At 43.3% G+C, this 1153433-nt stretch overlaps 1 non-coding gene and 1 pseudogene across 1 annotated transcript; both read right to left on the bottom strand.

Annotated features, from left to right (window-relative positions):
* Window positions 1–594514: 594514 nt before the first annotated feature.
* On the bottom strand, window positions 594515–594632 carry LOC124796785 (annotated as a pseudogene).
* Window positions 594633–612264: 17632 nt separating this feature from the next.
* On the bottom strand, window positions 612265–612339 carry Trnat-ugu. The gene has a single exon. It is a non-coding gene; the product is annotated as a tRNA-Thr (tRNA).
* Between the last annotated feature and the right edge of the window lie 541094 nt (window positions 612340–1153433).

The raw sequence follows: 1153433 nt of genomic DNA, 5'->3' as shown, positions 1-1153433 counted from the left end.
GAGAAATCAGAGCTCGAACAGAAAGGTTTAGGTGTTCGTTTTACCCGCGCGCTGTTCGGGAGTGGAATGGTAGGGAGATAGTATGATTATGGTTCGATGAACCCTCTGCCAAGCACTTAAATGTGAATTGCAGAGTAATCATGTAGATGTAGATGTAGATGCTGCTGTCGTGAGTGTCTACGGAAAGAGGTAGGAGGACAGTGAAACGACCACTAGGCGCTAAGTGGCTGGACATCCAAGATTCTTCACAGAACGTGGGGTTCGAAGGCTTGTCTGCCCTGTGAAGTAGGGTAGATGGTGATCTGTGGTATCTCTGCCGAAAGAGCACAATGCTGGTGGACGTACATGTGTTTCGTAGCACACCGTTCATCGTACTTTGTTGAACATGGAGCTCGGAAGCAGACCACACTTACTTTTTACACGTTGTCTCAACGACATTGTCTATTACGATTGTAGTCGGCAAGGGAACATCAGGATTCGACCGTCGATCAATGGAAACGTAACCACTCTCTGTGTGAATCACATTTTTGCTACACTAGGTCGATGGTCGTCTCCACAAACGGTGTCATCGAGGTGAACGGGAGCTTGAAACGTGCAGCGCGCCAAGGACACTGGCTGGCGGGAGTAGTATTATGCTGTGTGAGACATTCTTCTGCGCTTGAAGACCCGCTGACAGCAGCGGAACATCTGCAATCCTACATGCTTGATGTCTTCCCCGAAGGCGATGTCGTCTTTTCAGCAGTATAACCGTCCGTGTCTTAGAACCAATACCGTGCCCACTCAGATTCAGTGGTAAGAGGGCACAGTGGACAGCCCGTCAAAAACTCAACACAGATCAAGCATGAAAACAGGAAGAAAGTATACTGAATTGTGAAAAAAAGCAAAATTGAAACCGTAAACTATCCAAGATCAAGACGTGCCATATAAAGCAATCGACAAGACAAATGGCGCCGTGGCTAAGTAGTTACGGTGTTGGACGGCCAAGCAAGGGAGCTGTGTTCAAACCTTCTACGTGCGAACTTCATATTATTCAAATTTAAGTATGTTTCTTGGTGTAACGTCCCTTTGCAACAGCGGGGTGTAAAGTAGGGACCTATAATGACAGATGATTCTGCACGACTGCTCCAATAGCAGCCGAAAGGAAATGGATTTCGAATGGGAACGGTAAACGTTTGATGCCAAGGCGACAAGTCAACCGAATTTCTCACCGGAAAACACGGCTGGCCTCGTGCGTCATACACGGCATTAGTGACGGTAGGCGTGTCACGTGGTACGAATCTCTTATCGACGCAGCTAATTTGCACTACAGGTAAGTGAATGAGATATGCCTCCTTGCCTGATATACACTGAAACGCCAAAGAAACTGGTATAGGCATGCGTTTTCAAATACAGAGATCTGTAAAGAGGCAGAACACGGCGCTATGGTCGGCGACGCCTATAGAAGACAACAAGTGTCTGGCGCATTTGTTAGATCGGTCACTGCTGCTACAACGGCAGCTTATCAAGATTTAAGTGAGTTTGAACGAAGTGTTGTACTCGGCCTAAGAGCGATGGCACACAGCATACCCGAGGTAGCGATGAAGTGGGGATTTTCCCGCACGACTATTTCACGAGTGTACCATGAAAATTAGTAACCCGGTAAAACATCAAATGTTCGACATCGCTGCGGCCAGGAAAAGATCCTCGTGTACTCTTGATGACCGAACTACACAAAGCTTTACTCCTGGCCTGGGCCCGCCAACACCGACATTGGACTGTTGATGACTGGAAAGATGTTGCCTGGTAGAACAAGTCTCGCTTCAAATTCTATCGAGCAGATAGACGTGTAGGCGTATGGAGACAATCTCATGAATTCGTGAACCCAGCTTATGAGCAGGGGACTGTTCAGGCTAGTGGAGAGTGGTGTGGGGCGTGTGATGTTGGAATGATTGGGACCCCTGACATGTAAAACGTACGTAAGCATCTTGTCTGACCACCTGCATCCCTTCTTGTCCATTGTGCATTTCGACGAACTTGGGAAATTCCACCATGACAATACGACATCCCACACGTCCAGAATTGCTACAGAGTGGCTCCAGGAACACTCTTCTGAGTTTAAACACTGCTGATGGCCACCAAACTCCCGAGACCTGGACACTATTGATCATATTTGGGATGCCTTTCACCGTGCTGTGCTGTTGAGAAGGGATCTCCACCCCCCCCGTACTCTTATGGATTTATGGACAGCCCTCCAGGATGCATGGCGTCAGTTGCCTCCAGCACTACTTCAGACATTAGTGAAGTCCATGCAACGTCGTGTTGTGGGACTTCTGCGTGCTCGCGGGGGCCTTACACGATATTAGGCTTGAGTACCAAATTCTTTGACTTTTCGGTGTATGAGTTTGTATGAATCTGAATGTGATCAATCCCAATGAAATGATGAAAGCATAACTGTTTGTCACATAAGCTGCAACAAATGAACGCTACAGTTTCACAATCACAGACTCTGTCTGTGCTATGTGAAAACATATATCTTAATGTTTTTGAAGCTGTGTTCCGTTTTGGAAGTCTTCACCCTTGAATTCCTTTTTCTGACACAGTTGTTTCCGTTTGTATGAGAAGTGCATGTAGTATCTCGCCTGCTCTCACTATTCAACGCATTTACTTGCGACGGCAACGTATTCCCCTCCACGTGACTCATATTCTACAAACAATGCATTGTATGACAACTGCTATGCCTTCAGAAAGGGGAAAAAAATATTTCGATGACCGGACGGACAGTTCATAATGTTATGAAAAAAATAAATAAAAAAAATAAACGGGTCGAAGAAGTTGCGAACACGGCACGCCCACTTGCAAATCCTACACAACGACGACTCACTTAAGACACAGTTACGGATTTAGCCTGCTATTTATTGCACTTCTTGTTCTTGGACCATTCACTGTGTCTATTTTCCCTTTTTTATAGTGTAGTACACCTTTCACTTGTTTTCAAGCGTGATCTGTGTTTAATTTTTGACTGGCTATCCACTGAGACATCTTACCACCGAATCTGAAGGGGGTGCGATAGGGAGTTTCCCATGTGAGGAACGCATTCCCTTGCTTCTTCAGCTGACGTCTTCAAGCGAATATAGTTGTGTACGCAATCGAAAAGTCAGGCCCATGATGATAAAGATGTATGAAAATAGAGGTCGATAGCATGTGTCCGACCGACCACCGCAAGATAGCGTCACAGACAATACCGACAACCAGCTAAGACGCCAATGTCACGAGAACAAGTTACATGACGACCGTAAATATTGCGCAGTTCATTGCGTGGTAAACATGTCGTTTTCACAAGAGCAACGAGTTTCGATTGTTCAGCATCATTTTACCCGAATGAGATATTCACTCTCCAGCGGAGTGTGCGCTGATATGAAACTCCCTGGCAGATTAAAACTGTGTGCCGGACCGAGACTCGAACTCGTGACCATTGCCTTTCGCTGGCAAGTGCTCTACCATCTGACCTACCCCCATCCTCACAGCCTTACTTCTGCCAGTACCTCGTCTCCTACCTTCCAAACTAACAGCTTTCTTTCAGAAGTGCTAGTTCTGCTAGGTCCACTGGAGAGCTTCTGTAAAGTTTGGAAGGTAGGAGACGAGGTACTGGAAGAAGTAAGGCTGTGAGAACGGGACGTGAGTCGTGCTTGGGTAGCTCAGATGGTAGAGCACTTGCCGGCGAAAGGCAAGGGTCCCGAGTTCGAATCTCGGTCCGGCACACAGTTTTAATCTGCCAGGAGGCATCGGATAAAGAAAGGGGTCTAGTGTATTGTGCGTGGTTTCTGTCATTTGTTGACATTCATGAAATCGCAGAACTTGACCGTGCTCTAGTCACTGGTCAGATGTGGTGTCTCCTTACTGGTTATGTGAATACTCAAAGGTTTTGGTCCACCGGAAAAAACCATCTCTTTAACGAAAACGCGTTGCTACGTCAGAAAATTGGAGTGTGGTCTGCCGCATTGCGTCGGCGAATAGTGAGCCTTAAATTCTTTGCTAATAGGGTTGTGTACCAATATTCCATTGCACATTTAATTTCACACTTTGAAGCTGATGAGTGCGACTCTTCGAACACACTGGTTGAGTTTCCTTGTCCAGAAATGGTTCAAATGGCTCTGAGCACTATGGGACTTAACATCTGAGGTCATCAGTCCCCCAGACTTAGAATTACTTAAAACTAACTAACCTAAGGACATCACACACATCCATGCCCGGGGCAGGATTTGAACCGTAGCGGCAGCGCGGTTCCAAACTGAATCGGCTAGAACAGCTCGGTCACAACGGCCGGCGATTTTTCCTTGTTCTTTATTACTTTCGTTTTCCTTTCTTTTCAAACAAATTCTGTGATGATGACTTGCTAAGTAACCATCACACACCATTTTGAAACAATAATACGCTCTAAGACAAAATAAACTAAAATAAGATAAAAAATTTAAAAATAAAAAATAAGAAAAATGAATGAACATGACACCAAAAAGGTATGGGACGGCAATCGTTAAATGTCATGTACATGTACAGACAAACGAGTCATTACAGTGTCGGAAAAATCTGTTGATTTATTCGGGAAGAAAATCATCCACCTCTAACCTTTATGCTTCGGCTTGGCACTGATTTACAGAGTTGTTTGATGTCCTGGGGAATATTGTGCCATATTCGAGCGACTGGCACGTTAGGTCGTCATAATACCGAACTTACTGGAGGTCCCTGCCCATAATGCTCCAAACGTTCTCACTTGGTGAGAGATCCGGCAACCTTGATCGTCAGCGTATAGATTTCACAAGCACTAAGACAAACATTAGAAAATCTGTGCGGTCGGGCATTATCTTGCTGAAACATAAGCTCAGGATGACTTGCCATGAAGAGCAACAAAACGGGTTGCAGATCACAAAACTTTTGCACCGTTACAGAGGAAGGCTGTAGGCACCTTTCGGCGAAATTTCAAACTTATACATCGCAATGGGAGAAAATTACGTGGTTTCGCTGTCGCCCTTCTTTTCCTCGAAATTCGCCGTGGCCTTTCCTTTGATTTAACATCGCCTTATGTTCTTTAATTCTATTGCTCTATGTAGTATCTCTCTCTCTCTCTCTCTCTCTCTCTCTCTCTCTCTCTCTCTCTCTTTGTCTCTCCTCTCCGCATACAGTGGTTTCTTTGATGGAATTTTGTAATACTTGTAATTGGTACCTGATCACATATGAATCCTGGATAGTCGAGCACTCTTTACTACCGATTTTAGTACTTTATATTCGTTTCCCTTCTTGTATGTATATCTTAAATGCGGAACACATGTCAATTAATGAGCCAAATTTGAGCAGCTCCCATTGTTGTGACTGTGCCACGGACCTTACTGTTCACCTACCAAATACATCACTTTGATAAGCTCTGATTAACTGATGTTCCAGTTAACTCCTCGACTAATGACTCTAAAGAGGATCGAGGCGGACGATCCCAAGACCACAAGGTAGGGCATCACATTATGTGGGTTACATTTACAAGTGGAAATGGTGTGCAGGTGAAGTGTACCACCACAACCTCTTGCTTACATTCACAAGAATGGCCACCAATGATGCTTTGTGAATGAGCTGACAGACAAGAAAGCTTACAACTGAAACGGATACAATGTATATTGGCTAGAAGTCGAATTGTGCTGAAATTATCGACATTTCCTTCAGCCTTAGTAAGAGACCATTATACGAAGAATAATATACGTTAAATCAAAGGAAAGGCCTTGGTGAATTTTGCGGAAAAGTGATACACCCTCTGCATGATACTTTGCCAGTGAGACGTATGCTATATTTCAAGTGTTAAGACCAAATCTGATCCAGAGCGCAAGTAATCGCTGATAGGTTTGAGAAAATGTCAGTAAAGGTCATCCTTGCTACCTTCGTTACAGTAGTCTCCACGTGGAAGACAGACTCGCCTCTGTTTTACAGCGAAATATCATTGTCCATGCCTGTGCCCCGTTTATCTCGAAGCCGACGCTGAGAAGATATACTTTACGTAATATCGTCTTCTTTTTAATCCTACTGTATGATGGACAGGTGGTAAAAGTTTCAGAAAAAAAGTTTTGCAGGCAGTCTTACACTACTGGCCATTAATATTGCTATAGAAAAAAGAAATGCAGATGATAAACGGGTAGTCATTGGACAACATATTATACTACAAATCACATGTGATTACATTTTCACGCAATTTGGGTGCATAGATCCTGAGAAATCAGTACCGAGAACAACCACCTCTGCCCATAATAACGGCCTTGAAACGCCTGTGCATTGACTCAAACAGAGCTTGGATGGCGGTACAGCTGCCAATGCAGCGTCAACACGATACTACAGTTCATCAAGAGTAGTGACTGGCGTATTGTGACGAGTCAGTTGCTCGGTCACCATTGACCAGACGTTTTCAATTGGTGAGAGATCTGGAGAATTTGCTGGCCAGGGCAGCAGTCTAACACTTTCTGTATCCAGAAAGGCCCGTACAGGACCTGCAACATGTAGTCGTGCATTATCCTGCTGAAGTGTAGGGTTTCGCAGGGATCGAATGAAGGGTAGAGCCACGGGTCGTAACACATCTGAAATATAACGTCCACTGTATAAAGTGTCGTCAATGCGAACGAGAGGTGACCGAGATGTGTAACCAATGGCACCCTCATACCATCACGCCAGGTGATACGCCAGTATGGCGAAGACGAATACACGCTTCCAATGTGCTTTCACCGCGATGTCGCCAAACACGCATGCGACCATCATGATGCTGTAAACAGATCCTGGATTCATACGAAAAAATGACGTTTAGCCATTCGTGCACCCAGGTACATCGTTGAGTACACCATCTCAGGCGCCACTGTCTGTGATCCAGCGTCAAGGGTAACCGCAGCCACGGTCTCCGTGCTGATAGTCCATACTGCTGCAAACGTCGTCGAACTGTTCTGCAGATGTTGTTGTCTTGCAAACGTCCCCATCTGTTGACTCAGGGATCGAGACGTGTTGCACGATCCATTACAACCATGCTGATAAGATGCCTGTCATCTCGACTGCTAGTGATACGAGGCCGTTGGGATCCAGCACGGCGTTCCGTATTACCCTCCTGATCCCCACGGATTCCATATTCTGCTAACAGTCATTGGATCTCGACCAACGCGGCAGCAATTTCGCCATACTATAAACCGCAATCGCCATAGGCTACAATCCGACCTTTATCAAAGTCGGAAACGTGATGGTACGCATTTATCCTCCTTACACAAAGCATCAGAACAACGTTCCACCAGGCTACGCCGGTCAACTGTTTGTGTATGAGAAATCTGTTGGAAACTTTCCTCACGTCAGCACGTTGTAGGTGTCGCCATAGTCGCTAACCTTGTGTGAATGCTCTGAAAAGCTAGTCATTTGCGTATCACAGCATCTTCTTCCTGTTGGTTAAATTTCGCGTCTGTAGCTCGTTATCTTCGTGGTGTAGCAATTTTAATGGCCAGTAGGGTATGAAAATGAAAGCAATTTTAAGGCACGTCTAATAAATTTCTGAAAATGCTGCATCTACTTATTCTATATGTTACTGATTGCAGATGCAGTAACCAAATACTGTTCTACAGTTATTACAGGTGTGTTAAAACGGGTAGAAAAATAAATCCATCATGGAGCTAGCAAAAGCAGAATGGGAAAATTCCGTGTGTTTCTTTATTGTTTACGATTGCAGAAATCTTCGACCCTTTCTTCCAATGTAGAATCGACTCACAAACCCGCAAATTTCATGGGATGTCAGCAGACATGTCACCATACAAGAGAATAAAAAGCAGCATTCATCTCTGAGCGATCAAATCCGCTTATTGAGAGGACGAAGCGTTCAACCCATTTTTCTGTAGCGGCACTGCGTCGGACGTTGGTCAATACACGCGCCGTCCGGGTGCACACAGATTACAACAAATGTCGTTCAGACGTTCCGGTATTGTGATCAACGGGAATGGATGAGGTATTGTTCATCTCGCTTTGCGACGCGTTCATTACGAGTCTCTTGGCGCAACATAATCACACTCGCGTAATTCTGTGGACGTCGATACAACAGTGCGCAGTTTCTTTGTTACTCGTTTTTAAAAATGGAGGAGAAAGACGTTCTTAAAACAACTTTGTTTATGTTCTTTTGTGCAACATGGCTTAACTATCCAGAATTCTAATTACCCTAGATGTACTTCAAAACTCCTAAAGAACTTTTAATCCAGCAATCCTTTCAATATTATCATGTTCAGTTTTTCCGAGGTGTGAGACGGTCACCATTCTTTCTGTTTCTCGTGGTTGTTCGTTTTCTTCATCAGCTTGTATTTACTTGACTTCTTTTCTCCTCCACACATCATTCTAAAGCATTTCTTCAAATACCGCTTACTCCCTCCCAATACATTCTTTATTTAATTTCTTTTTCTACACTAAGTAACACCCAATACTTGTTTCTGTTCCCCCATCATTGACAATACCTCTTCTTTACCATTCTGCCAATCCGTTTCTTCCTGGATTCCCACTATGCCCGTATTTCAAAAGCCCATTGCATCAAGGTTAAAATTTTTCTGCCATATAACAGGACAAACCAGACAAAATACATTATCAAACTTCTTCCTAAGCTGCTTTCCGTACCACTCTCCTCTTAGAGAATGCTCATTTTTCTATTGATGTTTTAGATTTAAGATGCATACTGCACTTGCCGTTTTCTATTCTACGTGCTAGCTACTTCACCTCGCTGCTTTACTGCCTACTGCGCCATCGACGAAGTGCTGGAAAGCGCCAAAATGTGCCCTCTATGAGTGGTAAGTACAGGGAGTATAAATTACTGTTGCACACCAGTGATTGCTAATACTAGGGGCTCACCTATCGTACACATGCAATGCAAAATGTACTACATAGTTCGTTAAGTAAGTGAAATGTAGACATATATCTGTACGGAAAACTCGTAGATAGTGTTCGTAAGTTCTGTAAATGAGAGAATCACAAAAGTGCTTACTAGAAACATCCCCGAAGCTGCATTAAAGTAGTTCTTGTAGAAGGCGTGACAAGGTGTGAGCACATTTTACAATATCGGTATCATGGAGTTTTAAAGAAACAAAAAATGTAAATCGTTTTCCGCCAGTTAGGGCATGAAAGAAGTGACAAGCAAAGTGACCGGAACACGGACGTTGTCACAACTTGGATGAAACATGTGCCGCCATGGGAGTAGAGTCTGCTGGTACAGCTGACGTAACCATAATGAAAGGACATAAAATACACAGCTGAATTTATCATTACACCAAGTCCGCAATGAGAAGCATTACTACATTATTGGTAAGTGATACACTTGTTTTTACGATATACAAGCATTCATATTTTACGCCAGCGTCTTTAACGTTACAAAACGAAGTGTACTAATTGTCCCCACCTCCTTCTCCAACACTGTAATTTATATGACAATGAAGACTAGCGTTTTCACTGAGTAGTGCCACAGTTATGCCGGTTGAGTAATTCAGGCGAAAAGTAGCCTAACACCAAGTAAAAATATACGAAGGCACCAAAGTACTAGTGAAAATCGCCGACACATCTGCGAATTGATCCCTATCATTAGTACCTGAGTAACATCTAGTCTGTTAGTTTCCGATAGCTTTTACCTGTTGATTTATTTGATACACTGAGTTGGGTGTCGAGTGCTCCAACCATGATCATACTGGGACAAAAAATGAAAAAACACACATTCAAATGTGCTCTATTCCTTGGCTAATTTATGAGTATTTGACACCGTCATCCACGCAACAGTTCGACAAATGGAGACGTTGTCTGTAGTGTCTGTCATTGTACTTCTGAATTAGAGCTTTTTAATTGTACAGAAATTTTATAATAATTAATAATTTCACAGTGTTATAGGTTTTGTTTATTTTAGTCATTATCAGATCCATACATACATAAAGAGTGTATATGTGTACGTCTGGGATATGCTCCAAAGCCCTGTGTCGATTTCAACCAAATTTGACACCGAAACAGCAGACCTCACAAATATCGGCACTGTTTACAAGCTCATATCTTCAACAGTAGAGGACAGATGGGCAAAATCGTATTTTTTACAGTCTCTGGCACACAGGCTGTACTGCATGAAAGGCATGGTATTGACAACATTAGTGGCATACCAAAACAACCTGCTTTGCTGGTTTAAGCACACCAACAGATACTGCCATAGCAGCACAGCGTAGTATTACGCTTACAAAAGTGTAGACGCGCTATCGGCTGTGCACAGCCTAATAAACCCAAACATGACTTGGAAGGAAAAGAAAGCTTGACGGACGAAGGAAAGAGGGTGCAAGAAGGAGACTGGGATACTGGACGTGGGCATTCCTCGCTGAGAGAAGCCTTCTACGATCAAACATAGGCTTCAATTTGTAAAATAAGTGTCTGACATTGCACGTCAGGAAATAAATCATGCATTGTGGAAAACGGGAAACGAATAAAATCAAAATGTTTGAACTTGAATGTTGCGAAAGGATGCTGAAAAATTTGTGAAGAGGTAAGATAAGAAATCTGCTTGAGGAAGAAGGCCATCATCTGTACAGAATCACAGAAAGCTTTGAAAATAATGAAAGGACGGGAGTTATTTAAATGCGGATGTGATCAAAGTAATGGAAGATAGTGGCAGCACCGAAGGTGACATGATGTGAAAATGGGGTACCCTGTAATCGGAAAAGGTTCAAAAATGGTTCAAATGGCTCTGAGCACTATGGGACTTAACATCTGATGTCATCAGTCCCCTAGAACATAGAACTACTTAAACCTAACTAACCTAAGGACATCACACACCGCCATGCCCGAGGCAGGATTCGAAACTGCGACCGTAGCGGCCAATCGGGAAAGGGGAAATACGTACTATTTAATACCTTACTGCCTAACGACCTTTAAAAAAATTGTCTTCTGCGCATACGTCACTGCGACCCTCAATATTATATTCCAAACGCTGCTGTAGCACTTATTCAAGCGGAACACCGTCACAACCCCGCAGCCAGTGGTTTTTTATTCCTGATGATGATAGTGGAGACAACTGTTGAAAGCCAGAGCGTTTTATTGTAAGAGACGGAGTTTAAAAATCGAGATCGTCATATTCAGACATGCCAACGCGAATGAATGGAAGATAGATAAAAAGTTCTTAACCCAAACCAATGCCTGTAGACGGGAGCGTAATTTTCCGACATAGTGCCAGCTCCTTGCGCCTTTTGTCGTCACCCAGTTATGTGGCGGGCCAGAGCTGCTGCGAGCTGTCCAACTCTCCTTCCCGCACATACACCACTGTGGCCCTCTCTGTAATATTCCAGACGCGCCTATTTAAACGGGACACTGCAGTCAGTGGCTTTTTACTGGCGCGCACACAGCCGTCAAATACTCGAATGTTTTATTCAAAGTGACACGGCTAGAAAACCGAGAAGGTTATTGCTGTGACTACACTAACAGCAGCCGCCAACAGCTAGTAGCGAGCAGGTGGACTCAACGAGGCGCACGGGTAGATATGACTGCCGCGTGCAGGTCGAACTATTTTCTACTTCCGTGGGAATCTAGTAGAGACAATATCACGTGGGATATGACTCGACGAAACCATTATTTACGCTCGCGTTTCGGTTCCAGAAAAGCGAGCAGCCCCGGAAAGACTTTGTGAGAACATCACTGGCAACAACCTCGGGGCCGGCCGGAGTGGCCGTGCGGTTCTAGGCGCTGCAGTCTGGAACAGAGCGACCGCTACGGTCGCAGGTTCGAATCCTGCCTCGGGCGTGGATGTGTGTGATGTCCTTAGGTTAGTTAGGTTTAATTAGTTCTGAGTTCTAGGCGACTGATGACCTCACAAGTTAAGTTGCATAGTGCTCAGAGCCATTTGAACCATTAACAAACTCGGATTCCTCTCCACTCTGCATGTCATCGAGAGACCAGTCTTTGTCTATATAACAGTGCCTGCCGGGAGATTTTGGTTTGCTCTGCTTCGCTATTTCTTCATCACTTTGTTAGTGTCGGACTTACTACTGGTAGCACGAGGGCCTATTTTTTTTTTTTTCTCAACTTTCGATCCCTCAGTATAGAAGCAACACGAGCGGCAGAAAGCGGACATGCGCTGTGGGCTACTGCGCAATTCTCGCACTACACACTCCGCCATTGCCGACCTCAAGGCATCAGCCTGCGTTGCATTACAGCCACGTAAACATGGCTGCCGTCATTGTTGCTCCTGCCAAGTGTGAATGACGAAGTTTAATTCGGTTTCTGCAAGCAGAAGGGAATAGTGCAGCAGAAATTCATGACGAATGGTGGTGTGTGTGAATGGTGCCGAAAGTTTAAAAATGGACGTAATGACGTGCATGATGAAGGGGCCAAGGACGCAAGTCTGTCGTCTGAACCGACCTTCTTGAACGAGTTGAAAGAATGGTTAGAGAAAATCGTAGGGTCACCATAACTCCTTTGCCTATGGAAATTACAGAAGTTTCAAGATCTGTCGTACACTATCGTTAGTGAACATTTAGGCTACAAAAAAACTTTGTGCTGTTGGATCCCCAAAATGTTGACGAACGCCCACAAAAGTCACCGAATGGCTTCAGCTTTGAATTTCTTTGACCGTTATCATGATGAAGGAGAGACCGTTTTGAAATCAATTGTTACTGGAGATGAATCTTGGATCCAGTACGACACACCGGAAACAAAACGACAATCACAATGGATGCATCCAAAATCACCAAACAAACCAAAAAAATTCAAACAAACCAGAAAATTCAAACAAATATTCAACAACAGACAGGTTATCGCCACAGTGTTTTGGGACCAAAAAAGTATGTTGCTTCTAGAGTTTATGCAGCCAAGAACCACTATCAATGCAGATGCTTGTTGAGAAACTTTGCAACGTTTGTGGAGAGCCATTCAAAACAAACAAAGAGGAATGCTGACTTAAGGAATTATGCTGATCCATGACAACGCTCGTCCACACACTGCTGCCACAACGCAACAGCTCCTTGAACAACTGCAATGGGACATTTTCGATCATCTACCATACAGTCCTGACCTGGCACCCAACGACCTTCACCTTTTCACTGACCTGAAGAAAGGGCTAGGAGGGCAGCACTTTGAAACCAACGAAGGTCTTCAAAGCAACGTCAGCACTCATTTGAAATCATCGGCGGCAAAATTTTTTGAAGAGGGTATTTCCAAGCTTGTCCACTGGTACGATAAATGTCTCAATCTTTTTGGTGATTATGTTGAAAAGTAACCATAAGTGTGCAAACTTCTGGTAATAAAATAATTGTTTTCTGTGAATTCCTCTTTTGTTTATAGCCTATCGTATTTGCACAAACTTAGACAGTTTCTCTGGTTCTCTCGTTGGGACCTCGTCAACAAAGTAAGCCCCCAAGAAAATCAACTTGTTGCGATTTCGTTACAACGTTTGTATTTTAACGTCTACCTAAGACTCTGCACTTTATCTTTTGGTTCCCATTTCAGAACTTAACTTCGTTCAAGTAACTGGGGAACCTTACATTTCGGACTATAATTTGGTCAAACATACAGGGTGACAATATTGAACTATTTGAAATAAAATAGTCAAAACCTCTGAACGGTTTGCGTTAGGACGTTAAAACTGCACAGTTGACTGTGGGGCATGATGGGAATTATTATATGATGTATGTTTGGTTTAGGCATGAAGTCCACTTTCATTTGGATGGATTCGTCAATAAGTAAAATTGGCGCATTTGGGGGGACTGAGAACTCCCATTTCCCGATCGAAAAGTCTCTTCACCCACAATGTGTCACTGTGTGGTGTGCAATGTCCAGTCACGGAATAATCAGTGCGACATTTCTCCGACAAAATGTGGTCATGCAAGACGGAGCTCGACCCCATCGAAGCAGAAGAGTGTTTGCTATCCTGGGGGAGCACTTTGGGTACCAAGTGGTCCTGGGGTACCAAGAGGCCACTGGCATGAGCCTCGATTGGCCGCCATAATCTCCGGATCTGAACACATATGCGAGTCCTTTTCGTGGTCTAGGGGTAGCGTCTTTGATTCATATTCAAAACGTCTTCGGTCCCGGGTTCGATCCCCGCCACTGTCTAAATTTTGATAAATAATCAGCATTGGCGGCCGAAGACTTCCGGCATAAGAAGTCAGCCTCTTTCTGCCAACGGCCTTGTCAAAGAGGGCGGAGGAGCGGATAGAGGTTCAGGGCACTCTCTTGTCCTAGGGGTGGGAAATTGCCCCTAAAGGCGGAAGAATCAGCAATGATCAACGACATGAGGATGCAGAAGGCAATGGAAACCACTGCATTAAAGACACGTAACGTGTATCAACTGGACATGTCGCCTGTAATTGTAGAAGTGTCATGATGATCTCTCCATTGGCAAAAGATTCCGGAATAGTCCCCCATTCGGATCTCCGGGAGGGGACTGCCAAAGGGGAGGTTACCGTGAGAAAAAGATAACGTTCTACGAGTCGGGGCGTGGAATTTCAGAAGCTTGAACGTGGTAGGGAAACTAGAAAATCTGAAATGGGAAATGCAAAGGCTCAATCTAGATATAATAGGGGTCAGTGAAGTGAAGTGGAAGGAAGACAAGGATTTCTGGTCAGATCAGTATCGAGTAATATCAACAGCAGCACAAAATGGTATAACAGGTGTAGGGTTCGTTATGAATAGGAATTCAGGGCAGAGGGTGTGTTACTGTGAACAGTTCTGTGACCAGGTTGTTCTAATCAGAATCAACAGCAGACCAACACCGACAACAATAGTTCAGGTATACATGCCGACGTCGCAAGCTGAAGATGAACAGGTAGAGAAAGTGTATGAGGATACTGAAAGGGTAATGCAGTATCTAAAGGGGGACGAAAATCTAATAGTCATGGACGACTGGAGTGCAGTTGTAGGGGAAGGAGTAGAAGAAAAGGTTACAGGAGAATATGGGCTTGGGACTAGGAATGGAAGAGGAGAAAGACTAATTGAGTTCTGTAACAAGTTTCAGCTAGTTATAACGAATGCCCTGTTCAAGAATCACAAGAGGAGGAGGTATACTTGGAAAAGGCCGGGAGATACGGGAAGATTCCAATTAGATTACATCATGGTCAGACAGAGATTCCGAAATCAGATACTGGATTGTAAGGCGTACCCAGGAGCAGATATAGACTCAGATCACAATATAGTAGTGATGAAGAGTAGGCTGAAGTTCAAGACATTAGTCAGGAAGAATCAATACGCAAAGAAGTGGGATACGGAAGTACTAAGGAATGACGAGATACGTTTGAAGTTCTCTAACGCTATAGATACAGCAATAAGGAGTAGCGCAGTAGGCAGTACAGTTGAAGAGGAATGGACATCTCTAAAAAGGGCCATCACAGAAGCTGGGAAGGAAAACATAGGTACAAAGAAGGTAGCTGCGAAGAAACCATGGGTAACAGAAGAAATATTTCAGTTGATTGATGAAAGTAGGAAGTACAAACACGTTCCGGAAAAATCAGGAATATAGAAAAACAAGTCGCTGAGGAATGAAATAAATAGGAAGTGCAGGGAAGCTAAGACGAATTGGCTGCAGGAAAAATGTGAAGACATCGAAAAAGGTATGATTGTCGGAAGGACAGAATCAGCATACAGGAAAGTCAAAACAACCTTTGGTCACATTAAAAGCATCGGTGGTAACATTAAGAGTGCAACGGGAATGCCACTGTTAAATGCAGAGGAGAGAGCAGATAGGTGGAAAGAATATATTGAAAGCCTCTATGAGGGTGAAGATTTAGAAGACATAGGGGATCCAGTAATAGAATCGGAATTTAAAAGAGCTTTGGAGGACTTACGGTCAAATAAGGCAGAAGGGATAGATAACATTCCATCAGAATTTCTAAAATCATTGGTGGAAGTGGTAACAAAACGACTATTCACGTTGGTGTGTAGAGTATATGAGTCTGGCGATATACCATCTGACTTTCGGAAAAGCATCATCCACACATTTCCGAAGACGGCAAGAGCTGACAAGTGCGAGAATTATCGCACAATCAGCTTAACAGCTCATGCATCGAAGCTGCTTACAAGAAGAATATACAGAAGAACGGAAAAGAAAATTGAGAATGCGCTAGGTGACGATCAGTTTGGCTTTAGGAAAAGTAAAGGGACGAGAGAGGCAATTCTGACGTTACGGCTAATTATGGAAGCAAGGCTAAAGAAAAATCAAGACACTTTCATAGGATTTGTCGACCTGGAAAAAGCTTTCGACAATATAAAATGGTGCAAGCTGTTCGAGATTCTGAAAAAAGTAGGGGTAAGCTATAGGGAGAGACGGGTCATATACAATATGTACAACAACCAAGAGGGAATAATAAGAGTGGAAGATGAAGAACGAAGTGCTCGTATTAAGAAGGGTGTAAGAGAAGGCTTTAGCCTTTCGCCCCTACTCTTCAATCTGTACATCGAGGATGCAATGATGGAAATAAAAGAAAGGTTCAGGAGTGGAATTAAAATACAAGGTGAAAGTATATCAATGATACGATTCGCTGATGACATTGCTATCCTGAGTGAAAGTGAAGAAGAATTAAATGAAATGCTGAACGGAATGAACAGTCTAATGAGTACACAGTATGGTTTGAGAGTAAATCGGAGAAAGACGAAGGTAATGAGAAGTAGTAGAAATGAGAACAGCGAGAAACTTAACATCAGGATTGATGGTCACGAAGTTAATGAAGTTAAGGAATTCTGCTACCTAGGCAGTAAAATAACCAATGACGGACGGAGCAAAGAGGTCATCAAAAGCAGACTCGCTATGGCAAAAAAGGCATTTCTGGCCAAGAGAAGTCTACTAATATCAAATACCGGCCTTCATTTGAGGAACAAATTTCTGAGGATGTACGTCTGGAGTACAGCATTGTATGGTAGTGAAATATGGACTGTGGGAAAACCGGAACAGAAGAGAATCGAAGCATTTGAGATGTGGTGCTATAGACGAATGTTAAAAATTAGGTGGACTGATATGGTAAAGAATGAGGAGGTACTATGCAGAATCGGAGAGGAAAGGAATATGTGGAAAACACTGATAAGGAGAAGGGGGCAGGATGATAGGACATCTGCTAAGACATGAGGGAATGACTTCCATGGTACTAGAGGGAGCTGTAGAGGGCAAAAACTGTAGAGGAAGTCAGAGATTGGAATACCTCAAGCAAATAATTGAGGACGTAGGTTGCAAGTGCTACTCTGAGATGAAGAGGTTAGCACAGGAAAGGAATTCGTGGCGGGCCACATCAGACCAGTCAGTAGACTGATGAACAAAAAAAAAAAAAATTAAAGACAAGCTGTACAGCAATAACCCCAAAACCATTTCTGAGCTGAAAACAGTCAGTCGGGGGGTCATCGACAGCATCGATGTTTCGAGACTTCAGCGGATCACGCAGAATTTCACTATTCGTCTACGCCACTTCATCGCCATTGATGGCAGGCACATTGAACATGTCGTAAACTACACTCCTGGAAATTGAAATAAGAACACCGTGAATTCATTGTCCCAGGAAGGGGAAACTTTATTGACATATTCCTGGGGTCAGATACATCACATGATCACACTGACAGAACCACAGGCACATAGACACAGGCAACAGAGCATGCACAATGTCGGCACTAGTACAGTGTATATCCACCTTTCGCAGCAATGCAGGCTGATATTCTCCCATGGAGACGATCGTAGGGATGCTGGATGTAGTCCTGTGGAACGGCTTGCCATGCCATTTCCACCTGGCGCCTCAGTTGGACCAGCGTTCGTGCTGGACGAGCAAACCGCGTGAGACGACGCTTCATCCAGTCCCAAACATGCTCAATGGGGGACAGATCCGGAGATCTTGCTGGCCAGGGTAGTTGACTTACACCTTCTAGAGCACGTTGGGTGGCACGGGATACATGCGGACGTGCATTGTCCTGGTGGAACAGCAAGTTCCCTTGCCGGTCTAGGAATGGTAGAACGATGGGTTCGATGACGGTTTGGATGTACCGTGCACTATTCAGTGTCCCCTCGACGATCACCAGTGGTGTACGGCCAGTGTAGGAGATCGCTCCCCACACCATGATGCGGGGTGTTGGCCCTGTGTGCCTCGGTCGTATGCAGTCCTGATTGTGGCGCTCACCTGCACGGCGCCAAACACGCATACGACCATCATTGGCACCAAGGCAGAAGCGACTCTCATCGCTGAAGACGACACGTCTCCATTCGTCCCTCCATTCACGCCTGTCGCGACACCACTGGAGGCGGGCTGCACGATGTTGGGGCGTGAGCAGAAGACGGCCTAACGGTGTGCGGGACCGTAGCCCAGCTTCATGGAGACGGTTGCGAATGGTCCTCACCGATACCCCAGGAGCAACAGTGTCCCTAATTTGCTGGGAAGTGGCGGTGCGGTCCCCTACGGCACTGCGTAGGATCCTACGGTCTTGGCGTGCATCCGTGCGTCGCTGCGGTCCGGTCCCAGGTCGACGGGCACGCGCACCTTCCGCCGACCACTGGCGACAACATCGATGTACTGTTGAGACCTCACGCCCCACGTGTTGAGCAATTCGGCGGTACGTCCACCCGGCCTCCCGCATGCCCACTATACGCCCTCGCTCAAAGTCCGTCAACTGCACATACGGTTCACGTCCACGCTGTCGCGGCATGCTACCAGTGTTAAAGACTGCGATGGAGCTCCGTATGCCACGGCAAACTGGCTGACACTGACGGCGGCGGTGCACAAATGCTGCGCAGCTAGCGCCATTCGACGGCCAACACCGCGGTTCCTGGTGTGTCCGCTGTGCCGTGCGTGTGATCATTGCTTGTACAGCCCTCTCGCAGTGTCCGGAGCGAGTATGGTGGGTCTGACACACCGGTGTCAATGTGTTCTTTTTTCCATTTCCAGGAGTGTATATTCGAATATCTGTAGTGACGTTTACATGCTGAATAAAGTGTGTGCACGCCGTAGTTTGTAACTAATTTAGGTTTGTTTCATGTAGTTCAATAATTGTCATCCTGAATAAACTTTAACGTTGTGGGACTCCGATAATGTTGTTGTTCACTCACTTCAATAAGATTCAAGTTTGTGTGTTTCGAAGTAACTGGCTGTCTTACGATAAACAACATTACATGTGTGACACACACTTCGTTCACAATAAAACTTTTTATGGCGAATACAATGTATTTTCGTGTGATACTGGGTAGGGACATGTTAATTATCACTGCTTAAGGTCTGAATCAATGTATCATTAAACTTCAGCGAAGGCTGCTCTTGGCTCACTTTTGTGTCTTTGTTATAGAAGAATACTTCTCTATCTTGATCTTTAACCTCGGGTTAATTTTGAGGTGTAAGCCCTATACACCCCCTAGGTGTCCTTAACAATCAGGGAGTCCTTGGAACTATGTAGAAAGCAGTGCCTTCCATGGTTGGGACTGAATAGAAAGTTAACTTAAATCACACTAACGTGTTAATTTGACGTCTTCTGTAGAGTACAGCAAGCTCTTCATAAACTCCACCTGGAATTGGTCGCTAACTCTTTGAGAGTAATACAAAATCGAATGCTGTGAAGAGGGAACAATCTGCCACAACAGAAGCAGATGGATGCAAATCGAAAACATTCTACCCAGCGTGGCGGAAGGATTCCCTGATAATAGTGATTTCCCTAAATCACTCCAGGCAAATGCCGGGATGGTTCCTCTGAAAGGGCACGGCCGACTTCCTTCCCCATCCTTCCCTAATCCGATGAGACCGATGACCACGCTGTCTTTTCTCCTTCCCCAAAAACAACCAACCAACCCTGATAATAGTGTACGATCGCTAGTCTGCAGTGCTTGCCGAGAAAAGCAACGAAGTGCCTTAAGAATAATTCGACGCCCTCGCATGTGTACGCTCTTTCGAATGCTGTGCTGGCTTCCCGCACCGGATACGTAACCTCGTCGATCACGAAGGATCACTAACTGCAGAGTAGTCACTTTCGAACACGGACTCTTTCACAGAGGATCTGCAACGTGCCACATCAAGGGCTGCTGGCTGGATCCTCGATTTCATGAGCTCCGGCCTGCTCCACGAAATTACATATCCTTTAGGCACTCCAGCTAATTAGATTCAAGAGCGGAATGTAGGTCTTGTGATCATTTCCATCTCCTGCTTACAGGGTTTGTGTGCGGTGCTTTCTCCACACAGGACTTCAAGAAATTTTTCTGTATCAGGTGTTAGAAACTCCGGCCATTATGGGGAAACATCTAGTCCTTAAGCAATCCCTATAAGTTCCGACCACAACCGATTTCGGAGGACTGAGGGAAGGTCGTCTCCTCAGCTCTAGGCTCCAGAAAGCCTCCTTCACCCAGAAATTGTCCCCTTTTGAGTTTCCCCGTATTTTTAACATCATATATTGGATATTCTTGACACTGCATTGAAATACTGCAGTTACGGTGAATAGCTTCCTGTCTACAACAGTGATGTAAATCGTTGTAGCAACGAGCATGGTGGTTCACCGAATGGAACGCAGGCAGACAGTAAGTTTGGCAAAGCTATGTAGTGCTTCAAAATAAAGTCGGATGAGGAGCCTGAGCAAGTCGTAAGAGTATATATCACATGCGATCTTAAAGTAAGGGAAAGCACCGACACTGAGGCAAGATCTAAGACTTTTTCATACGAGCTGTTACTTGTTAGGGTCCAGTTTTCACATTCTAAATACTAGGGGCAGCCTAGGTGTTAATAAAGCTTTGTTATCGTAATTCCACTATAGAGTAAACTCTTTATATTAAGAAACAAATGGCATTAAAATTCTGGAGACAAGGTAAAAATCATTGGAGTGTAATTCGAAGTGTGCCAGAGACTTCTATTGTGCCCTAAACATTTCAGTCGGCACTGGGATGCATTGAGTTTTCTGTGTGGGACACGTTCTCGATTTTTTGCAGACTTTGAGATTAATTGTATGAAAATGAATAGTTATGAATTATTTTACTATGTTTGCTAATAAATACGCTGTAATGGCATCCCGGAATATCTGAAAACTGTCATATTATAGCCTTGAGACTTGCAGGCCACTGCGTCCTGAAAATATCACGGTATATTATTTAAAGTTGACCAGCTACCTCGCTATCGAAGCACACCAGCATAGACTGATTGCAGCTCCGAGCGATTCGCATATCCTACGAGATAGGCTATGAGGGACAATGTCGGAAGAGTATGGCAGTGGACATGTTGAGTTAATTGCAATGCCCGATTCACAAATGTATTAGGAATAGCCAAATAATGTGAGCAGTGGTAGTAATGGGATGATTATGTTTGATGGCCAACAACACAGATAAGGCACGTGTCGCATTGGACTGTGCGTGTTCAGTACGGACTAAGCATCAGTGCAGGTTGTTTACGAGCAGTGCACACTTGATATTGGCATTCAGAGGTCGATGTCGACTTGCAATGAAAGACCCAACAGTGTTCCCAAAACGGCAGATTGTGGGGGCCCGATTAGCCGGAACATCGGTAACCACTGAATGTTTCAAGAGCAACTGTATCGACAGTCATGACAGCCTACACAAAACACGGAAAGACATCGCCGTGTAAACGTAATTGTGGGCGCAAGTCAAAAGTAAATGACTCAGATCGTCGTATGCTAACACGAATTTTATCAAAACAATACAAAACTGCGCCAGCTAAAGTGATTACAGAGCTCAATAGACCCCTTATCTATCGATACTGTTCGCCGAGAACTCCATAAAGTGAATAGTCGTGGACGAACTGCTTTACCGAAACTATTAGTGATGACAACCAAAGGAAAGAAGCGTAAAACATCGTGTAAAGAGCATAAATCCAGGTCGGCTGATCAATGGAAACAAGTCATATGATCCGACGAGTAAGCATCGGGCCAGCCTTACGTCTGGATAATACCAAAAGAAGCCTACAATCCTGATTGCTTGATTCCTACGGTTAAGCATGGAGGTGGAAGTGTGATGATGTGGGCAGCCATATCATGGTATTCTGCTGGTCCCATCGTTACTCTCAAAGGCCGTGTTACAGCAAACAAGTATGCGAACATTTTGGGTGATCAGGTGCATCCCACGATTCAAACGTTGTTCCCCAACAATGATGCCGTATTTCAGGACGGTAATGTACCCCTCCACCAGTCAGGACAGTAGAATCGTCATATGAGGATTATGCAGCTGAACTGCAGCGTCTTTCATGACCAGCACGGTCCCCGGACTTTAACATTATCGAACCGTTTTGTGCGGTACTTGAGCGCAGACTCCGGAGCAGATTTCCGCCTCCCTCGTCTCTACAGGAGTTAGAAGAGGTTCTGATCGAAGAGTGGCATAACATTCCACTGGAGACTATCATCGCAGCCGTATTACGGGCAAATGGAAGTCCAACCCCTTGTTAATAATTCATTCCCAAGTAAGTACAGGTGTTCACATTATCTTGGTTTTCCCCTATAATTCACGGCACTGTTAACCATATCTTTGCAGTCTCGAGTGGGCAGTAATGACCAGTTTTACTGTTGTCGATAATGGTGATAGCATTTCTACATCTACATCTACATTTATACTCCGCAAGCCACCCAACGGTGTGTGGTGAAGGGCACTTTACGTGCCACTGTCATTACCTCCCTTTCCTGTTCCAATCACGTATGGTTCGCGGGAAGAACGGCTGCCGGAAAGCCTCCGTGCGCGCTCGAATCTCTCTAATTTTACATTCGTGATCTCCTCGGGAGGTATAAGTAGGGGGAAGCAATACATTCGATACCTCATCCAGAAGCACACCCTCTCGAAACCTGGACAGCAAGCTACACGGCGATGCAGAGCTCCTCTCTTGCAGAGTCTGCCACTTGAGTTTGCTAAACATCTCCGTAACGCCATCACGCTTACCAAATAACCCTGTGACGAAATGCGCCGCTCTTCTTTCGATCTTCTCTGTCTCCTCCGTCTACCCGATCTGGTACGGGTCCCACATTGTTGAGCAATACTCAAGTATAGGTCGAACGAGTGTTTTGTAAGCCACCTCCTTTGTTGGTGGACTACATTTTCTAAGGACTCTCCCAATGAATCTCAACCTGGTACCCGCCTTACCAACAATTAATTTTATATGATCATTCCACTTCAAATCGTTCCGCACGCATACTCCCAGATATTTTACAGAAGTAACTGCTACCAGTGTTTGTTCCGCTATCATATAATCATACAATAAAGGATCCTTCTTTCTATGTATTCGCAATACATTACATTTGTCTATGTTAAGGGTCAGTTGCCACTCCCTGCATCAAGTGCCTATCCGCTGCAGATCTTCCAGCATTTCGCTACAATTTTCTAATGCTGCAACTTCTCTGTATATTACAGCATCACCCGTGAAAAGCCGCATGGAACTTCCGACACTGTCTACTAGGTCATTTATATATATTGTGAAAAGCAATGGTCCCATAACACTCCCATGTGGCACGCCAGAAGTTACTTTAACGTCTGTAGACGTCTCTCCATTGAGAACAGCATGCTGTGTTCTGTTTGCTAAAAACTCTTCAATCCAGCCACACAGCTGGTCTGATATTCCGTAGGCTCTTACTTCGTTTATCAGGCGACAGTGCGGAAGTGTATCGAACGCCTTCCGGAAGTCAAGGAAAATGGCATCTACCTGGGAGCCTGTATCTAATATTTTCTAGGTCTCAAGAACACACAAAGCGAGTTGGGTCTCACACGATCGCTGTATCCGGAATACATGTTGATTCCTACAGAGTAGATTCTGGGTTTCCAAAAACGACATGATACTCGAGCAAAAAACATGTTCTGAACTTCTACAACAGATAGATGTCAGCTATATAGGTCTATAGTTTTGCGCATCTGCTCGACGACCCTTCTTGAAGACTGGGACTTTTCCGATTATTTGGAACCTTCCGTTCCCCTAGAGACTTGCGGTACACGGCTGTTAGAAGGGGGGCAAGTTCTTTCGCGTACAGGAGCATGTAAAGGAACAGGATGTTACAATGGTAGTGTAGAGAGCTGTTGAGGGTAAAAATGTAAGACAGGAATAGATACAGCAATTAATCCAGCACATAGGGTGTAAGCTCTATTGCTTTCACCGGTCCAGAAGCGTACTTACCGGCGCGGACCTGGACGTCCCTGCTGATGAGCCTGCCGACGCTGTTGGAGGCGACGCAGCGGTAGACGGTGGAGTGTATGTCCTGGCGGTAGGCGGCGGGCGGGAAGGGCATGAGCACGAGCGTGCCGTTGCGCAGCACGCGCCGCACGCCGGGCACGTCGGCAGCGGGCGCGCCGTCCACAGCCAGCCAGTCCACCGTGGGCGGCGGGCTGCCGCTCGCCGAGCAGTCCAGCCAGCCGCCCGACGAGTTGGAGAACTCCAGCCGCGCCGGCGGCTCCAGCAGGAAGCTGGGACCGCGCAGGTGCGAGTCGAACGCGCGCACCTCCACCGTGCCTCCTGCAACACCGCGCCGACACCGACACCGGTCAGACACACCTGTCGCCGTCTCCATATACACTACTAAACGTCTAAAACCGCCACCGAGATCTGCCATTGCTGGTTGCCTATCTAACGCCTTCAGCCAACGACCTTGCCGCAATGGTAACATGGTTACCATCAGAAGTTAAGCACTGTCGGACTTGACTAGCACTTGCAAGGGTCGCCGGCCGGGGTGGTCGAGCGGTTCTAGGCGCTACTGTCTGGAGCCGCGCGACCGCTACAGTCGCAGGTTCGAATCCTGCCTCGGGCATGGATGTGTGTGATGTCCTTAGATTAGTTAGGTTTAAGTAGTTCTAAGTTCTAGGGGACTGATGACCTCCGAAGTTAAGTCCCATAGTGCTCAGAGCCATTTTGAACTTGCATAGGTCACCAACCGGGTCTGCCAAGTGCTGTTGGCCAGCGGGGTGCACTCAGCCCCTACGAGGCCAGTCGAGGAGCTACTTGACTGAGAAGTGGTGACGCTGGTCACTAAAACTGACAACGTCCAGGACAGCAGTGTCCTGACCACATGCCCCTCTATATATCGATCTTGTGACGTGTAAGAACTGAGGTTGATACGGCGGCCGATCGGTACCGTTGGGATTTTTGGACGTGGTCAGACAGTGTTTTCTTTTTTTTTGTTTTTTTTTTAATCTAATGTGAGCCGTGGTAAAAATTTGCTGTTTTGAAGAGCGTGCAGCAGCGCGTAGTGTGAAGAAGTCGCCCTCCGTTTCTGGCGGTGGCGCCGCTGTGGCTATCGCAGCTTTGGTGTCTCCATCTGGTGGGAAAGGGGAAAGGTTGCCTGTTCACGTGCATTTAAGGGGCGCTATGAGCTCGCCAGAGTACGAGCTCGTTCTGTTCCCCCACCTCCTCCTTTTCCTTGATCGGATACGGATCCTGTACACCTCCAGAAAACTCGATCCTCCTCACCCGCTTGTCTCCCCCATCCTCTCCCACCCCCGCCCACTGCCGCGCCTGTATTCCCACGTTACACCCAGTCTCCATCTCTCCACCCTCCTTATCCTCTCCCAAGGTGGCTTCGGCCAGCTCCCTCTTCCTGATGATGCCCTCCTCCCCTCCATCTACCCCTCCTACCAACTTTGATCCTCCCTCCCTCTTCCTGTGCTTGCTCCTTTGTGCACACTCCCTCCCTTCTCTCCCTCCTTCCCTCCCTCCTCCATTTCTCCCCACTCCTCTCCCAGGCTTCCCCTCCCCTGTCCTTCTACTCCTCCTCCCATCTCCTCAGCCATTGGCATCTTTGTTCTCCCCTCTCCCCCCCTCACCCTTCTTCCACACTTGTCAAGTCCCCGGACTCGCACACGCTATGTGGACATTCGCGCGCCGGAGATCATAGCCATTAGTGTCTCGTGTGTGTCGTCGTGTTTAGTGTTCAGTGTTCACCGTCACACTCCATCGTTCACCAGTGCCATCGACATCTTCAGTGTTTGTGCTTCATGTCAACAGTTTGTAGTGTGGATTGTCATCGAGTGTGAATGGCTTCATGTTTCTTCGTGTGTCTACTGTTTTTTCCCCGCTGTTTTGTTCCAACTCGTGTGTCTTCTCTGTTTTATCATTGCACTGTCTTTGGCTCAAGGGCGGCGTATTGTGCTGCTGCCAGCCTACCTGTTATACGGGTATTAAAATCACAATAAAGAAAAAAAAAAAATCTCGGCAGAGTCAGTGTGGGTCAGTCTCTCGTCCCCAGCTTGCTAGTCTGTCTCTCGTCTGCATTTGTTAGGCTGTTAATGTCTGTCTGTCGTTCGGAGCTGCCTCTGTCATGTTTGTCGGATTTGGTGTGTTAACGAATTTATTGATTGGAGTGTAACGGCCTAAATCCTGAAATATTTTTTGATCTTGCCTATCATCTTGAGAAGCGCTATCTGTGTACTATAGAGCATCTTAACTTGTTTGGCCAACCTTGTAGAATTTTATATAAGACTGCATTTTATGGGCTTTTATTTAAATGATCATTTTAGTATATAAAGTTGCCACCCTTTCACCGTAAGACTTGTTGTACCTTCGGTGGCAATGTTAATATCGTAATTCTTAATGTTTTGTACCATTTCCATCCCTCCTACGGGGGTGCATAGTTTGTGTGCATGTGTAAATTGTTAAAACTTTAGTTTAAAGTAACGTGGTGTGTTGCAGATTTGCACTAGTGTAGTCTTTCAGAGGCTGCTGTGAGCGGTCGTAACTACAGCAGTGTCAAAAGGGAGCAGCAAGCTTCTCTGCCCGAAAGCTCATACAGTCAAAACTTTTTTCTTTGTGCCTTTGAATAAATTGTAACTTGATCTTTACAGGGTGCTTTGCGATTATAATATTAAATCTGTTTCTTTTAAAAAATGCTGTTAGGCACTATTAAAGTGAATATAATTCCCATTTGTTAAAAGGAATCTGGTTATGATTTCATCAGTTACTCCCTGGCAACTACTTCCACGCTTTCATAGTGTGATTAATATTCTTGATGATTCGCTAGTAAATAAAATAAGTTCTTAAGAATATTCTTTGAAAGTAAAACCATGGTTCACAATGCCTTCAACCAGAGGTTGAAAATACCGCTTCAGTCAACAAGAAGCTCTCCCAAGGCCATCAGTAGTTCTTTCATCTCTTAGCCCCAATCTATATTCACCTACTATGTTTCCTTCTCTCCCTTTTCCTACTCTCGAATTCCAGTGACCTATGACTGTTAAATTTTCGTCTCCCTTCACTAACTGAATAATTTCTTTTATCTCATCATACATTTCTTCAACTTCTTCATCATCTGCAGAGCAAGTTGGCATATAAACTTGTACTACTGTAGTAGGCGTGGGCTTCGTGTCTATCGTGGCCACAATAATGCGTTCACTATGCTGTTTGTAGTAGCATACCCGCACTCCTATTTTTTTATTCATTATTAAACCTACTCCTGCATTACCCCTATTTGATTTTGTGTTTATAACCCTGTATTCACCTGACCAAAAGTCCTTGTTCCTCCTGCCACCGAACTTCACTAATTCCTACTATATCTAACTTCAACCTATCCATTTCCCTTTTTAAATTTTCTAATCTACCTGCCCCGTTAAGGGATCTGACGTTCCACGCTCCGATCCGTAGAATGCCAGTTTTCTTTTTCCTGATAACGACGTCCTCCAGAGTAGTCCCCGCCTGGAAATCCAAATTGGGTACTATTTTACCTCCGGAATATTTTACCCAAGAGGACGCCATCATCATTTATCCATACAGTAAAGCTGCATGCCCTCGGGAAAAATTACGACCGTAGTTTCCCCTTGCTTTCAGCCGTTCTCAGTACCAGCACAGCAAAGCCGTTTTGGTTAATGTTGCAAGGCCAGGTCAGGCAATCATCCAGACCGTTGCCCCTGCAACTACTGAAAAGGCTGCTGCCCCTCTTCAGGAACCACACGTTTGTCTGGCCTCTCAACAGATACCCCTCCGTTGTGGTTGAACCTACGGTACCGCCATGTGTATCGCTGATGCACGCAAGCCTCCCCACCAACGGCAAGGTCCAAGGTTCATGGAAATTCATAAAAATGCAATACCTAGGTTCTTGGATTTGATCGTAATCTTGTACATTCGATGTACCATTGTTCGACATCCACTTACAAAAATATAGGAAATTAGGTACAAATACATATATTTCTGTAAGTTAAAGGCCTTTTGGTTTAAACATAAGACGAGCTATATTGATGTGATCTGATTAATTAGAGTTACATTACATCTTATTCCTTAAATTGTTATTATAACGAGAAAATTTTATGTAATTTATATACCCAGCTACTAAAGTCTTCGCCTCAAGCAACATGTGAAAACATAGTGGCCGTCAGTCCCCGTTTCACCACAGTACCAGCCACTCATGTGTATACACTCAAGTGACGAAAGTCCTAGGACAGCGATATGCACATACACAGATGGCGGTAGTAACGCGTACTCAACGTATAAAAGAGCGGGCCGTTGGGGAAGGAGTCATTCGTACTACCGTGGTTGATGTGAAAATAGGAAAAAAAGTTGCGACACGATGTTAGTAGGTATGCAATGACTTATGTCATATCAGTATATGTCGAATTCTGCATTTCTTGAACGTTGTGATTAGCATCAGCTGCCATACTATTGACATGTACCGGGTCATAGCAACATCCATACGATGGTATCTCTTACGAAAGATGTAAATATTGATGTGTCAGTTGCTTACATGTAAGGGGATAACGTCTTTGGTAACACTATATCTAATACATTTAGTCTTTATGTAAATGCCTCTTATCTGTATTAATGTAAATTTTGAGTTTTATGACCATCGTTCAATTACACTGGCCACGAACGGTGGAAAGCTGTTTGTAGGTATATCATGTATAGCTGTTGTTAATTTAAGAAAGATTTTAACGATGTGTGAAGCCGTGATGGCACCAATACCAATCAAGAACGTTTTGCGGTATATGTATTCGGTAATTAATTCGCGTATGAACGCTTAATATACGCTATTATATTTTAACTGTTTTGTTTAGGAGCTGCAGCTGATAACAATATGCACTTGATGCCAAGGAACGTTCTGTTCTTCGGCAATTGTATTCACGATTGCCGTTTTGAAGAGTGCCTGCTAGCTTTGTTGATGTTCTAGTGGCTGTTAGGAAGGAATATCATGTACCTTGCCGTCATCATAACAATGTAGAAATCATCTGATCCTGCAGTGTCGACCAAGTAGAAACGCTCACAATTAATGCTGAACGCAATGTGAGAATTATAACACAGTCATTTTTGCAACAAATCGACACCAGGGTAGAGGAGACTTCATTGAGGATAATATTATATACGTTTAGCTGTGTACGCGTTTCCACAACCTGTGCTGTGGGCGCTGATATCCTTACAGAGCAGTACACTGATTATCGACGGGACAACATGCAATCCTGCCCCCAGTTATCTTGCTTCTCTGGGAGCAATATCTCGACTTCAGCAAAATGAATAGGACGTAATTTAATTCATACTACTACTTCACAATGTGATCAAAAGTATCCGGACACCCCCCAAAACATACGTTTTTCATGTTAGGGGCATTGTGCTGCCATCTGTTGACAGGTAATCCGTATCAGCGACTTCAGTAGTCATTAGACATCGTGAGAGGGCAGAATGGGGCGCTCCGCGGAACTCACGGGCTTCGAAGGTGGTCAGGCGACTGGATGTCTCTTGTGTCATATGCCTGTACGCGAGATTTCCACACTCCTAAACATTCCGAGATCCACTGTTTCCGATGTGATAGTGAAGTAGAAAAGTGAAGGGGCACGTGCAGCACAAAAGCGTACAGGCCGATCTCTTGCGTTGACTGACAGAGACCTCCGACTGTTGAAGAGGGTCGAAATGTGTAATAGGCAGACACCTATCCAGACCATCACACAGGAATTCCAAATTGCATCAGGATCCACTGCAAGTACTATGATAGTTACGCGGGAGGCGACAAAACTGAATTCATGGTCGAGCGGCTGCTCATAAGCCTCACATCACGCCAGTAAATGCTAAACTACACCTCGATTAGTATAAGGGGAGCAAACAGTGGACGATTAAACAGTCGAAAAACGTTGTGTAGAGCGACGAATCACGATACACAATGTAGCGATCCGATGGCAGGGCGTGGGTGAGGAGAAAGCCCAGTGAACGTCATCTGCCAGCGTGTGTTGTGCCAACAGTAAAATTCGGAGGCCGTGGTTTTATGGTGTGGTCGTGTTTTTCATGGAGGGGGCTTGCACCCCTTGTTGTTTTGCGTGTTACTATCACAGCACAGGCCTACATGGATGTTTTAAGCACCTTCTTGCTTCCCATTGTAGAATAGCAATTAGCGATTGCATCTCTCAACACGGTCGAACACCTGTTCATAACTGATGACTAGTGGTGGAGTGATTACACGACAATAATATCCCTGTAATGGACTGGCCTGCACAGAGTCCTCACCAGAATCCTATAGAACACCTTAGGGATGTTCTGGACCGCCAACATCGATACCTCTCCTCAGTGCAGCAATCCGTGAAGAATGGGCTGCCGTTGCCCATGAAACCCTTCTGCCACCTGATTGAACGTATGCCGGTGAGAGTGGAAGCAGTCATCAAGGCTAAGGGTGGGCCAACGCCGTATTTAATTCCAGCATTACCGATGGAGGGCGCCACGAACGTGTAAGTCATTTTCAGCCAGGTGTCCGGATACTCTCTATCATATAGTGTATTTGCGACCTTGCGGTAGTAGAATTTATCTGCACTTCCTAAAGCGTAACTTCTTTCTGTGGCAGAATACCAACATCTCGATTTGCGGCTGGTCAGTACTACCAGTTAATGGGGTATCTTCTAAAGCTGATATGTCTATCGTGTTTATATCACATTTCGTGAATATGAACTGCTGACATGCAGGATAATTATAAATGAAGTTTCGCTACTTGAGACGGTATGGATGGAGAACTATTTACCGATTAAGTACTCAACTTTATAGGGATGAGTTTAGACTCGCTGTTGCAGGATTTGTGTCGTTAGTATCATGATTTGCCGTTAGGCGCCGGTACTGGTGGGCTATCTTCATTGGATACAAAATGGAAAATGCGAAGCAGTAGAGTGGAAATGTTTATCAAAATGTTACTGTTATACCGCAGAGGTGACTTCCTGCTCATGGTTTGTATTCCTCGCGGAGCGTGGCCACATATTTACTTCCTTGATGATGGGAAACCACGAAGCTTGAAGGCTGTACACATTCGTTCTTGGAACACTCATGCGCTTCTCCAACTACTCTCCTACAGATGTTGGTTTCCTTGGCTAGCAAACATATGTTATTGAAATCTATGTCTTAATCGCAGTTCTTCTGACATTCCACTGCGTACCATTTCACACTCTGTTTTAACTGTGTGCGGCGTTCGTGTTCTCTAATCCGTTATTTTAGTGGCCTTCCTGTATCGCCTACTAACTCTTTGCCGCAACCTCACGTCACTTCAAAGATACTTGCAGTGTGAAGGTAATAATGTACGTCCGTTTTACGTCGGAAACATCTTTATTTTATTCTGACTGAAAAATGTGTAGAATTCTGCTGATGGGGACAGTAACTATAATGAAAATGGTAACCTAAGTAAGTGAGTGAGTAGGCGGTTACTCATCCTTCTTCTTGTAATTAATAACGTATCGTGTGAAAGTCATGTCTATGAATAAACCTTTAGGTTTTGGCCTTCATTGTGTTCTTCAGTGCAGCTCCAGTTCCAAGTTGTTGCTGTTGCTGATAAGGAAGGCACGTGAAGAAAAATTCTTGAGCTCTGCTTGCTTGGTGCTGGGCGGTGGTGCGAAGTTGCAGGTAAGTACCTTTTTGTGCTTTTAGAGTTTCTCTACAGTGTTCGAGTATAATGACTTTTATGGAGACTAGAAATCTACTCTGTAGGAATCAGCATGGGTTTCGAAAAAGACGGTCATGTGAAACCCAGCTCGCGCTATTCGTCCACGAGACGTGTCCATAGACACGGGTTCACAGGTAGATGCCGTGTTTCTTGACTTCCGCAAGGCGTTCGATACAGTTCCCCACAGTCGTTTAATGAACAATGTAAGAGCATATGGACTATCAGACCAATTGTGTTATTGGATTGAGGAGTTCCTAGATAACAGAACGCAGCATGTTATTCTCGATGGAGAGAAGTTTTCCGAAGTAAGTGTGATTTCAGGTGTGCCGCAGGGGAGTGTCATAGGACAGTTGCTATTCACAATATACATAAATGACCTGGTGGATGACATCGGAAGTTCACTGAGGCTTTTTGCAGATGATGCTGTAGTATATCGAGAGGTTGTAACAATGGAAAATTGTACTGAAATGCAGGAGGATCTGCAACGAATTGACGCATGGTGCAGGGAATGGCAATTGAATCTCAATGTAGACAAGTGTAATGTGCTGCGAATACATAGAAAGAAATGTCCTTTATCATTCAGCTACAAAAATGGTTCAAATGGCTCTGAGTACTATGGGACTTAACATCTATGGTCATCAGTCCCCTAGAACTTAGAATTACTTAAACCCGACTAGCCTTAGCCTAAGGACATCACACAACACCTAGTCATCACCTAGGCAGAGAAAATCCCTGACCCCGTCGGGAATCGAACCCGGGAACCCGGGCGTGGGAAGCGAGAACGCTACCGCACGACCACGAGCTGCAGACATTTAGCTACAATATAGCAGGTCAGCAAGTGGAAGCAGTTAATTCCATAAATTATCTGGGAGTAGGCATTAGGAGTGATTTAAAATGGAATGATCATATAAAGTTGATCGTCGGTAAGGCAGGTGCCAAACTGAGATTCATTGGAAGAATCCTAAGGAAATGCAATTCGAAAACAAAGGAAGTAGGTTACAATACACTTGTTCGCTCACTGCTTGAATACTGTTCACCGGTGTGGGATCCGTACCAGATAGGGTTGATAGAAGAGGTAGAGAAGACATAACGGAGAGCAGCGCGCTTCTTTACAGGATCATTCAGTAATGGCGAAAGCGTTACGGAGATGATAGATAAACTCCGATGGAAGACTCTGTAGGAAGGACGCTCAGTAGCTCGGTACGGGCTTTTGTTGAAGTTCCGAGAACATACCTTCACCGAGGAGTCAAGCAGTATATTGCTCCCTCCTACGTATATCTCGCGAAGAGACCACGAGGATAAAATGAGAGAGATTAGAGACCATACAGAGGCATACCGACAAACTTTCTTTCCACGAACAATACGAGACTGGAGTAGAAGGGAGAACCGTTAGAGGTACTCAAAGTACCCTCCGCCACACACTGTCAGGTGGCTTGCGGAGTATGGATGTAGCTGTAGATACTGTAACCAGGCAGCACGCGCACATTTTACAGACTTAGCCGTCTCGAAGATTTTTCCACTTTTGGCCCAGAAGCCACTGATCATGCCCCTCTTCCAGCCTTGGTGCCCACGAGGTTCTAGGTGCTTCAGTCCGGAACCGCGTGACTGATACGGTCGCAGGTTCGAATCCTGCTTCGGGCATGGGTGTGTGTGATGTCCTTAGGTTAGTTAGGTTTAAGTAGTTCTAAGTTCTAGGGAACTGATGACCTCAGATGTTAAGTCCCATAGTACTCAGAGTCATTTGAGCCATTTTGAACCATGCCCCTCTGGATATAAGACAAATCACTCCATTTCTGCAGAAATGGCCGCTATCGACAGGGGATCTCAGGTTGATTCTTTATTTATGGATTTCCGGAAAGCTTTTGACCCCATTCCTCACAAGCGACTTCTAGTCAAACTGCGGGCCCATGGGGTGTCGCCTCAGTTGTGCGACTGGATTCGTGATTTCCTGCCAGGAAGGTCGCAGTTCGTAGTAATAGACGGCAAATCATCGGGTAAAACTGAAGTGATGTCAGGTGTTCCCCAGGGAAGCGTCCTGGGATCTCTGCTGTTCCTGGTGTATATAAATGACATGGATGACAATCTGAGCAGCTCTCTTAGGTTGTTCGCAGATGATACTGTAATTTACCGTCTAGTGAGGTCATCCGAAGACCAGTATCAGTTGCAAAGCGATTTAGATAAGATTTCTGTATGGTGTGGCAGGTGGCAGTTGACGCTAAATAACGAAAAGTGTGAGGTGATCCACATGAGTTCCAAAAGATATCCGTTGGAATTCGATTACTTGATAAATAGTACAATTCTCAAGGCTGTCAATTAAATTACGAACAACTTCAATTGGAAAGATCACATAGACAATATTGTGGAGAAGGCGAGCCAAAGGTTGCGTTTCATTGGCAGGACACTTAGAAGATGCAACAAGTCCACTAAATAGACAGCTTACACTACACTCGTTCGTCCTTTGTTACAATATTGCTACGCGGTGTGGGATCCTTACCAGGTGGGATTGACGCAGGACATCGAAAGGGTGCTAAAAAGGGTAGCTCGTTTTGTATTATCACGTAATACGGGAGAGAGTGTGGCAGATATGATGCGCGAGTTGGGATAGAAGTCATTAAAGCAAAGACGTTTTTCGGCGCGGCGAGATCCATTTACGAAATTTCAGTCACCAACTTTCTCTTCCGAATGCGAAAATATTTTGTTGAGCTCAGCCTACATAGGTATGAACGATCATCAAAATAAAATAAGAGAAATCAGAGCTCGAACAGAAAGGTTTAGGTGTTCGTTTTCCCCGCGCGCTGTTCGGGAGTGGAATGGTAGAGAGATAGTATGATTGTTGTTCGATGAACCCTCTGCCAAGCACTTAAAGGTGAATTGCAGAGTAGTCATGTAGATGTAGATGTAGAGACCACAGTTACTGTACCGTTTTCCGCGTCTCCCCGGCAAGCTTTATTTACCCTCCACTGCTAGTGTTGCCACCCGCAGTGCGTGAGTGGTTATCTCACGTCGATGTGGAACATAGGAGGTGGTCATTGTAATGTTACTGGACCGTATATTGCACCATATATGCACAATAAATAGGGCTGAGTCGAGGGGTTAGGCGACCACTGTGTGCGATGTGGGAGACGCCCATTCAGCGCTCTGGCGCCGTACTACGCTGCGCGGCGTGGCTCTGCGTTGTGTTGTGTTGTGTCGCTGCCCCCACGGCACCGCCCTCGACCGTGGAGCGGCTGCCACTCGACGCCCTCGCAGCCAGAGGAGAGGTCCGCGTGACGTCACGCGCTCATTAGAGCGGCCGCGAGGGCCCCTGCAGCGCCAGCAGCCGGCGCGGCCCGCGCCTTTGTGCCGTTTCTCGGCGACAGCTCAAAGGTAGCGCCGACACTTTGCGATCTGCTCTGCCCGCGGCAACCTTCTGATACCGCCAAGTTCCTCTTTTAACGCCAACACCGGCCCAGTACTGGACAAAGCTACAGAGTGAACGAGCTCTATACCGCATTTTACTGGAAAAGGTAAACACTGTCAGGGGAAAAAGTCAAAGAGAATGAGTACATAGTTACTGGATAGCAGCGCAATCGTGTGGAAGAGCTAGAAAGTCCGTTTTCCTGCTAAAATGGTTCTGAGCACTATGGGACTTAACATCTGAGGTCATTAGTTCCCTGGACTTAGAACCACTTAAACCTAACTAACCCGCGCCCGGGTTCCCGGGTTCGATTCCCGGCGGGGTCAGGGATTTTCTCTGCCTCGTAATGACTGGGTGTTGGGTGATGTCCTTAGGTTAGTTAGGTTTAAGTAGTTCTAAGTTCTAGGGGACTGATGACCATAGCTGTTAAGTCCCATAGTGCTCAGAGCCTAACTAACCTAAGGACATCACACACATCCATGCCCGAGGCAGGATTCGAACATGCGACCGTAGCGGTCGCGCGGTTCCAGACTGAAGCGCCTAGAACCGCTCGACCACACCGGTCGGCTGCGAAAGGCTAACTTAAGCTGCTAGTATCCCATTTTTCCATGTAAGCAACGCCTTTTAAACGACATGTTGCGTATACAGAGTACACTTTGCCACATAACGAGGGTTTTTTTGACACTTGGTCTTTGTGAAGCACAAAGCTCGTTCCCACGCTAATGATCGGTTTGTAAGGGGCATATATGGGTGGTAGTAACATAAGAAAGGAAAAAATATTATGCGGGTTATGTTTCTCCAACCCCCGATACGTCGCGAAATTAAAACCACAGTAAAAATCCGATGAAGTTTTGCGCAGATCCGTTGCACAGTGTGTCTGGTACAGGGGTCCCAAACTTTTCCTCTGGCGGATCCTCTTCAGAATCCTGGTACTTCGATGGAACAAAATGGTTCAAATGGCTCTGAGCACTATGGGACTCAACTGCTGTGGTCATCAGTCCCCTAGAACTTAGAGCTACTTAAACTTAACTAACCTAAGGACATCACACATATCCATGCCCGAGGCAAGTTTCGAACCTGCGACCGTAGCAGTCGCACGGTTCCGGACTGCGCGCCTAGAACCGCGAGACCACCGCGGCCGGCTTTCGATGGAACACCTCGTCCGTTTTGAAGGGTAACAAAATTTAAAAAAAAATTTAAAGAATGACATAAATTTGTTTCATTCAATGATTACTTTAAATCATAACTAATCACTCAAATATCACAATAAAATTTTAAAAAGCAAGAAAGACTCTCAGATAAAAGGACTCCATGTTATAGCTTTTCGCGGAACTCTCATTCACTTCACACGGAAAACAAATGTTCTGCGGAATACAGTTTGGGAACCCCTGGTTTAGTATCTCCATCTGTTGTGTCACATCGGACTTTTCAGTTCTTTGAGCAATGTGAGAAGTAGAGATGCTTATAAAATAATGCCTCCCACCAAGTCTGAAGTCTTGGTGAGGGCTTCCGCCTTATTTCATGCAGCCCACATAACGTAACTGTCATGTGTCGTCTCCTCCTTGACAATTCTCGGCCGAACTCTGCAGGGGCAACGAACACGCTTTGCAGTGTTTTCGTTAGGAAAACCTACTATACAACCTGTATTTGGAAAAAGTGAAACACCATGACCGAGAGATGTGATCACAACGAAATTTATTCCACTGATTAGAGACATGACACTACACACATGATTAGCATTACAGACCGGTACATGCACTGTGACAGTGGGAATTCACTACACTGGAGCGCCACTACGTGCTGCAGTTAGAACTGCTAGACATCATGCTACTGAATCAAAGAGTGCACGAATATGCTGCTGGGGAATACTCTCCCACGCAGTTTGTAGGCGCGTTTACAAAGTATCAACTGTGGCTGGAGGAGGACCTGAATTGTCAAGTTGTCAACTGACTATAACCCAGACATGCTCCACGGACGACATGTCAGGTGAAGGGGCTCGCCAGGGAAGCAGTGGTACCCGTCGTTCTTCGAGGAAGGCTTGCACATTCCTCGCCAAATGCGGCCGAGCGTTGTCTTGCTGAAATATGGCATGGGAAACAGCATGCAATAGGGACAGTGTCTAAGGCAGTGACACCTCCCTGATGAAGCGTAGCTGTTTAGATTGCCCTCAAGACGTAGGAGGCGAAATCGCGTTTACAGGCAGTTGTCCGCTAAGACGCTCAACAATACTATCTGCCGGTCTGCGTTCACCTCAGCGGCGTCAAACGCGTATGACGCCATCACTGTAGGACAAGATCAAGTGAAACTCGTCCGGAACACTACTTTTCCTACTCAGCATGCCAGTGTCGAAGTTCACTTGATGCTGTCTGTGGTGTTTGTGGGTTCTGGTCAGTGGAAGTAGACAAAATAGCAAGCGTGTGACCAGTCTGGCCCACAGAAGACGGCGTCGGTCGACTCAGAAGTGTCCACATCCGTTGCAGTGCTCCAACGTCGCGCCATCTCTGTTATGGCAAGGCGAAAAGATGACGGTTATCTTGCATTTTAGTCACATTATGTTTTCCAGTACCCTGTCGGGACTACGTATTGCCCTCTTCTCTCTACTGGTTCCATGTACGCCTCACTTTTGAAATAGCGTGCCCTGTAGAAGCCGCAATGTTACGGAACGACTGACGCCCTCCCGGATGCCAATCGTTCTGTCCCGTTCGAACGCACTCACTTGCCGATCTTTTATCCTATGGTGACCTTTGGTTACACGTTTCCACTTCGTATGACGGCTTCAGATTATTTGAGCATTGCGTATCACTGACCTGTTCCGTGACACAAAAGAGGGCGTTGTTGGGCCTACGTGCACGCTACCTATCTGCCATTTCAATCACATATTATGGTCCCACTGTTCTACATGTACTCGTTTCGTGGCGTGTTGGAGACCACTGTTTTCATTGTGTCACTTTTTACAAATACTAGTGCAGCTGGAAGATGTAGTTACTTGGTTCAAACGAAACTTGTATGATTTTCGCTTTGATTTCCATTTTGCGACTTGTGGAACATTTTTGTGAGAAAATGTCTATCTAATTAATTTGTGATTCCCCGTGGGGTAACGTTACAAAAATAGGCCAGGCGTAATATTAAGTGCAAAATTATGTTTAGCACTTACATAGTTACCCTACAGTAAATTATCGTTCATTTCCTGAAGTGCCGGCCGGGGTGGCCGAGCGGTTCTAGGCGCTTCAGTCTGGAACCGCGCGACCGCTACGGTCGCAGATTCGAATCCTGCCTTGGGCATGGATGTGTGTGATGACCTTAGGTTAGTTAGGTTACAGTAGTTTTAAGTTCTAGGGGACTGATGACCTCAGATGTTAAAGTCCCGTGGTGCTCAGAGTCATTTGAACCATTTTGAACCACAAACTCGTTTTGTAAACCGATTAACTAACAGTGAAAGTAAAATTTTACAGATTACGGTCATTATTTTAGAGAATGGCATTATATCAGAGGTATATACTGAAGAACCAAAGAAACTGGTGCACCTGCTTACCGTGTAGGGCGCCCGCGAACATGAAGAAGTGGCATGGACTCGACTAATGTCTGAAGTAGTGCTGCAGGGAAGTGACACCATCAATCCTGCAGAACTCTCCATAACTCCCGAAGAGTACGAGGTGGTGGAGATCCCGACCGAACAGCACGTTGTGGGGCATGCCACATATGCTCAATAATGTTCGTGTCTGCGGAGTTTGGTGGCCAGCGGAAGTGTTTCAACTCAGGAGAGTGTTGCTTGAGCCTCTCTATACCAATTCTGGGTGTGTGGAGTGTCCCAATGGTCCTGCTGGAATCGCCCAAATCCGTCAGAAACCACAATGGACATGAATGGATGCAGGTTATCTGACAGGATGCTGATGTACGTGTCACCTGTCAGAGTCGTATCTAGAGGTATCGGGGAACGATTATCACTGCAACCGCACACCCCCCCACACTATTACAGACCATCCACGAGCTTGAACTGTCCCTTGCTGACAGCCAGGGTTCATGGGTTGACTCCATGCCCGATACATCCATCCAATCGATAGAATTTGAAATTAGACCCGTCCGACCAGGCATTATGTTTCCGTCATCAACAGTCCATCGTCGGCGTCGATGGGCCCAGCAGAGGCGTAAAGCTTTCTGTTGTACAGTCATTAGGAGTATAAGAGTGGGCCTTCGGCTCTGAAAGCCAAAATCGATGGTGTTAGGTTGAATGGCTCGCAACGTTACACTTGTTGATGGCCTAGAATTGAAATGTACAACAATGTGCTGAATGGTTGCACTTCTGTCACGTTGAATGATTCTCTTCAATCGTCATTATTCCTGTTCTTGCAGGATCTTTTTCCGACCGCAGCGATATCGGAGATTTAATGTTTTACCAGATTCCTGATATTCACGGTACACTCGTAAAATGGTCGTACGGGAAAATCCCGACTTCATCACTAGCTCGGAGATGCTGTATCTCATCGCTCGTGTACCGACTATAGCACTCACTTAAATCTTGATAATCTGCCATTGTAGCAGCAGCAACAGGTCTAACAACTTCGCCAGACACTTGTTGCCTTATATAGTCGTTGCCGCCCGCAGCACCTTATTCTGCCTGTTTACATGTCTCTGTATTTGAAAACGCATGCGTGAACCAGTTTGTTTGGCTCTTCAGAGTATATGACGTATTATTATTTCATTGTATCCATTGCAAATCACGGAATACTATCAACTTTGCAACGATAGTGCAATAAGTAAAAGAATTCTATCTAGGAAGCCAGTCGATGTGGCCGAGAGGTTCTAGGCACTTCAGTCCGGAACCGCGTTGCTGCTACGGTCGCAGGTTGGAATCCTGCCTCGGACATGGATGTGTTAATTAGGTTTAAGTAGTTCTAAGTCTATGGGACTGATGACCTCCGATGTTAGGTCCCATAGTGCTTAGAGCCATTTGAACTACACTCCTGGAAATTGAAATAAGAACACCGTGAATTCATTGTCCCAGGAAGGGGAAACATTATTGACACATTCCTGGGGTCAGATACATCACATGAACACACTGACAGAACCACAGGCACATAGATACAGGCAACAGAGCATGCACAATGTCGGCACTAGTACAGTGTATATCCACCTTTCGCAGCAATGCAGGCTGATATTCTCCCATGGAGACGATCGTAGAGATGCTGGATGTAGTCCTGTGGAACGGCTTGCCATGCCATTTCAACCTGGCGCCTCAGTTGGACCAGCGTTCGTGCTGGACGTGCAGACCGCGTGAGACGACGCTTCATACAGTCCCAAACATGCGCAATGGGGGACAGATCCGGAGATCTTGCTGTGGCCAGGGTAGTTGACTTACACCTTCTAGAGCACGTTGGGTGGCACGGGATACATGCGGACGTGCATTGTCCTGTTGGAACAGCAAGTTCCCTTGCCGGTCTAGGAATGGTAGAACGATGGGTTCGATGACGGTTTGGATGTACCGTGCACTATTCAGTGTCCCCTCGACGATCACCAGTGGTGTACGGCCAGTGTAGGAGATCGCTCCCCACACCATGATGCCGAGTGTTGGCCCTGTGTGCCTCGGTCGTATGCAGTCCTGATTGTGGCGCTCACCTGCACGGCGCCAAACACGCATACGACCATCATTGGCACCAAGGCAGAAGCGACTCTCATCGCTGAAGACGACACGTCTCCATTCGTCCCTCCATTCACGCCTGTCGCGACACCACTGGAGGCGGGCTGCACGATGTTGGGGCGTGAGCGGAAGACGGCCTAACGGTGTGCGGGACCGTAGCCCAGCTTCATGGAGACGGTTGCGAATGGTCCTCGTCGATACCCCAGGAGCAACAGTGTCCCTAATTTGCTGGGAAGTGGCGGTGCGGTCCCCTACGGCACTGCGTAGGATCCTACGGTCTTGGCGTGCATCCGTGCGTCGCTGCGGTCCGGTCCCAGGTCGACGGGCACGTGCACCTTCCGCCGACCACTGGCGACAACATCGATGTACTGTGGAGACCTCACGCCCCACGTGTTGAGCAATTCGGCGGTACGTCCACCCGGCCTCCCGCATGCCCACTATACGCCCTCGCTCAAAGTCCGTCAACTGCACATACGGTTCACGTCCACGCTGTCGCGGCATGCTACCAGTGTTAAAGACTGCGATGGAGATCCGTATGCCACGGCAAACTGGCTGACACTGACGGCGGCGGTGCACAAATGCTGCGCAGCTAGCGCCATTCGACGGCCAACACCGCGGTTCCTGGTGTGTCCGCTGTGCCGTGCGTGTGATCATTGCTTTTACAGCCCTCTCGCAGTGTCCGGAGCAAGTATGGTGGGTCTGACACACCGGTGTCAATGTGTTCTTTTTTCCATTTCCAGGAGAGTATTTCTATCCAGGAAATAACATTATACAGAATGTCTGACGGAGGTGTTTCGTTAATTGTCTGTTATCTTAAACCGACATCACCAAGCACAGTGAATGGTTCTACGTTATTGCTTCCATAAGCTTTCATATGTCGCTGCACACAGGACACAGTACTGACGGGTTGTACGCAACTAGAAGTAATCTGAAACTAGGTCTTAGCACATTGAATACACCGATTCTTCTCCTATCACTGAAATTAAGACAGCGTATGCCGCTGGTTCAGGAGCAAGCATGCCGCCGAAGCAGCGTCCAATTGGAAGACTTGCTCCAAGACGTTGGACTAATGACATCACTATCCTGAAGATGTTGGAAATTTAAGCGATATAGGCGATCATTATTAACTTAAATGCAACGACTGTGTAATAAAATATTTTGCAATAACAATGAAACAATAGGTTGTCGGGGTCCCAGATATAAACTCAAACGCTGGCCTCTGTGGCCGAGCAATTCTAGGCGCTTCAGTGCGGATCCGCGCTGCTGCTACGGTCGAAGGTTCGAATCCTGCATCGGGTATGGATGTGTGTGATGTCCTCAGGTTAGTTAGGTTCAACTAGTTCTAAGTCTAGCGGACTGAAGACCTCAGATGTTAAGTCCCATAGTGCTCAGAGCCATTTTTGAACGTAAACTCAAGAAGAAAAATAGTTACAAATTAATACTCATAGAGGTATTGGCAAAATACAAAATACAGCATTGTTAATTTTTATGGGCGATAGATGTTGTGGGGCGCTCAACATCGAGGTCGTCAGTGCCAGTAAAAGTCCGAATCTTTACAGTTCCAATCTCGCCACTTCCCCAATGACAATGAGATAATGAGGACAACACAAATACCCAGTCCCCGCAAGCAAGTAGCAAGGATAGTAAACAGGGGACATGCCGATACCGGGGCTTAAAGTCCTTGCGAATTTCATTCCGTGTACTCAGACAAAAACTATGTCTCGCAGGAGGCGCATGGTCACTGATAGCAGATGTCAGCATTTGAGAGAGGACCTGTAGTAGGGCTCAGAGACGCCGGATGGAGTAATAGGCGAGACAGTGGAAATATGAATAGGAGCGATGCCGCTATTCGACAATGCTGACAGGAATTGCTGAGCCATGGCCTAACACAGCGTCAAGAAGGAAGCGCTACACCTAGGGAGACGATAGAACTGGAGGACCGAGCAATCGTCAGAGAGGCACTCAGAGATCCGGATACGTTATAATCACCCATCCGACGTGCAACTGGTGCTTCAGTGACGCGCAAGGACCATTCATACGCGGCTCAGAGAAAGGGGACTGGGCTATCGGCGTCCCTTGCTGCAAATAATAGTGACCTCTGTTCACCAACTAGCCCCTTTCAAGTGGTGTCGGGCACTTTCTGCCTGCAATCAGATTGACTGGAGCAATTCTGTCTTAGGTGATGGGTCCCGCTTAGAAATGATCCACAATGACCAGCGAAGATGTGTCTGGCGACTCATCGGACAGCTGTGGAATATCCCTCAGGACGACAACCAACAACATTATCAATCAATGCCAAACCGAATAATCTCTTCCATAACGACCAAAATGGACCAACGCATTATTGACTTACCAAATTTTTGAATCTCTATCTTTTGAATAAATGATCCAAATTTTCTGACATTGTAACAGCTGATTTGTCTGTACATGCACATCACTTCTACCAATCTCAATCCCATTCCGATAATTCCTTCGTGGTGCGTCGTCTTTTTTTCCTTTCTTTCTTCGAGTGCATATCTCCACTTTCCAAACATAGTGAAAGTACTCTCCCTATTCTGTTAATGCTAGTGCTAGTAGTATTTAATTTGTACCGGATCACGACGTTACGAAAATTTTTGTAAACACAAGGGGGAGCAACTGTGTGCCCATGAGGGCCAAGAAACGTGGCTCCTCTGACAGTTCCTGATACATTCAAGGAATATGTGTGGACACGCATACTGATATGGGATTCCTAAACATTAAAAAATAGATCTATGATTGACTTGAATTTATTAACATTTATGAGCTGCACATATAATTAGCCTTGACTTTTGACGTGCTAATCACTGTATGATACAGAGTGAGGTTAAATTCGCTCTGCGGCGCTACTAAGTTTAAATAACGCAGGAAAATTTTGTAAAGAATTTCATTGGCATCGACTATTAAGACGCAATTCGATATACCGAACTCTGGGGATCACAGAATAACGTAATTTCATGATTACACGAGGACACTAGAGTACTCCTTCTCTCGAGAGCATACCTTCAATAATACTGTGGGAGGAAATGTTATAAAGACTGGGGGAGGAATAGCAGCACGTGATTAGGCAGTCGGTGCCGTGAGTACAGATAAACTGCATGCAAGGAGAAAAATTGCTAAAAGTAACACGTAACTAGGGACCTACTACAAATTGGTAACAGATGAACGAAGGCACGTCTTATTCAACATTATGTGGTGATCGTTACAGCTTGCAAAAAAGGAATCAAAGCTGCAGTTCCTGTCCAGGTACGCCGCTGAACTACAGACAAGGGATAAAATCCCAAAATAAGTAATTTTACTGTCACAAGATGCCTACACCTCACTTTGTTCTGCAGATGCCGGGCGACTTACCGTCCGTTAAATGTGTCGCACCTACAATTACACCCTTAGTGGCGAGAGACCACGCAAAATACCAGATTTCGTTTTGGACAGTAGTTGAATTTAATCTACACACGCTATGGAAATCTCCCTACCTTTATACTGCATCATTTAATATTTTACTCACCATCATTGTGTGCTAGGGAGACCCGTTCTTATCATCTACACACGTTACGGACGATCGAAGTGATGACCAGATAACGAATAGTGATCCCAACAGAATTTCACTTGATTTCGCACACGGCGGATGCATTTCAACATTCTGTAGACAACTGCAAACGACGCAATAGGTGTACTCGATTCTTGCAGACTATACTCGTCATGAAACTTCCTGGCAGATTAAAACTGTGTGCCCGACCGAGACTCGAACTCGGGACCTTTGCCTTTCGCGGGCAAGTGCTCTACCATCTGAGCTAGCGAAGCACGACTCACGCCCGGTCCTCACAGCTTTACTTCTGCCAGTATCTCGTCTCCTACCTTCCAAACTTTACAGAAGCTCTCCTGCGAACCTTGCAGAACTAGCACTCCTGATAGAAAGGATACTGCGGAGACATGGCTTAGCCACAGCCTGGGGGATGTTTCCAGAATGAGATTTTCACTCTGCAGCGGAGTGTGCGCTGATATGAAACTTCCTGGCAGATTAAAACTGTGATGTAAGTATACCTTCGATATGAAAATTCCATGTCAGGTTATCTTTATGAAAATATCCCATAAATTAACAGATATTTTCCTAACATACTAATTGAAACTTAAAGATAAGAAAGAGAACGTTAGGAATTAACTCTAAAGTAAGATCGGACCGCAGGTGCATCGACAATCAGGTCAGAACGAAGTAAGTGCATAAGGCCTTCTGAAATTTTACTTAGACTAATTCAGCGAACGAAATTCAACATGATTACGCGAATTAAATCACCAAGTCCAGCACTAGCGATAGTCTAGGTACTAATGACGCCTTTGAGAGAAGTGAATGCTCACACGTCGAGCACAGCGCCAACCATACATCTCTCGACTACGAGATTCTGGAGCAGCACGTCCCCGGTTGCTTTACACCCTCCCCCTTTTAAACGTTCCCCCCTGCCACGCTTCCCTAACGGCAGCTGTGGAAATTCATACCTGTTACCAACCATGAACAGTACCACCTGTTTCTGCATTGTCGCAGATCCCTCCTGCAGTAGTTAAGCTATTAAGTTGGTTGCACAACCCACTCCCTTTCTGTCTCTGCCTAAAGAGAAATCAGTCATACTTCCAAAACTACTCAAGACCCTCAACAGGAGGCAGAACGATAAGGATCGGGGACCGATATCCATCATAATTAAATAAATAACACGACTTTTGCGTTCTCCCTTACCCGAGGCTATTAAAAGCGTCCAATTAAATGAAAGGCTTTATGCTACGTACATCATTCCTCTATCCTTAGCTCTTTTCTCTCTTATTCGGATGGCAACATAATTCTATTATTCTTAATTATTAATAAGAACCACCTCATCTGAATTATTACACACTTATTGTGTTAGACCAGTTCCGTTCTTTGAACATTTTCTGGTTGCCGAGTTGTGCTAGAATCATGACATAAATTGTGTGGTTGTCGTTGGTAATATTGCAGGCGAAATCCATAAAGCTGCTTATAAACGTAATGCCGACCGCCTAGCGGAAGTATGGCGAGGTGTCACTGTACGCTGCGTACAGTGGTTTACAACCTCAGTTGCGAGTAAAAAAATAACCTGTCACACCATTTTATCTTATTTAAAATGACAAGTACTCTAATGAAACTACGTTTTTATTTACATCAAATGTTTAAAGGTCTCTATGTACATATTAAACCGGGGACCTAGAAACGACGGAGAGGCTTTGCCCCACAGTAGCCCTCAGTGGTTTACAACCCCACAACAGGCCACAGGAGTGCACTCATCCCACCAGGGTTATTGTGCGGTTCGGTCTCCAGTGGTCGGATGTGGGAAACCGCCTAAAAACCACATCAATGCTGGCCGGCATACTGGTCTTCGTTGTTAAGGGAAGGTAATGGTCGAGAGCGCTGAAAAAACTATTGTACATAATTTGCATTCCTGAAACGTATAGATTATTCCTGAAAAAGAATTTTTTTATTATGAATATGTTTTAGAAGTTAGAACGTGTTGAATGAAACCATGCGTCGACATAACTATAGGCTGCTGTAGGTGCTTGATGAATTAGATCTTCAACAGATGCATCTGGCAACTGGTACCGAAATTTCTTAATCGTGTTTCAAAGACTGTTGAAATAGCAGCGTATATAGCTGGAGACATATTCAACGAAGGTTATTAATCTAACCATGAACATGTTAGGAAAGCCGGCTGGGTCGGCCGGTGTGGCCGTGCGGTTCTAGGCGCTACAGTCTGGAACCGCGTGACCGCTACGGTCGCAGGTTCGAATCCTGCCTCGGGCATGGATGTGTGTGATGTCCTTAGGTTAGTTAGGTTTAAGTAGTTCTAAGTTCTAGGGGACTGATGACCTCAACAGTTAAGTTCCATAGTGCTCAGAGTCATTTGAACCATTTGTTAGGAAATGTCATATGGACAAAGAGCAAAAACTTCGCGGAGTTACCTAACAGGAAACGCGTAGTAGCTGCGGAGCGAGGAATTTCTTAATTTGTTAAAGAAGCTCGGATTGAAAAAAATTCAGATCCAGAGCAAGTTCGAGGAAGAGGAAGATGCCTCCATGGTCGTATGGTCCTGGGATCGAAGATTAAAAGTAAGTTTTGAAAGAACATTTTCTTTGTTACTCCATACTTTAAACGCATTTTTCTCGAAAAAACACTTTTCATCACGCGAAGTGCTCTGGGCCTCAAATGATTAAACAATTCTTTTGATTACCAAAGAAAAAGAAACTTGTTCAGGAAACATTAGCGAGAGCTTTTTTATTCGAATTTAGAATGTTTTTTTAAAACATTCGAACTTAGAGCTATACATAAATAAATTCAAATGTTTTTCTATTAGCTGCCATTTTCATTTTTCGAGTTAGTTTTCTAAACCCCATCATGTGCCTCCAAATTCATTTTAACTTAAGAATTTCCTATTTTTATAGGTTCCAGCAACAGCCAAACAGGTAAAATCCTTATTTAAATAAAAACATTTATTGTGCGAAAAATTTCTAAATACCAGCCATTTTTCGTGTGTCTCGACAAGAACCTTCCCTTAATCCGCCAGGTGGATTCGATTCGGGGTCGGTGCACCTCCCCGAATCCAGGAATCGGCACCCTAACGCACATGGCGATTCTGGCGGGTTATTGAAAACAACGAATGAATAGTAATCATCTTCCCCGTAAATTGGTAGTACCACAGGATCTAATTATCAGTGGGTGAATACCTTCTGAATATGGAATTCATGAATAAACTTGTTGACGTATTACAGGATACTCTAGGATATGTCGAATTATTATTCCAGTGTGCGTAGATCTTCTCGCTAATCTGGAAATTATAACACAAAAATACTTTGAACTACTTTTTATCGGTGTCGTAGCGCTACTTTCTCAAGCAAATTAAAATTATTTCATGTTTCGGAGCATGAAGGATGGCAGAAGGTTATACTATAGGCAGGCACACAGCCAATTTCCATTAAATTGCCTTAAGAAAGCCTTACTCCATGAGATACCGTAGAGAAAAAGTGGATTTCATATTAATACAAGGTCTTTTGATATGTGCCTTATAATGCCTCTACGTCCGCAGTGCGTGAAATTGGGTTGGTTAAAATCTTTACTGAACTGCCAGGATATACGAACCGTATGCATCCGTCTGGAGTGTCGCGGCAAAAGTGTGTGTTGTAATCTCTAAGAGTCGTGGGAGAGCTGTCCTGATAACATGGTAATACTGATAAAATAGTAATAATTAGCAGCACGTTATAACTGTAGTTGTATGTCAACCAATTAGTAAATGCCGGACTAACGAGGCAGAGCTAATTAAAACGCATGTTCCTGTAGAGGTTAGCATGTCCTGTCGGCAAATAGCGGATACGGAGCTGGTTACGAAACAAGGCAGTAATTAGACGAAACTGACAAATCCCGTCTGTTTACGTTGTTAATTAGCGACGCAAAAGAGTCTGCGTCCATGTTTTGCAGGCTAACGAACTGTAGCTGCCGGCGCTCTGATTCCATACCACTTATTTTGCCATTTAAGGTTGAAAATTATTTTGAATAATCGTTGGATAAAACTATCAATTTTTTCTCCTAAATAATAATCAATGTCTGCTTCACATAAAGTTTATTAAGTTCTGTTGACCGGTTTCAACAGATTAATCTGTCATATTATGCAGTTCTGACAGAGGCTTAAATCATACGTAAGCCGACTTCAGATAGGAGATGGACTATGAAGGTATTCTACAAAGATGAGTAAAAAATTAAGAAGTTTATTAAAACAAATGTAGAATTGTTGAGAAGCATAAAAGTGTAACGGTGTTCAGTTCTCACAGGCTAACTATCTAAAATATCTACATTACGAGATTATAACGGTATACTATGAAACGTCTCGGTATGAACCGTTCCATTGATCTTGGAAAGCAACCTTCGGGTTTGCTACAATTCTTAACGACTTAAATGTTCGGTATGACTACGACTGGAGAGAAAGGTGAACGAGAGTACGTGATATTACAGTGGCATATCAACGTCAAAGGAGAATGTGTTTTTCAATTTCAAACTCATTACTATGTTCTGTATGTATCTGCGTAATCAATTATCATGTATTCGTGTCATGTCTGTCCTGTCCCTGCGGTCGTCTGCTGGTATGAATGTGTGGTTTGTCTGTAGCTGCACTTCGGCTTTTCTTAGTTACCAGGCGGTTTCCTTGAATGTTAAGGGCAGTTTAACCAACCTCTGTGTAGAGCGTTTACTACCGTTTCGTTGGGTTAGAGAGGCAATAGTGACTACTGGTCAGCACCCATTGTGAGGTTGGTAGAGGTAGAAACCGCTTACTCTCTCTGGGCCCTTCCGGGCTGCTGTATAGACCTCGTCGACGGGGAAGGTTAGCTTTACTCTTCCCTAGGATGCCGGTGAGTGAGTATGCTCTTAGTAGTATCACTCGTTGCTAAGATGAAGTGTGTAAGACTTAGCTTTGTTTGAGTTTACGGTAGTCACTGTGGTGTGTGGCATTGATAATCATGTCGCACCAGTTATTTAAGTCAGGGAAAGGTTTTAATTTCATCAGTGTTCAGTATATTCGATGATACCTTTTGTGAAACTGCAATTTGACGCGGACGAGCGGTGCGGCCACGTGTTGTACACGTTTAGTTAGTTTAGTGTATCATGTGTGAATGTATGGTGTGCTTTGTGTAATGAAACTTCCAGGCAGATTAAAACTGTGTGCCGGACCGGGACTCGAACTCGGGACCTCTGCCTTTCGCGGGCAAGTTCTCTACCAACTGAGCTACCCAAGCACGATACACGCCCCGTCCTCACAGCTTTACTTCTGCCAGTACCTCGTCTCCTACCTTCCAAACTTTACAGAATCTCTCCTGCGAACCTCTGCCAGGAAGTTTCATATCAGCGCACACTCGGCTGCAGAGTGAAAATCTCATTCTGCTTTGTGTAATGTTTGTCCCATGGTTTCTTAGTAAACCGTGAGCCTCCAATTCGACGTGAACACCTCTGGCGTTCGAACTGAAGCATTAGTTTCATCGCAGAGTATATGTGCTCGTCTTTTTTTAAATTAATTTACAAAATTACCGAGTTGTATGGAATTTAAGGACTGGGCTTTGTTCTCTGAAACTGACCGCTAAAGTCAGTAAGTGAGCTTACATTTGGAGCAGAGAAGATTTCTTCTAAATTCTAACTTTTGTTATGTGAGTAATCAGTATGGTTCAAAAATGGCTCTGAGCACTATGGGACTTAACATCTGAGGTCATCAGTCACCTAGAACTTAGAACTACTTAATCCTAACCAACCTAAGGACATCACACACATCCATCCCCGAGGCAGGATTCGAACCCTCAACCGTAGCGGTCGAGCGGTTCCTGACTGAAGCGCATAGAACCTATCGGCCGCACCGGCCGGCAATCAGTATGAACTTGGCGTGTGTGATCGTGATAAATTGTAACCAGTAATTTAGCTGACTTGCTCCTACAAGTATTGGTTCAGTTATTACGTTGTATAATGCACCATGTGTGAAGATTCACGAGCCAGCATTCAAAATAATTGTGTTTTAATATCTGTGTATGTGCGTGATATTTTAATGAGAAAATAAATGTTAATTATTGCTAAATTCGTTGCTATTACATCTCTCAGCGCTACTCGACTCCCTTGCACCTTAAAATAGTCATTTTGCACCTCCCCTTTAATAATGTTTCAATGAAATTTATCTTGATTATTGTATATCCAATATATGCATTGATATTGTATTAAATCATCAAATGATCTGCGAGGTGGCGCCTTTTCATTAGTTTATTTAGTTAATATTTAAATAAATTTGGCCCACTAATATGTAATGTTGTGCTTTTACTTGCTCGAGGCAAGCGAAAATAGGCTCTACTTCCATAGTCATTCTTGGGATTAGGAAATCAGAAAAGAGTTATTTTACGAAGCTGATCCTACCAGTACCTTGCATTAGTAAAAGATGACACGTATCATTCAACTAACTTTCAAATATTTGTCGTACTGCTTTAATCATCCTTTACATGAGGTAAAGACACGAGTTCCGCACAGAAAGTCAACTTGTAAACATGGTCTGGAATGCGTTGCACTTTTCCGGGTCGGCGGTCTCGACTCACCGGCATCGCAGCCTGAGTGCAGCTCAGTTAACTTGCATTTCCGCTAACTCGCATCCGGCTCCCGGCCTCGTCTACAGGCTACTGAAAATTTCACTGGTCTGCCACTACTCCATCTGCCCATGGCGCCACCATCATTTGTTAATGAAACAGAATCCTTTACCCGCCTTATACTAGCTTCTTCTACATGTATTTTATTTTTTTTACTTGATTGGTCGTTCAGTATTCGATCCAATGTTTGTCTTTTTATGTGCTTACATAACACTTTTTATGTGGTTTTATACAGTTCAGTGGATGCTAGTAATCCGATTTTGTACACTTTTATTAAGGTTATGTATATGTTGGTGCTTCTACTTTACATATAAGGGTGATAGTTCACTTCAGTTTATAAGTCTGTTGGTCGCATGTGTTATGTATTATTTGCTATGTGACAGTTGTTGGTTGCTACTCATCGCATATACATTATGGCTTTTTGTTATTTGACGCTATTCATTGTTCCTTTAACGGTGGTATGTGGTTTTTATGATGCTCAGCTATTGCTTTAACATACGTGTTACACTTTTCTTTCACTAAATTATTGGTTTTAACAACCTATGCCTGAAGTCTCTATCCAACTTCTTAAGATGACTGGTTAATCTGCTGAAGCCGGCAAGGTGAATTCAACAAATTTTTGAGCAGATGACGACTAAATTTTATTTTTGATGGTAAGAATACGCATCGCAGTTATGAACAAAGTCATGTATCTGTAATGTGATTAATATTGTTTTAGTTATGTACTATGTGTATATGCTCCTTTATTGATATATGCAGCCAAATAATAAACACTGAACGAGGATATTTCGTTTCAGCAAAGAAGATATATCGGAGAACTAATTCTGATATTGATCTTGGTGATGAAAGGCAGACTGACAAAAGAATCAATATACGAACTACCACTTCTGAACCTAAAGTAAGCCCTTCATAATGTAAAATGTAATGAAAGGTTCTCATTCCTTAGACTGGGACTACACTACAGACAGGTGACTAATCTCTATCACAAAAAAAAAAAAAAAAAAAAAAAAAAAAAAAAAAAAAAAAAAAAAAAAAAACGAAGTTGTGTAAGACTTTTGCCGGCCGGAGTGGCCGAGCGGTTCTAGGCGCTACAATCTGGAACCGCGTTACCGCTACTGTCGCAGGTTCGAATCCTGGCTCGGACATGGATGTGTGTGATGTCCTTAGGTTAGTAAGGTTTAAGTAGTTCTAAGTTCTAGGGGACTGATTACTTCAGAAGTTAAGGCCCATAGTGCTCAGAGCCATTTGAACCATTTCTTTGTAACACTTTTATTCAGTAGGTCATGTATTTTATAATATTTTTGCCATTTGGGGTAATATAACTATGGTATGCAAAGACTATATGGAAAGTGTGACATATGTGATGTTATTAGAATGCTTTGTAATGTTTGTTTGCAACTTAGGTAAAGTAATATGTGAAATGATTAAATTAGTAAACAATAATTTGTCATGTATTAACGAAATGAAAATGTTCGTGTATGTAATTTTATATGTTTGTGTACATTGTTATCTGTATAAAAGGGTACACGCTTATGGGCAATGTGTAGGTTGTGTGTTACGTAAAAGATGTACTTTTGTACTGTACGGAAGTTACAGTGGGAAGCGTGAAATGTGCCTTGGGTTTTTGGAGCGCTACCTGTTAGCGGGAACCAGGGGACACAGTCGGTAGGCAGCAGTGAAAGAGGCAGACGATGCCTTGCTTGGAAGTCGTTGCACAGTAGTCTCGGATGAGGACTGCTGAATTATTACGGCCTTGGTACAAGTTGTTGGGCTGTGTTACGGACGTTAAAAAGACGCCAAAAAGAATTAATTAGTCCGTACTTCAAGGAACTTGTACATCGTACCATTGGTAATGTAGCCGCCATTACTATCCGTCACACCCAAAGACTACAGCTAACAGATTACGAACCGCATAATAATTGTAGAAGCGTGAACCGTTAATCCAAAATTAAAGTTTTCTGAATAATTATTGTTTTAAACATAAATTTTTATCATCCTGTTATTTTATTTCTAATCTTTCGCCTATATAAGGTCTTTAATGGTGTCTGATTATTCTGAGTACATTTGTTACAAAAGCATTTGAAGCGTGTTATTCAGTACCTACAAGCGCTGAGTTTCGTCTCTGAATAACTGTCTGAAAATAACAGTTGTGGAATAACTTTTAAGGAGAAGGTAAATGTATTGTATGATTTACGTAGTAGAAGTGCTGAAGTACATGTTTTCAGACAAATCTAAGGACTTCAATGTTCTAAATCTGTTTGTGGTAAGTAATGTGAAATGAGTAAATACGTTTTGGAAAAAGGACGAACTTGCATTGCATAAATACCAAAGTTTTGTAAGCCCAATTTTTGAGTAAAGTAAAGATAAAATTCTTTTACTTATAAATGAAATTCAGTAAATTGCAAAGACCTATAAAAAGAAAATTGCTTATGTAGCTCAGTAACACTGAAGCACACCTTACTTTGATTTTTGACAGATCATTTGTTAAGATAAAGGTATAAACAAAGAGTCTTAACAAATTTAAATACGTGTATTACGCTGCAAGAATATTTAGCTATTTAATTTGTTGGTTATACAAAATGCAAACATAATAGTATCCCCTGGCGAAATTTTCTTAGCGCATAGTGATGATTAAAACTTCGTAGCCTTTCTAGATCGAAACTATGTACCTATGTGAGTGTAGCAGCTAAAACATTCCTGTTTCTCTCTCTGAACCATATCCTGAAATGTTACACAGGGTGAGTCATAAATGAGGAATAATATGTCGAAGACCGCCTGCTGCTATGCGTAACACGTGACGCACCGTTGTTAATTTCGTTCTCCTCGGTGTACTGTGTACGTAAAACAAATGGTTCAAATGGCTCTGAGCACTATAGCACTTAACATCTGAGGTCATTAGTCCCCTAAAACTCAGAACTACTTAAACCTAACTAACCTAAGGACATCACCCACATCCATGCCCGAGGCAGGATCCGAACCTGCGACCGTTGCGGTCTCGCGGTTCCAGGCTGAAGCGCCTAGAACCGCTCGGCCACATCGGCCGACTACCTAAAACAAAAACACCTGTTAACCATTGAACGAGATACCGACGAGCCTCACTATCACGACACGTCATTCACCAATAGATACAACACACGACACACCAATGAGCTGATCTGTATCCGACTGCGTTTGAAAGATACGAGAAAAACCAATCCTATCGTAATGTATGTGAAATTGTATCAGAACTTGTGAATCACTCGTTGCCGGCGGTAACGGAGTATACAGTCCCTTGTTAGGGAGTGTGTGTCCCTTAAGCGGGAAGAGTGGTCAACGGCGGAAGTAAAACCGCGGCGTGAATGACGTGTTTACGACACCTCTGCGCTGCTCACTCCGCCATATACTCGCCGTGTCGACAGCTAATAACGGTCGCGTCACAGTGTTAATACAGTACCAGGGCAAGTTTCACAAACGAGGAATACGCCGACATCCACCTCACCTATTGACTTGCAGATGGAAGAGCTGACGTTGCAAGGCAACTGTATCACGAGAAGTTTCCTATCCGGCGCCTTCCATCCTAAAAAACGTTTTACTCTGTGGACAGGCGCTGAAGGGAGTATGGTGCGTGTGTAGCGCCTCCAGGATTTAATGGTCGTGGCCGACCGTCGAGGTACAGTGGGGATGACGAAGAAAAAGTGTTAAATACTGTTGCGGAGGACCGAACAATAAGCGTCAGGCACTCGCCACTGCGATCGGAATGTCAGAATCTAATGTTATGTGAGTTCTCCATAGAAACCATTTTCATCCATTTCGCATGCAGAAGGTACAGGCATTATTGCCGGAAGACTACCAGAAGAGGCTGGACTTCTGCAACTTTATTCTATAGCGTCAGACACACGACCAGCATTTTTCACGAACAATACTGTTCACCGACGAAGCCAATTTCACTAAGGAGGGTATAGTGAATTCGCATAATTGGCACGAGTGGGCGGAAGACACACTGCACAGCGCAGTGATACGAGGGTCCCAACAACAATGCGGTGTCAATATCTGGTGTGGTATTATTGATCACCATCTCATAGGGCCACATGTGCTACCACAAATGCTTACAGGAGAGCGGTATCTGCCTTTCCTGGATGCTACGTTGTTGGAGGACGTTAGTTTGGCCTCTCCTATGAACCTGTGGTACATGCACGATGGTGCCTCCGCTCAGTTAAGCGGTACAGTGCGACGACACCTGTACAATGCCTTCCCTTCGAAATGGATCGGTCGTGGAGGCCCTGTAGCATGGCCAGCAAGATCGCCAGACCTGAATGCACTGGATTTCTTTTTGTGGGGCCATCTGAAATCTGTGATTTATGAAGGAGAGGTTGTTGATGTCAACACCCTTCAACGCAGAATACAACATGCCGGTGATATGACGCAAAGAGATACAGACATGTTGGATCGTGTTCAGCAATCCTTCCTGCCAAGAGTTCAACTTCGCCACACACATCGTGGCCGCCATTCCGAACAGTACTTATAAACCGCCACTGCAGCTTCTGGTCATGTGTTTCTATGTTAATTTCGACTTGTACAGCTATATTGTAATCGTTTGTATTAATTGCCATATACCTGTATAGTTGTATTTTGTATTCTGCATCTATGTACTTGTTTCTTAAAACTAAGTCTGGGACACAAGAACCCAATTGTAAAACATGCATGTACAGTAGGGCAGCCCCTCCTCACATTCTTTTCCCTATTCCATTTAGCCACGGTACATAATACCGGCCAGCGTAGCCGGTACGAGATAGATATGGGCGCTGTCATTCTCGCAGTGTAACGCAAACCGTCGCTTGACGCCTTATGCCTCGCCTTCTCGTGAGCAGCTAGACTACCTACAACACACGCCTGTTGTGCCCTGTTGCCGATCTGTCCCCTTGGCCAATGTCGGCACACAGTAACACCCATAAGTCTACTTCCTATTTCCAGATCTTTACCATTCAATTTATAGTGCTACAACGACGAAAAATAATATTACGATGACGTCAAACCTTATTTTTGTGATATAAAGAAGAATTAACGATATTAAAAATGTAATTATAATTTTATTATTTTAATTTTTGTGCTCAATTAATCAAAGACTTTCTAGTGCACGGAATAAACTAGCACTGTTTGTACTACGAAACTATATATGATTGTTAAGTGTGAACTTATTCTATGTAAGACATTTTGTCTGCGCGGATTTTTGCTCTCGTACTGGTCAGTAGAGAAAGAAAAGTTTCTTAATCGACGTATGTAATGTGAATGTATAAAGGCTGTAAAAAGGAGAGAGAGATAATCCTTGCGGACAATCACCATATTGTATAAGAGAAGGTAAATACAAGTTATTCAAAACAAATATCTCTAAAGTGTATCGTCTTGTGATTTCTAAAGACTGAAAATTGCGGTCTTTAATCTAAACTTATGAACCATGGACCTTGTCATTGGTGGGGAGGCTTGCGTGCCTCAGCGATGCAGATGGCCGTACCGTAGGTTCAACCACAACGGAGGGGTATCTGTTGAGAGGCCAGACAAACGTGTGGTTCCTGAAGAGGGGCAGCAATCTTTTCAGTAGTTTCAGGGGCAAGAGTCTGGAAGATTGACTGATCTGGCCTTGTAACACTAACCAAAACGGCCTTGCTGTGCTGGCACTGCGAACGGCTGAAAGCAAGGGGAAACTACAGCTGTAATTTTTCCCGAGGGCATGCAGCTTTACTGTATGGTTAAATGATGATGGAGTCCTCTTGGGTAAAATATTCCGGAGGTAAAATAGTCCCCCATTCGGATCTCCGGGCGGGGACTAATCAAGAGGACGTCGTTATCAGGAGAAAGAAAACTGGCGTACTACGGATCGGAGCGTGGAATGTCAGATCCCTTAATCGGGCAGGCAGGTTAGAAAATTTAAAAAGGGAAATGGATAGGTTAAAGCTAGATATAGTGGGAATTAGTGAAGTTCGGTGGCAGGAGGAACAAGACTTTTGATCAGGTGAATACAGGGTTATAAATACAAAATCAAATAGGGGTAATGCAGCAGTCGGTTTAATAATGAATAAAAAAATAGGAGTGCGGGTAGGCTACTACAAACAGCATAGTGAACGCATTGTTGTGGCCAAGATAGATACGAAGCCCATGCCTACCACAGTAGTACAAGTTTATATGCCAACTAGCTCTCAGATGATGAAGAAATTGATGAAAAGTATGATGAGGTAAAAGAAATTATTCAGGTAGTGAAGGGAGATGAAAATTTAATAGTCATGGGTGACTGGAATTCGAGAGTAGGAAAAGGGAGAGAGGGAAACATAGTGGGTGAATATGGATTGGGGGAGAGAAATGAAAGAGGAAGCCGTCTGGTAGAATTTTGCACAGAGCATAACTTAATCATAGCAAACACTTGGTTCAAGAATCATAAAAGAAGGTTGTATGCATGGAAGAATCCTGGAGATATTAGAAGGTATCAGATATATTATATAATGGTAAGGCAGAGATTCAGGAACCAGGTTTTTAGTTGTAAGACATTTCCAGGGGCAGATGTGTACTCTGACCACAATCTATTGGTTATGAACTGTAGATTAAAACTGAAGAAACTGCAAAAAGTTGGGAATTTAAGGAGATGGGACCTGGATAAACTGCCTGTGTAATACTGGGTGAGATTTGCTGTTGCCACTCATATTACCACCATGTCTTGCAGTAACTTCCGAAAAAGTACCACACACGATGCTAAAACCAGTCGTAAACTTGCTCCGCACAGAACGACATTAAATCGGGCGCTCGCTATGGCTGACTGACTCTTATTGGTCGGCAGATCACGTGACGTTCGTGCTACTTCGCATCCAGTCCTCACGCGCCTAGTTACATGACGCCCGCTCTAGCGCTGTTCATACAAAGCAGAGCAATGGCAATGATGAACAAAGCAAATATCGGATTATATCTACAATAACAGTTGCCGAAGTCAACATTTCGTCCCAAAGGAACACAAGGAATTTTGCAGAGTGAGAAAGAAGTGGGAGATGAAATACTGGCGCCTCTGCAAGATGAGTTAGAGGAATGTGTGGTGTCGTATACACTCGATTGTGCGGACAATACACATGGGAAGTGCAATGATGACGATACGTATGTCACATGTGGCATTGATACTGAAACAGGCGTCGAGCTACATATTTCATCATACCTGTCGGACCAGTGGAACTTGTTGTTGTTGTTGTGGTCTTGAGTCCTGAGACTGGTTTGATGCAGCTCTCCATGCTACTCTATCCTGTGCAAGCTTCTTCATCTCCCAGTACCTACTGCAACCTACATCCTTCTGAATCTGCTTAGTGTATTCATCTCTTGGTCTCCCTCTACGATTTTTACCCTCCACGGTGCCCTCCAATGCAAAATTTGTGATCCCTCGATGCCTCAAAACATGTCCTACCAACCGATCCCTTCTTGTAGTCAAGTTGTGCCACAAACTTCTCCTCTGCCCAATCCTATTCAATACCTCCTCATTAGTTACGTGATCTACCCACCTTATCTTCAGCATTCTTCTGTAGCACCACATTTCGAAAGCTTCTATTCTCTTCTTGTCCAAATTAGTTATCGTCCATGTTTCACTTTCATACATGGCTACACTCCATACAAATACTTTCAGAAACCATTTCCTGACACTTAAATCTATACTCGATGTTAACAAATTTCTCTTCTTGAGAAACGCTTTCCTTGCCATTGCCAGTCTACATTTTATATCCTCTCTACTTCGACCATCATCGGTTATTTTACTCCCTAAATAGCAAAACTCCTTTACTACTTTAAGTGTCTCATTTCCTAATCTAATTCCCTCACCAATCACCCTATTTAATTTGACTACATCCCATTATCCTCGTTTTACTTTTGTTGATGTTCATCTTATATCCTTCTTTCAAGACACTGTCCATTCCGTTCAACTGCTCTTCCAAGTCCTTTGCTGTCTCTGACAGAATTACAATGTCATCGGCGAACCTCAAAGTTTTTGCTTCTTCTCCATGAATTTTAATACCTACTCCGAATTTTTCTTTTGTTTCCTTTACTGCTTGCTCAATATACAGATTGAATAACATTGGGGAGAGGCTAGAACCCTGTCTCACTCCCTTCCCAACCGCTGCGTCCCTTTCATGCACCTCGACTCTTATAACTGCCATCTGGTCTCTGTACAAATTGTAAATAACCTTTCGCTCCCTGTATTTTACCCCTGCCACCTTCAGAATTTGAAAGAGAGTATGCCAGTTAACGTTGTCAAAAGCTTTCTCTGAGTCTACAAATGCTAGAAACGTAGGTTTGCCTTTTCTTAATCTTTCTTCTAAGATAAGTCGTAAGGTTAGTATTGCCTCACGTGTTCCAACATTTCTACGGAATCCAAACTGATCTTCCCCGAGGTCCGCTTCTACCAGTTTTTCCATTCGTCTGTAAAGAATTCGCGTTAGTATTTTGCAGCTGTGACTTATTAAACTGATAGTTCGGTAATTTTCACATCTGTCAACACCTGCTTTCTTTGGGATTGGAATTATTACATTCTTCTTGAAATCTGTGGGTATTTCGCCTGTCTCATACATCTTGCTCACCAGATGGTAGAGTTTTGTCATGCCTGGCTCTCCCAAGGCCATCAGTAGTTCTAATGGAATGTTGTCTACCCCCGGGGCCTTGTTTCGACTCAGGTCTTTCAGTGCTCTGTGAAACTCTTCACGCAGTATCTTATCTCCCATTTCATCTTCTTCTGGAAGACGTAAGATAGCGAAATTACAAATTACTTGACGATGAACAGTAAACTGTAGAGTTCGCCAGAAAATTTTTAGATGAGATAAACAAACGTACCACGTCGTTCAGCAAGGAATTTGTTTCAACTGTGACCAATCGGGATTTGAGGAGAAATTGCGTATGAGAGGAATTCTGAAAATTAGAGGTACCAAGGGAATTGTGTCAAGATTAACTAACATCGATACCTTAACACATTTGTATTCAGTTATGCCGACTGTTAATTTGGATGGTAAACTGGCTCGAAAGTTATTTACTGTACTGTGAGAGGTTGGAGTTATCTGCCCCCTATGAGATGGCCGCTGTGGTCGAGCGGTTCTAGGCGCTTCAGTCCAGAACCACGCGGCTGCTACGGTCGCAGGTTCAAATCCTGCCTCGGACATGGATGTGTGTGATGTCCTTAGGTTAGTTAGGTTTAAGTAGTTCTAAGTCTAGTGGACTGATGAGCACAGATGTTAAGTCCCATAGTGCTTAGAGCCATTTGAACCATTTTTGCCCCCTACGAATCTTTCTCGCGTGCACGATCTTACAAGGGCAGAGAGGAATATTTACGTCACAGCAGACAAGAGTGGGAAAAGGCGCGTAAGCGAACAACAACTATGATACGAGCACAGCTTTCAGCCAGTAGCTGGTTAAAATAACTTTTTTGTGTATGATTCCTGGTCTGCGTATAAAAATTATACCCCTGTCGATCAAACTGTCCCTACCGAAAAGTGTTTGACAATGCAGTTCACGTCACCTGGAGCCACTGGACAAGTTCAGATTCTCGACGTTTCTTCATTCGTTGCCTGTAAAACGTATTATCATACTGTCAGCAGCTATGCCTTACAAGGTAGCCAGTTCAACGATAAGCTCCACAAGAGTCTGTTTCGCATTCGGTTGCTTGTCATTACATTTCATGTTATTACCTCGCTGCACCAAAAGCGATTCTATATGTATTTCTTAAGTGTGGATATCTAACTGAACATCCCGCATGGTTTGTAACTCCCAAGGAGTATGCCTTCGATTTCGATGGTGCGAACCTTTGTGATCACTGTGGTGCTCCATTTTCATTTGGTGTTGATGATGCAAGTTAACATTTCTTGGGCATTTCTTGTATGTCGACGAAGTCCATTTTGTGAAGTGTAACAGAACATCCCATATAAGCCATTTTTTCGAAGAAAATTCCGCACTGGCTGTGTGAATGATTTTGATTAAATCTGCAGCCTGTTTCGCACCACTTATCGTTGCATCCGCAGTCAATCTGAACAAAAAATAATGTAATGGAAGAGGCTGAAATCTTCAGAGTTCTGAATAAATCCCCTCGCTCCTCAATTAATGCCCAGACCGATCTGAGGCACAAGGGTCTTTTAGAAAATTTTGATGACATAAAGAGGTAGCCTTACCCACAATAGCTTACTTGTTAGTAGGTTTTGTCCACTATATTTTTATGCGTATTCCGGGCCTTACGCATTCAGAACCAAAAATTTATTATTCTTGTGGTTTTAACTAACTCCCCATTTTTTTATATTGGCCACCTAATATGGTATTAGGGCTCGCCCGGTTGGCCGTGTTGTGTAACACACGGCTTTCCGGGCGGGAAGGAGCGTCTGGTCCCCGGCATGAATCCACCCAACGGATTTGTGTCTAGGTCCAGTGAACCTGCCAGTCTGCGGATGGTTTTTCGGCGGTTTTCTATCTGCATCGGCGAATGCGGCCTGGTTCCCCTTATTCCTCCTCAGTTACACTATGTCGGCGATTGCTGTGCAAACAAGTTCTCCACGTACGCATACACCACCTTTACTCTACCACGTAAACATAGGGGATACACTCGTCTGGTGTGAGACGTTCCCTGGGGGGCGTCCACCGGGGACCGAACCGCACAATAACCTTGGGTTCGGTATGGGGCGGCGGAGGGGTGAAGTGGACTGCGGTAGTCGTCGTGGGGTTGGGAACCACTGCGGCTGCGGCGGGGACGGAGCCTCTCCGACGTTTCTAGGTCCTCGGTTAACAAACAATACAATATGGATTAGACATTTTTAAAGAAATAGATATAAGGAATTTTTTATAAAATGTTCAGCGCCCCCCACTCTTCACACCTTGTACACGTCATCCGGTCTCTGGCGATTCTCGCGCCACTGCGTGAGTGCTTTCAGGGTTTCGGCCAGTCAGTCAGGCTGTGTCCGCTGCCACGCGGCTCCTCTCAACTTGCACGGTATGTTCTGATATGTTTACATGGCCCTCATTTCGCTGTTTGTTCCTGATAATGTACCACCCTTCGTCGTTTGTGTTTAGGGGAGTTTTATTAGCATCGTATTAATTTTTATCTTCTAGGTCACTGACGCTCCCATCATTTAAAAATTTTTTAAAATATATTTTTAAATTTTAACTACCGCTTTCAGCAGATGATGGTATATTGGACGTGAATGGTGGGGAGTGGCTATAGGGCAATGTTCAACGTTACTATGTCATAAACAGGGTATGTGAGTACTTTCTTATTACATTCAGAAAACTGGATATTTAGAAGTTTAACTTACACCTCATAATTGTGGGATCGAATAGTTCACATGAGCTCTTATTATATTATTATTATATGAGTGTATAGCATTGGTGGCCGGGAGACCCCTCGCGGGGCGGTTCGGCCGCCGCTCCACAAGTTCTTTAACGCCACTACGGCGACTTGCGACTGAATGAGGATGAAATGAATCGACACACAACACTCAGTCATATCGAGGCAGAGAAAATCCCTGACCCCGCCGGGAATCGAACCCGGGACTCCGTACGCGGGAAGCGACAACGCTACCGCAAGACCACAAGCCGCAGACATTACATTATTTTTTGTACAGATTGCCTGAGGATGCACCGATAAGTGGAGCGAAACCGGTCGCAGCTTTAATAAAAATCATTCATACAGCCAGTGCAGAATTTTCTCTGAAAAAATGTCGAAGTTTGGCTGTGGTTGCCCGCCCTACAAAACATCCCATGTAAGGTTTATCTCTGCACCTCCTGGACCCTCATTTTCTGTCGCCCTTCTGATGCAACTGTTAAAGCATTAGCAGGTAACTTTTCTCGTACTATAACTGTTAACACAACACTTTCAGATAGGCCTTGCCAAAAACTGAACTTGCGACCTCGCACTGGGGTATCCCTTGTATGTAGACACTGGGTGTGGTAGTGGATTTGTTAGAGGATGTGTGCTACCTGATACCATTCCCGAACCGCGCGGACCGGGCGGGAAAAGAGCAGCGGTTTGCGAAGAAGCTGCTGGCAGAGGAGACGGCCGGCCGGCGGGCAGAATTCTGCAGGGACTAATTTGGAGCGAGGAGGGCAATTACCGGAGGTGCCAATTACTGCTCCGTGGCGGCGCGCTTCCGCTTCCGGCGCGCCGGCCAATAATTAAACGTGACGGTCGCAGGTCGGACGGCGCGCGCGCTAGCCTCGCCCCGCCTCTGTGTGCGGCGGTGGCGACCTCTGCGCGGCGCGACGCGCGTCGGCGCGGAAAACGCGCCGGGGCCGACATCGTTACTCGCCGGTCCTCATATTGCTGTCGGCTGCGCGAGCCGGCTAATGAAAAAGCCAACTAACGATGGCTAATGACGCCACTTGTCCGGCGCATCGGCGATACCGGATGCGATAACTGTCGGGAGTGGGGGACTGGTGTACTGCGTGATCACAGCGAGGGCACAGGTATAATGATTACGCCTACAGCGGACGTACAAAGGAACGAGCCAGAGAGCTGAAAAAGCGAGAGCGGGTTATCCTCGTACCGAACAGCACTCGAAATACCTTTCGACCTTTCATTATCCTTCCACCAAACGTAAAACGTTACTGGACAAAATACTACACTACTGGCCATTAAAATTGCTACACCAAGAAGAAATGCAGATGGTAAACGAGTATTCATTGGACAAATATATTATACTATAACTGACATGTGATTACAGTTTCACGCAATTTGGGTGCATAGATCCTCAGAAATCAGTAATAACGGCCTTGATACGCCTGGGCATTGAGCCAAACAGAGCTTGGATGGCGTGTACAGGTACAGCTGCCCATGCAGCTTCAACACGATAACACAGTTCATCAAGAGTAGTGACTGACGTATTGTGACGAGCCAGTAGCTTGGCCACCATTGACCAGACGTTTTCAGTTGGTGAGAGTCTGGAGAATGTACTGGCCAGGGCAGCAGTCGAACATTTTCTCTATTCAGAAAGACCCGTAAAGGACCAGCAACATGCGGTCGTGCATTATCCTGCTAAAATGTAGGGTTTAGTAGGGATCGAATGAAGGGTAGAGCCACGGCTAGTAACACATCTGAAATGTAACGCCCACTGTTCAAAAGGCAGTCAGTGCGAACAAGAGGTCACCGAGACGTTTAACCTATGGTACCCCATACCATTACGCCGGGTGATACGATAATACGTTGTGCTCGATGGTGAGTGTTCATCGCAGGTGAGGGTATCATCTGGAGTGCCCCAGGGAAGTGTGGTAAGTCCGCTGTTGTTCTCTATGTACATAAATGATCTTTTGGATAGGGTGGATAGCAATGTGCGGCTGTTTGATGATGATGCTGTGGTCTACGGGAAGGTGTCGTCGTTGAGTGACTGTAGGAGGATACAAGATGACTTGGACAGGATTGTGATTGGTGTAAAGAATGGCAGCTAACTCTAAATATAGATAAATGTTAAGTAATGCAGATGAATAGGAAAAAGAATCCTATAATGTTTGAATACTCCGTTAGTAGTGCAGCGCTTGACACAGTCACATCGATAAAATATTTGGGCGTAGCATTGCAGAGCGATATGAAGTGGCACAAGCATGTAATGGCAATTGTGGGGAAGGCTGATAGTCGTCTTCGGTTCATCTGTAAAGTAGACCGCTTATAAAACACTAATATGACATATTCTTGAGTACTGGTCGAGCGTTTGGGATCCCTATCAGGTCGGATTGAGGGAGGACATAGAAGCAATTCAGAGACGGGCTGCTAGATTTTTTACTGGTAGGTTTGATCATCACGAGAGTGTTACGGAAATGCCTCAGGAACTCGGGTGGGAGTCTCTAGAGGAAAGGAAGCGTTCTTTCCGTGAATCGCTGCTGAGGAAATTTAGATAACCAGCATTTGAGGTTGACTGCAGTACAATTTTACTGCCGCCAACTTACATTTCGCGGAAAGACCACAAAGATAAGATAAGAGAGATTAGGGCTCGTACAGAGGCATATGGGCAGTCATTTTTCCTTCGTTCTGTTTGGGAGTGGAACAGGGAGAGAATATGCTAGTTGTGGTACGAGGTACCCTCCGCCACGCACCGTATGGTGGAAGCAGACGAATACACTCTTCCAATGTGCTTTCACCGTAATGTCGCCAAACAAGGATGCGTCCATCATGATGCTGTAAACAGAACCTAGATTCATCCGAAAAAATGATGTTTTGCCATTCGTACACCCAGGTTCGTCGTTCAGTACACCATCGCAGCCGCTCCTGTCTGTGATGCAGCGTCAAGGGTAACCGCAGCCATGGTCTCCGAGCTGATAGTCCGTGCTGCTGCAAACGTCGTCGAACTGTTCGTGCAGTAGGTTGTTGTCTTGCAAACGTCCGATCTGTTGACTCAGGGATCGAGACGTGGCTGCACGATCCGTTACAGCCATACAGATAAGATGCCTGTCATCTCGACTGCTAGTGATACGAGGCCGTTGGGATCCACCACGGCGTTCCGTCTTACCCTCCTGAACCCACCGATTTCATATTCTGCTAACAGTCATTGGATCTCGACCAACGCGAGCAGCAATGTCGCGATGCGATAAACCGCAATCGCGATAGGCCACAATCCGACCTTTATCAAAGTCGGAAACGTGATGGTACGCATTTCTCCTCCTTACACGAGGCATCACAACAATGTTTCACCAGGCAACGCCAGTAAACTGCTTTGTGTGTATGAGAAATCGGTCTGAAACTTTCCTCATGTCAGCACGCTGTAGGTGTCGCCACTGGCGCCAACCTTGTGTGAATGTTTTGCAAAAGCTAATCATTTGCATATCACAACACCTTCTTCGTGTCGGTTAAATTTTGCGTCTGTAGAACGTCATCGTCGCGGTGTAGCAATTTTAATGGCCAGTAGTGTAGTCAACCATTTCTGAGAGGCATTGGTCGCTTTGGAACTGTACGAAATGTAACGATGATGTTTTAGTTAAACGGAAGAATGACGCCTCGATGGGACATTCTGTTTATCGTAAGCCCACTCACACTTATTTGTACTTGCATTCTTCAAGTTGCCATCACCCATCCCAAACCATGAGTGTACTTAAAACCCTTGTGCATAGGGCACATACGGTGTCGTAGGCAGAGAATTTGCCTAAGGAACTTGCACATTTAAGGACGGCGTTCAGAGACAATGGGTGCTCGACCCGGCAAATTAACAGGGCCTTCTCAACTAGAGCCAGGGACCGGGAAGTGGATAAAGAGGAGAACGCGCCAGCCAACCCCATAGCTTTTCTTCCCTTCTTGTAAATATCTCCTTCAAAATAGCGAGGATTCTTAATAATTTTCATGTGAAAATGGTTCATCGTCCACCTTCCAAGATTTCAAATTTGCTAGAATCGGTGCAGGATGATCTGTTACTGCGAAAGGCGGGAATTTACAAAATACCGTGTCAATGTGGTATGGCCCATATAGGAAGACAACGCGTACAGTGCAAGAGCGTTGCACGAAATATCAACGTTGCACTCGGCTACTGCAACGCAGTGAGTCTGCAGTTGCGGAACATTGTATTTCCAAAGGACATTCAATAGCGTACGACAGAACTTCGATTTTGGCCACAGCGACAAATTCTTGGGACTCCATTATCAAAGAATCCGTTGAAATAGGCATCACGGGAAATCTGATGAACAGTGACACTGGTTACCAACTGAATAACGCGTGGATTCCCGTCATCTCCGAATTTTGTTCGAGACGAAGACGCCAGAAGACTTCGATAGCTGCGGACAGTGACAATACCGACGGCAGCTGAGTATTGCAGTTCCACTACCGAGGGCGTTGTCGCTGGGCCATGGGGTCCTTCTGTCTCCGCGACTGCAACGCATGCTCGGCAGTACCATCAGCGCACTATATAAGTCGGAGCCGAGAACGTCTTCGTCAGTCCTTTTTCAGCTCACCTGGAGGTAGCTGGCAGTTGTCCAGCCGAAATATCGAGCAATGAAGTTTACGACGACCGGCTGCAAGCCCGAAATCTTTTTGAATAGTTGTTTCGCCGAGAAAATTTCAGATTTTACATGTAACGATGATACTGCATTATTGGCCCGTAGATCCTGATTAGGGGTTCTGATCGCTTTCTTCAAGTCTTTCGACAGACATCAACAAATGTTTTGCATCAGGCATACATATGTGTTCATTTACAGTCTGTTGAGATCATGAAAATAAATAAATATATAAATCACTAACGCGATGACTATATAATGTGTTTCCCATGGTGAGTTTTTCACAGCACTTCCATGGAATGTCAGTACGTGGCGGAATACCCCTCACCCAGAAACAGGCATACCACCGAAGTGTCCCACTCTTCAATGGCAATTTTGTGTAAGTCACACAGAGTGCCTATCATTGTTGACTTCCCACACCAGTTCGTTTCGATCGATCCCACACCGGTTCGATTGGGCTCATGTCGCGGGAACAGGCAGGTCACTCATTCTGGTGGCCCTCGCATGCTGAAGGAACGTGTCCACGTGAGCAACATGATGACCTTCTACATCTATATATAGATACATACTCCGCAAGTAGCATTACGTTATATGGCGGAGGATACCACATATCACCCCTTGTTATTACCTTTCCCGTTACACTCGCAAATAGAGCGAGGGAAAAACGACTGTGTAAAAGCCTCATTACAGACCCCAAAGTCTCGAGTCGTCATGATCCTTAAGCGAAATGTACGTTGGCGATAGTAGAATCGTTCTGCAGTCAGCTTCAAATGCCGGTTCTCTAAATTTCAGAAATAGAGCCTCGCATACAGAGCATCGTCATCCCTGCATCGCCTTCCCTCCTGGGATTCCCTTTTGAGTTTATGCAGCATCTCTGTAATACTTGCGTGCTGACTGAATCTTCCAACATCAAATCGAGCAGCTTGCCTCTGAACGGCTTCAATATCTCCCTTTAATCCGACTGGGTGTGAATCACAAACATTGGAACACTACTCAATAATGGGTCAAACTAGCGTTCTATAGGTCGTCTCCTTTGTGGATGAGCTACAGTTTCCGAAAATTCTCCTAGTAAAATGAAATCGAGCTTTCGCCTACCCTCGTACCAGTAAATAAGGATCAACGTGGGTACCAGCCCGGTATTTGTGAATTCAGATGTGCAAAACCGCCTAAAAACCACATCAGTACGAATCCCAGAAAGGTGTGCTAATGCGAGCGACTATCCGGGTGGGTCGCTTGTGATAAGCAAATATCTACACATATTATTAAAGTTCGACGGCGCATTTTTATATCTGTATGTATATACTAATCTCAAAAAGCACTGTAGGGGTTTTGAAACGATTTTTATATACTAACGGAGAAACTGTTTGACGAGGAAATGTCTATATACACTGAGGTGACAAATGTCATGGGATATCTTCTAACATCGTGTTGAATCTCCCTTTGCCCGGCATACGCAGCAACTCGTCGTCGCACGGACGCACAAGTCGTGTCCCCTGCAAAAACGTTGAGCCAAGCAGTCTCCATAGCCGTCTGTAACTGCTAAAATACAGCCAGTGCAGAATATGTGCACGAACCAACCTTTCAGTTATATCCCATAAATGTTCGATGGAATTCATGTCATCCGATCTCAGAGGTCAGTCATTCGCTGGAATTGTGCAGAAAGTTCTTCCAAACTAATCGCATGGTGCATTATCATCCACAAAATTTCCGTGGTTGTTTGGGACATAAAAGTCCATGAATGGCTGCAAATGGTCTCCAAGTAGTCCACGATCAGTCGAGTTGGAGCAGAGGACTCAGTCCATTCCATGTAAACACAGCCCACACCATTATGGAGTCACCACCAGGTTGCACAGTGCCTTGTTGACAACTTGGGTCCATGACTGCATTACGTCTGCACCACACTCGATCCCTAAGATCCGCTCTTACCATCTAAAATTGGGACCCATCTGTCTAGGCCACTGTTTTTCAGGTGTATAACGTCCAACCGATATGGTCACTAGCGCAAGAGAGCCACAGCAGACGATGTCGTTCTGTTAGCAAAGCAACTCGCGTTGTTCGTCTGGCGCCGTAGACCATAAACGCCAAATTTAGCCGCACTGTCCTATCGGATACGTTCGCCGTAGGTCCCACATTAATTTCTGCGGTTATTTCACGCAATGTTACTTGTATATTGGTTATAGCACTGACAGTTCTAGGTAAACGCCGCTGCTCTCGGTCACTAAGTGAAGGCCGTCGGCTACTTCGTTTAAGTGGTGAGGTAATGCCTGAAATTTTTGGCACGGCCTCGACGGTGTGGATCTTGGAATACTTCCAAAACGGTATGTCCCATGCCTCCAGCTCCAAATACAATTCTTTGTTTAAAAGTCTGTTAATAACCGTCGTGTGACCGCAATGACGTCGGAAATCTTTTCACAAGAATCACGTAAGTGCAAATGACAGCTACACCAATGCACGGCCCCTTTTAACCGTGTTACGTTATACTACCGCCATTTGTACCGTGTGACCCAAAAGTCAGTATAAATTTGAAGTCTGAATAAATCGCGGAATAATGTAGATAGAGAGGTACAAATTGACACATATGCTTGGAATGACATGGGGTTTTATTAGAACCAAAAAATACAAAAGTTCAAAAAATGTCCGACTGATCAGAATAGCAATAATTAGCATAACAAAGTAAGACAAAGCAAAGATGATGTACTTTACAGGAAATGCTCAATATGTCCACCATCATTCCTCAACAATAGCTGTAGTCGAGGAATAATCTTGTGAACACCACTGTAAAGCATGTCTGGAGTTATGTTGAGGCATTGGTGTCGGATGTTGTCTTTCAGCATCCCTAGAGATGTCGGTCGATCACTATACACTTGCGACTTCATGTAAACCCAAAGCCAATAATCACACGGACTGAGGTCTGAGGACCTGGGAGGCCAAGCATGACGAAAGTGGCGGCTGAGCATACGATCATCACCAAACGACGCGTGCAAGAGATCTTTCACACGTCTAGCAATATGGGGTGGAGCGCCACCCTGCATAAACATCGTACGTTTCAGCAGGTGTTTATCAGTGAGGTTGGGGATTATGCGATTCTGTAACATATCGGCGTACCTCTCATCCGTCACGGTAGCAGTTACAAAACCAGAATCACACATTTCCTCGAAGAAAAAAGGCCCGATAACGGTAGATGTGGTAAATACAACCCATGCCGTGACTTTCTAGTCGTGCAATGGAGTTTCCACGACAGTTCTAGGATTTTCGGTAGCCCAAATTCTGCAGTTGTGGGCGTTGACAGACCCTCGGAGCGTGAAATGAGCTTCGTCGGTCCACAACACGTTACTCAACCAATCGTCATCTTCCGCCATCTTTTGAAACGCCCACACCGCAAATGCCCTCCGCTTCAGTAAATCGCCAGGTAACAGTTCACGATTCCGATGGATTTTGTACGGATAGCATCGAAGGGTACGCCTAAGTGCCAACCAAACAGTAGTGTATGGAATGCCGGTGCGACGTGCGACTGCACGAGCACTGATTTCCCCGTGCGTAGAAGAATCCGCTACAGTCTCCATTTCCTCCTGAACTGTCTCAGCAGCATTACGCCTTGTGCTCGGTCGGCCACTACGGGGTCCATCGTCTAAACAACACGTGGCTTCGAACTTGGAAATCATTGTCGCCACAGCTGCATTTGTCAACGGACCTTTACCCATTCGAATCCCCTTCCTATGGCGATAGGATCCTAACGCTGAACTAGCACATTCCCCATTCTGATAACACAGCTTCACTAAAAACGCCTTTTCAGGTAACGTCAACATGCTGCGACTGCTGGAGCATATGATTCTCTCTCTCATTACAGCTTCTTTTATACACGATTGTCATGCGCAGTCACTGACGTTTAGCTGTCCAGATCCATCTGTCGGACATTTTGTGAACTTGTTTTTTTTGTTCTAATAAAACCCCATGTCATTCGAAGCATGTGTGTCAATTTTAACTCTCTGTCTACATTGTTACGTGGTTTATTAAGTTTTCAAATTTATGCTGACTTTTTGATCACCTGGTATATGTGGACGTCGCTATCACATGACTTTCGACACCTCAGTGTAATGTATTACCGTTACGCCAGACTAATCATTCACCTGTAGATTCTTAGTGCTACCCGCGGGAAACGGTGGCGGGGCGACAGTACGATATAATTTTTGCTACACATAGAGAACTGCATACGTAATTCCGGACAGTAATAACGTATAAGTGGAGCCTAACAGGGGTAGAATGGAGTTAGTGGTGGGAGTGGAGTGGGGGAGGGGCAGATGTGACGTAGCACAGTTTCCCCTCCCATTCCATTCCACTCGCAGACGCGGCCACGGGCAGCGATCCACGCGGCGCTGCAGCGCGCTGCGATGCGTCAGCCACTAAATGTAGTGGAGCGGCTGCTTCAATGGCGGCCATATTCCTGTCCCGCGGAACAAAGGGCGCACTATTCCAGATATATCGCCGCAGTTCCCGATTTTAGCGAGCCGCCCCACCCGCACCTCTGCCTCTGCCTCCACTCCCCTAACCCAGCAGCCACGGCTGGCTTATGCCGAGGTGTCGGCTGACAAAGCGCGCATTGCGGCCGCCCCAGGTACCGTGGAACTCGTTCAGTAGGCTAAGGGGTCGCAGTCGCCGGGGCACGCCGGATGATCATACACACAAACGTGAAGAACGTAAGGACGAATGTACAAGTTCGCGCTGACAACTGATGCCTCCACGGTTTTTTTAATGTGAAAACTCTTAAAGCTTTTTAAAGAAAACAAAATTTATTTACATTATACACATTAATTTTTTTGTCTACATATTTATTTCTCAACACAGTCAACCAGGCGGTGAACACCACGAGAGACAACTTTTACAAAATAAATGACACAATTTCACAGGCTTTACTGGTCTCATAAGGATATGATTTTATGTATATAGACTGCAACGGAAAGTGAAAAGTTGCAGCAACGTCTGGAACCGAACGCGTGCTCTTGCTTACGAGACAGGTGCGTTAGCCACTAAGCCACCTTGGCACAACAGTTCACACAACTGCACACATTATCCTGACACACCTCCCCCCTCGATCCAAATTCTCACTGCCGCCACAGTCTACTGTAAATTGTGCCTTACACATGAACAGAATTGCTGAGGCTCTCCGTGTTCTGGAATAGCACCTTAGCATCGATCGTAAATGGCGGATCGAGGAGGGAGGCTTGCAGTTGCCGAGGTGGCTTAGTAGCTAACACACCTACCTAGTAATTAGCAGGGCAGGGTCCGATTCCCGACCTTGGTACCAATTTTCATTTGCCACTTCAATCTATATACACAAAAGAGAGACAACCTTGTTGATACCGTCAGTGTAGAATGTTTGACGCTATTGACAGAGCCACAGCCTCACCTCTGTTTGCACCACTTCTGAGGTGTGGGGTTGATCTGTTATTCTGCGCAACGGATTAATCTGAGATGTACCCTTTACCTTGTGGCTCCTGCAAGATGAAATTTCCACCCCCACACTACTACAGAAGTCAGACAGACGCTCCTAACGTTCTAAAGAGAAATGCCTGAAAAACTTTCAGCAATAAATATCTTCTGGAGTCGTCCGCTGTAAGGAAATGACACAAAAATTCACAAAATTTCTTACCTAACTAGTGGGATACTTGGGTACTGGAGTAGTGCTAGTTCATGTAAGAAAAACATGAAACTAACCAAAGTTATTATTTATTTTGCAAAAATTCTGAGAAATCACAATGACACTTTTAGTTATGAATTGAACAAGTTATATCCTGGTTCTTTTCGGAATGTGAAGTTACCTTTCAAGGATAGGATTCGCTAATGAAATTTCTACACAAAGTTTAAGATCCTTGTTGCCTTGGCAGAATGGCAGAGAGGCGCGCCTACTCAACTTGAATAATTATCCTTTAGAATGTTGCTAGGTACGGTCGAGGCTGTCACGTGTGAAATGCAGTGAAGTGTACTGTTGTGGAGGAAATATGGGGCTCGCAATAGCTTTAGCACACAATACTGTAAGCTGTGATTACTGCTGTCTGCGCCGCTCGCTGCTGACAAATAAGATAACTCTCGTTTTATCTGGATTGACCTTCACCAATCAAACTCTCCCTATGCATTGGTGAAGTCAAGGATTCCTATTCGCCCCTAGTCTAACTATTGGCGTGGTACACCAGTCAGATAACCAGTCCACCGTGATGCCACTCAAAATTCGCTCGCAGGCGTTTAACTATAACTCTGTCCGTTCACACCGCACAATAAGTGTGTCAGCCAACACAGTAAACAACGCTTAATCGCAAGGACTCAATATAGAGTAGCCCTTTGATTCGCTCTCGACAGAGGAGCTCTCCCAGTGAAGTACTGAGAAGAGACTTGTTCCTCGCTCTTTCGAGTACACGTACGAGCGCGCACGCTCTTGTTACGTGTTCTCGCTCCAAGAGCGACAACAGCGACGTGAAGGGGTATATCTTTCGGTCTCTTCCATTATTCCTTCAGCTCAAGGCGTCAGAAATATCGTCTGCCAATCAGCATTGCTCTTCTAAAACGGGAGAATGACGTTTCGTTTAAGGCGACCAATCCGGAAACTTGTAGCTTTGGCATTTGGCGTTTGCTGTCTCCCTGTGAAAATCTCTGAAACTGCGTGCTATGTGTAAAGAATGTGTAGGCTGGCCGCTCCCACACAATGTAGCGGAATTTGCTTTTAAGCCAAACACGGGGCTGTTCCCCCTTCCCACTCGGGCCCACGCTGTCCACTATGGGTGGTCACCGGCCGACATGGGCTGGGTCGTCCTCTGAATGGCTTGGCGTCCCGTTGTGCGGCCTCTCTCCTGAACTAAAAGCCTCTGTGACCGTCGTGTATGGAATGTATGTGCGCACGACAGCCTCAAGTGTTTCAACCACGGTGCGCTTACTTGTCAATTGCATATCGTTTACATGAATTCATACAACATTGACTTTATCTTATCGAGTTTGGGTTCGAACGAAGCGTCTTGATGTGCGGGACATGATTTTGAGGGCAGAACATGTAAGCAACGAGGGTCAGTAGACCGCGACGTCTTACACATTTCATCACTATCAAAGTGACGTCCTCGAAGGTGTTCTTTAAGTTCTGGAAACAGATGAAAATTTATAGGAGTGCACAGTTTCACTGGGATATATAGTAATAAAGGTTTATCGGGCTTCAAGCCACGTCAAACGATTTGAAAACCCACGAGCTTCTGGACGAATACTCCTCGGCCATCGTCAAGTGGTGACCACCTGACAATGGGCGAGGAGTACTCGGCCGTAAACTTATGGGTTTCAAACCACTTGACGTGGCTGGAAGCCGAGAAACCTTTATTGGATGAAAATTTGATGGGATCATGTCAAGACTGTAAGGAGGACGACCGATGAAAGTGAACCCAAGGCATTGGTTGTTCCAGATGTCGCAGCGCTCGTGTTTGATCTTTCATTTTCATGATGAAGGAGAAGGTCCTCTATGTGTAGACGAACTCTTCGATTTTGCGCTTTCAGTTTTCTGAGGGTCTTGCAATGCCTTTCAGAGTTTATGCTGGTGCCTTTACGCGTGAATTCCAAATGTACCATACCTTGAGCATCCTGCAATACTGTAAGCATGACATTACCTGCTGATGGCACGGTCTTGAGCATTACTGTCGTCGGTTGCCGGGCGCCGACATACACTGTGACCTCTTTCACACTGAGGTTACCATTTCCTTCATTATACGACCACGAACAACCGAAAGTCGCAAATAACTTATGTCGACACTGTCATGACCGTACACAGCTTTCATTGTTCTATGGATTTCAGTAGAAACACGTTTTCTGCTGGCAGAAACTCCAGCACGCTATTTGCCACGCTGCATCATAGCTACATTACACACCGCCATGTTACGTTGGACCCCTCTAGTTATCACTCTTCAGAACTTCAGTGATAAGCATCTTAAATCGCAATGACTTACACAAAGTTCGTCTCATTCTGAATAACCGATTTGCTCCTTGTGGAGTATTACTATTGTCTACGGTTTTTGAGGGACTCTGAAGTCTAAAATTGGTTCATTTCAGTACATGAACACAGCCATCACGGTTGAATTGTATTGTAGCTTCCGTTCTCTATTAGAACTTTAATCAGTTTAATATGCCTACTGTCATGTATTAATTTGCTTCATAATCTTGTCATATGACACGGCATTCTTTTGGATTTCTGAAAGTAGCCGCTCAACGAGGTAACGCAATCTGTAGAATCAGGTATATAAAGGACACACCGAACCAGCGTGTTCCCTTTGAACTTACCTTTCAACAAGTCATAAGGTAAGTTCGAAACTGAAGTATTTTTCCTCTGGGACGTTCAGGCAACCTAGGCAGACAACTTTCACTTCAAATACTAGGATCGTCTAGAAAGTAAGTTCTGATCCGTCGCTAAATGGAAACTACTTTGAAAATCAAATATGTTTCATTTGAAACAGGTTGTTGTACCTTCCAGCTACTTCTCTACAGAGGCGCCGCTCCAGTGTAGACATTTTTCATAACGTTGTACAAACTTCCCAATACCCTCATTATAAAAGGCTGCCTCCAGTGCTTTCCGCCACTTCGCTAGGCTGGTCTGCAGTTCGTTGTCTGTGCCAGAATTGTATTCATAGCCAGCGACTCATGTGAAGAGAGATGGAAATCAGAGGGACCAAAGTCCGGGCTTTATGGTGCGTGATCAAACACTTACCATCGAAAGCGCTGAAGGGGCGTCCTCATTGTCCTTGTAGTCTGTGGCCGAGAACTAGCATGAAATAGGAACTGCATGACACTTATGTTATGCTGGCTGCATAACATCAGGGGAAATATCTTGTCAGGCACCCATACTTGACGGGAGACACCATTTTGTATTCATCTTAACGTGCTCACTGTGCATTCAGAAATGCAAAGTGCAACGTGAGGTGATCGACGGGCATACTAGAGACACTGCCCAACACATCTGTACATAGCTTTATCGGATCTTCACTATGGTTTCCATTTGGCGACCGATAAGAATTTTCTTTCTAGACACCCCTCGTATTCCTCAGATAAAAGAGCTTGTTATCCGATGATCAGTAACCGACAGTAACATACATTTTCGGAGGTTATAGGACCTATCAAAAGTTCATAGTTCATTTCATACCTAATGATCAGTAAGGCACCACGATTTATACGATTTCTCCCCCATCACTAACCGGTTGCTGCACTTCAGCGTAAGACTGCTCTTCTTATCATAATTCTCGTCAGACAGTGTTATTCTTTAAATCTGTTTCTAGTACTTGGGAATAAATTTCAGAGCACACAAGTTCCAGTTCACGTCATGGGGCAGCTTACAAACTATTACCTACTATCGTGGTTGACCGTTGAAAAGAGTCACATTTCAGAATCGTTCATAGATTCTGATAAATAATTTCTCATTAATTACTATGTCGACCCATTGATTACCTTCAGATACAAAAAAAAATATTTATGAGAGGCTCTATTGCAATGAAATCCGTATTGCAACACTGTCTTCAGTATCAGCAAAACTACTATCACACATCCAAAATAAAAATGTATTGATACAGTAAATTAATGAACAGGTTCCGCATTTAGGTTTTACAGGCAGTCTTTGGAATGAGTACCTCAGCCAATGAACGGCTCTGGCGCGGTACTGCTATGTGAGCACGTCGTATTTGAAGGAAAGAAGGAGGCAAATTACGAGTTGGCTGTTGTAATGTCAGTTACACGGAAGCAATTGTATTAATGCAGTCAGTGTGTTGCTGTCAGATGTGAGCAGTCATAAGTGGGATTCCTAAGTAAGGCAGTGCATGTTGTTATGAGTTAATCGGTGCTGCGCAGTTCTGCTTTTCAACTACGTGTTGTAGTGAGGTGGTGCGAGCAGGCAGTGCCGAGCTGGAAGAGGTCAGTTGGAAGTAATTTGTATCAGACAAGCCGTGATCTGATAATTATGTTGCCACCCAGCTGAAGACGAGGAGGACATGATATTGGTTAGTTTTAAAAGCAACAGCAGTATTAGTTTTGAGAGAGAAAGCTATGTTTTTTTAATCGATTTTGTCAAGCAAATTTTTCTCCTCTGTATGAATTGTGCTCAGCGATCCGAGGTAAGGTATTACTGCTTTCCTTTTCTTACGGCTTGGCGTGTATCTAGTGGAAGTGTGACTGATGGAGTTTCCTGATGAACCACGTTGCAAAGTGACGGTTAGTATTCAACATTGGTTACGTTCGCGTCCAATATTTAACATGCGATGGGGGCTTAGTAAGTAACTGTTTTCACTCACCAAACAGGTGGGAAATATTTATTTATTGTTCTTAACATTGCCGAGCCAAGAATCAGGCCAAATGTAACTTTATTAATTGTGGCAGATGACACATGTTAAATTAATTTACGCGAAGCCTTGTTGTAGTAATTATTCTAGTAAACCAGAAATTTATTCGAACTTCCAATTTTCTTTACCTTGGACAGACTAATGCTCCTGTGTCACGCTTTCTCAAAATAACAAACATAATAATCTTTGTGATTCATATTAGTGTGGATTATTAACTTTTGCTGCCTCAGTATGATGCGTATGAGGAGTCACACATACATGTTGCGGTCAGTATCATAAAAGTAAGATAAGTCACTTAGCCGGACGACGAAGCTGCCCCTGCCACGTACTCATCTTATTCTTTTCAGTGGTACATTTTTGTCAGGCCACGTATGAGTAAATGCATCTGTGATCTAATTTTTTAATCTCGGATATAAGGTTATAAACTAGCCGTCAGTATCCTAGAGAGATTGTTTATTAATCGAGCCACACCGCAACGCCTCTAAAATATAACCGATGAAGCGTTGCACAATACATATATAGTGTCTGCCGAACCGTGTTTGGATTTAATCACAAGCTCATCATCAATATAGATATCACGTTTTAACAGATTCACGTAGTTTATTCAATAATTTATTGTGTGCTCTCCTGCTTGCGGAATAAATATCTGGTTATGAGATGATAACCTATGGGGCCTTTATGGCTGTGTACAAAGTATTCTATTTATCATTAATGGTCTTTCTGATTTTAGATGCACGCTAAATGCAGTCTCATTACCAGCATACGTATGCTCTGTGAGAATTCCGGGAAGGAAGAGAATCGAAGCGACTTTGATTGGTCCTGTAGAGGTATATTGAAAATTAGGTGGACTGGTAAGAAATGAGGTTCTCCTCAGAATTGGAGGGCAGATGAATGTGTGGAACATGTTGACGGTAACAAGGGACAGCGTGCTAGGACATAAGTTAAGACATCGGAGAATAACTTCCATGGTACTATATGGAGCTGCGGAAGATAAATAACTCAAGGGATGACAAAGATTGCAGTACATCCAGCAAATATCTAACGACTAGTGAGGTGCAGAGGTTGGCACAAGAGAGGAATTTATTGTGTATCCTTACAAAACTATACGACAGAGTTCGAGGGATTGTACTGGTTGTCATGTGGAACAAGTAGAAGATAGAAACACGTGTCTCCCATGTTCTGAAAAGTCATCCAAGACTCTACAGGGGGAGGAAGCTATAGGCGCCAGCTATGGCGCCTGCTGATAGGCCACCCCTTTGACAGCAAACGTGACCTTGTTACGTGGCCGGATAGCAGGTGGAACGTCTCGCAATCGACCTGTTTGTTATTCGGCGATCGCATCTCATTGCCGCGACCAAATGTGGAGAAGATGGAGCTGACTGTTGCGCAGAGAGGCGTTGTCTACTATGAATGCTATGCTTTGCTATTTCATTGGATGATGGTTTCGGGTATGGATTCTCATCTGCAGTTTAATTTTCTCCCTGAAAAATCTACAATCTCCCAAGTTTTTCGGTAGAATGTGGCAGAAAGAGACCGACAGGGTCGAAATTACGGGGGCTAAAGTCTATCGCTGCTGGCGAAAGCAGAACATTACCTGGAACTTGAACACACCATTAATTATGACAGAACCAGGATCCTGACTCGAGCCCTCACATTCCATGATAGTTGCATCAATAAATCTATTGAAATCAAGATAGTGGGGAACTTCATGAACCGGGAAGCAGGATACCGGCTCAGTACGGCGTGGAATTTGGCTTTGGAATTACTACATAAACGACAGAAAAACACCAAGGATGTAGTTAACAGATGCAGGTCTCACACGGAGCAGAAGGCGGCAACTGTCTTCTTGGGGAACAGCCACGTGGTCATCGACAAGACACGGAACAACATCAATCACCTGATACCTCAGGCACCATACAACGTGGGAGCAGACATAACACGAAACACCATACGGCAGCTACCGCCACAACAGATTCTGCAACCAGCGCAGGCAAAGCATGCAACTCCAACAGCAGCCTGATACCGCAGGAAGCGTGCCTCGTAGGCGCGCACCGAATTCAGAACGCCAGGTGGAGGACACAGTCACGAGAGAAAGCTGGATAACAACATAAGGAATATCTATAGCGTCACGACAGTTCTAGGCACGAGCCTGGTGGAACGTCATGGGATGGCTGCCATCGCAGAAGACAGACGCAATGGGCGCGGACGGAAGAGGTAACGCTTGGAGATAGATACCACCGCGAAAAGTAGCCACGGCAGGTGCGGACGGCATAGTGAACACAAGGCACTGCCCAGGCATAGCTACCAGTCTCACCTGATGAACACACTTGGTTATGACTACGATATATCATGTTGGGAAGATGTGACCACAGGCGGTACATCCGATTGCACGAGACGACAACGAATCGCCGCTTAAATCTAAGAAATTTCAACTACTGCATTGTTTGCCGCGTCCCCCCCGACGCGCTTTACATACCATCCACTGCTCGTATTGCCACCTGCCGTCTCTGAGTGGTCATCCCATACTGATGTGAAACTTAGGCAGAGGCCACGTTAATGTGACTTGACCATGTATCCTTCTTCTTCTTGCGTTACGGCCTCTGTAGGATCACGGGTAGCCCCTTCGTGGACTGCATTTTCCTCTTCTTCTCCCAGAACCTCTTCATTCTTTCTCTTCTTCTCTCCCGCTCTTCTTCCGAGATCTTCAGTTTCCGTTTCTCCTGTCGGCTCCACTGGTGACACTCTAATCTTTTCCCGTATTCTCCTCTGTCATTGATCTCCGGCATATTGGTCGGTGTATATTAGTTCCTCCAATTTTCCTTTCCTTCGACCTTGATCCCCAATTCCAACCAATCCTTCCGAAGTTCAACAACCCACTTGGTTCCTGTCTTTCCCCTTGACCTCCCTGTTGTTTCCCATACTCTCTTCGTCATTCTGTCCATACTCATCCTAACTACATGTCCAGCAAACCTTGCCCTTTTGAGTCTGATTTCCCCGGATATTGTTCTCATGTTCCGGTACAATCCTTCCCTAGGTCTTCGCATCCACCTCTCTCCACCTCTTTTGGGACCTAGTATTTTTCTCAGTATTTTTCTCTCTTCTTTCTCTAGTTGTTCTGCCCCATTTCTTCCTAGTGTCATCGTCTCGTCAGCATATAATACTGCATTCCTCACCGTTACCTTGCAGTGGCGTCACTTTGCCTCTGTGGATATATTCTTTTTATTATGAATGTCTCTCGTCATGCAGAAGGCTGACCTCATCTTCTTTATCCTCTCTGTTATTCCCTCCTTGCTCCTGTTCCTTCCTGTTATAAATTCTCCCAGATATTTAAATTTGTCCAACATTTGCACAGTGCCTTCCGGTGTTTCCCAGTCAGCAGTGGTATTTAATATCTCTGTCTTGTTATAGGCGATCCTCAGTCCCACCTTTCTGGCTACCGTGTATAATTATATAACATGCTTTTAATTGGTTTTGTGTTATTTTTCTTGTCAAAAGACCTGAAGTTGACAGCAGATGTTAGTTAGAACGTTAACCGTATAGGTAAAACTCTTAATTTCTGTCCAGTAAAGTAAAAGTAGTCGAAAGCATTATTAAGACACGAGACATCCCAAAACGATGATAGTGTCGTATTTCGCACAGTACAAACAACGAACATCTGGAAGGATTAACTCTACTCGATGCCACATGTAGCTGCTCACGATATCTTTAGTATCAAACGATAGCCTCGTTCGCCAAAAACGTTGATTCTTCTACGCGTTATTTGTCTGTGTTTTGCATCCGCAAAGTAAAATACGCTTGGTGATTGCCCATTCAATTAAATATTGATTACGTTTGATGTGATAAAGCACCACTTGTTCCCTCAAGGCAACTGTCTCGAATCAGACTGCTGATTGCTGGATATTATTCGGCATTCGTGGTCAGGAGCCTGATCGACACAGGTTGCTGCAGTCGCTAGGGGCGACATTTCTGTAGCGGCCAGATGTGAGACCCATATCGCGTCTGACACTCACAGGAACGCCCTGTGATTTACGGAGTCCACAGCCCGTAACTCGCTCCGTGTTGTTTGCCTTCTATCTCTACATACCTCCCCCCGCCTCCCACGACCACCACCCATTCCTCTTTCCACAGGCGTTTTGTGCAAGTGTCCCGTACGTCACTAGGAACGGCCTCTGCCCTGACAACCTCTTTTATCTCGAGGTTCAATTTTTTATTTCCAGCTTGCGGTTTTCCAGCGTGTCGTGAGCACCGGACAGACGACAGAACTATTTCTTGCTGCCGGTTCCGGATTCAACGCATTTGCTCCCCACAGCGAGCATTTTGTCTTTTTTCTTCTGGCAGCCTTACTTGTGCGCCTGAAGTTGTGACGGAATGTTATTTACCTATCGTTCCACTTTGCTTTGTTTCAGTAAGCCCGTATATATTACATAACATGTTCAAATGTCCGCAGCTCGTGGTCGTGCGGTAGCGTTCTCGCTTCCCACGCCCGGGTTTCCGGGTTCGATTCCCGGCGGGGTCAGGGATTTTCTCTGCCTCTTGATGACTGGGTGTTGTGTGCAGTCCTTAGGTTAGTTAGGTTTAAGTAGTTTTAAGTTCTAGGGGACTGATGACCATAGATGTTAAGTCGCATAGTGCTCAGAGCCATTTGAACCATTTTTTGAACCATGTTCAAATTTGTGGTACGATATTAATGTTATAAATATTGCAAATATATGAGAAACAATGAAAGAACATGAAACATATACACTGTTCAGTCACATAGATGTTACCACCGCCCATGTTCAGCTTCAATGCGCAGTAACCACTCGAAGACGGCAGCTGACAGCACACGCAGCGGAGGGTGCATAAAGCGTGTCGGAGGAAGTTACTTATCTTCGGGTTTCCAGACGGTGGCTGGCAGTGCTAAGCTACCGCAACGTTTAGACGAATATCTTATTCAACCTTCTGACGAAGTCTTCAGAAAATGATGAATATGTCACTTGTCTCAACGTTGCGTTGTCTCAGTCCTGCCAACCGGCTCTAAGCCGGAGTGCTTTCCGTCATATTTAGATCTGTGATCATAGATAGTGAATATGATTGTTTGTATACACAATGAAGAACTTAGTACTATGAACAAACTGCAGGGCACAAATTCTTGCGGCATGAAGTGGAGTCCTAGAGATCATAAGGTACTTCAGAAAATACATAAGCAACAGACTCTGAAATATGAAATAAACAGAAATATAAACTACATAAAAATGTAACTCCACCACTGCAGATCCCAAGCCCGGGGCCTCACCTTGCAAGCGAACCGGATGGTAGGACCCTGTGAGCGCCCCTCTCTAGGGTTACAGGCGAAGCCCGGTCAACTGTCTCAAAGGCAGAAGAGGAATCCTAACTCCCAACGGCAGAGAGAGCGGAAGAACCTAATGCAGAAAACCATGAAAAATAATCATTTCAGACTAACAATCCGCTCTTAATTTGGAATTTATTTCCTACCATGTACAATGTACAATTTCAATTGCTGAATGGAAAGTCCGCTAGAAGTAAGCGCCACTCCAGGTGATAACTCGAAAGGGGAACCCACCATTCCTTTATGCAACGCACCGGGACCTAGGGTTCTGGGGAGTCCCAACATCTGCATTAAGTATGAGTCGGAGCGTCCTTGGTATCCTTCCAAACTAAAGTTCAAAAGGAAATTCTTTGCAGGCATCGGTAGTGTAAACTCATTACTAAAAATTGGTAAACAAAAAGAACTTTAAATTCTCTTGGATAAGCATGAAATACAAATTTTAGCAGTTCAAGAAACAAGATTTTTGGATGGAAATGTTACAGAAACCAAAAACCACAGAATTTTTAAGGGCATCCCAGCAATAAAAATCATGAAAAGCATGCCAGTAAATGGTTCCGCTTTCTATGTTCATAAAAATTTAGTATATAACATTACAGAATTCAAATCCAGTTCAGAAATACTTCTCACAGTTAAATGCAAAAATAAACAGTGTACCTTTGTTAATTGTCGTGCTCCAATCAATGTCGATGTCGTGTGACTGGGGCCTCACGTCGGGTAGACCGTTTGCCGGGTGCAAGTCTTTCGATTTGACGCCACTTCGGTGACCTGCTCGTCGACGGGGTAGAAATGGTGATGATGAAGACAACACAACACCCAGTCCCTTAGCGGAGAAGATCTCCGACCCATCCGGAAATCGAACCCGGACCATTTGGATTCACATTCTATCGCGCTGACCACTCAGCTACCGGGTGGGGACATATTCCCAGCAATGATGACAGTAAGAAAAATCCAAGTAAAGTAGAAGCATTCTCGGAACTTCTAGAAGAAGAAATATAAAAAATTCCAAAATCAGATGTTATTGTGCTAATGGGGGATTTTAATGTACAAATAGGAAAGGAAAAATCGTTTCGAAAAATAGTAGCATATTATCCAGTCCATAAAAGAACAACCAAAGAAGGCACAAGTTTAATCAGTCTTTATAGAACATTTCAGTTACAGGTAATGTCAACCTTCACCAAAAAATTACCAACAAAGGCAAAAACATGGATCTCTCCGAATCCAATGCTAGAGGAGTTCTAGTTAAATCAAGTGGCTATTTCTAAATGCAGTTTTAAAGAAATCACGAATGTGAAAGTAGCAAGAAACATGGAATTTGATTCTGATTATTACCTGACTAAGATTAAACTGAAACTTCTCTAAAATAAAACCCAAAAGAGACAACAAAAATTAATTAAATATAATACAGACAGGCTAAACACCACCAAAGAGGTAATAAAAAATTTTCACGAAGAAAATAAAGGAACTAAATCAGGGAAATGGGAAGAAATATCGAAAGAAATCAACAGGGCAGCGAAAAATGCATTTGAGACAATAAAAATAAAGCAGAAAGTCTGGTGGAATGAAATGGTTCAAAAAGCTCTGAGCACTATGGGACTCAACTGCCGAGGTCATAAGTCCCCTAGAACTTAGAACTACTTAAACCTAGCTGACCTATGGACATCACACACATCCATGCCCGAGGCAGGATTCAAACCTGCGACCGTAGCGGTCGCGCGGGTCTGGACTGTAGCGTCTAGAGCTGCTTGGCCACTCCGGCCGGCTGGTGGAATGAAATCTCTGAAGAAGCAGTTACAGAAAGAACAAACAGTGGAAGAAATGGAAATTTTCTGGGAAGCTTGAATACCTTGATGCATTTAGAATACAAATGAAAGAAACAGCAAGAATAATAAAGAGTGCTAAAAGATCTTTTGAGAAATCACAAGTTCCTGACATACAAAACAACTTTGTAAAAAATACGTCCCGGAATTTCTATCAGATGTTTAAAAGCCATCTAAAGGGCTACCAAGACCCAAGTATTTGCTTCACAGATGAAGTTGGTAAAGTAGGCCTAAGCAAAGGCCAGAATTGTGAAATAATAAGAAAGTACTTTGAAAAATTATTGAACTCTGAAGAACCAAAATGTAAGCTAGAATTTCCCGATCTCCATGAAAATACAGAAGCTGATTCACCATCTACAGCTGAAGAAATTAAAAAAGCAATATGAACCCTGAAAACCAACAAAGCCAGTGGAGAAGACTCAATTACAGCTGAACTTATTAAATGGTCTCAAATAAAAATTATAACTAACCATCAGCTCATATTTGAAGAAATATGAGAAACTGAAAAGATACCAGCAGACTGGAAAGTGGCTCTCATCCATCCCTTGCACAAGAAAGGTAATAAGCAAATTGTAAATAACTACAGAGGTATATCTTTGTTGCTAGTGGGTTATAAAATATTATCAACAATACTACTAAACGAGGTAGAAGCAATACTTGATAGCCAATTGGGAGAATATCAGAGTGGATTTAAAAAGGGCAGATCTTGCTCAGAACAGATTGTCAACCTAAAGTCCATAATTATTCACAGACTTACAAACTCCAAAGACATAGTTGTAACATTTGTAGATTATAAAAAGGCATTTGACTCGGTTGATAGGGAAACACTAGATAAAGTGATCAGAGAATTTGTCATGAAATGTAAGTCAGCAAACACTATTCGTGAAACGCTCACAGACACCAAATCAAAAGTAAAGTTTCAGGGTGAATCGGAGGCATTCAACATAAAAACAGGTGTAAGACAAGGTGATGGCCTGTCTCCACTCCTCTTTAACTGTGTACCAGAGAAAAAAGTGAGAGAATGGAAACAAAAACTAAAAGAAAAGAAGCTATCACCAATCAGACTGGGAACTAAAAACAAAGGTAATGAATTTCACTGTTTATCATTTGCGGATGATTTTGTCAATCTTTCTGAAAACCTAACGAATGCTGGAATACAAATCAATCTCTTAGAAGAAATAGCCAATAAAGCACGTTTAAGAATATCTGTAGAAAAAACAAAAGTTATAAATATAATAAATGGTCCGGAATCACTACCAACAGATATTGGCCAGATAAAGAGGGTAAATAAATTTAAATATTTGTGAGAAATTGTCCAAGAAAATGGTTTAGAAAAATTCGCTATAGAAGGGAGAGTACATGAAATGGAGAGAGCTTATGGAATAGCTAGGAATGCCTGCAACATAAGGTGTCTGTTTAAAAATTTGTAGATACAGCACTACAACACAGTAGTAAAACCAGAATGTCTTTATGCAAGTGAATGTTTAGTACTGAACTACAAACTAAAAGTCCTAGAAAGAAAAATCATTCGACAAATAGTTGGACCACCAAAAAATACAGAGGTATGGAAATTACGAAAAAGTTTATCGCAACATAGAAAACATAAATGGAACATTATGAAAGAGGACACGTATACAGAATGAACAGCGACGGGTTAACCAAACAGATTTTTAAATATCTTTTGGATAAGAAGTCAACAATAGCCTGGATTCTAGAAGTTAGGAAAGATTTGGAAAGAAACAACATATGTGAAAAAGATGCAACAGAAATACTTTCAAGAGGAAAGTGTTAAAAATGGAATGATTCCAAGGCAAGAGCGAAAAGAAGACAGGATCAAAATGGTCCGAGGAGAGAAAAAGGATACATGGTGAAAAGATGAAAGAATACTGGAGGAAAAAGAAAGAATAACAAAGAAGGAAGCAGTGAAATTGGTGCGTGGTCCTTAGATGACCCAAACGAAGAAAGAAGAAGAAATATAAATGTAAAGAGTTCGTACAGATTAATTAAGAAATATTGTGCTGTTGTCCGCCTGCATAAATACAGATGATAAATATTTTCAGCACAAACCTTACTGTTATGGCATTTCCTAGAAAATGACGTTAATAAACGTGAAATTTCGTTGCGATGTATTCATTAATCTAAGACGTATTATAAAACAACTCTCAGCTAATTAGGCAGCGGGTCACCATATAGAATTTGTATAGCTATGTAGTAATGAACAGCTGTTCTGGTGTCTGGAAGACATGGTTCTTTTGCGGTATTTTAAATTGTCTCTCCTTAACCTGCGAATCAAAAGAAGGAGCACGGCATTGAAATGCACTGAAGGTGAAAGATCGGCTGGACAAAAGAGGGTATTAAAATTCGGTCTTCCGTCTCCGTCAGAATTTTGTTTTAATCACGCCATGAGGCAAAGCCAACCGAGAGATTTTAATAATTATGTTCCACAGCTCAACTTCGTCTCACAGCTTTGATCCAGCATTACACAGCGCCAAGAATAAATAATTTTCACCTGTTATTCCGTTCCATGTTAAAAGCTACGCTTAACGAGAGTAACGACGGTCCCACCACCTTGAACAGGCCATAATGCCTCCGCGCGTGCGACGTAGTGTGTTAGAAACAAAAGATGCCCGATACATTTTACAAAACACAGTTCTCGTAGTTAACACTTTTCTGATAGAACCCTGCTGATTTTTATTATTTTGTAAATCCTATGTCTCATTTACGCCTCTTGCTCTCTACCACACTGTGACTGGTAAAGCGTCTGCTGTACTATCGTGGTATGCCCAAGTTTTTTTTTCGTTTATAGGTCTTGAATTTCCCACATCGATATTCGAGCAGTAATGAGAAACTGCTCCGATCAGGGATAATAGTGTGGCTGCTTGTCTTATTCAAGAGTGATGGATGAGAGGCAAAGTGCATATTCTGTCAGTTCGCATATCACATGGTAGGTGCGTGTGTAGCAACGCCATCACCACAGTGTATCCGAAATTTACGTACATGAAATGAAATGAAATGATCGTATGGCATTGACGGCCGAGAGTCCCCACCCGGGGAGGTTCGGCCGCCGAGTTGCAAGTCTTTTCAGTTGACGTCACGCCGAGCGACTTGGCTGTCGACGATGATGAGGACAACGCAACACTCAGACCCGAGCAGAGAAAATGTCCGACCCAGTCGGGAATCGAAACTGCGTCCGCTGCATGGCACCACTCACGAAAATTTACGAACAGTTCCATAATGATGCCTTTCAGTAACCCTGCCTTCTACGTCTTTCTTATTTAATAAACGAAGAGGGAAAAAGGTTCGTAGCAAATGAAAGTAGATTTGTGTCGTTGCTGCGGTAGCGTTCTGTAACGGCGTGCGAGAGATGTAGCCACTTTAGCCACTATCTAACATCCAGAACGCAGGGAGTCCCGTTACTTCCGTTACCGTTAAACTAACGTAACGTTTGTTGCCTGTGGAGGCACCTAGCGTTTTAACAATCACTTTAGGTTTGCTGCCAGTGGGGTAACGTAGCGTTTTAACTGTAAAGTTGCATTTGCTCTCAATGGGGTGATCCAGCGTTTTAATAGTAACTTTACGTTTCCTGCAAGTAGTGTGACCTAGAGCTTTAACAGTAACATTACGTTTGCTGCCAGTGGTTTGACCTACTTTTTTAACAGTAACTCCGAATTTTCGTCCGCCTCCGGTAGCTGAATGGTCAGCGCGACAGACTGCCAGTCCTAGGGGCCCTAGTTGGATTCCCGTTGGGTCAGAGATTTTCACCGCTCAGGGACTGGGTGTTGTGTTTGTCCTAATCATCATCATTTTATCCCCATCGACACGCAAGTCGCCGAAGTGGCGTCAAATCGAAAGACTTGCACCAGGCGAGCGGTCTACCCGACGGGAGGTCCTCGTCACACGACATTATTATTATTATAACAGTAACTTCGACGCTCTGTGGTGCCTTCTAATAGTGTTTCCCGACGTGAGTTCTTGCCGCGGTTTATTCTTCAACAGAGCCTGTATAATCCTCTCGACGTTTCTCGTGTTTGTAAGAAATGTCACTGACTTAACTAATGTGAGTATACTGCAGGTTGCATACGTCAGGACAGTCAAAATTTCAGAACTGAAAGAAAGATCAGCCACGGAGATTTATTAACAAATCTAGTCTCATCATTCCAAGCTGAAATTTTCGGATCCTCAAATACAATAAAATATGGAGTATGAGTTATTTGAAGGCCTCAGAAGAACTTTCATATGTTGAAGTTGTTGCGTAACTAGTGCAACTGATCTTCAATAAGGAGAGGAAACACTCAATTTTGCAAGTACAAAAGAAAGTCTATAATTAGTTATAATAGGAATTACATAATGAACAACAAACATGTCAAAAATAAAACTATATTTATTAACAATAAAATCTTAGAACGAGGTATTTATTCTCTTTGTTTTTTGCATTTATGGCAGTTGCAGACGAGTAAATAAGAAGAGGACGTAATAAGAAAGAGATAGACGATTAAAAGTTTTTTGGAGCACTTTTGGGAAACTAGACACACTGTCAAAATTCATGTGTGTCGGACAATGGAAGTGAATAAAGTTTAGTCTCACTTATCACTCACGGTAGTGTGGCATGGGATTTTAATTTCGAAATAGTTCCAAATTAACGGTTGGTTAGCAATCAATGAAGACATGAGCGGTGTAAAATGTTACGAGACAAAAGAGGGCGAACAAATGGGCTGGAGAACAGATCAGAATGCAAGAAGAGTTCTCCCGCGTAATGAAAATGTAATACAAGTAGGCCGAACACGTGGTTAGTACAGTGGATACGGAGACAGGAAATACTATCTAATGGAAAGTACACTGCAGCAATAAGGGTGCATACAAAAGTGGTTCAAATGGCTCTGAGCACTATGGGAATTAACTTCTGAGGCCATCAGTCCCTTAGATCTTAGAACTACTTAAACCTAACTAACCCAAGGACATCACACACACACATCCATGCCCGAAGCAGGATTTGAACCTGCGACCGTAGCGGTCGCGCGGTTCCAGACTGTAGCGCCTAGAACCGCTCGGCCACTCTGGCCGGCGGGTGCATACAACTGATATCTTAATCCACAGACAAAGTCGGAGGGAACTTTTATCCAGCAGTGGGTGTTAAATTTCTGGTCTTTTTAAAGATGTTTGAATTACGTAAGTGAGGGCTAAATTAACTTAGCCTTGACGACAGATTCACTACAGTGGCTTCGAATCAGTACGGTTACGCACTGCGGAGTATCTTTATTACCCACATCTTATCACTCACTTCCGTGTGACATATAGCATTGTCAGTGGTTGCTGAATATCTGGGACCACCATAAACCGCATTCTCCGCCAGCATTGGCTGTGAATTGCTCTCTCATTCTCTCTTCTTTTCTTTCTATAGGTCGTCAGAAGGGTGTGAGATTTTTGTGGAAATAACATGGTCGTAAAAGGGAGTTCGCTATCCAGTCTGTAAGTCATAAAAACGATGATTTACTTCCCCCCAGTGCGATTGTGCAAGCGGTAACACTTCCAGGCGCTGCGCTCACCACTTCGTGCCTCGCGACGCGTGAAAAATCCCGCATTCGGGTATGCCTGAGCAGGGTAATTTTCTGCAGCGTTCGGAGTTGCTGACACGTGAAGATTGTCCCTAATTGCTCATCTGAACACGAGCACATACACCTATTTGTAAAGTCACTTTTTCCTGTGCAAGAGACGCTTAATGAGTGGTACATTTCTACGGTTGAACACGGTGGAACAGATTACCAACGTAACTGCATCTCTTCTGTTTTTCCCAGAGGTGAACCTAAGCCTTCTCACATTTGCACATCTCATACCACCGTTAATAGAAGAGAGGTTAAAGAGTTTTGTAAGGCACTACCGCGTAGATATCGCTATGGCCGTCCACGAACAACCTAAGGGGAATACGACACGAGTAAGTGTCAAAAAATCGAATTTTTAAAATTTTTATCTAAAAAAATTATCTGTATTTTACTGAACTAGAGAGTATTTCGAGGAAACTGCACCGAGCAAAGCCTCAAAGTTAAATTATTTTAAAAGTGTCAGCAGACGTGATTACTGCACTATGTCACGCAGACAGCTATGTTAAAATCAGAGTATTGATCTGATTTGTTTTTGTATGACATTTTACTTTCTAATATCTTAACGACACAAGATTATTAGCGAAGTGATTACATCGTCGGTCTCAAAACTCAAATGAGAGTTTTAACAACTTTATATGGGAACGGATACCAGAAACTGTTCTCGTAGTACCAAATATTTTGGACATAGATATGCAGTACTGGTACAGTGTGAAGTTTTAAAGTTGTGGAACTGAGAGAAGTGCCTGTTGGACTGAATATACGAAAAATCGTAATGGCCTTTGACCGCAGGAGACTCTTCGAAACGGAGAAATTACTGTTGGATGCCACCAAGAATAAGAAGTAGTCTGGAAAGAAAAGGGAGAGAGACCAACACAAGAAACCAGATAAATGTGGACCTGGGATGCATTAGTGTTACGCGTGGGAGTTAGAGAAAGAGGTTTTAACTAGCATTTCCCAGAAGTTTAAGTTTTTAATCTTCTGGTACAAATTCGTGTGAAGCTGTTAAAGACAGATGGTTGAAATTTTGCATACTGTCTCCAAACACACTTAACTATAAGATACACCGCTCTTACGACTTAAATTTGAAAATTAAAGACTTTTTAAATAAAAACTCAGTAAATAGCTGAAAGTTTTGACAATAATTAATAAGATTTTTGAACCATAATTTATGACAGAAACATGTTTTTAAAAGTCTGATTTGAATTGTGTTAAGAACCTCCAAAGAAGAAAATCAAGCTTCTACTTTTTTTTCGAGATACATGTGCCTTCGCTGTACATAAATGATTAAAATGCTTTGTTTCACTTGCAGCACAAAATACAACTGAGAAAAAAGTGTGAGACCAAAAGCTATGGTTCATGCATCAAATTGTTCTCAAAACATCTGTTAAAAGGCTGTAATCATTACTTGGCTTTACAACTCTTATTCTTTGAGGTACAGTGTTTAGAATATTGTCAAATGTTTCCCTTGCGGCCATGAACAAGTCGTCTTAGTCGGTGCTCAAAATATGTGAACACACGTATCAGTTTGCGCCAGTTAAATAGCGTGACCGTTTTAGAACTTTGACTTTCTATAATAAAGCATAACTTGCTACTAAAAATAATAATATTAACAATCTGAATACAACTTCATAGTAAACCGGACCCTCTTACAATTATCTACCATGTTTGTACATGTCTAAATATTAATTAGGCTATTGCACTTTTTCCGGGGCATTTAGTGAACAAACTATCGGGTTGTTTTGCCCAGAAACAAAACATAAGCTACACTGTTACCTGTAATTATCGTTCTGATACTGTCTGCCACTGAAGCACGCCGACAGCAATCACCACAAGGGCAGAATCTACAGTAACAAACCTATAGAGTTTTCCTGCTGGAAAACCTATTTGCTAATACCGGTCACCACGTCCTAAACAACGAATTTTGAAAACAGTGTTCAACAAACTTGTAACAGATAGTGGATTTATAATTCCAGAAATGTAATAACAGGTTTCTGTACCAGAGTGAAACTAACAAAATCTGAAATGACTTCTTTTTCAAACATTACTTTACGAGCTCTGAAAAGGCAAAATGAAATTAGTAATTGTTCTTAGACGGAAATTACTTTAGTCTTGAGCCTTTTAGTAGCTGAATCTAAACAGATGAATTTGAAGCAAGTTTTGTACCAATGCGACTCATCAAATTTGTGTGTTTCCACTTTCTTACTTTAATCCTTCAGTGGTCGTGTTGATGGCAGAATTGTGTAATCCACTTGCGAAGTTCATGAAAATCTGAAAGTCTGGAAGCGACTGTGGTTCGCGCCTCTGTTACTTTGATATGATAGGAAATAATCGTGCAAAATGTTCAAATGTGTGTGAAATGTTATGGGACTTAACTGCTAAGGTCATCAGTCCCTAAGCTTCCACACTACTTAACCTAAATTATCTTAAGAACAAACAAACACACACACACACACACACACACACACACACACACACACACACACACACATGCCCGAGGGAGGACTCGAACCTTCGCCGGGACCAGCCGCACAGTCCATGACTGCAGCTCCTTACAAATTATCGTGCAGTTCCATTATACTTTAGCATCATTATGCATCAGAGGCAAGAAGGTCGAATTGTAGCATGGCTAGAGGAGAGTGAGAACAAGTAAGATATTCCTGACCCGAGCTATAGCGATGAAGATGATGTTCTCCAATAGCATTCTTACATTCATCTTTGGTGGAAAGTTAGCCATCAGCTTCGGGAATGACACAGAGAACTTCTATGCGTCGCTGCTATCACTGCAGAACTACACGGAATACAAGTACAGTACTCGAAAAGTGTGTAACGTGCGTAATAAATCAGTTTGACACCGTCACTTCAAGATGGGCTCTGTGGCTTCTTTCGAACACCGTGATTAAATTAGTATTTAAACGATCATGTGTTTTTATAAACTAAATCAAAGCCAATTATGCTATTTTAGTTAAAATTGTTATTTAATTTTTTTTCAACTCTGAGACAAGAAAATTCCACTTTGAATATCATTTTGTTTGTAATGGGAAACAAAGCAACTCTTTCCTTCAGCGCTGGTCATCGCATGGGATACGTAATGAGGAGTATTTCTTTGGCCTGACTGTGGCTACACGATGCAAAAAGGAAATTGCAAATATCTGCCGAAACACGAGAGGAAAACCACCCAACGACTATTAGGAAAGGCACCCTATATACACTCCTGGAAATGGAAAAAAGAACACATTGACACCGGTGTGTCAGACCCACCATACTTGCTCCGGACACTGCGAGAGGGCTGTACAAGCAATGATCACACGCACGGCACAGCGGACACACCAGGAACCGCGGTGTTGGCCGTCGAATGGCGCTAGCTGCGCAGCATTTGTGCACCGCCGCCGTCAGTGTCAGCCAGTTTGCCGTGGCATACGGAGCTCCACCGCAGTCTTTAACACTGGTAGCATGCCGCGACAGCGTGGACGTGAACCGTATGTGCAGTTGACGGACTTTGAGCGAGGGCGTATAGTGGGCATGCGGGAGGCCGGGTGGACGTACCGCCGAATTGCTCAACACGTGGGGCGTGAGGTCTCCACAGTACATCGATGTTGTCGCCAGTGGTCGGCGGAAGGTGCACGTGCCCGTCGACCTGGGACCGGACCGCAGCGACGCACGGATGCACGCCAAGACCGTAGGATCCTACGCAGTGCCGTAGGGGACCGCACCGCCACTTCCCAGCAAATTAGGGACACTGTTGCTCCTGGGGTATCGGCGAGGACCATTCGCAACCGTCTCCATGAAGCTGGGCTACGGTCCCGCACACCGTTAGGCCGTCTTCCGCTCACGCCCCAACATCGTGCAGCCCGCCTCCAGTGGTGTCGCGACAGGCGTGAATGGAGGGACGAATGGAGACGTGTCGTCTTCAGCGATGAGAGTCGCTTCTGCCTTGGTGCCAATGATGGTCGTATGCGTGTTTGGCGCCGTGCAGGTGAGCGCCACAATCAGGACTGCATACGACCAAGGCACACAGGGCCAACACCCGGCATCATTGTGTGGGGAGCGATCTCCTACACTGGCCGTACACCACTGGTGATCGTCGAGGGGACACTGAATAGTGCACGGTACATCCAAACCGTCATCGAACCCATCGTTCTACCATTCCTAGACCGGCAAGGGAACTTGCTGTTCCAACAAGACAATGCACGTCCGCATGTATCCCGTGCCACCCAACGTGCTCTAGAAGGTGTAAGTCAACTACCCTGGCCAGCAAGATCTCCGGATCTGTCCCCCATTGAGCATGTTTGGGACTGGATGAAGCGTCGTCTCACGCGGTCTGCACGTCCAGCACGAACGCTGGTCCAACTGAGGCGCCAGGTGGAAATGGCATGGCAAGCCGTTCCACAGGACTACATCCAGCATCTCTACGATCGTCTCCATGGGAGAATAGCAGCCTGCATTGCTGCGAAAGGTGGGTATACACTGTACTAGTGCCGACATTGTGCATGCTCTGTTGCCTGTGTCTATGTGCCTGTGGTTCTGTCAGTGTGATCATGTGATGTATCTGACCCCAGGAATGTGTCAATAAAGTTTCCCCTTCCTGGGACAATGAATTCACGGTGTTCTTATTTCAATTTCCAGGAGTGTATATACCCGATCTGAAACTACTCAGGCTTCCTTTCATGCAACTTCGCTTGCTTCCCGTCAAAGCCTCAAATCCATCTTCTTCTATTTCGACTTTTCTGGTCTCTTCTTTTCCACCCTCCTTTTTCCTTTGCCTCACCAGGTCTACCAGAACTTAGTTGCACCACTAATGTTGACAAAACAGTCCTTCTGAATCGGAATTCAGTGCCATGCGACCAGGAAATGTATCCTTGCGATTCATTTCCTTACTTTCGCTTACTTTAGCAGTCTTTAAACTTCCACTGCCACGTTACAGACACGATAGCTGGATCATTTTTAGTCTGTCAGAGCAAATTTGTGGCGTATGTCAGTCGATGGCAATTGACCGTTACCACACACGCTGCGAGATGCAAAACAACTTTTCAATGGTATTTGATGAAAAGAGCGACATTGGACGCGTTTCTGTTTTGAAATATAAAACTTGTTCGGATGGTTCGGCGTTTTTGCTGATACCAACATTGCCACGAGGGAACGAATACCATCTGCACCGGACGAAGCGAGAGAGGAACGCTTAAAAAAGGTGAACCGAATAACTCGCCGAGCACGCATGACGTAAGCAATACGTCGATTAATCGATGTTTTGCAGCATGTTTCCCAGCGAGGAATCCACGTGCCAGCCACGCAACCTGAACGCAAGCTATTGGAATTCTGTATTCGATACGCGCGATATTTGCTCACAAAATTTTCACTGCCTGTGTGGGCGCCTTTTCACTTATACCTTGTATATCGCAAGCAACATTATGACTGGTGCTGCACTGCTGTTTGATATTATTTTCTGTGCTCTAACCTCGCCAGTCTGGTTTTTATATCATTAGGAAATATCGATAAGACCTGAGCGATGTATTCAGCCCTCTACTAAATTGTTTACAGGATTCCAGCACATTCGAGTAAGTGCTCCACTTTCTTTGCCCAAAAATGGAACCTGAGGATTGCCTGACTACAGAGTGCGTTGTGACACATCACAGCTGTGCTGAGGCGTCACATGTGCCTTCACCGTTGTTGGTGAAGCATTGTTTTCTCTCTGTGTCAACTGAGACGTGTCAGGCGTGAGTACACGTCCTTAGTCACACGCTCAGAGCAATTGTTATTGCGTTATCTACCGTTCAGTTACTATACCTTCATTTATCTCTCAGTCTCAAACACCATTTATTCCCTAACAGCAAAGGCATTATCAGACATTACTCGATGTCCGGTAGTGCTCTATTGCGCCGATTTGTTTGTAGTAGTGTAGGCCGAGACGCCTCTGATGTTCCTCTCTCAGTATCTCTGCAACAGTACACTTCGAATAGCTCTGAAGTGAGTCGCAGAGAATACTTTGTACTTCAGTATGTATTGAGGTCTCTTCCCATTCGATTCACAGCAGCACCTTGGGAAGAATGGCTGCCTATGCGTGAATGAGCAAGCTTTCGTTTCCATAACATTATCTACCCTTACTCTAAAGGGTTGCTACGTAGAAAACTTAGGAGTTTTCGTAGTTTTCCTCCTGGAAGACGATTATTTGAAATTTCTAAACAGGTTATCAAGATTTAGTATTAAGAAAACAGTCTTAATCGCGTTTATAATTTGTTTGGTGCCGACCTGTTTCAGCCCATCGCAGGGGCCATCTTCAGTGCGAACATACTGTGAAATTACGATATATGTCTTAGACAAGACTAATGATAAGTATCTTAAAATAGTAGGTTACGTAAATACGAGGGCTGTCCAGAAAGTAAGTTACGATCGGTCGTGAAATGGAAACGACTATGAAAATCCGATAAAGCTTTGCAAAGATGTGTTGGGCAGTGTCTCTAGTATGACTCTAGGTAGAATTATGTCGCTCTTTTCATTCCTGAGATCTTAGTGAGCGCATGAAGATGTTATAGAAAATAGTGTCTCCCGCCAAGTACGAAGGCCTGGTGAGAATTTTCCCCTGAAGCTATGCAACCAACATTACATAACTGTCGTGCGGTTTCTTCTTCAAGACAATTCTCAGCCTCATTCTGCAGGGGCAATGAAGATGTTCCCGCATCGTTTCAATTGGAAATGTTTGGTTACCCACAATACAGCCCGTGATTGTCTCCCACTGAGTTTCATCTCTGCTCAAACGAACCGCTGGCCATGAAGACAACATTTTGGCACAGACAACGAGCTTTAGGCCAGCGTAGAGAATTGGCGGAAAGCACTGGCGGCTGCCTTCTATGATGAGGGTATTGGAAAGTTGGTACAACGCTACGACGAATGTCTGAGTCGGAACGGCGACTACGTAGAGAAGTAGCTGAAAGGCGTAGCTAACTGTTACAAATGAAACATTTCTGATTTTCATTTCGCGATCAATCGTAACTTACTTTCTGGACAGCCCTCGTATAATATTTTACCCACTGGTCGACTGCTGGTGGCGTCACGGCTATTAAAGTGTGGCTGGAGACTAAGGAATTTACCTTATATCTGGATTTATATAGCACACTATGAGCACGTGAGCGTCATCAACGCCTCCAGCGGTGACCAATGGTAGAAGTCTAGGCTTAAAAACACCCAAAAAGGGCCGATAATGGATATTTTAGAAAAATTGGAGATCTTCATAAATCATAAACAGAAACGAACCGCTCTACTGAATGAGCAAATGGAATTTTACGACAGAACTTTTTTCGAGCTTTTCGAAAGTATTATTTGCATATAAGGATGATACTTTTCCTTTCTTGCAACTCTGATTTTAATTTTTTTTATTTTATTTTATTTTATTTTATTTTATTTTATTTTTTTTTGAATGAGCATCCTATATATACGACAATTGCCATTATGTATTCCTTTGTAACTGACGTCCATACGTTTTCTAGTTACATGACATCTAACTATAACCTGAAGACATTTACTTTAAGTTTTACATAGTTTTATGATAATCCTATGTGACACGTAGCGCGACGGTGCTATAATCATGATATACATACCATAAACCAGTAATGGACATAGCTTATACTTCTCTCAGCGTAATGTACAGTTTGACAATTACATAACTACTTAGAAAATATTTCTTTTATGCAGCTAACAGCAATACGACAAAATGGTTCAAATGGCTCTGAGCACTATGCGACTTAACTTCTGAGGTCATCAGTCGCCTAGAACTTAGAACTAATTAAATCTAACTAACCTAAGGACATCACACACATCCTTGCCCGAGGTAGGATTCGAACCTGCGACCGTAGCGATCGCTCGGTTCCAGACTGTAGCGCCTAGAACCGCACGGCCACTCCGACCGGCAGCAATACGACAACCGAAATCCGTTAAAATAAATATCAATTCATCGTTACTCACTAAATATCGCTTATACAATCATACTAAATATAGTAACAAAATGTTGGTATTTTTGGCGGATGTCTCTATACACAGTATAGGCTGCCAATATCTTTTGCACTATGACGATGGATTCTCTGCAAAGTGTGTATCGGTCCTATCGTTGCCTTAGCGACGGACAGCAGCGTGGTAAAGGGGGCAGCCGTATTGCACCGCTGCCATGACAACAGCGCCCATAGGGCCTGGACTAGGCAGCAGATAACATCGTAGCAGAGAGGACAGCCATGTTGGACCGCTAACATGGCAACGACGTCCATAGTACCTGGACTAGTGTGCTCTGTATGTACGATTGCAGATAGGCACACGTAAACTTATGTTATTAAATAATAGAAACAGGATATAAATAAGCACAAAATAAATAGAATACAGACAGGAAATTGTTATCCTTCTCCCACAGTATATTATGAATGAAGATAAGGTAACGTTCTTTTATAAATTTGACGTTGAAAAGTTTTTTCTCATACTTTTTTGTGTTTATTTATGTAACAGTGTTTTTTAATCTGAATATGGTTTCTTTACATTGTAATCTTCAAACAAATTGTATTTATACTTTAATTTTTAAGCCTAGACTTCTACCATTGGTCACCGTTGGAGGCGTTGCTTACGCTCACGTGCTCATAGCTTGTTATATAAACCCAGACATAAGTCAAATACCTTACACTCACACCTCGGTAGACTTGACGCCACCAGCAGTCGACCAGTGGGTAAAACATTATAGTTACTTAATCCACTCTTTTGAGATAGTTATCATTAGTCTTGTCTGAGATATATATAGTAATTTTACAGTATGTTCGCCCTGAAGATGGCCCCTGCGATGGGCTGAAACCGGTCGCCACTAAATAAATTAAAAACGCGATAAAGACTGTTTTCTTAATACTAAGTTTATTTATATTAATCGCTGTTACTCTATAACCATGTTGTCCAAACATCTAAGGTTATCAAGAGACTGAAAGTGTCTGCCAGTTAAGCTTTATCAATATTTTTATTTTTGTCTCTTCACAGCCAAACAAATCTTCGAGTATTCGCTCTGTCCTTTGTAATGGCTCGGTCGGCCCCGTTAACCTGACCTGGTGTGCGTCTCGTACCCTTCAGGTTTCAAGCGCGGTCTGTAGATGTATTTTCCGTGCAATCTCTTTTGCTGACGAGCTACAGTTTCCAAGTATCTCAGCAGTGAATCGAAGTCTATAATTTGCGTCACTTACAATAATCGATAGACTATGTGTTCGTTTTGTCATAACAGTACACAGTATTACACTCAAATAGAGGGATACCGTAAATGATGTATTCGTTTTACAGGTTCTATGTTTTCCAGTCCATTACATGTACAAATATGACTGATGCGTAAATGGAACTGCATACTCGCCAAGTCTGCATTTAGCACTGTACAAATATTCGATGAATGCGCCTCTGACCACTCGACACACGTCCAAGCGATAGTTAGGTTCCTTCCATACCTTATATAGCAACATCCTGTCGCTAGTCATTGCATTCTCTGACCTGTCCCAATGTTATTGTCAGTGGGGGTACACAGACACGGTCCTTAATGTAGCCGCAAAGGAAAATTCACAAGTCGTTATCTCAGGAGACCTGGGATGAGGGTTAAGGGAACAGAGCCACATTATCTTGATGGTAAGTTCAATCCAGCGATACGGAAGTTCGTCGTTGTGGTACAGGGTAGCGACGAACGTCGATATTCCAATGAGGGGATGACGCGTCCTGTTGGAAGAAGAAATTCTCGGTATCAGCAGTCAGTTGTGAAAAGAAACACAACTGCGTGTATAAAGACTGGCCATACTATGGACTATGAAAAAACAAAAATGCTCTGTCAATCCTCCTACTTCTGAGACTGGGTTACTAAAGAGGCCATCGAAATCCGAATACAGGACGATCTAAAAGACAGCGGCCTTCAACTTAGTTAGGCTTGGAACCATGCACTCAGCCTGGAGAGAAAGATGCGGCCCCAGAGGTCGAGGACCGCCCCCGACGGCGGCAGCAGGAATACTGCGGACCCCAGTTCAGACCCAGGCGCCGCTCCCCCCACCACCTCCAGTAGCCGCAACGCCGGCCGCACAAAGACACCAGGAGAGGAACGGGGGGTGGGGTGGTGGGGGGGTGGGGGGGGTGGGGAGGGGGGGTAACGGCTAGTATATATATGGCGCCGAGTGGAACAGCACAACATTCGTCAGGAACCACCTGAAGATGGCAGCGTGTACGTCTGCCGATATATTGTGGAGAAATTACGACGCTACCCGGTCGGATACCCGAGAACTGTCCAAATTGGAAATACGCAAGGAAAACTTCAGATCACAACTGCAACATATCAGGTGAAGAGGTACCCCTCACAGTCTTCTCACAGAACGAAACAAGGGAAATACAGCTGCGTCCGCGACAGTACCAGAAAAGAGTAGCCATCAGCAAATGTCGTTCACGCGCCACAATTTCGTGAGCATTTTCAGTATCACACACTCTCAGATTGTGGCGATTAACCCTATCAGGTAAATGTAAGGTTTCACATATTCCAACACACAAAATTTCGTTCCTTGCTTTATCGCCATTTTGTCAATGCGCTGCACTAGTATTGCCTAATGGTAGGCACATTGCAAACTCGGTGAGTCTGTCGTTCTAATCATTTATCAACAATCACATTTGTAATGTGGTACTTTGAAAAACATAGAACTTTCAAACGAATGAATCAGTTTATAATAGCTCTATATTATAATGGTATGGCTGACTCTGAATTGGGGTTTATTAATTCTGTGGTCAAAGACAAACATTTTGCGAGGTGAACAACCTTTTATATCTCTATATGTAGTCAACATTCGTCGCATTGGGCTGGTATTGTGAGTCAATCTACGAGTAACTGGAAATTACTAAGGTTTTCACAGGATAAAATTTCCTCCTGTATGACATCTCCACATACCGCTTTACCTGCCCGATACAATAAAGTGTACACAGCACAGTTTATATTTGCCGTCAGTGAAGTCCCTTATGTCGTTCTTCACTGCCTCTGGGGTTTCAGTTTTTTCCGTATGGGTATGAAAATTTATCGCAAACACTTCAGCTGTTAGTGAACTCCGGAGAATATATCACATTGGTTTAGCTTAACAGTACTTTCATAAACAGTCGTGGGGTCATTTCCAGCCATAGTCTCATAACATTCAGCAGTTTTCATTGTAGGTATTTCACTGTAAAATATTTAGGCATCGACGGCAGTAAGGCGGGAACGTAACGGGTCTGCTTCGCTGATGAGGTGTTTGGCTAGAGCTCCATACTCACTAATTCTAGATTCCTACAGGAGGTCGAACGTAGATGTGTATCCGCAGTGCAGGTCGTGGATTCACTCTCCATTGAGGCGTATCAACTACGTGAATGCACAACGTCTGTTCTTTCGTAAATGTCCAAAAGAACAGACTCCACCCATTCATATGAATAGTATATGTGCCAGTCATTTGTCCCCAAATCCCATAAGGACGTCCCTCGCCTTGATGCATACTGACGATTGTCATGCAGTTTACGCGGCTCTTACTACAAAACGTGAACTCTTAGTAGGATGAAAATGGAAATTGTAGGACAGTAGGAATGTTTCTTGCTGAACATTTTCATACATTGTTATCCACATTAGCGCTCACAGTGACTTCATAACAGTGTTTTATGTGAAGAGAAGTGTATTACATCTTCATATGCGGGTTCATACTTGGATTATCTGTACTATTCCACAGACTATCTTATGTAAATGCTTGAAACTTTTAAGAACACATTAACAATCTGTCTACCTAAAGAGAAGGATACAATCTTGTCATTTTGGCCACAAGTTTTTATTCTAGAAGTATTTACATGCGATAATCGAAATTAAGGCTACATTTTTATAATTAATCTGTACGTATTTTCCTTCCTGTTGATAGTTTGTTAGTGTCTACAGTCTAATTTCCTCCATTTAGTACCCTGAAACGCCACGTACAGTTTTAGACCTCTAACTCATGTAGATTTAATGTACATAAAATAAAGATGCTAGAAACTTAATTCGTGGGAAATTCAGTTCAAAGCTATAGTTTATCTAAGAGTCACCTCCGTTAGTCCTGATAGATTACAGCCAATATCATCTTCTTGGTTTATATGTTTCTCATCTTATCTGTTCCATTTATTGTTTCTCGTTGTTCAAAAAATGGCTCTGAGCACTATGGGACTTGACTTCTGAGGTCATCAGTCCCCTAGAACTTAGAACTACTAAAACCTAACTAACCTAAGGACATCACACACATCCACGCCCGAGGCAGGATTCGAACCTGCGACCGTAGCGGTAGCGCAGTTCCAGACTGTAGCGCCTAGAGCTGCTCGGCCACACGGCCGGCTTCTCGTTGTTATTCTGGCGCTTTTAGCTGCCTCAGAGAACCACTTCTCAGCTTCGGCCACTCTCATGGAATCAATTGCAAACATTGATTGTGACGTGCTACAGACGCTAAATTTAACCGACAGGAAGAAGATGTTGTGATGTGCATATGATTAGCTTTCAGAGCATTCACACAAGGTTGGCGCCGCAGGCGACACTTACAACGTGCTGACATGAGGAAAGTTCCAAACCGATTTCTCACACACAAATAGCAGTTGACCGGCGTTGCCTGGTGAAACGTTGTTGTGATGGCTCGTGTAAGGAGGAGAAATGCGTACCATTACGTTTCCGACTTTGACAAAGGTCGGATTGCAGCCTATCGCGATTGCAGTTTATCGTATCGCGACATTGCTGCTCGCGTTGGTCGAGATCCAATGACTGTTAGCAGAATATGGAATCGGTGGGTTCGAGAGAGTAATATGGAACGCGGTGCTGGATCCCAACAGCCTCATATCCTCATATCACTAGCAGTCGAGATGACAGGCATCTTATCCGCATGGCTGTAACGGATCGTGCAGCTACGTCTCGATCCCTAAGTCAACAGATGGGACGTTTGCAAGACAACAACCATCTGCACGAACAGTTCGACGACGTTTGCAGCAGCATGGACTATCAGCTCGGAGACCATGGCTGCGGTTACCCTTGACGCTGCATCACAGACAGGAGCGCCTGCGATAGTGCCCTCAACGACAAACCTGGGTGCACGAGTGGCAAATCGTCATTTTTTTCGGATGAATCCAGGTTCTGTATACAGCATCGTGATGGTCGCATCCGTGTTTGGCGACATCACGGTGAACGCACATTGGAGGCGTGTATTCGTCATCGCCATACAGGCGTATCACCCGGCGTGATGGTATGGGTTGCCATTGGTTACACGTCTCGGTCACCTCTTGTTCGCATTGACGGCACTTTGAACAGTGGACGTTACATTTCAGATGTGTTACGACCCGGGGCTGTACCCTTCATTCGATCCCTGCGAAACCCTACATTTCAGCAGTGTAATGCACGAGCGTGTATGGGCCTCTCTGGATACAGAAAATGGTCGACTGCGGCACTGGCCAGCACATTCTCCAGATCTCAGATCTCTCACCAATTGAAAACGTCTGGTCAATGGTGGCCGAGCAAGTGGGTCGTCACAATACGCCAGTCGCTACTCTTGATGAACTGTGGTATCGTGTTGAAGCTGCATGGGCAGCTGTACCTGTACACGCCATCCAAGCTCTGTTTGATTTAATGCCCAGGCGTATCACGGCCGTTATTATGGGCAGAGGTGGTTGTTCTGGGTACTGATTTCACAGGATCTATGCACCCAAATTGCGTGAAAATGTAATCACACGTCAGTTGTAGTATAATATATTTGTCCAAGAATACCCGTCTATAATCTGCATTTCTTCTTCGTGTAGAAATTTTAATGGCCAGTAGTGTAGTGTAAGTGTCTAGAATAGGATTGTAATGACAAAATTAACGTGTGAAAACAGCGGAAACAAGGGTGTGGATGCACATAGAGATCTTCAGGTTGATTTTTTAAATAACTTCCTAATGTCCAGTTCAGTTGTTCTAACAGTCGTTCTCTGATATGTAGAATGTTAATAACGTTTGCTTTGTTTAGTAAGCGTTAAGAGTTTCCACGTAAAGTATTAGGAGGCGTTATTTTTCAGCACGTCCTCGTGAATTAAACCGTCGTTCACTCCTGGCCAGTTATGCGGTGACACGCCGCGCCCATTCCGCGGTCGCCGTGGAGTGGGGGTGTGGCCCGCAGCGGCAGGTGGTGGCGGTGATGCGGCCGGCCGTCAGGGCTGCCACCCGCACAGATTAATGCCCCGCGGCCTGCCGCAGACGCCAGCCACCGTGCATTTCATCACCTGCGCCGCCGAGATGACTGCGGCCACACCAGCCTCGGCGGCTCTTGACATTTCATCGCCAACACATGTCTGGCAATGATCACCGTAGCGTACAGACACCTGTACTCCTCTTGTTTCTCTCCTCGGATCCCAGTTCACATGTTAGTCTGTAGTTTACGTCATCACTTGTAACCAACTTTGATTTCATAAGGAACCGTTGTGCAGAGCGACAGTAGATTAATTTAGGGCCAGGTTCTCATTCAAAATTACCGATAATTCGATTTCTTTTCTTATCGATTTTTTCGATGGTATATGTGTGTGGAACGTTGTGACGAAAAGGATTTTTAATCCTTGCGTAACGGAAGCGTTGTGCAGAGCGACAGTAGATTAATTTACGGCCAGGTTCTCATTCAAAATTACCGATAATTCGATTTCTTTTCTTATCGATTTTTTCGATGGTATATGTGTCTGGACACGTAACAGAACTTTCTGCAGTCCATTGTTCGAAGCAGTGTCACGGCAGTTATTGTACGCTCTTAGCCGGTGTTACGACTTCTGCACTACTTGTTAGCAGCAGACACAGTGGCTGCGCCAAAGACTGAGACGGCGTGGGGTTTTACAATTATTAACTTTCTTTACAATTTCTCCCTCGTCGTCAATGCCCAGCCCTGCGGATCCCTCCGCCTGGCTGCTGCTGCGTAGATTCTCCGACAATGCGCGCAACGCGCGCCGCTTTTCGCACTCGGAAGCCTCAGGCCCCCAGTGTGCCGCTGAAGACAAGAGATGAACTGCTCGCCGCCCGGCGCCCCAGTACGGCACGCCCACGGAGCCGCGTCGCCGTGAGGTCAGCTGCCGACGCCTGCTGCACCGGCGGCTGGGAAGCCGTCAGTCGCGATGTCCGCGAGGTCCCTTCATGGACGGACCACGCGCCGTGGGGCCAGGTTGCCGTGAAGTCCGGGCGTCCGCCCCCGGCGACGTCTGTGACCAAGACAGTGCTGTGGCCGGTCCGGCTGGAAGTTCTCGCTGTAGTTAGTCAGCCATGGTGCCGACCCCCATGACTGAAGCTGACATCTGGCGAAGAACGGATGACTCCTGCGAGCTGGAACAGACTTCCGGAATCTTCACCTACGAAGATTGAACATTCGGACACGGACCACGTCCGTCCTCAGATCCGAACTGCTTCCTAATGGCCGTTACTGCCTGCGCTCCACTGTTTATAACCAGCAGAAGGACGTTTTTTACCCTCGGTGGTAGCCTTTTGTTATAACTCCCACAGAATATTGCAGCGTAACTTACCGTGCTGGCCTCACTTCTCCTTACTCAGCACTCTCCACGCTTCGCTCGGCGCTCGATCTGTCTGCGTCCTTGCATCAGCCGGTTGGTAGACTGCTGCTGTCATCAAGGCTGTCTGTACCTGCCTACTTCGCAACGCCTCGGTCGCCGGTGTGCCTCTGTTTTGCCATTCTCCACCCCGTCAAGCAACGCTTACTACATGTGGCCGCAACACCGGAGAGTTCCGGCCCAGGCAGGAAACTTGTCCTACCATGACGCACGTTCACAAAATGATTTATATTGCAATATGCATGCAAACATATTCGCTGAAAAACCTTACGAACAACGTGTGCATGCTGCCAAACGCTGCAAATCGAGCTCAGCTAGGTAGGCTTTTCTCGCCAAGAAGAACGAGGGAATTGCTTCCCAGGAACAATTCGAGTTAGTGGAAGGGTGGTATAGGTACTGGAATTGCAAACTAAACGTATGCAACGAAAACATTTTTTGTGAACAAATTTTGATGAAAATTGCTCAAAACATAATTTTTGGTACACCTTACAGGATTAGCCTTTTCAAATTTTGTAAATCTAACTTTAGCTCTGTGTTCAGAGACATCAGATATATATAATAACATGCAGTTTTTATGCTGTTGAGATAATATACATACAAAAGTTTTCTCTAAGCTTTAAACACGTTTTCCGTGAGAAACGATTTTCCAAGACTGCGTGCAGCATAAAATAAAACGGTTCAACTATTAACTTCTACCTTTGACCCCAAAAGTGAACAATTTTTTGGGAGCTTATACCTATAATATATGAAATTTGTTAACATTAACTATTCTTTGTAAAGCTGCAAAGAGTGAAAAAAAAACTGCAATCTAACTCAAAGTTCGAATTAACACCATATCATTAGACATAAGGTTATTTAATTGTGGTTAGGATCAAGTTCCCATAAATTTAATGTAGTATCGACTCATGTTATCCATCTTTGATTTCAGGTAACTCTTGAGATGCTACGCTGCACATGATCTACGTATTTCACACTGGCAGGCCTTTTATCAAACCATAACTACGGGCACTACCTTTTTTTATTGAAAATCTTAAATAAAGTTCAAAGTATAATCAATCCTTTGCATGTCTCTTTATTGTCTCAAAAAAAATTTCAATCTTTGCTTTTTTTCGTTTTGTTCAAGCGAATGAGCCTGAAGGGATGATAGGAATACAGCAGTCAGCCGAAAGCTCACTGGTTTTTGTATTATTCTAGCGTATCCAGCTATCTTGTCTTGACTGTAGGGTATGGAAACTCTTCCTGCTGCATATACACCAGTAAAGTCATATAGTAACATCCACTGCTGCCAGCTTCTTGGATGGTAACTCCCTCAGATGCTCCGAAGATATCTTTTTGTAGCTGCGGTCTGGATACGCATGAAAAAAAAAAGGATAACCACTCTAATGGAATTTCGACTGGTTGCTGTGTTACTATCCTTCCTTATAGTCTCAACGTGATTCTGATACCTAAACTGGACATGGCAATAGAAAAATTTGTCCACGTCCGAGTAGGTTCGCTCTATAATGGTTCCGTACAAACTTAATTACGTGCACGAAGAGTTCATCAATCTCTAGAATCGAGAATATCGAACATTTTTGCCTGTTGTCGATGTGGATATTGGCAAGAGGTCCCGGGAACACCAAGACTTTCGTGTGATATAAGTACAAATTAACGACTATCGGACAGAGGGACAACAAAGTGTTAAGTTTTTACGTGTCTACGAAACTCCAAAAACAAAATAAAAAGCATGAAAAGTGGACGATACGTATGATATGTGTCAAACACAAAGATCTTTAAATTTAACTTCTTAGAATCAACTTACACTTGCTCATGGACGAACTGAAAGGAAACAGGGCGGAATGGCCGTGCGGTTCTAGGCGCTGCAGTCTGGAGCCGAGCGACCGCTACGGTCGCAGGTTCGAATCCTGCCTCGGGCATGGATGTGTGTGATGTCCTTAGGTTAGTTAGATTTAATTAGTTCTAAGTTCTAGGCGACTGATGACCTCAGAAGTTAAGTCGGATAGTGCTCAGAGCCAGCCAAAGGAAACAGGGATAAAAGTGCATTGAGAAGTGGTTCAACTTTCAGGTTGTGTAGATGACACAACGCTACTGGCCGAAAGTAAGAAATCTTTGAAGCAGAGGGTTTGCAGTTATCAGTCATCCAAGTGGTTCGAGGAGACCCACCACAAGTTTTCGTCCTGTGCCAATATGTTGATCTCAGAGCAGCACTTAACAGCCGGCGGAGTGGCCGTGCGGTTCTAGGCGCTGCAGTCTCAGAAGTTAAGTCGCATAGTGCTCAGAGCCATTTGAACCATTTTAGCACTTGACACCGATCGTTCTCTGTTGTTCAACTTACTCTGACTTTCCCTACAGGTTCCCACTTTACCAGCTGCCTGTAGTACCACGGATGTCTTTCCCTGATGCCTCGCACACCTGATCATTCATTCTTTCTTCTGATTAGCAGTTTCCACATATTTCGTTCGTCATTGATTATGCTTTGCCACTGCACTTAAATTTACGTACACACCAAATCTCAAACGCTTGCTCTCCTTTCGCGTTCCCAACAGCCCAATACTGATTTTGATACACTACAGAGTTTTAATGGTATATTTTTAGGAATTTCACTTTTAATTAAGGCTTGTGTGTGGTGGCAGTAGGTTGTCTACGGACAGGAATACTCTCTGTGCTACTCTGCTTCCCATGTCACCATCAGTTTGTCCGTCATGCGTTGTTTTGCACCTGTTGAATATACTGTTATCTGCAAAACGAAAGTGAGTAAGTGTAGTATAAAGGGGAATTACTACTCGCTGAATGTGAAAGTGGGTAAATATCCAGTTGGGTGCCTGAGGGATATTGTACGATTGGTTTGTTCATCAATATAGTTCATCTCGTATTAACACGGAACTCATACTTTATGGATGAACAGTTTCACCACATGATTGTATATGTTATATGGTATATCAGTTTATTCCACAATCTACACTGACTCACACACAAACACACACACACACACACACACACACACACACACACAAGAAGACATGACCGGAAGTCATTGTAACTTTATACACATACGCACCATTTGCAGGTATGAAAATGATTCGAGTTAAAATCGTCGGCAAGGATCCGGTCGGACACATCTGTCCATCACAAAGGAAGATAGCCTTATTGTACAACAATCACATCGCAGCTTTTTCGCTTCTCCGACTGTCATCCAAGAACAAGTAGTGGACTATGTGCAACAATCTGCCTCATCCCCCACCTCTGAATGGAGCACAGCAGCAGCCGGGAATTTCGGCGCCATCCGTAGCATGCCGTTACCAACGGCTATGTTTTACTGGGATCCGAGACCGCGAAGCACGGACTGCTCATGAAAGGTGTCGCATTATTTTCAGCAACTAATGGTGTCTAGGGGTAGCGTCTTTGATTCATAATCAAAACGTCTTCGGTCCTAGGTTCGATCCCCGCCACTGCCTAAATTTTGATAAATAATCAGCATTGGCGGCCGAAGACTTCCGGCATAAGAAGTCAGCCTCATTCTGCCAACGGCCTTGTCAAAAAGGGCGGAGGAGCGGATAGAGGTTCAGGGCACTCTCTCGTCCTAGGGGTGGGAAATTGCCCCTAAAGGCGGAAGAATCACCAATGATCAACGACATGAGGATGCAGAAGGCAATAGAAACCACTGCATTAAAGACACGTAACGTGTATCCACAGGACATGGGGCCTGTAATTGAAGAAGTGTCATGATGATCTCTCCATTGACAAAAGATTCCGGAATAGTCCCCCATTCGGATCTCCGGGAGGGGACTGCCAAGGGGGAGGTTACCATGAGAAAAAGATTGAATAATCTGCGAAAGGATAACGATCTACGAGTCGGGGCGTGGAATGTCAGAAGCTTGAACGTGGTAGGGAAACTAGAAAATCTGAAAATGGAAATGCAAAGGCTCAATCTAGATATAGTAGGGGTCAGTGGAGTGAAGTGGAAGGAAGACAAGGATTTCTGGTCACATGAGTATCGGGTAACATCAACAGCAGCAGAAAATGGTATAACAGGTGCAGCATTCGTTATGAATAGGAAGGTAGGGCAGAGGGTGTGTTACTGTGAACAGTTCAGTGACCGGGTTGTTCTAATCAGAATCGACAGCAGACCAACACCGACAACGATAGTTCAGGTATACATGCCGACGTCGCAAGCTGAAGATGAACAGATAGAGAAAGTGTATGAGGATATTGAAAGGGTAATGCAGTACGTAAAGGGCGACTGGAATGCAGTTGTAGGGGAAGGAGTAGAAGAAAAGGTTACAGGAGAATATGGGCTTGGGACAAGGAATGAAAGAGGAGAAAGACTAATTGAGTTCTGTAACAAGTTTCAGCTAGTAATAGCGAATACCCTGTTCCAGAATCACAGGAGGAGGAGGTATACTTGGAAAAGGCCGGGAGATACGGGAAGATTTCAATTAGATTACATCATGGTCAGACAGAGATTCCGAAATCAGATACTGGATTGTAAGGCGTACCCAGGAGCAGATATAGACTCAGATCACAATATAGTAGTGATGAAGAGTAGGCTGAAGATCAAGACATTAGTCAGGAAGAATCAATACGCAAAGAAGTGGGATACGGAAGTACTAAGGAATGACGAGATACGTTTGAAGTTCTCTAACGCTATAGATACAGCAATAAGGAATAGCGCAGTAGGCAGTACAGTTGAAGAGGAATGGACATCTCTAAAAAGGGCCATCACAGAAGTTGGGAAGGAAAACATAGGTACAAAGAAGGTAGCTGCAAAGAAACCATGGATAACAGAAGAAATACTTCAGTTGATTAATGAAAGGAGGAAGTAAAAACATGTTCCGGGAAAATCAGGAATACAGAAATACAAGTCGCTGAGGAATGAAATAAATAGGAAGTGCAGGGAAGCTAAGACGAAATGGCTGCCGGAAAAATGTGAAGACATCGAAAAAGATATGATTGTCGGAAGGACAGACTCAGCATACAGGAAAGTCAAAACAACCTTTGGTGACATTAAAAGCAACGGTCATAACATTAAGAGTGCAACGAGAATTCCACTGTTAAATGCAGAGGAGAGAGCAGATTGGTGGAAAGAATACATTGAAAGCCTCTATGAGGGTGAAGATTTGTCTGATGTGATAGAAGAAGAAACACGTGTCGATTTAGAAGACATAGGGGATCCAGTATTAGAATCGGAATTTAAAAGAGCTTTGAAGGACTTACGGTCAAATAAGGCAGAAGGGATAGATTAAATTCCATGAGAATTTCTAAAATCATTGGGGGTAGTGGCAACAAAACGACTATTCACGTTGGTGTGTAGAATATATGAGTCTGGCGATATACCATCTGACTTTCGGGAAAGTATCATCCACACAATTCCGAAGACGGCAAGTGCGAGAATTATCGCACAATCAGCTTAACAGCTCATGCATCGAAGCTGCTTACAAAAATAATATACAGAAGAATGGAAAAGAAAATTGAGAATGCGCTAGGTGACGATCAGTTTGGCTTTAGGAAAAGTAAAGGGACGAGAGAGGCAATTCTGACGTTACGGCTAATAATGGAAGCAAGGCTAAAGAAAAATGAAGACACTTTCATAGGATTTGTCGACCTGGAAAAAGCGTTCGACAATATAAAATGGTGCAAGCTGCTCGAGATTCTGAAAAAAGTAGGGGTAAGCTATAGGGAGAGACGGGTCATATACAATATGTACAACAACCAAGAGGGAATAATAAGAGTGGACGATGAAGAACGAAGTGCTCGTATTAAGAAGGGTGTAAGACAAGGCTGTAGCCTTTCGCCCCTACTCTTCAATCTGTACATCGAGGAAGCAATGATGGAAATAAAAGAAAGGTTCAGGAGTGGAATTAAAATACAAGGTGAAAGGATATCAATGATACGATTCGCTGATGACATTGCTATCCTGAGTGAAAGTGAAGAAGAATTAAATGATCTGCTGAACGGAATGAACAGTCTAATGAGTACACAGTATGGTTTGAGAGTAAATCGGAGAAAGGCGAAGGTAATGAGAAGTAGTAGAAATGAGAACAGCGAGAAACTTAACATCAGGATTGATGGTCACGAAGTCAATGAAGTTAAGGAATTCTGCTACCTAGGCAGTAAAATAACGAATGACGGACGGAGCAAAGAGGACATCAAAAGCAGACTCGCTATGGCAAAAAAGGCATTTCTGGCCAAGAGGAGTCTACTAATATCAAATACCGGCCATAATTTGAGGAAGAAATTTCTGAGGATGTACGTCTGGAGTACAGCATTGTATGGTAGTGAAACATGGACTGTGGGAAAACCGGAACAGAAGAGAATCGAAGCATTTGAGATGTGGTGCTATAGACGAATGATGAAAATTAGGTGGACTGACAAGGTAAGGAATGAGGAGGTTCTACGCAGAATCGGAGAGGAAAGGAATATGTGTAAAACACTGATAAGGAGAAGGGACAGGATGATACGACATCTGCTAAGACATGAGGGAATGACTTCCATGGTTCTAGAGGGAGCTGTAGAGGGCAAAAACTGTGGAGGAAGACAGAGATTGGAATACGTCAAGCAAATAATTGAGGACGTAGGTTGCAAGTTCTACTCTGAGATGAAGAGGTTAGCACAGGAAAGGAATTTGTGGCGGGCCGCATCAAACCAGTCAGTAGACTGATAAAAAAAAAAAAAAAGGTGATTCTCCACTATCCCAGCGTTTTGGAGTGGCATGGCAGTGTTACCCCAGGTGTCATGACTTAGGGAGTCACACCGTACTACTTCAAGTCGTGGGTCAGCAGATGTTGAAGGAAAGGTTCGCGGAAGACATACTGCGTGATCATGCGACAGCACTGTGATGCCCTTTTTCAGCAGGACAATTCTCGCCTACACGTGTCGCGTCTCTTTATGGTCTACGTGGTATTGAGGTACTCCCGTAGCTAGCAAGGTCAACCTGTCTGCCCCGATAGGACATACACTGAAGCGCCAAAGAAACTGGTATAGGCATGCGTATTCAAATACATAGATATTTAAACAGGCAGAGTATGGCGCAAGCGGGCGGAAGCGCCTATATAAGACAACAAGTGTGGCGCAATTGTTAGACCGGTTACTGAGGGTACAATGGCAGGGTATCAAGATTTAAGCGAGTGTGAATTTAGTGTTATAGCCGGCGCACGAGCGATGGGACACAGCATCTCCGAGGTAGTGATGATGTGGGGAATTTCCAGTACGATCATTTCACGAGTGTACTGTGAGTATCAGGAACCCGGTAAAACAGAAAATCTCAGACATCCCTGCGGCAAGAATAGGATCAACAACAACTGAAGAGAATCGTTTAAAGTGACAGAAGTGCAACCCTTCTACAAATTGCTACGGATTTCAATGCTGGACCTTCAACAAGAGTCAGCATGCGAACCATTCAGAGAAACATCAACGATAGGGGCTTTCGGGGCCAAGGGCCCACTCGTGTTCCCTTGATGACTACACGACGCAAAGGTTTACGAATCGCCTGGACCCATGAACACCGACATTGAGCTGTTGATGACTGGAAACATGTTGCCAGGTCGGACGAGTCTCGTTTCAAATGTATCGAGCGGTTGGACGTGTAAGAGTATGGAGACAACCTCATGAATCCATGGATCCCGTATTTCAGCAGGGGACTGTGCAAGATAGTGGCTTTGTAATGGCGCGGGGCGTGGGCAGTTGGAGTGATATGGGACCCCTGACACGTCTAGATACGACTCTGACAGGTGACACGTACGTAAGCATCCTATCTGATGACCTGCACCCATTTAAGTCCATTGTGCATTCCGACCGATTTCAGAAATTCCAGCAGGACAATGCGACGCCCTACAAATCCCGAATTACTACAGAGTGGCTTCAGGAGCACTCTTCTGAGTTTAAACACTTCCGCTGGCCACAAAACTCTCCAGACATGAACATATTGAGCATACCTGGGATGCCTTGCAACGCGCTGTTCAGAAGAGATCTCCACCCCTTCGTACTCCTACGGATTTATGGACAGCTGTGCAGGAGTCATGGTGTTAATTCCCTCCAGCACTACTTCAGACATTAGTCGAGTCCATGCCATGTCGTGCTGCGACACTTTTGCTTCCGCGCAGGAATCCCACACTATATTAGGTAGGTGTACCAGTTTCTTTGGCTCTTCAGTGTATGTGTAGGACTGTCTCGGGCGTTAACTCTGTCCCAGTGCGACTACCCAGCGTATCAAAGATCAGTTTGTGGGGCGGCGGGTGGAATTCAATCAATTTTATGTTGTTCATATAAATGTTTGGTTTCTAGAATGTAAAACCAGTTCCTATTATTTATGCTGTTGTTTGCCATTCTCAACACTGGCTCTCTAACTACAATATTGGCAACCAGAAAGTGATTAGCAAAACGTGAAGCGTGTAATTAGAATTCCTAGTGCCCACTTCATCTGAGAAATACACTTATAGCTACAGCTTATAGCTCTGAGGAATTAGGAGATTGTCAGGGATTTATAATCAAAATGATAGTGAAAAAAAAAAAACTTTCTCTATATTCTGAAAGTCACAGATGAAAAAAAAAAAAGAATCCACACAATCTGACTAACAGAGCAGTTCAGAGTCTAATGCGCTGATGCCACTATAACTGTCCAAATTAAATATTTAAATGAATGCTCGCCATAATTTGATGATAATGTTCATCAAACGCCACGCTAAATAATGGTAGAATGTCTGTCCCGCGGCGACACGTGAAAATACGACATACGCAAACTGAAGATAGATAATTAAAGTCATCCCAGAATTAATACTTCACTCGAAAATGATTTCATGGTTACGCGTCTCCCGAGTAACTTAATACGGCATCTGAGGCTGCTTATAGCAATGATACCGACGCGACGCGACTCCCGACACAGATGGTGTGCTATTCAGCATCTGGAGAGAACTGGGGCCTTCTCTCTCACGCAGCGTTCTTATATATAAAGCCGCGGTGCGGACGGCTAAGGGAACGCCTGATCAAATCGGCTCTCCCGACTAGCCGCTAGACTAGTAATGCACCACATTAAGTTATTGAATAAATCATAGCTTCTTTCGCTGATGGCCGATGAAGCTCTCAATTTAAATGTGCAATCAGCACACATGTAAGTAATCATAATAAAAGTTTGACGTGACTAAGTTAAATATTTTGGGCAAGAGAATTAATTTAATTACACTACACACAGTAGACGAGCTCTGTACTTGCCATTTGGAGATACGCTATCGCTATAGTTTTATAGTTATTCAAATGAAACTTCTCACATCTTTATGGTTATAGCGGATCTCCATTCTACTTAAATATAAACATCCTAGCCTTATTTATTAGCCTACTTAATCTATCTTGCTTCCTTAATTTTTAAGACAAAAACCAGAAAATTATGAATTTCAACTAAAATCTTCATTTGTGAGATCCAAAGTACTGTTTCTATTAAATTATTATGAAAAAGGAATCTAAATATAAATTTTTAAGTCTCTAGCTCTTTTCTGTTGCGCCAATGATTTTTACAGAAAAACGTCCAAATTTCGAATATGGTTAAAGTTATCGAACTGATATTCAGCACATATTAATTTAGTATTACTCCTGACATGCTAGAACCGTTACAGGTTATTAGCTTAATTTTTAAAGTATTGCGCAACATTTATGACGTCAGAGCTAGTTACAGCGGACTAGGCTGGCACACAATGGAAAGACTGCTGTGAATTTACTACGGCGTGAGTAGGCTGCTTCCCTACAAGTTACAACACTTGTGTGCCACCTTGCCTGAGGAGAGGAGACAACGGTTTTCTCACACACTTCCCAACCGAATCACTGCGTGTGTCTAGATCAGAGTGGGAGCGACGTCACACCGATAAGAGAGCTCATACTGCCTAGTTGTCTATAAACTAGACTCTAATCACTGAAACAACATTACACACCCTCTCAACTTGTAACGTATCGTTTCCTTTCCTCCTCCCTTTTTTGGGTGCCTCACACTTTCTAGTCAAGCACTGTAGAAAAGATTCAACTGCGGAAATCTATAGGTAAATGCAGAAAGACCCGTAGGTATCGTCACAGGAGCAGCCAGTGTACAGTGAACATAAATATACAGTTGTTAGTTTGAGAACAGTCACACTTCTCCCAGGCTGTATTTTTTTATGTTGGTTATTGATGCAAGGCACGTGGTCGGTTTGAGAAAACTCATTCTTCCAACGCCAGATGTATGTGGGAAACTATAATAGTTCGACTGGATGAAATACGAGGGGGCTGGCCCCTATGGCCGAGAGGTTCTAGGCGCTTCAGTCTGGAACCGCGTTGCTGCTACGGTTGCAGGTTCGAATCCTGCCTCGGGCGTTGATGTGTCTGCTGTCCTTAGTTAGGTTTAAGTTGTTCCAAGTCTAGGGGACTAATGACCTCAGATGTTAAGTTCCATAGTGCTTAGAGCCATTTTTTGGCATACGAGGATTAGAACTTTAATAGTGGAAACTATTTATTTACAGCTCGTACAAAATAGATAAGTGTTTCAATGTTTTACTCACCTTGAAAGTAGTCACCAGCATTGTGTATAACCTGATGCCAGCGATGTAGAAATCGTCGGATATTCTTAGCAGTGCCAGTTGTGTTGACAGTTCGAGAGGCTCGGTCTACTTCCCGACAAATCTGCAGAAATTCTTAAGCGAATGCCGTGAAGTGTTTCTTTCAGTATAGAAATCTTGTTGAACTTACCAGGGCTTAAGACAGGGGAGTCCAGTAGGTGGTATAGCACTTAGCAACCCAAACTGTCAAACAAATCAGTAACAGCTTGCACTGTGCGTGCTTGAGCATTGTCCAGCAAAATGATGGTCAGGTCTTCCAGAAAGTGTCATCACTTTTCTCTGTAAGATGATCGTAGGTTGTGTCCAACAATGGACAACATAGACACAGAAGTGATGACACTTTCTGCAGACCTGACCATCATTTTACAGGACAATGCTCAAGCACGTACAGTGCAAGCTGTTACTGATTTGTTTGACTGATGGGGCTGCTAAGTGCTATACCACCTGCTGCACTCCCCTGACTTAAGCCCTCGTGAGTTCAACCCGATTTCTAAACTGAAGGAAACACTTCACGTCATTCGCCTCAGAACTGCTACCAATTCGTCGGGCAATATACCGCGCCGATCGAACTGTCAACACAACTGGCACTGCTAAGAGTATCCTACAACTTCCACATCGCTGGCAACGGGTTATACACGATACTGGTGACTACTTTGAAGGTCAGTAAAACATTGAAACACGTATCTGTTTTTTACGAGCTGTAAATAAATAGTTGGCACTACTGAAATTACAACCCTCATACATCTATGTATGAATAGCCGCTAACTATACGTAACCCGCCTCACCACTTGACCACATTGACGAAATTAGGGAACGTTATGCGAAAACGATTGGCGACACGTATGAAATCCATACTTACAGTAGGTCGCGCCATAAAGTCTAACATCAGACAACAAGCATGTTTGCACACTTTTTCCCGTTGGCAAACATCCACGATCACTTTAGTTTTCATAGAACTCAAAAACATATCTGTTAATCATACGAGAGTCTACCTACGTGGTAAAGTGGTGTGGCAGGATACGAGTGACTGTCAATGCTTGAACGTATTTCAGTTCATCGGTATACACTTCCTAGATACATTTGATAATGGAATGTACACTCCGAAGTCGATCATGTATCTTGTGTAAATAATCGACATTAATAACGTGCATTCTATGAAAGACAGTAATCTTTCACGTAATAAAATAAAGGGCGGCTGTGAGCCACGGAGATGCTATCGTCAATGACGATGAAGCGACTATGAGCGACTTTTCACATTTATAAGTGAAAAGACCCATTGTTGTACGATTATGTGATGGCCGATAAGGCACAGGAAATGGCCGCGTGCCCACAAAGCGATTGGACGTGATCCTGTAACAGCTTTTTTAGTTACTACCTAGGGTATCAGTTCAAACTAGGATAATGTATTACAAATGGTTTCTGAGTACTGCGAGTAGGGCGGCAATGGGCATGAAAACATTTTTACTGGTCGTTGTGTGATAATCTGTTGCATGCAAAGAAAGTAAGAACTGCCACGGAGAACCAAAACGCTTGGGAAGACCAACACATTTTTAGCGGAGAGGCGGAATAATAGTTGTGGATCAAGAAACGCGGTGGTGACAGCTGGCCTCCATTCCATAAAGAATGAAGACTAGAAATGAACTGTATTTCAGTAGTCGTCGTTTTACATTTCTCCTGGATTGACCGGATTATTATTGTGCCACGCCTCTATTAAACATATTAGGAGTATAGTCACAAAAGACAACCTATCTGTAAATTTTATAAAGATTCTAGTTGACATTATTTTCTGCAGACATTTAGTCCTTATACCACGTGTTGATATAAGAAAATTTGCTTAGTTCCAATCACATTAAGTGACATGCAATTTTTAATATCGGCGAGTGAAGCTGCAAAATCCATTTATTTTTAGTTTTATTGTGAAGTACTCTTTGTTTCTATGTCTAACGCCTAGAGGGGTGTAACTTGATTGTAGCAGTGAGTTGAAAATTTCATTATGCACTCAGACGTATATTTTATGGCCCTGGTTATAGTTTCCGTGCTGGAACGTTTATATTTTCAAGTGATTTTTATGTTAGGAACCTAATAGTAACGAACCGAGCGAGGTGGCGCAGTGGTTAGCACACTGGACTCGCATTCGGGAGGACGACGGTTCAATCCCGTCTCCGGCCATCCTGATTTAGGTTTTCCGTGATTTCCCTAAATGGCTTCAGGCAAATGCCGGGATGGTTCCTTTGAAAGGCCACCGTCGATTTCTTTCCCCATCCTTCCCTCACCCGAGCTTGCGCTCCGTCTCTAATGACCTCGTTGTCGACGGGACGTTAAACACTAATCTCCTCCTCCTCCTAATAGTAACGGTTCGCCAGAGATGAACTTTTCAGTTTTTTGTACAGTACAGTCGAAAACTGAAGGTTGAAACGTTTTCATATAAACTCAGTCCGCCAGTACAATAAAAGAACCTCCAGAAACTGCAATGCAATGCTAGTCGCAAGAAAGATCTCAGAATGAGATTCGTAGCAAGAACTATAACGAAATGTAACTCACATAAAAGGGGGGTAGCTTAACAAAACTCTCATTCTACCATTTCTAAACATTTCTCGACAGCCTGGGATGCCCGCCCAATTGAATTAACGTGGGAGGTACAAGAAAGCTAAAGATGAATAGTGCCTATTGAGATGGGTTTGCTTAGCAATCACGGGAGAATCGCTTCGGGCAGATATTCTTTTACTTAACTGATGTGACTCTACAAAAGAGGCATTATGCATCGCAAAGAGGCTTTCTATTAGAATTCAGACATCTCAGTTTCCAATAGGAATCATACACTATACACTACTGGCCATTACAATTGCTACACCACGAAGATGACGTACTATAGACGTGAAATTTAACCGACAGGAAGAAGATGGAAATGATTAGCTTTTTAGAGCATTCATACAAGGTTGGCGCCGGTGGCGACACCTACAACGTGCTGACATGAGGAAAGTTTCCAACCGATTTCCCATACACAAACTACAGTTGACGGGCTTTGCCTGGTGAAACGTTGTTGTGATATCTCGTGTAAGGAGAAGATGTGCGTACCATCACGTTTCCGACTTTGATAAAGGTCGGATTGTAGCCTATCGCGATTGCGGTTCATCGTATAGCGACATTGCTCCTCGCATTGGTCGAGATCCAGAATATGGAATCGGTGGGTTCAGGAGGGTAATACGGAACGCCGTGCTGGATCACAACGGCCTCGTATCACTAGCAGTCGAGATGACAGGCATCTTATCCGCATGGCTGTAACGGATCGTGCAGCCACGTCTCGATCCCTGAGTCAACATATGGGGACGTTTGCACGACAACAACCATCTGCACGAACAGTTCGACGACGTTTGCTGCAGCATGGAGTAACAGCTCGGAGACCATGACTGCCGTTACCCTTGACGCTGCATCACAGACAGGAGCGCCTGCGATGGTGTACTCAACGACGAACCTGGGTGCACGAATGGCAAAACGTCATATTTTTGGATGAATCCAGGTTCTGTTTACAGCATCATGATGCTTGCATCCCTGTTTGGCAACATTGCGGTGAACGCACATTCGTCATCGCCATACTGGCGTATCAGCTGTCGTGAGGGTATGGGGTGCCATTGGTTACACGACTCTTGTTCGCATTGACGGCACTTTGAACAGTGGACGTTACATTTCATACGTGTTACGACCCGTGACTCTACCCTTGATTCGATCCCTGCGAAATCCTACATTTCGGCAGGATAATGCACGTCCGCATGTTGCATTTCCTATACGGGCCTTTCTGGAGATAGAAAATGTTCGAATGCTGCCCTGGCCAACACATTCTCCAGATCTCTCACCAATTGAAAACGTCTGGTCATGGTGGCCGAGCAACTGCCTTCTCACAATACGCCAGTCACTACTCTTGATGAACTGTGGTATCGTGTTGAAGCTGCATGGGCAGCTGTACCTGTACACGCCATCCAAGCTCTGTTTGACTCAATGCCCAGGCGTATGAATGCCGTTATTACGGCCGGAGGTGGTTGTTCTGGGTTCTGATTACTCAGGATCTATGCATCCAAATGCATGAAAATGTAATGACATGTCAGTCCTAGTATAATATATTTGCCCAATGAATACCTGTTTATCATCTGAATTTCTTCTTCGTGTAGCAATTTTGATGGCCAGTAGTTTATTTCCTCAGCCCACTTATTTCTCTGGAAGTAATAACGACGGCTATAGTATTCTAGGACGGATTAATTGAGGGTTTTGTCATCAATCTCCTTTGCGTAGCGATTGCATTTCTTCAGTGTCCTATTAGTGAACCGAAATCTACCAGCTGCCGAGTTGCTCTTACGATTTGTACCGACAACGCTGACGACATATTTTCTATCAGTTACTAGTCCTCTTGCAGATGGCCAGTCCTCGACACGGTCAAGAAATTAATAAAATGTTGGTGGTCAAAACAATCACGCAGTCCAATTACTCCGAGTGTCCCTCCTAAGAGTCGTCAGGCGAATTTCTTCTACTGTTTCGGCAGATAACTGTAACCTCGTTTTTGCAATATATTGCAGGAATCACTCCGAGTAAGTAACGCTAACCGTGTATTTCTTGCGACGTCCACTGTTGTCGGAAAGCGTCGATGTGTTTCGCGTTATGAACAAAATAAGTTTTGAAGCGGAATATTACGTGCTAGTTTGATAATAGTCCCAGACTAGTACAGTGCGACATAGGAATAATCAGTATATGTTAATAATGACAGTAACACATGAAATATATCCAGTACTACAGGAGTGCCCAGACGCGTGCTGACTGCTACCGCCGTGCAATAGCGCTAGTCGTTCGCTGTTGGAGTACTGGATATTCCCTTAATTTTTACTGTCGCTGTTAACACACATGGGTAATACCAATATCGCACTGTACTAATTTTGGGACCTCTCTGTCTAACGGGCAGGTGACATGCAGCTTTAAAAATAATTTTGTTCGTAACGGCAGACACACCGACGCTTTCTGTCAACACTTGGAACCGCATGAATTACACGGTTAGCAGTATTTGTTTGGAGTGAATCCAGCTGCGCACTGCAAAAGCGTGCTTATAACTATCTGCTGAAACATCAGAGAAAGTGCGCCTTCTGAGTATTAATCCCAGATTACTAAACCCTCGTTAAATGTGCGGTTCGAGTTGTTTTATCTCCGATGTTCCCGTCAATCAGGATACATAAGCAACATGTGTTCTTGAGTATTTTCACGCCAACTTTGTTGTTAACAATGAGTGAATTATTTATTGCCTGACTCCAGAGGTTTTCTGACACTGGTGCACTTGTCGTAGAGCCAGCCGAGGTGGCCGAGCGGATCTAGGCGCTTTAGTCTGGAACCGCGCGACCGCTACGGTCGCAGGTTCGAATCCTGCCTCGGGCATGGATGTGTGTAATGTCCTTAGGTTAGTTAGGTTTAAGTAGTTCTAAGGTCTAGTGGACTGATGACCTCAGATGTTAAGTCCCATTGTGCTCAGAGCCATTTGAACCATTTGAACTTGTACATATTACGATATTTTAGTAGTGGTGCGCCTTTTTCCTATTTAGAACTGATCTTAATGTGGCATTTTAGGGGACATATCATGCGGTCACAGTTATAAAAGTGTTAATTTTTATCACGCTGGCTTTTATCCGTGCTAATCTCATCTTTTGCTACTGTATGTAGCACATCATGCATGGTGCTCAGTTTGATTTTGACAGTAATGTACTCGGTGATGTGCTTGAAGAAATAGATAAAGGGACAGGCAATGAAGAATTTAGTGAAGAGGAAGATTTTCTTGAAGAAGATACTGTTGTGCGAGCAGATGACAGTGATTTAGACCTAACTTTGAAGCACCATATGAGGGAATAAATGAATTGGAATAGGAATCCCTGGGTGTCCGTGGAAGAAATCAGAAGACTCTACTCATGTAGCGTGTAAAGCACACTTTGAATTATGGTAAATATAATAATTTGTGACTACCGCACAACATAAGTAATGACTTCTTTCCCAAAAACGTTTCGAGCAATAAAACATTTTACACTTGTTTTGTATGTAACATATCACTGCCGATCTAACTATTGTAATTAACTAGTGTATAATCTATAAATTATGACTTTCTTTTAAAAAGTTTGGAAAAGCAAAATTTACTGTGGTTTAGTAGCAATGTAACATTTTTATATCTTTTGTGTTCTAGGGATAAGATGTACTCACAGTAAAGAGTAGCTATGGATTCTGGGTCTCTTTTTATGTTCGTGTAATATAATTTTTTTATCTGCAATTTATCTTATTGTACAGCTTTAACATATATAACAGTAAACGTAGGCTACCCTAAATACCCACTACCACTGATACTAAAGTACCTTACGGAGAACGTATCTGTAATTCACTGTTGAACTTACTCAACTCAAAAAACCTAGGGTGGGTGAAAAATTGTAAGGGTATGAAATAAAATGAAATCTTGTGTAAACGAGGTAGAAGATTTTTTTTGTTGACTGATAGGATACTGGGAATGTGCACGCAAGGTGATAATTAGCAAATTATTCTTCCTGTGATCCTTTCGCGAATGGAACGGGAAGAAACCCTAACCATGTGGTGCAGGGGAAGTAACCACTGCCACACTATTTATAGTAGTTCATAGAGTGCAGGTGTAGATGTAGATGTGTATCTGGGTATTCTCTGCTGGCAATTAAAATTTCAACATCAGAAATTAAAGTAAACAACGAAAGGTTATCTATTGTGCATATACAGGATGAACGCGTAATTAAATTTGTAGGTCGTTCGAGCGAAAAGTGCGAACTTTACTGAACCGATCTGCCGCATCCGAGACAATAACGATTCTAAGCAGTCTGGACGTCGGGTAGAACTGAACTCCGATGACTGATATGGGTGTGTCATTCCGTGCTGCTCCGTCTCTATGCAGTGGCTCGTTCCCATGGCCAGGTGTTTTTACTCAGTGGACTGTGATTCTCCGAACCAATGTCGTTCTAGTCACAAATGTCCTCTCGCTGCGACAGTCACAATCATTGTTTTTATCTCGCTTCCCCGCAACGCGACGCCAGCGCCTTTCGCACGGTGCAACGTGGATTCCGGGTTTCAACGCAACCCTCAAGCTATTTAAAGGAATGTACTGATGATTACACAGGTTTGAGCCAAAATGTACTACAGTAGCCTCCGTCAAAATTGTTGCAGCACGATAGCGCGTGCACAAGTTGGTGTCGACCCGCTGCGCGTAGGATACTTGTCGCCCCTCCCTGAGGCCGTATCAAACGGCGTGTATTGCTGCCAGCCACACAGCGAAGGCAGCCAATACAAAGCCTGCGAGGGGTGCGTGTAAAATTTTATGCGTCGTTGGCGCGGGATGCATCTCGCCGACCGCCCTCGGCAGAGAGGCATCGGGCCGTTACACTGTGACGCGGCGAAAGCGGTACTGGCGCGCGGAAATTCAGTGGCAGCGGAGCTAGCTGAAGCGCCACCGTTACACTGCCCTCCGTGCGTTAGAGAAACATGGTAACGGTCCGCGGAACTCTAAAACTATTATCACGCAAACGCAGTAAGTTATCACTGCAGTGCCGAGTAATACTAGAAACCAGCGCCAATGAAATTAGTCCTATACACAGATGCACGAATGCGACCGATAAACAAGTTGATAAAATGATGATGATGATGATGATGATGATGATGATGATTATGATGATGATGATGATGATGATCATCATCATCATCACCACCACCACAGCAGCAGCAGCCGGTTCACCTCCTCTAACATAATGTAGAAGATCCACTGTTTATGGCAACGAAGTGTCTCCCGACGGAGTCCTTAGATAAAAAGCTGTCGGTCCACTTACCCCTTCATATCCGTTTAAAGTCCCGAATTTTCAAAGATTCCCTCCATCATTGTCGTCAGAGGCTAAGCGTGACTGTCGTTGAACTTTGTATCTATTTTACTTCATTGTTATTTCAATTCCTCATGATCGGGGCAGGCTGGCAGCGTATGAAAACCGCTCTGTAGTCAAAGGTTATATATACTTAAAGTTGCAGTTTATCAAAACTATGTTTAGTTAGTTTTGGTGTAGCACAGAAGCGAAGTAGCAGATGGTAGGATTACCGCTGGTAATGGTAGCATTGGTAGGGAAACAAACAAAATTAATGTATGAGAGAGAAACTGGAAGCCGACGACTTGTTTTTGTTTTCCTCATAATTAGAACTGCCCATTGTTCAGCGTTAGTCCATTATGTATTTCATATCCTCATGTAATATAAAGTGCATTTTATAAGTGATAAAAATTAGTTCCTCGGGTAATGTCTTTCCTTGTGTGTAACGAAAGCAGTTGCTATTGATGCAAACGCAATTTAAATAATAGAACATTAAAAAAATCTATATAATTAGTGTTGTTGTTTTGTTATCAGTAGAACGTTCTTCAACACACATTAAGGCAAGAGCTTCCTGTTACTCTTTATAAGAGCAGGAAATGTATATAAATAACGGAAACATGTTTTAAAGAAGTGTTAATATGTTATTCTTTCGCATTTTTAAAAATTACTTTTTCATTTTTTTATTTAAATATTTTTTTTTCTTTTTTGGGAAATTGCAGTTTCTGGCTCTATGTAATACACAAGTATTATTTTCTTTTAATTTTGACTGTAACATCTCTCTGTTTCAAGATACAAATCAACAATTTTCGAATAAAACCTGAATGGAACGTCGACAGTTTCAGTTTTGCTATGAATGATCATTGTTTTATAGCCGCAGACAGGAGGGTTCCTATGTAGAATACAAATGTTCCGAGGTTAGATGGTCATCTTTATAGCCTTAATCAGTTTCTATATGGTTCACTGCTTCCAGTTTCTAGGAGAATATAGTAAGACACTGATTACGTATGCAACAAAAGCGCTCGAAATGAGGTACAGCGCCGGCCGATGTCCGACCGGTTCTAGGCGCGTCAGTCTGGAACCGCGTGACCGCTACGGTCGCAGGTTCTAATCCTGCTTCGGGCATGGATGTGTGTGATGTCCTTAGGTTAGTTAGGTTTAAGTAGTTCTAAGTTCTAGGGGACTGATGACCTCAGCAGTTAAGTCCCATAGTGCTCCGAGCCATTTTTTTTTTTTTTTTTTAGGTAAAGCCCCATAGGTATGTAACACACTTAATGTACAGATAATGCGGTTACGATCTAAACTGACGAAGGCCACTAGATAAACTACCGTAGTCTACACTTATCACAGACTACAGTAGCCGACGGTACTCTTTCATCTCTACACACATGTATTTTAAAGATGGTTTAAGTATATAAAATTGATACAGTAACAGATAATTTTGTAAATCCGCATTGGTAGAAAAAATGTACGATTTTTGCATAAAGCAAATGACAATAGACGACATTTCTCTAAAAAGACAATACACGAAAAACATCCGTAATTTTTAAAACTTGTTTGACTGTTTTATATTTTAGTTACAATATGGACTCTGACCACACTTTATTGTTTATGAACTGCAAATTAAAACTGAAGTAACTGGAAAAAGATAGAAATTTAAGGAGATGGGACCTGGATAAACTCAAAGAACCAGTGGTTGTAGAGTGTTTCAGAGAGAGCATTAGGGAACAGTTGACAAGAACAGGGTAAAGAAATACAGTAGAAGACGTATGGTTAACTTTGAGAGATGAAATAGTGAAGGCAGCAGAGGATCAGTTAGTTAAAAAGACGAGGGCTAGTAGAAATCGTTCGGTAACACCAGAGATTATGAATTTAACTGATTATAGAAAAAAATATAAAAAAAAATTCTGTAAATTAAGCAGGCGAAAAGGAATGCAAACATCTCAAAAATGAGATCGACAGGAAGTGAAACTGGCTAAGCAGGGATGGCTAGAGGACAAATGTAAGGATATAGAAGGACGTATCATTAGGGGTAAGATACTGCCTACAGGAAAGGAGAACTACCTATATGAATATCAAGAGCTCAGATGGAAAACCAGTCCTAAGCAAAAAAGGGAAAGCAGGAAGGTGGAAGGAGTATGTAGAGGGTCTATACAAGGGCGATGTACTTGAGAGCAATGTGATAGAAATGGAAGAGGACGTAGATGAAGATGAAATGGGAGATACGATACTAAGTGAAGAATTTTACGGGGCACTGAAAGACCTAAGCCGAAACAAAGTCCCAGGTGTAGATAGAACTACTGATAGCCTTGGGAGAGTCAGCCATGACAAAAGTCTTCCATCTGATGAGCAAGATGTATGAGACAAGCGAAGTACCTTCAGACATTAAGAAGAATATCATAATTCCAATCCTAAAGAAAGAAGGTGCTGACGGGCGATTACCGAACTCTCAGTTTAATACGTCATAGTTGCAAAGTACGAACACTAATTCTTTACAAATGAAAGGAAAAACTGGTAGAGGCCGACCTCGGGGAAGGTCAGATTGAATTCCGTAGACGTTTTGGAACACGCGAGGCAGTACTGACCCAACGAACATAGATTAAGGAAAGGCAAACCTGCTTTTCTAGCATTTGTAGTCTTAGAAAAAGCTTTTGACAATGTTGACTGCAATACTCTCTTTCAAATTCTGGAGGTGGCAGGTGTAAAACACGGGGAGCGAAAGGCTATTTACAATTTGTACAGAAACCAGATTGCAGTTGTAAGAGTCGAGGGGCACGAGAGGGAACCAGTGGTTGAGAAGGGAGTGAGACAGATGTGTAGCCTATCCCCGATGTTACACAATCTGAGCATGCAGCAAAGAAAATAAAAGAAAAATTAGGAGAATGAATTAAAATCCATGGAGAAGAAATAAAAACTCCGAGCATTGCCGACGACATGGTAATTCTGCCAGAGACAACAAAGGAGCTGGAAGAGCAGCTGAACGGAATAGAATTTAGTCGAATGTAGTCGAATTAAATCAGGTGATGCTGAGGGAATTAGATTAGGAAATTCAGACACTTAAAGTAGTAAATGACTTCTGCTATTTGGGGAGCAAAATAACTGGTGATGGTCGAAGCAGAGAGAATATGAAATGTAGACTTGCTATGGCAAGGAAAGCGTTTCTGAAGAAGGGAAATTTGTTAACATCGATTATAGATTTAACTGTCAGGAAGTCTTTTCTGAAAGTATTTTTATGGAGTGTAGCCATGTATGGAAGTTAAACATGGATGCTAAACAATGCAGACAAGAAGAGAATGGATGGTTTCGAAATACGGTGCTCCAGAATAATGCTGAAGATTAGATGGGTAGATCACATAACTGATGAGGAGGTACTGAATAGAACTGAGGAGAAGTTTGTGGCACAACTTTACTAGAAGAAGGGATCGGTTGGTAGGACATGTTCTGAGGTATCAAGGGATCACCAATTTAGTACTGAAGGGAAGTGAAGCGTGGACGGTAAAAATCGTAGAGGGAGATCAAGAAATGGATACACTAAGCAGATTCAGAACGACGTAGGTTGCAGTAGTTATTCAAAGATGAGGAGGCTTGCACAGGATACTGCATCAAACCAGTCTCTGGACTGAAGACCACAACAACAACAGTCACTGATGAATGTGAATGATACGAAGATGGTATAGTGGCGCTGCTGATTCGTGAAAATGTCAAGATAAGGGTGCAATGATGAGAATGACTATGAGACCCTGCAGAATCACAGGTAACGACTAAACGTCAGAAAGGAGAATGAAGGGAGAACAGGAAATGGATGGATGGCGTGAAGGTCAGTGTTGTGACTAAGGTTGGAAAGGGGAGAAAATTCGGAAATTCGGGACGGATTTCTTTGTAGGGAAGTAGTAGCTGGTTGAAATTTCGGCAAGAGAGCTTTAGGCATGAGGGAGCATAGGTTTAGTGACACAGTATGCTAGCTGGACTGGTTATTAATGGTTCGAAAGTTGGGTGTTGGGAATGGGTGTTACGATAAATGTATCGTGTTGTGATAAATGTATCGAATCCGAAGGCGCTCTAGGAAGAGCAGAACGAGTGGGAATTGGATGAGTGATGCAAGATGCGAACTGAGGTGGGTTGGCAGATACGAAAGGTGAGGTGGTGTACATGTACTTCTAGGATTTCAGGGGTCTTAGAGAATTTAGGAGAGGCAGAGGTCCAGGCATAGTTGGCGTAACTGAGAATGAGGCAGATGAGGTATTTATAGGTGAAACGTAGAACCCGAAAGGGCTTCCATTTCTGTCCTCAGACGATGGCAAAAGACTGGTTTGATTGCGTCATGATGACATCACGGAAACTACATGTACTGTGGCGGCGCACTCTTTGTTTATAGGTTATGTTTATACCCTCTGTACAGCTTTGCTTGCAGCGCCATCACTCGCATTAATTCACTCTTGCGTGCATTACCGGTTCTTTTCACATAGTCTAGTATCAACTGAGTCCCTGGTCACAGACTCACAACAGTTTTGATGCGTCAATTCTCGTGGTTTCAAACAAAATCTCATACATTCTACACGCCAACGTGAAAATTGTTTTGTTGACACTTCTCCCACCGATTTTAGAGATTCCGATGGAATGTTATGTATACTTTCTGCCTTTTTTGATTTCAAGTCTTCCAAAGGTCTTCTAAATTCTGATTCTAGTACGGGATCCCCTGTCTGTTCCTTTGACCGGCCATGAAATCTGCCCTGATATACACCCTTCCTACTAGATCTAGGAGATTCTTATCACCCATTCCTTGGCAGATATCCCTTCCCCTATCCACTCAGTTTCTATTGTTGTGAGACAATAAAACGGCCTCAACCGTCGTTATGATTTTATGTTGTTGCAGCCAGTTTCGGGGCGTCATTGCGCCATTTTCAGGCTGTAGTAGATGCGGAAGGGGTTGATACGATCGCTGTATACATCGCATCAGTGGCCAGCATAACTGGATACACACATAATCTGTAAACGTAGGAGTCAGCTCTCGAACTTGAACTTTCTATTGGTTCTGAACCGCATCCCTCTTAACTCTTCCCAAATCCCTCCTCCAAACATTAATTCACGCAAGCTCCCTCCTACACTCTACCACGAATCCTACGTTTCCATAATACCCTCATCCGTCACAATCGACATCGACTTATCACATCACTTACTTACTTATCTATTTCAGTCAGTCGAAACGTCTACTTTCCACCTGTTCAATTATACAACTGTCCATCTGTTTTTATATATTCGTGTGCAACTCTAATTTTCAATTCGTCTAATTAATCAACAAACCAGCCTCTTATATTTTAACATATGGAGCTGAAAAACTGTCTTTTTATTGAGCTAGACATTCGTCTTGGTCAACCGCAGTGTACAGTTTTTGTGCTACGTTTTAAAATTTTTTTCTCTCGTGTGGCTGTATCCACTGACTACCCACACCCGCCCGTATGGAGCGACAGGGATGAAATAACAGTAAAGAGAAAAAAAAGAAATTCCAGTACTTCAGTTAACGCTGATGCTCAACTCCGTGGTTGACTATATTGACTCCAGTCAATCGTTGTGTTGAGTATCAGCTTCACCTGAAGTACTGGAATCTGATTACGCAACTTTATTTTTTCGAGGTGATAATCGTTTATGACAAGCCCTCCTCACAAATAATAACTAACGGAATGACAGTTTGTTTACATTCCAATGCGCTGCTGTGCTTGACAGAGAAGCGCCTAGCTTACAGCTCACACGCTCTTTCCGCAGCGCTGTTGCCGGCTGTACGTACATATCGGCCAGTTTGCGCCTGCCACAGAGACCTAAATCCGGGGGCATCCGCAGCGCCGGTTTGTTACCGCCACTCCTCTTTAAACCTGAAATAATGAAGTATTGTGGCTTTGGCGCGCTCGGCTTTGATGCCGCCGGTTGTTATTACGCACACCGCAGCTCTAGTGTGGGAGTGTGGCGAACACCCCCGTACTATCCTCCATCCCCCCACCCAATAAGCTCCGCCTGCGGGGAATTACCGGAGCTGCGCTCTCGTAAATCACGAGATGGCCGCGCGGCAGGCTGGCCGCGATCGATTGTTATCGCTGCTTATGCCGCGCTACGCGATTGGAACCGCTGCACGAACAAGCCGCGTTGCTGACTGCTAGCGGTACAGGGATCATAGTTCACACAGGGCAATTACTTTTCCCACTCTCATACCTCGGTTTGTGTTTCTATTGCTCTTTGCCAATAAAAGATTAAGCACATGGAAGGGGTGGTTCGACGTAAGAATCGAAGGCGTATAAGCAGCATACCGCGACTCCGATGGAGGCACATAGGCATCGACATTATAAAGCGAGAGATTAGTGCGGCATTTATGTCTTTCTGGCGTGGTTGCGGAATATACGGAAACGTGAACCACCGTGATGTCATTATCAACTGCGTCCAAAAAGGACAATTATCGCAGCCTTCTAACAGGCCATCTTCCACGGTTGCTAGAAGACATTCCTCTGAAGACTAAGAGGAGCCTCTCGTACTTACATGATGGCTGTCCAGCCCATAGTGCACGAAATGCAGCAGCATATCTTCGTAAATTGTTTCCAAGTCGTTGGATTCGACGCGCAGGGTCCGTTCCTTTGTCGGTCTGTTCCCTGGATTTGATGCCTGTATACTTTTTTCTGTGGGGAAAGCTGAAACAATATCTAAGAGGACATAACAACTACACCCGATGATAAGCTACGATGTATTACTGCAGCCTGCTCGAACATCTCCGCTAAAGTTCTCGTAAGTATGCACAATGGACGCCTGTACTGCCGCTGCAGGTGGTCATTTTGAACAGAACCTGTGATGGTCAATTGTCTCGTTATAGGCAAGAATCCAGATAACTAGTGTATGGACTTGTGTCGTTCTGTAGTGTGCTACCACAAGTACTGTACGAGTGTCGCTGTGAGAACTTTTCAAATTGAAAGATGTCTCGTAAACTACTCGCAGTAGACTCCTGCCATTACCACCACTGGCATGGAAATTTAGCCTACTTTTAGTATTATAAAGTTAACAGGCATTGTTCCATTCAAAAAAGTGTATGTCTGCACAAAAATCAAACTTTCTACGTTTTATTAAGATCTATTGAATGTCTAACAATACGAGCCTCTGACTACCAATTCATTCTGTGAAAACCGCACATCAATAGCACTTCCCATTTCTGCAATATTTAAGGTGCAAGTTTTAGGTGATGTATACAGCAGAGGATCAAGTAGGTAAAAAGACGAGGGCTAGTAGAAATCCTTGGGTAACAGAAGAAATATTGAATTTACTTGATGAAAGGAGAAAATACAAAAATGCAGTAAATGAAGCAGGCAAAAAGGAATACAAACGTCTCAAAAATGAGATCGACAGGAAGTGCAAAATGGCTAAGCAGGGATGGCTAGAGGTCAAATGTAAGGATGTAGAGGCGTATATCAGTAGGGGGTAAGATAGATACTGCCTACAGGAAAATTAAAGAGACCTTTAGAGAAAACAGCACCACTTGCATGAATATCAAGAGATTAGATGGAAACCCAGTTCTAAGCAAAGAAGGGAAAGCAGAAAGGTGGAGGGAGTATACAGAGAGTCTATACAAGGCCGGTGTTCTTGGGGACAATATTATAGAAATAGAAGAGAACGTAGATGAAGATGAAATGGGAGATATGATACTGCGTGAAGAGTTTGACAGAGCATTGAAAGACCTGAGTCGAAACAAGGCCTCAGGAGTAGACAACATTCCATTAGTACTACTGACGGCCTTGGGAGAACCAGTCCTGACAAAACTCTACCATCTGGTGAGCACGATGTATACGACAGGCGAAATACACTCAGACTTCAAGAAGAATATAATAATTACAATCCCAAAGAAAGCAGGTGTTGACAGATGTGAAAATTACCGAACAATCAGCTTAATAAGCCACAGCTGCAAAATACTAACGCGAATTCTTTACAGACGAATGGAAAAACTAGTAGAAGCCAACCTCGGGGAAGATTAGTTTGGATTCAGTAGAAATGTTGGAACAATTGAGGCAATGCTGACCTCACGACTTATCTTAGAAAATAGATTAAGGAAAGCCAAACCTACGTTTCTACCATTTCTAGACTTAGAGAAAGCCTTTGACAATGTTGACTGGAATACTCTCTTTCAAATTCTGAAGGTGGCAGGGGTAAAATACAGGGAGCGATGGGCTATGTACAATTTGAACAGAAACCAGACGGCAGTTATAAGAGTCGAGGGGCATGAAAGGGAAGCAGTGGTTGGGAAGGGAGTGAGACGGGGTTGTAGCCTCTCCCCGATGTTATTCAATCTGTGTATTGAGCAAGCAGTAAAGGAAACAAAAGAAAAATTCGGAGTAGGAATTAAAATCCATGGAGAAGAAATAAAAACTTTAAAGTTCGTCGCTGACATAGTAATTCTATCAGAGACAGTAAAGGGCCTGGAAGAGCAGCTGAACGGAATGGACAGTGTCTTGAAAGGATGATATAAGATGAACATCAACAAGAGCGGAACGAGGATAATGGAATGTAGTCGGGTGATGCTTAGGGAATTAGATCAGGAAATGAGACGCTTAAAGTAGTAAAGGAGTTTTGCTATTTGTGGAGCAAAACAGCTGATGAAGGTTGAAGTAGACAGCATATAAAATGTAGACTGGTAGTGGCAAGGAAAGATTTTCTGAAGAAGAGAAATTTGTTAACATCGAGTATAAATTGAAGTGTCGGTAAGTCGTTTCTGGAAGTACTTGTATGGAGTGTAGCCATGTATGGAAGTGAAACGTGGACGATAAATAGCTTAGACAAGAAGAGAATAGAAGCTTTCGCAATGTGGTGCTACAGAAGAATGCTGAAGGTTGGATGGTTAGATCACATGACTAATGAGGAGGTATTGAATAGAATTGGGGAGAAGAGGAGTTTGTGGCACAACTTGACCAGAAGGTGGGATCGCTTGGTAGGATATATTCTGAGGCATCAAGGGATCACCAATTTAGGGCAGCGCGGAGGGTAAAAATCGTAGAGGGAGACCAAGAGATGAATGCACTAAACAGATTCAGATGGATGTAGGCTGCAGTAGGTAGTGGGAGATGAAGAAGCTTGCACAGGATAGAGTAACATGGAGAGCTGCATAAAACCAGTCTTCGGTCTGAAAACCACAACAATAACAACAACTACAGTCTCTAGATCAGACTTACGGTACGCACAAAGCCACTTCAGCAGCAATAGATGAATGGAACTGGAAAAAACCTTGATACATGTTAAAATCCGAAGGTTCATTTAGCAAGCAATTCACACTGTTTTGCTGAGTATACCTGTAGATGTAAATTATATTTTGATACTGCCAAGCAGCCACCGCCTGGTGTAAATGAATAATTCCCAGTAAGTACTTGTTGCTGCGCTCAGGCGAAAATGATACAGTACTTGCATCTAAGCAGTGTTATTAGACAATATTTGCACCTGTTAAGTGCTATTACAAGGGTAGCTGGGCCCCACTGGAAGGCCGCGAAAATCAATATAGCAAGTTAGTTTGTAGGGCGTAAGTGCCTTAACACCCGCTATTTACTCTTATAAATTGCAGCAAATTTGTTGATATTTAATGTGCTCATTAAGGCGGCCCTCCGCGCGACGCTCTGTTTAAATTAAAGCCGAGCGGCCCTCTCGCCAACTTGCGCCCTTCGCCGCTCGACGCGGCCTCTCAGAAGTAATTAAATAGCGAGAAGGGCCGCAGGTGGGCGGCGACGCGTCCGTGGCGCGGCGTGGGCCACGCACTACTCACGTCGTGGCAGCTGCTCCAGACGAAAGGCGTGCGCCGCCGCCGCCGCTGCAGCTGCAGCTCGCGCAATGCTTCGCACGAAGGCGGCTAATGAAACTTTACGTCGCTCACCTCCCACATCCAGTAGGTGAAACTGCCTCTGTCAACGCGTCGGCTGATATTTCATGAAGCAGGTGTCTGTAAACATTGAAGTAATCAGCTGATAATCACAGGTGAGGCGTTTCCTGGATAACAGTAACGTCAAGGGAAATACGAATGGTGGAGAAATAATGCGCAGTGTCACAATATTTAGCAGAACATTAAATATGAAGATACAAACAAACGAGAGATTGCCGAGCACTGCCTCACAAAGAATATTATAGACCTATAACTAAGGAATGTAACCTTCTCCCGGCGCATCTAGTATTCAAATACACTACTAACGATTAAAATTGTTACACCAAGAAGAAATGCAGATGATAAACAGGTACTCCTTGGACTAATATATTATACTAGAACTGACATGTGTTTACACTTTTGCGCAGTTTGTGTGCATGGATCCTGAGAAAGCAGTACCCAGAACAACCACCTCTGGCCGTAATAACGGCCTTCATATGCCTGGGCATTGTGTCAAACAGAGCTTGGATGGCGTGTACAGGTACAGCTGCCCATGCACCTTCAACACGATACCACAGCTCATCAAGAGTAGTGACTGGCGTATTGTGGTGAGCCAGTTGCTCGGACACCATTGACCAGACGTTTTCAGTTGGTGAGAGATCTGGAGAATGTGCTGGCCAGGGCAGCAGTCGAACATTTTCTGTATCCAGGAAGGCCTGTACAGGACCTGCAACATGCGGTCGTGCATTATCCTGCTGAAATGTAGAGTTTCGCAGGGATCGAATCAAGGGTAGAGCCACGGGTGGTAACACATATGAAATGTAACGCCCACTGTTCAAAGTGCCGTCAGTGCGAACAAAAGGTGACCGAGATGTGTAACCAATGGCACCCCATACCCTCACGCTGGGTGATACGCCAGTATGGCGATGACGAATACACGCTTCCAATGTGCGTTCACCGCGATGTCGCCAAACACGGGTGCGACCGTCATGATGCTGTAAACAGAACCTGGATTCATCCGAAAAAATGACGTTTTGCCATTCGTGCACCCACATTCGTCGTTGAGCACACCATCGCAGGCCCTCCTGTCTGTGATACAGCGTCAAGGTTAACGGCAGCCATGGTCTCCGAGCTGATAGTCCATGTTGCTGCAACGTCGTCGAACTGTTCATGCAGATGGTTGTTGTCTTGTAAACGTACCCATCTTTTGACTCAGGGATCGAGACGTGGCTGCACGATCCATTACAGCCATACGGATAAAACGCCTGTCATCTCGACTGCTAGTGATACGAGGCCGCTGGGATCCAGCACGGCGTTCCGTATTACCCTCCTGATCCCACCAATTCCATATTCTGCTAACAGTCATTGGATCACGACCAACGCGAGCAGCAATGTCGCGATACGATAAACCGCAATCGCGATAGGCTACAATCCGACCTTTATCAAAGTCGGAAACGTGATAGTACGCATTTCTCCTCCTTACACGAGGCATCACAACAACGTTTCACCAGGCAACGCCGGTCCACTGCTGTTTGTGTAAGAGAAATCGGAAATCGGTTGGAAACTTTCCTCATGTCAGCACGTTGTAGGTATCACCATCGGCGCCAACCTTCTATGAATGCTCTGAAAAGTTAATCATTTGCATATCACAGCATCTTCTTCCTGTCGGTTAAATTTCGCATCTGTAGCACGTCACCTTCGTGGTGTACCAATTTTAATGGCCAGTAGTGTAACTTACGAGAACGCAGTCTGGTTACGAACTCAACAATTGGAGTTTTATGTGGCATGGAGATGAGTGTTCGGTATGATAAATTGTGTCAACAGCTGAGCATATACACTATTGAGACAATATATTTTGAAACTCGACCTGCTGCTGGTTGACTTGGAGATGGAAGGACTGGGAAAACAGGGCTTGAACATCATTCGTGATAGAAATAAATTTATAATACACTTGAGTAGTACGACCAAGGTGCTTGACAAATAATTAGAAGGTAACAGTACAACGAAAAATATCAAGTGAAGTGAGAAGGTATAAGTTTCAATTCCGACGCTAACGGATAATCGGACGCTTCACATGCTAGACAGGTCAAGGAACTGAGACGCCAGCTCATTCTAAAACACAGAAGTAAAATAACATTAAAGCGCGTGCAATAACTGATCAGATTTACATTTTAGATACTGCGATTAACAACAAGAATCTCTTTCACGAAAACTGTTAAATTTAACAAGCTGCGACATGGTCGCGAACTGAACAGTGACCCGAATATAGAATAAATTTCCTTTACTTCACTTTTTTTTTTTTTATCAGATTGCCAGTTTCGGTCACTAATGACCATGTTTGCTTTGAACAGTAGTGCTACTGACAAGATGACTCTTGTATATACTGTTATTTATATACATTTGATGATTCTGGCGCCGTCCCTAGTGGCCGAGTGGTTCTAGACGCTTCAGTCTGGAACCGTGCTTCTTCTACGGGCGCAGGTTCGAATCCTGCCTCGGGCATGGGCGTGTGTGATGTCCTTAGGTTAGTTAGGTTTAAGTGGTTCTAAGTTCTAGGGGACTGATCACCTCAGCTGTTATGTCCCATAGAGCTTAGAGCCATTTGAACCATTTGATGATGCTGGCGGTGATTTTGTGTTTAGCATTTGCCGGTGCCACTATGGCTCCGTTATATTAGGACATGTTTTTATAAAACAGAGCTGAAGATTGTAATTATAGACCGCAACCAGTAGTCTGATGAGAAAAAATAGTAATCGTAGACTTAAAGCAAAGGAAATTTAGTTAAATTTGAACTGAATGCAATTAATTCCCAGTAATTTCTAATGGCACATGTGTGTTCGAAACGGTGAGAAAAACTCGCACATCAAGGTAATTACCAACAAAATCAGATGGTGCAAATGTACAAGCACCAAAATTTAACAGCAAGATGTCTGAGATTCAACGAACGCACGTGCTCTTAAATAAGAACTGAAAGCTTAACCTTTAACAAGAAACTTAAAAAAGAACTTAAACTTTATTTTAAATCCAAATGGTTTAAATAAATGCAAGTGCACTTGCTCTTGTACTAGAGGCAAATTAATATTTTAACAATAATAAAGTTATTTAACAAGTGAGGTAAATGCCAGCACCCGTTGCACGCGAACAAAAAATGGTTCAATTGGCTCTGAGCTCTATACGACTTTTCTGAGGTCATCAGTCGCCTATAACTTAGAACTACTTAAAGCTAACTAACCTAACGACAGCACAAACATCCATACCCGAGGCAGGATTCGAACCTGCGAGCGTAGCGGTCGCTCGACTCCAGACTGTAGCGCCTAGAACCGCACGGCAATTCCGGCCGGCTGCACGCGAAACAGCTTACTTCTTCCTGAGTTACTGTGTCAAGCAAAAGGCACCTCCCGTTAAGACAGCAGGAGGGAGCAGAGCTGATTTGCAAATTTCTGTTACAAATTACCCTGCTTAGAGAACCAATTCAAACTAAGCACAATCGAAGAGTGCATTTGCAGAACTGTTATAGGAATCACAAAATTTAAGAGAGAACAGCTCTCAAAAACATAATTACAAAAATCAGAAATTGTAGGGGAGGCTGAGTTGCACTGCACTACCTAAAACATGCTTGCAATGCCCCAGAAAATCAAATCTGCACCAGCGAGTCACACGAGCTGCGGAATACACAGCACTGTCGGTGAAAGCCATTGAAGATATAACACTCCCTGTCCGCTACTGCTATACCATAACCTTAAAGTAGGAGTCAGTTTGCAAAACAGAATTATTTTGTTATAGCAATTATGGTATAAAGCAACAGAGCAGTGTTACCCTCTGAGAGGAATTTTGTTGTGTTGACCGTGTTATTCCTAATGGGGGTGGCTTATCGGAAGTGAAAGTCAGAATTACGTAACTAATTAAACAGTGACAAACGAAATATTGCCTATCTACACTGTTTAATTGATAAAGAAAACGGTCGCCAGCCTAACTAGGTAAGAGAATGATTAACGTTCTCATTCAAGAAAATAGTTATTAGTAACTCTAATGGGTAAGCACAACCTATACTTGACCACAAGCGAGTGCAATTAACTCTGATACATACATATGTTTACGGTAAGGTTGAAACTAACAGTTAGAGCAGCACAAACTATTTGCCAAATTATAACAGCTACCGAAACACACTATTACTTTCAGGGCTTACACAAAGTGAGTGGTCTTTATACTGTTAATATGCACACAAGAGAGACAAACGCTTAGTAATCATGAACATATAATTTCCTACTATGCAATTTTCCACTTTTACGACCATGAGACATAAAATTAACATTTATGTAAGATACTAACTCACTTTCTGCGATTAACAACAGGTAGTAATGTGATCATTTACTAAGCAAAACTTTGTAAGTCTTGGTCTTAAGAACTTTTACTTGGAAGTTGGCAACAACACATTAATAAGCATTTTTAATAGAAAAATTATTTTGAGCAAATAACATTTACTTTAACTCACTCTCTTGCCACATTAACTTTAACTTTCACTTTACTATGTTCAAGAGGCACTAATTAGAAAACTGGGTTTTAACGTACTTTCAGTAAGGACACTCGGTAATCACTTTAGTTCAAACGGAGAGGACCCTAAGAGGTGTTATGATGAGGAGAAAGTCAAGGTAGGTACACAAATTCAGATATAAATTACCTTATATTTCAGCACATTAGCACATCCATCAAGCTGATACTTCACTGTACATCATTATAGTATTACATTACAGTGATTGCGCAACGTGGTGGCAACTGCATGTTGGTAGGTGGATTCGCAGACTGAATTGCTGGACTCTGTCATTTCTTGGTGGCGACGACAGATGCAAATTCCAGAATAGTTCCAGCTATTTATCCATCCATCCGAGGCCTTGGAAAGAAGCAGGAAAAGCCTCTCTCGGAATCAGCACCACATGCACCTTTTACATGGCAGTGCGCGGACTCGTAGCTCGTCTCCGACTCGTTGCTCGTCCCCGACTGACTATCAGTTCCACCTTTTCTACATAGGCCAACCACAATTTGCGCGCGCTACACAGTTCCGTTCCCGAGGGGAACCACTACACCATTTACATACAAAATTACTAAGATTCCTAAGTGAGGATCAGCAGTTTACATAACAGCAAACAAATGCATTGAATAACACAGAACATTTGCACATATTAACATGTCTACACAAAAGTATTCACACAAAATTACAATTATGTACAGTAAGTTTTGTTCCCTCCAAATGGGACAAAGCATTTAAATGACAGATACACTACTTTGCATTGAACCAAACCATGATATCAAAGTTTGTACAAAGAAAGGAGTATACAGTTTTGTGTTACCTATTCAAACAAACACATTTACAGAAGCACAGCAATGTAACATTAAATGAAACAAAGGCAAAATAAATCAGTAGAGCAGTAGAGCCATGGTGTTACAAAGAGACTGAGAGAATTAGTCGCACAGCAAACTTCCTTGCTCCAAGACCACAACGTGCAACAGTGCTACGTTAGTCACTGGGAGAGTTCTGAAACGCAGCATGCTGAAATCCGGCATACTGCTAGAAAACACAAGTTGACGTGGTAGGGCTCAGTCCCTGATGTTAGCTGTCCACAAGAAGAGCTGCTACTGCGGTAAACGGCAGACGGCTTACTCCATGCGGCCTGTCCCACTCTGATCCGCCCACGTCCCTACGGCCAGCAAGCCTCGCGTGCAACAGAAAGGATTACACAGACGAAACACAGGTGCGGAATACGAGGCTACTCGAGCCAACACCCGGTGAAACTGCGACCCCACACCTGGCTCTCATCCTCGACCGACCTCCCAGTCCCACACCCGATTTTCAAGAGAGCGAGACCAGCCACGACCGCTGGTCAAACAGGAATACTACCGAGAGCGTGAAGGGACCTATCGATTCGCGACACGACTCAATTATGACTACCTGATAAACAGCGTTCATCTTTGGAACGTAATAAAGCTGAGATTCTGCGCCGCATGGACTGAGTAAGTCCTTTTTTCCGGAGATATACCAGGAATCTAAGCGCTGACCAATTACCATACGTTGGGGTTGCTTCACGAAGTTCAAATCAAGAGAATTTTTCGACCGAGACATCAATGTAAGCTCAGAACCGTGCTCTTCGAACCACTGTAGCAAGACTCTAGCCGATAAGGACAAGCATCCTGTTGGAAGAACAGTGGCGCCTCGTAGATATACAAGCAGGGTGGTCGCAATTTTTAAAATTAAGGTAAATATGACAGTGAGAAATTAATAGCATCTGCTGTGTAGCAGTTGGGGTTATCAACATATTTATGCGACTTCAGCCAGTGTCATTACTAGTAATAATAATAATAATAATAATAATAATAATCATAATCATAATAAATATGCATAACTTGTCTGCAAAAAGGAAGAATTGTTTTTTTTTTGAGTTTGTAGTTTTGTAAATAGTTATTTACAGACTAGCAAGAAGTAAATGTGAGCCATGGATGGCTCATGCTATGTGCTGGATTAGACCTTGGTTGCTATTCTGTGTTTAGTCTCCTGCAGTTATCGCGATTATGCTGTTATCCTCTCTTTCTATGGGTGGCAGCAGACGTGTGTATCGATGTTCGCGCCTTGGACTATCTTTGGCCTGGCGTTTGTAGTTTCTTTCTGGGCTGTGTGCAGTCAGTTGGCGTGGAGCAGCGAGGAAATCTCCACAGTGCGTAGTTTGGCCGGGCCCACTGGCGGCCTCTGTATGGTGTCGGAGTGTGTGGTGCTGTTCCCATTGCTACGAGGTCCGTGGCTGACCGATCCTGGACACGAAAATTGAGGTTTGACTTAATCTACCAGCAAGTCGTGACTGTTCACATTGTGTCGTTTGGAGTTCGTTGTCAGCTGTTGGGATATTCCCACGACCTACAACATGTGTTTTCAAGTTGGCAAATTTTAGCCACCCTAAATTGGAGTTTAATTGAACTTGGTTATTTGAACTGAAGTGCATCAGCTCTTGTATAAGCTCAATATATAATTGGTTGTGGGCGCCAGTACCTTCGACGTTGTTCCGTTGAACTCCCTGTTGTGTGCTGGTCGTGTGAAGCGTAGGTTATCTTGTCGGTGGGTCCGTTGACTGTCTGTCGGTTGGCTTGTCGTCGGATCGACAAAGGCTGGGCCATCTGCCTGTCTCACCTAAGCGAGCGTTAGTGTTTGATTTCCAGGCCGACCCTTGGATCTTCTGAGCGCCCTCGGGTGTACTGTCTTTTCTTGTTTGTTCTTGTTGTTTGTACTCGTATGGCTTCTAGCCGATTTTTAGATTAAGGTTTTTTTCCCCTTAAGGCATCAGATGGTTTGGGCCGTCAGCCTAATTTAAAAACTGTTTTACATAAAGCCTTTGGCATTTTTAAAATTAATGTTATTGAGTCTTAAGTGTTGGGCCTTCAGCCGATTTTGAATTTAAATGGTTTGCTCTTAAAGTGTCAGAGTTCAAATGGCTCTGAGCACTATGGGACTTAATTTCTGAGGTCATCAGTCCCCCAGAACTTAGAACTACTTAAACCTAACTAACCTAAGGACATCACACACATCCTTGTCCGAAGCAGGATTCGAACCTGCGACTGTAGTGGTTCGGCGGTTCTAGACTGTAGCGGCTAGAACCGCTCGGCCACTCCGGCCGGCAGTGTCAGAGTCTTTGGGCCTTCAGCCTAATTAAGGACCGGTTTTATGATAAAGCTTTGTCTTTTAAATTTCTGATTTTGGTTGGCCTTTAAGTTATTGGCTTTCAGGTTTTTTAAAATTAAATTGGTCTTGCCCTTAATGCATGAGATTGTACGGCGCATTTAGCAGCTAATTAAGTTCCAAAACTAAAGCTGCATTTTTTAAAAAAATTTCTTGGCTCTTGTAACGTTTGATCAAATAAAAGGTTGTATGTTCTAGTATAACTGACAACCGCTTATTTTGGCCCCTTTCCACAACTTAAACTACCCACAATTTAAACTACCGGTCTGTCCTGTGAGTTTAGCATGGCGTCTCAAAATGTTTAAGCTTTTACTACTCTCCGTCTCATATTTTTGTGAAAGTGGGAGATTTCATGCATTATTATTTTTTCAAAAAATTGCACAAGATCCCTAATTAATGTATTAGTTACGAAATCACTTCCGGTCTGAAAATCAGATATTCTTACGTTGCATAAACAAAACACCTTACAATTATTATACGCTTCCTTGTTAAATGTTTTCTTGTAGTCGCGCTTATTTGATTTCGTCATTTCCTCAGGCAACTGATCCGGTCTAGAATGCAAGAGTTCCTTTGCGGCTAACTTTTCCTGGTAATTTTGTTTTCTGTTAGCGCTTAATACAGGTTCAACAGAACTCACGCTGACACTCCACAGGGGTGCTGATTCGTGTACAGTAAACAATCAACTGCAAACACAAACTGTCGTTTGCGGAAATGATTAAATTCAAATAGTACTGTCTGCTAACAAGATCACTTGAGTAGGATACAAATGAGGTGCTGAGAACTGTAAAGGCCAAAAGCACACCGACTTTGACCCTTCATATTTAAATGATTATCAGAGAAAGCAGTGAGGCAGCTATTCGTGAGTGTTCAGATATACGTACAATATGGGTCTACAGTACAGGAAAACTTGACCCCACCATAAGATCAACAGATGTCAGAAACATGAACGAATTACTGCTACAGTCTCGCAATCGACGATGATGTGCTGTATCGTTCTCAGTGTCTCAAACAGATTACTCCAGGATAAAATCCAAAACTTAATGTACTATATCTCATTGAGAACCACACAAAATATGTTTTTCTATCGTTATACCTACAATATATACCGATGTCCTATCTAATTTTACTATATAGTGAGTGAATTCGCTTATCTGTAAAGGGTGCTACATCGTAGCGGGATTTATGTAAGCGAACGCAGATAGAAGTATGCTGTACTATGACAGCACGTGGTGGCATCGACATAGACTTGTAGTTGAGTGGGTTAGGGATAGCAGTGCGCCGGCCGAAGTGGCCGTGCGGTTAAAGGCGCTGCAGTCTGGAACCGCAGGACCGCTACGGTCGCAGGTTCGAATCCTGCCTCGGGCATGGATGTTTGTGATGTCCTTAGGTTAGTTAGGTTTAACTAGTTCTAAGTTCTAGGGGACTAATGACCTCAGCAGTTGAGTCCCATAGTGCTCAGAGCCATTTGAACCATTTTTTTTTTATAGCAGTGCACGCAATGAACTGAGCACATTGTTTATCAAATCCGTATGTACACACATCAAAAAAACTTTTGCATCACCTCGGTTCCGAGAGTTCAGGAACCTGTACAGAAAATTGGAATAGAGATCAACGGAAACATTATTTCCGCCCTTTTTATTGCTGAAGAAAACCACACATTGCATGTTGTACCACCATATAGCGAGACCTTCAGAGGTGGTAGTCAGGACTGCTGTACACACCGGTACCTCTAATGCCCAGTACACGTCCTCTTGCATCGATACATGCCTGTATTCGTCGTGGCATACTATCCAAAAGTTCATCAAGGCACTGTTGGTCCAGATTGTCCCACTCCTCAACGGCCATTCGGCGTAGACCCCTCAGCGTGGTTGATGGGTCACGTCGTACATAAACAGCCCTTTTCACTCTATCCCAGGCATGTTCGATAGGGTTCATGTCTGGAGAACATGCTGGCCACTCGAGTCGAGCGATGTCGTTATCCTGAAGGAAGTCATTCACAAGACGTGCACGATGGGGCGCGAACTGTCGTCCATGAATGCCTCGCCAATATGCGGTCGATATGGTTGCACTATCGGTCGTAGGATGGCATTCACGTATCGTACAGCCGCTGCGGCGCCTTCCATGACCACCAGCGGCGTACGTAATGCCACCCAAAAACAGCAGGGAACCTCCACCTTGCTGCACGCGCTGGGCAGTGTGTCTAAGGCTTTCAGCCTGAGTGGGTTGCTCCCAAAGACGTCTCCAGCGATTGTCTGGTTGAAGGCATATGCGACACTCATCGGTGAAGAGAACGTGATGCCAATCCTGAGCGGTCCATTCGGCACGTTGTTGGAGCCATCTGTACCGCGCTGCATGGTGTCGCTTTTGCAAAGACGGACCTCGCCATGGACGTCCGGAGCGAAGTTACGCATCATGCAGCCTACTACGCACAGTTTGAGTCGTACACGACGACCTGTGGCTGCAAGAAAAGTATTATTCAACATGGCGTTGCTGTCAGGGTTCCTCCGAGGCATAATCCGTAGGTAGCGGTCATCCACTGCAGTAGTAGCGCTTGGGCGGTCTGAGCGAGGCATGTATCGACACTTGCTGTCTCTCCGTATCCTCTGCATGTCCGAACATCGCTTTGGTTCACTCTGAGACGCCTGGACACTTCCATTGTTGAGTGACATTCCTGGCCCAAAGTAACAATGCGGACGCGATCGAACCGCGGTATTGACTCTAGGCGTGGTTGAACTACAAACAACAGGGTCCGTGTACCTCCTTCCTGGTGGAATGACTGGAGCTGATCGGCTGTCGGACTCCGTCCGACTAATGCATGGTTTTTTTACATCTCTGAGCTGGTTTAGTGGCATCTCTGAACAGTCAAACGAACTGTGTCTGTGATACAATATCCACACTCGACGTCTATCTTCAAGATTTTTGGGAACCGGGGTGATGCAACACTTTTTTTGATGTGTATATTCACTCTTCTCAGTGAAATGTAGAAAATGCAGCCTCTACGTTCCAACCTTTTTCTACTGTGCACCCCGCAACTGGAAACTGTTTCGTAGGTGTGCGAACTCCCCATAGTTTGTGTACTCGGAAGTGCCAGTGTATTCCGAGAATTCGTGTCAGTACTCATGGTGTTTTGGCTTGGGCAAGAGAATTTGACCGGAACTAGCAGCCGCGAGCACTCCGGCTTGGTTACAGTCGTGATGGACACATCTCTGTGCCAGTGCTGATTCTGCTTCTTAGGCTGTGGGTATGGCGCGTGAATTGTACATGGCCCATTTGCGAGAAGTATATTGGCTACAGATTGAACCTGGTGATTGCTGTACTACACTTATCTAAAATTCTGAACCACAGCAGTGGCTACGAAGTGTTATATAACTTTTCGGTCTTTAATTTAAACAAATACTTCTGCTGTTATTAATTATGTGTGACATGTTATGTGGTATATAACGTTGTCTTCTGATTTTTAAGTTTTATAAATGTTACGCTAAGTTACAAAGCTTGAAATCTGAGCTAGGAGGGTCTTGTTGAAAGATAAATTCTTATGCACATGCTGTTCGCTTTACGTATTTTCTGTTCGTTCACTAGCGTGTCGTCCTTTTTCTTTAAAAAATTCCGAGTCTAGAGAGTTTTATTAACATATGAACTAATTAAATCATGTTGACTGAAGGAATGTAGCAGCCACAAGTGTGAAAGCTTAGTAGGTGTAGGAATTATAACACTTGTTCCTCTGTTTCAGATGTTCTGTAGTCATCCTAAATTTTAAATCCTCTCTGCTTTGGAAATGTTAAGTTACTTTGATGGCCATTGTTTGCAGTTCTTAATGCCCTGAGCATTACTTGATTTTATTCCGTTTCACTTGTTTTACCTGTGTTGGTGCTGACCTTATAACCTCTTTTCATGTCATACAACAGCCTTCACAAGCACTATGCTGTTTTTAACGGAACTGCAATATCACCGCCAGAAGTCAAGGTTTTTATTTTTTCTCCCTGAAATGTATTTCCTTCTGCGGATTTCTTATTAGCTTTCTTTATAGTCGCTTATTGCACAGATTGAATAACATCGGAGGGAGTTTAAAACTCCGTCTCACTCCGTTCTCAGCCAATGTTTTCCTTTCACAATCTGCGACTCTTATGGTCACAGTCTGCTTTCCGTCCAAGCTTTAGATAACTTTCTCGCTGCCTGCATTTTCCCCTGTATGGGACAGGCGATATACCCTCAGGCTTCAAGAAGAATGTAACAACTTCAATGCCCAAGAAAGCTGCTCTCCGGTGTGGATATTACCGAACTATTTGTTTAGTAACTCATTATTGCAAAATACTAACACGAATTTTTTACAGAAGAATGTAAATACTGATAGAAGCCGACCTCGGGGAATATCATTTTTGATTCCTGAGAAATAAAGGAACACTTGAGGCAATTCTGACCTACGACTTCTCTTAGAAGACATGTTAAGGAGAGGCAGACCTATGTTAATAGCATTTATAGACGTAGAGAAAGGTGACTGAAATATTGTCTTTAAAATTCAGAAGGTAGCAGGGGTAAAATAAAATGAGAGGAAATATATTTGGAACCTGTACAGGAATTAGACTGCAGTTGTAAGAGTCGAGGGGCATGAAATGGAAGCAGTGGCTGATGCGGGAATGAGACAGGGTTGTAACCTATCCCTGTTGTTCAATCTGTACATAGAGCAAGCACTAAAGGGAACCGAAGAAAAATTTGCAGTAGGAATTACACTTCATGGAGAAGAAATAAGAACTATGATGTTTCTGATGAGATTGTATTTCCGTCCTGTGTAGCAAAGGATTTGGAAGACTAGCTTAATGGGATGAAAGAAGGATATAAGATGAACATCAACAAAAGCAAGGCAAGGATAATTGAACGCAGTCATCTTAAATCAGGTGACCCAGAGGGAATTGCAATAGGAAACAGGACACTTACTATTTGGGCCGCAAAATAACTGATGACAGCCAAAGTAGAGAGGGTATAAAATGTAGACTGACAATAGCACGAAAAGCTTTCCTGAAGAACAGAAATTTGTTAACATGGAAGAAAGTTTCAAGTGCCAAGAAGTCTTTTCTCAGGGTATTTGTATCGAGTGTAGCCACATATGGAAGTGAAACAGGGACGATATAGAGTTTAGACAAGAAGACAACAGAAGCTTTTGAAATGTGGTTCTAAGAAGAGTACTGCAGATTAGACGGGTAGATAACGTAACTAATTAGGATATATTGAGCAGAATTGGGAGGAAAAGATTTTTGTGCACAACCTGACTAGAAGAGGGAATAGGTTGACAGGTAACATTCTGAGACGTGAAGGGACAACCAGTTTATTACTGGAAGGAAGTGTGAGGGGTAAAATTCGTTGAGGGAGACCCAGAGATGAATAAAGTAAGCAGAGTCAGAAGACTGTAGATCGCAGAACCTGTTCGTAGATAAATGATAGAGTAAGATTCACGTTGCGTCAAATCAGTTTTGGGGCTGAAGACCACAAAAACAGCTTTACCCCTGAAAATTCAGAAATTCGAAGAGTGTATTCCAGTCAACATTGTGAAAACTTGTCTGTCAATCGACAAGGCCGTTCATTAACCTGTCTAGCCTTAAATGATTAAACTTTAAATTTAATACTGGTCGATCAAGGCTGTCAGCGTTTAACAGCCTTAATGTCAGTCAGTATATTACCTTGAGTCAGAAAGACGTTAGCTGACGGAGACATAAAGCGACGTACCGCTCGTGTTCTTCCTCCATCCGTCCCATTCCTCTCTTTCCAGTGCCTGAATCACTGCAGAATATACGATGTGTAAACCTTTTCAGCGAGGCAGATTTAAAACCCCGACTGCGGCCGCGGCTGACAGAGGAACGTATGTCGGCTGTCACCGGCAGGCGGCGGCGCCTAATGGCCGTGGCGCGTTACTCAGCGTTAGCAGATAAGGACCCGGAGGCGCCATCACGCCCCCCTGCGAACCTCGGTCGCATCTCTGCTCGGGGCGTCGCGTTTTTTCTCCCTCTCGTCCTCCACCCCGACGCCTCGGGTAATCAGCGCGGGACGTAGCACTGCTATCGTTCTTCATAACGCGTGACGTAATGAGGTCACAGCAGGTGCGTCCTCTGCCTCCTCTCTGAGACCTTCTGGAGCTGGCGATAGGAGTACCTCGCCACTGAAGCGCGTGTAGCCGACGCTGTTTGTAGTCGTTATGAAGATCACCACGTTGTATGTGCTTTTCTTGTTGCTATCCGTTTTTGCTTTGCACAAACTAATTACTACTTTCACTTGCCACTATTTTCCTATACAACTACGTATGAGACAAACACGTACTGAAAGTTACCTATATGTATGGCAGTGAACATTTGTTCATAATGCAACCACTACTTCGTCAAAATTCAGCAGACGAAATATTTTCTGACACAAAGATATCCTGACATGATCGATATCACTGAAGCAGGAAATTCTCTGGGCGCAAGTCGCATAAGTACTCTACTGGCCGTTAAAATTGATACATGAAGAGGAAATGCAGATGATGAACGGGCATCCATTGGACAAATATATTATACTAGAACTGACATGTGATTACATTTCACACAATATAGATGCAGACATCCTGAGAAATTAGTACTCAGAAGAACCACCTCTGGCCGTAATAGCGGCCTTAATACGCCTGGGCATTGAATCAAACAGAGCTTGTATGGCGTGTGCAGGTACAGCTGCCCATCCAGCTTCAACACGATACCACAGTTCATCGAGAGTAGTGACTGGCGTATTGTGACGAGCCAGTTGCTCGGCCGCCATTGACCAGACGTTTACAGTTGGTGAGAGATCAGGAGAATGTGCTGGCCATGACAGCAGTCGAACATTTTCTGTATCCAGAAAGGCCCGTACAGGACCTGCAACATGCGGTCTTGCATTATCCTGCTGAAATGTAGGATTTCGCAGGGATCGAATGAAGGGTAGAGCCACGGGTCGTAACACATCTGAAATGTAACGTCCACTGTTCAATGTGCCGTCAATGCGAACAAGAGGTGACCGAGACGTATAACCAATGGCACTCCATGCCATCACGCACTGGATTCATCCAAAAAAAAAAGGCGTTTTGCCATTCGTCCACCCAGGTTCGTCGTTGAATACACCATCGCAGGCGCTCCTGTCTGTGATGCAGCGTCAAGGGTAAGAGCAGCCATGGTCTCCGAGCTGATAGTCCATGCTGCGGCAAACGTCGTCGAACTGTTCGTGCAGATGGTTGTTGTCTTGCAAACGTCCCCATCTGTGGACTCAGGGATCGAGACGTGGCTGCACGTTCCGTTACAACCATGGGGATATGACGCCTGTTATCTCGACTGCTAGTTATACGAGGCCGTTGGGATCCAGCACGGCGTTCCGTATTACCCTCCTGAAGCCACCGATTCCATATTCTGCTAACAGTCATTGGAACTCGACCAACGCGAGCAGCAATGTCGCGATACGATAAATCGCCATAGGCTACAACCCGACCTTTATCAAAGTCGGAAACGTGATGGTACGCATTTCCGGTTCTTACACGAGGCATCACAACAACGTTTCATCAGGCAACGACGGTCAACTGCTGTTTGTGTATGAGGAATCGGCTGGAAACTCTCCCCATGTCAGAACGTTGTAGGTGTCGCCACCGGCGCCAACCTTGTGCGAATGCTCTGAAAAGCTGATCATTTGCATATCACAGCATCTTCTTCCTGTCAGTTGAATTTAGCGTCTGTAGCACGTCATCTTCGTGGTGTAGCAATTTTAATGGCCAGTAGTGTAATATTTTGTTTAATTGAGTTGGTCTGTGAATCTGCTTGGAATTAATGTAGCTTTAGCTGTTTGTGCTATGAACCGGCCGTTTCTGATCTCCGAGAAAGAGAAAGCGAGAGAGAGAGAGAGAGAGAGAGAGAGAGAGAGAGAGAGAGAGAGGAGCTATTCAAGATGCACTACAGTACTGTACTACAAGCTATGGGCAACGAAATTTCTGTTAGTGTTATGTTGCTCAGAGGGCTGTTGATCGTTTTTTATATGCAGTGTTTTCTTCAGGCAGTTGTCAGCAGCGGATATATGTTTCAGGAAACTCATGACACTTGACTGCATTAGAACAGTTTATTTATTTGCTATCGCTTTCGGTCAACGACTATCTTCTGGGACCTGAACCAACGTTGGAAAACAGAAATGACATCAAGATCTCAATGTGCAAAACGTCAGACAGACACGACATATAAAACATAAATGTTGCAACTCAGATGTCATTCATGTTGAACCAGAAAATCACATTAACTCTCAGTTTCATGAATAATAATACAGGAGAACAATAATTTTCTCAGACCTTCGTCATGCATACACAGCAGGTAAATGGAAATATGTAGTCTGGACAAAGCATGAGTAGCCAAAGTACTTGTAACCTCAACGTTAACACCACAAAGATGTCCAGTCGATATAAAACATAACATACAAAGATAATTTAAGATAAAAACAACCAAAACTACAATTAAGGTACACTAAAAAGTAATATTTGTACAAAAATCAGAGGCACCAATTACAAAATGCATGTTTCTACCGCACCATTTATGTATATGCAAATCACAATGTGCTCTCGGTTTAATAGGCGTTATATGACAATACCGTAAGCAATGTAACCATTGACAAAAATCTTTGAAACATGACTAAAACAGAAGTGCCAAAACCTACGTACAATGTATAATTCAATGGATCATATATTGCAACACAGGGACACAGGAACAAATAATTGCGATACTGGGAACTTTAATTTTAATTATCGAATGAGGTGCTGAATCTGTAAATACAAAGCTACATTGTGTTGTGTTAATTAAAATACCTGGAGAACTAATTTGCAATTTAATTTAGTGAACCAGAAATTCATTTTTAATCTGACTTGTGTTTCGGCTGACTGAAACAGTAAGGATTGAATTTCTTCATTACGAAAGTACTGAACGGCGATCTGTTTTAATCGTAAAAACTATACAAAAGCCAAGATCGCTCAAAATATTTTTTATTCAAGACAACCGGAAGATGGCAGCTAAGACTGTTGAAACCGGCTGGCTTGAATAAAAAACATTTTGGGTGATCTAGGCTTTCGAATGGTTTTTATAATGAAAAGGTAAGGTATTCGACATTTGTGGTATGAATAGAAACAGTAACCGTCAGTGTTTCTTCATAAGAAACCAAGAACGACGTGGCACCTCAACACAGGAGATTACGCTGTGATCAGAGTATATGGAAAAAGTACACAGTTATTTAGATTCTATGCATGTAAAATTTTTATTTAGAAGGCAACGGCTATGTTGGTACGTTCTGAAAGAATCGAAGCCGAATAAACACATTCATTTTTGTGGCCAAAGAGATGTTCATAAGTACGACTTGTATTTTTCAAATATCTGATTATGCTTAGGGTTCCGTAGCTCACTCGATAAGAACGGAACCCTTACTGGATCACTTTGTTGTCGGTCTGCCTGTGTGTCCGACTTTTAAAATCCCATTTTCTCAGATACGGGTAGACATATGGAGCTGACATTTATCTCGCATACTTAAGCTTCGGTTCCTTCTCGGAGTGTAAAGGTGAAGATTCTAAGTCAGTGTAATCAAAAGATACAGCTATTTATGTCACATATTTCTGATACTTACAAACACACTCACCGAAACCGTAGGGTACTTCCTGTTGGTCTAGGAACACGAAATTTGCCAAGAAGCAAGGTTTCACGGTATAAGCAAACGAAAAAACCGAAAATTGTTAATTTATAATTATATCACACGAAAAAAATCCTTTTCAATCATTTATTCTCCGACTGCTTACCTGTCCGTCTGTTAACGCCCCTTTCTCTGAGGAACGGGAAGACTTATTGAGTTGAAATTTTTGTCAAGTAGTGAAATCTATGGCCCTATGGCGATGCAAAAATCTTCAGCTGCTAAGACAATGTAATCAGAAGGTACCTCCAGTTACGTCAAATATTTTGATACAAACTGACTCATCAAAACCTACAGGGCACTTCCCATTGACCTAGAATCATGAAATTTAGGGGGAAATAAGGTTCACAGTACAGGTAAAGGAAAAAATGACAGTCGTTAATTATTAATTACATGACACGAAAAAATATCCTTTCGTTACTTGCTGTCCGACTTCAAACTTAAAATTAAAACGTTCTTCAAATGTCTTGGTATTCCTGGAACTGATATCTTGCCACTATCAATGTAGACAACATACAAAAGTAGTCAAGATTCTCGATTCCGAGAACGGATGAATTTTCTGTTAGGTAATTAAATTTGTGCAGAACCCTCAAAGCGCGAGTACTATTGGCGCCAGGCCTATCTCTAAAGATGATGTCAGTCATTTAATGTGTTAACAAAGAATAGTTCATCTGTTTAGTGTTAAAATAACGTAATTAGGGATATAGGACTGTTTATTTGTCAAACAGAATAAAATAATCGAAATTTATGGGATATTATTAGTTTTCTACTGAACAAAACCCGTTTTCATCCAAATAGATATTGTTTCTTACACTCCTAGAACCAAAAGAGAATTTGACATATCCCTATTTACCCAAACGAAACAGTACGAAGATTAACACTGCTGCTTCTACTAGCCCCTGTCTGTGGGGTGAATTGAACTGTTAAGTCCTCTCTTTTTTATGTTGTAAGTTCATGAACTACGCCTCAAAAGGAATTATAAGTTTAAAGTTAGGCACAATAATGCGATATAATTTTGACATTCAGTTTTCTTTTTAAAACCGCCGTTCTTCTTTAAGTGGAAAACTGTTTCTATTTACCTGATTTTACGTTAGGCGACAAAGTGTCGGACATCCACACCTCGTTACAGAACATGGGTGGGAAGCTTACCTGTTTTGCCTGCTCTGCAATGCATTTGGGCGGGGATCTGTGGCAGATCTAATTACAGAGTACAAGAAAGGAAAGGCAGCACGTTTTGCACTATCGCAAAATATGGGAGAGAGTGTCACAGAAATGATACATCATTAAAAGAGATGCGTTTTTCGTCGCGACGGAATCTTCTCACGAAATTCCAATCACCAACTTTCTCCTCCGAATGCGAAAATATTTTGACGACACCGACTTACATTGGGAGGAACAATCACCAAGATAAAATAAGGGCAATCAGAGCTCGTACGGAAAAATATAGGTGTTTATTCCACGCGCTATACGAGATTGGAATAATAGACAATTGTGAAGGTGGTTCGATGAACCCTCTGCCAGGCACTTAAATGTGATTTGCAGAGTATCCATGTAGATGTAGATGTAGATGTAGAATGCTGTAGTAGATGAAAGTGTTTCGAAGCACACTGCTGAACACACATTGCGAACATGGGTTCTGCAGCAGACAGCTGCGTGCTCCCATTTTGAGGCTACGACGTTACCATGACTACAGAGGGGTCGGGATCCTAGTGACTGAACCGTGGATTAACAAAATCTTGCCAAATGTCCGGATGAATCACGTTTCTTGTTGCACTAGGCTGATGCACGGCTGCTCTAAACGTGTTAAACGGTTACTAACGTATACGCTGAGGAGTGATCGAAGACACTTTGCAAAGGATAGCTTTATTAACGAAACGAAATTCGATCATAATGTCCTTAGACGAATATCCACACAAATACAAACAACATAAATATATCTCGTATGATGTTATCTGTAATCTTCCTTCATGATGAACACCTGAGTAGTGATAGACAGCGGCGGGAAGACTGACGTTACAGGGACGGTGATGCCGGCGTGTGGCGGCTGACGTGCTGCCGGTGCGGACCAAGACGAACTAGGCTGGGTCTACTGGCTTGGAGCGCTGAGACGAAACTACTGGTAATGCCAACGGGTTGCGCTGGAGCTGAAATGCTGGCTGCCGACTTGAGGCGTAGGGCTAACTGACATCGAACGGTCCGGCGGTGTCCTAAATAATAGGGAGCGGATGGATATTTGCGTGGAGCTCCGACGTCACGCGACCTGGCGTAGGAAAATAGTGCCCCGCTGACAGCGCTCTCTGCCTCGACAAGAAAGCTGCCTGTCGGCGAGGTTGGCGCCCCAGACTCTGAAGAGGCGAAATGTAAACAGCCCATGCCATACGAAAGAAGTTCGATGAGAGTCGTTTACGCACGTGCCCCTGGTTGGGCGGCTGCCCGCATGGCCTGCCTGGTGTGCTGAGCAATCAATTTACAGGCGGGTACAACAGTTACTGACAGATGCTGGGGACGAGTAGCTTTATGGTACAGGGAAGACTCGCCTGCGTTTCCATTGGACCTTTGGTAGGAATAAGAGCCGCCATTACAGCTGTGGACTGCGTGAACATTATTTCAGACTACCTGCACCCTTTCGTATCTTTTGTTGCCGCTGACAGTGATGGTAACTTCCAACAGGATAACTTTCTGTGATAGAAGGCCAGTTGTGTTTGAGGAACAAGTCAACTCACGTTGGTATCTTGGCCACGAAACTGCCTGATGGAAGATATCTAAGGCATTTTGCACCGTAATCCACCGGCCACTTTAATTATGAGAACTGCATGACCTCTGCAGAGATTTCTGGTGTCATACCTTTTTGAAACAACTAATTGAATTGTTAAACCAATGACATACAGAGCGACTGCTGTATTGCGTTCCAAGGGTGGAGCATTACACTATCTAGCAGGAGGTCATAACGTTTTGGTCACCAGTTTACATAACGCTGTCAAGGTTTAAACATGCATGGTAAACCAAACCTACCTACCCAGATGGCGCTATGGTTGGCCCGCTAGATGGCGCTGCCATAGGTCAAACGGATATCAACTGCATTTCTTTAAATAGGACCGGGTTCGATTCCCGGCGGGGTCAGGGATTGTCTCTGCCTCATGATCACTGTGTGTTGTGTGATGTCCTTAGGTTAGTTAGGTTTAAGTAGTTCTAAGTTCTAGGGGACTGATGACCATAGATGTTAAGTCCAATAGTGCTCAGAACCATTTGAACCATTTTTTAAAATAGGAACCCCCATTTTTATAACGTATTCGTGTAGTACGTAAAGAAATATCAATGTTTTAGTTGGACCACTTTTTTGGCTTTGTGATACATGGCGCTGTAATAGTCACAAACATACGGCTCTCAATTTTAGACGAATAGTTGGTAACAGGTAGGTTTTTTAAATTAAAATACAAAACGTAGGTACATTTGAACGTTTTGTTTCGGTTCTTACAATGTGATACATGTACCCTCGTGAACTTTTCATTTCTGGGAACCCATGATGTTACAGCGTGATTACCTGTAAATACCACATTAATGCAATAAATGCTCCAAATGATGTCCGCCAATCTCAATGCATTTGGCAATACGTGTAACGACATTCCTCTCAACAGCGATTAGTTCGCCTTCCGTAATGTTCGTACATGCATTGACAATGCTATGACGCATGCTGTCAAGTGTTGTCGGTGGATCACAATAGCAAATTTCCTTCAACTTTCCCTGCAGAAAGAAATTTGGGGACGTCAGATCCAGTAAACGCGCGGGCCATGGTTTGGTGCTTCGACGACCAATCCACCTGTCATGAAATATGCTATTCAATACCGCTTCAACCGGACGCGAGCTATCTGCCGGACATCGATCATGTTGGACGTACATCGCCATTCTCTCATGCAGTGAAACATCTTGTAGTAACATTGGTACAGCATTACGTAGGAAATCAGCATACATTGCACCATTTACATTGCCATCGTTAAAATGGGGGCCAATTATGGTTCAAATGGCTCTGAGCATTATGGGACTTAACATCTATGGTCATCACTCCCCTAGAACTTAGAACTACTTAAACCTAACTAACATCACACAACACCCAGTCATCACGAGGCAGAGAAAATCCCTGACCCCGCCGGGAATCGAACCCGGGAACCCGGGCGTGGGAAGCGAGAACGCTACCGCACGACCACGAGCTGCGGACGGGGGCCAATTATCCTTCCTCCCATAATGCCGCACCATACATTGACCCGCCAAGGTCACTGATGTTCCACTTGTCGCAGCCATCGTGGATTTTCCGTTGCCCAATAGTGCATATTATGCCGGTTTACGTTACCGCTGTTGGTGAATGACACTTCGTCGCTAAATAGAACGAGTGCAAAAAATCTGTCATCGTCCCGTAATTTCTCTTGCACCTGGCGGCATAGCTGTACACGACGTTCAGAGTCGTCGCCATGCAGTTCCTGGTGCATAGAAATGTGGTACGGGTGTAATCGATGTTAATGTAACATTCTCAACACCGACGTTTTTGAGATTCCCGATTCTCGCCCAGTTTGTCTGCTACTGCTGTGTGGATTAGCCGCGACGGCAGCTAAAACATCTTCTTCGGCATCATCATTTGTTGCAGGTCGTGGTTAACGTTTCACATATGGCAGAACACTTCCTGTTTCGATCACAATAGCGATACATCAACACGATATCGACCTTTTTCGCAATTCGTAAACGGTCCATTTTAACACGGGTAATGTATCACGAAGCAAATACCGTCCGCACTGGCGGAATATTACGTGATACCACGTACTTATACGTTTGTGACTATTACAGCGCTATCTATCACTAAGCGAAAAAAGTTGTCCAACTAAAAGATTCATATTTGTTTACGTACTACACGAATATGTAATAGAAATGGGGTTCCTATTTAAAAAGAAATACGCAGTTGATATCTGTTTGACCTATGGCAGCGACATCTAGCGGGTAGACCATAGCGCCATCTGGTTTCCCCCTTCAAGCTAGACGAGGTTCGGTTTTTGTAGTTTTTTGGATTGATGCTTATTTCTTGAGATATTTGGCCTGGTCACTATCAATGGACCATCCTGTATATATTCTGTTTGTACAAGTCATTTCCGCATGTGTCGCACACCTCTGGCCGGCCAAGAATTTCTTCATGGTACCAAACAGAAGAAAATCTGTCGGTGCTAGGTCCAGTGGATGCTGTAGCACCTCCCACCCAATTTTGGTGATTTTCTCACGAAGAGGTGCAGCAACATGAAGGGGGGGGGGGGGGGGGGGGAGGAATTGTCGTGAACTTCGACGAAGGGCACAACACAACTTATCCTCAGTTTTAATGGAGACTGCAGCATTCACAGTGGTCTCGTTTTCAGCGGAGTCTAATAGTAGCACCTCATGTACATCTGAGAACACTGTCACAGGCACTTTCCTCGCAGACTGAGTCGCTCTGAAATATTTTCTTACTGGGGAACAAGCATGTTTCCACTCCACAGAGGTGTGCTTGGTTTCGGGCGTGTAGTGATACGCCCACGGCTCGTCATTGGTGAATGACTACTCCTTTCAGAAAGTCATGCCCTTGCGCGGCGTAACGCGTTAAGAGATCCAACCTTGTCATCATTCGCTGGCTCTTGTGATCATCTGTCGGCATTTTATTCACTCAACGAGCCCTAACCTTACGAAATTTCAAAGTGTCATGAACAATATCGTACAGCACACCGTAGGAAATGTTGAATTGCTGCGATGAGGTTCACAGTTGCACGCTCCGGTCGTTCAGAATTGTTGCCTTAATGGCTCCGACATTCTGCGGTGTTTCAGCGGTTGCCGGCCGCCCGCAGCCTGGGATATAATTAAGATTCAAACGGCCCTTTTGGAAGAACGCGCACCATCTGCCGACATTCCTATGGCCCGTATAGTCGTCCCCACACACGATACACATGTCCCTGTGAAATTCACTCGGGCTATGGCTTTTGTTCCACATATATCGGACTACACTTCGCTGGTCTTTACGAGTTGACGGTAGTAACAAGCGCGCCATGTTTGTTTCGTAGTTCAGGCTTCTCTCGCAAGAGATTTACATGAAAACGAAAAAACGCTCTGTGGGGGAACTTCGAACCATAGCGTTGTGAAATTGCAACATTCCAGCTGCCGTGATTAGATTAGATTAGTTTTTCGTTCCATAGATCCGTGCTGAGGAGATTCTCGAGGATGTGAACATGTCAATATTTTTTTTTTTATAAGCTGAAATAACAATACTAATAGTATGAATATATACTACATCATTTGTTTCTATAAAAAAATTCGTCAATGGAGTAGAAGGAGTTGGCCACTAGTAAGTCTTTCAGGCTCCTTTTAAACTGATCTTTATTTGTAACTAAATTTTTTATGTTTTCTGTCAAATTATTGAAAATGAGTGTTTCTGAGTAGTGGACCCCTTTTTGAACTAAAGTAAGTGCTTTTAAGTCCTTGTACAGATCATTTTCGTTCCTGGTATTGTATGTATGAACTGAGCTGTTTGTTGGAAAGAGAGATATATTATTTAGGACAAATTTCATTAAGGAGTAAATATACTGAGAGGCAGTAGTTAGTATACTCAGTTCTTTGAAGAGGTTTTTACAGGACGTCCGTGAATTTACCCCACAAATAATACGTATTACACGCTTTTGGACTCTGAAAACTTTTGTTTGACTTGAAGAGTTACCCCAAAATATTATACCATATGACATTATGGAATGAAAGTAGGCAAAGAATGCAAGCTTTTTCATTTTTATGTCGCCTATGTCTGCTAACACTCGAATTGCAAATACAGATTTGTTAAGGCGTTTCTGCAGTTCTGTGGTGTGCTGCTCCCAACTGAATTTATTATCAAGCTGTAATCCCAGGAATTTAAGACTGTCAACCTCTTCTATCTGCTCTTCTTCATACTATATGCATATGCTGGGTGGAAAACTCTTATAGGTTCTGAATTGCATATAGTGAGTCATTTCGAAGTTTAATGTCAGTGAGTTGTCTTCAGACCATTTATTAATATCCATGAAAATATCATTAGCAGATATTTCTAGAACTACACTCGACATACTGTTTATTGCAATACTTGTGTCACCTGCAAAAGAAACGAAGTCTGCTTCTGGCCGTGTAACCGATGAGAGATCATTAATGTACACAAGAAAAAGCAATGGCCCTAACATGGATCCTTACGGGACACCACATGTAATTTCTTCCCATTCTGATGATGACTGATGACTTAATTCACTAGCTCATTGCAGTGACACCCTTTGTTTCCCGTTAGCGAGGTATGACTTGAACCATTTTGCAATAGCAGGGGAGAAAAAATTATTGTATGTGACTTTCCGATTCTCCCTCGTAATCAAGATGAAACGTGTAATATCATTATGAAGTGAACAGGCAATTAACTAAATGTCAGTACAGGTCTTGGCACTGCCAGTCAGAGACGTCACACCGTGGAGTGGTGGCGGAAGCGGTCGCCGTGCAGCCGTTAGCGCCTCGTGTCATTCCGAGTGGTCGCCGGCGCCTCGGCGGCAGCCAATCGGCGGCTCGCGCGTCCGGAAATTACGCCTCCGGCAGCCGCCGGCCCGGCGACGAGTGGAACGGAGCGGCAGCGGCAGCCAAACCGAATTTGTGAAACGCGGCGCGCCTTGTGAAATGACTACCCCGCGCCGGCTCGCGACAGGCTAATATTCGCGCCGCCGCAAGGCGCCTCGAAATATGGCGAAAGCGATTCCAATTTATGCGCATAAAGCGACGCCTTCCCAGGCTGCCGGCAAAAAAATCTATCTATACGCATATTGTAGGGGAATCCATTTGCTGCTGCTGCTGCTGCCGCTGACGGACGCGCCAAAACCCTGCACTACATATCCAGCCCAGTGTAGTCACAGCCTAGCCTAGCTTCGTTGGCGGAAGATATTTCTGTTCTTGACGTGTTGCAGAAACCAGGGAAAACTTTTAAAATGTCTCGACAGGCGAACCTTCAATGTAGCTGTGTCGGACGACAGCTACGTGGAATTATTTTGGCAATGGCAGCTTTCTAAATCTGTAAGGGCAGTCAAATCAAAACTAGACAGATGGAAAAGTAAGTAATCTGTTTCTACAGTAATAACTGAAAGACGATATAGCATAAAATTTTATTCATGGCTGTCAAGCAGCAGCTGTGAAGCTAGTTTTAAGACTAGAAATGATCAGCCGCCAGCTGCAATAAAATTTTTACTAAATTAACTTCTCAACTAGTTTCGGCAAATTAATTTGCCATCCTCAGAAGAACATAGAATTAAGCTTACATCGGAGAGAAAACTTTGGGCGATAGAGTTCTACCAAAAATGGGTACAGAGCAAGAATTTAGTGATTATCATTGTTGGATCACAGCTAATAGCAGATTAATAACAATAAGCTTACAGTAATAAACAGATTATAAACGTACCTTCGTTAAAATTTTTTACATGGTACTGTCAAGCAGTTAAAAATGGCGGAAAAAATGCGAAGATATGGTGGCCAAAAATTACCGTATAATAAATGAAATATTAATATTTGGGTCAACATTCGTAAAACTCTAATGCCTCTCTGTCAAACCCCATCCTATGGGGAGAGAGGGAGAGTCTTAGTTTTAGCGAATCAAAATTTACGAAGTAAATAAGTATTTTTTATTTATCAGTAACACCTTTCCACGCAACAATGAGAACGTGGATTTTCTTGAATTTCAGCGACAACTAGCAAGAATCAGAACAAATTTTTAAGACAAAATGTACGTAGTTTTTTTTATGTAGATTTGATTCTGCAATAAACAATGGAGAATCCCATTTGAAATTTTAAAGCTGCCTCCCACCCCACCCTCAGGCGGGCTAATTTTAGCACCAGCAGATGTACCCCTCGGAAGTAGTCAGCTTTGGATTCTACACATTTTTTTCGTGTGAAGCTTATTTTTCGAGTTATTCTGGTTTGTCAACTATAGATTTATACCCTGTATAAGAAACAGCGAACACTAGTGTGCCTGGAAACTTACGAAGGCTAAGCACAATGAGGCCGCTCATGTCTATAACGGAAGTCAAAATGTAATTGTCTATCAGACTTGAAGAAATGAAACACCTCTAAGACCTTACGTAATGTCCTAATAAAGTGTATATATTTTTAGACAAAAATGTTATAGGTTGCAAAAAGGGCTAAAGAAAGGGTGCAATGATCTGGTTTACTTAACAGTCATCTGATGGTGGCGCCGTTGGCCGATGGAGAAACAGCGCTACATAGAATTTTTCAGTATCTTGTCGTAGAGGCCGGCCGCTGGATACGAGCTTTCAGCTTACAGCACTATGTAAAATTTTATAACGAAGTTACGTTTATAAACTGTTTAATACCGAACACTCATCGTTATTAATCTGCTGTTAATTGTGGTTCAACACTGGTAATCTCATTGTATACCTATTTTTGGTAGGCGTTTGCTTGGCGATTGTTTCCGATGTAAGCATAATTGTGTGATCTTCTGAGGGGCAAATTAATTTGCCGAAACTGATTAAGAAGTTAATGTAATAAAAATTTGTGCCGCTGACGACTGGTTATTTCTATTCTTAAGACTTTATGTCATAAACGAGAAAGTCAATTCTGCTCAATTTGAGATATGAAATGTTTTGTGAAATATTATGTAGAAAAATAAGGAAAGCCTAATAGAAGTACCTATAGGAATATTGAGTCTAATAAGGAAAAGTATTAATACTGTGGCATACATTAAGTGTAGTAATAGTAATACTATCGTCATAATTGTTTAGAAATTGCATGAATATCATTTTGAATTAAAAAAATACACCCCAGGCGTCTTTGTCATCAGATGTTTCTTTTAGAGACTGTAAAAACACATGTTGAACAGGAGGGATGTTTGGTAATAAGTCTAACAAGTCTTTTTCTTCAAATTACTCACAGGTCATATTTAGCCATATGGTGGTTCGTGTTTTATTCTGTTGAGTTGGACTAGAAGTCCCTTCTTTGGAATGTATCTTTGCAGGTTCATATGTTCCATATTTTTATAAATTTGAAGCTAAAATAACGGGCACTGTAATTCATTAGGTTTTGCTGTTAACTACTGCCTTCTGCAAAGATGCCTTCGATACAGATTCTGCTTGCTTCATCTGTGCTACTGGAAATGGCTCCTTTCTTCGCGATTGATCAGCAATTTCATACCGCTCTCACGGTGTGTAGATAGTTTACCCTTTTCCCTGGAGTTTCACAGAGCCAAAATCAGCATTGTTTGGAAGATTTGAATCTCCAATTGTCATAAGAATATGGTCAAGAATACCCAGTTGACATAGTGGATCTGTCACAGGTTTCAAAGAAGAAACATGTCGTTTTAAAACTTCTATTTTGTCCACTGCAGGCTTCACTGTACATTATATTGTGTTTTCTTGTACCAACCACTTCTTTTGTGTGTTTCTCTAAGCATGATGAATAAAATAACATAGAAGTTGTCTGAAAACAGACTAGACAATGTTATCATACAAAACTTTCCTAAGAACAGTTTAGACAGTTTAGACACTGTTGCAATACAGAACTTACCAGAAAAAAGTTTTGATAAAGTTAAAATAAAAAACCTTTCTTGAAAATAATAACAGTAATAATAATAATAATAATAATAATGAAGAAAACTTCCGGCTAGTGGAACAGAAAATCTAATTTTATTTCATGGAACTGCGTTCCAAGTCAGACTTACTTCACTTTGTAATAACATGTCTCATACAAACCAGTTCACAGTAGAACTTGTGCTGCTACTGTACATACAAAAAATATATCACTATACGTCCAAAAAAGAGCAGTTTCCACTACATAACATAGTGCTGAACTTATTTTCGTCCAAATCCGACTTACACCATTATGCCATAAACCCGTTAATTACGTTCCAAAAGTATCAAGTTCACTCTTAAGTGGAACTCCGGGAGTTGCATGCTGTAAAAATAATGTTGCAGGCAAACATTCGAGTGAGGTGTAGCCTGAAACATGATGTCGGTAAAAAGACAAATCAGTTTGAAAGATCGGGTGTTTACAAAATTCAGTGGGCGTCCTGTGATACAAAGGATGTTAGACAGAGAGGATTTTTGATCAGATTCAATGACAATGATGCATTCAGGTTGGGTAATTATGATAAATCAGCTGTTGCGACTCAATTATATGAAACAGGCTATCCCCTTAAAGGAATAGAACAAGACGTGGTGAAAAAAAAAGACATGGAGCAAACTTGAGTTGTGGAAGAAGTGGAGACCGTGGTTCATGAAAAGAACCAGGAAATATTCTGAACGCGCAAGGTAATGGCAACGGCATGAGATTAGTTAAAGCCGTTGCAGAATTATTTTTAAGCCAGAAACATAATCATGAATTTGCAATCCCTCTTTGGCGAAGTAGGTATAAGCTAAAGACCTTACACTTAGGAAATGTAGGCCACCAATAGAACAGCCTTAGGGCCGAGTTAACAGCTGCGCTCACGCTGTAAGTCGTGGGCATGCCAGTTCGCAGCTACCCTCGCAGCTCTGGACAGGCATCAACTTGACACTCTTGGTGCCCACAGCAGATGAGTCTTCGTACAAATTGGAAATTTGTGGTAAGGTCTTGTGCGACCAAACTACGTAGGTCATCGGTCCCTAAGCCTACACTCTACTTAATCTAACTTAAACTAACCTACGCTATGCACAACACATACACTTATGCATGAGGGAGGACTCGAACCTCCGACGGGGGGGGGGGGGGGGGGGGGGAGCCACATGGACCGTGATAGGACGCCACACATCGCGCGGCTACCCCACGTGGCAGTCTTCGTACCCTTTACTGAGTTTTAACCTCATGAGCGAAGTTCTACACCAAATGATGAGAGAATTCTCTCTCTAAACGCGTTATTGAGTTAGAGTATAAAAATTACAGCTGAATACTGCTAATTATTACCGTAAAAGCATAGCATGGTTAATATTAAAAATTAAATTCTTTCTTATTTCAACAGTAATAGCCATAACTGTTAATATATTTATCGCCTTATGAGACAAGACTATTAATTCCTACGTGGAAAAATGTTTGAGGTTGTCTACGGAACAGTGATTCACCCAGACGTGCATTTCTTCATCCGAATAAAATTGACGGGCACAAATGTCTCTCTCCAGGGCTCTAAATATATCTAAATCGCATGAGGAGCGATCTAGATTGGGTATATGATATATAAGGTGTTCCCAGCGAAACGTAGTTAGAGGGACCTTGCCAATATATGGATGGGACGACTTGTTTCGACTACGCCGCAGAAGTTCCGCTGGGAAGGTGTTACACTTCGTATATGTAGTCCCGATCTCTTCCCATGCGACTTCCATACTTCTGGAACCCTGAAGATAGACAATCACGACTGTCGATTTGCTTCGGAATAAGATGTGCACGCCCGGGTGCAATCATAGTTCCTTTGGCAATCACAAACATTTTTGGAGAAGGGCATTTACCATCTTGTCTCATAGTAGCATAAATGAACTAACAATTATGGTGATTAGTTTTGAAATAATAAGCAATTTACTTATTTTTTCAATCTGTCTGGTTTTGATTTGACTAACCCCTATACAAACTCGTATACAGATAGAATTTGCATTAATATACCGCTTTCAACATTCAAAGCTCATGTGATCGACAGGGTAACGAAAGACTCTTTGGCTCTTTTACCTAACAGTTGATTAGACACACCTTTTATTCCAAAGATCCACGATGAGAATACCCTCAAGGACGTACAACGTGTGTAACACTACCGCCATAATCGGACGTAGGTTAGCTATATAAAGCCTGTACTGTAATAAGTTCACGGGCTTCACCTTATAAACAAGGATTTTTAGTACATTAGTTGACCGCGTGTACCTAATAGAAGCAAAATCGGACTTATCTTCAGTCAATAACTACAGTGATGCATCAAGCAAATGTACAGTATAATTACTCTTTCGCATGGACAAGAAGTACACACAGTAGGTGCTACCTATAACTAACAATTCGGTCGCCAGCCTACTTAGGCAATTAGTGAGTTTTTTCCTTGTACAAGTGGGTGCATGTACAAGCATAGTAACACGTAGTAACGATACGGTATATGGCAAAGTTTGGAATCCGAAAAATCCACTGAACTAAAGTTTGCTCTTTTTGTACTAATTTGGACGAACTACATTTACACAACACCACACAGTAATGATTACTACTAACTACATTTTTGTATGTTGAGCAGACTGACATCGGGCATAGATTACCCTATAATTAGCAGTTTTGAAAGCACATATACAATGTTACTATTAAAGATGGAAAAACACTAATACACTTAGGTATAATATAGAATTTAGCTTTACTGGTCAAATCTGAGCAGTACACATCAAGGTTTTAACGAATGGATAAGAGAAAAAAGGGGGGGGGGGGCCCTGAAACTGTTATAGTGGTTATACTGAAACTGTTAAGTACTGAAGGCAAATTAACACACAAAATTTATCAATCTCTGGATAACTACTCTTTTGTCTTACTTCTGAATAATTTAACTGTCATTATTTCTGTTTCAAATTAATTAAATAACATCGCTAACTCTTTTGGTCTTTACCAATATTTGCAACAACACACAGAACTATAGATTCCTTTATGGCATAGATTACTCTGCTGATAATTTTCGTCAACACAAACATTAAACTTTCTGTTTAGGATACTCGGATTGCACAATACGAGGTAAGGATCCTGTCTGGGTCAGTGATCAGGATAAGTCATGGCTAATGCAATTCTGGTAAAAGTCACGTTATTATTGAACCATTAGAAACAGTTTCGACACTGGTCCACACAGATACACTTCTAAATATGAAATAAATGTTTGACCTGTGCAAGTCGGTGCGGCGGTTGGCGGGCAGCGAGCTAGCGGGCAGCGCGGCACACATGCAAGCAAGGCTAAGGCTCACACAACATCGGCACTTTCCATCTTCTTAGCGTCGTAATCTTTCCAACTTTGTGCCTCAGAATATAGCCATGCCAAGTAGTCGTCGGAATCGGTTCATCCGAGGCTCAATGGAATCCACTTTTCCTGGGTAGCCTCCTCGGTACAGTACGTGTACTTCCGACTGTTGCTCGTCTCCGACTGTGTTACTGAGCCCGTTGTGTCGAACCGCGCCAGTGTGCGTTTTCCCGCCTCGCCTGCCTCCACCTTTTCCCGCTCCCCTACAGGTAGGGTATTCACCACAGGTTTTCTACTACACATATCCTAATGCATTACCTACGTATGGACCAAGTGTATAACTTACAATTTTCACATTTTACAATAGTTTTAACATTAAATACACTTTCCTTTGATTACCACATTATTTGAAATCTAACATAAATAATAATATTCGTTTCAAAAGTTACTCACAGTTTCTTTAACATGACACGAAAAGAATCGAAAAAGAAATTCAACACACTGCTATTATTAATTTATCTAAATTCATAAAGAAAAAAATTCTTCTACGTATAATTCTCGTTACACATGCCCCTGTTTCCAGAAAATTTTCTTAAGTCCAAATTTTATGGGAACACTAAATCTTACAATTATACAGTGGTTCTGAATTTTTACTTAACTGTCCAAAAAGATTTACACTACATATTTCCTTTTGCTCACTGTATATAGGTTTACACTTTTTTAATACTTCAAGAATACTGACTTGTCATTTACTCAAGTGCCTTTCGCACAGTCCAACTTCCCATCACAACCTCACTAAAATAGCAATTTACTTATTTTTTCTAAATTTCTCAAAGAAATAATTTAAAATTCTGAAATACAAACATATAACTACAAAAACAATTTCATATTTTGTATACAATATAAGATAATTTGTCGCTGCTTGCTTTGAATAGCAGTCCATTTTCCTACTTACTAAACAAAACACACACACATATATTCAAAAAATTAATTACACGTATTTGCTGCCTATTATGCGGATTTGGGCAGTCCTTCTCACTTCATATTGTCACATCTCCTGGATCACATTTGCAATTTTCCATCGATTATTTATCTGCCCTCATTAGTATTTGGCAGTCCTTCATATTATAGTTCATACACTGCCCATTTTCATTTTTGACAGTCCCATCTTTTATCTGGCTGATAGCATTTATCCTTTCTTTTCAGTCCTTTTCTCCATACATTTTTACAGTTACAGTACAATTGGTAATCTGAAACTCACATCACTACATTAGCACACTTTCAAGGGTATACAGACATTTACAAAGATTAGATACATTTAGGATAACTTGGGTTCAGCATAAGATACAGCACATTTACTCGTTCCTAGGAACATACAGTTTCAGGTCCACTATATTTCTTACACCTAAAGGTCTTTTGGATTTTGGGTAGATCAGGTAGTAAGCATTGTCGTGTGGAATATTCTGTATTAGATATGGTCCATTATAAATATATTTAAATTTTGAAATTTCATGGTTTAGTTCACTAGACTTTTCGTGGGTTTTTAAAAGAACAGAATCTCCAATTTTAAATTTTGAAACTTTTAAATTTTTATTGTGTCTTTTAGATCTAGATTCAGCTTTTTGCTTTGCCCTTTTTATCACCAATTCTTTCTTTTGATCCAATCCCAAACTTGTACAAGGTGGAAACTCTAGTTTTTCTTCAATTAAACTTTTACTACTTCTGCCTAACAAAATTTCTTCCGGTGGAAATCCTGTAGTTTCATGATGCAGTGTGTTCATGACATTCTCAAAATCCGACATAAACCTGCCCCAGACTCTAAATCATGCCCCTTCCTGTTTTTTCCACAACGCACCTTGGTCGACTGTGACATCGTCCCAAGATACGTTCCTGACCTGTGAATCTATTATATCTGGCGGCTTTTTCGGTTTCTGGAGTTCAAAATCTTTGCTTACTTGAACTCTTTGCAAAATAAACACTGAGTCGTCCGGTGGCTCTTTCTTTCTTTGTTCGGTCTCAACGTCTGGATTTTGCTTTGAAGTTTCTTCATCATTAGGTACAATGCCACAATTAACTGCATCCCTATTATTTTCACTGATTTTCTCATACCCTCTTACAGTAAAAGTATATTCATTTTCCTTTACACCTGAAAATTCATCTTCACTAGAGTCATTACTACTCTCTTCCTCAACATCAGATTCACTTAAGCACGCTACTTTTGCACAATAGGGAGAGTTAGTACATTCATTTTCGTCTGTATTTACGTATCTATCATCATCTGAACTATCGTCGGAATCCGACCATTCCGGATCGCTTTCAGGTTCAAACATAAAAGCTTTTCTGAGACAGGCACTAAGTTCTTCCTCTGTATTGTCGTCAGGCTTAGATTTTAATTCAATCTCCTCTTTTGGCAAAACGGCCTCATCCTCAGCTTTATTCACATCCACTGTGACTTCATATTCAGTGTAATCCTCGTGGACTTTAATTACTTTCAGGTAATCATCTACCCCTTCTCCACGGTGCCTCTCGGTAGCAGCTTGTACTATTGGCGGACTGTTAGCAGAAGTTATTTCTTCGTCAATGCTGAGGATTTCATTCTCCAAATCCTTCCTATCATTAACCTTCCTCCTATTGGCAGCACGCGTGCTTTGCGCGGCGCTATTTATTCTCCCCTCTTCAAATTTGGGCCACGTCACTTTATGGACGTCCCTACTATCTCTCTTTCCACCAACTAATTTCTTCGCCTCATACTCCTTCTTAAAATCCTCCCACTCACATTGCTTTAGGCCCTTGTACAGATCGTCGATCTGCACACGCCAATCAGTTACTTCTGCTAATTCATCCTCGCCTTTTATCTCATTGCAAACACTGCTAACCGCACCTCTCTGTGTATTCACAGTCTCATTTATTGTTTCCTTTGCCACGGAATTATCACTCGTAAAATTTTCTTTAGCTCTGACGGCTATGTTCGTATCTACTGCTGCCGTATTGCTAGCGGCTTCTTTCCGAACAGATGTTCGGCTAGGCTGGGCCGTTGCCCTCTGATGCTCCACTCGCCTGTTAACATGTAGCGCTCTGTGCGGCAGCGATGATTCATTCTGGCTCGCACCTGACGCTTGTTTCGCCACAACACGTCGCGGCGTTCCACGCTCGTCCCTAGCCTGTCTTATTACATTACGGTCGGTCCGGTATCTTTTCTTGAATCGGGGCCGGTATATATTGTCCGCTTCCGTTTGGCCCGCAACGTTCGCGGAAATTAGTTTCCCGCGTCGTTATTATTTTGCGCGGTATACCCTCTACCGCGACCTGGATTATTTCCTCTACCTCTTCCTCTGCCTCTTCCTCTCTGTATTACATTGACGCGAAATCCATCGCCGTCATTTCGTTCGTCATTGTGTCGGTTATTACGGTTACCAAAACTTTGATAATTGGCACGACTTTCGCGCCAATGATCTTCGTCTTCGACTCTTTCGAGAAATGCTTGGAAGCTGCGATGATTGCTTCCTACATACCTTTTTGAATCCTCCGGAAGCTTTTTATATAGCTCCCAGATAATTTCCGAATCTGATCTTCTACCTCTTAGGTGTGTCAATTTCCGGTACCAATACTCACAGAAATCTTTCAAAGTGTTCCTGCCCCTGTTATCATGCTGTTTGGCCATGATGAACTCGCGCCATAAATGGTCCTGCTTTTGTTCAGACCAATATTCTTCCGTAAATCTCTGTCTAAATTCCTCGAACGTCATTTGTTCGGTATCTAAATTTATTCCCCAGCGCTTAGCGTCACCCGCTAAGGCGCTAATTACAACGTTTATCTTTTCCTGATCAGACAAGTGCTCAGGAAATACTCTCTCGCAATTTTTAATAAAATATAACGGATGCCACCCGTTATGTTTCTTGGCTGGATCGAAGCGTTCCTCGCCTTCTAACAGCTTCGTAATATGTGTGCCATTACAGACAACACCAGGCCTATCTTTAATTTTGCTCTCCAGATCGAAAATTCTGCCTTGAATTTTCGTAGTATTTTGTTCACAATTGTGAACACATCCGGTTACTTTTTTACTTAAATCACTTTCAGTGTCCAAAACTACCTTTTTCAATTGTGATATCCCGTGTTGATATTCGTTTACGATCTCAGTTTTAAGACCGAAAATTTTTTCGTCTACCTTAGTTTCAACCAGAGGTTCTACTTTCTCTTGAATGTTGAGAATTTCAACATCAAATCTACTATTAATGTTACCAATTTCCTCCTGCATAGTATCCATATTTTTGTTAATAACATCAATTTCAAATTTCAGAGTATTTACCACAGAACTTAAGTTACCCACTTTTTGTTCTACCTGTTCTATTTGTTTACTAATTTTAATTCCCTGTCCTTCGACCTGTGCTTTAATTTGATCCACCTGTGTTTTGAGTTGCTCGTCAACGTGTGTTTTGAGCTGATTAACCTGATTGCCGACTTGTTTTTGAAGTTGCTCATTCTGTGTTTTAAGCTGCTCATTTTGCGTTTTGAGCTGGTGTCCCTGTGTTTTGAGCTGCTGATCAACGTGTGTTTTGATCTGCTCACTCTGTCCTGAAATTTGTTTGGTTAATTGTTCAAATAGATCGTTTATGCTTAAAATTTTCACACTGTTTTGTTCTACGGAATCGGTGTGTTCCGATCCTACTTCAAAAGTTTCTTTCGGTTCTTTCTTTATCTGTGGAGAATCAAACATGTCAGTGGATTCATTCACATACCCACTATCATCTACAAAGTCACCCTCTGCTTCCTGTTTTGTCCCTTGCTGTGTCCGAGGCGATCTCAACCTTTCAATCTGTTCATTGACGTGTTCGTGGTATTGTATGTACGCCAACTGTCTTTCGCTAACGCCATCTGTTATCTGGCCGCGTAAACTCCGGCTACTGCCAGCCGCATTCTCCATTTCGCTTGGCGCACCTACCCCGTCTACGTTTCTGTCCATACTAAATGCCAACTACACCACACTATTATACTTGGCTCACACTGCAGTTTCTTTTACTGAACTTTATTGCAATTCGTGCCACTGAACATCCACTGTTCAATCTTTACGTTAATTTGTAACCGACAACAACTGGATGTCCTGTCACCGGGAAGCCACTTGTAGCACTACCGCCATAATCGGACGTAGGTTAGCTATATAAAGCCTGTACTGTAATAAGTTCACGGGCTTCACCTTATAAACAAGGATTTTTAGTACATTAGTTGACCGCGTGTACCTAATAGAAGCAAAATCGGACTTATCTTCAGTCAATAACTACAGTGATGCATCAAGCAAATGTACAGTATAATTACTCTTTCGCATGGACAAGAAGTACACACAGTAGGTGCTACCTATAACTAACAATTCGGTCGCCAGCCTACTTAGGCAATTAGTGAGTTTTTTCCTTGTACAAGTGGGTGCATGTACAAGCATAGTAACACGTAGTAACGATACGGTATATGGCAAAGTTTGGAATCCGAAAAATCCACTGAACTAAAGTTTGCTCTTTTTGTACTAATTTGGACGAACTACATTTACACAACACCACACAGTAATGATTACTACTAACTACATTTTTGTATGTTGAGCAGACTGACATCGGGCATAGATTACCCTATAATTAGCAGTTTTGAAAGCACATATACAATGTTACTATTAGAGATGGAAAAACACTAATACACTTAGGTATAATATAGAATTTAGCTTTACTGGTCAAATCTGAGCAGTACACATCAAGGTTTTAACGAATGGATAAGAGAAAAAAGGGGGGGGGCCCTGAAACTGTTATAGTGGTTATACTGAAACTGTTAAGTACTGAAGGCAAATTAACACCCAAAATTTATCAATCTCTGGATAACTACTCTTTTGTCTTACTTCTGAATAATTTAACTGTCATTATTTCTGTTTCAAATTAATTAAATAACATCGCTAACTCAATTCAAAAAAAAAAACTCTTTTGGTCTTTACCAATATTTGCAACAACACACAGAACTATAGATTCCTTTATGGCATAGATTACTCTGCTGATAATTTTCGTCAACACAAACATTAAACTTTCTGTTTAGGATACTCGGATTGCACAATACGAGGTAAGGATCCTGTCTGGGTCAGTGATCAGGATAAGTCATGGCTAATGCAATTCTGGTAAAAGTCACGTTATTATTGAACCATTAGAAACAGTTTCGACACTGGTCCACACAGATACACTTCTAAATATGAAATAAATGTTTGACCTGTGCAAGTCGGTGCGGCGGTTGGCGGGCAGCGAGCTAGCGGGCAGCGCGGCACACATGCAAGCAAGGCTAAGGCTCACACAACATCGGCACTTTCCATCTTCTTAGCGTCGTAATCTTTCCAACTTTGTGCCTCAGAATATAGCCATGCCAAGTAGTCGTCGGAATCGGTTCATCCGAGGCTCAATGGAATCCACTTTTCCTGGGTAGCCTCCTCGGTACAGTACGTGTACTTCCGACTGTTGCTCGTCTCCGACTGTGTTACTGAGCCCGTTGTGTCGAACCGCGCCAGTGTGCGTTTTCCCGCCTCGCCTGCCTCCACCTTTTCCCGCTCCCCTACAGGTAGGGTATTCACCACAGGTTTTCTACTACACATATCCTAATGCATTACCTACGTATGGACCAAGTGTATAACTTACAATTTTCACATTTTACAATAGTTTTAACATTAAATACACTTTCCTTTGATTACCACATTATTTGAAATCTAACATAAATAATAATATTCGTTTCAAAAGTTACTCACAGTTTCTTTAACATGACACGAAAAGAATCGAAAAAGAAATTCAACACACTGCTATTATTAATTTATCTAAATTCATAAAGAAAAAAATTCTTCTACGTATAATTCTCGTTACACGTGTTATGAGAATACAGTACACATATTTACAAAGAAAAGAACTATTGTAATATACCTTCGACAGTTACTGGGTGAAATGGCCCACGTGGAACTGTCACAAAATCTTAACTTTTCACCTAAGATTTAATAATAAAATTTGTCACAAAACACGTATGTGTATAATAGAGAATGGTACGATATTTCTTTGGCTTTACTAGCAATGTATCATCAAACACATCATTAGTTTACACTACGTATTTACCTTGACGACAGTAAAGCACCGAAGCCGTTCAGAACTCAGATTTAAGTAACAAATTTTACATAATACTATCGTTTTGGATATTGTTAATAGTATACACACCAATGGTTCTACTAAGAAACACATCAGTGCAATAGAAGGACTTGACCACTAGTAAATCCCTCCTTAGTAATTAAAATCTTAGTGACTGTTGACAAGCTATTGACCTGATCAGTTGGTTTGAGAAAGAAATATACACTGGTGTGCAAAACTGAAGCACGAAAGTAGTTTTCACATAAAGTGTTAGTCTGAAGTAATGCAGCTCGATGAAACTTGGACCATACAGAGAAATAACCGCTACATTATGTACAGAATGTAATTAAAGAAACCTATGCAATGAGACGAACAGAAATTTCATTGACTGATATTTTGAAACTGTAACTGGTTTCCTATTTTTTGAAGTGCTTGTCTGCAAACAGTGGTATCCTGGAATCTTGTAGTGTTGTTGACCAAAGTCATTAATATTCAAATGGAAAAGTAAGAAGCCTGAGATGGAAACTTACGCAATACCACATGTAATTTCATCTCATACAAATCCGATTACCACATACGATTACTCGCGATCTCCTGGCCCTCTTGATACCACTCAAGTCAGATAAATTTTCTCAGTCATTTACATTTGCGTTCTTCATTTCCTTTTTAAAAATTGTGTATTTTTGTGACAAATGAAACTACATTTTATTGAAATGTGGTAATTTTTATGAGCCGTTTCCACATAACACACATTACTTAGGGCTAATATACCAGTCATGGGGAACATCTCTTATCAGAGACAAAATGTTCTCTGACACTTTCAAACAACGCTAGGCGCACTTTAGTATTCGGCAGCTGTGGAATGACAAGATTTCACCCAACTAGCAGTGTCTACTAACCAGGTATGCAGCATGCTACCTACTGGAGTAGACTGAGGGTATGATTTAAGAAAATCCTAAGAATGAGTGCCTCTATGTGGAGAAAAACATTTTAAAAGCAAATCAGCAACTTGACCTACCACCGTTCACTTAGAACAGATTGCTGGGTGGTAGGCAACACACACTGCATACAAACCACACAGTTTCAGATTTGACAGGCTGTAAGGCGGTGTCCAAATGAAAAGCTTGAATCATGCCACACCGAAATAGTTTAATCAATTTCGTGCAGACGTTTCAGGAAGAGGTGGACAAGGGTGATATATTCGACCAATCTGAAAGCAAATCATCATATTAAGAACTTTGTGTTACAGATGAGTTCTAACTGTGACGTTGTTCCAGTATCCTTAAACGAGTAAGCGTTCAAAAATTTTCAGTACATCTAGCGGGCAAGTACAATAAGCACTTACTGTTTCTATTATATTACTGATATGTTAGTTTGAGGGACAATGGTATGACTGAATAAGACCAGCTTCCAGACAGATCTGAATATTATTAAAGAAACTGTAAAATAGTAGTCTCATTTAACATATACTGCACAAAACATATTACTCAATAAAGAACACATTTATGGCAGGCATAAAATAACTGGAAAACGAGCTTTTAAAATGTTACCTGAGTAACTCAATGTTGCATCACTGTCTACATCTACGTAGATACTCAGCAAGCTACCATAAGGCGGTGGCGTAGGGTACCCTGTACCACTACTAGTCATTTTCTTACCTGTTCCACTCGAAAATAGAGCGAAGGTAAACCGACTATCTATATGCCTCCATACGAACCCAGATTTTTCGTATCTTATATTCGTAATCCTTACCCGCAATGTGTGTTGGCGGAAGCAAATGGCGTGTCAGTCAGCTTCAAATGCCAGTTCTCAGAATTTCCTCAATAGTGTCCTCCGAAAAGAGCATCGCCTTCCCTCCACATCAAGTCCTATTAGTCGTTGTTGTCCTCACCTAATATTGACATTTTGGCGTCCAAAGTGATGCATTGGGCCCTGGCCTGGCCGCAGTGGATACACCGGTTCTCGTGAGATCACCGAAGTTAAGCGCTGTCGGGCGGCGTCGGCACTTGGATGGGTCACCATCCAGGCCGCCATGTGCTGTTGCCATTTCTCGGGGTGCACTCAGCCTCGTGATGCCTATTGAGGAGCTACTCGATCGAATAGTAGCTGCTCCGGTCAAAGAAAACCAACATAAAGACCAGGAGAGCAGTGTGCTGACCCCACGCCCCTCCTATCCACATCCTCCGCTGGGTATGAGACGGCGGTCGGATGGTCCCGGTAGGCCACTAGTGGCCTGAAGACGGGGTGCTTTTTTTTAAAAAATGATGCATTATTTTCTGTTAGTCAAAAAAATATTTTCTAGTCCTAACATATTTTTGTTGAGATCATATCATGGCATCTTGTTTATTTGATGTTTACTTACTGATTACATTACTGCTTTAAGGCCTGTTCGTACCAGCAACGAACGACTCCAAAACATATTACAGAACATTATCAGTAGTTCTTGGGACAATAATTTTTGTGGGAACAGTTATAAAATACAGACACCAATATAAGCAGTGAGTAATAATAATTACTTTAACACATTTGAAGATGCGTTTATTATTACCAGGAACGAAAAGTCTAATGAAAGAGGACAAGACTGAAATGACACAAAGACAATAATTGTTAAGAAAGAGTAGACTCTCAATACAGATCTCTGTGGATAAGTGGAAGGAAATGTGTTGGGGGACCTTCGGTTGACAAGTATATGTAAAAGATAGCTATTGTGATAAGTGGACTACAGGGTATTTTTTTGAATTTGCGTAAATTTCTCTGTCATTTTGAGGAATATCATTCGAAAGTCTGGTTCATGATAAAAAAACTGATTTTCAGAAGATGGTCGTGTAAAATGTTGGTATATAATGGGTTTTACTTTGTTGATGATAAACATTTCTCCTGTGCTCTTTAGAGAGTAATGTACTGAAAGTAAACTGTTGTAAGTGCTATGGTTGAGAAGGCAGTAGAGGAAACACAGGGAGGTGACAATCTCTATGCTTTTCGGCACGTAGCCGTGATAATTATCTTAGGCGGGAGTGATACGGTCGAAATACCGAACGTCACAAATGTATCCAACACAAGCTTTCATCGCCAGTTCCAGCTGGCGCAAGCTTTCATACGAAAATCATTTAGATATCACCGAAGTAAACCACCAGGCATATTTCACTTCTTTTAGAGCTGTGAAGATGATTGTGAAATGGATTCGTAAAGCAAGAACCACAGCAAAAACAAGACCAGACAGATACGCACTGACGTACAGCGACCTTCGCGCACTGCCAGGGTGGTTGTAAATAATTACACGCTGTCAGCTAGCTGAAGGAATGACTCGTGGGTTGCACATTGCTACCAGTATACCAACTAGCACAACGATTTCGTGTTTAATTAAAAAGGAAGGGATACGCCGGTGAAGCAGCACCTCGTAAGCCACGTTTCTGTAATCAGTGCCTGAGGTGGTGCAAAGAGCGATGCTACTGGACAATGGATGACTGAAGACGAGAGATTTGAAGTGATGAATGAGTGATGAATGACGATATAGTTTGCAGCAATCCGGTGGAAGGTTTTGGGTTTGGTGAATGCCTGGAGAAGAGTACCTGCCGTCATGTGGAGTGGCAACAGTTAAGTACGAAGGAGGCGGTATTACGACAGCTGGAGGTGTTTCTCGTGGTTATATTATGTTCCCTTTATTGCCAATAAGAAGCGCTAAGTTCGAAAGAATGTTTACACAAATTACAGCTTGATGTGCTTTCCACAATGAAGGAACAGTTCGAAGACGAAGTTAGTTTGGTTCAGTATTTCAATGTACTGTGTCATAAAGCAGCATCTGTGAGGCAATGGTTTGTGGACAATAACGTTACTGAAATGGACTGTCCGGCTCTGAGTTTCGACCTGAACGCAATGAAACACCTTTGGGATAAGTTAGCGCAGAACTGTCTCTGGGCTTGGATCTTGAGGAAGAATAGGTTAACATTTCTCCATAGACATTCTGGCATCTGATTGACAGTGTTCCCAGTAGATTTCAAGCCGCCGCAAAGGAGAAGGGAGGACACACCCCATATTAATGGCCCAGTTATAGATGCCTGGAAACTTTTGATAAGATAGTGTACTTGCCTTTCCGATTTACAAGACAATGCATGTGTGTAAAGCAACCTGCGTCTTGCACGAGGAATCTCTTTGAGAGACGTTTGTCAGACGTATCGGTAAGCGATTTTGGAATGAGAAAACCTGTGTGGCAGCACGTTCTGACTAATTAACCCTGCAGTGGCGTGGTCTGGAATTCTAATGCTGATGGTGTGTGGGGTATAGTATACATAATCTATTTTCAATATTTTAACTTTGAAATTAGTGGTTTATTGTGTAGTATTAACACACAGTGACAATAAAATCGAATACAGTTTATTAATTGTTGGTCACATAGCAGTTACACATAGTGAGACATACACTTCTAGTTTCTCACCCAGTGTAACATAAAGCTTCTTACGTTACAAACTGGTCAAGAACGCATGTAAGGGGAGACCATGTTCCTACTTTCTTCATGGGTGCTCGAGTTTCTTGGTCGTCAAAACGAGTACAGCGCAATGGTAATCTGAATCTTTGGATGGTCATAGTAGCCCAAAAAATCACTATCCCAGCTCCATCAGATGCTCAAAGGTATTCCATATTCAATCTACTTGCCCTGTAGGTTGTTACTAAGAACAGGAGACCAGTGCTACCATTTCGTGCTTCATTATAAATTTTAGTACGTTTTCGTGTCACTGCATCACTCTCTGACTGTCAATGCGCTTATCTGTAAACAAAACAATTTCTTCCATATAAGAAAATATAAAAAGGGATTGCAATACTTTAATGGTGTGGCTCATTGTTAGGCATCGCCAACGACACCTGAAAGATGGGTACGTGACCAATCAAAGCTTCCACTTTGGTCCCTTCTGGCCCATAACAATCCATATATAACAATATTTGCTGTTGACTAAGGGATCAAGTATATCTTAGGAAAAATACTCATAAAAATTGTTCAAATGGCTCTGAGCACTATGGGACTTAACTTCTGAGGTCATCAGTCCCCTAGAACTTAGAACTACTTAAACCTAACTAGCCTAAGGACATCACACACATCCAAGCCCGAGGCAGGATTCGAACCTGCGACCGTAGCGGTCGCGCGGTTCCAGACTGTAGCGCCTAGAACTGCTGGACCAACCTGGCCGGCCTACTCATAAAAATGCAATGAAATAGCTACCTGGACGTCTCTTTATAATTGGAGGAAATTGGGTGTTGAGGATTCACAATCCATAGCTTGTTTCAACTTGTCTGAGTAGCAGCGCACGAAGTCCAACTCTCAAATAGAGTCACAAAAACGCACCTTTACCACTCTACTAACATCTCGTAGCAGCCAGTTCAAACCACAAAGGAGTGCGACATGTCACCTAGCTGTTAACTATGTAAATTCGTCATCATGGGTGTATCACACCCCTACACGATACAGCAGAGGTAAGTGCGCTCATTATGGACACATTTAAAATAAGCACGAGACGACTTCTGGTGTCGTGAATCATGCGTGGCACTGAGGATTGTGCACTAAAGCTGAGACAAAGCCACGTGCTGAGATATGCGGGCGTGCGGCCAGCGACGCATGCATTCACGTGGGCACGGCACAGTAGTGGGAGCTGTAGCCGGCCCTTTTGGGGCGGACGTCGACGGATGGCGCGGGATGCCTGCTCCAGCGGGCAACAAATGAAATTCCAGCGCGGCGCGCCCAGCCGGAGGCCTATATATCTGCCTGTCGGGTGACAGTGTGGAAGCGCGGCAGCGGCGGCGGCGGTCACTGTTTCCACATTAATAAACGGCGCTGCAGGCCGCGCAAAATACATACCGTAACTCAAACCGCGTGGTCGTAGCGACAGTGCTGAGTGCAGTTAAAAGGAAGAAGGTGTATAAATATCCAAAAAAACACTCGCAAAGCAAATAACTCGTCTAGGTCGACAAAGGCTGCTCCTGATTAGTTTCCGATTTGTGAGATCCTCCGGCTTAGTACGAGGAATAGTCTTTTAATTGCAACCTTGTAACGATCCACGCATTACCATCGATATAAGTATGTGAGCTGACAACGTGTATAAGTAGTGCCGACTATCAGTCATAATGTCTGTACCAGTATGACTATTAGTTGGGTATAGACCTTCTACGTGTACAGGCAGTAGTGCGAATTAACGAAATGCTTCTTGACTTGGTATTACTGTACTGCAATGTGTCGCTACCTAGCGCGATAGATTTGGATTAATGAGATGCATTCTTTATTGTGTTCTAAATAATGTTTGTTAAAGATTAAGATGTATAATACTTAAATTTTGTCATACATAAAACAAAAAATTAAACGTAATTGTAAAAATACTTATGCAACTAACGGTTTAATAATGTCTGTAAAGAAATATCTATTTCGTAACTTATGTGGTGTGCTGCTGGACAAGGAAAGCGATATAATGCCACCTATCATTGATCGTTGTTTAAGGATCTTGGTGAAAAGTTGTTTATGAGAACGCCGGCTAGGCGCTATAGTCTGGAACCGCGCGACCGCTACGGTCGCAGGTTCGAATCCTGCCTCGGGCATGGGTGTGTGTGATGTCCTTAGGTTAGTTAGGTTAAAGTAGTTCTAAGTTCTAGGGGACTGATGACCTCAGAAGTTAAGTCCCATAGTGCTCAGAGCTATTTTGTTTATGAGAACATCTGTGGAAACACGGATTAAGCCTTGGTAAACTGCGTAAAAATCTATTTCGCGGAATCTACTTTTATGTTGTGACTGACAATTCGCATTAAGACTAATCTTAGAATGAAGATTAAGGAAAGGCAAACTTACGTTCCTAGCATTTGTAGACTTAGAGAAAGCTTTTGACAATGTTGACTGGAATACTCTCTTTCAAATTCTGAAGGTGGCAGGGGTAAAATACAGGTAGCGAAAGGCTATTTACAATTTATGCAGAAACCAGATGGCAGTTATAAGAGTCGAGGGGCATGAAAGGGAAGCAGTGGTTGGGAAGGGAGTGAGACAGGATTGTAGCCTCTCCCAAATGTTATTCAATCTGTATATTGAGCGAGCAGTAAAGGAAACAAAAGAAAAATTTGGAGTAGGTATTAAAATCCAGGGAGAAGAAATAAAAACTTTGAGGTTCGCCGATGACATTGTAATTGTGTCAGAGACAGCAAAGGACCTGGAAGAGCAGTTGAACGGAATGGACAGTGTCCTGAAAGGAGGATATAAGATGAACATCAACAAAAGCAAAACGAGGATAATGGAATGTAGTCGAATATAAGTCGGGTGATGCTGAGGGAATTAGGTTAGGAAATGAGACACTTAAAGTAGTAAAGGAGTTTTACTATTTGGGGAGCAAAATAACTTATGATGGTCGAAGTAGAGAGGATATAAAATGTAGACTGGCAATGGCAAGGAAAGCGTTTCTGAAGAAGAGAAATTTGTTAACATCGAGTATTGATTTAAGTGTCAGGAAGACGTTTCTGAAAGTATTTGTATGAAGTGTAGCCATGTATGGAAGTGAAACATGGACAATAAATAGTTTGGACAAGAAGAGAATAGAAGCTTTCGAAATGTGGTACTACAGAAGAATGTTGAAGATTAGGTGGGTAGATCACGTAACTAATTAGGAGGTATTGAATAGGATTGGGGAGAAGAGAAGTTTGTGGCACAACTTGACTAGAAGAAGGGATCGGTTGGTTGGACATGTCCTGAGACATCAAGGGATCACCAGTTTAGCATTGGAGGGCAGTGTGGAGGGTAAAAATCATAGAGGGAGACCAAGAGATGAATACACTAAACAGATTCAGAAGGACGTAGGCTGCAGTAAGTACTGGGAGATGAAGGAGCTTGCACAGGATAGATTAGCATGGAGAGCTGCATCAAACTAGTCTCAGGAGTTAAGACCGCAACAACAACAAACACAACTTTTATTGATGTAAGTTCAAAAGGTTGACGACTGAACATAAAAACGAAATGTAACAATAACGAAAAAATCTCCTAATTGAGGCAAACAAAAGTTCTAATTTTCCACAAAGTTTCGTGGTAACAATCTCACACACTAGTAACAGTCCAATTCCGAGACGAAGACGTAATCTTCAACGGTCGGCATCCGGCGCGAGCTGAACCTTGGGCCTGGTTCTAGCCACTAAATAGCTATGTCCAGCCAGTCAGGCTTTGGCGTAGTGTCACTTCCTGCAGGCCGTGGCTCAAGCTCCCCCCCCTGCAGGAAGTAGTGCTCGGCATGTCTCTTTCCATTATCTTGTATTTAAATAGCCAGTGTTTACCATTGCGCTTTTCGGTACGCCTTGGGCATAGACAACCTCGTCCTCTGTGGTGTTATATGGGTTGCCGGCCCTCAGGGGCTACGTTGCTTGGTACGACAGTTTATATATAGGCCTATCAGCTGTACATCGTCAATACGGAGTATGTTTGTCCTTACAGTTATTTAAAAACCAGCTTTGCAGTGACTAACTAGACATCGCAACGTACCCTATGGATGGTGTCTGGCTATTTCTACAATGGATTCAGCGGCTTACATGGATTACAAGCTGTTGTATAGCCAAAAGCTTTAATGGACGCAGCTGTGAAGCAGTTCCATCAGGGGCAAATTAATTGCTCCCTTAAGAAACTAAAGACTTAATATTCCCTATCATAAGCGCTGTACAATCAATGGACACCATTGTGCAAAATTAGCTTTTTGGTTTGTGAACCCACTCTCTCTCAAGTATTGTGTTTTATTTTTAAATATTATTTGTTTGTTCATTGCAACTTGACGTGCGTTTCTTTATGCAAGCAGCGTGTGTAAACCCATCCTATACTCCATGTGCCTAAAATCTGGTTCGTTTGTAACAGTTACAGTAGAAGATTTATGCCAGCTATGCGTTTAAGATCAACTAACACAAAAGAATTACAGGGTGGCGCACGAAATGTGTTACCAATTGTTTCTTTCACAATTTACGACGCACATTAGATACCCCGCTGGGATCTCTACAACAGTACCAGCAGAGCTTGGAAAAACAAATGAGTTACGAAATGACGTGTAATTCATGATACTGCCGCTAGGAGACTAGTAAGCAGCAATGGCTCACAACGGAAGACTGACGACACAGGAACGATCAGCATTTGTGTTACTTTTCCATGAAACGAGAAGCCTTGTTATGACTCAGAGGCGTTTTCGACAACAGTTTAACACACAATGGGTCCCTTGCAAGAAGACCATCCACAGGTAGTACGATAAATTTGTACAGGAAGGAACACTATTGGAAGCGAAGCGGCCTCGGCCTAAGCCTGTTTGTTCGCCGGAGAATATTGAAGCTGTACAGAGAAGTCCCGGGAAATCGTGTAGAAAGGCAGCAATGCTACTGGGAATTTCCAGACGCTCCGTTCAACACATTCTTAAAAGTGACCTCCATATGTACCCATACAAGACGACCTGTGCACAGGAGCTCACTGAAGAACACAAGCAGCAGAGACTAGTGTTTGCTCAGTGGGCCGAGGATAGGGAAGAAACTCTAAACAACGTTTGGTTTTCAGACGAGGCGCATTTTCATTTAGACGGTGTGGTTAACAAACAAAATGTACACTTTTGGGCCACTGAAATCCCACAAGTGCTTCATGAACGACAACATTATGCTCCGAGGATTACAGTGTGGGCAGCAATTTCCAGTCACGGACTTATTCGACGCTTTTTCTTTGAAGAAACTGTGAACAGCGAGCGTTATTTGAACATGCTTCGCAATAGCTTCATTCCACAGCTTCTTGCTACTGCCTTGCCCTTCAACGCGCAGTGGTTCATGCAAGATGGAGCAAGGCCACATACTGCAAACACCGTGTTGGAGTTTTTACACGAGCATTTCGACATGCGGATCATTTCGCTCAAGTTTTTTCCTTGGGGGTACCTAAAGGAAAAAAAAGTTTCCCGACACGTCCACGTGATTTAATGGAGCTCAGAAGCTTATTCTTCAAGCTAGCAGTGAAATCACGGAAGACATGTGCCGTAGGTTAATCACTAACTTCAGTGTTCGTTTGAAGGAAGTTAGGAAACGAGATAGTGGACATATTGAGCATGTGCTGAGTTATAACAAATCTCAATGGACGGCTCTTCATTGTAGTATATGTTCCTTTCAGATTGTATTGACAATAAAGTTTATATTCAAAAACAAAATGGTAACACATTTCGTGCGCCACCCTGTATCTAAATAATAATTGATCTCCCTGTAGCAAACACTCTAAGGTGACAAAATTTATGGGAAAGCGATACGCACATACACGGAATTGCGGTAGTATCGCGTACACAGGGTATAATGCGGCACTGCATCGTCGTGGCTGTCATTTGTACTCAGGTGTTTCATGTGAACATGTTTCCGGCGTGAGTATGGGTGCATGGTGGCAAGTAACATACTTTGAACGCGGAATGGTACTTGGAGCTAGACGCATGGGATTTTCCATTTCGGAAATGGTTAGGGAATGCAATATTCCTAGACCCACAGTGTCAAGAGTGTGCCGAGAATACCACATTTAAGGCATTATCTCTCACCTCGGACAACACAGTGCCGACGGCTTTCACCTAACCATCAAGATCAGCGGCGTTTGCGTACAGTTGTTAGTGCTAACAGACAAGCAACACTGCGTGAAATAACCGCAGAAAACAATGTTGGACGCGCGAAGAACGTGTCTGTTAGCAAAATGTGGCGAAATGTGGCAGTAATCTGTTACGGTAGCAGACGACCGATGCGACTCCCTTTGCTAACAGCACGACATCGCCTGCAGCGTTTCTCCTGGACTTGTGCCAATATCAGGTGGACCATAGATGACTGGAAAACCGTGGCCTTTTCAGATGACTCCCGATTTGACATGGTAAGAGGTGATGGTAGGGTTCGAGTGTGTCGCACAGCCAAGTCGTCAGCAAGGCACTGTGCGAGCTGGTGGTGGCTCCATAAAGGTGTGGGCTGTGTTTACATGGTATGGATTGGGCCCTCTGCTCCAACTGAGATCATTTTCAGCCAGTAATGGACTTCATTCCCAAGCAACTATGCAAATTTTATCGATGACCCTGCGTCATGTCACCAGGCCACAACTGTTCGCGATTGGTTTGAAGAACATTCGGGACAATTCGAACGAATGATTTGGCCACCCAGACCGTCCGACGTGAATCCTATCGAACATTTATGGGACATGATTGAGGTTTCAGTTTGTACACAAAATCCTGCACCGGCAACATTTCCACAATTGTGAACGGCCGTAGAGGCAGCATGGCTCAATATTTCCGCATGGGCCTTTCAACGACTTGCTGGGTCCATTCCATGTCGGGTTGCTGCACTAAAACGGGAGAAAGGAGTTCCAACCCGATATTAAAAGGTATCTCACGTCTTGTGTCGCCTCACTGGTAATCAACTACCTGTGGAATATACAATGAATCTGACTTCAATAAGTAAAGTGCCAAAGATATTATTAAGGAGTATGGACACTATGGTGAATAAAGTGAAGTGAAAACATGACTGTTATTGCATGTTATGGGATTAAAATGATATTTCATACGATTTCAATTTTTACTTCACGTTCAGTTAAATATTGTCTTTCACATATTAACTAGACTTAGGCAGACATTTTATAAGAAATAAATAAATTCCTCTTCCATTTAAAACTAAAAGACCATTCACTACAGTGCATAATGGGTTATCAATGCAATGCTCGTTAATCATATAATTAATAACTGATTAATAGTTATTTACAAGGCTTTCTTTCTGATGTGAGGGTGAATGCAGATAGGTGCAACTATTCCAGCTAATGTGTTCATCTGTAGTGTTACTGTCCCATCATCAGTCATCCCAAAATTGTGGCGCAATTATTATCTCAATTAGTAACTGCTCCTGTCTTCACGTTAAAATTCTAGTTAATTATTTCATGTGTGATAGCTTACTTGCTCTATTGTTTTGTGAAGCACATCGTGTAATTTTAATTACCGAGCTGCTACTGCACACGTGAATCCTCGTTCCATAGTCCAATGCCTCACACCCAAATGGTTATTCCTAATCAGGAAGGACTCATTAACTGGAACGCGTTGGTTGCATCGCAGCATCCAAGGTATAAAGCTAAGTAACACGCAGCTCTAGCAGTCGAAACAAAACCGCACGCGGAAATTCGTTTTCAGTCTTGGAAGGGGAACACAGCCGCGACAATCCAGGGTGATTTGTTGCGAAGTTGAGTAATAATCAATAATGAATTGCGTAAATGAATTCTGAGCATGGCGTATTATTTGTTTCTTCATTTATTGCAATGACGTGCATATCATATCAACAGCGGTGGTACTAAACACAGAAAAAAGATCATTTCAAATAATCTTGTTGCAGCGTCAGACTTTGCTGACACACCCATGATGTCCAGCTCTTTTCACATAAGCATGCCAAAATATTGAAATGCTTAAATCAGCAGCAGACATCGTTCGTAACTAGGCTACCGTAGACCATCATAGGTAAGTGTAGAACATGGTAGTTTCCCTAGTAGCTTTGATCAGTTAAGGTCGTACCCGCACTATTTCTACTTCTTGTGCTGAATACCAGTCGGGCGTTATCTCATAACGGGCACTGCCTTTAAGTATGTCTATTACTACGCTTATCAGCCAAAACATAATGAGTACTGCCGACCGCGATGTTGGATGTAGCCTGGTAGCGTTGCGGGCATGTGATGTGGTAACAAAAGTACGTAAGCGGAGCAGACACGGACGGGGTTCCACCCTAGCGGAGATATGGGCTGAAAATGGGGAAATCCTTTGGGACACGCGACTTACACAAAGGGCAGGTTATTATTACGTAGACCCTACAATGAGTCTCCCGAAAACGGAGAAGCTGTGCATGGGGGCTTAACTAAATATAATGCAAATAATTTTTAGTAGCTGTATGTCCGGTTACGAAGTCTCGTAACCGGTTGGCCCTGAGTAGTATTAGTACGTAATCTGACTGCATGGAATAACAACAAAGAATGAAAGGAAATTTCCGTCAACACAACTATGAAAGCTACGAAACAACAAAGCACAAGTGTAACTGTTCTGTGTGTGGAAGTGTGATTCAACGTACACATCTGGCGGGGTTCTTCCTGAATACGACAAGATATTTTAAACACCATTTACAATTAAGTAATTAAAAAAAACAGAAATACTATAATTGGACATAGAAACCTGAATTACAATCTAATAAAGAACACAAGCAAGATGCTTTGTTGACTTAACCTGCGACCCAAAGGCATTGTTATTTAGGAAATTTGAAATAAACAAAATTTTCTGTTACCTTCATATATATTGACGAAAAACTACACTGTTATCATTACAACATCCCCAATCGAACAGCCTCTGCTGTCTCGCCCAACAGAACAACTGCACACGACATGCCCTCAACTAGTACTGCTATCGACATCCTCTGAACAAGCACTGCCCACGGCAACATCTGAACCACTACTGTCGGCAACCTCTGAACTACTACTGCCCCAGTGGAGGCGGCTGAATAATTCTCTTTGGCGCAATCTCTGGCGCTGCGACTCAGCGTGGCCACCTTTCAGCTGGTCAAATGTTCACGTGCTACTGTCGTAAGCATCTACGGAAAGAAGTAGCACAGTGAAACTACAACTAGATGCTATATGGTTGGACATCCAACACTCTTCACAGAATGTAAGCTTCGGAGGCTGGATATTCTTTCTGCGGTATTGTGGGAGGACTTGACAGGAATGTAGCGACTGTACATTACTGCTGGCAGAGGTGGTCACGAGAATGTACGGTCGGATGAAACCGGGCTAAGAAGGATCACGTGGCATTACCGAGAGGGACAACAATGTGTTCGGTGTATGGCTCTGGCGCATCACACTTCATGAGCAACAACAATCGGAGCAGCAGGTGCAACACAGTCACACAACAAACTGTCGGTTAGTTCAAGGACAGCTCCCAGCCAGACGCCCAACAGCGAGCATTCCACTGACCCCAAACACCGCCATTAGCTGCTTCAGTGATGTCAAGCGAGAGCTCATTGGAGGGTAGGATGGACGTCTGCTGTGTTATCTGATGAAAGGTGATTCTGGCTCGGTGACAGTGGTGGCCACCTGTTGGTTAGAAGGGAGCCTGCGACCAACCTTTCTGTCTCTAGACACTCTGGACCTACACCCGGAATTATGGTGTGGCGTTCGATGTCGTATGACAGCAGGAGAACTCTCGTGGTTATTCCGCGCATTAACAGCAAATTTGTACGTCTGGTGATTCGACGTGTTTTGGTGTCAATCGTGTATAGTATTCCAGGCTGAGTTTTCCAGCAGGATAACACTCGCCCACGTAATGCTGTTGTAACCCAACAAGCTCTACAATGTGTCGACATGTCATCTTCGCGTACTCGACCACCAGATATGTCTCCTGTGGAGCACATATGGGACGTCATCAGACGATAAATCCAACATCATCTGCAAACAGCATTTCCGTGTGGAAATTGTGGAAATTTGTGGTACGTTCTATGGGACCAAACTTCTGAGGTCATCGGTCCCTAGGCTTACACACAACTTAATATAACTTAAACTGACTTTTGCTAAGGACAACACACACACCCATGCCCGAGGGAGGTTTCGAACCTCCGATGGGGGGAGCCGCGCGAACCGTGGCAACGCGTCCTAGACCGCACGGCTATCCCGCGCGGCTAACAGTCCGTGTGCTGACAGGCTAAGTGCAAAAGGTATGGAACTCCATCCCACAAACTGACACCCGTCACCTGTGTGACGCAGAGCAAGCACGTTTGGATGCTTGCATTCGGGAATATGGCGGTTACACCGGTTATTAATGTACCAGCATTTCACATTTGTAATGGGTTATCTGGGGTCTTCATTAAACTGTGATCTTGCAATACTAATCATTTTAATATGTTACCTAGCCAAATGTATTCCCAAAATTTCATTACCCTATATTAATTATTTTTGGTGTTGCGATATTTTTTCCGTCTGTGTAGTTTCGGGTATGTGGGATGACCCTTCCTTACTCTTTGGGTTAACACTTACCACTAGGTCCTTTTCTCGCAATCGATCCGGGTTTTTGGTTTTTTAATATATTACTCTTTTTCGTATGAAAAATTCCCTCGCCGTTCTCCTGTGCTGACCGAAGCCATAGAGGGATACTATGTGTTACATAATATGTTTATGTGCCTCGTTCTGACATCTTCGATGAGTGCTTGTTCAAAAGTAGGATGACTGTCAGAAAAGTCTCCTCAAAACTCGACTAATTATGGCTTATGAGCCGCCGGTCGACCATAAAATCCAAGTTTTTTTCACCTCCCGCTTAACTGTTACAGTACTTGCAGTGGACCCTGCTGCAGTTTGGAATTCCAGTGTCATGGTCTGGATAGATGTCTGCCTACGACACATTACGACCCTCTCCAACTCTCAGCGGCCTCTGTCAGTCAACGGATGAGGTCGGCCTGTACGCTATTGTGCTGTACGTGTCCATTCGCGTTTCCAATTCACAATCACATTGGAAACAGTGGTTCTAGGAATGCTTAGGAGTGTGGAAATCTCGGGTACAGACGTATGACACAAGTGACACCCAATCACTTGACCACGTCCGAAGCCCGTGCGTTCTGCGGAGCGCTCGATCCTGCTCTCTCACGATGTCTAATGGCGACTGAAGTCGCTGATACGGAGTACCTGGAAGTAGATGGCAGCAAAATGCACCTAATATGAAATACGTATGTTTTTGGTGGTGTTCGTATAGTTCTGATCACAAAGCGTATATATGTGCCCATCATTTGAGAACACAGACTAAGTAAAATTGAGAAGGGATTGGAGGAAATAAAATGGTCCTTTTTTATAAAGGCGAAGTGTTCCGTAAAGGGGAGCAATGCGTAACACTAAACTAAGGAAATGTTCTGTACCATTTAAGGGAACCAGATGGAAGAAAAAGTGGTGTGTGGTTCGCAATAAATAAGAGCATAATTGACAATCGATCAGTAACAGAAGGAACATCAAGTAGGATTTCACAGGTTGTTATAAAATGCATAAATTTATTTCTTAGCCGTCTTATTCGCAAAAGGGGCCTAATTCAAAAGTGTAGCACAATTTACAAAAAAAAAAGGATAAAGAATATAAAGTTTATATATAAAGTAAATCGACATGTATTCGTGTGTCTCAGGCATCCTTTTCTCTTCGTTTCAGTGCCTTGAACGCTAAAACATGGTCGCTAAACACGGTATAATTGGACCATGTTTCTGCACAGTGCTAAATCATTTATTCACTGACAGCTTCATTGTGGTTTCCGATTATTGTTAGTGCGTCCGACCGACACGTTGTATAATTTGATCCGCGCCATAAATCAGGCTTTTGTGGAGGGATAATGAAGCGTCATCATTGTCATTTGCGGCTCCGCTATTTATTGAGATATGCGCAGCGATATGCCCTTTGTGACAGTCGCGTCGCCGCATTCGGTTTTTATTCTTGTGTGTGTGTGTGTGTGTGTGTGTGTGTGTGTGTGTGTGTGTGTGTGTGTCAGAACACATGCCAGCACTGTGAGAGGCTAGATGAGAGCTTTAACAGAGGCAATCCGCTTCCCTAATTGAGCCAGTCTGCTTAGTGTTTGCCAGACTGCAGGGAAGGACCGGGTGGCAAACTTCTCTTTCTGAGCTTAGCCGAAATTCCTAAGCCGTGGCTTAGTTGTGGTCGCTTATCCTATAGAAATGATACGCAGAACACAAAATGACAGTTTAAGCGCGCGCACACACACTTGTGGAATATCAGGTTTAACAATTAATATTAAATGCTCAGACAGAGTGACAACAGAATAAAATTCAGTGCGACCGAATAGTCGCTTGTTCGAAAAACACAGTGTAAACAGAAGTTTCACTGCATTCGTTCGACCAGCTACAGCTAGATAGCATCACAGGTTTTACCGATAACAAATGTAAGGGTTATTGGTCACATGTCATCTGCAGTACTGCGCAGTCACATGAATGCGACCACCGTCTATGTTCGACGTCAACGTGCAGTAACCAGTCACAGACGGCAGCACTAGCAGTGTAGGGTATACAAAGCGTGTAGAAGTGACGCATAGAACAGTGGGGTCGTTGTATTAATGTGAAAATGAGCGATTTTTCCGACTACCAAAAGGGCATGATCATTGGCTTTTGGGCCAACGGTTGACGCGTCTCCGGAACGGATAAGTCCATAAATACACTCAAGCTCATAAATTAAGGATAATTCCAGAATATGGTGAAGTAAAACGTGGCACTATACAAAACTGGCGCTAATAGAATAGGCACGTAGGGAACACACAGATCTGTAAGTCCATGGTATTGGTGATACGTTGAGAAAATCTCCCCGAAACACATGTGCTAAAAAACATAACAGTTTCCTGCGCATATACCCCGACATCAATATGGGATATGATCACCATGCACATGTACACTGGCCGCACAACGGGTTGGCATACTCTGGATCAGGTGGTCGACCAGCTGCTGGGGTATAGCCTCCCATTCTTGCACCAGTGCCCTTCGGCGCTCCTGAAGTGTCCTATGGGTTTGACGACGTGCAGCGATACGTTGACCGAGAGGATCCCAGACGTGCTCGATAGGGTTTTGGTCTGGAGAACAGGCAGGCAACTCCATTCGCCTGATATCTTCTGTTTCAAGGTACTCCTCCACAATGGCAGCTCGGTGGGGCCGTGCGTTATCATCCATCAGGAGGAAGGTGGGACGCACTACACCGCTGAAAAGGCGGACATACTGGTGCAAAATTATGTCTCGATACACCTGACCTGTTACAGTGCCTCTGTCAAAGACATGCAGGGATGTACGTGCACCAATCACAATCCCACTCTACATCATCAAACCACGACCTCCATACAGGTCCCTTTCAAGGGCATTAAGGGAGTTGGTATCTGGTTCCTGTTTCAAGCCAGATGAAAATCCGGCTATAATAACTGTTCAGACTATACCTGGACTCGTCCGTGAACATAACTTGGGACCACTTTTCCAATGAACTAGTACTGCGTTCTTGACACCAGGCTTTACGGGCTCCCCTGTGACCAGGGGTCAGTGGAATGCACCTTGCAGGTCTCCGGGCGAACAAAATATGTCTGTTCAGTCGTCTGTAGACTGTGTGTCTGGAGACAACTGTTCCAGTGGCTGCGGTAACGTCCCGAGCAAGGCTACCTGCAGTGCTCAGTGGCCGTCTGAAGGCACTGATGGTGAGATATCGGTCTTCTTGTGGTGTTGCACACTGTGGACGTCCAGTACTGTAGCGCCTGGACACGTTTACTGTCTGATGGAATCGTTGCCATAATCTTGAGATCACACTTTGTGGAACACGGAGGGCCCCTGCTACGACATACTGTGTTTGACCAGCCTCCAGTCGCCCGAGTATTCTATCCCTCATAACGTCATCAATATGTGTTCATTGAGCCATTTTCAACACACAGTCACCATTAGCACGTCTGAAAACGTCTGCACACTTACTCGCTGCACCGTACTCTGACATGCACCAACACACCTCTGGGTATGTGGACTGCTCCCAGCGCCACCGTGCGACGACCGCAGGTCAGATGGACCACATGGTCATACCACGAGCTGATTTAAACTCGCAAACCACCCACCAGAGTGTTGTTTGACCATGTATCAGCATTATCCTTAATTTACGAGCGTGAGTGTGCCGCTGTTGTTAAAGTATACCGCGCTTGGCCAAACGGCGCTATCGAAAACCAGCGCCGAGGCCACTGTGGAGCCCAAAAAAGGTTCAAATGGCTCAGAGCACTATGGCACTTAACATCTATGGTCATCAGTCCCCTAGAACTTAGAACTACTTAAACCTAACTAACCTAAGGACAGCACACAACACCCATTTATCACGAGGCAGAGAAAATCCCTGACCCCGCCGGGAATCGAACCCGGGAACCCGGGTCTGGGAAGCGAAAACGCTACCGCACGACCACGAGCTGCGGACCTGTGGAGCACCAAGAGCCACAGGTGACAGAGGTGAACTACGGCTGAGGAGATGCGTGCTAGCGAATAGACGCGCAACTGTTGAGCATCTGACCGACCAGATGAACCAAGTGGCTGCCAACAGTGTCTCCCCACCGATCGTATGGCCCTCCGCAGCCTGTGTCCAGCTCTTGTACTCAGGTTGACTGCTGTTTATCGGCGACGAGAGCTCAGATCTGCAAGCCAATACTTGATGTCCACTGAGTGGCAAAAGATGACCTTTTCAGATGAACCACGTTTCATGCACCATTAGAGAGATGGCCGTTTGTGTGTATGGCGTAACACGCCTGAAAGCAAGGCATCTAGGCCGGAGGAAGGAGCATCAGGGTCTAGGGACTGTTATCGGGGCATTCCCTGGGCGATATCATCATTCTGATTGTCACAGGTATGCATCTATCCTTGCGGACTATGCCAACCCCTGGATGCAATACGTTTCTCTTCAGTACAATGGAATCAACCAGCAGGATAATGCAACGTGCAGTGTACGTGTGGTTCGAAGAGCAGTAGGATGAGTTTATGGTACTGCCCTGGCCACCTAATTATCCAGATTTAAGCCCAATGGAGACCTGTTGGACCACCTTGATTGGGTTGTTCCCGTCATGGATCTTCAACCGAGAAACCTAGTGCACCTGGTCACGGCGCTGGAGCCGTCCTGTCTCCACATACCTACCTGTACCTTCCAGAACATCACTGACTCTCTTCCTGCATATCGCGTACTCTGCAAATGATGGCTATTCATGCTTTTGCCAAGGGCATACGTTAATGTGTTTTGACAGTGTAAATTTCATATTTGAGCATTGCTCAGTATATTGCCAGTCGCTCTCATGCATGTGTTGCCACAGTGCCAAATAGTTCAACAATAACGTGATTAAGCGCCAGTTTCCGCAATGCAGATCAGTTGCAGATAAGAAGAGAACTGAAGAGATGGACCATTTTGACGAATGCTGAGACTGGCTGAGGTCAGGGATGCAGTGCTGTGTTCGTCTTCAAACATTTTGAGGATACTATCGGTCCAGTATGAAACTTTGTACTCCAGTGTTCAGGAAGCGATACAGACGTTAAAATTTCGTGCATATCATGTTCTTAGTGTACAGGAACAGAAGGCGCTATTATTTATTGACAACAGTGGACTTGCAGAAATGGAGAGTTCTTTCTGTACTGGTGACGGCTTGTTTCATTTTAGCAGATGCGTGGACACAGTAATTTTTTCCATCTGAAATCCATGTGCATTTCTTGATAACACCTTGCACTGTCAGAAAATTTGAGAGTACCGTACTGTTTCGTATTTTAGAGTAAAGGGGCCCTATTTCCCTTGAAGCTACTGTGGACAGAGCTGTGCCACAAAACATTACTGCACAGTTTATTTCGCTTCTTGAGGCACATGAACGATATTGTTAGTTGCAGCAGACATTGCCACTTGTCACACATCTAGCGGATCAATTCCTTCCATAACAGAAGTTTTTGACGGTCGAATTATTATGAAGGATTAACAGCCCTCTTTCTCCCGATTTAACGTCTTCAGACCTGTTCCTGTCTGACTACGTCGACGGAACGGTCTATAAAAGCAGACTCCACACACTGGCAGAACTTGAGATTAACATAACACCGAGTATTGAGAACATCGGCGTCAGTGAGCTTTACATAGTGATCTCAAATATGGCACGAGGGTTGTCCAGAAAGTAAGTTCCGATCGGTCACGAAATGGAAACCACTGGGAAAATCCGGTAAAGCTTTGCACAGGTTTGTTGGGCAGTGTCTCTAACATGCCCGTCGGTCGTGTCGCGTTGCTATTTTCAGTTTTGAGTGAACCGTGAGCAAGTAAAGATGCATAGGGAGTAGTGTCTCCCACCAAGTATGAGGGCCTGGTTAGAGATTTCGCCTGTGTCATGCAGCCCACATAACACAACCGTCGAGCAGTTCCTTCTTCATGCCAATTCTCGGCCGCACACTGCAGGGGCAATGAAGACGATCCTGCAGCGTTTCCGATGAGAAGCGTTTCATCACCCACAACACAGTTCGTAACTGGCTCCCCCTGAGTCTCATCTCTGCTCACAAGAACCGCTGCCTATGAAGACAAAATTTTTCCACAGACAAGGAGCGCAGACCAGTGCAGATAACTGGCCGAAAGCGCAGGCAGCTGCTTTTTATGACGAGGATATTGGAAAGTTGATGCAACACTACGTCAAAACACGAAGTTGGAGCGGCGAATATGTAGAGAAGTAGGTGGAAGGTGTACCCCAACTGTTGCAAATAAAATGTTTTTGTTTTTCACTGTGGCTTCCATTTTCCGACCGATCGGAATTTACTTTCTGGACAACTCTCGTACAACGAACTCAGTCACATTATTATTCGTGAGAGTAATAATTTTCATTATCCATACATATCATATAATGTTTGCGTGTGTTTGTGTACATCTCCTCCTGAAACAATGGAGCGATTTCAACCAAGCTTGGTACACATATACCTTACTGTCAGTAAACAATCGCTGTCGGTGTAAGAGTCACGTACCTATCGAAGAGATGTGGGTGGGGATGGAGGTGAAAAAGAGATGTAGCCTACAACATGTGAATTATTATTTTATTCTTCCAGTATTTGAGACTGAGTGCACTTAGCGACTTGCAACAAAATTTTCACATAATTCCAAATGCTAACGAAACTTTTTTCCGCTGACAACCCCTACAAAATGATGAAAGGAAAAAATTTGTATCACGTACTACTTTTCGCTGTTAATGCAGTATAAGTACTGCATGGGGTGTGACATTATAATTTATACTTATTCAATGCTAATTATATTCTCTACACGTTTTACAGACACTGTGTACTATGGGGCTGCGTGCACCCTCCGCCTGTATGAAGGATTAAACTAACCTGGGCACATTTTCAGTGTGGTGAAACTGAAAGCAGGGAACGTAGTCATGTTGGACGCTAGAATCTGGTGCGAAATCCAAGTTATAGCTCATTGCAAAGGCGTTCCAGTGCGTCTAACATGACTACGATCTCTGCTTTCAGTTTCACCAGATTGAAAATGTGCCCAGGTTAGTTTAATCCCTCATTCAGGCGGAGGCTGCACACAGCCCCATATTAATGTCAACTAACAGCTGTCCAGATACTTTTGATAATGTATGCAGGCAACAATTTCAACAATGTGCAGTTCGACATTTTACCGAGAAACCGGGCTCGATGTTTCATAAAGCAGCCGGTGCAAATCAGGTCCTGCTGACGTAGAACGCCCCACCACCCCCTTCTGTGTTTCACGAAGGCAAGCACGCACTCACATACACACGCACACACACACACACACACACACACACGCACACACACACACACACACACACACACACACACACACACACACACACAGCTCCCTTTCAGAATTTACAGCACCGTTGCTGCCGCCTGCTGCTTTATTTATGAACACACGTAGCGCTTTGTTTAATTAAATATCTCTGCCAGCGTTCGGATATATTTTTTCCTCTTTTTTAGCGAGCAGCTTAATGGCGCATAGTGGGACATTTATAGGCACCACGCCGTAGAGCGTGCAAAGCATTCTTTTTTCCTCTTTTTTATGAACGTTTCTGTGCGTATAACTTCACCTGACGTGAGCTCCACAGGGACAGACCTGAAATGAAATGAAAGCGCGGACGCAGTCGCCCTAGCTCAGAAAACTGCATACCGCATCAAGTCGTGGGAAGTCTCGCTCCGTTTCGTACGATATACTGTCGCCATTTGGGAGAGATCGCTAACCAATACGGGGATAAAAGGTCTCCTCTTTAACTCTTCCCCATCATCTTTGTTATCATCGTCAACTGACATCCACTCCTAAGTAAAAGCCGCTGAACATCGGGCACTATCTAAATAGCTACAGGCTGTGGAGTAAAGCTTAACCCACTTAAAACCTAAGCGGTACTGGTTTCTAATTGTGGGCCCGTCATCCAGAAATGTCGGGAATTCCTGTCATCCATAGCCCTAAATGGGACAAATACCAGCTACTCGCCTTCAGTAAAGAGTGTAGGAGTAATAACAGATGAAAACCTACATCGCAGTGAGCACTTTATTGTAGCATGGGCGAAAACGTCGGCATCTCTCCATGCCATACAAAAATATGAATAGATATTCCCTCTTGACTTGGAAAAGAAACTTGTACACACACTTATACTTCGAGTTATTGATTACATAGATGTTATTCTGCAAGGCCTTTCTCAGGAACGATGCCTGGAACTGGTTACGAATGCCTGTGTTCGTTATATCTGTGACTTTGGGCTGATTTAGGATATTTCACAGTCACATGCACAGCTATATTGAACGCGTCGAAACAAACGTAAAGATTTCTGTATCTTCTGTATTTCTTACTGTTTTATCAACGGACGCTTGTACTGCTTTCTTTTCAATATTCTTATTGCAGCTGATTATGAACTTATTGTTGTCGGTTTCCAGGCATCCTTTGAATCTTTCGCTACTTAGTTACTCCATTCATATTTGATATTTAGCATAACTAAAGACAAATAGTCTATTGATACCTGTAATACGGAGGTGAATCATGTCTGTTCCACTTATATGTATTCCCTTTCTCTCCCTAGCGTACGAATCTGAAAACTTCAACGAATTTGAGAATAGTTATCAAATCTTCTCCCCAGACTCCTCTTTGAATCGTGTATTTCCCATTAGCGGATGCATAAATTTCTTATTATGCTAATGGAGCCAGAAGGAGTATCTTATTTTGGGACAGCGGTTAGAATAAGCTGTGCCTTAATTAGTTCGAAAGCTTTTTAGGAATCAATGCATCTGGAGCAAAAAGGTAATTCATATTCATTGCAATGTTCTATAATTTCAGTCACTACATAAAAACTGTCCATTTCGCTATATCTCTAAAGCTATCTTTACCCATTACCTGATTTAGGTCCAACTTGTTTCAGTTTCACTGGCGTTGAATATGTGCTTATCTTGTACATTAAAGAGAGATATGTACATCAATAATTATTATTAATTACTGTCCAATAATTTCGAGTGAAACAGAACACTTGATTAGCACTGTTGAATTACAAAAAAGGAAAAACTTCCTGAAGTATTAAATCTGTATTTAACAACGAATTCACGATTTTTAAATATCGTATTTCCATAGGATGTACTTAAGCTCCTACTCTCTTAGAATCGTTTTAGAGGAAGGTTTACTAGAATGGAAACGTAATTACTGCGGCATGGGAAGCCCAGCTGAAACAGAAGCAACAGGTGCTGAAGATAGGGAATGTGTGTTCCAGAAAGTCAGAGAACATTACAATCAATGGGGCCCTTTCAATACTTCTTGCCAAGACAATGTCTTGCAGTGGGAGAAAATGTAGCAACATAATTGGAAAGTGGTGTTGTCCCAAGATCTCGTCACGACACATGACAGCAGCTACGCACTGCCGACTCACTCATACAATTTCATGAAGAGGTGTTCCATTGGTCAACAGAATCCCTGTCAACACAATTAAGGATACTCGTCGGTACCGGTCTCTTTCTATAATGTCTGGGTCCCCAAATCATGTTCCACGTTCCCTCCAGATGAGAATCAGTTGAAAATCACTCTCCTCACCAAACTGGGACTACTCTGTGAAATCAACACTGACCCACTGTTAGGCCGTCCTGGCAGAATTTCGTCGACACCACTCTAGACGTTCCCTTATGTGAAGACGCGTCGGAGGTACATACACAGCATGTCTCCGACAACAATGGCGACTCTTCCAAAGTCTTCTATACACCTTTGAGTCGATACAAGACGTCCAGTGGATGCTGTGAGGTCAGATGCCAGTAAGTGACCTTGCCCTGGTGTTTGAGATACACTTTTGATCTCTATGAACTCTCGCCAAAACCGAGAAACAACAGAACGATTCACATCAAACTATCGGGTCACATCACTTTGCGACTATCGTGCTTCCGTCCTTGATATGGCCATCCTCCGCAGAGTCTGGTGGGCGTCTTCTCTGTGCCATACTGCACCGTCTGTGTATGTGGAACTAGCACCGACTGTGTATGTGGAACTAGCCGGCAAACACTACCCCATTTGACAGGTGCCCTGACGTCATCGTTGTCGTGGTTGTCTATTGACCCGAATCCCATCTCGTAGGGACACTGACTGGTTTCAGTCAGCCCGCCACGAATTCCCTCACAAATGGCACCCTACGTGCTCAATTATTTGCTGGATGTATTCCAATACCTGTCTTCCTCTACAATTTTTACCCTCTACAATTCCCTCAAGTACCACGGAAGTTATCCCCTGATGCTTCAACAGATGCCCTATCAATCTGTCCCTTCTTCTTGTCAGTGTTTTCCTTATTTTTCATCCTTCGCCGATTCTGCTCATTTCCTCCTCATTTCTTACCTTGTCAGTCCACCTAATTTTCAACATTCTTCTATAGCACCACATCTGAAAGGTTTCTATCTCTCCAGTTCTGGTTTTACCCATAGTTCATGTCCCACTACTGCACAATCTGTGATCCAAACGTACATTTTCAGAAGTTTCTTTCTCAAGTTAAGACCTATGTTTGATACTAGTTGACTGCCCTTGGCCAGGAATGCCTTTTTCGCCATTGCTAGTCTGCTTTTTACGTCCCCCTTGCTCTGTCCGTCATGTCATAGGTTGGTTATTTTTCTATCTGGTTAGCAGAATTCCTTAACTTCGTCTACTTCGTGATCATCAGTTCTAATGTCAAGTTTCTCGTTGTTCTCATTTCTGCTACTTCTCGTTACTTCCGTCATGCTTCGGTTTACTCTCAGTCCATATTCTGTACGCATTAGACTATTCATTCCGTTCAACACGTCCTGCAACTCTTTTTCACTTTCACTGAATATAGCGATGTCATCGGAGAATCTTATCATTGATGTCTTTTCACCCTGAATTTCAATTCCACTCTTGAAATTTATTTTATTTTCCTCATTGCTTCTTCGATGTATAGATTGAATAGTAGAGGTGAAAGACTATATCCCTGTCTTACACCCTTTCTAATCCGAACACTTCGATCTTAGTATTAGAGTCTTATAGTTCACTCTTGTTGACAATATGTATGATTACATCGTGCATTAGACACAGGTGGGGAAACTAGCGGTGGCTGGTTTAATTTTGAATACCGGTGTAAATGTTATAGTACACATACGGCAAAGCAAATATCAGAAAGAGGAATGAAGGGAGGTTATAGTTTAACACCCTATCGACAGCGGTGCGGTTGGAGACGGAGCACAAGCTCGGATTATAAAAGGATGGGGAAACAACTCGATGGAGCTTCTTTCAGAGGACCACCCTGTAACTTGCCTGGAGCGATTTGGGGAAATTAGCAGAAAACCTACGTCTTGATGGCTGAACGGGGATTTGAAGTGCCTACTTCCCGATAACAAGTCCCATTTGCAGACCACTGGACCGCCACGCTCAGTAGCGAAAATTTCTAAACACTGTAGAAACCGATTCTAGCAAGTAATTTGGCAACACGACAGAAGCACAGAAGGTACAAACAGGGGAAGCTAACCTCAGTAGTACAATATTTTGTCATTTTTACGTCAACATATTTTTGATGGCGCAGTTCAAAAGGAAACTAGACCAAAATCATCAGAGTTAAGTAACGCAATAACACCAAAACATGTAAGCAGACGGCACAATCAAATTTCAACAGCTCTTGGAGTGAACTGTTTATTAGATACAGCAGGAAACCATAACCGCAAATATGTTATATTCCAGACGACTGACGTGGATTTAATTCAGTCAAGTGAAACGTGGATGGTAAAATGAACATGCAAATTTCAGTAGATGCCGAAATGGATTAAAACTATTTCGTACGGTTTCGATTTGGCTCAACATTTGCTCTAGGTTTATGAATAAAGAACAGTGGGGACCAGATGGAATTTTTCACGCGTTATTTGCTGACTGAATGTATGAGAAGCTGCGGTACATGCAACGAATATGTTTATAATTTAGGGGCTGGTGCACGCACAAGTGAGAAAATTTTGTATGGTTATGACACCCGATAAATAATGTGCCTCTTAGCTGCATGTGTTCTGTATGTGATGATGGTAGTTTGTTGAAACATTTAATTTACAGTTGAGGAGAAATAAATACCTTGCGACACAGACACTTCACTAAATAAGTTTGTGTTGATCTTATCTGTCATCCATTACTTTCTGTCTTTGAATTTTTTTATAGGCATCATTCTCTGAGATGATTTGGAGAGAAGACTGCGTTCCACGTCAAGGCAATTTACTGTTGAAGGCAATTACTGTTCGTAATGATTGGGGAAGACTCTCAGCCACATGAGTGTTCCCAGAAGGTTGGAGGGTCTAATGCTACCAAAAGGACGTTGTAGTGACCGCGAGTCAAGAGGGCGGAATTCCACTCCAAGCTAGTGTTCCCTCTAGCAACGCAGGTTACACAGGGCGGCCTACTCGCCAGGCGGACGTTCACCGCTAGCCATTCTAGCAGCCCAACACAGAGATCGCTAGCATTAGCCGGTATGTTGCAAGTCAACAACCACGTCGAACAAGTAGTGCGCAGTTTCATATCACAGTGAAACTCAGGATATAAGCTGCGTTACGAAGACTAACAGGTAGTTGCAGTGAGCTCAGCAGTTACAACGCAGCCCACCTGCAGAGGGGCAGCGACCTCTTCGCCGAAGGAATCACTCCGCACGCCGACAAGGAGTGCGACGGATGTCGGCAGCCCAGCGACAACGAAAGACATCGCCACAGAGCAATGTCTAGGCTGGGGAGAAATTTAAACGGGACATTTGCACAGGATAGGACTGTTCGTACAACTATCACATGAAAGTCGACTGTTTGCATCACTGAAAAATCCATTTCTTTTGGAGATAGGCATTTTCAGGTTTTTCGATTGGTGCAACATACGTTTGTATGGCTGTCTGATATTGTTTGTTGCGCGCTTGTTCACACTCACCTATCAGGTTCATAGACTGTTGCCTGCATACAGAAGTCACATCCGTTGATGACGAAATATGCAACGTAGGTTACATGTCTACTGGATATAATTTTCTGTAATGAAGTCATATGACTGAAAAAGTTTCGAAAGATGGTGTAAATGAAATAGACCTTCGTTGACCGCATTCCGTTACTTGTTTCTTACTACGTCGTGATGTACGAGGGTTGTTCGGAAAGTAAGGTCCGATCGGAGACGAAATGAAAACCACAGCGAAAAACAAAAAAAATTTTATTCGCAGCAGTTAGCCACACCTTCCAGCTACCTCTCTAAATAGTCACCGCTCCGACTTAGATATTTGCCATGGCGTTGCACAAACTTACCAGGTCCTCGACACAGAAAGCAGCCGCCTGTGCTTTCCGCCAGTTCTTACACTGGTTTGCCATTGGTTGTATGTGATAAAATGTTGTCTTTGTAGCCAGCGGTTCGTGTGAGCAGAGATGAACAACCGAGGGAGCTAATTAAGGGGTGTATTGTGGGTGATCAAACACTTTCCATTGAAAACGCTCCAGGAGCGTCTTCATTACCCCTGCAGAATGCGTCTGAAAATTGTCTTGAAGGAAGAAACGCATGACATTTTATGTTATGTGGACTGCATAGCTTCAGGCGAAATCTCTCACCAGATCCACCCACTTGGATGGAAACACTGCTATTTTAGGCATTTCTACGACATCACTTGGCGTTCTGAACTGTAAAGAGCGACATGAAACGATCGACAGGCACATTAAAGGCACTGCCCAACAACTCCGCGCAAAGTTCCATCGGATTTTACAGTGGTTTCCATTTCGCGCCTAATAGGACCTTACCTTCCGAACACGGCTCATGTAATAAATATGTACGCATCAGTCCTCACCAGTTTGACTTTGAAAGCCGTCATTCTGACTCTGGATTTTATTTTTATCAGGTAGCTCCCATACAACCTAAGCTATTCCTAGCAGGGTTTCTAAACGGCGAAGGAATATGCCTTTGTGGAACATACTCTCGATTTATGTCCTTCTGTAGTTCCTCTAGTTAATCTATAGACGACTGTTGGGTACTTTATGACGTCAAGATTGTGTTGCGACTTTCGTTATTTACTCTTACGGTGATTTTGAGGACAATATGTATTCACACGTCCGTATTCCTCACTTGATAATCTACGTTTTGTCAATTCGGAACATCCTGGTTAAGATCTAATAACAATTTTTGTATCATATTTAGGTCAACATTTTGTCATCTGAAGACGTGACAATGTCATGTGAAGGGGGAAGTAGAAGTCGTCTGGGTGCGCGTGAAATTAATTTACAAGCGACGAGAATGATTACATGTATTGCAACGAATAATGAGGGTAAAGACATCATATCGAAATTAACCGCTGTTTAACGGTGTTTTCCCCTCACAGAGGATGGCAAATGTTACGAATATGTGAGTTGTAGGAGACGCCAAGAGTACTAATTATGGCACTTCATTTTCAAATTTTCAGCTGTCTGTATTACACACGTATTTATACAAGTGTATTACAAAATGGCGCTCCAGTAGGTACACACAAACACATGCGGGCTCGAATGACACGTTTTGTCAAAACTTCAAAACTGTCTGCGAGGAACTTACCGATTTTCAACAAAAGAACATATACATTTTTAATAAAATAGATTTACCCCCGCAAAAGGAATTCTATTAATTTCACTACGTTCGAGCGCTGCAACTTTGATGACTGCGAACTTCCTATCTACCGTGACTTACAAGGGTTTATGTACCTCCTTCCTGGTACCATTGCTGAAGTCAGTAAGAAGTCGTATGTATAAGAGGAAAACAAACAAATGTAGTTTTCTGCTGTCTGTAGCAATGAGAACATAGATGAAATTGTTCGGCTAGAATCTTCACTATACTGAAGTTATCACAAAGCTGTGTGCAAACTAACTGGAACAGTTTAGTGGAGTACACTCACAAATTTTACACAAAACATAGAATACATTGGTCTTCAACAGCTAATAATATAACAATGGCCTAACTGGGAATGGGAAGACGCAGCGTGCTGCAAGGAAAGCAATGAAAGGATGACCTCATTTGTTGGAAAAAGTGCTCACATTTTGTGCGGCGACGATGACCGAGAAGGACAGAAAGCGACTGCTTCAGTGATCTTACAGCAACGAGAAACGCTCTCAGCTTTACAGACTCTACAACAGAATTAAGGGATCATTTTTTCGTGACCTGTTTAATTCCCATCCGTTATGACGCCTAAGTCTGAAGTTTACCTCGAAGGTGCGCACAACTATCTTCTGCAATGGTACAAACTTTTTTTTTTTTTTTTTTTTTTTTTCAGACAGAACCCTTGACGAGGTACTAGGTGCTTGCAGGTCGGCAACCGTTTCGACCCATTCGTATTCGGGTGGCCTACTCTAAGGCGCAAGACCAACAGTGTAGAGGCGACAGAGGTTGTCTGCAGGCGCCTGGTCCTGCCGCCATTAGTGCTGTCTGTACAGCTACAATTTTAAAATTCTCAATAAAGGTGGGCGCTTGATAAGCAACCTAGCTGTTTCGGATCACGTTCAGATTTCGTCGAATGGTTTTAAACAGTCAGTAGTGGTTCGAACCTGTACATGAGAGCAAAAACTGTGGTGGAGGTGCCCTCCAAACGGGTGCGATCACGCTCTATGGGACTGCAAGGTTCATACTCAGTGCCAGCAGTGTCAAAGGTGGTAAACAATTTCTTCCTATTGCTCATCGCACTGCGAACTGTCGTTTTCGAGCGCGAATTGTGAGGACATTGACGGCAGAGGGAAATGTGTGGCTTCAGTGATGGCCTTTACGTTACCTGGTGCTGCATTTTGTGCCGATTAAGAGCGGCGGTGTGTCTGGAATGTTTTCCCCGAGCACTCATAAGAAAACAGCACGGTTTTAACGCTGTGCGACACGGTTCTATCCTCCACCGCAGAGGATTCAGAAGGAAGTAGGGACTGTGACTTCCTTCCATTAGTGTGACACGTTCACCGTGTCATTGGGCAGATTTGTGATGGTATCTGGTTGCAACGGAACACCATTCACCAGCCTTACACGTCAAAGGACCTTATGAGCTGTGAGCCGTGGCTGGCTCATATTATTCGTTCGATTAAACCTTCGTTGATATTCTGTGTTTAGTCTCCCGCGGTTACCGAGATTATGCTGTCATCCTCTCTCTCGGCGAGTGGCAGCAGCAGTGTGTACCGATATTCGCACCTTGTACTATCTTTGGCCTGGCGCTTATAATTTCCAGCTGTGGTGTGAGCTGCGAGTTGGTCGGTTGGCATGGAGCAGCGAGGAAATCTCCGCTCCGCGTAGTTGGGCCAGGGCCGCTGGCGGCCTCTGTCTGGTGTCGGAGTGTGTGGTGCTGTTCCCATTGCTACGAGGTCTGTGGCTCACTGATCCTGGACACACGGTTGAGTTTTGACTTAATCTACCAGCATTAATCTACATTATGTCGTTTGGATTTGGTTGTCGGCAGTTGGGACACTCCCGCGGGCAACAACGTGTGTTTTCAAGTTGGCAAATTTTAGCCACCCTCCGGTGGAGTTTAACTGTACTTGGTTATTTTGAATTGAAGTGCACCAACGGGATCTTCTGCCCTGTGGCCGTTATCGTTCCGGTAACCCGCCCTGGACGTTGACGTAAATTCAGGCAGTGTATTTTCCTCATCGTGTTGGCGCTGTCTAGCACGGTGTGTAGTTTGACAGCTCTATGTATAATTGGTTGTCGGCGCCAATACTTTCTACGTTGTTCCAATAAACTCCCTGTCGTGTGCAGGCCGGGTTGAGAGGAAGTTATCTCGTCGGTGGATCCGTTGACTCTCTATCAGTTGGGTTGTCGTCGGATCGAGAATGGTTGGGCCGACTGCCTGTCTCACCTAAGCGAGCGTTAGTGTTTGAATCCCAAGCCGACCCTCGGAAACTTCTGAGCGCCATTGGGTGTACTGCCTTTTCTTGTTTGTTGTTGTTGTTCGTGTGGTATGGCTTCTGGCTCTGAGCACTATGGGACTTAACTTCTGAGGTCATCAGTCACTCAGAACTTAGAACCACTTAAACCTAACTAACCTAAGGACATTACAGACACCCATGCCCGAGGCAGGATTCGAACCTGAGACCGTAGCGGGTATGGGTTCTAGCCGATTTTTAAATTAAGGTTGTTTTGCCCTTAAGGCGTAAGATTGTTTGGGCCTTCAGCCTGATTCTGTTTGTGATAAGGCCTTTTGCCTTTTAATGATTCTGATTTTGGTTTGAGTCTTAAGTTAATTGCTTTCAGACGATTTTAAATTAAAGTGATCTTTCCCTTAAGGCATGAAATTGTGTGGTGTATTCAACCGGTTATTAACTTTCAAAAATTAATAGTGTGTTTTTTTTAATTTTCTTGGCATTTGTAATGTTTGGTCAAATAAATAAAGTTGTATGTTCGAGTGTAACTGACGCCGGCCGGAGTGGCCGAGCGGTTCTAGGCGCTTCAGTCTGGAACCGCGTGACCGCTACGGTCGCAGGTTCGAATCCTGCCTTGGGGATGGGTGTGTGTGATGTCCTTAGGCTAGTTAGGTTTAAGTAGTTCTAAGTTCTAGGGGCTGATGACCTCAGATATTAAGTCCCACTTGAACCAGTGTAACTGACAGCCGTTTATTTTGGCGCCTTTCCACAATTTAAACTAGCTGTCCTGTCCTGCGGGTTTAGCAGGGCGTCTCAAGCTGTAGCCTTTTTCCGCGTATACCGACACCTTGCAATTTGAAGCGTCGTTGAGCTCAAGGGTGGCGTAGTAAGGCGCCACGCTTTTGCTCCATTACAGATGAAAGTTGTACACATCTTTGAGCGAAGTTTCAAACTTAAGCGTCCCGGGGTTTTGAAAAAGTGGTCTTTTAATGATGTTGCGTGGTGTAGGTTCGTCATTGAAATTTGTCTGTTCAGCAGCTGTCCCACGATGTGGTTCAGGGTACCAACCTAGGCGGGGATGTCCTGATGGAACCAACCGCTACTGGTACCTGGCACAAGCTGAATTCAAGCACATACCACAGTTGGCAAGACATAGCGACTTAGTGCTGAAAGCAAAGGCCGCCTCTTGTATGTTGTACTCCTGTCTCTAGGCTGTCTAGAAAGATGCTATCCGAAGCCCTTTTATTGTATTTTATGTATTTTGTTTTGAGCCACCCGTCTATCGACTGGCTGGATGCGGCACGCCACGAATTCATCCCCCGCAGTAACCTCTCCTCAATCGTTTGTTGCATATACAGGGTAGACATTAAGTCCGGCAACAGTTTCAGTCATGTATTGCACAAGAACCAAACATTGTACAGGTATCATACATATGTCATTTTGAAGAGAAACCCAGAATTATTTTTTTTTTAATGTACGCCGCCACAGCGTAGTTTGGTAATTTGCCGATAGTCAGCACTAGTCGCAAACATAGCGAGTTCAGGTGCGGTGCGAGCTTTCTGTGTGTTGGAGTTCGACAGAAACAAGTGTGCTACAGCTGTTCATCTGATGTTTAGAACCAAGTATGGTAAGAAACCACCAACAAGAAAGGCCATTTAGCACTGGCACAACAAATTCGTTACGACGGGTTGCTTGTGCCCGGCAAAGAGAAGCGGACGTCCCAGTGTGAGTGCAGTGAATGTGGAGCGGGTACGAGAGGCATTCATAAGGAGTCCAAAGAAATCGGTGCGTCGTGCATCCCGTGAACTCGAAATGGCTCCAATGACAGTGTGGAAAGTCCTGCGACAGAAGCTGTCTATGAAACCATTCAAATTGGAGCTAGTGCAGAAGGTCAATGACGACGACAAAGACAAGCGTTTTGTGTTTTGTTCGCAGTTGCAACTATTGAATGAGGATAGGTATGGCATTGTTGATGGCTTAATGTTTAGTAGCGAAGCCACTTTTCACACTAATGAGAAAGTGAACGGGCATAATTGTGGAGTTTGGGGTACAAAGCATCCACACGAATGCACTGAATGTGAGCGTTATTCCCCAAAGGTAAATGTTTTTATGCCTTGTCATGTCAAAAATTGTACGGGCGATTCTTCTTCGCCGAGAGTACTGTCATTCGATATTCCTACTTGGACATGTTGTAGCAACGGCTGATGCCTCAAATGCAATCGGACTCTCGGTTGATTATTTAGCAGGGTTCGAATAGCATGTTTCTCGACAGCCTAGAGACAGGAGTACAACATACAAGAGGCGGCCTTTGCTTTCAGCACTAAGTCGCATTTTCATAGTGAGGTTCGTGGGTACCCGAACACGGAGCTGCCACATTGATGGATTGGCAGTGCTACAGAAGGGGACATCTGTTTCATTAAATGGCCTCCCCAATCACCAGATCTCACTCAGTAAGATTTTTCTGTGGGGACACATTAAAGATCTAGCGTATGTACCGCCACTACCAAGTGATGTAGCAGAGCTCCGTTAGAGAATACGGGAAGCGACTGCCACAGTCAACGATGCCATGCTGGGTTGGGTATGGAAAGAATTCGATTACCGTATTGACATCTGCCGGGTCACTCATTGTTCACATATCGAATGTTTGTAAAATAACTTTCAGAGTTTCTCTTCAAAATGCAATATGTATGACATCTGTACAATGTTTAGTTCTTGTGCAATAAATAATTGAGAGTGCTTCCGGACTTTATGTACACCCTGTATTCGAATCTCTGTCTTCCTCTGCAGCTTTTAACCTCTATAGTTCCCTCTAGTGCCATGGAAGTTACTCCCTGATGGGTTAAAACATGTCCTATCATCCTCTCATTTATTCGTGTCAGTGTTTTTCGTTTTACTTCAAAATGTTCAAAGGTGTGTGAATTCCTAAGGCACCAGACTGCTGAGATCATCGGTCCCTAGAATTACACACTACTTAAACTAACTTATGCTAAGAACAACACACACACCTATGCCCGAAGGTGGACTCTAATCTCCGGCTGGAGGCGCTGCGCAGTTCGTGAACTGGCGCCTCAAACCACGCGGCCACACCACGCTGTTTTGCTTCCTTTGCCGTTTCTGTGGAGAGCTTTACCGTTCCTTATCAGTCCACGTGATTTTCAACATTCTTCTGAAGCACCACAGCTAAAACGCTTCGATTCTCTTGCTCAGTAGCCTAAACTGACACCGTGTCTTTCCAGGCGGCTTTCCTGCACATTTTATCAGCATACTGTAGGATTAAATAAATGTACTATTGATATCGTTGTTAAAGGGATGAAACTAAAAGTGGGGCACTTTTTTGCTTCGGTGATTAGCTGTCACGATAGTTTGTAACTAGCAGTTTAATTTCTCGATTAAAGTGCGCTCTCCAAGCATAAGAGTTCATTTAATTATTTCACATGAACACATTCGTTAAAGCGCTACCTATTCAGTCCTTTAATACGCAATATCCTATTGAATTTTATATTAAAGTTTCACCTTTCGAAAAGAGAGATCGTTAGCTGTAGTCTCTTGCACTCATTTTAGTAACGAACTGCTACAGTCAGGGGTTACATCCAAATGACAAATGCTCGGGCGTACAACAAGAAACCGTTAGTATGAAGCAGGCATTTAGCTGGACAATACCTTTCCTGTGCTGCAGGAACGTGTTACATTGTGCACAGTGTTAATGAGATGGGTCTGAATAACACAAAGGCTGCAGAGTGATTGGGGCGAATCAAATATTTAAACAGGTCATGCAGAGAAACACCTTGATTGTCCGTCGGAAACGCTCATTGGAAGTTCAGTTTTTCACTTTCCATAATGGAGCGCAAATAAATTGTTCCCGCTCTAGCTAAATGATATTTAACTAGCGATAAATGAAACACGTGTTTTGTACATTATCGGTAAACCGTGATATAATGGATAAATGAGACAGTTGGTACTCCTTACTTCTAACAATCTATTAAATTTGATTTGGTGCTATCCAGTCAACATCTTAATCAATTCCTCTACATCATCGGTTTCCTAGAGTTAGTCATTTATCGTTACTATCGTCGAATATCTATTTCCACATCAGCAAGTTGTGACTAACGGAGAACGGGCTTTAAATACTACTTCTGTTTTAGCAAACTCTACCTTCTGTGTTGCATTTCCGTAGTATAAGAATTGTACTGTGGCTCAAACTTCACTACATGAGACTCTCCATTTATTCAGCGAAAACTGTCTTAGAATTGAGGCACTCTCAGTCAGGCGGTTACAACGTATCACGAATGATAACTAGCAGCTACTGCAACCAGATGGACATCAACAGAAAAAACAGACGTAAGAAATTGTCTCTAGTGCTGCGTTCAAAACGCAGGTTCCATCGTGTACGAAACTGGGCGTTAACAAGAAGCGTTTGTTACGAGGTTTTACTTACGGCAGAGAAACGTGATTTTTACACGCGGTAGGAGATGATAAAACTCAGGACTGCTCAGCGGAAAGTGCAGAGGTGCCTGATGGTAACTCCGACGGCAGACAGAAACACAAGCAGATGTTTCGGGAAACGCATAGGTGTGAAAGAGATAAGAGAAATGAAATCGATGGATGGTAGAATGATACGGGAAGTTCTTCGCTACACTCAAAGAGAAAAACAAAAGACCGGGACAACAGGAGTAGTACTTACATTTTGAGCAGGTGGTGGCCCAGAGCTCTTAGACATTATAAAAAACGTCATCTGTAAGACCCATCAAGAGCTGCTCATGAGGTAAATATTTGCAAACAAGCCGTTTTGATCAACAGACACTCATGAATATTATAAAGTAGTTTACGTCAGTCTTCACGGAATCGTTCTTGCAGCGGCGTCCAAACGTGTAGAAATATACATAGAAAAATATAAAAGTAAATTATTATAATGTACGTTCCTGAAACTGCGGTTAACATTGAGACACACCAATACAGCGAACAGTGAAACGCATCAATATTCAGGGTGATTTTGTCCACCGTGTGCAAATTCTAGGGATTGAACGATGAGACGACACGGAAAGGAAAAGGTCTAATGAACATTTGTCCGCAACTCCATGGTTTCCATACTAGAGATCATTTATTCAGTCATACTTTGTCACAGAGACTTTGGTCCAATACGCGCTGTTACATGCAGTAACAGTTACCGTGTGCGTGGTCTCCTCCTAGAAAGTGCTACTGATCCTCATACGTCATGCCCTAACGGCTTCTCCTGCCATAATAAAGGGTAATTTTGTGTCTGATTCACTTCTCTTGTCGACTCACCTTGTAGTGAATGTGATACAGCGTTGTACACAAAGCTAAAAGTTGTTAGACCATTATTAAGTCAAAGAATGTCTTTGACAGATACATCTTAAAGATATGTGCTTTAGACTGACTTAATAATGGTCTAACAACGTTTAGCATTGTACTTGATAATGGCATAAAAACCAAAATATGGATAGAATAAAATACAATAATAATAGACAGTCTAATAGCGGTTCACTTATTTAAAAAGTACTGCATGACTCAACGCCATCGAAAACTTTATTACATACATCAAAGTTTTGAGTCATACTACATAATCCTTTTAGGGTGAGTTATGCAGTATGACTAAACACCGTCTCTGTTGTTGTCAGGACCCACAGACGGCTGACAATAAAATGGATCATTCTATAAGACGCATTTGGCACTGCAATGGAAAATTCACAGCTGAACCGTTTTTGTGTGTATTATCTTGCAACAATGTGTAATGTCTACAGTACGGATAACGGTTTTGTCTATCTTGGTGAGGAGACCCGAAGAAGGTCTGATTCTGGACCGAAATCGATTGCCTTCTAGAAAAATAAGGCAGAATACTGTGAGTTGCACAATGAAGTACTTAACCTTGTGATTTATTTTTTGATATGTTCCATTCTCTGTCTTCCCCTACAGCATTTACCCTCTGCAGCACCATCTAGTGCCAAGGAAGCTATATACTAACTTGTTACATCCTGTCATCCTCCCCCTTATTTTTAATGTTTTCCACTTCTTCCTTTCGTTGGCAGTTCTGCAGCTAACGTCTTGCTACTCCTTAAATGTAACAATAGTGGCTGGAAAAGCCTCAAAGGATGCTTTATCTAACCACTGATATACTCTAAAAATTTCCCATTCCATTGTGCCAGTCAGTCACAGTAACCGGTTTAAAAGTGTTTCAGAACAAAAATAGTCTCGGTTGCGAAATTATTTAATGTCAGTAAGTCAATGACGCGGTTCACCCTTTCGCGGCATCACCAAATTGTCTGCAGAAACAAGAAACGAATACAAATGGAGGAAAGGGCATGATCCCATCACGCACTGCTACGCGGACAATGTGACATAAAGGTAGTGAAAACTTACGTAAAAGTAGCTAGATACGTGACACGTAAGTCAGTTAGCAGTAATCAAATTTATTATAATACAATGTTACCAGTGTTCCGAATTTTGCTACAATGATTATTTTATGTCTGCAGCATCACTCTCAATTTGTTGGTTTTTGTTTGAGAGGTAGGGGGAACTTAGTCAAATTAAATCGGGTGATGCTGCGGGATTTAGATTAGGAAATGAAACGCTTAAAGTAGTAAATTAGTATTGCTATTTGGGGTGCAAAATAACTGATGATGGTCGAAGTAGAGAAAATATAAAATGTAGACTGGCAAAAGCAAGGAAATAATTTCTGAAGAAGAGAAATTTGTTAACGGCGAGTATAGATTTAAGTGTCAGGAAGTCGCTTCTGAAAGTATTTGTACGGAGTGTAGCCATGTATGGAAGTGAAACATGGACGATAAATAGTTTACACAAGGATAGAGTAGCATGGAGTGCTGCACCAAACCAGTCTCTCGACTGAAGACCACAACAACAACAACAACCACAACGACAAGGAATATTGTTGTCTCTTGTTACCGATGCTTGAAACTGCCCCCGGTCCTAGTATCTTGAAGTTTTCTCGATTGAGAATGCATACGCTATGAAAGTACTCCAAAATTTACGTGTTTTACTACGTGGGACGGAGTTTTAATGATAAAGTTTGATTCGTTGCTTTTCACGTAATCATTTTATCTATTCTTTGCGCGTTATGTGGGAGTGGTTTTATTTTATTTTATTTTTGGCTTTTATGCGTCTGTACTGGTTTGCTTATATGCATTTTGATCCCTAATTTACGCACTTAAGCCGGTCATACGTGTCACCTGGGTACTGCATACCGCACTATACGCGGCACCTGTGTCTCAATTTATCATAGAATTTTCAAAAACTGCGACATTGTCGCGAATAAAACAGTGACCCGTCTATACAATAAGTTTCCTTTAATTTACGTCTATGATCACAAACTTTTTGTTAACAGGTTACCGGTTTCGGTCTATAATGACCATCATCAAAAAAATAGTTCAAATGTTTCTGAGCACTATGGGACTTAACTGCTGTTGTCATCAGTCCCCTAGAACTTAGAACTACTTAAACCTAAGGACATCACACACATCCATGCCCGAGGCAGCATTCGAACCTGCGACCGTAGCAGTCGCGCGGTTCTATACTGACCATCACCAGATCTGTTTTTTAACAACAAAGTCCTAATGGCTGCACTACATTAGGACTTTGTTGTTATAACACAGATCTGATAATGGTCATGATAGACAGAAACTGGTAATCTGTTAATAAAAAGTTTGCGACCATAGACGTAAATTAAAGGAAACTTACATCGTAGTAATGTTTGTGTGTGCGCCAATACAGACACTCTGATATGGACGGCTCGTACCGCGGTTTTGTTAGCGTGGCCGAGCCGGCTGGTGTGCTCAAGCTAATATACGATAAACGTAAAAAACATTTCCACCACGTATTGGTACTTTCGTGGTGTTATTGCATCTGTTTCTCTTCTTTCACTGGGCCCACTTCATGGTTTAGATGTTTCATGAGAGATTATATACCCGATTCCCTGGGTGTCTATTTTACATTATATGTGGTTTTATGACTAATGGGTGACGTATCCAGTTACTTTTACGTAAGTTTTAATTACTTTTATTTCACATTGTCTGTGTAACAGTGGAAGATGCGACATACCCTTTCCCTCCATTTTATCCAACTCATTCGTTTCTTGTTTTTGTAGACAATCTGATGATGCCCCAGAAGGGTGAGACGCGTCATTGACATACTGACACAAATAATTTAGCAACTGAGATCGTTTTTGTTCTGAATCTGGTCTACCGCCACCTCCTAACGGCTGCTCTGTACATAGAGTAAAAAAGGAGCTACCAGATGCAAAATGGAAAGCAGTGTTGCAATTAACACGACCTGAGGGGATTGGTTATGTATTAGAGCAGAAATTCACTTTTCGTAAGAGGACAGTTCTTTTGGTATAACGTACCAGAGTTGCAGGAGTATTTTAGCCGCACACTACAGGCTATACTCATTGTTTGCCGCTGCGGCGGGCGGCTTGATGGGCCAGTTCTCAGGGAACGACCGCTCCCCGCTCTCTATTAGGCGCTGGAGGTTCCTGGCACACCCTAACTTTGGCTGCCTCGGCTTCTGGTGCGGATGTGAAGGGCTGGCCGTGTCCTCCGCAGAGTCCGCTAGTTGGGGTGTTGCTGTCATCGGCAGTCGCCTGTTAATAGCGTGCCAGCATATCGGCATACCGGCCTCTCGGGCTAGACTTTATGGTGGAGCCAGTTACTCGCCAGTACGCATTTCTTCAACACGAAGTCATTTTACAGGAAGGCGCCGTAGCAATGATTGAATGGTTCAAATGGCTCTGAGCACTATGAGACTTAACATCTAACGTCATCAGTCCCCTAGAACTTAGAACTACATAAACCTAACTACCCTAAGGACATCACACATATCCATGCCCGAGGCAGGATTCGAACCTGCGACCGTAGCGGTCGCGCGGTAGCAGTGATTGAAACTATGCTTTTGGGAACGAGAAAAATGTTGTAATTCTAAGAAAGCATCCTTTGTTTTTTGATGAGAGAATCATTTTAATTCTTTTACACGCACGGGCTTCGGCAAGTGAGATTCACAATTCGTCCCTCACTGACAATATTCCGCAACGAGAGTGGCACATTATCCGGAGAGAGAACCACCAGCGAGTTTCCTACAGACACTGTTGCTGTACTGCTAAGAGTGGCATCACAGTGTGCGAGTGAAATGATGCGGTAGTAGGGAACGTGATTCTATGTCGACGTATGCGGGAAAGTACAATATTGTGGGCAAAACATGTAAACGTCACACACGTTCGCCGTGGAATTCTCGCGTTTCATGCACCAAGTGGGAAGTCACATGGAGACTCTAGGCAGGCCACTCGTATCGGCAATATTACTGTCGACAAACCATTTTCTCACAGATGCTGCTATGTGACAATGTGTAACGTGCACTGCTGATACAAAAATCGTCTTCAATCTGTTCCTGTACTTTATATCTACATTTACATCTTTATCTACACTCTGCAAATCAACATGAAGTGCATGGCAGAGAGTACGTCCCATTGAACCAATTATTAGGGTTTCTTCTTGTTCCATTCACGTATGGAGCACTGGAAGAATGATTGTCTAAATGGCTCTGTGCGTGCCGTAATTATTCTGACCTTATGCTCACGATCCCTATGTGATCGATACATAGGGGGTTGTAGCATATTCATCATTTAAAGCCTGTTGAAAATTTGTTAATAGACTTTCTCGGGATAGTTTACGTCTGTCTTCAAGAGTCTGCCATTTCAGTTCCTTCAGTATCTCTGTGACACTCTTCCACGGGTTAAACAAACCTGTGACCATAGGTGCTGCCCTTCTCTGTACACGTTCAATATCCCCTGCTAGTTCTATCTGGTACTGATCCCACACACCTGAGTGTGAACCGGTCGCACGCATGATTTTTAAGCGATCCTTTTTTTGTAGACTGATTGTACTTCCCCAGTATGTGTCCTCGGAGTCTTTCGCGACGGCATACATGAACAAAACGTTCTCGGTTTTCAAGCCGCGTCAGTTCAAATAAAATCCTCGAGCTTTCGATGACCATCGGCCATCGACGTCACGAGTTCACTGACTGCCGCAGCTGCTACGGTTTCTCGTTTATATAGGCATGATAACATCATCAGTAGCCAATCAGATAGACCCAACGTGGCGCGCGCGCGTAAGTCGACCCGGGCAGCTAGCGGCCGCTTCCTTTATAGTGCAGTCCCAATATGTAGATGCATGAGGCAACACTTTTGTATTTTCGAACTGATTTTATATCCGTTTTCTAGGCAATGCTTCGCTATGGCCTACTTGTCAAGCTCTCTGTATTTCATATGGCGCTTGTGCTCATTACAACGTTCCCCGCCAGTCAGTGAACTCCTGACGACGATGGTGGAAAAGGGCATCGAAAGCTCGAGGATTTTATTTGAATTGACGCGACTTGAAAACCGAGAACGTTTTATTCACTTCCCCAGCATTCTACCAATAAACTCAGGTCTACCACTTCCTTTACGGAAGACTGAACCTATGTGAGCCTTCCATTTCATATCCCTACAAAGTGTTACACCCAGTTGTTTGTATGAGTTGGCCGATTCCAACAGTGACTCACCGATATAATAGTTTTTTCTGAACGTTTAGAGCAAGTTGCCGATCTCTGCATCACATTTAAATCTTGTCAACATCTGACTGAATACTTACGCATCTTCTCTCATCAGTACTTCATTACAGATAAGTACACCATCTGTAAAATGCCAGATGTTACTATTAATATCGTCTGCAAGTTCATTAATACACAACATGAGCAGAAAGGGTCCCAACAAACTTTCCTGGTGCACACACGAAGTTACTTGTACATCTGACGATTGCTCTCCATCACAAATAGCACGTTTTGTCCGCCCTACTAAAAATTCCTCAATCCAGTCACAAATTTCACTAGATACCCCATCTGATCGTACTTTGTACGATAAGCGTAGGTGCGGTAGTGTGTCAAATGCTTTACGGAAATAAAGAAACACCGCATCTACCTGGTTGTCTTGATTCAAAGCTTTCAGTGTGTCATATGAGAAAAGTGCGAGTTCGGTTTCAGTGATCGCTCTTTTCGAAATCCATGCTGGTTGTCATTGATGAGATCACTCTGTACCTCATTATGCTTGAGCTCAGGATATGTTCTAAGATTCTACAACAAATCGATGTCCAGGATATGAGATGGTAGTTTTCTGGATCACTTCTACTACCCTTCATGTAGATGGCTGAGATCTATGCCCTTTTCCAAGAACTGGACGCAGTTGATTGTTCGAGGGATCTACATTATAGTTAGAAGAGGGGTTGTGTTCAACGCAATAGTCAACGATATAAGATATTTTTATATCCTTCCGCATGTTGCGTTTCCTTAAGCGCAACAACACACAAACACCAAGAAACACTCCCTTACCTCAACACCACCTCCTCCGTACTGCACTGTTCGCACTACATATGGCGGTAGGCAACGTTCTCAAGGCATTTGCCAAACCCAAACTTTTCCAAACTGTTCCGAATCACTCGTTTCCAGTCACCCACTGTCCACTGGGGTCACTCCTTAACACCATCTTTAGCATCGCGCAGCACTGACAGCAGGAATGTGTGGCTTATGGCGAGCTGCTCGACAAATGTCCCCATTCTTTTTAATTCCCCACGCTCAGTAACTGTACTAGCTTGATTGTTGGTAGCACTTTGGAATTCATGATTGCTTCCTTCCGCTGATTTCATGCCATCATTTACAATCCACGACGGTCGCCATCTGTGTGCCAGGTCTTAGGTTAGCTTCGGTCCTTTTCACAATCACAGCAGCAACAGTCCACTTGGCCTGTTGGTATGAAATATCCCTGTTAAGTTTTGTTTCTCAGGTACCATCCAGTGGCTAGTCTACTTTCGATGTTAGTGAGATCTCCTGAACCATGTATTGTGCTGTTACTGCTTCTCTGCTGGCAAAAAAGTAATCCCAGCCACCTTTTTTACTGACGTGTCCGCCTCTCGTCACTTTTAGTGGTCAATTCCCCATTAACTAGGAGTGTCCGGATAGTTTTGATCAAATAGTGTACTCTTAACTCTACAGGTTTGGAGATTGTGTGACCTACATCTATACCTACATCTACATGGTTACTCTGCAATTCCAACTTAAGTGCCTGGCAGAGGGTTAATCGAATCATTTTCATACTACTTCTCAACCATTCCACTCTCGAATAGCGCATGAGAAAAAGGAAGACCTAAATCTTTCCGTCCAAGCTCTGATTTCTCTTATTTTTATTATAATGATCATTTCTTCCTACGTAGGTGGGTGTCAGCAAAATATTTTCGCATTCGAAAGAGAAAGTTGGTGATTGAGATTTCGTAAATAGATCTCGCGGCAAGGAAAACCTCCTTTGTTTCAGTGACTGCCACCCTAGCTCTCGTATCATATCAGTGACACTCTCACCCCTGTTGCGTGATAACATGAAACGAGCTGCCCTTCTATGCACTTTTTTTTTATGTCCTCCGTCATAAGGATCCCACACCGTGCAGCAACATTCCAGCAGAGGACGGACAAGGGTAACGTACGCTGTCTCTTTAGTGGGTTTGTCGCATCTTCTAAAGGTGTTCTGCCAACAAAGCAGCGCAGTCTTTGTTTCGCCTTCCCCACAATATTATCTATGTGGTCTTTCCAATTTAAGTTGCTCGTAATTGTAATTCCTAGGTATTTAGTCGAATTGACAGCCCTTAGATTTGTGCGATTTATCGTATTCCCAAAACTCATCGGATTTCTTTTAGTACCCATGTGGATGACCTCGCACTTTTCTTTGTTCAGTGCCAATTGCCACTTTTCGCATCATACAGAAATTCTCTCTAGATCATTTTGTAATTGGAATTGTACGTCTGATTACAGCGTCATCTGCAAACAATGGAAGGGGTCTGCTCAGATTGTCACCTAGATCATTTATGTAAATCAGGAACAGCACAGGGCCTATGACACGCGGAACGCCAGATATCGCTTCTGTTCTACGCGATGATTTACCGTCTATCATTACGAACTGTGACCTAGGATACACCGGTCCGACAGTGATATAGAATGTGTTCAATAACCAAGAAAGAACATTTTGAATGGATGACCAAGAACTCTGTGCTCGCATTAAAAACGGTGTAAGATCCTACTAGTCAATCTCTGTTTCGAAGCAGCAAGGATGGGAATAAAAGAAACCTTACAGTGTGGGATTAAAAATGAGGATATCTTTTACAAGAGTCGCTGATAACTCTCCTATACTCAATGAAAGCGAAGGAGAATTTCTGGACATACTCCATGGAATTAATAGTCTATCGACCACAGAGTATGGGTTTAGAGTAAACCAAAGAAAGACTAAAGTAATAAAATGAGATTAGTGAAAAACTTACAAACAAAATTAGCGACCACGTTGTGGGATAAGTGAGAGACGTGTGCTACATCCCAAGTAAAATAATACATGGCATGCGAAGCAAGGAGAATACGAAAAGCAAATCTGCAAGGCGTTCCTGAACAAAAGAACTCTACAAACATCAAACATCGGCATTAACATGAGTAAAAAGTTTGTGACATTGTCCGTTTAGAGCAAACTATTGCGTCGTAGTTAGTCATGGGTAGAGGGAAAGCTTTAACAGACGAGAATCGAAGCGTCTGAGATGTGGTGCTACAGAAGAACGTCGAAAATCAGGTGGACTGATAAGATGACAAATGAAACTGCTCTCCGCAGAATCGGCGAAGAAGGAACGTATAGGGATTGCTGACAAGAAGAAGGGACAGGATGGGAGAACAAGTGTTAAGACACCATACAATAATTCCATGGTATTAGTGTGAGCTGTAGAAGAAGGGACAGGGCCCTGCAGTTGCAGGCCCTTTCTCATATTCGTAAAATATGTAAATTCCCGCTTCTACTGGGGGCAGCTGGCCCGTGCCACCCTTCCCAACACTCCCTCCCCCAATCGAATCCCCCCACCCCCTCCTGCCCACACCCCTTTGCTGACGCCAGTGCCACGACCAACCCGTGTGAACTTCTGCCTCGGCTAATTCATTTGACACTCGTCTTACATTATCCAAGGAAACACACAGTAGTTTCTGCTGCAAGAGAGCAACGGTGTGCCGCATCCGCAGCGAAGCGGTGGACGTGCCTCGGAGTCTGAAGCAGCGCACACGTGTGGCGTCCCCTAGCTGTAGTAGGAGCAGCAGCAGCGGCAGCAGGACTAGCGAGGAGACCGTGCAGTGGAGAGGGATCGTCTATCCGCGCAGTCACCGTCTCAGGGACTTCCCCGCGGCAAACAAAGGGCGCAGCGGCCATTGTCGCCGAGGAGCGTCCGCGCGGAACAATGGCGTTTTGTTTACCTGCCGCTGCCGGCCATTGTCCGGCCTGCTCTGCCCTGCGTCTGCCCTCCGCGAGCGGCGCAGGTCTGCCGTCTCCACAGAGGAGCGTAGCCGGCGATGACGAGTTGTCGAAACAAAAGTGGTGCTCTGTTTGCGAAATTTTTTCACAAGTCTAGCTGCTCTCGACGAGCTGCTCTGAGAGTACAGGGCACAGCGTTCCGGAAGACCACAATTGAGCAACTGCTGCAGTTCGTAGTTTGCCACAGAGTAGCAGGTGCATATCCAGGGTTTCGCTCTGGGCAGAATGTCGCAGTTTGCCTAATCCGTCTCCCTTCCCACTCCCACTCCTCCGACCAAGCCACCAATTATAACTTTAAGTCAATCTCACTTTGAAAGTGACACAGACTCCTAGTGTTTCATTTATAATAACAATAAAGTATAACGTCTTAACAGATCTTTTCACAAGTCTAGCTGCTCTCGACGAGCTGCTCTGAGAGTACAGGGCACAGCGTTCCGGAAGACCACAATTGAGCAACTGCTGCAGTTCGTAGTTTGCCATAGAGTAGCAGGTGCATATCCAGGGTTTTGCTCTGGGCAGAATGTCGCAGTTTGCCTAATCCGTCTTCCTTCCCACTCCCACTCCCCCGACGAAGCCACCAATTATAACTTTAAGTCAATCTCACTTTAAAAGTGGCACAGACACCTAGGATTTCATTTATAATAACAATAAAGTATAACGTCTTAACAGTATAGTAACAGCAATCATTTGACAAAATCGTTGCGTAGTTCATTTTGCCTTTCAAGAAATTGCGATTCTGAACGTTATTTGAGAAATATTCGTCCGAAAATCTAGGAATTAACTCTGTCGTGACATTGCTTTATGAACAGCAACATCTTTGACAGTTTAATATTTGAATCATCAGTCTTCCGCCTAGTTAAATACAGCCCACCGCGAATTCCACTCTTGCGCTAACCTCTTCATCCCAGAGTAGCTCTTGCATCCTACATTCTCAATTACTTGTCGGATATATTCCGGTCTCCGTCTTCCCCAAGAGTGTTTATCCACCTACAGCTCGCTCTAATACCATGGAATTATTGCATGGTGTCTCAACACTTGTTCTTCGCCGGCGAGATGTATATATAATTAAGTAAAAATTGCCGCCCGGGGTGGTCGAGCTGTTCTACGAGCTACAGTCTGGAGCCGCGCGACCGCTACGGTCGCAGGTTCGAATCCTGCCTCGGGCATGGATGTGTGTGATGTCCTTAGGTTAGTTAGGTTTAAGTAGTTCTAAGTTCTATGGGACTGATGACCTCAGAAGTTAAGCCCCATAGTGCTCAGAACCATTTGAACCATTTTTTTTAAGTAAAAATTGTAGTCGGGAATTACCAGGATCAGGGAAATGACATCGAAGGAGTGAGCCCTTTAACTAGCTCCTTTAAATAGCGGTAGTGGTCTCCTCGGAGGTGAAAGGTTCCATTAATGTAATCCCCTAATCAAACGAGAGGGCGCGTGGGATGTGCAAGGCGACAGAATGGAAGTCCAGGACGACCCCAACATTGGCACGGTAGAGTCGGCGACAAAGCTCGACAAAGTTACCTGCTGTGTATTATTGGCATGTGACTTGCTGTGCATGGTGATCGACAACCGACTGAGCTACCCAAGCAGAACTCACGACCCTTACCCACAGATTTACTCCGGCCATTAGTTCATCTCCTACCTTCCAAAATTTACAGAATCTTTCCTGCGAAACTTACAGATGTAGCACAGTTCGCGAGTCTTGACTGGGTAGCTCAGCCATTTGACAATACTTGCCCGCGAGTGACAAAGTTCCTGATATCGAGTCTCAGTATAGCACATAGGTTTAATTATCCGCGAAGTCTCATTCTCAAACTAAGTTCTCATATGAACTAGAATAACGAAAGCTTATAAGAGTTTGGAACCAAAATTACAGAAAGGATAATTAATTTGAAATCGCTATGTTTGTCTTTAAGAACCCTCATCTATTCAAGACGTACGAAAATTTTTGGTATAGCCATCTTACAGCTATTGCAGTGAACGACAGTAGCACGGAGAGGTTCTTGAATGTAACGGGATGGCTGTTGTTGGACAACAGACGCCTGTAGTTAGAAAATCGTTCCCCCTGTAGTGAAACAGCTGGAGCGCGTACTTTGACATTTTCATTTAGTTTCAAAAACGAATCTAAGAAATCGACACAGGAGTCTTGATATTTAAAAAAAGGACATTGCTTCTGGAACAATATCAACACAAAGTATCAATACCCTTATCTGGTACAAGTTCAACTTGTGCAAGTGACACGACAATGACATGAAGCAGATGAGCCATCAGTTCATTTTCAACGTGCACGATTATAATCTTGTTTTTCCTGTGATATTTGTCTATTCGGTACGAGATATGTCAGTCAGTATTCTAAGAAAAATGATGTCAGGTGTTTGTACAATTGCATTGGATAATATCGATATTGTTCAGTGTCAAAGGAATACTGGATGCTTTTAAGTAATCTGTTGTACCCTGCGTCCTGGATGATGGTTAATAACCGAAACCTGTAGATGACTAATGGGACAAATAAACAGCTGATGGTTACGATGCATTTTGTAAAATGAAGATTTTTGTCTCTAATGAGCGTTCCTAACATATTCCAGATTATTGACGCAATGTTGCAAAGCTATATGAAATGGAATGGGCATATCGTGGAGGTATTAGGGAAGGCAAATGCTGGTCTTCGTTTCTTTGGTAGAACTTTGAGAAAGTGTAGCTCATCCATAAAGGAGACAGCATATCGAGCGCTACTGCTACTCATTATTGCGTACCGTTCGTGTATTTAGGATCCCCACCAGGTCGGATTAAAAGAAGACTTCCAAGAATTCAGAAGCATGATGTTAGATTTGTTGCCGGTAGATTCGATCAGCATGCAAGTATTATAGCGATGCTTCGTGAAGTCAAATGGGAAACCCTGGAGGCAAAACGATGCTGTTTTCGGGACGCGTTACTGCTGAAGTTTAGACAACTGGCATTTGAGGCTAACTGCAAAACGATACTACTGCCGCCAGGGCATTTCGCGTAAGGACCACAAATATTCGTTGCGAAAAATTGGGACTCGTACTCAGGCTTTAAGACAGGCGTTCTTCCCTAGAAAGGAAAGAAAATTACTAGTAGTCGTAAGTGACGATGCCATGCTTCGTTGGAAGCTTGCAGAATATGAATATGTAGACGTATTGACCACTCCTCCTGGGAGACTCTATATATGGCATACTTTGTCCTTGAGCCATTATAGAAGTGGGATCTGGAACATTACATTACTAAACTACACTCCTGGAAATGGAAAAAACAACACATTGACACCGGTGTGTCAGACCCACCATACTTGCTCCGGACACTGCGAGAGGGCTGTACAAGCAATGATCACACGCACGGCACAGCGTACACACCAGGAACCGCGGTGTTGGCCGTCGAATGGCGCTAGCTGCGCAGCATTTGTGCACCGCCGCCGTCAGTGTCAGCCAGTTTGCCGTGGCATACGGAGCTCCATCGCAGTCTTTAACACTGGTAGCATGCCGCGACAGCGTGGACGTAAACCGTATGTGCAGTTGACGGACTTCGAGCGAGGGCGTATAGTAGGCATGCGGGAGGCCGGGTGGACGTACCGCCGAATTGCTCAACACGTGGGGCGTGAGGTCTCCACAGTACATCGATGTTGTCGCCAGTGGTCTTCCGCTCACGCCCCAGCATCGTGCAGCCCGCCTCCAGTGGTGCCGCGACAGGCGTGAATGGAGGGACGAATGGAGACGTGTCGTCTTCAGCGATGAGAGTCGCTTCTGCCTTGGTGCCAATGATGGTCGTATGCGTGTTTGGCGCCGTGCAGGTGAGCGCCACAATCAGGACTGCATACGACCGAGGCACACAGGACCAACACCCGGCATCATGGTGTGGGGAGCGATCTCCTACACTGGCTGTACACCACTGGTGATCGTCGAGGGGACACTGAATACTGCACGGTACATCCAAACCGTCATCGAACCCATCGTTCTACCATTCCTAGACCGGCAAGGGAACTTGCTGTTCCAACAGGACAATGCACGTCCACATGTATCCCGTGCCACCCAACGTGCTCTAGAAGGTGTAAGTCAACTACCCTGGCCAGCAAGATCTCCGGATCTGTCCCCCATTGAGCATGTTTGGGACTGGATGAAGCGTCGTCTCACGCGGTCTGCACGTCCAGCACGAACGCTGGTCCAACTGAGGCGCCAGGTGGAAATGGCATGGCAAGCGGTTCCACAGGACTACATCCAGCATCTCTACGATCGTCTCCATGGGAGAATAGCAGCCTGCATTGCTGCGAGAGGTGGATATACACTGTACTAGTGCCGACATTGTGCATGCTCTGTTGCCTGTGTCTATGTGCCTGTGGTTCTGTCAGTGTGATCATGTGATGTATCTGACCCCAGGAATGTGCCAATAAAGTTTCCCCTTCCTGGGACAATGAATTCACGGTGTTCTTATTTCAATTTCCAGGAGTGTACTTTAATATTGGACCATCTCGATTTGGTTTGCGCCACTGCCTCCGATACGAAAGTACCAGGTTTGGATTAACGATGCCTCGTCAGATGTTCTTCTGAGGCAGGGAGCCCCACTGAGCCTTGTGAGACCAGATGTGCTTGAATAAAGAAGCAGAGTATCATCTGAATCCAACTACTGGCGACAACTTCTGAAAGTCTATCTTTCTCGCGTTGACGAATCAAAGTCCCTCTGACAATGTGCAATGTGTTTACTGTGTGTTGCAGGCTGTGCGATTGACGCAGCACACTGTGAGCAGCAGAATGGCCAGGTATTTACGTCGGGAACAAGCCGAAATGGTGTTTGCGTATGCCCTACAGATGGAACCATCGAGAGGTAGCACAGCTATAGCAAACCAAATACTGTCATAGACACCAACCACATCACACAACATTTCAAGCCCTTTTTGGCGTTTGTGTGATCATGGGTCCTTTCAGACAGACGAAAGTACAGGGAAGCTGCGGACTGAGCGTACACCAGATTTCGAGGACCGGTTTCTTCCTCTCGACCATTTCCATCTGCTTAGCCATACTGAAACACCATCTCGGCTTGTTCCTGACATGATACTGGACCACTCTGCTGCTTACAGTACGCGGTGTCATTCATACAACCTGCACCACACAAGGAACCCATGGCTCTTGGTCAGATGAACATTCATTCATCAGCGGCTTTTCCCGAGACCACAATGCATCTCCAGACACATGTTAACCGGATCTTTTATCCTCGATTTCCAGTCAGGAACCCGTCCCTGCAGCTTGTCGGTTTTATTAATGTTCACACTGCGTAAAGGAAACGAACCACTACAGCCTATCATCAAAGAAAATTTTTCAAACGACTAGTTCCCGCGCAACACCTTACGCCATTTTTATGTCCACTTTCATCATTGGCCTTTGTATCGAAGAACACACACAATACTAGTCTTCGTGGATTGCATACACCAGTGGACCTGAAGATGGCGTAAGGCACGCCTCCGAAACTGGTCGTTTGAAATACGAGGTCTGTTCAGAAAATTCAGAAACATTCGTAATTTCGCACCAATGGTGAGTTGGAACGAAATGCGTTTGGCATCCCTGCACACGCCTGTACTAAACGTGCAACTGCTGGAAGTTCCATTGTTGTATGTCTGACAGCTACTGTTCAGTGCTGTATTGAGTAGAACGTTGTGTCACAAAATTTGTGTATTTCGAGATGGCAGAGTTGGAGGAGCAACGCGTCTGCATAAAATTTTGCGTGAAACTCAAGAAAAACTTTACAGAGAAACACGAAAATGATGCAGGAAGCGTACGGTGATGAGTGTTTAAGGTGTACACATTGTTACCAGTAGTTCACAATGCTTAAAAATGGCCGGACAGAAATTACAAAAAAATGGTTCAAATGGCTCTGAGCACTATGGGACGCAACTGCTGTGGTCATAAGTCCCCTAGAACTTAGAACTACCTAAACCTAACTAACCTAAGGATATCACACACATCCATGCCCGAGGCAGGATTCTAACCTGCGACCGTAGCGGTCGTGCGGTTCCAGACTGTAGCGCCTTTAACCGCTCGGCCACTCCGGCCGGCACAGAAATTACAGACGACCCTTGTTCAGGACGTCCTTCGACGTCTACCGACGGCGCTCATATACGGAAAGTCAACGAAACTGCGCGTAACAAGTGAAGACTGACTGTCAGAGAGATTGCACAAGAATGCAATATTTCCGTGAGATCGTGTCACGAAATCTTGACACAGCTTCTTGCAATGCATCTGGTTGCCGCCAAGTTCGTTCCACAGTTCATGAGCCGGCCGGAGTGGCCGAGCGGTTCTAGGCGCTTCAGTCTGGAACCGCGCGACCGCTACGGCCGCAGGTTCGAATCCTGCCTCGGGCATGGATGTGTGTGATGTCCTTAGGTTAGTTAGGTTTAATTAGTTCTAAGTTCTAGGCGACTGATGACCTCAGATGTTAAGTCGCATAGTGCTCAGAGCCATTTGAACCATTTTTTTTGAACCACAGTTCATGAGCTAGCGCCAGAAAGACCTTCACCTCGCAGTTTGTGAAGAGTTTTTGGATCGCGCAAATGAGAACGAGATGTTCCTTAAGAGAACCATAACTAAGAATGAGGCGTGGGTCTACGGTTATTATACGGAGACCAAGGTTCACTTTTCACAACGAGTCGGGAAAGGTCCTCCAAGACCGAAAACAACTCTTCAGGTCAGACGAAATGTCAAAGCCATGCTGAGAGTTTTCTTTGACTTTGAAGGATTAGTTCATCAATTCTTGAACTGTTAATCGATGGCACGATCGGGAAGTGTTGCGACTCCTGCGAGAAAGTATGAGAAGGAAAAGGCCTGAAATGTATCACGAAAATCCACCCGCACATTCATCTCTGTTGATGCGTGACTACTACACGAAAAACGAAATCACCGTGCTGCCTTATTCTCCGTACTCTCCAGACCTGGCCTCTAAGCATTTTGTTTTATTTCCAAAGTTGAAAGGTCGAAGATTTGCGACGACATACGAGATAAACGAAAACTCGCAGTAGGAGCTTTTTGCGATCCAGCAAGAGGCGTACCAAGATATCTTCCGGAAGTGGAAATGGCGTTGGGAGCGTTATATCGATTGTGGAGCAGAGTATTGCGAAGGAGGACAGACTCAGTAAGTAAAACGTAAGTGTAGAAAAATATTGTGGGTAAATGTCCGGAATTTTTTTGAACAGATCTCGTAAATTTCTTTGATGATACTTTTTGATGTGGTGGTTCGTTTTCTTTGTAAGGCTAAATTAGTACTAATATAGCGAATAATAATTGATAATTGGCCCACCGGTAGGAGAGAAGTTGTGTGTGTCATGTCAGACTAACGAGATGGGCTCAGAGGCTGGAACACGACCGGAACCCCTAAGGAAGGCGTTTATGTCATGTCAAACTAACGGGATGGCCGCGTCCGTACCCCTTTTGTCGGCTGGCACTTCAGACTACCAAAGACGTTCGGGGAGGCTGGGCCATCTCAACAAGAAACGAGAAGACACTATATGCGAAAGAGAGAAAGACGATTTCGCGCCACAGTGGAAAATTTCCGGAAGACTGTGACGGGATTGGCGCAGAGCGCGTAGAGATACGTGTTAAAAAGTTTGGCGGCAACAGTAACCGCGGGAGAATTCTTTGTCGTGGTTGGATACAAACGCGCACGGATACATGGAAGTCTGTTCAAATGGCTCTGAGCCCATGGGACTTAACATCTACTGTCATCAGTCCCCTAGAACTACTTAAACCTAACTAACGTAAGGAGGTCACACAACACCCAGTCATCACGAGGCAGGGAAAATCCCTGATCCCGCCGGGAATCGAACCCGGGAACCCGGGCGTGGGAAGCGAGAACGCTACCGCACGACCACGAGCTGTGGACATGGAAGTCTGTGTCGTGATTGGCTACCAACGCGCACGGATCCATGCGGCGAAGAACGGCCAGGTTTGCAAAAACTCTAATGGAGGACTCTGGGGTTGGCTGTGGCGGAGAGCAGTCGCGGTGTCTGGCTGCCCTGCTTGAAGAGCATGGAGAGAAGTAGGTTGGAGAAGTTACCGACATTGAGTCCAGTGGTTACTCTCCAAGTCTGAATAGTTTAGAGCATACGACTCCACACATGTAGCATTATGCGTTCCTCTGAGCAGAGAAACAGATTTGTACTAACTTGTGGTGTTCACTAACAATCTGAAGTGTACCTTTGCTGCCTTACACTTTAGTCGACCAACTACTCTCGACATAGGTGCAAGTAGCTTGAGTATTGACTGGTGACGGACACCGCAATTGAACGCTTACGTACAGGAGTTTACGGGTGCAAACCACGTCCACGTTGGAGATGAAAGCCAAGCACGCTCACTGAAAAGACGGCATCACGACGTTGGCTGGGCCGACCGTCGTAATCATCACGGAGAATTACGCTGATATTAGCAATCATCAGCCAAAGTAAGGCACTGTAATTCTAAATGAATTCGTATTCCGCTAGCTCTTTGACTGGCGCTCTCTGAGTCTGTGTCCGTTCAGGCAGAACTGCAATAGAGTCACTTGCGGGTTCAGTGTTGACTTAAGTAGTTAGGAAAAAAGGATACATTGTGCCAATAATAGACTAGTTAGGTTAGCGAGTGTATTGTATTGTCATGTTATGCTAGAAATATTGCTGTTCTGAATAAATCTAAATTTGGTATCATATGCTAATCACCGCATTATTGATTTCGTAGCTAGCAGTCACCATATTTTTGTTTAATAATTAGTGTAGTGATAATTTCGAGACTAAGACTACCAATAGATATTTTTAAATATATCGATAATTTTACAATAAACCCCCCCGTACGTTGCATCTTTAATTTTACTGACACTGACGGCTGGGGTAGTCGGCGACATGCTGACCACATGTACACGTACTGCCTCGTAGGCAGGAGTATGCCAGTGGGAAAAGGCCCAAGACCGAATCCGTGGCTGGTGCTTAAGGGTCGCGATCATTCCAGTATTACTACACACCAGCTTCCCCTTAATCAGATAGTGGAGGCTGAATCCGCTCGGCAGCCTCGATACAAGCAGTTGTCGGGGTGTGGCGGAGCGCAGGAGGTTGTGCGAGCAGGCGGTCGCGAGTGTCATCTGCAGCGCGCGACACAGTGTCCCAATGTGCCGGCTGCGCTGTGTGGGCGGCGGACCGGCGGGGTTTGGCGAGCCAGTCCGGGCCAGAGGCTTCGGCCGGCGCGCCGACAGATGTCCGCGCATTTCCATAACAGAGGCCGCTGCTGCGAGGTCTGCTGCATATGCAGCCCACACACCCACACACCCGCCGCCCACCTGCCGGCGAGGCCCGCCTGTCGTCTGCACGCCCCGCGCAAACTGTTTATCGGAATTGCAAAGGGCTAACTCCGGTGCCGACCTCTCTTTCCACCGCCCTCACCTCCTCTACCACGAGGTGGCGCTCTGCAGGTGGGGAGCAGCGCAGGGAAGTGGGTCGTCTCCTACCTTGCGACTAAATTGCCGGAAACCGGTAGCTGTGGGCGAAATCCGCCTTCAAAAAGACTGCGCACTGAGAGAGAAATCTCCGAAACGGGAAAAAGAAACAGCATGCTAATTCTCTCTCACACATTCCCTATCTCTCTTCGCTTCTGTCCGTGGCAGAACGGTATACTCATTCCGCCCTCTCCTTCATCCTCTTTTTTGTGCCATACTTTTTCTCAATAAGAAGGCGTTTCCATGCAATAACACGGGCGTTGGCGCAAGCGGAGAAGCTTATTTTCCAGAGGGTGACAGCTACGATTTGCACTGTCGTTTGCAGGAGACTCTGTATACTAAGTGAAAACTTTTCCTGACGGTCCAATCCGTTCAGTTTGTTCAACAGATTTTCTTGCTGCTGTAAAAGCGCCAAATGCGTCTAAAATGTCTTAAAATAAAGGAATATTAGGACTCAACGGAAAACTTCTGTCAATGTTTAACTCCTTCATTATAAAATACTCGCCTAAAAACTGACAAAACACGTTCAAAATGGCTCTGAGCACTATGGGACTCAACTGCTGAGGTCATTAGTCCCCTAGAACTTAGAACTAGTTAAACCTAACTAACCTAAGGACATCACAAACATCCATGCCTGAGGCAGGATTCGAACCTGCGACCGTAGCGGTCTTGCGGTTCCAGACTGCAGCGCCTTTAACCGCACGGCCACTTCGGCCGGCACAAAACACGTGAGAGATCAGTTTAGCATAATGATTAGTGAAAGTAGTCATCGCTTTTTAGAGGCTCAGCGACCGTTGGGAATTAATGTGTATCATCTTTGTGTGACACTTTCCACTATCTATTTTCCACTCTGACGGCGAGAGCGCTTTTTTCGTCTGATGGAAACTCGTCGGAAGTTTCTGTTTGATAATTCTTTTGAGCCTAGCTCAGAACTTTTGCAATGTTGCCATCTGACGATGAACATCTCAAAACGTCCTACTTTGCTGAACGAACCTGCTAATACAAAAGCAAATAATAAGCTACTGCAGTGGTTTTTATTTTTACATTACGAATGGGTACTGCAGCGTCGTCCTCCTCGATAGCTGAATGGTCAGCGTGACGGACTGCCACCCTAAGGGGGCCGGGTTCGATTCTCAGCTGAGTCGGGGATTTTCTCCGCCTAGGGACATTTCATCCCCATCCGGCGCGCAGGTCGTCCAATGTGGTGTCGAATGTAATAAGACATGCCCCATAAAGGGCTTGCCGGCCAATGATGCCACCCGCATGACAGAACAGAGATGCGGGTTGCCTTCATGACACCGAGTGAAATCTAAACAGACGTTTACGATACGACCGAGGCCACTGCCGGAGATAAAAATACAGCCTCCTATCTCAGCCAACGGCCGCCAGGGCCCGCTACGCGAGCACCGTGGATCGCCAGCAGCGCCAAAGGCCACGATCAAAAGCGGACTATTTTCCTACTCCACGCACGTGATCAAAAATAGTGGCAGAAGATCCATCCGCCAACCGGCCTTATAAGCCGGCGCACCGCCATCCAGAAGGCAGTTCGTCGCGCCGCCCGGACTTGTTGGGATCTGCCATCCCGATCGCAACACCCACGCGTTTCATCTGCTGGTAGTCCCTGGTTGTGAGGAGTGGTTGCTTCGGACTGACTCGAGAGTGTCGTGTAGCGGTGGTCTGGTCTCCCTGAACCACTTACGTTGTAGTAATGCTGTGCCGGCCGCTCTCTAGCAGTTTTGTTTCCGTCTTTTCTTTGGCGGACTTTCTCGAGTGATAGGCTTGTGAGGAAAACATTTTATTTTGTTATTCTTCTGTTGTAAGATCCGCAGTGTGATCCATATTTTGTTTCTTGCTTACATTATGTTTTGTTTTCGACTGCTTTGTCGACTGAGCAGTGTTCTTGTTTATTGGTTTTTCCCAATAAAAATAGATTCAGGAATATCGTTCGCGTTTGGTCTCTGCATCGAAGACACAACAAAGTGTCTTGAAAGGATATTACAAAATAAATACATAAAGAAGGCAAAACGAAGGTACTGTAATTCATTTAAGTGATTCTGGAAGATTTAGATTAGGAAATGAGACTGTGAAATTAGCAGATAATCTCATCAACAACTTTGTAAGATGATGCGGCAGTAATGCCAGAAGGTTTTAATGACAATGACACAGAACACGGAAGCCTACGCTATTGTACTAACAACAAACGATTTTTGCTATTTTTCAAGCTAAATAACTGACAATGGCAAATTTTTACAGGATATTGAAAGTTCGCGGCAGTTAGAAAGAAAAAAAGACCACCGAAAAAGAGAAATACATTTCAACTGAGTATATATTTAAGAGTCAGGTAATCTTTTCTGAACATATGTCTAATATGTAGTTTTACGGGGAAACGAAACGTGACTATAAACGGTACGACGACGAAGAGAATAAAAGTTTTTTTTAAATATAATACCACACAAAAATGCTGAGGACTAGATACCTATGAAGGATAACTGCTGGAGAGGTATCGAAACTTATCGGGAAAGAATGAAATGTATATGGCTCGAAGTGAGTAAAAATGGATGGAAGTGTTGACAAAAATAAATGGTTAATTTGATTATGGAGGGTAGCGTCATGGATAAATGTCGCAATGGGAATACAAGGCTTTATTAAAGCAAGCACGTTTACTTGGCTGCATGTTGCAGTGGTTATACAGAGATTAAAAGGCTAACACGCCATAGATGAGCACGGAGAGCTGCATCAAACCAAGTATTCGAACCGCAGACCATAGAAACAACTATGACATTGCAACCCCTCTGAACAGAAAACATACAATGATTCAGTTCGAAAGGGCCATATAGGGGTTGTACCGTTTTATGAGACAATCTGGCCCAGAACTGTAGTAAATGATCCTTGAGTTCCTAGATACAGGCACCGAGACAGAATTTACGTCGAAGCTCGTCTCATACGTTCTATAGGAGATAGAATTGGGGACCACGTTGGCCACAGGAGTACCACAGTGTCACGCAGACATTTTAAGAGACACATGACGTGTATGGACGAGCGTTGTCCTGTTGAAAAGTAGCACCACACTGCTTCACATGGTAGGTAACACATGTGAAAGAAGGATCTCCGTGACATACCGTTGTGTCATTAAATTTCCCACAATCACTACCAGCCCTGATCTGAAATCCTGACGGCTCCCAACGCCACGACGCCACGAGTAACAGTGCTTTGCTTTCCCGAAACATTCCAAGAAAGTGACCTTTTCCCAGACTGTTGCTATATCCCTCAACGGTAGTTATCCAGAATAGGGCAGAACTGCGATTCATCACTGAACAGAACGCGGTCCGATTCATCTCCATTCCACACTTCCTGGTCAAGGCTCCACACCAAACGCTCCCCTTTGTACTTTGGTGTTACGTGCAGTGTACTCATGACATGGTTATTGCCTGGTCTAGATGCGGGATAATGCGGAATGTTGCAGGAAATCCATTGCATGTTCTCAGATGAAAGACATATGTGAAGGGACTACGATGTGCTTCTTGCACAATACGCTGATCCCCCCCCTCCCCCCCCCCCCCCGTCGTGGTCAGAGGCTGTCGACGGAAACATTAACAACAATTATGCCTACCCTAACGTTCCCAAGCAGTCCAAATTCCGGCCACTGTTACATCCGAATGATCTCAAATCTGGAAACTGCACGATTCAATCATATGGTGAAATGAAAGTCAACAATGAGGGCCCTCTCAAACTCGTCAGGAGCTGATAACGCTGTCTCACGCAAGTAGGTGGCATCTATGCCCCTTCACAGTAATCTCTCAGTATCGCACGTTGTCCACGCTCCTTACGTAGGCTACGATCATAACTAAAGCTCTCTGCCCATCAAAAAGAGATGTAGTTCGCAAATCTAATCATTTACAAGCGCACTGATTGTGGGTACATCCATGAATTTATGTTGATATCCGATAATGTCTTCGAGTACATCGCAATTTTGTCCGACAATGAAAATTTGACAATGAAAGTAAATGTGATGGATAAAGGTTACATGAAGATGACATAGTTTTGAATACAGTACAAGAATGGAAAAGACAATGTAGAATATGTTAGATGACGATTGGTTTGGCTTTAGGAAAGGTAAAGGCAGCAGAGAGGCAATTTTGACATTGCGGTTGATAAGCGAGACTAAACAAAACTCAAGACATGTCCATAGGATTTTTCGACGTGGAGAAAGCAACCGACAAGGTAAAATGATGCAAGAGATTCGGAATTCTGAGAGAAATAGGGGTAAGCTGTAAGGAGTGGCGGGTAGTATACCATATGTACAAGAGCCGTGAGGAAATAGTAAGAGTGGACGACCAAGAACGAAGTACTCGGATTAAAAATGCTGTAAGACAGGCATGTAGACTGTCGTGCCTACTGTTCAGTCTGTACATCGAAGAAGAAATGATGGAAATAAAAGAAAAGTTTAGGAGTGGAATCAAAATTCGAGGTGAAAGGATATCAATGATACAATTCGCTAATGACATTGCTATCGTGAGTGAAAGTGAAGAAGAATGACGTGATCTGCTGAATGGAATGAACATTCCAATGAGTACAGAATATGGATTTGAGAGTAAATCGAAGCAAGACTGAAGTAATGAGAAGTAGCAGAAATTAGAACAGCGAGAAACTTAACATCAAGGTTGACGGTCACGAAGAAGATGAAGTGAAAGAATTCTGTTACCTAGGCAGCAAATTAACTAATGATGAACGGAGCAAGGAGCACATGAAAAGTAGACTAGCTCTGGCAAAAATGGCATTCCTGGGCAAGAGAAGTCTACTAGTATCAAACAAGGCGTTAATTTGAGGAAGAAATTTCTGAAAATGTACGTTTGTAGCACAGGATTGTGTGGTAGAGAAACATGGGCTGTGGGAGAACAGGGACAGAAAAGAATCGAAGCGTTGGAGATGTGGTGCTACAGGCGAATGTTGAAAATTAGGAGAACTCACAAAGTAAGGAATGAGGAGGTTCTGTGCAGAGCAGAAGGGGAAAGGTATATGTGGAAAACACGGACAAGGAGAAGGTAACGATGATAGGACATCTGTTAAGACATCAGGGAATGACCTCCATGGAACCAGAGGGAACTAAAGAGAGCAAAAACTGTAGAGGGAAACGGAGATTGGAATCCGCCCAGCAAATAACTGAGGACGCAGGTGGCAAGTGCTGCTCTGAGCTGAGGAGGTTCGCATAGGAGAGTAATTCTTGGTGGACCGCATCAAACCAGTCAGAAGACTGACGACTAAAAAAATTTTAAAAAGAAGTAAAGCTGTGAACCATGTATAGACTCGGAAATTAACACTGACAAAAGGTTTCCCTCGGTTATATCTTTGACATTGTAACCTAGCAACGATTTCGACAACCTCCAGTCTGTGTGCGCCACGTGCTCCGCCAGTCCGATTTCGGAGTGCTGGTTCCGTAGTCCTGACTTCACTGTATTTTCCTCGATTAGGGAGCTCGGAGCCTTCGTGACTTCGGTAGTCAGAAAACAAGGCCGCACGCCTGGACGATACACTGCGCCACGCCTCTCTAGTAGCACCATTGCGCAAGACACACTTGTCGACTACATCTGAGGAAATGCCGTCCTGAACATGATGTAGTCGGAAGAGCCGTAACAATAAGAGACCGAAGGTGGTTAGTTGTAAGAAGCTACCAGTTCTCTAGTCGTGCTTCGGTAACTATACTGCCAGTAGACAATGAAAGACAAATACAGATGATGAGTATTTTTGAAACAATCGCTTGAAGGTATACTGTCTCTCATAGTCGAGTGACATGTCTCTTTCGATCTATGGCAGTTACAGCACGATAGTGGCTATCCGCCGGCCGCAGTGGCCGAGCGGTTCTAGACCATTCAGCCCGGAACCACGCGACCGCTTCGATCACAGGTTCGAATCCTGCCTCGGGCATGGATGTGTGTGATGTCCTTAGGTTAATTAGGTTTAAGTAGTTCTAAGTTCTAGGGACTGATGACCTCAGATCTTAGGTCCCATAGTGCTCAGAGCCATTTGAACCATTTTAAGTCGGCTATCCTTTACTTAACTTACCAAGTAGGATTTTCTTGAAACTTCCTGGCAGATCAAAACTGTGTGTCGGACCAAGACTCGAACTCGGGACCTTTGCCTTTCGCGGGCAAGTGCTCCACCAACGGAGCTACCCAAGCACGACTCACGCCCCGTCCTCACAGCTTTACTTCTGCCAGATCCCGAGTTCAAGTCTCGGTCCGGCAGACAGTTTTGATCTGCCAGAAAGTTTCATATCAGCGCACACTCCGCTGCAGAGTGAAAACCTCATTCTGGACGATTTTCTTCTTTAATGGCGTGGTAGTGAGCTGGGGCTCTTGTGTTTTTCATGATTGTTGCTGCCCTGAGAGTTGTAAATCACTGCTATTGTGGTTTAGGGACGTTTTATGTGTGCATATGGGATACTGCTTTGGTATTGCGATTAGTTTTTACCTGTTCGAAGGTTCTTAAGTGTTAATACACACATAAAAAAGTTTTGCATCACCCCGGTTCCCAGAACTCCTGAAAATAGATTTGACTGTGGATATTGTGTTACAGACACAGTCGCTTTGACCGTTCAGAGATGTCACTAAACCTGGACAAAGATGTAAACAACTATGCATGAGCAGCGCCTATTGGATGGAGGGCGTCCGACAGCCGATCTGATGCAGTCATTCTACCAGGAATGCGGTACACGTCTCGTGTTATCTGTAGTTCAACCATGCGTAGTCGGGCAATACCGCAGTTCGATCGCGTCAGCATTGTTACTTTTTGCCAGGAGGGCTCTCAACAAGGGAAGTGTCCAGGCGTCTCGCAGTGAACCGAAGCGATGTTGTTCGGACATGGAGGAGATACAGAGAGTCAGGAACTGTCGGTGACATGCCTCGCTTAGGCCTCCCAAGGGCTTCTACTGCAGTGGATGACCGCTATCCACGGGTTATGGCTCGGAAGAAGTCTAACAACAGCGCCACCATCTTGAATAATACTTTTCGTGCAGCCACAGGACGTCGTGTTACGACTCAAACCGTGTGCAATAGGCTGCATGATGCGCAACTTTACTCCCGACGTCCACGGCGAGGTCCATCTTTGTAACAACGACGGCATGCACCGCAGTATAGATGGGCCCAAAAATATGTCGAATGGACCGCTCAGGATTGGCATCACGTTCTCTCCACCGATGAGTGTCTTATATGCCTTGAATCAGACAATCTTCGGAGACGTGTTTGGAGGCAACCCGGTCAGGCCGAACGCCTTAGACACACTGTCCAGCGAGTGCAGCAAGGTGGAGGTTCCCTGCTGTTTTGGGGTCGTATTATGTTGGGCCGACGTACGGCGATTGTGGTCATGGAAGGCGCTGTAACGTCTGTACGATACGTGAATACCATTCTCCGACCGATAGCGCAATCATATCGGTAGCATATGGCGAGGCATTCGTCCTTATGGACTTCGATTCGCGCCCCCAAAATGCACATCTTGTGAATGACTTCCTTCAGGATAACGACATCGCTCGACTAGAGTGGCCAGCATGTTCTCCAGACATGAATCCTATCGAACACGCCTGGGATATATTGATAAGGGCTGTTTATGGACAACGTGACCCACCAACCACTATGAGAGATCTACACCGAATCACCGTTGAGGAATGGGTCAATCTGGACCAGCAGTGTCTTGATGAACTTGTGGATAGTATGCCACGACGAATACAGGCATGCATCAATGCAAGAGGACATGCTACTGGGTATTAGAGGTATCGTTGTGTACAGCAATCTGGACCACCACCTCTGAAGGTCTCGATGTATGGTTGTACAACATGCAATGTGCGGCTTTCAAGAGCAATAAAAACGGCGGAAATGATGTTTATGTCGATCTCCATTCCAATTTTCTGTACAGGTTCAGGAGCTCTCGGAACCGAGTGATACAATACTTTTTTGATGTGTGTATCTCTTTTACTTAATATTATCAGATTTTTATTAATATTTGTATAGAATTTGTTTTTACATGTTTCATGTTTAGTCTGGAGTATTATGTTTTCATGTTTTTACTATTATGTATATTTTATACACTTATTCTCCATATATGTTCGATTTTATATCTTTAAAAAATAGCAAGATTACCCTATCTTACCAGGCTAGGTGCATGTCTGGATTTAGTGATAAAAGACAAAACTATCGTTCTAAATTTGGTGCATTTGTGTATTTCATAAAATTCTTAAGTGCCGGTGGAACTCGTGTTCAATTCTTATGTAACTGTGGTTTGCCTCACAGAAATAAATCAGTGTACAATTTTTTGTTTTGTGGAGCACTGGCCTGAAAAAAATTTTTCCTTTCACTATCGGACAACTTCGACTCCCGGCCGGACAGGTGGAGTGACGATCAAGTGCTGACCATCTTCTTACAATTAGTACCGTTATTTAGTGGGATCCGCTAAACCAATCATATGTACAGCTGTGATATATCACTATAAGGTTGGTCACGACCTTATGTTTACAGACAGGTCCGAACTGGTCGAGAGTGTCACCAGAGCGTGACGGAGTCGCAACCAAGAGCCTACTGCATGGACACAGCTCACCACAGCAAAAACGCCGCCAAGAAAGTTAGGAGGGTATTTTTCGGTAGTATAGCTTACTGACAGCAATTAACACGAACTGAGAATGTATAGTCTAAATCCGACAAACCCAGAATAACTGTAACTAAACTACAAAGACATCATAGAAAGTATAGTAAGTCAAGTAAATATAAGATGTCGGATACCCATTGCAGTTTAAAGTTTCAGTCACTAAAATAGAGGATGAGGAAAACGTAACAGATAACTCTTAATAGCAATTAGTATATCGGCAGGGAAGGTGCCTGTGGAGCCTACAATAATACCAATAAGCAGATCCTGACGAGTCCAAACCTTGCAGCAAATTTTTCATGGGTATTGAAACTGAAGACATTTGGCAGAAAATCGAAATATTAAATTCCGCATTTATATATGTGTTCATGCAGGAATTTTCCTACCACCAAATCGATACGTGATCACCTCTTTCGTAGTACGTATGTAGATGAAGATATAGGGAGCTCATGATAACATGCTTTAGTCGCCTTTAAACTGCCAGACAGATGTAAGTTACAACTCTAAAAATATATAGTCAGTCGTAGTTACGAAGCAGTACCATGAAGTAATTTTAAAAATTAGGTGACATGTTTACAAAGAGTTATTCATCCTTTTATCTCATTTTCAAGGGTTGTCCTGACTAGTTTGCTAAATTGACGAAACCACTTGACTATTATTGAGACTTTTAAGAATTTTATTTTTCAATTTTACCTTGGAAATGGGATTCCCTTGCAACCCAATCAGCAGCACAGGTACCTGCGACATGTCAGGCATCAGAAAATACGCTTCCGCACATTAGTGAAAGCTGCCGTGCGCGCGAGGAAAAAAACCTTCACTACTCATGTGAGGGCTGACACGTCCCTATACCAAAAGTTAGCCGGTCATAATTGGTACCAGCTCTCCATTGCGATGATACTATATTTTATAGCCGCGGCAGTCAATAATTTGTTTGCCTTTGACGTGCAAAATACATTCCCGTAACTTCTGATGTACAACATCGGCCCCTTTGAATAGACTTTCACAGCATGGAGTAGAGTGCAGTGTATTGCTTTCAACCTCCAATCAGAAATATTGCGTTTTTACTTCACATTATTTTATTTTTTGCAAGTAATGAAACGTCATAACGCGTCAGTGGACTGCAGGCATCGTCAGACGCCGGAAGGTGTTGCCTTTGAACTGCATATAACGTAGCCAGAAGCGGCAAATAAAGAAGCGTGTCGGCCTTTAGATGCTGATAGTAATGTCTGCTGGGCACAAAACATGATGTCATGTACATTATGAGAAAAATTTGCGCAGTTGCAATATATTGTAAGCAACAAGAAATTAACGAAAACAGTGGTGCTTGCAAAGTCGTATACTGCGGTACCTAGATCATTTTCATTAGACTGTAATGTCATTGGGATATTTGCAATTAGAAAATCAATCCGCTAACAAACAAGGAGGTAGAATGATAACCACGAAATATCATCATCTTCATCTATTCATCCACCGGGCACTTAGTATGTTCTTTCAGTAAATCATTTTGAAGTACTGGCAGTAAATTTGTCATTCGATAAATTATCACCGGGTAAAAAGACTCAAAAATAGGTTCAGCCGTTATTCAGCTTCAATGAATTATTTTATAGAGCAAGCAGTAATGGTTCATATTCCATTAGAATGTTTCATAGTGAAGCAAAGTATATAGACCTAAACGTAATGGTATTCTGAGCGTCATTCAAACAATATTCATATTAAATATGTCTTTCTATATTTACAAATATACTCTGCAAGAAACCATATAAGATGCAGCGGAGGTAACTTTGTGTAACACGATTACTCCCCTACTTGCTTGATCCAATAGCGAGCGGGAATAAGGGCCGCTGGTAAACGTGGGAGGCTCATTCTGTTTAATTTTATCATCGTAGTTTATTATCGGGAGGTATACGTTGCAGAAAAACATGTATATCACACCGTACGCTTTTTAAAACTGGAAGCTCCTATGTGGAAATCCTCTACTCTCTCAAACAGTCCTATCTGGTAATGGCAACAGTCTGACTAATAGTCTGGAAGTATCGGTCGAAGGAGAGTATTGCGAACTACGTCTTTCGTGGGAGACTACACTTTCTGAAGATTCTTCCAATGAGTTTCAGTGTGTACTCTTTCTTACGATTAGTTTTGGGTATTCGTACTATTACGTCTTCGTACACTTTAAATCACTCCGTATGCATACTTCCTGTTATTTAAAGGATCAGACTGTTTCCAGTGAATTCACATACGTGACTTCACGTAAGGTATATCACACAGTAACAGTTAGTTCCATATATTTTTCCGTAGTACGTTGCAAGGGGACATTCTGAATCTAGAAGCATGCTAATTGGCCGAATTATCTAACACGGATTAATTAGAGACCTACCAAAATAATGTATTAGGAATTCAATGACTATCAAATAAAACAAGAGTCACAAGCAGTTCGATTTGTGGCATTAAAATGACTTGTAAATCACCTGAAAATAATGATAATTCTAACGTAAAACCTTGACTTTTCTGACAAAAGCGTGAGGTTTATGAATACTAAAGCCCTATAAAAATTACTTTACTGTCCCTAGGGATCACATTGCTGTCGCAGCTCTATCAGGTTATGGAGCATAGCTGATCTCCCGAGGGCTGACAGATCGTCCCAATGTGCTTCCTGATGGCTACATAAAAAGTGTAAGTGGAGATAGTTAACTACCGACAGTCAAAGATACTAATATGCATTCCATTTCTCAGTGTTGATTAATAATTCCGATCTAAAGGTCTTTATATTATAATGTATTAGTGACGGGACAGTTTTGGAAAAAACTGTCGCCTAACAATGTTACATTTGTTTATCTTGAGCGGGTACTGCCAATCCCCACACAGACGTTGACATTAAAAAATGACACTTTAGTTACAAATTGAGATACCGCAGGGCCGTTCGCTCGTTTAAGCACACCGTATAAGTAATTAGTCACGCTAATAACGCTGAGTTCCATCACTGGCCTTCACAATGGGCGCACGAAGAGAACGCAGCAAGTGCCATCACACCGAGTTTCCAGGAACTTCGCTCAGTGGATGAGGGGTCAAAATAGCCGAACATGTGTCTCGTCTTATCCGTATAGCTTCGACTGTATCTGAGGGAAAGAAAACGATAGTCAAACTTTTCAATGTAATTTCGAGGTACTTTAGGTCCTTTATACCCATGACGTCTTGGTACATAGTGTTGGCTCAGCCTCTCGTATTCTTAATTTTGTTCCCATTGTTCGAAACCCGACTATTGTTTTTCTATATTTCATTTTATTTTATCTTGGTTATTTTCATATATTTACCTATGCCTGTAGTAGGTTACTACACGCATGTTTCTTGTCAAATGAGAGGATGAAATGGCGTTATATTAATTGTAAAGTTACAACTGAATATCACTGTAAGTGTCACACTTTTGCTATTTGATATATGTGTGTGTGGTGTGTTGAGGGGTTACAAAGCTTCTACATTCTCACATTCTGATATTTCATTCTCATGCCAGTTCTTAAACTAATTTTTATATTTTATTCATATGATTATTCTTCAGGAAGGTTTGGTACATTCTCTTGGATGATACAGATCGTAGAAACAGTCGAAACACGGATATTCCGAATTCCACGTGCATCGCAAGAAGGCAGATTTGCCACAGTGACATTTCTTCGTACGTTCTCTTTAGGGAAAGAAACTGCGTTAACACTGGAGAAAATTTCGTCGTTGGAAATAATTTCCTGACAAATAATGCACAACGGACCGTTTTTCCTAGAAGTGGAGCTTGAAATTGATTGTGACTCAAGATGCACTACAGGAATTTCACCGAAAACAATTTCAAATAATTTTATCAGTGTTTTAAAATTGATTCCTCAGACATAAATTAGTTGACGAATAAGGACAGCCTTATAATAACATACACTGGAGATCTTTCAAGTAGTAATATTCTACAGAAATGGGTATAGAAATGATAAACCAAAATAAACGTAATAATCAGATTTCGAACAGGAGGTGCAAAATCAAAAAGCAGCGATACTAATCAATGTGCTATCGTTTCGTACGAGGATACCGTGCGGTAAAAGACGGATACAGTACGAGGAAAATACCTTGAAAAATTTGACTGTCGTTTTTTCAGAAACGGTCAATTATCTACAGATAAGCAGAGACACGGGTTCGCTTATTTTGGCCCTGATAAAGTTTTTACGGCAATTGTCGTTTTGTCCAAGTGATTACGTTGAAAGAGTCCATACGTTTTCTCCACGAAAGCCACATTCAGTTGGAGCCATTCATTCATGGGAGGATCACACAGAGTAACATTCTTGTGGGGACATTTATTACTAGTTTCACTCGCTGCTGCAAATATCCCATAAATTTTGTGTCACATTAAACCTGTGTGACTTACTGGGGAAGTCAATGTGCGACATTCCAAGAACGTAGGCGTTCCGCTCTGGAATAAAACTATTCTTATATGGAAGATGAAAGCACACTTATGGCGAATGGCAACAAGAACCCTGAAATAAACACCCTGTTTGATGTTCATTGTAACGTGATTGATTGGGCCTAAGTAATAGTACGAAAAAAATCTCCGAAACATCACGCTGCGAGCAGACTACACCTTCCACACACTGCAGGATGAACACATAATAGAGCATTCGATGCTCTGGACGTGTTGTCTCATACGGCAACAGGCAAAATCCATACTCGTTGACCGCCCTGTACCGCCATAGACAGCTGCAAACCAGTTTCTCTGTTGAACACGTGTATCTGTATGTTCTGCTGTGAACAGTGGCCTTTTGTGCGATACCAGACTCCAAATGTCCGTTTCATGCAGATCCTTCAGGAAGCTTTGCTTTGGTAACTGGTTAAGATGGACATGCACCCACTGACGGTAGCAATCCCTGAGGTATTTTAAATCAATTTTGATTCAAAATGACTGAACTCGTCTTTAGTCTAGGACTTTTTTACGACTATTGTTTATACATCATTCGTTGTAGATTAGTCAGGCAGTTTCATTCAAGGCGTGCTCAGGCGCACGTCCAAACACGACAACTCATTTCTGCCATTCTCTCACGTCCAGTGATGACTTCGCATAACCAGCTCACATATGCATGGTGGTCCATTGATCGTGACCGGGCCAAATATCTCAAGAAATAAGCGTCAAACGAGAAAACCACAAATGGGGAAACCAGATGGCGCAATGGTTGGCCTGCTAGATGGCGCTGCCATAAGTCAAACGGAAATCAACTGCGTTTTTCTAAATAGGAACCCCCATTTTTTTATTACATATTCGTGTAGTACGTAAAGAAATATGAATGTTTTAGTTGGACCACTATTTTCGCTTTGTGATAGATGGCACTGTAATAGTAACAAACACATGGCTCACAATTATAGACGAACATTTGGTAACATGTAGGTTTTTAAAATTAAAGTACAGAACGTAGGTACGTTTGAACATTTTATTTCGGTTGTTCCAATGTGATACATGTACCTTTGTGAAATTATCATTTCTGAGAACGCATGCTGTTACAGCGTGATTACCTGTAAATACCACATTAATGCAATAAATGCTCAAAATGAATAGGGAATACGTGTAACGACATTCCTCTCAACAGGGAGTAGTTCGCCTTCCGTAATGTTCGCACATGCACTGACAATGCGCTGACGCATGTTGTCAGACGTTGTCGGTGGATCACGATTGCAAATATCCTTCAACTTTCCCCACAGAAAGAAATCCGTGGACGTCAGATCCGGTGAACGTGCTGGCCACGGTATAGTGCTTCTACGACCAATCCACCCGTCATGAAATATGCTATTCAATACCGCTTCAACCGCACTCGAGCAATACGCCGGATATCCATCATTTTGGAAGTACATCGCCATTCTGTCATGCAGTGAAACATCTTGTAGTAACATCGGTAGAACATTACGTAGAAAATCAGCATACGTTGCACCTTTTAGATTGCCATCGATAAAATGGGGGCCAATTATCCTTCCTCCCATAATGCCGCACCATACATTGAGCCGTCAAGGTCGCTGATGTTCAACTTGTCGCAGCCATTGCGGATTTTCCGTTGCCCAATAGTGCATATTATGGCGGTTTACGTTACCGCTGGTAAATGACGATTCGTCGCTAAATGGAACGCGGGCAAAAAAATCTGTAATCGTCCTGTAATTTCTCTTGTGCCCAGTGGCAGAACTGTACACGACGTTCAAAGTCGTCGCCATGCAATTCCTGGTGCATAGAAATATTGCACAGGTGCAATCGATGTTGATATAGCAGTCTCAACATCGACGTTTTTCAGATTCCCGATTCTCGCGCAGATTGTCTGCTACTGATGTCCGGATTAGCCACGACACCAGCTAAACCACCTACTCGGGCATCATCATTTGTTGCAGGTCTTGGTTGGCGTTTCACATGGGGCTGAACACTACCTGTCTCCTTAAATAACATAACTATCCGGCGAACTGTCCGGACACCTGGAAGATGTCGTCCTGGATACCGAGCAGCACACATAGCACACGCCCGTTGGGAATTTTGATCACAATAGCCATACATCAACACGATATCGACCTTTTCCACAATTGCTTAACAGTCCATTTTAACACGGGTAATGTATCACGAAGCAAATACCGTCCGCACTGGCGGAATGTTACGTGGTACCACGTACTTATACGTTTGTGACTATTACAGTGCCATCTATCACAGAGCGAAAAAAGTGTTCCAACTAAAACATTCATATTTCCTTACGTACTATACGAATATGTAATAAAAATGGGGGTTCCTATTAAAAAAACCGAAGTTGGTATCCGTTTGACCTATGGCAGCGCCATCTAGCGGGCCAACTATAGCGCCATCTGGTTTCCCCCTTCAAGGTAAACAAGTTTCGTTCTTTGTAGTTTTTTTCGTTTGATGCTTATTTCGTGAGATATTTGACGCGGTCACGATCAATGGACCACCCTGTATACAAAACATTATCGATAGACGGTCACATGATTGTCCGGTACCAGTTTTTCAGCACTTACGAATGCAACGCTCCTAAGAGGCCAATGTGATCTTTCTTCACCGGGTCACTAAAATTTCGTCCAAATCCATTTGAACAGAAGCGAAAACTCAACTACACTGCCTGACAGAAAAATTAAGCAACGAGAACATGAACAGGAAACTAAATGAAAATTCCCGGTTAGGGAGGACATGCAATATTTTTCAGAAATTACGAAATCGAGTCAAATTTCGAGTATGAGCCGATTGATCAGTATCACGTTCCTTCCACTTGGATTTGATTGGGAAGAGGGACATAAATCTTTGTACCAACTCATGAGACAAACTGGCTCACCACTCAGCCGTGTGTTTTTAAAATTCCTTTATTCAGTGCGACCCTATGTACATCAATGTGAGGTCAACATTACTCATAAAAGAAACATAAAAACAGTTTTACAATAAACACTATCAAATACTGTTTCTATAACAAAGAAAATGATGTGACAACTCATTTAAGCATGTTATCATTAGGTGAAGAAAATCATACATACAGCATAGTTTATTCTCTCCGTTTATTACATTAACAGCATATCTCATATGGCTACAAACGGTTATGCTGCTCAGAGTCATTAAATAGATTAACCTTCGAGAATATGTACCAGCAGTAATTGTGAATCGAAATGGCCACAAAATAATAATATTGATCACTGGGAGTAGTAAATCGTATAATTAAATAAGAGAGCAAAAGTCAACGAGTATGAAAATGTAAAATACAACTCACCGACAATACGTGCAACGTAGCAGTCATAAGTTAGTCACAAGCAGCGACAGATTACGAATTTCCACTACCTGTGCCTAACATAAATAAAATCCTTCGAAGAGGGTTCTTAAATAAGAAGCATTATCATATAGCCCCGACAACAGCACAGCGTACAAAACTCTTACGTCCTGGCTTCCCGTCCATAGTAAACCGCAAATATTCTCTACTCACCACAGAAATGAAGTTTCCCGTCACCACAGAATAGAATCAAAAAACAAAACCCTTTTATAAAGCCCTACAATATCGCCGGTCAAACATGACCAAACAGCCTTCTACATTTCGCAGGAAACGTACACTCATTGCTAAAGTTAAAAATGTAGCCTTGCGGCACATGCATAGTAACACAAAATAAATAACCTCCCTCAGACGAAGACAAATGCTTAAAGGCTTACGAAATCTAAGCACATTTTGAAATGCGTAGCTGGCTCATTGCAAGGAAATACTGCGCTGTTATTAACTTTTAAAAGAACTCACATCCACGTAGTGCCCGTGGGTCACACATAAAACAAATTCATCATTAGAGGAATATTGAAAGCAATACTTGAAATGAAGATGATGTAGTCTAGTCCATGTCGGAAGGGATACCTGTATTAGACCATATATAGTGACATAAAGCAGAACACAATCGTACGACTCGAAGGAAATAATATTCGAATACTAACCGGAAAAGAAATGAACAGGCCACAATGAATAAAGAAATTTTAAAAAGACACAGTTGAAGGTGATATCACCAATTCTCGCGGAGCGTTGTAACTGCTGCTTGATATACTGGATTCTGGCACTGGGGCAGAGCTGATATCCGCGCTGAGCCTACCCATGTTCTATGACAAACAGATGTGGCAGCTTGCTGGCCGCAGGAGTACCGCAGCATCACAATACAGTCCACAGACACAAGTGCTATGTGTGGAGAACATTACCTCTTTTGAAAATGGCTCCACGATACTATGGCAATAGCGGTAACACATGAGGATGCAGGGCGTACGGGACGGACCTTTGTGGCATCAGAACCCCTTCGCTCGCTACCACCTGTGACCTGAAGTGATATCCAATGATTCTCCACAGCCGGCAGCTGTGGCCGAGCAGTTCTCGGCGCTTCAGTCACGAACCGCGCGGCTACTACGGCCGTAGGTTCGAATCCTGCCTCAGGCATGGATGTGTGTGATGTCCTTAGGTTAGTTTTGTTTAAGTAGTTCTAAGTCTAGGGGACTGATGACCTCAGATGTTAAGTCCCATAGTGCTCAGAGCCATTTGAACCATTTGATTCTCCACGCCATGACACCAGCAGTAACGCCACCGCGCCTCTCCAAAACACTGGAAGAGTGATACCTCTCGCCGGGCCGTAATCGCCGACGATGCTCCTCCAGGATAGTACAGAACCACTATTCATCGCAGAAGACAGTGCGACGCTATTCGCCAGCAGACTATGTTTCCCGGCACAACCTTGTCGCAGTGGATACACCGGTTCCCGTCAGATCACCGAAGTTAAGCGCTGTCGGCCGTGGCCGGCACTTGGATGGGTGATCATCCGGGTCGCCATGCGCTGTTGCCATTTTCGAGGTTCACTCAGCCTCGTGGTACCAATTGAGGAGCTACTCGACTGACTAGTAACGGCTCCGGTCACAGAAAACAATCATAACGACAGGGAGAGCGGTGTGCTGACCACAAGCCCCTCTTATCCACATCCTCAGCTGACGATGACACGGCGGTCGGATGGTCCCGATGGGCCACTTGTGGCCTGAAGACGGAGTGCTATGCTTCCCGACCAAGGCACCACTCCAAACGCAACGGTTTGTGTTGTGCTAACGGCAGCCTACACGCGTGACAGCAATTCCCTCAACCAGCAGCTAATAAACTTTGAGCAATCGCAACAGTTGTCACAGAATGTTCAGGGAGTGCATTGTTATTTCTTGGATGACAGGCGCAGATGTCAAGGGGATACGACGTTCTTGATGAACGGTACTGGGATACTGCCATGGGGTGTCAAGTGAAACATTGACGATGAGTATACCTGCTCTCACCTTTCCATGCCACTGCCATATCCGAATGTCTGATAAATTAGGATATTGCACAATTCAGACAGCTGGCCAAATGGAGACACACAACTATGTCAGCTGAGGAAATTATGGATCAGACGAGTAGGCGTCATCTGACAGCGTTCACTCAACACCTGATATTGTTCACGCCCCTTTATACGCTACCAGTGAATGGTAACAACACCTTACACGACGAACGCTAATGACTCTGGTGGCTGTTCTGCAGAGGGCTGTAAGTCTATTCATTTACGTACTCGGTTATCCGCCAATGGTTTGTACGTTTACGACTTTACATTGACATCCGATTATATATTCTGGGTGCTTCACTTTCTTTTCAGGTAGTGTGTAACGTGATGTCTGTACTGTAAAAGTACATGGCAGAATATATGGGGAACGACACCAGAAGTGCATGCTAGAATATACACGGAACAGCCAAAGAAACTGGTATACCTGCCTAATCTCGTGTAAAGCCCACACTCACCCCCCCCCCTCCCCAACCCACCCCTCCACCCCACTCCTCCCTTGAGCAAGCAGAAATGGCACAACCCGACGTGGCATGGACTCCATTAATGTCTGAAGTAGTGCTGGAGGGACATGACTGATTCATGAGGGCTGTCCATAAATCAGTAAGAGTACGAGGGGTTGGAGATCTCTTATAAATAGCACGTTGCAAAGCATCCCAGATATGCTCAATAACGTTCATATCTGGGTTGTTTGATCGCCAGCAGAAGTGTTTAAACTCAGAAAAGTGTTCCTGGAGCTACTCGTGGACGTATGGGGTGTCGCATTGTCCCGCTGGAATTTCCCAAGTCCGTAAGAATGCACAGTGGACATGAATGGATGCAGGTAATCAGACAGGATGCTTATGTACGTGTCATCTGTCAGAATCGTATCTAGATGTATCAGGGGTCTCATATCACTCCAACTGCAGACGCCTCAGGCCATTACAGAGTCTCCACCAGCTTTAACTGTCCGCTGCTGACATTCAGGGTCCATGGATTCGTGAGGTTGTCCCCATACCTGTACACGTCCATCCACTCTATACAATTTGAAATTAGGCTTGTCCGACCAGGCAACGTGTTCCCAATCTTCAACAGTCCAAAGTCGGTGTTGACGGGCCCAGACGAGGTGCCATCAAGGGTACACGAGTGGGTCTTCGGGTCCAAAAGCCCATAACATGTTTCGTTCAATGGTTCGTGCGCTGACACTTGGTGGCCAAGCGCTGAAATCTTTAGCAATTTGCGGACAGATTACAGTTCTGTCACGAACGATTCTCTTCTGTCGTCGTTTGTCCTATTCTTGGAGGATCTTTTTCTGGCGGTAGTGATGTCGGAGACTTGATGTTTTACCGTATTCTTGATATTCACTGTGAACTCGTGAAATGGTCGTACGGGAAAATCTCCAGTTCATCGTTACCTCAGAGACACTGTGTCCCATCGCTCGTGAGCTGACTGTAAGACCACGTTATAACTCACTTTAATCTTGTTAACGCGCCATTGTAGCAGCAGCAACCGTTCTAACAACTGCACCAGACACTAGTTGTCTTATATAGGCGTTGCCTCTATACATATCCCTGTATTTGAATATGCATGACCATACCAGTTTCTCTGGCACTTCAGTGTAAATGCAGAGGCTACTCAAACCTTCAGGTTGTGCTGTTGTATTTGATGACGGACGGCATTTGTGCAATGTCCTCAATGCGTTGCAAGTGTCAGTCGTAGTAAGGAGTTTATCCTGGGTAGTTTTGAGTGTGTGATATCAGAGCTAAGTGTATTCTAAGTCGACGAACTCTTGGTGCTCTTGTGGTAGGTGGTTCCGTAAGCAAGGTAGTCGAAGAGTTCCGTATTTGAAGAGGCACCGTACGGAAGATTTACACCGCACTTCGTCCGCTACGTCACAATGCTGACGAAAGTGTATGACGCCTGATTGTGACAGACGGTCATAGAAAAGGATTGAGACGAAAAATAAAGAGGATTGCAGCTGTAAACATCAATGCAAAACTGAATGTCGCACTTGTGAAGTCTGTCGCCTAGGAACAACACGAAGGGAGCCACAGAAGCAGGGGAATGCAGATATGGCTGCAGTGCCAAAAGCACTGATGAGAGATAAACTGAGATAGACATGGGATATCGTGTCACATCTCCTTTTTTTTACCAGTGTACTGCAGCATCTCGACGTGACTTCTTGTCAACAAGTTGTTGGAAGTCCTAAGCAGAAATACTGACCCATGTTGCCTCTATAGCTACCTGTATTGCGTAAATGTTGGCGCTGCAGGATTTTGCGCACACACTGACCTCTCGATTAAGTAACATAATGTTCGATGTGATTCATGTCAGGCGATCTGGATGGCCAAATCATTTTCTCGGACTGTCCAAAATATTCTTCAAACCAATTGGGAACAATTGTGATCCTGTGATGAAGAACTGTCATCCTTATAAATTCCATCGTTGTTTAGGGTCACGAAGTCCAAAAATACCCATTTCCAACCTATGATCGGTTCTGTTGGACCTGAGGACCCAGACCATTCCCTGTAAACACAGCTCACACCATTATTGAGCCAGCACCAGCTTGTTGGCCACTTGGGTCCATGGCTTCGTGCGTCTGCACCGAACTCGAACCTTACCGTCACCTGTTACTATTACAAATCGGGACTCATATGACCAGGGCAAGGTTTCCCAGTCGTGTAAGGTCTTACAGATACGGTCAAGAGCCCAGGAGAGGCGATGTTAGCCGTAAGCAAAGGCGCTCGCGACGGCCGTCATTTGCCATAGCCCATTAATGCCAAATTTCGCCGCACTGTCCAAACGGATACATTGAAAGCGGTGATTATTTTAAGTAGTGTTGCTTGTCTGTTAGCAAAGATAACTAAGCAAACGCGGCTGCTCTTGTTCGTTGGTGAAGGCCGTCGCTCACAGGGTTCTCTGTTTCGAGAGATAATGCCTGAAATTTTGTATTCTCGACACTCTCTTTACACTGTGGATCTCGGAATATTAAATTCCCTAACGATTTCCGAAGTGGAATGTCCTAGACGCCTAGCTTCAATTACCATTCCGTGTTCAAAGTCTGTTAATTCACGCCGTGTAGCCAGGATCACTTCGAAAACCTTTTCACACGAATCACCTGAGTACAAATGACAGTTCCGTCAATGACTTGTGAACGCGACAGTACTGCCATCTGCTTTATTTTCATAACGTTATCCCATGCTTTTTTTGTCACCTGAGTGTACAAATACTTGTAATGTGATAATATGGTGCCGAAACCATAAAACCTGGACTGTGGAACAATGGAAGAAAGTCATTTGGTCAGATGAGTCTTGCTTTATACTGTTCCCCACTTCTGGTCGAGCTTGTGTACTAACAAGGGAACCTCCCCATCGCACCCCCTCAGATTTAGTTATAAGCTGGCACAGTGGATAGGCCTTGAAAAACTGAACACAGATCAATCGAGAAAACAGGAAGAAGTTGTGTGGAAGTATGAAAAAAATAAGCAAAATATACAAACTGAGTAGTCCATGCTTAAGATAGACAACATTCAGGATAGTGTGAGCCCAGGAGCGCCGTGGTCCCGTGGTTAGCGTGAGCAGCTGCGGAACGTGAGGTCCTTGGTTGAAGTCTCCCTTGAGTAACAAGTTTAATTTTTTATTTTCAGACAATTATCAAAGTTCAGGCACTCACACATAATCAACTTCGCTCTCCAAAATTCCAGGACATGTTCAGATTTGCTTGGACATATGCAGGATTTGACGGTCTACACACGGAAAAATTTGAAAACGTTAAAAACAGATGTTTTGACAGAGCACAGGGAAAACTGTGTGACTGTGAAACTGTTGCATTCATTTGTTGCAGTTTATGTGACAAACTCTTATGTTTTCATCACTTTTTGGGAGTGATTATCACATCCACAAGAAAACCTAAATCGGGCAAGGTAGAAGAATCTTTTTACCCATTCGCCAAGTGTAGAAGTTAGGTAGGTCGACAAAATATTCCTGTCATGTGACGCACACGCCGTCACCAATGTCGTATAGAATATATCAGACGTGTTTTCCTGTGGAGGAATCAGTTGACCTAGGACCTTGTGATCAAATATTTTCGGTTCCTATTGGAGAGGCACGTCCTTTCGTCTACTAATCGTACGGTTTTGCGGTGCTGTCGCAAAACACAGACACTAAACTTATTACAGTGGACAGAGACGTCAATGAACGAGCGGACGGATCATAACTTTGCGAAAATAAAAAAGTAAAGTTCTCACTCTAGGGAATACTTGAACCAAGGACCTCTCGTTCCGCAGTTGCTCACGCTAACCACGGGACCACGACGCTCCTGAGCTCACAGTATCCTGGATGTTACCTATTTTAGACGTCGACTACTCAGTTTGTATATTTTGCTTATTTTTTTCATAGTTCCACACAACTTCTTCCTGTTTTCTCGATTGATCTGTGTTCAGTTTTTCAAGGCCTATCCACTGTGCCAACTTATAACTAAATCTGAGGGGGATGCGATGGGGAGGTTCCCTTGTAAGTGTGAAGCATGGCGAGGGTACGTCTATGATTTGGGGAGCCGTATCGTGGTATTCCATTAGTCCCATGGTAATTCTGCAAGATATCATATCACCTTTAATGTCAGTACCGCCATTAGACTCTTTTTTTACTTGCAGTGTTAAATTTACACGATCACGATTTCGGCTTCAAAGTGCCATTATCAAATGTTTTAAGTGTCATACAGTGCCTAAGATGGCATACTGTCGTATTTAAAATACACTATTAGACACATTGTCTAAGGGTCAATATTTCTGGCAAAGCCTACTACTTTGTTTTATCACTTATTATGCCATCTTAACTCAAAAACAGTCTAATGGCGGTACTGACTTTAAAGAAATATATTACGACAGTGGCCTCACATTATGAAAAAATTGTTATCATGTCACCGTTTGGCTAATCAGGTGCATGCCATGGTACAAAGTTTGTTTGCTGACGGCGATGCTTTGTTCCAAAATGACAGGACCGGCTTTTTAAACAGCTCAGATAGTCCCAGACTGGTTTTGTGAGTGTGACAGTGAATTGTCGCATCTGCCCCGACCACCATAGATACCAGATCTCAAAGGCATTGGTCCTTCATGGTCTACTTTGATGAGAAGTTTAATAACCTGTATGAAGACCTGGAGGTGCTAACTTAGTTTAAACGAAACAGGTTATCTAGAAAAAAGATTTTTATAGCGATCTTGACTATGAATTTCGTCTTCACCAACTGCGACATAATCGCGTGTACAAACAGTGATCCAATACTGTAAAATGATTTTTTTTCCAGTCTCTGATCACAAATGAATTCTTTAGATCATGACCGGTTTCAGTTTGTAATGACCATCTTCAAATCTTTTTTACACCATGTCCTAAAGGGATACGGCCATAATGGCATCGTCAAAACATATAAACATTCAAATCTTGTTGACGATGCTACGCTGATACTATTTATATGTTTTGACCATGCCATTATGGCCGTATCACTTTAGGACATGGTGTAAAAATGATCTGAAGATGGTCATTAGAGACTGAAACCGGTCATCATCTAAAGAATTCGTTTGTGATCAGAGACTGCAATAATAAAGCAATTTCTTCTTCTCCTGAGTGATCACTAAAGATCGCCCCTACGCGCTCAACATGAGTAAACTAATGGTAAGCTGTGTGCTTTTGGTGCTCCCATACGTCCGTCCACTCCTGTACGTCATACGAATATCTACTTGCCGCTTTATGCTTCATAATCTGCACCGTTCAGTAGCTGAGTATTGACCTTAGTGGAAATCTTTGTTAGACGTGTGAGTTCCTCCTACGTCCTTCGCTACAATTTCTCACCGGATGAAGTACCGTCTTTTGGTAAGACTCTCGTTTTGTCTGTCGCAGCTTATTTGCTCCGACGTTGGCAGCGCGGCAGTGTTCCAGCCTAGGGTGCCTCTGTGGAAGCACGAGCCGTGCAGCGCCACGAATTAACGGCTGGCGCCTCGGTTGCTGCTGCACGCAGCACGGGCGATTAACGACGCCGCCGCGCTCACCGTTCCGCGACAAAAACTCCCGCGTTCCCCCAGGCCGCGACAACGAGTTCCCAAAATTGGCCGCACTCTGCGGAAACAAATTCCGCGTCTCCCAGAGCGGAAAGCCCGCACAGTAGCAGCTCCAGGTGTCCTGCGGGCTGTGCGGGAAGAGTGGTGGTTGGGGGGAAGCGTGGCTCACAGGGGTGGCTGCTGCGCGCCGCGACAGCGGAGCCGCCTGGCGAGCACACGTGCAATTACCGCGCCCTCGCTTTACAAGCGCACACCTCCGTTCCAGAAGCGTGGCGTGTGCAACGCTGTACACGGCCAGACGGCGCTAAATGTGACTCTTACTACTCTGCTCACTCCAGCCGGCAAAAATCTCGGCTGTTGTGGAATTACCGCACTTTTCTCCGCCCTCGCAGAATTCTGCAAGCAGCGTGGATCAAGCATTGTTAACAGAGCAGTCTAGACGCAGAATGGTAGTAACCTGGGGTTGGTGTGCAGACATTTGCCACGCCGGACATTTGCCACGATTTTACCTGCTCCGAAGGGTTGGGTCCCTTGTCTCCCCCATCGCCGTCGCGCAGTAAAGGTACAGAGCCTTTCCGCTGGTTTACTTAACATAGGACCAGGATCTCTTTGGATTTTCCGCCACATTTCTAGAGAGGTTTTCTTTGCGGAAACTATTAAATGCATCACGCATGGAAATCCGCAGCAAATTTCGGTTCTCCTGCAACAGCTTTCTGTCGTGTTTTGTGTACCATGGGGGATCAGTTGTAGTAATTAAAGTAGGCACAAATGCAGTGATCGAAAAGAAATGATTAGCGTGCATTCGCATTCTCTTTACGTCGTTCCTTTCTTGTTGCTCCCCTGCCGATGGACTGTTTCTATCGCAATCAGTAAGAGTGAAAGGAAGCTACCGTAAAGACAGAGGGTCTATATTTATACTTGGCAGAACTAATTACATACTGACATAATCGTCGGTATTGCTTTCGTTTCCCAAAAGTTATAAATATTTTGATTTCGGAAAAGAAGCTCTGTATTTCGCCAAGATGTCGAAGAACAATGCCCCTTACGTACTGGTTGTATCGAGTAAGATGTGGAGACGGCGCTTTCAAAGCGGACAGAAGAAGTACGAGGAAGGGCGCCTGTACCTGAGGGATTGCTACCTGGCGAAGGGGCAAGTGTGGCAAATGTCCGGCATTCCCTGGGGTTACCACGAACTAGAGTAATTACCCCTGAGGCGTATAATGAAAATTTCTCCCAGAAGTAAAACCAAAATGGGATCAATTACATCTCTGACACGAAACTGATATATTTTTAAAGAGTTTTTTCTATTACTGTCATTTGTTTAGGCTGAATATTATTAGAAAACTCATTCAGACACCCCGTTGAACTTGAAATGGAAATTTCGAAATCAATGTCTTTTTATGAAAAAGACATTAACAGAATCATTCGTAGACAGGTAAGCAGTTTTTGTATTCATTACCACAAGAACGTAGGAGCCACACGATTGTGTCGTTGCGGACTATCTTCGATATTTAAAGCGTTCTTACAGTGATGTTGGAGAAAACGACTGTGATTTTTTGACAAAGAAGAAACACATTTTTTCACTTGTCAAAACGTAATAGATGGTAATACTTTTTCCTCGATGCACATGTTCCCGATCAGCTACCTCGAAAATTTCCAATTTTTAAGACAGTACCTCAAGTCTGTAACCAGATGCCAATGTGCTTTGAGTTGTATACGAAGCAGAGACTCCTGCAGAATTGTTTCTCACAGGACTGCAATTTTACCCATGTAGCTGTGCGTGGCAGGTCCGAAAGGCATAAGGAATCGACAAGCCAGCTAATGAAAAGATCCTGACGAAGATCCCAGCAGAATGGTAGAAACGTCGACTGCGTAAGAAGACATTTGACTAGTAACATGATACAGCCTAATAATCTACGCCGCGTAATGGGGAAATTATCTCAGAGACGTTGGGAACTGGTGGCTATATGAGAAAGGTCTCCTGGTAGAACCTTTTGTAAGGATAGCGGAACTCAGTGGACTAGAAACTTAGACGAGGGAAAACGGGAGTCAGGATTCAGTCTGCTTCACATAAAAAATGGTTAATCTGCTTGGAGTCCAGATACTGATTTAGGAATGGAGGATATGCAGAGATTACTGTGTACAGGAGTCAATACACAGGCACCTACTGGCTCAGTGAAGGCGACGCCCATCGACTTCTGTTGTTTGATGCTTCCTAGCTAGCTAGTATCTGTGAGGCTACGCAGACTTCTGCCGAATCACGGATCCAAAACGGCTTCAATAATATAAGCCGGCTGCAAGGGAATTGTGCTATACTGTAACTACAACAGCAACTGGGTGTTCCTGAAAGATGTGTGTTGAATGGTACAGAAACAGTACTGAGTGTCGGAGAGGTGTCTGCATTTCTCAAGACGACGCTGGAAATGTGTACAGGACCGGGCTTTTAACCCAGGATCTCCTGATTACTAGCCAGGTGCGTTAACCACTGCACCATCCGGAACACAGTATTATCGCAAATGCGCGTACTATCTCGACACTCTTCACGGCCGACCCACACCTCTATTAAGCGCAGTCTATCCGCAATCTCTGTCCATTTCCTCCATGCTCGTTCCTCTGAGACTCCCACAGGACGTCGGACGTACCTGTGCATCCGCACTGAAGAAAGGTGGATCCATTTCCCATTTAGGAGAATCAGTTATATGAAGACGTGGTGTCTGTTCTATCGGACCTACCACACAAGAATTCCTTCACTACCAGGCCAAACCCTGCCGCATTGGCGAGGTGCAGGCGTCGGTTTGTGCGGATTTAGATATACCAGAACCTTGCAGTCGTATGCTAACTTTTCCAACAACACGCCATTGCAAATAACGTTCTTTCAGGTTTCCACCATTCAGTGAAAGAATTCATGCGTCCATGTTAATGTCTGTACTCTGTGGCATACATGACAAGTCGTAAAGTAGAGCACAAGTGAGAAGACGTGTACCGATGGGGTGGAGTGGCGGCTTCTGTAAGTCACAGCGAAGTGATAATTGTGGATGGTGTAGCTGCATATCAGCTGTTGGGAGACTGATTTTGCGGAGTGTGATCTGCGTTTCCACTGCCCTCTCTTTACCACATCGTTGCCGTCGAAGTTAGCTCTGTTAGTGGTAGTCTTTTCAAATCGAGGCACCCAACAATCCACCTTCTATATTACAGTTGCACCACGACAGCCTGATGCGATAATGGCCGGGAACACGGCAAGAGAAGTATTTCCAGTGCCTACGTGCAAAACAAGTAACCAAATATTGGCAGCATACTTCAGCCGCCTCATTTTTGGTGAGACAAGTGTGCTATTTTTGGTAGTTCAGGCTGTGGCACTGATTGTAACTTGTGTGGCGTTTATGCCGTGCCCCTGCCCAAGTTTATTACATTGTTTCTTCTACACTACTGGCCAAAAAAATTGCTACACCACGAAGACGACGCGCAACAGACGCGAAATCACACCGACAGGAAGAAGACGCTGTGATATGCAAATGATTAGCTTTTCAGAGCATTCACACAAGGTTGGCGCCGGTGGCGACACCTACAACGTGCTTCAATGAGGAAAGTTTCCAAACGATTTTTCATGCGCAAACAACAGTTGACCGGCGTTGCCTGGTGAAACGTTGTTGTGATGCCTCGTGTAAAGAGGAGAAATGCGTACCATCACGTTTCCGACTTTGATAAAGGTCAGATTGTAGCCTATTGCAATTGCGGTTTATCGTATCGCGACATTGTTGCTGGCGTTGGTCGAGACCCAATGACTGTTAACAGAATATGGAATCGTTGGGTTCAGGAGGGTAATACGGAACGCCGTGCTGGATCCCAACGGCCTCGTATCAGTAGCAGTCGAGATGACAGGCATCTTTTCCGTATAGCTGTAACGGATCGTGCAGCCACGTCTCGATCCCTGAGTCAACAGATGGGGAAGTTTGCAAGACAACAAACATCTGCACGAACAGTTCGACGACGTTTGCCGCAGCATGGACTATCAGCTCGGAGACCATGGCTGCGCTTACCCTTGACGCTGCATCACAGACAGGAGCGCCTGCGATGGTGTACTCAACGACGAACCTGGGTGTACGAATGGCAAAACGTCATTTTTTCGGATGAATCCAGGTTCTGTTTACAGCATCATGATGGTCGCATCCGTGTTTGTCGACATCGCGGTGAACGCACATTGGAAGCGTGTATTCGTCATCGCCATACTGGCGTATCACCCGGCGTGATGGTATGGGGTGCCATTGGTTACACGTCTCAGTCACGTCTTTTTCGCATTGACGGCACTTTGAACAGTGGACGTTACATTTCATATGCGTTACGACTCGTGGCTCTACCCTTCATTCGATCCCTGCGTAACCCTACATTTGAGCAGGATAATACACGACCACATGTTGCAGGTCCTGTACGGGCCCCTCTGAATAAAGAAAATGTTCGACTGCTGCCCTGGCCAGCACATTCTCCATATCTCTCACCAGCTGAAAACGTCTGGTCAATGGTGGCCGAGCAACTGGCTCGTCACAATACGCCAGTCACTTCTCTTGATGATATGTGGTATCGTGTTGAAGCTGCATGGGCAGCTGTACCTGTACATGCCATCCAAACTGTGTTAGACTCAATGCCCAGGAGTATCAAGGCCTTTATTACGACCAGAGGCGGTTGTTCTGGGTACAGGTATCTCAGGACCTATGCACCCAAATTGCGTGAAAATGTAATTACATGTTAGTTCTAGTATAATATATTTGTCCAATGAATACCCCTTTATCATCTGCATTTCATCTTGGTTTAGCAATTTTAATGGCCAGTAGTGTATGATTCAAGACGGGAAGCTAGCAAGTAGGTAGGATCACAAGACAGATTCATCGAACGAACCGTCAGATGGTCATATAGCGTGAGTACGGCCGGGGGAGCAAGAGCCATATTATACTGCAACAAAGAGAAACTGTGAGGATCCACCTATAACGCTGGGAGCCAAGAAGCCAATCTTTTTTAATTTTATCTTTTTAAATTTATATTTACTGTTTAAATGTTACCAAACAGCTCCAAACGTACTGGAAACTTTACTTGTTTGAGAATTTGATAATAATAATTTCCGTATCAATGAATTCGTTAGTAAATGATAATCACAAATCTTAGTTACTGTTAGTGTTTATTGATGGAAAAGATGGACCAGTCACAAATGCACCCTAAGAGGGCAGGCGCCAAACTGATAAGGTAGCTCTCTAATAGTCTATGATCGGTAACACATAGATAACGTGTAAAAGCTGATCTCATGTCAACTAGGACCAATTTGTCAATAAATTGATCTGATGACGTACTTGGTGACTTTGTACTAATCCAAGGCATTCTACAATCGGTTTTAGGGGGCGGTAATGCGCGAACTAATGTGTGAAGTGCAACTCTGGGTAAAAACGGAAGTAATTATTAAAGTTGCCTCGGAAACATACTTGTGCGGTCTCATGTGGATTCTAAGATAATGTGGAGCATTTGGTGACTTCTGCTGCGCTCGGAAACTAATGGCTAATTACCGGATATCTTGTTACGTATGTTAACGATGGACTAACTCTATAAACAGTTTTATTAATTTTTCGATTTCACAAGTAAAACAAAATTAGTCGGCATCCCAATATTCACATTGCGCTTAGCTCATAAACCTAACCGCTAGCCACATTGTTGTGTACTGTCTACTGCACAAGCTTTAGTGCTCGCGACCGTCTGTCAAACTAGAGATAAGTAGGTTGACTACAATTGAGTTACGAGAACTGGGAGCGGACGCACTGGACTTTCATATATAAACCACACGTAGCATCACTGTGCGTCTCTGTGTAGATATTGTGACAGACGATATTTCGAACATTCTTTCCCTTGTCTGCTGTGATAGTATTGCAACCTGACATGCGTAGAAGTTGCTTCGACTTCTCTTGGCACGTCTGTAGTACGTTAGTACATGAAAAGCCTAATGTCATCGCGGCGTCAGTGATAAAGTGTCTCGCGTAATACGAATCCAAGGCCTGGGCGACATCACTTGATCTGGTATCACGCGTTCTAACCATACTGCGCCAGTTTGTGCAAGATCCGGCCATATCCTAGCTACGTGTCACCCTGAAAACACTGCTTTCTTTCCAGAATAACAACCATCTGAAACGTACTTGGTTAACCCCGTACGAAACGAGAGTGGGTGAATCACGCTGGAAGACCATAAACGTGTATTGTTTATTACTTGATTGTAAAACTACTATTGCTTGAATGGCAAATCTTCAGAATTGGTTCAAATCCTATACCTCTGAGAGAAAACAAAAGGTGTCATTAGGAAAAAGACATGTATTAAGGTATCATGCATCGCCCAACTGGGAACTAATTACATGCGTTGTCCCACAATGTTATACCTTACGCCTCTTTCTTTTTCTTGTGTCTATCTATGACCCTTCATCCTTAAAGCTACCAAATCCTAATTTTGTTTTACATGCAGATGATACAGAGAGCCCAATAAATCAAATGAACCTATATGGTTCCAGAAGCCTTTTCTAGTCTTAGACGTCTGATGTACGAGTACTGTACAGACTGAAGCGATGAATGAAATGTGGGATGTGGCATGAATAGGAATTTATATTAAGCATGGAAGCTTGCTATGGAAGTATGAGCAGTTGCAGTTATTCAGAGCCACTAAGTCAGAATGGCGTAGTGGTTAGCATATCTTCCTTAGTGAGCAGTAGACGCTAGATCGTATCCCGGCCTTGGTACAAATTTTCATCTTTTGCTCCAGCCTGCATATATACATCATTACAATAAATAACACAGTTTTAGAGAGATTGGTCAATGAAATTGTCATGGACATTAACAAATGATTCTCAGCCACTTCTGTGTCACTAAATGTTGAGGAACTACACTATATGCAGTTTAGAAAGTGTAAGAGGTTTCCCTATCCTTAAAACGTGATGACAAACAGATAGGAAAGTTGACAGTGTTAAACTTTATAATAAATTTAACTGGGAAGAACATACCACAGAACTGCTGAAGTGCCTAAGAACATCTCTGTTTGCAATGTGAATGTTGCCAGACGTAGATATTAACATTAAAAAAGCTTGCACACTGTGCGTACTTTCATTCCATAATATCATACAGAACTTTCAATGGTAGAATTCTATAGTTTTCCAAGTCAAAAAACGTTTAATAAGAATTAGTTAAGGTTTTAACTCAGGACTTTCCTGCAATGGCTTGTTTAGGGAACTACAGATACCAAAAAGTACTTAAAGAAATTTGACTTTAAAAATATATTTCTTCTTTCAAAACAACAGCTCGGATCATGTAATCAATATAACAAATAAGAATAATCGTCACAAAGCTCGAAAATCATTCACTTTGTTGAAGAAAAGCCTACATTAATGAGGAACACACTTTCAAATAACTCGCTAATAGCCATAAAAATTTAACTGTCAATAAATTAAGTTTAAGAGGAGCCTATAGGATTTATTAGTAGCCCACCCCTATCCCATCGATGAATCTCTGAGTAGAACCAAGTGGATTGTATGTTACTAATAATGTCAAATATTAGTACAATCCGACTACTACACAAATTCTGTGCCGTAATGCGATCATCATTGTCAATATGTATTGTAAAATGATTCTGCTATCTGATAATGGATGGCTACAACAGTCTAAGGATTATCATTTCCACCTTGGTGTACTGAACATCTGCATGTTCTGCGAGAAGTTATGCATTACCTTTTAAATAAAATTCGTTTAAGATAATTTTTTGCTTATTCCACGTTCATAAGTACCGTTCTACTTGGGATCTATGGATTGTGTATTCACGTGTTTGGTTTTATTTATAAATCATTATTGTTGTTTTTTGTTTTTTTCTGTCATGTTTGGCATGCTGGAGGATCTCCTCATACTGGCTCCATTTGGAGTTCCACCTGGTATTGCAGTATGAATGTGTATGTGGCAGTACGCTGGTTTCCTGAAATTTTTGAAGTTCGTTGTTGGATTCCCTAACATGGACAGCATTTATGAGAGCATGAAATGTTTAGCATGTCAGTTGATGTAAAATTTTCTTGATCATAGTAATCGTGATTGCTTAATCAATGTTTACAGTCAAGGGTGAGCATCCTATCCCTTTTTAGATCTCCACTCATACTCCACGGATGATACATCTCGTTCTATTATCATTCCCTCCTCCTCCCCCTTGCCCGTTGCAAGTTGGCATGGGGGTTGGCGAAAAATATTTATGGAAACGTGCCCTGTGTCTGACACATTAATTGATCATCCTTCGAAATAATGAATTAGGAATCCAATGACTACTAAAAGAAACAAGAATCACAATTATTTCAGCTTATTCCGATACATTTATTCATAAAATAGTTGACAATCAATGGAAATTGGCGGGCGAGGGGGGGGGGGGGGGGGAGATTCCCATAACGCATAAATGAAATGATTGCTGTTGTGGAATAGCACCGTAACTGTCGTGATATTAACTGGAAAGACAGACAGTGCTGTAGAAGGGAATAAGTTGCACCTGTGGTTTGAGTTGAAAGCAGAGAGTTCGTTGAAACTAAATACATGTATTTAAAGTGGAATTTGAAATAAATAAAATATTATTAAAAGTCTTTAAAGTTCCTACACATTGTCTCCTGGTTGCAGCTCAGTCTCACCACTATAAATTGCAGGTGGAGGATGAAGTGTCCGCAGAATCTATCATTAGCTGTACCAACGACCCTCGCCAACCGCAAAGTGCAAATCAAACCGAAATTTCTCTAAATCCCTTGATGCATCAGCTCTGGCAGCGGTAGGCTGTCAGCTGCTCTCAGTGGAGAAGTCTAACAGTGGCATCTCATAAAGATAAAAATATATCTGATCGGAAGTTTACTAAAACGAAACCACACACTGCTGTTTTTAATGTCTTTTACTGTAGTAACACAGAAGAAGGTTATGTCATTCTCTCTGTGAACAATGAAGCGGGTCCTTATCGGCTAAGTCTAGTTTAATTATTTAATAGCAAATTTCTCTGATTCTTTTGTTGTGCGTACATTTCGTGTTGTGTGAATTCAAAAGTCCAACCGTATCTCACATTTTTTAAAGCCTAAAACTGAGGGTACCCGTTCCACTTTTGCGATGTTTATGTGTGGCATGTTGTGGTTTCCAGAGAAAAACTTAGCTTCCTACTTTTTGTGGACAATAGTGTCTTCTGCTAATAATAATTCCTCCTCCTTCCGCTAGGAGAGTGCAAGGTTGTTGCGAGTGAGGGGCTTGTGCCACGGAAGATGTCATCTGTGTTTGTCTACGATAATCCAGAAGCCCCAGTGGCGTCGTTTCAAAGGTTGTCCAGTGGCCAGCAACCCACTGACTTGCGCCTATCCTGGCGCAGTCTTTCTTGAAACGTCCCCAAGGGTGGCAGCCTATTTTACTCCCCTGGCTGCGCCGGGGCTGCTGTACCATCCCAATCTGCTTCCACTGTTCTCACATTTATGTAATGCTTGCAAATCCAAATAAAGGAGTAAATGAAGACTAAGTTTGCCTTCGTCGGCTACAGACAATCACTAGTGCTGCTAGTACTGAAACTTCCTGGCAGACTTAAACTGAGACTCGAACTCGGGAGCTTTTCCTTTCACGGGCAAGTGCTTCTATATATGCAACCTTTTAAGGATACTAGATTACTGAGCAACACTCAAAAATCTGTCTTACAAGCGTTTTCTAACCCACTACTTTCGAGGATGAACCTCATTTCTTAAGATTCTTGGATTGGAACTCGCTTAGGCATCTGTTTTTCCCATAATTAGTCTTGTGTGGTCATTCCACTTTAGGTCGCTCTGGAAGGTTACTCCTGCATATTTAATTTTATAGTTGTTAATTCTTTAGTGACTTTTCGCCCCTATCAAGGCCTATTTATGCTTAATACTTTGCATGTGAGGTTCAACAGCCAGCCCTGCATTAAGCACAGATCCTCCGCAAATCTTTCTGCATCTTGCTACAGTCATCTGGTCTTACAACCATCCGCACACAACAGCATAGTCTGCAAAAAGTTTCACGCAGCTTCAGACGTTATGAACTATATCATGACGAATAACGACCATCTAACTCCAGAAATTATATTTACATCTGCCAGTCTTGTCCTTTATATGGTGACAAGCTGATTGTTCCCTGTTACGAAGTCATGAATACAATCACAAATGTGGACTGATACTCGATAAGCTCGTATTTTGCTGACTAAACGGCAGTGAAGCCAGAAAGTTCTGCATTGACTTTAGTCTACAGCACTGTAGTCTACAACATCATACAAACCTAGTTATCTGCAGATGGATCAACTGAAAGACGAAAATAACTTCCCAGCGAGAGCGTGTACGTGAACATACTCGTTACGTAGACGAAACATTGCTCGCTGCCCTTCCCAAACTTACTTGCATCGGTAAATGATGTTGCAAATATAGTTTTTGGAAATTTTTGGGCAGATAAATTTTGACATTGCTAAAGTATTGATTACTAAGTTACCAGATTCTCTGCGTCAAGGATTGCACTACCTTTCCTGAATAAGCGTCTAAGTGTTCTGTTTTTTTTTGTTATGAGCTTCCTGCTTGATATTAAACCATTATTTTAGGTGACACATGTGTTCATGAATAAAGTATTGATTACTAAGTTACCAGATTCTCAGCGTTAAGGATTGCACTACCTTTCCTGAATAAGCGTCTAAGTGTTCTGTTTTTTTTTTTTTTTTTTTTTTTTGTTATGAGCTTCCTGCTTGATATTAAACCATTATTTTAGGTGACACATGTGTTCACGAATAAAGATCTCAGTTATTGATTACAATGCTCTGTACAGCCAGATTTCTATACCTATGATGCTCGTGCACCATGGATTTAATTTATGTAGTGGAACTTACATCTTAATTGCGAAGGTAATGTAATGTATCTTATGTCATGATTTCGGAGTTCCCAGTATTTCGTTCTATAATCGAGGATTTACATAATTTCAAGCCACAACCCAATTATGGCCTTTGAAAGTTTGTAATGTACGCCCGAAGTGTGACCTAATTTGCAATTATTTGTACAATAGGTACTGGAATTTCACTTTAAGCAAATTTTCTGACCTATTCCTTTCCAAATGGATTGAATAGGAACCATTTAAGGTTTCTATAATTATTTTGCACATTTTAATGAATCTATTTGGAGACGTTTTACTGAATATGTTTGATAATTGTAGCGATAAGAGCCGTTATAAATAAATTGTGTCATTGCTAAAATATGTCTCCCTTCCGCAGCTCCCACCACTGCCACTGCACAGCCCATTTTGCTTGTACACCATCATAACAGTACATTCCAGTAACCTGATTCTTCACAGAATCAAACTTCTATGTATATATCAGCTTCAAACGTCTGAATACTTTAGAAACGACTGAATGTGTTAAATACTTAACGTTAATCTTGTAAGCTAAAAGAAGTTTAGAAAAGTTTTGAAATTATGCTTAAAGTTTGTTGAAAGCTACTAAGTGCTCTCATTCTCAAACAGTGGATGAATAAAGTCAGGATTTTTGCTCGGCTGCTGTTACACTGCCTGTTTCTAACCGTAATCGTTGTGTTACTGGGTTATCCAGTAACATAAGATTATATCCTTTAATGAGTGGATTACGACAGGATTCGAAATTTTTAAATTCCGTCAATAATTACACGAAATTCTGAAAATAAAAGTTTTGTTGGCCCTAGAAACAGTTAGATAGGCAACCGACAATTGGAACCAGGTTCCGGGATAGCCAGCTGTCTAGATGACTGTTCAAGACATGGATTCATTGTACTCGTGTTCATGAAAGAAGTACACTGCGAGTCCCCTATGTCTATCTAATGTGGCTACGTCCCGGCGATTGGCACGGAACATAGTTATTAAGGAAGGAGTATTCGGTAGCATTTATTGCGACATTGCTTTTTTTCTTGTATGATTAATGTTATAGTCAAAATTTTATACATAGTGACTGATGATGGAGTGTAGCACCGAAACCATTTGTACTCAGTAAAGGAATTTTAAAAATAAACTGAACAGTCATCGTCCCATTTTCCATAAAAAACTGATATACGAAAGAATGTGACACAGGTATCTAACAGTGTGCAGTGATTGCCACATTCTGCGGTGTACTATTTTACATTGCTGGATTTTAGACATCCAGCTGATTCAGGCACACTGTGAAGTGGAGAAGTGGACGAACCAGAATTTCCTAAAGAATGGAGAGCATATATAGCAGCTATTCGAGTGTTTCCTCGTATCTCCAGTTTACAAGCGGATCTGACGAAACTGCAGTAGCAGCAAATAGTATTTGTTGTTGCGTAGAAGCACCGTACTCACAGTAAGTTGGTTCACGGGAGCGAGTACTCTGTTCAGCATCAGGTAGCTCGGTTAGGTGTTACTGGTGTTACCTGAAACAAAAGGAAAAGCCAATTACTTCTGGAAATTTATATAACGATGGAAATAGTCAATATTTTTCTTGTAACACACTGCACCAGGAACATTTTGTAAATACGACAAATTGCAGTAAGAATTCAAATGTTGACTGGCTGCTTTCTAACTCTTCCAACCTCGAACAAATCAAAATGCACCTCAGAGAGCGGGTACCTCTTCTCTGGATTATGTTTTACATGGTTAACAGTGGTTTCTTTTCTAGAATTCTACCTGAAAACAGTAATTTCTCACTATTGATAGGTCTCTCCTAGGCCAAGGAGGTAGTTTACCTCGCGCACTGTCACATTTCTCTGTCACTCTGGAGAAAATTTAGATAAACCAATGTATGCAGATATTGCGTCCTTAAAGGAACTTTATTGTAAGAGCTACACGTTCGGCTCCATCTCAGGATTTTCCAAGCCCTATCTTGGGCCTCTGTTTTCTCCTGCAGGATAGCAATCTCCAGCATTGGTTCCAAAAGTCGGCTTGCTACGTTTGGCTGAGAATAGTGCTTTTGCTAAAAATTCCTCCTCGCTCTACATTGTAAAAACGTTGGTGCGAGCTGTCGCTAGATGATGTTCTAACTATTGTCTTTCTGCACAACGACTCTGTTGAGTGTGGCAAGCTGGGCCTTGCTGTAGCAACGCCCCGCTCCCTCCTCTGGCCTAAAAAGGACTCAGAAGGGTCCCTGACTGTTACAGCCCTTTCTTTTGTGTCCTCGTCACCCCTTATTTCCAAGCAGCAAGCAAATTTGTTTTGGATTACTGTGATTACAATTACTCGTACATTTGATATTAATTTATTTTTCTGACTAATTAATTATTCAGATCAAGAGTGGGTCCTAATATAAATTTATATGAATTTGCATATATTACAGGACTGTTCCGGAAAACCGTCTCATAACATAATGTAGCCTTATATGGAACTGAAATGTGTGTGATAAATGGTGGAGACAAGAAGAGAAAAGAAGAGATTGAAATCTGATATTAAAGGAGAATGCTGAAGATAAGATGGGTAGGTCAGGTAACTGCTAAAGAGTTGCTGCATGTAAGTGGAAGGAGAAGGGCTTTATGACACAACTTAACTAAAAGAAGCGATTGGTTTATATATTTTGTTCTGAGGAGTTAAAAATAATAATTTTTGGTAATGGAGGGAAGTGAGAAGGGAAAAAATTTGTAGAAAGAGACAAAGGATTGCAAGCAGCTTGGAGCAGATGTCTGAAGAGACTTGCGAAGGATGAAGTAGCGTAGGGAAACTGAAGAGAACAGCTGCAACAAAACAGGTCTGTGTTAATGCTAGGATTTGAATAAAATGTTCGCAAGTTTCCAGCCACATTGAGTGATTAAAATTTCACGAGCTTTCGACCACTGTCAAATTGAATGAGTCACGCAGAGGGGGTCTTATCACCATTTCTGCATTCTTACAGACTAAGATTTGACTATCATATTTTTTCCGGATTTAACAACGGTACAGGTTGCTCGTTATTTATAATAGTATTTTATTGCAAGGGAAAATGCTAAAACCTTCTCGAACAACACAGTCTCGCATCATCCATCTTAGTAAATTAAATGTAAACAAAGAGGTGTTACAAACTCACGTAGTGCCACTAAGGGGCCCCACATTTGTCACTGAACGGTCTACCAAAACGATGAAATCTAAATAAACTTGACGTGCTTGACAATTTGTTCTTAGCAATAATGAAACTTTGGGGTCCACAAGACGCTGATGATGCAATGCTGTGCAATATTAAGTGCTTAATTTAGGTTCTCTCTAATTACTTCACTTCTCTGGACAAGTCTTCACTTACACAGCAGCGTTGTGAGACACTACTGAAGTCACAGTTTTCAGTAAGGCTAGAGTTAATTTCCCCGAGGTGCTAGCACTATTTCGTCCTGGAGTATAACAGAAAACGGTAATGGAGGCCAAGAAACTGCAAGTTCCACGCCCAGGCGAAGCGGTAGCTGGTTGTTTAATTAAACTTTTGTTGCGTTTCTAGGGCCGCCTTCTCTCAAGTTATCGTCACACACCAGAGGAAATCACTCCTGTCCAGGCTACCAACTCCTGACCTGACGACGATACGATGAGTAATAAAGCAGCTAACCTAAAGGGACAAACAATTTTAAGTGAGGACTGCAAACTGTGCCAAAATATTTCAATTTCAAAGTGCAGCAACAGCGGCAGAACAGCATAGAATGGTTTTCTGATTTTTTCTTATCTTTAACGTTTCGGACAGCCCCACAGTTTTCCACAGTTCTACAAAGCCTCTGTCTCTACATTTATTAATTATACCTTTATGTAAAAATATGAATTTTAGATGCAGTGTGGAAGTCAAGGTTTAGGTTAAGACTGATCTGGTACCTCATAGTGTTAATTCTGTTGAGTGAAACACGCTCCAGAGGTGTGACGTTTAAGTGTCAACATGAACTAACATTTCGTTCTCTGTCTGTCTCACCTTGTCACCAACTACCCTGTATACCAAGATCTCTTCAAAGATTTCTATGAACTTATTTTCAACCTGGACTATTTTCTTTTTGATCAGTTGGTAATATATTATTTTGGTACTACTGAAAGTCATTTGAGGACCCACTTTCAAACTTCCAGTTTCTTGGTTGTTGTAGTTTATCAACATTAGAGGCCAACAACGATAGGTTATCAGCGTACCGAAGTTTGCTCAAATATGCCCCTTTAATACGTACTTTTTTGTTGTTTCCAGTTTAGTTTCCTAAGAGCCCCTTGGCACGTAGTGCTATCACTTACTTTAATTCTGCATTTCCCAATGTCAAGAGAAGTCAAATGGATGCTGCAGTACTCATTTATATACCTATTAGTCAATTTTCTAAAATAGGTGAATAAATATTTTGTTATTGGAGAGCAGTTAGAAAATATGCAGTTTGACATAGTTTCTCAAAATCTGTGAAACCCATGTAAAGGGGTAACATACTCACTGATTAATTCCATAACCATGTGTATTCCTTGTGCGATTAAAATTCTATGTGTTTTTCTGAGTAGTACTTGATAATTTTAGCGAATATCCTATATATTAGAGGGGGAGAGGGGTAGGATGGAGGGCAGAGTAGGCTTACGGTATAACTTTCCTTGTCCTATATCTGCTTTATGACTCCGAACATTTAAAGTTTCCTCCAAGTTCTGAAACGCTGCTCTCGTCTTCAGAAGGTCTGGAAATACTTTAGCACTGCCATATCTAAATGGCTCCCATATTTTTTCATATTTATTTATATCGCAAGCAGCTTTATTGATCTCATCTGGAAATGATTATGGGGTGACAGATGTGATAGTTGAACAGAACGATTGCTATGAACAGCAGAAAAAATATACAGAAACGCGAGTAAAAAAGAAAAAGGCCTAGGGTTCGTTATCTAATGCGAGGGCGTACTGAAAGTAATCCTTTATGTGAAAACTCATAAGGACTTTAAAATAAAACTAACGTTATTAACATTCTACATCTTTGTTCCTCTTGTCTAAATATTTATTTCTTGAAATAGTCAGTCCGGCGACGAATACATTCTTCCCAAAGAGGGACCAGTTCGTTGATACCGTCACTGTAGAATGTTTGACGTTGTTTACGGATCCACAGCCTGCCCTCTGATGGCACTGAAGGTTTTCTTCAAGTTTTGGAAACAGATAAGAATCTGACAGGGCGAGGTCGAGACTGTATGGAGGATGATCGATGAGAGTCAACCCAAGACGTCGGGTTACTGCAGATGTCGCAGCGCTCGTGTGTGGTCTGGTATTGTCATACTGAAGGGAGGCTGCTCCACGTGTGGACGAACTCTTCGAATTCATGCTTTCAATTTTCTGAGGGATTACAGCAAGATGTTTCTCACGTACCGACATAATTACAATACACATCGCCGTGTTACACGTAACCGTTCAAAGCCACTTAGCAACTTGCGTCGCCGGCCGCGGTGGTCTCGCGGTTCTAGGCGCTCAGTCCGGACCCGCGCGACCGCTACGGTCGTAGGTTCGAATCCTGCCTCGGGCTTGGATGTGTGTGATGTCCTTAGGTTAGTTAAGTTTAAGTAGTTCTAAGTTCTAGGGGACTGATGACCAAAGATGTTAAGTCCCATAGTGCTCAGAGCCATTTGAACCATTTGAACCAACTTGCGTCAGCGAAGCGAGAAAGTCTATCTCAAGCGATTTTGAGAATAAAAAATTGGGAGGTATTACTTTTCAGCACGTCCTCTAAGCTCGTAACATGACCAAAACAGAAAGTTAAAAAGGAGTGTGTATTACCATTTATGCCTTATGGCAATGGGGTACTAATTTTTGATGCGAAGAAGAAGAGAATCGGATAGGTACTATGCAACACGTAACATAAATTTTGTATTCCGCTATCCTTGACTGCAAATTCTAGGTCAGTCAAATTATTTGCTTACAGAGCGCCATATTAAGTGTCAATATTTTGTCTTTAGTTTCAAGTACACTGCGTTTCAAAATTACGAATCCCTTTTCCAGAACCCCTGGGGCGTTTCCAGGAGTTACACCTGTTTCATTCCATAATTTTTACTTGACTCCGAAATGTTCATTTTCACATTGATGAAAAACATTCACATGCACTTAACTGCACAAACGTAACGCAGAGATGTGGCAACCGTCTGGACGAACAAGAAATCAAATAAGAGGATCGGGGAAGAATATAAAGACGTAATTAATACTACTGCAAATGAAATGGCCGCGGCGTGTAATACCGAGCGAAGAAGTGAAGCAATAAGAAGCTGGCTTGTTGTTGGACAAAAATGTGATTCAGATTGAGATTTAGGTTATCCTGCTTTACATAAATCACCTATGCCAAGCGTTAGAGTGATTTCTTTGAAAAAGCCACGGCGGATTTCATTTCACGTCTATGTTCCATCCGAGCTTGCATTTCGTCTCTGGAGACTTCTTCGTCTACGGGATGTTACTCCCTATTTTTACATATAACGAGTGTCCATAATTAATATTCCTTTTTCGGAAATCTGTAGAAAGGGACTATATATATATATATATATATATATATATATATATATATATATATATATATGTGTGTGTGTGTGTGTGTGTGTGTGTGTTTTTGTGTGTAGGACATTTTGAACAATAGGTGGCGCTCTATGCATCTTATCGTAAATGGTGTCAGCTACAAATGACAGATGAATAGCAATACGACGGCTGTGTTTGAGTTACACATCACACCATCCGTACCGTTCACTGTGCATCACTGCGCAAGTTCGGCAGTCAACAGCTGTGACATTGTTAGTTAGGTAAGCCCATCCACCACGGCAAGGTAGCACTTTATCGGATGTGAAAAATCATCTGTTTCTCATTGTCCTGTGGCAAAAAACGTCATTAAAAGCAAAGTGTCACTAGTTTCTATCTGTCGTAGGACTGGTACAAGCCATTTTCAATATGTCGTGCACCGTTTTCTGCCACAAGCTGAAACTGAGAAACAGCATATTCCGCAACAGATCAGAATGTCTCATGGGTCACGTTTGGAGTGCGTTGCGAAATGCGTGTCTTCAAATCAGTTACGATCGCAGTCGGAGCATTGAACACAGCCCCACAGCCAGATGTCACACTGATTAAGATTATGTGTTCTGGCCGGGCTGTATGGAAATGACGACTGATAATTCTAGCGTTTCCGAAAAGGCTTTGTAGCGCTCAGGAGAACACCATCTTGCATGAATAAGATTCTATCCACACATCCACGCTGTTGAAGGACTCGAATGACGTTCGTACAAAGAAACCCTCATAGCGTTTACCAATGACGGTGCAACTAACAGGAGCCGCAGAACTCATCTGGAAAAAAAAAATACGGCCCTACGATTATGGTTCAAATGGCTCTGAGCACTATGGGACTCAACTGCTGAGGTCATTAGTCCCCGAGAACTTAGAACTAGTTAAACCTAACTGACCTAAGGACATCACAAACATCCATGCCCGAGGCAGGATTCGAACCTGCGACCGTAACGGTGTTGCGGTTCCAGACTGCAGCGCCTTTAACCGCACGGCCACTTCGGCCGGCGCCCTACGATTAACGGTAGCGTCAACTCGCTCTACACAGTCAGCTTTTCAAAATGAAATGGTAACGTTGATGTGCGAGCGGATTTTCCGTTGCCCAAATTCTGCATTTCTGTGTATTGACATTTCCTTGGAGATGGAAATGGGGTTCGTCTGGGCACAGAATGTCCCATGACCATTTATTGTCCACCTCCAAGCGAACAAGAAATTCCAGAGCAAACGTTTGCTGGCAGGTCATCAGGAAGAAACTTCTGAACATGAGTGAATTTGTATTGATAGTAGTGCAGGATGTTTCGCAATACGTTATGCACCGTGATCGCTGGGATGGCCAACGTTCGGGCAGTTCCCCGTGGATTGCATGTTTGCACGCCACCACTCGGCCCCTCCAGGAATGCTGTGACCACTTTTTCGACAGTCGTCGGATTAACTGCTTTCCTTCCTCTGCCATACTACCCTTCAAAAGAACCTGCCTTTTCGGATTCTGTATTCATTTTCTCCAGACCCTTAGCAGACATCGATCCAGAGCCTTTTGTCATACGCTTGAGTGTCCGGAACTTGGGCAGGGCTACTGACGCAAAGTCACCGTCCTTGGAAAAGAGCTATACCAGCAGCGGGCAATCCTTCTTGGAGAGAGTCATTTTGGGCGCCTCGGACGCAAACTGTGGAACACACGTGTGCCGCGGATTTGTTGGTGTACATCTTCTGACTCTTACAGAGCCATCTATTGGCCAAACATTCGTTTAATACTTTTTCTTGTTCGGCGACGTTTCCCTTTGCGTCATTAATATGTTGTTCAAATTTAACGTCATCCTGAGCAGTGGTTATCTCCCTTTAGAGTTTTGAAAGTGGAACATTAAACATCTAAATCACATGAGTGTTCTGTAATTTATACTTACGTACCTGGCAGGTGGTTCTCCGAATGAGCTTCAGAATATTTCTCTACCGTCCTAGCTATGGTTTTCCTTACTTTATTACGATGATCATTTCTCCCTACAAAGGCTGTCGGCAATAAAATAGTCACGCATTCAGAGCAGAAAGTTGGGTGAAATTACGTGTAAAGATCTCTCCTCAACGTAAACCGCTTTTGTTTTAATGCTTACCACTATTACTCGCTTATAATATCCGTGAGAGTCTCTCCGCTGTTTCGCCGTAACACAAAACGAGCTATCCTTCTTTGGACTCTTTCGATATCCTCCTTCTACCCCATCTGGCAAGGATCACAGGATTCACAGTAATACTCTTCCACAGGACGACAAGCGTAATGGAGGCACTCTCTTTGATAGACCTGTTGCATCTTCCAAGTGTTCTTCTAATAAAACTCAATGTTGCCTTCCCCATAACTTTATCTGTGTGACAGTTGCAATTGAACCTTTTATGTTTGTAATTACTGGGTATTTATTTGCACTGACAGCCGTTAGATTTGCGTGATTTATCGTGTAACCGAAATTTTTATCCTTACTTTTCTCGGGACATTTATCCAGGAGGCAATAAAGGGCTCTAGACTTACAGAATACCTCAGAAAAAAGCTGCACTACTTCCCAGGAATGCGAAAACTATTATTAGACTCTGAAAACCAGAACTTCAAAATATTTTAAATAATCAGAAGACCAATCAGGACAGATTGTTTGTATCTAGATGGTATTTTCACAATGTAAGAACTGATGTTAAAAGTATTAAAAGAAGGCAAGCAGTCCATGGAAGATACGTCAGCCTAGAAAAGGCCTACAGCACAGCACCGTTAAGTAATGGTGACTTGATGCTCTAAATAATACAGTTTGAGCCTAATATTGTGGATGCACCAGCTCAGTGAAACCGGATAATATGTTATCAGACGAATTACTAATTATCAAAGGACTTCGACAGTTATCTGCTTCTCTAGTGTTTGCAAGGTACCTCGGAGAAGTATTAAAGTCATGGAGAAGTACCCGATGCCTTATGCGAATGTCAGTGTGAAATGATATGGTCCTTCTATTAGTATATGTCTCGCCGAAGATAAAGAATAAAGACGACTCTAGTTGAAATCTAAGGGGTCTGTTAGAAAAATATGGCAAATGATCTTTAATAATAAACAAAAAGGAAACTGAGTGCCGTATATGACAATGACGATGCTGAGATATTAAATATTAAATGCATTTCTTTTGAACAGCTAGATGCAATTATCATAGCGAATTGGAAGATATAGTGCTTAGAAATAAAATTGGGAGAGAGAAATGTGTTATCCGCAAACTAAATTCGGTTTTTCTGAGGAATAATGTTACAAATAAAACTAGGATGAGTACATACGAAACAATACCAGACGGGTAAGAAGTTTAGTGAATAAAAAAGAAAGAGACAGTCAACAGCTACTCATGGAAAAGAAATGCTGGGGATAAAGCGCTTGAGTGTCAATATTTGAGAAAATTAGAGAGATTATCGATGTGGGACGTATTAAGAAAGAAATCGCAATGGTAGATGACTTAGAAGGAATGGAAGGTAGTAGATGATCAAAGAAGATAAATACTGGGGTACCATGGGGGAAAGAAAAACAAGGTCGATAACGTAGAAAATGGGTTACTTGTGTTGGGAGCTATGGACTCAAGGGATATCTAAGAGTCGGATTGGAAAGACTGTACATTGTGAATGTTGAGAAGCGAGTAACGGTGTAGCTGCAAACAAGGATGGGTGTTACATTGATCAAAGGAGTTTTTTGTTAGATTCCAAGAGATACTGAAAGATCAGCACAACGAAATGATGGAAAGTGGTTGGATGAAATCGGAAAACGTGAAAAATAAAGATGAATACGCAAACTATGTGATCAAAACTATCCGAAAATCTTCATGTAATGAGGAACTGACCAGTAGATGTCGCGTGAGGCGTCCCCGCAGCATTAGAGGAGGCGAGGAATAGTGTGTTGCCACAAGAGAAACCGTATAACAGCTGAACGGTTCAGTCAGGAGTGGTGACTTCGAACGTGGATGAGTCATATATTACCACCTCCGTAACGGATGCATAAAGCAGATTTCAGGCCAGTGAAGCTGCCGAAGTGGAAACGCGAAGGAACAATCTAACACGTGTGAGACTGGTTCTGATCTATGTTCCTACCACAATTGAGCAAGGACGCGCTGTGAGTGTTTTAGGAATTTGCCGTTGAACCTACGGCCTGCAAGGTGGGAAGATACCATCTCACACATGCAGAGTTCAGAGGAGTGCAACAGTATGGACAGTGACGCAATCAGACAATGATCTCAATGTCAGTTCCACTACACAGCCTGTAAAGGAAACATTATCGCTAACAGAAATTAGTACACGAGTTCAGGCTTAACTGTATGTTAGCAAAAATGAAAATCTTAGATTTTCGTTATTAAGGTTTATTTTTTCTGTAAGTATGACTTCATGATAGGGCAATGTTAGCGAAATTACACACAGGATAGTAAAATACTGATACTGGGTTTTCACAACTGTCAGAAGAAATTCCTAATTTTATAAGGTTATTTAATGTTAAGATGGGGCCAGAGATATCAATTACGCCAAAATGCACAACAAAAATACACAAAATTGAATGGGGGTCAATAAAGAGCAATCAAAGAGAATTACACAATTAAAACAATTCATAACTCTAGAGTGGCTGTTCAGTCCTTTTCATTAGATCGGACATCTCAAGTTTCAGCTTCAATTAGGCCAGACAGTCGTGAATATGTTTAACTACAGATCATGGTTGACTGTACAAAAAAATGGGAGAGACGGAGACGACCGCAATTCCGAGTGTCAACGAGTATCACTTACTGGCGTGGAGCGAGGGTACGTTTGTTTACCTCGTGTCGGTGGCATCAGTGGCGGCTGTTAGCGCGAGCTGTGAACCAGCGAATCTATTCTAAATCTCTCTCGACCCTTAAAAATCAGTCGGATACATTACCTACGTCTTCGGTGAAACCAATACTCCTGTTTATTTCCTAGATACGTTAATTGGCATGGTACCAGCTACTTGGCTGGAATAGCGTGTACGTTGTTGCCTTCAAATCGCTTGCAAGCGTTAACTGTCAGTGCTTGGTGCAGTTATCCGTACAAGGAGTCTTTGCAGTTGAACTCCATACGAGTTAAGACGAGCCTGTAAACAACTGTTCACAAAATGACTCTCAAACTTTCTCAAGCACTCGACGATTTTCTGCAAGAGAAGACCCCAATTACTCTGTCTGCAATTGGCCTATATGAAAGCTGGTCGCCACGTGTTTCCTTTCTGGCTTGTCAGGGCATTTGTTCTTGATATAACTCCACCCACAAGAAAAAAAATGGTTCAAATGGCTCTGAGCACTATGGGACTCAACATCTTAGGTCATAAGTCCCCCAGAACTTAGAAATACTTAAACCTAACTATCCTAAAGACATCACACACACCCATGCCCGAGGCAGGATTCGAACCCGCGACCGTAGCAGTCCCGCGGTTCCGGACTGCAGCGCCAGAACCTCCACCCACAAGAGCTTTTATAGCCTATCACAGGCTTCGTTTCTTTTGTAGGGCAGAGTTTAACTTCTGCTACATAAAACCGAGACAAACAGCTTTTTCTTCATACGAGTCTGACCGCGGGTGGCTACAATGTGTCACCAATGTTCTGAGGTAGGTCTCTCCGGACATTTTGTCTAGGATCTCCCGCCGTGTTCCTGTAGAAACGATTTCCGAAGTGTCGTCGTTAAAAGCAGGGACAAGGGCTGCTTTTGCCGGCGGCCTGCACAGCGGCGCCAGCGTCTCATTGTGTCTGCTAGGTATCCTGTGGCGAGAAATTTTTAGCCGAGCACGATGGCGTACCGTTCGAAAATTCTCCTTACCGTCAGAACTGCATCTCGCAGCTCGGGTCGGTGAAATTACTTGCAAGTAACCACTAGTGAGAGTGTTAGTAGTTTATATTCACAAAATGCAGGCTTATTTACACTACTGGCCATTAAAATTGCTACACCACGAATATGACTTGCTACAGACACGAAATTTAACCAACAGGAACAAGATGCTGTGATATGCAAATGATCAGCGTTTCAGAGCATTCACACAAGGTTGTCACCGGTGGCGACACCTATAACGTGCTGACGTGAGGAAAGTTTCCAACCGATTTCTCATACACAAACAGCAGTTGACCGGCGTTGCCTGGTGAAACGTTGTTGTGATGCCGCGTGTAAGGAGGAGAAATGCGTACCATCACGTTTCCGACTTTGATAAAGGTCGGATATTAACCTACAGCGATTACGGTTTATCGTATCGCGACATTGCTGCTCGCGTTGCTCGAGATCCATTGGCTGTTAGCAGAATATCGAATCGGTGGGTTCAGGTGGATAATACGGAACGCCGTACTGGATCCCAACGGCCTTGTATCACAAGCAGTCGAGATGACAGGCATCTTATCCGCATGACTGTAACGGGTCGTGCAGCCACGTCCCGAACCCTGAGTCAACAGATGGGGACGTTTGCAAGACAGCAACCATCTGCAGGAACAGTTCGAAGAAGTTTGCAGCAGCATGGACGATCAGCTCGGAGACCATGGCTGCGGTTACCCTCGACGCTGCATCACGGACAGGAGCGCCTGCGATGGTGTACTCAAAGACGAACCTGGATGCACGAAAAGCAACCCGTAATTTTTTCGGATGAATCCAGGTTCTGTTTACAGCATCATGATGGTCGCATCCGTGTTTGGGGACATCGCGGTGAACGCACATTGGAAACGTGTATTCGTCATCGCCATACTGGCGTATCACCCGGCGTGATGATATGGGATACCATTGGTTACACGTCTCGGTCACCTCTTGTTCGCATTGACGGCACTTTGAACAGTGGACGTTACATTTCAGATGTGTTACGACCCGTGGCTTTACCCTGCATTAGATCCCTGCGAAACCCTACATTTCAGCAGGATAATGCACGAACGCATGTTGCAGGTCCTGTACGGGCCTTCCTAGATACAGAAAACGTTCGACTGCTGTCCTGGCCAGCACATTCTCCAGATCTCTGACCAATTGAAAACGTCTGGTCAATGGTGGCCGAGAAACTGGCTCGTCACAATACGCCAGTCACTACTCTTGATGAACTGTGGTATCGTGTTGAAGCTGCATGGTCAGCTGTACCTGTACCTGCACAAGCCATCCAAGCTCTGTTTGACTCAATGTCCAGGCGTATCAAGGTTGTTATTACAGCCAGAGGTGGTTGTTCTGGATACTGATTTCTCAGGATATATGCACCCAAATTGCGTGAAAATGATATCACATGTCAGTTGTAGTGTTAAATATTTGTCCACTGAATACCCGGTTATCATCTGCATCTCTTCTTACCGTAGCAATTTTAAGGCCAGTAGTGTATTACATCTGCATATTAATAAAATTAATTCAGTTTCACGTAACTATGTCGAGCGACATATGAAGCTAACCGGAATTGTTCCAGGAATTCAACGTAAGTTGTATTATTTGTGTGACACTTTGCAACAAGCACTGCTAAACCGAGGCAAGGCAGACTTCATGTAACGACAGACAGGACAGTCGAGTATCACAGAGGGTGACAGAAAAAAAAAATAAAGAAGACATCAAAAAGAATCATTCGTGACTTTCAAAGTCTGAGGTATAATGCTCGAACCGCTCCTCGTCAGTTCAGATTTCTGTAGTCAATGTTAAATTTGAGGTGATGTAAAGAGCATCGTCACTAGGCAGAGGATCACACTATACCCTGTGGTAATTCACTCCGCCACTCTGCCACTAGGCAGAGGATCACGCTATACCCTGTGCTACGCGATGGAAGGGTTTGAGTTTGGCGAATTCCTGGAGAACATTAGCTGTTATCATGTGTAGAGTCAACAGTGAAGTACAAAGAAGGTGCTGTTGAAGTATAACACTCGAGAAAACTTGAAACACAGTTGGTTAAGAATACATTTTACTGCATTGTGTACTGTGTAGAGGAACAGTTTGGAGACCATTGTAATATCAGCGTGACAAAGTGCCTTGTCATAAAGCAGAATGTGTCAGGTAATAGGTTACCCACAACAGCATTTCTAAAATGGGATGGCCTTCTCAGAGTCCCTATCTGAACCTAATGGGACACATTTGGGACGAGTTTGTAAATCGACTTCGCTCGAGACCCTAGTGTCCAACATTACTGCCTTCATTTCTTGAGGAAGAAAGTGCTGCTCTTCCTCCAAAGACATTTAGACACCTCACTTTCAATGTGTGAGGTGTAATGCTCAAGCTGCTCCTCGTAAGTTAACATTTCTGTAGTCAATGTTAATTTTGAGGTGAATTAAAGAGCATCGTCACTAGGCAGAGGATCACGCTATACCCTGTGGCAATCCACTCCGCCACTCTGCCACTAGGCAGAGGATCACACTATACCCTGTGGTAATCCACTCCACCACTCTGCCACGCTGGACGGCCGCGGGTGCAACAGAACCAATGTGGACGGGTGGAAATAAATGTGTCAGGCTTCATAATACATATTTATATGTGTCGTGTATTATGCATTTCTTGTACGTCAATGTGAATCTGCACATGAACTTTCCTAATCCTCCTCACGCCTTTTCATTAAGCGTGGCCAAGTCATAGTTGGGAAGTAGTTCTGTAACACAGTAGTGCCAACCTTACTCCTGGATAGGGGATCAGAGAGACAGCAGAGGCAGGTCAAAGTCAAAGACGTTCCAGTGTCACAAGAGTTGGGGTGGAGAGGTTGGTCACGGCCAAGTGGTTCGTCCATCCCCTCCACCGGGGCCCAGCAAGACCTCCGCGTGCCAGCGATATTCTGGGAGTGTTACAGAAGACGGGTAAAGTAAGCCGACGTGGGTTCAGTGCGTCTGTCTCGATGTTCACACGTGGAAGAGAGGTATTTGAATATTTGGACTAATTCTTTTATTTCCAGCTTCGGATTGTGTAAGGAAGTGAATGTTCTCGTTTCATTTCGGAAATTTGACCCCCCGTGTTAATGTATGAGGTCCCCAGTTTGCCCTTTATCCTCCTCACATAGTGGATGTTCCACATAAAATATTGGGAGACTTTGGTGGTATGCATTTGGCCAACACAATTCTGTCTTGCCCATAGAAATGTGCGCGCAGATTAATACATAAAATACCCGAGCTGTAAGTTGTAAAATTGTAATATCGGTAACCTGGATCAATTACTGCAATCGCTGTAAAGTCGAGTGATAATGTTTAAAATGAATAAATAATTAATTGTCATCAATCTTTAACGTACCCTAAAAATCACAAAGGAGTCAAGTCAAAGGAATTCATTTAAAATAAAAGATATAGAATGCAGGGACCGATACATCAGTATATGAGCCCTCCAGCCCCTTGCCCAATATCGTACAGAAAGGACACACATTCTATGTAGCGCTCTCAAGCTCTCCTTCCCAGTTATCCGTTGCGCAATTTTCATTCAGGGCTTGACGACATCAACTTCCATCTGGCGTCCCTAGGCAAGTAGGTGGCCCTAAGGAAAAATAAGATACTAGCCGTTATTGAGATTTGAAATGCGTCTTTGGGAAAGTTACAAATTTGCGCCAGACCGAGACTCGCACCCGGATTGCTCCATTTCTCGCTTCGGGTCACCATGATCACCGCAACTGTCCGCATCTGGACACGGTCTCTGACCGATTTAATTTTCCAACTTATCCACACTCTATTGAAGTACAGCCCCTGCAATTTAATTGGGGTGTTTTTGTTTCATGGTTAGTGTGTGATCTCTTTACTGCATTCAATGAAACGCTAAATGTGGAAGGATGTAAATAAATTCATAGCATTTTGTATTGCATAGAGTTATACTTCGGAGAAGATATTGGTATCAGCATGACAACGCATCCTGTCGTGAAGCAGCATCTGCGAGGCAATAGATTGTAAACAACAGTATTCCTAAAAGGGCTGGCCTGCCCAGTATATTGACTTGAATCCAGTGGGACAACTAGGAGTCGAGTTAGAATGTAATTTTTGCTCTTCCTCCAGAGATATGCAGACATCTGATGTAAAGTGTCCTCAGCAGAATTCAGGCCATCATAAAGACGAAGGATGAACACACCCAGTACATCCACCAACAGGTGACCAAGTACTTTTGACCAGATAGTGTATAGTTACAAAATATATGGGCTGCAGTTGAAGCGTATTGAATTTTTGGAGGCCTTTGTCCAGCAGTAACTGCACTAAAGTTGATGGTGTTGCACAGAACCACTGCTAATTTATCGTCTAGTAGTTAACGCATTATTGTAGCCAAGATACACACGAAGCTTGACTTCGAGCTTGACAAACCCTACCTCCGCTAGCAAGGTCGTCTGATGTCTCGACAATGGAGAACGTTTGGAGCATTATGGGCAAAGCCCTCCAACCATTTCGTGATTTTGACGATCTAACCCCCCACTTGGAGAGAATTTGACATTGTATCCCTCAGGAGGACATCTATCATCTCTGCCAATCGATGCCAGCTGCTTGCATGAGGGATAGAGGTGGACCAATGTCTTGCTGAATTTCTGAAGCTCTTTCTCTCGAATGAACCATCCATTATTTTCTGAAATTGCTATCGTTTGTTTGTCTGTACACACATCAAACAAAGTTTTGCAGCGCGGTTCCATGAACTCCTAAAGATAGACGCTGACTGTGGATATTGTATCACAGACGCCTTAGACAGACTCTCCAGCGAGTGCAGCAAGGTGGAGGTTCCCTGCTGTTTTGTGGTGCCATTATGTGGGGCCGACAAACGCCGCTTGTGGTCATGGAAGGCGCCGTGAATGCCATCATCCGACAGGTAGTGCAACCATATCGCCAGCATATTGGCGAGGCATTCGTCTTCATGGAAGCATCGTGCACATCTTGTGAATGACTTCCTTCAGGATAACGACATCGCTCGACTAGAGTGGCCAGCATGTTCTTTAGATATGAACCCTATTTAACATGTCTGGGATGGATTGCAAAGGGCTGTTTATGGGCGACGTGACCCACCAACCACTCTGAGGGATCTACGCCGAATCGCCGTTGAGGAGTGGGACAATCTGGACCGACAGTGCCTTGATTAACTTGTGGATAGTATGCCACGACGAATACAGATATGCATCAATGCAAGATGACGTGGTAATAGGTGTTAGAGGTACCAGTGAATGCAGAAGTCTGGACATCCAACTCCACAGGTCTCGCTGTATGGTGGTACAATATGTAATGTCTTGTTTTCATAATAATAAGAAGGGCGGAAACGATGTTTATCTTGATCTCTATTCCATTTATCTGTACAGACTCTGGAGCTCTCGAGACCGAGATGATGCAAACCTTTCTTTGATGTGTGTGTATACACACAGGGTGTCACAAAAAGGTACGGCCAAAGTTTCAGGAAACATTCCTCACACACAAATAAAGAAAAGATGTTATGTGGACATGTGTCCGGAAACGCTTAATTTCCATGTTAGAGCTCATTTTAGTTTCGTCAGTATGTACTGTACTTCCTCGATTCACCGCCAGTTGGCCCAATTGAAGGAAGGTAATGTTGACGTCGGTGTTTGTGTTGACATGCGACTCATTGCTCTACAGTACTAGCATCAGCAGGTTAGTGTTCATCACGAACGTGGTTTTGCAATCAGTGCAATGTTTACAATAGAAGAGTTGGCAGATGCCCATTTGATGTATGGATTAGCACGGGGCAATAGCCGTGCCGCGGTACGTTTGTATCGAGACAGATTTCCAGAACGAAGGTGTCCCGACAGGAAGACGTTCGAAGCAATTGATCGGCATCTTAGGGAGCACGGAACATTCCAGCCTATGACTCGCGCCTAGGGAAGACCTAGAACGACGAGGACACCTGCAATGGACGAGGCAATTCATCGTGCAGTTGGCGATAACCCTAATATCAGCGTCAGAGAAGTTGCTGCTGTACAAGGTAACGTTGACCACGTCACTGTATGGAGAGTGCTACGGGAGAACCAGTTGTTTCCGTACCATGTACAGCGTGTGCAGGCACTATCAGCAGCTGATTGGCCTCCACGGGTACACTTCTGCGAATGGTTCATCCGACAATGTGTCAATCCTCATTTCAGTGCAACTGTTCTCTTTACGAATGAGGCTTCATTCCGATGTGATTAAATTGTAAATATTCACAATCAACAAGTGTGGGATGACGAGAATCCGCACGCAGTTGTGCAATCACGTCATCAACACAGATTTTCCGTGAACGTTTGGGCAGGCATTGTTGGTGATGTCTTGACTGGGCCCCATGTTCTTCCACCTACGCTCAATGGAGCACATTATCATGATTTCATAGCCGATACTCTACCTGTGCTGCTAGAACATGTGCCTTTACGAGTACGACACAACATGTGGATCATGCACGATGGAGCTCCTGCACATTTCAGTCGAAGTATTCGTACGCTTCTCAACAACAGATTCGGTGACCGATGGATTGGTAGAGGCGGACCAATTCCATGGCCTCCACGCTCTGCTGACCTCAACCCTCTTGACTTTCATTTATGGGGGCATTTGAAAGCTCTTGTCTACGCACCCGGGTACCAAATGTAGAGACTCTTCGAGCTCGTATTGTGGACGGCTGTGATACAATACGCCTTCTCCCGGGCTCAATCTGCGTATCAGGGATTCCATGCGACGGAGGACATTTTGAACATTTCCTGCAACAAAGTGTTTGAAGTCATGCTGGTACGTTCTGTTGCTGTGTGTTTCCATTCCATGATTGATGTGATTTGAAGTGAAGTAATAAAGTGAGCTCTAACATGGAAAGTAAGCGTTTCGGGACACATGTCCACAAAACATATTTTCTTTCTTTGTGTGTGAGTAATGTTTCCTGAAAGTTTGGCCGTACCTCTTTGTAACACCCTGTATACCTCATCTACCGATTTCTGTCCAATTCGGATAATTCTTTCGTTAAACGTCGTTTCTTTGTCCTTTTTTTTGCTATAAAGTGTAATTTGTTAATTGCCAACTTTATAACGACAAATGATCATCGTAACATAAGCGAAATCAAAACTTGCAGAGAAAAACAGATGTAAGTGTTATTTTCCTTCCCATACGTGCTACTCGAGACTGAAACTGTAGACAAATAGTGTGAAAGTGGTTCTATGTATCAACTGCATGCACTTTAAAAGGAATCGCGAAGTAGTTGTATATATGTAGATAACGTGGGTGACACTCGCGGAATCACCGTGAGGTGCAGAGTTGTTAACAGAGTGACGCCAGCCTCTGTTAAGAGGAGTAGGGAGAAACCTTCTTGAATGGACTGCGACAGTGGGTGGCAGGGACTGTGGTGGGGGTGACCGGAGTGCGGAGATCTGCGGCAAATACCGCGGCTGCGTCCGCCCCTGTCAATATTTGACGTCCGCCGGCGGTCCACTGCTCGCCGCGGGCGAGTGGGGGTCAGCGCCGGACGCTGGACGCTGAGCACTGTCAACAAAGACACTCGTTGGGCGCTCTCCACTGTTGCAAGCTGTGGCCCTTGTCACAGCTTGCTCTAGTCGCGATCCTGAGTCAGCTCTGTAGTGGAAATACAGCATGCGGGGAAGACAGTGATCGAAAGGAGACTGTGCGTTAACTGTTGTTGTTGTGGTCTTCAGTCCTGAGACTGGTTTGATGCAGCTCTCCATGCTACTCTATGCTGTGCAAGCTTCTTCATCTCCCAGTACTTCCTGCAACCTACATCATTCTGAATCTGCTTAGTGTATTCATCTCTTGGTCTCCCTCTACAATTTTTACCATCCACGCTGCACTCCAATGCTAAATTTGTGCTCCCTTGATGCCCAGAAAATGTCCTACCAACCGGCCACTTCTTCTTGTCAAGTTGTGACACAATCTCCTTTTCTCCCCAGTTCTGTTCAATACCTCCTCATTAGTTATGTGATCTACCCATCTAATCTTCAGCATTATTCTGTAGCACCACATTTCAAAAGCTTCCATTCTCTTCTTGTATAAATTATTTATCGTCCACGTTTCACTTCCATATATGGCTACACTCCATACAAATACTTTCAGAAACGACTTCCTTGCACTTACATCTATACTCGATGTTAACAAATTTCTATTCTTCAGAAACGCTTTCCTTGCCAATGCCATTCAACATTTTATATCCTCTCTACTTCGACCATCATCAGTTATTTTGCTTCCCAAATAGCAAAACTCCTTTACTACTTCAAGTGTCTCATTTCCTAATCTAATTCCCTCAGCATTATCCGACTTAATTCGACTACATTCCATTATCTTCGTTTTGCTTTTGTTGATGTTCATCTTATATCCTCATTTCAAGACACTGTCCATTCCATTCAACTGCTCTTCCAAGTCCTTTGCTGTCTCTGACAGAATTACAATGTCATCGGCGAACCTCAAAGTTTTTATTTCTTCTCCATGGATTTTAATACCTACTCCAAATTTTTCTTTTGTTTCCTCTACTGCTTGCTCAATATACAGATTGAATAACATCGGGGAGAGGCTACAACCCTGCCTCACTCCCTTCCCAACCACTGCTTCCCCTTCATGCCCCTCGACTCTTATAACTGCCATCTGGTTTCTGTACAAATTGTAAATAGCCTTTCGCTCCCTGTATTTTACCCCTGCCACCTTTAGAATTCGAAAGACAGTATTCCAGTCAACATTGTCAAAAGCTTTCTCTAAGTATACAAATGCTAGAAACGTAGGTTTGCCTTTCCTGAATCTTTCTTCTAAGATAAGTCGTAAGGTCAGTATTGCCTCACGTGTTCCAGTGTTTCTACGGAATCCAAACAGATCTTCCCCGATGTGGGCTTCTACTAGTTTTTCCATTCGTCTGTAAAGAATTCGTGTTAGTATTTTGCAGCTGTGACTTATTAAACTGATAGTTCGGTAATTTTCACATCTGTCAACACCTGCTTTCTTTGGTATTGGAATTATTATATTCTTCTTGAAGTCTGTGGCTATTTCGGCTGTTTCATACAAACTGCTCACCAGATGGTAGAGTTTTGTCAGGACTGGCTCTCCCAAGGTTATCAGTAGTTCTAGTGGAATGTTGTCTGCTCTGGGAGCCTTGTTTCGACTCAGGTCTTTTAGTGCTCTGTCAAACTGTTCACGCAGTATCGTATCTCCCATTTCATCTTCATCTACATCCTCTTCCATTTCCATAATATTGTCCTCAAGTACATCGCCCTTGTATAGACCCTCTATATACTCCATCCACCTTTCTGCTTTCCCTTCTTTGCTTAGAACTGGGTTTCCATCTGAGCTCTTGACATTCATACAAGTGGTTCTCTTTCCTCCAAAGGTCTCTTTAATTTTCCTGTAGGCAGTATCTATCTTACCCCTAGTGAGATAAGCCTCTATATCCTTGCATTTGTCCTCTAGCCATCCATGCTTAGCCATTTTGGACTTCCTGTCGATCTCATTTTTGAGACGTTTGTATTCCTTTTTGCCTGCTTTATTTGCTGCATTTTTATATTTTTCTCCTTTCATCAATTAAATTCAATATTTCTTCTGTTACCCAAGGTTTTCTACTAGCCCTTGTCTTTTTACCTACTGGATCCTCTGCTGCCTTCACTACTTCATCCCTCAGAACTACACATTCTTCTTCTACTGTATTTCTTTATCCCATTCATGTCAATTGTTCCCTTATGCTCTCCCTGAAACTCTGTACAACCTCTGGTTGTCAGTTTATCCAGGTCCCAACTCCTTAATTTCCTATCTTTTAGCAGTTTCTTCAGTTTTAATATACAGTTCATAACCAATAGATTGTGGTCAGAGTCCACATCTGCCCCTGGAAATGTCTTACAATTTAAAACCTGGTTCCAAAATCTCTTTCTTACCATTATATAATCTATCTGAAACCTTATAGTATCTCCAGGGTTCTTCCATAGATATACAACATTCTTTCATGATTCTTGAACCAAGTGTTAGCTTTGATTAAGTTATGCTCTGTGCAAAATTCTACCAGGCGGCTTCCTCTTTCATTTCTTCCCCCCCACCCATATTCACCTACTACGTTTCCTTTTCTACCTGTTCCTACTCTTGAATTCCAGTCACCCATGACTATTTAATTTTCGTCTCCCTTCATTACCTGAATATTTTCTTTTATCTCATCATACATTTCACGAATTTCTTCATCATCTGCAGAGCTAGTTGGCATATAAACTTGTACTACTGTAGTAGGCGTGGGCTTTGTGTCTATCTTGGCCACAATAATGCGTTCACTATGCTGTTTGTAGTAGCTTACCCGCACTCCTATTTTTTTATTCATTCTTAAACCTACTCCTGCATTACCCCTATTTGATTTTGTATTTATAACTCTGTATTCCCCTGACCAAAAGTCTTGTTCCTCCTGCCACCGAAATTCACTAATTCCCACAATATCTAACTTTAACCTATCCATTTCCCTTTTTAAATTTTCTAACCTACCTGCCCGATTAAGGGATCTGACATTCCACGCTCCGATCCGTAGAACGCCAGTTTTCTTTCTCCTGATAACGACGGCCTCTTGAATAGCCCCCTCCCCAGCCACCCCCCCCCCTCGTCACCCCCCCCCTCACCCCCGAGATTCAAATTGCGGACTATTTTACTTCCGGTATATTTTATCCAAGAGGACACCATCATCATTTAATCATACAGTAAAGCTGCATGCCCGCGGGAAAAATTACGGCTGTAGTTTCCCCTTGCTTTCAGCCGTTCGCAGAACCACAACAGCAAGGACGTTTTGGTTAGTGTTACAGGGCAAATCAACTTTTGAAAAGTAGAGTCCAGCGCCCAATCTGTCCATAAGATCCTCTCGGCGTGGCAATGGATAAGAATCAATGTCAGTCTGTGGGATGAATGTAGACTTAAAGTAAACACAGAGGCCAATGTGACCTGAAGGTTTGGGGAAAAAAACAGTGGACTTGCCCATTGACTAGCTTATATGGGTGCAATTACTCCACTATCTTGCAATTCTTTAAGATCAGCAGCAACTTTGTCCCGTAAAGCAATCGAGCAGTTCTGGCCCAGCAAAATTTTGCCTGAGCATTGTCTTTCAGTGTAATATGAGCAACAAATTTATTAGCTTTGTCTAAACCTTCAGAAAAGAGTTCCGGAAATTCTTTTGCCAAGCTACACTATATGATCAAAACTATCGGGACACCTGACTGAAAATGACTTAAAAGTTCGTGGCACTCTCCATCGGTAATGCTAGAATTCAGTATGGTGTTGGCCCACCCTTAGCCTAGATGACAGCTTCCAGCCTCGCAAGCATATATTCAGTCAGGTGCTAGAAGGTTTCTTGGGGAATGGCAGCCCATTCTTCACGGAGTGCTCACTGAGGAGAGGCATCGAAGTCAGTCAGTGAGGCCTGGCACTAAGTCGGCGTTCCTAAACATACCAAAGGTGTTCTGTAGGATTCAGGTCAGCACTCTGTTGAGGACAGTCCATTACAGGGATGTTGTTGTCGTGTAACCACTCCGCCACAGGCCGTGCATTATGAACAGGTGCTCGATCGTGTTGAAAGATGCAATCGCCATCCCCGAATTGCTCTTCAACAGTGGGATTCAAAAAGGTGATTAAACCATCAGTGTAGTCCTGTTCCGTGATAGTGTCACTCGAAACAACAAGTGGTGCAAGTCCCCTCCATGAAAAATACGACCACACCATAACACCACCGCCTCGGAATTTTATTGTTGGCAATACACACGCTGGCAGATGACGTTCACCGGGCATTCGCCATACGCACGCCGTGCCATCGGATCGCCACATTGTGTACGGTAATTCGTTACTCCACACAACGTTTCTCCACTGTACAATTGTCCAATGCGTACGCTTCTTACACCAAACGAGGCGTAGTTTGGCATTTACCGGCGTGATGTATGGCCTATGAGCAGACGCTCGACCATGAAATCTAAGTTTTCTCATCTCCTGCCTAGCTCTCATAGTACTTGCAGTGGATCCTGATGCAGTTTGGAATTCTTGTGTGATGGTCTGGATAGCTGTCTGTACATGTCCCTTCACGTTTTCACTTCACTACCACATCGGATACAGTGGATGTAGCGAAGTTTAGTAGTGTGGAATCTTGCGTACGGATGTATGACAGAAGTGACACCCAGTCACCTGGCCACGTTCGAAGTCCGTTAGTTCCTAGTTCTGCTCTCTCACGATGTCTAATGACTACTGAGGTCGTTGATACGGAGTACTGGCAGCAGGTGGCAGCGCAATGCACATAATATGAGAAACGTATGTTTTTGGGGGTGTCCGGATCCTTTTGATCACACAGTGTTACTTGTCGTTTGCATTGAATGCGGACAAGCCGGTTGCTGTGGTCGAGTTGTTCTAGGCGCTTCAGTCCGGAAGCACGCGGGTGCTTCGTTCGCATGTTCCAATCCTGCCTCGGGCATGGATGTGTGTGATGTCCTTAAGTTAGTTAGGTTTAAGTTGTTCTAAGTCCAGGAGGCTCATGACCTCAGATGGTAAGTCCCATAGTGCTCAGAGCCATTTTTGAATGCGGACACTGACAACACATTGTCCTGAATATTAAAGCCAAACAAATCAAAAGAATCAAGACCAAATATGTTCTCACAATCATGTGATTGTAGCACTGTAAAAGTCACTGTTCGAGTATGTGGGCTATACATGGCAGGAGGCGTACACTTTCCGAGAACGGAATATCTTGTCCATTATAAGCCTTTAGTTGCGTGCTAGTTTTAGATAGGCGTGTGGAGCCTAACAGCTCATACGTGTGACGATTTAGCAGTGTGACAGAGGCACCCGTGTCCAAGTGAAATTTCGCACGTTTCCTACATATAAGTTGGTTTGACTGGCACATCACTGCAGAAACTACCTACAAGTCAGTTTTGCGAATGCCTCTTGCTGACTTTGAATATACTGCATTAATGACATGGGCCTTGTGACTAGATATTCTGACATTTGTTCCATTGCAAACATACGGATTGTACATGTCCTTTCCTACCACAAGTGTAATACTGAGATTGTCGGGAGGGCCAGTTCAAAATGGTTCAAATAGCTCTGAGCACTATGGGACGGAACATCTGAGGTCATCAGTCCCCTAGAACTTAGAATTACTTAAACCTAACTAACCTAAGGACATCACACACATCTATGCCTGAGGTAGGATTCGAACCTGCGACCGTAGCAGTCACGCGGTTCCGGACTGATGTGCCTAGAACCGCACGGCTACCGCGGCTTGCGGGAGGGCCAGTCTTGGCGTTTGTGCCGTGAATAACACCTAGGGCAAGACTTAATCCTGCTCGCCTGTGTAGCCACCTGTTTAGCGAACTGCTCATGCGGCATGCAGCGTTGTTTATCGGCGTGGCTAGCTAAAAAATGGTTCAAATGGCTCTGAGCACTATGGGACCTAACATCTGAGGTCATCAGTCCCCTAGAACTTAGAACTACTTAAACCTAACCAACCTAAGGACATCACACACATCGATGCCCGAGGCAGGATTCGAACCAGCGACCGCAGTGGTCGTGCGGTTCGAGACTGAAGCGCCTAGAACCGCTCTGTCACACCGGCCGGCCCCGTGGCTAGCGTAAGCTGCCATTGAGGAACGGACTGATGGCAAGCAAGGGTCTCAACCCGACAAGCAGCTGGCTGCTAAAATGTATGAGCCGACAAGGCACTTTCTGATCTAGCAGTTTCACTACCTGCTGAAATGATCGATCGGACTGTTTCAAATGATCGATCGGACTGTTTCAAAATCTGTTCTCTGAGTTTGACATCAGGTACATTATACAAGATGGCATCGTGCAACATCAAGTCTGTATATAAAGCACTGCAAGCACATTTGAATTTTCATTTTCTTGTCATGCCCTGCAAATCAGTTACCCACTGGCGATTAATTTGTTCTGGCCGGTTTTGCAATTAAAGAATTGATACTGAGCTACTACCACATCCAATTGTTGGTCATAATAGTTTTCTTAGCGAGTCGACCACTCGGTTATAAACAATTTGACTCGGAGTGGCGTTTGGAAAAAGTTTTGTAGGAGTCTAAACACTGCACTTCCTACTGTTGATAATAGATACGGAAGTTTCACACTACCTGGTCTGTTGTGAGCTAAGAGGTGGTGCTGAGACTGTGACAGTCACTCAAGCCAACTCTCGAAAACGCAGTATAGCAGTAGGTGTTGCTGTAGAAGTGCTTGTTCCGTCGGGCGTGCAGTGTTGGCCAGTAGCTGCTGTATCGTGTTGATTAATGTGGACATCTGTTGCATCTGGCACTGTAACATCTGTAGATTATATGAACCTATAATACAACTCCCTTGTCTCCCAAAAGCAAACTTTTATTATTTTTTATTAGCTTCATTGGTGGGCTCATCAATCCCCGCAAAGCAAAATGTACATGATCTTTCATTAGCTACTCAAAATCAAGAGTATGTGATGTACACGCAGAGAAAGTTAACTATGACCTATGGACACAGTGCCACATGTAACCCCAAAGTCGTGCACATAAATGTTATATCAATTCACGTTCATCCATCTGGCGATGAAGGTTTTGGTTGATGTCGTTCACTTTGGGGAGGAGACAAGACAGTGAGGTCATCGGTCCCATCGGATTATGGAAGGATGAGGATGGAAGTCGGTCATGCCTTCTCGAAGGAACCATCCCGGCATTTGCGATTTAGGGAAATAACGGAAAACCAAAATTAGGATGGCGGGACGCGGGTTTGAAAAGACGTCTTCCTGAATGCGAGTCCAGTGTGCTAATCACTGCTCCACTTGGCTCGGTGATGAAAGTTTAAACATATGATACACGTAGTGTGGTAAAATTAATTGTAACTCGTAACAGTAAACTTGCAGTTCGAACTGATATAAGCAATTACGGAGAAATACTTACATGGGCATTACTCGTCATTTAATGTGACTAATACGACTAGAAGTTGGGAAAAGTATGACATAAACTGTTTAATCTGAACTTCGCCTGATAAATGTAAAGCAGTTATCAGATTATACTGCGAAATTAAAAAAGTTTAGAAACTTAGATCTACTGATCGCAAAACGCGAAAATCACAAACAGCCTCAGCAAGAAATTATGAAGCGTTTTTCGTAAGCGGGTAGCAGTTTATTGTAATTTCGTTTACGGTGGCCTTTGTATGCATGTTCGGTAGTAAATTATCTTATTAATGCGTGTGGGTTGGTCTAAATCCCCATCAGCCATAAACACGCAGCTTTATCGAGGCACTATGTGTGTGTGTGTGTGTGTGTGTGTGTGTGTTCGTGAGAGAGCTGAGGGGATTTGGCTGTGGATGACTTATTCATCGGCCGTGTACTGCCCACATATTGCGTTAATGGGAATTACTCGCCGCTTGTCCTCTCACAAATTTCGCGAAATTTTGTTTTCTCGCATCAACACATAAAAAGCTTTACTACGATTTTGGATTACAGTAGCCACGAAAATGAACTCCATATTTATAAACTGGATTTTAGTTCATCTTCCATGTTATTGTATGTGGATACCCTTCATTGGAAAATACTGACTAATAGGGAAAATCGTTTATTTTCATTTTCTTTTTGTGTCAGCGGCTTAAATTTTCATCTATAAACTGCTGAAACTGTTTGAGTTTTTCACGTTTTTCCCTGAAAACGCTTTCAACTTTTGTGGCCTCCAAACAAATGCTTCAGCATTCACTTGAGGACAGTATATGCCATTTAACCGCTGAGAAATCATTATTAATGACAGCATTTTTTACTCTAAGTCGGGTGTATAGCTCTGAAAGAAAATACAGCTGGGGGAAGAAAATGTGTAAGCGCCAAGAGAAGTGCATGCTTGAACATAAAAGCATGTGCAAGCCTGCAGGTTGTGTTGTTGAACCTGACCACCAATGGCACCCGTGCAATGTTCTCAATACGTTGCAAGTCTCATTTTTCCTTCTGATATTGTCCTTATGTACATCACTGCTGCTATAAAACTTCAACGGCTTATTTACAACAAACTTCATGAGGTAGTAAATATACTGTGAACCAGTAATCAAAATTCGCATCTCCTTAACCAGATTTCTACAAGATGATTTTGGGTGAGCACCACACATTATTCTTAAAGTATGTTTTTGAGCAAGAAGACCTTCTTTTCTTAAAGATGAGTTACTCCGCAACATTATTCCATATATTATGAATGAAAACGTGAAAATATGTCAAATTACCGATTTGTCTGTCTCCAAGATCCGATATGATTTTAAATGCAAATGTGGCTGAACTAAGTTCTATTAGGAGTTCCAAAATGGGGTTTTTCCATTTTTAATTCTGATCAATATGGAAACCATTTTTTTAAATTTGCGCCCTACTTACTATTTCCTCACCATCTGTGGTGTAATACTTTAGTTGTGCAGAACTGAATAAGATGTGTCTTTTTAAAATTGGGAATTAGTCCAATCTCGGTAAAACCAGTAAATCAAACTTTTAAGAACATAGTTTTCCATTTCATTTGTTTCTGTACATATGCTTGGATTGATTACAGTATTAACGTCATCAGCAAAGGAACTAATTCTGCTTCATGTACACCAGGCAGAAGACTGTTCAAATGTGTGGGGAAGAATAGTGGAGCGAATAATGGTCCTTGCAGAAACCCATACGCGATTTCTCTCCAGCCAAAATAATGTCCCATAACTACAATGGTTGAATTGCTATGTGCAACTTTCTGCATTATTTTGATTAGATACTACATTATTCGCTGGCTGACTATTCCACCAGTTGCATAAAATTTTATTTTATCTTGAAAAATATTGTAATCTTCATAGTCAAACGCCTAGTCGCAGAAACTACAAGCCGGTAATGTTTTGTTTTCTGATGCTCGTAAAATCTGGTGAGTGAACATAAAGTAGCTTTCTCAGTAGAGCAACTATTCTGAAATCCAAACTGTGACTTGGTGAGGATATTGACTTGCTGAGGATATTATTGTTCATCACGTGAGACACTACTCTATGAAACAAGTCCTTCGGGAAAATTTTGGAAAAAAAGATCAGTAGTGAAAGAGGCTGGTAGTTTTCGACGTCTCTCCTGTCGCTTTTAGTGGAGAGTGGTTTAACAATGACATATTTCGATCTCTTTGCAAAAATTCTTGGAGTTACGGATAAATTTCCCATTTCAGATAATACAGGCCTTATTATGTGGGAACAAATCAGTAGTACTCTGTTCTAAACACCATCAAATCGATGTTAGCTTTTATTTTTGAGATAATACACCATTTTGTTAGTTTCAGAGGTAGACGTTGGTGATAAATTCATATGAATGAAATTTACAAGAGTTTCTTTTCCAACATACCGCTGAGTATTTTTCCTCTTGAACTGTTTGCCCTGTATTTTCAGCTATATCTAAGAACTGACTATTAAACACATTTGCTACTTGTAACTCATTTTATAGCACTTCCATTTAATTCAGTAGTGTTTTGTTCGGAATTACTGATTTCTCACATACTGCGCATGTTCCTTTACTTAGGAATTTTGAGTAGTTTTATGGGCGGTAACTACTGCAGGATCTCTCTTTTTTTTCTTACCAACACATACATATCCATTCTCCTTTCACAAGGTACTTCAATCCTTCCAGTTTACGAAGGATTTTTATGAGGCTGCTTAGGTTTCTTTCTCACTAGCTTATGGGGAAGGTAATTTCGGAGTAATAACTTGAATTTATCGTGAATTAGACTAAATGCTATATCAGCATTTGGGTCATCATAAATATCATCCCATACTGTCACCTATAAACTGTTCTTAAAAGCATTGTGTGCCTATGAAGTAACGTCGTAGTTGTACATGTGGATTCCTGTTTCCTGTCAGGAAGGTGACAGTTCGTAGCTACTGCAGGAAAGTCATCGAACTGAGCAGCAGTGATAGCTGAAATTTCTGAAAGACGTTTTTACGCCCTCTGCTGTTCACAGTCTACACAGACGATTTAGGAGACGATCTGTGAAGCCTTCTTAAATTTTTTGCAGATGATACTATCTTTTATCATCTAGTAAAGCCGTGAGATGATCAAAACAATCTACGAAATGATTTGGACAAAGTATCTGTATGGTGCGAAAAGAGGCAATCGATGTTAGCATTATAAAGTGTATGGTCACTCATACGAGTACTAAACAGAATCCGTAAAATTTTGGTTACGCGATAATTAAAGGCTGTCAATTCGACTAAATACTAAGGATTACAATCACGAATAACTTAAAATGAAACAATCATACAGAAAGTATCGTGGCAAAGACAAACTAAAGACTGCGTCTCATTGGCCGGCCACTTAGAAGGTGCAACAAATCCACTAAGGAGACGGCCTCTATACTAGGCTTGTCCATCCTCTGCTAGAGTATTTCTGTGCGGAAACGGAACGGTACCAAATAGGATTGACGGAGGACATCCACAAAGTTGAAAGAAGGTCAGCTCGTCTTGTATTATCACGAAGTAGGGGAGAAAGTGTCTGAGACATGACAAGCGAGTAGGTGTGGCAGTTACCAGATGTGCTATGCAAAGAAATGGCACCCCAGATCATTACTATCGGCTGTCGAGCTGTATGGCGGGCGACAGACAAATTAGTATCCCACCAATCCCCGAAGCGTCTCCACACACATCTTCGGCCTGCAGTCTCATTGACTGGAGTGTAATTGTCTTTAGTGGTCAGTCTCGCTTCGAACTGAGTGGCGATGAGCAGTGAAGACGTGTCTGGAGACGCCCTGGGCGACGGTGGGGTGCCAACCTGGCTGTCACCCTCCATACGACCTACCAGCCAGAAATGATAGGGTGTGGTGCCATTTATTTTCGTAGTAGGATCCCTCTGATTGTCATCCCCGGCACCCTTCCAGCACAGTGGTACGTCGATGATATCCTAGGACCCCTTTAGTTGCCCATCATGGCGAGCCATCCTAGGCTAACATTTCAGCAATGTAATAGCCTCTCCCTCATGGCGAGAGTAGGAAAAGGAACAGAAGGAAACGTAGTAGGTGAATATGGATTGGGACTAAGAGATGAAAGAGGAAGCCGCCTGGTAGAGTTTTGCACAGAGCACAACTTAATCATAGCTAACACTTGGTTCAAGAATCATGAAAGAAGGTTGTATACATGGAAGAACCCTGGAGATACTAAAAGGTTTCAGATAGATTATATAATGTAAGACAGAGATTTAGGAACCAGATTTTAACTTGTAAGATATTTCCAGGAACAGATGTGGACTCTGACCACAATGTATTGGTTATGAACTGTAGATTAAAACTGAAGAAACTGCAAAAAGGTGGGAATATAAGGAGATGGGACCTGGACAAACTGAAAGAACCAGAGGTTGTACAGAGTTTCAGGGAGGGCATAATGAAACAATTGACAGGAAGGGGGGAAAGAAATACAGTAGAAGAAGGATGGGAAGGTTTGAGGAATGGAATAGTGAAGGCAGCAGAGAATCAAGTAGGTAAAAAGACGAGGGCTAGTAGAAATCCTTGGGTAACAAAAGAGATACTGAATTTAATTGATGAAAGGAGAAAATACAAAAATGGAGTAAGTGATGCAGGCAAAAAAGAATACAAACGTCTCAAAAATGAGATCAACAGCAAGTGCAAAATGGCTAAGCAGGGATGGCTAGAGGACAAATGTAAGGATGTAGAGGCTTATCTCACTAGGGGTAAGATAGATACTGGCTACAGGAAAATTAAAGTGACCTTTGGAGAAAAAAGAACCACTTGCATAAATATCAAGAGCTCAGATGGAAACCCAGTTCTAAGCAAAGAAGGGCAAGCAGAAAAGTGGAAGGAGTATATAGAGGGTCTATACAGGGGCGATGTTCTTGAGGACAACATTATGGAAATGGAAGAGGAGGTAGATGAGGATGAAATGGGAGATATGATACTGCGTGAAGAGTTTGACAGAGCACCGAAAGACCTAAGTCGAAACAAGGCTCCGGGAGTAGTCAACATTCCATTAGAACTACTGACAGCCTTGGGAGAACCAGGCCTAAGAAAACTCTACCATCTGGTGAGCAAGATGTATGAGACAGGCGAAATTCCCTCAGACTTCAAGAAGAATATAGTAATTCCAATCCCAAAGAAAGCAGGTGTTGACAGATGTGAAAATTACCGAACTATCAGTTTAATAAGTCACAGCTGCAAAATACTAACGCGAATTATTTACAGACGAATGGAAAAACTAATAGAAGACGACCTCGAAGAAGATCAGTTTGGATTCCGTAGAAATGTTGGAACACGTGAGGCAATACTGACCCTACGACTTATCTTAGAAGAAAGATTAAGGAAAGGCAAACCTACGTTTCTAGCATTTGTAGACTTAGAGAAAGCTTTTGAAAATGTTGACTGGAATACTCTCTTTCAAATTCTGAAGGTGGCAGGGGTAAAATACAGGAAGCGAAAGGCTATTTACAATTTGTACAGAAACCAGATGGCAGTTATAAGAGTCAAGGGACATGGAAGGGAAGCAGGGGTTGGGAAGGGAGTGAGGCCAGGTTGTAGCCTCTCCCCGATACTATTCAATCTGTATATTGAGCAAGCAGTAGAGGAAACAAAAGAAAAGTTCGGAATAGGTCTTAAAATCCATGGAGAAGAAATAAAAACTTTGAGGTTTGCCGATGACTTTGTAATTCTCTCAGAGACTGCAAAGGACTTGGAAGAGCATTTGAACGGAATGGACAGTGTCTTGAAAGGAGGGTATAAGATGAACATCAACAAAAGCAAAACGAGGATAATGGAATGTAGTGGAATTAAATCGGGTGATGCTGAGGGAATTAGATTAGGAAATGAGACACTTGAAGTAGTAAAGGAGTTTTGCTAATTGTGGAGCAAAATAGCTGATGATGGCTGAAGTAGAGGGGATATAAAATGTAGACTGGCCATGGCAAAGAAAGCGTTTCTGAAGAAGAAAAATTTGTTAACATCGAGTATTGATTTAAGTGTCAGGAAGTCGGTTCTGAAAGTATTTGTATGGACCGTAGTCATGTATGGAAGTGAAACATGGACGACAAATAGTTTAGACAAGAAGAGAATAGAAGCTTTCGAAATGTGGTGCTACAGAAGAATGCTGAAGATTAGATTGGTAGATCACATAACTAATGAGGAGGTATTGTACAGAATTGGGGAGAAGAGGAGTTTGTGGCACAAGTTGACTAGAAGAAGGGATCGGTTGGTAGGACATGTTCTGAGGCATCAAGGGATCACCAATTTGGTACTGGAGGGCAGCGTGTAGGGTAAAAATTGTAGAGGGAGGCCAAGAGATGAATACACTAAGCAGATTCAGAAGGATGTAGGCTGCAGTATGTACTGGGATTTGAAGAAGCTTGCGCAGGATAGAGCAGCATGGAGAGCTGCATCAAACCAGTCTCAGGACTGAAGGCCACAACAACAACAACTGACGACTATCTTCAAATACTGCTCGATGAAGATTATCAAAAAATTGTGTGTAGTAAATGCTCATTTGGGCTTGTTTAAATATTTGCGTTTGCCTTTTGGCAGCACTTCCGCTCCTACCATTTTGCAACGGTATCTGGAACAGCTGACTGTGCAAGTACCAAATTGATCAACTTATTTGGACGATATTGTAGTAGCAGTTCGTAAACATGACGAGCATACTGCAAATTTGCGTGCGTTCTTCCGTGTGTTATCTGATGCAGGCCTAAAATGTAAACTGAACAAGTGTTATTTTTTTAAAAGTGAGTTGCGATATTTTGGTCATGTCATAAACAGTCAAGGTGTACATCCTCTTCAGTCGCATTTGTTAGCCATACGAGATTTGCCAGTTCGTCACAGTGTCACAGAATTGCAATCAGCCTTAGGGAAAGTGAACTATTACATTCGGTTCATACCGAATGCTTCACAAATAGTAGCTCCATTGCATCGCTTGCGTCGCAAGAATGTCCCATTTGTTTGGACAGATGAGTGCCAAATAGCTTTCCAACAGCTTAAAGGTGCATTGCTCAGTGATCGATGTCTAGTTCACTTTGATAATGCCAAACCAGTTGTATTGCAAGTTGACGCTTTCTCTTACGGACACGGTGCAGAACTTAGGCACAGAATTGGTGATAAAGACAGGCCTATCGTTTTCGCATCAAAAGTGTTGTCCACGAATTAAAAAAGAGGCTTTGGGTACTGTGTATGTTTTCACCATATTTCACCACTATTTGTATGGCAGAAAATTCTACTTAATAACGGATCACAAGCCTTTGCAGTATTTTTTTCATCATACAACGCCGGCTCCTTTAGGAACTGCCCAGAAATTGCAAAGATGGGCTTTGGTGTTGTCTCAATACCAGTACGAGGCTGTGTGTCGTCGGGAAGCTCAACATTTTAATGCGGACGCGCTTTCACGTCTTCCGGTTGGCCCTGATACAGACTCTGACGCTTCTGCTGCATCTTCTTGTCACATCAATGCTCAGGATTCTGAATTGCTTCAGTCTTTTCCGCTGAACTATAGGAAAATTGCAGAGGCCACGGAAGCTGATTCAGATTTGAACATTTTCCTCAACTACACTCCTGGAAATTGAAATAAGAACACCGTGAATTCATTGTCCCAGGAAGGGGAAACTTTATTGACACATTCCTGGGGTCAGATACATCACATGATCACACTGACAGAACCACAGGCACATAGACACAGGCAACAGAGCATGCACAATGTCGGCACTAGTACAGTGTATATCCACCTTTCGCAACACTGCAGGCTGCTTTTCTCACATGGAGACGCTCGTAGAGATGCTGGATGTAGTCCTGTGGAACGGCTTGCCATGCCATTTCCACCTGGCGCCTCAGTTGGACCAGCGTTCGTGCTGGACGTGCAGACCGCGTGAGACGACGCTTCATCCAGTCCCAAACATGCTCAATGGGGGACAGATCCGGAGATCTTGCTGGCCAGGGTAGTTGACTTACACCTTCTAGAGCACGTTGGGTGGCACGGGATACATGCGGACGTGCATTGTCCTGTTGGAACAGCAAGTTCCCTTGCCGGTCTAGGAATGGTAGAACGATGGGTTCGATGACGGTGTGGATGTACCGTGCACTATTCAGTGTCCCCTCGACGATCACCAGTGGTGTACGGCCAGTGTAGGAGATCGCTCCCCACACCATGATGCCGGGTGTTGGCCCTGTGTGCCTCGGTCGTATGCAGTCCTGATTGTGGCGCTCACCTGCACGGCGCCAAACACGCATACGACCATCATTGGCACCAAGGCAGAAGCGACTCTCATCGCTCAAGACGACACGTCTCCATTCGTCCCTCCATTCACGCCTGTCGCGACACCACTGGAGGCGGGCTGCACGATGTTGGGGCGTGAGCGGAAGACGGCCTAACGGTGTGCGGGACCGTAGCCCAGCTTCATGGAGACGGTTGCGAATGGTCCTCGCCGATACCCCAGGAGCGACAGTGTCGCTAATTTGCTGGGAAGTGGCGGTGCGGTCCCCTACGGCACTGCGTAGGATCCTACGGTCTTGGCGTGCATCCGTGCGTCGCTGCGGTCCGGTCCCAGGTCGACGGGCACGTGCACCTTCCGCCGACCACTGGCGACAACATCGATGTACTGTGGAGACCTCACGCCCCACGTGTTGAGCAATTCGGCGGTACGTCCACCCGGCCTCCCGCATGCCCACTATACGCCCTCGCTCAAAGTCCGTCAACTGCACATACGGTTCACGTCCACGCTGTCGCGGCATGCTACCAGTGTTAAAGACTGCGATGGAGCTCCGTATGCCGCGGCAAACTGGCTGACACTGACGGCGGCGGTGCACAAATGCTGCGCAGCTAGCGCCATTCGACGGCCAACACCGCGGTTCCTGGTGTGTCCGCTGTGCCGTGCGTGTGATCATTGCTTGTACAGCCCTCTCGCAGTGTCCGGAGCAAGTATGGTGGGTCTTACACACCGGTGTCAATGTGTTCTTTTTTCCATTTCCAGGAGTGTACATTCGCACATCCTGGCCTCACTCATTGAATGGCGTGAAGAACCCTGTAGTGCGACAATACTTTGCAAGACGGCATAGCCTCGCTGTACAGAAAGGTGCGATTCTTCTTCAGAATGACAGTGGCTAGTCACGTGTGTTGATCCCTAAAGCATTGCAAAAAGAACTGTTGCAGTTACTTCACCAAGAACATTGGGGGATTCTTCGTGCGAAACAGTTAGCGCATTGACACTGTACTTGGCAGGGTATGGACGGCAAAATAGAACAGATGACGGAACAATGTGATGCATGTGCGGAAAATCAGTGCGCTCCGCCGCAAAAATTTTCTGCTTGGCTTAAGTTGCAATCGCCATGGCAACATGTGCACATAGAACTTTTTGGAACCACCGTTGGTTGGTTGTGGTAGACTCATACAGCAGGTTTTATCTTGCTGTGCCAATGAACTCGACGTCACGTAGCACAATTCAGGTGCCGTCACCGATTTTTTGCGTAGAAGGTTTACCTGAAGTAATGCCCTCAGACAACGGACCTCAGTCCACGTAACATGAATCAGCAACATTCTGTGAGCACAATGGCGTACAACATCTCCTTAGTGCTCCGTTCCATCCACAGTCAAACGGCGAAGCGGAACGTTTTGTCAGAACCTTCGAGCAGTAGATGGCCAAACTTCGCTCCAAATACACCAGGGATCAAGCATTGCAGCTGTTTCTCTCCTCATATCGTTCGCACCCACGAGATGGACGACCGGGCGGGAAATGCTTCACGGACCCCACCACCGGACACTGCTCCACCTGCTCGACCCTCCTCAGCTGAAGGAAGGCCGCAAGTATCGCTTTGCACCGCACGATATTGTCTTTTACAGGGATTTTAGCGCAGCAGGCGGTGGATGCGAGGTGAGATCATCCGTTGACATGGCGCTTGCGTGTATGTTATTTCAGGTCCGTGTGGCTTTCAGCTTCGCCATCAAAATCAAGTTCGCATCTGTCATGTGCATGATAATCTTGCAGTGTTTCTTCCCCCAGATCCAAGGGTTCAAAGGTCACTGCGGGAGGACCCCATGGAGACGGAGCCTTCGCCTCCTCTGCCTCTTCCCGTTTTACCGACAGAGCTGGACCCGCCCACAACGCAGCAGTGGCCGCCTTCCTCATCTGATTCATGGCATCAGGAAGTGGACGCGTACCCTTCTGGTCGTTTTCCAGGGGACGTTTCCGCCAGAGGACAGGTCTGATGGCGGGCTTACGGCCGGAAGCTTGGCGTACCCTGCAACCACAGCTTCCAGCCCGATGTTGAGCCCACACTCCTGCCTCCCCCGCCTTGGTCGCACTCCCTACACCACGACGGTCCTTCGCTTTGTTGGTTGGGTGGTGGTTGGGAGGGGGGGGAGGGGGAGGGGAAGGAATTTTCCGGCGTATCGACAGAAGCCGGCAAGAAAGACGAAGTTAGCAAGAGCAAAGAAGGCGGTGAGACAACGTCAGCCAATAGCCTGCTGACAAGGACTGCACCATGCAGTGGTACTTGAATTACGTAACCATTACGGCATCTCACCTCAACCTCTCGATACCAGCAATATTCTACTGTTTTTCTGTAAAATAGTTAACATATTTCTGTGACAACATTCAGATTTGATTTCATTACTGTAGAGGTACTTCGTTACATCGATATGTATATATTGCAATGATATTTTTCTTATGTGTATTCTTTCTTTTGTCACTACGATCTTTGACGTACTTGTAACTCTGATTTTTGGGCGCGTAAGCGGTTATTAGAGAGTCAAGCTTTGGTCGTCATGTTAAAAAGACGCAAATTGTAGTCGGTTTATGAAATGTGAACTTTAACAGTGAGGAAAATATTTTGAAGTATGTTTTATATTGTGAAGTGATGTTTTGGAACGAGTTACGTGATATTACAACAAAAGTAATAAAAAAAGAAGTGTAACTTAAATTCGGAGTGCTGATTACTTTTTTACATCACCATTGTCCTAACTTGCAAAAGTTTAATCTTCGAGAATGGTTTATGAAACATATCTATAAAACTTTTGAATATCGCAAAATAAGACCTAGGCCTCTTTGCATCCGAGCTTGGAGTCATCACTACCTAGATTTTCGGCGATTGAGCCATGAGTTCACAACGAGACCAGCGTGAGAAACACGAAAAGATGAGTGCATAGTTTATTCATTATTTCAAGAAATGACTTTATTAACTGTGCTCTAATGATACCTGCCACATAATATAACTTTGTTGTTGCCCGAAAATGCAATATTTAGCAGCGTGCGCAACACTACAATTATAATTAATTTTTGACCTTTGTTATGGGAACGTTGTTAGAACCACGACAGGAGCGCCCTCTAGCCGAAGAGAATATAAGCGCCGCTCCTGACAGCCTGTGGCGGACAGTATTGGCACAGTACTGGGAGAGCAGTACGACAGCAGTGACGTGTGATCCATATCAGTTGCTTACATGGACCTTATATACAGCAAAGGACTTTGATTTTTTGCATGTCGCCCATCGCTTGCGACACCACTGTAAATTCAGAGTTAAGTATTGTCAATCTTCTTATTCGTAATAAAAACTATTAATGTGATTTGCTTGAATTGTTGTACAGCATTCCGAGAATGGAGCATCCTTTAGGCATGCTATAAGCGACGAGTGGGCAGAACCCCACAATTACTATTCCCTAATTTTCTTATGGGAATAAATCTTTCTGTGAAATAACAAACGTTTCAGGATTTTAGTGTTTTCTCATGGTTTTGCTTTGTTTTACGTGGACTACTTCCTTTTTTTAAAAAAAAAAGAAAAAAAAAAATAGCTTTCAGCTCCTCGTGCTTCAGTTCTGTTCTGTTCCGGATAGCGTAAAGTTAAATTCTGTTCTTGTGTTGTCGTGTCTGATTTGTATTTCCGACCGTTCATAAACTACCGTGGTTGTTGTTTCTGGCTGTTCTGTGTGCAACGTTAAGTGTATGCAGGTCAGCTAATTTTCTGACTAGAATTGCAATGTGGTAGGATGAATTTGATGTACGTTTGGACGCTAGTGGGCCTAATGCTCAGGACGGGCCGCAGTGGAGGCTCGGTATGAGACAAGGGGCACGTAGCCAGAAACTGAGAAAATCCCTAAGGTGAAAATTTGTATGGCTGTCACTCACATGGGCTTTGTGCAGGAGCTGCACCAAGAAGTGACCGAGTGTCAGACAATCTAAAAGATCTCCACGTTACAGCTCTCTGAACTTCAATCATAAATCACAGTTACGTATTACAACAATTAGGAAAATCTTGGTGATAGCAGAAACACAAGGCACATCCAGTAACAAAATAATATTATTTTTAAAACTACAGAATTTAATATTTTACAGTGATAAACATTTTCACAATTTTTCACTGGTTCAAGCGATTGTAACAAACTGTATCTCTGATGATAGTATTGCATTACAGCCATCATCTCTGAAAGCTGTTTATATGTATCTATTTTATTTCTTGATTAATTATATCTTTAATACGTTTTTCTATAAAGAAGATGTTTGTCAGAGCGTCATATTTTCCACATCTACACAGCAAATGAACACAGCATCGGTACCTTACATATTAGTACAATTGTGTTTTCATTAAATGAACAATTTACTATTTTGCCAATAACTTTATTTAAACGTTGACTGCAAGTACCATTAAAAACCTGTGTTAATTTAAAAGTGGTCAGTCAAATGCTTTAGTGTACACCACAGTTAAAATTAGTGTCATAAAATGCTTCTGCAAGTCGCCATAAATAATTGCATGCAATTTTTAGCGACAATCTGTTGTCATGTAACGTAAGCGCACTTGTACTAGAATTCTGCCTTATTTATTAATGAAGAAACTTTTATTCGTAAGTATTTTGAATAATCTGAGCCAGCCGCGGTGGCCGAGCGTTTCTAGGCGCTTCAGGTCGGAACCACGCGGCTGCTTTGGTCACAGGTTCGAATCTTACCTCGGGCATGGATTTGTGTGATGTCTTAGGTTAGTAGGTTTAAGTAGTTGTAAGTCTAGGGGACTGATGACGTAACATGATAACTCCCATTGTGCTTCGAGTCATTTTTGAATAATCTGAGTGTGACTGAATGTTTAAGATATTTGATTATTTAAATTTATTTAAATTGTTTATTTAATGATAATGTGCATGATTACGGTCACATAAGTGACTAATTCTGTGTGGTGCACGGCGGCTACAATACACAACTTTTGAAGGGACTTCATATTTTGAGAGGTCTGAATGTGCTCCAGAGTAGATCTCTAACTTTTGCTGCTTGATTAAGGGAACTGAAAATGGACAGAGTATGAATTACTATTCTTCCTATTGCGTGTATTACTTCGTGGATCATCATATTGAACTCTGAAATAATTTCAGATGGAGGATTTTTTGTGTATTGTGATCACGATATAGACTTAGTTTTCGTGAGTCTTTGATGAATATTTATTTTGGGGATTTTGCTCCCACTCTTTTAGTGCTCTGAAAGCAACTTTACTATTTTTGATAAGAGTATTTTCTGTATTTTGACTCAATATCATAGCACCACTTCCTATTTACTTTAGATGTCCTTTCCTGAATAAACATTATTCGACGTAATTCTCTGTCGTCTTCATTAGTTAGAGAACACTTTTTATTAAATATTCGTATATCTTTTATTTTATATTTCTGTGTATTTTATTAACTCGCCATTCTAGTCACTGCATAGACTATCTAACTGCAGTATCACAGCTATGGGTTATTATTTGCAGCGAATTAGCTGTTGGGTATGAAAGCACACTTGTGCGGCTGGATCCCACGATTCCATCGAACTGTTCTTCTTAAACAGAGACACTTATAGCACCAGCACCTTGAGTATGAGGAACCGCAGATGAAGACGCAACTGGTCTGCTCATATGGACTGCTGTTTGGAAGAACAAAGAACTGTAATTGTAATTATAAGACGTTACAGTACTCTATGATCTAAGTCCAAACCTACTACGTGTTGGCAGTTTGCATGGGGTCTCTGAGCATGAGATTTTGCAGCAACTGCGTGCGTGATAATCGGTAGCAAAACCTAGATGTGGGGAAGTTAGCCACGGAACTGAAGAAGAAGGTTACGCAGAGGCATGCTGAGTCTGAGTCTACAGCGACCAGCAGCAGCTGCGTTTTCAACGGTAGCACATCGGAAGCGGCGGCCACGAGAACTACCCTTGACCTCGCGTTCATCGGCTGCATTGACACTTCAAGCAGCAACAGTACAGCAGAGACAGCCACATGACCGATAAGATAAATACTGCCATCTTTAACCTTAATTCGTGGAAGCCCACAGTGTTACCATCTGTAATGGAGCTTCCAATGATTGAGCAATCACCCAGCGGGTGTGATTCACATAATGTGAGTTGGCCACGTAATCCAAAATATAAACTTGGTAGTGTTGACGACATTCGAAGAGCAAATAGGACGAAATCGCAGAAGGTAGAAGTAATCACACATAATTCAATGGCGTGGTTAAGGGAAATCCTGACAAGTTTTAATCTAAAATGGGAATGTTGGGTACAGAGACACGTTCAATAAACACACAGATAGGTTCGGTAGAGACAAGTGTAGCAGAAAGTTTAAAAGCTGAGGTGAAGAAAATTAAATCTCATACTAATTCAATATTAGAAGACATAAGGGCAGATGTAGGCAGAATTTCTGAGGCGGTTGGCTTCGGTAACACCAGAGTCGACACAGAGAAAAATATTTTGGTAACAAATTGTGAAAGATACAGGACGAACTGAAAATTTGTGTACAGAGTCCAAATGCGGTAGAGGACGTGATCAGTAAATCTGTTAACACCTTGTCAGGCGCAGTAGAACAATGTGAAAAAGAGGTGCTTAAAAACAGAAAACATTTTGAATCAAGATGAAGTAAAGAAGCTGTGTAGGATGAACAGCAGATTAAAGACACGAGGGCAGAATTAAATTCTTAAGCAACAAATCAGGTTACTATCACGATAGGTGACCCGTGGGTTAATTCAGGAATACCAACGGGTTTTGGAATTGGTACAAAATACCATGCAACTGATTTTCTTGCTGCGTGTAAAGACAGTTTTGTGAGAGGAATGACGGAAGAGGCAAAGACTAACTTCGCTAAAAGCCGTCTTGAGAGGTTAGATGGCCTCGGGCAAGTACAGAAAGGGCAAAGCCTCAAAGGGTGCGGGGCAAAGTCAGTACATGCGGGGACCAAGCAGCAATCGGTATTGTAATTGTAAAATGTCGAAGCTGCATTGGTAAAGTACCGGAACTTCAAGCGCTGATAGAAAGCACCGAAGCTGAAATCGTTACAGGTACAGAAAGCTGGCTGAAGCCAGAGGTAATATTCTGCCGAAATTTTTACAAAGGAACAGACGGTGTTTAGAAAGGATAGATTGCATACAACCGGTGGTGGCGTGTTTGTCGCTGCTAGTAGTAGTTTATCCTGTAGTGAAGCAGAAGTGGATAGTTCATGTGAATTATTATGGGTGGAGGTTACACTCAACAACCGAGCTAGATTAATAATTGGCTCCTTTTATCGACCTCCCGACTCAGCAGCATTAGTGGCAGAACAACTGAGAGAAAATTTGGAATACATTTCACATAAATTTTCTCAGCATGTTATAGTCTTAGGTGGAGATTTCAATTTACCAGATATAGACTGGGACACTCAGATGTTTAGGACGGGTGGTAGGGACAGAGCATCGAGTAACATTATACTGAGTGCACTATCCGAAAATTACGTCGAGCAATTAAACAGAGAACCGACTCGTGGAGATAACATCTTGGACCTACTGATAACAAACAGACCCGAACTTTTCGACTCTGTATGTACAGAACAGGGAATCAGTGATCATAAGGCCGTTGCAGCATCCCTGAATATGGAAGTTAGTAGGAATATAAGAAAGGGAGGAAGGTTTATCTGTTTAGCAAGAGTAATAGAAGGCTGATTTCAGACTACCTAACAGATCAAAACGAAAATTTCTGTTCCGATACTGACAATGTTGAGTGTTTATGGAAAAAGTTCAAGGCAATCGTAAAATGCGTTTTAGACAGGTACGTGCCGAGTAATACTGTGAGGGACGGGAAAGACCCACCGTGGTTCAACAACAAAGTTAGGAAACTACTGCGAAAGCAAAGAGAGTTTCACTCCAAGATTAAACGGAGCCAAAACCTCTCAGACAAACAGAAGCTAAACGATGTCAAAGTTAGCGTAAGGAGGGCTATGTGTGAAGCGTTCAGTGAATTCGAAAGTAACATTCTATGTACCGACTTGACAGAAAATCCTAGGAGGTTCTGGTCTTACGTTATATCAGTAAGTGGCTCGAAACAGCATATCTAGACACTCCGGGATGATGATGGCATTGAAATAGAGGATGACACGCGTAAAGCTGAAATACTAAACACCTTTTTCCAAAGCTGTTGCACAGAGGAAGACCGCACTGCAGTTCCTTCTCTAAATCCTCGCACAAACTAAAAAATGGCTGACATCGAAATAAGCGTCCAAGGAATAGAAAAGAAACTGGAATCACCCGACATAGGAAAGTCCACTGGACCTGACGGGATACCAATTCGATTCTACACAGAGTACGCGAAAGAACTTAGCCCCTTTCTAACAGTCGTGTACCGCAAGTCTCTAGAGGAACGGAAAATTCCAAATGATTGGAAAAGAGCACAGGTAGTCCCAGTCTTCAAGGAGGGTCGTCGAGCAGATGCGCAAAACTATAGACCTATATCTCTGACGTCGATCTGTTGTAGAATTTTAGGACATGATTTTTGCTCGCGTATCATGTCGTTTTTGGAAACCCAGAATCTACTCTGTAAGAATCAACATGGATTCCTGAAACAGCGATCGTGTGAGACCCAACTCGCTTTATTTGTTCATGAGACCCAGAAAATATTAGATACAGGCTCCCAGGTAGATGCTATTTTCCTTGACTTCCGGAAGGCGTTCGATACAGTTGCGCACTGTCGCCTGATAAACAAAGTAAGAGCCTACGGAATGTTAGACCAGCTGTGTGGCTGGATTGAAGAGTTTTTAGCAAACAGAACACAGCATGTTGTTGTCAATGGAGACACGTCTACAGACGTTAAAGTGACCTCTAGCGTGCCACAGGGGAGTGTTACGGGACCATTGCTTTTCACAATACATATAAATGACCTAGTAGATTGTTTTTTTATCTAAAAAATATATATTGTTCAAACTTTTAAGGCACATGTGAAAACCTAAAAAAAAAACCTTCTATAGCATGGATTTACGAGAAAGTTGCACAAAACGCTTTTTGTACCAACAATGTGATTTCTATCTAGCTTTTAGACATTATTTAACCAAAAAAACCTATTTTATAAATTATTCTTTCTATATTCCCCCGGTATGTGCCGAGTTTTGCTCAATATATAGCTTATTATGTGCGTAGCGCCAATTCTTACTTTGATGCTGTCACGACCCGGCTACCTCCTGCAGGCATCTAGCTCCGACTCGAAACACGTCTGCTGTGTCTGCGCATCTCCTCACCACTACTCAAACTTTTACTGCGTGCACCTAGCTCTGTTAGCTGTCAAAGATCTTACTACACGAAGATATACTACTCGTCCAACCTTGCGGTTGGGAACTATCGACATTTTTCACTGGCTGTATCCTGATCGAATCTCAGCACATACCTTTCAACGCGACTGGAACAGAAAAGGGAGTTAATGACAGTGGCACGTAAAGTGCCCTCCACCACACACCGTTGGGTGGCTTTGTGGAGTATAAATGTAGATGTAGAGAGCAATGCAAAATCATAGGCAGCTGAATTATGCTTCATTTATTTCCTACTAAATGTTTGAGAATTGAAGCGAAACAAACGTGACTTCAGAATAAATTCCTGAATGGTCGTCGTTACTAACACGGAAGTGAGTCAATGCAAGACTTTTGTGTGCGTGAGCTCTCTAAGCTGACGTATATAAATCGTCCACTGGGAGTGCTGATTTAAATGACGACGCTCAAGATAGTCTTACCGGTATATTTACAATGGAACCTTGTCCATAGTCCGTTAAATTACACTGATGAGTTTATAGGTTTTACTGAGAAACTTGAACAGGCTTTGAAATTCAAGCATAATAATTTAAACAGTAGAAGTGGGTACCAGTACGGGAACAAAAGTAATATCCAGAAAAAATATAATAATCATAACATAAATAATTATCAACGTAATAATAATTTTCAAAGGGGAAACGGATCTGTAACGTAAATCAAAGCCGGGAACGAGGATATGACAGGTCTCATGAAATGCAACGCCAGAATAAGAGGTCGGTAAATTAGACATCGCATAATGTCATGGGCTGTGAAATAAACCTGAAATGAAAGGGAAAAGTCATTTTATAAATTATTTGGTTGTCGGATATTCAGCAAAGCAGCGACAAACTTAGAGATGTAGGTTATAACGAGTAAGAGTAAAATGGAGCATAATTTTAAGCAGCGTAAACATAAAGAGGGGGTAAGGAAATTTTTAAATTTGTTGAGAGATTTGATAATGATGATATCGGGCTGAGGAATTTATTTGGTGAAAGGGAAGTCAATGATGGACTGTTTGCTTGAGAAAGATTCTATGGTCTGAATTTGGTGGAGATGGAATGTGTGACGAATTATCTAGGCACTACTCAGTAGCAACAATTATAGTAATGCAGATGAAAGTAATGTAGATGTTGTATCGACGAAAATATGTGAAAGTATTTGTGAAGGCGACGTAGCAATTGTCTCATCAGATGGTGATGACTTTTATTATGTATCGGCGGTTGTGGGTGATTTTGTGTTACGGAAAGTAAAGTTGATGTTTTAGGCGCTGATATTGCGAAGACCGAAGCTCGAAGCTGTTGATTTAGGTCTCGGAGGAAGGAGTTTGTGCATTTATTTCAGTTCATGAAAGTGAACCGATTGCTCTTGATGAGAACATAAGTTTTGAGTGGATGTTGAGGGGTGAATCTGAAAGAATGCTAAACGGTGTGTTAAAGCATAAGGTGGAGAAGGCATCTGATAGGGGAGGAAATGTGATGTGAAACGTCCCCTTTTGAACAATTGTACACGACTGTGCTTAACCTGACACACAATATTTTTAGCGCAACGCAATCTGACTTTCAAAAATCCCTACAAAAGAATGGCCCTGACTAACATTAACCTATACCTTTCACAAATCACTTACCTCACAAAAATCTTCGCTGCTCAAGCTACTGCAATACAGCGAGCGCCACTACTGCCAGCTAAATAAAAGATTCAAACTATGGAAGTCACTAACTACTGATAGGGATAGTTAGCAAATGAAAGATATTAATAGAGAAGAAACAATGTATTTACCTTGATATCATCATATATAAATATAGCAGTTCATGACAAATTTCAAAACTCCGCCATCTCTCTCCCCACATCCACCACTGCTGGCGGCTCACCTCCAACTGCGCAACGCTACGCGCTGTTCACAGCCAGCTGCCTAACACTACAATGGCGAGTATTACAACAATGCAAAGCAGCCACAGACTGCACACAGCACAGCCAGTGATTTTCATACAGAGGTGCCGTTACCAATAAAAAAACCTAAACAGCCTACTTACAGATGGAAACAGTGTCGGATTCGAGTTGGTGAAATTCAGGAGTACTGTGATTTCTAATGTTGAGCGATGCAATAGTGGCAATTTATGTAATGTATCGGCGAAGGTTCACGGAGTTATTGGAAGTGATTTCTGTAATGTATCGACGGATGTAATGTATGTTTTAATTAATGATTCTTATAAATTACTGTAAGATAGTAATGGAGTCAGTTGTGATAATGTTTGCAGGGATTCGGCGAAAATGGAGTATTTGTTTAAGAGAGACGAAGTTGTAAGTGGTGTGGTTAATTATGAGAATGTTGCAGCTACTGACCTCGTTAAATCAGAGGAAGCAACCGGTATATCTGTTACTGACGAGGATGATGAAACGGTGGGTTTTGAAGGTGATTTAAATCCTAGAGATGAGCTACAGTTGAGCAGGAAAATCTGAGAGTGGATAATGAGATTGAGGATTGTTCTGAAATCATAATATGTACCATAAATATGGAAGAAAAGGGAAGGGACGCTGAAAACGATCTTTTGAGGGAACAGTGTTTAGAGTGGGGTGCAATTACAATTGTGCATCTTGTAAGTGAAGTGAGTGGTGATGATGGAGAGAGAGAGAATGTCCGTTTCTCTAATCTAGAACTGCTGTTCCAGCGGTAATCACAAATTTTGTCTGTAAACGACAGAGTCCGTTGGTGAACGAGGAAAGAGGGCTCGCTTTTGAGCAGGTGAAAAAAGGGAAACAGTGAGTTTCAGAACGTATTAACGTTGGCGGGATGTATGTAGGAGTCAACGGTGGCAGAGTGGCAACTTGTGAGTGAAACAGTGGCGTGTATTAATGTAAGTGTATATGTGGCGTACCAACAAACCAGTGCTTAACAGTATTGGTTAAAAACAGTTTTGGTTGCAGTTTTAGTTTAACACGACGCTGTGGCGCAATATGCTTACTACCTGAGCCCCCATCTTACTGTTACTCGCTACTGTGAACGGGAACGCGTTATACAGATTTTGGTGCCTCTCGCGTCTATCTAGAAAGATAACCTGAAGATGCCTAAATAAAGCGAAACGCGTCGTTGAAAAATAAAAAACAAACTAAAATTGCAACCAGGACTGTTTTTAACCAATACTAATGTAAGTTTATAAATAAGTGAAATTTCATGCGTATGTTTTAAAAGAACTTGGGGCCATTTCTATTTTGTGTAAAAAGTAATTTCGTAAATTTTAAGTATAAATGACAAAAGTAAGAAAGCGCAGTTTAATGCAAGAAAAAGTACATATTGGCCGCACAAATCTTGGTGCCAGAAAGTCGGCGGAAATAAGCTAATTTCGTTATTTATATAAGAGACGACTGAGTGTATTGTACATAAGGTATGGGGGTGAAATTTCAAAGGGTTATTTATATATGTTGCTTGTAGTATTTTGGATGGCGATTTCGTATAATATGTTTAGTTTATTTGTAATTATTTTTCGCACATAATTTTGTGTATGGAGGTCATCAGACCTCAATAAAATTTTAAATGCTTCTGAGAACAATACATGTAGGTACATGCAAGCTCTAAGCTAAGTTACCGGGGTACATTTCGTTGAGTAGTTCTATAATATTTGTTATTTTAGCAGGTTAGTATCAATTTTAAAGTTTTTAATTAGATGCGGCAAAATTGTAGAAAAATGAAAAAAAAGTTTATTGATTTATGGTGTCGAACAAGTTTCATAGCACGAAAGAAGTGTTTCTTAATGGGAACGTGGGCAGAGTGTTTTTGTTTGCCATCCTGTTTGTGAATGTGTCGGTAGCATTGGGGAGGGCGTTCAGTGCCTGATCTACCGGGATTCGGGGAGCCATTCGATTACTGGCAATTGCGCCACAGTCGTAGTTCGACTGCTAGCGTCCTTCAACACTAACGGTGACTGCGGATTGATGCGTGTTTCAGCGAAGTACGTGGCCCAGAGCTCATGAAATTTTGCAGAGGCAGCTGAACTGCGAACGATCTGGTCTTCGACGCCAGAACACCGATCACGTGCTATGTTGGTGATGGTGAAATGGTACGATGTGGTCACAGCAAGAAACTGCTATTAAGTGAGCGCATACGCGCTGAAAAGCTTTTCGAGAGATTGAGCCGATTCTAAAGTTGCATGAACGTTATGTCTTCATTTTGAAATTCAATTAATGTGCTGTAATTTTATAACTTATGTAAGATTTAGAAAATTTATGCTGATAATATGACATATCCTGTGAGGTACGAGGTACCTGCTGTTTCATACACCATCCTCTATGGAGATAAAACATGTAGTTCAATGCATGGTTAGGTACGTATTTATTACGTTATACATATCAAATTTGGTGCTACTTTACGTGCCAAATTAGCAGTCTAATGTGTCACATTGATTGGAGGTGCGTAACGTTACTTAAATGTAGGCGAGCTAATCGGCCACATAGAGCTCCTAAAATGAATTGGATGTATGGCTCAATGTTAGAGGGCCGTGAGCTCAAGGCGGGCTGCAGTGAACACTCCACGCCAGCTAGTAATGAGACAAGGAGCACGTGGCCGGCAATGTGGAAAATCCCCAAGCTGAAAATTTGGTTGGCTCTTTATCGCATCCACTTTGTGTAAGAGAAACTCCAAGAAACGTCAGAGTGCCAGATAACCTAAAAGATAGCCAATTACAAATATCTGAACTTTGACAATAAACCACAGTTTCATATTACAGCGAATCTGATATACACCGACGATCCCAGAAAACAAGACACATTCAAATACAGAACAATATTGTCTTTAAAACCACATAAGTTAATATTGTACTGTGATAAACTTTTTCGCAATGGACCTATGCATTAACAATTTTAACCGGTTCATGCGATTGCAACAAACATTATCTCAGATGACAGCATTGCATTGTAGCCGTCATCTCTGAATACTACGTGTTTGTAACTAATTTATTTCTTGATTAATTGCATCTTTTATATCTCTTTTAATTTTGTTTCAGTTTCGATGCTTCATTAGCGTCATCTTCAGGCTCCTGTGGGAAAACTGTTAGAGACATTCAGTCATTGGCACGCACATACTGTAGCATACCGTGGATTCGTATTTATTCGATATGAACACTCCAACCTCAAAACAACTGAACACTACCTACTCTATGTGTGACAATATTTGAATGTCTCCATTCGTTTTTCGCAGTGATGTCTGAAGATATGCTAATGAAGCGTCGAAACTGCTTGCTCTAACTACAGAACTTTTAGGAAAAATTACGGCTGTTGGTATACTTTTTCTATGCGGTACTGACCAGCTGAAGTCCCTCATCCACATCTATAAGAGGGTTCCACAAAAACTAAATGAAAAACTTCTGCGTGCCATAAAAAAGAAACAAAATAAAAAACAGAAAGTTAGAAATTGCTATAATATACTGTTATTCCAGAGGCACCCTACATCCTTATCTATATTTACACGACCACTCAGCAATTCAGACTTAAGCGCCTAGCAGAGAGTTCATCAAACAACATTCAAGCTAATTCTGTACCGTTCCACACTCTAACAACTCGCGGGAAAGAGAACTCTTCAATTTCTCCGTCCGAGCTCTCGTTTCCCCTATGTTACATGATGTTCATTTCTCACTATGTAGGCGGTTTCAACCAAAAATTTTCACATGGGGTGGAAAAAGGAGATTGAAATGTCCTAAAAATATTTCGCTAGAATGAAAAACGCCTTTGTATCAATGATTGACACTCCAACTCACGTATTATACCCGTGACACTCTCTCCCCTATTTCGCGATAACACAAAACGAGCTTCTTTGAACATTTTCGATGCCCTCCGTCAATCTTATGTGGTAATTATCCCACACCGCGTACTCTGAGTAGAGGACGGGCAAGCGTTCTACATCTACATATACATCCATACTCCGCAAGCCACCTGACGGTGTGTGGCGGAGGGTACCTTGAGTACCTCTATCGCTTCTCTATTCTATTCCAGGCCGGCCGCGGTGGCCGTGCGGTTCTAGGCACTCCAGTCCGGAGCCGCGCTGCTGCTACGGTCGCAGGTTCGAATCCTGCCTCGGGCATGGGTGTGTGTGATGTCCTTAGGTTAGTTAGGTTTAAGTAGTTCTAAGTTCTAGGGGACTAATGACCACAGCAGTTGAGTCCCATAGTGCTCAGAGCTATTTTTTCTATTCCAGTCTCGTATTGTTCGTGGAAAGAAGGACTGTCGGTATGCCTCTGTGTGGGCTCTAATCTCTCTGATTTTATCCTCCTGTTCTCTTCGCGAGATATACGTAGGAGGGAGCAATACACTACTTGATTCTTCGGTGAAGGTATGTTCTCGAAACTTCAACAAAAGACCGAGCTACTGAGCGTTTCTCCTGCAGAGTCTTCCACTGGAGTTTATCTATCACCTCCGTAACACTTTTGCGATTACTAAATGATCCTGTAACAAAGCGTGCTGCTCTCCGTTGGATATTCTCTATCTCTTATCAACCCTATCTGGTACGGATCCCACACTGGTGAGCAATATTCAAGCAGTGGGCGAACAAATGTACTGTAACCGACTTTCTTTGTTTTCGGATTGCATTTGCTTAGGATTCTTCCAATGAATCTCAGTCTGGCATCTGCTTTACTGACGATCAACTTTATATGATCATTTCATTATAAATCACTCCTAATGCCTACTCCCAGATAATTTATGGAATTAACTGTTTCCAGTTGCTCACCTGCTATATTGTAGCTAAATGATAGAGGATCTTTCTTTCTATGTATTCGCAGCACATTACACTTGTCTACATTGAGACTCAATTGTCATTCCCTGCACCATGCGTCAGTTCGTTGCAGATCCTCCTGCATTTCAGTTCAATTTTCCATTGTTACAACCTCTCGATATACCACATCATCACCCGAAAAAAGCTTCAGTGAACTTGCGATGTTATCCACAAGGTCATTTATATATATTGTGAATAGGAACGGTCCTACGACACTCCCCTGCGGCACACCTGAAACCACTCCTACTTCGGAAGACTTCTCTCCATTGAGAATGACATGGTGCGTTCTGTTATCTAGGAACTCTTCAATCCAATCACACAATTGGTCTGATAGTCCATATGCTCTTATTTTGTTCATTAAACGACTGTGGGTAACTGTATCGAACGCCCTGCGGAAGTCAAGAAACACGGCATCCACCTGGGAAACCGTGTCTATGGCTCTCTGAGTCTCGTGGACGAATAGCGCGAGCTGGGTTTCACACGAACGTGTTTTTCGAAACCCATGCTGATTCCTACAAAGTAGGTTTCTAGTCTGCAGAAAAGTCATTATACTCGAACACAATACGTGTTGCAAAATTCTACAACTGATTGACGTTATAGGTCTATAGTTCTGCACTTCTGTTCGACTTACCCTCTTGAAAACGGGAATGTCCCGTGCCCTATTCCAATCTTTGGAACGCTACGCTCTTCTAGAGACCTACGGTTCACCGCTGCAAGAAGGTGGCAAGTTCCTTCGCGTACTAACTGGTATCCCATAGGGTCCAGCGGCCTTTCCTCTTTTGAGCGATTTTAATTGTTTCACTATTCCTCTGTCGTCTATTTCGATATCTACCATTTTGTCATCTGTGTGACAATCTAGAGAAGGAACTGCAGTGCAGTCTTCCTCTGTCAAACAGCTTTGGAAAAAGATATTTAGTATTTCGGCCTTTAGTCTGTCATCCTCTGTTTGGTCACAGAGTGTCTGGACATTTTGTTTTGATCCACCTACCGCTCTGACGTAAGACCAAAAGCGTTGAGTAGGCAGCCTCTTTGGTAGACCTGTGACATCTTGTAAACGTTCTGCCAATAAAACGCAGTATTTGGTTTGCTTTCGCCCAACATTATCAATGAGACAGTTCCAGTTTAAGTTATTTATAACTCTAGTTCCTAGGTATTTAGTCGAATTGGCTGCCTTTATATTTGCATGATTTATCGCGTTACCGAAATTTAGCGGATTCCTTTTAGTACTCGTGTGGATGAACTCTCACTTTTCATTATATAGGGTCAATTTCCACTTATTACATCGCAGAGATACAATACTTAAATAATTTTGCAATTGGTTTTGATCTTCTGATGACTTAACTAGATGGTAAATGACAGCATCACCTGCAAATAATGTAAGAAGGACACTTAGATCGTCTCCCAAATCGTTTATATAGAGGCAGTGATAACAGTACAGTTATTTGTCGAATAAAAGCGAATTTAAGCAGAATAATGTGTCGTTGGTGTCTTCTACAACAGTTTCTCATACACTGACGTGATACAGCCACGCGATAGCGATATGCACATATACAGACGGCGGTAGTATCGCGCACACAAGGTGTAAAAGGGGAAGGTTTTGGTGGAAATGTCATTTGTGCTCAGGTGATTCATATGGAAAGCCTTACGATGTGATTATGACCACACGACCGGAATTAGCAGGCTCTGAGCAAGGAATGGTAGCTGGAGCTGGACGCATGGAAAATTTCATTTCGGAAATCGTTAGGGAATTCAATATTTCGAGATCCACGGTGTGTCGAGTGAACCGAGAAAAACAAATTTCAGGCATTACCTCTGACCATAGACAATGCAGTCGCCAAAGGCCTCTTAACTTAACGTGACAGAGCAACGGAGTTTGTGTAGGGTTTTCAGTGATAATAAATAAGCAACTCTGCATGAAATAACCATAGAAATCAATGTGGGACGTACGACGAATGTATCTGTTAGGACAGCGTGGTGATATGTGGCATTCATGGGCTATGGCAGCAGATGACAGCCGCGAGTGCCTTTGCTAATAGAACGACATCGCCTGCAGCGCCTCTCCTGGCTCGTGACCCAATCGGTTGGAACCTACACGATCTGAAAACCGTTGCATGGTCAGATGAGCCCCGATTTCAGTTGGTAAGAGTTGAAGGTAGGGTTCGAGTGTGGTGAATTCTCCACCGAGACATGGACCAAAGTTGCCAACAAGCCACTGTGCAAGCTGGTGGCGGCTGTATAATGGTGAGGGCAGTGTTTACTTGTAATGACTGGGTCGCTTAGTCCAACTAAACCGGTCGTTTACAGGAAATGGTTGTTTTTACTTCGAGACTACTCGCAGCCATTCATGGACTTCCTGTTCCCTAACATATTGCCGGGCCACAGGTGTTAGCGATAGGTTTGAAGAACGTTCTGGCAATTCGAGCGAGTGACTGGGTTACCGGGATAGCACGACATAAATACCATCGAACATTTATGGGACATAATCGAGAGGTCAGTTCGTGCAACGGCAACACTTTCGCAGTCATGGACGGCTATAGAGGCAGCATGGCTTACTACACTACTGGCCATTAAAATTGCTACAACAAGAAGAAACGTAGATGATTAACGGGTATTGATTTTACAAATATGTTATACTAGAACTGACATGTGATTACATTTTCACTCAAATTGGGTGCATATATCCTGAGAAATCAGTACCCACAACAACCACCTCTGACCGTAATAACGGCCTTGATACGCCTGGGCATTGACTCAAACAGAGCTTAGATGGCGTGTACAGGTACAGCTGCCCATGCAGCTTCAACACGATATTACAGTTCATCAAGAGAAGTGACTTCCGTTTTGTGACGAACCAGTTGCTCGGCCACCATTGACCAGTCGTTTTCAATTGGTGAGAGATCTGGAGAATGTGCTGGCCCGGGAAGCAGTCGAACATTTTCTGTATCCAGAAAGGCCCGTACAGGACCTGCAACATGCGGTTGTGCATTATCCTGCTCAAATGAAGGGTTTCGCAGGAGTCGAATGAAGTGTAGAGCCACGGGTCGTAACACATCTCAAATGTAATGTCCACTGTTCAGAGTGCCGTCAATGCGAACAAGAGGTAACCCCATACCATCACGCCGGGTAATACGCCAGTATGGTGATGACAAATACATGCTTCCAATGTGCGTTCACCGCGATGTCGCCAAACACGGTGCGACCATCATGATGCTGTAAACAGAACCTGGATGCACCCGAAAAAGTGACGTTTTACCATTCGTGCACCCAGGTTCGTCGTTGGGTACACCATCGCAGGCGCTCCTGTCTGTGATGCAGCGTAATGGGTAACAGCAGCCACGGCCTCAGAGCTGATAGTCCATGATGCTCCAAACGTCGTCGAATTATTCGTGCAGATGGTTGTTGTCTTGCAAACGTCCCCATCTGTTGACTCAGGGATCGAGAGGTGGCTGCACGATCCGTTACAGCCATGCGGATAAGATGCCTGTCATCTCGACTGCTAGTGATACGAGGCCGTTGGGATCCAGCACGGCGTTCCCTATTACACTCCTGAACCCACCGATTCCATATTCTGCTAACAGTCATTCGATCTCGACCAACGCGAGCAGCAATGTCGCGGTACGATAAACCGCAATCGCTATAGGCTACAATCCAACCTTTATCGAAGTGGGAAACGTGATGGTACGCATTTCTCCTCCTTCCACGGGGCACCACAACAACGTTTCACGAGGCAACGCTGGTCAACTGCTGTTTGTGTATGAGAAATATGTTGGAAACTTCCCCATGTCAACACGTTGTAGTTGTCGCCACCGGCGCCAACCTTGTGCGAATGCTCTGAAAAGCTAATCATTTGCATATCACAGCATCTTCTTCCTGTCGGTTAAATTTCGCGTCTGGAGCACGTCATCTTCGTGGTGTACCAATTTTAATGGCCACTAGTGTATTTCTGCTGGGGACTTCCAACGACTTGTATAGTCCATGCCACGTCGAGTCGCTGCAGTGAGCCGGACCAATGGAGGTCTGACACAGTATTCGGTCGTATCCCATGGCTTTTGTTACATCATTGTAGTCTTCCCCAGTTGGTAACACGTTGAGCGTTGACTGGAACCGATACCGCTGTTGCTACCTCCGGATGTGCGCACCCAAGCCCGGCTCTCGCCCAGAAGGCGCCGCATTGGCGACGCGCGTCAGCCCAGTGCTCCTCCCCCTCCAGCGCACTCCCATCTCCGCACTTCCTGCTTGTCCATTTAATCCGGCCCGCCGGGCTCTGTACACGAAAACAAAAGATTTGCATATAAATTATACAGCCCGACCGCACTCATACATATTGATCACATGGCTGAGAATTGAAAAAGGAAAATAAACGAAAAATGTGTTTCACGTTTATCTTTCGGGTAGAATTTCGTACATTGTGCTGTACTGATGGTTGCCACATAAACTTTGTCTTAAGTTTCTGTCAAAAATTGGCAATCTTATTAAGATATAACTAACTAAAATAAGTTCGTTCCATTAAAACTTTGCGTAAGATGTATCTTTCAGGGGCAAATATCCTAACGTCATTTTCGCTGCTCTTCACAACTAAGATAACATATTAATATGAACTTACTTCTCAACGAATTGTTTCATCAAAAAGTAAATCTTGTGCTTCATGAACGTACGATGGTATTTGGTTGTTTTTATCGTTGCTGCTTTTGTTGACTTATCAAGTTAGTAGGAAGACGTTTTTACTATTAACACTGAATATTCTTTTGCATGTTCTAAGTTTTTCGACGTCGGATGATGAGAGCAGGCAAACGTCGTAATAAATAAAGAAATTTATTAAGCGATATCGACTGTTTTATTTAAAAGTATCCAAGACGCCAAGGACCAGCTATAGCCGCTGTGGGGTACCTTGCCCCTTAGAAGGATACAATGGTTACTGACACACTTCCCAACCGAATCACTACATACATCCAAGCCAGAGGAGGTGCAACGTCACACCGACATGTGGACTCATACTGCCAACATCTCGTAAGTTAGCCCCGGTTTCGTAGTGTCATAATGTGACTTACACTGTATACCGGTGAAGATCCGTTTCATTTCTCCGGCCGGTGTGGCCGAGCGGTTCTATGCACTTTAGTCTTAGGTCATAAGTCCCCTATAACTTAGAACTACTTAAACCTAACTAACCTAAGGACATCACACACACCTATGCCCGAGGCAGGATTCGAACCTGCGACCGTAGCAGTCCCGCGGTTCCGAACTGCAGCGCCAGAACCGCACGGCCACCGCGGCCGGCACCAGTGAGTTTATTAGTTCTTTTACTGTCAGTAAAATCGAATGCTGTCATGAAATAAATAAATCATACTGTTACAGATTTGCTAGTTAATATTCCGTTGCGAATTATTGATATTATCTTAAATATTTCATCTGTGAAAGATCTTTCCTTTCGAACAACCTCTTTATACTTTAAAATGTTTGTCTAGAGTTTTTTGCGTATTGACCATCTAGATTGACATAAAAACTTTCTGTTGCGTCTTGGTTGTTTTGTATTTTTCCACTACTCCATCTGCTCCCGGTGCTGTCTTTCCCTTCCATTTGTTAATGTTGTCTACGATTTCTTATCTCTCTTGCCATCTCAATGTTTTTTCAAATATTTCGTTCTGTGATTTTTCAATTTATGATGCTGTACTTTCTAGTTCCCTTCTTATCTAAGTAGTCCATGCTACTGCCGATTTCTTTCTCACTCGGTACGGGTTTCTAACAAAGACTAATCTCTGTCCTGCGATTAATTCGATATTTTCTCCATGGGGGATGTCCGAAGAGTAATGTTCAGTATTCACAGGGCAAATAGAAGTCAGAAACACGTTGTATAGAGATGGTGCAAGTTAACGCGCTCATTGTGTCTCGATTCTTAAGTGAAATGGGGCTTTATGCCACAATAACGCGCTCAATGTGTTGTAGGGTGTGCGAAATTGTCGAGTGTCGTAGAGACCCAGCGAGCTCTCCAGACGTCGGTACAACGTTATCAACCCATTCTATTTTGCAGAGGAGAGTGTTCAAATGGCTCTTAGCACTATGGGACTTAACATTTAAGGTCATCAGTCCCCTAGAACTTAGAACTACTTAAACCTAACTAACCGAAGGACATCGCACACATCCATGTCCGAGGCAGAATTCGAAACTGCGACGGTAGCAGTCGCGCGGTTCCGGACTGAAGAGCCTAGAACCGCTCGGCCACTGGGGCCGGCGAAGTGTATTCGTGCCGTCGATTAACTTGAAATTTTCGAGCAGAATATGGTCCCTAAATTACCTTGGGATACTGGGTTCTCAGATTGCGAGAACAGTTGAACCAGGAACGGTCATTCGAGATAAAAAGTACAGTAAACGTGGACTCTAAGATCCGTAACTTTAAAATGTATGAGTACTTCTTCACCTCAGGTAACGAGAAGCAAATCTCTTCTACTGCAAGCTCTTTGCTTTCCATATTTTGGGAGGTGGTACTATGGACCAAAGGGAAAAAAATATTGAGTAAACATGGGCTTAAAGCGCGTCCCTTAAGAAATATGAGTACTTGTTCTTCTTCCCTACTGTGAAATACATCTCTTCTACTCGACACATTCTCATAGCTCTTTAGATATACATTTTATTGCCATGTTTACTTGACAATATTTTCTTGTTTTGGTCTATATTACCTCTACCCAAAATACGGAAAGCAAACAGATTGCAACAGAAGAGATTTGTTTCACAGTATGAGAGATGGAGCTCTAATAGCTCTTAAGTTATGTATTTTAGAGCACATATTTAGTAGATTTCTTGTTTCATATATTCATCACTGTCATATTACTGAATATTGAGTACTGCTTCTGGGACACGACGTATTTGTGTAAATTTCCTCGTTTTCTAGCAACCTGTTACAGCCATTATTTTTCTAATAATCAGTCCATTGAGTTATCACAATTGTTGGCATGTGTGGGACTCCGTAACGGGCCTGACAGCAAGTTGTAATAGGGGGACGAGAGGAAACAATAACAGTGATCCTCACTAGAATTGAATCCTGGGTTTGCGCCTGATACTGAGGGCAGCTATCCTGTACCGTAGTGAAGTTGCCACCAAGTGACGCAGGCGGATCAAACGGCAGCTATTGGACGTCTCACGCCGAGCATCACCGTGCTCGGAAGCCAGCACAAAGGTCCAGTGTTAACTGTATAGTGATGCAAGGAATAATTCCTGAAAGGCATTCCAGCATGACACGATGACTCGTCCTTTAATGAAAGAGACCACAGACAGGTGGGTGCGCCTGGATTTCGATCCGTTTCGACGCGAGCCCTACACACGGTGACCGGGTGCCCTGCAATCGTCTTCGCCAACCCACTCACTATCAGCGGGCTCTACCGGCAGGGGCCGCAACCATTGCAATTATCAATTGGGGCGCGAAGAGGCACGGCCAGGCGCCAGGCAGCAGGGGGCCTAATGAGTAATTTAAGCGAGCCGCGCATTAATTGCTCATCCCGCAATTAGTGGCCGCCGCCGGCGCCTGGAGGCGGAGAGACAGCGATGCAACCGCGCGGCGGGGTGAGGTGAGGTGATGTGGCGCCCGCTTTGACACGACCCGGCCTTTGTGCGCGCGCCACTATTAATTACGACTCGGCTGCGCGCGGACGGACTGACGGACGGACGGCCGGCCAGCGATCGCGCCACGCTGTGCCACGCACTCACGCAGCGCCGGCTCCGGCGGCGTACGCAGCGCACGCGCCACCGGGCCGCCGCTTTGTGCGCGCCCGCCGACCGGAAGGGCCTTTCGCCGCGGCGCGGTAACTCGCCGGGCGCGGCGCCGCAGCGCGGAAGAGATGCGGCCGAACCCCTGCTGGGTAGGCAACGCGCGGTGCGCCATTCACCCACTGCCGCGGATCGATGCGATCATTGACTTTCGCCGCTCTGCAACCTTCGTGCTTTTCTACCCGGCGTGGCTGTGTTGCGGGATTTAAACGACTGCTCTGACAACAGACGAGATGCGGACAATGTAATAAAACAACGTGAACGTTACGAAACTAATGAAGCCGTTGCGTTAAAATGTTCACTGCCATCGACTGGCCAGCAGCACCCCAGGACCACTGCCACACTGCCAGCGTAAAGCTCAGCTTCCTAATGAAAGAGACCACACGGCAATCGACTTTTAGTAATTTTGTACACTTATGAGTCTTGAAGTTCACAACTCAAATACTGATCTTCCAAAATTATTTGATGACACACTCGAAATCTCGAGAAAATGGACGATGAAATTTTCCGACCGTCTTTAATATGCTAAATGGAGGTCGATTTTTCTCGCCAGACAGTATGAAAAAGTGGTAGAATGCTCGCCAGCCACGTAGAGGTTTTATGCTTCACCGCCCGCCAGTGCAAATTCTGAAAGAGATGTGCACGTTCTATTAGCATTTCCGTGAAGCGTAAAATACAAACAGATGGCTAAAATCACTAGCACTGTAGACTGGCAGCTGTTGATTAGAGTCTCGTTTTCGTCATTATTAAATTATTTCGGCAGTAATTAGAATGCTGAAGATTAGATGGATACATCACATAACTAATGAGGAGGTACTGAATAGAATTGCAGAGAAGAGGAGTTTGTGGCACAACTTGACTAGAAGAAATCGGGTGGTAGGACATGTTCTGAGGCATCATGGGATCACCAATTTAGTATTGGAGGGCAGCGTGGAGGGTAAAAATCACAGAGGGAGACCGAGAGATGAATACACTAAGCAAATTCAGAGGGATGTAGGCTGCAGTACGTACTGGGAGATGAAGCAGCTTGCTCAGCATAGAGTTGCATGGAGAGCTGCATCAAACCAGTCTCAGGACTGAAGACCCCAACAACAATAACTATTATTTCAGTTCGAATACGGATTTCGTTTAAATATCAAATTCGCCAAATTTAATTAACAGATATCTAATTGTCAGTTTTATGAGACGTACATGGATTCTTATTTATAATTACATATCAAACACAAAATTCTAGTTTTCATTGCAAATAAATTTAAAAAAAGTTACAAATAATTTTTGTCTTTGTGTATTTTTTGCTTCACATTAAAGTTCACTTTTATAAACTCTTATAATGACTAATAAACGGACGTAGCTCAGCGAAATGGTAAGAAAACATTCTATCACACTGCCATGTCGCCCAGTGGGATCACAACTTTCCTGTAGGATATTTGTGTTCTGCCTTACGGCAGGTCTTGTCATGGGGGAGCCTCGCTAGAGAGGTCCACCGCATGAGCGTATAGGAAAGTGATTCCAGTGGTGGTTTCTCGTTGCCTTCCACTAATGATGATGAAATGATAATGAGGACAACACAACACCCAGTCCCTGAGAGGAGAAAATCTCCAACCAAGCTGGGAATCCAACCCGGGCCTCTTGGCATGACAGAACGCCGTGCTGACCACTCAGCTATCAGGACAGACATTGGATATTAAGGGCTCTATAAAAATTTCAAATTCGATTTGGTCGAGCTTTTTTTAGAGTTGCGTTGTACGATTTTGGCAGTTTGATATTTAAGATCAAGTACCATAAATACGAAAAAAATCCTAGTGCCGGATAATATCCTAGTGAGTAGTACCCTACATATGCAGGGTGATTTGTTTAAGAAAAAAATGGTTCAAATGGCTCTGAGCACTATGGGACTTAACATCTGAGGTAATCAGTCCCCTAGACTTAGAACTACTTAAACCTAACTAAGGACATGACACACATCCATGACCGAGGTAGGATTCGAACCTGCAACCATGGCAGCTGCGCGGTTCCGGACTCAAGCGCCTAGAACCACTCGGCCACAGCGGCCGGCGTTTAAGACGTCAGAAAAGTAAAAAGGCCTATTTATTAAGGTAATGTATATATTGTAAGAATTCTGACAGTAAATGTAACTGGTCTTTCTTTTTCTTTTTTTTGATGCTAGTCAATTGTCAGTATGAGCATTACTGCAAAGGGCACTTGATTCTGAAGCATTATGTCAGGATGAAAATACTAAATAATTAAATTTTTCTCTCTTAACAACATGTGGGCAGGGTGAGTTCTTCCTTGGCTCGGGTATGAGTAGAATGAAACAGCATTTTTACATAAGATAACTTTTATTGAAAGTTTTGTACAACTGTTTCCTTACTGGATGTTCTGGCTCGGAGAACGGCAGCTGTGTCGTTTGCGAAGCCTTCTGCTGCGGCAGCGGCGGCGTCTGATTACTCGTGGCGGTGTGTATCTCGAGTCGCCGTCTCGCCCAGTTGACTGGAGACGCGCATCGTGCTATGGCCCGTTCAATTATTGAGAGCGAAGTCGTGGATCGGATGTTGATACCTTGGATGTGGCGTCCCAGTGTTTCTCTTCTCTAAGCTGCCGCGTATGTCAGTGTTGTGCGTCGGCCAGCGGAGCGGCGCGGCGGGGGAAGGCCAGTGCCCCGGACTGGAACAACGGACTCCAGCTTGCCAGTCTTCGGCTGTCAAATCTTCATCCCCAGCTCACAGGCGACTGCTGATGTGAGGCCGTCTCCTTCCCGTCCTCACGAGTCACCCGGGTACGTAAAAATCAGTCTTCAAATACCTTTTAACTTCTGTCTTCTGGCACCGCTGCTGCTGCTTGTTATTCCATTACAGCGGCGGGCTTGGTGCGTCTGTGTATGATGTAGTTTCTTCTTGCATGACGGTCTTCAGCACCGAAACTGACTGAAAACTACTGCTACTCTCTTTGGGCCCATTGCGTCTTGCGTATTTATTCACGTGAGTTCACTGGAGGTGAACGAGTTCACGGTCATTGCCTCTTCTGTCACGTTGAAAAGCTTCTCAAAGAATCTTCTTAACGTCAGTCATTGGCTCTTGGAATGTAGGCGAGGGCCTCTGATCACATGTGACAATTTAGAAACACGTGAACCGGTCGGGCGATGCCCTGATGGCTGAATCGACAGCTTCCGTTTATGTGGGGAGGGCGATGGCCTCTTGTGTCTCGTTGAAAAGCTTCTCGAAGAATCTTCTTGACGTGAGCCGGTCGGGCGATGCCCTGACGGCTCAATCGACAGCTTCCGCTTATGTGGGGAGGGCGATGGCTTCTCCAGAACGTGCTGACTTCATGGTCATTGGCTCTTCTGTCACTGCTGCTCCGCCTGCTGTTTGCCCGTGTGTAACTCTTCTAAACTAAACTAAGTTTTTCATTTATTTTCTAATTTCTACTTCACATTGATTTCACTAATTTATTCACCTATCTTCAGTACCACTCAACAATATTGCTGAACAATTCCTTCGGAACGTACGTGAAAGGACGGGATTTACAATAACTGGCCGTGCCCGGGGAGGCAAGCCAACAGTGCAAACAACAGATATCAGAAACATATTGTATGAAGCAGGCACAAGTTGATACGCTCACTGTGTTTCGATTATTAAGTGTAATTGGTCATTAAGCCACAACAACTTGCTCAGTAGGTCATATGGTATGCGAAATTTTCGAGTGTCATAGAGACCGTGCGAGCTTCCAGACGTCAGCACATCGTTATCGTTTTTTTCTTTTATTGCAGCTAAGACTCTTTGTGCCGTCAATTACCTTCAATTACCTTGAAATGATAGAGCAGAATGAGATCCCTCAATCACAGGAAGATGGGATGCTGGACTCTATCATCTATCAACAGGACGGTGCTCCACAGCATTTGGCTCTCATAGTGTTGGAACAATCAGATATTCAATGATCGCTGTTGTAACCATGTTGAACCTATCCCATGGCCTCCTTATACCGCCGACCTAGTGCCTACAGTTTTTTGTGTATGGAGATACGTCAAGTCAACTGTGTGCCCACAAAGACCACAAAATCTGACCGACCTACGGAGACAGATTACAGCGGCCTTTCAGCAAATCGCTCTAGAAATGCTGTGAGCCACGTGGAGTAACATCGACACAAGATATGATACGTGCCCAATTCGCAGTGGTGAACATGTTGGGTGTTTATATACTGTGACAATTTGAAAGGTATGTGCTGAGATTCGATCAGGATAGAGACCGTGAACAATGTCGATAGTTCCCAACCGCAAGGTTGGACGAGTAGTACATCTTCGAGTGGTAAGATCTTTGACAGCTAAGGCAGCTAGGTGCACGCGGTAAAAATTTGAGTAGTGCTGAGGAGATGCGCAGAGACAGCAGACGTGTTTCGAGGCGGAGCTAGATGCCTGCAGGAGGCAGCCGGGTCATGACAGCATCAAAGTAAGAATTGGCGCTACGCACATAATAAGCTGTATATTGAGCGAAACTCGGCACATACCTGGGGAAACTAGAAAGTATAATTAACAAAATAGGTTATCTTTGGTTAAATAATGTCTAAAAGCTAGACAGAAATCCCATTGTTGATGCAATAAGCGTTTTGTGCAACTTTCTCGTAAATCCATGCTATAGAAGTTTTTTTTAGTTTTTCACATGTGCCTTAAAAATTTGAACAATAAATATTTTTTAGATAAAATTAGAGTTTCATCTCACACCTTATGTCGTTCTCCGCATCCTGTGCTTGCATTGAACCAAAAGGTACATTAATGTAAAGTTCCCATGAGTGAAGCCAATAATTTCATTTATCAGAGTAAAATAATCTATATGCCATTGCACAGTTGGCAAATTATTCAGATTAGGACAGAATTTTTATTAAGTAACAAACAGGGCCAAAATGAGTAAAGTTATCTAGAATGACAATTTTATGCCATTGCACTACGGCTGAGTTGAATATATGTTTTATTATCTGCTAAACGGGAAGGAGTGCACGAGCTAAGTCCACAGACGCAGTCAGATGCATTGGCGACTTTCATTTATTTTTACCACTAAACTTTCATGCAATCAGATGTGTATTTTGAGTATTAATGTTCCAACAATATTTTCATGCAGTCAGATAAAGTTTAGTTCAGTTACATACGCAGTCAGATGCAAGTTTTATTAAAGACTAAAGCACTCACATGCAGTTCAGTCTAGTTTAAATAGAGAATTTTTATTAACAACACTTTCAAATTGTACACATGTACTTGCCGTTAGTAAGCAATAAAATTGTGTGGTTGCTTGTATATTATTCTTGAAGAATCAAATCTGCCAAGATAGCTACAAATTGTTTTTATCAATGTGACCGGTTTCGACAGATGTTCGCTGTCATCACCGGATCTGAAGGTTGCGAAAACAAACATCCCAAGTGCAGATTGCTGAAACATACACGATTTCATATATTGCATCTGCGATGTAAAATCCTGAAAAGTGTGCGCCCATGATGATAGTAGATATAAGTATGGAAATAGCTATTATGAACGCTATGTTAAAAATAAAATAGAGACAGATATTTTTATGACCACTCTTTTTAATGACGTGTTCCGAAAATATCATCATCAGATTTATTCAAGGGGACACACACCATACAAAGTACTGAGTGAAGTGAGCCATATTCAACAGGAACAAATATGGCACACTTAAATTACCTCAGTACATCGTATGGTGGGTGTTTCCTTAAATGAATCTGATGATGTTATTTTCGAAAGAGGACATAAACAAAATGGTCACGAAAATACCAGTGGCTATTTTACTATTATCATAGTGCCCATAACAGCTATTCCCATACTTCTGTCTACCGATTTCATATTACCACTGCGTACACTACTTCAACGTTAGAACGTCCGTTGCAACATTGTTAGATGTAGCTCTTATTACAACAATGGAAGTCACGTACTGATGTTGCGTCAAAGTGTAATAAAAAGTGCCAGGGAACATCAGCATGACAGAAATAAAACAACACAATTAAAACATATAACACGTTGTGCGGCTGTCTAAGCATCCACTAATTGCTTGACACCACAGTGGTTACTTGGCTATTAAAATATTTTCACAGATAAGTAAGTGTACAGTTGTTTACGTAGCTGTGTCCGATAATCGATAAACTTCGATACATGCGCCACACTGCAATTATGTCTGCTCTCCAATCTCATTACAATTATCTTGAGACAATTTACGTAACATCTTAAATTTCAGATTTAAAGAATAATATGTTTTGAAAATATAGTGTCATTTTTAAACGAAAATTTTACGTTAAGCATATATTGTCATCCATTACATGTAAACTTATGATTAAGTCATTTTTTAAAATATGAGTTTACGATAAATATAGTTCATATTACCCTTCATCCCAGAGCTATATCAAAAGGCCTGACAGAAGTAGGTCATCAAAGCAACTAATGCAAGACAAATATCGGCTGCAGCCGTGGACGATACGAAATCACTCCATAAATTCTTCGCACCATATAAAATGAACTACATTGTGTCATATGCGCCAGCGATGCGGTGCTCGTGGTCTAAGTGAAGGGCGTACATTAAAGTATTATGGGTTAACATGTCAGTTTAACTTCATAGCGGATTACGGAAAAATATTGTGTAGCTCATGGCCTAGTTTAAGGTGCACAATAACTTCTAGTTTTTAGTTTAAATTGGCGCAATGAGCTTCCAAACCCACCAGTAAATTCATGGCAGCAGACAGACGATTTACAGTAGATAAACATGTTTTTTACTTTTTTTTTTTGGGGGGGGGGGACTTAACATCATTGGTCATGAGTCCCCTAGAACTTAGAACTGCTTAAATCTAACTAACCTAAGGACATCACACAACACCCAGCCATCACGAGGCAGAGAAAATCCCTGACCCCGCCGGGAATCGAATTCGGGAACCCGGGCGCGGGAAGCGAGAACGCTACCGCACGACCACGAGCTGCGGGCTTTACTTAATTACATTCATAATATGAAGAGCAAAATTTATATCAGATATACAAATGATGTAGTGCTTTAGATCAATGTGAAAGCGTGTCTATTCAAGAGCAACTCGACAGTCAAAATAAATCAGTGCATGAGACACTAGGTGTTCATACAAGCATACATATTCAAGATGCGGGTTGTACATGCTTTCATTCCGTGTGAAAACAGATGAGTATCGTAAAGCTCCTTGTTATAGTATGTGTCGGTGCTCGACGTTTATACTTGTTGGAGGACTCCAGGTTTTACTTTAAGTTCAAATGGTTCAAATGGCTCTGAGCACTATGGGACTTAAGGTCATCAGTCCCCTAGAACTTAGAACTACTTAAACATAACTAACCTAAGGACATCACACATATCCATGCCCGAGGCAGGATTCGAACCTGCGACCGTAGCGGCCGCGCGGTTCCAGACTGTAGCGCCTTTAACCGCTTGGCCACCACGGCCGGCTTTACTTTAACTGGGCACAAGGTACATGCAGATATCAGATGTGATATGGTACCAAATGCCAATATATTTTATATAATTTCCTAATACGTGAATGAAAATGTTGTATATAAAACATGTGGCGCTAGTTGTTTATGTTTATTAAAGAACTCAAGATTTAATGTTGACTCATGAAAAGAGAAAATAATGAAAAAATATTAGGGCCTATGCTTACAATGCGGGGACTGGCCCATGAATCCAAACCACACACAACTGTAATCACACCACTATAGCGAGAAGTGTGGTAGTAAAAATTTAAGCGATCATATGAAACTGGTACAGAATCAATTACAATATCTTACGCATACTAACATACTAATCCATTAATAAGAATTCCATACGCAGAGGACGCGGTGCTTGATGGTCATGCTCATTGCACAACTTGGGTTTAGTTCAAGACTAGCCAATTACCAATATACCACGGTAGACAGACGTGTTACGGTATGTACTTAAACTTTTTAGTTTGTAATACAGTTAGTATACAAAGGATGTGGTGCTTGGGGTCTACGTATAATCGTGTCTATTCAAGAGCAACACACAGTCAGAATAAATCAGTGCATGTGTCATCAGGTCTGCATACGAGCATACATACTCCTTTTGCGTATAGTAGATGCCTTCATCCCATGTCTAAACACGTATGTATTGTAAAGCTTCAGTCATAATGTGACTCGGTGCTTGAGGTTTATACTTGTTGAAGTACTCGATTTTTAATGATAATAACAACTAGTAGATTGTAGGGTGATACAGTACTAAGTGAAATATACTAAAGCGATGCATACAACATGAAATATAGTTTCTTACTTTTCTGACGTCTCAAACGGGTCACCCTGTATTGTCATACCTTGCCAATTCACAAAATTTCGAGACAGAATTAATAAAAAAAGCCTAGCAAGGGTGAGTATAGTTTCGTGTAGCTCAGTAGCCTGGTGTACGTCTTTCAACTGGATGCCACTTCAGCGGCTTGGGTGTCTCTAATGTACCCCAGATATGTAACCAGGCAACGTCCTTGCTGCAGTGGATACGTCGGTTCCCGTCAGATCATCGAAGTTAAGCGCTGTCGGGTGTGGCCGGCACTTGGATGGGTGACCATCCGGGTCGCCAAGCGCTGTTGCCCTTCTCGGGGTGCACTCAGCCTCGTGATGCCAACTGAGGAGCTACTCGACCGAAGTAGAGGCTCCGGTCAATGTAAACCATCATAACGACCAGGAGAGCGTTGTGCTGACCACAAGCCCCTCCTATCCGCATCCTCAATGAGGATGACACGGCGGTCGCATGGTCCCGATGGGCCACTTATGGCCTGATGACAGAGTGCTATTGTGCAACTGGGAAAAAGAGGACCTACAGTTTCAGATGGAACTCGAACCACGTGTTGTTTCTGGCTACTCCTCACAGCGTTGAGAGGTGAAGGCTGCGAAGGCCGTAAAATCTGTGGTCTGGCCGAGATTCGATCCAGGGTCATGTCAGTTTCCAAACTCGTGCTTTAATGTTTCTTGAAAAGGTTTTCGGGCCTCACTTCACCTCTTCAGCCCGTCCTTGCACTCGACAAGTTATGGCTTTCATGTGCTAGGTTCTTCCAGCTACATCAGTATTTCCGAAATTACTTAAATTCTTCTAGCCGAAAATTAGTTAAACATTTCATTTCTCTATTCACGGACATATATATTATATTCTGTTGTGGAAATTAACGTAATATGATAGGCGTCTTCACACAAATTAAATTGTTGAAGAAACGCATGTGACTGAAATATAAAGGCTTTGTCTACTTTCGATAGAAATTCATAAATTGTGGTATCTCCTGGTACTGAAAAGTATCATAATTGGTTTTTAAAGTTGCTTTATAGTATCGACTTATTTTTTTAAATGGTTCACATGGCTCCGTGGACTATGGGACTTAACATCTGAGGTCATCAGTCCCCTAGAACTTAGAACTACTTAAACCTAACTAACCTAAGGAGATCACATATCCATGCCCGAGGCAGGATTCAAACCTGCGACCGTAGCGGTCGCGCGGTTCCAGACTGTAGCGCCTAGAACCGCTTGGCCACAGCGGCCGGCCTTATTTCTTTTTCCCCTCGATCATCCACAAATGGCGGCACCGACCATGTACTGACGACCAAGTGAAACAGGCATGAAAATCCATCCCACAACCAACGCCTGGCATCTGTACAAAACAATGCACGCACGATTGCGTGATTGCATTCAACTTTCTGGGGATTGCAGCGATTGTTAATGTTCCAGAATTTCACATTTGAAATGGCTTATACCACGCTTACATTAACCTGCGATCTTGCAATGCTAATCACGGAAATATGTTACATAGACCAATGTATTACCGAAGTTTCATTACTCTACATGACTTATTTTTTGGTGTTGTGATTTTTTTGCATCAGTGAAGAAGGATTCCTCCTCTTCAGTAGTGAGTACAGAGGACTGGCAGAAGTGAGAGTTTCTAGCCACTGCCGCTGCTGCCTGCCGCATTCACCCTAGGCGACTTCGTAAGGTGGAACAGTGCTGCAACTACGCTCAGAAACAGTTGTACAGTTTTACCGTTTCGCAGTCAACTCACTGCTTTCGTTAGTTACTTTAACGATATTATCGATGCTTGTATCAATCTTTCCATGTTCTTTCTGTAACCAACTAAAAAGTGGTCGCATCCGCAAAATATTCTCATAATTATGCTCTTATCGTGCCCACCCGACTGTGCTAAGGTTATATTCTACAATTATAATACCTTGTCTAATTATTAAATGTTCATTCAGTTATATCAGTGGGTAACCCAGATTGATGTTTACAGTAATATACCTGAGTGTTGTGGTGGCCACTTGTTTCTGTTTCTCATTGTGTGATCCTTCCCCTCAATATACCTATGTGCGAGGTCTGGTACCTATTTTTTGACTGATTGGGAAATTTTTATTAATTGTCATATCAATAAGTCGTAAGCACAGTCGTGGCACTATCAGTTCTTTCAAAATTTATTTGCATGATTTGATGGGGTGCTTTCCTTCTCATGAGGTCAGCACAGATAGCAATGTAGCATCAAGACATATGCTAAACAGAGTAATCGATTCCCCAAGACACCAGTGTAGCTAGATTTCTACAAAACTACGAGTCACAAAGAATTCTCTTTTCCCTCCTGTAAACTAACTACCGTATTTTCCCGAAAATAAGCAGTAATTTTCACCCAAATTTCACCCTTTAAAAGTTATAGTGTGGATTTTATCCAGTACATATTCTTTTATAAACCCTTGCCTTAAAAAAAATGCTCATTTGTAACAATATAACTAGCGTCTGTAACCTAAAGTGGAGGCAAGGCATTTTATTACACAACAATGCAATTTTTTATCTGTATCTTACTGGCATTAACATTGTGTAGGTATAACAGACATTGTTTCGTTAACTTATAATTCAGTTTCAGTTGGGTACTGGTAAAAAAGCCTGATTTATGCCGATATGAAAAACCATTTAGCGCGAAAAGTGTGATTAAGCCAAGGAATTCGACGCAATTACGATGCTATCTGCTGTACATTATGCCAAATCCACAACTAACAGATGCTGGAGAAAGTATGAACTGGACGAATCTAACGTGCGACATCGAGTTTCTTCAGAAGAAAATAGGAAGAAGGCAGTTTCAGTTAGAAAACCATTCAGGGGATCGAAACTGGCATATTTGTGGAACTTCAGGCTAAAGTTCTTTCCTATTCGCAGTGTAAGAGAAACATGGGATTCCTACCTCACGACAAATAATCCGGCTGAAGGCAGTGGAAATCACAAATCTCTTAAACATGCTACACAGAGAATTTATTGCAAGTATTTGTTGGTATCGGCAATTTATGCGTAGAATGGCCTTTCTATCAGACAAAGAATGCCACCAAAATTTCTGGGAGATACTGGTTAACTTCCAACGGTACGTCATTGATTTGTGAAAGTGTTACTCATAACCCTTTCATCATACTGGCAATCCTGACGGAAGATCAGTACTTTTTGACATGCCGAGCAATTCGATAGCACACATGAAAGAGGCAAAAGGACTGGATAACAAGGCAACTGATTTTTTACTGCCTGTCTACTGCTAGGAATCATAGACCTGGGGCATTGCTTCCTAAAGCCGCCCATTCACAGGCCGATCCGTCCGGAAATTCACTCCAAATCCTCCCCACAGCAAGCTTCAGTTTGAATGAAAGATTTTGGGTATTAGACCACGCAGGCAGTCCGTTCTACAAATCGTCAAGTGCATTTTCTCTTGTGTTTCGGCAGATATTTGAAGTTCGTTTTATCTCGTGTAGCTGGTCAGCCCAAATAAATATTACTCATCATGTCTTTCACGCGACGCCCAGCTTTCCGTTACTAAATAAAATGTTATTTAAAGCGTTCTTTTACGTGTCCATTCGATAGAGCGGTCCCAAATTATTCTAGCGCGATATTCGTGTTATCGATATCTATTAAGAGGGATAATATAATATTTTATTCATCTTCAGCAACTGTAGCTGTATACATCGAAATAATCAGCTGCTAGCTAAATAAAAGAAAATTACTTTCTTAATCGGTTTCAGGCAATTCGTGCCCTCCTTCAGGAGGTTATATCTATTGCATTATTGGCGCTAGTATACAATAAGATGCATGACATGATCTCTGCACTTGTTGATTCGATTCTTTATATGATTTTTGCAGCGGCACTGTGAATCATATGAGCACAGCAATATATCATTACCTCTTCCTAATAATACGGCAGTTATGACCTTTTGGTATTACTGTAAGCGGTGCGAATCACCTGAAGAACCAGAAGTTTCGCCTTCAAATTTCTTATTACAGTTGTAGACGTCTTTTCTTAAAACACTGTTTAGATTGATTTAAATGTCACTATGCGTGCTAAGTTAAGTTTCAGTTGGGTTTTATTGTGCCATTACGTAAATTATTTCACGCGCTCTTTAAAGTTTTAAGTGTTGTTTCATTTTATTTATGGGCTACACAGTTAAGATTTTGTACCTTTCCTCTCAAATTCTCTGTGGTGTAAATAATATTTGGTAAATTTCATCATATCTAAATCTCTGATTTGCAGTGCTCTCAGTTTGGAAATTGGTAACTTTACCCTTTGGTTCTGGGGGACAATCCTTTTAAGATTGCTGATTAGTTAAGTTATGTGAATTTTTGTACGAGGGTCATTCCAAAAGAAATGCACACTATTTTTTTTAAATCCATCTTTTATTCTATATGTCTGAAAGTTTTACAGTGTGTAGATACATCCTTTAGGAGCAATATTTTCATTTCTCCAAATAATTTCTTTGTCTCAACTGCCTTACGCCAACTTGGAACCAGCACCTGTATACCCGCACGGTAAAATTCTGGATCAACCTGTTGGAGCCACTGTTTGGCAGCGTGCACAAGGGGGTCATCATCTTCAAACCTTGTTCCACGAAGAGAGTCTTTCAGTTCTACATCTACATCTACATCTAGTTCCATACTCCGCAAGCTACCTGACGGTGTGTGGCGGAGGGTACCTTGAGTACCTCTCTCGGTTCTCCCCTCTATTCCAGTCTCGTATTGTTCGTGGAAAGAAGGATTGTCGGTATGCTTCTGTGTGGGCTCTAATCTCTCTGATTTTATCCTCATGGTCTCTTCGCGAGATATACGTAGGAGGGAGCAATATACTGCTTGACTCTTCGGTGAAGGTATGTTCTCGAAACTTCAACAGAAGCCGGTACCGAGCTGATAGTCTCCTGGAACCAGGTCAGGACTGTAAGGCGGGTGATTCAGTGTTGTCCATCCGAGTTTTATGATCACTTCCATGGTTTTTAGACTGACATGCGGCCGTGCATTCAAAAATGTTTCAAATGGCTCTGAGCACTATGGGACTTAACATCTGTGGTCATCAGTCCCCTAGAACTTAGAACTACTTAAACCTAACGAACCTAAGGACATCATACACATCCATGCCCGAGGCAGGATTTGAACCTGCGACCGTAGCAGTCGCGCGGTTCCGGACTGCGCGCCTAGAACCGCAAGACCTCCGCGGCCGGCGGCCGTACATTGTCGTGCAACAGTGAAACAGCCTGCTTTTGCCGATGTGATCGAACACGACTAGGTCGAGCTTGAAGTTTCTTCAGTGTTGTCACATGTGCATCAGAATTGATGGTGGTTCCACTTGGCATGATGTACACAAGCAAGAGTCCTTCGGAATCGAAAAACATCGTAGCCATAACTTTTCCAGCAGAAGGCGTTGTTTTGAATTTTTTTTTTGGTGAATTTGCATGATGCCACTCCATTGATTGACTCTTCGCCGCTGGTGAAAAATGATGGAGCCATGTATCATCACCTGTCACAATTCTTTCAAGAAATTGATCTCCACCATTCTCGTACTGTTCCAAAAGTTCGCTGCATACCGGTTTTCTTGTTTCTTTGTGAGCCACTGTCAACACCCTGGGAACCTACCTGGCACAAACCTTTTTCGACGCGAACACTTTCAGTATTCTGCAAACACTTCCTTCCCCTACCCCAGCGCAGCGTGAAAACTTGTTCTCTGTGATGCGTCTGTCTGCAGTCACCAATTCGTTAACTCTCTGCACATTGTCTGGAGTGTGTCCAGTACGAGGCCTACCGCTGTGAGGACAATCCTCAATATTGCCGTGCCCGCTTTCATCAACCTGCTTGCCCACCGACTAACTGTACTGCGATCGACAGCAGCATCTCCATACACCTTTTTCAACCTTTTTTTGGATGTTACCCACTGTCTCATTTTCACAGCACAGGAATTCTATGACAGCACGTTGCTTCTGACAGATATCAAGTGTAGCAGCCATCTTGAAGACATGCTGTTACGGCGCCACCGACGGGAACAGGTTGAACTAAGTTTGGAAACAAGCGGAAAGGATGTGTCTACACACTGTAAAACTTTCACACATGCAGAATGAAAACTGTATTTTTACAAAAATAGTGTGCATTTCTTTTGGAGTGATCCTCGTAATTTTAGTAAATTCTACATCAAATGTGCATTAATGAATTACGTACAGTCTCCAGTTGTCCAGGCTTTCCTTGCTCTTCCTAGCATATGGATATTAAGCCGTCTCGTGGTTGTCCACACTGAAAGTTAACGACGTGAAGAAACGGCAGCAGTGAAGTAACAGAGAAAATGCCCCGGCAGCTGCTGACCCCTGTTGTGTTGTGGAAGCAGCCCACGGCAGCTGGCGTGATCAAGTTACGGCTTCCGGCAGGTCTGGGAGAGGGGTGTGGCTGACACCCTGAGAAGAGCCATTGCCGGCGTCTGCTGTCCGCCTAACGAAATCCCCGCCGCCTGCAGAGCTGCACTGAAAGTCTGTGTATTCAAAGCGCCTCACGTAAGAGCGACGGATCGCAACGTTGGTGCGTCTCAAGCGATAACACTGCAGGCAGTCGCTCGCCAAGGTTCTCGCCATAAACGAGGTGTTTGCCAAGCAATTTAGCCAGTGTTATGAATGTCCCTTCGTCGAAAAGTTCTACTGTGGAAAATGAAATGCTATGTTTATCAGAATGGCAGGTGATCTCTGATCTCTGTATCCCCACGAACACTTGCAGAGAATAAATTAAAAGGAACTGTAATTGCAGTGTAATAGACTTGTTTCAAACCACTTTTCTTGGGAACAGTAGTTGCTTAATTGAATATATATTTTTGACTGCCGCCATGTGTGTTGTGTACATCTTAATGGTGCGCTAAGATGTACTATTCATTTACTTTAATTTTTTGTCCTCAATGTCTTTTTAATTTATTAGGCTTGTAGTTAAGTAGCGAATATTTACGCAGTATGTTCCCAAATCTCTGTCTTTAGAAACGTTGTCAACTGCAAATTGTGAGAAAGTTAGATTGCGTGAAATAAAGAGGAACTTGATTCTAACTGTATAACAGGTTTGCGTTGAACATACAAGCTAAAATCCCACTTAATGTTACGTTGCATCACTCTATCAGTTAAAAGCTTTAATAATGCGCGTAGCTGTATCATAAGCAATTCAGAATCATCAGATGGAGCCCAGCGAATTGTGGCTGTTACTCTGAACTTCCCATCAATTCTGCTTCTAAGGTACAAGCCTCATAATGCTAATTACTGCTAAGTTGGTATGAGTATTTTGTATCGCTTCTTAACGTCAACTCCAGCTGCAGGGTCTGTAAATTCTGAAAGGGTATAGTACCGCCCGACATTGAAAATAGGTACAACAGTCTTCATTATTCTTGTCGGAACAACATATTTTTTGTAATATAACTCAATTTCACTTAATACACCGAATCCGGATACCAGTGTAGGAAAGAAGGAAATTTATTTATTTATTTAATTGATCACATGTGCACTCCCACAAAATAGATCCCTACATCCAATTTGGTGAGGTCTGTGAAATGAATGAATGTATGGTCGTCTGCTAACCGCAGATAGTGAATGTGCAAATACGATCATCTTTGAGACGGTACTTTGGTCACCTTTGGTGGAACCAAAGAGATGAAATTTACCTGAGCTTTGAGCGCCTGAAATGTGGCTGACCAATACGGCAGCATGGTACTCCCCCACCTCAGCGGAGGTGCGAGATGACCTGAAAAACGGCCATGATTCAGCACTCTGGCGCTGGATCTTGTGTTGGTAAGACCTGTCTTAGGTGTGCTCCGTAAAGACAAAAGAGTGGAGAGAATGGTATGCATGTGAAATACTTAAGAGTAGTTTGGAATAATTATTTCTCTATTTCAGGAACTTTTGGGGGTAGAATTAAATGACAGGCAGTTAATATTAAGGGGATCGTAGTAATCTTCAGAAGTGACCAACGGTCACAATGAAACCATGTGTAGCAATAAGTTGAAATACTTGCGAGTGCTAGTACTAAGTTGAAGTACTTGAGATGCTAGTACGACGTTGAAATACTTCCGAGTGATAAAGTTGAGCTCAACTACTGGCATGTGTACTATAAGTTGGAAATATTTGAGTAATGGCGTGTGCAGGACTTGAAATTAGAGACAAGCACTTCCACGTGGTGAGTACTGTGTGAGTCTCAATCTGTGTATGAGGGAAAGGATAAAGAGAATTACTCGTCCAAGGTATCAGTTGAGGACTCGCGTGTGTGACGAATATGATCTTAATATTACTTTGCGTGTGACGGTAGATTCAAACTCTAATACACAACAAGGTGAGTCAGCCGTCGATCCAGCAACGCCACTTGGCTTGCATTGCACAGGAAGACGTGCATATATCCTCCAGAGTTCGTAGTAGGAAAGAGAAGTTACGGTGGGGCAGTGTCGTGTGAAACTGGGATAAATACTAATCGAAGTGGGAAAGCTGAAAGTGAAGTAATTCTAACGTTGAGACTATTCTTTGTGATGTATTCTATGTTGCCAGTGTGATGTATTTCATGTATTTTAAGTATGTGTGGTTTCCATGGGAGTGTAGCAAGATAGGTTCAGAGGCAGTTGGTTATGCATGTTGCGTTTTGTACCGCTCGCTCTGGAGTAACTTTTCGTGATGATGGGTGTAAGAGTCGAAGTGTGAGATATAGCAAAACATCCACCATCCTACCCAGAAAGTGCACAGTAGCGTTAGATAATTACGAGACCATAAGATAGGGAATCATCAATTTAAAGCCATGCCCACTGGGCGGAGTTTCTCATGTGTAATTGTTGTATAAAATGTAATGGTGTGTTTAGATGATCTTTGCATCATAATAAAATTTATTGGAGTAAAAAAGATAGTGAAAAGAAAAAGATTGGTGGCTTTGTTATTCGAATGGTGTGTAGTCATGATAACCAGGATTTATACTATGTGCGCCATTCATATTCAGTGCGATGGCCACGTGTTGATGAAAGCCGTTGGGTAAGAAAGAAAAACTTGGTATTGCCAGAGCGTAGTGAACAATCAGAGTTGTGTAAATTCCCAATAGTCAGATGTGCATTATCCGTTTCCATTGCGTAGTATTCAAATAGGAGAATAATTTGTAGCTTAATTGTGGGTACTAGAGCTGATAATCAGTCATTGATGTTGCTCGAGAGATAAGAATAAATCGACTCGCTTGGCAGACCACTCATCTTCAGGGCTGACTGCTTGATGGCACAGTATGAGCAAGGCTTGTGGGTGCTTCTCAATTCTAACACGAAATTTTTACTCCATGTGGCCAAGGGGTAAGGAAACAAAGCTACATAGCCAGATCTAGTAACTATACAAACTAAACGCAGTCAGCCAGACATGCTGCCACACAGCACGGAGTTCATGAGGCTGCACTAGCATTCAAAGTGATCAGCGAACGATCCCCGGGCAGACCGCACGACCGGAAGACGTTTCGCTGCGATCTTGCGGCGCCTTGCCAAGCGATGGCATTCACCGGGGTCGGCAAGGCTGAAGCATAAGGCATGAGGCAGACCCAGAGAGCACACTGTCGACGACGTAACACTCCTTTTACAGGGCAGGCGAAATAAAAGTATCCCGGAGAAAACAGTCCCGAGGCACAAAGAAACGCAGCAGAAGAAAAGAAATACAACACTAATTTGACCGTAGCAGATGTTGGAATTGACCAACATTCACCTATTGTAACTTTGGGCCCTATTCAGCAAGTTTGCTGAAGGTGGTTTGAAGCTAGACTGCTGGAATTGCTGCAGTCTCATCCGAAATGTTCTGCTGCAGTTGTAGAAGATTACGGGGGTTACTGCAATACACCTTAGACTTGAGGGTTGCCCACACAAAGTAATAGCATACTGATCACTGCTAACAACTGTCAGGCGGGAAGATGGTGTAAATGTGCTCCAGGGAATCGGTCTGGATCACGTGGCTGGCGGACACGTAGTGTGCGCGTCACTGGGTGTGGTTACGCGCAAACACCGACGTCCAATCACATCTACTCAGTCGGGCAACATTTGTACACCCTGTGCTTCGTGAGTGGTTCCAGGTATCGAAAGAAGGTTTTTGGCAAATGATAGTGGGCTAAGAAATGAGATAAGTAACATTTAACACCACTTTTATTTCATGAACGGTTCCAGGTATCGAAAGGAGGTTTCCGGTAAATAATAGTACGCTAAGGGACCTGTACTTTGGTATGTGTTAAAGCGTATCGATTGAGATACTGAGGAACGTGTGATTTTTATAAACAGAACGATAACTTTTTAACGGTACCCGAAAGCGCTTGAAGAGAGTGTACAGTGATATAATACTTGTTAACGCTGAGGTTAAACCATTTCACAAAAGAATCATGGAAATACTCTGAAACTGAAAGACGGAATCTGTTTAAAAAATGTTCAAATGTGTGTGAATTCCTAAGGTACCAAACAGCTGAGGTCATCGGTACAGAATGTTCTTCAATTGTACAGAAGAACAAAAAGAGTTTGCACACTCAGAGTGGTTCTTTTGCGTTCTTACAAAAATCGAAACGAAAAGAGAAGCTTCTTGATACTCAAGTAGGTGTTTCGTAATATACAAGTATGTTTACAACTATCTCCATTACATTATGACATAGTTTATTAAAATTGGGGGTGTCTGCTACAATCGACTTCAGTTAGAGACTTCTTCTCTTTCTTCACCTGTACATGAGATAAATAGAGACAGATAGAGTTCTGATGGTTATGCGAAGCATACAACATGAAGTTCATTTATGCTTTGCGGTAAATAAACATTTTACGCTGCTGGTTACTAGATCCACGTTGTAATACCTCCGCTGGTAAATTTTCGCCAGCTACCGGCGCCAGAGGCCCAGGAAGGGGTCAGACCTCAAACAGCGTCCTCCAGAAATGCGGACTTGGTGGTATCCTGCATCCGTACTGGTGCCCTCGGATTTGCTAGGGATAGACATCTTGAAAAGATTCTGCAGGACAGTGAGAAAGATGCTGATAATTGGTGGATTGCTGCAGCCACTAAGGTAGAGCGTAGATAGAAAGCGTGAAGAACGCACACATGGAAGCATGTGAAACACCTGGCTTGGTGCAGCAGTTCAGGTCAGCCTTAAAAAACGAGAACAGTGCCTATAACTCATGGAGCCCTTCAGGCTGTCAGATGGAGCGTAGACACAAAGTGCCAGGAATGCACACAGAGAGGCGGGTGGAACTATGGAAATGTGGATGAAGAATCAGCCTGCTGCTTAAGTAAATGTTTACTTGACAGTAAGAAGGTTGCTTATAAATCACTAACGGCAGCAAATTCTTAGACAAGTACAAACATGAGACTGTACAGGCCTGACACAGAGACTACCTTTAGAAATAAGTGTTGCACCGCTGCTTTCAAAGTAACTAAGGAATTTGGAAAAACGTCGGAACAACGTGCTGGATTGATTGTTTACCAACGCTGGGAACAGCTTCGACAGTGAACATGTGAGGAAGACGCCAGCTCAGGAAAGACAGAAAATTTCCACCTTGAACGGGGGGACGAGGGGGGGGGGGGGGTGAAGGGGCACACGAAACCGCGGTCAGTCATTGTGTAGCATTCAAATATAGTCTGTCAGTGCCAACACCGAGAGGAGAAAAACTTGGAGAAGTCTGTGTACTAAGGAGAGTCATGGGAAGTGAAGAGATAATACCTGAGACATTGCGAAAGCAAGAGGACTCGGAGGTTCTGTGGTGTCGTCCGCAGAACGAGATCCCAAGGAAAGGTTGGTGCCACGCGACAGTACTCGAGCAAGCACAGTCACTGTCAAACACAATGACGAATGTGCGATTTCGGCACAGCCACGCCTTCAAGCGTTTCATGCGCAGTCATTTTAGCATGCTTGCTTACGACAGGGCGGAGTGCCTCTCAATCTCCAACGACGACAGCATCATCTCTCTGCAGTCACTAGTGCGAGAGTTGTACTAGACAGACTATGCTGAAAAGTTTATAGAAAACTGTAGTACTGTATCAAGTAATATGTTTGTGTTCACTGAGAGTTACAAATATACACGACATCCCTGTGACAATGGAGTGTTCCAAAGTTACGTGTTTCATATTGTTCAATAATAAGTTTATAATAAGATGATGTAACATTTTGTATGTGTTATAGTATCAACTCCACGAATTCCGCTCCTGTGCCTACCTCTTCATCTCAGAGTAGCAACTGCAGCCTACGTCCTTAATTATTTGCTGGATGTATTGCGATCTCTGTCTTCCTCTGCAGTTTTTACATTCTACAGCTCCCTCTACACTGTGTAAGTTATTCCATGACGTCTTAGCATCCCGTCACTTCTTCTTGTCAGTGTTTTCCATATATTCCTTTCCTCTCCGACTCTGCTGGGAACGTCCTCCCTGCATGCCTTTGTCTACATAAATTTTAACATTCTTCTGTAGCACCACATCTGATTCTTACTTCCATTCATATGTTCATGTCACTGTGTGACTACTTCGTTTTGTTTTTTCATGTTAAATGGATGAACTCTTACGGTCTAGTGCTTGGAAATGAAGCACTCGACTATGCCAAACTCCCGGCGCACGGGTCCGTGATATCGCTTCTTCGGCTACACAACCCACGGGGAGCAGTCAACGTGGAGACGTGAGGGGGGCTTCGGCGAAAAGTCGCGCCACCGGGGAGAGCTGCCGATGCGTGCCTCACAACCATGAGGTGAGGAACAGTACCTACTCAGCACCTGCAGCCGGCTTCAACATACGACAAGTGTTTAGGAAGAATAGTAAGGTTATTCATTCCTCCGCCCTTCTTCCCCTAAATAATCGAGTCGTGTACCTGCTCAGTCAAATGCCCCCCAGATTTGCAGTTTGAGTAAAAGGTGCTATAATAAAAGCAAACATTTCATATTTTAGTCCTCCAATTACTCTGTTCCATTCTCATACCAATCCTTTAATCTCATAACCTTCTTCTATTTGATTCCACTGTACTATCGTATTAGTTATTAATTTATTGGCTCACAGGGTGGGGTGATCTCATTCGTAAACTCCATGTCATGTGATAGCAAAGTTGACAGCTTTAGAGTTCACTACAAAACAACACGTTATAACTTTTTTTAACGACAGCGTTCTCACCATTCACTGCATATACTTTTTGTAAATCACCACAACTGCAAATTCGGCTTGAAACAATTATAAAGTGGTTGTTCCGGTAATACGGCAAACGATCATCATGGGTAACAGGAATAAAATGGGTGTGAGCCCACATAGCTCTAGTCAGAGTTTATTATACACATCATCAGTATACAGCAGATATACAGCAGACGGGAAAAGAGCCCTGAGGAAATGGATTTACGGTTTCTATACATGTAGACATTAACTGAAATGTTTTCTACCACAGTGCAAGTTACAATGGCAAACTTAAAGCTGAGAACGTGGTTACGCATTGGTTGCTTACTAAACGCAACAACTGTCTTCTGTTGTAAGACTCATGGAGCAGGCTAACCAGCGTTTACGACAACCAGAATTACGATATTTAATTGGAGTTATCTAAATTTTATTTAGAAAGTAAGTTTTCCCAGTTGCACTACTTGCGGTCAGTTGACTTCAGTTGAATATGGGAATAAGATAAATTGCTGAGATAGAAATGAGCATTTTCAGCCTCTTTTTAAAGCTAAATTTACTGGCAGAGAGTCAACAAATAATATGTGACTGCATTATTTCAAATATTTACAGTGTTATTTTAATTAAAGTCTGGCCGCTGACGGAAAAGTGGATGAAACGCCGAGAATATTAGAACCCTCCAAAAACTGATTCATTTTGTCTGGAACAAACAGTCTGTATGTATTGTTTGTTCAGCGATATTAATTTCACTTCTCTCTTGTCAAAACAAAACTCATAGCCTGGTGAACCCTACGAGGATCCGCAGTGCAATTGACTGGGCGTAAGAAGTACTGTTGTAGAATGTTCTACGTATTGTCCTGCACATTGCTTGACATAGCGTTTAATTCTGATAAAACATTATTGATCAAAATTGTGGATTTACTTTCTTAACATATATTCATCTCCAAATACTAAGCAGAAAAACGTTATAGACGAGTAATTACTGATAATAGCTCTGGCTATTTTCTTCACATACGGCAAATGCGGTCATTTGTCCAAGAAAGTGATACCCTCTGCCTACGATAGTCAAAGGATGTGATATTAATGTCAACGTCGTCGTCGAGTAGCAGTTATGCGTGATGAGATTGTTAGAAGGGCCACTCCCAATTGTTACCGACCGACCACATGGATTTTGATTTTTCACCGCTCCTTGATACTGCCGCACAGGCTAAACGATGACCTCGTATCTATCTCCTTCCCACACCTGCGCTGCGCTATCCAGTTGCAGGATTTTTACCAAAAACTCCAACCTCAAACACTGTAAAAATTACTAAAACGACCTTGACTGCCCATTGTGCAGAAAACTGTACGTAATTATAAACAAGATGGTGAAAATTGCATATGTTACGCTTTAACTGGCGAAACGTTTTATCCATCATAACAATAAAATAAATATCAGCATATACTCTTTGGGAATAATAATAAACTAAACTGTTCAATCTCTCATGTATTTCTATAGCCACCATGAGTTTTTGGGTGGTAAATATTCACATAAATGAATCAGGAGCACAAAACCCATGCTGGAAAACTTTAAACAAATTTGCAGGAAATTAACAACGTTGGGAAGGAAGATGATTTTTCCCAAAGGATGGGGATCACAACCAACTTTGCACTATTCTTATAACTCCACGTTTCAGCCACTTTAATATCAGTCAGTATACATGCTTCTTCAAGCACAGACAGTCTACCCTATCTGCTGCATCTGTGCGTTTCACCCACTGGTTCTCTTAACACTGTGTTACCCAGACTACCATCAGTTCAAAAACAGTAAGAATAGTAGCTGCATCATCTGCATCGGAGTCTCCTCCAGATTCGGAATCTTTCGAGTACTCTTCTGTAACCATTTCCCAGCAGTTCTCTAAACGATCACCCAGAACTTCATCCCCAATGGAACCATGCCACCTCCACAAAGTCAGATCTATAGATTTAAAAAAAAATTCACGACTGTCAGACTGATCGCAACCAAAAGCGTATTGGATTCAGGTATCTGCCTAAACTGTTTTCTTCATGTTACGTATTTTCAATAACCATCCCACATGTGCACCATCAAAGGAAATAATTTGCTATCTTAGCGGCTAACATTTTAGAGATAATTTTTGAAGCAGAATTAACTGCAATCTTCATTTTTAATTACAAGAAGCATTTCACAGCACATAATTAATAAAATTACACACAACTAGGAACTGAATTCATGCTGCCGGTTATCGCAATGTGATTGACAAGTAAGTGTCCCTCTTGATAAGTATGGAAGTGTGATTACGCATTTCAATCGCATCGCGATTACGGGCAGCATGGGTATCACGCCTGAGCCTCAGGACGTGCGCTAGCAGCGCATGTCGGGTGTTTCAAGCGTCAACTTCGCGTCTCAATATCTCGGGATGTAATGGGAATATTGCGATGCAATCAACGCCATTGTGTATGTGCTTTGTCATGCTATGGATTGCTGAAGAAAAAATCTGGAGGTCCATTTAAAAAACATAAGTTTGTGTTGAAAAACACATATGCTTTCGTTTTAGAACGTTTCCGAATATGTACATTCATGGGCCCCAGCTCTACATTGATACCGGTGAAAGTCGTTTTCCAATAGCTGTTATTGTTCCAGAGATATTTTGGGTGGACAAGATAGCTGGGACACCCTGTATATGCAGCATATGAAGAAGCCTGTAGTACAAGTTAAGTGTTATATATATATTATTCTTTACCAACGACTACTAATTATTTCACTCGTTGCAGGTACCGACGATGCAGCCAGCTCCTTACTGACTTCACTGCCAAACCTGCAATGTATGTTTCTATTTAGCATTGGCCACCTGTCACCGTAACAACTGATGACGTGAATCGTAACAGATGGTATCGCCTGAACGGTTTTATGTCGATAATAGTTTAGTGGTCATAATGTTCTGACTGATAAGTTTATACTTCCAGTGTATTACGGCAACAGGTTTAATGGCGTGTCTGGAGGCAGTTTGATATCTATACAATCCTAGTTTTATTAGGAAATTTAAGTGGCAAAGTTATGGATCGAAATAGTTCTAAGTACGCTCTGCCGTTCTCGGCAGAGAACCTGAGTAAGTATTTAGATCTATATTGGGTATTGAGATTTTAAGATACTTTTGTGTTACATTGAATTATTTTATTCTTCTTTTGAATGGTTTTACGGTGTCTCACGTGTTTGTGTGTACCACACACATCTTCCTCTATGGTCTGTTTTTCATATTCTAATATTTTTCCGTCCCTACTTTTTACCCTCTACTGCTCCTACCAACGCCAAGTTAGCTATTCCCGGTTTCTGCAGTTCATGTCCCACCAGTCCACTCCTTTCTTCTGGCAAGTGTCTTCCACATTCTTTCCTCACATGTTCTTCATCCCTGTAGTAGTTTGTCTATCCAATTTCTTACGCAGTACGATATGTCTAATGCTCCCTCTAGCATCTTCACCGGATATTTTGTGGTGGGCGTGTCACTTCCATACGATTCCCTGCTCCAGACGTACATCTTCTCTGTCTATTCCTCATGATCACGGCAATGGCTTATAAATATAAAATATTTTTATCGAAGTATGCACTGTTCGTGTGAAATTATATAACTTCATTTGAATAGACTTCATCATAAGCATCTATTCCGCCTCTGACCCCTCAGCGGAGTGATCAAAGTACAGGGCTATTACAAATGATTGAAGCGATTTCATAAATTCACTGTAGCTCCATTCATTGACATATGGTAACGACACACTTCAGATACGTAGAAAAACTCATAAAGTTTTGTTCGGCTGAAGCCGCACTTCAGGTTTCTGCCTCCAGAGCGTTCGAAAGCACAGTGAGACAAAATGGCGACAGGAGCCGAGAAAGCGTATGTCGTGCTTGAAATGCACTCACATCAGTCAGTCATAACAGTGCAACGACACTTCAGGACGAAGTTCAACAAAGATCCACCAACTGCTAACTCCATTCGGCGATAGTATGCGCAGTTTAAAGCTTCTGGATGCCTCTGTAAGGGGAAATCAACGGGTCGGCCTGCAGTGAGCGAAGAAACGGTTGAACGCGTGTGGACAAGTTTCACGCGTAGCCCGCGGAAGTCGACAAATAAAGCAAGCAGGGAGCTAAAACGTACCACAGCCGACGGTTTGGAAAATCTTACGGAAAAGGCTAAAGCAGAAGCCTTACCGTTTACAATTGCTACAAGCCCTGACACCCGATGACAAAGTCAAACGCTTTGAATTTTCGGCGCAGTTGCAACAGCTCATGGAAGAGGATGCGTTCAGCGCGAAACTTGTTTTCAGTGATGAAGCAACATTTTTTCTTAATGGTGAAGTGAACAGACAGAATGTGCGAATCTGGGCGGTAGAGAATCCTCACGCATTCGTGCAGCAATTTCGCAATTCACCAAAAGTTAACGTGTTTTGTGCAATCTCACAGTTTAAAGTTTACGGCCCCTTTTTCTTCTGCGAAAAAAACGTTACAGGACACGTGTATCTGGCCATGCTGGAAAATTGGCTCATGCCACAACTGGAGACCGACAGCGCCGACTTCATCTTTCAACAGGATGGTGCTTCACCGCACTTCCATAATGATGTTCGGCATTTCTTAAACAGGAGATTGGAAAACCGATGGATCGGTCGTGGTGGGAATCGTGATCAGCAATTCATGTCATCGCCTCCACGCTCTCCCGACTTAACCCCATGCGATTTCTTTCTGTGGGGTTATGTGAAAGATTCAGTGTTTAAACCTCCTCTACCAAGAAACGTGCCAGAACTGCGAGCTCGCATCAACGATGCTTTCGAACTCATTGATGGGGACATGCTGCGCCAAGTGTGGGAGGAACTTGATTATCGGCTTGATGTCTGCCGAATCACTAAAGGGGCACATATCGAACATTTGTGAATGGCTAAAAAAACGTTTTGAGTTTTTGTATGTGTGTGCAAAGCATTGTGAAAATATCTCAAATAATAAAGTTATTGTAGAGCTGTGAAATCGCTTCAATCATTTGTAATAACCCTGTAAGACTATCCCAGAAAATATTTCGCGCACTTTAATACAGGCAACCCAAGTTACATTATCCATCCCGGATGCCCATCCAGTCCCTTCATCCCTCTCCCATAATTTTCTTTCGTTTCTCCCTTTGTTTCTTCGAAGAACGGATTACAAAACAGTGTCGATAAACTGCAACCTTCACATACAACCTTCTTGACATGACCTTCTCTTTCTCGAAATTTATGAGCATCTGATTCTATCTTACAAGATCTAGGGTTGTCTTTCGGTTAACAAATGCTAGAAAGGCTTTGTGGTTATTCTTTAAACGGCCCCTGAGCAACGCGATACAGTGGTTAGATGGTAAGACACTGGAACTCCAATTCAGGTTAATCCTATATTCTTATGCCGAGGTGTTATTTAACTACGCTCTCTCTACCCACTCTTTTCTTGCGTCCACTACGCACTTATAGTCGGCAAAAAACTATAAATCTAATACTCTGTAAACTTTGAAAATGTCAATGAGGCTATAACAACTGATAAAGAATCATTCTTTGTTACTCTCATTGTTTGGTTTAATACTTTCGTTCATTTGGTATATACGAGTCACCTAACGCTACCGCTGGATACATTTCGTAAACCACATCAAATACTGACGAACCGATTCCACAGACCGAACGTGAGGAGAGGGGCTAGTGTAGTTGTTTAATACAAACCATACAAAAATGCACGGAAATATGTTTTTTAACACAAACATACGTTTTTTTAAATGGAACCACGTTAGTTTTGTCAGCACATCTGAACATATAAACAAATACGTAATCAGTGCCGTTTGTTGCATTGTAAAATGTTAATTACATCCGGAGATATTGTAACCTAAAGTTGACGCTTGAAACCACCGACGTTCAGTTGCGTGTTGTAACAAACACGGGCCACAGTCGGCGAGCAGCATCTGCAGGGACATGTTTACGATGACGACCGTGTTTACGAGTGTGGCTGTAGTTCACCGTTGTGGTTTGGTCTAGATGTCGCAGTGTCTGCATGTAGCGCTTGCTGCTATTGTTATTCTGCATTCGTCTCCGCACGCAGACTAACTGTAGTACACCGTGTTACCAGACGTCTGTGATAGTGTAGTGTTGTAGGAACTGTGACCATGGTGTATTCGAACTCTGAAAAGGCGGAGATGATACTCATCTATGGCGAGTGTCGACGAAATGCAGCTGAAGCATGCAGGGTGTATGCAGAACAGTACCCGGACAGAGAGCATCCAACGTGCTGCACATTGCAAAACATCTACCGCCAAGTGTGTGCAACAGGTATGGCCGTAGCACGCAAACGGGTCTGTAACAGCCCCGTCACAGGAGAAGCGGGTGCAGTTGGTGTGTTAGCTGCTGTTGCCATGAACCCACACATGAGTACACGGGACATTGCGAGGGCCGGAGGACTGAGTCAAAGTAGTGTCATGCGCATACTGCATCGTCACCGCTTTCACCCGTTTCATGTGTCGCTACATCAGCAATTACATGGTGATGACTTTAATCATCGAGTGCAATTCTGTCAATGGGCATTAACAGAGAATGCGTTGCAGTTGTACCTATTTACCGATGAAGCGGGTTTCACAAACCACGGGGCAGTGAATCTACTGGTCCGTGGACAATCCTCGCTGGCTCAGACAGGTAGAGCGACAGCTACCTGGGACTGTAAATGTATGGTGCGGAATCATTGGCGACCACCTCATTGGTCCTCACTTCATTGCAGGGGCCCAAACAGCTGCAACATACATCGCGTTTCTACAGAATGATCTGCCAACGTTGCTCGAAAGTGTCCCACTGGAAACGCGTCGACGTATGTGGTATCAGCATGATGGCGCACCTGCACATTCCGCAATTAACACTAGGCTGACCCTTGACAGGATGTTCGACGGGCGCTTCATAGGACGTGGAGGACGCATAAATTGACCAGCCCGTTCTCCTGATCTTACACTTCTGGACTTCTTTCTGTGGGGTACGTTAAAGGAGAATATGTACCGTGATGTGCCTACAACCCCAGAGGACATGAAACAACGTATTGTGGCAGCCTGCGGCGACATTACACCAGATGTACTGCGGCGTGTACGACATTCATTACGCCAGAGATTGCAATTGTGTGCACCAAATGATGGCCACCACATTGAACATCTATTGGCCTGACATGTCGGGACACACTCTATTCCACTCCGTAATTGAAAACGGAAACCACGTGTGTACGTGTACCTCACACCTCATAATAATGCACATGTGCGTCAGTAAAGAAGACCAATAAAAAGGTGTTAGCATGTGGACGTAATGTGCTGTTCCAGTCTCTTCTGTACCTCAGTTCCATCACCGTTCCCTTTGGATCCCTACGTAATTCGGTGCTCTCCGATACACACGATCGAACAGCGGAGGAGTGGTACTCAAGCGTCAACTTTAGGTTAGAATATCTCCGGATGTAAGTAACATTTTACAATGCAACAAACGGCACTGATTACGTATTTGTTTATATGTTCAGATGTGATAACAAAACTAACGGGGTTCCATTTAAAAAACGTAGGTTTGTGTTAAAAAACATACTTCTGCGTATTTTTTTATGGTTTGCATTAAACAATTACACTAGCCCGCCTCCTCACGTTCGGTCTGTGGAATCGGTTCGTCAGTATTTGATGTGGTTTACGAAATATATCCAGCGGTAACGTTAGGTCATTCACCCTGTATAATGCGAGTGAGTGATTGAATGAGCGGGTGTGTGTGTGTGTGTGTGTGGTTTTTTTTTACGATACGCTATTTCGTCTTATAATAGGTCAAGTCATATAAAAAATGGCAATGAATTATACATCTTGTCGTCATGCATTAAAGGCTCTTTCAGTATATTGCGACATGGTGTACGAATATAGCTCATTCACGTACTTTATACGATTTTATGATGCTCAGATTTGGTCGGTGGAATTTTTATACTATATATCATGACGAAGCTATTAATGGTTATAGATCAGGAAAAGAATTCGTGTGTGTACGCTTTGTGCACACCGTGGAGGGGGGGGGGGGTGGCCGTGAGGGAGCTAGTCATCACAGATACGGAACGGGTCCTTTGTATGCCATAACGAGCACAGGTTGCAGGCAACTGTACGTCGTGGCTCATGTCGGTACACATGATAAGTCGCTTTGGGCCGATAGAGTTTCTCTCAAGTTTCTGACGACTATCTAATGTGGTAAAACCTCCTAGCCTTGCGTGTGAAATGAAGCCAGAACCCACCATTTGTATCATTGCCGGCAGGGCCGATTGCAGGACCCCTGTGGATACCCGAGTGGACGGTGTGAGTAGGATGTTCAGAGGGTTCAGCGACCGTGTAAGCTGCAGATTGCTTGACTTGCACAGTTGAGTGGTGGAATTTCGGGTTCCGCTTAATATGGCAGGCTCTATTACGCACAGGAGGCAGCTATAAGCGTAGCGGGGCTGTATGGAGTGGAGTGGACTGGGCGGACTCTTTAGTTTGAAGCTCTCGTAAAATTATATAAGGTGTTTCTGTTAAAAAGCGTACAGGGTGAACACAGGTTACCTAGCAAAATTCGGGATTGTACTTGTAAACTGTCGTAATAGTAGAGGGAAATAACCAGAGCTCCAAGTACTAGTACAAATATACTGAAACTCAAATCGTTATTGGTACTGAGAACTGGCTAAACCAGAGATATGGTCAGCAGAAATTTTTACAAACAAAGGGTAGAGTAAATGTAGATGTTGGTGGAGTGTTTATTCGGGTAGAATTGGTTTACCTTTTGCGAAATCGAAGTAGATGGTAACTGAGAGTGAGAACGGGTAGCCGGCCGCTGTGGCAGAGCGGTTCTAGGCGATTCAGTCGGAACCATGTGACTGCTACGGTCGCAGGTTCGAATCCTGCCTCGGGCATGGATGTGTGTGATGTCCGTAGATTAGTTAGGTTTAAGTAGTTATAAGTCTAGGGGACTGATGACTTCAGACGTTAAGTCCCATAGTGCTTATAAGCATTTGAACCATTTTTTGAGAATAAGTAGACGTTTTACTACGGTATGTCGATGATTTTCACTAATGGACCGTCTGACAGCAACTGAATAAAACACAATTTTAGTGCCATACGCGTTTCGCCTTTATTTTCTGCAAGGCATCATCAGTGGCCTGTGATATGTACATATGTTAGCTATTTTATTTACATTTTCGTCACTGTGCCTATAGGTTATAAACAGTTCTGGTGGTTGGTATTTCCTATTAAGTAGTAATGTTTTGAACTGTACTTACAGGTTGCGTAGACAATTTCTTACATATTACGCTCCTGTTGCATTTTTGGTCTTGTTCTTCTTCCTATGAGCTCCAATTTGCTGTTTTTTCTGCATTCCACAGCACTATGCACTGAACGCTTTTTTTAATGCAATGTTTTGGTTTCTGTTGCCGACTGTCAAATGTTTTTGCCAAAGATCGAATATTACTGCCAAACTTATGAGTGTAACTATCGAAGTATCTGTGGTCTGTTCGTGTATGCATTTGTGTGTGCGCTTGTGTATGTGTGTATGAGTGTTTTTTGGCGTCATATTAATTTTATTTAATTTTATTTTATTGTATTTAATTATTTATTTTTGTTTATGTCCTGTGTATGTGTGTGTGTGTTTTGGTGTGATTATATATATATATATATATATATATATATATATATATATATACTTAACTTACTTATCGCGAATGGACCCAGAAGGATCACGCAAAGCTTTCTGACGTCGTTTCTTCCATACTTCTTTCATTCGTTCTCCATGTTTTCTTTTTCTTTATTCTGTCCATTTTGTTCCTGGTCTCTTTAGTGCTTCCTTCTCCGACAGTACAATCACCTTTTTCACCTTATTTCTAAAAGTTTTTCTATCTTTGACATCTTTAAGTTCAATATTTGCTTTTTGTAAATCTAATTTTACTTGGCTAATCCATGGTGTTGTTGATTTGACTTTTTCTATGTAAGTGAGAATTCTGTTGGTGAGTCGTGTGGGGGGAAGTCTAGTGACATGTTCATAAAATTTTAATCTTCACCTTCTTATGTCTGCTGCCAGGTTTGATATAGTTTCTGTGGTTCTTCTTGATTGTATCCGGTATCCTTCTTCTGTTAATTTTGGACCTAAAATCTTTCTCATAATTTTGCGTTCTTCTTTTAGTATTTTTTCTAAATCACATTTTGTGTGGAGTGTGAGCGTTTCACTAGCATATAGTGCTGCTGGCTTAATTACTGCGCAGTAGTGTCTGATTTTTGTGTTCGAGGAGATGCATTTTTTATTGTATATTTCATGTGTCATACCATATGCTCTCTTCATTTTCTGTTGTCTGATCTTCTGTGCAACTTTCTCTCCTCCGGTTGGCTCCAAAATTTCAGCTAGGTATTTAAAATGTTTTACTCTATTTATTTTTCTATATTTTGTGTTCAAACTGTGTATATGGAATTTCGTACAGAAAAATTCTGTCTTTTGAAACGAAATTTGTAAACCTACTTTATCCGCGCATTCCTTAAGTATCTCTATTTGTTTGGTGGCGATTTCTTCATCATCTGCAAGTATGGCCAAGTCGTCCGCGAATGCTAAACAAGATATCTCCACGTTGTCTTTGGTTCTACCAAGATGGTTTGGTTTCCAGTAGGATTGATTTTTTAATTCTTTTTCCCATTCCTTAATGACTTTATCCAGGACTACATTAAACAGAAGTGGAGATAGCCCGTCATATATATATATATATATATATATATATATATATATATATATATATATATATTTTTTTTTTTTTTTTTGAAGGGGGGGCTGTGTGTGTGTGTGTGTGTGTGTGTGTGTGTGTGTGTATTTTGGTGTTATATACTTTTTTATGTTATCATTTCCTTTATTAAGTGTAGCAAGGAGCCTGTGCTGATGTGTGTTTGTTCATTTATCACATGTTTGTTTTCTGCTGTGGCTTTCTGGATGTGGAAGTTTTCTTGCATTTGTATAAGATGTTTGTCATGGTTGCTTATTCTCATTATTTTCATTTCTTGTTCCATGTTTGTAGGATGATGGTTGTAGTGTTTTAAATGCTCTGCAAATGTGGAATGTTTTGTTTCATACTTCCAACATCTGATATGTTCTTTGTATCTTGTTTCAAAATTCCTGCATGTCATGCCAATGTATACTGCATCACAACTTTGACATTCAAGTTTATATATTCCTGATTGTTGGAATTTGTCCCTCTTGGTAGCTGGCTGGCTTAGGTGTGATTGAAGGGTTTGCCCAGGCTTATATGCTATTTTGAAACCCTGTCTCTTTAGGATGTTTGCAACTCTGTGTGTTAGTTTATGTGTGTAGGTCATGGTGTGCCATCTGGTTCTTTTCTGTGTGGTGTTGTCATTGTGTGTGTTTGTTCAGTGTGTTTGTAAGTTTTCAGCTTGTGAGTTCTTTTGTATTGTGGAAATGTTGTGTTTGTTTTTTATTTGTGTTTTTATTTTTTGATTGAGCCTGTGTACCACATGTGTGTCATACCCGTCGTTCCTAGCTATTTGTATGATCGTGTTCATTTCTTGTTCATAGTTTCTCTTACTGAGTGGGATTCTGTTTAATCTATGTAACATGTGTCTTAGTGCTGCAAATTTCTGGCTTTGGGGGTGATTGGATGTGGAATGTATTATTGTGTCCGTGGCTGTTGGTTTTCTAAAGATGTTAAATGTATGTTTTCCATTTTCTTTTTTAATTGTAATGTCAAGAAAATTTATTTGATTTTCTTTTTCTTTTTCAAGTGTGAATTTTATGTTCTTAGAGCTTTGTTTATTTCTGAATGGAGTTCATCTATTTTTTCACTTGGCTCATCTACCAAACAAATAATGTCATCCACGTATCTGTACCAATATATGATTTTGAAACTTTCATTTGTGGTTATCTTATCAAATATCTGATTTTCAAGGTGACTGATGAAAATGTTTGCTAGTGTTCCTGATATTGGGGATCCCATGGGCAGTCCATCAGTTTGTAGATAATATTCTTCCTCAAACTGAAAGTAGTTTTGCTCAGTTGTCAGTCTGAGCATATCTGTTATTTCTTTTATTGCGTCTGTGGTGAGGTTGCTGTGGGATTAGAGATTTTGTTCTATGATTTCTATTGTTTCTGTGATGGGGATGGAGGTATACATATTTTCTATATCGAATGAAATCAGTGATGCTGTGTGTGGTACCTGTATGTTCTGTATATTTTCTATTAGGTTTCCTGTGTTTATCACTGTTCTGTTGTTTTCTACTTTATAGTGTTTTGTAACTAACTTTTGGAGGTGTTTGGCTATGCGGTATGTTGGGGCTTTCTTGAAGTTGATAACAGGTCTCATTGGCATTCCGTCTTTATGTACTTTCGGTTGACTGCGGAGTGTTGGTGCTTGTGGGTTTTTCAGTGTTAAGTAGTATTTTTGTTTGTCTGTGAGTGTATGTTCAATGTTTTTCAGTGTTCGTTTCACATTTGCCTGGAATCGTGTAGTTGGATCTGACTTCAGTTTTTGTATTGCGTTGGTGTTTATGTATTCCTTGGTTTTTGTGATGTATTGCTCTTTATCCATGAGTACTGTTACTTTTCCCTTGTCTGCTCTTGTTATTAATACGTTGTTGTTTGGTAACTTTTGTTTTAACCTTTTCATAGTAGCGGCTTCTGTTTGGTTGTTCTTATTGTGTGTCTGCTGTGTTTGTTTTATTATGCCTTTTATTTCTTCTTTTACTAGTTCTCTTGTCAGTCCTATGTTCATTTCACAATTATTTTGTTGTTCTTCACGTGTGAGAATGTGTTCGGTTTCTACTATGAGATTTTCTATGTATTGATTGTTCACCTTCCTATTGGTGCAGTGTTTCAAACCTTTTTCCAAGAGCATTTTTTCGTTTTCGTGTAGTTCTGTCTCTGTTAGGTTAACTAAGCGTGGATGGAATGAGTGTTGGTGTTCATGTGGTTTCACATTTAAAATGTAAATGTATTTTTGCGTCTTTTTTACTGTTAGTTTCATTATCTTGGGTTTATGTTTGTTTTGTAAATGTTTCATTGCTATGTATGTGTTGTGCTCAGTTTTTTCTACAAGTGACATGAAAACTGCGGCGTTTCCTACGTTTTTTGCCAATTCTAGATGAGTCTCATAGAGCATCATGTTTAGGTGCTGTTTTTTCGAATAGAGCATCTTAATTTCATGTAGTAACCAATATTGTTCTGCAAATGATTTCGACGTTTGTGCCACTGTAGAACTGTTTTTAACCTTTACATTAATGTAGCTTGGAATTAAATCGTTCTTTTTGCATGTTCTGTTGAATTTTACATGCTGTATCGTCTTATGGAGTCTCAGATGTATTTTCTTGAACCTGTTGTACGCGTTGACAGGGAATGCTTGACATAGCTGTATTGACATCTTCAATTTTTTGGTCCTGTCCTCAGTTGCGCGTAATACTACAGTATGTTGATGATTTTCACTTATGGACCGTCTGACAGCAACTGAGTAAAACACTATTTTAGTGCCATACGCGTTTCGCCTTTATTTTCTGCAAGGCATCATCAGTGGCCTGTAATATGTACATATGTTAGCTATTTTATTTACATTTTTGTCACTGTGCCTATAGGTTATAAACAGTTCTGGTGGTTGGTATTTCCTATTAAGTAGTAATGTTTTGAACTGTACTTACAGGTTGCGTAGACAGTTTCTTACATATTACGCTCCTGTTGCATTTTTGGTCTTGTTCTTCTTCCTATGAGCGCCAATTTGCTGTTTTTTCTGCATTCCACAGCACTATGCACTGAACGCCTTTTTTATTGCAATGTTTTGGTTTCTGTTGCCGACTGTCAAATGTTTTTGCCAAAGATGGTACACCATGACCTACACCATGACCTACACACATAAACTAACACACAGAGTTGCAAATATCCTAAAGAGACAGGGCTTCAAAATAGCATATAAGCCTGGGCAAACCCTTCAATCACACCTAAGCAAGCCAGCTACCAAGAGGGACAAATTCCAACAATCAGGAATATATAAACTTGAATGTCAAAGTTGTGATGCATTATACATAAGCATGACATGCAGGAATTTTGAAGCAAGATACAAAGAACATATCAGATGTTGGAAGTATGAAACAAACCATTCCACATTTGCAGAGTATTTAAAACACTACAACCATCATCCTACAAACATGGAACAAGAAATGAAAATAATGAGAATAAGCAACCATGACAAACATCTTATACAAATGCAAGAAAACTTCCACATCCAGAAAGCCATAGCAGAAAACAAACATGTGATAAATGAACAAACACACATCAGCACAGGCTCCTTACTACACTTAATAAAGGAAATGATAACATAAAAAAGAGTATATAACACCAAAATACACACACACACACACACACACACACACACACATACACAAGCGCACACACAAATGCAAACACGAACAGACCACAGATACTTCGATAGTTACACTCATAAGTTTGGCAGCAATATTCGATCTTTGGCAAAAACATTTGACAGTCGGCAACAGAAACCAAAACATTGCATTAAAAAAAGCGTTCAGTGCATAGTGCCATGGAATGCAGAAAAAACAGCAAGTTGGCGCTCATAGGAAGAAGAACAAGACCAAAAATGCAACAGGAGCGTAATATGTAAGAAACTGTCTACGCAACCTGTAAGTACAGTTCAAAACATTACTACTTAATAGGAAATACCAACCACCAGAACTGTTTATAACCTATAGGCACAGTGACAAAAATGTAAATAAAATAGCTAACATATGTACATATTACAGGCCACTGATGATGCCTTGCGGAAAATAAAGGCGAAACGCGTATGGCACTAAAATTGTGTTTTATTCAGTTACTGTCAGACGGTCCATAAGTGAAAATCATCAACATACCGTACTATTACGCGCAACTGAGGAGGACAGGACTAAAATATTGAAGTAGACATTTTATTTGACAACTGGAATAAATTAATAATTAGTTGTTTTTATCGACAGCGATTCAGATTATAAAGTTGTTGAAAAGTTCAATGAAGGCTTGAATATTTTCAGTATGTACCCCTCTCATAAAGTCACAATTTATGGGGACTTCAATCTGCCCTCGGTATGTTGGCGAAAACACATGTTTAAAGTCGGTAGTAGGCATAAAACTACGTCCGAAATGATACTGAAGGCCTTCGCCGAAAATTACTTTGCACAATAAATTCGGGAGCTCATTGGAAGTTCAAATGGTTGCGAAAATTCACTTGACCTGTTAGCAACGAATAATTCTGAGCAAGTAGGGAGGATTATAACCACAATGTCGCTGTAGCGAAACTGAATACCGAATCATAGGAACTGACAGAAAATAAAGGTAAAAGGTAACTACTGAAAAAAAGCAGATAAAAATTCGCTCAAAATCTTGCTAAAAGACATTGGAGATGTTAGAGCTCTTTTGCTGAAGCTCGAAATTTAGCGTAAATTTCAACGGGTGACAGTGCCATTACATCACTTGCTAAGCAATAGAATGAAATTTTCACTGTGCAGCGGAATTTCCGCTGATATGAAACTTCCTGGCGCATTAAAACTATGTGCCGGACCGAGACTCGAACTGGAGACCGTTGCCTTTCTGCGGGAAAGTGCTCTACCACTTGCTCGCAAAAGGCAAAGTTCCCGAGTTCTAGTTTCGGTCCGGCACACAGTTTTAATCTGTCATGAAGGTACGAAGCGCTATTTTCCGAAGAAGAAGAAGAGAACATTCCATAATCAAGAACAGTTGCCAACACGGCAAAAAAAAAGTCGACCTTCATTCGAGATCTTGTACCAGTTAGACTCCTTTCAGAGTATGCTGATACAATAGCTCCATACTTATCAATCATGGACGACGGGGATGAATTGTCCGTAACTAAAGAATGGAAAGTTCCACGGACCACACGAATACACAAGAAAAGAAACAGACGTAATCCATTGAATTACATACCCATATCACTGATGTCTATGTCCAGTAGGATTTTGGAATGTACGCTACACTAGAACATTATGAATTACCTCCAACAAATGATCCCTCGACAAGTAACATCGATTCAGAAAATATCGTTCACGTGGGACAGCTCTTGCTCATTATATACACGAAGTAATGAGTATCATCGACATACTAATTTCATATTCGTATGTGTCAAGAATGCTTCTGACACCATACCTCAAAGGCCACTTCTAATCAAACTGCCTGCCTGTGGACTATTGTCTCAATTGTGCGACTGGATCTGTGATTTCCTCTCAGAAAAGTCACAGTGCGTATTAGTCGACAAAAAGGTCTTCGAGTAAAAGTGAAGTAATATCCGGCGTTCGTTAAGGAAGTGTTTTAGGTCCTTTGGTGTTCCTAATCTTACATAAGCAATTTAGGAAACAATCTGAGCAGCCCTCTTATATTGTTCGCAGATGGTGCTCCTATTTAGTGTCTCGTAAAGCCTCAAGATTATCAGAAACAATTGCACGTATCTCTTTGACAAGAAAACTTTTAATTGACTTTAAATAACGAAAAGTGTGCGGTCGTTCACTTAAGTACTAAAAACTAATCAATAATTTTCGGTTACTCGATAGATCACACACATCTAAAGACTGTCATTTCAACTAAATACTTACGTGTCACAACCACGAATAACTTAAATTGGGAAAATCGTGTAGATAAATGTAGCGGGAAAAGCAAAGCAAAGCGTTTTACTGGCAGAAGACTTGAAAAAATGCAACATATCTGCTAAACAGACCACCCACACTACCTTTTCTGTCCTCTTCTGAAGTGTAGGTGGGCGGTATGGGATCCTTATCATATAAGAGTAACGGAGGACATCGAGAAAGCTTAAAGAATATCAGCTTGTTCTGTATTATCGGGAAATAGGGGAGGCAGTATCAGAGATATGTAACGTGACTTCGTGTGGCAATGATTAAAACCAAGGAGTACTTCGTCGCGGCAGGATCTCCTCATGAAATTTAATCCGAATGCGAAAATATTTTGTTAGGGCCCACCCTCATAAGAAAGAATGTCATCATAATAAAACAACAGAAATCAGAGCTCGCGCTGATCGAGAGTGGAACGGTAGAAAAAAAGCTTGAAGGTGGTTCGGTGAACCCTCTACCCGGCACAGTCGTGAACTGCATGGTAGTGGTGTAAAAGTACTGTAGTGGGATTAATTAATTTGTTCTGGTACATCAACACGAACAATAAATGAGTGTTATTATTGCTTCACTCAGCGAGAAAAAGCGTACCGATCATTTCTGTAACTTTGTTATTCGAGTGTAACATTTCTATAAAGTGAGCTAAATTGAGACGGAAGACAGTAATGAAAACAATGTCCCCTGTACCGAAAAGTGCTGATTGTTCACCAGGCAAAAGGAGTAAGTTGTAATACTCCGTAAAGGAGATTATACTTAGGGAGTAAAAATAGAAAGGCTGGGTGAAATCGCTACAAAGTTGCATGTGAGGAAAGTCGGTAAGCGTTATCAGAAAACTGGTCAACCAAAACAACTCCTAGATCCGGCAGAAAACCAATATTGAAAGACTTTCGTAGAATTTCCCGTTTTTCTGGGTAAGATCATCTGCGTATCACAAAAGATATAAATGCAATCTTAAGGGCTTCAGACGTTTAAGTTTCTGATCGAACAATCAGATGGAAGTTTTTTGAAAACAGTTTGTGGTTGAGGACTCCAAGGAAGAGCCGTTTTCCGAACAAAATGCAGAGGCAGAATCGTATAGAATGGGCTGTGGAACAGCGGGACTAGACGAAAGAAGAGTGGGCTACAATCATTCGGATTGACGAGACAAGACCAGCATATTTGAAAACGATGGAATAGCTTCGTCTGTCGTCGACCTAGTGGAGCCTTGTTGCCCAGATGCACCACTGCTGCTGTAGGGCATCCCATCGGTGTCATGGTGTGGGACTGCTTGGCAAGACACGGTACTGGACGACTGCAAGTGTTACAGGTCAACAATGACACCAAAAAGTACCGATCAGAAATTTTGTTGTAGTAGTTACTGCCCTCTATCCGTGAATTGTATAAGCAACGCGGTGTACCATGCCACAACACTAGAATAAATGAGAAATTATTCGCTGACCGTCGTAGGGTTTTGCTGACTTGGCCTGAGAACAGTTCTGATCCCAGTCCGACTAAACGTGTGGTCAAGGGCGACAATTATGGTTTTACGACGAAATCCTAGTAACAAGGGGGGGGGGGGGGGGGGAATCTACTACAAGCCATCGTCAAGCCATGGTTCAGTGTTCAGACAGATCTCTGAAATTTGGTAGCCTCGATGCCTCGCAGAATCGAGGCAATTATTAAATCAAAAGGATATTCCACGAAGTAAAGAGAAACATTGCAATTGCGCTTCTACCAAATAACTTATTACTTTCTGAAATTGTTTGTTATGAGTTTTCCGTTAGATTTTTAATTAAATTTAATTATTTTTTATATTCGAGTTTTCAATAAATGGACATTTAGGCGTGTTTCCTGAAAGCCTCTAATAAATTTTAATGTATGTTTCAACTAAAATAATCTCGTGAATGTAATATTCAATGAATGTCGACAAAATGTCCAGAATTAATGCCACTACTGTAGATGAAGATGGCAAAGAATTGCCGAAACTGATAATGTACACACTGTAATAGTTAAACAGTCTAGACGGAATAAATTATTGCACAATCATGTGATGTCTTCTGACTGTGTGTGAGGAACATGTAACACCGAAAATGCAGGTAAAATACCTTCTGTACCATCCAAAAATTTTCGCCGTTTGATATCCTTTGATAACCTGTACTGTACATCTAATTCTGAATCTGTAGGCTTTATTACGAAAACTATGTTTAATATGTAATGGATATAATAATGTATTTATTTGTGAATGTTTGTAACTGACTGTAATTATAATGCAAATATTGAAAACTGCAGGGTAATAGCCAAGGGAACTTTATTTAAATGTATCTATAGCACCAACAAAATGGCAGTAGCTGTGCCGCTGTTTATCTTTGTGTATGGAGAGGCTCTGTCGCGCTGCAAACACAGAGGAAACAGAGCAGCTTGAGTCATGAAAGAGTGCGGAATGATTGTCGGGCGCTCTTGCAGACGCGGTGCTGGCGTATCTACATCGTTAACCTGCGAGTATTGAGAGAACGGTCGGAACGGACTGGCGAAGAAGCTACAGTTCCAACTATGCCTGTCTCATAATTATCCATGGATCTGGAAACTACTCGAGATTCGCAACAAGCAGCAGTTCAGCACTGTCGTCGGCTACATTCTCTGTCGACCGCATATCTACGACACTGTTAACTGATAAAATATAACTAACATTGTACAGTGACATTTGTTTCACAACCTATAATAATTTTCATGAATAATAGCCTAAAAGAGCAAAAACTTGTAGGATACCTGGTTGTCATTGTCCTCAGATATTATTACCAAGCTCAATCCCTTTCCTTTCCACGCAATCACCGAGTACCGTAAAAATATGAAAATTAATTGTTTGCTGATAGTTTTGTTTCATTGCTAATGATCAGTTTCAGTCTAAATTTTGCTGCCTCAGTAGCTGTTCATTGTTCAAAATGGTTCAAATGGCCCTGAGCACTATGAGACTTAACCTCTGAGGTCATCAGTCCCCTAGAACTTAGAACTACTTAAACCTAACTAACGTAAGCACATCACACACATCCATGCTCGAGACAGGATTCGAACCTGCGACAGAAGCGCCTAGAACCGCTCGGCCACTCCAGCCAGCACTGTTCATTGTTGTTTTTCAAAACAGAGTCTTAATGGATTTGGAATTTTGTGTATTAACTTCACTCAAAGTAACGTAAAATTTCTCTGGAAAGCTAATAATATAGATACAGCACAAATTAAGGGTGCGCAGTTTCATTTATTTTGTATTTAGCCAAGCGGGTGACTTGTGCTGCCTTGGTAAGCACCTTACTGCTCCTATGTTAAAAGTAAATTCAGTTACTCATTTTCTTGAAGCAAATTCAAGTCAGTCTTTCAATATTTACAAATAAATTGCATGCTCTTTTCGAAATTTTTGGATACGTTGCGATCAGGTTATTAAAAATCATGTTTTACGTAACAAAATTTGAGTCACAGCTTTCAAAGTTTTTTTTTTTTGTCATCAGTCAACTGACTGATTTGATGCGGCCCGCCACGAATTCCTTTCCTGTGCTAACCTCTTCATGTCAGAGTAGCACTTTCAACCTACGTCCTCAATTATTTGCTTGACGTATTCCAATCTCTGTCTTCCTCTACAGTTTTTGCCCTCTACAGCTCCCTCTAGTACCATGGAAGTCATTCCCTCATGTCTTAGCAGATGTCCTATCATCCTGTCCCTTCTCCTTATCAGTGTTTTCCACATATTCCTTTCCTCTCCGATTCTGCATAGAACCTCCTCATTCCTTACCTTATCAGTCCACCTAATTTTCAACATTCGTCTATAGCACCACATTTCAAATACTTCGATTCTCTTCTGCTCCGGTTTTCCCACGGTCCATGTTTCACTACCATACAATATTGTACTCCAGACGTACATCCTCAGAAATTTCTTCCTCAAATTAAGGCTGGTATTTGGTATTAGTAGGCTTCTCTTGGCCAGAAATGCCTTTTTTGCTATAGCGAGTCTGCTTTTGATGTCCTCCTTGCTCCGTCCGTCATTGGTTATTTTACTGCCTAGGTAGCAGAATTCCTTAACTTCATTGACTTCGTGACCATCAATCCTGATGTTAAGTTTCTCGCTGTTCTCATTTCTACTACTTCTCATTACCTTCGTCTTTCTCCGATTTACTCTCAAACCATACTGTGTACTCATTAGACTGTTCATTCCGTTCAGCAGATCATTTAATTCTTCTTCACTTTCACTCATGATAGCAATGTCATCAGCGAATCGTATCATTGATATCCTTTCACCTTGTATTTTAATTCCACTCCTGAACCTTTCTTTTATTTCCATCATTGCTTCCTCGATGTACAGATTGAAGACTAGGGGCGAAAGGCTACAGCCTTGTCTTACACCCTTCTTAATGCGAGCACTTCGTTCTTGATCGTCCACTCTTATTATTCCCTCTTGGTTGTTGTACATATTGTATATGACCCGTCTCTCCCTATAGCTTACCCCTACTTTTTTCAGAATCTCGAACAGCTTGCACCATTTTATATTGTCGAACGCTTTTTCCAGGTCGACAAATCCTATGAAAGTGTCTTGATTTTTCTTTAGCCTTGCTTCCATTGTTAGCCGTGACGTCAGAATTGCCTCTCTCGTCCCTTTACTTTTCCTAACGCTAAACTGATCGCCACCTAGCGCAGTCTCAATTTTCTTTTCCATTCTTCTGTATATTATTCTTGTAAGCAGCTTCTATGCATGAGCTCTTAAGCTGATTGTGCGATAATTCTCGCACTTGTCAGCTCTTGCCGTCTTCGGAATTGTGTGGATGATGCTTTTCCGAAAGTCAGATGGTATATCGCTAGACTCATATATTCTACACACCAACGTGAATAGTCGTGTTGTTGCCACTTCCCCCAATGATTTTAGAAATTCTGATGGAATGTTATCCATCCCTTCTGCCTTATTTGACCGTAAGTCCTCCAAAGCTTTTTTAAATTCCGATTCTAATACTGGATCCCCAATCCCTTCTAAATCGACTCCTGTTTCTTCTTCTATCACATCAGACATTGTGAAGACAACCAGCATCGCACGCGGAGTGCAAGCTGAGCTTAATATCTGCAGCATAGTGCCCAGAGTCGATCGCGGTCCTCTGGTTTGGAGCCGTGTGGAGGGTCTAAACCAGAGGCTCAGACGACTCTGCGACTATAATGGTTGCAAATTCATCGACCTCCGTTATTGGGTGGAGAACTGTAGGGCCCCCCTAGACAGGTCAGGCGTGCACTACACACCGGAAGCAGCTACTAGGGTAGCAGAGTACGTGTGGCGTGCACACGGGGGTTTTTTAGGTTAGAGGGACCCCCCTTGGGCGAAACGATAAAATACCTGACGGCTTACCAGAGAGGACATTATCATCGTTGATAAAGAACGTCCGTCCTCAGAGACCAAAAACAGGAAAAGTCAACGTAATATTGGTAAACTGCAGGAGTATCCAGGGCAAGGTTCCTGAATTAGTATCTATTATTGAAGGAAATAGTGCGCATATAGTATTAGGAACGGAAAGTTGGTTAAAACCGGAAGTGAACAGTAACGAAATCCTAGACACGGATTGGAATATATACCGCAAGGATAGGATAAACGCCAATGGTGGAGGAGTATTTATAGCAGTAAAGAATTCAATAATATCCAGTGAAGTTATTAGCGAATGCGAATGTGAAATAATCTGGGTTAAGTTAAGTATCAAAGGTGGGTCAGATATGATAGTCGGATGCTTCTATAGACCACCTGCATCAGCAACCGTAGTAGTTGAGCGCCTCAGAGAGAACCTGCAGAACGTCGTGAAGAAGTTTCGTGATCATACTATTGTAATAGGGGGAGACTTCAATCTACCAGGTATAGAATGGGATAGTCACACAATCAGAACTGGAGCCAGGGACAGAGACTCTTGTGACATTATCCTGACTGCCTTGTCCGAGAATTACTTCGAGCAGATAGTTAGAGAACCAACTCGTGAAGCTAACGTTTTAGACCTCATAGCAACAAATAGACCGGAACTTTTCGACTCCGTGAATGTAGAAGAGGGTATCAGTGATCATAAGTCAGTGGTTGCATCAATGACTACAAGTGTAATAAGAAATGCCAAGAAAGGAAGGAAAATATATTTGCTTAACAAGAGTGATAGGGCACAAATCGCAGAATATCTGAGTGACCACCATCAAACGTTCATTTCTGAGGAAGAGGATGTGGAACAAAAATGGAAAAAATTCAGAAACATCGTCCAGTACGCCTTAGATAAGTTCGTACCGACTAAGGTCCAAAGCGAGGGGAAAGGTCCACCGTGGTATAACAATCATGTACGAAAGGTACTACGGAAACAAAGAAAGCTTCATCATAGGTTTAAGAGTAGTCGAATCATAGCTGATAAGGAAAAGCTGAACGAAGCGAAAAAGAGCGTAAAGAGAGCAATGAGAGAAGCATTCAACGAATTCGAACATAAAACATTGGCAAACAATCTAAACAAGAACCCTAAAAAGTTTTGGTCATATGTAAAATCGGTAAGCGGATCTAAATCCCCTATTCAGTCACTCGTTGACCACGATGGCACCGAAACAGAGGACGACCGAAGAAAGGCAGAAATACTGAATTCAGTGTTCCGAAACTGTTTCACTGCGGAAAATCGTAACACGGTCCCTGACTTCAGCCGTCGCACGGACGCCAAAATGGAAAATATTGAAATAAACGATATCGGAATTGAAAAACAACTGCTATCACTTAGTAGCGGAAAAGCATCCGGACCAGACGAGATACCCTTAAGATTCTACAGTGATTATGCTAAAGAACTTGCCCCCTTTCTATCAGCAATTTATCGTAGATCGCTGGAAGAACGTAAAGTACCTAGCGACTGGAAGAAAGCGCAGGTCGTTCCCATTTTCAAGAAGGGTCATAAATCAGATGCGAATAATTATAGGCCTATTTCGCTTACGTCAATCTGTTGTAGAACAATGGAACATGTTTTGTGTTCTCGTATTATGACGTTCTTAGATAATACAAATCTCCTTCATCATAACCAACATGGATTCCGCAAACAGAGATCATGTGAAACTCAGCTCGCAATATTTGCCCAAGAAATTCACAGTGCCGTAGACACTGGCGAGCAGATTGATGCCGTATTCCTGGACTTCAGGAAGGCATTTGATACGGTTCCGCACTTACGTTTAGTGAAAAAAATACGAGCTTACGGAATATCGGACCAGGTTTGTGATTGGATTCAGGATTTCCTAGAAGAAAGAACACAACATGTCATTCTTAACGGTTCAAAATCTGCAGATGTAGAGGTAATTTCGGGAGTACCGCAGGGAAGCGTGATAGGACCTTTATTGTTTACAATATACATAAATGACTTAGTTGACAACATCGGTAGCTCAGTGAGGCTATTTGCAGATGACACGGTTGTCTACAAGAAAGTAGCAACATCAGAAGACTCGTACGTACTCCAGGAGGACCTGCAGAGGATTAATGCATGGTGCGACAGCTGGCAGCTTTCCCTAAACGTAGATAAATGTAATATAATGCGCATACATAGGGGCAGAAATCCATTCCAGTACGATTATGCCATAGGTGGTAAATCATTGGAAGCGGTAACGACCGTAAAATGCTTAGGAGTTACTATCCGGAGCGATCTGAAGTGGAATGATCACATAAAACAAATAGTGGGAAAAGCAGGCGCCAGGTTGAGATTCATAGGAAGAATTCTAAGAAAATGTGACTCATCGACGAAAGAAGTAGCTTACAAAACGCTTGTTCGTCCGATTCTTGAGTATTGCTGATCAGTATGGGACCCTTACCAGGTTGGATTAATAGAAGAGATAGACATGATCCAGCGAAAAGCAGCGCGATTCGTCATGGGGACATTTAGTCAGCGCGAGAGCGTTACGGAGATGCTGAACAAGCTCCAGTGGCGGACACTTCAAGAAAGGCGTTACGCAATACGGAGAGGTTTATTATCGAAATTACGAGAGAGCATATTCCGGGAAGAGATGGGCAACATATTACTTCCGCCCACATATATCTCGCGTAATGATCACAACGAAAAGATCCGAGAAATTAGAGCAAATACGGAGACTTACAAGCAGTCGTTCTTCCCACGCACAATTCGTGAATGGAACAGGGAAGGGGGGATCAGATAGTGGTACAATAAGTACCCTCCGCCACACACCGTAAGGTGGCTCGCGGAGTATAGATGTAGATGTAGATGTAGACAAATCTTCACCCTCATAGAGGCTTTCAATGTATTCTTTCCAACTATCTGCTCTCTCCTCTGCATTTAACAGTGGAATTCCTGTTGCACTCTTAATGTTACCACCGTTGCTTTTAATGTCACCAAAGGTTGTTTTGACTTTCCTGTATGCTGAGTCTGTCCTTCCGACAATCATATCTTTTTCGATGTCTTCACATTTTTCCTGCAGCCATTTCGTCTTAGCTTCCCTGCACTTCCTATTTATTTCATTCCTCAGCGACTTGTATTTCTGTATTCCTGATTTTCTCGGAACATGTTTGTACTTCCTCCTTTCAACAATCAACTGAAGTATATCTTCTGTTACCCATGGTTTCTTCGCAGCTACCTTCTTTGTACCTATGTTTTCCTTCCCAGCTTCTGTGATGGCCCTTTTTAGAGATGTCCATTCCTCTTCAACTGCACTGCCTACTGCGCTACTCCTTATTGCTGTGTCTATAGGGCTAGAGAACTTCAAACGTATCTCGTCATTTCTTAGTACTTCCGTATCCCAATTCTTTGCGTATTGATTCCTCCTGACTAATGTCTTGAACTTCAGCCTACTCTTCATCACTACTATATTGTGATCTAAGTCTATATCTGCTCCTGGGTACGCCTTACAATCCAGTATCTGATTTCGGAATCTCTGTCTGACCATGGTGTAATCTAACTGAAATCTTCCCGTATCTCCCGGCGTTTTCCAAGTATACCTCCTCCTCTTGTGATTCTTGAACAGGGTATTCGCTATTGCTAGTTAAGTTCAAAGTTTAGTATGCCACAGCGGCCGGCCGTGAACAGCTGTATTGTGGAAAAGGGTGACATCTTTCTGTTTTCACGCTAGTTATTATTTGCTTGAATTTCTTTGCCTTTAACTTTCTTAATATTCTCGAGTTTCATTGCCCTGGTGGACTGGCTACCGTTTAATAATTCCTTTTTTTCTAATCAATATTTTTGTATCATCAGTATTTTTTCTATTAAAATATTATGTGTTACCCTCCCAACCCCCTCCCACTCCCCTTCTGTGTGCTTCGTAAGCGATTGCACTATATTGCACACATTCCAAAATTATTGTCAATGGCGTTTAGACGAGGTTTAGAATAGATTCTTCTTTCAGAAGGGTCGTATGCTTCCCCCTACTACCGAATATTACACTACTGGCCATTAAAATTGCTACACCAAGAAGAAACGCAGATGATAAACGGGTATTCATTGGACAAATATATTATACTAGAGCTGACATGTGCTTACACTTCCACACAATTTGGGTGCATAGATCCTGAGAAATCAGTACCCAGAACCACCTCTGGCCGTAATAACGGCCTTGATACGCCTGGGCATTGAGTCAAACAGAGCTGGGATGGGGTGTACAGGTACAGCTGCCCATGCAGCTTCAACACGATACCACAGTGCATCAGGAGTAGTGACTGGCGTACTGTGACGAGCCAGTTGCTCGGCCACCATTGACCAGACGTTTTCAATTTGTGAGAGATCTGAAGAATGTAGTGGCAAGGGCAGCAGTAGAACATTTTCTGTTTCCCGAAAGGCTCGTACAGGACCTGCAAGATGCGGTCGTGCATTATCCTGCTGAAATGTAGGGTTTCGCAAGGATCGAATGAAGGGTAGAGCCACGGGTAGTAACACATCTGCAATGTATCGTCCACTGTTCAAAGTGCCGTCAATGCGAACAAGAGGTGACAGAGACGTGTAACCAATGGCACCCCATACCATCAAGCCTGACGATACGCCGGTATGGCGATGACGAATGCACGCTTCCAATGTGCGTTCACCGCGATGTCGCCAAACACGGATGCGACCATCATGATGCTGTAAAAATAACTTGGATTCATCCGAAAAACTGACGTTTTGCCTTTTGTGGACCCAGGTTCATCGTTGAGTACATCATCGCAGGCGCACCTATCTGTGAATCAGCCATGGTCTCCGAGCTGATAGTCCATGCTGCTGCCAACGACGTCCAACTGTTCGTGCAGATGGTTGTTGTCTTGCAGACATCCTCATCTGTTGACTCAGGGATCGAGACGGGGCTGCACGATCCATTACAGCCATGCGGATAAGATGCCTGTCATCTCGACTGCTAGTGATACGAGGCTATTGGGATCCAGCAAGGATTCCATATTCTGCTAATAGTCATTGGATCTCGACCAACGCGAGGAGCAATGTCGCAATACGATAAACCGCAGTCGCGATAGGCTACAATCCGATCGTTTATCAAAGTCAGAAACGTGATGGTACAAGTTTCTGTTCCTTACACGATGCATCACAACAACTTGTCACCAGGCAATGCTGGTCAGCTGCTTGTGTATGAGAAATCGGCTGGAAACTTTCCTCATGTCAGCACGTTGTAGGTGTCGCCACCAGTACCAACCTTGTGAATGCCCTGAAAAGCTAATCATTTGCATGTCACGACGCCTTCTTCCTCTCGGTTAAATTTCGCGTCTGTGGCACGTCATCTCCGTGGTGTAGCAATTTTAATGGTCAGTAGTGTATTTTCCTTCACTGTAAAATTTCATTAGCTATACGCGCTCACGGTCAATTATTTCGCAATCCAGTGTGCTGATTAGGTAGAGGAAGGTTACAAACACTAGTATAGTAGCCGCAAGGTGACTGTAAGGAAAATTCTAGGCGCGTGCCTAGAGAGTTCGTGTCTCGTCTGGCTGTTAGGAGGATGCCACATAATCTCGTAATTGGTGGTAATGACGAGTGGAACTGTTGCAGCGGGTTGAAGACAAGGGCCGGTTCGAGATGTTCAACTAACGCGAGAAATAAGAGAGCACGCCGGAACGCAGCAGCGTGTGTGTCGGGAGCCGGCGTCGGTCCATGCGGCAGGCTGGTCACGGCCTGCGGGTTTCTCGGCCGCCGGGGTAACCGCGTTATCCCCGCCGAAGGAGGCGTGAGCCCGCGGCCGAGTTACGCAACCTCAGCCCCGGAGGCTAATGGAATCAGCTGGCCAACAACAACAACAGCAACTACCACCACTACAACGCCGGCGGCGGCGGCGGCGCGCCGCACAAATTGAATCGGTTCTTCATCAGCGCTGCAGCCGCGGACGGCGGAGGGCCCAGGCCGTCTAATAAAGGGCGGCGCAAAGTCCGGCCGGCGTCCCCTGCAATCAATAAGGACGACGTCACACGCGCAGAGAAATAGGGCCGGCCGCCGTGCCGCGCAAAATTCCGGCCCACGCTGGGTCGCCACATAATCCGGCCATTGTGGGGGCCAATCTGCGCGCAGGCCTCCTGGGGGAAATCTAGCCGCCGGCTGTGCGCGACCTCTGCCTCGTCGTTTTATCAGCGGGGCAGTCGAGGGGACGGCTGCTGTAGCAACCTCGCGTCCGGTAGCGAGCTGGGCTGTGGTCTCTGAGCCACCACTGTGCGTGGGAAGGGGGAAAGGGGAAAGGGACGGGCCGAATATCTTCCCCACTGGAGATCTCTGCTCTTGTTGCATGGGGGCTCGAAGCGGAAAATTCTAGTGGTCTCTGTATCGTGCCCACTCCGGAGAAAGTGAGTTGGACATGCTGGTCGTGCACATTTTGTGTCGCTGAGAGACTAGAAGGCTGTTCCTAAGTTTTAAACCTGTGTGTCCATGAATAATTTATGAACTGTTTTTGTCCTTAAATTTACCCCCTAAACCACGAGAACGCAATCTCAGACTGGAATACTAATACAAACTAAGACAAAAAACAACACACCACGGAGAAATTATGGAAATGTGTAGGGGAGGGATGGGGAAAATCGCTAGATGTGATTCACATTTACAGACAAACAAACCATTACAAAATGTTCAAATGTGTGTCAGATCTTATGGGAGTTAACTGCTAAGGTCATCAGTCCCTAAGCTTACACACTACTTAACCTAAATTATCCTAAGGACAAACACACACACTCATGTCCTAGGGAGGACTCGAACCTCCGCCAGGACCAGCCAAAACTATTACAGTTTCAGAAAAACTGAATGATTTCTTCAAGAGAGAGAGCTTCAGAAACTGAGCAACTCAATAACGCATAGATCCAACTCTCACCCTGGTGCAGACAATTATTCTGCTTGGCACTGAATGATAAAGTTGTTGGGTGTCCCCCGGAGGCGTATCTAACCGAATTCTGTCTGACACGTTACATCGTCAAAATCCTGAGTTGCTAGGAGTGTCCTGCCCGTAATGCTCCAAACTTTCGAAACTGGGGAGGGTTCTGGCGACCTTGCCAAGGCAAGGTTCGGCAAGTACGAAGACGAGCAGTAGAATCTCTCGCTGTTTGCAGGCAAAATTATTTTGCTGAAATTAGGCCCAGGATGGCTTGCCATGAAGGGCAAGAAAATGGCACGTAGAATATCGGCGACGTACCGCAGCGCCGTCCTGGGAGTGTTCCAGCCGTCTCCTCTCCTCTATAACCCTAAGTCGACTTATTAATTTTGAAGTAAGTTTAAATTTGGGCGGCTGCTCACACTTCCACAACACTTGTCAAGCTGAGATACTGACACAATGCAGTGACATGTACCAACGGTAGAATTTAAATAAAGAGTTTTCGTAGTACTCATCTGTTACTGTTTTTCGTCGTTGTCGAAAGTTGTAGGCTCGTAAACCTTGTCCACGCTATATTCTGAAATGTAGCTTCATATACTGGTTTAGGAAATGCTCGGCTGGTTGAGTTGCTGTTGTTGAACAGATTTACCTTTACTCATTCATTTTGCAAAACATTTGAGATCAACCTCCATGCTAACTCAATACGTACATAACTCACACACAGTATTCGTACTCAACAAAAACAAAAATTTACCTCTCATAACAGGTAGCAAAGAAAATACTATCCTATAGCGATCTATTCATGCAGTATCATCTTTGGAGCATAGATTACAAAGACAAAACAGAAATACTTTAAAGCGTTTATTACTGGTTCTGTCAACAGTTGCAGTTATCTATTACGCAACTACACTGCTGGCCACCGTAAATGCAACACCCTGAAGGAAGCATCCGAATCAAGTGAAATTTACACCATGGGTTTGCAGCGATGAGACATGCAACTGATTAGAATTTCAGCGCAGACGCACATCACGCACGCCTGTGGCGCCACCTCATAGCGCCATTTAAGGCTTGAAGATTTCGACGAGTGTACGTTCGGCACGTGTGTTTACCTTGTGGTTGTTTCACAAGACGATCAGTTATGCCTCGTAGACAACAGCGAACATCGTGGATTATCATACAGAGAAATCGCTAGTGGTGTTGGACGAAACCAAACAACTGTAATGCGGATGTGTGGCCGTTGGATGCAGGAGGGTACGACGGACCGACGTGGTCGATCGCATTCACCTCGGTGCACCACTGCACGTGCTAATAGGCAAATTGTGCGCATGGCAGTGACGGATCGCTCAGTGACATCCCGAACCATAGCACAGCACATTGCGTCTGTAACGCATCATCTAGTGTCTGCGCGTACCATTCGACGCCGTTTACAGCAGAGTGGTCTGTTCGCAAGACGTCCATTGCTTTGTCTACCATTGACGCAGAACCACAGAAGTCTCCGTCGCCAATGGTGTGATGACAGACGGATGTGGACGGCAGAATGGAATGACGTTGTCTTTACTGACGAGGCACGCTTCTGTCTGCAGCACCACGATGGTCGGATTCGAGTGTGGAGACACCGTGGAGAGAGGATGCTGGACAGCTGCATTATGCACCGCCATACTGGTCTTGCACCGGGTATTATGGTATGGGGCGGTATTGGATATTACTCTCGCACGCCTCTAGTACGCATTACCGGTACTTTAAATAGCCGGCGCTACATATCCGAGGTGCTGGAGCCAGTTGTCCTTCCTTACCTTCAGGGCTCGGCCACAGCCATATTTCAAGAGGATAATGCGCGACCACACGTGGCACGCATTGTCCAAAGGTTCTTCGTCAATAAACAGATTAAATTGATTCCCTGGCCGGCTCGCTCTCCGGATCTTTCGCCGATAGAAAACACGTGGTCCATGGTTGCTCAACAAGTGACCCAGATTACATCCCCAGCTGCCACACCAGATGATCTTTGGCGACGTGTGGAAGCTGCTTGGGCTGCTGTACCCCGGGAACACATCCAACGTCTCTTTGACTCAGTGCCGAGACGTGTGGCAGCGGTGATCTCCAACAATGGCGGCTACTCTGGCTACTGATTCTGGCAGGAACCACATGTCACAGACGTCTGTAAACGTAATCATTTGATACTTGGTCAACATGTTATCTACAAAATAAATTTTGTTGTGCTACCTCTTGTCTTTCTTGGTGTTGCATTTACGGTGGCCAGCAGTGTAGTTTCTAACTCTTACAGGTTCATTTTCATGCATGGCCCACTTACGCTGCACTGACAGTGCCTGATCTTAATCATAAACACTGAAGGGCAAAATATGCTCTATAAATGTTAGTAGGATGAATGCCACAATTCACACCAAGTCAAAATCAAAATGAAGGTCAGCATTGCCAACAGCATAATGAATCTTTGGAAAGTTTTCTGTTTAAATATTTGGGTGTAATAAAAGCATGAAACTTTGTTCATTGGAATGTCATTAGGTATACTTGTAAACGCCAGCACCACCACTCAGTTGCTACGTCACAAAGCTGATAATAATCATAGTAATTACATAAAATGTTTATATATGTTGACGTTTATATATTTTCGTTTAGCCGTTTTATAGTGTATTTCTGGTTTTTGAATCTTTAACTAGGGAATCAGTCATTCCATATTATTCAAGATCGGTTAGCGCACTTTATCTCACAAGAAGCAGTTTTAATAAGCCTACAGACACGTCTTCTCTCGGTTCGAAGCAGGACTCATCTCTGAAGACAATTATAATCCAGTCAATATCATTTCATGCACAAAGTCGCTCGAAAGGACATCCAATTACCCTATAAATCTATGTAAAGCCTAATAACTGCTTGTGTAAGAACCAGAGGTAGACCAGTCTGTTACTGATTCTCAATTTGTGAATCTCCTTCCTCTGAAGAAATCAGTTGGTCTTTTTCTGAAACTGTAATCCTTTTTTCGTATTTGTGTACCCCTAGACCACAGGTCCAGGGGTAGCGTCTTTGATTAGCAATCAAAACGTCGTGGGTCCCATGTCCGAACTCCACCACGGCTTAAACTTTGAATAAAAAATCAACATTGGCCGAAGACTTCCATCGTAAGAAGTCACCCTCATTCTGCTAACAGCCTTGTCAAAGAAGGCCGAGGAGCAGACAGACTTTCAGGGCACTCTCTTGCCCTTTTGGTGGACAACTTTCACTAAAGGCGGAAGAATCAGCAATGGTCAACGGCATGAGGACGCAGAAGGCACTGGAAACCACTGCATTAAAAACAAATAATGTGTATCCAATGGAGCAGCGACCTGTGATTGATCTCCATTGGCAAAAGTATTCGCAGTAGTCCCCGATTCGTATCTCCGGGAGAGAACTGCCAAAGGAGAGGTGAGCACGAATAAAAAACAAATGGTTCAAATGGCTCTGAGCACTATGGGACTTAACATCTGTGGTCATCAGTCCTCTAGAACTTAGAACTACTTAAACCTAACTAACCTAAGGACATCACACACATCCATGCCCGAGGCAGGATTCGAACCTACGACCGTAGTAGTCGCGCGGTTCCGGACTGAGCGCCTGAACCGCTACACCACCGCGGCCGGCGAACACGAATAAAAGATGGAATAAACAACGAGATGGTAACGTTGTACGACTCGGTTCGTTGAATGTCACAAGCTTTAGAGTGGTAGGGAAGATAAAAATTCTGAAAACGGAAATGCAAAGGTCAATCTAGCTATAGTTGGGGACAGTGAAAGGATATGGAAAGAAGACAACGATTTCTGGTAATATCAACAGCAGCAGAAAATGGTATAATGCGAGTAGCATTTGTTATGAATACTAAAGTAGAGCAGAGGGAGTGTTTCCGTGAACAGTTCAGTGACAGGGTTGTTCTCATCAGAATCGACAGCAAACCAGCGTCGACAACGATAGTTCAGGCATACATGTCGCCAGTTGACATATGAGGGCATTGAACGGGTAATTCATTACGTAAAGGGCGACGAAAATCTAATAGTAATGGGGAAGTAGAATGCATTTGTAGGGGAGGGATTAGAAGAGAGGAGTAAGGGAGAATGTGGGCTTGGTACTAAGAATGAGAGAGGAGAAAGACTAATTGAATTCTGTAATAAATTTCAGCTCGTAATAGCGAATACTCTGTTCAGTAATCAGAAGAGGAGGAGGTTTACTTGGGAAAGAGCGAGAGATAAGGGTAGACTTCAGTCAGGTGACATTACGATCAGACATAGATTCGAAAATCAGACACCGGATTCTAAGACGTACCCAGGAGCAGATTACAAATTAGTTGTTGTGAAGAGTAGGCGGCAATTGAAGAGATTACTCAGGAAGAATCAATACCCAAAGATGTGGGATACGAAAGTAATAAGGAATGAAGATGTACGCTTGAACTTCACTAAGACTATAAATGCACCAATGAGAAATAGCTCAGTAGGCAGTGCAGTTGAAGAGAAATGGACATCTCTAAAAGGGCAATCATAGAAGTTGGAAATAAAAACATAGGTACAAAGAAACCATGAATAAAAGAAGAAATCCTCGCACTTCAGTTGATCGATGAAAGAAGGAAGCACAAAAACGCTAAGGGAAATTAAGTAATACAGAAATGCAAGGCGCTGAAAACCCAACATAACCTTTGGTGAAATTAAAGGCAAGGGTTGTAACATTAAGACTGCACCGAGAATTCGAATGTTAAATGCAGAGGAGAGAGCAGATGGTTGGAAAGAGTACATTGAAGGCCTCTAAGAGAGGGAAGATTTGTTTGATGTGATAGAGCAGCCAGGAGTGGATTTAGAAGAGATTTTAGAGTATTAGAATTTTAAAGAGCTTCGCAAGACTTAATATCAAAAAAGTCAGAAGGGATAAATAATATAATACCAGTATTTCTAAAATCATTGGGGGAAGTGGCCAAAAAAACAACTGTTCACATTGGTGTGTAGAATGAACGAATCTAATGATATACTGTATGACTTTCCGAAAAATATCGTCCTCACAAGAGCTGACAACTGCGAGAATATAGGACAATCCGGATTATTACTGCGCGTTATGAGATGCGTACCAAACAGTATCGATGGAGAGCGTCGGAAAGGCTCACAGAACGGCTGCTAATTTTGTGTTATCCCGAAATAGGGGACACAGTATCCCGGATGTGAGACTTGAGTTGGGATGGGGAATATTAAAATGAATTCGTTTTTCGGTTCAGCGATATCTTTTCACTAGATTTCACTCACCAGCTGCCTCTTCTCAATGCGTAAATATTTTATTGGCTCCTACCTGCGTAGGAAGAAATGATCATCGCAATAAAATAGGAGAAATCAGTTTCGATACGGAAGGATTTAAGCGTTCGTTTTCCATGTACGCTGCTCGAAAGTAAGATGGTGTAGAAATATCTAGAGGTTCGATGAACCCTCTGCTAGTTACTTAACGGTGAATTTTCCAGCCGTAATGTGCATGTTTTCTTTTATGAGCCACTATTCAGTCACTCAAACGATGCAAATTTCGCAGTATGATTCCTGTGCTGCTCTCACCGATTCATTCTCCTGACCGCAGTTATCCAGTAAAAATCCAATTTATTGGGTACCGCCTTTGTAATTCTACAGCATACAAACGTTCTCCCCGGTACGATGGCTCACCCTCAGAAAGGCTACGACCTGAACGGCGAGGGCGATGGCTGTGCAGCCCTGACCAGTGGACGGTAGCTCTGAACCCCTCGGCAAGCACAGACAGAGTAGGTCGGTTCACCTCCGGCAGCTGTCAGTTTTTCGCCACGCTGACATGAAGCACAAGACTGGTGCCTAGAAAACCAGAACTCAATATTTCTCTCTCTCTCTCTCTCTCTCTCTCTCTCTCTCTCTCTCTCTCTCTCTCTCTCACACACACTCTCTCTCTCTCTCTCTCCCGCCTCTCCCTCTCTCCCTCTCCCTAATCGTTGATTCAATATCAGCCCTCCATGAGCTCACGAAGTGAGCCACAAAACTTTCTTCTGTCCTGAATTTTCACCCGTACACTTTCCGGGTTGGAACCCAGTACTTCAAGAATGCCATCGATCCATCTCATCCTTCGGCGTTCTCTTCTCCTTGTGCCTTCGTTCTTCCCCGGCATTAGCGTCTTTTCCAGGGAATCACGTTTCTCATAATTTACCCAAAATATCTCAGATTTTGTTAATGAGACCTTCTTAGGAGCAATCTGGCTTCTTAGGAGCAATATAGTTTTATTTGCTGTAATACTGACCTATTCGTTCTCTTTGCGTTCCTTGAAACTCTAAGGAGTTTACTCTAAAACACAATTCGAAGGTGTCTATTCCACGTCATTCGGCCGTTTTTAGGCGGGTCCCAGATGCTCACATCTCGACGGGAAGATCATAGGCGTTACTAGACGAATCTCCTTAAAACATTGTCAAGGTTGAGCATTGACTTTCTGGCAACCAACAAATGTGTTTTGATTTCGTGGTTGGGATCACCATCAGCAGGAATATGGGAGACGAGATAACTGGACATACAAACCACCTCCTTGGGTCTCCTCCTATACCACGGCAAAAATATTCGAATCATCACATTTTAGCATCGAACGTGGATACTGTACTAGGTGGGTTACCACAATAATCACGTTAACAATATGAAATTAATTAAATATGGTCTCTTTCAGGGTTTAATCTACCTTCAGGAAACATTGCATTCATCACTGTCCATATTTTCGGACAAAATAAATTTTGTGTGTCTCCTGTCAGATTTAGTTCTTGCCAAATGAGGCATCTACAAGGTCCTCAAGTGCTCTATACCCAAATGACGATTTCAGAAACTTCTTTGAACCTTTGATACATTTCTGCAGACGTACATGGTTCAGACGAGGATGCGCGTCAGAACAGGTGTGAAAGTATATACCACATACACGGTGAAGTTCCAGAAACATCCCCGGCGTCGCAGTCTGCTACTGACCCGTCCTTACCCCAGGCCGACGTTCCCATCGTCCGCACCGCTTGTTCCACCGCGTGTGACCTAGATCCTCCCACATTCAGGAGAGCCTCATATATCGCCGCCTGGACGCACACATTGTCGCCTAATTGCCTGTCACGGCAGCCGCGGCGGTAATAATAATAATAATGGGGCAGCGATTCGCACAAAACGGCTGGCTGACCCGGTCCAGCGCACGCCGGCCTATTGTTTCGCACACTGCGCACGGCCGGAGCGCGCCAGACAAATCCATTTTGCGATCGTGCGCGTACATTGCCCTCGTGAACAGCAGCGTGTGCGTGGACATTCACCTACTGCGTCCATATCGCAGCTTGCTATCGCAGCAATGCCACTCACGAGAAGTAATAGCTCGTCACATTCTTTTTCCTTGCAGTCTTCCTCGTCCTCTATCTTCCTCGTCCTTATTCCTTCCATCAGGGAGAAAACCTGATGGTAAATTAGCCCTAACAAACCAGGAAAACTGTCAAGTATTGGCTCAATATTTTTCTAACCTACTAAATTGCCCAGAACCTAGTTTAAGGTTTCCCAAAGAAATCAGTGCCAACGCTCAACCGGATTCATTACCACCAACACAGGAAGAAATCAAATGTCACATTAAAAACTTAAAAAATAATAGAACATCTGGCGAAGATGGCATTGTTGCAGAGCTATTAAAAAACCTAGGACCAAAGACGTTGCAAGAGCTCACAAAAATAATAACAAAAATATGGGAAACAGAAAAATTATCAGAGGATTGGAAATGTGCCCTTATTCACCCGTTACATAAAAAAGGAGACAGAACAAATGTCAATAACTACAGGGGAATCTCACTTTTACAAGTCACCTACAAAATTCTCTCAACATGCCTGCTGAAAAGAACACAAGAGCAGCTGGAACGCCAAATTGGTGATTATCAAGCAGGCTTTCGCCCCGGTCGCTCATGCATAGAACAAATATTTAATTTAAAGACAATATTAAAACACAAAGCAATTAGAAATGCCCCCATAATTTGTACATTTGTAGATTTTAAGAAAGCCTATGACTCAATTGACCGGCAATCTTTGTTTAACATTTTAGAGGAACTTGGACTTGACTCCAAAACACTAAGGCTTATCAAAGAATCACTGACAGACACTGTATCTAACGTTAAATTCAGGGGAGAAATCTCTGAACCTTTTGTCATAAAAACTGGAGTACGTCAAGGTGACGGGCTATCTCCACTTCTGTTTAATATAGTCCTGGATAAAGTCATTAAGGAATGGGAAAAAGAATTAAAAAATTAATCCTACTGGAAACCAATCCATCTTGGTAGAACCAAAGACAACGTGGAGATATCTTGTTTAGCATTCGCGGACGACTTGGCCATACTTGCAGATGATGAAGAAATCGCCACCAAACAAATAGAGATCCGTAAGGAATGCGCGGATAAAGTAGGTTTACAAATTTCGTTTCAAAAGACAGAATTTTTCTGTACGAAATTCCATATACACAGTTTGAACACAAAATATGGAAAAATAAATAGAGTAAAACATTTTAAATACCTAGGTGAAATTTTGGAGCCAACCGGAGGAGAGAAAGTTGCACAGAAGATCAGACAACAGAAAATGAAGAGAGCATATGGTATGACACATGAAATATACAATAAAAAATGCATCTCTTCGAACACAAAAATCAGACACTACTGCGCAGTAATTAAGCCAGCAGCACTATATGCTAGTGAAACGCTCACACTCCACACAAAATGTGATTTAGAAAAAATACTAAAAGAAGAACGCAAAATTATGAGAAAGATTTTAGGTCCAAAATTAACAGAAGAAGGATACCGGATACAATCAAGAAGAACCACAGAAACTATATCAAACCTGGCAGCAGACATAAGAAGGCGAAGATTAAAATTTTATGGACATGTCACTAGACTTCCCCCCACACGACTCACCAACAGAATTCTCACTTACATAGAAAAAGTCAAATCAACAACACCATGGATTAGCCAAGTAAAATTAGATTTACAAAAAGCAAATATTGAACTTAAAGATGTCAAAGATAGAAAAACTTTGAGAAATAAGGTGGAAAAGTGGATTGTATTGTCGGAGAAGGAAGCACTAAAGAGACCAGGAACAAAATGGACAGAAGAAAGAAAAAGAAAACATGGAGAACGAATGAAAGAAGTATGGAAGAAACGACGTCAGAAAGCTTTGCGTGATCCTTCTGGGTCCATTCGCGATAAGTAAGTGTATATATATATATATATATATATATATATATATATATATATATATATATAGTGAGAGAGAGAGAGAGAGAGAGAGAGAACGAGCAGAGAGGCTGTATCGGAAGGAGAACAGGAGAGGAGAACAAAAATAACAAGAGTACAGCAGGGAAATGAAATGAAATGGTCGTATGGTATTACTGGCTGAGAAACCTCGTCTGATGGTTTTCGGCGGCCTATCTTTCAATTTAACGCCTGTTCGGCGATTAGTGCTTCAATGAGGATGAGGTGAAATAATTAGGGCAACAAAACACCTATTCCCCGAGCGAAAAATATTCAGACCCACCCGGAAATCGAACCTGCGACCAGGTTATCTAGAGGTAGTAGAGCTAACCACTAGACCAAGGGGAGGAAACAGGGAGAGGAAGGGATAAAGAGATGAGAGCAGAATGAGTTTAGACGGAAGGAGGGGGGCAGCAAAGTAGAATAGAAGGAAAGTAGGATAGAACGAAGAAAGACTAGCACGGGAAGGGAAGAAGGATGCGAGGAAAGATAGGACGAAAGTAGGGAGAGAGAAGGATGACCAGAAGGAAGGCAGAAATTGTAAAGGGAGAAAGTAAAAAAGGAATGTATTTAGGAAGGAAGAGAGGAAGAACTGGAAGGGAGAAAGAGAGATAAACTAAGAATGGAGGAAGTGGAAGTAATATTAAGGCTTAATGTTCTGTCGGCAAAGAGGTCATCGAAGACGGAGCACATATATGGGTAGGAAAGCAAATTGGCAGTGGCCTTTCCACTGGAGCTATTTACAGTACGGTGTAACAAAACCTCGTAATATACAAATTTGGGCTGGCCGTTGTGGCCGAGCGGTTCTAGGCGCTACAGTCTGGAACTGCGCGACCGCTACGGTCGCAGGTTCGAATCCTGCGTCGGACATGGATGTGTGTGATGTCGTTAGGTTAGTTAGGTTTAAGTAGTTCTAAGTCCTAGGGGACTGATGACCTCAGAAGTTAAGTCCCATAGTGCTCAGAGCCATTTGAACAAATTTGGATATCTGGATAAAAAGACGCGAATTTGAATTATGCCCGCCCGAATGCGAATCCTGTGGCCAGTCCTTCGAGAGTTCGAGAGAGTGAGTGACACAGAGAGAGAGAGAGAGAGAGAGAGAGAGAGAGATGAATTGCAGATACGCCAGCCACGTTGTAGTGACATTAAGAGGCAACACTTCAGAGTCATCTTGACCAAACTTCTATCAGCATCATTCGTATCATCTGTATCCACATTACACGTCGTTCATCAGAGCTGCCGGTATAATTTTTTGTAGCTGTGATTCTCGTATGTCAGTTAGCGAGGTTTCCTCGGCACAGTTTTACATTTCTGTCTCACTGTATAAACCGCACAGTTTTTCTTTTTTAGTCGTTGGTATAAGATTCCGGTCAAATTTTTACATGTACTATATGCCACATTTATTGTGTGGTAGTTTTTTCATTTCCAAAAGATTCGTGAAACTTAAATACTGAGGATAACTGTAAAAATGTACGCTGCGCAAGATATATTCAAAAGTATGTGAATTCCTAATGGATCAAACTGCTGAGGTCATCAGTCCTTAGACTTACACACTACTTAAACTAACTTTTGCTAAGAACAACACACACACCCATGTCCGAGGGAGGACTTGAACCTGCGGCGGGAGGGGCCGCGCAATCCGTGACATGGCGCCTCGAACAGCGAGGCCACTCCTCTCGACTGCGTAACAAAATTAACTGTTCCTTTTTTATAAACGCGTCATTTTCACTAGTTGCCACCAATAATTTCGAAATTTAGCTCTAAGGTGCCTACAACCTTTGTCTGCTACGGTGCAAAACCATGACCCACTGTGACGTCATCCTCGGGCTTCGGCGAAGCTTCAAACAGCAGAAGTGTCGATGAGCGCAGGAAAAAAAAAAATGGTGGGGGCAGAGCTCAGATCTTCATGTGAGGTGCAACGTGGTTTAAGGATGTCACACTGGTAAGATAATTTCACCATCATTCTGCTCAACGCCACTGCGGGCGTGTCACCACGCGGTAGTCGTGATACCTCTCCTTACCCTGAACTCACCCCTTGTCTTGACGCCTCTGCCACAGAACTCAGAATCGCGATGCCCAGTGTTAAAAGCGCCTTTCGAAGACATCGCTGGTCAGAATCGACAAGAATAGATAATAGTAACAGAGGACGTGAATGAAACCACCCGTTCCTATATATATTTATATGTAGTACCTTAATATACAGACACATCAGTGCTTTGCTTGCTTTTTCTCTGCATCAAGCAGTGTTTACGACCTGGTGTTTTCTGCACGGCAGTATTGCACCACGAAAGTGGACTACGCCTGTCAGTATAGACTAACCGTTTTGCTTCCGCACATCCACACTTGAACGTCTGACCTGCTAGCTATCGGAAAATAAGTATTAGTGGCCTACTCTTGTTACATGTACTTACAGGTACTAACCAAACTAAAAACATACGACTTGCAATGGCCATAATTATTAGCCTGCAAATGATACAAATACTGATGTAACGCAATTCAGTACAGTGTCCTCAGTCCGAATAGAAATATCTGCGTTTTTACCTGTTACACCCGGTATATCTATATGAAGCTAATATATCCATTGTGGAAACATCTGTTGCGTCTTAGTTTCCTCCTTCCACAACGCAAATAATAAGATGAGCAATCACAATACTGTTGCAACAGAAGTGTGCCAAAAGGAATAAATTATGAAATATCACAAACAGAAGTCGGGATGGTACATACCAATGTGTAAAATACTAGCGTAATTTACAATACAGACGGCTAAGACACTGACGCACCAGGTGAGCAAGTACCCTAATAATTCGCATTACAGTCTTAAAATGTAGGAGCCACGCATCTGGTACTAATTCTGGATGGCAAGATATATTTCGTTTTGCTGTATGCTCGTACTGAATTTAAAAATAGTTTTATAATTTCATGTTTGTGTGTCTCCTTCGTATGAAGTCACTAATCTGCGTTTTCATATGTGATTGGTTCAGTGAAGTATTTTATAAATGCTTTTAGTTCAAGAGACGTTATATCTTCTATGGTTAATAATAGACCTATAAATATTTTCTTGGCAATTTAAGTTACTAGCACAGAAAAGAGACCACCCTGACACTGAAATGAACATGTTCAATGTAACAGATGAAAATTAGCGCCATCTGGTGAGATGTAATGATAAATTCTGCAGTATTAACTTTATTTATAGAAACGCGACTCAAAGCAGATAGTGAACATCAGTAATATCAAACGTATAAACACGAAAATTCATTTCTTTAAGCGGCAATTGAAAACTGTAAAATTTACTAGCCATGAAAAACGATATTGTTCCAAATGGAAACTTTTTGTCCCGGAACCTTCCATTTCGAAAAACAATTTGTGCGAGGTGTGAATGACGTCTCCCTTACACCTTTTAGCCACCTTATTGCAGTCTTTACAGGTGATTAAAAACCCGAATGAAACACCTTGAGTATAACAAATTGGCGTTGTTGAGGAACACGCGCAGGATGGCTCATAAACAGCACCGTCTCAGGTCGTTCACACTCCGTTGGGCAGCAGATGGCCCTGCGGGCACAAACCGTCCTTAGCTGACGAGGAGGCGTCCTTAGCTGACTCGGAGGTGGAAGGTATATCTGAAGGTGTGACAATGGACGTAGACAAAGCTACAGTGGGAAAGTGATAAAGAAGTATGCGCCAAAACGCTAACAATTATTACTTTAAAAAAGTGTGGTAGTTAAATATATCGATTCCAGGATCTCCTATTTATCTACTTACAAATCCACTATCATACGTCATTGTTAATGTCTACCATTAACAGACACAACATACGTTAATACGATGAAGTGGTAAATTCTGAATGTATGCAAAGCTGTTCAAAGTTTGAAATGCTGTTAAATTTAACCGAACTGGGCAGTCTTTATTTAGGCACTAATTAATTCTGGGTCGAGGTAATTAATAACAGTAATGTGTCAATGTAAGTCAACGATCGTGCAGCGGTGAATACCCGGTTCCGTCAAGTTACCGAAGTTAAACACCATCGGGAGTGATCGGCGCATAGATAGGTGACCGTCTGGCCCGCCATTTGCTGTTGACCTGCGGGTTGCACTGAGCCTCGCGATATCAACTGAGGAACTACTCGACCGAACAGTAGCGGCTGCAGGTCACGAAGACTGAAGACAGCCAGGTGAGCGATGTGCTGACGCTACGACCCGATGACGCCATTATTGAGGACGACACGATTGTCGGTCGGTACCGTTGGGCTTTACGAGAGCTGTCGGCCGGAGTTTCATTTCTTCATGTTAGTGGCGGTTGACCTCCGTGGTTAAGAATTGAATTATTTGACGGAAGATAGTAACCAGCTACTTTCATGTGGGTATTCTTCATGCCAAGACACGTTTCGTGCTTTTGATTGGGGGCAACGCATTTACATCTTAGCAGCGACCGCCCTTTCTTCGCGCAGGCAGCACACTCTAAGGCCGGACGGTAATAAATTATATACCTTCCCCGTCAACGGGTTTGTCTGTTAGTGAAACCTGCATCAAAAACCCTACAGTATTTCCTGAGATTACTCTTCAAATGCTTGCAAAAAAAAAAAAAAAACAAAAAAAAAACAAAAAAAAAAAACGGCAGGGGACTTTAATTCATAATATGTGTGAAAGAAGTAGATATGTATTGATGTTAAGATTCTGTTTAGTTATAATTTCATGGGGTAAAATGGCCTCGTTGCAAGTGTTTTAATTACACGCAACTTCGGTGACTTCCGTATTCCGCACCCATCCCAGTTGTCCAGTTGTCCAGTCCAGGACAGTCGGTCAGTTTAGCATGGAATTGGAGCCACGTGTCAATTCTTGCTAGTCTCGATATCACTGAGAGGGAAATGCTAGGTTTAAAGGCAGAACGAAAAATTCGTGAGCTGACTGAAATCCGATCCCGCGACCTCGTGGTTTCTAGGCATGCATTTCACAACCAGAACACATACTTACTTAGCGGTATCAAATTATTTACAGAAACCTTCCTTGCGAGTCAGTACTTCCTCAGATCAGCCTGAACATACAGGAAGAAAAAGCCATGGAAGACTTTATACGAATAACATGTACAGATGTATTGGCGAATATACGAATTTATTGCCGCACCTGAAGATGGGTGATGGTGCGAAAAGGGTCTAAGTACACTGACGAAAAAAAACAACTCCAAGAAATAATTAATGAAATGAAATTTCGGGAATACATTAGTGTAGGTAACATATTTAAGCGGTTAACAACGCAAGACCAATGTTTAATGTAAGCGAGTGATAAGCCGTTGCAAATGTGAAATGCTGGTACATTAATAACCGTTGCAACTGCCAGGATGTTGAACGCGAGCATGTAAACGTGCATGCATTGTATTGTACAGGTGCCGGATGGAGTTCTGTGCCTGTTGCACTTGGTCGGTCAGTGCAAGGACGGTTAATGCTGTTTGACGATGATGCTGGAGTTGATGTCCGATGATGTCCCATAACTGCTCTATTGGAGACAGATATGATGATCAAGCGGGTCGGAACATGTCGAGACAACAGTGGTATATGGGCGAGCATTATCCTGCTGGGAAACACCTCTTGGAATCCTGTTCACAAATGGTGGCCCAGCGTGTCGAATCAACAGATGGACGTAGAGATTTGCAGTAAGGATGCATGGGATAACCACGAGAGCGCTCCTGCTATCGTACGAAATCGCATCCCAGACCACGGCTCCAGGAGTAAGTCCAGTGTGTCTAGAGCACAGACATGTGTTTGCAGGCCCTCAGCTGGCCTCCTAACCAACACACGGCCATCACTGGCGCCGAGGCAGAAGCAGTTTTTATCAGAAAACACAATAGACCTCCATCCGATCCTCCAACGAGCTCTCACTTCACACCGCTGAAGTTCCAAATGGCATTGGTTTTGGATCAGTGAAATGCACGCTACAGGGCGTCTGGCTCGGAACTGTCCTAGAAGAAACAGATTTTAAACAGTCCATTGTGTCACTGCGGTGACAACTGCTGCGGATGCAGATGCAGTATGATGCTCCAGAGCCATATGCCGTATTCTGTTGTCTTCCCTCTCGGTTGTACCTTGTGGCCATATGGAATCTGGTCTTCTTGCGACTTGAAATTCTCTTGACAACCGCTGCTAGCAATCACGTACAGTGGCTGCATTCCTGCTAACAAGGGAGGCCGCCAATTATGAAATTCAGATTCGATTCATACTGCGCATAATAAAAGCTCATGGCCAGGGGTGTCATGTGGCAAAGCATGAAGATGCACTTCTCAGCCGTTGTCGAGAAAATCGACGGTTAAAAGAAACCGTTGCGGTGAAATACTCTCTACGATTAGTAATTTTCTACAGCGTGGTGGTGCAGCGGTAAGCGCTCGGGTTCGTAATCCGAAGGTCGCCGGATCGAATCTCGCTCCATGCAACAAAATTCCCGGCAATCACTTGCAACAATTATGCATATAATAAGTTGTTGAAAGTCATTTGTCGTGGACAAACTGGCGACTTCGAACATCATTATGTTTTCCGCAAACAAAGTTGTATTTCACAAATGTTATTAATTGTCTTCACAATGTTAACCACGTGTAGTTAACGGAAGACGTAGAAACGAATACGTATAGCGTAAGTCAAACTTTCGAATTAGAATAGAGACCCCACTAACACATACTTGCTGTGGAAGGTATGAAATATAAACTCCGTTACTCGCTCGTTACACTTGATGGACAGATGTTGAATGGGCCGAAACGAGCCGCCCCATAACAGCGTAGTTGCCTGCTAACTTCGAAAGAAGGTAGATGCGGTCCCTAGCGCAACTTATAACATCGTCGAAAATCAGTGCGGACGGGACAGCTTTGGTACACCCTGTTAAACAAACGGAAAAATGAAGGCGGTACAATTGGAGAGCGATCCGCCTTCACCAACATGCATAAGCAATTCATTAATAGTTTATATATACATATATATATATATATATATATATATATATATATATATATATATATATATATATATTTATATATATATTTGAATTGCAAAAAACTAATAATAAAAAAATATTGCATGGTGCGAGATTCGATCCGGCGACCTTCGGATTACGAACCCCAGCGCTTACCGCTGCGATATGACGCTGTAGAAAATCATTAATCGTAAAGAATATTTCACCGTAACGGTTTCTTTTAACTGTCGATATTCTCGACAACGGCTGAGAAGTGCATCTTGGTGCTTTGGCACATTACACTTCTGGCCATGAGGTTTTGTTATGCGCAGTATGAATCGAATCTGAATTTCACAGTTGGCGGCATCCCCTTGTAAGACTTTCTGCAATATCACAGAAGGAACATCCAGCTTCTCGCAGCCCTATTACAAGACCCCGTTCAAACTCAGTGAGTTGGTGATAATGGAGTTACTTACTGCTTAAAGGCTTCTGGACTAACATCAGCTCACCACGTCCAATCTCAAAGGTAAGTAACGCCAACGACAGGTACAACATGTATCTAAAGCACAACTAATTTTCATCCTCTTAGTAGCGCTAGTAGTACCACTGCTACGCGACTGATGCAAAATCTGAACAGATATTATCTTTCAGATGCAGAAACCCTTTTACTGACTTTCGTTTACGTCGCACAACTCCTTCTTAGTGCTGTGATTTCTTTTTTCCGGCATTGTATAAGGAGAATGTGACGGTGCAACTTGTCACCACTCGCGCGACAAGTGGAAACAACAGCGGCTGCTCGCTGTATCTTAAGAGCGCGCGACTGTCACTAAATACCTGTGCCGTCGTAACTGCTGGTGACGCTTGTACAGTGTCGGCTGGCGCGGGCTTCAGGGTGTGTGCCCAGCGCCTTGAAAACATCGCTTCGGAGACGGAGGTAGAGTGGAAACAGCGTAGTTGAGCAGCAACCATGTGCAACTAATCGGCGGTGCTGGGGGCCATCTGAATTTCTCTCTTAGGTCAGAAAGGTTTTAAGGAGAAGCATTAAAGATTGCCTGTGAGGTCGGCTGTGACTAGCTGCTGAAGTCTTGTGGCCTGTGAGAAGGCAGGTAGCCAATGTGCTGTGATCATTTGAGTAAGTGGGCCAGCGTGAGCTGCGAGTACTTACGTCTCAAGATTGCGTGTATTTTGTTGATGTGTGCAGCCGTTGGCTCTACTTCGTTCCTTGGCAGTAACAGTAACTGGATGTGAACCCGGAACAGTGCTTGTATCGGGATTAAAAATTGGGACTAGTTCATAGCAACTGAAGTTACGTTACCAATACCAGTACGCACCTTGTGCCTAGAATTAACTGGTTGTGACTGAAGTCAAAGTTTGACCAGGTCAGTTTCTAAAGATGGGTTCGGTGCCTTGGTAAATGAGTTTTTACGCCAACAATTTTCAGCAGGCCACTTAAGTGACAGTTTGATGTAACTGAAGCTGAGGTTCACCAGCATTGCGTGTAGACTTCAACAGAAGAATAATAGAAGCTGGAGCTTGACCAGCGTTGTGCCTTGAATTAGACCTGCCAGTGTCCTTGTTGTTAAACGACTGCGTTTTACGTAAGAAATTGGGTGGTCACCTTTAGTGCCAGTTCCTTAAATTTTTTCCAGTAGTTAGAGTTGTATTTGTGGCTTGAAATTTTCTTATTGATAATGTTGCTGCTGTTAGAATGCGAGGGAGTACATACACTATGTGATCAAAAGTATCCGGACACCTGCCTGAAAATGACTTACAAGTTCGTGGCGCCTTCCATCAGTAATGATGGAACTCAATATGGTGTTGGCCCGTCATTAGCCTTGATGACAGCTTCCACTCTCGCAGGCATACGTTCAATCAGGTGCTGGAAGGTTTCTTGGGGAATGGCAACCCATTCTTCACGGAGTTCTGCACTGAGGAGAGGTATCCATGTTGGTCTGTGAGACCTGGCACAAAGTCGGCGTTCCAAAACATCATAAAGGTGTGCTGTAGTCTTCAGATCAGGACTCTGTGCAGGCCAGTCCATTACAGGGATTTTATTGTCGTATAACCACTCCGCCACAGGCCGTGCATTATGAACTGATGCTCTATCGTGTTGAAAGATTCAAACGCAGTCGCTGAATGGCTCTTCAATAGTGGAAGCAAGAAGGTGCTTAACACATCAATGTAGGCCGGTGCTGTGATTGTGCTACGCAAAACAGCAAGGGGTGGAAGACCCCTCCATGAAAAACACCACGCCATAACACCACCACTTCTAAATTTTACTGTTGGCACTACACACGCTGGCAGATGACGTTCACCGGGCATTCGCCATACCAATACCCTGCCATCTGATCGTCACATTGTGTACCGTGATTCGTCACTCCACACAACGTTTTTCCACTGTTCAATCGTCCAGTGTTTACCCACCTTCCACCAACCGAGACGTCGTTTGGCATTTACCGGCCTGGTGTGTGACTCATGAGCAGCCGCTCGACCATGAAATCCAAGTTTTCTACTTCTCGCCTAACTGTCGTAGTATTTGCAGTGGATCATGATGCACTTTGGAATTCCTGTGTGATGATCTGGATAGATGTCTGCCTATTATCCATTACGACCCTCTTTAACTGTCGGCGGTCTCTGTCAGTCAAGAGACGAGGTCGGCTTGTAGGTTTCTGTGCTGTACGTGTCCCTTCACGTTTCTACTTCACTATCACATCGGAAACAGTGGATCTAGGGATGTTCAGGAGTGCGGAAATCTCGCATACAGACGTATGACACAAGTGACACCCAGTCACCTGACCAAGTACGCGAATTCCGTGAGTTCTGCGGAGCGCCCCATTGTGCTTTCTGGCAATGTCTAATGACTACTGAGGTCGCTGATATGGAGAACCTGGCAGTATGTGGCAGCACAATCCACCTAATATAAAAATGTATGTTTTTGGGGTGTTCGGATACTTTTGATCACATAGTGTATTTGTGAATGGGACTGGGCCTCGTCCTCTGGAAGTGGATTTTTTTTCTTTCGATGGCCTTTTCGAAAATAAAGATTTGTTTTGAAAGTGTATGCACGTCTTTCAAGAATATACAGGGTGATTCAAAAAGAATATCACAACTTTAAAAATGTGTATTTAATGAAAGAAACATAATATAACCTTCTGTTATAGGTCATTACAAACAGTATTTAAAAAGGTTTTTTTTCACTCAAAAACAAGTTCAGAGATGTTCAATATGGCCCCCTCCAGACACTCGAGTAATATCAACCCGATACTCCAACTCGTTCCACACTCTCTGTAGCATATCAGGCGTAACAGTTTGGATAGCTGCTGTTATTTCTCGTTTCAAATCATCAATGGTGGCTGGGAGGGGTGGCCGAAACACCATATCCTTAACATACCCCCATAAGAAAAAATCGCAGGGGGTAAGATCAGGGCTTCTTGGAGGCCGTCCAGAACATTTCCCTTTGCACAAACACCCATTCTCTGTAAACTGTTTATACCAACGTTTAATATACCACCTATCAGGAGGTTTAACACCATACTTCGTTCGAAATGCACGCTGAACAACTGTCGTCGATTCACTTCTGCCGTACTCAATAACACAAAAAGCTTTCTGTTGAGCGGTCGCCATCTTAGCATCAACTGACGCTGACGCCTAGTCAACAGCGCCTCAAGCGAACAAATGTACAACTAAATGAAACTTTATAGCTCTGCCTTTTGTCGTTGCAGAGTTTTAAATTCCTAAAGTTGTGGTATTCTTTTTGAATCACCCTGTATAAAAGGGTGCTGGTTACTGCATTTCGTCAAATAATGTCTGCGACAGGCGTCACTTTAGTTTTAGTAACAATGGTTATGAATATTATGTGTTGCGATTCGGATATTAAAGCCATCGTTTGAACATTACGCAGACTCGCAAAGGATACCGCGTCGAATAAATGTAATTTTCACTAATCCGTTTACATAATCCGTGAGCTAGCTTCACGCACCCAAAACCGCCTATTTCGTTATTCTTTTGTCAGTAGCACTTCAGCAGAGACCAGTGAAGCTAAAAATGCGTGGTAAGTGGAAAGAAACTGTTTGTGTAGTGATTGAATAAGGAAGGTCGTTGAGGTCCTGTCTTGCATGCAGAGTTTTTTTAACTTTGCGATCACGGAAATTATACAAAAAATTATATATGTCGTATGATCGTTCTCCACACTGTCATTGTATATCTAATTCTGTTCGACAGTGGTTGACTTGAGCAGGACTTCTGTTCGGTATGAAGAATGGTGGATTATTCTAAATGTGGAAAAATGAAAGTTAATGCAAATGAATAGGAAAAACAGTCCTGTCAAGTTAGAATATAGTACTAGTGCCGTAGTGCTTCACACAGTCACATCGATTAAATATCTGGCCTTGGTGCTGCGTCGGTTCTACGCAAGGCAAATAGTCAACTTGGAATTATTGGCGGATTTCTCGTCTTGGATGGAGACCACGTACAGAACACTTATGCAACACATTCTGGAGTACTGCTGGAGTGTTCGCAATCCCCACCAGATTGGATTAAAGGAAGACATCAAAGCAATTCGGTGGGGTGATGCTGGATTTGTTACCGGTGGATTTGATAAACATCTAAATGTTGCGTGGACTCAAATGGAAACGTCTGATGGTAAGTTCTTTTCGCGAAACACTGTTGACAAATGTCAGGTAACTGATATTTTTCGACAGACTGCAGAACGATTCTACTGTCACCAATGTACCGCTCACGTGTGCCGCGAAGACAAGTAATAATCAGGATTCATACGGAAGCAGACAGACAGTCGTGCTACCCTCGCCGTATTTGCTTGTGGAACTGGAAAGGGAACGATTAGTAGTGGTATACCGCATAGTGACTAGCGATGAATGAATCCAGATGTAGAGTTTTGAGGCTATGTAGGGTATTTTTGATGAATGATGCACAATTCCTCACGCAGAGCTCCTAAAACTGGATTTGCAAGGAATATAATTCGTCGGCGCGCGTGCCGTCACGTTTCACGTTACAGACTAATACAGGCGTCCACTGCTATTGCATTGCCTGGGATTATGCGGCGCCGCAAACACACCGACGGCGTCTGATTCGGACAGCGGGCGCAGCGGGGCGTGCATGTGCTGCTACCCCGCGCATGCGCCCTGGCTCCTAATTGGCGCAGTGAACCGCGACCAATCTATGGTGCGCATCCGGCGGCAGAGAGTGTAATATCCGCCGCTCGGACAAAGCGCATGGCGCCCATTACGGCCATTGGGAGCGCGGCCTCAAATGATCCGTGCTGACGCGGTCGCGCCAAAGGCGACAGTAAATTTGGCCGCGACGGCAAGCAAGCGGTCGCGGGCGGTTCTGCGTCATCCGGAGCGCTACTAAACACGCGCGCGGCTCATTTGCCGAGTGGCCGCAACTGGGACCAGAATGCATTCGCAGCAGCGCGTGACAGATGAGTACGCATCTGCTGCAGACGTCACTTTGTTCGTTGAGCCGGAATGATTTCAATTGTTTGGTCGTCTGTCTCAATACCAGCAACGAATGATGAAAAACTGGGGTCTGCTTAGGTTGACTTTAGCTTTAGGAAAGATCAAGGCGCGAAAGAGGCAACAGTGTCGCTACTATCGGCAAAAGGAGGGAGACTTCAGAAAAATCAACAAGCTTTCATTCGATTTATGTAAGTCTGAAGGCTTTCGTGGCCGTCGTCACTGAAGTTAAAACCTTCTCGTTTGTGGGGCAGCGAGATATTTCTTCTGAGCGATCGACGTTTCGACCCCTTTGGTGGAATCATCTTCAGGATCTTGTGGTAGCCACTGCTTACTGAAAACTGTCAGAGAATAGTGTCGCGTTCTCTTATAAAGGGGAAGTTTTCCCGCCCTTGTACTGGAGAAACGGTATTATTGCGTAAAATTTTTGTGATTACCATTCGCGGGCCATCGTTATTGGATGGTATGTCATCCCCGCACCAATGGCAAAGAAAGCGATAGTTTGCTAAATCTCTTGTGGCTGCCACTGGTGAGACATTGTCATTGGTTGGAAAGGGATTTCTTGCGCACTTGTTCTAGAGATTAAATTATTGGTTAAAATTCCTCCGCCGTGCGGTGTAGCCGCGCGGTCTTCGGCGTCTTGTCACGGTCCGCGCAGAGCTTCGAGTCCTCCCCCGGGCTTGTGTGTGTGTGTGTGTGTGTGTGTGTGTGTGTGTGTGTGTGTGTGTGTGTGTGTGTTTTGTCCTTAGCGTAAGTTAGTTTAGGTTAAGTAGTCCGTATGCTTAGGGACCGATGACCTCAGCAGTTTGGTCCCATAAGACCTTACCACAAATCTCCAAATTTCCAAAAAAATCCTCCCGCTGATATTGGTGGGCCATCATCTTTGGCGTGAAGCGAAACGGGCTGAGCAAGAGATGGGGAATGTTTATACAAAATATTATTGTCTGCAGTTGTGTCTTTCAGTACCTTGTCTGTATTGTTCGCACGCAACGGCCGGGTATTCAGTTCCTTGATGTCCTGGAGTACGATGGCGGAAGTTATAAACGTCCTCTCTTTCTAAGTTACATGCCTTTTCTGAAATTTCAATGGCTTCTAAGATTTTCTCTCTATAAATATTAGCTTACGTATGTTATTGAAATCAATGTTAAGGCCAAAGTTCTCGTGATGTTCCGCTACCTCCGATTTCACACTTTTCACTTATATAAACTTTGCCACAGCCACACGTCATTTCATAGATGCCTGCAGTGTGTAGCAATCAGGTGCGACTTTATTTATTTATTTTTTACTGTAGAAAGAGGTCTGAACACCACTTTTCCTTAGAATTCTGCTTATACCGTCAGTGGCCCCAGAAACAAACGGCAACTTAAGACGGTCAGAAGGAGATTCCTCGTCGTTCTTATTAGCGTAATTAATATTTCGCTTTAAGACCACGTCTGTGAAAAATCCTTCATAGTCATTGTCCTTTATTGTCCTATTTAAATAAAAACCAACTCCGATTCCAAGTTATTGTCATCGTTAATATGAGAGGCAGATGAAGACAGTGCTGGGGACTGCTTGCTTCTAGGCTGAGAAGTTGACACCTTAAAGTTCTGCCAGGCGTTTGAAATCTTCAGAGTAATAGATATGCGCTACGGTTTGAAACACGTAATAGACAGTATGCACAACCATGAAGGAAAAGTAAGAAATGTACAAGGGCTATTCCGAAAGTAAGGAACGATAGATCGCGAAATGGAAACCACAGTGAAAATCAAAACTGTTTTATTTGCGACAGTTAGTTACAACTTCCAGCTACTTCTCTATACAGTCGCCGCTCAAACTTAGACATCTGTCGTAGCGTTGTACCAACTGTTCAATTCCCTCGTTATAGAACACAGATGCCAGTGCTTTTCGACAATTTTATACTCTGGATCGCAGCTCGTTGTCTGTGTCAGAATATTGTCTTCATAGCCAGCAGTTCATTTGAGCAGATATGAACCTCAGGGGAAGCCAATTACGGGCTGTATTGTGAGTAATCAAACACTTCCCATCGAAAACGCTGCAGGAGCATCTTCATTGCCCCTGCAGAGTGCGGTCGAGAATTTTCGTGTAGGTATGTTATGTGGATTGCATAGCTACAGGCAAAATGTTTCGCTAGGCCCTCATACTTGGTGGGAGACGCTAATTTCTAGCCATCTTTACGTTCTCAATGTAAGCTCAAAATTGAAAAGAGCGACATGATGCGATCGAGAGGCGTACTCGACACAGTGCCCAACGCATATGTGCAAAGCGTCATCAGATTTTCACTGTATTTTCCATTTCACGACCGAACGCTCCTTACTTTCCTAGTACCCCTAGTATAAAACGACTGCAGACTTGTATTCTGTTTTACTCACCAACCGGTTTCAGTCCAAGATCATGCTAACGACAGTCAAAATGCTATTACACATCCAACAGTACATGTCATAGAGGAGCTTGGTTTGGGCTGAAATCGTTACTGTGTAAATTAACGTTCGTGATATGCATTTCTTAATATATATATATGTATACTGATATCCACATGTAAATAATGCTTGGAACAATAAGAAAACGAGGGCTAATCGAAAAGTATTTATTAAGACTTTAGAAAAATCAAGCTGTGTTCACGAAATCTGGTGCTGTTGGTCCCTCTCTGCAGCTTTACCATCCAATGCGATACGTATCTGGTAAAGTTTAGTGATTCGGTGTGAACATGGACGAGGAAGTCAGTTAACTGTTCACGAGAGGTTTCACCTCGAACCTCACATAATATTTCTGGAAATGCCTCCCACACAATGGTTTCTTCTTCAGGAGAAAGAGGGCGAAGTTAATGGGTGGACGAGAGTAGTGGAGTTGATGATACAAGTCAGAATAACCCAAAGAAAATGGTCTGCTTCTGCTTTTCTCGTCAAGTAGATCTGTTTCAACACAATGGAAACGTTTGCAACACGTAACCAATGTGCCGTATCACAGACGGCAGTTGACTGTTTTATAGTGGATTCTAATATGTACAATGGTTATAAAATTCGTATGTCTTGTACTATTTAGTGAGACCAGCCTGAACACGTGAGGTATTATTAATAATTATTTTTTTCGTTCTGTTTACTGTATGTCGACAGAAAGTATACCTAAACGGAGGTCGAGGCGTACGATCGAAACATTGCGTGGGGCGGCGGGTGGAGAATTTACTGTTGTATAAATGTTTGAATGTTGAAACACGTCACGCCCGATTAACCATATGTGGGGCGGCGGGTGGAATTGTTATATAAGTGTTCCTATTATTTATGCTGTTGTTTTGCCGTTCTCATCACTGGCTCTCTAACTACAATATTGGCAACCAGAAAGTGATTAGCAAAACGTGAAGCCTGTAATTAGAATTCCTAGTGCCCACTTCATCTGAGAAATACACTTATAGCTACAGCTTATAGCTCTGAGAATTTAGGAGATTGTCTGGGATTCATAATCAAAAACGATTTTGATTAAAAATAGTTCAGTATATTCTGAAAGTAACAGATAAAAAAAAAAAGAAGAATCCACACAATCTGACTAACAGAGCAGTTCAGAGTCTAATGCGCTGATGCAACTATAACTGTCCAAATTAAATGTTTAAGTGAATGCTCGCCATAATTTGATGATAATGTACATCAAACGCCACGCTAAATAATGGTAGAATGTCTGTCCCGCGACGGCACGTGAAAATACGACATACGCAAACTGAAGATAGATAATTAAAGTCAACCCAGAATTAACACTTCACTCGAAATGATTTCATGGTTACGCGTATCCCGAGTAACTTAATACGGCATCCGAGGCTGTTTATAGCAATGATACCGACGCGACGCGACACCCGACACAGATGGCGTGCTATTCAGCATCTGGAGAGAACTGGGGCCTTGCTTCCTCGCGCAGCGTTCTTATATATAAAGCCGCGGTGCGGACGGCTAAGGGAACGCTTGATCAAATCGGCTCTCCCGATTAGCCGCTGGACTAGTAATGCACCACATTAAGTTACTGAATAAATCATAGCTTCTTTTGCTGATGGCCGATGAAGCTCTCAATTTAAATGTGCATTCAACACACAGGTAAGTAATCATAATAGATGTCTGACGTGGCTAAGTAAAATATTTTGGGCGAGAGAATTAATTTAATTACACTGCACGCAGTAGACGAGCTCTGAACTTGCCCTTTGGAGACACGCTATTGCTATAGTTTTATAGTTATTCAAATGAAACTTTTCACATCTTTGTGATTATAGCGGATCTCCATTCTACGTAAATATAAACATCCTAGCCTTATTTATTAGCCTACTTAATCTATCTTGCTTCCTTAATTTTTAAGACAAAAACCAGAAAATTATGAATTTCAACTAAAATTTTAATTTGTGAGATTCAGAAGACTGTTTCTATTAAATAATTTTGAAAAAGGAATCTAAATATAAATTTTTAATTCTCTAGCTCTTTTCTGTTGCGCCAATGATTTTTACAGAAAAACGTCCAAATTTCGAAAATGGTTAAAGTTATCGAACTGATATTCAACACATATTAATTTAGTATTACTCCTGACATGCTAGAAACATTTCAGGTTATTTACTTGATTTTTAAAGTATTGTGCAACATTTATGACGTCAGAGCTAGTTACAGCGGACTGGCTGGCACATAATGGAAAGACTGATGTGAATTTATTATGGCGTGAGTAGGCTGCTTCCCTACATCACCCTCTACTTAAATTTTTTGGTTTTTGAATGTTAATGAACGAGAAAAAAATTTAATTACAAAAAGGGAAGCAAGAGTACAACTTAACTTCCTATGAAAATTTGAAATTGAAATGTAAACATATAGAAATATTAAAAGAAAACTGATTACCTACTTCAACAATTTAAATTGTTGGCATGTTCACTGCCTCTTAAGCAACATTATCCCTCAAAATTTAAGCAAAATCAATGAAACACTTCGGCATACATATTGCCTTAGACAAACAAACACATAAAAATATGTAAAATTATGAAAATCTTAAATCCATTTTTACATACACAAATTCAAAGAAAATAACAGTTATTCAAGATACATAAACAGATGATTATATCTTAGCAGTCTTTTCTAAACCTGAAAGAAAATTTCACAAATAATTTTTACACACGTGGTTGTAGCCGCTTTGGCTGGCGTTCTACACTTCCATTCACAAGGGTAGAGGAGAGGAAGTTGCTATGGTGTGCGTCCTTCACGTTCACTCTAAATTACATGGGGAAAGGGGAGGGGTCACTGTGAGTTGTGTCCAAGTCACTTCACGTTTTCACGCAGCTACCAGGCTGCCATTATCTGGTTTGTCCTGTAGAACAAACAAAAGGAGTGCCTCAGACTCTGTTCACTTAATATTTAAGGGTGGGTCACAATGAAATGGGGATATATACATTTTATCTTTCAATATTTTGCTGGAACAAAGTTAACAGAACTTTTTCAATTTTACTCTCGTGGTTACTTAACTGTCATAAAATCGGTAAACAAATGGCTCAAAACGCCGTTAGTCACGTACTAGAGAAAATTTATGCTCAAGGCATACAATCATGAATCCTATTTAATTTCAATTTATCATTTCTGGGCCGGAACACTGAGCCAATGCTCGGTACATTCCTGATACATTTGTATTTTACTCACTTAGCTGACTCATCTTCGATTACCTTATTCTTAGAGATACTATGAGTATATTCGATTAGTATTTTTTTAGCGTCTTTATACATGTGAGTAACTTTTGGTAATAGTACAGTTCTGAGTGTTCAACACACACTACGTTTAGTTGACTACTACATCCACTTATTGGTCCTCTGCTGCTGTGTCAGTTCCACATCTGCAATTGTGTACTTACTTCATCGAAGTGTATTTATGCTGAGCTAAAAGTAATATTTCACATCTGCCATTATGTTACTCAAATATGTTGCTAGTGTATGTACTTATTTAACACTCACTGTATTAACATTTAAAGCATAGGAGAGCACATTTATTTCATATCTATAGTGTATTGCAGCTGATCAGTTTGCTGACGTGGCAATCCATTTCCACTCGATTGGATGCTGAAACCACAGGTAGTCTCTCTCGACCTACCACTAAAATTCATTAAGTAATTATGGCCAAGCGTAATGCTAAATTCCTTAAACCTATAGGACACCATGAGCTGCTCTGTCTCATCTAACACAAGGGTACCTATGGTCACATTCACGCCTCCAACTCATAACCTCAATACGTGTAGGTGTGTCCTGTCACACACTACACCAAAATAATGGCCAGCTCCAACCTTATAAATACTTCAGGGACGTGTCCTTCACGTCTCAACCACAAACACTGTTCAATTCTATTACACTGCCTTTCCTTGCTACACAAGGTGAGTTCATTTTTACAATTTATCTGCATATTTTTCATAACTAAGCAATCTCTTTTACTATTAATTAGTTAGCTCTGCAGCATACAATAGGTTTCATTGTCACTTCAGATCCTGCTTGAACACGAATTTGTACATCTTTTTAAAATATTATTGTGGGACCATTTCCAATAAAACAACACTATGTACTTATAATATTACCAGGGTTCTATACATAATTGTTACTCAAATACATTTGTATCTTAATTACACCATGCTTCTCTGTGGTTTATGTCATAGTTAGGTTTGTCACATTAGGTATTTTTCTTCACTAATCGGTGGACAGAATGGTTCCAGAACTCATGGCTTGATAGTCATGACGGAAAATTTTAGTATTTGAGAGTAAGCGCCGAAATTTTGGTGGATAGGAAAGATGAAGAATGAGTGAGACCTGAAAAGGAAAGAAGATCTCACACAGCTGGGACTGCACAGCTGCCACACTGTGTAGAGGTTACAGAAAAACCTCCTCCCTACAGAATTCATTCATAACCTTTGACCACGCCACGTCGATCTGAAAATACCTTATGATGCCTTTTTAAAACCTGTCTTAGTTCTTCCTTCTGATTAGCTGAAATTTTATCCATTTCCTGCAATTTAGCTTCTATTTTGTTCAAAATAATTGCTTCTTCTTCTTCTGTGTTTAGCTTACTTGTACTAAGATTAACATTTTCGTCCCAATATCTCCTATTTTTCAGAACTCGTATAGGCAGCTCCCAAGTTTCATCATTAGTTACTACATGTCTATCACTAAAAGGTAGTGTAATTACTCCGGTTATTGGCAAGACCATTTTTAACTGGCTTCCTTCAAAGTCAACAACACTCTGATATTTTGACAAGAAATCTATGCCAATTAAAACCTCAGTACTGAGATTATTTACAATTAAACATGGATGATCAATTAAATTACCATTAATGTTAAAGGGCAGCAAAGCTTCTTGCTTTACCGTTTTTGACACCTTCCAGTAGCACCAATTATTCTTAGTCCTGATACCCTCATTACTGTAAGCTTGTCTTTACCAGGTAATGCATCAAAGGAGGACTGAGATATCGCACTCACCTCACTTCCACTGTCTAAGAGACAACGTACATTTATACCCAACATATTCACTATTATTATAGGGTGGCTTATTCTAGTTTGTACAGTTGGTTCCTCAAACTCATCCAATAGCTCCTTTTGGATTTGTCTCCAACTAAAGTGATCGACATCTGTCTTCATTACATTTAGGTCAAAGTGTGTAGGGGTTTCCTTAATTACATTTTCCGCTGCCTTTTCCAGTCGGTCTATTAATTTTAAATCGAAACACCGCACGACTTCATTACATTTAGTGTGCTGAACATGACCAAAATTACTGTAGTCTGAGCGATTCTGCGCCTCCAGACCGGGCATAACACTAGTTACAGCTAAATCACTTTTACTATTATCGTCGGGTTCTTTCTCAAGTGACAACTGGTCACAGCTACTGGGTTCATCGACCCCCAACAGGCTTCCCTCTACATTCTCACTTACCTTCTGTCCTAAATCTATTAGTACAGTATCAACATCCTGCAGAGGCACTTTAGATAAGAGCACATCATCCTCATCGTAAATATAAACACGAATTTCTTCTGCTTCCTCACCTGACAATTCAGTATTTTGTAGCTCTTCCCTACCATTACACTGCTGCGCCTTCTCTTTCTCTTCCCACTTAGAAAGCGTCTCTAACACGGTATCTATCAAATACTGTGAGTGATCTAATATTTCTGTTGTATCCTTAGATGCTACCGACACTTCATCCACATGTTCAGTTTGAGTATTCTGATCTGTCTTACCAATTACTTCAACTACTGGCTTAGGAAAAGTAACCGCCTGGTGAGCGCCAGTATCCTCATAGACGGGAACTAGTTTTCCTGCCTCTGCCTACTACTGTTTCCTTTATTTCCATTATAGTTAACTGGCACAGCATTGCTTTCCGCAGTGTTGTTTACCTGCATAATTTTGTTTGGAACAAAATTACTATCATTTGGATGCCATTGTTGGTTCTGATAATTATTTCTCCAATTCCTACCTCTCTTAGGATGGCGAACACCTACTGTTCTGATGTTTACATTGCCATTCTGCTCGTTCTTCAGATTACTACTAGTGTTATTAGCATTTCTGTTATTACGTGCTTGCTCCTCATTGGCAGCAACAAGTTCTACACGTTCCAAATATTCAATGAAACGATCCAGATTGTCTCTAGGGGCAGATATAATTCTAGTTTGCCAACACCATGGCAGTTTGGCTTCAAGACCTAGTATTATTATTTCAGGTTTTAGTTTTTCGGCCAAATGTGACAAACGTGAAATCCATGACCTAGCAAACTCTTTAATAGATTCCTTGCCTGCATTGAAGCGTTTTCCACTCCAAAATTCTCTCAACACTTCATTTTGCTTATTACTAGACCAATACTCATTAATGAAAGCTGTTTTAAATTCCGCTAATGTTTTACACTTCAACATAACATCAGCTGACCAACGCATGGCGTCACCTGCTAAATGGCTTCTAATAAATGAGATTTTCTCTCGTTCAGACCAAGTTGGTGGAATGACATCTTCAAAATCGTTCCAGAAATCTAGCGGGTGGATATTTTTATCTGGATCGAACCGCAAGAACTGCCGACACCCGATAAAAGCGGCGTTTGCAGCTACAACTTGTTGTATACTACCATTACCAGAAGTTACAGAAGCTACTTTCCTCTCAATGTTAGCAATGTTAGTACTAATATTTTCTACTCTCATGTCAACATTATCTACTCTTTGCACATTATGAGTAGTATCAGTTTTGATTGCATCTACTTCTGCTTGACATATGTTTACTTTTATAGTAACATCTTTAAACCTATCTGAGCACAGTTCAGATTCCGCCTCAATCTTTTCTGTTAACTTGTGCTCCAAATTCGCATCTTCCATTTGGAAGTCCTTGCGAACCTCAGAAACTTCGGATTTTACTGTTTTATACATTTCAGAAAATTGTTGAGCAACATTTTTCTTAATATCCTCATGGTTGTAATCAATTTTATAATTCAAACTGTCCAGGTCCTCTTTCAACTTACTGCAACCAGCCTTGAAGATATCGTCCATTACCTCCAATCGTTTATTAAAATTGGTTTGACTGGCCACAATCCTGTTATTTACCTCAATTATATTAGATTTTAATTCAGCATTACTAGCTGACAATTTTGCATTACTGGCAGCTATTGTTTGTAATGTAACATTTAAATCAATAGCCTCAGTATCTTTGGGTTGCTCATTAGCCAGCTTTTTATCACACTCAGGTGACGAAAAACTAGCTCCAACACCAGAATCATCAAAACTAAATGAAACTTCTGATTGATCAGTCATATCTAACTTATCCTTTTTAAACTCTACCACCTCTGATGGCTGTTTCGTTTTTAATTCATCATATAAACTATCATCCAATAAATTAACAATTTCTGCTTTCTGCTTTACTACAGGGGTCTCTATTATTGAATTATTGCCCCTTCCCACACTACTGTCAGGGGACAATACTTCATACTTCACTTTAACATTACTACTTTCATGCATATTTACACTTGAATGGATATCTGGATTTACAGTTCCCTCAACAGATATAGGTCCTGATTTAAGTTTAACCTCAGTTTCTTCTGGCAGTTTCATTTCCGACAGTGTTTTAGTGCAGGTTAGTAAAATTTTTAACAGCTTTTCACTTAACTTAGTTCCTTCTGCACGACGTATGGCGTTGCCGGCGCGGCGTACCCGGATTACTGATGCGACGCAGCGCGCTGAACTGAAAACGGCACTCCGATGGCTGTTGTGTATTTGCGTGGCCCGCAACTGCAGGCGTGGCTCCGGCTGCTCCAGCGGACGACTGTGGTGAGCCGAAACTGGCTTTCCGCGATGCCGGCAGCGCCGCTAGACTCAGTGCCAGCTCCGTCAATCCAGATGTGTTGTTAATCCAATTGCGTCGTCCACATGCACACGTCACTATCACTGTTTTATTACTCAGTTGCGTGTCGCATTTCACTCCCGAATCCGAATATTTAAAATTCACTTTCACATTTACTCAGTTTGTTTCCCGTCCGATGCACCATATTTGGGGCGGCGGGTGGAAAATTTACTGTTGTATAAATGTTTGAATGTTGAAACACGTCACGCCCGATTAACCATATGTGGGGCGGCGGGTGGAATTGTTATGTAAGTGTTCCTATTATTTATGCTGTTGTTTTGCCGTTGTCATCACTGGCTCTCTAACTACAATATTGGCAACCAGAAAGTGATTAGCAAAACGTGAAGCCTGTAATTAGAATTCCTAGTGCCCACTTCATCTGAGAAATACACTTATAGCTACAGCTTATAGCTCTGAGAATTTAGGAGATTGTCTGGGATTCATAATCAAAAACAATTTTGATTAAAAATAGTTCAGTGTATTCTGAAAGTAACAGATAAAAAAAAAAAGAAGAATCCACACAATCTGACTAACAGAGCAGTTCAGAGTCTAATGCGCTGATGCAACTATAACTGTCCAAATTAAATGTTTACGTGAATGCTCGCCATAATTTGATGATAATGTACATCAAACGCCACGCTAAATAATGGTAGAATGTCTGTCCCGCGATGGCACGTGAAAATACGACATACGCAAACTGAAGATAGATAATTAAAGTCAACCCAGAATTAACACTTCACTCGAAATGATTTCGTGGTTACGCGTATCCCGAGTAACTTAATACGGCATCCGAGGCTGTTTATAGCAATGATACCGACGCGACGCGACACCCGACACAGATGGCGTGCTATTCAGCGTCTGGAGAGAACTGGGGCCTTGCTTCCCCGCGCAGCGTTCTTATATTTAAAGCCGCGGTGCGGACGACTAAGGGAACGCCTGATCAAATCGGCTCTCCCGATTAGCCGCTGGACTAGTAATGCACCACATTAAGTTATTGAATAAATCATAGCTTCTTTTGCTGATGGCTGATGAAGCTCTCAATTTAAATGTGCATTCAACACACAGGTAAGTAATCATAATAAATGTCTGACGTGGCTAAGTAAAATATTTTGGGCGAGAGAATTAATTTAATTACACTGCACGCAGCAGACGAGCTCTGAACTTGCCCTTTGGAGACACGCTATTGCTATAGTTTTACAGTTATTCAAATGAAACTTTTCACATCTTTATGATTATAGCGGATCTCCATTCTACGTAAATATAAACATCCTAGCCTTATTTATTAGCCTACTTAATCTATCCTGCTTCCTTAATTTTTAAGACAAAAACCAGAAAATTATGAATTTGAACTAAAATTTTAATTTGTGAGATTCAGAAGACTGTTTCTATTAAATAATTACGAAAAAGGAATCTAAATATAAATTTTTAAGTCTCTAGCTCTTTTCTGTTGCGCCATTGATTTTTACAGAGAAACATCCAAATATCGAAAATGGTTAAAGTTATCGAACTGATATTCAACACATATTAATTTAGTATTACTCCTGACATGCTAGAAACATTTCAGGTTATTTACTTGATTTTTAAAGTATTGCGCAACATTTATGACGTCAGAGCTAGTTACAGCGGACTGGCTGGCACATAATGGAAAGGCTGATGTGAATTTATTACGGTGTGAGTAGGCTGCTGCCCTACACGTTCCACTAATAGAGGCATTGCAGGAAAAAAAAGAGATAGTGGTATCAGATGCAAAAATTCAGAACATGGATTCATGCGACGTGTACAGGGGTAGGGATAGTGTGAAAATGTTATATTGCAACGTCTGCAAGTAGAGGATAAAGACTAAAATTTGCAACACTTCCGCAAACGTAGATTACTATATATCTACATCTACATCAATACTTTGAATATCATTGTGAAGCGCATGGCAGAGGGGACGAACCATTGTACGAGTTAGTCGGGCTTTTTTCCGTCCCATTTAGGCATGGAGAGCTAGAGGAATGATTGCTTAAGTGAGTCTGTGCGTGTTATAATTCGCCTGATCTCGTCCTCGCGATCCTTACAGGACAATATATAGGAGGTTGTAATGCATTCCTAGAATCGTAACTGGAAGCCGGTTCCTCAGGCCTTGTGAGTAGGCTTTTTCGTTACAGTTTACAAATATCTACAAGAGTCTTCCACTTGACTTTTTTTCTACATCTCTGTGACATTGTCATGTCAGGCAAACAAAATTGTGACCATTCGTGATGCCTTTCTCCGTACACGTTCAACGCCCCCTGTCAGTCCTATCTGTTGCAGGTCCCATACACTTTCCCAGTAGTCTATGATGCGTCACACGAGTAATTTGGAATCAGTATCCGTCGTAGGATGATTGTCTTTTCCTGGTATTCTACCAATGAACCGAAGTTTGGTACCTGTTTACCAACGACTAAGCCCATGTGGGCGTACCATTTCATGTCTCTACAAAGAGTTGTACTCAGGTATTTCTATGAGTTTGCCGATTCCAGCTGTGACTCGCTTATATTATAGTCATGGGATATTACTCTTTTCCAGTTTTGTGAAGTGCACAGTTATAGATTTAAGAATACAACGGGGTGACAAGAGTCATAGGATAGTCCTAATATCGTGTCGGACCTCTTTCTGCCCGGCGTAGGCATAGTGCAGTAACTCGACGTGAAATGGACTTAACAATTCGGTGAAGTCCCCTGCAGAAGTACTGAGCAATGCTGCCTCTACAGCTGTCCTAATTACGAAAGTGTTGGTGGTGCAGGATTTTGTGCATGAACAGTCCCATAAATGTTCGACGCGATTCATGGTGGGCGATATCGATGCCCAAATCATTCGCTTGAATTGTCTAGAACGTTCTTCAAACAAATCGCGAACAACTGTAGCTCGGTGACATAGCGCATTGTTCGCCGCAAAAACTCCATCGTTGTTTAGGAACAAGAAATTCGTGAATGGTCTCCAAGTAGCGGAACATAATAATTTCAACAGTCAGTGACCAGCTCGACCAGAGCACCTATGCATTACATGGAAACACAGCCCACATCTTTCTGGAGTCAGTCCCATCTTCCACAGTGCCTTGCTGACAATGTCGGGGCATGGCTTCGTGGGGTCTATATGCTGCACCTGAACCCTACTATCAGCTCTTACCAACAGAAATCGGAACTCATCGGACCTGGCCACTGTTTTCCAGTCATCTAGCGTCCAATAAATATTTTCAGGAGATCAGGAGAGGTGCTGCAGACGATGCCGTGCTGTTAGCAAAGCCCCTCACGTCAGTCGTTTGCTATCACAGTCATTTGACGCCAAATTTCGCTGTACCGTCCTAATAGATATGATTGTCGTACCCTCCACAATGATTTCTGCGGTTATTCAGACAGTGTTGCTTGTCTGTTGGCACGGACAACTCTGAGCAAACGCCGCTTCTCTGGATCGTCAAGTGAAAGTCGTCGGCCGCTGCGTTGTCCGTGTTGAGAGGTAATGCCTGAAATTTGCTATTCTCGGCACAGTCTTGATACTGCGGATCTTGGAATATTGAGTTCCCTAATGATTTCCAAAATTGAATGTCCCATGCCTCTAGCTCCAACTACCATTCCGCGATCAGAGTCTGTTAGTCCCCTCCGTGCGGGCATAATGTTGTGGCTTGGCAAGACAGCCAAGCCACAATGACGGGTAGCCGAAAGGCACGCGTTTAAGCTCACGCAGGATGGCGTGAGGTCTGGAACAGGACAAGGTCTTTATAGTAGCAAAAATAGTACGTAGCTTCTGGAATACTTAACTTTAATCCATAATTGGTGAACATCGGTCTGACGGTACATGCATCACAAGATAAATAGCAATTGATAATGGCGCCTTGCTAGGTCGTAGCAAATGACGTAGCTGAAAGCTATGCTAACTATCGTCTCGGCAAATGAGAGCGTAATTTGTCAGTGAACCATCGCTAGCAAAGTCGGCAGTACAACTGGGCGAGTGCTAGGAAGCCTCTCTAGACCTGCCGTGTGGCGGCGCTCGGTCTGCAATCACTGATAGTGGCGACACGGGGGTCCGACGTATACTAACGGACCGCGGCCGATTTAAAGGCTACCACCTAGCACGTGTAGTGTCTGGCGGTGACACCACACATAATAACGTCGGAAATATTTTCACATGAAACAGCTGAGTACAAATGACAACTTTAACAGTGCACTGCCCTTTTATAACTTGTGTCCGCGATGGAACCGACATCTGTACATGTGCATATCGCTGTCCCATGACTTTTGTCACGTCGGTGTATCTGAAGCATGTTGCCAATTTAGCATCACTATGAAATCTTCTCAAGATCTGAATGAATATTTGTGCAATTTGTTTCAGACTGTACTTCATTATAGATAACTGCATCATCTGCGAAAGTCTGAGATTACTATTAATATCATCCGCATTGTCAGTAACATATAACACGAGAAGCACGCTCACCTTGGGTACACCCGAAGTTAGCTCTACATCTGTCGATGACTCATCCAAGATAAGTTGCTGCGCCCTCCCTAGCAACAAACACTCAATCCGCTCACAAATTTCGCTTGATACCCCATACGATCATGTATTTAATAGTATGCATAGGTGTGGTACTGAGTCAAATGCTTTTCGAAAATCGAGAAATACTGCACCTATCTGACAGTCTTGATCCATGGCTTCCAGTACGTCATGTGAGAAAAATCCGAGTTGGCATTCATATGATCAATGTTTTCGAAGTCCGTACTGATTGGCATGGAAGAGGTCATTCTGTTTGGGGTAGCTCATTATGTTGGACCTAAGAATATGTTTTACAACAAAGAGGTGACCAGTATATTGGACGGTAGTTATGTGGATCGTTTCCGCTACCCTTCTTGTATACGGGTGTGACCTGCGTTTTCTTCCAACTACTTGTTCAAGGGATCTGCGCTAGATTATTGTTAACAGAAGTAACTCAAAGGCAAAGTGAGTGTAGAATCTGATAGGGATTCCTTCGGCCCCTGTTGCCACTTATACCAGTTTCGGCTACTTTTTAACGCCACTGACACTATCTATTTCATGCATCTATTCAGTAGTACGAGAGTCAAATTGGGGCAATACTCTTGGCTTTTCCACTGTTGAGGAACATTTGACAACAGAGAGAAGTATTTCGGCTTTTGTCTCGTCTACAAGCGTCTGGGCACCAACTTTGTCGCTACTAACAGTCTTTATATCCGACCAGAATTTTTTTGCGTTTTGTGAAAGTTCAAGCGACAGTATTCCATAATGGAAGGCTTTGAAAGCTTCACGCATTCAAATTCACACAGCAATCGACGTTCGTTTACCACCTCTTTATCTGTAGTCATAGGCTCGATTTTATAACTATTGAGAAACAGTCTCTTCAGAAGTTGCTTTACAGTGACTACATACCATGGAGCAGCCAACCCATCCTCAACTGTTCTACCGGGTACATATCTATCCAGCACATTGTCAACCATTCTTTTAAACTTGCTCCCTGGTTGCTCTACGTGCTCCTGTCGTGAGTTAAGAATTTCAAATACCTTATTGAGATATGACACTACTACTTCTTGGTCTACTTCGTTTGTTTTAACTACTCTTTGAGCTTTGGTATCCATTGTTGCTATAAATGTATCATGGTCACTGATGTTAGTTCAGTAAGGATATCCTGAAATAAGACTGGTCTTTTAGTTGCCATTGCATCTAAAATAGTTCAATTATGAGTGAGGTTCCAAACTGACTGGCTAAGTAGTTTTCACAAAATTAATTTTGTAGTGTTTCACAGAATATCTTCTCACGCCCACAACCGACAGAACTGTAATTACCTCAACTGACTGTAGGATGGTTTGATTGCTCGATGCTTTGAGTGTTGGCTAGTTAAAAATTTCCTGCGGTGATTATAGATTGATCAAGGAAGTTTCGTACAAGCAAACAGATTTTCGCTGAAGTTTTCGGTTACATCAGGAAGTAAGTGTGATGGTCTATAGCAGGATCCAGTTACAATTTATGCCCAAGCTAGATACTGAGCCCTGCCCAAAGAATCTCCCATGTAGCTTGAATTTCTCGGTGGGTCTGAATTTCTTGTCTACTGCGACAAATACACCACCTCCATTTCCCACTGGTTTATCCTTTCGGCATACGTTTAAAATTTTCCCCCAAAACGCTCACTGCTCTCAATTTTCGGCTTTAACAAGCTTTCTTACCTTGAATCATGTGAGCTTCACTGCCGTTTTAAGCTCAGAGATATCCATCTATATCAACATATCCTACGAAAATATATATATATATATATATATATATATATATATATATATATATATGTGTGTGTGTGTGTGTGTGTTACATATCTCCTTCTGAACGTAGCTTCAAAATTATATCATAGATCAGGAGATATGACGTCATAAACACTGAGATGCGTAAAAAATTGCCGTATCACGCTTGAAGTTATAACAGATCTATTCTTTACTACTTACACACACTGTCGAGTCAAATTAAGGAAACCCCTGACACCGGGCATCACCTCTGACAACTTTCAACTGAGAAGCGCTGACGGCTGTAGACGTAAACACTTGCCGTCTACAGAGCTATGAAAAGACCTTGCCGTAGAGACATTTACAAAATAGTATTGTTGTCATGCGAAGCAGCTGGCCCCAGCGTAGAGAAACTGTCAGGGATCGTATTCTTAATTTAAATACTGTACTCATACATTTGTACATTACGCATATTTCTTTGTACCACTGCTTCGTTATTTCAATGGTACATGGAAGAAACTTTTTCGATGCTAAACTACGATCATAGTTGAGTTTTTTCTTTCATTTCTAGTAGATAACCAGCAGAATGAATACCCGGGCGCTGCCGGGTTTTTCAGCTAGTAGTTCATAAAGGTAGTGAAAATTGTGCATGCACTGGCGCAAATTACGAAAACACAGTTCAAAACTATACCACTTACAGACGGTTAATATTGTCATTAAGCTTCCAAGAATTACCTTTCTTTAAGTCAGATAGCCAAAACATCCTGCAGCTGACGATCGCATTGCGTAAATAATTCTGTAGCTTACGGTTTAGACTAGGGATAGCATCTTTGACTAGTAATCAAAACATATTTGTCCTGGGTTCGAACATTACCAGTGCATAAATTTTGAATCAAAATCATCAGCAATGGCAGCCTAAGACTTCCGGCATAAGAATTCACCCTCGTTCAGCCAACGACCTTGTCAAAGAGGGAGGAGGGATGGAGAGAGTTTTAGAGCTCTTTGTTGCCCGTGGGGTGGGAAACTGCAACTAAAAGGCGGAAGAATTAGCAATACTCAACGTGTGAGAAAATGGCGAAGGAAAGGCAACCACTGCATTATGGATACATGATGTGCATCCACAAGAGGAAGAGGAGGAGGATATCAGTAACGTCCCGTCGACAACGAGGTCATTAGAGACGGAATACCCTCTCGGATTTGGGAAGCATGGGGCAGGATATCAGCCGTGCCCTTTCAAAAGAACCATCTCCGCCTTTCCCTGAAGCAATTTAGGGAAATCACGCAGTGACAAGTGGCCTGTAATATAAGAGTGTCATGACGATATCTCCAATTTGAAAAGATTCCGTGTTAATCCCACAGTCTGACCTCCGGAAGGGGACTGCGAAGGGGAATGTGACCGTCGTTATAATAGTTGGAGCGCCGCATGTCATAAGTGTGAACGTTGAAGGGATGATGGGAAGCCTTGAAATGCGAAACGATAAGGCTAATTCTAGATTAAGTGAAAGCGAAATGGAAAGAAGACAAGGATTTTTGGTCAAACGAGTATAGGGTAGTTTCAACAGCAGCAGAAAATGGTATGACGGAAGTAGAATTCATTGTGAGTGGAAGGATAGGTCACAGAATAGGTTACTGTGAAACTGTTCAGTGACAGGGTTGTCCTCATCAGATTCGACACCAAACCAACACTGACAATACATCAGGTATACATACCGACGACGCAAGCAGAAGATGAAGAAATGGAGAAAGTATATGACGATACTGTACGGGTAATTTGGTACGTAATGGGAGATAAAGGTATGATTGTCATTGGCGCTGGAATTCGGTTGTATGAGAAGGAGGAGAAGAAAGGGTTATGGGATTATGGGCTTGGTGGGAGGAATGAGAGAAGGGGAATACTAATTGAGTTTTAGAATTAATTTAAGCTATTAATAGCGAATACTCTGTTTAAGAATTACAAGAGTTGGAGGTATACTTGAAAAAGGAGGGAAATGCTGGAAGTTTCCAGTTATATTACGTAATGGTCAACCAGACATCTCGGAACCGGATACTTGATTGTAAGTCATACCCTAGGAGAAAATATAGACTCAGATCACAATCTGGTAATGAGAAAGAAGAGGCTGATGTTCAAGAGACTAGTCAGGAAGAACTGGTGTGCGTAGAAGTGGAAAAATTATTTAAGAGATATGCTTGAAGTTCTCTGACACTGTAAATGCTGCGATACGAATATCTCAGTAAGCAGTCAGTTGAAGACGAATGGGCATTTCTAAGGACGGTAATCACATAAGTAAGTACAAGGAAGGCAAATGCGAAGAAGCCATGAATTACAGAAGAAATACTTCAGTTGATCGACGAAAGTGAAGTAATCGTAAAAGAAGTGATCTTAGGAAAGAATGACTCAACATACAGAAAAGTTAAAGCAACATTCGATGATTACAAGCAGGGTCTGTAACATTAAGAATGCATTGGAATTCCATTATTAAATGTGGAGGAGATAGCGGATAGGTGCAGAGAGTCCACTGAAGGCCTGTGTAAGAGCGGGGGGGGGGGGGGGGGGGGGGGAGGCGGACGTGAGGTGACGTGACTTGATAGAAGAAGACACTGGAGTCGTCAGGGAACAGACAGGAGATCCAGTGTTAGAATGAGAATTTAAATGAGCTTTGGACTACATGAGATCAAATAAGGCAGAAGGGATACAAAACATTCCAATGTAATTTCTAAAACTTTTGGGGAAGTTGGGACTAAAATAAGTATTCACGTTGGTTTGTAGACTGTATAAGCCTGACGATGTATCATTTGACTTTCGGAAAAACGTCATCCACACACAATTGTACAACAGCACGAGCTGACAAGTGCGAGAATTACCGCACCATCAGATTAACAGCTCATGCATCCAAGTTGCTGACAAGAATAACAAAGAATACAGAAGAATGAAAATGAAAATTGGGGTGTATTACTTGAAGATTAGTTAGGAAAAGTAAAGGCAACAGAGAGGCAGTTCTGACGCTGCGGTTTATAGCAGAAGCAAGACTGAAGAAAAATCAAGACTCTTTTATAGTATTTCTTGGTCTGGAAAATGCGTTCTACAGTGGAAAATGGTGCAAGATGTTCGAAAATATAAGAAAAATTAGGATGTTCCTTAGGGAAAGACTAGTATAATACTAAAATGGAACACTTTGGTTGGAAAGTCAAGAACGATGTGCTCGGATTATGAATAAGAACTGTGTTTCGCCCCTACCGTTTAATCTGTACATCGAAGAAGTGGAGACGGAAATAAAGGGTTCAAGAGTTGTATTAACATTCAAGGTGAAAGGATATCAGTGATTAGATTCGCTGATGACATTGCGATCCTGAGTAAAGATGAAGGAGAATTACAGGATCTGTTGGGCTGAATGGAATGAAAAGTCAAATGAGTACAGAGTATGGATTGAGAATAAATCGTAGAAAGACGAAAGTAAGGAGAATTACCAGAAATGAGAACAGCGTGAGACTTAACATCGGAAGTGGGATCACGAAGTAGATGAAGTTAATGAATTCTGCTTCATAAGCAGGAAAATAACCGATGATGGATGGAGCAGGGAGAACATAAAAGGCAGCCTAGCCCTACAAAAAGGGTATACAGTGCTACGAGAAGTCTAGTAGTGTCAAACATAGGCCTTAATCTGAGGCAGGAATTTCTGATGATCTATATCTACATCTACATTGATACTACGCAGGTCAACGTACGATGCGTGGCGGACGGCAGCCTGTACCACTATTTGTCGTTTCCTTTCCTGTTCCACTCGCAAATTCAACGAGGGAAAAACTACTGCCTGTATGATTCCATATGATCCCTAATTTCTCGCAACTTATCTTCTTGGTCCATAGGCGACTATGTATGTTGCAGACAGTAGACTCGATCTGCAGTCAGCTTCAAATGCCGGTTCTTTAAATTTTCTAAGTAGTGTTCCTCAAAAAGAACGTCGCCTTCCATCCAGGGATTTCCGATTTGAGATCCCGAAACATCTCCGTAACATTATCGTGTTATTAGAACCTACCCGTAATAGGTCTAGCAGCCCGCCTCTGAATTGCTTCGATGTCTTCTTTTAATCCAGCTTGGTGCGGATCTCAAACACTGGCGTCCAATTTGAGGTCTCCTTTACAGATGAATCACACTTTCCTAAAATTCTCAAAATAAACCGAATTCGACCTTTTTTCTTCCTTACTACAACCCTCACATGCTCATTCCATTTCACGTCCCATTGCAAAGTTAAATCACATGACTGTGTCAAGCTGAGTACTGCTAATGCTGTATCCGAACATTAAGAGTTTGTTTTTCCTACTCACCCTCATTAATTTATATTTTTCTACAGGTAGAGCTAGCTGTCATTTATCGAAAGAATTAGAAATTTTTCCCAGACGTCTTGTATCCTGCAGTTACTCAACTTTTGGAGCACACTATTGTATGGCAGTGAAACATGGACTGTGGAAAACAGAAATGCAGTATTTTAGATGTGGTGCTACAAAAGAATGTGGAAAATCAGGTGGACTGATAAGGTAAGAAATGAGGGGGTTCTCAGCAGGATGAGTGAGGAAAGGAGTATGTGGAAAACACTGAGAACAAGAAGGGACAGAATGATGAGGCATCTGCTAAAACATCAGGGAGTAACTTCCATAGTCCTACAGGGAGCTGCAGAGGGTACATACACATAAAATTGGTTGTCGATAATACGAATGACAGATTTGTTGGAAGGGTTCTGGGATAGGGCAGTGCATCTGTAGAAGAAGTCGCGAACAACGCGCTAGTGCAACATATTCTAGACTGTTCTCCAACATTTCGAGACCCAGAAGGCTTGTCTTAGATAATGAATGGTTTGAAAGGCGAAATTCTAGGATCGCAAAAAATCCGCGCACTCCATAGTATAACAGAAATGGTCTGGGAATGTGAATGCAAATATCTGGAAGAAGGTATGCAGGTGAGTTGATTATACGAACCCTTATTTGTGGAAGACCGTGCGATATTTCTGGTGCCACATTCATGTGATGTATAGCAGTTGGGAGTGTAGGGTACAAGGATATTAGGGCTATTTCGATTGTACAAAGAAACAGTTTTATTGACAGTGGTTACCGGTATAGACTCGATGTTTATCGTCTTCGGACCATACCCCAGTGACGAGATGTTGGAACGATGATATGGATCAGAAATGCAGGTACCCCTGACGTTTTCAGAGGATTACTGATAATTTTCGCAACACTCTGTAAGTGAACTGAATAGTACAGTAAAATCGCTAAAATGAGTATAGACAACCTCAGCTACGCACAGCAGAATGGCTTTCGGAATGTAAACGGTGTTTGACTGTTATAGGTACAAAGGAAAGGAGCGGGCAGAGGGCATTGATCAAGCGAATAACCCTAATAACCGTAGGTCCGGAAACTAGTGGTTTACCCGACACTACGGATTACGACTGAGTACATGAGTACCACATAACGGTCTGTGACGATCCCAACCTCAGATTTGCACATGACGACAAACACACTGCAGCGAGTGTTCCACGTGGTCTCATTTCATATGAAGCCAGGCTTCAGCACGTCTCATCACCGATGACTGTACACGTTCAAAAATCCGGGGCGGCTTCCGAATACAATGCGTAATATATGGAAGTTATTTATACGACTTGAGTCTCTATTACCACATCTATCATATTAAGTATTGCAAGCACGCTTGTGGACATTGATTTACAATTGTGGGATAAGTCGAATATTTGTGCCGGACAGGGATTTGAACCCGGTCTCACGCTAACTATGCAGATGCTCTGACCATGTTTTTCCTGATCATATTTTGTTTGTAATTGATCGTTGGATATGTTCCGGGCCGACGTCCTATTACACTTGTTAAAGTTCATCTTTGATCCGTTAACTTTTTTTTTTTTAACCCTGTGACCGAACATGCTGAGCTATCGTGCCGGCACCATTAAGCCACCCGGACACAGTAATCCTCGCATCTGCACAGACTAACGTAACACGCCTCCCATTAGATCCAAATTTATCCAACTTATCTTCAACTTATCTCCACACCACTGATGTAGTGCCTCTGCCAATTATCTTCATTCGCGGCGTATCGCCGATTCCCTAAAGAGTTTGAGCGTGACGTGCCTCTGACTTGGTTAATAATGGCTGCAGGATCAAAATGGTGGCTATTCTTTCGGACATGTCCGAAAGAATACCTGGGAAGCCAAATTAGAAGTGACAACAGCCTGATAACGGGAATCGCAGCGCGTATAGCCAGCGCAGCCTCAGCCTTCGGTAAGCTTAATGACCGAGTATGGAAATCACATGATCTCAAACTAAAAACAAAAATTGCAGTCTACAAAGCAGTAGTATTATCCACCTTACTCTATGCCTCGGAAACCTGGTGCTGTTACAAAGCTGACATTAAGAAGCTAGATAAATTTCATCTTCGATGTCTGAGATCAATTCTGCGCATCAAATGGGAAGACCGTGTCCCAAACACGGAGATTTGGCGCCGCGTGAAACTGGCTGGTATTGAAGCTTTAATAATGAAACATCAACTGAGATGGAGTGGTCACATAGTACGCATGGATGACAGTAGGCTACCTAAAGCGGTGTTCTACTCGCAGCTCTCGTGCGGGAAGAGGAGGAAAGGTGGTCAACAGCTGCGATATAAAGACACCATTAAACGCCACCTTGCAGCCTGTGGCATTCCAAGCAACCGTTGGGAGGAGCTAGCATTGCGCCGATCGGAGTGGCGATCAACTGTACGTAAGAGCATCGAACAATTCGAGCAAAAGCGTTTAATGAGCCTGGATGCTAAAAGAGAGCTCCGAAAATCTCAGCTCAAGCCTGTCTACACGTATACTTACAACACTGCTGGTCAACTTCACTGTGCTTCATGCAACAGGATATTCAAAGCGAAATTCGGATTCGTGAGCCACATCCGAGCCTACCACAACAAGGACAGAGAAGACTGACGGAGTCGCTGTCGCCGGACACGGCGAGGAGGACATCAACATCATCATCATCATCATCATCATCATCATATTTAGTATAGCTGTTGAAATTCAGTGATCACAGTACCGGCCTCAAAGAAGTCAACAGTTCCCCATTTTCTTATAGCACTCGAGGCCAACAGTACAGCGCTAATGTGCACTTAATATTGCGTCTGTACAAGCTCTAGTTTTCTCACTTTTTAGCAGGGTAGCGGAATCGCACTTCACGCTAGTTGTATGTGGGTACTAATACCAGAAGGCGTAGGTGTTCGTTACGTAAAACAGCAGAGCCGCTGGTCAGCTGCGTACTGAATTACAGCGCTATTTTCTAAACTAATAAGGACACAAAATGTCAGTGTCAGTAGCCAGAGTAGAACGAAATACGTGAATGGCAGCGCACAGCTTAACGACTACAAATTGCAGGTGTCAGCTAAACGTGCGCCGAGTTGAAATCACGAGCATCAGTTACAGGTGTTGCTTCTCCCTCCAGCCTCCTGCCCTTTCTGCCCTCTCTCCCTGTGACGCACCAATGGACGGTGTAATAGTTGGGAGTTCGCTGACTGAGTGAATGCGCAGCACGTCTTCACTTATTCTTGCAGCGCTGCTGAAACTTTTGGCTTACTGGCTGTCGCCGGGATCTACTAGTGGTGGTAAATGTTATCAATCTTGTAAAATTAGATATAGGATCGATTTCATGTATTGAAACATCTAAAATTTGTACGTTTAGGTTGTAGATTATGTAATGCACTGTCCATTTGTAAATTTTATTCCTTACGAGAAAACCTCTGAAAATACATGAGGGAGAAAACTTTTGAACGGATTTGCTTAATATAAAGTCATAGGGAAGTCGGTTACTGCAAAAGATCGGCAGTCTATTTTAACACAACAGAACATTAAGAACTTTAAGTACGTATTTTCCCGGCAGGAAACTCGCAGAAGCGATATTACCACAGATGAAGATGTGTGAAGAAGGTGGAAGTCCACTGACGTTAACGACGTCAGATCTGTGCTATATTATGGTGGTTTGCCCCGAAGAGTGAGTGGATCACTCATCAAGATTTCAGTCACAAATGCTCGGATATGTAATTTCAAAGTCGCCATTGGAAGCAGATGTGCATCCGGTACCTAAGTAACTTGATTGTAAGATCAGAACGTTCCCATTGTGCAATAGCTATTAACGTTAACACAAAATGTAAGTGAATACAACGTTCGTTGTTGAGGATCGAGATGCGTTATATACGAAAGACAAACTACACTTCTTCCACAAAGTGTTCTACTTGTTATAAATTACTATTGTATTGTCCGCCCCGATATCGTGTTCGGTCACAGGGCTAGTTGCCCTCTGTAATAAAAAAAACTGAGTTAATGGATCAACGACGAACTGAAACGGGTGTCTTGCGACGTCCGCACCGAGCAGATACAACGAACGAAAACGAACAAAATGAGACTTAAAAAAAAGATAGCTGAGGGGTCTGCGTGACGGATTGCCATCCTACGGGCCCGGGTTCGAGTCCCGGCTGGGTTGGCGATTTTCTCCGCTCAGGGACTGGGTGTTGTCCTCATCATCATTTCATCCCCATCCGGCATGCAGCTCGCCCAATCTGGCGTTGAGTGTAATAACACCTGAACCAGGGTGGCCGGACCTGCCCCGTAAGGGGCCTCCCGGTCAATGACGCCAAACGCTCATTTCATTTCCGCTATTGTATTTAGTATTGGAACGTTTGAAATACAGAAAATAGTGGCTGAATATTCAGTTAACTACTCTATGTGAATTGACAGATTATTGACTGTTGTGTAATAATGAATTTTGTCAGACATGTGCCAGTAACTGGTTTTAACTGCATTGGGCATCTTTAAACTCCTCATCATTCTTTTGACTTTGAGGACTCATGTTGCTTTGAAGGAACTTTTGAAGAATACGGTCAGCTGTGAATACTTGCACGTTAATAACTATTCTTGAAAGAGTCCTTAAGAGGTGCTATAAATGCTACACACTAAAATTACCTGTTTATACTAATGACTGTTCCCCAAACTAATTAATGTAAATTATAAATTACTGTGTACCAGAGTCGTATCTATCGCTCTCACAATCAACGATTTTTGGGTTTACATACATCATGCTTATCTTGTAAACTGTAATATAACAGTAGTACAACATAGAATCATCTCTAATTTTTAAGGTCCCGCACCACAGTCTGTAAATTCGGAACCCTCATAGGATAATTTTGTTGTCCGTCCGTCCATCTGTCTACCTCCGATTGTTTAGACTCAGTTTTCTCAGGAACGGCTAGAGGTATCAATTTGCAATTTATGTCACGTAGTAAGGACCACTGTCCCTTGGCGGTGTACGACATTAAAGCTTCTACGCCAATGCGATCATAAGATACGATTGTTCTTTTGGTACTCACAGACTCTCACTGAACACAGACTCAGAGACAATGGCGAATTCAGGGGTGGGGGGGGGGGGCACGTTCTCTTTCCCTTACCCCTCCCAAACAGCTCGAAAAAGAAAGAAAGGTGGATGACAGAGAGAGGGTGACAGAAAGGGAGAGGGAGAGGGAGAGGGAGAGGGAGAGGGAGAGGGAGAGGGAGAGGGAGAGGGAGAGGGAGAGGGAGAGGGAGAGGGAGAGGGAGAGGAGAGGGAGAGGGAGAGGAGAGGGAGAGGGAGAGGGAGAGGGGGAGAGAGAGAGAGAGGGAAAGAGTGGGGGAGAGAGAGGGAGAGAGAGAGGGGGAGAGAGAGAGGGGGAGAGAGAGGGAGAGAGACAGGGAGTGAGAGAGAGGCAGGGAGGGAGGGAGAGAAAGTGTTTTATTTTAAAATTAGTGTCACAAATCCCACAAAGACGTGTCCACTTTCTGAAGCAAACTAACACCGCTAACTTACGCAGTATATTACTTCCACAGTTTTGGGTGAAGTCCTGATATCTCATAACATATCCTTTGAAGTTTTCCATAGAACAATTTGACATCAACGTAACAATATTAGCCCTATCGGTGGCTGTACCGGTTTCGTCTCTGGAGACTTCTGTAAAATCTTACCAGTGATCGAAAAACGGACGAGAGCACATGAAGTAAACGCATCTACAATTGCCAATTAGAGAAACATGTTAATATAGCTCCAAAATTAATAAAATAAATGAAAAATTACAATAGGGAATATGGAATTACATATAATTGAAAGTTAAAATCATCTCAAAATTCTCGAATTCTTGGGAATGATATATTGCCAGTATCGATATCGATAACAGGCAAAAAGCGTCACGAATTTAGATTCCCGCGAAGGATGAACTCTCAACATACATAATTGTGTTTTTACGGAACCCTCAGAGCGCGAATCCTAGTCGCACTTTTCTGGCTTTTTACCACACGTAAGATTAAAGAGTGAATATGTTTACAAGTGGCGCCTTCATGGCAGGAAGCTGTATTTATTTGTAAAAATATAGTGCATTTTCTTTTCCAACACACAAAAGCTTCTGATTTGTTGGGGAACATTGTGTGATGGAGGATTACAATCCATACGCACCCACGTTGCCATTCACTTTCTGTCTCTATTCATGAAACCAAGTTTGCCACAGCCAAGTATACACACCCTGTAACGTTGATTCATCCTCCGTTGTACTTAAGTTTCCTTTGGAGTACAGCCTTTATAGCAGAAACGGAGCAGAATATTAATTAACAGGGAAAAGCTCTACTTCTCAGTAATTAAAAGCCAGGCAGTTCCACAGAGGGTGTTAGGAGCCATGTTTAGTTAAATTCCTGCAGCTTCAAGTGTCATCATCTGCGCAACCACAAAGCCTAGGTCACCTCAAAAACCACAAGGATCTTGCCACTTTTCGTCACTATATTCCTTTGCGTGATACATCTGAGAGCACCGAGAAGTTCGAAGTACGTCGTACGAGCAGGCACGTCGTCAGCTCACTGTTCTTTGGAAACACTGAAACACATTTTTGAGACAGTGTGTCCTTCTTTCCCACGAGTGGGAGGCACTCTCACTGAACAAGAGTAAGAAAATTTATGAATAGTTTTGAAGTGTTACATGTTAGCTTCTTGCATGAAACAAGCTATTAGGCAATTAATTTTGATAATTATCTCAAGGATTAGGGATTTAAATATTTTGGAGAGAGAAATCTACGGTCTCGCTAGGATCTTCCACAGTTTATTTTGATGACAAGATGTACTAGAATCAATTAAATAAATGTCGTGTGACTAGCGTCTCCCATCGGGTAGACCGTTCGCCGGATGCAAGTTTTTCGATTTGACGCCACTTCGGCTACTTGCGTGTCGATGGCGATGAAATGATGATGATTAGTACAACACAAAACCTACTGCCTGGGCAGAGAAAATCTCCGACCCAGCCGGGAATCGGACCAGAGCCCTTACGATTGACATTCTGTCGCGCCGATCACTCAGCTACCTGGGACGGACTAGAACCCTATATCAACATTTGATATAATTGTCCTATGGTTGGTGTTCATTGTTTGTCCGACGTGTCAGATAAACGGTAGTTTGCAAATTTATAAAAGTATAAAATAATCGTTCACTTCAAATTTAAATATTTAACTTCTGCCTTATGCCTACTGCAGTTACGGACGATAGAAAAGCGTGTCAACACGTTTCACGGATACACATTAATGATCTGTACTTTTAAGCAACTTCACTTAAAATGTTCAGATTCATAAATGAATATTAAATAGAAGGAAGTTGAATGTACAAATTTTTGATCATGAATTGGCATGTCGTGCAGTGAATGTTAAATTTTACTTCCATAAAAAACGAAATAGAAATGTAGAAACGATATCGTGTAACACCGGAAGCGGATGTTGAAAGTAACCCTCATTGCTGTTTTGATCAAAGATCATTTTCCAGCAACAGCAGTACAAACGTCATAAAGGAAGAGAGTACAATGTCAAAAATTCGATACGAAACTAGACCACGAAGCTAAAATTAGCAGCCAGGGAGATGTTTACGTGAATCTGAGATGTGCAATATTTGAACATTTCACATTACCTGCATGAGCAGTAAAGATGCCTATATGGTGTAGGAAACGTAAATGATATTTGACAGAACAGGAGGCGTAGCTACATTTTAGAGACTTGCACTTGCAGAATGACGCAACGGGTGTCGAGTAAAAGAGTCCCTGATTTCAAAATTAAATATCTCGAAGAGAAAAGTGTGGGAGAGGAGGTATGAACGGTATCTTTATCGTGAAAGCTATATGAATTTTATACAGAAGTTTCGAAATGAATCGAAAAGCTGCCAATGTATTGCGTTTAATCGCAATACGTTGTGCCCATATATAGTGTTCCGCAGCTCAGAGCTATCAGTTCCACCGTTCAAACGCGAAAGGAGCCCAGCGTACGGAAGGAAGAAATTGAAATCATGTATTCCATTGAAAAGCCTGTTTCTCTGGTACTGGAACACCACAGGTTAGAACACAGCCCTACGGCAACAAGGAGTAGTTTTCAGACACGATGTAATGTTCGAAAAGGAGATGTGACAATCATTCAGAGCTCTTTGCGAAACTGCAATGGACATACAGCGTTGCTGATGATCCGCCGGGGAATATTGGTCCCAGGAAAACTGTAGTTAGTCCTGAAAATGTCTCCACGCTTTCTGGAATTATACAGCAAAACTAAGCAAATGTGTCCGAAGAATTGCCGCAGTGACTGATCTGAAGCATTTCAGCAGAAAATACTGAGAGTCTACTCACGTTTGGACTCAAAATCCAAAGACACCAGAACGTACATTCACGAGATGTGCTACAGGAGGCTGACTTTGCGAACCAGATCTTCACAATGATTGTTTATAAAAGATTTGATGTTGGCTGTATCTGGTTCACAGGTGAAGCACACTTTTACCTGAGTGGAGTCGTGAATAAACAAAACTGATCGTGTTAGAGTTCCGGATAATCGCCATTTGTGTGGAACGAAACCAATGTACTCTCCAAAAATTACAGTTTGGGCTACATTATGCAGTAACGGCATTATTGGCATTTGTTCGGGTGAGAAAAGAACAGCTAGTCGCTGAACATCATAGACGAGGTACGGAGTGGTTCATGCTAGATGAGGCCTGATCACATTTCACAGCACGGCGCTTTCTTTATTAACAGTACGGGAAGAGAGTTATTGCTTTGGTTTATTGCAAATTTATTGGTGCAGTGATGTACTGGTCTCCATAGTAGCCCGATATGAGTCCTCGTGACTACTTTTGTTGGTCACACAGAAAGTGTCTATCGGAATCATGTCACTACGCTGGGAGAGCTTGAATCGGCTATCTGTGTGGCATCGGAATCCAATTACCGTTGAGGCACTGTAGGATGTGATGGCAATTTTCATTGTTAGTTTCCGCTATCTCCATAGCGCGAGTCCTGTATATCTCGAAAACATTGCGGTGTGTCTTTGCAAAGACTACTTGCAGATGTCGAGTTTAATACGGGCTGCACAGAGAGTCTACACAGAGAGCTTTACAGCTCTACAGTGTACAGCGCCTTCTGTTAGCAGGTTTTCGAACTATTTACAAACGTTTGTATAACTTCTGTATCAAATTCTTACGGCATACAAAATAAGCACACGTTTTTCTGCACTCGTCCATCGATCTTAGTTTACGAAACATTTACGAGGGTCGTTCAATAAGTAATGCCCCTCATTTTGCCGGCCATTGTGGCTGAGCGGTTCTAGGCGCTTCAGTCTGGAACCGCGCGACCGCTACGGTCGCAGGTTCGAATCTGCCTCGGGCATGGATGTGTGTGATGTCCTTAGGTTAGTTAGGTTTTAGTAGTTCTAAGTTCTAGGGGACTGATGACCTCAGATGTTAAGTCCCATAGTGCTCAGAGCCATTTGAACCATTTGAACCGTCATTTTTCTCTCAGAACATATTTATTGTTAAGAGCCAGAGTTTGGTGACAATATACATCAACATGTCTTCCCCATGTCCTATTTTTCTACGTAGTCTCCATCACATTCTATGGCCGTACTCTTGCGTTGTGGAACAGCATAAGCCGGCCGAAGTGGCCGTGCAGTTAAAGGCGCTGCAGTCTGGAACCGCAAGACCGCTACGGTCGCAGGTTCGAATCCTGCCTCGGGCATGGATGTTTGTGATGTCCTTAGGTTAGTTAGGTTTAACTAGTTCTAAGTTCTAGGGGACTAATGACCTCAGCAGTTGAGTCCCATAGTGCTCAGAGCCATTTGATCCTATTTTTTGGAACAGCATGTATTCCCCGCTGGTAAAAGCTCTTGTCCTGTAGGTGTAGGCATGTTATCACTGCATGACTGACACTCTCGTAGTCTTCAAAGTGTGTTCCCAGAATTTTTAAGTGGCCCGGAGAGGTGGAAGTCTGAGAGTGCCATGTCTGGACTGCAGGGTGGATGACGCAATCATGTCCAACCCAACTTGGTGATGTGACCCCTGGTTCTCAGACTTGTGTGTGTGGGGTGCATTACCGTGTTGGAGCAAGATTTCTGCTGGATATTTGTCCGATCGAACACGTCGGAAACGGTTCTTGAGTTTATTCAGCGTCTTCACGTATGCCTCTGAATTGATGGTTGACCCTCTTGGCATCGCATCCACGAGAATGACACCATCATAATCTCAGAAGACTGTCACCATGACTTTTTCTTCAGAGCGGGTTGTCTTGAATTTCTTCTTTCGTGGTGAATGTGGATGATGCCACTCCATGGACTGTATTTTGGTTTTCAACGCAAAGTGGTGCACGCAGATTTCGTCTCTCACAACGATCCGTGACAGAACGGCCTCTCCGTCGGTCTCAAAACGCTCTTACAATTCAGATAAATTGTAAGAGTTCTAAGTCTAGGAGACTGATGACCTCAGATGTTAAGTGTCATAGAGCTTAGAGCCATTTTTGAACTGTAGAGCCAATTATATAGTTGTGATACGCCGGTCGGCACGAATAATGGCATCCGCACGATTAAGCACGTCTGGAGCAGTGGCTGTGACACGACGTTCCGAACGTGGCCGAGCATGGAGCTCTGTTGCTGCACATCCTGAGGCTGTAAGTTACTTTACCCATCGCCCGACTGTACTGCTATTAACTGCAGCATTGCCATACACTGCACACAATCGTTTATGGATCTTCATCATGGTTTCTTTTTCTGCACACAAGAATTCAATAACACCACGCTACTTCTAAATTGAGTTGTACGTAGACGCCATTTTGACGCTGTACTTCGGCTTTGCCGTCTGTCAGAACAGCTCGAAACATCACCAGCACACAGACCAAACATCAAATGTGAAGTACCAACAAGGACGTTTGTCTAAATGTACTAATGGCTTTTTTAAACAATGTGGGGCATTACTTATGGAACGACCTTCGTAATTTTGAAATCAGGGACTTCTTCGCTGATACCCTGTACATCGAACTCCACAAGACAGTGACCTTAAGTGAAGTTTCTGGCATTAAATCTGAGAATATTTACTTGATATGAGATATTTAGTTTTACGGTTTAGCTCTTTGTTAGCTGTATTTTAATTCATTATTATTAGTCGTATGAGGTATTTTAAACATTCCCTTCCTGACTTTGTGACACACAATTGTAAAACTGTGCTTGGCTGCCATTTATAATTTTAAAATGTTTCTTTCTGTAGGTCTATTTTTCATTTGTGACTTTTTAAATTGTATTTTGAAAACATCTCATTTGTGCGTGAATGGAATTTGAAACTTCCCTTCCCTCTGACTTAGAACCACGTATTTACATACCTGCCAAACCCCACTCGGCTGTCTGTACTGCAGCTGTGAGCACTAATGTGCTAACGATACCCCTATGAGTGTTCAGCTTAGCTCTGTAATAGTTTTTGTATCATGTGACAATGTTAGTCAAGGCTGTCAATTTTATTTGTCTCTTTTACTAAGATTAAGCAGACAGGTATGTTAGGTGTTAGATATTTCTCGCCTTCTGTAAACCAACGCTACTAACTTCGTTGTTGTAGCTTGTCGTCATGTTCTTAATCTTAAGTATGCACATTCTGTTTTAGTTAAATCTGATGATGATCATTACCATCTAAATCGCTTATTCAACTGTACAAAAGAAATTTGCGACCGAAGATCATTTTTACTTCCATTTATACGAAATGTTTGTTAACTACTCCTTATCTAAACGGTAAAGTAGAACTACACCAAATCGTCTCAAATAACGTCTCTCCGAAAAGTTTCACTAGTATCTAGAATTTTCTGATGCTATCATCAGCTGCTTACAACTGGTTCGAAGGTAAATAGTAGCCCCGTAGCGCATGTGAAGCTGTACTTGATTCCCAACAACACCTTTTGCGTTTGCTAAATGGTACGTACTTCACTGCGGTTCACATGACTTATAACATGAACTGGTATCGGGAAATGACGCAAACTGATTGTGCTTGAGAGTGATATAAATGTCATTATCGCTACAGTCTAACGTGGTAAATGTCGTACTTTCTTCTATAGTATTAACTAAGTTAATTCGTCGTAGGTTGTTGTAATAATAACTCTATTCAACGAAAACCGTCCGTATTATTTTTCAGCAGCAAATCTCATTTACCTGTTGTAGCTACGTGGTGTTCTTCCAAATGCTCCACGTGAGAGACCATGTTTAAACGACGATTACCTGTAACAAAGAAAAAGTAAATGTTAATCTTTGATAGTCTCGGAAGCGTAACAGGACTACATTTTAGATAATATTTAAAATACGAGTGAGTTAACATGGTGATGGATAACTTGAACTGTTAAACAAAGCTATATTTTCGTCCACAGACAACACGCAGAACAGTTTCAATCGAGAATCATTTTGAGGTTAATTAATGCCGCACTTTGCATATGTACTTCAAGAAAAGAGACTCACTACAAAAACTGCAAGGATAATGTGCTAAGTGCAATTTTTGATGTAGTAAAAATTGAATGAATTTAGGGTCATCAATTAGAGTGTACGAATTTATTCGATGTCTGCGGTCATACCCATTTGTTGAGGTCTTAAAAAGAAGAAACAATACTACACAATTGCTAGTGGTTTATAATGTTCGTGGACTTTTCCGGAACCTTCTCAACACATCTGAATCTTCAGTTCATCTTCCCTACTTGACACTAATTTCATGGCTTCACCCCATTTCATACCACTTCGACGTTTTACTGCCGAATGTATTTTAAACAATATAAGAGGCACAAGGTGCTGACCCATCCTCTTGTAATCGAATTATTAATATTATTATTATTTGGATTACTAATTCTTTATTGTCACTCTTGTTGTTGTGGTCAGTGCAAAGACTGATTCGATGCAGATCTCCATGATACTCTGTCCTGTGCAAGTTCTTCATCTCCGAATAAAGACAACGTAACAACGTACAGCCTTATCAATCTGCTCACCATATTCATTTCCTGGTCGCCCTCTACGATTTCCCCCCCCCCCCCCCCCCCCCACAAACACACACACAAACAAACTTATCTCCAACACAATGCTGCTGTTCCCTTGATGTCTCAGAATGAGTCCCTACTTATAGCCAAGTTGTGCCACAAATTTCTTTTCTCGCCCATTCCCTTCAGTACCTTCTCATTAGTTACATGATCTACTCATCTCTTGCATCCTTTTGTAGCACCACGTTTCAACAACTTCGATTCGCTTCTTGTTTAAACTGTTCATCGTACACGTTCATCTTCCATACCTCGCTACGCTCATTACAAATACCTTCAGAAAACATTTCCTAATACTTAAATGTATATCCGATGATAGCAAGTTTCTCTTCTTCAGAAACGCATTTCTTCCGATCGCCAGTCTACTTTTTATTTCTTCTCATATCGGCCATCGCTGTTTATATTGCTGCACAAATAGTAAAACTCATTTACTACGTTTAGTGTTCGTTTCCTAATCTAATTCCCTCGGCATCACCCGATTTATTTTGACTTCATTTCATTATCGTTGTTTTGCTTTTGCTGATGTTCATCTTATATCCTCCTTTCAAGACACTATCCATTCCGTCAACTGCTCATCCAACTCATTTGCTGCCTTCGACAGAACTACAATGTTATCGGCAAACCTCAAAGTTTTTGTTTCATCTCCCTGAACTTTAAATCGCACTTAGTCTTTTTTTTGTCTCCTTTATTGCTACCTCAATGTACAGATTGAATAACATCGTCTCACTATCTTCTCAACCACTCCTTCCCTTTCATGCCCCTCGAGTCTTGCTTCTGCCGTATGGTTTCTTCCCTGTATTTTACCCCTGATATCTTCAGAATTTTAAAAAGAGTACCACAGTACACACTGTCAAGCTTTTTTCAAATTCTACAAATGCTATAAACTTGGGTTGGTCTCTTCTCGTTCCTATTAGTATTATTGTAGTGGTCTTCAGTCCTGAGACTGGTTTGATGCAACTCTCCATGCTAATCTATCCTGTGCAAGCTCCTTCATCTCACAGTACCTACTGCAACCCGCATCCTTCTGAACCTGCTTAGTGTATTCATCTCTTGGTCTCCCTCTACGAGTTTTACCTTCCCCGCTGCCCTCCAATGCTAAATTTGTGAGCCCCGTGGTGCCTCAGGACATGTCCTACCAACCGATCCTTTCTTCTAGTCAAGTTGTGCCACAAACTTGTCTTCTCCCCAGTCCTATTCAATACCTCCTTATTAGTTATGTGATCTACACACCTAATCTTCAACATTCTTCTGCAGCACCACATTTTGAAAGCTTCTATTCTCTTCTTGTCCAAACTATTTATTGTCCATGTTTCACTTCCATATATGACTACACTCCATAGAAATACTTTCAGAAACGACTTCCTGACACTTAAATCTACACTCGATGTTAACAAATTTCTCTTCTTCAGAAATGCTTTCCCTGCCATTGCCAGTCTACATTTTATATCCTCTCTACATCGACCATCATCATTTATTTTGCTACCCAAATAGCAAAAATCCTTTACTACTTTAAGTGTCTCATTTCCTAATCTAATTCCCTCAGCATCACCCGACTTAATTCGACTACATTCCATTATCCTTGTTTTGCTTTTGTTAATGTTCATCTTATATCCTCCTTTCAAGACACTCTCCATTCCATTCAACTGCTCTTCCAAGTCCTTTGCTGTCTCTGACAGAATTACAATGTCATCGGCGAACTTCAAAGTTTTTATTTCTTCTCCCTGGATTTTAATACCTACTCCGAATTTTTCTTTTGTTTCCTTTACTGCTTGATCAATATACAGATTGAATAACATCGGGGAGAGGCTACAACCCTGTCTCACTCCCTTCCCAACCACTGCTTCCCTTTCATGTCCCTCGACTCTTATAACTGCCATCTGGTTTCTGTACAAACTGTAAATAGCCTTTCGCTCCCTGTATTTTACCCCTGCCACCTTTAGAATTTGAAAGAAAGTATTCCAGTCAACATTGTCAAAAGCTTTCTCTAAGTCTACAAATGCTAGAAACGTAGGTTTGCCTTTCCTTAATCTTTCTTCTAAGATAAGTCGTAAGGTCAGTATTGCCTCACGTGTTCCAACATTTCTACGGAATCCAAACTGATCTTCCCCGAGGTTGGCTTCTACCAGTTTTTCCATTCGTCTGTAAATAATTCGTGTTAGTATTTTGCAGCTGTGACTTATTAAACTGAAGGCTTGGTAATTTTCACATCTGTCAGCACCTGCTTTCTTTGGGATTGGAATTATTATATTCTTCTTGAAGTCTGAGGGTATTTCTCCTGTCTCGTACATCTTGCTCACCAGATGGTAGAGTTTTTTCAGGACTGGCTCCCCCAAGGCCGCCAGTAGTTCTAATGGAATGTTGTCTACTCGCGGGGCCTTGTTTCGACTCAGGTCTTTCAGTGCTCTGTCAAACTCTTCACGCAGTATCGTATCTCCCATTTTATCTTCATCTACATCCTCTTCCATTTCCATAATATTGTCCTCAAGTACATCGCCCTTGTCTTTACCCTCTATATACTCCTTCCACGTTTCTGCTTTCCCATCTTTGCTTAGAACTGGGTTTCCATCTGAGCTCTTGATATTCATACAAGTGGCTCTCTTTTCTCCAAAGGTCTTTCTAATTTTCCTGTAGGCTGTATCTATCTTACACCTAGTGAGATAAACCTCCACATCCTTACATTTGTCGTCTAGTCATGCCTGCTTAGCCATTTTGCACTTCCTGTCGATCTCATTTTTGAGACGTTTGTATTCCTTTTTGCCTGCTTCATTTACTGGATTTTTATATTTTCTCTTTCCATCAATTAAATTCAATATCTCTTCTGCTACCCAAGGATTTCCATTAGCCCTCGTCTTTTTACCTTCTTGATCCTCTGCTGCCTTCACTACTTCATCCCTCAGAGCTACCCATTCGTCTTATACTGTATTTCTTTCCCCCATTCCTGTCAATTATTCCCTTATGCTCTCCCTGAAACTCTGTAAAACCTCTAGTTCTTTCAGTTTATCCAGGTCCCATCTCCTTAAGTTCCCATCTTTTTGCAATTTATTCAGTTTTAATCTACAGTTCATAACCAATAGATTGTGGTCAGAATCCACATCTACCCCTGGAAATGTCCTACAATTTAAAACCTGGTTCCTAAATCTCTGTCTTACCATTATATAATCTATCTGATACCTTTTAGTATCTCCAGGATTCATCCATGTATACAACCTTCTTTTATTAGTATTACGTTGCATTAATTCATATTTAAGGAGAACAACTAATGAGCACGCCTAGTGCATATATTGTAGCCCCGTAGGATAATCTAGACACATGAGACCTCATCTGGTGAATCTTTCATATAGTCATGAGCAAAACCATCGTTTACCACTACCCACCAGGAGAAAATACTGCTTGGTGGTGTTGCGAGAACGTGAAAGGAAGGAAGAAAGGTAAGTGTTTAGACTCCCATCGACATCGGGGTCGTTAGGGTCGGAGCGCAAGCTCGGATTAGGAAGGACAGGAAAAGATAGGAAACCTGTCGCCGTCTTTCAAGGGAATCATCACAGCAGATGCCTTATGCCACGTAGGAAAATCACTGAAAATCTGAATCTAGGAGGCAGAACGGGGATTTGAACCATCGTCCTCCCGAATATGAGACCGGTATCCTACCACTGCATACCGCAGCGTGATGGAGTGTAAACGATAACTCTTCACAGCGTACCACAATGGTGTGGACGATGTCGAGAGTACAAATCTGATACGACACTTACGGTCCTTCAGGTCGTGAAACGACGCCAAACTGGCCTGCAAAAACCATCTAAGATACGTACAGCGTTTTCATGACTTTTGTCCTAATTCCTTAGCTCTCTTTACACACATTATTAGTCCTAGAGAAAAAATGAATAGGACCTTTTTTGTAGGAAATGTATTGTACTTTAATTATGTACTGGGATACGTCTGTGCTGTTGGGTGCGGTTCACGAGTTATTCGAAATAATCACATAAAAGTTACGTTCGAATGCGCCCCTATCCTCATCCTTACCTCTCACCGTTCAAGATTTTTGATGCGTTGGCACTCTCTCCTACGACGGTACAAAATTTTGCGACTACATGGTTTTCCATTTTGTCCCTCCATTAAAATTCTACTGGGTATGTGACCGCAATGTCAATCCGTAAAATTCTCCGACGTTTCGGCCACTTCTGCAAATGGCCATCCTCAAGGCATTTTTATTAACGGCTCAATGAGGAAACTTTTGGATCTTACATACTGGCGTAAGAGGCTGTTATCGTAGTGTGATGGGGTACGTAAACTGAGGGTATCACACGTCCCTTATTGATGTTGCGTTATTTCTTTTCATTGGTTGAAATATAAATGATCTTGATTGATGTTTGCGTAATTGCTCGCCACTGGTGGAAACAGGCGAATGAAAAACGGTTGGCAGTAGTGACATAGCGCTGTTTACTTGCTGCCTATAATGCCGACTGGGACGTGCCTGTACTGTGTGTACCTGCGGTCGCCGTGGTCTTCCGCACGCCCGTGTGTGCGTTGCTCCGCATGAGCTACCATTCCGTGGCGCGGTTACTGCTGGCAGCCAGTACGGCGGAAGTCCGCACCCGTCCTCTCTTATTCATGTTGGCGGGTCGCTTGGCAATTTATATCGCCTTTCTAGTCTTCCTCCTGAATGTAAATGGCCGCTTCGCTAAGACGCGGCCTTTCGGAATTCTTCTTTTATGCCGCACTCATCCCGGTGTTTTGCCACTGCTGTCTTAGTCGGATGTATCTTTTATGTTCAGATATCCGTGTGCTGATCGATCGCCCCGTTTCACCTTCATACCTTAGACCACACTATCACCCGATTTCCTACATAACAACAGAATATAGCTTGTCAGTTGCATCTTTCGTTGAGCCAATAACATCTTTTATTCTGTTACTGCTTCGAAACATCGGCTTGGTAACTGCTCAGCGGAGAATTTTTACCACAGGTTCAGGTACCTCTTGAACATTCAGTAGTAGGGCGATGTTCATGACACTTTAATTGTCTGGTCACATGAAGAGGAAGACTTACAGAGCTTCAACCAAAGCCGTAATCAGCAACACAGCAATTTAAATTTACCATGGAGATAGAAAAGAACGGAGTAGTGCCCTTGTCTATGCGGAAGTTTACTGAAAGTCAGTTTTTAAACTTGGCCACAGAGTGTGCAGAAAACCCATCAGCACGACAGGTACATACAAGCATCTTCCCACCATCACCCAACTTGGTCACAGTGTGTGCAGAAAGCCCATCACCACAGACAGGTACCTACAAGCAACCTCCCACCATCAGCCAACTTGGCCACAGACTGTGCAGAAAGCTAATCAGCACAGACAGGTACCCACCAGCATACTTCCACCATCATCCAACTTGGTCACAGTATGTCCAGAAAGACCATCAGCACAGACAAGTACCTACATCCCTCCCCCCCCCCCCCCCCATTCATCATCGAACTTGTCCACAGTGTGTGCAAAAATCCTATCAGCACACACAGGTACGTACAATCCTCCTCTGATCATCATCGAACATGGCCACAGAGAGTGCACAAGGCCCATCAGCACGACAGGTACCTACAAACATCCTCCCACCACCATCCTACTTGGTCACAGAGTGTGCAGAAAGCCCAACAGTAGAGACAGGTACCTACAACCATCGTCCCACCATCATCAAACTTGCCCACAGAGAGTGCAGAAAGCCCATCAGCTCGGACAGATACCTACAAGCATCTTCCCACCATCATCCAACTTGGCCAGTGTGTGTGCAGAAAGTCCATCAGCACAGACACGTACCTACAAGCATCTTCCCACCATCATCCAACGTTGTCACACAGTGTGCAGAAAGCCCAGCAGCACGACAGGTGCCTACGAGCCCCCTCCCATCATCATGGAACTTGGCCACAGAGTGTGCAGGAGGCCCATCTGCACGACAGGTACCTACAAGCATCCTCCCACCATCATCGAACTTGGTAACAGTCTGTGCAAAATAGCCCAGCAGCACGACAGGTACCTACAAGTATCCTCCCACCGTCATCCAACTTGGTCACACTGTGTGCAGAAAGCTCATTAGCATGACAGGTACCTACAAGCAACCTCCCACCATCATCCAACTTGATCACAGAGTGTGCAGAAAGCCCATCAGCACAGACAGGTACCTACTAGCATCCTCCCACCATCATTCAACTTGGCCACAGTGTGTGCGGAAAACCCATCAGCCCAGACAGGTACCTTAAAGCCTCCTCCCACCATCATCAAACTTTTTCACAGTGTGTGCAGGAAGCCTATCAGCACAGACAGGTACCTACAAGCAACCTCCCACCATCATTGAACATGGCCACAGAGTGTGCAGAAGGACCATCAGCTTGATAGGTACCTACAAGCATCCTACCACCATCATCCAACTTGTTCACAGTGTCTGCATAAAGTCCAGCAGCATGATATGTATCTACAAGCATCCTCCCACCATCGTTGAACTTGGCTGCAAAGTGTGCAGAACGCCCTTCAGCACGGACAGGTACCCTCTACAAGTATCCTCCCACCATCACCGTCTTTGGCACAGATTGTGCAGAAAGCCCATCAGCACAGACAGGTACCTACAAGCAACCTCCCACCATCATCCAACTTGGTCACAGTATGTGCAGAAAGCCCATCAGCACAGACAGGTACCTACAAGCCTCCTCCCATCCATAATCGAACTTGCCCACAGTGTGTGCGAAAAGCCTATCAGTACAGACAGGTACCTAAAAGCCTCCTCCCACCATCATCGAACTGGGCCACAGTGTGTGCAGAAGGCCCATCTGCACGAAAAGTACCTACAAGCTTCCTCTCACCATCATCCAACTTGGTCACAGTGTGTGCAGAAAGCCCAGCTGCATAACAGAAACCTACAAGCATCCTCCCACCATTATCGAACTTGGCCACGGGGTGTGCAGAAAGCCAATCAGCACTACAGGTACCTACAAGCATCCTCCCATAATCCTATGCAGAAGAAATACGGCCTGCATACGTCAATGAAGCGGGCCCACGTGACTGGCGATAAAGAACATTTACGGCTGAACTACAAAACCTCTGGTCCATTTTTTGAGCCAATGATTATGGGATAAAGAAGCAGATAATACAATGATGACAAAGAATAAAAGCAACAGGGAGGTTGCCTACTACCTTATGTTCGAGAAATCACTAAATGATGGGCAAAATTGTCCGCCGAGCAGGTATGAAGCCAATTCTTCTAAGTTGCCACAGGAAAGAAAGATGTTCTTCTCTCAAGGATAGATGCAGCTCACAAGCAATATGCTGCTGAAGTTTACGAAATCGGATGCGAGTTGCAACAGTGGTTGAAATGCCCGAGAAATTTACGCATTGATAATGCGATCGCATATGCAGATGATTTTTATTGACAGTGACAGTGGGAGGGAAACCCTACGCTTACATTTTTGTCTTTCCTTCTTGGTCTTTATGGACCTGACTATTACGCCACATGCCTAGTCGGCTACTTTGTTGACATTATTAATACAAACTTTCCCCTTGACGAAAACCACAGTAGTTTCCAGGTAAGAAGGCCAGACGAATGGAACGATTGAAGTGTTAATTTTATGCTGTTAAAATTCGCATTATGCTGGGGTAAATGTTTCACAATCGTTAGTTTCACATTTCGTAAGTACGGTGGCGTTATAGCCCAGTCAGGCATGCACAATGCCAAGAAGGTAGGCAATTGGGGCAATATTATGCAATATGGGAGATTCACCTATTCTTCCGTGGATACCATGGATCGGAGCCACCGTGACAATTGTGGAATACGCGAACATTAATGCGAATCATCTGCATCGCTCCATATCTTTCCAGACGGCAATGGAAGCTTCTAGCAGAATAACTGTCCGTGTCACAGGGTCCAATCGTGATACAGTGATCTGAAGATCATTTTAAGCAATATTAACATTTTGCCCATCAAATTAGCCTGCTCTCAACACTATGGACTACGTCAAGCAGACGCCAGCTCCTTGACAACATTTCAGCGGCGCCGTAGTTTAAGGTAGTTGTGCATAGACATCTGGTACAACATATGTCCAGAAAACTACCAAGGACATGCCGAATCGATACCATGCAGAATCGCTGCTGTATTGCTTTCCGAAGGTGAACTAATACGATCTTAAACTGGTGGTCATTATGCTTTGGCTCATTAGAGTAAACTGAGAATATTAACTGTCCTGTTATCCTTGCTTAGTCCACCTCTGCAATTAAGTGCTCAGCGAGGCTGATTGATGGGATTTCTGGTAACACCAGATATTTTGTCCTGTCGAGAGAACTTGTACGGGATGCAATCACCCTCGTTAGGCCAACTGAGGAGCTGCTTGACCGATTAGTGTTGGTTACAAAGTGACGAATCCTGATAACGACAGGGAGAGCGGTGTGCTCACCACGTCTAAAGAAAAATAATTGAAGTGTGAATACGAGACACTGCCAAAGCAGAAACACTGGTGTTTTACGTACCAGACGATACGAGAATTCAGTAAACATAACTAGATTTCTCTGAATATAAAGCCATCGTCACTGATTAATGTGGTTCAGTGCTTTGATAGTTTAGCATAAGGAGTAATAACATTTTACGCCCGTATCTATGTCGCAGTAGACACAGTACAATTCACATGAGCTATAAAACAAAGTACTTAGGCATGGAATTAAATTTCAGCTGATACGCTGCTAATCACTTGCTTGCAATATAACTTAATCGAGGACAATAATAACAACAGGTAATTTAGTTGTTGGATCGTAAATGATAATTAGGCACAGTAGTGATATTGCTGGATTGTTTCAGGTACAATCATTTAAGTAAAAATGAAACAAATGTGAATAGAAGGGTCACTCTGCAGCTTTAGGTCAGCGTTGAAAGAGTCTGAAATTCATTTTTAAGACTATGCGTAATCTGCTGCTGCCGTGGTTATCAGTGATCCGTGAGAGGTCATGCGATCAATAACGTGTGTGTGGCTGTATCTTTGCTAGACTCCTGAGCACGTGTTAGCTTCCTCGCCCAAAGGGCGCAACCGGCCTAAGGCGACTGAAGCCGAGAGGCGGTGCACGCGAGGACAGTCGTAAGTTGGAGCAAGTGCAGTAAGTTTCTCCGCTCATCGGGCAGATATGCAGCTTCAAATGTAGGCCTACTACTTGCTCCTCGTTGGAGCCGAGCGGGAGGTTTCTACTCGGGGTCTTGTTTCTGGTGCAATTCCTGCAGGCCAGACGTGGCTGTTAGCTGCAGGTGCACTTTAAGGAAGTGGGGACCGAGTGCCTTAACCTTCGCTCGCAACACTGACAGCTATGAAATTGTTATTCACGATCGGTCACAGAGGAAAATTATTTTTATGGGAACCTCAAGTTGAAGACTGTCCTTTCGGATATCACCGAAGACGAACTATAATTATTTATGCATCCCAATGTCGGTACTTTGTGTTTGGTTTCGCAAGTGTCTCTTATTCTGAGTGATAACACGTATTGATATTCCTTTGAGTCCCACAATAATGGTTAAATATTGTGTTTCCTTTTTATGATTATCTCAGCTGTGAAATACTACACTCCTGGAAATGGAAAAAAGAACACATTGACACCGGTGTGTCAGACCCACCATACTTGCTCTGGACACTGCGAGAGGGCTGTACAAGCAATGACCACACGCACGGCACAGCGGACACACCAGGAACCGCGGTGTTGGCCGTCGAATGGCGCTAGCTGCGCAGCATTTGTGCACCGCCGCCGTCAGTGTCAGCCAGTTTGCCGTGGCATACGGAGCTCCATCGCAGTCTTTAACACTGGTAGCATGCCGCGACAGCGTGGACGTGAACCGTATGTGCAGCTGACGGACTTTGAGCGAGGGCGTATAGTGGGCATGCGGGAGGCCGGGTGGACGTACCGCCGAATTGCTCAACACGTGGGGCGTGAGGTCTCCACAGTACATCGATGTTGTCGCCAGTGGTCGGCGGAAGGTGCACGTGCCAGTCGACCTGGGACCGGACCGCAGCGACGCACGGATGCACGCCAAGACCGTAGGATCCTACGCAGTGCCGTAGGGGACCGCACCGCCACTTCCCAGCAAATTAGGGACACTGTTGCTCCTGGGGTATCGGCGAGGACCATTCGCAACCGTCTCCATGAAGCTGGGCTACGGTCCCGCACACCGTTAGGCCGTCTTCCGCTCACACCCCAACATCGTGCAGCCCGCCTCCAGTGGTGTCGCGACAGGCGTGAATGGAGGGACGAATGGAGACGTGTCGTCTTCAGCGATGAGAGTCGCTTCTGCCTCGCTGCCAATGATGGTCGTATGCGTGTTTGGCGCCGTGCAGGTGAGCGCCACAATCAGGACTGCATACGACCGAGGCACACAGGGCCAACACCCGGCATCATGGTGTGGGGAGCGATCTCCTACACTGGCCGTACACCACTGGTGATCGTCGAGGGGACACTGAATAGTGCACGGTACATCCAAACCGTCATCGAACCCATCGTTCTACCATTCCTAGACCGGCAAGGGAACTTGCTGTTCCAACAGGACAATGCACGTCCGCATATATCCCGTGCCACCCAACGTGCTCTAGAAGGTGTAAGTCAACTACCCTGGCCAGCAAGATCTCCGGATCTGTCCCCCATTGAGCATGTTTGGGACTGGATGAAGCGTCGTCTCACGCGGTCTGCACGTCCAGCACGAACGCTGGTCCAACTGAGGCGCCAGGTGGAAATGGCATGGCAAGCCGTTCCACAGGACTACATCCAGCATCTCTACGATTGTCTCCATGGGAGAATAGCAGCCTGCATTGCTGCGAAAGGCGGATATACACTGTACTAGTGCCGACATTGTGCATGCTCTGTTGCCTGTGTCTATGTGCCTGTGGTTCTGTCAGTGTGATCATGTGATGTATCTGACCCCAGGAATGTGTCAATAAAGTTTCCCCTTCCTGGGACAATGAATTCACGGTGTTCTTATTTCAATTTCCAGGAGTGTATTTTGATGTAATTATTGTATGTTTTTTAAGTTACGTTGATTTTGAGAGTGCCAAACCAGCGTATAGTTTATAACACTTAACCGTAACAACGTCTGTTTCTATTCTGCTGTAATAATAATTTTTTTTAATTTTTAACCAGATAAACTGCATCTTCCATACTTTTAGGGACCAGATTTGAGTTGTTTTTAACTTAAGTTTGAATGCTCTCCATGCTGATTGTAATTCCGTCTGTTACATTAAGACACTGTGTAACAGATTACCATTCCAAGGCGCCAGACAGCTGTTCATGCGAACGCCAGTGACTCAGAATTATTTTTCATTTAATGTCTTGATACAAGAGTGATTGATTTATACTGCTACTTAAGTTTGTTTGTTTAATAATCTCACTGGATTCTTGAAGTAATGGTTGTTAATCATTTTAGGTAGTAGAAAGCTGTGTTTGTTTTATTCCACAGATATTTATTTTTTACGGGTTAGTTTGTTTGTTTAATAGTCTCATTGATATCCTGAAGTAATGACTGTATTTCGCATGTATGATTGTCTGCAAATGCTTTCGATAAAATGAAGATTCTTTTGCAAAATGTATTTCTTATGATTAAGGCTATTACCTTCAACATGTGTGAAATAAATGCCTTTGTATTGCTTGTGATGGCTAGTTTAGTGAGGCTATAGTCTGAAGATAAGCTTCATACTGGTCATACTTTTGTTAACGTGGAAATGGGAAACCTGTTACCTTGCGTACAAGTAGAAAAGCTTCATGGATGACTGTCTCCAGGGAACGTGTGGGAAGAGTGCATGTTGTGCCACATCAATGGAAACCCTGAATACTGCCTGACCTAAAACTTGGATACAAGTGCCCTGGGAACACTGACCACAGCGATCTTCTTGGCTATTGTTACGTGGACGTTTATGCCCAAAGTGTCATGTAACCTATTTTATAATGTAATATGCACATTTCAATACTCAGTATAGTCGATTTTTTAACACTTCATGAAAAATTTTTATATTTACTATGGTGAGGGGGTCCTGTTATTTTCTACAGCCTAGGGAGCTTACTTTAGCTGGCTCACAACAAAGGATCAAGTTTCATAAGTAGGTTTGGCACTCAGAGTAGCCCATGAGCAGGTGTAGGACAGTGTAGTCACCGTGTCCCGTCTCCGTACAGCAGATGCATGGCAGGATGAGCTGCTTGCCATCAAAAAAGCATTGTGAGACACTACAAGGAATCCTGTATTAGAAAGATAAGGAACTGAAAGCTAGGTGAAGCACACCGAACTTGAAAGGGTGGGATTGGCCATTGTCCACAGACACATCACAAAAGAATGTTTATTTAAATCAGAGTAACAGGGAGTGTGATTGATCACAGTAACTATTTTGGTAGAAAGAGCGTTTTCCAGGCATGTCTACATGTAACCCTTTGCTTGGCTAGGGTGGGAAACCCGTCATATATTGGGAGACCTTTTCAACTTTCTTGCCCATGCCACACATTTATTGGTTAAGCACGACAAAATCCATGAAGGTAGTAATTTCTTAACGTTGTTTATAAAAATATTAATGGTCAGAGCTCACAGGATCCGTTGCAATTTGCCAGCAAAATTCCTCTACTCCTGAAATCGAGTAAGTTTCGGAGAGTGTAGTGAGAGAACACTCGCGGCAGGGACCTCAAAGATGCTTCAGGGAAGCCAGAGAGAGTACTTGCTTCAGGTTTTGGCAGAAAGAAGCCTGTGTCTTAGAGCAGAGGACAGAGCTCCAGCTGTATTCCAAAATTTTCAGCAGTTACTGCTGCTATTTTTCACACTCAAACACTTAATAGTAAGCATGAGCCAGCAATGAAGTCACCACGTTAAGGGGGACATGTGGCTGGTTGATTTGCCTCAGAGTTTGAATATGCAGTTTTAATATTCGCTGTCTGCTATTCACACTCATGATGCGCTTGGCAATTCTGCTGGTATTCATACTTGCTCTTGTGGGATTCTGTCTAACCATTTACCCACCATCGACCCTCAGAAGCCCGGCCGTGATGTTTAATATCTTCTCTGTTAGTAACTATACATTTTACTGTAATGAAATATCATGACTTTTTCTAATTCGTCAATTGCTCATAATTTTTTGAAAAAATACAATAATTTACCTGTGACTTTGTGTTGAAGTGTAGTTGCACGTTTCCTCCCACACAGGCCTTGCAGATCCATGTGCTTAGAAGAAATTTTTCAACAACCAGATGTCTGCCTGTGGAGCATCTGTTACATCATTTGCCGTTGTTGACTCATGCTGTTATTCTTTCAGTGTTCAACGATCCTCTTTGAGTTAAGCTCATGTTTATTTTAGCGCATTATTTCATAACAGGTTTTCTTTGAAATTGAAAATATATGGTGGAGAGAGATATCACATGAGGAGATAATTTAATTGTTGGGTCACTCTTCTGACTCTGAAAAACCATTAGTGAATGTGAATTATCCAGTGATGATGATAATGAGGTAGAGGTCCCCGAAAACTCAGAACTGCACAAAGATGATCGTTAAGAATTCCTTTACAACGATGGTGGAGAATGGTTTAGTGCCAATTCTGTTGAGTGTGACTTATTGGTTTCACGTAATGGGAATGAAATATGGGCTACAGTTCCCAAAGCTGGAATGTGTGGTAGGTGGAGCAAAAGTAACACATTGAAAGAATATCAGAGACCAAGATGTTATCCGATTAGGAACTGTGATAATGAGGAATATTGCTTTGTGTTGTTCTTTCGTGCACCCCTCACTGACAAAGTGCATAAGTGGACCAACAAGGAAGTTGAATCGTTTACAAGAACTGCATGGATATTGAAATGTATGAAACGAAAAAGTTTCTTGAAGTTACGACCCTGACTGGAGTCAATAAGTCAAGAAACGAAGATATCAGTCAGCTCTAGAGTGTCGAGAATGGCTGACCAGTGTTTAATGAAGTTATGTCTCTCAATCGCTTCCATGCTATACTAAGGATGCTGTGCTTTGACAATGCAGCAGCCTGACGTGAACATAGGTCAAGTGGAAAACGGGAACCAATTGCAGAAGTATTTGAGAACTGTGAAATTGCCCTTAGTGATGCCTACATTCCCGGATGGTCGCATTTCAAGGTCGTTGTCCGTTTCGACAATACATTCCATCAAGTCCTGGTAGGTATGGAATAATCTTCTGGGCAATTTGTGACAGTGCAGCCAGCTACTGCTGGAAGATGAAGTGTATTTGGAGAAGGAGGAAGAAACCAGAGTTGTGCGACTTGGAGAGAATTTGTGAAAACCCTAGTGATTGAACTTGAAAAGTCTGGACATAATATCACTTGTGAAATTTTTTTCTTCTCTCTATTTATCTCATTATTTTTTGTCAGAAGATCTGACACTAGTCGGTGTTAGTCGAAAAAACAAAGGTGAACTGCCTGGCGACTTTTGTACACCTAAAGGACATGAAGAATATATTATTTGGTCTTCGACCAGATGAGATGACAGCCTCTTACGCTCTTAAGAAAAAGAAGTTGTTACCGACCTTAGTTCTCTTTATGACCAACAAATGGTGTCATCATCACAAGTAAAGAAGTCTGCCACAAAGGTCGGCGTTGGCACTATGGACCCGAAGACACGATGCTACAGTGTGAAGACAAAAACCAAGTGATTGTTTTATTCAACATGATCGATGTACCTGTAACGAAATCATACATTCCGTGGATGACGCTGGTTATGAATACAAAAATGAGACTCGGACTAGCGTTGTCAATTTAAGACGATAACGATCAGGTCAATCAAATCAAAAGTAGCACCGGTTCCAGAAAGGGCAGAGAAACCACCAGCTAAAAGAAGTGGAAAATATGCATATTGTGTGGAGAAGAAAGATAGGAAAACTCAAATTGCATATTATAAGTGCGCCAAACCTGTATGTTTGGATGCCTGGAACATTCTGTTATCCTCTGTAGATTCAGTGCTAATTTGAAATAAGCATAAAAGTCACCAGTGCAAGTATAAAAATTGTTTTTTTTTAAAATAAATAAAACTATTTTACAAGTATTTATACCTCAAATATCGTTCACATCACAAGTATTCAAATTAGTGTCACTTTATGCCAGTTTAAACAAAATGGTCCTGAGAAGCCCCGACTGTAGGCAACAATTCACAGATTTTCTGATAAGCAGAGGGATAAATCGCCAACCATTTTTTTTCAGTTATTAGCCATATCCCTGATACAGTTTCATGTTATGCTTTCATGTGTCCGTGCACCCTTGCCACCTTATGTCCAGTTGTTAATCGTATATATGCTTAATTAATTGGGTACTTCATTTGTTTCATGTCTTATTGTTATCAGCCAAATTGTTACAGTGACCAATAGTTTCCTTTGCCGTTGTACGGGCCCCTTAATTAATATATCCAAGTGAGGTGGGGAACTTGCTTTAATGTTTAATTGGGTCACGCCTCATAATTTTCATTCAAAGAGCCGTTATCTATTGCATGACATTGCTTCTCTTAAATTTTCGTTATGTAATGGGGAGATTCCCTTCCCTATCCGACTTCCTTGGGGTATGCTAAATATCTCAAACGATACCTCTCGCTATGTTACCCGTGAAGCCTATACAACACCTGCAGTGTTTATGGAACTATAGGGACTCCGATAACTCTGAGGGTATTTGGGAACATTGAACGGACGTGCGTCGGCAGCTACCAGGTTTCACTTTACCATTAAAGACAAGGCTGTGGATTCCAGATTACAGTCATACTGGGAAATTTGCCTGAGAGGAGAAAGCAAGGCAGTGTGGAGCGGTGGTTTTCCAGCGAGTCGAGTGACCAATCTGAGCATATCTCTTTGGTCCCTATGGTTGTTTTGATACCGCCAATCAAAAATACAAGCCAAGATTGTATACTGGGCTACGGCAACTGGAAAGCAGCGGAGTCGGGATTAGGTGGGTGTTGGCCACCCAAGGGTGGACTGTAGGGAGTGGTGTGCAATGAGAAACATTAAGGCAGCAGTAGTGTGCAGCATCAAGGATGAGTCGAGTCATTCTACATGGCGTGACGGGTTGTCGTAGTTAGTTTACGGGTAGTCGGAAATACCTCTTTCCTGTAAAGGACTGGAGGATCTGCAGTATTCTCCTAAAGTGACTACTTTTTTGGGGAACCTACAAGTTGCTGATGATGTAACTTCGCAAGGTTTTAGCGAGTACTTGAGTCATAATACTAATCCGGAAATCGCTTGGCATACCTTTAACAATGCAACTTCTCATATAAATTTAATAACCATGCCTCAATCTTGACGTTTACTTATTAGTAGTTAGTCTTTCCTTTCTTTAAGATTGTTTACAAGTATTTTGCTGTCCCAGCATTCCACTGTGTTCATTTATGTTTGTGTCAGGCAGATGTATGTGATGTAAGAGATGTTCACTTAAAGACAAGTAACGATCGAAGATGAGAACAGGTAGCAGACTTCGAACTCTCATTTAGAAAACACATTTAATCTTTTGATTGCATAACTAATTATCAAATACTGGATTAATATAATCTAGGCAATACATAGAACATTTGTTATAGATGCCCTGTACGCTCACGCTCGGGGAATACAAAGTCAGTACTCTGGTCCTTACCTATTCCGTGAAACAATAACTGATTCTCCACATATGTACAGTGTGTCTTGGTATAGTCCTTCATGTACACTTTCCAAAAACATGCTGTCCCTTGGAAATGCACCATCTATAAAATAAGTACATAGTCTCTTGAATTGTGGCGGAGGAAATTTTTTACATCAGGCAATTTCGATGGGTCTGGGGACAATACATGTCCTAAGAATATAATTTGTTTCGTTGCGAACTCCAATTTCTGTATGTTCAATGTTATTCCCGCATATCTGATTGTTTATCTTATTTCTTCTGTGATGATCAGATGTCCTCTCCACGTCTCTGTCGATAGAAGGATATCGTAAACATAATTCCCCCCATTTCTTAATATTTCTTATCCCAGAGCTTGATCTAATGTGCACGCAAATTTCGCGGCTGACACAATTAATCCGAATGGCATCACCTTAAAGTGGTAGCACAAGCTGTTGGACAGACGCTGTGTATTTACGACAGCTGGGGTCCAGTTGAGCAGCCAATAATTGCTCCTAAAGTCCAGACTTGATGAATAGCGCCCACCTTTTCAACATTGTAGTAGTTTCTCAGTATTAGGCCCATGAGCCTGATACCATTGTGGCCCAATTATCGCGCTTATTGCTTGTGCGTCAACGAAAAGTCGTACACCGCCATCCATTTCCGTTACTACATCTAATGGATTACAGTATCCACTATTTGGTCTTTCAGTTATATCTTCTTCCAGACGTTTATTAAATTTCTGCTTCTACTGCCGTCCTCTTCACTGATGTTATGGATGATAGTTTTGAACACCAAAATTCGTCTTCTAACTTGGAATTTAAATACACATCTGCACATACAGAATAATTTCATTTCAAAACTACTTCAAATTCTCACAACTGCACTTCATACTAAAATGTAAACTTTCGCGGCCGGAAATATCATGTCCATTATAATTATCCGGGCTGTTATGCCGTGGTCGGTTGATGAATTCTGTGGTGATTCCCAACGTTTCACTCCGACTGCGCGAGACATCTTCAAGGGGGTCCGTAGCTTGATGGAAGGTCCAACACACACACTGGCTCGCTACTGACTGCCGCTAAATTCCGTGTCCGCGCGCCCCCGCGCCGCGGCGTGACGTCACGTGTTTTGAAAACGTCAGTGCAATTGGCCGCTGTCCGTCGCCGTCGATCGCCGTTGCCATCACCCAGTAGTGGACGAGTGGTACACATCTTCTTTAACACCGGCATCCATATACCGTTTAATTTGACGCCCTCCTCCTTTCGGTTGAAATTATTTGGGTGTTTAGCGATTTCGATTGGCTCCCTGCAGAGCCTTTCGTAGCATCCGCTCGTGGCCGCTAGTACTTGCGTCTCCTCCAAACGAATATTGTGGTTCCCTGGCTGGAAAGCATGCTCCGCAACAGCTGATCGTTCCGTTTCTCCTCTTCTACAATTTTCCTTGTGCTCTTCCAAACGTTTAGAAACAGTTCTTTTGGTGGTACCCACATAAACATCACCACAGCTGCATGGGATCCTATACACTCCAGATTTTTCCAATGGTTTGCGAGCGTCCTTGGCAGGCCTAAGGTATTCCTGTATCTTCCTGGTGGGCTTGTAAATTACGGTAATATTCCGCTTCGTCAAGATCCTCCCTATTCTTTCCGTTACATTTTTAACAAACGGCAGGAAAACCTTAGATTTTGCAGTAGCCTGTACGTCAGTATGATTTCTGCGTGGCTGCCTCAACGCACGTTTTATTTCGGCGGACGAATATCCGTTCTTCGTTAGTGCATTGTGGAGATGTTCCATCTCAGCGTCGAGCAACTCAGGTTCACAAATATTTCTAGCTCTGTCCGCTAACGTCTTGATAACACCCCGCTTCTGTTGTGGGTGGTGGTTCGAATCCCGGTGCAAATAACGGTCCGTGTGCGTGGGTTTGCGGTACACTGAGTGGCCCAAACTACCATTTTCGTTTCTAAACACAAGCACATCGAGGAAATGTAGACGGCAAACTACATTTCCTCGATGTGCTTGTTCTGGCAGCGAGGTCAGTGCGGTATTATCCGTATTACACGATCAGTTAAATAGCATTGAAAACATTTCAATATTACCAGTTAGTGGAGTTCATACAACTAGTGCTTAAGGCGCAAGGGTAAACGAATAAAGCGTTAATCTTTAATAAGATGTAAGATCAGAGAGAAAGAACTCGAGAAGAAGATAGTAACTGTCCAAGGACTGTGCATCGGTTTTGTTCCTGTAGCGGACTTTGTAACTATACTCCGTATGGCTCATTACTGAAAAGAGACATTACCACTTCGCTATGTATGACTTTGTTCCATGTAATAAATCTTCAGTTATGTCCTTCTGGTATCCATATTTCATGGTCATGACCGGTAGAGACACGTTCCCAATTTTCGTTCCCAATTGGGTCTCCTTAGAAACTGCTTTCTGCGTTCTAGTTCTTGATGTGTTAACGTGCATTCTGCACAATTAGTACTTTCTGGCAAACTGTTCTGTGACCTCCTCCTATTATAGGTAGAGACACGTTCCCAATTTTCGTTCCCAATTGGGTCTCCTTAGAAACTGCTTTCTGCGTTCTAGTTCTTGATGTGTTAACGTGCATTCTGCACAATTAGTACTTTCTGGCAAACTGTTCTGTGACCTCCACCTATTATACATAAATTCGCGACAGTAATTTCGCAGTATCCAGGAAGTGTGAATGGACTTTTTGAATAACTTATTTCTTCAATGTTCCTGTGATTATCGTAATCGTTATGCGTCAGGCGATCGTCAAAGTCATGACATATTCTCGCAGATAATCACTGTTCCTGCCTTCTTCGCTGTTACAGAAACTGCCACGGCCACTGTTTCTCTGTTCATGCCAAGGCTCTCCACTTTGTCTTCTGCCTCCTTCATTCCTCGAGTTCTCCTCTTCCGCTATTGTTTATACTATATTCAGTACAACTCATAATTCCTCCATATCATAGTGTGTCAAAGATGAAACTTTTCGAAGCACGGCCAATGGTAATCTTTGAATCAAAATTTGCATCAATTTTTTTCACGTAGTGCGTGATCTAGATTTGCATATTTGTCGTAATATTTTCTATAAATTTTTTCATTGTTGGATCACGATGAAAGTAATTTTTGTTTGTCGTAATATTTTCTATAAATTTTTCATTGTTGGATCACGATGAAAGTAATTTTTGTGTGTCAAAAGTGATGAATCCCCTGACCACAGATTATTCGCAACACCGATTAAACTGAAACTTCCTGGCATATTAATTTGTGTGGTGGACCGAGACCCGGACTCGGGATTTTTTCCTTTCACGAGCAAGTGCTCTTGCCCGCTAAAGGCAAAGCTCCCGAGTCGCGGTCCGGCACGCAGTTCTAATATGCCAGGAAGTTTCATACCAGCAGGCAGTCCACTGCAGAGTGAAAATTTTATTCTACTCTTTAAACTGTTTTACGAAAGCAACTGGGTATATAGGGTGATACTAAATTATCAATATTTATTTCACAAAAACTACAGGACTGATAAATTTATGGTTTGTGACAAATGAAAGAATGAATTGTTTTGGTACGATGTCAATAAAGTTCAACAGAGGCGCTGTTTTTTGTTCGAAGAACGTCTAATCGATATTCGATTTCACGCCATACATTTGTCAACATTCCTTGAGTAACACCAGTAACAGCATTTGTTGTACCCTTATTCTTAACGTATCCACATCAGGTACTTGTGTAGTGTGAACCTTGTCCTTTATGCAACCTCGCTAAAAGTTAAAGGCGTTATGTCTGGTTATCTTGCAGGCCAGGCAGTGGTTCCGTCACGCCCAACTTACCTGTCAAGTAATGTTTCTTTAAGAAAATGTCTAACATACAATCCCCAATGTGGTTGTGCACCATTCTTCTGGAAAATCACATCTGACTGCAAGTCTCTCAATAGCGGTTCTGCAAACTGGTTCTAGAGCATCCACATAGACGTTAGCTCCTTAACGAGTTTTCGTCAAAAAATAAAGGGGCAATGAGTCTGTTGTACACAAAACCGCATCACATATTCATTTTAGAGGAATCTCTAACATGGCTTAAGGAAACGAACCCCATATCCTCACACTGTGCACATTAACTTTAACTTTTACCTAACATTTGGAAAATAGCCTCATCTCAAAAGCAAATTTGTTCAAGATACTCATCGCTTGTGTCGATTCGTGCCAATAACTCAGACGGAAAAGCTGCTCAACAAGCCCCATCATCTGCTAGTAAGGCGTATATTATATGGATCTTACATGAACGAGGGTGCAATCTGTTGTGTAGAGTCCTTCGGACGCACAATGGTTCTAGGAATCTGTAATTCACGAGATGCGTGTCAAGCAGATTTGTAAAGGCTTCGTAAGAATACCTATTGGACAGCTCCGATAATTTCTTCGCTGTCCGAAGGCCGCCCTGTTTGCGGATGATTCATGCCTGCATGCCTGTTTATTCGTTCACCACTCAACAATAGTTATTCTGTGAAGTGCTTCTCTTCCGTTCTGTCTCGAAACTTTCGTTACACAGTAAATGCCGACTTTGTCTCGTGATACCACAGAACACAGTATAGCACTTCCTCACGTGACGCCATTTTATAGCAGCGATTGTAGTGCCCTCTACTCAGTTTTTACCGTCAAGAAAATATCCAAACTAACTTGATTCTTTCATTGGTCACAGACCACAAATTTGGAAGTTCTGTATTTTCGTAAAATAAATATTAATAATTGAACAAAGACTTAAGGATCACTTTGTATGTTGTCTATTGACTAAATTTGCAAAACCATTCGCAGTACTTGTGGTGGAAACAAATTCTCAGTTAAAATTTAAACATCATACCATTTTCTACGCGAAGATTTTCTTTGTCTCTTTCAAAATAGGTATTTGCACTTTTCTCAGAGAATTCGCTGATTTGACCAACTTCTTGAAGTAACCCATTAAAGTGACTTTGCACTATGCCGATCGTCTTAATTAATACTCTTTGTTTCCTTGGTAGGCAGCTTCCTTTCTGCGAGTTCACTGACTTGCTTCTTATTCTGCATGGACACATTTGTCATTATTTCTTCACGCCAGACTTTGTGCTCTCTAAATTTCCCTTTCAGCATGCCAACTTCTCCCTTCATTTTTTTGTGTTTTCTGTTAGATTTTTCTCGAAGGTCTTTGTTATTATTCTTAAGAATGTACACGAGTGAAACCGACATGTTTCTCGCTTTTTTAAATTAAATTTCTTAATTAGAAATAACAAATTAATATTTACTGGTTACTGTCTTCAATAATCTGCAGAATTTACGTTATCAAGTTGTTATCGCTATTAGTTACTGCTGAATTACTATGCCTTTCTTAAGTCCCAAAGCGCTCAGAGCCATACTATGACTTACGGCTGTCGAGGTTTACACTGCCGATTTCTCAGCAGTCACACCGTTGTTTCAGATTTCGTAGCCAATTTCTTGTTCAGAAAATTCAGAATTTGTGAAAGTATTCTCAGTTACATGCCCTAGTCCACTCATATTCAACGTCTTTCCCTTCCTATACGGGCCGTAAGTATGCAAACAATGAATCACTTACCACTCGTTGATATGTATATCAACTGTCTCCAGAGATAGCATGATGCTCAGGTCCATTCACGCATCACCACGCTGTAACATCCCTTTGCCTTTAAAAACACGTGCAACACTATCAGAGGGTGTCACTAGATGGTTCTTGAATTTTGAGTGCTTATCAGTTGACTGAGAACGGAAGTGCCGTGATGAGGGGGAGGAGGAGGAGGAAAAGGAGGCGATTAGTATTTAACGTCCCATCGACAATGAGGTCATTACAGACGGAGCACAAGCTCGGATTAGGGCCGGAAATCGGACTTGCCCTTCCAAAGGAACCATTCCGGCATTTTCCTGAAGCAATTTAAGGAAATCACAGAAAACCTAAATCAGGATCACCGGACGCGGGTTTGAACCGTCGTCCTCCCGAACGCGAGTCCAGTGTACTAACGACTGCTCCACCTCACTCGGTGTATAGCGACAGAAGAGATGGTAAATGATATTGTTTCAGATCAAAATGGAAAATTCAGAATTTCAGGCAATGCAGATTTCCCCTAAAATATTTTCCCAAGAGTTATTGTGTGTGTCTCAGAAAATGGACGTTACCTACAATTTGTAAACAAATACTATATTCAGTTCTGTACATCATATGGAATAATTTCTGAGATATCTAATCACTCAGAAGGAAAGTACTGATTTCACAAAAGTGAGTAGTAAGAATAATATATTAAGAACAATATATGGTTTTCACCTATGGACGATATATACATACTTTTTCAGGGGGTTATGCATTTTAACTGTGGATTCACAATACATTTATTCTTCTAATGAATGAACAGTTGTTGCTATGTAATAAAAATATCTTCAATGGTGTAAAGCCCTGACTTAGAAACGCCTTTACCTCAGAGTAGACTCTGATATATCTTCTTCCTCTCTTCTTTTTATATATCAATATCTAATAAATGAAAAATGTAGAGAATAATTGCTATTTGATTGACATGTATAAATTTCTGTTTGTATAATACTGGACGTTGATTTGTGAAGTGAACTCTTATATGCTATTTAAAATATTTTTGCAATTTAAGCAGCAGATTTCGTCGGTTGTTAATTGATGGCGCGACTTGGTTAGAGTCTGATGCCACCTGCAGTGCCTATCTCAAGTTACAGCCCCTAGCGGCCTCTAGTGTGCTAAGCCGCGTACCTGTAATTTTACATACATTTACTAATTTTGTGTCAGTTACTGCGGATGAGTACAGTCACCTCTTACATCTATTCGATATAATAAACAAATGTTCTTGGTTTTACTCTATGTTTAGTGATGCTTTCAGGTAACTGTTTCGGTATTCTGATGAAGACACCCATTGTTTTTGTCGAATCAATCTATAGCAAAATCTTGTCGTAACCGTTTGGCTGTATTGCAAATATGATATTCTTGTAGAGCTGCCGTCTCACAGCCGCATTTGAAATTATAGCCTAATGAAATTGGTTATAAATAATCCATCACAATTTGAGAAGAACAGTGATTGTCATATCTGCAACACTAGGAGGAAAAATCGACTCTGATGGTTCCTTACAAACTTAATTATATGTATAGACAGTTCATCCATCCCGGGAAACGAGAATAGCGACGATTTTTCCCTATTATCAACGTTGATATTGGTAAGATACTGGTCCCAGGAATTTCAAGACTTTCGAGAATGATTTAATTTAAAGTCTGTAGTCGGATAACAAATGAAAAAAAGGAACATTTTCATCGCATGATAATCTACAGTTTTCGGATTTTCTGGTTTGATTATACTGTGAAAGCTTGCTTCTTGCAGCCGCACTGTCTAGGGCATCTTGCACGGTCCGCGTCTCGCTCCCCCCCCCCCCCCCCCCCATCACCGTCGGAGGTTCGAGTCCTCCCTCGAGCATGGGTGTGTCTATCGTCCTTAGCGTAAGTTAGTTTAAGTTAGGTCAAGTAGTATGTCAGCTTAGGGACCGATGCCCCAGCAGTTTGGTCCCATAAGACCTTACCAGAAATTTTCAATTTCATTGCTTCTTTCCAAATTTCATTATTATACGCTAACGACAAGTACCTTATAGGTTTTGGTGAGCGAGTTTGCGAGTGAATATCTGATATAAATGGCTATATCGTTTGACTGCATTGGCGTAGAAGCATCAATTATTTATACCACCAATGGACTGTAGGCCTTAATTATTACGTGACACAAATTTCAAGCTGATACGTCTATCGACTGCTGAGAAAAATTGGACAGATAATCAAAAGGACAGGCAAACAACAAAGTGATCCTATAAGAGTGTCATTTTTTCTGCTGAGATTCAAAACCCTAAAAACGTGCTAGACTACCCGTTATTAAAGATGCTAGTGGCTGAAAAATTTGCTCTCCTTGCAGCTATAAGAAATTTTGATACTTTGCACAGTAACATAAAATCTCTGACAGGTCGCTTCGATAAAAGTATCATTCATATCATCCAGTAAACTAACTAACTAATTGAATTTATAATTTGCGGCATGTCATGTTTCCTGACCCAACCAGACGACCTCATTAACGTTGTTTTTGCTTGCCGATAGGAGGCACTGTCATAGGGGGCGTGTCGCTTCTGGGGCGCTCTGGTGGACAACGCAAGACGAGAGTATGCTGGTCACGTGCTCCTGTGTTAAGGCAGGAATCTCTCGGGAGCCACCGCCGTGAACATGGACAGATGCGTCCTCTGTTGTCAGTCGGGAGATGCGAATGGCTGTGGTGGCCGCCGAAGCTGGTGGTTCAGCCTGCTCTTGGAGGTGGGGAGTGACGTGGGACTCTGGGGCTGGACAACACGAGAGCCAAGAGGCAGTTACATCTTGGGAGTCACTTACTCGTCGGAGAGGAATGAGCCAATCCTGAGCACAGCCAAGACCGAGAGTCTAGAAAAGGTGGTATAGTCGGCCAGACATCACCGTCAGTGCGAGGTGCGGCTGGTGTCTTTCTCCAGGTCCGAAGAACAGCGATCCCAGTGGAGGTGGTGGAAGGGGCTCCCACTTGTCAACAGGAGTCTGCCCGGGTATTTCACCAGCTGATTGCACATTGATGGTTAGTGTTACGTCACAGTGCTCAGGGGTGCGACGAGCTGAGCATTGGGTGTATGGACTAGCAAACAACATTCCGCACGAAAGACGGCAAGTCTGCATAGAGAAAAATGAGAAACATCGAATTTAACATTCGGGGACTGGAGGGAAATGCCGTGAAAACTCGCGGCCTGGCGGTGCCGACAGACACGAGCCGCCGCGTCAATTGAAATTTCCACAGGTCGTTAGGCGGCGCGGCGCGAGCGATCCATCACGCGTGGCTGTACGGCGGCTGCCGATGCCATTAAGATAGCCGGCATGGCGACTCGCCGTCCATTAACAGGGGACGCGCCGCCTGACGTTTTAATGAGGGCGCCGGCGTCGGCGCTGGCGTCGCGACGGGAGCGCCGCGTGGCCGGCCGGCGCCACGTGCTGCCACGCACCCCTGGCGAGCAGGCATCACCGCTCTACGTGCCGTACACGGAGTCGTTTCTTAGCGAGATATGTTCGAAACCAAGCGGCTGGCTGCTGGCTGACCGGTTTGGTTTTGAAACTGAAGACATCGAAATTTATTCGTGATTGCATGTGAGGTATAGCTAAATAAATCGCTCTTCGATGCCTTTAACATCAACCTTCCCAACAAGTGGTAAAAGCTTCACGTAGCCCAGATCGTATAAATATAAACAACCGGCTTCGACGTACTTTGTTCTCGTCTCCAGGTCTTCAAAAAGTTTTATTATATTGTGTGTTCAGTTCAATCCTGACGCAAATTTGTCATGTTAACGGATAAAATGTAGCACATTATAGAAAGATTTGTCGTAAATAAGACATTTACATTCGAAAAGGCACCTGGTGCACATGTCCATGTCCATACGTGTTGTGGCCAAGGTGCTTTTTGATTGTAAATATTTTACTTATGACAATAATGTGCTACAGTTTATTCACTAACATGACAACTTTGGTGAGGTTCCATCTGAAAATTAACACGTTTTGTAACATAAATTTTTGAAGACCTGGAGATAAAAGCGAAGTATGACGAAACTAGTTGTTACAAATAAAGAAATATTTATGTTATCTTGGCTTTAGAAAGTTTTTACCAAGTAAAACAGATCGCTCCTTTTGATTTCTCAACATGAGAAAATTTTACCTCCCAACATACACAGCCCAAATAACTGGGTCTTGAACCTCGCTATTTAACGTTGACACCACGATACAAGAGTAATCTATTTTGACACATCACTTCCCGAAAAACGAGTATTCGTTCAAAGGATCGGCAAGCAGTAAGGTTGTCAACGCTGGAATTTGCGCAAAAGTAAATCGAATTAAGAGAAAGAACATGTAAATGGTCAATGCGTTTAGCCATGAGGCAGAGCTATTAGCCGAAAATGTAACAATGGTTCAAGTAGAAATAGATTTTATTCCATAAATTAACAATAATGGGACTAGACAACTTGTTTTTTATAAAATAAGTGTATTTTTACCAGATTTTATTTGAGTGACGAGTTACTTACTACACATCCTTCGCAGTGCATGAAAATTAAGATTTCATCGATAATCTATACCTGTCTACGAAAATGAAAGTTGGAAACGATCAGGCTGCGGGAGGTGTCAAGTTCATAGAAAAGTAGGATAAAAAATTTACGAAGAACAGGAGGATGAATGAGATTCGTGTTATACATGTAAGCAAAGTTTCCAGGGAGTAAGACACACATTATTTGCAAAAAGGTAAGACTTTTCTCATCATTTTTACCTTAGTATTTTCTACACCTTAACTTTATGAATAGTAATATTAACGGCAATACACCAATATTAAGTTGAAAGTGACAAAGGTATCAATTTATCAGCTATTTTGGAACAACATTTTTGTGATAAAAGAATATACACTGTATTTACGTGATATTCCTTTTTTTCTAAATGAAATGGCCTTCAGACACTCCTTCTTAATTATGATACCCCCGACACTCCGTTACAGCCTTTGTGCATTCACTTTCGGTCGCCTGAATTGAGTTAGCATGACTCCATCATAAAAGAAGTTGAAAGAAGTTAGCGATTTCTATCATTGATCCTGGGTGTAATTTTTTTCGGTAATATGTATTATTTACCGAATGTGTACTGAAAAATGTCAGCGTTCCTATTTTTAATTTTTACAAACCCTACGTTTTTAACGACTTCTATCTTGGTATTTTTAAATAATCCATTGTTCGTGACTTTCATTTTTAACAGACGTGCTTTTATGGCTTTTAGAACGCGTCGGTTTAGTAATCCTTTTTCTGTTCTTCTTCTAGGGTACATTATTGTACTGTCTGAATCTCTGGTACAAAATACCGTTTCGAAATTTTCGTTTAACTTCTCTGTGCACGGTTTCCTCCAGTTACTCTACTACCACAAACTCTCACATATTCTTTCCGATTTTGTTGTACATGATAACACACTTCCCGCCCACTTCACAAAAATTTCTTTTCAAACTTTCAGCTAGAACCAACAGTCAAATCAGTTAAAATTTTAGAGATTTTTCTTTCTTCTCATTTTTGCAGATTTGTTCATCATCGTCAGTTGGTCTTAATTTTGCGTCTGCAGTTGAAAAAGTAAATACCAACAAAATAATAACCTGTTGTTATTACAACTATAATATTCGATTTTCATTGTAGAATAAATATTTTATTTTCTACATATAAATTCCATGGTTTTAGTCTGTATATTCTGTCATTTAGAATACCATGATTATTTTGTAAAGTAAGCTGCAAGATTAAAGATACTTAAGTACATGGGAGAAATTTTCGCAATAACATACGTTTTCTTATGATCTTGTTCTCGTCGTTCCGATGTTCGTGTAGCGAGAAACAGAATTACTCAAACAGTCCAGGTCTTTTTACCGATGTCCTTCTGTCTCGTTAAAGTCTGCACCGCAGTAGGTTGACGGTAGTGACGCATTCACAATACGCGTTTGAATGCAGCAGATGTAGTGTTACTTGGTTTGATTATCGAAACATGAGGAAATAGACGCTAAACGTTATTGATCAGTTACTGAAATCGAAGAATGTATTGCACGTGATATCACCTTGTGTGATGAATGGCATATTTCACCTTGAATGACGCAGTACTGAGGAGATGAGTTCATGCAACTCATTAATTTGTGACAGTTATTGTCTGCGAGTCAGCTATCAGGATACGAAGTTTATCCTTTAGCAAATTAGTATCAGCACACAAGATTGCGTGTACAACTATTAATAACGACGATTACTAGCTTTGCAGTTTAATAAGCCGAGTTACACCTTTTCCAGACAGCCAAAGTGGTGTGGTCCCCCTGCGGGTCCGGGGTAAGAATAGGCCTGAGGTATTCCTGCCTGTCGTAAGAGGCGACTAAAAGGAGTTTCAATCGTTTCAACCTTCAATGTGATGGTCCCCATTGGGGTTTGACCTCCATTTTTCAAAATTCTACAGACGTACGAGCCTTCTGGGGAAGGACACCTTACGTGGTGTATCACTGGTCCTCAGTGCACTAAGACCTTGGCACTCAGCATTGTAACGGCGTCGTAACTGCACCCACTGTTCATCAATTTGAGCCTAAACACCTGATGGGTTGCACAGGTTACGCCCATAGTGCGTCCCCATCTGAACCTTCGAGTATGATGGACTTTCCATGGCACCCGAAATCCAGCACAGTAGCCAGCCCGTTGTGGTGGGGTCGTCATGTATCCTCTAGGTTGTAGCCCCCTGACAACACAAGGATTGTACTGCCGATACCTGAGGTGCACCCACCCCACGTAAGCTAAGCAGTAGATGCCCGTCTACCTGGGGGATCAGGACTCCCGGCAACGGTCATCCTGGCAGGTGGCCCTTGCTGAGGCTGGGTGGCGCCCGTGGGGAGAGCCCCTGGTCGGAGTGGGTGGTATCAGATGGTCGCAGATGAAACGTCAACATGGATCAGGTCGCTCTGCGGCCGCGTCTTCTAAGAGGAAAGGTTCTGTCTCTGGTTCTGGTACTTCTGCCTTTTCCCCCTTGGCCACTCCCTGGGAGGAAGGACAGGCCTGCCGGCTTGGGGTGAAATACTTCCCCCGCTATTTAGCCTGTTCTCGGATCGATGGGGGGACGTTCGCCACCTCAAAGCCCATGTTCTTTGTACAGCATATCGAGGATATCTTTGGAGAAATCGAGGCTTTTAGTAAAATGCGTTCGGGGTCCATTCTCATAAAGACCACCTCCGCTACACAGTCGGCGGCCTCTCCAGTCATGCGACTGACTCGGGGACATCCCATTGTCCCTTGTCCCACATCTGGCGCTCAGTAGGATGCAGGGGATTATTTTCCATTGGGACCTCCTGCTGCAATCTGATGAGGAGCTCAGGGCCAACCTAGAGCGCCGCGGCGTGCATTTCGTCCGGCGAGTCCAGCGCGGCCCCAAAGATCGTCGCGTCGACACTGGGGCCTTTATCCTCGCCTTCGAGGGGGATGTTCTCCCGGAGAAGGTAAAGGTGATGTGCTACCGGTGCGACGTGTGACCTTACGTCCTACCTCCTATGCGACGCTTTCGATGTTTGTGCTTCGGGCACATGTCGTTACGGTGTGAAGCTGATCCCATTTGTGGAGATTGTGGACGTCCTCTTTGTGAGGGACATACATGCACCCCACCACCTCGGCGCGTCAATTGTCCTGGCCTCCACTCGCCTAGATCTTTCGACTGCCCTGTCTATCAGAAGGAGAAGAAGATACAAGAATTGAGAACCTTGGACCGTCTGTCTTATTCTGAGGCCAGGAAGAAATATGACTGCCTCCATCCCGTGCTGTTGACAACGTCGTTTGCTTCAGTCGTGTCCACTCCTTCTGCAATATCCTCACCCCTATCCTGTCCTCCCTGCACCTCCTCACCCCATCCAGGGTCTATGCCTCCGCCTCGCAAATCCCTCCCTTCCAAATCCTCCTCCCTTGCAGCCCCTGCCCCCTCTGCTCCAGGGGTCACCCTTCCTCCTCCTCCTCCTCCTCCTCCTCCTGCGCCTGAGAAGCGATCCTCTTCTCAAGCATCCATCAGGGAATCGCACGGACCCCGGCTTCTGACGTCTGCCGTTCAAAAAAGGACCCCAAGCGTGATGACTTTCTTCGGGTCCAGCCCCCACAGCCTACCATCCCTGTGACTCATAGGTCTTCCAAGAAGGCCTCAAAGAAGAAGTCTTTATCCCCCTCTCCACGCCGGCGCGTTTCGTCTGATGCTCCATCCGACAGTCGCTGCTCCTGACCGTCCTCAGTTTCGCCGGGACACTCTGCTGCCAGGCGCTCAGCAGGCCTGTCGCCATTGGACAATGCTGCCCCTCCTGCGCAACTCGGGAATGTGGCCACAGCTGGCGACGACTTGATGGAACAGGATCCGCCTGCCGACGGTTGTAGCGATGTTCCCTCGAAAGCTGGCCCTCCGCGGCCGTCGAGGTGACCAGCTTTTCCCCCATTTTGTCCCCCCTTTCTCTGACTCGCGATGGCTCTGTTACATTGGAACATAAGAGGTATTCGATCTAATCGGGAGGAATTACAACTGCTCCTCCGCCTGCACTGTCCGCTCGTCAGTGATCTCCAGGAAACGAAGTTATGTCCAACAAACCGTATTGCTTTTACCCACTATACCTCCGAGCGATCTGACCTAACCCCTGTGGACGGTATTCCAGCTCATGGTGGTGTCATGTTGCTCGTTCAGGACGATGTCTATTACCATCACATTCCATTGACCACCCCACTCCAAGCAATAGCTGTCCGTATTACTCATTCTGCCTTTACTTTTTCTGTTTGTGCTGTCTAGACTCCATCGTCATCCGCAGTTAGTCAGGCTGACATGATGCACCTGACTGCTCAGCTTCCTCCACCGTTTTTATTGTTTGGTGACTTCAATGCCTATCATCCCCTTTGGGGTTCTCCTGCATCCTGTCAGAGAGGCTCCCTCTCGGTGGATGTTTTCCAGCATCTCAATCTTGTCTGCCTCAATACTGGCGCCCCGACTTTCCTCTCGGACTCTACTCATACCTACTCCCCCATGAACTTCTCGATCTGTTCTACCAATCTTGCCCGTCGGTTCGAGTGGTATGTCCTTTCTGACGCCTATTCGAGCGACCATTTCCCCTGTGTCGTTCATCTCCTGCACCACACCCCATCTTCACGTCCCTCGAGGTGAAACTTACCGAAAGTTGACTTGGGACTTTACTCCTCCCTGGCGACCTTTTCGGACCAAAATTTTCTCAGCTGTGACAGTCAGGTCACATACCTCACGGCTGTTTTCATCAATGCTGCCGAACGTTCCATTCCTCATACTACCTCATCTTCACGTCGCGTTTCAGTCCCCTGGTGAAATGAGGCTTGCAGAGACGCTATCCGTGCTCGACGACGTGCTTTACGTACCTTTCGCCGCCATCCTATGCTGGCGAATTATATTAATTACAAACGGCTCCGAGCGCAATGTCGTCGAGTCATCAAAGACTGCAAAAAAGCTTGTTGGGCCTCTTTCACAAGCTCCTTCAACGTTTTTACTTCTCTTCTGTCGTCAGGGGTAACCTGCGCCGGCTGTCGGGCGTTAAGGCCCACTCCTCAATACCTGGCCTGACTTCAGGTAATGAGGTACTTGTGGACCCTATGGATGTCTCCAACGCCTTCGGCCGCTTTTTGGCGGAGGTTTCAAGCTCCGCTCATTACCACCCTGCCTTCCTTCCCAGAAAAGAGGCAGAAGAGGCTCGGCAACCTTCCTTCCACTCGCTGAATCTGGAAGAATATAATCCCCCTTTACCATGCGGGAACTCGAACGTGCACTTGCTCTGTCCCGGTCCTCTGCTCCGGCGCGAGATGCCATTCACGTTCAGATGCTGACAAACCTTTCTCCGGCAGGCAAATGCTTCCTCCTTCGTACCTATAACCGCGTCTGGACCGAAGGTCAGGTCCACATGCGTTGGCGTGAGGCCATCGTTGTTCCCATACCCAAACCCGGGAAGGATAGACACCTTCCTTCTAGTTACCGCCCTATTTCTTTTACAAGCTGTGTCTGTAAGATGATGGAGCGCATGGTTAACGCTCGGTTGGTTTGGATTCTTCAATCTCGTCGGCTACGTACTAATGTTCAATGCGGCTTGCGTCGACGCCGCTCCGCTGTTGACCACCTTGTGACCTTGTCAACGTTCATCATGAACAACTTTTTGCGAAAGCGCCAAACAGTAGCTGTGTTCTTCGATTTGGAGAAGGCTTACGATACCTGTTGGAGAGGAGGTATCCTCCGCACTATGCACAGGTGGGGCCTACGTGGCCGCCTGCCCCTTATTATTGATTCATTTTTAACAGATCGAATGTTTAGGGTACGCGTGGGTTCCGTATTGTCCGCCGTCTTCCTCCAGGGGAACGGAGTGCCTCAGAGCTCCGTTTTGAGCGTAGCCCTTTTTACCGTAGCGATAAATCCCATTATGGATTGCATTCCACCTAACGTCTCCGGCTCTCTTTTCGTCGATGACTTCGCGATCTACTATAGTGCCCAGAGAACATGCCTCCTGGATCGCTGCCTTCAGCGTTGTCTTGACAGCCTATACTCACGGAGTGTGGCTAATGGCTTCCGGTTCTCTGAAGAGAAGACGGTTTGCATCAACTTTAGGCGCTTAAAGCATTCCTTCCACCATCCTTACATCTCGGTCCCGTTGTTCTCCCCTTCGTGGAGTCTACGAAGTTTTTAGGGCTCACATTGGACAGGAAACTTTGTTGGTCTCTGCATGTCTCTTATTTGGCTGCCCGTTGTACACGTTCTCTTAATGTCCTCCGTGTTCTTAGTGGTTCATCTTGGGGAGTGGATCGCACTGTCCTGCTTCGCTTATATCGGTCCATAGTCCAATCAAAGCTGTATTATGGGAGCCTCGTCTACTTGTCTGCTAGGCCATCCCTCTTACGCCGTCTCAACTCCATACATCATCGGGGGTTACGTCTTGCAACCGGAGCATTCTATACCAGTCCCGTCGAGAGTATTTATGCTGAAGCTGCCGAATTACCATTGACCTACCGGCGCGACGTACTGCTTTGTCGGTATGCCTGCCGGCTGTTGTCAATGCCCGACCACCCCTCTTATCAGTCCCTCTTCAACGATTCTCTCGACCGTCAGTATGGGTTGTATGTGTCCGCTCTGCTGCCCCCTGGAGTCCGCTTTCGTCGCCTGCTTCGACAATTGGATTTTGTCCTCCCTACCACCTTCAGATAGGGTGAGAGCCCGACACCACCGTGGCTCCAGGCTCCGGTTCACATTCATCATGACCTCTGTTCGCTCCCGAAGGAGGCTACTCCGGATGCAGTGCATTGCTCACGGTTTGTCGAACTACGTGCGCGACTCGCCAATAACACCTTTACTTACACTGATGGCTCCAAAACTGGCGATGGTGTCGGCTGTGCCTTTGGCGTTGGGGACGTCACCTTTAAATAGCGGCTCATCGACCAGTGTTCCAGCTTTTTGCTCTGTCTTAGGCCGTTCACCTATGTCCGCCGCCACCGCCATTCTCTGTATGTACTCTGGTCTGATTCACTCAGTGCTCTTCAGAGCCTTGGATATCCATATCCGGTCCATCCCTTGGTGCAACGGATCCAGCAACCCCTCCATTCTTTTGCTGATGATGGCTCTCTTGTTAGCTTTATGTGGGTTCCAGGCCATGTAGGAGTGCCTGGGAATGAGGCTGCTGTTGCTGCGACCAAGGCTGTAGTCCTCCTGCCTTGGCCAGCCTCCCTTTGTGTCCCATCGTCTGACATTAGTGGCGTTGTTTGTAAGAGGCTTGTGTCATTATGGTGGGATACTTGGTCGTCACTTCAAGAAAATAATCTCTGGGCCATTAAACCGTTCCCAACAGCTTGGACAACCTCCTCCCGACCATCTCGGCGAGAGGATGTCATTTTGGCCAGGTTGCGGATTGGGCATCGCCGGTTTAGCCACCGCTACCTGCTATCCGGTGACCCCGCCCCGCAGTGCCCTTGTGGTAATGCATTGACAGTGCGCCATGTTTTGTTGTCGTGTCCCCGTTTTACTAAACCTCGTGTTGTCCTGTTTCTGCCCTCTACCCTACAGGAAATTTTAGCTGATGACGCTCGAGCAGTTACTCGTGTTCTTCGTTTTATTACTTTGACGGACTTATCCAAAGGCATCTAACTCTTTTAATTAATTTATCTGCGTCTTTGTAAGAACTTTCTTGTGTCCCCACCCCCCTCCCTTTTGAGTTTTACCGTACTATATGTGCACTTACATTTGTGACTGGGCACTAATGACCTCAGTAGTTGAGCGCCCTAAAACCCCACAAAAAAAAGTGGTGTGGATTGTTATACAATTTCAAGATCATATTCAGACATTTAATAAATGATAAGCATTGTGTTTTGTTTCAACAGGCGTTAAAATTTAGATAATGATTTTCTGTGTGTTCTCGAGAGAAAGAGAGAAAAATTAAATTATGACGGAAGGAAATATTTATGAACGATGTTAAGTGTACCTCTTTCCAGTTTATAATTATTTTATCCTAGACTGCGGGTGACCGTTATAAGGTTAATTCGTGTGAAAGAGTATGTCTCGAACGTGAGGACTGGAATGCAGTTGACGGTTAGAAGTATCCAGTTAATGGCAACAGATGTGTAAAACCCAGCACAATTCGGATTCTAAGAGGATCCTACATTTAGGGTGGCAACAGAAAACGCTGCGAACGAAAGCAGTGCGTTTTTCCCTTACTGCAATTGTATTCTGAAACAGGACCCAGAATGATCACCGAGTCTTACTTTTGTTTCGAGGAGTAGCCAAATCTTAACGTCTGTAACGAGTCGACTATGTCAACTCAACGGAGCTCGAGGTCTGCATCTTACCAGAGAATGTGTTGCCCTGATAATTCGTGTATTTAGAGGAAATTTAACACTCTCTAATACAGATTATCACGTTCACTGCGAGGGAAGCGTAAATCATATTTATTGTCAGCATCTACACGTCGGCTTGCGACCCTCTACAAGCTGGGAAACACCCCTTCAAGCGCCACTGTTGTTTTACATAGCCTGCAATTCTCTCTCTCTCTCTCCCTCTCTCTGTCTCATTCGTCTAATTCCCTCGTTTCCTTTATAGACATCAAAAGCTATTCGTTTCGTGATGACTAACATCTTCACAAACTAGTGAAACCAAAAGATCGAGATTAATGCTCTGCTTTTCTCTGATATTATTGCAAAAATTTGTTTTGCAGACTTTCAAATTTTTATTGCGCAATATATTTGGACTGGTGAACACCGTTTGTGGTTTGCCCTGTGTCAAGTTGTGGTACAACCCTTCTCGCTCACCTATTATCTTGAGGGGAATCTGCGCCAGTTCACTGCTAAATTCATCCGTCTACGCAGTATCGAGCGTGTTGCGTACACGGAACGAACCACATAAACGCTTAGAAATTGAGGATGTATAGAAATAGTTTGTGTTTTGTATAGTCTCTGATCTGGTGTAAGCGAAGGCCCGAAAACTCTATAAGTGTTGAGACTAGAAAAGTAAATAAATAAATGTATTTCTTCATCGGTTGTTGTCTTCTGATTGTGGTCGAACGTTGTTTTCAGATGCTTTCTATGTAGTAACGAATTTGATGTTTAACTCTCTTACAGTTCTTGCCCGCATGCAGAGAGCAGATGTGGTGTATGAAAACATTTACCACACTACACGTCCCCTTTAATCACGCTAAATGATTTCGATGTAATTGGTTTACATTCCAATAAAAGCTTGGCGCTGGTTCATCAGCATATCAATAAGGGTTGCACCCAACAGGCAAGTTGCGCGATATATTCTCGTTACAGGGTGCTGTGAACGCAACGCAGAACAAAACACTGCAAAACGCGGCACTGCGTGTTCTTTCTACAGCAGAATATAGTGAAAAAAGTTTTATATAAAACTTTTTAATCTAACACGGTTTAAAAGCGGACTAAAAAGTATCAAGTAACTTCTCCTAGCTCCATACACATTCTTGACCCCGCACGGACAGAGCTGAAAATTTGTGCTTCTGAATTTTTAATGGGTACGAAAATAACTGTAGAATTTACAACGAAAAAACTTGGGGCGCCTGTAAGTAAGGAGGACAGCTGTTTTGCATCAGTTATGTAGGTATATGTGTGGGGCTAGGAAAAATTATTTTATATTTCTTAGCCTGTTTTAAAAACATTTCATATTAAAAAGTTTTTTATTTAAACTATTATTTTCTGCATTTTAGTTTTGTGTGATCCAAATTTTTCGATCGATTTCAAACATTTTGTTGAGATTATAAGAGATAAATGTGGTAAATGTCAGAATTATTTCAGTTTCTATTCACCTGAGTCAACCAATATATTGCTTCCTCCTGCTAGACAACAGACATGAAAGCAGGTTAATATTGCGTTATCATCGGTTCTCAGCTATACTGATGTTTCGAGTCTTTCATTGGCAAATGATAGTGGTGAACAAAGTACTCTCCGCCACATACCAGAAAGGAGAGCGAGTTAATACTGCACTGTCATCCATTTCTGAGCTATGATGAAGTTTTAATGTCTCTAGCTCATCGGAAAATGATAGAGGTAAGCAAATTACCCTCCGCCACACACCAGAAAACTCAGCTCGTTAATACTGTACTGTCACCCAGTTCTGAGCTATGTTGAATGGTACATGTCTCTATCTAATAGGGAAATTAGCCTAAAATCAGTTGCTAAATGTGCACCGAACATCTGACAAGAAAGCGACCTACGAGGGTAATCCCCAAAGGAAGATCTCCCGTTTTTTATTAGTACATAGACCTATTTATTTCTAAAATGGTTTACATCACATTTAGCTATTTTTTGACATAATCAGCATTTCTGTCGATGCATTTTTGTAGACGCTGTGGCAGTTTTTTATGCCCATGTCATACCAGCTCACCGCCATGCTGTTCAGAAAGTTTAGAACCTCTTCTTTCAGCTGAATCGCTGGGACCACAATTAACGCTGATAGGTACTGTGAGACTCTGAAAAAAACTCAAACGGGCAATTCAGAACTGGAGAACAGGAATGTTGAGCAAGGGCGTACACATTTCCATGACAACGCTCGCCCACACATCGCTCGGCAAACCGTTGCTTTCCTGCGACAGTTTCAGTGCAATATAATCACGCACCCACCCTATAGTCCTGACTTGGCTCCCAGTGACTATCCTGTTTCCTAGGTTAAAAGAACATTTGGCCGGAAAGCGATTCAGCTCCTAAGACGAGGTGAAAGAAGAGGTTCGTAACTTTCTGAACAGCATGGCGGCGAGCTGGTATCTCATGGGCATACAAATACTGCCACTGCGTCTACAAAAATGCATCGACGGAAATGGTGATTATGTCGAAGAGTAGCTAAATGTTCAAGCTGTAAACTGATGCAAGCCATTGTAGAAATAAACAGGTCTATGTAGTTATAAGTAAGTAGCAGACCTTACTTTTAGGCTTACCCTCATAATAAAAACTGCAAAAATTTTAGGAGCCGTGCAAAGTAGAGCCTCCTAAGGCTACCCACAAATAACAGTAAAAACCACAAATTTCACGTGAACTACGAGTACGAGTCAATACCACGACTCGACCTCGTAACACTGTTTAAATTATTTCGGAGAGCGAGGAAAAAGGTGAAGGATAAACATGGAAAAGAATCTAATACTAAGTCATCTCAGGAGGACGTGTGTTGAATTACGTAATTAAATCTTTGTGTTTGATCCAACAGTGATTTATAGCAAAAATGCTGTTAATGTGAAAGTCAACCTTCATATACACTCCTGGAAATGGAAAAAAGAACACATTGACACCGGTGTGTCAGACCCACCATACTTGCTCCGGACACTGCGAGAGGGCTGTACAAGCAATGATCACACGCACGGCACAGCGGACACACCAGGAACCGCGGTGTTGGCCGTCGAATGGCGCTAGCTGCGCAGCATTTGTGCACCGCCGCCGTCAGTGTCAGCCAGTTTGCCGTGGCATACGGAGCTCCATCGCAGTCTTTAACACTGGTAGTATGCCGCGACAGCGTGGACGTGAACCGTATGTGCAGTTGACGGACTTCGAGCGAGGGCGTATAGTGGGCATGCGGGAGGCCGGGTGGACGTACCGCCGAATTGCTCAACACGTGGGGCGTGAGGTCTCCACAGTACATCGATGTTGTCGCCAGTGGTCGGCGGAAGGTGCACGTGCCCGTCGACCTTGGACCGGACCGCAGCGACGCACGGATGCACGCCAAGACTGTAGGATCCTACGCAGTGCCGTAGGGGACCGCACCGCCACTTCCCAGCAAATTAGGGACACTGTTGCTCCTGGGGTATCGGTGAGAACCATTCGCAACCGTCTCCATGAAGCTGGGCTACGGTCCCGCACACCGTTAGGCCGTCTTCCGCTCACGCCCCAACATCGTGCAGCCCGCCTCCAGTGGTGTCGCGACAGGCGTGAATGGAGGGACGAATGGAGACGTGTTGTCTTCAGCGATGAGAGTCGCTTCTGCCTTGGTGCCAATGATGGTCGTATGCGTGTTTGGCGCCGTGCAGGTGAGCGCCACAATCAGGACTGCATACGACCGAGTCACACAGGGCCAACACCCGGCATCATGGTGTGGGGAGCGATCTCCTACACTGGCCGTACACCACTGGTGATCGTCGAGGGGACACTGAATAGTGCACGGTACATCCAAACCGTCATCGAACCCATCGTTCTACCATTCCTAGACCGGCAAGGGAACTTGCTGTTCCAACAGGACAATGCACGTCCGCATATATCCCGTGCCACCCAACGTGCTCTAGAAGGTGTAAGTCAACTACCCTGGCCAGCAAGATCTCCGGATCTGTCCCCCATTGAGCATGTTTGGGACTGGATGAAGCGTCGTCTCACGCGGTCTGCACGTCCAGCACGAACGCTGGTCCAACTGAGGCGCCAGGTGGAAATGGCATGGCAAGCCGTTCCACAGGACTACATCCAGCATCTCTACGATTGTCTCCATGGGAGAATAGCAGCCTGCATTGCTGCGAAAGGCGGATATACACTGTACTAGTGCCGACATTGTGCATGCTCTGTTGCCTGTGTCTATGTGCCTGTGGTTCTGTCAGTGTGATCATGTGATGTATCTGACCCCAGGAATGTGTCAATAAAGTTTCCCCTTCCTGGGACAATGAATTCACGGTGTTCTTATTTCAATTTCCAGGAGTGTAGTTGATAGATGTTATTGGAACTGCATGGTACCACATTAAAAACTTCTATAAATATGTCACACATTCGAAATCTGTATTTGTACGCCAAATTTTCTATCTAACAGAATAATTGACGTACAGCTAGCAGAACCCAAGTACCACAATAAATCTAGTAGATTAAACCCTATGGTGTGACACAGGTGGAAGCAATAAAGTGAAGTCGTATGGCATGAATTGCTGGGAGACCCCGAAATTGGAAAAGTTGTTCCTATCCATCGCGCCCGCAGGCATCTTTGTTTCGCGTAGTATGAGAGCTATGTGTGTAAGTACATCTCTTAAGTTCAGATCACTGTAATGGTGTGTGTGTGTGTGTGTGTGTGTGTAATGTAATGTTCGTATTGTGGATGGGTCACCATCAATCATGTCGTACACCCTCACGCAGTGAGACTCTACGTACAGGTTTGGAGTTTAATTCAGGGCATTGGCGAAAAGACTAGTGATCAGTGACTTTACGCCGCGGCTCCTCTTGTCCTCTCTGCTGCAAAAGCAAAGGAGAAATTGCCAACAGCGCTCGGCGTACCTGGACGGTCATCCATCCAAGTACCGGAGACGCCAGACGGTGCTCAACTTCAGAGATCTGACTGGAAACCGTGTATCCACTTCGTCACGGCCGTTGGCGATGCAAGTAGTAGTCTGTGTGCCCGACCGAGACTCGAACTCGGGACCTTTGCCTTTCGCGGCCAAGTGCTCTACCATCTGAGCTACCGAAGCACGACTCACGCCCGGTACTCACAGCTTTACTTCTGCCAGTATCTCGTCTCCTACCTTCCAAACTTTACAGAAGCTCTCCCGCGAGCCTTGCAGAACTAGCACTCCTGAAAGAAAGGATACAGCGGAGACATGGCTTAGCCACAGCCTGGGGGATGTTTCCAGAAAGAGATTTTCACTCTGCAGCGGAGTGTGCGCTGATATGAAACTTCCTGGCAGATTAAAGGCTGTGGCTAAGCCATGTCTTCGCTGTATCCTTTCTTTCAGGAGTGCTAGTTCTGCAGGGTTCGCGGGAAAGCTTCTGTAAAGTTTAGAAGGTAGGAGACGAGATACTGGCAGAAGTAAAGCTGTGAGTACCGGGCGTGAGTCGTGCTTCGGTAGCTCAGATGGTAGAGCACTTGCCCGCGAAAGGCAAAGGTCCCGAGTTCGAGTCTCGGTCGGGCACACAGTTTTAATCTGCCAGGAAGTTTCATATCAGCGCACACTCCGCTGCAGAGTGAAAATCTCATTCTGCAAGTAGCAGTCATTTGTTTATGTATAAAAGTGAAGATATGCGCTGATCTGGGTATCAACAGATATCCGTAGCACAAACCGCTATTTAAGTATACTCGTGTATACTGTAGGAAATCCATAACACAAACGCTGACTTAAATGCAATTTGTTCATCTACCGGTTTCAGTCTATGACCATGTTTACGGTGGTCAAATATGCAGCGGCAAAAGCGACATTACATATCATTCATTTTCCTAAATCGAAGGTACGTGATTTAAGTCAAGCAAAACTATTCTGAACCGAATAGCTATGAGAAATATAGGCACCAATCACAACAGACGAAGACGTTCGGCCACCTACGGACACGCGAACCCACCACTGTCCGCTGCTGACACTGTAGTGAAGATGGACACGTCAGATGTTGTGCATCGGAAGTTCAAAAATGGCTCTGAGCACTATGGGACTCAACTGCTGAGGTCATTAGTCCCCTAGAACTTAGAACTAGTTAAACCTAACTAACCTAAGGACATCACAAACATCCATGCCCGAGGCAGGATTCGAACCTGCGACCGTAGCGGTCCTGCGGTTCCAGACTGCAGCGCCTTTAACCGCACGGCCACTTCGGCCGGCCTGCATCGGAAGTCGCAACAGCAATCATATCACCATGGGATTGCAGAGACATCAAAGGTGTAGCAGGTCTCGTCAAAGGCGGCCCGATGTCACCACAGCTCTGAGTATTAGCAGCCATAATCTCGTCGACCGGAGCCAACACAGCTTCCAGCTATTTACGGGAAATAGCCAATCTTACGTCCGCTCACAACAAGCGCAATGCCTGGCCATAACGTATGGTGTAAAAAATTGATATGTCTCCAAAAATTGAAACAAATCAGTCAAGATTAACTTAGAAAGTACTAGCAGACCCTGCAAAAGAGAAAATTACGCGATTGTGGCACCACTGAGCTTGAAATTTACAGAATATACGAGGGTTGGACCTTTAACAGTGGCAACTATTAATTACAGCTCGTACAAAAAAGATACGTGTCTCAGCTTTACCGACTTTCAAAATAGTCACCAGCATTGTGTATAACCCGTTGCCAGCGATGTGGAAGTCGTAGGCTACTCTTAGCAGTGCCAGTTGTGTTGACAGTTCAAGCGGCGCAGTCTATTGCCCGACGAATTTGTAGCAGTTCTGAAGCGAATGCCGTGAAGGGTTTCCTTCCGTTTAGAAATCGCGTTGAACTTACGAGGGCTTAAGTCAGGGGAGTGCAGTACGTGGTGTAGCACTTAGCAGCCCCACAACTCAAACATATAACAGCTTGCACTGTAAGTGCTTGAGCATTGTCCTGGAAAATGATGGTCAGGTCCTGCAGAAAGTGTCATCACTTCTGTCTTTATGCTGTTCATTTTTTTTAACACAACCTACGACCATCGTAGAGACAGAAGTCGAGATGCCACCGTTAAAAATTAAATAATTTTTTTAAAATATGTTTTAACTTTGCTTTAGGGTACTGGTATGTTGAAAGATCGATATTAGGTGTTACAGAGAGATGTAAAAGAAGTCAGCGAATGACCGTGTAATAGTGTTATATTTGTATGCAGAGCTTTTCGACATAAAAGAATTACTTCATACCCAACGGTTAATTAACGGTAAAGAAAATGTTATTGACATTCAATGAAAAAATTTTAATGACTGTAACCACCTCAGGGCAAAAATTTTCATGGTTAATACTTTAAACATGAGTACAGAATACGATGAGAGAAGTACAAAGGGTTTTACATGACCAGTTGTGGAGGTGACCTCGGCGAGAGGAGCGCCAAGGGAAAAGACGGTGGAAAGAAAGGCAGTTGCGTGGGAGCCTTCACAGCGTCTGTATCGGACTGTGGTAGGTCCGCTGAAGTGAGGCTTAAATGGTGCTGAAGTTGTGAAAAATGTGCAAACAAATATTCGGATGGCAGCGGCTTTTAGGCCCCAGAGTCGTCACCAGTATGTACAATTTGGAAAGCAAGATTAACCGAATAATTTTATGATGGAATTCAGCCGACGCTCCGACGAGTATCAGTAAGGAAGTCCATCACTGGGGACATGAAGAGCCGACCTAAACTGTTGTACCAACAGTACTAAAAGAGCCTTCCAGCACGCAATTCAAGGCAAGCACTAATTTTATACACTTATTTGTTTGATATCAGATCATGTAAGAGGTTACAGTCAACTTACTTTGAAACGAAAAAAATAGCATATGTGCAAACTTCAAAAAAATATAAATTTCAGCCATTGAAAGTTACTGTCACCACTAAAAGTAATTAAAAGAAAAAGTTTAAAGATTTCAAAATTGCTTCTTTAGAGCTGGCGACCGAAAATAAAAATTTTAGGAATAGTTTTTCTTACAGTGGGCCTAACTAAGGTAAAGTTTCGAGTCTGCTGTGGTGTGCTACTGCGATGAGGCTGGATCTGATATCAGGTAGGTCAGACATTGTGCAATCCTGTGTGCCCCACCGAATTTGCGTATCGCGCCCCTTCATCAACATTGTGCTTTGGGTAGAAGCCCACGTTAAACGATCGCCTGGCAGTGTAAAGGTCAAGAGGTTACACCGGTCGTAGATTTTGTTGAACATAGAAGGTTTATTAACAATATTTGCAGTAGCATTTTTCAGTGTAAAATTTACGTTAGCAGGGATGAGTGAACGGGTGTATTGTGCCTTGAGAAAAGCAGCGGAAAGCGGCAGTGGAGACACCGTTAAGATTTTTTGTGCCAGTGTCCGCTAGGCGTCAGAGGAGAGGCGGCCGCTAGCCGCTTCCAAAGTGCGTTCCCCTTCGTCCGGACGGCTGGGTTCGGGACTTTCACTCAGCAGCAAACAACTAACGTTATTATGTGCACTGAAAATGTTTTTATTTAAACAGAATTAGTAGAAAGAAAGATGTAAGGAAAGACGTACGTAGTTAACAGTCTGTTTTTTCAACTACATTTCGTAAAGACAGTACGATTCCGTGTGATTTCCTAGGAGAATTATTTAATACCACGAATCGGTCACACGTGGAATTTGCTGATTCGGTCACAAAGTGATGACACTTTCTACAGGACCAGCCTCTCCCACTGGACTCATTTTGATGCACTGAATAATCACACACCATGCGATCAGAAGTATCCAGACTATCGGAACTGGCCAATAGTCACGAGAAGCAGATCTGCTTGCACCCAAGTAAGCGAGGCGCATTATGCTGTCAGCAGAAAGGCAGTAAGAGCAGAATGGGTCGGTCGGGAGAGCTGCGTGACTTAGGATGCGGCCTAGTCATACTATGTCGCCTGCGTAACATACCCATCAATGACATTTCAGACCTCCTAAAGTTTACAAAGTCGACTGTTGATGTGACAGTAGAGTGGAAAAGCCAAGGTACAACCACCACTAAACCAAGACTAGTGTTGAGTGGTACTTAAGTAAATAAATTAGTGAAATCAAAGTGAAGAAGAAATTATAATATAAATGAAAGACTTGGTTTAGTTTAGAGAGTTACATACTGGCATTCAGCGAGCAGAACAGCAGAACAGAAGAGACAATGACCGTGAAGTCAGCAAGTTCCACATAAGCGGGCGCTGTCGATTCAGCCGTCAGGGCATCGCCCGACCGGCTCACGTGTTTCTCAGTTGTCGCATGTGAGCAAAGGCCCTCGCCTACATTCCAAGAGCCAATGACCGACGTTAAGAAGATTCTTCGAGAAGCTTTTCAACGTGACAGAAGAGGCAATGACCGTGAAGTCGTTTACCTCCAGTAAATAGAAGTGAATAAATACGCGAGACGCAGTGGGCCCGGGAGACGAGGACGGAGACGGAGACGAAGACGAGGACGGAGACGAAGACGAGAGACGAAGAAGACGAAGAAGTGAAGAAGCGTAGCAGCAGCTTTCAGTCAGTTTCAGTGCTGAAGACCGTCATGCAAGAAGAGACTGCATCATGCACAGACGCACCAAGTCCGCCGCTGTAATGGAATAGCAAGCAGCAGCCGCGGCGCCAGGAGACAGAAGTTAAAAGGTATTTGAAGTCTGGCTCGGAGAACGGCAGCTGTGTCGTTTGCGTAGCCTTCTGCTGCGGCAGCGGCGGCGGCGGCAGCGTCTGATTACGCGTAGCGGTGTGTATCTCGTGTCGTCGTCTCGCCCAGCTGACTGGAGACGGGCAGCGCGAGGTGGCCCGTTTAATTATTGCGAGCGAAGTCGTGCATCGGATGGTGGTACCTTGGATGTGGCGTCCCAGTGTTTCTCTTCTCTAAGCGGCCGCGTGTGTTGTGCGTCGGCCAGCGGAGCGGCGCGGCGGGGGAAGGCCAGTGTCGCGGACTCGAACCACGGACTCCCGCTTGCCAGTCTTCGGTTGTCAGATCTCCATCTCAGCTCACAGGTGACTGCTGATGTGAGGCCGTCTCCTTCCCGTCCTCACCAGTGACCCGGGTATGTAAAAACCAGACTTCAAATATCTTTTAACTTCTGTCTTCTGGCGCCGCGGCTGCTGCTTGTATTCCATTACAGCGGCGGACTTGGTGCGTCTGTGCATGATGCAGTCTCTTCTTGCGTGACGGTCTTCAGCACCGAAACTGACTGAAAGCAACTGCTACGCTTCTTCACTTCTTCGTCTTCTTCGTCTCTCGTCTCCGTCCTCGTCTTCGTCTCCGTCTCCGTCTTCGTCTCCCGGGCCCACTGCGTCTCGCGTATTTATTCACTTCAGTTTACTGGAGGAAAACGACTTCACGGTCATTGCATCTTCTGTCACGTTGAAAAGCTTCTCGAAGAATCTTCTTAACGTCGGTCATTGGCTCTTGGAATGTAGGCGAGGGCCTTTGATCACATGTGACAACTGAGAAACATGTGAGCCGGTCGGGCGATGCCCTGACGGCTGAATCAACAGCGCCCGCTTATGTGGAACTTGCTGACTTCACGGTCATTGTCTCTTCTGTTCTGCTGTTCTGCCCACTGAATGCCAGTATGTAACTCTCTAAACTAAACCAAGCCTTTCATTTATATTATAATTTCTACTTCACTTTGATTTCACTAATTTATTTACTTAAGTACCACTCAACACTAGGACGACCAAACGGACAGATTCTGCTGACACTGCAAAACGGGGTTGTCAAAAATTCCACGAAACCAACAGACGGCGCTGTCAGTAAATTCCAAAGTGCTCCCAGCAGTCCAGTTAACACATTGACTGTGCTGTGTGACTTAGAAACAATTAGGCATAATTATCGAGCAGCTCCTCATAATTCACACATTTCTGTATTCAATATTAAGCGACGCTTTATGTTGCATAAAGGAACAACGCCAATGGATGGCGCGAATCTGGATGATAAATCACACTATACGTTGTGGCAATACGATGGAGGGTTCAGGCTTTGACGAATACTTGTAGAACGATACTTACCATCTTGTGTAGTCCCAACAGTGAAGCAGAGAGGATGAATTGCAACGTTAGGCGACTGTTTGTACTTGTTAGGGTGGTGGTACTGTTAGTGTGCTTAGCAATGTGTACCGCGTACAGAAGACGAATAGTTCGGTGACGATGACTGACTGCATCATAGCAAACAACACATAAACAGCATCTAAGATGCAATGCTTCGTGTACAATAACATTCCTGAGATGGACTAACCTTCCCTGAGTCCCTACCTGAAACCAGTGGAATATCATTTGGATGAGTCAGAATGTCTACTTCGCACTCCAGAACCCAGCGTCCAATAACACTACCGTCTCTGGCTTCGGCACTTGTTGGAGAATGGGCTGCCTTTTCTACATGGACATTCAAGCACATCTCTGAGAGATTCCGCAGCAGACCTCAACTCGTCGTGAAGCCCATATTAATTCCACAGATAAGGGTCCGGAGGCCCAGGTACTTCTGATCAGATAGTGTAGTTGGCCATCAGTGTAGCTCAAAATTACGTGAAATTCACTTTGAGTCAGAAGACTCCTCGCATTTCTTTCGCAGGGCTTCTTTAATACCGTGGGAATGTCATCAGTAGCCACTAGTATGTCATTACACCCTCAGCCGAAGCGGGATAATTGGGCACTTATGAGAATCTTGAACCTTGACTGGTGTAGCATCAGATTCTTTGACTTGTACAGATGTGCGGATGTTTTCAAGATGGTGCTGTGTCATTTTTGCCAAGCAGGGAGCTGAAAACACAGATCCAGCGAGATAACTGAGTGCATTTGTCTAATGTTGTTCTTACTTTGGAAGAAAATAAGGAATAATTTTGCAATGTTTTATATCGTTATTGACGACGTTAAAAAGCAAAACGGGCATAATGGAATGTAATGTAATTAAATCGGGTGATGCTGATGGAATTAGATTAAGAAATGAGACACTTGAAGTAGTAGATGTGTTTTACTAGTTGGGCAGCAAAATAATTGGTCGAACTAGATAGGCTAGAAAATGTAGACTGGCAATGACAAGAAAAGCGTTTCTGAAGAAGAGGAATTTGCTAACATCGAATTTCATTTAAGTGTCAGGTAGTATTTGTATGGAGTGTAGCCATATATGGATGTGAAACATGGACGATACACGATTTACACAGGAAGAGATGGAAGCTTTTGAAATGCAATGCTACAGAAGAATGCTGGAGGTTGGATGGGCAGATCATGTAAATAATGAAAAGGTAATGAACAGAACAGAGGAGAAAGAAAATTTGTGGCACAGCTTGGCTAGAAGAAGGGGTCGTTTGGCAGGACACATTCTGAGACATAAAGGCATCACTAATTTAATACTGGAGGGAATCGTGTGGGGGAAAAGTCGTAGAGGGAGACCAAGAGAAAAATATTGTAAGCAAATTCAGAGTGATGTAGGTTGTAGGATTTGCTCGGAGATGAAGAGGCTTGCACAGGGTCGAGTAGCCCGGCATCAAACCAGTCTTAGGACTGAAGACCACAACAGCAACAACAACCAACTTAAAAAATATCTCTGTATAAGAAGCTGTGGACCTGGACTCATGGACAATAAATCACCACATAGATAAGTATATCTGCAGCAGTTAGGGTTTTGGAGTCTACGTTATTAATAGTGGCCATATCAAATAAACTATAGACCCCAAAAGTAGATCATCTACTGATAAAACATCGGTTATTATTTATCTGACATCATCTATACGACCTCATCGACAAAGACTACTTTCAGTAGTAGTTTCGCTTCACGACATTGTTATACACAGAGAGATAGTGGATTCAGGTTGCGGAAGACCGCACGTATACCACTCTTACTGACAAAGCTTCAACAAGCTACGAACGTTCAGTACCGAAATTATTGGCTTTGAAAATGGCTACTGTAAATGTTCAAAGGAACGATCGGCGTTTCCAGAATTTAGGTCGCTCTGGCGGAGACAGCCGATGCCGTGCGTCGCGTGAATGGAGCTATAATATTAATGTGTGAAACAAAGTGGTGCAGCGCGCGACTATACATTACCCTAAACTGCTCCGCCATGTGTCCGGTAATTATCGCTTCCGAACGCGAATTGATCTGCAAATAGCAATTGCGCTTCCCACGGTAACGGCATCAGCTGGCGCTTTCAGGCCAATGAAGCGAGGACGGGAGCGGCCGGCTGCTGAATAAACGCCGCGCCGCAGCGTAGGAAAATATCGCGCCGTAGCCGTAGCGAGGACAATGGCCAGCGGTCCGAGCGACAGCGGTAGAAGGGGGGGGGGGGGGGGGGAGATGGGGGGAATGTATGTGCGCGCCGGCCGTTGCTACTGCGCATGCGTCCACGCGCCAACGAGGTTATGTCGCGCGCGAAACAGGCTCGCATCGCTGTTCTATTGTTACCACCACGAGTGCAATAATGTATTCAACGTTGCCAATGTGCATGGTACCTTTTTCTCATGGTGTGCGCAGTCTCTCATACTCTCACAAAGTACAGATGTGTGTGTGTGTGTGTGTGTGTATGCGTGTGTGTGTGTGTGTGTGTGTGGGTGGGTGGGTGGGTGTGACTGGGCGTGTGTGTGAGAAAGGGAGGGGCAAGGGGGCGAAGGCACAGGGGAAAAGGGCCAACTGTAGTTATTTTCAGTGTCAATAAAATTGACCAACAGCTGTATACTTTAAGATATTTTATTTTATTCGGAAGGCAACCAGTTTCGGCATTTCATTTAGCTGTCTTCAGGCCCCATACGCTTCCGTCCAAATAAACGAACTTGCCGTATAGCGCCGTAAATTACTGGATGTCGTGAATACCAATCGTTCTACAATCACTTCATACGAAGCCTTGAGTTGCTGGCACCGTCTTTTTGCGTTTTCACTCTATCATTTGTTTGTTTGGAGAAAAAAAAGACACTGAACGCCGATTAAGACGAGTACCTCCTACCTTCGACGTGAACGTGCAGTGACCACTTACAGATTGGAGATGGCAGCATGAGCGTTGGAGCTGTGGAGGGCATATAAAGCGTGTGGGGAAGGGAAACAGGGGATGCGGAAAGTACCGCAGTCTGTGTCGTATTGTGGAAACGGATCTATTTACGAGGGTTGTCCAGAAAGTGAGTTCCGATTGGTCGCGAAATGGAAACCACTGGGAAACTCCGGTAAAGCTTTGCACAGATGTGTTGGGCAGTGTCTCTAGTATGCCCGTCGATCGTGTCACGTCGCTCTTTCCGGTTTTGAGTGAACAGTGAGCACGTAAAGATGAGAAGGGAATAGCGTCTCCCGCCAAATTCGAGTGCCTGGTTAGAGATTTCGCCTGTGTCATGCACCCCACATAACACCACTGTCGAGCAGTTCCTCGTTTATTGTGGTCTTCAGTCTTGAGACTGGTCTGATGCAGCTCTCCACGCTACTTTATCCTGTGCAAGCTCCTTCATCTCCCAGTACCTACTGCAACATAAATCCTTCTGAATCTGCTTAGTGTATTCATCTCTTGGTCTCCCTCTACGATTTTTACCCACCACACTGCCCTCCAATACTAAATTGGTGATCCCTTGATGCCTCAGAACATGTCCTACCAACCGGGGTCCCTTCTTCTTGTCAAGTTGTGCCACAAACTCCTCTTCTCCCCGATTCTATTCAATATCTCCTCATTAGTTATGTGATCTACCCATCTAATCCTCAGCACTCTTCTGTAGCACCACATTTCGAAAGCTTCCATTCTCTTCTTGTCCAAACTAGTTATCGTCCATGTTTCACTTCCATACATGGCTACACTCCATACAAATACTTTCAGAAACGACTTCCTGACACTTAAATCTATACTCGATGTCAACAAATTTCTCTTCTTCAAAAACGCGTTCCTTGCCATTGCCAGTCTACATTTTATATCCTCTCTACTTCGAACATCATCAGTTATTTTGCTCCCCAAATAGGAAAGTGTCTCGTTCCCTAATCTAATTCCCTCAGCATCACCCGACTTAATTAGACTACATTCCATTATCCTTGTTTTGCTTTTGTTGATGTTCATCTTATATCCTCCTTTCAAGACACTCACCATTCCATTCAACTGCTCTTCCAAGTCCTTTGCTGTCTCTGACAGAATTACAATGTCATCGGCGAACCTCAGAGTTTTTATTTCTTCTCCCTGGATTTTAATACCTACTCCGAATTTTTCTTTTGTTTCCTTTACTGCTTGATCAATATACAGATCGAATAACATCGGGGAGAGGCTACAACCCTGCCTCACTCCCTTCCCAACCGCTGCTTCCCTTTCATGTCCCTTGACTCTTATAACTGCCATCTGGTTTCTGTACAAATTGTAAATAGCTGTTCGCTCCCTGTATTTTACCCCTGCCACCTTTAGAATTTGAAAGAGAGTATTCCAGTCAACATTGTCAAACGCTTTCTCTAAGTCTACAAATGCTAGAAACATAGGTTTGCCTTTCCTTAATCTTTCTTCTAAGATAAGGTCAGTATTGCCTCACATGTTCCAATATTTCTACCGAATCCAAAGTGATCTTCCCCGAGGTTGGCTTCTACTAGTTTTTCCATTCGTCTGTAAAGAATTCGCGTTAGTATTTTGCAGATGTGGCTTATTAAACTGATTGTTCGGTAATTTTCACGTCTGTCAACACCTGCCTTCTTTGGGATTGGAATTATTATATTCTTCTTGAAGTATGAGGGTATTTCGCCTGTCTCATACATCTTGCTCACCAGGTGGTAGAGTTTTGTCAGGATTGGCTCTCCCAAGGCCGTCAGTATTTCTAATGGAATGTTGTCTACTCCCGGGGCCTTGTTTAGACTGAGGTCTTTCAGTGCTGTGTCAAACTCTTCACGCAGATTATATATATATATATATATATATATATATATATATATATATATATATATATATATATATATATATATATATACAAAGGAATGACGACATCGGCCGCAACTGGGAAATTAGAAAATTAAATGAATGGTCTCGAATCCGGAATTCCCGCTTTATGCCTCTGGTCATCTTAACAATCCCGGCTGTCCGGACACGCTCCCCATCCGACCCAAGTTCTCAATATCACACATTAGTAGCGTCCACTATCCATTAAGCACTTTGCCTGCAGCTTTTGGCTGAAACCGCTCTGAAAGTACAGTAATGCTTCTATGAGAAGCGTTCACGGATGACAGAGGGTGAAGGCGTTCGCTTGCTTGAAACGGAAAATCTGGGCGCAAGTTCCGGTCCGGCAGAGTCACTTGTCACCGAAGAATTTATTGTTTTGCCCAATTTCGGACGATATCTTCGTTCTTCTTATAATCCTATAATTACTGTCTTTGAATCAAAGTTCGTCTCAGTGTGTACTTCTTTGAGTAGCCTTCGGTACTATACTTCATCAGTTCTTTATGGTCCAAGTTTCATCGAGCACTGTTACTTGGTAGTGACACATCATGCGAAAGCTACTTTCGTCCATAAGGTTTGCGCACCGGCGTAGATTACCTTGTGATGCAGGCGAGGTGATCGCACGTGTAGCCAGCGGGCAGAAGAAAGGCATACCGGAACCGCGTGGCGACAGCTGTGGTGCCCTCAGGGACGACTGTGCGATTAGAATCTTGAGCAGTGCATAAGTCGCGAGGATCTGTAGTCCTGAGGGCCTGTGCCTTGTGGTGGTAATTAGGGACCAGCGACAGTGGGAGCGGAGTAGCTTCTGGTGAGCGTGTACGTTGCGATGGCAGCCCAGACGCGTGGATTAGCATTTAGATGAATGCAGGTCGAGACACGGTCTCGCGATGCGCTGGCTGGTCGCAGTGCCCGGTGCTCGGAGAAGCTCATTAGCCTAACCAGCTTCTGCAGCACTATGGTTGTTCCCATTCGCATTCATGACTTTTCTCCTTCTGCTTGAACACAATAGTGCACAAAACTAGGACGAAAGTAACTTTCGCATGATGTGTCCGTGTCAAGTGACACAGCTTGATGAAACTCGACCATACCTTGAAAGAACTGCTACTTAATGGCACAGAGGGTAAATACGCGATGGGACGAATGATAATGCCACTGTTATTCGAAGACAATAATTAACTTGAAGTCTCCGCGATTCGTAGTAGTCACCTGCACATTACAATAGGCAGAACATGCCGTTTAATAGAATGCGTGATCACCACGGCCGGAAGTGCACGCAGCAACGCACTCCTATGATGGCCGTCATAAGAATGGTAAGGAATTTCTTTGGTAGGGCGTTCCATTCCTCTACCGGTGCTCCTGAAAACTGCTCGGTGGTCGTTGGTAAATGTGGACTTAATGCGGTACGTCACCCCAACGCATTCCACATGTGCTCTATGAGATGGAAGTCGGAGGAATAGGCAGCTGAACATCCAGTGTGTGATATCGTCGAAAGAAAGCGGTGCTACAAGACAGTCGGCAGAGTGCATTGGTAACGCATTGCTGCACCCCTCAAAGAGAATCGGAGAGGCTGAAGAAGATACGCCCTTTTTTCTCAAAACAACAGTGCTCTCACATGGAGGTCAGTACATAGCCGAGCATGGAAGCGCTCTTCCCCCGTTCGTGACCCCAACTGAAGCAGTCAACATCGTCGAGTAGGAGCAGTGTTGGTCAAGTTTCAGATGGTCATGTGCTTTGTTTAACATTGTACTTCAAGAGTAGAGTTTCTGATTGTATATATTAAAGGATGCATTAGTAGACTGGCATCAGTCTTGTGCACTCTGCTGCTGAGTACTGTGCACCTGCCTGGTTGGAAAGTGTACATGTGAAGAAGGTAGACACAAAACTTAACGACACAGTGCGCTGCATTACTGGTTCCATCAAATCAACACCATGCCACTGGTTACCTGTACTGAGTAACATCCCTCCACCTCACTTGAGGCCGAAATAAACTCTACTGAGGGGGGCCAAAAAAATCTCTGCATCACCCTCTCTACCACTGCACCAGGAATTCTGTCATGCGCCACGGGCCACAGCAACGATTGCGATCAAGAAGACCAGCAAGTGTTACTGCAGGACAACTCATCGCGGATGGTTTTGATCCAAATGAAAGCTGGAAGCATGAATGGCCAACAAAAACATTGGGAACAAGTGCCCATCACCTTGATCCCACAAGGAATCCAAAAGGTTTTGTCCTACCGAGGAACCTTTGGTGCCGCCTCAACAGATTAAGGACTGGACATGGTTGTTGTAGGTACTTCAGGTACAAATGGGGCTGGATCAGTTCACCAATGTGTGAATGTAATCAAGAAGAGCAGACAATTGAACATTAATTCCAACGCTGTCCACTTCATTCAGACCCTGGAATTCACGATGACTTGTTCACTCTCACACCCAGCTTAATTAACCGGTTGAAAAACACAGACTTTAAGGTTTAATCTTGTCGAATATCATATGTATTTGTATAAAATCGTTTGCCTTATATCAACTGTATATTGTATAAAATCACCGTACGATTAAATAAATAAATACCGTTGTAAGTATTCTACCCTATCCTGATTCATTCAGATAAGAATGTGAACTCATATTTTACATGTTGCAGATCCAATGACTCATTCCCGGAGCAATAAAACAATCCATAGCCATGGACGGACGGTTGTAGTTTCGTCCGGTCGTAACACTCTCGTTCCAACACCTGCGCTGTTAGATGCGCCCGCGGATTGTCAGCCATTAAAAATGACGTCCGGATCGTATGCTCCGCTAAAAAAGGAAAAGGAAATAGTGTAATATAATCGTATAACTGTGAGTCTACATGTTGAAAGATTTGGAGGTCGCTACGCTCAAGCAACATTATGCCTTCCCTCACCATAATACCCGGACCACCGAAAGGAACATGTTGCTTGTTCCCACTTCTGGCCGTATGGGGGGCCTCCAGAATCACTACACAGCGAGATGAGAACGCGACGCCCCTCTTCGTTGATGCAATCCCTATGCTGTTGGCGTCTTCGCGTCAGTGCCGGCGACGTGAGAGTGTCAACAGAACGCAGCGTACTGGTCATTGTGCAAAGAGAAAAATAATACGCTGTCACCGTGGCACTGAGGGGCGTCAGACTGCGTATCTTGCAGTCGTGTTAATTATCGCTGTTTGACGTGGGTCCCTTCTTCCTTGTACGCAATGTAGCAGTCATCTGCTACTGTGATTCACCTTGGCTGACTTCCTTCTGTCCTTCGAGCAGCAGTGCCCGTGGTTCAGAATGTTTCCCATACTCGTGAAACAATGCTGAGAACAATAGCTGGCTCCTGGGCTTCAGTCGCCAGACATCATCCTCTCTACAGTTTCACGATGATTGTTCCCAGAGTGACGTAATGCAAATGACGTTTCCGGGTCATTTCTTACTGAGGAAAACCGTCATGCTGCACCGTAATTTCTCGCTGATTGACACACACTGTCTTTTCCAATTCCTTCTACATCTACATCTACGTGATTGCTATTCACAATAAAGTGCCTGGCAGAGACCCTTTATGCTGTCTCTCTACAGTTCCACTCTCGAACGGCACGCGGGAAAAACGAGCACCAAATTTTTTTCGTGCGAGCCCTGATTTCTCTTATTTTATCGTGATGGTCATTTCTCCCTATGTAGGTGGGCGCCAACAGAATGTTTTCGCAATTGGAGGAGAAAACTGGTGATTGAAATTTCATGAGAAGATCCAGTCGCAACGAAAAACGCCTTTGTTTTAATGATTGCCACTCCAATACACGTATTATGTCTGTTTCACTATCTCCCCTACTTCGCGATAATACAAAACGAGCTGCCCTTCTTTGCACTTTTTCGATGTCACCCGTTAGTCCCACCTGATACGGATCCTACACTGCACAGCAGTACTGCAGAATAGGGCGGACAAGCGTGGTGTAAGCAGTCTCTTTAGTAGACCTGTTGCACCATCTAAGTGTTCCGCCAATGAATCGCAGTCTTTGGTTTGCTCTACCCACAGTATTATATATGTGATCATTCCAATTTACGTTATTTGTAATTGTAATCCCTAAGTATTTTGTTGCATTTATAGCCCTCAGATTTGTGTGACTTACCGCGTAATCGAAATTTAGCTGATTTCTTTTAGTACTCATGTGAATAACTTCGCACTTTTCTTTATTCAGGGTCAATTGCCACTTTTCGCACCATACAGATATCTTATCTAAATCATTTTGCAAGCCGTTTTCATCATCTGATGACTTTACAAGACAGTGAACGACAGCATCATCTGGAAACTTTCTAAGACGGCTAGTCAGATTGTCTCCTATGTCGTTAATATAGATCAGGAACAATAGAGGGCCTATAACACTTCCTTGGGGAACGCCGGATATTACTTCTGTGTTACTCGATGACTTTCCGTCTCTTATTACGAACTGTGACCTCTCTGACAGGAAATCATGAATCCAGTCGGATAACTGATGCCATACTTCGTAGGCACGCAGTTTGATTAGAAGACGCTTGTGAGGAACGGTGTCGAAAGCCTTCTGGAAATATTAAAATATGGAATCAATTTGACATCCCATGTCGATAGCACTTATTACTTCATGAGTATAAAGAGCTAGCTGTGTTTCACAAGAACGATATTTTCTGAATCCGTGCTGACTATATGTCAATAAATCGTTTTCTTCGAGGTACTTCATAATGTTCGAATACAGTATATGTTCCAAAACCCTACTGCAAATCGACGTTAGTGATTCAGCGGATTACTCCGACTTCCCTTTTTGGGTATTGGTGTGACTTGAGCATTTTTCCAGTCTTTAGGTACGGATCTTTCTGTGAGCGAGTGGTTGTATATAATTGCTAAATATGGAGCTATTTTATCAGCATACTCTGAGAGGAACCTGACTGGTATACAATCTGAACCGGAGGCCTTGCCTTTATTAAGTGATTTATGCTGCTTTTTTACACCGAGGATATATGCTTCTATGTTTCTCATCTTGGCAGTTGCTCTTGATTGGAATTCAGGCGTATTTACTTCGTCTTCTTTGATGAAGGAGTTTCGGAAAACCGTGTTTAATAACTCTGCTTTAGTGGCACTGTCATCAGTGACTTCGATCGCGCAGTGAAGGTATTGATTGTGTCTTGCCACTGGTGTGCTTTATGTATGACCAGAATCTCTTCGGATTTTCTGCCAGATTTCGAGATCCTTCAGCTGCTTCGTGTTGTGGGCCAGCTCCGTTTGATTTGTAGTCTCGTTGACCTGACTCCGTGTGACGTCCAGCTTTCGGTGCTTTTTGTGCCGCACCAAGTTTCCACACTTTCATTCATGTCCACTGAGTAATTAATATGTTATCTTACTTTACCTAACTTGTCGTTACGTTTTGCAGAGCAGTGTATATTTCAACGTAAGATAACCCGACATAATATTAGTCAGCCCCTTAACAGAACACACTAGTTGCTAAGGAGTGCTGTAGAACTGGTAGCAGCCGATCATGTGACTATCGCTGACCTACGTCGTGACAATGGAATGGGAGCCAATTGGTTATATAGAATCAGCGCCGTAAGATGGTCGACACTGACGCTTGAAGGAATGTCACACAATATTTATCGCAGTTGGACATTACAATCTCTGTAGCTATGTGATCAGCGCGTCTGACTGATAGACCAAGGGGCATGGTCCGACTCCCGCTGCTAACAGAGATATTTTCCTTGGTAGGAGGACTGCAAGGGGTGCAATAGTCATTGTGATGCCAACTGAGGAGCTACTTCAGTGAAAAGAAGAGACTCCAAAGTCGCCAGGACAGCTGCGTGTTGAGCCAGCGTCCCTCCACACAGCATCCGAATGATGCATCTGCATCTGTTGAGGGGGACACAATGGCCGATCAGTAGTGACTGCCCGACAGGACTAGTAGACAGAGGTTTAGCTTTTTAGTAAGACCTCTTCATGGAGTTACTCCCTCTACGTTGGTGCGTCAATGTAGATCGTGGAGTGTGTCTGCAAGGAACTGTTACCAGTACCAGCCACATAGCGCGGAATAAGAACAGTTATCCATTTTAGTCGACACGGTAAGGGGACAATGACAATGGGCTCCAAATCCTACAAAAATTGCTGCTGACGATGAACCCAAGTCTATCGCAACCAGTTTCTCAGCGAATGCAAACGGGGACCGCATGTAGTGGACATTTGATGCCACAGAAAACCATTTCAGATGTCCTTAAAGCTGGACCTCTTCAGTGAGCAAAACAAAAAAGAAACTGGACAGCAGCTGCCTAGAGGCATGTAGTATGGTCCGATCAGTCACGATTTTACCATTTATCAATTATGGCATGACGTCGAGTGCACTGAATGCCAAATGGAGTGCGTGAAGGGTGTAGATCAGCCCAGAAGTGATTGTGTGGAGTATTGGGGTTGTTTTACACAACTTTATTTACGTCCTCTCCGTCACGTTAACGGTGAACAGAAACCAGAATGTTTCATACAATGAAGGCTTTCACGACCGGATGCTATTGTTGATAATTCTTCCGGGTTATATGGCCGTCGTCCATGGAATTCTTCTATTCCTAACGTTTCGTCCAATACTACGTTGGACATCCTCAGAGGTATGGCTGGCCCTGCTGAGTCCTGTCGGCAGGAATAGAAGAATTCCATGGATCACAGCCATATAACCCGGAAGAATTATCAACAACAACCAGAATGTTTGTTCCGACATTGTCGTTGAGCAAGTGCTGCCCTTTCTCCCACACCACGATTATGACCAGTGCTGTGGATATTCTCGTCTCCCAATATTGCAAGAACCGTTTTTAAAGCTGCCCACATGTTTGGGACCCTAGCGAACACCGAGTGGCCTGCTAAATCACCCGATTTTTACCCATAGAAAAGGTCTGGGCCTATTTGGAACAATGGATCAAACATAGCAATTTGGCTGTCATACGGGATCTAATCACTTCAGCTGAATATGGAATACCAAAGAAATTTGTGAGCTCTTTTCCACGCCGAACTGAGGTCATTCACGTAGCTAGAGGTGGTGTTACATAGTAGTTGCATAACGTCTTCTGGGAATGACTGATTCTTTGCATTTTGTTAAAATTTTTTAAGAACACAGATCTCCCACATACCTGGGTATGTGATTTCTATAACTGCTTTATCTGCATGAAGAAAAGACTAGGATAAGTGTTGGCCGTTTTCCTCGTTTTCTTACGTTGTTGCAACCAACTTTCTCATTTTAATGGAACGAATCCTCACCGAACACAAAACATGAAAGGAAGTATTTATCTTTCGTCAGCATGTCCAAAATGAATTAATAAAACTCTATACGGTCAGAGAGGCAGTGGTAGTTTCGGCCCCAAGTGTGGGAGGCATCTTCAGAGATGAGAGTTCGTTTTACAGCTGAAGATGTCTCCAGCAATCGGAGACGAAAGGTAATGGAATAGTTTTATATATCGATCACGACCCTTCAGACCATAAACTGAAGTGAACGTCCGCCGTGAAAACTTACATCGTATGACCGACCATGTTGTTAGTAGCCATCGTTACGTGTTGCTTGTACCACCTGAATCCTGTGCGGTTTAGAACACTTTTTTTTCATCAGTCTTCTGACTAGTACGATGCGGCCCACCACGGATTCTCCTCTGTGTCAACCTTTACATCTCAGAATAGGAATTGCAGGCTACGTCCTCAATTCAGTCTCCGTCTTCCTATACAGTTTTTGCCTTCTACAGCTCCCTCCAATACCATGAAAGTTATTCCCTGATGTCCTACCACCCTTTCCCTTCTTCTTGTCACTGTTTTCCATGTATTCATTTCCTCTCCGATTCTCCAGAGAACCTGCCCATTCCTTACCTTATCAGTCGACCTAATTTTCAACATTCTTCATCTCAAATGCTTCGATTCTCTTCTTCTCCGGTTTTCCCACAGTCCATGCTTCATAACCATACACTGCTCTGCTCCAAACGTACACCCTAAAAATTTCTGTGTGAAGTTAAGATCTGTGTTTGATACCTCTTACACCCTCTTACGTAACCGCAAAGATGCACATACCTGAGGGATGACCAGCTCTGGGCTGTATTACGTGCACACTCTGTTGAATGCCCTGTATTGTATGGACGGCACACGAATTGCCGAACTGTGAGTTTCGCCTTACATAAACAACGATTATCTTCAACTGTCGGAAGTGCAGTGCCGTATACAAGTCCCACAGTTGTAACACGGTTGCACCTGTTGAAACGCAGAACGCTAAACCCATAGTCACTGCGTTATTGCTGTCCTGCGTCGATGCATATTGCATAATGGACGAGCTGCACGACATGAAGCAATAACTTACAGCTGGCTCCTAGGTAGACTTTCAGTTTCGATGTGGAAGTCAAACCTCACAAAGAGAAAATAGTCTTGTGTAATCGGAAGAGCCTTTTGGAAACAGACCGTACTTTGCCATTTTCTTTGTGCATGACTTTACTACATAGCGTAGATGTAGTGAGTTATGAGAATTTAAATTCCTCTTTTACAGTTATAGATCATTCAATCCACTGTTCTCCACCCACTACATCGACATTGCCTTTTTGGAGCGAAGTGCTCGATCCACGTCTCTTACACAGGAAGCATTGGGCGCAAAATGTGAGTTGCGTTGTTTTTAGAATCGTTCTGATTTCAGCCATTCACTTCTTACCTCTTAAGAGGTAAGGAGCTGCTCTAGACCTTCATCAAGTCTGGATGAAATTCGATGGGTGATTTTTTTTTTCTTCATCATTTTGTTCTACATCCTCTCTTCTCTTCTGCAAATCCAAATGACTCTGCAATCTTCCTCTCCTACCTTCAACAATTATAGATAATATTTAGAAGGCAATAACAGATTATTTAAGACTCTCACCATCATCGATACCAATTATTATATCAGCTTTAGTAGTCAGTTGCACATGGGTCAGTGTAATATGATGGGTCCGTCGTAAATTTTTCTTGGGAAATTCACTTGGTTAAATGTCCCTTTGATGCATGAGGGTCCCTGCGCAGCTGAAGGACTGTTGGGGACGCTATTCCTAAGCTTCAGTCCCAGCTTCTCTGAATACCAACCCCAGCAGAGAGTGTTGTCTCTTCCGTCATATTCATAGCGCAGAGCGCCTCTTACCACATCATCTCGTAGGCAACTGGGGTCCTTTCCATAGCTCTGGGAAGGAACGACGAGGCGGGGCGGTTGGTGCAAATCTCTCTTCCGGGTCTTCCTCTTTATCCTGGCATGTGACTGTAATTGGTATCGGAATGTGTTTCCATTTATCTCATTGAAAGAAAATACAAAAAAAGCGAAAAGCTATATAAACAAAACTAACGTGCGCTTCAGGATATAACGTGTGGACTACGTATCAGTAATATAAGAAATACAAATTGTACATGGTCGACAGAGTTTCTCCTCTACTAATTACGACAAACTAAACGTGCCCTGCGTTGTGTTAAGTGCTAGTACGCGTTAACACAGGTAACGTGTGTATTACTCACATACTCTGTGACCCAAAGTCTCTTAGCTCTCAAAATTTGTTCCTTTATCTCCATCCTTATTTCCGTGGTTTTTTATGTTTGTTCCGGTTACCGCTCTTTGCCTTGAAAGATATCCTTATTTAATTCCGTAGGTGGATGTGTACTGTACAGTTTATTGAGTGACGAACCATTTATGGTGACTGCGGGTCGTTCTGTACTCTTGCGAGTGGTTCTCGAGTGTTTTTACTCCATGGATGTGTCGTGTAAATTTTATTGATAACGTTCCATTTTTCCAGTATGGCTCATAAATTCGTACTGAGGAAACTTGTTTTTCCCCCAGATGTCTGATGATACTCCTCGAGTGAAACGCGTCACAAATTAAATAAATAGAGCATTTTGCAACTGAGACTTATTGTTGACATACATTAATCGCACGCTCGTTTCCAGTGTCTCGCAGAGGGAAAACCTCCCCTTTCTTCCGCCCGCCGCTCGCTTTACACCATTAACCAACACACCGCTTCATGCCTCCCACATAATTCTATAAACACACATGAAAGTAAGATAACGTATACGGTACGCATCCGGCATAACACACATTAAAACGCGCGACTGCTACGGTCGCAGGTTCGAATCCTGCCTCGGGTATGGGTGTGTGTGATGTTCTTAGGTTAGTTAGGTTTAAGTAGTTCTACGTTCTAGGGGACTTATGACCTAAGATGTTGAGTCCCATAGTGCTCAGAGCCATTTGAACCATTTGAACACATTAAAACAACATTTTTAGAGTAAAGGAAATCAGAACCTAGCAAACGTTGACAACAGTATACACACACGCGCGCGCGCAACACAAAACACACAGACATCCACAAAACGAGAATAAAATAGCGCTTTACGCGAAAATTGTTTATTGCAGGCAGTCAAAGTGAAATTAGGCCAAACCCATCAGTGTCAAAAGTAAGAGTAGGTAGAAAATAAGCAACCAGACGATCTTTCCTGATCTCCTTTACTAAACGGCTGAAAACTCTCGGCCACAGTGGCTGGAGGCCTATCAGACGCCTTCCAGGCGAATGATAATTTGATTTTCAGTATCCAAACACATTATAAAAATGGATGTAGGTATTTATGATTGTATATATGTATGTATGCATGTATGTATGTACAACATCTCCGCCTAAAACTGGATCGATTTCACCCATACTTCGTACACATATCACTTACTGTCGGCAAAGACAGGCTGTGGTTGTAAGAATCACCTACCTGTCAGAGAGGGAGTGGGTAGTGCAGCCCACAACGCGTGAATACCCAGATTTCATTCATTCAGTATTTGAGAGAGAGGCCACCTAGGAACTTGCAACGAAGATTACACATAATTTCAAACCTTTAAAAAAACTTCCTCTCGCTTACATCACCAAAAAAATGGTGAAAGTGTAAAAGTCTGTTGTTTACTACATTTTCGCTGTTCGTGGTGTAAAACTGACGCATGAGGGAGTGACGAATCACGGTACACAATGTGGCGTTCCGATGGCAGGGTGCGGGTATGGCGAATATCTGGTGAACGTCATCTGCAAACGCGTGTAGTGCCAACAGTAAAATTCGGATTCAGTGATGTTATGGTGTGCTCGTGTTTTTCAGGGAAGGGGCTCGCACCCCTTGTTGTTTTGCGTGGCACTATCACAGCACAGGCCACATTGATGTTTTACACACCTTATTGCTTCCCACCGTTGAAGAGAATTCGGGAATGGCGATTGCATCTTCCAACACGATCGAGCACCTGTTCATAATGCACGGCCTGTGGCGGAGTGGCTACACGACAATAACGTCCTTGTAATGGACTGGCCTCCACAGAGTCTTGACCTAAACCTTATAGAACACCTTTGGGATGTTTTGGAACGCTGACTTCGTGCCAGGCCTCACCGACCGATATCGATGCCTCTCCTTAGCACAGCACTCCGAGAAGAATGGGCCGCCTTTCTCCAAGAAACCTTCCAGCGGCTGAGTGAACGTATGCTTCCGAGAGTGGAAGCTGTAATCAAGGCTAAGGGTGGGCCAACACCATACTGAATTCCATCATCACCAATGGAGGGCACCACGAAATTTCAGCCAGGTGTCCGTATACTTTTGATCACATATTGTGTATTGTGAAGGTGTAGTTAAATGTCTAACTCCTTAAACAAATGCCCAAAACATGATCGTGGGTGACCACCACATGCGAAAGGTACTTTCGCTCTCACCTTTTGCCCAGCATCTGAGCCGTAGTAAAGTTAGCTTTGAAAAGCGCGCTGCAGAGAGTAGCGTGAAGCAGTCGCCCTCTGTTTTCTGGCGGTGGCACCGTTGTCGCAATTGAAGGCTTCTGTGTCTCCCTCTAGCGAGAAAGGGGAAAAAGTGGGCTGGTCGCGTGGGTTTAAGAGATGGCTGTATGGGCTCTTGTGGAGAGATGGCAGTCGGTGCTAGAGGGACAACACACAGACCGCGGCATCAGCGCAAGCGACGCGAGCAGCGGCTCCTTGGTATGGGGCGTTAACTGCTCGTCGCGAAAGGAATCTTCCTGAGCGTGGGTCCGCAAGGGGCCTAATTTGCAATTCGGCCGTATGCTTTCGACCGGCGAGGAGGTTCTGAAAATCGGCGCGCCTTACTGCGTCCGTTGAAACGGCTGGCAGCGGGCGGCTCGGCAGAGCATTTGGAGGTGCTGCGTTGGTTCAGTCCTGGGAGTCGTAACGCACCAGAAGTTGAGTATTGATTGTTAACAGATTTTATAAAGTTTAATTGAATTCAATTTGCTTATTCTTGTTAATTATACCAGCCGTACATTTTGGGGGTTTCCCGCCCCGCCATTCATTCTCGTCTGCCCACACGCGGGAAGGTGGTAATATTAGAAGGGGTGGTCCGTTTGTCCCCTTTTGAGGACGAAAGGGGGGGGGGGAGGAGTCAGAGTAAATCTGTGGTTCGGACTGCTGCTTTCCCTTCCCAGCTTACTTACGGGTTATTCGACTGTTAGCCCCTGCCATGTCTGTGAAAGTCTAAGGCACCAATAGCTGTACTGTTTAAAATGCAAGGCACTAAGACCTGATCCATTCTAGTATTACTAGACTCACGTGTAAAAGGTACTCTAAGAAAGAAGAAAAATTCCTTTTGCCTCGTGATAAGAACTAGTCAATTGCATAACGAATTCCTGCTCATCTGGAAGCTGTAACTTACGTAAATTTGTGTTTATGTATATTTGGCTATAATCAAGCAAGGTTGTTAATGTACCCCGTAGTGGATTTTTTTGTATTGTTTCTAGTCATCAAAAGCTGTTGTGTGTTTTTTCCAGTTCAATACCTTTTAAGGCTTTTACTCAACGTGCTTATCTGTTTTATACAGGTAGCTGGTTATTAGTGTGTTTTCTTGCCATCCAAAAGTTTGCCATTTCATGACAGGTAGAAACTGTTGCCTTGAGAGGAGAATGTTGTTACCTTGCGAGCGTGTGTGTTTGCCATAAGTTAACTGACAGAAATTTGTAACATTTGTTTTTATATATTTTGGAAATGTTAATGTTATTAACTGTGAGTGTGTGCCCCCACCCCCCGTGTGCATGACTCATGCGTTTTGGTTTTTCTATTTTGAGAACTTTTGTAAACAGGACAGTCTTTATATGTTGCAGACAAGTTGGATTCTGCGCCATTTAATGAGCCTTGGTTCAAATGGCTCTGAGCACTATGGGACTTAACATCTATGGTCATCAGTCCCGTAGAACTTAGAACTAACTAACCTAAGGACATCACACAACACCCAGTCATCACGAGGCAGAGAAAATCCCTGACCCCGCCGGGAATCGAACCCGGGAACCCGGGCGCGGGAAGCGAGAATGCTACCGCACGACCACGAGCTGCGGACTTAATGAGCCTTGGTGAGGCTGTTGTGGGCGGCCGTAGATGCGGCTGTTGTAACAAAATGGGAAATCTGTCTCCCCAAAAGTGAAGTCATATATTCAAATTGTTTTCATTTATTAATGGAGTGAAATTCACCTGTTTAGCTGAGCTTGAAATATTATGCAGCGTCGCGTTGTATACGTTAAATTGCTTGCCTGTACTTGCCTTTTACTGGCGTGAAATTTTTTATAGTAATTTAATAATTTAAAAGTCCTTTATTATCGTAAATTGTGACTTATTCGTTAAATGATTGTTGCTTTTTAAAAAATAATGTAAAGTCTAGCACCAAATTTGAATAAAGAGTGTTACTGAAAATAGTGTGTAATTTCACCAGTTATTCAAATGGCTCTGAGCACTATAGGACTTAACTTCTAAGGTCATCAGTCGTAACACGTGGAGTGCAGTAGCGCGGAGATGACAAGTGTGTGGCTTCGTGTGCTTCTCACTCGCGCGCACGCACACACACACACACACACACACACACACACACACACACACACACACACACACACACACACACGGGTGACAGGGAGTCCACTTTCCAGAGAGCGCCGCGCCGTGTTCGGCCATCGACCCGCCTCGGCGGCTGCTGTAGTTCTAAGGCCATCAGTCCCCCTAGGACTTAGAACTACTTAAACCTAACTAACCTAAGGACATCACATACATCCATGCCCGAGGCACGATTCGAACCTGCGACCGTAGCGGTCGCGCGGTTCCAGACTGTAGCGCCTAGAGTCAGTTATTCCTTGGCACCTACTTCCACTTTACATTCTGTGTATTAATTTGTGATTAATAACCTTTGGCGAAACAGTAGTAATTTTACTACTGGTAATTTATTAAATAAATAAAAGGAAACGCATGTAGTAGAGGAAGACCGACTCGTAACACGTGGAGTGCAGTAGCGCGGAGATGACAAGAGTGTGGCTTCGTGTGCTTCTCACTCGCGCGCACGTACACACACACACACACACACACACATACACACACACACACACACACACACACACGGGTGACAGGGAGTCCACTTTCCAGGGAGCGCCGCGCCGTGTTCGGCCATCGACCCACCTCGGCGGCTGCTCTGACCGGCAGCCTCGTGTGCAACCAGCTGCGAGTAACAGCGAGCAGCCAGCGGGCCGTAGCGCGCCCAGCACACCAGTCTCAGCGTAGAGCGTAGCAGCGTAAGCGTCACTCCCTACATCCAGCGAGGATGGCCAATTCGCGCCTACTTTCCTGCCGGTACGCGCACACTCGGAAACTAATACTGTGCCCCTGTCGCTCGTCTCCAGCGGAACTTTCTTTCGCACGTTGCTCTTTAGCCAACCGAGTACGCCTACTATTTGTATTACGTAGAGAAAAAAAAAGAATTTCGAAGGGCAGTTTGTAGCCTTCACCTCTCTTATCGACCTTGATGACAGTGAAAAATTAAACCGCGTGTACCTAATGGAAATTTGGTAAAAGCAATAGTCACCGAAGTTAATCTGTCGTTAAAAAAGGAGGAAGGGTTACATCTAAATGAAAGGAAAAATACGAATGAAATTGGAGGAAGTTAATTTTGAAAAAGGGTAAAGTTAATAAAGAAAGTAAAGATGTGTTCGTTACGTAAACAATTATCTGGCATTAATTATATATTTGAGATTCGGGGAAAATTACGGTCGCCAGTCCTATGGACAACTACTATAATAACTGAAAAAGAAAGCTTAATGCACACATAATTAGCACTAAATGCGAGGCAACTGATGATTGACACGGGTTGTGAACTTTGTTTCTGAAGCACTACGAAATTAAATTAAATAAGGTTGGTCTTGGGCTACCTCAACAACTATCTCAAAAACAACTTGTATGTACGCAATTTAGAAATAAGATATTTAACTTTGAACCTGAATTAAATGATTTTGAACAATTAACGATAGTAAAATTTAGTAAGTACCAAGCTGAGCTGCAGTCACAGGTAAGCTAAAATATGGTAACAAAACTCGCGCTCTTAATTTGTGCTTGTGCAATCTAAATATAGTTCTGTTTGGTTATTGTAGCCAGCTATGAATACTTTAACTGAGCTTTGAAATTAAATCAGTGAAGTGGAATGATATTACTTTAATGCTGGCGTTTGAATTTCGACACTCGGGTTCATTCCGGAAAAGGAAGGGACCCTGCTTGGTAATGCAGTTGGGACAATGAGCAACAAAGATTCATGCTAAGTTGCTGTATTTTAGTGATGCAAATGGAACAGTTTAAAAAGTTGAGGCCTGCCATACTGTTCTAAAACTTGACGTGCTTCCAGTCTTCCTTGTTGGTTGATTGAAGGTTTGAAGTCGTCGATCGAGGAGGCGGCGACAGTCACTTATTGTCGGCCGTCGCTGCTGCAGAAGCTGGATGTTAGCGCGCCTTCTTCTCGACACGGTCACCAGGCGAAACGGGCTCTTGATGTGTGCCAGCTAATGTTTCTTGTCCGCGACACCATGCCAGAAACTATCATAGCAAGTCGAGCGCAATTACATGCTGCCAAACCCCGAAAGCGCGGCAACTCGCGGGAGCGTCACGCAACACACCTGCTCCACTGCACTACTCCAGCCAGACTCTGCTCTGCCCGCGCTCCACGCGGCAGAGTTCACACTACCAAAGATCCTAAACACTTTGGTTCTCCACACGACCTATCGATGTAATCGTTCGATAGCATAGTTTTCCCTAGGCAAGACCCAGCGTAAATATACAAATAATATTTACAAAACAAACCAATTATACGTCGACATAAATGCATAAATATATATACAAATTGTAAAACAATTACAATATACAAAGACACAGAAATGTCAAATCGTCAGGTAACAAAACAAGGAAAAAATTTATAGTACAATAGATGGCAATAGGAGGATATGTATTTCCGGCGTTACAAGTTGAACCTAAGAGACGGTGTCTTAAAAAGAGGTGGTAACATAAACGTCAACAATACGAAGATAATGCAATGTAATCAAATAAAAATAGGCAGGGAATGTATTAGCAAACGAGGCGCTAAAAGTAGTACACATGTTTTACTATTATTTACTGATGATGGCTGAGGTAATGCAGGCTGGCACCAGCGAAATGGTCGTTCGCAGAAAAAAAGAATTTTTTAAAGTAGAGTAGCAATTTAAATGTTTTGAAGTCCGTGCTGAAGGCAGTTCTGAGCACTATGGGACTTATCATCTGAGGTCATCAGTCGCTGAAGGCAGTTGTCAATATCATTATAAGAAAGTGCGACATGGACGATAAACGTTTGAAAGGGGGAGAGAATAGCTTTTGAAATAAAGTGGAACAGTGGGACGCTCAAGATTATATGGGCAGATCGGATCGTATTAATGAGAAGGTATTGTACCTATCTGAGGCTGAAAAGTTAATAGCACAATTTGTCCAATAGAAAGGATGTTTTCACGAGACGTCCTGAGGTATCAAAGAATCGTCAATTTTTAATTGAGAGAAGTGTCGAGGGTAAAAATTGTTGATGGGAATGAAGGTATAAGCGAACTCCCGTTGTCACGGGAAGGCGGAATGGTCGGACACAAAGCCTTAGCAGCTTGAAGTCTTTCAGTTTCTGCCAGTTAACAAATAAGGAATTTAGTAATCAAGCGATTTACAGATAGAAGGCTTGAGTACAGTAAACACATTTCAATTTGTTTGATTTTACAAGGGATGCAGAGTGTTTCTAGGGAAAGGAAAACTGCAGAGGAAGCATGTGTTGTACCAAGTGTCTGCCCTCAATGAGGATAGCTAACTTTCTCTTCTGAGAAGAAGTTGTAGGTGGCACTCGTGATGCATCGAAAATAGTTGCATCATTCCATAAAAGAAGTCATATTGGCACATTAGTTCGTGATTTAGTAAAATCACCACAAAAAGTATTATATAACTTTCATAATTTTAAAAATGAAAATGTTCAAAGAAAATTCAAGTACGTATTGCTTTGCAGCTAATGTTGATGATGGTGGCAGAAGGGGAAGCGTATACTAGCTAACATACGATTCCACTCAGGACCAATCACCTGAGAAGCACTGGGCTACGCACACATATGTGCATCTACATCCATGCTCTGTAAACCACTGTGAAGTGCAAGGCAGAGTGACAGCCCATTGCACCAGTTATTACGGCTTTTCCCCTTCCATTCAAGCATGGAGCACGGAAAGAGTGATTGCTTAAATGTCTCTGCGCGTGCTGTAGCTGGGATCATCTTGTGTTCGCGAATGCTATGGAGTGATACATATGGAGTTACAGTATATTCCTAGACTTATAACTTGGATTCTCGAAACTTTTTAAATAGGCTTGTAACGCCGGAAATGCATATACTCCTATTTCCATCTATTGTACTATTATTTTTTTTCCTTGTTTTGTTACCTCAAGATATGACATTTCTGTCTCTTTATATATTGTAATTGTTTTACTGTTTGTATATATATATTTATGCACTCATGTCGATGTATAATTGGTTTGTTTCGTAAATATTATTTGTATTTTTACGCTGGGTCTTGCCTAGGGAAAACTGCTATCGAACGATTACGTCGATAGGTCGTGTGACGAATCAAAGTGTGTAGGATCTTTGGTAGTGTTAACTCTGCCGCGTGGAGCGCGGGCAGAACAGTGAGAGTCTGGCGGGAGTAGCGAGTGGAGCAGGTGTTGTGTGACGCTCCCGCGAGTTGCCGCGCTTTCGGGGTTTGGCAGCATGTAATTGCGCTCGACTCGCGATGATAGTTTCTGACATGGTGTCGCGGACGGGAAGCATTAGCTGGCGCACATCAAGAGCCCGTTTCGCCTGGTGACCGTGTCGAGAAGAAGGCGCGCCAACATCCAGCTTCTGCAACAGCGACGGCCGACAATGAGTGACTGTCGCCACCTCCTCGATCGACGGCTTCAAACCTTCAATCAACCAACAAGGAAGACTAAAAGCACGTAAAGTTTCAGAACTGTATGGCAGACCTCAGCTTTTCAAATTGTTCCATTTGCCTCGCAAAATTACAGCAACTTAGCATGAACCTTTGTTGCTCATTGTCCCAATTGCATTGCCAAGCAGGGTCCCTTCCTTTTCGAAATGAACCCGAGTGTCGTTGAAATTCAAACGCCAGCATTAAAATAATATAATTAGATTTCACTGCTTTAATTTCAAAGTTCAGTAGCTGGCTACAATATTTAGATTACACGAGCACAAATTTAGAGTGCGAGTTTTGTTAGCATATTTTAGCTTACCTGTGACTGCAGCTCAGCTTGGTACGTACTAAATTTTACTATTGTTAATAGTTCAGAATAATTTAATTCAAGTTCAAAGTTAAATCTGTTGTTTCTAAATTGCGTAGAGTCAAGTTGCTTTTGAAATGATTGTTGAGGTAGTCCAAGACTAACCGTATTTTACTGGATTTCGATGTGCTTCAGAAAGAAAGCTCACTATTAACTTCAGTCACTAAATTAACTTACGATTTTCCGGTTTTATTAATTCTTTTGCTAAATTAAGTCAGAGTGTAGCGAAATTTATTACTTCTGACAAACTTTCAGATTTCACACTACACGTGTCAACCTTCAGTTGCCACGCTTCTAGTGTTAATTATATGTGTAATAACCTTTCTTTTTCAGTTACTATAGTAATTGTCCTTAGGACTGGCGACCGTGATTTCCCCCAAATCTCAAATATCTAATTACCGCTAGTTAATTGTTAACGTAACGGCCGCACATTTTCTTTCTTTATTAACTTTACCCCTTTTCAAAATTAATTTCCTTCAGATTCATTTGCATTTTTCCTTTCTATTAGATGTAACCCTTTCCTCCCTCTTTACCGATAGATTAACTTCGGTGTCGATTGCTTTTCCCAAATTTCCATTAGGTACACGCGGTTTAATTTCTCACTGTCATTAAGGTCGATAAGTGAGGGGGGAGGTTACACGTGGCGACCTGGTGACAGGACAATCTTCAAATTTGAGGTTGTTCTGGACACGAATTTTGCATTGTGCAAATCTCGTAACAAAGTACTGGTTACGAAATGGTCGATACGTCAGCGAGAATACTCGTGTGAGGAATCCTAATTATTTGAGATTTGGCAGTTATATTGAAAATTATTAAAATGAGTGAAGGCAACAATTGCCAAAATTTGGTAGACTTGGATACGGAACAATCGGTCGAACAGTGGGAAACGCGCACCGCGGTACCCATTGTTCAGGGGCAGGCGGCTGGCATGAAAGACGCGACCGCCGAAACGCAACAAAGAGCAGAAATGGAATTCCAAACTTTAGAAAATGTTTCGGAATCAGAAGTGAAAATCAAATCTGAATCCCTTGATGACGAATACGGGGGGACAATTAAAGAGGAAGCCGCTACGGAAGTAAAACCGGTAGTTTCCGGGAATTTAACTGATTTATTGAACGTTTTGATTAACTAAATCAAGAGTCAATCGGTCAAGCAAGAAGCTCAGTCTGAAAAATTTGAACGGATGCTAGACAATCAGAACAAAGCTATTAACGTTGTTAACAACAATGTTGGAGTTGTTAACACAAAAGTTGATAAAATCAAAGAAGATATTGTTGTAATTAATACCGAAATCGGTAATCTTAAACAGGAAATGATAGGCGTTCAGGCGGAAATTGCGAGCATAATACTCGTTTTAATTCTGAAATTAGCAGAATCGAGAAAAGTGTAGGAGAATCAGTTGCTCCGATCATCGGGAATAAGGTGACGGAACAAATTCAATTAGTGAAAAAAGAGGATCAAAAGAAGGTGGAAACTTTAAAGGCTTTAGTATCCGAAGTAGATACCAAAGTGACGAAGCAGGCTAATACCTGCGAAGAGAAAAAGAGGGAAGTGGAAACGCTTGCGACAACCACTTGCCAAGTGATTACGAGGGTGTCGGAATTAGAAAGGAAACTTGACGAAAAACAGAGCTATGTGCCAATCTGTGCACATAGTTCGGAGTTGTTGACGAAAGAAGAGCGGTTCGACCCCTTGAAAAAAGGCGGTATACACCCGACGGATTTCATTAAAAATTGTGAAAGAGTTTTACCCAGATCATGGACTGATGAGAGAAAAATTAATGCGATTATTGATGTGTTGGCTGGTGATGCCAAGCGTTGGGGCTTAAACCTCAACATTACGAACCTGACTTTTGACGAATTTAAAAATTTGTTTCTGGCTGAATACTGGTCAGAGCAAAAACAGCAAAGTGTCTGGCGCGAATTTGTCGTATCGAGGCCTTTCGATGCGAATTCGCGCGGTTCAATGAAGGAGTTTTGTGAGGGCTGGATCCGCAAGTTGGAATATTTGCGTGACCGCCGCTCGGAATCCGAAATAGTCTGGGAACTCTACAAGAAGCTTCCAGATGATACAAAACGCTACGTAGGGAGCAATCACAGGACAATCAATGATTTCCTGGGAAGAGTTGAGGACGAGGACTATTGGCGCAATAATCGCGACAGTGGTAGAGGCCGTGGTAACAACAACGGGTACCACAGCAACGATAACCATGGGAATAATGCATACCGCAACCATGGCAGCAATAACAATAATGGTTCGGATCGTAATAACAATCGGTACAATGCAAATAATAACAGGAATGACGGAAACCAGTATCATACTAACGTGATACGGGATTCACAGAATAGTAATAACGCCAGAGGGTGTGATCAGCCGCCTCAGCAGCATCCGGGGACCGTATCTGCTGGGACGAGACAGGGAAACCATTAGCCGCGCCGGTGAGGGGCCGACCGGGCGTGGAGAAATTTTGGCGGCCCAATAACAGGAGAAAACCCAGGTGTCGTCGTTATGAAAATTCCGTATGGAATAATCAACGGCGGGAGAGTGTGCCAGTGTTAGGAGAAAGGAGTGCGCCCACCAGTAGTAGATCAGCTGTAGACACGGCAGTAGGAAGTACATTCACTGTCAGTGAGAACAATTTAAGTAGTGTTCCGGAAATCGATTATAAAGTGGCAGCTGTAATACCCACAGCGAAACTGGAGATTGAGTTTAAGAATGATTCGCAAGTGTTGAAAGAAGATCAGGTGTCGGATAAAACGTCCGTCATCGAGCGAGGAGATGCAGAGAGGGATGAGGTCTGGTTAAGGCAGTTCGGTCGCTTATACGACGAACTAAGAGATTATAGGGGCCTGTACGGGAGAAGTGTTTATGGGGAGCGCGGGCAGGATTTGCCGCGTCTCGTCCCGCAGGAAGATAGTGATTGTGAAGTGATAGAAAGTTCTGGCCCTAACCGGCAGACTTTACTAGAAATAGTTGATGTTAATGGGGAGCACGAGCAAGATGCGTCGTGTTTCGTCCCGCAGGAGTTGAATGTTGAAGTAGTAACGGAAAGTTCTGGCCCTAACCGGCAGACTTTACCGAAAGTTGTAGTGGTAGAAGTAGCCGACCCATCCGACGCGAACATCCAGTTTAAACATTGCGAGAGTATTAAGGAGAAAGATTACGAAAATTTTAGTGATAGCCGGACACGATTGGTAGAAAACCACATAGATTACAGTGTGTATGAGGTTAGAGCTGACGTTATGCGGTCAGACGGTAGCAGTGTGGGTTGCGCAGATCTAGAGGAAGTAATTGCAGATACTACTGGGCACATGTCTCCAGGTAGATTGGCAGATGAGATCAATCTGATTAAAGAGGAATCAACGAAGGTGACAATTAGTGAATTGATAGCAAAGCAACACTCACTAGTTGACGAGTTACAGGAAAAGGTTTCGGTATTGGAGGCGACGCTACAGACTAAGCCTCAGGACAAACGTGTTGAAATTAAAACTGTATGTGAACAGAGGCTGAAAAAGCCGCCAGATAAACCGGATTTAGGATCAAAGCCGGATGGTTTTTTCTGGAATGACCTGGATATAGACGAGGATTTACTGTGGGAAAATAAAGAAACAGTCGAGGACAAGTGTAGACAGGACAGATAGTAGTGTCTGTTAATATGCCCGACCTACAACTAAACGTGTTGATTGACACCGGTGCAGAATTGAGTGCTGTATCTGGCAAAATATTTGAGTTACTGAAAGACAGACCTGGCATCGTAGTTATGCCAGTAACAGGAGTGAAAATTATCGGTGCTACTGGGAAGGCCAGTAAACCGGTCACGAAACAAATTTTGTCAACTTCGAGATATGTGGGGCACGATTTGAACAAGAGTTTGTCGTCGTGCCAGACTTAAGTACGGTAGTAATTATTGGGTTAGATTGGCTATTAAAGTACCGTGCAGTGATTAATTGCGAAAGCAAAACTTTGACATGTACGTCACAAGATAAAACAATAGTAGTTAGTTTTGACGAGGCAGGAGACGGTGTGCATAGGCAATACCAGCCTATACACATTGTTAACTGGCCGGATGACATTGACGTAGGTATGAGTTTGAACTACTGTAATGTGAGGAATCTCGGCATTGACAATAATGTAGAAAGTGAATTGGAAAGTATTGTAGAAGGTGTGTCAAACGTAACACACGAACAAAGACGAGGCCGACTTTCCCGTACCTACTGCCATCACAACCATAGGGCATGGGGCAAATATGTAGCAGTATTTGAGAGAATTATGAACACCTTGAGACATGAATCGACGGGATTTTCTCCAGAGGAAATCCTGTTGGATGACAGAAGTAAAAGTTTAGTGGAAGAGATAATCAAATTCCCTCCACGGATTGACATTAGTATTGGTGTGAAAAAAGATCGTTTGCGAGAAGTAATGAAGCTAAAAGCTGATGCTCGCATACGTCGTCATGACGCTAAAGCGCGTTTTGCTAAGTTCGCAATCGGAGACTTAGTACTTGTAAAAGCTCATGAGAAATCGAGAGAGATAGACAATGAAATCTCTAAATTTAAGTTTGTTTATAATGGACCATATAAAGTCATTGGTATACCTCACACTGTAGACCTGAAATTGTACCAACCAAGGATTGATTAGTACCACAGATAGGGTAATTTGTACAGTATGTAATATAGAGTGTAAGATTTAAGGATGTGCCATGTGGCGATGCTTTTGCCTGACCTAGAGGTCATTAAAGAAGTTGTAATTAATAAGTAATTTATGTTGATTAAATGATTTAAGAGTTACTGAATATTAATCAATTTAAAAATCCAAGCTGCTAGTTTAAGTTTTCAGCTGAGTCACAGTAGATTAAGCAATGTAAATATGATTTTGTAACTAGCTTTAAGATTCCATGAATATGTGTTTTACTAGTTATTGCCGATGTACTTAGACGCTGTTTTAAGTTTCAGGCTTGTACATGTGTGATGATGGACAGTGTTGAGTTATCCACTGTGATAGTGTTAATGGACTCCTTGAGATTACTCGGGAGTGAGTTTTACCGAAAGAATTCAGTGAAACGGACGTTCTGGAAACGCCGTCACAAGGGCGAGTGAGATCAAGCGTGCCGCACACGCGGGCGCAACAATACTGGCGAGGCGAGCCGCTGTCGGCTCTTGTGCCGCTGTTGGCTCTTGGGCCGCTGTCGGCATTCTTTGTACTTGCGAGTACGGAAGGCGGAATTGTTTTTCTTCCTGGACAGCTGAAAGAATTCTACTGTCAATATTTATGGTTTTTTCGATCTGATGTGTGTTATTTTCTTGTTTAGCGTTTAATGGACTCCCATGACGAGAATATTAATTATGAAAGGGTTATGTAAAAATGTGTATTCTATGTAATTAATTATTAATTTGCGTATTTTGATCTACCTGTTTTTATGACCATGTACTCTGATTAATTTTGTAAATAGTATTCCATTTCTTGATACTGTTGGGAATTTTGACAATTTTAGAATAGCTAAACCATTTTCTATGTTTTCTATGAATTTTAATATGTTGTAAACCTGTTTTATTTTGTGCAAGATGACAGAGTGGAATAAGATTAGGAATGTCCCCACTCAATTATTATGGTCTAAAAATTGATTTATGATTAATTAGACGAATGCTAAATTTTGTTGATGTTTTGAGCATATGCATTTCCGCTGTTTCTTTTTTGGGACATTTTCTGAGTCTGTTTACGTTACACGAACATCCTCAGACAATGTGGGGCACGTGTAACGCCGGAAATGCATATACTCCTATTTCCATCTATTGTACTATTATTTTTTTTCCTTGTTTTGTTACCTCAAGATATGACATTTCTGTCTCTTTATATATTGTAATTGTTTTACTGTTTGTATATATATATTTATGCACTCATGTCGATGTATAATTGGTTTGTTTCGTAAATATTATTTGTATTTTTACGCTGGGTCTTGCCTAGGGAAAACTGCTATCGAACGATTACGTCGATAGGTCGTGTGACGAATCAAAGTGTGTAGGATCTTTGGTAGTGTTAACTCTGCCGCGTGGAGCGCGGGCAGAACAGTGAGAGTCTGGCGGGAGTAGCGAGTGGAGCAGGTGTTGTGTGACGCTCCCGCGAGTTGCCGCGCTTTCGGGGTTTGGCAGCATGTAATTGCGCTCGACTCGCGATGATAGTTTCTGACATGGTGTCGCGGACGGGAAGCATTAGCTGGCGCACATCAAGAGCCCGTTTCGCCTGGTGACCGTGTCGAGAAGAAGGCGCGCCAACATCCAGCTTCTGCAACAGCGACGGCCGACAATGAGTGACTGTCGCCACCTCCTCGATCGACGGCTTCAAACCTTCAATCAACCAACAAGGAAGACTAAAAGCACGTAAAGTTTCAGAACTGTATGGCAGACCTCAGCTTTTCAAATTGTTCCATTTGCCTCGCAAAATTACAGCAACTTAGCATGAACCTTTGTTGCTCATTGTCCCAATTGCATTGCCAAGCAGGGTCCCTTCCTTTTCGAAATGAACCCGAGTGTCGTTGAAATTCAAACGCCAGCATTGAAATAATATAATTAGATTTCACTGCTTTAATTTCAAAGTTCAGTAGCTGGCTACAATATTTAGATTACACGAGCACAAATTTAGAGTGCGAGTTTTGTTAGCATATTTTAGCTTACCTGTGACTGCAGCTCAGCTTGGTACGTACTAAATTTTACTATTGTTAATAGTTCAGAATAATTTAATTCAAGTTCAAAGTTAAATCTGTTGTTTCTAAATTGCGTAGAGTCAAGTTGCTTTTGAAATGATTGTTGAGGTAGTCCAAGACTAACCGTATTTTACTGGATTTCGATGTGCTTCAGAAAGAAAGCTCACTATTAACTTCAGTCACTAAATTAACTTACGATTTTCCGGTTTTATTAATTCTTTTGCTAAATTAAGTCAGAGTGTAGCGAAATTTATTACTTCTGACAAACTTTCAGATTTCACACTACACGTGTCAACCTTCAGTTGCCACGCTTCTAGTGTTAATTATATGTGTAATAACCTTTCTTTTTCAGTTACTATAGTAATTGTCCTTAGGACTGGCGACCGTGATTTCCCCCAAATCTCAAATATCTAATTACCGCTAGTTAATTGTTAACGTAACGGCCGCACATTTTCTTTCTTTATTAACTTTACCCCTTTTCAAAATTAATTTCCACCAGATTCATTTGCATTTTTCCTTTCTATTAGATGTAACCCTTTCCTCCCTCTTTACCGATAGATTAACTTCGGTGTCGATTGCTTTTCCCAAATTTCCATTAGCTACACGCGGTTTAATTTCTCACTGTCATTAAGGTCGATAAGTGAGGGGGGAGGTTACAGGCTTTCACGGTACAGTTTGCATCCGTCTTCAAGCGACTGCCATTGTAGTTCTTCCAACATCTTGCTGACACTCTCTCCTTGATCAAACATGTGACCATTCGCGATGCCCTTCTTTGTACCTGTTGTTTGTCGTACTTGGTAAAGGTCCCGTACACTCGAGCAATATTCTAGGGTACGTCGCACAAGTGTTTTGTGTGCATTCTTCTTTGTAGACCGATTCCGTAGCATTCTGTCAATGACCGCAGTCTGCCATCTGATTTTCGTACGACTGAGGCCGTGTGATGATTCTTTTTGAAATCCCTACTGATTCCGACTGCAGATCAGTGTAGACCTAGGGTACAATGTTTTTGTCGTTTTGTGAAGTGCATAATTCTACATTTTTGAATTTTCAAGTGAGTTGCCATTTTTGCACCATTTTGAAATCCTATCAAGACCTGACTAAATATTTGTGCAACTTTTTGCTGGCATTATACATTAAGGAAGTAATGAATACAGTTATACATATGCTGTGCTGTATGCCAGTGTGTTGATTACTTTATTCTATTCGCTTAGCTATCAATGCTTTCCTAGCTTTGGTTTTAAATCCAGGTCCTTGCTTCTAATCCATAACCATTATCTGTTTCTCTATTCCTCATCAACCACGACCCCCTCTCCCTTCCTCCCCTCTCCCATCCTCCCTTGATTATACAGGTGAGTTAGATGGGTGTGGATGCTCTTAAAATTATCTCTTGCTTGACGATGTTGTTCCTTAAGTGACTAGATGAATACAATTGTGTTGCGCTCTGAGATTATCTGAGCCAATGCACCGATTGCTTCTATTTATTTGCTGAGCTATCACAACAATCACAACTTCAGATTTGAAGTCAGATCTCCTTTTGGTCACCCCGTATTCGCTCCCCTCCCGACCCCCTTCCACTCCCTCTGACCTTCCCACGCCCCTGCATCCACCTTGCGTATGTTTGGGTATCGGGTTAGATACTTCATAGAACTAATTTTCAAAAAGGTTCCTTTATATAGTACATAACCATTTTTGGGCCGTTAATTTGGTTAGTAGGCTCACCTTACTGATCGGTATAGGCATGAAAACTGGAGAGTGGTGTATTTTGGGTTCATGCTCAATATTCTAAGGGAACTTAGTTTTACAATAGGTGACGTTTCCTTTTTATAGCCATAAATATATTTTAAAGTGGAGCATTATTTTGAAGTTCTATCAGAAATATGCTGTTACATTAATATCTTAATGTTTTATATTGATATCTGGTCTACATTCACTTGCTGAGAGATAAAAGAATCAAGTTCTACAGCTTGATAAAAACAGTACATGTACGAACGATAATTTACAAATTGTATGAATATGTGCTCTTTCTTGCATAGAGCTGGGCTTTCTTACCAGTAGTTCAAAGGCATCCGTTACTTCTAATGTGTCCGAATCTATGTAATGATTTTATAACTGACTGTGTGGTTTTACCACAACTTCGATGATCTTTATGGAACTGTTTTGTACCTACCTGTGTTTTTATTTACGTGGACTTTTCATATCTTGCCGTGGTCTACGTAGTTGTCTTTTTAATTCCGACTTTATGTAATCATTTATCCTTGAGTACGTTGTTTACGACTGTTTGATGCCTGACTTTATGTAATCGTTTCATTCCTGAGCGTATGGTTTTAATAATGTAGGAGTTTCTTATCTTCCTGTTTCGTGTCTTGCCATATCGTACTAGGCTGTCTGAAAAAATTTTTGTCTCAGGATGTATTTGCTGATGTTCTGAAAATTTTGTTTTTGCACTATTACCGAATGATAGGATATCTGCTAAGACATCAGAGAATCACTTCCACGGTACTAGAGGGAGCTGTAGAGGGCAAAAACTGTAGAGGCCGCCAGAGATTGGAAAACTTCCAGCAACTAATAGAGAACGTAGGTGCTACTATGCTACGAGATGAAGACGTTCGAAAAGGGGAGGAATTCGAAGCGGGCAGCATCAAACCAGTCAGAAGACCGATGAGAAAAAAAAAAATGCCTACACGGGCGTTCAAAATTTGTTTCATCAGATTGCCGATTATGGATCTGGATGATAACGTATAGACGGCTTTTGTTTCCGTTACAGACTTTAACTTAAATGTCTACTTGTGAATATTTTGTTTGCATTTGAAATATTTTGTAATACTTGTTACCTCAAATGCGGTTTATCATTTTATGGATAACTGAAAAAAAGAGAGAAGGAAGACAATATGTAAAATGAAACTGCTGCTAGACGTCACAGTTCCGATGAATGCCCCTATCCTCGTCTTCCCAATACCTTCCACACTGCGACATCTCAGTTAGGTTCAAAATGGTTCAAATAGCTCTGAGCACTATGGGACTTAACTTCTAAGGTCATCAGTCCCCTAGAACTTAGAACTACTTAAACCTAACTAACCTAAGGACATCACACACATCTATGCCCGAGGCAGGATTCGAACCTGCGACCGTAGCGGTCGCGCGGTTCCAGACTGTAGCGCCTAGAACCGCTCGGCCACCTCGGCCGGCTCTCAGTTAGGTGATTGAGGTTCCGTCCAGCACTATTTTACAAGTCTTTAACTAAAACGAGCAAGCGTATGGCTGTCGCATTGGATGGCATTGAAAGGCTTAGTGGTAAGTACCAGTTTTCATCAGTCACCTTCATGCTGTGTTATTTGTTTTCTATTTTACGGGATGATTTCATAATGAGCTTAGGGCTCAAAACTAATCATCAATAAAGAAAATTACTTTTGTAACTTCGACAGATTTTTGCAATTTCTTACACAATTTGGTAGACATTATTTCATTACAGATAACTGTATCATGTGCGAAAAGTCTGAGGTTACTATTAATTCTGTCTGCGAGGTTACTAATGTGCAACACGAACAGCAAGTGGGCGACCTTTCAGCTCGCAAATGTGCTGAAATCGGTGACCGACAGCACCTGTGGCGACGAGAAGTGATTGGCACGTCGTCAGAAACTGACAACAGTAACCGACTGCAACGCAAATTTAAGTCCTCAGACTGATTACCGTGACAAATTGTCGGATGAGTGCGACACGGTGGCTCAGATTGGGCTTATACTAGTCTGTAACTGTGGACAACGCGGTCATCGAGAAGCGGCCGGTTCTAAGGCTATGAACCGGCTGTAAAAGTAAATAGCGGCTTTTTATCTGTGTAAGAAAATGAAACACCTGTAGCCTTATGATGTCATTTTCGTACGGCTAGCGGTTTCGGTGCTTCACTGTACCATCTTCAGGCCGTAGCTGACGCTGGTATTTCTACAATAACTGACATCGTAAGGAAGGCTGTAGATGCTCCATTTTCTCACACAAACTTTTTTTGTACTACTTCGTTCACGTTACGAACACGCGTAAAAGCTTTTAAGCTTGTTGCCGCCGGCCGCGGTGGTCTAGCGGTTCTCGGCGCTCAGTCTGGAACCGTGCGACTGCTACGGTCGCCGGTTCGAATCCTGCCTCGGGCATGGATGTGTGTGATGTCCTTAGGTTAGTTAGGTTTAAGTAGTTCTAAGTTCTAGAGGACTGATGAGCACAGATGTTAAGTCCCATAGTGCTCAGAGCCATTTGAACCATTCTGAAGCTTGTTGCCCTATCTGTGTCGCATAGAGCGACAACGATAACGCAAAGCAGCAGGACAACAACGTCTCTCCAGGCATGTCACAGACTGAGTATCTGAGCCGCCGAAACGTCCTACCTGTGTCCGTTAACAGAGACGCCGAGGTCACTCGCCGTACCAACTGCGTGTGTCACAGGCTGAAAGAAGTCCTTGCTTCTACTCTGCCGGTATTGCAGAAGGGGGAATATTTGCATGACTGAACTACTGGCTACTAGTGCTGTTGCAGCTGCGGTGTATCACAGATCACTCCTACCGCAACTTCTCAATCTTTCGTAGGTCTACATGAAGAGGTACTGAGACATCGAATAATATCACAAAGTAGTGTGATAAACTCTTCTGAGAAAGACAAAAAACTGCAGAGAGCATAATTATTAAAATTAAAATCATAAAAACAAAAAAATTAGAATGATAAGCACTTAAATAAACTGAACCTCTGATATTAATAGTTCACAAGTAACAAATAAATATATAAATGGTGACATTTTTATACTACTTTGCTCATGTTATGAATATACTGCAGGTAGATTTATGCGTAAAGGCTCTTACGTTCGCTGCCATATAAGACCCGAGTAGATCAATAGCTCCAAGCTCCAAGCATCAGAACAGGGAACTGTCGAGTTATCACATCCATCATGTTCCGAGCGTGCTGACGTATAATTTTTCCAGTTTGCCTAGTAAGTCCGAAAGTGGCAAAGTATGCAGCCGTAGCATCAGTTGAAGAAATGGATTTTCTACGACTGCACGGCCGAATTCTACTAGACCAGCAAACTCGCCGCGAAAATACATTACCGAAAATAAAGAAGATGCTACACCTGGAAAGACGACGTCGATTTCGCTTCGATGACTGCATATGCCACCTGGGGGCAGCGGCATAGCTACCAGAGGGCCCGTCTGTGTCTAACATTTAATACACAATGCTCACAACCAGAAGGCTCACTATGGTAAATGCCGTGTGGCTATGGCCTCACGTCGGATATACCGTTCGCCCGGTGCTAGACTTCCGAATTGACGCCACTTCGGCGACTTGCGTGTCGATGCGGATGAAATGATGATAAGGACAACACAACACCCAGTCCCTGAGCGGAGAAAATCTCCGACCTAGCCGGGAATCGAAGCCGGGCCGTGAGATATGAAAGTCCGTCGGGCTGACCCTTCAGCTACCAAGTGCGGACGGCTCAGTATAGTGCAAACGTGTAAAACAAGCAGGCAACCAAGCCACGGAGACACCTCCTGCTTCCTAAAGACAACTGAGCTGTACAAATACCAGCATGAGTCGAGATCAGGTACTTCAGTACCGCTTCTTCTATTGATATGTAAATGTAATAATTTCATATGCTCCATACGCGCTGTTGGAACAAGAAATCTCGAGTGAACTGGAAACCTCCAAAGGGTAGACAATTTTTTTTTTTCTGGCGGTATATGGAGGGATATGTCAAGCCACCAGTTCGTAGTTTCTGCGTGTTCATGGCCTCGGGGCGATACTCTTAAGTGCGAGGGTATAGATTGCATTACTTCGGCACACTGGCCTTGCTAACTCGTTATCACGGCGAACAGACGTACTGAGGTGCGACCCTGATAGTACTGAGTTCGGTGCTCGTAATACAGACTACCTAATCAAAAGCATCCACCACCATAAAAAGAGACAGGGAATATTTTTTTGTCAGTGCAGAATCAGTCGCTCCGAATGACCCAATAACTTCGAACGTGGAGCAGTCGTTGAATGTCACCTGAGTAACAAATCCATCAACGACATTTGAGCCCATTTGAATGTGCACAAGGTGACTGTTGGTAATGTGATTCTGAAGTGTAAACGCGAGAAATGAACCACATCTAAATCAGGAACAGGAAGACTTCATTTACTGAGGTCCAGCGACAGTCGTGTATTAAGGCTGTTTGTTGTACAAAATGGTGTGAAATCAGCGGAAGGAATTACTCGAGAGTCCCAAAGTACTATCTGCAGTCCAGCCACTACAGTAGAGGGTTAACAAAGCGTGTACAACGGTCGAGAAGCTTTCCACATGCCACACATTTCTGTGGTGAGTTGAAAGTGACGCTTGACGTGGTGAAAAGAGCAGCAACGCCAATAGACAGTAGGTGACTAAAAACAAGTGATTTGGAGTGATGAATCACGCTATAATCTGTGGCTATCTGACCGAATGTTAAGGGTTTGGTGAATGTCTGTAAAACGCTTTCTGCCAGCATATGTAATGCCAACAGTGAAACACGGACGAGGTGGTGTTATGGTATAGGGATGTTTTTCGTGGTCAAGGGATGTTCCCCTTTTTCTCTAGAGAAAAGACTAGACGTGAGAGGACAGCAATAGATATCACCGCGCACAGCAGTGGAACATTTCGGGGACGATGACTCATTGTTCAGCATGACAATGCACTCTGTCAGAAGCGAGGATAGGTGAGGCAGCGGGTTTTAGGCAGCAATACTCGTATTCTTGAAATGGGGTGGCCTGCCCAGATTCCCGAATTGAATACAACGGATACCCTTTGGGACGAGTTATAACGTTGACATCACTAAAAATCCCGCATCCCGCATACCACCTGCTCCAGTTTCAGTCCTTGAGGAAGAGTGGGCTGTCATTCTTCCACAGACGCGAAGGTTGGACATACCTCACACAAACGACCACTACTGATTTGTCGGATACTTTTAATCAGACGATATGTATTCACACATTCAGGGGGAAATTCTGAGGAGCAATAACCAACTTCGAACACTATGCCGAGTCATCCGAACTTATTCTGCGTTCTGATAGAAATTAGACTAGTGTTTATCCACGTCAGTACCGCGTCGATTACGCTGTATGCTTGTCTATTGAGAGACAGCATGATGTCACTACTATTCTGAGCGGTGATAGATTGAATTTCTAAATCATGGCGACGTAACTACTGTTCGGGTAAGTGATCACTGCGTTCTTATTAGCATTTGTGAATTCCAGATATTGCTGCATTACGCACATGAAAACAGCCAATTGGTACTGCATTTATATTGTGTTTCCTGTTGTTATAATATTTGCAAGCTTGGAGTGGAACATTCACGTGGACGTTCCATCCTCTCCAAACAGTAGAAGTCCAGTGTGGAAGGTTTTATCAAGTTCAGTTCATGTAAGCGATGGAACTCTGTTTGTTTGCCTTTCTAGTTGAACTCTGGCTAATGTAACTCCAGCTAATGTCAACTTCTCCCATTCCGCTTGAGAGTACCATGCTAATAGCTTTACAAGCATGGTTGGCATTTACTGGGAATTTGGATGCCTCATATTAAAGTCTTACGTGCGCTCTCGTCACTCAGCTACTTAACATGTCTGTATTTACAAAATTAAAATACTGATTTAAGAACAATTCTAAGAATACTACACGCCGCGCGAGTAATCTACAATCTTGATAATCTCGGATATATCATTTGGCGAATAGTAGTTTCCTTCCCTGGCTCTTTCATTCACAAATTTTGTTTAACGGTAGTTACAGCGTAATTACACGTTTAAGCGAGAATGGTTGCCACAGTGATGGTAAGAGCTAACCTGAGGGAGTTAAGGCGCTTGTAGAATTTTACTCCCGATGATGGATACCTTGGCTGTCTGAACTGACGTTATAGGTAACGAGGGCGAAAGTGTAAGATCATTTCTAGTCGTGATTCCTAACATGTTCAAAATTTTTCATCTGTTTTACGAATTATTTCCTTATGTAAAGCAAACAGTGGCGGGGAAGATGAATCCTTAATGCTGAGAAATACACCCTGTTATTATTTCCATTCGTTCAACAAGTACCCTATTTAGTGTGACACTAAAAATCTAACCGTACTGTAAAGTAAATAATCACAATACGTAAGTTAACGAAAAGAGGTAAAAGAAATTTGTAAAAATAGCGAGTATCACACACAACAACCCTGACTTATTAGAAGCATCATTAAGAAACATCGCACGTCTGCAGTGAAACATAACTTTACAATACGTACATATAAATGTATAATTAATCGAATTCTGTCAGAATGAATAAAATAAAAGTATGTTAAACACAGTGTTCGTTCCATCTTTAATAAACGCTTCTTGTAGATTTCTCGCGCTTCGAAAACAGCTGTAAACACACGTATGTCCATGGGAGATAAGTGGCTAATATTCACAGCAAGGCCAGTCTGCGGGATCTTTGAAAAATTAGGCAGTCAGAGGGAACGTAGCATCGGTGTAATTCTGCCTGTTTCATGCACTAAGCTCCATTAACGCTAGTTATTGAGTAACGTCGCAACAGTAACATGGCGACGCAGTAGGTAACACACGCGGTTTTCTTCTTTTCTTCAGTTAACCGTGGATTAATACCTGGCGTTCTAGAGTTAGAATTTTCTCGCCTCACTTTCTTTCCCACTCCTAGAACTGATATAATGGTCACAAAGACAATATTTGGAGATCACGTAGTAAGTGCATGCTATACTATGAGCCGGTCCGGTTCGAGCACGTCCTTTCACCGCTGCTTATTTTATATCTAACACGTAGACCACTGTCGGGTTCTTTGACGGTTGCGTCAGTTGAGTGCTATTGACAAGGGATTTACGATTAATTCCTTATCTCTAGATTTCCAGAAGGCTTTTGACACCGTACCTAGGAAGCGGCTTGTAGTCAAACTGCGTGCTTATGGAATAACGTATCAATTATGACCTTGCCCGGCTTGCGTAGAGCGAAGATGGCCTGCGTCCACCACAGTACTTCGGCACACGTGTGCTCCTGTGTCTCAGTTGCAGCAGGTGAAACCTCCCCTTAGAAAAATTAGTGAATTATTGAACTGGTAAACCTCTTACGTTATTTGATTTTGAAACAGCTGAGCAGAACTGAACGTACTCAGACATATCTCTCTTTAGTTATTCTGATCAACACTAAACTGACACACGATATCTTTTGCGCAACATAATCTGACTTTCAATAATCGCTACAAAATAATGGCCCTGAATAACAATAACCTATACCTTTCATGAATCACTTACCTCACAAAAATCTTCGTTACTCGAACTACTGCAATACAGCGAGCGTCAATACTGCCAGCTAAATAAAAGATTCAAACTACTGGAGGCACTAACTACTAATAGGCGCAGTTAGCAAATGAAAGATTTTGATAGAGAACAAGCAATGTATTTACCTTAATAATGTTCAAAAGTGATCGTATATATATCAGTTCATGATATCCAGTATTACAAATTTACTCTTTCTGATGGACACACGTCCAGATCGTCCGCTCTCAAAATTCTGCTCTCTCTCTTCCCACATCCACCACTGCTGGCGGCTCACCTCCAACTGCGCAACGCTACGCGCTGTTCACATCCAACTGCCCAACACTACAATAGCAAATATTCCAACAATACAAACCAGCCACAGACTTCAAACAGCACAGTCAGTGATTTTCATATAGAGCGCTACGTGGCGTTACCAACATAAAAGGCTGGCCGGAGTGTCCGTGCGGTTCTAGGCGCTACAGTCTGGAGCCGAGCGACCGCTACGGTCGCAGGTTCGAATCCTGCCTCGGGTATGGATGTGTGTGATGTCCTTAGGTTAGTTAGGTTAAATTGGTTCTAAGTTCTAGGCGACTGATGACCTCAGAAGTTAAGTAGCGTAGTGCTCAGAGCCATTTGAACCATTTGAACCAACATAAAAACCTAAACAGCCTACTTACACAGGGTGAGCTGTTTCGATGGTTGTGGAGGAGGTACAGGCAGTAGGAGGAACGTTCCAGACCGAAGGGCACGTTTCACTGTTGCCTTCCAGCTTCAGGGAGGAAAGTGGCGAACAACTTGCTGCGGGAAGCAGGCTCCCCGCTGGCCTTTATTTAAAAGACCAGGCGAGCAGCTTCTGGAGGTCTGAGACAATTCAGTTCTGATGTGACACACCTCCTAGCGTGGGTGTCGCATCGCGCAGTCCTGCGTTTCCGCCGCTGTATTTGTCTAAGGGAAAGACTGCTAGTGTTCGGTGTTTACGATGTGAGTTTTTCTGACGGTAAGTGGTTATTACTGCGACTATAATCCGTCGACGCTGGCTTTTCTTCCTGAACTGAAAAAATAAATTGCTTTGCTTATACTGTGGGCCACTGAGGTTGGCATGTTGCTTGGGATATGTCTATATAAATCTACGCTTTGTTTTAAATTTATATTTTCTGCGGTTTAGAAGTAGATTATGTGGTTTTCGAGGGACATGAAAGGGAAGCAGTGGTTGTGAAGTGTGTGAGAAAGGGTTGTAGCCTCTACCCGATGTTATTCAATCTTGTATATTGAGCAAGCAGTAAATGAAACAAAAGAAAAATTTGGAGAAGGTATTAAAATCCGTGGAGAAGAAATAAAAACTTTGAGGTTAGCCGATGACATTGTAATTGTATCAGAGACAGCAAAGGACTTGGAAGAGCAGTTGAACGGAATGGACAGTGTCTTGAAAGGAGGATATAAGATGAACATCAACAAAAGCAAAACGAGGATAATGGAATGTAGTCGAGTTAACTCGGGTGATGCTGAGGGAATTATATTAGGAAATGAGACACTTAAAGTAGTAAAGGAGTTTTGCTATTTGGGGAGCAAAATAACTGATGATGGTCAAAGTAGAGAGGATATAAAATGTAGACTGGCAATGAGAAGGAAAGCGTTTCTGAAGAAGAGAAATTTGATAACATCGAGTATAGATTTAAGTGTCAGGAAGTCGTTTCTGATAGTATTTGTATGGAGTGTAGCCATGTATGGAAGTGAAACATGGGCGATTTATAGTTTGGACAATAAGAGATTAGAAGCTTTCGAAATGTGGTGCTACAGAAGAATGCTGAAGATTAGATGGGTAGATCACATAAGTAGTGAGGAGGTATTGAACAGAATTGGAGAGAAGAGGAGTTTGTGGCACAAATTGAGTTGGTAGGAAATATTCTGAGGCATCAAGGGATCGCCAAATTAGTATTGGAGGCAGCGTGGAGCGTAAAACTTTTAGAGGTACACCAGTAGATGAATACACTAAGCAGATTCAGAAGGATGTAGGTTGCAGTAAGTACTAGGAGATGAAGAAGCTTGCACAGGATGAGTATCACGGGGAGTTGCATCAAACCAGTCTCGGGACCGAAGAGCCGCGCGGGATTAGCCAAGCGGTCTAGGCGCTGCAGTCATGGACTGTGCGGCTGGTCCCGGCAGAGGTTCGAGTCCTCACTCGGGCGTGGTTGTGTGTGGTCGTCCTTAGGATAATTTAGATTAAGTAGTGTGTAAGCTTAGGGACTGATGACCTTAGTAGTTACGTCCCATAAGATTTCACACAAATGTGAACATTCAGGACCGAAGCCCACAACAACAACAACAACAACAACAATGTGGTAGGCCAGACGATTGTGAGGCTTGCCAGTCCGCGGTGACGTCAGGGGAGTTGAACTGATGCTCTAGTGCCAGATTTTGAGAAATCAGTTACCTTCATTGATATTTCTTGGTGTTTATTGTTAAATTCAGTATGTCTGAAGCACTTTCTCGTCTGTTGAAACTTGACTGTTTGTACTGCTGTTTGAAAGCCGATATCACATTGAAAATTTTAGTTGTGGAGCAATTTTCCCATGTAATATTTCACAGCTGATTTGAAGCTTATCTATGTTTATTTTATAACTTAAAATTTAACTGGTCAGTCTTAAACAAGAAAATTTGTTTCCTGTTATTTAAATATTCACTATTTACTTTGAAGTTCAACTGGCTGTTCCTGAAATCTTAAGGAAAATTGGTATGTTGCTTCTAGTCTGTGTTTGTTTCAAAATTGGCTTTTTTTACTAATAAATGCTGTTTACTCTTGTAGTCCGTTGAACGATGTTCAGTTCCCCACTCGTCCAGTCCTTCCACGTCCTATCTTACAAGCGCGGAGGCATTAAGCATCCTACAACAACAGCTAGAAATTTTGTCTGAGTTATATTGTATCTTCGTATAGTCACTCATCTTATACAGCTTCGTGTTCAAAACGGCATCATCAAAAAAAATCCACAGATTTTTGTCTTTCCTGTCGGTTAGGTCATTTATTTGTGAAGAAAATAGTAGTGGTCCTATCTCACTTTCCTGGAGCACTCCTAACGGTAACTTTGTCTCTGATGAACACTCGTCGTTAAATGCCACATACTGGGTTCCATTACTGAAGAAGTCTTCGAGTCACTGAGATGTCTGGGAACTTATTACGTACGCTCGTACTTCCGTTAAAATTCTCCAGTGGGATACAGTGTCAAATGTTATTCGGGAATTTATAAATAAGGAATCTGTCTATTGCACTTCATCCATAGTTCACAGTATATCATGAGACAAAAGGGAAAGCTGAGTTTCACACGAGCATTGTTTTCTGAAACCGTGCTGATACTTGGACATGGGCTCTTCGGTCTCTAGGAAATTCACTATATTCGAACTCAGAATATGTTCAGGAATTCTGCAGGGAAACGATTTTAAGGATATTAGTCTGTAATTTTTTTGGTCCTTTCTTTTACCCTTCTCATATACAGGAGTCACCTGCACTTCTTCCCAGTCGCTCTAGGTGAGAGATTCGCGATAATTGCAAGCTAAGAGAGGTACCAGTGACTTAGAGTACTCCTTGTAAAACTTTAAGTAGGCTGTTTATGTTTTCTTATTGGCAACGTCACGTAGCGCTCTGTATGAAAATCACTGGCTGTGCTGTGTGCAGTCTGTGGCTAGTTTGCATTGTTGTCTGCCATTGTAGTGTTGGGCAGCTGGACGTTAACAGCGCGTAGCATTGCGCAGTTGGAGGTGAGCGGCCAGCAGTGGTGGATGTGGGGAGAGAAATGGCGGAGTTTTGAAATTTGTAGACTGGATGTCATGAACTGCTATATATATTATGACTTCTGATGACTATTAAGGTAAATACATTGTTTGTTCTTTATTAAAATCTTTCATTTGTTAACTATGCCTATCAGTAGTTAGTGCCTTCAGTAATTTGAATCTTTTATTTAGCTGGCTGCAGTGGCACTCGCTGTATTGGAGTAGCTTCAGTAACAAAGATATTTGTGAGGTAAGTGATTTGTGAAAGGTATAGGTTAATGTTAGTCAGGGCCATTCTTTTGTAGGGATTTCTGAAAGTCAGATTACGTTGCGCTAAAAAAATATTGTGTGTCAGCTTAAGCACAGTCTTGTATAATATTTCTAAGGGGACGTTTCATATGTCGACCCTTAGCCGAGGATACCTTACTGGAATCTTCTGATTTTTTCTTGTAGTTTGTGTAATTAGTGTAGCTTTTGTTTATTGCTAGCGCGTAATTGTAGAGAGAATCTCCTTTGTAGTTGCAGTCTTTCACTGTTGTACAGTAAAACAGTTGTGGCATGCATGTAGATTTGAACCAAGTATTTCGCAGCTGCGCTTGCAATTAACTAGATATTATTTTCAGCGCTATGTTAATGTGTTCTCTTATTGTTGCTCTTCAAATTGTGCTTTTCTGTGTTATCGTGTGAAATATTGTGACAATTATGGCGTGTGAAAAACGTAACACTAGGCTCCAAAGTAAACTGAGAAACAATAGTGACGACGAGCGTAGCTTACCAGCACCACCGTGTAATGAATTAACAGACATTCAAAGTAGTAATTTGGTAACTGTGCATAGGGAAATGGAGCGGGCGACAAATAATGGTGTAGACAGTGAAACAAGTAGTGAACAGGGAAGCATTATCGATCGATCGGTCGGCAACAGCTCGCCTCAGGAATCCGTAATGACAAAACACAATATTGCAAATACTGTAGACTCAGGTTTTGGGTTCTCACCGTTTTCTCAAATGAGTCAAGACACATTTTCCGCTTGTCAAAATGTGAATGTTGCCGGTGCAAATTCACTGCCGGAAAGCACTGAGGAACATGTTTCAGACACCAGTGCATTGTTATTACAATTAATGCAACAAATGGGACAAAAGCTTCAAAAGTTAGACACAATGGAACAACACCAAAGACAAACACAGTAACAGTTAGACACAATGGAACAAAATCTTCGGAAGTTAGACACCACGCTTGAACAGACACGTGAAGATTTAACTACTGAGTAACATAACATTGAATCGAAATGTCAAAAAGTCTGTAATGACGCAAAAACACAAATTTGTGAGCATTTTCAACCAATTTTTTCGCAGCATGAATATGCATAACAGAATCACGAAGCAGCCATAAAAGAACTGCAAACTATTGTTCATGAAAATCAGGAGACCTTGCAAGCTAAAATTGACTCAGTTGCATCTACCGATTCGGTTACGCAACTTGCAAAAACTCAGGAAAACTTAAAAGGACACAGTAGATACTCTGAAAATTGGTTCATTATTAGAGAAAGTAGTCGAACTTTCGGATCAGCTAAATAATTTATCTACAAAGGTAGATGATGATCTGAATGACACAAGACCTGTAGCCTTCACTGACACTGAAGAGTATGAACAAATTAGAAAATTCAAACAAAATCAAAATCAAATCAATACACAGCACAAAGGAGAAATTCGGGAAGTACAAGATCAGTCGGCACAAGTAATACAAGAATTACATATTTCCGAGGACACTCGCGCTCCAACACGGGAAGAGGAACTTAGAAATACGGAAAAGTCACAAAATAATAACACAGGGCATTTCGGAAATTATGAAAGAAATTGCCAAGGTGCACCGAATTTTGAGATGGAACCGCCGACACGACGTAACAATGACCGATTTGCGACTCGCTGACATGATGATTTTGACTATAAGCTGTTTATTGCTACACATAAATTCAAAACATTTAAGAATTCAGGCAACGACATTCATCCACAAGCGTGGCTTCATCAATTCTCTCATTGCTTTCCTCCAAATTGGTCATTAGAGCAGAGATTAGAATTTATGTGTGGCTATTTAGAGAATGAACCAGCTGTAAGAATGCAATCGGTCATTCACGATTGTCACAGTGAAGGAGAATTTTACCATGCCTTCCTCGCAGTGTATTGGTCTCAAGCTACACAAGACCGAGTAAAACATAGCATCATGTTGATGAAACATTTCGAACAATCTGAATTCTCCAGTCTTGTGAAATATTTTGAAGACATGTTACACAAGAATCAGTACCTGTCAAACGCATACAGCCCCTCAGAACTCATTCGCATTTGCTTAATCAAATTACCTGAACATTTACGACATATTATTTTGGCAGGACGTTGCAAAGACGACATTGAAGCTTTTCAGGGACTCTTACAAGAATTAGAAATTGACACTGACAATCGCGGAATGCGAAAACAGGAACACAACAATTACAGGTCACATCCGTCGCAATTCCGCAATGAAAGAAATAATAACTGGACACGACAGGGCTATTCTCACAACACAAATCGTGACCAAAACAGACACCACCCGTATGACAACCGTTGGCAGAGTAGTAATAATTACAGAGAAAGATCGCATTTCCGTAGTAATAAATATAACAGAAACAATCATAGAAACAGACAATATGACAACCAGAACTATTATTATCACGTGAGACAGAATAACTTCAGACGCAACGGACCACCATGCAGTGATAATTCAGGGAGAAATTCTCCACCACTTAACCGACAAGAAAGAAACTACAGGAACTACCGACATGACGACAGACGATATAATCGTAACGACAGACTTGAATTGCATCAGAACTGGCGAGATTCAAACAGAGCAGGGCACTCTCGACAAGGTGAATTTGTAGAAGTCAGGCCTCCTAATCCCAATAACGACGCGCGCCAACAAAGAGACAGACAATGACTCGAACCGCAGGCAGCCACGTGCGCCGGCTGGCTGGGAGAAAAATAACATAGCTAACCTTGAGAAAAATTCCAGTATTCTTTACTGACGTATACCGCATGATAATTACGTTCAAGTTGAAACTCTGAGTACCGTGAAGAGTAAAGGATTGCACAACATTTCACATGTAAAACCGTTTATTGAAAGATAATCTGTTTTTTAACTTAGTCTTTGCCATAAAACGTTTCACTTCACGCTACTAGTACAATTTGTCACACTGAGAAACTGTGAACATGCAACAATGTTTTGAAGTTAACTATTCAGTCTAGAACCTAGGGAACATATTTAGATAGTAATGAAGAATGCATTGTTATAGTGAACAGACGACAAAGTGTTAATGTGTGTGTACATTCTTGCTTATTAGTTGCACAATTACATAATGACTATAAGGCTTACATTCTTAGAACATACACCAGTATTGTTAATGAGATTTTACTGCAACATTTTGGTTTACTTGAAATTACATTATGGATTTAAAGTGCTATCTGAGAGATACCAGATGACGCAGTGGTTAGTTTATTTGACAGCTACACGACTATATCACGACGCTACTAATGTGTGACACAATTTACAATGTTGCTTTTGATCTGTATCTGCTTTATATATGCAGTTTTTCTAAATTCTTCTGGAAACGAATACATGTTTTAGTTGTAACTTTTGTGGTATAGCTACAATGAGACAGCCTTTTCTGTAGCACAACAATATGTTACAGTACAGTACTTACTTGATCACGGTACTGTACATAATAACTATGATATCTATATGCATAGGATTTCGCTTTTGTTTATTACGAGGTAAGTACATTGACTTCCACAAAACTTTTCTTACTGACGACGATAATTACGACACTTGGCACATTTTTTACCCTCAAGTAATAACAGAGATTATCTTACAACAAGACGCACAGTTTAGCGCTACAGGACACGCATTTGAGTGATTAATTTTGTACTTAAAACATTTATTTTTAAATATTTTTGAATTACAATGATACAAAGGTTTTCTGTGATACATTTCATTCCATTGCTGTAATCTGTAACACCTGAGGGTATAATTACATTAATCCTCAGGGGGGTACACGCCTACTTTGTGTACCATGTGTTTGGCAAGCAAAAGGAGCCATAGCTAACATAGTATTTGCTTATACAACGTTACACATCGGTACCATATTCCTCTAACATGGAATTACACAGCTATCTGATTATTTAACAGAGAAACAAACATTTTTTTTACTACGTCAGTGACAGATGTTTACGCAATTACACAGTTGGGTAACTTCACACTTATGAAATTGTATTTCGTCTGTACTTTGCGAACTGTTCATATTTTTTCGGAACCATTCTGATACTATGAGAGCTCTGAATGATGTATTTGGTATGGGATCATGATTTTAAAGTACGTTTGAGGTAGATGACACTATTGAAATGAGCAGAGAATTTTTTTTAGGTTTTGAAATTATTGGAGGAAGTTACGACGATTTTGAGATTTGGCTGAGGGTTTATGATGTTATGATGACGATGTGTATTATGCTGTTGCGGTATGTTTATGATCAATAAGCTGAAGCTATATGAGGAATTTGATTATGCTATGTATCTATTATGATGAAATATTGAAGAAGTGTTGACGAATATGTATATGTGTAATAAGGTAAGGAATAATGAGTAGTGGTTAGGGACTGTGACTTGTGAAAAAGGATGTTGGAAACCAAGAATCGTACTTTAAGAATTATGAAATGTGTGTACATGAGTGAATGTATTACAATGCTGTCGAAAATTTTTTGGACACTGTTATATTTATAGGATTTTATTTTCTACACATTTGTAACGCAAATTCTCAACCTGTGAAAATACTTTTATATCAGACTGTCTCTGTAGCGGAAACTGCTGTCGTAAATATTTCAGTAAGAAAGGTAAGTGACCTTGACGTAATGTGTTTTGGGCACCCAACTGAGAGATAGTCATCTGACAAAAGAAAGCCATTAGTGTGTGCCTTTCAGAGGCACAGGTGGAGAAAAAAGAGGCCATTAACCTCGCTATTGACATTCCTTTGTAGAAAGCGTCGCAAATATGACACGCTCAAACTTGAAAACATGATTACACTATAGAGTTCTTAATTTATGATATTTACTGAAATGAAATGATGAGAAACATTTCACGTCTATTGTCTTGCTAGTTGGAAGATTGTTTACTGCATTATGAAATGCCTTATGGTTAGAGAATAACGTTTCACACCTTGCTTTGCCTATTTTGTTTACTATCTAGTTTCTAGCTGCACAGCAGCATTGGTTAAAATAAAATTTAATAGATGTACTAATATAGTTATTTTATGCCTACAGACCCAGTAAAGAATAACTTTATGATGTACTTAAAAAAAAACGAAGGAGCACAAAAAGACATTTCCCTTCACAGGAATTGCATAAAGAATTTTCTTTTCAAGTACTTGGTAATTTCTTTTGTAGAATAAATTGTGATGCATCACTCTAGTGTTAAGATGTGACATAGGTATTCAACATGGCCATTTTACTGTAATATTTTTTCTGCTTGAGCTATGTCATGTTTAGATATAAGTTATTGGATTTGCTGCTGCTGTTTGCCGAGCATAGTGCTACTAAATTTCACTTTACATTACTCTGTTAAACCAGTTTTACTACTGATTTATTTTTCTTGTTTGCTGCGCATTGCCTTATATTAGTTGTAATATTGCTGCTTGCTTTGCCAATTTGCATTTTTTGTCATTGCTGTTTGTGTTAATTGTTTTGTGCTGCTGCATTGCCTCGTCCCCTAGTTTAGCATCTGAGCTCAGTGGATTTAAGTTAGCTTAAGATGGTGTCGGCCATATAAGAGAACAACTTGTGATGAATTGGAAGAAATGCATTGAGAAGCTATAAGAAAATGGTTTGGCCAAAAAAGTAGTGTACAGCAGATAAAAACTATTTTTGAAAGAGGATGTGAAAAAATACAGAAACCATGTTTGGATAGGACTTTTTGGAAATAATGAAGAATGAAGGGAGATCTCCAAGAAGTAAAGAAAGTTTTGTCTGCAAAATACTGCAGTAAAACAAACCCTGTCCTTTCCTTGTGTAAACCCACTATGTGTTTGTGTACTCTCGTGTATTTGTCTTTTTCCTGTCTTTATGTGTTTAGCTAATAAGATTTATGTTGTATAATTTTTCTAATAATATGTTATTTTCTTTGTAAAGATGTTTAGACGTTATTTATTCTGTTTTGTTTTAATGCTCATGCGTGAAGTTGATGTTTCAAAAGTTATTCTGATCTTTTATGTATGTACTTATGTAATAATTCTTGTAACACTGATGTACATGTTTATTTCTATTCTTTTGTAAAGCGTGTTTTACTACAAATGTTATCTGTACTGTTATGTTCTTTAATGATGTATTTTGAACCTTTGTTATTGTATTCTTATGTTATAAAATTGTAACTGACACCATTTCATCAAATTAAGTAACTTGTAAGTTACATTTCACTGCACACCTTTCTGTTGGTCATAGTATATGGACAATATATGAGAAGTAGGGACTGTTAGTGCTTGCACGTGTGTTGATAATTCAGCAAGGGACTGGTTAATAGCATTGCTGGTTCTAAGGACATTCCAAAAAGTTTTGTGAGTACCCAGGTGTTGGCTTATGGACTTGCTATATTGTCCGCAAGACTCTTCGATGGTGATTGTGCACCTGCACAGTCGCAACAGATGGCTGCTGGCCGTCTCTACAAGGACTACAGTGGGTCTGCACCTTTGATGACCCACCAATACCATTATTTCTACAAGGACTGCAGTGCGTCTGCACCTCTGGTGGCCCACCAATACCATAATCTCTACCAGGACTACAGTGGGTCTGCTCTGTCATGACCTACCTACAAATATTCTTCAAAACGTCGAATGACTGCTGTGGGTTTGCTCTGTTATGGCCCATTGCCTGTCTGCATGTCGAGAGTCAGCACTGTCTTTCTGTTGGAAGGACAACACTACTTCTTCAAGACTGCATAGAAATCCACTACTTCCGTGTGCATTTTCTTTTACTGCTCAGCCTTTGAGAAAAACACTGCAATTTTACTGTGATGAATGATCAGGACTGTCTTTATGGACTGTGAGAAAATTTTAGCTTTTGACCAACATTGTATCAATAAGTGTGTACATTTGATATCTTTGTTATTGTAATTATGCAAAATTTTATAAAATCATTATTGGTCACTGCCCAAAACAATTTGTAAAATTTTTTGTGGGGAGCATGGGGGCTATGTAAGTAGGCTGTTTATGTTTTCTTATTGGCAACGTCACGTAGTGCTCTGTATGGAAATCACTGGCTGTGCTGTGTGCAGTCTGTGGCTAGTTTGCATTGTTGTCTGCCATTGTAGTGTTGGGCAGCTGGATGTGAACAGCGCATAGCATTGCGCAGTTGGAGGTGAGCCGCCAGCAGTGGTGGATGTGGGGAGAGAAATGGCGGAGTTTTGAAATTTGTAAGACTGGATGTCATGAACTGCTATATATATTATGACTTCTGATGACTATTAAGGTAAATACATTGTTTGTTCTCTATTAAAATCTTTTATTTGTTAACTATGCCTATCAGTAGTTAGTGCCTTCAGTAGTTTGAATCTTTTATTTAACTGGCAGTAGTGGCGCTCGCTGTATTGCAGTAGCTTGAGTAACGAAGATCTTTGTGAGGTAAGTGATTTGTGAAAGGTATAGGTTAATGTTAATCAGGGCCATTCTTTTGTAGGGATTTCTGAAAGTCAGATTGCGTTGCGCTAAAAAAATATTGTGTGTCAGCTTAAGCACAGTCTTGTATAATTTTTCTAAGGGGACGTTTCAAAACCGAATTGGGATTCCATCCGGACCTGGTGACTTATTTGCTTTCAACTCTTTCAGTTTTTTCTACAGGGGAATTGGCGGGGTGTTTAGTACTATGTCGTCCATATGGGACTCTGTCCGATGGTCAACGGACGTTATGTTTCTACGGCTCTCCTGCGTGAACGATTCCTTAAGCGTGGAATTTAAAACTTTGGCTTTTGTTTTGCTGTCTTCAACTGCCACACCACACTGGCAACGAGTGACTGTATGGAAGCTTCAGGCCCGGTTAGCGATTTTACATATAACCAGAATTTTCTCGCCTTGCCGTCAAATCTTTTGCTAAGATATGACAGTATCAGTTATTGTAGATCATTTCACAGACGCACAAACCTCTACTATACCTTGCCTGTCGTAATCTGCGCTGTCTTTTTTGAACCGAGAGTGCAGCAACATTTGCTTCCTCGTGATTTTCCAAATTTATTTCCTAAACCGCGATGGGTCTTTTCCGTCCTTAATCCACTTACTAAACACATACTTGTTCAGAGCTCGATATGTCATCTTTTTAAACTTCTCCCATAATTCCTCTATGTGCTTCGTATTGGAACTATGTGATTGCAATTCATTGCCTAAGTGAGTTGCTAAAAACTGGTTATCTACTGTTTCTATAAGAAACAAATCTCCTTACCTTCTTGACTGAGTTATTAACTTTTGTTGCTGTGGTGACATCATGATCACTAGTCTCCGTTTCTGTACTGCCGCCATCGATAAAGTCTGGTCTGTTCGTAGCTACAAGGTCTAAAATATCTCCACAGCGTGTGGGCTGCAGAACTATTTCCTCGAGACCGTAATCGGGAATCGTGCCCAAAATTACTGTCTGTACTTCCTGCAATGAATGCATACACGTCCTAGTCTATACTCGGTATGTTAAGTCACCTCCAACTATTAATGCATGATCTAAGTATTTACGTGCTACTGACTGTAGACTTTCTCTGAATAACTCTAGAACTTTCACAGCGGAATCGGGTGACAGATAAAAGCATCCAACAATTAACCTGGTTTTAAGCAGACCTGTTGTAAGCGACCTGGTAACTTTACTGACACACATAATTTCAACCTCAATAGAGATAATATTTTTGTGAACTTCAACGTACACTCACCCTCGTATGGCATCTAATCTGTCCTTCTGATAGATGTTCCATGACTCACTAAATATCTCAAAGTTTTCCACCACGCATCAATCAGGCTTCATTAGTCCAATTTCCTTCGTTTTGCCGATCATCTGTAAGGAACGCATGTTTCGTTTCATATGATCTGAAATTTCAGTATACAGGCTATAACTTCACTTTAAATCGCTCCGAATCTATTCACTGTTGTACGGAAGAGAAGAATAAATGACATCGTAATATTCTATTGTTTCGACGTACAGTACTCTAGTGCGACGACTCTGTCATCTCCCACGCGATCGCTGATGCAGTGTGAGGGAAGTGATGATGCGTGCTAACATATTTTCCGACTCGGAGGAGAGCTGATTGATGCAGGGGAGAAAATTTTTATGCGACGCATGAAATATGAGCCTCTCGCGGCCCAGTCCTCGGCGCCACGTTCTCCGTAATCCATCATTCCTACTTTTCCTCCATTCCACCACTCTTCAGAATTGATAACTCAGCCAGATCGCCTTCTCGAGTGTTTCATGTAACAGTTTATACATTGCATTTGCGTTTCGTTACTCTCCAATACGTGTACAGCCCTGGTCTAGAGATTATGGCTCTGGGCACTATGGGACTTAACTGCTGAGGTCATCAGTCCCCTAGAACTTAGAACTACTTAAACCTATCTACCCTAAGGACATCACTCACATCCATTCTAGAGATTAGATGGGGACTTTTTTTACGGTATTAAGGCTCAGACTGCACCTCTTGCTAACTCTGTTTCTTTATTATATGGGTAAGTTCGTTGATTTACCGCAACTGTTTCCAAGCAAATAAGGACTATAACAGAAACTTCTCTCAAAAGATTAGAATTAAGGAACAGCACAGAATGCTGAATATCCTGAAGATCTCTAGAATCTTGGAGAAAATAGAACGGAGGTGTGTCTCGTGCAATGAAATTCTGCGCAGGAGTTTTCCTGTTCTCATAGTAAAACGTAATGTGAAACATAATGTTGTCTGGCGTTCACAATCTATGATGTTACTGAAAGTGTATGATTTTTCACTAGATATCTTTTTCGACTTCACCACATATGGTGAAACACTCGAAGAATTGGGGATTGTAGCTCCAAATAATGTTTAACTGAAGATGAGAACATAATACGAAACGTCAAATACACAAGATAAGAGAAGAAGTTTACAATTCTGGCACGTTCGTATCGATATTTTTGAGTGAGCTAGTGGCGGTGCTTCGACTTGGAACGTTCTTGGTACGCCGCGAGAGGATGCTACTTCTGCATGGTTGGTTGGTTAGTTGATTTGGGGGAGGGGGCCGAACAGCGAGGTCATCGGTCCTATCTGATTAGGGAAGGATGGGGAAGGTAGTCGGCAGTGCCCTTTTAAAGGAACCATCCCGGTATTTGCCTGAAGCTACTTAGGGAAATCAAGGAAAATCTAAATCAGGATGGCCGGACCCGAGTTTGAACCGTCGTCCTCCCAAATGCGACCCCAGAGGTGCTAGACTTCTACATATGCTGTCTTTGAAGATAGCGTGTAGGAAATACCTGTGACATCCTATGCGGGTTTGGGGCATTTGAATGCGGAATCCCGCCGTGAAAAATACTTCACTGTGATGTATCTGATGCGGATTGTTGCGGCTGTTATTAACAGCATACAGTGGGAGTTAAAGGTGAGCTGCCGTCTGTTGTACTACCAAGTTGGCCCAAAGGCTAGTAAATACACTGCTGGTGTGAATCCAACTTAGCAGTGCTCCTGGGAACTCGGCTGTACCATAATTTGTGTGTTCTTTTATTTAAATTCCAAAGGGGGTGCCAGCAGTAACTTACGCGCGTTTTGTTAGTTTGATTTATCTTTAACTACTGCACCGCCTGGGCGGTATCTTGCCGTAAACGGCTTATGTGTAGCCGCTTGAGCTAATGCCCAGTTTAAACGTGTACGCCTCTGCCAAACGGGCCGTGTAGTTAACGAAGTACCGCAACGTTGTAATTATTTAGATGTTATGATGTGGTGGTAATATTGTTTTTTTTGTTTTGTTTTAGAGCTCTAAAACTTAATTGTCCTACTGTACTTTTCAAACCACTGGGACGAACTGTTGGTACCTGTGAAGAATGTAAGTATGACTATGAGTTTCTAAACAAAGTTTCAGTATGTGGCCTTGATGTTTGAAATCAGTGTCTGGCCAGCAAAAAAAATGGTTCAAATGGCTCTGAGCACTATGGGACTCAACTGCTGAGGTCATTAGTCCCCTAGAACTTAGAACTAGTTAAACCTAACTAACCTAAGGACATCACAAACATCCATGCTCGAGGCAGGATTCGAACCTGCGACCGTAGCGGTCTTGCGGTTCCAGACTGCAGCGCCTTTAACCGCACGGCCACTTCGGCCGGCCGTCTGGCCAGCATTTTTTGTATAAATTATCGAGTTGTAATTCGACTCATGTTACTGTAATTTTATCTGTATTATATGTTTGTTCTGCTTGTTGGTGCCAGCACACTATTTTGTTAATAGCGGCTTCTGATCGAATTACTGGTGATTTTAAATAATTTTGTCGTTAAGTTGTTTGTTTTAGTCACTGAGGCTCCTTGAAACATTTTTGGTCTTAAGTTATTTCTTTAATTAGTAGCACTTGTACGTACTGGATGGTTGTAATTAAAGTGCAACTGCGCATGTATGTTAAGTGTGGGCTGTAATTATCGCATGACAGCGGATCTCAGTCATCAACTTTCTCTTCCGAATGCGAAAATATTTTGTTGAGCCCAACTTACATAGGCAGGAATGATCATCAAAAGAAAATAAGAGAAATCAGAGCTCGAACAGAAAGGTTTAGGTGTTCGTTTCTCCCGCGCGCTGTTCGGGAGTGGAATGGTAGAGAGATAGTATGATTGTGGTTCGATGAACCCTCTGCCAAGCACTTAAATGTGAATTTCAGAGTAATCATGTAGATATAGATGTAGTTTTTAGCGTTTACGTGAAACCGATTTACTCTAGACAAAAACTGGTTCCAATTTCGACCACCAGATGCAACTCTGGCGTTGTACAGTATTTCGTCGACGTCTACGGTGTTCATATTGAAAAAAATTATGTTAGTGATGGTTAGTAATAAAATCAACATTGTGCCTTTCTCACTTGACTGATCTTTTCTTCCGATGGCCTTTCATAATCCATTGCGTTTGGAAACATTTCTGTACCTCTTATTTCCACCCACAGCGTCAGATTTGGACTTGATGGCCAAAGCTGGAACCAATTATTTTTCAAGCAGAAGTCGGATCTGCTCACCTGCGTGTGCCTTATGTAAATTGCATGAGTTAAATAATTTTGAGAATTTTTTTCTACTGGGAGCGGGATTACTCGCTTACCGCTCCCGGTTTCTCGAATCCCTAACCACTTCAAATTCCATGGGAAGCTGCATTCGCATCAATGCTGTTAGTAAGCTCCTTATGTTGATCACTGAAAACTGTTGTCACAGTTGACGCTACAGTCTGTAAACAGTTCAGATCGTTAGTCCAATGTCACCTACGTTAAGTGCCGTCGAATACCAAAGTAACTGATGCTGTACTACTGCACAACCAGCACAAGAGGAAAACGTAGGGGTACAAAACACAATGCTCACTAATAGAAATAAATATGTTTTGCAGACACAATTTGTTACTCACTGTTTCATTTACGCGCAGCTCAAGGGCTGTACTTGCTTCCGATTCAAGGGGTTCTAAGATTGCACCTTTCATGGGAATCATAGGCTTAAAATTATTTTAAATTGTTCTAATTTTAATTCCTATCTCTACACTGGAATAAATGAAATGGATCAAGGAAGAGAGGGTTGAGCAAAAGTAAGAGAAGAGAGACTCGTTTTAACAGAATAATGGGATCAAGTGCACCGTTTCAGTTTTCAAACAGTGATTACGATTTTCTGTTATTTAACTATACTGTTTTAATTCATGAGTGTCAGAGAGGGCGAGGGAGTGAATTCAACATGTATGGGACGTATGAGCGTTGGTATTTGCTAATAATGAAACATCTATTGCATAGTTTGGCCATTTGGTAACAAATCGTAAATTTAAGTACAGTGTTAAGGAAACCGCTCGTATAAGCATGATGTTGCCATCAGGCAAAACACACAGATTCGCTGCTTTTGGTTGGACTGCGTTTAGCGTCATTATTTTGACAGAAACAGTTTAAGAAACAGATTATCTTTGCTGAAGGTCGAGTGTGTGTAATCAAACGCGAAAGCTGGTGAGGGAATGAATTATTTTTGCCACTCAAATCACATCTAATTAGATTTGTAAAGTATGTAAAATGATGCTTAATGATAGTACAGATTATGTTTCCATGTCTCTGCAACTGAACGATTAATGATCAGTCAATGTTTTCTGTTTGCTGCCGTATGACCAAAAACATAAAATGTTGAATAAATCAAAATTAAATCAAAGTGTCTATTTTCAACCTGTTACATAGTATATTGTGTATCACACCGTACCTCTACCCTTTCTTTTATCTCTTCTTCTCCATTTATGTCAGATCCTGTCACCAGAAATATTTTTCACTGGAGATGGTACAATAGAGGGCTTACGATGTATCAGCATTTAATTTATATTGTGTAATTGAGCATTGAGTTACGTGCATGGTCTGATATGATTGAGAAACGACTGAGCATTCTTAAGAAGAGATATTGAAAGGTGGCTACACTGAGCCACAGCGCCAGTGATTGCACCAAAGGGTATTATTCAGCCGCCTCCACTGGCAGTGCTTGTTGAGAAATCGTAGTAGTCAGTGCTTGTCGAGAACTCGTAGTGGGCAGTGCTTGCTGAGATGTGGTAGTGAAAAGTTCTTGTCGAGATGTCGTAGTAGTGAGTGCTTGTTCTATGTTTTATGCAGTTATTTGATGGGCTAGATAGCAGATGTTGTTCTAATGGAGATGTTGTAATGATTAGAGTGCTTTTCGTCAATATATATGAAGGTAACAAAACTCGGTTTTTTTTTCTCATTATTTCAATGTCTTGAATAATGCGTCATTACAGGTTCAGTCAACAAAGCATCTGGCTTGTGTTCTTGTATTAGAGTGTAATTCTGGTTTTCTTGCGCAATTATAGTATTTCTATTTTTTAATTACTTCAGTATAAATGATATTTAAAATTTCTTGTCTTATTGAAGAAGAACCGTGCCAGATGCGTACGTTGAATCACACTTCCACACACAGAACAGTTACACTTGTGCTTTGTTGGGTTCGTAGGTTTTATAGTTGCTGGGGACTTAATTAATTGATTGTATTAACGTAAATTTTAATTTCATTCTTTGTTGTTGTTCTATGCAGTCAGATTGCGTACTAAAACTAGTCAGGGCCAACCGTTTACGAGACTACGTAATCGGACATACAGCGACTAAAAAAAAAAAAAAAAAATTATTTGCATTTTATTTAATTAAGCCCCCATGCACGTGGCGACCGCTGCTTCGGATCGTCCCTTGGAAATCTTCTGATTGTAAAAATAGTAGACAGTAGTATTGTTGTACTAATTTGTAGTTTAGTAATTGTAGTCTATATTGCATGTGTAGATTTGGTAATTGTCATTCTTCTATTGTTCGTTAATCGTGTTTGAAGGAAACATTTCGTGTAAATGGTATTGTTGGAGATAAAGAGTCATTGTGTGTAATTTTCGTACAGTGACGAGTTTTGTATGTTTTGTAAATGATTACGCGATCGATGAAAAAGGCAAAAATGATGGATAGTGAGAATGACGAAATTGTTAACATGGCGAACTCGCCAACAGAGGAAAACTGTATCATGAATAATGAAGTGGAAAACAATTTAATAAGTCGGGAAAATAGTCCGGAACCATTCCAAAATTTTTCTCAATCAAAAAATTTTCAGAATCCGAGATTAACGACAGAAAATTCTGGAATGGTATCGAACACAAATAGCTTTACAGCTTTGACGGAAGACGTTGGTTTTGCGGGAAATGTTAGAGGCGAAAAAAGTTTTGAACCATTTAATATGGAGCAGTTGATGGGTGTAATATTAGATTCGGGATCTGAATTAAAAACAGTGGGATCACAGATACGATCTGAATTTAAAACAGAGATAGGAACAATTAAAACAGAGATAGGAACAATTAAAACCGAGATGGGAACTCTGGGATCTGAATTAAAAACTTAATATGGGAACAATGGAAACACGGTTGGACTCACAAATAGGAACAATCAGAACTGAGATGGGAACACTGGAAACACGGTTAGACTCACAAACAGGGACATGTTTCAAAAATATGAAAGATGAGTTAAAGAAAGAAATCAGAGAAGAAGTACAACCGATTTGGAATTCTCACAATAATAGATTAATTGCAGTAGAGATTAGACAAAGGGAACAGGATAGAGAACAGGAAGAAAGAGATCGCGTGATAGTACAAAAATTTTCAGAGTTAAATTTACAACGTGCACACGATAAGGAAGAAATACTTGAAAGAATCGAGGAATCCGTACCAAATGACAGGATAAATAACTTAACGCAACAGTATGAACAGTTAACTACTAAATGTGACAATACCGAAACCCGAGTCGCGACACTTACGGAAGACGTAAATAAACAAAAAGAAAAAATAGGTGACTTATCGGAAAGAGATGAGGAGATTTCAGATAAATTGACAAATCTTAGTTTACATGGGGACAGAGATTCAGATGATACAGCACCATTGCCATTTGCAGAAACCGAAGAGTACCAGAACATAAATAACCATGTTGAAAATCAGGGAAAGTTTAATGAATGCGTCAAAGGGAAGTTGAGGCATTACGAAAGCAAGTCAAACAAATTGAAGGCGAAATCGTAGTAAAAGACAGCAGAAGAAATTTAGAATCACAAATAGTAGAGGGCTTTGAAGAAAGTAATTTATTTCATTTACGAGAAGCAACAAGAGAGCGCCAGGCGCGCGAACTTGACAATAATCGACATTGGGACAGGGACAGGCGCGGTAGGTCTTTGTCGCCACGAGGAGAAAACTTTGATTATAAACACTTCTTAACTGTTCGGAAATTTAAGATCTTTCGTAATTCTAAGAATGACATACATCCATGTTCATGGTTAGATCAATTTACGTACGCACTTCCGCCAAGTTTGCCACTAAGCCACAAACTGGAAATTATGTGCGGCTATTAATGTCCTCAGGGGATTCACTACTCTAAGTGAATATGTGCCGTAGCGTGCATAGGGTCCCGAGCTGTAGTGGTGCTATTTTCCTTTTAGTTTTCTGCACCGCTGCCTACTCTTTTACTATTATTTGCATCTATCAGAACAACTCTTCAACTATCAATCTATCTAGAGAATCGTTAAGGAATAACCGGATATGACTAATTTACCCAAAAATGATTTCGGAAATTGCCGTTTGGACTTGCTATATCTTCTGCAGCATTCATTCGTAGTTTAAACGAAATCTTACCTGTTTATGTTCGTAACAATATTACTTCATATGTTGACGATATTCTTATTGCTAAACATTCTTGGAGTGAACACAACAAAATTTTGGATTCATTATTACGTATTTTTGCAAGAGTTGGCATTACAGTGAACTTGAAAAAATCTGAATTTGGTCTTTCTCAGGTGAAATTTCTTGGTCACATTATTTCTACAGAAGGTATTCTTCCTGATCCAGAGAAACTAGACGCTATTCGTAATTATGCTGTTACTACCACAAAACGTGATGATCGTAGTTTCCTTGGTGTCTGTAATTTTCTTAGACGATTTGTTAGATTGGACAGTTTGGCCACACCTCGTTTTTGCGAACTATCTGGAAAGTTCTTTTTAAACGAAAATCGGTCGACAACTCTGTTTGGTTAGTTTGTATTCCTGATGAGTGGGTCAACAAATTGATTTGGTACACACATTTCAGTTATGCACACTTTGGTCCCAGAAAATGCTTTCATAAATTACGAGAAAATTGCTACTTCAGTAATATGGAAAATCGTATTCGATCTGTTCTTGCCAAATGCAAATTATGTCAAAGGGCTAAGCCGCCAACTATTTCTCACAGAGCACCGTTGTTTCCTGTCATTCCAGCGAAATTAAAGGACATGGATGCAGTCGATTTGTTTGGTCAAGTGGTTCGTTCTACTAATGGTTTTGCGTACATTTTCGTAGCAGTGGAATTGACATCAAAATATGTTTGTTTTACACCTTTACGCAAAGCAACAGCTCGTTCAGTATCTAACGCTTTAATCAAACATTTTCTTAAAGAAGTGGGTCATGTTGATAAGGTTATATCAGATAATGGATCACAGTTTCGTTCTAAAATTTGGCTTCGTACTCTACATCGTCGGAAGATTAAACCAATTTTCATTTCACTTTTTCACCCTCAATCTAACGCTTCAGAGAGATGGATGAAGGAAATCAATAAATTGTGTCGTCTTTATTGTCATCAGAATCACAGAACGTGGGATCAGTATCTTCATATTTTTCAAAACATTCTGAATGAACTTCCTAATGACTCAACTTCTTTACCGCCTATACTGATATTAAAAAAACAAAGCACCGACAAATCGCATTTCTGAAATCGTTCCATTTCCGCCTACACGGAAGCTGCGGCATTCTGAAGTTGTGAACCCGGCTCTACAAAATGTGTCTGCGGCTGCTAGAAGAGAGAAATCAGCTAAGCGTCCTGGTCGTTTAAAAACTTTTTCAGTTGGCCAAAAGGTATTAATTAAGTCTCATCGTTTGTCTCACAAAGGAAAAGGCTTGTGTCACAAATTTTTTCTGTTTTATAACGGTCCATATAGAATTCGCAAAATTATTCATGATAATACTTTCGAAGTAGAAACTCTTAAATCTCGGCGCTCTAAGGGAATACATCACATTTCGAACGTTAAAATTTTTGTGGAATGACATACTTTAGAGAAACTAACAGCTACATGTAAACATGCGGAGAGTACAAGGATACCGCGCTGTGTTTTGGCGGCGGCACATACTCAAAGCAACAGTCAAGTCTGCGCGGCGCACAAGGCAGTCGTTGACCGCAAACAATTACTTCCTACGTCACGCGCCAACAGCTGATCGAGCGCTCAGTGCGAATGCACTGACAGCCGAAAACAAATACACAGTTTAATTTCTCCGATTACATTCAGTGTAAAGCTATAGTGACTTGATGAATTATGTTATTAACGTTCAGTATTTTTTAGGATAAGGTTCTATAAAATATTTAAGAACTTCACGTAAATTCTGTGCGTGTCCGACGTTAAGACGACTTGCTATCGAGAAAATTGCAGGAAGAATGTAATTTCTGAGAAGAAACTAATATACTAAAAAGGTAACTATTAACTGAGTTTATTTTTCAGGTAACATATTTCCACTTAGGTACGTACTTTAGACGTAATTTGCTGCTCGCGATTACGTGATTCAGACTTTGTGCTAAATTTCATGTTCTGTGAATTTACTTGTGAAGCGACGTGCTTGCGTACATTAACTGATTTTGACAATGATTGATTAATGAATAGGGTTGTTACTTGTGTATATTATGCATCGCTTGGCTGCTATGCTCTTTTACTGATGTCACATTTTTTTATTATGTGCCTGCTGTGCTTATTTATTTAAATTATAATTGTCACCTGATTAGTTGTGCTGGTATGATTGTAAGTTATACTTTGTGATTTATCTGCTTGCGCCCTCATGTTTACATATTAAGATTACATATGAACATTTATTTGCTTATGCTGATGTGATGCTCAAAAAATGGCTCTGAGCACTATGGGACTCAACTGCTGTGGTCATAAGTCCCCTAGAACTTAGAACTACTTAAACCTAACTAACCTAAGGACAGCACACAACACCCAGCCATCACGAGGCAGAGAAAATCCCTGACCCCGCCGGGAATCGAACCCGGGAACCCGGGCGTGGGAAGCGAGAACGCCACTGCACGACCACGAGATGCGGGCTGATGTGATGCCAATGACCTGTTTATTGTGTAAGATATATGTTTGCTGCTATGCGTATGGATTGCATATTTACACATTTCTATTTGTTGTCATAACTACTCTTTAATTTGGTATATAGAAATGCTGATGTACTGTGTACGAACATAGAGTGTAGGTCACACTATTGTATTAATTATAGATTGTTCACTTGGCAGAGCCTCGTTGTAAGAATTGTGCTGCATCCACTTGTTGACATTCTGTTCTCCACTGGTATATTTACTAGCTATTGCATGTTTTGCTTATGCTCAGTGCCTTATATTTTTAAGATAAGAAAATGAACTGCTATGATTCGACGAACGACATTAGTACAAGAAACTTCACAGAAGTCACATGAGCTGAGGTTTAATGGAAGCTGTATAAATTTATGCTAATAGGAAGGAAGCTAACGACATGACATACCAACACTAGGGTTAGACCATTAACAATTATTACACTGCATTCTTCGTGAGCAATTGAAATAGCAAGTGACACTTGACACAAAAAATACTCCACATGTTTGCTTCTGCCATGATTCTTGAAGTGGTGTACACACTGAAATATTTTGATCATTCACACTCCATACTCGTACTTACTTACTGAAAGTTATTCAAACTAAAGGCTGTTAGAGGTCATGTAGGCATTTTTTTTAATTTAATGATGGACAAGGTAACCAAAATGTATTTTATAATTCATAATGAGTAGAAGATTTGGCTCAGGTGGACTACACCGAGGTTGTGTGTTGACAGTGTGTCTTCGGATTGTATAGGATGATGAGGTTTGCATTAGGATTTTATCTGTACTTGTTCGAGGAGACTGACTAGAGGAAAGAGTTGTTATGGAAGTGAAATTATATTGGTGCTAAGGTTTATATGTATCGACGTATTGAAGATGTATTATTGAGGTATTGAGATTATGTGAAGTTGATGATTATTGGAATTTTGGTGGACAAGAGGTAAGGTAAATGATATTGATGATTCATTTTGTAAAAGCAATTGTGTGTGCATTCAAACTGTTGTTCACACCTCCACCTGTTCAACATAATGGGTGCCACTTAGAAATGTTTAATTTCTGCTGATGAACTGTCTGATTAGTGATAGTGAATATTATGGACTGTTACCTGCACTTGTTCAACATAATGCGTGCCACTTAGAAATGTTTAATTTCTGCTGATGAACTGTGTGATCAGTGATAGTGAATATTATGGACTGTTACTTGTACTTTTTCTACATGATTGGTGCCACTAGGACATTATGCTTATAAGCTCTGATAAACAGTGTGATTAGTGATAGTAAATATTATGGACTGCTGTCTGCACCTGTTCAACATTACTGGGTGCCACAGATGGAACTGCTTCTACTGAAATGAAGTCACTTGTGGTGTCAGCACCTGTTCAACATTACTGGGTCCCACTAATGGAACTGCTTCTACTGAAATAATGTCAATTGTTGGTGTCTGCACCTGTTCAACATTGCTGGGTGCAACAGATGGAACTGCTTCTACTGAAATGAAGTCACTTGTGGTGTCTGCACCTGTTCAACATTGCCGGGTGTCACTAATGGAACTGCTTCTACTGAAATAATGTCACTTGTTGGTGTCTGCACCTGTTCAACATTGCTGGGTGCCACTGATGGACTGATTCTACTGAGATAATGTCACTTGTTGGTGTCTGCACCTGTTCAACAATGCTGGGTGCCACTAATGGAACTGCTTCTACTGAAATGATGTCACTTGTTGGTGTCTGCACCTGTTCAACATTGCTGGGTGCCACTGATGGACTGCTTTTACTGAGATAATGTTATTTGTTGGTGTCTGCACCTGTTCAACATTGCTGGGTGCCACTAATGGAACTGCTTCTACTGAAATGATGTCACTTGTTGGTGTCTGCACCTACTCAACATTGCTGGGTGCCACTGATGGAACTGCTTCTACTGAAATAATGTCATTTGTTGCTGTCTGCACCTGCTCAACATTGCTGGGTGCCACTGATGGACTGCATCTATTGAAATAATGTCACTCGTTGCTGTCTGCACCTGCTCAACATTGCTGGGTGCCACTGATGGACTGCTTCTCCTAAAATGATGTCACTTGTTGGTGTCTGCACCTGCTCAACATTGCTGGGTGCCACTGATGGACTGCATCTACTGACATAATGTCACCTGTTGGTGTCTGGACTTGCTCAACACTACTGGATGGCACTGATGGAACTGCTTCTACTGACATAATGTCACTTGTTGGTGTCTGCACCTGTCAACATTGCTGGGTGCCACTGATGGACTGCTTCTACTGAGATAATGTCACTTGTTGGTGTCTGCACCTGCTCAACATTGCTGGGTGCCACTGATGGAACTGCTTCTACTAAAATGATGTCACTTGTTGGTATTTGCACCTGTTGACCATTGCTGGGTGCTACTTCTGAAACTATCAACTACTTGTTTTTTTTTAATCATTAAAATCATTTTATGTGAACATTTGTATAAACTGATTTTTTGTGTATTGTGTAAACTATTATGTAAAGTCACATGTATGAAAGAATTTGTATTGCTTACTGCATTTCATACATTAGGTTATTGAAAGATCAGTGCAAAGCCAAAATTTTATCTAATTATGTGATATTTATGTATTAATATTATCTTTTATTTTTGTCTGTATTTTTTTGGACGAATTTGGTGGTATTATCACTACCAATGCTGGCAAAAATACCATCAAATTCTGGCCCGTGGAGGAAGGGCATATGAAAGGTGGCTACACTGAGCCACAGCGCCAGAGATTGCGCCAAAGAGTATTATTCAGCCGCCTCCACTGGCAGTGCTTGTTGAGAACTCGTAGTAGTCAGTGCTTGTCGAGAACTCGTAGTAGGCAGTGCTTTCTGAGATGTGGTAGTGAAAAGTTCTTGTCGAGATGTCGTAGTAGTGAGTGCTTGTTCTATGTTTTATCCAGTTATTTGATGGGCTAGACAGCAGATGTTGTTCTAATGGAGATGTTGTAATGATTAGAGTGCTCGTCAATATATATGAAGGTAACAAAACTCGGTTTTTTTTTTCTCATTATTTCAATGTCTTGAATAATGCGTCATTACAGGTTCAGTCAACAAAGCATCTGGCTTGTGTTCTTGTATTAGAGTGTAATTCTGGTTTTCTTGCGCAATTATAGTATTTCTATTTTTTAATTACTTCAGTATAAATGATACTTAAAATTTTTTGTCTTATTGAAGAAGAACCGTGCCAGATGCGTACGTTGAATCACACTTCCAAACACAGAACAGTTATACTTGTGCTTTGTTGGGTTCGTAGGTTTTATAGTTGCTGGGGACTTAATTAATTGATTGTATTAACGTAAATTTTAATTTCATTCTTTGTTGTTGTTCTACGCAGTCAGATTGCGTACTAAAACTAGTCAGGGCCAACCGTTTACGAGACTACGTAATCATACAGCGACTAAAAAAAAAAAAAATTATTTACATTTTATTTAATTAAGCCCCCATGCAATATATGCACGAGCTCTTCTCTAGAAGTTGTAATTTAGATTTAGTAGCATGAGAAACTATGTTACAGTATTCTAGTATTTTTTGTAAAGGTTGCCATTTCCTTTCAATGAGCAGTTTATTGGTTAGGAAACTAAGGAGTGCAGGTTTAAACAACGTTTCCGGTACTTTTTAGAATTTTGGTGAATGTCGTAACTATTTTCCTATGAGTCAGAAAATTCTACATCGCGTTTAATGCAGTCAGAGTTCAGAAATTTCGAATTACAGAACGTTGGTGAAGTGCGCACCATGAGCGACCATACAAAACTGACAGACGATGTGTAAACTTTGCAACTTTTTGTTGAGAGTCAGAAGTTGCTGTTTTTTGACCAGTAGGTCGTCAGTTCTACATTTATCCTGGGTGCTATTCAGTGTGCTGTGTACGTGATCCTGATAGTACAAACTATGAGAAAGTATGTGTTTCTATGTCAAGAACTGTGTTAGGGAAGATTTGGTAGGGACTTTTGTGTCGTTATAAAGAGACTACTGGAGAAAGATTTTAGGCAAGAACTTCTTTCAATTAGCAATACGAGTCAAACTGATAGTATGATCCATCTAGCTGTAGACTTCAGAAAATTTCATGCTTCCTGCTGACTCTTATAGCGTATTTTCTTTCAGACCTTTTTTAACTGCTGCGGTCCACTATATTGACTAAATTTTTGGTTAATTGGGAATTCCATAAAACTCCACAATTTCTTTACTTATTCCGATTAGCTCCTTTCTTTCAACATGACCAAAGAATTTTAGCCTCGGCTTTTTATCTTAATAAATGTTGATATACTTCTGAATTTCTTTATTTGTTCCTAGTGTCCTGACAACTTTCGTGATAACTTTTTGTTCTGTATCACTCTCTCTGCTTAGAATGACTCTTCCAGTCCCATAAAGACGCTCTCCTTTAGTGACCGATATGTAGTGGACCAGCTTTGTACAGTTGGAGATGCATTTTTTGTTGTAAATGTGACAGCTGTTTCCATTTTGTAGCAATGAGTTTCATAACCCATGAATCCTTTCGTCTAAGTCTTTGATTTGAGCATCTTTCCAGATTTTTCCGTATGTAATTTTTAGAATTTTATATGTGGAATTACTTTTATAGAACTTTGTTGTTAATATATCTTATCTGTTGCCGGCCGCTGTGGCGGTTCTAGGCGCTTAAGTCCGGAACCGCGCTGCTGCTACGGTAGCAGGTTTGAATCCTGCCTTGGGCATGGATGTGTTTGATGTCCTTAGGTTGGTTAGGTTTAAGTAGATCTAAGTCTATGGGACTGATGACCTCAGATGTCAAGTCCCATAGTGCTTGGAGACAGTTTGTAACAACAACGACGTTATACTATTGTACATATAACTAAATTTTTCTTCTGATTTTCGACAAATTAGTGTAATCGATGTTCTGATTTCATTTCTTTTTTGTTTCATGCCTTTATGTTAAAGAAACTGTAAACAATTTTCGATGTGAATATTAATGTTTATGTGAAATTTCAAGCAATATTGTAATAGAATTGAAATGTAACAAACGTTGAATCTATTGTAACATGTTTAAAATTGTAATTGTGCGTCTGGTCCATACGTAGGCAATGTGTTAGGATATGTAGAATGCAAAACCTCTGGTGAATACCCTGTCTGTAGGGGAGCGGTAAAAGGTGGATGGCAGGTGAGCGCGGGAAAATGCACACGGGCGCTGCACGGCACAAGGGGCTCAGCAATAGTAGTCGGAGTTGGGCATTGGTCTGAGCAACACGTCCTGGATCGAGGAGGCTCTCCTGGAAGACGTGGTTTCATTGAGCCTCGGATATGCCGTTCCGACGCCTATACAGCATGGCAAAATTCCATAGGCACTAAATGGAAAACTATTGCGACGCTAAGAAGAAGTAAAGTGCCGATACGTCAAGAGTCATTGCCGTGGTTATATGTGTGCTCTGTGCCTCGCCATCTCGCCGCCCGCCAACTGCCGCATCGATACGAACAGGTTGAACTTTTTAGTACTGTATTCGTATGGACCAGTGTTACTTTTATTCCATACTGTTCAATAACTACTTAAATTTTACCAGAAATGTCCTATCATTTAATTATCCTCACAACTAACCTAGACAGGGTCCTTTTCACATGTTGTGCAATCCGAGTGTCCCGAGATAAAATATTAAATTTTGTGTTAATAATAATTACCTGCAGACCTAGCTATGTTAGAATGATGTTTAAAGAACTTTTTTTGTTAATGAACTAATAGACGAATAACAAAGGTCTGACAAAGTTGGAAGAAAATTTTGATATCGATTTAGAAATGAAGTTTAATTATTTTGAGGCTGATATAATGGTATTTAAATAAGCAGGAAATAAGACAAAAAGAGTAGTAAATCATATATTGGAAATCTTGAGGGTATAATGATTTCAGTAATTAATTGTTTTAATACAGTGATCATAACAGTTTCAAGGTCCCCCCCCCCCCCCCTCTTTCTTATTCATTTGAATTCTGAAGTGTACTGAACTGATTTGACCAGCGAAGTTAAAGTCAATATAAAAACCAAAATTTATCAGTGTTTTACCTTTATCAAAATTGGCATTGTGTGTGTGATTCGAAAATGCTATTTCTAGGGTAACCTATGCCAAATTTTAATCAGATCAATAGACAGTACGAAGTTTTGTAGTAAACATTATAGCGTAGTGTCATGTATTTATGGTTTATCCATATCAGTATAGAAAGTGAAATTATCAGTTCAGTAGAGTTTCTGGTTCTAAAATTTACCATATTATGCAGTGTTATTAAGTGTTGTTTTGCATGCACGTACACCAACTTGTACAGGAAAGAAACTAAGTTAATGCCTAATTAGGCTGGCGACCGTATTATTAACAAATTGGTAACATCTTCTGTGTTGTTTCTTGTCCGCCCTGACGTATAGTTGCATTTCGGACTTGCTTGACGTATCATTGTTATTACAGAGTGGGTGTAAGTCTGATTTGCCTCCATTCAGGTACACGCGGTCAATATGTATACAAAAATTCTTTTTCATACGGTGAAGCCCGTCAGCTTACCATAGTACAGGCTTTAAAGAGTATCGTGTGCACAAGCGCCACGTTTCAAGTTACCTGAGTTTGGCACTCTGTTTACTTGATACGTCCAATATTTCTTCTTCCGTTTCTCGGCCAGTTAAGTATATCACTGTCTCCACACGTGGCATACAAAAATGCTAATCTTCCCTGTAATCATTACGCACTGTATTTAGTAGTGTTACTGAAACTGTTATCCAACTGCAATAACATGTAACATTAGCTTGTTGAAAGTGGTTACCGAAGAGATATTTACATATATACCAAGATAGTGGCATAACAGCATTATGAAAGCATATAATATGTAATTAGATACGCACTATCGTTTCTTCAAGCAGATGACTTATCAGGTTCGAATCTACATATGCTAGCGATGGGCAAGTACGTAATGTCTGTGGGAAGCAATAAACGAGACCACGCTATACGGAACTGTTTATAAATGGCCTGTATGAATCACAATGTGATTCAGGTCATGTATTTTCGCCTTTTCCATTACGATACGCAAAATTGATGAGCAGATTAATAGAAAAGCGTAAAATCCGCGCTTATTTACATCAAAGATTCACGCCTTAAAACAATCAACTAAAACTAACCGCATTGCATGGATGCTGAGCTTAATAATTTAAGCGTAAGACATTAGCTCTCTCGGCTTTCCCCTCCATAATTTACAAGGTGTCGATTGACAGCTTACAGCGAAACAGTAGCCTATCTGAAATGTACGAATGGGACAAGTGGTGAATTATTTATACTTACAAATTTGTCGGAGAGAGGTATGATTTTGACTTTTCAGTTTCCACGATGTCAAGAGCGAAGGAACCAACGTTAGCGAGCCGTTGCCATCGAAATAACCAGAGACGGAGGGTTCACTTTGTTGGGAAACGGAACCGGGAGAAACTGGAGACTACGTTTCCAGGGAAGTATACCAGTCTCTTCCGACTTAGGAATTCACATGAAATCGAAACAAGATAGTGTGTTTCAAATCTTCACTAGTCTAATAAAACAGGGGAAGCGTATCAGACTATTACACCATGTAGTTTGTACATAGGAGGAGCAAGACAGACATATTGACGAAAAGTACAGAACTGCAGATTTTGTCTTAGTAATGAATCATTCTTTCTTCTCTTGTGATTGGGCAGCTTACTATACCTAAAATAAGGGCACTTGACTCTTCATTTCTACCCTTAGTTCTGCGCAGAATTTATGAATTTTTCGCTCAATAGAAATTTACTTTCATCGTTGTTTCTGTGCTATTAGTTTAAATAAATGAGAGATATCTTCCTTTCGAAATGTTACATGATTTCTTCTATCTGCTTCCTTCAAATGTCATGAAATCCATTCCTGCTTATTTACCTGAATTTACTGTGCTAATTCAGTTTAAGTTTGACCAGTACACAATTTTATTCCACAATGTCAGAAAGACTGACTCAGCGCATGAAAAAGTGAAAACAGTCTGCGAGGAAATTGAATGCAAGGGTGGTAACATTAAGAGTGCAATGAGAATTTCACTTTTAAGTACTGGGGAGAGAGAGTGGATATGTAGAAGGCCTCTACGAGGTGTGTGGGGAACTTGTCTGACGACGTGACAGAAGAAACTGAAGTCGATAAGGACAGTATTTGAATCTGAACTGAAAAGAACTCTGGTAGACTTGAGATCAAATAAGGCGGAAGGGATCGATAAAATTCCATCAGAATTTCTAAAATCATTGGGAGAACTGGCAACAACGCCACTGACTATTTAATTTGGTATATAGAATCTATGAGACTGGAGACATAACATCAGACGTTCGGAAAAATAGCATCCACACCATTCCAAAGATAGCAGGGGAGATAAGTGCGAGACTCTCGCAAAATCAACTTAACAGCTCCTGCATTCCAGCTGCTGACAAGAATAATATACAGGAGAACGGTAAAGAAAACTGAGTGTCTGATGGATGAGCATCAGTAAATATAAAGGCAAAAAAGAGGCAGTTCTCACGTTGCGGTTGACATTGGAAGCAAAACTGAAGAAAACTCAGGACATGATCGTAGGGTTTGTCGATCTAGGAAGAGCGTTCGGAAGTATTAAATCGTGCTAGATGTGAGATGTTCGAAATTTAGAGAAAAATAAGAGTAAACGTTAGGCAAACACGGGTAATATACAATATGTACAAGACCTAAGAGGAAACAATAATACCGGAATATTAAGAACGAAGTGCTCACATCAGAAAGTGTGTAAGAACAGGATGCAGTCTTTCGTTGCTACAGTTCTGTCTGTGGAACAAAGATGCAATGACGGAAATAAAGAAAGGTTGAAGTGTGAGAAAGCGTATCAGTGATAAGGTTCGGTTATGACATTTCTATTCTGAGGGAATGTGACGAATTACAAGATCTGTTGGGTGGAATGAACAGTCCAATGAGTACAGAATATGGTTTTAGAGTAAACCCGAAAAAGACGAAGGTAATGAGAAGTAGCAGAAATGAGAACAGCAGGAAACTGGGGATCTTGAAGTATACGCAGTTAAGGAATACAGCTAACTTGGAAAGCGTACAAGCGATGGCGACGAAGCAAGGAGGATATAAAAACCAGACTAGCACAAGCAAAGAGGTCAATCGTGGCCTACTGGTCTACTGGTATCAAACTCAGACCTTAATTTGAGGATGAAATTTCTGAGAATATGCGTTTGGAGCTCAGCATTGTACAGAAGTGAAAAATTGACTGTGGGAAAACCGGATCAGAAGAGAATAGAAGCGTCTGAGATGTGATGCTCCAGAATAACGTTGAAACTTGGGTGGACTGGGGAGGTTCTCCGCAGAAGCGGCGAAGAAAGGAACGTATGTAAATCTCTGACAAGAAAGAGGGACAGAATTTTCTCATTTTCAGACTGTAGCAGAGCGATTTGTTTTTACTGCTAACAACCATTCAAAAGCCAATAGCAGATAAAAACTTTTTTTATGTAAGACGACCGGTTTCAACAGTCACTCCTGTCATCTTGAAGTCTTTAACATCTTTTTTATTGTGAAACATGTTCATTTTGCGCTGAACCTGAGGCACACACAGATGTCAGATAGATTAAACTCAGTGCCTAGTTTCATCCATTTGTGCATAAGGTTCAGCGTAAAATGAACATGTCTTAAAATAAAAAGATGTTAAAGATCTGAAGATTACAGAAATGACTGTTGAAACTGGTCGTCTTAAACAAAAACATGCGATATCGGTTTTTGAATGTTTTTTAAAAAGGGACAGGATGATAGGATTTGTGTTAAGACATAAGGAAGTAACCTGTGTGTACTAGAGGGTGCTGCAGAGATAAAAACTGTAGGGAAAGGCAGAGCTTTGAATACATCCAACAAATAATGGAGGACCCCGCGAGCAAGTGCTACTTTGAGATGAAGATGTCTGCACAGAAGTGGAACTCGTGGCTGAGCGAAGTGCGTCGAAGGCAGCGAAACCTCAGACGATGGCTGACTGCCAGAAAAGCATACCAAGAACTGTTACTAACAACCACAAACTAATGAATTCAGGTTGCTCGGACCAAGAATAAAATTAATATACGATAGGATGGTTCAAAGCTCTCGCGTATGTATCGAGGTCAATTTGAACTGAAGGAATGATGTCACTGAAGGTGTTAGACATCTTTCTGCAAATGTTGCTGAGCACATAATTGCTAGTTTCTAAAAGCCGATTAACAGATTGTACAAAGACCAGAGACGGACCAGCGCGTTACTGGCTAGTTCAATTTGCGAAGCTCTTTCTCTTGAAAAGTTCATCCAGTTTTGAAATTGTTTGTCTGTACACACACATCACATCCAGTGATTTCCGTCCTATTTTGACGATTCCATCGTGATGCGTCGCCTTTTTTTGTATTAGCCATGTTTTTCTATTGTCCATGCAGAATCGTACAGCCACATCAACCTGAAGTTAGGGCGCGGCCTTAGTACCTGCATCTTTAGCTCCGCAGACAGTCAACATGGCAGCTATTTTTGTGACATGTCGTTGCATCACAGTCATGTGCGCCAACAGCTATGCGTTCAGTGACAACACTGGACACAGCGGTAGCACCGCGTCTTCTATTCAGACGACTCCTGGCCCATTCTACAGTTTCACGATGCTTGTGTCCATGTGTGGACGATCCGAGGAGAACAGTTTGCATGAGTCAAAGTCACATGATCGTAGCACCTGCATAATTTCGAGATCAGGCTCCGTGCATCTGCCTGATCGCCGAGGTTTCCGTGACGTTATCTCACTACAAGACCCATGTCGCCTGCGCTCTCCTGACCTATTTCGATACAGAGGCTATTCGGTAGTTGCCAAGGATCCACGTTCTCAAGATATGTCACCAAATGAAAACATCTGCCCATGGGTGTCCGAGAAACTAGAATTCTTGTACTTGGCACAGAGCTGAAGATGCTACGAATGGGATATCCATGTATCTTGAGCAGGTCCATTATCGATATTCACAGTTATTGGCGCCACGTCGCTTTTAAACGCATTCCACGGCGTCCCTCTTGCCGGCGGCAGTGTCGTGCGATGACGCTGTAAAGAGCTGCACTTCTCGACCACGATATTATTGCACTTGGCGGTTTTAGGCGCTTCAGTCTGGAACCGCGCGACCGCTACGGTCGCAGGTTCGAATCCTGCCTCGGGCATGGATGTGTGTGATTTCCTTAGGTTAGTTAGGTTTAATTAGTTCTAAGTTCTAGGGGACTGATGACATCAGATGTTAAGTCCCAGAGCCATTTGATCCAATTTTTTCACTTTGTGTCCCGTGGCCGTTAACGGAAAACGCGGTGATGTTACATTAAACAAGTACTGTTGTTACTAAGGAAAACGTATCGCACTGTGAATGCTTTCACCACAGTCGTGCATATACCATAAGTGGTTCAGCGCGTCCTCATGAAATGTAACAATAAAAACCTATGATAAGCCAGTCGAAGTGCTCTCAATCGCAGGTGCAAAAATATTATGGTCGACTAATACGCGCATGGTGAATGGGCTTGTACTCACCAGTGACTGTAAGAGCAAGCTGAATTTTGTAGCTGTTTGCAGGTGGAGTTGACGCCACGATGTCGGCACAGTGTTGCCTTGGACGGAAGTTCCACGGCAGCATCTATAGTAAGTGCTCTCAGGGTCATCTGCATGTGAAGCGGGGCTAGAGTTACACTCAGTTTTTGTACTGTGCGTTGACTGTAAGGAGTCGATATTGTCGGCCCGGCTATCTCACCAGGGAGCTATCGAAAAATTACAAGACAGAATAATCACCTCGGTAGTGGGAGGAGCAAGACGCACACATCGAGAAATAAATGTGTAGTACCTTTAAAGAAAGAAAATTATTTCTAATTAAAACGACAAGATTTTAAAAAATTAAAACAACAATAAAAGCCTCATCGGAAACAATTAATTTTCTTTTAAACGTGTATAACATAAATATTGGCTTGGATAAAAATTCCTTGGGGAACCCAACTGCTCATAAGAGCTTGAATTAGCTGTCGGATCCGGCCTCCCAAAACGTAGTGGGATTTCCAAATAGATCGACTTTGACACATAGGGCATCGCATTCTTCATTGATCTAGAATACACTAACATAAGAAACAATTAGAGCACATGACTTAAAGTTAGGCAAGCCGCTGTGTTGCTTTAACTAAAGGTTGGAGAATGCTGTCTTTGGTACAGCGATCTGAAAACCAAGTAACGCAGCTAACACAAATTTTAAATCAGGGGCCGCCATTGAATAAAATGCTACTTCTAACTATACCGTAAAGAATAAGGTTTCATCAATGCTTGGACTAATATCAGGCATTAAATGCTTAAAACAACTTTTCCACCACATTATTACAAAGTACCTTGCATCATCTGAATCAAAATCTAACTAAAATCTCCTCTGTCTCTCTCTCTCTAAGGACAACAGATCATTAGTCTTAACCAAGAGCAGAGCTATAAAAAAATGTATTTACTTTTACTACCAACTCCTCACAAGACCAATACGCATCAGCAGAAGACTTAACAGTAGTCAGGCAAAACAAAAGCCACAAGAATTAGAGAACCGTCTTGGCACCGTGTACCATCCACAATATAAAAGGAACAGAACGCTCTAAAACACAGTGAGACTATTAAACACCCGATTAATCACTGGCAAGCACTAACACACTGGCTGCCATGTGCATCAAACTGATACAAAAATTGACTTCCATAGCAGGCCACGAAGATCAAATTGATAGAACATCCAGGTCGTGTGTATAATTTCTATACACAGCTACATTCAAATGATACGGATATAAATCTTCCCTGCACTCTTGGAGAGGCCGTGGTTCCGAAGACCATTGACAGATGGTGTGGCTGTCGACTCTCGTAGTTTACTCTGCAGTCAAATGCTTCCTTGCGTTTAGGACCTGCCGGCTGGTTTGGCCGAGCGGTTCTAGGCACTTCAGTCTGGATCCGCGCAACTGCAGGTTCGAGTCCTGCCTCGGGCATGGATGTGTGTGATGTCCTTAGGCTAGATAGGTTTAAGTAGTTCTAAGTTCTAGGGGACTGATGACCTCAGCTGTTAAGTCCCATAGTCCTCAGAGCCATTTGAACGATTTGTTTACGACCTTTGTCACATTAGCAGTAACTAGCAGTGCAAAGCTGGTACATGCTGTGTGTGTTTGAGGTGGCGTTTCCATTAAGATTTGAGTTCGTTTCTTTGTGAGTTTGTAACAATGACCGACACGGAGACAACTGTGAGTTAGTTGGACTAGGAAAACGAATGCAATGAGAGTGTAGCCAGTTCGTTTGGAGAAGTATCTGATGGCGAGGATCGTCAGTACTCTCCTGCAAATTCCGATCGTGATCTAACGATTCTGATGCAGGCAGACTGAGGAAAATAAAATGAACAACTTTGGGAAATCAGCGAATGTGCCTCCCACACAGCGTCCTAGAGACGTCTCAGAAGATACTTGAGATGATGTAGCAGGATATGTGAATGATTTTACCGCAACATGTAATGAGGGAATTGCTGATCATGTGAAGACGAAAATAGCTGTAATAAGTGATGAATTGGATTTTTTTTACCGATTGTTCCTTGATGACCGAGTTTTGGAAATGATTGTCACCGATACCAATCATTATGCCGAGCAACGAATTATAAACATTATTGTCAAAGAAAGATATACAGAAGAAAGAAAACTACAACAATGTATGGACAGAAATAAGGAATAAAATCTCGTTTTTCTGGATTCATTTCGCGCTTTGGTTTGGATCGAAAACCTAGACTCCAAACAAAACGAAGTATGTAAATCTTTGCCGCGCAACAGGTTCGAGGGGCGTCTGGGTATGATACATTTTTCGGACAGTTCTGGCACAGTGGCAAACTGTACAGAATTTCACCGTTAGTTCATCAACAAACGATAAATTTCGCAAAGTGTATTGTTCTGTCGAGATAAAGTGTGCACTCACGAAACTACGGTGACCTTTAGAGGAAGGCCGTGGTTTCGCTAGTATATTCCGGGGAAATAATATAAATATGATCTGAGTCTTTTCAAGCTGTGAGTTCTGGTAGGCTATGCCTGGTTTGTGAAATCGTATGCTGGAAAAGAGAAATTTTTTTGGAAATTTGTGGTAACGTCTTATGGTACCAAACTGCTAAGGTCATCTGTCCCTAAGCTTACACACTATTTAATCTAACGTAAACTAACTTACGCTATGCACGACACACACCCATGCCCGGGGGAGGACTCGAATCTCCGACGGGGAGAGCCGCGCGGACCGTGACAAGACGCCTGAAACCGCGCGGCTACCCCGCGCGGCACTCGTTGCTCCCTTTACCCTTTAACTGAAACTGGCAGTCCTTTCAAATGGTTCAAATGGCTCTGAGCACTATGGGACTTAGAAGTCAAGTCCCAGTCCCCTAGAACTTAGAACTACTGAAACCTGACTAACCTAAGGACATCACACACATCCATGCCCGAGGCGGGATTCGAACCTGCGACCGTAGCAGCCGCGTGGTTCCGGACAGAAGCGCCTGGAGCCGCTTGGCCACACCGGCCGGCGGCAGTCCTTTCAAACGCAAATACACTCGTAATCTCGGCGGTGAATTAGCAGGGCCGGCAAGCATATAACCTTTCTGTCAATGTCCACTTGAAATTCAAAGTACAACTCTAACTCCACTTCACACGCAGGTGACCCTTCCGAACACCTGCTGTAAATGATTGCGCCGAACTTCCGTCCAGTGTAACTTCTACTCCTCCTTGACAACGTAAGGCCTTTCATCAACCCTACAGTCCGGATGTCGCATCTTCCGATTTTCATCTGTCTGACACAATAAACGGTGCACTCCGCTGGAAGCTGTACTTGGATGACAGGTAGATTATTGATACAGCAAGATTCGCCGCTTCAGCTCCACTTCCGAGACTCCGCTAGTTCTTGCATTCGCTGGAGGTGACAAGCCGAAGCACGAAGCGCGGACAGAGCTTAAAGCGTCATCGCACGACCCACAGGCGCCTAGTGGGGCGCTTGGGAAGGCATTATCAAGAGACACGACGCCGACGATTTTGAATATCGATAGCGAAGCGGCTGATCTCTTACGCAATGTCAGTTAGAATCGACGTTCCCCTGCGTTTCTGCCACAGGGCAGCTCTTTGTTCTGATTCACCCTGGATACACACAAATCAGCTACATTTTAAAGAGCTGTTCCTCCTATCATATCGCAGAGACACAATGGGTAAAATTTCGTTGATTTTGCAAATATCTGCGGTATTGCGATGTACGACGGGCGTTCAATTCTAGCATTCTGCGTGGTGTCTGTTTGTTCTAAGACGTGTCTCCCTACCACTTTCACGCAACGACGCTCTGAGTGTGTTTTTTAGGGAATTGACTAGTTTGAACCTGGGACCTGTTGCTGGTATGGAGACGCCAGACCACACATGACGTGTAGAGTTCAGAAGAGTTCAGTGAGACTAGCGATGATATAATCAAATACTTAATGATTTCAGCGTCAGCTCCACTCCACTCCCTGTAAAATAAATCTTAATACTAACTAAATTTAGTGGAGGGGGTTCAAGGCTTTCCTATTTTTAGTTAGCTGGTAAAATAACGTCGCAAAAGCAGTTAAGTTTACCATTGGAATTTTTATTCTACTCACAAAACATTGTTTCTAAATTGTACTATTGATAAAAGGAAATATTTTAATACAGGATGATAAAAACCAACTGTGTTCAACGAAAATGTGAACTAATATTCCCTGAATGGGTTTCCAAGTTCTATAATGGATCTAAGGATGACCTATGCCATATCACATCTATAATCTAGGTTTAAATTAAGTTTGCTATGTAACAGAGATGCGTATAGTCTCACGATAAAACTTGCAGCTGGTGTGGCCCTTTTAGTGTTATCGTAACATCTATACTGTTCTTCTGGAGGGCTCTATCTTTTAACATGGGCTGGGGGATGGATCTGGTGGTGGTGGTGGTTAGTGTTTAACGTCCCGTCGACAACGAGGTCATTAGAGACGGAGCGCAAGCTCGGGTTATGGAAGGATTGGGAAGGAAATCGGCCGTGCCCTTTCAAAGGAACCATCCCGGCATTTGTCTGAAACGATTTAGGGAAATCACGGAAAACCTAAATCAGGATGGCCGGAGACGGGATGGAACCGTCGTCCTCCCGAATGCGAGTCCAGTGTGCTAACCACTGCGCCACCTCGCTCGGTGGGGGATGGATCTCCCGGCGGTGTGGGTGTCCCACTATCCCGCTCTTATCGTAGGGCTTTCTAGCCTACACGACTCTGCTCTCGGCTTCTGTTCTCGTTTCTCCGCTCGGAACTGCATCTGTTTCACGGTGGGAAGGTATGACATGCATTTACGCGTTTTTGTGTTAGTTTGTGGTATTCCATTTGCTCACTGGTTGATCGTATTACTTTGGTTAATTTAATATGAGGATTTGTTCGGAGCTATGTGGCATATTGCCGGATTTGCAATCATGTCAGGGTTTTCATGGAAGGTGTTGGATTTGCCTGACACCTTACACAATAAGTAATGCAAGATATTCATTTCCTGAAATCAGACTGGTTTTATTCAGGATTCCAACACATCATGTTATTCCCCACTCTTTTGGTCACAAAAACCTATTTTTGAACCTAGCTCCGTTCAGTGCGACGGCCTTACGCCACCTAACTGGCAGGGTTTGTATGTGCTCATGGTACGACTCTACTGATATCGACGCGGAGCCAACGTCTTGCTGTATCAATAATCTACCTGTCATCCAAGTACAGCTTCCAGCGGAGTGCACCGTTTATTGTGTCAGACAGATGAAAATCGGAAGATGCGACATCCGGGCTGTAGGATTGATGAAAGGCCTTGCGTTGTCAAGGAGGGGGAGAAGTTCGTATGCATTTTTGCGGCAACGAACACGCGGTTTCTCTGGTTTCCTGAGAGTAGCGCAATACACGTCGGAAATGATCTTCGCACCATGAGGCAAGACATGAAATAGAAAAACCCCATAAGCGTCACAGAAGACCGTTTTCATGACTTTACGGGCTGGGGACGCAGCGATGAACTTCGGACGAGAGGTGGTGTGGCGTCCATCCATGGATTGACGTTTTGTTTCAGGTTCGGAGTAATGAACCCATCTTTCATAGGCTGTAATGATGTTCGGCAAAAAATTGTCATGGTCAGCCTTGTAACGCTTAATCAGTTCCTCACAGATCGTCTTTCGTTTATTTTTATGGTCTTCTGTAAGGCGTTTAGGAACCCTGCGGGCACATACGTTTTATTACCCTAACTGGTGGACCAGTGTGTCAGTACCAACAGAGGCATCCACTTGTGCAGCGAGGCGTTTGATAGTTACCCGTCGATCACCTCGAATGAGAGTGTCCGCACGTTTCAACATTTCCGGAGTCATGGTTGTGTTGGCCGACCGGCACGCCGGATATCTGACAGGTTTGGGTGACGTTGTTGTGTTGATGACAGGTGTCTCACCCAACGATTCACCTTGCTTTTGTTCACTGTCAGGTCTCCGCAGAGAATCTGCAAGCGCCTATCAATATCTGCGATGCTCTGGTTTCCCGGCAGCAGGAACTCTGTGACAGCTCTCCGGTTCGAACGCAGATCCGTTGCAGACGCCATTTTGAAGACTACCTGCAGCGCCACGACCCATCGAATGGCGGAGAAAAAAAAATTGCGTTACTTATAAGACGCCCCTCGTCTTCATTTACGTCTACGTGATTACTCTGCTATTCACAATAAAGTGCCTGGCAGAGAGTTCAATGAACCATCTTCAAGCTGTCTCTACCGTTCCTCGAACGGCAAGCGGGAAAAACGAGCACTTACAGATTTCTGTGCAAGTCCTGATTACTCTTATTTTATCGTGATGATCATTTCTCCCTACGTAGGTGGGTGTCAACAGAATTTTTTCACAATCGGAGGAGAAAACTTGATTGAAATTTCATGAGATCCCGTCGCACAAAACGCCTTTGTTTTGATGATTGCCACTCCAATTCACGTATCATGTCTGTGACACTATCTCCCCTATTTCGCGATAATACAAAACGAGTTGTCCTTCTTTGTACTTTTTCGATGTCGATGATACGGATCCCACACCGCTCAGCAACACTCCAGAATAGGGCAGACAAGCGTGGTGTAAGCAGTCTCTTTAGTAGACCTGTTGCACCTTCTAAGTGTTCTGTCAATGAATCGCAGTCTTTGATTTGCTCTACCCACAATATTATCTATGTGATCGTTCCAATTTATTTGTAATTGTAATCCCTAAGTATTTAGTTGAATTTACAGCCTTCAGATTTGTGTGACTTATCGCGTAATCGAAATTTAGCTGATTTCCTTTAGTACTCATGTGAACAACTTCACACTTTTCCTTATTCAGTGGCAATTGCCACTTTTAGAACCATACAGATATCTTATCTAAACCATTTTGCACATCGTTTTGATCATCTGATGACTTTACAAGATGGTAAATGACAGCATCATCTGCAAACAATCTAAGACGGCTACGCAGATTGGCTCCTATGTCTTTAATATAGATCAGGAACAATAGAGGGCCTATAACACTTCCTTGGGGAACGCTGGATATTACTTCTGTTTCACTCGATGACTTTCCGTCTCTTACTACGAACTGTGACCTTTCTGATAGGAAATCACGAATCCGTCGCACAACTGAGGCGATATTCCGTAGGCACGCAGTTTGGTTAAAAGACGCTTGTGAGGAACGGTGTCGAATCAATTTGACATCCCCTGCCGATAGCACTTATTACTTACTGCACGTATGTATGAGAGCGCATTTTCAGTTCAGGGTATATTTCAGGAGACATACTTGCCAGTAATTGGACTTAAGGCAGAAGGCTGGGGGAGCTTATAGCGTATATCGGGACATGGCGGCAGAGGACTGCGGCAATTAATCGCTCGTGAAGAGGGGAACTTCATCCTGTCGGGCACGAGAGGTAATGCGCGGCGCTATATTTTAACGTCCCGCGGCGGAATCCAATTTGGGCAGCTGCGGTGTCTGCTACTGCTCGAGTCGCGTGCGTTAGAGGCGGCCCTGTTAATTGTCCCGCCGAGGAACAACTGCTTTCCCGGCAGCGCGTGGAGGGGGCCCGGCGCCGTACAAAAGCAACAATGAGCACTTGTGATGGCGCCGCCCCGCTTGTCCACGCTGCAGCCGCCTCGCCTCTCCCCCACTGCATTAAACTCTGAACCTGTTGTGACGTAGGTGGTGCACATCCAAGGGAAAGCTTAAGTACAGGCTGTGTATGGGCGAAAATTAGGCTCGCCCCCTTCCACTACTGGCAATATCGTCGCTTGGCCGTGAGGGCATTTTGCGAATGCACAGGGTATCCGAAACCTTAAGGCCCTCTTCGTGTTACTACAACGTTTCTCAAAATGCGAGCCCAAGCTCTGCACCTTGTGATACGTAACTGAAAACGGAAACAAAAATACCTCGTGTTAAAATGTTCTTTGATCCTCTGATTGCGAGATAACTCTTGTAAAGTTCCTAAAGTGGTAACTCTGCACGAAGTACTTTGTGGAACGCTATTCAGTGGGCGATAGTGGGAGTTCCTTACAGTCCTGCATATAAAGATTCTCTCCTTTGCATTCACTGATGTAGTGTGGCCAGTATGTTTGTACCTTTATTAGCGAGCAGTAGCTACATTATCTCACCTCAGTCGAGATGCTTTTGAAGTGAAGAAGCCGGCCGCTCTGACCGAGCGGTTCTAGGCGCTTCAGTCCGGAACCGCACTGCTGCTGCGGTCGCCGGCTCGAATCCTTCCTCTGGCATGGATGTGTGTGATGCCCTTTCGTTAGTTGGGTTTAAGTTAGTTAGGTTTAAGTAGTTCAAAGTCTATGGGAGTGATGACCTGAGATGTTAAGTCCCATAGTGCTTAGAGCCATTTGAACCATTTGAAGTGAAGAATATCAGCAGATCTGCTCCTCTGAGATGGTTATTCAAGTTTACTAAACACGTTCACTTGACATGTTTAACGACTTTTTACGGACATCTGAAAGTTAAGTTTATCACCATCTGTGATACCGTCTTGCCAGTCAAAAGAGGCTGTAACTAATTTCCCTCTCTATTTACGTGGACACTTGAGGGAACTTTATGCCAATGTCCAGCTGACAGCGAGGTCATTAAAGACGTAATACGTCTTCGGAGTGGAGACGGGTGGGAAGGAAACAGGGCATGTCATTTTCAAAAGAACCACCGCGCTATTTGCCATAGGCGAGTTAGGTAAATGACTGAGAGCCGAAATCTCGAAGCAATTAACAGCTGACTGGATCAATCCGGAGAGCTCACTGACTTCTAACGTGGACTAGTTTCATATAAACTGACGGGAAGGGGCCATCGAACATTTCATAATGTGGTTGTAAGGAATCGCAAGAAATCAACGGAAGCAATGAGTTCAATAGTACTACCGAGAGTCCAGCTAGCACGAAGAACGTGAGTAGTGAGTTGAAAAGAATGTGTACAACGGTCGAGCAGCTCCTTACAAGCCATACATTTCTGTAGTGGACGCTAAGCAACGCTTTAGGTGTGTTCAAATGGCTCTGAGCACTATGGGAGTTAACAACTGAGGTCATCAGTCCCGTAGAACTTAGAACTGCTTAAACCTAACCAACATAAGGACATCACACACATCCATGCCCGAGGCAGGATTCGAACCTGCGACCGTAGCAGCAGTGTCGTTCCGGACTCAAGCGGCTAGAACCACTCGGTAACACGATCGGCTGGTATAAGTACTGTACGATGGAATGATAAATCAAGCCTGAGGAAATACAGAGCAAGGATTTGGTTTGGTGAACGCCTGGAGGACGTTACCTGCCATCATGCGTAGTGCCAACAGTGAAGTGCGTAGAAAGTGGTGTCACAGTATGGAGCTGGTTTTCGTATCGTCTCCTCATCCTTTTAAAGAGAGACTAACTGCGGGAGGATGTGAGGCGTTTTGCAACATTGTGTGCAGGGTATAGTAAAGTTCGGAGACTATGACTGAATCAGCATGACAGTGCGCCCTGTCATAAAGCGGTGTCTGTGAGAGAATGGTTTGTGGACAGTAACATTCGTGACCAGAGTCCCTGAAACGGACAACTTTAAGGTGAGTTAAAACGTCGACTTCGCTCCAGACCCGGGCGTTGAGAATCACTATCACTTCATTCTCTCCTTTCGCCTCTTGAGGAAGAATTGGCTCCCAGGCCTCCACAGACATTCAGAAAACTCACTGAAAGTGTCCCCAGCAGAGTTGAAGCCGTCTTAAAGTCGAAGAGTACGTAAGCGTATTGTCGTATCGCTGGCTTGGTTGTGGAGTATCTTTGTGTGTTGTGGGTAGCTCTGCATGTAAGAGGTATTGTTAGTATGGAAGTTGAAGTGATGCTACAACTGCTATTACAGTAAAGTGATAAAATAAGCAAATGATTCAGAGGAAAGTGCGTCAATAAGGAATTTAAAAAAATGAGCAGTGCTGCTGATAACGTATTTGTGTATCATCTCGTTGCGTGTCGTACCGTACTGTATCAATCATCCGCGCCGTGTACGGTCTCCAAGAATGAACTGATGTGAATCAGTAATACTGTTTACCACAAAGGAGAGTATGTAAGTGGCAGTGTCTCGTAGCGAGGGTGTGAACGTGCGTTCGGTCATCGCGTTTCCGCATCATCAACAATCAGCCGCGCCGCGACGGTTACGCGCACGCTCGTACAAGTGAGAACTGAACTGTAACTTTGTGAACAGTGTTAAAATCTATTACTAGTGTCAAGGAGGACTGGTACCAGATATCTGTGTATGCGTGATGAGCGTAAGAACATTCGTGCGATCATTCGACTTCCGCATCATCAACAATCTTATCGGTTACACGTACGCTCGTCAGAGTGATATTGTGGACTGGTAATCGTTCGTTAATTGGGATAAACACTTATGAATTAGAATGCAAACAGTGCAACCTGCAATTTCCTTTAATCGTCTCAGAATATAGTTGTTCATACCAGACGTAGAACAATGTTGTGCTTTGACTTGAATGGCTCCCCTAACTTGCTTCCATATTACATAGATAATTTCAGGCAAGCCAACAGCAGTGTGGAGCAGAACAATACGACCGCCGTGGGATTATCAGGTACGTGGTGTGGACAGGGCGCAGGGCCGAAACGACAAACAGTTAAAGGAACGACCCCAGCCATTTGTACTCCCGGGAGTGTTACAAGTGGCAGTATCCCATGTTAATATCCACTAACAGCTGTCCGGGTAGTTTTAATCAGATACTGTATATAAAAAGACAGTAGTCTTCTTCTCATTGCTGCCATCGTCGCATCGCTGTGTGAGATCGACAGCAGTGAACCATAGCTGTAGTCTTCATACGTTCTTAGTAATTCTAAACTTTTCTGATGCTTCATCAAATCCCTTTACGAAATTGCCAAGAGCCCTTTTTCCATTAGGATTTTCCCATGCATTAACATTCATATTCCGTAACCCTGGTCGTGGATATATCACGTTTATGAAACCCTCAATTCAGCATCTTACTGGTAAGGCACAATAATATGGCAACATAATTTTTTTTCTGATTTCAAATAACCTTAATGAATTCCTGGAGTCTTTCCACAAAAGCGCTGCCAACTTTAAGTACCCAAGGGCAAACTGACGAAAACTGCTCTTTGATGAACGACATCTAACGTGTATGAAACACCAGCAGCAAAATATTAAAAAGTGATCGCCCATCTGGCTGGAACTGGTATACATCTTTTACCTATTCTCGGATGAACTGCTTTTATGACGTACACACATGTTCGGAAAACCACAACTCCTTGTAAGACTAGTCATAGGACGTTAATATTCACAGGGTATGTACATTAATATGTTCTGCAGAAATAATTATCGCCCGTTCGAGGACAACATCGATATCGCGGCGCAACAGCACCTACTGGTAAAATGTATCTACGCCTCTGGTTGTTGCTATAAACCGAAGTTAATGGATCAGCGTGACTTGAGCAGATGTTCAGGGTGCTTCGCAGACGTATGCGCGAACCATATCGTCAAATCAGTGAGCTTGTAGGAGGGAGCATTATTGGCGTGGGAGACTGTGATCTATCGATCTGGAAAATTGCTGTTCGTGTGGGGCGAAGTATTTCAGCAGTGCAACGGGTGTGTGCAAAGTGGTTTACGGAAGGCGGTAGAACCCGATGAGATGGGTCAGGTCGCACCACCCAAACCATCCCCAGAGAAGACCGACACCTCATCCGAATGGAATTGCAGGACAGATTTGCATCCTCCTCGTCTCTGACGCAACAGTGGTACAGTGTAACACATTGTGCACTATGAGGGGTGACAGACCATCACTGCTCATTACGGCATGGGTTACATGCGCGTTGTCCACTTCTCCGCCTATATTTGCGAAAACAAGCAAGACGGGAATGGTGTATCGAACGTCGTCACTGGGGACAGGAACGGTATCAAATGGTGTTTCACAAAGAATCCAGGTTCTGTTTGTTTGAAAGTGATGACGGCATTGTGATTCGCCGCAGACATGGGGAGCAGCATCACAGTGACTGCATTCGCACAAGACATACAGCGCCAACTCAAGGCATTGCGGTGTGGGGTGTTACTGAGTACAACCACAAATCACAGTTACTGCGTGTCCAGGGCTCTGTGACCAGTGTGACCTACGTGAATGGAATCCTACGACCTACAGTCATACCTTTTCTGCAACATACCTCAGACGCCATTTTTCAGCAGGACAATGCACTACCACATGTTGTTTGACGAACACTTGCCTTCTTGGGTCACACGATGTCAGCCTTCTGCTTTCGCCAGATCACCAGTCTTTTTGTCAATCTAAAAGGTGTGGGATATGGTAAAACGACGGGTGTAACGCTGGTATTCAGTGCCAGTCACCACAGATGAACTTTGGAACCAGGTGAATTCAGCATGGATGGCTATATCATAGGAATTTATTCGTGGCTTAAACTAGTTAATTCCATCACGCATGGAACGACTTAGTAAGGCCCCATGGCGGACCCAGTGCCTACCAAGCAATAGACACTTGTAAGCGTAGGCTTCCGCGGCCGTTGTCTTCTTCAATAAAATTCTTCAGGGTATCAGACCGCATCGTCATAATTTAAAATGCGCCAACGTTTCGGCCAGCGTTGCAGCTAGCCTTCATCAGGGCCTTACGTTAACTAGACACTTGCTGAACCGATATGACTGAAATGCTAACCATTTCTGCAGAACATTGTAATCTACGTGTCCTTTGAATATGAACGCCCTATCTCTAGTCGTTCGACGTGTTCTGTGTTTTTCTGAACAGGATTGTGTTATACATCGTGTCCAAAGACTCTGGTAAACGTATTTATCCAGCGTCAGTTCCCAAGTTAGGGTTTCATTACTAGTTGTCTGACTTAAAAGAACGTGTATCCACAACACCGATTTCTTTTTCTTACATTTTTCCTTGTGGAACGCATATGCAGGCATGCCGCATTCATTTCGACTAGATCGCATTCGTCCAATTCGCAGCCATCCTAAGGCCCTATACTGTTCTTTTCGTTTGGAATGTTTTTCCGGCAAAATTACCGATCATGTGTCTGCAAATTTATGTGGCTCACAATGTTGCCATTAGGTCTAAACTGCGGGCAATACTGAATTACAATGGCCCGTGTAAACGTGTGACATAACTTTTTTTGGTTACAAGAATAAAATCTTTCATTTCTTTGACGTACACTTTGAGCATGCCTATTCTAAGGATGCATGAGAGTAACGTGTGAGAGTGAAATTGCTCTAGAAGAGTTAGAGAAAGAAAGAAGCGGCGAAATTCACGCAACTGTTCCGTAGTCAGCCGTCGTTGCCGGCGCAATCGTTAAGCTCGCTAACGTTTTTCAAGTAACGTTTTCAAAAGTTCTCTCCGTGGAATCCGAGTGGCAGTCACTTTGTAGCGGGCAGCCAGCGACGGTTTGAAGTTGCACAGTTACTTGTGTTTCAAGCGCGCGTCGCAGTACCCTCACTGAAGGCGCTGAGTGTGTCATTGGGCGGACGGCGGCTGCCTGTACTTGGGAGCGACGGCGACGAAGAGGGGTAGGGGTGGTGGGTGGGGTGCAGAGAAACACAAGGAGCCATTACCGGCCAGAATGGAGGCTGACGAGGCGCCTCGCCGCGCCCGTCCTGTACTGGGCGAATTCCCTCCCCCCCCCCCCCCCTCCCCGCACCACTTCCCCCGTTGCCCCGGTAACCACTCAGCAGGCATGCCGGCCGTCTAATCGCGTTACGTGTTTGTGTCACGCTCTCAACACTGCGAATGTACAAATCCGTCCGCGTGAGTAGAATGTAGGTCACGAGGTAACAGCCCCAAAAAGGCAGTCTGCTTAAAGGAAAGATGTGTGCAACAATAAAAATAATCTTTGGGTTTTAAATGAAGGTGGAGAGCTCGGATTGTCAGGGAGGTCATCGAAAAATCGTGGCAGAGGTAGACGTACCGCTCACCTTACCCAGGGGCATTTCAGCTGATAAAAGTGGAACAGCTGCCAGAAATTGGTTGATTAATCACTCAGTCACAAGATTCATGACCGGAATGTCACATCTACAGGTGAAAAAAGAGGCGACCCTTAAATTCTGATAAGATCTCCGTGAGGGCAAATAATAGACGTTCCCTATATTATGCATTAAACTGGAGAATGAAAACCTACTCGTCATGGAGTAACATTATACTGAGTGCACTATCTGAAAATTACCTCGAGCAGTTAAACAGAGAACCGACTCGTAGAGATAACATCGTGGACCTACTGATAACTCTATAAGCGCAGAACAGGGAATCAGTGATCATAAGGCAGTTTCAGCATCCCTGAATATGGAAGTAAATAGGAATATAAAAAAAGGGAGGAAGGTTTCAACTGTTTAGCGAGAATAATACGATGCCGATTTCAGACTACCTAACAGATCAAAACGAAAATTGCTGTTCCGACACTGACAATGTTGAGTGTTCATGGAAAAAGTTCAAGGCAATCGTAAAGTGCGTTTTAGACAGGTACGTGCTTAGTAAAACCGTGAGGGACGGGAAAAACCCATCGTGGTTCATCAACAAAGTTAGGAAACTACTGCGAAAGCAAAGAGAGCTTCACTGCAGATTTAAACGCACCCAAAACCTCTCAGACAAACTGAAGCTGAACGAGGTCTAAGTTAGCGAAAGGAGGGCTATGCGTGAAACGTTCAGTGAATTCGAAAGTAAAATTCTATGTACTGACTTGACAGAAAATCCTAGGAAGTTCTGATCTTACGTTAAATCAGTAAGTGGATCGAAACAGCATATCCAGATACTCTGGGAGGATAATGGCATTCAAACAGAGGATGACACGCGTAAAGCTGAAATACTGAACACCTTTTTCCAAAGCTGTTTCACACAGGAAGACCGCACTGCAGTTCCCTCTCTGAATCCTCGCACAAACGAAAAAATTGGCTGACATCGAAATAAGTGTCCAAGGAATAGAAAAGCAGCTGAAATCACTCAACAGAGGAAAGTCCACTGGACATGATGGGATACCAATTCGATTCTACACAGAGTACGCGAAAGAACTTGCACCCCTTCTAACAGCCGTGTACCGCAAGTCTCTAGAGGAACGGAAGGTTCCAAATGATTGGAAAAGAGCACAGGTAGTTCCAGTTTTCAAGAAGGGTCGTCGAGCAGATGCGCAAAACTATAGGCCTATATCTCTGACATCGAGCTGTTGTGGAACTTTGGAACGTGTTTTTTGCTCGTGTATGATGTAATTTCTGGAAACCCAGAATCCACTCTGTAGGAATCAACCTGGATTCCGGAAACAGCGATTGTGTGAGACCCAATTCGCTTTATTGTTCGTGAGACCCAGAAAATATTAGATACAGACTCCCAGGTAGATACAATTTTCATTGACTTCCGGAAGGCGTTCGATACAGCTCCGCACTGTCGCCTGATAAACAAAGTAAGAGCCTACGGAATATCAGACCAGCTGTGTGGCTGGATTGAAGAGTTTTTAGCAAACAGAACACAGCATGTTGTTCTCAATGGAGAGACGTCTACAGACGTTAAAGTAACCTCTGGCGTGCCACAGGGGAGTGTTTTGGGACCATTGCTTTTCACAATATATATAAATGACCTAGTAGATAGTGTCGGAAGTCCCATACAGCTTTTCGCAGATGATGCTGCAGTCTACAGAGAAGATGCAGCATTAGAAAATTGTAGCGAAATGCAGGAAGATCTACAGCGGATAAGCAGTTGGTGCGGGGACTGGCACCTGACCCTTAACATAGACACATTTAATGTATTGCGAATACATAGAAAGAAGGATCCTTTATTGTATGATCATATGATAGCAGAACAAACACTGGTAGCAGTTACTTCTGTAAAATGTCTGGGGGTATGCGTACGGAACGATTTGAAGTGGAATGATCATATAAAATTAATTGTGGGTCTGGCGGGTGCCAGGTTTAGATTCATTAGGAGAGTCATCAGAAAATGTAGTCGATCAACAAAGGAGGTAGCTTACAAAACACTCGTTCGACCTATACTTGAGTATTGCTCATCAGTGTGGGATCCGTACCAGGTCGGGTTGACAGAGGAGATATAGAAGATCCACAGAAGAGCGGCGCGTTTCGTCACAGGGTTATTTGGTATGCGTGATAGCGTTACGAAGATGCCTAGCAAACTCAAGTGGCAGATTCTTCAAGAGAGGCGCTCTGCATCGCCGTGTAGCTTGCTGTCCAGGTTTCGAGAGGGTGCGTTTCTGGATGAGGTATCGAATATATTGCTTTCCTCTATTTATACGTCCCGAGAAGATCATGAATGTAAAATTAGAGAGATTCGAGCGCGCACGGAGGCTTTCCGGCAGTCGTTCTTCCTGCGAACCATACGCGACTGGAACAGGAAAGGGAGGTTACGACAGTGGCACGTAAAGTGCCCTCTGCCACACATCGTTGGGTGGCTTGCGGAGTATAAATGTAGATGTAGATGTCATCCACAAATTGACAGAGGACCCGAGGCCAGACGAAAGCCAGAAAGTGGAGTGAGACAGGGGTGGTGTATCCTTTCTTTCGCCATTGGTTCTCCTTGAAATACAGCACGGCTAGTGCAGGCAACAGGTACTGCAAGTCACCAGCAGGCGTGTCCAACCTGTTATCTTACCTGGGCCGCATTGGAAGGAGGCGAGTATTTTTGACCCGCACATGATATACCTAACACTAATGATGATTGCATTGGAAAAGAAACTACGATCGGAGGTACATACTGTTTGGTTTGATTTTATTGTGTTTTAGGGCTCAAAAAACAACTGGGGTCATACGCTCGCAAGTAACAAACTATCGAACACGAAGACAGAGAGGAGTTAAAAACCGACAGTACGTCAGTCCCAATTGACATAACAGAAGACAGGTAAAAATAGACACGTGGAAAAACATCATACAGAAGCGAAGGTCCAAAAATAAAAATTAAATGGCCTTCGCCATATTGCTTTGGTGGATAGAAAGTAAAACGCGGTCGACAGCCCGCGCGTCATTTGCTAAAACGGCCGTTAACTGAGACCAAGCCGATACGTAAACGGTTAAAAACTCGGCATTCCATCAGGAAACGGCGGACAGTTAAGACTTGGGCGCAATGTGTACAAAGTGGAGGAGTAGCGCCACTTTTCAAATGACGATGGTTAAAAAGGCCGTGTCCAATACGCAGCCTAGTTAAAACGGCCTCCTCCTGGCGGGAGGGTCGAGAGGAGGTCGTCCAAGTCGCTGGGAGAGAAGCCGGAGCTTATTCCCATGAATGGAGGACCATTGGCAATGCCAAAGGGACACCAGCTCCTGACAGATGGCAACACCGAAATCATCTGAAGGAATACAGGAACTTGCCAGATGAGGTACGAGCACTGCAGCCTTGGCAGCAGCGTCAGCAGCCTCGTTTCCTGGCAGACGGGCATGACCAGGAACCTACAGAAACATCACACTGGCTCCACCAAGAGTGAGCAGGTGACGGTTTTCCTGCACCGGCTGCACTAAGGGATGGGTAGTTTACAGCGCACATAGACTTTGAAGGGCGCTCAGTGAGTCTGAACAGAGGACATAACTGAAAAGCCTCCTCACCGTATGTACTCTGTGGCCTGATTCAGGACGAAGAGATCGGCTGTAAATACTGAGGAGTGTGCCGGAAGACAGTATCGAATAACACGGGTGCCAACGACGAAGGCACACCCGACCCCCACGGTCAGTCAGAGAGCCATCAGTGTCTACAAAGGTACTATCGCGAAGTTCCATGAGAAGGTCGTCAAACTGAAGGCGATAGACCGAGGCTGGATTAGTGTCCTTAGGAAGCGAATTAAGGCCAAGGTTAACATGGGCCGCTTCACGAAGCCAAGGCGGTGAAGGGTTCACACCCACCGGGAAAGTTACAGGTAGTGTGAAGTTAAGCCGTGGTAGTAAGTGCCGAAAGAGGGCTCCAGGAGGTAACTAAGAAGAAAGATGCGCCCCATATTGGAGATGACAGGAATCACAACGAAGGAGGCATAGGATGGATGGCCACGCATGGCAGACAAAGGGCACGCATACCTGCTGAGGAGAAACTCACGGCGGTAGGACGGTGGTAGTTCAGCAGCTTCAGCATACATACTTTCAACCGGGCTAGTGTAAAAGGCGCCTAACGGATTCCACGATGGTTGATAGTGTAGAGACGGTGTAAGAGGGATGGACGTGCAGACGCACAAACAAAGCACCCATGGTCGAGTTTCGAACGGGGAAGGGACTGGTACAAACGGAGGAGGGTGGTACGATCGGCACCCCAAGAAGTACCATTGAGGAGACGTAGGACATTGAGGAAACGAGTACAGGGGGCAGCCATGTATGACACATGGGAGGACGAAGAGTGTTTCTTATTTAGCACGAGACCCAGGAATTTCATAGTTTTAACGAAGGGAAGGGCAATAGTCCCAAGATATAAAGATGGTGGGAGAAACGAACTGCGTTGCCAGAAATTCATACAGACGGTTTTGTCAGTGGAAAAGCGAAAACCATTGTCCATTGTCCAGGAGTAAAGACGATGCAGACATCGCTGAAGACGCCGCTCAGTGAGACAGGGACGTGGAGAACGGCGATAGATGGCAAAATCGTCAACAAGAAATGGGAGCTGGAGATGACCAGCGGGAGACAGGCCATTATAGGGTTAATGGCGATAGCAAAGAGGACGACGCTCGGGCGGAACCCAGAGGCACACACTTTTCCTGGATAAAGGTGACCAACAAGGCAGAACCCACACACACCTAAAAAACTCGGTCTTTTAAAAACGTCTGAAGGAAACAGGGCAGGCGGCCACGGAAGCACCACGTGTAAAAAGTACGGAGGATACCAGTTCTCCAGCATGTATCGGGTGCCTTCTCCAAATCGGAAAACACAGTCTGGGACTTCCGCAGAAAACCACTCACGACGTGATATGAAATGATAATCAAATCAAGATCCTAAGATGTCAACGGGGACAGTTGAAAACGTGTGCCCCGACCGGGACTTTAACCCGGGATATCCTTCTTACATGGCAGACGCTCTATCTGTCTGAGCCACCGAGGGCACAGAGGATAATGCGACTTGCCCGCTCCCTGTGAGACACACATTCCCAGCTTAATCTCCACACACAATATTCGTAGTGCCCCTGCCCATTACAGTCTTTACTCGTGGCAGACAATCATACCGAGTCCCGTAAGAGTTCGGGCAATGCATGTGCATCCAGCACAGAAGAAGAAGAAGGTCAATGGCCGGTTAACCTCAACTATTCGAAGATGGTATCTGTTCTTTCGGACATGTCCTAGAGAACTGATACCATCTTCATATTCATGTCGTTGGTGGACAAAGTAACGAGATGGTCAGCTGTAGAACGCCGCGCTCGAAATTCACACTGTGCATTCGTCACTAAATTGAGAGACTCGAGCCACCATGACAGCCGCGCATGAATTATACGTTCCATCACCTTGCAAACGCAGCTGGTAAGAGAAATGGGGCGATAGCTAGACGGAAGGTTTTTGTCCTTACCAGGCTTAGGCTCTGAGCACTATGGGACTTTATTTCTGAGGTCATCAGTCCCCTATAACTTAGAACTACTTAAACGTAACTAATCTAAGGACATCACACACATCCATGACCGAACCTGCGACCGTAGCGGTCACGCGGTTCCAAACTGTAGCGCCTAGAACCGCTCGGCCACTCCGGCTGGCCCGGGCTTAGGTATGGGTATGACGGTGGCTCCCTGCCAGCATATGAGGAAATGTGCCCATTGCCAAGATGTGGTTGTGCGTATTAAGCAAAAAGTGCTTGTCCGCGAGAGAAAGGTGCTGCAACGTCTGAATATGGATGGCGTCTGGCATTGGGTGGAGGATCAGGATGACCTGAGAGCAGGTCTAGCTCCCTTATAGTAAAGGAGGCATTGTAACACTCACGATTCTGAGAAAAGAAGGGTATTGCCCGAGACTTCTCCGCTCGTCTCCTGTGGATACATCCTGTAGTTCACACATCTAAGTAATATAGACTTCATTAATTTATGATTCTTTATTCTTGAAGAGCAGAGTGGAATTAATTCCACATTCTATACATCAGATTTGATTAATAAATTTATATATGTTGTTGTTGTTGTTGTTGTTGTTGTGGTCTTCAGTCCTGAGACTGGTTTGATGCAGCTCTCCATGCTACTCTATCCAGTGCAGGGTTCTTCATCTCCCAGTACCTACTGCAACCTACATCCTTCTGAATCTGCTTAGTGTATTCATCTCTTGGCCTCCCTCTACGATTTTTACCCTCCACACTGCCCTCCAATACTAAATTGGTGATCCCTTGATGCCTCAGAACATGTCCTACCAAACGATCCCTTCTTCTGGTCAAGTTGTGCCACAAACTTCTCTTCTCCCCAATCCTATTCAATACTTCCTCATTGGTTATGTGATCTACCCATCTAATCTTCAGCATTCTTCTGTAGCACTACATTTCGAAAGCTTCTATTCTCTTCTTGTCCAAACTATTTATCGTCCATGTTTCACTTCCATACATGGCTACACTCCATACAAATACTTTCAGAAAAGACTTCCTGACACTTAAATCTGTATTCGATCTTAACAAATTTCTCTTCTTCAGAAACGCTTTCCTTGCCATTGCCAGTCTACATTTTATATCCTCTCTACTTCGACCATCATCAGTTATTTTGCTCCCCAAATAGCGAAACTCCTTTACTACTTTAAGTGTCTCATTTCCTAATCTAATTCCCTCAGTATCACCCGACTTAATTCGACTACATTCCATTATCCTCGTTTTGCTTTTGTTGATGTTCATCTTACATACTCCTCTCAAGACACTGTCCATTCCGCCGGCCGCGGTGGTCTAGCGGTTCTGGCGCTGCAGTCCGGAACCGCGGGACTGCTACGTTCGCAGGTTCGAATCCTGCCTCGGGCATGGGTGTGTGTGATGTCCTTAGGTTAGTTAGGTTTAAGTAGTTCTAAGTTCTAGGGGACTTATGACCTAAGATTTTGAGTCCCATAGTGCTCAGAGCCATTTGAACTGTCCATTCCATTCAACTGCACTTCCAAGTCCTTTGCTGTCTCTGACAGAATTACAACGTCATCGGCGAACCTCAAAGTTTTTATTTCTTCTCCATGGATTTTAATACCTACTCCGAATTTTTCTTTTGTTTCCTTTACTGGTTGCTCAATATACAGATTGAATAACATCGGGGAGAGGCTGCAACCCTGTCTTACTCCCTTCCCAACCACTGCTTCCCTTTCATGCCCCTCGACTCTTATAACTGCCATCTGGTTTCCGTACAAATTGTAAATAATTGTAAATTTATATATAGGTAACTACAAATCATAGAATGAATGTGATATTTGAATATGAATTTGGTAACCTTACATATCAAATCAGGTTCAGTCGAAGTGATTGCTATCATCAGGGTGTTCATTAGGTGTTAATGGGAGATTTTAATTCTTTTTTAACACTTTGTGTGCTTTAATCTTGAAAATAACTGTTTGCAGACATACGTAATTCCGTACAAAGATGACATATAACGCACGACTGTGCAGAAAGGGCTTTTGTCTCTAGGTGGGTATAATATGTAAAAATCCAAAAAGAGTACACGATCAAATTTTTCTTTTAAATCGATATCAGACTGCAGCTCTATGCGTTACAACATCTCCATGTTATTTGTAAAAGTTGTAGAATAAATACAAAAATTTTGATGATTTTTAAAAAATCCTGAATCGATTTCCCGTTTCTTGCATAAAATCGAATGTATATCTGCGTACATCATACCTTCTATGTAAATATTTTTGGCCAACGTGACGAAACGTAAAAAAGAAAGTATGTATTTACTTGTGCTTGCCATAATTTCAGTTTCATTTGCAACGCATCTATTGTTTGAAACATTGTACTTGTATGTAGGTTTTACTTTTAAGACGTCTGTAAATCACCTAAATGAGCAGTCACATCTGCCAAAAATGCTAAATAAGCCCATCGTCAAGTTCTGGAACAATTTCTGATATCATGAACGACTCGCTTTCGTTAATTATGGGATCAAATTTCTTAACATCTGGCCTCGAATGATCAACCCCACGTTTGTAAAATATACGATATCACCATACTCAGCATTCCAACTTCTCAGGAATTCCTGGAACTGACGATGATTCAGTCCCACGAATATACAGAAATAACACAGAATATCCTTGTTTTTTCCATTACTGAGGTTCATTAGACGTATCTAAATCTCTAGCTTCACAGATGCAATTGAAGTAGTCGAAAGATAACAGACCAGCATGTCTGGTAGATTGATCGGTTACGAGAACGAGTTTCTGCAGGTTCAAGAAGAGCTCGGGCAGCTATGTTGAGAAAGAGATGGACCAATGAGAGAATAGCATCGTGTGACGAGAATTACAACTGGAAAATATTCAATTTATCATAACTTTACATAAATGAAATTTTATGATTTTTTTTTTCTTTTACCGATCGTGTGGCAGAGGCTCACTTCTTGAGCCGCACTGATACTTGCTTAGAGCCACATGTCGTTCACGGGACGCGGGTGGGGGGGGGTGGGGGAACTCTATCGATTCTGTTGCTGAATATGCAAGCGAGGCATGTGATTGAGTTACGGGTATGGAAGTGGCTAATAACAAATTAGAAAACAAGGGTGGGGGGGGGGGGAGATGAAATGATAGCACAAGTAGTGATTTACGCAGAATATCTTACCCTGATCATTACAAATAACTGGATGAATTATCTTTGGTAACGGACCTACGTGTATGAAAGGGTACAGTTGTGATTGTGGCAGTGTTTGTAAGAGCTGGAGATAATAGCGACAGATATATGATAATAAATTCCAAAAGAATCGTGAAACTTAAACTGTTATTATATAATTGTTTCTCAGTCGGTATGGGAATACTGTCGTGAGTTTCATTTACTGGGCAGTGCATTTTGGTTTGTTGATGTGATGACTGGTAGAGCTGCATGCACATCGACAGCATTCCTGGGCCAGAGGTCCGAAGACAGTTCTGTGAGCAGCAATGTCTTTGTCTGATGATGTGTGTACTTCCAGTCCAGTGCAGCTTTCCAGTAATTGCTGAAGTGAGTCACATGAAGTGTAGCAGTGCTCTGAAACACAACAATACTAGCCGTGGTACCCAGCTCGCTCAGGGAGTTGACATGAGTTTGTGTAGTACGTGGAATAAAAGTTTAAACTCTTAAAGAATGGGATGTAAAAAGAAATTTATTGACAACATATTATAACTATTGACAGTACTTTTTAAAGTACTATAAGAGGTAGCAAGAATTTATTGGAAACAGACCCTGACTATTTATAATATTTGTTTATAAACGTAATTTTTCATTTTATTATCCAGGGTATAAATGAACAGAATTTTCGACTTTCCTACTCTGGAGCAAGCTACGTGTAGTTTACCGTGAGAAAATTAGGAATCTTTGAAGTTGATGCCACAATATTTTAAAGTTTGTCGTTGCCCTTTGTTAAATGTAAAACTGTAGGTTAATCTGATTGGAAATTGCAGACTTTCATACTGGAAAGTTCAGTAGAGATAAGTGGTATTCTTGGGAGAAATAGTGTGTGTCCTCGAAACTTCCCAGTCATAAGTTCGGCTTCGACGACGTTATTTGATAGCTGTTTGACGATCATCTTTGTTCCATTACATAGTTTTGGTGAGTTGAGATTTCTTAGTAGTATGATCGGACATCCAATTTTAAGTCGAAGGCAGTGTAATGGCATTACTGGCACTTCAAAGAGTTCAGAACTTCTGCAGGGATTTCTCATTTTCTTCAGTGTTTCCTACAGTGTCGATCGATTTGTATATAGTCTCTTCACGGGAATCTTTTTTTGAATATTAACGTTGATATCGTCGACAATGTTACTCTATTTACCGAACTCCTACTTTCAAATAGCCAATCCGGATTAGTGTAGTTGTGAACGACGTTTGGATGAATCTGGTCTATAAGGTCGTTTTCAGCAGTAGCTGTGTGCATAAATCACTATTGAGTTTAATGAGGCCGGTCGTCTGGTCAGTATGATATGTGCCTTTGCCTATTTGTAAAAGTTTGTAAGTAGGCTGTTTAGGTTTTTTTATTGGTAACGCCACCTCTGTGTGAAAATCACTGGCTGTGCTGTGTGCAGTCTGTGGCTGCTTTGCATTTTTGTAATACTCGCCATTGTAGTGTTAGGCAGCTGGCTGTGAACAGCGCGTGGCGTTGCGCAGTTGGAGGTGAGCCGCCAGCAGTGGTGGATGTGGGGAGAGAGATGGCGGAGTTTTGTAATTTGTCATGAACTGCTATATATATTATGACTATTAAGGTAAATACAGTGTTTGTTCTCTATTAAAATCTTTCATTTGCTAACTATGCCTATCAGTAGTTAGTGCCTTCCGTAGTTTGAATCTTTCATTTAGCTGGCAGTAGTGGCGCTCGCTGTATTGCAGTAGCTTGAGTAACGAAGATTTTTGTGAGGTAAGTGATTTGTGAAAGGCACAGGTTAATGTTAGTAAGGGCCATTCTTTTGTAGGGATTATTGAAAGTCAGATTGCGTTCCGCTAAAAAATATTGTGTGTCAGTTAAAGCACAGTCTTGTATAACTGTTCAAAGGGGACGTTTCAAGTTGTTGAGCAAAATGTACTGTTGTTTCGTTTTTCAGTAGTTCAGCTCTCATATTGTTAGTCGCAGTATTTGTATGTGTGGCCAGAGATGTGATTTTTTAAGCAAGCATTGGTCTCGTTTGCTGGTGTTGACTTGGGGAGAACTGGAAGTGTTTGTCGAAAATATCCTAAGAGTATGAGTGGAGCTCCTCCAATTATTTCAGAGTTTCCTCGAAGTCTTGTAATGTTCTGTCCATGACTTCGAGTGATTTTATGTGCCATTGTGCATTCGTCTCAGGGAACAACTTTATATTGCTTTAGAAGTATACCCTACGTTTGAGATTTTACATACCGGGAATTGTTGTTCGGGTATATTCAACGGTAGTTGTAGAGCGTAATGTGCAGTTATTCTTCCTTCTGCTAGTGTGGCTACAATACCGTATGATGCCAATGCAAGTGCGATGTGTTCTTTAGCACATATTTCCGCCAGAAACAGATTTATTAGAAACGTTTTCCCAGTGTCGCCTGGTGTGTCCAAATTATTAATTTCGCCAATGATGACGATGTCGATGATAAAGTTGCAAATTTCCTTTTGAATGTCATTGAGGAGGGGTTTTTGTGAGAAACGTATTGAAATACTTCGTTGATGTTGGAGCTCTTTTCCTTTGTAGTTTCAAAGTTTAGCACACTGAGAGCATCTTTCCGTAGTGCTTGTTCCCAAGTTGTACTAAGGTCTGGGTGTTTATTGCTAAACGTTTATCTTCTAGGCGAGTGAGTGTATAATTGAAGATGCCGTCGTTGAATTCGGTGGTCGGTTCACGGTGAGCTTGTCGGATCAGCTACAGTAAGTCATCACTCATACTCTCTTTGAACGAGTCCCATAGCTGTTTTGGATTCGATGCGCTACATGTTGTTAGGATTATGGCGAATAAGTATCTCATTTGTTCAGCTGAGGCTGTGAGTAAGGCTTCTTGTATATTAATTCCCAGTAGTTGTCGTTCTCCAGTAGTCCTAAGCGTTGGCATGATTCTCTGTACGTCTGGCATAGGTAACAGTCAACAGTCTTGAGATCTGCGAAACTTGTTGGTCCCTGTATTTCGTGTAGCAACATCCGGCGATAGAAACATTTGACGTTGTTCGGATGTACGGTGTATAATTGGCCTAGTGAGCAAGTTTTCGTGATTCCTCGATGATCTACTGGAATTCCTTCGTCTTTGAAAGATTTTTTTTTGTTGTGTTCCACGTATAGTAGATAGGTACGTCGACATATAGTAATACTTTCGCGAATAGATCTGCTTGGTACTGTTGGTAAAAAGCTATTAACGTTATATGGCGCGCTTGCTATTGCTCTGGCGCTGCCTTTTGTGAAGTCAACTCTCTCTCCATTCTCCAAAGTACTGTTTCCAGCAGTTTGTAGAGGAGGAAGTTAGTGTTTAACGTTCTGGGGAAAACGAAGTCATTAGAGACAGAGCACATTGCTCGGATTAGTGAAGGAGGAGGAAGGAAATCTGCCGTGCTCTTCCAAAGAAACCATCCCGGCACATGCCTTAAGCGATTTAGGGAAATCACGGAAAACTTAAATCTGGATGACCGGACGCAGATCTGAACCGTCAACGGCCTGAATGCGAGTCCAATGTGCTAACTACTGCGCCACCCCACTCTTTCCAAAAGTTTATCGTCATCACATATTAGGGCATTACTTCTCCTATGTAGGTGCAATGTGCTACATTAGTTCATGTTCCCTGCATCAATCCTCTGCTGGCCCTTTCGCAAATCGCTACTATCTTCTGGCACTGATAACTTCTTATAGGCAGCTGCATTATCTGCGAACAGCCTTTTCGAACTTCCCCCATTTCCTACTAGATCATTTATATTTATTGCGAACTGTATCACACTTCCTTGGGGCAGGCTTACTCGTTAAATTACATTTTAGATCTGCCGATTTTGTTTCGTTCCTCCATTTTGAGTTCTATCCGCAAGGAAGTCTTGAACCGAGTCGAAAATCTGTTGCAGTGCTCACTTACAAGATGATAAATGATTCAAAGACGGCATGTACGTGTACGTGTTGCAGTGACAGTGGAGGCAGAGTTCACAGAACAGCTGTGTGTTTTTTCACGATTCCCTTTAATCGCTCATGAGAGTGTCCCAGTGAAAGTCATCGAAGCGCAATGACAGACTCTACAACAATAGCACACATACACTCGCTGTATGACGACAATGGGAAAATGAGAAAGGCAGAGCTCATACGGATGCTTGTCGATAGTTTCTCTTCCAGTGTACCGTTCGCGACACGAAAACTATTGCGGAAAATTCTTGAGGTACATGAAACACTCAAAGACAACGACAGGAAAAACAGAAAAGGACGTTGTGCCTTCGGACGTCAGAGTGAGTAGATTTTTGCAGGCATAGTGTATCTTAAAACATGGTATTTGGAAATAAGTGGAAGAAAGACAGCTTAGTGAAGAAAAGGAGGACCACGCCGCTGCAATGAAATGAAATTGTACCTAAGATAGGTGGCAGATGCCGACGGGCGAAGACTAACGTAGCTGTATAAGGTCGCGATTATTCTATTTAGTGCTGAAGTTCTTTTCAGACATCAGTATTATGATTTTAACTAGGTTCGGCAAATCTTCCAAGTGAAATATTTAGATGACATTATTGGACTGGCTGAGCTACATCGGGATGCTAGCAGAGAAGGAATTGCAAAACCAAAAAAGCATACCAAATCACTTAGAAGAGGTATAATAAAGAAACAAAGGGCGTAACTCAGACAGATCTGAAATCAAAAAGTCGAAAAACAAGAAAGAAGAATTCTGAGAAGAATTCCAGGCACAAAATGCGAAATCGTGTTTCGAAGAAAGGATCGAGGAATATCTCTCCTGTTATCAAATAAAAATTTCGTACACGATCAGGAAACGGCGATTATTTACATGCACTGAAAACAACATGTTCACAAAAAAATTATATGCTTCGTAGATTGAGAACCAGGTAACAGTGGAAAAATCTTTCGAGATAGAAAAAACGTGAGAACCATAACTGACAATCATAAATGTCTTCAAAAGTCTTTTGAGGAAGCTACAGTATGGACAGAAGAAAGAAGAAAGAAACGCTGCTTACAATTTAAGAGATAGGCCTACTTGGAGGAAAACTGTTGTACACGTTCAAACACGTGCTCATTAAGTGGTCACAATGAGTCAAAATGGAAAAATTGCATAAGTGCAAAACTGCTAAATAAATATAATTTATAAAATAAAGCTACTTATACTCTTTTGCACTGTCTTGAATGTTAAACAAAACTGCTAAATACAAAAATAATTTATAAAATAAAGCTACTTATACTCTTTTGCACTGTCTTGAATGTTAAATTTGTCTCGATGACAGCGTCGTATAGCCGTAGCTGCAAGGAAATGGCAGATTATCACTTGCGCAGAAGAGAAGAAAATTACGACTCCACACTGTGATTGTGTTTCGGATACATTTTAACATGAACGATTTCGTTTTAACCGAGCTGAAATATTAGAGAGTAATCCGATGCGACAGTGACTCGATTCGGTCCCGAAATGGAATACGCGTCCTGCGGGAAGATTAAAACGTGGCAGCTATAAATCGAGGTTAGCGGCAGGCAGAAGACGTTACGGAGATAAATTGCTCTGGGGTGACGTCATATTAATCCCCGTCTATCGCTCGCTGATCGCCGGAGGAATTTGCGGATCCCATCATACAGTGAGGCCTACAAGGAGCACACTTCGTACTCTGCTTATTTATTAATCTTTGCACTGGACATTGTGTCTACTTCAACCGGTGAAGCTATTCGCATTACTTCAGCCGTCTTGCAATAATTGCGAACACTGCACGTGACTTCAAACATGCTGAAAAACCGCTAGTTTGTTTAAGTTGCTTTAGTAATCATAAACATACAAGCCAATTTCGGACCGTCTGAGAGCAACCATCTGCAAAAGTAGAAAAAGAGGAAAACTAACACAATAAGGGCACATGGGAAGTGAAAATTATTAAGTCTGTCGTTAAAAGGGTAACAAATGGCTCTATAAAATTACACTGTCATCCTCGTAATTATGCTCGCTCTGAAATTAAAGGTAATTGGTTTGGAATGATTATGAAACCAAATTCAGCATTAATTCTGAAAGAGACAACATTGATAAACATGACAACGCTCCTGAAAGCTGTATTCTTCATTATCGAGACTAGTTTCGATCAAAAGACTTGAAACATATAGCATAGGTGTATGTGGACTAAAACGCAAAGAATATTAAGAATGAACGTCGCGTCGACAATTTCATCTTAGATTTGTAAGATAAGTTCAGATGGGAGAAAAAGGGACCACAACAGTGTTCACCTGAACGGGTTTAGATAAATAGCGGAAAATTAAGAATCTGGATCAGTGGTTACTTGAACCGCCAACTCCTAGGGTGTCATATCACTGCGCAATCTCAGTGGATAGATCGACTGAAGATGACCTGATCGAAACTAGTCCCTACAGTAAAAAAATATCCTTCTGGCAGCTCTTAATAATGACCTTCTCCAAATATTCACAAGCTGTGGGATACCGCTTGTTTGGATTGTTTGAAGGTATTTAAGGGGATTGGTTCGTGAATACAAGGGGAAATCATTAAATATGTGAAGGTTTTCTAAATAGTTTAGCTCAACGAATAAGATTTGTAAGCCGAAGTAGTGCTTCCCTTCTTTTAACATACCTTTTAGAAACAATTTGATTTAAGAAGGCTGATTCGTGAACACATGGAGAAATCATGAAACATTTGGAGGTTTTTCTAAATAGTTTAGTTCAGCGAATAGGAGTTGTAAGCCCATATAATGCTTGCTGTCTCTTAAAAGATCTTTTGGAATAAATTGATATATGAATCATTGCTTTGGAGTCACGCAGTTTTGTGAATTGTATTTTATGTTACAAGTGAAGTGAAGCATGCTAATTATTTACATAAAGCATAGATGCATTTACCTCTCAATAAAAACAAAGTAGAAGCCAGATATTTTCTAGAACCTCTTTACTGTGTCATGTTTAAAGGAGACATTTAAAAAGATATTGCTGTCATGTATTAAGGTTTTAATATTGATCATCATAAATTTCAGTAAGAAATTCATAGTTTTTCTTTATAAGTTTACAATTTTCAAATTTAAAACATAAGAAACCCTACTTTTATTTAAGTATGATTTAGGCAGTACAGAAAATTTCAGTCCTCTCTCTTTAATAGTTTTAGACTAGTGTGTACCGGAACGGCAGAAAAGTGAGCTCCCGGGAAATTTAAAGCTTGCTTCTCTACCTATACTGCACAACACTATATTCCAGGTCCATATTCATCTTTCTTCTGGTGTTGCTTTCCCTCCCTTTTCTTTTTCAGTCTACTTATTCTTGCTTCTTTGGTGGTTCCCGTGAATTTATCTGCTTCGTAGAGTCTCCAGCGGTAAACGGCACATTTAGTCCGCCAGGCCCTCCCTTCACTTCCATAACTTCAGACCTTGACACTGCATCATTAACGAAATATAGCAGAGCATCCAGCATACCTATTTACAAAAGTATTTAATCCTAGCAGAACAGTTTTTGGTATCTGTTCTCAGACACTGTTTTAAAAATTCTCATTTGGGCTTTGAGTCCCACCTTGTAATTACTTCTGTAGTAATCTTGCGTCACTTTTACATTAGAGACTGAAAAAACACCAGAAACGAACAGATGAGAGTAAAATTATATTTTTAACAGGCCTGTCTGCGTGACATGAAGGTGTGGTCATGTTTGTAGACACTTTCAAATTCCTTTAATTTTTTGCTTTCTTCTGTAAAATTGCCCTGCATTAAGCTTTTTCTTATTCAGTAAACTAGAAATAATTTTTTTAAGTCAGAAATTTTTTTGAAAAAATTGAGATTTATTCACGTAGTAGTGCTCTCAACTCACTGCCTACCTGATCTCTGGACAAACATTAAGGCGAATATGTATGAATACCATTATTTACAGTAGCTAATTCATTCCCTCTTCCGTCATTTTCTTCTAATGAGAGCACGCCCGATTTCAAATTACGTAAGATATCGGAGACTGGCTTTAACAGAAACGGAAATTAAATAGCTACCGTAAAGGAAGAAATTTCTGCATTATCAATATTTCTCAGCCGGAGACGCAGCACACCGGCTTCATCGAGATGGAAAGAATTAAACCAAGCATAATGTATTTCCCGAGGTAAACACAATATCGGATAACGACTAGAGGAACTTTAATGCGTTCATTCAGCAAAAAGTGCTTAAGTTTCCAGAACGTTTGCGAGATCACGTATAATTAGTTTTGGCTCAATAGACAAATAAATATCTCATATCCAGCTGGAACTTATAATTATCCACCTCTCCTTTGCAGTTTACCACGCTACTTAAAACAAAAAAACAGGTTTTTTCGTGATCCAGTGCAATTATCCCTCCCCCTCCCACGTAATTGCGTCCTACCGCCCTCAGACCCCAGTAAAATGAATTCTGCTCTGTACTATAAACACTGAGCGTACTGCGCAGTGGCATAGACGACGAAATCTCACAGAACGAGAGGGGTTCAATCTTGAGCCAGGACAACTTGACTGAGGTTTCCCTAAGTCAGCGTAATTTCTTCAACATCCCCAAAAACCGATTTTCACCCTTCTGTGCAAATGATAAAGCGATCTTCTGCTCCGTCTGCGATGATTCTGATGCCGACGGGACGTTGAATTAACGAGGTGCTTTTTTCCTAGTTCCGTAGGCCCAAACTGAGGAGCAAATTTCGATGTCACGATGCGAGCCAATACTTGAAATTAAATTGATGCGGAGGTGTTGAAGATATAACAGCATGATTCAAAATATAAAACAGTAATTAGCTTCATTTTTCCAAGAAATCTCAGACAGTCAAGAAGGAATTAACCATGATGAAATTATTCTGTTTAAGCTTCAAAGTACAAGAATCACTGCTCAGATAATTTAATTTTTATGATACCTTACTGAAAATTTGTGAAACAGAATACTGCGCGCTTTTCTGTCCAAGAGCCAAGGAAGTGCGATCCAAATGAAGATTTGATTTCATCCTAGTAATAACTGCGTGAGAACTGATGATTCATGTAAATAAACTCATATGCACCAGCATTCGTGTAGCTCATATTGTAGACAAGAAATTACATTAAAGGAAATATAGACTGAGAGGCCCATGTCATCAGAAAGCACACCGGCTATAAAATGAACCGTTCTCAATTAAGGTTTTGTTTTAATACAATGCACACCAACGAAGAGAAGGTAGAGATACTAATCGCGTGTGGAGAATGTAGGTTAGCGGAACAGCAAGTCAAATAACGATTTATTCTTTATAATACGGGTACATGTACTATGGTACTGCAATGCTTACATTCTCCACAGTTGAGTAACAGTTCTACCTTCTCTCCATTAGTGTACATTGCGCTATTGAAATCCTTCAACTGAAGACCGTTTCCGGTTATTCTATCAAAAATGGAGAAGTAGCCCCAGATAACTATGCAGCGTGCTACTGCTGGAGAGGTGTAGTCGGTTTTGTGTTACCCTTTTTTATAAGATCGTGTTTACGCGAATAGTCTCGAGTCCGAGTCTCGGTCCGGCACACAGTTTTAATCTACCAGGAAGTTTCAGAAAAGCATTCACTTCTACACATCCAAAGGTGCTACAGCAGTAATAAGTGTAACACATGGTGAGGAAATAATAACCATGATGGAAACTTCAAACTAGTTAGGTGTCCATATTGATGCGAATTTAAAGTGGAAAAAGGACATTTTTGATCTCCTAAGGAAGTTAATTCAGACACGTTTGCACTTCGAATCATTGCAAACCTTGGGGAGAGACAATCAATAATTTGAGATATTTTTTGTATTTTCATTCAGTTATGTCATATAGAATAATGTTCTGGGGTAAGTCAACTACAAGAATTGCTGAAATATGGGCAGCAAAAATAATATGTAGAGGTCACCCACGATCATGTTTTGGACATTTGTTTAAGGAGTTAGACATTTGACAACTCCTTCACAATATGCACTATGTGATCAAAAGTATTCGGATACTTAGCTGAAAATGACTTAAAAGTTCGTGACGCCCTCCATACGTAATGCTGGAATTCAAAATGATGTTTGCATACCCCTAGCTTTGATGACAGCTTCCACTATCGCATGGATACGTTCAATCAGGTGCTGGAAGGTTTATTGGGGAATGGCAGTCCATTCTTCACGGAGTGCTGCAATGAGGAGTGGTATCGATATCGGTCGGTGAGGCCTGGCACGAAGTCGGAGTTCCAAAATATCCCAAACGTATTCTATAGGTCAGGACACTGTGCAGGCCAGTCCGTTACATAAATGCTATTGTCGTGTAACCACTCCGCCACAGGCCGTGCATTATGAACAGGTGCTCGATCATGTTGAAAAATAGTATCGCCATCCCCGAATTGCTCTTCAACAATGGGAATCAAGATGGTGCTTAAAACATCAGTGTAGGCCTATGCTGTAATAGTGCCACGCAAAACAACAGGGGGTGCAATCCCCCTCCATGAAAAACACGACCACACCATAACACCACCGCGTCCGAATTTTACTGTTGGCACAACACACGTTCACCGGGCATTCGCCATACCCACACCCTGCCATTGGATCGCCCCATTGTGTACCGTGATTCGCCACTCCACACATCGTTTTTCCACTGTTCAATCGTTCAGGCAATGTTTACCTTTCTTACACCAAGCGAGGCGTCGTTTGGCATTTACTGGCGTGATGTGTGGCTTATGAGCAGCCTCTCGATCAAGAAATCCAAGTTTTCTTGCCTCCCGTGTAAGTTTCATATACTTGCAGTGGACCCTGATGCAGTTTGGAATTCCTGTGTGATGGTTTGATAATATTTCTGCCTATTACACATTACGACCCTCTTCAACTGTCGGCGGACTCTGTCAGACAACAGACGATGTCGGCCTGTACGCTTTTCTGCTGTGCGTGTCCCTTTTCATGTTTCCACTTCACTATCACATCGGAAACAGTTTGGCCTATGGATGCTCAGGAATTTGGAAATCTCCCGTACAGACGTATGACCCAAGTGACACCCAGTCACCTGACCCGGTTGGAAGTCCGTGAGTTCCGCGGAGCGCCCCATTCTGTTCTCTCACGATTTGCTATTGGCTACTGAGGTCGCTGATATGGAGGACCTGGCAGTAGGTGGCAGCACACGCACCTAATATAAAAAACGTATGTTTCTGGGGGTTTCCGGATACTTTTTATCACATAGTGTTAGTTGTAAATAATCCATTCCAGCTCAAAACGTACAGTGATGCGCATAATTGCAATACCAGAAGGAAAAATTCTAGTCATTACTCCACTTTGAGGTTGCCTTTAGCACAAAAATTGTGTAAAATCCTGTGACCAAACGTGTGGTCATTGCGATATGTCATAGAATATCTGACAAGCTGCAATGAAATTTTAAACCAAACTGAAATATCTGTGAGGTTTCGGGATTACAGCCGGATCATGTTGACTTCTTGCTACAATTTTTCCCCTGCAATCGTTCATCCATCTTCAGAATAGTATCCGCCAATGGAAAATGCTAGTTTACGATGTCGGCTTTATAGCCAAAAATAGGCGCGGAGACGCATTAGCACTGTCCGACGTCACAGGAGCGTCTTCTATCGAAATCCGCTCCATCTGCAAATACTGCTCCAACTATGGCACAGAGGTGCATGCGTAAAGTTCGCAAAGCGTGTTCGCGGCACTAAAAACAAGCGGCAGACGTCGCCAGACGCATTATAATGAATAAAATATTTCCTTTCAGAAGGAATCGATCAACAGGTGTGAAGCCTTGTCCAGTTGAAAGCCGCATTCAGATTAATAAGATCTCGTGTTAGACGTGTTTCCATAGATTCTTTAATCACTGAATCTCTGAATGGTCTCGCTGTGGGCAAGATGTTTGTGGCAGGATAATCCATAGTGTGTGCTGTTGTAATACGATGTCCAGCTATGGCCGACTTACTGGGCTGGGAAAGGCAAGTGTGGCGCCCAACTTCAACGCACCTTTCATGTATTGTGCGTGGCCCCCAACTTCAACGCACCTTTCATGTATTGTGCGTCGCCGCCCCAATTTTTGGCTGTAAAGCCGACATTGTAAATTACCATTGTCCAGTGGCGGACCCACCTAAAGATGGTCGAACAGCTGCCAGCCGAAATACTGTGGCAAGGAGTCAACACTATTCGGCTGCAGTTCCGAAACCTCATAGAATATACAGTGAGCCGGGAAAACTTCAAGAGTCACATCAAAGTGAAAATGATTGTCCTTGATAATTCCTGAATTCAGTACAAAAATTTCCTAATTTTTTTTTGTCTTCAGTGATTGCTTTACAGTATCCCTCTTTCAGTCTAACATGTCTAAAACAGCTCGCAGGCGGTTTCTGAGGATGGGTCGAGATCTCAGATATTGGTCCTGAGTTCAAGACGTCTTGTGCAGACGGCGACCTCCATCTCTCGAGAGCCGCTAAAGGCAGCTCTCACGTGTCAGACAAGAAAGACACTGAAACTTCCTGGCAGATTAAAACTGTGTGCCAGACCGAGACTCGAACTCGTGACCTCTGCCTTTCGCGGGTAATTGCTTTCCGAACTCAGATGGAAGAACAATTGCCCGCGAAAGGCAAAGGTCCCGAGTTCGAGTCTCGGTCTGGCACACAGTTTTAATTTGCCCGGAAGTTTCATATCAGCGCACACTCCGCTGCAGAGTGGAAATCTCATTCAAGAAAGACACTAGCGACATAGTCGGAAGAGCTGAGAGGTCACGGAGCGCGCTGAGCGGCCATATCGCGTCCCAGACTTGTGCCATATTTCACAGCTTATACACAACCACATGACGGTAATATATTTTGTAGTACTCATACACATTAATTAAAATTTCCCACGTAACTGCGTGTTTGGAGCCATAATGTGTGGCCGTAGCATGTTTTCTGAGCGTATAAATCGCCGTTCCTACCTCCTACACTAACAACACTAACAGTCTGTTTCGAAAGCTCTGACTTCGATAATGCTCCGCAGCAAATAACATATAAAAACATCATAGACGCATTACGAACGAACGAAAATAAAGAAAACTGCCACTGAAGGGACTTGATTCTACCTTGATATGCAAATGTGCACCAACGACTTGTGCGGTCTCCAACGCCCCACATCAACAAGGCAACGAACTCTTCTATAAAGCTGTATCGCCGTTGCTGGGACAGTTAACACTACTGTCGCGATAGACACGCGCTGTGACTGAGTGCCAGCGACGTGTCGGTAAAAAAGTAACGGAGAAAGCTCAGGACGATGTTGTGCATTTAATTATTTTGACCGAGGGAAGTCCAGCGTTATGGAATGTACAGTTACTGGACTGCAAGAACAGAAGTAAGAAGCAAAGTTTGTTGGCAGAAATGGCTATAGTTAACACCGTCAGAGAAGAAATTCATCAGAATATCCGCAAATATGGAATCAGGCAAATAAGGTTTATTACATACAGGGATAAATAATAACCTTTATATTGAGCAAGCAGTAAAGGAAACAAAAGAAAAATTTGGAGTAGGTATTAAAATCCATGGTGAAGAAATAAAAACTTTGAGGTTCGCCGATGACATTCTAATTCTGTCAGAGACAGCAAAGGACTTGGAAGAGCAGTTGAATGGAATGGACAGTGTCTTGAAAGGAGAATATAAGATGAACATCAACAAAAGCAAAACGAGGATAATGGAATGTAGTCGAATTAAGTCGGGTGATGCTGAGGCAATTAGATTAGGAAATGAGACACTTAAAGCAGTAAAGGAGTTTTGCTATTTGGGGAGCAAAATAACTGATGATGGTCGATGTAGAGAGGATATAAAATGTAGACTGGCAATGGCAAGGAAAGCGTTTCTGAAGAAGAGAAATTTGTTAACATCGAGTATTGATTTAACTGTCAGGAAGTCATTTCTGAAAGTATTTGTATGGAGTGTAGCCATGTATGGAAGTGAAACATGGACGATAAATAGTTTGGACAAGAAGCGAATAGAAGCTTTCGAAATGTGGTGCTACAGAAGAATGCTGAAGATTAGATGGGTAGATCACATAACTAATGAGGAAGTATTGAATAGGATTGGGGAGAAGGGAAGTTTGTGGCACAACTTGACCAGAAGAAGGGATCGGTTGGTAGGACATGTTCTGAGGCATCAAGGGATCACAAATTTAGTATAGGAGGGCAGCGTGGAGGGTAAAAATCGTAGAGGGAGACCAAGAGATGAATACATTAAGCAGATTCAGAAGGATGTAGGTTGCAGTAGGTACTGGGAGATGAAGAAGCTTGCACAGGATAGAGTAGCATGGAGAGCTGCATCAAACCAGTCTCAGGACTGAAGACCACAACAACAACAACAACAAATAGAAAAGTTCTGCATCACCCGATTTCCAGCACATCTGAAAATTGACGTTGACAGTGGATGTTGTATCACAGACACAGTCCCTTTGACTGTTCAGAGACGTCACTAAACCCACCCAAAGATGTAGACAATCTTCCGTGAGCTGCCCCTATTAAACGGATGTGGTCCGACAGCTGGTCAGTTCCAGTCATTCCACTGGGAAGGAGGAACACGGCTCATTTGTCTGTAGTTCAACGATGCCTAGGCGGTCAATACTGCAGTTCGGTCGCTTTGTGCCAGGAAGGGCTCTCAACAAGGGAAGTGTCCAGGCGTCTCGGAGTGAACCAAAGCGAAGTTGTTCTGACATAGAGAAGATACGGAGAGACAGAAACTATAGATGACATGCCTTGCTAAGGCCGCCCAAGGACTGCTTGCTACTTCATTGGATGACCGCTACCTACTGATTATGGCTCTGAGGAACCATGACAACAACGCCACCATGTTGAATACTGCTTTTCGTGCAGCCACAGGACGTCGTGTTACGACTCAGATTGTTCATAATAGGCTGCATGATGCGCAGCTTCACTCCTGACGTCCATGGCGAGGTCCATCTTAACAGCCACGACACTATGCAGCGCCGTGCAGGTGGACCCAACATGCCGAATGGACCACTCAGGATTGGCATCACGTTCTGTTGACCAGTGAATGTCTCATATGCCTTCAACCAGACAGTCGTCGGAGACGTGTTTGGTGGCAGCCCGACAGGCTGAACGCCTTAGACACACTGTCCAGCGATTGTAGCAAGGTGGAGGTTCCCTGCTGTTTTGCGATGGCATTATGTGGAGCCGACGAACGCCGTTGGTGGTCATGGAAGGCGCCGTAACTGCTGTACAATACTTGAATGCCAACCTCAAACCGATAGTGCAACCATATCTGCAGCATATCGGGGAGGCATTGGTCATCATGGATGAGAATTTGCGCCCCCTTCGTGCACATCCTGTGAATGATTCCTTCAGTATAACGACATGGCTGCAGCATGTTCTCCAGACATGAAGCCCATTGAACATGCCTGGGATACATTGAAAAGGGCTGTTTGTGGACGATGTGACCCACCAATCACTTTGAGGTATCTACCCCGAATTACCGTTGAATAGTGGGACCAACAGTGTCTTGATGAACTTGTGGATAGTATGGCACGACGAATGCAGGCGTGCTTCACTGCAAGAGGACGTGCTGCTGGGTATCAGAGGTACCGGTGTGTACAGCAATCTGGACCACCACCTCTGAAGGTCTCACTGTATGGTGGTACAACATGCAATGTGTGGTTTTCATGGGGAATAAAAAAGGACGGAAATGATGTTTATGTTGATTTCTATTCCAATTTTCTGTACAGATTCCGGAGCTTTCGGAACCGACGTGTGTGTAGATAAATTAACATATAGATACAAGTGAAGTCATACTTGAGTTGTAAACGCTTTGAAACTCCAGAAACGATCATTTAACTTCAAGAAATGTAGCGAATTTTACATGACGTGGCATTTATTAATTACACGCTGACGGAAAAGAATCGCAACATCAAGAAGGAGTTGTGTGACATAAGAAAATATGGTAGGCATGTTTCTACATCTTAAAAATTATGTCTATACAAATTTCGCGCCAGTAGCATAAGAGTACTTGTAGCACCACTATGAGGATGCAAATCGTTTTTGTAATGGTCGAGAACGTTAGTTACCCTTAAAAATGAGTTTATGTTAGTCACAATGCCATTATCGGCTCCTCACTGAGTTTGAATGAGGTCGCGTTACAGGGCTAAGAGAAGTTGGATGTTTCTTCTGCGATATCGCAGCAATACTGCCACTAACCAACTGTTAGAAATCGGTTACCTCAGGGATAGTTCCAAACCAGGCGCCCTGAAGGGTGCCTTCCACTAACACCAACCAACTGCCGTTTGCGACTTCAGTGGTATTAGTTGCGAACTCATTGGGAGGCAGGGTGGATGTCTCCTAAGTTTCAGATGAAAGCTTGTTCTGCCTTGGGGCCAATTATGTCCCTTTGTTGGTTACAAGAACGCCAGTTGAGGGCCTGCAACCAACCTGTTTGCATACTGGCTACGGTGGACCTACATCTGGAGCTGTGGTGCGTGGTGCGATTTCGTATGGCAGCAGGAGCACTCACGCCCTCATCGTACAAACCATGGCTGCATATTTGTGCGTCAGTCTGGTGCTTCGACCTGTCATTCATGTACAGCATTCCACGGGGGTGTTTTCCAACACGTCTGCTCTCCCCCACATACCGCTGTTGTAACCCAATATGCGCTACAGAGTGCCGAAATGTTGCTTTGGCCTACTCGATCACCAGATCTGTCTCCAGTCGAGCACATATGGAAAATCACCGAACGACAACTCCAGCCTTATGTGCAAACAGTATTAACCGTCGCCGTATTGAGCGATCAACTGCAACAGTCACGCAACTCCATCCCTCAAACTGACATCCGGCACCTATACAATTCAGTCCATGCACGTTTGCATGCTTGATCCAACATTCTGGCGGTCACATCAGTTATTAATGAACCAGCGTTTCATATTTGCAATGTCTTATCTAGGTCATATATTAACCTGTGATCTTACAATGTTAATCACTTAAATACGGTACCTAGACAAATGTATTCCCAAAATTTCATTACCCTACATTAATTACTTTTCAATGTTGCGATTTTTTCCGTCAGCCTAGCATTATATTGGATACTGACTAAGAGACCTTCAGTGATTTACGAGTTTTTTTTAAAGTCAATACAAGTAAAAATGTCCAAATTAATGTATGTACGGAAATGCTTCATTTATCACATATTCGCTCTACTGTAATTTGAAAGTTTATGGATAGCGAGATAAAATTGGTGAAATGTTATTCATTGCCAGTTGTTACTTCAACAGCCGGCCTGAGTGGCCGTGCGGCTCTAGGCACTACAGTCTGGAGCCGAGCGACTGCTACGGTCTCAGGTTCGAATCCTGCCTCGGGCATGGATGTGTGTGATGTCCTTAGGTTAGTTACGTTGAAGTAGTTCTAAGTTCTAGGCCACTGATGACCTCAGAAGTTCAGTCGCATAGTGCTCAGAGCCATTTGAACCATATTTTGTTACTTTAACAAATATTAAAGAGAATAAACGTATCTGATGCTAGAAATATTAGTCTGACAACCAGTCTGTCGTTAACACTAACAGATTTACGCGTGATAGTATCTGGATTGGCAATTATGGGTCCATTTAGAAAGAGTATTTCTTCTGTCTCCATTGCTGTCATTCTTATAATATTTCGCTGTTGTTGTGTATTTTCAATCACAAATTCTCTAATGAGGTTCTTGCATGCTTAAAATCATTCCACGACCTAATCCGTTGCCAATAAAAGTATGAAAATTGCTGCTGCAGCCGACGATCTTCCTTCAAGCACAGGACTACGAGAGAAAACTCTTGCGGAGAGTGATCTCTCAGCCCTCACAGACACTCACACCTCTACATATGCTCCCCCAAGACTCTCAGACACTTACGAAAGTAGTCCCAAGTAGCTATCAGACAGTAACCAACATCGAAGATTCGCTCCGAAGTGTAAAAATAATTCGAGTACAATCTTAGAGTACAAAACTGTCTGAGAGCAAAAAACTCTCCATGCGTGTCTCAGCCCCCTATAAAAGCCCTTATTCTTAGTTGGCGTGGCATAAATATCATCAATTAATTAATTGTTTTTACTACCATTTTACCTGACCTCGCACGCCATTATTTTATTTTGATAGCGAAGAGCAGAGTAATTTTTCTCCTTTACGATGAATGAAGTGCTTTGTCCTCGCAGGAGTTACAGGACATCACGATACCGTACGTCGACAGGGCACTGGGGTGGAGCGTGTAACTTGCTTGGCGGATTGGACGGTTCACTTGTCGACAGGAGTGGTAAGAGGGGAGAGGGCGGCTAGGGGTCGACGGATATCTTGCTACAGGAAAACCTCATTCCCCTCCCACCTGTGTCATTGAGTCTCTCAACAGCAAGGGTCACCTCATCAGATGGCGAATTTGACACCTAGTACGTAATTAAGCGAAAACTCGGCAGCCAAGTGGAACCCTTTAACGTCACACGTAACCTAATTAGCAACGCGATGGCAGCTCGTCAGGGAGCAAAGTGGGAGAGGGAAGCGGGGGAGGGGGGGGAATTGAGATTAAGCTAACGCTTCGGAGTGGGGTGAGGGACCAGAAGAGAGACCGAAGCGAGAACTGCGTGATGTGGTGGACGGGTAATTTACCTTACCACACGACTCTGGGCAACGATTCGCTGAAAGACGTACGTCACTCAGAATTCCATAACTGTGAACGTAGGTATGAGATCACTGTAACATTTTTTGCTCATCAGAAGCACTTAACATACCATTGCTGGTCGTTATACGAGGTGTAAAGACTAGGTACCGCCAAATTTAAAAAAAAAAAACGGTTCAAATGGCTCTGAGCACTATGGGACTCAACTGCTGTGGTCATAAGTCCCCTAGAACTTAGAACTACTTAAACCTAACTAACCTAAGGACATCACACACATCCATGCCCGAGGCAGGATTCGAACCTGCGACCGTAGCGGACGTGCGGTTCCAGACTGTAGCGCCTTTAACCGCTCGGTCACTCCGGCCGGCGCCAAATTTTCAGAAAATATTCCTCGCAAATAGAGGAAGAACATATGATATACGAACGTGGGTCCGGAAATGATTCATTTCCATGTTAAAACACATTTCCTACAACTCTTCACAGAACATGAATTGGGGGAGACACGCAAGAACAGAATTTACTTACGTACCACTTGAAACTCTTTCTTACAGGAATTTTTGAAAAACCCTTACAGATTAACCTCCATCGCACTGAATCACAGATAGATCCCTCCGTTAGTACGTATGGTTCTGCTGTCTTCCGGAATACAACTACGCATATACTACTCATATTGTACCGGGGTTTCGACCACACGAGCTTAGAAATGCCCCAGCTATAAAAGCCATAAGCGTTTACATCGGGAAAACGTCCACACTAGTGGCCTGTTAAATGTCTTCCTATTCATCCCTCATGGAATCTGGTATACAGAAGCCGACTGGAGTTAACGGTGAAGCGAAAAGCAGTTCTGACGTGCATAAACTACACGATAGTTAACAGTAAAAAAGACACTTCTTGTAGTAGCTCAAGAAAGCACTGTAAGTTAGAAGATTGATCCTGGGTAGAAGAACTGTAGGTGATGTTTCTGTTTATATCGAAAACACTTCAGAAAATTTATCTCATTTACGTTTTCAGACACCAGACTATTGCTGTCTTTCTATCCTCTAGTTTCTATACGATTTGTTCTCGATGGTTTTCAGATCTAAGTCTCCTTTCTTACTAATTTCAATTAAACCTGACACTATCAGTCTGGGACATGAAACACACACTTTTTTCACAAGAGTCTTGATTTAATTTCTTGAATTCACGACTGTTAATCCATTTCGTCCTTTATGAGTCATCAGAAACAATATCTTGTTACAAAGTGAGACGCAGATTCGGCCTTTAGGGCACATCATGGTCTCTTGCCACCATCATCTGTGAATAAAAGTGTTTGCCGTACGTTTTGTCCAATTTTTAAGCCATTATCTAACTACAGTCTAAACAATACAATTGACGACCACACGGAAGAGCTTAGAAATTATTGCATCATTCAGCAGCTCATAAGAAAATCAGTAGCAACTATACATTAAAAGCATTCAGAGAGAGCTATCAGCTAGATGTGCTAAACTATGGGCCTGTTTAGCTTAAATCCGCATGACGCAATATTGTGGAATATGCTTTCTGTTGACGCATTATGACTATTTTTGTCTAACAAACTTCAATGTTGGAATGAGTATGGATTTCGCAAACTATAGTGAGACACTCATGTTGATTATTTGCACCTGGATCCAGAAGGCAGCTATTGCGGCGCCCAGGTAGATCATTTGTTCATCGACTTCCGAAAGGCACTCTCTATAGTTTCTCGGTCACCAAGTGGAAAAAAATTACAATTGTAAGAATAATCGGAATATATTTTTAGATTGGCTTAGAAACTTCCTACCCAGCGGAATGCAGTGTTCATTTTTAAAAATGAAGAATTTGTTGGGTGTGAAAGTAGATTTTGATGTATCCCAGGCGACTGTTATGGGATGTTTATTGTTCATGATACATACATAATTGCATAAATAATCGATTAGGCTGTTCGCCGACGACGGTGTTGTGTATAGGAAGGAAGTTGTATTGAAATATAGGAAGACCAGCTCAGGTGTTCTGTCAGTGTACAAAAATATATTTCCTTAGGAGTATACTTCCAAATGGTAAGAGAGAATAGCCTCTATTCTGCCGGCTTCTAATTTGTACACCTACTATAATATTCGTACCTTTGTATTGTCCGACGTTTTGTAGGGTCACAGCGAATGACATGCGTCTTGAAACCATATTGTGAGCTGTGAGTTCTGTGTGTTGAGGTATAGATCGTTTGAAAGATGTGTAGAGTTCGTTGTAGTATTCATCGAAATTTTTGTGGGAATTACTGTTATAAGGGTAATGGCAAAATGATGTTTTATTTATGAGTAAATATACACGAACTGACATTCTTTGTGATTCGTTTGTGGTAACGTGACAAAGAGAAAATGGGGGTGCTGTCTGTAATGTACCACTATGTTTCTGATAATGTACCGGTAAAATTTAAGAAACTTGCTCTTATAGTGACCTTTAAAAATGCGTTTACCAATATTAGTGCAATATAATGTTTGTAAAATATGTGATGAATTTGCTAATGCATTCTTCAGCCTAAGTTATTAAATAAGTAAGTACTTTGTATTACAATGCTGCGAAGGCTTTATGAAACGTGGAGCGCAAAGGAACAGTATTTTCTTGTAAAAGTATGGATAAATGCGGATCATGGATTAAATGAATGTGCACGCATATAACATGTGCCCAAGCTGAAAATGAAGTGGAATACTCATAATAAAAACGTTAACGGGGGATATAACCTTTTTTGTCGCAGTAAAGTGTCTCCCAGTGAATTGGAAGAGCATACTTTCATATGAATATATGATGTTCGGTTTAGGCACGTCGGGCTTAACACAAATTGCCATAGACATTGCAGAACGAAACGATTGCTCCATAGTTTCAATGCAGAAGAAGCAATGGGAGCCAGAAAGTGGATAAAGGTGCCCATCCAAGTAGGAAAATATCACCGAATCCGAGGGAAATGATGAAAGCTCTAAGCAATACCAAAAAAGTACACAGGAAAGCTGAAGTGTGTGTTTTTTTCTATTTTCCACGCTTGCTTCGGCAAATTCTTGTTTGGTCACCAATCTTACACGCTTGGTAAGCAGATGGCGTACACAAGTGTCCTCCGTTAAATTAACCGGAGATCGTGTGTACAGCAACGGTATCCAACTACAAAATTGAAATAAATTTCCCGAATCATGTAAACAACTGATGTACTAAAAGACAGACACTGGGAAAGATGGAGTGAGGGATACTTCTAAACTATTTACAAGTGGACTTTCGCCATAACATATGCTGTGAGTATGTCATAAGCAAGGGCGAAATTAATTGTAAGAATTGTAAGACAGTGGATCTCACAGATCAGATAGCTTAGGAACTCATAGGACGAGATATTTTCTTGTACAGTCTCTGGACGCATTAACACGAAGGATTCATACTAGAGGCAGAGAAGAAAATCACGTTTAATTATCAGTTCGTTTAGTAAATTCAAGGGCCCCTTAGGTTCCCCAAGTAAACGTACAGATCCTCTGCCATTATTAATACGTATGAACTATTTACAGTCTGTCTGCAGATAATCCCATCGTTTATGGTCTAGTAAAGTCATCAGAGGATCAAAACGATTCACGAAATTATTTAGACATCTGCATGGTGCGGAAGTGGCAATCAACTCTGAGCAATAAAAAGCGAAATACACGAGTTGTAAAAACTTTTAAGTAGACTACGATTACATTATAAATACACATATTCAACTTCTGCTGACAACTAATGCCCTCGAATTTGTTTACATGAAAACAGTTAAAGCTTTTAAAATAAAATGAACGTTATTAACATTCTACATATTTATCATTCATGTCCGCATATTTGCAGCCTTCTGCCGCCAAGAGGGTTCCGAATTGTAGAGTCTGACATGGCAGTGTGTTGCGGAAATACGTCGGTGCTTAAGAAATAGCATACTGTAATAGAGTTTCGAATTCGAGGAGTTCGTCCACACATGGAACAGCCTTTCCTTCAGCATTATAAGGCCAGACTTTGCACGAGCGATGCGACATCTGCAGTAGTTTGACGCTTTGGGTTCACTGTTATCAGTCATTCTCCATATAGTCCGCGCTTGGCTCCAGTCAACTTTCATCGCTTTTCAAAACTTGAACAGCACCTTCGAGCATTTCACTTTGACAGTGATGAAACGGTGCAAGCAGAGGCGATGTTGTGGCTCCATGAACAGAGCGAGACATTCTAATTGACCCAGTCAACAGACTGGCATCTCATTGGGAGAAATTTATTCGTCGACAGGGTGACTTTTTAGAGAAATAAATATGTAGACATGAAAAATAATAAAAATGTGGAATGTTAATAACGTTTTTTTCAGTTAAAAACCTTTAAGAGTGTCAAAACGATAGAGAGCAGCAATCAGTCGTCGTTTCTTTTCTAGCTTTATTAAGGCTAGTGAGTAGCCATTATCAGCGCTAAAAAATAAAAGAATTACATAGTGAGGGCATAATATAAAAAATTACAACTCATGACATTATATCACTTGTACATTACATTACGAACCAGTATCTCAGAGTTTCTATTCATTCCTTATTACGTCTTCACCTTTCGTTCGGGCTCCTGTCACAGTTCATTTAAGACTATTGTGTTATGAAGCTAGGCTTTGCAGAGAACACATCGGTTGGCTGTATGGCGCCCTCTATATGAACCACGTAACACGTAATCTTCATAGTAAAGCAGCATGATTTCTAATAAACCTAAAAATTTGCATAGGAATAAAATAAAATAACGTACACTTATTAACGATGCAGTATTTACTTACTGTCACATTTAACAGTTAACAATAGCACTGCGTCTTCAGGCCACAAGTGGCCCATCGGGACCATCCGACCGCCGTGTCATCCTCAGTTGAGGATGGAGATAGGAGGGGCGTGTGGGGAGCACACCGCTCTCCCGGTCGTTATGATGGTTTTCTTTGACCGGAGCCGCTACTATTCGGTCGAGTAGCTCCTCATTTGGCATCACGAGGCTGAGTGCACCCCGAAAATGGCAACAGCACATGGCGGCCCGGATGGTCACCCATCCAAGTGACGACCACGCCAGACAGCGCTTAACTTCGGTGATCTGACGGGAACCGGTGTATCCACTGCGGCAAGGCCGTTGCCTAACAGTTAACAATAGAAAATGTAAAAATGCTAGATTCACTCTTTATGAGCCAGTTGTTTTGTTAATTTCTAAGAAGCATATGTAGCGTCAGCAAAAAAATTTCATAAAGTAGTTACAAATCATTAGGAGGCTCGTGATGTATGCTATGACTATTGCAGTTGATTTGATTTGATTATTCTACTTTTGTACCTTCTTTTTAATCGTCGTGACGAGGTATGTGGCTCCTTTTACTTAAAGAATAATTTATAGATGGCGCCAAATATCAGCAAGATAGATCGTTGGTGTGATTTGACAATCTGTAACGGATGTACAGATTAATGATCTGTGTGCCGCTTCAAACAGAGTTCTAACTATAGGTGCAATAAAAACAACATACTGAATTGCTGTTATTAACCATGTACATGCATCTGTACCAACATAAGATGGAAAAAGTTCCGTAGCCTGAATATTATAACCATGTCACTCGTACAGTAATACGTCAATGGCTGCTACATATTGGCAAGAAGGTAGGACCTATTTCGTCTGTGTTGTGTTCGGTGCTGTTCTCCAGTGCTTCCAAGAGCTGTGATTTTAATCGTGTGCTGGACTTGTACACAGTGTTGCTGTCCGTGATTGTTCTGTGCCACTTCTGTCGCAACTTTTATGCTCGGGCAGTACTTCGCCTTGTGTTCTTTTAATTGTCCGCGTGTGTGATTTTTTGTGGGCGCTACTTTTTTAAGGTTCTTATCTCCATTTTACAGTCTCCCCCTTTTTGTCTGTTCTCTTCCATAATGTTATGCCTTTTTATATCTATGTCCCACCATATTTTCTCCTTTATGTTGTTTTAAATGTCTTCTATTGTATAATTAATGTCTTTCGGCTGAAGAGCAGTGCCTATACTGCTGCCAGCCCGCCCCAGATGGTGAAGTGAAGTACAATTAAACAAGGACCTATTTCGTAACCCCTGTGTCGTATCTCTCACTGCTTTCAAGTAAGCAGGTTTCCACTAACATTTGTTTGGCAGCAAAAGATCTCTAGTTCTTCTAGCAGGTCTAAAACCTCACATTAGACGTCAAAGTCCCTAACCTATGTTTTGTTCCAAGTAAATAACCAGCCATACTCGATCCCTCCGTGGCATCTTTTCTTTAAAAAGCAATGTGTTCCCGAATCCTAATTTTCAGCGTTCGTCCCCTTTGGCCAACGTAATAGGCCCCACAATCTGGGCAATTTAGCATTGAAAATGGCTAGTCATTAGCCGAAATCTGAATTACTTTAATGAGGTTAGAAGGGAAACGACTGCTTATTGCTGCTCTTTGTCGTATCACAGTCACTGACCGCATTCCGCTTTCCTAATGGAAGGTAATTTTATGCTTTGAAAGGCCAACAGAAATTTCGGAAGCATTACTTTTCAGAGACATCAAAGGACTTGGAAGAGCAGTTGAACGGAATGGACAGTGTCTTGAAAGGAGGATATAAGATGAGCATCAACAGAAGCAAAACGAGAATAATGGAATGTAGTCGAATTAAGTCGGGTGATGCTGAGAGAATTAGATTAGGAAATGAGACACTTAAAGTAGTAAAGGAGTTTTGCTATTTGGGAAGCAAAATAAATGATGATTGTCGAAGTAGAGAGGATATAAAATGTAGACTAGCAATGGCATGGAAAGCGTTCCTGAAGAAGAGAAATTTGTTTACATCGAATATGGATTTAAGTGTCAGCAAGTCATTTCTGAAAGCATTTGTCTGGAGTGTGGCCATGTATGGAAGTGAAACATGGACGATAAATAGTTTGGACAAGAAGAGAATAGAAGCTTTCGAAATGTGGTGCTATAGAAGAATGCTGAAGATTATATGGGTAGATCATATAACTAATGAGGAGTTATTGGATAGGATTGGGGAGACGTTTGTGGCACAACTTGACTAGAAGAAGGGATCGTTTGGTAGGACATGTTCTGAGGCATCAAGGGATCACCAGTTTAGTATTGGAGGACAGCGTGGAGGGTAAAAATCGTAGAGGGAGACCAAGAGATGAATACACTAAGCAGATTCAAAATGATGTAGGTTGCAGTAGGTACTGGGAGATGAAGAAGCTTACACAGGATAGAGCAGTATGGATAGCTGCATCAAACCAGTCTCAGGACTGAAGACCACAACAACAACATACTTTTCACCACGCTCTCGTACCTAGGAGGTACAGTTACGAATAACTTAAAAAAAAGTATGTTGTGAGGGGAGGTGAAGCAAAGGCTGCGTCCTATCGGCAGGACATTTAGAAGATAGTAAAGAGAGAGCCTATAGTGCCCTTGGCTGTCTTCTACTGGAGCACGCTGTGTAGTGTTTGCCTTGTTTCGTAGAACTGACGGAGAACATTGAAAAAGAAAAGGAACAACAGCCTGATCTGTATTACAACGAAACAGGAAAGAAATAGTCATGGATAACATTCATCAAAGTGAAGACGTTTTTCGTTGCACCAAGAACTTCTCGTGAGATTATAAAATGGCTCTGAGTACTATGGGACTTAACATCTGTGGTCATCAGTCCCCTAGAACTTAGAACTACTTAATCCTAACTAACCTAAGGACATCACACACATCCATGCCCGAGGCAGGATTCGAACCTGCGACCGTAGCAGTCGCGCGGTTCCGGACTGAGCGCCTGAACCGCTAGACCACCGCGGCCGGCTGAGATTATAAGTATCAACTTTCGCAGCTGGATGTATAAAAAAATTAGTTCAGCCGCAATAGTTAGTCCAGATATTGTTGAGTGTTCTCCGTGTCCTACGAGGCAGATCAAGTTACTATGATCTGTTGTTGACTTGGAGAAAGCTATTGTATCAATCTTGACTCCAAGCTTCACGGAGGCTAAGGTTTCAGTTCACTAGTTTGCTAGCTTTTCTGTAGTGATAGATGTCTGGTGCGATGTCTGTCGATTTGGATAGCGGGTACATGCTCATGAATTGGCAGCGGCTGGTTGTTGCAGATTTTTGTTTCTAGTACCTCAGAGAGAAAATGGCTCTGAGCACCATTGGACTTAACATCTGTGGCCATCAGTCCCCTAGAACTTAGAAATCCTTAAACCTAACTCACCTAAGTACATCACACACATCCATGCCCGAGGCAGGATTCGAACCTGCGACCTTAGCGGCCGCGCGGTTCCAGACTGAAGCGCTTAGAACTGCTCGGCCACAATGGCCGGCACCTCAGAAAGCCATTTTACTTTTCAGGTGAGGTGATGGAATGCGCATTAACTGCTGTTTAAATGACAGCTTTACGTCAAGTGTAACTCTTACGGTACCTTCGGTATTTGTTACGAGCTAGGCGATCGCCCTTGTAATATATGTCCATTTCATAGTTGGCTAGGATATTACTTAGATGAAAGCATGTGGATTCAGATGGTTTGCTTAAATTCTCCATTTACGAAATTACAGTCTCATTATACCCACGTCTGTTGTTCATATTATACCTTCAGTGACTACGATTTGTTTGCGTTTTGTTAGTATCATCTAGCAATCAGCACAGTCAAACTTCCTACTTACACTAGAAAAAATTATCATTGTAAAGTAAGAAAATAAGCGTCACACCGAAAGGCTGAGGTGTTCATTTCTCCAACGCGTAATTCGAAAGTGAAACGCTAGACAGATAATCTAAAAGTGATGTATACACCTGTAGAACTCTTACGTTTTAACTACAGAGCAATGATGTAGCTTTATATTATCATACAGGTACTCGTCTAACTACTTTGACTAACGCAAGAAAAGAGGGACTGTGTATAACTGACAGATGAACGATAATAATTCTGTGAGTGAACATTCAATGAGTCGAGCAATACTTTTGTTCTCTTTTCTTTTGATTTTGAAGTGGATGAATCCTCTGAAATCAATGTATGCCACCTGATCACGGCTTAAAAAGAGCCGTTTTCCAGGGACAGCACTCTGTGGCTCTTGGAGTTAGGCGGGTCAAGAGTCTAAGTGGCAATGGGAGGTAGAAATATACTGAACACTGGTAGTGAACCTACAACGCACTTTATAAGAAACAAACAAAGCAGAAAGGTAAAATGAGCAATCACAATGACACTCCTGTTTCAAGTGGCCGTTCGATTAGAGTTTTTAGTACAACCTGTGTCCACGGTCGAAAATTATATCTGTTTCAGGATAGTGGTATGGCGAGTAAAGAGTTAAAGAGCCGAACCAGTTCTACAGCCTGAGCTGTGTCTGCTCAGATGACAAACACACATTATGGTGTAATGGGTTAAAAAACTGACACTGGGATACAGAGCGACGCACCCTCTGTGATTAGCTTCAGTGAGAGCACAATGGTGCGAAGACACTGTTTAACAGATTATCAGTGAAAATACAGCTCTCAAGACTCTACTTAAAATTACCTCCTCGCGACGACATAGACGATGGGAAGTGGCTCAAGCCGGCCGGGGTGGCCGAGCGGTTCTAGGCGCTACAGTCTGGAACCACGTGACCGCTACGGTCGCAGGTTCGAATACTGGCTCGGGCATGGATGTATGTGATGTGCTTAGGTTAGCTAGGTTTAAGTAGTTCTAAGTTCTAGGGGACTAATGACCTCAGCAGTTGAGTCCCATAGTGCTCAGAGCCATTTGAACTCCTTTTTTTTTTCATTGGTGGCTCAAGCCGACCGGAGAGGCTTTTTGCCAGAGTGACAGAATGTTCCAACTCGTAACAACGCTGAGATCATCTGAGGGTAGAGAACAGATAAAAACCTGGGTACAGCAGCCTTATTTCCCGACACGACACTTCCAGTAACTCATATGAACGACACTTTGGGGATAATGTCAGCGAGCGAATAGATGCGTCTCATTCTCTCCTAAATGTAAACTGGAGAAATATCTGAACAGCACAGGGGAATGTTACACAGAATAACCTCCGTCAGGCACCGTAAGATAGCTTATGGTGTATTGATATAGACCAGTGGTTCCCAGGCTGGGGGTAATTACCACCTGAGGGATAAAATAAAAATTTTCTAAGGGTTAAAAACAAAATGGTCCAATTGTATTTCAGTCACGACACAACATTATTTTTAAAAAATCATTACTATTATCATTACTTTGTGTCAGTATGATACTGACTACACAAGTTCGCAGTAAACAATATTTTTTTTTTTATTTCAAATGCGAACAGTAACGCGTAACACATTTTGGTGTGGGTTTCAGGTTCTGATACTAATGCATGGACTTCGCAGTTCTAGGAACTTCAGTCCGGAACGGCGCTGCTGCAGCGGTCGCAGGTTCGAATCCTGCTTCGGGCATGAATGGGTGTGATGTCCTTAGGTTAGTTAGGTTTAAGTAGTTCTAAGTCTAGGGGACTGATGGCATCAGATGTTAAGTCCCATAGTGCCATTTGAACCATTTGAACATCGTATTCATATAGCTGACCCACTACAATTAATGGCAGTAAAATTGAAACATACATATCACATATGCTTATATACCTGATGAAAGTGCCTTCTCTGAGGTGTAGGCAGTTCTTGCAGTACACAATAAATTGCTTCATTATTTACTTTGCAATTTTAAAAAACTAACTGATAACATGGTACAACAGTAACCAACAACAGTAGCCACATAACGCTACTTCACCACAGTAGGACATAACAGTATTTTATTATTATTATTATTATTATTATTATTATTATTAGTGAGTGGGGTCAGATAAAAAGCAATGGCGGCCTGAAGTGTTTCAATATCTGCCAGTTCAGAAGTAAGCGGTGCGGCAGTTAAGTGATTTACAAACAATAAGAATAGGCACACTTTTTAACTTTGTGTGTCGCTAGATCTCTCAGTGGTACAAAGGAGGAGGGTTGTGGGCAGCAATTTACAGTGCACTGAGAATTGCTTCAGCGCTGTGTAACAAAGTGTCTGTTACAAATAAGCAGTTCCCACTGTCTCAATGACTCTTTAGTCTATGGTTTAACATAATACCTGCAAAAACGGTACTTTAGTGGTGCTGGTAATGGTTAGAGAGGGGCTGAGGGGGTAATAGTTAACATCTGATTGAACTCAGGGGCAATGGTCTCAGCAACGTTGGTAACCACTGATATAGATGTATGGGTCGTTTTACCGCACCTATGAACCTATAAGCTTGCGTAGTTGCACCTGGGGGGCCTTGTGGCTGTTTTAGGACCTCGCTAGCCGTGGGTGACCAACCGTAGCAGAGGTCCACTTTGTGGCTTCTTGCAGAAGTTCGCCAGGCACCCTAGCCACATTCTCAAATAGCCGCCGGGACTGCCCCCCTTCTGCACACACACGCAGATCCGGTTTACCGGAAGGAAACATTCTCCACCGTTCCCACGCGCGGGCCGCCTGCGTCTTTTCTCTTTTCCTTCCTGCTTCTTCCCCCCCCCCCCTTTCTCTCCCTCCCTCCCTCTCTCTCTCTCTCTCTCTCTCTCTCTCTCTCTCTCTCTTATTCATACAGGGCGCGTCGCCTGCCTCATCCCTCACCATTTCCCTCCCCTTTCACACGAGCCGCCCTTGGCCTGCGCCCCCGAGCAATTCTTTCTTTGCCCTCGCATCCAACCCCGCCCAGAGTTTATCTTAAATGCCTTCCATTTCCCGTCCTGAACACAGGCGGCGTTCACAGTACGTCGTATCTCTCGGCCAAAAATGGAGGATATAGAAAGCAATAGCGGCATTCAGAGCAAGCTATTCGAAACAGATATTGGCGAAATAACTTAGAGGGTAATGTAGGCTGTTTAGTAGCAGTTCTGTTTGAATGTACAATACACTTTGTCGTGTCTGTAAGAGATAAAAGAGGCGAGCGTTATTAAGAGCCGCAGTTATGAAACAGGAACTGCTTCTATTACTTTTAAGAGTAAGCGCGACATGCAACAGCTCTTAAACCAACGTCCCCCCAATGTAATGAGAAAGAAAGCAGGAAAAACTTCTGTAATAAGTACTTCTGTTTCTTACCTTTTTAGTGGATAAAAATTTCACTGAGTCACGCTAGTCCGCGTTGCAGCTGAATGTCTGTTCTTTTTTTATATCTCAAAGGCTTTTGATTGTGTAAAACATGGAATTCTTCTGGATAAGCTTAAGTATTGTCGCATGAGTGAGGCAGTGCACCAGCGGTTTAATTCATATATAACTGGAAGAGTGCATAGCTTTGAAATAAAGAGTTCACATAATTTTCAAAAATCAGTAGATTTCTCAAAGTGGGGAGTAATCAAGGACGGGGTCCCACAGAGTCCAGTCTCAAGATGCAAAACTAGTTCTTTCTGCTGAGGATACAAGTAAAGTTACCACACCCAACAAACATAGCAATTATAAATACCGACATTTGGAAAATTATTAAGTGATTCTCTGCAAGTGGAGTCTCATTGAAATTTGATAAAACGCATTACATACCGTTCTAATTAGTAAACGGAACAACACGATTAATACATGTAGACTTTGGACGTAAGTCTGTAGCTAAGGCAGAATATTCAAAGTTTTTGGGTGTGTGCGTTAATGAGAGATTGAATTCGAAGGAATACATTGATGATCTCCTAAAACGTTTGAGTTCAGCTACTTATTCTATTAGAACTATTACAAATTTTGACCTTAAACATACGTGTAAGTCAACTTACTATGCCTGTTTTCATTTACTGCTTTCGTATGGCATCATATTTTGGGGTAATTCTTCATCAAGGGAAGAAGTATACGTGGCAGATAAGTGTGTAATCAGAATGACAGCTAGAGCTCACCAAAGATCATCTTGCAGACATTTAATTAAGGTACTCTGGACATTCACGGTAGGTTCATGAATTTATAGTATAGTGGCCATGTTGCTCCGAAACTAAGGGGAAAATCGAAAATTTTTTCATAGATAATCTGCAGTGTTCATAAGGGGACAAAGAGAGTGATAATAACTCGCCTTTAATATGCCATTCTCAGTCCTTTTTGAAGATCAAATTACTTCTCTAATATCAGATAGTGTATCTTTCCTACAGAACTGGAAAGGGCATTCAATTGTAAGTATAAGAGTTGTAGCACATTTATCCGCTAGGGGTGATAGGTGAAATGATATTGTAAGATGGCAAGAACTATGCCACTTACATGAAGTCATTAAATATCATCTAACTCACGTTGAGCGAACAGTAGGGCTGAACAAAAATGACTGATACGGCACAATGCATCTTGTAGAGGGTATAGTATGGACATATTGGAATAATTAATCTCGGGTGATGGTTTTAAAGTAATTCACACAAACAGGAAAACTTTGTGGAAATGCGTCGATTAAGTGGAGGGTAGTTTATCCCAGGGAAGTAGTCGAGTTGACTGTGGCCGGCTGGGGAGCGGCAAAGGGAAGCGACATTAGGCAGCTTAGGGCAGCTCAAGCTCTGAGAAAGCAGTAACGGGGCGCAGCCTTCAGCTGCCTTAAGATGAGTGACAGTGAGTGGGTGGTTGACCCCATGTTGGTGTACCGGGAAGCAGACAGAGAACTTGTACACCTATTGATAAATGCCCATCGTCCCGTTTTCAGTGAAACATGCGAGAAAGCCGCGCAAAGCTACGGTGGAGCGGTCAACCGAGGCCAAAATATGCGTGTTCGTGACTATAGCAACTTCACGCTGAATTCACGGTCCACAGAGTCTGAAGTAAATCAGGCGAAGAGCGACAGAATGAAATGCACCAGCCTCTGATGGGAACGTAGGACCGAGGAATTTGAAGTACTCTCCTGGGAGTCAGAATTCCGGAAAAATTGTGCAGACGCTAAACTCGATGGGTGGCCTGGGAGGAGCTAAATAGCAGAAGTTGAGAGGAAGGGAAAGTTTGTGGGAATTTTTCACTTCCCAGAAGCGACAAATAATTAACGCGACTTGCGCTGCAATTGGCGTAAGTGATTTTGCTGGAGGGGAAACTGAGGCGAAGAACGGACTGGGAGAAGTCCCCGGACAGGTCTTCCGTTCCCATCTCGCCTAGAGTGCGGACGTGGCGTTCTTTACTCAGCTTGCCTGAGAAAGAGTGAACATCTCTGCAGTTTAGGACTTAGCAAACGGAACGATTGAGCTTGGAGATAGGAAGTTATGGTTCAGCTATGTACTGAACAAGATAACTACGAGTGAATAGACGAGCGCAATCTTGCAGCACCACGAGGTCGGCCGACGTCCGCAGAACGACGCCGTTCCGCCACGCTGTATTCGGTGATACTGCGCCCGCTCCGGCCACTGATTAATTTGTTGGATGTCGGCAAAGTTTCCTCAAGGGTTTCATGGGCCGTGTATTGTAGAAGTCTTCTCGCACTTCGCATTACGCCTGGGTCAGTCGATAGGAATTACTTTTGAGTTATCGCGCTTTACTCCACGCAAACGCAATTTATTACCACTGCCTGGTAGGAGAGTCATGTAATGTGATGATTGAAGATCCTGAGTTAAAATAAATTTGTGATAGTCGACTGCATCTGTTTCCAATCAAGTAGTTGAAAACCCAAGTCCCTTTCTTAATTAATTTGATGTTCAACATTTGCATCTGGTATTAAATAGCTGAATATAATATCAATGTGCACCCTTTTTTAGTTAAAAGCTATCAATTCTGAATCAATTAATGTCAACACTGCCACCGCAGTACAATCCGGAGTCACAGGGCCTTATTACTTTCTTTGCGTTATCCGATATTGCGGCAGTTTTGCACTCTCTGTTGATCTGTTAGTCAATTACCTGGGGTGAATACACGCCAAAACCAGAGAAGTGACAGGTGCGGTGTCACAATATTGGATAAATACATGCTTTTTATACAGACTTTGACTTTATTAGTGTCCATTTACACGCCATACGTACAGTACTTGTACATTGCATAACCATAATTCATGTTCATATTACAAAAAGTTTCAGTTTGGTAAATGCTCAATGACCATTAACTTCGATGCATTTCCGAAAATACGCTTCAAAGGACATTTGAACGCACCTCAACATTTCTTTGCTGACTCCTGTTCGACATCCGTAATTAGCTAACATAAATTTTCAGGTGTGGTTGGCATTTCTTGATAAACTTTGTCCGTAATGTACCCCCATAACAAAAAGTCAGAAGACGTGAGATCTGGTGTGCGAGAAGGCTTATGGACAGGCCCTCTACGTCCTATCAATCGATCTGGATAACCTCGGTTTAGTATTTCTCGAGCTATAACTAATGAGATGGGTAACCATCGTGTTGATACCCCAGGGCACTCTGTTCCACAAGGGGCACATCTTCATGAAACGCTGGACCACAATGCAGTTGCGACCACAATGCAGTTGCTGTTAGGCTCAATACCATAACACCTACAACCATCAAAAAGAAACGCAAAGTATATCTATTTAAAAAAGCTGATAAAAATGCCCTTAACGCCTTTTTAAGAGACAATCTTCACTCCTTCCGATCTGATCATGTAAGTGTAGAAAAGTTGTGGAGTGTTTTCAAAGTATCAACAGCAACTGAGAGACATTTACCACATAAATTAATAAGTGATGGTACTGATTCCCCATGGTACACAAAACGGGTCAGATCGTTGTTGCAGAAGCAACGAAAATGGCTTGCCAGATTTAAAAGAACGCAAAATCCACAAGATCGGCAAAGTTTTACAGAAGTTCGAAATATGGCGCGTACTTCAATGCGAGATGCTTTTAATAATTTCCACAACGAAATTCTGTCTCGAAATCTGGCAGAAAACCCAAAGAGATTCTGGTCACACATAAAGCACTCCAGTGTTAAGACACAATCAATACCTTCACTGCGCGATAACAACGGTGAAGTCACTGACGGCAGTGCCACTAAAGCAAAGTTATTAAACACGGTTTTCCGAAACTTCTTCACCAAAGAAGACGAAGTAAGTATTCCTGAATTCTAATCAAGAACAACTGCCAAGATGAGAAACATAGAAGCTGATATCGTCGGTGTAACAAAGCAGCTTAAATCACTTAATAAAGGCAAGGCCTCCCGCCCAGATTGTATACCAGTCAGGTTCCTCTCAGAGTATGTTGATAAAATAGCTCCATATTTAGCAATTATATACTACCACCCGCTCACAGAAATATCCGTACCTAAAGACTGGAAAACTGCTCAAGTCACACCAATACCCAAAAAGGGAAGTAGGAGTAATACGCTGAATTACAGACCTATGTCACTAACGTCGATTTGCAGTATGGTTTTAGAACATATACTGTATTCGAACATTATGAAGTACCTCGAAGAAAACGATTTATTGAGATATAGTCAGCACTGATTTAGAAAATACCGTTCTTGTGAAACACAACGAGCTCATTATACTCATGAAGTAATAAGTAACATCGACAGGGGATGTCAAATTGATCCCATATTTTTAGATTTCCAGAAGGCTTTCGACACCGTTCCTCACAAGCGTCTTCTAATCAAACTTCGTGCCTACGGAGTATCGCCTCAGTAGTGCGACTAGATTCGTGATTTCCTGTCAGGAAGGTCACAGTTCGTAGTAATAGACGGAGTCATCGAGTAAAACAGAAGTAATATATGGCGTTCCCCAAGGAAGTGTAATAGGCCCTCTATTGTTTCTGATCTACATTAACGACATAGGAGATAATCGGAGTAGTCGTCTTAGATTGTTTGCAGATGATGCTGTCATTTACTGTCTTGTAAAGTTATCAGATGATCAAAACGACTTGCAAAATGATTTAGATAAGATATTTGTATGGTGCAAAAAGTGGCAATTGACCCAAAGTAAAGAAAAGTGCGAAGTTATTCACATGAGTAATAAAAGAAATCAGCCTTATTTCGATTACGCGATAAGGCACACAAATCTGAAGGCTGTAAATTCAACTAAATACTTAGGGATTAAAGTTACAAATAACCTAAATTGGAACGATCACATAGATAATATTGTGGGTAGAGCGAACCGAAGGCTGCGATTCATTGGCAGAAAACTTAGTAGATCAACAGATCTACCAAAGAGACTGCTTACACTACGCTTGTCCGCCATATTCTGGAGTACGGATGTGCGGTGTGGGACTGACGGATGGCATCGAAAAAGAACTAAGAAGGGCGACTCGTTTTGTACTATCGCGAAATAGGGGAGATAGTGCCACAGACATGATACGTGAATTGGAGTGACAATCATTAAAACAAAGGCGTTTTTCGGTGCAACGGGATCTTCTCATGAAATTTCAGTCAAAAGTTTTCTCCTCCGATTGCGAAAACATTCTGTTGGCACCCACCTACATAGGGAGAAATGATCATCACGATAAAATAGGAGAAATCAGGGCTCGCACGGAAAAATGTAAGTGCTGGTTTTTCCCGCCTGCCGTTCGAGAGTGGAACGCCTAGAGAGACAGCATGAAGGTGGTTCATTGAACCATCTACCAGGCACTTTATTGTGAATAGCAGAGTAATCACGTAGATGTAAATGTAGATCTAGATGAAAAACTTTCCTGCCTAAGGTTCACCTTAAGTGAAATGCGATACCATGATACATAATCCCAAAATTCCATTGACCGATAATATGTATTATTTCGGTTCACTTGCGCATGATTGGTTAATGTCGCATCATCAGAAAATAAAATGTTTGAAAACGTACGATTTTTATTTTGTACAAGAGACCACAGGCAAAATTCAAACGCTTCTGGAAATCATCCACATCAAGGGCATGATGTTTACTAATGTGACATGGATAGAATTTATTACCCTTAAATATTCGAAGAACGCTCCCTTGCGAAATTCCCGAATAACTTGCCAGTTGATGGGAACTCACGTGAGGATTAACGGCAACTGCAGCTAATGTAGCGACCTACGAACTTTCTCCAGTATCAGTTCTTCTTCGATTATGATTTCTTTGTCTGGCTTCTCCCGATTCAGAAAATAAGTTCGAAAGTTGCTGAAATTTTTTTACAGATGATTGTACCCTTCCAAGGTACCGTACTTTTTGTAAGTTGAAAGCTGCTCTAGCGTTCTTACGAGCTTCGCCATAAATTAAAATCATATTTATTCCCTCGTTAATTGTGTATCGAACATCCATGATTACAAAACGAAGTGGAGTTCACTGAGAACAGAAGGTAATGTTCTTATGAGGTTTAAATTGTCATTAGATAAACTCGTACCGATGTCAAGAAAACTGTAAAAAAAGAAAAATAAGTACCGTTTTGGGAATACAAATAAAAGACAACCGATCAAGCTTGCGTAAAGAAATGAATTTTCTTCGTCGAATAACAGTAATAAAATGAAAATAGAGAGAGAGACAAGTCATAGTGAGTGCAAGCCATTTGCTGCCTTTTTGGACCAGTATTACATCACATATCACCTCTAGCGGATAAATGTACTTCAACTTATTTACTCAAAACTGAATGGCCTTTCCATTCCCGCAGAAGAAAGTAAACCATCCCATTTGAGAAAAGTAATTTGACGCTGAAAAAGTATTGAGAATGCTCCTTCAAACACGACATACAGTTACTTTCCTATGTCCACTTATGAATATTGCAAATTTTGCATGAAACCCTTTTAGAATTTCCTCTTTGTTTCAGAGCAAAGATGCCTCACTATATATACATATACACTCAAGAAATTTATTATTAGTAACCTAACTTAGTTCAAAAGCAATAGCAATGTGTATAGCTACAATACTAGGAGAAAGGCTGATATGGCACAGAAAGGGGTGAATTATGCAGCCCCAAAAGTCTTTGATCAGTTACCAGATACCATCAAAGTGTGACAGAGAGCCAACCACCATTTAAGAAAAATTAAAAGAATTTATGAAGGACAGGTCCTTCTACACAATACGTGAATTTTTGGGTGCTAATGTTTCAATTATTAAAACACATATTGAATTATGTCATGTAAAGAAACCTTTTGTTAAATTGACACTTTCCACATCAAGTGTCGTATTCATGATCTACGGAAAAAGTATTAATCTAATCTACAATAACATTTTTCACACAGAAATCTTTTCACAAATTCCAGTGAAATTTAAGTACGTAATATTTTAGTGGAAACCGGTCTTGTAGTGTCCCTATTTTCCACCAGTAAATGGATGAAAGGTGTAGAATATGTTTCTTCTTTTGCATCTTTAAGTTTATGACTTGTGAAAACGTCCTGGTAGATTAAAATTGTGTGCTGGACTGAGACTCGAACTCGGGTCCCGAGTTCGAGTCTCGGTCCAGCTCACAGTTTTAATCTGCCAGGAACTTTCATATCAGCGCACACTCTGCTGCAGATGAAAATCTCATTCTGGTTTATGACTTTTATTTAGTAGGAAACAAGATATAAAAGCCGTTGCTGGTGTTGTCCTACAAACAGTTCAGCCTTTAACATTTCTGGGGTGGTTCTAAACTGGGAGATTCTGTACTAAGGTACTCAGATGTCTACTATATATATCACTCATCAAATATATAAAGACAATCCTTCATGAACATTTTAAGAATTGCTTGAAGATCAGCTTTCAACAACCTTTGCCGCAACATTTGCCCTACCTTGCCGCTTCTTACGTCACCAATAAGAGAAGGAATCGATGCACATTACTTAAACAGTTTCCCAGCCATATAAAATGGACAGGAAACCCATAGAATCTGAGGAACATTCGCATGTTTGTCTGCTTGATCTTGTGTTTTTTAATTGCTTAATTACTTGTGTGGTACAAATTATTATTTTCTAACATGTCCTGTTACATGGCCCCCGTACGAGCCACGTCTTACACTCGCGACGCTGTCAGTATCTCAACATATGCAATGAAATTTACATATTTACTTTCTGAATATGGTAGCTACAGTTTTTAATAACTTATTTTCTCTTAGATTCTGTGTCATGATATTCACTATGGACTGATTAATAAGCGGATGCGTTAGGGTACATAATTTGATAATTGCCCCCTCTGAGCGGTCTATTCTACGTTTAACTATTAATTGAATCTCAGACAAAAAAGGACACATCACGCAGGCATTATCCCAATTGGACAGAAATTGGTAGATGTTATGTGGATATACAGGCAAACATGTGACTACAACTTCAGAATAATTGGATGATTTTTTCAAGAGAAAGAACATCATAAACTGAGCAAGTCAGTAACGCGTTGTTCCACGTCTGGCCATTCCGCAAGTAGTTATTAGACTTTCCACAGTATAGGGTTATTGTTCTTCTGAGGGATGTGGTGCCATATTCTGTCCCCATAGTGCGTCTGATCGTAAAAACCCCGTGGTGGTTAGAGTGCCCTGCCGATAATGCTTAAAACGTACTCAGTTGGGGAGAGGACAATTTAGAGTTTGGCAGAAATGAAAACAAGCAATAGAAACTCTCTTCTGTGCGGGTGGGTATTGTTGTTGTTGTTGTTGTTGTCTTCAGGGTATAATGGTGCTGAAATGTACGCCCAGGTTGGCTTGCCATGAAGGGCAACGAAACTGGGCGCAGATTTACCGCTGCGCTGTAAGGATGCGATGCACGACAACCAAAGTGATCCTGCTATGAAAAGAAATGGCATCCCAGCTCACCTCTCTTGGCTGTTTGGCGACAGTAATGTGGTACCTCACCGCTGATCAGGGCGTCTCCAGACACATTTTCACCGGTGATCAGCGCACATTTCGAAACGGGACTCATCACTGAAGACAATTCTACTACAGTCAATAAGATTTCAGGGCGAAGACTTGCCTGGAGAGGCCCCATACTGCTGTGAGATATGGTCAAATGGCTGTAAGCACTATGGGACTTAACATCTGAGGTCATCAGTCCCCTAGAACTTAGGACTACTTAAACCTAACTAACCTATGGACGTCAAACACAACCATGCCCGAGGCAGGATTCGAACCTGCGATCGTAGCTGCAGCGCGGTTCCGGACTGAAGCGATTGAACCGCTCGGCCACAGCGGCCGGTAGCGGTGCGATTCCAATCTTCCTGTCACCCGCTGCATGACCCGACAGTCATGACTGATGATGTGTGGTGCCATTTAATTTCATGACAGGACCTGTTTAGTTATCATGCACAAAACCCTTACAGCACAATATTACGTTTACGATATTCTACGCCCTGTTTTATTATCCTGCGTGGTAAGCCGTTCTGGGCTTACATTTCAGCTAGACAATGCCTGCTCGCAAATGGCGAGAGTTGCTAGTCTTCGTGCTTCCCAAACCCTACATTTTAGCAAGATCCACGGATCGCTCTCTATTTGAGAACTTGTCGAGCATTGTAAGAAGGGCCCTCCAACCACCTCGCGAGTCCGACGATCCAACAGGCCAGTTGAATTTGGCACGATACACCCCAGGCAGGTGTTGACAGATGTGAAAATTACCGAACCATCAGTTTAATAAGCCACAGCTGCAAAGTACTAACACGAATTCTTTACAGACGAATGGAAAAACTAGTAGAAGCCGACCTCGGGGAAGATCAGTTTGGATTCCGTAGAAATACTGGAACACGTGAGGCAATACTGACCTTACGACTTATCTTAGAAGAAAGATTAAGGAAAGGCAAACCTACGTTTCTAGCATTTGTAGACTTAGAGAAAGCTTTTGACAATGTTGACTGGAATACTCTCTTTCAAATTCTAAAGGGGGCAGGGGTAAAATACAGGGAGCGAAAGGCTATTTACAACTTGTACAGAAACCAGATGGCAGTTATAAGAGTTGAGGGACATGAAAGGGAAGCAGTGGTTGGGAAGGGAGTAAGACAGGGTTGTAGCCTCTCCCCGATGTTATTCAATCTCTATATTGAGCAAGCAGTAAAGGAAACAAAAGAAAAATTTGGAGTAGGTATTAAAATCCATGGAGAAGAAATAAAAACTTTGAGGTTCGCCGATGACATTGTAATTCTGTCAGAGACAGCAAAGGACTTGGAAGAGCAGTTGAACGGAATGGATGGTGTCTTGAAGGGAGGATATAAGATGAACATCAACAAAAGCAAAACGAGGATAATGGAATGTAGTCGAGTTAAGTCGGGTGATGCTGAGGGTATTAGATTAGGAAATGAGACACTGAAAGTAGTAAAGGAGTTTTGCTATTTGGGGAGCAAAATAACTGATGATGGACGAAGTAGAGAGGATATAAAATGTAGACTGGCAATGGCAAGGAAAGCGTTTCTGAAGAAGATAAATTTGTTAACATCGAGTATAGATTTAAGTGTCAGGAAGTTATTTCTGAAAGTATTTGTATGGAGTGTAGCCATGTATGGAAGTGAAACATGGACGGTAAATAGTTTGGACAAGAAGAGAATAGAAGCTTTTGAAATGTGGTGCTACAGAAGAATGCTGAAGATTAGATGGGTAGATCACATAACTAATGATGTAGTATTGAATAGGATTGGGGAGAAGAGAAGTTTGTGGCACAACTTGACCAGAAGAAGGGATCGGTTGGTACGACATGTTCTGAGGCATCAAGGGATCACCAATTTAGTATTGGAGGGCAGCGTGGAGGGTAAAAATCATAGGGGGAGACCAAGAGATGAATACACTAAGCAGATTCAGAAGGATGTAGGTTGCAGTAGGTACTGGGAGATGAAGAAGCTTGCACAGGATAGAGTAGCATGGAGAGCTGCATCAAACCAGTCTCAGGACTGAAGACCACAACAACAACAACAACAACAACAACATACCCCAGGGGGACCAATCAGCGCTAAGCCGAAGAACTGCCTGCATATGGGCCAGAGGCGGAACAACACGTTATTAGAATTATATACTAATACCTTCAGCTGCTGGCGTACGTTGATATATATCAACGGGGGCAGGTGAAAATGTATGCCCCGCCCGGGACTCAAACCCGCGATCTCCTGCTTACAAGGCAGACGCTCTATCCGTCTGAGCCACCGAGGGCACAGAGGATAGTGTGACTGCAGGGACTATCTCGCGCACGCCTCCCGCGAGACACACATTCTCACCCTATATTTCCACACACTACATTCGTAGTGTCCCTACCCAACACACTCATTACTCGTGGAAGACACTCTTACCAAGTCCCGTGAGAGTTCGGTTAATATGTGTGCAACTGCTCAGAAGAATAAGGTCATGGCCGGTATCGCCGGAACTATATACTTATATGGATATGGTGTCTGGCCAGCCGGATTGACCGAGCGGTTCTAGGCGCTACAGTCTGGAACCGCGCGACGGCTACGGTCGCAGGTTCGAATCCTGCCTCGGGCATGGATGTGTGTGATGTCATTAGGTTAGTCAGGTTTAAGTAGTTCTAAGTTCTAGGGGACTGATGACCTCAGACGTTTAGTCCCATAGTGCTCAGAGCCATTTGAACCATTTTCTTTATGATGTCTTCTTTCGAACATGTCCGGACATGACGTGACATACAAGTACAACACGTTATTGTCTTTCCTAATTTTTTGGCGCTCTTTCTCTCGAATAAATGAGCCAATTTTCAAAAATTGTATTGATTTATTTGTCTGTACAAGTGACGCACGCATCCCGATTTCCGTTTCATTAGCATAATTTCTCCGTGGTGTCTTTATCCTTTTTTTCCCTTAGTGTGTGTTTATGAAACTATGTGACTAATGTCTGTCCATCATGTTACAGTTTTCAGATGCCTCTTCCAGTGCACGCCACCATAGCTTTGACTCTGTAGATTAGTGTCTTTGAATAGGCCTTTTCACAGTCTCCTGACTTGCCGCAATGAATATTGATGAAGAGGAACATTATGACCATCTGCTTAATACCGAGTTGGTCCACCTATGGAATAAAATATAGCAGCGTTTCTGCGTGGTAGGGATTCGTCACGTCCTAAGTAAATTTCCGGAGGTATGTGCCACCAGAAGTATACGCACATATGGCTCAATTTCCATAAACTATGTATAGGTCGGTTGTGTGTGGGCGAAGAGCTGGCGCTCTTTAGTGTCTCATATGTGTCCCATCGGGTTCAGATCACGTGAATTTCATGGCCAAGCCATCAATGTGACTTCACTGTCATCTTCCACTTGTACCGTTAATTGTTGTTAAACTGAACCGCAGCAGCTGTCGAATAGTACAACCTGTTTCACAACACTAAAGTTCCTTCATCATGTAAACAAACTGGTTAATTTGTATGTGAGTGATGATGTACCTTTAGAGCTGCGAAACCGGTTGTAGTGACAAAGGATTAATCAATAGCGGCTGCAGGTTTGTTTAAAAAGAATGCTTCCTTACGGGGTTGCGTTCAGTATATATGTGGTGCCACAGTAGCATCATTCTGATCTTGTTACACCGAGGGTTATCCTGTTGAAGATGCCATTGCTGTCGGAGGAGATACCAAGCATGAAAGGAATCACGTCGTCCACAATAATGTAGTCCACATCTGTAATGGCGTCGTCGATTACTACAGTCGGTCTCTTGGAAGCCCTAATGAATGTCACTTGAAGCACAATACTGCCTCAACCAGCGTGCATCCGTAGCACGGTGCTGTGTCCAGCAGCCGTCTATCGACATGGTGTAACCAGAAATGTCATTCATCGGACCGGGGGACACATTTCCATTAACCTACGGCTCTCAATTATCCCTGTGGCCAGTGAAATCATAACTGACGATGTCGATGGGGTAACGAGAGAACAAATAGGCGTCGTACGTTGAGGAGCCACGTGTTCAACAATGTGTGCGAAACCGTGTGCTCTGAACCACTTGTGCCTGTGACAGATCGCCACCTATCCTGCTTAACCCATCGGGCGGGATACCTTCTGAGATCATCGTCGTGTCTAACACACATTGAATCGCCCCACTATTTCCTGAGATTGAATACTCCTACCTCCCATCCTTAGATCTAAAATACAGCGAAAATTGTAAAATCTGTCCCAAACAACTATGTCTCCCGTGTGCTAATTTTATTGTTTACACCTTACAACACTTTACAAATGCAAGAGAACAAATTGGGCTCATTACTGTAGCATTGTCCCGTAGATTATGAGAGAACAATTCCTTATTCCTCCGCGCAAGAGACTCAAATTCCGAATGGAACATCCGAAGCAGATGGCGCAAAGGAGATGCAAATTCCGGGCAGTTGCCTACCGCCAGAGAGAATAGGAACTGCATTAATTAGTCTTAATTAAGCTGAACGGCCTAGTCGGCGCTGCAAGCCAAATAATTAGGCTGTTAATCATTTGTGACGGCGCGGAAAAACTCAAATATCGTTACTGCAGCGGCGATTGCAGGAGGACAGATACCAAGTGTAATTAGCTCCCAGTTGGAACTTCGCAAGAAGCGGAATTAAACGACGGCACGGACATAAATCTGGCGAGCAGGAGAACGGGAACGACAAAGTGGAGATAACTGTACATCACAGCGACGAAATTTTAACGTCAACCAACTCGGCAGCGGGGATCTTGAAGACTGAATGAATTAAGAATTTACCAAAAAAATTACTGTTTCACGAGAAACTTTGTCGAAAAAAATAGAAAGCGTGAGACACTATATCTGAAACAGTTTCGTTCTGTGGGAAAGTTTTTGAAGCTACTATCAGTTTTATTCTCTTTAATTTCGAGTATCGATATGCCTCAGAACATTTTATGGGTGTTCGACTGTCGAGAATAAACATGTCATTTAACGCCTGTAAAACTTAGGATAGCCAATTGCTATAACCTCCTGAAAACCTGTTTCTAATTTCGATATGAAGAAATCGGAAACAATTATCTTATTGTTGCTATTAGTTATGTTAGTGAAACACTATGTAGTCCACCTCACACGCACTTCGACGGCAATTACATACTAAATATAGCGTGGGGCTGTGAAAACAATAACTATTATAGGGAGCGTGCGAGCTGCAAGTGCTACACTCTATCGGATAGTCTTGCAACAGTCTTGAAGGAGTGAATGCTTACGCATAAACCAGCGAGCTACTTTAGAAATGATTCAGTTTAAAGCTTCAGGCTCTAGGAAAGGTAATTGTCACTATTCTTTGATTAGTTGTAAAGTCGCGTATAGGATCTCTCTTCCTGCAACTAAGTTCTTCTCCTTTCCAAATTAATAGCAACGTACAACTAGACGGAAAGCGTGCATTATAGACTTGAAAAGGAATGCAGCTGATCGTAAGCAATGGACTTCTACAAAAGAGCTTCGCGTTTGTAATCGTCATTTGATCGGTGGTGAGACTACAAAAGAACCTGACAGACCAGGATGCGTACAGAGGACGCACATGACACCAAAATTAACTTGGCTTGTCGTTGCAAAAAATGGTGTTACTGCCACATACAAAAAGAGAAACGGGAGTAAGCAGGAAAGAATTAATCTGCAGCGAACTACAATGATGTACTTCCTTGTGAATCTAAATCATCCCAATCAAGTTCTTAGAGTACAGTAATCTAAATCATTCTAATACCATACGCATATTCCTTTAGTGTTTCAAAGGTATCTGTGAGGTGGATGTGCTTAAAGAAACCAAACAGCTAAGTTCATCAATATTCTATACATCCTCCCCTTCTATACAGGGTGGTCCATTGATAGTGACCAGGCCAAATATCTCACGAAATAAGCGTCAAACGAAAAAACTACAAAGAACAAAACTTGTCTAGCTTGAAGGGGGAAACCAGATGGCGCTATGGTTGGCCCGCTAGATGGCGCTGCCATAGGTCAAACGGATATCAACTGCGTTTGTTTTAAATAGAATCCCCAATTTTTTATTACACATTCGTGTAGTGCGTAAAGAATATGAATGTTTTAGTTGGTCCACTGTTTTCACTTTGTGATAGATGGCGCTGTTATAGTCACAAACGTATAAGTACGTGGTATCATGTAACATTCCACCAGTGAGGACGGTATTTGCTTCGTGATATATTACCCATGTTAAAATGGACCGTTTACCAATTGCGGGAAAGGTCGATATCGTGTTGATGTATGGCTATTGCGATCAAAATGCCCAACGGACGTGTGCTATGTATGCTGCTCGGTATCCTGGACGACATCATCCAAGTTTCCGTACCGTTCGCAGGATAGTTTCGTTATTTAAGGAAACAGGAAGTGTTCAGCCACATGTGAAACGTCAACCACGACCTGCTACAAATCATGATGCCCAAGTGGGTGTTTTAGCTGCTGTCGCGGCTAATCCGCACATCAGTAGCAGACAATTTGCGCAAGAATCGGGAATCTCAAAAACGTCGGTATTGAGAATGCTACATCAACATCGACTGCACCCGTACCATATTTCTATTCACCAGGAATTGCATGGCGACGACTTTCAACGTCGTTTACAGTTCTGCCACTGGACACAAGGGCAATGACGAGACGATCACAGATTTTTTTGCACGCGTCCCATTTAGCGACGAAGCGTCGTTCACCAACAGCGGTAAAGTAAACCGGCATAATATGCACTATTGGGCAACGGAAAATCCACGATGGATGCGACAAGTGGAGCATCAGCGACCTAGGCGGGTTGAAGTATGGTGCAGCATTATGTGAGGAACGATAATTGGCCCCCCACTTCATCGATGGCAATCTAAATGGTGCAATGTATGCTGATTTCCTACGTAATGTTCTACCGATGTTACTACAAGATGTTTCACTGCATGACAGAATGGCGATGTACTTCCAACATGATGGATATCCGGCACATAGCTCGCGTGCTGTTGAAGCGGTATTGAATAGCATATATCATTACAGGTGGATTGGTCGTCGAATCATGGCCCGCACGTTCACCGGATCTGACGTCCCCGGATTTCTTTCTGTTGGGAAAGTTGAAGGATATTTGCTATCGTGATCCACCGACAGCACCTGACAACATGCGTCAGCGCATTGTCAATCCATGTGTGAACATTACGGAAGGCGAGCTACTCTCTGTTGAGATGAATGTTGACGGACATCATTTTGAGCATTTATTGCATTAATGTGGTATTTACAGGTGATCACGCTGTAACAGCATGCGTTCTCAGAAATGATAAGTTCACAAAGGTACGTGTATCACATAGGAACAACCGAAATAAAATGTTCAAACGTACCTTCATTCTGTATTTTAATTTTAAAAACCTACGTGTTACCAACTTTTCGTCTAAAACTGTGAGCCATATGCTTGTGACTATTACAGCGCCATCTATCGCAAAGCGAAAAAAGTGGTTCAACCAAAACTTTCATATTTCTTTACGTACTACACGAATATGTAATAAAAAATGGGGTATTTCAATTTAAAAAAAATAAGTAACGCAGCCAATATCCGTTTTACCTATGGCAGTGCCATCTAGCGGACCAATCATAGAGCCGCCTGGTTTCCCCCTTCAAGCTTTGTAGTTTTTTCGTTTGATGCCTATTTCGTGAGATATTTGGCCCAGTCACTATCAATGAACCACCCCGTATGTCCCTCCCACACCCCCTTCCCCTCTTCATAGTGTTTAAGGAAACCAAACAGCTAAGTTCATCAGCATTCCTTACATCCCTCCCTCTCTGCCCTCGTGCATGAAGAAGTGTACCCAGTGCATCTGCACATTAAGGAAGTTCTGTGTGCAAGCATGAGAAAGTATTCTAAATGTTTGCTTAACGTATATCTCAGGCGAAACATGGGTACCAGTCCGGCACTTACCTAGTGGGATGTGGAAAACCGACTAAAAACCACATCCAGGTTCGCCAGCACACCAACCACTTCTTAATCTGCCAAGAGGATTCGATTCGGGTCTGGCGTATTTCCCTGTCGCGGAAGCGGTCGCGTTAGCATGCTCGGTTGTGAGGTGGAAGTTGAAACACATTTGTAGCGGTAAGGCAGGCCGGAGTGGCCGAGCGGTTCTAGGCGCTTCAGTCCGGAACCGCGCTGCTGCTACGGTCACTGGTTCGAATCCTGCCTCGGGCATGGATTAGTGTGATGTCCTTAGGTTAGTTAGGTGTAAGTAGTTCTAAGTTCTAGGGGACTGACGACCTCAGAAGTTAAGTCCGATAGTGCTCAGAGCCATTTTTTTTTGTAGCGGTAAGGGGGTGGAAAAACTGTGTTAAGACTGTTGCGTAAATAATGGTTGTGGTGTTCAAGCTGAGTTATTAAAACGTAACATGTTTCAAGGCTACATATGTATAGAATATTATGAATAAACACTCACTGTCGCAGATGTTACATGACTGAAAGTAATTCATGTTTTACTGGAAGGATGAACAGGGATAAATCTTGAACAAACTGAATTTCGTTTGTAGAACGATTTCAACTTTAACATAGTCATCATCAGTGCATAGAACAACGGGTAAAGTGACACTGATATTTTATATACTGGTGATATTCTGGGTTGACATCGACCTGCAATAAATTTCAGATTTGCTCGGGACTGATAACTTTTCATCGTTCTTGGGAAACCAATAGTTGCTGCACATTGGGATCTTATGGAATCCATCATGAATCACATTTTATTTTTATTGTTACCCTGTGTTCACCCAAACTGAACATTAAGCAAAGAGAACGTGCCTCTTCTCTCTTAAATGGAAATGACACCAGGAGTTTGTTTTGCTGCACTTTTGGTGTTTTTTAAATATCCTAGGGCAGCAATGTCGGCTAATTTCAATTTTATTTTGCACTAGGAGTGGATTTTTTTGCCTAAAAAAATCTACGATGCACAGCATTATGCCAGATTCATTTAAAAAACGATATACGAATGACATTCCTGTATTACAGAATTACATTAAACATAATTATTTACACTGCTGACTTTGATTTTAATCGCATAAGGTTGCTGATTAGCACTAGTTGGTGTTAAAAACTGCACTGCGGGACACTTCCTTCCCGAGTAGTACCTATTTCCTTAAAAAACATTACTGTTTTGAATGTCTGTGCCCTTCCTTATAATGGAAGACCGGAAGTACGACGAGTCTCATTTTACGTTCCCGAAATGAACACAACTGAGGCATGTAGTGTCGAACACCATAACTAAGACGTGGACCGGAATACGGCTGACTCTTGGTCTCTCATTCATTAATTTAGATAATCTTGGAAGGCCCGTCTCCGTAGAAGACTGTGAGGCTATTATGTTGCCATCGCTATGTATCTCACGAAGGGATCAGAGGAATAACACAGACGAAGCTACATAAAGAGAAATACAGACAGCCGTTTTCATTCACTCAGTACCTGAATGGAATAGAAAAGAAAACAGATAAAACTGCCATGCACTTCACAATGGCTTGGGGAATGTACTGTACAGCGAAACTTCCTGACTGCATTTCAAATAATGTTACAGCTGCATAGACCTTACCATTTAAAGAGCTTGACGCACCTCAAAAGAATGTTGGTAAACCTTGAACGTCAAATTTATATCAGTACATACGTCAAGCTTTATGGATAACCACACCTCGCCATAAGACACTTGATGAATCCCAACTCTACCGAGAAACTTTTGGAAGTTGTTCACGGATGTTTCCTGAGAGGTGTTTTGGCTCGTTGCAGAGAAAGTGCATTTCGTTGGATTCATTAACCTTATTTACAGTATCTCTGTATGTTTACGTCACTGCAGATGCCGTATGTGAGGGCTGTCTGTCTTAGCTGGTCCCGGCGGAGGTTCGAGTCCTCCCTCGGGCATGGGTGTGTGTGTGTTTGTCCTTCGGATAATTTAGGTTAAGTAGTGTGTAAGGTTAGGGACTGATGACCTTAGCAGTTAAGTCCCGTAAAATTTCACACACATTTGAACATTTTTTTTGTCTGTCTTGATTGTAAACAAACTTGTTCTGTTTTATAGCGGTACCTACTGTTCAAAACATTAATGCCCACTTTGCTCTCTTTCGCTCTCAAGACTATATTCAGTATTTCGCGGGTCTGTTTCTGGCTTGTTTCCCCGGTAGTTAACGCTGATACACAGAAGTATGGAAAAGCTTACCGGTGAACTGTTGGTCGCTAGGCACATCGTATATTGCATCGCTGAGTACAGTGGAACAGCGCCACGATCACGATATACTGAGCTGTTCTGCAGCGGCGGCAAACCCATCGCACAATTTTTAAGTACAGAGGTTTGTTGCTGCCCCGTGTTTCTAGCTAAAGCCGTGGAAATTACATATTACAAGCTTTTTCGTCGTTTTGGAGGTATTTTTATTGATCACAGAAATTGGGGTAATAGATCGAATAACCGACCACTGTTCCACTATACCAAAATACCAGAATACGACACACCTACTGATACTCCCTCGATGGAGATCTGGCCGATCATGTTTATCACGTTCGTGTTACTTAGGAACGTTTGTAATCGCTATTGATTGTATGACAGGTGCACAACCATGTATTGTAGCACTTCAATGCACATTTCGATTATAACATCATTACAACGGAAGTTCGTCTTACATGAAGACATACCGTCAGATTTTCAGAAAATATCGCTCACAGTTCCGAAGATAGTAAGGACAGACGTTCGAAATTCTGGGAAAAATAGGGTAAGCTAAAAGAAAAGACGGGTAGTAGAAGTAAAAGTACCAAGGGCAAACAGTGAGAGTGGAAGACCAAGGACAGAGTTGGTTCAAATGGCTATGAGCACTATGGGACTTAACTTCTAAGGTCATCAGTGCCCTAGAACTTAGAACTACGTAAACCTAACTAACCTAATGACATCACACACATCCATGCCCGAGGCAGGGTTCGAACCTGCGACCGTAGCGGTCGCGCGGTTCCAGACTGTGGCGCCTAGAACCGCTCGGCCACTGCGGCCGGCCAAGGACAGAGTGCTCTGATTAAAAGGGGTGTAAGACAGATGTAGACTGTCGCCCCTACTGTTTAGTCTGTTTCTCGAAGACGCATGGACAGAAATGAAAAAGAGGTACATGAGTGGGATTCAAATTCAAGGTGAAAGGATATCGATGACAAGATTCGCTGATGACATTGCTATCCTCAGTAAAAGTGATGAAGAGTTACAGGCTCTTCTGAATGAAATGAACAGTGCAGTGAGTACGTAATGTGGATTGAGAGTGAACTGAAGAAAGACGAAAGTAATAAGATCAACGAGAAACAGGGGATACTGAAGTAGACGAAGATAAAGAATCCTGCTATCCAGGCAGCAAAATAACCTATGATGGATGGAGTAAGGCGTAAGGAGGGCATAAAAAGCAGACTACCACTTGCAAAAAAGGACATTCCTGGCCAAGAAAAGACTACTAGTATCAAACGCAGGACTTAATTTGTGAATAAATTTCTGAGAAAGTACGTCTGGAACACAGCATTGCATGGTAGTGAAATACGGACTGTGGGAAGGCCAGAAAAGAAGAGCGTCGAAGCATCTGAGACGTGGTGCTACAGAAGAGTCTTGAAAATGAAGTGCTCTGATAAGGCAGGAATGAGGGGGCTTTCTGCAGAATAGGCGAAGAAGGAACAGAATGATAGGCCATCTGTTTAACACATTAGGGATTGACTGTACTAGAAGAAGATAGAGACTATCGCTTGCGCCTTGGTCCCGCATTGTGCGCTGGGTTGGTGTGGTTAAATCGAATTTTGCATGTTAATGTAAAGTGGTGGTCAGATGCCCTTCCTGCCGCCACCCCATACCCTCGGGGATGGAATCACAGTACCCCATCTGTCTGCGTCTAGTGTACATCATGGAAATGTGCGGATGGTTGTCAAATGTCTGTGAGTCGTGTAATTGAGGCGGTACATGGGGACCAGCCCGGTATTCACATAGAGGGGTGTGGAAAACCGCCTGTAAACCACATCCAGGCTGGCCGGCACACAGGCCCTCGTCGTTAATCCGGCGGACGGATTCGATCTGGGGCCGGCACCCCTACCCGAGTCCAGGAAGCAGCGCATTAGCGCTCTCGGCTAACCTGGCGGGTAAGATAGAGACTTTAATACATCCAGCAAATAAATGAGGATGAGGCGTGCATGTGCTATTCTGATATACTGCAGGAGAGGAAGAGGAATTGGTGGTTGGCCGTATCAATCCAGTTAGAAAACTGATGACTCAAAATATAATGAAAATAAAAAATAGAAAATTATTTCAGCATATCGTAGAGAGAGGTTATGGCGCGTACGAAGTATTACAGGACGTAACTTGTTTGGCAGAAGGCGTAGTTGTGTTGTATTCTCACCTCGCAAAAATTAAATTACCCCGCTAGATGATCCAAAGCAAAACGACGCAGTCCATCTACACTTCATAGACATATATCGTCTAGCAGCGTGCTACCGTTCCGTGGCACGGGAATTGCAATGTGTACAAAGACTGCAGATATGTACCTATAAACAAACAGAAAATTACTAGTTATCTTCAATTTTATGGGTAATAATTGAAAGTTTATGATTACATAACATTGTTCCGCAATGACGTTCAGTAGGCTGCTGTACTTCCAGTTCCAGAACAACGCTATCTTCAAAACAAGGGTATCTTAACTCCCAGCCGTAATTTAACTCATAAAAGGGTACATTGCAAGTCAGGGTGGAGAGCCAGACTTCCATCGAATCCTGTAGTCGGATTGATAGCCGTCGACTTTTTGGGAATATTTCCACGAGGCAGTGCCACACCATCCGTAGGAAATAGGATGTTGTCCTGTCGTGCATAAACCGCAGTCGTTGTGTTTCTGGAAGGGTAGCGCTGGTAATTCATCAGGGCAGATGTTGGTGATCACATCACCTGCCCATCGTCAATATGCAGACGATACCTTAGCATTTGATGCAATCCATATAGAGCCAGATCTATTTGAAAGAGTGTGTAATCCGCGGTGAAGAAGTGATGAAACATTTGATCATCTTGAGACTGCTGCTGCGCCGGCCGGAGTGGCCGAGCGGTTCTAGGCGCTACAGCCTGGAACCGCGCGACCGCTCCGGTCGCAGGGTTGAATCCTGCCTCGGGCATGTATATGTTAGGTTTAAGTAGTTCTAGCTTCTAGGGGACTGATCACTTCAGAAGTTAAGTCACATAGTGCTCAGAGCCATTTGAACCATTTTTTTGAGACTGCTGCAGTTCTTTGTATTTCCGTGCTTGCCAATAAACATCATAGAAAGGAATCTTCAACCACAAGAAAACATAACCACAATAAAAATAGAAGAAATAGCAGCTGTACTCGAGCTCATCATACAACAAAACTATTTCACATTTAACAACAAATTTAACTCCCAAAAGGGACTACCTATGGCATTCCCAATCAGTGGTCTCCTTGCTGACATTTTCTTCAATCGGACAGAAAATTAAATGTGTAACAAAATAGCAAAACCATAGCAGCACAAAATAAAATATTGGTATCGACGATACAATTGTAGACGATATAATCTGACTAACAGAGGCATCAGAATCTCGTATATAAGAACCTCATCCACCACAAACACAGTTCACCATTGAAACACAAGCAGATAGAGAATTACTATGATACAAAAACTGCAGATAAAATAAACAACGAAAGCCGGCCGTTGTGGCCGAGCGGTTCTAGGCGCTTCAGTCTGGAACGACGCGACCGCTACGGTCGCAGGTTCGAATACTGCCTCGGTCATGGATGTGTGTGATGTCCTTACGTTAGTTAGGTTTAAGTAGTTCTGAGTTCTAGGGGACTGATTACCGCAGATGTTAAGTCCCATAGTGCTCAGAGCCATCTGAACCAAACAACAAACAGAACAGGCAACACATAATCACAGAACACACACACACACACACACACAACTTACGACAAATCAGCAGACAGTAAGAAATAAATGGCACATAATGACTTAAGACAACAAAGTCACACCCAGGTAACCACCATACTAAAGAGATAAGGACTCAGCATAAAGAAGCATCAACAAAAACCAGAAGAGAGATTTGGAAGAAATACAAGCAACACTGATTAATACAGCCAGTCTCGTATATATCAACTAACTTGCGACTAATGTGAGCCTGGACATGTGAGTCAAACATGCAAGAATTTTAAAACCAGGTATACAGAACACCTCATAGCACTGAAAACCAATAGTTCACATTCATTATTTGCAGATCACCTAATAGCACAGAATTACCAACCAACAAACATTGAAACTGACTTAAAAATCCCTGAAACCAGTAACAGCCTATACCAAAAATTAACAATAGAAGAAAACCGTCGCATTCAAAAATCAGTAGCCCGGGGTAAGGAATTACTAAGCAAATACACATCACTGTGCAGTAAAACTCTCTTTGCCACAAATGAAGAAGTATACACTTAGCACACACAGAATTGTAAATCATTAGTCCCTGAAGTTAAATTTCCTTCACTGTCTTGGCCGTGCGGTTAAAGGCGCTGCAGTGTGGAACCGCAAGACTGCTACAGTAGCAGGTTCGAATCCTGCCTCAGGCATGGATGTTTGTGATGTCCTTAGGTTAGTTAGGTTTAAGTAGTTCTAAGTTCTAGGGGACTGATGACCACAGCAGTTGAGTCCCATAGTGCTCAGAGCCATTTGAACCATAATAAACACAAAAATAAAACAATGTTTTGCTGTTTGCAGATGGAGTGCAGTAGACTGCGTAGTAGCCCTAGAGCTATTATAAATATCCATAGTTTCATGTGAGGTATGTAAACAAACTCATACATCTACTTTATTTCCCAATGTAGTACAGAACTGGAAACTTTAGACAAATCGTAAATAAACAACATAAAATGCTTCAACACAGTGGTGTGTCTCAAATCTGTACTGTATGCTAACCAATATATATTTTTTGCCAATGATGGATCAAAATTTTGAAAAACACGAGATCTAACACTTTGATGTACCAACCAATTCTTGCAGATTCAGAGATACATTTTCTTTCTAATTTTTACACCTCATATACGTAAATAAAAAAAAAAAAAACTTTTTTGGTTTTCATAACGTATCTATTACAGCAAGCAGTAATGTCAGTTAATGGATTATTTCGTGTATGTCTTCTTTATGAATTTATTCTGGGATTTTTGTACTACAGCCAGTCATTCATTAGTTGTATTTTTTATCATGCAGTATCCCACTATTGTAATTAGTTCATGTACACCGTTCAGGTGTTTGTTTATTTCCCTCTCTGCAGTTACGAGAGATGTTTACAAAATAGCTTGTTTTACCAATTAGCCACGAGATGGCGGTATTGTCTTGAAGATTCCGTGACGCACAAGTCACATGGTGTTTCAGTTTTGTGTTGACTATAGCAGCCCCTAGTGGCTTGCACCTCTGTTGCATTTTATTTTAATTCTGACTATCTGACGCTGTCAGGTATGACCGCAGCTTTTGTATTTTTTGGTATGTTATGCTGTAACATTTAGTTTTAATTTTGTCCGAAGAAGGTGTTCCTTGTGACACCGAAACCTAGGTTACAAATTAGTTGTGTTCGCGACTGAGGGCTGTGTTTTTCAAAATTTTGTATAATACAACAGTCGCTGATTGACAGCCATGTTAAAAACCTTAATGATGGATCATTTTACAGCTGGAAAAATTTATATCAGAAGTTTCTTTAAAGATAACGCGTAACAACAATTTTGCCAAGAAACATAAACAAATAACCCCACTGAAAATAGCACAAAAAATGCTGAAACATATCTCGGTGAACCAGACCTACAGACCTTGCAGAAAGCGGAATTCCTCTGCAATGAAGGATGTGTCAGAATGTGTGGTAACGACGTACAGCACTGCCTATAGTCTACAATTCTACATAAGAGACAGATGGGAATAAGAGGACAGAGCGACCTACAGCTCAAAAAGCACTGGTTTTTCGACATATCACTACAGGAAATTTTCTTCTAGTTTCAATCAATATTACCTACTGTACACTTTTTTAACATCGTTAGGAGAAAGGTGAGCTACCGTGGAATTAAGCGCAAACGCTACTAGTTTTGTGCCAACAGTGGTTCCGAGGAGCAAACGGCGGTCTGGTCTGCCTACAGTTCTTTTTAGTCGTGTGTCCCATTCATTTCGCTCTTTTTTTTTTCTTTTTTTTCAACTCTCGCTAGGAAGCGCCGCGTCCTATCACGTGTGTTCACTTCGGCAAATTGGTCCATTTTGCGGTGGCAGTAATTGAATTAATACTCTGGCCAACCCGGAGATTAATTGAAATATATTTGGCAGCGCACACGCGAACCTATTCTGCGCTGGCGTGTGACCGGCCGTTTGGGAAGCTGGCGACAGAACAATAGGCTGCCGCTGTGCTCTGGCCGCTGCTGCAGAATTGAATTCGTGCAGCATTCGGCCACTGCGGGCGCCCAGGGACACACACTGCGCCAGGGGCAGCCAGGCAGGCCTGCCAGAGCGCCCAGCACAATACGCCGCTTGTGTGTGTGTGTGTGTGTGTGTGTGTGTGTGTGTGTGTGCGTGAGTGCGGGGAGGCTATGTGCTGGGAAAGGGGAGGGAGGGTCACACAGGAAGGGAACAGGCGTTACACAATTGTGAGTAGACCCATGTTCTAGATCGTCACTCTCTGTATACTGTCTATACAGTCATTCCCTACGGCTAGCTTTTTCATGCACACATACACACAAACACACACACGCACACAAATACGCGTTCTAAATCTCTCTTTCTCTCTGTTTCCCATTTTCTTGGCTAAAACCCACTACATCTCTCATACTGCGTATATATATATATGTATATATATATATATATATTCGCTCGCCACCCACCCTCCAAAACGACTGACCAAAAGTACATCTTATTTACTATGTTACAATACTTTCTAGGATTATTCTATCGCTCGTAAATCAAGTTTTAGTTTTTGCAAATTTCGCCACTTTGCGCAAATTTGTTTGTTGACATCTGTGCTGTTAAGTTTTAAAAAAATGGTTCAAATGGCTCTGAGCACTATGGGACTCAACTGCTGATGTCATTAGTCCCCTAGAACTTAGAACTACTTAAACCTAACTAACCTAAGGACATCACAAACATCCATGCCCGAGGCAGGATTCGAACCTGCGACCGTAGCGGTCTTGCGGTTCCAGACTGCAGCGCCTTTAACCGCACGGCCACTTCGGCCGGCTGCTAAGTTTTAACATAGAACTGCATATAGCACCGTTTTTAGACGTAGCGATCTACACATTGCGCTGCTCACAATCTTCATATCTATAATAATCAATTAACTATGGGCGATAAATGTTAATAATAATTTGCAAACAATGAAAGCTATTGCATGTTAAGTGTACAGTATAACTTAACTAGTTTAAAATACGTGTCATGCCACCCAAAATATTATATAGTGCAGTTCTTTACGTCATGAATTTTCAACTGAATTTCATAAACAATTTCCCTCAAACTTTGTTTATTGCTCTTTATGGGCTTAATTATTTATGTACCTTAACATATGACTATTGCACTCGATCCGCTATGATGGGACGTTTTTAGTGAGTGCTCGCTCATCCCTGTAAGTTTTTATTTACTATTTTTATTAATCTTTCAGTATTCGTGATATTAACCGATTTTGAGGTTACTATAACTTTTGCGTCTCATGACTTGAAATAAAGATCGATCTTTCAGAAGGTGCATATTACTGACCACAATTCACTGCCGCATCGCTCTTCACCGTAAGTTACATAGTTTTCGCGTAATGCGCGAAAAACCAAACAATGCCCCAAACTTCGGGCCACGTGGCCGCCCGGCAGCAAAGACATCACACCGACCGTTACAAATCTCGCGCGGGAGCGCCACTCGCTTCCGCGAATCGCGCATCATGTTGCACCCTCGCTCTTGACAAAGCAATCTTTGCATACTAGACCTATGCATCTAGTAACGGGTGTTTGTACCGTCACAGTGGTCAGTTCAAAAGACAAGGCTCAGCGCTGAGGGACAACTTGCAACCAACGCAGATATGAAGATCATACGAGGCCGAACAGAAGCGGCATATCATCGTTGATCGCTATCGATAAGTCGTTCTTGTCGGTAGTCCTGCAGCCCAGCTTGGGTGTACACAAAGCCCCGCAGAGGGCAGTCCACTAAAATATTTACTGATGCTATTACTTGATCATTTATCCCTTTCTCAGCCTCTGGCTTCAATTCTGTATGTTAACTTCTACTGTGCCTTAGCTGCAACAGATTTTTTTTTCCCCAGTGGAAGCCTGGAGTAAACATTTGTGAATGTTCAACCTTTTCATCATAGGCAGGTGTTGCGAACTAATGGGCATCACGATGAAATTGTCAGAAAGTCAGTGCGGCAGTGTGCAGCAGCTCGTGACCACTAGAATACAAGGATGTGTTTGGTTAGCTTTACTTCTTTGTACAACCGAATATTATTATTGTTACTGTGCATGGTACTTATTAAATAATCATTTCACTATTTATTACAGTAGAGAATATTTGGTAGTTATTTTAATCTATAAAACAAGAGTATGTAAAGTATGATTTCAAAACAGTTACATATTTTTGTGTAAATCTTGCATCTAAAATCATTAAAAGATCACCTGAGAGCATTACCACACAAAGAAAAATTTTCCTTCCTCCAGAAACAAATTCAGGTCTGAAACAATTCAACTTATTGACATTTCAATACGAGCAGTTTTAACTGTACAACCTACAAATTGTTATTTAAATACAATTTACGATAATTCCCAGCACGGTGCTAAGGTTTATTCATCCTGTCTGGATGTATGGCATACTTTGTATCTTACCATCTTAAGATGACGTAGGGCAACAGGCAGTGGACGGGGCATCTGCTATTTAATCCCGTGACACTGCCACATAGTCAACTGTCGACATTAGTAGGTGGTATCCAAAGTTCCTGCTTCGTGTTGTCGTTTCCACACATCATCACTGGGTATAACATCTTATAATTAATTTATAGCACTGTATTACATTTTTCCCCTCTATAACTCTGTACTGTGAATTTCAGTGTATCGTCCGCAGATGAACGAGATAGGATCGAAACTGGTCAACACCTATTCATAAGTCGACAGCTCGTGGTCTAGTAGCTAGCATTGCTGCCTCCGGATTACGGGGTTCCGGATTCGATTCCTGGCCGGGTTAAGTAGAGAGGATCTGCCCTGGACCTAAGTCTTTGTGTTGTCCTCATCATTTCATCCTCATCGTCAACATTCGTGACAGTGGTTCGATTGGAGTGTGAACAAATTGAGACTTTGTACGGGCGCTGATGACCGTGCAGTTGAGCGCCCCACAAACCGAACATAATCATCATCATCAACTTAAGAATAAAGATGTTTTATGCGATCAAGTCTGTTTTATATAGTACTTATATTTTCTTACTGTTCATTGTGATCGCTGCTATTGCGAATACGTTTACAAAGATCGTACATGACGGGGCTACCTGAACTGAGGCAAGTGAAATACACTACTGCCATTAAAACTGCTACACCACGAAAATGACGTGCTACAGACGCGAAATTTAACCGACAGGAAGAAGATGCTGTGATATGCAAAAACTTTTCATAGCATTCAAACAACGTTGGCGCCGGTGGCGACACCTACAACGTGCTGACATGACGAAAGTTTCCAACCGATTTCTCATACACAAACAGCAGTTCACCGGCGTAGCCTGGTGAAACGTTCGTGTGATGTCTCGTGTAAGGAGAAGAAATCCATACCATCAAGTTTCCGACTTTGATAAAGGTCGGATTGTAGCCTATCGCGATTGCGGTTTATCCTATCGCGACATTGCTGCTCACTTTCGTCGAGATCCAATGACTGTTAACAGAATATGGAATCAGTGGGTTCAGGAGGATAATACGGAACGCCGTGCTGGATCTCAACGGCCTCATATGACTAGCAGTCGAGATGACAGGGATCTTATCCGCATGGCTGTAACGGATGGTGCAGCCACGTCTCGAACCCTGAGTCAACAGATGGGGACGTTTGCAAGACAACAACCATCTGCACGAACAGTTCGACGACGTTTGCAGCAGCAAGGACTATCAGCTCGGAGACCATAGCTGTGGTTACCCTTGACGCTGCATCACAGACAGGAGCGCCTGTGATGGTGGACTCAACGACGAACCTGGGTGCACGAATGGCAAAACGTCATTTTTTTCGGATGAATCCAGGTTCTGTTTACAGCATCATGATGGTCGCATCCGTGTTTGATGACATCGCGGTGAACGAACATTGGAAACGTGTATTCATCGCCATACTGGCATATCACCCTGTGTGATGATATGGGGTGCCATTGGTGACACCTCAAGGTCACCTGTTGTTCGCATTGACGGCACTTTGAACAGTGGACGTTACATTTCAGATGTGTTACGACCCGTGGCTCTACCCTTCATTCGATCGCTTCGAAACCATACATTTCAGCAGGACAATGCACGACCGCATATTGCAGGTCGTATACGGACCTTTCTGGATACAGGAAATGTTCGACTGCTGCCCTGGCCAGCACATTCTCCAGATCTCTCACCAATTGAAAACGTCTGGTCAATGGTGGCCAACCAACTGGCTCGTCATAATACGCCAGTCACTCTTGATGAACTGTAGTATCGTGTTGAAGCTGCATGGGCAGCTGTACCTGTACACGCCGTCCAAGCTCTGTTTGACTCAATGCCCAGGCGTATCAACGCCGCTATTACGGCCAGAGGTGGTTGTTCTTGGTATTGATTTCTCAGGATCTATGTATCCAAATTGCGTGAAAATGTAATCATATGTCAGTTCTAGTATAGTATATCCGTCCAATGAATACCCGTTTATCACTGCGTTTCTTCTTGATGTAGTAATTTTAATGGCCAGTAGTGTAGTTTACCTATACCTCATCCATTCTTTGCCGCACATTACAGTTTTCTTTTTTTCTTTCTTTTTAGTCGATTATTGGGTACTCCATTGAGTCTGCTACTGATGTAAAATCATCACCGATTCCGATGTAATAACTGTGCTACTGCGAAGGAAAAATTCAAATGGTAGCTTTGTTCTCGAGGTTCTCGCTTCATAGTCAATTTAAAATATAATACAGTAAATAAGACAAAAAATAACATTTCAAGAGGCCTGAATAGTGGTTTGAGTAACTAAAGGCTTAGATAGTTTGGCATACTTTAAGTAGAGAGGATCTGAAATTCATGTGCACTGATCCAAGCAAAGACATGAAACAGAATGTTTCTTCATTCTGTTCGTGTCTTCTGTTGAATGACGGCAAATAAATATCTCCTAACATAGAAGGAAGAGGGATCAACGTATTAGACATGTAAGATAGGAATTCTATCTATGTTTCCCGTATATTAGAGTTGGTAGCCTCTTAGTTAAATTGGGAAATATTTACTCTGTGTTCAGAAAGTTCACAGCAAAAAATTTATGTGGTGAAAAAGGGAATTGTATAGTTTTTTTCTGATGCAGAAATAGACTTTAACAGTATCAGACCTCCTCAAACAATTTAGGATGATGTTAATCGCACTTCAAAGCAGTTATACAATTTTTATTGTTATATACTGAAGCAGTATGTCAATCCCACAAACAAAATGTAATCCATTTTATGTTTGTTTTCCTTTGGTTTTAGAACAGATTTTGGGAGGGTGGGACACTACGAGATTAAGCGAGCAAGAAATTCTTTACAAGCAACGACAATGTTTTCTTAATGCGTCGTGTCTGTTCTTTCGGATATGTCTGAAAGAACAGGAATCATTCATTCATACAACTGATTTGCCTCGATGGGCAATGAGACCACCACCTGCTGAGGCACAATTATGTTCAACCTGTTGTGGGAATCTGAAAAAATCGAGCATAGTGGACGTGGATGGGACTGCAGATAGGTGACGCTAGGTGGCAATGTGGGTCGGCTGGGAGTTGTGCTAAGACACTCCGCACAATACTGTCAAACACTGTTTCTGGATGGCGCAATGGTTAATGCAAGTCACCAACATTACAGACCTATAGGTGCACTGTGACTTTGGAATTTCAGTACGGAGTGGCACCACACTGTGCTGCAATCAGCGCAGTTAGGCATGATGGCACGGAATCAAAGATCGCCTGAATATGCTGCTCGGGAACGTCATGCGATTTGTAGGCGCGTCCACAATCCATCAGGTTGCTGCAGTATGACCTGAACGAACAAGTTGCCGACCGATTATGTCTCAGACAGGTTCGATGGGCGACCTGTCAAGCGAACGAGGCTTACACATTTCTCTCCTTAGGCAGTTGTGCGTTGTCTTGCTAAAATATGGCATGTGTAACAGCCTGCAGGAGGGCAGTGCCTCTGGCGGGAAAACGTCCCTGATGTAGTGGTAGCGGTTCAGACTGTTCTCATGACGTAGGAGGGTAGATCGCGTTTTACAGTTATTGGTTCCCCAAACCATCAAGCTTGACGTTTGTCCACCACGCCGCTCAACAACACTGTCTGTCCCATTGAGTTCGCCACGGCAACATCGAACACATATGCGGCCATCACTGTAGGACAAGTAGGAGGGGGACTTGTCGGAAAACACTACATTTTGCCACTCAGCCAGTGTCGGCTTTCACATGATCATAGCGGTCTGTGGCGTTGGTGGAGTCTGGTCGGTGGAAAACGACACAGTAGCATGCGTGCCACCTGTCCATCCCGCAGAAGACGCCATCGAACCGTTGGCGCAGGTATTTCCGCACCAGAAGCTGTGCTCCAAGTTCGCGACAACACTGTGGACAAAGTTCTGTCTGTTACGGCCAAGTATACAAGATGGCGGTCACATTGTATCAGCCAGTAGTTTGGTGGTGCTGTGTACGGCCCTCTTCTCTCCACTCCACTGGTTCTACATTCGCACCACTGTTGAAGCAGCGTGCCCTGTACGCTCCACAATATCGACAGACCCGCCTCCCAAAGACCACATATTCTGTCTAGTTTTTGGCCTTTGATCACACAGAGAGGGTTTGCAGCTATCTTAGAATCCTAGCGTCTACTTGTTCTCTGTCACCAGGAAACACAATTGCTTCCTCACGACCGCTTTGAGCACTTTCATTTCTTCCCAGTGAAACCTTCCCGTCTCCTCTATACCTCTTTTGTTAATGATAACCTTTTAACAATAAACTATGAAACCTTTCCTTAGGATTTCCATCTCTTGCTTAATAATAACAAATGAAATCTTCCCTTTGAAATTTATTCTCAATCTCTATCTTCGCATACAAATTTAATTGCTGCTTGTTAAAAGTGATTTTCTGATTGTTTCGACGAAACATAAGAATGGGTCGTCGTCGTGGCCCTCAGTCGTTATCTGCAATAACCCAAAACTGTTCCTTACCTTTTTTGCTGTTACTGGATCGCCATTTGACTGCGACATGAATATACTTCTCTGTTTTACTATACGTTATTAGCTGCTGGTGGGCTTTCATAATAAGTGGCTGTATTTATTACCAAATCTGATGTTATTCTTTATTAGCAAAGCTGACATTATTCTTTAATTAATTTGACTGAAGTTACGTAATTCATAGTTACACTTTTTCTTGACAACAATAAATTTTTTGTAAAGTTTTGCGTTGATGGTTTTTGGGATGGATTATAATCAGTAACGCAACACTGCTGGCAAAAATTAATTACATTCTGAGAACTCTTCAAATATTTACTGTTGTTAATGAAATGATTTTACAAACGTTCCAATGGGACTTACTTTTTACAATAATCTTAGAACTAGCATTGCGCAAACATACCTTCAGTAGTCTTGAGTTTCTCAAAAAAATAATTCAATAATATTAGTTCCTCTTATTATAATAATTAACTGATGTCTCTGTACATCCGTTTATAATCTCTTGTAAAGCTTAGCTAGTGGCTGGCAGGCACACCGCTCCTCTCAACCTCTCGCTTCAGACCTGCTACCGACTCGCTTCACTTCTCGCTTACTACTGACTTCCTACGAACGCCAAAGTGCGGTCTCTCCTGCCAACAATGCTTTCTGGTGCAGACAATCCATGCTACCATTACAAAATGTATCAATGTCCTGTCTTTCCCGCTCTTTTCTTAAAATGTATCCATGCGCGGTCTCTCCCGCCATTTTTTAAAATTATATCAATTTGCGGTCTCTATTGTCAACAATACTTTGGTGCAGACATTCCCTGCTACCACAATTATTTCCAACATGACAAATATTAATTATCCCTATTTAATCCTATTCATAAAATGTAAACATCTTTCATTAATTGTGATTTGACAATAAACAAAAGAAATATACACGTCTTACACCAATCCGTTTTGACTTTCCCCCCAAGGACAGAATTCCATCTCACGGGGGATTCACGCTGCTCATGCGGGCTGACGTTCATAGTCAACCCATCTCCCTGACTACCCACCTTCAAGCTGTTGCAGTTCGCTTTTCCCTTCGTCACTTGATCCCTTTCCTTTGTACTGTTTACTTCACTCTGTCATTCGATGTCACCAGGGCAGACCTCCCGCAGTTTACTTTGCAGCCATCTCGCCCATTTCTGCTGCTCAGTGACTTTAATGGGCACCATTCCCTTTGGCGTTTTCCCAGAATTCTGCCTCTTGGCAGACTTTCTCAATCAACTTAACCTCCTCTGCCTTAACACAGGAGCACCCATGTCCCTTTGAGTCTCCTCGCACACCTGTTCCCACTGGGATCTATCCTTCTGCACTGCCCAGCTTGCCCATCGTCTCGAGTGGTCCGTGCTCTCTGACACATACTCGAGCGACCATTTCCCGTGTGCTATCCGTTTTCTGCCTCCTACCCCGTCTAATTGCATACCCAGTTTGAAGCTTACTAAGGCCAACTGGAGGCTTTACTCCTCCATGGCGACCTTCGACGAACAACATTTCCCAAGTTGCGTTGACCAGGTGGAATATCTTACAAACGTCATCTATTCCTCGCATTTCCTATTTATCACGCCTTTTCCCGGTCCCTTGGTGGACTGAGGCGAGCAGCGACGCAATTTGCCCGCGGAGTCGCGCTCTCCACGATTTTAACCTTGATCCTATGATGGTAAACTCATCGTCGGTAAAGCAGATGCCAGACTGAGATTCATTGGAAGAATCCTAAGAAAATGCAATCCGAAAACAAAGGAAATAGGTTACAGTACGCTTGGTCGCCCACTGCTTGAATACTGCTCAGCAGTGTGGGATCCGTACCAGATAGGGTTGATAGAAGAGATAGAGAAGATTCAACGGAGAGCAGTGCGCTTCGTTACAGGATCATTTAGTAATCGCGAAAGCGTTACGGAGATGATAGATAAACTCCAGTGGAACACACTGCAACAGAGACGCTCAGTAGCTCGGTGCGGGTTTTTGTTGAAGTTTCGAGAACATACCTTCACCGAGGAGTCAAGCAGTATATTGCTCCCTCCTACGTATATCTCGCGAAGAGACCATGAGGATAAAATCAGAGAGATTAGAGCCCACACAGAAGCATACCGACAATCCGTCTTTCCACGAACAGTACGAGACTGGAATAGAAAGGAGAACCGATAGAGGTACTCAGGGTACCCTCCGCCATACACCGTCAGGTAGCTTGCGGAGTATGGATGTAGATGTAGATGTAGATGTAGATTATAAAAAGTTGCGTGTATAGCGTCGTCGTTTTCTTCGGGATAGCAAAAATGCTAGCTGAATTTATTCCCTAGTTCTTTTAACAGCTCTAATCCCTCTTCCGCCGTGTGGGCCAACTTCTAGCGGCTCTCTGTGACCAAGATCCATTCCCCAGTTTCCGGCCTAACAGTGGCAGACAATGTCCTAGTTGACTCTATTACAATCTTCAAGACCTTGGGCCACCATTGTGCGGAGATTTAGAGCTCCTCCCACTATCACCTTGCTTCCTCCATAGGAAACGAGTTGAATCCCGGGAAATACCGTTCTTTTCTCAGAATCGTGAGTGCTACAATGCCCCAATTACTATGAGGGAGATAGGTCATACTGTCACTTCATCCCACTCCACCCGCCCAGAGCCAGACGATATTCACATTCAGATTTTGCAGCACCTTTCTCTTGCGGACAAGCACTTTCTGCTACATACGTACAAGGCATCTGGGCAGAGGGCATTTTTCCTAGACGCTGGCGTGGAGCCACTGTCATACCATACCTAATCCCTGTAAGGACAAACACCTTCCTTCTAGTTACCACCCCATTTCTCTCATCAGCTGTGTTTGCAAGGTGATGGAAAGTATGATTCATGCCCACGTAATATGGAAGCTCGCGTCTCGCAATTTACTGACTACTGCACAGTGTGGATTTAGGTCGCACCTTTCTGCAGTTGACAATCTCGTTACTTTATCCACCCATGTCACGAATGGTTTTCTACAGAAATCACAGGCTGAGGCCGTGTTTTTCGATTCAGAGAAAGCCTACGACACCTGATGGAGGACTTGTATCCTCCGTAGTCTCTACACGGTGCTTCCGACGCCCCCTGTCCCGTTTACTTCAGGAGTTTTTAAAAGACCGAGCTTTCAAGGTCGGTCAGAGTTCACACTGTTCGGACACATTTATCCAGTAAAACGGTGTGCCTCGTGGTTCCCTCCTGAGCGTCGACCTCTTTGATATCGCTGTTCACCCCGTCATGGCCTGTCCTCTGCCAGGCATCTTCGGCTCCCTTTTCGTCGACGATTTTGTCATCTATTGCAGTGCTCCACCACACGCTGGGGAACAGATCGTACCACCCTCCTCCGTTTGTTCCGGTACCTTGTCCGTCCGAAACTAGACTGTGGTTGTTTCGTTTATGCGTCTGCATGCCCGTCCCTCTCACGCCGTCTCGATACTATCCACCATCGTGGCATCCGTTTGGCCATTGGCACCTTTTTCACTAGCCGACCTACCGCTGTTCTACTGCCGTGACTTTCTCTTCAGCAGATATAAATGGGCTTTGTCTACCATGCGTGGTCACCCATCCTACGCCTCATTCTTCGATGACTCATTCGATCGCCAGTATGGGGCGTGTCCCTCTTCCCTGTTACCTCCTGGTGTTCGCTTTTGGCTCTTGCTCCGGCAGTTTAACTTCACGTTACCTGCTACTCTCCCGGTATGTAAACCCTTCACCTCCTTGGCTTCGTGCGGCGGCCCGTGTTAACCTTGGCCTTCAGCCTCGCTCTATCGCCTTCAGTTTCACGACCCCGCACGGAACTTCGTGATAGTACCTATGTGTGGACTGATGTCTCTTGGACTGACTGTCGTGTCGGTTGTACATTCATCACTAGCACCTACGTTTTTAGGTGTCGGGTTCCGGCACAATACTCAATATTTACAGTAGAGCTTTTCGCCATGTATCCGGCGACGCAGTACATCCGGCGACCCAGGCTTTACAATTGCATCATCTGCTCCAACCCTTCAAACCCACAGTGTGCTGTACACCGTCCATCCCTTTGTGCAACGGATTCATGAAAGCTACCACTTGCTGACTCTTGACGGAATCACTGTGGTGTTTATGTGGGTTCCTGATCACGTCGGTTGCGCAGAAAACGAGGCTGCTGACGCTGCTGCCACTGTTTCAGTCTTCATACCTCAGCCCTCTAGTTCTTACATTCCCCCCGATAATCTCTGCGTTGCCCTGTGTCAGCAGGTAGTGTCCCTTTGGCATCACAACCGGTCCTCCTTTCACCAGAACAAGCTCTGAGTTATTAGGCTCTCCCAGCGGCTTGGACGACCTCCTCTCGGCCCACTCGCTGAGAGATCATTTCAGCTAGTTTGCCCATCGGGCTCTGTCTTTTTAGCCATCGCCATTTGTTAAAAGGTGCTGCCCCACCACTTTGTACTCCGCGCTCAGCCTTTGACGGTCCGCCATTTCCTGACGGAATGCCCTTTTTTATCCCCTTAAGTTCTCGCTTGCGTTTGCCGTGTGAGTTATCTGCCGTTTCAGCAAACGATGCGTGGGCTGTCGACAGCGTTTTACTTTTTATCCGTCGTAGCAATATGGCGAAGGCCATTTAATTTTTAGTTTAGGACCTTCGTTTCTCCATGGCGTATTTTATAGAACTTTCTCCACGTCCTTTTTTTTTTAGCTGTCTTCTTTTCCTTCGTTTGGGATTAACGTGTAGTCGTTTGTAACTCCTCTCATTGCCTTCATCTTCCACAGTTCTGACGTGGGCGCGTATGATCCTAGTTGTTTTTGCACCCTAAAACAAACAAAACAAGCACCCACATGCCGATAGTCCACTCTGTGATGTCAGAGGATCACAGTGGCACTTGGTTACACATTTCTACTTCATATAACGGCTCCGCACTGATTGAGCATGTGTAACACTGACCTATTGTCATAAAAAAGAGGCCGTTCTTGGGCCTACGTGCACGCCACGTCTCTACCTTTTAAATCACTTATTATGGTTCCGCTATCCTCTTATCGTGGCGTGTTGCAGACCATTGCTCCTAAGTGTGTCACTTTTTCACAAACAATAGTGCATATTTATTACTGAAACAGGTTTCAAATCAGCATATTTTAAAGATGGTTAGAATTAACTGAAATGAACATTACGGCCGGATGGGGGTAAGGGGAATCAGACATCAACACGAAAATCATGCCCCAGGCATAGCCAGAAGACTTTGTCAGAAGTCAGGGAATTAACGAGGAACACTTTTGTCTGTAGTGCTGTGCCATATTTCTCCATCAATTTCGTTTGGTATACACAATACGAATCGGCGGCTTCTAGTGAAATTACCCTTCCGGGCTACTGTTCAAATGGTTCAAATGGCTCTGAGCACTATGGGACTTAACATCTATGGTCATCAGTCCCCTAGAACTTAGAACTACTTAAACCTAACTAACCTAAGGACATCACACAACACCCAGTCATCACGAGGCAGAGAAAATCCCTGACCCCGCCGGGAATCGAACCCGGGAACCCGGACGCGGGAAACGAGAACGCCACCGCACGGCCACGAGCTGCGGACCCGGGCTACTGTCCAGTACTGCTTTCCTGCAACAGACGGGATCATTCGTGAATACGGCAGTCTGCACACGAAAGCCCGGCTGCACAGACGTGGCAGTCAGCACGCTGTGTCGAACACTGAGTCAGCCAATGCCGGCCCCCCGTTGCACATCTGTGGACACAGATTCGTTTGTTGCTCAGGAGGCCGCTGCGGCCACTTGGTGGCCGTATGAGAGCTGTTTGAGTGGTACACAGGCCAGTTTGCACTCCCCGCACAGCCAACTGAACCAGCAGGAGGGGGAACAATGGCCGTGATTCGGTCCAGCTGCCGCACATGTTGTCCCGATTGCCGAGTAAATCTGTACCTCATTCTCCAGTAGAGTATACTGCAGGCTACTTGCTGTCTAAATGACGGGATGGAACTCAGTGGATGCAGACCGGAAGAATTCTCTGCGAAAACAGCTCGAGCGCCTGTTTCCATGTCCGCATTTATTCCGAATCAACTCTACTCAGCCTCACAGTGTGTGGCAGTGGGTACTTCTGGCATCACTATCTGTCCCCTCCACCCCTGTACTGTTCGCGAATATTGCATGGGAAGAATGATCGTCGGTAAATGTCCGAATTAGCAGATCTTCTCATTGTAATGGTTTCGCGATAGGCGCGTGACACGAAGTAACGAGGTGACCGAGTCTTTCCGGAATGTACTGTCACGGAATTACAACAGTAAACCTCTTCGTGAAACACAACGGATCTCGTGTGGCCTCTGCCATTGGAGGTTTTTGACTATCCCGTTATGCTCTCCCACCGATTTCGTGACGAAACACGCCGCTCCTCATTGTATCCCCGACTGACAAGTGAGTAGAATCTGTCTGCCGTAACACACTTTCTAAAGTAATCCTGTTCAAGTCACATTTTATTAAATTATTTTTCCAATTTTCCAATTTTTCACAGTGGACCGTCAGTTTTGGCGATACGAACGTAAGGACAACACAAAATGCACCCTCCAGAGCGAAGAAAATCTCCGATCGAACAGAGACTCGAACCCGGACCCCACCCATCAGTAATTCACCGCGCCGACCGCGCAGCTACCGAGAAAGACATGAAACTACTCTGGTGACAACAATTAAAAGTCTGATGATGGCCTTGCAAGCCGAAAACCGATTAATATAATAAATCAATCATGCAGAACATAAGCAAATAGTACTTTTCATCTATTATAATGTTGTTCTACGAAGAAGAAACAGTTAACATCAAATTTTGACTCGTCCCCGCCCCCTACCCCTACCTTCTGATATGATACGCAGTGTCTTCTTCCTATTTCCTCGGGTGAAGAAACAAATGCGTGGCAAGCATTTTCAGAACAACAACGAGATGATGTGCAAATATGGCATTTAAGTCTTTGATCGCTTTTATTTTCAATAATAGGTTTCAGGCTAGCTGCCCATCTTCAGATGTGTCAGATAAAGTTAAAGTATAATTAATAAGTGAGATTATATAGTTACTGATAGAACTATGTTAGTTTACAAAACATTTTTTCGCAATGAATTAAAATGCAAACTTACCATATATTGCAGTTACAGAACTACTGGTTCGCTGTCATGATTAAAGTAATTTTAAATCTGTTAAAACCTTAGGGATTTTAATTTTACTTTAATTACTTTAGTTATTAATAATTACTTTAGTCATTACTTTAGTATTACTTTATTACTTTATTTATTAATTACTTTAGTTATTACATTATTATTTTCATTACTTTAGTAATTATTTACTTTAGTTATTATTACTATATATTATTATGATATATTATTACTTTATTTATCACAGTAACGATTAGATCTGTGCTGACAGGTTACTCTGTAACATATGTTATGTTTGCATTTTAATTCAATCCGAAAAAAATGTTTTGTAAACTAAGATAGTTCTATCAGTAACTATATAATCTCACTTGTTAATTATATTTTTAAATTTATCTGACACATCTGAAGATAGGCAGCTAGCTTGAAACCGGTTATTGAAAATAAAAAATTAGCAATCAAAGACTGAAATGCCTTATTTTTATTCAAAGAACGATCGCGGCTATCCCATTTAGACAATCATGTCTAGTGTTGATAGAGATGATGTACGACACGGAACGTTTCCTCAACAATCAGAACACAGAGTTCTACGTTGAGATCTCCACCAAGTCGATAAACGTTGCGAAAAATGTCTCTTTATGAAGGGTCGACGTGTAGAGAAGGTCTAAACCCATAACCAAGTTTCATGGCAGCAGTGTAACGTTTTCTAGGCAATAATGAAAACTTTATAACTACCTCGTACAGAGACACTGCGTGGTTGACGGATATACGTTTATGGCCCTGCAGCAGACTTTTTACACTTCGTAGGAAACGAACGGGTTCCTTGCGGCGCATACCATAAAGCCTCAGTCCGCGCCACTGAAATCCCACCTCCCAAAATCGACTACAGCGACGGGGAGGAAGTGCGTTTTTACCGCAGGCGGACTTCCCCCTGCTCGGTGGCTGGTATAGGCGGAGGCAGACGTGTCCGTGTGTGGCTGGTGGAGTGGAAGCGCGTCGTGTGGGGCTGCCTGGAGCTGGAGTGCGCGCGACGGACCGGCTTTGTGCTCCAGCGAGCTCTCCGGCTGCTGGAAGCCTCTCAAAGATGCGCGACAACCCGGTTACGCCTGGCGTGCCGTCGCGTCGCACAGGGAACTGATGGGGCGTCTACACATTCCGTTTTTCATGCGAGGGGCTTTCCTACGCCGTGGCCGAGTTCATTCCGAAAGGAACGGAACGTTTTTAACAACCTGGAGCGCAGCATGCGATTTGCTTGCATTGGAAATCTGTCATACACCCTGACGGAACAAAAATCGCAATACTAAAAGTACCATTAATGTAGAGCAATGAAATTCTGGAGTACATATTTAAGAAATTAACCTAGCAAGGTCGCAGGTAAATGTTGTTATTGCTGTAGTCTTCAGTCCAGAGACTGGTTTGATGCAGCTATCCATGCTACTCTATCCTGTGCAAGGTTCTTCATCTCCCATTACGTACTGCAACCAACATCCCTCTGAATCTGCTTAGTGTATTCATCTCTTGGTCTCCCTCTACAATTTTTTACCCTCCGCGCTGCCCTCCAATACTAAATTGGTGACCGAGCGAGGTGGCGCAGTGGTTAGCACACTGGACTCGCATTCGGGAGGACGACGGTTCAATCCCGTCTCCGGCCATCCTGATTTAGGTTTTCCGTGATTTCCCTAAATCGTTTCAGGCAAATGCCGGGATGGTTCCTTTGAAAGGGCACGGCCGATTTCCTTCCCAATCCTTCCCTAACCCGAGCTTGCGCTTCGTCTCTAATGACCTCGTTGTCGACGGGACGTTAAACACTAACCACCACCACCACTAAATTGGTGATCCCTTGATGCCTCAGAATATTCCCAGGTTCCCATTCGCGTTAGTAAATGTGAGAACGAGAAAACCAATTGGAAATGCGAACTGCTGCTACATTAGTAACTAGCGTAACCACCAGAATCACGAATACAAGCATGCAAACGTGCATGCATTGTGTCGTTCAGATGCCGGATGTCAGTTTGTGGGATGGAGTTCCATGCCTGTCTCGCTTGGTCAGTCAACACACAGGCGGTTAATGCTGGCTGTGGATGACGCTGGAGTTGTCCCATATGAGCTCAACTGGAGGCAGATCTGGTGATAGAGCAGGCCCAGGTAGCATGTTGACGCTCCGTAGAGCATGTTGGATTATAACTGGTATGCGGGCGAGTGTTATCCTGTTGGAAAACACCCCCTGGAATGAAACCTCCTGGCAGATTAAAACTGTGTGCCGGACCGAGACTCGAATTCGGGACCTTTGGCTTCCGCGGGCAAGTGCTCTACCATCTGAGCTACCCAAGCACGACTCGCGCCCCGTCCTCACAGCTTTACTTCTGCCAGTACCTCGTCTCCTACCTTCTAAACTTTACTGAAGCTCTCCTGCGAACCTTGCAGAACTAGCACTCCTGAAAGAAAGGATATTGCAGAGACATGGCTTAGCCACAGCCTGGGGGATGTTTCCAGAATGAGATTTCCACTCTGCAGTGGAGTGTGCGCTGATATGAAACTTCCTGGCAGATTAAAACTGTGTGCCGGAGCGAGACTCGAATTCGGGACCTTTGGCTTCCGCGGGCAAGTGCTCTACCATCTGAGCTACCCAAGCACGACGCACATCCAGTCGTCACAGCTTCAATTCTACCAGTACATCGTTCCGGAAACATCCCCCAGGCTGTGGCTAAGCCATGTCTCCGCAATATCCCTTCTTTCAAGAGTGCTAGTTCTGCAAGGTTCGCAGGAGAGCTTCTGTAAAGTTTGGAAGGTAGGAGACGAGGTACTGGTAGTAGTAAAGCTGTGAGGACGGGGCGTGAGTCGTGCTTGGGTAGCTCAGTTGGTAGAGCAGTTGCCCGCGAAAGGCTAAGGTCCCGAGTTCGAGTCTCGGTCCGGCACACAGTTTTAATCTGCCAGGAAGTTTCATATCAGCGCAATCTCCGCTGCAGAATGAAAATCTCATTCTGGACCCCCTGGAATGCTGGTTATGATTCGCAGCACAACATGTCGAATCGTGAGATCTGACGTACAAATTTTCCGTCAGGGTGCGTGGGGCTACCACAAGAGTGCTCCTGCTGTCATAAGAATTCACCTCCCAGACCGTAACTCCAATTGTAGGTCCAGTGTGTGTAGTACGACAGGTTGGTTACTGGCTGTCAACTAACTTCTACACAATATAAGGCCATCACTGGCACCGAGGCAGAACCAGCTTTCATTAGAAACCACAACAGACCTCCACGCTGCCCTCCATTGAACTCAGGCTTGACACTGTTTAAGTCGTAAATGGTGAGGGTTTGGGGTCAGTGGAATGCATGCTACAAAAAGTCTTGCTCGGAGTTGTTGTTGTTGAAATAACCGATTTGTAACAGTTTTTTGTGTCACTGTGGTGTCAACTGCTGCTTAACTTACTGCTGCAGATGCAGTAAGTTGCGGCAGAACCGCAAGCCGACCACGATGGTCTGCAACGTGGCACTTCTGGTAGTGCAACGTGGCACTTCTTGCGACCGTACGGTCTGGTGTGTATTGTGGCAATGTTCCTGGCAACATTTTCGTGGCCACCACTGCCAGCAATCGTATATAGTGGCTATATTCATGCCAAGACTTTCTACAGTATCGTAGAAGGAACAATCAGCTTCTCGTAGCCATATTACACGACCTCGTTCGAACTCAGTGAGGTAATGATAATGGTGCCTTTGTCGCCTTAAAGTAATTCTTGATCAACATCAGCTTACCACGTCCAGTCTCAAAGGCAACTAACAGTCACGACCGTTTCATTGTGTCTTTAAAGCATACCTGGTTTGTGTCGTAGCGCTACTCTTATGCACAATGGGTCGATATTTGAATGGACATCGTATTTCAGATGTAGAAACGCGCATACCAACTTTTATTTGTGTCATACAATTCCTTCTTGGCGTAGCGGTTTCTTTTCCTTTTTTCATCATTATACATATTTAGTTCAGAAGGAATATTATATAGCGTATACAGCGTAGGAGGTGGTAGTAAGGGCTAATTCTGACGAAGCATTCGATATGAAATAAGTCTAGTATTCATCGTTTAAAGAGATACACATAGTTGCAGAGATAAGGTTTAATTTCAGGCCTTAATACTCTAGCTGAAACACATCAATGTCGGTCGTGGCGTGCCAAGCAGTATGCCAGCCCGTCTCAAGCCGTCACCACACGGTCCGTGCATTCGAACGTTGAGCATTGAGCACGCCGAGTTTCTGACCTCATATCGTAGAACAGAAAATTGGAGTGATTTTCCAACCGTGCAAACCGGTATCCTGCATCCTAGATACTCTGCACGTGCTTCTGAATGTAGACCAATGAGATGGAAGAACTCCACGTATGTCACATGCACGCCATTGCTCTTCGATGTTGCGCCGCGAGGCACCATATTGGCTTTCAGTTGAAACCCAAATGTGTAATGCCGTTTCTGAGCATCAGAAAATTGAGAAACTCTCGAAAAGCCATTGTCAATTGCGCATTATGAGATTATGCCGTTTCAGTGCAACAGCCTACTGAGGACCCGTCATAATCGGATTGTTATTGGTACAATTTGTTATAATTAAATATCTGTTAGTAACATATCTGCTATTAAAGCTTTCACGTGGTGGTAACATGCAAAATACCGTCATCGATCAGTTAATTAGTTGATGTGTCCCTGCCGACGTAGCGGCCGAGCGGTTCTAGGCGCTACAGTCTGGAACAGCCCGACCGCTACGGTCGCAGGTTCGAATCCTGCCTCGGGCATGGACGTGTGTGATGTCCTTAGGTTAGTTAGGTTTAAGTAGTTCTAAGTTCAAGGGGACTAATGACCTCAGAGCCATTTGAACCATTTTTTTTTTTTTTGTCGTGATACTTGTAATGGAACTCTTGTAAGCCGATGTCCTTATTGACTGGACACGGTACTTTCCTGTTTCTTTATAACATATTCACAAATATTGAAGTTTTCATTTATGTACACTAAAGACTGAACATCATGACTAGCAACTGGGAGGGAATACCGGCCGAAGTGGCCGTGCGGTTAAAGGCGCTGCAGTCTGGAACAGCCCGACCGCTACGGTCGCAGGTTCGAATCCTGCCTCGGGCATGGATGTTTGTGATGTCCTTAGGTTAGTTAGGTTTAACTAGTTCTAAGTTCTAGGGGACTAATGACCTCAGCAGTTGAGTCCCATAGTGCTCAGAGCCATTTGAACCATTTGGGAGGAAATGTGCGTTTTAATAGTGCTGATGCAGCAAATTTACGCCCGTTCATTTTGTAAACAGTGCGATTTGCGAGCCAAACAGAACCGACATCTGCCGCTGGAGAGCATTGCGATAGAGTATACCACGTTGTGGAACACGTACCGTATGCACGAGTAGCGTCGTTTCTGAGCGTTCAGCAGCACGTCGAATTCGGCACGATCAACGTTGACATTCGAAAGCACCGTCCGTGCAGGGACTGCTTAAGGGGCGTGTGTGGGCTGAGGCTGCGACTCCCACGACTTTGCTTCGTACTTCCCGGAAGTACTCGGTGCAGCAGGGCATTTTATTTAGCGCTGCACTGCTGTACTTTTCGGTCGGCACGACTTCCCTCGGTTAGGCTGAATCATGTGTCAGCGTTTTTCACACATCACAATCCGCTCATGCACTCATGGTACAAAAGAAGTTTACAGGTTCAGTGGACGTTTGCCCACGAAGAGACGGTCCACCGATCCATCGTCAAAAGCCTTCAAGAGAAGGATAAAAGTTCTCAATATCTGTTATGGGAAGTACAGTCGCGTGATCGACGGGGTCCGCTAATTTGCTGTGGAACGACGTTTCAACACCATCCTGAAAAAGCTGAGTGATTTATTTGTCGATGAAAGAGCAAAATACTGTAATGATAGACAGCCCAGATTCATTGTTGTGTATATCAAGCAGCTCACTGTGCTAAATTTGCAGCCATGGAGCACGTGATGAAACTGGGTGTACGATTAGAAAAAATAGTGAAATTTTACGCGTTATTATACAGTCACTTGCAACCGTTTTCGATAGAAATGAAGGAAGAGTAAGGAGACTTATACATTACCGAAAAGTACGCTGGTTAAGCTGAGGGGCATGCCTGGAACGATATTTCGATTAAAAACTCGCTGTTGTTGAGCTTACGAACGAGGAAGGATAGCTTGAACGGCAATTACAACATCCACAATGGGTTGGGGACGTTGCATTTTAAATGGACTACATCCTACCCACAGTAAGACACTGCCAGTTGAGAAGTATATCTCTGATTTGACGGGGATGCATTTAAAAAGAAAATCACGTTCCCATAAGAACGCTGTTCATTTTACAAAGCGTTAAAGAAAATGAGAGGTTCGAAGAATTCATTCTGGTCACAAGCTGGTGGTCACTGCTACATTGATTTGTTGATATTTATATAGTGAAGCCCAACATTTGGCAGTACTTGTACATGACAAAAAGATGGGCGATCCACGAATGTGTAAATCAGCTTTCCATTGTAGAAGAATATTTCAGTTGCAACTAAGAGACAGTAAAATTTAATGTACAGAATTGTGACCGAAGGGTCTGAAAGGGCTAAATTCGCAGACTGTTTCGTAGGACCGGTCTCCCACCCGCAGCGACTGAAACTGTCCGGGATCTTGACCTTGTTGAAGAGTCATTACGTGATAATCCGTCCTGCCTGGCAGAAAAATTGGGCTACTAGTAAACGAGGCCATGTGCAGTACCCTGGTCCTATGTTTCCTGTCCCCTTATGAGCTGCTGAGGTAGTACATATCATCTGCCGAGGCTAGATATGTCAGGTTCTTCCATTCAACTTCGAAGCTCTGTTTAAAAGTCTCACTTGTGATCTTCTCAACGACAAAACTGAACAGGGTCGGACATAAACCATCTCACAGCCAGAGACATGTCACAGTTTCAAAGTCATCTATTGCGCGATTTTCCATATTCACCCAAGGCTACTACGTTTTCTACTCAGGCCGATGTTTACCATCATCGCTGAAATCGCTGAATTACAGTCCTGTATCACTAACGTCGAATTGCAGTAGGGTTTTGCAATATATACTGTATTCGAACATTGTGAAGTACCTCAAAGAAAACGATTTATTGACACATAGTCAGCAAGGTTTCAGTAAATATCGTTCTTGTGAAACACACCTAGCTCTTTATACTCATGAAGTTATAAGTGCCATGGGCAGGGGATGTCAAATTGATTCCATATTTTTAGATTTCCAGAAGGCTTTCGACACCGTTCCTCACAAGCGTCTTCTAACCAAACTACGTGCCTACGGACTATCGCCTCAGTTATGCGACTGGATTCGTGATTTCCTGTCAGAAAGGTCACACTTCATAGTAATAGACGGAAAGCCATCGAGTAAAACAGAAGTAATATCCGTCGTTCCCCAAGGAAGTGTTATAGGCCCTCTATTGTTCCTGATCTATATTAACGTCATAGGAGACAATTTGAGTAGCCGTCTTAGATTGTTTGCAGATGATGCCGTCATTTACCGTCTTGTAAAGTCATCAGATGATCAAAACTAGTTGCAAAATTATTTAGATAAGATATCTGTATGGTGTGAAAAGTGGCAATTGACCCTGAATAAAGAAAAGTGTGAAGTTATTCACATGAGTACTAAAAGAAATCAGTTAAATTTCGATTACGCGAGAAGTCACACAGATCTGAAGGCTGTAAATTCAACTAAATACTTAGGGATTACAATTACAAATAACCTAAATTGGAACGATCACATAGATAATATTGTGGATAGAGAAAACTAAAGACACCGATTCATTGGCAGAACACGTAGAAGATGCAACAGGTCTACTACAGAGACCGCTTACACTACGCTTGTCCGCCATATTCTGGAGTATTCCTGTGCGGTGTGGGATCCGCATCAGTTGGGACTGACGGATGACATCGAAGAAGTACAAAGAAGGGAAGCTCATCTTTTATTATCGCGAAATAGGGGAGATAGTGTCACAGACATGATACGTCAACTGAAATGGCAATCATTAAAACAAAGGCGCTTTTCGTTGCGACGGGATCTTCTCCTGAAATTTCAGTCACTAGTTTTCTCCTCCCCTGTGAAAACATTCTGTTGGCACCCACCTACACAAGGAGAAATGATCATCAAGACAAAATAAGAGAAATCAGGGCTCTCACAGAAAAATTTTAAGTGCTCGTTTTTCCCGCGCACCGTTCGAGAGTGGAACGGTAGAGAGACAGCTTGAAGGTGGTTCATTGATCCCTCTGCCAGGCACTTTATTGTGAATAGCAGAGTAATCACGTAGATGTAGATGTAGATCGGTGCCAAGATCCGCTACAGTTGTAAAATTTTTTGTTTCCTAAGAGGAAAGTGCAACCCGTATTCGCGAAGCCCATCTTCAGTAACATATAAAATTTAAGTCAACAAATGTCGAATAACAGAGGCTAAACGTTGCACGTGGCCTAAAACAGGGGATCCTCTCAGTTACTAGGCCTGGCGGAAAGCCACTCGCAGAGTGGAAGTCCAGGCTGAAGGCCGTGCCATCCACAGTTTCCGAAACAGGGTTGTGCTTTCCTTTCCTGAAATAAAAAGAATTACAACTGTAGCGCATCTTATGACTGCTAATGAACATCAAACCCCGTTAAGAAAATCGATCTTTACCAGACTGATAAGCTTCTGCGGCATTCCGAAATCTCTCAGCTGAAGAGGTTCTTGCGGCGTATGCAGATATAGGCCTTACTGAAACCAACTAAAACAATACAGAGTTCTTTCCCGTGTTCTCTTAACTTTTCAGTGAGCTGACGGAGAACGAAGACGTGATCTACAGCTGACCGCCGAGACCGAAAACCTCCATGGTTCGACAGGATCTTGGATCACGCACATACATGAATCAAGCAAGCGATATGTCACCCGAGTTGTTTTCCCTGAGTCTGTGCTTATTCCTTGAGATGAGTGCGTTTTTCTCCAGGTACGTCCTAATGTCCGAGCTTAGAATATTCTCTGGATCGTTTATGAAGGACCGTGACAACGCTGAAGAATCTAACGGCGGTTTACCACGGGAAATGCACAACTATTCAAACTAGGCGCGCTTTGCGGTATGGCTCAGGATCACGGGGATGAAAAACACGCGCGGAGGCAGTGCCAAGTTCTCAATGTGGCCACACTCTTATACGTCGGATGGAGGGAGTGATTGGTGGAGGGTGAGGCGGAGGACTTCCGGCACAGCACCTGCTGGCGACTTGCCCTGCGGGGGTGGGTCACGTGACGTGGCTCGTCGGTGACCAACGCCGGCCGCAATTTTCGCGCCGAGCCGTTAGCTAGCGCCGCAGCCCAACCATTTTCCGAACCATTTCACGGGTCGCACGTCCGTGGATACAGGACGCTGTGGACGGAGGAGAGAGAGGGAGAGAGAGAGAGAGAGAGAGAGAGAGAGAGAGAGAGAGAGAGAGCGACAGCGGGTACCACATAGTCACGTCAGAGCCCGAGGAGCCAACTGAAAATCACTGCTCTTGCCGGAATGGAAGCGTGCAACTTAACGTGTCACATACTATAAGTCAGTCCGTTGTATGGAATCAACACAGTAAGATGCACTGATACGAAGTATCTGGACACCCCCATGTAATTCGGAGTTGACCAGTCACGAAAGGCGCACTCGCCATACAATAGTGATTTGTTATTGGTCATCTTCTCGTGGCATAACTCATGCAGATATTCGAGCAGTTCATGGGGGGACAGCCGGATGCCGCCGTCCAACGGATAAAATATTTCGGCAAGCGACAACGCTGGCGTCATCAGATGCTATCATCTATTCCATTTCTCCCCCCCTCTCCTCCTCTCCCTCCCGCCGACCACCGTTCTAGACCTTTCTCTGTCCAGCACATCCTCCATCACTCTTCGCGCCGACACGTTGCTTCGCGCTGGTTTCGCGCCCGAGTACGCGTGTTGGCGTCGGTTCTGCTGCTGCTCTGCCTAACCGCGAAGTGAGTTCGTCGCAGGGTATCTCATCCTCTACTTAAACAGAGTAATTGAGAGTTCCCGCGCCTCACTGAGGATGTAGCCACTATCGTGATCAAACAGCAGTTCACTTACTGGAATCAGTCGTGACACAGTATCAGAAGTTGGACCTCTGTTTCAGGACATTAGCGTGGTCGTAGCCCGTTCCGTGTAATTGTGGTACACAAAATTAATTTTAACATTTTTCCTGTGAATTGCGCGTTCGAAAAAATTTCGGGGTTGCTTCCGATCGTCGTCAACTACACGATGTTTCCACTGGACGCGTTGCACTCTTCCTCAGGTGCGCCATCGAAGCAGTCCTCGTTGACTCACCTGAGGATGAGCGGCGGGTGACCACTGAAATATCTTGGGGTTGTGTAGTTGACGACGACCGGGCGTAAGCCCGAAATTCCTTGGAACTGATAGACAATATCCCACGACTGCTGACTTGTTTCACTGCCGCAATGAGTTGTACCGTTGGTGTTCTCGGTATCGATCTTTGACGGTACGCATATGCATCGTTTGACCTATGGAAGTCATACCACATTGGCACGGTGTCTGATAGAGCCCACATTTCGGTAGTCCGAGAACGTCCCTGACACCAACAAGCCATGCCAATGTTTAAACTGCTGTGCCGAAGACCGCCTTCACTTGTTGTTTCCGGAGAATTCGCCCTATATTTCCGCACAACGCTTCACAAAAGGAAATAAAAGCAATGGCCGCCTCCTCCTAACGTTCCTCAATCGTTTCCACCGGTTGTAAAGTGAGTGTAGGGCGTAGTATTCTTCGTATCTTGCCTCTCCTTACAGCAGTTCAGCATTTCTTCTGGTACTGTCCTAAGATGTTCAGACATCCATTGTCAGAAAGCGAGCGAGCTGTTCCTTCGCTCCGAATGGTGGCTGCTGTCCAAGTGAAAGTATAGTCGGTGTGCGTCTGCTTTCGTTAGCAGCTTTGACCTAACGTGCTACCTGGTCTGGAAAACAGGAATCTAGAAAGAAAAGAACTCCATTCGCTTCGACTTCCAGACTGAAATTGATGTTTGGTGTATGGAACTGAAATGTATGAGGAAGTCATTCAGCTTATTTCTTCCATGTGGCCATATGACGAATGTGTCTTCTTCGTACCGGAAAAATCAAGGAAGTCAGCACCACGCTGATTCCAGGCCGTCCTCCTCGAAATGTCGTAGACAGCGTAAAAGTGGACTCGCCGCGGCTACTCCGTCCGTCTGCTCATAGTAGCCACGGTGGGAAGGAAAGTTTGTCGAAGACAGGACATGCCTAAAATTGTCGGTCGTCGCACTCAAATTTCTGGCAGTACGTTGAAAGGATGTGGAACTAAAGACTGACGGCTTGTATGCAGCTGTAGATGTCAGAAGCAAATGATGATGATTTACAGCTCATAAAGGTGTTATTTGACAGACAGCAGCAAATGTTAATGTTGAAAACAGGACCGATCTGGCTGCTTAGTACATCATTCCGAAAGTAACAGCGCAATGTCAAAATGTGTTGAAATATATTACAAATTCTGAGGGAATACTGCCATTCAAACAGAGATTAGCTTAAAAAGGCCCTAATAAGATGTTTGTTATAGTTACTGACTAAATTACAGCTATCAATAAACCTCTAAGTTCTAAGGAACACAACAGTTGTGATGAAATTTCCTCTGGACAATATTTTTTCTCCTACATTCATGTCAGTCTGTGTTGTATGACACATGTAAACTTATATAGGTACGACTGTTTATGTTCAAGAGCGCGCTGAAATGTAGTGCCTCTGCCTCCAAGATTTTGTGAGAGAAATCTTATAGGTATTTGAATAGATCCAACTTCATTAACTATTTTTAAAGTCCCCGTATTTATTAGATAGTCACACTTGAGACAAACACATTACTCCCAACAAGGGACCAGTTTGTTGATGCTGTCACCATAGAATGTTCCAGTTTGTTCCAGTTTTTGACGGAGCCACAATCTCACCTATGCTTGCACCGCTTTATCACCATCAAAGTGGAGTCCTCGAATGTGTTCTTTAAATTCTGGAAACAGATGAAAATAGTGTGGGCCGAATTGGAACTGTGTGGGGGAAGACCGATGACACTGAAACCAAGGCGTCATACAGTTGCAGATATCGCAGCGCTCGTGTGCGTTGTGGTATTGTCATGCTGGAGAAGAGGGTTCTCCATGTGTGGACGATTCTTCGTGCTTCCTCGATTACAGCAAGCTGTTTCTCAGGCACCGACATTGTTACGTTACACACCGCCATGTTACACTCTATAAATCGGAGCCCTCTAACGGCAGAGCACGGCAACTTGGGTCAGGGAAGCGACAAGTCGACCGATTAACATGCATGATTTGTAACAAATCAATCGATATCGACAGCAGAATGATGAATTCGGAAACATTGATTTTCAACACGGCCTCGTCTATTCCCTATGGTAGGGTTCTATGGGCACAGAGATTAATAAAATCATGAAAGACTCCAAGCTGCCTAAGCAAAGTTATCGAAGGCAGAGACTGCAGTATCAGTCAGCATTACCATACGCTACGAGGTAAGAGCGACGTCTTTTCTACATCTACATCTACATCCATATTCCGCAAGCCACCTGACGGTGTTTGGCGGAGGGTACCTTGAGTACCTCTGTTGTTTCTTCTTTCTATTCCAGTCTCGTATTGTTCGTGGAAAGAAAGACTGTCGCCATGCCTCTGTGTGGGCTCAAATCTCTCTGATTATATCCTCATGGTCTCTTCGCGAGATATACGTAGGAGGGAGCAATATACTGCTTGACTCCTCGGTGAAGGTATGTTCTCGAAACTTCAACAAAAGCCCGCACCGAGCTACTGAGCGTCTCTGTTGCAGAGTGTTCTGCTGGAGTTTATCTATCATCTCCGTAACGCTTTCGCGATTACTAAATGATCCTGTAACGAAGCGCGATGCTCTCCGTTGGATCTTCTCTATCTCTTCTATCAACACTTCCTTGTACGGATCCCATACCGGTGAGCAGTATTCAAGCAGTGGGCGAACAAGTGTACTGTAACCTACTTCCTTTGTTTTATTTATCTCTGGGCAACGAAAACCACTGACAGCACAAGGAACAGGATAAAGGGTGTCACGTGTACGTAGCAAGGACCAAACTAGAGTTTAAAAAATCATTTATTGAATTGGTGCGTAAGTTCGTAGCGCTTTTCCACGACCTCAATAAACACAACAGATACACATAACAAAGGTTTGAGTCATCAATAATATATTATCCTCACTAATTACAACAACCTTCCAACTTTTCGATTCAGTGGGTGTAGAAATCACGTGATTTTGAGGTGAAGAACTCGTCGAGCCATTTTTGGAACCCATTTTCGTCCGCAAAGGAAGTTGCTTGAAGTTTGTTCGATAGACAGCAGAAAACATGAAAATCTGAGTTTGTAAGATCAGGTGAATAAGGTGGTTGCGGAATGTCTTCCCAACCCAACTAATGTATAGTGCTTTTTTTTCTAGTCTAACAAATAGTGGGCGTGCGTTATGGTGGGGTAGCATCACTTCCCGCAGTCTGCTCGTCTTTGCTGTCGGACTGCATCTGGGAGACGTCTTAGGTGTTAACAGTGAAAGTCAGCAGGTGGCTGTTACACCTCGAGGAAACCACTGGTAGTACACAACACTGCCGCTGTTCTACCAAATGCACAACGTCAGAGTTGGGAATAAAACTGTGCAACCGAGGTCAAAATATGTAATACAAGGATATTAATAGGAATGTAAAATAAAATGAAATAAAAAGAATACGTATACTATTATCCAGTGAACAAAGTGTTAGGGGACGAGCGGACGTCGCTTATTCTCGAAATCTGTTGTCATCGTGACGCGTTAAGGGGGGTAAGACGTCAAAAGGGCCGACTTGGAGCAGGAGATGCACCACAGGACATTTCAATTTACACTGTCTATACTTTTACCAATAAATTCATAAAACTTTGTCAGAATGACCAGGAAGGATTCAGAATTCACACTCATAGCAGTGGAAGTTCTAAACCAAAACGAAGTAATTTTTTTTTACGTGTGAAATTTCATCATTTTTTTCACTTACTAATGGCAGAATTTGTTGCAAAAGGTACACTTTTCTTCATAAGTAAGAGAGATTCTTCGATGAATTTTGCACAGCATACAAACCACACTTAAAGGTGCATGAAACTCTAGAATTTTCCATATCTATTACAAACTGTGGTAAAAATTGAGGTAATTAACTATAAAATTAGTGTTTTTTCTAAACATGAAGTTTAAAATATAATTCATTCGTTTTTTCATACACCTGTGAGTATGGTATGTATGCTGTGCAAAATACATCGAAGAATCTCTCTAACTTATGAATAAAAGTGTACCTATAGCAACAAATGCAGCCATGAGTAAGTGAAAAAATGATAAAATTTCGCACGTAAAATATTTATTTGGCTGTGTTTTCGAACTTCCACTGCAATGGGTGTGAATCGTGAATCCTTCCTGGTGATGCTGACAAAGTTTTATAAATTTATACACCTGTGAGTGTGGTATGTATGCTGTGCAAAATTCATCGAAGAATCTCTCTAACTTATGAATAAAAGTGTACCTATAGCAACAAATGCAGCCATTAGTAAGTGTAAATGATAAAATTTCGCACGTAAAAAATTTATTTTGCTATGTTTTCGAACTTCCACTGCAATGGGTGTGAATCTTGAATCCTTCCTGGTGACGCTGACAAAGTTTTATGAATTTATTTGTAAAAGTATAGACACTGGAAATTAAAATGTCCTGAGATGCCCCTCCTGCTCCAAGTCGGTCCGTTTGACGTCCTACCCCCTTAAACATTGAATGGGTGTCTGATTATTGGGTATTGGGAATATACGAGGGTAGTATCTCTTTCGGTGCAGCTATGTGGGGCTCTTCGCTGAAGTGAGAATGTTTGAAGGCCAAATTATTTGCTCTAAGAGTCATAAGGCCATGGCACATATTCTGTGTAATACTGTCGATCCGCAGGCAGCTGGGTACTGAGCTATGGCTCTATGACGTTACAGCATATTGAATTGACCTGCATGTGCAAGTTGTTTTCCCTGCTACTGCTGACGGATGGCTACGTGTATGGACAACACAAGCAGGACGCACTAGAGTTTGCATTATTTGTTTGCAAAAGCTGCCTTCGTATAACACTTATGCATAAGAGAATATTCATCCACTACTCATATTCGCTGGGGTGAAGTTATCAACACTTTCCATCAGCTTGCCGCTATTTCTGGTGGAAGACGCGAAATGGGGTGTGTTGTCATTTGAATCAAACTGTGCTGTAAACCGGATTTCGATTTAATTACGCCTTCAATCAGAGCCGACTGGAATCAAAAATTTACTTTTGACTGACGTTGTAATTAAAAGGCAATCTGGGATTTGGGCGTTTTGGTTAAATGTAGCAACTTGTATTTCAACATATTTCAATTTAATCGTAAATCGATTAAATCTCGTAAACGATTCTCACAAATGGGCTGTCTGTACAGAGGAGTGCATCGGTCTACGTGTGGGGTGGAATTGCTGCCAGTGATGTTCACTATGAAGATAACAAAGGAGTGAAAGAATCCTGCAGTTGACCACTATTCTTTCTCAGCGACGTACGTTACGTAATATCTTCTTCAAATAAATTGTTTCGATATTCGCCTTAGAGGACTTAGGAAAACAATGCAAAATCAAAACAAGGCTGGATGGATGCGAATTCGCGACCCACATATTCTGAATTCATTCTTCTTTAGTCTCTTTGACTATTAACTTCACAATGGACACTGCAGAGTAACATCAGTTATTGTACCACTAGATCATAATCTTTTGAAACACGAATTCATAATAAGTGGCTTGGAAATCCGCGTCTGGTCGTCTTCATTTAGCTTTCCCTCAATCATTTACAGCGAATACCGAAGCTATTTATTTGAAAAATGTAGGACTGATTCCTTCAGAATTTCCTCTGAATCAGGAATTGCTAGCCATCAGGAAACAAAAAACAATCAATATTCGTTTAGATTAACGTGTCACTGTCTGTAAATCCTAGTTTAGACAGGTGACAAAGTATCAGATACTCCTCTTTCTTCTTTATCCTGAACTTATCCCACATATTCGCGATATCAGGATGTCAATCTGGACTTGGTAATGTTAACCCTCCGTTACTCGCGAGGATGACAGGTGTCATCCAGAAAGCCAGCGGTCTATTTGTATACTTTGAACGGTCTTTATGACTGATTTTATGATTTTTTTATTAAATATAAATATAATACATTTAATATTCGTACACAGTATTATATATTCTAACGTTTGAAACAGTTCGACCATTCGAAGAACAATATCACCAGCTGAATTACTGGCATTACACGGTCCCTCAGGTTGCTTCCCGAAGTACGGTTCTAAATTCAAAGTGTAAGCTGTTTTTACATCAACCAAAGCAAACACTTTTAACCCATAATTTGCCGGTTTGATAGGGATATATTGCCTGAATGGAATGGGCAGTTTCCTCTAAATGCTAAAAGCTGTTCTACAGCAGTAAGACATTCCCTAGGTGAAAAATATTTTTGGCAATTGTTCGTGAACAGTTCAATAACTCTCTGATAGGAGCCAACTTGTCAGTCTCTCTGCGAACACCTCTATCACAGATATTATCAGACCTAAGACATCTCAACAGAAACCTGTATTGGTTTTCACTTATCGATAAATAACATGATTCAAGTCCGTTTGCCTTTGAGTTATCCCATAATTACGATATACTGTTCCTAGAAGATCTCAAAGATCCATACAGATATAGCAAACCAATGAAAGCTCTGATATCTATCGCACCTGTTTGTTTAGCATCCCTTTTCGTAGAGAAGCTACCATGAACTTCACTGATGGATACATTAGCGCATGTTGCAATAATGCTTATTATGTTTTCATCCGAGAACAAATTCAGAATTTCTTTTCTGTCTTTTTTATACGAGCTAGATTTTTTGTTCTGGGCAAATGCGTAATAATATTAAATGATCTGCTTCTAACAATGTTAGCATATTTATTTTCCCTCCGTTTAGTTATTCCATCTTTCCATAAAAGAAAGGCATCCTCTTGAGTTACTTCCTCTTGTGACTCATATTCATCATTCTCTGGCATTTCTTGCTCTGTTCCTGAACCATGACCGCTTTTATGAACACAGTCCTCAGTCTCTGAGTCAGCGCTATCACTGTGAGCATCTTCATCACTCAGCTCATTGAACCATTCCAGCCATACATTAGGATCTCTACTAAACTCGGTCAGAGTTTTCATTTTTTTTATTTTTTGGCTTTTGACATTTCGTCCAGAATCAAAAATAAGAGAGAATACTAGGTAACACGGAAGGTAGCTGCAGTCAGTTTCAATAAGTCCAAATCTATGCACATGAAATATCGATTGAATCTAGGAAAGCAATAAAGTAATACAGACTTACTTTGTTTCAGATTGTAGCAGCAGAGCTCGCGCGGATGACTGGTGTCCTCCAGACTATGGTAATGTTTCATAAACAATGTAGCTTTCGTAACTGAAAGCCAACAATGATTGGAGCTAACTGCTGGAGAGTCAACAGAAAGGTGCTGAAAATGACGCGATCTCTGTTGTGCCCTGTCAGACAAAATTGAGCGGGAAATTCATGTGGATGACGAGGGTCATCCGTGGGAGCGACGGAGGGCTAATGGCAGACGACGGCAGTTGTGTGCCCCGCCTGTCTGCGTCTAATGTCATCCCTCGTCAAAGTGTGACACGTTTTAGGTCATGTTTAACTAGATTAGATTATTTTTTCGTTTCATAGATTCGTGCTGTGGAGATCCTCCTGGATGTGAAACATGTCATTTTTTAAAAAGCTCAAATAACAATACAAATAGTATGAATATTTACATTACATCGAATGTTTCTGCTAAAAAAAATCGTCAGTGGAGTAGGAGTTGGCCACTAGTAAGTCTTTCAGGCTCCTTTTAAACTGATCTTTATTTTTAACTAAATCTTTTATGTTTGCTGGCAAATCATTGAAAATGAGTATTCCTGAGTAGTGGACCCATTTCTGAACTAAAGTAAGTGCTTTTAAGTCCTTGTGCAGATCATTTTTGATCCTGGTATTGTATGTACGAACTGAGCTGTTTGTTGGAAAAAGAGATCTATTGTTTAGGACAAATTTAATTGTTGTTGTTGTGATCTTCGGTCCTGAGACTGGTTTGATGCAGCTCCCCATGTACTCTATCCTGTGCAAGCTTCTTCATCACCCAGTACCTACTGCAGCCTACATCCTTCTGAATCTGCTTAGTGTATTCATCTCTTGGTCTCCCTCTACGATTTTTACCCTCCACGCTGCCCTCCAATACTAAATTGGTGATCCCTCGATCTCTCAGAACATGTCCTACCAACCGATCCCTGTGCCACAAGCTTCTCTTCTCCCCAATTCTATTCAATACCTCCTCATTAGTTATGCAATCTACCCATCTAATCTTCAGCATTCTTCTGTAGCACCACATTTCGAAAGCTTCTATTCTCTTCTTGTCTAAACTATTTATCGTCCATGATTCACTTCCATACATGGCTACAATCCATACAAATACTTTCAGAAACGACTCCCTGACATTTAAATCTATACTCGATGTTAACAAATTTTTCTTCTTCAGAAACGCTTTCCTTTCCTTGCCATTGCCAGTCTACATTTTATATCCTCTCTACTTCGATCATCATCAGTTATTTTGCTCCCCAAATAGCAAAACTCCTTTACTACTTTAAGTGTGTCAATTCCTAATCTAATTACCTCAGCATCACCCGACTTAATTCGACTACATTCCATTATCCTCGTTTTGCTTTTGTTGATCTTCATCTTATATCCTCCTTTCAAGACACTGTCCATTCCGTTCAACTGCTCTTCCAAGTCCTTTACTGTCTCTGACAGAATTACAATGTCATCGGCGAACCTCAAAGTTTTTACTTCTTCTCCATGGATTTTAATACCTACTCCGAATTTTTCTTTTGTTTCCTTTACTGCTTGCTCAATATACAGATTGAATAACATCGGGGATAGGCTACAACCCTGTCTCACTCTCTTCCCAACCACTGCTTCCCTATCATGTCCCTCGACTCTTATAACTCCCATCTGCTTTCTGTACAAATTGTAAATAGCCTTTCGCTCCCTATATTTTACCCCTGCCACCTTCAGAATTTGAAAGAGAATCAACATTGTCAAAAGCTTTCTCTAAGTCTACAAATGCTAGAAACGTAGGTTTGCCTTTCCTTCTTCTAAGATAAGTCGTAGGGTCAGTATTGCCTCACGTGTTCCAACATTTCTACGGAATCCAAACTGATCTTCCCCGAGGTCGGCTCCTATCAGTTTTTCCATTCGTCTGTAAGGAATTCGCGTTAGTATTTTGCAGCTGTGACTTATTAAACTGATAGTTCGGTAATTTTCACATCTATCAACAGCTGCTTTCTTTGGGATTGGAATTATTATTTTCTTCTTTAAGTCTGAGGGTATTCGTTAAGGAGTAAATATACTGAGAGGCAGTAGTTAATATACCCAGTTCTTTGAAGAGGTTTCTACAGGACGTCCATGAATTTACTCTACAAATAATACGTATTACACGCTTTTAGTCTCTGAAAACTTGAAGAGTTACCCCAAAATTACACCGTTTGCTAATCGTGTGAGACGGGATCTGGGTACCAGCCCGGTATCCTCCTCGTCGGTTGAGGGAAACCGCCTAAGACGACATCCAGACAGGTCGGCATAACGGCCCTCGTCGCCAATCCGCCGTCACACCACCTCGAATCCGGGAAGCGGCGTGCTAAGCCAGCGACCATGTGGGCGGGCCGCCAAGTGTCAGATGTTATGGCGGGAAATGGAAGACGGAGAAACAAGGGCGACTCACTCATAAAGCTGATGACCTAAAAGAGAGGACAAAAGAGAGAGTACGAAGAAGAGGATAATGGAGGTCGTATTGTGGAGCACAGAGAACGCTCTCGGCGCCTCCGGCAGATTGAAAGTGAAGAGGCGGCGACGGCCTCCGCGCTATCGGTTACTTATTGGCTGTTGTTGGGGCTCCATTAGGGGGCGCGTCCTCAGAGAGGAGCCGGGGAGACGGCACGGTCGCCCACTCACTGCGCCCTCCATATTTGATGGGCTGCTCCTCGCTCGCTGGCCTGCAGGGCCTGCCCCAGGCCCCGCTTTCTCCAGGTTTTTTGTCGGTCTAGCAGAGCGTGTAAATGCGTCAGGACACTGTGACACAGGACGATCCTACTGCAAACATCATGCCATGACCTTCCTGGTCCAGTAAAGAAAGCAATGGTTCCAGTTCGTTTCGAATTCTCACTGAATAAAATATTGGCCATACCCTTAAAGTAGCACAGTGATCGTTTTGGAGCGCTGTAAATTGCGTAAAATGGTAATAAATAATAGTATGTCCATGGCTGGCGTAACAGAGAAATTTACAATGTGCTGACTATTGTCCTGGGATTGCGACATGCATATACAGGGTGGTCCATTGATAGTGATACTGAACGGCCTTACTTTCATTTGACCGTTATTTTACGCATGACAATACGCGACAGCATCGAACAATGCAGGCGGAGGAGCTCTTCGAAAAATAGAAAAATTGGCGAATGGACTAGTCTGCCCCCTCTTTTTTTTTCTTTATTGTGATTTCATGCCCCTGCCCCATATGGGCAGGGGAGAGCTGTCAGCAGCACAATCCGCCGCTCTTCAGCCGAGTGATATGACAACTAAAACAAGAATAAAATAATACATACATAAGGAGGTAAAAAGGGGAACATAAACAGAGTAAGGGGAGAAAATGGAGGTAAAAATACACTGACATGTAGAAGTTCATTGGGGACAGTTAAAAAAGTCACCTGAAAGTTAAAAAACACAGTTGGCGATTCTTAAAACACAGAGAAGACACTGGATGCGCATGCACAGGTTAAAAGTTGGCCACAGTATTAAAAACACTCCGAAACAACACACTTAAAACCCACTTGGAGCACACACAACGAAGAATAAAACTACCAGGTGGGACCTGCCGAGGGAAAGGTCAGAGAGGATGGAAAAGGAGGGGAGAGCATGGGGCAGCTGGGGAAGCGGCGGGATGAAGAGGAGGGGCAACCGTGGGTTCACGAAGAGGCAGGAGACACATGGGGCGGGAGAGAAAAAGGGAAGACAGGGCAGGAGGGAGCGCAAAGACACTGAAAGAAGGCACAAGAGATGGAGGGGGAGTAGGAGGGGAAATCCGCTCAGAAGGAGGGAGGGGGAGGAGAGGGAGCCCTGAGGAGGAGGCAGGAAGAGGGGGTTAGAGTTGGTAGGAAGGGTAGATGTCAGGGCGAAGCTCATCATCCGGGAGTGGTAGACGGTGGAAGTTGTGTTGGGAAAGGAGATGGAGGGTGTGGAGATGGAGAGAGGGAGGGACACAACGGTAAAGGCGTGGCAACTGGTTGGGAGTGGAGAGGAATGGAGACACCAGGGGGTGAGGGGGATCAAGGCGGCGGACAATATATAGTGTGCGGATGTGTTCAAGGAAAAGGAGAAGGTGGGGGAAGGGGATGAGGTCATAGAGGATGCGCGTGGGGGACGGAAGGCGGATGCGGAAGGCAAGGCGGAGTGCATGGCGTTCGAGGATTTGGAGGGCTTTATAGAACCGGGGAGGGGCGGAAATCCAAGCGATGCTGGCATAACAAAGGATGGGGCGGATCATGGATTTGTAGGTGTGAAGGATGGTGGAAGGATGCAGACCCCACGTCCGGCTGGACAGGAGTTTCAGGAGGCGGAGGCGGTTGTGAGCTTTGTTTTGGATGGTAAGGAGATGGGGAGTCCAGGTGAGGTGGCGGTCGAGTGTGAGGCCAAGGTATTTGAGGGTAGGAGTGAGGTGGATAGGACGGCCGTAAATGGTGAGGTAGAAATCATGGAGGCGGAAGGAGCGGGTGGTGCGGCCTATGATGATCGCCTGGGTCTTGGAGGGATTAACACGGAGGAACCACTGGTTGCACCAAGCGGTGAATTGGTCAAGGTGGGTTTGGAGGGTACGTTGGGACCGTTGAAGGGTAGGATAAAGGGCTAGGAAGGCGGTCTCATCAGCGAACTGGAGAAGATGAACAGGAGGGGGAGGTTTGGGCATATCAGCAGTGTACAGGAGATAGAGGAGAGGGGAAAGGACAGAACCTTGGGGCACGCCGGCAGAGGGGTAGAAAGTACGGGAGTTGGAATTGTGGATAGTCACATAGGAGGGACGATGGGAGAGGAAGGAAGCAACGAGACGATCGAAGTTGATGGGGACAGCATAGGTCTGGAGTTTGAAAAGGTGCCCGGGATGCCAGACACGGTCATAGGCGTTCTGGAGATCAAGGGAAACAAAGATAGCAGAGCGACAGGAGTTAAGTTGGAGGGAAAGAAGATGGGTAAGGTTAAGGAGCTGGTCGTCAGCAGAGAAGGAAGGCCGGAAGCCACATTGGGTAAGAGGAAGGAGGCGGTGCTGGTTAAGGTGGCGGTGGATGCGGCGAGAGAGGATGGCCTCAAAGACCTTACTGAACACGGAGGTGTCTGCCCCCTCCCTACCCACCAACTTAAATACCATCAATGACGAACGGGATGTGGCGAGGATATATATTCGACAATGACCATCCAGAAGTTGTCAACCGCACTGTCGATCAAATAGAACCACAACTTCTTGCCAGCACCTTGCAGAGCATTCATTGATACCAATAACTATACAGCTTGGTCCATTGATAGTGACCGGGGCAAATATCTCACGAAATAAACTTGACGCAAAAACTACAAAGAACGAAACTCGTCTAGCTTGAAGTGGGAAACCAGATGGCGCTATGATTGGCCCGCTAGATGGCGCTACCATAGGTCAAACGGATATCAACTGCGGTTTTTTTTCAATAGGAATCCCCATTTTTATTACATATCCGTGTAGTACGTAAAGAAATATGAAGGTTTTAGTTGGACCACCTTTTCGCTTTGTGATAGATGGCGCTGTAATAGTTTAGGTACGTGGTATCACGTAACATTCCGCCAGTGCGGACGGTATTTGCTTCGTGATACATTACCCGTGTTAAAATGGACCGTTTACCGATTGCGGAAAAGGTCGATATCGTGTTCATGTATGGCTATTGTGATCAAAATGCCCAACGGGCGTGTGCTATGTATGCGGCTCGGTATCCTGGACGACATCATCCAAGTCTCCGGACCGTTCGCCGGATAATTACGTTATTTAAGGACACAGGAAGTGTTCAGCCACATGTGAAACGTCAACCATGACTGGCAACAAATGATGAAGCCCAAGTGGGTGTTTCAGCTGCTGCCGCAGCTAATCCGCACATTAGTAGCAGACAAATTGCGCCAGAATCGGGAATCTCAAAGACGTCGGTGTTGAGAATGGTACATCAACATCGATTGCACCCGTACCATATTTCTATGCACCAGGAATTGCATGGCGACGACTTTGAACGTCGTGTACAGTTCTGCCACTGGGCACAAGAGAAATTACGGGACGATGACGCGATGCGTCGCTAAACAGAGAGAGTCTCTGTTTAGCGACGCAGCGTCATTCACCAACAGCGGTAACGTAAAACGACATAATATGCACTACTGGGCAACGGATAATCCACGACGGCTGCGACAAGTGGAACATCAGCGACCTTGGCGGTTTAATGTATGGTGCGGCATTATGGGAGGAAGGATAATTTGCTCCCATTTTATGGATGACAATCTAAATGGTGCAATGTATGCTGATTTCCTACGTAATGTTCTACCGATGTTACTACAAGATGTTTCACTGCATGACAGAATGGCGATGTACTTCCAACATGACAGATGTCCGGCACTTAGCTCGCGTGCGGTTGAAGAGGTACTGAATAGCATTTTTCATGACAGGTGGATTGGTAGTGGAAGCACCATACCATGGCCCACACGTTCACCAGATCTGACGTCCCTGGATTTCTTTCTGTGGGGAAAGTTGAAGGATATTTGATATCGTGATCCTCCGACAACACCTGACAACATGCGTCAGCGCATTGTCAATGCATGTGCGAACATTACGGAAGGCGAAGTACTCGCTGTTGAGAGGAATGTCGTTACACGTATTGCCAAATGCATTGAGATTGACGGACATCATTTTGAGCATTTATTGCATTAATGTGGTATTTACAGGTAATCACGCTGTAACAGCATGCGTTCTCAGAAATGATAAGTTCACAAAGGTACATGTATCACATTGGAACAACCGAAATAAAATGTTCAAACGTACCTACGTTCTGTATTTCAGTTTCAAAAACCTACTTGTTACCAGCTGTTCGTCTAAAATTGTGAGCCATATGTTTGTGACTATTACAGTGCCATCTATCACAAAGCGAAAATAGTGATCCAATTAAAACATTCACATTTCTTTACGTACTACACGGATATGTAATAAAAATGGGGGTTCCTATTTTAAAAAAACGCAGTTGATATCCGTTTGACCTATGGCAGCGCCATCTAGCGGGCCAACCATAACGCCATCTGGTTTCCCCCTTTAAGCTAGACGAGTTTCATACTTTGTAGTTTTTTCGTTTGACAATTATTTCGTGAGATATTGGGCCCGGTCACGATCAATGGACCACCCTGTACAGTTGGGGTAGTATCGCGTACACGAGGTATAAGCGGGTAGCGCATTGGCGGAGCTGTCATTTTGAAACGTCCCCTTTGAACAATTATATAGGACTGTGCTTAACCTGACACACAATATTTTTAGCGCAACGCAATCTTTCAGAAATCCCTTCAAAAGAATGGCCCTGACTAACATTAACCTATGCATTTCACAAATCGCTTACCTCACAAAAATCTTGGTTACTCGAACTACTGCAATACTGCGAGCGCCACTACTGCCTGCTAAATAAAAGATTCAAACTATGGAAGGCACTAACTACTGATAGGGATAGTTAGCAAATGAAAGATATTAATAGAGAACAAACAATGTATTTACCTTAATATCATCATATATATATATATATATATATATATATATATATATATATATATATATATATATATACTCCTGGAAATTGAAATAAGAACACCGTGAATTCATTGTCCCAGGAAGGGGAAACTTTATTCACACATTCCTGGGGTCAGATACATCACATGATCACACTGACAGAAACACAGGCACATAGACACAGGCAACAGAGCATGCACAATGTCGCCACTAGTACAGTGTATATCCACCTTTCGCAGCAATGCAGGCTGCTATTCTCCCATGGAGACGATCGTAGAGATGCTGGATGTAGTCCTGTGGAACGGCTTGCCATGCCATTTCCACCTGGCGCCTCAGTTGGACCAGCGTTCGTGCTGGACGTGCAGACCGCGAGAGACGACGCTTCATCCAGTCCCAAACATGCTCAATGGGGGACAGATCCGGAGATCTTGCTGGCCAGGGTAGTTGACTTACACCTTCTAGAGCACGTTGGGTGGCACGGGATACATGCGGACGTGCACTGTCCTGTTGGAACAGCAAGTTCCCTTACCAGTCCAGGAATGGTAGAACGATGGGTTCGATGACGGTTTGGATGTACCGTGCACTATTCAGTGTCCCCTCGACGATCACCAGTGGTGTATGGCCAGTGTAGGAGATCGCTCCCCACACCATGATGCCGGGTGTTGGCCCTGTGTGCCTCGGTCGTATGCAGTCCTGATTGTGGCGCTCACCTGCACGGCGCCAAACACGCATACGACCATCACTGGCACCAAGGCAGAAGCGACTCTCATCGCTGAAGACGACACGTCTCCATTCGTCCCTCCATTCACGCCTGTCGCGACACCACTGGAGGCGGGCTGCACGATGTTGGGGCGTGAGCGGAAGACGGCCTAACGGTGTGCGGGACCGTAGCCCAGCTTCATGGAGACGGTTGCGAATGGTCCTCGCGAATACCCCAGGAGCAACAGTGTCCCTAATTTGCTGGGAAGTGGCGGTGCGGTCCCCTACGGCACTGCGTAGGATCCTACGGTCTTGGCGTGCATCCGTGCGTCGCTGCGGTCCGGTCCCAGGTCGACGGGCACGTGCACCTTCCGCCGACCACTGGCGACACCATCGATGTACTGTGGAGACCTCACGCCCCACGTGTTGAGCAATTCGGCGGTACGTCCACCCGGCCTCCCGCATGCCCACTATACGCCCTCGCTCAAAGTCCGTCAACTGCACATACGGTTCACGTCCACGCTGTCGCGGCATGCTACCAGTGTTAAAGACTGCGATGGAGCTCCGTATGCCACGGCAAACTGGCTGACACTGACGGCGGCGGTGCACAAATGCTGCGCAGCTAGCGCCATTCGACGGCCAACACCGCGGTTCCTGGTGTGTCCGCTGTGCCGTGCGTGTGATCATTGCTTGTACAGCCCTCTCGCAGTGTCCGGAGCAAGTATGGTGGGTCTGACACACCGGTGTCAATATGTTCTTTTTTCCATTTCCAGGAGTGTATATCAGTTCATGACAAATTTCAAAACTCCGCCATCTCTCTCCCCACATCCACCACTGCTGGCGGCTCACCTCCAACTGCGCAACGCTACGCGCTGTTCACATCCAGCTGCCGCTGTCCAACACTACAATGGCAGACAACAATGCAAACTAGACACAGACTGCACACAGCACAGCCAGTGATTCTCACACAGAGCGCTACGTGGTGTTACCAATAAGAAAACCTAAACAGCCTACTTACAATTTGTACTCAGGTGATTCATGTGAAATGTTTTACGGGTGCATAGACTTTGACCGCAGAATGATAGTCGCCGCTAGAGCATCGGATATTCTCTTTCAGAAATCGTTAGAGAATTCAGTATTTCGAGATCCACAGTGTCAAGAGTGTGTCAAGAATACCAAATTTCAGCCATTATCTCCTACCACGAACAACACAGTGTCTGACGGCCTTCACTTAACGACCAAGAGCAGCGTTGTTTGTGAAGAGTTGTCAGCGCCAATAGACTGCGTGAAATAACCGCAGAAATCAGTATTAGACGTTCCACGGACGTATCTGTTAGGACAGTGCGTCAAAGTTTGGGGCTGTGGGGGCACAAGCGAGTGCCTCGCCTAACAGCTCGACATCCCCGGAAACACCTTTCCCGGGCTCGTGACCATATCGGTTAGATCCTTGACAACTAGAAAACCATGGCCAGGTCGAAAGAATCCCGATTTCAGTTTGATAAGAGCTAACGGTTGAGTTGGAGTGTGGAACACACCCCACGAAGCCGTGGAACCAAGTTGTCAACAAGATAGTGTGCAAGCTGGTGGTGACTCCATAATCGTGAGGGCTACGTTTTTGATAAGAGCTAACGGTTCAGTTGGAGTGTGGAACACACCCCACGAAGCCGTGGAACCAAGTTGTCAACAAGATAGTGTGCAAGCTGGTGGTGACTCCATAATCGTGAGGGCTACGTTTTTGATAAGAGCTAACGGTTCAGTTGGAGTGTGGAACACACCCCACGAAGCCGTGGAACCAAGTTGTCAACAAGATAGTGTGCAAGCTGGTGGTGACTCCATAATCGTGAGGGCTACGTTTTTGATTAGAGCTAACGGTTCAGTTGGAGTGTGGAACACACCCCACGAAGCCGTGGACCCAAGTTGTCAACAAGATAGTGTGCAAGCTGGTGGTGACTCCATGATCGTGAGGGCTACGTTTTTGATAAGAGCTAACGGTTCAGTTGGAGTGTGGAACACACCCCACGAATCCGTGGAACTAAGTTGTCAACAAGATAGTGTGCAAGCTGGTGGTGACTCCATAATCGTGAGGGCTACGTTTTTGATAAGAGCTAACGGTTCAGTTGGAGTGTGGAACACACCCCACGAATCTGTGGAACTAAGTTGTCAACAAGATAGTGTGCAAGCTGGTGGTGACTCCATAATCGTGAGGGCTACGTTTTTGATAAGAGCTAACGGTTCAGTTGGAGTGTGGAACACACCCCATGAAGCCGTGGAACTAAGTTGTCAACAAGATAGTGTGCAAGCTGGTGGTGACTCCATAATCGTGAGGGCTACGTTTTTGATAAGAGCTAACGGTTCAGTTGGAGTGTGGAACACACCCCACGAAGCCGTGGAACCAAGTTGTCAACAAGATAGTGTGCAAGCTGGTGGTGACTCCATAATCGTGTGGGCTGCGTTTATATGGAATGGGCTTTGTCCTGTGGCCCAACTGAACTGGTAATTGACTGCAGACTGTTATTTTTGTCCACTTGGAGACCATTTACAACGATTTATGGATTTGATATTCCCAAACAACAATGGCATTTTCAGCAGACCACATTTGTTCGCGACTGGTTTGAAGAACATTCTGGACAGTTTGAGCGTATGATTTGGCCACCCAGATCGCCCGACATGCATTCTATCGAACATTTATTGTACATAATCGAGAGGTCAGGTCATGCACAACATCCCACACCGCCAACATTTTCGCAATTGTGGATGGCTATAGAGACAGCATATCTCAAAATTTCTGCAGAGGGCTTCCAGTGAGTTGTTGAGATCATGCCAAATCGAGTTACTACACTAAACCGGGGAAAAGGAAATCACAAGGTATTTGGAGGTAGCCCATGACTTTTGTCAGTGTATTTCAGTGTTCTCAGAGCCCAAGTGTTACCTGTTCTTCTGATGTCTATGCTGTGGACACTCCCGTGTTCACAGGCCTACAAGCCTTCTGCCGCTGCAGCAGGACAAGTTGCCGCAGCTTGTAGGAATGCCAACTGGTGCCGACGCTACAAACCAAACTACCAACACTGGCGCTCCGACGAGTCTAACCAATGAGACAGCCGATGTTTGCCGCTAGGAATTCGCAACTGAGTTTGTGTTAATTCGCGCAGGGCGCTTTACTCTTGCTATCCCTCTCGCCCTTGTGATAGCGATTTCTCGTGACGTGACCATAGTACATTCCTGGTATGCACAACACTCAGGCGGCCGGCCTGAGTGGCCGTGTGGTTCTAGGCCCTACAGTTTGGAAACGCGAGACCGCTACGGTCGCAGGTTCGAATCCTGCCTCGGGCATGGATGAGTGTGATGTCCTTAGGTTAGTTAGGTTTAATTAGTTCTAAGTTCTAGGGGACTGATGACCTCAGAAGTTAAGTCGCATAGTGCTCAGAGCCATTTGAACCATTTGAACAACACTCAGGCACTCTATCAAGCTTCGAATGACCCACTTAATATAATGGTCACAACTCCACAGACACTCTGTGTCTTTTTGCAAAAACAGCGATCAACGTCCCCGCAATTTGGCAAGCCTACGAAATCTAAACATTAAAGACTGGTAACAACTCGTCTTCCACATCTACATCCACATGCATACGCTGCGAATCACGAAGTGCCAGGCAGAGGGTTAATCGAACCTCCTTCACAACCGTTCTCTGCTATTCCACTCTCGAACAGCGTACCGAGCGAGGTGGCGCAGTGGTTAGCACACTGGACTCGCATTCGGGAGGACGACGGTTCAATCCCAAGTCCGGCCATCCTGATTTAGGTTTTCCGTGATTTCCCTAAATCGCTCCAGGCAAATTCCGGCATGGTTCCTTTGAAAGGGCACGGCCGTCTTCCTTCCCCGTCCCACCCTAATCCGATGAGACCAATGACCTTGCAGTTTCGTCTCTTCCCCCAAACAACCCAACCCTCGAACAGCGCGGAAATAACGAACACATACATTTTTCAGTGCGAGCCCTGAAAAATTGGCTCTCAGCGCTATGGGACTTAACATCTGAGGTCATCAGTCCCCTACAACTTAGAACTACTTAAAACTAACTAACCTAAGGACATCACACACATCCAAGCCCGAGGCATGATTCGAACCAGCAACCGTAGCGGTCGCGCGGTTCCAGACTGTAGCGCCTAGAACCGATCGGCCACGAAGGCCGGCGCGAGCCCTGATTTCCATTATTTTATTATGATGATTCTCTCTCCCAATGTAGGTCGGCATCAGCAAAATAGTTTTGCTTTCGGAGGAGAAAATTGGCGATTGAAATTTCGTGAGAACATCCCACCGCAGCGAGAAACGCCTTTATTTTAATGATGTCCACCAGCGATCCGTATCATGTCTGTGACGCCCTCTCCCCTCTTACTCGGTAATACAAAACATGCTGCTCTTCTTTGGACTTTATTTGGTGAGGATACCACACACCCAGCAGTAGTACAAAAGAGGACGCACCAGGGTAGTTTAGGCAGTCTCTTTACTAGATCTGTTGCATCTTCTAAGTATTCTGCCAATAAAATGCAGTTTTTGGTTCGCCTTCCACACAAAGTTTTCCTTGTGTTCTTCCAATTTAAGTTGTTGGTAAATTTAATTCTTAGGTATATAGCTGATTTTACGGCCTTTATATTTGATTGATTTATAGTCTAACCGAAGTTCAGCTCATTCCTTTCAGAAATTATGTGGCTGACCTAAGAATTTTCATTGTTTAGGGTCAATGGCCAATTTTCACACAATATGGATATCCGTTCTAAATCGTTTAGTAATTTGTTTTGACCTTCTGATGACTTTACCAGACTTGGCGCCCTTTGAGAAAATCTGAACCCTCTTGCTCATCAAAATGACGCAATTTGAGCCGTCTTCCGTGCTTTTATCAAATTATTTTTGGATGGTTTCGCTGCACCTTCTAACTTCTTGGATAATTCGATTGTTCTCTCAAAATTTTCCCGTCAGAGGGTTTCTTGTGCAGGGAGAGCGTTGCAATTCGGGCTCGTGCGTGTCGCCGTGGGGTTCTCTTCGAGAGTAACATCGTGGGTTGTGTGGTGCACTTTCAAGAGGTGTCGCGACTGACGCAGACTGTGACCAGAAGTGCGGGGGCAGTCGGCTGTAGTGTGTCCAAGTTGGCTTTTACGTGTGTAGTAGCGTGGTCCGGTTTGCCTTTGCCAGAGGCACGTGTGTCTCAAAGGGCTGTATTGGACGTCGTAAGACCAGATCAGGCTGCTGTGTGCTGTTTTGCAATTCTGCGGAGCGAACTCTTTTGGACTCTACAATGAATTCGTAACATTATGGTAGACTGTATTGGAAGTCTTGTCAGTTTTCTTACTGTGGTACCATGTCACCGCCGTGTTAATTATAGCAAGTCTAGAGAGCTAGGCTAATAGCCGGTGGTTTCCTTCTACCAAGTCCTCTAGAAAGCGGTGATAATTGTTGCATTAGTTATACAGTTCCAGCGCCTTGGTTACTTCTGCAGGCCGAGTTGTATTTATTCTCATATCAACGTCTGAACAATGCTGTGACCTCAAGTTGGTCGTGTTTTGTTAATATTCTGATCAATAGCTACTGCACGTAACAAGTGAATAAATGCAATCTCTTAAGTTTTAGTTACGTTGGTTGCTTTCGGTAACACATCTATATTTTAGCTATTTCTACCCAAATGTTCTTCATCTTCGTTAACACACTTTAATGGCCACCTTGATTACTGATGTTTTGTTAAAAACCCGTGAAGCAAAAATTTGAAGTGCGTCTTGTACATGTGTGTTATTATTTGGAACGAGGCTCTTAAGTAATCTGGGTTTTAATATCTAATGTTGTAAGCTAGTAAGTATTTTAATTTCATGCTGTAAGCTGGTCAATGGTAATTATTTGGAGCTAGATAGAGACAATCGCTGTTTAGATCTAATCTGTCACTACTATTTTCTTGGAACTACCGCTGTTTCTAATGAGATACATCAACTCCTGTACATAGATATTGTTTCAAAAGATTGTGTACCTGAGATTTACGTTATTTGATATTTGTGCAGTTAATCTTTAAATTTTAAAGTGTTCCTACCTGAAGTTACCTAATTATTGCTGCTCATTTTAAAATCGGTTCACTGCAGTGAACTATAATACATTTTACAAGTTGCAGTTATTTACGTGGTTGTTGTATGTTAATTCTTCTGGAATCAAATTACTTATAAATTCTCGAAGGCTCAGCTAACTTTTCTGACTTAGACTTCAAATTATATAACTGTTTCCTAACCTTCTTTTTGCGAACTATAGTTAGTGTGTAAAATTTGTAGATTCTGTTTGGTTTCGTGTCGATCACCATCACACGGTTAAACTGTTATTTCTTGTAGGGTGTCATCATAAATTTTAATATGAACTACATAGTATATGTCATTCATCTTGTGAAAATTAAGACAAGAGTTTTTGGTTTTAATATTCAAGTTCGAATTTCTATGTAATAAATTATTTTAATCAAAATGTGTAATGTAATTTCGGCCCAGTGTCTTATCACTTCTTTCTCGCTGCTAGTACTACACCGTTATTAGAAGCAGAGATAGTGACGTACTGTATTAACGTAATGAGTCTTGGGGACTGCTGTACTTGTTCTGGACAGTTAACTAAATGGCGAGTGTGTAGCATTAGATCTTAGTTTTTCTTTTTCGAATGCTAAGCGTGCCTGCTACTGACAGGGCAACAAGGCACAAAACATCAGTGCCAGACGGTTATTAGTGAAACTGGGAACCAAGCGGGTAGTCGAAGCAGGAACTCTGCCTCGCGTTCAACACTCTTACAAAACTAATTTTCTCATGGGATCTGCTGTGTTAATATAGCCACAGGGCGCTCATAATATTGAAAATGTGCAGTTGACTGACATGCTATTGTTGTGGTCTTTAGTTCCACGCTGTTCCATCCTGTGGAAGCTTTTCATCTGCGAGTAGCTACTACAACCTACATATGTAACCTAAACAACAGAAAAAACTCTGACGTCAACATAGTCATATTCTTCCATCGCATAAAAATATTTCAGGCACAATACAAGGAAAACGCACTAAATATGCCAAAAAATGTTAAACATGTTAAGGGAATAAAACAAAATTGTGTTCTTTCAAGAAGGCGGTCACTTATAATTCATTATTATTTTCTGAAAGCACGGAACCAGACCTGAAACGCTATTGTGGTAGTTACATTTAATTTATTTTAGTCCCAAATCACTTATATGCGCAAGAGATTTAGGTACTGTTTTATTTTGAAAAAAATTGCGAACATAAATGACAATCCTAATTAGCACGATCATCCCCGTTGCGAGTAACGCTAAGCAATCAGTTGGAGTGCCAGAAAGGAATTGCTCTATACCTACTGGGGAAAGAAAGGGTACTGAATCTTTAATAATATCTCCATGGGTCCGTGTAAATATCACCGAATAAATAGCGTAAGGAAAAGACGGCTGTGTTATGTAAGCTGAAGACTACAAATTTTTTGTGATAACAAATTAAGTAATATAAAACAGAACAATGTAATTTTTAATCTTACATGAGGGATGTTGATCTTGTGCAGTTCAGTTGGCAATGTATGATCACACTGTATACTTTTTTGTTTTTGTCGAGCGCGAAATGCTACTCAGAAATAAATACAGTTTATTATAAATGCGAAGCATTTGGAGGAATCAGAATGCCAATTCCGAAAGTGGTTAGCAGCGAAAGGAAAAAATTGTTACGCGGAAGAAAAATGGCTTTGCCATTTTTTCTTGGAACAGTTTGGATGGGTTTCAGTAAAATGTGATTTCACTTGAATTAAATGGTCAATCTGTCATAGCTACCAAGTATAACAAATACGTATTTTCTTTCTTTTATTTATCTATAATATTATGCGCTTAACGCAGTTCTGCATGTAATTATCTGGCTTTAATTGATGTTTTGTTTCTGACGCATAGGAATAAAGGTACATGATAATTTACTAATCAACAGCAAATCTGGATTCTTTATTAACAATGTCAAAAATAATAATTGAATAAAAGACATTGGGAAGATGCAGTCAAATAGTACCATTCGAAGCAATAGCTTGAGTAAAATTAATGAACTAGTTAAAGCTTTAATATGGTACTAAGTATGGCAGACGACAGAAGGTAAATAAAATTCATATCAACACGATGGTACTCCTGCTCCAAAGCTGTAGAGAATTAAATGGGAACAAGTTTCATCTGAGTACGTTTCTCACTCAAATAGATTTATAAATTTATAAATAAATCCACAAGTGAGTTACACGTAAATAAATTATCTGAATTTAATTTAATTTGTATTTTTGCAGTGGTTTGTGCTGCTCAGCAACAAAAGCAACAGCGTACGATTCGATCTGCACTGAGAACGAATGACTAAACTAAAGCACTGGTGCATGCTCCGATGAATATAAATTTGAACATTTCAGTTTGGCAGGTTTGGTACAGTCGCTATTGTGCAGTTGTCTAGGTATGGTAATATGTAAATACTACACCAAAATTCGAAAATTGTAAGTTCAAATATTATGAGTAAGACAAAACAACCTGCCAAGGTGGTATAAAAGTTTTCCCAGGAAGCTACCTACAGCTGTTAGCCCCATAATCCAATGGACGGGGTTGGATTTGTCGGCAACTGAAGGGGGTGAGTTCTTTGATGATGTTCAAACACAGATGTCACTCATAAATTAAGTTGTGATCTGAACTCATTGAACTCATTTGAACTCTATAATGTTACACTTGTATTTTATCTGTCACTGCCAGTTGCAATATTGCCATAATTCAGTTTAATGACTATGTTTAACTCCTTCACCTGTTAATAACAGTGGCTGTGTAGATGATTATAGCGCAAAATCAACATTTCGTATATTATAAGACAGCTTAGGACAATTTGTGGTAGTTTCAATAACAATTATTAGCAGTTAGAAGAGATTACAAAAGAAAACATCTATATCCACAGTATATGATCAGTATACCGGTTAAAACAATAGTTTAAATCAAACAATTCAAGCACGTATGATATGAAGGAGCATTAAAACAGCCAGAGAAGGAGGTAAAACTTTTATGGACGCAAAAAATTTCATGAAATGTCTGATGAATAACATGAGTTGAGCACTAGATGCATACTGCAGAAGGTGAGACATTAATTGAAACTGATTACACTACGAAGATGGTATTGTAGAAGGACTTTAACAATATATCAACAAACTCCAGTTGAGAAATCTCTTCAAAAATGCCAAGTATTGAAGTTATATGTATATGACATTAGACCCCGAAAAAAACTATACATTGTTTCTAACACAAGGCACAAAACTGCAAAATGAATGTCAAGCACTGACATACCAATATAACGCAATCTCTAGCAGTAGGATACTGTAGTGAAGTTGATAATGAACTCATCGATAAAGTTATTATGAAATGTTGAAAACTGTTTCTTGACTGAAATTAATTTATTGTCAACTTCCAGAAATGTGCAATATTGAAAAAGCGTTATCAGTTGTTTTCATTTGTTTTCTCGTTATAAATTACAGAAGCCGTAACATTAAAACAAGTAACAAAATAATATTACTTTTTAACTCTGATGAAGCTTAACGAAAGATAAACAGAATGTCGTTCGAAATAGAGCATACAAGATTTTTTCCACTTTTATCATTTCCTTGAATGTAGACCTATCCTTCTGGATTATCCTGTGTAGTGATGAAAAATGACAAAAGAACATTATTTACCATAGAAGAATATTTCAATGTGAATTCTCCTATACAAGTGCTGAGCGTACCGTTAATAAGGCTTTACAAAGCATCCAGTCGTAACCATAGAGAAAGGAAATCGGTGTACGACGGATTTCACGCCAGCTGTCAGTGCTGCCAACAAACTGCCGGCTACGCGTAGCGGCGGCTCTCCCAGCACTCGGAGCAATGCCTTTATATTTCTTTGCTGTCGCTCGGAAATCGAGTTATCTGGCCGCGCTTTGTTACTGCAAACACGGCGCATTCCGCAGCACCCATTTGTTCCGCGGCGCGGGGCCTAACGAGACGAATGGCGGCATTAGGGGCTGCTGGAAACCAGCTCGGGGAAGTCCCGTCGCCGCAGCACAGTGTTGTACCTGCCACCAGCTCAAGTCTGCCACCGTTACGGTTCCACTGACTGACTCACAGCTTACCAGGTGACATAAACAAACGATACCATGCAGAATACGTAGCAGAAACCGTGCACTGTTGGACAACTCTTCAGAACCGGTGCAATGTGCCACATTCAGCCTCATCATTTGGTAATTCTCAATGAGCAGCACAAAGTGCAACATTCCGAAGCCACCATAATGATCACCAGAAAATGTTCACACATCTTTATTCTCCCAAAACTAGTTCTGCTAGCTAGTCTCCTAACTAATGCTTATGAGAAGATTTGTGCTACTTTAATCTCAAGTGCCATGATATTTTCTTATTCTACAGTCAGCTGGTTCTACTATAACTCCAATCACACTACTCCCTTAGATATTAGGTATGGTCTTGACCTACATTTTTTTCTCACAAATTTCACTTTCTCAGATTGTATTAATTGTACCCAGCATTTAACATCATGGAGAACTGTAAAGAATCATAGTTTTATAAGTATCCTCCCGTGTCTACTGTCAAAGTTTTATAAACATTCTCTCCAGTGACAAGTGTGATGTTATTTACTAACGTAGTAGGGGTGGTGCTACAAATTATTCCCAATCTACTGGTTTCACATTCAGGTATTCACGACGACGTAACATCCTCTGCTGTGATTTTGCTATCCCAGAAACGTATAATTTTATTCTTTTCGATATATCTGCATCGTTGACATAATTGATTCAGCTGGTGAAATGAATGTTGGCCACCTTTTTTGTTGTTATAATGTGATATTTATGCATAAGTAAAATATTGAAAGTATTGGCATTCCACATTCGGTATCCCTACCAGACACACACATGTTAGATGAGGAGGTGTTCACGGTCGATGAACTCCATCGCAAGCAGCGTGAGTGTGATGTACATTGGGCAGAACTTCTGGAACCTCGTTTTTACTGGTTCTGCCACGCAGAGTCATGTGTCAGCCGCATGTTAGCATTTGGTCTGTATCCTTGTTTCCGAGGCTACGTTCACGCTGTGATAGTGCTTTCGGACTATCTGCTCACCACTAATGTTGGCTTTCGGTGTTTGTCGTGGGGTCTACGCAAAGTGGCCTCAGCGCTCAATATGAGACAATTTGGAAATTTGTGATAGTGCCTTATGGGACCAAAGTTCTGACGTCATCGGTCCCTGAACCTACACAGTACTTTATCTAACTTTAACTTACACTATGGACAACACACACACCCATGCCCGAGGAAGGACTCGAACCTTCGACGGTTCGACGGGGGGGGGGGGGGGGGCGCACGGACCCTGCAATGCACCTAAGACCGCGCGGTTACACCGCGTGGCCCTTCTGAGTATATTTCTGAACTCAGTCATCTCCCAACGCAAGATACGACAGATGAAGACGAGAATTTCCTCTCTCTTGTCCGTTCGTGTTCGTGTAAGTGTCGATTTTGTAGACATCACGGATTTAGCGTTTTTGGAGTACCGGGGGCAACAAACGCAGCCTCAAGAAAAACATCTGAGACATCGCTAACAACATTAAAACTTTTGTTCCTCCAGCAACAAAACTTGTTCCAACAGCAGCTGGAGCAGTAACAGAAGCAAATGGAGGAGTTCATCCATTGGCTGACCACACAGCCGGCAACGGGACAGCAGGCAGATGCCAGCCCCAGTAGCAGCTTTGATGAGACTACGGAAATGTGAGAAAATCATTTACGCCGTTTTAAGCCGTACTGCCAGGTTCGGCGTATCACTGGACCCGTAGATTACAGTGCAGTTTTGTTGACGAGTAGTCGAAGTGTGTAAGAGACAGTACAGAAATTGCAGCCCCAACGGCCGCTGAAAATGTGGAATTTACAGTATTGTGTCAATTACTTCAGCACTACTACGGTCAGCAGTTGAATGTGGTTGAGGCCGTCTTACAGATTAACCAAAATGAGACGCGTCTTGGGCAGCCGTATGCGACGTGGGTAGGAGATTTCTTGTCTTATAGACGGGGATCTGCTGTGGTCTCGGGTTAGCTTCTTCGACTAGTACTCAAAAAGCCCTGGATCCCGAGTTCGAACCTTGCCACTGCTAGAATTCTGAATAAAAATCTACAGCAACGGCAGCCGATGACTTTCGGCATAAGAAGTAACCCTTGTTCCACCTATGGCTTTGTCAAAGAGGGCGCAGCAGCGGATAGCGTTTGAGGACATTCTCTTGCTCTTCGGGTGTGGAACTGCCCTAAAAGGAAGAATAATCAGCAATGACCAGCAACTTGAGGTTATAGAAAGCAATAGAAACCACTGCATTAATGACACTCGATTTGTATTCCCTGGATACGTGGTCTGTAATTAAAAAGTGTCATGATGAGCTCTTCATTAGCAGAAGATTCCGGACTAGCCCCTATTCGGAGGCCCGGAACGGGATTGCTATAGTGAAGGTGTCAAGACAAAAAAAGTCGGGGAGTGAATGTGAGAAATTTGGAAGTGATACAGAATCGTTTTTTTGTCTTTAGTCTTCTGACTGATTGAGATGTAGCCCGCCACGAATTCCTCTCCTCTGAACACCTCTTCATCTCAGTGTAGCACATGCAAACAACGTCCTCAGTTATTTGCTGGATGTGTCCCATGTCTATGATTGATACTAGTAGACTTTATTGGCCGGGAATGCCCTTTCTACCAGTGCTAGTCCTACTTGCACCGTCCGTCATTGGTTATTTTCCTGCCTAGGTAGTAGAATTCCTTAATTTCATCTAGTTGGTGCCCATTAGTCCTAATGTTAAGTTTCTTGCTGTTATCATTTCTGCCACTTCTCATGACATTCGTCTTTCTTCGATTTGCTCTAAATCCATGTTCTGTACTCATTGCACTGTCTATTCCATTCGGGAGATCATGTAATTTTTTTTCACTTTAACTCAGGATAGCAACGTCATCAGTGAATCGAATCATTGAGGTCCTTTCACCTTGAATTTTAATTCCGCTCCTGAACCTTACTTTTATTTCCACCATTGCTTCTTCGATGTACAGAATGAACAGTAGAGGCGTAAGACTACATCCCTGTCTTACACTCTTTTTAATCCGAATAGTTCGTTCTTGGTCGTCCGCCCTTATCACTCTCTCTTGGCTCTTGTAAATACTGTATATCACCCGCCTCTCTCTGTATTTTAACAATACTTTTCTCAGAATTTCGAACATCTTGCAGTATTTTATATTGTCGAACGCTTCTTCCAGATCGACATATTCCCAGAATGTGTCTTGACTTTTCTTTAGTCTTGCTGCCATTATCAACCGCAACGTCAGAATTGCCTCTCTGGTTACCTAAAGGCAAACTGATCGTCATTTAACACATCCTAAATTTTCTTTTCGATTCTTTTCTATATTATTCTTGTCAGTAACTTGGATGCAGGAGCTGTTAAGCTGATTGTTCGGTAGCTCTCCCACTTGTCAGCTCTTGGAGTCTTCGGAATTGTGTGAATTACATTTTTCCAAAAGTCAGATGATATATCGTCAGATTCTTACATTCTACACACCAAGGTGAATAGTCGTTTCGTTGCCACTTCCTCCAATGATTTTAGAAATTCTGAAGGAATGTTATCTATTTCTCTCCATTATTTTCTCTTAAGTCCTTCAAAGCTCTTTAAATTCTGATTTTAAAACTGGATCCCCTATCTATTCTAAATCGATTCTTGTTTCTTCCTCTGTCACATCAGACCAATCTTCCTCCTGATACGGGTTGTCAATATCCTCTTTCCATATATCAGCTACCTCCTCCGTAGTTAACAGTGGAATTCCCTCTATGAAAGAGGGAGGTACAAAATGTTTAGGGAAATTCAGGTATACAGGAAAGCAAGTCACTGAGGAACGAAATAAATGAGATATGAGAAGTGTAGGGAAGCAAAGGAGAAATGGGGGCTTGATGGATGGGAAGAATTCGAAAAAGGAATGATTGTTAGGACGAACTCAGCATAAGAAAAATCTACCCTCCCAGAAATTAAAAACAAGGGAGCTAACATCAAGAATAAAATGGAAATTCCATTGTCAAATACAGAGGAGAGAGCGGATAGGTGGTAAGACTACACCGAAGGTCTCTACAAAGAGCAAAATTTTAGGATTTGTCTGCTGATGTGGTATAAGAAGAGGCTAGAGTCAGAAAGAGATAGGGGATCCAGTATTAGAACCAGAATTCAAATTGGCTTTGTATGACTTAAGATCAAATATGATCATCCAATGCTAGTTAGAGGTGACATTAACCTACCGGGTATAGACTGGGATGTCTATAAATTAATTGTGGGGAGTACAAACAGACAATCATGCAAAATACTTCTGAACACGCTTTCTGAAAACCGTCTTGAGCAGCAGGCTCGGCAGCCTGCACGCAAGAGAAATATCTTAGAATCTGTAGCTACAAATAGGACGGAAGAGTGTTTCTGTTAGAAGGAGTTGATAAGCATTTGTTAGCGTCTTACATAGGTAGTGAACTGACATCACTTAGTTCCAGTAAGATGGATGAAGAGGAATTATGGAAAAAAAAAATTAAACAGATTGTATAGCGTGGTCTGGCGAGTTCTGTGCCTAGTAAGTTAATAAAGGATGAAACAGAACCAGCATGGTTTCATAACGAACCTCGAACGATGCTGAGGAAGTAGAAGTTATTGCACTCTTTGTTCAAAAAAGAACTCGCAAATGACGACAAGCGAAAGTTATTGGAGATTCGTGCGTCTGTGTAAAGATCTATGTGCGAAGCGCACAACAAGCTAACATCATCACAGCTTAGGAAACGATCCGGCGGAGAAAATTCTGATCCTATGTAAAATAGCTAAACGAGTTGAAGGCTTCCTATCAGTTCCTTGTTGATTAGTCTGGTGTGGCAGTTGAAAATAGCAAAACGAAACAGAAGTTTTAAATTTCACGTTCAATATATCTTTCACACAGGAGATTTGACCATCATTTGACCGTCGGACAGACTCCCACAAGGGCGACATAGTAATAAAAATCTCTGGCGTAGAAGAACAATCGAAAAATTTGAAAACAAATAAATGGCAAGGTCTGAATGAAATCCCAGTTGCCTTTGACAAAGAGAACTCTACGGCATTGTCCCCCTACGTAGCCTGCACTTATCGTGGATTTCTCTCTTAGCACAAAGACCAAAGTGTCTGGAAAAAAGCGCAGGTGATTCCAGTATACATTATGTGATCAAAACTATCTGGACACCTGGCTCAAAATGTGGCGCAGTCCATCGGTAATGCTGGAATTCAATGGCCCACCCTTTGCATTGATGACAGCTTCCACTCTCGCAGGCATACGTTCAGTCAGGTGCTACAAAGGTTTCTTGGGGAAGGGCCACACCTCTAAAGTGAATTGTAGTGACGCAATTTGCTGCCTCACCGACACAGTTAGACCGCAATAGACCGGTGATGCTGTATTGTAACTTATCACCCCGATAAAAATATATAAAATTAAAATAAAGGCAGCCCAAAATAAAAAGGCAGCCCATTTTTCACGGTGAGCTGCACTGAGGAGAGGTATGGATGTTGGTCGGTGAGGTCTGGCACGAAGTCGGTGTTCCAAAACATCTCAAAGGTGTTCTACAGGATTCCGGTCAGGAATCTGTTCAGGCTAGTCCGTTACAAGGATGTTATTGTCGTGTAACCACGCCGTCACAGGCCGTGCATTATGAACAGGTGTTGAAAGATGCATCCCCATATTGCTCTTCAACAGTGGGAAGCAAGAAGGTGGTTATAACATCAATGTAGGCCTGTGCTGCGGTAGTGCGACGCAAAACAAAAGGGGGTGCAAGCCTCCTCCATGAAAAAAAACAACCACACTATAGTTCCACCGCGCTGGAATTTTAGTGTGGACACTACACACGATGGAAGATGACGTTCACCGGGCATTCGCCATACCCACACCCTGCCATCGGATCGCCACATTGTGTGCCGTGATTCGTCACTCCACACAACATTTTTCCACTGTTCAATTGTCCATTGTTTACGCTCTTTACACCAAGCGAGGCGTCGTTTGGCATTTTCTGGCGTGATGTGTGGCTTATGAGCAGCCGCTCGACCATTAAATCCCAGTTTTCTCACCTCCCGCCTAACTGACATTGTATTTGAAGTGGATCCTGATGCAGTCTGGAATTTCTGTGTGATGGTCTGGATAGATGTGTGCCTATTACACATTACGACCCTCTTCAATTGTCGGAGGTCTCTGTCAGTCACCAGACGATGTCGGCCTGAAAGCTTTTGTGCTGTACATGTCCCTCCACGTTTCCACTTCACTATCACATCGGAAACAGTAGACCTAGGGATGTTTAGGAGCGTGTAAATCTCGCGTACAGACGTATGACACAAGTAACACCCAATCAACTGACCACGTTGGAAGTCCGTGAGTTCCGCGGAGCGCCCCATTTTGCTCTCTCACGATATCTAACGACAACTGAGGTCGCTGATATGGAGTACCGGCAGTAGGCGGCAGCGTAATGCACCTAATATGAAAACCTATGATTTTGGGGGTGTCCGGATACTTTTGACCATACATTGTATAAGAACGATAGAAGAACGGACCCAAAACGTTATAGACCAGTATCGCTAATTTCAGTTTCGTACCACACCTTTGAACATATTCTCAGTTCGAAAATATTAAACTTTCCTGAGAGTGAGAAGCTTATGTCCACGAATCGCACGAAACTCAACTTGACCTTTTCTCACATGATATACTGCGATTTATGGGTTAAGGGCAATAGGCAGATTCCGTATTTCTAGATTTCTGGAAAGCATTTCACACAAGGTCCCTTTGCAAATTGTAAACGAAGGCACGAGCATATGGAATAAGTTCACAGATATATGAGCGACTCGAAGACTTCTTACGTAATTGAACCCAGTATGTTGTTCTCGAAGGCAAGTGTGCATCAAAAGCAAAGGTATCGAAGGTATCGTCAGGGATGCCCCAGGGAAAAGCGATAGGACCGCTATTGTTTTCTATATGTATAAATGATTTAGCGCACAGGGTGGGCAACAATCTGCGGTTCTTTGCTGATGATGCTATGGTGTGCAGTAGGGTGTCGAAGTTGAGTGACAGTAGGAAGATACAATATAGACAAAATTTCCAGTTGGTGTGATGAATGGCAGCTAGGTCTTAATATCGAAAAATGTAAGTTAATGGGAATGAGTAGGAGGAAAAAATCTGTTATGGTCGGATACTGTATTACTAGTACCCTGCTGGGCAGTCAGGTCGTTGAAGTATCTCAGCGTAACGTTGCAGAGGCATGTGAAATGGAATGAGCAAGCTGGAACTGTGGTAGAGAAGACGAATGGCCGACTTCTTATTATTGGGAGAATTTTTGGAAAGAGTGGTTTCCCTGTAAAGGAGACTGCATATAGAACACTCGTGAGACTTATTCTCGACTACTGCTCGGGTGTTTGGGATCTGTACCAGGTCGGATGGTATGAAGATATCGAAGCAATTCAGAGGCCAGCTGCTAGATTTGTTATCGGTAGAATCGAAAAGCACGTAATTGTTACGGAGATGCTTCGGGAACTCCTATGGGAATCCCTGGAGGGCAGGTGACGTTTCTTGCCGAAAAACGCTACTGAGATAATTTAGAGAACCGGCTTTTGTAGCTGACTGCCACATTATTCTGCTACCGTCAACATTCATTGCTCTTATGGACCAGGAAGATAAGATTCGATAAATTAGGGCTTATACGCGGGTATCTAGAGAATCGTTTTTTCTCGCTTTGTTGTGGAACAGGAAAGGAAATGACTAGTAATGGTACTGTACGGTGGCATGTGAACTATATATGTAGATGTACATGTAGAAACAGAAGGGATATGTATAACGTTGCAATGGAATTTCTAAAATCATTTGGGGGAGTGGAAATAAAACGATTATTCAAGTTGGTGTGTAGAATATGTGAGGTTAGCGACTTACCATCACACTTTCGGAAAAGTATTTTCCACATAATTCCGAAGATAGCAACAGCCGAAAAGTGAGAGAAGTATCGCACATTAAGCTTAACAGCTCATGCATCCAGGTTGCTAACAAGAATAGTATACAGAAGAATTGAAAAAGAAATTGAGGATCATTTAGTAAGTGCGAAAGCCAGGTTCAGTGGCAGACGCTATGAAATAAGCTTTCTTCTTCATGGGTGGTTTACTGTTACCTTTTCTAGAGCTTAAATTCCTAGAAGAGTAGACTAACGTATTGCTCCCTCATACAAAGAAAGTAGAGATCCGAGTTCACTAGGGGGATTACCAACAATCGCCCTTTCCATTAACCATTCACGACAGGAACTGTAAAAAATGGAAGTCCACAAAGACACTACACCATACACAGTAAGATCGCTTGCAAAGTATAGTGTGAAGAAGTAGATTTATGTCTGAAGAGTTACATATAAAGTTACTGAAGGAAGTAAACGCCAAAGGGAAAACTACATTCCAGAAAGGAAGATTGAAACATGTGCAGTGCGTGTCTTCGGAAGTACCTCGAAGGTAACAAATTATCGATGATTAAACAAAGATTCTTTAAAAATGTGGATGTTTTTGATACAATGATGTATAAAATTACTGATGAACACATTGTGACGGAAATAAAGACAAACACATGATGGCTGCTTAGACTACCATGGACATAACAGTGCATCAGACAGCAAATGACACTATTATAGTGTGACAGTTAGTTCAGAGAACGTGTTTCAGCAATGAGTTCCTTTTGATGTAAGGAAGTTATTACTGCTTTTCTCCTCCACAGGACAGTTATTTGTGAATTAATTTAGGCAGCGTGCAGTTGTAAGGTTCGCTGCCAAGAGTCGCGTTCTGCTGCCTTGTTTTGATCCATATTCTGAGCCGTGGGGAACCCCGACTCTCAGCGCGTGTATTGCGGGTCAGCGTTGCAGCGCCTTTACAGCTCTGTCCTTTCGAGCACTTCTGTCGCGCGCCTATTGTGTCGGACCCTAAAAGCTCCTGCCCTACAATCTCACGTGGCCGCAAAGCACGTGCGTCGCTTTTTGTGAGCGCAGAGGGGGCGAGTTCGAGTCCCTCGCTTTTGGTTTTGTTTTACTCTCACCCTGAGTTCAACTGTACTTGCTTTCTTCTAGCCGTGAAGACATACAGAAAAACAAATGCCTTCATCACAAGGACTGATGCACTGCGAAAACGGCTTACGTGTATGATTTGTTGTCTCGTGATTTTTAAGAGCGGTATTTTGTGGACAAATAAAACTGTCATGGGAGAACATTATTATCGGCAATATAGACATTAGTTGCCCTTATGGCAAAATAACTCAAGAAATAAGTTTCATCGTTCTTGTATTCCTGTCTGTCGCTACCATAACACAGAGTTTAATTAACCCTTTTAGCCTAAGTGATTTCGTAAGGAAATCACTGTATAATTTCTACTTTGTGTCAACTGAAATGGTGGTTTCTCACTAAATACACTACGAAATAACTGATCCGTACAGTCAACTGGTGGCAAAACAGGAACCACATGCCCTACTTAGATACAGCGCTACTTGAAACAAATAGAAATCAGAGGAAAGTATATGGTGCTATTTTTTAAGTTATGGAATCGGAAATAGTGACAGTTTCTAAACATTAGACGATGTAAAGTGTATATGAAGTTTTACTAAGGAAGTGTTACGTTATTTTGGTGGTTTTAATCAAACCCACTGTTCCTCGGAATTATTTTCGATTTTGAGGTTATTTATGTCGTAAGTCTTTGAAACCAGAGCACATTACTCACTATGTTCGCAACTCTGTGATCATATTGTGAAATACTTTCGAAGTAATTTCTTTTCTTTTTAAATTGTTTTGATGTTCATGTCAGGAGGTCAATAAATAAAAGCAATAATTACCAAAAAGGAAGAAGCATAGCTAAAATCAACTGTCCCAAAATTATCAAATACTATGATAAGAACAGAGGATTCGTTGACAAAGTAGACATGTTGAAGGCAAAATATGCCACTGAGCGCCAAGCAGAAAATAGTGGCGCTGAATATCTTGCATCTCAAGGATGTCACTGTTCAGAGCACATACGTTTAATAAACTTTCCAGTAACTTGCCCAAGACGCCATTGAAATCTTTCAGGTGTGAGGTAGCTACAGCACTTATTGCGGCGTATGTATCATAGCCATTGGGGAGGGGGAAGACAGATATTCCAAGACATCATTTCAAGCCCTACATCTCAAAGTCAGCGAGTACTAATACAGCAGTACACATGTCTATGAAGAACACTTTTAAACGTTGTACATATTGCAACAGAAATCAGAATCCCAAACGAAAGAGATGGATGTGTTAGATGTCCAAAAATGAATTTTGTAAGATAAAAGGATCAGAATACTTTCAACCTTATCATGAGTACTGCTTTTGCTTGTGGGGATTAAACGCGAAGAACTGAAATAACCCCCTACATGTTATGAATTCTGCATTTCTGATTACATGTTCATTTCTTTTTACTTTGTAATAATACTTCAATTTAGCGAGTGTAGGCATTTGCTTGTAAGGGAATACAAAATTCAAATGCCTCTGAGCACTATGGGACTTAACTGCTGAGGCCATCAGTCCCCTAGAACTTAGAACTACTTAAAGCTAACTAACATACGGACATCAAACACATCCATGCACGAGGCAGGATTCGAACCTGCGACCGTAGCGGTAGCGCGGTTCCAGACTGTAGCGCCTAGAACCCCACGGCCACACTGGCCGGCTGCAAGGGAACAGCGTCAGATAGAAATTAAAGCCGTAGACCACCTATAAGTCGTTAGTATCTTTTTTTTTTTTTGTATCTTTAACTCGACCAATGCGGCCATCTTCAGAATAAGTAGCCTAGGACCACACGTGGCACTGTATAGCGTCGCTTTCATACGTTTATGTAGACATAATTAAAAACATTCACTATAATAAACAAAAATGTGCGAATTCTTATGTACAGGTCTCCTGAAGCTGGCGTCACTACAACGGTTTCACACCAAAACCACGAGTTTATGATCTAATGATACATTAAAATTAAATAAATATATTATATTCCACTTCCCAGACGTAATTTCAACTCAGTTTTAAGCAGATAAGTAATTACTGGCTCATAAGTTTGAAGGGAAGTAAAATGCAGTTTTCAAGTATAGACTCAGTTTTCACACAAAAATAATCAATCAAAACACATGAAGAGTTTGACGTAGAGACCTGTATGTCATTTATAGACTTCAGAAAGAGCATCCAATGACAACACCTTGAAACGTCCCCTTAGAAAAATTTATGAATTACTGTACTGGTAAACCCCTTGCGTTATTTGATTTTCAAACAGCTGAGCAAAACTGAACGTACTCAGACATTTCTCTCTTTACTTATTCTGATCAACACCAAACTGACACACAATATATTTAGCACAACGCAATCTGACTTTCAACAATCCCTACAAAAGAATGGCCATGACTAAAAATAACCTACAACTTTCATGAATCACTTACCTCACAAAAATCTTCGTTACTCGAACTACTGCAATACAGCGAGCTCGAATACTGGCAGCTACATAAAAGATTCTAACTACTGAAGGCACTAACTACTGATAGGCATAGTTAGCAAATGCAAGATTTTGTTAGAGAACAAACAATGTATTTACCTTAATAGTGTTCAAAAGTCATAATATATATATAAGTTCATGACATCCAGTCTTACAAATTTACTCTCTGATGGACACACGTCCAGATCATCCACTCTCGAAACTCCGCCATCTCACTCCCCACATCCACCACTGCTGGCGGCTCACCTCCAACTGCGCAATGCTACACGCTGTTACCAGCTAACTGTCCAACACTACAATAGCAAATTCCAACAATGCAAACCAGCCACAGATTGCACACAGCAGTCAGTGATTTTCATACAGGGCGCTACCTGACGTTACCAACATAAAAACCTGAACAGCCTACTTACAACATCAACAACGTGGAATAGTGTAGGGAGATGCTATTCCATGCATCTGATCGCCCCATTAAACAGTTTCTATTACAATATTTCAATAACGCTTGATCTAGATTGTGATTTAACAAAAGAAATTATGGCCAAAAACGGGAAAGAGGTTTTTGTGCATCTTTGACTTGCTGTAACAAAGTGTCAAACTTCAGGTATCAGAGATATATCTTAATGTTAAGAGAGAGATAGGCATTATAAAAAGTATAAAGCGGACACTGTCCTCTGCTGGATGATCCGGCTGTGCTTTGAAAGAACTGTCAGCTTGAATTTCCGAGACATAGATACGTACAACCTCACAACATGAAGTCACAGTTGCATGATAGTATCTTCCTTTATCTCTCCGCGTATCTAGTTTCAGCAGAAGAATCATCAGCTTCTTCGTTAAAGGATTGTGCTACTCAGCCAGCTCATGGCCCACTCGTTTCCTTGCTCCTCCAAGGTCTCTCTTGTTGGTAGGTCGGTAAGTTCGATATCTCCACGTTTTCAATGGTTTTTGGGCTGATATAAACATATGATGCCTAGTCCAGCGGTTCCCATTCTTCCTTATTTTGTCAATTACCTGTATACTTTTAATTACTTCCACATGCCCTTATTTCTAATCATGTTTTCCTTAGAGCTGTAACTGCTCGATTAAACGCTATAGCAGTTGCCTACAAAACTCTTTCTTCCCTCTGTGTTAGCGTCCACGTTCCCCTCGCTTAGGACAGGACTGAAATTGTCGTTGTGACATACTTCAATAATTTCTGATGAATATTACAAGTTTAAGAAAACAACGACAATTTCAATCCAGTCCTAAGCGAGGGGAACGTGGACGCTAACACAGAGGGAAGAAACAGTTTTGTAGGCAACTGCTATAGCGTTTAATCGAGCAGTTACAGCTCTAAGGAAAACATGATTAGAAATAAGGGCATGTGGAAGTAATTAAAAGTATACAGGTAATTGACTAAATAAGGAAGAACGGGAACTGCTGGACTAGGCATCATATGTTTATATCAGCCCAAAAACCATTGAAAACGTGGAGATATCGAACTTACCGACCTACCAACAAGAGAGACCTTGGAGGAGCAAGGAAACGAGTGGGCCATGAGCTGGCTGAGTAGCACAATCCTTTAACGAAGAAGCTGATGATTCTTCTGCTGAAACTAGATACGCGGAGAGATAAAGGAAGATACTATCATGCAACTGTGACTTCATGTTGTGAGGTTGTACGTATCTATGTCTCGGAAATTCAAGCTGACAGTTCTTTCAAAGCACAGCCGGATCATCCAGCAGAGGACAGTGTCCGCTTTATACTTTTTTGTCTGTGGTGTGTGAAAACAGCATTCTTTTCCTGTTAGGATAGACACCTTGGACAGACACCTTATGAAAATGCAATGGTCATGTTGAAACGTCACAGGTTTACGCTTCATTTAACTAACTGATTAATTTCTACATGTTTAATAATTCATTTTACGCTGAGAGCGTCCTTTCAATGTTTCGCCTAGTTAATTAACCTCTGGATTCAAGAATGCTTTTGTGTATATTTTTTCTTCTGTTGGTATCACATCTCCTCTCTCATCCTATGATCCCGTCATGTATGTGGATGGATCAACGTAATTATGCATGGAATATGTACTAATCTGGGTTAGTCAAAGATGGTAGCAGTAGAGTAGTTTAGCACCAACATAACAACGAGAGCAGATTCGGCAGAGTTCGTGATTATAAAGATAGTGGGAATGAGCAGGGCAGAGTATGTGAGGTTGGTTCTCACTGAGGTCCTACCCCCACCACCAGTTTTTTGAACGACTGGCTGTTGGTTCTGGAACGCGCCATGTTAGGACACTCTGGGGCCGCCGATTGCACGAGACGGACGCAGGGGTGCGGCGATCGTCATCGATGGTGAGAAACGTTATTCATAATGTAGGTCTTTTGGGGTACCATTGATTATGAAACATGCTCAGGCGTGAATTAATACCGGCAAACGTTCAGCGATATTGTATTTGTAGAAATTTTTCAGATTAATGTGTTTCAACTAGCGGACTTGGGCGCGAGGTGATTGAGGGCATGAAACAACGGTATTTGTTCTTAGGTCAATAGCAGAGGGGTACGTTAATGAAATTTACTGGCAGATTAAAACTGTGTGCCGGACCGAGACTCGAACTCGGGACCTTTGCCTTTCGCGGGCAAGTGCTCTACCGACTGAGCTACCCAAGCACGACTCATGCCCCGTCCTCACAGCTTTAATTCCGCCAGTACCTCGTCTCCTACCTTCCAAACTACACAGAAGCTCTCCTGCGAAACTTGTAGAACTAGCACTCCTGGAAGAAAGGATATTGCGGAGACATGACTTAGCCACAGCCTGGGGGATGTTTCTAGCATGAAATTTTCACTCTACAGCGGAGTGTGCGCTGATATGACACTGCCTGGCAAATTAAAACTGTGTGCCTGACCGGGACTAGAACTCAGGACCTTTGCCTTTCGCGGGCAAGTGCTCTTCCAGGAGTGCTAGTGCTGCAAGGTTAACAGGAGAGCTTCTGTGAAGTTTGGAAGGTAGGAGACGAGATACTGGCAGAAGTAAATCTGTGAGGACGGGGCGTGAGTCGTGCTTGGGTAGCTCAGTTGGTAGAGCCCTTGCCCGCGAAATGCAAAGGTCCCGAGTTCTAGTCTCGTTCCGGCACACAGTTTTAACCTGCCAGGAAGTTTCATATCAGCGCACACTCCGCTGTGGAGTGAAAATTTCATTCTAGGTTCATTAATGTTTCATTTGTTGCATAGTTTAGTTCCAGATACAAGCTATTTAAATTTTCCATGATTCGACGATTTATTTTACTCGTTTCTTTGTTGTCGAACTTGGCCACGTGTTGCCAGCATTCATAACGGTTGCCTTTCGTTAATCATAGCATGAATAATGTGGAGTCATGAAGCCTGGGCTGTTTCGCTCACGTTGCATTGCGGTTGGATATTACGCTGTTTCAACATGAACTTATCCGCATGGTACTGCATGTGAAGTAACACAAGTAATCAGAATGAGGTTTTCACTCTGCAGTGGAGTGTGCGCTCATATGAAACTTCCTGGCAGATTAAAACTGTGTGCCGGACCGAGACTCGAACTCGGGACCTTAGCCTTTCGCGGGCCAGTGCTCTACCAACTGAGCTACCCAAGCACGACTCACGCCCCGTCCTCACAGCTTTACTTCTGCCAGTATCTCGTCTCCTACCTGCTTGGGTAGCTCAGTTAGTAGAGCACTTGGCCGCGACAGGCAAAGGTCCCGAGTTTGAGTCTCGGTCCGGCACACAGTTTTAATCTGCGAGGAAGTAACACAAGTAATGTTTGAGAGAGTGAAAGGTGGTATCCTTTCCTTCTCCGTGCATTAAAAAGGTGTGACAATAACTAAATGGTGTTAAGAGGCCACCATTCAGTAACATTCATTTTTACCCATTTTAATCATTAGTGGATGTAATTGACAACGAAGTGTTGTCTATGTTTCCGGTTTGACGAGTGCAAGAGATAGTGAGTGCTTCATGTATGTTTTGTCACAGAGAGTAATAGTTTTATTAAATATTATCGGAATAAATCAGAATGATAATTGAAATTCTCTCTTAGCGTTATTTTGTCTCCTTCATCCATACCACTGAGATAATGACCATATTCTATGAATTTTCAATCCAGGCATATCCATTGTATGCATTATGCACTTCATGCGACTAACTGAATTCACAGTATCAAAGGAAAGAAAGTCTTACAGTCCCTAATGTGCACGTATTGTTCCATGTGCAATTCAACCTTGTTGCGTTATTCGTTGCTTCATTTTTAAATTAGAGTACTATCTTTCCTAGCGAGTTTGATTACCCACATCTCAATTTATCGGGCCTAATTGAAAGTATTAGACACATAGCGGTAGAAATGGGAACCATGAAGCACTGCGTCCGCTTGTATTAAAGGGAGATACTTCTCAAATGAAAATTAATCAGCTTAATAAACGAGAGGTAAACTTTCTATGTACGATTTGCGTCTGGGTAGGACAGAGGAACCATTGGAATGCTTTTACTAAATTTACTCCCTCGACAGAAACTCGTACCCTACAACTCATTATCCACAACTCACAACTCATGAACTACAATTCGTAATCCAATATCCATAAGCGACAACCCATGACCCACAATCCATAACCAAAACCCCCGCCCTGTAGCCGACATGTTATAACCAACAACCATAATCTACAAACCAAGACCGATAACTCAAAACCTCGCAACCCATAACCTACAACGCATTACAAGCATGTAATAAACTTTTTTATCCATTATATTCTGTTTTCGTTAAAAGTGCCATATGTTTAAGACAGCTGAATTTTCATTCTTTAGTGGGGCTGACTTGCTCTCTTAAGACAACGTTAATAATTTGTTCTCTTCTTGTGTAACAATTATCCGCTTTCAGAAATTTGTCCTTCTTAATAGAAAAAGAAAACTCAGAGGAGAAATATCCGAGTCTTCATGCACGCACTGGAATGTGTCAAAATAAATAAAAAAGAAAAGAAAGTAATGTTATGAGACGATGACACTTTTTCCCCACCAATGTCAACTCTCCAGTGACAAAACTTTCTTCATGAGAATTTGTGGCATAGACGCTGACCTTGACATTCTGTCTAATTCCGAGTTGTGACGTCCACTGCAAATCGACCGAAACAGGTTCCGAGATTTGATGAGTGTTTTCGATACCGAATGCAAATGCAGTGGTTTGGTTGTACAGTTACTTGTAGGATATAGTTATTAACTTTGTATTAGCAAAGACTTTCCTCTTAATGGTATTTGAATCTTTTAGAATATTTCAGAACAATGCCGTTTCAGACGCTATTATCTAGAAATAATGGGTCAAGACTTAAATTAAATAAATTTTAATCAGACGCACTGTAGAAAAGCATGTCCTGATACTTGTTGTGTCCCACCGGTTTCCTTATATTCCAGTACCAATTTGCTATGAAGCTAATACTTATCTCCTTCGAGGCAGCTGCCGGTAGGAGCAGACGTTGTGACTAATATAAAACACCATTACTCTGGTAGTAGAGACGTGTGTTGCATGCGATCTTTCTCTGAGAGAACAGTCTTGTGACTCGTTTGATGTGACCTGTCACGATTTCTCCTCCTGTGCCAGCACCTTCACCTCACAGTAGCACTTGCACTCTACGTCCTCAATTATTTATTGGAACTAATCCAAATCTGCTGATGTTCATACATGAATATCTAGGTTGGCTCCAGTATGCAAAGAGAGGGCGCTGTTTGAAAATATGACAATTACATCTGTATTCGTATATCATATCATGCCACCAGCAATGAGAATACTCCAAATACATACGTAATGAAATACGTCTGTGTTCATTAATGAAATGTTTTTAGCATAATATTACAACAACATTACAAAATTTCGCTCATTTAAGACATCGCTGGCAGCAATACTCACAGGTTATTTCAAATAATGTGTAAGTTGCAGAATAATAAGTGGAAATAATATTTATTTTGTCTGGTAAGCACAAGAAACGGTCCTCTTTCTGCAGAGTTGCGATCATAGGTTACTTAATTATTGTCATGAGAGTTACAGCAGCGAGTAAATGTTCTGTTAAAGATTTATTAGTCACCTAGGTGATATATATGAATCAACTGCATACAAATCAATTTATTTGAAATTCTTATCAATTTTAGTAAACGAACTAATTTCTATATGTGGATTATACGCTGTTGGAAACTGGTTGTGTTCTACGTCTACATTAACGTCTACATGATTACCCTGCAATTCAAAATTTAGAGGCTGCCATAGGGTTCACCGACCACTTTTAAGTTACTTCTCTACTTATACCGTGAAGGCTTTCACGACCGGGTTTCAGCTGCTGAGAATTCATCCGGGTTGTATGGCCGTGGTCCATGGAACTCTTCAATCCCTGACGTTTCGTCCAAGGCTTCGTTGGACATCTTCGGAGGCGCTCCGGGTTGTGCTGAGAGTTGCCGACAAGACTCAGAACAACCAGGAGTACCTCCGAAGATGTCCAACGTAACCTTGGACGAAACGTCAGGGACTGAAAAGTTCCATGCACCACGGCCATACAACCAGGAAAAATTCTCTGCTACTTCTCTACTGTTCCACTCTCGAGAGCGCGCGGGATAAACGAACATAAACCTTCCATTGCGTACTCTTCTTCGATCACATCAGACAGATCTCCCCCCCCCCTCCATATAGTCCTTCGATATACTCTTCCCATCTACGCGCTGTCTCCTTATCATTAGCAGTGAAATTCCCGTTGCACTCATAATTCTCAATGTTACCAGCCTTAGTTATATGGATCTGCAGGTCAGCGGATGGCTCCTGTTTCCTTTCTACGAGCGAGCTGTTGTACATGATTGTTAAGCATGGAGTTATTGTATCAGCATACTCTGAACAGAACCTGGTTGGTATACAATCTGGACCGGTAGCCTTGCTCTTCGGAAGAGTTTCAAGTTGCTTTGCTACACCAAGGATATTTACTTATAAGTTGCTCGTGTTGACAGTTATTGCTGATTCGAGCTCCGGAATATTTAGTTCGTCTTCTTTTGTGAACCAATTTCGAAAAATCATGTTAAGTACCTCTTCTTTAACGGTACTGTCGTCGAAAACATCACCACTGTGTTCAGATGGATGTTGTGATGATAGGATTTTCACTTAAGCAAGGTGCCCACTTAAGTATCGACCTACCTGAATGCAGAATTCAGTGCACTTTCTAAACGTGAGACGTAAAGACTGCTGATCTTCAATGTGCTGACTTATACATACGGAAATGACAGACAGATTATTCAATTAGACCTTACAGTTGCTCATAAAATCTAGTTAGCATCGAACACAAGTCACCTGGCTTCTGAAAAACACTTTGTCATGAACTGAAAGTACAATCAATCACGAAGACTCAAATATGTACTTACGTTATGAACAGCTTACAGTGAGCTAAATTGATGAAAAGAGTGACTGATTACGTAATGAGTCGGACTGAATAAAATAAGAGAAATTTGCTAACTAGATTCAAGCCAAGAAAATTAACAGAGACAAGGAAAGTTTCTAACACTACATGGATGGATATATGTTGGCATTCTTAATTCATAGCAAATTAACATGCAAAATTAGTGAAAATTGAACCATTGGATACAAACTCCATACGAATGAATTAATGCAAAATCTTGAAAATGAGCCACCACTTCGAATAACTGCCAACAACAGCAAACATGCCGTGCTGCAACTAACCTCCAGCCTTGCCAGTTTCTTCGAAACAGACAGATTGTTCCAAAGTTTACTGTAAGTTTGTATTCTTAACCACCATCGCGCTACTGAAAGTCGTCATAGGAAACCACGCGTCCTCCACAAAATCTCAAAGAGGCAAATTGATGGAATCTACACTAAATATATTTATGCTTGTTACGGCGACTTCTTTCCAAGGTATCAGCAAAGATTAATCCATCAGTTCCGCATGAAAATAATGGACAGATTGTAGTGACCGATTCGTGGGCAACGTTCACACTCTCATACTAAGACCAAGCACGAAAAGCTCACAAATGTAGTTTAACTGTAAGTGGGATTTGTAGCATTTCAGGAGAATTCGAGTATTAACATTACTCTTAGTTGCCAAGACGGCGTAGCAGTACGCCTCTTAACGTCACCTGCAGTAAATCTAGTCTCCAATAGGAATGAATACCCCCAGTCCTAAACTAGAAATGAGCTTTACCACGTCCCAGCTGCAAGTGCAAGGGAATCACAGGGAGGCCGTCTCCTCATGCTGGCTGCTTTTGATGTTACTTTTTAGTACTTGCTGTATTGAATTACTGTATTCTTATACCAGTTAACCTCGTATCTATATTAAACATCAATTTCTGTCTTATAAATTTTACGCAAATGAAACGTATTGTTCAAGTGACTTTTGCATGTCTCAAACATGTAGGATTTATACACGCAGACTGAAGCGGTGAATGAAAATTTGTACCAAGGCCGAGATTCCAACACGGGCCTCCTGCTCACTAGAAGATGCGCTAACCACTACACAATCCTGGGCGGTGTAAAGACACAACTGCAAGGACTACCCGAGCACGTGTCCCTCTTCATTCCGAATTCTCACTGAAGTCTCAGCCCTCTTGGTGTTACCACTAAATTTGAAGAGCATTGCAGAGACTTTCCAGATGTGTTGGAGTAGTGCCTCAGCATCGAATGAAACGAGGGGCCCTGGGGGAAACCCAGGCATAGTTGCTTTAATCAAACAAAACTACATGGTTGCAGGAACCTTTACAAGACAAAAGTTTAAGATATATGCAAAGTGAGTTACTAACTTTTGCCACCACCAATAACTCCGAAAGTATGATAGGAGCTGAAAATTTTGTGGGACTATAGTTTAATGGGACAACGGGGGCCATAATATGACGTTGGTTTTTTGTTGCTAGGTGGGGTCGCTTCAGAGATATGAAGGTCAACTTTGATCTTTCCTCTTTCTTTTCTTTTTTTATGGGATGGTATAGTTTGGTACTTATTTTCTGATAGCGACTATCGAGACGAATCCAATGATGTGTAATAGTAAGGTCTTTGAAGGTCAACGAAGGTCACAAAGGCGGCATGAACGTCCATTTACAGAAGGTGTTCGAAGTGATGACCATTGGTATGAATACAGTGCTGCAATCTTCTTATCATAGATTAAGTGGCATTCCTTATCACTTCGGCACTTATCAAAGAACGTAGTCTGACAATTCTCTCTCGCATATCTTCAACTATAGTTGGAACGTATTTACCAACAATATCTTTTACGAATCCCCGCTAGAAAAAAAAGCAGAGGAGTCGAGTCTGGTGAACGAGAAGGCCAAGACAAATCTCCTCCGCGTCCAATCCAACGATATGGGAATAATCTCTGCAACTCATTTCTAGCCATCAGCAAAAAATGTGTCAGACACCCATCGTGTTGATACGACATTCTGTTCCTTGTTCCTAAAGATGTTTCTTCCAATAAGAGTCCTAATGTTTCTAGCAGGAATGTGGCGTACTTCCTCCCATTAAGATTTCCTTCGATAAAATAGGGACCTACAATACTGTCCTCCAGGATCCCACACCATATATTCACAGGGTTTTTGGTGTGCAACTTGCCTCAGCCAACATGGATATTTAGTTGCACAATAATGCATCTTATGCAAATTAAAATTTCCACTGTTTGTGAATGTAGCGTCGTCAGTAAATAAAATCGAATTAATGAATGAGTCATCCCTCTGAATCTGAAGTTGAGCCCATCAGAAGAATTCAATGTGACGCATACAGTCCACACTAGTTAATTCTTGGTGGAGACTGATTTGGTAAGGATAATACTTATGGCGATGCGGAACATTAACAACACTACTTTGGCTCATACCACATTCCCTTGCGTTTTGACGCGAACTAACACAAGGATCTCGAACTACAGTGGCGAGAGTACCAATTTCCGTTTCCTCGTTAGTAACTTTCCTTTGCTGGATATGTTTCCGATGCGTTAAAGATCCAGTTGTTCTCAATTTATCATACACATATTTAAATGTACGGCGTGTAGGGTGAGTACCTTGAGGATAACTTTCAGCGTATGTCTCTAGCTCTCATTGAATTTCTTTAGCATTCTCTGTAAATGAGACGTATATCGACTTGTTCTCCGAATGAATACATCATTCACAATTGCTTGATTGGAGGATACTAGTCTTACCGTTCCTGTTAGTATTGTATTGTGAAACCATCGAATGGTGTTTACACAGCAATGGCACGTTAGATGGATATGCAGTATTAGGCGAATATTTACTATTTGCATGATATACGAGAGAGAATTGTCAGAGGATGTGCTTCGATAAGTGGCGAAGTGATAAGGAATACCACTTAATCCATGATAAGAAGATTGCAGCACTGCATTCATACCAATGGTCATCACTTTGAACACCTTCTGTAAATGGACGTTCTGGCCACCTATGTGACCTTATTTGACTTTCAGAGACATCTATTACACATCACTGGATTCGTCTCGATAGCCGCTATCAGAAAATAAGTACCAAACTGTAGCGTCCCATTAAAAAAAAACAAAAAACAAAGTTGACATTCATATCTTTGAAGCGGCCTCACCTAGCAACAAAAATCCAACGTCATGTTATGGCCCTCGTTGTCCAATGCAACATTTGTCCCACAAATTTTGTAGCCACTACCATACTTTCAGAGTTATTCTAGGTGGCAATAGTTAGTGACTCACCATGTATACGTTGACTAAATGTTGCTGTTGTGGTCTTCAGTCCTGAGACTGCTTTGATGCAGCTCTCCATGGTACTCTATCCTGTGCAAGCTGCTTCATCTCCCAGTATGTACTGCAGCCTACATCCTTCTGAATATGCAGACTGAAGTGGCGAATAAAAATTTGCACCAAGGCTCGGGTTAGACCCGAGTCTCATTCACTATGTACATGCCTGGAGAACTATATTTTTATCTGATTAAATGACCATGCCTGGATTTCAGGCAGGATTCCTTTTTTCTCTCAACGCTGAGATACTGTTCCAATACCACTGAAGAGCCTCTGCAACGCTGTACGAGTTTAGGATAATACCAGTGGGCTGATTTGTAAACGGGGTTTTGGGTTGAGAAGGTAGATTCCCCTTTTCTCTCAACGCTGACACGCTTTTCCAATACAACTAAAGAACCTCTGCCACGCTGTACGAGTTTAGGATAATACCAGTGGGCTGACGTGTAAATAGGGTTTTGGGTAGAGAAGGGAGGTATAATAGGCTAGTCTGTGCAGTTCTGTAAAGCCACTGTGCCAGTGTGGTATAGTGGTTAGCAAGTCTGCCTAGTCAGTAGGAGATCCAGGTTCGAATCCCAGCCTTCGTAAAAATTTGAAGTCGTCTCTTCAGAATGCATGTAAATTATAGATTTTAATTGTAGTGGTGTCTGAATAGTTGACTGCATTATATAATTTACCAGAACAGCATATGGTGTGCATATAAGGCGATAGGTGTCCTTCCACTTCTGGTGCACATCGGCGGCAATATTCGGGCCCCTTAAAGGCGATTACCGGGAATACGGGCTGGCGTCTTGGACTTGTGCAACTTCGTCGCAGCTCCTCCCCCCTCCCCCCCCCCTCCCTCCGTCCACTCCTTCGCACAGTGCAGAGAACCCACTGTACAGGTTCCAAGTCTCTATTATTCCATAATTACCCGTAATTTTTAATATCTGCATCGCAGCCTTCTTAATAAGGTCTTAATCTCACTTGGTGTACAGATAGATTAGCTGTTGCGATCTCACGAGAACGAAAGGGAGGAGAGGACCATGAAAGGCTGTGGCGAGGCGTGGGGCAGGTGCGCGTCCTGCGACAGCGCGGACCAGGATTTATGGCCCCCAGACAATACATCACCTGCGGCCCAGTGTCCCAGGACTCTCTCTTCCGGATCCCGGCGGCCCCCACTCCATCACCATAGCCGGCGCGCCGTGATGGCGGTGATGAATGCCGCCGCCTGACCGCTAACCAGAGGGTCCGCCCTTCGTGGCGGCCATCACGAGCCCTCCGGAACCCCGGCGCCCCGTGGGAACGGCCGGCTGGCCCCAGCGGGCGGCCAACAAATTGCTGGGAGCTCTCATATCGCGCAGCCCAGGAGATGAAGCGCTAACAAGCACGCACAGTAGATCGGGCGCCCTGAGTTTCGCAGCGGGTGTTTGCCGTTAGCTCGTGAAAAATCCAGGAGACCAGAGATAATAAATCTGTTGTCTACCTCAGGTACGCCCCAAGGGATGTAACGTCCGATATACCTTCCGATGCAGTTACTTTAAGAGAAATGGAAAATGATTGTATAAATGGAAGATATCTGGAGACACCGGAAGTTTTCATATAGATTATAGACCGACGAGCCGAAATATTGTGATAATCTGCTTAATAACTTGTTGGTTCAGCTCTGGAACGCAATACAACGATTTTGCGTCTCAGTTTGTTGGTAGGCTTGTGGAGGTACTTCGCACCAGATGTCCACGCAAAAGTCATGAGTAGGGTAAACATAGTCATGTGTAGGGACTGTGGTTGTTGTGAGCGGACGCAAGGAGAATTGGCCACTCTTCGGGGGCAGGTGGAGGCTTTGTCTGTTAGGCTCATCGAGCTCGAGGCGCAGGCATCGGCTCGTAGTGGCGTTGGGGCAACTGTGGTGAGACCTATGCCTACTTCGGTGGCCTTGGAATCACATGGAACCCCTGATGTCGCTGCGTCTTCCGGCAGTGAGCATCTTACCGGTCAGCCATCACTCCAGGGTGAATGGCGGACAGTGGTGGGCTCGCGCGTGCCTGGCCGAAAGGCGAAGGTGGGATCTGGCCGCGTGGCAGCTGCCTTACCCCTTTCCAACAGGTACGGGGTGCTTCCTAGTGGTGATGACATCGTTTCCGAGCCACCACAGGATGCCTCGCCTGTTGGGCCAGTGGCCGATTCTCCGGCAAGGTCCCGACAGTCACAGAGGGCGGGCCTATTAGTTATAGGGAGCTCCAACGTTATGCGGGTTATGGAGCCCCTCAGGAAAATAGCGGGTAGGTCGGGGAAGAATGCCAGTGTGCACTCGGTGTGCTTGCCGGGGGGTCTCGTCCGTAATGTGGAGGAGGCCCTTCCGGCAGCTATTGAACGCACTGGGTGTGACCGGCTGCAGATAGTAGCACATGTCGGAACGAATGACGCCTGCCGCTTGGGTTCTGAGGCCATCCTTGGTTCCTTCCGGCGGCTGGCTGATTTGGTGAAGACAACCAGCATCGCACGCGGAGTGCAAGCTGAGCTTAATATCTGCAGCATAGTGCCCAGAGTCGATCGCGGTCCTCTGGTTTGGAGCCGTGTGGAGGGTCTAAACCAGAGGCTCAGACGACTCTGCGACTATAATGGTTGCAAATTCATCGACCTCTGTTATTGGGTGGAGAACTGTAGGGCCCCCCTAGACAGGTCAGGCGTGCACCACTACACACCGGAAGCAGCTACTAGGGTAGCAGAGTACGTGTGGCGTGCACACGGGGGTTTTTTAGGTTAGAGGGACCCCCCCTTGGGCGAAACGATAAAATACCTGACGGCTTACCAGAGAGGACATTATCATCGTTGATAAAGAACGTCCGTCCTCAGAGACCAAAAACAGGAAAAGTTAACGTAATATTGGTAAACTGCAGGAGTATCCAGGGCAAGGTTCCTGAATTAGTATCTCTTATTGAAGGAAATAGTGCGCATATAGTATTAGGAACGGAAAGTTGGTTAAAACCGGAAGTGAACAGTAACGAAATCCTAGACACAGAATGGAATATATACCGCAAGGATAGGATAAACGCCAATGGTGGAGGAGTATTTACAGCAGTAAAGAATTCAATAATATCCAGTGAAGTTATTAGCGAATGCGAATGTGAAATAATCTGGGTTAAGCTAAGTATCAAAGGTGGGTCAGATATGATAGTCGGATGCTTCTATAGACCACCTGTATCAGCAACCGTAGTAGTTGAGCGCCTCAGAGAGAACCTGCAGAACGTCGTGAAGAAGTTTCGTGATCATACTATTGTAATAGGGGGAGACTTCAATCTACCAGGTATAGAATGGGATAGTCACACAATCAGAACTGGAGCCAGGGACAGAGACTCTTGTGACATTATCCTGACTGCCTTGTCCGAGAATTACTTCGAGCAGATAGTTAGAGAACCAACTCGTGAAGCTAACGTTTTAGACCTCATAGCAACAAATAGACCGGAACTTTTCGACTCCGTGAATGTAGAAGAGGGTATCAGTGATCATAAGTCAGTGGTTGAATCAATGACTACAAGTGTAATAAGAAATGCCAAGAAAGGACGGGAAATATAATTGCTTAACAAGAGTGATAGGGCACAAATCGCAGAATATCTGAGTGACCACCATCAAACGTTCATTTCTGAGGAAGAGGATGTGGAACAAAAATGGAAAAAATTCAGAAACATCGTCCAGTACGCCTTGGATAAGTTCGTACCGACTAAGGTCCAAAGCGAGGGGAAAGATCCACCGTGGTATAACAATCATGTACGAAAGGTACTACGGAAACAAAGAAAGCTTCATCATAGGTTTAAGAGTAGTCGAATCATAGCTGATAAGGAAAAGCTGAACGAAGCGAAAAAGAGCGTGAAGAGAGCAATGAGAGAAGCATTCAACGAATTCGAACATAAAACATTGGCAACCAATCTAAACAAGAACCCTAAAAAGTTTTGGTCATATGTAAAATCGGTAAGCGGATCTAAATCCCCTATTCAGTCACTCGTTGACCACGATGGCACCGAAACAGAGGACGACCGAAGAAAGGCAGAAATACTGAATTCAGTGTTCCGAAACTGTTTCACTGCGGAAAATCGTAACACGGTCCCTGACTTCAGCCGTCGCACGGACGCCAAAATGGAAAATATTGAAATAAACGATATCGGAATTGAAAAACAACTGCTATCACTTAGTAGCGGAAAAGCATCCGGACCAGACGAGATACCCTTAAGATTCTACAGTGATTATGCTAAAGAACTTGCCCCCTTTCTATCAGCAATTTATCGTAGATCGCTGGAAGAACGTAAAGTACCTAGCGACTGGAAGAAAGCGCAGGTCGTTCCCATTTTCAAGAAGGGTCATAAATCAGATGCGAATAATTATAGGCCTATTTCGCTTACGTCAATCTGTTGTAGAATAATGGAACATGTTTTGTGTTCTCGTATTATGACGTTCTTAGATAATACAAATCTCCTTCATCATAACCAACATGGATTCCGCAAACAGAGATCATGTGAAACTCAGCTCGCCCTATTTGCCCAAGAAATTCACAGTGCCGTAGACACTGGCGAGCAGATTGATGCCTTATTCCTGGACTTCAGGAAGGCATTTGATACGGTTCCGCACTTACGTTTAGTGAAAAAAATACGAGCTTACGGAATATCGGACCAGGTTTGTGATTGGATTCAGGATTTCCTAGAAGAAAGAACACAACATGTCATTCTTAACGGTTCAAAATCTGCAGATGTAGAGGTAATTTCGGGAGTACCGCAGGGAAGCGTGATAGGACTTTTATTGTTTACAATATACATAAATGACTTAGTTGACAACATCGGTAGCTCCGTGAGGCTATTTGCAGATGACACGGTTGTCTACAAGAAAGTAGCAACATCAGAAGACTCGTACGTACTCCAGGAGGACCTGCAGAGGATTAATGCGTGGTGCGACAGCTGGCAGCTTTCCCTAAACGTAGATAAATGTAATATAATGCGCATACATAGGGGCAGAAATCCATTCCAGTACGATTATGCCATAGGTGGTAAATCATTGGAAGCGGTAACGACCGTAAAATACTTAGGAGTTACTATCCGGAGCGATCTGAAGTGGAATGATCACATAAAACAAATAGTGGGAAAAGCAGGCGCCAGGTTGAGATTCATAGGAAGAATTCTAAGAAAATGTGACTCATCGACGAAAGAAGTAGCTTACAAAACGCTTGTTCGTCCGATTCTTGAGTATTGCTCATCAGTATGGGACCCTTACCAGGTTGGATTAATAGAAGAGATAGACATGATCCAGCGAAAAGCAGCGCGATTCGTCATGGGGACATTTAGTCAGCGCGAGAGCGTTACGGAGATGCTGAACAAGCTCCAGTGGCGGACACTTCAAGAAAGGCGTTACGCAATACGGAGAGGTTTATTATCGAAATTACGAGAGAGCACATTCCGGGAAGAGATGGGCAACATATTACTACCGCCCACATATATCTCGCGTAATGATCACAACGAAAAGATCCGAGAAATTAGAGCAAATACGGAGACTTACAAGCAGTCGTTCTTCCCACGCACAATTCGTGAATGGAACAGGGAAGGGGCATCAGATAGTGGTACAATAAGTACCCTCCGCCACACACCGTAAGGTGGCTCGCGGAGTATAGATGTAGATGTAGATGTAAATTTTTAAACAGCAGGCCACTGATTAGTGTCGTCGTTGATGGCGCATGATAGCGGCCCAAATAGGTTCCACTCGTTTCACATCGAGCCAAGAAATCAATGTGAGTACACTGCCATGCTCCTCAAACCACTGTAGCACGGTTCTGACTTTGAGACACGGGCAATTATCCTGCTGGAAGATGACATCACCGGCCGGGAAGACATCAAGACGGGGGGGAGGGGGGGGGGGGTGCAGGTGGTCCACAGCAGACAGTGCAGTGCGTCTTCGATTACTAACACACGTCCCAGGGGCTGCAGACTGTCTCCTATGGCATAGTAATGCTTCCACCAGCCTCCGTCCCTAGGACGGTGCACATGTCCAACCGCCATTCACTTTGATGACGGCGTTTGTGGAGACGACCTGTGTAACAAAACTGTAATCCTTCCGACAACACTACACATTTTCATTGATCCAAAGCCCAATGTCGACGATCCAATGGCCACTGCAATTGTAATTGACGATATCGTTGGGCCCACATCTGGACACGAAGGAGTCGTCTGCTGCGTATCACCATGTTCGACAACAAACGATGAATATGTTCTCTGAAACAATCGTGCGTGCATCACCACTGTGCTCTTTCGCTAGAATTACAGCAGTTCGCCACCTATCCTGCTTTACAGAGCAGAAAAGCCTCCAAATTCCACATTCTGTGAGGAGCCGTAGACGTCCAGCCATTTAACACCCAGTGGTAATTTCACTGCTGTCACTACAGAAGCAGGTAATCATTCGACCAGCTACGACGTTTTCCAGATACTCGTAGCACCTTTATGAAACTCGTTTACGTCAGTAGATTCCCATTTCCGGCCTGTGTCGTAGCTAGAATGATTCCACATCCGTCGCTGACCCTTTGATCCAGTTATATACACTACTGGCCATTAAAATTGGTACACCACGAACATGACGTGCTACAGATGCGAAATTTAACCGACAGGAAGAAGATACTGTGATATGCAAATGATTAACTTTTTAGAGCATTCACACAACAATGGCAGTGGTGGCCACACCTACAACGTGCTGACAAGGAAAGTTTCCAACCGATTTCTCATACACAAACAGTAGTCCACCGGCGACGCTTGGTGAAATGTTGTTGTGATGCCTCGTGTAAGAAGGAGAAATGCGTACCATCACGTTTCTGACTTTGATAAAGGTCGGATTGTAGCCTATCGCGATTGCTGTTTATCGTATCGCGACATTGTTGATCGCGTTGGTTGACATCCAATGACTGTTAGCAGAATATGGAATTGGTGGGTTCAGGAAGACAATACGAAACGCCGTGCTGGATCCCAATGGCCTCGTGTCACTACCAGTCGCGATGACAGGCATCTTATCCGCATGACTGTAACGGATCGTGCAGCCGCGTCTCGATCCCTGAGTCTACAAATGGGGACGTTTGCAAGACAACAACGATTTGCACGAACAGTTCGACGACGTTTGCTGCAGCAAGGACTATCAGCTCGGTGACCATGTCTGCGGTTACCCTTGACGCCACATCACAGACAGTAGCGCCTGCGATGGTACACTCAACGACGAACCTAGGTGCACGAATGGCAGAACGTCATTTTTTCGGATGAATCCAGTTTCTGTTTACAGCATCATGATGGTTGCATCCCTGTCTGGTGACATCGCGGTGAACGCACATTGGAAGCGCGTATTCGTCATCGCCATACTGGCGCATCACCTGGCGTGATGGTATGGGGTGCCATTGGTTACACGTCTCGGTCACCTCTTGTTGGCATTGATGGCACTTTGAACAGTGGACGTTACATTTCAGATGTGTTACGACCCGTGACTCTACCCTTCATTCGATCTCTGCGAAACCCTACGTTTCAACAGGATAATGCACGACCTGCAGGTCCCGTACGGTCCTTTCTGGATACAGAAAATGTTCGACTGCTGCCCTGGTCAGCACATTCTCCAGATCTCTCACAAACTGAAAACGTCTGGTCAATGCTGGCCGAGCAACTGGCTCGTCACAATACGCCAGTCACTACTCTCGATGAACTGTGGTATCGAGTTGAAGCTGCATGGGCAGCTGTACCTGTACACGCCACCCAAGCTCTGTTTGATTCAATGCCCAGGCGTATCATGGCCGTTATTACGGCCTGAGGTGGTTGTTGTGGGTACTGATATCTCAGGATCTATGCACCCAAATTGCGTAAAATATAATCACATGTCATTTCTAGTATAATATATTTGTCCAATGAATACCCGTTTATCATCTGCATTTCTTCTTTGTGTAGCAGTTTTATTGGGCAGTAGTGTACTTTCCTTACTGTGTCACGTTCCCGCAACGCCACCAAACGACATCCAACGCCGCGGTGGGCGGTGGTCGCACAGGGTATTTGTCCTAATTTGAGACACGTAAATATCTCGGAAACGACGCATAGTATGAAAAAATTTTCAGCTCAGAAGCTAATACTGGTAAACTTGCCGCATTCCAACTACACCTCCATCATGGGCGGGGTCAACTTATTATTTTCAAACGAGAATTCCTCATTTTGTGTTTCATATCTGGATTTTACGCCAAAAAATTAGTAAGACCGTCCAATCATGGGAGATGACGTAATAGACAAATATCAAGTGTGCCTGTTTTTTTGAAGTTAAGAATTCTAGATGTCATTTATGTTGTAAATGTACACTTTTGTGATTTAACAGTTAATATTTATGTCCGAAAATTACATGAGTGTTCAAATTTGATGTACAGTACAGTATGATTAGCAGGCTCAATGTCTGGTTAGAAACTACGTTTAGCGTGATCCAGCGACAACGACGTCGAGGTACTAGTTTTCCTTTCCCATCGGGATGCTGGACGTTGGTGAGGCCGTTTATCTCTCACCATTGGAGTGCTTGATTTCAGTGAGTTCCCTTGCCTCTCACTATTGTGATGCTTGATTTCAATAAGTATCCATGGCGGGTGCGTTCGTTACTATTACTTCATGGAAATTTTACCTTATTAGAATGGTTGCGGTTTGTACTCCGCCGGTAGCCGCGTAGTGTCCAACGCGAGAGCAACGGAGATTGGATGGAAATACGCACCGAAATAAGTTACCCTGATTGCAGGGTTCAAGGGGGCCGGCGAAATAAACCGTTGCGATGGTTTCTGGATTCACCACAATCGTCCCCGTGGGGAACAGATGCAATACACGTAGCTTGTTGCCAGAATTGTCAATGTCTAGCAATAACATGTGAAATGTATAACCATATCTGCAACCCTCACGGAAGCTAAATATCAACCGTTAGAACAGAATCTTTTACGTTTCCATTGTAAATTAATTATAGAATCATGTGTGGTTCTTAACAGCAGAAACAGGAACACTTAAATGGTTCAAATGGCTCTGACCACTATGGGACTTAACAGCTGAGGTCATCAGTCCCCTAGAACTTAGAACTACTTAAACCTAACTAACCTAAGGACATCACACACATCCATGCCCGAGGCAGGATTCGAACCTACGACTGTAGCGGTCGTGCTGATCCAGACTGAAGTGCCTAGAACCGCTTGGCCACTGCGGCCGGCAGGAACACTTAATATCTATCGATTGCAGCACCATCTACCACGCACGTTAAACAATAGTTTTAGTAACCTGTACATATTTTATAGCGCAGAATCCGAATATCCAATAAAATGAGGGTTTCCATTTTAAATACAAAGTCAACCCCGTTCAAGCAGGAGGGGTTGTCAGGGAGCGGCCAGTTGTTTCACAGACGAATGTCCACTTTACTAATATTAACTACTCAGCTAGAAGATTTTCTGTACGACGGGTCGTTTTATAGATATTTTGTTGTCTCAAGTTAAATTGCCTGTATAATGGTAAGATAGGGTTTTGGGAACCAAGTTGTGAACTATAATCCACTTCCATGAGCAGATGTGGCCCCTAATCATAATTTAATGGTTCTGAACTGCAGAATACAACAGAAAAAATTTTCAGAAAGACACGAAAAGAAGGCTGTCAGACTTTGACAAACTGAGAATGCAAGGCTCTAAGGGAATTCCTAAGGACGCATTACGCAACGATTGACTGAAACAGGGGAAATGAAGACATTAGGAGACGAATAGACAGCTTTGAGAGATTAAATAGTGAAGAGAGCAGAGGATCGAATAAGCCAATATCTAAGGCCCGTAAAAATCCTCGGATAACGCATAGGATATCGAATATAATCGAGGGAAGGAGATAATATATTAAAGCAGTAAATGATTCAAGGAAAGGGGAATATAGACGCTTAAAAAATCAAAATTGGTAGAAAGCGTAAAATGACAGGGCAGAAACAACACTAGACGAGAAACGCAAAGTTGCTGAAATATGCTTGACTGTGGGAAACATAGATGCCATCCATGGCAATAGTAAATGAACATAGATGGCATTTACGGCAAAAGTTTTGTGAGAAAACGCTAACAGAAAACGGAGAGATAAGGTTGCAACTCCTAATACGCAACGAAGGGATCGATATAAGTTGTAAGTAATATATAATCAATATGTATGAGGAAGATGAAATACTGCCGGATTTCAAGAAGTATATACTAATTTCAACTTCAGTGGAGAGGCAAGGTGCGAATATGAAAGTCCCCAGGCGCGGAGTTCGAGTCCCGTTCCGGCATACAACACTACACTACCCAGAAATTTCATAACAATACACACTCCGCTGCGGAAAGAGAAATTCATTGTGGAGATGTGAATATTGTCCAACCATCAGCTGAAAAAAAAGTCGTGGTTACAAGATAATGTTAGAAATTATTTACACAAGAATAGAAAGACAGGTAGGAGTTGCCATTCGAAAAGATTAAATTGGACTACCGGAGCGAAAGATGCAATACTGACACTGCAACGTATCTTAGAAGACAGATTTAAGGGAGACAGACACATTTCCACAGCATTTGTAGACACAGAAAAAGCACATGAAAATGTGGTTAGAACTCTCGGACACATCAGAATTAATATACTCGTTGTGAAACGTTATCTACAGAAACCAGACTGCAGTATCAAAAGTTTAAGAACACAAAGGAATGGCTGAGAAGGTAGTGACACAGGGCTGTAGTATACTCCTAGTATCATTCAGTGTCTACCTTACGTCATCAGTAGCGACAGGAAAATTTTGCGAAAACGATACAGTGAAAAATAACACAAAATCGACGATTTTCAGCGGAATAACGTGATATAGGCGACTTTAAAGAAATATTATGAAGTTTGTCATTTTCCCTTGTAAGAAGATGTTGTGAATCTGAGGACGACAGTTTACTAATATTCGTAACTGACAGTTGTTGAACGTAGAAATCGCATTTTGCCATCTTTTTGCCGGAGGCCGAGGTTTCCAATGGTTCAAATGTTTCTGAGCACTATGGGAGTTGACATCTGAGCTCATCAGTCCCATAGAACTTAGAACTACTTAAACTTAACTAACCTAAGGACATCACACACATCCATGCCCGAGGCAGGATTCGAACCTGCGACCGTAGCGGTCGCGCGGTTCCAGACAGTAGCGCCTAGACCCGCTCGGCGAGGCCGAGGTTTGTGCAAAAAATATGAGTACATTTCTATGTAACTTCACATTAGCACCGAAACTGAGCAAAAGTCAAAACCAAAATTGGCCGAAAATAACGAAATTGAAAAAAAAATAGAATTTGGAAAAAATAACACTTGACACTAGCAAAAAATAACAACGAAACTAGCAAACAATACCGAGTTCGGCAATAAATCTCCGAAATTGGTAAAAACTAAGAACTACACTTTGAAAAACATCGAATTTCGCAAACTGTTGTATCGATTTTGGTGGAAGATAAAAACATTAGATCTCGCATAACAGTGGTGGTGGTGGTGGTGGTGGTTAGTGTTTAACGTCCCGTCGACAATGAAGTCATTAGAGACGGAGCGCAAGCTCGGGTTACGGAAGGATGGGGAAGGAAATCGGCCGTGCCCTTTCGGGAAGGAGACCAGACAGCGTGGTCATCGGTCTCATCGGATTAGGGAAGGATGGGGAAGGACGTCGGCCGTGCCCTTTCAGAGGAACCATCCCGGCATTTGCCTTGAGTGATTTAGGGAAATCACGGAAAACCTAAATCAGGATGGCCGGACGCGGGATTGAACCGTCGTCCTCCCGAATGCGAGTCCATTGTCTAACCACTGCGCCACCTCGCTCGGTTTGCATAACAGTAAGACCGAACCTGTCAAAATGATTGCCAGCGATTCTGGCAAAACAGGATAACCCAAATCAGGCATAAAAGTAATACCGAACCAGCAATAAAGTAACACCGAAGGTGGCAAAAATGTTACACGGAATATGGCAAAAAATAAGAGCGAAATTGGCAAAAAAGACCACCAAAACTGAAAAAATAGCATGAAATTGCCAAAAAATTACATCGAAATTGACCAAAAAACAAGTGACATTGGCAAAAAAAGAATTTGGTAACAAAATAGCACAGAATTTTTGCTATTGTCACGTCCTTGCATTTACCCATGTTTACGTACAATGTCCGCTTGAAAAATAAATGACTCACTGATCTCTTTTTGCTGGCGTAGAGCACATTTTTCTATCGCTGCTCCATCTGTAAAAGCTTATCGATCCACTTGTGCGTGCGCCCTGGGGTGACTAATATTTTGTTCGGTGTGATTAAATTACTTAGTTTTTAGCCAGATAGGCAATGCTTTATCATAATAAATCATATGCTGTTAATGTTCCTGAGACATATGACCTCTATCTGTGTTAATGATGTAAGCCGAAGCAAATAATTAAAGTTTGTACCCAAACTCGAACCCTTTCCTCCTGCATAATAGACAGATGCACTATGGTGGCAAGACTGGGGTACTGCTTTCTCATACTGGCTCTCCGGCTTCCACAAGTGCGCGAAATACCCTAGCATGCCTTCCTCACCGATACAAATACGAACTCACACACCAGCCCATTGCTATTCCTCTTCTAAGCTTGCTTCAGTATTGCCGAGGTTTTCCTACATTGAAACAGCATCTTAACAATTAGCGAAATGGGGTTAATCCTATCACTCATAGCCTGAGTACCAGTATGGCGTAACAGCTAGCTCATCTGTATCGTAAACAAGGGATCTGGGTTCGAATCCAGGTGCTGGTACAAATTTTAATTATTTGCTTCGGCCTACATCATTTTCATCGTAAAAGTATTCAGTGGAGTTCCATTCGATATTGTATTGTCCTCAGTTCATGTTCCAGTGCTTAGCGCCGCTGTATCTTAATCGTCGTCTTCGCTAATGACAACGATGTCGACGGAACGCAAAACCCTAAGCTTCTTTCCTTCTAGATAGTAGTGTCACTGGTTCTATTTTAGGCCCGAATTGAGATGAAATTTTCTTATCTGTGTCTCATAGATCAGCAACTCACAAAGTGACTTCAAATAGGAAGATTTGCAGCAGGCTGCTGAACAACGGGAGATAGGAACACCCTGCCAGTAATACAACAATATCGTGTTTTGCGCAGCTATCTTAAGTGATCATACACAAAAACCTCTTACTTCGTGCAAAAAATTTACTGGAAGCGGCAGTGTGACTGTAGTCATTTATAAGAGAAATTGTAAATAAGCATAAACGAATAAAGACGTAGTCGGTCGTGTTATATTTTAAAGATTGTTTATGTTTATAATTCTTATTGATCATGTGTCACTTAATTATGGACTTTGTCCACGATGTGCCTTTGCATTTTAATTTATGAAAAGTTTGTAATCCGGTTGGAAACATGGTTTCAGTACTCCACGACTATTAATTTGCTTTTGAATTTTATTCTAGTTTTCCATTGTGGTTGTTACCACTACGATGATGGAAAGAAACGGGGCGAATCTGTAACACAAAAGAAAATTATCAAGCTCTTAGATATTAATGATATATGTCCTGGTGGCATTTGTAAATCGCCCACCACGGAATAATCCTTCAGGGTAGGGGAGAATATTCACGTCATAAGAACAGTAGTGGTACAAATGCTAAAATATGAAACAGCCAGAAAAAGTCACAAACAACTGAATGTATCAGTGATATACTGTATGTGAAACACAAACAGTTGGATATATCAGCGATATGCATGAATAGTTCAGAAAATTCTGCGTCACCGCAGCTGCCATTTGAAAGTTAAATTAATTTCGCTGCCAGGTTGACAGACGCTGCATCGCAGCTTCTCGCTGGAAAATGAAGTGGGTGGATTGTGGAGGAGTGGAAAGACAGGGAGAAGAGGGCGGCGGGAGCAGAAAATAGGACAGTGTGATGACGTTAGCACACAGTTGTCCAAGCACTCTGGTAGGTAGAGAAAGAAATGGAAGACAATTCACTGTGACGGCTGGAATTTAATACAAACAGCCACAGTGTTTCACCTGTCTCCCAGGTCAACAGATGAGACGAAGATCTGCAGACAAAGATTATAATCTCACAAGTTAAACGCATATGCTACAATCAATCCTTTTTTATATTTTAATTTCGAATTGTTGTCATAAACTCAAATGCCACACTTGGGTACGGTGTGCAGGATGTATGAGAAAGACTTTTACATATTTTGGTGACCGCTCTCCCCCACAGAAACAACAAAAAAGCCAGTATATGGAAATTTATGAGGAACCATCCTTTTTGCGCTGTTGATAATGGTATCCTTACAACATATTTCTAGTTAAAATAAACAAGCAAATTATTTTCTCTGGCAACTGAGTGGTAATAAGAAGCAGCAGAAATGAGAAAAGCGAAAAATTTGAGATCAGAATCGGGAATCACGAAGTCGGCAGATTTAAAGAATTCAGCTAACTAACCTACGATGGGTGGACCAAGGAGCACATAAAAATCAGACTAGCACTGGCAAAAAGGGCACCCCTAGCCAAAAAAAAAAAAAAAAAACATCTACTACTATCAAACATAGGCCTTAATTTGAGGAAAAATTTTCTGAAAGTGGACGTTTCTATCATAGCATTGTGTGGTAGTGAAACATGAACCGTGGTAGAATCGGAACAGAAGAGAACCCACTAGTATCAAACATAGGCCTTAATTCGAGGAAAAAATTTCTGAGAATGGACGTTTCTATCACAGCATTGTGTGGTAGTGAAACATAAACCGCGGGAGAACCGGAACAGAAGAGAACAATTGAGACGTGGTGTTACAAACGAATATTGAAAATTACGCTGACTGACAAGCTAAGGAATGAGGAGGGTCTCGCAGAGTCGACGAGGAAAGGAGTATATGGAAGATCCTGACAAGAAGACGAGCCAGAATGATAATACGTCTGTTAAAAGATCAGGGAATAACTCCCTTGGTACTAGAGGAAGCTGTAGAAGGTAAAAACTGTAGAGGAAACAGATACTCGAATACATCCAACAAATAATTGAGGATATAGGTTACAGTTCCTACTGTGAGATGAATCATAAAACTGATGAGACGTGACAAACGACACGCCAGAAACTTCCTCCTACTTCCTACATTTAGCAGTTCTCTCTCTCTTTTCTTAAAAAAGAAATAAACATTCAGCAGCGGAGTGTGTGCCGTTATGGATAATCGTGGCAGTTGAAAATTGTGCATAGGACGAGAACTAGAACCCGGAAACCTTTGCCTTCCATAGATAATGCGTCTCAGCTCTTCAGACAATATGCAGGTGCGTCTGCTACCTACCTTCAACGTTTAGCTCCCCCACCCCTTACCACAGTACTAATTTCTAATCTTCACAAAATTTCTCGTACGAGTACTTGTACAGGTGGGATAGGATGGAAAATACTATCATGACTGATGCATGCACAGGAGAGGTCCAGTTCGAAGAACTGCATACTCTCCAGACCGTAGCCGTTTGCATTATTACTTATCTGACTAAATAAAATAGGTTGATTTGAGAGGCACGAATTTCCATTGCAGAGGCGCTTCACTGAGTGGTACGCTCGACATCGTATAGATTGTCAGTGCAGCAGGACATTTATCCACCGGGTGTGTAAGGGAGAAAGGATATCATTGTTAACTTTTGTTACAAGTTTGTGGCCATATGGCGTTGTAAAATATTTTTAATTCATAACTTAAAAACATTTTCAGACTTATGTATGCCTATGTATGAAAATTTTCTTTATTTTGGTGTGAGAAATATGCATCCAAAATACGTGTTAGTATTTGTGAACCACTCTCTGTAACTTTGCAGATATATTCCACATCCCTCCCTTGCACTTCTCTTTATAATTTACGTTCAAATACTGTTGAATACTTACATCATTATCTTGCCATTTTTCACTCTCATACTCTTGGATATTTATATAATCTTCCTGTACTTTTGCATTCTAATGCTCTTGAATATTTACATCACCACACAGTGCTTTTCCATTCTAACACTCTTGGTTACATACATCATCAATCTATACTTTTTCTTCAAATTTAGCTTTGTCAACATGGAACACGTATCAGCAACCAATACAGTGGAACACCACTATCGTGTCAATAACCCTATTTGACGTGCTGTATCTTTGTATTACTATGAGTTTTTCAACTGACTTATCCAGCCTATTATAGAGGTATCCACAGTTTAGTATGAGCTCTAAACTATACAGTAACTTCTATGTCTACAAAGAACTACTGGAGGTAAGGTAAGATTTCGGTCATCGGTTTGTGCTATTACGCTAGCCCAATACAAACTTTATTCTGCATCTGAATCTGTATTCATAACATTGAAGCCTGTGTGCTTCAGTATGAGCTATATTTATTCTATCTTGTTCTTAAGATACTTCCACCACTAACAGGGTGGCTATATCACGGGGCTCTGGGTTGTTTGAAATGTGCTTCTAAGATAGGTTCACTATATTCTAAAGATTACTTCAAGATACTAAGACAAATGAGACGATTACTTCCTGTGGAAAGAACTTGTTGTCCGATGTGGCTACATGTACATACAGACTGTCGTCAGATGTTCGACAGTCGAGTGAATGACCGCAGTAGGCGGTCTCTAGTTGAATCGGAGGAAGTGGGTTCTTCAGGGACCCACTACTAGGATGCAAGGACAGAAATGTGTCCTAATTACTTTTATTGAGAAATATTCATACCGTCTGCACGATGCTGTCTGAACGACCTACATCTATGACAAACTAAACTCCTCCCGAACAAGCCACGAAGGCCCAACGATTCCTACCGGCCGCCGTGTCATCCTCAACCCGTAGGCGTCACTGGATGCGGATATGGAGGGGCATGTGGTCAGCTCACCGCTCTCCCTGCCGTATGTCAGTTTCCGAGACCGGAGCCGCTAATTATCAATCAAGTAGCTCCTCGGCTTGCCTCACAAGGGCTGAGTGCACCCCGTTTGCCATCAGCGCTCGGCAGACTGGATGGTCACACATCGATGACTGCCATAGCCGATACATACGTCGCTAAGGAATCCAGCAATTTATATGCATCGTTTGTTTTCCTGTCGCAGTAGCACAGTTTTCTTTACAATATGACTAGTCTATATTACATATGATCATCTGCAGATATATTAACTGCGTGAGGTACTCGTTGTGTAAGGCAGAAGCTGCACATCAGTATTCTGATACGTAGTTTCTGCATGACATGACGGATTGTTTACATCAGGTAACTGACGAGTAATGTTGCATGATACGACGGGTTGCTTACGCAACTACTTAGACTAATCGTGTCACTAAAAATGTGCGTCCACGGGAGCCAAATGGTAAAAAAAAAAAAAGAAAGAAGGTCAGCGCGATAGAACGTCAATCCTCAGGGCTCGGGTTCGATTCCCGGCTGGGTCGGATATTTTCTCCGCTCAGGGACTGGGTGTTGTGTTGTCCTAATCATCGTCATTTCATTCCCATCGACGCACAAGTCGCCGAAGTGGCGTCAAATCGAAAGACTTGCACCCGGCGAAGGTCTACCCGACGGGAAGCCCTAGTCACAAGACATTTACATTTTATCACTAAAAATAAATAAATAAAACTAAAAATTAAGAAAAGTGCAGCTGAGCCACGTGAGATACCATCCTTTTGCTAAGGCCGTTGTGTAATTTAGTAACTGTAAGAGAAAAGTAATATCTAATCGGCTTACAAGTGACGTCATAGTTGCCAACTGGACACGGAGCGGAAGCAAAGAAGGATGCCTGAAACTTTCAACGTGATGCTCTCCTCTCACGCCACCTGACGCCAATCGGTCCCCCTGCCGTAGTAACGGTCAAAATGGTTCAAATGGCTCTGAGCACTATGGGACTTAACATTTGTGGTCATCAGTCCCCTAGAATTGAAAACTACTTAAGCCTAACTAACCTAAGGACATCACACACATCCATGCCCGAGGCAGGATTAGAACCTGCGACCGTAGCGGTCACGCGGTTCCAGACTGAAGCGCCTAGAACTGCACGGCCACACCGGCCGGCAGTAACGGTCAGACATGCTAGAAACTGCCCAAGTTGCCTTCACGGCCGTCATACGAATCGTTCGCCGGCCGGGGTGGCCCAGCAGTTCTAGGCGACCGCTACGGTCGCAAGTTCGAGTCCTGCATCGGGCATGGATGTGTGTGATGTCCTTAAGTTAGTTAGGTTTAAGTAGTTCTAAGTTCTAGCGGCTGATGACCTCAGCAGTTAAGTCCCATAACGCTCAGAGCTATTTTTTGACGAATCGTTCCAGGCACCACAGCCACGCCTGTGTAAGAAAACCATCCCAGTTCCTGATCCCACCTGACCACATCGCTTCTAAGAGAGAGATGGAGCAGTGGTTACCAGACTGGACTCTGAAACACTCCGAAGCTGCGCTCCATCTCTAATGACCTCATTGTGAAGGGGACGTCACGCCTTAATCTTCCTTCCTCCCCCCGCCCACATCCTTTCCTATCCCTTCCACCCTCCCTTTCCCCGCCCCCCCTCCACTCAATAACCGTTAGCTGATCCCTGCATATCCAATGGGATCTATATTAGTACTCACCATTCTATCATCGTCATGAAGATGTTCATTTTCATACACCACTACCAACACCATTATATTACAGCAGCATCAACCAGATGTCTGATTACACGGTAAATTTTGTATAAATCCATGTAAATACTTTTAAAATCATAGTAGTATCCAACGACGTCTAATTCTTTTTTCTTAAGAAAAAGAAGAAAACAAATTGCTTCATCGATTTCATATAATTACATATTTTGTAGACATGTCAAATCTTTTGGTGAAAAGTGGTTTCACCCGATAACGAGAGGACACAGCGAGGTGAACTGGAATGCCAATAAATCATTCTCAGCAATTAGTAGCTTTGATTCCTGATGGTGGAGAGTAAACGGTTTTGTTTGCAGTGACGGTTTTGCAATCAGCGTTGATTTTTCCCGAATGATATCTTCACTCTGTAGTGGAGTGTGCGCTGATATAAAACATCCTGGCAGATGAATACTGTTTTAATTTGCCAGGAAGTTTTATATCAGCGCACGCTCCGCTACAGAGTGTAAATCTCATTCTGGAAAAGTCCCCCAGGCTGTGGCTAAGCCATGTCTCCACAGTATCGTTTCTTCCAGGAGTACTAGTTCTGCAAGGTCAGCAGCAGAGCTTCTGCGAAGTTTGGAGGGTAAGAGACGAGGTACTGGAGGAATTAAAGCTGTGAGGACGTGTCGTGAATCGTGCTTGGGACGCCGGCGCGGTAGCTCTGCGCGACGGGTCAGAGCGTAGTAAAATAAACTGAGTTAATGAAACAACGGCGAAATTGAACGTGTGTCTTGCGACGTCCGCCACAAACAGATGCAACAGATGGTAGAGCGCGTGCCCGCAAAAGACAAAGGTCCCGAGTTTGAGTCTCGGTCTGGCACAAAGATTTAATCTGCCAGGAAGTTTAAGAGTTGATTTCATCCAGGCATGACTAGGAGGGCTATGACGGCTGAGCTGTATTTTAAATTAGTGTTGTGGATTTATAATATAAAAAAGATGATTGAAGACTTCGAATTCTAATGACCGCAGAATTTTAAGTGATGTGCCATTACATAATATGAAAAACGCAGCTCAGTGTTTGCCACAATAAAAATATTGTTGTAACACAAAATCCACAACCAACAAAGAATCTAAAGCTAAACTTTTGAACAGTGGAGGTATAATCCCTAAAAGAAAAAGACGGTTATGTTTCTTGGTTTCCGAAAGGCATTAGACAGAATTCCACACCACTGCAGGGTGAACAAACAACGGACTTCCGGAATTTCGGATCGTATTTCTGAATAGATTTACGATTACTTGCACGGAAATGGACTCATGCAGCGAGTGTCGTAGACTGCTTAGCGTTCGTTAGAGTAGATAACTTTCGAAACTTCGAGAGAGTGTTCAGGGATCACGTTACTGTAAACGAAAGTGTTTAACAGAAGAAAACTGTAACAAAATGCATGAAGACCTGTAGAGGATCACGGATTGGTGATACTACACGGTATTATTTTGATCTTTCCTGGGAATGACTAATGTATTATCCAACGGGCCTAGATGTAGATACAGATCGTAGATAGTGCGTACGCACAAATTAATTCATTAAATGTTTGGCAGACCGAGTAAATGGCCGCAGTTCGCGACCTCCTGTTGAACCAGAGGATGTGGATTCTTCATGAAACCCACTACTGGCATGCAAGGAATCAAAAGAAATGTGTCTTAATTACCTGTATCGAGAGATTTCATTCCATCTGCATGATGCTGTCTGAACGACCTATATGTATGACTGCTGTAGCCGATAAATACGTCGCAAGAGAATTCAGTAACTGATGTACATTATTATTATTATTATTATTATTATTATTATTATTATAACGATAGTTCCCCTTTAGGAGAGCGACTGAACTTGAATTCATAATTTGATCTCCGGACGTTTTTCTTTTTTGCTTCCCAAAAGCTCTTCATCCTCTCAGAGTGCTCCTTCTTTCGTTCTTCTGTCCACTTTTTTATCAGGCTGGAGCGATGTTCTTTCCTCAAATTTCAACCTTGATTTTATTACGGCACTCAGTGCAGTCTTCGAGATTTTGTGTGTTAATCTGCTGCAGGTCCCTCTGGACTTCTTCCAGCCATTCCGTGCCGCATTTACTCATTGTTATAATATTGAAAAGTTTCCTTGCTGTTCTGGAGTCCTCCATCCGTAGATATGCGTAAATTTGGCTCGGCGTTTTCTGATTTCGTCTGTTACTGTGTTGGTCTCTAAATAGAGCTCGTATTGCCGTCCCTTCATCCAACGTTTTTGTTGATTGCCCTGTAAATTTTAGGGAGAATTTTTCTGTCCTGCTTTCCTGTTTCCCTAATTTTTGAATGACCATCAATCACAATTGTTTCAGCTGCGTAGATTGCTTCTGGAAGAATCACTGGTCCATAGTGCCTTAATTTTGCGTCTGTCGAAATGCACTTCTTGTTGTAATGCATCCATGTTAGGTTGTAGGCCTTCTGGAGCTTGGTGATTCTTTGTTCATTGGCGATTCGGTTTAATCCTGAGTACTGTATAATTTCTCAGATGTATTTAAAATGGCAGACTTGTGCAATTTTACCATGTTTTGTGTTAAAGCAGATTTATTTTCTGGCTGCCTTTCATTATATTTGGTTTTTTCATATCTACAGTCCGGTTTTTTGTGAATCGCTTCTGTTCTGTCACTGGAGATAATTGTGATACCGTAAGCGAAGGCAAGGCACTTGACTTTAAGTTGGTTATCTTTTTTGATACCAATTTGGATACCCTTTACATGAGAGTCCCATACCCTGATGATATTTTCTAGAACAATATTGAAAAGCATTGGGGATAGTCAGTCTCCCTGTCGCACTCCAGTTTTGATTTCGAAGAGTTCTGATATTTCGCTCATGCATTTCACTTTGGATGCTGTTCCTGTGATTTTTCGTGTCTTTCCTTCGATCCATAATTCTTCCCTGATTTTAAACGGGGTTTCACTGTCCACTGAACCGAATGCCTTCCTGATGTCGATGAATGTAATTACCGTGTTTCTGCATTTCCTCATTTGTAATATTGTCCTTAAGCAGCAGATCTGCTCCGCACATGATCGTCCTTTTATGAATCCGGCCTCCTATTCGCCAATTAGTGGATCTGCTTAGGATTCTATACTGTTTAAAAGTGCTTTGGAAAGTATTTTGTAAGCGACTGGGAGCAGGGAAATTCCTCTGTAATTGTTGAGGTCTGTCTTGTCGTCATTTTTGTGTAGCGGGTGAATTATAGCGCATTTCCAGTCCTCTGGTACTTGATCTGCCATCCATATGTCTGATATTATATGATGTAGTTTCTGATTAAGTATAGGATCGTTTAATTTCCAGAATTCAGCAATGACGCCATCTTCTCCTGGAGCTTTGTTATTTTTCAGCTTTTTGACTATCTCCGTAATTTCTTCGAGATCCGTGGCATGTGAGTCTCGGTGTGTGAATACTGGAGAAGAGAAGACAGGTTTTTCTTGGGGTGGTTCGCAGCTGAGGAGGGAACTGAAATATTGAGCTAAGATTTTGCAGTTATTTTTCGTGTTAGTTTCCAAAGAGCCATCGGGTTTTTTGAAGCATAAGCTAGGCGCTTGGTATCCCTGTAAGTTTTCTCTGAATGATGAAATCTTTCTGGATTTCGCAGAGTCTGTTGTTGTCATATCCCCGATTTTCTTTTATAATTATTTTGAGGTCTGTTTTTGGGTTTTAATAAAGTTCTCCCAGTTTCCCTCACTTTTGTGACTGCTAAGTTTTTTCCACGCAGTTATTCGGTTGTCGACTGCCTGATCGCAGGTTGCGTTCCACGAGCGATGTTTCCTGGTGCGAGGGGTTCTCCTAATTTGATGGTTTCCTGAATTTTCTCCGTTAGTTTCTTCCAGTCTGTTGATTTTTCCTGATTTATATGCATGATGATTTTTTCTTTGTTGAGTTTGATATATTCCGGATCTGGTTTGGTACTTTTGGGTGGCCTTTTTAGCATTCTGTCGGGTTGGAATTTTGTTTTTATTTGGAGAAGATGACGATCTGATTCAGAGACACCTTTGCGGGTTCTGACGTTTAGAATTTCTTTTATGTTTCCTTGGAAATTGTGATATAGTCAATCTGGTATTCACACTGTCTAAGACTGGGTGATCTCCATGTGGTTAACTTATGTGCAGGTTTTTAAAATTGGGTGCTCATGATTTTAAGTCTGAAGATTTTGCAGAAGTCGATTGGTTTTTCACCCTTGTTGTTGGTATATTTATGTTTGGTATGGGGGGGGGGGGGAGCAGTGTTAACTCTGAATTTTTTTTCCTCGCCTAACTGTGCGTTCAAATCGCCTAATAAGATTTTCACATGCTGCCTTGGTATTTTATCTGTGGTTTCTTCTAGTGTTTCCCAAAAATTGTCCACTGTTTCAGGGTCGATTTTATTGTGGTGATTTGTGGGGGCATGCACATTGATAAAAGTGTAGGCTTTATTAGCTGATTTTACTGAAAGCAGGGGACTGTTTGACTGGGAGACATGAATTCAATGACTAAGTCGAGTATGGAAGTGTGTGCGGCGAATCCAGTTCTGAAAAGTGGTAGTTTGTTTCTTACTTTTATGGCACGCTTGCCTTTGTAGAACTTGTAATTTTCTGTGTTAAGGTGTCCTTCATCCATGAATCTTGTCTCTTGCAGTGAAGTGATTTTTAGGTCAAATTTTCCCATTGCGTTTGTGAGTTGCTTCAGTTTGCCTGTTTTAGAGAGGGTGTTCACATTAATTGCGGCAATGAAGTTTTTACGTTTCGTTTTGAGAGTGTATGAAGTCTTTGAGGAGCTCAGATTCTTCTCCGCATGGTGTCCCTGATCCCCCAGAATCTGATGATCATCGGATCATCAGTCTATCGACTGGTGCCTGGGTTAGCGACTCTGTGTTCGTCTTCTCCATCATGCATTCAAGTTGAATTTTTGTTTTTGTGGTGATCTCTGTTGAGACCACAGGTATACGACGCGATTTTTGAGTTCGAGAAGATTTTAGTGTAGCCGCCTCAACTAGAGGAACAGATGCTAACCAATGGCCGCCAGGTGCTGAACAGACACACTTGGGTTTGCGTTTTCCGTTGGTTTCTGGTCCGCCTTGGTTATTTAATTTCCCCAGTACCACCTATATCTAGAATGCTTTTTGCTATCCGCCACCCGGCGAGGCACTCAATGGGGGGGTACCTATATATCGCAGATGCACATTTTTCTTTACAATATGACTAGTTTGTATTACATAAGATCGTTTTCATCTGTACGTAGTTGCGTAAGGAACTTGTCGTGTAGTGCAGAAACTATACAGTAGCATTATGACATGCAGTTTCTGCATGATATGACGAAGATCATCACATGGAATCAAATGAAACTAATAGATAATAAAAATAAAATAGAAAGTAAAGAATGTGCACTGAGACGCATAAGATGCCTTTCTTTTGGTAGCCATTGTGGAGTTTAGGAACTGTAAGAGAAAAGTAATATCTTCCCGGCTTACGAGCATCATCCTAGTTGTCATTTGGACACGGAACGGAAGCGAACACGAATGCCTCACACTTTTCAACGTCATGCCCGCCTCTAGCGTCACCTGACGTCACTCGGTCCCGCTGAAGAAGCAAATGATGGAGACGCTAAAAGCTGCCCAACTCGCCTTCACGGGCTTACGTCGTATGGACGATCCAACTGAATGTTCCGGACGCCACCGCCTCGTCTATGTAAGAACACCGTCCCAGTCCCTTATTCAATCTGACCACATTCTTTCTTAGAACGAGGTGGTGCTCTGGTTATCACACCGGACTTTGAAATATTCTGGGATTATGCTTCGCCTCTAATGACCTCGTTGTCGACAGGACATTACAGCTTAATCTACCTTCCTTCCTTCCTTCCACATCCTTTCCTACCTTCTCCAGCTCCCCCCCCCCCCCATTCCCCACTCAATAATACTTAAGTGGTCCCAGTATTTGCATAGGGCTCCATGGTAGTACCCGGAACTCTACCTCCGTCATGAACGTGGTAATTTCCGTACACCACATTATACTATAGCACCATCAACTTGATGTCTGGTTACATGGTAGCTTTTGTATAAATCCATCTGAATACTTTTTTAATTTATAAAAGTTTTCAACGACGTGTAAATTTTTTTTAAAAACAATTTATTTTGTCCATTTCATACAGTTAAATATTTTATTGACATATATAAAGCCTTTTGGTGAAGAGTGGTTCTATCTGATGGCCCGCTAGTGCGCGGTGAACTGGAATGCCAATACAATAGCTTCAGCAATTAGCAGCTTTCGCACCTGATGACGAAGAATGAAGGGTTGTACTTGAAGTGACAGTTTTGCAATCAGAGTCGACATTTTTCAGTTATGTTCAAAATGTCTCTGAGCACTATGGGACTTAACATCTGAGGTCATCAGTCCCCTAGAACTTAGAACTACTTAAACCTAACTAACCTAAGGACATCACACACATCCATGCCCAAGGCAGGATTCGAACCTGCGACCGTAGCGGTCGCGCGGTTCCAGACTGAAGCGCCTAGAACCGCTTGGCCACACCGGCCGGCTTTCAGTCATGTTTCGGAAGGCTCTGATGGCTGAGCTGTATTTTAAATTGATATTTGTGGATTTAGAATATAGATAAGATGTTTATTTGGTTTTCGTTTGCCTTTGATCCGAAACGTAAATAGCATGATGCCTGCGTCTCCAGATGGAGGCGTTTCCAGCCAAGATTCGCAGAACTGAAGCCCATCGCAGCAGCGCTTGCAACACCTCTGGGTTGTGTCTGTACTGCCTCCAAGGACGGTCCTCCGAGCTGTTGTGGTGCAGGGTGCTGGGGGGCTGGGTGGGCTGTAATTAGCTGTGACGGACAATGCGAGCAGCAGACAAAGCGGCTCGGCGAGTGCGCGCTAATCCGGCGGCCGGCTAAAACAATTGCCGACCGTCAATTATTCATCGCTAGCTGGGGGTGGGGAGTGGCTGGGGGTTCCGGAAGGGTGCGTCTCCACGCAGGGGACCGTCACCGGTACACCGCAACAGGGGCTCGCAGGGAAGGGCGCTGATGAGTACCACGCCTGTTCAAAAACCTATGCTGTGATTACAACCACTCGTCTGACGTTTGCAATGTGGCGCTCCAGCGTTGCCCCATTGGCTATCAGCGGTGCAACAGTAAGGGGCTCTTACACACGTACGTTCATTGTACATTATGGAAGTGCGAGCACCCCGGGAGGTAAGAATATTAGGCCGAAATGGCTTAGCCACTTTCTATGGGGCGTGTCTAGAAACAATATCTCATTCAGCAACGGAGCGTATATTATTACGGAACACCCTGGTTGTGGCTGTACAGGACGCAAACACGAATCCGGAAGCTTTATTCCGTCATTACCTGGCACTACCTTCCCAACTTCACAAAAGTTACTCTTTATACCTTTCGGGCACCGGCAGAATTGAGATGAATATGGTGGTGGGTTGAGAAGGTTCAGTTCCAAGGCTAGCGTACCCCGACCACAATCCTCTGCGTGTTATGTATTTGGCTAAATGCTGCGGTTTCGTATGATATGCTACTACCCTACCAGTCACTTGCGACCGCCTGAAGCGATTTGGGGAAATCACGGAAAACGTAATCAGGATGGCCGGATGCGGGTTTGAACCGTCGCCCTCCCCAGTGCGAGTCCAGTGTGCCAAACACCGCGGCACCTCACTCGCACAAGACATTGTCATTGCCCCGTTACGTGATAGAAAAGTGTCAAAATCATAAGGCTCAATGTACAGTGAGTCGAATTAGCTCTATGCATGTAGAAGCCCAGCGAGGTATGTAGGTAACCTGCTGTGAACTTTAAAAAGTAGGAGAAAATTCGACGTATAGTTGCGAAGTTTCGCTCGCAGTAGCTGCACTGCTGCCTGTCGACATGGGTTGTTGAGAATTATTCAGCTGAGAAAGGTTTCTTGTAGAGGAAGCTGTGGTTGGTGCACATGTTGTTATTATGAAGAAACGCAAAATACAGAATACCCATTAACTAGTTCCTCATCAGTTTAAGGAGCTTTTTGTTGCCAATACCAGAAAGAGCAGTGCCCAAAAATTTTTCAGTTACTGTCATATGTCTGAAGTCTTTTTGACGAACGTGTAACTTCTTGTCGTTTAGCAAGGAATGCACGACAGTAGAATGTATCTGTTATAATTATTTAGACAGCAGATTATACTTCATTACAAGCTTCGAACGTTTTTAGTTTCTTTGTATAGTCGCATACGAAATGTCGAATATTGCCAGTGCTTTCTCCAATGGCATTTTTGTGGTCATCAGACTGATTTGATGATGCCCTTCACGAATTCCTTTCCCGTTTTAAGGTCACCATCGAAGAGTAGCACTTGCGCCCTACATCCTCGTACATTTCCTGGATGTATTCCAACCTATGTCTTTCCCTACAGGTTTTATCCTCCACTGTTCCCTCTAGTACTATGGAAGTTATTCCTTGATGTCTTAACACATGTAGTATCTTCCTGTCCCTTCCTCTTGTCAGTGTATCCCACGCTCCTTCCTTCGTCAAATGGTTCAAATGGCTCTGACCACTATGGGACTTAGCTGAGGTCATCAGTCCCCTAGAACTTAGAACTACTCAAACCTAACTAACCTAAGGTCATCACACACATCCATGCCCGAGGCAGGATTCGAACCTGCGACCGTAGCGGACGCGCGGTTCCAGACTGAAGCGCCTAGAACCGCTCGACCACACTGGCCGGCCCTTCTTTCGTCGATTCTGCGGAGAGCCTCCTCGCTCCTTACATTATTAGCCCGTTCACAACAGCATACATACACAGAAAACTCTAATGAAGACCATGAGTAATGGGTATCGACTATTACATCACGACTACAGTGTGCCACAAACGAAGTTCTGCGCCTCTTGACTAAGAAAGCACAAGTGCACCACACTGTCGAAGGATCCTCCCAAAAATTATGTGCCTTCCGTTCGCTTGTCCGCTCCCATTTCATATCTCTCTTCTATATCATCCCTAAACACTCAGATCATATGACACGTTCGATTGGTTTTGAACTAATATTGCAGTCAGGTACTATTGCTCTGTTTCTCTTTGTTATTAACGAAGTCTTACATTTCTTTGCACTGCCTTTCATTACATCAAGTGGTCATTTTGCTCAAGTCGTGGCATATTTCATTACGATTCTCGCGGAACATTTTCACATAGACCGTAGCATCGGCGACGTACACTACTTGAGGGCTGCCGACCTTACTTGACGGATCGTTTGCTCATTCTGAGAATGCGAACGTTCCTATTACGCCTCTTTGTGGCAACAGCGATGTTACATGCTTTCTGGTTTCAGAAGAGCGTACTGGGTTATCTTAGATCTTTTAACTAAATCTATTGGAAATGGAAACATGTCGATAGAGCGTTACCAAAGTGCTGTTCGAGCTTTTACTTGCATGTGGAATGCTCTGTCTGCAAGAACAATGACGCGAGTAAACCATGTATGTATAACATTTCTGGAAGTTTCGATACGTACGCAAAGCGTGGCGAGGAGAGGTGTACGTGCAGCTTATGACCACGGGTTTAGGACTTTGAGAAATGTTGAATCTTTGGCATGACGGTCTTGGGAGGGTCGTAACACAGAACGCTATAGTGCAATAACGATTCCAGAGTGAGTGACAACGACATGGGCTCAGGACAATAAAGTGGCGGTAAAAGCAGCATCAAATCTTTCTAAAAGAACTATACGACGAGAATATCATAGGATTGCTCAATTGGTTCTAACCACTGAACAGTTCAGAGGCAGAGTGTCACAACGAACCGTTGCGGACAGTCTACTGGAAGCGGTATTGATGTCTAGAGTTCTTACTAGCTGGTTCCATTGCAACGCTAAGCCTAGACATTTAAAAATGGTTCAAATGGCTCTGAGCACTATGGGACTTAACATCGATGGTCATCAGTCCCCTAGAACTTAGAACTACTTAAACCTAACCAACCTAAGGACATCACACAACACCCAGTCATCACGAGGCAGAGAAAATCCCCGACCCCGCTGGGAATCGAACCCGGGAACCCGGGCGCGGGAAGCGAGAACGCCTAGACATTTAATCGACGTGACTGTATTAGGTATTACCTAATATCACCTGCATGAACTTACATTTTTCTGCATATGCAACAAGCTGCCATTCATGAAACCAACTAGAAATTTTGTTTACTTGGTCTTGTAGTGTTCTACAGTCACTAAATGTTGACACGTTTCCGTACACCACAGGGTCGTTGGCAAACGGTTGCAAACTGCTGCTCACCCCTTTGACAGATCATTCATGCATATAGAGAAGAGTTCCTAGGTTAACATATCGTCATTAAGTAGTTTGTAAAGGCTGCAGAGGTTCACATTATGCGAGACATCATATCTTATTATTCTGAGGAATGGAGACACTTTAGAATCGTGTGGATGGTTATGTTATCCTTCGCTTTCACTTCGGACGCAAAGAGAAGGAACAGCGACACTGTGAGATCGGCTTGACCCGAGTCGGATGAAAATAGGCCGCGACCAGTTTGGACAGTACTTGAGTGGCGGGAGTTGGCGCGAGTTATGGCAGCTGCCGCAAAGAAATGTAAGAGGTAGGGACGGCTCTGGGCAGACACCCGCAGGCCAAAAGGACAGCACAGGGCAGGGTAGGGCGGCTTCGACCTGTGGCCTGGACCGGAAAGTCAAAGCATTAATTAGCCGCCCTTTGACGGCCCTGCGCCACGACGTCTAACAAGCAGCCAGCCGCCGGTAGCTGAGCCCGGGCCAGAAACAAAGGCCGAGCTCCTCGTTAATATCGCGGGGCGCGGTTGGCCCCGGCTGGCTCAGTTCACTAATCACAGTAGTACAATTCACGCCCTCACATGTCAGTCGCTATCGATATTTTTATAATAAATATGAAATTTCGCTTTTGATGTCGGCCATCTAGCATCCCATAAGAAAACTAAAAACGGCCTCTTCAGATCACTACGCTTGCCTCGATATTTTAACCATCTGTATGAATCTTAATTTCTGAAACAATGTTACACTAGCAACTTTCTACCCCTTTAGCGAGACTCTGGTGACCAACGCACACAAATACAAGGACACCCATCCCTCTTAGGCCCAATCATACTAGGAGGAACGAAGAAACATCACATGGATGGCAAGATTACAGCGAGCCGTAATGAAAGGAGCCCAGCCGAGAGCACTCAATCCCACAAAGAAGAACACACGTAGCAATTGGCTGGCCCAGCATTACGCCATGGCACTTGCCGGCCAGCGCCGTCCATCTGCTGGTCAGTGCCTCGCCGATTATTGAAACCAGGGACACTGTGGTGTGCGACAGACAAGACGACTGCAGCAGAAAAACCATAATATACGCGCTTGGGTGCATGTATGCTGAAGAGCCAAAGAAACTGGTGTTAGCATGCGCATTCGAATAAAGAGATACATAAACGAGGAGAATAAGGGGATGCGATCGGCAACGCCTATATAAGTCAACAAGTGTCTGGTGTAGTTGTTAGATCGATTACTGCTGCTACAATGGCATGTTATCAAGATTTAAGGGAGTTTGAACGGGGTGTTATTGTCGGCGCACGAACGACGGGACACAGCACCTCCGAGGTAGCGATGAAGTGGGGATTCTTCCGTACGACCATTTCAGGAGTGTACCGTGAATATCAGGAATCAAGCAAAACATCAAATCTCCGACATCGCTGCGGGCGGAAAAAGATCCTGCAAGAATGGGACCAACGACGACTGAAGAGAACCGTTCAACGTGACAGACGTGCAATCATGCCGCGGATTGCTGTAGATTTCAATGGTGGGCCATCAGCAAGTGTCAGCATGCAAACCATTCAACGTAACATCATCGATATGGGCTTTCGAAGCCGAAGACCCACTCCCGTACCCTTGATGACTGCACGGGAAAAGCTTTACGCCTCGCTTGGGCCTTTCAACACCGAAATTGGACTGTTGAAGACTGGAAATATGTTGTCTTGTGTCAGATTGTTCAAATCATTCAAATGGCTCTGAGCACCATGGGACTTAATATCTAAGGTCATCAGTCGCCTAGAACTTAGAACTACTTAAACCTAACTAACCTAAGGACATCACACACATCGAAGCCCGAGGCAAGATTCGAATCTGCTACCGTAGGGGTTGCGCGGTTCCAGACTGAAGCGGCTAGAACCGCTAGGCCACAGCGGCCGGCGTTTCAGATTGTAACGAGCGGATGGACGTGTCCAGGTTTGGAGACAACTTCATGAATCCATAGACCCTACATGTCAGCAGGCAACTGTACAAGCTAATGGAGGCTCGGTAATGTTGTGGGGTGTGTGCAGTTGAACTGGTATGGGACCCTTGATACGTCTAGATACGACTCTCACAGGTGACATGTACGTAAGCATCGTGTCTGATCACCTGCATCCATTCATATCCATTGTACATTCCGACGGCCTTGGGCATTTCCAGGTGGAAAATGCGACACACTACACGTCCAGAGTTTCTACAGAGTGGCTGCAGGAACACCCTTCTGAGTTTAAACACTTCCGCTGTCCACCAAACTCCTCTGACATTAACATTATTGGGTATATGTGGGATGCCATCCAACGTGCTATTCAGGTGAGATCTACACCCCTCATACCCTTACGGATTTATAAACAGTCCTGCAGAGTTCATGGTGTCAGTTCCCTCCAGCACTACTTCAGACATTAGTCGAGTCCATGTCACGTCTTGTTGAAGCGTACTCGCAGGGGCCCACACGGTATTAGGCATGTGTACCAGTTACTTTGGCTCTTCAGTGAAAATAATAGCTGTCTTACCAGCCTGACAATCCACTGAGGCAAAAGTCATCGATTTTGAAACTGTAACATTGTCAGCTTTCGCCATTACGTCGCCGCCACTCGACCGTTGTCTTGGAATGCCTGGGCAGGTTGGTTCTGGTAGCCATCAACCAACCGAGGCACTCCACGCTCCGGCTAGCAGATGGTTCGATGTTCTATGCCTGGCAGTCTGATCACAGACAGATGGATCTCAGCGGTCTCATATTCAGTGGGATGTATCAGCCTGTCACATCAAATTTGGAAATTTGTGGTAAGATCTTATGGGACCAAACGACTGAGGTCACGGTCCCTACGCTTATACATTACTTAATCTAATTTAAACTAACTTACGCTAAAGACAATACGCACGCTCATGCCCGAGGGAGGACTCTAAACTCCGACGGCGGGAGCCGCGCTAACCGTGGCATGACGCCCAAGACCTCGCTAGCAGTGGCCAGTATCCTAACACAATGTTTCGCTGCCACTGGATCTGTGGCTCGACGTCTGTCTTCCAGCTGCTGCCAGACGTGGACTGGAACTTGCAAAAAACTGATGAAGGAAATTCGCTACCTTCAGTTTCTGACTCACCCCATTCCAACAGCTTCCAACAGAGCACACCACACCCGACACAAGTAGAGTCAGGAGTGGAATTTCAGGGCACGCCCACAGAGTAGAAGCTTGGATATGGGAAGGACATCTGCTGTCCTTTTATAAAACCAACAATCTGGGCAGATACACAAAAATTGTCGAAAATATACTACTGGCCATTAAAATTGTTACACTACGAAGATGACGTGCTACAGACGCGAAATTTCACCGACAGGAAGAAGATGCTGTGATATGCAAATGGTACGCTTTTCAGAGCATTCACACAAGGCTGGCGTCGGTGGCGACGTCTACAACGTGCTGACATGAGGAAAGTTGCTAACCGATTTTTCATACACAAACAGCAGTTGACCGGCGTTGCCTGGTGAAACGTAGTTGTGATACCTCATGTAAGGAGCAGAAATGCGTACCATCACGTTTCCGACTTTGATAAAAATCAGATTGTAGCCTATCGCGATTGCGGTTTATCGTATCGCGACATCGCTGCTCGCGTTGGTCGAGATCCAATGACTTAGCAGAATATGGAATCAGTGGGTTCAGGAGGGTAATACGGAAGGCCGTGCTGGATCCCAACGGCCTCGTATCACTAGCATGGCTCTAACGGATCGTGCAGCCACGTCTCGATCCCTGAGTCAACAGATGGGGGCTTTTGAAAGACAACAACCGTCTGCACGAACAGTTCGACGACGTTTGCAGTAGCATGGACTACCAGCTCGGAGACCATGGCTGCGGTCAGCCTTGACGCTGCATCACAGACAGGAGCGCCTGCGATGGTGAACTCACCGACGGACCTGGGTGCACGATTGGCAAAACGTCATTTTTTTCGGATGAATCCAGGTTCTGTTTACAGCATCATGATGGTCGCATTCGTGTTTGGCGACATCGCGGTGAACGCACATTGGAAGCGTGTATACATCATCGACATACTGGCGTATCACCTGGCGTGATGATATAGGGTGCCGTTGGTTACACGTCTTGGTCACCTCTTGTTCGCATTGACGGCACTTTGAACCGTGGACGTTACAGTTCAGATGTGTTACGACCCGTGGCTCTACCCTTCATTCGATCCCTGCGAAACCCTAAATTTCAGCAGGATAATGCACGACCGCATGTTGCAGATCCTGTACGGGCGTTTACGGATACAGAAAATGTTCGACTGCTGCTGCTTCCAGCACATTCTCTCACCAATTGAAAACGCCTGGTCAATGGTGGCCGAGCAACTGGCTCGTCACAATACGCCAATCACTACTCGTGATGAACTGTGGTATCGTGTTGAAGCTGTATGGGCAGCTGTACCTGTACACGCCATCCAAGCTCAATGTACAGGCGTATCAAGGCCGTTATTATGGCTACAGGTTGTTGTTCTGGGTACTGATTTCTCAGGATTCTATGCACCCAAATTACGTGAAAATGTAATGACATGTCAGTTCTAGTATAATATATTTGTCCAATGAATACCTGTTTTTCATTTCCATTTCTTCTTAGTGTAGCAATTTTAATGGCCGGTAGTGTATAAACATGGCATCTACAGCAAGATTTTCGTTACGAGATACACATTAAAGCAATTTTTATTAAGATCCGCTGGTTTCATGGCCTACAACCAGGTTATCAGCTGGTCTGTAGGACAGTCAGTCAATGAATAAAAAGTTAGGGAATGGAAAACATCCTATGCCACGTAACAAACACAACTCAGATCCCCCCCCGAATTAGCTGCGCCAATGCGGTATCTTTGATGGCATCCTTGTTTTATGGAGAAGGATGTTTCTTATTGCCTAAAATTTTCTTCATTGACTACCCATTCTGTGCGCATGGTGGTTTTAGCTGTGAAGGTTGGACCTTCTGTATTCCCTTCCATATTGTTTACTATGTTTCAGTTTTTGGCTCTGAGCAGTATGTGACTTAACCTATCTAACCTAAGGACAGCACACAACACCCAGTCGTTTCAGTTTTTATATGGACTTGATGCTGTGGCTATAGGCCTCAAAGCCGTTAGTGCTTTAAAAAAAATTGGTTCAAGTTACAGCTGGTTGCCGAGATCTTGTTTTGAAATTTACTACAATGACTGCAAATGCCCCGACTAAGAATTGTTTGTAATAAAAATGGAAAGCCGGATGGATATCTGAACCGACGACCGACAAATGTGAGTCCAGTGCCACCTTCATCAGTCGAGTAAACCAGTCACGTAACTAGCCTATGTCATTGCAGAAGTGTTCACTGCCACTCACTCTGGTATATAGTACACAGTGGTCCAACAAATATATCTAGGGTGTTGCACCTAACTCTGTCTCTCCACATATTTCCGAAACAAAACAAAATGCGAAAAATACAACTGGCCATTGATGCCCCTATGTTAGGGCCTCACACCATTAGTAGGAATGCATAATCCATAAATGTAAATAAACATCACTTTCAACACAAAGTTACGTTTTTAAATGGTACATGTATGTTTCTCTACAGAAATGGAAACGAGGTGCAGTTAGCAGACCTGCTTTCACGGTTCTGAACTTCATGTCTTCTGAAATACGTAGACTTAAGGGAATGGCAAAGTCATCATAGTTTATACTGTACAGTGGAGAGCAAGGATCGCCTGCAGGAGGCTTCAGAACAGTGCAGGAAACCCGCATTGCAGCGCTACAGTAGAAACTTTGCCAAGGTTTCGTTTGCTTAAAGCATAGTTCTATTTTAATTTTTTGGCTTTCGGGACTTGCCTATTCAGCCACCTGAATAGCGGAAAATCAGTAATGATGATGTGAAAGTAAGCGTAACACAACACACAGGCCCCGACTGGAGAAAATTTCCAACCCAACCGGACATCGAAGTCGGGCCGCTTTGCTTAGCAGTCCAAAGCACTGTATGTACAGATACCGAGGCAGACAAATGCTATACTGACCGCGGTGGCCGAGCGGTTCAAGGCGCTTCAGTCCGGAACCACGCGGCTGCTACGGTGGCAGGTCCGAATTCTGCCTCGGGCATGGCTGTGTATGATGTCTTTAGGTTAGTTAGGTTTACGTAGTTCTAACTCTAGGGGACTGATGACCTCCGATGTTAAGTCCAATAGAGCTTAGAGAAATTTGAACCATTTTTTTGCAGACAAGTGTAAGAATTCCAGTTTTGTGTTGAAGGTGATGTTTGTTTGCTTGTAGGGGTTGTGCTCTCTTGCCCGTTATATGACCACCTGACATACTCTAATGGGGAAAAACGTCCCAGTACACCTGGAAAGACGACGACGATTTTGATCCAATGATGGGATGTGTCACCTGGGAGATTTTAGATGTACTGATAATGGTTTTAATGTCGTCCACCAGCACATAGCGTAATGGCATAGCTACTTGAGCGCCATCTGTGTCTACCCACTAATGGGGAACGCTCATAGCCAGAACGCTCAGTATGGTGCAAACGCGTGAAGGACAACCATGCCACCGAGATGCACTCGTGCTTCCTACAGCCAACTGAGCGAGTTTGAAGGGGGTGGAATTTACGATTCCCGAGACGTGCGCGTCAGTTATGCAACGATGCTGGTATCAGTGGTGAAGTAAATATTCTCATACTCACAGATAAGTTTCTCGACATCCACCCAGCACAGACGGCCACCAGGATTTTTTATTATGAGAACAGCAGTGGCATATCGACAACCACCACAGCAAAGATAAGAAGGGTATGTGAACCTAGACATGCCACACTGCTGCGAACCTACTGTTAGCAGTGGCACAACGGGCACGCCCTCACAAGTTAAGCCCCTTGTGCTCAGAGCCATTTGAACCATTTTGAACAACGGGCACGCACACCTCTAGACCATCTACGACTCACTCCACAGCATCGACGGGCATGGCTCGACTGGTGCCGCCGTGGGATGACTTGAATGATGGAATGGGACGCCGTGGACTTCAGCGACGAAAGCTGATTCTTCCTGCTCGCAAGTGATGGTCGTTTGCCCATATGACGTAGACATGGTGAGCGCTGTCTCGTAGTGCATTGGTCCAAGACACATTGGCCCCCACCCCCGGGCCTTATGGTCTGGGGTGCTACAAGCTAAGGCTATCGTACGCTAACCAGCGCTCAGTATGTGCGAAACGTTGTTAGACTCGTTATTTTGCCATTCTTACAACAGGAAGGTCAAATGTTGCTCCAACAGGATAATGCTCGTCCACACACTGCTTGTGATGCTCAACGTCTCTACAAGACGTGCAACAACTGCCCTGGCCAGCACAATCTCTGGACTTCTTTACAGGCGATCACCGTGTGGGATGTGATGGAACGAGAAGTGACACGTGTGACATCCCTACAGCTCTTACAGAACTACTTGAACAGGTAGAACAGCCGCGGCATATCATATCACAGGGCAATTTTCTCCATTTGCACTATCGGCCGGATGCCAGAGTCGACGCCTGCGTTGCCGCCCATGGAGGCTACACCACGTACAATTTCTCCTGCTGATCTGTAAATGTGATCATTTGAAGTCTTCTGTAAGCTCTGCTGCGTACAATAAATCCTAGCTGAATTGGAAACTACTAAAAAGGATGTACTAATTTTTTCTTCTTGCAGTGTAGGTGCAACCCGGGCCAGATATATCCGAGGTGGCATACCCCTTAACCATATCCAAGTGTACTGTTGTTTTCCGGCAATCTATGTCAGGGGGTCACACAACGGGCAGGGAACCACAATCCGTATAAGAAAATAAACATCAGTTTCAACGAATCTCCAGGTCATCGAGATCTTATTTCAGAATCAATTCAAAATTTGCACCGAACTAACAGACATGACAGCGACCAAATAAAAACGTGTTACGAATTGCTTGTTGACATCAGAAATTTCTGCATATTCTCCGATACAACTTGGCGGAAACCACACCTCGACGTATTTTTTAATTAATGCGTGTGACTAGGGCCTCCCGTCGGGTAGACCATTCGCCGGGTGCAAGTCTTTCTACTTGACGCCAGTTCGGCGACTTGCGCGTCGGTGGGGATGAAATGATGATGAATAAGACAACACAACACCCAGTCCCTGAGCGGAGAAAATCTCCGACCCAACAGAGAATCGAACCCAAGCCCTTAGGTTTGACATTCTATCGCGCTGACCACTCAGCTACCGGGGGCGGACGACGTATTTATTCATTCTGGACATATTTTAGGTGACCTGTCTTAGGTGCCTAACCATATATATGTAAGATAGGCCACCTGAAATACATCCAGAATGAATATACAGATACAGGTGGTGTTTTTGCCAAACCATACCGGACAATATGGTGCATTTCCTGACGTACGCAAGTAATTTGAAACACGTTTTTGTTTGTTCGCTTTCTTGTCTAATAGTTCGGTACGAATTTTCAACTGATTCTGTATTAACGTCCCAATGAACTGGAGATTTGAAACTTTCCATAGAACTCTGAAGTTGAAGGCAACGCAATATTAATTTGCTTTCTCGTCAGACGTATGGCGGAGAGTACATTGTTCACCAAAAGGTAGGGCAAAGAGTGTGTTACGGTGATAAGTTCAGCGATAGGGTTGTTCCTTTAGAATCGACAGCAAATCAACACCATCAACGATAGATCAGGCACATGCCGACGTCGCAGGCTGAAGAGTAAGAGACAGAGAAAGTTTATGAAGACACATAAAGGGAGATGAAAATCTAATAATCAGGGGGACTGTAACGCAGTTACAGTTTAAGGACAAGAACAAAAGGTTACAGGAGAATATGGGCTTGCGACGAGGAATGAGAGGAGAAAGAGTAATTGAGATCTGCAATAAATCTCAGCTAGCAATAGCGAATACTGTGAACACGAAATACAACAGAAATAGATATACTTGGAAAAGAGCGGGCGATGCGGGAAGATTTCAGTTAGATTACATCATGGTCAGACAGAAATTCCGAAATCAGATACAAGATTGTAAGGCGTACCCATGAGCAGTTATTGAGTCAGATCAAAATGTAGTAGTGATGAAGAATAGACTGAATTTCAAGAGGTTAGTCAAGAAGAATAAATATGCAAAGAAGTGGGATACGGAAGTACTAAGGAATGACGAGATACCCTTGTGGTTCTTTTAGGCTATAGATACAGCAATAAGGAATAGCTCAGTGGGCAGTAAAGTTGAAAAGGAATGGACATCTCTAAAAAGGACGGTCACAGTAGTTGGAAAGAAAAACATATGTACGAAGAAGGTAACTGCGAATAACTTCAGTTGATCTAAGAAAGATGGAAGTAGAAAAACTTTTAGGGGAATTTAGGGATACAGAAACAAGTCGCTGAGTAATGAATAAATATTAAGTTCAGAGAAGCTAAGACGAAATGGCTGCATAAAAATGTCAAGGAATCGGAAAAGAAATGATTGTCGGAAAGACTACGGCGAAATTAAAAGCAAGGGTGGTAACATTAAGATTGCAATCGGAATTGCACTGTTAAATGCGGAGGAGAAAGTGGATAGGTGGAAACTATTCTCGCTGGTGTGTAGAATTTATGAGTCTTGCGACATACCACCTGACTTTCGGAAAAATATTATCCACACTGTTCCGAAGACTGCAAGAGCTGGCAAGTGCGAGATTTATCGCACAAGCACCTTAACGGCTCATGCATCCAAGTTGCTTACAACAATAATATACAGAAGAATGGAAATTAAAATTGTGGTCGTGCTAGATGACGATCAGTTTGGCTTTAGAAAGGTAAAGGCACCAGAAAGGTAATTCGGACGTCGCGGTTGCTAATGGAAGTAAGACTAAAGAAAAATCGTGACACGTTCACAGGATTTGTCGGACGTGGGAAAAGCGTTCGACAACGTCAAATCGTGAAACATGTCCAAAATTCCTATGAAATTAGGGGTATGGTTTACGAAGAGGCGGGTAATATACTAGATTCACAAAAGACAAGAAGGAATAATAGAAGTGGACGATCAAGAACGAAGTGCTCGGATTAAAAAGGATGTCAGACAGGAAAATTGTCTTCCCCCCCGGTTACTCTTCAACCTATACATTGAAGAAGCAGTGATGGAAATAAAAGAAAGGTTCAGGAGACGAATTAAAATTCAAGGTGAAAGAATATCAACGATACGATTGGCAGATGACATTGCTATCCTGAGTGAAAGTGAAGAAGAATTTCATGTTATGCTGATAGGAATGAACGACCTAATGAGTATGGAATACAGACTGAGAGTAAATCGAAGAAAGACGAAAGTTATGAGAAGTAGCAGTAATGAGAACAGCGAGAAACTTAACATCAGGATTGATTGATGGTCACGAAGTAGATGAAGTTAAGGAATTCTGCTACCTAGGCAGCAAAATAACCAATGACGGACAGAGAAAGGAGGACATCAAAAGCAGACTAGCACCGGCAGAAAGGGCATTCCTGGTCAATAGAAGTCTACTAGTATCAAACATAGGCATTAATTTGAGGAAGAAATTTCTGAAAATGTACGTCTGGAACACAGCATTGTATGGTAGTGCAACACGGTCCGTTGGAAAACCGTAACCGAAGAGAACTTAACTTCGGAGATGTTGAGCTACAGGCTAATGTTTCCATTATGTGGACTGATAAAGTATGGAATGAGGGGGTTTTGTTGAAAATGTGAAGGGACAGGATGATAGGACATCTGTTACGACATCAGGTATTGACTTACATGGTAACAGAGGGAGCTGTCGAGGGCATAGACTGTAGAGAAAGACAGAGAATGCAATACATATAGCAAATAATTGAGGACTTAAGTTGCAAGGGCTACTCTGAGATGAAGAAGTTGCCACAGGAGAGGAAATCGATGACAATGGAATGTTAGCCCTCATTCGTGTCCTATGTGTGGTGGGAGGTACTTTGTGTACTATTATTTCACTTGCGATTCTTTCGTGGTGGGAGCGGCTGTCAGTAAGTCTACCTATGAGCTTGAGTTCTCTAATTTTTACTTTCTAGGCCTTTTCGCGAGAAAATCGTAGGGAAAGCGATGTATTCGTTGACCTAGGTGATAAACCGACGTAATCCAGAAATTTATGACGTGTTTTCGTTGTGATCTCATCAAAATGTTTGAAATGGAATGAAAAAGTTGACGCGCACGTGGCTAAAAAGCATGAAATAATGACTTAAATAATAACTTTCCAGTATAATGTGTTTCAAAAAGTGAATTACAAAGTATAAAGTAATTTCACCTAACCCTAAACGCATTCCTAACACCATACAGACAGTCATAAAAGTTTGTGGTTTTGGGTTTTTAAAAACAATGAAAGTAGGTGTGGAATTAAAAACAAGAAACGTGGTGCGCATGCAATAGATAATGGACGCATGAATAGTTTACCTCTTTACTATTATCTGTTAAATCAGCCCAATTTTTTTTAATTTTTCAGCTACTTACATAAGTAGTAAAAATGTAGGGCCTACGAATATAGGTATTCTGGATTGTCTTTATGGTGTTAGGAGTCTACATGGACTTAGTTGAATTATTTTATACATTTTTGTGTGTTTAAAAATGTATGATAATAAAAATTTTTATTTAAATAATTACTATCGCTTATAGTCGCCGAATGATAAAATCCACTTTTTCTGAGGGTACTACATATTTTTCTCTGTGGCATATTTTTTTCTGAAAGCAGTGTTAAAAGCTCCCTCATCTAATTATTATTTCGCTGTTCGCTGTATTTAAATTTGCATCTTTGTCGTGTTCTAAACTGCAACAGCGAGATGTAAATAGGAGACCTATAAAGAAAGTTGATTTTGCAAAACTACTCTATTGGTAGTTGAATGGAAGTGGCTTTCGAATGGGAACCGCAAACGTTAGGTGACAAGGCTACAAGTGAACCGAATCCTCCTACAGAAAAAACGTCTGGTGCGTCACACACGGCATTCGTGACACTACGTGTGTCATATGACAGGAATCTGTTATCGACGCACGTAACTCGTACGCCTGGTGGGTGAATGACATGCACATTCTTGCCCGATTTACGTGCTCATATGAATGTGAATGTGATAACTCCCAAGGAAATGATGCAAACATAATCGTTTGTCACACAAGCTGCAACAAATGAACGCAACAGTTTCTACAACAAGTGGACGCAACAGTTGCACTATCACACAGTTTTCCCTGCGCTGTGTCAAATCATATGTCTTAACATTTAAGAAGTTGCGTGCAGGGACCATTTGACTCTTAAATTCCTTCGCTGTAAGACAGTCCACACCAGTTTATTTGTCGTTTTCATTTCCGTGAGAAGCCTATGTGGCATCCCACCTATTCTCACTGTTCATCACATTTACGTGCGACGGTAATGTATTCTTCCACATGACTTATTATCTATAACCGATGTGTAGTACAACTGCCAAGACTACAGAAAGAGAACAATCATTTCAATGACCGGACCGACAGTTCACAATTTTGGAAAAAAAATAAAAATTAATATCACAAAAGAGTTTCGATCCCCGGGCATTCCCGTAGTAGTCCAACACCGCAAACCACGACGCCTTCGATCTTCTGTTGCACTCGATGTTGCGCTCATTAACATTGGATCGTTCACTGTTTATGCTTTGCTTTTCTCACACTTCAATACATCTTCTTCCTGTTTTCGTGCTTGATCTGTGTTCAGTATTTGACGGGCTATCGACTGAGCCATCTTACCACTAAATCTGAGGGGGATGTAATGGAAATTTCCCTCGGAAGTGACAATTGTATTGCACGTTACAAATGGTTCAAATGGCTCTGAGCACTATGGGACTTAACATCTGAGGTCATCAGTCCCCTAGAACTTAGAACTAATTAAACCTAACTAACCTAAGGACATCACACACATCCATACCGGAGGCGGGATTCGAAGCTGCGACCATAGTAGTCGCGCGGTTCCGGACTGAAACGCCTAGGACCGCTCGGCCACCGCGGCCGGCTGCGCGTTACAGCTGCTAAAATATTAGTATTTATTTCTTTTATCACTTGCTCCTTTTTCATTACCTATACTCCAACTGAATTTTCGAGATTTTTTCTTATATTACTAGCGAAGATATATAGTGAGTGCTTTGGTGCGGTCTGTGCCCTCTTCAGCATACAAACGCATCGCCGCTCTAATAATTTGGCGACATTCTCCGTTAACAATATTTCCTCTTTCGACCATCATATACATTGTGAATTTGTCAGTAGCCTTAACAGCAAGCTAACTGATTGCTACAGTAGCAGAACACAGGCAGATGCACTTCGAGGTACAGGCAAATAAAAGAACAATACCTGAATCAGACCCACGACACGACAACCGATATACACTATGTGATCAAAAGTATCCGGACACCTCCAAAAACAAACGTTTTTTAATATTAGGTGCATTGTGCTGCCACCTACTGTAGGTACTGCATATCAGCGACCTCAGTAGTCATTAGACATCGTGAGAGGCCAGAATGCGGCGCTCCGCGGGACTCACGGACTTCGAACGTGGGCAGGTCATTGGATGTCACTTGTGTCATACGTCTGTATGCGAGATTTCCACACTCCTAAACATCCCTAGGTCCACTGTTTCCGATGTGATAGTGAAGTGGAAACGTGGAGGGACACGTACAGCACAAAAGCGTACAGGCCGACCTCGTCTGTTGACTGACAGAGACCGCCGACAGTTGAAGAGGGTCGTAATGGGTAATATGCAGACATCTATCCAGACCATCTCACAGGAATTCCAGATTGCATCAGGATCCACTTCAAATACTATGAAAATTAGGCTGGAGGTGAGAAAACTTGGATTTCATGGTCAAACTGCTGCTCATAAGCCACCCATAATGCCAAACGACGCCTCGCTTGGTGTAAGGAACGTAAACATTGGACGACTGAACTGTGGAAAAAAGTGGTGTGGTGATCCGATGGCAGAGTGAGGGTACGACGAATGCCCGGTGAACGTCATCTGCCAGCGTGTGTAGGGCCAAAAGTAAAATTCGGAGGAGGTGGTGTTACGGCGTGGTCGTGTTTTTCATGGAGGGGGGCTTGCACCCCTTGTTGTTTTGCGTCGAATTATCGCAGCACACGTATACATTGATGTTTTAAGCACCTTCTTGCATCCCACTGTAGAAGAGCAATTCGGGGATGGCGGTACTATACTTCAACATGATCCAGCACCTGTTCATAATGCACGGCCTGTGGCGGAGTGGTTACATGACAATAACATCTCTGTAATTAACTGGCCAGCACAGAATCCTGACCTGTAGAACACCTTTCGGATGTTTCGCAACGCCGACTTCGTGCCAGGTTTCACCGACTGACATCGATACCTCCCCTCAGTGCAGCACTTCGTGAAGAATGGGCTGCCATTCCTCAAGAAACCTTGCTGCACCTGAGTGAACTTATGCCTGCGAGAGTGGAAGCTGTCATCAAGGCTAAGGGTGGGCCAACACCAAACAGAATTCCAGAGGACGCCACGAAGTTATAAGTTAGTTTCAGCGAGGTGTTAGGATACTTTTGATTACATAGTGTATATGGAAGCAATAAATGAACCAACAGCCGTATTTTCATCTAAGATTTATTCCAGAGACAACCGGTTTCAGCATTCCATTATGCCATCATCAGGCCCTTCGTGATAACATAGTGGCTGTTTTATACTGCCAGATAAAATTTCGCTTTTGCGAACCAGTATTCGCACCTACGTATGTAACACGGCTATTTGGCCGTAAACAATCTGAGAGCAACTGCAAACTGTGCACACCTTGTTTACAAGACTATAGTAATGTTACATATGCTGAAGATGGTACTGATTCGCCTTCGCACTATAATTTGTCTGGCAAATATAAGCTTTGTTACTACAGATGGCATGATGATGTCATTATGGAATGTCGAAACCTCTTGCCTCTGAAATAAATCAGATGTGAAAATACAGGTATTGGTTTATTTACTGCTAGTTATACCTGAGTTACGTGTTTTCTTACATTTCGTATAAGAGGTCAGACGTTTGTGGAACATCTTTTGCTGATGGCGGGACAGCGGTTTGCGGCGCTGATTAAGTCCCATTCATGTTATGTCGTTCAAGTTATTTTAGAAGCTTCTCGATTCCACAGACCAAACGTGAGGAGAGGGTCTAGTGTAATTGGTTACTACAAACTATAAAAAAATGCACAGAAGTATGTTTTTTAACACAAACCTACGTTTTTTTAAAAATGGAACCCCGTTAGTTTTGTTAGCACTTCTGGACATATAAACAAATACGTAATCAGTGCCGTTTGTTGCATTGTAAAATGTTAATTACATCCGGAGATATTGTAACCTAAAATTGACGCTTGAGTACCACTCCTCCGCTGTTCGATCGCGTGTATCGGAGAGCACCGTATTACGTAGGGATCCAAAGGTAACGGTGATGGACCTTAGGTACAGAAGAGACTTGAACAGCACATTACGTCCACATGCTAACACCTTTTTATTGGTCTTTTTCACTGACGCACATGTACATTACCATGAGGGGTGAGGTACACGTACACACGTTTTCGATTACGGAGTGGAATAGAGTGTGACCCGACATGTCAGGCCAATAGATGTTCAATGTGGTGTCCATCATTTGCTGCACACAATTGCAATCTCTGGCGTAGTGAATGTCGTACACGCCGCAGTACATCTGGTGTAATGTCGCCGCAGGCTGCCACAATACGTTGTTTCATATCCTCTGGGGTTGTAGGCACATCACGGTACACATTCTCCTTTAACGTACCCCACAGAAAGAAGTCCAGAGGTGGAAGATCAGGAGGACGGGCTGGCCAATTTATGCGTCCTCCACGTCCTATGAAACGCCCGTCGAACATCCTGTCAAGGGTCAGCCCAGTGTTAATTGCGGAATGTGTAGGTGCACCATCATGCTGACACCACATACGGCGACGCGTTGCCAGTGGGACATTTTCGAGCAACGTTGGCAGATCATTCTGTAGAAACGCGATGTATGTTGCAGCTGTTTGGGCCCCTGCAATGAAGTGAGGGCCAATGAGGTGGTCGCCAATGATTCCGCACCATTGATTTACAGTCCACGGTCGCTGTCGCTCTACCTGTCTGAGCCAGCGAGGATTGTCCACGGAACAATAATGCATGTTCCGTAGATTCACTGCCCCGTGGTTTGTGAAACCCGCTTCATCGGTAAACAGGTAGAACAGCAACGCATTCTCTGTTAATGCCCATTGACAGAATTGCACTCGATGATTAAAGTCATCACCATGTAATTGCTGATGTAGCGACACATGAAACGGGTGAAAGCGGTGACGATGCAGTATGCGCATGACACTACTTTGACTCAGTCCACCGGCTCTCGCAATGTCCCGTGTACTCATGTGTGGGTTCATGGCAACAACAGCTAAAACATCAAGTGCACCCGCTTCTCCTGTGACGGGCCTGTTACGGACCCGTTTGCGTGCTACGACCATACCTGTTGCATACAGTTGGCGGTAGATGTTTTGCAATGTGCGGCACGTTGGATGCTCTCTGTCCGGGTACCGTTCTGCATACACCCTGAAGGCTTCAGCTGGATTTCGTCGACACTCGCCATAGATGAGTATCATCTCCGCCTTTTCAGAGTTCGAATACACCATGGTCACAGTTCCTACAACACTACATTATTACAGACGTCTGGTAACACGGTGTACTACAGTTGGTCTGCGTGCGGAGACGAATGCAGAATAACAATAGCAGCAAGCGCTACATGCGGACACTGCGACAGCTAGACCAAACCACAACAGTGCACTACAGCCACACTCGTAAACGCAGTCGTCATCGTAAACACGTCCCTGCAGATGCTGCTCACCGACCGTGGCCCGTGTTTGTTACAACACGCAACTGAACGTCGGAGCTTTCAAGCGTCAACTTTAGGTTACAATATCTCCGGATGTAATTAACATTTTACAATGCAACAAACGGCACTGATTACGTATTTGTTTATATGTTCAGATGTGCTAGCAAAACTAACGTGGTTCCATTTTAAAAAACGTAGGTTTGTGTTAAAGAAACATACTTCCGTGCATTTTTGTATGGTTTGTATTAAACAATTGCACTAGCCCCTCTCCTCACGTTCGGTCTGTGGAATCGGTTCGTCAGTATTTGATGTGGTTTACGAAATATATCCAGCGATAGCGTTAGGTGACTCACCCTGTATATTGTAACACCAGTACAAGAAAGTCTGATGTCGAACTGTTATCATAGTTTGTTAATCATTCTATTGTGCAAAATGTTATCATAATCACCTTCGTCCTGAGGAAATTCACAAAACTTGATATGCAGAAATATCTTCAGCGATGGAATAAATGAATTCAACCGTTTGTATGCTTCAATGGGCTGTATTTTGAAGCTAGTCACTGTTAAGTTATCCGTTGTGGAGAGTACACAAATTTGCAGTGTAATCGTCGTTTGATCTGTGTGTCTGCTTACAAACATGAACGACGTTTTCCAGGAAATCGCTAGGACAGTACTCGTCCACTCCCAGTGAGTCAAATATTTCGATGAAACGTCTCAGTAAGTAAACACTCTGTTTAGGGTCGAAAAATTAGCGAAACAAGGAGTTCTTCGTGCTTTTTTCCCATTGGTGACTTCTTTTCTTGTTTCGACATTTCACATGGTCAGTGCAATCGCGAACGCTATTGTTGCCACATATGTTACACACACAGAAACTGTAGAGGTAAGAAAACGTTACAAATATGGAACAATTCTTACCAATGAGTTGATAAATTAGTGTGGCTGCTGAACGATGGAGTCAGTTGACGTCAGGTTGTTGAATGTAGCAAAGTACACAAAGGACGTTAGTACCTGAAACAGAAAAGTTTTAATTACATTATGACAATATTACTACGTATTAAGTTCACTAAAATAACGTTAGAAACTTTAGGTTGCAATAACTGTTAAGTACCAACATTCGAGTTAAATTTTTGGTGACTTGCAAAACGCTAGAACTATAAAGGCAGTGACATTCATTCATAAAAGGCATTGCCGAATCAGTATTACTGGTATGTGTACAGAAATCAACTCTAAATGAAGTACCAATGAAACATCCAGCATTTTCCAAATACCTAAGTTGCAAATTGTGTAGTCTCTTGAACAAAATGCACACGATGAGAGCGTGCACTGTCGAAACACCTTGTAATTGAAATTGAAGTCAATTATGTTATTAAACGCTCTTATTAAAACGTATTGAGCGTTGAGATTTAAAACTATTGTTGAAAGAATAGTGATTTATTGAAGAACGATGTTAAATGATAACGTTATATTGTACTTTAAGACACACACACACATATACACATACATACATACACACACACACACACACACACACACACACACACACACACACTAAGGGAGGGGAGGGGCGGCAGAGCTGGAGTTGGATATCGGATTGATCAAGAAAGGTAAACACCAATGGATACGTTTGGTCAGGAGCTGCTTAAAAAAGTATGGCGAAATATTTTGTTGCCTATACCAGAATTTTTGACCTACTCGTGCTCAATATACTTGAAATACCATGAACTCAGCTCGCTTCGTGTTTTAAAATGAAAGTATGAATCTGAAAAAATGGTGAATTCCTTTTGTAATGGAAGATACTGTAAGTAAATTGTAGCTCAATGGCGCATGTGTCTAAAATGTATGCAAAGCGATGGAAATTTCAATATAATTTAATTATAAATAGGGACATGTAAGTTAAAATGGCTTCCATAACAATCGTGGGTTATGAATTAGTGTAATTCCTTTACAGGCAACGTATTTATAGTGGCTCTACAAACACTGAAAACATAGACGCAAGAGCAAAGAGGTTTTCTCATCATAGGCAACAAAAGTCATATGATAACGATATGTGTATGTACAGATGGAGGCAGTATCGCTTACACAAGATGTAATGCGGCAGTGCATTGGTGTGGCAGTCACTTTTACTCGGGTGAGTCACGTGGGAAAGTTTCCTATGTAATTACGACAGCACGAAGGGAATTAACAGACTTTTATCGCGGAACCGTAGTTGGAGCTAGATGCATGGGGCATTCAATTTCGGGTATCGTTGGAGATTCAGTATTCTGAGATCCAAAATGTCAAGAGCGTACCAAGAATACCAAATATGAGGAATTATCTCTCACCAAAGACAACGCGGTGGCCGACGGCCTTCACTTAACGACTGAGACCAGCGGCAGTTGTCAGTGCTGACAGACAAGTAACATTGCGTGAAATAACCGCAGAAATCAATCTGGGACGTACGACAAACGTATCTATTAGGACAGTGCAGCGAAATCTGGTGTTAATGGGCTACGGCAGCAGACGACCGACGCGAGTGCCTTTGCTAACAGCACGGTGTCGCCCGCAGCGCCGCTTGCCGTTCCAGGGCTAGTACAATATTGGCTGGACCCTAGACGATTAGAAAACTGTAACCTGATCAGATGAGTTCTGATTTCAGTTGGCAAGATGGTAAAGTACGAGTGTGGTACAGGCACACGAGGCCCTGGACCCAAGTTTTCAACAAGTCACTGTGCAAGCTGGTGGTGGTTCCACAACGGTGTGGGACGTGGAGTGGACTCTGTCCTCTGGTTCAGCTGTACAGATCATTCACTGTAAATGGTTATTCTCGATTATTTGGATACCATTTTGCACCATTCGTGGACTTCATGTTCCCAGACAACCATGAAATTTTTATGGATGACAGTGCACCATGTCATCAGGCCACAATTGCTCGCGATTGGTTTGAAGAACAATCTGGACAGTTCGAGCAAATGATTTGGCCACTCAGTTCGCCCGACGTGAATCCCACCGATCATTTATGTGACGTAATCAAGAAGTCAGTTTATGCACAAAATACTGCACCGACAACACTTCTGCGATTATGAAAGGACAATATTTATTTACTTATTTCATTAACATTACAGAGTAACCCACCGCCTTGAAAAGTAAGGTGGGTCAGATGCTTCTGAATCTAATAGCAAACACTCTTCACTGTTACAATCTTACTGGTATACAGTTGTAATGCTTTTTTTTAATAATATAAAGAACATAATATATAAAGATTTCACTTAGCTTACAGTGAATTGAATGCTTAACAATTGTTAAAATGGTTCCATATAATTTGTTATTACCTAGTTGATGAAAATATAATTTATATAATGCAAATGTCAAAGAAAAATAAAAAAAGAAAATGTAACACAATGCACATGGTGAAAATAGTTTGTAGTATGTAGAGGGAAGTTACATGCTGTATTTGGATGTGTAATACAGTCTATGTTGCATGTTGGTTAATAATGGCCTATTTCTACCTACTTCAGGTGAGAAGGTCTCGGTACAACCTCGAGGTATTCTCATCTGAAATGGTTTGTGCTAATGTATGTTTACATAGATTATACAGATTAAATGCTGATTGAGCGCTTCATGCATGGAATACATGAATTTTACCATTACATGAGAAACACACAGCTGTTTGTAACTTGTTAGTAGAAATACAATATAGTTCATTGGTATTTGAATGTATTATTCCTTAAAGAAATTAATTCATTTCTAATGCATAAAATTCATTGATTGTAGCTTTGAATAGAGAAGAGAATATACGTCTGTCTGCACACAATAAGACGATCAAAACGTTACTGCTTGTGTGCAGTATACTTTACACACTATGCATGATGTCATTGGGGGAGAGAAGCCAGTGAATCAAATTTCTTCGAGAATTCTCCTCCCAAGCGACATTACCTTATTACTACAGTCTTAGTTTGTGGTGCCGGTGTTTGTTTGTTTTATGATCGCTCTGTTTCTTGTGACTGTGTTGTGGCATGCAGTGTCATGCGTTGTTGGTTTTGGTCCGTTACATGTTGATCCCTTCTGAGTCATGTTCACTTAGTGTTCCTTCCTCGGTTTCGGAATCTGTGGCCGTGTTTGTGTCCTCCCATGTGGTTTGTTGTGTTGTTTGTGGTTGTCTACGCCTCCTTCCGTATGGCTTTTGGCGCTTGTATTCTTCGTGCAGGGTAATCGATACAATATCGGCTACGCTATTTATTGTGTTCCAGTCATCGCGATTACGTACACTACTGGCCATTAAAATTGCTGCACCAGGAAGAAATGCAGATGATAAACGGGCATTCATTGGACAGATAAATAATACTAGAACTGATATGTGATTACATTTTCACGCAATTTGGGTGCATAGATCCTGAGAAATCAGTACCCAGAACAACCACCTCTGGCAGTAATAACGGCCTTGATACGCCTGGGCATTGAGTTAAACAGAGCTTGGATCGCGTGTACAGGTACAGCTGCCCATGCGGCTTCAACACGATACCACAGTTCATCAAGAGTAGTGACTGGCGTATTGTGACGAGCCAGTTGCTCGGCCACCAGTGACCAGACGTTTTCAGTTGGTGGTAGATCTGGAGAATGTGCTGGCCAGGGCAGTAGCCGAACATTTTCTGTATCCAGACCTGCAACATGCAGTCGTGCATTATCCTGCTGAAATGTAGGGTTTCGCAGGGATCGAATGAAGGGTAGAGCCAAGGGCCGTAACACATCTGAAATGTAACGTCCACTGTTCAAAGTGTCGTCAAGGCGAACACGAGGTGACCGAGAAGTGTAACCAATGGCACCCCATACCATCACACCGGGTGATACGCCAGTATGGCGATGACGAATACACGATTCCAATGTGCGTTCACCGCGATGCCACCAAACACGGATGCGACCATCGTGATGGTGTAAACAGAACCTGGATTCATCCGAAAAAATGACGTTTGTGATTCGTGCTCCCAGGTTCGTCATTGAGTACACCATCGCAGGCGCTCCTGTCTGTGATGCTGCGTCGAGGGTAACCGCAGTCACGGTCTCCGAGCTGATAGTACATACTGCTGCAAACGTCGTTGAACTGTTCGTGCAGATGGTTGTCGTCTTGTAAACGTCCCCATCTGTTGACTCAGGGATCGAGACGTGGCTGCTCTATCCATACAGCCATTTGGATAAGATGCCTATCATCTCGACTGCTAGTGATACGAGCCCGTTGGGATCCAGCACGGCGTTCCGTATTACCCTCCTGAACCCACCGATTCCATATTGTACTAACAGCTATTGGATCTCCACCAACGTGAGCAGCAATGTCGCGATACGATTAACCTCAATCGCGATAGGCTACAATCAGACCGTTATCAAAGTCGGGAACGTGATGGTACGCATTTCTTCTCCTTACACGAGGCATCACAACAACGTTTCACCAGGCAACGCCGGTCAAGTGCTCTTTGTGTATGAGAAATCGGTTGAAAACTTTCCTCATGTCAGCACGTTGTAAGTGTCGCCACCGGCGCCAATCTTGTGTGAATGCTTTGAAAAGCTATTCATTTGCATATCACAATATTTTCTTTCTTTCGGTTAAATTTCGCGTCTGTATCACTTCATTTTCGTGGTGTAGCAGTTTTAATGGCCAGTAGTGTATTATTCTGGCGATGTCATTGTCGTTCTGTATAGGTCTCACTTGTGCTCGCGTGTTGCACAGCAGTGTGACAGGTTCGGGTGTCCCAGTATCTCCGCGTACACATACTTCATCTTTAGTTAGTCCCATACGGTTTAAATATACCGGACGCGGCCCGTGGCCTGTCAGGAAATGGACCATCCTCAGGCTTGGGTCGACATGTTTTAGTTGTAGTCTTTCGCGTACATCAGGAAAGAAAGAATGTAAACGGCGACCCTTGTCGGATGCATCCCACTTTCTCTCTGCCACGTTTGAATCCACCACTGTTTCATTATGGAAGGTTTTAGAGGCAGCATGCCTCAGTATTTTTGCAGGGGGACTTCAATTGACTTATCGAGTCTACGCACGTCGTGTTGCTGTACATGGCCGGGCAAAAGGAGTTCCGACACGATACTGGAAGCTATCCGACGATTTCTGCCATTTCAGCGCATTTTGTACAAAATTGTACACTTCACGAAATACGAAAACGTGATATTCTGTGACTGCGCGATTACTCAGTGTAAGTAGAGTTAGTCTTATCATACAAGTACTTGGGAGTAAAGTATGTAGATTTTCAAATGAAAAGATACCGTCGGCCGCAGTGGCCGAGCGGTTCTAGGCGCTTCAGTCCGGAACCGCGCGCCTGCTACGGTCGCACGTTCGAATCCTGCCTCGGGCATGTATGTGTGTGATGTCCTTAGGTTAGTCAGGTTTAAGTAGTTCTAAGTTCTAGGGGACTGATGACCTCAGATGTTAAGTCCCATAGTGCTCAGAGCCATTTGAACCATTTTTGAAAAGATAACATAAGCTCAGTTGTATGTACTGAGAATGACTGGCTATTATTCAAAGACATGATACCTGGTAACAGCAGTTTATATTCGAAAGAAATTGTATACTTCTACTGCCAGTGCTGCTCAAATGTATGGGATTCTCATTCTTTTGGAATAACTGGGGCCACTTAGGGTATACAATGAGAAGTTGGTCCAGATGATGACAGACTTGTGCCAAATGCGATGAGAAATTCAGATTGCCAAATATTTGGAGAAAGAGATATATATGTCGTGAGAACCTGTGTAGAAACCTGGTGTGCAATTTTTCAGGGCGGCTCCGTAGGTATTTATCCAACTGAGATGGTGAAGATGTAATTTGACAGGTAACAGGTTGTGTAGAGGCTTAAAGCACTCTTCTCACGCTCCGTTTGGGGCAGGACATAGGTACCAGCCCGATATTCATATACTTGGAGGTGGAAAACTGCCTAGAAGCCTACCTTGGAAGGCCGGCCTAATCTGCCAGGCGGTTTGATCGGGGGCAGGCTAGCCGTTCAGAATCCCAGAACTTACGCTCGGCCGTTCGGGCGGGTTGCAGATACAGAGCAATGACTTGTCAGTGCTTCCATTGTTCTTTTAAAAAAACCATGATTTCTTGTATCGATACGAGGGCTACAAGAGGATTAGAAAAAGAAATGAAAAAAATATTTTTCGTTTAACACAATTACAAATTTACAGTTTTCCGATTTCTTCTTTGGTTTTACCGTGAAACCTTCTTGACAAATTTCATAATTCAAAATGAACTGCAAGCACCCTGAAGGATCTAATGAGTTGGAGTGATCAAAATATGTGACATAAATAGCAGTACTTTTTACTGCATTGACCTAGAGGTATCAGTTTTTTACACCGCGTGATTTTCAACTTGCCTACACGTTCCTGAGAAAATGGACAGACAGACAGACAAAGTGATCCTATACGGGTTTCGTTTTTACCGACTGAGGTACGGAACACTAAAACGAAAAATAACCACATGATTAGAAAGTTGTACGGGAAAACCTTTTATTGGCTTCTTTCAATGCCGACTGCTCTAACGCCGCCACTCGACAGCCGGCTTCCTCTATGGTGTTCCGTTGGCTGGTAAAACTTTTCACCCCCAGTTTCTCGAAAACTCTCGAGAAGAGCATTCGACTTCAGAATAATTTTGTACTTCTATGTCCGTGCTACAATAATACGAAATAAGAGCAAGCTGTGTTACCCGGTGGGTATTGTTTGCCTCGTAAGATGAAAGTAGAGAAATCTATTCTCTACCGGTAGACAGGAGTATGGTGGGCAGAATACCGTGTCAAGTGCATACACAAATCCCGAACTTTGCTCCTCTTCACCATACTGGCGTCTTCTCATATACATAGAAAATATCGTGTAGGGCCCCAAGGAGCACGCAGAAGTACAACAATACGACGTGACTTGGCCTCGACTAACGTCTGAAGTAGTGATGGGGGGAGCTGACACCATGAATCCTTCAGGGTTGTCCATAAATCCGTAAAAGTATTAGTGGATGGAGAACTCTTCTGAATAGCATGTTGCAAAGCATCCCACATATGCTCAGTAATTTTCATGTCTGGGGAGTTTCGTGAACAGTGGTATTGTTTAAACTCAGAAGATTGTTCCTGGAGCCACTCTGTAGCAATTATAGACGTGTAGGATCTCGCATCGGCGTGCTGGAATTTCCCAAGTCCGTCGGAATGCACAACGGACGTTAATGGGTACCGGATACTTACGTCCGAGGCACCTGTCAGAGTCGTATCTAGACGTATCACGGGCCCCATATCACTCCACCTGCACACGATCCACGTCATTACAGAGCCTCTACCAGCATTAACAGTCACCTGCTGACACGCAGGGTCCATAGATTCATGAGGTTGTCTCCATACCTGCACAAGTCCATCTCCTCGATATAATTTGAAACGAGACTCGTCCGACCAGGCAATATATTTGCAATCATCAACAGTCCAATGTCGGCGCTGACGGACCCAGGCGAGGCATAAAGCTTCGTGTCGTGCAGTCATCAAGGGTACACGAGTAGGCCTTCGACTCCGAAAGCCCATATCGATGATGTTTCCTTGAATGGTTCGCAAAGTGACACTTGTTGATCGTCCAGCATTGACATCTGCAGTAATTTGAGGAATGGTTGCTCTTCTGACACGTTGAACGGTTGTCTTTAGTCGTCGTTGGTCCCATTCTTGCAGGATCTTTTTCCGGCCTCAGCGATGTCGGAGATTTGATGTTTTACTGGATTCCTGGTATTCGCGATACGCCCGTGAAATGATCGTACGGGTAAATCCCCACTTTATCACTACCTCGGAGATGCTGTGTCCCATCGCTTGGGCCCCGACTGTAACACTAGATTCAAACTCACGTAAATCCTGATAACCTACCATTGTAGCAGCAGTAACCGATCTAACAACTGTGTCAGATACTTCTTCAGACACTTGTTATCATATACGTGATGTTTCTAAAAAGTTCGGTGAATGGTGTTATATGTGAATGGCAACTTGGCACGTGTGTGCGTGCATGCGAATGGATCTTCAGAGACTTGGGCAGAATCGATGTACGGCATGCACTGCGTGTGACAGGCTTTGTAAACAAAAACGGTTCAAATGGCTCTGAGCACTATGGGACTTAACATCTGAGGTCATCAGTCCCCTAGAACTTAGAACTACATAAACCTAACTAACCGAAGGACATCACACACATCCATGCCCGAGGCAGGATTCGAACCTGCGACCGTAGCAGTCACGCGGTTCCAGGCTGTAGCGCATAGAACCGCGGCCACCCCGGCCGGCCTTTGTAAACAGACTGCGACCAGTTGAACGTAGTCAATGTGAGAGGAAGTGTCACAGCGTAATGGAGCAATGTGTTAACATCAAGTTCTGCTACAAATTGGGGAAGACTGCAACGGAGACACATGGAATGTTTGTGCAGGTTTATACGGGAGGGAAGGAGTGAGCAGAAAATTTGATTACGAATGGAGTAAACGCTTCCGTGAAGGGAAGGAAGCAACTGAGGATGAGCCACGTTCAGATCGTCCTTCGAAAAGCAGAACCCCAGTAAAGAGCGAGAAATAGCGACAAATGCTGGCAGAAGATCGGCGACAGACCTTGAGATGATTGCGGAGGAACTGGACATTAGCAACGACACGGTGCACCGCGATGATTTGGGTAAGCGGATGATCTGCTCCAGATTTGTGCCGCACAGGTGAGCAGAAAGCAAAACGGATTGATTTAATTTCCGTTTGTGACCATGATTCATTGCTTCTGAACACAATCATCACGGGAGATGAGACCCGGTGCTACCAGTTCCAACCGGAATCGAAACGGCAATCGATGTCATAGTGTTCACCGTCTTCTCTGCGAAAAAAAAGTCTACGAAAAGCCAAGGTGAAAAAACTGTTGATCGCCTTCTTCGACAACAACGGCATCATCCACAAGGAATTTGTTCCTTCACGTCAAACCATTAATGCTGCATTTTACCAGTCCGTTTTTAACGACTACTACAACGTATCCGGCGGTTTCGGCCAGAGTTGCACATGACTGGAAAACGGATACTGCAACATGACAATGCTCCTACACACTGAACAATCCGTGTGCGCCAATTCTTGGCACACAAGATGGTAACTGTTCTTGAAACCCGTCCGTACTCCCCTGATCTGGCTCCTGCGGATTTCTTGTTGTTTCCCCGTTTGACGGTCGCCTTGAAAGGTGCAATTTTTAAAAGTCGACGTATTTAATTGGTGGAGTCTATAACGCTTTAAGAACATAGCTAAAAGGAATGCGGTGAAATGAAAGGAAATCGAAGGTCCCGGTTGTGGTATTACTGGCTGTCTCGTAACATCCTCTGAATCCAAGATAATACCGGGCACCGGTCTGCACAATAAAAAAGGAGAAAACCTACTTTTCTGAAATAGATTCGTCATTTCATGTAAAGTACGAGTTGTTCAGTGTGTTACGAGGACGCACTGCACGCCTCGTACTTCGCAAGGAAAAGCAATAACACCATAAATTTATTGACACAGGAAAAAATATTCTTTTCAAAGAATTAGACTTATCCGACTGCAGTTGTATACTACTGGCCATTAAAATTGCTACACCAAGAAGAAACGCAGATGATAAACGGGTATTCATTGGACAAATATATTATAATATAACTGACATGTGATTACATTTTCACGCAATTTGGGTGCATAGATCCTGAGAAATCGGTACCCAGAATAACCACCTATGGCCGTAATAACGGCCTTGATACGCCTGGGCATTGAATCAAACACAGCTTGGATGGCGTGTACAGGTACAGCTGCCCCTGCAGCTTCAACACGATACCACAGTTCATCAAGAGTAATGACTGGCGTATTGTGACGAACCAGTTGCTCGGCCACCATCGACCAGACGTTTTCAGTTGGTGAGAGATCTGGAGAATGTGCTGGCCAGGGCAGCAGTTGAACATTTTCTGTATCCAGAAAGGCCCGTACAGGACCTGCAACATGCGGTCGTGCATTATCCTGCTGAAATGTAGGGTTTCGCAGGGATCGAATGTAACGTCCACTGTTCAAAGTGCCGTCAATGCGAACTAGAGGTGACCGAGACGTGTACCCAATGGCACCCCATACCATCACGCCGGCTGATGCGCCAGTATGGCGATGACGAATATACGCTTCCAATGTGCGTTCACGACGATGTTGCCAAACACGGATGCGACCATCATGATTCTGTAAACAGAATCTCGATTCATCTGAAAAAATGACGTTTTGCCATTCGTGCACCCAGGTTCGTCGTTCAGTACAACATCGCAGGCAGCGTCAAGGGTAACCGCGGCCATGGTCTCCGAGCTGATAGTCCATGCTGCTGCAAACGTCGTCGAACTGTTCGTGCAGATGGTTGTTGTCTTGAAAACTTCCCCATCTATTGACTCAGGGATCGAGACGTGGCTGCACGATCTGTTACAGCCATGTGGATAAGATGCCTGTCATCTCGACTGCTAGTGACACGAGGTCTTTGGGATCCAGCACGGCGTTCCGTATTACCCTCCTGAAGCCACCGATTCCGTATTCAGTTAACAGTCATTGGATCTCGACCAACATGAGCGTCAATGTTGCGATGCGATAAACCGCAATCGCGATAGGCTACAATCCGACCTTTATCAAAGTCGGAAACGTGATGGTATGCATTTCTCCTCCTTACACGAGGCATCACAAAAACATTTCACCAAGCAACGCCGGTCAACTGCTGTTTATGTATGAGAAATCGGTTGGAAACTTTCCTCATGTCAGCACGTTGTAGGTGTCGCCACCGGGACCAACCTTGTGTGAATGCTCTGTAAAGCTAATCATCAGCATATCACAGCATCTTCTTCCTGTCGGTTACATTTCACGTCTGTAGCACGTCATCTTCGTGGTGTGGCAATTTTAATGGCCAGTGCATTTCGATGCGCATGTCTATACCCTTTTCTTTGGCACTTCAGTGTACTTGCGCTACAGTTGGCAATATGTGAGAGAGACAAGGTGGAAAAGGGACAGGACGAATGGGAGGGACGGGACCGAGTCTGCCCGCACAGAACGTAACCGCCGAGCAGGTGGTGGGTCGGCAAGCCCTGCTGTCCTCTCGCTACCGGACGGCCCCATCGCGGTCGGCCGTCACTTTCCCGCTTCCATAATGCATGCGCGGGCCGCCCTGCGCGCCATCTTTAATTCACTTCACCGCTGGCTCAATCCCCTGCGACGACTGCCTCCACACACGAGCCGGTTGGTCACCAGTCGGTGGTCCGACTTGCCGTTCATTGTCAACAGACAGCCGCACAACACGTGTGTGACAGCACAGTGCACTCCATACACCACATTCTGATGAGCGACGGAAATGGTGAGGGATCACCTCACTAGTTGCCTGTCTCCAGCCTTCCTGAATCTGCTTATGGTCTTAAGAATAATTCCACTGACAGCTGGTAAAATTCTTGTTTTATTTATACAGAACCGGTTCCGCGGCCCAAAGCTGCATCATCAGGTGCAACCTGTATGGTAAGAAGTAATATACAGTTTCTCAACTTTGTGGATATCAAAATTAATCAAGTTGATATCTAAAATACACTCACAAAGTTCAAAGGTCATAGGTGTACCCATCGCACCTAGACAAGATATATATCTCAGAGAAGGGAGCGAGCCAGCGCTCCTAGTCATGAAAATGTGTCGTCACACGATATAGTCTCCGTTCCGCAAACGTGTTAATCCGTCTTAGTCGCTGGTGTGGGCCGCTTCTACCCTTTCCAACACGGATTGCCCTACAATAACATCGGTAAGAAACATTCACTATAGTAATTTGCATTTTTCCGTTATTAATCGCATTAGTTGTAACTATTTGTAATTGCAAAGTAACTAGCTATGACGTCACGAATGTTGCGTAATACCTTAAAAGTAAAGTAAATAATCTGAATAGTTGATAGCATGTCAGGAATGATGCTAAAATGATAATGTGTTAAGTTTCAGTTTAGAAACTTTTACAGTTTTCGAAATTTGGATATTTTACGTAAAAATCATCGGCGCAACAGGAAGAAGCTAGAAACTTCAAAATTTATGTTCGGATTCCTTTTTATTGTAATTTAATGGCATCCTTAAGGATTTACACAAAATGAAGTATCGTGCTGTGGTTTTACTTCACTTCAGTTTAGCATAGCAAACCGATCATTCCTATCAGGATGCTACTAGAATGAATGACAACCTGGTATCGTCAATTAATTATTCTCAACAAACATGTCCGTTGCAAAAAATTGTATAGATATGAAGTACATTTCGAGATTTATAAAACATATCTCTGACTGTCTTTAGATCATGCCCTCGTTACTATGCAGACACAAAATTGATGGATACTGATTAGTGGCGAGAAACTCTTCTGTTCTTCCTGACTGACACTTTCAGAAAAAACTCAGTGAAGAAGCGAATGGAACTCAGCACATTTACTGTGTTCTCCTATACTCCGAACCGGAGTGTGCATATCACATACTAAAGTACGGACAGCAGTTGTACTGCACCCAAGTTCTGCTTATCGAGGGTGTTGGCCGCTGTGCAGATGACGTACATGCAACTCTCTATCTACACAGGAGATGAAATATGCCTTCCAGGAACTCCTAGGGCTGAAATTACTGCAGTACAAGACAGAACACGAGTCAAGATTTCTATTTACTCACTAGCCAGGATCAGAAATTTGACTAAAAAAGAAGCTCTTCTATGTGTCTCATGTTCCACAGAGCCCCAAGTAAGCACAATATCTAATCTCTTCCAAAGAAAAGAGTTCACGCACTCCTAGCGTTGCAAGCAGCACTTCTCAAGATCTAACCGTCAGATTGTCCGCTGTGGCGTAAGCGAAGTCTGTAGGCAGATCCTCACAGGGAAGTGTCTCTAACGCCAAGCCTCACTCCCTCCTGGACCCGTACCATCTACATTTGTGCTGAGACGACGAATACTACTGCCCATTACAAAAACATTACCTCCGACTGCATGGGTCCTGAACCTGCCAGTGAATCACTTGAAGCTAAAATTTCAGAAAATTTTCTGGATGTTTCCATTTACCCTCCTACATCCTTAGCACTTCGCCAATCAAACACACATACCTGCTTTCAGTGTGCAGTGTGCATCGTTGGGTCCCGTGAGACGATACCTCTAACGTCAGTTCGAGACAACATTTGTGATCGCTGGCCGCGGTGGTCTCGCGGTTCTAGGCGCTCAGTCCGGAGCCGCGCGACTGCTACGGTCGCAGGTTCGAATCCTGCCTCGGGCATGGATGTGTGTGATGTCCTTAGGTTAGTTAGGTTTAAGTAGTTCTAAGTTCTCGGGGACTGATGACCATAGATGTAAAGTCCCATAGTGCCCAGAGCCATTTTTTTTTTTTTTTTTGAACATTTGTGATCTCGCTCATTCCTTTGCACTAAATGGATGACTTTTTGCCTTGTTCCACCCTCGATACATTTTCTGCAGGTATTCTGAATTTTCTTCCCTGCACCAGAGTCCAACTTGCTGCCCACACTGTCCGCACCAATGGGGTTCAGTGGCTTCCAGCGCTGTAAACGTCTCAGGCTCTGCTCTCTCTCGGGACAGCAAATGTCCACCACTGCAGAATATGGCAAGTCTTTTGCCAAACCCTCTTTAGCCAACAGCGACTTCCCAGGCACATGTGGCCGATGTCAACTCTCCAGTCAGTGCTCAGCCCTAATTAACTCCCAGATATGCAACATTACAGAAGTTGTTGGTACGTGGTGCTAGCCAGTATCATTCGTAACCGTACCGTGCGTCATTAACAATGATCTAATGTAAAAGTCAATGAAAAAGTGTATAAAGAATATTAAATTTATGGTGGAAAAGTCTAGCTACCTTATATGATTTACTCTTGATCCGTGCTCTGTGCACAGTAGGCCATTCATTTCTTGGCACTTATCCTGCAATTCTTCTTTACGTTCACTGAGGACTGTAATATCAACGAGTCGTATCGTCTTGTCCTCCTCCTGAGTTTCAGTTCCACTCCTGAAGTTTTCATGTCCGCCAGATTAGCGTGCACATTTAGCGATGATGAAAATCTCAAGACTACCTACCTAGGCGGCTGATACGCGCTCCCAGCAGTGCGGGTGGCCCGCCTGCAGGCGCTGCCGGTCCATATGCGACCGCACGGACTGCCTTTGTGTGGAGCGGATCTGGCGCCGGACCAACTGGGGCGCAGCGTGGCGGAACGCGGCCACCGCCCACGCCGCCCCCGACAATCTCCGCCCCTCGCGCCGCTGGCGGCCCAGCCGTGTAATCGGCCTTACAGGGCGGCCTGCGGTCCAGCTAATGGCCCGCGTCTAACACCCGACACTGGCTCCCTGGCTGCGTGCCTCTCCCCGCCGTGTCGTGTCGTCTCCCGCCCTGTGACCTCGCAGCACTGCACTTCGCCCTGCCGCCAACAACACGCCTTGCCTCATACTTCATACGTACCAGCTAGCTGGCTTACATCTACATCTATGCTCCGCACGCCATATTACGGTAATGGCGCAGGATAACACTTACCATTTTCGCCTCTCCTTGTTTTACAGTGAGGTGACGAGATTCGGGGAATATCTTCTAAGATTTTGTCAGACCTCCTTTCTCTCCGCATAGTGCAAGAGCTCTACGTGGCATGGACTCTAGAAGTCGTTCGAGGCCCCTGCAGAAATAATGAGCCACGCTGCCTCTATAGCCGTCCATAATTGCGAAATTGCTGTCGGTTCAAGATTCTGTACGCGAACTAGCCTCTCGTTTATGTCCCATACATGTTCGATGGGATTCATATCTGGCGATCTGGGTGAACACATCGCTCATTCAAATTGTCCAGGATGTTCTTCAAATTAATCGTGAACAAATGTGGTCCGGTGACCTAGCGCATTGTTAACCACAAAAGATCCATCGCCGTTTGGGAACGTGAAATCCGTGAGTGGCTGCAAACAGTCTTCAAGCAGAATGAGATTTTCAATCTGCAGCGGAGTGTGCGTGATATGAAACTTCCTGGAAGATTAAAACAGTGTGCCGGACCGAGACTCGAACTCGGGACCTTTGCCTTTCGCGGGCAAGTGCTCTACCATCTGAGCTACCGAAACACGACTCACGCCCGGTCCTCACAGCTTTACTTCTGCCAGTATCTCGTCTCCTACCTTCCGAACTTTACAGAGGAGAGCTTCTGTAAGGTTTGGAAGGTAGGAAACGAGATACTGGCAGAAGTAAAGCTGCGAGGACCGGGCGTGAGTCGTGTTTCGGTAGCTCAGATGGTGGAGCACTTGCCCGCGAAAGGCAAAGGTCCCGAGTTCGAGTATCGGTCCGGCACACTGTTTTAGTCTGCCAGGAAGTTTCAGTCTTCAAGCAATCCATGGCCGGTTCAAATGGAATAAAAGACTCAGTCCATTTCATGTAAACACAGCCCACATCGCTGTGGAGACACCACTAGCTTTCACAGTACTTGTTGGCAAGTTGGGTCCATGGTTTTGTGGGGTCTGCGCCGCACTCAAATTCTACCATCAGCTTTTATGGCTTAAACTGGGACTCATCTGACCAGGCCACTATGAAACAAGTCTGCTTGGGTGCTGAAGACAACAACGTGCTGTTAGCAAAGGCACTCGTGTCGGTCGTCTGCTGCCATAGACTCTTGACCTGTCCTAATGGATGCTTTGTTATACGTCCTACATTTATTTCTGTGGTTATTTCACGCAATGTTTCTTGTGTGTTGGCACTGACAACTCCATGCAAACGCCATTCTTTCAATCGTTAGGTGAAGACCTTCGGTACTGCGTTGCCAGCGGTGAGAGCTAATGACTGAAATCTGGTATGCTCGGTAGACTCTTGACACTGCGGATCTCGGAATCCTTTTCACATGAACTACCTGTGTACAAATGACAGATCCTCTAATTCACTGCAGTATTGTACCTTGTTTACGCTATACTACCGACAACTGTATATGTTCATATCGCTTTCGCATGGCTTTTATCACTTCAATGTATTCTAGAATGGTGAGTGAGTAGATCGAATTTAGTCAATCATGATGCTGTGGTCTTCAGCCCAGAGACTGGTTTGATGTAGCTCTCTATGCTACACTATCCTGTGCAAGCCTCTTCATCTCCGAGTAACTATTGCACCCTGCATGCATCTGAATCTGCTTGGTGTATCCATCTCTTAGTCTCTCTCTAAGATTTTTGCCCTCCAAGCTGCCCTCCAATACTAAACTGGTGATCCCTTGATGAATCAGAACATGCTACGAACCGATCCATTTTTCTGGACAAGTTGTGCCACAAATTCCTCTTCTCCCCAATTCTATTCAGTACCTCATTCGTTACATGATCTACCCATCAAATCAACAAAATTCTTCTGTCGCATCACATTTCAAAAGCCCTTCTTGCCTAAACTATTTATCGTCCATGTTTCACATCCATACGTGGCTACGCTCAAAAAAATGGTTCAAATGGCTCTAGGCACTATGGGACATAACATCTGAGGTCATCAGTCGCCTAGACTTAGAACTACTTAAACCTAACTAACCTAAGGACATCACACACATCCATGTCCGAGGCAGGATTCGAACCAGCGACCGTAGCAGCAGCGCGGTTCCCTACTGAAGCGCCCAGAACTGCTCGGCCACAGCGGCCGGCTCCATGGCCACACTCCATACAAATACTTTCAGAAAAGACTTCCAGACATTTAAATCTATACTCCATGTCAACAAATTTCTCTTCTTCAGAAACGCTTTACTTGCCATTCCCAGTCTACATTTTATATCCTCCCTACTTCGACCATTATCAGTTATTTTGCTCACCAAATACCAAAACTCATTTACTACTTTAAGTGTCTCATTTCCTAATCTGATCCCCTCAGTGTCACCTGATTTAGTTATGCTACATTCCATTATTCTCGTTTTGCTTTTGTTGATATTCATCTTACATTCTCCTTGCAAGACACCGTCCATTCCGTTCAACTGCTTTTCCAGGTCCTTTGCTGTCTCTGACAGAATCTCAATGTCATCGGCAATCCTCAAAGATTTTGTTTCTTCTTTTGTCAGGACTGGCTCTCCCAAGGCCGTCAGTAGTGCACGCTTCACAATTCAGTGGAATTTTGACCTGTTGTGACTATTGGGTGTGTTTCGGTATTTTTGTGATAGTGGTGGTAGGGATAGCACGACTGTGATAGGAAAAAGTGATCGCTGAGTTCAGGAGAACCATGTCTATGTCTAGAACTACCACGGACTGTCACTAGGACGACCCTTGTTGCAGGTTCTCATGGTATGGTCACAGGGAACTTCATTTATGCCGAAAGATACGGCTGAACACAAGAGTGGCAAAAGTCGTCTTTTTAGACAACCCCATGTTCTGAGTAGAGCATCTTGAGGCACGTACTGGTATGTGAAGGCTGTGAAGCGAGCAAACGTGTAAATTGACAGATTGTACACGTCATCGTCATTCGAGCCCATGATATGTGGTAACGTTATGGAGTGCCATTACATACGTGACGCGAACACCTCTGGTTCGCACAAAGGGTACTTTGAAAAGGAAGTACAACGATTCTGATGCATTGTGGCTGGTGGCTTACTCTACCTTTGAAGTCACATTATCAGATGTTCAGATGTGTGTGAAATCTTATGGGACTTAACTGCTAAGGTCAGCAGTCCCTAAGCTTACACACTACTTAACCTAAACTGTCCTAAGGACAAACATACACACCCATGCCCGCGGGAGGACTCGAACCTCCGCCAGGAGTCACATTATCTTTCAACAAGATAACACAGGACCGCATGTTGCCCGGGCTGTTCTGACTTAGCACGATACAGAGGGTGGTCGAATATTTCTCTGTTCTCCACTTTTCAATTGGTAACGTAGTGGTCCTGGGTTACCGAAAGCCTGACACACTGTCACGCCCCAAGTGCTACAGACAGTGTCATAGAGAGACGAGGAGCCCGCATCCGTCATCGAAGCTCAGTTTGGCGAGATGACTATCCAGGTTTGATTCAAAGTTTCTGCAAGATGTGTTAAAAAGGTGTAATTATTTCTACAGCCTGTAAACCCACAAATGTGCTCGATTTTTTTTATGTACGGGATGGGCAACAACAGTCTGAAAAGCTTGTAAGGATGTTGCTGGAAAGGTTGTCTTGAGAAACTATTGTTGTGAAAAAAATTCGATACGTTGCACCTTTTCCGAGTTAACTAGCATTGAAGTTAGCCGGTCATGCCATTACGCGGGCAAATTCAAGCCGTCCTATTGAAACAATTAATTTCAGTTGTTCTCATAGTGACAGATGACAGCACACGAGACTACGCAGCCTTTGGCTCGGGTTCGATCCTTACTACCGTTCCATGTCCAGTTTTTATATTGCTTTTAGGAAACCGAAGGACGAACACGTTTGGTAACACTGTCTTTGTCGGGCCGTTGACTCGGCAACGGATCATCGTATCTATTTATTTTTTTTTACTGACTGTTTATCAGCACCACCTACACTGTAACACCCTTACAAGCTTTCCAGAGTGTTATATAATATATTTAACATCGTATCAACTGTTGGAGACGCCAAAGTCTTCCGCAGTTTAAGAAAAAGGTGTCCCACCGATAGAAACCTCAGCACACTCACGGCCTTGGTGTTATTCTGTCCAGTAATCTCTTTTGCCACACACACACACACACACACACACACACACACACACACACACACACACAGAGAGAGAGAGAGAGAGAGAGAGAGAGAGAGAGAGAGAGAGAGAGGGGGGGGGGGTACAGCAATGACTGTATCTCTTGACTGAAATTAAATCATGACATCATACAGCAGCATTTAACGCTGCATTAATCACTATCAGTTTTGAAGTGCTCAAGACTTCAGCATTTGGCACACGTGATCACCCTGACATACTGTGCAAACACAAATTATATACTTTCATGACTATTACGTAATATAACTTGCAGTTGCAATAATACCGAAAATAGTTTTACTATTTAAATTTGTGTGCAATTTAATTTGTAGATTTAAAGCCCTTAGATGTTCCATTTGATTTACTTTATATTATGTATTAATGTCTCTTCATTACTCTGGTTGGTTTAGCGAAACATTTTTGTTGAGACAACTTAACCTAAATACGTTTATTTCACGAAACTGATGACGGTTATTTGGAGCAGTTCGTAACCAGTAAAAATTATAGCTAAAATCGCCTATCATCTATGACCACTTATATTTCAGTAAGATCTCTGTGCAAGAAAGAGGGATCTTCTTGAGTACCACGGAAAAAAATATGAAACAGCTTTTGTAAATTTTAAGATTCGCTGTGTCTCCATATACTCTACAGCGGAAACTGTTGCTACAGTCAACTTCTGAATCTGGTTCACCGTTACATATGAGTAAATTTCTAAAACTACCGTAGGCTTCTGTAGACTACCGTAAGTAAGTGTTTCTTTCCTAGTAGCTCAGGTCAGTTCAGGTCGTACCCGTGTTACCCGCATGTTCGGTGGCACCTATCGGGGGTTACCTCATAACGACCACTTTCTTCACGTATGCAATCAGTATCTTACTAGATTCCCCTAAGAACCAGAAAAGGTGAACCGTTTAGAAACTGACTGAAGATATTTCGAGGGCCAGATAACCTATGGAACATTTTTGTTCTACATAGTTATCTATTACATGAGAATAGACAGTATGTATAGCAAAACTGAAATTGTCGAAGGTTAACTCAGGATTTATTCGTAACTATTTCAATTAGAAGGCAAAGGGTAAAGCACAGGGATGTTGTAGTGAAGATGAAGAAAACAGTACAGGTGTATCATACAGCGCTAGAAAACGCAAATTCCTCAACAAAAAATAAAAGAAAAAATTGAAACAAAAAGATATCAAACATCACTTCAGTATCTTGTCGAGCTTGCATAAAACATGTTTCTTCTATTCGTAAACAGCTCTCGCATTTGTCAGTAATAACAGGAAATCTTGCCTTTGATCATAATGAAGAATGTTCTGTTGAGTGGAACGTAAAGATCATTATACACATTTTTTTATATTTGTGAATATAAACTATACTTGCGTCAAAACTAATTGCTTTGATTACATAACGCAGAATCCATTCAATCGACTAATTTTTATTACTTACAAACTCCAATGCATATTCTGTGAGGATATAAAATCGCAGAGGACTAACGTTGAATTTCATGTGGTTATAGTTATTTCCAGAACAAACAAACAACCAAACAGAAACATAAAGGGAAGTCATTGGTTCCCGTGTTCTCTCTTACGTATTCATTTATGTTTGTTCCTCTCACATCTCTACAAATACATCCGATAGTCCTACCATTTAGCACGTCATTTACGTAGTATACCAAATTACAGAACCGCAGTTTTCGTAGAAGGCAACCACGTGGCAACTTCCGTTCACTGCTCTGCCTGAGTATCTCTAACAGCATTCTGCCGAGATTGCATCCATTCTCATACATAAGCGCCGTACAGGGATTAAAAAACGAAGTAAGAGAGATCATTAATTATAAAACTGGATATGGAAAGCTGTAAGAAGTTCGTTTCAGCTTCGCCATTAACGCGTCTTGGTATTAAGTGACGAACCGTTTCTCTGCGTCCGACCTAGTTCCGTTTAAGCAGCTGAAAGCTGCGCCAAACCCCGCTTAGAGGATGGCCACTGCCATAATCTGGCAGACAGAGAATTTTAATTCCGTTAATTTACAGAGCGACGGAGACAGAAACGGCGCCAAGGGCTACGCACGAAGCCGAGGATGCAGAACGCAAACAAAGGCCGGCACTGGATTTTTTTTTGGGGGGGGGGGGAGTGGAGGGGGTCACGAGGTGCGGAATCCAATTACAGTAATGCGCCGCGAGGTTGTGCGGTAACGCAACAAACGCCCGCTCTCCACCGGGAGTGAGTCAGCAGCGCCACACCAGCCGAGTACACACTCGTCACCACGTGACCACGTGGCCCTGTATTAAGCCGCGTGGCACCACTGCACGACAGCAGTATGTGAGGAGCGTCGTCTGATTGAGACAGCGAGACGCCACCCACAGAAAAAAAAGCTGATCTGCAATCAGAACCCTCAAGGGGCTGTAAGAGATGCGCTGCATAGTCGAATAGGAGTTTCTCCGGCCGAAGAGCGTATCACGCCCTCCCCGCCGTCACCCGTGGTGCTTTCTCGCTAAGTAATGAAGATGTGCCGGAAGGGTTGCCGACTCTGCAGGCGCAGCTCGCTCGCTAACTTGCCACCCTATAAGCCGTTGGACTTACGGTCTTCTTGCCAGCTGGCGTCTTAAGTAATAAGGACTCAGATGTGATTGTCTTGCTCATACATTTCAATAATTTACGTAGGTTCTATTGGAACGGGAGGCATGTTATTGCTCGCAACCACTGCAGTAATCTCATGTCGGTTCAGCATCTTGCTAAAAATCTGCTGCAGCCGTTCCTCGTGTTCGAGAATTGAATTTAGTTCTTGAAAAACTCCATTTCGAGCAAATCAGTGTTATTTATTTATTCGTGTCTTTATCTTTCGCAGTTTATTCACACATGATTCGGCACCTGTCAGTCGTATTCAAGTTTCGCTGAAACCGTCCCGTCTCCTCTATATCTCTTTTGTTACGCAACCTTCCCTTCTACAATAACCTATGAAACTTTCCCTTAGGATTTCTGTCTCTTGCTTAATAATAACAAATGAAATCTTCCCTTTGAAATTTATTCTCTTTCTCTATCTTCGGATAGAGCAAAATTAAAAGTGATTTTCTGATTATTTCGACGGAACACAGAATGTGTCGTCGTCGTCGTGGCCCTCAGTCGTTACCTGCAATAACCCAAAACTGTTCCTTACCTTTTTTACTGTTACCGGATCGCAATCTGACTGCTACATCGAACTGCAACATGAATATACTTACTCTGTTTTACTATACTCTATTAGCTGTTGGTGGGCTTTCATAATAAGTGGCTGTATTTATTACCAAATCTGATGTTATTCTTTATTAGCAAAGCTGACGTTATTCTTTAATTAATTTGACTGAAGTTACGTAATTCATAGTTACACTTTTTCTTGACAACAATAAAATTTTGCAAAGTTTTACGTTGATGGTTTTTGGGATGGATTATAATCAGTAATGCAATATTGCTGGCAAAAATTAATTATATTCTGAATGAAATGATTTTAAAAACGTTCAAATGGGACTTACTTTTTACAATAATCTTACAACTAGCATTGCGCAAACATACCTTCAGTAGTCTTGAGTTTCTCAAAAAAATCATTGATTAATATTAGTTCCTCTTTTGATAATAGTTACCTGATGTCTCTGTACATCCGTTTATAATCTCTTGTGAATCATAGCTGGTGGCTGGCAGGCACACCGCTCCTCTTAACCTCTCGCTTCAGACCTGCTACCGACTCGCTTCACATCTCGCTTACTACTGACTTCCTACGAATGATAAAGTATGGTCTCTCCCGCCAACAATGCTTTCTGGTGCAGACAATCCCTGCTACCTTTACAAAATGTATCAATGCGCGGTCTTTCCCGCTCCTTTCTTAAAATGTATCCATACGCGGTCTCTCCCGCCCTTTTTAAAATTATATCAATATGCGGTCTCTCCTGCCAACAATACTTTGGTGCAGACATTCCCTGCTACCACAATTATTTCCAACATGACAAATATTAATTATTCCTGCTTAATCCTATTAATAAAATATAAACATCTTTCTTAAATTGTGGTTTGACAATAGAAAATAGAAATATACACGTCTTACATCGCTTTTATTTTTGTAGAAATATCATTCGCACTTTTTGGTAGGTAAACGACTATCGCGGCACGAGACAACCAAAAAACCTCTTTTTGCTTAAATGCTGCCCAGTACTCTGCTCTCTTTCTTTCTATCTGGTCCAAAAACTGCTTTCAACAGCATTTTTCTTTCAATATTTTTTTATTGATAACGTCTTCCTTCGGTATTCTGTGGTTGTGTGGTGGTACTGGTTGTTAATTATGCGTTGTGTTTCTTCATACGTCGTCCTTTGCTCCCCGGTTGACGTAGTATCGCTCACCAAGGGTTTAAATTACACGTGCCGTGATCTTTCATTTAATGGTTTCCTCGTTTAGTCTTAAAAAAATGAACGTGGGGCTCTGATGGCCAGGAGGCCCCATCCGGGAAAGTTCGGCAGCCGAGTTGCAAGTCTTATTTCAGGTGTCGCTACATCGGGCGACTTGCCTTCTGGTGATGATGAAATGATGATGTGGACAACATAACACCCAGTCCTCCATCGGAGAAAATCTCCAAACCTGCCCGGAATGGAACCCGGGCCCGCTGCACTGTACGCAGACACACTACCACTGTTTTTTGTTGATCTCATTTTGTTCATTATTGTGTGTTGCATTTGTTCGTGGTGGACGTCCCATGACACGCGTTCAAGTTCATCCTTGGTCAATTCACTCAGTTTTATTTATTACCGAGGGCAGCTCTGACCGAACACTCATATAAGCAGGTCGACGTAGGCTTAAAACTAGAATACGTGAAACTATTCTGTTGTGATTGCTCTCCACAGGCTGCATCATTTAAAGGCTATCTCTTGGGCTGCATTATAACTCATAGCATGTCACCTGCGAGCCACTAGAAAAAGGTGTGTTTCTTGGTTCAGGAAGTAATTGTCTCGTATATTTTTCCGAGAGTAACATTAATGTTCTTGTCACAGAATCAAGCCTTTTGTGGTTCTTGGAATTTAATTACACATATTTTTCACATTACTTACCACTTCACTACTACCTGGTATCAAAAGTTTCCACCGGAAATACGAATTGCAAACTGTTGAATACCTGTGTATCCACATTCGTCGAGAGGTATGCTATTTCCACTGCTCGAGTGTATGTCGTGGGTCTTTGTCCTGTTTGGTGCTAATTTAATAATTTCGGTTAGAGTGTGACAAGTGAGCGGCACTCGTTCCCCGTCCTTCGATACTCATTTGTTACGGCATTGCTCACGTTCAGCGACCAAACAGGCGCATGCTCCATTCCACGCGTCTAAGGAAATGTGACGGTTAGCTACGTGATAAAGCAGCGCAAGGACTTCGACAGAGCATGGAGTCTGCTCGCACTGTAATGTTGCGGCCTACGGGCATTCATGTGCCCCCTGCACGGCTATATAAACTGCGCCAGTGGCTGTGTCATTTCCTGGTGTAGTGGCGGTCATCTTCGGCAAATTCCGACAAGTTGTAGGAGGCAATTCGTCCTCTCTCGCAGGCAAGTGGACTCCACGCGGAAGGGGTACACACTTTTAACGCTCTAGTAGTAAGGGTAGGAGCAGAGATAGAAGGGAGGGGGGATGGATTAAAAAGCAGTTTCTTTCGGATAACGGAGTGATACAGAACGCTACACTTTCTTTATGGAAAGGTACTTGTATAATTCGCGACACGTGCCAAGTAACGTATTACAAGATGATATTGTGTGATAGTTTTACGAATTCCTTTGCGCGACCGATATTTTTATGCGGACATACTCTTCTATTGTTAATGGATGGCAGAATCTATTGTTTTCTCTGGTGGCTTTAAATCACCTTCAATATTATTTGGGAGGTTGTTTTCCTCTACACAGATATTCTGAACTCTATCGGTAAAATTTCACAGGTTGCTCTGAAATATTCCCGAGTATATTAGGACAAGGGACACGTGGTCCCTGGTGACCCCCTGCAGTACGATCACACTTCGTTTGGCTTCTTCCCTCAATTCAAATTTTCATCTGTAATGCACTGAGTACGTATACACTATAGTGCGAATCTCAACAGAATGCACTGTGTGTCTTGTTTGGAAATGTAAACCTATTCACTCTCGGTGTGTGCTGTTGACAATAGTAATGTACACTTCACACCTCGCCCTAAGGCTTGCAAACATACTGCTCAGTTCTGTCTCGGGTTTGTTTTTCTAGCAGTGTAAGCTTACGTTAACAGTGCTATATAGCAGAATGGATACATTTACTGCTGGAGACTTAGCCGATAAGCATTTGTACAAAAGTTAACCGAATGCACTTAAGAAGCGATATAAGATCGCTCTGGGGGTGTACCCGCAGTGTCAGCATATGTTTTGTACTGTTAAGTACACTGACAGAACTAACATTATTCACATATACAGTCGCAACTACTGCAAAAAAAAAATCTAATATTTTTTCGCATACGGTGCCACAGCCACAAATTCACTAAAAGACGATTCCATTATCTACCTTGACTACATTACGATCACCTTTATTTCACTCGATCATCATAATTCGATGATGTGCCATTTTCAAATGCTTACTCGTAATCTCGGAATTTTAGAGAATTATACACTAATGATACACAACGTTAATCTCTCATTTGCATTTCCATTTACACTGCATGACAAGAAAAGCGAAGCAACGACAAAGGAAGGCGTAAACGAAATTAAATTTGAGGGGTTGATTAATGCAGTGATTACAAAATCGTGTCAAATTTCTACAGAATTTGGCAGCATTGGCCCACTTAGCTGTACGACGTTGCGCACCCTCCAGCATGCATCCAAGCAGTGACTCTGTCAGGAACGGTGTCATAAAGCCATTATATCCTCTTCTGCAGCAAGCTGGCCCACTATTATTATAAATACGGTATTGCAGTGCCTGTGTTCTTAAGAAGAAAGAAGTAATGGTCCTAATAAAATAATTTTCCTCACAACTATGTAGCCGGCCGGAGTGGCCGAGCGGTTCTAGGCGCTCCAGTCTGGAACCGCGCGACCGCTAAGCCGCAGTTTCGAATCCTGCCTCGGGCATGGATATGTGTGATGTCCTTTGCGTAGTTAGGTTTAAGTAGTTCTAAATTCTAAAGGACTGATGACCTCAGAAGTTAAGTCCCATAGTGCTCAGAGCCATTTGAACCATTTGAACAACTATATATGTTTTCTGCAGTATCGATGTTTAGAAAGTAATTATTCCAACTTTTCACCATTCAGCACCGTCTCAACTTTGTTTTAGTCCCACTATTGTGCTTAATATGTCATCCCCGCCATTCAACAGTTTTTCTATGTCTTCCTGACCTTCATCCTAAAAAGCAGTGTCTTTTTTGTGATTTATATAATTTTAGCCACATTTCAACGTTTCAGTTTCATTCTCTGCTTCCTTTATAGTTACGATACTAACTCCCATCGCAGACGTTGAGAATTTGTAGTATTGATCAAGACGGCTAAGTTTAGCATATAACTCAATTCCGGACACGCAAAATACCACAGTACAAGTCCAATTCTGACGCATTTTCGGCACCACTGAATAGGATTTTACGTACGTCATTTACTATTCATCTGACGTTCCTAGGCCCATTCCAGGTTTGTTTACATGCAATTCGGTTTGGTCTGTGATCTGAGCCTTTTGTCATCCTAGGAAGACGCAACGACGCGGGTTGTGCCTGTGGCGGACTGTGTTGGACAAGAGATTGCTGAATGTGTATACCGGAAGTACCGTGTCTGTGTAGACGTCGGTGATCGTCACATCGAGCCGTGTTTGTAAGTGGACCCGGAAGACAAACAGCACAAATCAGAGAGCAACATGTGTTGTGGTATTTTGCGTATAGCGGGACAATTGTATATTGCCGAACGTGTGTTTCTGTGCTAAATTTAACCATCTTACACCAACTATAAGCCCTCAGAGCCTGTAAAGGGAATTTAGTTACAACCTGTTCAGTTTGCATTAGCTCAGTATGTCGGTTATCACTATGTAAGTCTGATGGTGTATAGTTGTACCCTTCGAAATCGATAGAGATTAATAAACAACATCAAATATAACTGTGTGAAGAGTGTGGCATTTATGCCCCTTTCCGAATCATGATTTAATTTAAATACAATGTTACTTTTACTGCTAAAGCTGTGCATGTCAGAAATGACAGGCAGATGGTCAAGACACCTAGACCCAAAATGTGGGAAATATCTGACGGTAGGTCGCTTTGTCCTGGAGCTACGGTAGAATCACGTACGAAATTGGTAGCAATATACGTAACTTCAAGTAATAATGATGACTAAATAGGTGCCTAAAAAGCTGAGTTGACCACAACGGAATCCTTAGTCATGTTAATGTTTCGTATTTCCACCATTATTTATGCGAAAGAAATCTCTCAAGAAAAACCAACAAATAAAATTAACACGGTGAATGATAGTGAACATGGCCAATTTCCGACGAAAATGCGCCCAGTGCGGGCAAGTGAGAAACTGTTTGAAATGATCATCAAACTGTCTTGCTCGGCGTTCGGCGATGTCAACGCACAGCTCATCAAACGAACCGGTTATTGTTTTGAAGTTCAAAGTGACATAAGTGTTAAAAGTACCTCGGGAACTTTTTATCTGGTATTAACCGACTCTCAGGAACAGATAATCATATTAGGTACAATAATTTTAGTGCACGTTATTATTATTAGACATCGCGATCGTAGCACTGACAGGGAATTTTTGGAGTCTCTCGCGACACTAATGTATCGTATCGCCAGACATAAAGAGTTTTTTTGTTAAAAACACGTGGACCATAAAACGAGGTAGCATAAATTTACGTTAAAATGAAAGCCTGAGCATCTCTGTAATGACAGTAGTAGTTATCCCATAAACCGTACTTACTTTCACTGTTGAAAAAATAACTCTCGGAAGCAGGTGACTACGGAGAAGCAATCGGACATGACTTCAGCTTTGCTCTTTCCCAACAATCAGCGAAACATCTAGTTCAGAGGCTTAACATTTACCAGAATGAATTTTTCCACTCTACAGTGGAATGTGTGCTGATACAAATCTTCTTGGCAGATTAAAATTGTATACCGGACTCGAGCCCGGGAAATCTGCCGTTCGCGAGAAAGCGTTCTATTAGCTGAGCTATCCAAGCATGACTCACGACCCGTCGTCACAGATCTGCTTCCCCGAGGATCTCGTCTATTACCCTCCAAATTCACTGAAGTTCTCCTGCGAAACTTGCATGAACAGCACTCACGGAAGAAATGATTCTCCGAAGACGTGGCCTAGCCACTGGTGGATGTACTCTTGCAATTTTATATAGGCCTCCATATGAAACTTAACGTAGCAAACAGCTTAAGGAGTTAACTTATACTGAGGTGACAAACGTCACGAGATACCTCCTCACATCGTGTTGGACCTTTCTTTTTCACGGCATAGTGCAGTAACTCCTCGTGACATGGACTCAACAAGCCGTTGTTAAGTCCCCTGCACAAATAGTGAGCCATGATGTGTCTATAAACGTCCGTAATTGTGAAAGTGTTGCTGGACCATGATTTTGTGCCTGAACTGGACTCTAGATTAAGCACCCGTAAATGTAACTTTAGTTTCATGTCAGGCGCTCGGTGCGGAATGTACTGCAAACCAATCGCGAATAATTGTGGCCAGGTGACGTGGCGCATTTACGTCCATAGATATTCCATCGTTGTTTGGGAACGTTGAGGAGCCGATTATAACCATTTCCAGTCAATGAGCGCGTTATTTGGACCTGAGGACCCAGTCCATTCCATGTAAACGCAGCACTCGATATTACGGAACCGGCACCAGCACCAGCTAGCACAATACTCTGTTGACAGCCGGGGTCCACGACTTCGTGGGGTCTGCGCCACACTCTAAACCAACCTCTAGCGCTACCCAACTGAAATCGGGACCCATCTGACCCGGCCATGGTTTCCCAGTCGTATAGGATACAACCGGTATGGCCACCAGCACAGACGAGGCGCTGCAGGTCATGACGTGCTGTTAGCAAAGTCACTCGCGTTGGTCATCTGCTGCCGTAGCCACTTCACACCATATTTCGTCACACTGTCCTAACAGAAACATTCGTCATACATCCCACATCGATTTGTGCTGTTATTTCACGCAATGCGCGGCTTGTCTGTTAGTACTGACAACTCTACGCAAACGCCGCTGCCCTCGGTCGTGTAGTGAAGGCCGTTGGGCATTCGTAGTCCTCGGCGATAGGCATTGCCTGATATCTGGTATTCTCGGTACACTCTTCACATCGTGAACCTCAGAATATTAAGTTTCGTAAAGATTTTAGAAACGGACTGTCCTAAGCACTTAGCTCCAACTATCATTCCGCGTTCAAAGTCTGTCAGTTTTCGTGCGGCCATAATTTGTAGGAAACCTTTTCACATGAATCACCTGAGTACAAAATACAGCTCCGATAATGCACTGCCCTTTTATACCTTGTTTAGGCGATACTATCGCTAACTGCATATGTGAATATCGATGATCCAAGAGTTTGTCACAGTGTATTCAGAGGCAGCAATGTGTTGCGACAGGACGATTTCACGTTCTTTTCATAAGACCAAGCAAACGCTACGAGTGAATATCGTAATGAAGCAATAAATAGTTCATTATTCTGTCAAACAACTGTATATGGAATGAGATTTTCACTCTGCAGCGGAGTGTGCGCTGATATGAAACTCCCTGACAGATTAAAACTGTGTGTCGGACCGAGACTCGAACTCGAGACCTTTGCCTTTCGCGGGCAAGTGCTCTACCAACTGAGCTACCCGAGAACGACTCACGCCGCGTCCTCACAGCTTTCTGTTAAGTTTGGAAGGTAGGAGACGAGGTACTGGCAGAAGTAAAGCTGCGAGTACGGGGCGTGAGTCGGGCTCGGCTATCTCAGTTGTTAGAGCACTTGCCCGCGAAAGGCAAAGATCCCGAGTTCGAGTCTCGGTCCGAGAAACAGTTTTAATCTGCCAGGAAGTTTCAACTGTATATGGACTGGACTGGCAATTCCATCCAGCAAGATGGATAGTATAAGAACAGAGTTACTGCAAAGCACTGTTTATTATGAAAATACTTGTATTTTGGTTAATGTAACTCTTACTTGATTAGACTTGTGCCAAGAAATAAAACGCCTAACGAATCTTAAAAAGCCGGCCGTTGTGGCCGAGCGGTTCTAGGCGCTTCAGTCCGGAATCGCGCCACTGCTACGTTCGCAGGTTCGAATCCTGCCTCGGGCATGGATGTGTGTGATGTCCTCAGGTCAGTTGGGTTTAAGTAGTTCTAAGTCTAGGGGATTGATGACCTCAGATGTTAAGTCCCATAGTGCTCAGAGCCATTTGAACCAATCTTAACAGCCTCCTCTTCTACGTGGTTGCTTTTAATAGCTGTCCTGTTTGCTACCTCAAAAGAGGAACATAGGCTTCACAACGCTTTAGTATGTCTTGGTCAACCAGAGTAGGGAAAGACTCACTCGTTTTTTCATAAGAACGCTAACTATAAAAGAGCGTTAGTAACTCACATTTCCTTTTGTTTATCTACGCTGCAGGTAATACCTGCGCGACAAACAAGCAATTTTTAGTGTATGTGAGATACGTGTGCCTTTTACTAGATGTGGCGTGTGTGTGAAGGGGAGCTAATGGAGCGCGAACCGTCTCACTTTCCTCCTCTGGTACTTGCCCTCGCTCTCGCTCTTTATACTTTTTACGTCTCTGTTTTTTTTTTTTGTCTCTACGCGCTTTGCTCGGCACTTTTGCCTCGCAGACGTAGCGGGACTTTGACCACCGCAGCGAGAGCGCTACCGCACGATATGCAAAACTAGTGTTTGAGCGAAAACATGGACACCAAAAACACAGCGCTGTGCGCATATATTTGCGCCGACTTTTCCAACATCCACGTATGTATCAGCTGCACACAGCGCGGGCAAATATTTGCACTGCCTGTGTTTCGATATCCGCTAGCAGCACGCGGGAGCAATACTTCACAACAGGCGGCATCCGTCAGCTGAAGCAGGAAGTTTATCAAACAATGCTGCTGCAGCTGCTACCCGGAGATAGCGTGACCGTATTTTTGCTGTAGGGTTCGAAGTACTTGAACTCATGTCTTTCCATATCTCTATTATTCGAATGTAACTTTTAACAGAGTTCATTACTACAACCTCCTGTTTTTCACAAAGAATAACATAAATTTCTTGAAGTTTCAGTGGGTGTTTGCATGATCTAACTGTTCTACTGAGGTTCTTCTGAGATGCACCTGTAGTGAAGATACTCTTTTCTCGAAGCCAGTAGCTATATAGAATACAAGCAGACCTCAAAGCAGCCTTTGATGTTCAGTAACTCACTATCTGGAGGAGAACATGCTTCTGTTGAATCGTATGATGGCAGGAGTAACAGAAGGAATGCTACTCTTGAACGACTGAGTACCGACTGAGTACCGACCGAAATAATATGTAGAGTTTTGTATTCCGCCTGGAAGGCGGCGCGTGTGTCTGCTCCTGTGATCTACAAAATAGTCTGCATGAAGGAAGCGGGTAGGAGCAGGAGAGGTAAAGCACTACGGTACTGCATGTAACGTAAAAGCACATTTAATAGAGAATATTAGTTGATGACATATATGTAACTTTTGGTAAAGATGAGCACTTAGGTGTGAAGCCGTTGTCCTTGTATCAAAGCTAACAGTTACTAGATGTTGGACAACTATCATTGAAGTAACAAAGGCAAAGTCTGTAATGGCTTGCTCCCTAGGAAGTACAAGCTAAGTTACTAGGCCGTCTTCTCTTGATCAACTGGGCAGAAAGCTGAGCGGCGCTCGTTGAGCTCCACAGCGTCGGCTAGAGGGAGCTGTGGTCGGCGTACTTCATCCGCTCTCGTAGTACCAACCTACGAGCGTGCACCTACGCATTGGCATCGGAGCTATCGACGCCACATAGAGCGCGCCGAAGAGGGATAGTAATTGGCTGCTGAGGGTGTAATCAAAATGCCCTGTGTACCATGTTCGAACCCAGCCACTAGTTAAATTTTGAATAAAAATCATCAGGAATGGTGGTCGAAGATTTCCGACGTAAGAAGTCACCTTTGTCACAGAGTGCAGACAAGCAGATAGATATTCTGGACATACTCTTGTTCTATTGTTCAATTCTTTTATCTTGGCGGTTCGCGCATGCCCACCCAGACGCAGGGGATTGCTGCGTTGCCAGTTGTACTGGCCAAGAGAAGCAGCGCCATAGTATAGTTCGCAAACTTACGTTTAGGGGGGAGCGCGCAGTTTAGGAAGTAAAGCCACCATGGCCGCATTAACCCTTTCGCTGCTAGAGACGTGCTCCCCGCATTCCGCGCTGTGCGCGATTTTGTCATCATCGCACTGCTCGCCTGTGCAGACACATGGTGTTTCGACTGCTTTGACACACTTTATCATTCGATTTCACAAAAACTATTTGGCCCAAAAATTTGATTTTTACACATTTCAGGACTGATACCTTCCCCCCATAAATGACTTAATTTTGTTTCGATGTTCCACGCAGTTATTGTGCAGCATTAGATGTAGTAAACCAATGCACGAAATTTTGAAGAGTTTGCAGAGGTAAAAGTCCATAGCGTATACTTTCCTTACGGTCGATTTTAGTTGCCACTAGAAATTTCAAAAAATTACATTAAAACGAATAAAATTCATGAAGTAAGACACTTCGGTATTGTTTTTAAATAAAAACAATATTAAGCACTGAATAGGGTTTGAACTCAGAACCTTTCACTTAGCAGCCCTACACTTTTACCATTACGCTAACACAGCTCGTCATGCAATACCACTCCCGGAGGACTTTAAAATATCACGCAAAATACCGACAAACACTGTTGCTATGACTATGAATTAGGTTTCGTCGAAGTACAATAGGAAATAAACAATTACCGCTGTTCTTTATTGCGAAAAAGCAGTTAGTGAGAATTATACAAACACCTTTCCCTGCTATCTCCTGAATTAGGAGGTTTATTGCTTGTTTGGTTTAATTAATTAATAGAATATGAAGCAATTGGTATAAATAATGTTTTTTCCAAACTTTCTCTAAAAGGAAGTCTGCTATCCAGACACTGCTTTTGTTCAATTACTTTATTTATGACTGAACGTTTCTAAAACTGAAGACACTCGTCCGTGCTGTCCACTGCAGTCGAGCTCTGGCAACGTCGTTCTCTGTTCATTGGCTGACTGTGTTTTGTGACGTCAGATGCGCAGAACGAACCTAAACTCGGCCGCCGTCATAAATCACGCGCACTTTGGTGGTGGCAGACTGCCCCTTAAAGGCACAAGAATAAACAATGACAAATGAGGACGGCGAAGGTAATGGAAACCACAGAATTAAAGAGATACAATGTGAGGGGGGATATTAGTGTTTAACGTTCCGTCGACAACGAGGTCATTAGAGGTGGAACACACAACGCGTATCCAGAGGACATGTTGAGGTCTGTAATTGAAAATGTCGTTACGATCTCTCCATTGGCAAAGGTTTCCTGATTGGACCAGCTTTCAGATCTCCTGGAGAGGACTGCCTGTGGGGAGATGACCACAAGGAAAAAAACTGAGTAATCAGTGAAAGGGTAACATTCGACGACTAGGAGGGTGGTTTCTCACAAGCCTGAATGAGGCTTGCTAGAGAAACTGAAAAGGCAAATTGTAATAGCTCAACCTAGTTATAGCAATGGCAGAAGGAAGGCAATTGTGACGTACTTCATTAGAGAAGCAACACTTAAGAATGTCAAGTGACTTTATAGGATTTATCGCTATAGGAAAATTATTCCATAACGTGAAATTGTGCATGATGTTCTAAATGCCCAAAAATAATTGCAAGCTACAGGGAGTAACGAGTAATGAACAATATGTACCAGAACCAAGAACAATAAAATTGGAAGGCCAACAACGAAGTGACTGATATTTTCTTTCTTCTCCTTACGAAAGTTCCTTTCTCAGATTGTGAATATGTGATCAGGTCTTTCGTGGTAAGGCACGCAGTTTTGCATACCATTATTTTTGGAATAAGTGAAGTATGTTCGAAGTTACGCTGTTCCCTTGTCACTGCCAAATGCATGCAGCTATGCGTGCAGTAGCGTGGACTGCAAAACCACCAGGGAAACTCCTACACTCTTCGAGCTATGTGGTTTCTACCTTTGCTGTCTTTCAGACTTTAAGGTTTTTTTAACGAAGAATACCTTCTTATTGCTTTTCGTTGTTCTCCCTGCTAAGAAGTCTTGTAAAACTGCTTGAAGTCCATGCTTACAAAACTGTAAGCCATTTCAGGATTAGAAATATTTGCTTAACGCACGAAGAACTCTCTCTCTCTATTGCCATGTTGTAGTGCGTATTTCGAATATATGCCTGTATGCCTAGTTTTGGTGTTTTATTGCAAACTGATTGCAATTTTTCTTGATTAACTGATTGTAAGACTTCATTTTATCGGTGCACTTTGCTCGTTCGAATACCATTTTATTCCAATTGCTGTGCACGTGTTCCCCCATTTAGCTGTACCGGTACGTCTGTTCACGGCGTTTTAGGATGTAATAACGAACACACAACTATACACAGAATTAGAATTTTACTGACAAGATTTCGGAAGTAGTGAAGTGATATTTCTTAGGGTTTTTTGTGAAAGAGACTAGTAGCCTCTGGCAAATCGTTGCTGACTAACTACATTTCCTTTGATTTATTGGCGTAATTGCCCTGCAGATATCTATATAACTGTGCCAGAGCCGACAGTATGCAAATTGTGTTCGGTTTGTAAACAGACTTGTTCCATTTACTCATGACACTTACTGCTTGACAACAGTAACGATCACATTACTCTTGAATCTAAAGATCGCATTCGGTGCGGATCGTTTCTGTCTCGGGTTTATTTTTCTGGTTATCAGTTGTACGTTAACAGTGATTCACAACAGTATGGTAAGGAGTACTGAAGAAGGGTTTGTCGGTATGCACCTCCTGTATGGGTTCGGTGAATACAGTGGAAAAGTTGCCCAACGATGTTACGTGAGCTGTTACCACAATCAAGGTAGCTTCACCTCAGTACTTCTGCGTCCGAGGGTTAATTAATCTGTCTTTTGTGTTGCGCGTTTTGGTGCTTACTAATTATATGATTATTCATTGTCGAGAAGAGAATCTAACAGAAACAAAGGCAGTCTGTATAACAAACCATACAAACCACGGCTACATTTCTAGTTAGAAACGTGCCAGCGTGAACGACGGATCACTTACACCGAAATACTCGAAAAATGAACATGAACATTTTGCAAATTTTCATCGATGGAGGTCGGATTGTATCTGTAAATGTAGGTCGCGTACAATTTAACAAACTCTTTTATTTCCTGAACAGTTCAAAATACCCAAACGAGGTATGCGGAAAATACAGAGCGGCACTTAATTTTGATTTACGGGTGTTTTAACTCTCGTATCAAAGAAGTTGCTGGAGTCTAGTTTTTTAAATGAAAAGGGCGAATGAGTTGCCCTTCCCGCTGTCGATTTACGGAACCCGATATGTGATACCTGGTCTTCAAAAACCACTCGCGAAATTTTCTTATCCTATCGCACGCTGCGTGCAAACTATTTGTCCTACGGAAGGATCTTTTTGTATTAAACTTAATGCTTTTAAATTTTGTAGCGGGATACGTTTTTGCTAGAGGCCGTAGTTTCCGAGTGACATTCAAACGCACCGCCACTCCAACACTGAGCTAAAACAGGTGAGGATTTCTATCATGTGTTTCATTACACTTTCTCCTAGCATCCGACAAAAATTTCGTACTGGAAGAATTATTTCCCACGTTCGACAGTTTTGGTGTTCATTGACTGGCCTTCTTGCACCACCATTTAGTCGAACACTTACAAAATGTAAAATAAACTTTGTTTACATTTTACCTAACAGTTTTGAGAATTTGAACAGCATAAAATAAACAATCACATTGTTGTAATTGTAAGTTCTTCTAACTACGAGGTTTGGATCGAATTGTGAACGTAATTAGTTTTAGCGAAACGTTTCCAAAAGTTGTTTCCCTTTCATTGCCCTCAGGGGAAAGATTAAATTAGCGCTGTTAACGAAATAGCCGAATATACTAGCTGGGAGAAGGGACTGCAACCATCAACACACTAGAAATCCTGACTAATCCAAGGATGACTTTGGAGTTTGATCGTCACTTTTTTATATTTTTCTTGCCTAAGATAGTGGTCTCCAGCGAAAACGTGTCCCAGTGGTACATAATGCAACTACATTAAATTTCCTACGAAAAGGTTCTGGACTAATAGTTTACACGTAGCGAGCGAGAGAACAGGAAAATGTAAGGGAAATCTGGAGAGTGGTTTCTGAAGGCTAGACACGGCAGGTTGCATGAGACGACATCAGTAGGGGCAGCTGAATCACCGAAAAGTAGAGTACAGTGAAGTAATGCTTGTTAAGGTCTGTGCTGAAATTTTTCACAAAATTATCTGAAATATGTAAAATTGAGAAGCATGGCAGCCGGAGTGCGCTATCTTGCTGTAAACACCGTAAAGCTGACATCTGTTGTTAGTACAAGGAGAAAGGCCGAGACTTGTACGTGATAGGGAGTTCCTCTTAGACCTCCTTTATGTGAGAAAGGTATGGGATCAGTTACGACATAGGGAAATGAAAATCTGCTTTAACATTTACCGTATTTGCAGGGTATTACGAAAAGATTTTCGAGTACGTGTTTGTCATCCTTAATATGTGCCGCATGTGGCGACTCATACTATAATGGCAGCCCCTTTACGCAGTATTTACGCCAAAAGAAAGGATGTACACCGGATTGTCTTTCAACTATAGTACATTTCTCGGCTAATCCACTTCGATGCTCGATATTAAGCTGTAGGAGACACAAATAATGACAAGGTTCGCAGGGACTTACATGACTTTTTGATATTAGAGCGCTTCATAAAATGTCCAGCTACGGAAAGATTAAAACGTATTCAGGATTTTTGCTTATTATCCAGAGAACCTTTTCACTCCTTGTATTATCAGTATCTAATCTTCAATATCCTTCTGTAGCACCACATCTCAGGCGCTTCTACTCTCCTCTTTCCGCTTTTCTCACCGTCTGTGTTCAACATACAACTCTGTGCCCCAGAGGTACAATCTCAGGAATTTGTTCCTCAAATTAAGACCTGCAGTCATGTTTAGGTTGTTGTTGTTGTTGTTGTTGTGGTCTTCAGTCCTGAGACTGGTTTGATGCAGCTCTCCAAATGATTCAAATGGCTCTGAGCACTATAGGACTCAACTGCTGTGGTCATAAGTCCCCTACAACTTAGAACTACTTAAACCTCACTAACCTAAGGACATCACACACATCCATGCCCGAGGCAGGATTCGAACCTGCGACCGTAGCGGTCGTGCGGTTCCAGACTGTAGCGCCTTTAACCGCTCGGCCACTCCGGCCGGCTAATGCAGCTCTCCATGCTACCCTATCCTGTGCAAGCCTCTTCATCTCCCAGTACCTACTGCAACCTACATCCTTCTGCATCTGCTTAGTGTATTCATCTCTTGGTCTCCCTCTACGATTTTTACCCTCCACGCTGCCCTCCAATACTAAATTGGTGATCCCTTGATGCCTCAGAACATGTCCTACCAACCGATCCCTTCTTCTGGTCAAGTTGTGCCACAAACTTCTCTTCTCCCCAATCCTATTCAATACTTCCTCACTAGTTATGTGATCTACCCATCTAATCTTTAGGTAATAACGACGTATTTGCCAATGCTAATCTATTCTTATGTTCTCCTTTCTTAATCTCTCACGGGTTATTTTGCTCCCACGAGAGCAAAATTCCTTATTCAATAAGAAAATCCCCTACAGTCGGAAAACTTGCATGTTTGTAAAAGTGAAAGGACAGCCCGGTTTCAGGACTTATGTTTTCAGGAGAATCGGCAAAATTATAAATTAATAAACACACATATCAACATGTTACACGTATGAAAGGTTGAACAGAACCAATTGAAATTCTTAGAAAAAACCCTATACGTACATTAATGCGTGAGTCCATGAAGGGTGCGTTACTGACGTTGAAAGAGATTACGAGATGTTAAAATACTGCATCACTACAACACGGCACGGAACAGGTTATTGCCGGCCAGAGTGGCCGAGCGGTTCTAGGCGCTACAGTCTGGAACCGCTCGACCGCTACGGTCGCAGGTTCGAATCCTGCATCGGGCATGGATGTGTGTGATGTCCTTAGGTTAGTTAGGTTTAAGTAGTTCTAAGTTCTAGGGGACTGATGACCTCTGAAGTTAAGTCCCATAGTGCTCAGAGCCATTTGAACCATTTGAACAAGTTATTGCCTTCTATCCTACGTCTGCGTGGACCTACACAAAAGGACAAAAGCCTCCAATTAAAAGAGCGGACACCACCGTTGAATCAGATACGAAATATTAATGGTCCGCCATCCGAATCCCCAGACAAAACTTACAACAGTCCGGGTTTGAGTCCGTGCTACGTATGTATCCGTATGAAGGAGGATATGCGGTCTTTCGAACACTGAAACTGTCAAAGAAGGGGTTATGTAGCTGCTGTTCACCCGCTGGCATGTGTGAAAAAAAAAATACAATTAATCCCCTGAGTGAAGTTTGCGACTGACCACTGTAGTGTAACATCCACGAGATAAATTTTTGGCTACAGTGCGACGAGAGGAAATTATGCGTCTAACAGTTATAAACATGGTCTATTCGACGTATGGAAAAAACAGTGAATACGATGATAAATATTAATTATTTATATAATATTCTGTGATGTAATTGGACATATCGATGTGTATCACACAAAGACAATGATAATTGTAAATTCCTTTTATGATCTACGTTTGTCTTCCTTTTTTTTTTTACCATTTGTTGGTTGGCTTTTGTAGGTTGCGGACGCATATCGAACTGAGGTCTGTTAAGAAATTGTAATTATTTGTTAATTATTACTTGAAAATAGAGTTCATTATTATTAAAATATGAGTGAATAATTATTTGTAACTTTAATTCCTCTCTCAGTAAGCATTATCTGTGTTAATTATTTCTTTCCGCTGCAAGGAGCGCAGCCATTGATGATAGCGATTTGTATCGCGTTTTTGTCTCTGTTTTCCTTAGAAACAAATCAAATGTTTGCTTGATGAAGTCTAAATAGTGCACAATACGAAAGTAGATTTTATAGACATTAATAAGCATTTTAAACATTTACTTATTTGCTCTAACAATAGAAAGTCTCTATCAATTGTCTGCCACCATCTTAACAATTATCTCAGCAGCAAATTCAAATTTCAATTACGCAATTCTGCAGAATAAATGCCGAAGGTAACACAAATGTGTAAAAATAAATGTGCACCGGTGGTCCCGAACTCATTTTAATGAAAATGATTCGAATCAGATTGGTTCTTTAAAAACAGTGCTCATAGCACGATCCTAAGAAACTTTTCTAGCTTATGTATGGAGCCGAAATTAATTACGCACGAGTTGCGAAGAATATTGTTTCAGGTAACATACGTCAGTGTTGTGCGCCGCTGATATTCGGTGGTTTTAATGATCATTCTGCTGAAGATAACTGCTTCCATCTTAATCAATAGTTGTATTGAATCTGTTGTAAGAACTGTGATTTTGTGACACTTACACAAATTACAGATAACACATTAACACGACGTTAACTTGGAGTTCTTTAGCAACTTGATCAAATCTTTAGCCGGGGGAAAAATAATTTAGTAATTACTCAGTGTAATAAAATAAGATTATCATTTCCATTTAAATTAGTTAAATACCAAACTACTGAATAACACAGCAAACGCCACACTTGCGCCCAACTTGGGACTACCAATGCACATTTATTCATTTTAATAATTTAAATTGTGATGTATTACAGGTACGGAGTGCCAAAACAATCTATTAATCATTGTTTATTTACTTGTTTCATGAGCATTGACATCTTCCTACCGAACAGCTGTACGAATCTGTATCTGTGCTGGTGCGAGACACACGAGTAACTTCATATAAGCAGTGCAGTTCACTACTCTCAATCAACTCAGGTAGTAACAGTTGTTCATGTTCTGTAATTACATATCAGCGCTCTAACAACATTAGCTGCGTGTGCAATTGTGAATTAAAGTCAGTACCTGCAGCCATAAGTAGTAATAATTGAATATTCAGGCTGCGAGAATAATATTTTTGAGAGTTATTTGTGTATATTTGTTAGTTATAAGATCATTTTGTGTCAATTGGTGCTTGTAAGTGATTTATATATTTGTTGTGCTATATTGGTGATAGAATGGTGAAACAAAAGAAAAATAAACCGAATGAGCATACTGATGCAGAGATGACATCAGAGTCTCTGGTAGAACTATCTACCCATATTTCTGTCGAATTATTAGAAAATTTAATTATGAATGATCATTTAGAAACTGATGTCCCGAGTGATAGTAAAACCGAGGAGTTGCCAAAGCAAACTGACACTCCTGCATTCAACCAGTTAGGAATTAATGACAATATTTCTTCTGGGCAAGGGGCAGAAGTTAGCAATGCTCAAGCTATGTCCATACAGGATATGCTAACAGCATTATTTGAAAAGTTTACTATTAAAGAACAGGGGCACGAAAAACAACGCGAGCTTAAAGAGCAGGAGCGTGAAAGACAACGTCAGCAGGAAAAGAAAAAAACGTAGACAGGGAAAGCTTATAGAAAAACAGCAAAAGGAGCTCAGGGACCAAGAAAAGGAAAAGAAATTTATGGAAAATATAAACAATATTTTTCTGGAAAGAGATAAAGAAATTGTCCGTAGGATAAATCAAGTGTTGGTAGATCGTGATAATGCTATTACTACCCATTTTAAGAAGGAGATCGATGCAGTAAAAAGCACTATCGAACCGTTAACAAACATTCCACTTCAGGCCAATAATCTTCAAACTGAAGTAGATAGACTAGAGAACCAATTCAAAGCCTTGGCTACCGCTGTGGAAACAATGCAGAAGGGCATTCCCTCGGAAATCCGAAAGCAAGTCCGAACAGCAGTAGCCAGGGTGCTGAGCTCTGAAAATCAAAACTTTGAAAATCTGACAGTATGCAGTGATGACAACACTGGTACTGACAGGCAAAAGATGGCAGATAATCTAACGGCGAATTTTAATGCACCACAAGGAAGACCAAATTTTGGTAATCAACCGATATTACCAGAGAAATATGTGACACCAAGGTACAATAATAGTGGAATAGAATGTACTTGCAAAAAAGTAACCACACCATCGGCGAATGATAGCAATTCCATGCACTTAACTACTTTGATGCATGAAGAAAGCCTAATTAAGCATAGAAAGTTTCAAATATTTAACGAAGAAAGCAAGAAAAACATACACCCAGTAGTTTTCATTCGAAACTTCAAAAGTGTTCTTCCAAAATGATGGTCGGAAGAACAGAAAATACAGTTTGTGGTTTCGCATATTTCTGGTGATGCGTCGCTCTGGGCAGCAAATGCAGCAGAAACTAGCAAGTCTTTCCACGACTTTGAGAAGGCGTTCCTTGATCAATTCTGGTCAGCGTCTACTCAAGAGCGACTCCGTAAAATTGTTTACAATGCAGAAATGTACAATCCGAAGTCAGGTTCCTTAAGAAAGTACTTTGAAAAATAAATTAACATGACCCGGTACTGGGATGAGCCAGTAACCACCAGAGACTTATTGCGAGTGTTAAAAGCTAGATTACCCATACATGTTAGAGAAAAATTATTTAATGTTACAGACGCCGATCTGAAAGAATTTCTGTCTGTAATTGATTCCCTGGATCTAGTGAAAGAAGACGTCAGAAAAAATTCTGACGTGATCAGCAATAATAATAGTCCTAACAGAAAAAAATCATGGAATGGAAATAATGGAAATAGGGGCGAAGGTAGTCCAAAAAAAAAGTAAAGCTTATGGTAACGGAAAATACAATAATAATAATAGTAGTAGGAATCCCTACAACCAAAATTTTGGTTATCCTAATAATAATAATAATTATCAAAAGGCTGAAGAACACCAAGAACCGAATGGTAATCAGAGGCCGTACCACTATGAAAACCCAAACAATAACAATAGCAACCGGAAGAGACGAAATGACAACAGGTCAGACAGTCTATATAAAGACAAGCCTAAAAATATGCGGGGTGACAGTGAATATTGGCGACAGCCAGGGCCAAGTCATTGGCAGCCGCAGCAAAATTCTATCAATTCAGGTCGGCCAATAAATTATGTACAAGCTATACCTATACCAAGCAATCAATATCCACCGTGGTGGGGTCCAAGCAGGCCCCCTCCGACTGAAAACGCACAAAATGTTAGAATAGTGGAGGTACCTTCGGAAACCAAACAAAACACTCAGAAGCCAACAAACTAATTTCGGTCCCTGTAGGCCTTCGCCAGGTGACCGAGGCCAACAATGAAGGCAATAGGTCGACAGAACAAATAATAAACATGATACGGTATCAGGGTGGCAACAGGATCGAAGATGAGCTATATCAGGAACCTGCTGTCTCTGATAAGCCACAAAGGGAAAATATCCAAGCAAGTGTCACCGGAGCTGTAAATGGTGTTAACAATTACTATTCTGCTTGACACAGGTGCGAATGTATCAGTTATGAACACGCAGATTTTCAAGAAGGTATCGGAGATAAAGAGTTGCCGATTTTGCCGGTTACAAATTGTAAGGTTATAGGAGCATTGGGAAAAAAGGCACAGAGTGTAAAATACCAGACACAGGTGGAAGTTTCCTTGGGAAATGATCGCTTATTATGTACGTTCCTACTAATGGATAACTTGTCAGTACCGGTGCTTTTGGGTCTTGAGTTCCTTCGGGAAAGGGAAGCTGTAATTGATCTCGCCCGTGGGACATGTGCACTTACGTACCAACAGCGACCCATAACATTAATGCTGAATCGGGAGTTCGGTGCGAACCTTCCGCTGATGAGATAAATGAATCTTTCTGTCAGCAAACAGAAATTGTTAGTGTTGGATCATAAGCACCCACAGATGTGTCACAAAACTCGAAATAACGATGCACCCAGAAACGTGAGTGACATCGTCACAACTATAGAAGAGAAGGTACAGGAGGCAACTTGCATTAATGCTTCAGAGGCTAGACAATTAACAGAATTATTATCCGGATACCTCGAAGTAGTCACTGAACGCCCTGGAATCATAAAAGGTGACCAGTATAATATGAAAGTATATCCGCACAAGTAAAGTAGTAAAGGAGTTTTGCTATTTAGGGAGTAAAATAACTGATGATGGTCGAAGTAGAGAGGATATAAAATGTAGACTGGCAATGGCAAGGAAATCGTTTCTGAAGAAGAGAAATTTGTTAACATCGAGTATAGATTTAAGTGTCAGGAAGTCGTTTCTGAAAGTATTTGTATGGAGTGTAGCCATGTATGGAAGTGAAACATGGACGATAACCAGTTTGGACAAGAAGAGAATAGAAGCTTTCGAAATGTGGTGCTACAGAAGAATGCTGAAGATAAGGTGGGTATATCACGTAACTAATGAGGAGGTATTGAATAGGATTGGGGAGAAAAGAAGTTTGTGGCACAACTTGACTAGAAGAAGGGATCGGTTGGTAGGACACGTTTTGAGGCATCAAGGGATCACAAATTTAGCATTGGAGGGCACCGTGGAGGGTAAAAATCGCAGAGGGAGACCAAGAGATGAATACACTAAGCAGATTCAGAAGGATGTAGGTTGCACTAGGTACTGGGAGATGAAGAAGCTTGCACAGGATAGAGTAGCATGGAGAGCTGCATCAAACCAGTCTCAGGACTGAAGACCACAACAACAACAACAACATCCGCACAAGACCTATTGCAGAACATCTTACTCGGTCCCCTGGACTAAGAAAAACGAAGTGATACAAAGGACCAATCAGAAGTGCAAGTGTACTAACCCATAACTGTAAATATAACGTTTATGGTAAAATAATTAGCAGTAATAATGTGATAATCTTATGTATGTATTAGTTTATAAGCTTATATGTCAAGCATTACACTGTAATGTTCTTGAATTATTTGAACAAGGAGTAGAGAATCCCCATAATAAATAAATTGATAAACACTTGAGTGTTATTACATTAAATGTGAGGAATTTTACCTTTCTATACGTAGGATATAAATGACTAAAATGCTTAAATAATATATATGTCCGTGTGTAAGAAAGGATATAACAAAAATATTTTCATAAGATTGAGTCATGTAGTCCCACACACGTAGCGAGTGTTGGTGGTGTGAGAGCTGTGTGACTGAAAAAAAAATAAATAAAAAATAAAAACTACTTTCACGACTAGTGAAGCGAAATCTGAATGTGTACTGATTTACGTACACAGTTTCATTACAAAGTCATTTAAAATGCTCTTATGATCAACATTCCGGTTAGATAAACTGAACATGGACATCTGTTCCAAAAACATGGTAAATAACAATCCCAAAAAATAGAAATATATAAATATATGTACCTGTAATAAAAATGAAAATGTACTGTTATCTGGACAGTTCAGTAATGATCTCATGGTCAAGATAATGTAGCAGATTCTGAAAGTTTTATATTACCTTATGTTTATGTGACAGTGTAAAATTTTAAATTTTGTTATTCAGTCATGATAATATGAACTTACGTGCAAGTGTACCAGACCTCATTGCTTGAAAAGTGTCATTTGCATATAGATTGTGTGTCAAGTACTGTGGAAAACTACTGACAGCAGTCAGAACAGTGAAACGTGTTTCGCAGGAACTAGTGGACGCGTGAAGAACTGTGATTTACGTTGTGAATAATGATGAACAGTGATAAAGACTGTGATCACGTGACCGTATGAACGCTCTTGGAGTGTCAAAGTTAGCAGCAACGCTATGAACGTTGAGTACTGTTGACTGCATTAATAATTAACTTGAACTGATGACCTTTAGTAGTTTGATACGAAGCGTCTTCGCGTGTCAAATTTAATGTGACAGACTGTACAGCCAGCCGCGCGGCAAAACAATAATGCAGCGTTGGCTACGCAGCGCGTCGCGAAAATATTTACATTCCGCTTAAGTAAACGAAGCACACTACGGACACTTGTATGATTAACGGTGCAGTGTTCAAAATATGCATATTGTGATAAACTTACATGTGAATCACTACATTGTGTTGAACAGTGTAAAAATACAGAACATACTCCAAAAACAGTCTAATTCTATCCGTGTGAATGCAAGTGAAATGGACACTAATAGACTTTTCCACAGGATGAGAGTAGTAATTATCTTGTCACTGATGCTTATATTTTGACATTTCTTGTACCCGTCTTAAACTGAGGGACGTGGGAAAGGAGACACAAGACCTGCTGCAGCGCGACTTCTAGCCAGCAGCAGACCCAAACCACGATGCAGCCGACGGCAGCCGACGCCGCACCGACTCGGCCGGGGGCGGTCCAGCAGCAGCCACTACCTGTCTGCGTTCCAACGGCTCGACACGGGGACGGTCTTACGACGTCAGCGGCAAATTGTTATGACATTCGATAAATGAGTGACTTTGGAAATTTTATGATATTCCACCACGAGAAAACATTCATTATCTCAGATGCTTACAACAGATTCATAAATTTGCATTTTCCAGCATATTTTTTTAACAGTCAAGCCTGACTGTTAAAAGTAGGTGTCTGTATTTTCTTGAAGCCCCTTGGACGGTTTTACTCCCGGTTTTCCGAGTCCAGTGACCCCAAATGGGGGGGGGGGGGAATAAGTTAATCCGGGAAATATCCGCAGCAATTTCCGAGATAATACAGTCACTGAAGTAATTTAAAGTACTCGATTCAACTATAATTCTATCATGTCTAAAACAACATTGAAACTAAACATTTGCATCTTGAGAGTAGCAAATCTACGTGGATTACGAGGACTGATAAAAAAAATATACAATAGATAAACTAATTTTTTTTTTCTTAGCCCAAGGGACATTGTAACATCCACGAGATAAATTTTTGGCTACAGTGCGACGAGAGGAAATTATGCCTCTAACAGTTATAAACATGATCTATTCGACGTATGGAAAAAACAGTGAATACGATGATAAATATTAATTATTTATATAATATTCTATGATGTAATTGGACATACCGATGTGTATCATACAAAGACAATGATAATTGTAAATTCCTTTTATGATCTGCCTTTGTCTTCCTATTTTTTTACCTTTTGTTGGTTGGCTTTTGTAGGTTGCGGACGCATATCGAACTGAGGTTTGTTAAGAAATTGTAATTATTACTTGAAAATAGAGTTCATTATTATTATAAATATGAGCGAATAATTACTTGTAACTTTAATTCCTCTCTCAGTAAGCATTATCTGTGTTAATTATCTCTTTCCGCTGTAAGGAGCGCAGCCATTGATGTCTAAATAGTGCACAATACGAAAGTAGATTTTATAGACATTAATAAGCATTTTAAATATTTACTTATTTGCTCTAACAATAGAAAGTCTCTATCAATTGTCTGCCGCCATCATAACAATTATCTCAGCAGAAAATTCAAATTTCAATTACGCAATTCTGCAGAATAAATGCCGAAGGTAATACAAATGTGTAAAAATAAATGTGCACCGGTGGTCCCGAACTCATTTTAATGAAAATGATTCGAATCAGATTGGTTCTTTAAAGACAGTGCTCATAGCACGATCCTTATAAGAAACTTTTCTAGCTTATGTATGGAGCCGAAATTAAATACGCACGAGTTGCGAAGAATATTGTTTCAGGTAACATACGTCAGTGTTGTGCGCGGCTGATATTCGGTGGTTTTAATGATCATTTTGCTGAAGATAACTGCTTCCATCTTACTCAATAGTTGTATTGAATCTGTTGTAAGAACTGTGATTTTGTGACACTTACACAACTTACAGACAACACTTTAACACGACGTTAACTTGGAGTTCTTTAGCAACTTGATCAAATCTTTAGCCGGGAGAAAAATAATTTAGTAATTACTCAATGTAATAAAGTAAGATTATCATTTCCATTTACAAACTAGTTAAATACCAAACCACTGAATAACATAGCAAACGCCACAGCAGTAAACACACCCGCCAGACGCTTACCAAGCGAAACCCAATGTCGAAATGCCGTCGGAAGCGGCCGTGTACTCCTAACGTAAGCGAGTCGAGTGCTCACGTTATCTGACGTTCAAAACTGGAATTAATGTAACCGCCAACAACAGGTACAAGGAATCACAAATTACTATCCACTGCAGTGAAAATTAGCTTCTCTCATGCACCACAGAGGAAACTAATTACAGATTGCCGCGTCTGCAGGTGTATACATTGCAAACCAACCAACAGAGTCCTGTCAAAGTAAATTGTCTTTATTGCTGTAAAACCACTCAAGAACTCATACAGCATGCTTAGAGATCATAGTCCCAAGCTGTCAGTAATTTTTACCTATACAAAGCAACTAATGCAAATTGAAGGAAACCTATAAAACACTTACGGCCTTACAGTACTTGTAGCAGAAGCAGCTAATAAACGATACTTGGCCGGGCGGTGTGGCCGTGCTGTTAAAGGCGCTTCAGTCTGGAACCGCGTGACCGCTACGGTCACAGGTTCGAATCCTGCCTCGGGCATGGATGTGTGTGCTGTCCTTAGGTTAGTTAGGTTTAATTAGTTCTAAGTTCTAGGCGACTGATGACCTCAGAAGTTGAGTCGCATAGTGCTCAGAGCCATTTTGAACCAAACGATACTTGTTTATTTTCATCTGGTGGCTGTCGATCCCCACAAATACAAAAAGTCTTAACAATCAGCTAAGTTAGAGCAATATTGATCACATTAAGAATAGTCATTACAATAAAATAAAAAATTAAGCCAAAATAATAAAAATCGCTATTAACAATCAAAACAATGCAAAACATCGTAAATCTCCAATAGGGAAGTACGTAAACGTGCAGCGAATCTGTTTACAGACATTTTTTAACGGTGAATCTGCTAGGTCTTTTTACTATTTATGTTATTTCTTCTTGGAAGAGGCCTCTTCCCAACTTATTCAAGCACTTCGTTCTCGGTCTTTTGTTCTTAATGTTCCATGTTGGTTCTTGTACGTGCAGTGTATTACCCGTCTTTCCCTATAGCAAACTATAGTTTTTCTCAGATTTTCGAACCGCTTTCATTATTTTATATTGTCGGAAGCATTATCTAAGTTGACATATGCTAGGAAGTGTCTCGATTTTTCTCCAGTCCTGATCCCTTTATCAAGCGTAATGCGAGAGCTGCCACTCTGTTACCTTTACCTTCTCTAAAGTGTGACCAACATACCTTGACTTATCTTTTCCATTCTTCTGTATATTATTCTTTTCAGTACCTTGGGTGCCTTGGATGTTAAACTGATTTTGCAATAGTTGTCACAGTTGTCTGCCCTTCGGGATTGCGTGGATTTTCCGAAAGTCTCCACTATCATAAATTCTAACACACAAACTCGAATAGTCGTTTGATTATTGCCCTCTCAACGAGTTCACGAATTCTGTCCCGATGTTATCTGTAGCTTTTGCCTTACGTATTGACAATACGTCCAAAGTTCTGTTAGACTCTAATATTGGATCGCCCATGTCTTCCATTTCTTCTTCTGTCACGTCAAGTCCTTCCCCTCGTAGACGCCTTAAGTATATTATTTCCACCTATCCCTTCTTTTCTCTGCATTTAACAGTGCAGCTCACATTGCTCTCTCAAGGTCTTCCACTTGTTTCTAATTTCACTGAAGGTTGTTTCGACTTTTCCATACGCAGTATTAGTCCTCCCGACGATCATTTCTATCGTGATTTCTTCGCTTTTTTCCCTGCAACCATTTCGCCTTGGCTGACTTGCACGTCCTATTTATACCTTTCCTAAATAACTTAGAATTCTGTATTCCATCTTTTGTCGATGAGTTAAGGTATTTTATCCATCACCCAAAGTTGCTTTGCTGTCATGTCCCACGTACGCAAGCATTTACACTACAGGTCATTAAAATTGCTACACCACGAAGATGACGTGCTACAGACGCAACATTTAACCGACAGGAAGAAGATGCTGTGATATGCAAATGATTAGCTTTTCAGAGTATTCACACAAGGTTGGCGCCGCTGGCGACACCTGCAACGTGCTGACATAAGGAAATTTTCCAACCGATTTGTCATACACAAACAGCAGTTGACCGGCGTTGCCTGGTGAAACGTTGTTGTGATGCCTCGTGTAAGGAGGAGAAATGCGTACCATCACGTTTCCGACTTTGATAAAGGTCGGATTGTAGCCTATCGCAATTGCGGTTTATCGTATCGGGACATTGCTGCTCGCGTTGGTCGAGATCTAATGACTGTTAGCAGAATATGGAATCGGTGGGTTCATGAGGGTAATACGGAACGCCGTGCTAGATCCCAACGGCCTCGTGTCACTAGCAGTCGAGATGACAGGCATCTTATCCGCATGGCTGTAACGGATCGTGCAGTCACGTCTCCATGCCTCAGTCAACAGATGGGGACGTTTGCAAGACAACAACTATCTGCACGAACAGTTCGACGACGTTTGCAGCAGCATGGACTATCAGCTCGGAGACCATGGCTGCGGTTACCCTTGACGCTGCCTGCGATGTTGTACCGAACGACGAACCTGGGTGCACGAATGGCAAAACGTCATTTTTTCAGATGAATCGAGATTCTGTTTACAGAATCATGATGGTCGCATCCGTGTTTGGCAACATCGTCGTGAACGCACATTGGAAGCGTATATTCGTCATCGCCATACTGGCGCATCAGCCGGCGTGATGGTATGGGGTGCCATTGGGTACACGTCTCGGTCACCTCTTGTTCACATTGACGGCACTTTGAACAGTGGACGTTGCATTTCAGATGTGTTACGACCCGTGGCTCTACCCTTCATTTGATCCCTGCGAAACCTTACATTTCGCAGGATAATGCACGACCGCATGTTGCAGGTCCTGTAGGGGCTTTCTGCATACAGAAAATGTTCGACTGCTGCCCTGGCCAGCACATTCCCCAGATCTCTCACCAATTGAAAACTTCAGGTCAATGGTGGCCGAGCAACAGGCTCATCACAATACGCCAATCACTAAACTGTGGTATCGTGTTGAAGCTGCATGGGTAGCTGTACACGCCATCCAAGCTCCGTTTGACTCAATGCCCAGGCATATCAACGCCGTTATTACGGCCATAGGTGGTTGTTCTGGGTACTGATTTCTCAGGATCTATGCACTGAAAGTGCGTGAAAATGTAATGACATGTGAGTTCTAGTATAACATATTTGTCCAATGAATACCCGTTTATCATTTGCATTTCCTCTTGGTGTAGCAATTTTGATGGCCAGTAGTGTACATCTTCTCCACTGGCGATGGTGGCAATCAGTCGCCATCACTGTATAACAAACAACATTGCGAGACATTCCGCCTACAATCCGTCGGCATACAAAGCCACGTTTGCTGCCGAATGGGTGGTCTTGCGGCAGGCGCCAGCACCTGTAACTTCGGCAATCTGCATAGCGTTTCTGGACATGACTTCCAAATCCTGTCTGTTCCTCTACACACCTACTAGAATGCCTCGAAGTTTGTCGTAAAATTTACGCTACACTCTGTATAAACTCTGTAGGGACGAGTAGGGGAATCGCTATAGCAGTGACACCAGGATCTAAGTGATAAATCCAATGACTTTAAAAGATAGCAGAATCTTACGGAGAGGTGTGTGGGTAAACAGTAAACCAGTAACCTCTTTGCTTGCTGCTGGCCTAAGCATTTGTGGACAGTGGTAAGGCTCATAGTGTTCAACTTACTCGACTCCTAACAAAACGTGGAGTCGGAGCCTTGGCTCATCTATGAATCAGGTTAGATGTTATCTGTTAGCAGATAATACAACAGAATAGAATATTGGCAACCCTCAAGACTTTGGGAGTGGCCCGTTCAGCTCACATTATTGACCATACGGGCTCCACAGCACACGACCCATACTGATTTGCTCGTTGAGCCAAGGACGTCGTCAATTACTATTGCAACTGTCATGGGACACTCGAGAATGGACTGTGGTGAACCACGTTTCTTGTTACACCAAGTGCATGGTCGCGTCTGGATACGTCGTCATCCACGGAAATGTCTGCTCGAAAGAAGGATGACACCCGCATACGGGTTTCTGGGGCAGTATTATGCTATGCGGGGAGGGGTGAGGAGAGGGGAGGGTGGGATGGAGGGGGAGGGGGGAGATGGGGGTGGAAGGGGGGACATTCAACTGCACTACCGTATTACCTTATAACTCATCTTTTGATAGAGACGCAAGGACGAACTTTTGTATCTGATAAAATTGTCCTTAAGATGATAATAGTACATTAAAGTGATATAGCTGTTTGAGGACTACCATGGTAGAATGTCACTGAATGAACATTAGAAAACAAAAACTTGTTTCTTTTGCTTATACTTATATAAAAACGAACTCTTGGAAAATTCTACATCTCTAACCTACTGGCGTTCTACCAATATTTGTTCTTCGATAACTGTAATTAATATATTTGAGAAATGTGACAAAAGATTGTTTATTTCCTCTTGCTCTGGTAGCGCAACGATACAGGTGTAAGTGTATAAATGTATTATTATCCCAATTGTAATAGGACCATTATATGTCAGACATATTTTTAATTTTGTAAAACGACCAATCTCACAGTTCTGCTATTTTAATTACATAATGGAAGAAATTTTTTGGAAGTTTAAACTATATTGGAAACGACTTGCTTGGTGACGCAACGATCGAGCACCGTAAGTGCTGTATCGTTAGTAACTTTGTTAGTGAATAGTCGAACCTGCATCTCAGTTACAAGTGCGATTAAATTTATACAAACTAATTTATTTGGTGTAAATATTACCTATATAAAGGATGGTCCATTGTTAGTGACAGGGCCAAATATCTCACGAAATAAGCGTCAAACGAAAAAACTACAAAGAACGATACTTGTCTAGCTTGAAGGGGGAAACCAGATGGCGCTATGGTTGGCCCGCTAGATGGTGCTGCCATAGGTCAAACGGATATCAACTGCGTTTTTTAAATAGGAACCCCCATATTTATTACATATTCATGTAGTACGTAAAGAAATATGAATGTTTTAGTTGGACCACTTTTTTCGCTTTGTGATAGATGGCGTTTTAATAGTCACAAACATATGGCTCACAATTTCAGACTAACAGTTAGTAACAGCTAGATTTTTTAAAATTAAAATACAGAACGTAGGTACGTTTGAACATTTTATTTCGGTTGTTCCAATGTGATACATGTACCATTGTGAACTTATCACTTCTGAGAACGCATGTAGTTACAGTGTGATTACCTGTAAATACCACATTAATGCAATAAATGCTAAAAATGATGTCCTTCAACCTCAATAATTTGGCAATACGTGTAACAACATTCCTCTCAACACCGAGTAGTTCGCCTTCGGTAATGTTTGCACATGCATTGACAATGCGCTGACGCATGTTGTCAGGTTCAAATGGTTCAAATGGCTCTGAGCACAATGGGACTTAACATCTGTAGTCATCAGTCCCCTAGAACTTAGAACTACTTGAACCTAACTAACCTAAGGACATCACACACATCCATACCCCAGGCAGGATTCGAACCTGCGACCGTAGCGGTCACGCGGTTCCCGACTGAAGCGCCTAGAACCGCACGGCCACGACGGCTTGTGTTGTCGGGCGTTGTCGGTGGATCACGATAGCAAAAATCATTCCCCACGGAAAGAAATCCGTTGACGTCAGATCCGGTGAACGTGCGAGCCATGGTATGGTGCTTCGACGACCAATCCACCTGTCATGAAATATGCTATTCAATACCGCTTCAATACCGCTTCAACCGCACGTGAGGTATGTGCAGGACATCCATCATGTTGCAAGCACATCGCCATTCTGTCATGCAGTGAAACATATTGTAGTAACATCGGTAGAACATTACGTATCAGCATACATTGCACCACTTAGAATGCCATCGATAAAATGGGGGCCAATTATCATTCCTGTCATAATCCCGCACCATATATTAACCCGCCAGGGTCACTGATGTTCCACTTGTCGCAGCCATCGTAGATTTTCCGTTGCCCAATAGTGCATGCATATTATGCCGGTTTACGTTACCGCTGTTAGTGAATGACGCTTCGTCGCTAAATACACTCCTGGAAATTGAAATAAGAACACCGTGAATTCATTGTCCCAGGAAGGGGAAACTTTATTGACACATTCCTGGGGTCAGATACATCACATGATCACACTGACAGAACCACAGGCACATAGACACAGGCAACAGAGCATGCACAATGTCGGCACTAGGACAGTGTATATCCACCTTTCGCAGCAATGCAGGCTGCTATTCTCCCATGGAGACGATCGTAGGGATGCTGGATGTAGTCCTGTGGAACGGCTTGCCATACCATTTCCACCTGGCGCCTCAGTTGGACCAGCGTTCGTGCTGGACGTGCAGACCGCGTGAGACGACGCTTCATCCAGTCCCAAACATGCTCAATGGGGGACAGATCCGGAGATCTTGCTGGCCAGGGTAGTTGACTTACACCTTCTAGAGCACGTTGGGTGGCACGGGATACATGCGGACGTGCATTGTCCTGTTGGAACAGCAAGTTCCCTTGCCGGTCTAGGAATGGTAGAACGATGGGTTCGATGACGGTTTGAATGTACCGTGCACTATTCAGTGTCCCCCCTCGACGATCACCAGTGGTGTACGGCCAGTGTAGGAGATCGCTCCCCACACCATGATGCCGGGTGTTGGCCCTGTGTGCCTCGGTCGTATGCAGTCCTGATTGTGGCACTCACCTGCACGGCACCAAACACGCATACGATCATCATTGGCACCAAGGCAGAAGCGACTCTCATCGCTGAAGACGACACGTCTCCATTCGTCCCTCCATTCACACCTGCCGCGACACCACTGGAGGCGGGCTGCACGATGTTGGGGCGTGAGCGGAAGACGGCCTAACGGTGTGCGGGACCGTAGCCCAGCTTCATGGAGACGGTTGCGAATGGTCCTCGCCGATACCCCAGGAGCAACAGTGTCCCTAATTTGCTGGGAAGTGGCGGTGCGGTCCCCTACGGCACTGCGTAGGATCCTACAGTCTTGGCGTGCATCCGTGCGTCGCTGCGGTCCGGTCCCAGGTCGACGGGCACGTGCACCTTCCGCCGACCACTGGCGACAACATCGATGTACTGTGGAGACCTCACGCCCCACGTGTTGAGCAATTCGGCGGTACGTCCACCCGGCCTCCCGCATGCCCACTATACGCCCTCGCTCAAAGTCCGTCAACTGCACATACGGTTCACGTCCACGCTGTCGCGGCATGCTACCAGTGTTAAAGACTGCGATGGAGCTCCGTATGCCACGGCAAACTGGCTGACACTGACGGCGGCGGTGCACAAATGCTGCGCAGCTAGCGCCATTCGACGGCCAACACCGCGGTTCCTGGTGTGTCCGCTGTGCCGTGCGTGTGATCATTGCTTGTACAGCCCTCTCGCAGTGTCCGGAGCAAGTATGGTGGGTCTGACACACCGGTGTCAATGTGTTCTTTTTTCCATTTCCAGGAGTGTAGAACGCGTGCAAAAAGTCTGTCATCGTCCCGTAATTTCTCTTGTTTCCAGTGGCAGAACTGCACATGACGTTCAAAGTCGTCACCATGCAATTCCTGGTGCATAGAAATATGGTACGGGTGCAATAGATGTTGATGTAGCATTCTCAACACCGACGTTTTTGAGATTCACGATTCTCGCGCATTTTTTTCTGCTACTGATGTGTGGATTAGCCGCGACAGCAGCTAAAACCCCTACTTGGGCTTCATCATTTGTTGCAGGTCGCGGTTGACGTTTCATATGTGGCTGAACATTTCCTGTTTCCTTAAATAACGTAACTATCCGGCAAACGGCCCGGACACTTGGATGATGTCGTTCAGGATACCGAGCAGCATACGTAGCACACGCCCGTTGGGAATTTTGGTCACAATAGCCATACATCGACACGATATCGACGTTTTCCGCAATTGGTAAACGGTCCATTTTAACACAGGTAAAGTATCACGAAGCAAATACCGTCCGCGCTGGCGAAATGTTACGTGATGCCACGTACTTATATGTTTGTGACCATTACAGCGCCATCTACCACAAAGCGAAAAAGTGGTCCATCCAAAACATTCATATTTCTTTACGTACTACACGAATATGTAATAAAAAATGGGGGTTTCTATTTTTTAGAAAAAACGCAGTTGCTATCTTTTTGACCTATGGAAGCGCCATCTAGCGGGCCAACCATAGCGCCATCTGCTTTCCCCCTTCAAGTTAGACGAGGTTAGTAATCTAATAAATCAACTCCTGGTCATAAATGCAGCTGGAACAATTGTACTAAGGCACAGGTTGCCGTTAAACAAAACGAGGGCATTTTTGTTAGATTTAGATGTTAACCGGTTCACTTCTTTCATTATAATTACATTTCTAAGTCTTTAGTTGTAATCAGAACAACCTGTTGTACTAAGCTGTGCATTGCTGTGTTTGAAAGACCGTGTAATTGTCGGTGTATTTTAGCAGTATCTAGTGGTTCTCTGGTGATAAGTGTTCTCAAGTAATGTTTTGAGACGTTCCTTCGGAGCGGTTTAGTAACTAACTTCGAAAATATTAACAGCCAACCGTCACCAGGGCCTTAGTCAAAATAATATTGTCAAAAGGGACGGGTTAGGATCCAGTCGCACATGGGTTGCCGATTGAAATTAAGAGGTTGGTTGCTTTGAAGCAAGCCTTATCATTGTCACACTGTTTCCTAATCTGTTTAACCTTTAAGCACAGGTGCGCATCTTAATCACGAAGCTTTCGACAAGCAGCTTTCCAATTAAACATTCTGTCATCTGGTAACAGAAACATTCTTGTCATCAATGGTGCTTATGTAGTTTTCATAAATTGCAGAAGGGCAAGTAATAGCAAAGACTGTGTCCAGAGCGGAAGTAAACGCCGTTGTTTCACCTGACAACTGGCGGGCTGCAGGTCCGGCCGTCTTGTAATCATTGTCATATTGTTTGCGGTTTTGATTTCTTTTGCAAAAGCTTATTCATCTTAAGGTGTAAGGTAAAAAGAATTTTGTACTTTGTTCATTTTGTAAAAAAGAAACAAAAATTTATGGTTATACGAGGGCAGTTCAATAAGTAATGCAACACATTTTTTTTCTGAAACAGGGGTTGTTTTATTCAGCGTTGAAATACACCAGGTTATTCCCCAATCTTTTAGCTACACAACACTATTTTTCAACGTAATCTCCATTCAATGCTACGGCCTTACGCCACCTTGAAATGAGGGCCTGTATGCCTGCACGGTACCATTCCACTGGCCGGTGTCGGAGCCAACGTCGTACTGCATCAATAACTTCTTCATCATCCGCGTAGTGCCTCCCACGGATTGCGTCCTTCATTGGGCCAAACGTATGGAAATCCGACGGTGCGAGATCGAGGCTGTAGGGTGCGTGAGGAAGAAAAGTCCACTGAAGTTTTGTGAGCTCCTCTCGGGTGCGAAGACTTGTGTGAGGTCTTGCGTTGTCATGAAGAAGGAGAAGTTCGTTCAGATTTTTGTGCCTACGAACACGCTGAAGTCGTTTCTTCAATTTCTGAAGAGTAGCACAATACACTTCAGAGTTGATCGTTTGACCATGGGGAAGGACATCGAACAGAATAACCCCTTCAGCGTCCCAGAAGACTGTAACCATGACTTTACCGGCTGAGGGTATGGCTTTAAACTTTTTCTTGGTAGGGGAGTGGGTGTGGCGCCACTCCATTGATTGCCGTTTTGTTTCAGGTTCGAAGTGATGAACCCATGTTTCATCGTCTGTAACAATCTTCGACAAGAAATTGTCACCCTCAGCCACATGACGAGCAAGCAATTCCGCACAGATGGTTCTCCTTTGCTCTTTATGTTGTTCGGTTAGACAACGAGGGACCCAGCGGGAACAAACCTTTGAATATCCCAACTGGTGAACAATTGTGACAGCACTACCAACAGAGATGTCAAGTTGAGCACTGAGTTGTTTGATGGTGATCCATCGATCATCTCGAACGAGTGTGTTCGCACGCTCCGCCATTGCAGGAGTCACAGCTGTGCACGGCCGGCCCGCACGCGGGAGATCAGACAGTCTTGCTTGACCTTGCGGCGATGATGGCACACGCTTTGCCCAACGACTCACCGTGCTTTTGTCCACTGCCAGATCACCGTAGACATTCTGCAAGCGCCTATGAATATCTGAGATGCCCTGGTTATCCGCCAAAAGAAACTCGATCACTGCCCATTGTTTGCAACGCACATCCGTTACAGACGCCATTTTAACAGCTCCGAACAGCGCTGCCACCTGTCGGAAGTCAATGAAACTATACGAGACGAAGCGGGAATGTTTGAAAATATTCCACAAGAAATTTCCGGTTTTTTCAACCAAAATTGGCCGAGAAAAAAAATGTGTTGCATTACTTATTGAACTGCCCTCGTACATTGTGGGAAAAGAATATTATTTTGGTGGGTGCTCCGTTCCACGTTTTCCTTAATTCCAGTGAATACCATGTCTCAAAATTATTTACAGAAATTCGGGAATTCAGGAATACAAGTCGATGAGGAGTGAAATACAGAGGAAGTGCAGGGAAGCTAAGACGAAACTGCTGCATGAAAAATGTGAAGAAATCGGAAGAGAAATGATTGTCGACTGACTCACCGTTCGAGGAAGTCAAATTAACCGTCTGTGAAAATAAAAGCAGGGGTGGCAACATTAGGAGTGCAGGGGGAGTCCACCGTTAATGAAGAGGAGAGTGCGGATAGGTGGATAAAGTACATTGAAGGCCTGTATGGGGGGGAGGGGGGGGGAGATCTGTCTGATGTGGTAGATTCTGAAGAGATAGAATTTAAGAGAAATTTGGAGAATTTAAAATCAAATGAGGGAGAGGAATAGACAACATTCCATCAGAATTTCTAAAATCATTGGAGGAAGTGGCAACAAAACGACTAAACACGTTAGTTTGTAGAATGTATGAGTCTGGCGACATACCATCAGACTTTCGGAAAAATATCTTCCACGCAATTCAGAAGACGGCAAGAGCTGACAAGTGCGAGAATTATCGCAGAATCAGTTTAACAGATCATGCATCTAAGTTGCTGACGAAAATAATATACAGAACAATGGAAAAAAATTGATGATTGGTTGCATGAAGATCAGTTTGGCTTTAGCAAACGTACAAGCTGGAGAGAGGCAATTCTGTTGTTGCTGTTGATAATGGAAGCAGTACGAAAGAGAAATCAAGATATGTTCACAGAATTATTCGGCATGGAAAAACCGTTAAACAATTTAAAATGGGACAAGATGTTGGAAATTCTGTGTCAAATAGGGGTAAATTATAGGGAAAGACGGATAGTGTACAATACGTACAAGAGCCAAGACGGAATACGAAGAATGGACGGCCAATAACGAAGTGCTCGGATTAAAAAGGGGGTAAGACAGGGAATTAGTCTTTCACCCCTGCTGTCCAATCTGTACATCGAAGAAGCAATATGGAAACAAAAGAAAATTTTAGGAGTAGAATTAAAATTCAGGATGACATTGCTATCCTAAATGAAAGAGAAGAAGAATTGCGTGATCTGCTGTATGGAATGAACAGTGCAATGAGTACAGAAAGTGGATTAAGAGTAAATTGAGGAAAGACGAAACTAGCAGAAATGAGAATAACTGGAAACTTAACGTCAGGACTGATGAAGTTAAGAAATTTCTACGACCTCGGCAGCCAAATCACCAATGACGGACGGAGTAAGGAGGACATCAAGAGCAGACTAGCACTATCGAAAAGGACATTCCTGGCCAAGAGAAGTCTATTAGTATCAAATATACGCCTTAATTTGAGGAGTAAATTTCACAGAATGTACGTCTGGAGGACGGAATTGTACGGCAGTGAAACATGGAATGTGGGAAAACCGGAACAGAAGAGAATCGAAGAATTTGAGATGTGGTCCTGCAGACTAATTTTAAAAATTAGGTGTACCGATAAGGTAGGGAATGAGGAGTTCTGCGGAGAATCGAAGAGGAAAGGAATATGTGGAAACACTGACAAGCAGAAAGGATAGTATGATAGGAGATCTCTTAAGACATGAGGGAAAGACTTTCATGGTACCAGAGGGACCTGTAGAAGGCAAAAACTGTAGAGGAAGGTAGTGATTGGAATGTATCCAGCAAACAGTTGAGGATGTTAACTGTAGGTGCTACTCTGGGATGAAGAGGTTGACACAGGAGAAGAATTAGTGGAACCATTCCGAAGACTGAAATCTCAAAACCAAAAAATACATTCTTTTTTGTCTTCTAATTCAACTGTGGCCCCTTTAAGTGAGTTAAGCAAATTCAGAATTCTTCCTAGAAGCTCAATATCTTATCCCTGTAACCTGTAAGCATAACTATTTCCTGTCACTAAAGCAATAACTTCGTTACACTGAATGTGTAAGAAATCTAACATAGTCTAGCTGTTCCAGCGTATACTGACCTATTGTTTCAAAGATGATTTCAAAGATATGAAGAATCACTTATCTTTATGTAAATGTGTTTATTGTTGCGGCGATGTTCGGAACAACATTTAACAAAACTATCTCTTCATCGAAAGCATGTTAAGTGCTTTGTTAATACAACGAGGAGCACAAAGAAGGCTTTCACGAGTTTTCGAAGCTTATATTATATTGCCACCGTGGGAGGGGCCAAAAACAGTATTTTACAATATGTCCGACGTAATGTTTCAGTCAGCGATACTTTCTTGTATATCATTTTTAATATTTGCTTCCAACTTTTTAACGTGCGGGAATTTATCGTAAGCAAAACATTATTTACCAGAGACCAGTCCATGTTTATGTGATGTGCTGTAAGCATCAAATAATGCACCTCATTGTGTGACTTATCCCACATATCAGTTGTTGCAACATATGTTTCATATTGCATCAACCTGTTGTTTGACACATCTGCTTACGGTAGAGGGATGTAGCATGATTTCTGTAACGCTGAATTTCCACAATGTATCCTAGACCGTCTTGGTATAGTTCTTTGAAATCTTCACCAGAAAAGGTCTCATATCTTTCGCACACATTGCAACACATTTTGCTATTGCAGAGTTTTTTTATTACTGCATTTGTCTCTGAAGGAGCTGTGTCAGTGAGGGATTTTGTACACCTTCGTTTCTTTAAATGACTCGTTCCCCCTGGAATCACAACGTTGTAGAGCAGTTTATGCGCGATACATATTCAGTGAACTGGCGTTTTTGTATAAAATCAACAGAAATTTCTGACGTAGTTCGCTTTCCTAGACCTTCTCGTTACTTTAATGTCTGCGCATTGGTTTCAGTCTCACTCCACTATCTTCCTCACGTTGCACCATTGCAGACAGACACACCACGAATGAGAAGCCTGTTCTGGCAGTAACTGTGCAAGGATAAAGACACGTTTATGGTGTTTGGAATCAGACATAACCTAGGATCCAGCCATGGCTTCTACACCTGGCCACGTTGCTGATGCGATCAACCTATCCAGTTAGGCTGTGCTCGTCCCATCTCAGATTTTGTGCTCGCTTAATCGATCATGCAAGACTATTAGACGTCTGGTGCCACATAAATCCGGAAACCTATCCAGGAATTGTCGAATCCATGACACGAAGAATCTCTGTTGATGCGTTTCAAGCTCGACGAACATGCTATGAAGGCTGAGAGATTCATTTGGCGGTGGCTGCATCGAAACATCGGATTCCACGTTTGTCTCTTATCTGATTTTTTTCTCACATAGCCTGCTACGATGCTCAACTGTAATCTCCGAAAGATACAAGGATATAACAAGTTACCCCAGGGATTTCTGTCACTTTGTGATGATCATGGCTTGAGATCGCGTCAATCGCAGAATGTCGCCAAAAAGTCTAATGCACACACAAGACATGGTGTTCGTCTCGTTCAACCAAACCCAGAGTGTCACGTGTGGATCTGAGAAGCAGTCAGTACATTTAGCATCCCTTAGTAACTGTCTATTTTGGTTTGCTCCCGTACTGTAAACAAAGTAAGCTTGGGCAGTGTCTTCTGCGTTGTAGACTCAACAGGTTGCCTGCCCGGTAAGAGTAGAACGACCCTGACTTCCTGGAAGAGAGCCGAAGAAAAGGAAAGGGAGGGAACGTGTTTGAGCTGCAGTTCACCCGATTTATGGGGATTCTTTCGCGAGTGCGGTGTGGGGCCGCGTGCAAAGTTTCGCGTGGGTCGGAAACTTGCCGCCAGACGGAAGGCTGAGTGGAGGTGAGGGGGGGGGGGGGTTAAGAAGGGGTGGAGGGTAAGAAGGGGGAGGGGGAGTAGGGGAGGGACGCAGGCCGCGTTAAATGCAATGAGGAACCTATACGAGGAAGGCACCGCCCTTCGGTCTCTGTCCAGTCCACCATTACGTCGGTCCAGTACTATGGACGAGAAGCGTGTATGGAGGCATTCTGAAGCTGTCAGCGATGTACTGGACGGGAAATGTCATGTGTTCTTATTGCTACAAGTGCGACACAATCAATGTTGAATGGTAAAAAAAAATGTAAATTAATGATTATTATCAACCAGATCGGTCTGACGGAGGAGATAGAGAGGATCCAAAGAAGAGCGGCGCGTTTCGTCACAGGGTTATTTGGTAACCGTGATAGCGTTACGGAGATGTTTAATAAACTCAAGTGGCAGACTCTGCAAGAGAGGCGCTCTGCATCGCGGTGTAGCTTGCTCGCCAGGTTTCGAGAGGGTGCGTTTCTGGATGAGGTATCGAATATATTGCTTCCCCCTACTTATACCTCCCGAGGAGGTCACGAATGTAAAATTAGAGAGATTAGAACGCGCACGGAGGCTTTCAGACAGTCGTTCTTCCCGCGAACCATACGCGACTGGAACAGGAAAGCGAGGTAATGACAGTGGCACGTAAAGTGCCCTCCGCCACACACCGTTGGGTGGCTTGCGGAGTATCAATGTAGATGTAGATGTAGAATTACACAGGGTGAGTACGAACGCCTCCGATAACAGTTTGGAGTTTGTCCAGTGATATTTTCTGAACTTTGAGGTATTATTACGAACTAGTTGAGAAAATCAGTGTTCCCTCGTTATTTATTTATACCGTGTTTGAGACTAGAATCTATTTTTTAGTTGTGAAGCTTTTTTGTGTACATCGTTTGAAGTAGTACGATTAGGAACATTGTTGTTGTGGTCTTCAGTCCTGAGACTGGTTTGATGCAGCTCTCCATGCTACTCTATCCTGTGCAAGCCTCTTCATCTCCCAGTACCTACTGCAACCTACATCCTTCTGAACCTGCTTAGTGTATTCATCTCTTGGTCTCCCTCTACGATATTTACCCTCCACGCTGCCCTCCAATACTAAATTGATGATTCATTGATGCCTCAGAACATGTCCCACCAACCGATCCCTTCTTCTAGTCAAGTTGTGCCACAAACTTCTCTTCTCCTCAATCCTATTCAATACTTCATTAGTTACGTGATCTACCCATCTAATCTTCAGCATTCTTCTGTAGCACCACATTTCGAAAGCTTCTATTCTCTTCTTGTCGAAACTATTTATCGTCCATGTTTCACTTCCATACACGGCGACACTCCATACAAATACTTTCAGAAACGACTTTCTGACACTTAAATCTGTACTGGATGTTAACAAATCTCTCTTCTTCAGAAACGCTTTCCTTGCCATTGCCATTCTACATTTTATATCCTCTCTACTTTGACCATAATCAGTTATTTTGCTCCCCAAATAGCAAAACTCCTTTACTACTTTAAGTGTCTCATTTCCTAATCTAATTCCCTCAGCATCACCCGACTTAATTCGACTACATTCCATTATCATCCTTTTGCTTTTGTTGATGTTCATCTTATATCCTCCCTTCAAGAGACTATTCATTCGGTTCAACTGTTCTTCCAAGTCCTTTGCTGTCTCTGACGGAATTACAATGTCATCGGCGAACCTCAAAGTTTTTATTTCTTCTCCATGGATTGTTTGCTTCACTAACGAGGGCGAGAGCCGCGTGGAGCTGGTCATGCGAAAGCAACTGTCACTGATGTCAGTGCCTACAACACGCAGCATCTGGCCTTGTTCCTTGTTTACGCTCATGGACTCGGAAGGCCCAACGGCAACAACCGACCGCCGTGTCATCCTCTTCGATAGGCGGTACTGGATGCAAATACGGAGGGGCATAGGGTCAACACATAGCTCTCCCGACTGTTGTCAGTTATCGTGACCGGAGCCGCTGCCTTTCAGTCAAGTAGCTCCTCAATTGCCCTCGCAAGATCTGTGTCCATCCCGCTTGCCAGCAGCACTCGGCGGTTCCCGACGAGCACCCATCAAAGTACTAGCCACGCCAGACAGCGCTGAACTTCATGATCTGTTGGGAACTGATGTTACCGCTGCGGCAAGGCCGTTGGACACGCTTTGGTCGTCGGAGGCAGTTTCCAAAGAGCGAGTTAGTGCCTAATGTTCCTCAACAGCAGTAAGTCTTGCCTCCTGATTTTCATTGGATTCTTGAGCCCGTAATAGTCCTCAGTCTTTTAGCAATTCTGGTGTATTCAAAAAGACTCAACCATTTTCAAGGAATTTTCACATGTAAACAAAATGAAATCAAAATGTATTGAGGAAGCACCCAAACCTAAAAGCAGCCTTAATAAATTGGTTTTTCTTAGCAAAGAATGTAATTAAAAGCAATCGATAGAAGGAAAGCAATGTAAGTACGTTTTTAATAGACAAGGTGAAATTATTAAATCCATATGTCCAGGCGAGTAAACTCGCTGTTAATTTGCATTCGTAAAGATTAGACACAGTGCTTAATTCCGTCAGTGATGAAAACTTTCTAAAATACGCGTTTAACTGTCACTGACTAAAAAAAGTGTACGGTGCCATCTATTGGTTCTTACTTCTTGTACTAATAAACAATGTGACCTATAGGTTCTGTGGTGTGATAAGACACCCAAACTTTTAAGACTACCAGACGATTTTAGATAAATTTAGGTTATGACATCTTTTTTCCTGTGTTCCAAAAAACAGGAAATTTGTGGTAAGGTCTTACGGGACCAAACTGATGAGGTCATCAGCCCCTAAGCTTACACACTACTTAATCTAACTTAAACTAACTTACGCTAAGGACAACACAACCATGCCCGAGGGAGGACTCGAACCTCCGACGGGGCTTGTGTTCCGAATTTGATGAAATAAAGCCTATATGGCGCCCCAAGGTAAGCTCGAGTCATCTGTGTAAATCTCATGAAAATTCATCTAGAAATTTTGGAGATTATCGTGTTCAGTCAGAGGCACGATGGTTTTAGATAATAGTCTACTTTAGACCACGATATTTTCTTTTCTGCGTGATGGCATTTTTATGAAATAAAGTTTACACGTTGTCCTAAGCTATGTTCAAGGCTCCTGTGAAAACCCAAGAAAAATCTACTAGTACTTTTTGGGTAGCGTCGTGTTCAAACACACAGACACGAACGTTTTGAATAAATCTTTAAAAAGCAATAACTTTTCCCCTTGATCCGATTTTGATTAAATAAAGCCTACACGTTGCCCCAAACTACGTTTAAGTCACCTGCAGAATTTATATGAAAATTAATCTAGTATTTTTTAAGATTATAGTGTTAAAACAAGAAAACATGATGGTTTTGGAGTTTTATTATTAATACAGATGCAGATGTTATGTGGGAAGAAATAATACTTTCTCTTTGAAAGACAATTTAGCGTTCTGAAACTTTTACTTGAGTTCCAGTATAAGAGACTGGCTTTTATTTATAGGTTGAACAACTATTTTTGTCACACTTTGAATAAATAAAGTGTCGATTTCTCACGTTTGATTTGGCCGAACTTAATACTCCATTCTTACCTTTCAGCCTCAATAAAAATTAAAATTATTGAGCGACAATAAGTCATATTAAGCAGACTGCGGGGTGTTCAACTAACTATACATCCATACGACCTAACACTTTTAATAAATATAGTGTGTGCCGTAACTTCAGGCTCAAAATTGTACAAACTCTAGAGTCGGCCGTATCGATTCTATGAGACATAGCACTAATCAGTGGAAACGAGTACTTCGTTTTTATTCACATATATAGCACATACTCATACCAGCAACATCGTAAAATCATCAAAAGTGACGACTATCAGTCTGTGTAATCTACTGAGATGACACAACTTTGAGGTCATGTTCATTTGACCTCGATGGTCGTACACATTGTTTATGATAAAACGGATGGTATTTCCATCTGTATTCTCCATCCTGTCTTCTTCGGTGTAAGCATTTTGCAGCAGGTTGAACGGTACTTGCCAAGGAGTTTTCTCCTAAATGATTCCACGTCACCTCCTGATGTGTGAATAATATCTTGTACAGAGCAGATTTAGCCTTTTATGGCATTTACAACCCAGTTTTTCTTAAGTTTCTACCGAAGGCGATGATTTCTTTTCCTGATACAATCGTAAGGATGATCCATCATGGACCTTGCGATGTCATCCATCAGGTTACTTTTACATATCGTGAACGCTAATGGTCTTATTATCGCATAGTGAGAGGTCTGAAGCCAGTTTCTCATCTGACAGCCTCTCCTCTTTCAGATCAAGGTGCCACAATAACTATTGCCGGCATGTATTCAATTCTACCACATATTTGGTTGGATGTTCACTATACTGGTACTGTTTACAAGCACCAATCTGACACTACTATGTGGGGCGCCTTTCAGAAGCCAAAGAAGGGTGGCACAAATCAGCACACTGCCATTTCCCATCTTCATAAAGAGTTCAGTCCTCCTTTAATGTCTGTTTTCTGTTTTATGTAGTCAGTCTTTCGACTGCTCTCCCTGTGTTTTCCTCTCCCACATTAATCTTTTCATTTGAACCATAACCTGTTTCACATTTTCTAGTTTTTCTCTGCCTCTACTACATGTCCTTCCTAATACACCCTCTGCACCAAGTTGTTATACTGAAACTGTCAAATATTCTGGCATGGGTTTTCATATGAGATTGCTCCTCATCTATTCTATTTAACATATTGTCGTTTTAGTTTTATCTGCCAAATGAATTTTTTTAATATTCTTCAGTGGCACCATATTTTAAATGCTTCCTCCTCGTCTGGGCTTCGAAAGGTCCACGTTTTACTTCAGTAAAATTCATTTTTCCAATTGGAGACGCCAAAGAATTTCTGACTGTGTTTCACATCAAAATATGTAAATAAATGAGGTAATTTAATATATACTGTTTCAAATTTTCTAATTAACCTGGCCTGTGGAATCTTCCAATACTATGCCGAACACAACATGGATTTTAATCAGGTTGTTACTCTTTCTTCTACTGATTATAACCTTGGTCTTTGCTCTGTTCCTCCATCATGACAATAACTGTAAAATATCTTGACATTGTCAGTAACTGAGAAAGCGGTCAATACTTAATTTAACTGCTTTCCAGTGCAGCTCTACATGTCAAGGAAAGGAAACATTTTTGTGGACCCTGAAAGATAGGATGCCCTGCATGACAAGCGTGTTGAGGCATAGTATCAACCAACTTTATTGCAGGGGATACAAGCACCAGTGACCATGGCTGATTGAAATGGATAAAGCTTGGGAAAGAGAAAGAGAGGAGGAGAAGAAAATGGACAGAGAGAGGGGGGGGGGGGGGAAGGGGAGATAAATAAGATGGGACGAGGGTTTAAAGGGGTAGTGGCCACATGTAAAAGGAAGAGTGTGAAGTAGCGATGAAAATAGACAGGGGTAGGGTGATATGATTCGAGTAGGGAGGACGAAGATATGGAAATATGGGAGGATGAAGTGGACGGACACAGAGGGGGAGATTTTACGAAGGGTTCAGGAAATATGCTCAACATACATATCAAACACTTACAGAGGCGAAATTGTGTGCAAAAGGGTAGTTTTTAAATAGCTATCCTAGTTCAAGTTCCCAATAACCTAACTATAGGTTCAAGTAATGGTACGAAGAACATTTTCAAAACGTCACAGTAACTTCGGTGACCTGTTCTACGTTTTCCTTACATTTTGGGCTAAAAGCCTTATCAAGCCGACACTGCACTCGTCAACTTGTATCATTTCGACAAAACCACGTCATTCGCTTCCAGTGAGCATCTAACGGAAGATTGTACCTCCCGCGTGCTGTTATGCCACATCTCCACATTTACTCATCTTACTGCACTGATTCCATATGTCAGACTGTCACATGAGAGACACACACACCACTTCACTGTCATTAACCAAATCAGCGAAGGAGGGTAACGTGTCCATCTGGTACCGTTCAGCTCACTCTACAGCAGTCCAAAGAAACCAGTGCGTGTAACGTAACAGCTATGTTTAATAAGTAAACATCGTAATATGCATAATATCGATACTTAATGTAATGAAACGTCATGGAACCACTTAAATGAAGGTGTTTTAATATATATTAAATAAATATTTCAATAGCATGACGTAAATATTACTGTATATCACTGTTGTATTCAAAGGGGATGTTAAATACCATAGTCAGTTTTCAAACACTTAATTGGGAACTGTCAGGGATCCACAATGGGTTTTCTTTTCCTGCTCGTTTGGATGAAGCGTGGTGGACACTACGAAAAGTATCACACACATTATAGTCATGAGTGTGGAAATGGACATGAAGTCCATGTATTTTGATGTGAATTTGTAAAGTACCTAAAAGCGGTCCAGTCATATATGTTGTTGTGTGGCTGTTAACGATACATAGAGAAGTCGTCTCTGAAATTAGTGGTCGCAGACTGCAAGATATCACGGTCATAGGGTGTGTTGGAGTATTTGAGCCAATATCTACAGTGCGAACAATGGCTCCTGTAGGCATCATGGTGAGCTTCCGTTAATTCACATGGTCAGAGAGGTAAAAAACTCGGATAAATTTATTTGCCACCACAGTTTTCGACGACACAGCAACCTGTAAGGCAAGAACTTGGTCATAAGTAAGTTTCTCAGAAGCATGCAAGGAAATTACAATAAGCTGTTAGCATCTTTTTGATGTTGTTGGACTTATGTTCTTTTACCTGAAGAGACTTGTTTATTCTGTTTTTCTGGTCGTTATATATTTTATGTTTTGTGTCGAACATAAATTTCGTGTCTGGTCATTATGACATTGTTTCACAGCCGGAAGAATACACAAAGTATTCACTAGCCGAAGAAGCTATTCATATGACACTATTAATGGTTATGGTTTCCTTATGCGTATAAATGTTAAATTCATTTGAATCTCACTTAAAGGTGCTTATAATTATTTTCAATAATTATTCATTCTTTAAGTTCTGAATATGCTGCCCACAGTGATATATAATAACTATGCGCTTGCACATGTCTTGTTTCGACGTAAACTCAGTAAGTAAAAGATATTGATATCAGGATTTCAAAAACAAATTTCATAAGTGTCAAACAAACTTCTACTCCATCCAAGCTGAAGATCTATTACATTAAGTTAACATTTATTTCACTAGAATTGTCGTACAATGAGATATCAAACTGATATACCAGGTATCAAACTGTCTTCTACCAACAATACTATTGTTTGATGGAGTGAAACAAGTTGTCTAAGGGATAACTAATGTAGAGAGTGGAGTGAAATATTTGCATGTGAAACAGATTATGATTAACTCCACATCCACTTTACACTCTGGAATTAAATAGCTGATTGCCTCGAAAATAATAATTTCAGTTTGAGTAATATGCACTCAAAGTTAATTAAAACTGTGATTATCAACGTGCTTGTGCAGTGTAAAATAAATTTATATCTTTATTTTTTATTTAATTTTCAACATTGCGGAGTGACCCACCAAACTAATATATATGGTTGGCCGTCTGTTACAAAAAAACTAGTAATATAGCTGCAGAGATGATCTCTTCTTCCTTTTGTACAGCCTCTCTCTCTACTGTTGTTTAGCCTCTCTTTATTTACATAACTGCTCGTTAATTACAGAAAAACATAGGAGACATAAAAGAAATTTGAAAAAAGATAACAAAAATTTACCTTATTATTAAGAAGAAAATATTAGATAGCAAAGATTTAGGGACAGAAAAAGAAGTCTCTTTACCTGACTACTTCAAGCAGGACGGCTCTGGTAACACCTTGAGCCTGTCTCATCTGAATTACTACTATTATATTCTATTGTTCTACAGTTACTACTATGTATACAGGATATAAGCGCTGATATTTCTATTGATTATTGATGGCAGTGTAATGAATAACATTACGTCCGTATTTACTCTATTTGCATGCTAATAATTATAGCTATTATTATTAATACGTATATAGGTTGATTAGCACCTCCAAGAACCCAAGGCACAAGGAAGCCGTTAATATTTATTTTCCTCTTGGTAGAACGTCCGGTATTGAAGTGTGGACGCATGGAAGCAAAACGTAAAGTCTATAATGACAGGCATAATCCACTTCGCGGTATAGTTACGACCATGCAGAAAACACCAGGCAGAAAATTACGTGACATGTTTGATGGTAGAGTGTTAGACACAGGGAAAAAGCAACTAACACACTGAAGTGGGTACAAATGAAGGCACCAATGATCACAATATCTGCAAATATACGTCCAACATCCTGTATGTGTGCCATGACATTAGCTCTACGTGGTCTGCGCATGAGGTATGGTAGTACTACTTGTTACTGCTATTACTTCCCCCATTTGCCTCTTAATGGTGATCTCGAGCGTCATTCCTCGAAGGACACTTATTATCTACGTTGTACGTTAGTGTCTGTGTAATTAAGTTAGTGCAAAATAAATGTCTGTACCCAGTTGAGTGAAACAGAGCAGGTACAGTTTTGTAAATGGCTTGTGGAGAGCGCACAACTTTACGTTACCCTGATTTGGAAAGGTCACGCATCCAAGCCACGCGAACGGGAGCCAAACCGGCTGTTATAACGGGCAGCACGCTAGAACTGTGCACCGCGTTTGCTAAAGGCTGGGTAGACGAGACAGTTGAGCACGTTATTAAAAGAAAGAATGCAAAATACACTAAGGCACTCATACCGTTACGTAAAGCAGAAAAGACACTGTTGCGAAAACGGTAGGTTCGATTACAGGCGATTTGGTGCACCAAAAGGTGGCAAATTGCTGACACCTGAGATCGGGAGGTTTTTTTATATGCTCTTGCAAGGAGTGTAACTAATAATTTAACTGGTACGATTATTTTTAGACAAGAATCTGATTAAAAATGTTGATGCGCTTGGGAATCTTTCATACTATTAATAAATGTGGAAATTTTTCGTGTCTGTCTGTTTGTACGCGCTTCTTCAAAAGTACTTGACGAATTTTCTTGGAGTATCGTAGGTAACTTCAGCATAGTTTGGGGCGCTGTATAAGCTGTAGTTCAACAAAATCGCACCACGAAGAAACACACTACTGGCCATTAAAATTGCTACACCACGAAGATGACGTGCCACAGACGCGAAATTTAACCGACGGGAAGAAGATGCTGTGATATGCAAATGACTAGCTTTTCAGAGCATTCACACAAGGTTGGCGCCGGTGGCGACACCTACAACGTGCTGACATGAGGAAAGTTTCCAGCCGATTTCTCATACACAAACACCAGTTGACAGGCGTTGCCTGGTGAAACGTTGCTGTGATGCCTCGTGTAAGGAGGAGGAATGCGTACCATCACGTTTCCGACTTTGATAAAGGTCGGATTGTAGCCTATCGCGATTGCGGTTCATCGTATCGCGACATTGCTGCTCGCGTTGATCGAGATCCAATGACCGTTAGCAGAATATGGAATCGGAGGGTTCAGGAGGGTTATACGAAACACCGTGCTGGATCACAACGGCCTCGTATCACTAGCAGTCGAGATGACAGGCATCTTATCTGCATGGCTGTAACGGATCGTGCAGCCACGTCTCGATCCCTGAGTCAACAGATGGGAACGTTTGCAAGACAACAACCATCTGCACAAACAGTTCGACGACGTTTGCAGCAGCATGGACTATCAGCTCGGAGACCATGGCTGCGGTTACCCTTGACGCTGCATCACAGACAGGAGCGCCTGCGATGATGTACTCAACGACGAACCTGGGTGCACGAATGGCAAGACGTCATTTTTTCGGATGAATCCAGGTTCTGTTTACAGCATCGTGATGGTCGCATTCGTGTTTTGCGGCATCAAGGTGAACGCACATTGGAAGCGCGTATTCGTCATCGCCATACTGGCGTATCACCTGGCGCGATGGTATGGGGTACCATTGGTTACACGTCTCGGTCACCTCTTGTTCGCATTGACAGCACTTTGAACAGTGGACGTTCCATTTCAGATGTGTTACGACCCGTGGCTCAACCCTGAATTCGGTCCCTGCGAAACCCTACATTTCAGCAGGACAATGCACGACCGCTTGTTGCAGGTCCGGCACGGGCCTTTATGGACACAGAAAATGTTCGACTGCTGCCCTGGCCAGCACATTTTCCAGATCTCTCACCAATTGAAAATGTCTGGCCAATGGTGGCCTAGCAACTGGCTCGTCACAATACGCCAGTCACTACTCTTGTTGAACTGTGGTATCGTGTTGAAGCTGCATGGGCAGCTGTACCTGTAGACGCCATCCAAGCTCTGTTTGACTCAATGCCCAGGCGTATCAAGGTCGATATTACGACCAGAGATGGTGGTTCTTGGTACTGATTTCTCAGGATATATGCACCCTAATTGCGTAAAAATGTAATCACATGTCAGTTCTAGTATAATATATTTGTCCAATGAATACCCGTTTATCATCTGCATTTCTTCTTGGTGTAGCAATTTTAATGGCTACTAGTGTAAAAAGAAAGTGATTTTAAGTTTTACTAAATCCGTCTTGTCTGTCTAAACGCGCTAATCCATAACTACTAGTATTGAATTTTCATGTGGTTTCCGCGGGCACCGTACAGGTTTTATGCCTCAGATTTGGGTCACGGAGAAAATGGGAAAGTAAATGAAAATTTTATCGATACTAATATTATAAATGCGGAGTTTCTTCTGTGTTACGTTGGCAACTAACCTGCTAAACCCTTTTGATGACATTGGATATAAAGACAGCTTGAACCTTGAGGAAGAACATTCTACTTTATAAATTGTCTACTACAAGATACTTATTGATTTGAAGAATATCACGCGAATTAGGAAAAATATTTTCTCTTTGAAACAGCTATTTAGGCTATGACCTTTTATCTTTATCATACTTGTGAAAATGCTTTTATTGGGTCATACAGGGTGACAGTTATTGAGCCACATGGAAAAAAATCGTCACAACTGCCGAACGGTTTGCGTTAGGACATTCAAACTGCATGATTGCCCGCGGGGCATGATGGGAATTTTATGTTTTGGATTAGCGACAAAGCCCACTTCAGTTAGGATGGGTTCGTTGATAAACAAAATTGGCGCATTTGGGGGACTGAGATACCGTATTTCGCGATCGAGAAGTCTCTTCACCCTCAAGGTGTGACGGGGTGTGCAATGTACAGTCACAGAATAATCCATACGATATTCCCTGAAATCACGGTGACTGCCGAACGGTACGTGAAGGGTTTGGAAGATGATTTCATCCCCATCATCCAAAGTGACCCAGATTTCGACAAGACGTGGTTCACGCAAGACGGAGCTCGACAGGAGAGTGTTTAGTGTCCAGGAGAGGAGCCCTTTGGGGACCGCATACTGAGTCTCGGGTTGCGATTGGTCGCCACATTCTCCAGATCTGAACACACGCTACTCCTTTTTGCGGGGCTGTATTAAAGACAAGGAGTACAGCAATAGCCCTAAAACCACTGCTGAGCTGATGACAGTCATTCAGGAGGTCATCGACAGCATCAGTGTTCCGACAGTTATGCAGGTCATGCAGAATTTCGCTATTCGTCTGCGCCAAATCATCGCCAATGATGGCAGGCATATCGATCATCTCATAACCTCAATCTGAAATCTGTAGTGACGGTTACATGTTTAATAAAGTATGTGCGATCCGTAGTTCGAAATTACATTACGTTTTTATTTTCATATAGTTTAACGATGGTCACCGTGCATGTGCAACATTAATTCACTACTACAGGCAGCACTCAGAACGGCGGAGCCTTGGCTGGTGAAATGGCGTGTTAGAGCAAACGTCGACAAGTGCGCGGCCGTTCTGTTCACTACAAGACCGAAGCAACTGCGCAAACATCAGCACTGCAACCCAATAACACTACACACACGCCCAATAAGTTTCCGCGAGAAGGTCAAATACCGCGGTGTCTGGCTGGACAGGAAACTACTCTGGGGGGACCACATTCAACACGTGACCAACAAAGCTTTAACGCGAGGCTAAAACAACTCTACCCTATACTTAACAGGCGAAGCACACTGAACAGGAGGGTATCTAGGTCCATGTGCATGACACTTATTCGACCCCTGATGACGTACGCAGCCCCTGTCTGGGGATACTCTGCGCCAACTCGCCTGCGCCGTCTGCAGCTCATACAGAACAAAGTACTCAAAATCATAAGCAACGCTCCGTGCTACACACGCATCGCGGACCTTCACCGGGAATACCGACTAGATGCCATCTTGCAGGTATTCCAAAAACTCTCCACACGACTGTACAATAACACGAGACACTCGCGCAACCCGTTTATCCTTTCTCTGGGTAACTGCGACCACAACCATAGACGGAAGCGTAACAGACCAAAGACACTACTGGCTAGGAACTAAACATCTATGGTCCATAGCACGCTAACACGACAGTACTGGCGAGCCCCTGCAACACAGCCACTACTGACAACCCCAGATGTTCGACCAGCCGAAAAACAGGCAACCGCAGGGAAACCGTACTGTACACAGCATGCAAACCAACCACACACACCCCCTACACTGTCAGTGAGCCGATCTATGACCGATCGCCCACTAATGTACAACGACCTTGAACTGTTGCGGGGACGCAGCAACTGCAGCAAGCCCCGCAACGAGCTCCAGCAACGACAAAGGTAACGATGCACGATACCTCGCACTAACATAACCACACCTTGCATGCACTGTCGCAGATAGCAAGCCGCTACTGCCCTTACTACCCGTCCTACTGTCTCAGAGGTTTTTTTCCCTTGGCGCTTGCCTTGTCACTTTTTTTCCTCTGCCCTTACAACCGCTACCCTTCGATCGCTTTCGTCCACTTTCTATCTCCTGATGGACCATGTTAATGAGTAATCTTACCCAGACGCATGGATAACATCACAGCCCGCATCCTGTGACTCCTGATTCAAAAACTGTTATACGGAAGTGACAGTAGAACTTTTGGTTTGGTCACCACGTTGGTGTGGGCGTGGAGGGGCCCCATCCTATATTGCTATTCAAAGTATTGAATACAATACTTGTACAATGTTCAGTGTGGACAATCCATACTTCCACACTATTTCTACGAGGGGCGTTTGAAAAGTCCGTGCAAAAATAAAAACTACTTACCTGTTTGGGGTAAATCTTCTTTATTTTTCGACATAGTCTCCTTTTAAACCTATACACTTCGTCCAACGCTGTTCTAATTTATTGATCCCTTCCGAAAACAGGAATCGTCAAAGTCTGCAAAATAGCTATTAGTTGCTGCAATCACCTCCGCGTTTGAATAAAATCTTTGTCCTGCCAGCCATTTCTTTAAATAGGGAAACAGATAATAGTACGATTTAGCCAAGTCTGGAGAATAGGGGGGATGTGAAACGAGTTGGAATCCTATTTCCATTAATTTTGCGACCACAACTGCTGAGGTGTGTGCTGGTGCACTGTCGTGATGGAAAAGGACTTTTTTCGGTCCAATCGCCAGTGTTTTTCTTGTTGCAGCTCGGTTTTCATACGGTCCAGTAACGATGGATAATATGCACCTGTAATAGTTTTACTCTTTTCCAGATAGTCGATGAGGATTATCCCTTGCGAATCCCAAAAGACAGTCGACATAACCTTTCCGGCCGAAGGACTGGTTCAAATGGTTCAAATGGCTCTGAGCACTATGCGACTTAACTTCTGAGGTCATCAGTCGCCTAGAACTTAGAACTTACACCTAACTAACCTGAGGACATCACACACAACCATGCCCGAGGCGAAGGACTGGTCTTCGCCTTTTTTTGGTGCAGATTCTCCCTTGGTAACCCATTGTTTAGATGGTTGTTTGGTCTCAGGAGTATAGTAATGTATTCATGTTTCATACATAATGACGAAACGACGCTTAAACTCCTGCGGATTCTTCCTGAACAGCTGCAAACCATCCTTGCAACACTTCACACGATTTCGTTTTTGGTAAGCGTGAGCCATGGCGGAACCCACCTTGCAGATAGCTTCCTCATGTCCAAATGTTTATGCAAAATATCATATATCCGTTCATTCGAGATGCACAGCACTAGCAATATTACGCACCTTAACTCGTCTATCATCCATCGCCATATCATGGAATTTACCGATGATTTCTGGAGTCGTAACCTCCACAGGGCGTCTAGAAAGTTCAGCATCACTTGTGCCCATATGGACACTCTAAAAACTTTGAAACCACTTATAAACTGTCCCCTAATCGAAGGTCCAGAGTAACCGTAATGTTTATCAAGCTTCTCTTTAGTCTCCTGAGGCGTTTTTCCTTTCATAAAGTATTGTTTAATCACCACAAAAATTCTTCTTCGTCCATTTTTTGACAATCACTCGACTTCCTTGATTCATACGAATGCCGAACACAAAGAAATAGACCCATATGGCTGAAAATTCGCGTGCGTTCTTTCCAAAGATGCTACTAACTGAACATGATCTCGATACGTGCCGGTTTTGCCATCTCTCGGACTTTGCTCGTACTTTTCAAATGCCCCTCGTACTTCAATAGCACGATGAATAGATGCCCATTCCTGCCTATGCCGCTCTGTACACACTGCTCGGCAGCCATCTACATCTACATCTACACGATTACTCTGCAATTCACATTTAAGTGCTTGGCAGAGGGTTCATCGAACCACAATCGTACTATCTCTCTACCATTCCACTCCCGAACAGCGCGCGGGAAAAACTAACACCTAAACCTTTCTGTTCGAGCTCTGATTTCTCTTATTTCATTTTGACGATTATTCCTGCCTTTGTAGGTTGGGCTCAACAAAATATTTTCGCATTCGGAAGAGAAAGTTGGTGACTGAAATTTCGTAAATAGATCTCGCCGCAACGAAAAACGTCTTTGCTGTAATGACTTCCATCCCAATTCGCGTATCATATCTGCCACACTCTCTCCCATATTACGTGATAATACAAAACGAGCTGCCCTTTTTTGCACCCTTTCGATGTCCTCCGTCAGTCCCACCTGGTAAGGATTCCACACCGCGCAACAATATTCTAACAGAAGGCGAACGAGTGTAGTGTAAGCTGTCTCTTTAGTGGACTTGTTGCATCTTCTAAGTGTCCTGCCAATGAAACTGCCACCTTTGGCTCGCCCTCCCCACAACATTATCTATGTGGTTGTGGTGTCACCGCCAGACACCACACTTGCTAGGTGGTAGTTTTAAATCGGCCGCGGTCCGTTAGTACATGTCGGACCCGTGTGTCGCCACTGTGTGATCGCAGACCGAGCGCCACCACAAGGCAGGTCTCGAGATACGGACTAGCACTCGCCCCAGTTGTACGGACGACGTAGCTAGCGACTATACTGACGAAGCCTCGCTCCTTTGCCGAGCCGACAGTTAGAATAGCCTTCAGCTAAGTCAATGGCTACGACCTAGCAAGGCGCCATTAGTAACATTGCATGTATCTAAAGAGTCTCACTTGTATCGCCACAATCTCCTGATGTACCAAAGGATGGATTAAAGTTAAGTATTCCAGAAGCTACGTACTTTTCTTTATAGCATTCATTACGTATCCTGTTTCAGACCTCACGCCATACTGCTTTAGCTTAGCGCATGCCTTTCGGCTTCCTCTCATTGTGTCTAGGCTGTCTTGTCTAGACACAACAGTGGTCTTTCCAACTGAAGTTGTTCGTAATTTTAACACCCAGGTACTTAGTTGAATTGACAGCCTTGAGAATTGTACTATTTATCGAGTAATCAAATTCCAACGGATTTCTATTGGAACTCATGTGGATCACCTCACACTTTTCGTTATTTAGCGTCAACTGCCACCTGCCACACCATGCAGCAATCTTTTGTAAATCGCTTTGCAACTGATACTGGTCTTGAGATGACCTTACTAGACGGGAAATTACAGTATCATCCGCGAACAACCTAAGAGAACTGCTCAGATTGTCACCCAGGTCATTTATATAGATCAGGAACAGCAGAGGTCCCAGGACGCTTCCCTGGGGAACACCTGATATCACTTCAGTTTTACTCGATGATTTGCCGTCTATTACTACGAACTGCGACCTTCCTGACAGGAAATCACGAATCCAGTCGCACAACTGAGACGATACCCCATAGGCCCGCAGCTTGATTGGAAGACGCTTGTGAGGAACGGTTTCAAAAGCTTTCCGGAAATCCAGATATACGGAATCAACTTGAGATCCCCTGTCGATAGCGGCCATTACTTCGTGCGAACAAAGAGCTAGCTGCGTTGCACAAGAACTATGTTTTCTGAAACCATGCTGATTACGTATCAATAGATCGTTCCCTTCGAGGTGATTCATAATGTTTGAATACAGTATATGCTCCAAAACCCTACTGCAAACCGACGTCAATGATTTAGGTCTGTAGTACGATGGATTACTCCTACTACCCTTCTTAAACACTGGTGCGACCTGCGCAATTTTCCAATCTGTAGGTACAGATCTATCGGTGAGCGAGCGGTTGTATGTGATTGCTAAGTAGGGAGCTATTGTATCGCATGATGACGCATCGTGCGTTGGAACAACTTGGGAGGGGAGAGAGCGGGACACACATCACGAGATATGCTTACCCGCACAGGCAGACTAGTGACGGCAACTGACGGTATTGCATGTACAGTAGTTTACTTATTCACCGTCCCTCACAATGACAAAACAACTGATACGCGAGCCCAGCCACAGGTAGTAAATGGTAACTAATAAGAGTAACAACGTTTGCGTTGTGTCGACTGATTTCGCGTTGTTTACTGCCATCTGACGATACGAAACCTCCGACAGAGTTCGATGTAGAGCGCCAGAGGAGAAGAGTCGACTGCTGCCCCTGTCGCGCCCCTTTTTTCCGGCGCGTCACGCCTTGAGAACGTCCCCTTCCGTCATTAACCTGACGTCATTAATCTGCCGTCAAGACGCCGGCGACGGCGACGCCCTCCTAATTGTACCAGACGTGTCGGCGTCTCGTCCCAGGAGCGCCGCGGCTATCAACAGGTTGGCCCGTCGTGTACTCACGTCTGGAGTGACGCTCCTTGCGGCGTACGCCTGCGCTGTGGCTCACTCAGCACCTAGGTCGGACGCCGCAGAACCAAATGCAGCTTTCTGATAAGCACGAGCAGTGGCATTCATGCGCTTCTCACTGTACTTCGAAGTATAGGCGTCCGCAAATGGGCCAAGTGGGGGTAGGTTCCGTCTTCTGTCTTCTACATCTACATCGTCACTCTGCAATTCACACTTCAGTGCCTGGCAGAGGGTTCATCGAACCATTTTCATACTACTTCTCTACCATTCCACTCTCGAATGGCACGTGGGAAAAAGGAACACCTAAATCTTTCTGAAGGTGGCACGGGTAAAATACAATGAGCGAAAGGCTATTTACAATTTGTACAGAAAGCAGATGGCAGTTATAAGAGTCGAGGGACATGAAAGGGAAGCAGGGGTTGGGAAGGAAGTGAGACAGGGTTGTAGCCTCTCCCTGGTGCTATTCAAACTGTATATTGGGCAAGCAGTAAAGGAAACGAAAGAAAAATTCGGAGTAGGTATTAAAATCCATGGAGAAGAAATAACTTTGAGGTTCGCAGATGACATTGTAATTCTGTCAGAGACAGCAAAGGACTTGGAAGAGCAGTTGAACGGAATGGACAGTGTCTTGAAAGGAGGGTATAAGATGAACATCAACAAAAGCAAAACGAGGATAATGGATTGTAGTCGAATTAAGTCGGGTGATGCTGAGGGAATTAGATTAGGAAATGAGACACTTAAAGTAGTAAAGGACTTTTGCTATTTGGGGAGCAAAATAACTGATGATGGTCGAAGTATGTTGTTGTTGTTGTCTTCAGTCCTGAGACTGGTTTGATGCAGCTCTCCATGCTACTCTATCCTGTGCAAGCTTTTTCATCTCCCAGTACCTACTGCAACCTACATCCTTCTGAATCTGCTTAGTGTATTCATCTCTTGGTCTCCCTCTACGATTTTTACCCTCCACGCTGCCCTCCAATACTAAATTGGTGATCCCTTGATGCCTCAGAACATGTCCTACCAACCGATCCCTTCTTCTGGTCAAGTTGTGCCACAAACTTCTCTTCTCCCCAATCCTATTCAATACCTCCTCATTAGTTATGTGATCTACCCATCTAATCTTCAGCATTCTTCTGTAGCACCACATTTCGAAAGCTTCTATTCTCTTCTTGTCCAAACTATTTATCGTCCATGTTTCACTTCCATACATGGCTACACTCCATACGAATACTTTCAGAAATGACTTCCTGACACTTAAATCAATACTGGATGTTAACAAATTTCTCTTCTTCAGAAACGCTTTCCTTGCCATTGCCAGCCTACACTTTATATCCTCTCTACTTCGACCATCATCAGTTATTTTGCTCCCCAAATAGCAAAACTCCTTTACTACTTTAAGTGCCTCATTTCCTAATCTAATTCCCTCAGCATCACCCGACTTAATTAGACTACATTCCATTATCCTTGTTTTGCTTTTGTTGATGTTCATCTTATATCCTCCTTTCAAGACACTGTCCATTCCATTCAACTGCTCTTCCAAGTCCTTTGCTGTCTCTGACAGAATTACAATGTCATCGGCGAACCTCAAAGTTTTTATTTCTTCTCCATGAATTTTAATACCTACTCCGAATATTTCTTTTGTTTCCTTTACTGCTTGCTCAATATACAGATTGAACAACATCGGGGAGAGGCTACAACCCTGTCTTACTCCCTTCCCAACCACTGCTTCCCTTTCATGTCCCTCGACTCTTATAACTGCCATCTGGTTTCTGTACAAATTGTAAATAGCTTTTCGCTCCCTGTATTTTACCCCTGCCACCTTTAGAATTTGAAAGAGAGTATTCCAGTCAACATTGTCAAAAGCTTTCTCTAAGTCTACAAATGCTAGAAACGTAGGTTTGCCTTTCCTTAATCTTTCTTCTAAGATAAGTCGTAAGGTCAGTATTGCCTCACGTGTTCCAGTGTTTCTACGGAATCCAAACTGATCTTCCCCGAGGTTGGCTTCTACTAGTTTTTCCATTCGTCTGTAAAGAATTCGTGTTAGTATTTTGCAGCTGTGACTTATTAAGCTGATAGTTCGGTAATTTTCACATCTGTCAACACCTGCTTTCTTTGGGATTGGAATTACTATATTCTTCTTGAAGTCTGAGGGTATTTCGCCTGTTTCATACATCTTGCTCACCAGATGGTAGAGTTTTGTCAGGACTGGCTCTCCCACGGCCGTCAGTAGTTCCAATGGAATATTGTCTACTCCGGGGGCCTTGTTTCTACTCAGGTCTTTCAGTGCTCTGTCAAACTCTTCACGCAGTATCATATCTCCCATTTCATCTTCATCTACATCCTCTTCCATTTCCATAATATTGTCCTCAAGTACATCGCCCTTGTATAGACCCTCTATATACTCCTTCCACCTTTCTGCTTTCCCTTCTTTGGTTAGGACTGGGTTTCCATCTGAGCTCTTGATATTCATACAAGTCGTTCTCTTATCTCCAAAGGTCTCTTTAATTTTCCTGTAGGCGGTATCTATCTTACCCCTAGTGAGATAGGCCTCTACATCCTTACATTTGTCCTCTAGCCATCCCTGCTTAGCCATTTTGCACTTCCTGACGATCTCATTTTTGAGACGTTTGTATTCCTTTTTGCCTGTTTCACTTACTGCAGTTTTATATTTTCTCCTTTCATCAATTAAATTCAATATTTCTTCTGTTACCCAAGGATTTCTACTAGCCCTCGTCTTTTTACCTACTTGATCCTCTGCTGCCTTCACTACTTCATCCCTCAAAGCTACCCATTCTTCTTCTACTGTATTTATTTCCCCCATTCCTGTCAATTGCTCCCTTATGCACTCCCTGAATCTCTGTACAACCTCTGGTTCTTTTAGTTTATCCAGGTCCCATCTCCTTAAATTCCCACCTTTTTGCAGTTTCTTCAGTTTTAATCTACAGGTCATAACCAATAGATTGTGGTCAGAGTCCACATCTGCCCCTGGAAATGTCTTACAATTTAAAACCTGGTTCCTAAATCTCTGTCTTACCATTATATAATCTATCTGATACCTTTTAGTATCTCCAGGGTTCTTCCATGTATACAACCTTCTTTCATGATTCTTAAACCAAGTGTTAGTTATGATTATTTTGTGCTCTGTGCAAAATTCGACCAGGCGGCTTGCTCTTTCATTTCTGTCCCCCAATCCATATTCACCTACTATGTTTCCTTCTCTCCCTTTTCCTACACTCGAATTCCAGTCACCCATGACTATTAAATTTTCGTCTCCCTTCACAATCTGAATAATTTCTTTTATTTCATCATACATTTCTTCAATTTCTTCGTCATCTGCAGAGCTAGTTGGCATATAAACTTGTACTACTGTAGTAGGCGTGGGCTTCGTATCTATCTTGGCCACAATAATGCGTTCACTATGCTGTTTGTAGTAGCTTACCCGCATTCCTATTTTCCTATTCATTATTAAACCTACTCCTGCATTACCCCTATTTGATTTTGTGTTTATAACCCTGTAGTCACCTGACCAGAAGTCTTGTTCCTCCTGCCACCGAACTTCACTAATTCCCACTATATCTAACTTCAACCTATCCATTTCCCTTTTTAAATTTTCTAACCTACCTGCCCGATTAAGGGATCTGACATTCCACGCTCCGATCCGTAGAACGCCAGTTTTCTTTCTCCTGATAACGACATCCTCTTGAGTAGTCCCCGCCCGGAGATCCGAATGGGGGACTATTTTACCTCCGGAATATTTTACCCAAGAGGACGCCATCATCATGTAATCATACAGTAAAGCTGCATGCCCTCGGGAAAAATTACGGCTGTAGTTTCCCCTTGCTTTCAGCCGTTCGCAGTACCAGCACAGCAAGGCCGTTTTGGTTATTGTTACAAGGCCAGATCAGTCAATCATCCAGACTGTTGCCCTTGCAACTACTGAAAAGGCTGCTGCCCCTCTTCAGGAACCACACGTTTGTCTGGCCTCTCAACAGATACCCCTCCGTTGTGGTTGCACCTACGGTACGGCTATCTGTATCGCTGAGGCACGCAAGCCTCCCCACCAACGGCAAGGTCCATGGTTCATGGGGGGGGGGGGGGGGGGTCGAAGTAGAGAGGATATAAAATGTAGACTGGAAATGGCAAGGAAAGCATTTCTGAAGAAGAGAAATTTGTTAACATCGAGCATTGATTTAAGTGTCAGGAAGTCGTTTCTGAAAGTATTTGTATGGAGTGTAGCCATGTATGGAAGTGAAACATGCACGATAAATAGGTTAGACAAGAAGAGAATAGAAGCTTTAGAAATGTGGCGCTACAGAAGAATGCTGAAGATTAGATGGGTAGATCACATAACTAATGAGGAGGTACTGAATAGTACTGGGGAGAAGAGGAGTTTGTGGCACAACTTGACTTCAAGAAGGGATCAGTTGGTGGGACATGTTCTGAGGCATCAAGGGATCACCAGTTTAGTACTGGAGGGCAGCATGGAGGGTAAAAATCGTAGAGGGAGACCACGAGATGAATACACTAGGCAGATTCAGAAGGATGTTGGCTGCAGCAGGTACTGGGAGATGAAGAGCCTTGCACAGGATAGAGTAGCATGGAGAGCTGCATCAAACCAGTCTCAGGACTGAAGACCACAACAACAACAACAACAAATCTTTCTTTTCTAGATCTGACTTCTTTTATTTTATTATGATGATCATTTCTTCCTACGTAGGTGGGTGTCAACAAAATAGTTTCACATTCGGAAGAGAAAGTTGGTGCCTGAAATTCAGTAAACAGATCTCGCCGCAAAGAAAACCGCCTTTGTTTCAGAGACTGCCACTTGAACTCGCTTATCATATCAGTGACACTCTCACCCCTATTGAGCGATAACACGAAATGAGCTGCCCTTCTTTGCACTTTTTCGATGTCCTCCGTCAATCCTAGCTGGTAAGGATCCCACACCGCGCAGCAATATTCCAGCAGAAGACGACAAGTGTAATGTAGGCTGTCTCTTTAGGGGGTTCGTCGCATCTTCTAAGTGTTCTTTCAACAAAGCGCAGTCTTTGTTCCGCCTTCCCCGCAATATTATCTATGTGATCTTTCCAATTTAAGTTGTTCGTCATTGTAATTCCTAGGTATTTAGTCGAATTGATAGACCTTAGATTCGTGCGATTTATCGTATACCCAAAATTTATCGGATTTGCTTTAGTACCCATGTGGATGACCTCGCTCTTTTCTTTGTTTAGTGCCAGTTGGCACTTTTCGCAACGTACAGAAATTCTCTCTAGATCATTTTGTAATTGGAATTGATCGTCTGATGATTTTACTAGATGGTAAATTACAGCGTCATCTGCAAACCATCTAAGGGAGCTGCTCAGATTATCACCTAGATCATTTATGTAAATCAGGAACAGCAGAGGGTCTATGACACTATCTTGCAGAACGCCAGATATCACTTCTGTTCTACTGTATGATTTACCGTCTATCATTACGAACTGTCACCACTCTCAGAGGAAATCACGATCCAGTCACACAACTGAGACGGTACTCCATATGCACTCAATTCGATTAATAGTCGCTTGTCAGGAACAGAGTCTTATTCATTAAAAACCTCTATTATAGTTATGATTATCTGCTATTACTCTACACCAGAACCTTCCACGGCGTGCCAAACCTCACGCGTGTCCTATCGCCGGGCCGCGCAACCTAAGACTCGACCTATCTCGGCTTTGTTCGGTCCTTTCTCGATGTACCCAATACAACGTGATATTTCATTTAGTATTACGGTGTGGCACTTTTCTGTCAGTGCTTCCATCTTCATTTCGGCAGATTCTTAGTGTCAGCCTTTTGTTCGTAATATGAAGAAAGTTCACAGGTCCAGTGGCTGTTTGCACCAAAATAGGCGGCCTAGCGAACTATCGTCACAAGCCTTCAAAGATGAATGGGAGTTCTTTATCATGCAGTCGCATAATCGACGTGTACTGGAGATTTTCTACGAAACGACTTTAAAATACCACGCAGAATGAATTTAACGATTTGGTTGGCAGTGAAATGCCACAAAATTACAACTGTCTATAGGCGAGATTCATTGTTCTGTACAGCAAGAAGCACTTTGTGATAATTTCCAGGGGTGGATGAAATTGATGATAAGAATAGTAAAATTTCTGGAGTCGCACCCGTTGCTTCACTGTCAGTTGCAACAGTTTTCGACGGAACTGAACGAAGAGTGCGGAGACTTTATATATTACTGCGAAGTATGTGAGTTAAGTCAAGGGTAATGCCTGGAAAGTTTTCTCGACTTAAAGCCTGCTAATGTTGACTTTATGAAAGAAGAAGTATTGGAGGAACGAAAATTATAGCATCTGGAATGTACCGCAGACTTCGCACTTTGCCGCCCGGGGTAACCGCACGGCCTCGGGAGTGTTGTCATGGTCCGCGCGGCTGTCCCCGTCGGAGGTTCGAGTCCTCATTTTGGCGTGGGTGTGTGTGTCGTCCTTAGCGTAAGATGGTTTCAGTTAAATTATGTAGTGTGTAAGCTTAGGATCGATGACCTCAGTAGTTTGGTCCCATAAGACCTTACCACAAATTTCCGAATTACCTCGCACTTTAATGGACCTGACAGCAGACTGACATCTGAAAGGCGCTGAAAGATGAGAAACAACTATTTCTGGTGTGCTGGGGACGGGTTTAAAAAGAAAATCGCACTGTGAAAGGAACATATCCTGAAAAACACAGTACAGTTCCCTTAACTCACTGGCGTTAAGGGGAACGAGCGATTTGAAAAATTCCTGTCGCCTTGTAAGAATTACAAGCGTAGTTTTCTAAACTATCGACGACACTGCAAGTCTATCATCTGTTTTCGAGCTGTTTCCGAGGCTATTCGCCGTTTCAGTTGAAAGTGACCCAGTAATGTGCCGATGTAACTGGTTGATCTCTGATGCAATTGCAGTTCTAAAGACAAATCCACTTGCGTCAGAATTGTCCACAAAGTCCACACTGTTTTCCTCTGGTAGAGAATCTATAATGAGACTGCGGAAGTATTACCATCTTTAGCTCAACAAATATGTGTGTAAGACATTTTTCAGATTATGAAACTAAGTAAGTCATAATTTAGTGGCGAAAGTCTGTGAAACTCTCTGCATCTGTCTGTATGCCGACAGTTTGTACTAGATGAATGTCATATCATTTCTTCAACACGGCAAAAATAATTAGATAATACTGAAAATTAGTTTCTTCTTTTTTCGTGATCTATGTTGTTCAGAAGCGTGGAATATAAAGCCAAGTCATATGTGTGCGACTACATTGCCATGTAAATGCAGCAAGTTCGTATTTTTCCCTCTTTTCCCACTAAAGTGCATGCTATGGCGGTGGGGGAAATTTGCAGTCGGACTGAGTGCCGTGGTACTCGGGCTAGGGTACGGCTCTTTAGCTGAATTCTTGTCCACTCCTGCTCTACGACATACTTCTAGCATTGCCAAATACGACGGGTAATACTGCGGCTTTATTAGATGTGGGTACTTAACTTGGATTTGTTTGGTTGTTAGACTGCTCAGTAGGAATTACACATTTCCCTTTGTGCGATGCTTGTCTCATCACAGTCCTGCAGTCACGGCGAATACGAGAAATTTTCTCAACATTGCCACTACAGTCGATATTACGCCCTCTGCCTGTTCATCGAAGCCCTTATTGAACTTCAGGATGGTATCTTTCCAACACCCTGTTGGCTCCTACACGCAGCACAAATGGTGCTGGTACACCTGCCCAAGTCGTCCTCAATTTCCACAAGAACACCCTTCCCCCTGCTGCGCAGCTTAGTCATAATGATGGATTACCATTTGTCTGTGGTCCAAGAAGACACGTCACTGCTTGCTGATAGTTAAAAGATTCGGTTTTATACCTGCAGAGTAGTTGCAGTACATTCTGAGAACCATGGTTTTGCAGTAATGCATTTTCTCCGCTGGGATAGAGGCATTTTAAAGTCGAAAAATCTCCAGTCCAGGATTGGGGCTCTTCTCAAACTCAATGAAGTTCAACACAACATATATTGCGCTTATTGGATTACGAATTCAGCAATTCAGTTCTCATCGCTGCATAATAATACCTCAGATTAGGAATAAGAGAACTGTCAATGTTAGTTCAGTTCTAGGCTGTTGAGAGCCGGTTGTACTAGCCAAACTGCGGTTGTTTTGGGAAGTTTGTCACACTCATCTCTTTGAATAGTAGCCCGAAATACTCCTACCCAAACAACGCAAGTTTTCACAATGGATTTTACTGAACTTTAATGGCGCCAGTCAACTTTGAATACCTGAAGACATAGAAATAACTCGATAAATGCATTAATGTAATGTTAAGTTTTGTAAGCAAATGACATATCCTGGATTACATCAAAATTAAATAGCTATTTTAAAAATTTATACCCAGTTTCTCCACTTTGAATAGTATTAATCACTGACGCTTCTGCTGTTTACTTTCTTTAATTACAAATAGTATATTCCCTAGTTTTCAGCCTTTTTTTGTATTTCAAATTTTTAATTTTAAGGTCAAACAACGTTATTGGTGTAGGAATAAGAAAATCTTCTGTGAGCATTTATTGCATTATTTTCTAACTCGTCGATTTAATCATGTGGGCGATGTAATTTATGAAGGTGACTTTTCTTAAATTAATGAAGTATGCTCACCTTTTACATATCAGAGAAAACAACCTTTAAAAAATTGAATTGAAATTACCGACAGTTTGATATGCAATGTGTTTAGCGTACATACTATCAAATTTAGTTCTCGGGTACACATTCTCAAAATCTCCAAATTAGTTACATCAAAAATAGCGGTTTTGGATCTTGCCCCCCCCCCCCCTCCCCTTTTGATAAATTTCTGTGGGTGCCCATGCTACGAAGCACCAATATTCTGGTAAAGGGCGTCGCTGTTTCTGCCGTGAATCAGCTAAACTACATCTACGTCTACATTTGTAATCCTTAAGCAACTTTACAGTTCTTGGCGGAGGACACGTCTAGTATCTCTATCTGATCCCTCCTTCTCTGTTTCACGTGGAAATGGGTGGGATAACATACTACACCTCTTGTCAACTAACACTGAGCATTTTATATCCAATAAAGTAGCAAGAGGCGGAACAGACAGCAGTGGTTCGTCAAATACGTCAGGAAACTAACGCAGAAGCCTGCATGATTTAAAATAAGCCAAAATTTTCAAAAATGGAGGAATTTTACTGAAGCTCGAAAGTTAACACGTACTTCCATGCGACATGCTTTTAACAGTTTTCACAATGAAACTCTGTTTCGAAATATGCCAGAAACCCCAAAGAAATTCTGGTCACATTTTTAAGATACACCAGCAGCATGATACAATCAATAACTTGGCTGTCCGATAGCAATCGTTATGTTACCGATGACACGACTACTAAAACGGAATTACCAAAAATCACTTAATGAAGGCAAGTCTTCTGACCCAGATTCTATACAAATTTGCTTCCTTCCGGAATATGGTGATGTAGTAGCACCACACTTAGCAGTCATATACAACTGCCCGCTCGACGAAAGCTGTGCACCTAAAGAATGGAAAATTTCACAGATTACTACAATACACAAGAAAAATAATATAAGTGCTACCTCGAAGAAAATGACTTATTGATCCGTGGCACGGATTCAGAAAGTAGCTTTCTTTTGAGAAATAACTGGCTTTCTGTTCACTCGAAGTAATAAGTGTTAACGAGAGAGGATCTCAAACTGATTCTTTATTTATAGGTTCCCAGGGAGCTTTTGACACAGTTCCTCATCAGCAGCCTCTAATAAAACTACGTGCCTTGTCTCAGTTGTGCGACTGGATTCGCGGTTTCTTGTTAGAAAGCTAGCAAGTTGAAGTAACTGAGAGAAAGTCATCGAGTGAAATAGAAATGATATGTGGCCTTCCCCAAGGAAGTGTGATACGCAGTCAGCTGTTCCTAATCGATATAAATGATTTAGGAGACAATCTGAGAAGCCCTATTAGTTTTTTTCAGATGATGATGTCGTTTACCGTCTAGGAAAGTGATCAGAAGATCAAAACGAATAGCAAAATTTGTTAGACAAGATATCTGTATGACGCTAAAAGTAGAAGTTGACTCTAAATAATAAAAAGTGAGAGATCCTACATGTGAGTATTAAAGGGAATCCCTCATCACACAAAAATACTGTGAGGAACGTGAACCAAAGACTACGTTTTACTGGAAGGATACTTGAAAAGACTGCGTCCACTACAACTTCCGCACACTTCTGGAGGACTCTTCCGCAGTATAGGATAAATACCAAATAGTATTATTGGAGTTCATACAAGGGCAGCTCGTTTTATACTTTCGCAAAACGGAAGAGAAATAAGAAGACTGCATGCCATTATTTCCGAGAGATCCCAGTCTTGGGCGATTCAACTATCTGGATGGGTCTTTCTACTTGTCGCCATTCCGGTGACTTGCACGTCTATGTGACGAAGATAGAATGAAATGATTAAGGTAACAGAAGCATCCAGTCCTGATGCTAAGAAAATCTTTGAGCCGGCCTCGAATCGAATTTGGGGCCCCGCGATGTATCACGACTTTGGGCTGAATACCACCGAGGTGTATAGTGTGAAACACCTAAGAATCAGAGAATGATCAGCGACATTCCGTACTGTCAAAACAACAATCGGTTACTTTCAGAATTACAAGGTCCCTCAGAATTCAGACGAAACTGCAGGGCAAAATGCGTTATACATACGGCTGAAATAACTGTACGAATATATGTGAAATATGTTAAATATATGTGAAATATAGGTAACTACAGAGGAACTGATTTTCTGCTTGTCATAAAATCCTATCGATTTTTCTATAAAACAGGCTGATCCCGATAACTGAAGAATTGATTGGAGGCTACTCACGTGGTTTCCATGGAAACTTGTTCACTAAAGTAACTTAGAAGGCGTTTGAATTCAGTGCAGATCTTTACCAATTATTTCTATACTTGAAAAAGGCCGTTGGTAGTACCACGACAGGCACTTCTAAACATAATGAGCAAATTTGAAAAACCCTCAAAGTTAATCAGATTAGATGAGTTATATGTAAATGAAAGTGTATCTCGTTTAAAGATAACTTTATTGAAAATTTTAAGGTGCACAGTGGGGCGAGACAAGGGGATGCCATTTCACTCATTTTGTTTAACGTCGTCTTATAGAAGATGGATAGAGAATTGACTAGAACAAATCCATAGGGGATACAACTGCAGGCGGTGGAATTACGAGACCTGCCTAATTCGATGATGTAGCATTATTGAGAATCTCCAAAACAAATTTAATCAGATTGATTTGAAACTGTTCAAAATTTACTGATAACACAGGAGGAGGAGGAAGAGGATATGAGTGTTTAACGTCCCGTGGACAACGAGGTCATTAGAGACGGAGCGCAAGCTCGTGTTAGGGAAGGATGGGGAAGGAAATCGGCCGTGCCCTTTCGATAACACAGGACTGCAGGTATGTGTTACTGACGAAAAGACAGAATAGCTGCTCATATGTAAGAAAATTCCAAGTGATGATCGCTTGGCTGTAAATGGATTTACATTCAAGAAAGCTGAATATTCAAATCTGTGTGAATTCCTAAGGGACCAAACTTCTGAGATCATCGGTCCCTCGCACTACTTAAACTAACTTATGCCAAGAACAACACACACACACACACACATACAAACACCCATGCCTAATGGAGGACTCGCACCTCCGGCGGGAGTTCAAGAGAGCTGACTGCTGCTAGTACTTACTGAGAACTTTTAGTAACAACCACAATGGATACAAAAATAGCTAACAGAATAGCTTTTAGTTTTGCTAAAAACTGAAAGAAAAGTGCACTTACTATATTTTCTGTTGTTTGTTTTACCTCGAGACTTTGTACTGTATTTAGCTGTTATGTTTACACAAAATACATTGTTACAGAGAAAATATGTAAATACATAATTACGGTATTGTAAACTTAAACTGTCAATTTTTTGCGCAACAAATGTTTAGCAAATAGAATCGTAAGTAAATTACACTTATCAATTAACACTAATTCTTAAATTTAATAATAAGTGATACAGGTAAATCAAAATACACTCCTGGAAATTGAAATAAGAACACCGTGAATTCATTGTCCCAGGAAGGGGAAACTATATTGACACATTCCTGGGGTCAGATACATCACATGATCACACTGACAGAACCACAGGCACATAGACACAGGCAACAGAGCATGCACAATGTCGGCACTAGTACAGTGTATATCCACCTTTCGCAGCAATGCAGGCTGCTATTCTCCCATGGAGACGATCGTAGAGATGCTGGATGTAGTCCTGTGGAACGGCTTGCCATGCCATTTCCACCTGGCGCCTCAGTTGGACCAGCGTTCGTTCTGGACGTGCAGACCGCGTGAGACGACGCTTCATCCAGTCCCAAACATGCTCAATGGGGGACAGATCCGGAGATCTCGCTGGCCAGGGTAGTTGACTTACACCTTCTAGAGCACGTTGGGTGGCACGGGATACATGCGGACGTGCATTGTCCTGTTGGAACAGCAAGTTGCCTTGCCGGTCTAGGAATGGTAGAACGATGGGTTCGATGACGGTTTGGATGTACCGTGCACTATTCAGTGTCCCCTCGACGATCACCAGTGGTGTACGGCCAGTGTAGGAGATCGCTCCCCACACCATGATGCCGGGTGTTGGCCCTGTGTGCCTCGGTCGTGTGCAGTCCTGATTGTGGCACTCACCTGCACGGCGCCAAACACGCATACGACCATCAGTGACACCAAGGCAGAAGCGACTCTCATAGCTGAAGACGACACGTCTCCATTCGTCCCTCCATTCACGCCTGTCGCGACACCACTGGAGGCGGGCTGCACGATGTTGGGGCGTGAACGGAAGGCGGCCTAACGGTGTGCGGGACCGTAGCCCAGCTTCATGGAGACGGTTGCGAATGGTCCTCGCCGATACCCCAGGAGCAACAGTGTCCCTAATTTGCTGGGAAGTGGCGGTGCGGTCCCCTACGCACTGCGTAGGATCCTACGGTCTTGGCGTGCATCCGTGCGTCGCTGCGGTCCGGTCCCAGGTCGACGGGCACGTGCACCTTCCGCCGACCACTGGCGACAACATCGATGTACTGTGGAGACCTCACGCCCCACGCGTTGAGCTATTCGGCGGTACGTCCACCCGGCCTCCCGCATGCCCACTATACGCCCTCGCTCAAAGTCCGTCAACTGCACATAAGGTTCACGTCCACGCTGTCGCGGCATTCTACCAGTGTTAAAGACTGCGATGGAGCTCCGTATGCCACGGCAAACTGGCTGACACTGACGGCGGCGGTGCACAAATGCTGCGCAGCTAGCGCCATTCGACGGCCAAAACCGCGGTTCCTGGTGTGTCCGCTGTGCCGTGCGTGTGATCATTGCTTGTACAGCCCTCTCACAGTGTCCGGAGCAAGTATGGTGGGTCTGACACACCGGTGTCAATGTGTTCTTTTTTCCATTTCCAGGAGTGTATGAAGCTTGTTAAATTGTATAGAGTTTTCCCTATACTCATAGGGAAATTCATCATCATTTGTAGAGGTAATCTCTTTAGAAGCAAACAGAAGTCGCTGATTAAAGTAGAAAGTAACGCATACTTGCCAAAGGCTTCAAAAATTTCGATCGTTCGTTGTCAGTTTTGAACATGGGGCAAGATGGGGTTTTCATCAGCTTCTCAGTCAGAATCGCACTCGCCTGCAAGGGAATCAGAAGTATTGATTATATACAGATGTACAGAAAACGAGGCGTGACGAATGCGGAATCGGATGATGGTAGAAATCGTGCGTCGGTACAAGTGCGTTCTCTGAATCATGACCTCCAAGGAATTTGAGATCTTAATTCCGCATAATATCCGCCTTTCATTTGTTGTGGCATGTTCCACACATTTTGCCACTGCTGTTTTCTGTGGCTCTTGATTTCACTTGAGTTTTCTGTATACCGTAATTTCAAATCGAGAACAGTTGCTGTAGATGCGGCTCTCTCTGCCAGGATATGAGGTTCCTCATTATAGTGGATATCAGAGTGGGAATGCACAAAAAGCGGAGTGATTGCCTGCCATCTCTATTTACAGCCCATGTATTCCAGTCCCACATCCAAGTTAAAACAGGTGGCTGTTTTATTCCCTCTTCGGTGTCGAATACTTTGAAGAACTGTCTGGGAGTACATTTAAGAAAAAAGCAGAAGCACTTAGTACTAACTTCAAAACCTACTTGTGTAATTCGGCTACTGTGTCGTTAACATTGTACGCACGTGAAGCGTTAATACACTATCGTTTGTGGTAAGTGCAACACGGGAAGGAATCACCGCCGCGCCGGATTAGCCGAGCGGTCTAGGGCGCTGCAGTCATGGACTGTGCGGCTGGTCCCGGCGGAGGTTGGAGTACTCCCTCGGGCATGGGTGTGTGAGTTTGTCCTTAGGATGATTTAGGTTAAGTAGTGTGGAAGCTTAGGGACTGATGACCTTAGCAGTTAAGTCCCTTAAGATTTTACACACATTTTAACATTTTTTGAAGGAATTACCCGAATAGAACCATACTTGGTGGAAGTGGCGATGGGTGTGCAAGCAATACGTGATACGCTTTGCTGCGAGATGCGGTACTCGTAGGCCGAGCAGAGCCCTCTCGTGTCGGTCTGACAGGGTCGGTGTTGCGCCTAGTGTAGTCGATGCAGAGCTGTCACACGAGGTGGAAACAATACAGTGAGTGCCAGTATGCCTCGTCGACGTCAAAGGGAGCCATATCGGCATGTGAGTGAGTTCGAATGGGGCAGGATGATAGGTCTCCGGGAAACGGGGTTGTCATACCGCGACATTTCGGCTAGCACAGGGCGTGCTGCTACGACAGTGATGCGTGTGTGGAAGCAGTGGATAAAGGAAGGTGGTACGCAGCGATGAGCGGGAACTGCACCACGGAGCATGACTACAGAAGGGGTGACCGTCAACTTGTCCGCATGGCCATTACGTACAGTATAGCGTCATCCGCAGTGTTGGGTCGTCGCTGGAGCATTGCAAAAGTTGTGACCTGTCTTCATCGACGGTTCTTCACCGTCTGCTGCATGTTGTACTGTTGCACGCATGCCATTACGTCGGCTTCCATTGTCCAGAAACCACAAGCTCCTCCGACTGCAATGGGCACGTGAACACCGTCACTGGGGTGCTGAGTGGCCACATGTAATCTTTTCAGATGAGTCCCGCTTGAACTTGTCCCATAGTGATGGCCGCATACGTGTACGGCGGTACCGTGATGAGCACAAGCTGGAGGGCTGCATTGTGGAGCGGCATAGCGGACAAACACCGGGTGTGATGGTTTGGGCGCCATTGGTTACAACAACCGATCTCGCCTCGTACGTACTGCGGGCATTTTGAACAGCAACCACTACCTAACAGAGGTTGTGGAGCCGGAGATACTCCCCCCGCTTCAGGCATCTACATAGGCCACATTTCAACAGGACAATGTCCGGCCACATATTGCGAAGAATGTACAGGCATTCTTCGAAGAGCGACGGCTACCATTGCTTCCCTAGCCTGCACATTCGCCAGACATGTCGCCCATCGAACATTTCTAGGATATAGTTAGTCGGAACCATATGCATCACGGTCCTCCAGGTACTGGTGTCACGGATTTGTGGGCTCGGATACAAACTGCGTGGAGGGAAATCCCTCAAGAACGTATTCAGAACCTTATAGATTCAATGTCACGGCGTACAGTAGCTCTAATTGTAGCGCATGGTGGCCACAGGACGTACTGAATAATAGGGCTCAAAGGACATGTACAGATCTCGAAAGGTAATCATTTGGTACTTGTCATGTCCCTAAACTGTGGTATTAAATTAATTGAATCCATGGGTTTTCTTCTTGGTGTTGCAATTTCAACAAAAGGTAGTATACTTAGAAAGGAAGACGAAGAGTCTCTTTTAACATTCGGAAGGTCGATACTGAGGAAAATTTTTGCACGTGTAAATGATGAAAATTACTTGGAATGGAGGACAAGAAGAAAATGAAGAGAGCTGTACGCACACCGTAAATCATACAAGTGCTAAAGAGGGAAGCTTTAACTGGGGAGGCCATACGGAGAATAGACGACCGACAAAAGCATTCTGTAGAAGAGTAAATTGAACAAGTGGAGGAGGAAGAACTAGACGGCGTGACAACATCCGGAAGAACACAGTTATGATGAATATCAGCTCCAAATGGATGAACAGAACACTCGACACGAAGTAACGCGATAGTCTCGTGGAGCTGATGTACGGTCGGAAATGCCTTGTCGCATGTAAACTAAAGAGTGAAATATAAGGCTGATTCAGCTGCCTCTTGTGCTGGGTTTTATGCAACCCACAACACCTTCAAATACGCCGCGTGGTCTAAGGCGCTGCAGTCATGGACTGTGCGGCTTGTCTCGGCGGACGTTCGAGTCCTCCCTCGGGCATGGGTATGTGTTTGTCCTTAGGACAATTTAGGTTAAGTAGTGAGTCAGTTTAGGGACTGATTACCTTACAAGTTAAGTCCCATAAGATTTCAGACACATTTGAACATTTTGAACCTTCAAATACATTGCCCACAATTTTTATATTCTCTTGGTTCTTAAATGAAAATTATTTTTACAATGTAAAATGAAGGGGACCTTTTTGTAGGAAATGTAATGTGGCTTACATTTGCGCTGTAATACGTTTCCGTTAGAGGCTGTAGTTTTCAAATTATTGAAGAAAAACGTACATAAGTGACCTTCGCTTAGTTTTTCTTGAATAAGTCTAAAGCCGTGGCTTCCAACGAAACTGTATCCACGTACAAAATTAAAGGCTTATTATTTTTTTTTCTGTGGGACCCATAGTTTGCGCATAGTGAGCGAGAGAATATGAAAATGTTGAGAAAGATATTTGAAGGCGCTGCAGGCTCCATGCAACCCACTGCTAGGGCAGCTGAATCAGCCAGTGTATGACGAAAAACTAGTACAAGGCCAAATTAGAGACGCGGGTATAAAGATCTAATTCTTAATTGTACCACATAAGTAAATAATGCTGCATTTGACTTCACTGAATGCTCAGTTAACTGACTCGTGACCAGAAACAAATTTAGGACCCCAACTGTCCAATTCGCCTCACCGTGGAAACGTGGTTTACCCTCCGTAATCAGGGGTCAGCCACGCAGACCGCGCGTTCGGATGTGGAGTCACGCTGTCGGCACGGCCACGAGTTGGGGACAGCACGTTCAGTTTCTGATTGGGCCTGTTTTTGTGGACGTCGCGCGAAGCAAAGGATGCAGAGTCCGGGCGGCCATTATTGTAGTTCTGGCGGCGGGCTTAATTCCTTTATTCGCAGATGCGGTCCCACCACACAAATGCGCCGGACGTATTACTGCAAAGCGTCACGCAAAGCCGAATTAATTATTCTGCGAGTGGGGAGGGGGCGTCGCGTGGCGAACTCAAAAACACGCAATCTGTTTGGCTCGGGAAGCGCTCGTATTCTGCTATTGCACACTCTACTCCCGAAAATTAAATTATTATATTTTCGATGTAGTATATTTACTCGCCACTTTGATAACACAACGAAATTTCAAAGCATTTATTGCTGTAAAATACTTCGCGATTTTATTACTACGCCCATTCTCAACAAAATGTTTTATCCACTTTTCTTTCGTTTTAATTTTACTTCGCGTAACTTTATATTGTTACCGAATACTTGAAAATTTTTTCAAATTTTTAGCTGCAAAGTAAATAGTGCCTGGACGCGTTATATCCTTCAAATGGAGTACACCAATCTCATATTACTTTGTGTGAATATTTATGTGAATGAGCTGTGTACAAATACTGATATTGAATCAAAAATTGCATGTGGAACTGTTGTAAATTAGCTGTACCGAATTATTAAACTGGTGAGAAATAAATGTTTCTCCGCAGACAATACGTGCTTCAGAGCGAAATACAGGCAGCAAATCACACTGCAGTTTGGTATTTTGTGTGTGTGTGTGTGTGTGTGTGTGTGTGTGTGTGTGTGTGTGTGTGCGTGAGTAGGTGCGCGGGTGTGACGAACGCACATCAGTCATCAGTCATACAAGGTAAAGGTTTGAGGGTCTCCCATAAAGCCTGGCGTTCCAAATAATTACACGTCTGTTTCTTATGCTGATAAAACTTCGACAAAATTTTAAATCAGCCATCAGTTAAATGTAAAGAATTGTTTCGTCTTCGTAGCGTTTTAAAAGAAGTGATACTGTTTTGTTTCGTTGAGATGAATACAGCGCCATTATTAAACTGCTGCGCTGAGTAGCAACGTGGTTTGAGGAGCCATGTCACGAATTGTACGGCTCCTTCCGTCCGAGGTTCGAGTCCTCTCTCGGGCATGGGTGTGTGTGCTGTTCTTAGCATACGTTAGTTTAAGTAGTGTGTAAGACTAGGGACCGATGGCCTCAGCAGTTTGGTCCCTTAGGAATTCACACACATTTGAACATTTGCAATTCTTGTCTCTTGAGATGGTTTACTTGCACTGTGTCCCAAAATGTACAACTACACAAAAATAAAGAAAAAAACACAGACAATGTGGCCAACATGGTGTTGGATGATTAACGGCTGAAGTGTTCCAAATACCTAACGCCATAGACATAGCAGAAGTAAAAGTGCTATGTAGTTGACGGTTGTAATTTTCTTTCCGCTACTTCAGCCAGAGTAGATGGAAAATTATTAACCGTATGGGTACCCAACTTTCAACGGTCTTGGCGCAGTGGATACACTGGTTCCCATGAGATCACTGAAGATAAGCGCTGTCGGGCATGGTCTGGACTTGGATGGGTGACCATCCACGCCGCCATGCGCTGTTGCCATTTTTCGGGGTGCACTCAGCCTCGTGATGCTAATTGAGGAGCTACTTAGTAGCGGCTTCGGACAAGAATACCATCATAACGACCGGGAGAGTGGTGTGCTGACCCCACGCCCCTGCTATCCGCATCCTCCACTAAGGATGACATGGCGGTCAGATGGACCCTGTAGGCCACTTGTGGCCTGAAGACGGATTGGTTTATGGGTACCCAACTTTAAAGAAATAATGTTGAGACTGTGCACTGCAGAATTTGTGTTGTTATTGCTTAGGTACCACGGCTTGCCCTTAGACACCAGTACCGGTACGGCGACGTACGGTTGAAACGGAAGCGTCCGTGTGCATACAGTTGCAGACGGTCAACATGGGTCTGGACAAGGCGAGTAGGGATTCGCTCTTAAGGCTGTTTTATCAGAGCAACAGAGATGGTGCTTCTGGTCTTCGCGAGAATCGACGCATTAAAAGAATACGAAGAGTTTCCGCACAAGAGTGAAGAACAGGATTCGGAAGTGAAAATTAAGTGGCGATTTGGGAACTGCGCCTGGGAGGATCCGACGGCCAGTTACGCAACAAAGTGTTCAACAAGAAACTGTTGCCTTGGCTCAGAATGCTTGAAGCAATGAGTAACCTTCAAGCAATGCCCGAGTTGTACCACAACAGCAAACATTCTATGCTCTACTGTCCGAAATGTGCTGCAAAACGTGAAACTGTATCTCCAGTGCGGTTCCCGTTTGTCGTGGATACAGACGGTCGCGTCTCGTATGGAAATTAATATGTGGTATTTTTTTTCAATGGCTTATTTCTCTTCCATATGCCCTTATAAATGTTTCCACAGAGCTTCATTGTCCTATGTGAGCCGTGCGGAGCTAGTGTTCCCACCATCATGTATTTTATACCCTGTTTTTAACGTATTTCCACCTCACTACGTTAATTTATATCACTACTGTCACTGAGTTGCTGCTTTGCCTGACCATGAGCGGCGCTAGCAGCGCGTATCGATATATCCCCTCCCGTAGTATCTTTGCTCGACTGCTATTACTTCCCGGTCGTTGTCTGTCGTAAAGGTAGTTCGGATCGCGAGTTCGAGCATGCCAGTCGGTTGGAACGTGTCTGGAGCAGAGTCTGAACCTGCCAGTCGGGGAGTTGCAATGCGGGACTAGTGCAGTCAGGTTGGAGCAGTGAGGTCTGCGTCGACATGGCTCACCCGACCATTGCCGCCTCGCAACACTGGAGCCGAGCCACGATCTTGGTGGATCATCGGTCGGTCGTGCTACTGGACGACGCATTTTGGCTCCCTGACCGTTCATGAGTCGGCTGTGTGTGTGTCTTCGTGCGTGCTTAGTTACTGTCGGGTATCGTTCAAGTCTTCGTGTTAGTGTTTGTCAGGTTGTGTGTGTAGTTGGCGTTATTTCCTTTTCGAGTTATCTTAAATAATGTCGGCGTACTGCCACTGAGAGGTCGGACGTTCATCGGGCGACGTGTAAATGCTTCTCAGAGCGCTTTTGGGGCCCTTAAATTACTATCTTGTGGAACTTGGATCGACCCTTTCCTGGTGCAGGAATGTCTGTTATCCAGTGGGCGTGTTTCCTGTGCATAGTTGGGTCCGAGCCAGTATTTCCGCCGTCGTGTGTCTGGAAGTGAGTGGGAGACGCTCCAGCAGTGCAGTCGCGACCGAGCAGCAGTCGCGGACGGACCAGCGGGAGTCGGTAGGTTGGTGCGGACCAGGCAGGACATCTCCGTGCGGTGCAGTCGCCTGGGTCTGCTGCCGGGCCCTGCGCAGTGTCACAGCGTGTGTGGAGCTGTCCGATCGCTACGAGCTTCGTGGTTCACCGAATCAGGACGTCAACGTTGAGTGTGTAACCCTCTGTGTTTCAGTTCTCATGTACTGATTGATGGCAAGCAAGTCGTTGTGTCGGTCGGTCCGTGGCTGTGCCCTGGTTGGGTTCGGACGGATAAAGTATACTTGGGCTCACCACCTGTCTCACCTAAGTGAACGAGGGCAGACCGAACTCCCTGGTGGCTTTCGGAGCGCCACCGGTGTTTAATTATCTGTTGTCAGCTGTTTTAAATTTTAGGCTTATGGTTATTTGTTTGTTTTTTTTTAAATTTTGCAAAATTAATTTTTAAATTTATCTTTCAAGCTTAAACACTGCGGCATTCTGCCTTTAAGGATTATGGTAAAATATTTTAAAAACTTCGAGGTTTAATTGTGGCCCTCAGCCATTGGTATTCCACCTTGCGTGTGTTGCTTCTTTAATTTATTTTATAGCTATCTTAATTGGATTTTAAAATTCCTTGTTGTTAAACATGCTGGCTTTCTGCCTTTAAGGGTCTGTGGTAATATATTCTGAAGTTCTGAAATTTAATTGTGGCCCTCAGCCATTTGTATTGCACCTTGCGTATGTTGTTTTTTGAATTATTTTATTGCTATCTTAACTGGATTTTATCTTGTTAAGATTTCTTGTTGGAGGCCTTCAGCCGTGAAAGGGTTGCATTTGGTAAAGGTTCGGCTGTGTGCCGCTTTGGTTGTAAATGTTATTAAATTACAATAAACGACAATTAGAAGGAGAAACTGACCTCAACCTTTAGCCCCTTTCCACAATCCTATTACCTGTTCTGTCCAGCGGGTTTATCGGGCATATCACTATGATCACTAGTTTTCCATGGGTGCCAACTCAGTTAGCGAAAGTTCCATTGTAATCACCACGTACATCGGAGAACACAGTTCAGTCCACCGATGGCATCGTCAGTTGCGACCAGTGGACCAGGATAATTGGTACTGGCTCGTAGATCAATGAGAACAGGTCAACTGATCACGTGAATCATGTTCCTTGTTACGCCAGATCGATGGTCGTGTCCAGGTACGTCATCATCCACCGAACGGCTGCTCGGAACATGAAGTGTGCGTGACCTTCACGTGTGCTTCCAGGTAACAACACAGCCATCGGCTTCGTGAACATTACTGCAGACTACCTGCATTCCTTCAAGCTCGATATCTTCCTCGACGACGATGCCATGTTCCAGCAGGACAACTGTCCATGTTACAGAGATTCGAGGAGGATGGTAGTGAACTCACACTGATACCTGGTCACCAAATTCTTTTGAGTTGAATCCGATATAGCACAACTCCCCTCCTACAAACTACCGGCCACAATTTACTGGAATTGCGTGTCCTCTGTGTAGACATCTGGCGCCAGTTTCCCGGACACCTACCAAGCAGTTGTTGAATCGCTGCCCTGTAGAATCGCTGCTGCACTGTGCTTCAAAGGTGGGCAAACGTGTTATTAAGCAAGGCGTCACAACTTGCAGTTTGTTAGTGTATGTTGTAAGTCTCCAAGAAATGCATGCGGCCAAATCAAAGAAACTCCGACAAGGGAGATAAAATTGTGAAATTGTAAAACTGAGAAAACAAAATAGGTTCTATTTCAAAATTGGCTATGCTTACCGTTACATAAGGGGCTGTCAAAAAGTTTTCTTTCGAACGCTGTACAGTCTAGAATCGGTATAACAATGAGGTGAAACCGATGTGACCGTTCTACATCTCCACCTACATTTATACTCCACAAGCCACCCAAAGGTGTGTGGCGGAGGGCACTTTACGTGCCACTGTCATTACCTCCCTTTCCTGTTCCAGTCGCGTATGGTTCGCGGGAAGAACGACTGCCAGAAAGCCTCCGTGCACGCTCGCATCTCTCTGATTTTACATTCATGATCTCCTCAGGAGGTATAAGTAGGGGGAAAGAATATATTCGGTACCTCATCCAGAAACGCACCCTCTCGAAACCTGGACAGCAAGCTACACCGCGATGTAGAGCGCCTCTCTTGCAGAGTCTGCCACCTGAGTTTGTTAAACATCTCCGTGACGCTATCGCTCTTAGCAAATAACCCTGTGACTAAACGCGGCGCTCTTCTTTGGATCTTCTCTATCTCATCTGTCAACCCGACCTGATACGGATCCCACACTGATGAGCAATACTCAAGTATAGGTCGAACGAATGTTTTGTAAGCGACCTCCTTTGTTGATGGACTTCATTTTCGAAGGACTCTCCCAATGAATCTCAACCTGGCACCCGTCTTACCAACAATTAATTTTATATGATCATTCCACTTCAAATCGTTCCGTACGCATACTCCCAGATATCTTCCAAAAGTAACTGCTACCAGTGTTTGTTCCGCTTCTTTCTATGTATTCGCAATACATTACATTTGTCTATGTTAAGGGTCAGTTGCCACTCCCTGCACCAAGTGCCTATCCGCTGCAGATCTTCCTGCATTTCGCTGCAATTTTTTAATCTTGCAGCTTCTCTGTATACTACAGCATCATCCGCGAAGAGCCGCATGGAACTTCCGACACTATCTTCTAGGTCATCTATATATAATGTGAAAATCAATGGTCCCATAACACTCCCCTGTGGCACGCCAGAGGTTACTTTAACGTCTGTAGACGTCTCTCCATTGAGAACAATATGCTGTGTTCTGTTTGCTAAAAACTCTTCAATCCATCCACACAGCTGATCTGATATTCCGTAGGCTCTTACTTTGTTTATCAGGTGACAGTGCGGAACTGTATCGAACGCCTTCCGGAAGTCAAGGAAAATAGCATCTACCTGGGAGCCTGTATCTAATATTTTCTGGGTCTTATGAACAAATAAAGCGACTTGGGTCTCACACGATCGCTGTTTCCAGAATCCATGTTGATTCCTACAAAGTAGATTCAGGGTTTCCAAAAACGACATGATACTCGATCAAAAAACATGTTCTAAAATTCTACAACAAATCGACGTCAAGGATATAGGTCTATAGTTTTGCACATCTGCTCGACGACCCTTCTTGAAGAATGGGACTACCTGCGCTCTTTTCCAATCATTTGGAACCTTCCGCTCCTCTAGAGACTTGCGGTACACGGTTGTTAGAACGGGGGCAAGTTCTTTCGCGTACTCTGTGTAGAATCGAATTGGTATCCCGTCAGGTCCAGTGGACTTTGTTGAGTGATTTCAGTTGCTTTTCTATTCCTTGGTCACTTATTTCAATGTCAGCCATTTTTTCGTTTGTGCGAAGATTTAGAGAAGGAAATGCAGTACGGTCTTCCTCTGTGAAACAGCTTTGGAGAAAGGTGTTTAGTATTTCAGCTTTATGCGTGTCATCCTCTGTTTGAATGTCATTATCATCCCAGAGTGTCTGGATATGCAGTTTCGATCCACTTAATGATTTAACGTAAGACTAGAACTTCCTAGGGTTTTCTGTCAAGTCGGTACGTAGAGCTTCACTTTCGAATTCACTGAACGCTTCACGCATAGCCCTCCTTATGCTAACTTTGAGGTAATCATTTCACCGACGCACCAGGTTGAAGATACCCGATTGGTAAAACATCGTGTCTTGCTGCGTGAAGACTTCCATATCTGCCTTATTTACAGCCCCATCCGACAGGAATTGACGGCCTTTGAAGGCCTTTGAAGGCCTTTTGTAAAACATCGAAGGCGTGATAATCGCATGGGGAAAGATGAGGACTATAGGTTGAGTGTTCGCGTGTCTCGAAGTTGAGTTGGCGTAACTTCTGCGTTACAACACTGGAGATACCTGGACGTGACTTATCATGAAGGAACAGCACCCCCTTGTCTCACTTCTCCCGGACGTTTCGTCTATTCCATCCACTTTCTATTCCCCAATGGATTTCTGCCAGTGTGTGTTCAGCGCTTACCGCACGCACGTCGGAGAGACACGAATGCCGCACTAATGCCTTGCCTACATGTCGGTGCTTTTACAACCGCAGTGGAGTCCCGTTACGTTGCTTATATGCTGCAGAAACGCCCTCAAACTGAAACTTTTTGATCGTCACTTATATTAATTCATTCTTAGGGAATGTGAAAATACATCACCTCCTAGTTGGTTGGTTTTGGGGTTGATGGGGGCTAAACATCGAGGTCACCAGTCCCCCGTTCCAAACAGACATATTTGTAAAAGGCTTTACAGTAAAAGCGTAACCTCCGCACCCAGAGGGAGGGAAAAGCAAGGGGTACAAAGCTAAAATGAACACCGCAATAATACAAAATAGAGGACACTTAAAAGGAGCAGAGAAAATAGTTGACTAGAGTAAAACAGACTACAGTGATTGATGGATCAGGTAAAAGATCAACCACTCAACTACAAACAACTTCCAGCTGCAAAGCGTTGATAGAGGTACCAACACAACTAGTTACCATAGAAGACACTATTTTGGTATCCACGTCACAATTAAAAGTCGCTGGAGTGGGTGTAGCCTGAGAAATCATGTGACAGCGCCCACACTAGAGCGTCACCTCGTAGTGATAACACTATTTGTGTTAGTATCAGAATTTTATGCTGTTATCAAATTTATTAAGGCAGAATAATTTAAACAACATTTGCATTCCGAAACGTAATCCTGAAACCATTGCTATCGACGTCGAACGGTTAAGTCCGTCTCTATCGAAGTAAAGCCTGGGCAACATGGGACTAACTCAGTTCCCAGTTGGTTACCGATTTTCGCCAGTTCGCAGACACCCCCTCCCTTCCCAAAGGACGCTCACCACACTGTAATCCACTACGCGAAAGTCCGGTAATTCCAGGAGACGTGCTGACCACACCTCTAACTCTGCGCCTGCCTGTCCTCAAGCAACTACATCGTGCACCGATCACATTGCGCCGTTCGTTCCTATGGTGTTACTTGCTTTGCAGCCGATCGACATTTCAACTCTCCTTGCGCTTTTGCACGCTTCACTAACAACACTTCGCTTTATTAAACAAATAAAAGCACAAAATAAAAAACTTTACTAGATAGAGAGAATGGATCTCGGCTGCGTTGAGTAAACTATGAAACCTTCTGACACGTAAAAACTGACTGCCATATCGAAACTCGAAGAGCGGACCTTTTTGCCTACTGCGCCATCGAGGTGGATGCGTACGTCCCGTCCTCTGAATATCAATTACCGATATAGTGAAGAGTTTTAGTATCTCAGGCAGATAACTCGACACTAAAATGAAATCTTTCACGGCCGGAAATATCATGTCCATTATAATTATCCGGGCTGTTATTCCGTGGTCGGTTGATGAATTCTGAGGGATTCCCAACGTTTCGTCTCCGACTGGAAGGTCCAACACACACACTGGCTCGCTACTGACAGTAGCGAGCCAGTGTGTGTGTTGGACCTTCCATCAAGCTACGGACCCCCTTGAAGATGTCTCCCGCAGTCGGAGACGAAACGTTGGGGATCACCTCAGAATTAATCAACCGACCACGGCATAATAGCCCCGATAATTATAATGGAAAAGATAACTCGACGTTTTTCTTTACATCAATAACTGATGTACACTTCATCGAATAGGTCTCCTGTCGCTTTCCGTAGTAGTCTCTCAGCCAATTATCAATTAACTAATAGTTTAGATGCCCATAACGAAAGACGAAACTCATTGTGGTTATTCTTGTAAGTGCAGCTAAGGGAGACTTGCAAAAGCTATTGAACCTAGTGAATACATGGTTCAGTTAAGAATTCGCCTTAAGCAATAAGTAAAATAAGACTAATCCAACGTTGAGTAGCAGACACGAAAAGAACATAAGAGAAGAAAGGTATTTGGACATTGACTTCTTTCGGTTAACCGTTTGCATTAGTGTGGCTGTGACCGTTAGACAGGATCCTTTGAATGGAGGAAGATGCCAGAAGTACAAGCAGACCTCTATTGTCGTTTAGAACCAACTGTTTCATTTTCACTCAGTTACACCACGTCACTAGAAACTGTTACGCATTTGATTATAGTTTTTCCTAATGTCACATCACTCTTCTATTATAAGCAGTTTTTAAATAAATGCTCTATGTAGATGCTAAACAGAGCAGGTGAAAGGTATTATCCTTATCTGACCACTATCCGAGTTTTAATTTCTACTGTGTACAACTAAAATATAAAGAAAGCAGGAACTAGAAAGGAAGCGGAGGCGAAATCTGATGTACCCGGAATATAATAACATGTACTTCGGGAGGAGGAAGGGAAATACTATGTGGATGATAAAAGATAAGAGCGGTAATGAAACTGGGAAGAAGCAAGGAATAATGAATGACTGTACGGGTACTTTGAAGAATTATGTGAGGCAAGAAGTCGTCCAGATGCTTTATATTTGGAATATGAAAAGAACTAGTCGAAGTAGACAGAGGATTTCTAACCATCATGGAAGAAGTTGAGATGGCACTTAATTTAAAGCTAGGGTGGTAGAAGTATTGCATTTGTACAGCGACATTCAAGAGAAGGATGAGTCGCCAGGCTATTTCTCAGAATCACTTACGGTGAAGAAAATGATATTGCAGTGTAGAAACTGGAGTTTCCCTAACGAAATATACTTAACGCGTTTGATATTTCACTCAAAAATTTTTCATTAAGAGTAACAAATAGATGATTGCAAGATGAATTTCAGATAAAACTGGATGAAGCAGCCAAGGTGCAGGAAAGACAATTGAATCGGTATGACTAATAGGAGATAAGAACCTAGGAGAAGACAGAAAGGTGTGTACAGTTTACTTTGAACTGGAAACAACCCCTGATACAGTCCAAATGTCTAAACTATTACATATGCCGAAACAGACTGAAATTCGTCTACCGTATCTTAAAACAGTAAAGCAACGCTAGTTCTTATACACTAGACTGACTGTTCTTAATTTCATAACTGGACTGAGGTTATCACCAACAGTTGTTGCAAAGTGATGATGACGTAACTGGAAAGAAATTGAGAAAATATTTAATACTCAAGTTATTAATGAAACTGAAGTAATCTGAGAGCAACATCGTGATGTGTTACAGCAATATAAGGCAATGTGAATGAGAGCGATGTGCAACAGTTCAGGGACACAAAATTTGTTGATTTCACTACCTAACAATGTTAATTCGTTGAGCATAAATGTGTGTTCTGTATCAAACATTTAAATATACGTCAGAACAAAGAGAACATTTTGCTAATGCAGATGAGGTAAAAACAATAGAAATGAAACAGGTAGTTATCGTTATGATACGGCTTCAAGGCTCTGTGGAGCTTCTCTTTACTATGTTCGCAAGAGTTTCATTTATCACCGGAGAGAAATCTTGCAGTACTACCTTTTTATTAAACGACAAACTGGGGGTTGTTATTCTCATAATCAGAATGAGGGCGTGACAGATAACACCACGTCACATACATACCACACAGGGAAATGATCCCAAAATTGAGAGATAATCGAGAAAATTACGTAACATGTTAATAAAAATGAATTCGATAGGAACGTTCAGATAACCTAAGAAATTCTACCACTACCGTTGTATGTGGAGGATACAAATTGTCTTGACCAACCATAATTTTTGTGCACAAGCATACTGAAAACGTATCAAGCAAATGTTATTTTCCTACCATGGGGCCACGTTTGTTTGAGTGCAGCCCAAACCAATAAACACAAAGTGAAAAGAATACTCGTATATCGAGAATGTAGGTGAGCAGAACAGTGATTCTAATAATGTTTCTTAATGAAAGTATGCAGTATCATACCTTTTGAGTCCCAGTTGATTTTGCTCGAAACCACGATTTTATTATTTAATTTTTTTAAGTACAGTGACTTTAACATGAAACTACAGATGAACTGGGTGTTGTGTGATGTCCCTAGGTTAGTTAGGTTTAAGTAGTTCTAAGTTCTAGGGGACTGATGACCATAGATGTTAAGTCCCATAGTGGTCAGAGCCATTTGAACCATTTGAAACTACCGATGATGTAACAAGACAGAGACATCTAGTGGTACAGTGAGGTACTTCTACGAATGTAGTGCATTGTAGCGGTCACTTACAGCATTCAAAGCAACAGTCCGCACCGAAATTGTGCTAGGTGACTGTAGGAGATGGAGACGTGCGGTCTTTTTTATAGTCACTTTATGGAACAGACTGTTGACAATGAAAGTAAGTATATCTAATGTTATTGTAAAATAAATTTTAGGATTTCGAAATGAAGCCACTGGGGCATTATGTATTTCGATGAAAGGTTTATTAAATTTTAGGCCCATTTTTGCTTGTTACTTAAAATTATAATTTATTTTAGTCATTATGAGTTCAACGAAGTTCCTAAATATGGGATTGTGTCTAGGAAACAGAGGGAGATGGGTGGTTGAGAACTGTGTGTCCTAGTGGCTCCGAAGTGAAACTACTTCTTTAAAACAACTTAGTGTTAGCTTTTGTAAATTTCTTCTTGTATTCGATGCTTGACATCATAATAAAAGTTAATTTTGTGAAACATTTAAAAATTATGTGTTGTATTTCATATTTTTGGGACTCAAATGGCTAAACATTACGTTGTGCACCTACCTTTCGTAGGTGTACATTTACTCAAACAAACCCTAAACTGGATATGTCTGGCAGAATGACTGATGTGCGTTATTCTTGTTTCCATTTGTTTACTGCAGCACGTGGACGAGTTATTCTACCCCGGATACATGCGGTATGCGATAGTACAGGAGAGACAAAGCCAGTTTTGTGTTACTTTTCAATAACTCATGTTACAAGCGTGGTACACTGTGCTACTTTTCTTGAATATGTCTTGAAGAGAGGAAATGGTATACCGAATTAAAAATACAGGGTGCTGTACAGAATGTTTAGGAATTCTCGTTACAGACTAGTAGGACTTGTAGAGGAAAGTGAGCACATTGTAGTTTGAATAGGAACCCATGTCCGAAAACGTCATCCGACGACGTTACAGAGCGTCAAAAGTTACAGGCTCTGGCACCTGTAAATGTATGTATGTGCACGGTGATTCCGTGATGACGTTAAATACTTTCAAGGATGATGGATACGGATAAATGTATCAATTTGAGGTGAGGGTGTCTATACCGGAAAGGGATGAGTCGAAACTTATAAGCGGAAACCGTTCTGATACCTGTAGCAGTGTAGTACATGTAGTGGTACGGTTTTTGCTACGATTATAGGCTAGGAAACTTTCAGAGATGATGGTATGGACAAAAACAACAAAAAATGTTCAGTAAACATGGGCTCTAAAACGCATACGTTAAGAGCTACGAACACTCGTTCAATAGAGGAGACGTATTTCAAAGTAGCGAACATGAACAAGTGCTCATAGCATTGCTTCGGTTCATACTACCACCTCTGCAATCTTAGCAACTTATGTGCCTTGCCTTCGTAGCCACAGCAGTACCAATACTTGTGCTGCAGTGTCAGAGGTATCAGAACGGGTTTCGTTTACAGTTTTCGGCTCGTTCATTCCTGGTACGGGGACCCTTATCTGCGTTTTATACATTTATACTTCTCCATCATCCTGGAATGTTAGTAACATCATCAAGGAATCGTCCAGTATACACTTACATTTACAGGAACCGGTGCGTGTAATTCTGACGCTCGGTTACTTCGTCGCATGACGTTTCCCGAAAAGAGTTTCCATTGAAAATATTATATACTCCGCTCTACAAGTCCTAGAAGTTTGTAACGGGAATTTCCGAACACCCTGTGTACAGTAGATAAGACGTACTGCCGTTCACATCACCGAGCGAGGTGGCGCAGTGGTTAGCACACTGGACTCCCATTCGGGAGGACGACGGTTCAATCCCGCGTCCGGCCATCCTGATTTAGGTTTTCCATGATTTCCCTAAATCGCTCCAGGCAAATGCCGGGATGGTTCCTTTCAAGGGGCACGGCCGACTTCCTTCCCCATCCGCCCCTAATCCGATGAGACCGATGACCTCGCTGTCTGGTCTCCTCCCCCAAAAACCAACCAACCAACCAACCAACCGTTCACATCTTCTTACTGAATAAAGTTACAAGAATGGCAATTATGCCGGTTTGTGTCTCTCCTGGTAGCTAAACAACACTGCTTGAAATGTTCTTTTTTTTATTTTTCTTCTGGTTCAAATGGCTCTCAGCACTATGCGACTTAACTTCTGAGGTCATCAGTCGCCTAGAACTTAGAACTAATTAAACCTAACTAACCTAAGGACATTACACACATCCATGCCCGAGGCAGGATTCGAACCTGCGACCGTAGCGGTCACGCGGTTCCAGACTGAAGCGCCTTTAACCGCACGGCCACACCGGCCGGCTTTTCTTCTAGTCAAAAAGTTATTCGGAGTGACCAGAATGAATGGGACACCACGTATGAAATAATGGCATCTACACGGCGTACTACGGTTTAGAGTAAGACTTGTTACAGCGAGATGAAATTTTAATGCCACCACAATCAAATAGAATTAATTTGTTCCCTGGGATTTATGCCTGAAACAGATCTTAATAAAGAATCTTCACGAAAAATTAAAATAACCAAACAGTTTTAATACCCAATGCTTAACAATAGAAAAAAGTTTTCAAATTCATATTCGAAAATAGTAATGTTCGCGTTATGCATTTTTAATTATTAGTAATGATGCTGCAGCACCAAAACCGTTAGAACAACGCTCGTCTTTGAAACAAAGAAAATACAATTATGGGTGTACATTCATGGCAAGGACAGCATCATCAGCTGCTCACGTTGTCAGGATTCTGTGAACACTCATAAAACTGCTCACTTAAATTGATGGCGTGAGAGAGACGAGGAGCGAGAGGGCGGATATCGCAGGCGCTTTCGTTATCGCGTCGCATTAAGTCAGGCCGGCGGACCAGCTAACATTAGGATTCTCGTAAGAGTAGACCACAAAGGGGGCCCCGCTGGAGGAATGGAATTTACGGGCGTGCAGCGCAAGAAACTGTGAAATAAGACGCGGGAGAGCACGGCGCCACTGCTGACTAGGTAACTGGCAGTCGGCCAAGTTGGCAGCACTGCAGTTCCAAGTCACGGCACAACCCCTCCTCCGGCAGTCACCTGCTCCGTAGATGGGCCGCCCTGGTTTCTAAATGGCCTAATATGGTCCTCAAACTCTTGGCATCCAAAAATTCATTATTCTTCGAACATCTCAGTCGAACGGCGTCAAGCGTCATTAAAGCAGTATTTTCGCTGTTAAGGTTGTTTCAGTAACGAAATATATATTTAAAACGGAGCAGTATACCTTTCCTCGTGACACTAAAGAGAGCTATCCAAGTACAACGACATGATGTATCTGGAACTAAATCAAATACTCTGCTTGAAAGAAAGTGAAAGATCCAGTAGATGTAGAGGAAATGAAATTTTATTGCATCACAATCGCACCACAAGTTGAGACAGTGTGTGGTGTTACGTCAGCGTGTAAAAAATCTAGTAAAATTTACAAAGAACCTGGCACTATGATCGTACCTATCAGTGTGGTATTCCATCCACTCTGGCCTGAATATAGCCACTGATTTGTCTGGTAAGGATGTCTGAAGTCGTTTTACCCTTTCCTGAGCCAAGCTAACCCACATTAGTTGTCGATGAAACGGTCACTTATATCCGGGATGATGATACCGAGACGGAATTGTCGTCCCAGCAGGTCCCGCACTTGTTCCATCGGCCACCGTTCTGGGAATCTATCTGGCCTCGGTAATACCTCAACATCAGGCAGCCAGTGCACAGACATACATTCCACGGGTGGACAGGCTTTGTCCTGTTGAAAAATGGCACAGGCGCATGAGAGGGTTTCCTTGACGGACCGACACGACCGAATTTTTCCTCAGGTCAGTAACCTGCGGTCACAACCGATGGCTTCCCACACTATGACGCCACGAATAACACTATTGTTCCTCTCCAAAAAATTAGAAATCTGGGATCACAAACCGCCACCATACTCACCGATGGTGGTCATCCACGGTAGTGCTAGAAAAGCGATTCAACGCTGAAAACTATGCGTCACAGTTATCGTAACTCCTTACAATCCCAGACCCGGCAGCACTCTAAACGCAGTCGTTTGTACTGTTGTGTTGGTGGCTGCCCTCTCATGCGACTGTAACTCCCTAATCCTGCTGTTGCTGGTCTGTGACCAATGGTCTGGAATGGCACAGAAAGTTGCAAGGGTCCCGTTATTCTCTCTCGGATGGGAGGTGCAGATATGAAGGGCGGCTTGGTACACAATAAGGCGATCCTCCCTCGTTGTAGACAGACATAGTCGACCAGATCCTTCCCTATGAGTATCGCTACCCTTACGTTTCCATGCATCTCAACATTGGACCACCGCCAAATCCGACTGCGCCACAAATCTGGATACTCCATGACACCACCATGCCGACAAACGTAGACCCACAATGACGCCCCATTCAAACTATGTCAGGTTCTGTCTGTCAAATATGAGCACATGGCATTTCCGTATTCTTAATAGCGATCACTCAAAGTCTGACTCAGTTGAGAGACGGGGCAGTGCTTTCTTGTGGCCGTTCTACTTCTCACAGAGAATTGCAACCCCAATCATTTATACAGGGTGGTCCATTGAATGTGACCGGGCCACATATCTCACGAAATAATCGGCAAACGGAAAAACTACAAAGAACGAAACTTGTCTAGCTTGAAGGGGCAAACCAGATGGCTCTATGGTTGGCCCGCTAGATGGCGCTGCCGTAGGTCAAACGGATATCAACTGCGTTTCTTAAATAGGAACCCCTCTTTTTATTAAATATTCGTGTAGTACGTAAAGAAATACGAATGTTTTAGTTGGACCACTTTTCTTCGCTTTGTGATAGATAGCGGTGTAATAGTCACAAACGTATAAGTACGTGGTATCACGTAACATTCCGCCAGTGCGGACGGCATTTGCTTCGTGGTACATTACACGTCTTAAAATGGATCGTTTACCAATAGCTGAAAAGGTCGATATCGTGTTGAAGTACGGATATTGTGATCAAAATGCCCAACGGGCGTGTGCTACGTATGCTGCTCGGTATTCTGGACGACATCATCCAATTATCGGGACCGTTCGCCGGATAGTTACGTTATTTAAAGAAACAGGAATTGTTCAGCCACTTGTGAAACGTCAAGCACGACGTGCAACAAATGATGATGTCCAAGTAGGTGTTTTAGCTGCTGACGCGGCTAATCCGCACATCAGTAGCAGTCAAATTGCGCGAGAATCGGGAATCTCAAAAACGTCGGTGTTGAGAATGCTGCATCAAAATCGATTGCACCCGTACCATATTTCTATGCACCAGGAATTGCATGGCGCGGACTTTGAACGTCGTGTACAGTTGTGCCACTGGGCACAAGAGAAATTACGGGACATGACAGATTTTTTGCACGCGTTCTATTTAACGACGAATCGTCATTCACCAACAGCGGTAACGTAAACCGGCATAATATGCACTATTGGGCAACGGAAAATCCACGATAGCTGCAACATCAGCGACTTTGGCGGGTTAGTGTATGGTGCGGCATTATGGGAGGAAGGATAATTGGCTCCCATTTTATCGATGGCTATCTAAATGGTGCAATGTATGCTCATTTCCTACGTAATGTTCTACCGGTGTTACTACAAGATGTTTCACTGCATGACAGAATGGCGATGTACTTCCAACATGATGGATGCCCGGCACAAAGCTCGCGTGCGATTGAAGCGGTATTGAATAGCATTTTTCATGACAGGTAAATTGGTCGTCGAAACACCATACCATGGCTCGCACGTTCACCGGATCTGACGTCCCCGGATTTCTTTCTCTTGGGGAAAGTTGAAGGATATTTGCTATCGTGATCCACCGACAACGCCTCACAACATGCGTCAGCGCTTTGTCAATGCATGTGCGGACATTACGGAAGGCGAACTACTCGCTGTTGATTGGAATGTCGTTACACGTATTGCCAAATGCATTGAGGTTGACGGACATCATTTTGAGCATTTATTGCATTAATGTGGTATTTACAGGTAATCACGCTGTAACAGCATGTGTTCTTAGAAATGATAAGTTCACAGAGGTATATGTATCACTTTCTAACAACCCAAATAAAATGTTCTGTATTTAAATTTAAAAAACCAACCTGTTACCAACTGTTCGTCTGAAATTGTGAGCCATATGTTTGTAACTATTACAGCGCCATCTATCACAAAGCGAAAAAAGTGGTCCAACTAAAACATTCATATTTCTTTACGTACTACACGAATATGTAATTAAAATGGGGGTTCCTAATTAAAAAAAACTCAGTTGATATCCGTTTGACCTATGGCAGCGCCGTCTTGCGGGCCAACCATAGCGCCATCTGGTTTCCCCCTTCAAGCTAGACAAGTTTCGTTCTTTGTAGTTTTTTTTCGTTTGACGCTTATTTCTTGAGATATTTGGCCCGGTCACGATCTATGGACCACCCTGTATAACCGCCGACAGTGTGTACTTATACACAGCTACTCTGACGTGAGAACATGTCTTCTGGGCGCTTCACTCCTTTCTTCAGGCAGTGTAATAACAGTGTCGCACACCACTGTCTCGCTGTAGGAAGAAGTGTCCCACCAAAATCTATTTGATTGTATCCAATGTGAGAGAATACGTAACAGATGCGATTTTTGTCTGTTTTTATGATTCAGGTAATAGTAATATAGACCTTGAGCACTGAAAAATCCTGCAAAGTGTTTCCGAAGAGGCAATACCGCACTCTGATTTTCATCGTGACTTACGCAGCACAGGAGAGATGCGAGCCAGGGCGACGGCTGTGTCGACACAAGCTGAGCCGCGCGGCGGTGGCTGAGTGCTTGTCCAAAGACGCTTCTTAGACGTAACTGAATGAAACCCTTTCCAGAAGCGTGTCTGTAGCTGCACCGAAGTTGATATACAAAAGCGACGTGCTAACTGGTGTGCTCGACAATTTTTAATATTTGTCTGGAATGTCGTCTTGTACAGAAGAGAAATGAGGACAATAAACAGTAGTGTCAAGAAGAAAGCAGAAGGAATGAATCTCATTCTGGAAACATGCCCCAGGCTGTGGCTAAGCCATGTCTCCGCGATACCCTTTCTTCCAGGCTTGCTAGTTCTGCAAAGTTCCCAGGAGAGCTTCTGTGAAGTTTGGAAGGTAGGAGACGAGATACTGGCAGAAGTAAAGCTGTGAGGAAGGGGCGTGAGTCATGCTTGGGTAGCTCAGATGGCAGAGCACTTGCCCACGAAAGGCACAGTTTGAGTCTCGGTCCGGCACACAGTTTTAATTTGCCAGGAAGTTTCAGAAAACGGAAGGTTTGGGAATGTGGTGCTACAGATCGATATACCATATAAGCTAACTAAGAGAAGGTACTGAATCAAATCGGCGAGATAAGAAATGTGATTAAGAACAGTATGGTTCACATGAAAAAATATATATTTTTAAAGTGGAACTGTATACCTTTCCTCGTGACACTACAGAGAGCTATCCAAGTATAACGACATGATGTATCTAGAACTAAATCAGATACTCTGCCTGAAAAGAAGGTTGGCGGGCATGGGGTAAAAATTGTAGAGGGGTATCAGGACTCGACAGCTATCAGCAGATGCAACTAGATCGGTACTTCCCATCTCTGAGACCATTACGGGGTAAAAATTGTAGAGGGATATCAGTTCTCGACAGCTATCAGCAGATGCAACTAGATTGGTACTTCCCATCTCTGAGACGATTACCCCTGAGCACGATCAAATATTAGCTAGGACCCCCTAATCTCACTCCCGCTACTGCCAACATTAGCGCAATTTATTACCCCGCAGTTTAGAGAATTTCTTTCACTGCCGGAAATGTCACAATAAAGTGCATCGGGCTATTATGCCTGGTCGAATGGATTTCAGATTAAAACCCAACGTTTCGTTCCCATTGCGGAGGACATTTTCACGAGATATGTCCAATTCACACCTCGGCTCTCTACTGACTGCACCAACATTCCACTTCTTCGCTGTGGCGTGACGTAACATGGTTCGAATGCGCGAGCGCAATTGGCCGTTGTCGACTGCCATCACCCCATTGTGGAAGACTGGTACACATCTACAGCAACTGAATCTAGATGTCATTCAGTTTCACGCCCTCCTCCTTCCTATTGATATTCATGGGGTGTTTTACAATATCTTTGGACTCTGTGTATAGCCTTTCATGTTATCCGCTTATGGCTGCCAGTACTTGAGTTCTATCAAAATGAATGTGGTGGTCTCCTGGCTGGGAATCATGTTTCGCAACAACTGGCACCCAAAAGTGATACCATGAATAATTTAGAGAGAGGCCATAGAGATTGTAAAGCATCCCAGAAATTTCAGTACGATGGAGGAGGGGGTGAAATTGAAAGATACCTGGATTCCGGCGCTGAAGAACATCCGTACCAGTCTTTCATGATGGGATGATAGCTACAGCGGACGATGGAAGTCAACAACGGCCAATTGCGCTAGCGCATTCAAAACATGTGACGGCGCGCCACTGCATGGAAAGACTTTTGTTGTAGACAATAGCGAGCAAGAGTGTGAATCGGACATTCCAAGTAGCTATGGTCCCCTTGAAAATGTCCACCACAGACTGGGAAAAAACGTGTGGCTTTAAGGTGAAAACCATTCGACCACGGCATAATAGCCCGGAACATTCTAGTAATTGTGTCTTTTCCTGCCGCGCGATTAGCCGAGCGGTTTAAGGCGCTGCAGTCATGGACTGTGCGGCTGGTCCCGGCGGAGGTTCGAGTCCTCCCTCGGGCATGGGTGTGTGTGTTTGTCCTTAGGATAATTTAGGTTAAGTAGTGTGTAAGCTTAGGGACTGATGACCCTAGCATTTAAGTCCCATAAGATTTCACACACATTTGTGTCTTTTCCTCTTTTGCAAAGAATTTGGGCTTAACGCTGGAGCATTACTTAGACTGAACTGAACACACAACTGCTCTCTGTAAGAAAGTGTCAGCGTCACTTCACTTGCAAATGAAATATAAAAAAAAATATTTCCTTTCGAGTTTAAAAAGGAGCTCGTAGAGACACTAATACTCCCTATACTTGTCTGTGGTGATGTCATTCTCCAACGACTTTCGTACGAAAGCTCAGGCAAGCTGGAACACGCGATAATCGATTGTGCCCAATACATTTGTGAAGTATGCATTTTCGACCATAATTCACCAGCCTACGAACAATTATCATAGCTACATGCCGATAAGCGTAAATATTATCGTAATTTATTTCTGTTCTATCGTCTTCTCGATCACTGTACTCCCTCTTATTTGTCTTCAATTCCTTCACTAGTATCTACACAGCAGAAATTTTTTTCTCAACAAAGGAAAATTTTCTGTTAACTCTCACATGACTCTGCCATGTTCTCTAAATAATTTTATGCACCAGCAATCCGACTTTGGAGCAATCTTCCCCCCAAAAAACGTCAAACACATTAAATTACTTGCAGACTTCAGAAGACATCTAACGGCCAACCTTCTACCACAAGAGCCATCTCTCCCCTATATTAGCTTCAGCTCACTTTCGTCAGTCACTCCTCACCTACAATTTTTCCCTCCCCCATATTTGCAGAATTCTTTATTTAAATTCTGTTCTTTCCTAACAGTCACTCTCACTGTCATTCCAGCCTTCTCCCCTTTATTTATTCCTTCCACTTCTGTAATATTAAACTTGTGTTCCAGTGTGCTAAGCTGATCTAGATCATCCATAATGCCCTTTACTATCATCATCACAATCATCATTATTGTTGGTGTCAATTATTATTATTATTATTATTATTATTATTATTATTGCTATTATTATTCCTGTGAATATTTTTGTAGAATGTTTGGTATCAGTTGATTATGACCAGATGAAAGACAGGGCCTTAAGGCCTAATTTCGTCAGGCTAAATGAGTAATAAAGAAATAAATAATAAATTTACTTTGGATGAAAAAGGATTTTCTTTGAAGTGTTACTTCTGAAAGGACAAAAGACAAATGATATATATTTGTTGCAGAAGTCTCATTAAATCCCAAACTAATAAGTCAATGGGAACATTGACAGTCCTTATTTCTAGCAACCTTTCTTTATACAGTGATGAAGTAACTCCCAGTCATTGCGAGTGCTACGTACAATTCCATATCAGGATAGATAGCTAACTATTCACATGTAGAGTTGACACTTGTTACACGACATTCTTCCCTCTACCACTCCCCTCCCTAACGAAATTTACTTTAACTATAAGCTGCCCCTCTCCCCTCCTCATTCGAAATCTACTATGTTAATATGTCTGCACAGTAGTTACGGTTCATAGTGGACCTTGGAACGGAATACTTCAGGCTGCCAATGCCTTGTACCTGATCACTGCCAGAAGCACCAGCAGCATCAGCAACAACAACAACAACAACAACAACAATAATAATAATAATAAATAGGCTGTGTAGGTTCCACAGAAATATAGTTACGTAGTAACTACTGTGTTTTACAGCAATTAGTTCATTTACCTATTGCGAAGTGAATAATGTTAGCAACAGATGGCCCACTGCTGAAACTACCAACTTGGATAAGATATTTTCATGAGCTATTTATGCATATGTGTTGTTCATGTCTCAGTTAATGTGACAGATGTATGTTACAGAGTACAATGAATGTGTGAAGTGGGAAGAATATGTGAAGGAGATGTTTCTGACACATTCGTATCCTGAGCTGTTAACTCCACCACGTTGTGCCACGTGATAACGTTACCATGTGAATAGAAGAAATGTGATTGTTGGTAACTTATTCTATCAGTTCTATAATCTTAAAAAAATTTATGGTAACGAGCTTTTTAAAAAGATATAGTTTCGTCATCGAAATTTAATTTGTTTTAATGCCCTAGAAAATCTCATCTTACACCTTCGGGATAGTTATCTGTATGATTGGAATTATTGAAATGACGTATTTGCAGTATTTGTGCAGACATAATGCTTACACGGAATATGTTAGTGGGGAGAGCTATATCAAACCGATGTTCATACGGAAGACCACAACAACCTGATTTTGTGCCAGATTATCGACCCCGGATGTGGTTTTACAAAACATGCTACAATTTCATTTTCATAACAGCATCGCATCTTTTCTGATCGGACTATTTAGCTCCTTGTGTTGTTCACAACATTCCGGTACCAGCATCAACTTAGTAATACTAACAAAAATTTCATATCCCTTCATGAAAACAAGTCAAAGGTGATGGAACTACGACCCTTTTAGGCTGAGTGATGAATATGTTAAATTATATCAGAGGAAAGGACGCTGTTTTGTTCGCTAATGGTTCTGTAATACACCAATTTGTAAGGCTGATCACACTGGATGTTATTAGTAAATTTCCTCTAGCGAAAATATCGAGGTGTTAAATATATTTTTTTGGTTGATGAATTGATAAATGGATGGATTTATGTTTTATAATGAATGCTAATGGTAGATGTATTTATTGTGTTACATGATCCCTGGACCCTCCCGTTGGTGGAGAGGCTTGCGTGCGTCAGCGAAACAAATGGCCGTACCGTAGGTGCAACCACAACGGAGCGGCATCTGTTGCGAGGCCAGACAAACGTGTGGCTCCTGAAGAGGGGCAGCAGCCTTTTCAGTAGTTGCAGGGGCAACAGTCTGGATGATTGACTGATCTGGCCTTGTAACGCTAACCAAAACGACCTTGCTGTGCTGGTACTGCGAACGGCTGAAAGCAAGGGGAAACTACTGCCGTAATTTTTCCTGAGGGCATGCAGCTTTACTGTATGATTAAATGATGATGGCGTCCTCTGGGTAAAATATTCTGGCGGTAAAATAGTGCCCCATTCGGATATCCGGGCGGGGACTACTCAGGAGGACGTTGTTATCAGGAGAAAGAAAACTGGCGTTCTACGGATCGGAGAGTGGAATGTCAGATCCCTTAATCGGGCAGGTAGGTTAGAAAATATAAAAAGGGAAATGGATAGGTTAAAGTTAGATATAGTGGGAATTAGTGAAGTTCGGTGGCAGGAGGAACAAGACTTCTGGTCAGCTGAAAACAGGGTTATAAATACAAAATCAAGTAGGGGTAATGCAGGGGTAGGTCTAATAATGAATAAGAAAATAGGAATGCGGGTAAGCTACTACAAACAGCATGGTGAAAACATTATTGCGGCCAAGATAGACACGAAGCCCACGCCTACGACAGTGGTCAAAGCTTATACGCCAACAAGCTCCGCAGACGACGAAGAGATTGATGAAATGTATGATGAGATAAAATAAATAATTCAGATAGTGAAGCGAGACGAAAATGGGTGACTGGAACTCGATGGTAGAAAAAGGGAGAGAAGGAAACGTAGTAGGTGAATATGGATTGCGGGAAGAAATGAAAGTGGAAGCCGCCTGGTAGAATCTTGCACAGAGCATAACTTAATCATAGCTAACACTTGGTACAAGATACATGAAAGAAGGAGGTATACGTTGAAGAAGCCTGGAGATACTACAAGGTATCAGATAGATTATATAATAGTAAGACAGAGATTCAGGAACCAGGTTTTAAATTGTAAGACATTTCCAGGGCCAGATGTGGACTCTGACCACAATCTATTGGTTATGACCTGTAGATTAAAACTGAAGAAACTGCAAAAAGGTGGGAATTTAAGGAGATGGGACCTGGATAAACTGAAACAACCACAGGTTGTAGAGAGGTTCAGGGAGGGCATTAGGGAACGACTGACAAGAATGGGGGAAAGAAATAGAGTAAAAGAAGAATGGGTAGGTTTGATGGACGAAATAGTGACGGTAACAGAGGATCAAGTAGGTAAAAGGACGAGGGCTAGTAGAAATCCTTGGGTAACAGAAAAGATATTGAATTTAATTCATGAAAGGAGAAAATATAAAAATGCAGTAAATGAAGCAGGCAAAAAGGAATACAAACGTATCAAAAATGAGATTGACAGGAAGTGCAAAATGGCTTATCAGGGATGGCTAGAGGACAAATGTAGGGGTGTAGAGGCACATATCACTAGGGGTAAGATAGATACTGCAACAGGAAAATTAAAGAGACCTTTAGAGTAAAGAGAACCACTTACATGAATATCAAGAGCTCAGATGGAAACCCTGTTCTAAGCAAAGAAGGGAAAACAGAAAGGTGGAAGGAGTATATAGAGGGTCTATAGAAGGGCGATGTTCTTGAGGACAATATTATAGAAATGGAAGAGAATGTAGATGAAGATTAAATATGAGATATGCTACTGCGTGAAGAGTTTGACAGAGCACTGTAAGACCTAAGTCGAAACAAGGCCCCGGGAGAAGACAACATTCCATTAGAACTACTGACAGCCTTGGGAGAGCCAGGCCTAACAAAACTCTACCATCTGGCGAGAAAGATGTATGAGACAGGCGGAATACACTCAGACTTCAAGAAACATATAATAATTCCAATCCCAAAGGAAGCAGGTGTTGGCAGATGAGAAAATTACCGATATATGTGTTTAATAAGACACGGCTGCAAAATACTAACACGAATTCTTTACAGAAGAATGGAAAAACTGGTAGAAGCCGACCTCGGGGAAGATCAGTTTGGATTCCGTAGAAATGTTGGAACACGTGAAGCAATACTGACCCTACGACTTAGCTTAGAAAATGGATTAAAGAAAGGCAAACCAACGTTTCTATCATTTGTAGACTTAGAGAGAGAAAGCTTTTGACAATGTTGACTGGAATACTCTCTTTCAAATTCTAAAGGTAGCAGGGGTAAAATACAGGGAGCGAAAGGCTATTTACAATTTGTACAGGTACCAGATGGCAGTTATAAGAGTCGAGGGGCATGAAAGGGAAGCAGTGGTTGGGAATGGAGCGAGACAGGGTTGTAGCCTATCGCCGATGTTATTCAGTCTGTATATTGAGCAAGCAGTAAAGGAAACAAAAGAAAAATTCGGAGTTGGAATTAACATCCTTGGAGAAGAGAGAAAAACTTTGAGGTTCACCGATGACATTGTAATTCTGTCAGAGAGAGCAAAGAACCTGGAAGAGCAGCTAAATGGATTGGACAGTGTCCTGAAAGGAGGCTATAAGATGAACATCAACAAAAGCAAACCGAGGATAATGCAATGCAGTCGAATGAAATCCGGTGATGCTGCGGGTATTAGATTAGGAAATGAGACACTTAAAGTAGTAAAGGAGTTTTGCTATTTGGGGAGCAAAGTAACTGATGATGGTCGAAGTAGAGAGCATAAAAAATGTAGACTGGCATTGGCAAGGAAAGCGTTTCTGAAGAAGAGAATTTTGTTAACATCGAGTGTCAGGAAGTCGTTTCTGAAAGTGTTTGTATGGAGTGTAGCCATGTTTGGAAGTGAAACATGGACGATAAATAGTTTGGACAAGAAGAAAATAGAAGCTTTCGAAATGTGCTCCAGAAGAATGCTGAAGATTAGATGGGTAGATCACATAACTAATGAGGAGGTATTGAATAAAATTAGGGAGAAGAGAAATTTGTGGCACAACTTGACTAGAAGAAGGGATCGGTTGGTAGATCATATTCTGAGGCATCAGGGGATCACCAATTTAGTATTGGAAGGCAGAGTGGAGGGTAAAAATCGTAGAGGGAGACCAAGATATGGATACACTAAACAGATTCAGAAGGATGTAGGTTGCAGTACGTACTGGGAGATGAAGAACTTTGCACAGGGTAGAGTAGCATGGACAGTCGCATCAAACCAGTCTCTAGACTGAAGACCACAACAACAACAACATATTGTACAAGTGCCGAACGAGGTGTTACTATAGCAGAACCGCGTATCACAGGGTACGTGGACCATAGATGTTGCCGGAACACTGAAGCTATAGCACCCAAACACACAAACCAAAAACAAACAAACAAAATAGAGACGGGCACGGTTCTTACAATGATCGTGAGAGTTAAAATACGCACTTTGGTCTAGAAAACGGTCTATGCGAGATTTTATTTTGCGAACGAAATCGGAGCCAGACTTGGGGATTGGGTGATTATAAGATTGCGCCCTTCCACGTAAATACGCCCGGGACAATATTAAAGATAGCGTATTTTAATTCTCATCTTTGACGTACAGTGTGAGTACGGTTAACAGAATCTTGCTTGGTATGATATTGGAAAATCTTATGTTATGTATAGGTGGCAACACCTGAAGAGAAGCCGGCCGAAGTGGCCGTGCGGTTAAAGGCGCTGCGGTCTGGAACCGCAAGACCGCTACGGTCGCAGGTTCGAATCCTGCCTCGGGCATGGATGTTTGTGATGTCCTTAGGTTAGTTAGGTTTAACTAGTTCTAAGTTCTAGGGGACTAATGACCTCAGCAGTTGAGTCCCATAGTGCTCAGAGCCATTTGAACCATTTGAACCAACCTGAAGAGAAAAACACCTTTTTTTATTCAAAGTGGCGGTGCCAAATAAGTCTAGGTATGATTTTGTTTCATTTATTGTTTTATTTATTTATCTGGCCATTTTATGGCTGTGGAGAGAGCATAGAAAAGAAAAAGGAAAAATGTAATTATTTTGACTCAACACCACGACATTCACGTATAAGTTTAGACCGAATGAAGGCACTGGTGGTCCAGTTTGTGTAGAGGGCTAGCAGCGACACCGCCAAAGGTACAATTTTTAAAAGTCGACGTACTTAATTAGTCGAGACTATGACGCTTTATAACATAACTAAAAAGAATTCGGTCAGATGAAAGGAAATTGACGGTCCCTGTTGTGGTGTTACTGGCTGTCTCTCGACATCCTCTGAAACCAAGATAATACGCGGAAACCGGTCCGCACAATAAAAAAGAAGAAAACGTATTTTTTTGAAAGTGATTCGTCGTTTCATGTAAAGTAAGAGTTGTTCAGTGTCTTAATGAGGACACACTGCACGCCTTGTATTTCGCAAGGAAAAGCAATTACACTATAAATTTACTGACACAGGAAAAAATATTCTTTTCAAAGAATTACACTGATCCGACTGCAATCATAAATATACCCAAAGGGTTACCGGATACCAAAGTATTAAAGTCGTGTAGGTCCAGTTTTTCTATCAGGTCGTGAGACGTACTTTTGTCTTCACCGACAGTCGGAAGTAAAAGAAAAAAATACACTATCTGATACCTCCCCACCTCAGACACGATTTTATAGCCTTTTAAATGTTCAAACCATTTAAACTACCGTAGGAATTGTTGCTACTGCACTGTTACGTTTGGTACTTGGCACATGATTTCGTAATGTCGCATCACTCCATATGGACAGACTCCCTACCAAGTTGAATTACATCTACATCCATACTCCGCAAGCCACCTGACGGTGTGTGGCGGAGGGTACCTTGAGTACCTCCATCGGTTCTCCCTTCTATTCCAGTCTCGTATTGTTCGTGGAAAGAAGGATTCTCGGTATGCTTCTGTGTGGGCTCTAATCTCTCTGATTTTATCCTCATGGTCTCCTCGCGAGATATACGTAGGAGGGAGCAATATACTGCTTGATTCTTCGGTGGAGGTATGTCCTCGAAACTTTAACAAAAGTCCGTACCAAGCTACTGAGCTTCTTTCCTGTAGAGTCTTCCACTGCAGTTTATCTATCATATCCGTAACGGTTTCGCGATAACTAAATGTTCCTGTAACGAAGCGCGCTGCTCTCCGTTGGATCTCCTCTCTCTCTTCTATCAACCCTATCTGGTACTGATCCCACACTGCTGAGCAGTATTCAAGCATTGGGCTAATAAGTGTACTGTAACCTACTTCCTTTGTTTTCGGATTGCATTCCCTTAGGATTCTTCCAATGAATCTCAGTCTGGCATTATATGATCATTCCATTTTAAATCACTCCTAATGCGTACTCCCAGATAATTTATGGAATTAACTGCTTCCAGTTGCTGACCTGCTATTTTTTAGTTAAATGATAAGGGATCTATCTTTCTATGTATTCGCAGCACATTACACTTGTCTACATTGAGATTCAATTGCCATTCCCAACACCATGCGTCAATTCGCCGCAGAGATCCTCCTGCATTTCAGTACAATTTTCCATCGATACAACCTCTCGATACACCACAGCATCATCTGCAAAAAACCTCAGTGAACTTCCGATGTCATCCACAAGGTCATTTATGTATATTGTGAATAGCAACGGTCCTACGACACTCCCCTGCGGCACACCTGAAATCACTCTTACTTCGGAGGACTTCTCTCCATTGAGAATGACATGCTGCGTTCTGTCATCTAGCAATTCCTTAATCCAATCACACAATTGGTCTGATAGTCCATATGCTCTTACTTTGTTCACGAATGGAGTTGTGCCTTGCCAGATAGCTGGAAGCGCTCTCCTACTTGCCCAGCTTTTGACAGGGTAGCGGGGCTTACGGCGGCGTGTCCTACCGAGCTGCAGGTATCTGCTTTCCTGCCACAGAGGCGCTGCTATCTGCTAGCAAGAGTCTGCGTGCGCTGACAGCCGTATCACCAGACCAGCGCCCCTTCCTCCCCAACAGCGAGCTCAGAGCTAGGCGCGCCAAACAACGCGCGTCACTCCAGAATCACGTCTCTCTTAACAACAGAACTTGCACAGGCTATGGTCGGCATTACAAGATACGTTTACTCTGCAGAAGATTCGTGGGGTGCATACTTTGTTCACAAATACAAACTGGTCTGTGTTACAACGTGACTAAGGCAATTATGAAGTGCAGCAAATAAAGTTTCCTTTTTGCTAACTGTGTTTTATTAACAATGATATCATTTTCGGAGGATTAAACCTCCATCTTCAGGAATTTATTGGGCAGTATTGTCTTACTGGAGCACTCCAGTCAGAAGCTAAAATGCGAATAATTAAAATTACTGCCCTAACAGTGAAACATTTTTTATAGAACTCACTTTAAGGCGAGAAATCACAACCACATGACACTGAAAGAGGCACCAATCTCCAATTTTACTTGAACCGTAACACCTGCTCAGACCATCCACAGTGCCAGTTATTCCTTCATTCTATATAATCTTAGCAATTCAGAAAACGATATAGTCACAATTCGTGACGGAGAGAGTATTGGAGATTGAGAGGGAACAGTTTGTTCCATCTCATTGCAATTAGTTTTTTGCTGTATTATATTCAAAATACTTTCAACTTTTTTTTTGTTTAAATAGTGTGATATTTCGAGTGAAGGAGTGGACTACCCGTTTATTTAATTCAATTCATAATTACATAAAAGTACTTCTTTTCCCTAATCCCACTACGTTGCCCTGGGTTGATTAAGTTTGGGGTTTGTATTAAGAGTTCGTCTGCTGGTAGTGCCAAGGCAGATATGTGGTCACCCTGTTGGTCGATTAGTGCCAACCTAAGCCTGGAGTAAAGACAGAGATGATGCACCTGTTGATCTCGGGTAGTCCGGGGTTGGTAGCAGGCCCCCTCCCCTCCATGTAAGGGAACGGCCGTTGAGAACTGAACTGAGCGGACGGTATCGAGGGCGATCTCCGTCTTTGCCGCCAATTTCATTGTGGTATGACGTATTATGTTTTACACTGATAATAATCCGCTCTTTTTCAGGACTGAAATAGTTAGCGTGTCGTTACGACCATTCATTTATTTTTTTAGAAATTTTGCCTTTACAATTAAAGTCGTCAGTCACGGTTTCTTTTTCAGAGGCGAGCAAGGCAGTCGCGTTATCCCTTTATAGTTCTGCAATCACTTGGTGCCTTCAGCACATGAGAGCAGCAATAGCTCTGAAAAAACTGTATAGTTTCACTTTTAGAAGCAATGTTAAAGTAACCTGGGGCCTCACTCCGCCTAGTTAACACGTGGTCGTAACGGCTGATGAGTAATTTGGATGACGATTCCGTGTGAAACCTGGTAGGAGATGCGTGTGCGACATACTTAAGGTTCTAAGCGTGTGACGTAAAATTTTTCTAGGCCACCTCATAAATTTTGTTTACGGTTCCTTTTTAACCCCCATTTGAAAGCAGCACGTCCTAACTACTTTGATAAAGAATAGTTTGAGCGCGTGAATGATTGTATAGTATGGAAAGCAAGAACGAACAGAGGGGTGAGTACAGAGAAATTAGCTTTTGGTATCGATCACCCACGTGGTGTCGAATTGCACTGCCAGCGAGCTACCAGTTCGTTCTTGGAAATTAGTTAAGGTGAGGATGCTTACGTGTGCTGTTAATTTATTATTTGCGTGTGCTGTATTTCACAGGATGTTTTATTTTTTAAGAATTTGCTTTCTTTTGTGAATATGGGAGATGTTTGTGTCTGCTTTGTTCCCCCGTTTCTCTGCCAAAGAGAATTTTTGTTATACGGTCCTAGGAGTAGTCTTGGGTGCGAATTCCGATCACTGTCCCAGCAGACGGACCACAAGGGCAACAACGTAGTCCCAACCTCTTTCTCAGTGCTTAAGTAGAAACGAGATGCCTGTTAGTTTAAGCACCTTCAGTGCGAGACAAAACTAGAAGTTAATTGACTTGACTTTGTTTGCTGCAATTATTGAATTTGTAAAGTTTTGGGGAATATAGATAGTAAATGTCATATTAAGCTTGTAAAGTTTCTGGGAATCTAGACAATAAATGTCCTATAAACTTGATGTCATGGATTTAGTGCTCATTACAAACCCCAGTCCTTCGTCGAGAGAAATGTCATGAATTTAATGATCTTTACAAACCTCAGTCGTGTGTAGAGAGCAATGTTACCAACAAAGTGGTGTCCTTATAGATCATGATAGAGCGTGGCCTTCACTGACTTGCCCACTTGGTTGTTTGAGCCATCCCCCACGTTATCCGTTGCGTAATATTAACATAATAATCATCAAATCATTCAACTAAACGTCGGGCCGGCCCCTTAAATTCAATCCTTCCGAGCAATGAATCAAGCGGGCAAGCACGCGTCAATGAGGGGACTTGGCCACGCACACGTCCAGCACGCTCCAGCATAGATAGAAGGAAACAGACAAGAGGGATACAGAAAGGTAACGATGCATAACTAAATAGAAGGAACCTCTCAAGATGACTGGGCAGCACATAGAAAATTGGCGCTAGTTAAAAAATTGGAGCGTGGGCACTTGGAAAAATAGTGGGACGAGCGTGATAGGGGGCTTCGAGTACATTCATTTTTCCCAATATCATGGAAGGCTACGACTGGCCACGCCAACTGTGGCCGAAGTATGGTGCATTTTGTGAAAGGACGCTTGCAGCGCACATCGCTTTAAAAAGGCAATCGTGGCACATGCAGGAGAACTGGTTCTCCAGAACACTTCCTGTCGAAATACATTAGATAAAGATACTTACGTAATAACATAGAACACATAACGGAAGAAACACTATACGATGCTCTGAGGAAACCAGGTACATATGCACTGTTGAACGCAGTCGCCAGTACCATCTCAGAAACAGACTCATCAGTACAGAAGGCGACATAGATAGCTCGAGTATCTCCAGTGTTGGCGATGAAACGATTGACAGTGACAACACTGACGTAACCATACACAAAACGTACATAACATACATAAGTAAAACATGCAAAATTACTCATGTGAACACTGGTCAACGTTGGAGGTTGGCTGAAGGGGCACATATAAAAGAGAAAACAAGGAAAAAAACACGAATGTTGTGCATATTTAGCTCGGTTAAAACACTCCTATTGTGAAGCTTATTACGTATAGTTATGCACTATTGAGACCTACTGTCGCAGTTTTTTGTCGTGGACGCTTTGTCAGACTTCTTCGCCGTGCCACGCAAAGAATCGTGTTCATATTATGATTAAAGCTGGAAGTTGAATCATCCGCTGCGCTGCTGAGAGATTGTAGTGTAGGTGGTAATCGATGTATGGTTGCTGAAATTGTCCGTCGGGAGATAGTTTGCTTGTAGCATAAAAGATAGAAAACCATATATTTTCGATCCACATATTGTTTCGCTAGGCAGTTGTTCTCAAAAGATAGCGTGGAACCTATTGTTTAAAATATATTTGACTATTTCAAATTATACATCTTACATCACATCCTGATGATGTGGTTACCTCTTCGTTATTAGTCATATTTATTTCTTTACTTCGAAGTTGAGTAACTCCCTGTCATCTTGTTCGAAGGATTGGCAGTGAATTAAGAAGGTGAATTATGATTACTAATAGGAGGCAAGCAGACCTTCGCAGTCTGAAACTGTCGACTTATTTCGAAAAGTGTATCTCCACATCATTCACATCTGAATGCTACGTCAGAAGGCAAAGTGGAAAAGAGTGACCCAACCCAAGCTCGTTGCTACAATCTTTTAGTTCACAACCACGCGCTCTATCGCCTCTCTCTGTCTCTCTCTCTCTCTCTCTCTCTCTCTCTCTCTTTCCCGTTTCATTTGTTCGGGACTGACGTCCCATGACACGCGTTCAAGTTCATCGTTGATCCAATCACTAAATCTTTTTTATTAGAGAGAGCAGCTTACCGTCTGACTGTACAAGCTGAATTACCGTGCCAGCCGCCTACACTAGATCACGACACCAGACGCAAACTAGGAGATACCTCTCGTCGCGTTCTCCAGGCACGGTTACTCACTCGAGTTGAGAGAGAGAGAGAGAGGACAGAAAAAGTGAGATGAGCTAGTTGTAGGACGCAGCCATCAATTTTTCTGAAAGCACCTGCGTCATAATGTATCGAATATTAAAAAATGAGCAAAGTATGACTAATGAAATTACAATGCAATCCAGACCATTAGCTGCTTACAGGCGTTGATAAATATCAACGGGGGACAGTTATAATGTGTTCCCCGACCGGCACTCGGACCAGAGATGTCCTGCTTACATAACAGATGCTCTACCCGACTGAGCCATCGATGACACAGAGGATAAAACAACTGCAGGGAATTAAGTCTGGTACGCTTCCCGTGAGACCCAAACTTCCGGCTTACTGTTCACACACTACATTTGTAGTGCCCCTGCCCACTATACTCATTACTCGTGGCAGTCAAGCTACCGATTCCCGTAAGAATTTGAGCAATTGAGTGCTCCTATCTACATGAGGATAGTATCTGTTCTTTTGGACAAGTTCAAAAGAATAGACACCGTCCTCATATAGATAAGGCTTTGAGAGCTGGTTTCTCAGGATGGGACAGGATAAGGTTACGATTGTGGACGGGGCCGTGGTCAGTTACTCTCGGTTGCACAACAAATACGTAAACTTTATTTATAGAAATTAAAATTTTAAAACAATGTCTTAAAAACACAATTGACTGTGTGACGGCTGAAGGCCTTATCACAGGAAAAAAATTTCACAATTTTGGGGCCGAAGGCCACCAACAATAACCTCAAATAACAAAGGGCTGAAGGCCTGGATTAGATTTCAGAAGAACAATTCCAAACAGCACATTTTAAGATAAATGCTTCGTTTTAAAGCAAACTGTAACATGGCTGAAGGCCTCACACCAGCAATAATTAGAAGATTACAAATACCCTTAAAACAACATTACAATCTAAGGAATCATGTCAAGCGGTTGTCAGCAAGTGTTCCAAGGGTCGGCCTGAGAAGGTAACTCAAACATAAGGTAGGGTGAGACAGGCAGCCAAGAGTTGTACTCGCGTAACAGGATGGCAACTCAAAGTAGGGGCAGCTTACGCGCCTACCGACCGACTAACCAATCCGACTTACGTCCGATCACCGGTACAACAAAGGAATATTTTTAGGCAAGGGCGAAGAGACAGACAGCACTACGTGTTCAGAAAACACCCAGGGCTGAGGGAAACACTAGAACCAAGTTAGACCTCCTAAAAAATATGCACAGTACAATACAAGAGGCTGTCGAACTACACGTTGTGTCAGATAGCATCAACACGACGAGGAAAGGTACACTCCTGGAAAAGTACGCTAATCTTCAGGCCAGGTAACTGGGGCGTTAGCGGCCACAGGGCAGAAAATACCGCTGGTTGCGCCTCACTAATAAGAATAATACTAAATTCAATGATGAATAACAAATAGGGAAAGATGGCTGCAATATTTCACCTCCTCGAAACACTTCACTTGTTGCCGCCAGGCTCAGCGGCCCTGGGAGCTACAACCCGCCGATCAAAGGCGAGATCTCAGAATAGTCGAGGTTGATTTTGCAGTTAACTCTTCACTCAACTGAAACATCCATGGTTCGGTGTGCAACGGAGTCGTCGCTCTCGCAGCTGCCCCTTCTCGATCCTGCAGTGTCAGCACGCAGCCAGCTGCCCCGCCTTCCCCGTGCGCTGCACAGACCTGCTCGCTGCTGCGCCCCAACCAATCTCCGTTCGCAACCCTCTCCAAATCCAGTACGCAGACAATATTAAAGTGACTGCTCATTCAAAAGCACAAGATGCACACGGATCCGGGGAAACAGTTCCACCAGCAACTGACAATACTAAAACCAGTCACTGTGAAACAACAGAGAGGATTTGTAAGTCGGCACAAACATACAGAAGCCAGAAGCGGTCGGAAGACCAAAAGCAGGTCATCCGCTGTAACGACCGACCGAACGACCAACCAACGGTCGTCCCCACTCAAGTCAGGCACGGGGAAGATCCCAGTATAAATCGACGACTGACTACTTATTGTCATGAGGTTACTTCGACGGGTGGAGACACGCAGACACACAGACACACACACACACACACACACACACACACACACACACACACACACCTGAAAATTGCACTATTCAAATATCACAGTCCTTTCAACTAAATCTCGCTGAATCCGGTCCTTTACGTGGTCCTGCAGTCTCGCCACCACATCCTTCCTTCGGACAGTGCACGTGTGTCGCCAGCGGTCGGGCGAGTACTGGAGCTGTCCGGACCTCACTGCTGCTCCGTCTCAACTCCACTCGCTCGACACACGACGACCCGGAAACACTGGAGGTATCACAGTAAGCGCTGTCGATAAGCGCCGCTGCTGCCGCCACTCACGTACAGACAAGGCGAGCAAACGTAGTGGCGCCAGTGAACACATTAATAAAACGAGACGCCACTATCGCTATTACAAAATGCCAAGCTATGAACGGCATCAACGCGAGCCGCACACGGCTCAGCCTTACCGGCCAATGACCTTCTTCAGTGCGGACGCACTCACATTGCTCAAACTCTTACAGGAATCGGTAGACTGACTGCCGCGAGTAATGAGTATTGTGGGCAGGGGCACTACAAAGGCAGTGTGTGGACAGTAAGTTGGAAATGTGGGTCTCACGGGGAGCGTTCCATAGATAAGTCCCTGCAGTCGCACTATAGAGGGTCTGCCATGTTACCAGGAGATCCCTGGTTCGAGTCCCGATCGGGGCACCCATTTTCAACTGTCCCTGTTGAAATTTACCATCGCCTGTAAGCAGCTAAGGTATGGATTTCATTGTAATTTCATTCTTCGAGAGCTGCAAGATCTGCGAACAGATACCATCCTCATATATCATGTAAGTAGGAATAAGGTGCGAGGGGCCAACTTCGACTAAAAAAAATTTTAATTTGTTGTGGGATGTCACGGAATATTCCCCCTTCAGTCGCTACAATCTCATGAACCGTAAGTGGCAGCGCGATACGTCGCCTTCAAAATGGCGCCTGTAAAACAGAGGTGCTTTACAATCAGACACCTGCCATCGAGTGTCCTTCGGCAGAAAACCAAAGCATCGCAGATATTCATAGCGACTTGCAGAAATCCTACGGAGGCCTGGAAGTGAGAAACAGTATGGTGAATCGTTGAGCGAGGCGTCCGTCATCATCTCAACAAGGTCGATCTTGCACCTTCCAATTTGCTTTGGCCCAATGGAGGATGGACTCCGTGGCAAGCAGCACTTGGAAGATTGGGAGGGTACTGATGCAGCACGACGTTGGCTCCTATGTGGACCAGTATACTGCTACCATGAGGACATACAAGTCCTTCCAGTCAGGTGGCATAAGGTCATCGCATTGAATGGAGTGTGTGTGTGTGTGTGTGTGTGTGTGTGTGTGTGTGTGTGTGTGTGTGTGTGTGGTTTGAGGTTTTCGGGCGCTACATTGAATCGAGATTATGTTCAAAGATATGATTTTGTAGACAAAAGAGCGGTTTTTTGAAATAATGAATAATACCAACCTACAGTACTTTCAGAATAATATTTGTGGCATTACTTATTGAACACCTTTCTTAGTTACAGATTGAGTAGTCGCTACGAGGACAAGGTTTGGGAAACCACAGAAAACCTAAAATGACATACGACGATGAGGACATGGAACCTGTTTGTTCCGAATACAAACAAGTCAAGCATGGTAACCAACTTCCTTAGGCGTCTTACACTACTGACGGATTTAATTTCTTCATCTGTTGGAAATTCTTTTAACACTGCGACCGGATTACCTGCCTGTAACCACAGTCGTCAACTAACCTAAGGGAAGACGTGCAGACTATTCTTTGAAATACATAGTCTTTGTTTCGTGCGTTACCGCATTTTAAATTTTTGTGCATCATATTTTCCGAGATGGAGACTGGATGTCAGTGCAGCATTTTCCAGAATGAGTATGGAAAAAAACCTCAAGATATACTCTCGGGCAGACCGATGTACCATAAAAACTGTAGTTAAACAGCCGTGCGGATACGTGGGCAGGCGTTATCTCACTGTCTCGCAAGCAAAGACTCTGGACTACTCTTTCTTATAGCGTTTCTTTAAATCGCGACGCTATGTCCTATATAAGCGATTTCGAAATCTTCCGCAACGTGCGTGATACGACTGTGTGATTTCCGATGGAGGTGGAACGCATACTGTAGATTTCTCGTTCATTGCATGAATGTTTGCGGAACAGATGTCCATGCTATCCAAATATTTCCGAAATACGTAAAAATTCCTCCATCCTTCTGGGGGGAAAATACTATATCCCGTATCAAAAACAGTACAGCCTAATACAATGAGTATAACTGCACACGAAGAAAGAAAACGTTAAGTGGTCAACGACACAGGTAGCCTCAAGCATTTACGGCTATTTGACTAATTTCATATATTCAAACCGTCTTCGTGACTCATTGTAACTACTAGTGAAAACCTTATGAAAACATCTACAGTAATTCCTGTGATTAGCTTTCACAGAAAGGAAAACGCGGGCTGGGATTTCAAATGTTCAAATGTGTGTGAAATCTTATGGGACTTAACTGCTAAGGTCATCAGTCCCTAAGCTTACACACTACTTAACCTAAATTATCCTAAGGACAAACACATACACACCCATGCCCGAGGGAGGACTCGAACCTCCGCAGAGACCATCCGCACAGTCCATGACTGCAGCGCCCTAGACCGCTCGGCTCATCCCGCGCGGCACTGCGATTTAAATTTATGATATGTAGTGGTAGCTATGTACAGATTCTGGCCACGTTTCGCTGCAGCAACTGTTTAATGCCTTTCTCGCTAGATACCTCCTCTGTAGCTAACTCGTAGCTCATATTATTGCCACGAGATATCACTCCAGACAACATTCAAATATGGAACGGACAACAAAACATATATTACACATTCAATACGATAATTTTAAATTATATATACAAACAGTCGTTGTGAATCAGCCTGTTTATCACTGGAAATCATATCAGGATCCCTATTGTAGTTCCTGAGATTAGCCTTCACATACAGACAGAAAATCCAATGGGGGGCTTTAATTCATAATGTGTATCGGTAGTGTAAGTTCCTATAACGTTGTGTATCGAATTTCTACCTGGTGGTATACGATACGTTAAACCATTTATTGCATGATTTCACGAGTTATCGTCGCAATTGTGAATGATTTGTTATCGGCTCGTATCTGTTTGTTGGTTCCGCCGCTTCAGTGTTCTGCGTAACTTCTGTATGTGGCCGAACGATAAAAACTGCTCCGCGCTTTTAATCCGCCATTCCAAATTAGCGATAAAAGCTTCGCGGCCAGATACGAGTGGTAATTATCTGTACAATTTGCAGTTACTCGATATGGAAGCGCTTTGCGTGATAAGCTTATTTAAACGGGATCCGTCAGAAAACTTTTCCAGCGCGGGAGAAACTTCGTGTATTACAAAACGTACAAGAGGAAACGGAATACATTACTGGAAGCATTTCCTCCCCACCATTTACCTTTAATTTTAGGGTGGTGACTGGAAACAGCGTCGGCATTTGCTTGACACAGAAAATGCCGATATAAAAATGTCAATATACTAATCGTGTTTTTCCAAAACTGTGTCACGGAGGATGATCGCACGACCTACAAAGTGATTGGTATCGAAATGAGATACCATGGGATAGAAAAACAACCGCAGTCGCTCAACATAAGAGAGGAACTGGACCTCATGGGATGCAAATTCGATTCTGATTCTACATAGAGTATGCGAAAGTTAAAAACCATTCAAAGGCCAAGATCGTTTAAAACAGTTTTTTTTTTTTTTTTTTTTTTTTTTGTGTAAGAAAACATGTTCATTTCACTCTGACCTCATGTACAAGATGTCAAGTGGGTAAATCGCAGCACATTATCAACATTTGTCATCATTAAAATATTTGAAAAACACATAGCAGCTTGTTAAGAAGGCCATATCCATATACTTATTGCTTATAGATACTTGTTACATGATACAGATATGGTGCACAATAGCATATCTTCATAGACTTATTACTCGCAGGTGCAGTCCGGAACCGCGAGACTGCTACGGTAGCAGGTTCGAATCCTGCCTCGGGCATGGATGTGCGTGATGTCCTTAGGTTAGTTAGGTTTAAGCAGTTCTAAGTTCTAGGGGACTGATGACCACAGATGTTAAGTCCCATAGTGCTCAGAGCCATTTGAACTCGCAGGTGCTTGTTGCATGATAGAAATACGGAACGCAACAGCACATCTGTTTACATATGCTAGACAACATGTGCAAACAGATGTGCTACTGTGATCAATATATACGCTATGTGATCAAAAGTATCCGTACACCCCCAAAAACACACGTTTTTCATATTACCTGCATTGTGGTGCCACCTGCTGTCGGGTACTCCATATCAGCGACCTCAGTAGGCAGATATTGTGAGAGAGCAGAATGGAGCGCTCTGTGGAACTCACGGACTTCGAACGTGGTCAGGTGATTGGGTGTCACTTGCGTCATCTCATACGTCTGTATGCGAGATTTCCACACTCCTAAACATCCCTAGGTCCACTGTTTCCGACGTGATAGTGAAGTGGAAAAGTGATGGGATACGTTCAGCACAAAAGCGTACAGGCCGCCCTCGTCTGTTGACTGATAGAGACTGCCGACAGTTGAAGAGCGTCGTAATGTGTAATAGGCAGACATCTATACAGACCATCACACAGGAATTCCAAACTGCATCAGGATCCACCGCAAGTACTATGACAGTTAGGCGGGAGGTAAGAAAACTTGGATGAGCGGCTGCTCATAAGCCACCATCAAGCCAAACGACGCCTGGCTTGGTGTAAGGAGCGTAAACATTGGACGACTGAACAGTGGAAAAACGTTGTGTGGAGTGAAGAATCACGGTACACAATGTGGCGATCCAATGGCAGAGTGTGGGTATGTCGGATCCGGGTGAACGTTATCTGCCAGCGTGTGTAGTGCCAACAGTAAGATTTTGAGGCGGTGGTGTTTCGGCGTGGTCGGGTTTTCCATCGATGGGGCTTGCACCCCTTGTTTTTTTGTTTAGCACCATCACAGCACAGGCCTACACTGATGTTTTAAGCACCTTTTTGCTTCCCACTGTTGAAGAGCAATTCGGGGATGGCGATACCATCTTTCAACATGATCCAGCACCTGTTCATAATGCACAGCTTGTGGTGGATAGGTTACACTACAATAACATCTCTGTAATGGACTGGTCTGCACAGAGTCGTGACCTACAGAACACCTTCGGTATGTTTTGGAACGCTGACTTCGTGCCAGGCCTCAGCGACCGACATCGATAGCTCCCCTCAGTGCAGCAGTCCGTGAATAATGGGCTGCCAGTCCTCAAGAAACTTCGAGCACCCGACTGAACTTATGCCTGTGGTGTCACCGCCAGACACCACACTTGCTAGGTGGTAGCCTTTAAATCGGCCGCGGTCCGTTAGTACACGTCGGACCCGCGAGTCGCCACTATCAGTGATTGCAGACCGAGCGCCGCCACACGGCAGGTCTAGTCTAGAGAGTCTTCCTAGCACTCGCCCCAGTTGTAGAGCCGACTTTGCTAGCGATGGTTCACTGACAAATTACGCTCTCATTTGCCGAGACGATAGTTAGCATAGCCTTCAGCTACGTCATTTGCTACGACCTAGCAAGGCGCCATTACCAGTTATTATTGATGCTGTAAAACATGTACCGTCAAAAGCGATGTTCACCAATTATGGATTAAAGTTAAGTATTCCAGCAGCCACGTACTATCTTTGCTAGTCTCATTTCCCTGACCTGTTCCAGACCTCACGCCAGCCTGCGTGAGCTTAAACGCGTGCCTTTCGGCTTCCTCCTAGTGGGTTGGCTGTCTTGCCAAGCCACAACAATGCCTGCGAGAGTGGAGGCTCTCATCAAGGCTAAGGGTGGGCCAACACCATACTGAATTCTAGCATTACCGATGGAGAGCGCCACGAACTCCTAAGTCACTTTCAGCCATGTTTCCGGATACTTTTGATCACATACTGCATATGGATATGGCCATTTGGACAATATCCTGTGTGTTTTTAAATATCTTACCGATTACAAACATTTATATTGTGCTGAGTTTCAAACCTTTGAAATCTTGTGCATGAAGTCAGAATAAAATGAACATGTTTTCCTAAAAAAAAAGGTTAAGATTTGAAGATGACAGCTAAGACTGTTGAAACCGGTTGTCTTCAATAAAAAATATTTGATGTATTCTTGGCTTTTGAATGGTTTTTGACAGTTGAAACAGATTGCCCTTCAGTACTCTCATAATGAGAGACTTCAATCACCGTGTGAAAAAATTCGACCCTCCTGTAGCAGCAGATCTGTAAAGGAGTGAAGCGTCCCCAGGGCCTGGAAAAAAGCACAGGTCATTCCCATTTTTAGAAACGATCACCAAACAGATGTACAAAACGATAGGCCCACGTCCCTGACAACGGCGATGTGTAGAATTTTGAAACACGTTGTATGTCAGCGTATTTTGACATTTCTGGAGACTGAAAATCTCCTCTGTAGGAATCGACTTGGATTCCGAAAATAACAGTCGTGTGAAACCCAGATGACTCTGTTAGCCAACGAGCCCCGAAATGCGTTGGATATCGGCCGCCGGATAGGGGTCGTTTTCCTTGACTCCCGTAAAGCTTTCGATACGGTCCCGCACTGCAACCTAATGAATAAAATACGAGCGCACAATATACCAGACCAACTGTATGATTGGACTGAAAAGTTTCATGCAAACAGAGCACAGTGTGTCCTTCTCAAAGGTGGAAAGTCTACAGACGTAAAAGAAACTTCGAGGGTATCCCAATGGAATGTCATAGGACCCTTACTCTTCACAGAATAGATAAAATGACCTAGGGGACAGCGTCGGAAGACCGATGAGCCTTTTTGCTGATACCGCTTTCGTATACAGAGAAGTTCCAATGCTATAACCCCGTAATGAAATGGAGGAGGACCTGTAGAGGGTCGGAGCTTTCTGTAGAGACTGGAAATTGACATTCAACATAAACCAATGTCCCTTACTGCTTATACGTAGACGGAAGCACCCATTACTGCGTGAGTGCACAACTGCAGAACACTGAAGCAGTACTTCCATAAAGCATGAGTACTGAGCGATTTAAAGTGGGACGTCCACTTACAACTAATCGCGGGAAGGGCAGATTCTGGACTGAGATTCATGGGAAGAATCCTCAACACCTGCAGTTCATGAACGAATGAAGTAGATTTCAAAACCTCGTTAGATCAATACATGAATACTGTTAATCAGTATTGGAGCTGTATCAGACAGGATTGGCAAAGCAAATAGAGAAGATCCAAAGAAGAGCAGCGCGTTTCTTTAGAGGTTCAGTTAGGAAACACGAAATGGTCACGGAGGTGATCAACCAATTCCAGTGTCAGGCGCTCCAAGAGAGGCATTCTGCACCACTGTGAGGTTTCCTGTTAAAGTTCCGAGAATGCACATTCCTGTAAAAATCAACAAATTTATTGTGTGTCTCTCGCGATAGGATCATGATGACAAAGCTGGAGCGATTAGAGCCCACACGGAGTCTTACCGTCAATCGTTCTACCCGCAAACTATTCACAACTGGATGTGATAACTGGAAAGGGGGGCCGGCCGGTGTGGCCGTGCGGTTCTAGGCGCTTCAGTGTGGAACCGCGTGACCGCTACGGTCGCAGGTTCGAATCCTGCCTCGGGCATGGATGTGTGTGATGTTTTTAGATTCGTTAGGTTTAGGTAGTTCTAAGTTCTAGGCGACTGATGACCATAGATTTTAAGTCCCATAGTGCTCACAGCCATTTTTTTTTTTTTTTGGAAAAGGGGAGAGGGACAGTGGTACAAAGTACCCTACACCACACGCCCCAAAGTGGCCTGTAGAGTACAGATGTACATGAAGATGTAAGTTGTTTATAGACCGCATTCCTAAGAAAAGTGATCACCTCTTTACACAACCACTGCTAGGTGAAATCTTCCTCAAAAATTTTTGTGTCCATTACGATTTGAGCCACATGCATCCTATACACATATTAATTCGATCGTTGCCTTTGTCTTTTGAAGTTTCTGGTAAATGGACAGGTAACCTATTTTGTCCATCTACCACAAGTTCATCTGGCATTATATCTCTCCCAAGAACATTTCATTATCTTTAAAGGCATCATTACTTTTCCTTGGCCAGGCATTTACACGTTCCAGTTGTTTGCTTTCCTGTATCTCTTAGTCATCCACTGATGACGTAGAAACCCAAAATATGGTTAGAAGTAATGTAGATTACTATTTCACGTAGGAAACAAATTTTGTTCGACAACAGTGCTGTAAGCGACTTTTGTTTCAGTTTATGCAGTTGGTATCTTCAATTGCTTTAGTAATGACACAACAGAATAGATCGTGCTTTATTTATCCAAACCAGAGTGCCATCTTCGCATACAGGGAAGAAAAATCTAATCAGTACAAAATTACAAAGGTGTTAAAAAAGTCTAACTTATCACCTGTGAAAGATAAATTTACTTTATTAATTTTTGGTTTATTTGCAGGTACCCGAATGCTTTCTTGATACACATTGAAATCCCGACCTACCCAGTACTGTAGCAAGCCTGTAGAGGACAACAAAGTGCAGCAACCCCTCTTCACTTTATATTTCAGTGTGTTTGCAGCCGACGTGCTACTGTACTGCGATGTTGTACATGTACCATACGACGTGATAGATAATAATACGACGTGATAGATAATAAAAATTATGGAAAAAGTTATCAGATGTCCGCTGTGGTCGAGCGGTTCTAGGCGCTTCAGTTTAGAACCGCGCGACCCCTACGGTCGCAGGTTCGAATCCTGCCTCCGGCATGGATGTGTGTGATGTCCTTAAGTTAGTTAGGTTTAAGTAGTTCTAAGTTCTAGGGGACTGATGACCTCAGATGTTAAGTCGCGTAGTGCTGAGAGCTATTTGAACCGTTGGAAAAAGGTATCGGATGAGACCAAACATATGCACCTATACGGATAAAAAATGGAGAAAGAGGTAAACTAAAACGTGTTGCTTTCACAAAATAGCTGTTTAGTCAACAGCACGTGAACCCTCACGTGTAACTGTACGAAAAATAGGGCCTCCAAAAGCCATGGGTGGATTTTCAAGTGTTGGCTACGCTACGATCTAGAGGCCAACTAACACATCTGCCATTTACAAAGTTCAAACAAATGATGGCAGGAAGTTGCAGTGAAAATAATGTTCACTCCTCACAGCGTTTCAAATTTTAACAAAACTGAAGTATTTCAATTAAAGTAACAGTTATCACAGTAAATAACTGTTCATCACTGAAACAACAGTCGTGTGAATGAGGTCCTCAATGGAACGGAACATAATCTCACGGTCATGTAAACTTCCAGATAAATCACAGAAAAACAGTAGGTCCTTTAGCTTGAGTTTAAAGTTAAAGTTCCTCCACTTCAAACTAGATAAGTTCTCAGAACAGATCACTCGAAAAAATAACCGCAGTAGAGTTTTTAAGGTTCAGAGTAGTTTGTCCGATGCGAAATATTCTGTCGCCTCACTGAAAATATTTGTATAATATTCACTAGCAACACACACTAATATCACACGTCCACTACCCAACACTTATAAAAGATCTTACCACACTCGAAACACGTCCTACTTCCTCATATACGTACTGACTCTCCAAGATCTCAAGCCCGCTTGCCAAACAAATCCCAACGACAGAGCAAAAATCCCTGTGTAGAAATGGCACCTTAGCGCTGACGTGAGTCAAGCTCACACACTTCCCACTTTCTCAGCATACTTCAAACTATAAATTTAATGTTAAATATCTCTATCATATATAAATTTGCATGTGAATTTTATCAGCTTTCCATTGCATTTCTTAGTTTTTGTGGAATTTAAATATTTGTTCACTATTAATGATTTTGCAAAGTTAAATGCTATTTTGCATTGTTATCTCACTAATAATTAAAACAGTTAAAACAAGGTCCAATCATACGTCCCTAACTATGTCTGATTACACTGGTCAACACTCATTTTCTTGCCAAGGATATTTGAGTGGCTTTAGGATGGGTTAGTGGTGCTGAGAACGAATATAGCAACCATTTATGCAGGTTGGCTCTAGTTTTTGAGATAATGCATGATTTATTCAAAAAATTAGAAAAAATTGCTAATACTGAACTCGAGCGCTACAAACTACTATGAAAAAAGAAAATAATCTTTATAAATAGCTTCTATGAAAACCTGATAGGCATTTGTCCACGTATAAAACATAATTGAAAAGTTTCTCTATAAGTATATCATTTTCCGTCCATGACGAACCGCTTCCTGCACGCTTTCCTTTTATAGGTCTCTTCAGAACAGTCACGTTGCAGATTCCAGCAATAATCTGCCATCATATGCCTGTCCCATCTTCCTTTATATCTTTCCTCTATTCCTTTCATATCTTGATGGAACCGCTCTCTTTGTTCCTCACTGAAATCACCTAGATTACGAGGAAATCGATCCAAGTGGCTGTGAAGGAAGTGCAATTTTATGCTCATGTTAGCTCCTAAGTTTTGAAAGTTAGTGAGCATGTTTTTGACCAGTTCCTCGTAATTGGGAGCTTTATGATTGCCCAAAAAACATTTTACAACAGCGACAAAACTGTTCCAGGCCGATGCTTCAGTGACAGTCATGACACTTGTAAAATTGGTATCGTTGATGAGCCTGCGAATTTGAGGACCATCAAATATTCCTACCTTAAGTTTTTCACTACTGAGTCCAGGGAACGTATTGCAGATGTATGTGAAGCAATTACCATTTCTGTCTAAAGCTTTGGTGAATTGCTTCATTACTCCTAACTTAATATGTAATGGTGGAAGAACAATCTTGTCCCTACTAACCAGAGGTTCATTAATGATGTTTGCTTCACCAATAGCCATATGTTCCCTTGGCGGCTATGTTTTCTACTTCCAATGTTCGTGCTTTGCCCTACTATCCCACATGCAGATAAAACATGGGTGCTTTGTGTATCCACTTTGTTGTCCAAGCAAGAAGTTCACCATTTTCAAATCAACACAAATCAACCACTGGTGCTGCATATACTGAATTTTCTGCAGAACCATCTTGATGTTAGCATATGCTTCACAAAGTTTTGTTAAGTGGGCAATTGGAATAGATGCGTAACGATTGCAGTTGTGTAGGAGAACACATTTTAAGCTTCTAGTGGAACTGTCTATGAAGAGACGCCAGTCCTCTGGTCTATATTCCGGCAGCCCCAATTCAAGTAAAAGTCCAGGTATATTGCTACAATACACTATAACCTCGTCTTGGTTGAAGTATGGAAGAAGGTTTTCTTCTCTCGTCCGGTAAGCTGTTATTTTAGCACTTGGAAGAAGACAGTTCTTTTCCTTAAGCCTGGATGCTAAGAGTTCTGATGCTTGCTTTGAAAGATTGAGTTCTCGTATCAAGTCACTGAGCTCCTTCTGGTCGAACTGCTGGGGTTGTGTCTCACGTCCTTCGTATTCCGAACCACTACTTGTACATTCCTCGCCGTGCACATCGTCATCTGATGATGTTAGCGTGGGTAATGTTGTGAAGGTTGGTACAGAAACATCGTTGCTGTGCACCACCGGTCTTCTTGCTGACTCCAAATCGGGATATTCCCACTTTCGTTTTTTGAACCTATTAAAACCTTTCACATTAACAATGCAAAAATAGCAATCATCTGTATGGTTCTTCTGCTCCCGCCATACCATAGGCACTCCGAAGTTTAAGCTTTTCCTTTTTCGTTTTGTCCACTGCCGTAAGCACTTCACACAGCATTTACAAACTTTATGGGGTGCCCACGCCTTGTCTTGATCTCCAAGTTTAATTCCGAAATATGCCAAATACGCTTCCTTCACAAAAGGAGTGATATTCTTCCTGTTCTTTTGAAGAACGTATTCACCACAAATGTAGCAGAACTCATCTGGATGGTTCACGCAAAGACGGCGTGAAGAACTCATGTTTTCCTAAAACAAAATTGCACAAATACTACATATTATGCAGAACTTTCTTGTATTTGCATGTCAATCACATCCAACAAACATCATTAATTGTTTTGTGTGAAATGAATACTCACCTCTTATTTGCTACGTAACGATGAAAAGGTTCTATCTCCTTGAAGCTGCACTGCACATGTGTGTGACTTTCGACCATCGCCATTTTTCTTGTTTACACTGAACGCTACCTATCGGCTGTTGCGGGGATTACCTCGGCCAACAAATGAATGTCGAGTACCGCCGAATTCAAATCTGCACAACCCTCAATATCTTCAACACACGCACCGCACAACAGGACTGAACACATGCTGACAGTGTGATGTTTGCATGATGTAATCCTCAACCACACAGATGCACTCCCTGAGCACAATTGTCTAATAAAGATAGTACAATATCACTAATTAAAAAACAGGTAGCAAATACATTACACCATATATGGACCCTGCAGTCGATATTATCCACATGAAACTCTCATTTCCACAAATAACCTATATCTCAAAAACCAGAGCCAATTTGGAAAAAGTACAAATATACTCGGAATGAGTATCATAAGAATATCCCATTTTCGTTCAAACTTCCCTGGCAACGAAAAAAAAATTTTATTTTGTAGAGCTGTGTTATTAATGCTGCCGCTACTATCAGTGTTTCATATCTTATTTACGCGAAAATGCATGTTTTACGTATGAAATGTACATTACGGTCTGTAATTCAATAGGTTATGTTCATAAAAAGAATCTATTACGATAGCCCAATAGTACTGAATGAGACTTATCCGTAGACACATCGTTTGTAGAGCTCTCGTAATGTACTATCGAGATATTAATTTTTAAGGCTCAGTTTGTACATAAAACTTTTAACATGAAGTGACTTAAAAATTACACTTCTTATGGAACACGCATTTTAACCCCAAACTCGTCTTAATGTGGTCTTTGTAACTTGTTACTGGCGCTCTGTCGCTATGTGGCTACAGGTTTTATTGGATTTAGCCTTATTTGCTGTTTTGTTCTGCGACTCAATCGAGACATGGCTGTTATCCCAACGTGCTTCAAAGCAAATACTGTAAACGGGCGTTTCCTCAAACACGCGGCCAGGGCTGTAACTGACCAGCGGTCAAAAATTTAATGTCGCGATAGGACGCTCATGCACGGCCGCGTCTGTTTGTACAGTTTCTCGTTACAATCATAGGGATTTACCGTCTCAACCAGGACTGTAGACGTGTACCATCAAAGAATAAATAATTACGTACCGCAATTTTTTTAACTGCTGGTGAAAACTTTATGACTACCCTTATTAAACCTCAAATTTGTACAAATTCCTACCACGTGTTTAAAAGTCGTGAAAATGAGGAGATAGTGATACATAAAAAATCCGTTCAAAAGACTCATAGTGACATTGTTTCTTCTTTTTCATTCGGACAAGATAGTAACTCTGTAGTTCCGCCTACTTTCCTTGAACGCTGCCGATTTTTGAGGACTTATTGCGCCGCTGCTCAGTAATTAAATAGCAACCGTTACAAACGTCGGCGACGCCGGGTTTCGCGGAACAAATCGGTATTCGTGTTTGCTGGCGTGGCTATTGGTTCACGCTTTGTCCGTCGCTGACGCGGCGGCGCTGCGATCACTGCGCCGCCAGTCGACTGTTTCGCTCTCGGCGCTGCAAGCCTAGAGCGCTGGAGCGGCGTTATCGCACTCGCCGGCCGCCCAGCTGGAACATCCAGCGTTCTCCAGCGCACTGCACCGCTCGTAAATTTTCGCGCCCGCGTGGAAGCCTCGCGGCGAGGCACTGCTGATTTCATTTCAGATCGAGCTGGCCCCGTATCTGGCCGTGCAGCCTTCATTCCAGAAATCTACGTCACCGTTTTTCATAAAACGGTATAATCCTTTTGGCGTTCGACAGGAACGAACGGGCGCAGGATACAGCGCCTTTTTGGATGTTCCTAATGTAGAGTCCAGCCCCATTCTAAAAAGATCTCTGAACGTACTTTCGTTCGTTGTGAGCACACTACTCAAATACATTTCTCATTTTGAATGAAATGGGTGGATGCTAGTGTGTTTTTCATCTAAGTGAAAATTTTTCATGTTCTTTCTTTACCTCCAATTCAATAGCGGAAGAGTTATTCAGAATTAACAAAAATGGACTTGTACCACTATTGAAATAAACCCTTATTATCACAGTAAACTTTATTTAAAATATATCTAGTATAAGTTTAAATAGGAGATCCTGAAGCAGTGACTTTGTTACAAACCTCCAATTGTTCCATGTTTTATATAAGCTAATGCTACGGGATAGAGCGCGTCCAGCGATTTTATAACAATGATTAGTAAACGTTAGCTTGGCGTTCTCTAGATGTGGAGTGGGGATTACTTCCTGGAATTAAAAGAGACAATAACTGGAGGGACTTCTAATTGAGTTTCAGTACGGCAAAAATTAGAATCTAATGAAGGAAATACATCGTTACTAATTCTGCAGTATGTCTAGGAAGCCATTCGATAAGAAACTGTAACGTAATGAATTGTGTCTAATGTGACCAAGTGTACTGCATAGATTGTTAAGGACATTATTTAGGAATGTGAAAAAGTGTGTGTATGTGTGTGTGTGTGTGTGTGTGTGTGTGTGAGAGAGAGAGAGAGAGAGAGAGAGAGAGAGAGAGAGAGAGAGGTAACTGCTCAGCCTCCAACAGATTATTTTCAGCCATAATGGCTATGTTTGTGAACCGTGACTGCGTGGGAAAATTATTATACTGTAAGTGATCAACTGTCATATAAAAGCCTCTCACACTATTTTCGTAACACATAACTGAAGCAAATCTATCTGCCTCCGATACAGGCTGTGATATACATAGTCAACAACAAAGAAGAAAACCAGCAGAAGACATCACTGACCTCGATTTCTAGATATACACTGCCCCCCTCCTTCACCCAAAATGCCACACCAGCAGCTACAGTAAAAAACAAAGTGTTCTAGATTAATCTAGTTTAAGACTGATTATTTTTAAGTAACATTTCTCGATGTATGTATGTACAGACGCTTGAAGATGAACAAAACATGTTCGAAGCTCGTGGCATTATGTTAGATTAAGCATAAAATAAAAAGTGACTGGCAGCAGAAACTTGAAATAAATAATCCTGCAATATATGGCTCCTTGCTGGCACAGTTACACGGAGTCCCTGTTTCTATATTAAAACTCAGCAAATGAAATGCAAAGGTAATCGCTTAACTAACAAGCAGTATTAGCACAGTTTCAGCGTTTACGCAGTGTTGGTATGCAGTACTGATCAACGCAGAGTCCACAAGGTAACAATGTTTAACAAATCTGGAATTTACAGCAAGAGATCTAGTGAGTCTTTTTGAAGCAATAGTAATAGATTAAATTATTCGCACTTAGAATACGGTCTTACGCGTATGTTTGTGCGTTTCATTTTGAGATACAAAAAGTGAGAACGAGCACTCTTTAATGGGAAAAAATCAGTTTCACTAACACTGTAAAAGTAAAATTTCATTATTCGAAGCTTTAAACTGAAGAAGTAAAACCATTAAAAAAAGTAAGGCGCAACTGACCACCAGCCGTCACGAGAGGCTGACCCGCCAGTTAAAAAAGAGGCTGGGTGTATTTTGTTGGCAGCAGAAAGCAGTAGCAGCAGAACGGATAGAGCAGTAAAGCACGTTGGCTTCGGAGATGCATTTGTCTTTGGATGCCACCCGAGTAACAGATCGATGACTGACATTTAAACCCTTTCAAAGCTGCGAGAATCGACTGCTGGTGATACCATTTTGAAATGCAAACGCGAAGGAGCAACCACAGCTAAAGCAAGAACAGGTGGGGCTCATATATTGACGGACAGGGGAACTGGCCGGGGTAGGGTCTATTTTACTGGTTAGTTTAATGCCTGATTCCGTCTGGACTATCGGGACACAGAATACACCGAGACGTATAACGCCAAAAAGTTATCGTATATGAACCTTGGGTGCCGGTCTTGCAGTAACAATTTAAATAGTAGGAGGCAGGGATTACCTAGATATGCAGCAGATACCACGAGTCAGATTCACTGAGTTTAATGTCTCAAATGAGCACAAAAAAGAGAACTCTACAAGATATTCATATATGATAAACAAAACAGTCAATGAACATTGTAAACAGCCACTCGCGTTATACATTAAATGCTCATGGGTAGGTTGTTGGAAACTGGAGAGAAAAGAACGAAAGCAGATCTGAGCATCCCGTTCGGATTTGCATTCTTCGTTGGGACGGAAACATCTGAATGTGTCATGTTATCTGAAGGAAACGTTAATCATCCAAGCAGTAAATCAAGGGCGTGGGACTTCCTGAGCAACCTTGTGGAAACGTGTGGACACACTTTACTAACATGATGTCCGCTCACCTCCGCAATCCTCCATACGATACGTGGTGGAGGATACCTCGTACCACAACCAGCATCTTCTCTCTCTGTTCCATTCCCAAACAGAACGAGGGAAAAATGACTGCCTATATGCCTCTGTAAGAGCCCTAATCTCTCTTATCTTTGTGGTCTTTCCGCGAAATATAAGTTGGCGGCAGTAAAATTGTACTGCAGTCAGCCTCAAATGCTGGTTCTCTAAATTTCCTCAGTAGCCATTCACGAAAAGAACGCGTCCTTTCCTCTAGAGACTCCCACCCGAAATCCTGAAACATTTCCGTAACACTCACGTGATGATCAAACCTACCAGTAACAAATCTAGCAGTCCGCCTCTGAATTGCTTCTATGCCTCCCTCAATCCGACCTGGTAGGGATCCCAAACGCTCGAGCAGTACTCAAGAACAGGTAGTATTAGTGCTTTATAAGCGGTCTCCTTTACAGATGAACCACATCTTACCAAAATTCTACTAATGAACCGAAGACGACTATCCGCCTTCCCTACAACTGCCATTACATACTTGTCCCACTTCATATCTCTCTGCAATGTTACTTCCAAATATTTAATCGACGTGACTGTGTCAAGCGCTACACTACTAGTGGAGTATTCAAACATTACGGGATTCTTTTTCCTATTCATCTGCATTAATTTACATTTATCTATATTTAGAGTTAGCTGCCATTCTTTACACCAATCACAAATCCTGTCCAAGTCATCTTGTATTCTCCTACAGTCATTCAACGACGACACCTTCCCGTACACCACAGCTTCATCAGCAACTTAACTGCTAACGTCACCAGTCCCTAAGCTTACACACTACTTAACCTAAATTATCCTGAGGACAAACACACACACCCATGCCCGAAGGAGGACTCGAACCTCCACCGGGACCAGCCACACAGTTCATGAGTGCAGCGCCTAAGAGAGCTCGGCTAATCCCGCGCGGCCTTCAGTAACAATTTAGATAGTAGGAGGCAGGGATTATCTAGTTATGCAGCAGATACCACGAGTCAGATTAACTGAGTTTAATGTCTCAAATGAGCACACTAAGAGAAATCTACAAGATATTATATGACAATATATTATATGACAAACAAAACAGACAACGAACATTGTAAACAGCCACTCGCGTTATACATTTAATGCTCATGGGTAGGCTGTTGGAAACTGGAGAGAAAAGAACGAAGGCAGGTCTGATAACGTCGGTCGGATTTGCATTCTTCGTTGGGACGGAAACAACTGAATGGGTCATGTTATCTGAAGGAAACGTTTATCAGCCATGCAGTAAATCAAGGGCGTGGGATTTCCTGAGCAACCTTGTGGAAACGTGTGGACACGCTTCGCTAACATGATGTCCGCTCACGAATCGTGCAGTGGGAGCCATGGAATGAATGGTGAGGAACACAATAAATCTCATATTTCCACGAAAAGCCCCTCAGGATTAGAAACGGGTAATCGAACCTGCATCCTATTCAGTGAAGCAAGACTTACCAAATCAAAACTGGGTGTCACAGTCTAATGGCAGAATTCATGCCACTCGAGATCTGGCACCAGTGGGTCCTGCACGCTTTCCGATCGAAGTCGAAACCCGAACTGAGAGCATCAGCTTCCGTCCGTACCTGATGTTTGAGACGCAACTGGCTTCCCTAGGAGTCTGATACAAGAATCAGAACATCAGCAGCCATCGAGATCTAACACCATAGCGCTGAAAAAATCCGTTTCTCTACCATTCCGAACACTCCCCGGAAAAAAGGAACACTCACTTAAAAAAGTCCACAACCGTTCAAAGCACGTAACTAACGGTCAGTCAATACAACGAGCAGAGATCTCTGAAACTTCCTCCTAACGGAATTTAGAAAGCATCTCAATGAAAGTTTTTACTAAAGAGAAGAGATACATAAAGGAGCGATTGGGGGTGGGGGGTGGAGCTTGCTTGTTTATGACCAATACGGCGCCAGTTTGGTATGACATGCAACTTGCAACTATTCAGAGAACTCTGAAATCCTCTATCTGCGTGTACATCTGGACCATCTTGAGAAATGGCTTCGGCTACACAAGGCTTGCGTTCCTGACGCCAGCTATTCTGTCTGTAACCTAGCAAGTCTCACCAAGATAAAGGAGGAAGTTGCAAGTAAATGGTCACCCCCGGAACTACCTGGTTGCGACTTTCCAATCCGCAGACAATCCCCACATTTACAAGTGGCAAATTCTATAGCGCACGAGAAGAAGGTATGTCTTGATCGTGCTATGCGACATCAAGCTACCAGTATTGCCATCCAGGATATAAGTAGTGCCTGCCTTCTGAAGCTATCCTGTTTAACAGCAATTAAAAGCATAAACAACCACCTTTTGTGAAAGGAGAAATAAGAACCGCTACCTGTGACTCGTGACACGTTTTCTTATGCGGTTCACAGCTCTCCCCTCACCACATTTACAAGTGGCAAGTTCAATAGCGCACGAGATGAAGGGATGTCTTGAAACTGCTATGCGACATCTTGCTGCCGGTATTGCCATCCAGGACATAATTAGTGCGTGCCTTCTGAAGCTATCCTGTTTAACAGCATTTAAAAGCATCAACAACCACCTTTTGTGAAAGCAGAAATAAGAACCGCTCCCTGTGACTCGTGAAAGGTTTTTTTATACTGTTCACAGCTCTCCCCTCACACCTAGCGTGGCCACACAGATTTAGCTATCAATTGAAAGCTCGTTTAGTGTCGTTTTCATTAAAGTACTTTCCGAGCGAGGTGGACTTGCATTGGGGAGGACGACGGTTGAAACCTGCGTCCGGCCATCCTAATTTAGATTTTCCGTGATTCTCTAAATCGCTTCAGGCAAATGCCGGGGTGGTTCCTTTGAAAGGGCACTGCCGACTTTCTTCCCCATCCTTCCCTAATGCGATGGGACCGATGATCTCGCTGTTTTGTCCGCTCCCTCAAATCAACCAACCAACCATTAAAGAATTTCTGCAGATTTGCGTCTACAGTGAGATGTGGCTAAATTACAATCGAAGATGGTATACGGGAGCTACTAGCTATTGAACGTGTGCGTTTTACTTTTTAAGTTATATATCCATCCTATGTACCAGAGTGGTGGACATAGGTATCACATGAAAAAAGGCAGCAAAACCACTCATGGTCGCGTTTCAAGGGACTGCCGAGCATTGTGGAGGGTGGCTGTAAAAAATCGCATGATGCCAGCAGAAGGAATCACTCGTGAATTCCAAAGTGGTACAAGCAGTATGAGTAGTGTGTTAAAAAGGACAGGCTACAGTGATCGAGTAGTTGTTGACAAGTCACACATTTCTGTAGTGTCGAATGAAATGATGTAAGCAGCGACATCGCTTGGAATTCTATGGATATTTGAGTGCTTCAAGAACATTACCAGTCATCATATGTAGAAGTATGGAGTTTGTGGTCTTATGGCATGGGGGTGCCTTTTGGTTTATGGTGTGATATCCCTATTATGTTTAAGAAAACACTAAATTTGGGAGAATATCATCACATTTTACAGCGCTGGGTACCACGTACAGACCGGCCGCTGTGGTCGAGCGGTTCTAGCCGCTTTAGTCCGGAAACACGCGGCTGCTATGGTCGCAGGTTCGAATCCTGCCTCGGGCATTGTATGATGTCCTTAGGTTAGTTAGGTGTAAGTAGTTCTAAGCCTAAGGACTGATGACCTCAGATGTTAAGCCCCATAGTGCTTAGAGCCGCTGGTTCGAATCCTGCCTCGGGCATGGATGTTTGTGATGTCCTTAGGTTAGTTAAGTTTAACTAGTTCTAAGTTCTAGGGGACTAATGACCTCAGCAGTTGAGTCCCATAGTGCTCAGAGCCATTTGAACCATTTGCTTCGAGCCATTTGAACCATTTACCGCATACAGTAGAGGAACAGTCTGGAACAGTGAATGTATCAGCACAGCAAAGCACCCGCCATAAAGCAGCACCTCAGAGTCACTGAATTGTGTACAACAATATTCGTGTACGTGTGTAAGGCGGAATTAACAGTAGATCGTGGTGATAGGGAAAATTTGGATCGAGGAGGGAGGTGTGCCAGGGTAGTCCGTGCAGTTGTGTGTACCGTTGTGCCAAGGTGGGTGGCTTAGTGGACGACGCACCTGGCTGGGTTGGATTCCCGACCTTCGTACAAATTTTCTCTGGCCGCTTCAGTCTCTATACATAACAACATTCCTGATATAGACGAACCTGAACAGAGTCGTGACCTGAACCAGTGGCACATCTTTGGGATGATTTCGGACGTCTACTTCGTTCCAAAATCTAGAGTCCAACGCGTAACTTCTGTGATTTCAGCTCTTGAGAAAACATGGGCTGCCATTCCACCTCAGTGGAAATGTCCCGGCATAAAGGCGAAGGATGTTTCAACCCCCCCCCCCCCCTTATTAACGTCTGTTGACAGGTGTCAGATACTATTGATCAGATGGTGTAGAATCCGGTGCCTCGGGCATTGGAACTCAATTTTCCAAGAATTTTTTCCTGTGCTAAATTCTGGCCAGCATATATCTGGATCAGTATTTTCCTAAGATCCTATCCCCTGACTCTGTTTGGCGCCTCGTTTTCCTACAAGTTAGGCGCTGCAATTTCTGTCCCCCTTGTCGGTTATACTCTTATAATGCACCATATGACTAGCTTAGGGCCTGCTGCTTCGCTCGATGCAGTTCTGACGAAGCCGATTAGTCGTGATGACTGCTAGATAGCTGCCTTTGATTTAGTTCACAAACTACAACACCATCTAAGCATTTCATGCTGATTAAGGCCATAGAAGCTTGATCTTTTCCGAATGCACTCCTGGCCAGTAAGCGATTCTAGAATCTGGAGTCGGAGGTTTTTCTTAGATCTTCCTTTTGAATTCTTGTTGTGATATTTCCAAAGAAATTTATCCTCTCATATATATTTCTTTACTTGTAACAGAGAAGTCAATTACATATTTTCATAGATTTAGCCGTAAATTGTTTTAATATAACGGAATATTTCCATAAAAATTTGCATCACCTACCTCACCCTTAGTGGTTTGGAATGGGCGATAATGAGTCAGTGAATAATTTTGGACATTTACTTTTATACTTTTATATTACAGATATTGTAATCGCAAAATAATGTGTCTTACAGCCTGCTTCTGCGCGATTCCTTAAATAAAGCACAGTTTATATTTCTTCTCCCTGAACTATAATTCACTTTCAAAATATCTGCTTGCATTCCTTCAGAACTTGCTCAATGTACACTCTGAATAGCATTGGCGATAGACCATAACCTCGTCTCACTCACTTCTCAACCATTGCTTCCCTCTCATGCCCTTCGACTATCACAACTGGCGTCTGTTTTCTGCAGAAGTTGTAAATAACCCTTCTCCCTGTTTATTTTATAACTACTACCTTTAGAAATTTAAAGAGTGTATTACAGTCAACATTTTCAAGACCTTCCTCCAAGTCTACAAATGATATAAACGTAGGTTTCGCTTCACTTAAATTATCTTCTACGATAACTCGTTGGTTCAGATGCTGTAATAAGTCTGTAATACTGATAAAATTAAGACTGTTTTCTGTAAACAGAGGATAATTTTTCGTTCCTAATCAGTTGGTAAAGTACGGCGAACATCAGAAACAGACTCCGTACAACTTGGAACGTGCTTAGTATTCAAACTAAAATGGAATTGTGATCCTTCGTAATGTTATGAAAGCAGCAAAGCAAAACGAACCCTGGATTAAATGTCCTTCAGCTACACTCCGCTCACGCCCAGAATCGACATGGGCCCCTGAATAGTCCTGATATACTCCGACAGGCCTCGAAATCGCCGACTCTGCGTTCTGCTGCAGAATGTCCCGGAACGACCGCCCCTGGCCCTTCAGAGAAGAAATGGAAACTCAAACTTTTCTCATTTAAAGGCGAAACGTCCAATCTCCAGAGAAAGATGAACACAGGCGAACAATCCCGCCGGAACTTACTTCGTCTCACGCAAATAATCCCAACATTAAACAATAACGCCTTGTGCCGTTGTTTTCTTCCGCTAGGATCTTCCATCAGAGCAGATCTTGTAACTGAATTACGTTGCGGTCTGCAGCGTAAATGAGAAAGAAAAGAAAAGGGTTTTTACGAAAAGGAAATGTTGACTGCGCCGCACTGTTTTCTGCCTGTTGGACAGGTATTTCGCCAACAGTTCTCGTTTGGTATACAGACAAACGATACCGCACAGGATTGTACTTGATACGAGCCGTCAAGTCCATGAAATCTTCCAGACCATGAGAATAGATTTAAATTTCCTCTTGACCCTATAAACTGCAGTGCAAATTTCTTAATGAAGCGTTTCCATTCCATCGAGCGTTGATGGCAGCGAAAAAGCTGTCTGGTGTAGAAAAATGTGTCACATTGCGTACATGGAACAAAAATATTAGATCTAAAATCACCACTGATAGTTCATTTAATACTATTGTCTCTGACTCAGGCCTATGTGAGATGACGTAAGTAGCCCCCTCCCCTCCCTTCCCCACAGAGGATCCCTAGGTGGTGACGGCTCTTGCTAAAGTCTTACACCATCCTCGCTTGACGGTCAGGGCCGTTTCTGCCATAGCCAGGACCAGGCGAGAGAGGCAAAAGGAAGGCAAATGGCCGAAAAAATAATTTCAAATGAAACAGCAAAAAAATTCAGCAAATGAGGAGCAAATGGAAAGGAGGAAAAAATAAACATTGAATTCGTTTTAAAAGCACACGGAACAGTTACTCAACAGTTCCTCACTTATTGAGGGTTGAATAAGATTTAGGCGGCTTTTTGTTCTACTGATTTTTATTTGTATGAACTAGTTTTCGGCTTATTAGGCCATCTTCAGATAACTACTGGCTATTGTTTAGAAGGAGCTTGTGTTCTTACGAAGCAAACATTCTGGACTAAGATACAACGCACTTATATACGATCTTTGGTTGGAGATCGCGGGTTCGGAATCGTCAAACGGGTCTTTTGACTTCTTGTTCTGTAAAACTGTTCTTTAACACAATAAATCACATTTTATAGTTTGTCAGTATCATGTACGACAAAAAGTAGAATTATTTAGAATACAAATTATTACAAATTTAAAATTTTTTGGTATTTGTTGTGAAAAGTTGCACTGGACATTAATTGACGGTTGTACAACAGCGATGTTTTCTTCGGTGGTTACATTTTTTTAATTAGAAAATTGTGTATTAATATATACGAAATATAACATTCTCATGGTTGAGTTACAGTTAGGAATGTGAACACATAAGAGATATTACATTATATTGGGTTGTGAATTTGTTTACTATTGGGACACTTTGTGGCTAGTAGCATGTTTCCTTTATTGGTGGTGATGTGCTCAGTTGCTATTGGTCATTTAGGACCAGCTGGGGATTTAGGGCTAAGTGTTTGTTAGTTTCAAGTGCTTCTAACAGGCTGAGTTTTGTGCCTTTGTTGGCTATATGTAGCACTGCTGTGTGTGTTAGACATTTGTGTCGTTCTTTTAGCACATGATCAGCAGTGGTGGAGTATGGTTTTTTTAATCTCCAGCTGCGTTCATGTTCAGTCAGCCTTGTCGCTATGGCCCAGCCCATTTGACCAATGTACGGTTGCAGTCAGTGCAGGTTATTTTGTAGAACCCACTGTTGCTTAGTTTATCTGTTTTGTCCTTAATGTTGAATTGGAGATTAGCTGTAGTACCTCTTACATAAAAGGATGTTTTATAGTTTTGGGCTTTCAGAGTTTTGGCTAGTTTGTCTGAAAGCTTACTTAGATATTTTATAGTACACCAGTTGGTTTTTAATGTAGTTGTTATTGCAGAGGGGGCATAAATGTACGTTAAGATTTTCCTTCTTCGTTTCTTGCGCAGTATTTTGTCAACTAGTTCAGGGTTATAGCTATTGTTATGTACAAATACAGAAACCAGATGGCAATTATAAGAGTCGAGGGGCATGAAAGGGAAGCAGTGGTTGGGAAGGGAGTGAGACAGGGTTGTAGCCTCTCCCCGATGTTATTCAATCTGTATATTGAGCAAGCAGTAAAGGAAACTGTGGTGTCACCGCCAGACACCACACTTGCTAGGTGGTAGCCTTTAAATCGGCCGCGGTCCGTTAGTACACGCCGGACCCGCGTGTCGCCACTGTCAGTGATTGCAGACCGAGCGCCACCACACGGCAGGTCTAGTGGGACGTACTAGCACTCGCCCCAGTTGTACAGCCGACATTGCTAGGAATGGTTCACTGACAAATACACTCTCATTTGCCGAGACGATAGTTAGCATAGCCTTCAGCTACGTCATTTGCTACGACCTAGCAAGGCGCCATAGCATTTCATATTTATCTTGAAGCATGTACAGTCAAGAGAGATGTTCTCCAATTATGGATTAAAGTTAAGTATTCTACCAGTTACCTCCTGTTTTGCTAGTCTTATTTCTCTGACCTGTTCCAGACCTCACGCCAGACTGCGTGAGCTTAAACGCGTGCCTGTCGGGCCAGTCCACTACAGAAATTTGGAGCAGGTATTAAAATCCATGGAGAAGAAATAAAAACTTTGAGGTTCGCCGATGACATTGTAATTATGTCAGAGACATCAAAGGACTTGGGAGAGCAGTTGAACGGAATGGACAGTGTCTTGAAAGGAGGATATAAGATGAACATCAACAAAAGCAAAACGAGGATAATGGAATGTGGTCGAATTAAGTCGGGTGATGCTGAGGGAATTAACTAGGAAATGAGACACTTAAAGTAGTAAAGGAGTTTTGCTATTTGAGGAGCAAAATAACTGATGATTGTCGAAGTAGAGAGGATATAAAATGTAGACTGGCAATGGCAAGGAAAGCGTTTCTGAAGAAGAGAAATTTGTTAACATCGAGTATAAATTTAAGTGTCAGAAAGTCGTTTCTGAAAGTATTTGTATGGGGTGTAGCCATGTATGGAAGTGAAACATGGACAATAAACAATTTGGATAAGAAGAGAATTGAAGCTTTTGAAATGTGGTGCTACAGAAGAATGTTGAAGAGTAGGTGGGTAGATCACGTAACTAATGAGGGGGTATTGAAAAGGATTGGGGAGAAGAGAAGTTTGTGGCACAACTTGACTAGAAGAAGGGATCGGTTGGTAGGGCATGTCCTGAGGCATCAAGGGATCACAAATTTAGCATTGGAGGGCAGTGTGGAGGGTAAAAATCGTAGAGGGAGACCGAGAGATGAATACACGAAGCAGATTCAGAAGGATGTAGGTTGCAGTAGGTACTGGGAGGTGAAGGAGCTTGCACATGATACACTCCTGGAAACTGAAATAAGAACACCGTGAATTCATTGTCCCAGGAAGGGGAAACTTTATTGACACATTCCTGGGGTCAGATACATCACATGATCACACTGACAGAACCACAGGCACATAGACACAGGCAACAGAGCATGCACAATGTCGGTACTAGTACAGTGTATATCCACCTTTCGCAGCAATGCAGGCTGCTATTCTCCCATGGAGACGATCGTAGAGATGCTGGATGTAGTCCTGTGGAACGGCTTGCCATGCCATTTCCACCTGGCGCCTCAGTTGGACCAGCGTTCGTGCTGGACGTGCAGACCGCGTGAGACGACGCTTCATCCAGTCCCAAACATGCTCAATGGGGGACAGATCCGGAGATCTTGCTGGCCAGGGTAGTTGACTTACACCTTCTAGAGTACGTTGGGTGGCACGGGATACATGCGGACGTGCATTGTCCTGTTGGAACAGCAAGTTCCCTTGCCGGTCTAGGAATGGTAGAACGATGGGTTCGATGACGGTTTGGATGTTCCGTGCACTATTCAGTGTCCCCTCGACGATCACCAGTGGTGTACGGCCAGTGTAGTAGATCGCTGCCCACACCATGATGCCGGGTGTTGGCCCTGTGTGCCTCGGTCGTATGCAGTCCTGATTGTGGCGCTCACCTGCACGGCGCCAAACACGCATACGACCATCATTGGCACCAAGGCAGAAGCGACTCTCATCGCTGAAGACGACACGTCTCCATTCGTCCCTCCATTCACACCTGTCGCGACACCACTGGAGGCGGGCTGCACGATGTTGGGGCGTGAGCGGAAGACGGCCTAACAGTGTGCGGGACCGCAGCCCAGCTTCATGGAGACGGTTGCGAATGGTCCTCGCCGATACCCCAGGAGCAACAGTGTCCCTAATTTGCTGGGAAGTGGCGGTGCGGCCCCCTACGGCACTGCGTAGGATCCTACGGTCTTGGCGTGCATCCGTGCGTCGCTGCGGTCCGGTCCCAGGTCGACGGGCACGTGCACCTTCCGCCGACCACTGGCGACAACATCGATGTACTGTGGAGACCTCACGCCCCACGTGTTGAGCAATTCGGCGGTACGTCCACCCGGCCTCCCGCATGCCCACTATACGCCCTCGCTCAAAGTCCGTCAACTGCACATACGGTTCACGTCCACGCTGTCGCGGCATGCTACCAGTGTTAAAGACTGCGATGGAGCTCCGTATGCCACGGCAAACTGGCTGACACTGACGGCGGCGGTGCACAAATGCTGCGCAGCTAGCGCCATTCGACGGCCAACACCGCGGTTTCTGGTGTGTCCGCTGTGCCGTGCGTGTGATCATTGCTTGTACAGCCCTCTCGCATTGTCCGGAGCAAGTATGATGGGTCTGACACACCGGTGTCAATGTGTTCTTTTTTCCATTTCCAGGAGTGTAGATTAGCATGGAGAGCTGCATCAAACCAGTCTCAGGACTGAAGACCACAACAACAACAACAACATATACAAATAAAAATCAGTAGAACAGAAAACCACATAAGCGTTATTCAGCCCTCAATATGGAATTGTTCTATCAAGAAGTGACGTAAGAATCCATAAATAAGTCCTCATTTACTTTGAAGAAAATAAGCACACTGCCTCAACCTTCCTCAAATGTGATGCGGCCGCTATTGAGATTTTTGACTCTAGGCTTTAACGACCGCCGTGACGAAGTCAACGGGCTACAAGAAATCGTCCATGCCTAATATAGAGACACAAACTCCAGGGAAAGGAAAGTACCAGTGCATTTAGACAAACGCGACATCCCAGCCTCACCGGGATTCGAAAAAGGTCCCATCTCGGACGAATGGTCAGAGGCCAACAACTTAGACCACTGCACCATCAGGGCAGCTGATAGAGGTCGAAGGACTCGCAATACAAAATGCAAACACGACGCCATTTGTTTACATAATTGCAAGAAAGTGGATGTTGGAAAACATGAGATTTATTCATCATTCTAAAAATATTTCAATTAAAACAGAAAAGAAATAACACCATGATTTTCAAGAGGACCTAGTTCGATGTTAAGTATGTATCCCGTCAGTACAGCGCAATTTGTAAATTCAGGGAAATATTTTTTTGCACCAGAAAGTAGTTCCACATATTGCCGGCTGGTGTGGCCGTGCGGTTCTAGGCGCTTCAGTCTGGAACCGCGTGACCGCTAGGGCCGTAGGTTCGAATCCTGCCTCGGGCATGGATGTGTGTGATGTACTTAGGTTAGTTAGGTTTAAGTAGTTATAAGTTCTAAGGGACTTATGACCACCGATGGTAAGTCCCATAGTGCTCAGAGCCATTTTGTTTTTGAGTTCCACATATTTGTTACTCTATTTTCTTACAATTAAATAAAATAAGTGACAGATGACAAATTTGGTTGCACTAGATTTTTCATTTGAGTTCTAGTTAAAATGTTCAGCACATTCTTTCTATTCCTATTAGTTCGGGAAATTTCAGTAACTGAGAACAAAAAAAATAATGAATCGAGTACTTTTTTTCTCCTCAATCAGTTTTAAAGGAATTGAGAACAAAGCATAAAAACTGAGGCCTGTCCCAGAAAATGAGGACGACTGGCCACATTAGTTGAACGAGTAAAAGTATGACAGAAGATTTTCATTGTTGTGACGTTGATTGTTGGTGGTGTGAAGTGTTGGGGTGGGGGGCGGGCAGGATTTCGGGGAGACCTATGGTAGTAAAAAACGGGATCGGGTCACTTATCAGTTCTCGCCTCGGGATGCAAAACACCTAGCACCGTGACCGAAACACCAGCTTCCTCTCATGTCTGCAGGCATAGTTGATCTTCTCCCCTAGCTTGCATTGTGATTACTATAAAACTACTAACTGAAGTTAAGAACTGGTTGGGAGATTACAAAGCAAAGTAAATAAGGGTATAGACGGACTCGAAGACGCAGATATATGAGCAAAACCTTCAGATACGAATACAAAAGCTTCAGCTAATCCATGTGGTAACAGTAAAGTAACTTGTCCCATAAGTGGGTGAATGTGACACTATGTTCGCTGCTATTTAAAAGATCGGCACCAAAAGCAAACAGCCTAAAGACAAATTTTTATGGCGAACATTGATACTTGTTTTGTAGCACCTCTTGAAGGACCACGGTGGGGCTTGCAGTTGGCAAGGACTTCCTAATGACCAACTTCACCTAGAGGCTGAAATAGTTGCAAGTGAAATCGCTATCTTGACGATAATTAATAGTTTCTTAATGAAAATAGGTAACGACTCGCAAAAATCAAGCAGAAATTTGTCTATACTTACGTGCGATCATTATTTATTCACCTACTATCCCCGCCCTCATATCACATATACAGTTGATACGGTAACTTATCCAGTCATTGGTTACTGTTAACATATTTCCTATAAAAAGAATTTTACAGAAATGAGGAGATGTCAGTTTAGCGTCACATATAGTTTTTATTGACTCGTAAAAACTTTTAACAGTGTGAACAGGAAGACACTACAGGACATAATGACTAAAGCTGGATATCCTGTACGTCGTACTGAAGGTATGAAAAACTTATACGAAGACAAAAAATAATAATGAAATTTGGGAATTATAGAGCTGAAGAAATCACTATCAAAACGGACACATTGAATTTGTTTAATGGAGACGGAAATTAAATACGGTAATACTAATTAATATAAATAATTACGTTAATATCATAATGAAAAAATTTTGGAACAAAGTGGAGATCAGATACAAAAAGCAATCTACAATCCACATCACTCAGGGAAAACTAAAATGATGGCTCATGGTGATAAAGGTGATGATATATAATAGCTCACTTGAGCAGGTATCCAGCTTCAATTTGTTAAGTAATGATATGGACAAGGATGTAGAAAATATGAGCAACAAATATTTTTCAGTATGTGGGGTGACAAACAAAAAAATCTGAAGACAAATACGTAAGGAAACGATATAAAAACTTAATAAAACCACGACTGAGCCTGTGCTATTGTGTGGAAACGAGTCATGGACCCTTAAAATACGGGATAAAACTAAACTACAAGCAGCAGGAATGATATTTTGCTACCGGGAAGACCATAAAGGAAATGAGGATATTAGGAATCAAGTAGATATTTATAGCATTAATGAAAAGATTGGATAAAACATAACATTATTGAAACCACGTAAAAGGAATAGGGAGAGAACCACATGTCAGGCCTGCTCTACCAGCCGAAAGGAGGAAGGGGCGTAGGACGAACCAAAATTAAGCGGCAATGAAAACTGAAGACGGAGCAGGGATATGTGTCTAATCCATGAAGTGCACAACAAGAAGAAGAAGAAGAAAGAGAAGGTTCTTTACAGATGCTTCTTAATTAATTTTTGGTTTCAGGTGATCTATTTTATTACACTGTGTAATTCTAAAGCTCTGTCTTCCTCACATGAGGGTGTGGATTAAGATCAGAACACCTATTTTTTATACTGAATATTTTTCTAGGCAATTTAGTCTTTCACTAGAAGCAGTCATACTGAACAAAACAGCAGTAGTGGCAGTTATGCATGTGACAATAGCATTTTGTGATGTTTATTACACACAGCTCGCGCCAACTAGTTGCCTCATTGTACCAGGACATTCACTTGAAACATCATCCGCTCAATCTTTACCATCATTCACGACCATAACTACAACCACTGTGGTATTTGTGGTAACAGCGAAGACCGCAAAAAATCATCTTAACTGGCATGTAGCAGACATGGATCATTAACATGTTGTTATACTGTAGTATTAAATGTCATGCAGCTAGTTATCAGTTACAGATCAATGTGCCTGTGGCCGTAGTTGATAATTACTGACGTTAGAGATAGAACAATAAAGTAAACCTTCTGGCAAGGTAAAATAACCTATCCGGATGGGTGGGGAAAAACTTGTTGTCTTTACAAGACTTAGCTATCAGGTTGGGTAATGGGGATCTATGTCTAAGATTGAACCGTTACAGCTTCATTTCTTTAAGTTATAGCATTTTTTATGGTACATAGGTCCTAGGTTAGGACTGTGGGCTTTATTCTTCGTGCCTTTGAAATAGTTGTATTTAGGGTAGATACTTTACGGTTACTCTTCCGTTTTACAATTCCTTTTTCTTTCCGCTTTGACTATTAATTCGAATCATTTTTTTTTTCCTGATATTAATCCCAGTCAATTTTTTTATTGTCTTGCTTTGTTTTCTACTGTTCTCTCCTTGATGTCTTTGTCCTGGATCTAAATCTGTCCTGGGAACCATGGCATTCTGATTTTGATATGAAACGCACTCTGTGGTTAATAATCTTTTCCCATATTCTTTTTATTCCAAATGCATTTGTGTACATTCGATCCAGCATGCTTTGGTTCACTTTTCTGCACAAAACTTCCTCTCTATAGTCTCTCCCAAAAATTTCTGAGATCCTCTCTATCTGGGCATACAGTTCTCAGTTCACTCATCTTTTATTTTAAACATCTCCTGATCTCTGAAGTTCCAGTTCAAACTCGGGATTCGATTTTAGCAGTGCTTCTCAAACTTTCAGTGTTCATGACATATTTTTCAGTCATTATATTCATCACCTGTCCCCCTCTCCACAGACTTTCCTTGTGTGAGAGTGTATGTATTTTGATGCTAAGGCCACAAAGGCTGACAAGGTGGCAAGAGTAAGTAAATTTTTTGGTAATTCGAAACACCAATCCGCTATATTGACAAACCAGAATCGGTGATCCTGTATAGCTCTTTTTCTTACTGCCGACTTGTGAGAATATTCTCGGTCTCTCAACTGCCAAAGGAAAAGTCTTCATAGAGTTCAAGGCAGTAGTAGGGCAAAGAGATCATGAGGTGAGGTTGTTTCGTTAGTGCAGGTTGCATACATTCAAGGGCAAGCACACCTTCAGAATCAAATCCATTGTTCTCTTTCCATTGACAGATTACAAGCCTTTGGTGATAATCCTTCCTTTTGATTGACAGGTCCTTAGCACATTTTACCCCCCACCCCTTCCCCTCCCCATCCTCCTCCCCACTCAACACCCAGCAGACCTCCAAACTCCCACTCCCCCTCAGTTATACAGGTACACTTTCAGGTCTGAGTTATTGAAATAGCCCCATCTCGCTTTTATCAATTCGATTGGCTACTCAATTAAATTGATCAATTAAGTCACCCTTCCCCCTCTGGTAAACTCCCAACCCTCCCCTCTACTCTCCCCCTCCCATACATGGAAATTGGCAGTTCTGTGATGCAATGACAGGAAATTAAACTTCATAGGAGAAGATATACAGTTTACTTATAAAGAGTTTTGCAGGTGTTGGACCTCTCTTGGTCATCATTTTCTCTCATTTGGGAAGATGCAGCTCTTGCAAAATACATCGAAAACAAGTAATTAAATCGATCGCTTGTTCCTATTCTAACTGCACAAGGAATACTGTGATAAACCACCCATCACACGTAATTACGCTCTTAAAAATCATTCGATAACGAAGCATGCATCGTTTGTCATCCCATCACACCACCCGCACAGGATGCCCGGAGTCGTTGTCCAATGACCGCCCCCTGCAAAGCGGCAAAGTGTCTGTCAGTGGCCGTGCCACAAGCCACGTGCCAGTGTCTTCTCAGGCCCCACGACTGAGAGACCAGATGTCATGCTATTCAACAAACAAAAGCACCCGAGAAATTCCTGTTGAGACCTGTGCTCTCTCTCTAAAGTGGTCACATCCTTTTGCGGCCACTGTTCTGTGGATCTCAGTTTTATTTGCTGGGGAAGGCTCATATTCCAGCATGTCTTAATTACATAATTACACTGCTGCAGTTTGGAAGTGCCGTCTTATTCGAAAATTTTCCTGCGTGCGATCACATTGACATGTAGGGATCACTAGCGCACAGCGCCATCATCAGAGGATGGCCACCCCCTACCCGTCACCCCTCAGCTGCTCCCTACCCATCCTCCCAGAAAAAATTGGTAGGAAGAAGACTCACACTGTGATGGAGAGGGAGTATCTTACAACACAAAATTCAAATCATATTGACACATAAACTTTACTTAATCGGTTTGGAGGAGACTGGGTTCCCCCACATGGCTAGATATCCTGACTGCACCCTCCCCCCCATCCCCCCAACCTTGCATCCCAAGACACAATAACTGTAACCACAAGGGAATGGGATGAAGTACGAATAGTGTCCACCGTTTGGGATCCCCCACTTGTGTGTCTATCGTCAGGGCGCTACCAAGATGGTCCTTAATTGCAGATAACGTTACTAAATACCACTGACCACGAACCATACTTCTGCCTCCTTTGATCACGCAGTCCCCGAACAAAGCATCAAGTGGCGATACTATGTTGATCGGTGAAATTCAGACTCGCTTCCTGTCTCTGTCACTCTCAAGATGCCACTTCCTGCTTGTCTGTGTGAACCAACGTCTCCAAACACGAAGACGAGTGTTTTCAGTGGAAAGCTGATGCAACTACTACTTAAAAAATCTAGTGACATAATCAGTTTGCACTACCGTGTCAAATTAATTGTTTAAGAATTTACGGGAATCAAACTAATCACTTAAAACACTCACTTCTACCTTATGATGATCTTCCTTCATAATAAAACAGATTTTTACTGTTTGAGTATCGAATGCATGCATTATGGAAATCAAATAATGAAATTTCGGTCACAAATAGATCGTAGTGCTACATGTATCTGAGGTCTTGTATGCGCCTTCCTCCACCAATGCTTTTCCGCTAAACATATCTGGTGGAAAAAAAAAATCCTGACAATCACACAAACTCCCTATCATGAAGCACACGCCGCTCTTGTCCGTCGTGGCACGTCAGCCACGCCCTCCCGTGCCGAAAGCACACGTGCACCCAATACAAGTATCAGATTTAAGTACTGATCACAAGGTTATTTGACGTCGCGATTGGGTTTTCAAAGTACTATATATTTCCTAAATTGGATTTCTCTACTATATTCAGTTGGAGGGAGGAAGGCTCTACTTCATGACAGAATAGAAACCACATCAAATACCACTACAAGACGGAGTCCACAACGATGTACCGAGAACCATTAAACATGACACACATAAACCACGACCCAGTTCGTAGCAATAACCTGTCATGACTACATGTCGGAAACAGCTGAAAATACTCGCATATCCCGCCCACTCAGTTCCAAGACGTCCACACGCAACGCACCCCCCCCCCTTTAGTAATCCAGCATGCCGACTTTAAGAGATCAGTGAAAATTTCCGCCGAAGCCGCAGTCGTGAACGCAAGTGTATGCCAGAGTGCACCAACCCCGCGACCACGGAGGGCATCCGGGGGTGACTGGAGTGGTAGGAATTCGGATGTTATCAATACATCCAGCGCAGAAGTCCATCATTTTGAATCGTCTCTCACGCAACACATACACGTCCGCTTGTGTCGCGCTCCTCAGCACACGGGTGACTTCACCAGCCCTCGCTGTTGCGGGCGAGATCAGGCAGCTATGTGAATTCTTTGTGCACATCGAAGGCTGCGCTAATCCGTTACTTCTGGTAGTCGAATCCCCGTGACCGTCCTTCCAGGCAGCCACAGTGCACTGCAAAACAAGCAGCTGCAGCTTGGACGTATACAGTAGTTCTAAACAGTTCCGCCCCTACATAGACAACCAGGTTAGAAAATTCTGCTTCACCAAATCAGAAGCAACAATATTGTTGACCATACACCTTGCATTTCTCTCGCATAACGTAGATTCCTCCTGTTTATACGAGTTATTTTCGAAGATAGAAGAAATCGGATAATACATGCGTTTTCAAGGTCGCTAAAGTATCATTACTTGGTTACTTGTTGTGAAAATCTTGTACAGGACTATGGCACAGGCCACACTCCCTCTAAGCATTCCTTCATCACGTAGAAATATCTCTTCTTATCTGTCACATCATGCATCACAGGACTAGAATTCTACACTCATTTTTGGCTCATGATAGCATGCTAAGATCTACCACCGTCACAGAACGCCTTTCACTTTCGAACTCTCTCTTAAGGTAACCAAATGTACCGCCACATACGAAGTCTCCGAAGGTAACAGACAGAGAAGTTGTAAATGCAAGTTATACAGGGTGTTTATAAATGAATATCTGGGTTTAACGCTTTATAATATTGATTGCATTAAACTTACAGTTATAAACGATATGTCAAATGAAAGAGCAACTCAAATAGTTGCGTTTGGCACCAGTGAAAGATGGTGCGCCACATCACTGGCATAACGAAGTACGGGATTGGTGGAACTTCACTGTAACAAAGCGCTGGATAGGCAGCAAGGGGTCCAATGACAGAGCTAGCTTTGCATGGCCTCCACATTCACCCGACCTAACGCCATGCGATTTTTTCCTTTGGGGCTTCATCAAGGATCGTATTTACGTGCCTCGGCTACCAGCAGACCTCCCTAAATTAAGAAACCGGATTGAAGCAGCTGTTGCTACGATCATTGAAGGCACACTTATCAACGTTTGGGAAGAACTCGGCTATAGACCTGGTGTGTGCCGTGTGACAAATGGTGCTCATATTGAACATTTACAAGGTTCTTGGTAAAACTGTTTGAGTTGCTCTTTCATTTGACATATCATTTATAACTGTAAGTTTAATATAATAAATATTATAAAGCGTTAAAACAACGATATTCATTTACAAACATCCTGTACTACATATCAATTTATAAATTCGGTGACTCGTCTGTCTTTATTAGGACGGTTGTCTCTCCCTGTATAGGTGGACGATTGAAATATCGTTTAAAGAAGTGAAGAATCATATCCGTGGTGCCCTAGCCATCGCCTACACCCATCGGGTGGCAAGTCACTGATATTAAATTGGTAGGCTAATTAATGAAATTGATCATGAGTCACTTTGCATGGCCAACAAATTTTTATTTTTCAGTAGTCGGATTACAGTCACCTGATAGTTCAAATGGGAATACCTGGACGGAAGACGACGTTCTTTTCGAGGAACACTGTTGAGAATCGACATTTGACGCTAACCACAAAAGGATTCCACTGCCGTCAACGTACATTACGCATAAGTACCACGCTATTAAAAACACGATCACAACGACTATGTTACCGTCATCCTTCATGTAACGCGATCTCTGTTCTACAGGCACACACAAGAGTCGCTGATAGTGTAACACTTTTTCGTAGAAATGCTCTCTGCGATTTGGAATCAAGTCTCTCCATTCAACCACATACTTGCGTTGGATCCTATGGAGACGTCTTTTAATGATTACAACCACTGGTGAACAATATTTGCGCCACTCCCGTATCTCGAAACCTTTTTCGAACTTATCTTTTACAGCAAATTTTCAACGCGGTTTTAGACAGTCAATACGTATCTTTTTTCCTCAATCTCTGCCCTGTCCTCCCTGCAGCTTCCGTCCATGTGATCGTCCCAATTTAAGTCGGAACTGAACGGAAGTCGGAGAGCGCTATATCCGCTACCTTCTACAAACCTTGTAGAAACAGGATGAGCTGACTTAACGCAACAGAACGGTCCTTTGACCACTCAATAGAAATGGAAACGTGTTGTCGTCGCTCCGCCAACAGTGTACGATACGTAAGGTTAGCGCCAAAACCAAGAACGAAGCTTTCTCCGGCAACACGAGGTAGTATAAAAGACAGTATGATCTGTTACAGTAGTAATTCTTATCAGGAAAAGTAAGAAGACTCCACATCACACACGAACTGAAATAAGGACGAGGATTTTGCTACTGCATTGCGATGCATTTCCAAGCTACATACAGGCACTACAGACCGAAGGAGATCTGCATCCCTCAGGGTGTTTTCACATCTGTCACCCAAATATTCTATCATCATGATTTTGTATCATCCAATAGAGAAAAACTACTAACTATAAAAGCTCCGCTAACTTTGTTTCAGTGCTAGACATCCCCAGAATGTGTGGCCCGTCATCCAAGACTCTTTCTCCATCCCAAACAAGCGATTTCAGTCAGTCAATATGTGATAATCAACAGCATACCAGTGGATGGATGGGATGGAAAAGATACCCTCGGTGTAGTGTAATAATAAGCATCAGATTTGATAGTGCGATCAATGTTAGCAATTTTACCAGCACTTTAAAATGCCGAAGTGTGTAACTTACTATTACGATCTCCCATCTTTCCCCATGAGCATGGGAATCGCAGAATATTCTCGCATACTTAGGATGAAGTTAGAGACTGATAGACCTCTTCACATTGTCTTTGACCAATACTCCCCGCAACACTGTCATCAATTTAATCTGCAGCTGACCGGAAGCAGACCGCTATATTCCATGTTTCGTGAAGGAATAGAGTGAACCGATTCCGTAATTACTGTCATGCACTCATCCAAGAGCACAAGATTTCTCCAGATGCGCGAATGTCGAGGAGGTTAGCATCCCTTGTCGGTGTATAGAGATATGAAAGTGTTGTGATGATACAATAGACGGTTTAGGACAACAAACAGGTATTTTATTGATGGTGGAGCTCCAGATAGATGGAGTTTGAAGAATATTGCATAAATTACCTGAACTATCAATCCCAGAGTATTGTTCTAGTGTCTCGGGTCAGTACCAATTAGGTATTGGTTAGAGAGAACATAAACGCAGGCACTAATAAGGCTACGCAGTTCTGTACTTAAAACGCGCTATAATGTTAGATCGTTGCGCTTGCCGAAGTATTGTTTGTGGGGGATACAACGACCGATAACGCTTCAAAAATACTATGCTCACCTCAGCCCTATATAAAATGATTGTTAGCAACGGAGAATTCCCTTTACAAAGAAAGAGACAAACGCATAACAGCATTGTTTGGCATATGAAATTAGATGTCATGCTACCACTAACTCTGTAAACAGGACATCTGTGTAACAGATGTATAAATGGGGATTGCAGTCCCTTCGCTACCTTATTAGGATCACCGTAGTTACGAAACCGAAGACTCGATTTTCTGCGCAAGATGGGGCAAAGGAATGGAGTACTTCGCATAAATCTTAGTTCGACTAGAGGAAAGTGTCGAAACAGTCCTCTGATGACCGAGAGGTTTGCTGTTAACGATCGCAAGACAGTGCTCTAAGTCACACACAGAACAAGCAACTTCATACGAGTGGAACGCAGTTTATGTCACGCAACTGATGCACCCTGAGAGAACAACGGAAAAAGTGGTCACATGAACCGCAGCAACATCTCCACACTCTGCAGAATGCATCATAAGTCTACCATTAAATCATACCTCGTTACAACATTTCAACCGATCACTCCATCCTCTCTCTAACATCCGTTAACGGAAATGCAGTAAGTTTAGAGGCAGATGGTTCTCTTTTATCCGGGAAAGCATCAAAGACAGCAGTCAACCCGCGTGTACTACTATTACCTCATTGGATATGCAGTAGAATGCTACCTCGACGAAAAAATGACTCTCTCCCTGGTGTCTGCTGATGCCATGTCAACATTTTCTCGTATCATTCTTGCTGTCGCATACTGTTTCCCATGTACAACAATTGTTTTGCACCAACCAGATACAAGTAAGTCCTCTCTCAATTTCCCATCATTTCGGCGTATTTTCCACATTTTCCGTAATTTTTCATAATTTTATCCGGTTTATGTCACTTTTATCCATGAGATCATAACAAGAGCTGGGCCCAACAACAAGTGGCACATGCCTCGTGATCGCGAATTTGTATGATCGCCAGGATTTTTTTTCGCCAGATATGTTTAGTGGTAACGTTGTGGTGGAGGAGGGTGCGTACAAGACCTCGGATATATTTAGCGCTACAATATTTTGGTGACGAAGATCTTATTAGTTTATTTGCATACTGTTTGCATGTGATACTCAGACAATTAAAATATGTTTTATTATGAAGAAGGATCATCATATGGTGGAAGTGAGTGTTTCAAGTGATCTATTTGACTCCTGTAAATTGTTAAACAATGAATTTGATGGGGTAGTACTCATAGATTATTTCACTCTATTTTTGATATCGAAATTGCGTCAGCTTTCCGATTGTCTCCAGCAGTAGCGAACAGGATTATAGTATTCTGAGAAGAGATGAAAATCTTCATCTTCGTGCTTGGAGACGTTGGTTCACACTGACAAGCAGGGAGTGGCATGTTCAGTGTGACAGAGACAGGAAGCGATCAACAGATTATCGCCACTTGATGCTTTGTTTGGGGACTGCGAGGTCAAAGGAAGCAGACGTCTGGTCCATGGTCAGTGGTATTTAGTAACTTTATCTGTAACTAGGACATTGGGGTTTTTAGACATTCACGACGGCGTCCTGACGATGCAATCAAATGTGGGAGACGCCAAACGATGGCTACTACATCGCATTTCATTCCAATCTCTTTGGATTACAGTTATTATGTCTTGAGGAACAAGGGTGGGGAGTCCCGTCAGAATGTCTACCCAAGTGGGGGAACCCCGTCTCCCACAGCCTGATTACATAAATAATAAATGAAAAGCACCAATTTGCTTTTGTTCTACAATATTATTTTTATTGCTAACCGGTTTTCGGCTTACAAGGCCATCTTCAGGCATTTACTGAGTATTATCACCAAAGAAGTTAAATGTTAGCAGACAACACTGGAAGAGAAGTAACACATCTAGAGTGAAGTAGAAACATACAGTGAGTAACATCTTTGCAATGAAATAGTAAAAACTGAACAGTACATAAATAACAATGGAGTTGAGAGGAGAACCTTTAGCACAATATCAGAATAACATGCCTACATAACGGTATCTATTGATAAACAAAACTATTGAAACAAGATAAACTTAGTACTAGGCAAGGCTGCATCAAGAGGTATGAAACATGGAGAGTGATACACAACCAATTAAAAAAGAAGAGACAGTTGTCAATGTAAATACAGAATACACGAAGAACTTAAGCTATATCAATACGATAAACAGAAATTAATAAATGCAGGAAAATTGAGGTGTTTGAGGGAACCTACAGTTTGAGAGTGTGGTGGTACTGCATTTTAACATTAACTTTATAATCAAAGCAGTGGCTGTATACCAGTTTACATTAAATAAATGAGCAAAGTAAAATATGAACAGTATTTGATGAGACAACTACAAGGGGAGTTAAACATGGACAGTAATACAAGTACAAGTTAAAAGCAAACCCTTAACTATTGAAACTACAGCATATGTGGAATACAAAGACAACGGCAACAAATAAAACAACTTAATGACTACAGGAAAATGGGAATATGTAGGAAGAGAGGGTGTGGAAAGTAATGAACAACAAAGATGATTATATGAAGTTTAGGAGAGGGGAAGTGTTGAGTTGTGTCTGGTCATTTAGGATGAGATCTGGACTGTGAGCAAGATGTTTGTTAATTCCCAGGGCTTCCAGTAGGTTGAGTTTATGTCCTTTGTTTGCTAAGTGAAGTACATGGGACACTGGCTGGTAGTTGTGACCCTCACTCAGTACATGCTCAGCAAATGCAGAGTCTGAATTCTGCAACCTCCAGCTGCGTTCATGTTCAGCCAGCCTGGTTGATATGTCTCTGCCTGACTGACCAATGTAAAATTTGTCACAATCAGAACAGGTGATTTTGTATACCCCACTGTTGGCTAATAACTGGATCTTATCTTTGCTATTAAAAACACACTGGGCTGTAGTGTTCCTGACATAGTAGGAAACCCTATACTTGCAGGATTTCAGTGCTTTGGCTATAGTCTGTGATACCTTACCTAGAAATGGTAGAGTACACCATTTCTTGCAGACAGTGGATGGGGAAGCAGGTGGGGCATAGAGAAGGGGGATAATTTTCCGTTTTTGTTTCCTGTGCAAGATGTGGTCAATAAGAACTGGATTGTAGCCATTGGCTGAGGCAATAAATTTTATTGTATCTAACTCTGCTTTAAAATCATCTCTGGACATGGGGATGGATATGAGACGGTGTACCATTGAGTGGAAAGCTGCATGTTTGTGAGCTATGGGGTGTTGTGAGCAAGAAGGTATTACTGTGTCTGTAGTTGTTGTTTTTCTGTACATTTTGAAACAATGTGTGTGTGTACTGATGTCTATGGTGAGATCTAAGAAGTTTATGGATTTGTTGCCAATTTCCATAGTGAACTGGATATTTTTATGTTGACCGTTTAGGTTTTTCAAGAATGTGTTGAGTTGTCTTGTAGTACCAGTCCACATACACAGGACATCATCTACATATCTAAACCAGTATTTCTTTGGTGATAATACTCAGTAAATGCCTGAAGATGGCCTTGTAAGCCGAAAACCGGTTAGCAATAAAAATAATATTGTAGAACAAAAGCAAACTGGTGCTTTTCATTTATTATTATAATGTTGTTCTACCAAGAACCGACGGAAGATTCTGTTAATATGATTACATAAAAAATATGTAACAATATATTAATTACTTTGATTTGAATTCCGTGTCGTAAGATCCTCCCTCTCTAGCACAGAGTGAGTCCTTTTCCTAGCATTTCTTTTCTGGGAGGGGTGGGTGGGGTGGAGGCGAGGGTTGAGGGGATGGAGGGAGCTGAACATCCTGTGGTGATGGCACTGAGCACTAACTCGGTCCATCCACGCATGTCAAGTTCAGTGAACATTAGGGAAGTGTTCCAATAAGACTACACATTCAGTCTGTAGACGCGTAATTTCGTAATTAGGACATGTAGTTGCTGGATATGAGCTTTCACCACCAAATAAAAGTGAGATCCAGCCAAAGCAAATTGAATTTCATAAATAAACAGTGTATCCTAAGCCATATAATTGAATTTCTTGTCGTGAGGGTGTAACACGTTCATGCCGATGTGCTCTTTGACCATTTATTATTGTAAATATACTTGCTTTTATCTTTATGTAAATTTATATGTACACGATGTATGAATTAATTGTCCGCAGCTCGTGGTGGTGCGGTTGCGTTCTCGCTTCCCACGCCCGGGTTCCCGAGTTCGATTCCCGGCGGGGTCAGGGAGTTTCTCCGCCTCGTGATGACTGGGTGTTGTGTGATGTCCTTAGGTTACTTAGGTTTAAGTAGTTCTAAGTTCTAGGGGACTGATGACCATAGATGTTAAGTCCCATAGTGCTCAGAGCCATTTGAACCATTTTTTTATGAATTAATTTGTATATTTTGCTGTATAATCAGTTATGTATATTATGTAAATATCGCTGAGTAATCGCTGAGGGAATGTTAGGGAAACGTTAGGTTTTTGTCAGCGAATAAGTATCATTGGAGTAGCGGCGTCTCTGGACGCGGGAGGATATTACGTCAGAGCGCGCGCTACACAGAGAGAGAACTCTGGTGTGAGACTTGGTGAAGAGCGGACGCCTGAATGGTGTGCACTGGACTGGAGGAGTGATTGTTTAGCGGCACGTGACAAGTGATGAGCGTGAGCGGTGGAAATATGGCTTGCAGCAACATCAAGAACCCGCCACGCCAATATCATTGCCAGTGACTCCCGTGCTCGCTAATTATCATGGAAAGGAGCCAGCAGCAGTATCGTCGTCAGCAACTTCGTCACGGCGAGAATGGACTGAAGTGAGATTGCTGCAGCACAGCTTAGTGTCAACTAGTTTTGTAACGGCGTTACTCAGCTTTGTGGTGTTTTGCGACTGAATAATTACCATAGTTTAATCAAAACTGTTTACCCGTGATTCTCCTAAAATCATTCACCAAGTAGGTTCCTGTCCTGCCCTATTGTTGCAATAATCCGAGTACCGTTTATGAAAAATGAAAATTGCAGTGCCAGTTAATTTTGCTTATGAACTAAATGATTCAGTTAGATTTAAGATTTGAACTTAAAACAGTCAGTAATTTCAGTCTTACTAACTTTAAATTTCAACTTTAGTCTGAGGCGATCTAATTGTTGCAAATTGTAACTAATCAAATTAAAATCATTCCTGGCACAATGAACAAATGCACTAACTAGAGTTAATGAGTGAGTGCAAATATCAGTGATTATTGTAATTTGTTGTTAGTGAAGTTCTGGTTCACATTTTGACTTGCGGTCGTGCTAAAGTATAATTATTACCTATTGACACAGTAATTATCAATTTCTACTTCCCTGTTCAGAAGTCAATAGAGTTTCTTTTAATTATTTTTTGCCATTTTTAGTAGACGTTATTGTGAGGTAGCGCCATTGTCACTTACAACAGTAAGTAACCATTAATCTAAGTGTTATCTTGTATGTTTTCAAAATTTCAGCTCTATTAGTTAATGATATTTCGAGTGCAAACTATTTTCTTTCTCGCTTTATTACGTAAATGTTTCAATTGTTTTTGCTAACGTGCGTGCAGCCGTCTGTTGCCGCGAGTGTTGGAGTAATTCTTGCCATTGACTGTTCCGCTAATTAATTCACCTACCGAACAGAAATTTTGCCCAATTTGGCTGGCGACCGTATTTCTTCTAGCTATAATTATTTCAGTAACTCTTATTATTGTGTTCCGATCCACGTGGTACCCGTACTCGGTACAGTACGTGAATGATAGCACAAACCTTTCGAACAATCGTGCTAAATTTTATAGTAATTAAGTAGGCGGAATAAGTTTGAAACGCGTATGTATTCAGTACCAGCGATGCCGAGGCATGACAGAATCTCTGACCAGAGAGTTGTTTATCGTTGCTAGTCTGCGCTTGACTGCGCGAGAGTTCAGTTGCGAGTTGTACTCAGTCGGAGTAGTGTGTGAGGAGTCGGCGGGCGTCGACATGGGTCTCTGGTCAAGGTTCGGGACGAGGTATATTTTTAAATAAGGTAATGAAGCAGCATTGCGCACATCTGATAATGTAATTTATGTTAATTGTAATTAATTTGTTCAAGAAATGCCCCAATAATAATTTTGTTTTCAAAGCAATTGTTTTTTTTAAAAAAAAAGAATCATTCCAATTGAAACAATATTTCCTATGCTTTTCCTCCCTGAATCAATTTATCAGATTAATTATTGCACAGGGCCTAAGGTCAGCGATGCTGCCCTATTATTGTGGGTTTAATGATTAATGTTCATTTCTCAATTTTTGTGTTGAGTTTACATTGGGTCATTATTATTCAGTAATCTTGTAGGGAACTAACTTTTGGCACGTTTTCATTATCATTGAGTTTTCTTTTATTTCTGCTGGGAGGTTACGTTTAGCACGATGCCCATTTACATTTAAATATTTTCTTTCAAATTTTTGTGGGGAGGTTACACTTGGCGACATCCGGCCAGGATCGTATTTCTTTGGGAATCTTCTGAAAAGTAGCCAGATATCTGCTCTTATTTACTAAAATATAATTAGCATTTGGCGCAACCCATTTACTAATTTTGTGACTTTCTTTCCACAGATCATCGGCAGTTCATTGCTCTTTGTTGTATTTTTGTTTGTTGGATTTTGCATTGTCTTTGTCTCATTTGTGAATAATTGTGATTTGTGTAAAAATGCCGCGAAAAACTATTAATAGTACATCGCGAGGTGTAATGAATGAAATTACCGATTTAAATAACTTCACCGATGGTACTTGTGACACACAGTGCAATGATGACAATCCTCCGTTTACTGACAATCAGCACGTACCGACCACTAATAATGATGTAGATCTTAATGATGAACAAGCGAACTTAATTGTGTCCTCTGTCACTTTGACGACAATTGATGACGCGGGGTGCTCTATTGCAATGAGCGCCGCCCAGCTTAACACAACCGGTTCGCAAAATTCACGTGACGAACAGACAAATTTTTCTAATGAAAATGAACAGGATACTCAAAGTAGGACGGATTTACTTGATTCCGAAATAGTGACTAACTGTGCACATCCGACTAGCAAATCACAGAATATCCTAATGGATACAGAAAACGTGACAAATGCATATACAGCATCATATGGCACAGAGAATGCAGCGGTTACTTTTGGCTTGAATCAAATTATGGCTGTATTGCTACAGTTTAAGACAGAACAAAACGAGATTACCAAACAACAGAGTGAAGATAACAAACAATTTAAAGGAAATTTCTAGTGAACAGAACGAACACCTTAATGAAAAATTAGATAACAATTCCAGACAGCTTAGTGAACAGATTTGAGCCGTTGCCGCGCAGTGTCATGACACTAAGGAACAGTCACGCGAGGAAATTGAGGCTTGTTCAACAAAAAGTAGCGAAGAAATTAGATCTGTTGCTCAATAATTAAGGGAAATGCAAACAGCTACAACAGAAACACTTAGAGACGAAATTAGCGGAGTCGCTAAACAATGCTCTGAAAAAGCAACACAATTACGGGACGAGTTTAAATTAATGACAGCAGAACTTTCGCGCACAATGGACGCAAAGATAGACGCGAAATTCGAACAACAGAATATTCAAATTGACGAGCGCTTTAATCTTCACCTACAAAACAGTGATACGCGTTTCCGTAAATTTATACAGGATCAGAATAAAGTAAAACGACAAGTAATGGAAACAATCACTGCACAGAGACAGAAAGACAAACGTAAATTGTTTGCGAAAGCAAAAACGTACGTAGACAACAGTATTGCTTCAGTGTCCGATGAAATTAATACCATCAAACAGTCGAACACAGAATTACGTAATGAAATTGCTGATCTTAAATCGAAAACAGACACACACGCAGTAGATTTTCAAACAGTGACCGACAGACTCGAACAATTAGAAATAACACAGGATTCTGATGTCATCAACGCAGACGTTAAAAAAATGAACGAAACCACACGTAAAATTAAAAAACAAATTAATGCTTGTGACACTAAAAGAGATGATCAGGTAAAAATACTGACTGAAAAATATGATGAATTGGCCAGTCGTATTGACGTTATTGAAAGTAGTAATGACAGCAAATCAGACGTTACCTCACCGGTTTCATTTAATCAAACACCTGAATTTCAAAATCTACAACAGACACTCAATGAGATCGATTCATTTAATAACACCTTACGTAGAAAATTGTCACGTTTACAGCAAGAGGTAACTGAGATAAAAAATGTTTCAGGGTTTAACACATCACAGCAGACGCCACTTTGCGAACATTTGTCAGACTCACGCAGCGCGTATGATTTGAGCAATTTACAGAGACTACGCGACTTAAAATCCGAAAAGCTACGCGACTTAAAATCTGAAAAGCTACGCAACTTGAAATCCGAAATGATACAGACAAACAGATTGTCACACAAACTTGAACGTGTTCTCAAATTCAGAGACGATAACGTTGATTACGAGCAATTTTTATCCGTAAGAAAATCTAAGAAATTTAAAAATGACAGAGCACAGGTACATACATTGACCTGGATACGTCGATTTATTTTTGTACTTTCACCAGCATTGCCTGTAGTGCAGAAATTGGAATTAGCGTGGATACAGCAATTTGTTTGTGGATTTTTTCCGCCATTGCCTGTAACGCAAAAGCTAAAATTTATTTCCAGCGCGTAATTGTCCTCAGGGGATTCATTACGCTTTAATGAATATGTGCCGTAGCGTGCATAGGGCCCCGAGCTGTAGTAGTGCTGTTTCATCTTTAGTTTTCTGCACTGCTGCCTTCTCTTCTACTATCCTTTATATCTAGCAGAACAGCTCTTCAACTATTGCTCTATCTAGGATTAAGAATGTGTCAAGAAAACCCGATATGACAAATTTTACCGAAAGTGACAGTTCCTTTAGACACTCCCGAAATGACAACTATCGCCGTAACATTATAACAGATAAAATTTTAATCATCAGTATGTACAAAATTTTCAGGAGTCGCAACCACATTTTGGTAACAATAGATGTTTTTCACCACAACAGCATGAAAGTCAGCCGCTTAGCATAAGTAACCAACAATGAAGTCTACAAGGTCAACCAAACTTTAATGTTTCACCGCGTGCACGTATAGTCTCAGCTCCAACAAATTGTAACGCACGGCAGCAAAGAAATAACTACGTACAGAAAACACATTATTTCAATTCCTATCGCAATGCACCGTATAGAAATGACCATCACGACAGACGTAAAAACAATGAGCACAATTACCAACATACGTTTAATAACAAAATGGTTCAAATGGCTCTGAGCACTATGGGACTCAACTGCTGTGGTCATCAGTCCCCTAGAACTTAGAACTAATTAAACCTAACTAACCTAAGGACATCACACACACCCATGCCCGAGGCAGGATTCGAACCTGCGACCGTAGCAGCAGCGCGGCTCCGGACTGGAGCGCCTAGAACCGCACGACCACCACGGCCGGCGTAAACGTTTAATAACAGCCGGTCTTACCAGCAGCAAAATGATCAGCAACAACATATTATCATGAATGAACCAGACAATAGGTGTCATCTATAGCGTAATACGTCAGGAAGAAATAACAGAACAGTTCAAATAGTCGAAATGCCACAACATCCTCCAGAAAATAATAACACGTCAGATAGAATCTGACTAGATACTGTACAGGTCGCATCTTCCAGTAACACGAGCACTACTTTAGACACGCAGAATGTTGTTCACGAAAATGTAATTACTTCTGACGATATAAGAGACACTCTTCTGCAGGAAAGACCAGTTGTTCAAAAAACCATTTCACACCCTGTCATCGAAATTAAAATTGGTTCATCGAAATTTTCAGCAGTGATCGATTCCGAATCACCTATGTCAGTAATAAATGAAGAAACTTTTAACGAGCGTAACAAAGAGAATACGTATCCTACATTACCATTAGGCAAAACGAAAGTAAAAGGAGCAGTATCGAGTAAGGGAGTAGACGTTAAATTACAGATACATTTATCATTTTGTATTACAGGTCATACTTTTCTCTCAAATTTTTGGATTGTTCCTTTATTGACAACAGACGTTATTTTAGATACTAATTTTCTGGTACAACACGACGCAGTTATTGATTTTCAAAATTCCTATTTAATGTTAAAGGATGAAAATGTACAACTGGCTTTAGAATTTCAGCACACTCTATCTGCGGAAGAACAAACAATTAATCGCACAGAGGTCATTTCCGCATCACGTAACATAGACTGTAATTCCACATTGTTCACGGATACGTACGTACATAACTATAATATTCCAGACGAAGCTGACTATGATGTAATGCAGATGATTTCTGATAAAGTTAAACAAAGCAGTGCAAATACAGACGACGAACGCACGCAACTACACAAAACTCTTTTACAGCAAGCTCCAGTTTTCGACAATATTCCTGGTACTATGTCCGGTTTTATGTATGAATTTCAAGTCAAACAGCACGACACATTTAAAGCCAAGCATTATCCCATTCCATGTATCCATAGAGAGCAAGTTAAAAAAGAGTTGCAAACTATGCTTGACCAAGGAATTATTGAACCGGCAGTTAGTCCGTACATAAACCCGCTACATATTGTCAAGAAAAAGGATGGCTCACTTCACCTTGTACTTGATTCGCGTCACATTAATGACATTATTATTAATGAAACAGATCGACCACAGACACTAGAAGAACTACTACAGAAATTTCATGGTACGGCTATTTATTCCACACTAGATTTGAAATCGGGATTTTCGCAAATTCAGCTTCATCCGAATTGCAGAAAGTATACAGCTTTTCTCTGTTTCGGTGACTGTTATCAATTTTGTAAATTACCATTCGGTTTAACTATTTCTTCTGAAGCTTTTATTCGCGGTTTGAACACAATACTTCCGACCGAACTTAAAGACAGAATCACGACGTACGTAGATGACATTCTTATGGCAGAAGCTAAGTGGTCTGTACACATTATGATTTTAGAACGACTGTTACAAACTTTTCGTGCACAAGGACTCACAGTTAATCTCAGTAAATCGCACTTTGGCAAAACTTCTATAAAATTTCTTGGACATGTAATTTCAGCAGAAGGCATTGCGCCTGATCCGGAAAAACTTCAAGCTTTACGTGACATTACTGTTCCTACAACAAAAAAACAACTACGCTGCTTTTTAGGTTTAATTAACATTTTTCGTAAATTTATTCATCACTCTGCTTTAGACACACCTAGATTATGCCAATTGACAGGTAAAAACACTATTTGGTCCTGGGATAAGCAAGCACATTCTGAATTTATGAACGTGAAACATGCTTTGTTGAATGCACCACTTTTATCGCACCCAGATCTTACCAGAAATTTTTCCATTGCCACCTACAGTTCAAACACCGCTTTAGGCGTACATATTTTTCAGGAAATTGAAGAAGATGGCTCAACAGTAATTAAAAACATCGCATTTGCAAGTCGCATTCTGTCACCTGCTGAACGAAATTATTCTGTTACAGAACTGGAAACGTTACGTGTTGTTTGGGCTTTTACGAGATTTAGGCACTTTCTTTATGGAAGGCATACCACCGTCTACACAGACTACAGAGCGATACAATTTATACTTTCAGCTAAATTCACACACGATAGATTAAGCAGATGGAAGCTTTATTTACAGGAATTTAATTTCACAATAGTTCACATTCCCGGCACACAAAATGTTATAGCAGACGCACTATCTCGTTCTCTCAGCAACAATCAGCAAGACATCGCAACCAACTTCTGCAAAGCAAATTTCAGCGTCATGTACATTCAGCAAGTTGCATTTGAAAATTTTATTTCGTTGTCATTACAGGACATAGCAAAAGAGCAAAATAAAGACAACGTGTGGAAAGAAATTAAACACCTTTGGCAAGATAGGAATAATGTTACGATTAGAAACCATTACACTGTACGCAATGACATTCTGTTTCGCCGCTCTCATCCTGACAGCAACAATTGGTTATTATGCATTCCTGACGAACTGGTTAACAAATTAATATGGTATACTCATTTAAGTTACGCACATTACGGAACCAGAAAATGTTTTCTTATACTGAGACAGAACTGTTATTTTGCCAACATGGAGAAATGTATAGGACGAGTTTTAGCGTCATGTAAAATCTGCCAGAAAGCTAAGTCAGACACAACTTCACATATTCCTCCATTACATCCAATTATACCTGTTAAATTGAGACTTATGGCCGCTGTAGACATTTTTGGTCCAATTCCGAGAACTAATAGAGGTTTCTGCTACATCATTGTCGCTGTTGAACTCACTTCAAAATATGTTACTTTCACTCCGTTACGCAAAGCTACTGCTAAAACCGTTTCGAAAGCATTTGTAAAGCATTTTCTATTTCATGTAGGGCATGTGTTGAAAGTAATTTCTGACAATGGATCACAATTTCTTTCTGCTATATGGACACGTATGTTACGAGCTAGAAACATTTCTCCGATCTATATATCCAAGTACCATGCTTCTTCGAATCCTTGTGAATGATTAATGAAAGAAATTGGTAAACTGTGTAGAATATACTGCCATAAAAGACATATTGATTGGGACACACACATATTCTCATTCCAAGATGTAATTAATTCCATTCCAAATGAATCCACTATCCTATCTCCGTCTGTTATACTGAAAAATGTTGAACCACCTAACAAAATTACAGAATTAGTAAACTTTCCTACATCTCGTCGATTACGACACCACGAAATAATCGACATTGCGCTGAACAACATCAAACGTGCCGCAGAGCGCCGGAGAAGACAGCAAAAACAGGTTTGTACACGCCGTGACTTTCACATTGGACAGAAAATATTAGTACGTACACACTATTTATCCAACAAAGGAAAAGGTAGGTGCAGTAAATTTGAACTTCTATACGCAGGTCCATATCGGATTCGCAGTTTTCCTCACCCCAATGTTGTACACGTTGAACCTTTGAGAACCAGAAAATCCAAAGGCACTCACCACTGGTCAAACATCAAACCTTTTATTGAATGAAGACACCTTATGATTTAACATGCTATAATGGCATTTTGCTAATTTTATGATCACTTATGCAATTATATTCACATGACTACTTATTGATGATTATCGTATTTTTTCTTGGCAAGTGCCCGGCAAGGTAAGGTTAGCAGGTCGCTCTTCTTGTCGTTACACATCAGACCGTGCATATTTTCCCAGATGAATTTACACATTTTATGATCACTTATGCAATTATATTTATGTGACTACGTATTGATGATTATCGTATTTTTTCTTTGCAAATGCCCGGCAAGGTAAGGTTAGCAGGTCGCTCTTGTGGTCGTTACATATCAGACTGTGCACATTTTTTCCAGAGAAACTTACGTATCTTATGAATAATTATGCAACGTTATCTAGTGACATATTAATTTTATTAAATTTTCTCTCCATTAAAGTCTTTAATTCTCGTCTCTATTAACTACACAACATACAAGCTGAACACAACGAACGTCACATTTTTTGTCTTTCTTAGGTATATACGATTGTTTCATGTTTTGTTTGTATGCACTATGAAATAGTTAAGATATAGCAAACACCAGTTGACTTTGACATTTTGCCTTATGATATCTCAACATCGTGACTACTTTACTGTTACATTGTGTTACACTGAGTACATTTTTGCCTCTGAACACTATATAAGTTTTTCACATATTACGTTTTCTGTCATGTTATGCTGTATGCTTAATTATGTTACCATAAACCAGTCATTATTTAGTGAGTATATGACGTAAACGCAAGATATTAATCTTTGTTCATCAATTTCAGAAAGAAATGATGCGTGAAAGAAATAAATTAAACAAAATGAGAATTTCACCTTCGGAATGAACGAAAGAGAATGCAATACTTCGTGATGAAGAGTAAATGGATCAGAATTAACAAGCATTTACAAGAATATACTATACACATCGTAGAATAGCAGTCTTAACAAATTTTTTCTTTCAGAATACGAGGCGATTGATGCAGGCTGTCAGACAGAACTACACATCTTAGTTTTAGTGATGGAATATACTAGAGATAAGGAATAGTTGTATAATGAGTAATGAAGTGATTTTTTGCAGATGATAATGAATGCTGATGAATAATGATGAAGAATATGCTACTATGGATAATGAAGTTTTTGAAACTTCCTGGCAGATTAAAACCGTGTGCCCGACCGAGACTCGAACTCGGGACCTTTGCCTTTCGCGGGCAAGTGCTCTACCAACTGAGCTACCGAAGCACGACTCACGCCCATAACTCACAGCTTTACTTCTGCCAGTACCTCGTCTCCTACCTTCCAAACTTTACAGACGCTCTCCTGCGAACCTTGCAGAACTAGCATTCCTGAAAGAAAGCATATTGCGGAGACATGGCTTAGCCACAGCCTGGGGGATGTTTCCAGAATGAGATTTTCACTCTGCAGCGGAGCGTGCGCTGATATGAAACTTCCTGGCAAATTAAAACCGTGTGCCCGACCGAGACTCGAACTCGGGATCATTGCCTTTCGCGGGCAAGGGCTCTACCAACTGAGCTACCGAAGCACGACTCACGCCCAGAACTCACAGCTTTACTTCTGCCAGTACCTCGTCTCCTACCTTCCTAACTTTACAGGAGCTCTCCTGCGAACCTTGCAGAACTTTTCTTTACAGGTGATGATAATAATGGAGTTATGATAATATAGATAATGATGTGATGGATAATGAAGTTTTTCTTTACAGATGAGGATAATGTGGAACCTTGCAGAACTTTTCTTTACAGGTGATGATAATAATGGAGTTATGATAATATAGATAATGAATTGATGGATAATGAAGTTTTTCTTTACAGATGAGGATAATGTGGAAGTTATGTATTTATGCTATGTAGTTATTTAAGTATTTGTTGCAGTTCGCTTTGACAGCACATGCTGTATTGCATAGTATAATGACTGAAGGTTTTGGAAAGGACAGTTATGGAACACATCTTTATACAAATTTCACTACCTGTTAATTCGAAGTTCACTACTTTTCAGCATAAAATGCATTTCTTCTTTCAGCTTAATAATCCCTTTTTTTATATATTTTTGCAGGAGAAATTATTTATGAAATTAATGTGCTATAAGCAGTTGTTCATTAAATCTATGTCATTTATGAATGTGATTACTTATACTCTGCTTGTTTCATAACCTTGCTACAGCTGACTAATGACGAATGACGTTACACATTTTCATTTACAGGAACAACCCAGAAGCAAATTTTTTCTTTTTCTCTTCTTGCTTTCCCCTATAAATACCCAAAGCAATGCATTGCTAACAAAAAAATGTATTACCAGTCCCAAATAATGATACCAGTTTAAGAGAGTTCTGAGTAATACTGATTACCTCTGAATAGTATGTCACTTGAATAATGAATGCTACTGATTACTGTATTGGGATGACAAATGATTAATTAATAATGCTTTGTAACTGGGAAATGAATGCTACTGATTACTGTATTGAGATGACCAATGATTAATTAATAATGCTTTGTAACTGAGAAATGAATGCTAATGCTACTGATTACTGTATTGAGATGACCAATGATTAATTAATAATGCTTTGTAACTGGGAAATGAATGCTACTGATTAATTAATAATGCTTTGTAATTGGGAAATGAATGCAAGTGATTACTGTACTGGGATGACCAATGATTATTTATCAACATTATTCTGTTATTGGCTACCTCCTGTTTTAAGTAATGACTTCTGATGATTTGTAATTAGAGAATGAGTGCCAATGTTCTCTGTAAAACAATTAATGAACAGTTTTCTGTAATACTACATACATGGTACAGAAATGTTCAATAACTGGGCTATGAATGCCGCAAACTACTAATGTAATTCCCAATGAAGACTAGTATGTGACTTAATGTCCTTCACCTTCTGACCTAACTACCCTGAATTACTGCAATATCCATTTGCCCTTTATATCCTCTTGATCATGGAGCACTATATTTGGTTTTTGCACTAATTCTACGTTGGTGTGCCTTGTAAGAGCGTGGTGTTGACACAACATGCTGTCCACCACCGTGAGCGATGGAGACGTTATTATGGTCCCACTGTTTGGTGTACGTGATGTACTGCCAAAATGATAAAATGGAAAATTACTACGACATTTCAGTGTCTTGGCTACGCTGATAAACACTTCTGGGAAAAGAACTTCAGATTGTCTCACTTGGTGTTGTACTTCTGTGGAAAGATATAGACTTTCAGTGCAGCTGCGTGCAACCTAAAGTGCTACAACCATGATGCAATCCTTCCCTTTCCTATCCTAATTCTTGTAACATAGTGAAAATCATTTTTTTTTTTTTTGCTAACATCATTTGTATTCATGGTCTATACATTTTTTTCGATTTGCTGATATATTCTGAACTACAGTTCGTGTGCACTTTTGTCATTTTTCTAACATGATTTCTACTTATTGTATATACATTTTGTGATTTGCTGATATATTCTGAGCTGCAGTGCGTGTGCACTTTTGTCATTTTTCTAACATGATTTCTACTTATCGTATATTCATTTTGTGATTTCCTGATATGTTCTGAACTATAGTACATGTGCACTTATGTCACTTGTCAACATGATTTTTTTGCCATTACGTTTATTTGTTGTGAAAATGCTGAAGAGTTTTTCAGTGCGTTTGCACTTATGTCATTTGTTAATATGTTTTGTACTTACATTTTGTTATTGTCTAATATGTTTTGTACTCGGTACATGTGCATCACATTTACTTCATGTTCTACATCTGTATATTCTGTGATTGTAAAGTTAATTAGTCAAAAAAAATTTGTTGCTCATGGCAAGTCCAAATGACTCACCATCGCTGCCAAATTTTTGCCCCCCCCCCCCCCCCCCTACCAGTGGAGGGTTATGAAACGCGTATGTATTCAGTACCAGCGATGGCGAGGCATGACAGAATCTCTGACCAGAGAGTTGTTTATCGTTGCTAGTCTGCACTTGAATGCGCGAGAGTTCAGTTGCGAGTTGTACTCAGTCGGAATAGTGTGTGAGGAGTCGGCGGGCGTCGACATGGGTCTCTGGTCAAGGTTCGGGACGAGGCATATTTTTAAATAAGGTAATAAAGCAGCATTGCGCACATCTGATAATGTAATGTATGTCAATTGTAATTAATTTGTTCAAGAAATGCCCCAATAATAATTTTGTTTTCAAAGCAATCGTTTTTTTTTTTTAAAAAAGAATCATTCCAATTGAAACAATATTTCCTATGCTTTTCCTCCCTGAATCAATTTATCAGATTAATTAATGCACAGGGCCTAAGGTCAGCGATGCTTCCCTATTATTGTGGGTTTAATGATTAATGTTCATTTCTCAATTTTTGTGTTGAGTTTACATTGGGCCATTATTATTCAGTAATCTTGTAGGGAACTAACTTTTGGCACGTTTTCATTATCATTGAGTTTTCTTTTATTTTTGCTGGGAAGTCACACTTTGGGGTCTATGCCCATTAATATTTAATTATTGTCATTTCAAAATTCTGTGGGGGGGTTGTCTTCGAAGGCATCTTGTTGTTAACCTCCCCCTCATTTATCGACTTCATATTGAATCTTCGGAACGATAGCCTTTTCAAAATTTTATTCCAATTGTTTAGGCACATGCTTACACGGTCATATACTTCTATCATTGTCGATAGAAGTAAAGGGGAACGTTACAAGGGGTCCGCAGCTCGTGGTCGTGCGGTAGCGTTCTCGCTTCCCGTGCCCGGGTTCCCGGGTTCGATTTCTGGCGAGGTCAGGGGTTTTCTCTGCCTCGTGATGACTGGGTGTTGTGTGATGTCCTTAGGTTAGTTGGGTTTAAGTAGTTCTACGTTCTAGGGGACTGATGACCATAGATGTTAAGTCCCATAGTGATCAGAGCCATTTGAGCCAACGTTACAAGGGCCTTTCGCTCCACCATAACCGGCAACTTAGAGCTCATGGTCGAATCCATTCTCAGTAAGTCATTTGCATAGGAAGGAAGGCATCTCGCATACGTTTTATTCCACAGAGGTTTACCTACTAAACGCTGCTTTGTTTGCAGTTGCGTCCGACTGCGATCGATGGTGAGTGTGGGTCTACAGTGGCCGCGACAGTATGTGACCCCTTGAGAGAGAGAGCATGTGTTTCGACGGGAATTTCTCGGGTGCTTTTGTCAGGGGATTAGCGTGGCATCTGGTCTCTCAGTCGTGGGTGGCACGAGGCGCGACCGCTGACGGACACGTTGCCGCTTCTCTGGAGGCCGCCGGTTGACCCCGACTCAGAGCATCCTGTACGGGTGGCACGACGGAATGACGGACGGTGCGTGCTTCGTGACTGAAAGATTTTTAACAGCGAATTTACGTGTAATGGGTGTTTCGTGACAGTATTCACTGCACCTTTCGGAATAAAAAAATGCGATCGATTTAATTGCTTGTTGTCGATGTATTTTTAAGATCTCCATCTTCCCAAACAGCAAAGAATGATGACAAAGAGAGATCTAACCCGTGCAAACTGAGTCTTTTTTTAATAAGTAAACTATATATCTTCTGCTAATTGATTGAAATTCCTGTCATGAGATCCTTCCTCTCCAGCACAGCGTGACAAATTTCCCGAAAGGAGAGGGTGAGTGGGGAGGAGTTTACCACAGGGGGAGGGATTAATTAATTAGATCACTTTAATTAAGTAGTTAATAAAATTGACAAGAGTGAGAGAGGCTATTCGAAGGACTCAGCCCTGAAAGCGTATCTGTATCAGTGAGGGGGAGGTTTTGGAGCTTTATTGGGTGTTGAAGGGGATGAGGAATGGTGAAACAGTACAGTAGTTTCCGCTCTGTAAGCAGCAGGTTTCGCTGCTCGCTCGCACCGGGAAATAGAAACAGAGGCGGCTCCGCAGCCAATTTTATTACACGACGCGGCCGGCCGCTGGTGCAACAGAACCCATGTGGACGGGTGGAAAGAAATGTGTCAGGCTTCATAATACGTATTTATATGTGTCGTGTATTATGCATTTCTTGTACGTGAATGTGAATCTGCACATGAACTTTCCTAATCCTCCTCACATCTTTCCGTAAAGCGTGGCCAAATCTTTGTTGGGAGGTAGTTCTGCAGTATAGTAGTGCCAACCTTACTCCTGGCTAGGGGATCAGAGAGACAGCACAGGCTGGTAAAAGTCAAAGACTTTCCAGTGTCACAAGATTTGGGGTGGAGAGGTTGGTCACGGCCAAGTGGTTCAACTGGCTCTGAGCACTATGCGACTTAACTTCTGAGGTCATTAGTCGCCTAGAACTTAGAACTAATTAAACCTAACTAGCCTAAGGACATCACACACATCCATGCCCGAGGCAGGATTCGAACCTGCGACCGTAGCGGTCACGCGGTTCCAGACTGAAGCGCCTTTAAGCGCACGGCCACACCGGCCGGCACGGCCAAGTGGTTCGACCACCCCCTCCACCGGGGCCCAGGAAGACCTCCGGGTGCCCGCCATATTCTAGGAGTGTTACAGAAGACGGGTAAGTGAGCAGACGTGCCCTCAGTGCGTCTGCCTCAATGTTCACGCATGGAAGTGAGGTATTTGAATATTTGTATTAATTCTTTTATTTCCAGCTTCGGATTGTGTAAGGTAATGAATGTGCTCGTTTAATTCCGGAAATTTGACCCCCCTGTGTTAAAGTATCTGGTCCGCAGTTTGTCCGTCATCCTCCTCACATAGCGAATGTCTTGTATAAAATATTGGGAGACTTTGGTGGTATACAATTGGCCAACGCAATTCCGTCTTACCCGTAGAAATGTGCGTGCAGATTAGTATATAATATACCCGAGCTATAAGTTGTAAAATTGTAATATCTGTAAACTGAAACAATTGCTGCTATCGCTGTAAAGTCGAGTCATAATGTTTAAAATAAATAGGTAATCAACTGTCATCAGTCTTTAACATACCTTAAAAATCACAAAGAAGTCAAGTTAAAGGAATTTATTTAAAATAAAACCTATAGAATGCAGGGACCCACACATCAGCGTGTGAGCCCTCCAGCCCCTTGCCTAGTATCGTACAGAAAGGGCACGCTCTCTAGGTAGCGCTCTCAAGCTCCTCTCCCCAGTTATCCGTTGCGCAATTTTGATTCAGGGCTTGACGACATCAACTTTCATCTGACGTCCCTAGGCAAGGAGGTATGACGGTAAACTTTCAAGGGTGGTGGAGCAATAGGTTAAGGAACCGTCATTCAAAAGAAAAAATTGAAAATGGTGTCATAATCTACTTATTAGAAGATAAACTCTTACATTTAGGATTTAGCACAGTAAGTTAAGTATTTAAGTAAGAAACTGTATACGTCGTGAGGCAGGGTATCTCATAGCGCGCAAATTACGCGATGTACATTCATCCAGTATTTGAAAATGATGGTACTCAGTGGCTTCTAACAAACTTTTGGTCGCTGGCACCTCAAAATATTTAAGTAAGAAACTGTATACGTCGTGAGGCAGGGTATCTCATAGCGCGCAAATTACGCGATGTACATTCATCCAGTATTTGAAAATGATGGTACTCAGTGGCTTCTAACAAACTTTTGGTCGCTGGCACCTCAAAATAACTGAAGGACAAGAAGGTTATTGCTTATTACATTTTCGCTGTTCATGCCATCCAACGTAAGCCTCAGGCAAGACGTTTCAGTTTATTACTTAATTGCTTCTGACTACTGTTTGTTGGCAGTGTTCACATACACCACTGAATTTACCTGCAAAATTAAGTGCTTTTACGACTCACAGTTCAGGAGATATCTCCGATAAGTCTTTAAATAAGTGAAAAACGAGATTTTCTTCAAACGGAGACAAATTTACACAGACTTTTCTCATCGAAACTGTAGTAGACATGTGAAATTATGTTGTTTAATTGACGTTTATAGACTCTGTTTTTATAATTCATTTTTACTCTGATCACGCATAAAATAAACGGTTTGCCAACGTGTAATATTTGCCAATAAAGGCCTACATTAACATAAAAGTGGCTATCACTCTTATGGTTTACCAGTTTCGGGTTTGATTTTATCGTTAATCTACCAGTGATAAATCCAAAACTAATAAAATCACAGTAATTAGGGTTTCACGTTTACAACCAAAAAGGCTTTACATGCCAACGTCAGATATTAAGTAATTTGTAAAGTAATCAGGCGTTTAAAGCTGTTTCATATGTGGGAGTTAGATTCTTTAAGGAACTAGGGGTGAAGGTGTACAGGTTATTACTAAGAAGACGGAAATAAGCCCCAGAAATGATGTGGCACATGTGTCAAAACATGTATGGCTCAACGGCAAGAAAAGAAAAACCTTGTATTTTACAGAAGGTGGAAATCTATTAAAATACATATTTAATTAAAAAATACGGAAGAGAGGCAAAGAGCTTACAAAGTCTGCAACAGGGGATTGTGCAATTTGATAGCACTAGTCAGTGTTAAAAAAAGTCACTTAAAACGTTCACATCATCTTTAGAGAACTCGGCAGTGTGATACGTCTGGTCGGTACTAACCTATTGTTACAAGGCGAATGGCTTCAACAGCTGTTTGTTGTTTCCTTCAATACTTACCAGAACAGTTCTTCACAGTTCTATTGTCATCACTCGACATACTTGTGTGACCAACTGCAGACTTTGAAACATGTTGCCACTTAATAACAGCGATTCATTATGTGTTAATTGAAGGTGAAAGGGGGAGCAAGGAAAGGAAAGCGTTTACTTATGTCAGCTGCAGCGGGACACTACGTGGAATCAGCAGTGACGAGTGAAAATGTGTGCCAGACGGGAACTCAAAGCCGGAATTCTTTCGCAACCGCGCTGAATATCTAGGCACGCTTCACGGCCGGCCCACATTTCCACCGAGCGCCACCTATCCGCAACCCCTGACCATTTCCTCCAAGCACGCTGCTCTGTTCTTTCGGGCAGAAAACGCGCATTTATATAATTGATTCGCCTAGATAAGCAATGGATACACTTTCTTCACTGCGGATGCACAAGCATGTCCGAACTCCTGTAGGAATCTCAGAGTATCGAGCATGGAGAAAATGGTCAGGGACTGCGGATAGGTGAATAGGATAGGATAGGATAGGATAGGATAGGACAGGATTGGATAGGATAGGACGAACGAGGTCGCCCGTTCAAAAATGGTTCAAATGGCTCTGAGCACTATGGGACTTAACTGCTGAGGTCGTCAGTCCCCTAGAACTTAGAACTACTTAAACCTAACCAACCTAAGGACATCACATACATGCATGCCCGAGGCAGGATTCGAACGTGCGACCGTAGCGGTCGCGCGGTTCCAGACTGCACCGCCTGGAACCACTCGGCCATCCCGGCCGGCGGGGCGCCCGTGAAGCGTCACGAGATAGATATGATAAACTCTGAGTCCGAGTCGGGCAAATGGTTAACTCATTGTCCCGTGAACAGGAGATTCTGACTTCGTGTCCCGATCCGACAGAGATTATCACTCGTCGCCGCTGATTCCACATAATGTTCCGATGCAGCTGACATCAATAATCCCTTCCCCTTCCCTTCTCCTCCTTCCACCTTAAATTTACATTTGATCTATCACAGCTGCGAATTCCACGTGAACATGTCCGAAATAACAGACACCACGCATTCATATAACAGCGATTAAGGCCGACTAAATTTGTTTCGTTATTCTCATACTGAGTGCTCCTTAATTTGACCTTATTAAATTTCGTAAATCCGCTATTTTCCTGTAAGCCAATGTTAGAGGCGATTCCCTGTTTACTGCGTGTGGGAGACATACAGCGCCAGGGGAGGGAATCCCCTCCGGATGGCTGCCGTTATCAGCAGGCGGCAGGTGGCGCTCACCGGGGTTCGAACACGGGCCGCCGTGTCGCGTGCAGTGGGGCGTGCAGGCGCCGCTCCGGCCCGTGTCCGTCAAAGCGGCGTGTGCTCCCTTTGTGCAACCTCCGCGTCGACGCCCACGCAAAGCCCGCAGTGCTGCGTTCCTCACGCATGCTTCCCTGGACCGATACTACTGATCACTGCGCCTCACACAATGCGTCTCTTGGTAACTCGTTAGAATTCATTGCCCACTTCGAGCGTTCTACTAAGCAATTAGTGTTCAGGAATATGAATAAGTCAAGCAATGAATCTACATTAACAACAGCTGTTCCAATCCCAATTGCATGAGATGTCAGTAATATGCTTCTCCCAGGTCAAGTTCACGTTAATATAGAGATCCAAAAATTTAGAGTATTCTACTCTATTTACTGGAGCTTGCTCATGTGATACGTCAATTGAGGCGTTGAGATCAATAGTGGGATATGTCACTCAACTGATGTTCCGAGATATATTGAAAAAACTGTATAGCTCTGAATAGCGTTATTCCCAAACCTTATAGTTAGTCCCACTGACTCGTGAGGAAGAATGCAATGTTATACCAACAATCTGCTATCATAGGATGAAGGCAACTATTATAAAATGGTATCAGAAAATGACTGACATATCCCCTTTTTGATTTAAACAACAGTCATTGTACTAAAATGTTGTATCGCGAAACAAAATACCACATCTACAAGCAAAATATTATTTTTAATTTTCAACATGGTCATACATATGTAGCATGGGAGAGTTAATTCCACATGGTTTACTTATTAAACAATCCTTTTTATATCGATAGAGATATATGTTCATCCAGATTCATTGGCGTCCTCTCCACCAGTCAGTTTATTAATGTCGCATTGCTTTAGAAGGCTATAAAAATACTCACGAAACTGCAAAGGGATAACGTCAATCATGAGTGCGATATCCTTCAGTTTCTCAGGTTTCAGTGGAATGACGTCCATGTATATTCTCGGCACATTATGGAAATGAGGGACTGTCCAAGCCTCAACCAGACGAAAATCATACTTCACCATTCCACTGCTATTGGCTGAAACAGACGCATTCTGACTGGTCAGTGTACTCAAATTGTTTGTAACGCGTAACAGCCCGTTTCTTTTCCTTTCACAGTTACAGACTTCTTAAAAAGATGAATCTAGATGTTTCTGAGAGTCAAGAAATGCGTCTTTTGTGCATAGTTCAATATGCATGCGTTTCCTTGCTTTCTGAAGTACTGTGAACCATTGGTGGGGAGTATACACTGTTCCCTTTTCCGTAATTTCAGACTTGTAAAGTCCCTATCACAGGCATTGTAGGAATGCCTACGGGTTGGGAACATGTGGTAAACGTTGGAAAATCTGCCACTATGAACTAAAGTGCACCAAAATTGAACCATTGTGCGATTCCTATTCTGTCCTGTACAGGCATCTGAAAACCCACACAACGTGTTCACGCTAGAGGCCACATGTTTAGTTATAAAACCCATAAGGAGAGTATGTACCCGCGGTCTAGGGGTAGCGTCTTTGATTCATAATCATAACGTCTTCGTTCACGGGTTCGATCGCCGCCACTGCCTAAATTTTGATAAATAATCAGCATTGGCGGCCGAAGACTTCAGGCATAAGAAGTCAGCCTCATTCTGCCAACGGCCTTATCAAAGAGGGCGGAGGAGCGGATAGAGGTTCGGTGCACTCTCTTGTCCTAGGGGCGGGAAATTGCCCCTAAAGGCGGAAGAATCAGCAATGAACAACGACAGGAGGATGCAGAAGGCAATGGAAACCACTGCATTAAAGACACGTAACGTGTATCCACAGGACATGTGGTCTGTAATTGAAGAAGTGTCATGATGATCTCTCCATTGGCAAAAGATTCCGGAATAGTCCCCCACTCGGATCTCCGGGAGGGGAAGGCCAAGGGGGAGGATACCATGAGAAAAAGATTGAATAATCAACAAAAGGATAACGTTCTACGAGCCGGAGCGTGGAATGTCAGAAGCTTGAACGTGGTAGGGAAACTAGAAAATCTGAAAAGGGAAATGCAAAGGCTCAATCTACACTCCTGGAAATTGAAATAAGAACACCGTGAATTCATTGTCCCAGGAAGGGGAAACTTTATTGACACATTCCTGGGGTCAGATACATCACATGATCACATTGACAGAACCACAGGCACATAGACACAGGCAACAGAGCATGCACAATGTCGGCACTAGTACAGTGTATATCCACCTTTCGCAGCAATGCAGGCTGCTATTCTCCCATGGAGACGATCGTAGAGATGCTGGATGTAGTCCTGTGGGACGGCTTGCCATGCCATTTCCACCTGGCGCCTCAGTTGGACCAGCGATCGTGCTGGACGTGCAGACCGCGTAAGACGACGCTTCATCCAGTCCCAAACATGCTCAATGGGGGACAGATCCGGAGATCTTGCTGGCCAGGGTAGTTGACTTACACCTTCTAGAGCACGTTGGGTGGCACGGGATACATGCGGACGTGCATTGTCCTGTTGGAACAGCAAATTCCCTTGCCGGTCTACGAATGGTAGAACGATGGGTTCGATGACGGTTTGGATGTACCGTGCACTATTCAGTGTCCCCTCGACGATCACCAGTGGTGTACGGCCAGTGTAGGAGATCGCTCCCCACACCATGATGCCGGGTGTTGGCCCTGTGTGCCTCGGTCGTATGCAGTCCTGATTGTGGCGCTCACCTGCACGGCTCCAAACACGCATACGACCATCATTGGCGCCAAGGCAGAAGCGACTCTCATCGCTGAAGACGACACGTCTCCATTCGTCCCTCCATTCACGCCTGTCGCGACACCACTGGAGGCGGGCTGCACGATGTTGGGGCGTGAGCGGAAGACGGCCTAACGGTGTGCGGGACCGTAGCCCAGCTTCATGGAGACGGTTGCGAATGGTCCTCGCCGATACCCCAGGAGCAACAGTGTCCCTAATTTGCTGGGAAGTGGCGGTGCGGTCCCCTACGGCACTGCGTAGGATCCTACGGTCTTGGCGTGCATCCGTGCGTCGCTGCGGTCCGGTCCCTGGTCGACGGGCACGTGCACCTTCCGCCGACCACTGGCGACAACATCGATGTACTGTGGAGACCCCACGCACCACGTGTTGAGCAATTCGGCGGTACGTCCACCCAGCCTCCCGCATGCCCACTATACGCCCTCGCTCAAAGTCCGTCAACTGCACATACGGTTCACGTCCACGCTGTCGCGGCATACTACCAGTGTTAAAGACTGCGATGGAGCTCCGTATGCCACGGCAAACTGGCTGACACTGACGGCGGCGGTGCACAAATGCTGCGCAGTTAGCGCCATTCGACGGCCAACACCGCGGTTCCTGGTGTGTCCGCTGTGCCGTGCGTGTGATCATTGCTTGTACAGCCCTCTCGCAGTGTCCGGAGTAAGTATGGTGGGTCTGACACACCGGTGTCAATGTGTTCTTTTTTCCATTTCCAGGAGTGTAGATATACACTCCTGGAAATTGAAATAAGAACACCGTGAATTCATTGTCCCAGGGAGGGGAAACTTTATTGACACATTCCTGGGGTCAGATACATCACATGATCACACTGACAGAACCACAGGCACATAGACACAGGCAACAGAGCGTGCACAATGTCGGCACTAGTACAGTGTATATCCACCTTTCGCAGCAATGCAGGCTGCTATTCTCCCATGGAGACGATCGTAGAGATGCTGGATGTAGTCCTGTGGAACGGCTTGCCATGCCATTTCCACCTGGCGCCTCAGTTGGACCAGCGTTCGTGCTGGACGTGCAGACCGCGTGAGACGACGCTTCATCCAGTCCCAAACATGCTCAATGGGGGACAGATCCGGAGATCTTGCTGGCCAGGGTAGTTGACTTACACCTTCTAGAGCACGTTGGGTGGCACGGGATACATGCGGACGTGCATTGTCCTGTTGGAACAGCAAGTTCCTTTGCCGGTCTAGGAATGGTAGAACGATGGGTTCGATGACGGTTTGGATGTACCGTGCACTATTCAGTGTCCCCTCGACGATCACCAGTGGTGTACGGCCAGTGTAGGAGATCGCTCCCCACACCATGATGCCGGGTGTTGGCCCTGTGTGCCTCGGTCGTATGCAGTCCTGATTGTGGCGCTCACCTGCACGGCGCCAAACACGCATACGACCATCATTGGCACCAAGGCAGAAGCGACTCTCATCGCTGAAGACGACACGTCTCCATTCGTCCCTCCATTCACACCTGTCGCGACACCACTGGAGGCGGGCTGCACGATGTTGGGGCGTGAGCGGAAGACGGCCTAACAGTGTGCGGGACCGCAGCCCAGCTTCATGGAGACGGTTGCGAATGGTCCTCGCCGATACCCCAGGAGCAACAGTGTCCCTAATTTGCTGGGAAGTGGCGGTGCGGTCCCCTACGGCACTGCGTAGGATCCTACGGTCTTGGCGTGCATCCGTGCGTCGCTGCGGTCCGGTCCCAGGTCGACGGGCACGTGCACCTTCCGCCGACCACTGGCGACAACATCGCTGTACTGTGGAGACCTCACTCCCCACGTGTTGAGCAATTCGGCAGTACGTCCACCCGGCCTCCCGCATGCCCACTATACGCCCTCGCTCAAAGTCCGTCAACTGCACATACGGTTCACGTCCACGCTGTCGCGGCATGCTACCAGTGTTAAAGACTGCGATGGAGCTCCGTATGCCACGGCAAACTGGCTGACACTGACGGCGGCGGTGCACAAATGCTGCGCAGCTGGCGCCATTCGACGGCCAACACCGCGGTTCCTGGTGTGTCCGCTGTGCCGTGCGTGTGATCATTGCTTGTACAGCCCTCGCGCAGTGTCCGGAGCAAGTATGGTGGGTCTGACATACCGGTGTCAATGTGTTCTTTTTTCCATTTCCAGGAGTGTAGTAGGGGTCAGTGAAGTGAAGTGGAAGGAAGACAAGGATTTCTGGTCAGATGAGTATCGGGTAATATCAACAGCAGCAGAAAATGGTATAACAGGTGTAGGATTCGTTATGAATAGGAAGGTAGGGCAGAGGGTGTGTTACTGTGAACAGTTCAGTGACCGGGTTGTTCTAATCAGAATCGACAGCAGACCAACACCGACAACGATAGTTCAGGTATACATGCCGACGTCGCAAGCTGAAGATGGCTCTGATCACTATAGGACTCAACTGCTGAGGTCATTAGTCCCCTAGAACTTAGAACTAGTTAAACCTAACTAACCTAAGGACACCACAAACATCCATGCCCGAGGCAGGATTCGAACCTGCGACCGTAGCGGTCTTGCGGTTCCAGACTGCAGCGCCTTTAACCGCGAAGCTGAAGATGAGCAGAGAGAGTAAGTGTATGAGGATATTGAAAGGGTAATGCAGTATGTAAAGGGGGGCGAAAATCTAGTAGTGATGGGCGACTGGAATGCAGTTGTAAAGGGAGAAGAAAAGGTTACAGGAGAATATGGGCTTGGGACAAGGAATGAAAGAGGACAAAGACTAATTGAGTTCTGTAACAAGTTTCAGCTAGTAATAGCGAATACCCTGTTCAAGAATCACAAGAGGAGGAGGTATACTTGGAAAAGGCCGGGAGATACGGGAAGATTTCAATTAGATTACATCATGGTCAGACAGAGATTCCGAAATCAGATACTGGATTGTAAGGCGTACCCAGGAGCAGATATAGACTCAGATCACAATATAGTAGTAATGAAGAGTAGGCTGAAGTTCAAGACATTAGTCAAGAAGAATCAATACGCAAAGTAGTGGGATACGGAAGTACTAAGGAATGACGAGATACGTTTGAAGTTCTCTAACGCTATAGATTTAGCAATAAGGAATAGCGCAGTAGGCAGTACAGTTGAATAGGAATGGACATCTCTAAAAAGGGCCATCACAGAAGTTGGGAAGGAAAACATAGGTACAAAGAAGGTAGCTGCGAAGAAACCATGGGTAACAGAAGAAATGCTTCAGTTGATTGATGAAAGGAGGAAATACAAACATGTTCTGGGAAAATCAGGAATACAGAAATACAAGTCGCTGAGGAATGAAATAAATAGGAAGTGCAGGGAAGCTAAGACGAAATGGCTGCAGTAAAAATGTAAAGACATCGAAAAAGATATGATTGTCGGAAGGACAGACTCAGCATACAGGAAAGTCAAAACAACCTTTGGTGACATTAAAAGCAACGGTGGTAACATTAAGAGTGCAACGGGAATTCCACTGTTAAATGCAGAGGAGAGAGCAGATAGGTGGAAAGAATACATTGAAAGCCTCTATGAGGGTGAAGATTTGTCTGATGTGATAGAAGAAGAAACAGGTGTCGATTTAGAAGAAATAGGGGACCCAGTATTAGAATCGGAATTTAAAAGAGCTTTGGAGGACTTACGGTCAAATAAGGCAGAAGGGATAGATAACATTCCATCAGAATTTCTAAAATCATTGGGGGAAGTGGCAACAAAACGACTATTCACGTTGGTGTGTAGAATACACGAGTCTGGCGACATACCATCTGACTTTCGGAAAAGCATCATCCACACAATTCCGAAGACGGCAAGAGCTGAAAAGTGCGAGAATTATCGCACAATCAGTTTAACAGCTCATGCATCGAAGCTGCTTACAAGAATAATATACAGAAGAATGGAAAAGAAAATTGAGAATGCGCTAGGTGACGATCAGTTTGGCTTTAGTAAAAGTAAAGGGACGAGAGAGGCAAGTCTGACGTTACGGCTAATAATGGAAGCAAGCCTAAAGAAAAATCAAGACACTTTCATAGGATTTGTCGACCTGGAAAAAGCGTTCGACAATATAAAATGGTGCAAGCTGTTCGAGATTCTGAAAAAAGTAGGGGTAAGCTATAGGGAGATACGGGTCATATACAATATGTACAACAACCAAGAGGGAATAATAAGAGTGGACGATCAAGAACGAAGTGCTCGTATTAAGAAGGGTGTAAGACAAGGCTGTAGCCTTTCGCCCCTACTCTTCAATCTGTACATCCAGGAAGCAATGATGGAAATAAAAGAAAGGTTCAGGAGTGGAATTAAAATACAAGGTGAAAGGATATCAATGATACGATTCGCTGATGACATTGCTATCCTGAGTGAAAGTGAAGAAGAATTAAATGATCTGCTGAATGGAATGAACAGTCTAATGAGTACACAGTATGGTTTGAGAGTAAATAGGAGAAAGACGAAGGTAATGAGAAGTAGTAGAAATGAGAACAGCGAGAAACTTAACATCAGGATTGATGGTCACGAAGTCAATGAAGTTAAGGAATTCTGCTACCTAGGCAGTAAAATAACCAATGACGGACGGAGCAAGGAGGACATCAAAAGCAGACTCGCTACGGCAAAAAAAGGCATTTCTGGCCAAGAGAAGTCTACTAATATCAAATACCGGCCTTAATTTGTGGAAGAAATTTCTGAGGATGTACGTCTGGAGTACAGCATTGTATGGTAGTGAAAAATGGACTGTGGGAAAACCGGAACAGAAGAGAATCGAAGCATTTGAGATGTGGTGCTATAGACGAATGTTGAAAATTAGGTGGACTGATAAGGTAAGGAATGAGGAGGTTCTATGCAGAATCGGAGAGGAAAGGAATATGTGGAAAACACTAATAAGGAGGAGGGACAGGATGAAAGGACATCTGCTAAGACACGAGTGAATGACTTCCATGGTACTGGAGGGAGGCTGTAGAGGGCAAAAACTGTAGAGGATGACAGAGATTGGAATACGTCAAGCAAATAATTGAGGACGTAGGTTGCAAGTGCTACTCTGAGATCAAGAGGTTAGCACAGGAAAGGAATTCGTGGCGGGCCGCATCAAACCAGTCAGTCGACTGATGAAAAAAAAAAATAAAAGGGAGAGAAACCACTGCATTAGGACCCTTCTTAGCGGTTACTTCATCAAATATATAAATGAAATCTTTGTTATCAGAAAAATCTATGAATACCAAATATAAATACCTATGACTGCCGCAAATAGAACACATTAGTTATCGTTATGTGTGAAACGGGCACGTTGTGCATGAAATCGAATGTGATCATTTCTGATTTTCCCACCTCTTCTCCTCGTACAAGTTTTTCACAACGTGCCCTTGACCTTCTTTTGTTTAATCACATTACTCTTCCACAATTAGGCGAGTCTTTTCTTCCTTCTAAATTCATGGAAATCGTCATCGGACTCGTCTGACGGCTCCATCGCCGAGGCCGTTTTGAAAACTCACAACTGACTACTGCAAACCGTTACAGTGCTGCCCTCACGCCTCACGTTCGTTCGTGCAATATAGGTACTTGTCTCTGTGACAAATCCTCTTTCTGCACGAAAAGTAATTTCAACACTGGTTTTGACAGGGAAAAAAATCACTCAACCAGCCCCATTTCAGAACCAACACATGCGGAATCGTGTGAAAATACCAACTACAGTAATAACTCATACACCCCAAAAATGATGACAAGTCCCTTTTCTGATCACAACGCCTCAATTGTTGGTACGACTTTGTATAGGAAAGGAAAGGAAAATGTCAGACGTATCTTACATCACATACATTATGGTGGTTTGCGCTGTACATGTCAGTGACTTGTTAAGATATCGAAACAGGTTATGATTCTTTTCGTGTATCCTGACGTTTAAGAACCAACAAAAGAAATTAGGGAAGGTTTAGGAACAAAATACGAAGCTACTATAAATGATTCTTTCATTTTCAAATTTCTATATTTTCTAAAGTGTTACATGTACAAATATGACTGATGTATGACTAGCTCCGTAAACTCAACGAGTTTACGTTTCGCCCACCAGTAGATGTTACGAGTACAGTACACTGACAAAATGGCGAGAAAGCAAGAGAAGAGTTTTGTGTGTTGCAATATGCGTGATATTTACAGCTGAAAACAGTAAAGCGTGCTTTCAGAAGGAATTATGAAAAAGAAGAGTCATGTAAACAAAGACTTTCGTGTTGGTAGCGAAAATTTAGGGACACTGGTTTTCTGTATAAACAGAAAGGTACCTGTTGACAAAGTGTGCCAGATGCAACCACGGAGAAAAGGAGGGAAAGTTTCATACACAGTCCTCAATAAGCAATGGCCGGCTCAAGCCACGAACCTAAACTACCACAGTAAACTGTGTGGATGATTTTTTAACAGCCGGCCGAAGTGGCCGTGCGGTTAAAGGCGCTGCAGTCTGGAACCGCAAGACCGCTACGGTCGCAGGTTCGAATCCTGCCTCGGGGATGGATGTTTGTGATGTCCTTAGGTTAGTTAGGTTTAACTAGTTCTAAGTTCTAGGGGACTAATGACCTCAGCAGTTGAGCCCCATAGTGCTCAGAGCCATTTGAACCATTTGATTTTTTAACAGCGGGTTAATTTCCAAACTGTATCGTTTGCAGCTCGTGCAACAATCAAAACCAGAATATTGTGGCCAACATCTTCAATATTGCATTATAATACAGGAAGTACTGGAGGATGGTCATTTGGCCTTCAAGCTGATATTCAGCTACGAAATAACTTTCCATTTATACCCAAACATGAATCGGCAGCTTGTGCAAATGTGGGGCTCTAAATTACTCATGGAACTCTGGCGTATGAACGAGGTTCGCCGAACTTTAATGTTTTCTGCGTAATGTCACTGACGGAGTTGCGTGAGAGGACAGTGACGGGTGCCTCTTATCTTTGTAAGCTGTAACAGTGATTACTTATACAACTGAGCACTGATTCAGAGAATTTCATCTTCTGACAAGACGGGGAACCCCTGCATTGAAGCTTCGATGTTAGTCGCTACCTTAACGAAAAACTTCTGCATCGCTGGATTGGGGGTAGTGGTGAAGATGGTACGTCACTTACAGAATATTGCTACATAAAGTATGGAACGAACTTGACAACTGCTTGGACGTGTGTCTTGCGACCCGAGGGGCACTCATAGAACATTTGTGGACTGCAAAACGCAAACTTTGTGATTTTACGGTTCTATTCATGAATCAATCACATTTGTACATTTAAGAGCTTTGAAAACGAATGAATAACTTATAGTACTTGAATGTCAAATGGTTCAAATGGCTCTGAGAACTATGGGACTTAACATCTGTAGTCATCAGTCCCCTAGAACTTAGAACTACTTAAACCTAACTAACCTAAGGACATCACACACATCCATGCCCGAGGCAGGATTCGAACCTGCGACCGTAGCAGTCGCGCGGTTCCGGACTGAGCGCCTAGAACCGCTAGACCACCACGGCCGGAACTTGAATGTCAAAAAGCAGAGCTCTTCCTTACAGGGTAGCATATTAGTTAATTAGTGTACGACCTGGTGTCTTAACGCAACGGAACAACATCTGTAGCGAAAACAAAAAGGACTCGTTTAGTTGTTATTCAGCCTTTAACAGAACTGTTCTGATTTGCGCACCTCTGGCTCTTTATGGCATCTAAACATAATCTGCCCGTATCTATATATGTGTAACCTGCATTCTATGTTTTCTTATTTGTCGACTGCAGGGCCGGCATTTCGGTTTGTGCCGCTGCATCGTGGCACCACTTGTATGACAAAGGGAGAACGAGAAATCTATACGAGTTGCGCATAAAACATTGTTTCCGACGGACATCCTCTTTACGCCCGTGGCTGTTATAAGATTTAATTACACACTACTGCAATTAAGCTGTCGTCTAATGCATGTGTGACTAGTGATGGGTTAACGAACATGTGTGTTTACAGATTATGTTGTTTTATGATGATTGAATATTTGTTCTCACACTGTGTAACAACGACACGAATGTATTTAACAGGATTGACAACGACATACAAAGATCTAGAGGGTTGGATCCCCTCCTTCGAAAGCGTCTGATAGCAAAGCCTGGGCTACTCTCAGGGTGGAATCTCCGTCTTCGAAGATTGTGTGTGTCTGTCTGTCTGTCTGTCTGTCTGTCTGCCCGCTGCTGTCGCTGTTCGTTCGTTCGTCCGTCCGTCCGTCCGCCTGCTGGCTGTCCATCGCCGTCGTCGTAACCGCTGCCGCCGCCGCCGCCGCCGCCGCCGCCGCCGCCGCCGCCTGCTGTTCGTCCGTCTGTTCGCCGCCGACGCCGACGCCGACGCCGCCTGCTGTTCGCCGCTGCCCATCGCCGACGCCGACGCCGCCTGCTGCACGTCCGTCTGTCCGTCGCCGTTCGTCTGCAATGAGTACTCCCACCTCCACCGTCATCTACACCTCCCCCTCCCCCTCTCCCACAGTCACTTCCTGGAGTGCCGCCTCTGGCCTCCCTCCTTCCACCTCCCCTTCCCTTCCTCCACTTACCCACCCCCCTATCTCCTCCCCTGCTGTATACCCACACCTCTACACCCTTCCTCCTGCCTCCACACCCTCAACAGCCTCCACTACTACCCCCGCCCTCACGTACGCCTCTGTTGCCGCCTCTGCTGCCACCCCTCAGGTGGTTGGCTTCCCCTCTCTCACCGACCCCGTCGCTTCGCCTTCTGCATCTCCCGCACGCATCGCGTTGCGCCGAGCCACCATCGCCACCACTGAACCAGCTGCTTCTCCCGGTGCCTCCACTACGCCACAGGGATCTGCCACCCGCCACCTCCCTCTCCTCCCCGTCCCTCTCCCCTCCTCCCATCCTCCAGTCTCCAAAAAACCCCAAAAGCGCGTCCTTACCGACTCTGCTCCCGCCACTTCCCACAAAAAATCGACGCCACCTCCCCCTCCCCCTGCCGTCACCATGGACACCACCCCTCCTCCTGCCACCCCTACCTTGGCCCCTACCCTGTCCACTCCCGATCCTAAGTTCCTCGACGCTCGTACCCTCACCAAGGAAATACGAAAGTACTTACCTGGTGCTCCCATCTCCCAACTCATTCCCCGCAGGGACTCAGTCCTTATCAAGTCCCCGTCCCCATCATTTCACACAGACCTCCTGCGAAAACTCCCACGAGTTATGTTTGGCCCCCACGCCTCTCTGACACCCTTCCTTTCCGCTTCCACTCCTCGTCAGCCCCAGCCTCCCCGTCGCCCCCCCACCTACACCGCTGTGATCACCAAGCTCAGCCCGGTGATCACAGAGGATGAAGTGTTGGTAGAACTGAACTCCCACCCGGACTTGGAAATCCGCTCTGCTCGCCGTATCCACAATGCCTCTGGTCCCACCTACCTCATGCGGGTATTCTCAGAGTCCGCCCCGTCCATAGACCATCTCCTCACCCAGGGTGCCCTGATATACCACCGTCGCCACCCTGTTGAATCCTCCAAATCCCCTCCCCAATCCTACCGTTGCCAACGGTGCCTGATGTACAATGACCACCTGACTCCCGACTGCAAAAACCCCCCCACCTGTCCCCATTGCAAGGCCTCCCACTTTCTCAAGAACTGCCCCAACCTCGCTGCTCCTCCTTCCTGTAATACCTGCAATGGCCCCCATCCCACATACTCCCACAAGTGTAAAGCTAAACCCCCTCCAGCCACCCCTGAACTTACAGTCCCAGTTCGTCCCGTCGATCCTCCTGTCCATCCTAACAATTCCCTCCGTCCACCCCCCACGGCCGAGGACATCATCCGGTTCATTACCGTTGTACTCCAAAACATTCACCCTTTCCAGCGCCCGCACACCTTCCAACAAATATCCCTTGCTGCTCGCTCTGTTTTCCACCTGAACACCTTCGCCACTTACTCCCACAACCTAGCCCACTTCACCTTCACCCGCCTCGACACCCTAGTTTAAGTCTCTTCCCTTCCCTCTCTTCCCCCCCTCCTTCCCGTCATGCCGCGGCACGAGTCTCGCATCCTCTTCCAGAACATTCGCTCCTTCCGCTCCAACAAATACCTCCTCATGCCCACCCTCTCCCACCACCAGGTCGACACCTTCCTCTTGAACGAAACCTTTCTCCAGCCCCACCATTCTATCTGCACCTCCCCCTATATCCTCCACCGCACTGATGCTCCTGGTCCTCGTGCGCAGGGTGGAGTCGCGATTGGCCACCTTAAGCATATCCCCGTCCGGCCACAACCTCTCCTCAATGACCCCACTGAACACCTTATCCTTAGCGTCTTCTTCCCCTCCCTCACCATTACCTGTGCCACCATCTATGTCCGCTCCACTGCTCCTCTTCCTTATGACTTCATCTCACACATTGACCACACCTTCTCCACTTATGTGATTGCCGCCAACCTCAACGTCCATAGCCGCACTCCTGCTGCCCTTCGGCGGTGGCATCAGTTCCTCTCCACAATCCAGGGTGACCTTGTTCCCATTCCCCAGCACACCCGACCCGAAAGTAACACCACCCCCGATGTTGTCATTGCCTCCGCCAACCTCCTTGGGCGTATCACTGTCGCCGTCCTTGACCCCACAGGTAGCGATCACCTCCCTGTCCTTCTCACCATAACGTCTGCAAACCGCCCCCCTCCAGCTCCGCAACCTGCACCCCCTCCCAAGGTCGTCCATGACTATCGCCGTGCCAACTGGGATGCCTACCGGGACTCCATCTCCACCCAGGTCGAAAGCCACCCTCTTACCTATCGTCATCCTGACGACATCATCCGCGCCTCGTCCTTCCTTCAGACGGTAATTACTGACGCCGTGGAGGCCCATGTTCCTACTACAACCATCCACCCACACCATCCCACTCTCCCTCCGCGGGCTGTCCTCCTCCTCCGTGAATCCCGCCGCCTCTATCGCTCCTTCCTCCGCACTCGTGACAGGGATACACTCCAACGCCACCGGCAAATACAGCGACACGTACGGAACCTTATTACAGCAACGAAACGCCGGGACTGGCGCCAGACCTGCACACGACTCAATGCCACCCTCCCTATCAACTCCTCCAAGTACTGGTCTGCCTTCCATCGTCTTACTGGTTCCCTTTCCGCTCCCCACTACCCCCTTCTCCATGATGATCGCCCCCTTCCAGACAACCTCAGTAAGGCCAACCACTTCGCTTCCCACCTTTCCGAGGTCTTCTCCATCCCCGATGATCCCCACTTTGATTATTCTCTTTTCCCCACCGTCATGGAACGTGCTGATACCTCAGTCGCTCCACTTGCTCCTAGTCTCCAGTACTTGGGGCAGTTGCCCCCCTCCGACGTCAACACTCCCATCACAGCACAAGACATTAAGCTTCTCCTCCAGTCCAAACGCAACACGGCCCCTGGTCACGACTGTGTCACCTACCGTCACCTTCGAGAAAGCCCCTATTCCTTCCTAACTGTCCTCGCCCATCTCTATAATGTCATCCTCTCTACTGGCTTCTACCCTGACCTGTGGAAGACCTCCCGCGTCCTCCTCTTCCTCAAACCCAACAAACCCCCTTCTGCCGCCTCTTCCTATCGTCCCATCTGCCTCACCTCCGTCTTCAGTAAGGTCCTTGAATCCATCCTCTCCCACCGTATCCATCGGCACCTTGCTCAACACCACCTCCTCCCCCTTACCCAGTGTGGCTTCTGACCCTCCTTCTCTGCTGACGACCAACTCCTCAACCTTGTTCACCTTCTGTCCCTCCAGCTCAACTCCCGTCGCTCCGCCATTTTTGTTTCCCTTGACCTCCAAAATGCCTATGACCGTGTATGGCATCCCGGTCTCCTCTTTAAACTCCAAACCTACGCCCTGCCTATCAATTTTGTCCGTCTGGTCGCTTCCTTCCTCTCGCACCGTCCTTCCTATGTCACCCTCCACAACACCAACTCCCGTCTCTTTTATCCCACGGCTGGCGTCCCCCAGGGTTCTGTCCTCTCCCCTCTCCTTTATCTCTTGTATACAGCTGATATGCCCAAGCCACCCCCACCAGTTCACCTTCTCCAATATGCTGATGACACCGCCTTCCTGGCTCTCTATCCTACCCTTCAACGGTCTCAACGTACCTTCCAAACCCACCTTAACCAGTTCACCACTTGGTGTAACCAGTGGCTCCTCCGTCTGAACCCCTCCAAAACCCAGGCAATCATCATAGGCCGTACCACTCGCTCCTTTCGCCTCCAAGATTTCTACCTCACCCTTTATGGTCGTCCTATCCAACTCACCCCCACCCTGAAATACCTTGGCCTCACCCTTGACCGACACCTCACCTGGACCCCTCATCTCCTGACCATCCAGCAGAAAGCCCATTCGCGCCTCCGCCTGCTGAAACTCCTGTCCGGCCGGACATGGGGATTGCATCCTTCTACCATCCTCCACACCTACAAATCCCTCATCCGTCCTATCCTCTGTTATGCCAGCGTCGCCTGGATCTCCGCCCCCACCCGCTTTTACAAGGCTCTCCAAATCCTTGAACGCCATGCGCTCCGCCTTGCCTTCCGTATCCGCCTTCCTTCCCCCACACGGCTCCTGTATGAACTGATCCCCTTCCCCCACCTCCTCTTGTTCCTCCAACATCTCCGCATCCTTTACATTGTTCGCAGGGTTGATCCCCCCCACCCTCTGGTTTCCTCCTTCCTCTCCACCCCTCGCCCGTTGCCGCGCCTCTATCGCTGTATCCCTCCCTCTCTCCACCTCCACACCCTCCTTCTCCTTCATCAGGGCAATTTCCAACGCCTCCCCCTCCCGGATGACGAACTTCGCCGTGACATATACCCTTCCTTCCAACTATAACCCGGCCTTGTTCCCCCCCCCCCCTCCCCAGGGCCCCCTTCTCCTCTTTCCTCCTTCCCCCAGAGCGGATTCTCCTCCATCCCCCCCTCCCCTGAGACCCTGCACCCCATACTTGCCTCTCTCCTTCCCACATCCCTCCCTACCTGGCCCTCTTCCGAGCGACCCCCATTCCCCTCCCCCATCTCTTCCCCTCCCTCCCTTCTTCAGGTCTCCCTCATCTCCTTGAACCTGGCAGATCCTCTGTATTGATCATCATCAGTGTGCCACGTCAGTGTTGTGTTTCGTGCTATTTCTCGTGTGCGTCCAGAGGTGTGATTTTAATTGTGTACTGCCTTGAGGTTCGCCGTCAGTGTGCTATGCCATCCGTCAACACCTTCATGCTCCAGTCATACTGTGCCTTGTGTTCTTTTAATCGTCGCAGAGTGTGGCTTTTTGTGTGTGCTACTTTTAAACAGTTTTTTTTATCTCCATTTTACAGTCACCCCGTTTTTTTGTATATTGCCTTCCATGATGTTCTCCCTTTTGTATATCTATGTTCGCCTTCTTCTCTCCTTTGCTGTTTTTAAATGTCTTCTATTGTTTTGTTCTATGTCTTTCGGCTGAAGAGCAGCGCATATGCTGCTGCCAGCCCGCCCCGATGGGGAATTGAAATACAATAAAGAAAAAAAAAAAAAAAAAAAAAAAAAAGACATACAAATGTCTCAGCTTACATTACGTTGACATGGCTTAAAGCCTTAATATCAGCACGTGAGAAAGGCCTAAGGCAGAAACTGATACAGTGTGTAATAAAAACTAATAACAATCACTGGCGTAAAGATGATGTCCTTCAAAAAGTGTCTTATGACTATGAATCCCAGTTAAAAGTGTATTTATTGTTTCCGAGTACGTAGCTCTGATGTGAAGAGACGCGTGAAGCCGCGCGCGTTCTGGGGGTAGTTTTCCGAAGCTTCGAGCCAACTCCAGACTGGCACCACCTGCCCCCATAAGCGCTGTGTGTAAGGCTGTCGATTTCTAAACGCTTGTTAGGGTCAGGTTAGAGTCATAATTGCTCTGATTCAGAGCTTCACGTGTCTCCCGTCAGAGGTCAGTAACATGCAGAACGTACAGAAGTAAGTATATGTCATCTAACGACATCGTTAGAATATATTCCGGGCTCAAACTTCGTGTAATCCAATGTTAAAATCCCCCTGAAAATATATGCTAATGCATTTTGAAACTAAAATTAATCCTAGTGTAAACCAAATACAGGAATAATACACTTAAATATCATTATAAATGGCTATATGTAATTTGAATTTAATTGTAACGTTAGATTTTGAAATTAAGAGGTGTTACCTATTTGCATATTTCACACCCATATGGCTATTGATATAGAAAAGAAACTAACGTATTCACCGCACGTTGAGCATTTGTATTCAAAACAACAGTGGAATATTTCTGTTTACGTTCGTCACGTTCGTGGAAAAAAGTTCCTTCCAAACAGGTTGTAGTTCACTTTGAGGTCAGGTAATTAAAACAGTATAGCTGTGTGCAGAATGTTTTCTCTTTAAGTGAAAGCTCAGTTGTCAGTGAACATTATAAGCGTGAATAATGTATGTTCATTATTACAAAATCCATTTAGCGACAGAACTGTAAGCGAAGAAAGTCAGATAAAAACCCTAGGTAGAGCAGCCCAGAATCTGAATCTGCAGCAACCCAAAAAATTGATGGCGTAAGCTAAGTCAGGAAATTTAGCGAAGGAGCAAATGGATTTGCGGTTGTGAAGAAAACAAAATTGTCTTTGTTTTCCTTGTGTGTTATTTGGGTGAAATCTTCATTCGTGTAAGAATACAATAACTGATATTGAGCATATATATAGTCTAAGATGAAACTGCATGAAATGTCAAAAGATACATGAATAATGTTCTTAATGATTAATTTCTAGGCAAAAATTAGATTTCCAACATAGGCAAACAATTGACAGCCACAACAAACAAGTAGAAAATAACAAGTACATACTGAATTTAATTGTAAATTATTAGATCCTGTGGCACTCTGGAACTGGCTCTCAGGGGACTGGATGAATTTGATACCTCTCAACATAAGGGTGATTTTTTTTTTGTCACTTAACTCATTTCACTGCAAAACAGAATAAAGGTCTCCATCTCAATCATCAGTGGTCAGAGGCATTTCTAAGACTACTCAGAACGAACTACTGCAATGCTTGTCGGAAGCCTATCTTGAGGAAGTTCGTAAAGAAATAAAATGTGCCGATTATGTTGCCACAATCATGGTTGGAATTACAGATGTGTCTCGAGAACTGAGTTGGTTATTGTTATGAGATCTATTTTTAAGTGAAAATTTTGGAACTCGGTTAACTCAGGAGGTCGAAATGATCATACATTGTCGGACAATATTCTGAAAGAAATGGAACCCTTAACTGGCGACGACCGTGCCAAACTAATAGTCAGAGTTACAACGATGGACCCTTTATGAGTGGCAGGTCAAGTGAGGTAAAAGAATTAATTCAAATACCTAAAAGCATATTATATCCATTACTGTGGGCACCAGTTCAGCCCTATTATGTCTACGGCAGCCTCTGTTCACCGCAAATTAATTGTTGGTAAGGCGGGTACCAGGTTGAGATTCATTGGGAGAGTGCTTAGAAAATGTAGTCCATCAACAAAGGAGGTGGCTTACAAAACACTCGTTCGACCTATACTTGAGTATTGCTCATCAGTGTGGGATCCGTACCAGATCGGGTTGACGGAGGAGATAGAGAAGATCCAAAGAAGAGCGGCGCGTTTCGTCACAGGGTTATTTGGTAACCGTGATAGCGTTACGGAGATGTTTAATAAACTCAAGTGGCAGACTCTGCAAGAGAGGCGCTCTGCATCGCGGTGTAGCTTGCTCGCCAGGTTTCGAGAGGGTGCGTTTCTGGATGAGGTATCGAATATATTGCTTCCCCCTACTTATACCTCCCGAGGAGATCACGAATGTAAAATTAGAGAGATTAGAGCGCGCACGGAGGCTTTCAGACAGTCGTTCTTCCCGCGAACCATACGCGACTGGAACAGGAAAGGGAGGTAATGACAGTGGCACGTAAAGTGCCCTCCGCCACACACCGTTGGGTGGCTTGCGGAGTATCGATGTAGATGTAGAAATTCAGCACTAGGTATTTCTTCTTTCTTTTCAAATGCGCCACGGAGATCGAAAGTGTTGCACAAGTTTTATTCAGAAAAGTTTTCCTCATGTGTTTGTCATGAGACGGAATTACTAGTATAAGGATGTTTAGCAAAATAGGGAAGACATAATTCCTGTCATGGAAGCCACTAAAAACAGTCAGAGCATAAAACTATCCTTCAAATGGTTCAATGGCTCTGAGCACTATGGGAATTAACTTCTGAGGTCATCAGTCCTCTAGAACTTAGAACTACTTAAACCTAAGTAACCTAAGGACATCACACACATCCATGTCCGAGGCATGATTCGAACCTGCGACCGTAGCGGTCGCGCGGTTCCAGACTGTAGCGCCTAGAACCGTTTGGCCACCTCGGTCGACAAAACTATGTTATTGAAAAGCTGGTCCATACAAACAAACAGCAAGAAATGGAATTTTCCAGCTATCATTTTCCTGTGAAATGCCTCAGGCAGACCTTTTTTTTTAATGTTTCAATAGAAGGTAACTCAACCGATTACAAAAAATACATCCAGAACTTTGAAGTCGTAGTGCAAAACATCTGAGGTCATATCGAAGCCATAGTTAACGAGATTTGGAAAATGACGAAACAATGTCTGCCAAGAAACCACAGACTGTTGATGATTCTAAAAAAAAAGATGTTTTGGAAGTGAGCGGTGCTACCATTTTTGAAGTAAAATTACGGTTTCAGTTCACTGGACACCTCTTTGCAGCCAATGTATTTGACATAAATCAGTTTGACACATATATAACAAATTTTCCAGGCAAATACCTTGAAATTACGGGCAAGTATTCATTTCTGGGGAAAATAAAGTTGAAGGGAGAGCTCCAAGACTTCTGCGCTAGGCCTGAGCTGAGAGTCGTTTCTGGCGCAGTTCTGTTTCTTTGGCTAATTCCAGAGGATGAGCTTTATGACACTATTGAAGAGACTGTTAACATTTTGGAACAATAACTGATTGCCTTAGGGATGTTATCCTACGAAACGTCATTCGCGTGTTAAGTTGAAAACTTCAATTCAAGAATGATACATTTATTCTTCTACAAGAAGGAGCGATGAATAGATTTTCAATACCATTCCTAGTAATTATTTTGAAGGGTTGTGCCCAAAGTCGAGGAATTGCTGCTTTTGGTAAGTACAATGCTTTTAATTTTAGTCCGGGTTCCCGGGTTCGATTCCCAGCAGGGTCAGGGATTTTCTCTGCCTCGTGATGACTGGGTGTTGTGTGGTGTCCTTAGGTTAGTTAGGTTTAAGTAGTTCTAAGTTCTAGGGGACTGATGACCATGGATGTTAAGCCCCATAGTGCTCAGACCCATTTGAACCATTTTTTAAATTTTAAAGCCGGCCGGTGTGGCCGAGCGATTCTAGGCGCTTCAGTGTTGGAACCGCGCGACCGCTACGGTCGCAGGTTCGAATCCTGCCTCGGGCATGGATGTATGTGATGTCTTTAAGTTAGGTTTAATTAGTTCTAAGTTCTAGGGGACTGATGACCTCCGATGTTAAGTCCCACAGTGCTCAGAGCTATTTTGAGCCATTTTTACTTTTAAAGGTAGGTAATTTGAATAAATTAGTTTCCCAGTATCCAGATTACAAGCTCGAATTATTTATGTTTGCTCAATTATTTCTGATAGAAATGTCTCTCATGTTGTATTGGGCACTGTTCTGACAGACGGACGCAAAAGCAAACAAACGAGGACTTACGCCGATCAAGGTGAGGGGGAACAAACCCCGCCTCCATCCCACATGTCTGGCAGCCTATGTCCGTGTTCTTTGCTCCTGCGAAGGCCGGACAGAGGCAATGGTCATACGGATAGCTGACCCCATCTGGAGTTGTGAAATTCGCATTGGAATCCCGGGCCAGGCCAAGACTGGCCTCTGTACTGATTTCACAATAAGAAAACGAAACAATGATCAAGCACAAAACAAAACAGAGCGGAACACACAAAGCATTCGGCAGCGGCTGCAGAGCAATTGTTTGCTGGCTTTGGCAGTGTCGTAAAAGTTGGAGTTCAGGTCCGACCTCTACCGTTATCTTACGCAAACATACGTCAAAACAACCCCTACTGAAGACGGTGGCGTAGAAGTGTCCGCACACAACCTGTGAACGGTGAAGAACTGCGCGGTCGACATTTGCGCTCGCGAGTGCATTTGCGTGTCCGAGAGAGATTTTCGCAGTTGCTGCTATGTTTCATTTGTTAAGCACACATTAGAAAAAGATAGCTAAAGCAACCACTCACTCGCTCCCCCCCCCCCCCCCCCTCTCTCTCTCTCTCTCTTTCACGAAATCGTATACAAAAGCTTCCCATCATATTCTCCAGGAATATATATTACTCTTCCTGTGCGTAAGAAGAGAGCCGTTGAAGTAAGCGTTATTTCTGTTTCTCAGTACATTTTGTTTGCTACAGTATATTATAAAATATATGTATTATTTACAAAATTTCCTAAAATATTAGGTGCTACCGATCGAACTTTTTATTTTATTCATTGGCTTATTGACGTCGTCAGTGAAATGCTCGAGAGGCTGCCACTCGCCGTCGCGCCACAGGTGTGCAAACTAAAGACACTCTTCACTGACGTTAATAAATTTTTTGGCTGGCGCATTATGACGATTTGGGTACGGAAATCACCACTGTAAGAGTAACACTGATACCACGATAGCCGTGTTACGAAAATTCACAAAACGTGACATAATGCACTTGTGGAAAATCAGTAATCTCTGATTGCTGCCGCTCTGGCGACTCAAATTCCATAGAGAATATGTGGGATGCGGTAGAGAGGAATACTGAAGCATAGAACGAGATTTTCACTCTACAGTGGAGTATGCTCTGATATGAAACTTACGGGAAAATTAAAACTGTGTGCCGGACCGATACTCGAACTCGGGACCTTTGCCTTTCGCGGGCAAGTGCTCTATCATATTTTTTACGTTAAGAAGAAGTACTTCTGCGATTTTCCTTCAAATTCCAATGAATATTTTCACAATTCCTGGTTCACATACAACATTTAAGTGAAGTTAAATTTCGGTAACAATCACTGCCTTTTCATAGCACAAATAATATTTTTGTATTGGTTGAAGCTAGTAAACAGAACATTATTCTCGCATTAAATAAAGGATAAAAAAGAATACACATCACAATGGAGAATCGTATTTCCAATCTGCCCCGCTCTTCTGTCAACCGAGTATGTTTTCTCGTAAGTATAATGTATCCACGGATTCTTATCTTCCGTTCATGCTTTCTTCGCATCGATAATTTAACTTCTCCTGCCCTGCTGTCTGATACGAATAGGTGGCTGGACGTTCCAGCTATGCGGTGGCTCTTGATACGCACTCCACAGGAAGTGCGAGAAATATTGTCGGTATTTCGGATTGTTCACGATCTTTAGATGTCGCTCCTGTAGAAAGGTACAAAAGCCCATTACATTCTTTGGGCCGTCTCTGAACAAATAAGAACTGTCTGGCCTTGAAGCCACGTTACTGCGTTAAATTTGGCACGTGGGTAGTAAGTCCTATCCACGAAGAATATAATCTCTGGTTCAATGCTGTTTTGCCTCGTTCGTAGAAAGAAAGCGATCGTCCGTGCTGCCAGACGCCACATTTCTGCCGAGGGGCCGAATATGAGGTGGTGTTCATTGTTGTCCAGAGTTTGGCACTGATGGCACAATCGTGAATCTGCCAAATGAATCGCAAGGAGTCTGGATCGTGTGACATCTTTACCATTTAGTGTTAGGTTCCACGTCACACGTGTTTCTGTGTCTAAGGAAACGTGGTGTATCGATCGCCATACTATTTGCCAGCTGTCATGTGGATGCTTCCTCTGAGTAGGATTTCTGTGTCGTCTTGTAGTTAGTATCCGATATATGTCAAGCGACGTTGAAGGTCTGGTTTCCGGCAGAGCCGTCTGAACGTAGCTGTACTCTATAGAAAAATGTGTGTATATGCCGGAGCGACTAGGAAATGTGCTCGGCCGCCGCTGGCGCCATTCGAGAAACTGGTGCTGGTTCTTCTAATAAGATTCCTGTCAGACAAGTCTGATGTCGTCTCAACAGTTTTAACATTGTGCTGATATATAGTGCCACCGCTCGATCACGAACATGCGCAAGACCAAATCAAACCCTACTAAGAGGGAAAGTAAGGGCGTCGTATCTTACTTTCAAAAGCAGACCTGCACTCACAAAGCAACCGAACGCCGCCAGTATTCGTCATACTGTCGTCACCGGCATTGGGAGTACTTGATCAAAATGCAGAATTCGTGACACCAGGTAGGTGTTGACATACGTGACCGGCTGGATCGTGTCTAATGCCTATGTGATGTTGCCTCCCATCTGAGCTATCCATTAACGACTCATGGCCCGTACTCACAGTTTTACTTCTGCCATTACCTCGTCTCCCATCTTCCACACTTCACACACGCTATCCTAAGAAACTAGCCACAGCTGGGGGATGTTTCCAGAATGAGATTTTTCATTCTGCAGCGGAGTGTGTGGTGATACGCGGTCACTTGCCTGTGAAAGCCAAATGTCTCGAGTTCGAGTCTCGGTCCGCCACACAGTTTTAATCTGCCAGGAAGTTTCATATTGCAGCATGTCCACACGCACTAACGACCATCCACCAATTTTCAGCCACGCTCGTGTAGAAATGGAGGGCCGTACCACAAGAAGTTCCCAACCTTATGGCCAGGAAGCGAACACGTTGGAGAGCCTGCATTCCCGTCCGTGCGGATCACAAACCTTATTAAAAACAATGTCCGCTGTTTATAATGTCGAGAGGCCCATTATGAATCGCTGTGCTTTCCTCGTAATCTTTTTCACTGAAAGAAAGTATCATTTCTGTTCGTCTCATTGCCCTTTTTTCCGTTACCATCTGTACCATGCTGTAGAACTTTGATCTGTGTATGATGCAAGTTACATCGAGCTATGTTACGTGGCAGTGACGCATTAAATGGAAGTTCCATTCATGCTTAAGATTTGCACGGCGGTGTAGTTACTGGTAGGTGAATGCCAGAGTTAAAGTCTCGGAGTAGGAGCAGATTAGTGTTTAACGTTCCATCAACAGCGAGGTCATTAGAGACGGAGCACAAGCTGGGACAAGGGAAGGATGGAGAAGGAAAGTGGCCATGTTCTTCCGAAGGAACCATCCCGGCATTTGCCTTGAACGCCTTAGGGAAATCACGGGAAACCTAAATCAGTGTGGCCAGAAGCGGGATTGAACCGTCGTCCTCCCGAATCCGAGCTAGTGCGCTAACCACTGCGCCACCTTGCTCGATAAAAAACTTGTAATTGCACAATCGTTACATGTAACACATTTTGTAGCAGTTATTTTACTTTTATTTAAATCATACGCTTGTTAACAAATGGAAATATTAATTAACAAACATTGAATCATTTTTAATAGAAGCAAAGTCTTTCTCTTTCTGATTATTAATATCATTCAAATTGGGTGTATGCATATAAATTAAAATTTGGTGGGGAATGTGAAACATGAAACAGAACATACGCTGCCCGACAAAAAACTGAACCACCAAGAAGATTATAGTAGGATGCCTATATAACTTTATTTGCGTACACACAATCGGCGGCGGGTATTTCAATGATTAAAGTTGCAAGTCTCTCTGGCAGATAGGACGACCACACTGATCGCATTTAATGTTGTTATCAGACCTGGCAACGTATGCAATGGGCGTGAACAGCATCAGACATTGACTAGTGGAACTGAAAGACACAGTGATGCCACCTTTTCGTATCAGACAGCATTATTAGCACGTGACATGGTTTGGAAACTTCTCATTATGAGTCTCCATTTGGCAGGCCTATCGAATCGTCCAGTATCCAGAGGATGTGACGCTGGCCCGCTGGACTGTACCGAAAGGTGAGCTAAGGCATACTCGTCGTAAAGGCTCCAGTGGACCACCAATAGAGAGGATCACTGTGTTCGGCAGCAAGAATATGGTAACCGCTTGGCATCTGCGCTTGCCATCCGAGAACAAGTAACGCACACCCTGAAACATTCAGTGCCATCCCGTACCATTGGTCGGAGACTATACCATCCAAACTAGGAAACTGCAGTCGCATGAGTAAAATTACCAGCATAATAGAAAATGCGTTTTGAGTGCTGCCGTTATCAGGAACCATGGACTGGTGATGAATGGCATCGGATAATGTTCATCGATGAACTGCGGTTCTGCACTAAACATGGTGAACATCATCTGTCCAGTATGGCGTCGACCATGTGAGGTCCACAAGTCTTCTAATATTTTTGACTGGCACAAGGGTGTTACTTCCGGCTTCATGATGTGGAGAGCTATCGATTATGACCTTGGCAGATCACGGCGGGTAGTGTCTGAGGAAATTCTGACTGTACAACAGCACATCACTGACACACTGCGTTCTGGAAATGTATAGTGGTGATTTTTTAACAGGAAAACGCTCGTCTACACAGGCACGTCTCTATGAATTGTCTGCGTGATGTCGATGTACTCCTTTGGCGAGCAAGATCCCCGTATCAGTCTCCGATAGAGTTTGTGCGGGACCAGATCAGATATCAACACTGCCCCATTGCCTCTATCGTTGATATCAGGGACCAGTTACAGCAGCTGTGGACCATCTTTCCATAGGAGTGAATCCAACGGCTTTATGATACCTTTCCTGACCGAATTAGCGGACGAATCCAAGGCAGACTCACAGTGTGAGTTCTTAACAAAATTCCTTTCTATTACGTAATCACTTGGAATAATATCACATACCGTATCTAGCGGTGAAGTTTCATTTCGCTTCCTCCTTCCCTTCTGGAAACTTCACCTTATTGCCGCGTAGTGTGAAATATTTTACGTATGTAAGGATCAACAGTATTAATGATGAACGAAGCTTATTCATTACAAACTAAAGTATGTCGATCAAATTTTGATTTATTTTGGAGGAATTAACAGTTAAATACAGAAAGCTGTTATATTTATTATCATATGTTTCAGTATTACTTAATTAATATTTCTTGTTGTTATAAGCACATGGTTTAAATTGATAGTACCATGAAGCTATCAGCAACAATTCCCTGATCAACAAAATTTAGTTACTGGACTTTTACACTACGCGCTCAGCTACTAGTAATTATATTCATGCCGACCGGAGTGGCCGTGCGGTTCTAGGCGCTACAGTCTGGAGCCGAGCGACCGCTCCGGTCGCAGGTTCGAATCCTGCGTCGGGTATGGATGTGTGTGATGTTCTTAGGTAGGTTTAATTAGTTCTAAGTTCTAGGCGACTGATGACCTCAAAACTTAAGTCGCATAGTGCTCAGAGCCATTTCTTCCGACGCTATCTGAATCACTGGTTACTCTCTCCTAACGGCAGATCGTGAAACACGACGCGGGGGTGGTGTGGGGTGCCTATGTTCGCTCTGATCTGAGACCTACTGTACTATGCACATCGGATGCAAAGGGCGACGGAGAAGCAGAGTTCTTGTTTTTCGAAATAAATACATCAAATCAGAAACTGCTAATTGGAGTAATCTATAAACCTCCAAACGTCGGTGCTATGTCCTCCTTTCAGTCTGCCCTGTCCTCGCTCGTGACACTGTATGAACACATAATCATTATGGGTGACACAAACATCGACTTACAGTTAAAATCTCGCTGTGCAGAAAAACTAAGGAGACTGTTCCACTCCAATGATATGAGTTTAACGCTGCTGTACCCAACTCATCACACGCCACACAGCCATACACTCATAGATATAATAGCAACAAAGCGACCAGATAAAATAATTCGCGCCAATCAGACTTCCGCTCCGGGACTCTCTGCTCATGACGTGATATTCTTAAATTACTCAGTGCATACTACCAAAGAAAAATCTCACCTGGTAACCTACAGAAACCTAAAAAATATTAACCATGACGCTCTTCAAAAGGATTGCTTAGACATCCCTTGGCATGATATAAGCAATGAACCGACTTTAGACGGAAAAATTCGGGAATTATGTCGCAAAATTATTGCACTGTATGATAAGCATGCTCCTCAACGCAGTTGCTCACCACTGCATTACGCCAGTTAATGAATAAACGTGATGCTGCACATAGGGCCTTCAAGCGTAACCCAACTCCCGAGGCGTACGGAGCTTATAGGAAACTCCGAAACAGAACCAAGCAAAGCGTGAGGAATGCCAAAATCAGACATGCCCGCTCTGTCGTATGCGGCATATCAAAACCTCCTGCGCTGTGGAAAAAGCTGCACAGTTTTGGTATAGGGAAGCGAAGATCTGACGCTATTTATCAAGCGTCTGCAGAAGAATTAAACGATTTCTTCTCAACAGCTGTAAACTGCCACGCAGCGACAAATTACCAGCCCCAAGACATCAATCTCTCGGGAGACAAGTATTTCCTAAAACATGTCACTACCGGCACAGTACACAAGGCAATTATGAGAATCTCTTCCGAGGCAGTAGGAAATGATGGAGTGAGCATTGGCATGATTAAGAACGTCGTGGACACTATTACTCCAGTTATCAGAGACATCTTCAACCTGTCTCTCGTCAGTAGTACATATCCTACTGAGTGGAAGCAAAGTTTAACTCAACCTATAACCAAGACTGACAATCCTAAGTCGCCAGGTGACTACAGGCCGATCAGCATACTACCTGCAATATCTAAAGCCCTAGAATACATCGTCCATGAACAGCTGACGAATTACCTCAAAACTCATAACATCCACGACAAATATCAGTCAGGCTTTCGAAAGCACCATAGTACAGCAACTGCATTAATCAAAGTAACTGATGACATTAAACATGCTATGGACAGACGTGAAGCTACCATCCTAACACTGCTTGACTGTAGCAAGGGTTTTGATACAGTTGACTTTGATATATCACTAATTAAAATGAAACAGCTGAATTTCTCAAACAGCGCAATACACTGGTTCGACAGCTACCTCAAAAACAGAAGTCAACAAGTCATTTGTGGGTCGGAAAAGTCATCATGGAAAAACGTCCTTGGTCCATTACGCACTCACTGTACATTAATGATATTTCTTCAGTGATTCACTCCTGCAACTACCATCTATATGCCGACGACATTCAACTGTACATAAGTACAAGCCCCAAGAACATTGCTGACGCAGTAGCGAGTATGAACGCAGATCTTTGCTCTGTTTCTCGATGGGCACAGAACCTAGGTCTGAAACTAAACCCCAAGAAATCCAGGTCATACTTATATCTCATCCAAAGTTAATCAGCCGGTACTTTCGCGAAACAGTCCAACAAATACTCCTCAATGGTACCAAACTACCATACCAAAAAACAGTAAAAGACCTCGGAATAATCTTGGATGAACACCTAAACTGGGAAGAACAAACAGTCACAGCTTGCCGGAAATCGCTCTCCTCCCTACATGCAATTCAAAAATTTAGAAAAATATTTCCAACCCATGTTAAACAAAAATTAGTCCATACACTAGTCTTGCCTAATCTTTACTACTGTGATGTAGTTCAACACGGCACAAATAGTGAAAATTCGAGATGCCTCAGCTAGTGATGAATGCTTGCGTTAGATCCGTGTGCAATATACGGTTGTATGATCATATCAGTCCTTCATACTCCCAGCTAGGTTGGATACGCCCGCATAAGGCACGCGATCTCCACACGATGTGCTTACTTCATCGGTTTCTTAGCCACTGGTGCCCCAATACTTATCTTCTCACATTAAACACCTATCATCATTCTACAACCGCAATACCAGATCGGATAGGTCTAGCATCTTGGCTGTACCTTTACATAACACAAAATCTTTCTCCGTGTCGTTCTCCATCTCAGCCATACGACTATGGAACGCGCTCCCCTGTGATCTGCGTCTTATCCAGAACCACTCAAAATTCAAGAGGGAGCTCAAAACTTACATGTTAGGGACGGTATAGCCACCATTGTTGTGCCCCTCTCATCTCTTTCTTTCTCCTCTCCATCATAACTTCGAATTTTACCATTCTATTTCTCTTCCTCTAACCTGTCTACCTCTTCTATATCTCTTTCACCCCATTCTATCGTCTTATGTCTCTGCTCGATGAGAATAACTCATAAGCTGCAAGAATATAACGGGAAAATTCCCAACTAGCAATAAGACTGACATTCATAAAAGAAAAATATGTTTACTTTCATATACATAGTCATTACTATTATTATTATTATTCTTGATTGTTGTAATTATTTTTTATTGTTATAATTACCATTGTACAACTGTTATAATTTCTATTTTTTCTTTAACATCTAGACTGTATAACATATGTCCTTAATGTTCTGTAGAAACTGAAATTTGTTCAATCTGAGTATGCCTGGTTAGGTGTAAGAGAGGGCCTGAAGGCCCTAATCTTGCCAGGTAAAATAAATGCATAAATAAATAAATAAATTATGTTCATAATCCCGAAATTCGTTCTACCTTACCGTTGTCGAAAATCTTCTATTTTATTTCATTTTTTGGTCCTTTTCTATTTTCAATGCGACGTGCTGCTGTAGAAACTTAGTGTTTGAGCAGCGACCCTCAAATCTTGTAATATGAGGGCTATATTTCTTTTTTTCTAAGATCTGATCAGTCGGGAAATAAAAAGCACAGGGAAATTCCGAAAAATCTTTGCACGTATGTGTTTCGCAATGTCTCTAGTACGCCCGTTGATCACGTCACGTCGCACTTTTCAGTTTTGAGCGCATGGCTAGCGCGTAAAGATTCCTAAAACAACAGAGCGTGACAGAGCTTGAAATGCGTGCTGTCATTCGATTTCTTCATACTGAGGGGGTCCACTTGATCTCATGCGGTCCACATAATGTAAATGTCGCCGGCCGCTTCAGTCTAGAAACGCGCGGCCGCTACGGTCGCAGGTTCGAATCCTGCCTCGGGCATGGATGTGTGTGGTGTCCTTAGGTTATTTAGGTTTAAGCAGTTCTAAGTCTAGGGGACTGATGACTTCAGATGTTAGGTCCCATAGTGCTCAGAGCTATTTTTTAACGTAAATGTCATGCGTGGAAGCAAAGTGTGGCAACGCTGCAGAAATTTTGAATCAGGAAGTTCAGACGTTCATGATGCAGGCGGTCTGGGAAGTAAGGGACTGTCAGTCGATGATCTTGTTCAGCGAATGGACCAGGCGATTCGAGAAAGTCGTCCACGAAGAACAATCCAGAAAAACCGAAAAGGAATGTTATCATCAGATATGATAAGCAAGCTCAGCTGGCAATCATTAAAACAAAGGCGTTTTTCTTTGCGGCCAGTTTTTTTCACAAAAGTCACTCAACATCTTTCTGCTCCAAAATATTTTGTCGACTCCTATCTATATAGGGAGAAATGGCCACCGTAATAAAATAAGTAAAATCATAGTTTGTGCGTAAAGATTTTATTGTTTGTTTTTTCCCATGTGCAATAGGAGAGTGGAATGGTCGAGAAGTAGTCTTAAAGTGGTTCAGTGAACCCTCTGCCAAACATCTGATGGTGAATTTCGGAGTAGTCACGTAGATGTAAATCTAGAAAAGTATTCAGGAATCAGTCGAACAAGCTTTTTATAACGAACTTCCAGCATGCTGGAGTAGGTTGTTTAGAGGTTGATTTTAAAAAGGGTCTCCGCCCGAAACTAGTCATCGATTGAAAAATAAAATATTTGCAACTTGGACTGGATTTTCGTTCTATTGAAGCTTGTTATAAGCCAATTACTCCGTGAGTGAATTACAAAAGTTTTCCAATGAATCTCAACCTAGCATATGCTTTCTGTACAGTTAGATTTACGTCGCCCTTCTACTTTAGGTCACTCCGTAAGGTCACTCTTAGGTACTTTAAGACTGTTATTGATCCCAGTGTGTTATCACCTATAGCGCAATCGGACAATAGCAGACCTCTTCGCCTACTTACGCGTAATATGTTACATTTAAGTATGGTCTCAGTCAACTACGAGACTCTGCATCAATCACTGACCTTCCCTGGTCTTTCTGCATTTCACTACTAATTGAAACTTCCTGGCAGATTAAAACTGTGTGCTTGACCGAGACTCGAACTCGGGACCTTTGCCTTTCGCGGGAAAGTGCTCTACCAACTGAGCTACCCAAGCACGACTCACGCCCCGTTCTCACAGCTTTCTTCCGCCAGTACCTCGTCTCCTACTTTCCAAACTTCTCAGAAGCTCTCCTGCGAACCTTGCAGAAGAGCACTTGCCCGCGAAAGGCAAAGGTCCCGAGTTCGAGTGTCGGTCCGGCACACAGTTTTAATGTGCCAGGAAATTTCATATCAGCGCACACTCCGCTGCAGAGTGAAAATATCATTCTGTAAACTCACAACAAATTGTTGCGTTTACCACCTTCTTGCAGAGAACAGCATCTTCAGCAAAATCTCCCACAAAACTTCCGACGCTACCGACTAGAACATTTATATATATATATACGAGGTGCGACGATAAAGTAATGAGACTGATGTGAAAAAAAATGTTGCTTACCGTTTTAGTCAAGTTTAGTGTTGTCTCCTTCGAAAGTAGTTCCCTTCTGATTGCACACACTTTTTCCAGCGCTTCTGCCATTGATGGTAACATTTCTGGAACTCATCTTCTGTAATATCCTCCAAGACCCTCATCACAGCTTTTTGGACATTTGTGTTGTTTGAAAATGGTCTCCCTTGACCGTCGTTTTGACTCTTGGAAATAGAAAAAACTCGCACGGAGCGATATCTGGTGAATAAGGTGACTGCGGTAGTACTGAAATTTGTTTTTAGGTTAAAAATTGCTGTACTGGCAGAGAGCAGTATGGGATGGCGCTCTATCGTGATGCAGAACCCAATTATCAGCAACGTTGGCATGGACACAAAGAACTCTTTTACGAAGTCTTTCTAAAATTTCTTTGTAGTAATATTGGTTAACTGTTTGTCCAGGAGGCACCCACTCATTATGAACAATTCCTTTGGAATCAAAGAACACACAAGCATGCATTTCACTTTGGACTCTGACATGTGAGCTTTCTTTGGCCTGGGTGATCCCTTTAAGCACCATTGCGAACTTTGGCGTTTTGTCTCTGGATCGTATTGAAAAATAAAAACAGTCTTTAATCACCAGTAATAATCCGGCTCAACAGATCTGGATTGATTTCCGTTTCTCTAACAGATCGGCTGCCGCATTTTTCCGTGTTTCTCGCTGTTGTGGTGTGAGACTTTTGGGGACAATTTTTGCAGAAATCTTTCTCATACCTAGGTTTTCAGTTATTATTAGACGAACCGTTTCTCGATTGATGTTCAGTTCTTCTGCAATCATTTTCACCGATAATCCTCGATCAGATCGTACGATTTCACGCACCCTGGCCAAGTTGACAACCGTCCGTGACGTTGAGGGTCGTCCACTGCGGTCATCGTCTTCAACATTGGTTCTGCCTTCACTAAACATTTTATGCCAACGAAAAACTTGAGCTCTTGACATAACCTCCTCTCCAAAAGCCTTCTGAAGTTTACCATAAGTTATCGTCGCGTTTTCACCCAATTTAACTCAAAAAGAAATAGCATACCGTTGCGCAATGTTATGCGGTTCCATTTCTGTGACGAGAGAGACAAACACATATTAGCTTATTACAGCACATTACAGCACAACTCACGACTGAGCAGTTGCATCGATGTGCCGCTTGGACTAGAAGCAGCTTATAGACCAAGGTCAAAGATATCGTGCCTACGCAAGCCTCTAGAGTTGCCACGTTTGCAAAGAAAATCAGTCTCATTACTTTATTGTCGCACCTCGCATTTTAAGCAGTAATGGGTCCATGACAGTCTACTGCGAAACTCCTGTTACTACATCTGTCGATTTCGTGCCGTTAAGAATAACATACTGAGTTCTACCTTTCAGGATGTCTGGAATCCAGTGAGAAATTTCGTCAGGTACTCGGTAAGCTCGTATTTGTCCACTATATGACAGCGTGGAACACTTTGGAATGACTTCAGGAAGTCAAGGAATACCGCATCAAACTGGGAGCCTTTGCTTATGACACTCTGGATTTGTTGGATGAACAAGGTGAGTTATGTATCGAAAAATCACTGTTTACGGAATCCCCATGGTTTACTTGCATTGGAAACATTGTACAGTGTGTGCGTGACGTAATTCAAACAGGAAGGAAGTCAGCAACAAGTCGCAGTTCAGCCTGTAATTTATTGCAAATCTATAAGAAATGTTTAAATGAAACTTAGTCACAACCAGACTGGTTGAAATTTCCTTATGCCGCTTTGGGATAACGTAGTGAGATATCTAGGGACGCTAATGAAGTGGCGTCACGACCCGCGAAAAAATTCAAATCAGTGGCCTCATCAGGAAAGGTGACGCTCAGCGTCTTTTTAGACGTACGACGAGTAGCACTCATCGAATACATCGGTCACAGAAGAGCGACGTGTACTGTGAAACACTTTGTAACCTATATTAGTCTATCAAGAGCAAACAGCCAGGTCCGCTCGCAGAGGCAGTGGTTCTATTCCGCAATTACGAGCGTCCACACGGCTCCAAGGTCACTCACAATCTAATATTTAAGTTGAAGTGGGAGCAGCTTGGCATTCGATCCACAGCCCGGACATGTCGCCCTGCGACGTGCATGAGTTCGGTCCGTTAAAATAACATCTTCAAGCTAAGAGCTTCAGCTCAGACGACGAACTGAAGCACACAGTGGAAGACTGGCTCCTGTGACTGTCACTGGAATTCTGGGAACAGGGGAACCTTCGGCTCGTAGAACAGTGGCATAGTTGTGCTCAGGTCTTTGGTGATCGTTTTGAATAAAGTCTTCTGTTATACTCACAGTGTTGTTTCGTACCTTCTCTTTTGAACATCCCTCGTAGATTTCAGCTGCAGTACATCAATCGTCAGTGTTTACAATTTCTAGCACTGATGACAGCTATAATGTAGCTATAATCGGTAAGGGGTAGTCTAACGCAAACAAGGTAGATGAAAAAAAGGAAGTAAACTGTTTATTATTTCAAAAGTTATCGACTTAACTGTTAATAGACTCGTTCCAGTGTGAGAAAGGCGATCAATTCCCTCATGGAAAAATGTTTGCAGTTGTCTACGGAACCATGACTGTATTCTGGGGTGCACTTCTTTGTCCACTGCAAATCTACGACCACGAAAGTGTTTCTTCAGGGCTCCAAAGATATAGAAATCGCGAGGGCAGAGACAGGGATTGTATGGAGAATGTGTAGTCGCTTCTAAGTGAAACATCTGCACCAAAGATGAGACAACCGGCCAACAAAATGCCCGTCCACATTTTGCCCTGGCTGTTCGACTACGGTGCATAAGTTTCGCTGAAAGGCCCTTACTCATACTCCATACATTACCGATCTCTTCTCACGTGACTACCATGCTTCGGGAGCCCTGAGAAAAGGCATTAACTGTTTTCAATCCGCTTCGGACGAAAAGGATACAATCGTGGTTCCGTAGGCAACGGCAAACACTTTTCCATGGAGGCAGTGACCGACTTGTGTCACAGTGGGATAAATCTGTTAACAGTTGAAGTCATTACTTTTTTCCCAAGTGTCTAGTTTTCATTTGGCTGTCCCTTATACACTGAGGTGACAAAAGTAATGGTTTAACAATATGCACTTTTACACATGGCTGTAGTATCACGTACACAAGGTATAAAAGGACAATGCGTTGGCGGAGCTGTCATTTGCACTTTGGTGATTCATTTGAAAAAGTTTACTACATGATTATGACCACACTACGGGAACTAGCAGACTTTGTACGTGGACTGGTAGTTGGATCTAGACGCACGGGACATTCCATTTCGGAAATCGTTAGGGAATAAAATATTCCGAGATCCATGGTGTCAAGAGTGTGCCGAGAATACAAAATTTCAGGCATCACCTCTCAACATGGACAATGCAGTGGCCGATGACATTCACTTTGCGATCGAGAGCAGCAGCGTTTGCTTAGAGTTGTCCGAGCTAACAGAAAAGCAAGCCTGCTTGAAATAACGGCAGAAATCAATGTGGAACGTACGACTGTCGTATCCGTTAGGACAGTACCGCGAAATTTGGCGTTAATGGGTTGTGGCAGCAGATGACCGCCGCGGATGACTTTGCTAACAGCAGGACATCGCCTGCAGCGGTTCTCCTGGGCTCGTGAGCATACCGGTTGGACGCTGGACGACTGATAACCGTAGCCTGGTCATACGAGTCCCGATTTCAGTTGGTAAGATCTGACGACACTGTTCGAATGTGGCACATATCCCACGAAGCCGTGAAACCACGTTTTCAAATAGGTATTGAGCGAGTGGTGACTCCATAATGGTGTGCGCTATGTTTACATGGAATGGAATGGACCCTCTGATCGAAGTGAACCTGTCGTTGTCTATATTCGGCCATTCATGGACTTCATGTTCCCTAATAACGATGGATGACAATGCGTCATGTTACTGGGCCACAATTGGTCGCGATTAGTTTGAAGATAATTCTGAACAAATCGAGCGAATGGTCACCCAGTTCTATCGACGTAAATCCCATCGAACATTAATGGGACATAGTCTAGAGGTAAGTTTGCGCATTAACTCCGGCACCGGCAACGCTTTGACGATTATTGACGGCTACAGACGCAGTATGGCTCAATATTTCTTCGGGAGACTTTTAACGACTTGATGAGTCCATGCCACGTCGATTTGCTGCCGTACGTCAGACAAAATGAGGTCCGACAGGACTTTAGGAGGTATCACCTTACTGTAGATCAGCAATACAGAACAGGTTGGAGCGGGACTGATACCCTACTTGCCATGTTTTCCATTTCTAGAAGTCGTTACCAGCGTAATAAGTGGAAGTTGGGTTTAAAAGTAAAACAAATGAAAACTGGCTGTAATCGAGTATCAGCTGACCTGATGCACGACACTACAGCCGTGCGTAGGAGTGTAGGGGGGGGGGGGGGAGGGAGGGAGGGGAACAGCGCGACCGTCCTGCGCTCTGGTGGTCGGTGACACTGCTGACCGCGCCTGCAGCTTTGCCCGCTGACAGTCGCGTCCGCTGACAGAGGAAAAGCCAGGCGGAAGCGCAGCGTGCGGCGCACCGCCAAGCGCCTGCTCGTATTGACTGCGGGTCAGGCGCGCTATCTCCGGACAGCTGTGTCTGGGTCCGGCTCGCCCGCTATCACGTCCTCAGAGGGCGACAGGGCTGTGTCCGGAGGACAGGCGCAAAGCCCCGCAAACGTCACGGCTCCCTGCGCTCGCCACCGGCTGACAGACACCACCGGCAGCGGCGTGTGGCGTCCTGACAGCACTCTGGCCGGACTATAAACCCAGTCCAGCTGCTAAACTCGTATCCATTTTTAAGCATCGTTTGGTGCTGGAAGCCTACAGGATGGTATCTTACGTACTGTCCATGTTGGATATACACTGCAGGCTGCCGAGTACAGTGATCCTTCTATTAGTTGTCAGGCGTGGTTCGCTGGAAGCTATAGGACGAGTACGCTTTACCTCACATTTAAGCACAGTCCATCGGGCCAGTGTCACATAAGAATGCCCCACAAGTCTGGATATTGAAATATACGAGTACCCGACCAAAGGGAGACCCATAATTAGACATTGCCAAACAATGTCATTTTCTTATAACGCTGTCTCACACGGGTACGTGGTATCCCCATGTCCTCCAGTTCGATCAGTCAACATTTATGAACATTTGTGGGAAATCATGAAATCAGGTTTCGCAGGACAGAGCGGATCAGGTTGTGGAAAGGGGCCAAGGTCAGTTACTTTTAGTTATACAAGAATACACACACAACTTTATTCCTCAAATCAATGCACAGTTTTCTCTTTAAAACAACAAAGATCAATTCACGGCTGAGGACCCAAGTAACTTCTCTAAAATAAGTTTAAATGATTCCTTTTAAAACACCAAGATTTAGAGCAACGGGTGAAGGCCTTACTTAAGTAAAATGGCAATATCTTCTCGGCTAAAGGCTGAAATAATATTTCAGATCAGCTAAGGAAATTCTTTAAAGGCCAAGAATTTACAAATTTCGGCTAAAGGCCATATTAAGGAAATTCAAAGTACTTCTTCGGCTGAAAGCCCAAATAATTTTTTTTAGCATAATGAAAGAGAGGCTTTAAAGGTAAGCTTTTACACAGTACAACAGAAAAACATGAAAACTTGAAGTTTCTTGTCGGCTGAAGGCCCAAACAATTACTCAAGAATAATTAAAGACAACCCTAAAATAAATATTTATAGAACACGGCTGAAGGCCGTTTGAAGAATTCCAGATAATTAAAGAGAAACCTTACCGACAAGGATTTACATATTAAAGCCACAGATTCTGAAACAAACTCGGCTTAAGGCCTACATACAGAGCAACAAGAATTTTCAATGAAACACTGCTGAAGGCATAATCTTAACATAGTTGCCATGAAGTTCGGCTGAAAGCCATATACTGAACATAAACAGACAATATTAATACACAGCTCAAGGCTTGGCACAGTACCTGCGACCAAATAAAATGGCAATCACAACCAACAGTGGTACTCAGAAGTGTTCCAATGGTCGGCCTGGGGAGGAAACTCTAACAACAGTTCAGTTGAGACAGGCATCCAACGTAACACTGAACAATCGGTTGGCAACACAACCTAGGGACGGCTGAAGAACCAACCAACAGCCTAATCAATTCCCTTCCACCCGACACACTCGCTGCTCTATTTCAACCGACCGACTGACAACTTCAGTACGCAGACAACCTTAATCTACTCAGTGGAAATCGCAGAAGCTACACACGGTTCCACGTAAACACACTTGCACAAGAACGCGAACAATCGTAAAAGCAATCTCTGTGGAACAACAAGGACAAATCAATTCGACACACAGAGAGTTTCCACAAGAGGTCGGTGACCAGATACACGTCGTCCGATGAGACGACAGACCGAACCAGGGGAGTTCCCACTCAAATTACGTGTGTCGGCAACGGTAGGGCGAGTCTTGGCTGTCCGAAGCTGACTGAAGCTCCACCCTGACTCAGCTCCATGTCCGTTCGGAATTCGGAGACACGACGACCGAGGCACCCTGGCTCGGACCCATCCGCAGAGGTAACTCTAGTCCATTGGCCACGACACACTGCACAAGGAAGGAACCGACCCACGTCCGGCAAGATGACCACGACGAGGCCCAGAAACGGTAAAAAGACCAAATACACGTAGCCCGATGAGACGACCAACCGAACGACCAATCAACGGTTGTCTCGCTCCAATCTCCTTCCGTTGGACAGTTCGTGTGCGTCGCCAGCGGTTGGCAAGTACTGGCTGTCCGTGCCTCACCGGCGCTCTGTCCCCGACTTCACTGCTGCTGCGTCCGGACTGCTGCTCCATCCCCGACTGCCCTGCTGATCCGTCCCCGACTATGCTCCCAATTGAACTCCCGACACACGCTATCGGTCGCTCCAGAGATGGTACGACAGTGAACTTATCGATAATCGCTGCTGCTGCGACTCACGGGCAGGTAAGGCAGGAAGTTAGTGACGCCAGTAAATGGAATAAGAAAACGAGGTGGCAGTACCGTAAGAGAAGATGACAAACAATAAACGGGATGAACACAAGCCGCGCACGGCTCAAATAGACAGATCAGTTCCTATAAATCCTGTACCGCAACGCTTCGCAGTTACGGACGGCTACAGAGGCAACATGGCTCGTTATTTCTACAGGGCACATTCAGTGAGTCCAGCTGCTGCAGTGCGCCAGGAAAGAGGAAGTTCGGAAATATAGTAGGAGGTATCCCATAGAAAAGGCGGGACACTGCTCTTAATAGAGTATGTGATCAACAACGTGATCCCTCCTCGCCACATGTTTAGTAAGTGGTTACAGTGGTACATGGTTGCAATGCTCTCCCTGCGAGGCTGAAAGCTGCTGGATGGCCTGTACTGTTTATGAAAGTGCGGCAGTACATCTGCCCATAGTTTCCCACACCTGGTCGATGGGATTTAAGTTATAGCAACTGGAGACCTGTCCATTCAACGAACGTCCTCTCATTCCAAGAGCTCCTCCACCTGCAAAATATGTTTGTAGAACATCTTTTTAGAGCTTTCCAATTCACTCAAGATTTATTGTTACAACTGTAAATATGGAGTACATGAAAGTTATTACATTTACAGATCTATAGCACAAGCGGTTCTAGGGTATGAGATATCGACCCATGTTGGTACACCCATATTGGTACGTTGTGTAGGCCCCAAGGGCGGCAATGCAGGAGCAGACTCTGGCATCAAGTAGATCGCACAGATGGCGAATACTGTCCTGGGATACGTCACTCCACACCTGCACGACCTTTTCACGGAGTCTGTAGGTGTTGTTTGTTGACGAGTGACTTCTCGTCCCATCTTATGCCGCACTTGCTCCATTGGAGACAAGTCCAGAGATCGTGCTTTCCAAGAATGGTTCAAATGGCTCTGAACACTATGAGAGTTAACTTCTGAGGTCATCTGTCCCCTAGAACTTAGAACTACTTAAACCTAACTAACCTAAGAACATCACACACATCCATGCCCAAGGCAGGGTTCGAACCTGCCGCAGTAGTGGTCATGCGGTTCCAGACCGTAGCGCCTAGAACCGCTCGGTTACCCCTGCCGGTCTTTCCAGGAAAATTGCTGCACATCTTGCAGAGCACACGGGCAGTGCTTGGGCGAACATTACGCTGTTTCCAGTTTCCAGTTGCAAGAATAGCATCCTCTTCAGAAACGACAAGGATCAACGAGAATCGTAGCTTATTGCGTCCCAGACCGTAAGGCCGGGAGTGCTGCCAGTGTGTCTTGGACGAATGCACTCTACGAGACAGCGCTCACCATGATTACATCGTACATCAAACTACCTTCACTTACATGCTGGCAGAATCTGCTTTCATCACTGAAGACCACGGCGGTCAATTCCATCTTACAAGCGACCTTTCGACGGCATTAGTCGAGTTCTGCTCGTCGATGCTGTGGCTTTAGTGGAAGACGGTCTAGAGATGTGCGTGCCCATACTCCCACTGCTAACAACTGATTCGCAACAGTTCGTGTTGATACTTCTGGGCTCACAAGCTCTGCCATGTTGCGGTAGCTGTACGACCTGCCACTGCTGTCGTTACAGTACAACGCTCTGTGCTGCGTGGACGTCCAGAACCTCATCTACAGATGTGAGAATGTTCGCGTGGCCACTGATACCACCATCATTGCACAACTGACGCAACACGGACAACTAGTTTGGTAATTCTCTAGGGACCATCCCGCAACTCGGAAGCCACAGTTATATTCCTTTCAAAAACACTCATTTGGCTGTAGGAAGCGTGATTGCGTCTCTGTGGCACAGTTTACAGCTTACTTCACACGTTTGCACCACAATAAACCGTCTGGCTGTGAGAATTCGCTATTAAAGGACAGACAGATGTCGCTCTGTTAGCTATGCCATTACGCTATGTATTACCAGACGACGTTGAAACCACTATCAGCACATCTGCGCCGGCCGTTGTGGCCGAGCGGTTCTAGGCGCGTCAGTCTGGAACCGCGCGACAGCTACGGTCGCAAGTTCGAATCCTGCCTCGGGCATGGATGTGTGGGATGTCCCTAGCTTAGTTAGGGTTAAGTAGTTCTAAGTTCTAGGGGACTGATGACCTCAGATGATAAGTCCCATAGTTCTCAGAGCCATTCTGAGCACATCTGCTACCTACCAGGTGGCATATGCCGTCATCGGATCAAAATCGACGTCGTCTTTCCAGGTCTGTTAATTTTCTTTTGTGGTAGGGTATAAATGATTAGCGATTTGTATCTTACCGACTGTCTGTTTGCTAAAAAATGAGGAAGAATTGACAGATTATCTACATATACTGATATGCAAAACTTGAGGACTTGACAGATAAAGTAACATATTAACTGCTCGGTGGAAGTGAATAAAAATGCGGGAGCACGTCGCCAGAGGCTCCCAGTTCTTCGCAGAAAGCCGGACGTAACATGGAATGAGGTCTGCCTCACTATAGTGCCAAATGGGGTCAAGCAACACGAGACAAAGGAACGGGAAAGACAGTGTGTGTCAGTCAGTTATGGTGCTCTGTGGTGGTGATGTTCTTCATTTCGCCATGGACCGGAGACAACATTTCAATTTCACACGACGCAGAAATATCGAGAAACTGCAAGATGGACCAAGAGTGACTAATGTAGCCCAGGATAGCAAAACGAAAGCTGAAGTTTTAAATTATACTTTAAAGAAATCGTTCACACAGGGGAATCGTACAAACATACCGTCATTTGACAGTGTGGACGACATAGTAATAATAGTACCTGTCGTAGAGAAATAAATGAAGGATTTGAAAGAAATAAATCACCAGGTCTGGATGGAATCCCAGTTAGATTTTACAAAGAGTGCTCCACAGCATTGGCCCCTTACCTAGCTTGCATTTATCGTGAATCTCTCGCAAAACATAAAGTCCCAAGTTATTGGAAAAAAGGGTAGGTGACTGCAGTACATAAGAAGGGTAAAACAACGGACCCGCAAAATTACAGTCCAATATCCCTAATCTCTCTTTGCTGCAGAATCCTTGGACATATTCTCAGTTCCAGTATAATAGATTTCCTTGAAACCAAGCAGCTTGTGTCTACGAATCAGTATGGTTTTAGAAAACATCGCTCAAGCGAAACTCAGCTTACCCTTTTCTCACTTGATATACTGAGAACTATGGATGGAGGGCAACACGAAGATTTCCGAAAGTCATTTGACACGGTGCCCCACTGCAGCCTGTTAGCGAAGGTACGAGCATATGGAATAAGTTCACAAATATGTGAGTGGCTCGAAGACTTCTTAAATATTAGAACCCAGTATTTTGTCGTCGACGGCAAGTGTTAATCAGAGACAAGGGTATCGTCAGGAGTGCTGCAGGGAAGTGTGATACGACCACTGTTGTTCTCTGTATACATAAATGATTTGGCTGAAAGTGTGGGGGCAATCTACGGTTGTTTGATGATGATGCCGAGGTGTGCGGTAAGGTGTCTAACTTGAGCGACTGTAGGAAGATACAAGACGGCTTAGACAAAATTTCCAGTCGTGTGATGAACGGCAGCTAGCCCTAAATATGGATGAACGTAAGTTGATGACTAGGAAGATCAAACCTGTAATGTTTGGATACAGTATTACTAGCGTCCTCCTTGACACAATCAATTCGCTTCAATATCTGGGCATAACGTTGTAAAGCGGTAAGAACGAGCATGTGAGAACCCTATTAGGGAAAGCGAATAGTGGACTTTGGTTTATTGGGAGAAATTTAGGAAAGAGTGGTTCACCTGTAAAGGAGACCGTATATAGGACGCTGGTGAGACCTATTCTTGAGAACTTCTCGAGTGTTTTGGATCCGTATCAGCTCGAATTTAAGGTAAACATCGAAGCAGGTCAGAGGCCAGCTGCTAGATTTGTTACCGGTAAGTTCAAATAACACATAAGTGTTACGGAGATAGTTTGGGAACTCAGACGGCAATCCCTGGAGAGAAGGCGGCGTTTTCTCGATAAACATTACTGAGAAAATTGAGAGGACCGACATTTGAAGCTGAATGCTGAACGATTCTACTGCCGTCAACGCATATTGTGCGTAAGGACCGCGAAGATAAGATACGAGTAATGAGGACTCATACGGAGGCATAGAGATAGTTGTTTTTCCTCGCTCTATTTGCGAGTGAAACAGGAAAGGACATAACAAGTAGTGGTACACGCCACGCACCGTACGGTAGCTTGTGAAGTATCTATGTAAATGTAACTGTAGATGTAGATGTAGAATCTGGTATAATGCGTAGCATTGTTTAACGTGCATGGAGAGTGTTCCGAATCACAGGCACCGCAGCCGGAAGAAGAGGACGTTGCCCACGGTTGACTACTGAAACAGATGACCGCTAATTGGGCAACATGGAAGACACGACCCACGTCAAACAGCGGGTGCAATAGTAACCACATTTAACAGGACTGTAGAACAAGCAATCTCACGGTCCGCTCTGGGATGGCCACTGATCGGGATCTGGTCTCTCTGCCCGACGATCAGTACTTTCGTTCCGTTGACACTCGCACATTGGCGGTATCGCATGCAATTGTGCCAAGAGCATAGGGACTGGACCAACAAGTACTGGGGTCACGTGTTCTTCTTCGGATGACTGCACATGCAGTATGCGTACTGATTCTGGACGCTCCAACATACAGCGAGAGGTACGAACACTTTTCGTCGGTGCAGGTGTTATGGTGGGGGGGGGGGGGGGGCATAGTGTAAAGAAGTGTACCAACTTCCGAATCCTTCAACACGCTGCACCCACCGCTGTTCACCTTATCCGTGTGCGTCCTTATAGGGTCGTATTGAGCTTTGCATTTTTAGCTGAAAATATGCGACCCCATCTAACTTTGCAGGTGGAGGAGTTCTTCGAACGAGAGGATATTCGTTGAGTGGACAGGCCATCAGTTAGTATGACTTACATCCCTTCGAGCACGTGCGGGAAGCTTTGGGGAGAAGTTTTTCTGTTCTTTCACAGGCACCACAGGCTATCCTGCAACTTTCTTTAGCGCAGGTACAGCATTGGAACGATACACCGCAAAAACACCTTAAGAAACTTGTGACCAGTATGAGAACACGTTATTGAGCATGCATTGTCAACCGTGGTGATCACACTACCTACTATGAATAGTGTCCAGCCTTTTTTAATGTCCACGGGACCATCATAAATCGCGCTAAAGCGTCATTTTTCTTTCGTCTCATTGAATATTTCTTTCAGTTACCATCTGTACTATACCGAGGTAATAAAAGTCGTGGGACACCTCCTAATATCGGGCCGAACATCCTTTTGTCTGGCTTACTGCAGCAGATCGACTTGGCATTGGCTCAATATGTGTTGGATGTCCCCTTCGAAATATTGAGCCACGTTGCCTCTGTAGGCCCCCACAACTGCGAAAGTGTTGTAGTGCGATTTTGTGCACGAACTGACCTATCGATTATTTGCCGTAAACGTTCGATGAGACTCATGTCGGGCAATCTGTGTGGGAAAACATTTACTCGAATCGTCCAGAACGTTCTTGAAACGAAGCGCGAACAACTGTGGGCCGGTGACTTAGCGCATTGTCATCTATAAAAAACTCTTCGTTGTTTGGAAACATGTCGTCCATGACTGGCTGCAAATAGTCTCCAGGTAGCGGAACACAACCATTTCCAGTCAATGATCGGTTCAGTTGAAACAGAGGGCCCTGTCCATACCATGTAAGGACAGCCCAAATCTATTACGGAGCCATCACCAGCTTGCAAAATCTTTGGGGGTGTGACCCGCACTCGAACGCTAGCTTCAACTTCTGCAGTCTTTCTGCGATTTCTTACGAACGTACAACGACGATATTTTCTTGAAATTGAGAGAATCGATAGCGTATCCTATCTGAAACATCGTTCGCATATACTGAAAAGACTTGTGCTATTATTACACTTTCGCTTTTGTAGATCATTCGCCGTACTGTATAACGTATTAGGTATTATCCGTCAAATATTCCTCGAGACATTCACATATTTGCAGGCATCGAATAATTGCATCTTGGTTAGTAGTAGAATCATCATCATCATCTTGGACAATTTCCAGCCACTGGCTGGGTCTGTCGGGAACACAAGCCTCTCCATCGTGTTCTGTCTTTCCACCATTCCCCCTCTTCCACCTTCGTCCAGTTCTCTCCTCTTCTCGTCACACATTCCTTCACTCCCTTCACCCATCTATCTCTTGGTCTTCCTCTGGGCCTCTTCCCCTCCAGTTGCAGATCAAACATCCTCTTTGGAATTCTTCCCTCACCCATTCTCTTCATGTGTCCATACCACTGCAGTCTTGATTTTTCTATCCTGTCCTGTACTGGTTCCTCCTTTAATCTTTCCCTCACATACACATTTCGCAATCTGTCTCGTCTTGTTACACTCAACCTGCTCCTCTGGAACTTCATTTCACTAGCCTGTATTCTACTTTTGTCGCTTTTGTGCATTACCCATGTCTCACTTCCGCATGCCAATATGGGGACAAAGTAGGTTCGGTATATAATTCCCTTGGATTTCTGTGGCACCTCCTTGCTCCAAATAAGCCCCCTAATGCATTTGTAGAACTGCCCTGCTTTTCTGCACCTTTCACTTATTTCCATTGCGTTTCCCCCCTTACTTTCAATTATGCTTCCCAGGTACTTGAAGTTCTCTACCACTTGTAGTTTTTCCCCTCCACAAGTTATATCCACATTTGGCCTATTCTTCTTCCTTGTTGTGACAATTATTTCACTTTCCTTTGCAGAGAAATGCATTCCATATTGTGCTGCCGTTGCCTCCCATACATCTAACTGCTCTTGCACCTCCTTCTCGCAATTTCCCCATAACATCAGGTCATCGACAAAAAGCACTGCTTTCATTGGAGTAGTAGAATGCCTTTCGGAAATCTGGGAAAACCGGATTTAATCGCCTACATCGTGCGGTTGTCATTGCTACATCTCGATCGAAACGAGCATAAATGCAAGCTTTATTAAGAGCGACAATGCGAGATTAAGCAACTCTCTCCTTGTAATGAGATGTATGGTTGCTTTCTTTTAGTACGACAATGGACTTGCCGCGGTGTATACACCTGTTCCCGTCAGATTTGCGAAGTTAAGCACTGTCAGGCGTGGACAGCACTTGGTTGGATGACCGTCCTGGTCTGCCGTACGTTGTTGGCGAGTGGGGTGCACTCAGCCCTCGTGAGGGCTATTGAGGAACTACCCGATTGTGAAGCAACGGCTTCAGGTCACGCAAACTGATAACGACCAGGAGAAGGGAGTGCTGACCCGACGTGCCGGCCGCGGTGGCCGAGCGGTTCTCGGCGTTTCAGACCGGAATCGCGCGACTGCTACGGTCGCAGGTTGGAATCCTGCCTAGGGCATGGATGTGTGTGATGTCCCTATGTTGGTTAGGTTTAAGTAGTTCTAAGTTCTAGGGGACTGATGACCTCAGATGTTAAGCCCCATAGTACTCAGAGCCATTTGAACAATTTGATCCGACGTTAGGCCTTCCGAGGCCTGTTCGGAAACGAGTTTTCTGGTTGTTTTGAGCACGCGCCCGCGGTAGTAGACAGTGGGTTCAACCGAAGTGGTCGGACGTGAGAACTCGCTCGGAGGGAATAGTCGAAAGGTTGCCGAGTAGAGTACTCATTACCACGGTCACCTGTGTGAAGAATGCCGAGCACTGATTTGCATGTGGGAAATTTCGTCTAAGATGGAAGCATTGATGTGGCTGTAACTTTCCTGAAAGTTGAGTTTTTATTCGCATCTTGCGGCCTTATATCGTTACCAGAATTCAGTAACAAATGGCAGACGAAGACACACAACCATACAGTGAAAGCCTACTTAGGATGTTTCAAGAAGCATTATTGAGAACTCTAGGTATGCATCGCTCCCATAGGAACAGTGAAGACAAGATTAGACTAATTACACCTCGCATTGAGGCATTTACGAAGTCAGTCTCCACCCGCTCCGTACGTAAGTAGGACGGGGAGAATCCATAATACCCGAAAGTAGGTGATCCAATTAGGAGTACCTCCTGCCATGTCCTTCACAGTGTACTCCTGGGTATAGATGCAGATGTAGATAGAATGTAATCTGCAGAGAGGAGGGACTGATGCACGAGAGAACTCAGGTAAGCCATTTCACAATGGAACAGGCAGGAAACATTACTAGTCGAGAAAGAGGAGCAATAAAAAGATCTGTCGGAAACATAGGATGTTTTATCTGCCTAATAAGAGTATATGAGTGATGTGGGCGCGTAATGTAGTGATTCTACTGTACAAATAAATTCTGAAATCAGTAAAGTCTGTAATTGTAGACAGAGGAGGACAGTTCACCCTCATTTTGTTTTACTTTCTGCTCACCTGATACACTCGTCACAGAAACACTACCCGAACCAGTGTTTCACTCTAAACCAGGAAATGGATTCATACATTTTCACAGGGATTATCTCTAATTGGCTCACATGCTCACAATTAGAGCACAGAAGTATTTACTGTCAAATGGTATTTGGGACCAGAACTACAAGTGATAGAGATTAAGCATGTTGCTTGAAGGAAAACTCTTACACCTTTTATCCCTTTAGTGTTCTTCAAACTATTGTTTATGCTGGAATAACCACGAAATACCTGTTACATATGTAGGGCATTTGAAACGCAGCTGGCCGGCCGGTGTGGCCGAGTGGTTCTAGGCGCTTCAGTCTGGAACCGCGCGACCGCTACGGTCGTAGGTTCGAATCTTGTCTCGGGCATAGATGTGTGTGATCTCCTTAGGTTTGTTAGGTTTAAGTAGTTCTGAGTTCTATGGAATTGATGACCTCAGACGTTGAGTCCCATAGTGCTCAGAGCCATTTGAACCATTTGATTTTGAAACGCAGCTGATGTGCATGGCGACCTACGACCAACTGTTGTGCATGAATATGTTTACGCTATGTTTGAACAAAGTACAACCAACAAATTACTAACTTATGCAGTAACAGACCAGCTTTGTCACTCGATTCATGACTTCCTACCAGACTGAAAAGATGCGTCAGGTGTTATGATAGTAACTTCGGGAATATGTGAAGAAAAGCTAGCCCTGATCAAATAGAACATTATGACTATCGACATACTATTGATATAAACCCGCGCGGGCGATAGCAGCTTTTCCTGGGGCGGAATGACTCCTAGTCAGACATATGGACCGTCCATATGGTATCAGCAAGCGTGCTGTCCGAGTGTGCCATGGGGAAGGCGCGCGATCTGAGTTTAACCGAGGGCAGATTGTGATGGCCCGGAGGATCGGCACGAGCACTTCGGAAACTGCAGGAGTTGTCGCGTGTTCGAAGGGTACTGTGATGAGTGCCTTCAACACGTGGCGAAACGAAGTACAAGCCACGTCCACACGTAATGGTGTTGGTCGGCCACCTCTAATTGTAGATGTCGGACGTCGTTGGCTGGACAGACTGGTAAAACAGGACAGGCTGCGAACGGTGGTGGAACGAACATCTGACTTTAAGTGTGTCTGAAAAGACAGTGTAATGCAGGTGCCAATGTTAACACCATGACATCGGCAACTGATCATCGACACTGGACCTTGGCGCAGTGGCAGAGAGTTGCATCCTCTGATGAATTCAAATACCTTCTTCATGATGCCGTCATCTTCCACGGGAACAGCTCCGTGGCACCAGTACTGCCGGAAGGAGGCAAGCTGGCAGTGGCTCCGTAATACTATGGGAAACGTTCCCTTGGGCATCCATGGATCCTGTGCAGCTCGCGTAAGGCACAGTGGCGGTCAAAGGGTATCGTAAACTGGTTGCAGACCACTTAGACCCCTCCATGACGACCATGTCTATCGACGGCAGCAGCATTTTTCAGCAAGATAATGTACCATGTCAAAAGGCCAGGAGTGTGATGGAGTGGTTCGAGGAACACAGTGGCCATCTCCAGCTAGCCAGATCAGTACCCGATCGAACATAACTGTGATATGGTTGAACTTGGCGTCAGAGCTCATCGCCCCCATCCTCGGAATTTACGGAAATTAGGTGTCTTGTGTGTGCAAATGTGGCGCCAACTCCCTCCAACGACATACCAAGGCCTCATTGCTTCATAGCCACGGCGCGTCGCCGCTGTTATTCATGCCAAAAGTGGACATACCGGCTATTAGCTAGGTGGCCATAATGATCTGGCTGATGAGTGTATTTACAGATAAACTAATGGATAACGTCTGAGTCTCACAAGGGAATGGTCCAAACCGACATGTCGAAATCTAATCTAAAATTTTTCACAGAGGAAGAATACACTAAAAGAAATGCACTGTCATAATTTTAGCTACTAAGGTGCACTGCCAGCATTTTTTTTTTTTAAATGTTGAAGTCAATCATTTTTGCTGCACGAAGAACCGATTGTAACTGCGATGTATACAGCTCTGCGTCGCTAATGCACGACACGGCGAATACGCTGACGCAGCCGAGACAAGAGAGCATAGTGCCACGTAGTGCGAAGTACACGCTAATTTCAAGCACTTACACCATACCAAAAATTCTCGAACATTAATTTTTCGAGTAACTTGAAATTCATATAGCCATGTCAACTGTTGCAGATGTAATTGGTTACACACGCGATTAGCAGAGGAAAGAAAATCAAGGCAGTGTATGATGTTACGTTACGCACTACTTTCGTCAATTAGAGAATTAATATGTTGACGTTAAATATTTTATAACAATTCCTGAAGCACATTTCTTATGACAGTTTTTGAACAGCATATATTTTACCAATAATGAGACATATCTTTGTTTATTCCCCGTACTCATCACGAAAATGCGAAGTGTTACTGGATAGCGAAAACAAACATTTTAGCTACACCAGCCGCATCTGATAAAAGAAAAATTAATGCATTCAGGCATTTCACAGTAATTTCTAATTTTATTTCTACAGAACTGGAATGTAGTAAGAATTCTTTATGGCTGTTCTGCAAATTAAGCTGTAACCAGGCATACTAGATCAAAGTCGAAAAACTTGGCGATGCAAACTGACAATGCAGAAAGGACTGAAGTTTAACGCACTGTTCCTCTGAAAAGCGTGAAATGACGAAAAACTGTCAGAAATTTTAATGTCATATAACTTTCTGAAAAATACTTCACACTGTTGAAAGTTCTTTTTATCGAGAGGTTGAATCACACTATTAGTTCTGAGTCGAATCCAAATTGTATTTACACTCTTTTCATCGTCCTCCTAAAGAAAGAGTTGTTATGACTAGGTCAAGATTCCAATAAAAACAGCATATTATTGTCTGCGAGTGGTAAGAATAGAATATGTTTCGGATGTAACTGAAAATTTTCCATGGTTTGCTACGTCGATTACAAGATTTTAGCAAGCAAACAGTCCTTTCTTTTAATGTTTGCTATTAATTTGTCTTGATATTCCTGAAGACAGGTAGAAGGCTGAAGAAACAATAATCCACTGATATTTATCACTGGCATTGTTGTAAACTAATCTGTCACATTATTCGTCGACTGAACAATCGACTCTGTCTTTTTTTCGTTCGAAACAATAAAGTGCTGTTTCCACGAAACCGGATTGACTGGTTTTATACGCAGCATTTTAGGGGATAACAAGAAACTTCATTTTATAAGTTATAGAGCGCAGCAATCAGTCGTCCTTTTCTTTGTATGTTTTATTACGCAAATCCCGATTTCGGCTAGTGCCTAGCCATTATCAATGCACCATTTTCTAATGTCTATCCATGTCAGTTCCCTGTTGTTCGGGCGTCAGTCACAGTTCTTTGAATACTACTCAAGTAATTAATAGCTATTTAGTTGAATTAAAGGCCTTTAAATTTGATTCACTTATCGTTTTACCCATTTTAACCGATTTCTCTTAACCCTTATGTGAATGACTTCAAACTTTTATTACTTAGAGTCAACTCTCAATTTTCGGACCTAACGGATATCTTATCTAAACCGTTTTGCAATTCGTTTTGATCTTCTGATGGCTTTACTAGACAATAACGACACAATCATCTGCAAACACCCAAAGGCGGCTCTGTTTCCCTTGATGGCTTTCTGTCAATTAGTATGAACTGTGACCTCTGCAACAGTAAATCACGATTCCAGTTGCATAATTGAGACGGTGTTCCGTATGCACGCAATTTAATTACAATCCGCTTGTGAGGTACAACGTCAAAAGTCTTCTGGAAATATAGAAACACGGAAACAATTTGAAATCCCTTGAAAATAGCGCTCAACACTTCATGTGAGTAAACTGCTAGTTGTGGCTCACAAGGACGATGTTTTGTAAATCTGTGTTGACTACGTGTCAACAAGTAACGGGCCGGCCGGAGTTGCGGAGCGGTTCTAGGCGCTTCAGTCTGGAACAGTGCGACTGCTACGGTCACAGGTTCGAATCCTGCCTCGGGCATGGATGTGTGTGCTGTCCTTAGGTTAGTTAGGTTTAAGTAGTTCTAAGTTCTAGGGGACTAATGACCTCAGGTGTTAAGTCCCATAGTGCTCAGAGCCATTTGAACCATTTTGAACAAGTAACTCATAATGTTTGAACACAGTATATATCCCAAAATCATGCTGCGTTACACAGCGCTATGCTAGACCCTGCATTTGGGAGCGCTGTAGTGGCAGGGCGGTGCAGTTTGGTCAGGGAAGCAGGGAAATCGACGGAGTAATATGCATGTCGTATAACACCTCAATCGATATTGAGGACAGAATACGAATTTCAAAGACATTACTTTTCGGCACTCCCTCGTAATTTCTTTTCTTGAAACCTAGCGCTGCTACATTCTGCAAGGCCATTAGTAAAGAAACAGTGTTGATGAGACGTAAATAAACATAAACATCTAAAGACGGGATGCTAAACATCTTGAAATGTTATCATGGAAAGGTAGACGCCACTAAAAGCAATTTCTCACAAATTACCTCCAGTTGCAACGAACAAGAGTTATTCACTGTTAGTGCCAGAAAGAAATAAAATAAAATACGGCAATGATAGGTAGATACAGTTGGCAAACAATTATGAGTAACTCTGCGAGTTTTAGCCACATGCTGGTCAGTCAAGTGTTTGAAATTTAGTGTATTAAATCCACAAACGCTATTAACATGCGTTTTTAAAATATTCATCCAGAAATAGTTTTAATGACTGATAGTCGAAATGTCCGAAAATGCGTACCGGGCGGAGTGCATTGAGAGTGCCCCTCCCTCTCTTCTTCGCATTTCTTCCACAGCCCGGATTGAAACGAATCGCGAACCGGAATAGGCCGGTGTGTCTTCGGCTGCCCATCCAGGGAGTATGCTATCGTTATGGATTGATTGTGGTGGATTGCCCACGTACTTGCAAAATGTTCAAATGTGTGTGGGACTTAACTGCTAAGGTCATCAGTCCCTAAGCTTACGCACTACTTAACCTAAATTAACCAAAGGACAAACACACACACCCATGCCCGAGGGAGGACTCGAGCCTCCGCCGTGATCAGCCGCACCGTCCATGACTGCAGCGCCCAAGACCGCTCGGCTAATCCCCCGCGGCCCCACGTACTAAGTTGAGGAGTTGTGCACCTACCATTTCCCATTCGGATCACAGTCTCGCGTACAGGTAATCTATACGACATGTGATCTGTCCCCACCAGAAGTTCGCAGACCTAACGGGACTCGCGTGTCTTTCATCACTCCGACCCGTCTGCAGTACGCTGTGCAAGGGGTCCTTTCTCCTGCGACGCGGCCACGTGTCCATTTACTCGCAAAGTAATGTGCCTCCGACACACCGCCCACCTTGCTAGTGCGGTGTGCTGTGATGTGTGACGTGTTCCCCTGCCGCCCCCCCTCCCTCTCACGCATAGCAGAACTTGGGGCGTCCCTTTGTAGCGCCGCCTGCCGCTCATCGGCGGCGGCGCCTCCCACCCCTCCCCCGCCTCACCACAGCCACCTCCGACGCCCCCACCGCCCCCGGCGTCGCGGCTCGTCATCCGCCAGCGGCCTCAGGCGATGCGACGACAGCAGAACAATGGCCACACCTATTAACTGAGGCGTGCTCTCGCAAATTAATTGGCACCCGCTTTGATAACCGTGTCGTGTTTATTCAGTCCGGAAACATTTCCTTCTCGCACACAGCACACTCTTCCTTTTCTTTTTCTTTTTTCTTTTCCTTTGTTGGTTTGTTTGTTTGTTTGCCTGATACCCTGCTTGCGCACTGAAAAGGAATCAATATATTTGTTGCACGTGCTGAGTAAATTATCGAGGCGATGCCAATTAAGGGACTTCGAGTACTCGGTATTGTTCCTGAGTATTGACTGTGTAACTTATTATTTCACACTTTTGAAAAGGTTCAGCCGAATCTAGATGTTATCCCGCATTTCATAGATACGTGATGCGTTTTCTCAAGGCCGGATTCCCGATGGAACTTCACCTTGTGTCGGGGAAGCACTGCACCGCGACTTACGAACAATGCCAATTTAGTAGTGGCATAGGTATATTGTCAACCAACTTAAAGAACGCTACTTGACTCGCGTAGACTTTACAGTCGGCACAGAATTTTTAATTTTTCCTTTCTTCAATGGAATATTTATGTTGTTCACAAATTACAACACCTAAACTTTTCACCATTTCGAATTTACTTCTGGCCAAAAAGAGATTCTGTTAATTTGAGTCGGAAGCCGGCCGGGTTGGCCGTGCGGTTCTAAGCGCGTCAGTTTGGAACCGCGTGACCGCTACGGTCGCAGGTTCGAATCCTGCCTCGGGCCTGGATGTGTGTGATGTCCTTAGGTTAGTTGGGTTTAAGTAGTTCTAAGTTCTAGGGGACTGATGACCTCGGTAGTTAAGTCACATAGTGCTCAGAGCCATTTGAACCATTTTTGAGTCGGAAGTTTTTGTTTATCCTGTCTTTTGAGTTCTTGTGGATATTTCCATACAAACCTTAACTCTCAAAAACACTGAAACACGTAATTTTTTGTGTCTAACCGAGAAGCTAAATTAAAATTTTCATAGATCTAGGTTTAAAAATGTTTTCATAAAGAAAAATTTTCATAAATCGTTTCATCCCCTATTTCACGCCCGCAGTGGTTACATTTCCGAAAATATTGAAACACGTTTTATTTCCATCCGAGAAATAAAATACCAGCTGATATTGACGTAGTTTTAAAAATGCTGTAGTAGTTCTTTAACAACGATTTATTTTAAAAAACTTTCGATCATTGTTGCGGTTAAGTTTCCAAGAATGCTGAAACACGTATTTCTCCATTTTTGACCGAGAAACGAAATACTAGTCTAGTTCTACGTTCAAAATTACCTTAACAGTGACATACTTTCAAAGTATCTTTCGATCCTTACTACACCTCCTTAGGGCTGTAATTTCCAAGAATCCCTTCTTAAACGATGCCTACAATATAAGATCAGTCTCTGCAGATTTCAAGCTTCTATCCTTAGCGATTTGGGTTGGGAGATGATAAGACAATCAATCACACAATGAAGATATTTCCTTTTATGTATAGAGATGACACCTTGTTACTATGACACAGTGCTCTCACTCGAAAAGATCCATCAGACATAATGCTCGTTTGTGGAGATTACTCGAAACCTTCCTGGAAACAACGACTATTACAACTAATGAACAATGCAAATAACTCCTTATGTAACATTATTTTGATATTTGCGCCAACATTAGCCTTCTAAGTCCAACGTGTTTATCCGGTTAATGATTTGTTCTGATAACATCAATTCCTTTTCCTGCCATCCCGTAGCCGACAAGAAATTCCCACTCTCTACAGAGATCGATATGCCACTCTTACTCAAACCCAACCTATTGAACTCGTGGTGCTACCAGTGGGTCCGTAACAGCAACACGCCCAAAATCTAGGACATAATTATAGGCCAGCTGGCTGACAATTAACTCGGATGGAATTTACTTAATAACTTGCAACAGCTGCGTCTAAGTAATCTATATATTAAGTGCTAACACTGAGTTTAAACAAAAAATGATGATCCCACATACTAACTATCCAGCTGAGAGTCTTCTTTGTAGTACTGGAAGGAAAGAAGAAAGGAAGAGTGGCGTTTTACGCCCCGTCGACATGGAGGTCATTAGAGACGTAGGACAAGCTCGAGCTGAGGAAGGTCGAAGAAGATATTCTTTCGTGTCCTTTCTAAAGGAACAGCCCCGTAATTTGTCTTGAAGAAACTACTATAAACCCAAATCTGGTTGGTAAGGCGAGGATCTGAAATGGTGTCCTCACTAAGGTGAGTTCAGTGCTCATCATTGTCGCACCTCGCTCGGTTGGAGTTGATTAGCACAGCTTAAGGTATGAAGTACCACTGGAACAACATCCCTCAACATTACTTCACATCCTAAATGTATTAGTCCAGCCTGTACTCCTCTATTCCAAAATTCCGTAAGTTTGCTATTTCCCTCAAATTTCCTTAAATTCTATTACCCAATTTCAGGTCCTTGAATGCCAACATTCAACTTAATTTTCCACGTATGTCTATCCTTCTCTGCACAGTGCATCAGTGTGCCTTTCTTCCTTTCCCACAATTCGCAGCTTCAAAAGATATGTCCTATACACACTACTAATTCTACAAACGCTATCCTTTAATTTCCATTACCAGTACATTCCTGCAGCTATAGTAACACATCCGAGAGTACCAGTGCCTTCACATCCTCCATATCATCTCCCAGGTTTCTGACTAAACATTTGACATCCTTCTGTAAGAGCACGAACTCAGAACCCGTTCTTACTGTCTGGACTGAGAAGTCTCCAACAGGCACAATGTGTTTTCTGAAAGTTTCTGCCAGGCCTGTGCGTCATTATTCAAGCAGGATACTATCGAGAGCTGCTCACCATTGCACGACTGAGTTCATATTAAACCCATCATACAAGACTACGTAAAACCATACTAGAAATATTGATATTCTTTAGCTGTAATTTACGTGTTTTTAACACTTGGTATGTACTGAAATGTAGCTTCGTATTTTCAATGCATTTTAAGGTAGCTACTTCACTTTCCCCCCATGAACCATGGACCTTGCCGTTGGTGGGGAGGCTTGCGTGCCTCAGCGATACAGATAGCCGTACCGTAGGTGCAACCACAACGGAGGGGTATCTGTTGAGAGGCCAGACAAACGTGTGGTTCCTGAAGAGGGGCAGCAGCCTTTTCAGTAGTTGCAAGGGCAACAGTCTGGATGATTGACTGATCTGGCCTTGTAACAATAACCAAAACGGCCTTGCTGTGCTGGTACTGCGAACGGCTGAAAGCAAGGGGAAACTACAGCCGTAATTTTTCCCGAGGGCATGCAGCTTTACTGTATGATTACATGATGATGGCGTCCTCTTGGGTAAAATATTCAGGAGGTAAAATAGTCCCCCATTCGGATCTCCGGGCGGGGACTACTCAAGAGGATGTCGTTATCAGGAGAAAGAAAACTGGCGTTCTACGGATCGGAGCGTGGAATGTCAGATCCCTTAATCGGGCAGGTAGGTTAGAAAATTTAAAAAGGGAAATGGATAGGTTGAAGTTAGATATAGTGGGAATTAGTGAAGTTCGGTGGCAGGAGGAACAAGACTTCTGGTCAGGTGACTACAGGGTTATAAACACAAAATCAAATAGGGGTAATGGAGGAGTGGGTTTAATAATGAATAGGAAAATAGGAATGCGGGTAAGCTACTACAAACAGCACAGTGAACGCATTATTGTGGCCAAGATAGATACGAAGCCCACACCTACTACAGTAGTACAAGTTTATATGCCAACTAGCTCTGCAGATGACGAAGAAATTGAAGAAATGTATGATGAAATAAAAGAAATTATTCAGATTGTGAAGGGAGACGAAAATTTAATAGTCATGGGTGACTGGAATTCGAGTGTAGGAAAAGGGAGAGAAGGAAACATAGTAGGTGAATATGGATTGGGGGACAGAAATGAAAGAGGAAGCCGCCTGGTAGAATTTTGCACAGAGCACAACATAATCATAACTAACACTTGGTTTAAGAATCATGAAAGAAGGTTGTATACATCGAAGAACCCTGGAGATACTAAAAGGTATCAGATAGATTATATAATGGTAAGACAGAGATTTAGGAACCAGGTTTTAAATTGTAAGACATTTCCAGGGGCAGATGTGGACTCTGACCACAATCTATTGGTTATGACCTGTAGATTAAAACTGAAGAAACTGCAAAAAGGTGGGAATTTAAGGAGATGGGACCTGGATAAACTGAAAGAACCAGAGGTTGTACAGAGATTCAGGGAGAGCATAAGGGAGCAATTGACAGGAATGGGGGAAATAAATACAGTAGAAGAAGAATGGGTAGCTTTGAGGGATGAAGTAGTGAAGGCAGCAGAGGATCAAGTAGGTAAAAAGACGAGGGCTAGTAGAAATCCTTGGGTAACAGAAGAAATATTGAATTTAATTGATGAAAGGAGAAAATATAAAAATGCAGTAAGTGAAACAGACAAAAAGGAATACAAACGTCTCAAAAATGAGATCGACAGGAAGTGCAAAATGGCTAAACAGGGATGGCTAGAGGACAAATGTAAGGATGTAGAGGCCTATCTCACTAGGGGTAAGATAGATACCGCCTACAGGAAAATTAAAGAGACCTTTGGAGATAAGAGAACGACTTGTATGAATATCAAGAGCTCAGATGGAAACCCAGTTCTAAGCAAAGAAGGGAAAGCAGAAAGGTGGGAGGAGTATATAGAGGGTCTATACAAGGCCGATGTACTTGAGGACAATATTATGGAAATGGAAGAGGATGTAGATGAAGAGGAAATGGGAGATACGATACTGCGTGAAGAGTTTGACAGAGCACTGAAAGACCTGAGTCGAAACAAGGCCCCCGGAGTAGACAATATTCCATTGGAACTACTGACGGCCGTGGGAGAGCCAGTCCTGACAAAACTCTACCATCTGGTGAGCAAGATGTATGAAACAGGCGAAATACCCTCAGACTTCAAGAAGAATATAATAATTCCAATCCCGAAGAAAGCAGGTGTTGACAGATGTGAAAATTACCGAACTATCAGCTTAATAAGTCACAGCTGCAAAATACTAACACGAATTCTTTACAGACGAATGGAAAAACTAGTAGAAGCCAACCTCGGGGAAGATCAGTTTGGATTCCGTAGAAACACTGGAACACGTGAGGCAATACTGACCTTACGACTTATCTTAGAAGAAAGATTAAGGAAAGGCAAACCTACGTTTCTAGCATTTGTAGACTTAGAGAAAGCTTTTGACAATGTTGACTGGAATACTCTCTTTCAAATTCTGAAGGTGGCAGGGGTAAAATACAGGGAGCGAAAGGCTATTTACAATTTGTACAGAAACCAGATGGCAGTTATAAGAGTCGAGGGACATGAAAGGGAAGCAGTGGTTGGGAAGGGAGTAAGACAGGGTTGTAGCCTCTCCCCGATGTTGTTCAATCTGTATACTGAGCAAGCAGTAAAGGAAACAAAAGAAAAATTCGGGGTAGGTATTAAAATTCATGGAGAAGAAATAAAAACTTTGAGGTTCGCCGATGACATTGTAAATCTGTCAGAGACAGCAAAGGACTTGGAAGAGCAGTTGAATGGAATGGACAGTGTCTTGAAAGGAGGATATAAGATGAACATCAACAAAAGCAAAACAAGGATAATGGAATGTAGTCTAATTAAGTCGGGTGATGCTGAGGGAATTAGATTAGGAAATGAGGCACTTAAAGTAGTAAAGGAGTTTTGCTATTTGGGGAGCAAAATAACTGATGATGGTCGAAGTAGAGAGGATATAAAATGTAGGCTGGCAATGGCAAGGAAAGCGTTTCTGAAGAAGAGAAATTTGTTAACATCCAGTATTGATTTAAGTGTCAGGAAGTCATTTCTGAAAGTATTCGTATGGAGTGTAGCCATGTATGGAAGTGAAACATGGACGATAAATAATTTGGACAAGAAGAGAATAGAAGCTTTCGAAATGTGGTGCTACAGAAGAATGCTGAAGATTAGATGGGTAGATCACATAACTAATGAGGAAGTATTGAATAGGATTGGGGAGAAGAGAAGTTTGTGGCACAACTTGACCAGAAGAAGGGATCGGTTGGTAGGACATGTTCTGAGGCATCAAGGGATCACCAATTTAGTATTGGAGGGCAGCGTGGAGGGTAAAAATCGTAGAGGGAGACCAAGAGATGAATACACTAAGCAGATTCAGAAGGATGTAGGTTGCAGTAGGTACTGGGAGATGAAAAAGCTTGCACAGGATAGAGTAGCATGGAGAGCTGCATCAAACCAGTCTCAGGACTGAAGACCACAACAACAACAACTTCACTTTTCTGCTGATACTGCATGTTTGGATATTTAAGTGGACTGGAGTATTGTCAATAAGGCATGATAACGTAAAAAGAGCACTTCGTATACCCAATGGTCGTAGCTGGTAGAAAGCATTTGTACAAAATAAGCACTTATGCGTTTCATGAGATATGTCTAGTTTTACAGTCAGAAAATCTCATATAATATTGCAAAAATGCTAACAGCATTGCTACATGCTACAGACTTCAATTTATTTAGTATTGTTCACTTGTCTTATCTCATTTGGAGATTAACCTCTGATAGAGATAGGAAAATACATAGCAAAACTGGCTATAATGACAGCCAGCTCAAAAGAACTATCTATAAAGCTTTAAAGCAATTTTCATTGGCACTTGAAACTGCAGATGTTGATCGAAGATGTAAGTGTAGTTCTGATTTCTCGACAATAATTCATTTCTGTCTAAATTTTAGCTTTCAAGCCTTAGCTGTAAGTATCACATCCTGGTTTGTGACTTGAGTAGAGGGTAAATATATGCCCTGAGGGGGGGGGGGGGGGGGAGTGTAGGGCTTAACTACCGGTCGAGAACTAGATTTTTGGAGTACGGACACAGATCCCACAATTAGGGGAAGAAAATCTGCTATGTCCCTTTTGTGGGAGCCATCCCTTAAAGTGTTGTAAGTGATCTATGGGATCTATGAAATTACGAAATGTGGATTGCCGGACGAGAATTTAAATCACGCTATTTCTAAATGCGAGTCCAGTATCAAGAATTGCTTAAGATCACTAGATAAACCAGTACGATTTTATATACGGAAACGAATCAGTTTCCAAAAATCGTGCATAAACCCACAAAAGAAAAATTATTTCAGAAACGCTTCTGCCGCTTCTCTGATTAATCACGCGTGGTTTACATCTGTTGCAATTGCAGAAGAACGGCGGTCAAAGAAAACAATTTTTTCACACTACTTCCTGGCATTATTGGCGTTTATTGTTTTTCATGCGTGACGAAATTAACTATAGTTTTTCGATTTTATTGCTGCTTAACACACTAATGGTAGATACGACGATAGTCAAAAATGGTTCAAATGGCTCTGAGCACTATGGGACTCAACTGCTGTGGTCATTAGTCCCCTAGAACTTAGAACTAGTTAAACCTAACTAACCTAAGGACATCACAAACATCCATGCCCGAGGCAGGATTCGAACCTGCGACCGTAGCGGCCTTGCGGTTCCAGACTGCAGCGCCTTTAACCGCACGGCCACTTCGGCCGGCGACAATAGTCTCAACGTTTATAAATTACTACATATAGTAAATTATATCTGACGAGAATACATCGCAATCGTAAGCAATCAACGTGACATAATATTTCAACCGTCCATGTGGCTATCAGCTTTACACGAGAAGCTTTCGCTGAGGCCAGCCGAAACTGAGATGAACCACGAAAATACCGTGTCACTTTGGTTTCAGGAGTCTGTGCCAAGCCCGACAGCAATACCACGGACCCTTCCGGCATGAAAGACTAAGCAGTTGTGGTAGCCGTAATACAACATCAAACTCGGAAACCGGACAGATTACATAATCATATTCCATAGTTGACTTTGTGGTCTTTCGTCTGAAGACTGGTTTGATTCACTTCTCTACGCTAGGTTACCAATACATCGATTTGTACCTATCTGCTCAGTGCTTGGCGTCTTCCTACAATTTTTAATCTTCACATTACACTCCATTAATAGTTTAATTGTTCTTCATGTCTGAGGATACATCCTGTCAAATTACCCCTTTTTTGGTCACTGTGTATCATAAACCTCCATTCGCTATCTGTTCGTTAATTATTCTATCTACCCATTTTATTTTCACCATTTATCTGTAATGCTGTATTTCTAAGACCTTTGTTCTCTCCCTTCACTTTCTCTTTATTACCTGAGTTGGGCTTGCACACCAGGCTTCTCTCCACACAAACGGTATTACAAATGTTTTCGGTATACTTAAAATGAAATATAATTTTCTCCTACTAAGCAGATTTAAATTTGACATCCTCTTTTTGGCACCATCATTATTATTACGGTGCCTCAATAGTAAAACACATCGTAATCTCCAATCAATTTCTTCGACGCAATATTACTACATAACATTAAAGATTTACTCATGCCGATCTTACGAACTCTTTATTAAGACATTACAGATTTCACTCAAGGTATAATTCCTTTACCGCCCCTGCCAGAACTGCAAATTCATCGACAAAGCATAGAGCATTTCTTATTCTACCTGAACTACAAACTTTTCCTCAAATTTGTCCTTCGCCTCCTTTACTGTTAGCTAGCGATCTCAAGCAATGCTTGACATTGGACGCGCGTTTGGAACTAGCGAGATTCAAATTCTCGTCCGACAATCCTCATTTCGCAATTCCATAGATCATTTAGAACAGTTGACGGGATGCTTTTTTCGAAAGGGACATAGCAGATTTTCTCCTCCATAACTGTAGGATCCGAGGCGGTACTCTAATAATCTAGTTCTCGACCGGTAGTTAAGCTCTACACTGGCTTCTCTCTTGGCATATATCTTCCCCCTAGTTCAAACACCAACTAGCACGCGATACCTAAAGCTAAGGTTTGAAAGGTACAATTTAGACAGTAATAAATAATTGGCGTGAAATCAAAATTACACCTATTATCTTCACGAACTTTTGCAACAGTTTCAAGTGGCCATTACGAATGATTTAAAGAGTTGTAGAGAGTTCTTTCGAACTGTATTTTATTACATCCAGTTTTACTGTATGTTTTGATATCTCGATTAAAGGATAATCTCTAAATACGATAAGGCAATTAAATAGTACTAAAGAAACTGAAGTCCGTAGAAAGTAGATATAGCATTTTCATTCTTGTACTGATATATGATATTTTGTGATTATAAAATTAGGAATATCTCTTGAAACGCGTCAGTGCACATTTTGTTCAAATGCTCTGTAACAGGTACGATTATAGGGTGTACAAAGTGATCTTTTTACGTGATCATGCCTAATTCACAATACTTCACTCTACTTAAAGTATCCAAACTTGTAGTATTGTTATAATAGTAAACTAGCTACCTCAAGACGTACAGAAAATACGAAGGTACGTCTCTGTACAAACCAAGTCTCAAAATCACATAAATGACTGGAGGAATAAATAAGTGTTAGTCTACAACCACGTTCCACTGTCTCCTCAACTACTTCTCCTATTATGTCTGTCAACTCTTATAGCTACAGTTCCGTTCTGTAGAAGTTGCAGGTAACTTCAACTCCCTGTATTCACAGTTGATCACTTGAAAAGTACATATAACGTCTTCCAATCAACAATGCTAAAAATTTTCGCTATCTACAAATTGTATCAACGTTATCATATTCTGTTGTACAATTTTTGTACCTTCTAATTCTTGCGAGAGAAGCGGAGATAACTCGTCTTTTATTCTGATTGGAATATTTGAAAGATATGGTCGACATTTCATTATACCTCTAGAGGGAGGGGGGAACGCCCATCGTTTAACGTAACGTCCTTCGTTTTGTTATCATTTCTTTATATTTTGCGAAATTGGAACTTTTATCATTATTTCACGGCCTTCGGTATAATACAGTCTCCTCTTACCATCAATACAGGTTCTGATATTTAGTTCAGAAATTATAAAAGAGAAAAAGTAACGAAGGAAGGAAACTGGGTTTTAACGTCAAGTTGACGATTATTTCATTAGAGACGGACCATTAGCACTGGTTGGGGAAAGAAATCAGACGGGTCATTTAATACCTGAAGAGAAATCATATAAAACCTAAATCTGGTCGACCTGATGGGGATCTGAACCTCCCTCCTCCCAAATGCGAGTCTTACCTCAGCACCACCTCTTTAGATGCCTCGCATCAACTAACCGCGAAGACTCGCTCCTGTGGCCGGCCGAAGTGGCCGTGCGGTTAAAGGCGCTGCAGTCTGGAACCGCAAGACCGCTACGGTCGCACGTTCGAATCCTGCCTCGGCCATGGATGTTTGTGATGTCCTTAGGTTAGTTAGGTTTAACTAGTTCTAAGTTCTAGGGGACTAATGACCTAAGCAGTTGAGTCCCATAGTGCTCAGAGCCATTTGAACCATTTTTTTGAACTCGCTCCTGTCTAAATAACACGCTCTAGCGTAGCGTATATTCTTTTCGTTCGTCGTATAATTCATTTGGCCTCGCTGCCACGTCTCTGTTGGGACGTGGAGATGAGGGACCCCGGAGCTGCTATCGACAGTGGCGGGGCCACGTTTTACGACGGTGCAAACCTTTATTTACGACGAGACCGGCCACGCTGCACCACGCTGGAGCCGCGATGTGCCTGCGGGCAGTGTTCTGGGAGCAGGTGTCACCTGCTCCACGGCGCTCCATTAGCTCTGCGCCGTAAACCCGGGGGATGGCCACTGCAGTACAGACTTACAGCGGCGACTGCGGCCTGAGGTCAGGCACTGGGGCTGTTTTAACTGCCGGCGCTGGCTGCCGCTACACGAAGATGTACGCACACATGCAGCACCGAGGGGTGAGTGGCGTACACTCAACAGGGGTGAGGGGCAGTAAAAGGGCGTCGCCGGAACACCGGGCGCTCAATAATGCAGCCGTCGTGTGTACATTGCTGGGCGGACCGAGCTGGTGCAGACACTGGGACGTTGTCCGACTCATTCTTCTCGCTTCCACTCGTGTACAGGAAAGCCTAGAGTCGAGGTATCTAAAACGAAATAATACACGAACTGTCATCGCAGGAGCTGGTTTTCTAAACTGTTGGTAACGCCTACAGTATGTTCCGTGGTGTAGCACTGATGTAAACTTCGCACATATACGACACCGTAATACAATAATTCACCGAAAGTATCGTCCGCCACCGGTAGCTGCGTGGTCAGTGCCACAGAATGTCAATCCTATGGGCCCGTGTTCGATGCCCGGCTGGGTCGGAGATTTTATGCGTTCAGGGACTGGGTGTTGTGTTGTCCTAATCATCATCATTTCATCCCCATCGACGCGCAAGTCACCGAAGCGGCGTCAAATCGAAGGACTTGCACCCGGCGTACGGTCTACCCGATGGGAGTCCCTAGTCACATGACATTTACATTTCTTTTACCGAGAATAACAACGATCTGGAAGCTTCTAGACTGGCAACCGAAACTATATCATGCGTCCGGCCACTGTTGCTTACCCATGTCTTCTCAGCTAACGACCTACTGAACGCCGTATAGTCGGCGATGTTACTTTCCACTACTATGGCTCTTAGTGCTCTCTTCTGTGCATAAGGTGAGCTCAGTTTAGCACGTGAAAAACTAACAAACAAAGAACTGACAACCAATACACTCTACTACACAATACTACGTTTTTGCATAAAAAGCGATATGCCGCTTAAGAGAGCTGAAGCATCTTTTAACTGCCATTGTGGTCGTTGTACGTGAAAATGCAGGTTGATTCAACTCTCCCTCCCGTTAGGTTTATGCAAACCGCAACGCCTTCAAAAACCACGCACGAGATTTTCATATTCTCTCCCTCGCCATGCGCAAATTATTAGCTGCACAGAAAAAAATGAACACAACCATTTTGTAGGAAATTTTTGTGCTGTGATACGTCTCCGCTGGAGACAACTGTTTTCGAGTTATTCGAGGAAACCGCGTTTCAACGTCACTTTTTTCCGTTTTATGGAATAAAACGGAATCTACGGCCTCTAGCCGAATCATACCCCAGTACAAAACTTTATTACATCGAATTTCCTACAAAAAGTCCTGTTAATTTATTCTGTAGGACTAATAGTTTTCGTGTAGCGAAGGAGAGAATATAAAAATCTTGCATGTGGAATTTTATGGTGTTGCAGTTTGCGTAAAACCCATGGGTAGTGCCAGCTGTGTCTCCCTGAACACTTATGAGCCAAAACATTATTCATAAAATAAAGGTTTTCACGACCAGATGTTTCAGTTACCGAGATTTCTTCCGGTTTGCATGGCCGTGGTCCATGGAACTCTTCTATCCCTGACGTTTCGTCCAAAGTTACGTTGGAAATCTTCGGAGGTGCTCTTGGTTGTGCTGGATCTTGCAGACTGAGCACAACCAGTAGCACTTCCGAAGATGTCCAACGTAGATTTGGACGAAACGTCAGGACTAGAAGAGTTCCATGGACCACGGCCATGCAACCCGGAAGAATTCTCGGCAGCCAAAACATTACTATCATGTACTCAGCAGCACGCTGGCCCAACTTTGGTACGCAATACAGCATCGATTCTGCACGGTGTGCACTCACAAACTCAGTGGTACTATTCCAGAGGTGTGTGGCAATACATGTCTACGCATACGTCAGGCAGCTCCCGTAAATTGTCGGTCTTTGGTCTGTGAGCATTGAGTGGGCAATCGACAGCATACCACATATTTGCCGTTGCGTTAATATCAGTGGAACTGGGTGGCCAAGATGTCAGCGTGTGATCAATATTACCCTCACACCACCGTAATATGACTGAACTTTTTCATAGGTGGCTTTATCGTGCTGGAAGGTTCCATCGTCGTCGGAAAAGATATCAAGCATGATGGGATACAGGAGAGGCGTAATGGCATCCGCGTAGTCTGCAGGTGTCATTGGGCCTTGCAAATGAATGTCGCCAACATGGCTCCCACTGGCGTGTGTCCGTAGCGCGGTGTGTGTTCGGGCAGCTACAAGCTTTATGATGCCGTATTTGGACACGACCACCGACCTAGTGTAACAAGAAACATCATTCATGCTTTTATTTGACACCTTTCGATTGATTCACGACCCCATCTCGATAACCCCGTGGCCTCTAGACGTCGGTGGGTCAACATGGGATCAATATTCAACAAAGTGCAGTGAACAATGAACTATCCTGAGCTTTTAACTCTTCCGCAAAAATCACATGAGCATGTAGTTCATCCTCTATATTTAAGGACACAATGAGTTCAGCACAAAATGGTTTTCATTGACCGTCACAAAGAAGTAGCAAACTTTGTGACTAGTTCCTAACAGAAAAATAAGTACACAACTAAATGCAGGAACTTGGAATATAAGTCATGGTTGAGAAAACAACACAACGAAAGCTTCTACAGTCATAGTTCGTTCTCCACTCGTTTGTCTAGCAAATGTTTAAATCCACGCTCCACTTGAGCTGAGTGCATTTGCACACACTAACACGTAAGTTACAATCAGTACGAGTTTACAATATCTGCAGTCTTGCCAGATAAGTCTGACAGAATACCAATAGGCCAGCGACTACTTTTCCGAGGTCTGTTGACGTCAAAGGCAGCGTGTAGTCGAGACGGCGCTGGATCGCGTTGCTGACAGCGTCGTAACTGCTATGATCGGCGCAGGCGCGGTCGTAAGTACCCGCAACGCGGAGATATGAGTACAACTTCTTCTCATTGCCAGAACTTGACATTGGCGGATGCAGCAAAAGGTTCGTGGCTGGTGCGACTTCTATTGGTGTTTTAACGCCCTTTATACTTTGGTCCGGCGTACACGGAGGCCCTCTGCAGGTCGCACGGCAGATAGCAGAGTCGGAACGTCGTGTAGTCGCAGGAGCTGAGTTGGCAACCACTACGACGGCTGTGTGTTACAGTCTGGCATTGTCACAAGAAGGCTTTTGCGACACACCAAACAGGGCGCACCAACATTGTATTCTGTCGTTATATCTACCAAAGGTAGCAACTTACTCAGCTTTACGCAGCAGGCGAGCTTTCTACCCCCACGTTCTGTGAAGAGGTTTGGAAGATCACTGTCCTTCAAACTTTCCATAGATGCTCGTAGCATTCTCCGTTCCCGAGATATCGTCTTCTTGCCTACGGCCATAACAATCGGCCCTTCGTCAAGATGGCATGTATCAGCGACTTTTGCCCATGTACGTCTCGTATCGCCGCTAGAACAATTTCCCTATAATCTTTGCTGTATTTACATACGTTCCTTACTGCGTCACGTGCTTCCATCACAATCATGCGGTATTCGTTGTCGTCGTTGACAGTGGACATAATATTTTCGTTCATTAGTATACATGGTGTTTACAATTAAACTTTTGCTATTTGAGTCAAAGTAGACGGAAAACTACAGGGTGTATCAAAAAGAATCATCAGATTCGGCACGTCTATAATTCTGAAACGAAAAAACATATACATTTAATTTCAGGTGTTCAGTATGCCCTCCTTGTGATGCACCGTATATGTCAGTGCGGTATCGAAACTGTTCCCACAATGCAGCGAGCATGTCTTGAGTTACAGCTGCCACAGCTGCTGTTATGCAATGCCTCAGTTCATTCGTTGTTATTAGTAGCGAAGGCACTTAAACAGAGTCTATTATAAACTCACACAACAAAGAATCACATACAGTCAGGTCTGGTGATCTTGGAGGCCAGTAATGTAAGACTGAATCATTTGGTCCAGTGAGACCGATCCATCGTTCAGTAATCCTTCGATTTAAAAATTCCCGAACTTCCAGATGCCAGTTCCCCATCCTGTTGGTAAATGAAGTCGTTCGTATCAGTGTCCAACTGTGGGAAAAGAAAGTTCTCAATCATATCGAGCTATGTGCTTCCTGTAACAATGTTCTCGGCAAAGAAAATTGGACCATACATCTTTTCTCGTGAAACTGTACAAAGCACATTAAATTTTGCAGAAACCCTCTCATGTTGTACAATTTCATGTGGTTGTTTCGTATCCCACATTCTCACATCATGAGTGTTCACCTTACCATTTAAATCGAATGTCACCCCGTCATTAAACACTAAGTCATACGCACGTCAGGGGCATGTTGAGCTGTCGAGCTGCACGGCGAAAGGATTTCTGCGGACTCCTTGTGAAACTACGGCAGATGCGTTCGACGTCTGCGTCAGACACTCGGGGACGGCACGGCCATTTGTCTTTACACAGCCGGCCGCGGTGGCCGAACGGTTCTAGGTGCTACAGTCTGGAACCGCGCGACTGCTACGGTCGCAGCTTCGAATCCTGCCTCGGGCACTGATGTGTGTGATGCCCTTAGGTTAGTTAGGTTTAAGTAGTTGTAAGTTCTAGGGGACTGATGACCTCAGATGTTAAGTCCCATAGTGCTCAGAGCCATTTGAACCATTTTTCTTTACACAAACGATCTGTTTCTCGGAACTGTTCAAGCCATCGTCTAATGCTCTGTGATGCAGGAAGATCCACACCATACCTCGTACGAAAGTGACGCTGAACAGTTATTACTGACCCGCACTGCGCAAAACGTAAACACAAAACGCCTGCTGTTGTCCCGACGCCATTTTTACTGGAACTGAAGTGGACGAACACTGCTGCTACCGAGCGGGAATCATGTAAATTCGGGGGGTTTGCTCTTTATAACAGTGTGTTGTTCACACAGATATCTGAAATATTATAATATTTGCGATTTTTTAAATCGGATGATTCTTTTTGAAACACCCTGTATTCTTGTAAGGGTACACAAATATGTAGGAATGTTGTTCAGACTGCGCGCTGCAGGATTTGTGTTGTTAGTCTCATGAATGGCCGTTAGGTGCCACTTGGGGTTGGGTTGTTTTGGGGAGGAGACCAGACAGCGAGGTCATCGGTCTCATCGGGTTAGGGAAGGACATGGAAGGGAGTCGGCCGTGCCCTTTCAAAGGAACCATCCGGCATTTGCCTGGAGCAATTTAGGGAAGTCACAGAAAACCTAAATCAGGATGACCGGACGCGGGATTGAACCGTCGTCCTCCCGAATGCGAGTCCAGTGTGCTAGCCACTGCGCCACCTCGTTCGGTTTAGGTGCGGGTACTGGACGGAAAAGTAGTATTGAAACATAAACATCAGTGTACAGTACAGTTGCAGATAGTCAACATGGGTCTGGACAAGTTGAGCAGAGCTTCACTCGTAAAGCTGTTTTATCAGAACAACAGTAAAAGTATTATCTTCTGGTAAACCCTCCGGGATGTAAGGTCGTGGTCCATGAAACTCTTCAGCTCCTAACGTTTCGTCCAGAGCTGCGCTGGACAACTTCAAAGGGGTGTTTCTCCTCCGGTGAGTCTTGCCGAGGAGAAACACCCCTCTGAAGATGTCCAGCGCAGCTCTGGACGAAACGTTAGGAGCTGAAGTGTTTCATGGACCACGATCTTACATCCCGGAAGGTTTACCAGAAGATATGTCATCCGGTCGTGAAAGCTTTCATACTATGAGTAAAAGTATTACTTTGCTTGGCAAGTATCGACGCATTAAAGAAATACGGGCAGGTCCATTTTTCGCACATCGGCTTGAAGAGCATGATTCGTAAATTCGAAATAACTGCCGATTTGAGAATTGCTCCTGGAAGAGGCCGACGGCCATTTGTGCAACAAACTGGTGACGTAGTTACTGTTGCCATAGCTGAGATCGCTGGAAGCGGTGTGCGGTCTTCAGGCAGTGCACGAACTCTGTAACGATAGTTGAACATTCACGGTCCACCATTGTAGAGCAATCTCTAGTGCTGATCTAAGCTGCCGTCCATGCAGATAGCCGTAAGAATGAGCAACATTTGTGACCTGGAACATAAACATGATGTGCAATTAAGCTAAGTTACCCTCCGACGTGGAAACTACGGTGTCTTTCATCCAGTGGTTTATTTGTTATTTCGCTTCTGCATGTCCTTAAGATTATCATCGAACAACGATCACATCATTGAGGCTCTCTGAAGTAGCGAAAGTGTAATAACAACCACCCTGTACAATTAAGTTCACGCCGTACAGTCATATACACTACTCGCCATTAAAATTGCTACACCACGAAGATGACGTGCTAAAGACGTGAAATTTAACCAACAGGAAGAAGATGCTCTGCTTTTCAGAGCATTCACGTGCTGACATGAGGAAAGTTTCCAACCGACTTCTCATACACAAACAGCAGTTGACCGGCGTTGCCTGGTGAAACGTTGTTGTGATGCCTCGTGTAAGGAGGAAATATGCGTACCATCACGTTTCCGACATTGATAAAGGTCGGATTGTAGTCTATTGCGATTGCAGTTTATCGTATCGCGACTTGGCTGCTCGCGTTGGTCGAGATCCAATATGGAATCAGTGGGTTCAGGAGGGTAATACTGAAGGGCGTGCTGGATCCCAACGGCCTCGTATCAATAGCAGTCGAGAAGACAGGCATCTTATCCGCATGGCTGTAACGGATCGTGCAGCCACGTCTCGATCCCAGAGTCAACAAATGGGGAGGTTTGCAAGACAACAAACATCTGCTGGAACAGTTCGACGACGTTTGCAGCAGCATGGACTGTCAGCTTGGAGACCATGGCTGTGGTTACCCTTGACGCTGCATCACAGGCAAGAGCGCCTGCGATGGTGTACTCAAATGGTTGAAATGGCTCTGAGCACTATGGGACTTAACTACTGAGGTCATCAGTCCCCTAGAACTTAGAACTACTTAAACCTAACTAACCTAAGGACATCACACACATCCATGCCCCAGGCAGGATTCGAACCCGCGACCGTAGCGGTCACGCGGTTCCAAACTGACACGCTTAGAACCGCACGGCCACACCGGCCGGCATGGTGTACTCAACAACGAACCTGGGTGCACGAGTGGCAAAACGTCATCTTTTCTTATGAAACGAGGTTCTGTTCACAGCATCATGATGGTCGCATCCGTGTTTGGCAACATCGTGGTTAACGCACATTGGAAGCGTGTATTCGTCATCGCCATACTGGCGTACCACCTGGCGTGATGGTATGGGGTGCCGATGGTTACACGTCTCGGTCACCTCTTGTTCGCATTGACGGCACTTTGAACAGTGGACGTTACGTTTGAGATGTGTTACGACCCGTTGCTCTACCCTTCATTCGATCCCTGCGAAACCCTACATTTCAGAAGAATAATGCACAACCGTATGTTGCAGGTCCTGTAAGGGCTTTTCTGGATACAGGAAATGTTCGTCTGCTGCCCTGGCCAGCACATTCTACAGATCTGTCTTCAACTGAAAACTTCTGGTCAATAGTGGCCGAGCAACTGGCTCGTCACAATACGCCAGTCACTACCCGTATGAACTTGGTATCGTGTTCAAGCTGCATGGGCAGCTGTACCTGTACACGCCATACACGCTCTGTTTGGCTCAATGCCCAGGCGTATCAAGGCCGTTATTACGGCCAGAGGTGGTTGTTCTGGGTACTGATTTCTCAGGATCTGTGCACCCAACTCTCGTGAAAATGTAATCACATGTCAGTTCTAGTATAATACACTCCTGGAAATGGAAAAAAGAACACATTGACACCGGTGTGTCAGACCCACCATACTTGCTCCGGACACTGCGAGAGGGCTGTACAAGCAATGATCACACGCCCGGCACAGCGGACACACCAGGAACCGCGGTGTTGGCCGTCGAATGGCGCTAGCTGCGCAGCATTTGCGCACCGCCGCCGTCAGTGTCAGCCAGTTTGCCGTGGCACACGGAGCTCCATCGCAGTCTTTAACACTGGTAGCATGCCGCGACAGCGTGGACGTGAACCGTATGTGCAGTTGACGGACTTTGAGCGAGGGCGTATAGTGGGCATGCGGGAGGCCGGGTGGACGTACCGCCGAATTGCTCAACACGTGGGGCGTGAGGTCTCCACAGTACATCGATGTTGTCGCCAGTGGTCGGCGGAAGGTGCACGTGCCCGTCGACCTGGGACCGGACCGCAGCGACGCACGGATGCACGCCAAGACCGTAGGATCCTACGCAGTGCCGTAGGGGACCGCACCGCCACTTCCCAGCAAATTAGGGACACTGTTGCTCCTGGGGTATCGGCGAGGACCATTCGCAACCGTCTCCATGAAGCTGGGCTACGGTCCCGCACACCGTTAGGCCGTCTTCCGCTCACGCCCCAACATCGTGCAGCCCGCCTCCAGTGGTGTCGCGACAGGCGTGAATGGAGGGACGAATGGAGACGTGTCGTCTTCAGCGATGAGAGTCGCTTCTGCCTTGGTGCCAATGATGGTCGTATGCGTGTTTGGCGCCGTGCAGGTGAGCGCCACAATCAGGACTGCATACGACCGAGGCACACAGGGCCAACACCCGGCATCATGGTGTGGGGAGCGATCTCCTACACTGGCCGTACACCACTGGTGATCGTCGAGGGGACACTGAATAGTGCACGGTACATCCAAACCGTCATCGAACCCATCGTTCTACCATTCCTAGACCGGCAAGGGAACTTGCTGTTCCAACAGGACAATGCACGTCCGCATGTATCCCGTGCCACCCAACGTGCTCTAGAAGGTGTAAGTCAACTACCCTGGCCATCAAGATCTCCGGATCTGTCCCCCATTGAGCATGTTTGGGACTGGATGAAGCGTCGTCTCACTCGGTCTGCACGTCCAGCACGAACGCTGGTCCAACTGAGGCGCCAGGTGGAAATGGCATGGCAAGCCGTTCCACAGGACTACATCCAGCATCTCTACGATCGTCTCCATGGGAGAATAGCAGCCTGCATTGCTGCGAAAGGTGGATATACACTGTACTAGTGCCGACATTGTGCCTGCTCTGTTGCCTGTGTCTATGTGCCTGTGGTTCTGTCAGTGTGATCATGTGATGTATCTGCCCCCAGGAATGTGTCAATAAAGTTTCCCCTTCCTAGGACAATGAATTCACGGTGTTCTTATTTCAATTTGCAGGAGTGTATATTTGTCCAATGAATACCCGTTTATCGTTTGCATTTCTTGTTGGTGTAGCAATTTCGATGGCCAGTAGCGTAGTTAATATAGGCTTTTTCTTATTTCAGAGGATGTTTCTCGATCCACTCTCCTTGTTTTTAAGTAGTGATAGACAATTATTGAGACAAACCCAGATTTTCCTAATACAGTGTAACACTACTGATACGCGCAGCACTTTTTTGTGCTCTTCGTTTTGTTCGTTTCAGCCCTGAACGTCATTAAATTCAATATGCGGGGCGGTAACAAGTAGGTTGCACATGTTACGCGCTGGAGGCCGCCGCGGTCCCCGGTTCCGCATGGCGACACGGCGGGTTGTTAGCGCCCGGTTTCGGCCCGATGCCAGTCTACCAGCCCGCCTGCCACCGGCTTAGCCGTAACGAGGCTCTAATGAGAGGACGCGGACCGCCACCACGGGCCGTCTGTAGGGCAGCGGCGGCTGTAGACCGGAGCTGTGCTACGCTGCGGATTGCGTGAGTGACGTCGCTGCAGCGTGTGGCCCTCCCTCTGCAGGACACGGCAAGCAACATCGTGGCAGCCGCGTGCCCGAAGGTACGTCCCTCCAGTATTATAACTGTCCAGCGAAAGCTGAAATTCTCTTTGAAACTCACTCTTATTCTGCTACCTGGTCAACACATAAAACAAAAGCTGATCTTCCTACTGCCATTAAATTGCTAGACCAAGAAGAAATGCAGATGATAAACGGGTATCCATTGGTCAAATGTATTATACTAGAACTGACATGTGATTACATTTTCAAGCAATTTGGGTGCATAGATCCTGAGAAATCAGTACCCAGAACAACCACCTCTGGCCGTAATAACGGCCTTGATACGCCTGGGCATTGAGTCAAACAGAGCTTGGATGACGTGTACAGGTAGAGCTGCCCATGCAGCTTCAACACAGTACCACAGTTCATCAAGGGTACTGACTGGCGTATTGTGACGAGCCAGTTGCTCGGCCACTATTGACCGGAAGTATTCAATTGGTGACAGATCTGTAGAATGTGCTGGCCAGGGCAGCAGTCGAACTTTTTCTGTATCCAGAAAAGCCCGTACAGGACCTGCTACATGCGGTCCTGCATTATCCTGCTGAAATGTAGGGTTTCGCAGGGAAGGATTGAAGGGTAGAGCCACGGGTCGTAACACATCTGAAATTTAACGTCTACTGTTCAAAGTGCCGTCAATGCGAACAAGATGTGACCGAGACGTGTAACCAATGGCACCCGAAACCATCATGCCGGGTGATACGCCAGTACGGCGATGACGAATGCACGCTTTCAATGTGCGTTCACCGCGATGTCGCCAAACAAGGATGCGACCATCATGATGCTGTAAACAGAACCTGGATTCATCCGAAAATATAACGTTTTGCCATTCGTGCACCCAGGTTCGTCGTAGAGTACACCATCGCAGGCGTTCCTGTCTGTGATGCAACGTCAAGGGTAACCGCAGCCATGGTCTCCGAGCTGATAGTCCATGCTGCTGCAAACGTCGTCGAACTGTTCGTTTAGATGGTTGTTGTCTTGCAAACGTCACCATCTGTTGACCCAGGGATCGAGACGTGGCTGCACGATCCGTTACAGCCATGCGGATAAGATGCCTGTCATCTCGACAGCTAGTGATACGAGGCCGTTGGTATCCAGCACGGCGTTCCGTATTACCCTCCTGATCCCTCCGATTCCATATTCTGCTAACAGTCATTGGATCTCGACCAACGCGAGCAGCAATGTCGCGATACGATAAACCTCAATCACAATAAGCTACAATCCGACCTTTATCAAAGTCGGAAACGTGATGGTACGCATTTCTCCTCTTTAGACGAGGCATCACAACAATGTTTCACTAGGCAAAGCTGGTCGTTTGCTGTTTGTGTATGAGAAATGGGTTGGAAACTTTCCTCGTGTCAGCATATTGTGGATGTCGCCACTGGCGCAAACCTTGTGTGAATCCTCTGGAAAGCTTATTATTTGCATATCACAGCATCTTCTTCCTGTCGGTTAAATATCGCGTCTGTAACACGTCATCTTCGTGGTGTAGCAATTTTAATGACCGGTAGTGTATTTAGGTTTACGCTTGATATTGTTCCATAGTAGAATAGTAAGTAAGTGCAGAATAATAGCTTGTTAAGAAGCAATGGAGACAGTTAACTGGGGCGCGTCTGCCATTTATGAAGTGGTGTTGTAATGCATGTCAACACGGGGCTCCCAAGCACAAACGAACTGTGATCTCATCTCATCACACGATGCGAGAGAACAACTGAATCAGCACTTCGGCAACAGTGCAGAACAGACAAAACATGCTACTGTGACGAGGCTAAGTGTAATGAGTTAGAGATATCATAAGAAACCCTTTCAGGTTGTGAACTTCGCATTAACGAAAGCTTTTCGCATAAACGATTGCTCTGAAACCCTGAAGTTAAATACTAGAGCAGCGAGAGCACTGACAGGCTCAGAAAACGAGAGCACAATCGGTCACTGTTGGCTGAGGACGGGGCTATGGATTTCCATCGTTGGACTCCTAGTTGTAGACAGCTTGCAGACACCCGTTGAATTCAGCTTAGCATACTCCAAGGTAATAGAGCTCGTCTTCCACTAATATCCGTAATGAAGGTAGGATGACATAGCTCTGAGAGTAAGTAAGAGGAGGGCGTCAGTTTTTATAGCAGGCAATTACATGGTTGTGCCCCGTTCAGACTGAAGACCACCACAACAACAAATACTAACATAGGTTAATGGTTTACCTATACGCCACTGGCCATCGTAATTGTAATACCTTGAAGGTGGAATGCAACAGACGTGACACTGGCATGAAGTGTGCGCCAGGCTTGACTCTAAAAAGGATTGGCGTTTCAGCACAAAGTGGGTAGGATTAATTCCATCTGGATTAGTATATAATGAAAGATAAGGCAGATGGTTCCTTATTGATAAATCGAAATTTAATTAGTATATTGTAGATTTCAGCTATCAATCGTCCTTTGGAATTTTTATTGGCAGATCTAGATTTCAGCTAGCAACTAGCCATTCTCAATGCACTATCCTTCTTTGGTCAATGCATGTAATGCCTGTTGGTCTGGCTTCCTACACAGTTCATTGAATCTTCGTTTTCCACGCTGCCCTCCAGTACTAAATTAGTGATCCCTTGATACCTCAGAACATGTCCTACCAACCGATCCCTTCTTCTAGTCAAGTTGTGCCACAAACTCCTCTTCTACCACAACGGAGGGGTATCTGTTGAGAGGCCAGATAAACGTATGGTTCCTGAAGAGGGGCAGCAGCCTTTTCAGTAGTTGCAGGGGCAACAGTCTGGATGATTGACTGATCTGTCCTTGTAACACTAACCAAAACGGCCTTGCTGTGCTGGTACTGCGAACGGCTAAAAGCAAGGGGAAACTACAGCCGTAATTTTTCTCGAGGACATGCAGCTTTACTTTACTGAATCTTCGTAAGATGGTAAAATGCGAAGACAGAGAAGAGAGAACGATTCTCTTAATAGTGAATTCTTGAGTAGGAGGAGGAGATGAGAAGCTAGTGCTTCTATGATCAGCACTTCTCACAATGTATGCGACAATTTGTCTCAGCACACTGTACATGCTACAGATTTGGCAATATGTTCTAAAGCAAGGTAGGCTTGAACAAGCCCACTATTTCTCCTTTCTCTTTATGCCTATTTCTAATATCCGAGCTCATTCTCATAATGTAATAGCTACAGTCCTGCTGCGAGATATCTCGTGATGCTAAAATTGCTACCGTGAGGGACGAGCACACAATGGGCCAGCAGCCATCGGCTGTTTGGAAACGAGCTACTGCGATCCGGCGACATCGCTGGCGAGTCCAGCCAGATGCGGCCGCGCCCAGATCCCGGCGTCTGTTCGGCTGTTGGCTGCCGCTGACAGCTGCCTGATTAGACGCCAGGCGCCGGCGGCATCCAGCCATCGCCGCTTCCTCTTATTGCGCCATTTTATCCTCACGCCCTCTTCTGGCTCCGTCAACTACCCAACCCCCTACCCCCCATCTCTCTCTCTCTCTCTCTCTCTCTCTCTCTCTCTCTCTCTCTCTTACCCTAGAGACGCAGACGCGATTCGAAAACTTCTCCAACTCTGGATGGCTTTCTCGGAAAGACTTCTGCTCTCTGCAGCCCAGAAGCAGTCTGTCCGTGGATTCTTTCTCTTTTAGAAGAATGTTCACGGGAGACCAAATTCCGAGGGATATTTGACAACTAATTTAGACTCTCCCGTGAGAAACATAATCGCTATATTTCTTCAAGTTTTCACTTATGTTTCATAGAAAATATGTTCCTCCACTTCACGTCCCTTCCAATATGCGCTTCACTTTCAAACAGCTGCAGTTGAACTGGGACGCTGCACAGTAATAGAGGTAAATGCAGTTCCTCCAGACGAGCTCTCAAAATAATGGGACAGATTTGAATATCGTGTGCAGTCTGCAGTGGGAGACGAGAAGAATGTCTATGAAAGGCAAATCCAAACTTTGATCCTAAAAGTAATAGCAAAAAGTACCGTAAATAAGTCCACATATGTACAATATATTCCCTCGCAATATCAGATGGTTCTTTAGCAAATAAAACCTTTGTTGTGTTACGTATAAGCGAAAATTTACTTTGAGTTTCGTCTTGGTTCATGTAGAAGATATTCTGTCTTGAGATCGGGCTAGTGTTTTAGTAATACCCTGTACTGCCAAACTCACAAATTGATTCTGCCTTTTTCTGGTTTTAGATTTAATTTGTACATATCCTGTCGATTTCCATATAAGGTACAAGGGCGATGGCACTGCAAAAATTTAGAGAAACTTGTCACGAGCTACATTTAGGTGCCCGTTTGGTTCCTTGCAGCGAACAGTCAGTATTTCAGTGGTACCGACGAGAAAAAGATAGTTACAAAGAAATCTTTGATGGAACGTAAATCATTCGCGGATTAGACCATAGGTGTGTACCGACTGGCCGACTGCTACCTACAAGGCAGAACGAGGAGCGATCTATGATCTTGGTACATGTGATGGGCATATCACCCGTCCCTCCAGCCGTTCTTGCCATTAGACGAATACTGATGGTGTAGCTGCTTCTAAAGCAGTTCATCATTTGCCCACAAGAAGGCACACCTCCCTACATCAGAAAAGAATCCGAGGAGCTACCGGAAATCGAGACCCAGGCCTTCAGCATCGAGACAAACGACGCTAACCTTTTTTTTTCGTTTTGTTTCTCTCGATTCGTTTCTTTGTTACTTTTACGTCAGCGGTTCTGTGCAGACGTCGCATGACCTCTTTCAAATTACATCAATGAGAACTTTACTCACTCACTTTCTTTTCCCCCATTTTTTTACATTGCGCAGGAAGACCGAATCCACTGAGGTACCGAGTCGACAATCACACGGCTGTGGTAATCAGAAAATATCTTACAGGAATTAAAAAAGATTCTGCCGCTGCTGAATTCAGTATATCGCGTATTACATGAAAAAATTGTAAGAGGGAAATCTACAACTGTGCTCCGCAAGCCAAGGTATGGTGTACGTAGTCTCCCAAATTTCTTCCTTCCCGTTCGACTCTCGAATTGTACATAAGTGTACCTGCTGCTACCCGTGACTGTGAACCCGCAATTCTTTGATGTCAGCAACGTAGTGATTATGCGAGATGTATGTTCAAGGATACAGTGGGCTTCGTATTTAGTTCTGGAATGTGAGTTCCCGAAATGTTAAGAGTAAATATCCCTGCAACGCACATCACCTTCACGCCTACGCCCACTGCAGTTTATTGAGCGTTTCAGCGACTATCTAGCTCAGTCCAAGTAAGCAAGTATCTTATCAGGCATGTTTTTTTTTTAATTTTTACGTTACTCCGGTGTTATTAGGATCCCAGACAAACGAACGATTCTTAATAAGTGGTCGCATAAGGTTTTGTAACTGACCTCTATCGTGCGTGAATTGCATTCCAATCGGATTTCTCCAGTAAGTTGGAATGTGGCCTCCATCTCTAGCACGAAAAAAGATTTTTGTGGGTTTTCCACATAAAATGCCCTGCGAAGAAAATGCTGAGACTCTTCAAGGCAATAGCTGCCCGTTGATTGATTAAATGAATAAAATTCTCATTTATAAATCAGTTTTGAACGTCTGATTACCTTACAAACGACTTATTTTGTTAATCTACGTGAAACGCCTTTAAGATTGAAGAAGCTAAATCCTAATTATCTTGGTTTTATTAGTTTCAAATTATTCACCTAAAGACTAATTAAAAAGTGAAAATAATTTTTCTGTAAACCAATGAGTTTTACAGTTATATAATATCATAAACACCTTCAGTTACATTTATGGATACTGGATAGTTAATAGCGTTAGTAGTAAAGAAATTAATGCACGATGCTTGAAGCTAACGTTTTCTACATGAGCAGCGAACATTTTGTAAGCGATAAGCTGTTTCCCTTTCATTATTTTATGGGGCTGAATTCCAGAAAAAGTTAATAAAATGTTGGAATTTACGCGTAAAGTATGTAGGAAGCTGCTCACTGCTCTCATTCTCAAATACTAGATGAATGTATCCTGGGTAATTTACGCGCCGTTAGTTAACACTGTGTCAAGACGTATACAGCTTCTAACTATGATCCTTGACGTACTTTGTTAAACTTTTTACGTAAGATTATACACCGAACTGGGTACGTTATTACAGCATTTTAAATGCGAAAGCGTTTTAAATTTTGAAATTCAAAAAATGTTGAAATGGGTATGAAACCTTATGGGACTTAACTGCTAAGGTCATCAGTCCCTAAGCTTACACACTACTTAACCTAAATTATCCTAAGGACAATCACACACACCCATGTCCGAGGGAGGACACGAACCTCCGCCGGGACCAGCCGCACAGTCCGTGACTACAGCCCCCCAGACCACTCGGCTAATCCCGAGCGGCTTTGAAATTCAGCGAATAAATAGATGCAGTACTGATATTCGAATTTTTGTTGGAAGGTGTCAAATAGGCAACCTGAAATTGGTACCACGTGACCGGTTCAGCCGTTTATTAATATATCCTTGTGTCAAAAAGATAAGGATAATCACGAAAACACGAAAATTAAATGAGAAAAGTTGAGCAATCACCTGACATCTCCTTATAAGCTTACCTACGAAACCTACTCGTTCGCTTTGTGTCTGAAAACTAGTACTGCGTGCTGTGAATAGAGCGTAACCGACAGGTAAACACAAACAAAGCATGAGACCTCTCCTGCGTCAGTCGTCTTTCATAGCGAGCACAGTGTAGCCTCTTGTAGAAGTCGACGACGTAATGGAACAAAGACGCCATTTGGACCCTGCTTTGCGTGACCCGGGCAACTGGAAGCAGTTCAGATACAGACCGAAGTCTCAGTATCCTTGGATGTTTACGAAGTGTCATTTCGAGGCTCTGGAGGTGGTTTAGAGAGACAGGAGATCTTTGTCGTAGGCCAGTAAAAGATCGACCAACAATAGCTACCCCATATCTGGCCACAGCTGTCTCATAATGTCGTAGTACGCCTACAAGACAATTGGCTGCAGAGCTAGAAGATTCCCCAGGCTTGTGGTTTCCGACAAGCTGTGTATCGAAGGCTCAGAACAGCAGCACTGTTTGCCAGACATCCAGTCGTGTGCATCCAGCCCACTCCAGAAATGAGACGCTCCCATATATTGTGGGGTCAGTAAAAACTCGACCATGAATGAGTGGGGGAATGTGATCTTCAGATATGAAGCCCATTTCAGTCTGCAAAATGATTCCCGTATCACATTACTCTGGAGACAAACACCAGGAACATCTTGGAAAGAGACCGGTTTGATGGTGATAGCGTCATAGTGCTGGGAGGCAACATGCGAATGGTCTTATGGCGCTGCACATCGTCGTTGGTGGTCGGAGATGTACCGTAAAGAGTCAGAGGTACAGAGATGAGGTACTGTTACCACATGTTCAGTTTTTCAGAGAAGTGCAGTAGGTCCAGACTTCCTCTTTATGGACGATAATGCCCGAACTGCTCTGATGGATGAATTTCTTGAAGGTGAAGATATCCGCTGCAAGGCCTGACCAGCGAGGTTCCAGGATCGGTACCATTCAGGACATTCCTGGGATGCCTTAGGGAGGTGGATTGCATCCTGTCAGCATCCAGTTCCAAATCTGCTCAGCTCTTGAACCATCTCGTGAAGGAATACCACATCGCTGTTCAGCCTGTGTGGTTGTTATGGGTAATCAGATCCCACAATAACAGCATCTTTCGTTGTGAAAGAGACTTACCAGTTGTGTTACTTGGTTACAAATGTGTATCCTAGCTATTAGAACTTTTCTAACACTATATTTCGAGCCCAGTCGTATGATAATGTCTTGTGATACAGCTGTAGCTTGTTCAGTAACCTTGCGGCATCCTGATAAGGCATTAAATCTTCCTGATTATGTATAATTTTTAGGCACTAGTGCACACATCTGATCTATTCGTATTTTAATTGCATCACATGAGATTTCTTCTATAAAATAGAGAGGCTTTTCTTATTGATACTAAGGGTACAGCCTGGCCCTGGTGTGTGTGTGCCCCTTTACTTCTTTAATTTCGTATACATAAATTTCGTTTACATCTCATACTGTAAAACGAGGATATCGCATAAGATATAGCAGCGATTCGTATTTCAGGTCAGAACTTCCTAGAGGATCAGATACATGCAATATTTGCTTCCTAAAACAAGAAAATGTAATTGTACTTCTCCTGTTATTTGAGCGCTAGCTCAGTTCTAACTTGTCTTCAGTGACGCAGAGTTGTGTTATTCTGTAAATGTCTGCCTGTGCACGTATTTTTCAGTGGCTTCAAATATGACGAAACTAGTGTCTCTGTAACATATTCTACTGTTATCATTTATAGAATATTTTGCCTTCCTCGAAGTCTGACATGCATGTGTACTCATTCCCTATTTTTTAGAATATTCAACAGCTGGAACAGCGAAGTTGACAGGAGACGTAATGACAGGACACATACCATGTTCAGTCATTAATTTTCAACAAAGTATAAAGTTGGCCTAAGATACACAACAGGTCACTTTAAATACCTTGCAATAGTTTTGTGCAAGCTATGCTGAGGATGCGCAGTCATTAGTCTCCAAACAATGACTTCTTCGATGTTAAGTACCACTCCGACACAGGCCCTGCTGTACTATTTTTAATCGATAGTGGTAGAAGAAAGGTCAATTATCCTCATACAGCACTTAGCACTGAAGATATGCACTTTATCTGCAAAGCACAAACCCCGTGCAATAATACGAGGGTTATTCGGAAAGCAAGGAATGATCGGTCGCGAAATGGAAAATACAGTGAAAATCTGATGAAGCCTTGCACAGATGCGTTGGGAACTGTGTCTAGTACGCCCGTCGATCGTATCATGTCGCTATTTTCAGTTCCGAGGTCACAGTGAGAACGTAAAGATGACTAGAAATTAGCGTCTCCCACTAAGTATGAGGGCCTGCCGAAAGATTGCGCCTGAAGCTATGCAATCCACATAACAGAACTGTCATGCGGTTCGTTCTTCACGACAGTTTCGGCCGCACACTACAGGGCCAATGAAGATGCTCCTGCAGCGTTTTCGATGGGAAGTGTTTGATCACTCACAATAGACCCCGTAACTAGCAACGCCTGAGGTTCATCTCTGCTCAAATTAAATGCTGGCTATGAAGACAGTATTTTGACACAGAGAACGAGGTGCAGTCCAGAGTAGAAAATTGTCGAAAAGCACTGGCGGCTGTCTTCTATAACGAGGCAACTGAAAAGTTGGCACAACGCTACGACAGATATCTAAGTCTGAGCGGCGATTGTGTAGAGAAGTAGCCGGAAGGTGTAGCTACCCGCTGCAAATAAAACAGTTTTGATTTTCATTGGGGTTTCCATTTCGCGACCTGTCGTTCCTTACTTTCCGAATAGACCTCGTAGAATCACTTACCTCCGCCAAATGAAGTTTTGTCCTCTTGTGGTGGATGTTGTCTGCATCTGCTAAATACATGTCATTTTACTTAATTCAGTTGAACCATATCTCTGAAAGGTTGCACCACTTCGGTGAAAACGGACGGAGGGAAAACTTTACACATTAAATTTATTTATGTCTAGAGGCAAACAGCAGAGGAACACAACTTCTGCATTACGTAACAACTTTCTAAATTAAGCCTACTGTTTAACTGCTTTGATATGCGTCTTCAGAAACTCTGACTTAATGCTATTCGAAAGGAGTAGGCAAAGCATCACTATCGCATTTCATGCTCTTCCTGATCTTCCTGTCAGCTACCGTTCCTTTGGCCTTCATTCCTACAGGTCTACAGTCTTCTACATGTCTATTGTTCCTACCACCGATCTTTCACTACACTTCACCCATTTTGTTATCCCGTTTTCTATTCTCTTGTTCATGAGAAATGTATTTAACTATGTACGTATTGCAGAATTCTTTTTTGACCTCTCAGAGTACAGTATTTCACTTTCCTTAAACATTGCATTTCAGCTGACAGAATTCTTCTTTGGTATTTGTTAGTGATTGTCCAGGTCTCACTTCCGTATGTGAGCAGAGGTGTTGGCAGTCCTTTGTAGAATCTCTTGAAATAGGACAGTCTTGACGGCAGAATGTGTTATCCATTTGTTGGTAATGGCGCGTTTCGTCCTTGCGGGGCATCTTCAGATTCACGTAAGAAATAATGCTGTGAACCAGGATCCGTCATTCAGTGCCATAGTATGGCATTAAGATAAAAAGTATAAGGAAACAGGTCCTATCGTCATTATAATTTTTATCTTAATGCCATGTGTTGGCATTAAAGGACGTATGTTACCTCACAGCATTACTTCTTCATTTAATCCGAAGATGCCCCAGGGCGAGACTCATCGTTGCTAATAAATAGATAAACAATTTGCAACCAGTACTATCTTATTTCAAGAAATTCATAACCGATGGTGTGCCAGGTGCCCGGCGTTGAACACAGCCGATTTTACTTTGTAGAATTTTGTCTTTGTGTCTACTGGCTTTATTGGCTTTATTGGCTAATGCTCTACATATAGCGCCACATATCAATTAAAACTTTTGTAAGTTACTGTAGGTGTCATTATTGTATTAATAACTTACGTCATATTCTTATTTCTGAAAGAGAGACACCTGTTCAACTGATTTTTCATTTAGCATTATTTTAGACTGTACTGGGTTTTTTCCTTATTAAGCCATAAATTTGTTTTTATTTACTAAGATGTAGAGCAAATTGTAAACGTGCTTCATCTTTTGTCAAATTATTTGGCTATCTGCATAGAGCACAGTATTCCAACGTGTGTTTCTAGGAATTAATTTTATTCCTGGGTAAACTTCTCGTGATATATACACTTCTGGAAATGGAAAAAAGAACACATTGACACCGGTGTGTCAGACCCACCATACTTGCTCCGGACACTGCGAGAGGGCTGTACAAGCAATGATCACACGCACGGCACAGCGGACACACCAGGAACCGCGGTGTTGGCCGGCGAATGGCGCTAGCTGCGCAGCATTTGTGCACCGCTGCCGTCGGTGTCAGCCAGTTTGCCGTGGCATACGGAGCTCCATCGCAGTCTTTAAAACTGGTAGCATGCCGCGACAGCGTGGACGTGAACCGTATGTGCAGTTGACGGACTTTGAGCGAGGGCGTATAGTGGGCACGTGGGAGGCCGGGTGGACGTACTGCCGAATTGCTCAACACGTGGGGCGTGAGGTCTCCACAGTACATCGATGTTGTCGCCAGTGGTCGGCGGAAGGTGCACGTGCCCATCGACCTGGGACCGGACCGCAGCGACGCACGGATGCACGCCAAGACCGTAGGATCCTACGCAGTGCCGTAGGGGACCGCACCGCCACTTCCCAGCAAATTAGGGACACTGTTGCTCCTGGGGTATCGGCGAGGACCATTCGCAACCGTCTCCATGAAGCTGGGCTACGGTCCCGCACACCGTTAGGCCGTCTTCCGCTCACGCCCCAACATCCTGCAGCCCGCCTCCAGTGGTGTCGCGACAGGCGTGAAAGGAGGGACGAATGGAGACGTGTCGTCTTCAGCGATGAGAGTCGCTTCTGCCTTGGTGCCAATGATGGTCGTATGCGTGTTTGGCGCCGTGCAGGTGAGCGCCACAATCAGGACTGCATACGACCGAGGCACACAGGGCCAACACCCGGCATCATGGTGTGGGGAGCGATCTCCTACACTGGCCGTACACCACTGGTGATCGTCGAGGGGACACTGAATAGTGCACGGTACATCCAAACCGTCATCGAACCCATCGTTCTACCATTCCTAGACCGGCAACGGAACTTGCTGTTCCAACAGGACAATGCACGTCCGCATGTATCCCGTGCCACCCAACGTGCTCTAGAAGGTGTAAGTCAACTACCCTGGCCAGCAAGATCTCCGGATCTGTCCCCCATTGAGCATGTTTGGGACTGGATGAAGCGTCGTCTCACGCGGTCTGCACGTCCAGCACGAACGCCAGGTGGAAATGGCATGGCAAGCCGTTCCACAGGACTACATCCAGCATCTCTACGATCGTCTCCATGGGAGAATAGCAGCCTGCATTGCTGCGAAAGGTGGATATACACTGTACTAGTGCCGACATTGTGCATGCTCTGTTGCCTGTGTCTATGTGCCTGTGGTTCTGTCAGTGTGATGTATCTGACCCCAGGAATGTGTCAATAAAGTTTCCCCTTCCTGGGACAATGAATTCACGGTGTTCTTATTTCAATTTCCAGGAGTGTATAAGCAAAATGGGCGAGAGACTGTACCCTTGTTGTACTAATCTGTGAATCGCCTGTATTAATTAAAATTTGGTTATTTACATAAAAACTTCTTAGCACTCGTATCACCAGTTCAGCATAACTTTGTCTTTCCATTATATGCGAAAGCACAGACCTATTCACTCTATGAAAGAATTTCGCATCATCTGCAGCATTTGGATCCTCCAGTAAAAGGACGTCAGCTGTTCTTTTCAGTTTCTTATTAAGTATTCATTTCTTTAATTTGTAGTCAGATATCAACAGAATTATTCCTCTGTAGTTTCCACAATCAATTCTAGTTCGCTTCTTATAGAGTACTATTTCTTCCGTCACTCTTCAAGAGTCGGGTATCACCTTCCACTTCCAGTATAGATTTAATAAATGCAACAGCCTCGGTTGTAACGTCGAACCTCGACATTTATTAAGTTCTGGAGAAGGTTATCGGGCCCTGCTTCTCATCTGTTCTTCACCTGCTTTCATGCTTCTTATATCTCTCAAACGCAATATTGTTTCCTTGGTGTACTTCATCATCTTGTTCTTTATCCTGGTCTATCTTCGTTAGTTCCATTTTATTGTTTTCCAGCCAAAATCGCTGATAGCGCATTTTCCGATTTCGTTTGTCTATCAGAAGTACTCGTGAAAAATCTTTTATGTTTCTTAAGTTGTTCTTGTATGCCATGTAGATATTTTTCTATGTTTGATATCATTCTGCATAAGGATGCTCTTCATCACATTGAAACAAATCACGTCTCACGTTAGACACACATTCACTCCACTTACCTGCACGCGACAGACAGCTCTCGGCCATCACCAGGAAAGGCGTCAGTCTGACTGGAGGGAAAAAAATTCTTTCCAATTACGCTGATGAACCTCCCAGTGTAGTCTCCCACATAATAATACGATACGACTGTTTCTTTTTCTCTTTGGTATAAACGGAGCAAGGTGGAGTTGAAGTTAGCATGGTGGACTCGCATTCGGGAGGGCAATGTTTCAAATCAACGTGTGGCCATTGTCCAGATTTCCGTGATTTCTGTAAATCACTCCAGGCAAATGCCAGGATTGTTCCTTTGAAAAGGCCAGAGCTATTTCCTTCTGCATCCTTGAAACAATCCGAGATTGTGCTACCATTTTAGATATCAATTGGACGTGGAACATTTATTCCTTTTTTTCCTTTGTCGTAGGTACTCACCATGATTGTATGTAGTTGTAGCGATCATTACAAAGGCTGAAGACTTGTAAATAGGATCACGTGTTGTACGACAAAACTATGTTGAAGGAGTTACTCTATGGCTACCGGTTCTGTATAAATAGGATCGTGATGAGCGAGGGGGTGCTGAAGAATAATGCCTCAGAATGTTTTATATGAAAACAATTAAAGCTTCCTGAGTAATACAGATGTTATTAACATTCCGCATTTTTATTGTTTATGTCTATATATTTTTTACTCGACGCAGTAACCAGGCATACAAACACACTTCTCTCAACGAGTGACAAGTGTTTGACTTGGCTGACGGAGTCACTACCTTACCTCTGCTTGCAGCGCTTCACCACTATCAAAGAAAAGTCCTCCAAGGTGTTCTTCAAGTTATGGAAAGAGATGAAAACCGGATGGGGCCAAGACGGGACCTTATGGAGAATGATCGTTGACAGGGAACTCAAGGAGTCAGATTATATCGCTGCGCTCATTCGTGGTCTGGCATTGTCATACTGAAGGAGCGCCCCATCTGCAGACGAACTCTTTGAAATCGAAACTCGATTACAGCCCGCTGTTTCTCACGCACCAATACACACTCCTGAAAATTGAAATAAGAACACCTTGAATTCATTGTCCCAGGAAGGGGAAACTTTATTGACACATTCCTGGGGTCAGATACATCACATGATCACACTGACAGAACCACAGGCACATAAACACAGGCAACAGAGCATGCACAATGTCGGCACTAGTACAGTGTATATCCACCTTTCGCAGCAATGCAGGCTGCTATTCTCCCATGGAGACGATCGTAGAGATGCTGGATGTAGTCCTGTGGAACGGCTTGCCACGCCATTTCCACCTGGCGCCTCAGTTGGACCAGCGTTCGTGCTGGACATGCAGACCGCGTGAGACGACGCTTCATCCAGTCCCAAACATGCTCAATGGGGGACAGATCCGGAGATCTTGCTGGCCAGGGTAGTTGACTTACACCTTCTAGAGCACGTTGGGTGGCACGGGATACATGCGGACGTGCATTGTCCTGTTGGAACAGCAAGTTCCGTTGCCGGTCTAGGAATGGTAGAACGATGGGTTCGATGACGGTTTGGATGTACCGTGCACTATTCAGTGTCCCCTCGACGATCACCAGTGGTGTACGGCCAGTGTAGGAGATCGCTCCCCACACCATGATGCCGGGTGTTGGCCCTGTGTGCCTCGGTCGTATGCAGTCCTGATTGTGGCACTCACCTGCACGGCGCCAAACACGCATACTACCATCATTGGCACCAAGGCAGAAGCGACTCTCATCGCTGAAGACGACACGTCTCCATTCGTCCCTCCATTCACGCCTGTCGCGACACCACTGGAGGCGGGCTGCACGATGTTGGGGCGTGAGCGGAAGACGGCCTAACGGTGTGCGGGACCGTAGCCCAGCTTCATGGAGACGGTTGCGAATGGTCCTCGCCGATACCCCAGGAGCAACAGTGTCCCTAATTTGCTGGGAAGTGGCGGTGCGGTCCCCTACGGCACTGCGTAGGATCCTACGGTCTTGGCGTGCATCCGTGCGTCGCTGCGGTCCGGTCCCAGGTCGACGGGCACCTTCCGCCGACCACTGGCGACAACATCGATGTACTGTGGAGACCTCACGCCCCACGTGTTGAGCAATTCGGCGGTACGTCCACCCGGCCTCCCGCATGCCCACTATACGCCCTCGCTCAAAGTCCGTCAACTGCACATACGGTTCACGTCCACGCTGTCGCGGCATGCTACCAGTGTTAAAGACTGCGATGGAGCTCCGTATGCCACGGCAAACTGGCTGACACTGACGGCGGCGGTGCACAAATGCTGCGCAGCTAGCGCCATTCGACGGCCAACACTGCGGTTCCTGGTATGTCCGCTGTGCCGTGCGTGTGATCATTGCTTGTACAGCCCTCTCGCAGTGTCCGGAGCAAGTATGGTGGGTCTGACACACCGGTGTCAATGTGTTCTTTTTTCCATTTCCAGGAGTGTAGATACGTTACACACTGCCATGTTATCGCTACAATTCGGAGACCTCTAGGCAGAGGGCTAAAAACATGTAGAATGAAGAATGGAGATTTAGAATGTTAGTAACGCTTGTTTCGATTGCAGTTCGCATGGAAATGCCTTGTGAGGAGGCGCCATTTGGACGCACTTTAATAACTTTCAGACGTAGCGACCACACTTTTGTTATTTTCAAAATTGTCACGCGTTTCAACTTTCCGAAATTTTCAAAGGCAACGTTATGTCAATCAGAGTTGCTCAATAGATACACTGTACCTCGTGAAGATTCTCAACTACTACACAAACGCACTTGTCCCTTGGTTGAGAATGTGACGAAATACAATATATCTATTGAACAACTTTCATGATTGATGTAATATTGGTTTTAAAAGTGGCGGAATGTTGAATGCGTAGGGCGATTTTGGAAATAATAAAAAGTGTGGTCAAGGCTTCTGGAAGTTATTAACGTTTCTTTTTATTTAAAAAGCTTTAAGAATTTTTGCACTAAAAGTTTGGGAGGTACTACCTTTCAGCACCTCCTCGTACTTACCTGCAGCTGCAAATCTGACTAGAAATACAGGGTGTCCCAAAAAGAATGACCCAATTTTAAATAGAATTATGTATTAGGAAGAAGAACTTAACACCAACAAATTGCATACTAAATTACTCAGAAAAGACAGAAGTTTAAAAAAATCCATCATAAATGTTCAATATCTCTTCCATTGGCTGCACGAACGACATGTAGCTGATAGCCGAATTCATTCTAAACTGAGGGTAAGGTGTCTCCTGTCAGTGAAGCTACATATGCTGATATTCTGGTTTTTAGTTCATCAATGTCATGAGGTAAGGAAGGAACATAAACCGGGAATAAATCACATGGTGTTAAGTCAGGGGACCTAGGAGGCCAAGAGTGTAAAGCCTGGTCTCGCGGTCCTGTACTCCCTGCCCAACGTTGAAACACGTTGGCACTGAGGAAAGTGTGCTCGTTGTTGTGCCAGTGCGGTGGTGCTCCATCTTGCTGATAGATGAAATTGAAGAGTCAAGTTGTGGGAATAACCAGTTCCGTAGCATTGAAAGATATGATTGTGCTGTTACGGTTTCTTCCTCAAAAAAGTAGGGTCCACAAACCTTGCTTTGCGAAGCAGCACAAAAAACATTCACTTTTGGTGAATCACGTACGTGTTCAATTGTTTCATGAGGATTTTCGCACATTATGACGGTGAACCTTACCACTGAAATGGAAAGTTGTATCATTACGGAATATCAACCGTGACATAAAAGTGTCATCTTCCATGTCCTCTAGAATAGCATTGCCAAAGTCCACTCGCTTCACTTTGTCAGTATCTCGAAGAGCTTGTACCAGTCGTAATCGGTATGGTTTGAGGGCTAAACGACACCGTAACACAGACCACACAGTCATGCGCGGTAATGCAAGTTCTCGGCTAGCACGACGCATAAACTTTCGGGGAATCCGCTCAAATGGTCGTCGGATTTGTTCCACTGTTTGTTTAGGAACGCGTGCCCGGCCAGGACTTTTGCCTTTACAGAGGCACCCAGTTTCTTCAGACTGTTTATACTACCGTCGAATGTTCATTGGTGATGGTGGTTTAGCACGAAATCGAATACTGAACGCCCGCTGAACTGCGATCACTGATTGACTACGACTAAATCAATAACACGATACGTCTTCTGTTGCGCGGACGCCATATTGCGTGACACCGGCTCCACGTTCCAGGTCAGCGCTCGTAGCGACATCTAGCCGATTTTTTCTGAAACTCTAGACAATACTGATTACATCTAGCACTGTTTCAGTTACCTTGTGACATTTGTTTCTATATTATTACAATTTAAAATCGGTTCATTGTTTTTGGGACACCCTGTATAGTCAGAGGTGTTCGGCTTACTGTCATGAGGAAATTATGCGTAACATAAAGCTACTTAACATACACCATCTGAATACCGTCTTATATTACAAAAACCTGTTAAGAGAGAATCTTGCAATTCTAAGGTTCTCATTTCTGAGGTAACTCCTGCCTACGTGGGTTAAGAAAATGAAAGAATAACATTATTCCACTCTCATTTCTCCTTGTTACAACCATCAAAAGCAAAGATCGCGCAAGACATTTTTTGTTTAAGACAAACGGTTTCAAGCTTGACGTCTTGTGCATGACCTAATCGTAAAATGAACACGTCTTAACACAAAAAAGATGCTTAAGATCTGAAGACGACAGCTAAGACTGATGAAATTGGTTGTCTTTAATAAAAAAATATCTATTGCGATCTTGGCTGTTGAATGGTTTTTAACAATTAAGACATATCGCCCTTCAGTACTCTCACAGTGAGGAAGTTCAGTCTTATTTTTCCCACACCAAATACAATATATTTTAGAGTGCTTAGTAGATTTTTAGTGGTTACCTGTAGCTGAAGTTTCTCAGTCACCAGGAAAATCGTTCAACCAAAGAGCGCTGTTTCGTACCTGAAACAGAGAGATTATAATTGAGTTAAATCAAGAAAAGGAGTTGCACCAAACAGGAGACGCATTAATGGTTACTGGTCTGGCAGAAAAACACACACACACAACACACACACACACAACACACACACACACACACACACACACACACACACACACACACACACACACACACACACACATACACACACACAAATTTCTTATTTCCAACTTCCAGATCAGCAACAGAGTTTGAAAAATTTCAAAACACAAGAAGAGGTTGTATGATTCACGGATATCTGGTGCTGACAAATGTTTACCTGCAGGGTAGAAGGAGTCGTCACCTGAAGAGCCTGTGTTCACAGAAATAGAAAAAAAATAATTAGGCAAAGGTTAGCGAGTGCTATAACAGAAAAGTAAATTCGAGGTCGGCTGACTTATGGACAAGGACACACTAGTCTGTAAAAATGTTGCTCTATCTCGAAAGTTTGTAATGGCTTATACACTACTGGCCATTAAAATTGCTACACCACGAAGATGACGTGCTACAGACGCGAAATTTAACCGACAGGAAGAAGATGCTGTGATATGCAAATTAGTAGCTTTTCAGAGGATTCACACAAGGCTGCCGCCGGTGGCGACACCTATAACGTGCTCACATGAGAAAAGGTTCCAACCGATTTCTCACACACAAACAACAGCTGACCGGCGTTGCCTGTTGAAACGTTGTTGTGATGCCTCGTGTAAGGAGGAGGAATGCGTACCATCAACTTTCCGACTTTGGTAAAGGTCGGATTGTAGCCTATCGCGATTGTGGTTTATCGTATCACGACATTGCTGCTAGCGTTGGTCGAGATCCAATGACTCTTAGCAGAATATGAAATCGGTGGGTTCAGGAGGGTAATGCGGAACGCCGTGCTGGATCCCAACGCCCTCGTATCAGTAGCAGTCGAGATGACAGGCATCTTATCCGCATGGCTGTAACGGATCGTGCAACGACGTCTCGATCCCTGAGTCAACAGATGGGACGTTTGCAAGACAACAACCATCTGCACGAACAGTTCGACGACGTTTGCAGCAACATGGAATATCAGTTCGGAGATCTTGGCTGCGGTTACCCTTGACGCTGCATCACAGACAGGAGCGCCTGCGATGCTGTACTCAACGACGAAGCTGGGTGCACGAATGGCAAAACGTCATTTTTTCGGTGAATCCAGGTTCCGTTTACAGCATCTTGATGGTCGCCTCCGTGTTTGGCGACATCGCGGTGAACGCACATTGGAAGTGTGTATTCGTCATCGCCATACTGGCGTATCACCCGGCGTGATGGTATGGGCTGCCAGTGGTTACACGTCTCGGTCATCTCTTGTTCTCATTGACGGCACTTTGAACAGTGGAAGTTACATTTCAGATGTGGTACGACCCGTGGCTCTACCCTTAATTCGATCACTGAGGAAACTTACATTTCAGCAGGATAATGCACGACCTCATGTTGCAGGTCCTGTACGGGCCTTTCTGGATACTGAAAATGTTCGACTGCTGCCCTGGCCAGCACATTCTCCAGATCTCTCACCAATTGAAAACGTCTGGTCAATGGTGGCCGAGCAACTGGCTCGTCACAATACGCCAGTTACTACTCTTGACGGGACGTTAAACACTAACCACCACCACCACCACTACTCTTGATGAACTGTGGTATCGTGTTGAAGCTGTATGGGCAGCTGTACCTGTACACGGCATCCAAGCTCTGTTTGACTCAATGCCCAGGCCTATCAAGGCCGTTATTTCTTCCAGAGTTTGTTGTTCTGGGTACTGCTTTCCCAGGATCTATGCACCCAAATTGCGTGAAAATGTAATCACATGTCAGTTCTAGTATAAAATATTTGTCCAATAAATACCCGTTTATCATCTGCATTTCTTCTTGGTGTAGCAATTTTAATGGCCAGTAGTGTATTTGGTTAGAGAATACGCGAATTTAATATTGCCTGCCGGTGATTACCTGTGCCGTCTCCCTCGCACGAATGAGAGAGAAGACCGCGGTGCTGTAACTGGATTTAAGATTAATCTCGCGCTAGCGAAAAATACGTTTCCTCCCTCTTTCCGGAGGTCTCGGCGGATCCGGAAGGCGTTTACATATAAGTCATAAGAAAGATTTCCGTGTCTAACTCATCTTAGGAGCACATTATCAATTTCCTTGCAATCTCAGAAACATAGACTGATGGAAAAAATGACTTGCAACACCAAGAATGAGCTGCGCGACATGAATGAAAATTGACAGGCGTGTTTCTACATCTGAAAAATGATGTGTACTCGAATTTCACGAGAATCGCATAAGAGTGGCAATATTAGGGCCACTATGAGGATGTAAAATGTCAGTTTCAGGATGAGTGTCAGGAATTCATTTCTGAAAGTATTTGTATGGAGTGTAGCCATGTATGGAAGTGAAACATGGACGATAAATAGTTTAGACAAGAAGAGAATAGAAGCTTTCGAAATGTGGTGCTACAGAAGAATGTGGAATATTAGATGGGTAGATCACATAACTAATGAGGAGGTATTGAATAGGATTGGGGAGAAGAGAAGTTTGTGGCACAACTTGACTAGGACATGTTCTGAGGCATCAAGGGATCACCAGTTTAGTGTTGGAGGGCAGCGTGGAGGGTAAAAATCGTAGAGGGAGACCAAGAGATGAATACACTAAGCAGATTCAGAAGGATGTACGTTGCAGTAGGTACTGGGAGATGAAGAAGCTTGCACAGGGTAGAGTAGCACGGAGAGCTGCATCAAACCAGTCTCAGGACTGAAGACCACAACAACAACAACGAGGATGCAAATAAGGCTTGCTTCACACACCTACTGTAAAAGTAGGGAGCGTTGGTTACCTTTGAGGTTGGTCGTGGTGAGTTAATGTTAGCACCTCACTGAGTTTTAATGAGGTCATGTAATAGGGCTACGAGAAGCTGGAAGTTCCTTCTGTGAAACAGCAGAAAGACTTGGCAGAAATGTAGAAAATGTACATGATTTCTAGCAGCGGGGGTGACGAGAACGAAAGGTCGCTTGAAGAGCCGGCTCTGGACTCCAAGGTGCACTACCGCCATATCGTTCTGGTGCATCGTACTGCTACTGCAACTGAAATTCGAGCAACAGTTGGCACCACACTGACACAACGATCTGTTTCAAATCGGTTCCTTCAAGGACAACACCGATTCAGACGCCCTGTAGCGTGTCTTCCACTGGCCCGGAACCACCGCCATTTGCGACTTCAGTTGTCTCAAGTGAGAGTTCGTTTGAGGGCAGGTTAAAGGCCTGTTGTGTTTTCTGATGAAAGTTGGTTCTGCCTCGGTGCCAGTGATGGCCGTATGTCAATTAGGAGGAAGCCAGTTGAGGGCTTGTAAGCAGCCTATCTGTGTCTTAGATACCCTTGACCTACACCTGGAATTATGGTATGGCGTGGGATTTCGTATGACAGCAGGAAAACTCTCGTGGTTATTTCACGCACACTGACTGCAAATTGTACGTTATTCTACTGATTCGATACGCCAATCTGGTGATTCGACCTGTTGCACTGCCATTCACGAACAGCATTTGACGGTATGTTCTCCAAAAGGTTAACATACCGCTGTTTTAACGCAGTAAGCTCCACAGGAATCTCTATCATCATATTTGTCTTCAATCGAACACACGTGGGATATCATCGGACGATACTTCGAGCGTCATCCAAAAACAACATTAAATGGCCAATTGCAACAGCTCCATTCCACAAACCGACTTCTGGCACTTGTACAACACAATGCATGCACGTTTCCACACTTGCATTCAACATTCTGGCGGTTTCCTCTGTTATTAATGTAGCAGCACTACTCATTTGCAATGGATTATCTTGCATTACTCTACACTAATTATCTTTCGGTGTTTTTTCTCCGTCAGTGTACACGATGTGCCGCCCGCGCGTCCTGTATTCGAATGAACGCAAATAACGCTTACACGTAACAGTGCAGTTACATCGCCAAGCATAAAGTTCCTTACCTTCAGTTTGTAAGCACCACTTTCTCACACTTGATGTTTGCATCTTGCCTTCATTATTGTGAGTGTTGTGACAGTAACTCTTACAAACAAATCGCTATTACGAGAAAACTATCATCTCACTCTCGTATCCTGAGAATTACTTCTTAGTCATCAAGTGAATTTATTTAAAATTATGGCAACAATAGACTGCTTGCAAATCCTTGACGAAAAATTTTGTTAGGGATTCATTGGTTTTTTGAGAAATCTTTCGATTTCACTTATACAATACATTTTTATTACTTCCAGAAACTTTCTCCTGATGCAAGGTCTGAATTCTGCAACTTTCATTACATTTCATCAGAGTAGGGTGAAATGAGTACTGGAAAAAGACTCTGACAAGGATATGTCATTCCTGGGTGACATTTTGCGGAACGTTAATGTGGGAAAACGAAGACGGAAGTCATGTTATCGAAACATATCTGAACCACTGTCGCTTTGCTGAAGGTACTGTAGTGCAGAGAAACTACATCAGAGACTGTAGCAACCTCATCTATTATGTTTGATGGCAGTAATGTATGTAATGTATAACAAACAGATGAAGAAGACATTAGTACAAATTGCCGAGGTCGCCGTAGATGCAGCTGAAGAATTAGTGTGTTTAGGACACGTAGAGATAACAGCTGGGAGGCCATCAAAAGAAATATTTGCATACTTATTTACTTACTCTTACTTTCCTGGCCCCAAAAAACCACAGTCGGTTTTTGATCTCCTCAAGCAGCCACTATACTGCGTTCTGTCCTTGGTATCTTCTTCCCTTGTTCTAGGTTCATAACGATCCTTGGCCACTTGGTTTCTCCATCTTATTTTCGGTCTGCCTAAAGGTGTTCGTCTTTCGGGTTTCTTCTCCAACACTTCTCTCAGTCTCCATACCTCCTCTCTTCTATATGCGTGCCTAAATCACCTCAGCCTCCTTGACTCGGCTTCCGCCACAATATCTATTTCATTTTACGCCTCCCTGAGCTCCCAGTTCTTTTCTTCTTTGACATGCTCCTCCTTCATAAACTGGTACAAGTGTCTTCCGCAGGATTTATTTTCGAAAATCTTTATCTTTCTCCCCATATTTCTGCATCGTACAGTAATACTTGTCTCATTACGGTTTTATATAATCTAATTTCCGTTCCTCTTGATAAAATTTGGTATGACAGTAGTCTGGTGCGTGAATGTGATGCATTGGATGCCGCTTTTATCCTCGATTATACTTCTTGCTTCTCTTAATCTCTGTTATTTAATGCGACCCAAAGATATTTAAACTCTTCTGCTGCTTCAAACACATGGTCATCAATCTGTAGGTTTCCCGCCTTTTTGTTATGTAATTTCTTTCTATCCTCATGAATTTTGTTTTCTCTTCATTTACCTCTAATGCACTTCCTTAGGTTTTTGAAGTGCTTTCTTGACAGTATTTTCAAGTTATCTAGATTTCCAGCGATAACTGCTACATCGTCCGCAAAGGCCAGTACATTCATGTTCATTCCTATGCTAATTCCCTTCTCTGCTTCAGTTGTTGCATCCAGTGGTTACTACATTATTACGTTGAAAAATAGTGGTGATATTCGATTTCTTTGCCTGAATCCATGTTTTATGTAAAAACTCATGGAACACATAGAATGGCAAACATAATCTGTAGCGTAAACTAAGTGGGGTTTTGAAACTAAGCTTCCAATGGTATTAAAAATGGAAATTAACTATGAGTGTCTGTAATCAGATTTCATTTAGAGCAATGAGCTGTAGACTTCTAATACACGAACCATTCGGAGACAGAGTATTGCTCAGCAAGCAACTAAGAGGAAGGTTGTGTGTTGTATACGATTTACTACACAAGGATAAGGAGAGGAGGGCTACAGAGTGGGATGGCTACTCTCGTCGTAGGAAAGCTGGACAGGAGCAGAAATGATTTTAACCAATTTAACTCCTCAAACAAAAGATTTATTTAACTTACACTTCTCCAAGTAAGTCGCGATATTGTAGATAACACTGCAAGAAACAGAGTGGAGCTGTCTCAGTGTCAACAAGGATGAATCACGAACGAAGGTGTAATGTGGTGGCTCCAAGAGCAAATGGGGCTGAGTGGCTGCCGCGGCCATCCTATATCGCTTCAGCAGAGGGCATTTGTAGTGCTTAGCTGCTGGAGATATGGCTCAGCGGAAACGCACCACTGGGTCCGCCAGATTCCACGCGACCGCTATTGGTGTCAGACGGAAATTTGCCATTCCATTACCAATCTGATATTGGTACGTCATACCATATTCGGTGTTACTAGAAGACACAGGAAAGATATCTGGAGCTCAGAACAAACTTTTCAGATAGGATCTCACGCCAGAATCGTATAACAACACAACCTATATGTTAGCGTCATATGGGTGGGATAAGAGTTCGCAAGTTTCTTCAGGTATGGCATATTCAGCTGAAACCACTTATTGATGTTTACATCCTGTAGGTTTCCCAAACTGCTGGGAAGTCGAATTCTAAAATGTCCTAGACCCTTTCTGTGGGATTGAGACCGGGCAATTTATCTGGTCAGTTGAAGTGTGAATGGGTTTCTGAGCGTTCATAAAACCAGATACGCATACGTGCAGAGTTGCGGACGGGGCTGTAGCTATATTGAGAGACGCGAGTGTGCACACTATAGCCAACATGAAGGTGAAGATGAAAAAGGGCAGCAAAAAGAACATCCATGTTGACGACCACGATATTCTAAATGAGTGGAGCCACAACATGACAGGCCCACCTCCGGCCCTGAAGCATTCACTCTACAATGTGCAGACTAAGCCAGACGTCTGTTCGTCGCTGCACTACATGTCATACTTCATATGGAAAGAGAAGAACTTGGCCGGCCGCTGTGACCGAGCGGTTCTCGGCGCTACTGCTACGGTCGCAGGTTCAATCCTGCCTCGGGCATGGATGAGTGTGATGTCCTTAGGTTAGTACGGTTTAAGTAGTTCTGAGTCTAGGGGACTGATGACCTCAGATGTTAAGTCCCATAGTGCTCAGAGCCATTTGAACCAGAGAAAAACTTTTAATTCGCCTCACCATACTACAAGCATACAGTCACCTAGAGTTAATTTTCTATTTTTATAGACCTACTGAAGTCTTGCACGTGTCTCTATGAACAAGAGCCTTCAGCAAGGTACCCGCATGCAGTTCTTTTTGCAATGTTTGTTTACAAACTATCTGAGGAGGAAAGGTTCGCAACGTTTGCTTACGCATTAATTGAGGCGGACATACATTCACTGACAGCAGAAAATCCATTTGGGTCTGAAGCGATAGCTTCTTTCTACCACTGTGTCAGCTCCTTTCTGCCACAGTGCCGAATATCAATGTCGAGCCCTCTTCCTGCACTAATTCTGAACAACGTAGTGGCAAACAGACAACTCTTACCTGCCGTGCGTTACCTGTGGTAGCGTTTCTGAAACACATACCACTCCGCAAAGGATCCAGTAAAATGGAAAAGTGACTAGGGCCTCCCGTTGGATAGACCGTTCACCTGGTGCAAGTCTTTCGAGTTGACGCCACTTCGGCGACTTGCGTGTCTATAGGGATGAAATGATGATGATAAGGACAACACAACACCCAGTCCATGAGCGGAGAGAATCTCCGACACAGCCGGGAATCGAATCCGGGCCGTTAGGTATGACATTCTGTCGCGCTGACCTCTCAGCTACCACGGGCGTCCCAAAGGATCCAGTGCAAGGTGATTAATACACTGCGTAACAGAATTAGAGGATCATTTGTTCTAAATCCCGTAACTGTCTCCCATTGCAAAGTAGAAGTTTCAAATTTGGATCAGAGATGCCTACAATCTTCCTCTGCAACGTTGTAAAATCATCAAGTCCTGCGATGCCACCCACGGGCTTTGCGACGCATCAAACAATGAGGTTTCGACTCATGCGAAAAAAGTCCAGAACTCAGAAACTGACGTGAAGCGTAACGCGGGTTAATGACGTCACATTCACACCAAATTTGTGCCCAACGCCATTGTAGTCGTGTCACTCGATGGGAACATCGGCAGTCCTCTGTTTCGTTCATTTTTTGGATGCCTCTACTATGGAGGTCAGAACGGGTTTTCTTATGACTGACTCAGGAATACATTTCAGACACACCGGCGCACACAACCAACTTAAAATGGCCTCATTGGGTACCATAAATGGCGTCAATGTAACCCTCTGTTTCCATGCGGCGTTGAGTCCTGCACATTTTGCGGTAGAAAATGACATTTCACAATGCGATGAGGAACAAAACGTCGTTCGTGACAACCCCCAGACGATTCAACCCTTCTCTGACCACATCGTAGACCTACAACTCCTTGTTATCCCTCCGCTCTCTTAAGCCTGCTAGTACGCGCAGGAGCAAAACTGTTGCCAGCCTAGAGGCGCCTAGCACTCTGCCACCGAATGTCTTTGCTAAGGCACTTTCTCAAGGCGCTCTTTAGAGGTGGCAGGTGGCAGTGAGAGTGTTGCCGAGCTGGAGGGGGGGGGGGTGCTATTTATTCATTCACGCATGTGTCAGCGTCACCAACTCCCGTGATGACGCCACAGGAGATCGCCAAACAGGAGAGCTAAACAAGCGTAAGCACCTTTCGTGCTGCTTCTCTTGTCGTTCAGATTTCGTCGATTGGTTTTGAACGTTACCTAGTCGTTTCACCCTGGACACCAGAGCAGAAACTGCAGTTGCACTGTATTGCAAATGGGTGGGATGAAGTTAGTGCGGTTGCTCATTCACGATGTCCTTGGAGAAGGCGCGAATCGTCCAGGTAGTACAGCAATTTCAAACGTTGTTGCTCAGCGTACTACGAACTGTCGTTCTCGACCGCAAAGTGTGTTGGAATAAACGCGCCAAGGGAAGGGTTGGTTTCGATGACAACCTTTGTACCATTCTCTGAGATGTGTCGATTGTTAGTGCGTGGTTTCAATGCAGGGCTTTGCGGTTCTGACCTCCACAACTGACGCGTCGAAAGAAGGGCTTAAATGTGGGTAAGAGGGGTCGGGGTGGGGGATGATGAATTTCCCATCGTGGTGTAGTACGTCCACAGGGGCTTTGGACAGATTTGTGGAGACATTTGGTGCCAGAGTGACTTATTAAACACACGCCTCACACGAATATCGTATATAACGCCGCTTTGCTGTCTGAAGAGTTGCTGAGGCCGAGGGTGTCGTCACAGTGCGCAAAGCTTTTGTAACATTACAGGGGGAGATACTAGGCTCCTTTGAGCGAAATTTCAAACTTATATAGCGCAATGGAAGGCAATTACGGGGTTTCGCTAAAGTGTCCCTATCATTGTGCTGCACACTGTCTGGCGTGCTTACACTTATAAGAGGTTAATGGAAATAATAGGATCTCTGAGGCCATGTTGCAAGACCAAAGAAATTATTGCAATGAGGAAAGATTAACACTGCGATTTAAAGGTCGTTGAATAGACGGTACTGCAAAACACATAGGGACAGCACATGTGTATGTAGTTGAAGATCACAGAGAAGACTGAAGTATTGAGGTCGCCATAGACAGCAGTGTATATCAAATGTATTGTGATGATGATGAAATCATTAGACAGGTAGACCAATAGGAGTCCGTTCGAAAAATTTATTACTTGCGAAACAATAAAACGAAACAGTTTTGTTAGACGTGATTATCCTAATGCAGGGAAAAGGGAAAACGAAACCAGACGTCATTATCCTGGTATAGGATAAAGGTACATCGGGCGATAAAATAGCTATAGGAAAAAGTGGTTCGTCTAGTTACGTTGATGTAAATGACGGCATGTGCTCCTGTCAAATCGTTTCCATACGATTACGGTTTAATGGGAACTGATACTAAAATGTAAACTTTCACGGCCGGAAATATCATGTCCATTATAATTATCCGGGCTGTTATGCCGTGGTCGGTTGATGAATTTTGTGGTGATTCCCAACGTTTCGTCTCCGACTGCGGGAGACATCTTCAAGGGGGTCCGTAGCTTGATGGAAGGTCCAACACACACACTGGCTCGCTACTGACTGCCGCTAAATTCCGTGTCCGCGCGCCCCCGCGCCGCGGCGTGACGTCACGTGTTTTGAAAACGTCAGTGCAATTGGCCGCTGTCCGTCGCCGTCGATCGCCGTTGCCATCACCCAGTAGTGGACGAGTGGTACACAACTTCTTTAACACCGGCATCCATATGCCGTTTAATTTGACGCCCTCCTCCTTTCGGTTGAAATTATTTGGGTGTTTAGCGATTTCGATTGCCTCCCAGTAGAGCCTTTCGTAATATCCGCTCGTGGCCGCTAGTACTTGCGTCTCCTCGAAACGAATATTGTGGTTCCCTGGCTGGAAAGCATGCTCCGCAACAGCTGATCGTTCCGTTTCTCCTCTTCTACAATTTCCCTTGTGCTCTTCCAAACGTTTAGAAACAGTTCTTTTTGTGGTACCCACATAAACATCACCACAGCTGCATGGGATCCTATACACTCCAGATTTTTCCAATGGTTTGCGAGCGTCCTTGGCACGCCTAAGGTATTCCTGTATCTTCCTGGTGGGCTTGTAAATTACAGTAATATTCCGCTTCGTCAAGATCCTCCCTATTCTTTCCGTTCCATTTTTAACAAACGGCAGGAAAACCTTAGATTTTGCAGTAGCCTGTACGTCAGTATGATTTCTGCGTGGCTGCCTCAACGCACGTTTTATTTCGGCGGACGAATATCCGTTCTTCGTTAGTGCATTGTGGAGATGTTCCATCTCAGCGTCGAGCAACTCAGGTTCACAAATATTTCTAGCTCTGTCCGCTAACGTCTTGATAACACCCCGCTTCTGTTGTGGGCGGTGGTTCGAATCCCGGTGCAAATAACGGTCCGTGTGCGTGGGTTTGCGGTACACTGAGTGGCCCAAACTACCATTTTCGTTTCTAAACATAAGCACATCGAGGAAATGTAGTTTGCCGTCTACCTCCTCCTCCATTGTAAACTGAATTCTTGAGTTTATACTGTTCAGATGTACTCAGTGTTCCGCAAACCCACGCACACGGACCGTTATTTGCACCGGGATTCGAACCACCACCCACAACAGAAGCGGGGTGTTATCAAGACGTTAGCGGACAGAGCCAGAAATATTTGTGAACCTGAGTTGCTCGACGCTGAGATGGAACATCTCCACAATGCACTAACGAAGAACGGATATTCGTCCGCCGAAATAAAACGTGCGTTGAGGCAGCCACGCAGAAATCATACTGACGTACAGGCTACTGCAAAATCTAATGTTTTCCTGCCGTTTGTTAAAAATGGAACGGAAAGAATAGGGAGGATCTTGACGAAGCGGAATATTACCGTAATTTACAAGCCCACCAGGAAGATACAGGAATACCTTAGGCCTGCCAAGAACGCTCGCAAGCCATTGCAAAAATCTGGAGTGTATAGGATCCCATGCAGCTGTGGTGATGTTTATGTGGGTACCACAAAAAGAACTGTTTCTAAACGTTTGGAAGAGCACAAGGGAAATTGTAGAAGAGGAGAAACGGAACGATCAGCTGTTGCGGAGCATGCTTTCCAGCCAGGGAACCACAATATTCGTTTCGAGGAGACGCAAGTACTAGCGGCCACGAGCGGATATTACGAAAGGCTCTACTGGGAGGCAATCGAAATCGCTAAACACCCAAATAATTTCAACCGAAAGGAGGAGGGCGTCAAATTAAACGGCATATGGATGCCGGTGTTAAAGAAGTTGTGTACCACTCGTCCACTACTGGGTGATGGCAACGGCGATCGACGGCGACGGACAGCGGCCAATTGCACTGACGTTTTCAAAACACGTGACGTCACGCCGCGGCGCGGGGGCGCGCGGACACGGAATTTAGCGGCAGTCAGTAGCGAGCCAGTGTGTGTGTTGGACCTTCCATCAAGCTACGGACCCCCTTGAAGATGTCTCCCGCAGTCGGAGACGAAACGTTGGGAATCACCACAAAATTCATCAACCGACCACGGCATAACAGCCCGGATAATTATAATGTTAATGGGAACTGCTAGTATGTAATACCGCTTGCACAGGACCATTCACGAAATATTTGTTCCAGGTAAAATCTGCAGCGCTTGCCCACATCGCGGACACGCTGCTGGTGTGGAAGCGCAGTCAGCGACCTCGTTTCGCGGAAGCGTGCAAATATTTGAACGCCAGGGTATTGGTGGCTGGCTTGTGTTGGCTATGGTGTGGTGTGGTGCGGTGTATCGCTGGGGACAGACTGCGGCAGTTGTGGCGGGGCTCGCGTTTTAATACGCGAAGGGCGCGCCCGTAGAGGCCGCGGGCGTACAGGCTTCTGCGACGTCACCCTGACGTATAGTACCACGTGCGTATATGGTCTGTTCGGAGCCGTGCAACGATGCTCACACAACGCTCCTTGTCATTTTATAAAACGACAATTCTATTAAGCAAGCCACCTCATGGTGTGTGAAAGGGTGTACTTCGCCTACGAATATCGGCAGCGTTCTGTCCCCCACCCTTCTGGCATCGTATTCGCTCTCACGAAACCTGCGTCTGCTGGCCTGAGCGGCCGAGCGGTTCTAGGCGCCTCAGTCTGGAACAGCGCGACCGCTACGGTCGCAGGTTTGAATCCTGCCTCGGGCATGGATGTGTGTGATGTCCTTCGGTTAGTTAGGTTTAAGTAGTTCTACGTTCTAGGGGACTGATGACCTCAGATGTTAAGTCCCATATTGCTCAGAGCCATTTGAGCCAAACCTATAACTACCGAATACGGGTACAGAGTCGCAACTACGCGCAGGCCTCCTTGGTATCACCCATTCTTATTATCCAAGGCTTACGACTGGAAATTTTACTTATCATTAAACACCCAGGTAAGAAGCAACGGAATATAGTGAAACTTCCTGGCAGATTAAAACTGTGTGCCAGACCGAGGTTCGAACTCGCGACCTTTGCCTTTCGCGGGCAAGTGCTCTACCAACTGAGCTACCGAAGCACGACTCACGCCCGGTACTCACAGCTTTACTTCTGCCAGTACCTCGTCTCCTACCTTCCAAACTTTACAGAAGCTCTCCTGCGAACCTTGCAGAACTAGCACTCCTGAAAGAAAGGATATTGCGGAAACATGGCTTAGCCACAGCCTGGGGGATGTTTCCAGAATGAGATTTTCACTCTGCAGCGGAGTGTGCGCTGATATGAAACTTCCTGGCAGATTAAAACTTTGTGCCCGACCGAGACTCGAACTCGGGACCTTTGCCTCATTCTGGAAACGGAATATAGTATTTTCTTTTGGGGCTCTCAGGAAGGGTTTCCGAAAACCGAGTTCTCAATATCACTTGTTTCGGAATATGTAAACACTCCACTATCGATTTCGGATATACGTGACTTTCTTTTCTACCGTCGGTTTCCGCTCCCACGTAACCCCGCAACTCTTTTTGAGAAGTGCTTGGGTTTTCGTGTTTCGTCTATGGCTATTCCGGACGGAAGACTTTTTGGCAGCGTTGGAGAACAGTAAAGGAAGGAAGGAATAATTGTGTTTAGCGCACTGTGCTCTCGGTACTTTGCTGTAAGTTCATAGTCTTGTTCCAAATGACAAATCAGAGAGAAAATATTTCAAGTGTTTGACACTAGATGGTGCGTGGTGTTCTGACAGTGTTGCCCTCTGGAGTTCAAATATTGTTCAAATGTCACTGATCACTATGGGACTCAAAAGCGTAGGTCATCAGTCCCCTAGAACTTAGAACTACTTAAACCGAACTATTTATTTATTTATTTATTTATTTATTTAACCTGGCAAGATTAGGGCCATCAGGCCCTCTCTTACATCTAACCAGGCATTCTACTTATTTTACATTCATACGTTTTAGTAGGCATGTTAAACTACATCTAGTACAAAAAGTGAAATAAACAATTAGAAAGGTACACCTGGAAAAATACATACATATAGAGTTTATATTCGTAGATCATAAGTACTGTTATAATTAGACATTATTGAAGAGACAAATTTTAGATAGGAGTGCTGGCAGCAGGGAGTATGAGGGAGACTCATGGTGAAGGGAGGAGAAGAATAGACATGATGAAACTTAATTAAGGAAATATAAAGGAAAAGAAGATTGCCTGGCTAACAGAGATAGATGAAGGGGAAGGCATCTCAGGAGCAAGGACATCACACACATCCATGCCCGAGGCAGGATTCGAACCTGCGACCGTAGGGGTCGCGCGGTTCCAGAATGAAGCGCCTAAAACCGCTCGGCCACTCCGGCAGGAGTTCCAAGTGCCATGCACCAAAATCTTTGATCGGCAAGATTTATATAACATTGTCAGCTATATAACCATTCTAAGTAATGTCAGTGCATACAACTGATGGTTTTGATTTTAAATGTTCAGGTGTTTGTGAATTCCTAAGGGTTGGTCCCTGCTGAGGTCATCGGTCCCTAGACTCGAACCTCCGGCGGGAGGCCCGCGCAATCCGTGACATGGCGCATCAATCTGCGCGGCCACTCCGGGCAGCTTTGATTGTAAAGATTCATCGTTGTCAACGTAGATGTGTAAGATGTCTAAATGCAGTATGATCGAGGTATTTCGTACTCAATCCTCTCATAATGGTATTCAACATTCATATACCGAAACAGAAGAAAGGAAAAAGGTCAATATATCCCCAGGCTCAAAAAACCGTAGCTAAAGTATAGCATGCTGTAATTCATCTGAAAGACAAGCAGTATTTATCATTTGAAGAACGGAAAGACCTGTTTGATGATGTCCTCATCTCTGCCTCAACTGCACAGGGAGTTGCACAGTTAAATCTACAACATCTGATTCCACGGATAGCGTCCAGTAGGAAACCAAAGTAAACAGTGACAGATTTTCCTTTCTTGGATTTAATTTTGTTATTCCCTTGCGCAAAAATTTAAAAAATATAGCAGAAATAGTTTCGTTGACTGCAGTCCAAATAGCTAAATAATTGCTGCGGTACTTCTGTGCTTTTTAAATAAAACGTACTGCCTCAGTATTAATGGCACTTGATAATAAAATTTTCTTATTGTCACTAGTTAGAAACAGTCAGTATTCTGGTATGACACCTAGAACGTTTTTTATGAATTAAATTACTTGTCTCCTAAAATGTCTCACTATTTTTTGCAGTGGTGATGTGAGTAGCACACCTCTACTTTAAGAGAATATATTTTCCATTTGTTGGATGCAAAAATGTTATGTATAAAAAGAGGTACATTGTTTGTAGATTCTCCTGACGAAGGTGAGAACTGGCGCTCAGAAAGTTTGAAATTTCCCCTCTTCACTTAACCGAAGAGAAACCACAGTCGTTCTGACTAGATGGGAAATCAGATCATTAGATTTCCAGAGGTCATATTTGTGAAACAATGAACGATGAAAAAACTGATATTTGATCGAGGTAGTAAAATCAAATCAGACCTTAACGTGTAAACACGACAGCGGAAAACAGTTTCCGAAATTTCGTTCCGCAAGTTAGTTTTTATGTGAAGTAGTAATTCAGAATGCTTCTATGAGTGTATTTTGACTAAAGTCACAGTATTTCAATTGTAAGTAGGCTGTTTAGGTTTTTATGTTGGTAACGCCAATGAAAATCACTGACTGTGCTGTGTGCAGTCTGAGGCTGGTTGCTATTGTTGTAATACTCGCCATTGTAGTGTTGGGCTTTTGGCTGTTAACAGCGCGTAGCGTTGCGCAGTTGGAGGTGAGCCGCCAGCAGTGGTGGATGTGGGGAAGTGAGATAGCGGATTTTTGAGAGCGGATGATCTGGACGTGTGTCCATCAGAAACGGTACATTTGTAAGAATGGATGTCATGAACTGCTATATATATTATTACTTTTGAACACTATTAAGGTAAATACATTGTTTGTTCTCTATCAAAATCTTTCATTTGCTAACTATGCCTATCAGTAGTTAGTGCCTTCAGTAGTTGAATCTTTTATTTAACTGGCAGTAGTGGTGCTCGCTGTATTGCAGTAGTTCGAGTAACGAAGATTTTTGTGAGGTAAGTGATTTGTGAAAGGTATAGGTTAATGTTAGTCAGGGCCATTCTTTTGTAGGGATTATTGAAAGTCAGATTTCGTCGCGCTAAAAACTATTGTGTGTCAGTTTAGTGTTGATCAGAACAGGTAAAGAGCGAAATGTCTGAGTACGTTCAGTTTTGTTCAGCTGTTTGAAAATCAAATAACGTAAGGGATTTACAAGCATAGTCATTCATTAATATTTCTAAGGGGACGTTTCACAATTTCAACCGTAGATACTTTACACCAGAGAATACTCCTGAAAGCTTTGAGCGCTGTTGCCATCTTTCATCCGATATGTGCTAAAAGACTGCTGGTAGTAGTCGTCCATCGATCCAGCATGACAAATAACTTTTCACCTGCCATTCCCTGTTGATACCCTCACTAAAGAGTGGTGCATTTAGTCTACTCCTGTAACGGATAGCGATTCACCAGTCCATACAATATGTCAGCATCTAGTGAAGGAATCGACGACGACTGCACGCCACGACATCTCTGCGTTCCTTTAAAAACCTCTTCCTTGAGAACTTTTCCCATCAGGAGCTATTTTTCTTTAAGTGTATCGCAATACTACTTCGCTTTCCGAGAGCGAAACAATCAAGTACCTCCCGATATTCCCCCCTTTGGTAACGTAACTGTCGTGCTGCCTCTGTTGCGCATTTACGTAAGAAATACCACTGTCTGTTACGCGGTACGATCTATTCCTTGTTTATATGGACGTCACAAGAACTGAGTTTCACATTTCACAATCACTGTGGAGATGTTCAACCCTTCTGCCACACTGTAGATCCTATGCTGAGGAAAGGTAATTACGGTCCCCTTTCCCTTCTAAAGATAGCATGTAATCTGTTTTGTAGCATAGTTTCTTTTGCAAACATTCCTACGCCACAGGAAAGCTATTTGATGATGAAAGTCAAGAAATTCGACTACAGAATACTTGCAATAAATTCAGGCAAACAGTTGGGAGAAATGCCTTCCGACACTAATCTACAACGGTAGTCACCTGGACCAACAACAAAACAACACTGCAGCCATAGACACGTAAAGGAAATCGCGTCAAATGATTGATTTAGTGGCATCAGAAACCATTGTTTACCGACCAAGAGGTAGTGGCCAGGCCTCCTTTTACACCTACATGTATACGCCACAAACCAATTTACACTACGCGGCAGAAAATACATATGAAACCACGAGCCGGCCGGAGTGGCCGAGCGGTTAAAGGCGTTACAGTCTGGAACCGCACGATCGTTGCGGTCGCTGGTTCGAATCCTGCCTTGGGTATGGATGTGTGTGATGTCCTTAGGTTAGTTAGGATTAACTAGTTCTAAGTTCTTGGGGACTTATGACCTCAGCAGTTGAGTCCCATAGTGCTCAGAGCCATTTGAACCATTTTGATACCACGACCTTTTTCTCAATTTCTCTCCCCCATTTTCGAATGGCGACTGGAACGAATAATTGTTAGTAAACCTATCCGGTCTCATATCTTTAATTTTATCACAATCACTTCTTGAGCGATGTAGGAAGAAGGGAAAGCAATATTTTGCAAATTTATTCAATGAACCTACACTGTCGGAATTTCAGCACTAAATCCGTCAGAGACGTACAACGGGTCACTCTTCTGTATACTCTACCTACATCTACATGAGTATTCTGTAAATCGCACTTCAGTGCCTGTTATAGGGCTCATTGAATCTAATCAAAAGCTTATAGGAACATTCACTGATACGCCAAAGAAGCCGATATGGGCATGCGTATTTAAATACAGAGGTATGTAAACACGCAGAATACAGCACCGCGGTCAGCAACGCCTCTACAAGACAAGTGTCTGGCACAGTTGTTAGATAGGTTACTGCTGGTACGATGGCAGTTTATCAAGATTTAAATGAGCCTGAACGTGTTGTTACAGTCGGCGCACGAGCGATGGAACACAGCATCTCCGAGGTAGCGATGGAATGCGGATTTTCCCTTACGGCCGTTTCACGAGTGTACCATGAATATCAGGAATCCCATAAAACATCAAACCTTCGACATCGCTGCGGCCGGAAAAAGATCTTGGAAGAACGGGACCACAGACGATTAAAGAGAATGGTTCAACGTGACGGAAGTGCAACCCTTCAACAAACTGTTGCAGATTCCAATGCTGGGCCATCAAAATGTGTCAGCGTGCGAACCATTCAGCGAAACATCATCGATGTGGGCTTTCTGAGCCGAAAACCCACTCGTGTTTCCTTCATGACTGCACTATACAAAGCTTTACATCTCGCCTGAGCCCGTCAACACCGAAATTTGACTGTCGATGACTAAAAACATGTTGCCTCGCCGGACAAGTCTCGTTTCAAATTGTAACTAGAGTATGGATGTGTAAGGGAATGGAGAAAACGTCATGAATCCATGGACCCTGCATGTCAGCAGGGGACTGTTGAAGCTGGTATAGGCTCTGTAACGGTGTCGGGCGTGTGCAGCTGGAGTGATATGGAACCCCTGATACGTCTAAATAGGACTCTGACGGGTGAGACGTACGTAAGCATCCTGTCTGATCAACTGCATACATTCATATCCTTTGTGTATTCCACGGGCTTGGCCAATTCCAGCAGGACAATGCGACACCCCACACGTCCATAATTGCTATAGAGTGGCTGCACCAACACTTCTATGAGTTTTAACACTTCCGCTGGCCAACAAACTCCCCAGACATGAACATTATTGAGCATATCTTGGATGCCTTGGGACGTGGTGTTCAGAAGACATCTTAAACACTCGTAGTGTTACGGATTTATCGACAGCCCTGCAGGATTCATGGTGCCAATTCCTTCTAGCAGTACTTCAGACATTAGTCTGAAGTACTTAAGGCCAATTGACGTTAAATAAGAGTGTCAGGAAACTTTTAATCCGATGATGTGTCTTTGTAGTCTAGTAACGATACCGTGGTCCCTCGTGGTAGTAATATTTAAATAATTTTTCGTAGCCGACGGAAGTGCAGAAAGGATTTTCTAAATTTAGAAGCGTGTGGATCTCATACACATATATCATTCCCGCCATTTATGGCTGCTGAACTTGAAAATGGTTCTTACCGAAATTAGTAGCACTATGCGAAGACAGCTGAAGGTCTTCACTACGAATTTCAGTCTCATATGAAATGAGTCAGCAACTCCTCGTTTCCATGTGGTGCCTTGTTTGTGGTATCAGTTCCTGTGATTTATTTCATTTAAAGCGTCCTGTGTGTTTTGCCGCATGAGAAGGGTGACATCTATGAAATAAATACTTTTTGTCCAATTTGTGGACACAAATTCGAGGAGAAGAACACTTGCACGTACTACATATTACCCGTTAAGCCCTACACCTTGCTATTTTTCCAGAATTTCAACCATCTTGCACTATTTTACATCGTCAAATGTTTTCTTCTAAGTAGACAAATCATATCAACGTGCCTTGATTTTTTTTTCCTTCAGTCTTGATCCCAAGTCAAACTGATCGTCACCTAACAAAACCTTATTTTTCTCTCCCTTCTCCTGTACATTATTCTTGTAAGCAGCTTGGAAGCCTGAGCTGTTCAGCTGATTTTGAGATAGCTCTCGCACTTATCAGCTCTTACTTCAGCTGTGCTGCAAGGTCAATACCTCTCGCCCGACTTGCGACTATGTCTGTGGTGCTGCAATATGAGGCTGTCAGGCAGCCGCAGCCGGACGGACATAAGCGGCAGCAGGGAAGTAACCGATTTTGTGACTTTTACGAGTTCCTAACAAGCAGCGAATTTTATAACATCATCTGTGTACTTTAATAGTTTAGTTTCTTGTGTTTCTGCGTGTTTATTTAATAGCTAATATCCACAGTTCTATCGTTTTCGTTTACATCAGAAAGTAAACTGATTTTGTGACGTATTACACGTTCGTAATCAGGGGCAAATTATTTAGTTTCACCTGAGTACTTCGGTAGTTAGGTTTTTGAATACCTGCGTGTTAATCTAATTTGTTATAGAGAGTTTCTGCGTTTTCCTCAGCGTGTACAGTAGAGGTTATCTGCATAATTTAGTTTTCCACGCTCTTTAGTATGGAGAGGGACTTCGACTATTGTGTGCGGATGCGAGCCGGGTTGGTGACACTTCGCTCTCAGATTCAGGCTGTGATGGCTTCGGTTACACAGCTTGAAATTGCAGTGGATGGCCTTCACTGTTGTGGGCCGGCCGTGGGGATCCAACGGACGTTCAGCACGTCCGAGTTCTAAGATCGTTGCTCACCAGTGGCCAGCCCAGTTACTGGTCGCACTGAGGTTGACCCCTCACCTGTGGTCGAGTGGGAGGTCGCCCAAGGACGTAGCAGGCAGCGAAAGACTTCCCATGCGGCTGCACGTAAGGCCTTCCCAGTTTATCTGACAAATAGGTTCTAGGTGCTGTCTGTGGCTGACACTGTCGCTGAACCAGATGCTGTCGCCTGTTCTGTTTCAGAGGAAACCTCCCAGCCTACGAGATATGGACAATCACAGAGGGTGGGATTATTGATAGTTGGGAGCTCCAACGTTAGGCGCGTTATGGGGCCCCTTAGGGACATGGCTGCCAAGAAGGGAAAGAAAACCAATGTGGTCTGTTTGTACGTACTGGATGGAGTTATTCCAGATGTGGAACGGGTCTTCCCGGGTGCCATGAAGAGCACAGGATGCAGCCAACTGCAGGTGGTTGCTCACGTCGGTACTAATGATGTGTGTCACTGTGGATCAGAAGAGATTAGCTCTGGTTTCGAGCGGTTAGCAGAAGTGGTAAAGGCTGCCAGTCTTGCTTGCAAGATGAAAGCAGAGCTCAGCATTAGCACCGAAGTCGACAGGACCGCCTGCGGACCTCTGGTACAGAGCCGCCGAATCAGAGGCTCAGACGGTTCTGCAACCTGCGCCAAATGGTGGTTGGGTTTCGGATTACACTGGATAGGTCAGGTGTCCACTACACGCAAAAGCCGGCTACACGGGTAGCAGGGGCTGTGTGGCGTGGACTGGGCGGTTTTTTAGGTTATAGGGTCTTGGGAAAACACAAAAGTGCTTCAGTCACAAACGGTGCAGGCCGAACACAGGAAGAACGTGGATTCAGAAACCATCGGTATAACAGTTGTTAATTGTCGTAGCTGCTGATTACCCGTTACGCCCTACACCTTACTATTTTTCCAGAATTTCAACCATCTTGCACCATTTTACATCGTCAAATGTTTTTTTCTAAGTAGACAAATCATATCAACGTGTCTTGATGTTTTTTCTTCAGTCTTATTCCCATTACCAGGCCTGACTCTAGTACAGGATCCCGCATGTATTCCGTATCAGTTCCAGTTTCCTTTCCTATGACGTTATCAGACAATTCCACCCCTTTATGGAGCCCTTCAATGCACCCTTCTCTTCGCTCTCAATTTTGCCGTTCTTACTTTTATTGTCACCTAAGGTTAATTTGACTTTTATACACTGCCCTGTCAGATTAATGTGACCACCTCTCAAAAGCCATAATAACTACGTTTTGCTGCTCGGACCGTTGTGAGACGTCCAGGAAGAGAGTCAGTGAGGTTCTGTAACGAACCGACAGCCATGCGGAGCCACGGTAACTCCAGTGCCTTGGCTAGCTGCGCTAGATTTCTCGCTTGAGGACCCACGGCGCGAACAGCCCGATCGAGGCAGTCCCTCAGATTCTCGACTGGTTCTAAATCCGGGGAATCTGGTGACCAGGGGAATACGGTAAACTCATCCTGATGCACTTAGATCCATGCACGTACGCTGCCAGCTGTGAGACACTTTGCATTGTCTGCTGATAGATGCTATCTTCCCGACGGATAAAGGGCGGACATGGTGCTTAAGGATAGATGCATACTTGTGTTGATCCATAGTGCCTTTCATAACGACATGGTTGCCCAGGAAATGCCTCGAAAAGATTCCCCAGGCCATGAAGCTCCCTCCTTCGGCCTGAACCCTTCCCACGTTTGTGACAGGCTGTTTGCTTTCAGATATTTCACGTCGTACACGCCACCCGTCCGATGGAGCATAAAAAGTCACATGTCACCATACAGTGGACGTCAAGTTGCGGGATCGGCGTGCGAGTTACAGCCTTTGTCCTCGATTAACAGTAGTCAACAAGGGTGCGTGACACCGGCGCCTGCTACAGAGGTCCATACGCAGCAACGTTCCAAAAATGGCTCTGAGCACTATGGGACTTAACATCTGAGGTCATCAGTCCCCTAGAACTTAGAACTACTTAAACCTAACTAACCTAAGGACATCACACACCACCCAGTCATCACGAAGCAGAGAAAATGCTTGGAATGACATGGGGTTTTATTAGAACCAAAAAAATACAAACGTTCAAAAAATTTCCGACAGATGGCGCTTGCTCTGATCAGAATAGCAACAATTAACATAACAAAGTCAGACAAAGCAAAGATGATGTTCTTTACAGGAAATGCTCAATATGTCCACCATCATTCCTCAACAATAGCTGTAGTCGAGGAATAATGTTGTGAACAGCACTGTAAAGCATGTCCCGAGTCATGGTGAGGCACTGGGGTCGGATGTTGTCTTTCAGCACCCCTAGAGATGTCGGTCGATCACGATAGACTTGTTACCTCAAGTAACCCCAAAGCCAATAATCGCACGGACTGAGGTCTGAGGACCTGGGAGGCCAAACATGACGAAAGTGGCGGCTGAGCACACGATCATCACCAAACGACGCGCGCAAGAGATCTTCACGCGTCTAGCAATATGCGGTGGAGCGCCATCCTTCATAAACATCTTTACGTTGCAGCAGGTGTTTATCAGCCAGGCTGGGGATGATGCGATTCTGTAACATATGGAGACTGTAACATATGGAGTCTACCGTCACGATAGCAGTTACAAAACCAGAATCTCGCATTTCCTCGAAGAAAAACGGCCCGATAACGGTAGATGTGTAAATTCAACCCACACCGTGACTTTCTCGTCGTGCAATGGAGTTTCCACGGCAGTTCTATGATTTTCGGTGGCCCAAATTCTGCAGTTGTGGGCGTTGACAGACCCCCAGAGTGTGAAATGAGCTTCGTCGGTCCACAACACATTACTCAACCAATCGTCATCTTCCGCCATCTTTTGAAACGCCTACACCGCAAATGCCCTCGGCTTCACTAAATCGCCATGTAACAGTTCATGATGCAGATGGAATTGTACGGATAGCATCGGTGAGTACGCCTAAGTGCCAACCAAACAGTAGCGTATGGAATGCCGGTGCGACGTTCGACTGCACGAGCGCTGACTTCCCCGTGCATAGACGAACCCGCTACAGTCTCCATTTCTTCCTGAACTGTCTCAGCAGCATTACGCCTTGTGCTCGGTCGGCCACTACGGGGTCTATCGTCTAAACAACCCGTGGCTTCGAACTTCGAAATCATTCTCGCGACAGCTGCATTTGTCAACGGACCCTTTCCCGTTCGAATCCCCTTCCTATGGCGATAGGGTCGTAACGCTGAACTAGCACATTCCCCATTCTGATAATACAGCTTCACTAAAAGCGCCTTTTCAGGTAACGTCAACATGCTGCGACTGCTGGCGCATCTCTCTCATTACAGATCCTTTTATACACGATTGTCATGCGAAGTCACTGACGTTTTGCTGTCCAGCGCCATCTGTCGGACATTTTGTGAACTTTGGTTTTTTTTTTTTTTTTTTTTTTTTTGTTCTAATGAAACCCCACGTCATTTCAAGCATGTGTGTCAATTTTTACCTCTATATCAATATTATTCCGTGGTTTATTGAGTTTTCAAATTTATACTGACTTTTTGATCACCCGTTATATCAATTTATCTGCAAGAATGACTACTGTCGCTTACGATCAGACATCTCAGGTACTCCTGGGTCTACATGGCAATTTTCTCTGGGTGCTAGATGATGGAGGGCAGGTGCGGCGCTCGCAACTGCGACCTCCTCTGGACAGACCTTCCCTGCCGGCGGGTTGCGCCGCCACTCTGCGCCGTCGCCCAGGAGCGGCAGGGCTGCCTGCGGCCGCGGGAAGAGCGCGGCACGTCGCGGCGTGCTTTGATGTGCCGCGCGGGCGGGGGTGGCACGCATCGACCCGACACAGCTGACTGGCCGCCCACCTCGCCGCCGCGCCTTCATTAACTGGGCCACGGCCCACTCCGGCTACGGCCACACCAGCTCTGCTCTCTCTGGGGAGACCCTCAGCACCCGAAGCGACCACTGACAGCCTCATCGTGCACTGACCGAAAAAAAGGTGGTGCTCGTGTGAGGACCGTACAAATATATATCCCTTGTACGAGAGTAGACTTGCAATGGTCTATGACTGCTATTATATGCGCAAAAATGCATTAGCATTGCTGTGACATCTCCATGCTACCAGGCTTGACAGGTTGTACACATGGAGAAGCCAAGAAACTGGTACACCTGCCTAATATCGTGTAGGGCCCCCGCGAGCACGCAGAAGTGCTGCAACACTACGTGGCATGGACTCGACTTATGTCTGAAGTAGTGCTGGAGGGAACTGACACCATGAATCCTGCAGGGCTGTCCATAAATCCGTAAGAGTACGAGGGGTTGGAGATCTCCTCTGAAAAGCACGTTGCAAGGCATCCCAAACATGCCCAATAATTTTCATTTCTGGGGTGTTTGATGGCGAGCGGAAGTGTTTAAGCTCAGATGTCTGGATGGATGGATGGAGAGGGTTTAAAGGGCGCACGACGCCAAGGTCTTCAGCGCTCGCTCAGTAACAGATTGAGATAGGTGTCAATAAGATAAAACAGAACGTAAGACACAGGAAACTAGCTTGGAAAAATATGTGCATACCCACACCGAAGCGCGGGACGAAGCATGCCACCAGCAGTAAAACATGAACAACCCAAGGAGAAAGTGGTAGAGGGAGGTAAAACAATATAGCAGATGGTAGTGGCTGGCTGGGTGTTCCTGAAGCCACTCTGTAGCTATTCTGGAATTGTGGTGTGTCGCATTGTCCTGCTGGAATTGCTCAAGTCCGTCGGAATGCACAACGGACACGAATGGATGCAGGTGATCAGACATGTCTCCAGTCAGAGTCGTGTCTAGACGTATCAGGCCTCCCATATCACGCCAACTGCACACCCCCCACACCATTACAGAGCTTCCACCAGCTTGAACGTCCCCTGCTGGCATGCAGATTCCGTGGATTCATGAGGTTCTCTCCTTACTGTACACGTCCATCCGCTCGATACAATTTGAAACGAGACTCGTCCGACCAGGCAACATGTTTCCAGTAATCAACAGTGCGATGTCGGTGTTGACGGACCCAGGCGAGGCGTAAAGTTTTGTGTCGCGCAGTCATCAAGGGTGCACGAGTGAGCCTTCGGCTCCGAAAGCCCAAATCGGTGATGTTCCGTTGAATGGTTCGCAGGCTGACACTTGTTAATTGCCCAGCATTGAAATCTGCAGCAATTTTCGGAAGGGCTGTACTTCCGCCACGCTGAACAATTCTCTTCTGTCGTCTTTGGTCCCGTTCTTGCTGGATCTTTTTCCGGCCACAGCGGTGTCGGAGATCTGTTGTTTTACCGGATTCCTGACACTCACGGTGCATTCGTGAAATGGTCGTACGCTGCGCTTCGACGCACACGCTGTCTCCCATTGCTCGTGCGCCGACCACATTACCACGTTCAAACTCACTTAAATCTTGATAGCCTGCCATTGTAGGAGCAGTAACCGATCTAACAACTACGCCAGGCACTTCTTGTCTTATGTAGGCGTTCACGACAGCAGGGCCGTATTCTGCCTGTTTAAATATCTCTGTATATGAATGCGCATGTCTACACCAGTTTCTACATCTACATCTACATCTACAGTGATACTCCGCAAGCCACCCAACGGTGTGTGGCGGAGGGCACTTTACGTGCCACTGTCATTACCTCCCTTTCCTGTTCCAGTCGCGTATGGTTCGCGGGAAGAACGACTGTCTGAAAGCCTCCGTGCGCGCTCGAATCTCTCTAATTTTACATTCGTGATCTCCTCGGGAGGTATAAGTAGGGGGAAGCAATATATTCGATACCTCATCCAGAAACGCACCCTCTCGAAACCTGGCGAGCAAGCTACACCGCGATGCAGAGCGCCTCTCTTGCAGAGTCTGCCACTTGAGTTTATTAACCATCTCCGTAACGCTATCACGGTTACCAAATAACCCTGTGACGAAACGCGCCGCTCTTCTTTGGATCTTCTCTATCTCCGCCGTCAACCCGATCTGGTACGGATCCCACACTGATGAACAATACTCAAGTATAGGTCAAACGAGTGTTTTGTAAGCCACCTCCTTTGTTGATGGACTACATTTTCTAAGGACTCTCCCAATGAATCTCAACCTGGTACCCGCCTTACCAACAATTAATTTTATATGATCATTCCACTTCAAATCGTTCCGCACGCATACTCCCAGATATTTTACAGAAGTAACTGCTACCAGTGTTTGTTCCGCTATCATATAATCATGCAATAAAGGATCCTTCTTTCTATGTATTCGCAATACATTACATTTGTCTATGTTAAGGGTCAGTTGCCACTCCCTGCACCAAGTGCCTATCCGCTGCAGGTCTTCCTGCATTTCGCTACAATTTTCTAATGCTGCAACTTCTCTGTATACTACAGCATCATCCGCGAAAAGCCGCATGGAACTTCCGACACTATCTACTAAGTCATTTATATATATTGTGAAAAGCAATGGTCCCATAACACTCCCCTGTGGCACGCCAGAGGTTACTTTAACGTCTGTAGACGTCTCTCCATTGATAACAACATGCTGTGTTCTGTTTGCTAAAAACTCTTCAATCCAGCCACACAGCTGGTCTGATATTCCGTAGGCTCTTACTTTGTTTATCAGGCGACAGTGCGGAACTGTATCGAACGCCTTCCGGAAGTCAAGAAAAATAGCATCTACCTGGGAGCCTGTATCTAATATTTTCTGGGTCTCATGAACAAATAAGGCGAGTTGGGTCTCACACGATCGCTGTTTCCGGAATCCATGTTGATTCCTACATAGTAGATTCTGGGTTTCCAGAAATGACATGATACGCGAGCAAAAAACATGTTCTAAAATTCTACAAGAGATCGACGTAAGAGATATAGGTCTATAGTTTTGCGCATCTGCTCGACGACCCTTCTTGAAGACTGGGACTATCTGTGCTCTTTTCCAATCATTTGGAACCCTCCGTTCCTCTAGAGACTTGCGGTACACGGCTGTTAGAAGGGGGGCAAGTTCTTTCGCGCACTCTGTGTAGAATCGAATTGGTATCCCGTCAGGTCCAGTGGACTTTCCTCTATTGAGTGATTCCAGTTGCTTTTCTATTCCTTGGACACTTATTTCGATGTCAGCCATTTTTTTCGTTTGTGCGAGGATTTAGAGAAGGAACTGCAGTGCGGTCTTCCTCTGTGAAACAGCTTTGGAAAAAGGTGTTTAGTATTTCAGCTTTACGCGTATCATCCTCTGTTTCAATGCCATCATCATCCCGTAGTGTCTGGATATGCTGTTTCGAGCCACTTACTGATTTAACGTAAGACCAGAACTTCCTAGGATTTTCTGTCAAGTCGGTACATAGAATTTCACTTTCGAATTCAATGAACGCTTCACGCATAGCCCTCCTCACGCTAACTTTGACATCGTTTAGCTTCTGTTTGTCTGAGAGGTTTTGGCTGCGTTTAAACTTGGAGTGGAGCTCTCTTTGCTTTCGCAGTAGTTTCCTAACTTTGTTGTTGTACCACGGTGGGTTTTTCCCGTCCCTCACAGTTTTACTCGGCACGAACCTGTCTAAAACGCATTTTACGATTGCCTTGAACTTTTTCCATAAACACTCAACATTGTCAGTGTCGGAACAGAAATTTTCGTTTTGATCGGTTAGGTAGTCTGAAATCTGCCTTCTATTACTCTTGCTAAACAGATAAACCTTCCTCCCTTTTTTTATATTCCTATTAACTTCCATATTCAGGGATGCTGCAACGGCCTTATGATCACTGATTCCCTGTTCTGTACGTACAGAGTCGAAAAGTTCGGGTCTGTTTGTTATCAGTAGGTCCAAGATGTTATCTCCACGAGTCGGTTCTCTGTTTAATTGCTCGAGGTAATTATCGGATAGTGCACTCAGTATAATGTCACTCGATGCTCTGTCCCTACCACCCGTCCTAAACATCTGAGTGTCCCAGTCTATATCTGGTAAATTGAAATCTCCACCTAATACTATAACATGCTGAGAACATTTATGTGAAATGTATTCCAAATTTTCTCTCAGTTGTTCTGCCACTAATGCTGCTGAGTCGGGAGGTCGGTAAAAGGAGCCAATTATTAACCTAGTTCGGTTGTTTAGTGTAACCTCCACCCATAATAATTCACAGGAACTATCCACTTCTACTTCACTACAGGGTAAACTACTACTAACAGCGACGAACACTCCACCACCGGTTGCATGCAATCTATCCTTTCTAAACACCGTCTGTACCTTTGTAAAAATTTCGGCAGAATTTATCTCTGGCTTAAGCCAGCTTTCTGTACCTATAACGATTTCAGCTTCGGTGCTTTCTATCAGCGCTTGAAGTTCCGGTACTTTACCAACGCAGCTTCGACAGTCGACAATTACAATACCGATTGCTGCTTGGTCCCCGCATGTCCTGACTTTGCCCCGCACCCGTTGAGGCTGTTGCCCTTTCTGTACTTGCCCAAGGCCATCTAACCTAAAAAACCGCCCAGCCCACGCCACACAACCCCTGCTACCCGTGTAGCCGCATGTTGCGTGTAGTGGACTCCTGACCTATGCAGCGGAACCCGAAGCCCCACCACCCTATGGCGCAAGTCGAGGAATCTGCAGCCCACACGGTCGCAGAACCGTCTCAGCCTCTGATTCAGACCCTCCACTCGGCTCTGTACCAAAGGTCCGCAGTCAGTCCTGTCGACGATGCTGCAGATGGTGAGCTCTGCTTTCATCCCGCTAGCGAGACTGGCAGTCTTCACCAAATCAGATAGCCGCCGGAAGCCAGAGAGGATTTCCTCCGATCCATAGCGACACACATCATTGGTGCCAACATGAGCGACCACCTGCAGATGGGTGCACCCTGTACCCTTCATGGCATCCGGAAGGACCCTTTCCACATCTGGAATGACTCCCCCCCGGTATGCACACGGAGTGCACATTGGTTTTCTTCCCCTCTCTTGCTGCCATTTCCCTAAGGGGCCCCATTACGCGCCTGACGTTGGAGCTCCCAACTACCAGTAAGCCCACCCTCTGCAACTGCCCGGATCTTGCAGACTGAGGGGCAACCTCTGGAACAGGACAAGGCCGAAGATCAGCCTCAGACAGAGCCTGAAACCGGTTCGTCAGACAAACTGGAGAGGCTTTCCGTTCAGCCCTCCGGAATGTCTTTCGCCCCCTGCCACACCTTGAAACGACCTCCCACTCTACCACAGGTGAGGGATCAGCCTCAATGCGGGCAGTATCCCGGGCAACCACAGTCGTAGTCCGATCAGGGGATGCGTGAGACGAGCTGGCCGTCCCCGACAAACCCCCATCCGGACCCCCACAGTGATGCCCATTGGCAACAGCCTCAAGCTGTGTGACCGAAGCCAACACTGCCTGAAGCTGGGAGCGAAGGGATGCCAACTCAGCCTGCATCCGAACACAGCAGTTGCAGTCCCTATCCATGCTAAAAACTGTTTTGCAAAGAACGTCTGAACTAATCTACAGAGAGCGCAAACAAATCGACAAAATTTAAACGGTTATTGAAATACAAGATTGCCTAGTAAATGCAGTAATGCTGCTACTTGCGCACTGCTGACACTGCTCGGCGGCGGAAGGAGACTAAGCGAAATTACACTATTCAGGTACTAAAACGCGATGCTACACTCTCAAATACTATAATACGCCCGAAATTTATGAATTAAACAATGTAAGTACCAAAAACACGCAAAGAAATTAAGAATTGAACTATGTAACAAATGAGTGAGCTAGGAGTATACGACTTGCTGCTCAGCTGCTTATCCAACGGCTTCAGCGTATAACTGTCGTTAAGGGCGTCACATTGATTCCTTCTCCAATACGCAGCCTCAGATTGTTGATACAATTAAATTATTTCCCCATCCCATCCCAAGTTCTTAAATTCCTCGAACATTTCCGGAAATACTACACATTTCACAAGTTTGACGATCACAACCAAATTGTCTACCGAATCATTTTCAGTGAACGGCTGACTTCGTGCGTATACCAACACTCTCTCTCCACCTCCATATCCTCCACATGCCATCCCAACGCAACTTTAGCAGACTGCCTCTTCTTTTTCAAGAAATCTTCCCTGATATCAAACCATCCTTTTAGCTATAACTCTGTATCGTGTCCACAGCGAGAAAGCCAGTTTCTAATAAAAACATTGAAGTTAAGTAAGTAAAGACAGTCTGGGCATAGCAGCAGAAGGAGACACAGGTAGGATGAGGGACCAGATGGTTGATGTCAGAAGGTTCAGATCCGAGAAGCCCTTTGAAATAAGTTAGAACGCAGTGAAGCCCTGTGAAATAAGTTGGAACACAATGACGCAAGGGCTGCACAGTGATGCAAGAGGTTATGTGATAGAATTAATGAATAGAATGCTTAGTTAACAACGGTGCAAATAAGGAAAATAAATTAATGAAGTCAGTCGTTATTCGATGACAAATAAGTAATGTGACAGTGGCCAGAGCCAATACGGAAAAATTTAGACAGATAAAAATAGAGAAAGAGACGCAGAGAGAGAAAAACAGAGAGGGAGGGAGGGAGGGTGGGGGGGAGAAGGGGAGAGAGAGAGAGAGAGAGAGAGCGTAGAAGCTGTGAGTGTTAAGTGTGTGCTTGTGTGTGTGCGTAACAAAGGGAGAAAGGGAGAAAGAAAGAGAGCCGTTTGAGTGCCTTACGGGGAAGGGGTTCCTAATTCTTTGACTCAGTCTCTGAAACATGCCAGAATAACTCTGCACCATGTGCCCAACTTGCACCCTTCGACGCAACTTCATGTCACGGCTGGGAGGGGGAATGGCGATCAAAAGGAGATGATTTGGGGTCCAGAGAATTTAAGAAACATGCAATCAGTCGCTGGCGTTGGAGAGTTGTACGGAGGGGAATCAGGGTTGTAAAGTACACAGTACGTGTTAGACTCGTGGATGGAGCAGCCAAAGTGTTAGGTTGAAGTCTCTAAAATGAAATTAGTCCTGCAACGGTTGTTCTGATCTCAAATTCATAAACGAGAGTTTCAGTAAGCAAAGGGAACGGTAATAACTCACTGTTTCTGTGGAAGGCACAAAAGTTATGGAACTCAGTTTTGTAAATGACAATAATTTATATCTTTAAAACAATTTTATATATCGTTTATTTTTCATCTCAGATGAAGATTTTTACAGTATGACTTGTTTCGAGCTCCCTGGATCATCTTCGGAACTACTTAGTTGCGCCAGGAGCCTGCCGTGTCTATGGAAAGTACACATCAGAATACATTTATCTGTATTGCCCTATTATCTCTTGTCTCTAAATCAGTCTATCGTTCCATCCCTCTGTTCTCACGTCTTCATTAATCCAGCCATGCACTCTTCCTTCCTTCTCACCTACACAAGTGATACCAGTTGACAATGAGGGACCTGCGTTATACCGAAAAACCATCAAAAGGAATCATTTTCATTGCATGGAAGTATGAAGGCTTTCGTAGCCGTTCTCAAAATCTTTTGGATTGTTAGGCCGCGTCTCATTTCTTCAGACAATCGAGTTTCCACCCATCTGCCGAAATCTTCTTCAAGATCTTGTGGTGCACACTGTAGATTGGGCACAATCTACATTCTTTTTCAATATCTTATGCTGTCCACTGCAGTTTGGACGCAATCTAAAGGGGAGGGTGATTTTTGTACCTCCGTGATTTCACCATTCCCTGTTTTAGTCGTGAATGGTACTGGTAAAGAACGGTCTTTGGTAAGCCTCTGCGTAATCTCGAAATTCGATTTTTACCTTCAGTGGTGTTTCGCGAGATGTACTAGGAAGAAACAAAGAGCTATCTAGTCAAGAGTATTCGGCCATCTCTATGTAATGCGGAATTTACCAATAGGTGTCACGAGAGGCGGCCTGACAGTACAAAAGGATTCAATACAGAAGCAATAACAATAGAATGGTTCGATTAGGAGAAGTCAGTGACTTCGAACGTGGACTAGTCACTGGATTTCACCTCAGCAACAAATGGATCACGGACATTTTAACCCCTCTAAACCTGTCCAAGCTGACTGTTGGTGATGTCTTTGTGAAGTGGGAACGCAAAGAATCAGCCACAGTTGATCCAAGACAGCCAGGACCTCATATACTGACGGACAGGAACCGTCGACCATTGCAGAGGATGGTCTTCACAAGTCACATGAAACGACTGGAAGGAATCACTCGTGAGCTGCTAAGTGCTACCAGGAGCCCAGTGGCTGTGCGTAGGGAGTTAAAAGGAACAGGCTACAATGTTTGAGTAGCTCATCGTAGGCCACACATTTCTGCAGTCAATCATAAACGACGCTTGACGCCAGTGTGCAGTGGGTGACTAGAAACGAGTCATTTGCAGTGGTGACTGACTATACACCGTGGCAATCTGACTGAAGTGGTTGGCTTTGTAGGCTGCCTGGAGAGCATTGCCTTCCAAAGTGAAGTGCGTAAGGTACCACGTTGCCGAATGGTTAGTATGTTAGCCTCTTATTGCGTTTGAGAAAAGCTAAAACAGGATGAATATGAACATTTTTTAAATCGTTGTTTACTGTACATATTGGTGGACAGTTCAGATATGATAACAATGCACCATGTCGTACAGCAGCATCCATGAGTTCGGAAGGACGATGGTTCAAACCCGCATCCAGCCATCGTGATTTAGATAGTTCATTATTTCCCTAATTCGCTTCAGGCAAATGCCGGTATGGTCCTTCTCCATTCTTGCCTAATCCGAGCTTGTGCTCCGTCTGTAATGACCTCGTTGTTGGAGGGACGTTAAACACTAATCTCCTCGTCCTCCAGCATCCGTGATAATAATGATCTCGAAAGCTACTGGCCTTCTCAGAATCCCGACCTGAACCCACTGGAACAACATTGGGATGAGTTAAAACGTCTACTTCGCTCCATACAGCATGTCCGCCAGTACTACCTTCTACCATTTCGGCTCTAAAAATTAGATTTCACTCCAGGCCACAGCGTCCAACAACGCAACTTTCTCTCGATTCCACTCTTAAGGAAGAATGTACTGCCATTCATCCGCAGAATTTAGACATCTTACTGAAAGTGACCTTAGCAGTGTTGAGCTGTCTTAATGGCCAAGGGTGGCTCCGCTCCTGATTAATGTTCAGTAACAGGTGACCGGATACTTTATATCAGTTAGTGCATATTGTCTGACTCTCTTATGAACGGCCGCACGGTGTGGCCGAGCGCGCCGGCCGCGGTGGTCTCGCGGTTCTAGGCGCGCAGTCCGGAACCGTGCGACTGCTACGGTCGCAGGTCCGAATCCTGCCTCGGGCATGGATGTGTGTGATGTCCTTAGGTTAGTTAGGTTTAATTTCTAGGGACTGATGACCACAGCTGTTAAGTCCCATGGTGCTCAGAGCCATTTTTTCTTATGAACGAACGCTCTTGGAATTTTAACAGTAATGTACATTGGAGCGCCAAAGACGCTGATATAGGCATGCGTAGTCAAATAGAGAGATATGACAACGGGCAGAATACAGCGAAGCGGCCGGCAATGCGTTTATAAGACAACAAGAGTTTGGCGTGGTTTTAGGTCCCTTACTGCTGCTACAATGGCAGATTATTGAGATTTAAGTGAGTTTGAACGTGGTGTTATAGTCGGCGCATGAGCGATGGGACACAGCATCTCCGAGGTAGCGATGGATATTTTCCCGTACGACCATTTCATGAGTGTACCGTCAATATCAGGAATCCGGTAAAACATCAAATCTCTGACATCGCTGCGGCCACAAAAAGATCTTGCAAGAACGGGGTCAACGACGACTGAAGAGAATTGCTCAACGTGACAGAAGTGCAGCCTTCCGCAAATTGATGCATATTTCAATGCTGCACCATCAACAAGTGTCAGCGTGCGAGCCATTCAACGAAACATCATCGATATGGGCTTTCGGAGCCGAAGGCCAATACGTGTACCGTTGATGACTGCACTATACAAAGCTTTACACCTCACCTGGGCCCGTCAATACCGACATTGGACTGATGATGACGGGAAACATGTTGCCTGGTCGGATGAGTCTTATTGAAAATTGTATCGAACTAATGGACGAGTACGGGTATGGAGACAACCTCATGAATCCATGGACCCTGCATGTTAGCAGGGGACTGTTGAAGGTGATGGAAGAACTGTATTGGTGTTGGGCCTTTGCAGTTGGAATGATACGTCTAGATACGAATCTGACAGGAGACAATTGTGAAGTGTGCATATTGTCAGCAAACTTGCTAAGGTGTTACCTGTTTCGTACTAGTCTGACTGTCGTTATGGGTTGTCACATCAGAATCGTCTGTAAGCCAGTACCTGTTGATATATAGGCCAATTTGTCCTGTCATTCCCTTCTGTTTCATAGAAGTTGACACTGTAGGCTGTGCTTCGTGTGGCTACCATAGATCCTGACACACCCTTTAGATCATTTACAAAGTGAAATATGCACTCTTTCAAATATACCTGGCGCAAAGCGATTGTATATCCTCACATCCGGAAATCCAGTAGATTCAGAAGAAGTAAAGGGGGTGGTCATGCTACCGACCATCCTTGACCATTCCACCTCCCATGAAACGATCTGTAGAAAGACGTGTGGTGCCCCGTGGCGCATATACCTCGGTATATGGCCGTGTGAGTCTATCACTGATACTGAAGCGATCTTGACAGCTCGTCCCCATGATTCCTAGAGGATTTATATCTGCTCACCCGTTCATATTGTGATAATTTAGTACACCGTCTCTTGTGAATACTGCCACATCTGCAAATAAAGTGCAGGCCGTGAACTGTAGATACTGAACAGTCATTGGCAGAACTGTAATTGGGCATAGTGGCCTAGTGGCCGAAGAGCTTGCGCAGGAAACATGGTAAGGAAAAGGATGTGCTCCCGCAGAATTGACGACACAAGAGTAGGGTTAATACCTACAACAGCACACTTGTTTCCCAGTCATTACCTGCTCCTCCATCTCGAGCATGCGAGGCTTACCGCGTTCCGTCGTCCTTGCAGCGAATAATGGAGTGTCTAAAAGTCACTGGAATAGCCTGATGAACATTTTTGTAGATGGAATGGCGTGCTATGGATGTCATTCAGCGTTCATGTCTCGGAGGCTGGAGATTACTGGCATCGGCTAATCCATACCATAAAGCCGTATTTGCCATCTCCAATGCGTAATAGTAGGCCACTATTGCACTGTTTGAAGTACAGGTTGTTAACACTTCACGGAATCACTGATATTGATATACTAACCTGGTGCATGGGAAGCCCCAGCTCAATTGACGGACGTAGTAGACCGCTGAACTGCTATCAACGCCGCCATCAGTGTCCTTCACATTACGTCGATTCAGATAGGTGCAGTGAAATGGAATAATAAACAGTCTACACCACCGAATACTACACAGTAAGCTTCACAAGCTAACGACCCATATGTGGCCAGGTATTGTTTTCCACAGTTATCATTAAAGAATATTTTCGTCTATTATTGACCAGTACTACCTTGTGAACGAGTACGTCACTTTTTTTTTTTTTTCAAACACCTTTTGTACGTACATAAAAACATTCCTCGACTTCATCAGACTGGGTTAATCAAGTCAGAATTTTTAGACCCTTTTCTCCGTCTCCTATGCACCTTGAAACATAAGTAAACACCATTCTCATTGATAATATTGATGTTCATACATTTTACAAAGCATATACTGACGAATCTATCAACGCTGAAGTTATATTAGGCGACTACTTTCTAACCTTATAATTTCATTTTCAAGCTTGACCTACTGAGGCTGCTCTGAAAGTTCCTGATCTTAGTAATGAACATTAAAGTGGCAACACATGCGTTATAGAATGTTTGCAGAATGAATGTCGCAATCCACACGTGCGTCTTAGTGAGTCAAAATCAGTATTTTGACTTCCTAAGACACGCTTGTAGATTGTGACGTTTATTCAGTGTAGTCTCATTAGGCCAGGCTTGAAAATGGAAGCTCTCTGGCTTGAAACTAGTCGCCAAATATAGGTACTGAAACTACTGACAGATTCGTTAATACACGCTGTATGAAATTTGATATAGTTGCTGCTTCCGTGTCTACAAAATGCTGAAACTGGAAGAGTTCATACACGTCTGAAGACCTAAAAAAAAAGGCCTACAGATTGACGTAACCTAACTTCCGTAACTTAATACAATAGTTAAGTGATTTTAGTCTTTTAACAAGCTTCCCCGTAGTTTATGAAGTATCACTGAGACAACAGAGGTGTATGTGAAATTTTATCTCTTGTGTGTTATGCAATATTGTAATTATAACAGAACCTCTAGCACGCTGTCACTACATTTACCTTTATAATATTTATGTACTAAAGTTTCATGTGTCTTCTGCCTTTCCCAAAAGTTAACAGAGCATCTGTTCCCATAATATTTTATAACGAACGGACTTTCTTTATTTCTTTACAGAATTACAATTAATACTCGTTCAATGTATGTTGTATTTAACACCAATGCTTTGCGAATTTTCTGACGGAATATCTATGTATAACACGTAACTTCTCTGACAAATACATGAAATCCTATTGGCATTCGACGAACTTCGCGTTTCTTCGTAAGCAGTCAACACTACTACTTTCCATGTAAGTAACACAAAACTAATTCATTTCTCATCTTAAGAAGTTATGTCGATTATTATAATTCACTGTCAGAACATCTTACAACAAAATAGACCTTTTCTCTTAAATCTTGTTTTGCTGTATTGCACCATCAACCCAAAGTGAACATTTTATGGCCCAGTAAATCATATTCATCAAATGGTTCAAATGGCTATGAGCACTATGGGACTCAACTGCTGAGGTCATTAGTCCCCTAGAACTTAGAACTAGTTAAACCTAACTAACCTAAGGACATCACACACATCCATGCCCGAGGCAGGATTCGAACCTGCGACCGTAGCGGTCTCGCGGTTCCAGACTGCAGCACCAGAACCGCGCGGCCACTTCGGCCGGCTCATATTCATTATCATCACCATCACCACCACCACCGCCACCACTTCATGGAGTAGGCTGCACACGGTATTCTGTGAACTATCTTGCTCTGTGACAACCGACAATTTAGCTGTCTATTGTGTTTGCAGTTCATTGCGATTCTAGGCAGACGATATTGCTGCTTCCTTTCTAGATGGTTACACCAGATTACTTTATGTTTTCCAGTTTTGCTTTCCTAACTGAAAAGCTGAAGCTTTTGTCTTTTTTCTGTACTTCGTATTGTGTCCATCAGTGTCCAGTGAAATTTCATTTCAGTTGGTGTAATTTTCTGTCTGTCTTTGTCCGATAGTATTCACGTCTCACTTCCATAGAATATTAACGGAACCGCTGTTTTTGTATAAATTTTCAGCTTAATTTCTTTTCTGGTCTCGTATTCAGAATTCTACGAATTATTCCACATACGTGTATAAATTTTCCAGGTTTTATTTCTATGTCGCTGTCTATTGTTGGGAATATTTCACATCCAATGTAGTTAAAGGAGAATATTATGCCACTTATCTCAATTTTGCGTTGTATTATGTTTCACCATGCCATTGACTTTGATTTATGTGGAAGTATTAACAGCCCATATCTTCTGCTACGTTTCTTCAGATGTATAGCCCACTTCTACGCGTTACAGCGTAACGACATCGTCCGCATATGAAATACTACTTAAACTAAATTGCTGCGAAAGCATTACAGCACACCTGATAATCTGCTTCCATCATGCAATGGTATTGTGCCCATGGATATTAAAATGTGTTGAGGTGCGGTTAGTTACTTCCTCGCGTCAATAAACACATGTACAACGCAATGCAATTTCAAATGTGAAGAGCCGTCTGAGGATAAGAATGTATGTTTCAACAGGTAACGGTGGTATTTATTTCTAATGAGTAAGTCGGCCGCGGTGGCCGAGCAGTTCTAGGCGCTTCATTCCCGAACCTCGCGACTGCTACGGAAGCAGGTTCGAATCCTGCCTCGGGCATGGATGTGTGTGATGTCCTTAGGTTAGTTAGGCTTAAGAAGTTCTAAGTTCTAGGGGATTAATGACCTCAGATGTTATGTCCCATTGTGCTCAGAGGCATTTGAACTCTTTTGAACCTAATGAGTAACATTATTAACAGAGGCTGGTTATTGCTTTTGTCTTATTGAATCGAAACCTCTACTTCCGGATAGCAACGATGACACCATGTCAGTTTTCGACTACATAGTACTAAAAATACGATTCTACTTTGAAGCTGCTCGCAAACGGCCATGAGAAACGCTGCAAGAAAGACGTGCTATATTATGAGAAAAAGCGTCTCGATCGCTTAATATATTTCTTTCTTCAACACGTCGTTTCGGCTACTGCCATCATCAGAAAAAAATTAAGAACTTGTAAAACAAGTTTCAGAGTCATTTTCAATAAAACCCATATCTAATGCGGCAACTTGAATCTGACGCCCCAATCAGGCACAGGTTTCATTGAAACTGACAGTGAAACTTGTTTATCGGTTCCAAAATTTTATCTGACGATGGCAGCAGGCGAAACGACGTGTGAAATAAAGCAATTTATTTAGCTACTTAGTCCGTTTTTCCCAACAAAATAATCATAATTATCGCGAACTCTTACAGGTAAGTTATTGCCTTCATTAATAAAAACTTGTTGCGCTGGGAGCCTTATTACCAAAATTTTTAGAACTCACTTCTAACGTCTCTGGCAATAGATCTCACAATTTTGTCCCCCAGTTGCTCTCGCTATTCAATTACCAACGCAGCCGGGGAGGAGGTGGTCCTGCCTGTGATGTGTGCCCACATGTCACCCGCTGCTGAGGCCGCCTGGTGGGGCCTTGCTCGGTGCTGACACAAAAGAAATGCTAGTAATCACGCACCCGCATGGGGCAAACATCGTGCAAACAGCATCCTCCCTGTACGGCCGATCGCCGCGACACCATCCAACGCCACTGTCTGGACGCAGGGGCTGTTTAAACTGCCACGGGAGCCGTCATAATTAAATTGTCCTCTGCTCTCTGCCTCGCTACATCCTGTTTACATGACACTCGAGAGTACAATTTTTGTTTACTGCCGCGAGCCTGTGTTTTGCGAGTTGCAGGTATGGGTGTGCATGTTTGTATAAAAGTGAAATAGGAGGCAACAGGCGTACAATGAAATTCCCGTTACTTTTTATAATATACCGTGACCCTGATACTGTACAAAAAGAAGAAAAACACTGAAATAAAGAAAAGTATTGCGTTGAAAACCATCCCATTTCTTTTTTAACGAACTGACAATGTCGCTTCACGTTATAGTAGGATCGCAGTTACTCAACGTAAAGTTGGTACTGAATTTTTTTTTTCCCCAAACACAGAATTTATGCCTAACTTTCAGAAGTGACTACAGAATTTACTCATTGATGAAAAAATGAAAAAAATTAAACTCATTCTAATATTTATATAAGTGGCTAAGCATAAACAATAGCGAAAACAACTGTCGAATGATAGGAGCGAAAAGGTGGACACTGCATTCCAGAACACCTAAAGAAGAACACTCCCGGGGGGGGGGGGGGGGGGGGGGGCAGAAACAGATATTGTAGTTAAGGAGTGAGAACAGGTTCATTTCTGTGCTGAAACATTAAAACTACTGTCGAAAGGTAGCATAAATAAAATTATGAAAACAAAAGGAAGGCTCGTTAGAAGCTCACGTGTTCTAGTTACATCAGAAACAGAGTACACCAGGCCATGATCTTATAAGGAAACACATCAACTTGTAGAGAACATAATACATACCACACCCAAAAGAAAGGAAATTTTACTAAGATGGATGATGACAGATTGACGAAGTAAACCTTTAGTAAAGACACGGAGTTGAAAGAATGAACGTAATGTTTTATACAGGCGCTAATTATACATCTATATCTACACCTACATACACATTGCGCAAGCCACCTTATGGTGATTACCTTCTAACACTACCATTCGTTTTTGTTCCTGTTGCGGTAGCAAAAAGAGCGAAGGGCAAACGACAGTCTATTTGCCTCTGTAGGAGCCCTAATATCTCTTTTCTTATATTCGTGATCCTTACGCCATATGTACTTTGATGGCAGTAGATTCGTTCTGCAATCCATTTCAAATGAAAGTTCTCTAAATTTGTTCAACTATCGCGAAAAAACCGTTGTCTTCCCTCGAGGGAGTACGCTTTAAGTTCTCGAAGCATCTCCGTAATATTCGCATGTTGATCGAACATACTCGTAGTCAGTCTAGCGCCCTGCCTCTGAGTTTCTTCGATGTTCTCCTGTAATCCGGTCTGGGGAGGGGTCTAAAACACTCGAACAGTATTCCAGACTGGGTCGCAATAATGTTCTACTCGTAGTTTCCTTTACAGACAAACCACACTTTTCTAAATTTCTCCGAGTGGATAGAAATTGACCATTCGCCTTCCCTACTGTCATCCCTATGTGCTCGTTTCATTTCATATACTTATGCAACCTTACGCCTAGATATGTAACCATTTTCGACTGTCTCAAGCAGCACTCTTCCAATGCTGTATTCCGACATTATGGGACCGTTTTTCCTACTCTTCTGCATTAACTTAAATTTTTCTACATTTAGAGCACGCTGCTATTCATCACAACATTCAGAAAGTTGGTTCAAATGGTTCAAATGGCTCTGAGCACTATGGGACTCAACTGCTGTGGTCATTAGTCCCCTAGAACTTAGAACTACTTAAACCTAACTAACCTAAGGACATCACACACATCCATGCCCGAGGCAGGATTCGAACCTGCGACCGTAGCAGTCGCACGGTTCCTGACTGCGCGCCTAGAACCGCGAGACCACTGCGGCCGGCAGAAAGTTGGTCTAAGTCATCTTGTATTCTGTTGTAATCACTCATCGACAACACCTTCCATATCGTTATCAGCAAACAGCTGCAGATTGCTGCGCAGCTTGTCTGCTACATCTTTTATGTTTACAGAGAATAGGGGAGGTCCAGCCGGCCGGTGTGGCCGTGCGGTTAAAGGCGCTTCAGTCTGGAACCGCGTGACCGCTACGGTCGCAGGTTCGAATCCTGCTTCGGGCATGGATGTGTGTGATGTCCTTAGGTTAGTTAGGTTTAAGTAGTTCTAAGTTCTAGGGGACTGATGACCACAGAAGTTAAGTCCCATAGTGCTCAGAGCCACAGGGGAGGTCCGATCGCACTTCCTTGGGGCTCGCCTTACGATACCGCTGTCTCTCTTGGAACCTTGCCGTGGAGGACAGCGTACTGTGTTCCGGTAGTGAAGACGTCTACAGGCCTCTCACATATCTGAGAACCTATGCCGCCCGCATCTCGTGGTCGTGCGGTAGCGTTCTCGCTTCCCACGCCCGGGTTCCCGGGTTCGATTCTCGGCGGGGTCAGGGATTTCCTCTGCCTCGTGATGGCTGGGTGTTGTGTGATGTCCTTAGGTTAGTTAGGTTTAAGTAGTTCTAAGTTCTAGGGGACTGATGACCATAGATGTTAAGTCCCATAGTGCTCAGAGCCATTTTTTGAACCTATGCCATGTGCGCGTACGTTCGTTAGTAGTCTGCAGTGAGGTACCGTGTCAAACGCTTTCCGGAAATCTAGGAATATGGAATTCTCTTGCTGCCCTTCATCTATGGCTCACAGTCTATCTTGCGAGAAAAGGGCAAGCTGTGTTTCGCACTAGCGAATAGTCCCAAACAATTAAAGATAAACATAATGGATACATATAAGACCTCAGATATTAAGTCCCATAGTGCTTAGAGCCATTTGAACCATTTGATATATACAACAGAAATTTATTTAGGTGCAAAATTAGCAAAATTATCTTCCGGAATGAACAAGAAAGAGAAATTATCAGCTACAAACATCGAACAGCTCCAGAAGCGGAGATCAGAACACGTGAAGCGAATGTCGGCGAAAATGATGATGAAAAATGAACGCAGCAAGAGTTGAAATACGCAGCAAGAGTTGAAATACTTATTGTAGGTGCTTTTATAAATGGCTCTTCAAATAAATAAATAAATAAAATTATTTTATTCTTGCTCAGAAAGCCAAATACACTGAAGAGCCAAAGAAACTGATGCACCAGCGTAATATCATGTAGGGCCCCAGCGAGCACTCAGAATTGCTGCAACACGACATGGCATGGACTCGACTAATGTCTGAAGTAGTGCTGGAGGAAACTGACACCCTGAATCCTGCAGGACTGTCCATAAATCCGTAAGAGTACGAGGTGTGGAGATCTCTTCTCAACAGGACATTGCAAAGCACTCTAGATGTGCTCAATAGCGTTCATGCCTTCTGGAGTTTGGTGGCAGCGAAAGTGTTCAATTCAGAAGAGTGTTTCCGGAGCCACTCCCTAGCAGTTGTGGGCGCATGCGGTGTCACATTGTCATGATGCAATTGCCCAAGTCTGTCGGAATGCACAATGGACATGAATGGATGCAGGTGATCAGACAGGATGCTTACGTGTCACCTGTCAGTGTCGTATCAGGGGTCCCGTATCACTCCAACTGCACAATCCCCGCACCAATACAGAGCCTCCAACAGTCTGAAAAGTCCCCTGCTGACATGCAGGGTGAATGGATTCATGAGATTGTTTCCGTACCTTTACACATCCATCACCTCGATACAATTTGAAACGAGACTCGTCCGACTGGGCAACATGTTTCCAGTCACCAACAATCCAATGTCGGTGTTGACGTGCTCAGGAGAGGCGTAAAGCCTCGTGTTGTGCAGTCATCAAGGGCACACGATTGGGCCTTCGCCTGCGAAAGCCCATATCGATGATGTTTCGTCGGCTGGTTCGCTCTCTGACGCATGTTGATGGCCCAGCATTGAAATCTGCAGCAATTTGTGGAAGGGCTGCACTTCTGCCACGCTCAACGATTCACTTCAGTCGTCGTTGGTCCCGTTGTTGCAGGATCTTTTTCCAGCCGCAGTCATGTCGGTGATTTGATGTTTTAGCAGATCCCTGATATTCACGGTACACATGTGAAATGGTCGTAAGGGAAAATCCCCACTTTATCACCAACTCGGAGAGGCTGTGTCCCAGAGATGCTGTGTCCCACTGCTTGTGCACCGACTATAACAAAACACTTAAATCTTGATAACCTGCCACTGCAGCAGTGACCGATCTAACAACAGCAACAGAAACTTGTTGTCTTATACAGGTGTTGCCGACGGCATCGCCGTATTCTGTCTGTTTACATACGTCTGTATTTGAACACGCATGCCTGCACCAGTTTCTTGGGAACTTTCGTGTATAAATGAATACAACTATCATATTTGAGTAATTAATATAAAAGTATTTTTTACTGTTGGTATCTATGCATCTGTCATTTAACCCTTTGTTGCACAATGTCTTTGTTTTGATACAATCTTACTGTCTACTGTTTGTAATACGGTCTGCAACATGCAGTGTATATTTTGGAACTCTGAATTCAAATGTTCTGATGTGAAAACTGTGTCTTGATCTGTCCACTGTGAATGAAGATATGGTGTCCAGAGGATTACAGTGATGTGACTTTTTATCTTTATTATGGCGGCGAAACCTGATTGAGCAGTTCGCTCCTATCGTGGTGACATCAGTGCAAATTAGTATCGTAGAATCCGTGCCAAGGACATTATGATAACACAAAACCTCACAACTTAATTTGTTCATTTATTCAATATACAGTAGCGGAGCAGCAGTGCTTTCCAAACATGATTAATGAACATTACTAATTTTCAGATTATCGACACCTACTGTTAACGCGAAGAGCTAGTATCGATTGCACATACTTTGTCAATCACTTTAGATGATTTGGCGAATATTTAAATAAAAGTACATTGACTATCCCCTATTTCCACCGGTTTCAGGGCGGGAAGGGGCGCCGGTCCCCGGCACGAATCCACCCGGCGGATTTGTGTCGTGGTCCGGTGAGCCGGCCACTCAGTGGATGGCCTCGGCGAATGCAGGCTGGTTCCCCTTATTCCGCCTCAACTACACTATGTCGGCGATTGCTGCACAAACAAGTTCTCCACGTACGCGTACATCACCATTACTCTACCACGCTAACATAGGGGCTACACTCTTATGGTGAGAGACGTTCCCTGGGGCCCCACCGGGGGCCGAACCGCACAATAGCCCTGGGTTCGGTGTGGGGCGGAGGCGTGAAGTGGACTGCGGTAGTCGTCGTGGGGTTGCGGTCCACTGCGGCTGCGGCGGGGACGGAGCCTCTCCGTCGTCTCTAGATCCCCGGTTAACATAACATAACATAACATCCTCTATTTCGCGATACTGTAAAACAAGCTGTCCTTACTTGAACTCCGTCAATCCTATCTGACGAGTGTGCCCCATCACGCGACAATACACCAGGAGAGGCCGGGCAAGCGTATTGCAGAAAGTCTCTCTATCAGAACTGTTGCGTCTTCTGAGTATTTGCTAATAAATCACAGTCTTTATTTCGCTTTCACCGCAAAATTTCCTTTAGTTTTCATTTCAGTTTTAGTTGTCGTGGCTGTAATCCCTAAGTATTTCGCTGTACTTGCATCATTTATCGTGTAAACGAAATTTTACGGACTTCTTTTAGTACTCATGTCTATGAACCCAAACTTTTCATTATACAGAGTACACTGGCATTTTTTACACCATACATATGTCTTATATTGGCAGTTTAGGTTTTTATCGTCTGATGACTTAAGGAGACGGTAAATGAGAGCATCATCTGCAAACAATCTGAGAGGGCTGCTCAGATTGTCTCCCAAATTGTTTATACCTAGAGGGTGATACAAAAAGAACGACCAGAATTCATTTGTTTATAACAGAGAAACTATGAAAGATAGAATACATTGTGCACGTCACTGGATAGAGGAAGTTTCAATGTTTTATGTTCGCACGGACACTGTATCAGACACTGAACATGAGCACCATGCGTTGCTCATGAAAAGATCGAAACGGTAGTTCATTTCATTCCACGCACAAATCGACAGGTCAGTGTTTGTCGAATCAACAGTTTCAACAACTCGATCTCTCAGCTCTTTTATAGTAGCTGCCACAGGTAGGACCAAGACGGTGCATTTTATGCACCCCACGGAGAAAAAACGGCAAGGTAGGAGGTCAGGAGACCAAGGAGGCCAAAAGCAATGAACAAGATGTTTTCCACGTGTTCCAACCCAACGTGGGAAGGTGATGTTAAGACAACAAAAAAATTGCTCTAAGCACTATGGGACTTAACATCTGAGGTCATCAGTCCCCTAGACATAGAACTACTTAAACCTAACTAACCTAAGGACATCACACACATCCATGCCCGAGGCAGGATTCGAACCAGCGACCGTAGCAGCCGCGTGGGTCTGGACTGAAGCGACTAGAACCGCTCAACCACAGCGGCCAGCTGTTAAGATAACACTGCACTTCAAGGTGAAAGTGAGCCAGGGCGCCACGCCGCATAAAATGAAATGTTTGGAATCTTCGTGAAGTTGAGGAAAGAGCTAATTTTGTCGCACAGCCAGGTATGACATTCTTGACATAGTTTTCTCAGCAAAAAAGGAAGGGCGAAATACTTTGTAAACAGAAACGGCACAAAACGCATTTAGTTTCGGTTAATCTCTTTCAAGTTCGACGAGGACACCAGGATTTTGTGACTCCCAAATTCTTTCACTGTGACGGCTCACTTTAACCAATAGATGAAACGTCGATTTGTACGAAAAGATGGGTCGTTCGGAAAAAGCATCCTGTGCCATATCCTGGAGAATTGGAAGGCTAAATTTTTGCTTTCTGTTACAGTCGCCGGGACGCAATTGCTGCAGTAATAGCAACTTGTAAGGCTTCATATGGAGGCAGCATTTCGGAGTATGCAATACCATTGCTTGAAGAAGTTGAAGTTTCTGGTCTGCCCGTCAAGTCGACTTTCGAGGGCTCCGCGTGAAATAATCTCGGATACGTTCGACATTTTCATCAGATTTGCGTGGCCGACCCTTGATCTTCTTTTTGCATATGCGACCAACTTCCTAAAATTGACTAAGCCTGTCGTAAATCTGCTTGATCAGGAGCGGCTTCTTGTTGAGTCGACGGCGTAATACACTTTGTACTTGAACAATGGATTGACTCCGCGCAAATTCCATCACACAAAATGATTTCTCTTGTAACGCAGTCGTGATGTTGCTGGAACAAAGGAGAGCGCAGCTGTGTAAAATATTTAAACATTCCTCTATCCGGTGGCATGCGCAACGTGTTGCTATATTTCATAGTTTGTCTGCAATAAACAACTGAACTTCGGCCTTCCTTTTTGAATTACCGTTAATTAGGAAAGCAGAGGGGATATGACACTTCTGTAGGAGCGGTAGATATCGCCTCTGTTTAATTCAATGAAGTTCCGTCAGTTACTGCGCACTGTGACATTTCTGACAGAAAATCGCGAATGCAGTCGCACAACAGAGACGATACGCCATAGACACAAAGCAGTACAGACAGCCGTTGTGCCCCCGCTACTCTTGCGAGTGGAAAAAGAAAAAGAATGACTGAAAGTGGTACAAGGTACCCTCTGTCAAGCACCTATGTTGGCTTGCGGAATATGTATGTAGATGCAGTTTGCAGGAACTCCCTAGGCAACTGGAAATACACGTACAATTAATTCCATTTCTAGTATAGACATTGAACGATTTCCAAAAGACAGTCAAAGATCCTGCTGTGCACTGACGTTCATCCTAGGGCATCTCACAGGGAACCAATTTACACTACTGGCCATTAAAATTGCTACACCAAGATGAAACGTAGATGATAAACGGGTATTCATTGAACAAATATATTACACTAGAACTGACATGTGATTACGTTTTCACATAATTTGGGTGCATACATCCTGAGAAAGCAGTACCCAGAACAACCACCTCTGGCCGCAGTAAGGGACTTGATACACCTGGGCATTGAGTCAAACGGAGCTTGGATGGCGTCTACAGGTACAGCTCCCCATGCAGCTTCAACACGATACCACAGTTCATCAAGAGTAGTGTCTGTCATATTGTGACGAGACAGTTGTTCGGCCACCATTGACCAGACGTTTTCAATTGGTGAAAGATCTGGAGAATCTGCTGGCCATGGCAGCAGTAGAACATTTTCTGTATCCAGAAAGGCCCGTACAGGACCTGCAAAATGCGGTCGTGCATTATCCTGCTGAAATGTAGGGTTTCGCAGGGACAGAATGAAGGGTAGAGACACGGGTCATAACACATCTGAAATGTAACGTCCACTGTTCAATGTACCGTCAATGCGAACAAGAGGTGACCGAGACGTGCAACCACCGGCACCCCATACCATCACGCTGGGTGATACGCCTAGTGTGGCGATAACGAATACGCGCTTCCAATGTGCGTTCACCGCGATGTCACCAAACACGGATGCGACCATCATGATGCTGTAAACAGAACCTGGATTCATCCGCAAAAGTGACGTTTTGCCATTCGTGCACCCAGGTTCGTCGTTGAGTACACCATCGCAGGCGCTCCTGTCTGTGATGCAGCGTCAAGGGTAACCGCAGCCACGGTCTCCGACCTGATAGTCAATGCAGCTGCAAACGTCGTGTAACTGTTGGTGCAGATGTTTGTTGTCTTGCAAACGTCCCCATCTGTTGACCCAGGGATCGAGACTGGCTGCACGATCCGGTACAGCCATGCCTTGGTGAAAGATCTGGAGAATCTGTCATCTCGATTGCTAGTGATACGAGGCCGTTGGGATCCAGCACGACGTTCAGTATTACCCTCATGAACCCACCGATTCCATATTCTACTAACAGTCATTGGATCTCGACCAACGCGAGCAGCAATGTCGCGATACGATAAACCGCAATCGCGATAGGCTACAATCCGACCTTTATCAAAGTCGGAAACGTGATGGTACGCATGTCTCCTCCTTAGACGAGGCATCACAACAATGTTTCACTAGGCAACGCTGGTCATTTGATGTTTGTGTATGAGAAATGGGTTGGAAAATTTCCTCATTTCAGTACGTTGTAGATGTCGCCACCGACGCCAACCTAGTGTCAATGCTCTGAAAAGCTAATCATATCACAGCATCTTCTTCCTGTCGGTTAAATTTCGCGTCTGCAGCACGTCATCTTCGTGGTGTGTATAATTTCCGATGCTGAATTGTGAAAACTCCGAAACCAGTAAAGGGACTTTTGAGTGAAATAACCTAAAACCAATTAGTGGTTGGTTGCTGTACAGCATCAATGAAAAATTTTGCTAGTCTCCATACTTCACGGTGTAGCTCAGGAATATGTGGTCTCCATTGGTAAAATGTATGGGAAACATGCTCTAGATGACTAGGTTTTTACTAGCGAGTTTGTGTACCTTGTTACCAATACTGACCAGCTGCTCCTTGCAGCATCAGACTGATCTTGTAGCCACAGCGAAACCGTCATGATTAGCCTTCATCTGGAGATGCTTACCCTGTCGAGGCATGACTGATTTGGACTACACTTATCGACGTGGGATAGCAGATGCGCCACGTGCCCTCCACGTTGTACTAGCAGAGGTTGGCTTGCGCAACCTTTTGCATCGGGCGCTGCTGGCGGTCTGGTTCGGGCGCCACCCCCACGGACGAGAGGTGGGTGGGTCACGGCGGCGGCCAGAGCCAGCCGGTCGGTCGGGTAATCCCCCGGTGAGCAGGTGGGGGAGGGGGAGGGGAGGGAGGGAGGCACTCTTATCTGGCGGCCGACCGCCGGCCCATTGTGCCGTTAATTGATTCGCCTTTGTGGCCGTTCCCGCAGCCGAGCCGCGCCACAGCCCTACAGGCCCACAGAACAGATATGCTGCCCTCTGGGCGGCCGGAGCCAGACCCTCATCTGCAGCACTCTGCTCGCTCTTTTTCCCGTCCCAACAGGTTTATTGGTTTCCTACAAGGTGTTCGCAAAGCGTTCTCTTTGCGCTTACGCGTGAACGGAAATTGCTGTTCGTCTTCCATTCGATACGAGAGAGAGAGGCGTTAGGGATAGAGAGTCGACGGAGAACGGAAGAAAAAAACTGATTTTAGGCAATTCCACGTCAGAGAGCACAAGAACAGATCTTAAATGAATTCCCTACTTCTGCTTCTACAGAGCTATGCAGAGCCGAAAGTGTGAAAATACAAACATCCTTGAGAATGTATTTCATTGCAAGAAAACTGCAAAAACAAATGCCCCAGATGGACATTTCACATAAGTTGCATTCCAACACAAGCCTGTAGCGCAAACATTTTGGTTACACGTTTGTAATAGGCTATTTTCCTATGGCAAAAATATGTTTCTGATTATTGCTACTCCAAGTGAGTATAAGATTGAAATCGCATTTACGGTCAATATTCTCGCAAAATATCTTTTATTTTTATGTAATGAAACCTTAAAAATCATTAAATATCGCGATTTGGTCACGTGGTCGAAAACGCTCTGTTAATGGCTGGCGCTCTGGTCACGTCACATACTAGGAGTAACACGAGTGTTGCAGTAGTAGTTATTAGGCTCCTACGTATTTTTTTCCGCAAATAATTTAGCTATTTAGTGATGGCACATGCATTTACAGCTTTTAAGTAACAACAGAGAGGAACTTTGTGAAAGCTGATAGTGGAAACCTTACGAAAATTATGTTCGACACATTTAGAGCAGCGATAAATATGTTTCGGATTATTACTGTTCGGAATGATTATAAGATTGAAATCGCATTTACGATCAATATTCTCGCAAAATATATTTTATTTTTATGTAATGAAACCTTAAAAATCATTAAATATCGCGATTTGGTCACATGGTCGGAAACGCTCTGTTATTGGCTGACGCTCTGGTCACGTCACATACTAGGGGTAATACGTGTGTTGCAGTAGTAGTTATTAGGCTTGTACGTACTATTTCCGCAAATAATTTAGCTATTTAGTGATGGCAAATGCATCTACAACTTTTAAGTAACAACAGAGAGGAATTTTGTGAAAGCTGATAGTGGAAACCTTACGAAAATAGTGTTCGACACGTTTAGAACAGCGACATGTACATGGACAGCCATTCTTTTGTCTGCTCTCTGCAACACCATTAAATCCGCTCAAAACTAAGGAAAAGTGGAACTGCCGGCCGAAGTGGCCGTGCGGTTAAAGGCGCTGCAGTCTGGAACCGCAAGACCGCTACGGTCGGAGGTTCGAATCCTGCCTCGGGCATGGATGTTTGTGATGTCCTTAGGTTAGTTAGGTTTAACTAGTTCTAAGTTCTAGGGGACTAATGACCTCAGCAGTTGAGTCCCATAGTGCTCAGAGCCATTTGAAAAGTGGAACTTTTGCAAATGGGTCCGTATCTTATATCTACATTGTCGACTATAAGTCTCGAGCTACGAGCCAAAGCACAACAAAATTATTCTCTGCAAAACTTCATGCATTTCCTCTATATAAGACAGCAGAGATAGTGTATTTAGCAGGCGTTTGGTGTCGCATACGGCTATAAACAATGAAGTCACATGTTCGAATCTTGGAAGGGTCATATACCTTTAAAAGTTTTATATGAATACAACGTTAGCAAGAACTCATGGGTGGTAGTTCTTTCCATGGTGGGATGTATTGTATATAGCTTCACATTAATCTTAGCTTGAGAAATGCGCAACAGAGATTAAATGCATCTACTTTGCTTACAAAGAATTACCTTTTTTGGAAAGCATTGCTAGCATTGAGGATATTGTAGTGACGTAACAAGACTGTTACGCCACACGGTAGTAGCCAAAAGAAAGGCACGCTAGACTAATGCAGACGGGCGTGAAGTCTGGAACATGAGAACTTATGAATGAATAAGAAGAAAAGTATGTAGATGCTTTTTACTTAACTTTTATTGATTCCTTGGAATACATCTCTCTTGAATACTCGAAGCTATAGGCACTGATACAAATGGCTCCTTGCTAGTTCGTAGCCATTAACTTAGATGGCTATTCTGTCTCTCGGCTAATGAGAGAAAGGCTTCGTACAACTGGGCGATAGCTAGGTTCGCGTACAACTGGGCGGTAGCTTGGTTCTCGTACAACTGGGGTCGAGTCCACTCTCGTATCACGAGACCTGCCTTGGTGGTGGCGCTAGGTCTGCGATCACAGTGGCGACACGCGGGTCCGACATGTACTACATGGACCGCGGCCGATTTAAACTACCACCTAGCAAGTGTGGTGTCTGGCGGTGACACCACAGATATCACACCATATTCCCACACTACAAAAAGATTTAGGACGATGAAGTTTTGCATGCGGAGAGATATATGCTTACAAAGAATTACCTTTTTTGGAAAGCATTGCTAGCATTGAGGATATCACACCATATTCCCACACTACAAAAAGATTTAGGACGATGAAGTTTTGCATGCGGAGAGATATATGGCAGGTGCAGCATGCAGGTAACACAAACGTAAGGGCTGTGCAGTTTGTAAGTGCAAACTAACATCTGAAGCTGAAGTAACTTCATCTTATGTAAGATGATGAAATTTCAAAAGCTTAAACAATTAGGATTCTAGCTCGACAGTACGAAGATAAAAAAAGCATTGTTTCTAATAAAATAAAAAGTTTGAGGTCTCCCTAACTAGAAAATATCTTTCTGCACATGACGTTTGTGAACAGCTACTTCATAATGTAAGGGCATGTAAACGCCAGGACAAACACAACAAGACTCTGTTTCCAATAGGTGAGATGAAGTTTTGTAATTGTGATTTGGTTTTCATAGGAAAGTACTGTCGATTTGTTTTATAAATAAGTTAAAATACAGCTGCAGGCTAGATTCGAATCAGGGACCTATAGATATCATCTCTTAGTACTCGACAGCGCACCGCTCTACCAACCGAGCAATAATGTGCAAAAATGGGGGTACAACGACGATTTTTACTAAGAGTTTAATTTCGGGACAAATGCTGTCCGTCTTTGGAACAGTGGGAAAGCACATCACGAAGGTAAATTAATGTTAACTTCAGAGTGCAAGGCATTTTTAATTAAGTAAGGCAACTCAGGTATCGACGTTTTGGCATTTTGCCGACAAAGTGCAACAAATTTTTATGCACCTTATCATTCTCTGAAAACAGTCAAAAACAATTTTTCAAGAACTTTTTCGGATGTATTTGTACAGTGTGGCAGCAGATACCACTTGTAACCCATTTTCCGAAACGCAAATTCCAAAACGAGACATCACTGTGGATTAGCTTTATGACAGTGAGAGCAGCGAGCTAGCCAGTGACGTCACGGACATCACATGACTCGGATGGAGTATTTTAGCGAGCTTTCAGATTATTTGAATTTCATTTCCGTTTTTATTAAAGAACACTGAAAACTAAGAAAAGCAAGTTAAGAGAACAAATCAACATAAACATTTAAGACGATTTCCTCAAGGCAGTCAAATACCCTTGTTTATCCTAGTGCAACTCAATGAAACCAATGTATAATTTGTCTTTATGAAAGCACGAGAAAGCCGTCTGATGATAAATTATGAAAATTTCGAAACCAGTAACGGTACTTTTTGACTAAAATAACCTAAAACCAAATGGTGGCTGGCTGCTGTACAATATCAATGAACAAATATCCCTAGTTTGTTTCTGGACTCACTATGGGTGAAGCTTTCTGCTCTGATGATCATCCTGTAGATCGACATCTACATGCTCAGCAAACCACTGTGAAATATATGGAAGGTTGTATTTCCCGTTTTACCGCCTATGACGGCTTCCTTCTGTTCCATTCACGTATACAGTTGTTCCGCGCTCACTGTGCAGTTTGAAGATGTTACTGTCGTTGTTTGCTATAGCGTCTGGTGCTGGTTTCATATCCCAATGTCCGTCCTCTGAGCTGCTCGTAATTTTCAGGTAGTTTGTGACTCTTTGGTGCGGAGATCATTGAGATATTTTTCTTGTTAATTTCAAAATGGGAGTTGCGTGGACAACGACTCTGATTTTGTTCTTGTTTCAGTCTTCCTTAACGATGCCAGTTGAAGTTCCACATAATTAACTTCAGTACTTGACGCTAGTTTTTCATGTGTTTGAGTTTCAAGAGTCACACCGAGCGAGGTGGCGCAGTGGTTAGACACTGGACTCGCATTCGGGAGGACGACGGTTCAATCCTGCGTCCGGCCATCTTGATTTAGGTTTTCCGTGATTTCCCTAAATCAGTCCAGGCAAATGCCGGGATGGTTCCTCTGAAAGGGCACGGCCGACTTCCTTCCCCATCCTTCCCTAATCCGATGAGACCGATGACCACGCAGTCTGGTCTCCTTCCCCAAACCAACCAACCAAGAGTCACATTACAATAATATTCCGTGTTATTTTGATACTGAATAAACGTTTGATGTTGTAAAATTGACTTCCACTGATGAACCCTAATTCCTACAACTTCTGCCATTATCAAGTTAGCCTTATTTTACAAATATACACAGGAATGCACTAAAGTGTTGTTTAATATCAGGGAATTACAGTTGTGCGTAGTGTTCAAATTATTAATGGAATGCAGCGTAATGTTGCAAAACTGTTCATTATAATGAAAGTCAATCCCTTGCTAAAGCAGATAAGTTTCAGTAGGAACAGCGCAAATCACTTCATGCTTTCAAATGGTTCAAATGGCTCTGAGCACTATGGAACTCAACTGCTGAGGTCATTAGTCCCCTAGAACTTAGAACTAGTTAAACGTAATTAACCTAAGGACATCACAAACATCTATGCCCGAGGCAGGATTCGAACCTGCGACCGTAGCGATCTTGCGGTTCCAGACTGCAGCGCCTTTAACCGCACGGCCACTTCGGCCGGCACTTCATGCTTTGTCGGTTGGTCACCAACACTGCCTAAGCAGTAGCCTGTGCTGGTAGTTAGTAGTCAGATGCTTGCCCTGCGAGTCTGTGAACAATGCACACCAATTACGAGAGACTTTAAGAGGTAAATTACAGATTATTAGCCTCACGGGATTAGCCGAGCGGTCTACGGCGCTTGCAGTCATGAACAGTGAGGCTGATCTCGGTGGAGGTTCGAGTCCTCCCTCGGGCATGGGTGTGTGTGTTTGTCCTTAGGATAACTTAGGTTAAGTAGTGTGTAAGCTTAGGGACTGATGACCTTAGCAGTTAAGTCCCATAGGATTTCACACACATTTGAACAGATTACTACGTCAGGCCAGATTCCTTTTATTGAATGCTGCACTACACATCGAGGTATCACAGATACATCACGTTGTTTTTCGACATAATCGCCAAGTCTCTGTCAAGAATGGTCAAAATGTTTTACTGATTCCTCAATCTCTCAATGATAGAAATCTTCTCCCTTGTCCCGGAGCCATTCGAGAACCACTGTGTGAAGTCTCCATCGTTGCGAAATCTCTTTCCTCCCAGAGCTCCTTTTAGTAAGCCGAATAGATAACCTGGACACTCAGCATCAGCCACGACGGCGAGACCTTGTTGGCACCATTCCACAGTCGCTGGACGCAAAACTGTATTTGGCCATATACCGCCAGAACTGCACCATGAATCAGCGCCCAGTTTAAACGTTTTGCCTACAGGAATAGTACTGTCCCACGCACTTCAACTTTGAAGTACGTTTCCAGGTACGGCGCTATTTCAGCAGTATACTGTGATCCACCTGTTATCCCTACCGCAGCAGAACTGTCTCCGGAGAAAATCTGGAACACGCGCTCTCTTCTGACAACACGTCACTCAACAGCGGAAAGTCCACTAGACCTGACGGGATACCAGTTCGATTCTACACAGAGTACGCGAAAGAACTTGCCCCCCTTCTAACAGCAGTGTACCGTAAGTCTCTAGAGGAACGGAAGGTTCGAAGTGATTGGAAAAGAGCACAGGTAGTCCCAGTCTTCAAGAAGGGTCGTCAGGCAGATGCGCAAAACTATAGGCCTATATCTCTGACATCGATCTGTTGTAGAATTTTAGAACATGTTTTTTGCTCTCATATCATGTCATTTCTGGAAACCCAGAATCTACTCTGTAGGAATCAACACGGATTCCAAAAACAGCGATCGTGTGAGACCAAACTCGCTTTATTTGTTCATGAGCCTCAGAAAATATTAGATACAGGCTCCCAGGTAGATGCCGTTTTCCTTGACTTCCGGAAGGCGTTCGTTACAGTTCCACACTGTCGCCTGATAAACAAAGTAAGAGCCTACGGAATATCACACCAACTGTGTGGCTGGATTAAAGAGTTTTTAGCAAATAGAACACAGCATGTTTTTCTGAATGGAGAGACGTCTACAGATGCTAAAGTAACCTCTGGCGTGCCACAGGGGACTGTTATGGGACCATCGCTTTTCACAGTATATATAAATGACCTAGTAGATAGTGTCGGAAGTCCCATGAGGATTTTCGCGGATGATGCTGCAGTATACAGAGAAGTTGCAGCATTAGAAAACTGCAGTTACATGCATTAAGACCTGCAGCGGATAGGCACTTGGTGCATTGAGTGGCGACTGACCCTTGACATAGACAAATGTAATGTATTGCGAATACATAGAAAGAAGGATCCTTTAATGTATGATAAGATAGCAGAACAAACAATGGTGGCAGTTACTTCTGTAAAATATCTAGGAGTATGCGTACGGAACGATTTGAAGTGGAATGATCACATAAAATTGTTGGTAAGGGGGGTGCCAGGTTGAGATTCATTGGGAGAGTCCTTAGAAAATGTAGTCCATCAACAAAGGAGGTGGCTTACAAAACACTCGTTCGGCCTATACTTGCGTATTGCTCATCAGTGTTGGATCCGTGCCAGGTCGGGTTGACGGAGCAGATAGAGAAGATCGAAAGAAGAGCTGCTCGTTTCGTCACAGGGTTATTTCGTAAGCGTGATAGCGTTACGGAGATGTTTAGCAAACTCAAGTGGCAGACTCTGCAAGAGAGGCGCTCTGCATCGCGGTGTAGCTTGCTGTCGAGGTTTCGAGAGGATGCGTTTCTGGATGAGGTATCGAATACATTGCTTCCCCCTACTTACACCTGACGTAGAGGTGACGAATGTAAAATTAGAGAGATTCGAGCGCACACGGAGGGTTTCCTGCAGTCGTCCTTCCCGCGAACCATACGCGATTGGAACAGAAAAGGGAGGTAATGACAGTGGCACGTAAAGTGCCTTCCTCCACACACCGTTGGGTGGCTTGCGGAGTATAAATGTAGATGTAGATGTAGATAAACAGAGGTCGAAGCGTGGAACTGCACGTAGACTAGTAAGTTACTTTAGAAAGTAAATAAATACTTTTATTAAAATCCTTGGCATTTTTGGCACTTAAAAAAAGTGACGGAGACAGATATTTTCCTACGTATGATAGCGTGCCACCTCTGCCTCTGTGAACTGCATGCGGCCCGCTGTGGGCGTTCCGTCATAACAGTATTACCCTGCCGACATTCGACACCGCACACACAGCGGCACCGCGGACGGACCCTCGCGCGGACGGAGCAGGGGGTTTAATCGGAATCGATGCGGCCGCAGGCAATCAACCAGAAATTTCCGCCGTCCGGCCGACGACAGGTGCGTCAGGATATTGGAGGTCAAACACCGGCTGCGGCGAGGCCGTGGTCGCGGTCTTGGTCACCGGCGTCCGTCATCAAACTTTCAGCCGCCATGCCCGGAGTCGTGAATAGTTTACCTGCTGGGACGCCGCCGCCACGGCGTCTGGCATCTCCGTGTGGCCCGTAAGCAGCTGACAAATTCCGTTCACACGGAGAAAATTATTGTGACTACCGAAAAAGGCGTTCGTGCCGCGTCCTTCTTTCGCCTGACCACCATCAGTAGAGGTCCTACCCTACGGCAGTGATCGTTCGGCCTAGGGAAAAGAGTCGTCAGGGGTGCCACTGGCAAGAGTCCTCTGTACAATGCATTCCGAAACCATTCATTCAAATTAATACAGGAGATACAGAACATTAAAGAATATTTACAGGGTGGTCCATCGATAGTGACCGAGCCAAATATTTCACGAAATAAGCGTCAAACGAGAAAACTAAAAAGAACGAAACTCGTCTAGCTTGAAGGGGGAAACCAGATGGCGCTATGGTTGGCCCGCTAGATGGCGCTGCCATAGGTCAAACTGATATGAACTGCTTTTTTTGTAAATAGGAACCCCCATTTTTTATTACGTATTCGTGTAGTACGTAAATAAATACGAATGTTTTAGTTGGACAACTTTTTTCGCTTTGTGATGGATGGCGCTGTAATAGTCACAGACGTATAAGTACGTGGTATCACGTAACATTCCGCCAGTGCGGACGGTATTTGCTTCGTGAAACATTACCCGTGTTAAAATGGACCGTTTACCAATTTCGGAAAAGGTCGATATCGTGTTGATGAATGGCTATTGTGATCAAAATGCCCAACGGGCGTCTGCTATGTATGCTGCTCGGTATCCTGGACGACATCATCCAAGTTTCAGGACCGTTCGCGGATAGTTACGTTATTCAAGGAAACAGGAAGTGTTCAGCCACATGTGAAACGTCAACCACGACCTGCAACAAATGATGATGGCCAAGTAGGTGTTTCAGCTCCTGTCACGACTAATCCGCACATCAATAGCAGACAAATTGCGCGAGAATCGAGAATCTCAAAAACGTCGGTGTTGAGAATGCTACATCAACATCGATTGCACCCGTTGCATACTTCTATGCACCAGGAATTGCATGGCGACGACTCTGAACGTCGTGGACAGCTCTGCCACTGGGCACAAGAGAAATTACTGGACGATGACAGATTTTTTGCACGCGTTCTATTTAGCGTCGAAGCGTCATTCGCCAATAGCGGTAACGTAAAACCGGCGTAATAAGCACTATTGGGCAACGGAAAACCCACGATGGCTGCGACAAGTGGAACATTAGCGACCTTGGCGGGTTAATGTATAGTGCGGCATTATGGGAGGAAGGATAATTGTCCCCCGTTTTATAGATGGCAATCTAAATAGTTCAAATGTTCAAATGTGTGTCAAATCTTATGGGACTTAATTGCTAAGGTCATCAGTCCCTAAGGTTACACACTACCTAACCTAAATTATCCTAAGGACAAACACACACACCCATGCCTGAGGGAGGACTCGAACCTCCGCCGGGACTAGCCGCACAGTCTATGACTGCAACGCGCTAGACCACTCGGCTAATCCCGCGCGGCAATCTAAATGGTGGAATGTATGCTGATTTCCTACGTAATGTTCCACCGATGTTACTACAAGACGTTTCACCGCATGGCAGAACTGCGATGTACTTCCTATATGATGGATGCCCGGCATATAGCTCGCGTGCGGTTGAAGCGATAATGAATAGCATATTTCATGACAGGTGGATTGGTCGTCGAAGCACCGTACCATCGCCCGCACGTTCAACGGATCTGACGTCCCCGGATTTCTTTCTGTGGGGAAAGTTGAAGGATATTTGCTATCGTGATCCACCGACAACGCCTGACAAGATGCGTCAGCGCATTGTCAATGCATGTGCGGACATTACAGAAGGCGAACTACTCGCTGTTGAGAGGAATGTCGTTACACGTATTGCCAAATGCATTGAGGTTGACGGACATCATTTTGAGCATTTATTGAATTAATGTTGTATTTACAGGTAATCACACCGTAACAGCATGCATTCTCAAAAATGGTAAGTTCACAAAGGTACATGTATCACATTGGAACAACTGCATTACAATGTTCAAACGTACCTACGTTCTGCATTTTAATTTAATAAACATACCTGTCACCAACTGTTCGTCTAAAATTGTGAGCCATATGTTTGTGACTATTACAGCGCCATCTATCACAAAGTGAAAAAAGTGGTCCAACTAAAACATTCATATTTCTTTACGTACTACACGAATATGTAATAAAAATGTGTGTTACTATTTTAAAAAGGGCAGCGTCATCTAGTGGGCCAACCATATTGCCATCTGGTTTCCCCCTTGAAGCTAGACGGGTTTCATTCTTTGTAGTTTTCTTCGTTTGACGCTTATTTCGTGAGATATTTGGCCCAGTCACGAACAATGGACCACCCTGTATATATTCAGTGATGGTACTGTAAGATGGCAAGAACTATGCCTCTTACAAGAAGTCATTAAAGATCACCTAACTCACGTTGAGTGAACAGTAGGGCTGAACAAAATGACTGACAAGGCACAATGCATCTTGTAGAGGGTATAGTATGGATGTATTGGAATAATTAATGTAGGGTGATGGTTTTAAAGTAATTCACATGACATGAAAACTTTGTGGAAATGAGTCGATTTACTGGACGCTAGTTTACCCCAGGGAAATATTTAGAGTAGACCGGGCCGGCAGGGGAATGGTGATGGGAAGCGACAATAGGCAGCTTAGGGCGGCTCAAGCTCTGAGAAATCGGTAATGCGGCGTGGGCTCCAGCCGCCTTAAGATGAGTGACAGTGAGTGGGTGGTTGACCCTGACTCCATGCTGGTGTACTGGGAAGAAGACGGAGAACTTGTACGCCTGTTGATAAATGTCCATCGTCCCGTTTTCAGGGAAACCTGTGAGAAAGCCACGCAAAGCTACGGTGGAGCGGTCAACAGAGGTCAAAATATGCGTGTTCATGACTATAGCAACTTTGCACTGAATTCACAGTCCACAGAGCCTGAAGAAAATCAGGTGAAGAGTGACAGAATGAAATATGCCGGCCTCTGATGAGAACGTAGGACCAAGGAATTTGAAGTACTGTCCTGGGAGTCAGAATTCCCAAAAAATTGGTGTTTGTGCAGACACTAACGTTGATGGGTGGCCTGGGAAGAGCTAAATAGCAGAAGCTGAGAGGAAAGGAAATTTTGTGGAATTTTTTCACTTCCCAGAGCAGGCATTGGTCGGCACTGGGAAGTGACGCATAATTAACGCGACTTGCACTGCAATTGGCGTAAGTGATTTTGCTGGAGGGGAAACTGAGGCAAAGAGCGGACTGGGAGAAGTCTCCGTAGTGGTCTTCCATTCCCAGCTAGCCTAGAGTGCGGACGTGGCGTTCTTGACTCAGCTTGCCTGAGAAAGAGTGAGCATCTCTGCAGTTTAGGACTTAGCAAAGGTAACGATTGATCTTGGAGATAGGAAGATTTTTTGGTTCAGTTATGTACTGAGCAAGATAGCTAGGAGTAAATAGAGAGCGCAGCCTTGCAGCACCACGAGGTCGGCCCACGTACACACGACGCTGCCGCTCCGCCACTCTGAATTCGGTGATATTGCGCCCGCTCCGGCCACTGATTAATTTGTTGGATCACGTCGGCAGAGTTTCCACGAGGGTTTCATGGGCCATGTATCGTAGAATTCTTCTCGCACTTCGCATTATGCCTGGGTCAGTCGATAGGAATTACTTGCGAATTATCGCGCTTTACTCCACGCAAACGCAATTTATTACCACTGCCTGTTAGGAGAGTCATGTAACGTGATGGTTGAAGGTTGTGAGTTAAAATAAATATGTGCTAATCGACTGCATCTGTTTTCAATCAAGTAGTTGAAATCCCAAGTCACTTTCTTAATTAATTTTATGTTCAACATTTGCATCTGGTGTTAAATAGCTGAATATAACATCAATGTGGACCCCTTTTTAATTAAAGGGGATCAATTCTGAATCAATTAATGTCAACACTGCCACCGCCGTTCAATCAGGAGTCACAGGGCCTTATTACTTTCTTTGCGATATCCGACATTGAGGCAGTTTTGCACTCTCTGTTGATTTGTTAGTCAATTACCTAGGGTTAACACACACCAAAACCAGATAAGTGATGGGTGGGGTGTTACAGTACACACTATTCCTGACGGCTGTTTCTGATGCTCGGAATGATTAACATAAGAGGTAGTTTACCGTGGTAATTAAAGCAGTGGCATTCACAAGCACTGCTCGAATGCACGACCATTTGTCTGCATTCATGCAGAACATCGTCGGACCATTGAGTGTCGCGTCCGTTTGAAGACTTCTGGCATGTCCGCAATGGTACCACCAGCGGCAGCACTTCTAGCGACGAGGCCGTCTTCTGTTTCCACAACGGGTTCGTACACCAGCTGCTTCATGTGCCTCCAGAGCAAGAATTCAGGACATGTGTTGTTAGATGACGTGGGTGGCCACCTTGGAGGCTCCATCGACTGATGAATGTGTTTCTCAGACAACTCCTCGCACACTGCTGATGTCGGCCGGGGTCCCATCGTGATTGGAAGTATGCTCTCTGACCAATATTCAGAGGTACATTCTCCAGCATGTCTGGCAACACATGTGCCACGAAGATACGATATCGCCATCCATTGAGATGGAACGGAAGATTATTTGGTCCACTCAACCTATCACCGAGAGTGCCGGCCCACACTTGAACACGGAATCGCTACTGATGAGAAAGACGTCGAGTACTTCTTAGATACGCATGTGGCCAGACATGCGAACGATGTATATAGAAACAACCGTTGTGAGTAAACAAAGCTTTAGTCGGAAACGGGAGTTCGGGGCAGTCTGTTGTAAATAATTCTGCAAACTACCCACGTTGGGGCTAGTGCTGCCAAGCGCTGAAAATGGAAAGGGTGAAGCTGACGGTCCTGTAGCACATTTCAAACAAGGCTACGTCTGACGCCAGATGTGTGCAACACGTCGTGTACTTGTAGCTAGAGTGTCTTCAACATGTCGCAGAATCTCGTCCTCCGTACTGAGAGTTCCCAATGTTCGCTTCAGACCTGTATCATGCATACTTCCACGGAAAGTGCGCCGCGCGAGGTAGCCATGCGGTCTCAGGCGCCTTGCCACGGTTGGCGCGGCCCTCCCGCCGGAGGTTCGAGTCCTCTCTCAGACACTGGTGTTTGCTGTCCTTAGCGTAAGTTAGTTTAAGTTAGATTTAGTGTGAAAGCCTAGGCACCGATGACCTCAGTAGTTTGCTCCCATAGGAACTTACGACCACCACTACCACTACCATGGAAAGTGCTTGTTTCTCTTAGCAGACGATGCAGACATTAGAATGTCTTGTGTTGTGCAACAGGTCGATTGAGAAAGCGCTATCGATCCTCTCTCTCACCGCAACTCGTCCATTTCCTTTCACAGACCATGCATGTCAGCCATTTCACCATCCATAGCTGCTCCATGTTTACTGTTGTTGCCACAGGAGGTGATGAGTGCGAATGAATCGATGTTTCCAATCAGACCTCAGAATCAACCATCTGTACTCTTTTTGACCAGCTCATAATTTACGGGATGTTCTACGCTACTTCAGTTACAAGAGCACTTGTGTTATTCCGTTGGTCTTTGACTAGTTTACTTTGCATTAGCCAGCTGCACTGATTAGGAATGCTTGTCGCATTTCCCAAGCAATCTTACACTGTACGTGGAATAGGTACTTCTTCCAGTAGTAGCGGGACGTTCATGATGAAACTGAACTTGTAGGGTTTTTGTGCCAATATTTTTGACGACTTCGTGCTCATTTCGTAGCATCAGTTTGTAAGTGAATACTAGACACTATGTTTATTCGTGGAGAAAAACGTGGTAAACACTGTAATATCTTAGAACATATTTATTCACAACCGTTTTCGATCACTGATTGTCTTCACAGTGGATAGGTGGACACAGTATATTTCCACTGTGAAGATGACCAATGATCGAAACCGGTTGCCAATAAATATATTGTAAGACACCACAGTGTTTAACATGCATTCCTCCAAGTATACCGATGCTGTTGACAGTCGCCTGAAAATTTTTTTTGACATACTTGTTCGGTTGGGAACTTACCTGTTCTCTGTCATTTTACACTGAAGAGCTGAACAAACTGGTACACCTGCCTAGTATCGTGTATGGCCCCCAACAGCATGCAGAAGTGCCGCAACATGACGTGGCATGGATTCGACTAATGTCCGAAGTAGTGCTGGACTGAACTGACACCACGAATAGTGCAAGGCTGTCCATAAATTCGCAAGAGTACGAGGGGGTGGAAATCTCTTCTGAAAAGCACGTTGCAAGGCATCCCAAATATGCTGAATAACGTTCATGTCTGGAGAGTTGGTGTTCAGTGGAAGTGTTTAAACTCAGGAGAGTGTTGCTGGAGCCACTCTGTAGCAATTCTAGACGTGCAGGGTGTCGCATTGTCCTGCTATAATTGCCCAAGCCCATCGGAATGCACAATGGACATGAATGGATGCAAGTCATAAGACAGGATGCTTACGTACGTGCCATCGGTCACAGTCGTATCTAGATGTGTCAGGGGTCTCATATCACTCCACGTGCACACGACCCACACTATTACAGAGCTTCTACCAGCTTGAAAATTCCCCTCCTGACATGCAGGGTCCATGAATTCATGAGATCGTCTCCATACCCTTACACGTCCATCCACTCAATACAATTTAAAACGAGGCAACATGTTTCCAGTCATATACACTCCAATGTCGGTGTTGACGGGCCCAGGTAAGGCTTTTTGTCGTGGAGTCATGAAAGGTACACGAGTGGGCCTTTGGCTCTGACAGCCCATATCGATGATGTTGCCCTGAATGGTTCGCACGCTGATACTTGTTGATGGCGCAGCACTGAAGGCTGCAGAAATTTGCGAAAGGGTTGCTCTTCTATCACGTTGAAAAATTCTCTTCAGTCTCGTTGGTCCCGCATTTCAGGACCTTTTCCCGGCCGCAGCGACGCCGGAGATTTGATGTTTTACTGGATTCCTGATAGTCACGGTACACTAGCGAAATGGTCGTACGGGCAAATCCCCTATTCATCGCTATGTTTTAGATGATATGTCCCATCGCCCATGCGCCGGCTGTAACACAACGTTCAAACTCACATGCATTTTGATAACCTGCCATTATAGCAGCAGTAACCGATGTAAGAACAGCGCCAGACACTCGTTGTCCTATAGAGGCGTTGGCGAGCGCAGCGCCGTATTTTTCTTTTCTACACCAATTTTTCTCTTTAATTTTGAAATGTCTCTTGTATAAATCATTAGTGATCATCTTTTTTCGACTACTACCGTCATGAAAAGAAAAACTATACATGAAATCCGTATAAATGATGTTGCGATGATGGTCTGTTATCCGACAGTTTTAGGTGGGGAGTGTTTTGAACTACGGTTGCGCAAGATATCGGAATAGTCGGGCCTGAACTACCACTGCCAACCGCAGTTAACAGTTGCACTATTGCCACTACCAAATGCGTTGTGTACTCCAGTTTACTTGGTGTTGTCGGTTGCTTGTTTCTTTTTCTTATTTGGAAAGGAGTGAAGAGAGTAATATTGGTGCATAGAGGGATGCGGCTCCCACCTCAACAAAAGGAATCAGCGATCCCTATAGCCGTCATGTCAGTTCTGCTTTCGTGGAAGCACAGAACGCGGACATAGGATGGCAGTCCTTCTGGAGGGAGGCGGGGCTTATTCCCCGCATCGCTCCTCTACCCTCAAGGCAGTAATAGTTCTCGTTTGTTTACGGTCGCGGACGATTGCCACGGTATACTGTCAGCACAATACCTCCAAAACGCGTAAAAAACGCATTTTTAACAGTAAGTAAACCGTTGTCATTAGCTACCGAATGAAGCAGTTGTAAAAGATGTGCTCAGTATTAACTACTATAATATGGGACTGTGGTGTGTCGATGCCGTTCACACGTTGTTTAAGACGTCTGAGTAGTAATTCGGTTGACAACGAACACTGTTAGCGAATCCTGACATTTTAACATAATGCAACAACAGTTTCTGGGTAGTCTGTACACATTCTGACACCGTCTGTCGATCTGTGTCGTCGCATCATATCAGCGAAACTGCTATGGGTCGCTGATTCTAAACGCCACTCCATGCTTTCTTTTTATTTAAGAACTTGATATCATTGAGCCCTGCATTAGCAAGAGCACTAATTATTTTCCTATTTAAACTTGAATTAGCAGTCGATTCTTATAATTACTCATATGAATATTCTGATAATCTACAGTCTAAAACAGAATCTTAATGTGTATCACTTCTGTTGACATACGCACATTTGCTTACACCTTTCATATTTCACGGATCTTCCAATTTGCAAGATTCTTCCGCTGCGTCTTTGAAGTGAAAACTTCACTCCCGTATTTCTTCACCTGTCAAGAAAGTAATCGGGTGTGGAAATGTATTCCTCCCTGATGCGAGGATGTCTGAGACTTGGTAAAATTGTAGATTAAATTTGGCATCCCTGTGGTATTCGAAATGCTTCCTGGAGTGAAAAGAATTAGCCTGCTAAATTCACAAGATGCTGTCTTCATATTGCAGTTAAATATTCTGAACGATTTACACTTATGGTGCATCATCTAACAATCAGATGTATGATCTTTTAGTCCAGGAAGGTCATTACACGCGGGAACTACAACTAATTTAGTCTTCATTGCGAATTATCTCTCTTAGCTGTCACTAGCAATATGAGGGAGCAAAGAGGGCTGCGGTAGGTCGGGAGGTCAGTGGAGATGATGTTCCACTGTGAAGTCGAAGATGCGCTGGTTCTAGGTTTTAATCTCACAGGAAACTAACGTATTAACTCTTTTTGTGACAGAGATAGAGCGATTCGATTTCTTCAAAAAATGGTTCAAATTGCTCTGAGCACTATGGGACTTAACATCTGAGGTCATCAGTCCCCTAGAACTTAGAACTACTTAAACCTAACTAACCTAAGGACATCACACACATCCATGCCCGAGGCAGGATTCGATCCTGCGACCGTAGCGGTCGCGCGGTTCCAGACTGAAGCGCCTAGAACCGCTCGGCCACATCAGCCGGCTTCGATTTGTTGAATGTGGCCAATAACCCACGTTAAAATCATCCTACATGAGACGAGGAAGCTATCAGCCGACTTCATTCCTACGATCTCACCCAGTGCAGGTCACAGATGTTTGAGCTTCCCGCCTCCCCTCATCTATTAAATCCAAAATCGCCACAGACCTAAGCACCAACCTCCATTTTCCTGGCAAATTTTGCCAGGAATTGTAAATTGCATACTTAGTGTCCCTCAAGAAGTATGCTGGGAGAATAGTGCTCATTATATTGTAGTTACTGCTTGGTGTACACACTGTTAATCGAAAATATTTCACGCTGAAGACCAAACTGCAATATTACATAATTTTACGTCTGCCAATGTGTGTGTACAAACGTCCGCTGTAAATCAAAGGCTCAAAGTCCGATCCGTCGCGATCAGCTGGGCTGACACCAAATAGCGTCAGGCGGCCATAGCCCGGTGGAGCAGAAATTGTTCTGACATGGACAGACAGCCACGAGCTTTTCACGGAAATGTTTCAAGAAGGTTTTGTTGTTACTGGCGTTTTGTAAAATGACGTAAATTATTTCTGAGCTTAAACAAATGGCTCTGAGCACTATAGGACTTAACTGCTGAGCTCATCAGTCCCCTAGAACTTAGAACTACTTAACCCTAACTAACCTAAAGACATCACACACATCCATGCCCGAGGCAGGATTCGAACCTGCGACCGTAGCGGTCGCGCGGTTCCAGACTGAAGCGCCTAGAACCTTTCGGGCACTCCAACCGGCGAGCTTCCAACAGATTGATACTGTTAGCAGACCCAAGAGCTGTAGTTTACCAAATTACGAAAGAATCGGGTTGAGTAATTCAGCTTTTCTTTTACACTGAGCGACGTTTACCATGGAAAATAGTTTAAGTGGAAGCAACGATTCATGTGGAAATTTCCGCATCCTACAGCGTCGGCAGTCTGTGCAGACGGCCATTATGTGATTTCATATCAGTGATTTCATAATGGAGTAATTAACTTCAGAGAGTCAGGAAGCTAGAATTCTTATCCTATTTGGCGCAACAATGCTGCGACGAAATCATGACCCAGCCAGACACGCAGTTCCGTGGTCGGGGGATTTGATAATAAGTTATCATACGTACAGTCAGGGTTCGATCCCTCTTCAGGAGAATATTTTCGATAGGCACTTGTTAGGTTTTAGTTACACCGGGTGATGCCAAATGAAGAACATACGATGACATCGTGGTTCCAAACTGACGTTAAACGTGACGTCCATTCGCTACCCATTATAGGTCAGATTGGACCATGACAGAGGCGCAGGTGACAGCAACTAGTTACTGTTGCCCCACTAACGTTTCTTACACATTTTTATTTTAGTTAAAGAACAAAGCGCCATGAAAGATCTCAAGAATACTTACTCTATTTCAGGTTGAGATGCTGAATATATTGGTTCTGGTCTCACGGGATTTGATCCATTCGTATTCACATAGTGCCATCAATTCGTTGTTTGGTCGGGGTCCCAGGCTCCAAGAATTCTCCACCGCGTGTGTCAGGGTCCGAATTCTGGATAGGCACAAAACATTTCATAATTCCCTTTCAGGCTTTAGCATTGGCACGCCTAACTGTTATCGGAACTGTATTTTGATTTTTAACGTCTCTTCATTCATTGTCATAAAAGGTATATGGCGGTTTTCATCACATCACTTGAAGTTCAAACATGCCATTCATAGCTACTGGTGAAAAAGAATTCGATAGTTAACGTGTTTTCTTGTGTAGTCAACAACGATATGTGTGGGGGTTAGATTCCCAGTCTTCACTGTAATCTTTGTCAAGTCATTTCAACTTCAAACACGCACACATCTCGCTTCTGGTGAATGAAACCTATATTTAATGTCCATTCGTGGCTAGAAAACAACAACATTAGGTGCCGCGTTAGAATCCCAGGAAGTCAGAAATTGTTCATTTTGTCACTGTAGTTTCAGACATCTCACGACTGCTGAGAAACCTCAATATATGACCTTTGTCTGTGCTTACATAACAATCCGATTAAGTGCTGTGATCGGATCGCCGTCCAACATATACATTACGTCACTTCAAATTTGTTACTACAGAATGAAGCCATCTTTAATATCTTTAGTGGTTAGCTAACAGCGACCGCAGTTCTTGGATAGCTGGCTGGTCCAATACAGAAATTTTTGCTACGTAATTTTAAGTTGAGATTTGCTGACTAACAGGGGCTAAAATATGTTCTATCTTGTCTCTTTATGGACATTGAAGAATTACGATTTGTATTGTGGTCCAGTCCTACGAGGTACGAATAACTTTCATTTTTAATGTCACTTTGCGTTGGATAACAAGTACGATAGGTGGTTTTCAAACTGCACATAGATTAACTTGCTATCACGAATATAGTGAAATTGTTAGCGATATTTTGTTGATAATGAGGTGGTTATTTCATTAATCAGTTCATAAGAAAGCACTCGCCGAGTCAACGACGATTAATAGATGGCTATCAAATCTTTCAGAGAACAAGAATAGAAGAATTACTGATATGTTGGATTTAAAGTAATTATTTGTTTCAGGTACTACTAAGAGTGGTAACACTTCAGAAATGGCATTTCTTGTAATAATTTTGAGTTTAAAAGCGTTAAGTGGTGTCTCGGAAGTTCCCTGATATTTTTAGTACCTTGATATTAATTTGCACCTAGAACTGTTGGCACACAGAACAGTATTTTCTAGTGGTCATTTACGATAACTATTTTGTATAGTAATGCGACTGCACCGGAACGAAATTAAAAGGGCCTGCAAGACATTCACGTTATGTAGGTTGCATGAAAACCAGACGAATTGTAATTGAGGCCGTTCATATACGGTGCATCAGAGCTCCTCAGATATACAGATTTCCTTCCCATTCCGATGATTCCTTCACGGCGCACCAGTTTTTCTTTCTTTTTTGTCTTAGAGTTTAGTTCAAAGACCACAGTAAAGAGTCACATAAAAACTTCAGTCTCGAATTTACTCAGAAACAAGTGAAACAATTAATATCCGTCACTTTTATCGAACACCACATCCAGCAAACTATTGGCTTTACGCTCTGGTCTCTCATTTCTACCGAACGAGAACGCGCTCCCCAATCCACTGCACTCGCCGAGAAAAGCAGCCCAATGCATGACAAGGAAGCATCACCTGCGCGACCTCTTATTTTATGGGGGGAAAATATACACATTCGCTGATAGTACGCAGTTATGACATTCCGACTGTACAGCTTTTAAAACTCGCGCTTACTTGTTGTTTGTCGTTCGCTCCGCCAAACAGCAGCTGCCCAGTGCTTGAGAGGGCGCCACTGTAAATCTGTCACAGGTGTTATGAAATCTCGTTCGATAACACATGTTATTCTACACGACAAATGGATTAGTAATGTGAGTACTGTACACAGTATGTCAACGCGACGAACATATACATTCAACATTATTTAATAATATACTCCTGTTGATATAGCGTATCTATAAAGGGTGAGACAGGTGGAAAAGTACATGCTTCGAGGGGTGATAGTACTGGTTATTCTGAACAAAAATGTTCAAATGAACATGTGCCCTTTTCTTAAGCGAATCGTACATACAGCTGTTTAAAAATTACGGGCGTCAGTCGCATGTCGTTCTTCAACAGCACTCGCATACGAATTCAGCCAAAGCGATATTAGAATGGTTAGTTTGGCCTTTATTGACCATTTCAATGAACACATCACAAGTGCATGGTGGGGCGACGATTACTGCACATGTTAGATCGGTCGCTGAGGAGTAATTTCTTAGCCACCGAGGTAATCCGTTCTTACTCCATTATATTACTGTTTGTCGGGTTGGCTCAAGAATGATGTCCACAAGAGCAAAAGTGGACGTAAAGGAGGAACTTCTCGCCAGTATTTCATATGCGTGTGTTCAAGTAAAGGACAATGCGAATGAGCTCGGATCATCAACACAGCAGCTGTCTACAAGAGCTTCAAAATGCGTTGCAGTAGACGATGGACTTCTTGAAAATATTTTGTGAGGAAATGTACGCAATTAAACAACATGTTAATGACAATGTTTTATTCACTTTCATCTGCGTTAGTTCTGTACCTCATCGCCTTCATTATTTCCTCAGAAACTGTTAAGAACAAGACATATGTTTATATGAAGTTTGCTGTTGATAATAATACAATCACCCACTTATGGGTATCAGGGAAAGGCCCGGCGCGTTACTTCTAGGATGGAGAAAACCTATTCCCTGGTGTAACAGTAGCCACAGAAACCAGCAAACAGACGCGGTAGAGAAGTCATATGCTTCAAAAATTTTCGTTGGTGACGGTTTATGACCTCCAGATGACCGAAGTTACTATTAACTTTTGAGTTAAATACTTGTGGTTGTTTGAATTGCGGTTTAAGTTACTTAAAAATAGCAGCTGAATTTAAAAATTAAAGTATCGTCCAGGTTGAGACAAGCAACGGGTGTAATCAACAATGATCAGTAATTATCTGTTATCCTTCATTTTTTTTGTAAACAGCAGAGCACGGGACAATACGCTACACGAGAAATTATCGGACAATCAGAGTACGAGCTAATTCACTAGCGTAATCAGACGAAGAAGAATACCGATTCAGTCGACATCTTCGTTTCACGGGCAACGTTCAGATGATAGGACACCTGAGCCGTGTGGCTCGATCAGCGATATTCCCGACGCCGGTATCTGTCATCTTTCCGGTGGTGTGCGTAGAGCGCGCGCTGGCGCCACCCACATCGGGCCGATAGGGGAGCGAGGGGTAAGCTCTAGCTTTTGCTTTGGGACGTCTAGCAGTAACGTCGTTTGGGAAGTCTAAAGGACAGTACAGGGGCCGTGCGAGGCAGCAGGAAGAGCACATCTAAAAGGGGCTGCTTACCCGGGTGACGGCGCCGTAGCGAATAACGCCGGCGTGGAAGCAGTCACGTTACTGGGAGGCCGTTGGTGTATTTACCTTCATGCATGTCTCCTGGCACCGCGATCTGGGGCGGCTGGCTTCGTCGAACAAGCAAGAGGATAAGGGCCTTGCTTGTGCTGTAAATTGTGGCCTGAATCGACTACTGCGTTCTGTGCTGTTGACTTCATTTTCTTGGCCGGCCGTTGCTACTCCTAGTAAGCCTGTCCTCAAATGTGATTAATTTCAACTTTCTTAGTACTCAAGGTACTAGTGAGAGCTGTATGTGATGGATGATTAACATTTACTAGGACCTGGAGTGCTGATACATTCTGTTTGTAGAATTCTACTGTTACTGTTTAACCGCCATTGAAAACAATTTGGCTGGTCCTTGTCTAAGTTCCGCCTGGTTACTGTATTTATATCACACGACGGAGTTAAGCTGGCCAACTGCTATAGATATACATGGAAAAAATTATCCTGGATATATTTTGCTGTGAATTGCAATAACATTACTGTTACTTTTCTATCTGAAGTAATAGTGTGTCTGAGAGACACGTGTCTAATTCTAAATCAATAGGTTCATAAAATCTTACAAGTTACTTAGAGGCCAGTTATTATTTTGTGTTTAAATAGCTTCAAACTGATTCTATTAATGGGAGTAGAAGAATTCCTTCAATGACAAAATGTGGATATTGTAATTAATTCTGATTTAATCAGAAATTTAAGTGAGGCTATTTGCTGTAAGTAGGTTTGTGTTTTACGTCTAGGGGTGGGGAGGGGAGGGGGGGGGGGCGGTCTCGATATACCAGTTAGCCTGCAATATAGTTACTTGCATTTTGATTTCGTTTTATCGGGACTTCTACTGTTTGTCTTGGTAGCGGGTGCGGGGTCCTGGGTTGCGCCCTGCTTGTGCTTTTGTCTATTCCCTTCCGCTCCCCCCCCCCCCCCCCCCCCCTCCTCCTCCTCCTTTTGCCCGCGCGTGCCGGCTGGCCGTGTATCTAGTTCGCTCGTGGCTTAATGTATAATTGGCCTTACGCACATAATATAATAGAATTGTACTGCTTAGCTGATGTTCATTAATAGGTTGATTAATTCGACAGATTATGTGCTGTAATGAATTCTTGTGTTTCTAGTTACTTAAGTCAGATGTCAGTCTGCTGCAGAATCTCACTAGTTCTGGGATTATTCGTGCCTATTCGTGACCGTTACTGCTTCCGTCTGGGGGTTCATGCCGAGCTTGTATTGGAAACAGCTGAGTGGGCGGGAGTTCGCTTCTGGGCGTAGTTTGTTGAATCCCACGAGGTTGCTTCGACACATGAAATTTTATATTTTATATCCTACATTGTAGGGTGCCTGCCATTTAAGTAACGTGGTTGTGTACTATGGTATGTGATTTGTGGTTGCCTGTACTCTGAATTACTTTGGTAATACGAATCACTGCAGTAACCAAAGACTACATTTTCTCGTTAAATTTTAGTAAATTGTTCTTCAGGTTGATCACAGTTTTTGAGTAAATTATTTTAAACTCATTTAACTAAATGTGTAATAGGCCATAAGTGTCGTGGTTTATGAATGTTTAAATTTTGAAGTAACTTGCTCTCATCTAAATGGTAATTTTAAAGAGGTGTGGTAATTTTAAAAATGTATTGATGGTTTTGCCATTTGTCTTGTTTGAATATACCAAATAAATGTTCAGTGCAACTGTTGATGGTGATTGCCTTATGTTTCACTTGGTCCAGTCCTGCCACCCCACAGCCTATTGCGCTGAGCTTGTGTCGTTGTGTAACAAGTTGAATTCCATTCTGTGCTGACACGTCAACAATAACCGTGACAGGTTAAGCTCAGAGTTGTGATCTCTGCACCGGAATAATAAGTTTCGATCAGTTGTTTAGATCGTGTAGCAATACTCTGCGAGAGACTGAAGTATCGATCCGGAACCTGGAGAGTATATGGGGGCACCCTGTCATGGGCTGAGACACTTTCTGATAGGGACGCGTCCCGAAAGGTCTTCAGCAGACTCGACGCTGCCAGGTGGGGCAGCCTCCGGTTCGGCGGAGAAGGACACAGGGTCACGTCAGCGCGCACGGCGGACAATTTAGAGCCGGAAATTACCTGTGCCGGCAGCCGCGCCGCTGGGGACTGGTGCGTGGTGAGTGGAGTGGGGGGATGGGTGAAGGGCTAAGAAAATGGGGGGGGGGGGGGGAGAGGGGAGCTGAAGGGGTCGCCGAACGGGCGACATGCGCGCGCAGTCAGGATGCCGGTCGCCCAGACTCGTGAGAACAGCCGCCGCTTCAGGACAGTGAATGTATAAGTAACGTGACGTTGACAATCTTTCGTGCTTTCTCCTGTCCACACATGAAACAACAGCTGATAGCATAAGCATGAAACTTAAGGGGGGTAGGACGTCAAACGGGCCGACGTAGAGCGGGAGAGGCATCACACGACATTTTAATTTCCACTGTCTATACTTTTACAAATAAATTCATAAAACTTTGTCAGCATGACCAGGAAGGATTCAGAAGATACACTCACAGCAGTGGAAGTTAGAAAACTAACAAAATAATTTTTTTTGCATGTGAAATTTCAGCATTGGTTCCTATAGGTACACTTTTCTTCATAAGTAAGAGATTCTTCGATGAATTTTGCACAGCATACAAACCATACTCAACGGTGTATGAAACTCTAGAATTTTACAAATCTATTAAAAACTGTGGAAAAAATTGAGGTAATTAACTAGAAAATTAGTGTTTTTTTTTCTAAACATGAAGTTTAAAATATAGCAGCTCATTCGTTTTTCATAAATTAAATAGATTCTAGAGTTTCATACATCTGTAAGTATGGTTTGTATGCTGTGCAAAATTCATCGAAAAATCTCTCCAACTTATGAAGAAAAGTGTACCTATAGCAACAAATGCAGCCATTAGTAAGTGAAAGAATGATGAAATTTCACACGTCAAAAAAATTATTTTGTTATGTTTTCGTTCTTTCACCGCAATGAGTGTGAATCCCGAATCCCTCCTGGTGATGCTGACAAGGTTTTATGAATTTATTTGTAAAAGTATAGACAGTGCAAATTAAAATGTCCTGTGATGCCTCTCCCGCTCTACGTCGGCCCGTTTGACGTTCTACCCCCCTTAAAGGAGATGACTCACTTCTAGTAAAACCACATGGAGGGAATGATAAAGGAACTGGAGTACATCAGGATATCGTTGGAATTGTTTAAACAGAAATATCTTACCCACATGAAGAAGAACTCCCCTTACATTTTCCAAAAATAAATTTTAGAACGAATGAGAAACAATAAACATAATACACATCTGACATTAATTCAGAAGTTCCAGTTCTACGAGCACAACTTACAATTCACAAAATAACGTCAAACATTTCGTCAACTGTAAACTTCTGATAGAGCCCTTCATACGAGTGGAACCAGACCAGCATTTTTACACGTCACGGATCTCTACAGAAACATTCTTGAGAAACCCAAACAATGATAACTCCCATAAGTACATGAAGATGGCTGTCCCAGAAATTGAATAGTTCTCTCGTTACTTGGAACAAGTTCTGTCTTACAATCACTTTAAATTTCGTGAAACTATGAGGCTTAGAACTTCAATATTGGCAACTATTTATTTACAACGCGTACAAAATAGATAACTGTTTCAAAGTTTTACTGGCCTTCGAAGTAGTCACCACCATCTGCATCTACATCTATACTCCGCAAGCTACCTGGCGGTGTGTGGCGGAGGGTACCTTGAGTAACTCTATCGGTTCTATCTCGTATTGTTCGTGGAAAAGAAAGATTGTCGGTATGCCTCCGTGTGGGCTCTAATCTCTCTGATTTTATCCTCATGGTAAATTCGCGAGATATACGTAGGAGGGAGCAATATACTGCTTGATTCCTCGGTGAAGGTATGTTCTCGAAACTTCAACAAAAGCCCGTACCGAGCTACTGAGCGTCTCTCTTGAAGAGACTTCCACTGGAGTCTATCTATCATATCCGTAACGCTTTCGCGATTACTAAATGATCCTGTAACGAAGCGCGCGGCTCGGCGTTGGATCTTCTCTATTTCTTCTATCAACCCTATTTGGTACGGATCCCACATGGATCCCACACCGGTGAGCAGTATTCAAGCACTGGGCGAACAAGTGTACTGTAACCTACTTCCTTTGCTTTCGGACTGCCTTTCCTTAGGATTCTTCAAATGAATCTCAGTGTGGCATTGCTTTAGCGACGATTAATTTTATATGGTCATTTCATTTTAGATCACTCCTAATGCCTACTCCTAGATAATTTATGGAATTAACTGCTTCCAGTTGCTGACTTGCTATATTGTAGCTAAATGATAAAGAATTTTTCTTTCTGTGTATTCGCAACACATTACACTTGTCAATTGCCATTCCCTGCACCATGCGTCAATATGCTGCAGATCCTCCTGCATTTCAGTACAATTTTCCATTGTTAAAACCTCTCGATATGCTACAGCATCATCCGCAAAAAACCTCATTGAACTTCCGATGTTATCCACAAGGTCATTTGTATATATCGTGAATAGTAACGGTCCTACGACACTCCCCTGCCTCACACCTGAAATAACTCTTACTTCGGAAAACTTCTCTCCCTTGAGAATGACATGCTGCGTTCTGATATCTAGGCACTCTTCAATCCAAACACGCAATTGGTCTGATAGTCCATATGCTCTTACTTTGTTCATTAAACGACTGTAAGGAACTGTATCAAACGCCTTGCGGAAGTCAAGAAACACGGCATCCACCTGGGAAACTGTGTCTATGGTCCTCTGAGTCTCATGGACGAATAGCGCAAGCTTGTGTATAACCCGTTGCCAGTGATGTGGAAGTCTTAGGATACTCTTAGCAGTGCCAGTTGTGTTGACAGTTCGAGCGGCGCGGTGTATTGACCGACGAATTTGTAGCAGTTCTGAACCGAATGCCGTGAAGTGTTTCCTTCAATTTAGAAATCAATTCACGAGGGCTTAAGTCAGGGGAGTCAGTAGGTGGTGTAGCACTTAGCAGCCCCATCACTCAAACAAATCAGTAACAGGTTGCACTGTACGTACTTCACCATTGTCCTGCAAAACGATGGTCAGGTCCTGCAGAAAGTACCATCACTTCTGTCTCCAAGCTGGTCGTAGATTGTGTTCCAGAAATGAACAGCATAGAGACAGAAGTGATGACATTTTCTGAGGCTGTTACTGATTTCTTTGACTGACGGGGCTGCTAAATGCTATACCACCTCCGGCACTCCCCTGACTTAAGGCCTCGTAAGTTCAACTCGATTTCTAAACCAAAGGAAACACCTCACGGCATTCCCTTCAGCACTACTATAAATTCGTCGGTCAACAGACCGCGCCGCTCTAACTGTCAACAGAACTGGCACTGCTAAGGTTATACCACGATTTCCCCATAGCTGGCAACGGGTTTTACACAATGCTGGTGACTACTTTGAAGGTCAGTAGAACTTTGAAACACGTACCTATTTTGTACGAGTTGTAAATAAAGAGTTGCCACTATTAAAGTTCCAACCCTCGTATTTATCAAAAACATGAAGATTTGGCTGTGGGGAAATAGCCTTGTAGCATTCTTAGGTGATCTGCTACCAATAAACTTAAAATATTATCCCTACAGAATCCACTCAGGTATAATTATTAGAGACCTGTGATAGATGCAGTTACGTTTTTTAGTGGTCATGAGGGGAAGAACTAAATACTCTGTGGAGTTTTACAACACATTGCGTAAGATAAATCTTATAACAGAACATGAAAAAAAAAATTCCTGGTTTTGTTCATAATCATGGAAAGTTCCTGAAACTCCTTAGGCAGTTCATTGTACAATTGTATTTACTTGTAGAAAATGCGAACGTTAAATTAATATTTATTGTTGCTTGGAGAATGTGAGAGTAGTCTGGACCTTGTTCCATACTACTGGCCAGAATTATTTGTGCAGTAATTCAAATGGTTCAAATGGCTCTGAGCTCTATGGGACTTAACATCTGAGGTCATCAGCCCCCTAGCACTTAGAACTACTTAAACCTAACTAACCTAAGGACATCACACACATCCATGCCCGAGGTATGATTCGAACCTGCGACCGTAGAGGTCGCGCGGTTCCAGACTGAAGTGCCTAGGACCGCTCGGCCGAAGTGCAGTAATTGTCACGATTATTAACGAGAAGCATAACTGATGGGCAATTTTAAAAACGTCGACAGCAAAGAAGGGTACAGGAAAAGAATAGTCACCAGGAGAAGAGGGCATTAAAAATCTCAAAGGAGAGTGGGAGGTAAGACCAGAAAGGATGTAGAGGTTCTGGGAGAAGAAAAGGAAAACGGATTCAAAGAAGGGGCTACTCATGATGCTAGAGACGTCGTAACGCAAGAAGAAGGAGAAGAAATAGAGGAAGAAGAAAAAGAAGTTGAAAAGCTAATGTTTGAACAGATATTTTCAGTTTCTACCCTCTACAGATCCCTCCCCTCTAGTAGCACGGAATTTACTCCCTGGTGTGGTAACAGATGTCCTATCATGCTATCCTTTGTTCTTGTCAGTGTATTCCATATGTTGTTCTTGGGTTATATTGCTGGCTAGGAAGCAGAATTCCTTAACTTCGTCTACTTAATGATCCACATTTCTGATGTTAACATTCTCGCTAGTCTCATTTCTGCTAGTTCTCAGTACTTTAATCTTTCTTCGATCTATATTCAATCCATATTCCGTATTTATTAGACCTTCCATTCCGTTGAACAGTTCCTGTAATTCTTCTTCACTTTCACTCAAGACAGCAGTGTCATCAACGAATCTTATATTTGATATAATTTCACCTTGAGTTTTAGTCCCACTCTTGAACATTTATTTCTCTCATTGCTTCTGCCATGTATGGATTGAACACTGGGAGGGATGGCTACACCCCTGCCGTACCCAATGTTTAAGCCGAGCACTTTGTTCTTGGTCTTCCACTCTTATTGTTCTCGCTTGGTTCTTGTTCATATTGTACATTACACATCTTTACCTATGGCGTACCCCTATTTTCTCGGAATTTCAAACATCTTGCAAGACTTTACATTGTCGAACGCTTTTTCCATATCGACAAATTCTGTTAACGTATCTTGACCAGTTTTGCTTCCATCATCACCTCTGTGCTGCCTTTAACATTCCTAAAGCCAAACTAGACGTCATCCAGCAGATCCAGTTTTCTTTTGCATTCTTCTATAAATTACTGTTGTCAGAGACTTGTAAGCACGAACGTTTAAGCTGATTGTGCGATAATTCTACCTCTTGTCGGATCTTCCTACCTTCGGAATTCTGTGGATGATGATTGTCCGAAAGTCTGATGGTTTAGCAAAAGTCTCATAATTCTTCACACCAGCATGAACAGTCGTATATTTGCCATTTCCTCCACTGATTTCAGAAATTCTGATGGAATGATAGCTATTCTTTCTGTTTTATGCCGTCGACTCCTGCTTCTTCTTCTGTCACGGCATCAGTCAATCCCTCCCACTCACAGGGGCCTTTAATGTACGCTTCCCACCTACTACTCTCTCTCTCACTGCATTTAACAGTGGAATTTACATTGCACGCTTAATGTCACGACCTCTGTTTTAATTTCAGCGAAGGTTAAGCTGACTTTTCTACACACTGAGTACATTTTTTCACATTTTTAATATAGCCATTTCCTCTTAACTTCCCTTCACCAGAGTGGCCGTGCGGTTCTAGGCGATACAGTCCGGAACCGCGAGACCGCTACGGTCGCAGGTTCGAATACTGCCTCGGTCATGGATGTGTGTGATGTCCTTAGGTTAGTTAGGTTTAAGTAGTTCTAAGTTCTAGGGGACTGATGACCTCAGCAGTTGAGTCCCATAGTGCTCAGAGCCATTTTTGAACCTTACTTATCCATTCCTAAGTGACTTAAATTTCTGTATTTCTGAATTTCGCGGAAATTTTTGTACTTCCTTCTTTCGTCGATCAAGTGAAGTGTTTCATCTGTTACTCATGGTTCATTTTCAGTTACCGTCCCTGTGCCTATGTTTTTTTCTTTCCAACTTCTATGATTGTCCTCTTTAGAGATGTCTATTCCTCTTCAGCTGAACTGCCGAGTGGGTTATCAATTATCACAGTACATTTAGCCTCGGAGAACGTCAAATGTGTCTCGTTTTTCCTTAGTCATTCATATCTCACTTCCTTCCACACTCATTCTTCCCGACTAATCTCTTAAGCTGCACTCTGATCTTCATTAACGCTAAATTGTAATCGGAGACTACTGTCTGCTCCTGGATACGCCTTACAGTCCAAAATCTAATTTCGGAATGTTTTCCTGATCACGATGTAATCTAATTGGAATCCACCCGTATATTCTGGTCTTTTCACAATATACTTGATCCTCTTGTGACTCTTGAAGCTAAGATTTATTGCAGGACCGAATTAGTCTTTATCCTCTCTCATTCCTACTACGAAGTTCATATACTCTCAAAATCTTTTTTCAACTGCTTCTCCTACGACCACATTCCAAATCTCCCAAGAGTATTAGATTTTCGTCGACCTTTACGTATTTATTACCAATTCAATATCCTCATGTACTTTCACTATCAGTTCAACTTCTGCTTCCTACATCTGCCTGTATACCTCAACAATTCTTGTTAGTGTTAATTTCGTCTCGATTATGATGGACATAAACTTATCACTGAACTGTTCACAGTAACTCATTTTCTCCTATATAAAACGTATCTTACTGCCTTCGTAACTTTTCTGCTGCTTTTGATATACACTCCTGGAAACTGAAATAAGAACACCGTGAATTCATTGTCCCAGGAAGGGGAAACTTTATTGACACATTCCTGGGGTCAGATACATCACATGATCACACTGACAGAACCACAGGCACATAGACACAGGCAACAGAACATGCACAATGTCGGCACTAGTACAGTGTATATCCACCTTTCGCAGCAATGCAGGCTGCTATTCTCCCATGGAGACGATCGTAGAGATGCTGGATGTAGTCCTATGGAACGGCTTGCCATGCCATTTCCACCTGGCGCCTCAGTTGGACCAGCGTTCGTGCTGGACGTGCAGACCGCGTGAGACGACGCTTCATCCAGTCCCAAACATGCTCAATGGGGGACAGATCCGGAGATCATGCTGGCCAGGGTAGTTGACTTACACCTTCTAGAGCACGTTGGGTGGCACGGGATACATGCGGACGTGCATTGTCCTGTTGGAACAGCAAGTTCCCTTGCCGGTCTAGGAATGGTAGAACGAAGGGTTCGATGACGGTTTGGATGTACCGTGCACTATTCAGTGTCCCCTCGACGATCACCAATGGTGTACGGCCAGTGTAGGAGATCGCTCCCCACACCATGATGCCGGGTGTTGGCCCTGTGTGCCTCGGTCGTATGCAGTCCTGATTGTGGCGCTCACCTGCACGGCGCCAAACACGCATACGACCATCGTTGGCACCAAGGCAGAAGCGACTCTCATCGCTGAAGACGACACGTCTCCATTCGTCCCTCCATTCACGCCTGTCGCGACACCACTGGAGGCGGGCTGCACGATGTTGGGGCGTGAGCGGAAGACGGCCTAACGGTGTGCGGGACCGTAACCCAGCTTCATGGAGACGGTTGCGAATGGTCCTCGCCGATACCTCAGGAGCAACAGTGTCCCTAATTTGCTGGGAAGTGGCGGTGCGGTCCCCTACGGCACTGCGTAGGATCCTACGGTCTTGGCGTGCATCCGTGCGTCGCTGCGGTCCGGTCCCAGGTCGACGGGCACGTGCACCTTCCGCTTACCACTGGCGACAACATCGATGTACTGTGGAGACCTCACGCCCCACGTGTTGAGCAATTCGGCGGTACGTCCACCCGGCCTCCCGCATGCCCACTATACGCCCTCGCTCAAAGTCCGTCAACTGCACATACGGTTCACGTCCACGCTGTCGCGGCATGCTACCAGTGTTAAAGACTGCGATGGAGCTCCGTATGCCACGGCAAACTAGCTGACACTGACGGCGGCGGTTCACAAATGCTGCGCAGCTAGCGCCATTCGACGGCCAACACCGCGGTTCCTGGTGTGTCCGCTGTGCCGTGCGTGTGATCATTGCTTGTACAGCCCTCTCGCAGTGTCTGGAGCAAGTATGGTGGGTCTGACACACCGGTGTCAATGTGTTCTTTTTTCCATTTCCAGGAGTGTATATTCATCTGACGGGAAGAAATTGTCTTCATTCCTTTTCATTTCACTGACACCCACTATATCTAGAATGGGCTTTACATTTACATTTCAATATTTTTTAGCGTAGAATGCCTTTTGACATGTCACGCTAAGACTCTTACAAAGTTACCTGAATCTTTTTCCAACGGGGAGATCATCATGACACTTTTTGAGTTGTTGGCCAATTGTTCCGGGGATACAAATTAGGTGTTTTTAATGTCTTCTGCATACTCAGGTTGCTGATTATTGATGATTATTCTACCTTTTTGGGGGCAGTTTCCTACCCCAGTGGCATGAGAACTCCGAAACTGTGTACAATTCTCCGGCCTCTTAAACACTGTTTGTGTATACACCAAATTTTTATGGCCTATGCACATTCGCATAATCAGTGGTTGCGGTCATTGTAATCTTTTCATGTGACTTGGATTCACAGTAGGCACCAGATGTAGACAGTACAGGTCTCCAAATTATACTACGTCACTTTCGTGTATTTCACTACACGTAACCTTTTCTGTTGCTCGGTGCACAGGGCCGCTCACTTACGTGTCTGAATAAACGGAATATGTATGATTAGAAACAAAATAAGCTTACATGTGAAAAAGATTGAATACTTTCATTACAGCGATAAAGATAATTTATGTATGAATTGAATAGAATGGCCTGTAATATTAACAATTGTTTTCACATTGTCTACACTTTATCCGTAGAAAACAATTCCATAGTAATGAAATGAGTGTACTTGTGAATCATGTGTAGCAAAAAGGCACTTCTTGTTACACTGTGATGACGGTACAATGTTTTCCGAGGTGAAGAACTAATGGTAAAAACTGGATACTTCAGTCAGTATGAGGATGTTTCACAATGAACATCATCTTGCAGCTTCGATATAAACAGCGTCTTCTTAATCAGTGATGTATTCAGGGTGTTACAAAAAGGTACTGCCAAACTTTCAGGAAACATTCCTCACACACAAAGAAAGAAAATATGTTATGTGGACATGTGTCCGGAAACGCTTACTTTCCATGTTAGAGCTCATTTTACTACTTCTCTTCAAATCACATTAATCATGGAATGGAAACACACAGCAACAGAACGTACCAGCGTGACTTCAAACACTTTGTTACAGGAAACGTTCAAAATGTCCTCCGTTAGCGAGGATACATGCATCCACCGTCCGTCGCATGGAATCCCTGATGCGCTGATGCAGCCTTGGAGAATGGCGTATTGTATCACAGCCATCCACAATACGAGCACTAAGAGTCTCTACATTTGGTACCGGGGTTGCGTAGGCAAGAGCTTTCAAATGCCCCCATAAATGAAAGTCAAGAGGGTTGAGGTCAGGAGAGCGTGTAGGCTATGGAATTGGTCCGCCTCTACCAATCCATCGGTCACCGAATCTGTTGTTGAGAAGAGTACGAACACTTCGACTGAAATGTGCAGGAGCTCCAGCGCGTGAACCACATGTTGTGTCGTACTTGTAAAGGCAGATGTTCTAGCAGCACAGGTAGAGTATCCCGTATGAAATCATGATAACGTGCACCATTGAGCGTAGGTGGACGAAACTAAAATGAGCTCTAACATGTAAATTAAGCGTTTCCGGACACATGTCCACATAACATCTTTTCTTTAATTTTGTGTGAGGAATGTTTCCTGAAAGTTTGGCCGTACCTTTTTGTAACACCCTGTATACAGAAGCGTTTATACAGTGTCGGAAGTCTCATGCGGATTTTCGCGGATGATGCTGTAGTATACAGAGAAGTTGCAGCATTAGAACATTGTAGCGAAATGCAGGAAGATATGCAGCGGATAGGCACTTGGTGCAGGGAGTGGCAACTGACCCTTAACATAGACAAATGTAATGTATTGCGAATACATAGAAAGAAGGATCCTTTATTGTATGATTATATGATATTGGAACAAACACTGGTAGCAGTTACTTCTGTAAAATATCTGGGAGTATGCGTGCGGAACGATTTGAAGTGGAATGATCATATAAAATTAATTGTTGGTAAGGCGGGTACCAGGTTGAGATTCACTGGGAGAGTCCTTAGAAAACGTAGTCCATCAACAAAGGACGTGGCTTACAAAACACTCGTTCGACCTATGCTTGCGTATTGCTCATCAGTATGGGATCCGTACCAGATCGGGTTGACGGAGGAGTTAGAGAAGATCCAAAGAAGAGCGGCGCGTTTCGTCACAGGGTTATTTGGTAACCATGATAGCGTTACGGAGATGTTTAACAAACTCAAGTGGCAGACTCTGCAAGAGAGGCGCTCTGCATAGCGGTTTATCTTGCTGTCCAGGTTTCGAGAGGGTGCGTTTCTGGATGAGGTATCGAATATATTGCTTCCCCCTACTTATACCTCCCGAGGAGATCACGAATGTAAAATTAGAGAGATTAGAGCGCGCACGGAGGCTTTCAGACAGTCGTTCTTCCCGCGAACCATACGCGACTGGAACAGGAAAGGGAGGTAATGTCAGTGGCACGTAAAGTGCCCTCCGCCACACACCGTTGGGTGGCTTGCGGAGTATAAATGTAGATGTAGATGTAGGTGGTCGGAAATTCCCGTTACAGACTTCTAGGGCCTGTGGAGGGGAGTGAGTGCATCGTATTCCGAATAGGAACCCATGTCCGGAAACGTCATCCAACGAGACTACAGAGCGTCAAAGTTATAGGCGCGGGCGTCTGTAAATGTACGTATACGCGGTGTGATTCCGTGATGATGTTACAGACTTTCTAGGATGATGGAGAATGATAAATGTGTTAATTTGAATTAAATATATCTGTGCCGGAAACAAACGAGTTAAAAGTCATAAACGAAAACCGTTCTCATACCTCTGACAGTTGAATACATGTACCGGTTCTTGTGTTACGAAGAGTTTAGGGCTGGTAACTTTCAGTGGTGGTGGTGTGGACAAAAAAACGAGAAAAATCTCCAGTAAACGTGGGCTCTAAATGCCTTTCCTGAGGAGCTGTCGTTTATCTTGACTAATGTGAAACACGTCTCCTCTACTGAGCAAGTGTTCATAGCTGTGAAGGTACGCACTTTACTGGACATTTTTTCTTGTTCTTGTCCATACTACCTGCTCTGAAAGTTACCAACCCTACACTCTTCGCAACACAAGAACCGGTACATGTATTCAACTGTCAGAGGTATGAGAACGGTTTTCGTTTATGACTTTCGACTCGTTGGTTTCCGGCACAAGGATCCTTAATTCTAGTTAATACATTTATCGTTCTCCATCATCCTAGAAAGTCTGTAACATCATCACGGAATCACCCCGTATATACGTACATTTACAGACGCCTGGGCCTATAACTTTGTCGCTCTGTAGTCTCGTTGGGTGACATTTCCGGACATGAGTTCCTATTCAAAATCCGATGTACTCACTCCCCTCTACAAGCCCTGGAAGTCTGTAACGGGAATTTCCGACCACCCTGTATTTATTTCACGCTCATACGATTGAAGATGGAGCATTACTCATTTTGCAGGAACTGCCAAGCATGTATTTATTGCTTGCTGCAGGAAGAAATCGCTATCTTGAGTGGAAGAAATTTTTTCAGTATGGACAAAGACTGATGAGCAGTTTGTTCGATAAAGTCACAAGAGCTGATGGAGATTATAGCCAAAAAGCAGTTCATACAGTAGGACCTATGGACATAATGTAGGAACGTGTGGGAGAAGGTTATCAACAAGCGTCCATCAATTTGACCGTGAAATAGACACTCTAGAGAGTAGAGTCTGAAGTAGCAGCAACAAACCACGAGTGCAAGCACTACGGCCAAAACATTCTGTAACCGTAAGTCCTTTTTATAGGTTAGGTCGTAATGCATGCACTTAGTGTGGCAGTAGTCACTCTGAACAGTGTCAAAGAGTTCAGATTGTTGCAATTAGCTGTAAGATAAGTGTGGAAAGTCATCGATAGACATGAACGTATCGACGACGGAGACCTTGAACAATGTACGTTTAGCAGTTCCACCACAAGCGGTGGTAACTATGCTCAGCTGCAACGGCCACGCATGTTGGCTTTTGGTGGGGAATATAAACTGGCTACAGAGCAGGCGAAAGACAGTTCTCTTCCAGCAATCGACTGACCAGTGTACCATCAACTACACGACAACGCCGTCTTCTCACTGCCTCTGTCACTGGACACTGTTTACGACATCGGTCCGCTCACCTGGAATACGTTGTCTCACCTTGTTATACTGCTGAGGGAGTGCCCGACGTTAGATGATAAGACTCTGAAACATTACGGCTTATTATCAGTGCTACCGTGGCCCTATTTCTCGCTATAGTTACGGTGAACTCACGCCATGTGACCTCCGACTTGCTGTGCACGATCTGTACAGCATGAACCCATACTTTCATTCGCTTTCACGCAGTAGTTAGAACGTTACTTTATCTATCTCATCCTGAAGTTTGCAGAATAGTGTACCTGAAGACCACGAGAAATTGACTGTAAAAGCTCTGATTGCTGTTAATTATAACACTAAAGAAGAACCGTTCCTGACCTCAAGGTATCCAGTTCACTACTGTATTTTATTTTGATAGGATGATCGTCAATTTATGAGACGTCGTTAAAATTAAAAAGAGCGTTGCGCATTATTTTCGTGTGTTGTGTTTGTATCTGTGTATGTATGTTCGTGTGTGTGTGGAGGGGGGAGGGGAGGGGGCATAGTATATATATACATATACATATATATATATATATATATATATATATATATATATATATATGTGTGTGTGTGTGTGTGTGTGTGTGTGTGTGTGTGTGTTCCCCTACATTAACCTGGAACTGCTCCAGTGCTACACCGTTACACTCAGGAGAGCTACAAACTTCCACCGCTTAGACTGGAAACTTACACACACATCAAAAAAAGCTTCGCATCACACCGTTTCCCAGAAGTCCTGAAGAGAGAGCTTGACTGTGGATATTGTGTCACAGATACAGGCGCTTTGACTGTTCAGACATCTCATTAAAACCGCCCAAAGATGTAAACAACCATGCATGATCAGCGACTATTAGACGGAGGGTGTCTGACAGCCGATCAGTTCCAGTCATTCCACCAGGAAGGAGGTACGTGGCTCGTGTTGTCTGTAGTTCAGCCACACCAAGACGGTCAATACTGCGGTTAGATCGCGTCCGCGTTGTTACTTTGTGCCAGGCACAGCTCTCTACAAGGGAAGTGCCCTGGCGTCACGGAGTGAATCAAAACGAAGTTGTTCGGACATGGAGGAGATACAGAGGGACGGGAACTGTCGATGACATGCCTCGCTCACGCCGCCAAAGGGCTACTACTGCAGTGGATGACCGCTACCTACGGATTATGGTTCGGAGGAACAGTGACAGAAGCTCCACCACGTTGAAAAATGCTTTTCGTGCAGCCGCAGGACGTCGCGTGCAATAGGCTGCATGCTGCGCAACTTCACTCCCGACGTCCATGGTGAGGTGCATCTTTGCAGCCACGTCACCACGCAGCGCGCTACATATGGGCCCAACAACATGCCGAATGGACCGCTCAGGATTGACATCATATTCTCTTCACCACTGAGTATCGCATATGCCTTCAACCAGACAATCGTCGGAGACGTGTTTGGAGACAACCCGATCAGGCTGAATGCCTTAGACACACTGTTCAATGAGTGCAGCAAGGTGGAGGTTCCCTGCTGTTTTGGGGTGGCACTATGTGGAGCCGGCGTACGCAGCTGGTGGTCATGGAGTCGCCTTAACGGCTGTACGATGCGTGAATGCAATCCTGCGACCGATAGTGCAACCATGTCGGAGCATATAGGCGAAGCATTCGTCTTCATGGACGACAATTCACGGCCTCATTGTGCACATCTTGTGAATGACTTCCTTCAGGATAACGACATCGCTCGACCAGAGTGGCCAGCATAATTTCCAGACATGAACCCTAACGAACATGCCTGGGATAGATTGAAAAGGGCTGTTTATGGGCGATGTGACCCACCAACCACTCTGAGGGATTTACACCGAACTGCCGTTCAAGAATGGGACAATCTGGACCAACACTGCCTTGATGAACTTTAGTATTCCACGACGAATACAAGCATGCAACAATTCAAGAGGAGGTGCTTGTGGGAATTCGGGGTACCGATGTGTACAGCAATCTGGACCATGACCTCTGGAGATCTCGCATGCAATGTGTGGTTTTCAAGAGCAATAAAAAGGAGGAAATGATGTTTATGTTGGTCTCTAATCCAGTTTTCTGTACAATTTCCGGAACTCTCGGAACCGAGGTGATGCAAATCTTATTTCGATTTGAGTATCTGAATTTCATCAAGGGTGGGCACGTATCGCACAGACTGGTCTGTAGGATGTGAGGAGATGTAAGGAACGCATATTTTATTTAAGTGACAGAGGAAGAAATAGCATGACCCGGTGAATTTTGTTATTGTAACGTAACTTATTACTTTAAAGATTCTTCTGTAAATGTACTGTTCAACAGAGTAGAACCAGTAGCGCAACAGAATGATGTGTCGTCTGAAACTCCATCTCATTATGCACGAGACGTTTAATAATACGCAGAGGAACCTGCGGTTAGAAAAAAAAGGAATAACGATGACTGCCCAGGAAATTGTGAAACTATTGTCAAAATACAAAGTTTACGTTGTGTTTACCCAAAATGTGGCTACTTAATTCTTCAGTGATTTGTAATACGAAGATTGTTTAACTACCCAAGTATCTTTAATTAAATGGAATCTTTAATCACGTATGCGTTTTTCAGATGTAAATGAACTGAGATGCTAAGCGTTCTTCCAATTACTGTAGACTCAAAAACCTAACCCTACTTAATCACTGTTTGAGCATACCACTGTAATAGTGCAATGTCTGCCAAAGGTGTTGCATAAAAAAAATCGCTGGTACAGAAAATGAGGTTTATTGGAACACACATAAACAATCATTTCCGATGGGAGTTAATTTCCAACACAATAATTGAAAAAAATAGCCCCTTGAATATTGTGAGAACAATAGCAGTATCTGAAGACGGTGTGCCTGAACGTCGCAGCAAAGTTCTAAAATCAAGTTTCCATCTCCTAAGCATCTCACATTCAAAGTCCGGAAGGAGCGTGCAAAAATTAAAGTCCCCAGAGCGAAATTTTAGTTGTAGGTATGCTTTTGCAGTCGCCGTCTGGTCCAGGAAACTCGCAGCGGATTGTTCGAGAGAAGCTAAGGAGTCGGTATATATAATGATCCGTTACGAGGATGCTCAAGGTACTACTTTCGTTCATGTAGCCCTTGGAGGAAGAAAGGTCTTTGGGGCCAGTGACCTCTGGTGGCTTCGGTTGTGTCCTGGTGGTTGCCAGACAAAGTGCGGCATCCCTTGTCTGAAGAGCTGTTCCCTGCGAGATTTTTGCCTGCATAACGCTTGTGTGTTGTTGGTTGCTGGATGCATGGGCGCAAGGCTTCAACACAGCAAATATAGATTGTCTAGTTCCGTGGGGAATATTAAATTATCATATTAGCGTTCTCAAAATATAATGTTAAACAACTTGCGCTGAACGACCTGTTCGTTTATTCAAATAATGATTTATCTAACATTTGACTACGAGCGCAGTGTACTAGTTTTTGTTTTTATACTTGTGTCATCTGCAAACAAAACCAAATTTACTTAGTCTAATAGTATAAAAGGAGAATCATTTACGCAAATCAGGACACAATCTATAGAACGCTAGATGATTACTTGAACTAGGTACTTGAAATTCACTCAACAGGTAAAAATTTTTTTCAGGCGACTGTCAACAGCATCGATACACCTGGAGAAATGCATGATACACTCTGCGCTGTCTTACAGTGCACTCTAAGATAGCGCAGCATGTATCATGCATTTCTCCAAACACTCACCACTCTTAGCAAGGAAAATTTCTGGGATAACATTTCAAAGACATGGCAGACAAAATTCAAATCACAATGAAACGCTCCAGAGTGGCAAAGGAATTTTGCCAGTTTAATAAACACGAACTACTCCAAATTTCCAACCAGCGCTTCCAGCAGCTTTTCCTTCCTTATATAGTGACTCCACTTCTGTTTCAGAATAACAACAACAATTTTGGCCACATCACCACCATATTTTCTACGCACTCTAGAAGAGATCGGCACAGATTGTGTACATACTAGACGGTGCCGACGCTACACCCTGAAATTCCAACGTTCTATCACTTGTGTCATCGACAGTTAAACGGCTGATGTTATCCCCTAAGACTTGGCTATTAATGTTCATCATATGCATACTGCATTTTCCTATTATCGTGTCAGCACGCCTTTGACGGTGGAAGACTCTTCGCTTGACCAGTGGACCTGAAATACAACGTCGCATCAGACGGTGACTTACGATCATAACCACCATTTGAACCATCGTCATATCACGGTATCTTCCACTAAAAAGGACAACGTACGTCGACTACACTCAAAACTACCAAAAACTCATTGTTTCGTTATATCACTCGACGTATTACCTTCATTCGACGACGTTAGACGACTGAGTCCCGGATTTTTTCCTAAAATAAGAGTAAATTACTAAATATGAGGAAATGTTTAGTCTTACACAAAGCAGCGCTTTTCTTAAGACTGACTTGTTTCTGAATACTGAGAGTTTCTCATTGGTTCATTCCGCCATCCAGCTGTAATCGTTGCTATATTGGCTAAACTAAGGGAGTCTACACAGAGACTATCCCAACTCGCATGCTGTTCGGAACGTCTTCTGAAATACCATACGATGCTCGTACTCATATCAGAGACTGCGGCAATTTCTCCTACAGCCTTCGTTGCAAGTAATGTCACTGACAAAAATGGGATATGAAACGAATTATTATTCCTTCGACAATAAATTACAAAATTAGGTGTTTTTCCATTTTTCTTTTTCTTTTCATTTCTCCATTTTTCTTCCGCTTTAATGTTGGCTGTCATTTCTCCGTACCTTCAGCTAATGTTTCTTCTACGTAATTACTTGGCTGAACATCCTCTGTTACCAGCTTTGTGTTTTCTATTATTGGTCTGCTCCTACTACTTTTTACCCTCTACTGCTTCTTCCCTTGCCAAGTTAGCTATTCCTGGACGCCGCAGTAGATATCCTCTAACCTACAGCTCCTCATAACGTTCTTCCATTGTCTTCCATCCTCACTTATTCTTCACTTCCTACTTTATCTGCCCACTCAGCTTTTAACGTTCTTCGGTATCACCTCAGTCAAATACTCCTGGTTTCTCCTCAGACTGATTTCCGAATTCACTTACGTGCAACAGTGTGCCCTAGACGAACACTTTCAATATGACACCGGCCATAAGCATCTAATACGTTATTCGGTTATGTAAATCTAGTTACAATATCTTCCTTGCTTTCTGTGTGAATACTTTCACGTTATTCACTACATTTAGCTCCCAGTCTTACTTGACATCAAGACTGTATTCCTTCTTATTCTTACTTCACGACTTCTGTCACTGTGCCCTTAAACCACACGCATTGCTGTGTACTGTCCCTCCCGTTAAACAAGGCTTCTTCACATTTGACTAGAGAGGCTACGTCATCTGCAAACATTAGGATCGGATTTGTAATCTTTTACTTTTCTTTTCCGTGCCTTTCATTCATTTCACTTATTGTTTCTTAAACGTGTAAGTTGAACAATAGTTATGGCAAGCTCCAACCGGGCCTTAAACTTTTTCTAGTATGACCTTGCCTTTTCGACCCTACACTGCCGTTACTTTCACTTCAGTTCTGTAGATTTCATTGCTTATCCTACCGGTTCTGCACTTTTAAGCCTAGACTTTTAAAGACTGAAGTCTCATACTCCCTTACACTGTATAAGCTCCACCATAGGGCCTCAGATGTTAGGCACGTAGTCTATCTTTCGTTCTTCTTCTACGTGCGTGTAGGAAAGTTTCTGAGAAAGGAGAAGTACCCTAAGATCGTTATTTCAACGTCTACCTCCACATCTACATGACCGTTCTGTTATTCACAGATAACTGTCTGGCAGCGGGTTCATAGAAACACTATTTATCAATAATTTATTTAACAAAGAAATTCGCCATCAACCGTGGAAATTGAGAAGTTCTTTTATTTTCTCTGTCAGTTTCGGTAATTCGTATGTCATCTTCCGGCCTCATATGCACCTCTCTAAAACCATCGACATTGGCGTCCTAGGAATATTGTTTCTGGTTGTCTTGAATCCTCAAGTGCTTCCTTCGAATAGGACATGGGAGGAATGAAAACCTAAGTAAAAGCTCTTATTTCTCTTACTTATTTACAATGGTCATTTCTCCCTATGTTGTGGGACTTAACCAAATGTGTTCTCCTTCTTGAGAAGATAGCTCCGCAACAGAAGAAGGCCTTTATTTTAATGACTCCCACCTGAAATTACATTTCATATCCGAGACCCGTCATTATTAATAAAACATTTGAAATATTTCCGGTTTTTCATTTCTGAAACATTGAATCAGTGTTGCTGCATCAGGCTAGAATGGAGCGCGGTGGTGCGTCATATCCGAGACTGTCTCTCCTATTTCGCGATAAATCAGTGATGTTCGTAAGTACATCAGAAGACGACTGGCGAAACTACAAGAGGTGCAGGGAAATTAACACATGTCAATGGATGGGGAGTCTGTCCAAGTTTTGAAATCACTTTACAGGTGCTGAATACAGGGTGCTGAACACAGACAATCGATCTTTTTAAGTGTCACGTGGAGGACCTTACACATTTTATTGTTTAAGGTCAATTTCCACTTGTAACATAAGATCTGAAAAACATTTTGCCATTTTTCTTTAGAACTTCTTATGACTTTAGTAGGTGACAAATATGACTACTCAGACAATCGGGTAAATCTTTTATATAGCTTAAGACTTTCAGAAGCTGTTTCATACTCCTTGGCGACCCCCAGATGTGAATTCTGGTTCACTACATGACTTTTTGAAAGTTACTAGTATCTCTGACAAGAAATTATAAGTCCAGTTTCTCAACTGACTAAGATACCACACCATAGTCACTACGAACAGTTGTACAACTAACAATGAGACTACACAACGTGCGTATTTTTTTGATTTTTTGTATATATGTTGCGTGAAGTTAAGAACTCAAATATAAATTTCAGAAGGCTGATAGATGCAATTGTGACATAAAGAAATTCTCGAGAACAGCGAATGTGAAATTTTGAAGTTTTACGATTGACACTAGAGAAAGATCTGTTTTTCAACAGGCACTGTGGCTCTGTGGTAGGGTACTCGTCTGCCAAGTAGGAGCTCTGGGTTCGATTTCTGGATAATGCAAAATGTTAAAGAAAGGTGCGTTACCCATTATTATCCCGTATAACAAAGAAATTTACAGAGATGGAAAAAACTCGGTAGCACTCGAGACTAGTAATCGCTGGTTGGAGCCTTGTTTTGATCATTATCTCTATCGTTTGTTTTCGTTCAGTTTAATTTAATTACAAAATTGATAAAATAAGTGCTAGTTAACACAGGGCTAATTGTGATTTTTACGAAAATACTTGTTATTTCTAATTTTATATCACGAAAAAAATCCAGTTTTCATTACAGATATTCTTAACTGCCAATCTTTTATATACACTTCAGATAAAGGCACCGAGAATATTGAACATGGTAACAGGTAATAATAGAATCTTTTGTTATACTCTGCTTCCATCATTTTAACTTGGCCTGCGGCAGCGAGTGAGCAGTTAAGTAAACTACTCCGCGTTACTTGTGGCTGGCTCCCGCGCTATTACACCGAGTTAGTGACGCCACCACAGTATTGCTGAGTGAAAGACGCAACCTTTTTGCCACAAACCCGTCAATGGGAGAACCACGTGCCATCACGTGACTTGCGCAAGAGGGTCGACGAGGTAGCGGCTGAAACAGCTGGTCGCTCTCTTGCTTGCTAGTTTCCTTAGCCTCTGGACTTGTGCACCGGTCCTTCCTATTAAGGGCGAAATGCTCTTTCCGTACCATGTGCAGTTCACTCTTAGTAGTAGTTCTTTGGAATAAAATCCATTTTTCTTTGAATTCTGGCATTTCTCATTTTACGTGTAGGTAAAACGTCCAGTATGCCCACCAGAGTTCCTAAAACCACCCTGACGTGTAAAGTGTATACCGTTGTTTACGAATGTAACACAGCCGGGGATCGAAGCCAGGTCACCCACATGGCAGGCAATGACTCTACCACACCTCTGTGCTCTTTCGAAAAATAGATCTCATTTTAAGGGCCGGCCGTTGTGGTCGAACGTTTCTTGGCACTTCACTCCGGAACCGCGCTGCTGCGACGGTCACAGATTCTAATCCTGCCTCGGGCATGGATGTGTGTGATGTCCTTAGGTTAGTTAGGTTTAAGTAGTTCTAAGTTACGGGGGACTGATGACCTCAGGTGTTAAGTCCCATAGTCCTCAGAGCCATTTCAACCATCATTTTAACGACGCTAAACTTCAAAGCCGATTTTCTTGAGTGTTTTTGAGAGTTGCATCGAACCGCTTTGTGTGACTGATATTTAATTGCGAACTTCACCTACCGTGAATATACAATTTACACAAATCCGACTGCCTTGCGGTCTCTTTGTAACATAGGTCTGCAGTCAATTAACAGTCTACAAGAGTTACGATAATTCCGTTCTGCCATATTGGTCCATTTTCCTGCGAGAGCCGAGGCAATGAGTAACGAACTCACAAATCTGAGAAAACGTGTCACCACTGACTGCCAGTGCCTCGACTTTCGCGCTGACGGCTCGCAGCTGATCCGGCCCGCAGCAGAGACTTCGTCTCTAGCCGAATGGGGGTGCCGCGCCGCCGAAATTCAATTCGCTAGCCGCTGCGCCCGCGCTGTTTACCCAGGCGGCGCATCAATTCCCCAGCCATCCGCAACGAAAATACCCTCCGCTCCTTGTCATCGCTACCGCACTTTCTCGTCGTATCCTGTCGGCTCTGCCGCGTTTCTTTCACCGAGAGGGCGCGGTGTGAAAGTGAGCCCGGCCGCCGGGTGTTTGTGTGACGTCGAGGTGCCAGGGAGGCTAACAGAGAAATAATGCTACACCCACGTGTAATCAAGATACGAGGAGCAACAGCCACCTACATATATACACTAGGGATCACTGTGGAGTGCGAGGCAGGTTGTACCTTTGATCGTAACAAATGCTTCTCTGTCGTTCCATTTGGTGCACTACTGTTTCAAGTACTGGCATTACACGTTCCACCGCGAGGAATACGTGCGTAGTACTAATATCGTTCGTTATTTTAAGATTGTTTTTACCGGTTTCTCTGATGGTTCAAATGGCTCTAAGCACAATAGGACTTAACATCTGAAGTCATCAGTCCCCTAGAACTTAGAACTACTTAAACCTAACTAACCTAAGGACATCACACACATACATGCCCGAGGCAGGATCGAACCTGCGACCGTAGCGATCGCGCGGTTCCAGACTGAAGCACCTAGAACATCTTGGCCACACCGGCCGGCTGTAAATTGGGACACTTTTAGTAAAAAATCGCCAGTCCAAGCACGACAGCCAGTTCCGTTTACCATACTATTACTTAGCGTCATTAACTAAGTGAAAATTGTCAGCATAACTGTCTTTTCGGACGGGAATTAATGGAAATAATTCGAGAATAAGCATGCCATGCCTTACTTCACTGGGAAAGTTCTGCCAGCTAGTCTGTAACTGTAACGAAAACCCATTCTCATTATAACATGTGCTAGATTGAACTATCAATACTTCAGTCATATTCTTTTAAACGTTACTCCGGATATGAAATAACAATAGAATAATAACAACATTGATGAATTCATGCATCAACAGTACATCATACAACGTCAATTATGTAACCTGCAATCACAGTCTAAACATATCGCAAAATTACAAGTTTCGAGATCCTGCTTCGAATAAAAATTGTAGATATTTCGATAATAAGTTACAGAGGTGTGGAGAAGAAACCTATTGCAGGTAGCATGAAATATCTGAAAAATATCACTATTTATACGGTGTATCGGATACTACATTACTGAATCAAGCCGTGTACCGTCGAGTAGAACAGTGTTTGCTGTGTATCGAGTTATTTCGAGTTATTCCCTAAAAGTTTACTCGCTAGATTATAATTCCCTTAGAGGAACAATTAATGCCAGGATACTATGAAAATATGCTTACATAATTTTTGTAATATTTAGCTTACATAATCTTGAGTTAAAATGGAGAAGAAAGGCCTTGATGACTTCTAAATATTTTACGATAACACCTTGGAAAATAGCTTAACAGTGGATATTACTTTATTTACTTCGCCTTAATAACACATTTCATTGTAAGCCTAAACACCAACCAAATTATCAAATGAATGTAATTAATATATAATCTGCCGAAACATTTAATTTTAAAAATTACATGTTTGTAACATTCATTACCTTTCGTAATTCATAGACTATTACAAAGCTTCGAGCACAGAGTATTCAACATCCACTTTAAATCATGTCGAAACTGTGGAGCTGTGTTATAATCCAAGTATTAAATACGTAAATTGCTTCTCAAATCTAGATTTTAAAACAAATTTAATTTACATAAATACCAACACTGACATTCTATTTGGATTTCGGTAACACCGAAATATTGTGTAAAATTTGGAATTTAGTTTTCAGAAACAAGTTAATATTAAATTCTAATTGTGTTTTAGGAGCACGATAGCAGCTGAACAACAGGCGAGAACATATTTTATATTCTACTAAAAACAAGAACGATAAGTAATATCTTATAGTTACTGAACATTTCAAAGAGGTCGAAATATTAAATAAAAGTTACGGACACATTTTCGTATTTAACACAAATTGGAAGATTTATTAGTGACCTGCGTATTGAGGTTAATCTGTAAACATTGTACTGCATTTGGATCAAGTACGTTATACCTGACACCGGAAACCAGGCAAGGCTGAAGCTTGCTAGAAATATTACGAGACAAACGATCCGTGTAAACTCTCCTTATATGTGATACTGTGCTATGCCACCGCCTATGTTATCGTGTTGATGATTTTGAGTTCTATGTGGGACAAGCTTCAATAAATTACGAAGACCATAAAAACAAACGGCCAGTTTTCCATTTCTTGCAGTTGAGTCAATTACATGAAGCACTGTAAAGATGTGATACTATGTAGCTGTGACTTCATAGAGAACATCGAAGTATTCTGTAACCGCTTGTTTTCTTTAATAACAACGTAACTAGTAAAACTGAACCCGCGTCAGGCACGACAGTGCATCTTAATTCTAGTGGATATTTCGAGCGATGTTCACAAGTGTCACAAATACTGATCAGATGAGACACATAATTTGAAACCAGTTTCTGCAGCCTCTTTCATTTTGTGTCTCACACGTGCCATTTTTTGCAACCAGATGCCATCCATTAATCCCAGTATAGCTTCTTAAAAAGTGTTACGGATCCCAGTTTAATTACTACTCCTCCTTCAGGATAATAATGCAGTCCAAGCGAGGCAGTTTCCTCATTCCGCTTGCACCACGTTGCCTCTATTCTACGGTATGATGGCTCTTGTCTGACTAAATCTGTGCTGTCTTGTCACGCACTCACTTCAAGCTTTCATCTTTAACATCTTTGCGCCTTCCTACCGCTACCTCCCCTCCCCTCCTCCCCCCTCCCCATCTGCACTACACATCGTTACGTCGTTTTTACTGTTGGTCGATCAGATACGAAAGCATGGATCAGTCATTTTCTTTTCTTAATACTAAGTTACAGAACACAAATTCATTACAAAATTTTAGTTACATAGTCACTGAAAAACTTCAGTTATATATAAAAAACGTAGTCGTATACATATATTGAACATGTAACACTATGTGTCAGTGATACACATTCACAAACGGTGTGTGAGAAGAATGGCTAATTGATGATTAAGATTAGTAAAATGAGTAAAATGATTGAAATTCTTCTGGGTGATGTTCCGTGTTACTGTATAAAATACGAGGGTGAGTCAAATGGAAACCTCAAATATTTTTTTAAATATTATTATTTTATTGTGCAAAAGTGGTACAAAGCTGTATCACTTTTCAACATAATCTCCCACCATGCTCTGCCGGCCTGGGTGGCCGAACGGTTCTAGGCGCTACAGTCTGGGACCACGCGACCGCTACGGTCGCAGGTTCGAATCCTGCCTTGAGCATGTATGTGTGTGATGTCCTTAGGTTAGTTATGTTTAAGTATTTCTAAGTTCTAGGGGACTGATGACCTCAGAAGTCAAGTCCCATAGTGCTCGGAGCCATTTGAACCCATGCTCAAGGCAAGTCCTCCAGCCCTTACAAAGAGCATAAATTCCTTTAGAAAAAAATTCTTTTGTTAAACCGCGCAACCACTCAAGCACCGCTTGGCGTACCTCTTCATCAGGACGGAACTTCTTTCCTCCCATTGCGTCTTTGAGTGGTCCAAACATATGAATATCACTTGGGGAAAGAACTGGTGAGTATGATGGATGAGGAAGACACTCAAAATGCAGGTCCGTGATTGTTGTAACTGTCATACGGGGAATGTGGGGTCTTGCACTGTCATGTTGTAAAAGGACTCCTGTTAACAGCAATCCAAGACGCTTTGATTTCATTGCAGGCCGCAGATGATTTCTAAGGAGATCTGTGTATGATGCATGCACTGGTGACAGTGGTCCCTCTAGGTATGTAATGCTCCAAAATGACGCCTTTTTCGTCGCAAAAGAGAGTCAGCATAACCTTCCATGCTGATGGAGAACCATCACCTTCTCGTTCCAAGCGCCGAAGAAGTTCTTCACAAGCATCAACACGTCGTTCTCTCATTTCAGGAGTCAGCAACCGTGGCACCCATCTTGCAGACGCTTTGTGAAACTGGAGCACATCATGCACAACGTGGTGTGCTGACCCATGACGAATCTGTGAACATGCTGCAATGTCATTCAGTGTCACTCGGCGGTTTTCCTTCACTATGGCTTCAACTGCTGCAATGTTCTGTGGAGTCAAAACTCGTTGCACCTGACCTGGACGAGGAGCATCTTCCACTGAAGTCACACCATTTGCGAGCTTCCAACTCTATTCGTAGACTTGCTGCTGTGACAAACATGCATCAGTGTACTGAACCTTCAGTTGTAGATTACTTTCAATAGGTTTCAAACCTTCACTACGCATAAAAATAATAACACAGCGCTGTTCTTCCCTAGTGCAAGTTGCAAGTGGGGTGCCCATCTTTATACTGATACTGCGACGGTATGTGTGCATCTGCACTATGCTGCCACCTACAGCCCATTCTGCACGCTGTTTGTAGCACGCTTACCAACTTACAGGATAACTGCGCGAAATTTCGATTTGTTATCACAAATTTAAGGTTTTCTTTTGACTCACCCTCGTAAAATACTTTAACGTACATAATTTATAACAAAGTTGCAGTCTAATTATAACTGCCTTCATCATGGCAAGATTGGATTTACTGGAGGAAAGGATGCCCTGTTTACAGCAAAGTACTGGTGTCAATTGGAAATATCTCCGGATCTTTATTGGCCCTAGAATATAATAGGTTCGTGTGACGAGAGGGAGAGGGTAGGAAGGAAACTATTCGTGGACTATCCACCGTGTCGATGGCTGCCGCCTGTGTGGAAATAAGCGGCTGGCTTCCGGCGGGCACGTTGTGTTCCTGGTGTGCTCGGAAACGCGTTTGCACTTCCTACATAGCTATTTGTATAGGCTGACCCGTTTTTAGACATCTTCTCCATTAATGCTGTCAGGCTGCTTAATAATTTCAGTGGTCTCTCGTGTTATACGTTGACGCTTCCACGACTAATTTTTCCAGTACACGGACTTCCTGGAACATGATAGGCCGTCCTCAATCACGGCCATGTTCCACCATCGCCGATTTTTTGTGCTGTGCTGATCGCACTTCACATTCATCTAACGCCACGCACGCTCCGAGTGGCCACCCTGTCTCCTTCATCTATGCAACTACACACTCACAACACAGTTCATATACTCCTGCAGTATTACTGTTGTTCACTGGTGCCCTTATGGAACCAGTCATGTGGTAGATGCTGCGGCTGCTGCAGAAAGTTTATTTGTTACTCCGTCGGGCTAGATGTTCACTGAATGCCCTTCACATACCGTAAGTGCACAGTCTGCTCTTCGTTTCCCTCTTCACTTGATGGACTCCAAACGGTCTTGACTGCCTTTATAATGTTGTTGACGTACACACTGGCGAGAAACGTGTGGAACAGTCCCTTCATTTCTTTTTTGACGCTAATAGTATGACTTGTCCGCTACGCACGACTAGTTGGTATATGCAGGACAGAATGGTATCGCACCGCTCTCATCGGTTTTTTTCCTTATGAAGGCTGTTTGAGTGCTGAACGAAGTTTCTCAATTTCGGTTTCACATGTTAACAGATAACGAATGTATCGTCTACATACAGTAGCCAGCAATGAGGGCAACGCTGCAGAACCTATGGCCGTTTTCTCAAAAGGTTTCCAAGAAGTAGTACGCCGCGAAACGGGTGAGGAGCGAGCCTTTTGCCTCTTCATCTGATTGCACGTGTAATATCTCCCGCGGCAGGTGGAGTTCGTCGATGGCAGACATAAGTACACAAAATTACAGATGTCAGGTGGTCTGTGCTTCTGCTTCTTCTTCTTCTTCTTCTTCTTCTGATTACTAAGGTTGCCCCTGTCTGTCTGCCATATCCGTGGATGTACCAGACTAACTGCTGTCTAAGTTTTTCGGTTGTCATCCGGGTAATCATTTCCCTTGCAGTCGTCCATGGTTAAAACTTTTAGCTAGTCTTGAAGGTTCCAGCCCACAAGATCCTTCCATTTATTTATGTTTTCTAATTCACACTCTTCTCTTATCGACACGTGGTCCTGTAAAAAGCAAATTGTCTCCTCTCTGCATACTTATATTGGGTAAAGTGATTTGGTGTCAAAACTAACCATAATGTTACCTGGCTGTATCCGCTCTTCCCTTGTCAGTTGTACAAAGTGGGAAGAAACCTTCACGCAGAGTCTGTTTCTTCCACAGGGCTAAACAGTTTGGATGCCAGGTGTTTCGCTATGCTATAGGTAGTGAATCGATTCCATTGACTTTAGCCTCAGTGGATAACCCTGGTTATGGAGTTTGGGTTCTCCATAAATTCTAGGTGTTGCGGAAACCTTGGCAATGAGATAAACAGCAACGTCCCAACATCTTGCTATTTGTATCGGAAGAAATCTGGAAATTTGTGGTAAGTTCCCACGGGAGCAAACTGCTGAGGTCATCGGTCCCTAGGCTTACACACTACATAATCTACATGCAAGTAACTTCGGCAAGGACAACACACACATCCATGGCCGAGGGAGGTCTCGAACCTCCAACGGGGGCAACCACGCGAATCGTGAGAAGGCGCCGGAGACCGCGCAGCTACCCAGCGTGGCACCATACCTGTTATGTAACCAGATGGCGCCAGTAATACTCGTGTTGCTTCTTATTATTAGAAAGTAAATTTAGGAGGACTGTTAGCCTTAAATATTGATGATCCGATTATCAATGAAAAAAACATTATATCATAAATATTCCTGTGATACGAGGTGCATTCAAATTCTAAGGCCTCCGATTTTTTTCTCCGGACTGGAAAGAGATAGAAACATGCGCATTGTTTTAAAATGAGGCCGCGTTCATTGTCAATACGTCCCAGAGATGGCAGCACCGTATGGTAGATGGAATTTTACCGCCAACGGCGAGAATGAGAACTGTTTTAAATACTTAAAATGGCGACGTTTTCCTTACTTGAACAGCGTGCAATCATTCGTTTTCTGAATTTTCGTGGTGTGAAACCAATTGAAATTCATCGACAGTTGAAGGAGACATGTGGTGATGGAGTTATGGATGTGTCGAAAGTGCGTTCGTGGGTGCAACAGTTTAATGAAGGCAGAACATCGTGTGACAACAAACCAAATCAACCTCGGGCTCGCACAAGTCGGTCTGACGACATGATCGAGAAAGTGGAGAGAATTGTTTTGGGGGATCGCCGAATGACTGTTGAACAGATCGCCTCCAGAGTTGGCATTTCTGTGGGTTCTGTGCACACAATCCTGAAAATGCACACGACCTGAAAATGCGAAAAGTGTCATCCAGGTGGGTGCCACGAATGCTGACGGACAACCACATGGCAGCCCGTGTGGCGTGTTGTCAAGGAATGTTGACGCGCAACGACAGCATGAATGGGACTTTCTTTTCGTCAGTTGTGACAATGGATGAGACGTGGATCCCATTTTTCAATCCAGAAGCAAAGCGCCAGTCAGCTCAATGTGAGCACACAGATTCAACGCCACCAAAAAAATTTGGGGTAACCGCCAGTGACGAAAAAATGGTGTCCATGTTCTGGGACAGCGAGGGCGTAATCCTTACCCAATGCGTTCCAAAGGGCACTACGGTAACAGGTGCATCCTACGAAAATGTTTTGAAGAACAAAAACGTCCGGGAAGGGCTGCGCGTGTGCTGTTTCACCAAGACAACGCACCCGCACATCGAGCTAACGTTACACAACAGTTTCTTCGTGATAACAACTTTGAATTGATTCTTCATGCTCCCTACTCACCTGACCTGGCTCCTAGTGACTTTTGGCTTTTTCCAACAATGAAAGACACTCTCCGTGGCCGCACATTCACCAGCCGTGCTGGTATTGCCTCAGCGATTTTCCAGTGTCAAAATAGACTCCTAAAGAAGCCTTCGCCGCTGCCATGGAATCATGGCGTCAGCGTTGTGAAAAATGTGTACGTCTGCAGGGTGATTACGTCGAGAAGTAACGCCAGTTTCATCGATTTCGGGTGAGTAGTTAATTATAAAAAAATCGGAGGCCTTAGAACTTGAATGCACCTCGTAATACGTAAGATAACTACTGAGACTGTAAAGTGTAGGCGAGTGAAATTGGGCAGTCTACAACATGTAAAAATATACTAGTCTGTGGTAGTGCAATTAATGACACAAAAGTTTGGAAACCTTTCAAATATAGCTTTACAGGCTTCTGTAGACGACGATATGGATTAATCTACTAAAGAATGACGTCGCCCTTCGTAGAGCCAACTAGAAAAATCGCACATGAAAATATAATGAATCGAAGATAGAAAGACAGTTGTTAAGCACATATGCTATGTAATTAAAAGCATATTAAACTATACTCCGTCCGAACAGGCCTTGGAAGGACCAACGGTACCGACCGGCTGCCGTGTCATCCTAAGCCCAGAGGCGTCTCTGGATGAGGATTTAGAGGTGCATGTGGTCGGCACACCGCTCTCCCGGCCGTTACGAGACCGGAGCCGCCACTACTCATTCAAGTAGCTCCTCAGTTTGCCCCGCTTGCCAACAGTGCTCGACAGACCGGATGGTCACCCATCCAAGTGCTAGCGCAGCCCGACAGCGATTAACTCCGGTGATCTGACGGGAACCGGTGTGACCACTGCAGCAAGGCCGTTGGCTAAAAGTATAATAGCAGATACTACTACTGGGTGAAACCACCATTCGCTCACATGGTGGCTTGAACTCTGCTGGTAGCGCTTTCAGTGGCGTGTCTGAATGAATGCGTAGGGGATGTAGCCCAATCCTCCTTACGATTAGAAACCAGAGAAGGCAGTGGTGCTCGGTGCCGGGTCGAAGTTATATTTCACCGCGAAGATGTTCCATTGGGTTCAGGTCGGAACGCTGTGTAGACTATTCCATTTCGGGAATGATGTTGTCCAGAAGAACACTGCCTCACAGGTTGTGCCTTATAACAGGCTGCATCGCCATGCAAGTCTCCGAATTGTTCCACTACTGTATGCTGTCAAAAATGTGTTTATATTCTTCTGCACTTAGCGTTTTCTTAAGTGCAGCAACGAAAAAAAAACAAAAAAAGAACCATACCTTAACACTACATCCTCCCCCCCCCCCCCCAATATCACTGTTGGCACCATACGTGATGGCAGGTAACGTTCTATAGCCATTCGTCAATCCAAAATCTTTCCATCCAGTTACCACTGGATACAACGTGCTTCATAACTCCAAATCGTCCGTTTCCAGTCATGCATTATGCGGTGGCGTGGATCTTTATAACACCTCAAGTGTGGCTAAGCATTGACTGCAGAGTCGCGTGGCTTATAAGGAGCTGCCCGACATTTGTACCCCATTCTTTCTAACTCTCTACGCATAATCATTGCAACTTCCGCAATGATCGATGGACCCTGTCCGTCAGTGCTCGATGCCTACCTGGTGTAGGTTAACTGCGTTTGTTCATTCGGTTTCCACTTATGAATCACATCACCAACAGTCGACCTGAGGAGTTTAGAAGGGTTGAGGTGTCCATGAAGGAATTGTTTTTCTGATGACGTTGTATGGACTTCAGGTCAGTTGTTACTGCTTCTCTAATAACCACACAATTGTCTCCGACTCTATTTGTCCAGTAACGTCCACATCTAGAGACATCTAGAGGTCAGTTCTGAAATAATAAATGTGTGTTGATACGTTTGACCAGATGGTTTTTTACGACACGAATCGTTACTGAAAACTATAGTTGAAGGTATGAAACGGGGTGCACTCAGCCTTTGTGAGGCAAACTGAGGAGCTACTTGATTGAGAAGCAGCGGCTCCAGTCTCTCAAACTGCCATACGGCTGGTAGGGCGGTGCGCTAAGGATGACGCGGCGACCGGTCGTTACCGTTGCGCGTCCATGGCCTTTTCGGACGTTGTTTAGTTTATAAGGTATGAAAGGGCGTATTCATCACTATTGTAGGGCCAGATATGAGTATAGAGGGTGTTCCACGCGGTCGAGTGGGAAGTCTAGTAAAAATACAGTAAAATATGTAGCTTAACAACTGTGAGCACTTTATCTATGATGTTGTAGTTGTTGTGGTCTTCAGTCCTGAGACAGGTTTGATGCAGCTCTCCATGCTACCCTATCCTGTGCAAGCTTTTTCATCTCCCGGTAGTTACTGCAACCTATATCCTTCTGAATCTGCTTAGTGAATTCATCTCTTGGTCTCCCTCTACAATTTTTACCCTCCACGCTGCCCTCCAATGCTGAATTTGTGATCCCTTGATGCCTCAGAACATCTCCTACCAACCGGTCCCTTCTTCTTGTCAAGCTGTGCCACAAATTTCTCTTCTCCCCAATTCTATTCAATACTTCATCATTAGTTATGTGATGTACCCATCTAATCTTCAGCATTCTTCTGTAACACCACATTTGGAAAGCTTCTATTCTCTTCTTGTCCAAACTATTTATCGTCCACGTTTCACTTCCATACATGGCTACACTCCATACAAATACTTTCAGAAACGACTTCCTGACACTTAAATCTATACTCGATGTTAACAAATTTCTCTTCTTCAGAAACGCTTTCCTTGCCATTACCAGTCTACATTTTATATCCTCTCTACTTCGACCATCAACAGTTATTTTACTCCCTAAATAGCAAAACTCGTTTACTACTTTAAGTGTCTCATTTCCTAATCTAATTCCCTCAGCATCATCCGACTAAATTCGACTACATTCAAATTATCCTCGTTTTGGTTTTGTTGATGTTCATTTTATATCCTCCTTTCAAGACAGTGTCCATTCCGTTCAACTGCTCTTCCAAGTCCTTTGCTGTCTCTGACAGAATTACAATGTCATCGGCGAACCTCAAAGTTTTTATTTCTTCTCCATGGATTTTAATACCTACTCCGAACTTTTCTTTTGTTTCCTTTACTGCTTGCTCAATATACAGATTGAATAACATCGGGGAGAGGCTACAGCCCTGTCTCACTCCCTTCCCAACCACCGCTTCCCTTTCATGCCCCTCGACTCTTGTAAGTGACATCTGGTTTCTGTACAAATTGTAAATAGCCTTTCGCTGCCTGTATTTTACCCCTTCCACCTCTCAGATATTGTGGAACAAATCTATTCTATTTCAGGCTCTTTGATTTCCATGCTTTGGCCGGTGGAGGGGGTGGGGGGAGGTGGGAGGTAGCATAGACCAAAACAAAAAAAAAATTGTCTACTATACATTGGTTCCAATATGCATTCCTTAAGACATATGAGAACTTGTTTAGTAGAAGAGACGTGTTTCACAGTAGTGAAGATGAGCAAGGGATCACAGCTCTTAAGACATCCACTTTAAAGCTCATGTTTATTGGATTCTTTGTTTTCTTCTTCCGTGGTCCACACTACAACCTATGAGGTATGGAAAGCGTAGATCTCGCAGTAGAAGAGATTTCTTTCACAGTATCGATGATGAAGACTTGCTCATATCTCTTAAGGTATGCGTTTTAGAGCCCAAGTTTACTATCCTTTTTTTGGTTTCGAGTGATAGTTCCTGGGACACCCTGTGAATGCCAGACTGATTTAATGACGTTCTTGTCATTTTGCTCGACACAGTCGCTATCGTAATAACGGCAGCGATTATCCGGGCAAGCGGTGGAGCGCTGCGTCCGTGTCACCAGGTGGCGGTGTTACTGCTGAATTCACTTTTTCAGCGGAAAGGCACTTTGCGGGGGCGACGGCAGCTCGTTTGGAGGGAGACAATGGCGCACCGGAAGTGGTGCGCGCGCCCCCCACGGTTTATCGCCAGATGACGGGACGAGTGGCCGCGTGCTCGCCCCGAGTGCGCGCAGGGTGGTCGGTGGAGGGGGTGGGGGTGAGAGGGGGAGGGGGAAGAGGTGCTGACGCAGCGCGCGGACCCACAAAGGCCCTCCTGCCGCTATTAGATACGGCGCTGCTATCTGACACCGGCGCTTAGCGGCGATAAAACACTCGCGCCCCTTCCCGCGCTTCTATAGCCCGTAACCGGAAATTTGCGAGGGAACACGGCGGATCCGATATCGTTTTCTCTTCAATACCGCCTGTATTTACGTACGAGCGTCATTCCCAAACTAATGTCTGCTTTTTTTAGCTTTGGCATTGAGTGTTCAGATTGTGGTGGTCTAGCACTTATTTTGAATGTTCTCGCTAATGTTTTCTTCATTTCGATGTATGGTTCAAATGGCTCTGAGCACTATGGGACTTAACTTCTGCCGCGCGGTATTAGCCGAGCGGTCAGGGGCGCTGCAGTCATGGACTGTGTGGCTGATCCCGGCGGAGGTTCGAGTCCTCCCTCGGGCACGGGTGTTTGTGTTTGTCCTTAGGATCATTTAGGTTAAGTACAGGGCTATTACAAATGATTGAAGCGATTTCATAAATTCACTGTAGCTCCTTTCATTGACATATGGTGACGACACACTACAGATACATAGAAAAACTCATCAAGTTTTGTTCGGCTGAAGCCGCACTTCAGGTTCCTGCCGCCAGAGCGCTCGAGAGCGCAATGAGACAAAATGGCGACAGGAGCGGAGAAAGCGTATGTCGTGCTTGAAATGCACTCACATCAGTCAGTCATAACAGTGCAACGACACTTCAGGACGAAGTTGAACAAAGATCCACCAACTGCTAACTCCATTCGGCGATGGTATGCGCAGTTTAAAGCTTCTGGATGCCTCTGTAAGGGGAAATCAACGGGTCGGCCTGCAGTGAGCGAAGAAACGGTTGAACGCGTGCGGCCAAGTTTCACACGTAGCCCGCGAAAGTCGACGAATAAAGCAAGCAGGGAGCTATTTTCATCTTTCCACAGGATGGTGCTCCACCGCACTTCCATCATGATGTTTGGCATTTCTTAAACAGGAGATTGGAAAACCGATGGATCGGTCGTGGTGGAGATCATGATCAGCAATTCATGTCATGGCCTCCACGCTCTCCCGACTTAACCCCATGCGATTTATTTCTGTGGGGTTATGTGAAAGATTCAGAGTTTAAACCTCCTCTACCAAGAAACGTTCCAGAACTGCGAGCTAGCATCAACAATGCTTTCGAACTCATTGATGGGAACATGGTGCGCCGAGTGTGGGAGGAACTTGATTATCGGCTTGATGTCTGCCGAATCACTAAAGGGGCACATATCGAACATTTGTGAATGCCTAAAAAAACTTTTTGAGTTTTTGTATGTGTGTGCAAAGCATTGTGAAAATATCTCAAATAATAAAGTTATTGTAGAGCTGTGAAATCGCTTCAATCATTTGTAAAAACGCTGTAATGTGTAAGCTTAGGGACTGATGACCTTAGCAGTTAAGTCCCATAAGATTTCACACAGATTTGATTTTTTGAACTTAACTTCTGAGGTCATCAGTCCCCTAGAACTTAGAACTACTTAAACCTAACTAACCTAATGACATCACACACATATATACCCCAGGCACGATTCGAACCTGCGACCGTAGCGGTCGCGCGGTTCCACACTGTAGCGCCTAGAACAGCTCGGCCACCCCAGCCGGCATTTCGATGTACTGTGATAGAGAGCTGATGCAGGGAAGCGTTTAAAAATGGTGTCTGACGCTGAGGTTCGTATAATATCTATTATGATTTCAGTATGCAACAAGGGGATAAACACAACTGCGGAAATTTCCAGGCACAAGTGTGATGCCATCACTAGCGCTGTTATACGGGAGAATCTCAAAAGAAGTAATAGGGATACAAGCTACAATATCGGAAGAATGGAATGGATTTAGACCAAGGAGCTCATGTCTTTATGGAATATCACCACAATCAATTCCTGAACAAGTAGGAAGAATTGTGGCGTTCCAACTATTAACGTCAGAGGAGTTAAGAAGCTCAATACAGGCTGCGTGAGTGCCATCAAAAGCAGGAAATTCAGCGACTCCGGAGATTCCTGCTACAAAAGGGCTACGCCAAGGGTGTCCTACGGCGCCGTCGTTATTTAAATTCAGTGTGGAAGAAACACTTAAAGCCTGGAGGAGCAGAAATGGAGGAATGGGAGTCGCTGTGGCAGATACATTCTGTACACACTTCTCTTTGTTGATGATCGGATCACAGTAGCAGGACACCGGGATGGCGCTGAGAACATGCTTCGGACGTTAAAAGGAGAAAATGACAGATGGGGGCCTCACAATAAGCATGACAGAAACTGAGTGTCTGAAGGTTGGTGACAATATCGTATTCAACCGTTTTTAGCTACCGCCCACTTCAGTATCTCCCTTAGTAGTAAATTTTTGTTAACACCCACCGGTTACACAGTAATGGTGATTTATAAAGCAGGGAAGTAACTATAAAATTTGTAAAGCAGAGATACAGCAAGTTACAGCTTATAATAATAATTTCTTACCAAATATTTATGTCAAACTTTTATGAAAACCTAATTTAAAAAAATGGTTCAAATGGCTCTGAGAACTATGGGACTTAACGTCTAAGGTCATCAGTCCCCTAGAACTTAGAATTACTTAAATCTAACTAACCTAAGGACATCACACACTGCCATGCCCGAGGCAAGATTAGAACCTAATCAAAAACTTTTTAAAATCGCCCATCACCGACCACGAAAGATGGAACGCCCTCTTGTGGGCGGTATGGACCAATCTAACAACCACTATCATAGGTAAGGAGGAAGGAGCTTATGGACTCAACTAGCGTAGAGGATCTGGAGGCTGGAGCCAGTAAGATCAGGGAATGTAACTCTTCTAAGTATCTGATTGTTATGATGTCATCAAATGTGAAAGCGTGGAGATGAAATAAATAATAAAACTGGACAGGACAATGGGACCATACGACAGCTGATCTCTGTCCTGCGGAATCACAAAAAAAAAGAAGGGTCAAAAAGGTGACAAATCGTTCAGTTGTAGAAAACCTCGCTACATTCGGTGCACAAACTTGAGTATTAAGCGGCAAAGGAACGATTTATTTTCACTAGATGTGGAGTTTAGTAGACTACGCTTTGGCATCTCTAAGCTGTGCCCTGTACCAACTACCAAGATGTGAGAGGCAATGTAGGTCGATAAATTAATGACAGACACCTCAGATATGGACCGCCTTTGGCGTGGACATCTGGAAAGCATGAGTGGTAGCCGATGGCCAAAGACAGTGAGGTAGTGGACAACTGCGGGAAGAAGAAAGCGAGTAGAGAGATTTGAGTGACTATGGATGAAAGAGGACTACGAGAGACGGGCACAATCGGAGGAAATAGAAAACGGGAAGCGAGAAGCGCCGCAAGCCGTAGAATACTCGCAAGATGATGATGATGATGATGATGATAAAGCAGCCATGTTATTGAACTGCTAACTTCCGAACGAACAGCGCCAGTTGAAAGCCATCGACGGGAGGTAAAGCAGTATCGGGGCAATGTATTTGTGTAGAGACAATATAATAGAATGCTTAATATGTGATGATGCTTACTCTGTTTCAGTACTGGTAACAAGATCATACACACATCGAAAAAGTTTTTAATCTTCCCCGGTTCCCAGAACTCCTGAAGACAAACGTTGACTGTGGGTATTGTATCACAGACACAGTCCCTTTGAGTGTTCAGAGATGTCACTAATCCCACCCAAAGATGTAAACCACCATTCATGAGCTGCGCCTATTAGACGGAGGCGGTCTGACAGTCTACATCTACATCTACATCTACATTGATACTCCGCAAGCCACCCAACGGTGTGTGGCGGAGGGCACTTTACGTGCCACTGTCATTACCTCCCTTTCCTGTTCCAGTCGTGTATGGTTCGCGGGAAGAACGACTGTCTGAAAGCCTCCGTGCGCGCTCTAATCTCTCTAATTTTACATTCGTGATCTCCTCGGGAGGTATAAGTAGGGGGAAGCAATATATTCGATACCTCATCCAGAAACGCACCCTCTCGAAACCTGGCGAGCAAGCTACACCGCGATGCAGAGCGCCTCTCTTGCAGAGTCTGCCACTTGAGTTTATTAAACATCTCCGTAACGCTATCACGGTTACCAAATAACCCTGTGACGAAACGCGCCGCTCTTCTTTGGATCTTCTCTATCTCCTCCGTCAGACCGATCTGGTACGGATCCCACACTGATGAGCAATACTCAAGTATAGGTCGAACGAGTGTTTTGTAAGCCACCTCCTTTGTTGATGGACTACATTTTCTAAGGACTCTCCCAATGAATCTCAACCTGGTATCCGCCTTACCAACAATTAATTTTATATGATCATTCCACTTCAAATCGCTCCGCACGCATACTCCCAGATATTTTACAGAAGTAACTGCTACCAGTGTTTGTTCCGCTATCATATAATCATACAATAAAGGATCCTTCTTTCTATGTATTCTCAATACATTACATTTGTCTATGTTAAGGGTCAGTTGCCACTCCCTGCACCAAGTGCCTATCCGCTGCAGATCTTCCTGCATTTCGCTACAATTTTCTAATGCTGCAACTTCTCTGTATACTACAGCATCATCCGCGAAAAGCCGCATGGAACTTCCGGCACTATCTACTAGGTCATTTATATATATTGCGAAAAGCAATGGTCCATAACACTCCCCTGTAGCACGCCAGAGGTTACTTTAACGTCTGTAGACGTCTCTCCATTGATAACAACGTGCTGTGTTCTATTTGCTAAAAACTCTTCAATCCAGCCACACAGCTGGTCTGATATTCCGTAGGCTCTTACTTTGTTTATCAGGCGACAGTGCGGAACTGTATCGAACGCCTTCCGGAAGTCAAGAAAAATAGCATCTACCTGGGAGCCTGTATCTAATATTTTCCGGGTCTCATGAACAAATAAAGCGAGTTGGGTCTCACACGATCGCTGTTTCCGGAATCCATGTTGATTCCTACATAGTAGATTCTGGGTTTACAGAAATGACATGATACGCGAGCAAAAAACATGTTCCAGACATTCCACCAGGAAGGAGGTACACGGCTCGTGTTGTCTATAGTTCAACCATGCCTAGACGGTCAGTACTGCGGTTGGCTCGCGTCCGCATTGTTAATTTGGGCCAGGAAGGGCTCTCAACAAGCAAAGTGTCCAGCCATCTGAGAGTAAACCATAGCGATGTTGTTCGAAGATGGAGGAGATACAGAGAGACAGGAGCTGTGGATGACATACGTCGTTGAGGCCGCCAAAGGTCTACTACATCAGTGGATGACCGCCACCTACGGATTATGGCTCGGAGGAACTCTGACAGCAACTCCAGCATGTTGAATAATACTTTTCGTGCAGCCACAGAACGTCATGTTATGACTTAAACTGTGCTCAGTAGGCTGCATGATGCGCAACTTCACTTCCGACGTCCGTGTCGAGGATCATATTTGCAACCACGACACCATGCAGCGATGTACAAATGTGCCCAACAACATACCGAATGGACGGCTGAGGATTGGCGTCACGTTCTCTTCACCGATGAATGTCGCGTATGCCTTCAATCAGACGATGGTCGGAGACGCGTTTGGAGGCAACCCGGTCAGGCTGAACGCCTTAGACACATTGTCCAGCGAATGGAGTGAGATGGAGGTTCCCTGCTGTTTTGGGGTGGCATTACGTGGGGCAGACGTACGCCGCTGGTGGTCATGGAAAGCGCCGTAACGGCTGTACTATACGTGAATGCCATCCTCCGCCCGATAGTGCAACCATGTCGGCAGAATATTGGCGAAGCATTCGGCTTCATGGACGACAATTCGCGCCCCCATCGTGTACATGCTGTGAATGACTTCCTTCAGGATAGCGGCATCGCTCGACTAGAGTGGCTAGCATGTTCTCCAGAAGTGAACCCTAACGAATATGCCTGGGATACATTGAAAACGAGTGTTTATGGACGACGTGGCCGACCAACCAATCTGAGGGATCAACGCCGAATCGCCGTCGGACAATCTGGACCAACACTGCCCTGAAGAACTTGTGGATAGTATGCCACGACTAATACAGGCAGGCATAAATGCAAGAAGAGTTGCTACTGGGTATTAGAGGTAGCGGTGTGTACAGCAATCTGGACCACCACCTCTAAAGGTCTAGCTGTATGGTGGTACAACACGCAATGACTGGTTTTCATGAGCAGTAAAAGGGCAGAAATGAAGTTTATCTTGATCTCTATTTCAGTTTTCTGTACAGGTTCCGGAACTCTCGGAACCTACGTGATGCAAAACTCTTTCTGATGTGAATTTTATCCATAGTGGATGCTGTTGAACTCCGTGACTGTTCTTTTATAGGCTGTAGGAAAATTTTAATGTGGATAGAAAACAAACTAGCTCCTGTAGAAACTGATGAGCTGCCATTCCTCGAAATGAGAAGCGTCTTGACCATATTATCCGTGACTATAGGCGTATACGACCAAGCTGAAGATCGGCTGCAGTGCCTTAGACAACATGTTGGCCAGTCTCGGTCACCGCAAGGTATGTTTGAGCTGAATCCCGCCGATGCTTTCACGAGACCGTAAAAAACCACCCAAGTAAATTTATCGGATTAATCAATACGACGCTAAAAGTGAGTTTTCGGAATGATGTCATCTAGGAATGTCAGAGAATCCACAAGACACTCCATCTCATAGCGACATACGGATTCTCCCAGAAAGAATAAGTTCAGGACACAGTCATCTAAAGGCAAAGTGATGTGGACATCTTTCGATAGAGCTGGTATTCTTTGTCCGGATTTCTTTCACCCTAAAGCGACTGTCAATTCAAAACGCTACTAGACGACACTGACCAGGCTGAATGCTCGCATTTTCAAAAAGACTAGAGACGAAGATAAGCTTTCTCTTGAAACCCGATAATGCTGCTCTTACAACATCTGATGCTATGTAATAGACTGCAGAATTTGGTTATACTTTCATCTCACTTCCATCTAACTGAACTGATGTAGATCCTTCAGCTCTTCTGTCCCTGGTCATTGAAAGAACTGATACAGATACTCCAGCTCTTCTGTCTCTGGTCATAGAAAGATGGACTACGTTGTTATTTTCCATACTCACTTCCTATTGTCAAACCTGTAAGAGAATCAGTAGTCCAAGCTAGTTCAAGTGTTTACAAGCACGCCATAAAGGCTCCTGTATATTGTTCACCAAAGTGCGAGTGGTGATGAATACCTGGTAAAATGACAGTATGAGGGTGAAATCTGGCTCTTTTAAGTGTGTTATTGTACTTTCTGTATTTATCTCCATTGAAACAGGAGCGAAGCGTTAGTTTCGGTATGACACACGTAAATATGATATCAAAACTACGAACATTTACAGAAAAAATCTCGTTTTATTCATCATCAAAGTGAACCACGGAAAAACTAAAGAAATATCTCTTTTTGATTACCATCTACATAAAGTATGGGAAAGCCAAAGAGATATTGAATAATTGGTTATCAGTCTTCTGACAGGTTGTTCCGCCACCGCAGCTGAGTGGACAGGGGTCTGACCGCCATGCCGAGGATCCGTGTTCGATTCCTGGTACTGCCAGGGATTTTTCCTTGACGGGTGGTCTGGTATGGGTTGCGCTCATCCACCTGAGGCCATCTGAGGAGCTACTCAATCGATTAGTTGCGACTCCAAGGTCACGAAGCCGGGAGAACGGTATGCTGACCACAAGCCCCTCCATACTACATCAGATGACGTCATTGATAGAGGATGACACGGCGGTCGGTCGAAGATAGTTGGCCTGCCTGGGTCCAGAACGTGGCACTTTATCTTCCCTTTTCTACATAGCTTGTGACAAGTGTCATATGATACACGATAAATTATTATGCTGTGCCTAACACTTGAATTCAGAGCTCAGTGATTTGCTAGACATATTCGAATCTCTTTATTTACCAATAAATTTTGTCCCGTGTAGCTCCCTCAATTACCTTGGAAGCTAATCCTTGATTTCGTAACAGATGTCCTATCATTGTGTCATTTCTCCTTATCAGTGTTTGTCAAGAATGGTTCAAATGGCTCTGAGCACTACGGGACTACTTAAACCTAACAAACCTAAGGACATCACACACATCCATGCCGGAGGCAGGATTCGAACCTGTGACCGTATCGGTCGCGCGGTTCCCGACTGTAGCGCCTAGAACCGCTCGGCCACACAGGCCGGTAGTGTTTGTCACATGATCCTCCCCTCGCCTATCCTGTGGAGGATATCAGTACTTTATGAGTCCATGTAATTTTCTATCATCTCACCTGAACGTTTAGATACTGTTCTTTTTCCCATTTCTCATTATGGACGATTATCTTTCTGCTATGCATTCTGTGGTATTTCTTCTTCAAATGAGGACGCTGTCTTATACTAGAGAACGTCTTTTTGCCAGTAATGCTCACTTTCCCATCGATTGTGTGTTTTTCATGTCTTCCTTGCTGCAAAGGAAACAAAATTCTTAACTTTCGTCTGCTATCGAATTTATCGCTCAAGTAATTTCCGCAAGTAATTATGATTTCCGTCTTCATTTGCCGCCGTTCCAATCCACAGTGTATGGTCATTCGACTGTTACTTTCATTCAACATGTCCTGTAACTCCGCTTTCAGCACGGACAGTAATAAATGGCTCTGAGCACTATGGGACTCAACTGCTGAGGTCATTAGTCCCCTAGAACTTAGAACTAGTTAAACCTAACTAACCTAAGGACAGCACAAACATCCATGCCCGAGGCAGGATTCGAACCTGCGACCGTAGCGGTCTTGCGGTTCCAGACTGCAGCGCCTTTAACCGCACGGCCACTTCGGCCGGCAGGACAGTAATATGACCATTTAATCTTTGATATCCCATTTCGTTGAATTTTAATAGCACCTTTGAGACTTTCTTTTGTTTCTTTCATTACTTCTTCAATGTACATTTTCAAAAGTACTCTTTCTAATCCCATAACTTGCATCATATTCTACCATACGTATACAGTATTTCGCTCTTGGTTCTTGTAAAAATAAGCTGGCCAATTTATTCACGGAGGACTTCAAGAAATAGACAGGTAGTGTATATTACCCGTCTATTTCTTGAAGTCCTCCATGGATAAATTGGCCAGCTTTTTTATGGAGTACTTCGAGGAAAAGTGGCTAGAATATGATTGCTCGAAGCCCACAGTATTTTGGAGGTATGTTGACTATGCCTTTGTAGTGTGGCCCCATGGTGAAGAATAATGACAAGAATTTTTTAATCTGAAGTCCATCCGTAGCAAATCCAGTTTACATTGGAAATCGAAAAACATGGATGCCTTCCACTTTTGGATATTCTGGCACGATACAAAGATGATGGCAGATTGGGACATGCAGTATATCGTAAACCGAAACTTAGTGTTGGATATTTACGTGCAAATAGCTGCCACCATCCATCCCAGACGATGAGTGTCATCAGAACTCTCATCATTGCTGATGAGAGCAACTGGAGGATGAATTTCTGCACTTGAAGCGTACACACATTCGCCACAGCAGATACGTAATGCAGTATGAATGAACCAACGGTGGACATGAGGAATGCAGAAGAAGACACGGGAAGTTTTAAATCCACGGCATTCCAGCCATATGTAGGAAGCCTACCGTAAAAAATCGGACGGATGCTCAGAGGACACAAAATAAAGGTGCTTTCTTGCCCTCCACCAAAGGCAGCAGCTCTCCCGGCCTCCAATAAAGAAGATTTGGTGCTTCGGAAGTCTAGGGTTCACGAGATACCCTGAGAGTGTGGTCTCTCATACGTTGGACAGGCGACACGTACAGTCCGTAGAAGCTGCACAGAGCACACAGGTACGCCTGGCTCTTAACAACGCAATCAATCGACGGTAGCAGAGCACCTAAACGTCGAAATTGTAGCCTTGACGTCATCTTTCTGGTGCTATGTAGTGAAAGAAGCAACTCAAATTCGGTTGGCCACCCATTCAAGTAATAGTGACTCGATAAATCAAGGAATCCGGCACTTTCTGTAATACACGTACGAAGACGTCGCCCCAGTATACTCATAGGTCGCAGTGATACATCGATATCTCAGTGTGGATGACGGCATAGCCACAGATCTAAACTAAACTAAAACTAACCTCCGTCCGAACAGTTTAGAAAGAGCCTAACGGTCTCCCGGCCGTCGTCAGTTTTCGTAAACGGAGCCGCTACTTCTCAAACAAGTAGCTCCTCAGTTTGTCTCACAAGGGATGATTGCCCCCAGGTTCCCAACCGCGCTCTTCAGACCAAACGGTCACCTATCCAAGTGCTGGCCAAGCCCAACAGAGCTTAACTTATGTGATTTGACAGAAACCGTTGTCAACTCTGCGGCAAGGCCAATGGCAGCCACAGATCTACTTCATGTACAGGGCTATTACAAATGATTGAAACGGTTTCATAAATTCACTGTAGCTCCATTCATTGACATATGGTCACGACACACTACAGATACGTAGAAAAACTCATAAAGTTTTGTTCGGCTGAAGCCGCACTTCAGGTTTCTGCCGCCAGAGCGCTCGAGAACGCAGTGAGACAAAACGGCGACAGGAGCCGAGAAAGCGTATGTCGTGCTTGAAATGCACTCACATCAGTCAGTCACAACAGTGCAACGACACTTCAGGACGAAGTTCAACGAAGATCCACCAACTGCTAACTCCATTCAGCGATGGTATGCGCAGTTTAAAGCTTCTGGATGCCTCTGTAAGGGGAAATCAACGGGTCCGCCTGCAGTGAGCGAAGAAACGGTTGAACGCGTGCGGGCAAGTTTCACGGGTAGCCCGCGGAAGTCGACGAATAAAGCAAGCAGGGAGCTAAACGTACCACAGCCGATGGTTTGGAAAATCTTACGGAAAAGGCTAAAGCAGAAGCCTTACCGTTTACAATTGCTACAAGCCCTGAAACCCGATGACAAAGTCAAACGCTTTGAATTTTCGGCGCGGTTGCAACAGCTCATGGAAGAGGATGCGTTCAATGCTAAACTTGTTTTCAGTGATGAAGCAACATTTTTTCTTAATGGTGAAGTGAACAGACACAATGTGCGAATCTGGGCGGTAGAGGATCCTCACGCATTCGTGCAGCAAATTCGCAATTCACCAAAAGTTAACGTGTTTTGTGCAATCTCACGGTTTTAAAGTTTACGGCCCCTTTTTCTTCTGCGAAAAAAACGATACAGGACACGTGTATCTGGACATGTTGGAAAATTGGCTCATGCCACAACTGGAGACCGACAGCGCCGACTTCATCTTTCAACAGGATGGTGCTCCACCGCACTTCCATCATGATGTTCGGCATTTCTTAAACAGGAGATTGGAAAACCGATGGATCGGTCGTGGTGGAAATCATGATCAGCAATTCATGTCATGGCCTCCACGCTCTCCCGACTTAACCCCATGCGATTTTCTTTCTGTGGGGTTATGTGAAAGATTCAGTGTTTAAACCTCCTCTACCAAGAAACGTGCCAGAACTGCGAGCTCGCATCAACGATGCTTTCGAACTCATTGATGGGGACATGCTGCGCCGAGTGTGGGAGGAACTTTATTATCGGCTTTATGTCTGCCGAATCACTAAAGGGGCACATATCAAACATTTGTGAATGCCTAAAAAAACTTTTTGAGTTTTTGTGTGTGTGTGCAAAGCATTGTGAAAATATCTCAAATAATAAAGTTATTGTACAGCTGTGAAATCGCTTCAATCATTTGTAACAACCCTGTATATGTTGTACCTATTTGCCGCCTACCAACGTCTCTGGCGCCCAGTGTGTCTGTGGCGGCATGCCCAATGACGCGGTCCGCGAGTTTAAAATGTTGGAGCGAGTGCTGGAACGTCAGGAGGAGGAGGAAGAAGAAGAAGAAGTGGAATTCATGCGGCTGCACGACTGAAATTCAATGGAGCAGACATTGTGCCGTGAAAACAATAAAATGACCCTCAATTGTTTACCACTCCTAAAGCCAAACTTTTCTTTTCCATTCTGCTATGTTCTGTTTTTGTCAGCAACCTGTAGGCATGAGTTGTTAAGCTGACTGATTTATGGGAAACTTTCCACGCTTATCTGCCCTTGCTATCTTTGAGTTTGTGTGGATGACGTTCTTGATGATTTTAAAACTTCAGAGGGAATGTTATCTATGCTGTCCACCTTAATTGAACTCAAGTGTACCATGCCTCTGTTAAACATTCACTCTAGTAATGATTCCCCTTTGTCTCTGATATCAGCTACAATTTTTTATTAAATTTTTCTATTCTTCCTATCAACGGCAGTTCCTGGGCCTTAGGAGACAGGCGTTACGTCTCCATTACAGTGAAACGAAAGCGGACTAGATTATGCAGGAATCTCTCTGCTTCCAATTATTCACCTATTGTCACAATTGCCCGAATATTTCAGAATGCAACTGTTTTGACCGATACAGTGGTCGTCTCTGACTAAGAGCTAGGATCATCTTTAGATCTAAAAATTAAAATAAGATACTATAATAACACTTTCCTATAATACATTTATACCACTAGATAATAGCCCCTCTGTTCTTTTCATACTTCACACAGCGAGCTCACCTTTCTCCCTCATCCGTCCTTCCCACATACCCATCTAGTACTATTTTGCACAACACTACTTAGGTGTAAAATGAATCTACTGTCGTCTGGTATTCCAGCTACTATCTGTATCCTTAAGCAAAAGGCTTCTTGTTGTTGTGGTCTTCACTCCAGAGACTGGTTTAATGCAGCTCTCCATGCTACTCTATCCTGTGCAAGCTTCTTCATCTCCGAGTAACTACTGCTTAGAAAAAAGGCTTAGAAAATTGAAATATTGCTAGAGACAAAACTTTCTTCTTCGACTGTTGTCCCAAGCAGTAGATGTGCTACCTGCCTTTTAGCACTTTAATGATCGTTTATGCAGCAGACATTTCTTCACTAATCGTATCACTGGGTGGACCATGGAGGAAATGACAGGTATAGATCCCTAGAAAGGCAAAATGATGTGTAATGCACCAGCTTCGTGTCAAGGACGGGCAACTCACAGTTTGAACACATGCTGTTACCATGTAACACCTTCAAATTCGAAGTGGAGTTATTAAACACTAATCTTCGAAATTTGAAATGCTTTTAATTCGTCCATTCCTCACTGTCACTTTTTGATAAGAAATAAATTGCGTTATCTCCATGTCACTCAAGTTATGAAGTATGTCTCCATCAATCTGAGCGGCATAGGACTCAGATTATTGGGTACATCCAAACGTTGGAGATTCAAACAGCTGAGGTCGAGAAGAACGGTAAAGTTGTCTCTCTTAGACACACTGGTCGAAAGAGAAGCAGAAGGATGATTCATGCATTTCGTGTATCGAAAACCGACGCTTACAGACCTATAGTTCAACGGCCGCAGCAATCACATCCCGTTCAGAAAATAGCTATGCTGAACCCGCTAATACGCAGATCCAGGAGTATTTTCGGATAAGGATACCCAGGACACGAGATTTTCTGACGTCGGTCACAAGCTTGTTCAGAAGAAATGGGACCCCTCTACCTAGGATTCGGTAGGACGACGGTTCAATCCCGCGTCCGGCCATCATGATTTAGGTTTTCCGTGATTTCCCTAAGACGCTCCAGGCAATTGCCGGGATGGTTTTTCTGAAACGGCACGGCCGACTTCCCTACTTCGATGAGACCGACGACCTCGCTGTTTGGCCTTTTCCACCAAAAAACCCAACCAACCAATCTACCTAGGAAATCAGGATAGAACGCCGTTCAGTCAAGCAAGAAGGACCATTCTGCGGGGAAACGACGAGTACGGATGGCAGAAACCTAAACAGGCAAGGAATGAGTGCGCTCATCCTGCGACCCAGGAAGATTAACGAATTACTGCAGCCGATTAAAGATAATCTGTGAGTGCAAGAGCTTTTTAGTATTCCTTGTGAGAGCGGTAGCAGTTACGTGGTGCAGTCTATACGGACTACTGCCGATAAATTTTGAAAATACTGCGGTGGCAGAATAGGCACAAGATTATATTGGGACACACCAGGATTCTCCATCACACTTAGAGTTATATCGACTGTGATTAGGGAAGTTGCGAAAATGAGACTGTTGAAAATCAGCTTCAATGGACATCGGTTATTCAACACATGTCGTGGCTCCGAAAGCAAAGCTGGACAGAGAGAGCAAACGTAAATTGGAAACGTGGAGGAATCCACCTTCGAATTCATCAACATAATCTGCCAGTCGGAATCCACGTGCTCTGAACATAGTCTTTTAAGGCACGCCAGTTTGACATGTATCAGACATAACGCCTGATGACGGTGGTGAATCTTCTAAACTCGGTGTTCTTATTCAAAACGAGGTAAGTTAACCGAAAAAGTTTTATCCAATGACTTCGTCGCTAAATAGTTCGTAGGCATAGCAGATTGTTTGGTCATGAGGCTTTAGTTTCGGCCACCTAACGATCAGCCTAAAACCCACTCACTCTCCACCTTCAATAAACAAGTTTTTCTGTCAGCTAACAAAGACATTCTCAATGTTTCACTTTTATCACACATTTTTGGTTTAAGGTAGTAATCCACTGACAGATGCAAACCTAAATATCATGAGCGAAGTTGTCAGTAATTAATAATAGTACCATGCCACCACATGTATTGAACAAATGCCTGATTTCCGAACGCTACCATAAAAAACAGTGCTGTGTGACCAGTAAATCAATTTAGTCACTCGATACTCTCAATCAATCAACATTTTGAGTGCCATAAATACAAAACATGCAAGACGCAACATATATGGCACATTGTTCTTACCTTTGGAGGGTGTTCAGCCTTGCACTGAACACACATGTTACTTTTCTCCTGATTTAGCACCAAGCTGCCTTTCCTTCTCATCTTACCTGAAAAGAGAGAAATATTTCCATCAGTTCACGCAAGTCAAACCTGTGTCAGTTTTATCGTACAAATCTCTCAGTACATCAGAATGTTTCTATAGCTGTGTCATATATGCATCATCACAGGCAATTTTTAAAACAGCTAAGCGTTAACTATTGGATTTTATCAGCTGTGGCTATTGTCGATCATTTTCATTACACTTCACATTAGTCGCCTGTATTTTCTTAAGTAATTTACATAAAACTTCATGTTGGGCAGAAACACTGTTTCCGGGTCACTGATAATGTAAAGTGTGAAATTTAAAGTACATTACGTGCTTGTGCTATTTTTATAGCTTGAGAATCACTGAGCACACTGTAGAAAGTGAAAGCATGAGCAGATTATTATGTTTCATAATTTCATATCAATTCGTTGGCACTCGACTTGAAGAACGCGTTTACAATGTGAGGTGTTCAATTGAAACGTTTCGTAAACAAGGCTCCAGGAACACTATCGCCTCAAATCTCCATCTGAATAGCATTTTGCTCTCACCTTTTGCGTTCACAATCGATAAACAACTATTTTCGTTATGTACTGGTTCAAAGATGTCGACTGAAAGATGCATTGATTAGTACACAATATCTCAACGTGAGAAGACTGCTGAGGACACATAGGTAGTCATGTATACAATACAGTGTGGTTTCGGTAGAGATAACGCTTTTTTCTGCTGATGGGGTTGGAGAGGGGGCGGGGGGGGGGGGGGGGGGGTAGGTGTCAGTTTTTTGATTGGTTTCATAACTTTCTCCACTGTGTCAGTTGCATCGTCCCTGAGTCTCACTTACAATAGACATTTTCGTTTATTTGTCAGACTCAGTGCTTTCAGCAGTTTCATATCGTCAACGATTTTGGGGAGGAGTTGCTCGTTTCTTGTCTTATTAACCCATTTAAATTCCAGTGTTCTTCTGTAACTCTATCTGAAACGCCTCGAATCTTTTCTTTTCTCTTTTTCAATAGCTCATGATTAATTTACATACAATTTTTTGCTTCAGAGACGCACATTCACAGAGATTTCGTCTAATTAAAGCCTATGTTAGATACTATCAACTTTTTTTTACCGCAAATGCTTGTGCTAGTATGCTGCTAATATCAACCTATCTTCGTCTCTCATGCATTAATAACCTTAAAAGGCGTCCTTTCATTTCATCTACAATGTCGTCCCCAATTTTGTAATTAAGTTTGTTGCTAATCTCATTTGTGCTACTCACCACTTTTATCTTTCTTCGGTTTACTTTCAGTCCATATTCTGTGTTCATTAGATTGTTGATTACATTCAGCAGGACCTGTAATTATTCTGAACATTCAGTCAGGATACTAATTTCATTAGCGAATCTTGGCTTCATCGTATTCGACATAAACGTCTTGAGAGAACTCGGCAGTAGTGTACAAGCAGATATTGAAGATAATTTTCATCTGCTGTTACGTCTCAGTTGCACACTCGCAAATGAGACAGAACAGTAAATGAGAATTATCTTAAATATCTAATGTTTTCATTGATATCCTTTCACCTTAGATTTTAATGTCACTCTCGAACTTTCTTTTATTTTTGGCATTGCTTCTTGGATGTATTTATTGAGTATTAGGGGTGAAAGACTACACCCTTGTCTCTTAGACACTCTAATCCAACCATTCCGTTCTTGGTCTTCTATTATTATTTTTACCTCTAGATTCTTCTACGTATTGTTTTTACTATCTTTCATTATAGCTTATACCCTTTTTTCTCAGAATTTCAAACGTACTGCTTTTTTTTTCAAATGCAGAAAGCTTTTTCTAGTTAGATAAATTGTATGAACGTGTACATTGATCTTTTTAAAGACTAGCTTCAATAAACAAGCGTAAAGTTATTAGCTACTCTCTGCTGCCTTTATCTTCCCTAAAGCATAATTTGTCGTAAAGTATTTTCCTTTGTTCTGCGTGTTGTTCTTGTCAGCAACTTTGGTTAAGCTGATTCCAAGACAGTTCTCCTTTTGGTATCTTTCATACTATGTGATATCTCTTACGAGAAAGGAAATTTGTTGGTAATACAACCTATGTCGTCTTAAAATTCTGTCTTCAGATTCTGTTTCATCAGCATAAATTTCTTAGAAGTCCTGGTGGTTTCCATGAACGATAGTTCTAATTTCTTTTTCTATATGGGCTACTGCCCTGTCTGTATTACAGGTAGACAACGTTAAATTGGCGAATGGTAGGGCCTACTGAATATAAATGATGGTACATTGTAATCCTGTGAGTAAGTGCAAGTTGTTTAACATGTATGCTAGCCACACTAACATGTGAGATTAGCTTTCTGTTGGCAGAGAAACAAAATATATTGTAGTGATAAGAATGTTTTGATTCATCCCTACATAAACTGAACGTGTGATGTACAGGCAACGTTAAATATTCAAAGATATATTTGTTAAGAGTGTCAATGAGATGAGCGAGGCAGATGTGGCTCTTGATCGCATGTTGGTGGTAAATCTTGGAAAACGGCCGAGTTTTGGGGGGCGAGGGGAAGCGGGATGTGTGAGCGAAGCTGTTGAGTTCAGATCGGCGACGAAGATAAAGATAATTAATATTAATGAGAAACCATCACAAGTGTGTATGTTCATACAGATATGTTTTGTCATGAACAGTAGCATCATCAGGTTACCTGCAGTTAAACGAAACAAAAATCAGGATAAGATTTACAATATATCACACATATGAATGATATACGAGGCTCGTTCAATAAATAATTCCCACATATTTTTTAAAATCGACTAATATACATAGACAAACTTCCTTGTTAGTGCTTCGTATTTAATGTTTTTTCTGTGTGCCGGTGAAATTCCGAACCGTTCTGGAAGATGGCAGAGCCGTAGTACAGAGCCAAATGGCGTCTTCATACGATTCACGCTACAAGCAGTGTGCTGTTACCGAATTCTTGCGTGCAAAAAAGAAGCCGTGGTGAACATCCATAAACGTATGTGTGCAGTGTATGGCGATGCTGCTGTTGATAGAAGTACAGTTGGGTGGTGGGTAAAGAAAGTTACAGCCTCAGGAAATGGAGAAACAGAGATCCATGATCAGCCACGCTCCTGACGTAGTGTCACAGCTACTGCTCCTCATCCACTCTACAGTCCAGACCCGACACCCTCGGACTTTGGGCCGCTTCAAGAATCTCTACAGGGAACATACTTTAAAGGTGACGAGAGTGTCAGTCATGCCGTGAAGACATTGCTACGCCTATAGTACAAGAGCTTATACCAGCAGGGAATACATGTTCTTCCACAATGTCGGTCTACGGCCATAGAACGTGATGGAGATTACGTAGAAAAATAAGACATGAACAAGATATGTTGAAGTATGTTATCACCAAATTCTGGCTCTTAACAATAAATATATTCTGAGAAAAAGGCTGTGGGGCATTAGTTATTGAACGACCCTCGTAAAACACACATTGCCAAATGTCTTCTGTAATATGTTAACTCATGTTTGTGCCAATTTTGTAACATAAGAAATTTCGTTATTTGTGTAACGTTAAAGAAATGTTTTGGAACATGACAGTCATATTGTTACACAATAAATTAGAAAAGAAACGGTAGAGCAAAATTTTCCAAGTTTGAACACCTGGCATTACTCAGTCACGCGGAAATATCCCCAGCCGCTTGCCAGCAAGCATAAACATTTCAACATTCCCACTCGTTCAGAAAGACAGCGCCCTCGGCACTCTTGATGGAGATTGTGAGAGCATAAAATCGTTCGAAGATTGCACACCGACGTGCCTTCGAAACATGATGTAAGAGACGCTAGGTAAGATGCAGCAACACGTAGCAGGAGTTCGATTAAGTAGTAAAGGCACTGGAAAAAATTTTATTGAACAAATGTAGCGGGACTGAAGAATGCTAAGTACGCGAGAAGAACAGAATCGATTCAGTCATCACGAATGACATTGTAGAGCAGGAACTCTCCTCTACGACATAAACAGTCCGCCTCCACTAACTTAGAGCACTTGTTCAATAGGATATATGCAATTAACGTCATTCACACTCGATTGTCTGGTTATGATATGGTATCATCTTGTATGTGAGATTGTTCTAGTCTCAGTTCTACCCTCGTTACCTTATGAGAAGATCAGTGATCCGTAACCAGGGCAGAGTATGTCCTACAACTCAAGCATCACACGAGTCTGACAGCATACCTTACCGGCGGACCATGTTCAGCATTCAGCACATCATGATCCACCTGATAGGACAGTGCAGGCCTTATCAGAGGTAAGAACTCGCCGAAACGGAGAGCGAATCAAACATGAAACTTCCTGGCAGATTAAAACTGTGTGCCCGACCGAGACTCGAACTCGGGACCTTTGCCTTTCGCGGGCAAGTGCTCTACCAACTGAGCTACCGAAGCACGACTCACGCCCGGTACTCACAGCTGTACTTCTGCCAGTACCTCGTCTCCTACCTTCCAAAATTTACATTCTGGAATCAAACATATTCGTCATTGTCACTGCCATCTCCAAGCAGGGCTATTGATAGGGCATGCCCACATCGCCAGTGAGTGGCAAGCCGTCGAGGAAGACTTCATTGACTTCCACTCTGAGCTGACGCAGAGTCTTGGCAGCCTTCCGCCCACTGTAGGATTGAGCGGATTCCTTTTCAGATTACGTAGCCACCAGCCATGGCAGAAGACACGGCAAAGGCTGTACTCTAAGTAAGATATGCAGTAATTTTGAATACTATTTCGTCTAACGACATCACAAATCACAAAGGGCCTTAGTCTGCATCCTGACAAACTGACACAGTGGAGGCTTTCCAGCCCTAGCATATAAACACATCATAGTTAATGTGGTAGGCGCACGACGAGCACTGAGTGCAGGCAACTTGGTATGCTGTGTATACTAGAATGTCCAGGCGAGCTAGGCAAACACGCAAATTACCTATCTGGCTCTATCGAGTGTGATTTTTCAACTGTAGGATAACATAATCTTTACAAACACATGCTACACTACTGGCCATTAAAACTGCTACACCACGAAGATGACGTGCTACACACGCGAAATTTAACCGACATGAAGAAGATGCTGTGATATGCAAATGATTAGCTTTTCAGAGCATTCACACAAGGCTGGCGCCGGTGGCGACACCTACAACGTGCTGACATGAGCAAAGTTTCCAACTGATTTCTCATACACAAACAGCAGTTGACCGGCGTTACCTGGTGAAATGTTGTTGTGATGCCTCGTGTAAGGAGGAGAAATGCATACCATCACGTTTCCGACTTTGATAAAGATCGGATTGCAGCCTATCGCGATTGCGGTTTACCGTATCGCAACATTGCTGCTCGAGTTGGTCGAGATCCAATGACTGTTAGCAGAATGTGGAATCGGTGGATTCAGGAGGGCAATACGGAACACCGTTCTGGATCCCAACGGCTTCGTATCACTAGCAGTCGAGATGGCAGGCATCTTATCCGCATGGCTGTAACGGATCGTGCAGCCACGTCTCGATCCCTGAGTCAAGAGATCGGGACGTTTGCAAGACAACAACCATCTGCACGAGTGGTTGGATGACGTTTGCAGCAGCATGGAATATCAGCTCGGAGACCATGGCTGCAGTTACCCTTGACGCTGCATCACAGACAGGAGCGCCTGCGATGGTGTACTCAACGACGAACCTGGGTGGACGAATGGCAAAACGTCATTTTTTCGGATGAATCCAGGTTATTTTTACAGCATAATGATGGTTGCATTCGTGTTTGGCGACATCGCGGTGAACGCTCATTGGAAGCGTGAATTCTTCATCGACATACTGGCACATCACCCAGCGTGATGGTATGGGATGCCATTGGTTACACGTCTCGGTCACCTCTTGTTCGCATTGACGGCACTTTGAACAGTGGACGTTACATTTTAGATGTGTTACGACCTGTGCCTTTGCCCTTCATTCGATTCCTGCAAAACCCTACATTTCAGCAGGATAATGCACGACTGCATGTTTCAGGTCCTGTACGTGCCTTTCTGGATACAGAAAATGTTCGACTGCTGCCCTGGCCAGCACATTCTCCAGATATCTCACCAACTGAAAACGTCTGGTCAATGATGGCTGAGCAACTGGCTCGTCACAATAAGCCAGTCACGACTCCTGATGAAATGTGATATCGTGTTGAAGCTGCATAGGCAGCTGTACCTGTACACGCCATCCAAGCTCTGTTTGACTCAATGCCCAGGCGTATCAAGGCCGTTATTACGGCCAGAGTTGGTTGTTCTGGGTACTGATGTCTCAGTATAATATATTTGTCCAATGAATACCCGTTTGTCATCTGCATTTCTTCTTGGAGTAGCAGTTTTAATGGCAAGTAGTGTATTATCTTTTATTCCAGAAATGACATTCGAGAGGAAATGGTAGGAGACAGTTGGTGGATTAGGTACAACGTCACAGGACTGCTTAAGCCGCCGCGCGTAGTGGCCGCGCGGTTAGAGGCGCTATGTCACGGATCGGGCGGTCACTCACGCCAGCGGTTCGAGTCCTCCCGCGGGCATGGGTGTGTGAGTGTGTGTGTGTTGTCTTTAGCATGGGCTAGTTTGAGTAGTATGTAAGTCTAGGGACCGATGACCTCAGCAGTTTGGTCCCATAGGAATTCACACACACACACACACACACACACACACACACACACACACACACATTTTCGACTGCTTAAGTGATCCTCGTTGGGGATGAGGACGCTAATGTTGACATGCACTTGAGCACCGAAGTTTAATCCAGCCGCATATTCACACCACTTGCGTCACACGGAAGGTGTTCATTAAAGTAACTTTCGACTGTATCGCTCTCAAGCTGTCTGCTGTACCTAGTTCTCAACCAAATCAGACAGTTTGTTAACGAAGATGAACGCGCCTAAAGTTCCTATGTTTGCTCTATTAAAAGCTACATTTCCTCCCTTATCCACATGCTAAAAACTTCAAAATCCATAAAATG

Source organism: Schistocerca piceifrons, chromosome 4 (genome assembly GCF_021461385.2).
Source record: "Schistocerca piceifrons isolate TAMUIC-IGC-003096 chromosome 4, iqSchPice1.1, whole genome shotgun sequence".
Lineage (NCBI taxonomy): Eukaryota > Metazoa > Arthropoda > Insecta > Orthoptera > Acrididae > Schistocerca > Schistocerca piceifrons.
Note: the sequence above shows the minus strand (reverse complement) of the source record. Positions and strands in the feature narration are given on the sequence as shown.